The sequence below is a fragment of the Triturus cristatus genome, chromosome 7, assembly GCF_964204655.1.
Source record: "Triturus cristatus chromosome 7, aTriCri1.1, whole genome shotgun sequence".
In the NCBI taxonomy this organism is placed as follows: Eukaryota; Metazoa; Chordata; class Amphibia; order Caudata; family Salamandridae; genus Triturus; species Triturus cristatus.
The window spans coordinates 546,430,142-547,263,617 of record NC_140590.1 but is presented as its reverse complement, the minus strand read 5'-3'; the positions used below and the strand labels follow the sequence as shown (position 1 = coordinate 547,263,617).

Genomic DNA, 833,476 nt, shown 5'->3' with positions numbered 1-833,476 from the left:
AGGCCCCCAAGAGAGAATTATGGAGCGAAGCCTCGAAGGGAAGAAGCAGCTCCCGTCCACCAGAGCACTGATGGAGAACCTCCAGCAAATGATCCGTGGGGAAATGGGCAGCCGGATCACTCATGTGCAGGATTCCCGCAGCCGTGGAGACAGCCAAGGCGAAGGCAGCACTCGCCTCCGTAGGGCAACGCGGTGGGGAAAGCAATTCCTCCGTGGGCGACGGCTGTAAGCTAAGCCGGCCGTCTCCCAACCCACCCGGAGGAAGGAAAGGTCAAGCTCGGAGTGGGGGAAGGCTGCCCGACGAGTGGGGAACCTGAGGCGCCTCCGGTGAAGACTGCGGGCGCAGGGACGGCGAAGAGCCATCCTTGGAAGACGCCAGGTAAAAAGCCATGACGCGGCGTTCCGTCTCCGGAGAAGATAAAACAAACAGTTGTCGAACCTCTGGAGAAGAGGGGGCGTCCGAAGACGAATCACCGACCCGACGCCGGCACAGCACCGTGGAGTCCGCCAACGGCATCAGCTCAATGTCGACCGGTGCCGAAGGGGATGCCGAAACTACCTCCGACGAGGCAGCTGCCTGCGTGGAGAGATGAGGGGGGCCTGGGGACACGCCCGGCCCCTAGCCTGCCCCTGTGGCGCCGCCAGGGCAGCCTGAGCGGTGTCAGCTCGGCCTCGGACAAGGCCGCCGCCTGCCCAGAGGACCAAGGGGGACTCGAGGACAAGTCTCGAGCCCCGACAACCTCCCGCGACACCACAGGGACCCCCGCGGGGGTTTGCGGCGAGGCAGAGGTGCAGTAGTCCGAAGAAGGGAACCCCGGAGGGCCGCACCCCGACGGCACTACATCTCCAGAACCTGGAGCAAAACCTGCCGATGCCGGCGACGCCGCAGAAGTCCCCGCACACAGCAAGGGATCTGCAGATGTCCCAGGAAAAAGAGGAGAAGAAGGAGGAGCCAAAGAGGCCTGCAAGGCTGCCGCATAGGCCTCCATCTGGGCTCTGGTCGCACCTGCGCCGGGGAACGGCGGGTAGGATGGCGAGGTGCGGGACCGCACAACCCGCAGAGAACCCATGCCCCACACAGGTCAGGCACCGGGCCTCAGGGACAAACTGCGACCTTGGAGAGGGACGATGTCGGAGACGGAAGCGGCGGTTCTTGAAGCCTTCCGCGGGGGACTGACGCGGCAACTATGCCGACCTGGACATGCGGGTCGAGAGGAGTTTCATCCAGCGCTCCCGCCGGGACTTCGGCTTCATCTGCTGACAAGCCTTGCAGTCCGTGGAGTTGTGGTGCTCCCCCAAACACCACATACAGATGGGGTGAGGGTCCGTCGCCGACATCTGGCGTGCACAAGACGAGCACGTCTTGAAGCCCGAAGGCAGTCGCACACTGTTCACCAGAAAACGCAAAGCGTAAAAAAAGGGGGGCCTGAAAACAGGCCAGGAACACTATCCGGATCCACGTTGCACGCGGAAAAGAAGAAAACTGACGTCAGCGTGCTGGGGTGGGGCTTGTGTGACCTCGCTGACGTCACGCCCGCGAAGGACGTCGGAGCGGAGTCGCGTGGTACAGCCCCCCGGCGCGCAGAGATGCTGGGCAAGAAAGTTTTCTGGATCCAGTCTCATGCCTAGGGATATTTCTATGTTAAGGAATCTGCGGCTAGTAGTCTCTATCAGATAGACCTATTTATACATAGATCTGTAAAGTATTTTAATTGGTTGCACACTGTAATCAGTTTTTTTTTTTTTATCTGATCCATGGCTACTTACCTGTAACTCAAGTTATCCAGCACTGGCATCTTTTTTTTTTTTAATCAAAGTGTAATTAACAATTTGCGGAACATCCCCTTCCCCCCATCCAGCCTTGCGTCCCAATATGCAAGGAGCCAACCCAATTAGACAATAACCAAATGCATCCTGTATACATCCCAGTTGGAAATGCAAATGTACAAGACGATACAGTACAATCAGTGGTTTTACCAATGTGCTGTGCACGTGGGGGGAAGCAACACAAAACAGTGCCCAGCTTCATAGAAAAATTAAGAAATAAGATACTAATTCGGTCTCAACCTTTGTAACGCTGCTTTTAACATATCAAAACTGCAATATAAAACTGTAGAGTGGATTAGTCGTGGGAGAAAAGTTTCACACTGGCAACAGAACCGCTGTGGGGGGAGGGGAGGAGAGGGAGGGGGGAGGAGAGATCCAACACAATCGTCTTTTTGCTGGCTGCCAGAGTTTTTGTAGGATCTGCAGAATTCCTGGACTTCGGTAGAGTCAAAGATACGGGAATGCCCATTAATGTCTACTCGTAACCTTGCAGGATATAGCATGCCATATCATAGGCCCAGATTATTGCAATGGTTCAGGAGGCGAGATGTAAATATTCAGGCGTTAAATCTATTCTATGCAAAGTCAGGATATAGTGCAACGGTGGAGCCCTGCCAGGTAAGTACTCCTTACTCCCTGGCTAGGCGTAGTGCAGTGTCTCCGTCCGGAAAGTTTATTATGTGCGCAATGATGGGTCTTGGCGGACAACTTGGGTTTGGGCGAGGGCCCAGTGAACGATGAGCGCGTTCGACAACAAATCCGGGGGTGAAGGCCTCTTTCCCATAAACAGACATACAGATAGTAACAGACTTACAGATGGTAACACCGAACATTGATGGAACAGAGCTAAGACCACCTTTAAGTGCGCACATAATAATCCTAGCGGAAAGAGATGAGACTAGTGTAACCGAAGTTGAATCAACAGCCGACGTGAACAACACAGAAGGAGACCTTACAACCCTTTCTGTTGCAGATCCGGCTAATCCATTAGCCACAGAGGAGAGAATTGCCACAGAAGATGAAGCAACTACAGATTCGGACGAACCTGGACAGAATACAGTGGTGGTCCTGGACACACGGATTGATTTAACCCCAACAGACCCCATCATCAATATTTCAGACTACACACTCACAAAAAGCGAACATGATATATTGTCCAGAGGACTTTCATTTATTCCGACGACTCCACCCAACAACTTTAACATCAAGTTGGAACTGCAACAATTTTTCCGAAAAATACGACTGAAATACCACTTCCTGAAAAATTAACATTGGAAAAAACGCTTAACAACCACTGAATTCAAACCTGCTACAACCTTTCTACCTGCAGCCTACTTGATGAGTGAAAAGATCCTCACATATGAGAAAATTGTGATGGAGGAAGTTATGGATCTCCTTAACAACAAAAAATTCATCAAGCACAATATCAGCAAGGATGAGAAATAGGCCCTGCACTCTCTTAGTCATGACCTTTGAATCGTTGTGAAATCAGCAGACAAAGGTGGAGCCGTGGTAATTCAAAACACACAGGATTACATCACAGAAATTAACAACCAACTGAGCTGCATGGACAGCTACCAACGGATCAGGAAGAATCCAACCGAAGATATCTCTGTACTCATCCGGTCTCTCACACATCAAGGTTTGACAGAAGGCTTTCTGTCCCAACATGAATACAATTTTCTGAACAAGAGTGAACCAAGGATACCCACCATATACACACTCCCCAAAATAAATAAAAACCTACCAAAACCACCAGGCCGACCGATTGTGTCAGGATGTGGCTCAATCCTGGAACCTCTGAATCAATTTCTAGACAGCTTTCTGCAGCCGTTTGTGACAGAGACACGATCCTACCTGAGAGACACAATGCACACTATACATCTGATAGAAAACCAACCATTTGATATACAAGCACAGTTTCTAGCGACACTAGACGTGTCCTCCTTGTATACAAGCATTCCCCAGAATCACGCAATAGATGTAATAAGGAGAACACTAGACAAAAAGCCTGCCCCAGTGTGGATTCCCACAGAATTCCTGGTGGAGTTACTTAAAATAGCTATGAAGAAGAACTATTTTGTCTTTCAAAACACTTACTACCTACAATGCAAAGGCGTGGCTATGGGGGCTGGATTTGCCCCAAGTCTAGCGAATCTCTACACGGATGACTATGAAGACACATACCTATACGACCCTTCAAACCCCTTTCTGGACAATATATCAGTATGGAAGCGTTACATTGACGACGTGCTGATGGTGTGGACAGGGACAGAACAGAGACTATGTGAATTCAAAACATGGCTGAATACACGGACCGTCGACATCCAGTTCACCATGTCCTACAACAATGAAACTATCGATTTTTTAGATATCACACTGCTAAATGAAGACGGAAGGCTCATCACTACACTATACAGGAAGCCTACAGAACGTAACACCATTCTCAAATATGACTCACACCATCCAAGAAGCCTTAGGGATAATCTACCCTACGGACAATGTTTAAGACTAAGGCGAAATTGTTCAAGAAGAAGTGACTTCTACAGAGAGACGGATGTCCTGATCAAAAAACTGAGGGATCGTGGTTACCCTAAAAGCCTCATAAACAGATCAAGAAAACGGGCCTGGTACCGCTCAAGAGAAACCCTTCTAGAGGTACAACCACCAATAGACGACACTGAGAAGTTGGTTTGTGTTACAGCGTTCAACACATGTAGCCACGAAATAAAGAAGGTACTAACAAAATATTGGAACTTATTAGGTACTGAAATTGGGATCCAAGAAAAACCTCTCTTTGCCTTTAAAAGAGCTAAGAATATCAAAGACTTTGTTGTCAGCTCATACTTGGAGACTGTAAAACCTCTGGACATTAGGCAGCAACTCAACCTACCACCCCTGATTGGTCATTTTAAATGCTGTAATTGCAAAGCGTGACTCTGCATTGATTTGGTCATCATTTAACCACATGGGAAAAACTTACCATTTGCGAAATTATAGCAATCGCAATAGTAAAAATGTGATCTACGCCATACAATGCCCGTGTAACTGGATTTACGTTGGTCAAACCACCCAAAAGGTCAAGACCATGATTCTGAAGCATCAAAGCAGGGTACGCTGCAAGGTCCAGGGGGCTCCACTAGTTGAGCACTTCTCCCAGAACAATCACACTGCGGATGACTTACAGTGGTGGGTTTTGGAAAAAATCACTCTGCACCCCAGGGGAGGCAGCCTAGTCTCAATACTAAACCTTAATGAATGCAGATGGATCCACACTCTAGACTGTGTAAACACAGGGTTAAATGAGCTTGAGGAAACTTATAGGCAAATGGTTAGACTTTAGATCTAGCTACTTAGCGTCACCAACCAACATGTACTTAGTGGCAATGTACATCCATACTTGAGCCCATTTCCATTTTTTACATTGATGAAGTATTAGCAAATGTGTCAAGAGTGTAAAAAAAGCGCAATCTAATGTATAAATGGTATGTCATCTACATGTAAAATGTATTAAGAAGTGCACTATGGCACGCCTCATTTTCAACAGTATTTATGTATTTGAATCATTGCACCTCCATTTGTGTTAACTCAACGCACTATAACATGCCATGTGAATTGTGTCAAGAAGTGCAACAGTGCAACGCCTAATGTACAAATAGAATTCATTTCTGAAAGTGATTATAAGTTTCTAACCCTTTGCTTTCCATACCACCATGCAATGGATACCGTTCTAATTTGTAAATACATTTCTTCATATTGTACCACTATTTTAAACATTAATTAGAATTGCACAGCGTTCAATATTTTCGCGCCCTTCCATGTTTTATCTACACGCATGCCATTCTTTATGCTAAGCGCGCAACAGGGCTTCTCCACAGGCCTAGTAGTGGATACATTCCGCATGATCAACAGCCCGATTCGGTGGAAAGATAACCGATCGGCTTCATCCATACGTACACGCTTTAACCCACATGACGCCTCCCGAAACACGAGCCAGCGTGCACGTCCGTCTCACGTTAAAGAGACTATTTATAGCCTCAGTGCCTTGGGCCCCCCCTTACTTCCGAACTGATTCACGGACGGACGCAGGCTCTTCCAGATCACGGTCAGAGTTAATTAGGGCTCTTTTAAACAAAGCGCGCCTCGCGCTGTCAAGTTTATTTTAAACTATGACTTAGGCACTCCTCCTTATTTATTTTAGAAATATATCGGACTGGCCCTAGTACGACTCCAACCGACGGGTGGAAGTCGAAAACAATACATCTTTGAGGTATGTCGCAGAACTCCCGGTTGCCTGTTATAATTAGCAACAGAACTTTTTTCATTTAGTGATCTAGTTTATTATCTCCCTATAGGCTCCAAACCGGCTGGTGGAGATCCTCATGAGCTATTCTCCTTACCTGACAAAGAAATCATCATTTGCAGGGATACCTATTAATACACTTTTGGGTAAGCTTCATCCCTTGAAAGCCATATATTGGAATAATCACTTTTGTTCTATAACACACACCTGACTCTGTCATTTAAATTAACCCTTAGGCTGCCATCTCCACCATCCTGCCCTGAGGAAGACCCACCTGGACGCAATTCCACTTTTGCGCTATACATAGGGTCGAAATGTCGGCGTATTACAAATGTCTACACAACGCTTATGATCACAGCCCAATTCGTCATTGGATCATTAAGCATATGTGCTAATAATAAGGACATCTATGAATTCTCTCTTCGCCCCCCCCCCTTTTTTCTTGCACAAATTGTTTCTGTATATAGTGGACTATCTTTATCACTAATCACATGTCACTGGTCACTACAGTCACGTTCTGCACATTGCAATTGAATTTATAAATTGCGACAGCCTTTATTATTTGAATTTCTCTTGAATACAAAAAATTATTTCCAAAATAATTGTTTGTGTGTGTGTTATATCATTTATATTTGTTATACGTAAGCTACTGCTACTCGTTCAAAGTAATTGAAAGCCCGACAGAACCAATTTTTTCCTTCAAATCTTTCCCATAAATGTCAATGAGCAGTGATTCCGCAAAAAAGATCTACCCTTCCAGTGTTCGTAGATTCCGGGACCCCTAGAATGCGAAGATTATTGCGCCGGCTAAGCGCTTCAAAATCTTCGTTCTTAATTGTGACATCTTTCAGAATGTTCTCCATACGTTCCAGGCATTTAGTGGACTGAGCTGCCCCATCTTCGAGATCAGAAGTTCGAGCTTCCACTGTGTCCAGACGTCGATCGTGTATGTCAATTTTGGCCCCCATAGTATCTAGACAGGCCTAGTAGTGGATACATTCCGCATGATCAACAGCCCGATTCGGTGGAAAGATAACCGATCGGCTTCATCCATACGTACACGCTTTAACCCACATGACGCCTCCCGAAACACGAGCCAGCGTGCACGTCCGTCTCACGTTGAATTCTCTCTTCGCCCCCCCCCCCTTTTTTCTTGCACAAATTGTTTCTGTATATAGTGGACTATCTTTATCACTAATCACATGTCACTGGTCACTACAGTCACGTTCTGCACATTGCAATTGAATTTATAAATTGCGACAGTCTTTATTATTTGAATTTCTCTTGAATACAAAAAATTATTTCCAAAATAATTGTTTGTGTGTGTGTTATATCATTTATATTTGTTATACGTAAGCTACTGCTACTCGTTCAAAGTAATTGAAAGCCCGACAGAACCAATTTTTTCCTTCAAATCTTTCCCATAAATGTCAATGAGCAGTGATTCCGCAAAAAAGATCTACCCTTCCAGTGTTCGTAGATTCCGGGACCCCTAGAATGCGTAGATTATTGCGCCGGCTAAGCGCTTCAAAATCTTCGTTCTTAATTGTGACATCTTTCAGAATGTTCTCCATACGTTCCAGGCATTTAGTGGACTGAGCTGCCCCATCTTCGAGATCAGAAGTTCGAGCTTCCACTGTGTCCAGACGTCGATCGTGTATGTCAATTTTGGCCCCCATAGTATCTAGACGTTTGTCTAATGTGTCAAACCTACTATCAAGTGACTTAAAGCCAGCTCTCAACTCCGCCAACAAGGCGGCTTAAGTGGCGGCAGAGTCCACCGTGGTGGTCGCCTCTTGGCCCCCATCTGCCATTTAGCCGCTGCTGGATTCCTGAGCCCTATCAGCCGCTTTGCTAAATGGTAATACTCTCTGCTTAGGGTCTTTTTTGCCCATGCCGTCTTGCATGTGTGCAGCGGAGATTTGCAGCTTGCAACTGTAAAATTACCCGGACCAGTCGGTCAGAGCAGCGGTAATGTGAGAAGTGTGTGGCAGCGGGGGCGTTGGGTAAGGCTCTCAGCGTGGGGGCAAGTAATAGAGAAGCACTATATGCGATCAACAGGCCGAGTGAAATAGCCAGGTGCCAATCTGTTCAACCGCCCTGAGAGGCAGATGATAGCATGGGCATCCATGCATCTGGGTCGGAGCTTTTGATGAGGTTCCCCGGTTTGGGTGACCCGCGTCACCAATGAGCCAGGCGATGCGAAGTGAGCTTTTTTTTGAATAGCAGGCAGATTCCTGCCCCAGGATCAGTGGTCCTGGCCAGCCGAGTCACCCCCTCGGGGGCAGTGCAGCGTGATCTGTACGGTCTTGGCCCAATTACAGGTTGGAGGATTCGGGCACAGCGTCGTGATAGGCGCTCAGTTGGCAGCGGAGCGCACCTCTGGTGGCGGTCAGTGGATGCAATCGGTAGCAGAGGGAGTATCTGCGGCGAAGGCCACATCCCACACCCAGCAGACCCGAAAGCACAGCCGGGTGGCTGCCTCCCAGGCTTGCCCAAAGACCCTGTCTCCTCGGGCCCTCTGGGAGCATTGATGTAAACATTGCACCCCCCCAAATGAAACCAGGAAGAGGAAGACACGCAGCAACTGCAGTATCGGGTCGGAGAGGGAGGGGGAAGGCCCTTCAAGCGATGAACTCACCACAGAATGGTGGTTAATAGGGGCTCTGCAGCGGTCTTCGGGATGATGACTCTGGCCGGAGAGGCACAGGTGCCATTTCAAGCTGCGTTAGGATGACGGCTCTAACTCCTCCCCCAAATGCAACGGAGCCGATTTCTTCAGTTTGCCAGCTGCTACAAAGGATCAGAGAGGCACCGCGGCTTCTCCGTCGCAAGAGGATTCGGCGGAGTGAACTAAGGTGCCATAGCAGTCAGATTTGCAGGAGACAGACGATGTTCACTGGGGCGATCTGACGGAGCTTCAGAGCCTCGCGGCCATCTTGGTCTGCGACTTGGCCACACCCCCCCAGCACTGGCATCTTTCATATATTCACATGCTTGAATCACTCCTAGTCGTCAGGCTAGGAATACTCTGCAACTTTAAATAGCAGTAAAGAGTGTTAAAATGGCCACATGCTTCACCTGTGTTTCTTTGGTACCACACCCACCTCATTTGAAAAACCCAAACTTCAGCCAATGCTCCTACTCCCCCTGGAGTTCACCATATCTCAGATTTCGTACCACAAGTGTAAGAGACGTATAATATATACATATATTTCATACATTCACATGCAACCTTCTAATATATTTATATTTCTTACAGATACTGCTAACTGCAGATTTCTCACCTTAAAATACTCTCTAGGTGCCAGATTGGATCCGGAACATGTTTCTTAGCAGTGCTCCCAAGCACAACTAGGTGGTGCGTTGTGGCTCGGCATTGGCTCAGTACTGGACCGAGCAGGCCCCGCATACAAGCGCCAGTTCTACACACTGATGTTGGTCCCTTTCTTTCAGTGCCTTCCAAAGCAGATCCAGAGTTCTGCTTGCTATTTTGTCTGTCTTCTGAGTTCCAGTGTACTAGGGACTGATGTCCTGGCCCGAAACTACAGGTTACAAGCAATGCAGCAACAGAGGAAAACAGATGTGGGTCATGGACCTGCATGAAGTGTGTCTCTGGTGTCTGGGCTTGGGCCACAACTCAAAGTTGTGCACTCATGAATCCCAAAGGTGATCTTTGGGGTGAAGTTTTATACTGTCAAACAAAAGAAGTCCCAGCCTTTGTGCAAGTCCCAGTTCCAGGCTCAGACTCTGTCCTGAGGCTGTTCGTGTGAGAGGTCTACGTCACGCTCGAAGTCCTACAGTAAGTCAAAATTGAAGTCCAAGCACATACACATTAAAGCAAAGCAGGACGTGACCCCCATCAGGCCACACTGAACCCAAAGAGAAGGTGCAAGGGTTGTCATGATATGAGTTGTTCACCTTCAAGATCGCCAGTTGCAGAGCCCGTTCCTTGGCTGATGCACGTTTCACAGGCCATTTGCAATGCCCCAGCAGATTGAAGCCGTCAAGGAGCCTATAGTGCAGATTTTTGGCATGCTTACGGTTTCCTCTGGCATGCCTTAGGGCCACAAGTAACCGCAGGGGTGCTCAGTCATGTTACCATTAGCGTATCAGTCCTTAGTGCAATCTGACCCCTTGGTGCTTGCTTCAGGTTCCATACAGACACTGGTACAGGCTACCACTCTAGCTCAAAGATATGTGATGGACTTTTCCATGTGGACACCGGTGCAAATGCTGGAAGAGGGTGCATGACTGACAGAAATGTTGGATACTAAACCGGCTTCCGCTCTATCCCAACCGATGTCTCGCTATGAAATTACAAAGGCTCCGCTGGTTGGTAGACATCCAAACTCTGACCTGGGGCTTTTAGCTGATTCAGGTCTAGCATAGATAGAGATGCTGGTGGTGGATTTCTCTCTCCTCACTACACAGAGGTCTTTTAAATAGATTTGCAGGAGGCCAGTGGGCAAATAAGTTATCCCAGCTTATCTAGGTCCTAATAGGAAGGGCATTTGACACCAGTGTAGCACTTTATTGACGTGTATGCGCTCGATTGGTATTTACAGGCCTTCCTCATGGATTGTGCCTTTGTTTTTACCATAATATATTTATTTCAAGACAATAAGCAAACCAAAAAAACTGTCATCACAACACTGTTAAAAGTAATACAAAGCGAGTAACACATTACATTTACCAGAAAGAAACATAATGTAGGCAGAATTATAGCCTTAGATGGTTCAGGTCTTTTTGGTGAGGAAGCAGACTCTGCGCTGGAGCATTTTAAAGAAAGGAAAACCACGGTGCCCTCCTTGGATCTGCTGATCCCTGCCAACCAGTTTCCATACTAATTAAAAAGGTTCAGAGGGTATTCCAGAAGGCCGGTGTATAGGCAAAGGCAGCCTCCCCAACCAGTACGGCAGTCACACAAGTAATTTTGTGGACATGGAACTGGCAAGCAGTATGCAGGCCAACAGTGGCTCGCAATCCTCTTCCCTGGTTGCAACAGCCACCAAAGCACATTAGTTTGCCCTTAGTGTCACATGCCCATCCAGTTGGAGGGGGGGAGTGGGTGTTCTGGTTCCTTCATTTCCTCTCTGGTGTTGATCCATCTCGTCCAACAGCTGGATTTCTAAATCATTCAACATAGCGCTCCCCACCTTTTCTTTTTGCCCCGCTAACTATCTCCCCACACTGCAGTGAATATCAGCACACCTGTACATTTTGCTGTAAGAGGTGCGAGTGTTTCTCTCCAAGGGTTCCAGATTCCAAAAGAGGAGAGGGTTATTCCTCTCACTATTGCCTTATGCCAAAGACTTACAGGGGTATCAGACCTATATTGGACCTTCAGTCTCTAAATGAACAAATTAAAAATGCTCATGCTAGCCCAGATCATATCTGCCATGGACCTAGGTGACTTGATGGCATCCTTGGACCTGCAGGATGCATATTTTCAGGGAAACAGCCATTGCAATGAGGCAAATACATCGCATGGATTTGCCTTGCATTTTTTAGCACAAATTTTGTTACTGCGATTATGCATTTTCATCGTTTACCAATACCACAAATGTAAGGTAAGTTGGGGGGCGTGGTGGGTCTACCCCCACAAATGCATTGTTTTTAAATATAAAAACAATGCGTGGTATTGGCATGCAATGTAAATGCATAATCGCGGTAAATACACGTGTGCTAAAAAATGCGAGGCAAATGCATGCAATGTATTTACCAGCGTTGTACCATCGTACAACCACATTTTCATATACCTGTTCTGCAGTCCCATAGATTTTACCTGCGGGTCAAGGTACGGCTAGGAGTATTTTCAGTTTGCAGTGCTCCCCTTCAGCCTCAGCAGTGCCCCTTTGGTGTTCACAAAAGTGGTGGTGGTGGCCACTCTCCACATCTGGAGGTCGGGGATACCAGTTTTCTAATTTCTCATACCTCGTAACATTGTTGGGGGTTCACTGTCAATGAGCCAAACTCACACCCTGCTCCTTCTCAGACACTCCTTCATCAGAGCCATTTTGGACACGGTTCAGTTTTGTGACTTTCCACTTGAGAGCCAGGACATTCAGGCTATGATCCCCCATCTTTCATCCTCTGTCCTGGATCTCAGTGATGTCAACTCTGAGGCTGCTGGGCATGATGGGCTCCTGCATACTGCTGGTCAAGCATGCCAGGCGGCATATGCAGACTGCAGTGGGATCTGAAGTCTCACTGAGCCCAACAAATAAGAGACCTCATCAACCACATCCAGATTTGGAGGAGACTGCGAAAAATCTGCATTGGTGGTTATTGGACTGTGACAGCAGCAGACCCCGCTCCCTACCCCTTCTAGAGCTGAGGGGGTGACCGATGAATTCCTTCTGGGTTGGGGTAGCCACCTGGGAGATGTCAAGGTCAGAGGTCTCCAGCAGATGCCTGGCTTCTTATCAAATTCTTGGAGCTCTGGGCCATCCATTTTAAAAGCCTTCCTTCTGCTCTTTAAGGCAAGGGTGATACAGGTGCTTACAGACAACACCACGGCGATGTGGTACTGCAACAAACAGGGCAATGTGGGGTTAGGGGCCTAATGCCAGGAGACACAACACCCCTGGAAATGGCTGGACCATCGAGGGGTAAACCACCTGGCAGGTTCTTTTAATGCCAGGGTAGACAAACTCAGAAGGCGATGTCTAGTGTATTACGAGTTGCAGTTACACATGGAGGTGGTGCATGGTCTCTTCAGTGATGGCGGAGAACCTTGGCTCCATCTATTCGCCACCACAGAGAATGCTCAATATCAGCAGTCCTGTGCATTGGAGTTTCCAATGTGTCTCTCGCTATTAGACATGTTCCGCCTACAGTGGAACTTGGGACTTCTGTATGCCTTCCAGCCAATACTTCCTCTGCTCTGAGTTCTGAGAAAGATCAGGACCAACTGACCCTAAGTCATCCCAGTGGCCCTGTATCTGAAAGAGACACGGTAGTGATAGATCCCTTACCTTACAATATTCCCCAGGCGTCAGTCTGGATCCGGAAAGTTTTCTGCTAAGCAGTACCTCTGCGCGCCAGTAGGTGGCGCCGTGTGGCTCCGCGCCCGTCACTTGCGTCGAGCGCGCCGGGATGAAGTCACGGAGGTTACTTAGGCGCCACCCATGCGCGCTGATGTCAGTTCTTTCTTTTTCCAGCCGAAAGCGCAGATCCGGATTGAGCACATACCTCGGTCATTTTTTGACCACTTTTTTGAGACCTTTTGTCTCCTTCTCTTGTCTCCTGGTGCACATAGGGATGCCCGGCTTTAAGTCTTGCGGGTCGTGCCACCGTAATATGTCAGTGGCGGACCCCCATGATGTCTGCCTCTACTGCCTGGAGACTGACCACGACTCTCGGGACTGCCGTGCCATGGCCCGAAGGCATTACGGGTCTAGGGGCCGTTAGCGGGACCGCGGCCAACGATCCTCGGACTCTAAGTCCTCACCTTCAGATTCTGGTAAGCGACACCATAAGAAGAAGTTGAAGAAGCGTGTTCGCTCTCTGACGTCCCCCCGTCGCTCCCCGGAGGCGGACGTGGGGGACAGGGGCTCCGCCCCTGGAGCTCCTCTGGAGCCTGGGAGTCCCGCGGCCTACCCGCTATACCCGGGTCCGTCGGCGACTCCCGAAGAGCGGCAAGAGTTTCTTGCTGCCTTGGACCATCTGTTTAGGCCTCTGGCTCCCGACGGTGAGTCTGCGGGCCCCGCGGCCCCATGTCCAGATCCTGTTGACCGGCGACACCGCCTCTGGCGGCAGCCCCGGAGCCACTGGGTCCAGCACCCGCAGCTTCAGCGCCACAGGGTGCAACGCCGCTGGCTCTGGCCCCGGCGCTGCCCTTGGCTCCGGCCCCAGCGCCACCCCTGGCTCCGCCACAGGCGCTGCACTGGGTGCCGTTTATTCCGCCCCTGCCTCGGTTTTCGGACCATTTCGTTCCGACCTGGGATCCTCATTGGGATGGGGCTCCGGGCTGGCGCCGCTCTCGGCACCGCTGGCACCCTCTGCGGCTCCGGTCCTGCTGCTGCGACCGGTTCCTTCTAACCCAGAGCCGGATGAGGACTGGGACGGCTCTGAGGACCCCCTTGCGCGGCCCAGCGCCTGGCGATCCTGCCTTCTTGACCACTCACCCCATGCCCGAGAGCTTGGTCATTCAGGCCTCGACATCGCAGAGTGCCTTTCCCTCGGCTCCGCCGGACAAGGACTCTAAGAGGCTGGACCAATATGGCAAGAGGTTGTTCTCTTCAGCCAGTTTGGGGTTGAGATCGGTTAATACCGCCTGCTTATTGGGCCGTTACTCTTACGTAGTGTGGGATTCGGTGGCGGAGGTTCTGCCTCAGTGCTCTGAGGAGGTCCAGGCTGTCCTTTCCCAAGCAATTGCGGAGGGCAAGGATGCGGCGAAGTTTGCCATCAGGTGTGGTTCGGACACTGCTGATTCGTTGGGCAGGGCGATTTCTACGACGGTGGCGTTGCGGCGCCACGCCTGGTTGCGTTCCACTGGCTTCTCACCCGATGTCCAGAGCCCGCTCATGGACATGCCCTTCGATGGCTCCCGCCTCTTTGGTGGGAAGGCTGACAATGCCCTGGAGTGCTTTAAAGACTCTTGTGCCACGGCCAAGGCTTTGGGTCTTTCCTCGAAAACCCCTGCCACGACGGGGTTTCGTTCCTTTCGTGGCCAGGGCAGGGGTACCCAGGCGTGCTCTTCCAGCAAGCCTGTGCCGAACCAGCCTCAGCGAGGCAGCGGACGTGGGTTCCGCAGGGGCGAGTCCACTTCCACCCCCGCTGCTTTCGCCTCGAAACCTTCCTAATCCAAGCTTCAGGGGGCACCCCACGCCAGTGGGTGGCAGGGTTCACCTACACCTCCACCACTGGCGCGAGAATACGTCGGACAAGTGGGTGCTGCAGATAATCTGCCAAGGTTACTTGCTCCCCTTTCTGTCCTCCCCTCCAGCCATGCCACCTCGGTACCACCGCATGTCGGGGGATCATTTGGCTCTTCTCCATCAGGAAGTCACGACCCTCCTGGCCAAGGGGGTCATCGAGTACGTTCCCAATCAGGAAGTAGGGAGTGGTTGCTATTCCCACTACTTTCTGGTCCCCAAAAAGGACAAGGGGGGCCTGCGCCCCATCTTGGACCTCCGGGACGTCAATCGCTTCCTCCGGAAGGAGAAGTTCAAGATACTGACTCTGGCTCATGTCCTGTCTGCCCTGGACCCTGGAGACTGGATGGTAGCGTTGGACTTGCAAGACGCTTATTTTCATTCCCGTCCTGCCGGCCCACTGGCGTTACCTGCGGTTCACGGTAGGCCAGGAGCATTTTCAGTTTGCCGTGCTCCCCTTCGGCCTTACCAGCGCCCCTCGGGTGTTCACGAAGGTGATGGCGGTGGTCGCAGCTCATCTGCGCAGGTCAAGGGTGTCAGTCTTCCGCTACCTCGACGACTGGCTGTTGAAGGCGGGTTCACCCCAGGCAGTTGTCTCCCACCTCCAGACACCACAGCCGACCTCCTGCATCTGCTGGGGTTCTCCATCAATGCGCTGAAGTCGCACCTGAGTCCCTCTCAAAATCTCCCTTTCATCGGAGCAGTTCTGGATTCGATGCGGTTTCGGGTTTATCCTCCCGAACAGCGAGTCGGGATATTCAGGCTATGGTTCCGCTCTTTCAGCCTCTATCCCAGGTTTCAGTCAGGATGACCCTCCGGCTTCTGGGCCTGATGGCCTCCTGCATCCTGCTGGTACCGCATGCCAGATGGCATATGCGGGCTCTGCAGTGGGACCTGAAGTTCCAGTTTGGCGCAGCATCAGGGCAACCTGTCCGATCACGTCCAGATCTCGGAGGGCACTGCACAGCAATTGCAGTGGTGGCTCACGAATTGCGATTGGGTAGATGGCAGATCCCTATCCCTTCCCCAACCGGAGCACACAGTAGTGACGGATGCATCACTCCTGGGTTGGGGAGGCCACATGGGAGAGGCGGACATCAGAGGTCTCTGGTCTCTGGCGGAGTCCAGGCTCCATATCAACCTTCTGGAGCTGCGGGCGATCCGGCTTGCACTGAAGGCATTCCTTCCCTCTGTCCGGGGAAGTGTAGTGCAGGTGTTCACGGACAACACCACCGCCATGTGGTATTGCAACAAACAGGGTGGGCTGGGGTTGTGGACCCTATGTCAGGAGGCTCTGCGCCTCTGGACGTGGCTGGGACATCACGGTATTACCTTGGTGGTTCAACACCTGGCAGGTTCTCTGAACGCCAGGGCGGACGAACTCAGCCGCAGGTGCATGGTGGATCACGAGTGGTGTCTGAACTTGGACGTGGCGCAAGGTCTCTTTCTGCGATGGGGAGAGCCTTGGTTAGATCTATTCGCTACCGAAGAGAACGAGCAATGTCATCAGTTCTGCGAGTTGGAATTTCCAAGGCGGCACTGGCTCGGAGCCGCTTTTCGTCTCAAGTGGAGCTGCGGTCTGTTGTACGCCTTTCCGCCTATTCCACTTCTGCCCAGAGTGCTGAAGAAGATCAGGCGTGACCGAGCCCAAGTTATTCTTGTGGCTCCGGACTGGGCTCGAAGAGTATGGTATCGCGAGCTACTCAGTATGAGCATCGATCCCCCGCTCCGTCTGCCTCTTTGGGAGGATCTTCTGTCACAGCAGCAGTGGACGGTCCTCCACCCGAACCTGTCCAGCCTCCATCTCCATGCTTGGAGATTGAGCGGCGACAGTTGACACCTTTCGATCTTCTTCCCGAAGTCTGTGATGTCATCCTGGCAGCCAGGCGTCCCTCCACTAAAACGGTGTACACCTGTAGGTGGAACAGATTTGTGGCATGGTGCACAGCTAAGACTGTGGATCCCCTTTCTGCCCCTCTTTCTGAGGTGCTTCTGTTCCTTCTCTCTTTGGCCCAGCAGGGCTCTGCTCTGGGCACTCTTAAAGGTTATCTTTCGGCCATCTCTGCCTTTCTACAGCTCCCAGATCAGCCTTCTCTTTTTAAGTCCCCGGTTGTTAACTGTTTTCTTAAGGGCATTACGCATACGTTCCCGCCTGTGCCCTTCATAATGCCTCAGTGGGACTTGAATCTTGGGTTGACTTTTCTGATGTGCGCTCCCTTAGAGCCCCTTTATAACTGTCCCTTACGTCTTCTTACTCTTAAGATGGCTTTCCTGGTAGCTATCACCTCTGCCAGGAGAGTGAGTGAGCTCCAGGCTCTTTCTTCCAAACCTCCTTTCCTTTCTGTTCATCCAGACAAGGTGGTTCTGAGGACACGTCCATCTTTCTTGCCAAAGGTTGTCACGCCCTTCCACATCGGGCAGACCATCACTTTGCCCACCTTTTTTCCGCCTCTGCATCCTTCAAGGGAAGAGGAGCGGCTCCACCGTCTGGACCCAAAATGTGCGCTCGCATTCTATCTGCAGCGTACACAGCAGTTCCGGGTGGATAATCAGCTCTTTGTTGGCTACGTGGGCGCCTAAAGAGGTAGGACGGTGCCCAAATGGACAGTCTCCCGGTGGGTCGTTCTGTGCATCAAAGCCTGTTACTCCTTGGCCAAGAAGGAGCCTCCTGTGGGGCTGCGTGCCCATTCGACCAGGGCAACTGCAGCCACTACCGCCTTGGGACGCGGTGTCCCCTTGCAGGATATTTGTCAGGCAGCTAAGTGGGCCTCGCTGCACACGTTTACCAAGCACTACTGCCTTGACAGTCAGGTCCGGGGAGACGGCTTCTTTGGCCGTTCTGTGCTCCATGACTTTCTGGTGTAATCTTGTTCGCAGACCCACCACTGGGGTTGGTATTGCTGGGGAATCTATTCTAAGGTAAGGAATCTATCACTAACGTGTCTCTTTCAGATGCACAAGATACTACTTGTGTTTTTTTTAAATATTTTTATTAGTTTATATGTCTGTTTACTCCCCCCCCCCCCCCCCCCCCCCCGAGGACAGGTAAACATATTGTACATTAATATCATGAACATTGCATTATGATTAACATTTTTAAATAAACATTAAGGGAAAATTTTATAAAATATATACCATGCTTCACTAAAGAAAAACCAATTGAAACAATAAAGAGAAAGAAAAAAAAGATCCATGACAGCATTGATAATAAATCAGATTTGTAGGTCTCGCCAGAGTGTGAGTGGAGTCCATATTTTCAAGCCCCTTTCGCGTCTTCTTCTACCTTTCCGTTTATATATGGCTGTCTCAATATTATGTACTGCTAGAAGCCTGGCTAGCCACTGTTGAAATGTGGGTGGTAGCGGATCCAACCAGGCCGAGGCTAGACATAACCGACAAACAGCCATGGCAACATATATAAAATCATGGCCATTCTCAGGATTATCTGAGTCTTCCAGTCCAAGTACCAGTGCCTCTGGAGACAACCTTTCTGTGAAGAACAGAGGTTAAGAACTTCTCTATATCTTGGATCAGAGGCATTAGCATTGGGCAAGAGGCAAAGATATGGATGGGGTCTGCTTTAAATAGATTGCATCTCGGGCAGCAGGTCCCATTGCCAGTTCCCCATTTTGCAATCTTATCAGGTGTATAATAGAGAAAGAAACAGGTTTTATAAAATTGTGCCTGAAGTTTGGTAGAGATAAGAATGGTTTGTGCTAGCTGATAAGAATATAAGAATTCTTCTTTGGAGATCTCAAGTTTGCTTTGCCACCTTATAGACGTTTTGTCTAAATCATCAGGGAACTTGTCCAACAATAGCTCATAAACTCCACCAATCGAGTGCTTTTTAGAATGTATAATGGTCTCTACTACAATAGATTTTTCCCAGAGTGTTCTTACTCCAGATTTGTGCGTTAAGAAATCTCTAATCATGGCGACCGGAGCAGACGCTTGAGCGCCCGGCTCCGTCGGTCCGTGGCCTCGGACTACTATCCTGATGCCCATCCTCGCCGATTTTCGAGGTGCACCGTGTGCGAAGATGCGCTGACCGCGCTGCCGCTTTCCTGGAGTCTCAGCCCGCCCGGATGCCCGAGTTCTGGGTGCTTTTGTCCTCTGCACCGAAACCCTGCGCCATTACGGCCTTTGCTGGCCCCCTGGAAGCTCCGCAGTTGCCGGACCAGCTAGCGCTAATCTGAGCCCCGCGGTCCCGATTTCACCTCGCACCACGGATCGTTGCCGGACGAGCCCGGAGAGGGACGGCCGGACATCTTCTGCACCCTGTGCCGGACGGGCTGGAGCTGTGGGGTGGGCCCCGGTGCGGCGGGTCCCCTGCCCCGCTCTGAGGACCGCGCTGTGGGAGGCAGCTGCCCCCTTCACCTATTGCCTAGCCAGCGGCGGAGGGACCCTGCGAGAAGAGAAGCGATTGTCGGCCTTTCCCGTTGCGGCGTAGACCTGAGGGGAATTGACTACTTGCTACGACCCCCCCCCCGGCCATTGCACCGTATAGCGGCAAAACATGGCGTTCAGTGCCTGCTTGCGGTTGGGGGGCGATACTCCGGTCTCGCCCGCCGCCCACTTCGCCCCCTCTCTTCCGGACACCAGCTCCACTGTGCCGTCCCGGATTGCTGCCGCTGTGGGGGCCCAGCCTCCGCTTACATGCGGCTCCGTTCTGGCTGCCCTGCGGGACTTCCAACTACAGATGTGCGCTGGCCTGCAGGCGCTGAGTGAGCGGTTTGACCCCATACTGTCGGCCGCGGGTCGTGAGCGCACTGTGTGCCATCTACAGGGCGTGGGTCTCCCGGTGCTTTTGTCCGCTTGCGGGGACGCAACGGCGGTGTGTGACTGTGTTACTCTGGTGCCTTCACCTGGCGCTCCCGGCGCCCAGGGTACACCGCTCTACACCTCAACTGCGGATGCTCTGTCCCCCTGGTCATGGCTGCCTGCTTCATTGTTGCCTGCCTCACCGCGTCCACTGGACTATCCTGTTGAGAGATGCCTAACAGCTTCGGGGAACCGTCCGCGGTGGCCCACTGCTGACTTTTTGTGGAACTCCTGTACCTTACTTGCCAGGTTTGGATTTTATGTGGTGCAAAGAGGGACCTTAATCGATGGGCGGCGGCCATTTCGTGATCCTACTTCACCATCCTTTCACAAGCGACCATCTTGTTTTTGTTTGTTCGGGACACGGGGCCTTCATGCAGGGGCTGGTTTAATCCCAAGCCCGCGATCGGGCCAGGGCTAGACTGACTTCTAATGCTATGGTTTATGGACGGGCTGGCCTGGGTCTGGAACTGTATGCATGTTATGCGCGCACTCGTTGCGACTTGTATCCCTTCGCTTACGCTGTGGTGCCATGGTATCTTCGCATGCCGTTTTTTGGCGTAGTGGGCTCTCAGTGTGTGGGGGCCATGACTGGCTGATGGTTTGGGGCGCTCTGGTGTCCCGTGGGCTCCTCCCCGCCTTCTTTTCTGTTTTCTTATTTTCTTTCCTCTATTCCTACTTTCTTTCTCCTCTATATTTCGGGTTCATTGGGCGACAGGCACTATGCTGGGGGGGGGGGGGTAGGCCGTAGCCTCCGCATTGGTGTAGGGTGGGGGGGTAATACTCTGTTCTTAATTAGTTCTATGGGCCTTTTTTCCTTTATGTCTCTGCGTTCTACTTTCCTCGATTCTGGGTCCGGGTGCGGGGTGGATCGAGTGGGGGCGGCTCCGGAGGGGTGCGTACTTGCTCATGTGACTATCCTGTTATATTTCTGCACCGCCTCACTGTTTGAGTTTTTGCTTCAATTGTTGTTCTTCCTGCTGTTGCTGCTCTCCCGTGTGGTGAGGCTATCTTGCGGACTCGAATCTCCTTTGTTCCTATCCTTCATTGACTTTTTTCTTGATAAACTTATCTAAAAACTTAAAATTAACCTTCACTTCTCCTTCCCCGAGCGTCAAAGATATCTCCAGTATGTGATCCATAACTTGTTGTTAATCCTGATTGTTGACGCACGGGGGATTTAATGTGGGTATCAGTGCTTCATTGTATCGTGGCCGGCCTGAAGGTTGTAGGCCCGTATTTGTTCTTTCAAGATGCACGAATAAAGGTTTTTAAAAAAAAAAAAAAAAAAAAAAAAAAGAAATCTCTAATCTGGAGATATTTAAAAAAATCCCGCCAGTCTAAACCAAATTCTCCCTTCAAAACTTCAAAGGATTTAACCCCCAAATTAGTATAAAAATCACCTAATTGGGTAATTCCTAGATTATACCATTTATTAACGCAGTTATCTTTAAAAATAGTTGTTGGGAGATTTGGGTTATTTAAAACTGGAGTGTAATATGAGAATCGTCTTATTCTACTACTTGTGTAATGATATATCTGTAAGAGACATTAGTTGATGATCGATTCCTTACCGCCCCACCCATCCTCCCCGTTCTGCGAACTGATTACTAGGGTTAAGGTCATCCCCATTTAGGGCCCTAGTTTTATGCACCAAAGGTCAGTTTCTCGCATGACTTTGCGTTTCGGCGCGGAAAGTTGTGTACAGAACTGACGTCAGCGCGCATGGGTGGCGCCTCAGTAGCCTCCGTGACGTCGTCCAGGGGTGCACGACGCCACTGACGGGTGCGGATCCGCACGGCGCCACCTACTGGCGCGCAGAGGTACTGCTAAGCAAAAAACTTTCCGGATCCAGACTGACGCCTGGGGAATATTCTAAAGTAAGGAGTCTATCACTAACTAATGTCTCTTACAGATATATCGTTACACAGGTAGTAACTTGTGCATTGGGCATGGAAAGTATGGCACCCAGAGTTTTTGAGCTTGAGCATCTGTTCTCCAATAAGGCTGCTCCTCCAGGGTGACCTGCTGTTGCAGCAACAGAGCAGGGTTCTGCACCTAGGCCTTCGTAATCTCTATCTTTATGCATGGAGATTAAACGGCAACAGATGAACACCTTTGACTTTCCCCCAGAGGTGGTTGCTGTCACCTTGGCAGCTAGGAATCCCTCAACAAAATCTATACACACCTTTTGGTGTAATACATTTGTGGTTTGGTGCAGCAAACACAAGACTAACTCCCTCCAGGCTAAATTATGTTCTGTTTGTTTTGTATCTCACCCAACAAAGATTAAAGAGTACTACCTTTTGGCTCTTTTGCACTTTTTCCGGCTGCTGGGTTAGCCCGCATTGTTTAAATCAACGGCTGAGATGCGTTTTAAAAAAAATACCTGTAACACTCGTTTCCTCCTTCTCCTTTTCTCATGCCACAGTGGGGCCTTAAGTGACGCTGTTCCAAGACTGTCTTTCAATCACCCTGCCGGCATTCTATCCCCCATCTCACCCCTCTAAAAAGGAAGAGAGACCCTATATTGCTAGGACCCCAAAAGAGCCCTGACCTTTTACATCGATCACACCAGAGAACACTAGGTAGATGATAAGCTCTCTGTGGGGTACGTGGAGAGAAAAAAAAGGCAAGGTCATACAGAAACGACCATCTCCTGCTGGTTTGTGCTCTGCATCAAGAACTGCTACATATTGGCCAACAAGCAGCCTCCATAAGAACTGCAAGCTCATTCCACCAAAGCCAAGGTTGCTACCACTGCATTGGCATGTGGAGTTCCTATCCTATGCATCTGTCAGGGCGCTATGTGGGCATCACTCCATACTTTCAAGAGGCATTACTGTCTGGACTGTCAGGTTCACTGAGAGGGGCATTTTTACCACTTGGTTTGAGCCAATTCACAGACCCTCCTCCTAATAGGTACTGCTTTGGTATGTATTCTAAAGGTGAGGAATTAGCAGTTAGAAGTCTTTATCAGATGAATATGTTGCCTACCTTTGTTAGCGCTTTTTCTGGTAGAGACACTGTCTAACCACAGATTCCTTACCGACCCTCCTATCATCCCTTTTCTGTGAACTGGACCCAAGTCCAGGAGTCTACACACTGGTGACAACCAATTTGCTATTGGGGCTCAGAGTCTGGCGACACAGACAGCCTTGAAAGCAACTGACGTCAGCATGCGGGAGTGGCACCTATTTAGGTTCCGCATGTCATTTCCGGAGTGGAACGGCCCCAGTGTGGAGCCGCAAGGTGCTACTCTCCGATGTGCAGAGGTACTGCTGAAAATCTTCTGAATCCAGTCTGACGCCTGGGGAACATTCAAAAGGTGACAATGAATCTGTTAGATCAAATCTCTACCGGAAAGAGCTTTACCGAAGGTAAGTAGCTTGATCTTCCTGTCCGCATGTAGAGCAGGATTTGAAAATAGATTTTTTTATGTCAGTCATTATTACTGTTGGTGATACAGGAGAGGTTTACCCCCAAAAAATTTACTTTTGTACAAAATTACCCTAAGAACAAGTTACAGTACTCTGAAAACTGGAGATAGGGCTGGTTCAATTGGGTAGAGTAGGAAAGCAACAGGATAAGATCACAGAAAGGTTAAAGCGGAGCTACTCACTCACACACATCGTGTGATATAAATTTGAGCTCTGGCAGGGAGTAGGAACGCTTAGCACTTCCACCTCAATGGCTGAAGTTTGGGCTGTTTCAAAGAGGTGGCTGTGCTACTAAAAAACACTTGTTGAGGCGTTTAGCCATTTTAGTTAACTGCTATTCAAGGTTACCAGGGATTTCCACCCTGACGATGTGAAATGATTCAAGCATGTGTATGCACACTCCAATGCTAGCAAAGTATCGGAGATGTAACTTTACCACAACCGAGGTGCTAGAACTAACTAACGGCAATGGAAGAACTCTCCCTGACTTAGGAAGTGGCAGGGGAGCTATTCTCATACTCCTAAGGCCAAATCACTGGGTATCACTCGCTTTAAAAAGAGCTCTACACAAACTCACGGGTAAAGGCGGTCTGAAGTGACTCTTTTTAAACGCTGTATCTATTTAGATGTGTCCTACCTCACCAGTGCTTCAGTGAGAGCTACTTGCTAACCTTCAAGACCTGATTATCACACATTAGTCTCCATGTTAGCTTATCAACCTACCCCTAAGCAAAGGTGCAATGCATTCAGAAAGAAGCTGTTCATCTTATTTACCATTTACAAACATAGGATCACGTCTATCAGTAACAGACGTTCGCCGGCTTGCAGTGCAGCGGCAAACGCATTTGGATGCTCAGCGAGCTGCACAACGTTTTCTACACCCTGAACTCTCCAGACCCCCCTTCTGTTTCCCTCACCGAGTTCCGACCCATGGTGGAGGTAGCCATAATCATGCCAGCGGGTAGTGGCTCAGACTATGGGGCACTAAACTATGCAGTATGCGGCCACTGCAGCTAAGAGACATTGAGCCACAGAACGCTTTTTTAAGGGCGCTGAAAACTCTTAGAATCCAAGTCTAATGTGCTGCCCTAGTCCTTCCTTTGATGGTTTTGTCCCTTCAGGCCATAAAACCTTCCTAGTAACCATTGCAATGTATAAGAAATAAAACAAAATTCCTCGGATTACACAAGGAGCTGGGAATGCCTGGACGTCTCAGTCGAATATGAAGAAACTCAGCAGAACAACGAAATCAAGTCAAATTACAAGAGGGGAAAAAGGGGGACATATTTTATTGAGTATTTTTCATGACAGACATCCTTATTGTGTTATTGATTCCATATCTTCTTGTTTCACACACATTGATGTCTGGTGGCAGCTAATGATGATCTCCAAGCCATACGGAGATACAAACCTAGCACGGAATGGAGATTTTTGTGAAAACAGCACATGTGAAGTTTGAACATGACCAATGGATGGTTGGCTCCTATGTCAACACCAACACGTTCTCTTTCCTGAGAATAAATACTAACAGGCACTAAACGAGCGACACATTCAAAATGAACATTCAAAACAGAAATATCGGTTCCTCCCCTGCTAAAGAGGGACATTGATGACTCCCTGAGCTGCGGGGATTGCACTAGGCTCCCCAGTAGAGTTTTTAACTTAAGGCTTGTAAAGGAAAGCTAGCATGAAAGAATCGAGTCCACAAAGACTATCTGGGGGAACTAAAGAGGTGACAAGGCTGTAAAAGAACTCCCAATTGCGTTCCTTCCCAGTCTAAAGTGCACTGCCCAGGAAAGGCTGTGACTGCAGTAGGGTTCGTAACAAAGTACAGTATCTATGCACTGTCTGGCACTAGAGCAAGTCTTCGGAAGAAGCAGTATCCGTCCACTGCCTAGGGTGGACTGTGACTGTAGGGGGGCTTTTCACAATATCCAGGGTCTGCGCACTGCCAGCACAGCTTTGCGGAGTCTGTACATGGCCACCCCAGGCGTGTCTTCACAACATCCATTACCAGAACCAAGGGTAGCTGCTGCGGTGAGATGCAATGACTACAGAGACATAATGAGATGTCTTACCAGAACTAGCTGTGCAGTATCCATACATGGCAGGGCAGGGCTTCACAAGGTGCACTCCCAGAATTAGTAGGGCAGGGCTTCACAAACTACAGTAGAAGTGGTGCAACGGGGTGGGTCTTAAGCAGTAGCCAAGGGGGCAGTGCTTCGTGAGGTGCAACAGGCAGATCTTCACATGACGTGTCACCAGCAACAGCAGTGGCCACAAGCGGCAGGTCTCCATAAAATGCACTACCACTACTAGCACTATGACATCTGTATAGTGTCACTTCTTGCTGCTGTCATCGAAGAGGCTGGTCTTCACAAGGTGCATTACTAGCTTTAGCCGTAGCTCCAGAGCAGATCTTTAACACCGAGGAGCATCCGGTGTGACTGTCATTCACCATCGCCAGTTGAACCAACAATTGAAACAACAATGGCATTATCCGCTAGATCGCATGACTTGCTGGCACTGGCAGCGGCTAGCGTAAGGCCGCAAAGCTGCGGAGTCCAGAAAGAAGTCAGGGGCTAACACTTTCCACAGCAAATTGACTTGTGGTCCACTGGACATGATGCGGCTAGAGTATGAACTCAAGCGAAGCGTGTCTATTGGGCATCAGATACTAGCACCTCTTGCCAGTCTTCCTCACTCTCACACTTCGCTCGGGTCTTGAAAAACTTCTTAATCAGTCGATGGGCGTCTTCTTTCACTGGAGGACAACAAGCAGATAAAAGTGGTAAACGGATGGAGGGATAAAGGAGACAATGGTGTAGGAGGTGGAGGAAGAGAAGAAAGAAAATGGACAGGGAACAAAGTGGAGTGGAAGAAACGGAAAAGTGTTGAAGCAGAAAGGGAGAGGAAACGAAAGAAAGGGACAATAACAAGGATGAAATTAGGAAAATACGTAGAAAAAAACGAAATGAGAAGGAAGGAGAATGGAGAGAAAGGGGATGGAAGAGGAAAGGAGAAAGAGAGAAGGGACCCAGGTGACATGAGAGGGAAGGAACAAAGGCAGACAGACAGAAAAGTGGGTAGGAGGGAAGAGGGGGAGCAAGAACGGAAGATGTAAAGTGAAGTTAGAAGTGGAAAGAAAGAAAGCTGGGAGAGAAGAAAGAATGGAGAAACACAAGGGGAGAAAAGAAGGGAATGAATAAGTGGGAAGAGCATCAGGAAGAAGAGAAGGAAGTACGGAGATTGGGAAAAGGGGACAGGATGCAGAAAACAGCCAAATTAGTAACACATTGATCAGGGGAGAAATAGAAAATCGGCAGTGAATGGGGAATAGAGCGAATGGGTAGGAGAAGGGAACGTATGGAAGAGGAGATGAGGTGGATATTTAAGGATAAAATAGAATAATGAAAAAGGAGGAAGAAAGGAGATAAGTGGCAAGAGTAAAAGTGAAAGCAATGAATAGAGAGGAGGTGTTAGAAAGGTACAACAGTGGAAGGGCAAAAAGTAAAGAACGGAGACAGAGTGCATGAAAAGCGGGGACAGATTGTGGGAGAAGATGAAATCAAAGAGGAAGAAAAAAAGGTTGTAGAAGGTAAAGTGGAGAGGAGAGTGGATTGTGGTGCAAGAGAAGTTCAGAGAGGAAGAGGTGGACATATGTCGGAAAAGACGGCTTCAAACACGAGTTTAAATGACAGCATCAACGGTAGACTTAGATTTCCCAATATGCAGTTTCCTCAGAAAGGCTGTAGGACTGGGTGGGATCAGGCTCTCGCTGACACAAAAGGAACCTCGAGTCTTTCAGAGCCTCTTGGGAAATGCCCCACTAAACAGATAAGTCTTTTCTAAACTAGACATCAAATGCATGTTTCGTTAAACGTGAATGACTACAACACATACGAGGAGATCCCCCATCACTTCTTTGCACCTTCTGTCGCACTGCACACCACAGTCCACATACAGCTTACAAGTACACAGAGGCAAATCTAACAAGATAGGTAAATGCTGAGGCCTATTCCGGCCCATTTGACTGGCTCTGGGGGGTGACAAACTGCATAGATTTCCAAACCCACATTTCTCGAGGCATCTCACTACCTCAGTAACACTTTCTGCCCTAGACAGATGTCGCTACATCAAAACGCAGCACATTCCTGAAAGGGCCTTCTTTCTCGAAAACATCTCACAGGGGCATCACTGACTCAGGAACATTGCACAGCTGTGGTATGCCTCACTGCTCCCAATCTAGAACCCTGTTCACTGCTCGCGCAGCATGCATCACTGACTCAGGAACACTGCACAGCTGTGGTATGCCTTACTGCTCCCAATCTAGAACTCTGTGCACTGCTCGCTCAGCATGCATCACTGACTCAGGAACACTGCACAGCTGTGGTATGCCTCACTGCTCCCAATCTAGAACGCTGTGCACTGCTCGCGCAGCATGCATCACTGACTCAGGAACACTGCACAGCTGTGGTATGCCTCACTGCTCCCAATCTAGAACTCTGTGCACTGCTCCCGCAGCATGCATCACTGACTCAGGAACACTGCACAGCTGTGGTATGCCTCACTGCTCCCAATCTAGAACGCTGTGCACTGCTCGCGCAGCATGCATCACTGACTCAGGAACACTGCACAGCTGTGGTATGCCTCACTGCTCCCAATCTAGAACTCTGTGCACTGCTCCCGCAGCATGCATCACTGACTCAGGAACACTGCACAGCTGTGGTATGCCTCACTGCTCCCAATCTAGAACGCTGTGCACTGCTCGCGCAGCATGCATCACTGACTCAGGAACACTGCACAGCTGTGGTATGCCTCACTGCTCCCAATCTAGAACGCTGTGCACTGCTCGCGCAGCATGCATCACTGACTCAGGAACACTGCACAGCTGTGGTATGCCTCACTGCTCCCAATCTAGAACGCTGTGCACTGCTCGCGCAGCATGCATCACTGACTCAGGAACACTGCACAGCTGTGGTATGCCTTACTGCTCCCAATCTAGAACTCTGTGCACTGCTCGCTCAGCATGCATCACTGACTCAGGAACACTGCACAGCTGTGGTATGCCTCACTGCTCCCAATCTAGAACGCTGTGCACTGCTCGCGCAGCATGCATCACTGACTCAGGAACACTGCACAGCTGTGGTATGCCTCACTGCTCCCAATCTAGAACTCTGTGCACTGCTCGCTCAGCATGCATCACTGACTCAGGAACACTGCACAGCTGTGGTATGCCTCACTGCTCCCAATCTAGAACGCTGTGCACTGCTCGCGCAGCATGCATCACTGACTCAGGAACACTGCACAGCTGTGGTATGCCTCACTGCTCCCAATCTAGAACACTGTGCACTGCTCGCGCAGCATGCATCACTGACTCAGGAACACTGCACAGCTGTGGTATGCCTCACTGCTCCCAATCTAGAACACTGTGCACTGCTCGCGCAGCATGCATCACTGACTCAGGAACACTGCACAGCTGTGGTATGCCTCACGGCTCCCAATCTAGAACGCTGTGCACTGCTCGCGCAGCATGCACCACCACAGGTAGATAGAACGCTGGAGCGTGCCCTACGTATGCAGGAGTCGTGTGCAATGTTGAATATTGCCGCCCTACCCCAGACACTGTGTGCAGTTAGGAAAGTGTCACTATTCTAAGAGTACGAAACGCAAGAACATGTCTTCACTGCCACAACAACGCTGTGCAGACCCGGAGGACATCTCACCATTCTTCCGCAGGGGTTTCTTCTCACTGGACAGGAAGTGGGTGAGCTGCCTGGCGAAGGCCTTGAACAATTCCTATGCATGAGAAATAAGAGAAGGGTGTTATGCAGCATGGAGAAAATAGATGAAAGAGGAGTCTCTGAACAATCCTAGATTTTGATTACAGTACGGATGGGCTCCCGCCTGAACTATGCCATTGCCCTTCTCTCTTTGACTGGCCAACCTGGACGCCTACTTTCGATGGAGTTCAGCACAGTCCGTGCTGGGATGACCCGTGGTTGCTCTTGTCCACCTGCTGCGGACTCTGTCTTCCTGGTGCCCGGGGAGTGCAGATTAGCATGCTCTGCCCTAGTCCCTGCTCGATCTATGGGATTTCTACCTCACTACGTCGTTTGCTACCATCCTACACGCATATTACTACATCTTAGAAATTTACGGAATAATTCATATTTGTCTTAGCATTTAAAGGGCTATCTCCTTTAATAATTTAAAAATACGTCAGGTTAGGCAAAAACAGATGCCACTTTTGATCTATTATTGGACATATCTATCAAAAATAAAATATTGTAATGGTGTTGACTGGAGCTGAAATGCTGAAATCCACTTATCGGCATTTCTAACTTGTGGGGAACCTATTTGATATGCACGCCATCATATTAGAAGTGTGGCGATAAACCACCACCTCTAATGTGTTTTAGGAATGCTAAAACACAGCTGTAGGACACACAGGTCTCATTCCTTTCAGCAGCCCACTAGAGTGCATAAGCAATTAATAAATAATCATGGATTTATAAATGTTAAATAGCTCATAAAAATGTGTGCACTAAATGTGTGCACTACTAACCTCAAGCGGCTTACTGTTCTGCATAACGCCTGACAAAAGATTCATTCCAAATGCACTCCTGCAGTGCGATGCTCCCTGCCGAAAGACACTGCCCTCTTCCCACACAGTCCATGTCAGCAGCTCACCTCCCCCCTTGGCGATCTGTTTTTAGGTCAGACCTTTTGGTTTTAATAAACAGGTATATATTGTTGTTGCATCATTCACACTTTTCGTCCGTTTACTAAAGCCGACATTATGCAGCAATGCGTCAGCCCATTTCAGTCACTGGGTAACTTCACTGTGACTGGCCGCATTCAGCTTTTTTACAAGGAGCACATCCGCACACAAAGTAGTTCTTTTCAGTGTCATAGACAACTATGGCAACAAGTGTTTTTCGAAACCAAAAAAAGTATACTTTTAGCGAATATTTTTCATATTGTCCCCACATATAGCGTTTTCAAAAAATCATGACAAATCAAGCATTGACAAAGGCAAACAGCTGTCAGCCAATGCCAGACCTATTGGGCATGCCAATGCTTATTTTCAGATTTGGCACCAAGAAGCTAGTTATCTAGCCTCTTGGTTTCAGAAATGCACGCTGGTGTCTAAGGCTTCAAAATTAGACAAAGCCATTTTAGACCCTGGTTTCCAAAGGATCCAGTGTGAATAGTGTAGAACACGGGTCTGCAACTTTTTCTATTCTAGTTATTGAAAACCATCCTGAGCTACCGCCTAATAGGTGGGTGTTCAATAAGGGTAGATAGAGTCTCAGTAACTTGCTCCAAGAGTATTCCAGTCCTGCTCCTGCGAATGTATAGCATTATTGCACTATTACCTCTACAGCAAATGTTAACTTGTGTGACCACAAGGATCAAAAGTTGTGTCTGCTGTTTATGAATCACACTGAGAAGTGATAATCTAAATGTATCGGATCGGCACTGTTCCTGGTCAGGGGCAGTGTCTCCCCCCTGCACAACTATCGTTCCCAGAAGGGACTCCACTGTTGCAACAGTGAAGTGTGGAATTACAGCTCGGACTCGTAGCTTGTGAGTAGATGCGAGTTTTATTCCAAATCAATGCACCCACAACCAGACGCCTCCGCAGCATACCAAGATCGCTGACAACTGACCATGTCAGAATCCTGGCACACAACGTTCAGCGCTAGATTGTAGAACAGCGCTCAAACAATAACATGCACGAGCCCAACACTCCCAACACGAGAATGTCGAGAATGCCAGTCAGCATCACATTACAACTTCTCCCTTCCCACCAGGAACTAACAAAAAGAAAACTCAACCAAAAGTACAAAATTCATCATAGCATACAAGAATGAACCAAATAAAACAAAAGTTCATGACAACAAATAATTATGACATCATGACAAAACATAGTCACTTAATTTCGTGGGCAATCTCCTACAACGAACCCCCAATTCTGATGGGGAAGTGGAAGCATTTGAGTTTGAAACGACTGTACGGGTACCCGCACAATGTTCCAAGCTAGAATGTGTAATGGGAGTCAGAGTAGAAGATTCCCCAACACTAGAAGGTAAGTCATTCAATAAATGAACCCAATCAGAATCTTCTAATTCTTGACTGGCAAGCTTAAGTAAATGGTCAGTCTGAGAATTAGAGAGATGAACCAGCGATCTCTTACTCCACCACCCTTTATGGCCAAGTAAAGCTAATGACTTACTGACTCCCGTGACCTGCACCGGAGGAGAAAACCTTGAAGTACCCTTAGGCACTCTTTTGGGGTTCTTGATAAGGACCCAGCTACCAACTTCCAAGTGTGAAGAGTTGAACACTTTACCTTTATCATGAGTACTCTTCATGAGGTCCTGTTTCTCAGCAACCCTGGAAGCTACTTCATGATTACAAGTCAAATCTTTGTCCTGTTTTTTAACCAATCACTTTGGAAATAAACAAGTATGAGCAGTTCTACCTCTTAACAGTGAAAATGGAGACACACCAGTGGTACAATGAGGAGATATGTTATAAGCCCATAATTTTGCCTCAAGAAAGTCTTGAACATTCTGTCGTGAGGATAAAGCTGTTTGAATAGCATCTTTAACTAATCTATTCGCTCTCTCAACCAAACCATTTGACGTTGGCGAATAAAGAGCAACCTTAAAATGTGTAACGTCACAATCAGTAAGAAAAGAACTGAATTTCTCTGAAATAAAATGAGTGCCATTATCCGAAACTAAAACAGAAGGCGAACCTTCAAGAGAAAACACTCTTCTCAAAAACTTTACAGCATTAAAAGAACTTGGTGAATCGCAAAACATGTGGTAAATCCACTTAGAATGGTAGTCAATTAACAAAATGATATACTTAAAATCATGTTGCAAACATTCATACGGGCCAGAAAAGTCCAAGCCAACTTTATCCCAAGGCTTCGTAGGATAGGGAACAGGATGCATTGGCGTGCTCATAACTTTCCATTTCTTGTCTGATAATAAACACTCTGGGCATGAATCAATAACATGTTTAACCTGTGATTCTAAGGATGGCCACCAATAGTATAACTTGATGAGTTGAGAAGTTTTCGAAATACCTAAATGGCCTCTATGAGCAAATTTGATAATGTCATTTCTGAGTTTGGCAGGGGGAACAAACCAATCATGTCTCATGACTATGTTGTTGACTAAAGATAACTCAGATGCCACCATGGCGAAAGCCTTCAACTCATTAGAAAGTTTTCTATTTTCTGGCCAACCTTTAACAATGTACTCAGAAACAAGTTTAAGAGTGTCGTCTTTATGCTGTGCGTCTAGCCAAGACTCCTCGGTAATATTTGGACAAGAATGCACAGCATCAAGGGTCGCAATGACACACTCTGTATCCTCTGAAATTTCAACCTCTGAGGAATCATGAAAAGCCATGCGAGACAGGCAATCCGCCCTAAAATTGTTCCCCCCAGAAATATGTTTAATGGCGAAATGAAACTCTTGCAATTTGGATAACAGTCTAACCAACCTTGCTGATGCTTTGCCAAGGCCATTACCGGATAGTAATTGCGTCAGAGGCTTGTGATCAGTAAACAGATCAAACTGACGTCCCCAAATGTAATTTTTAAACTTTTCAATGGCCCAAACACAAGCAAGGGCCTCGCATTCTATGGTACTGTAATGAGTTTCAGACTGCTTTAACATCCTAGAGGAGAAAGCTATGGTGTGCTCCTTACCCGAAACCCACTGCCCAAGAACGGCACCTAAGCCGGTAAGGCTAGCATCAACCATAATAAAACATTTCGAGGAATCATGAAAAGGGTGTAAAGCAGGTGCATCCATGATGAGTTTCTTGACTTGCAGAAAAGAAGAAGAGACTTCCTCAGACCACTCAAACTTTGATCCTTTACGGAGAAGGGCACGTAGGGGCTCTACCGTTTGTGCATACCCCTTAACAAAACGGGCATAGTATTCCGCCAAGCCTAAAAAAGACTTAAGTGCATCCTTGTCTTTAGGAGGCGTAGCATGGCTAATGGCTTTAATAAGAGACATTTTTGGCTTGATACCCTCTTGCGAAAGTGTATGACCCAAATATTCCAATTGTTGTGTTGCAAATTTACATTTTTCTGCCCTAACAGTCATGCCTACCTGATCCAATTTGTTCAAGACCAAAGATAAATCGTTCAAATGAGTCTCCCAGTCATTAGAATAAACTAGAATGTCATCCTGATAGGCTTGAACACGTGTGATGTCTTTAAACAAACTGTCCATGATTATTTGAAATACGCTGGCTGCAGAGGCTAAGCCGAAAGGTAATTTAAGATATTTAAACACCCCAAAAGGTGTGACAAAAGTTGTTAACTCCTGAGAATCAGTAGTCAAAGGAACCTGATGATAAGCAGAGCGCAAATCAATGAGTGAAAAGAACTTAGCCCCTCCCAAATTAGCCAGGAGATCATGAACTTTAGGAAGAGGATGGCAGTCAATAAGAATGTTATTATTCAAAGTGCGCAAGTCCGCACATAATCTGACCTCGCCAGATTTTTTGCGGACAATAACAATGGGAGAAACCCATTCAGAGGAGTCACACGGGGCTATGACGCCCTCATCACAGAGTTTTTTTAAGAACAGCTTTAAGTTCATCCTTTGCACTAAGTGGCAAGGGTCGTACCTTATGAACAAAAGGTTGAGCATCAGATTTTAATCTAATCTGATGTTGAAATCCTTTAACGGTTCCCAACCTTTCAGAAAACAATTTTGGAAATTTACTCACTAGCTTTTTGATATCCGAATTGCGGTCTGAAAGACACAAACAGTCAGAAATAGCAAGTGCATCGTTCATGGAACACGCAGGGCTGTAGCCCTGAGGAGGATCGCCAAGCTCAATTGGACTATTGGAACCTGACACAAGACGTAAACCCATTTTCGCCAAATCTTGCCATCCAATAATATTGCGTCCTTTGACTGCAACGTAAATCTTAGTAAAAATGGATCTACCCAAGCATTCTAGTCTGTAATCAAAATATCCCAACATGTCTATATCAAACTCCCCAAAAGCCTTTGGATTGACGTCAGTTGGGCATAGAGTGATTGAATCTCTCCATTTATCAAGAAATGTAACATCTGACAGGATGGTTTTGGGAGAACCAGAGTCTGCCATAACCGGAATTTCCACCTCACCAAAATATGCAGTTCCTAAAGGACCTTTGACACCGTGATGAGTAGCAATGGAATTGCATTCAATAGAAACTACCATGTCTTGAAACTGATTTGAACAATCATCAACAGCTTCAGCGTAAGCTACACTATTTACGGTGGTGGGTCTTTTCGAGGATCTACAAGAACCTTGAAAATGCCCAATCTTTTTACAAAGAACACACCTTTTCCCGATGGCCGGGCACATAGGATAATTGCTTAAATGCGATTTAGAACCACATCTATAACAGAATGTATTTCCTTTCTTTACAAACTGCTTGGTAGGTCTATGCATAGAGATGGCATTCACAGAGTTAACAACATCTTGTGTAGAAGTCTTAAAAGAGGTGACGGGCTGATCTTCTTGAAGAACTCTAGAAGTGACAATGGATCTTTCAATACTCTTGGCGATGTCAATAGTCTCTTGAAGAGAAGGTTTTCTGCAACTAAGGAGACGTTGCTGGATTTTCTTTGAAAAGCAAGCAAAAACAAATTGGTCGCGGATGTAAATTTCAGGGTCAGCTTCAAATTCGCATGTAGATGCCAAAACTCGCAATTGCGCAATATATTCTTCCACCGATTCATCTTCGCCCTGTTTTCTTCTAAAGAAATTATGTCTCTCAAGCATAACGTTCGACTCTTGATCATAATGACTAGCAAGTCACGATAATGCCTCCTTATAAACGTTCCAATGGTCAGCATCACCAGCTTCACCAGCAGGAGTTGGAAATTTAGGTAAGTTCTCAAAAACATGTTGTGCAGCAAGACCAAGACACCCATAAAGAATTGCTACTTTGCGCGGCGGAGGAAACTTGACCGCATCAATAGCTACAATGTGATTTTTAAAAGCTTTTACCCATTGGCGCCATGGAATGCTGGGTTTGCCAGGCTGTTGCAAGAAGGGAGGCGGTTGTGCAAATTGTTGAGCCGATGCCATAGTTGCTGGTTAAAACAACAGTCAATACGTAGAGAAGATGTTGGGAGTAGCAACTAAAATTATTTAAATTTTGAAAGAAAAAAAAACGCTTGTTGACAACAGTGAAAGTTGAAAAATAATGCGAACTATCCTTTTGAAATGAGCTTATTACAATATCCAACAGCTCAGGAAACAAAAATCAGTACTTTAAAATAAACCAGGTGTGCCTGTCACCGTCAAAACGTGCAGGCTGGATCCTACCTTAAAGCGAGGCAAAGAAGACATCAATTTCAGAAGTCAGCTGCTCTCCGTGTCGTAGCGTTGTTGGTTGCTAAGGTAACCTGTAACCTGTACACAACCACGATATGGCCGCTAGCGCCGTTGCGCGTATGCGTCACGCGTTGTTGCGCATGCGCGAAGACGCGCGTAAGGATACGATGCGTTGTGGTTTCCGATTTGAAGTGAGGAACACCGGCAAAATCGTCGCCTGCACAGATTGAGACTCCGGTATGAGAGTCTGCGACGAAGTCCAGTTGTGCGGAAGGCGTGAAGAGAAGTGAACTCTTTGACGATCCACTCTTTGAGAAATTTTTGGCTGGTGGGTGCAGGACGCGTAGCTCCGTCCGGTCGTCGCCAAATGAAGTGTGGAATTACAGCTCGGACTCGTAGCTTGTGAGTAGATGCGAGTTTTATTCCAAATCAATGCACCCACAACCAGACGCCTCCGCAGCATACCAGAATCGCTGACAACTGACCATGTCAGAATCCTGGCACACAACGTTCAGCGCTAGATTGTAGAACAGCGCTCAAACAATAACATGCACGAGCCCAACACTCCCAACACGAGAATGTCGAGAATGCCAGTCAGCATCACATTACAAACAGTCTTGTCAGAAACATGATGAATCCTCTTCTAAAGCAATGACTCGCATAGACACAGCTGTATACTTCAGATACGTTTTTCAATGGGATAGTTTTATTGCTCCTCAATTGTCCGACTCAGATGTGGCGACATCAAATCACAACTTTTCCCTTTAAGTCCCAATACATTTCGGACCAATGTGGGCCCTTCATCAGGGGAATTATTGCTGGAAAGAAATCAACAAATATGTTCAACCATTCATGGTACAAACAATGAAACTGATAGAAAACAAACATTGTGCGACTTGCTACTGAGGCGAGTTCCTCTTTTGAAGATATGTTGAAGACAGTGGCCACAGTATTGGCATTACCTCTGCCTACGGTGGAGAAGCCCAGTGATCACCTGATTGGTGTCCTTTATTAATCAATCAATCAATCTTGGGTTTGTTAAGCGTGACTACTCACCCATAAGGGTCTCAAGCCGCTGGGGGGAGGGAGGGCGGGGAGAGTTGCAAGGTCCTGTCCATCAAGGAGGAGGTCTATCAATGAGCCATGTTTTGAGGTCCCTCGTGAAGTTAGGGAGTGATGTCGTCTGTCTGAGGTGGAGTGGGAGGGAGATCCAGGCTCTGACCGCGCGGAAGGAGAAGGAGTGGCCTCCCAATCTGGACTTCCTGGTGTAAGGGACCACGGCGTAGGAGAGCTGGGCTGATCGTAGGGTCCTTCGGGGTGCGTGGAATGTGAGTCGGCTATTCAGGTATGCTGCTCCGGTGTTGTGTAGGGCTTTGCGTGCTTGGGTGAGAATCTTGAAGGTGATTCTTGCCTCGATGGGGAGCCAGTGGAGTGTGCGCAGGTGCTGGGTGATGTGGCAGTGTCGTGGCAGGTTGAGGATAAGTCTGGCAGCGGCGTTCTGGATGTTTTGAAGTTTGCGGGTGAGGTTTTTGTTGATTCCGGCGTAGAGTGCGTTGCCGTAGTCAAGTCTGCTGGTGATGAGGGCGTGTGTGACGGTCTTTCTGTGTTCGAGGGGGATCCATTTGAAGGTCTTGCGTAGGAGGAGGAGGGTGTGGAAGCAGGAGGATGCGACAGAGTTGATCTGGCGGTCCATTTTGAGTTCGGAGTCCAGGATGATTCCTAGGTTGTGTGCGTAATCCAAGGGGGTGGGCGGGCTTCCGAGGGCGGGGGGCCACCAGGTGTTGTTCCAGGCATCGGGGTGTGGGTCCATGATGAGTACTTCTCTTTTGTCCGTGTTGAGTTGTAGACAGCTGCTCTTCATTCATTTGGCGACTGCTTCTATGCCTTCTTGAAAGTTGTGTTTGGCTGCGTTGGGTTTGTTGGATTCGAAGAGGATGAGTTGGGTGTCGTCTGCATATGAAACAATGTTGAGTCTTTGAGTTCTGACGATGGGGACGAGCAGAGCCATGTAGATGTTGAACAACGTGGGGCTGAGGGAGGATCCTTGGGGGACTCCGCAGGTGGTCGGTGTGGGGTCCGAGAGGAAGGGAGGGAGTCTGACCCGCTGCGTTCTGCCGGAGAGGAATAAGCAGATCCAGTCGAGGGCTTTGTCCTGGATCCCTGCGTCGTGAAGTCTGCGTGTTAGGGTGCGGTGAGAGACTCTGTTGAGTCGCAGAAAGGTCGAGGAGGATGAGGGCTACTGTCTCTCCTCTGTCCAGTAGGGAGCTGATGTCGTCTGCTGCAGCGGGGAGGGCGGTTTTCGTGCTGTGGTTCTTTCTGAAGCCCAATTGGGAGGAGTCAAGGATGTTGTGCTCTTCGATGAAGGTGGCGAGTTGGCTGTTGATGGCTTGCTATATGACTTCTGCTGGGAATGGGAGAAGAGAGATGGGTCTGCAGTTTTTTGAGGTGGGTGGGGGCCCGCTGAGGGTTTCTTCAGGAGGGGGTTGAGCTAAGCGTGCTTCCAGTCTAGGGGAAGGAGGCGTTTGCGAGGGAGCGGTTGATAGTGTGGCAAAGCATGGGGGTGATGGTGTCGGCAGCTCTGTTGAAGATGTGGTGGGGGCAGTGGTCCCTGTGGGCCCCGGAGTGGATTGACTTCATCGTCTTCAGTGTGTCATCGGTGGTGAGGGCTGTCCAGTTGTCGATCGTTGGCTTCAAGGTGTCGGGGTGGTTGGTGAGGGTTCTGTGTTTTGGCTGTCTTTGTCGAAATTGTCGTAAATATTTTTGATTTTGTGGTGGAAGAAGGTGCTGAGTTTGTTGCAGAGGTCTTGTGAGGGAGGGATATCTGTAGACTCGCTGATGGGTTGGGAGAACTCCTTGATGATTCTGAAGAGTTCTTTGCTGTTGTGCGTGTGCTAAGGGTTCTGTCTACAATCGCTTTCTTTCTTGTATTTCTGATGAGTTGGTGGTGGGCGTTGGTTGCGGCTCTGAAGTTGTTGTGGGCTTCTGTAGATTTGGAGTTTCTCCAGGCATTTTCGAGGCGGCGGCATGTGCGTCTGGACTCTCGGAGTTCGGTGGTGAACCAACTGGCCTACCTGGCGTGTGTGTGTTGTTCTTCTTGAGAGGGGCTATGGTGTTGGAGCAGTCAGAGATCCATCTGTGCAAGGTTCAGGCTGCGGACATTGTCCGCGATGGTTGGTTGGAGTTGCCGAGTGAGGTGGTGAGCTGGTCGTCGGTAATTTTAGTCCAATTTCTATGTGGGAGCAGGTGCTAGGTTCTGTGGATGGTGGGTGTTCTGAAGGTGAAATGGATGCAGCGATGGTCTGTCCACGGGAGTTTGGTGGTGTGGCTGAAAGTAATGGAGTTTCCTGTGGTGAAGATGGGGACGAGGGAGTGTCCTGCTGAGTGCGTGGGCTCGGTCACAATTTGGCGGAGTCCTATGTTGTGGAGGTTGTCCAGGCGGGATGTGGTGTCGGGGTCTTTTTTTTTTTTTTTTTTTTTATAAAAACCTTTATTGACATTTCAAACAAAGTCAAGTATGGGCCTACAACCCCCGGGGCCGGCCGCTAAGCAGTTAGAGTAACAGAAAGCAAATTTTAATCACATGCAGCACCTCGGGGAGCAAATTCTCCATGCTAGTATACTCTTGGCCACTGAACAGCCCAAGTGGGAAACCAGGATATAAAAGGTTTTCATTTTATAATAAAGGATAGAAGGATCAGGTGCCAAACAAGTTCCCAGCAGCGAAAAATGGCAGGCAGAATAGTGAACGTCAACAATAAACAGTAATCTATCAAGTCAATGGCGCTGAAACAGGAGGTTCAGGATGCGTAGGAATATCACGAGCCATTTGCGCCTGCAGTCCCCTGCCCTAAGACCCAGAAAACACCACGGAAATTGAGGCACAGATGAAAAAGCAGTGATTGACAACGAAGGAAACCTACTGCACTGACCCCAGAAAAGAAAGACAAAGGAGGATAAGAGAAGAAAAAGGAGGCCATAGAAACAAAGTAAAAAACTAAAAAATCCCCTCCCCCAGCCCCCCACCCTGCACCTCTGCAGATGACTACGGCCCCCCCCCCCCCCCAGCAGTGTGCCTGTCGCCCCAGAACCAGACCCGAAATATAGAAGAAACAGAGAAAAAGGAGAAAGAAAGGAAACCCCACCTGACGGGGAAAGGGAGAGAGTATTAATAAACTGGAGGAGGGCCTTCAAACATGCCCCCTGGCTTCTCCCTCCCGCACAATATATTCCTCCCCAAAGCAAACAGTAAACAACAAAAAATCGACCATGTCAAAGAGAAATGGGGAGCATTATTCACCTACTACACTATTAGTTATGCCGTGAGAGCACGCAACCCCCGAGCCCGCCCGCCTATTAAATGACAACCTCTGAAGGATCAGCCTTATCCTTGGCCTCTCTTTGCGAATCCACCAATGCATACCCATCGACCCATTGCCATGTCCAATGTTACGAGAAAGAGGAGCGTCCAAAAAAGACCAGGAAGCGACACACACATGTAGGGTGGACGTCTCTGAATACCAACACAGTCATCATCATGGAGGATCATCTTTCCCAGTACTGCCCCAGGACATGCGCCGCACACAAGGTCCAGGAAGGAGGAATCAGCCAGAGCAGGCGACCGTTGCGTGAATATTGCCTGGGTCGCCGGAGGCCGCGCTTGGGACAAAGTCACCACCTTCTGCTCAAATCTAAAACCTCCGGAACAGACCAAACCCACAGCCAGCCGACCACACGCTGCCACATTGTCCGAAGTTTCCAGCTGTCCCTTATTCACAGAGGCGGCCACGACACTTTCCTCCTGTGTGAAGTGAAACAAATCCTTGTGTACCTGGGGACAGGCAGATCGCAACTGTTCCGACGCTGACGCAATACCATCAAGCTTTCTCCCAAATACCCGGGCGCCGTGAACCAGGGTGGAATGAAGGGCACCGAGAGCTTCGAGAAGGTCACCGTACCCCAGCACAGCCCCCTGCGCCCGCTCCGCTACGCTCCTCTTAGCCACACACTCCCAATCTTGCGGAGACCCAGCGTACAGGATGATAGACTCCATCCTATCAAGATGGCCGCAGGGTAGTTCCACCCCAGATTGGGACCGGGACTCAGGCACAAGCGCATCAAGTTCCATGTCACTGCAAACAGGGTTCCGGGGGCAGGCAAAATATTTATCCAGTGTGTGGTCACAGGTAACAGTCATCCTCCCCCTGGACCAGTGCCCGCGAAAACCCGGGAGCAGCCCGCGCAAGTCGGGACGAGTTACAGGTAGCGTCCGAGCAGTTCACTGGCGAGGGCTCAGGCAATCACCGAAGAATCCTGGAATTGCCACCTCGGGCATGCACTCGTTCCGCTACGCTCAGTGGTAGGAACGACCACAGCGAAATTCAGGCCAATATTCGCGCCGCTCCGGTATTCCGACTCCACCCAGTCACCAATGGCCGCTGTTGTTGAACTGTCGCCCGGCCATGTTGTCCACCCGAGGTCCCGGTTCCAGGGTTGCACAGGCCGCAAACTTCAAATGAACATTTCTCCTGCGGTACCGCCGCCAGAAACTTCAGAATCACACGATCGGTTGCCGCTCTCAACCACCAACACGGGCATGTAGCGCAGGCTAAGGATCTCATGCAGGATATCTGTGCGGGATGTGGAGGTTCACGGAGCCGGGAGCCTACGCTGCCGTCCCGGTCGCCATCTTGGCTCCTCCCCGTGGTCTCGGGGTCTTGTTGGTTGTCGAAGGAGAAAGTTGAGGTCTCCCAGCAAGGTGTAGTTGGTGGACGCGATGGCCTGCGGGGCGATGCTTTCCGTGATGGAGTTGGTGACTGGTCCTCAGGTTTTGGGGGTCGTTAGAGGAGGGTTCCCCGGAGGGTAGTGGTAGGGCTGGCCTGTATCTTGAAATGTAGGTGTTCCATCAGGTCTGTGGGCTCGTCAGAGAGTGTGCTCAGCCAGAGGGTGGATTTGTGGATGATGGTGATTTCCCCCACCCGGCGGGTGGGGCGGTCCTTCCGGGATATCTTGTATCCTTTGGGTATGGCAATGGCGATGTCAGATTCCGAGGGGGTGTTGGTCCAAGTATCTGAAAGAAACATGTTAATTATAGATTCCTTACCTTAGAATTACCCCCAGGCATCAGACAGGATCCGGAAGTTATTTTAGTCAGCAGTACCTCTGCGTGTCGGAAGGCATTGGTCGGCTCCGCGTTCGTCGTCAGCATCACCGGGATGACGACGCGGCAGCTACTTAGATGCTGCCCTCGCGCGCGGACGTCAGTTCTTTCTTTTTCCACGCCAGCCAGCACAGATCCGGGAAGAGCGGTACCTCAGTCAAGTTTTTCTCGACTTATATGGACGTCTTGTTTCGAGACTCCGAACAGGTGCTCCAGGGATGCCCGGTTTTAACGCCTGTGGTTCCTGTACCGATTGATGTCGGTGATGGATCCGCCCAGTGTGTGCCTCTTTTGCCTGGAGCACGACCTTGACCCCAAGTCGTGCTCCGACTGTCAGTTGTTGACACCGAAGGCTTTGTGGGAGCGGTCCCGAAAGCTGCTTGAACGACAGCAGTCGGCTCCGCGCCGTTCGAGGTCTCGGTCGAGAGGGAGGTCGAGGGACCGGTCGCGGAGCCACCATCAGCCCAGCTTGAAGTCATCGAAGTCTTCGCACTCGGGTCGGGTAAGTCGAAGCATAAGAAGAAGTCGAAGAAGCATCGTCGCTCTTCGCTTTCTCCTCGTCAGTCGGCTGACTCGACAAGGCACGCAGGTGGTGCCACTCGTGCGGCTCCGCACGCGGAAACTGGAGGGTCGACTCCAAGCTTCCCTCCCTTTCCGGTACCCAGAGCGACCCTCGCCCAGCTTCGTACATTCTATAAGGCGATGCATGCCATCTTCGGGTGGAACGACTCCGTCAGCTCGGTTGGGGGGCCTAGGTCTTGGGTGCCGGCGGCTTCGGCCCCAGTGCCGCAGGCCCCCTTGGATCCAGGCATGGATCCGGACCGGCGCCAGTTGACCTTATTACGTCTCCACCGGCGCCGCTTCCGAGGGCACCCCTACCGTGCCCGACGCCGGCCATCGACCCCAGCCTCCTTCCTAACATGAATACGGCACCGGACCGGCGTCGATCAACTTCGGATCCAGCGGCGGGTGGGGGTTTCATGCCCCTGTTCACTTCTGGGGCCCCTTTCCAACCACAGTGGCAACCAGAAGATGAGGAGTGCTGGGAGGGGTCAGGTGACCCTTTAACTGACCAGCTTGGTTCTGAACAGGACTGGAGAGAGGAACTGGGGGATGCCAGTGGTCTTGACACTTCACCCGACCTTGGCATGTCTCCTCCTACCGTGGCCTACGGAGGAGGGAGCGTCATACGCTGTGGTGTTGTGTAGGGCGGCCGAGACTCTCAACCGCGAGCTTCCTACGGTGGCAGTCAGGGCTAACCTCCTGACTGAGGTGCTTCAACCGGCAGCAAGCTCTTCGGAGCCCCTGCTTCCGTTTAATGAGGCCCTCACCAACATCCTTTTGGGCACCTGGTCCAGGCCCAACACGGGGGCTCCCATGGACAGGATGATCGCACACCGCCACGGCCATTGCTCCGGGCGACCCCACTTTCCTCTCCCAACACCCCGACCCGGTGAGCTTGGTGGTCCAAGCCTCCACCTCCAAAAGCGCCTTCCCTACCACTCCACCGGAAAGGGATTCCAAGAAGCTAGACCATCTTGGGAAGAAAATGTTCTCTTCCGCCAGCTTAGGGCTGCGGTCCGTAAACACCGCATGCCTCTTGAGCCGTTATTCACACTCAGTTTGGGATACTGTGGCGCAAGTGCTGCCTCAGTGTCCGGAGGAGGCCCAAGCATTGCTCTCCCAGGCTGTCACTGCCGGGAGAGATGCAGCAAAGTTTACAATCCGTTGTGGTCTGGACACCGTGGACTCTCTGGGCAGGACTATTTCAACATTGGTAGCGCTTCGGCGCTACACTGGCTTTTCAGGGGATGTCCAGAACACCTTGATGGACATGCCCTTTGATGGCTGTCGTCTCTTTGGCGACAAAGTAGACAACCCATAGAGCGCTTTAAGGACTCACAGGCTATGGCCAAGTCCTTGGGCCTCTCCGCCCATCTGGCGCAGTCTGCTTTTTGCCCCTTTCGTGGCTACGGAAGGGGTGCCCCGCTACATCCCACCCAGGGCCACAGGACGCAGCAAGCTACCCAACCTTTGTGCGGCCAGGGACGTGGAACCAGCGTCGTGGTTCAGGGGGTGGACCAGTCCACCAACCCAATCTCTGCAGCAGCCTCCAAACCTTCCTAGTCCGACCTTTCAGGCCCATCAAATGCCAGTGGGCGTCAGGATTCGCCATCACCTTCCCCACTGGTGCACCATCACTTCGGACAGGTGGGTTTTGCAGATAGTCAGAAGGGGCTACTCCCTCCCCTTCGATACTACTCCTCCAGCCATGCCACCTCGTTACCACTGCATGTCGGGGGATCATCTGGCACTTCTCCAGCAGGAAGTTACGCCTAGAAGTAGGTCGTAGGGTGGCTACTCTCACTACTTTCTGGTTCCTAAGAAGGACAAGGGCCTGCGTCCTATCTTTGATCTCAGGGACGTTAATCGCTTCCTCCGGAAGAAGTTCAAAATGTTGACGCTTGCTCAGGTCTTGTCTGCCCTCGACCCGCAAGACTGGATGGTAGAGTTGGACTTACAGGACGCTTATTTTCACATCCCTGTCCTGCCAGCCCACTGGTGTTACCTGCGGTTCACGGTAGGCCACAAGCGTTTCCAGTTTACCGTGCTCCCTTTGGCCTTACCAGCGCCCCTTGGGTGTTCATGAAAGGGATGGCGGTGGTCGCAGCTCATCTGCGCAGATCAGGGGTTTCAGTCTTCCCCTATCTCGACGACTGGCTGTTGAAGGCGGGCTCGCCCCAGGCAGTCGTCTCCCACCTCCACACTACGGCTGACCTCCTGCATCTGCTGGGGTTCTCCATCATTGTGCCGAAGTTGCACCCGATTCCCTCTCAGAAGCTCTGTAGGAGAGTAGGGTCTGCTTTCTATGTTCACCCCTACTTTTTGCTTTTGCTTTACTGGTTTTCGACTTAGATGTGGCTGTGGGCCTGCTAATCAGACCCACAGCCCTGCTGTTCTCTCTCTAAATTAATACCATGTACTTTAGGTGCATAACCCAATTGGATAGGATCACCTTATTGGCCCCTGTACAGTGTACCTTAGGTACCCAGGGCATAGGTGTACCCTAGGCCTACCAGGGGCTGCAGCATGTATTATGCCACCCCTGGCCTGGCCTTCCATTATGACACAACTGGCTGATCACTCAGGTGGGGCAAGTTCCTGTAATCACCCCTTGCTTAGGTGTAGTATTCCTATACCTACCTTATATATAGACACATGTGTACCTATCAGCCACTCCTATGGCAGGCCTTAACAATCCTGGAGGCAGAGTGCTTGGTAACATGTGAGATAGTGCTCTAGCATGAGCTGAGCCTGTCTGCAGCTTTCGGAACCATGTCCTTATAGCTGTTCTATGATATAGCCTACCATATACTCGTAAAGTGCCTTATAATCTTAAACGGTTATGGTAACTATGGTTTGGCTTTATCAAAACATGTCGTGTAAGGTGTCTAACACTTTGGAATAATACCCCCATCCCATTTCTGGTGATGAGGATATTATCCCTCCCTTCTAGAGAGAGAAGACATGTTGAAACCTACTTACCCGGTTAAAGTTAACCAGAGCCCCAGCATCACAAAATGGATGCTGCTGCCACGACACAAGTCTGACCTCCTGCTGCTGGGAGTGATCCCGGCATGGGAGGCTTGGACAATAGGTTTCCTGCCTTGGGAGGTGCGAGCACCACCCCAGACAGGCCTTAGAGTATTGGGACAGGGAGGGATGAAAGAAACGAGACACTGCCTGGGGCACACAAGGTGTCCCATGCATAGTCCAGTTCAAACTGGTGCTGGGGCACTTCAGCCCCAGTCCTGGCGCGAAAGTGGACAAAGGGAAGGGGGTGTAACCACCCCCCTCCCAGGTCCCACCCATAAGGCGTGACCTAGAAGGCAACCCAGCCCCCCAGATTGGTATAAGTGTGGTAGCTGGGCCCCAGGAGATTAGATTATCCTGAACCTGCAACTTGAACAGAAACTCAGGACATTCGACGAAAGAAGAAGACTGAAGAATCTCCCTTGTGGCCAAGGAGTGGCCACCCTGTGCGAACAGGCACCATCAAGAGACTTACCCTTTGCTTTGCTGAAGTTGTACGAGGGACCGACTGCAGAGCCCGACCACAGCCTTGACTTCCAGACTTCTCCGACCCTGATCCACATCCACAGCCGAGCTGAGATCCGTGGAGGCGACGAGAGACGTGGGACCGGCTACCTGGGAAAAGTGGCGAGTATCTTCCAGCGCAGCTTCTGAGGCACCCTCGAGGTTGTGCACCGGGGATTGAGAAGCCCCAACCCCAAGCACCATCTGCACCGAAGATCAGCCCCCCACACTCCACGAGTCCTGCTGGGGCCCTTCTGCATTTTCCTGCTTGCCGCGTCTGTCCGGTTGCTTGCCCGTCGGATAGCAACCTTTGCGACGACACACCTTCAATTTTCCACTGCTGGTTTGGCTCCTCCAGACTGGCTCCTGCGCCTCTGTAAACGAGAAACACCCCAGACCTTCCTGGTCTGCACCAGAAGCAAGTCCTCCATTTTTCGTGGGTTCCGCTTGCCAAGGCTTGGTGAGTCCTAGTTCGACTTCGACGCCGCCAACACGAGCCTTCGTGGGACAGCTCGCCTCCTGGTCATGGTCGTCCTCGACGTCTCCTGGTACCCGTGGCTGCTGCGACAAGCTTCACCTCTTCACCTGCAATCTCCCGACATCGCCTGGTTCCTTCCTGGTTCCACGTGGTCACTGGCTAGTGACCTTGACTCTGTCCCTTCTGCTTGCAGGTATCCTTCCTTCTTGATCCCGGCCTTGGGATCCACCGGACACTCTTCACTGACTGCCTGTCAGCATCTTTCCTTCAGGCATCCATAGGAGTCGACGACGAAACCCGACACGAGTTCACACCTATGCACCCGCAGCCCGCGGGCTAGGTAACTTGGGTACTCCGGTGCTCATCAGGGTATTGACTATCCTAGTGTCTAGTTCTCAAGTCTCGACTTCCTAGTTACTCCAGAAGTGTCCTAAATCTTATTATTTCTAAACTGTACTATTTCTATAGATTATACGCATTACGCGTGAGAGTTTCCACTCTGCACCTGAATCCCGTGGGCCTCCCACTTCCTAACCTTGGGTAGTATAGTGTAGCCCCAGCGGTTCCCTAGGCCTAGGCCTATCCTATCCTATTTCCGTGACAGTGGTCCTTAAACCACTTACTTAGTATATGGTTTGCGTGGCCCCTAGGGCCTAACTGTATTACTTACCTGTGTGACTTAATGTATGCTTGAAAAAGACTGTGTTGTACTTACCTCGAATCTCATAAAGAGTGCTGAGGGTTTGACTAGAATAAATACACTTTATTTTATATATATATCTGTTGTGGTGTCCTTTCATTTGTTATTCAAGGGGTTACATATGGTATAACAGCTGGCTTCACATGCCATTCAGAGTTTAGCCTAAGACTGCTCTTGTCCATGCTACCACTAGGATAGCTGGTCTATAAGGTTGACTTTACAACCAATCACCATAAGGGTTGTTTGGACTGATATAAGGTGTACACTAGAACTAGTGACATCATACATCAGGCCAACTTCTCACATTGGTGAGCAGCGGTTGGGATCTGAGCTTGCTGTTGTAATACCATTGTAATCTTGAGATACTAAATTGAAAGATCACACAGATATTGTTTAGGTACATATAACATAGATTATAAATACTTAAGTCCTACTGGACTTAGTTGTTGTAGGTTGAAGGGCCTAGCACACCCTGACTACAACTACTAGAGAGGTTTAGTAGATACAACTAGTGTAGGTAGGTGCACACACCACACCCTCACTAGATCATGTCTCTGGGAGGAGATCAAGGAGATTCTCTCTCAGGAGGGGTAGGTCTTAGAAAGATCCCCTCTAGATATGATACCCTAACTTTTCAGGAGATGAGACAATTGTGTACCTCCAGAAAGTTAAATCAGGGTGCAAACCCTACCCTCCTTCAGCTAGTAGAGATCCTAGAGGAGTATGATGCTCTTAGGGCCTCCCAGGCTGGTACCCTATGTACAGGTGAGGGTCTACCCGCTACAACTGAGTCAGATGGGACTTCAGAAGATGAGGTAGACAGCCAGGTCAAAGTAGGAAGACTTAGCCAGGCTAACTTAAGCTTACATGGGAGTCTGCATGGGCTTCCCCCATTCAGACCCTGGGAGTCTGCATGGGCTTCCCCCATTCAGACCCCCAAGTGGACTTAACCAGAGAAACAGGAGAGACAGATCCCCTTCAAGGGAATCCATCCACTCCCATGTCTCTAGCATCTCTAATGCCTCTTCTCACAGGGGAATGACTTCCTCCCAGAGAAAAGAGCATGAAGCCAGAATGAGGGAAGCTAATCTAAGGATTGAGAGGGAAGAACTTGCCCTTGCCAAGGAAAAGCTTGCCCTGGCTAGAGAGCAGAAGTTAAGTGGGTTAGAACCCACTGGTGGCAGCAATATCCCTAAGGATAGAGACAGGACCTATGATAATAGAAACCTGAGCAAGATTGTCCCTCCCTACAAGTGTGGGGGTGACATCCACAAATGGATAACTGCTTTGGAGAGAGCTTGCAAAGTACAGCAGGTACCCCAAAGTCAGTGGGCAGCTATCTTGTGGCTCTCCTTCTCTGAGAAAGGTAGAGACAAGCTCCTCACAGTTAGTGATGAGGATGCTGACAATTACACTGTCCTGAAGAGTGCTCTAATTGATGGGGTTGGCCTAACCACTGAACAATACAGGTTGTTGTTCAGGGATACCCAGAAGACACAGACTCAGGACTGGACTGACTTTGTAGATTGTGCCACTAAGGCTTTGGAAGGCTGGCTATTGGGAAGTAAGGTTAAGGACTATACAGGATTGTATAATTTGATCATGAGAGAACAAATACTTAACAACTGTCAAAACCAGCTACTGCATCAACACCTGATTGATTCTGATCTGACTTCTCCCCAAGAATTGGGAAAGAAGGCAGATAGATGGGTCAGGACTAGAGTTAAGCGGAAAAACCAGAACCAGGGCGGTGATCAGAAAAAGGCAGACCAGAAGGGTAATGATCAGAAACAAAAAGACCAGAAGTCTTCACCAGGCCCCCAAAAGGCTCAGGGGGAGGGTGATCCCAAAAAGGATAAGAAGAAAGATGGCCAAAAGAAACCAAGTCCAACTCACATTGGTTTAGTGAGTGCACCAAAAAGGATAAGCCCCCAGCCACCATTGCCCCTAAGGCAACTGTACCCCCTAGTTCAGCTGTAAGTGGCGGTTCCCAGCAAAAGGGTGTAGTAGGGTTAACCCTGGGAACTGAGGAGGATTCTGGCCTAGTCAGGATACCTACTCAGGCTGTTCTGATCTGTGATGGGGACATAGCTTTGTCCTCTCCTATAGGCCCCAGTAACCTGGGCAAGTACAGACAGACTCCTTTTATCAACCAAAGAATGGCTCAGGCCAACAGGGACACTGGGGCTAGTGTCACAATGGTGACCCCTGCCTTTGTGGACCCTGGACAGATCATGCTAGGTGAGAATTACCTAGTGACCAAAGCTAGCAATGCCACTACTTCCCATAGTGTGGCAATTGTTAACTTCTCCTGGGGAGGGGTAACTGGCCTCAAGAAAGTTGTTGTTAGTTCAGACCTTCCTGTGGAGTGTTTACTGGGCAATGATCTTTGTAGGAAGGTGGATATCTGACTATGGTTACCCCCAACTTTTTGCCTAGTGTCTAGCTGGTTTTTCGACTTAGTTGGCCTGAGATCCTGCCATTCAGGGTCTCAGGCTGTCTGCTCTCTCTTTAAAATGGACTCCATGTACCCTAGGTACATAACCAATTGGTAAGGATCACCTTATTGGACCCTGTACAGTGTACCCTAGGTACCCAGGGCATAGGTGTACCCTAGGCCTCCCAGGGGCTGCAGCATGTATTATGCCACCCCTGGTCTGGCCTTCCAATCAGACACAACTGGCTGATCACTCAGCTGGGGCAAGGTCGTGTAATCACCCCTTGCTTAGGTGTAGTATTCCTAAACCTACCTTATATATAGACACATGTGTACCTATCAGCCACTCCTATGGCAGGCCTTAACAATCCTGGAGGCAGAGTGCTTGGTAACATGTGAGATGGTGCTCTAGCATGAGCTGAGCCTGTCTGCAGCTTTTGGAACCATGTCCTTATAGCTGTTCTATGATATAGCCTACCATATACTCTTAAAGTGCCTTATAATCTTAAACGGTTATGGTAACTATGGTTTGGCTTTATCAAAACATGTCGTGTAAGGTGTCTAACACTTTGGAATAATACCCCCATACCATTTCTGGTGATGAGGATATTATTTCCCCCCTTCTAGAGGGAGAGACATGTTAAAACCCTACTTTGCTGTTTAACTCTAACCAAAGCCTCAGCATCACAAAATGGATGCTGCTGCCACAGACACAAGTCTGACCTCCTGCTGCTGGGAGTGATCCCGGCAAGGGAGGCTTGGACAATAAGTTTCCTGCTTGGGGAGGTGCTAGCACCTCCCCAGACAGACTTTAGTGTATTGGGGCAGGGAGGGCTGAAAGGAATGAGACATGCCTGGGGCACACAAGGTGTCCCATGCATAGTCCAGTTCAAACCGGTGCTGGGGCACTCCAGCCCCAGTCCTGGCGCGAAACTGGACAAAGGGAAGGGGGTGTAACCACCCCCCTCCCAGGTCCCACCCATAAGGCGTGACCTAGCAGGTAACCCAGCCCCCAGATTAGTATAAGAGTGGTAGCTGGGCCCCAGGAGATTAGATTATCCTGAACCTGCAACTTGAACAGAAACTCTGGACCTTCGACATTCGACGAAAGAAGAAGACTGAAGAATCTCCCTTGTGGCCAAGGAGTGGCTACCCTGTGCAAACAGGCACCATCAAGAGACTACCCTTTGCTTTGCTGAGGTTCTACGAGGGACCGACTGCAGAGCCCGACCAGAGCCTTGACTTCCAGACTTCTCCGACCCTGATCCACATCCACAGCCGTGCTGAGATCCGTGGAGGCGACGAGAGACGTGGGACCGGCTACCTGGGAAAAGTGGCTAGTATCTTCAAGCGCAGCTTCTGAGGCACCCTCGAAGTTGTGCACCGGGGATTGAGAAGCCCCAACCCCAAGCACCATCTGCACCGAAGATCAGCCCCCCACACTCACCTTCACCTGCAATCTTCACGACATCGCCTGGTTCCTTCCTGGTTCCACGTGGTCACTGGCTAGTGATCTTGACTCTGTCCCTTCTGCTTGCAGGTCTCCTCTCTTCTTGATCCCAGCCTTGGGATCCACCGGACACTCTTCACTGACTGCCTGTCAGCAACTTTCCTTCAGGCATCCATAGAAGTCCACGACGAAACCCGACGCAAGTTCACACCTATGCACCCGCAGCCTGTGGGCTAGGTAACTTGGGTACTTCGGTGCTCACAAGGGTAGTGACTATCCTAGGGTCTAGTTTCCGAGTCTTGACTCTCTAGCTGCTTCAGAAGTGTCCTTAAACTGTTAATTTCTAACATCTACTATTTCTATCGACTTTTACGCATTACGCGTGAGTGTTTCCACTCTGCACCTGAATCCCGTGGGCCTCCCACGTCCTAACTGTTGCTAGTGTAGTGTAGCCCCAGCGATTCCCTAGGCCTAGGCCTATCCTATTTCCGTGACAGTGGTCCTTATACCACTTACTTAGTATATGGTTTGCGTGGCCCCTAGGGCCTAACTGTATTACTTACCTGTGTGACTTAATGTATGCTTAAATAAGACTGTGTTGTACTTACCTCTAATCTCATAAAGAGTACTGAGGGTTTGACTAGAATAAATACACTTTATTTTATATATATATCTGTTGTGGTGTCCTTTCATTTGGTATTCAAGGGATTATATATGGTATCACAGCTGGCTTCACATGCCATTCAGAGTTTAGCCTAACACTGGTCTTGTCCATGCTACCACTAGGATAGCTGGTCTATAAGGTTGACTTTACAACCAATCACCATAAGGGTATTTGGACTGATATAAGGTGTACACTAGAACTAGTGACATCATACATCAGGCCAACTTCTCACAATCTTGAAACTTCAGTTTGGTCTGAAGTGGAGTATAGGACCCATGCAGAAATGCTGGGGATAGATGCACATGTCCTTGCTGTGACCAGGTCACAGGCCAAAAAGTCCAACACTGAACAAGTGTTGGATCCTGGAACCATGGACCAGTCACAACCCAAGAGAAAGAGCAGTAGGGTAAAGGCTGTGCCTTCCCCCCTGCCTCAGGTAATGGATCAGCCCTCACAGGAGCATGATTCTGAGAGCCCTGAAGGAACTGTCCTAGAAGAACTTGAACCTGATCAGGTTGAGTTTCTTGGGACAGGGGGGCCTTCAAGGGCAGATCTGAGGCAGGCACAATTAGACTGCCCCTCTCTTTAACCCCTCAGACAGCAGGCTGCTGCTGAGGCTGCAGGGAATGCTCAAGGTACCCATAGAGTGTATTGGGATGAAGGGCTGCTGTATTCAGAGGCTAGAGACCCCAAGCCTGGTGCATCCAGGAGGTGGGTCATACCACTGAAGTTCAGAGGCTTCCTTCTTACCTTGGCCCATGATATTCCCCTTGCAGGACACTTAGGCCAGAACAAGACTTGGGACAGGCTTGTCCCTCACTTTCACTGGCCTGCTCCTCTTCATCGGAGCGGTTCTGGACACAGCGCAGTTTCGGGTCTATCCTCCCGAACAGCGAGTCCGGGACATTCGGGCTATGATTCCAATCTTTCAGCCCTTGTCCCGGGTGGTGACGGATGCCTCTCTTCGGGGATAGGGCGGAGATCAGAGGCCTCTGGTCTCCAGCGGAGGCCAGGCTTCATATCAACGTCCTGGAGCTCCGGGCAATTCGTCTTGCACTGAAGGCATTCCTTCCCTCTATCTGGGAAAGAGTAGTGCAGGTGTTCACGGACAACACCACCGCCATGTGGTATTGCAACAAACAGGGCGGGGTGGGGTCGTGGACACTATGTCAGGAGGCCCTTCGCCTCTGGACGTGGCTAGAACATAAAGGCATTTCCTTGGTGGTTCAACACCTGGCAGGTTCTCTGAACGCCAGGGCAGACAAACTCAGCCGCAGGTGCATGATGGATCACGAATGGCGCCTTCACTCGGAAGTGGTGCAAGGTATCTTTCAACAGTGGGGAGAGCCTTGGTTAGATCTATTCACCACCGAAGAGAACGCGCAATGTCAGCAATTCTGCACATTGGAATTTCCAAGCCGGCACTCCTCGCTCGGCGACGCTTTTCATCGCGAGTGGAGTTGCGGTCTGTTTTACGCCTTTCTGTCTACACCACTTCTGCCCAGAGTGCTGAAGATCAGGTGCGACGGGCCCAAGTATGCTCCAAATTGGGCACGAAGAGTCTGGTATCCCGAGCTGCTCAACATGGCCATCGATCCTCTGATAAAACTGCCTCTTCGGGAGGATCTTCTGTCACAGCAGCAGGGGACGGTCCGCCACCCGAACCTGTCCAGTCTCCACCTCCTTGCGGGGAGTTTGAACGGCGGCAGTAGACGTCTTCCGACCAGCCTCCCGAAGTCTGTGACGTAATCTTGGCAGCCAGGCGCCCCACCACAAAGACAGTATACGCCTGCAGGTGGAACAAATTTGTGGCATGGTGCACAGCAAAGGCTGTGGATCCCCTTTCTGCCCCTCTCTATTAAGTTCTCTTGATCCTTCTCTCTTTAGCCCAGCAGGGCTCTGCTCTGGGCACTATCAAGGGCTACTTTTCAGCCATCTCTGCTTTCCTTCGACTGCCAGATCAGCCTTCTCTTTTCAAGTCCCCGGTAGTTAACCGTTTCTTAAAAGGCTTAACGCATCTCTTTGATCCAATCCCTTTTGTTATGCCTCAGTGGGACTTGAATCTTGTACTAACTTACTGTTTGAACCGGTGGTCTCTAGTTGGCAGAGGTATACACTTCTGACAAATAGGGACCCACCTCCTCTAGTCAGGGCAAGGGGATTACACACTCAGATAACCCCTGCTCACCCCCTTGGTAGCTTGGCAGAGCAGACGGGCTTATCTCCGAGGCCGTGTGTTAAGCATTTATGACCACATACAGTAATAAAGTGAATACACTACAAACGGACACAACACAGGAGTTATTATAAAAAATAAGTATTTTTATATAAGGCTTAGCACAAGACTGAATACCGATGAGAATATACCACAATCTAAATAAATACTCTTTGGAAGGAAAAATAATAGTTCAGGTAAAGTTTCTTTTTAGGAAATAGTTCTTTAGCAACAAAACTAAGTATTCTTTGTAAAGCACAGTTCTTGGCAACAATGTGACCCCGCAGGAGTCACACGACGTCGAGTTTACGATTTTCCCAAGGTTCGGCGTTGACCGCGAGGAGCGCTACGCCGAGCCTGGAGTTGCAACAGACCCCACAACACAGTACCTGTAGAATGAAGAAACACGAGTTTCCACGGCGTCGAGAGGTCGGCGTTGATCGAGCCTCGGAGTAGGGGAGATCTGCAGCGGCATCGAGAGGTGTCGGGCCGGAGCAGCGCTCACGGCGTTAAGACGGGCGCAGCGTCGATGAGATCAGCAGCGGCGTCAAGACGGGGTCACTGGGAGCTGGAGCCGAACTCACTACTCCCTGGCGTCGCTACTGGCGTTGATCGGGCCCGGCGGCCGGCGTCTGAGGCTCGGGACACTGGAGCCGTACTCACGATGTCGAGCTGGATTCGTCGACGTCGAGATTGCAGATTCCTCCTGTGCACAAGCAATTCAGCAGAGGGTGAAGTCCTTTAGCCCTGTGACTTCAACAGGAGGCTGGCACTCTTCCAGCCCTTGGAGATTTTCTTGCAAGTTTGAGAGTACACACGAAGTTCCTCTCTCCTGGTACCTTAGCAAAAATAAAGAAGCAGCTTCAGGTTCCCCCCAGCAAACAGCACACTGGCAGAAGGGGGAGGCAAGTCCTTGGATCAGCAGGCTTCTTGTCCTTGGTAGAGGTTTCCTTGTCAGAAGTGATCTAAGTTCTTTGGTTCAAGGGTCCTTCTTTTATACCCCTTTTCTGCTTTGTTCCCTTTGTCCAAGCAAGGAAATTCCCCCCATCCCAGGTTTGTTGTGGGTGTTGCCAGGCCGAGGTACCTGGCCTATTCACTGAGCAGAGCAGGGGCATCAGCTGCCCAGCAGGAGGCGGAGCCAGTATTGTCACTGGCAGGGGCAGGGCCATCAGTCGCCCGGCAGGAGGTGGAGCCAGCATTGTGTCAGGCAGGGCAGGCTACCAGGGACTACTCTTCCCCCACTCTAAAGGTAAATGCCTCATTCACCCCACACTGACTCATTCAGACCTCTGGAGCCACCCAGCCCCTGACACACACACCAAACCAGCAGAGACCGGTGGATAGTTGGACAAGAAAATAGCCACATTCTAAAAGGGCTATTTTCAAACACAGAATTTAAAAAACATCCATCCTAAAGGATGTGTTATTAAATTCAGAGTTCAGGGATACTAAACTCGAACCGCTACCATGCTCCCTGAGTCAGATAAGATTATAATGGAGTTAATAATCAGTCTGCCCATTCTGGCCTATGGAAGGCAGGTAGCCCTTCAATAGTGAAAAACAGAGATGGCTGTAATTCACTATTAGGTCATGCCACACACATCAGGGCATGACCTACCTTTTACCAACAATGCACCCAGCCCTAGGGCCTACCATAGAGGTGTCTGAAATGTGGCCAAGGGAAGGTTTTAGAGACTGGCAAATAGGTTTCCTTGCCAAGTCGACATGGCAGTCAGGGACTGCACACAGGCACTGCGATGGCAGGCCTGGGACACATTTTACAAGCTGCTTCTGTGGGTGGCACAACCAGTGCTGCAAGCCCACCAGCAGCAGTTAACTTACATGCCCTTGGCACACGCAGTGCACTAGACTAGGGTCTGAACAGTAAGTCAACCAAGCCAATCATGGTAACACCAATCATTGTATCAATTTAACATAGGGAGCACTTGCACTATGGCACTGATCAGCAGCGGCACAGTGCCCAAAGCAATATTCCAGCAAAACATCGTAAACAGAGGAGGCCAACAGAAAAAAATGGAGGAGAGACTCATGCCAATGATGCCAGGTCTAACACTTACTTAATGTGCCCTCCCTTTGAGCCGCTTCATAACTGTCCTTTACGTCTCTTGACTCTTAAGACTGCTTTCCTGGTAGCCATCACTTCTGCTAGAAGGGTGAGTGAGCTCCAGGCTCTTTCCTCAAAACCTCCTTGCCTGTCTGTTCACCTGGACAAGGTGGTTCTCCGGACCCATCCATCCATTCTTCCTAAGGTGGTCACTGCCTTCCACATCAGGCAGACCATTACTTTGCCCACCTTCTTTGCGCCTCCGCATCCTTCCAAGGAGGAAGAGAGGCTCCACCGTCCTACTCCAAAATGTGAGCTCTCCTTCTACCTGGATCGCACCAAACAGTTCTGGGTGGATGATCAACTTTTTGTTGGCTACGTGGGTGCAAAGAAGGGTCGGGCTGTACACAGACGCACCATTTCTCGATGAGTTGTGTTGTGTATTAAGGCTTGTTACTCTCTAGCTAAAAAGGAGCCTCCAGTGGGGCTACGCACTCACTCCACCAGGGTGACGGCAGCCACTACTGCCTTGGGAAGAGGAGTGCCTCTGAATGACATCTGTCAGGCAGCCACGTGGGCATCGCTGCACACGTTCACCAAACACTACTGCCTTGACAGCCAAGTCTGGAGAGACGGCTTCTTTGGCCGTTCTGTTCTCCAGGACTTTCTGGTGTGTTCTTGGTTAGCAGACCCACCACGGGGTTGGTATTGCTGGGGTATCTATTCTAAGGTAAGGAATCTATAACTAACGTGTTTCATTCAGATGCACAAGTTACTTACCTTCGGTAACGATATATCTGTAAGAAACATTAGTTAGTTATAGATTCCTTACCGCCCCACCCACCCTCCCCGTTCTACGACCTGATTTCTAGGGTTAAGGACATCCTTTCAGGGCCCTAGTTTTGTGCACCAATGGTCAGTGTCTTGCATGGTTCTGCGGTTCGGGCGCGGAGAGTCGTGTACAGAACTGATGTCAGCGCGCGAGGGCGGCGTCTAAGTAGCTGCGGCAACGTCATCCCAGCGACCACGATGCCGAACGCAGAGCCAACCGATGCCACCTTTCCACGCGCAGGGGTTCTGCTGATGAAAAAACTTTCCGGATCCAGTCTGACGCCTGGGGCTAATTCTAAGGTAAGGAATCTATAACTAACTAATGTTTCTTACGGATATATCGTTACCGAAGGTAAGTAACTTGTGCTTCAGTGAAGAATGCAACGTCAGGGGTGGTGCTGTCGAGGAGGTCCCAGATTTCGGTGGCGTGTTTGTGGAGGGATCGGACGTTGAGGAGCATGCATTGCAGGATCTTTGGTGCCGTTGCGTTGTTGCGGACGGGTTGTGCTGGATCCGTGGACTTGACGGTGCTGCCGGAGTAGCGGCAGCGGTGACAGCTGAAGGGTCCATGGGTGTTGGCTGGTGAAGCTAGCTTGCAGTTGTTGCAACCTGGATTGAATGCATAGAGTGCAGCTGGGTTTTAGCGTTGGCGGTTCGGAGGTCCAGGGTTCCTGGCGCTGGTCGTGGACGGGCTTACCTTTAGTGCGCCGAAGCGGCGCGCCCGCTGCGCAGATGCGCAGCAGCCGCCATTAAGTAGGGGTCGGTGAGGGCTGGACAGCTGGGAGGCAGGGAGGGGAAACTGGCTTGGGCTGGTCGCGCTGGGGGGAGGGGCCGCAGGGGAAGCAGCAGCGGGGAAGAAAAACAGGAGAGAGGTTCACAGAATAAAGAAGTGAAAAGTGAAAGGAGGATGGAAAGTGATAGAAAGAGAATGACAGTAAAAAGGTGAAAATATGAAGGTGAAAGTAAAAGGAAATAGCAATAAAAATAATGAAGCGAGAGAGTGAGATGTCCACTGGACCACCAGGGATGAGGCGCAGGTATAGCCTGCGGGTGGAGGAGGGCCTCGAACACCAACACTTAAGAGTGCAGGGGCTCAGGAGGGCCTCACTTGATGGTGGAGCTGCGACGGTGGGAGAGCAATTTCACTGACAATAAGTCAGTGGTCTTGCTCGCCTGTCCCCCCAGAGGCCGCCATTAAGTAGGGGTCGGGAGGGCTGGACAGCTGGGAGGCGGGAGCGGGGAGGCAAAAATGGCTTGGGTTGGTCATGCTGGGGAGAGGGGCCGCGGGGGCAGCAGTGGCGGGGAAAAAAAGGTCAGACAGGGTGGAGCCTGTTCTCCCGTATAGAGGCCCTGTACGACATACTGTTAGGTATTTGGGCCAAGCCTGATATGTGGGTCTTGGTGGATCTGGCAATATCTCACAGGCACTTGCCTGCTCCTGGCGATCCAGCTGGTCTCCTCAAGCATCCTACCTCTCATAGTTTGGTAGTTCAGGTGGCTTCAGCCTCACAGGATATGCATTCTCTACCTAATATTCCATAGAGACTCTAGGAAGCACGATTCACGTGGCAGGCACATTTTGTTTCTCAACTAGTTCTGCTTTAAGGTCCACTAACAGGTCTTGTGTCCTTAGGCATTTCTCTCACGCTTTGTGGGATTCTTGCAGACTATGTTGACATTGCTTTCACATGGTCACCCTTCTAATATGGAACAGTTGATTCGAGATGGCCAACACCTAATAAGCCGATTATTACGTGTGGCATGGATACCATTGATTTAGTGGGCAGGGCCATGGGATCCTCTGTGACGCTACATTGTCCTGCCTGGTTAAGTCCCTCAGGCTTTTCAGAGGCTGTACAATCTGCTTTGGTCGATATGCCCTTTGATGGCACCCATCTTTTTGTGGCCCAGGCCAGCTCGGCTTTACAGCATTTCCATGATAGAAGAAGTGAGACCTGACTTCTCTTTTTCTAATTATATACCGGTCTGATTTTTTCCCTATAGTAAGGCTGTATGGGGGATATTAATATTTTGGTTCTTACACAGCTGATCATGTTATGAAAGTACCATGGTGGTAGGAGTTTGGCCTGTAGATGACGCCTGATGTGGTGTTACTGCAGTTAGCAGATATGACTGTTTCATTACTGTCATTGACAGGTTTTGTGGTAAAAAGCTACCTATTGCATAAGTTTTTTCCCTTCTCTTTTTTCCACCGATGATGAGCTTCATGCTCAAGAGGTCATTTGGTTGTGGTGTTTCTTCCGGTTATGAAATTTACCTATGCCACATGCTTCTTTGGTATGCTTGCATGCATTACGTTTGATTTTCAGTATCTCTTATAGGGACATACTGCTTATGCCTAAGAGAGACCTATTATGTAGAACGTATTTTTATACTTTACACCTACTCTGAATTACCTTTATTTTTTTTTTTTAAATAAGTCTTTCTTCAAATTTTCCTTAATACATCACAAGCAAAAAAGCCAGATATATATGCAATCCAAATTTATAAGGACCTACTCTGAATTTCCACTTCAATGCAATTTTGGATTTGTTTTGACTTACATTGTTGTTTGAGTGATCCTTCATTTGATTGCAGTCTTTTTCATAAGCGTTTTGGCAGGATGCACTTTGCTTTGAATACAGGGGGTGCATGGATTGCTTTGGTATTAGGTGGTTTTTGCAAAGGTTAGGCTACCCTATGAGGGGGTTATGCCAACTTTACCCCGTTCTGTGTTTTTTGCTGCGCATGGGGTTTTGTCCCTTGAGATATATTTCTCTTTCTGGGAGACGTTACATATGGTTATATTACTAACGCTTACATCTGAAAGAAACACGTTAGTTAGATTCCTCATCTTAGAATATCCCCAGGCGTCGGGCTGGATCCGGAAAGATTTTTCATTAGCAATACCCCTTGCGCGTCGCTAGGCGTCGTCTGCGTCTCCGCGTCCGTCGTCGTGCGCCGGAATGACGGAGTACTTAGATGCCGCCCTCGCGCGCTGACGTCAGTTCTTCTTTTTTCGCGCCAGACAGCGCCGATCCGGGAACAGCTTACCCCTTAGTCATTTTTTGACTAAACTTTTTGACTCTTTTTGGTCTACTATCGACTAGACTCTGGTGCCGGTAGGATGCCTGGGTTTAAAGCCTGTGACTCCTGTCACCGACTGATGTCGGTGACGGATCACCATCGCCGGTGCCTTTAGTGTCTGGGGCCCGACCACGATGCAGAATCGTGCCTCGACTGTCAGGCCTTGACCTCGAAGGCTAGGCGAGAGCGGTCCCGTAAGCTTCTCGAGCTTCGACACTCGGCTCCTCGCCGTTCAAGGTCCCGGTCCAGGAGGAGGTCGAAGGACCGGTCGCGGAGCCACAGCCACCATCACCGCTCGTCGGGCTTGAAGTCTTCGGGTAAGTCGAAGCTCTCAAAGAAGTCCAAGAGGCGACACCGCTCTTCGGACTCCCTTTGCTGGTCGTGCGACTCGGTCGAGGGTCAGGGTGGTCCCACCCCCGCGGCTCCGTCAGAGCCGCGCCCGTCCCCATACCCGCTGGTCCCTGGGACTGATGCGACTCCGGCAGAGATCAGTGCCTTCCTCTCGGCCAAGAGGGGCCTGGCTCCGCCGTAGATGCCCGCCGGCGTGCCTTCGGGCCCCGCGGGCTTGACTGGGCAACCTCACGAGCCGGCAGCTCCGGCGACGACTTCGGTCCAGACGCCGCAGGTCCCCGAGGGATCCAGGCCTGGATCTCTGCCGGTGCCGGTCGGCCTCACAACGCCTCCTCCGCCGGCGTCGACACTGGTTCCACCTGCGGTGCCGTCTCCGGACGACGCCGTTCCCTGGTCTGGGCCCGGCGCCGTCCGACACCGCATCCGACGCCGATGGATGAACATTTCATCTGCCGCCCGGCTCCGGTTATTCCCCCTGTTTATCAGGAATCGGATGACGGGGGCGACTGGGAGGGGTCTGAGGACCCTATGGTTAGGCAGGCCCATTTATCACAGGACTGGGCAGACGAACTGGGGGATGCCAGTGGTCTGGACACCTCTCCGGACACTGGTTTCATCTCACCTCCGACTGTGGCCTCGGAGGAAGGTGCAGCTTTTTCAGTGGTGCTGCGCAAGGCGGCTGACGCCCTTGGGCTGGAGTTGCCTGCTGTGGCCGTGAGGACTAACCTCCTCACTGAAGTGCTTCAACCGTCAGCAAGCTCCTCGGAGCCTCTGCTGCAGTTCAATGAGGCACTAGTGGACGTTCTGCAGGGCACCCGGTCCAAGCCCTCCACAGTACCTCCTGTGGATCGGAACGTGGCCCGGCGCCACCGCCTCGATCCGGGCGACCCCAGTTTTCTGTCCCAACACCCCACGCCCGAGAGTCTGGTTATCCAGGCCTCTACTTCCCAATTCTCCATCCCGTCCGCTCCTCCGGATCGGGAATCCAAGAGGCTGGAACAGTTCGGAAAGAAGCTGTTCTCTTCCCTTAGTTTGGGCCTGCGGTCCTTGAATACCGCTTGCCTCTTGGACCGTTATTCCCACTCTCTGTGGGATATGGTGGAGGACGTGCTGCCCCTGTGTCCGGAGGAGGCCCGGATACGGCTCGCTCAGGCTCTCGCCGACGGGCGAGATGCAGCACGACATGCTATACGATGTGGACTAGACACTACGGACTCGCTGGGTAGGGCGATGTCAACCACGGTGGCGTTCCGTCGCCATGCCTGGCTGCGGTCCACGTCTTTCTCGGGGGATGTCCAGAGTACCCTCATGGATATGCCCTTTGTTGGCACTCACCTTTTTGGCGAGAAGGCGGATAGTGCGCTGGCGCGCTTCAAGGACTTCCGGGCTACAGCCAAGTCCTTGGGCCTCTCGGCCCCGCGACTGCAAACTTCCGCCTTTCGCCCCTTTCCTGGCCAAGAAAGGGGCGCCCCCTCACGTCCGCCTAGCCACCGGCCGCAGACTCAACCTGCACGCGGTCGTGGACGTGGATTCCGCCGAGGCGGTACTGGGGGACAACGTGCCGGTCAGTCCACATCCACCCCGGTAGCATCCGCCTCAAAGCCCTCCTAGTCCGAGCTTTCAGGCCCATTCCACGCCAGTGGGCGGCAGAGTTCGCCATCACCTGCTCCACTGGCATCACGTCGGACAGGTGGGTGCTGCAAATCGTCCGAAGGGGCTACTCCCTCCCCTTCAAGACGACCCCTCCAGTCATGCCACCGCAGTACCACCGTATGTCGGGGGATCACTTGAATCTTCTGCGGGAGGAAGTTGCGGCCCTCTTGGCCAAAGGTGCCGTCAAGCGCGTTCCTGGTCCATAAGTAGGTCGTGGTTGCTATTCCCACTACTTTCTGGTTCCCAAGAAGGGCAAAGGGGGCCTACGCCCTATCTTGGACATCAGGAGCGTCAACGCCTTCCTCCGGAAGCAGAGGTTCAAGATGCTCACCTTAGCTCAGGTTCTGGCTGCCCTAGACCCTGGAGACTGGATGGTAGCGTTGGACTTGCCGGACGCTTATTTCCACATCCCCGTCCTGCCGGCCCACCGGCGTTACCTGCGATTCACGGTGGGTCAGGAGCATTTTCAGTTCACCGTGCTCCCCTTCGGCCTCACCAGTGCCCCTCGGGTGTTCACGAAAGTGATGGCGGTGGTCGCAGCTCATGTGCGCAGATTAGGGGTTCCAGTCTTTCCCTATCTCGACGACTGGCTGTTGAAGGCGGGCTCGCCCCAGCAAGTCGTCTCCCACCTCCAGACTACGGCCGACCTCCTGCATTTGCTGGGGTTCTCCGTCAATGTGCCGAAGTCGCATCTGAGTCCCTCCCAGATGCTCCTCTTCATCCGAGCGGTTCTGGACTCGGCGCAGTTCCGGGCCTATCCGCCGGAACAGCGGGTCCGGGATATTCAGGCTCTGATTCCCATTTTTCAGCCTCTATCTCTCGGTGGGTCGTTTTGTGCATCAAAGCTTGTTATTCCTTGGCTAAAAAGGAACCTCCTGTTGGGTTGAGGGCCCATTCCACTCGGGCCACGGTGGCGACGACTGCCTTGGGTCGGGGATTCCCCTTGCAGGACATCTGTCAGGCAGCAACGTGGGCCTCGCTGCACACGTTTGCCAAGCATTATTGCCTGGACAGCCAAGTCCGGAGAGACGGCTTCTTTGGCCGTTCTGTTCTCCAGGACTTTCTGGTGTGATCTTGGTTCGCAGACCCACCACCGGGGTTGGTATTGCTGGGGTATCTATTCTAAGGTAAGGAATCTAACTAATGTGTTTCTTTCAGATGAACAAGTTACTTACCTTCGGTAACGATGTATCTGTAAGAAAAATTAGTTAGTTAGATTCCTCACCGACTCACCCATCCTCCCCGTTCTGCGAACCGACATCTAGGGTTAAGGTTATCCTTTTCAAAGCCCTAGACTTTTTTGGCACCAGTGTCAGTCTCTTGCATGGCTCTGCGTTCCTGGCATGGAAAGCTATGTACAAGAACTGACGTCAGCGTGCGAGGGCGGCGTCTAATTACTCCGACGACATCATTCCGGCGCACGACGCCGACGACGGACGCGGAGCCGCAGACGACGCCTAGCGACGCGCAAGGGGTATTGCTGACGAAATCTTTCAGGATCCAGCCTGACGCCTGGGGATATTCTAAGGTGAGGAATCTAACTAACTAATGTTTCTTACAGATACATCGTTACCGAAGGTAAGTAACTTGTTCTTCCATTGATGGAGGTTCTATGGTCTACTTTCATTCTTAGAAAATGGTTGATCTGCGAATGCAGTGTCAGAATATTTTGATAAGATTTTGATATTTTGTTGTGTGGGTATTATGGGACAGTTTTTTTGTTCCATTTTATCTATTCAGGTATATAGCGTACACAAAGGTGTAATGTATCTGTGTTGTGCATATCTAGATATAGCTTTGCTATATGCAATTAGACCGGATATGTACTATATTTTTTGCAAATCTTACTATGAGTTGCAGTTTGCTTCACTGCACTGTAGTTCTATCTGTGACTGTATGTCATATCTTGTTGATATAAATGTGTGTATTAGGAGTACAGATCTATATATGTACGTAGAGTATGAGCTGCATAGATTTGGGCACTGTTTGTTCATTATTTATGGCAGGTTCATGTCTGGATAATTTCCATCTTTCCGTTTCTATGGTTTCTATGCGTTGTGGGACCCTTGTACTGGTCATTTTATCTAATGACTTATTCTTCGAGTATAGACTTTTATTTGAATCAGTTTTGGTTCTTGAGTTGGTCTTTCCAACTTTCTGATGAATGTGTTTATTTATCTAAGCTCTAATGTGGATGAGTTCTGGTAAATCTTTTTTCAGGATTTCTGAGCACAGGTTCTTTCAAATATTTCCTTACTGGTATAGGGAACTTTAACTTATAGAGTATTCGTTATTTCCTTTGACCCTTCTAGTCCATAAGCTTTAGGGGTCATGTGCTACTGTTAAATTATGTCTTCTGACACAGTGTTATTTAATCTAATTCCTACGTTTGTCTGGTCTATTGTTAACTTCGACTGACTGGTTCTCTTTGAGAACTTTTGCAGGATTAGTTCGCAGACCCTCCTCCAGGTAGGTATAGCTCTGATAGTTAATTACAAAAATAAGGACTCTGCGGCTAGATGTCTCTATCAGATGAACAAGTTACTTACCTTTGGTAACGCATTATCTTGTAGAGACATAGTCTAGCCACAAATCCCTTACCACCCTACCCATCCTCCCTGCTCTGTGAACGACCTGTAGTGTAAGGGTTATACCCTTTTTCAGCACTGGTTTTATACACCAGTGATCATTGTTTCATGTAGTTGTGTGATTCAATGAGCCAATTGGTCCTGCCTTATGGATCTTGACTTGGTATTACCATGACATTAATTTCTGTGTTTTAGTTATTGTTTCAAAGATACATTGATCTTTTTTGGCACACTGTTTCCACAGCCAGTTTCTATACTGGCTCTGCGTTGTGAAGCGGAAGGTTTCACAGAAGAAACTGACATCTGCTCACCGGAGGGGACTTATATGATTCTACTGACATCACAATCGGAGTCGACGTCATCACCGAGTCGTACAGCACTGTTCCCAGCACGCAGAGGTACTGCTGAAAAATGCCTAGATTCCATCTGACTCCTGGGGAGAATTCAAAATGTACGGAATCTGCGATTAGACCATGTCTCTACCAGATGATGCGTTACCGAAGGTAAGTAACTTGTTCATCTGTGCAAGTAATTGCTTTAGAAGAAGCTTCAATAAATATTACAATTTTGCTGAGAAGATTGTTACAACCGAGGAGTCCCTTCTGGGAACGATAGTGGTGCAGGGGGAGACACTGCCCCTGACAAGGAACAGTGCAAATACAATTTCCAGTTACACCTATGGTCAGTAGATGATACCTCAATGCACTCTCAATTTCTGATTAAATTTGACGATTCACAATAAGAAAATAGTACATTGGCATCTACAAATCTTGAGAGTCTAATGTAGACTTATGTCCTCATTGTTAGACAAGCTGACACTGCTGTTTAATCTTGAGTTAGAACACAAAGGACCATTAGAAATAATACATTTTGCTGGGCCTAAGCAGACTTCATAGGTATCTACAGCTAAACATATCTCGGCAGTGACCACCACACTGTACAGCAGTAAGACAATGACGACACATAAATGAATCCATGAAGAGGTTGCTTTAAGAAGCCACGATGGACAGAAAGAAAGGAAGAGAAAAGGAGAGGGAGAAATAAAAAGAAAGAGGGAAAGAAAGTGAAATGTGAGAAATAAGAAAGGAGGAGAGAAATGAAGCAAAAGCCAATGAGAAAGAACGTAAGGAGAGTAAGGAAGGAAGAGACAGAGAAAGCCAGTGAGAGAAAGAGAAAAGATATCAAAGAGATAAGTAGGAATAAAGAATGAGGAGTGAAAGAGAAAGGAAGAGAGAAAGGTAGGGTGAGAGCTTGAGAAAGGGAAGAAGAAAATGGAGATCAGAAGAGATACAAGGAGAAGAAGAAAGACTAGGACAATAGAAATAGAAACAAAAAGGAGAGAATAAGAGAAGAGACGAGAAAAGGTAGAATAACTAGGAAAAAGAATAAGAAAGGAAATTAAGAAAACAGAAGCTAAACAAAGGAGACAGGCGAAATAAAGGAGAAAAGGAGCAAAGAAAGAAACAAGTGAAAGAGGAGGAAAGAAAAAGAAAGATAGAAAAAGATAAGAACAAGGAAAGAGCAAGTCAGATAAAAAAAATGAGAGAAGGCAAGAGAAAAGTAAAGCTAGTAGAATACAAGTTGAGAAAGAAAAAGAGGAAGAAAAAAATTTAGAAAGAAACAGTCAAAGGAGAGGAAGAAAAAAATAAGATAAGAAAAAAAAAGGAAAGAATAACAGAGTAAAAAAAGAAAAGCAACAAAGGGGAGAAATGATTGAGTAACGAAAGACAAAGAAAAAATAAAGTAACAAAAAGGAGAGAAAAGGGGGAGAATTGGAGCAGGAAAAGAGAAAAAGAAACAAAAATGTGAAAGGAAGACAGCAAGAAACCGAAGAAGAAAGATAGGAAGAATAAAGAAAGAATACAAAGAAGAGAAGTTGAGAATGAAGGAAGGAAGGAGAATGGACAGAAAGTAGAAAGACCAAAAGAAAATGAGTTGAGAGTGAAAGGAAGCACAAGAAAAAAGAAAGAACTAACAAAATAGAGAACGAAGTAGAAAGGAGAAAAAGAAACCCAAAAATAGCAAAATAAGGAAACAAGTAGCAAAAGAATAAAAATGGAATATAAAGAAAGAAAAAATAATTTTCCAATTCTTAGGCCCCACAGTTTCACTGCGTTTTAAAGTGCTGCATAGCATTTGGGCAGCTGCATATTGTCAAATAAGATGACAGTTAATTATCATGTGCCAGCTACTAAGAGGCAGCCTGAGAGCTATTGGTAGCTCGTGATTGTTCTGTTGGAGACCCATGGTGTGGAATGTCACTAGATAGGTGATAGAGCTACAAGGTCATAACAATGGCTGACTGCATGCAATAAAACTGCCTATAATGGGATTTGGATGGGGTGGCCACACATGCAACCAAGATGGCGGCCTAGCATGGAGCACCGAGTGGCACATCTCATCCGTGGCTGTCGCATGGCACCCCCAACACAAAGGATATCAGGGTATCCTACCACCCTTACTGTTACCTAGCTCTCCTGCCCCCGAAAGCTGCAGGATGCTGACAGAGGTGGACTGGTGACCAGGGGCAACCGGGGGAGAGCTCTGCCTGGCTGTGGTGTTGGGTGCTGCTGCCAATGGGCGATTGTGACCTACAGGGGGTGCCGTGCCCTGGAGGCCCGGTCATGAGGGTGGGCACTGTCGAGCCTGAGGCTGTCCTCTCCTCTGGCCTGCCATGTCCGGCAAGACCCCTGCGTTTGCTGCCAGGTGATATGCTGCTGTTTGAGGCTGTACCGGCTCGTGGCCCGGGCTATCTACCTCTGGGATTGGAGCGGCTGTGTGTTCTAGCTCTGTGTTCTGGGCTGGCACCATGCCAACAAAGACGGCCCACATCTCCAGAGTGAATGGTGACCAGCATGAGCCTTCATGGCTGTGGGGCGCTGTAGCCAGCCTTGGAAGGAGAGCCGCGGACAGATGCTTTTGCAGCAGTGGTCGGATTGGCTACAGGGCGCGGCAGGTTGGAGTCCCCCTGCGGTGTGACCAGCTTCTGCTTAGAGGGCAGGGCTCTGCTTAATCTCCATTTGAGGACTTAACATTGTGGCATGTTGAGCCCTGGTGTCTATATCTCCGGTTCCTCACTGATATCATGGAGTCTTCTCTAAATCCTGCCTGAAGCGATCAGGTCGCACTAGCTATAATTCTTTGTTTAGTGAGCGAGTGAGTGAGTGAGTGATACATTTATAAAGCGCAACTATTGCCAAGGCGTCTTGGCGCTGAACTGTAATGAGAGTGGAACTGGTATGTGGTGGGTAGAAATTAAGTTGATGTAGTTGGAAACAGCCAGGTTTTGATCATTCTCCTGAGCAGAACTCTGTTATGTTGTACCCTGATTGAGATCGGCATTGTGTTCCAAAGTTTCGCTGCCCCGTAGGAGAGGGTTCTCCCCCCCCACACCCCCAAGCTCTATGGATTTTTGGGACCTGAACTAGTCCTTTATTGGCCAACCTAAGTTCATGACACGGGATATGCCAGCGAAATAGTTGCTGAAGGTCCAGAGACCCTCCTCCAAACAGTGCTTTGTGCACAAAGCAAAGTGATTTGAATCTGATGCGCTTCTGGACCGGGAGCCAATGGAGCTCCCCAAGTTGGAAATGGGGTGGTATTTAGGGATGTCTAGAAGCAGCCGATCCGGAGCATTTTGAAAGGCTTGAAGTTTCAACATTTGACCTTTGTCAATGCCTAGAAATAGCACATTTCAATAATCGATTCTGGAAAGGATCAGTGCTACTTCCACCGGTTTGCAAAGGCCTTGAGGAATAAAGGGTAAGACCTTACGCAAACTCTTTACGATGAAGAAGCATGAGGAGGTCAGGGAATTACCCTGGCAAGCAAAGTTTAGTTGATCATCGAACAGAATACCTAGGTTTCTTGTCTTCCTAGTGGCTAGAGGGGACCGCCCGGTATTCGCTGGTCACCATGAGTGACTCCAAATGGAAGGGCCTTTTCCGAATTCCACCACCCCCGTTTTTTCGGTGTTCAGTATAAGAAAGTTGGAATGCATTCATTCAATGATGTTTCATACAATTGTGGAACCTTTTTGCCACTGTTTCCACATTAGAGGATATAGATATCACTATCTGTGTATCATCGGCGTACAAGATCAGAGCAAAGCCATGTGCTTTGATCAGTCTAGCCTGTGTATTAATACTTGGTGGTTGACAGTATCAAACGCAGCCGAGAGATCCAGTAAGATGAGGATGGCTCTCCCCCCACTATCAACTTCTTGTTTGCGGATCCCCTCAGTGGCCAGGGCTGACTCCGTAGAGTGACGATCTAAAACAGTGTTGAGCAGACTCAAGGAGATCGTTGGATTCCAATTAGCTGGTTAGCTGCTGATTGATAGATTTTTCCAAGATTTTTGCAGCCAGCGGTAAACACAATATTGGTCGATAGTTCTTTGCTTCAGTGGGATCTAAGGAGGATTTCTTCAATATGGGTCGTATGGATGCTTTCTTCCATGATGAGGGGAAGGAGCCTGGGAGACATGCATTATTTATGAGAGGAGTCAAGTATGTGCTTGCGCTGTCTGCAACCATATGGAGAATTTGAGGAGACGGGGATCCACTGGGGAGACCGATTTAGTTATTTTTATCAGTTTGCTTACAGTCTCCTGCATTGGTGGCAATAAAACTGATAATCGTCCGGGGAGGGGATTCATCCAAGGTGGCACCCTCTATTCTCGTCCTGCTATCTGTATTAGAGGTATTTACTGAAAGCTTATTGTAAATAGTTTTGACCTTATCCTGAAAGAAGTTAGCCACCCTCTTACAGAAAGCTTGATGTGGAGTGAATAGATTAGTTTGCTGCAGTTTGGAGAGAGTGGTAATGGTTTTGAATAATTCTCTAGATGAGCTTTTGGCAGCCTCTCTTTTTGTGGTAAAATAATTCTTTTTGGCGTGAATAATTGCTTCTTTGTATTCCGCGATGGCTAGCTCATAGCACAATTTACCTCGATCACTGTAATCTACTCTCCAAGCGCGCTCTAGGTGCCTACATTTACATTTAATATTTTTAAGTTCAATACTATACCATGGTGCCGAAGGTTGAGCTCTTCGTTGGTTACCAGTCGTTTCTGGTGCCAGACAATTTACTGCAGAACTAATTCAATCGACAAAATTGTCTGCAGCCTTATTATTATCTAAGGCTGGGCTAGGAGGACCAATACCGAGAGCTTCCTCCAAGTTAGTTTTGTTTATTTTATGCCAGGGTCGAGACTTAACCACTGTTGTTCTGCCACGGGACATCATTTTTCTTTCTGGACAGAGGAGTGTGAAGAACACCGCCTTATGGTCTGTCCATGTAAGTGGCAGGGGTTTGTTCATGAACATGCCATCCAGATTCCCCTTCTTTTACAGACTTCTTGGAGAACACCGGAGATGGTGGGCTTGGGCACTTAGCAGTTACTCTACGTTGGCTGGAAACTGCTGCGAACTGTCGGTGTATCTAGGCCCTTCAGAGTACGGTTGGGTGCAACAGGGAAATGTGGCACCAGACAGGGCAAACTGTTTTTTGATGTGAGAAAAACCTCACGTCGCATGGACCTCACACTGGATGGACACAATACATCTAATTTGGATGCGCTGGGCACCAGCGATACCTCAGCCGCCCTCTTATTAGACCTGAAGACCAGCCTTCAGTCTATTGATGCTAAAATATATGCTATGGCAACCCAACTGGACCGCTTGACTGAGTGGATGAGCAGGCATTCGGTCTGGTTAGATAGCGCAGAGCAGAGGATCTCAGACATGGAAGACGACCTAACAGAAACCAAGGACAAACGAGCTAAGTTGGAGAAGAGGACTCTTATGTTGACAGTGAAAACTGAGGATTTGGAGGCATGGTCGAGACGGAACAACTTGCGAATTTTGGAGGTTGCCAAGTCCACTGTCATAGATGGGATGGCTTTATAGGTTCAAAAACTTCTCATTGATATTTTAGTCTGCAACATAAATTGAGAGAGTGCATCATTCACTGAGCCCATGGCCACACCATGGCGCGTCCCGAGGCAAATCATTGTACACCTATTGAATTTTTTTGCGACTGCAACACTATCCTGAGACTCGTGTGAGAGCAAAGCTCGTTGTCACATTAGAGTACAACAATATCCACTTACCCCAATTTTTTAGCGGCAGCTTAAGGGGCGCAGTGGAAATGTTCGGAGGTAAAACGTATATTGCGTAGAAGAAATCTTAAATATGCAATGTTATACCCAGCCCAGTTGAAAGTTGAACAAGAGGGGAAGTTGTATCTGCTCTCAATGACAGATGAAGCTGCCAAGTTCTGACATTTTTGGAGGTAGAACGTATAACACGGAGAAGAAATAAATATTTTTTTATATTTTTATTTTTTCACAGTCAGTCAAATAGCTCACATTGCACATATTCATATACACAAAATTACAGTGTCTTTGCATACATTAAGTATTATACACGTATATACAGCACATTGCCGGCTTGGGGACATTGAATTATAAGCCGAACCGTTTACACACCTAACAAAAACCCACTCCACCCGTAGCATCATGAAACAAATAATTAGTAAGCCCCGGATCATCATCTTGTACATACATGCATATATGGTCCACGCAATCACCCAACCGCAGAGTTCGAAGGGTCATTCGTCTCTCACCTCTCACACCGCAGCCCCGGGCTAGCCCCCAACTATAAACAGTCTTCTGTGTGCATGGAGAGAAGATATTGCACCAGTGGATCCCAGAAATCACGTGGCCTAGAGGATTGAGGTATATCTTCTGCATACGTGTCTAATTGTGTTTTGCAATAGGACATGTCCCTGATCCAGTCCACGTGCTTCGGTGTCTGTTTACTGCCCCATCTCCTCGCTATTCTTCTCTTGGCTAGCAGGAGCGCCACCACCAATAACTTTTGTCTACGCGCCAGTTTGATCTTATAGATACCCAAAAGACATACCAGGGGAGTATTCGGAACACGCTCCCCCAGCATGTGTGTAAGAGTGTCAGTGACCTCTTGCCAATATGAACTGAGTTTTATGCACGCCCAGGCATGTGTAAGAAATCAGCGTTGGGGGTTTGGCATCTGTGGCATCGGTTGTCCATCCGTCCTCAGCCGGTATGTATGCAATTGCTTGGGCGTGTAGTATACCTGGTGTAGGAACTTAAAGTGTATGATTTTCAAATTGCAGTTCGATGTAAGCAGCTGTAGTTGCATACACCCGTAATCCCAGTCTTCTTTAAGAAGATCTGTGCCCAATGTTGCCTCCCATCTAGCGAGGGGTCTGTCCAATGCTCGGAACTGTTCATTTTGTGACATGGTGTATAGTTTAGTCACAAGGCATTGCCTCGTGGTGGATGTCAGGAGTGTCTGCAGTGCATTATGTGTTGGTGGTTCAGCCGGGAAGGAGGGATATAAGGCTGTAACCGCCATACGCAGTCGCAGATAAGCGAAAACTTTTAAAGGAGTACGATGTGCACTCAGGGCTGCGTCATCCTGTGCTATGTATTCCTTGTTTGAGAAAACATACCCCATCGTGCAAAGTCCCATCTCGTGTAGTTCCCGTGCCATTTTCTGTTCCTGCGTCACTGTAAGACGCAGATGTCTGAGGGGTAATGTCGGTGCGTATGACGGAAGTTTGTGCGCCTGCTTCGCCAGTGTGCGCCAGGCCCTTGAGGTGCAGATCGCTGGGTGTATCTCAGAGTTAGAGGCATATTGTCTGGGGGAGGATATGAGTGAAAGATGAGGGGTGGGGTGCATACTTTCATGTTCCACCGCAATGTGCGGCACGTGCCCATGTGGCTGTAATCAATAGTGTGCGTGTTGTGCCTGTGCGCAATAGTAGTATAGTTGGAGGTCAGGGGCACCAAAGCCACCCTGAATATAGGGTCTAGTCAGTTCCTTCCAACCTACCCTTGCGTGCTTTCCCGCCCATGTTACGCAGATCAGTATATTCATAAATAGATATAAAAACCGTGGTAGCACCATCATTTTCTGCAGCGCAATTCTGTCAGCTAGCGATGGGGGCAGTCGGATCAATTTAGTGACTTGGTCTTCTAATTTGGCTATTGCTGTGCCATAATTTGCGTGTATAACTGTTTCTGAGTCCCGGTGTATCCAGATGCCCAGATATTTAACTCGATCAGGGATGGTTTGGATGTCACGGGAGTGAGTGGAATTACCACAGATTTATCCCAATTAATACAGAGGCCCGACAGTTATGCAAACCTAATATATTCTCGAATAAGCGCATTTAAATTAACATCCGGGTACCTCGCGTATAGGACCATGTCATCTGCATGAAGTGATATGCTGACTGGGCGGAGCTGGAACAGTAACGCCGTGGCGGCATGCCTCTGGCGTATCTTGCAGGCCAGCGGTTCTAGTGCCAGTGTGAAAAGCAGAGGTGACAGAGGGCATCCCTGTCTTGTCCCAATGTAAATGCTAAAGGGGTCAGATGTAATGCCATTAATTCTCAGCCTAGCGCAGGGTGCTGTGTACAATAATGTGATCCATTTCAGAAAAGGTTCGGGGAAACCCATGCGCCGTAGGATGCAAAACATATAAGGCCACTCCACAGTCCAGTAGGGCTGCTGCAGCCGGCAGTTCCTGATTAAGGGGATGGAACATGGCAAATATAGTTCTCAAGTTTTGTGTAGTGGAGCGGATCATGATAAATCCCGCCTGATCTGGCAGGACCAGTTTCTGCATTAGAGGTTTTAATCTAAGGGCTATGACTTTGGCTAGTATCTTAGCATCCATTGTGATAAGCGATAAGGGGCGATAGGATTCACAGTGGGTTGGATCCTTATCAGGTTTAAGGAGAGTGTTCAATAGCGCCTCGCGCACAGATGGGGGTAACATACCATCCTTATACGCCTCCTCATACATGGCTGCTAAATGCGGTATCAGCAAGTCTTTGTATGTTTTATAAAACTCACCAGGTAGTCCATCTATGCCTGGAGCTTTATTGTTTGGGAGGGAGTTAATGGCCTCACAAAACTCGTCTTCAGTTATGTGATGGCTAAAGTATTCACGATGTGTGTCAGACAGCCACGCCAGCGCTATGTCATCAAAATATTGATTCCATTCAGTGGGTTCAGGTGTTGGCCCTGCCGTATACAGCTGAGCATAATAATCCAGGAAGCACCGCAAAATTGAGGGGGTGTCGTATCGAAGTGTAGGCTGAGGGTCCACGATCTGAGTAATATGGGACTCGGCGGGCGTAGGCCGTACCCTGCTAGAAAACATCCGCCCGGGCCTGCCTCTCTCACCATAAACCCACGCCGTGTATTTCTATGAGATGTATTTAAGTTCGCTATCCGCAAATTCATGATATGCGTTTATTTTCTCCCTAATGCCAGCCAGGATCTTAAGGTCAGTGGTGGCACCATATCTGGACTCAAATTGTGTAATGTCTGCCTCTACCATGGATAGCTGTCTGCGGATATCTTTAAGGATACCTGCATGTTTACCAATACAGAATCCGCGGATTGTCACCTTGAACGCCTCCCATAGTACCTTGGTGCTATCTACTAAACCCACATTATGCTCAAAGTATTCGGTGATTGCGTGTCGTAGGTCGGAAATAAATACCTGGTCTTGTAATGCACTTGGCTGTAAGCGCCAGGTGTATTGTCGTGGTGTATGTGAGGGTATGGTAAGTTCCAATCGGACTGGCGTGTGGTCCGAAAGGGTTCTAGGTAAGTGTGTTATATCTGTAGTCCAGGCGCTTGCATCAGCGGTGGCTATCCAAAAGTCAATCCGAGACCATGTATTATGAGTGGAAGAAATGCACACGCCTTCCCTACGGTGTGGGTGTCGTGTTCTCCATATATCCAACATGGTAAAATCCTCCATCCCTTCCCTGAGGGTCCTAGCAGAGTTCCTCCCATATCTATCGTTCCCAGTGGACCTATCTGCCAGCGGGTCTAAGCAGGTGTTAAAATCACCCCCCCAGATTATTGCAGAAAGGGGAAGCGTGCGTAACTTGTTCCATATGTCCGTAAAAAAGGAGTGGTCATCAATATTCGGTCCGTCGGCTGTAACAATGGTTATGATGGTACCCCCAAATCGCCTTGTACAATAAGAAACCGTCCCAGAGTGTCCGGGTGAGAGTGGAGCAGTGTAAACAGTATGCCGCGCTTGACTAGAAGCATCACTCCTCTGACATAAGATGAATAGGAAGATGCCAATCTGTATGCGGCCCGCCTGCCTCCTGTTCGGCCTTCAGTGTCACGGGTGAGGTGAGTTTCCTGAAGACAGACCACATCTACAGTGTGTCTGTGTAAGTATGAAAAACTTTCCTGATCTTCTGACGGTTATTCAACCCTCTCACATTCCAGGTCAAGAGTCTTAGCTTTCTCACATCTTTAGCGCCATGAGCCATTTTCAATACGTATGATAAAATTAGCATAGTATGCATATGTGGGTCATACAGTGTGCAACATTTGGCTTATCTGAGCTGACCATTTTTCTGAACTTTCCCTTTGTACCCCCCCCCCCCCCATCACCATCCCAAACATGGCGAAGACAGACCCCGTTAACATATAACAATGTCCCTCCCTTTACCCAATCCCAAAACTAAGAACAAGAAAGTGTGGTACACACTCGGAGGCGAGAGCTGCCAGCCGGCATCTCGGGTGGTCTAGCCACTCAAGTGGCCGTCTAGCCCATCCTGTCCAATTTACAAACAAAATAGCATGTCCATCATGACATGCAATACAAGTCGCAACCTGGAGTCAGAATTCTTTGCGCCATGACTCTGCATCAATGTCTCTGGTGTTCACATTAATGTCGAACCCCAGCTTACCACTCTCAATACTAATCTGAGTCCAGGAAGGAAGTCACTGAGGTCGTCACCCAGCGCTGTCATCTGTGAAGCAAGCGGTGCAGACGGGAAACCCAGTTATTCAACATCTGAGGCGCCACCCTGTTCTTCTTGTGCACCTCTAGGAGACTTCCGGCATGGAGGGTGAGTTGTTGTCATTTGGAGAAACTTCGATACCTCTTTAGGCTCGCTGAGGATCCTACTCTTGCCTCCATCTGTTACCCGCAGCCGAGCCAGATATAGCATTGCGTAGCACAAGTTACATACATGTGTAACGATATATCTGTAAGAGACATTAGTTAGTGATAGATTCCTTACCTTAGAATATCCCCAGGCGTCAGACTAGATCCGGAAAGTTTTTGTCAGCAGTACCCGGAACTGTTGTGTGTGGTTGAGATAAAACAAGAGCGCATGTTTTGGGTCCAGAAGGTGGAGCCTCTCCTCTTCTCTTGAAGGGTGCGGAGGCGGAAAGAAAGTGGGCAGAGTTACAGTTTGCCCGAGATGAAAGTTAGAGACTACTTTTGGTAGAAAGGAGGGACGCGGTCGAAGCACAACCTTGTCCGAATGAATCTCCAGGAAAGGAGGTTTGCAGGAAAGAGCCTGGAGCTCACTCACCCGCCGAGCGGAGGTGATGGCCACTAGGAAGACAGTTTTCAGAGTCACTAACTGCAAAGGACAGTTATGAAGAGGCTCAAATGAAGCGCACATCAGATATGTGAGAACCAGGTTCAAGTCCCATTAAGGCATCACAAAAGGAATAGGAGGGAAAAGGTGAGTAATGCCTTTGAGAAACCTATTGACAACCGAGGACTTGAAAAGAGAGAGCTGATCAGGCAACCTAAGAAAGGCTGAAAGAGCAGAGAGGTAGCCCTTGATAGTGCCCAAAGCAGAGCCCTGCTGGGCCAAAGAAGGGAGGAACAATAGGACCTCAGAAAGAGGGGCAGCAAGAGGATCAACAGACTTAGCTGAGCACCATGCCACAACTTTTTTCCACCGACAGACGTACACTGTTTTAGTGGAGGGACGCCTGTCTGCCACAACCACATTACAGACTTCCGGAGGCAAGTCAAATGGAATCAGCTGTCGCCGGTCAAACTCCACGCAAGGAGGTGGAGGCTGGACAGGTTCGGGTGGAGGGCCGTCCCCTGTTGCTGAGACAGGAGATCTTCCCGAAGAGGCAGTCGGATCAGGCGATGCACGCTCATACTGAGTAGCTCAGGATACCAAACTCTTCAAGCTCAGTCCGGTGCCACAAGAATGACTTGGGCCGGGTCGCGCCTGATCATCTTCAGCACTCTGGGCAGAAGTGGTATAGGCGGAAAGGCGTACAACAGACCGCAACTCCACTCGCGACGAAAAACGTCGCCTAGCGAGTGCCGCCTTGGAAACTCCAATGCGCAGAACTGCTGACATTGTGCGTTCTCTTCGGTGGCGAATAGATCTAATCAAGGTTTTCCCCACTGCTGAAAGAGACCTTGCACCACCTCCGAGTGAAGACGCCATTCGTGATCCAACATGCACCGTCGGCTGAGTTCGTCCGCCCTGGCGTTCAGTGAACCTGCCGGGTGTTGAACCACCAAGGAAATGCCTTGACGTTCCAGCCACGTCCCGAGACGTACAGCCTCCTGACATAGGGTCCACGACCCCACCCCGCAATGCTTGTTGCAGCACTACATGGCTGTGGTGTTGTCTGTGAACACCTGCACTACTCTCCCCTTGACAGAGTGAAAGAATGCTTTCAGTGCAAGTAGGATCGTCTTGAGCTCCAAAAGGTTGATATGGAGCTTGGACTCCACCAGAGACCAGAGTCCTCTGATCTCTGCCTCTCCCATGTGGCGCCCCATCTCAGGAGGGACGCGTCCGTCACTACTGTGTGCTCCGGTTGGGGAAGGGAGAGGGATCTGTCGCTGATCCAACGCTGGTTCGTGAGCCACCACTGCAAGTCCTGTGCAGTGCCCTCTGAGATCTGGACGTAGTCGAGCAGGTTCCCCGATGCTGTGTCCACTGGAACTTCAGGTCCCACTGCAGAGCCCGCATATGCCATCTGGCATGGTCGATTAGCAGAATGCAGGAGGCCATGAGGCCCTGCAGCCTCAGTGTCTTCCTGACCGAAACCCAGGACCAGGGCGGCTGAAAGTTCAGAATCATAGCCCGAAAGTCCCGGACTCGCTGTTCGGGAGGATAAACCCGAAACTGCGCTGTATCCAGAACTGCTCCGATGAAGAGGAGCTTCTGAGAGGGAATCAGGTGCGACTTAGGCACGTTGATGGAAAACTCCAGCAAATGCAGGAGTTCGGCTGTAGTCTGGAGGTGGGAGACGACTGCCTGAGGCGAGCCCGCTTTCAACAGCCAGTCGTCGAGATAGGGGAAGACTGAAACTCCTGATCTGCGCAGATGAGCTGCGACTACCGCCATCACTTTCGTGAACACCCGAGTTGCACTGGTAAGGCCAGAAGGGAGCATGGTGAACTGAAAGTGCTCGTGGCCCACCGTGAACCGTAGGTAACGCGGTGGGCTGGCAGGATGGGAATATGGAAATAAGCAACCTGCAAGTCCAACGCTACCAGCCAGTCTTGCGGGTCTAGAGCAGACAATACCTTAGCTAGCGTGAGCATCTTGAACTTCTCCTTCCGGAGGAAGCGATTGACGTTACGGAGGTCTAAGATAGGGCGCAGACCTTTGTCCTTCTTCGGATCCAAGAAGTAGTGGGAGCAACAACCACGACCTACTTCTGGCGTCGGAAGGCGCTTGATGGCCCCCTTGGCCAAGAGGGCCGTAACTTCCTGCTGGAGAAGTGCCAAGTGTTCCCCCGACATGCGGTGGTACTGAGGAGGCATGGCTGGAGGGGTAGATTCGAAGCAGAGGGAGTAGCCCCTGCAGACTATTTGCAGAACCCACCTGTCCGAGGTTATGGCGCGCCAGTGGGGAAGGTGATGGCGAATCCTACCACCCACTGGAGTCAGGTGTGCCTGAAACACCGGACTAGGAAGGTTTAGAGACGGCGGCGACAGGGCAGGTGGTGGACTGACCCGTCCGCTGTCCCCGGGATCCACCACGGCGGGTCCCACTTCCGCGGCTGCGCTGAGACTGTGGCTGCGGAGACTTGCGGGTCTGAAAAGAACGCGCTTGGGCGCCCCGACCTTGTCTTCAAAAGGACCGAAAAGTGGACCCCGAGGGAGTACGCATGGTGGCGAGGCCCAAAGACTGGGCCGTAGCCGGAGAGTCCTTAAAACGTTCCAGGGAGCTATCCGCCTTATCACCAAAGAGGCGTGTACCGTCAAAGGGCATGTCCAACAGGGTGTTCTGGACATCCCCAGAGAAGCCAGTAGTGCAGAGCCAAGCATAACGACGGAGCGCCACAGTTGTGGAAAGTGCCCTACCGAGAGAATCGGCTGTCAAGCCCACAACGAACATTTCGCAGCATCTCTTCCCTCGGTAATGGCTTGGGAGAGAACCACCTGTGCCTCCACAGGGCACTGAGGTAGCACCTGTGCCACAGTGTCCCACACAGAATGGGAATAGCGGCCTAGCAGGCACGCAGTATTCAACGCCCACAACCCAGAGCTGGCAGACGTGAATTTTTTTCCCCCAGATTGCTCCAGTTGCCTAGATTCCTTGTCTGGAAGAGCAGAAGGGAACGCACTTGGCGAGGCAGAAGCCTGGCAACCAGACTCATAGGCGTCGGGTGTTGTGTGATAAAGCTGGGGTCGCCCGCCGCCGGGCAATGGTGGCGCACCACACCCTTGTCCACAGGGACTCCTGTGTTAGGTTTAATCGAGGTGCCCAATAGGATATCCATAAGCGCTTCATTGAAGGGCAGTAACGGCTCCGCAGAGGTATGCGGCTGCAGGACCTCAGTCAGGAGATTGGTCCTGATAGGTACAGAAGGGAGCTCGAGGTTAAGAGCCTCAGCTGCCTGACTTAAAACCACCGAAAAAGTCCCAACCTCCTCCGTGGCCACGGAAGAAGGGGACAGAGTGCCAGGGTGTGGAGAGAAATCCAGATCCACTGGACCCTCCACATCGCCTTCCCACTCAGGCTCATCCTCACATTGAGCTGCAAGAGGGTCCTCAGACCCCTCCCAGTATTCCCCTTCGTCCACCGGTTGCTGAAGGGGCCACTAAGGACAAGGTGCCCTGGGAAACGGGCTAAAATCCCCTCCAGGAAATGGAATGGGAGGGTAAGATACCAGTCCCGGGTCGGCGCCGCCCAGCTTCAGCGGCGGCGCTGCGCCCGGCGCCGGATCCAGGGCCAGCGCCGAGGCCGGAGTCGGCACCGAAGCCGGAGCCGGCGCCCAGTCCGAGGCCGGGGCTGGCGCCGCCGCAAGGTATGGTGCCGGCGTAGCCGAGGCCAGAGGCAGCTGCACGGGGGCAAACCCTTCCGACAGATCCGCGGGGCCCGAAGACGCTCCGGAGGGACCTGGCGGGGCAAACAAATGGCGCAAGGGCGACATAAAGGCCTGCACCTCGTCCGAAGTTGCGTGCGGCCGCGGAAAGGGAGGGTAGGCCGCAGGCAACGACGGAGGCTCCAACGGAGCTGCGGCGAAGTTACCGCTCGCCCCCTCCACCGCATCCCGTGACCGGTGAGGGGTAGAAGAAGAGCGACAACACTTCAACTTTTTATAGCGCCGAGACTTACCTGTCCCCGATTCCGACGAGCGATGCTGATGGCTCCGCGACCGGTCCCTTGCCCTCCCACAGGATCGGGACCTTGATCGGTGCGGAACAGATTGCCTGACCTCCAACAACTTTCGGGAATGCTCCCGCAAAGCTTTCGGCGCCATGGACCGGCAATCGGGGCACACCTCGGGGTCATGGGCGTGCCCCAAGCAGAAGAGACACACGTCGTGAGGGTCCGACACCGACATGTTGCGGTGGCAGGCCCTACAGGACTTAAACTCGGGCATCTCTATTGCACCAGGAGTCAAGCACACAACAAAAGAAGTTGTTAGAAACCAACTTAAAGTTTACCTAGGGGTACCGCTCTCACTCGGATCTGCGCTGCTGCCCAGAAAAAGATAGAACTGGCGTCAGCGCGCGTGGGCGCGTCTAAGTAGCTCTGACGACATCATCTCGGCGGCTACGATGCCAGCGACGTACGCGGAGCCGTACGACGACGCCTACCGACGCGCAAGGGTACTGCTGACGAAAACATTTTGGATCCAGTCGGACGCCTGGGGATATTCTAAGGTAAGGAATCTATCACTAACGTGTCTCTTTCAGATGGGGATATTATGCTCACGTAGTTTCTTTTTTACGTCTAGAATTTTCTTCCGTGCCTCCTGTACTTGTCAGGTGAAGTCTGGATAAATGGATATGTCCATCCCTTCGTAATTAAGGCGTCCCACCTCTCGGGCCTTACGAAGTGCCGCATCTCGATCCCTGTAGTTAAGGATCTTCACTATTATGGGGCGTGGCCGTGCTCCTGGCGCAGGCCGTGGTGCAAGCGATCTATGTGCTCTCTCCACTATGAACACTTCCAAGAAATTGTCTCTGCCGAGGAGTGTAGTCAGCAGGTTCTCAATGTAGCACTCCATGTTGCCTGTGTTTGTGGACTCCGTCACCCTCATAAGGCATAGGTTATTACGGCGTGAGCGCGCTTCCAAGTCCTCTGTCTTTGCCAGCAGCGCCGCCATGGTCCTGTCCATTGTTCCCTGTTTCGTTTCCATTTGGCGCTGTGCGTCCTCGGAGTCGGATATGCGGCGCTCCGCCATGTCTATTCTCTCTGTGTGCCTGTCCAGGCGCTCAGACATACGATCGACCCGGTAGGTGAGGGAGTTAATTTTCCCATTGATGTTGGACAGTGTCGATTGTATTGTTGCAAACATGGTGCGAAAGTCTACAGGTGTGTCAGCGGACATCGCCGAAGTGGTCGCCTAATTGCCAGGCTGGTTCTCCGGGGTCTGCTATGCGGCCTTTTTCGACTGTTCGAAGTGTAATTTAGGTTGGTTACTGTCTGGTTTCCCCATAATTAGGGCCGCGGGGAGGGTCCAGGAATGGTGCCCAGAGCTCACCGCCCAGATCCCAATGAGCGCCCTTCCTGGGTCACCAGTGGCAGCGAAGGAATCGTCAGAGCACATACACACCGCTGCGTTGCAGAGCCAGGTACATGACAGCGTCTTCTATCCGGGTTACGCCAATGAGAAACCTCCCCGCTGATCTGTGGTAATCACTGAGTGTGTGCCTAGGTTAGCCTCAAGCTCGGAGTCCCAATGAGATCACCTACTTGGGGCGATCCACACTGCCAAGGGATCTGCCAGCCGTTCCCCTATATGGCCCATTCAAAGTGACTGTTTATGGGGAACTTTATAATGTCCAGGAACAGGAGGTCACAATATATAGGCCACACGCATCTCTCATGGACACCACATCTGCAAACCTGTGGCCCGGGGGGAGCGCGGTGCACTGTTCGGGCTGCTATTGGGCAGATTCTTCACCAGATCACCAATATGGAGGGCCACAGCAGCGTGTGATTCTGCAGCAAGGGGGATAGAGTCTCCCCGGTCACAGAGTGGGAGGAAGGGTCGTCGGCCGCACGTCCTCCCTTCTGGCCAGATGGAGCGCCGCACATGCAGGAGACCTGGGGTGATAGTGAAGGGGGCACCAGCGGTGCACCGCTGCCAGCCTCTCTCCTTTTAGCGGGTCAGTGCGGCCCGCCAATACCTTAGCAGTCAGGCACACAATGTTGGTTCCGCCCCCAGGACCCCGCTCAACTCAGCCGCCGCGGCCCAGGCGCTCCTCCGATAAATGCTTAGTTTGAAGACTTGTGGCAGGCAGTGGGTTAATTTCGGAATATATCCTCCAGGCGCCGGGTGTATCCGGTGGCAGCCCTAGTTCAGTGCGAACAGGCCCAACGTGCCGTTGTCGCGACCCCGCTGCTTGCGTAGGCGCTACGCCGGACAACGCTCACCCAGCAGCACAGGCCACAGCTCGGCTTGGGACGCGTCCTTCTCTTTCCCCACCCGTCTCAGATGTTGTCGGCCGTCGAAGGGCCCACAGGTCGCTACAGCTGTTCAGACAGATTTGGAAAACAGACTAGGGTGAACCCCTAACACATGACCAATAGAAATACTATTGCACTCAGACAGGGCGAACATGGTGTATATCTCTGAATTACTGGAATAAACTACTTCTTTGCATAGGGCGTATAGTACCCCAGCTTGACAACATCAAATTGACCCGATGCGCCACCACCATTGCACACGCTGCAGGGAGGAACATGCTGGGTTCTAACAATCTGCTTGGAAACAACCCACCATTCATGACTACTGGCAGGCTGACCTGTTTTGTAATAGATGACGGGTCAACACCTAGAGGCTAAACCACTTGTGGGATATGGGAGGCCAAGCGGAGGGTGGCCATGAACTGAGGTAGACGAAAAGCATGGACTTTCAATGAATGGCTAAGGGCCTGAAGGTATACAATGATCACACTGAGACTGGCACCTTAATGCTGCCAATGAATGACCTTATAGCCAGAAGATATATGGGACCCTCTTGGGGTGCATCTTGCGAGGTGAGAGATGGATATCCAAGTGGGTAGCCTGATTAGGGACGACCCACCAGGGTCTGGCAAGAATAACACAACACTTACAGGTTGTGGATGATGGGGGGCTGTCGTATGGCAGCAATTGATATATGTGCGTGAGTGATGCCTACTGGGGACATGCAAAAAACCAGTTATGTTTCTGATATATAACTGCTCAACTGGGAGGACATGCTGTTAGAACATTCGCCGGGACTCCGGATAATTGGTGTGAAGATTCTAAACTGCTCAATGTTGTGCTCTCTCTGGTTTATAGATTGCATTTATGACAATACAATGTGTCTGTGTTTTCCTGTACAACTTGAGAAATAGCTTCCGTTTTTTTAAATGTCTATAAAACAACATCCCAACTTGGCTGAGGATCCTCTCCAGTAGCCACAATGGAGAAGCAAATTAAGTGCTACCCAAGTCCTCCCCCATATTGGCTGCAGTTGGCTAGCGCTGCACCTGGTGTCCATTAAACGAGACAGGGGAGAAGACAGCACATACCTTGGAAGCGAAGCGGTCGTTCTTGAAGAATGGAGTCAGATATTTAACCACAATATCTGCTATATCCTTGAGGGACACTCCCTTGGCAACCGGCTTGATGGTTTTTGTCGTTCCTTCCTTGTCTTCCGAGGACAGATTCGGGTCAAAGGTCACTTTCTTCTTGGGTAGGCTTCCTCCAGCCTTGGTGTCCACTGGTGCTAAACAAGAGGAGCTTGTTTCTGTTCGTGGCCTCTTCGTTTCAGGGGCCGGCGAATCCTAAAGGCAGCAATATATGGACTAAATTACTGCACAGCAAGCAGGATCACAGACTTAATTACTGTGCAGCTAACAGGCATATATTACACTGAATTACTGCAGAGCTAGCAAGTACACAAACAAATAACAAGTAAAATTACTGAAGAGTGAACAGGTCCACCAACAATAACGGCACAAATGCGGTGCCCAGAGACTGGAGCATTTAGTATATCGGACCATCAGAAAAGCACACTGCCACCATGGGCTCGGCCCATACAGGAAAAGACACCAACACAGAGTCCTGTCATGAATAAACGCTGTCACAGGGGCAGCATGGGACAAAAGCACAGTGGACCAAGCACCAGGAAGAACACCGGAGAAAACAGGAGGAAGGGTACGGCCACCAGGAGCCACAAGGTGATGGACACTGCAAATAGGAAGCATCAGAAAAGCATACTGCTGGCAGGGTCATACAGACACGGACACTGTCATGAGAGGCAATTAAGGATTGGTCACTGCCACCAATGGATGAGAAGATAACACCATGACCACCAGTAGCCATGGAGAGTTGGAAATTGTCAACAAGGGACAAATGGTGGGACACTGCTGTCAGTGGTAAGAAAGGCCCGGGTGGGCTCACAGCATTTAGAGGCGACACAGATCAGGTACTTCTAGACAGCAACACCCTGATGGCCACAAATAAACTCTGGGTTGCAGAGGTGACCACTAACATCCTGTGGAACACGGTCAAATGCTTGCAACCATATAATCAAATAAAGACAGCTAACATTCAGCCACTAACATCCAGAGTGCCATCTGAATTATACACCTAGTGGAAAAAGTCACATAACATGTGTTATGTCCAGTTCTGTGAAGCGAATCTTAAAGCTGTAAACATGTTTTCATTGGTGGAAATGATGTTCCTGTAAAAAAGGTGCAATGTCTTTACTTGGAGTCCTGGGGTTGTCAGTGGTAGCTATGGAGAATTATGGTGGGTAGCCAACATTTTATATTCATGTTGTAGGTTTTTTATGGCCTGGACCTTATTTGTTCCACAGCATTTTACAATCAAATATATTATGTTTACAAAACATTTATTAAATATAGTATTCAAAAACAAAACTTTGCATTACTCCTCAATAATCATGATCATGTTTTATTGAACCAATACAACAACATCGCAAAGAAAGTATAACACTACGCAGCTCTTGATATTCCCATCTAGAGGATTACTTAAGAGATGAGTGACTAACAAGGGAGGACAGCATGGCTTCATACTGAATTTATATAAAAAGGCTACAGGCTAGTAAAGTAAAACTTCCACTGAGTCAATATGATGAGCAGACTTCAAAGCATTACCAATAAATGGAAAGTTAATAAAGTATCAAACCTTCGAGCAAATACATTTCTTCAGGCCACACACCCTTCCTGCATATCAGGCCTGGGTCATGCATCCATAAAGTAATCTCTGCACAGCTCCTGTAATTACTTCCAGGTAATAGCTTTTCAAATCTGTCACAGATAAGGTTCAAGAGCACTGCTGCCTTTGTCTTTAATGGCAACCAATCTGGAGTTTTCTATTAGTACTAGAGGTCGGCAACCTTTTCTGTAACAAGAGCTACTAATATTCAATGAAAATCATCCTGAGCTACTAATATTGGTGATGGAACAGTGACCACCCCATCCAAGATTGTCAGCAGTGATCACAACAGTGCATTAGGCAGGGCCGCCAGCAAATAAGTAAAAAGAATTATCAATTTGGAATGCCTCTAACTGGATAATACATAACAGCAGTAGCTACAGCGCCTCTTGCACCAAGGTAATAATGTGAGTAATAAATCTCTCCAACTCAAATAATAGCTTTAAATAGATTTTCAAAATTCAACCATTTTTTTCTCCAAACACCACCTTATAAGTACTGAAAATACATGCATTTTCCTTCACAATAAAGTCTACATACAATGATTCAACCAAGCAAAGGAGAGCTACTGACAGGGAGCTGGAGAGCCACCGACAGGGCGGTGGAGTGCTACTGACAGGGAGCTGGAGAGCCACTGACAGGGAGCTGGAGAGCCACTGACAGGGAGCTGGAGAGCCACTGGCAGGGAGCTGGAGAGCCACTGGCAGGGAGCTGGAGAGCCACTGGCAGGGAGCTGGAGAGCCACTGGCAGGGAGCTGGAGAGCCACTGGCAGGGAGCTGGAGAGCCACTGGTAGCTCGCGAGCCACTCGTTGGAGACACCGACCTAGAAGCAGGGCACGCAACAATAGAGATGTTGTGTTTGGAAACTGATTCCCCTTTGAACTGAAAGGAAGTTGAATTCCTTTCTTCTATCTCAATCTCTATGTCTGCTAATCATCACGGGTAAGAAGGGATCCTTTCACAGAACATAATTCTGAAAATAAACAGAATGCAAAATTACAGTGTTCACATTAAATTCTCAACTCATCTGAAGAAGAAAATTAAAATGACCCCAAGAATGGCTACTGCTATAAAAATCTGGATAAACTGTGCCATCTTCTAAAACCTGCTTCTCTTCTAGTTGACTCTGTGGCCTCAAAGGAGAGGAATAAAATGTAACATTTCTTCCTGGAGCTTTAAGCCATCAACTATGGAGTAAATTTCGGTCCAAAGGAGGACTTGGCCTAACTGGAGGATATTTCCTCTCTAAATCAAGCATGTAAATTTAGTTAAAAAAAATAAAAATAAAAAAAAACATTTTAAACTGTTTGCATAGGTTAATAGTTTAACAATAACCACGTTACATAGTTAGCAGTAAAAACGGTTGAAATATATGAAAGCCACTTTATCAACAAGTTACTTCATCAAGTTAAAAACAAAGGCACAATGCAGCTTAGAATTACTTCAAATCACACTTGTACCGGTTTCCCCTCCTTCACAGTAGAGCTCCGTTTTTTGGCTAAGCTTTACACCGTGCATGGCTCAGACATACTTTCAGTTTGTAGAACTGCCCTTTGAAGGTCCCAGTTGTCTATAGAGCAGCAGGTCACTTAAGTAGTTTTTAGGTCTCGCGCCTAGTGTTACAGTACGCAACACTGCTCGCACCGCGAGAGACTTCTTGTAGAGGGTTTCAAAACTGACCTAGGAATCGCACACGCTCGTGTGTGTGCTTTTCATTTTGCCCCACGCTATTGGCCTTTGCGTGCGTCTTTTTAACAAAGACTGCACGCAATTGGCCAAAGGCAGGCGCATTGCTCCGCCCATGGCCTATTGGTGTCGGTTACCCACACCGCCGCCATGTGGTTTCAATTATCGTGCCCAGACACAGGCGCGATAATTAAAACCACAGGTCATGCTGTGGTGCGCGTGTACACCATTCGCGTGCTTGTTATCGCTGCGCCAGAGCACCACATTCCTGGGTCGGTAACTGCTCGAAGAGACAAGTTTTTTTTCTTCACATCTACATTTATTCATGTCAGTGGCACACTCAGTTCAGCCAACCTTTGATACGTGTATGTCTATGAAATACGGACTCCACGTATTCCAGCTAGCCTCACTGTAGTTGTCGGCAGTTTACCGAGTTTGTTAAATTGTCAAACACTGATTGTTGTGTTTTTCAGGTTGCCTCGCTTGGTGATGGGGTGGTGAGCGTGTAATAGCGGCGATGCCAATGCCAGTGTGGGATTGTTGGACTGGAGGTGTTGATGGGAGGACGGTGCTGGTGACAGCGGGTTTTGAGATGCTGTTGGTGGGCGTGGAGTGGCGGTGTCATAGGTGGCCGGCAGTGGGTGCTGGTGGCAGCGAGGTGGAGAAGGCAGTGGGGCGTGGCGATGATGAAGGAAGTAAGGCACTGCTGGTGTGGTGTCGTGATTTGAGAAGGGCGGCTGTGTGGCATCTGTAGGAGTGAATGGCGGTGGCCATAGAGTGGGAAAAATGTTGGTGGTTGTAGGATAATGCTGAAGGGACTGCACAGTTTGGCAGTGACATTTACTGTTATTTCATGCCCATTTTTGCTGTCTGTTCCGTACCCGTGGGCGCGCGATCTACTTTACGATACAACATTTGAATAAGTCACCGAGAGATTACAGTTCCAGGGGTGGGTCTAGGGTGTTACAGATTCGTTGCATGTCAAGCGGAACCAAAGGCCAGCACACCGTGGACCTGCCTTTTGTGCACACATGCATTAAACACATGTCGGTTGCTTTTGCTGCAAAGCGCATACGCTCAACTTTAGAAAACAACATATATTTGAGATCAAGGGTTGTCATTTTAAAAGCTGTAATGCAGTTTTCCGTCCATCAATTAGCGTTTTTCGTGTTGCCTTCCCCCAGCGCAGACACTTTATTAAAGAGGAGGCATGTTCATGGGATGGGAGTTAACACACAAATTGTGTGAGAGGTGAAGAGAGTTGAGGGAGGTTGTTTTTTTACGTGACTGGTAGGTAGACAGGTGGTATTGTGGTGAAGGCACATCGAGTACGAGAAGCTGTCTGGATAATGCAAGGCAGGTGGTTGGGTGAAACTGGGGAATGAAGGCGGGAGGGAGTGTAGGAGGTGTTGTAACTGGTTGAAGATGCGTTGGGGGATGGGATAGTCGAGGCTGCGATGTGTTAGGGGGTTTGTGGTGGAGGGAGTAGAGTATTAGGGGGAGGGTCCAGATGGGGTAGTATGTGAGTCAGAAGGGAAGGGTCCGAGAGTGGGAAAGATATTGTTAACCCTGGCCAAGATCTTATCGTTCACTTGGAATATGATTTTCCAGATGTTGAAGATGGCTATTTCAATGTTACTGGGAATGCCGAATGTAGGTGTACTTTTCATAGTTCGACCAAAGGGAATGCTTAATAGTGAGGTAACATTGAGCTTTTTGTAGGGAAATGGACCATAGCAGTTCACTCCTCTTCACCCTCTTATCTAACTGAGACACTGAAAATTTCAGGCACCAATCATGAATCAAGAATCCCTTGTCCTGGAACCCCCACCACCTTCACCTGGGAGCGTTACAGGAACCAATGTTTCTCCGGTAGTGTCACAAGAACGTGGATCACCCTCCCTCCGAGCATCCTGGCGCTTACTCCTCCGAGGAAGTATCTTTGGATGATCAGTTTGTATGTTTCGGCTCTATTGTAAAGCACTCTGATGCCTCCAAGCTATATAAAATAACAAAAATAATGCCAGCACTCCTGAAGTATCGAGGTCACGGCCCCTCTCTCATGCACATAGATTTCAGGTTCAATGAAACCCATTAATGCTCTTAAACCTGCGTCCTCCAGCACACTTAGAGGCAGTAGAGATGTGGTTCACATGGAGCAGGGCAAACCCTCCACCTATGTGCACGCTCTACATCACTACCTCTTCTTCATATATCTCTCTCTCTCTCTCTCTTTCTTTCAGTTCTAATGGCAGATGCGTAGGTAACTACCATTTGTGCAGCAGGTGCAGTGGCACCGGGCCCACGGAACTCTGATAATTGCTGTATTTTACTACCCAGTCAGCAGTCAAGTGGGCATTTTCATTGCTTGCGGCAGGGTCCATTATATTCATTCTAGGCTACTGTATAATGGTCTGATTTTAGCATGGCACAGGGAACTCCCTAAACAAAACTTTAAAGTTCACTTCAGTCTCACCACAGATGAAGTACAAGACCTGTTGCCTGTACCATATAGCGCCAGTATAGGTATGCTCTGCTCCCCGGAGTCTTAAATGTTATAGCATAAATTTGTCAACTTGTGTGCAGCTATAAAGTAGTTAGAAAAAAAAAGCATATGCAGGTCCACCATCTTGGAGAGTTGGGTATAATCAAACTTCCAGCTATACCACCAGACTGCATTGGACAACCACCTCATGCTTCTGACTCGGAGTACTTCCTAAGAATAATTGTTAGGATGGAGAAAGGTCCCTTGGATGGCTCTAGAAAGCGTGCACCCCTGCCTCAAAGTCCCCATACCAAGAGGGCAAATCGGTAGTAAGTAGCATGTGTACTGAGACCTTCTCTTGATATGGAGTGTGACCCAAAGGAGGCCTGTGGTTGAGAGAGCACCCCATGTGCACCTTCCTTTTTAGGTCGTAGTCTGACAAACAGCACAGCTGTCTAGTTAAAAAAGACTTACTGGGAACAGGTTGATTACGGACCTGGAAAGCAACTCCACCCACTGCTTTCCATTGTTTTTTTGTTTTGTCAATCTTATTTTTTTTTTTTTTCTATTCAATGGTTTTATTTGTTTTAGCCCGTCCACCTAGTCTTTGTCCCTCCCACGGAGTACACCGTTAACCATCTTTCTGACTGGCTGCTTTTATCCTTCCACAAGTGTCTACTTTTTGGGAAGTTTTTTTCCATTTCTAAAAGCACTTCATGAGAGTGTAGGCATTTTCTCCCCGTGCTATGTATTTTCCCACTCCTCTCAAAACATATCTTTTCACAACATTATAAAAGTTCAACTTTCAACAAATTTTTCTTTAAGTCGCTCCAAGTGTGTTCATAATTTTATACAGGTTCACCCTTCTACTGGCTCTCCTGAGCACGATCAGTGTTGAACCGTTGCATCTAGGGCCTTTCCTATGCTTCTATGTGCACATTTAATTTCTTCCCGTTGACACTATCATAATTTTACAACCTTAAAACCACTTTAGCATTACACGAGTGCATGCGTTTTTACCCTTCAGCGTCTTTGCCCGCTTCTTTCACCACATTCTTTCATAACACTGTAGAAATGTAATTTTCCACAGCTTATCCTTCGAGCCGCTTTCTTATGCTTTCCCTTGTGTACAGCCTCGCCCTTTGAGTCGCTCTCTAGTATGCTTTAACACCACATTGAGCTCGCTTTTCTTCGTTCGCATCCAACCCTCTTCCATGTTGCTCTGTCTTCGTTTGCTTCCCTACTTGTGCCCTCCGTGATGCTGCTCCCCACCTGCGCCTTCCGTGTTTCTACCCCATACACCCCCATGCTGCTTCCCCCACTCTTGTACTGCTGCCCCGCCCTCTGCGATTCCACCGTCTGTGTTGCTTCCACCACCAGCATGGTTTCCCCACCCAGGTTCTTTCTCCCCACCTGCTCTCGTTAATCTGTTTTTACCGGTCCATTAGCAGTGGTTTACTCGTCTGCATGTTGGTGTGACGTTACAACACAGAACTTCACAAAGGTGATTAAGTACGGGATGACTCGGGTCTGACAGGACAATCACTTAGGCGAAGTCTAGGTGATGGCTCTGGACAAGGATGTCTTGAAGGAAAACACTGAAATGGCGGTGCAGTGATCGCTTTCTCTAGGTATTTAGTCCCAGAGCAAGAATCATTTTTTCATTAAACATTTGCACCTACAGCCTCGAGCTTCCTTAAGAAAATCTGAACAGCGTACAGAGATTTAAGGGGGAGTTCAATCGGGACTCTTGGAAAACGCTGGCATGCAATCCTAGTATGGTTTTTCTATACTGAAAAGATCTTACATTCGAGTCAGTTGCCAGTATTCAGCTTTGGTTGTTGCAAAGCCTTGAACCTATACACTATTGGGCTCTGTGCCGTGCCACAAAATGGACATTGTATTTATTTTATAGGTAGAAAGTCATTATTTTACTAAAACCATTAAGGCGATATCACCCCTCTCTAGAAGGGAGCAAAAGCTACTAGCTGTATTCCTAGTTTTTTCCACAGGCATTCCTTCTGAAATCATTAACAGTAGAATGAGCGGTTGAGTGAGAACGCAACTGTAAATAATGTTGCTATCTAGATATTACAGAAAAAACATGCCTACATGACAAGATTTGAAGCAGCTTATTTACATCAAATATGTTATATTAAAATACATTTGACTGAAAGCTCCACTTCAAAATAGCATTTTCAATTGAAAAACCAAAGCGACAAATGGAGTGCCTGCACTTTGGCTATAACAGACTGAAAACTGCGCCCTTACGAATTCCAAAAGCAGCCCAGTCCTGTCCCGCCAACGGGAACCAGGCAGGCCATTCGTTTTTGGACGTCAGCGAGAGAGAAAATGGATATACTGAAATCTTCACTTAAACTATATTTTAGGTTCAAGGGAAGACAGGGGCGAGATGTTTATGATTAACAGAGAATAACTATGATGGAAAACTAGGATTACAAGACCTTCACATACAACATGCATGTTATGTTACAACATGTTCTGCCATGTTGTTATATACAAGCCAAAACATAACTAACAAACTAAAAGCTTGCAGTTTTAGAGACAACCAAGGAAAAAAACTACCAAAACTCGAAATTCAAAAACCGGTTAAAGAAAATACATAGGGATAAACCACATTTTAAATGAATGGATCTACCCGCATCTTTGCATCTGCAGTGAAATGAAGGGAGCACAGGGTAATCCACTTGCCAAAACCAACTAAAACCAGTTACATTGAGTGCAAACTCATGTGAATATAACAACAGAAGGTGTTGAACACATTCTACCTCTACTCGGTCTCTGTGACTCTGTGAATGCGGTCTCGCGGCTGGCGCGAGGCATCTGAAAGGCCGCCTCATCGACTCACCTCTACTGGCCCTGGTCTCTTCCCTCGCAGAACTTCATTCTGGATGCCCGGATCTCTTTCTGCTTCCGCCTCGGTCCTAAGAAAGAAGTTTCGATGTCACTGAGGATGACTGATCACAGAATGTTATGTTAATGTGAAACAAGCTACAAAGCAAAGCTACCGTAGCCCGAGAGCTCCGACTACAGAATGTGGCAGTAAAGTGTTGACGCACCAAGAATACAGAGCAAAGACATCACACGACAAGGACTGTAACATGGGGAAGCACTGAGGACCCAGGGCAAGGAGGCCAGTGTACAGGGACTGTAACCACAGGGCCTGGTATGTGACAGAAGCACCACGTTCACTCAGCAATGAATGGCGCAGGGTCTGTGACTCCACAGCCGAACACTAAAATGCAGGGTGGCACCACAGGACAGGGGGTGTGACGGAGGGAATGAAAGAAACGAACCGGGGGCGCAAGGATCTAGAATCGTGTGATGTCTGGAGACCCGTTAAATGAATTGTTAAAAGGAGTGGCTCGGAATGTGCACTTTTCAGCATCTGAGGGAGAGTTTTGTAAACTGACTGCTTCACGTCTGTAACGGTCTCTGGTGGACACTAGCTACTTGCAGATTCCTCGCCTGGTGAATCTCCCCCGGTGCTGGTTATGGAAAAGTTGGCATGGCTCTCCTGCACTGTTAAGAGGCGTCCTCACTCCCACTCGACACTGGTGCCGCCCCGGATGTGATGTCACAGAGCCACATCTGGCCCCACCACAGCACTAAGTTTCAAACTCTTTAACCATACACTCAGAGGTGAAGAGGAGACTGACAAACGTGACAGAAATGCAGTCCAGAAAAACGAACATAGACCCTTCTTAAACGCACTCTGCTCCCACAAGGGGGATGCAGGTGTTGGTGAGAAATCTGCAGGTAGATCCAGTATCAACCAGACACATCGTTACCAAAGGTAAGTAACTTGTTCTTGTCCTGAGTACCTCTACCTGCCTATTCTAAACCATAAATCCTAGGAGGCCCTCCAAGCCCAAGCTGGAAACAATGGCGCGGGACAAAGAACAGAATCCACACAGCACAACAAACCAACTGGTGGCTCTTTAAATAGTGATGAAGAGCCTGCCTGGTCCTGCACGTGACCCTGTGTCTCCAAATGGTGAACAAAAAGAAATCACAAAGTGTTCACACCACCCTTTTGCCATTAAAGTACAGCATACAGATAACCTGCTAACCAAAGCATCTCTAAGGTGAACAACGCCCCACACAGCACCGGGCAGAGCTGGGCAGTACATTTCCCCATCCAGCCCCGCCCCACCAGAGACAGAGATGATAGACAGAGTCCATAAAGAACGGCATGAAACTCAACATCCATAAGGCCACTAAATGTGGTTTGAATTGCATAGCCAATCCAAAACTAGGGCAAAGCAGGCCCCATAAAGGCCCATGACTGTAACAGAAAGCAACAATGTGATAGGCGAAATGCCACCTCAGCAAATGTGAAGGGAAGGACAGCATGATGGATCTCTTAACTGTGGTCCTGTTCAAAAAACGCATCCAGCGTGGCATCCAAAAGATGCAAACCATAGCTATCATACAATTCCTTGACATATGTTCAGGAAAAAGGAACGAGCCCATAGTTAAAGGGCATCATAAAACATCCTATGCGGTCTCTACCCTTATCAGGTTCACAGGAAAATCAGGCAATACCATCCGTGGAAAGGAACTAACCCTCCAAACAAGATGTAATTCTAGATAACTGAAGAGATCTAAGAAGTTTTGTAGTGTCCCCAAAATCACCCTGAACCACTTCAGAAAAATGACCACTCACTTGGTCTGGCAAAAGAAGAAGCACCAACTGCGCCATCTCACAAAACGTTAGGGTATAGCGCACCGTCATGCACGTATCATTACAGGTGCAAAGAGCCAGACTCCCCGAAGAGAACAATGTTTTTCGCATCAGGTCAATCCGCAGATATTCAATTTCTGATGGGGAGGAAGAAGAGAGCCCAGCACCAGCACGGATACATCCAGGAGTCTGGGCTGATGGACGAGAGGAGAAACATTTGGGTTGTTTGGGGGGAGCAAGATAAGTACAATCAACCTAACAGTGGAAGCCAGTGCAGATGCTGGTCTGCCGAAAATGGGCATAACAGAGTCCAACAATGTCCCATTAAAAGGCATTCATTTATATATTAATCGTTTCCTCAATGTACCTTATTGATATTGACTGCATACTTGTATGTTTAAAGAAACTTGATGTATAGCCTTGCTGCACTCTGTAGGCTTTTTCAGCATATGATCCATATTGAGTCTTGATCTTTGTCTTGGAGCATTGTTGCCCAAAATTTTTAAACTTATTTCCCACTAGGGACTTTTGTTGTTTCTACAGTGTTACCCCGTCCCTTTTTCTTAGAATCAGGGTATCTCCCTCTTTTTTGACATATCTGACACTCTGGTCAGTGGTTCAAGGCCCTCCTCCACCCCCAGGCTCCTGCCTGCACCTCATCCCTGGTGGTCTATTGGTAGAGCGTCTCTGCTCTGCTGCTGGGCTGCCCTCTGTCTCTCTCTCTTCTGCCTTTCTCTGAATCTTGTCTGTCCTTTCACCTCTTGACCTTTTTGCACTTATTGCCTCTTTACCCCTGCAATCCCTGTGGCCCCGCCCCCTCCTGTGGCACTTTCCCACTACCCACCTTTCCCGCCTCCCAGCCCCCGCACACTACTTACTGACGGCTGCTGTGCGGGCATGCCGCTGGTGTGCCAAAGGCAAGCCCATCCACACTCCTCTGTACCTGGACCGCATTCAGTGCCACGGACCCTGGGCCTCAGACATCCCACCCACCAATCCCTCAACCCCAGACGCAGCACCACCAGCCGCCTTGCGATGCCGAACGACACCCATGGCCACTTCTTTTGCCGCCACCACTGACGCTGCACCCTCACAAACCTCTACACTCCAGCTCCTCCCACTGCCCGATCAACCCACAGCGTACCCGTCCGTCTCAGTGGTATACTCCTCAACATTCGCTCCCTCCACAAACACGCTGCAGAAATCTGGGACCTCCTTGACTCCGTCTCTCCCGACATCGCCTTCCTCCCCGAAACCTAGATGAACCCCAGCTCAACTCCAGACATTGCCACCGGCATCCCTAATGGATACAAGATCACCCGCAAGGACTGCACCAACCAACCAGGAGGAGGCATTGCCCACAAAAACACCGTCCGCCTGACCACCCACTCAGACGATCCAACAAGCATGGAACACCTCCACTTCCAGGTCCTGACCAACCCCAACACAACCCTCTATGGCACCCTCGTCTACAGACCTCTCGCCCCCTCCCGCCCTTCACCAATGCCATCATCTACATTATCGCACCCCAGACTCTCACATCCACCAACTACATTCTACTGGGAAACCTCAATTTTCACCTGGACAACCCCAGCACCCAGAACACCGCATCCATTCTGGAAAACCTCATCAGCGCAGGACTCAAGCAGCTAGTCACCCCTCAAACCCACTCAGCAGGACACACGCTCGACCCTGTCTTCTCTGCCTGTGAAAACATCATCTTCAGCCATATCGCCGTACTCCTCTGGACCAACCACCACTGATACCACTTCGCTTTCACCAAACCCGCCGTACACCACCGCTCCCTATGCCTCCCCCGCAGAAGCTGGAACAAGGTCACCGAAGAACTTCTCACCGCCTCCCTCAGCACAACCCCACAGCTGACATCTACAGATGCCAACATCTCAGCACGTAACCTCCACTGATGGACCTCCAACTGTTCCGACACTCTGGTACCCCCCAACAGTGCCCCCAGTAAACAACACTCCAAGAAAGCCAGCTGGTTCACTCGTGTCCTTCAGGAGTCGAGACGCACCTGTAGACAGCTTGAGAAGAGATGGAGGAACAACATAACCCGTAAGCCCACGTAGCATTCAAAAGCCGTCATCACCGCACACCTCCTCCTCCTCAAAACTACAAAAGAAAACGGCCCGCCAAGACAGAATCAATGCCATCGCACACAACAGCAAAGGACTCTTCGTCATCGTCAAGGAGTTTGCCAGACCCAACAGCGTGATCACAGACTTCCACCCTCCCAAGACCTCTGCAACAAACTCAGCACCTTTTCCAAACAAAAGATCAGGCAGATCTACGACAGCTTCGACACCCAAGACCCTCCCACCACGCCCACCTCCACCAACACCACCACACCCCAACAGATGCTGCTCAACTGGATCCCGCTTACCAATCAATCAATCAGGGAATTATGAAGCACGTTACTCACCCGTGAGGGTCTAAAGGGGCTGGGGGGGTGCGCAGCTCCCTTCCGCTGAAGAGCCAGGTCTTGAGGGTCTTCCTGAAGGTGTTCAGGGAGGGGACGCGTCTGATTTCTACTGGTAGCTTGTTCCAGGTCTTGGCTGCAATGTGGGAGAACGATCTTCCGCCTGCTCTGGCTCTGTGAATACGAGGGGTTTCAGCTAGGACGAGGTTGGCATATCGCAGGTATCTTTTGGGTACGTGGAAGTTTATTCTTTCGTTGAGGTATTTGGGTCCGTTGTTGTGCAGGCATTTGTAGGAGAGAGTGAGGACTCTTCTCCACGGGGAGCCGGTGGAGTCTCCGCAGGTGTTGACTGACGTGTTCGTGCCGGGGGATGCAGAGGACGAGTCGGGCTGAGGTATTCTGTATTGTTTGGAGTTTGCGGAGTAGGGACTTGTTGATGCCGGCGTAGAGTTTGTTGCCATAGTCCAATCTGCTGGTGATGAGTACGTGGGAGACTGTCTTCCTTGATTCGGGTGGGATCCATTTGAAGGTCTTGCAGAGGATGCGTAGGGTTGGAAGCAGCTGGAGGTGACAGCGTTGACTTGCCGGTTCATAGTGAGTGACGAATCGAGTACGATGCCAAGGTTTTTTGCGTGGTCTGAGGGGGTGGGTGGGGTTCCGAGGGTGGTGGGCCACCAGGTGTTGTTCCATGCTGAGGGGGTGTTTCCCAGGACGAGGACTTCTGTCTTCTCGGCGTTGTTTTAGGCAGCTGTTGGTCATCCAGACTGCGACTTCTTGCGTTCCTCTTTGGAAGTTGATTTTTGCTGTGGCGGGGTCTCTGGTGAAGGAGAGTATGAGCTGGGTGTAGTCGGCGTAGGATACGATGTTGAGGCCGTGTTGTTGGACAATGGCTGTGAGGGGGGCCATGTAGATGTTGAAGAGGGTCGAGCTCAGAGATAACCCTTGTGGGACCCTGCAGGTGATTTCCGTGGGGGCAGATAGGTAGGGCGGTAGCCTGATCCTCTGGCTTCTTCCAGTGAGGAATGAGCGGATCCAGTTCAGTGCATTTCCTTGCATGCCGGTGTTGTGAAGTCTGTTGACCAGTGTTCGGTGAGAGACGGTGTAAAAGGCTGCAGACAGGTCGAGGAGGATGAGGGCTGCAGAGTGGCCTTGGTCCTGGATGGTGTGGATGTCGTCTGTGGCGGCGAGTAGGGCGGTCCATGTGCTGTGGTTGCTTCGGAATCCAGATTGGGACGGGTCGAGGATGGTGTGCTCTTCGATGAATCGTGTCAGTTCCTTGTTCACTGTTTTCTCTGCCACTTTGGCTGCGAAGGGGAGGAGCGAGATGGGCCGGTAGACAACATGCTCATTACCATGAAAAGCATCTACTTCGGAGCCCTCATGGACACCTGCCCGCACCACATCTTCCACAGAGCTGCCACCTCCATCGCCCGAGCTATGCCACACATCAACTGCTCCCAAAAGACTGCCACTTTTCCCGATGACTGAAAACACGTCGAGATCAACCCCTGCTGAAGAACCATCCGCCGACCCGACAGACCTCAAGAACTTCAGACCCATCTCCCTGCTCCCCTTTCCAGTCAAGGTCATCAAGTAGGCCATCAACACCCAACTCTGAGTTTATCGAAGTCAACCACGTCCTGGACATCTCCAATCCGGCTTCCAAAGCAACCACAGCAGAGAGACCACCCTCCTTGCCGCCACCGACATCTGCTCCCTCCTCAACCGGGGCGAAACAGCAGCCCTTATCCTTCTGGACCTCTCTGCCGCCTTCAACACCGTCTCCCATTGCAGCCTAAGCACGAGACTCCACGATGCCGGCCTACGTGACAAAGCCCTGGACTGGATCCAATCCTTTCTCACTGGCTGAACACAGCAAGTTAGACAACCACCGCTCCTCTCAGAACCCAGAGAGATCAGCTGCGAAGTGCCCCAGGGTTCCTCGATGAGCTCCACATCCTTCAACGTCTACATGGCCCCACTCACAGCCATCGTCAGGAACCACGGACTCAACTTAGTCTCCTACGCCGATAGCACCCAGCTGATCCTATCCCTCACCAATGAACCAACAGCCGTCAGAAACAACTTCGACAACGGGATGCAGGCTGTTGCCTCCTGGATGAGAGACAGCTGCTTCAGACTAAATTCGAACAAGACCTATGTCCTCATACTGGGACCCACCCCCGCAACTTGGAACGACTGCTGGTGGCCTGCCACGCTAGGAACACCCCCCACACCCTCAACCACACACAAAACCTCGGCATCATGCTGGATTCCTCGCTCACAATGAACTGTCAGATCAACGCCGTCTCCTCGTCATGCTTCCACAAGCTTCTACCTGCTTCGAAAAACCTTCTAAAGGATTCCCACTGAATCCAGAAAGACGCTCACCCACACACTCATCAGCAGAATCCTCAACTACGTCAATGCACTCTATGCCGGCATCACTAAGAAACTCCTCAAGAAACTACAGAACGTTCAAAACGCAGCAGCCAGACTGGTCCCCAACATCTACCACTGCAGCCACATCACCAAACACCTGCGAGAAGTCCACTGGCTCCCAGTCAGCAAAAGAGTCACTTTCAAGTTCCTCACACACGCCTACAAAGCCCTCCACGATGCAGGACCAGCATATCTGAACCACCGCCTCTCATTCCATGTACCTACCATATACCACTGGTCTGCCCATCCTGGTCTGCCCATCTGGCCCTGGCCACCGTCCCATGGATCAGCAAGAGCAGGACCGGAGGAAGAGCCTTCTCCCTCGCCGCCAAGACCTGGAACACTCTGCCTCTCCATCTCATTCAAGCCCCATTGCAGATTCAATTCAGGAAGGATCTCAAGACCTGGCTCTTCGACTGAACCCCAAGGGCCCAGACGGATAAGTAGCCCCCATCCCACCCTCAGTGCCTCAAGACCCTCTTGGGTAAGTAGTCATGCTATACAAACCCTGATTAATTGATTGACGGTAAGGGGCCAGTCTGCAGAATTTCAGCCAAAATGTTAGCCTTAATCTCTACAAATGGCTAGGCCTATGCTAGAATCTTGACCTGATTGCCAAAAACCACAAGACCCGAAGTCCTCTCAATGGAATGCAGAGGGGCAAACAAGGATACACCTATCCAAAGTAATAAACATATTTAGGTTCTGAAAATGAAAAGAGGAACCTGTTCCGAGTCTGAATAGAAACACAGTGATTTTGCTTCACTATGAACCTTTTGAACACAAAACACCTTGACTGAGGCCCGAGCAAGGCTTGTGCGATGCTTATGACAAGACACCCACATGTCCTGAAAACCGAGCCAGAGCCACCAGCATATACTGTGATGGTATCGGTGCTGACACAAACAGATGGTGAGATCTTCAGCAGCATAATAATGGTTGCGATGCTGATGTAACGTTAACATTATTGGTAGGGGTTGACCAGTCCAGAGGAAAAGAACTCCAGCACAGTCAAAGGTCCTGTAGGCACAATGCAACGAGTCAGGGGAGAGCACAGCATAATTCGCAAGGCCAGGGTGGAGGTTGCCATCTCAATGGGGTCAGCACCAGGGGACAGAAAAGCTAGTAGTTGAATCAGCAGTGACGAACACTGAGCCAGAACAGAGCCAGGTACCAATGCTGGAGTTATTTCCACTAAAGTAGGATTTGATTCCGAAAATGAAGTTGAGGCCGAAGTCAGAATGAATGTAACGACCAGAGATCCGTCTCACACTCTGGACTGACGTCAAGATGAAGACGAGCTCTCCATTCAATAAGTGCTGAAGTGGAACAAAAAGTCATTTAGATGAAAAGCTGCACTTCCACACCTATCCGTGGAGTGGGATCTAAAGAGGTGGAGTTGCTTGTTATGGTCTCCAGATGCGTAACATCATCAAATCAGGTACATGATAGACGCCGGAGGCAAAAATCTCTACCGGCAGCAGAGCTGGAGGCATATGTAAACTTATTTAAAAAAAAATCTTGGGAGCGGCAGAAGCAGCACATATAACAGCCTGACCTCTTGTTCTGTGACATCGCCCTAAACGCACAGCAAAATGCAATATTCTAACAATTTTCGAATGGTCCGCAACTCCAGCTCCGCGTTCAAGGGTACAGAAAAAAACAGAACTGACATCAGGGTCACACCATATTCTGCTTCGTGACGTAAAAACCGGAGAGGCACCAATGTTAGGCAGGAGCCATCACGTCATCTACCAAACGCAGGAGAACTTTAACATTTTCCAGGTCAAGTATGGCAACTAGAGGGATTCATGAGGTGATGAAGCTGCAGGAAGAAGTATCCATCAGAAAAGCAATGTAACTCAATACTTGCCTTTTGGGACTTGGCCCAAAGATCATCCATTTGCCATCATCAAGCAAAGCCAATTACTCACTGCAAAGCAGCACCATCTTAAAGATGCATCTGTTAGGGGTGTTTTTTTCAGGGAGATATGCAACATTTCTCCTTGAATCCATGATTTGTCGGTTCCAGGTGCGGACTACATAAAATGAAATACAGGAGGACCTCATTGCTACTAAGCGCTGCTTGGTGGAAAACAAGTTCTTGTGCACAACATTGTTTTATTGGGCGCAAAAGTGTATTTTACGGATACTCTGATTCTCAGTGAGAATTTGCATGTGTGCAAAATGTGATGCAAGTGTACAAATAGGCTTGAGCTCATGCATGCACATGTTATTCTCAGGGTATGCCAGGTCTGTGGTAGATACAGTTTCCAGGGGATCTTTCATTCACAGACGTATGCGCAAAAGAGGCGTAAGGCACATGTGGGGTCAGAAACAACCCGCCCGCTTTATAGACTCCGTAATCCACACATGAATGCATGAGTGGATCACATATGGATTCAGGAGTGGAAAAGTAAATGTTAACCTGCCAAATTAGACCATTAAAGCCAGTGCAGACGGGGCCCGCTGCTTTGTTGTGCATGGAGATAAAGTTTAGAAATATGAGTGCCGCACATACACTTGCTGGCCCTACCTAGACCAGCACAAAGCATGGTGAATTTGGGCATGTGGGTTCAGAAACCACACACGCACAATTACCAGGGGTATTCTGGCAGCTGAAAAAGTGCACACAGGGTTTTGTGAATTGGGTTTCTTGATATCAATTACAATGGCTGGTGACGGCCTAGTACCCTACCTGGGATCAGAGTACCCGAGGAAGGAAAGAGTAGTAGTACTTTTGCGTAGGTGTTGGGGAATCCAGGAAAACATGACGTTAGCTTATCTTTCATGCCTGGAAAGATCAAAATAAGATACAACAATCCACTGCGGTTTCAGCCTCTATTGCTGGCTGAGAGCACCCAGACTGAGTCGGTCTATTTGAGGAGATGAACTTGCAAAGCTACCAGAAGCACACAAAACATTAATAAACTGGTTCCGAATAGATCCCAATTCTCCTTAGCTGTACTATTGCTGGCTTATTGTCCACTGTGCCAGCCTGCATGAGAATCCTGACTGGCTGAGGTACTCAGGTGTGCCCTTAAAACATTTGATGAATTTACTTTTACTTTTGCTAAAAGTCAACAGATTTCTAAGCCAAACAGACTATTTTGGAATGATTAGAAAGATTCATCCCTCCGCTTCAAAACAACTATTTCCCTCTCAACCTTTTAATGGTTTTATTAATACATATTTACTCTTTTTTTTTTTTAGAAGTTCTTTTGTTTTTTTCTATATCTGCGACGCCAATGGCACATTTAGGTCACACTACAGCGAGCCAAGGGTACATCAGAAACATTTAAACCCACCGCTATGTGCTAACAGCTCTGTCCGCCTGGAGTCCTGTGGAAGCTCAGCTAAGGCTCAGAAAGCCTTTAGAATTCTCTTGTGTGATTTCTCTGTTTTTATAGCCCCCTTCTGATTTCTCTGTTACTATAGACCCCTCAATAACAGATCAGAATCGAAGTGTTGAGGATACAGAGCAATGGATGGAAGCAAGGACTATGTTCTGCAAGGACACCATAGTCCAGGGACTGCCTGCAGGACATGACACTGAGGGGAAGTGCACAGTGAAAGCACAGAGGAAGGACATGACCGCCCTAGGACGGTGATTCCAGGACATGACATTGTCGTCGGGCGATGGAAGCACTCATGATATAGACCCGGACCACAAATATTACAGAGTCGCTGCCTGCAGAATGAAGCACTGGAGTACACAAGCAGAGGATGCCAAAAAGGACGCTATTGACTAATGAATGTGATTGTGAGAAGATGAAGTTGTGAGGGTACAGGGCAAGGACAACATAGTGCAGGGTTGTAACTGCCACCAATGGCACCAAGGGTGAGCAATTACAACAGGGGTCATAATGAACTGTGTACATGGCCTGTGCAGTGTGTAACTCTGCAGCAGAAGAGAGCACACTCAAGGTGCATTCATACGAGGGCAAAACGAAAGTGGAGAATGCACAATAACAGAACTGCAGAAGACGCATGCACAGGTGTGGTGGTTTTGAGAGCAGACTGGTCATGCTTGAATGTTGATCTGCTGCCCTTTACAGCCTTTTTAATTTGTTTAACATACAGAATAGTGGTCAGCAGTATATTACCTACCTTTTTGAGCTTGATTCTCCCGTGGACACCCAAGTTCCTCACCTCTTTTCCACGTCAGCCTCCTCTGTGTTACAGCACTTCACGTTGTCTAAGTAGACCCCAGTCCCTGGTTCCTGGTGTTGCTTGCTTAGCAGATTCTCATCTGTCCTTCCAAAACATGTAAGTCCTATGCCAGTCTGCCCATCCTCAACCACGGTCCGTGATTCGTTATCCCTACAGTGGACTGTAGCTGTGGCATCCTCTGTATCTATGAAGACATTGTTCTCAGGAGCATTGTTTTGGTGAGCAGTCGGAGGCTGTGCCTCTCTGATATTACAGTCCACCTCTTCATTCACCTTGGGGATATTTCCAGAAGTCCTGGGCTCGGATTTTACTCCAAGCTGGAAAAACTTGGAGATATTCTGGGAATCTTTTTTGGCTGCCTCTGCCAGCTGAAGTTGCTTTTTTCTAGGTTTGGGCTTTTTGGGACTATCAGACAAGAGAGCATTTTTTGAGTTTGCAGTGGATTCTTCCTTGGTGGGAAGGGGGCTCACTTCCATGGTCTCCTGAGATTCTCCTGCTGTTTCCTCTTTATTTTTGGGAGGACATAAATTGTCATGAAGTGCTGAACTCAAGGTCTCTTTCCTGGATTGACTTTGCTCGGTGGTTGACGTGGAACTTGAAATTGCTCCTTCAGTTTCTCCCGCCTTTGACTGCTTGAGCAGGTCAGAAGCAGTCTGAAACTGTCCATGAGCCGTACGCACACCAGCACCAATCCGTCTGGGTTTAAACTACATGAAGAGAAAAAGAATGAGATTTAATATCCGTTATGAAACAAAGTGAAATTATACAGCGCTTGCAAAAGAGGATGGAAGGAGAGAGAAGGAAATGGGAGGAAGGGAAAAAGATTGCATATGGTTTCTTTCATTTAGATACATCTCTTTATATCTCTCTTCTCTGTGACTCCTACAAGTAACATGTCTCTGTCCGCAGCTTTGGAAGAACGTCTTTAGTTTACCATAAATGTTATTATATAGTTAAGATCACAAAACTTTAGAGAATGCTGTTCTCACTGTACCTACCCAATAGCACCCATCACGTCTTTCAAACAGAAACAGATTTGACCTTGGGGTCACCTAGCCTCAGAGGGACAATGCAATTTGCAAAATGTTTTAAGTAAATATTCCCCATACCTCCAAAAAGATCTAATATTCAGTCATGTTTTCTGATAATAGCAAAAGGTCAGTAAGAAATATTTGCTCTATGACAGCCTGAGGTTCGCCAGTTACCACTTTACATATTAGAAAAAGTTGATACCCGATTGCTTGAAGGCCACAAAATGTCCATTCAGACTTTAAAGCTAACATCTCTTGAACTAGATTGTTACTTTCATGTGTTTGAAATACCAAATGAAACGACCATACCGATTTGAGAAATGAAAATCAGATGAGAAGGAGCCTATGCTTGAGGACAATGATGATGGCCATGGCAGAACGTTCCATTTAAGATGAGTCCCCCAAGCAGGGTCAAGTAGCTCAACTCTCTTCAGATCTGGACTCAACATTCAAACTAGGAGCATGAATCCCTAAGCTTACATACAAATGTTTTAAACCTAGCTGATTTTCACGTTTAGCCTAAACGTTGGTTAAAAAAAAAACAAGCCAAAGAAATCATTGCTTACGTTTACTAACAAATCATCTCAATCATTTAATAAGACATTTTTCCCTAGGCAGCAAATAGATTAACAATGGGGAGATGCACTAGGAAGAACTAAGAAACCGATTTAGGATCAGTCTCCATGATTCAAACCCCTTCCCCAATAAAATTAATACTAAGCAGAGTAGCTCATCTCCCAGATTTACGACATCGAGACAATTGTATCGGCATAAAGTACATTTTCTGGCAAACATGTCCTGTAGCAGGACGATGGTCAACAATATTTCAACCTAGTATCGTAATAATTGTAGCGGTGAATTAGAATAGGTATTGAAATACAATGTGCAGTTTTCAGGACAGCAGTGTCGACTGAATCCTAACACTGGTGGATTAAGGGATGTTAGCAAGCCTGACTGGAGGAGTACAGTACATTGTATTTCAATACCTATTCGAATTCACCGCTACAATTATGCAGACCACCACCTGAGGGGCTGTAACCCTGACTTCGCCTTGAGACAGGTTGTTCCCCCCCATCCCCGTCCTGAGGAAGACCCACCTGCAGAGGATACAAACCACCCTCTATGCACCAGGGTCGAAACATCGATATTTTCCCCTAGTGAGCCTGTACCCTACTTCACCCAATCCCTACCTCTTTACAGAAGATTATACTCTGTACAACATCAAGAACCAGAAAAGTACTTTTGGATCCATGAGAGAGAGGCCCCATTGTAAAACTGGTGCTACTGTAAACCACGACCAGTTTACTAAGGACATTAGTATGTGTAATTGAATTTTTTTAACTACTCTCTGATTACCCTCCCTATACATCTGTTCTATCCTCACGAGCACAATCCTTTTTCCACACTCCCCCTGGAGTAACCCTCTTTTCTGTTTTCAAACATTCCCTACAGTGATCTGTTATAATAACTGTGAGATTAAACAGTCACTATTGAAGCTATTTCTGGTGCTTGTGTGTCTTTTTGAGTATATACCTAATTGAATTGAGAAACTACTGGGGTACACTTATGATGTAACTTAAGTTCTATTTGTATCATGTTCAAAGATTTTGACATAAAAAATACCTTCCTAAGGCAATTAGTCTGGGACCATTGTTTTCTATACCGAGCAGTAACCAGGTCCATGGAATAGTATGCGTCACCCCATTATTTTGTAATAGTTTGAGTAATTGGGCAACGTCAAGAAGTGAATCTTCGAAATGTGGAAGTAGGGTTCTTTACCAGTGTGTACTCTCCTAAAATTATGGAATTACATGCTGAAGGATCTATGCTGATTTGGAATTTTGTCATGAGAGGGTGATGAACTTAAGAAATACCACCAAAATTCCGAACTGTCAATTTTTAAACACCCACTGGACTCAGCAGAAATGTACTGTTCGGAATGTCCCAAAGGCAGAAAGAGACGTGTGTTCAGGGTGACATATGCTGTATTTGTATTGCTGTATCCAGCTGCATGAACTCAGTTTTGGTATACGAATGAGTTTTGAAAAATACTCAATTTGGTATTTTGTATATAAAATAAAATCGAGTTAATTGTTACTACGTAAAATATAAAAATTCTCTACATTTCTGATGCTAAATGGAATAGTAGGAGTTGCTTATTCTATATATTTCATTTATATAGCGCACTGCTCCTCCCCGAAGTGATATCTTGGAGCTAGGGTTGACATACAAAATGCAGGGAAGCTTCATATCGAGGTTAATGATGGACTACTTTTCGTACAGAAAAGTTGTTAGCCTCTTGCGTAATGGGATTGGCTTGGAAATCTCCCTCTAATAGGGTGGTAGAGCATTCCAATGAGTAGCTGCTAAGTGGGAACTGTACCTAGAAAGCAAAGCATAATGGGTAGGTTGACATTTAACGAGGTAAGCAGTAAAACCCCCTTTTTAGCCAACAGCCTTGAATACACTTTAGTTGGGATTTTTTTGTTGCTTTCTTTGACCCATATACCCCTCTCCAGCGGAATAATTTTGGGGTTCCTTTGAATTTTTCTAACGCCCAGGTTAGTCCTCAACCTCTATGAAAAGAGGTCTCCCATTCGCTATGACTTTTTCAAGCCATGTAAGTGGGAAGGTAGTGTGATATCAGGTTGTGCTACTAACAATAAAGTAAATGCTAAAAACGAATTTGGATCCCACCCTACCCATCCAGCTCTTACCCAACCCGACAGTGCCCACTACCTGTCCCTTTTAGGATGTCAGTAAAGAAAAGTGCCATCTCCAGCTTTTCCCTACAAGTAAATGTGCTGGGTAGCACTGGGAGTCCCTGGACAGTACTAAACGTGTGTGATTGGTAATTGCATAAAATGTGTTCTTTCTAAATCTATGTTCCATGGTCTCTTCCTTGTGTTTCTCTGCCAGGCTGATTTCAAACCTAGTCCTAATTGGACTAACCGAAGAATAGACTTGTGAAGCAGGAACAAAGCCATCTTCAAGTTCCGAGGCTGAAGACTCCTTTGTGGTCTCTGTGCTTTTTCCGTGCTCTGGCATGAACGCAGAATACATTTCACCCACCTTTGACGCTTTGTTAATCTCCGCCACCTGAAAAGAGAGGGGAAATGTAGGTCTTACTGCTGTATTAATACCCAGAGTCATCTCAACAGGCCTAGTCTCCCCACAGTAGATGGCACAAGTAGAAGCGGCTCTTCTGTGCTCTCGATGTAATGTGTCTACACAATCCTTCCACCATCACAATCCACTCCTGCGTTCTTAGAGACTTGCCATCTCTTCTTCAATCTACTCCCACTCTTAAGAGTAATTGAACCCCATCCCATCCCATCCCCCACAAGGCAGTCTATGTCTTTTGCACTCCCACCCCCTCGATCAGTGGTAGCATACTTTCTTCAGCATGGTCGCCTTGTAGAGATTAACCATCTTGCTGCTCCGGAAAGCCTCATGTTCCATCTCTACAGCACGGGTTGCAGTGTCTGCATTACTGAAATTAAAGTAGACTTGGTAAGTGCAAATATCTTGTTGGCTGACAAAAGAAGCAACATAACATGCAGATCACTGGAGGAGAACACACCAGATTCGTCCGTTTGAAAACGTGAATGGCTGATCCATAAAGCTGGTATACGACCGGTCCCAACTCTGGACAGCAGCCCATTGTAGACCCCGTTTAGATTCAGCAGAATATTTCAGGTCTTGTTGACCTACATCAGAACACTGCAGAATTTAAGAACAACAGAAAACAGCAAATATCCCACTGCAGCGCTGATCCCCTTCGGTGGAAGCATTGGGGGGCTGGGGGCTCCATCTGCCTCGGGTCTAGTGAGAGACAAAATTGCCTACCACCCCCAGGCTTTTACTTAAGTCACAACATTAAAAAGTCAGAATAATAAAGAAAAGGTTACAAAATAATCTAATAATTTATAAGTAGAAACAAGTCCTTATGCAACAGTAGTAAAAATTAGGCCAGCTCAGTAATAATTAGGTAAGTGTGGGAAACAGAGTTGAACTTTACTATAGAGAAGACATGGATTCCAATATATACATAGAAGGTGTCAGGCAATGTCGTTTTCAAATACACACAATTTATTTTTCTTCATAGAACCTAATAAACACCTAAAAGACTTACTCAAAACTCAGAAGTAATCCCATCAACATGTCCTAGTTGAGCAAGAGTGAAGCAGGGTTTTACCACACGGTCTGGCACTGCCGGGCATTAGTAAAGTACTGGAAGGGCCTTGCAGCGCACCCCGAGACTGCATTAGGAAAGGAAGAGTTATACACACCCACGGGATGCCTTTTGGGATAGTTCCCTCGCATAAAATGAAAAAAGGCAGGTAATACGTTCATGGATTTGAAATTAATAATGAGCAAAAAAACTACTGCCATAAACTGGAAATCAGCTCCAGCCCTTATAAAAGCAATATGGGAAAGATGTCCACAAGCTGGCAGAGATAGGCAGTTTGACACTGCACAGAGAAGCAGCTAGGGCCAACAGGTTCAATCATATATTCAAAATATGACGCAACCTTAAGACACAGAGATGCTGCGCCCACGCCCCTACTCTTGCACATAATAGCGAAAACGTTAAGCATGATGCCCACAGCCTGCTCGGTGCTGTACCTCAGCACCAACCTGAGACGAGGCTAGAGTTCACACTTGACACAGTCACTTAATACACATGCTTATTACAGTCTCTTTGGTTGATGGTTTACTATTACAAAGTCAACTATGGATAGCATTCCAGTGTACAACAAAGAAAGGATAGAACGCCATCTAAAGCAGATAGAAAAATAACAAGAACAGAACAAGCATGGGAAAATCCAAAAGGTCTGATGTTGGCTGCCATCCTTCTGGCTTCATTAAGCCTTGTTTTGATTTCTCATATGTTTACAAAACGTTATTGTTGGGGACGCTACTGAGACCTAAATCTTTTAACAAAAATATATCAAAATAAATAAAAGCGGTTTAAAGCAATTTTTTAGGGGGCTCAAAGAGCACGTTTACACAGTAGTCCTGCCATTCAAGGGCGCTCCTTTGTGTGTTGGGGTGCTCCTTGCTTAACGGCAGAATGAAGTCACTCAGTGAAGCTAGTCAATGGCTGAAGAGGGCCGCCCCACTGCTCCATTCTGTAATGGGTCGAAGAAAAATGTGACTGACACAGTAACGGAACAAAGCGTAAAGAGGGCTGGCTAAAAGCAATCATGAGTAAGTATAAAAGAAATGTCTTGGCTGCCGCCAGACCTAAAGAGAATAAGTTATACTTCAAGCGAAGGGAGAACCGATTTACCCAAAAAGTGCACTTTCCACAGAACGAAAGCTGGAACAAAAGAATTGAAATTGTACTAATGTGTCCTTTAATATTATGCACTATGTAAAAATAATCTATGTAATGCAATGTAATCATAATGTGCCAATTACTGTAAAACTCAATAAAACAAGGCTAGGGAAAAGCACCAGTTCCCATGAACAGCTGCTAGATATATGGTCATTATGAATAATAATAAATAATGCAGTGAACCCCCCAGTAATCGTGAGGTTCTTTCCTTGACGTTTTGGGCCCTAGGTTGTGTGTGGCCTATCGGAAGGATTACAGCCTCTGTGTTTGCACTGCAAGATCAAACGTGTTATTGCAGCACAAGAGAATGGGCCATTCTCATATGGTATGTTCAAGAGAGCCAAGGGTGAGACGTCTGTGATGAAACCCCTCCATCGCGGTCTCTTCTTACCCACTGAGGTATTTGGAACTGTCTCCTCAAGTCTAGATCTCATATTCATGTGGATTTCCTCTTTGGCATCGTAAAGCGCACGCTACTAAAACTCAACATCTACATGAGCTTCAGAGGACTATGGAGTTATGTGCGGCTCTGGTAGAGCGCCTTCAGCATGAGTATCAGATCCGTAACCCGGCTACGCACTGCTGCGGGGAAACGAAGACGTGTTCCCCAGAAGGCCCTAGCAATGGCAGTGGATGGGGAAGGCAGGACATCAGGTTATTAATATTCGGAAAGTACTTTTAGGGGGAGGGGCTGAAGGAGATGATTCCATGTTGTGCTTGACTTCCTCTTGATATGGGGACATATGTAAAAGATATACAATTCTAACATTCCAAAATTGTAGATGGGTAGCTGTAAAAAAATAATTTGAAAAAATTAAAAAAAGATTTCCACCTCGTTGTTCCAAATGACAACTGACATCTTCAGCTTCCTATCTATAATTCTGCATGTTGTTATAACTTCCAAGACTCACTCTCCACCGCTGTGACGTGTATGGTAGGCAGGTATTAATGCAACTTTTGATCCTAACATCATAGACAACTTGACCACTGCTCTCATCTATGTCGTCACATGGGCCACCTCAGTATGGAGCAGCCCTATTATTGATATGTACATAGCGAGCTATCATCAGTTTTTAATACTTTCCTTGCCTCTTTGAAAGGCCTCTGACAGCAAGTTGAATCTTTCCCATTTTCACAATGGTGAGCCCAACTGCACAAGTGCACATATAAGTAGCAATCACACCAGAAACGTGCTACAGTGCAAATAATAATGTTTTATATTTCATTCTGCCTGCATGTCGATGTGTGAGAATGTCATTTTATCGAGGTACATTCCTTGCAATTATAAACCGGTTTGAGCCTAACACATTCTATTAAAGGTTTCCTCCTAACCACGCTCCATGGAAGGGTCATTCCACGTTTAGACATCAAGCACAAGTTTAAACCTTTACACACGCACTAGCTTTGCACATACGGCCAAGTCAACTATGAAAGATCATTCTACACAAAGACCCGGTAAAGACACTACGCCACCCATACATGCCCTCCCTATAGCTAATAATGGCCAGGACCAGATCAGATGGATATCGGGAAGCCAATCTCCTGTCATTTCGAGCACTGAAAGGTATATTATAAAAGCAACGTAAACATTTGAAACGGATCATTAGGCACTTCTCAAGACCTTCCTTGTAAAGTTATGACATATGTCCCATGTATCTGAAAGTTCAGTATCCAGATCCAAACTCCAATTTCCAATATTCTCCACCCCCCGAAGATCCATGACAATACTAGAACGCTTATTGCTATTTTTGGAGAAGCAAAGTACTGTCTCCATCGGGGCATTATCAAGTTTGATTTTTCAGCAACAGATGGGCTGCTTCACGTGAGGCGCCAGAGTATCAAAGGCAATCTCTTTCTCAGACCCTAGATTTGCAATCAACTTCTCCAGGTCCATAAAGTTGGTCAGGGGAAATAGCAGCCAGCTTCTCAATTGCACAGTTCAAAACACTCTCAAGGCTTAGTCATCACCCACATGTGCGCTATCCAAAACCAGGCGCATGTCAACAGTTGCATGCTTAAACTTAGCCCAGAACTTACAAACTATTTGAGAGCAACTTCTAACATTTCACATTACTGAAGGGGGGACAGTACTAGAGCCTTCCTTCCCACACACACTCTCCTCCTCAGTCTTATCTACTGGCATGACAAGGGTGGATCTACACCTGGTCAACATCTGTTGTAATCTGGGTGCCCCATAATCAATACTGCGACATCTCCGGGACTCAAAGCCACCCATCGTAGTGGATCTTCGTAGTCTATCATATCACATGCTAGGCAGTTACCGGGGCAAAGAAGATTCTGGACTATATGTGAAAGCCAGTGACAAATATGTTCAGAAAGTAACGTGGTGTTTGTGAATACAAATAAAACTTTCGGTAAAACTGCTAGTGATAGTGGGAGAGTAATCCATTTCCTCAGCTCATTTAATAACTACCACACAATCCATTCCTGCGATTTTTCAAACAGGTGGTTAATTTCCATACCTAAACAAATGAAAATGAGGCGCTTGAAGTGATTTGTTTGAAATGATCCATCATCGGGGTTGATTTCAAACGAATATCAAGCTCCTGAGCAGCAAAGGTCCCCCATTAAAGATAGCACCTCAAAATTCCAGTTAACTTGAAAGCCTGCAGTGGCAGGAGTATTGCCTTCTGGTCTGCAATCTCTGACCCAAAGCAACTAGCCATTCCTGGACCACAGCTGGCAGCGCACACTGCCTCAGTAACTTTTCACATTTGCCTCAGTTCTCAACCGGTTCCCATGTTGCAGTACCTCATAATACTTTCTGCGTGGGTTGTTTGTACCCTTCTGATCTATTATCCTGCCTGCAGACAGTAATTGGTTCCATACCACTTGTGAAGCCCCTCTTCCCTGCAAGCGTGGGGTTTGTCTCGTCACCCTCTTCACAGCCTAGAACAATATGGTTGCAACCATACTGACAGAACATGTTCGGCAAACATATAATCGCCCTTGAGCCCTGCAAGAGCAACCCTAGAGGGAGCTTCATCCGCTGGCTGACTCCTATCCTCCTTTGCTTGTATTTGAGCCTGAGGTGCATTTCAACTTCCTGGTCAATGACTTCATGAAGCCTCACAAGCTGATGTACACGCACTTAGTACATCCTTTCCAAATCGAGGTTAGGTTTCCAGTAGTGCTCAAGTTGGTAGCAAAGAACAAGTTGACATGATCAAGTGTAGTAATTTTAAAACGAGGGTTAGTTAGATCATACTTACAAAGCCTCCAGGAGACTGCTCAATGGCTTTTGATAGTTCATATGACCAATACAAATGGAAGTAAAAGCAGAGAATTGGGAGTCTGCAATAGACAAGGAACACTGGAGCCAGAACCTTCTTACATACCAACAGGCTATTTATTCTAGAGTAGGCATTGCGGACTACGGACCAGAACGAGTACTTCCGATCTCCCACAGCCAGGTGCTTCCAAGCATCAAGACCATATCGAGCACATAGCGATTGCAATACTGCATATTTTCAGCATCTTTACTTGATGACATTGAAAACCTTTATATGCTTACATGGAGTAAATAGTTAAAATGCACATGCAGATATGGTCACATGACTGGGGAGCCCAACTTTTAGCGTTAGTGTTGTAAAGAAATTCAGGCTCAAAGTTAAAACCATATACATTTAAGAAATTCAGTGATTATTTGTAAAGTGAATAGGTTACCAAAATAGACCAGAACTAGTTAACAGCCTTAGACAAGAAACCTGAAAAAGTCTATAGATAAGGGTGCAGGTACCCCAAGTGGAGGTCGTAAATAAAGAGAGTTAGGCTTGTCTGCCTCATATTTTCCCACCTTAAGGAGCCTCATATTGCTTTTGCACTGTCACAGTCGCAGCATTCTAGCTCAAATCCCTAGACTCTGAATTACAATTTGTCACCGTGTTCACAAACTTTAGCCCTCATAGCAAACAATATTCGAGCTTCTGCTGAAATTATCCATCATGAAATATAAGGTTTCATTGTTATTCTCTATTGATTTTCATGTCTGCGATGGCTTCTACACCAACTACTTGGTTCTGCTCTAAAGTTTAAAATAGTAAAGTTGTTGCACTCCTTGAATATTTAAACCGTCTTCTTGGTTTTTTTCATATAGTGTTGGGTGCAGGTGGGTACCTCCCATTGATCTGGTGGCGTGAGAGTTTTAGAAAAAATATTGCGTTTTCCTGAAGGGAACAACATCACCACTTTGCACTCAATTAGTAGTTTTCAAATCTTATGTATGTTTCTTTAATATCCACTTCAGGTAATAATCGCACTGTAGTCAATTGTATCAATTGAGAAACCTCTTTTATTCTTATATCCTCCAGAAAAACGCAATATCTGCTCTACAGTTGGCATCCCACCTCACTCACATTTCAGTGCTATGCTTTCACAAATCATTAACTGCTCCAAAGCTTACACAGTGGCAAGCAAAACGGAGGCTTTCTTTGTGGGCTTATATGCAGATGTGTGTGGAATGGCTTAGTGTGTCTTAGCTCCCATATCTCAGTTGTTTAGACATCACCAGGCATTCCGTGGTTAGAGAGGACTGACCCTAAATATACATACCAATCCAGACTGGCTCAACCGCTAACAGTACCTTTCATGGTATGACGCTGCAATGGCCTCACAGGCGATATTATGGATACGACCTATGGGAGTGACCCTTGCTAACCACGCTGGGGTCCAATGGGGCCACAACAGGCCCTCCCTCTTCCCTCCGCTTCACTAATCGTTGCCTTTATCAGAGGCAGGAGCAGGGTAATCACTCACAAGGTGCAGCGGCCATCTTAAAAGTACTGGCAACATCCACTTGAGCTAGTTCCAGTGGGATGCCAACAAAGACTGCAATGTAAGCCTGTGCTATCATTCATTTCATTTCATAAAGCTTTATTCGGAGCAAAAAATAATGTCCATAAAAGCACATACATGATAAAAATTAATAGCAATACAGAACATCACAATAAACGGCATATAGCTAAAATAGAAACATATAATACAGACGGGGGAAAATAAATACTTAAAAACTCATACTTTCCCTGACATTAATTGCTTTTAGTAGAAATGTTGCAGTAAAGAAACAAATATTGGGATGATGTAGATTAAAAAGCAGTTTAAAAGAATCATGTACTGTCCTAACACCGAATTTTACAAAGATAGGTTTTAAAAAAGCTATACGAAAATTTCCATACAGTGGGCACAACAGAAGAAAGTGCATCGTGCTTTGTGCTGACAGATTGTCACACGGACAGGGACCAACGGGCTGATTGTTTATAGAAGGGAATGCAACCAGTTTATGCACAATCCCCATTCTGATTCTGGTTAAAACAAACTTGTGAGAGACTCTAGTCACCTGGGTTAAATACGGTTGGTAACCCTTCAATTCATTCATAGTGCTATATTGCACACAGGTAGATAGAGTTCCATTGTTGCAAATTCGACTCTCAGTTTTACACAGCAGAAAGATATGCTTCATTTCTGACTTGGAAATTACTGTAGCCCCATACCTATCAGCTTTGATATCAATACCATAAATCTCCTGAAAACTGTTGACAATATATTTGATCCATGGGATCTTTAAATAATTATCAGCAGTGAGACAGTCGTTAATGATGGCTCTATTTAATGACGTCTCTTCTTTCAACCAGATTGACCGCCACAACAATAATGGCCTTAGGAGAATCAGATCATTTAGAAATGGGATACCAAGTTCACTGTGAACTAAATCATTAGAAGCAGATTTGGGTAGATTCAACAATTTTTTCAGAAAGGCATTCTCCTCCACCTGTAAACACCCAGCCGGGGCAAAGCTCCAGATCCCCGCCCCATAAAGGGCGGTGGAGAGGCAACGTGACTGAAAGATCTTAAGCATATCACTAATCCATTTGTCCCCAAGTTTAGTGGCAAAAGTAAACACCCCGTTGGAGCTTCTAGCCATCTTAGCTCTAACACTAGTATGCTCACTGGCCCAACTGCAGTTCTTGGAGAAAGTGATTCCAAGATAACTAAAATTATCCACTAGTTGGACCCTGTGTTGATCAATATAATAAGAATGGGGCTTACTCTTCCCCGGGCCACACTCCATGGTATAAGTTTTGGTTTTATTAATCACTAGTTTTCTAGATGTAATAAACTGTGAAAACCTATCCATTAAGCGTTGAAGACCTATCGGGGTCCTGGACAATAAAACGGCATCATCCGCATAGAGTAATACCGGGACATTGATCTTGTTAACTCTAGGGGCATCTGCCACTACTAACTGTAAGACAGAGTCCACTTCATTGATAAAAAGGGTAAAAAGCAAGGGGGCAAGAACACATCCCTGTCTTATGCCCCGCCCGATCCGGAATTTGGTGGTACACTCCCCATTAGAACCATACCGTACACTAGTACGGAGTTTTTCGTAAAGACGGGCCAAGAAAAAGATAATGCCCTCAGGTACCCCCATTTCAATCAGCTTGGCCCAGAGAATAGCATGATCCACCAAATCGAAGGCGCTACTTAAATCTGCAAAGCAGAGATAAATAGAGACCTTCCTGGCCTGGGTGTATTTCCCAATCAGAAGTTCGAGATTCAGGCATTGCTCGATCGTCCCACGGCCCTTTCTGAACCCATACTGGCAGTTAGCCAGAATGCCATTATTTTCTGCCCATTCTTCCAGCCTAACCAGGAGTACCCTGCTCATTATTTTTACAGAGGAATCCAACAGGGAAATGGGGCGATAGTTCTTTACATCCCCCCGATCACCTTTCTTGAAGATAGGAATGATAATTGATTCCTCCCAAGTTGGGGGCACCCCAAAGCAGACTGCGGCATTAAAAACTTTAACCAGCATAGGACCCCATACCTCTGGCACTAACTTATAAACGTCAATGGGCACCCCATCGGGGCCCTGGGCCTTTCCACCTTTGCTAGCACCAATGCTACCTAGAACCTCCGTGATACTGATATCCAAGGGTACTATGGGCCAGCAATCATTTTGAATGGCCAAAGCATTATCTGAATCAAAAATAATAGAAAAATGGGAAATCCATGTATCCATACTAACCATTGAGGTTAGTTCTGGAACCTTCTCATCTTTTAAAAAAGGGCAATTGACCGTGGCCCAGAAAAATGTACAATCTTTCCGTTCGGCGGCCTGTGTCAATTTATCCCAGGCCTCATGTTGTAATTCTATCTTCCTGCGCTTAACTGTATTCTTATAGTTTAATCTAAGCTGAGACACCTGGTCCCTAGCTCTAGGTTTTGTTACCAGTGCGTCTTTAAGCTCTTTAAGAGCCCGAGTGCAAGCACAATCGAACCAACCCCTATGTTGTTTAGACTTACACTCGGTAGATTTAGTAAAGTTTCGGTCTATAATGGAATTAATTCGGACAAAATGTTGAAGAAGATCGGCAGTGACGTCAGCCTGCTCGAGAATCACAGTGATTTCCGGTAAGCAGCTATTGATAATAGAATTGGACGTCATAACCGCTTTGTCACCATTCCATCTTAAGCTTGTACCGTTGGGTCTATGTGGTTCAATATTATCTATAATCCCCGGTGTAAGTACAGGTTTTTTATTCCACCAAACAAACTCTACAACAATACAGTTATGGTCGCTAAGCACAATATCCACGACCTTAGGTGCCAAACTCCATGGGACAAGACTTGACAATATACTAATAAAATCAATAACAGTATTTGCCCCCCTCCCCGTAAATGTCGGGATACTTTCTCCTTGATCATTCTTTTCGGTAACCAATATTTCCATATCAAGGGCCACTAAGAGATGGTTCAGAGAATCCCCATACTTATTATGAGGAAAATGAACATCCACATCCCCAAAGTGGTTGGTAATCCCACACAAACAATGATTAGAGAGGGGACAAACTACGGTATTAAAATCCCCCACCAAAATAAATTCAAAAACAACATTAGAGCACTCGATAATATCATCTAGTGCACTTCTCAGTGCATCTACCACCAAGTGCCTAGTGCTGTCAAATATATTATTATAAAAATTGATTAGGAGAATGTTTCTCCCATCCTTCTCACATAGCCATAAAATCTGGGAATGGGCCCCCACTAGAACATGCTTTTTAACCAAAATGGGGATTTTGATGGAAATCAAAACCAAAAGCCCTCCCTTAGCTCTTCCAGAGATGGATTCAATAGCAGGTAACTGATAGGAAACAAAGCCATTGTATCCCGAAACTTTTTTACACCATGTTTCTTGGAAACAACAAATGTCAAAAAGATTAATAAAATCTGACCACCCCAGGCTATCTTCTTTAGATGCTAGGCCAGCAACATTCCAGCTGACAAGAAAGCTACTCATAGGCCCAGAGGATGTTTCAGTGCCTTCAACCTGGGAAAATATGCTTAGACTCAAACTGTGATTGTCAGTTGCAGGAACCGCTCCTTTAGCTCCCTCAACATCGCCTGCAACGCCAATTAACGGGCAAAAGTCAGGAGGGATACTAACATTACCTAGCGGCCCGGAGGTAATTCCTTCGGACACTGCACCACAGATTACTGCTCCATCTTCACAGTGCGCCTCATCAGAAACCAGTCAATCGTTACAACCCAAACCGCTCAGGCATTGAAACCGATTGGATGTAACCACCTCAAACCCGCTGGGCACATTATGGGCACTGCCACTACCCCTTTTCAAAACATTAGATGGTTTATTAATTACATGTTGATAGAAAAACCCCAACGGTCTGAGTGAAATTCCCTGATCGTTCAAGGGTCGAGATGTGGCTCGGAGCAGAGTAGTAGTAGCTAGTTGGGGATTGTTAAAATTGACAATCACACAATCGCCATTAGTACTTTTGGAAGAATTCCCTATCCAGTTAGCTCTGGTAGTGGTTAAAATTTGATCTGACAGTGCTACTGGGTAACCACACTCTCGATTAAGCCAAGCCACCGTTTTATTCTTAAGGGACTCGTGAGTTTCTTGATTACTTCTAGACCCGGTGTCCAGAAGTGGTGGAACATTTGTTAAAACCACCACATATGGTGCACATTCTGGGGGTAAATTAGGCGTAGAGTAACCATAGCTTTTAGGCTTGACGGCGATGTTCCCTGGCTTATCCACTACCGTAGATTTTGATGATGTGCTTTGGCCCATCGTTGAGTTAGATACATCTACAATATTAGGACATAGTCCCCCATTGGGAATCTTGGGAGTTTTTGATTCAAAAGCCTTAACCGTTGATGAGTCCTCTAAATTTACCTTTGTCCCTGTATGCGTGTTCAAAAGACCACCCAGCCTCTTAATTTCCTCTGAGAGAGTGTCAAGTCTATCCATTAGAGGCATAATAATTTTATCAAGCTTCGTATCTATTATGCTAATCAAAAGCTCTAACTGCTTGGGATCTAGTTTAACTTGGGTGTTATTAGTTTCTAAACCTAGATCACTAATGACACACTTAGTAGGGGGGTCCAATCTTTTTTTGTTATGGTGATTCCCCCCCCCGTTTTGGGATAGTTGACCTAGCAACACCCTTCCCTGATCTTAATACTCTCTGCACTTTCGGGGCCGGAGAGCATAAAGCTGATAGTACTTGAGGCGAGTCTGGCGCGGTCAGGGTAGAGTCTGGTTCTTCATTGGTAACCGTTGTTGAAAGAACAGGGCATTCAAGATTGCCACAACCATCCCCTGATAAGGTAGGGAATAAAGTGGGTGAATTGGGAGTGCTAAGTGGGGGGGCCGAATTACACCCCCGACCCAAAGAAAGTCGGCGCTCTTAGTTAATTTTGTCGACTACTTTCACAAGGTAATTATCAAGGGTGGCTATATTAGATCGTCCATTTTCTTTGTTGGCTGTAGACATGATTAGCTCACTAAATATACAAACAAATCTATAAAAATATACACCAATAAAAAAGCCTTAAGCTGGATCTACCAGAGTTCCTTATTCAAAGTTAAAATACAAATACACAACAATGAACGATCCTTATTTGCGACTACAACCTGGTAGGTAACTACACTATAACCCAGGTACGTGTAGTCGATAACTTTCAGAGATCACTGAAACAGAGTATAACCCAGCCCAGCCTCTGCCAGCCCCGGACGGCCACAGACGGCCCGCCCTTTGCCCGGGCTTAGCCCGGCGCCGCCCGTGCGCCTCCCGCGAGGCGGGAGGCGTTCCCTTCTCTTAAGGCGCCTCTGGGCGCGACGCTGATGTCAGAGGTGCGCCGGCCCCTGTGGATGCTGGGTACTGTAGTCCCCAGGTGCTGCTGTCCGTGTCCGAAATGCAAGCCGTTTCCCTCACGGCGCTATGGAAGATAAGGCGTTGCCCTCACGCCGCGACTGGAAAACAACTCTGTAGGGCCCCAGGAGCGTTCGGTGCTCCCTTCTCTTAAGGCGCCTCTGGGCACGACGCTGATGTCAGTGGTGCGCCGGCCCCTGTGGATGCTGGGTAATGTAGTCCCCAGGTGCTGCTGTCCGTGTCCGAAATGCAAGCCGTTTCCCTCACGGCGCTATGGAAGATAAGGCGTTGCCCTCACGCCGCGACTGGAAAACAACTCTGTAGGCCCCCAGGAGCGTTCGGCGCTCCCTTCTCTTAAGGCGCCTCTGGGCGCGACGCTGATGTCAGTGGTGCGCCGGCCCCTGTGGATGCTGGGTAATGTAGTCCCCAGGTGCTGCTGTCCGTGTCCGAAATGCAAGCCGTTCCCCTCACGGCGCTATGGAAGATAAGGCGTTGCCCTCACAACGCGACTGGAAAACAACTCTGTAGGCCTGTGCTATCAATGAGCAGTTCCACTGGCCTGTGGTTATCTCAGCGCTAGTTTCAGATTTGTATGCCACATTCTCCTCAAAAGCCCATCTCTTAAAATGTGAAAATGCGATTCAGATGCAGTGCAGTACGTGTGCAAACGTTGGGACAATTGACTACCAGAATACAATGCAGCTGCTATTGCCCCAAAATGGCAGTCAAGGAGGAAAGACTACAATGCATCACATTAAAGAGTCTGTTTTCACACAGTGTCCGGATGTAATCAGCATGCACTGCCCTGTGAACGCTGTTGCTGTAGACGTGTGCGCAGTTTGGTTACTGCTGCCTTCGGTACTGTGTCCATCTCATTTTTCCTCAGGGGTGGAACCTTACCTGCACGAAGCGGCTTCCTGGGCATTGTTCCTCAGGGCATCCTCCAGCATCCGGAGGCAGTGTTCGCGTGCCTGCAACAGAGGAGCCAACAACACACCCTTCAGTTAATGCCATTTTGTTGCAGGACTAGACATGTCTGAGACATACACGAGACTGGCAGTTCTAGAAACCCTCTCAGTGAAGTCTTACTCCTATCACTCTCCCACAACGCTCTTTACAATTACAAATCTCACAACAGTTATTGTCCCCAATTGGTCCCTTGGCCTCTCCTAAGGCTTTGTGATCTTTTGCATGCCCCACTTTTACCTGAGGGACCAACTGGTTAACATCACCAGGTGTTGTTGCCACTATCCTGCTACGAACAAACCTTTTTATGTACCCACACCTCAAAGAGGTCGGAGGCCACTGGAGGGTAGTTAGTAGCGCGCTATAAAAACAATAAATATACCAGCCCTTGGTGATCCGAGCACATGACCCTTTAGTGCCAGCCAGTCATCATTATGGCCAGCAAGTTTAGGGATTTTACACCAACGCTCCTGAAGGTTCTAGGGGCATGGAGGAAGATAAACGGGTTTCTGGGAATCGCTAATATGGGTACAGGTGCCAATCACCGTATCTAGAGTGTGATGCCACACCTGAGAGGCCAAGACAGGGACGGAAAACTACAAAGCATCCGAAGAGCTAACATTCTCCAAGTGACTTCCTTCGGACAGAGATCCAATTGAACCTGGTGTGGGCGACAAGCACTGGAATTCATCCGGGATCCCTTGAGGGAAGATCACAGAGCGTGTATCCCCTCCCACGAGGAATGAATCCCACCTTAATAACTAGAGCATGCCTGTGCCCCGCCCTGTCAGACACAATGGAAGAGATCTGTTTTCCTGAGACAAATCTTCAAGAACAGAACGCATTTCCAGAGGATCCAACGCCAAGCGAGTCACCCCATTCTTGAAAGCGCCCCCCAGCGGTAACGTCTTCTATGGCTGATGGCATGACAGGCAAAGGACAGAGAGGGCCAGTCTGTCTGTGGTCATTGCTACAGTCTTGTGCATTCCAGCCAATACTCGGGTGAATGGAGGGGCTTGTCCCTACAAGTCCCATCCAGGTGAGTGACTTCTTGCACACGTCAGCCTATGCTCAAAGCCCAGGAGAGGCTGTGCTCCCCGTCGTCAGTACTTGCATGGTTCTACGTTACTGAATATCTTGGGTCCAAATTACGAGTTGCACAGAACAGTTGGGCCGCAATCTCCACACACAACCGATTTTAGCAGCTGAGATGATCTGCTGGTAAAGTCAGTTCCAGAGTTCTCGCACCCGGGAACCGGTCCAATCGTGATTAGGCGGCGGGGTGGCCTACCTTGGGATACCACATCTCCCGACGTATATTCAGGGCCTAAGAGCAAGCGTCAGTTTTTAACTTTAAAGGGACAGTGTAGGTCTAATCTGTTAAATCCACGCAGTTTAAAGCTGGGTTCAACACATGCTGGAGAGTTCACTGGATGGAACAATTGTGCGTCTACGAGAAAGTCTGTGATTGAGTGCCGGTCTTGAAAAGTGCGGGTACTATGTCCGTAACTAACAAAACCCCAGAAACGCAGTTCTCAGATATGTACATTGCAGCTGACATGTGCAATTCTTTTTCAGCTTAAAAAATAAAAGACAACATTTGAGAAAAGCACACGTCTGAAAAATAGTATAAGTAGGATCAACATTCTTTAAATGAAATAACATACTGCAAAAAGAGCAAGTCCATGCAGTGGACTGAGAAGAGAACCCACAAGCCACAAGTAAAGCACTACGATAAAGAGAACAAGCATTTGCAATGCAATAGGTCTCGCATTTGCGAGAGTTAAAGATATTGGGGTAAATGCCAATGCCTTTTATTTATATGTTTTGATAATTAACACATAAATAAAAGGCATTGTCATTTACAATGCCAAAAGCTCAAACTTGTAAATGTGAGACCTATTCAAAGAAGCGGTCGCAATTTTCCCGGTCTGCCTGGAAAGTGGAAGCGCGCATGACACTCTGAATGTTGCAGGAAAGCATGTCGTGCCTGCAGTAGGAGAAACTCATTAAAGAGAATAGTCCTTGGAGACTAAATAAGACCTACCGTACAACAACTGAAGTAAAAGGGCCAGTCATCATGGGAGGTTACAAATGAAGACAAGGCTGTAATTAGGAGGGACTAACAAGCCTATTCACGAATCAGAAGCCAGCATTTACGAAGAACAACTAACAAGCCAATAACAAATATGGGCGGAGAGTGGGCAGGGCTTCAAGTTCATACTCGAATACAGCATGCCTCGCAGAGCAGCGCATGTGCTGCCCAAGCTCGACCTAAAAAGCAGGGTCTGTGGCTGATGAGCAAACTGTGATCAATCTGTAGTGAGAGGAAAAGGAATGGTGTCTGAAAAAGATGGATTTCGGGGTTAGGATGGTGGTATGGGTGAACTTACAAAATATAAAAAATCTTTTTATACAGTGTTTTTGAAATTGCCCTTTCTATAGGGTCTCCCAAGTTTTTTTGTCTATTTGCTGAACCCTATTTTTGCTGGCTATAGAAATATATGCCATCTAAAACCGCTAACCAGTGGTAAAGTGCTTGAGCTCCTCCTTTCAACGTGGTAAAACTGGTAGACTCCTGATTGGCACATTTAACTTGTCTATAAATTCCAAGTACATGGTACCAAGTGTACCTAGGTCCTGTAAGTTAAATGTCACAAGTGGACTACAACACCCATTGTGCCATCCACTACAGTGACAATATAAACATAACTGCAGGCCCACCACCAGTAGCCTGACTGCAGGATTTAACTGCAAATTTGACCTATCGAAATAACCCCTGTTGACCCTAAACCTTCCCTTTAAATATTTAGAAGTCATCCCTAAGCATAACTTATTGCCAATAAAGGCAGGGTGCATGGTATTTAAAAATAGGGCATGTTCAAGTTAATGATAAACGTGTCCTTACAGGTGAAAGTGACCATACATCTATTTTCACTGTAGCAGGTTTGGCTGTTCCATAGAAGAGCTTTTGGATACAATATTAGGTTTAATATTTGCTATCTCTGCTTAGAAAACAGCTACAGAGTTCATAATTGGACTTTAAAAAATATTTATTATAAGGCCAATTCATTGGTTAAGTCCAATTTGCAATAAATATTTTAGAACAGCTACTTTAGAGAAGTTACCTTTTACCTGTCTAGAGCTTCTAAGGTCTTTCAGTGCCACCAACTATCAACTGGCAGCAGATGCCCCCCCGGTGGTGAGGTGTGTGCCAAACATTCCCATAAGCAAACAATAGGCAGACCTGAATTTGCAGAGATGACTCATCTGAACCTAACAGAATATACAGGGGAGGTTGGTAGGATCCTCTCTGATATTAAAGTGTTAAGTCCTGCTTGAATTACACATCCTGACAGGTCTGCTGTTTTTTTTTATACATGTGTTTTACAAAAACAAGGGGACCCAACATAGGTAAACAAGGACCTTGGGTATCAATTTTTAACATGGACAACAGTCCTTGTAAGTAGTAATTCAGGTTAAATAAATATAGAATGGAATCAATTCTATATGTTGACTATCCAGCCGGATAGAGAATTTAATCCAGTTTATTCTAAATTAGCAAAGCACAAAAAAATACAAAGTGGGTTACAGTCCTGTACCCAAAGACATAAAGGTGAGGTACTTTGTGACATTAGGACACAAGGAACAAAACATTTAGGCAAAACAAAACAAAGAGGCTTGTTAAGAAATATAAAGAATGGAACAAGCGCAATAATTAGCACGACCGTGCCACTAATATAAGAAAAATAGTAAGTGTGCACGTTGTTTACGAAGGTCGACGACGTTTCGATCCCGTTTACAGGAATACAGGGATCATCATCAGGAGAAACAATAATTGTCTAGAACAATATGGGTTGTTATACCAATTGTAATTGCAATTAGCAATGCGAGGAAGGGGGAATGTTGGAAACAATGGCCAACATCAGAGCGCCTTGGATTGAGAACTCAAAGCATGGATGCGGCGGCAGGATTTACAGTGTGTCCCGTAGTATTCGGAACATCTATATTTCAGGAATGTAAATTAATACGGCGCTCGCCAGGTGGGGAGCGAAAAACCTCAATGAGGGTGGATAGGATGTCGCCAATTACGTAGGGGTCCAAGGAACGGTAGAATACCGTTAAGAGGGAGCTCAATGGTCCTCTCTAAGTGCTTCCCATGAGGTCCTAGAGGGTTTTAGAAGTGTACTCCTGTGGTGGATTGGGGTTGAAAGGACTATTGTCAAAAAGTAAATATCTTTTGCCCAGCAAAAACCTGATTGGTGTATCTGACCACGTTCCATCATGGTCAACATCCAATTGTGCCTAGGTCCTGTTCTACTGTGACGATGGACCATTATTGTCATTTGGTGCTTCATGGTGCTATTTCTACTTAAACCTTTTTAATTCATATCTCCGGTTCCCCTGATTGGATGTTTGTCATTTTGGTGTAATTTTGTTTATTCAATTCTACTCTATTTTTTAATTAGTTTGGAGATTTTACCAGTGTTCTGTTAATGTTTTAATACTGCATAAATACTTTACACATTCCCTCAAAGTTAAACATGCCTGCTCTATGCCATAGCTGACAGGGGAAGAGCTTGGGTTAATTTAGTGACTAAGGATCCACCCTGTCAAAGATTGCAATCATTATGGCTACTCACTCCACTCAACTAGTACCCCAATTTCTTACACAGTGCAAAAGTGCACTTGTAATCTTCAGTGTTGGTATTGGCCTCCCATGAGTTTGGAGGAAGGGTGGATGGCAAGTCAGAGCAATTCTTTCCTTCAGTAAACCTTGTCATGGACTAGCGGCACAGATGTGTGAAAGGACAGTTCTCTTCTTGCCATATCTGTCTGTGGTTTGAAAAGGATGGACCATTTGCCTCTGCTTACTTGCATACTGCCTTTCAAGGCAGGCAACTTCCTACTCATAGTGAGCTTCTCCTCTTCATGTTAAATTTGTTATAACCTTGATTCCTGCTGCAGTGGCATTTCAGATACCATCAGGAGAGAAAAAAGTGAGAAAGAAAATAACTGACAGGACTTATTTGGCAACAGTGATTTCAAGAGGATGTTTCTGGAATGACAACACAGCTGTCAAATTAAAAACCCACTGTCCCTTTAGCATGACAATGGGTCATACGAAAGGCATCGGAATAACCCCAAGGGTCACCCTGCAAAATCGCAATCTAATTTTCCCCCTTTCAGTGTAGGAGCCAAAAGTGAACTTTATCATAACTTCTCTACTGAGTGATGAGTCTTGAGATGCTACACAACTAGCTTAGCCCTGCTCTTGTCTGTCATGCTCCAGATTATGAACAGGAAGTAGATGGCCTGCAGTATGGAGTTACTGTCCTATTATATTCAGAGCGCGTCAAATTATGGAAACAGCTTGCTCGGTGTGTTGCACTGGGATCACACATTGAATCATCTCAAGAAACTACTGGTAGTAAATATGAGCATTTTAGTTGAAGAAATGTGTAGGTCATGGGAAGTGCGGGAAGGAACTGATGGTGGTGCGGAATGATTTATTGGTTTACGTGAAGAAAAGGATTTTCTTAAAACTCTCATAAACCAAATTCACACTGCTGCATAGCTACCTTTTATCTCCAGGTGGGGTAGAAGATCTTTTAGAGAGTAGGAGACCGGTCTCAAGAACACTTTTCCACTCACCCTGAAGACAGAGTAAAATAATTTCTTCATTTAGGATAATGAACAACTCCTGGATCTTGCGACTTATATCCAAGAGAACCTTCAATGGTTTATGATAACGTTGCATTCATTTTACTATAGATAAATAGATGTAGATAATGAATTGGTGGTGGGTAAAGGGTGTTATGGTGTTAGTGGTGTGTGCAAAGGCACATGAATGTCCGGGAGTTTATTTTTACTGTAGCAAACCCCAATTAAAAAATCCTATTGCCAATTATTCAGTAAGAAGATGTGTTTATAATTCAGGATTTGTTTCATCTGAGTTGTTGAAGGCACCTGGAACAGAGCCTGTGACAGTCAGTAAATCACTAACCTTTATGGTCAATTTGGGGATTTTCTTGCTCGCTGCATCCTTCAAAGGGCAGTTAGCATCTGTTAAAAGAAAAAAAGCAAATTGAGAAGAAAATGGTCCTTAGAATCACATCCTGACAAAAGCCACCTTTTCTTCCCCCAGCTCAGACTAATGCTTCTTTCTACAGTCTAACCATTCCCAACTATCTGCCACTCTTTACAACTCTCTTGCAACCCAGAACTGGCAGTTATCCTTCCACTACTAACTCCACATACTTCAATACATCACAAAGCAATTTGTTCCTCACACTGACTTCACCCACTTCACTGAAGCATTGGCCTCTCAGCTTCACCGTCTCTAGCCACTGTTATGCACCACTCGCTCAGACCTCCGGCCCTTCCCAGTAAGCAGCCCAGTCCTGCGCTGGCACCCTCCCACACAAACCGATGACCATGCTTTCATCTCCCCAACAAGTCATACACTGCTAGGGATAGCTCCCAGCTATAATAAATAATCTTGGGAAAGTACCTCCACCTTTATTATTCGATGTTCATCGAGCCCTTGACTGTCACTGTCCAGTATGGATACCATATCACATCTCTCGGGTATATGCAGGGGTTGCACACACTCGGGACAGCAATTTTCAGAGAGTACACCCTCCCTGGACAGTAACACACATGGACTGCACTGATGAAGATGTTGATGTACAAGGACTGCACCTGTCGAGGACAGATGCATAGGGACTGCATATGTTCAAGACAGAGATGCACAGGGACTACAGCTTTTCAGGACAAGGATGCACAGGGACTACACCTGTTCAAAACAGAGGTCCAATCAAGTCTCCTTGACTGGGGCTAAAAAGCTGTACCAGGATGCGATTAAACGCTATCACAAGGCCATATATCAGTCGCGAACGGCCTACCTCTCGAACAAGATTAAATCTAGCAAAAATCCTGTAAAAAGCATCTTTAAAATACTTAATGATTTCAAAACCAGGAAAGCTCCTTCCACTCCGTGAATCACGTCTGAACAGCAATGTGAGGATCTAGCCACTTTCTTTGTTCAGAAAGTTGAAGCCATCTATAAATCCTTTGCCATTGGCCCTATGGACCCTGCAGTTACATCAGATCCTCGGCCCCCCATTACCCTGGCAGCCATCCCTCCTATCTCCCAAGACGAATTCCTTACTCTAAGTAAGAAGGTAAAATCGGGTTCCCCTATTGATCCCATGAGGCCTGCCCAATTCAGAGATGCTTTACCTATTTTATTGACACCTTTACGTCAGATCATGAATGCCTCCTTCTCCACGGCGGTGGTGCCCCTGTCATGGAAACAAGCAAGGGTGGATCCCTTGCTGAAAAAAACAACACTGGACTCAACTAAACCGGAAAACTTTCGACCCATGTCCCTCCTGCCTTGGGTAGCAAAAATTGCTGAGGCCCACACTAATAACATTCTCTCAGGCTATCTGAACAACAATGGTGCCTTTGACAGCTCCCAGAATGGATTCGCCCAGGTCATAGTACCGAGACCGCGCTTTTAGCAGTGAGTCAACATCTACGGACCATCCTGGATAAGGGACAAACTGCGGCTCTCATCCTGCTTGACCTCAGCGCCGTGTTCGACATGCTCTCCCATAAGATCCTCCTGAGCCGCCTAGAGGAGGTGGGGTGTTGTAGGTCCAGCACTGGAGTGGTTCCGCTCTTTTTTTATCTGACAGATCATTCCAGGCCTTGGCCCCCCCCTTCCTCTCACACACTCATGTCACCAAGCAGGGGGTTTCTCAAGGCTCGGCATTAAGCCCTGTCCTGTTCAATATCTATATTCAACCCCTGGCGGCAGTGGCGAGGGATTCTGGCTTGACCATGGTTTCGTACGCCGATGATACGCAGCTGGTGGTGGCCCTCTCCGATGACCATACTCGGGGCACCGTGCATTTTCGGGGCGGCCTAGCAGCGGTCGCGCATTGGATGACCACCAACTGCCTTCAACTTAATGCCAACAAGTCAAAAATGCTGCTGGTGGGGAGAGACAAGGGGGTCTGGAGCAAGCATTGATGACCGGCGTCTCTGGGCAGTGCCCCCACCCCTAAGCTGGTTGTAAAAAACTTAGGGGTCTGGTTTGACTCTAATCTTGGGTTTCAGGAGCATACCAAGAAGATCGCTGGCACTTGCTTTGGTCTCCTCCGGGGTTTCAGACCTATGCTGGGCTTCTTTGATCCACCGACCCGCCGGCTGATAGTCCAAGCGACTATTCTGTTTCGGTTAGACTATGCTAACTCACTCATGTTGGGTGCCAATAAGGAGGAAGTTACACGCCTTTTGTGGGTCCAGAACACAGCTTCCCGAGTTTTATTGCGGCTCCCTAGAACTTGCTCTGCGACGGGTGCCTTTCGGCGCCTACACTGGCTGCCCATGCCTCAAAGGATTCAATTCAAGGCACTATGCCGGACCTTCAAAACCTTAAATCTGTCCTCCCCCAAGATTTTGTGTAACTTGTTGATCCCCTTGGTACCCACAAGCTAGCTGCGCTCAGCTGAGCAATTCTTGGCAACGGTCCCCCGGGTGAAGTGCCTCAGAGCAGGGGGTCGGTCGTTTCGGTACCTTGCCGCCAAACTATGGAATTCCCTCCCTGTTAAGATTCGTCAGCTAGATTGCCTGTTGTTCTTCCATAAAGCTATCAAAACCTTCCTATTTCCTACGGTCTAGCTTTTGCTCTACTGACACTGCTTCAAGCGCTGGGATGCCTCTCCACTGAGGCAGCTGTGCACTATACAAGTATACCTAACAATAACAATCAAGGCTTGCCCATGCCCAGGACATTGAGGATGACCATTTTCTTCCGGTGTCCCAGCCCCTATCCCTATATGCTCCTTGTTGGGTACTGTATATTGTCTAGGTACAGCTCAGGTCAGAAATAAACTGCCAAGGGAAAAGGCACCTACCTGGGACGTCAGACCCTTCTTCTTTAATAGTCCGTTCACTGCCCTGATGGAGAAAGTGTGAGATAGGAAGAGGTTAGGTGCAACACCCAAGCAAAAATATCTACAATAACCATGCGTGCGGGGGAAAAAGGGGACAAATGCTGCCCAACTAAAACAAAGTTGAGCTGAATAATTCCTAGTACACTAAGTATGTCTGGCTTCTGCAGATATAACCACTACAAACAAACCTGATGGAAGCAAGTGCAAACACATCTGAATGAATCAAATCTGATGTACTTGTGATTCAATAGTTAATAAACAAGTGCCATGTACATTATTTCAATAAATTACACTTCAATAACCTTTGAAACGTCTGATTGACTGAAGCAATGATTACATTTCGTGAAGATGGTTAAGTGGGCTCTGTAAAGTAGTTCGTTTACAGCTGTTGTTCTTGTTAAGGCTACTGGACTTTAAACCCATGAGTTGACGGACCTCTGTGTTAAAATACTCGAGATTACCTAAAGAACAAAGCAAATAAAGTGAGCAAGAATAAGAAGAATGCTCAATCTAGATCTAGTCCCATGAGAAAAACAACTGGGAGCATAATAAAGGAAACAGAAGAGACCTCATGAAACTGAGTTCACGGAATATGTATAGAGAGTACCCATCCAGCTGGTGCAACTACTTTACCAAACAAATTGGTACTGAGGCTCTGGAGGTCCTCGTCTGATCGAGGTGATACTGGTCCTCAGTCCTTTCTAAGGAGTTTCTGAATTAAGTACCAAAACTTCAGGTGAGTAAAAACATAAAAAAACCTTCGGCAGACACTTTTAGGAGTCGTGCCCGCATCTTTACCATCATTTAATGTAGTCTGTTCACTACTTCAGCCCAAAAACTCGCAATGCAAACGTATGACCACGTTCACGTAGGAGACCCACATTTGCCTCTTGACACCTGGGCTCTCCTGAACATTCTGGATATATCTCTGCAGTTTTACCGGGGTCAAATAAGTTCTATGCAAGTATTTGAACTGTTTACGTTTTGTGTTACACGAGACCTTAGCCTGTGTGAAAGATGGTCTCGAAGTGTCAAGTACAGGCTGCTAAACGTTAAGATTTCACCTGCCCAAGTTAAAGGCACAATCTAATTCATCCACTTTTCCTTGTTGCTACAATATGGACATAGTAGAAGCTCCATGGAAGGGTCACTTTCAGGGTAAAAAAGCCAAAAATCCCTACAAGGAATAGCAAGACATTGACAGAGTAGAATTTGAAGCGGTCAATGCACTGAAAAGCCAAACATGGCTGAACAGGACTCAGAAGAAACTCCAAGCTTGAGGTCTTCAGGAGCCGCAATAGGAGATAGACCTTGAAGGCCAGGAGAGCAGATTCAAGGATCGCTCAGGTAAGTTAAACTTTGGCCCCGGATTAAATGTCAACTTTAATGACCAGTGCCAGCAGGCAGAGGCCCAACGGTATACACTTCTCCAGCTAGGAGCACCAGGCTTGCCAGAAAAAGGGTGGAAAAAACACAACAGATCAAGACAGCGGCATGAACAGAAGTAGCTTCAACCATGAGTGGTGCTAGGAGTAACCCTTCCAGAAGATTAAAAACCTGTACATTTGTGAGTCCCACATTTCCTACTCTTTGTACTCTGATTAATTTGCTTGTTTAGCATCTCATCAGCAGGACTGGCTTCGTGAAATGGTGTCAGATCTTGTTCGGGGGTTACAGGGCAGGCAGGAGCTACTGGGCCTCAATCGTGGGAGGTACGGTCGTTTCCCACAGATGTCCTGGGACCCATCATCCTATGGCTCTGCAAACTAGGCCTAGTACAATATCTTGTCCATTTGACTCTCAGGGTAACAAGGGCCAGCAGCTCACAGGCTTCTCATTGAGGAAGTGTGGGGGTGCTTTAGCTCAGAGCTCCGCAATCAACTAACAGACCCAATATAGTGAATGTCCAGTGCAGTGATTAACTTTGCAAGAGAGAAATGTATTTCACTCATACAGATGTATTAAATACTACACACTTTAATACTGCCATACAAGATAGTGTCTGAGTCCTAAGGCTTGTAGAAGTTACACCCATCCCATTCCCTCTCTGTCCTACTTCCAGGCTCACCAGGTGCCCCCTCACCTGACAGGAGCAGGGTGAATAAGGCTCAGGCGCAATTCAATCACCCATAGTTTACAGTGCACTAAGTCTTAAGACTTACCCAGTCCACGGAATAGAATATTTATGTTAAGGTCTTTTCAGAATTGCCTTACACTCGGGCTGTCCACCTGCGCACCAGTGAGAGCTACGGCGCTTCAGCAGTCATAGGTACAGTTCCTCAGAGCAGTGTTGCATATGGCAGCACACAGCCAGTCTTTCATTCCCTGATGCTGCAGTCTGTGTGGAATGGCTCCGATGTGTCTGATGTAGTCTCTCGCCTGATGTTTGACTGCACTGAAGATAAAGTCCCAACCAAAGCATAGGTAAGTGCAAGCCCATGGGGCTCCCTCTGCAATACTAAGTTGTAGCCCATGTAAATTCAACTATACAGAAGGTGTAGCCACCAACTGGGCCTTTAGTCCCGCTTGGCTAGCAGCAATTTGGAAGTTGCTGTTGGTGATCGCACAACTACAGCCTGACTGATCAGCATGGAGCGGGAGGGGGTGGGGGGGGGGGTCTAGGTTCCCACCAGGAGCTGAAGGTAGAGTCTGGGGGTCTTCAAGCACCAGGGTCCTCCCACATTGCTATTGTTTAGTCTGCTTCTTCTTGAACCCCCACAACCACCTCATACCTTCCTGGCTGTCTCCCCTCCAGACAGACTCCTTCCCCCTCTCAGCAGCTAGGTAGGGTTTTAGGTGCTTCGGGTCAGGTCTTCCACCATGAGATAAAGACTTCAGATGATGCACCCTCAGCTCTGGCAGACACCAGCTCTGGTTGCAAAACATTCTGATGAGTACTATGTGGATCACTCCCTTCCTTTTTCATATAGGAACTGAAACTGGAACAAAGTGGGGTGGTTTGGGTCCCACTTCCATTCACAGCGCTCAGACAGGAGATATTGATCCACTGTCTCAAACTGTAGAAACTGATGGGGATTGTTCTTCTTTCAAGTGTCCTTTCCAGGCTTTTTTCAAGCACAGCCTTTGTAAAAAGTGAAGCTTCACACAGCAATGTTGTCCTCACCCTGGAGTACCCACAACAGCGACACAAAGAGGTGTGAGGTTTCTGCACCTGGCTGTCATCAGCCCAACTGAAGGAGCAATCAGGGATAGACTAAAGAGCAGTACTTACCTAAGGATTTCCTTCCCTTTGACAACAGAGTCTACAGATCCACCCCACACATATACCATACACCAACTAGAAGCATACAGGAAGACTAATCAACAGGTCCTTGCTAACCAAAAAGCCTTATAGAATATCTGATGGAGCCATATCTCCACTCCCCTTATGTCTCCTCGCTTCAGCTGCAGGAATGTAAGCAATACACTCCACTGTCCGGTAATACAGCCCTCTCCCTCCACCTTGGGCAAGACCAGGCCTGGGTATTCAAAAAAGATCCCACTGGCCTCCATAACTCTGGAAAACTCTTGCATACCATGGATACATCAACGCCTTAAGACCCCCACAATCCTTGATTGACTACCTATACCAGCTCACACACACTCTTAACATGCACCCTGGTGTTAGCACAAAGAACTGGGCAAGTGCATTGAAGCGGAATTTTACAAGAGTGTGCTGGCAGGCCTCCACTCTAGTGACCCAGGCAAAAAGATCTGGTCACAATACTAATCCTTAAACCACAGTAAACTGAAACCATTGCTCTATGTAGTAAACTCAAAACAGGGACAGTATCTCTGTCACAAATGAGGGGATGCGTGGTTCCCCCCCTCCAGGTCACAGACCGAGGCCTCTCATTGTCAGGGACAGTCCTAACCTTCTGCACACACCTAGATAAGTGTGACGTCAGGTCCATAATTCAAAAGTCAGGATACCACATAGATGCAGTTGGGACACTGACCAGTTTTCAGCCCCACACATCCCCCCAATGATATACTCCAGGAGTGAACTCCTAGCATTAAATACCCCAGGCAAGAACCTCTGCTGCCCTACCTTCGAAATACACTGCATACAAGACACCGCAAAGTGTCACGAGTGTAGCCGCACAGTCACGTACCACACAACTGGTTCCAACAGCTCTAGGAGTCCAGTCAAAATTAACAAATCGGTTAGACACAGTGTTATTTCCTGTACCTTACTAAATCTCAGATCATTAGTGAAAAACAAGGACGAATTTGCTGACTTTTTAGACCATAACAAGTTAGATATTGCATTTATAACTGAAACCTGGGCTTATTCCACCTCAGTTCCCGATTTGGTTTTTGGCCATTGGAGAGCTAAATGAGGTTACAATATTAAAAACCTTTTGGCCACCAGACAGAGGATCCGAAAACAGATCGGTTGCCTTCATGTGTGGCTCCCTTCTATGCCATCTTCAGCTTTTCCAGAATGGGGTTGTCAGAATGTTGAGTATGGTCATCCATACAGCTTATGCCATTTTACTTTAGTTATGTGCTTAGTGCAAATGGTTTCCTGTGGCCTGTACTGCAACTTTCTGGTCGCCAAGCACTGTTTTTATCTTTTTGTCTCGGTTTTTTCCCCAGAACTTGCACATGAAGCACAGCTTTAACTGGCATGGTTCTTTGTATGTTAAACTCTCTGCCACGTAAAACTAGGAGGTTCTACAAGCTTATGCTCGAAAATAGGTTTTCTTCTCTTAGCCATGCTCTTGTTTTTCTACTATCATCTTCACGGCTCTCTACATTTTTGTGCAAGTATTGCGACCCATTAGTTCTTTCATCTACAGCTGCAGAAGATCCCCCAACTTATAGGTAGATTTATTACATTTCTCAACAAGACTGCAATAAAAGTATCATGTTTGTCGTGATAGACCTCTGGTGAGCCTACCTTCACCACATCTTGGTACTGCGGCCTGTGAGAATTACCTGCATTAGTGTTACGAAAAGGAATAGAGTAGTTCTCATAAACGTTTCCTTATTAGGACATGCGGGATTTTGATTCTTCTGTAAGAAACAGGCCACACAGGAATATTGGTTTTACCCTACCCAACAGCCTGAAAGTAACCAGAGGATTCAGTACGAGACTGGCCACAAACATACACTGTCATCAACAAGAGGCATTTCTTTAGTGCCCAGCTTGCTATGTAACAAGTGTGACAAATATTGCTTCTACCCAATTTCAGTGGTGACCTACATGACGTCAGGTTGAACTAAAGTGATCAACAATTAATAAGAACCAAAGGGCAGGGAACAAATACAAACCTCTTGGAAAGACAGATAGCTCATGATTTTAACCCAATGTGCACAGGCACTCTTCCAGAAGAGAGCAAGGAACGTTGGTACAGGAAAGGGCGCCTCCAGAGGGCATGGACCAGTGTTCCATTTGTGTGTTCTGGAGTTGGCAGATCGAGGACAGATACAGAGGATGGTCTAAAAGCTCCAGGGGGTGAAACTGTTTTATGAGCTCTCACATAGAAGCTCTACTTCATTTCGAAGAAAACAGAAAAATCGAGTAGAGTAGCCTGGCCTCCCTAAGCTGGTGAAACTCAATTCTGGACCATTTCAGTATGAACAAAAACGTTTTTCTTTCTCAAACAAAATGAACAAGTCACCAAACACCCGCTAGAAAAGGGGGACAAAAAACAGCACAAGAAAATAGGAAGGGAGAAATAGAAAAGGAGAAATTGGAGCAGCTTTAAAGGACAAGACATAAGTGATACTGAGGAACGTTTTCCTGTATTTGCTTGCGAAATTTCAAATATTTTTACATTTTCTTAAAATCATTGTTTATACATTTCAGCACCAGAGAAGGTTTGCAGAGATTGTTTTAAGTGTTTAAAACCTACCTTTAAAGGAGTTTGTATTTTGATAATGTACTTAGAAGCTCATAGACAACATATCTTTGTTAAGAATCGGTGGAGAGCATGAGAAATATCAATGATCCCATGTTCGATAAGCTCTTCTGTTTTTGAAAGAGGACAGATTGGGACAGCAGAACAAAAGCAGATGGATGTGCATAGAGCTTGTTGTACCTGCTCAGACCGCGGACCACAGTCCTTGGGTAGAGGCATGGGAAGAGGTACTGGGTTAAAGGCAAGGTTAGAGGTACTGAGTTAAAGGCAAGGTTAGAGGCACTGGTAAAAAGTAGGAGAGGTACCAGGTTATAGATACAGGTACTACGGCATAGCGATGAGTATAATCATGGCACAAGTCGGGGATAGATGGCGTCCACCCACTATTTTTATAGGGTCTACGCCAGGGGTACTCCCAAACTTTCTCTCGGGGGCCAAATTTACAGTGTGGTTTGTGGCTGAGGGCCGCACCTGTGGGGGCGGGGTCAGTGGTGGAGGGGGCGGGGCTAGAGCAACTAAAAAAAACTGACCATGAGGTTGAACACAGACCCCTGCAGCGGACGCATTCGTCCACTGAGCCACCAGACCCAGCATACACACACACATATGTATACAGTTCATTGGGGATTTGTCCATCAGAAGAACCGCACTTGAACACAAGCTGCTTTTCCCCACAAGCTTTTATTAGGTATGGTTCGTCGCGCTTGCCTGTAATTATTCACACCTGACGGAGCCCGACGCGTTTCGATGACTCTCTTCCTCAAAGGCTCACACAGTCAGTAGTATGCGAATGAAAGTTCCCCGAGTCCTTGTTTGGCAGTATATCGTACGCAACGTGCTGTCTCATATAGAGCAGCCCATTTGGTCATACGACATACTGCCAAACAGGGATTCTCTCTCTCCCGGTCTCACTCTCTCTCTCCCGGTCTCCCTCTCTCTCTCTCTGTCTCCCTCTGTCTGTGTCCCTTTGTCTCCCTCCCTCTCTGTCTCCCTCCCTCCCTGTCTCACTCCCTCACTCTCTGTCTCCCTCCCTGCCTCCCCCTCCCTCTTCCTCCCTCTGTCTCCCTCCCTTTGTCTCCCTTTGTCTCCCTCTGTCTCCCTCCCTTTGTCTCCCTCTCTCCCTGTTTCCCTCTCTCTCTCCCCGTTTCCCTCTCTCTCTCCCCGTTTCCCTCTCTCTCCGTTTCCCTCTCTCTCCCTGTTTCCCTCTCTCTCTCCCTCTCTCTCTCCCTGTCTCCCTCTCCCTCTCTCTCTCCCTGTCTCCCTCTCTGTCTCCCTGTCTCCCTCTTTCTGTCTCCCTGTCTCCCTCTGTCTCCCTCCCCCTCTGTCTCCCTCCCTCTCTCCCTCCCTCTGTCTCCCTCCCTCTCGGTCTCTCTCTCTCTCTCTCTCTGTGTCTCCCTCCCTCTCTTCCCTCTCTCTGTCTCCCCCCCTCTGTCTCGCTCCCTGTCTCCCTCCCTCCCTCTCCCTCCGTCTTCTACATCTCTCTGCCGCTCTCTGTCTGAGAACTCATTGTCCTTGTGACGAAAATTAAACATGCACCCTTTCTAAAACCCGCCAAGTTCTACAGGCCATGCTGACCTGTAAGTGGTAACTGGTTGAAGATTAGATTCTGTGTGCTGATTTTTGGCATCATCGGTGATCTTTGGCAGTTGCCAGCCCACAAATACAAGCCCCCTGAATATGGCCAAACGTACTTTAAAAATATTTTACTGTCATTTATTTTGTAAAATGGAAAACAAGCACAGTCCAGCAACATCAGTGGACAATTAAACTATGCTTCATTTCTCATGTTTATTCACATCTTTGCTTGGAGCAGTATGTGGCAAGAAGGAATATCTATTTACAATCATTTAACCACCTGTGTGGCAGCTCGGGATGAGACAGCTTCCCGGGCCACAGCCGCACCCGAGCACTTCACAGGTCTTTAAAAGACCATTTGCATGTTAATGAGGCCTCGCTGTTTCACCCCTTCTAAGAGGCCCTGCAGTGCCACTCTGCCTATTGCTTAAAGATTCAGGCCCCCCCCTCCCCCCGCCGCCGAAATTTGGCTCTAGTTGCGCCTCTGCTTGCGAGGCACTGGTTTTGCGGATGCCTCTTTACCCAGTGAATGCGGCTCCCGAGGAATAACAACAGGCGGAATTGCAGTTGATTGCCAACTGTCTGTTGTTTTACACGAGGGCCGCATGGAAAGGGCTGGCGGGCCGCAACTGGCCCGCGGGCCGTACTTTGAGTACCGCTGGTCTACGCCATCCACCTTGCCAAGAAGTTGGGGCCCACTAAAACATGCTGAATTTGTCCCAGTGTAGTTTCACACCGGGACACTTTCAGCACAGCCTGCACGCCATCGGCTTTCGTTCCAAGCAGCCACGTGCAGGAGGGGAGGAGCTTTCTTATTTTAAATTGCAGCATAACCAAAACAAAGGACGGAGTTAAGGGGCCATCAGGCCTCCTTTTGTTCGAGCAATCTGACTGGGAGCTGTCTGGAGTCTCACACCCAAGTATAATGGAGGGGAAACAAAGCCACACAGCTTATCACTTCACAGGTACTAAAAGAAATGCATGCTTTTGACTTTGTTGAGTTCCTGTATAGAAGAGATATGCGTGCGCTGTAAGAATGTCAGATAACCCAGTATTTAAACAAATAATTTAAATACCACTATTTTGTATTATTTCTTTTATGTCGCTGCTCATCCCAATGGAGGGTGTCAGAGCACTTTCTATCACACGTAAACATTACACATTGACAATAAATCATGTGTGTAAATCAATGTAGAAGAGGTCTTATATAAGACAGTGAGGGTTACAAGGTGTAGGAGTCACGTGCCCTTCATAGCTCACAGTACTATATTAGAAGGATTACAATTTATTAACTACAAGTAACAAAAGGATCTTTGTGTTAAAAGCAGCAACCCACTTACCTAGCTAATTTGAGAACTGGGTGTTTGTGAGGTGTCAGGCGCTCATACAGTAATTACATACGTGTGTTGTGAAACAAGGTTTAAAGCCCGCAGTGCATTCTATGATGGGAAGATACACCCTACCTCCCTAGTACCATGCTAAGATTGGTAGACAACGATTATAGGTTTGAAGCACATGCCTAGGTGTATCAGATCAAATTGGGAGTAGCCACTGGATAAAGTGATTCGTAATTGAGGAACAGTATTCTCTCCAATGATATTGACAATATGTTTGTCTCAGTCATATAATGAGATTGTTGGCAGAGTCTTATGCTGCCAAATATGTCTGGGCTCGGACTACAGAGATCCCTGGTGCCGCAAGTGTAAGGATCCGAGTATTGCCGGATCTAACACACCTAGGAGAACCGGAACACTTGACCTCGTATGCCGTAACCCAGACAGGTGGTCTAACTACTGGACCCCTACAAAAGACCAGCCCTGATGAAGTTGTAGGGATATCTCCTGGTAACAACAAAACATGTGTTGGCTAAGGCTTAAAGAAGAAGATGAAATAAAATACAACACCTGAAGACAAGACAACAGACCATCTGCTTATTATCAATTCTGATTGTTTTTGTACAAAACTGTAACTGAGTTGAATGGTGTGTGCTTCAAACCTATAATCACTTACCTAGCTACATAAAATAAAAATCTGTCATCTGCATGTTGCATAATGGGCTTTGCAGACGACTTATTAAACCTCCATGCTGCTTTGATTAATAACTGGGACTAGACAAAACACAGATCTCCCCAGCAAATGTGTTAACCTCCAGAGTTATCTTACCATTATTATTATTCTCCGAGATTTGCTGGGCCCACAAATATCTCTGCAGCAGGTGCCTTAATCCCATAAGATATTTTAAAATGCAGACTTTGCATCGGGCATGTTTCCTGGGATCAAAAGGAAGGACAACCCTGGGGCAGCGTGGCAGAGTTGCAATGAACTGAGCAATAGGAACAGGTCACTAGGGCGTAGCGTGGTTAGTAAGATTGGGGGGTGGGGAGCTAGGGAAGAGCGATCTTCCGAAATTCCAACTATCATGCTGGCATATGTTAAAAAACATTATACGTCAAGCAGGGCACATGATAGGGTCCTATGGGTCAGTGGAAAGCGACACAAATGGAGATTGGTATGGGTAATAAGTGAGAAAAAAAACAGTATTTTGACCAACATTTTTCAAAGCAGAGATGGAGGGAGAGTGTGAGTGTGCTTTTGAATGTGTTTATGTAAAAATTCCTTGTGAAATCCAAAAGACGCCTCACCATAATCGAATGAAAGCACCTGTACCCAACTATTACCTGAAAATACATTTATTAGGGGGTGTCACACCTTAAACACCCCCCCTTGGAGCCACACCCCTCACAGGGCACTCCAGAGGTGGGAAGAAGGGGATGCCTGGTGACCAAGAGGACTTTGAAATGGCAATCGGCAGGGCTCCCCAGGAATGAAGCGGGGGGCGGCAACCTGGGCTCGGCACAACTGCTGGCCAGCCAGGGGGGCACATGGCCCATGAACAGATAATTAGTAGCAGAATTAAGCCTCAAACCCACACAGTGGCCTGGGAAACAGCCTTTACCACACAGCCAGAACCACATAGGGCCTTTACAACGGGGGAAACAGAACAAACATGTCACTGTTACGCGTTCCTTTACCGCACAAGCCTTTACAACGACTTGCTTTATGAAACGTGTTGTTGGACTGGTGTTGAATTTTAAGTCCCAACACTTTCCCTACTGTTGCGCAGACTGGAGTTGAAATAGTAAATCATACTATTCCGAAGTCCAGTGCTTCCCTAAGTAAGTCGTTGTAACGACCTGCGTGGTAAAGGATCGCCTGGTAACAACTTGTTAGTTGTACTGCCCGCATTGTAAAGACATGAGTGGTAAATGCATGCATGGCTTCGTCAAACACGCAGTGGCCTCCCTCATCTGGTTCCCAAACTGGTTATTTACATAATGCATCTGATGCTTGAAGTATGGCTGCCCATGGGTGACTACTTGTGGTCTATGGGAACAAGGGACCCTGTTGGGGATTTATCAGAAGAGGCAGAATGGTAAGAGTGGCCAGTTTAAAGTTCCTCAGTTGTGTCAACCGTCCCAACTGATCTCTGATAAACTAGCGCCAAGACGCCCTTGGGCATTTGAGTGCTTTACAAAACCCAATTTCACTTAATTTCAAAGAGGTTGTCGGTGCTAGGCAATTTAAGCACCTCAGGTCGGGTTCCAATGCTAGGAGATTTAGGATCATGGGAGCAGGAAACACATTGCACATATTACACCCGGGGTGCTGAGACTCCACCACGACTGCGTGACCTCCGCTAGGAGTGCAGAGGCAGTTTGTGAATCATGCCCTGTCAGTCTGTACCAACTGCCAACACCTTATTACCCTTCAGACTTAAATAATCTATCCCAAAATATATGTGCTATTCCATTGAAAAACTGTACTGAGCTCAAGCACAATTTGTCAATGAGATTAATGCACGTTATAATTTCTGAGTTTCACGTGAAATTAAGCTCATTTATCACTTTGATTTTCGTATGTAGTCATGTCTTTATGTTGATTGGTCTTGCATATCAATATATTATAAAAAAGTAGTAAAAAAAAATACATATTAAGTTCTTATGTAATGGAGGAGCTATCCGGGTAGCGCTACAAACGTGTGCACAATCTGCATATTGCGTTGGCGTAGCAGCGGGGGATGTTTTCGCCTACTATGCGACATCTCACCTTTTAATTATCAATGAATGGTAGTATCGTGCGGCGGTGGAAGGGGTTCACCTCCTTTGATTACTATACAGTAAACAGAATCTGGACTTCCTCCCACATGCCAGTAGAACAACGATATGGAGGTATGCTGTTGGACAGATGGTGTGGCAGGGACGGCTGACTCAGGCGACCCCCTTGTGGTATGGAACCCACTTGCGCCAGGTGGCCACCCTAACGGGATTTTGCAAATGGGACCTGGACCTGATCGGTATCACCACTCTTGGAGACGTGATGAAGGGTACCACACTGAAGTCCTTCCAGCAGCTTCAGGCGGAGTATCAATTACATAAAACCCAATTCTACAAATACCTACAGCCATGCCACACCCTCACCCCCACAATACTCACATTGTACTCCCTTCCAGAGTTCAACCCCTTGGAGGGACTGGACAGCTCACAAAATTAGACAGATATACCAGACCCTTACGACTCATGCCAAGACGACCCTTCATAAGACCAGAGGGGTGTGGGAAGCAGATAACCCGTATATGTTGGACATTGATTGGGCAGAGGCCATCGCAAGTCCTCGGGACGCCGCTATCTCCTCTCGACACGCCTCATACAATTTAAATATGTACACCGAGTGTATTATAACCGTCTCTGCCTCTGGAAGATGGGAGTCATTCAATCCCCTCCAATGTCTTCTTTGCGGCAGACACGAGGGATCGTTTTTTCATACGGTGTGGGACTGTACTGCATTACAGCCTTTCTGGCGTAGGGTTGAGGCCTGCTTGGGTGAGGTGTTGTCCTGGGATCTCCCAATCAACTCCAAGCTATTTTTATTGCACAGCACGGATCGGATTGGGGGAAACCGGTATAAACAAGATTTATTATTCTTGGCCCTGACCATAGTTAAGCGGGACGTGGCATTACTGTGGAAGGGAACATCCCCCGACGATAGGAAAATGGCAAACAGAACTGGATAGATGTATGGGTGCAGAGATTGCGGTCTCCCATGCGAGAGGCTGTCCATTAAAAGATAAGAAAATATAGTCTTGATGGGCAGATTACAGGGGCATAGATCTTCCCCCCCTTCCCTCCCAGACCCCCTGATGTTTTCCCGTCCCCCCTCCAAGTCACAACACGACACATTCAATACCATACTTTAGGTGACAGAAAACCTTCAACATTTTCATTGAATGTTACGGGTGAAGGAATGATCCGCGCAAAGTTTTTATTGTTATATCTGTTATTGGCACTGATCTTGTATGCGAACTTTCGTACTCCTAATTTATCCGATGTTTTAATGTGTGTATGCAGGGCTATTGCCCTGATGGTACCATATAAACTCAATAAAATTTGTTTTGAGAAAAAAAAGAAGCCGCTGTCAGAGGGCATGTGAAACTAAGGTCATTAATAAGGCCAGCTTTTTAACGCCAAGTTCCAAGCCAGCACCAGCAGTACACCACCAGCGGCACAAGAGCGGCTGGGTGCAGGGCGCAAATCAGCACTGGGAGCCCAATGTGTTTCAATAGGGATTGGTCACTGTAAAAAGAGGCTGCAGGCTCTGGCTAGTAAGCCAGCCGGGCTGAACCAGCAAGTGGGCTCAGGCCTTGCAATGCTTGGGGACGAGGGGGCACCGTTGGTCCTCTTCTCCAAGGCCCTGGGGCGATGGGTGCAGAGGTGTACTTAGGTGTGGGGTTTTTCTTTACCAGAGCAGTTGAGGGGGTCAGCGTGCAGAGGCTGCAGGTGATGTCGGGGAGTCCAGGAGAGGTGAAAACACGATGGACTAGAGCTCTGGAGGGCTGGGAGACCTTGTTGGCACCCTTGGCCCACTTCAACTCGGGCCGGAGGCGACGGGTGCAGTTGTTGCTTAATATGTCAGGTGTTGGCGGTTCCTGAGGCCTCAGAGTCTTCACCTGTGGAGTTTCTTCCAAACAGGTTCGCTGTTCACTGGAGGTCTTGAGTCTTTTTCGCAAACAGTACTCTCAAGTATTTGGAGTCAACAGCTGTAGGACGAGTCGACTTTGGAACAGTTTGACGAGGGACACAGACATGCCGGCAGGGTTGCTACCACATCAACTGCTTCTTCTCTCCTCTATGCTTTTGCGGCTCTTCACTGTCCTCTCTCTTCTTAGGTCACCAGGATCTGCTTCTCTGGTGCCAGGGGTTCCCCTAAATAATGAATTTAGGGCCCTTTGTGGAGTGTATGGTAGTAGCCAATGGGCTACTGACCCTTGGAGTCACAATGCCTCCCACGGGAAGCTCGCAAGGACGCTACCATCGCCACTGGTACTTTGCTGGGAGCGGGAATGGACTACACGTCCCAGGCTCCTTTGCCAGCCAGTGCAGCTGATTCTATGCGCCCGGAGGCGCCTACATAAACCCTGAAGGCCTCCCACGGCACAGGAATCTCGCAAGGACGTTGCACTTGCCGCCGGTACTTTGCTGGGAGCGGGACTGGACTACATGTCCCAGGCTCCTTTGCCAGCCAGTGCAGCTGATTCTGCGCGCCCGGGAGGCTCCAACAGCGCGGGACGCGCGCGGGCGTGCCCGGGCCACGCCAAGGGTGGGCCCGTCCACACCCGTCGGAGGCTTGGCTGGGCCCACTCTCTTTCACCTCCGTCTGGCTAAGGTACTGTCTAACTTTTACTTTTCCTGCCTGTTGCCATGTCGAAAGGAAAGGGACTAACAGAGAAGACTGGAAGGAGGGTCGGAGCCACGCTGGACTCCTTCTTAGTCAGAGCGGCAAGCGTTGTTTCGCACGAGATAGAGCTGACCGAAAGACGTAATTCCTTGGACCCGACCTGCCTAATATTGGGTTTGTTCTCAGCCCCCGAGACTGTTACTCCCCCAGCCATTCCGTTGGCAGTACCTGTAACCCTAACAGCTCTTCCAACAGATAAAAGCGGCTTTTGTCCCCCAAACTTGATTACAGAGAGCGTTCCAGGAGGGGGTTTAGGTTGCTCTTCTCAGAATGTCTCCCTATTGGACTCTTCTTCACTACTCCCACCTGCCAAGCGAACCAGAGCAGGGGGGCTACTAACGGCACACGAGCTAAAAAATCTAAAAACACTTGTGCCCCTAAATCTAAAACTGCCCAAACAAGGGTGCACTCTATGAACTCTAAAGTGATAGCACCATTAATGCCATCAAACATTCTGCCGTCTCAGGTAGTGCAACCAGATTCCATCGGGTCAGAGATTACATTAAGGCTAAATGAAATAATGGCTCCTATTCTTGCTAAATTGTCCCAAATAGAACTGCCCCTGGCGGAGTGAGAATCGCAGAATCGGACTTTACTTGCCCGAATGCCTCCGATGCATGATTCTCTACCGATAACATCTACAATCACTGACTCAGTACCATCGAGAGAAACATGGGGGCCACTTCTAGCAGCAACAACGACGCAGGCATCACCTTTACCATCTGGTGGCCCCTCTAGTGTTGCAACACAGCCCTTCAATGTTACCTCCAACCTCAATTTTACAAGGGCCGCCCAATGCCTCCCAGGGCCGAATGAAGGGGACTTAACCTCCCAGCCACTATTACCCCAGACGGGATCAACAGGGGTAATACATAAGGCAGGGCACCATGATAATCGCAACGGAGTACAAGAGCACCTCCCGCAACAAACTCTCCATCTTCCACCCGCTGCCGCCCCATTGGTTTTGGTTCTGGTACTGTGTAATGTTGATGTGACTGAGCGGGGAAGGAGGCAGTTGGCTCATGAATTAATTATGGCCAGGAGAGTAGGTTGGGTGGGGGGGAACAAAGAAAAACTTTGGGCGGTGACTGAGTGGTAATTAATTTTAACAATGCACATGGAAGTGCTTCCCTCTTAGTTACCCTTCATAGCCCTGCTTTAAGGAACACTCAGATAATACCCTTATCCTTGGAGTTCTTTTACACTGGCATGTGTGTTTCCAAGGGGAGGGTTCTTACGGACAGAAACCCGAATCCATTTATTGCCCTGAATGTGGGTCCCATCATAAATCCTGGTATTAGATTACACAGTAGATTTGCTGCTTTGTCGAACTTGGAGGCTTGTGACTGACTAAAGCTGACACCTCCCCAAGTTGGTCCCTTACAAACCCATTTCCACATCTTTTGGAGCTGGCCACCAGGAAACAGGCCATTTGCACTCTTGTTAACTTTTGTAATAATGAGTTTGGGAGGAACTCGAGGGTTGTGGTAAATGCTCTAGTGTTGGAGATCGAGAAACTATACAAAGGGAAAAAAGGGGGCAATGTGAATCTTATATGGGCGGGGGATTTCAATATTCACCTTTGTAAGCTTAATGGGACCAGGGTATGTGGAGCAGAAGACGCTCATGGTAATCTCCTCTCACATTTTTCACATAATGAGTATGGAGAGACTATGAATAGTTTGTTATTTCAGTGGAATCTGTCTATAATAAATGTAATGAACGAGAGAGGGCAATGGACCACCTTCAGAAGGTGCACCCAAAAGTCCACTATTGATTTTGTCTTAGTGTCTGGATATCTACTTCGGAAAGTGGCCCTTATGAGTATCCGATTTTCACCCCATAGTGATCACGCCATGCTACTGACTTACTTAAATATTTTATCCAAACCTAAAGAACACAAACAGGTTGTAGAGGATGTGAACCTGTCTAGGAAAAATGGCTATCAACTGAAATGGCCACTGGCAATTTTTTTTAATTTGGTCCCCGAAATTTGAGTGCTGGTAAAGGAAGCCATAATAGCATGCGTGGGAGAAAAGATATTGCCCGCAGACCTGGTCATTTGATTCACCACCCTTTTGGCGAAAATAAAAATAGCACTTACTCGGGTGAAGTCATCAAATGCTACCTCTAATAAGGGGTGGTTTGACTCAGCCTGTTCCAAAGCAAAAACAGTCCTCGTAAATGCCCTAAAATCTCTTTCCAGAGATTATTTTAAGATCCGCTTGTTACGCAATGAGTACAAATTAGCCATGAGGGCGAGAGAGAATGATCTCAGGGCACAGGCATGGGAAGACCTTGAGCAAGCAGCTATCTCTGGCAGCAGCAGAAACTTTTGGGAAATTGTGAATGCCCCTCATTTTAAAGATATCAGTGATCCCGTATTAGATGTGCATGTAGATGAAGAGGCATGGGTGAGACATTTTTAAGGAATATTTGGGTTACCAACTCCCCAATCTACATCAGTATGTTGCCCAGAATCTTCACCTCAGGGAGGACTAATCTTCTCTGTATCCGAGGTCCGAAAGGTGTTAGAATCCTGTACCCCTGGTAAGGCCCCGGGGCCAGACGGAGTCCCAACTGACCTTTTTCAATATAACTACGATATGTGGGCCCCTTTACTTGCAAATATTTTTAACATTCAGATAGCAGGGGAAAACATGGCGGCCGCAGGTTAGGCGGCTCGCGCGTCAGTAGATTTGGACCTCCTGAGCCTCCGTAGAGCCTCCGTCGAGCCGCGCAAGGACACCGGAGCTCTCCCTACGATGGAGGTCTTCGCGGACTCGCGTTGAGTCCCGCCGTATCATCGGGTGCGTTCATAACTCGAGGTGCACAGTTTCTCCGGTGCTTTTCCGGCACATTTTCTCCTATTGATCTTTCTTCGTGTCGGTGCAAGGTACAGCAACGACCATCTTCTGAGCAACGCTGATGTGTGGGAGTCCAAGCCTAGAGCTCTCCGTTTCCTCTGCCCTGCGCTGGAAGCAGGCAGCCGTGGAGCTCAGGCGCGGGCGTAGGGCGGTCGATTGCGGGCTCCTGAGGGGGGGCTGCCGGTTCCCACAAAGAGAAGAACATCCCAGGGAGCCGGAGGTGGACTCCGCGGGGGCAGCAGCAGTACCCAGAGAGCAGGCAGTCTTTATAGGCGTCTCTCGCTCCTCCACGGACTACAACTTGGTGAGTAGCAACGAGGGAGGACGGGGGGAGGGTGCAGTGGCACCAGGGTCCCACAAACCCACTCAAAAACCTATTGGCAAGATATCGCTAGAGAAAGGGGCCAAGACCAGAAAGAGGGGGAAAGACCCCGCATCTGTTGCCCCAGGGGGCAAACAAGGCATTAGCAGCAAGGCCCCCCAACAATCTTTGACTGTGACCTCAAAGGTACTGGAGGCGCTAGTGGAAAAAAGAGACTGTACGGCTATACCGCCCCAACTAAGTGCCACTATCTGTTCAGTCGAGAGGGGATCTAAAAGAGATAGACGCAAAACCTCGATTCGTATAACCCCCTCACTACTTTCATACTTCAGGGTGCGGCCCCAAATTCTGGACATACAACTTGGCTCAGAGGTTGTCAGCAATACAGCCGGAATTTCGGAAGGACCTATGAGCGGCAAAAGTAAGGCTGATACCCCCCAAGGTGAGGTTGCACTTGGGGTGGTTGAGTCACCTGGAGTTAGACCTACAACGGTTGCTCCAGAGGGGGGTGCGAAGCCCCTGCCAGGCCCCGGGGGGGGCCGGACCACTCGCAGCCCACAATGAGGAAGTTGGAGGGTCCTCTAACATAACTAACTGCGATCCCTCCGGAGAGGGGGGTGAGACCGGCAGTGCTTTGGAGGCACTCCTGAATATGATGAGGGAGGAGATTAGGTGCGGTTTTGCACAGTCCAAAAGCAACCAGAATGAGATCAGGGCGGTCTGTGAGACTCTCGAAAAGAAGTTGGATGGTCTTTGTGAGAGAACAGACCATTTGGAAATCTCTGTAGGGCGCTTGGAGTCAACTCTGGAGTTAGCAGAGACCAAGATCCAATCCCTGTTAAGGGAAGGTGACGTGATGAAGGAGAGAGTGGAATCTTTGGAAAATTACTCCAGAAGAAACAACCTCCGCCTACTAAAAATACCAGAAGGAAAGGAGGGTAGTGACATCAAGGCTTTTGTGGTGGCCCTATTAAAAAGCTCGCTCAATCTTGAGGAATCGGCAGAAAGTCTCGATAGGGATATTCAGAGGATCCACAGAGATCCTTTCCGCCTTAACCCCGGGAGAGTGAAACCAAGAAAGATCTTGGTTAATTTTCTCACCTATTCCCTTAAGGAGAAAATCCTTAATCTAGCACTAAAAGCGAAGTCAGTGACGGCCACTGGCTTCTCTTTCGAGATCCGATCAGACCTGTCTAAATTCACCTTAGATAGATAGTGGGAGCTAGGCCAAAAAATGGACAAGTTTCCATCAGTTCGCAGCACCCCTGATCTAGGGCTTTAGGTTTTCAAACGTGGGGGAAGATGATGAGGCAGGAGAAAAAAAAAAGGAGAAAAAAAAAAAAGAAGAAGAATCCTAAAATTGCCCCAGTCTGATAGGGCTTTCATCCCTAGGGGGGGGTGTAAGATTAGATTAGAGTTAATAAAGTTAATAAGGCGGGTAGGCGGGTTAGAAGGAGGGAGGAGGAAATGAGATAAGAGAACACTTATAAAAAAAAGAGAGAGAGGGGATAGAAAAAAAGTTTTTTTTTATTGCACAACGGGTGATAAGCACGTTTGTTAGGTAAGTTGGGTGGTAAGGGGTGAGGTCCCCTCCCATTATGTATAGATCCCATTTCGTCACTACTTCACTATCACATTGCCTACGTTCTTCTTACTATAGAGCTTGACATGGAGGAACGTTGGTCCCTTGTTCCAACTAGTTTTTCGGGGGCTTAGGTATGGTATGGTCTTTCTCTGACGCAATCTGGCAAAACACCACGCCAGTATCAATAAGGGAGGGTTTTCCAGGGGGTGGGAGGGTGGGTGGGGTAGGGGGGGCAGAGGGCAGGGGGGGAGAAATTCAAAAAGTCCTCTTAAGTTTGTCTCAGCATTCTTCATGATATATAATTCAGCCTTTATAGGTTTTCAGGTTGGGAGATGTCAGGTGGACTGTGCTAGAGAGTCGGGTTTAAAAGGTGGAAGGATAGGATGGACAGGAATGGCTAATCCACCATGATTGGACTGCAGTTTATATCCTGGAATGTCAACGGCTTGCGGGTGAGAGCTAGAAGACACAGGATTTTACAATATTTAAAAGACTCTCCCGCGCAGATAATAGTCATCCAAGAGACCCACCTATTAAAACATGAGGTCAAGGACATGCTGAAAAACTTAAAATGGGTGGATAAATTCATATGTACGGATCACAACGCCAACATACGGGGGATAATTATAATATTTGAAAAGCAGATGCGTGCCCAAATTATAGATCAGAAAGAAGATCTTAGTGGTAGATGGTTACTGGTAAAAGTGCTGCTGATAGGGCTAGTTTATACCCTGGTGGGGTATTACGGCCCGAATCATGATGACCCATCATTTTTGGATAAAATTCAGATCCACTTGATCTCATGTCAAGACCCCATTGTCTGGGTTGGTGACTTTAATATTGTCTTAAATCCCAAGCTGGACAAATCTGCTAACTCAAGAGCAATAACCACCTCTAAATCCAGGCGAACTCTTATATCTATTTTGTCGAATCTTGGGTTGGTGGATGAATGGAGGCAGAGAGAGGGTAATTCTCCAGGGGTCTCTTACCATAACCACAAATACAAACACAAGTCAAGAATCGATTATGCTTTCTTCAATTATAAGCTGAAGGATGACTTGAAGGATATAACATACATCCCCTCTCACCTCTCTGACCATTCCGCCATTGTTTTCACTCTGTCACACCATCAGCAGAGTAAGCAAATCTCCTGGTCCTTTGATCGGACGATTCTACTTGAAGAAGAGGAAATCTGCTTCTTTGTTGCTGAGGCATGCATGTTTTTGGACATCAACATAAACTCAGCTTCAATAGTCACTGTATGGGAAGCATTGAAAGCTTTTCTAAGAGGCTGCATAACAAATAGAGCGTCTTATAGGTGTAAGTCTTATAGAAGTGCAGTCTCCAACATAGAGCAGGAACTCAGGCAGACAGAGTTAAAATTTGGGTTACTCTCGGTAGAGGAACAGGAAAAGCGGGCAGCGCTGAAGGCAAAGCTCGAAAACCTACTTCAGGACAGGGTGGCCAAGAGATGGGAGGCATCGAAGCTCTCACATTTTGAATATGGAGAGGCGGCCGGAAAAATCTTGGCCTGGAAAATAAAAACGGATCAGGCCAAGAAATATATCAAGGAAATAAAAATGGTTGGGGAAGCCAGGGTCAGATCGACCACCACAGAAATAGGGATCGCCTTTCAGGAGTTCTTTCAAAATATTTACAAGGAGGATATCGTCAATGATCATTTGGTTAGGGAGGCCAGGGAGGTATGGTTAGACCAGGCCCACCTCCCTACCTTTTCGTCAGTCCAGCGCGATCATTTGGAGACCAAAATAACTGAGGCCGAAGTTAGTAAAACCATCAAACAATTGAAGCGAGCGAAAGCCGCAGGCCTGGATGGCATTCCAGGGGAGGTGTATAGTGCCTTGGGTTCAGTTATAGTTCCCTCTTTGACTGCCCTCTTCAATGCTATATTTTTAGATGGTATGGTCCCGCCAGAATCATGGAATGAGGCCACTATCGTGTTGATCCCTAAACCTGGCAAGGACCTGGCCGACTGCGGGTCATACAGACCAATCTCACTCCTAAACAACGATTATAAGATCTTTGCGGCTATTCTTGCTGGAAGGTTGGGGAGTGAGATTGGTTCAGTAATCCATCAGGACCAGAAGGGATTTATAAGAGGGCGACAGTTAGCAGATCTTACCCACGACCTGGTCGGAGCAATAGACATTGCAACCTCATTCGGTCTCCCATTGGCCACCTTCACCCTGGACGCCACCAAAGCTTTCGATAGGGTCAACTGGCCCTAGCTGGCCGCGGTGCTGAAAAGATTTAATTTAGGCGATAACTTTCGTTGTGCCATCTCGCTTCTTTACAACGACCCAAGGGCCAGACTTCTGGTTAACGGAGTTCTTACTGAACAATTTAAAATTTCGAGGGGTACCAGACAGGGTTGTCCGCTTTCCCCCCTCCTATTTATTATGTATATAGAACCTTTAGCTCAAATATTGAGAGAGGATAACAACATTCCCGCTTTTGAGTTTGGAGGTTGGGTTAAGCGGATAGGACTCTATGCGGATGACATAATAATCTATACATCGGACCCTGTGAAGGCTCTCCCTGCTATTATCAAGAGAGCTAAGGAATTCGGGCAGTTTTCGGGATACGAAATCAACGAAGCAAAGACTGAGGTAATGACCTGGAACATCCAAAATTCAGACCTGGCCGTTACTCCATCTATGCGCTACCTGGGAATTAGGATCACCCAGGAATTAGGTAAAATTGCTTACACCAATTTGGAACGGGTTTCAAGAGAATGTCGGGCATTACTAAAAGCTTGGGTCTTTCTTCCATTGACAATTTTGGGGAGAGTCAGTCTAGTAAAAATGTCCATCCTTCCCAAGTACACCTTTATCTTTAATACCATCCCTCTAGCTTTTGACCAGAAACAAATTTATAAATGTCAACAAGACAAACTCCTTCATTTGGAACTATAAAGCCACCAGACTAGCCTGGAAAAAACTGAGGAGGAGGGAGAAGGGGGGGCTCACACTCCCAGATCTACAATACTATGCCTGGGCATTTCAGTTATCGTACTCTAGAATGCTGTTGAAGGCTCCATCAACTGCATCGATTGGTAAAATGTTTAAGGCCATGCTGAATGGGGCTGATCTGCCACCTGACGGTTTTCTTTTTAAATTCGGAGACCGGAAATTCTTCAAGAAGGTGAGGTTAAAGATCTTACTATCCTTGGCCAAGGTGTGGAAAACGATCAGAGAAAGGCTGGGGTTGCCCTATTATTCTCGGTTCGCCCCAATCTGGGACTCGCCGGGGCTTCCTCTGTGTTTGAGGGACAGTCTTGCAACACCTATTAGAGAGGCAGGGATTGAAAGGTGGGGCCAGCTGTTGGTGGAGGGGGGACTGGTGGGTTGGGTGGAGCTATACAAGAAGGTTGGCCCAACACTTTCCAGATTTAAATACATACAGTTAGCCAGCTGGTCCCGGGAATTGATCAGGAAAAAGACACACTTGGGGAAGAGCTGCCACCTGGAAGAACAGTTGGTAGAGAGGCAAGTGGGGGGGAAAGAGGTAGCCTTTTGGTACTGGGCCATTTTGGAGGAGGTGGACGGGGATTTCACTTTACCCGATGTACAGTGGGGAGGGCCCACGGGGATGCAGTGTGAGGACATTTGGATAAGATCTTTCACTCTCCTGTATAGACTGGTTAAGCCGGCCTGGTTGAGGCGGAATCACCTATTTACCCTCCATCGAGCTTACCTATCCCCGCAAAGGCTATCTAAATACCAGCCCGGGAAATCATGTAACAAGTGTAATCTTCCTGCTGCCTCTGATGTACACATGTTTATGGATTGTCCATCTATCAGTACCTTTTGGGAGGAAGTCAAGATCACGTTGGACTCTATCCTTAAGAAGAACACCCCTATTACTTTGCCGCTAATTATATTTGGGGTGGACGACAATACCACAGGCCAGGCAAAGAGCTTTCTGTTTTACGCAATTCTGCTGGCTAGACGGCAGATCTGTAAATTCTGGGTAGACCAGAAGGCACCATCTCATGCAGGTTGGCTAGAGTCTTTATATGACACATCAAAAATGGATATGGCCAGATCATGTCAACAACGCAACCTCTCCTTTTGGAATTTGTTGGTCCAGTGGAAATAAGTGGCTCCGTTGAGCCCCCGGGGGGGGGGGGGGTTTCCCCCGGGTCCGATGATTATGCCATCATACTCCAGGTGCTATGGTTGTCTCTTCGGAAGGCCTTCCAAGTTTAAGATGGAGTTCTGAGGGGTTGTGAGCCTTCACATATTTCTCCCTTTCCTCCTACAACATCATCCTCGAGAACGTCTCTCGCCGGTCTATACTCGTTTGATGTCAGGGTTTGGGATGGAATGGTATCTAGTTCCAGACGACATCTAAGGGGAGTGGCGTTTCTCATGGAGATTGTGGGGCAGGCAAATGAGGACATAAAAAAAAAAAAAAAAAAACATTCAGATAGCAGGTCCACCTCCATCATGGAATCGGAGCGTAATTGTTCCGATTTATAAAAAAAAAAGGGGAGAGGGGCTCTCCAAAGAATTACCGCCCTATATCTCTCCTCGATACCACAGCTAAACTAATGGGTCGAGTTCTCCTGGCCAGCCTGGAGGATTGGGCAGAATCGCATAATATAATTATGAAGGCACAATATGGGTTCTATAAAGGAATGGGGATGGTCGACCAGTGCCTAAACCTCTCCCTAACTATAGGGAAGTACTTGAAGGCTAAAAGTGGGAAGCTATACATGGCCTTAATGGACTTAACATCAGCCTTTGACTGTGTCTATGTGGCTGTGGTCCATGATGGAGGGTATGGGCATTGACCCGCTGATTATTGGATTCATCCGCCAGCTGTACGCCAACGCCACTGCTTGTGTAAGGCATAGCAGGAAGGGGGAGTGCACTCGTCATTTTAAAATTGAAAAGGGAGTAGGACAGTGGTGTGTGCACGCCCAGTTTCTTTTCTCAATCTATACGAACGGAGTCGAGTCCTCCCTGTCTGCTTTCTCATTGGACGTGCCCAAATTCGATCAAACCCCCCCCCTCCCGATCCTGGCGTACGCCGATGACAGTACTAATGGCTAGATCGGGGTTGGCCTTACAAAAATTAATCAAAGCTTATTCCATCCTTAAGGCCTCCCTTGATCTAAAAGTTAATGAATCCAAATCATTTAAAATTGTGGCCGGAGCGACTAGAGGTGAGAAACATCCCCACTTTCAGTTGGCAGGTAAGGAAATTGAGGTGGTCGACTCCTTTTCATATCTTGGAGTGCTCTTTGATAAGGATCACTTGTGGTCTAAATTAGTGAAAACAAGAGGCCAGGGTATGTAAAGGAGCCTCAATGCTGTTAATAGATTTGTAAAAACCTGAGAGGAAGCCCACTGGATGCAATTAAAAATATTTATTTAGCTAAAACAAACTTGGCCGGAACATTTGGAGCAGGTGTATAGGGGATGCTTAATGCTGCTTCATTACAGCAAAGACTCCTTTTTAAAAAATCGTGCCTCTTTACCCCAATCAGCCCCAAATTACATTTTACATCTTGAATTGGGGCGTCCCTATTTGAGTGACACCATAAGGTTGGCCCCAGTTCTCATGTAGCTTTCAATATGGCAGAGAACTACAGTGGGCTTGACCTAAACTATTATTAGGGAATGCTGTAACCTAGATCACTACAAAAGGATCGGGTGGCTAAATTACGTAGAAACTGAACTGAAATCTCTAGGGCTGGGAAAACTTTTTCAGGACCCTGACTCCTGTAAAGAGGTCACGAAAAATGGATAACGGATTTATATAACCAACGATTAAAATATGTCCTAAGGAGAAAAAAAAAGTATTCATCATTCCTCTATTGCGTACGATCTGGTCCCACCAATATCAGGAGAAGGTTTTCATTATTTATCTCGTATAAATAAAGCGCAGCACAGATTTATTTTATTGCGCTTCCGACTGAATAGGATTCCGTTACTCCTGGGATACCCACAAAATAAATACAGATTAGCAGATCCTGCTCCCTGCCCTTGCAATAACCATGCAGTGCAGTCAGACTTACATATCATATTATTCTGTAAAAATTATTCAGAGGAAAGGAAAACATTTATACTTTCAATCCTGAGGCCCCATCATTTTAGGCAATGCCGGGTCGCCATGTATTTTCTAAAGGGCTTATTGGACCCATTTGTATTTTTCTGTGTCGCTTCATTTTTATGGGCCTGTTTTAGGAAGAGGAAATAGGCGGGCTCACATCTTAGAAGTATTGTGCAATTTTAATTATTAACTGTTTTTTCTAACTGATTTTAAAGGTCTTACTTGGATCACAGCAAATTTGTTTAATACTAATTTTTACTATGTATATATGTAAATTTATTGGCCCGGAAATTTTATATGTACTTATGTGTTTTTATGGTCTGTTTATAAAAGATCGAATAAAGCTGTGTGACTGACTCCTAGATTACCACTTCCTGTGGGAAGTAGACATAACCCTGTCCCAGAAATCCCAAGTATGGCATCAGAAAGATGACTACTTCTGAAAAAGTGTGTCCACCTCACAGTAGCCCACCTTAGGGGTGGTACTAGCCTGGAGGTGGCACGCCTACCTGGCTAGTTAATTTCCCGCCTGTCCGGGTGCCAAGGGGACATTGGACGGGGGTGGCTTTCTCTCCTGTGAGGGGAGCCAGATTCATATTCCGAAAGGTGGCGGCTTCTTTGAAGCTCGCAAGCCCAAGGAGGATAATCAGCAGGTCACCTTGTGGGAGGGGGTGTTACACCCTCTTTCTGGAAAGGCTTTTGTTCTGGACCTCCTGAGAGCAAATTATTTCATCCTAGGAGGTCAGAACAGGGTCTCAGGTGGCAGGCTGGCAGAAACCAGTCAGCAAAGACACCAGAGATTGGTAGCTTTTCCAACACTGGCATCAATGTGGATTTACCAATACCAGATGTTTGATACCAAATATCCATATTCTCAGTGAAGCCATCATGTAGCTTCGGAACTTGTTTTCACCAGTGTATAGTACATGTTTTAAAATGGATTCTCTGGTCACTTGTACTGGCAGTAATAGGACTGACCAGCAGAGGGGCATATCTGCTCATGCAGGTATGCCCTCACATGTAATATTCAGCACCCTGGGCTGTTAGGCCTGCTGTTAGGGTGACTTGCAAATATTACATGCAGTGGTAGGGGACATGGCACACAGGGATGTGTGACATGTCGTGTTTTCACTTTTGTCTGCACCAAGACACACAGCCGGTAATGGCAGTTTTGCATGTGCTTGGTGAGGGGTCCCTTAGGGTGACACAATTTGTGCTGCTGCCCTTAGCGACCCTCTTTAGTACCTCGGGCCCCAGGTACCAGGGTTACATTTACTAGGGACTTACAGAGGGTGCTAAAGGGTTGCCAATTGGAGGAACAATTGTACTGTTTTGGGAAAGGGCTCTGGGGACCTGAATTGCAGGAACCCAGTGCACTTTCAGGCGAAATCAAATCATGTACCAGGCAAAAAGTGGGGGTGACTATGTCAAAAATGGGCCCTTTTCTACAAGAACACTCGTAATACATCCCCAAGTGTCTGTAAATAAGGAGATTTGATACAGATGTGCGTTACTTATCTTTAAGAACAGTTTCGGAATGTAATGTCTGAAATTCAGAAACATTGCATGATCCTGCCACCTAGCGGTTGGATTCCGAATCATCCTTGAAACCCTAGCTAAGTGGGCCTCGTTATTTACGGTTTAGGAGGAAAGGTTTTCTGGCTAAAAACTGAACATTCCTGTTATCGGGAGATACCACTCCACTCCTCACTCGCATTGTCCAGGAATGGAATCCAGTAAATGTTGTTTGTTTTCTATTAGTTTCTGCCACGCACAATGTGGGACAGTCCCGGGCTGCTTTGGTCGCCGATTGGCAGAAAGCAGCCAACCAATCAGAGTGCTTGAAACAATGCCACACCTGTTAGAGTCCCATGACCTGAAAGCTCTGTGAAATCTCTGGGTGGGGTGACCATACAGGGAGCTCAGGACTCTGGGGGTAAGAGCAGTGGCGGCTCCCCCATTGGGGTGTGGGGGCGTCGCCCCACTGCTTTCTCGCAGTGCGAGAAGGCAGAAACATAAATGGTAATACCTACCACCATTTATGTTTTTGCTTCTCACACTGCGAGAAAGCAGAAGTGCCTGGTTGGGGGTGGGCGTGTCGACTCTCCCTTTTTAGGTCTCGCCTAGCGTTGCAGCGCGAATGCGCTGCCATCGCTTTGCGAGGCATCCAGTATATACTGTAGTGTGGAAACTTCGTGTAAGCTCCGCCCACTCTCTGCCCATTGGCTTTTGTCTTAAATGCTGCCTTCCGATTGGTTTGAGGCTTGTTAGTCCCTCCTCATTCATCATTTGTATCCTTCCACGGCTATTGGCCCCTTTACTCCTGACACTATTTTTTTCTAGGTCTCGCCTAGCGTTGCAGCACGAATGCACTGCCATCGTTTTGCGAGACATGCAGTATATGCTGTAGTGTGGAAGCTTCGTGGAAGCTCCGCACACTCTGCCCATTGGCTTTTGTCTTAAAAAGAGCAACAGGTAGGCAAATGTATGTGTAATGTCTTTGTCTATGGTGTAGAAGTAGAACTTTTTTCTCGCTTTGCAAGACATGCAGTATATACTGTAGGGTGAAAGCTCCGCCCACTCTCTGCCCATTGGCTTTTGTCTTAAAAAGAGCAACAGGTAGGCAAATGTATGTGTGAGGTCTTTGTCTATGGTGTAGAAAAAGAACTTTTTTCTCCAATGTGAGGCTTGTTAGTCCCTCCTCATTCATCATTTGTATCCTTCCACGGCTATTGGCCCCTTTACTCCTAACACCATTTTCTTCCCTGTCTCCCCACCCCACCGCCCCCTCCCTCAGTCTGTGACTTCTGACCCTTCCACGCCCTCCCCCACCAAACTGTTGGTGTTTTCTTGCCTGCCGGCACTTCCGTTTTCATCTTTATTATTGCCACCTTGAAATATGCGAGGTCAAGATGCGTGCTGTACAAAACTTCTCGTGTTTAATGAATTAGATTTTAATGTTACTCTAAATAGTATAAGACTCTAGGTAACATTCGGGATATGCATGGCAACTGACGCCTCTCAGTTCACAAATGGCATTGCTGTCGGGCAGGAGGAGCGGCAGTGTTTTAACTCATGCTTAAAACTAGCACTTTTAATAACTTCCTCTCAATTCAGTGCTATAATCTTGTGTACTGAGGTGACGCACTCAAGAAATGCACTTTTTTGAATTCTGAAGGGACATTATCCCACATTTACATCATGTTTACTGTATGATTAACATGCCAATCATTTTCACGGCTCGCCCACTGGCTCGTATACGCTTGGCTCGTCTCCGGCTGGCTCTACCTGTTAATTAATATATTGGCTTCCGCACCTCTAACAAAGATAGATGAATGGATACAGGACAGTGAGGCCGGTAGATGGTAGAGAAATAGACTGGTGCAGACAAACAGACAAAGTCAGTCTCCATTGCCTGTCAGAATCATCGCTTTCAATAACCTGGAAATCTGCCGGCAACTCCTGCATGCCCCAACCTCATCCCCCTCACCTATTCTTAGCAGAAGTGGCAGATTGTGAGCTGTGCCCTGCTGGTGCAGAGGAGTGCGGCAGAGTCTATAGAAGCGTTGGGATCCCTAGCTTCTCCGGGCAGGCACCTAAGCCTTCCGGATGCCTTCACACTCAGGATAAATGAATACATTTTGTTCTGTGATTTAGTCGCCCCTCTGTGAGCACTGTATGGTAGATGAAGCTCTGTGTTAATAAACACACTCAGAGAGGTGGCTGTGTACAAACAAACAACAGCCACAATACTGTACATTTTGAACGTGTAGTTAAATACCTGCTCATCGAGTACCTCATTGGCTGATGATTCCATGGCACTAACAAAATTACATTTGGACACATATGCTCAACTGTAAAACACTCCCTTCTATGTGCCATTTAACAACTCAGGGCTTTAGTAACCTACTTTGGATGCTGTGTAAAAGAGTAAATACAAAAATGAATGCAATGAAACTAAGCAACCAGTACTGTCTAAAACACTGTGAAAACTGACACGCATTCTGGCATTTTGTTTAGTTAATGTTGATTTTCTCATAGATACGAGTAAAGTACTCTTAATATCATAATGAAATCTGCACACTTTTAACTAATAGCACCGGGCGACCTTTGACGTGACTTTGTTTCCCTTCCTCGGGCCTCGACCCCTCCTCTCCGCCCCCCACCCCGCATCTCCCAGAGTTCGCTCTCCCACCTCAGTGAAGTGTGCCGTTATTGTAGGTGTCCAAGGCCAAGCGCAGTTATATCCCCAGAGGCCCATTTATCCCAGGTGAGGCCTCCTTTGCTTACAGTGGAGGCAGCACACTGACTGTTTTAGAATAAACTCCCGCTCTTTCTTTAATCGTGCAGATGCCGTTTCGTTATTTATAAAGGTAATTTATAGCAAGGAGGAGAGAATGTGGCATACCACCAAGAGCTGCCAACTTTGGAATAGGGAACTCAGGTTTTAGTCTCCACGTCGGCTCAACACCTTGTGATTCTGGGCAAATCACTTATTCCCCCCTGCCTAAAAATACAAAACAAAAAAATAAATGTTTCCGTGTGTAATATAACTGGTGCTCATGCAAAGCACTCCAGTACATTTGGGTCCAGTTCGCACTGCTACTACTAATATTAACAAGATTATATCAGTAATTTACCAACAATAACACAAATAAAAATTGTGTATATGGGACGCTGTACAAGCAGAACCATAACTAGGCGACTTGATAATACATACTGTTATCAACACAATGGGGTTCCATTCCTCAAGCTGGATGAAATGCTGGCCTGCAAAGCCGGATGAGAAAGTGTCTTGACCATAAATGAGGTCCCAGGTGAAGATGGATAGTCCAAGGGAATTCCTCTCCCTCTCTCGGACCACAGGGCCCTTCAGAACCAGTCGGACAGGCATGAACGGCTTAGAGACAATCACTGGATGCTGTGGTCCTCAGAGCCAGGACAGGCAGCTGGACATCTAATATGTGTGGTGATGGAGGGCGAATGCTACCAGGTTACTGTCTAACACCATTTCTAATGCATCTCGGAGCTCCCCTGCCGGTCCCCACTCCTCACCGAGGACCCCGGCGGATGTATAGTGCCTGACGGGGCTAATGGTAAGCCTGGCTCTCCTCATGTCAACCCCCACCAGGCCCATCCACCCTTCGAGGGGCCCAGAGGATGTACAGTGCCTAACTCGCCTGTCTCCTTGTCTCCCTCTAACCCCATTGCAGCCAAGAGCCCCTCACTGAGGACCCCGGAGGATGCACTATTCCAACAGGGCATCTCATAGGCAATCTAATCAACCAGTCAAAATTGGTTGTCTGCCCGTACGCCCTACCACTTTAAAATGTCATCTCTAATCATACTCAGAGTAGGACCTCAATCTACATCACAGGATACCATTAACTTCATGTTATTCCACTTTTGAGCAGTCATCTGGGAAACAAACGGTCTAGCTTTGTCCACTCCAAGATTATTTGGCTCAAACTTGCTGTGCAAGCATGAGGAAGTTACACTTCGCAAGCTCTCCAAATGCGGACGCAGTGACAAACTAGCATTTACAATGCAATAGGTCTCTTATTTGCACAAGTTTAAGTGATTGGCATTGTAAATAACAATGCCATTTTATTTATCGATTTTGAAAAACAACACATAAATAAAAAGCATTGTCATTTACAATGCCAATAGCTCAAACTCTGGCAAATGCGAGACCTATTGCATTGCAAAAGCTTGTTTTTTGTTGTTGCCCACAATAATAATACATATACATTATTTAATTAGAGCACAATATAAGTCTACTGATTTAATTGCCGAAATTTCGTTTAGGCGCAAATGGTACACCCACCATCTTTGGATGGCAAATATGAACAGATTGTTTTATATCCACTTGTATAGCGCTTGATACCATTTATATGGGCCGGTAGCGCTTTCCTACTCAGTAAACGTTGATGGGAGTCACATTCATAGACATTGCTTCCCTGCAGTACCTCTTTGAAGTATCCCGAAGGCGAAAGGAAGCGCTTTATAACATTTGGAAAAAAAATGTACTTAAAGCTCCTCGGGTCTACTTGGAAGCGCTTTTTGTCCACCATGACAACATTACGGCTTTCTGTGCAGGTGGTGCCGATCCACCACAACAGAGGGCCAAGGTCTGTGCGAGAGGGACTGTGGAGTGTGAGGGAGGGGGTCCCAGGGCACATGTCCAGTGTTGTGCTTACACGATTCTGACAACATTTACAAGGCAGGACAAATGCCCGGACAATCCGGTCAGGTCCCCGGTTTCTGCAAGTCATCAGTGAAAGTAGCAGGCTTAGGGGATGAAAGAGGACACCTTCCATTGCTTATTCCTGTAAAGCCGTGATGGGAGGGGTGGGCGAGGCGCCACCCCTGGACACAGAATGACACCTCTCTGGGGCCACAATATTACACACGAAGATCGACATACGGGGGAAGGGGGGTGGCTAGGCATGTACCCCACCTCCGATACCTCCACGCTCCTAAACTTCAATCTGGGCACAATACAACCTCCAAATTCAGAAGGGACAACATAACACACTCCAAGCCAAAAGGGCGCAATGCAACACCCTCACCCCCGGGGGCACGAGCTAACCCACTCCCGACATCTGAAGTGGGGCAGGGGGAGGGGTAAAATGTGACACTTTTCCCACATCCGGGAGGGGGCACTACTACCGGGCTCATGGGGCACAATAGAGCACACTCCACAACTCAGAAGGCAGATTGTAACACAAGTCCGCCCTCATGGTCAGACCATTATGCAATTCCTCTGGTCCTTACAACCTCTCTGTCCAGTAATAGGGGTAATATGCCTTCCAAGTTTGAACGAAGACGTAACTTAAAAAAGTTATCCAATAATCTACTCGCTCCCAAGCTTGCAGGGCTTTTGATCGCCCCGGGGGAGGAGGTAACATCGGCGGTGGAAAGGCTGGAGAATGGGGTTACTTTAGCCCTGGACGAACTTGCACCGGCCATCTTGTGCTATTCGGCCAGAAGAACTCCATCCGCCCCTTGGTTCTCGGAACCACTCAGATTACTTAGGCAGGGATTACGGCGACAGGAGCGTCGTTGGCGGTCCAGTGGGTATGTGTGTGAGAGGGACAGACATAAAACTATGTTGAGGCTATATAAGAAGGAGGTAATAAAAACCAAACAAGAATATTTTACCTCTCTTACTGCCTCACTTTCCTCACCTAAAGATCTTTTTAAAATCGTGGACACGCTTACCTCACTAAAGATGCCAGACCCGGTGGTGAGCTCGCAACAGCTGTGCAATGATATTGCACAATTCTTCAACACCAAGATTGTGGATATTTATTCAGCTCTGGAGCTACAAAGGGTGACTCTATCTATCCCCTTAGACTGTGTTCCGCCATCTTTATCTGAGGAGGTGCCCTCTGGAAGTTTGTCTAGTTTTCCCTCTCTCTCCCTACTGGATCTTGAAGGCCTCTTGACCAAGGTTAGGTCGGGTTCCCCATTAGACCCCTGCCCCCTTAAACTCCTCAAACAGTGTAAAGACTGTCTTCTTCCACCATTACTGGGTGTGATGAATGGGGCAATTAAGGAAGGGACCTTCCCCCTTCAGTGGAAGAAAGCGGTGGTCAAGCCTCTTTTAAAAAAACCCTCTCTTGACCCGGGTGTGCTTAAGAACTTCCGCCCTATCTCGTTGCTTCCAGCTCCTGCCAAGATGCTGGAAATCCATCTAAATAAGCATCTTGTTGATTTTCTGGAAGCCCATGATAAGCTGGACCACTCGCAGCACGGCTTCAGGAGAGAACACAGTACCGAGTCTGCCCTTACTATCGTGCTCGACACCATTCGCACTAGGGTTGATAAGGGACTGACTACTCTCCTCATCCTCTTGGATCTCTCGGCTGCTTTTGATACCCTGTCTCCCTCAGTATTAACATCAAGGCTGAGGGAGATCGGGGTCAAGGGCACAGCACTTAGTTTGCTGACATCCTTTCTTAATCAGAGGGAACAGAGGGTAAAGCTGGGGGATTTTCTGTCTCCATCCCTTCCTGTGCTTTGTGGGGTCCCTCAGGGGTCGGCTTTAAGTCCGACCCTCTTTAACATCTATGTTACCCCACTGGCCAGGCTTATTAGATCTTTTGGGATGGAGGTTATCTCCTATGCTGACGACACACAGATTCTGCTGTCCTTTACCCAACCCACTATCCAGGCTGCCTCCAATTTTAAAAACTGTTTGAAGGCAGTCGCTCAATGGATGGTGGGTAATTCATTGAAATTCAATGGGGATAAGACAGAGTTTCTGGTGTTCGGGGGAAAGGAGGATTTCTGGTCAGCTGACTGGTGGCCGCCCTCTATGGGGGTGTGCCCTACACCGTCGACCCTGGCCAAAAATCTGGGCGTTTTGATCGATCCCCTTTTGAGGATGGATCAACAGGTAAGCAGGACCATCTCCACCTGCTGGGGACTGATAAACATCTTACGGAGGATCAGGCACTATCTGTCTTTCCAGGCCAGGAAACAAATTGTCCTGGCATTGATTGGGTCCAGACTTGATTATTGCAATGCTCTTTATTTGGGCATCAATAAGGGCTTGGTGACCCGTCTACAGATGGTGCAGAACGCTGCCGCTAGACTGGTCCTGGACCTGCCTAAACGGGCCAAGACTCATCAGGCAAGAAGGACCTTGCATTGGCTCCCTATTGAGTCCAGGATATCCTTTAAGTCCCTGACTTTGATTTATAGAGCCTTGGCAACCAATCGGTCTGGGGGTATGAAGGATTTGCTGGTCCCCTACATTCCCCCCAGAACTCTCCGGTCGTCAAATAAACTTCTGCTTTCAGTGCCCAGGATACGTAAGGCTAGGTGGGGAGGTAGAGCTTTTTCAACTCTTGCTCCCAGGCAGTGGAATTCCCTGCCTTTGGAGATAAGATCTCTTCCATCGGCTCTGGCTTTTAGGAAGGCCCTTAAGACCTGGCTTTTTGCCAAGGCCTACGCTTAGATACGATCTGCCTCTTTTTCGAACTGTTTTGTTTAGGCGCCTTGATGCCTTCGGGCTAAGTAGCGCGATTACAAGTTTCCATTCATTCATTCATACGCGCGCACAACACTCCACGGTATGGGGCTCTTCAAACTGACCACACACCCATCAGAGTGGCAGAAGGCGCACCCAGTGGGACACAGTGTAACACACACTGACACACACATATACAAACACACTGGGACACACATACAAATGCACACAAAACACTATACACCCTCACGCGCTTCTGAGCGGCACAGAACAGCATCCACGAAAAGTGCACAAAGTACAACAGACACACATCTCACAGAGGGTGTGGCACGGCACTCTGTCTCAACGGGGCTCAGGGCGCCCCCTCAGAGTTCGAACGTAAAACTCCCCTTCGGACGGGCACTGTTCAAGGCCCCTGAGTGTGGGCACATATAAGACCCTCAATTTTGCGTGCCACCGAACAACACCCTCTCAGAGGACCCAACATACTCCTGTGCACACATATAAGATTGGGCACGGTATAAAAACCCCACAGAGGGGCATGGTATACTCCCTTCCCTATAGCAAGAACCCCACACTCGCACGCACACAAATCAAGACGCCCAACCCTACAAAGAGGAAAAGTGTAGAGGCCCCCATTGAAACACACTCGATGAGATGTAGCATGGCCCCTCCCCCTCACGTGCACACAACGCGAGCCCGGAGTGGTGTTTGACGGGACAGTGATACAGGCTCCAGCTGCAGGTACGGTGTCCGTCAGGTGCAGGCAGGCAACTAGAGCCAAATTTCGGGGGGGGCTGAAAAATATTTCGGGGGGGGGCTAAGACTTCCAGCCATAGGCAGAATGGCTGTAAGAAGGGGTGAAGACACAACAAAAGCCTCATTAACGAGTAAATGGTCTTTTAAAGACCCGTGAAGTACTCTGGTGCGGCTGCAATTAGAAGGACGCCAGCCCGCGAGGCTGTCTCGGCCGGGCTGTCACACACGACGGGGGGGGCTGAAGCCCGGTGAGCCCAATGGGTGTTGCGCGCCTGGTCAGGTGTGTACATGCATGTCACGTGATAACTGGGTGGCTGTCACCTTCGTCAGGAGTGTGCACGCGTGACGCTCAGGTGGCAGCTACCTCCTTTAAGCACCTCGATAAGTGTGTTTTTAACCCCTGCGTTGTGTAGCACTTTAAGGTCCCTAATTATTCGTTATTGCACCTCATTATTTCCCGCGCCCTGCTCTGATGTGTGATCCTGGCCGCTGCTTATTAATGAAAAAGGGTTTTCCAGGGTAAACCGGGAATAGTGATTGAAGTCTTGTCGGTTTAACAGCGAGTTGCAATTAGGATTAACTCCGGATTTACTTGATCACAACCAACGAGAATGCTATCCGTCCCCAGCCCCCCGTTCCGTCCCTACACAACACGCCAGCATCACACACGCTGCCCCTTGAACCCCAATAGATCAGGGAAGTTAACGGCAGACAAACTCCCCCACCCTATTCTCACAAACAAATTAAAATACAATATCTGAGTATTACTGAAGGACAGCTGTATAGAAATACCAGAGCAGCGCGTTTCCGAGTAGCGCCTAGGTGGCCCGTGATGGACACGGGGTGTTAGAATAAATGTATAGTATAAAGCACTCGCTAATCGACTACTGAAATAAGGAAAATCGACACAAGGAGGTGGCTCAAGGTAGAACGCTGCCGACTTTGGAGCTGAGCCGACACAAGGAGGTGGCTCAAGGTAGAACGCTGCCGACTTTGGAGCTGGAGAACAGGGTTCGAGCCTGGGGTGGGCTGTATCACGTAATCACATACAAACAAGTAGTCCCTAAAGAATACATAACAGCCAGCAGCGGAACTAAACTGTAGTTGGCCGGTGGAGGCAAAATGGAAGTGAGGTATCGGACCACCAGCTAATCAATCAGTGAGATAAGAAGAGCAAGGACCACCAGCCAATCAATCAGTGAGATAAGAAGAGCAATGCCAGATGTAACCAATGCCAAGCAAAAAAACAAATAGAAACGAAATGGGTGGAGTTTCACCACTAATACTGATTACTTGATGCCTTGTAGAGGCAGCGCGTGCCCTGCCCTATGAGAGACCTACAAAATATATTTTCTGTCTCTGAGGATTGCGTTATGAAACGTGTGCGTGGTTTTCCGGATCCGCTGCGTGCCAGCGGTGTGGGGTCCTCTCGGCTGGGTAGAAAGTCCTCAGCATGCCTTGGAAACGTGCCATCCTGGACGTGCACACTTTCAGCAGTACCTTGAGTCAGTTTCAGATCAGAGGGCCCAGGGAAAACAGGACCCCGTTGTGACAATAGAGTCGTCTTTCAGCCCGAGTCCTGGGCCCACGGTGCTACTGAATCCAAAATCAAATGATACTCGTGAGTACCAAAAGAGATGCCCAAGGGCTCCCCAAGGCCCTGGTTAGGGTCAGTCACCCAGACTCCAACCAGTCACACAAGCTACCTGCATAATGAAGACCATGCTCCCGAAACACAGGCACAAGTTCTAGGGTCTGAGCAATGGACTCTGGGATGCACGTAACCCGTCTGAAGTAGTTCTTCAGTCTGTCCTCAGCGTTTGAACCCTGGACCACACCACCTTACACATAAACGGAGGCGACGGGGAGGGTCGCGTCAGCATAACATGCTGAGTGCCTGAGGGGTTCCGCTTTTCACCTTTGTGTTTTAAAATAATAACAACGTGTTTTTAAATCGACCTTGAAACTGCGCTTCTGCCGCTGCAACGCGCCCAAAATGCCATTTGCTGCTATTTTCCAATGCAAAGGTACTCATGTCCAGCATCTATGCGCACTGCTCACGAAATTCAATGAAATCTCACAATCCCACTCTTGCCTTATACCCTTCTGGTAGCGCTGGATTCCACGAGATCTGCTTTTATAGAAGTTCTGAAATGAATGAACACAAAGTGATCCGACTTAAATATGCAAAAGCAGAGTTTTACTAGTTCCACTCAGCCAATGTACTATTTAGATATTTAAAGGTTATTATGAGCAGAATGTTACTTCAAGACACTAAAGGCCTCCTTTGCTTCCCTGTTGTCTACGAGGTTACAGCCCTTCTGCATTCACCGACTTTAGAACAAACCATCACTTACTTCCAGAGACGCTCTGCTGACGTAGTGACAAGCTATACGCAGGGCACAAGTCCTAAAAAAAAAGAAGTGGGGGGACTAACCTAGTTAGGCATTATGCAGATGACATCACGGCGCATGACATCACGGCGCACGACTTTACAGGAATTGACATCACCGGAAGTGGCATCACAAGCCACAACTTTACAGGAGGTGGCATCACAATAAGTGGCATCAGATCTTAAACCCTCACATATATGTTTAGCAGGTCTATCATGTGTATGTTTGAACGCATTGCGAGGATAATAGCGGAGTGAGCTATGGAAGATAATACTTGACTTGTACACCTTGCAATCCCCCAGTTTTATGTAACACATCCTATACAATCATTTAAAAACTTATATAATTTATTGTACATGTAATATGCACGTGTGGATGTAAAGCGCTTTGATACCCTGCATTGGGATGATTAGGGCTATACAAGAAAAAATCATGGTAGTTAGATTATTTCAACGCATCCTCGGGTGTAGTAAGCTCTATATAAATGCAATTTGCTTTGTGTAAATACTGGGAAAGAGCAACACATCTCACATTCTTACAGTGTATGCATATCTCTTAAACAAGGACTGAACAAAGTGAAACTCTGCCTCTCTTAAGTATGTGTGAAGTGCTAACGAGGTCTGAGGCTTTGTTTCCCCTCTGCATCATTTGCAGCCGGTGTGAGGCTCCTGACTGCTCCCAGCCAAGAGACTCCTTCAAAAGGAGGCCTGGTGTCCCCTCAAAATGCGGCCTTTGTTATGGGCCCAGCAGGAGTGTTAAATAAGAAAGCCCCGTCCCCGCCTGCACGTTCTTGCTTTTTGCAGATGGAAAGCAGACAACGGGCAGGCGCTGCTGAAAGTGACCCGATGTTTGGAAATTACACCGGGATGAGTTCAGCATATTATTCAGTGGGGCCCAAATTCTTGTCAGGGTGAACGGCATTCGCCCTGTGAAAATAGTGGGTGGACGCCATCCACCGGCGTGTACCCCCGACTCGTGCCCTGGCTACACGTCTTGCAAAAACCGGCTGCCATGCCAGACACGAACACTCCACGCCAGGAGTTCTCGTTCACCACAAATCAGAAGGCTACAGGGGCTTCCAGACACGTCTACACTTCAAGCTCTTGGGGTCTACTCACGTGGTCCGAAGCAGAAAACAAATGTAAAGCTTAGCACAAAACCTTGTTCCAGAGGCAACCATATACAGAAGACCACAAGAACTGCCATGCAGTAGGAGGGAGGTATTTTGAAATCAAGCATACTGACTGGAAATAACTCTCAGATATTTCCAAGGGAGACATGTCATCCGATCTGGTGGAGGCAGCAGAGGAAAGGCTCCTGTTCATGAAACCGTCAATGGACCCTGCGTGAAGCTCTTCGCGCTACTGAACATTGTAGGAGAGTAGGGTCTGCAATCCTATGATCACCCAGATTTTTTGCTTTTGCTTCATTGGTTTACGACTTTCCCCGGCTGCGGGCCTGCCAATCAGACCCACAGCCTAGCTGTTCTCTCTCGAAATTAACACATGTACATTAGGTGCATCCACTAATTGGAACTGGGCCGCCTTATCAGTCCCTGTATCAGCATACCACAGGTATCCAGGGCATCGGTGTACCCAGGGCCTACCAGGGGCTGCAGCATGTATTGTGCCACCCCTGGATGGCCACCCAAATCTGACACAACTGGCTGCGCGACAGCTGGGGCAAGGTGGTGTAACCACCCGTTGCTGTAGGTGTAGTATTCCTATACCTAACCCTAAAATGGACGCATGGATTCCTGTCAGTCACTCCTATGGCAGGCCTTATCAATCCTGAAGGCAGAGTGCTGGGAATCATGTGAGATGGTGCTCTGGCGCGAGCTGAGCCCGTCGACGGCTTGCGGAACCAAATCCTAATAGCCGTTCCATGGTGACGCGGGCCAACTACCTTAAAGTGCATTATAATCCTCGCGGTTATTTGCTAACTTTGGCATCGCGTCACCCAAACATGTCGAGTAAGGTGTCATTCGAATTGGAATACGAACCCCTCGCCAGTTCTGGCGACGGGGTTAGCATTCCACCCTTCTAGAGGGGCACGACATGGAAGTAACCTTGAACCCCGGTTAAAAGTCGACTCAAGCCTCAGCATCACAAAATGGATGCTGCCACCAGACACAAGTCTGACCTCCTGCTGCTGGGAGACCTTCCAGCGAGGGGAGCTTGGACAAAGGGTTTCCTGTCCAGGGCGGTGTTAGCACCATCCCAGACAGGGTTTGTGTATCCCAGGTAGGCAGGGCTGAAAGGAAGGTGATTGCAAGTGGCACCCCGGTGCTCACTGTGCATAGCCCAGCTCAAACCAGTTTCGGGGGCACACCAGCCCCTGAGCTGGGGCGAAGCCGGACAAAGGATAGGGGTGTAACCACCCCCCTCCTGGTCCCACCCATAGGTAGGACCTCGTCACGGGCCAGCCCCTTTTTCCTAGAATAAAGGTGGGAGCGGGTCCCCTTCCCAAATTGGATAATTCTGAATCTTGAACTACTTTCCACGAAAGGAACTCTTGACTATTTCTGAAGACTCTCCCTTGTGGCTAAGGAGTAGCCACACTGCACCAGCAGGCACCACCTAAGCGCTTGCGGTTTGCTGCACGTCTCTCCCACGGATCAAGACTGCCCAGCTCGACGAGACCCGGGTTCCCTGCCATCTCTGACCTCTACCTACATCATCAGCTCAGCTGAGATTCGTAGGTGTGACGAGACCTGCGGGGCCGGCCATCTTCAGAACCTGCACGACGCTTATCTAGCACACCCACCGAGGGACCCTCGAGTGAGTGCACCTAGGGTTTGAGAAGCCCTAAACCGGAGCGGCTCCAGCACCGAAGTCTGCCTCCCCAGCATCCACGAGATCTGCGTGGGGGCCCTTCTGCCCCTTGTTGCTCACCGCGTTGTCCGACCACTCGCCGACCGGCTTGTGGCCCTCTTCACGACGCACCACGACAGACTTTCATCACTGGTCTGGTTGCTCCAGACTGGCTCTTGCTCCCCTTCAACAGAGGAGTACCTCGGACCCTCCTGGTCCACTCCCGACGCCATCTTGACTCCAATGCGTGGGTTTGCCACTGCCAAGACCTGCTGCCCCATTCCTGGGCCCAGCATCATCGACAGCAGACACCTTCGTGGGACAGCTCGCCCTCCATCCTGGTCGCCGCCGCACCTCCTGGTCCGAGGAACAGCCGAGTCCGACGTCATCCACTCACCTGGTCGAGGTGACTTCAGCCGGTACCTTCCTGGTACCCACACGATCGCTGGCTAGCGGTTGAGAACTGAGTCCCCTCTGCTTTCAGGTTTTTCTCATCACCGATCCAGGCTTGGATCTCTCTGAACATCAACACTGGTCGCCTGCCAGCAACTTCTTCTTTCAGGCTCCTGAGACTACAACGAGGACTCCCGACATCTTGCTGAACCCCACGCAGCCGCAGCCTCTGGGCTAGGTAACTCGAGCATCTCGATGCTCCATCGTAGGTTCACTCTACAAGTGTCCAGTTCCTTTTTCGTTTAGTCCCACTGATCGGATTCCTCCGGAATCAGTAACTTTAGACTCTCTAACATCTCCCATTCCACTTGCAGTGTAAATGGTTTCGTGCCCTTCGGGCATTTGTGTAAATTGTGCAACCAGAAGTATTTTCATAAGAGTTTTGTAGTGTGCTTAGCTCTCTGACTCATAAAGAGCCAGGGTAGTCTTGTTATAAATAAATATCCTTTATTTTCATAACAGCTTGTGTGGTGTCCTTTCACTTGGTGTTCAAGGGGTATATGTGATGGTAAACAGCTGGCTTAACACGCCCTCTAGAGTTTAGCCTAAAGACTGCTCGTATCCACGCTACTAGGATAGCTGGTCTATAAGGTTGACTTACAACCAATCATCAATAAGGGTCGTTTGGAATGATACACAGTGATCACTAGAATAGTGAGCACTACATATCAGGCCAACTTCTCACAAACATCACATGTGGGGTTTACCTTGCCCACTACCTGGACAGGACCTGTCCTAATTTTGTGTCATTGTAACCACATTTTCAGCCAGCAGAAGGAATGAGAGGACACAAAAGCTGATTTACTCACGGAAAGTTCTCACCGCATCTGCACATGTTGCAAAAGTGACAGGTGCCTGCATGTGTCGTCCCCCCATAGAGCAGCAGAAATGAAATGTTTTGAAAAGGGTAAAAGGAACTGATTAGCAAGGCTCAGGGCATTTCAGAACAATTACACCACTGACTTGTAGTCATAACAGTGGAAAAAGTGGGGTGAAATCTGAAACCAGTTTGTTCCCTCATAGGAGCCATGTGGTGAAGGGGGTGCTAGAGCACAGTAGCCAAGATGGCCACATAACACAAGCAGTCCACTAGCCCTGGAACAAGCCCTCATGTATATCCTTATTTTTCGGCATATTCCCAATTGGCGCCCCGATCCTAGTCCTCCTGGTAGCGTTGCGGTGCTGCAGATTACTTTGTGGATCCCGGACTCATTCCTATTGCAGCAAATGGAGTGCTGGCAACCATGGTATACCTGATCGAACAGCGCCGGGTGTTTGATTCTGGCTTCCAACTGTATGATGGCGGAGCTAGCTGCTGAGGGATAATCACATCATCGCCTCTTTGCCCCCATGTGCCAACTATTAGTGAGTGCTGCAGCACTGCGATGCCCGAAGCAGACATTTGAGTGAGTTCTGGATTGCTGCTCTGCCCTGCAGCATGCAGCCATTTGATGGGCACTGCCTCGATCTACAGAGAGGCCCTCAGATGGTGACACTTTCCTATGATGCCCACGCTTCAGGCATTCTGGTGAGTTAACCGGTTAGCTGAGGGTCAGAGAGGCTCTGTTGATGCTGGCCCGGTGTAACCGGGGGCTCGATGCATGCCCGCAGAGCCCCTTTACCCATCTTTGGCCATTAGGCGGTGAGGACTGCTGTAGGATAATGCTTCCCTCTCCTGGATAGGTTTGCTGAGATGGTGGACAAGGCAGAGAGCTGAATCTCAGAGGGGGAGGATGACTATTGCCCATTCCAAAGCGCTAAAACAACTCTAGCAACTTCTAGATGCCACACATGCCAAAAATGAAGAACTCAAGGTGCACTCGCGTTGCAACAACTTATGAATTTTGGGACTGCCAGAGCCCACCGTTGTGGATAAACTGGATTTTTTGCATGGAACGGATGCTCACCATGATGTTTGGTGCTGACAAATTCTCTCCCATGTTCTTGACCAAAAGGGCCCACCAGTCTCTAGGCACACATCCCCGACCTAGTGCACCTCCCAGACCGATATTTACACATGTCTAATTTACAGGGACCATGATGTGGCCCTCAAAACATCCCGTGAACTGAAAGATCTAAATTACGATGGTTCTTCCAATTCCATTGTTCGTGACTTCACAGTAGCAATCCAGGAAGCTCACTGTGCATTTATACCATCCAAGAGTTGCCTTAAAAAGTTGGGTATTGAAAATGTGCTGCTTTTTTCGGGAAGGTTCCGGATACCACATAAGAGGATTATACCATCCAAGAAGTGCCTTAAAAAGTTGGGTATTGATTATGTGCTGCTTTATCCGGGACGGTTCCGGATACCACATAAAAGGAAGCCTTGGTTCTTTATTGACCACAACGCTGTGGCCACATTCATACAGAAGTATGTCTCGGGTCGCCGTCAAGGATTCTGGTGACATTTGAATACATCTCTCAGACGACTATTGACAATAACGGCAGCGGCCATGCACTTTTATCCACTCTACTGCCCAAAATCACTTTAATCTAGAGCTAGACATTTAGCGCCTACCTATGTTCCTTCTGGTTGCCCTCTGGAGCCCCCCCATGCAAATTTTGCACCAAGGGGTTGCTCACGTTTTGCTAGTTTTTACGGGTTGTTGATTTATTTTAAGAGGGTACTTTGCACTGTTACTTGGCGTTGGGGTGGGTTCAATGGAACTTTGTTGTTTGTTTGTTTCTTTCTCCATCAACCTTATCTCACAATGCCGTGGCCTGTAGGGAGGGGGTGTTGTACTTCAATATGGTATTGATCAGCCTTTGTGGTCGCTACCTGAGGCTCTCCTGTGATGACAGCATGTGGTGACATGACCCCGACAAATGAATGAGACTGATCTCCTGGAATGTCAGGGGTCTTAATCAGTCCCATAAAAACTAGACAAGTGCTTGCCTACATCAGAAGGCACTAAGCGGACATAGCGTTTTTACACATCTTACCAGGGCACTAAAGCACAATTTTCTAAATCCCGGGGCTCTCAAATATTACTCCTCCTATAACTCCCATTCTGGGGGTGTCCCTATCAGCTCTGCATCACATTTCTGGTGGAAGAAAACCAGACCCAAAGGCCCATTACCTCATATTTCAGAGGTTAATTTATAATAGGTGCTACACTCTTATAAAAACCTTTGGCACCAAGACTGACTCGCCAGGGTCTTATGAGGGAACGTGTGTGCCAGTACCTCACATTACCCCACTCAACATTGTTCTGTATGCATTTAACCAGTACTACACCACTCTATTTTGGGCAGAGAACACACAGGGTTCCCACTTGCCCAGTGATTACCTATCGGATGCCACTGTTGCGTGGTTTGAGCCACATGAGCAGGAACTGCTTAATCTACTGATTACCATGTAGGAAATATTAAAAGAAATAAAGTCTCTGCCAGGTGGGAGGGCCTGGGTATGGACAATCTCACTTAATTTTACAAGAATATGAACCTCGTTTATTAGAGGTCTTCAGTGAAGCATGCTCCACTGGTACGCTCCCTCTGACTCTAGGGGAGGACATCCTCACTGTCTTCCCTAAACTGGGCAAACCACCAAATGAATGTGCGTTGTATCGCTCACTGCCCTTATGTTATAGGAGCTTATAAAGCGCACTTCTACCCAAGGGTGTCCTGGCACTACACTCTGACTCACAGGAAACGAACGGGTGCCTATAACCTGAATAACCATGTCTTTAGCCCTTTTCTAAATGAAAGGAGCTCCGAGGCATTCCTGAGATGCATCGGCAAGCTTTCCAGGCTTTCGCCGCACAATAGGAAAATCTGTTGCCTCCCCAACTAGCCTTTTTTATTCGGGGCACAGCTACTAATCTGGCTTCGGCGGAGCGCACCGCTCTACCCCGAACATACCATTCAAAACATCTGCTCAGGAACTCTGGGCCACTGCCCCTAAGTACCTTAAAGACAGTGCACAGTGCTTTGAATTGTGCTCGTCTTGTTACTGGCAGCCAGTGCAGTTGCCGAAGTCCATCTCTAGCAGAGGCAAACCTTGGAATGCCTATTAGCAGTCTCGCCACTGCATTTTGTACTAGCTGTAGTCTGTACAGATGTTTTTTTTAAAAATTCAAGTACAGACTGTTGCAGTAATCCAGGTGCGACAAAATGAGGGCTGAGACTGCTGCCCTGAAACCATTGTCTGGAAGGAAAAATTTGATTTTTCTCAATATCCTAAGGATGTAGAAGCAAGTAGATACAACTCCGCTAACCTGGTCCCCAAATCAAGTTTCTGATCCATGATCACACCCAGATTTTTAGCTTTACCTGAGGGAGCTGGTAACTTTCCCATAACTTCAGGCCACATGTCAGGTGTCCAGATATTGGGATTGTTCCCGGGTATAATGACCTTGGTCTTGCCTGCATTCAATTGGAGGCCACCCAGCCAGAGATGTCTTTCAGACAGTCATGACATCTCGAGGCCATAACATCTTGGGTCCCTCGCTGTATGGACAACACAATTTGTGTGTCATCTGTATAGGATGTGAGTTGCAGACCGAATGATCTAATCAATGCCGCCAGTGGGCTGACATAAATATTAAAAAGCGCGGGGCTCAGGGAGTACCCCTGCTGCACCCAGCATGGGAGGGCAAAAGGCTTAGATTTGTCCTGCCCCAAGTCTACAGTTTGGATTCTGTCAGCCAGGAAAGATTTCAGGAGGCTCCAGGCCCTGCCTTCCACCCCACCTTCGACAATCGGTCTATCAGCACACCCTGATGTACCGCATCGAAGGCTGCCGACAGATCCAGCAAAATCAGGACAGCCACCCCTCCCTGATAAACCGCAGCTCTAACCTCCTCTGTGGCCTTGATAAGGGACAGCTCCATGCTATGTTCTGCACAAAACCCAAACTGCGTGTGGTTGAGTGCTTTGGTCTTCTGAAAAAAAGAGCCGAGTTGCCTATTGATGGCCTTCTCCAGCATCTTAGCCAGCAACGAGAAGTCGAGATATGGGTCTGTAATTGTTGGGATAATTTTTATCCAGATTAGGTTTTTTTTTATTAGAGGGAGTATTGAGGCGGATTTCCACCTCCTGTGATATACGCCTAAGTCTATAATGGTGCTAAACAAGGGCGTAAGGGCGGTTGCAACGACCTCAGGCATATTTTTAAGTACCGCGACCGGGCAGGGGTCCTTGGGAGAGCCAGACCGAGATGCCCGAGATTATTTAATATTGACACCAAGATCTTGGGAAAAATGATTCTAAAACGGCTGCATCCTTACATGCGTGGCATAGTTTAACCAGAACAATATTGGTTCATATGCTGTTAATCCACCTCTGACAGATCTCCTTGTGGTTGCAATATTGCTTGACAACCAAAAAGCATTTGACATGCTTGCACGAACCTACATTTTTTAAATGTTTTATTGGATGGATATTGATAATTATGGGGAGGATCCTTCTGGTTTACAGTCAAATGCAGCCAAGACTGAGTGAAAGGATTATTGTCTCAACCATTTCATAAAGCTTGCAGCAGTAGGCAGGGGAGTCCCTTGTCATCTCTGCTATTTGCTATTGCTACTGAACCCTTAATCAGTATTCTGAAAGAAAAACTTCATCATAGATGACCTCATATTTCAGGCAACAGTTATCTAGCCTCTTTATATGCTGATGACATCACTCTCTATGACAAACGCAAAATACAGACACTTCTCAGGCCTTCAAATAAACTGGGGCAAATAGTTATTGGTTCTTCACACTCCTACTACTTCTAAGCCAGCAAGGTAATACTCGTTGATCTGGTGCAAAACGTCCATGAGATACCTGGGCATACACTGAATTCCCACAAGGGCATTGTCACTAGCAGATTCAAGGTTATATAATGCAACCATAGATTCTGTCCAAAGGGACATCTCCTCATCCAAGTGTAAATGGGGACCCCACTTGAATATAACACTGACCGAAGAGATGTGGACCTACTGCTGTCTACAAATCAAAAACGTATCACTAAACAGTAGCAATAGATTTGCCCATTTCGAATTCATACATCATATATACTAAACCCCTGCAGGTCTACAGGCCATGGGACGAATGGTAGAAGTTACATGTCTAAGATGTCGCTGCCTCGCAGCGGATTGTTTTGCATTCTGCTTTGACCTGTCCGGATGTGTTCTCCTATTGGGAGCTGCTATTAATATCCCTTTCTGAGATGCTGTGCTTTCCTTTACCGCCATCGCCTTTGCAGGCGGTGTTGGAATATATGAAGACCATTCTCAAACATTCCAGCAGATTTGCTTCTTTAGCCTTATTAATGGCGAACAGAGAGTTGCTATGCACGGGGGAAGGTCCCACCTCTAACATAAAGGACTGGATTGATGACCTGATACACTGCAATGAATCCATGGCCATTTATGCAGCCACATTTCCTCTTACATTCTGACCTAAAGGCATTTGGTCCCCTCTTTGTTCATACCAACTCTCTAGAGATGGTCCCATTACCCTCTCCTAATGAATGAGTGCGTCAGTACTGTTCTTTTTTTGTGTGCTGTGCGTTCATAAGTTTCTCTGTTATTTCAATGAATACTGTTGTGTAAAGAGAGAGATAGATCAGTGTCACAGTTACACTGCCTAATATTATAACCATATTGCCCCTCCTTCTACCAGACACAATTTATCTTACTGATGGAGAGGTTTTCTTCTGTTAATAAAACGTATAAATAAAGAATAAAGAAGGAGCCACGTGGTGTTCTGCACAGAGCAATGCTAATCCCTATTATTCGGCCTATGTAATTCAAAAATATAACCCTGGTGAGCAAGCAGCATTAGATAAGTTGTTCAGGGAGACCAGCTTCTCCTCTGTCCTCCCTCGTTTGATGGATACTACTTCTACTCACTGCAAAGCATTTGAATCTAGAGCAAATCAATGCTGTAAAAAGTACTTACCTGTAGCACTGCTTTCAAGCTTGAAGTCAGTTAAAGACTAACCAGCATCCCACCTGTCCCCGCCAGTGGGAGATGGGGCTAGAAACAGCCGCAGCTCAACAGAATCATTTAGTGCGGCATTGAGCGAAAGAGGGTTGAATTCCTGCTGATACTACACAAGGTCTGCTTACACTTATCATTGAGTGATGCCCACTGTTTATAACAATTCAACTATTTCGCCGAAATGGCAAAGCACGTCAGTCTAACAGCAGATATAAAGCTGTAGACCACCACTAAAGGTGAACATTTATTTCTCTTCTCTGGCATGTAGAATGAGTCAAAGCTGCAAAGTTAAGTTTGCTGCCAAGAAAAGGAAGTTCACTGATGGCACACAAGAAGACACTCATGTGACCTATGACCTACTCTGTTAGGCAGGTCAGCACACTGACCTCTGGGTAAGAGGACCCACACAGGAATGAAGTGCCTCGTCTGAATGTCAGTGTGGTCTCAGTTCCCCCAGGTATGCTCAAATCTGCACTTGATTAATTGCAGGAGGGATCTGCCTTGGTCAAGTTAAATCCCATCACAAGTCAATTCAGTTGAACCAGTAAGCCTGCTGCAATGCATCCCGACACAGGCGGCAAGCCTTCGACAGATATGCCAAGATGAGACAGCCGATCATGGTGGAGTGGAAAAAGCGTAGACATCCAATCCCAATCCCACACCCAGTCAGTCACAGCTATCTGTAGGTCATTCCTCACCTTACGCAGTTTCATCTGCTTCTGGAAAAAGCTATTCCATTCCTTCTTACGATCACCTGCCTCGTCTCCTTCATGGCCATCATCGGAATCGTCATCAATTCTGAAGGGACAACAAGAAGGATTAGCAAACCAAGAGCAGCCAAACCCCAGAGGAGCAATTAGGGGCAGTAGTATCTATAGGGACAGCTAAGGCAAAGCCCAGAAAACAGTAAAGGGGAAAGTCAAGAGAAGCGGAAACCAAGGGGACAGTGAAGAAGGGGAAGTGGGGAAGCTGGGAGCACAGGGACAAAAGTGGATGGTGGCAGGAGAAGTTGAGAGAAAAGGGAGCAACTGGTACAGTGAAGGGAGAAGTCAGAATACAGAGAACGGAAGCAGCCAGGAATTTTGCAAGAGGAAATCAACATAATATCTTGTGTTGCATTATATTGGGGCAGAGATGAAAGGAAGAGGGATGCATTGTCTCAGGGAGCCAAGTATGTATCTTGTTTTCAGGAAACATGAGAAATGCAGCATATCGCTATATAACTATATGTTATCTTTTGTATCAGAACTGTACATGAATGATGGACAGACATCGCTTCCTCTTGCTTGTATGCAATATGTTACGTTTGGCATCACTCATAGTTTGCCATGCTAAAAACTTTAAGACGGAGAGAAAAAAAGGCGCTTAGAAAGGCAGAGAGAGGCAAGTAGTGAAGACGACAGGAAGTTGGGAAGACAGCAAGAGAATGATGGAGGGAGAAAGAAGTGCAGAGAGTTTGAGAGGAAAATAATGAAAGATGGGGTTGAGAGCGGTATAGAAACGAGCATTTGCAATGCAATAGGTCTCGCCTTTCGGAACTTATATGGATTTAGTAATGCAGCATATTGTGTGGTCCAGGAGCTTTCAGGGTGCCAAGTCTCCGATGAGCAAGCTGATTTTGGGCAAATTGCTTAAAATACAAGCAGCGGTTTCGGAGGGGTGGTGGGGGCGAGGTGAATTGGTAGGGAGAGATGGCAAAGAGCGAGCAGGCTGCCACAAGCAAGAAACAAGACACAATGGTGAAAAGCAAAGCAACGTCATGTGATTTTGGACAAATCACTTAAAATACAAGCAGTGATCTCGGAGGGGTGGTAGGTGAGGATGAAGGGGTAGGGAGAGACGGCACAGGGCGATCAGGAAACAAGAGGCGGTGGTGAAAATGAAAGCGGTGAGGGAGAGGGGAGAGACAGCACGCAATGTGACAAACAGCATTTGGGCTTATACAGGACTCCATCAGGCAAAATTTTAAAAGCAGCAAATGAAATGGCATCAAACATGCTGTGAAGGAAGTGCAATCAGAGCTCCTGATTCGGGAGTTCGAGTCTCGGATCAACATCCTGTGATTTTAGACATCGCTTTTGGCAAGGAGCACCTTTGACTGGGGTCTGATTCAGGTGAGTCCTGCAACCGCTGGTCTCCCCTCAAAGGCGGACGCTCTCCCTCCCGTTGCGGGCGGCGCTTGCTGGGCTTGACTAACGGAGCGCAGGAACCACAGCTCCCAGGGTTCCAAGTAGCAGCCGCGCCCCCAATCACCGGCACTTCCGCGCCCGGAGGCGCTAAAACCGAGAGGCTCCCTCCACGTCGCGGAACGCGCCGGCCTTAGCCCTGGCAGAGGGCGGGCCGTCTGTGGCCGTCAGGGGCCAAAGGAGGCCGGGCCACGTCCCGTTCCTCATTTATGTGCTTTCCTCCTGGCCTTAAGTCATCTACTGATACTTGCATTTTGCAGGCGTGGACACGAGAGGCCCCACATGGTATGCTGCTATTCAGGTGACTATTTTATGTTGTACGCCTTACTGACCCGGCCTTGTGCATATTGTTCGCAGGAAGATTGCCTGAAAGCGGCAGGTACTGAGTATAGCCGGTTTCATTGTAATATTGTTAGTGTATTAGATCTGTGTATCTAAAACAAGAGGGTCTGTAAAAGGGATAATAGGCATTGTGTCGCCTAACAATGATTAAAAACAAGATCTCCAAGCCAGGGTGGAGGGAGGGGTTAAAGAGACCCTTGATGCTTTTATTACAAGAGCCGAATCGCTTTTAGTACACGAGATTCAGTTGGCCGAGCATAGACTCTCACTGGATTCCCAACTAGCAAAGAAACGATCCTCTCAGGGTAACATAGCCTCCTGCCTAACGCCCGGTGGAGGGGTACATTTAATTGAACCCTCCACGGTCCATGAGATTCAGTCTGACATTTCTGACACACCACTAACTATTGATCTAAGTTCACAGGGGGATACCACGACTGTGGGCTCAATAGGGCTGACTAACGGCAGGCAAAATGCAGTACTGAGTTCACAAGACACAGGGGACATTCAATCGATTACACAACAAAGAGTAGCGCAGGGGGACGCCCCGAGGCAGGGGACTAGTATTCATCTAGTATCAGGAGAAGCTAACCCCATACGGAGCCCTAGAGGAGAGGTAGTTACACGCTCTAAAAAACTACAAGTCTCAGCAGGGCTCTCAGTGCCGGATGGCTCACAATGCTCTACCCGTGCCAGTAAACCCAGTCGAAAAGGGCCGGCTAAGCCCACCAAAGGCACTAGAAACAACCCTGATAACATAGCTTGTCCAAATTGTCGTTACGAAAAAGGGAGGGATGGGACCCAAGAAATTATTTCAGCACTAGAAAATAAAATGGAACAACTTCTCCACCGCCTATTAGGGCCAGTAATGGCGAAAATCTCTAATATGGAAGGGATTATAAATACCTTTGTGGCCACAAATAGGGGGCAACCCACTAAGGATCTCCCGCAGGAGAGAGAGGAGGGCACCACAGTGACCGACTGTAGAAACAAGGTAACAAACATTGGGGAGAAAACCCAGAGCGAGAATAGAAATATACCCCCGGAAACAGACAAACCTAGTGGCAAGGACCCGAGCAGGGAGGCCCCGGATAACTTAGGTACACGACATGAGATCAGGGATACTGGTCTAGTACATAAGGAGCGCAAGAGGTCCTTTAAAAATAACAGCATGGACTGCATCCAGGGCACTCCAGACATTAGAGTTACCCCCGGCCTCCTGTCCTTACTCAGTAGTGCTAGTAGGAGTACCAGGAGTAAATAATGGCAGCGAGGAATCGGCCAGTACTCTGATTAATAAGGCCGCGCACTGGATTAACAACAATATACCAGTAAGGAGATTTCAGCACAATCAAATTCTCATGGCCAGGAGGGTAGCTTGGATCGGGGGTGGAGAGAAAAGATTCGCAGGTGATTGTATTATTGTAAATTTTAGACATCCGGAGTTAGTTAAAGAACTCCTATATAATCGGTTTGGGGAGAGTGAGAGAGGGTCATGTATAAGGATGCTCCCACTGTATTTTTTCTATAGGGACGGTGCCCTTGACCCCGGGCAGAATTTGCATTGGCCAAGAACATTTAAGAAAAGCAGAGATGATAATATGCGCTTGGCTTCAAACAGATTTGCAGTCCTCTCCAATTTCTCTGCTTTGGACGAACAAGATTGACTGGGGAGTCCGGTGAACATTGAGGTTGAGAGAGCACGAGACACCCAAGGGAACCTGGGAATTGTAACTAAAATAGGAAATAATGCCCAGGATTTAAAAGCTGGTATAGCCGAAGGGCAGGTGAGGGACGCAGAAGATACACCCCTGAAAGTACCCTTCTCAGAGATGAACCCTTTACAAAGGAAGATCAGGGGAGGAAACAGCTGCCGGGTTCACAATACCTCGGAGCTGAGGCTGACGACCTGGAACATTGCGGGACTTGCAACTAAAGTCACCAATAGTGAATGGCAAGTCTTTATTAAAGGGTACAAAGTCATCTGCCTGCAGGAAACCTGGGAAACGGATTGCAGTGGGATATTCCTGGAGGGATACAAACTGTTTTTTGTCCCGGCCCGCAAATCGCCTATGGGTCGAGCCAAGGGTGGCCTAATTACGTATGTGGCACTGACGCTGCAAGGAACCTGGCAAGACCTGGGGTGGGACTCTGATTGTCTCCAGGGTATAAGATGCATTACAAGGGGCCTCAAGGTCATTTTTATAAATTTTTATAATGTGGGACAATCGATGTCAAATTTGGTGGAGTTAGATGAAAGATTAATGGGGTTAAATTACACGGGGGATTCAAGTACCCAGTTAATTTTGATGGGGGATTTTAACACCCACCCGTGCCCCTACTTGAAATGGGAAGGAGGTATATGGGACGCTTGCCCCTCCATACAGGGATGGCACACAGAGCACTCCAGAAAGGGCATGGCATTAGGCACAATTTTGGGTAAACTGGCCCTAACACACATGATGGATCTAATCGATGATGGATCACCAAACACAATGACCCCCTCGTTTAAGGGACGGGGCTGCGATTCTATCATCGACTACATCTTTATCTCTAATGCCTTAATTGGTAGGGTCAGTCATTTTTCAATAGTCCCTAGCGCATTTAGCGACCACAACCCGTTAGAACTTACAATAGGGATTTTAGACCTGCGCTCTAAAGTGGACAAAAGGACCACCGAGGGACAATATAAGGCAAAGGACCAGGGCAGGAGAATTAAATGGAGCAAGATCAATGGGCTAGCATTACACAGAGCGCTCCTTGCAGACAGCGATAGCCACACGTGGAAATGCCTGGACAGCACTGTAGAGGGGAGCGACCTGATTGCAGCATTTGAGGGAACTGCCCAGCACATTGACAGTCTTTTAAGGCGTAAATCGAAAAAGCAGACCGACCTCGGCCCCAGATGGTTTGATAAGGAATGTTCTAAGGCTCTCAGAAATCTGAAGCAGGCACTTAAGACAGCCCCAAGGGACAGAGGTGCGATTACTGATTGCAGGAATCAGTATAAAAAGGCTATCAATAGGCGGAAAAATTGTCTCCAATCTCAGGCCTGGGAGTCTCTAAGAGAAGCAGTGGAGCGCCGCGATATGACAAGCTTCTGGAGAATAATAAAAGACCCATGTTTCCAAGCCCCGAACAAGCCACAAGTGGCGTCCCACATTTTGCCAGAGGCTTGGGTAGCGCATTTCACAAGTTTATATAATCGGGGCAATCATGAGATGCAGCAATGTCAAGTCATAGAACTACCTGAGGGGGAGTGCACTCCATTTACGGTTGCAGAAGTTAAAATAGGAATAGATGGCCTGGCATTGAGAAAGGCGCCAGGGCCTGATGGGATTCCACCAGACTTATTCAAAAGTCAAGTGGACCTCTGGGCCCCAATATTATCCAGGGTACTAAATGCAGCTAGAGAGGTGGGCATGCCAAGATCATGGTCTACTGCAGTCATCGTCCCAATATTCAAAAAGGGAAACAGAAATGACCCACAATGCTATCGCCCAATATCCCTTATAGATGTCACGGCGAAAGTTATGGGGAGAGTCATCTTAAATCGTCTCTTGGATTGGGCTGAAGAACATAATATTATCACCGATCTCCAGTATGGGTTTCGAAATGGGCGCTCTACCACAGACCAGTGCCTTAATCTCTATCATCTAGTGGTCAAATACACTCTGGCTAGGGGAGGTACTGTGTATCTAGCTTTTATGGATCTCTCAGCAGCTTTCGACTGTGTTAACAGAAGAAAGCTGTGGGAGATATTGGCAGAGATGGGCATTGAACCAGGACTGATACGAGTCTTGCAGACACTTCACCTCGATACAACGGCACAGGTGAGATTCACCGATGACGGTGACCTCACAGACGACTTTCAATGCCGGGGAGGGGTGCGGCAAGGCTGTATCTTAGCGCCATTTCTGTTTACGCTTTACATAAATGGGCTAGATAAGGCGTTGGGAGTACTGGAGGCAGATTGCCCCTGCATAGGGAGGAGAAGTATACCAGTCCTCCTATATGCAGACGACGCAGTCCTTTTGGCCCGTACAGGAAGGAGTTTACAGGTACTTATTAATGGTTTTGTTAGGTTCATGGCGGATTTAGATCTAGTGCCCAATCTTTCAAAGTCATATATCATGGAAGTGGGTAAAAAGCCAGCTAAGAATGGTAGTTTCTCAATAGGAACCCATATACTGGAAAAAGTTAAAATTTTCAATTATCTGGGGATTATTTTTGACCAAGACCTTAACTTTAAGCCCCTAGTAAGTTATAAATGTAGCCAACATCCCAGCGCTGCAGGGTCTATTATGAACTATGCGACAAGATTGTGTCGCTGGTCCCCGCATGAAATCGCTCAACTATATAGTTCGGTATGTTGTGCAAAGATCTTATATGGGAGCGAGGTCTGGGGTTTTTCAGATGTGGGGAACATCCAACGTGAAGAAGACAAATTCCTAAAAAGGCTTTTGCAAGTGCCAACATGCATTTCTTCATTTATTGCACATGAGGAGCTAGGTATAGATGATCTCACTGACAAGGCTGCCCTTAAACCAATCACTTGCTGGATAAAAATCTGGACAAACCCAGAGGCAAGCTTAAGCAGATTGATTTTAGAGGACTGTATGAAAGGGGACAAGTGGCCCCGAATACCATGGCTTAAATATGTAAGGGATGTACTGACCAGCCTGGGGCATGAAAACCTTTTTTATGAACCATGTACGTTGGCTAGCAGAGACAAGGGTGTCATAAAGATAGATTGTAGGCAGCATCTGGTTAGGGCCAGAGAGGTAAGAGAAGGGCTGAAAAGCACAGTCAGGTCATACCAGCTCATTAAAGTTAATCCGGGCATGGAATTCTATCGTGCCAATATGTATAATAAACAGGATAGATTTCTAATGTCTAGATTTAGACTGGATTTGCTGCATCATATCCTGTCCGTCCCAGCGGGCTTTGTACATGACGTTAGCTTAAAAGGGTGTTGCGGCTGCGATCTTAGATCTCCGCAAGACACCCTTCACTTCGTCCTAATTTGTCCCTTTTATGCTTACCCAAGATCACTGTTTTTAAAAACAATCCTAAAACGCTCCAATATAAAACAGGCCAAAGTGGCTCTCTTATTTCTCAAACTCGCCTCTGAACCTTTCACTCTATTTAGTATGGTACATTTTTTGCGTTTGGCAGTCAGATTAAGAAAGACCAGGGGAGAGGATTAATCAGGCTGCCCTCATTACAGGGAGCAGAAATGAAAGAACCAAATTTAGATTGGCGCCTCATGATCCTTCTTTCCAGGGAGGACGGAAACTTTTACTTGACCAAATGAACAGAACATCATTGTCTCGGTTTTTAATATTTATACTGATCGATTGCTTTTAACATGTCTGTTTTGATATGAATGATGTATATGTATAGATGTATGAATTATTCTGTATTAGATGAAGGCCCGATTGTATTATATGTATCTTTTATGGCTATTTTTTAATAACCGAATAAAGATTATTTGAATTTGACAAAGGACTTAAAATGCAAGCATCAATTTCGGAGGGGTAGTGGGGGCGGGGTGATGGGTGATGGGAGAGACGGCACAGGGCGAGCATGCTGGCACGAGCAGGAAAAAAGACCCAATGGTGAAAATGCAAGTGGACACGTTATTAAAAGGCGTATTGTCTCCAAAGTAAAACAATAATTAAACCCGCAATGCAAATGCTGCCAAAACATGAAGCACAGCAACCGTGATGCAGGCGCTGTACTAATACACCAGTCCCAGAATGCTTGTTTCCGGTCAAGGGAAGACATGGCTTGGCATTTCAGTCTGGACTGTTCCAGGAGGATCAGGGTCAAGACTGCTTTGCATATGGTTGATTCTGAACTGGGGTAGCGAAATGAGCTAAAGAATGATGAAGGATTCAACCCAGATCTGTGACTGGGAGTGAGTGTCTAAATAATGTTCAGTACTCCATCCATGAACTCCTTGTGTTTGCTTTCTTCGCCCTAAGTTGGCAGGGTATGCCCAGACGTGGGTCCCTTGATCACTTTGCCACTGGATTCAAGATAGCCTGGCTGATGAGGGGTGTTACCCCGAAACCGGTCCTAGGATGCTTGTTTACGGTCCAGGGAAGATATGGCTTGGCAGTTTGGGCTGGACTGTTCCCATGAGGTTCAGGGTCAAGACTGATTTGCATATGGCTGGGCTGGGTCTGAACTGGGGTGGTGAGGTGAGAACCTGCTGTTAAAATCTGTAACCAACCTGGAGGTCACAATTTCGAATACTGGCATGGTGAACTCCACCATTTACCCCCTTCCCAGGTCGGCAAACTGAACTTTATTAAATTGGGCTCTAAAAATGTGTGCTCAGCACTACAAATTTATTTTATTTATTTATTTATTTATTTATTTTTTGCATTTGTAATGCGCACAGATACCCACAAAGGGTTTCCCGGCGCCAGGGCTAAGAGGGCAAAACATAGAGGCAGTAACTTTCAAGGGCCACAATTATTTATTAAAAAGCCAAGTTTTAACGTTTTTCTTAAAACTGGCAAAATTCTCCTCCTTCCGTAAGGCTAAAGGGAGGGAATTCCAAAGAACTGGTCCCAGATGGGAGAAAGATTTCCCCCCCATTCGGGCCAGTTTGAATCTGGGAACCACGAAAGTTGCTCCATTTAAAGAACGGAGATTGCGTGCAGGAACATGAGGCCTAACCAATTTTTGCAGGTATTTTGGTGCAGTTCCTGCCCTGATCTTAAACATGTATGTCAGGGCTTTGAACCGAACTCGGTTCTCTACCCTCAACCAATGCAGGTTCCTCAGATGCTTCGAGATCCTTGCTGTCCTAGGAATCTTGCACAGCAACCTGGCTGCGGAGTTCTGGACCAGCTGCAATCTCCTGATCACGGCTAGATTGGAACCCAGGTATAAGATGTTACCGTAGTCAAGCCTAGATGTAATTAGTGCATTGACTACGGTCTTCTGGGTATCCTCAGGCAGCATCCAGATAATCTTCCTCAGCCATTTAAGGATCGTGAAGCAGACACCAGCGACTTTGTTGGCCTGCTGTTTCATTGATAATGAATCATCAATGCACACCCCCAAATTCCTAGCTTGGGTAGCCGGGGTGGGGAAGGCGCCCAAAGATGTTGTCCAGTGGGTGTCCTGCCACAGATCTTTATTTTTCCCCAGGAGAAGAATCTCTGTCTTCTCCCCATTTAACTTTAGCTGGTTCGTGGACATCCAGCTGAAGATTTCCTGGAGGCCTAGTTTCAGCACAGAGGGGGATGAAGATTCTGAGTTGGTAAGGGAAAAAATAATCTGCGAATCGTCCGCATAGGTCATAAGTTCTAGACCTACCCGTTCTGCCAAATCGGCGAGGGGGCGGAGATACAGATTGAAAAATAACGGGCTCAAAATTGAGCCCTGAGGCACACCATGGGGTGACAGAAAAATGTCCGACTGGGCCTGTGAGGACGAGATCTGAAACGTCCTGTTGCTCAAGTAAGATCTAATCCAGTCCAGCGCTGCCCCTCCGACACCATCCTCACTCAGCCTGACAAGCAGTCTGTTGTGTGAGATGGTGTCGAAGGCTGCGCTTAAATCAAGCAAAACAAGAGCAACCGTTTGCCCGTCGTCCAAGAGTCCCCTGATCTTCTCCGTGACTCCCAGGAGGGCAGATTCGGTGGAGTGGCCTGCCCTGAAACCCGATTGGGAAAAATGGAGTAGGTTGTTATTCTCTGTGTAAGTTGAAAGTACACCATGGATGTGCTTCTCCAGTATTTTTGAGAATGCTGGCAGCAGGGAAATCGGGCGATAGTTGGCCAGTACCTCTGGATCAGCCGACGGCTTTTTCAGCAGAGGGCTGACCATGGCGTGCTTCCACAAGTACAAATCCACAAGTACCTTATGATAGCATGGTACTATTAATGTCATAACACATAGTTTTACAGAAACAATACACTGGCCACGAAGTTGTAAACTAGCATTATCAAGGCATTCATCAGCAGTCTACAGATCAAATGGTAAACCAGCAACAGCAGAACATTCAAGATAAAAAATATCAAAGCACTAGTACAGACGACTAAAGGATATAAACTGCCAAACAGCAATTGCCAAAATGAGCAAACCCTCTACAATGTGGAAAAAGAATGACATCTAAAAGTCCCCAAACCAATGGAATACAGGCAGCACCGTGAGGGGATGCAACAAGCCTTTGGGTATCTCTCAAACATTTAGAAAAGGGTGTCAGCTCTTCACCAGCTGTGAAGAATCAACCTAAGAGAACACACAAGAAAACCGGACGGCCATGTTCTTAATATCTAATGTAAATGTAAACTCCAATAACCTGGCTTTGAGACATGGCTAAACAAAAGAAGTGACCCTGGAATCGCCATTTAAAGTCAATAAAAAGACGTCCTAAAAGATTAGAGTTGTGTATCCTTCTCATCTCGAAATCCAGGTGGCACATACAGGCCCTGCAGTGGATCCCCTGATCCCTGTGGAGTTCTTTAAGATCTTATAGGACATGGTGCAGGATCTGGAGTGGTGGTTGGTGAACGCCAACTTGACCTGCAGCAGGCCACTCTCTTCCCCACCTAGAGTTTACAGTGGTGACAGTCGGGTCACTGCTCGGTTGGGGGCCATCTGGGAGAGGAGGAGATCAGAGGACTCTGCTTTCCAGCAGGCAGATCCACCTGGCCCTAAAAGCCCTCCTGCCATCCATCAAGGGAAGGCTAGTGTAGGGCCTCACTGACAACATTGTCGTGGAGTTCCAAAAAATATATAGGATCTGCACGCTTAGACAACATAAACTAAGGTATTGGTGTCCAGAGTGATTTGAGACACCTCCAAAGGATATGTTAGCCTTTAGACCAGTTGGCTTACAGTGCCACCATAAGGCCCCTAACCTTACTAAGGAGCGAATAGTTTCTGGCAACTATCTAACATGACAACCCTTGATCCTTCAGGGATCGTGGAAACAGTACAGCACTTTTCACTGAGTCAATCGTGCACACTTAGTCTCAGAGAGATACACAGAATAAACGATAGGGACGTTTCCAATAAGCATTTATTGAACCAACGTCTTTCTAGTATAAGACGTGTTTGCTGCGACAATCATTAGACAGAAACAGATGTATAAGATTACAAGCACCAACAAAGTGAATAAAATGTAGAATTCAACCACAGTGCTAAAACAGTGAATCTATGCAGGCATATAGACATGCCAGTAATCAAGCGTACTCCTACTATATGGACCCTATCTAAGTGTACCAAAGTGTACCTAGCATGTATGTGGGTGTAAAGCCAAGAATGCCCTAGGAAAGAGCCAACCCCATTACCTGATGGGAGAGAATGAAGGACGCCGTCTTGGTCTCTAGTTGGACACACCGAAAGGGATGTCAAACCACTGTGTGCTGGAGCTTCTGATTCAGGGACCTCAGCGTCTTGTATCAGCGTGGAAGCTTCTCCCCTGTCTATCTAGGGTAGGTATGGTTCTTTTATACCATAAAGATAGCCTTGAGGTACCTTATACAATCGATGTGTTGAGTACGATTATGTAAATGAGCCTAAATTAATACCTGCAATTATGCAAAGTAGTTATCTCACCCTAGGATGAAGACGACCATGACTTTAACACAGAGTATGTTAATCCTGTTTTATACGTCATTTGCAGGGGACTTTTCTAAGAATTCTCATGCATAACAAACGAGACTAGTTTCAAGGAACCCAATCGACATTTATTCAGCACATAACTGGGTAAAAGGTCAGTGCTAGACCCGTTATGCAGCGCTAGGTAGGACAGATGTAGATGCTAGGTCATTTAGCTATTTAGGCCTATATTGGGGTACATAACAACACAATCACAATTTGGTACTGCAACAAGCAGGGTGGAGTGAGATCCTCAATGAAAAAACCACTTGAGATTTGTCACATGATGCCTACTCAGTTTAATCGCCTTGGAAGTCTGGGAACCCGCCAAGTGATTAGTATACAGGAAGATGATCTGCAGATCCAGCCATCTCCAAAGGCGTAGGTCCTTCTGGAACAACATCCAGTACCCCACTCCACCTTGCTTGTTGTAGTACCAAACTGTAGTTGTGTTGTAACTGAAGCCCTGCACCAGCCTTCCCTTGATAGGTGGCAGGAAGGCTTTTAAGGCCAGTTGGATCTGTACGCTGGAGACCAGATTACTCTGATCTCTGCCTCTCCCATATGGCCTCCAACCAAAAGCAAACAGTCTGTCATCACAGTGAACTCTGGATGAGGAAGGGAGAGTAGCCTGGCGCAGGTCAAGTTAGCATTCACCAGCCCCCACTCCAGATCCTGCACCATGTATTTTTAAGATCTTAAAGAACTCTGAGTGACAGCCCTGCTACTGGGCCCGTGGGGCTCTGGGGGTCCAATGCAGGGTACCCAGTTTTTTTGTGTCTTACCCTGACAGGATCAGAGACAGAGTGAGCATTCGGAATGTGTTCTTCCTCAGAAAGGAGTTCCGTAGGTGGAGGTCAAAATATGCCTGAAACGTCTATCTTCAGAATGAGGAAATAACACAAGTAGTACCCTTTCTCCTTCTGAGTATGGTACCCACCTAAAGGCACCCTTGGACAACTCAAGGTTGACCACCTGCATCAAGATTTCAGAGTGCTTCTCTGAAAAGTAATTCCGGCATGGTAGGAGGGAGATGAAGTTCAAGGGATAGCTGCTTTGAACAATATGCAAGATTCATCTGCCTGACATGATTAATCGCCAGCCGGGTTATAAATGCTGTAGTCTGAATTGCACCACCCGGGCATGAGTGTCAAAAGCAAACTAACATGGCTTGGTAGCAGCTGCTGCAGAAGCAGGAAAGAAATCTGGAGGATTGCACACTGATAATTTGAACTTTTTCTACTGATGTAATGTTCACAGCCTCAAAAGGACTGAATCAGTTGATGCAGTACAGGTTGGGAGGACTGATGTCTTTAAGCTAGCCCCCTGGAAGAGCCTTTGAAATTCCTGTATTGGTGGGGAAATTCTTTAACTGGTGTCAATAGTCCCATAGATCGGGCTGTGATGAGAATGCTCTTGACAAGTTTTTGGGGTGAATCGAAATTTGCCTAGCATCGTAAAGGTAAGTTTCAATTCTATTAAGGACACGGAGGCGAGGATTATGCTTATATCTCTCTTTGCTTTATTTCTAACAAATTTAACAGCAGCCCAAAGTCAAAATTTAAACAAAAAACAACAACTTCCATGAATAACAGAAAGCTCCACAACATTGTAGTCCTTTTCTATAGTGTCCATTAATGATCCACATAGTCCCTTCACACTATCTTGCCTCCTCTTTCTTCGCACGAGTTACACCAAGAGCCTATTCACTGGTCCTGTTTTGAACCGTCGTTTCCTAGGAAAATAGAGACAGTGTCAGGGTCGAACCAAAACCCAGTTGAATTTACAAGTGTCAACATTCTGGCAATGAAGCACTGAAGGTCACCACAAATGGCAGCTGAAAACGTTAATAATAATATTACCAAACCCATGAACGAGTTACTTACCACCATACGGGGAGGGTTTGCCCTTAATGCGCTCCGGGTGGGATAATCCTCGCCTCCGTGTCCTTAATAGAATTGAAACTTACCGTTACGATGCTAGGCAAATTTCGATTCTATGTCAAGACTGGAGGCTCAGATTATGCTGGTTTAAAGCTTACTTACCACTAACTGAGCCATTCCTATTACCGGCTTGAAGTAAAATCTCTTGAAGGTCGAATCTGAGGACCAATCCACCGCTCGCATCAAGTCCTCCAGACGGTCCCCCATGTGCCCCCAACTGTTTTGTGTTGATGCCCGCTTCCTGCATGACCCAACGCACCCACCTGGCAATGGTGGGGGGAGAGAGACAGCCTTGTGGGGTTTCTTTAGGGCAATAAGCAACTGACGTTCGCCCAGGGGACGAAATACTTGAGTCAGTTCCTCATACGCCTTGAGGCAGCCCACGATACAAAGTTTCAGAACGTCTGGAAAAGCTGGATATGAAATCGTGCGAGTGAGGGATTTGGTGCGACGCCCCACCGTGAAAACCACCCCTTCAGGGGAAAACACTCTTGCTGAGCTATCTAAGGCTCTCACATCAGAAACCCTCCTGCAGGAGATCAAACATAGCAACATAGCCAGCTTAGCTGAGAGTTCCTTCACTGGAAGGTACCTAATTGGCTGCCAGAACAGAAAAAGATTCAGGACCAAATTGACATCCAACAGAGCAGAATAACGTGGTTCCGGTGGCAAGGATAGGCGAATGCCATGCAACAACCTGCAAATGAAAAGGTGTTCACTCACCGGTGCCCCTTCTACCGGGGCATGGCCCGTGGAAATTGCCGATCTAAATTTGCATTAATTGAACGGTACGCCAATCCATTCGTTGCCAGGTCAGCCAAAAAATTAAAATCTGGACAACGTGTGTGACCGCGAGATCCAGGTTCCCCTGAAGACACCAACAAACCCATCTTGCCCAGGCGGACCGATAACTCTTGGCAGTACTGTCTGCCCATGCCTTTGACAAGAGGAGCTCAGCCGGTTGCGATAGGCCAGGGAGCGACCAGCGTTGCCTGAAAGTCGCCAGACCATCAGCAGCAGGGAACCCTGAGCCATGAGGTGGTGAGGGACCCGGTACGGATTCAGGAGTAGATGAGGAAAATCGGGGGAGTTGGATTGGAGAATCCCATGAAAGTTACATTAGAACCGGACACCAAACTTGTGATCTCCAAAACGGAGTCACCATTACCACCTCCTCCTCCTGTGGACGGATCTGGGCTGCCGCTCTCGTAATCATTGAGAACGGGGGAAAGGCAGAATCTTTCTCCTGACTACAGTCCTGGAGGAAGGCATCCGTGGCTGTGGCAAACTGATCCGGCCTCCAACTGAAAACTGCAGCACTTGATGATCGAGACGCAATACAAAAAGGTTGGCCGAAAACGCTCCCCCAGGTCCACTAACCACCGGAAGACCCGTGTGTCCAGCTTCCACAGGCTGGAGTCGTGGAGATATCTCGAGAGCCAATCCGAAACTGTGTTGGCTTGCCCTGGGAGGTACTCTGCCATCACTGAGACGTGGTGTGTTAGACAAAAGTCCCAGAAATTGTTCGCCAGGGTCCGGGAGCGTGGATCCCCTTAGGTGGGTGACATTCCGAAGCGCCAAAATGTTTTCAATCTTTAGAAGGACACACGACTGAACCTTGTCCTTGGTCCAACAACGGATGACGGAGGACCCGGTCAGGAGCTCAAGGCAGTTGATGTGAAGGGCTTGTTCATCTAATGGCCAGACCCTGCCAGTAGAGAATTCCCCGCAACGTGCGCCCCAACTTGTCCTGTTGGCGTCGGATTCTATGTGGCGTCGGATTCTATGATCAGGTCTGGTGCGGAGCCGAAAATCGCCCGGCCATTCCATGCCTCCATGTGAGCCAGCCACCACTCCATTTCCTCCCTTACTTTCGAATTGAGCGGCACAGACTGGGCGTAAGACAGACCCTTCCGTAGATGGTAAGCCTTTAGTCGTTGAACGGCCTGATAGTGCAGGGGACCCGGAAAAATTGTCTGGATGGAAGAGAAGATAAGTCCCACCAGCCGGGTAATTTGTCTGCGCGACGTGCGAGATTTGGCCATCGTCTGTCGCAACTCCTCGCTTATCTTGGCCATCTTCTGCGACGGGAGGCTCAAGGAAGATTGGACTGAGTCCAAGACAACACTGGGAAAAGTCACCCTTTGCGATTTGGGCTCGTTGATGACGTAACCCAATCCTTGTAGAAGGTTCACCGTTTGTTGTAGCCGAGTGATCAGAATTTTGGGACACTGCGCCATTAGGAGAATATTGCCTAAATAAACGGTCATGCGAATACCTTGTGCTCTGAGAAACTCCACTGCCAGGTGGAGCACCTTGGTAAAGCACCATGGTGCTGAGGAAAGACCGAACGGAAGGGAGGTAAACTCGTAGATCTGGTCCGTCCAACAGAACTGCAAAAAACGCCGATGAGGGGGGTGTATTGGGACCACCAGATAGGCGTCCTTTGAATCCTAACGCACCATCCAGTCTGAAGGAAGTAGGACATCCCGGAGAAGATGGATCCCCTCCCTCTAGAAGTGGCGGTATACCAGCCACCCGTTGAACTCCCGGAGGTTGATAATCGGCCGACGGCCACCATCGGTTTTGTCCACTGGAAAAATATTGCTCAAAAACCGTTGCGATGCAGGTCCGACTGACAAATGGCTCCCTTGTGCAGGAGCGCGGAGACCTCTTAGTCTACAAGTTCCGAATCGCGAGCTGTAAAGCAAATAGGCTGAGGATGGTATAACTGTTGCGGGTGGACGTGGAAGTCTATCTGGAAACCTTGTACGGTTTGTAAGACCCAGGCATCCGAAGTGATAGAAAGCCATGCGCCCAGAAAGCCTGCCAACCGACCCCCAATGCGAAACTGAGTGGAAGGTACAACACTTACCAGCCTCCACGACCTCTGAACCGCTGGCCCCTGGTGGGGTAGAAGTTGGTGTAGTTGGCGCTGGTGTTATATTGACCGCGACCGGAGCCTTGTCCTTTTGGGGAATTTTGGAAACCCCGGCCGAACGAGCGGCCCCTGACTCGGCCGGCCCCGTGGAAAACCCCGTTGGTAAAAAACTCGCTTGCTATTGGATTGCGCCTTATCCAAGGAGTTAAAGGTCACAACTAATTTTCCAAGTTCCTTTACAAAGGGATCCCCAAAAAGGCCCCTCTGTGCCACTGCCCAGTAACCATCGATGCCGCTCTGTTGACAGGGAACAGTTGGCGTTACCCATGAAAAGGATGGCCCGCTGAGACCAATTGGACAGCACTTCATGTCATGGGACCAATGGTGTCAGGAAGCTTATCTTGACATGAACGCCATGATCTGTCAATACCCTTACGTGGATCCTTCATATACTTGGCCAAGAAAGTGGCCATTTTCGAATCTAGCTCCGGGGTACAAGCCACCTTGTCCTCAAGGGTGGGTCTCGGGCATTCTGCTTTTAGGCAGCCCCGGGCCTCCTTCTCAAGGGGTTTTTCTGAGACGACCAGCGACGAAGTTCGCCACCTTGTCTCCAGGTGTCCAAGCAGCGGACCGCGGGTGGACAATCGGGCCGGGTCCAGCATGCCAGAATCTTCTACTTGGTTGAGGGGGGTGTGACCACGGGACCCCAGGGCCGTGAATACTCCTACTCGTCATCCGAATCCCCTCTGGGGGTCCACGTCGGGCTCAGGGGAAGCCAGACCAGGAGTCCCCAGGGGTTCCAGAGGAGCCGTAGGCACTGACGGCGTGGGATTCCCTTTCGCCAGAAAAGCACTCTTAAGACTTAAGACGCAAAAGCGTCTTTGTCCACCCCCTCTATACATGCCTTTTTTAGTGGGGGGGGGGGGGGGGTTGGTCACCTGCAGGGGGGGCAGGAGTGATGGCAGGGAGTTCTGCGCGGGTCTTTGGCATTTTAGCTAACTCCTGGACAATCCTGTCCGAGAGGCACTGCTCCATAGGTGCCATAACCTCATTAACCACCCTGTAAATAGACGAATCAACAGCGTCAAAAAACTCATCGTCCCACTGCATGCATGTCTGGGACTCCTCTTCTTCATAGGTACAATCCTGCAACTCTATAATATATTAAGAGAATGCAGGCAAATAAGGGCTTCCCAGAAGAGGTTAATACAAGCGCAAGTACGCTTAAAACTAATGTGGCAGCTGGTGAAAACGAGATAGTAATAGGGGTACACCGGAGGTCCACAATGGGGTTTGCACAACCCAGCGCACAGAGAAAAAGACCTCCACTGCCCAGCCGTGCGCATCTAATGAGGTTCACCCTTGTTTTTATAATGTGCAATTTACCGCCTTCAAGCGTCGCCGCGGTTTTCCCCCGCTATACATACCCCAGCCGGGGCGTTGAAATAGGGAAAAAGAAGCAGGACTACTGACTCGGATCACCGGGCGTAGCTGTGGCAGCAGGGACAAGGCTCCGTCAGCGTGACTCCCGCAGCGCGGTCTCTCTGGTCTGAGGAGACGCTCGCAGCAGGAGCAGGCGGGACAAGGCAGTCCACCTAGCGGTCATACAAAGCACCGCAGTAATAATGGCCTTGGCCGCGTAAGGAACGCCACAGCATTCCTGCAGCCCGGGGGATCTGAAAGAAAAAGAATGCGCAAGCGCTCCAATACTGGCCCAATAAGTCACGTACTATAAATTAGTGTTAACGCAATTATCATCAAACAATTACTATCATCAAACAATGGAGAGAAAGAGAAAAACACACTTAACTGGCTGTGTAGCAGCGGAGAAAGAGGAGGCAAAGACAGTGTGAAGGGACTATGTGGATCATTAATGGACACTATATAAGGACTACAATGTTGTGGAGCTCCATGTGATTCATGGGAGTTATTGTTTTTTGTTTAAATTTTGACTTTGGGCTGCTATTAAATTGTTAGAAATAAAGCTAAGAGAGATATAAGCATAATCTGAGCCTCCGGTCCTGACATAGAATTATCCTTTATTCGTTCTTTACTCTGAAAATGCCTGACAACCTCGAAGGAAATGTCAGTTAGTGACACCTGCACATCTCCAGAAAACCTGGTTGATTTCATTCAAGCGTGCCTTCTGATGGCAACGCCAACTCCCAATGCAGCTTGTAGTGTCAAGGATAGACCGGAGCACATATTGCCTGCATCCCAACCATCATATATCATTTGGGGAAACGAGGCCCTGAGGTCCTCTGGGAGGCTGGCAAGATATAGCTGGCCATATCAGACAATGTATGGGTGTATCTACCCAAAAGCCCAACTACATTATTGTTTCTATGGGCAAGCCTAGTAGAAAAAAACAATCTCGTTCCAGAAGCATCAAGTCTCTTTTATTCCCTATCCAAAATCAGAAAGGAATTGGAATTTACCTTACTTGCTGAAGCCTGAACAATCATCTTCTTCCAAGTAGGAGGCTTTGTCAGGAAGAACAAGTTACTTACCTTCAGTAACGCCTTATCTGGTAGAGACTATCTAGCAGCAGATTCCTTCCCACGGGCGTCAGACTGGATATGGGAATTTTTCAACCACTACTACGAGACAGTATGTGGCATAATTCAGCTCTGCTCTGTGTCGGAAACGACGTGTGCGGTACCTATATAGGTGCCACCTCAGCGCACTGATGTCAGTTACTTTCGAGACTTTCTGTGCAAGGAGTGTCGAGCCACAATGAGCACGGACCACTGGTGTGACCGACAAAGGCCCTTGAAAGTGTGTTACCTACACCGTAATTGTTTCACACAGTGGGGAGGATAGGAGAGTTGGTAAGGAATCTGCAGCAAGATATAGTCTACCAGATAAGGCGTTACTGAAGGTAAGTAACTTGTTCATCTGATAGAGACTTCTAGCCGCAGATTATATACCTTAGAAAAGATTCCTAAGCAACACCTCGACGGAGGTAGGACTGCGAAGCCAATAGGATTAGAAAGTTCTGCAGAAGCGAACATGCAAGGTGCCCATCACAATGGACCTGACTGTCCAAGCAACAATGCTTGGTGAATGTGTGCAGGGACGCCCATGTTGCTGCCTGGCAAATGTCCAAGATGGGGACGCTGCACGCTAACACAGTAGTCACAGCCTTGATTCTGGCAGAGTGAGCCTGCAGGCCCTCAGAGGGCTATTTCTTCACAAAGATGGAGCAGATCTTAATGTATAGGACTATCCATCGCAAGATCGTGCTTTTCAGTACTGCCTTCCCTTTTTTTGCTTTCACATAGCTGACGAACAAGTTGATGATCCACCCGGAATTCGCATGTGGGGTCAGGGTAGAATGACAAAGGTCTTTTTCTAGCCAGACAGGGAAGTTTCTCCTTACCTTTGGAAGGATTAGGTGGAGCAAAAAAAGTAGGCAGGGTGATGAGTAGGCCTACATGGAATTGAGACACAGCCTTCAGACGGAAGGAGGCACGTGTCCGGAGGACCTGCTTGTCTGGATACAAAGTGATTTAGGGAGGGTGCACCGAGAGTGCCTGTAACTTGCTGGCCTTCCTGGCCGATGTTATGGCCACCAGGAAGGCAGTTTTTAAGGTCAAGAGTCTGAGAGAGCAACTGTAGGGAGGGTCAAAGGGTGTACACATAAGAAAAGTGAGAACCAAACTGAGGTCCCAATGAGTCATTATGAATGTGTAAGGGGAAACATATGCTGCAGGTCTTTGAGGAACCATTCCACTATGGGTGACTTAAAGAAAGAAGGTTGGTCTAGAAAACGCTAAAATGCCAAGATAGTAGAAGGGTAACCCTTAACTGTGCCCAGAACAGAGCCCTCCTGGCCCAAAGACAATGCAGAAAGGGGGTCAATGTTGTAGAAGGCAAACCATGAAACAAACGTGTCCCAACAGCAGGCGTATATTGACTTGGTGGCGGGATGCCTGGCTGTCAGAATAACGTTACAGACTTCGGGAGGAAAGTCAAAAGCGGTCAACTGTTGCCACTCAATCTCTACGCATGAAGGTGGATAGTGCACAGGTTAAGGAGAACTCTTCCTTGTTGCTGAAACAGGAGATACTGTCAAAGAGCCACAAGAATGACTTGGGCCATGTTGTTCCTGATCTTGTTGAGAACTCTGGACAGGAGCGGTATTGGCGGAAAGGCATTCAAGAGCCTGGAGCTCCACTCGAGACGAAAAGCCTCTCCAAGCAAGTTGCCTTGGAAACTCCAGAGCGCAAAACTGGAGATGTGTGTTCTTGGTGGTGGCGAGCAGATCTAATAAAGTCTTTCCCCACTGCTGAAAGAGACTTTGCACCACCTCCGGATGGAGACGCCATTCGTGATCTGCTAGGAATCTGTGGCTGAGATCGTCTGCTATGGCGTTCAGAGAGCTTGCCAGGTATTGAATCACCGTGGAAAGGCCCTGACGTTCTGGCCATGTCTAGAGACGCAGGGCCTCTTGACAAAGGACCTATGACAGCACCCCACCCGGTTTGTTGAATACCACATGGCAGTGGCGTTTTGTCCGTGAACACCTGAACCAGTCTTCTGATCGAAGGAAGAAAGGTTTTCAGTGCCAAGCAAACCCAGAGCTCCAACAGGTTGATGTGGTGCTCTTCACTGGAGACCAGAGGCCTTTGATCTCCACCTCTTAAAGGTGGCCACCCAGAACAGGAGTGATGCATCTGTTACAACAGTCAACTCCGGCTGGGGAAGGGAGGGGGTCTGCCACAGACTCAACTCTGGGTCGTTAGCTACAGTTGCAGATTTTTTTTAGTTCCCTCAGAGATCTGAACCGTGTCGGAGAGATTTCCCTGATGCTGAGATCGCTGGGACGTCTAGTGCCACTGCAGAGCCCGCATGTGCCATCGGACATGAGTAACAACCTGGATGCAGGATACCATGAAGCGCAAGAGCCTCTGTGCCAGTCTCACTGAAATCCAGGTTAGAGGTTGAAACATCAAAATCATAATCTAAATATCCTGGACTCACTGCTCTGGAGGATAGGCTCGAAACTTCACTGTTTCCAAAATGGCTCAGATGAAAAGGAGCCTCTAAGAGGGAGTCAGGTGTGACTTTGGCACGTTGATAGTGAACTCCAGCGAATGCAGGAGGTTCGCCATAGTCTGAAGGTGGGAGACTACTTCCTGAGGTGAACTCGTCTTAAACAGACAATGATCAAGGTTGGGGAAGATTGGAATGCCTGTCCTCCGCAGATGAGCCATCACTTTCGTCGACACCCATGGGGCACTGGTAATGCCAAAGGGGAGCATGGCAAACTGACAGTGCTCATGCCACACTGTGAACCACTAAAAGTTTGTGGGCAGGCAGAACGGGGGATGTGGAAATATGCATCCTACAAGTTCAACACTACCAACTGGACTCAGGTGAGCATGAGTATTCTGAATTTCTCTTTCCTCAAGAAGAGGTTGGGAAACTGCACATCAAGGATAGGATGAAGTCCTCTGTCCTTTTTTGGCACCAGAAAGTAGCAGGAATAACAAACATGACCTACTTCTAAAGCAGGCACCCTCTCTACGGCTCCCTTGACCAAGAGAGCCTGCACCTCTTGACAAAGCAAGGAGAGATGGTCCTCTGTCAGCCGTTCATAAGTTGGTGGCAGGGGTGGTAGGGTATTCAGAAAAGGGAGGAAGTAGCCCCTTTGGACAATCTGGAGGACCCAGCAGTCCGAGGTCACTGACCGCCAGTGGGACAGATGAAGGCAAATCCTGCCTCCCACTGGAAGCCCATGGTGGTAGGAGAGCAAACTAAAGAGGCTTGGAAGCAGGTGCTGCCGGGGGAGGGGTGGACTGACTCAACCGCTGGCCACCTGTCCTACGCTGTCTCGCCACAAAAGGGCTGGGAAGCCTTGAGCTGTGGTGGAAGGAATAGTAAGATCATGGTTGGAGACCCCTTACATGGCCATGAAAGGGGGAGAAGGCGGATTGGGGTCGGCAAAGGGCCATAGACAAGCCCATGGACCTGGTTGCATATATGTTGTCCTTAAAGCACTCCAGCGCAGAATCCGCCTTCATTCCAAAGAGGAGAGAGCCTTCAAAGGGCATTTCCACAAGGGAATACTGGACATCCCCTGAAAAATCAGTTGTTCTCCACCAGGTGTGGCAATACAAGGCCACTGATGAGCATATCGCTCTGCCCAGCGAGTCGGTAATGTCGAGCCCACACCTTATGGTGAACTTTGGTGCATCTCGGCCGCCCACAATAGCCTGGGTGAGTATGGTTGGGGCCTCCTCAGAGACCACAGGTAGCAATAGCGCAACAGAGTCCCATAGGTATATGGTGTTCACCGACCGCAATGCTAGGTAGGCAGAAGAGAACATTCACTTGCCAACTGCGTCCAGCCTTTCTGATTCCCTATCCAGAGGAGTGGTAGGAAATGCGCCAGGGTTAATCATGGACATAGAGGCATGGACATCCAAGCTATCCGGGGTGGGGTGCTGAGTGAGGAAACTGGGATCCATAGGAGTGAGATGATGGTGGTGGGCAAATGTCCTAGGCACAGGAGCCGCTGTGCAGAACTTGAACCAAGCCCCAAGTAGGACATCTGTAAGGGCTTCATTGAATGGGAGAAGGGGTTCAGAAGGAGAGACTCCCAACTGAAGCACCTCTGTCAAGACATTCATCCCAACTGCGGGCAACGGAAGGTCCAAAACCTCAGCTGCCCTATGCACCACCATCGTAAAAGAGGTTCCCTCCTCCGTAGCCACTATAGGAGGTGAGATCAGGAAAATATTGGGTGAGGTGGGTAACGCACTGGCCTCCGCCAGTTCCTCATATCAATTGTCCTGTTCTTGCTCTTTTCAGGAATCTGGTTAACAGAAGGGTGCATAGCCCCCTTCCATTTGCCTACCTCTCCAGGCCTATCAAGTAAGGCACGGGCTCCGCTCTGGAAAGCACGGCCTCATTCAGCGTTGAAGTCGGTCGACATCACTCTGGCTTTCTGTCGGACTCCAGAATAACAATGGGGGCAGTGCTGCCTAGGGACATCCTTGACACTGGAGCAGTCATTGAGTGTCAATTCAGTCACGCCGACAGCTCCACTCCAGATTCAGCAAGTGATCCACGGGGCCCGACTAGTACCAAGGGCGAACCCACCAACGAAGATCCAGTAGGAACCCCTCCAAAGCCCATAGGACCCGAAAGCAATCCAGAGGGGCCGGGCCACCCAAATAGGAGGCGCATGGCCACAAAACTTTCAGCTGGATGGGGGTCGCTACGGCAAAATCGGGGAAGCGTGTTGTGGACCCTGGATTTAGGTTCTGCCGACTCATGGGGCCTTGAGTACAGACACTCCTGCATCTAGTTAGAGGACTTTGACAAATGCAGTGAAGTCTAAGATCTCTTCGACTTCTTGGCCTTCTTATGTTTATGGGACTTACCCAACTTCCCTGACGATTTTGAGTACAAAGGCAATAGTCGGGAAAAGTCTCAGCGAACGGTCCAAGGACCTTCTGCCAAAGTGGGACCTCGAACGTTGCAGAGTTGACTGACGTAGGGCAGTGAGGAGCTTCAGGGAGCACTCCCTCATTATGTTGGGTGCATGGAGTGGCAGTCCTCGCAGACCTTGGATTCGTGGTCCCACTCCAAGCACCACAAACACACCAAGTGGGGGTCTGCCACCGACATCTGCCAGTCACAGGCCCTACAAGTCTTGAAAGTATCTGGTTTCTTAGGTGACATACCTACACACCAGGAGAGATCTCAAAAAAGTTCAACAAAAAGTTGCAAAAGCCAGTCAAAAAGTGACTGAGGGGTAGCTCAGGCCAGATCAGCGCTATCTGGCGTGGAAAGGAAACAACTGACATCAGCGCACTGAGGTAGTGCCTATGTATGTACAGCTCATGTCACTTCTGGCATGGATGACGGCAGGGGTAGTGCGTGAACATTTTCTGGCTCCAGTCCGATGCCTAGGTATAATTCTATGGTAAGGAATCTGCGGCTATAGGTCTCAATCAGATAAGTCATCAGTAATAGCTTTATTAAATGGCAATGACTCGGACAAAGCTAGACCTGGTTGGAAAATTCTAAGTTGATACATTTTTGTTTCAGTAGTGGGCACCTGCAATTCTAGTGTCTCAGCTGCCCTCTGAACCAGCACTGCACACAAATCGCTTTGCTCTGATGTAGGCTCAAGAGGACAGTTCAGCTCTGTTTCAGGAGGTGTGTCTAGCGCACAAGAGTTTTCCAAGTCCCAATACAATTTAATATTAGCATAATGAGGAGACAGCAATCAGTCCCCTTCATCATCATCATCATCATCATCATCATCATCATCATCATCAGAGTGTCCCGAAGGGCATTGGCCTCTTGCACTGGGTCTGACTAAGAACCAAAAAGAGTGAGAATCATCCGCGGATACTGAAGGTGAGACAGAGGTTCTGGGATTGGAATCCGGTTGTATAATCACTGGTTCGGCTTTTGTAATTACATAATTGGTTCCCAGGCCTGGAGCTGGCCGGTATCAGGTCAGAGTCGGAGACTGGCATCTGCATCAGATCAATGGCACTCTGGAGTCTTTACCATCCTCCGTGTGGAAGAAACCGCTACGGATTGAGGAGCAAGAGCACAAGTCTATCCTGGAGTCTTAATTCAGGCCAAAAATCTGCAGCATAGCCTCTTTGAAGGCCACTATTTGGTGCATGATTGATGAGGGGAGAGAAAATCGGGGTGCGCCCAGTAAATTGCTGTAGAACCCAGGGATATCGTGGTACTTCAACCTTTATCATGATCCCCTTTCACTTTCTCGTGGCAGGATGTGGTCGAGGCGCACTTGGCCTCGTAACCCTTGTACTTATGCCTACACTTAGACTTCAACTTACTGGATGACTTTGAATGGGAAGTGAACTTTTTGCAGGAGCGACCTTGTGACCAGGACTGCGAACAGGCCTGCAGCCTAGAAAGGGACCTCCACTCTCCGATTGTGACCTCTTATCTTCAGCATCAGAGTTTGGCTTTACAATCACAAGTCTCATTAGGGTACATAAGGGCACACTTGTTGCATGCTTTACAGTGGGTCCATGAACAACATCTGCTTCCTGCAGTCTGGTAATGGCTTGAACCCTGTAGTTTTCAGTGGACATTGTTTCCTGGCACACAGCAATTTATTTTGTCAAGCGAGCACAGGGGGAAGCAACACAGAAGGACTAGGAAACGCAGAAGCAACACGGAAGGGGGGATGCTGAAGCAAAATGGGAGACATAAGAAACACAGGGAAGATGTAAGGGATGTGAAAGCAACATGGGGACAGGTGCATGGGGTTTAGGGAAAGCAATATAGAGGGCACAGGTTGGGGAAGGAACAACAGGGATAGAAAAGGAGGGTATGGATGGGGGAAACAACAAAAGGGAAAATGAGAAGCACACGGGCAAGTGCAACAGGGAAAGGTGAAGCACTCTGGCGACAGAGAGCAACAAAAAGTGAATGGGAAGAGAAGTACACAAGGAAAACAGCTCAAAAACACATGTACTCTCATGGAGTGCTGAACGCAAAAGAAAAGGAAGCAGCGATGTCAGCCAATTAAAGAGATGGTAAAGAGGAGAAGACTGACAAGCTGGAACACAAATAAGAAGCAGGCAAATGGGAGTGACAGGAAGGCTAACCAAAGGTAAGCAATGGGAGGGTTCTTAGCCCTTCTATGTTTTTGGTAGGCAACAGCATGCCTCGCAACAGACAGCACATACATTGTATACGAGGCTCAACCTAAAAAGGAGTGCACTTCTGCCAAATTTTAGGAGCTCTTAAAACTGAAACATCATCTGGCCAAAGACAGACCTAAGGCAAGAGGTCAAAGACACTTGATTTGATAGGAAAACCATAGTTTTTTGTTTTTAAAATGTCAGAAACTTGTGTGGGAACAAAAAAATATAAGCCACAAACTGTAATCAGGCAAATGTCGACAAGTGCGGATGAACAAGAGAAGGGAAATTGAACGATACAGTGAACTGTTCAAGGATACTCTGAAACAGGAGGGGAAGCTTAAAAAATGCTATAAAAAGTGAGGTGGTTTTTCCAGTGAGACAATACGCTGCTGTTTGGACCTCTGACAGCATTGTTTACATTGGAATACTGTCTGGAGAGAAGAAACAAACTCAAATTTACCCGCTGAACATAACACTACTTTTCCAAGTATTTGTAACATCTCAAGTCTGAAGGACATATGATCCACTGAAATAAAACAGGTCGTTTATGTGGTTTGAAGTCCAGAGGAAACACAAGATTCAAACTATATTAAAGTTATAGCACAAATAAAATATAAATGGCCCAGGATTAACTTCTCCAGAGTGGCTTGGAACTGTAAATAATGGAGAGTGCACTGCCTGCACCAATCCACCCAGTTCATTCTGCTAGATGCAGGTTTGGAACACATTTCTTTCAATATGATTGAACGGGACTTGGTAAAGACACGACTGCTCTTATCTTGCTACTCAGAACGAATGCCCACAACGATGGGACATGTACCAAACACATCGATCTACAAATGGAAGAGTCTGCGACATTAAAGGATCATGTCAAAATAATCATAGAGGCGAGGTCATCTGGTTCTTACAAATATTCATGGATAAGTAAGTGGGCTTCCCAACAACATTGGTCACGATGTCTGGAGCATCCATGTATATAATTCTTGAACATCAGTGTGTTAGAAAATCTTTTTCAGAATAACGTTGTATTACTATTTCAAGAGATCTGGTTGTGTGACAATACTAAAACTGATAACTTTATTAAGTTTGAAAAACGAGCAAAAGAACCAAAGATTGGTTGACTCTCTGGTGGTTTTGCTTATGTTAATTTCACATTCTAATGCTAACCTGTTGAATTAGTGTCCACCAAATCCGATTGCCAACCTAAATTTACCTATTTTAACTTGTGTTTTAACTAACATGTAAAGACAATTAGGCTTGGAGGCCAGAGAGAACCATCTGTCTGCCTTACAGGAAGATTTGGAAACGCTAAAAATGTTTCTCAAATTTTACCTGGTGACTTTAATTTAAAGTTAAACCCATAGGAAACCGAAGATATATAATGGAGAAGCATATTGCCCATAATGTCCCTGGGCCATATGGGTTTGTTTCACTTTGTGCTAAGCAACTGGGCGTATTGTTAGCAGAATATATTTTGATGTGCCAAAAAAGTTGGGGTTTTTGAGTTTTATATAGTGCAAACTCGACCCAAAGGTATCAGAGCGCTTTACATGAGCACCAGTTGGGTTACAGACAGACACATTAATTTTGTTAGGCAAAGAGAGGTTAAGTGATTTGCCCAGAATCGCAGGATGTTGAGCGCTCCTGCCGAGACTCAAACCCGAATCCCCAGCTTCGAGGTTGCCCGCTCTAGCCATTAAGCCACATCCTCGTGTTGCTGCCATAGTGACTGTTCTGCAGGTCCTACATTTTCCAACAGGTTAGGAAATAACACTGGTTTTTTTTTTTTTTATTATTTTTTTATTAGAAACCGTAGGTACACGATAAAATACAGACAAGGGCCTACAACCACCAGGGCCGGCCGCTATAGAGCCCGAGGGCCCGCAGTGCAACGCCACACATTCAAATGAACCAGAGGCAAAGCTCCCGGCAGTTCGTGACCACATGCAACAGGCTGTGGCCATAGGCCAGGAGCAATCGGAAAAAACAGTTTCATTTTCTATTAGGAAATAACACTGTTGATTATAGCTTTGTCCCTGTAAGTACCTTTGGAGCTTTGGTGACTTTGAGACTGAGAAGAATTGTCTCAGTGACCACAGGGCACTGCAAACAGTGCTTTTAATTTCGTGTCCCATTCTATTGTCCTAGATGTCAATTTTCTACAAGGATTACAAACTCGTTTGACTAGGGCAGGTAGGAGTATACTCTCAAAGTTACAGTTCAGATATGTGCGAAGGCCCGAATAAATTATGTTGGGACGGTTTAATGATGTGAAACATACGGTAGTACATTACATCAAAGAAACTTTTACCTTTAAGTAAAGTATGGGATAAAAATGGTCACCAGTGGTATACAAGGAATGACTAATTAAGAGAAAAATATTATCAAGGACCTGCTGGGACTTTAAGCAGCATCGTACAGATGCAAAGTTGCAAGTAGTCTGAAGGGCAAGAAGAGTATGTGGTTATATCAGAATCGAATGTAAACAAATGCATGTAATATTAATAGCTGGCCGAAAATGATGAAAGCCACCCCAAGGCTATTAGTAAATGAGAATACAAGATGAATTCCAAAACCACTTGAATGTGTTGTGCTGAACACTCCTGGTGTGATTTTAATTCTACTCTCTATAAAAATAAGAGCGATTTTACTAATGCTGAAGAAGAGTTGGTTTATAGATCAGACTCTCCTCAGTATGGTACAAGCAGAGATGTATGTGATGCAGCTGAATAGTCAATCAAGGGCAAGTGGCCCAAATAATATACTGACAAAAGCAAATTTATTAACTCCTTTTGGTGGACAAACATCTCATTTTGTGTGTCCAATGGGTCACTGAGATCGACATTATCCCTGGAAAGGTGCAATCATGAAGACCACACGTGCACCACTGTGCAGAAGATCCTGCCAACTACAGATCAATTGCTTTATTAGATGCCAAAGCAAAAATCTATTCCCAAATCAATTGAACGGCTGGGCTAAAGCGTCTTATCTAGATCCCTATGAACAAGGAGGACACACACCATTGCTTTGCCCTATGGACACTCGTACGGAGATCCACAGAAGTAGCAGGATTGTTGACCTGCTGCTTTGTGGACTTTCATTCTGCTTTTGATCTGGTTGATCATAGCCAATTGTGTGCAAAATTAAAAACTTAGAAGGCAGTTTTTGAAGAATTGCAAGTAGCCCCATAGGAATGCTCGGACACGTGATCCCAAAAGGAAAAGGACATACAGGGTTGCTTGATGCACGAATATTACTGGAAAATGGATTAAAACAGGGTTATGACCTGCCATCAACACTCTTATGTGATAATATTTAGCAGAGCTTTCTGTGCAACTATCTGGCAGGGCAGCCTTTTTGCCCAAAACAGGACCAGTGTGCTTTATGTAAATTGGGTACTGTGGGGAGCACGTTCCAGCGCTCCACTCCCAGTCGCACAGCATTTTTTCTATACTTCTCATAATCACGTGTGCCCATCCGGGCCTCTTCGGGAAAACGATCACAAAATGCAAAGAATAGTTTGGAGCAGCAATTCTTTATTAAGACCCAATGCATTATGAGAAGTATAGAAAAAATGCATTACGAACATATGTGGATCAGTAAAACGGTTCAAATCACATGAAGAAACTTTGGAAAAAGTTGTGGATTAAACTGACTAAATTTCGAGTGAGGTTAAATGGTTAAAGGACCTTAGTATCCAATCCTGCTGTGCGACTGGGAGTGGAGCGTTGGAACGCGCTCCCCACAGTACCATATTGGAAAGATACGGATTACATTGCGAATAACAGCGGTGTGCATGCCACCTCTTATGATGATTATGTAAATTGGGGCCATATGTATCAATCAATATTAGGGTTGCAAACGCTGCAAATCGCTAAAAACCAGTGTTTGCGATCGCAAAATAGTCTTCTCCTATGTATGTCATTGATTTGCATTTCAAAATTGAGATTCGGAAAAATAGCGATTTTCAATTTTGCGAAGCCACCGATTTGCGAAAAATCAATTGCAAATTCGCAATTAGCGTGCCACAATCTGCGAATTTGCAAAATTATGCATCGCAAATTGCGAATTCGTAAACGAATGTATCAAAAAATTACAATTTGCGATTAGCTAGAATTCACAATTTTGCACCTGGAAATTATCGCCAACTCAAGCCAGGTGGTAACCAGCTGCAACATATTTAAACAGACCCAGAATGCCCCAGGGACTTCCACAATGGCAGCGCTGTATGGCATAGCCAGGAGGATGCGGATTCAAGCAGCAGCACAGAGAAGGAGGCGACAGGAACAGGTCTTCAGAGTGAGCATCACTCTGTTCCAGCAGACAGAGGAAGAGATACATGAGAAGTATAGGCTGGACTCAGCTACCATACTGGACTTGATTGCTGAGCTAAACCCTATGCTTGAACACCCAACCTGTAGTACCCAAACAATTCCACCACATGTGCAGGTCCCTCTGTTCACTGCACTTACTGGCATCAGGGAGCTTTCAGGGGGTGAGAGCTACAGCAGGAGCGGTGTCCCAGAGTTGCCGGTCACCCATGCATTCTTGGATGCAATGGTCCAGAGGATACACTATCACATCATATTCCCCAACACACAACAGGCATTGTAGCAGACCAAACTGGACGTCTACCAGATTGCCCAGTTTCCCCCTTGTCATTGGTTGCATAGATGGGACACATGTAGCCCTCTCACCCCCTCAGACAATGAGTACGTATTCAGGAACCGGAAAACATTCCATTCACTAAACATACAGGTCATCTGCAACGCTGAACACATCATAACTGATAGTTGCAAAGTATCCTGGCAGTACACACGATTCCTTCATTTTTAGACACAGGAATATACACACGTCTCACTGGGGGCGAATTTGGCGAAGGATACCTGCTAGGTAAATGCATGTCAACCACTCTGATATACACTTAAGAGCTGCAGTGATAGGACAGTGAGCAACCTTATGTCTTTCAACTTGTAGGTGAAAGTGCATATGCTGTGCGTGCATTCATCATCACACCGTATCTCAATCCAGCTAATCGGAGTGAGCGAAGATACAATCGCACACACAAGTCAACGCACTGTGTAATCGAGCGGACATTAGGTATACTGAAGAGCAGGTTCTGCTGCCTGCACAAGAGCAGAGACGCACTGCAATATGGGCCAGAGACCTGCTGCAAGATTGTGGCTACTTGTGCCATGCTGCACAACATTGCGACCAGAAAAGGCATACCAGTGGAACTCTCAGATACAGAATCCGATAAGGTACCAGGGCCACGTGGCAGACCAGCAGGTGGTGTAGGGGCAGCTGATGGCCGACACACACATGCAGAAATAACATAGAACTATTTCTAGGTGAGTAATGATGACAAAGCCATTAATGATTTGACATTGACTGTGTTTAATGCACCTTAGCGTCAGGTAAATTGCATTCACACATCCCACAAACACACGTTATGCGTGGCACTTACTGTTGCATCTCACATCTCAAGTACACAGGACATGAGTAATGTCATGACAAATGGAAATGTGCCATGGGTTACTTCACCGATTAGCACCCAGCTGTGGCAACACTGCCTATTTCCTCCATCCACGTCCTGCAGTTGCACGCTCAGTGTGCTGACTGACCTCCCTTGATGAGGCATCTGATTGAGTTCCCTGCCTCACACTACGCCGTCTGGGTTCCGTCATTGGTGGGGTGATGCTGCTGCGGCTGGAGACCTCCTCACTGTCTCCTGCCCCCAGAAGACCTGTGCCATCTATATTTGCCGTCTGCAGCTGGTCAACTGCATTTGTGACCACCTATCTGCATAGCCACTGTGCGCCTGGACAGTACAGAGGTGGCATTGCACAATCGGTTGACCACCTTACTGTAGACATCCAGACAGGTGTACAGAAGTTGTTTTCCCCGAGTCTGGATGCATGGTTCCTTTGCATAGTAGCACAGAGCTATTTGATTGCTCCAGTCATTTCAATGATACTGTCGGCCCAGGCCTTATTGCCCTCTGCAACTGTTTCATTGAGCTCTCTAATGCCCTCCTTCATCTCTGTGAGATTGTGGTTGATGGACACCAGCTGCCTGTTTATTGATCTCATGCTTTTGGCTTGCAGATGCTGGACCTTGACTATTGTGCCTTCCAGGCCTGAGAATACGAAAGGATCATCTACTGCCACTGTGCTGGTTTGTGCCCTGGGCCTGCGTCTCCTGCAACGGTCGTCCCTACGGTGCATAGGGGGCTGCTCAGGTTCCTGGCGTGCCTGCTCTCCTTGCTCTGGATGTGCCTCATCCTGTGTGCCTTTGAGTTCTACCTCCAACTCCGGGAGTGGAAGCACATTGTGACGGCGTTTTTTGGGCAGAGGTGTTGGCTGTGTGGTCTGATCTGTGTCCTCTCCCCCGGCCTGGTCCTGTGGCTGTTTTGCCTCCTCAGGTTTAGTGTTGTCACCCTGTGTTGCAGGTTCACCTGTAAATACAAAAGCACTACTTATTGTGTGTCCTGCTTTACATTGTTGACTGAATAAACTTGGTAATACTTTGGGTACCTACGTGCTGTGTTACATTTTTGATTGTACTATTTAATGTCAAATGCAGAATCATTGCTGTGTGTCATTGCTCAACTGTATTATGTGTATGACTACATCTCCCAAGATGCATTCCTGGGTGGGCAGGAAAATGTGGAATGGAGATGCATCCTAACTTTGAAATTGGGGCTTTCCTGAGTGTGTTCTTAAGTGGGTAATGTGTCAGGGGTGATTGAGCATGTATCTTACCTTGTCTGGTGTTGGGCGTGGCGGAACTGTCGATATCTGCGACCCTGCTGACGCTTTCAGGCTGTAGGGTGGACTCCGCCAACTCCTAAAGGGGTGTGGATGCAGGCTCTGTGGATAGACCCCCACCCGTTTTCTTTGCCTCCGCAAGCCTGGTGGCAACCTTGTCCTTAGACCTTGAGTGCATGTCATACCATCTCTTGCCTAGGTCACCGATGGAGCACTGTGTCACACCTATGGTATTCACCTTACCCTGTATGTCCAGCCAGACTTTGCGCTTTTCAGACTTAGGAATGTGCAGGGATTTCTTTCCAAAAAGCACTTCATGGCTCTTAACCATCGCCTCAATGAGGACTTCTTGTTCCTTCTCAAAAAATTTCTGCTGCCTCTTCCTCCTAGCTGCCTACTTTTCCTTCTCCTGTGGGTCCATTGTTTTTTTGGATGGTGTTGCAGTTCAGAGAGGTGTGCTCCTGCTCCCAGCCTCTGACACAGCCTCAGGCAATCAGGAACGTCATGGGCAGTCCCACTTCCTGGTTGTGATGTCATCAATCTGCTCCAGAATAGCAGATTTGCAAATTTGCGATTTTTTAATTGCGAATTCGCAATTTAAAAATCGCAAATTTGGTATTCGGTAATAGCGATTACGGTTATTACCGAATAGCTACATTTTTGCGAACATTTATTTACATCGTGTTTTGCGATTCTCAAATAGCGATTCCTTAAAAATCCCTATTTGAGACTCGCAAAAGACTTTTTTGATACATATGCCCCCAAATGATTTAGCAAATATGGAGTATTGTTCATGGGTATGTAAAGGACGTTTTTAAGACTGGAGGAAGATTGTAGTGAAAATAAATTTATAATCAATACTGATAAAACAAAGACCATGAGTTTTTGCTAGGAAAGTCCGAACCCATTCTTGATGGTTGCCAAAGGTACAGATTTAGCAAGAGAACGTACAAATATTTAGGCCCAACTTTCTTTGCAAACTTCACAAGGCGGGGTTCCGGGGGGGGGGGGGGGTCACAGCTTTGAAACAGGATTGTTATAGAATAGAAAATCGGTGTTTGAAATTTTTGTTTCAACTTTCTTCCAATCCTATGGTCCTCCAATCCCTGAGATTGGAACTAAAAGTGACGGCTTGGAATATCCTAGCACAACAGGTGCTTGAGCCTCATATGCTTTCTTATTGAGTCTCACTTGCAAGAAAAGTTGCTGTGCATATGTTGGCAGGCAGTGCAGAAGGAGACTGACACACTGGGGGATATGTGCATACTGCGATAGGCTTGTACCCCTGATGAGGCACAACTTCACAAACATTTCCCCAAATCTACCTGCTTTTCTCATCAGCCTGTTGCAGTCTCAACCCTCTTGCATCGTGTGTCTCCCCACCCTCCACCGCTCACTTTTTCTTACCGCTCCCTATACAAAATGTCCTCTCCTTTCTTGTTCGTGTGTCTTTCACAGGCCTGGGCATAGCTTGCAGAGTTTTGCAGTGCAAACTTCTACTAGAGCGGCAGCTCGCAAACATACCGTTTGGGAGCGCGAGTGGGGAAAAAACCCACTCGCTACGCGGAGTGGAGTTCTCTGCCCTCCCCGAGCTCTGTGGAGCGTGGAGTGCAAAAAACTCAGCAAACTCCGTGAACAGAGCGGAGTTCACCGCCCAGGGCCTATCATCAGACTGTCACCTGTATCCCTCTCTTCCCTATATCTTCTCAGCCCCTGTCCATCATCCTCGCCCCTCACTCTCTTCCTCTATCAAGCACCCCTTCTCCAGTCTCTCCCACCTGCCAATCTGACTCCTGCCATGTGCCTGCGTCATTCACGCACACACAGCTTGGTTCATTGCTGGACGGTCCGAGATGACGTCCGGCCGGTCAGCCAGTCATCAGGCCCATGTATTCACAGGTCCGCTCACCTTTAATCCGCAACTGGACATGAAGTGAAAAGACAGAGAGAAGTACAGAAAGAGGTGATGAAGACAAGCCAAGGTGTGAAAGACGTGTGCACAGGTGAAGTGAATAAATACTAATCTGCCATTTGAAAAGGGAAGACACGGGTCACTTTCATAGGTGCAAATGGCTTCCAGGGAGTCAATGTTCCTACCTGGCAAACCCGTAGCCCTTGCGGCCGCCTTCATACAGCTCAGGGTTATATCCAAAGGGCCCCGGTGACTCCTCGGGGGCACGGATGGTGGTCCTTCCACGGCCGCTCACTACCGCCCCCTGCAGCTGGTCCAACGCACGCTTCACGGCCCACGGGCTGTGGCAGTAGTCACAGCACTTGTTACAGGTGGGCACAGAGTCCCCGAAGTACTTGGCAATGGCTGCATGACGACACCTAGAAGAAGAGAACAGGGGGAGGTTACAAACATACGGCAAGAGGGACTGGACTTTAAAGGTCTCCTCAAGTAAACAACTGCCACCCTTCTGGACAGATACTAATTTCATCTTTTGTGTCAGAAAACCTTGCATTTATTGGATACTGGGCAGAATGCCTGTGGTGGACATTAGGCATAACAGCACCATCTCGAGTATGTAAGACAGGTCGGAAACTTTCAGTGTACAATTTGCCCTATTTTGGGCTCGGTATTTTCGATAGAATAGGCGTGCTTGTCTCAAGTAGCTCCTAGCACTCCTACTTTAGTAGTGACAGGAAATGACTGAGCTTGAACGGATACACTGCTCTAACAATGATACCACAGCACCAGACGGAAGACACGGACAGACAGGCCCCACTGAAAGGAGTTTTGTTTAAATGTAGAAACGTGGGACAAGTTCGAGAAAATGTGGACACCATTCCTGGAAGGTATATTTAAGAGACTCCTTATATGTACAGCGGAAACTATGCTCAGAAGGGTGAAGATATGCGGTGTATTATATGGTGTGGACATCCAACCTCACCATGATGCAATACACCCCTTTAGGTCCAGTAGGTTTCGTCTGTAAAACCCTCAGCTCAACCCTAGGTAGCTGTTGCACTGAGCAGCAAGGCTTATACAGAGGAACAAGTGTTAAGCATTTAAACAGCACTAAAATAACTGAAGAACTCGACACGACACAAGTAAACTGACACCAATTTATAACAAGCATTTGCAATCCAATAGGTCTCGAATTGCGAGAGTTTGATCTATTGGCATTGTAAATGACAATGACTTTTTATTTATGTGTTAAGAAAAACCCTCTAAGTACAAAGTGCATGCGTACACACTGGTGCTTGCAGGTTTTTTAACACAAACAAAATGCATTGTCATTTAGAATGTAAATAGCTCTTATGTATTATTGTTGGAGCTGCTTTATGAATGTTAACGTATTTACAGTTCATACAGTGAAAAGTTATAGCATATTTAAACACTAACTTCAGTCACACAAATATTGAGATTACAAATCTTGCTCAATGCAAAGGTAGATTAACATCAGCAACAGCCATCAAATATTCCAACAATGTTAAAGTTTTCGTTTCACTAGGCAGTCACACAAACACCATTTTACTTTGTCACTTTGCTCCTTCCCCTTTTCTCCTTGAAAGATTCCTAGGATTTTAAAGTGGTCCTGGCAGTACAAGCGTTCTATTAGGGTAAATGATAGGAATCACCAAACCAACTCATGCCTTTCTAAATTTCATTTACAGTGCTACTTGAGTTAGAAAACATTCACAGTTGACTGGTATTAAATGCACGTTTTTCCCAACAGCTAATTGTGTTATTGGTCCACTTACTACTATTACAGGTTGAGTTATATATATATATATATATATATATATATATATATATATATACACATACATATATACACACACACACACACACACACACACACACACACACACACACACACACACACACACACACACACACACACACACACACACACACACACACACACACACACACACACACACACACACACACACACACACACACACACACACACACACACACACACACACACACACACACACACACACACACACAAAAAATCATTTCAAGTCGGAATCCTTTGTGTCAGGAAAAAGAACTGCGTTTTACCTGTTGAATGAAATTGTAACTAAAAGTTAAAAAGCATTGACTTTTTAGGGACCAAAAACCATTATTGTAAAGTGCAACCTTTACTGGTTGGAAGGTATGTATATCATTATGCGTTCGGCCTATTCAATCTCATGAACATGCATTAACCTATACTCACCATGAACTTCATATTGGTTCACAATAGAACAAAATTTGTTGTTCGTCAAAGAGGGTTTTCGCAAAGTTGAAGTATTTGGAAGCGGCACGTCTTGTAGAAGACAACGAACGAAAAGCTCCAGTAATAGAACACACGCAAAGTTCCGCCCTGTCTCCGCCATGCTTCTTGTGCTGTATGTATTTCTGACATACCTTCCCTGCCGCCTTAGCCTTCAAGATGGCCAGGTGTTGCGCCTGCAGCGCGGCTCGGTTCCTAAACTCTACGATGTGTTGAAAAATTAGATCCTTTCGCTAGGTGCTTTAGTCAAACAAGCATCGGCAAAGCAAGAATGACCAATAGCACTACTTTATAAAGCAGAATGCTAAATGCTTTTATGAGGCAAACTATGTACGAACACCTCCAGGAGAAAACATTTACGCATAAGCGCACACAAGAGCAAGCACTGACGAGCGGCAGAACAATTATACATAAGTGCACCCAAGAGCAAGCACTGAAGATCGGTGGTCACAGTAGAAAGAAAAGAATTAAAAAAAAAAAAAAGTCCTCCAACACAACAGCCGAAGAAGCAAAGCGTAGAGAAACTGTACTTTAACGGTGCGCCTCACCCTTGAAGGAAAGTGACGTTTCGGCAAAGCCAACAAATTAGAAGGCGGCAAAGAAGAACGACAGGGGATTCAACCAATGGTAAGTAGCAGGCTGGCAAAAACTCTTAGTACTGATTACAGGAAGTCTTGCAGACAGCGCATGCGCTGTAGTTAGACCTAAAAAGCGCATGCGCTGTAGTTAGACCTAAAAATAGACTGTATCTTAAAAGAATTCAGACGCTAGAACGAAAAAGATCCACCGGAGGGTTCAGGAGATATAGATTTTACAAGCAATAATAAATTAGTGCAATTTTATTCAACTGTGAACAAGCCTTGGCAAAGTAAACTAATTGAACACAAACTTTTTCAAAGAAAACTTGGGTGTCAATGGGGTCGGTTACAAGTACTTGGGACGACCAACTCCAGGAGGTAGCTAGTCAGGGGGACCAGCAAGGTCCTTAAGAACAGTTACTTTCACAGAAGCAGTCCTTCAGCAGTTCCAGACCCTTTATCTGTGTTGCAATTATTTTCTATTGAGTGGTTCCGATGCAAGGGATGAAAGATGCTGAACATGTTGTAAGGATGCTGTGGATGCAGTCGACGGGGATCTTCCTGCAGGGATTACTCGATCCACAAAGATGGTTAGGGGGTCCTGGTTGCAGGGTCGGCATCCCACAAAGTCCTCTCTGGTTTGGCTGAAGTCCAGCTGCCACTGGACTACCAAGTCGCCTGTTGTCGCGGTCGCAGGCCCATCTTTCCTGGGTGAATAATTTGTCCTCTGAGGGTCACAACAACTCTGTGACAGCACTCCCGGGCTCTGTGAACTTGGGAGCCACTCTGAGTCGGGTCTTGGTCCTTGATGCTGCATGGCTGTGGTGGCAGCTGCTTGAAGACTTTGGGCTACAAACTTGCCCCAGCATGCTTCTTCAGCTGTTGTGTTTCCTGTGCATTGAACACAAAGACAGCCAGATGGCCCTTGGAGATCCCTTGGCTTGACTGGACTATGAAGACAGCTTCTCCTTGAGCAGGACACAGCAGGCACAGTCCCTCTTCTTCGCAAGCAACTAGGTGCAGCAAGTGCAGTCCTTGTTACTGCATCCTCTTTTTGCTGGCCCCTTGACGCAGCAGGGCAGTTGCTCGGTCCTTTGCCAAGTTGGTCAATGTTGGACATTGCCCTTCTTAAGGGGATTTCCCTAAAACGTTTTTTTTGTCCTCCTGGTTTTTGCCAACTCTCTTTTGCTGACCTTAGGATTCTGGGCACTTTCCCACTCTATTGCAGCAGGAAAGTGCATGTTCCCTTTCTGCACATTACAGGATTGGGTGCTTACTTGGCTGGTTTAGTTGTCATACCTGTGTATACCCTGTAAAAATGGCCAACACATACCCAGGGTGGGTGCGACACTGACTAATAGTGGGACGCTGCACTGACTGTGCCACCCACCTGAATAGCCTGTCAAAAATATCTCATACTCAGGTTGGCCTGCCACACTCCGTAGTCAACGCTGAGGGGGCTACTCACTACCACCAAACTGTGGTAGGTGAGTGGCGAGGTAGGTACATCTGCGTGTGCACTGCCCTGGTAGGGATGAAACCCCATGTGGGCTTTACCGATGGGACACTTTCCGGATGTGGTTGATTCTCTTGTTAGGGCCTTAGGACCTTGGGCACTTTCCCACTATAAGTGCAGTTTGAAAGTACACATACCCTTCCTACACATGTTAGGAAGTGGTGCTCACTTGAGGATTCTAAAGCGTTGGCCAGGTCACGAATGGCTGGCCGGTGGGTACACACTCGCACCTATGATGTTTTAAGACCTGGGTCCAGCCTACCAGTGCAGGCCGGTCTGCGCACTTGCACCAAGATTGATGTTGAATACGTGTCCAGCCTGCCATTGCAGGCTGGTGCGCTCTTGGCACAGAGGTTGTGCTAAGTATTTGTCCAGCCTGCCACTGCAGGCTGGTTAGCGCACTCGCACCGATGGTGCTCCTAAATAAGTGTCCAACCTTCCATTGCAGGCTGGGGTGCGCTTTGTATCGATGGTGCTCTTAAATACGTGTCCGGCCTGTCAATGAAACAGGTCCTTTGGATGAATATCAATACAAGTGTTGTGACTGTATTGGGTGAATTGGCTTTCACTAACTAACTTTGCTGCTATTTTTAGAATTTGTATTTGTTTTTATTCTTGGGGCCACTGTGGGGAAGCTTCATTTTTCAAAAAAAAAAAAAAAAAAAACGAACTTTGCTGCTATCTTTGAAACTTCTCTTCGTTTGTTATCTTTGGGGCGATCGTGGGGAAGCATTACTTTTTAACACAATCTAAGCTGCTACATTTGAATTATTATTTTCAAATCGGAATCTGGGGGAAAACGGGGAAGTTTTAATTAAACCTACCTACTGCTTAGGCTGTTTTTAGCGACAGGCGGCCATTTTACGAGGGCCACGCATTGACTAGAGTTAGCGCTCTAGTGTTTGCACGCCGGCCGCCCGCGTCATTATTTAATGGGCTGGGATCTGACGCGCAGCGCTGAAACAGGTCCTTTTGTATGAATATCAATACAAGTGTTGTGACTGTATTGGGTGAATTGGCTTTCACTAACTAACTTTGCTGCTATTTTTAGAATTTGTATATGTTTTTATTCTTGGGGCCACTGTGGGGAAGCTTCATTTAAAAAAAAAAAAATTAAAAAAACGAACTTTTCTGCGATCTTTGAAACTTCTCTTCGTTTGTTATCTTTAGGGCCATTGTGGGGAAGCATTACTTTTTAACGCAATCTAAGCGACTACATTTGAATTATTATTTTCAAATCGGAATCTGGGGGAAAACGGGGAAGTTTTAATTAAACCTACCTACTGCTTAGGCTGTTTTTAGCGACAGGTGGCCATTTTACGAGGGCCACGCGTTGACTAGAGTTAGCGCTCTAGTGTTTGCACGCCGCCCGCGTCATTATTTAATGGGCTGGGATCGGACGCGCGCAGCGGGCGCGTGCCGCGGGCATGCCGGGGGCGCGCCTAAGGCAAGCCCGTCTGCGCCTGTCCAGGACAAGGGGCGAGGAGTCCTGCCCAAATTAGAAAGATTGCTATAAAATACTCCCGTGAACAGCTTTTAGCGCTACGACCCAGTCCTCGACGCACATGCGTGACATTTTACCCAACACATTGCAGACACAGCTGTAATAATTGTCAATATGTCTTAAACACTCCAACTACACTTATTAAGTCTCTTTCCTCCAATATATTTGAATCCAAGACTCACAATATGCAACCTAAGACTGCTAATAAAGTAGGGGCTTCCGCCTTTCATTTTTTAATATTAACTGCCGCTCATTACCTAAGCATAAAGAGGAGATTTTTGATTTACTGCTTAATGAGCAGCCAGACGCCATGTTTCTTACGGAAACCTGGCTAACGGATAGCTCAGGACCCGACATAGTTACTGCTCTTCCAGCTAATTATACAATAATGAAAAAGGATAGGAAATTGAATCTAGGCGGTGGCATTGCCATTATTTATAAAAATATTTATACCTGTAACTTCGAAGACCTAACCTTTTCATCAGGCTGTGAAGCCACGCTATTCAGATTGAATCTTAATCCCCAATTTAGTTTTTCGGGATTTTTTATTTATCGTCCTCCAGGGCCAGCTGGTTCGTGGGCTGCTGCTCTTCCTGACTTAACGACCTCTTATCTTTTAAATTCTGCTAATTTTTCGATCTTGAGGGACTTAAATCTGCATTTGGATGACCCAACTTGTGGGGTTAGTTCCACCTTGATTTCAGATTTAATGGCAATGAATGTATTACTTCATAATTCAGGTGCTACACACCGAGCAGGACATTTACTTGACCCTATTTTTTCAAATCTCCTAAATATTGAGTGTTCCCCAGCTCTTCCGCTAACATGGTCAGATCATTATTTAATGGGCTTTAGATTTAAGCAAACTTTGTTTCATCCACCGACCTCTGGCTCAAATGGTAAAACTAAAGGTAGAAATTGGGGGAAGCTGAATCAGGTGGATCTTAATAAGGTTTTGACGGAAAATATGCCTGATATTAGTCAGATATCTTTGGCTGATTCACAAAATATCCGTCACTGGTTTGAGAAATCTATAGAGGCATGTCTTCCTCTGTCCGTAAAAAAGTTAAACAAGCATCGTCCTCCTGCCCCCTGGTTCACGGATAAATTAAAACTAGAAAAAAATAAATGTAAAGTCCTTGAAAGGCATTGGAGGAGGGACTATACGGACAACTCCAAGATTGCCTATAAAACAGCAATTCGAGCCTATCATTCTCTGTGTAACACTGCCAGAGCGGAATTTATGAACAACACTATAATAAATGTACAGAACAATTCCAAAACTTTATTTAGAGTTGTCAGAAATCTGTCTGGTACCGATAATCTTCCCAGCCCCCTCTATTCTCACTGCTATTCAATGTGATAACTTGGCGGTTTTTTTCCTCACTAAAATTGAAAAAATCTATGAGACTTTTAAAACGAAACAAGTCACCTCTTTAGTGCCTGATAACTATGTCGCTCTGACATCTGATTCTGCTTTTATGGAACAGTTGAAGGAGAACCAAGGATATGCTAGATCTTTATTTGAAAACTGGGCGCTTCTAGATGTTATTACATTTAAGCAGATCCTAAATAGTCTTAGATCGGGCTCACCAAGTGACTCACTTTTGCAGTGATGCAAAAACTGGATGCCCCTGTCTTAAACGTGATCATGGAGCTACTGAATGCTTCCATTCGCGAGTCCATTATACCTGCTGAGTGGAAGCATGCCATGGTTCTTCCTCTTTTAAAAAAAAGCCAATGCTGATCCAGAGCAGCTCTCTAACTTCCGCCCTATCTCCCTGCTTCCAGTGCATTCCAAAATTTTGGAAAAACACATTAATATTCAGTTAACGGAATTTGTTGCCACTCAAAGTTTCTTACACCCCTCACAGTCAGTTTTTCGGGAAGGTTTTTCGACCGAAACAGCACTTTTGGGGGTCACAGAGAAATTGCGGGAACATCTGGACGCTGGGGAGCTGCGGCGCTGATTCTACTTGATTTAAGCGCCGCTTTTGACACGGTGTCTCACCCAGTGTTACTGACGGCGTTACGTTCGTTAGGGATAGCTGGCCTAGCACTCAGATGGCTTAGTAATTTTTTGAATAATCAAACTTTTCAAGTTTTTTCATCTGAGGCAGCATCAAAAACTCATTTATCCCCCTATGGTGTTCCTCAGGGCTCTATCCGGAGTCCGCTATTATTTAATATTTATGTTAAGCCACTAGCTGTGATTGAAGAAGCAGGGTTGTCTATTTTTTCCTATGCCGACGATACTCAAATAATTTTCTCTCTGTCGACAAACAGGTCTTTGGATTCATCCTTTCTTCAGACAGGGCTTAGGAAAATTGCAGAGTGGATGGCGTCTAATTCATTGAAGCTTAATGGGGAGAAGACCGAGGTTCTCATTCTGGGTAAGAATGTAGATTCCTGGGGCCCCCAGCATTGGCCTCTTGAAATGGGGACTCTCCCTACACCTGCTACCCAAGTTTGCAACCTAGGTGTGACTATTGATAACCAGCTTTCAATGAAGCAGCAAGTTGTAAAAGTAGCTTCGGTTTGCTTCACTATCCTGAAATGGCTCAGGAAGATCCTTTGGATACTGCCTAGTCCCACGCAAAAAACAGTAATCCAAGCACTTATAACATCGAGATTGGACTATGGCAACATCCTATACTTGGGAGCCAATAAGGAGGTGAAGCGTAAGCTTCAACTTGTACAGAATGCAGCAGCTATGTTGCTATGTCAGATTCCACTTATGACTCCTGTCTCCAGCTTCCTTCATGAACTTCACTGGCTCAGGTTCGAGAGCCGTATAAAGTTCAAGACCCTGAACTATATGTTTAATGTGAAATCTGGTAGTGCCCCTAAATATTTACAGGCCATCATTCACCCGTATCTTCCTTCGCGGTCCCTCCGTTCTGCTACTCAAGCAAAGTTTGTAGTACCTAGGATCTCACGTTCTCGGCTAGGTGGTCGGTCTTTTGCTTACCTAGGTCCTCTCCTGTGGAATTCCCTTCCTTTATTCCTTAGGAAAGAAACTGTCCTCAGTAACTTTCGAAAACACCTAAAGGCTTGGCTGTTCAATCAGTAGGTCCACGACAACTAAAGTATTCACACTTGTCCTGTATGGCGGCGCTGGGAAACATTTTTGGTAGCTATGCGCCTTATAAGCTTAATAATAATAATAATGCAGGTTGGGGTGCAATTTGCACCAATGATGCTCCTAAATACCAGTCCAGTCTGCCAATGCAGGCTGGTGTGAACTTTGCACAGATGGTGCTCCTAAATATGCGTCCAACCTGCCATTGCTGGATGATACGCGCTGTTGCGCGTTTGCTCAGACTGGCCTCTTTATGTCACTAGCCATACTGAGAGGACCTTTCACTCCCACCGAGTACCCCGAGGGTACGTCTTAAGGGGTGAAGCGAGTGGTAGGTAAAAGGCAGGGCAGGTACACATGTATGTTCCCTGCCCAGGTAGTGAGGAATACTACGTTTGTTTTCACTACCAATGAGGTTTGCTCTTCCCATAAGCTAACATGTGTAAATGGTTGAAATCACTTCAGGATGCAATAGTGGTTGCAGTGGAGCAGCCTCATGATGTTTTCCATCATTGGATTCGCAGCAACAAACCCTTGTCAGTGATGAAGGTGGCTTTGTCGTAATTCGCATAGAATTGCCACTATTAGAAAGTGGGTATTTCTGTGCTCTAAACTCTTTAAGGTGCCTTGGTGCGTGACTCCAGTCCACACTGGATGTTGGGTGGAGGACATCTGGCCATTCCCCAGCAACAGCTATAAAACACTGGGCATGCAACTGGAACAATAGACTTCTGCCATTTGCGGGCCAGCTGGAAGATTGGAGGAATAGGTTTAGAAACTTGGGCCCCTGGAGTTAGATCATGGCCCCACTAAAGATAATGATCTGCATTCCACTGCTCATGGCAGACAGGACTGAAATTTAGGTGAGACATCTGTGGTTCAAAAGGAGACCCTTTGAACCACCCCAAACTTCAAAGTAGAACTACTGGTGCCATGCTTCAGCACGGGGTGAGATATGCAGTGGGGACCAGGGATAGAAGAACCTGGAACTACGTGGTGCACATTGTCAGAGGACTCTGTTGTGCACACGGAGGATTACTGCCATTGAAAGGGACTGCGTGCCCTTCCTGAATAGTGGCTTACCTCGGCCGACTACCATCTGCTGTGTGGCACCCTGAGGTGTGGTCTCCAAGGGCTTGTTGAGCTTACCCCTTGTTCTTTCGGATGTCTCCAGGATCTTGGTACGCTAAGCATCTCGGTGGTGGTGAGCGGATTCACCAGTTGCGGGACCCAGCGTTGCCCGCTTCGTTGATCGTGCCGCATCTCTCTCGTGAGACACACCGACTGCATACTCATTGTGTCTGATTCACAGGTTGTGACCCTTGGAGGTGGAGGTGTAACTATAGTAGTGTCTCATTTTACCTCCTGAGGCATTGCTGAACTTGCGCCTGTGTGTATGACCAGAACTGTTTAGTGTGACTAATATCGACATGGACCGGATGTTGTGCCTCATTTCCAGGGAGGTACGGAATTTGCAACTGCTCGATGTGTGTGTCACCGGAGCGGTCTGGTGCGGCCAATATTGACTTGCAACGGACATGTGCCTCATTTCCAAAAAGGTACGTACGGATTTTGCAACTCTTTGTTGTGTGTGACCGGAACGGTCTGGTGTGATCGTATCATTACGCACCAGATGTGTCCAGATTGCCTGGGTGAGGCTCTGATCAACATGTATTTGATGGGGTGCCTACTCCTTCCAAGAGCCCCTTCCCCCTGCTTCATTCTCCATTCATTTACACTTCCCTTACTTGGCACTCATAGCGGCGCACCATCTGTCCTCTCCTCACCTGGCCTTCCTCAACGACACGTTGTTGCCAGGTAGCATTGCCTGGTTCAGGCCTTTGTGGTGAGAGTGACCTACTGGGTTGGAGGAACGCTTCAGAGAACGATTGGAAGCGAGTCAAGATTCTGCGTGATCCCTCCCCCCCTTGTGCTTCTCAGAACTGGGCTGGTGCCGGAAGACCCTTAGGACCACTTTGTGTGAACGTCTATTTCCCTCGGAAAGTATCTGCTTCGCATCCTGTGGGTGAACTTCTCAAGTGGCTGCCAAACCCCTCTTGCTGACTGCCTCCTAATTGACCTTGCTTCCTATCCCCACCTGATTTCCTGGGACCCTGACTAAGAGGGTCTTCAGCACCACGCGACCTAGTGCTTGGGGGAGGATGGGGTGTCTACAATCTGGGGGTGTAAGACAGTCGGGAGAGTTTAAAGACGGAGGGAGGCTTGAGACCATGGGGTCTGCAGTCTGTAATCAATTGATGTGCTGAGTATCAGTTGCACCGCATTAGGGTTCTGAGTGCATATGTGTGCAGGCACTTCCGTACAGATTTGTCTGCTATCCGTTGAACCACGTAGCGGGGGGGTGTGGGTGTCGATGGGTGGGTGGGTGTGTGTTTGTGTGTGTGTCAGTCAGTCAGTAAGTGGGGAACCGCCAGCAATTAACGGCACTGGATGGTGGCTTGCCTGATAAATTGACTTCTTGCAAAAGGAGCATTACGTTTGACATTGGTTTTCCCCGCGCGGCCTCGGCCTGTGGTGCTACTAAAAAGTGATATAATTCGCAGGGGGTGTAGAATTTGATCTTTCCCAAGTGTGCATATTACTGATGTCATTTGAACATGGCTGGGCCTAGTACTGCTATTAATAATTTCCAATGTGATTTATGCAAGGAAATACAGGCTGTTTGTGTTGTGTTGATTCTTAGGTGTGTTGAATACAAAAGTTATTTACATACATTACATGTGAAGTCTCGTTTGTGACGATCAATGTATTTATCAAGACTGAGTGCTGTGCCAATGCTTTACACATTGGCTCTGCGGTAAGCCTGACTACTCAGTGCCAAGCTCCCAAGGGTGTACGCAGGTTACAGTGCGTGTAATCCCCCACCCCTAGCCCAACTCGGGGTATGACTACAAGGCTGCACGCTCATGGAAAAAACAGTTTGACAACTGACTACCCCTCTCGGCATCTTGTACTAGCCTGTATACCTAAAGAATTGGACAGCCCTACCCACTGGGGTTACACAGCTACACTTCAAAGGCAGCTGCCTTATGTGGATAATACCCAAGTGTCTTCCTGCAGAAGGGAGGTGATACCTCCCTGGTCTGCAATCCTTCATTGTTCTCCATCCTGAGACTCATTGGTACATCACTCCGGGAGGGAAGAAAGCTGTCTCATGGAGCAGGCTCCACGTGTGCCTGAGAAGGCAGAGGAGTTTTAAGGGCAACAAAGTGGCAGCTTTGCTAAAGCTGCACACTGCAACAAGTTACATTAATACCGACTTGAGATACAAGTCGGGCTTAATGTAACAAGTTGTTTGATACCTTGGAGTCTCTAGCACTGTTCAAGAGTTAGAAGAGCTGAAGGGTCAGCATGTAACCTAGTACTCGCCAATTGGGCAACCAAGTCTTTCCACAGTAGTTTTGCGTGTTTTACTGTTAGGACATGCAAAGTACATATCCTGCCTGTGTTATATGTTGAACCTTGCCTTTAGGTCTTGGCCGGCCTGCCAGAGGGGTGACTGATGCACATGTCCTGGGGAAATGGTGGCTTTGTCATTGCTTTTAATAGCAAAGTCAGGTTAGCAGTGCATAACTGTTCTACAAGTCTTCAGTATTGGACTGGGGGACTCGTTTTACTCCGGGGGGACCTCCAGGGTGGCACAATCAGACTTGGGGTACCCCTCTAACTTCCATACTCTGGGTACCAGGGTACCATTTACTAGGAACTTACGGGTAAGTTAGCCATTTCTAATTGGGTATAGCCAATGTGGTATACACTTTTTGAGTCATGGCATTGACACGGATGTCTGGTTAGTAGGCTTAAGTGCACTCTCAGAGTTGAAAAGCCAGCAGCATCAGTCAAAAAACGTGCATATGGGAAGCAAGGGATTAGCAGAAGGAAAGCAAAATCGAAGGAACGGTGCTGGATTAAAAGAAGGGGAATAGGATGGACGATGAGCGCATAATGAGGAGAGTGCATGGAATTAGAAGAGGAGCAAAGACAAAGCTGAGGTGGTTTAGCATAGCCTGGTGGGCCATATTTTTGTCCGGTCTCCGTAAATCCGGGGCCTCTTCAAGAGAACTTTTTGTAATGGAGGGTGTGTGTTTCAAACTGGCTAATTTGAGAGACCATGGCCGGAGTACTGGGGCAGCGCTAAAGTGGTATTAGCTCAGAGGTAGAGGTAGGCAAGCCAACAAATTAATAGGGAAAGCGGAGTCAACGGTCTGACTCGAATCTTGGAGGCAGTGCATATTTGCTATGCAAATCAAACAAATAAACATCACGTATTAGATGAAAGTCTCTTAAAAATTCTAAATAGTGTATTCCTTTAACATGAGGAAGCTTTGACATTAATAGGGCATATTATAGCGTTGCACTAAGAAGTACTTATTAAAAGTGATACTTTTGTACAACTGGGAGTCTTAACTCATATTTCAAAGTGCTTTCATAATCGATAAGGAAGAAAAAAAAGATTTGGTGAAATAACATATTTGCCTATGGTCACCTAATTTGAGCGGGGAGCCACGATTCATCCACGTTTTCCGGTTTTACTTTGTACAAATCAGCCAGTAAATGGCTATCTGTTTTTTCTTATGATAAGGCTTTGTTCTCCCACTGAATTTTTAAAAATATAGCACAAACTTAACCGAGCGCTTTACATGAGCACCAGTTACATTACACAAGGTAACATGCATTTTTATAGGCATGGGGAGATTAAGTGATTTGCTCAGAATCACAGAATGTTGAACCGTAGTTGAAACTTCAACCTTGTTCCTCAGTTCTACAGTCGGGAATTCTCACCCTAAAGCCATACCCTGGGTAGAGGGAGGGAGGGAGGAAGGCAGAAGATAAATGAAAGCTTGGCTTGTTATGGGCATGAGGTTCCAACAGGACCTCGAGCTGAGCCAGAGCCAGGCTCCATGCTCGAGCTTTTAGTGGCTTGCCCACCTCTACCTAATCAGAGGTGAAAGTCAGGGTTAAGAGTTTCTGTGGCCCCTGACTGAACACTGCTGTTTGCAAGTGGTTATGGTGCAGAAGCAGTGCTTTAAATGGGCCGGTACTCACCGGTACTGAGTACGGCACTTCCAAATTTTCTAGCCGTCAGTACCCACACTTTTCTTGAGTCAGGGAGCGTAGCGGTACCCTGATTGATGGCACGGCAGACTCGGGTTCGGTATCTCATCCAACGCAGGACAGTTGCCGCTTTACTTCCGGATCCCGCAATCGCACTGAGCCTGTGAAGCAGGGACGCTGCTTAAGTCCAGAGGTGCCCCTCTAAGCTTGTTGAAGTTCATCAAGATAAATAATGCAGAGTGCACGTTTGACAAAAAAGAATTTGATCTAAGGAATATACTGTGGCTCATTGAGCAAAATACATGTGATTCAGTTGAAATTTGGAACTATTCCAAAAATGTCCCGAACTGGAAGTATTGCGATAGGGAACTATTCCAACAATGATACTGAGCGTAAAACGTTTGTTTAGACATATAGTGAAAAACTGTCCACAGTTTTACCATTAGAAACAGTTCGTTATGCACAGGTATCCAATTTATATGTTGAATGAGATCACTGAAACAAGAAATGTCACTTGTGTAACACATAATGGTTTTAAATGCACTAAATTCTACACAAAATGTGGTGGAATCAACAAAACGAGGTGTTTTCCACATTTCATCACCCACAATGCAAAGCGTGTAACCAAAAGGAAGTGATGTAATCATGTTGAAATGGTATTTTTTCAATGAGAGAAGGCAGCGCTTTGCGTACCCGTGAGCAAGGTCTTTGTAAGACTGAAACACGTTGGGCTGTGCTGTGTTGCCCCAGCTATGTTGTTGCCAGGAAAATAAACAGAATTGGACACCGATTATATCCGTGAGTGCTTTTGTAACTTCTCCTGTTGGGGAAAATCGTATATTTACAAACGGCTTGGCCGTATCTGCCATATCCAAAACAGCACCGCCACAGAGCGCCAATTTCCAGGAAAGCGAGCGGACACCAACACACTCACTGACCACCCCCCCTCCCCTCCCCCCCTCCCCCCAACCATCCTGTTTGGCTTTCATCTTGTGTAATGAGTAAACCTGTTTTGTTTACATAAACACATTTCTCCTGTTTTAATATGTGCTGTAACTGGTATAGAAGTCATTATGTATCATCATGTTTTGCCCTTTTTTCCCATTTAAAGCACTGTGCAGAAGTACTTGTCCCATGGCTTCTGCTGCTGGAGCTGCTAGTTTGCCTGTTACATTGCCTTTATAACTGTGCAGCTGCAGGTTAGCTTGGATTAGCTAGCAGAGAAGACTCGCTCTCTTCCCATCCAGCAATGGTTCAATGTCTGTTGAACTAATCGCGCTCTTACTGCCTGCCATCTTCATGCGAAGTGAAAACAGAACCCAGTGACCCTGCAGCCCTGCTTGCTGCCAGGCACACCGCACTTCGTGCCGAGCCAGAGACAGGCGGTAACCTCACCTGCTGCACGGGCCAGCGAGAACAAGCACTGCCAATGCCATCAAGTCTGGCTTATGGTTGAAATTGCTAGCCAGACATACTGACTTTGCCAATGCTAGTGTCTGCTGTGAGATGCAACTACTATCTGAGGGTAGAGAGAGCTGTCAATCGTGCATGCAGTCATTCATATCAAGCTATTTTAACGTTTGACTAGAGAACTAGTCCGTGAGGGGTGTGTGAGCGCTTCTGGTACAGTGGGGCTGCTGCTCTGATGGGCATAGATAGCAGTATAATCAGTAAAGCAACACTTCTGCTGTTTGAGGGGTGTAAGAATGATTCGGGGCCTTCTACACTCACTTCCAAAGACAAGGGCGTTATAAAGTCTGAATTTTTACGGCGCTTAGCTTGTGAAAGGGAGGACAGAGAACTGTTGAAAGTTTCAGTAAGAGCTCACCTGCTAACAAAATCATTGCCGGGAATGGAATTTTATCTTTCTAATACATATAACAGACATGATAGATTTTTAATGACTAGATTTAGACTGAATCTTCTGCATCATATTTTATCAGTTCCAGCTGGGTTCGCAGCAGACATTGACACAAAGGGACCCTGCGGCTGCGATCAGAGATCTCCGCAAGACACTCTCCATTTTGTTTTACTTTGTCCCTTTTATGCGCACCCTAGGTCATTGTTTTTAAAAACTATTTTAAGACGTTCCAAAATTAACCAGGCAAAGGTGGCACTCTTATTTTTGAAACTCTCCTCTGACCCATTTACGCTGTTCAGCACTGTAAATTTCCTAAGATCGGCTGTAAAACTAAGGAATACTAGAAGGGAGGACTAGTCACCCCTGTCTTATGGGGCACATAAGTGTATGATGCAACTATATAGTCTAGGTTTATAGTTCTTATCAGCTAAGTGTATGATGAATGTTTTTTTTAATTTTTAGTTAGTCCCGGTAGCAGTTTTTTGGCACCCGCTTAATACTGCTGAATGGCGGGTCCACTGATATTAGGGAGTCTCACGCTGTTTAGACTGGCCTGGGTCAGCATATATTACCCCGTTTTTATTCTTCTTAAGTGGTCCTACCTAACTTTCAAGCCTAAGATGGTTCAGTGATGCCATTTGCTTATTTATAGCAGCCGCGAAAATGTTATTGTTTTTAATAATGTGTATATTGATTATAACATGTAATGTGTTATTGGTTTTTTATGTCATGCTCTTTTATGGATATTTCTATACCCGAATAAAGATTAATTGATGATGATTCAGGGGTGGACCTAGCACTCTAAGAGAAGTGTGAGAGTGCTGTCAGAATTTACGATGTTTTGCTTTTTCCATCAGAAGATCTTTAATAGTGGCCTCTTGTTTTAATCGAGGCCATGGCTGGAAACACACTGCAATGAGCAAGTTTTCATATTGAAGCAAGCTACAACAATCATTCCTATCCCTAAACAGAGTCCTCCTCCTCCTCTGGCTGAGTGCCTTCATGGTCGGGCTATCCTAATGAAGGTGTCTAAAAGATGGGCGGAGGGATTACTGACCTCGGGGGGCTATTTATTTACTTTCCAAAATCCTCGCCAGTGACAGCTGACAGATCATGTCCACACCAGCTCCATTTACTGGTGCCACCAAGCACCAGCCACACAAGGTAACAGGCTCAGCCCCCTCCACCCGCAAACGCTTAATGCTCATAGACGCTCACCCTCTGCCTGCCATGACCAGCTGTTATTAAACCCAGCTCAGTTGACTGGGGGTGAGTGCTTGCAATGTTCAACACTCCGTTCATCATCCCCTTTGGTCTTGCTATGACCAGCTCTGTAACAGGTTCCAGCAACTCATTTCCTTGGTTTATGTCAGTCCTAACCCTCTCCAACACCCCAGCGTGTGCATGCACAAAGTGAGCATGTGGAGCAAAGTGCTTCATGCACAGGACATATGTGTGATTTAGTGAGCATGACAGGAGCACTTAGTTTGCCACCAGGTAGGATCCCTATGCTGCACATGCGCTGAATATCATGCAGGAACAGGTAGGAAGAGCACCATATTCAAGTAGTAGATAAACCAGTATAGAGCAGCACAGACTCCCACCCTCTGCTGTCATCTCCCACTAGGGCGAAAGCTCCCAGGGAAGCCCCATGTCAAAACAGTACTTAACACAATAACGCTGGACTGGAAGCAAGGATATCATCCGTTGCTCCAGTACTCACATGAACAGCTCCACAGGATTTTCTAGGAACTGCTCTTGACCTTCAGGGTAGTGAGGGAGACCAACCCAAGGCTTACTCGGAGATGAGGTATAATAACGCTTCATAAACCCGTAAATTACCTTTAGTAAAGCTTTTTCTATAGTGACTCAATCTAGCCACATGTTCCTCACCTTTTGAAGATTTCTCAGGCATCAGACTAGATGCAGAAACGTTGCCATAGTACCTCTGTGCGCTGAAAGGTGGCACCTTGCGGGTCCACACCGACACTGCTCTGCTCCCAAAATGACATGTGGGGCCTATAAAGGCGCAACTCCCACGTGCTGACGTAAGTTGCTTTCAATACTGTTCCCACCTCCAGAAGTGGAGCCCCAAAACCAGATTGGTAGACAGTGTGCAGATTCCTAGACTTGTGATCTTATTAAAAGTAAGGTCCAATCACAGAACGGGGAGGATGTCAAGGGCAGTGGGGAATTCGCAGCCAGGCGGACCTTTTACCAGAGAGAGCATGAACAGAAGTAAGTACTTTGTTCTTCTGATAGAGACTTCTAGCTGCAGATTCCTACCCTTTAGAGTAGATACCATAGCAGTACCAAACAGGAGGCGAGCTGTGGATGAACTCAAACTAGGAAGTCCTGCAAGATCGAGCGGGTAAAGTGCCCTTCTCAACAGACTTGGCTGTCCAGACAATAGTGCTAAGTGAACGTATGGAGGGAAGACCAAGCAGCTGCCTGGCAGATATCTAGAACAGGGACTCAGCATGCTAATGCTGTGGGAGCCGCTTTGGCACTGGTGAAATGGGCATGCACCCCTTCTGGATGTCGTTTCTTAGCAGGTTTTAATGCAGAGCACAATCCAACACAAAATGATACAGTTCTGCACATCCTTGCCTGTTTTCGCACAAACTCCACAAAGTGCTGAACATCCACCCGGTAGTCCTTGGTGCAATCGATATCAAAGCTTAGCGTCCTTTTGGGGTCCAAGCGATGGAGCCTCATCTTCCTTAGAGGGGTGAGGTGGAGCATAAAATGCTGGTAGGGTGATGGTTTGGCAAATGCCAAACCCTCACAATTCTTTGGAGAAAGGATGCCCTAGTACGCAGCATCAGCTACTCAAGGAAGAAGGTGGTGTAAGATGGATAAACACACAGAGCCTGAAGCTCACTCACAGGCCGTGATGATTAATGGCAACAAAAACACATTTTTGATGCTGAGAAGCAATAAGGGACAACTGTGGAGCAGCTCGTATTGAGCACACATCAGATGAGCAAGGGCAAAGGTTGAGGTCCTACTGGGGCATGACAAATGGACATATGTCGCAGCCCTTTCAAAAAACACATTTCAACAGGTGATTTAAATGAAGAGGACAAATCAGAAAACCGTAAGAAGTCCAGAGAGGGCCAAAAGATAACCTTTAACTGTTCCCATTGCAATAATTAAACACCCCTAATGTTGGGCCTACTGGGACTTCAGATCTCACTACAGAGCCTGAATATACCACCTTATGTGCTTGACCCGCGGAATGCAGGAGGCCGTCAGTCTCAACAGCCTCAGAGTCAACCTCACTGAAATCCGCGACCAAGGTTTCAAGATCAGGATCATATCCTGAATTTCCTGAACTCTTTCTGACACAGAAAGGCACAAAACCAAGCTGTGTGCTGAATGGGGAAGTGTCTAAGGAGCCAGGTGTGACTTTGGTACGTTAATAGTGAACCCCAAACATACCAGAAGGTTTGCCAGTCTGGAGGTGGTTGATGACTGCCTGGGACAATTGCTCACTTTCAGGAACCATTTGTCAAGGTAGGGAAAGCCTGACACCCCCAACCTCCGAAGGTGTACTGTCATCACTTTCATGCACATCTATGGGGCACTGGTGAGTCCAAAGTGGAGCACAGCAAACTGGAATGCTACCCTCCTCCACAGATAGCGCCAATTAGCCAGAATGACGCAAACATGGAAATAGATATCCTGCAGGTCCAATGCCACCATCTAGTCTCCAGGGTCGACAGCGAACAAGACCTGGGCCAGGGTGGGCATCTTGAATTTGTCCTTTTGGAGGAAGCGATTGAGAAGGTGTAGATCTAAAATGGGTCAAAGACATCCATGTTTTTTGGGGACCAGAAAGTAGTGGTAATCTCAGCTACATTCTACTTCTGGCACTGGCACCCTCTCTTTAGCTGCATTTGGGCAAAAGGGCTAGCACTTCCAGGCGTAAACTGAAGATGTGGTCCTCTGTCATTCATTGGGTTAATGGCGGAATGTGCGGCAGGGATAAAAGAAAGGGCAAGGCATAACCCTAGCAGACAATTTTAAGGACCCACCTCTCAGATGTGATCACATGCCAACCCAATAGAATTGTTGGATTCTGCCTCCCATCGGTTGGCTGTGACCTGAATGGGTACACTAAAGAGGTTTGTCAGGTGAGGATGCTGGAGGGGTAGTGTACTGGGCATCACGCTAACCTTGGCTGTGGGGGGGCAGCGGGCACCATGGTCTCTACAGCAAAATTGCTGAGTTCCCTGCCGATGCGGGAAAGACAAATGGTAGGGAATGCCTCTCCTGAAGCCAAGAAAGTACCAGTGGAATTGCTTCTGCTGTCGCTCGCAGGGCTTGGTAGGGAAGCAGAGAGAGCGAGCGGTTGCCTTACTCTCCTTAAAGCCTTCAAGGGCAGAGTCAACCTGTTCCTTAAACAAGCAGGTCCAATCGAACGAGATGTCCATCAGTGACGACTGGACACCGCCCAAGAGACAAGTGGATCGACGTGGTGAATGGTGACACTCGTGCCTATGGCCTGCTCAACAGGGTCGGTGGCATCCAAGACACAAAGAACTTTCTACTCGGCCGCATCACGACCGTCCTGAATTGCCTGTGAGAGGACAGGTCGAAGGTCTTCCGGAATGCATGGGGCACTTGTGCCTCTGTGTCCCAAAGAGTGTGGGTGTAGCAGCCTGGTGACAGGAGGCATTAATTAATCAGAGGTACAAGCTGGCTGAGAAGAATAACCTCATCCTGAACGTCTCTGCTCTTTTGGACTTTCTATCAGGGAGAGTGGTCTGGAAATTGTTGGGGTTATTCCGGCTAGTGTATGTTTGCACCATAAGACTCTTTGGAGAGTGGTGCTTAGACAAAAAGGCAGTGTTGTCCAGGGCAGGACGGGGGCACCTGGCAATCCGATGGTTCACCAGAAGACCTGAACAAGGCTTAGCCCAAGTCCCCTAGGAAGATATTTGTCAAGGCCTCACTAAATGGTAGTAGAGGTTCAGAAGCAGTCTGGCCAAGCTCCAAGACTTTGATTAGCACATTTGTTTTCACCTCCTTGGTGGGGAGAAGGAGGTCAAGCACTTCACTGCCCTATGGATAACCATGGCATAGGAGGCCAATTTTTCTGTAGCTGGTCCTAAAGGAGAGAAAAGGATGGTTTCTGGAGAGGTATCCAGCCCTATGGCGCCTTGCACAATTATCACCCGTAGAGGGCTGACTAAACTCATCACCCTGTTCACCATCATTGTCTGAATCTGTTCCAAACAGGGGTTGGAGAGAATGTTTTCTTCCATGAGGCAAACCCAACACGGAGACCTCAGTCTGATTTGGTTGCAACAATGGTCGAAATCAGAAGAGCATAGAGTGAAGCATGATGGGAGCCACTAATTTGGGTGCCAATGTAGGCATTGGCATAGATGTACCCAAGCCTGGCGTGGTGGTGGGCACCGGTACTGTAGCCAAGGACAGAAACAGCTTGGTGAATCCTGCTGGCGCAGAGGGTGAACCTGCCAGCTTAACCAGTAGAAGGGCCTATCAGCTTGGTGGTGCCTGAAGGCATGATGGAGTCTGCAGAGATCCGAAGAACAGGAGCATAGCTGCGTGGAACTCTTCGATCTGGTGCAGCGTGGCTGAAGGCCCTGGAAATTCAGGTTGTATTTTAATGAGCTGCGGAATCGGATCCAAAGTCGTCCAACTTCAGAGGTGGGAATGGGATCATTCGCGCCGCCAACACACTATCAGGGGAGTGGAAATGGTGAGGAGGAGTGTATTTTTATTTTAATAGTTTCATTTAGACAATTAAGTCAGTTAAAATTACTGGTACAAAGCAAAAATAGTGCGAACATAGGTACATCAAACTTAAAAATCTGTACAGATACAAATCTCATTATATAATTCAGTCAATTGCTGTGTGAGATAGTACTAGAGCGACATGTGCAAACTTAACTGGATTGTGATTAAAGCTTGTGCAAATGAGCAATTGAACAAACTGTGTGAGTGAAACTCTGCACTAATAGCCTGAATTTCATTGTAAGTTCAGTCCATGTTGTGCTACATGAGAGCGAGTGGCCTTGTATCGTACGGAGTTTGAGGTGCAGTAAACTAGTATAGTGTTTTGTCCACTTCTATGATCTTAGCTGGACCGGACTGCACCTATGCAAGTTGATTAAGTTAAAATGAATAGGACTGTACTTCGGTAAATGCAAATAAAGAAAACCTTAAAATATTTAACAAATAGTAGCAGTCCGCTGATGGGCAGCTCTTGTTATTTGTCCAACCTCTCGTAGAAGCCTGCCGGTTTCCAAGAAGAATTTGCCAAACTGTGCTAGTTCTTTTGGAATCACTGAGGTATAGATGAGTGATTGAGTCTCCTTGCATGTTCTTGTCCCATGCTGCTCAAAGATTGGCCTTAAGTACCTTTGTCTCTGTTGTATTAGGCTTACACAACAGCATGCAATGTGGAGTGTAAACATGCTTCGACTTCTTATATTTCTTGTACTTACCTGAAGATTTGGAGCGCAACGAAGTACGGCTTCTAGAGTGGCTCGGTCGGCTCCAGGAACAGAAGTGGCTACAGAATCGAGCCTTAGACATGGAGAGGTCCAAACGCTAAGTCTTCTTGTGCTTGTCGACCTAAAGTTTCACCAGCATTCTGGTTCATCAATGCGCACTCCTAGCAGGTCTGGGAGTCGTGGCTCGACCCCAGACAAATTAACCTCAGACAAATGTTCTCTGTGTGCAAGGGATGTCACCCCTAAAACTACAAGTTTTAAGCCCTGAAGGGACTGCGCTCAAACAGATGTCCGTAATGGATCCCCACCACGTGTGCCTGTGGTCAAGCCACATCTAGCGGGGATCTGTCATAGACATCTGTTTGTGGCAGTCCCTACAGGCTTAAAACATATAGTTATAGGGGGTGACATCCCTTACACACAGAGAAAAATGGATTAGAAAATCATAGGTAAAAGTATTTCTGAGAGAAGAGAGATCTGTATCTGGTGGCACAGAAAGAAAGGAACGGAAGTCAGCAGACACTCAAGCTACACCTTCAATGATTTTCATTGTGTACCGACTATACAGTATTTCATATGGTGAAATATAACAAATATAAAACTGCCTGGAAAGAAACCTATCATTTCAGAAATATACATAAGATACTGAGTTAGGAACAATGGTTCTTTCTACACCTCTGAAATTGGGGTTACCCATACTATCATGTGATTCAGAGGGCATTTTGCATAATGTCTTCTATTACTGTTCTGTGCTCCCACGTGAGCAGAAAGACTGTATTGCATGACCCTGTGTGAGGGTGGGCCTCTCCCACCTCTTCCAAAAAATTGGCCTAAAAATATCAGTTGCCTAATGGGCTTTCAACTCCCCTCCCTTGAACAGATAAGGGGCAATCCCCACAATCTGCTTCAACATGGTAGTGAAAAATTGAAAGGATAATACTCTCAAGGAGATGGTCTAGAATGTGATAGCAGTAAAGAAAGACTCTCTGAGCAAACCCGATCTACCTGAAGCCTCCACTCATGACAAAAAGGCCCCAACATAAGGAGCACCAGTCATAAGATCTTTCATAGAGAATCTCTTCTAGACCCCACAAGAAGACATTACTACCCTTAGAAGCAATCTCATAAAAGAAGAACATGAAATAAAATAAGAGGTGGAACTCAGGCAAATAAAACATTTACACTAGAAAACGTGTAAAAGACCAGAATGCAAACATAAAGGCATCCATAGAAGACTTGGAAAGCCTGTTGAGATGACAGAACAGACGAATCAGAGAGTTTCCACTGAAGGCTTACTGATCAGATATTTTAGGAGACATGAAGAAAATTCTACATCAAGTTCTGGACAATGAGCCTTACATAGATGTCAGACTAGGACAACCTCAACGCAGTGGAGAAGCATGCACAGGGCAAACACGGACGCCAATTTTCTCACTTGCATTCACAACTTTAGGCAGAAAATGGACATCATGAGCAGAGCCAAAACCAAAGAAGTGATCTCTCTTATGGGGAAAACGTTTGGCTCTATCAAGATCTATTTGTGGTCACCTTACAGAAATTTAGATTACTCCCCTCAGTGACAGACTTACTAAAAGGTCCGCAAATTAAATACCAATGGTGGAATCCCTTCCATCTTATTCTCCAACAGATTGACAAAACTCACCAAACAATGTGCTTGGCTGAAGTCAAGCAACTGCTGAGCATCATGGATAACAGCAAAAACTACAATTGATGGACAGAATGCAGAACAATGTCATACATTCACCCCAGTACAGAGATCTGGGCCTAAAATCATTATTTTTTTGCTCGCCATTCCAGTTTGAACCCAGCCATATGCAAATCAGTCTTGACCCTGTGCCTCATGGGAACAGTCCAGCCCGAACTGCCAAGCCAGGTCCTCCCTGGACTGGAAACAAGCATCCTAGGACCGGTTTCACCCCTCTTCAGCCAGGATAGCTTGATTCCATTGGCATGGAGAGCACGGGACTCACGTCTCAGCATACCCGTCCAGTCGTTCGGGCTGGACTGTTCCCATGAGGCACAGGGTCAGACTGATTTGCATATGGCCATGTCTGAACTGGGGTGGCAGAGTGGGCTAAAGAACGGTGACGATCAAACCCAGATCTGTTGACTGGGTGTGAGTGTTTGATTGGTTCTGATGCTTCGACCATCACCACCCCTTGTGTACCGCTTTGTTCGCCATAACAGGGTATGCTCAGACGTGAGTCCCTTGCTCACTTTGCCACTGGATTCAAGCAAGCCTGGCTGAAAACGGCTGAAATGCCAGAAACCGGTCCTAGGAAGCCTGTTTCCGGTCCAGGGAAGGCATGGCTTGGCTTGGCAGTTCGGGCTGGACTGTTCCCATGAGACACAGGGTCAGACTGATTTGCATATGGCCATGTCTGAACTGGGGTGGCAGAGTGGGCTAAAGAACGGTGATGGATCAAACCCAGATCTGTTGACTGGGTGTGAGTGTTTGATTGGTTCTGATGCTCCGACCATCACCACCCCCTTTTGTACCATCATGAATAACAACCATGGGGAAGGGTGGAGCCCCCACCAATCTCCACAACAGAACATCAAGGAAGCCCTGAGAAGAAACAGATGGATGACTGTCTCCAGCGGGAAAGGAGACTCAAAGCCTGATGTAGCAGTCATAGCACAGGAGCGAATGTCAATAACAGAAAGCAAAGGAAAGGCTCCGAGGCTGATCCCCCATGCACAAAAGTAGCAGAGCTCCACATCTACAAGAACTACGAACAAGACACAGGTGGAGATTCCGCCAGGTACAGGGCACGAGAGAGTGGCAGCGATACAGGAGAAAACTGATGCGATTGGGACAGGGTCACGGAAGGGAGCTAACACTGAACATAAGAGGTTCACTTTTACCTCCAGGTACACGTTGGGAGGATTACCTTTGGAAATTCCCTTTTTAGGCGTGGGGCGGTGAGTGGGGAGTTCAAATGTTTACTGTTATTTTAGGAGTGGTTTCACACGTGGACCAGGGGCCACTCAAACATGACACTGATATGCTCCACAGCGCCATTACCTGTGATGCACTCATGTTCCCCCCTCCCATATGGACCCAACTCGCATATGGGACTGAGTGACAACTAATGCAACATTTGAACCATATTGAGCTGGACTAGATTGAAAATAAAAAGCCTAAAAGACAGGTGAAACGACTTGCTCTCGTCTCAGCTTCGGTATCAAGGCTGTGGTATCTGTCTCTGTTCTTTTTGCATTTGTCACCCCGAGTGGGACAGGTAAGCCCAGATGTGAGTTCTGTGCTCTCCATGCAACTGGAGTCAAGCTATCCTGGCTGATGAGGGTAAAACCGGTCCTAGAATGCTTGTTTACAGGCCAGGGAGGACCAGGCCTGGCAGTTCAGGTTGGACTGTTCCTATTTGGCGCAGAGTCAGGACTGATTCGCATATGGCTGGGTTCAAACTGGAATGGCATGGTGAGCAAAAGAAACGATGGATTTAGGCCCAGATCTCTCTACTGGGGTGAATGTATGACATTGTTCTGCATTCTGTCCATCAATTGTTCTTTTTGCTTATACCAGAGACCCATCATCCTCCTTAAACATATGTGGACACTAAATTAATTACATGCATTTCATCCCAGTGGCGGCATCCACATATGCGGAGCTGGTGGATCCATATATAACATATCATGTATTTGTAAAACACGTGTTCACCCGTAGGCATCTTGGCGCTGGATTACAGATGTTTGTTACCCAACTCAATGGTACTCATTTTATCGACCTCTGATGGATGAAAAGCTGAGTGGACCCGCTGGGATTTGAACCTGTGACCACGAGGTTGAACACATGCCCCGCAGTGGATTCATTAGTCCACAAAGCCACCAGACCCAGCTTTGATCCAGATTAGTCATGGTTCATCCAAACTAGAAGTTGTGGTAATACTAAGAAAAGAATCCTGCATATCTTCGACAATATCAAAAGGACTGGGAAGAGGGGCCTGCTGTTAGCTATGGACACTGAGAAGACATTAAACAGGGTGCACTGGCTATACCTGGTAGAAACTGAAGGTTCAGGTCTGAGTATTCAGCAAAAATAAAGCTCCAAGCGCAAGAGTGAGACTAAACAGCATATACTCCAACGAATACTAGTCCAAAGGTTACGAAACTGGACATCATTCAAAAGGATGCCCAATCTCAGCTTAATTTAAGAATCTCCTGGATTGGCCGAATAGCAGCAGTAAAAACAACCAGACTGCCTAAAAATCTATTCATAATTCAGACTCTACCCCACTCCCTCACCACCCCCCCCCCCACCTTTCCTCAACTCGTCAAACATTTAAAAAGCCACAGGAGGCTATCAACCATTCCACATACAAATGCAAAAAAACCAGATTGGCCAAATGTCTAACTCTGAAACATCCAGACAAGGAGAAACTTGGAATCACGCACATTACCAATTATCATCAAGAAGCGCAGTTTCGCGATATGGTTGAGTGGAACACATCTGCGAGAGAGAAAAGCTGGTGTTTTACTGACTAAATAATTGCAGGCATCCCCATCTGGAAAGTGCCATGGCTCCCTAGAAAATCAAAAAAAAAGTGATGGATGGAATGCTTGAATTAATCTTGGTCACTGACAATCGCTCAGGCGACATCACAATCCATAATTTTTTGCTTACGATGCCACCTCAGCACCTCAGTTTGGACCCAGCGATATACAAATCAGCTTTGACCCTGCCCCAATGGGAGCAGTCCAGCCCAAATGGTCAACTCGGGTCCTCTCTGAAACGGAACACTAGCAACCAAGAACCGGTTTTGCCCTTATTATGGGCTCCTCAGCCAGATATAGCTTTGTTCCAGTGGCAGGGTGAGCACGGGACGTCTGGGCATACTCGTCACACTTAGGGACCCAGGCCAGGTCTCTCCGATATATATCATATACACGCACATGCACAGCCCATAGGAAAATTACCCCATTAGACAAATTGGGAGGCTGAAATTGGCAGAGTGTACACTGATAAAGAGATGGGGTAATAAATGAGAACCAGACAGTCATCAAGAAGTACACATGGCTGACAAACTCTAATGAAAATATCCACATATTGGTACCACACCCCAGAAAATGGGATACTAACAAATCGGACAAATGCTGGAAGAAGTGTGGGGCAGCTGGCTCACTGCTGCATCTCTAATGGCACTGTCAAAAGTTTACTAGGTACTGACGTGGTGCTAGATGACATAGAAAAGATGTTCAAATCCTTAGATTCTTGGCATATATAATACTGGCGTAACCCAAAATACGAACCTGTCCTCCACATTCAGTTGTAGAGTAGCCGATTACGCATACACTTTGCACAGTGAACCGGTAATCACAGCCTGCTGGGGAAAAGACAGTTCCAAAACATGGCTCCTTCGTTTATGAAAGCTCATGGGCTGGAGAAAGGTCTTATGAAGATACAGCAGAGAGGGGGGAGCTTTGGGAATATTAGGAATTTACTAGCCCTAGTCCTTGCCACCCGTGTCTAAAGGTGATAAGGGGAGTGTCACAATGGGAAGTCTAACAGGGCTCTAATGAGCCTTCTGTACTTTCTGTGCCCATCAGCTACCTCATCCGCAGACGCCAGTAAAAAGGCCTCTTAGTGTCTCCTGCTGTCCCTGACCATGTGAATGGAGGAAGAAATACTGGCAAGAGAGACAGCAAGGGGGGGGATAACGAAAGAAAGAAAGCAGGGAAAAGGCACTACAGACAGACATATTGGAGATTGAGAGTCAAAGAGAGAGAGAGAGAGAGCGAGAGACAGACAAAGAGGGATTATAGCGACATAGTAGAGCTGTGACAGGTGTGAGAGGAAAATAGCCAGGTGTGAAAGGGAGTGAGACAGGTAAGAGGCATAGGTGATGGCCACAAACAGGTGACCGAGATCCAGAGAGAGGGGAGTACGGGTGAAAGGGAATGACAGTATAAAAGACAGTTTAGAATGAGATAGCTAAGAGAGACAGACAGGGAGAAACAGGTGTGAGAAAAACAATACAGAGACAGCTGATGATAGACACCTGAGAGGCAGAGGTAAGGTTGGTGAGACTTGTTAGAAAGACACAGATAAGAGACAAGTAATAAAGAGCCAGTTGAGAGAGCGTAGACACAGGTGAAAGAGGTGAGAGACTAGTCAGAAAGTCTGTTCAGATGGAAGGAGAGGCAGGGGAGATAGCTGAGAGATGTAACAGACAATGATGAGAGCGAGAGCTCAGGGAGAAGAGAAGACAGGTGTGATAGAGGCTTGATAAAGAAGCAGGTTAGAAAGACAACTGAGAGATGGGGAGGTTGGACACCTGATAAAGTGACAGCTGAAAGAAGGGAGAATTAAGAAAGTGGTGATGAATTCACAGCGCTGAATGGAAGACAGCGTCTTTATATAGTTTAGAAAGGGAGAGAGAAAATAGTAAAAAGATGGCAGAGAGGTTAGAAACGAACTTGGGGGGACGCAGGGAGAAGGAAAGGTGAACTATATCGAGGTGATATTGATACAGACAGGTGAGAAAGACAGAGAAGGGACTAAGAGAGAGGTGAAAGAGGTGAAAAAGCGACAGAACATGTGAGAAAGTCAGGTGATAAAGCCCTGCGAGATATTGTAAGGCGATCAAGGAGAAAGACAGTTGAGGCAGAAGAGGAGATAAAAGTTGTGAGAAAAAGATAGGAACATGTGAGAGGGACAGATGAGAGAGAGAGTTAATAAAAAGGCGACAATTGAGAAACAGACAGTGGCGGGAGGGTGACAACGGGTCAAAGGAAGTTTGACGTTACTTCCTGTGATATCATTGGGTGGGGAGGGGGGTCAAATGACATGTGATGTCAAGTCAGCACACTTGGCATTTTGGTAAATTGACGTCCATGTGCTGATGTAACAAGGTATACCTGTTATAAGCTTTAATACAGATGATTTGGTAAACCAAGTGATAAGAATAGTGGGCCTGGTCAATGACAGGGAGTAGAAGGGGAGTTTGTTTGTTGCATGTGAGTGTATAAGTGTCAACAACATTCAATTAATAAAAAAACGAATCCATAAAGATCTGTTCAAGATGGTCTTTTACTCTTAACTAATTTATACGCTGTTTGTCACAGCTTTCACAATGCAAAACGTTTTCCTGTTGCATTTGCCATAAAGTTCAGAATGTGAAACCTATTCCTATTGTATTTCTCACAAAGTAAAAAATAAATAAAAACTCTACTACATTTGTCAGCTCACAAAGTAAAACCTTTTCATATTGCACTTGTCATGAGGTCACACCATGCCTCTTTCTACCAAATTTAACAAAGGGTCTGTGGTAACGATGTCTATCACTTATGAGCAGGGTTCTCCAAAGTCAGTCCTGGAAGGCCAGATTCATGCTAGATTTTAAGATAACTACATTTATCTAAATAGAGATATGCTAAAAATATGGCCTGGATTCGGCCCTCCAGGACTGACAATGGAGAACCCTGCTTATGAGCAATGCAGATATTACTTATGCGGACTAGCACAGCTGCTGCCCAAAGAAGATGCAGAGAGGAAGAAGATAAACAAAGAGGCTGGGGCGGTTTCTCCATTAAGGCTCTGGGGCTGTGCCCCCGGAAATTACAGCATATTCTGTACAAATCTTAAATAATGGATTTATTTCGAGATAGGATTGTATCTCTAAACAAGAAGTCTGGGCTGTCTGTTCCAGGCTGCCTACCCAGCCTTGCTCTGAAGCAGGAGATGGAAGCCGGGCAGTAAATCAACTTTCTGAACTTTGACGCACGACGCAAGGCTTACTGTTCTAAAGCACTTTATTGCCATTGTAGTCTTATGGCAGTATCCACTGTAGGCTAGTATCACTTTTAGCGTCATGGTTTCGGGCGCTGGTGTCTCCATCCCTGAGTGAGAGCAGCCATCCGTCATTCACAGGCATAGATCCCACCCTTTTCCCATTCATCACACCTAGGAGTGGATGCAAGCAAATGTGTTTTTGGTGCTGTGTTCTTTGTAATGGTAAGTGTTTGAAAGCTAATCTTCTGTTATGTGTATTGTGCTGAGACCCCTCACCACTCTAACCTCCCCCACTGTGACACCCCAGGCTCTGGCTGTAGGTTGCTGCCCATGTTAGAAGTGAAGCTGCTGTAGTTCTCCCGTAAAATGGATCCAAAAGACAAGCAGGCCACGGTTCCTATTCCCTCGTGAAGTTGATCCAAATATCAGAGTCAAGAGCAAAGCGAGAGATATGTGCTTACAGTAAACAGTTATCTGTTGTACAACATTAAATCTGGCCCTATCTTCAGGACCTTAACAACATTAATGCCAAATCATGGATTGGTTTACGAACCAGGAGTGTTAAAAACGTTGTTCCTCTCTTATTTTATGTTTTACCTAATCTTGCCTTCCTCGAAAGTTAGCAATCATGCGGTGTTGCTGTATTTTTTTCCGTGCATACTTTGAGCCGTGCCAGGTGTTTATGAGGGGCTTTGATTGAAAGCTCCAACGCTTAAGCCAAAGCTAAGTGCCAATCATTGGTTTGGCCTCTCTGCAGAGCACACAAAACAATGGCCATGTATTCCAGTTGCAATTGCTATTCTGTGGAAATGTGTGTGAATGGGGTGCACAGAAGGCAAAATATTTACAGGGCGAAAGGAAAAAAATTGCTTAAATTTGAGCGAGTGCAGTGTATGTTTGGAAGTGGTGAAGTGAGGGAGATGTGAGGAAGTGCATTCAGAGAAGAATGAAAAGAGTGCTGACGACTAAAGAGGTGGTTGAAGATGTGCAGGTGGTTGAAGATGAGCAGATGGACAAGATGTGCAGAGAAAAAGGGCATTCATATTGAACATAAAGCATGCATAACTGAAGGCCAAAACTCATTCCAGAGGCCTCAATACTATTGAAATTTCAGAACTGAAACATTTTGAAGGTTAATTAGTTATAACAAATCCTTGTTGTTAATCATTTATCTTAAACAGCTAACAATGTACAGACAGGTTTTAGGTGTAGGTCCGTTGTTGTGTTATATATCTGGATACAATTACATCTCAGAGAGATACCGGTAGGGTAGCATACTATGGGAATCACAGAAATGTATTTTACATGTTCCCTTTTGAGAGCCCCACATTTTTCATCCCACTTAAAGACCTTTCTTCACATATTTCTATATGACTGATTGCAGTCAGCAGCTGTGGGTCCTTTCCGAAGCCTGTTTGGAGCATTTTCTTCCAAAGTTGATGCCGCATGCAGTGAAAGACACGGGGCAAGCACCCACTTAAAAAGGCTGAAGTAGTTGCATTGTACAATTTGCACATTACAGTAACTGTTTAACATATTAATGCAGTAAGATACAGGGCAGTTTTTAATGTGCTTATTATTTCAAGACTATACGTTCCCACTGCTCTACAAGCCTTGATTTATCACTAAATTATTTGCTTTAAAATGCACCATTTGCCAATCTTTTTTCAATCTTTTTCTCTGAAGGAAGACCCAGCCTGGACACCCAAGTTTATCCATTAAGTTGCCCGTGTTGCTCACTACATAAAAGTCATACCAAACTTCTGCACCCCACAAATGTCACCAGCCGCCACTTCAAAGAGGTTGAGCCAAAGCCCCACTCTGTACTACTTTAAAAACCTTTTTGTCATTTTGTGAGCTCGAACAGGCAGCTGAATGGCTGTCAAGCTCGATCTGAAAAAGTAAATGAAGCTAAAATTCTAGGGGATGGGGAGGTGGAATTTATATGAGAGATAGAAGGAGTCCAGACCTGCCAACTAAAACAAAACATTCACCATGTGAGGAGGAGGTGGGGCCTTTGAGGGGGCGGGGCCTCTTGCCGAGAAGTACCTAAGAGGCTGAGCACTTTTGTCCTTGCCCACAAATCACCGCCTCCAAAAAAATTAAAAAGCTGATGCCCTGGGGTATTTCCACACCCTTAAAGGACGTCGGCAGTTCAGAGCTTCTGAAAAGGAGCTGGAAAACACTGGAAAGAGTGACGGTGATAAGAGAGCTGGCATTGGTGTCACATTGTGAGTTGACAGGCCTGAGAATCACTGGAATGTCAGCAGCTGTAGCAGAGCTGCAGAGAAAGAAAGATTAAGACTGGATCCTATGAGGGACACATAGTAGCTAGAGCATGAAGGAGGACAGCACAGTTTCAGCTAGCACTCGAGCATTAAAATGCTGAAGAGGCTTTCAACTAACTTCAGCAATGCCAAGGAGCTATGCCCAGGGACCTTACCCTCCATGCCCAGGAGGGAAATGGTGGTTCTAGGGAGTCTGGAAGCATGGGGGGAGGCTCATGCTGTGCAGTACACTTATAGGTAGTGCAGTTTGGAATGATGGTATGACGTGCTCCAGCCACGCACTAGTGCCAGGCACAAGTGCACTACATGATGAAATGAAGACAGATTGCTCCTGCAGTGCACAAGTGCTGCAGAACCTGTGCACTTCCCAGCCTCTGCCATGCTCATGCAGTGCAGGGCTGCTGCTGACTGAAGTGAAAGTCGGGCATGCCCTGCCAGTGCACGGTGTCCTGAGGCTGAGAGTAAGGCAGGGAGACCAGTGGGACTGCAGAGCACAGGAGCTGCCGCTGAAGTGTAGGCAGACCATATTCCTAGAGCTCTTAAGTCCCCCAGGTCCAGTCTTGGGTTTTGCTTTGCATTCTGGTACTTGTGTGTCCGTTTATCTAATTAAACCATGCAAAGAAAAATAATTTGACTGGATGAGCTTCTCATGCAACGAATTAGGAAACCTGATTCTAGGAGTTGAAGTGTTTACTACTGAGGAGGCAACTGCAGGGGCTCAACCAGGATTTTTCAAGATAAGAGGCTGTGGAGAGCAAGCTTGAACCCGGGTTTTGAACCATCTCCCACCCCCAATGAGTTGATTCAAGATGGAGACCTAAAACATTCAGGCTCAGGCCTCAGACAGCAGAGCTACACTAAACGAAAAGCAGGCCTACAGGATATGGATTCAGGCAAAGCTATCCCTCGGGTGACACTGGGCTTCAGGCTCCAGCATCACACTGCAGTTATTCCACAGATGTGCCAGAATGTACAACATCACGACTCAAACAGGAGGCCTATCCTCCAAGCGGCAAAGATCTTAAGGGCACTAGCTTCTAGACAGAAGTGTTCTGTCAGATTTTACAAAGCGTACAGTGTTAGTATTCAGAAGTGATACAAAAATATACAGCTTTTGACTTTAGACACCAAAGCCTTCTCTCTGGCAAAGCAAAATGATCTCTCTGATGGCACAGATCTTACAAGCTGTGGCAATGAACGAAACCCAGGCCTGGGAAGGCATAGCCGGACACAATGGGGGCCCGGGGCAAACGCCGCCCGGAGGTGGGAAGCCCTATCCCCCCCGTCGCAGAAGCCCGCAAAAGGGGGGGGGGGGGGGGCGACCGGGATTGGTTGCCCCAGGGTAGCCAGCGCGTACCCCCGCCCCCCATCAGGGGGCGAGGCGCAAAGAAGGTGGGGGGGGTAAAGAGGGGCACAAGGCCCAGAAATGGCACATAACCCCCCCCCTGCAAAAGGAAACAGAATCCCACCCACACCAAAAGGAAGAGGGAGTCGCAGCTGCAGGTCAGAGGTGAAGTCAATGGTTCAGTGATGGCCACAAAGGTCCGGGTAGACAAGTAGTGGTCCCCAAGGGGGACACTGTGAGAAACTTTTTGGTGACAATTAATCTCACTGGGAGTTTCAAGTAATGTACAAGGGAACATATAGGTCATGGGTACTCACAAACTTTCTCTTGGGGGCCAAATTTACAGTGTGGTTTGTGGCCGAGGGCCGCACCATGGGGGCGGGGTCATTGGGGGAGGGGCTAGAGCAACAAAAAAAACCTGTGACCATGAGGTGGAACACAGCCCCTGCCGCGGACGCCTTCGTCCACTGAGCCACCGGACCCGGCATATCTATCTATATATCTCACTATATCTCTCTATATCTCTCTATATCTTCCTATATCTCCCTATATCTCTCTCTGTCTCCCCGTCTCCCTCCCTCTGTCTGTCCCTCTGCCTGTCTCCCTCTGCCTGTCTCCCTTTATGTCTCTATCTGTCTGCCCCGTCCCTGTCTCTGTCTGTCTCGGTCTGTTTCTGTCTCTATCTGTCCATGTCTCTGCCTCTAGCTCTGTCTGCCCCTGTCTCTATCTGTCTCCCTCCCTCTGTCTCCCTTTCCGTCTCTGTCTGTCTCTATCTCGGTCTGTTTCTCCCTCCCTCTGTCTCCCTTTCCGTCTCTGTCTGTCTCTATCTCGGTCTGTTTCTGCCTCTATCTGTCTGCCCCGTCCCTGCCTCCATCCGTCTCTGCCTCCATCCGTCTCTGCCTCCATCCGTCTCTGCCTCCATCCGTCTCTGCCTCCATCCGTCTCTGCCTCCATCCGTCTCTGCCTCCATCCGTCTCTGCCTCCATCCGTCTCTGCCTCCATCCGTCTCTGCCTCTATCCGTCTCTGCCTCTATCCGTCTCTGCCTCTATCCGTCTCTGCCTCTATCCGTCTCTGCCTCTATCCGTCTCTGCGTCTATCCGTCTCTGCGTCTATCCGTCTCTGTGTCTATCCGTCTCTGTCTCGGTTTCTGTCTCGGTTTCTGTCTCTGTCTCTGTCTCTATCTAGCTCTGTCTGCCCCTGTCTCTATCCGTCTGTGCCTCTACCTGGCTCGGTCTCTATCTGTCCCTCTCTCTATCTGTCTCTGTCTGTTTCTGTCTCTCTCTACTGCCCTCTGTCACCCTCTGTCCCCTTACCCGACTCTCACACCCTGCTGTCCTCTGTCATTCTTTGTCACCTCTCCCTCCCTCCCCCCCCCACCTCCGCTTGTTTGGCAGCTGAGGCATCTTCCCTTCCCGGGCACACACACTTCACAGGTCTTTAAGAGACCATTTACATGATAACGAGGCTTTGTTTTATTTCACCCCTTCTTAGCGCTCCAGCAGCTCCACTCGGACTATCGCTTAAATCGCCCGGGCCCCCACAGAGCAGAGTCTGTTTGCTGACACTGTTAAAGTAAAAAAAAACCCCGGGACGATGTCCGCAAGGTCCGCGGGCCGCCAAGAAAGGCTTGCCGGGCCGCTGGCGGCCCGCGGGCCGTACTATGAGTACCCGCGATATAGGTTATGTAGAATTGTTATTTATTTTATCAAAATAACAAGTAGTTATTATAGTATTCAGGTGCTCACACATAAAAGTGACAAAGCGTGACGTGGCAAAGTGAGGGTGACTTAAAACAATGACATCGCCTTGACAACAGACATTGGAACTCCATAAGAATTTACAACATGTAAGGAGTTCCGACAACTATAATAACTACTTGTTATTTCGATAAAATAAATAAGAATTCTACATAACCTATATGTTCTCTTGTACATTACTTGAAACTCCCAGTGAGATTGTCACCAAAACGTTTCTCATAGTGTCCCCCTTGGGGACCACTACTTGTCTACCCGGACCTTTGTGGCCATCCCTGAACCATTGTTGTCCTTAAACATATATTCACCCCAGGTTCACGTATCGGGGTACCCTTGTTTTCCTTTACTAGCAGGTCAGAGGTGAGGCGGAAGAAACCCAAGTAAGATACACAAATGATAGAAAAATTAATAGAGGTAGATGGAAGGCTCACCCACGGTCCTTGGGATGCCACACACAAGAGGACTCCCAGGCTACATACACAGAGTTTACTAGTTTAGGATAGAGAGAGCAGAACTATTCCTCAAGTAACAGAGGCCTTACATGCTCTGGCCTGAGACAGCAGATGTAGCTCACAGGCCTAGTTCTCAGTCAGGAGAACAGTTTATTAGGTTACACAGCCGTGCGAGGTGAGGTCTTAAAGACAGCAGAGGTACACTGTATGGCTGGGTAAGCATACAGTAAATCAACCGAGAAAGTGACCTGAATTGCACTGATGATTGTGTAACGAGCAATTGGTGATCTAAATCCAGGGGTTTTCCCGGGAAATTTTGTTTACTTGTGTTATATTTAATTATGCAGCTGATCGCGTTAACGCCTATTGCAGTTACACCAGGCACAGGAATTATGTGGCAATGGAGGACCAAATTATGGGCCTGGTTGACCATGTTGTGGAAATACTAATTTTACGGCAAAGGAAGGCAAATTATGTGGCGTATTATGCGCTTAAAGGCTAATTTCATAGCGCATTCTGTGACATAATCTAGCTGATAAAAAAGGAGCAACAGTGTATAAGAATATATTGGTGCCTTTATGAACAAAAATATATCCATTCAGCTGATCTTGTTCATTATGTTATTGACCAACAAATTAGTAATTTGATCTGGCAGGAAAGCAAAGGAACACAATTGTATTAACACCAGCCTTTATACCCCAATAATAAAACACGTGGAAAGCATGTGCAGCATAGACAAAGAAAACATGGCTGCATCTGCACAGACCTCATAATAAAAGGTGTATCTCATGAATGTGGACCGTAACAGCTATGTGGAGAAATGTATATCAGTTTTAGGGGTTATCATGTGCCAAGTGAGTGTGATTCGATCACCAGCTCATCCAGTGGTGGCGCGAGGGGCAGCCCTGTGGAGTACCCCTCCCAACGGACCAGATGTCTGAGATCACAGGGCCCTCTATGACCCTCACTGTTGATCGAGCGCACTGTAACGAGAACCGCTGTGCAGAACCAAGTCCCCCCCCTTCCGCCCTGAAGTTCACCTGTTCCAGTGTTGCCGATATGAAGGCCCGGCTTGAATCAGAAGCCTTCTCTGCATGAAGCGATGCTGCCGACGGCACTCGCACATATTCCGGGAGGGGACTAATAATATGCAACAAAACACACTTGGACATGTGCTCCTTAATGGGGACCTTGTCTGGGAGAACACTACTGTACCCGAAATGTCAGAGATCTAAAGTGTCTTTTGTCTAAAATGTGAGGAATGTATTAAATGCACCGTGTGCTGCCCTGGGGCCCCCGCCCTCTATTACTCGGGGTCCCCGGTGCTTGCAGCTGCTGTCCCGTCTACTCGTAAGCCACAGGTTTGCATCCAGACCTCAGCAGCCTATTCTCCCCTGAATCGGTTTGGTTTTGGGGGCATAGCAGTTTTATTTATGAAATGCTTGTTTATCCAATTTAGAATGGTTCTGTTTCGATTTGTAAGTCTCTAGAGTCGGACCTGAAGCCAGAATCACAAACCTAGTTGCTCACTACATAAAAGTCATACCAAACTTCAGCACCCCACAAATGTCACCAGCCGCCACTTCAAAGAGGTTGAGCCAAAGCCCCACTCTGTACTACTATAAAAACCTTTTTGTCATTTTGTGAGCTCGAACAGGCAGCTGAATGGCTGTCAAGCTCGATCTGAAAAAGTAAATGAAGCTAAAATTCTAGGGGATGGGGAGGTGGAATTTATATGAGAGATAGAAGGAGTCCAGACCTGCCAACTAAAACAAAACATTCACCATGTGAGGAGGAGGTGGGGCCTTTGAGGGGGCGGGGCCTCTTGCCGAGAAGTACCTAAGAGGCTGAGCACTTTTGTCCTTGTCCACAAATCACCGCCTCCAAAAATATTATAAAGCTGATGCCCTGGGGTATTTCCACACCCTTAAAGGACGTCGGCAGTTCAGAGCTTCTGAAAAGGAGCTGGAAAACACTGGAAAGAGTGACGGTGATAAGAGAGCTGGCATTGGTGTCACATTGTGAGTTGACAGGCCTGAGAATCACTGGAATGTCAGCAGCTGTAGCAGAGCTGCAGAGAAAGAAAGATTAAGACTGGATCCTATGAGGGACACATAGTAGCTAGAGCATGAAGGAGGACAGCACAGTTTCAGCTAGCACTCGAGCATTAAAATGCTGAAGAGGCTTTCAACTAACTTCAGCAATGCCAAGGAGCTATGCCCAGGGACCTTACCCTCCATGCCCAGAAACGTGCCTGCTTTCAGGGACCCTTGCTTCCCAAGCTGCCCCGGCTCAGCTGCCCCGATTGTGGTCTGGGCTCCAGGACCTTCGCTCTTCAGAGCGGATAGGCCGGGACCCTGCGCCTTTCTTCCATGCTTGGCCACCACAACGGCACGGTCAAATGTCATCGCTATATGTAGGAACCTAGCTACACCACCTACTTCTGCCCCGCCTGCAGCTCTTCGTGACCTTTAGGGTCACGAACAGTGTGATCATCTCTCCTTGCAGCAGGCAATGCCACCCCCTCACCCGACGCTGGACTGTAGGGTGGCCAACTGGCAAGGGCGCAAATTTAGTACTGCGAGTGTAAAAAATCAGGACAAAGGGTCAAAATTCAGGACAGGAGGTCAAAATTCAGGACAAGAATTCGGAACAAAAGATATGGTTTACAGACATCAGTGGATGTAATGCAATAGTATACAAGTAAATAGGCAAAGAACATAAGTACAAGTCACTTCTCCTGCCCGGTCACCGCTCCTTCCCTGTCATTTCCCCTGCCCCGTTCACTTCTCCTGCCCGGTCACCGCTCCTTCCCTGTCATTTCCCCTGCCCCGTTCACTTCTCCTGCCCGGTCACCGCTCCTTCCCTGTCATTTCCCCTGCTCCGTTAACTGCTCCTTACCCGTTCACCGCTCCTGCCCCGTCGGCACTCCAGCACTCCTGTCCGGTCAGCACTCCTGTCCCGTTCACTGCTTGTCCCGTTCACTGCTTGTCCCGTTCACTGCTCCTGCCACAGCTCCTGCTCGCCTCTCCTGTCCCCTCGCCTCGCCTGTCCTGTCCTGTCACCACTCCTGCCCTGTAACTGCTCCTGCCCCGTCACTCTCAGTGAAAAATATTGGCAAATTACACAAGGCCGCAAGTTCCCCACAGTACTCTGTTTGGGGAAAGCTCCTCTGTTATCACTAACTACGATCCACTGGCTCCAAGTGAGTCACTGGCTTCCAAGGCACTCCCTCTCACATGATATGCTATTGTCATTGGAAAGGGGGTAATCAGCCTCGGCCAGAATGACAGGGGGCGGGCCCAGTGCGGGGCTGCTGCAGCCTCTGGAGTTCAACAGAGAAGCGCGAGCTGGCCCCTGAGAACATTTCATCTCTTGGGGCTTCTCGCAGGGGAACAGGACAGCTCGCTGCAATTAATCACCAAAATTATGGACAATAGGCATCTGTAAAATGAAGGATTACAGACAACTGACATGACACTAAAACGACGAATGGTCTGTGAAATTTACAGACGGTTGGTCTCCCCAGCTGGATGAGGCTAATCAAAACTTTAACAAAATGTAAATTAGACCACATGACTGGGTACAAGGTATCACATGTAATGTTCACAGGTGTACATGCATAGCCTCCTCTGTAACTCGGCGTGTCCATCACTGGCCCAGGAGGGCCAAGTCCTTGCCAGATTTTCAGGATAACCAAATATAGAACATTTACACAGAGTGACACTAATTAACCTAACATGCATTTGTAAAGTGCACATTCACCCCAGTGTATCTTGGCGCTGAATAACAGATGTTTGTTACCCAACTCAATGGTACTTATTTTCTCGACCTCAGAAGGATGAAAGGCTGAGTGGACCCGCCAGGATTTGAACCTGTGACCATGAGGTTGAACACAGGCCACAATTTCCATAGTCTGTGGTAATCCTGAGAATCCAGAAGGGCTCAAGTCCTCCTGGGCCGATGCTGTCGCCTTCTTACGTCAACAGTAACAATAGTTGGTCATATTGGGATAATGGACTGCGTCAGAGCCTTTTGTGCGAACTGTTCTCGCTCCTCCTCGGTGCTGCCACCCACGACCGGGCGTTGCCTCGTCGACCGTAGGACGCGTGGGTGCTGGGGAGTCCTTCTAACATTCAGCTCCAGTGTCTCCTGGGGGGGGGGGGGGGGGGGGGGGCAGCGAGCGGGGCTGCTTGTTTGTGTGGTTTTACCCCGGCAGAGCAGCCGATCCGGTTTCCTTGGGTTTGAATGAAACTCTTTCAGCAGAAAAGCCACCAAGCGGAGCTGCCTGCAGGGAGAGCTCAATGAAAGGGTCTTTGTCGGCTGATGAGAAGGGGTAACACTGTGATGGAGGGCAGGAGAAGGGGCACTGCACAGCACAGAGTCGGTGTGTGCTGGAGGGCTGGCACGGAGTGCAGGAGCGACAAAAGAGTGCGTGCAAGAGGATGGATGTGCAGGAGCGACACATGAACGTGTGCAAGAGGATGGATGTGCAGGAGCGACACATTAACGTGTGCAAGAGCAACACAGGATCGTTTGAAGAGGATGGAAGCGGTATGCAGCACGAGAGCGTGTGCAAAAGGATGGCTGTGCAGGAGCAGCACGAGACTGTGTGCAAGAGGATGGCTGTGCAGGAGCAACACAGGATCGTGTGCAAGAGGGTGGATGTGCAGGAGCAACACAGGATCGTGTGCAACACAGGATGGTGTGCAAGAGGATGGATGTGCAGGAGCAACACAAGGGTGCGTGCAAGAGTATGAATGTGCAGGAGCGGCACAAGAACGTGTGCAAGAGGATGGATGTGCAGGAGCAACGCTGGATCATGTGCATGAGCAACACAGGATTGTGTCCAAGAGGATGGATGTGCAGGAACAACACAGGATCGTGTGCAAGAGGATGGATATGCAGGAGCAACACAAGGGTGCATGCAAGAGGATGGATGTGCAGGAGCAACACAAGGGTGCGTGCAAGAGTATGGATGTGCAGGAGCGACACAAGAACGTGTGCAAGAGGATGGATGAGCATGAGCAACACTGGATCATGTGCATGAGCAACACAGGATCGTGTGCAAGAGGATGGATGAGCAGGAGCAACACAAGGGCACGTGCAAGAGGATGGATGAGCAGGAGCAACACAAGGGCACGTGCAAGAGGATGGATGAGCATGAGCAACACTGGATCATGTGCATGAGCAACACAGGATTGTATGCAAGAGGATGGATGTGCAGGAGCAACACAAGGGTGCGTGCAAGAGGATGGATGTGCAGAAGCAACACAAGGGTGCGTGCAAGAGTATGGATGTGCAGGAGCGACACAAGAACGTGTGCAAGAGGATGGATGAGCATGAGCAACACTGGATCATGTGCATGAGCAACACAGGATCGTGTGCAAGAGGATGGACGTGCAGGAGCAACACAAAGGTGTATGCAAGAGGCTGGATGTGCAGGAGCAACACACGAACGTGTGCAAGAGGATGGCTGTGCAGGAGCAACGCTGGATCACATGAAACAAAGGATCGTGTGCAAGAGGATGGATGTGCAGGAGCAACACAAGAACGTGTGCAAGAGGATGGATCTGCAGGAGCAACACAAGGGTGTGTGCAAGAGGGTGGATGTGCAGGAGCAACACAAGAACGTGTGCAAGAGGATGGATGTGCAGGAGCAACGCTGGATCATGTGCATGAGCAACACAGGATTGTGTGCAAGAGGTTGGATCTGCAGGAGCAACACAAGGGTGGGTGCAAAAGGATGGATGTGCAGGAGCAACGCTGGATCATGTGCATGAGCATCACAGGATCGTGTGCAAGAGGATGGGTGTGCAGGAGCAACGCAAGAGCTTGTGCAAGAGGATGTATGTTCAGGAGCTAAACAAGAACGTGTGCAAGAGGATGGATGTGCAGGAGCAACGCTGGATCATATGCATAAGCAACACAGGATCGTATGCAAGAGGATGGATGTGCAGGAGCAACACAAGGGTGCGTGTAAGAGGATGGATGTGCAGAAGCAACACAGGATCGTGTGCAAGAGGATGGGTGTGCAGGAGCAACACTAGGGTGCATGCAAGAGGATGGATATGCAGGAGCAACACAAGGGAGCGTGCAAGAGGATGGATGTGCAGGAGCAACGCTGGATCATGTGCATGAGCAACACAGGATCGTGTGCAAAAGGATGGATGGGCAGGAGCAACACAAGAGTGCATTCAAGAGTATGGATGTGCAGGACCAACACAAGGGAGCGTGCAAGAGGATGGATGTGCAGTAGCAACGCCGGATCATGTGCATGAGCAACACAGGATCATGTGCAAGAAGATGGATGTGCAGAAGCAACACAAGGGTGCGTGGAAGAGGATGGATATGCAGAAGCAACACAAGGGTGCATGCAAGAGTATGGATGTGCAGGAGCGACACAAGAACGTGTGCAAGAGGATGGATGAGCAGGAGCAACACAAGAGCGCGTGCAAGAGGTAGGATGTGCAGGAGCAACACAAGGGCGCGTGCAAGAGAATAGATGTGCAGGAGCAACGCTGGATCATGTGCATGAGCAACACAGGATCGTATGCAAGAGGATGGATGTGCAGGAGCAACACAAGGGTGCGTGCAAGAGGATGGATGTACAGAAGCAACACAAGGGTGCGTGCAAGAGTATGGATGTGCAGGAGCAACACAAGTACGCGTGCAAGAGGATGGCTGAGCAGGAGCAACGCTGGATCATATGAAACAGAGGATCGTGTGCAAGAGGATGGATGTGCAGGAGCAACACAAGAACGTGTGCAAGAGGATGGATGTGCAGGAGCAACACAAGAGCGCGTGCAAGAGGATGGATGTGCAGGAGCAACACAAGGGTGTGTGCAAGAGGATGGATGTGCAGGAGCAACGCTGGATCATGTGCATGAGCAACACAGGATCGTGTGCAAGAGGATGGGTGTGCAGGAGCAACACAAGAGCTTGTGCAAGAGGATGGATGTGCAGGAGCAATGCTGGATCATGTGCATGAGCAACAGGATCGTGTGTAAGAGGATGGATGTGCAGGAGCAACACAAGGGTGCGTGCAAGAGGATGGATGTGCAGGAGCAACACAAGGGTGCGTGCAAGAGGATGGATGTGCAGGAGCAACATAAGGGTGCGTGCAAGAGGATGGATGTGCAGGAGCAACACAAGGGTGCGTGCAAGAGGATGGATGTGCAGGAGCAACACAAGAACGTGTGCAAGAGGATGGATGTGCAGGAGCAACGCTGGATCATGTGCATGAGCAACACAGGATCGTTTAAAAGAGGAGGGATGTGCAGGAGCAACACAGGATTGTGCGCAAGGGGATGGATGAGCAGGAGCAACACAAGGGTGCGTGCAAGAGGATGGATATGCAGGAGCAACACAAGGGTGCGTGCAAGAGGATGGATGTGCAGGGGCGACACAAGAACATGTGCAAGAGGATGGATGTGCAGGAACAACACAAGGGTGCGTGCAAGAGGATGGATGTGCAAGAGCAACACAAGGGTGCGTGCAAGAGGATTGATGTGCAGGAGCAACACGAGGGTGCGTGCAAGAGGATGGATGTGCAGGAGCGACACAAGAACGTGTGCAAGAGGATGGATGAACAGGAGCAACACAAGAACGTGTGCAAGAGGATGGATGAGCAGGAGCAACACAAGAGCTTGTGCAAGAGGATGGATGTGCAGGAGCAATGCTGGATCATGTGCATGAGCAACAGGATCGTGTGTAAGAGGATGGATGTGCAGGAGCAACACAAGGGTGCGTGCAAGAGGATGGATGTGCAGGAGCAACACAAGGGTGCGTGCAAGAGGATGGATGTGCAGGAGCAACATAAGGGTGCGTGCAAGAGGATGGATGTGCAGGAGCAACACAAGGGTGCGTGCAAGAGGATGGATGTGCAGGAGCAACACAAGAACGTGTGCAAGAGGATGGATGTGCAGGAGCAACGCTGGATCATGTGCATGAGCAACACAGGATCGTTTAAAAGAGGAGGGATGTGCAGGAGCAACACAGGATTGTGCGCAAGGGGATGGATGAGCAGGAGCAACACAAGGGTGCGTGCAAGAGGATGGATATGCAGGAGCAACACAAGGGTGCGTGCAAGAGGATGGATGTGCAGGGGCGACACAAGAACATGTGCAAGAGGATGGATGTGCAGGAACAACACAAGGGTGCGTGCAAGAGGATGGATGTGCAAGAGCAACACAAGGGTGCGTGCAAGAGGATTGATGTGCAGGAGCAACACGAGGGTGCGTGCAAGAGGATGGATGTGCAGGAGCGACACAAGAACGTGTGCAAGAGGATGGATGAACAGGAGCAACACAAGAACGTGTGCAAGAGGATGGATGAGCAGGAGCAACACAAGGGTGCGTGCAAGAGGATGGATATGCAGGATCAACACAAGGGTGCGTGCAAGAGGATGGATGTGCAGGGGCGACACAAGAATGTGTGCAAGAGGATGGATGTGCAGGAACAACGCTGGATCATGAGCAACACAGGATCGTGTGCAAGAGGATGGATGTGCAGGAGCAACACAAGAACGTGTGCAAGAGGATGGATGTGCAGGAGCGACACAAGGGTGCGTGCAAGAGGATGGATGTGCAGGAGCAAAACTGGATCAAGTGCATGAGCAACACAGGCTCGTATGCAAGAGGATGGATGTGCAGGAGCAACACAAGGGTGCGTGCAAGAGGATGGATGTGCAGGAGCAACACAAGGGTGCATGCCAGAGGATGGATGTGCAGGAGCGACACAAGAACGTGTGCAAGAGGATGGATGTGCAGGAGCGACACAAGAACATGTGCAAGAGGATGGATGTGCAGGAGCAACGCTGGATCATGTGCATGAGCAACACAGGGTCGTGTACAAGAGGATGGATGTGCAGGAGCAACACAAGAGTGCGTGCCAGAGTATGGATGTGCAGGAGCGACACAAGAACGTGTGCAAGAGGATGGATGTGCAGGAGCAACACAAGCGCGTGCAAGAGGACGGATGGGCTGGAGCAACACAAGGGTGCGTGCAAGAGGATGGATGTGCAGGAGCGACACAAGAAGGTGTGCAAGAGGATGGATGTGCAGGAGTGACACAAGGGTGCGTGCAAGAGGATGGATGTGCAGGAGCAACGCTGGATCATATGCATAAGCAACACAGGATCGTATGCAAGAGGATGGATGTGCAGGAGCAACACAAGGGTGCGTGTAAGAGGATGGATGTGCAGAAGCAACACAGGATCGTGTGCAAGAGGATGGGTGTGCAGGAGCAACACTAGGGTGCATGCAAGAGGATGGATATGCAGGAGCAACACAAGGGAGCGTGCAAGAGGATGGATGTGCAGGAACAACACAAGGGTGCGTGCAAGAGGATGGATGTGCAGAAGCATCACAGGATTGTGTGCAAGAGGATGGATGTGCAGGAGCAACACAAGGGTGCGTGCAAGAGGATTGATGTGTAGGAGCAACACAAGGGTGCGTGCAAGAGGATGGATGTGCAGGAGCGACACAAGAACGTGTGCAAGAGGATGGATGTGCAAGAGGGACAAGAGCGCGTGGAAGAGGATGGATGTGCAGGAGCAACACAAGAGTGCGCGCCAGAGTATGGATGTGCAGGAGCGACACAAGAACGTGTGCAAGAGGATGGATGTGCAGGAGCAACTCAGGATCATGTGCATGAGCAACACAGGGTCGTTTGAAGAGGTTGGATATGGTGTGCAGCACGAGAGTGTGTGCAAGAGGATGGCTGTGCAGAAGCAGCACGAGAGTGTGTGCAAGAGGATGTCTGTGCAGGAGCAGCATGAGTGTGCGCAAGAGGATGGCTGTGCAGGAGCAACACAGGATCGTGTGCAAGAGGATGGATGTGCAGGAGAAATGTGGGATCATGTGCAGGAGCAACATAGGATTGTGTGCAAGAGGATGGATGTGCAGGAGCAGCATTAGAGCTTGTGCAAGAGGATGGCTGTGCAGGAGCAGCACAAGAGCGTGTGCAAGAGGATGGATGTGTAGGAGCAACACAAGGGTGCATGCAAGAGGATGGATGTGCAGAAGCAACACAAGGGTGCGTGCAAGAGGATGGATGTGCAGGAGCTACACAAGAACATGTGCAAGAGGTTGGATGTACAGGAGCAACGCTGTATCATGTGCATGAGCAACACAGGGTCGTGTGCAAGAGGATGGATGTGCAGGAGCGACAAGAACGTGTGTAAGAGGATGGATGTGCAGGAGCAAGGCTCGATCATGTGCATGAGCAACACAGGATCGTGTACAAGAGGATGGATGTGCAGGAGCAACGTAGGATCATGTGCAGGAGCAACACAGGATCGTGTGCAAGAGGGTGGAGGTGCAGGAGCAACACAAGGGTGCGTGCAAGAGGATGGATCTGCAGGAGCGACACAAGAATGTCTGCAAGAGGATGGATGTGCAAGAACAACGCTGGATCACGTGCATGAGCAACACAGGATCGTGTGCAAGAGGATGGATCTGCAGGAGCAACACAAGGGTGCGTCCAAGAGGATGGATGTGCAGGAGGAACCCAGGATCGTGTGCAGGAGCAACACAAGGGTGCGTGCAAGAGGATGGATATGCAGGAGCAACACAAGGGTGCTTGCAAGAAGATGGATGTGCAGGAGCAACGCTGGATCATGTGCATGAGCAACACAGGATCGTGTGCAAAAGGATGGATGGGCAGGAGCGACACGAGTGCATGCAAGAGTATGGATGTGCAGGAGCGACACAAGAACGTGTGCAACAGGATGGATGAGCTGGAGCAACGCAGGATCATGTGCATGAGCAACACAGGTTTGTGTGCAAGAGGATGGATGGGCAGGAGCAACACAAGGGTGCGTGCAAGAGGATGGATGTGCAGGAGCGACACAAGAACGTGTGCAAGAGGATGGATGTGCAGGAACAACGCTGGATCATGTGCATGAGCAACACAGGATCGTGTGCAAGAGGATGGATGTGCAGGAGCAACACAACAACGTGTGCAAGAGGATGGATGTGCAGGAGCAACACAGGAACGTGTGCAAGAGGATGGATGTGCAGGAGCGACAGAGCGTGCAAGAGGAGGGATGTGCAGGCGCGACAAGAACATGTGCAAGAGGATGGATGAGCAGGAGCAACGCTGGATCATGTGCATGAGCAATAGAGGATCGTGTGCAAGAGGATGCATGTGCAGGAGCAACACAATGGTGCATGCAAGAGGATGGATGTGCAGGAGCAACGCAGGATCATGTGCAACACAGGATCGTGTGCAAGAGGATGGATGTGCAGGAGCAACGCAGGATCATGTGCAGGAGCAACACAGGATCGTGTGCAGGAGGATGGGTGTGCCAGAGCAACACAAGAGCACGTGCAAGAGGATGGATGAGCAGGAGCAACAAGAACGTGTGCAAGAGGGTGGATGTGCAGGAGCAATGCTGGATCATGTGCATGAGCAATACAGGATCGTGTGCAAGAGGATGGGTGTGCAGGAGCAATGCAAGAGCGTGTGCAAGAGGATGGATGTGCAGGAACAACACAAGGGTGGGTGCAAGAGGATGGATCTGCAGGAGCAACACAAGGGTGCGTGCAAGAGGATGGATGTGCAGGAGCAACACTGGAACATGTGCGTGAGCAACACAGGATTGTGTCCAAGAGGATGGATGTGCAGGAACAACACAAGGGTGCGTGCAAGAGTATGGATGTGCAGGAGCGACACAAGAACGTGTGCAAGAGGATGGATGAGCATGAGCAACACTGGATCATGTGCATGAGCAACACAGGATCGTGTGCAAGAGGATGGATGAGCAGGAGCAACACAAGAGCGCGTGCAAGAGGATGGATGAGCAGGAGCAACAAGAACGTGTGCAAGAGGATGGATGTGCAGGAGCAACGCTGGATCATGTGCATGAGCAATACAGGATCGTGTGCAAGAGGATTGGTGTGCAGGAGCAATGCAAGAGCGTGTGGAAGAGCATGGATGTGCAGGAACAACACAAGGGTGCGTGCAAGAGGATGGATCTGCAGGAGCAACACAAGTGTGCGTGCAAGAGGATAGATGTGCAGGAGCAACGCTGGAACATGTGCGTGAGCAACACAGGATCGTGTGCAAGAGGATGGGTGTGCAGGAGCAATGCAAGAGTGTGTGTAAGAGGATGGATGTGCAGGAGCTACACAAGAACGTGTGCAAGAGGATGGATGTGCAGGAGCAAAGCTGGATCATGTGCATGAGCAACACAAGATCGTGTACAAGAGGATGGATGTGCAGGAGCAACGTAGGATCATGTGCAGGAGCAACACAGGATCGTGTGCAAGAGGATGGATGAGCAGAAGCAACACAAGGGTGCGTACAAGAGGATGGATATGCAGGAGTAACACGGGTGCGTGCAAGAGGATGGATGTGCATGAGCAACACAAGGGTGCATGCAAAAGGATGGATGTGCAGGAGCAATGCTGGATCATGTGCAGGAGCAACAAGGGTGCATGCAAGAGGATGGATGTGCAGGAGCTACAGAAGAACGTGTGCAAGAGGATAGCTGTGCATGAGCAACGCTGGATCATGTGCAACACAGGATTGTGTGTAAGAGGATGGATGTGCAGGAGCAACGCAGGATCATGTGCAGGAGCAACGCAGGATCGTGTGCAAGAGGATGAATGTGCAGGAGCAACACAAGAGCGCGTGCAAGAGGATGGATGTGCAGGAGCGACAAGAACGTGTGCAAGGGGATGGATGTGCAGGAGCAACGCTGGATCATGTGTATGAGCAACACAGGATCGTGTGCAAGAGGATGGATCTGCAGGAGCAACACAAGGATGCGTGCAAGAGGAGGGATGTGCAGGAGCAACACAAGGGTGCGTGCAAGAGTATGGATGTGCAGGAGCGACACAAGAACGTGTGCAAGAGGATGGATGTGCAGGAGCGACAAGAACGTGTGCAAGGGGATGGATGTGCAGGAGCAACGCTGGATCATGTGCAACACAGGATCGTGTGCAAGAGGATGAATGTGCAGGAGCAACACAAGAGCGCGTGCAAGAGGATGGATGTGCAGGAGCGACAAGAACGTGTGCAAGGGGATGGATGTGCAGGAGCAACGCTGGATCATGTGTATGAGCAACACAGGATCGTGTGCAAGAGGATGGATCTGCAGGAGCAACACAAGGATGCGTGCAAGAGGAGGGATGTGCAGGAGCAACGCTGGATCATGTGCATGAGCAACACAGGATCGTGTGCAAAAGGATGGGTGTGCAGGAGCAAGACAAGGGTGCGTGCAAGAGGATGGATGTGCAGGAGCAACACAAGGGTGCGTGCAAGAGTATGGATGTGCAGGAGCAACACAAGGGTGCGTGCAGTGAAGTCTCTCTTGATTCCCACACAATACTGGTAATGTATGATGAACCCAGTGGAGGCTGGGAAATGCCATAAGTATTTTTGAAACTTTGCAACTCTGAGCTCTTGATGTTTGGCTTTCTTTATGCTTTGCCCTACAGTTTCACATTTGACTTACGGAATGTGTTTTGTTGGTGGGCTGAACAAAGTCGAGGAGTGGGGTGATAAAACTGCATAAGGAACACACTATCTTTAGGTTGTGTGGAGTAGGCACCTCAGCAATCAAAGTACAATGCAAGGACATCGTTAAAGTGCGAAGGTGTCTGATAACAAAGGGAGCGGGGTACTGCTTCTGTTGGGATAGAAATGTCCCCTAAGCGTTTAACTGGTGTGTGCCCATGCCTACCCCTGCCATAAGTGATCGACAGCATGCGAGCCTTGCATCCTGACGCTTTCTAGGGTCCTGAAATCATGCTCATTTTGCATGTGCACAGAGGCTTAGGCCTGCCCCAGACAATGCGAAGTCCAGGACCTGCCCAGTACCTTGGCACAGCACACCAAGCACGCCCTCATAGTGGACAGAAGACTACAATTCCTGTCTTGGGTTAAGCACATAAAGCAGTGGGGGCAGCATAACGTGTCTTGTGAATCCTTAGTGTGGCCAAACCTTTTTATCTGTCAGTGAGAGTGAGGCCAATGGAACACTCTTGTTTAATATTCCACTATCATTTGAAATCCAGAGCCTTGCACTAACATCCTATATATGAGTATAGGACTCTAGACGTGTACGAGTCAGAGTACAGACACCAGTGGAAACCATTTTTGGATGCCCCTGGTTCGGCTCAGCACAAGATGGAGAATGAGGGCGGATGCCCGAGACGTTGGCAGGGTATTGCCTCCATTCATGGGGCTGAAGAGTAGAGAAACAGATGCGGAGTGAGGAGGATGGAGACTGGTCTAGATAGAAGCTGCTAATTAGTCCTTCCTGAGCACTGCTATTTGGTGTCTGGTAAGGAGGAGTCTGCAATTTACGATAGTCACATGTCACAGTGAGGTCGTTTCTAGGCCGGGGATGTCCTTTTTTTGGTCTCAGATTACTGCTTCAGAAAGGTTAATGTCAGCCGGCTCCAGGTAACTCAGACTTCATTATAGCCACTATTAGGGCACTCCTGCTTGAAGCTGGCCGTACTGGTACCTCCGGTGACAGTCACCACTTTGTCAAAGGCTGTGTTCGGAGAGCAGCATGGAAATTACACTAGAAAAAGAGCTACTTCAAACCTGTTCTGCCGCTTTAGATGGTGGACCCAATGTTAAAGTGGGATTTTACCACCTCACTCCGTTCTAGTCCCAGTTCTTCTTAACCAAGGAAGGGAGTGCTCTACAGAGTTGCTTGAAGAGTTGTTGTGTAAACAGGGATGGTGTCTGCTTGGCAGCCAGTCTCTCCGAGGTGAGGGGGCATTGCCTAAAGTCTACACTTTCTGCTTTAAGCGCTGAGAATCTGCCTAGAATGCTAGGTGAGAAGCCTCTCAGCGGGCAGGCTACCGTCGCGAGAACAGAGCCAGAGTGTTTCTTGCATGTGAACACTCCGACGAAGCAGAAGAACAAAGAGCGTGAGCCAGGACTCAGAGTGATCCATGCTACACAAGCTCTGCTTTACCTGTCTATTTGTACAGTTCCCAAGTGATCTGTATCAAGATTGTACAAGAGCGAAGATCCCCATCTTGCCTAGCAGCCCGCCACAGGCTTGAGACAGTGGTGCTGCCACTGCTGGTGGGGAAACGGAAAGCTGGCTAGCCACAGAAGCGGGGAGTCTGGTTCCTCCCAGAGGCTACAACTTCCACAGAGACATTGTTGCTAAAAAAGCTCAGCAGGGAGGCCACATAGGATACTCTGGGTTACCAATCTGCAGCTAGCCACAAGGGGAATGGTGTGACAGCGCACAACTACCCAGCTAGTTTACTTTGCAAACTCTGAGCCCACACAAGGCTATAGCTGTTGCTTCACAAAGAAAGGACGAGAGTTTACACGGGTGGGACCTACCATACCAGCTGAAATGCAACACAACCAAAGAGTATGTAAACCTGGGGCTTACCCTGTATATGGGGGGGACTGAGAAGGGCAGGCAACTCCACTGTGCCACTTAAGACTTTAAACCAAGGGTTGAAAAGACATTGAGCCGAGATGCTCCGGTAAGGAGTAAGGCTGCTTTGAATTATCTGTTCCTGCACCAAACATTTTACATACTCCATAGAGTGTTCAGAACTTCAGAGACAAAAACGTGACCAAAGAGGGAAGGGGTGCTAGGGAGAAATGCTGATTATGTAGTTGACTATAACCATGAATAACACTTTCATTGTCTTATTTTTTACATTTAATTTTCCTGCTTGATTAACGCACTTTCTTTTTCCATAAAGGATACTAGGCACTGGGCAGGACATTGTTATTGTGTCTTTTGGTTGGCTGTTCAGTTATGAGCTCTTGCCCCACAAGCTACCTCCCGGAGAAGCCTGTAACAGGTACGGCTCGCTGTCCTTATGGTCATGTGCAGGAGGGGTTGTACTTGGCCCAATTTGAAAAGCCATAGTTGGAAGTACCCCAGAACACCAGTGGAAACAACCTCCGCCCCATAATTGACACCCAGTAGACTTGGTCTGCTGTGTGGCCACCCAAATGGGGTCTGACAAGTACTGTTGAAAGTAACCCACAGGACTAATTGATACTTTCCAGATGCCTATATTCTAGCATACATATTGAAACAATAAAATCAAAATGTACAGAAATACCGACTTTGCATTGTTGATTGATAAGCAACAGATCACAATGTCCTGTAGATCTGCAGACACCCTAAAACACCAAAGATGAAATTGAAGACATTCGAACTCGCAGCAGTAGGACGGGCATGATTGATGCTGCTCTTCCAATGGGCACTCTTTTCTTGCAGCTTCCTAAGGGGGATAATTTGCCACCTTGTGCATCTCTTATGCTCTCAATCTCCCAAACAGGGTAAAGAGAGATGTTAGCTAAGCTTGACTAGTTGGGAACATGAGGGAGATACCTACTGATGTTAAGAATACTTACTAGTATCCCTATGCCCCATGTGTAGTTTAGAGTAAGTACAACTGACCAGTGCCAACAAGAATGCTAAATAACCCTTAACCTCTTCTGTGCCCATGACGAGATAGTCTCGTCATGGAGCACGGTCGCGCTGTGCCCATGACGAGACTATCTCGTCATGAACCCCACCCACTAATGCAACGCCCGGCACAGGAGGGGGAAAGGGCGTGGCACTGAAGGGGTTAAGAAGCAAGAGAGCAAAAAGGAACACGTCAAAACTGTCAATGAAGTAGGCTCGCAGAAATACGGCAGGAATGGTCGCAAATAAGTACACAATTCTGTATATCCAGTGCAACTTAAATGTTTATACTAGCTAAATATTTTGGTTGTTTAATGTTTTAATGCCCTCTTCTTGCTCACATGCTCATTACTGTTTCACTATGTAAATAAAAGCTTGGACTTGCTGGTTGCCTACGCAGTGTGATGCGTTGTAATAGAAGTTATTAAAAGTAATGTCTTAAAAAATTGCGTCCAAATTATCAGGCAACTGAAAATAGGTACATTGACCTGGATTTAATATACTTGGGAAGCTCTTCTAAAATGGCACCAGCATCCATAACCTTAATAAAAAATAAAATAATAAAATGGCACCAGCATGTCTGTGAAATCCTCCGTAGCAATAGGTACCCAGACAGCGGGATTGGGTGTAGTTTTCAAATCCATATTTTCCTCGTCGGCACATTGAACTATACAAACTGACCATGTAGAGCCGGGTATACCCACTTACTGGGTCTCGGTGGCGGGGGAACCGCCCAAGTCTACCATACCCTCCTTATATTGTAAAAGGAGACACAGGTGCCTTAGTCTGCAGGAGGAACAAAGTTGTATTCGAATAGCCCGGGCTATGGAACAGAGTCCCAAGCTCGTCGGTGACAAGACAGAGGAGGCTCCTGCTTTACTCCGCAGCTTACAGGCCTTATATACATATTTCCCCACCCTAAGGAACCAGTTCGGATGGGGCTGTAATTACGCCATTCTTCGTTCAGGCAGGACTGGTGCCGCAACAGATGGTGCAATCGATTAGGACAGATCTTGCCAAACGGGATATGTACGTGAAAGAATCAAACAGATCTTGACAAACAGGATATGTGAAAGAAACAAGTTCTGGGACAGCGTCGTGACCAAGTCTTGCGAAACAGGATGGGTGCGTGCAGGAGTCCAGTCCGAAGGCGGTGAGAGGCCAATTCGCTGTTCCCCTTTTTGGAATTGGCTTAACCGCAAGGAGCAGGGCGGTCGTGACAGTTAGAACTTTGGCAAGCATCAGTAGAAACTACCAGGAGGGTCATGCTGAGGTGTTTGACACGAAATGGCAATGCTAAAATAATGGAGTCTGACACAAAATGGATGCCGACAAGAAGGACACTTTTCCTCAGACCCTCCTTTTGCCATTGAGTGGCAAAACCATTACGAAATGTCTATATTCATGAGATCATCTGTTTCTTGTTGGAGCATCATCTTCATATTGGTGTCGTGAATGTTTGAGGGTGGAAGCTTAAGAGCCTGGACACACCTTGCACAGAGCATTGTCAGGCACTGAACACACAAACAGGAGACTAGGACAGCCACTCTCAAGGTAAGGAAGACGAGGACCCTCCATTCCCATTGGGAAAGGAAGCCCCAGATTCAGCCTGTGGGGGACCAGTTGCCTTTATCTTGATGAATTTCAGAGGAAAGGTGATGCAGACGTTGGATGGCATCATATACTGTAGGTGCGTTATCTGGAATATACACACAGCAGCTGGAGCCAATCAATTTACACACACCACCGCGATCAGCGAGGAGGATGTCAAGGACCATACGATTTTGAAGTGTTACAAGGCGGTTCGCCTGTAGCTCTGCAGTGACGTTGGAGAGGGCACCAGCTGTTTCTGTGATAATGGCCTCAAGGACCCTGGTCAGTCCTCGTATAGCCCGACTGTTTGCCATGGGGCCCAAAAATGGGAGGAAACCCTTAAAGAAGTCCCCGGCTTCCTGGCCTACTGTATCCTTAGCCGATATGACACCCCTACGTGAGCGGCGTAAAGTACCCTTCATCAACAGGTGGTAATCTTGATGGGTAGAATACGTTGCTGGAAGGAGGAAGGCCAGATAGCATGCCCCAGACCAGTTGCGGGGGAGCCAAGTGTAGGGACGCCACCAACTTTGGAGTAGACTTTAAATTTGTAATGATGTCACAGATACTAATACCAACTTTCTTAGTTCCCAAGCCATGGATGCAGACACGGCCCCGCACATTTATAACATTCAGAGTGTTTCGTACATCAGGTAGTGGCCTTCTGGCGCGAAATTTGGTAAAAGTTTGTCGAGAAGTTGAGTTAAATACCACCATCTCACCGAGTTCATTCGTTGATAATAGCAATGTTGATGAGTTGGTCGGGCAAAAAGGGGTATTGGTATTGCCAGACCTGGTTCGCCAGAAGTCATCTTGAAATGTTCCAAGTGCAAAATTGGCAGTACCATTGACAGTATAGGCCTCCTGTACCAACATCCACCATGCAAGACAGGACCCAGAGATGGAAAAAGGATAAGGAAAGAATGGGACAAAAAATTCTGCACGGCGGGGTAATTCGTGGGCGGGTAACGTGAACTACTGATGCTCCGCAGGAGTCGGGGTAGGAGTTGGTGGGGTAACAGGATAATAGATCAGTAACATCCAACCGATGATAGACAAGATGAGGGAGACAAACAGTGTCACCACGGTGGCCAGGAAGCACTTGCTATGTAGGAGACGGACATATTGTTTCTGGACTTCGGTGTATTGAACGGCTGCCATTGTACTAAGCCAGGGACCACTAGCGGCTGTCTGTGATTGGTGGTTGCTTCACTGGATGCAGGTGCCAAGAGGCCTAGGGACGTACCTTAGTCTGACACACCAGTCTCAGCCAGGAGATCACAGCTCTACAGCCTATAGGTACCCGGGCGAAGTCAAGGACAAGCCTTCTTTCTGGAACGCAAGTTATATCGGGTAGAAGTAGGGACAGTATGGTCGGGGAATAATTGTTCCTGATGCTGAGCAGAGTTAGGGGAGAGTTCCACCTTTCTCTTCAGAATACGGTCATTCTCTGCTTCTGAAGATGTAGAATGCAATCTTGCATCACTGAATGGAACAAAGGTTGGGACTATTTCCGTCTCTGAGTCTCCTTGTCCTTCTCTCACCCACTGATCATAGGGGAGAGGCAGAGGCACTCGTTTACAGTGCGTTGCATGTATCCAGTTCTTCCGACCTTCAACTTTCACGGCAGTGCGGGTGGCCAGTAACACCTGGCGGGGCTGTGTCCAGCAGGGTTCGAGGCTCTTAGTACGTTGAAAATTGTGAATCAGAACCCAGTCGCCAGGTTGGATAATGTGTTCTGGGCCCTCACTTTTATCAGGTATGGCCTCATGCACCTGGTGGTAAAAGGGTACGAAAGGTGTTAAGAACCTTAAAACAAGGAGAGGGGGCTCTCAAAACCAAAAGGCTGGAGCACCCAGTAATACAAGTATAAGAGTATGTGTACCTTCTGGCTATTGGTTAAAGATCGCAATTCTTTCAATCATCACACAAACTCATATCTGCACTATCATAACCCACTCCACACTGAATCTGTTTGAAGCACTTGTCGTGAAACAACTTATCAAAAATATTTATACTATAATAATCATTGTGAATTCATCAAGAAATTCTTTATAAAAACATGCACAGTTTAAAACAATAAAATAATAAAACCACAGAAATCGTATTTCAAATTATGCAGAGCAAATGTTTTTCTTTCGTCACAAAAAAAGGAGAATATTAATGGACAGGCAATGTGTCATTCATACGTTGATTTGGTTTGGGCAGACACAGTGTCAGACACAAGTCACTGATCCCTGACTCTCCCTAACTTTACCAAATTCAACATGCAAAACTGTTTTTCACCAGAGTCGAATATAGACAGATAAGGAGAAAATATCTTTTGTCCTGAAAGAAGGTGGCCCCATTTGGAGTCAGTTGCCACCGAAACGCAAAACTGTAGGCGTCGACGCATGTTGAATTTGGTAAAGTTAGGGAGAGTCAGGGATCAGTGACTTGTGTCTGACACTGTGTCTGCCCAAACCAAATCAACTTATGAATGACACATTGCCTGTCCATTAATATTCTCCTTTTTTTGTGACGAAAGAAAAACATTTGCTCTGCATAATTTGAAATACGATTTCTGTGGTTTTATTATTTTATTGTTTTAAACTGTGCATGTTTTTATAAAGAATTTCTTGATGAATTCACAATGATTATTAAAGTATAAATATTTTTGATAACAAGTTGTTTCACGACAAGTGCTTCAAACAGATTCAGTGTGGAGTGGGTTATGATAGTGCAGATATGAGTTTGTGTGATGATTGAAAGAATTGCGATCTTTAACCAATAGCCAGAAGGTACACATACTCTTATACGAAAGGTGTTAGTCAAACTGTACAGATAATCAGTCAACACAGGGAATTCAACATCAGACAGTTTCTTAGGGCGTGGGACACCCCACACATTGGCAGGCCTCCCGAACACAATCTCATGGGGAGATAATCCGATCCTGGTATGGGCCGTTGTCCTGACAGACAGTAGAGCCAGGGGCAGAGCATCAACCCAAGTGACACCCGTCTCGGCTACAATTTTGGCCATTTTAGTCTTTAGGATGCCATTGTACACCTCCACTAGACCTGCTGACTGGGGGTGGTTAGCTACATGAAATTTTTGTTTCATACCCAGTGCTGAACAGACATACTCCATTATTTGAGCCGTAAAGTGTGTGCCGTTGTCACTCCAGATCAAACAGGGCAAACCAAATCGTGGGAAGTATTCTTTCAATAGTATTTTGCCGATAGTGATAGCGGTGCAGGCTTTGACAGGGTAAGCCTCTACCCATCGGCTGAAGGTACAGACCACCACCAGGACATATTTTAAATTGTTACGTCTGTCCATCTGGATATAATCCATCTGGAGGGCTTCAAAAGGAAAGGTAGGAGGGGAGAATCCTCCTTCAGGAGTTACTGTACCTTTACCTGGGTTGTACATAAGGCAAATCATGCATGTTTTGACCAACTTCTCAGTATACGCTTGTATCTTGGAGTAATACCAGGTAGGTTCCAACAGCTTACATATCCCTTTCGTACTAATTTGAGCAGGGCCGTGGGCAATTGTAACTACCGGTAGCACATGACTGTCAGGCAAAAGCCATGGTCTCTCCATAGTGATACGGGCCTAACAACCATCTATTTCCTTTACCGCCAAATGCTCCGTCCACATCCTCAGCTCCTCAGGGGTAGCATGGGACTGAATATCAATCACACTCTGTACAGTGTCTTCAACCATGCCCCCTTCTGCCACCCACGTGGCGGGACCTCCCATGTACATTCCTTCCTTTTTCTTAAGAGCTGTCTGTCTGGTCAGCCAAGGCATTGCCTTTTCCAACATCATCTGTCACTTTCTTATGCACTTTACATTTTATAATGGCTACCTTTCTGGGAAATGTCAGGGAGTCTAATAATCGGTGAATTAGGGGGCCATGTTGAATTTTCGTCCCATGTGAAGTAAGGAAATTCCTTTCTTTCCACAGTCTTCCAAAGTTGTGAGCCACCCCAAAAGCATACTGACTGTCAGTGTAGATATTAATCGTTATTCCTTTGCTTAACTCACAGGCTCTAGTGAGGGCCACTAATTCTGCAGGCTGAGCAGAGCACTGCGGAATCTGAGCTGTTTCTACTACTTGCTCCAATGTCGTGAGGGCGTAGGCGGCTGATGTGTTACCATCTGGCCCTCTGAGACATGATCCGTCCACATACAGTGTACCTTCTGGATCTGTTATCGGGGTATCCTGTAAGTCAACCCGTCCCTTCGTCTCCTCCTCTGGCCTCAATATACAATCATGTGGATCTAAACAGGCATCCTGAGTATCTAGTGGGAGTAATGTGGCGGGATTCAGTACAGTGCATCTCTTGATGTTAATGTGGCTGGAAAAGAGTGTCAATTTATATCCTGTGAGTCGTGCGCTAGTGAGGTACTGTGTCTTGGTGTTATTAAGGAGGGTATCCACAGAATGGGGAACCATCAGAGTTAAGGGGGAGTTCATGGCGATCCCCGCACTCTGACGGACCATGAGTGCGGCCGCAGCTGTCGCCCGTAGGCATCCTGGGAGAGCCCTCGCAACAGGGTCTAAGGTAGCTGAAAAATAGGCACATGGCAGATGGTGATCTCTGTACAAAAAGAAAAAATTGTTTGTTATAATCAGGAGTACCGAGGACTGGAGCAGTGCACAGAGCACTTTTTAAATCCTGGAAGCCTGCGTATGCTCTCTAGTCCATGGAAAGGAACTGTCTGATATGTCTTTAGTGGTGAGGGCAAGAAGAGGTTTGACCATGGCCGAAAAATTGGAAATCCACTGTCTGCAGAATGAGGTTAGGCCCATCAAGGCTCGTACCTGCTTTTGTGTTCGTGGGGCCGCCATAGCATTGATAATGGCCACACGATCAGCGGTGAGCTGCCTTCCCTCCTTCGAGAGGAGATGACCTAAATAGGTCACCTTCTCTTGACAAAACTGAAGCTTTTTTAAAGAGACCTTGTTGTTATGGAGGGCAAGGTGGCGTAACGGAGAGTAACCTCTTTACATGTCGGGGCAGAATTTGCAGTAATGAGGAGGTCATCAACATACTGCAGCAGTGTGGAATTATCAGGGAGTTCTAAGGAATCTAGTTGACTTTTGAGAGCTTGACTATAGATACTGGGGCTCTCGGTGAAGCCTTGAGGGGCGCGGCAAAATCTAAAGCTCCGCCCACCAAGGGAGAAACCAAAAAAATGTCTGCTGTCAGGATGTATAGGAATACTGAAAAAAGCATTCTTCAGGTCTATGACAGAAAAGTGTGTGGCGTCAGAAGGGACCATCGTCAAGAGGGCTGTAATGTCAGGGACAACAGGGTATTGAGAGATCGTTACTTTGTTAAGGGCTCTCAGGTCAATCACAAATCTGTATATTTTAGGGGAGAGCACATCTCCATTGGTCTTCTTAAGAACCGGAATAATGGGACTGTTACAGATATTACCATGTGTCTCCTCCTCTACGCCCTTGTCCATCAATTCAGATATTATTGTTAAAAGGGCGACTTCTCCTTCCGCGGGTAGTCGATACTGCCGGAGGCGGGGGAGAAGGGCGCCTGGCTGAATGCGTACCACATGAGGGGGTATGTTGAGACACCCCACATCAGTGTCTGATGATGCCCAGAGGGAGGAAGGTAATGACTGCAACTCTGGTGGGAGAGGACCAGACAGATACATATAGGAGTCGGGGTGGGGGAAATTGTTAGAGACACACCTTGGGGACTACATGATATAGTGGCATACAGAGATTTCAGTAAATCCATACCTAATAAGTTTTCACTGCAACCTGTAGTAAGGACCAAGGGAGCGTCAACATGGGCGGGGCCGATATCAAGAGGGAGGGGTTCAGACACAGGGCTGGTCACGGGTGTTCCCACAAAACCCACGGAGACATTCAAATTGCCAGAAAGGGGTGCCTCCGGGACCGATACACGTGCAATAGAAGACCTAGTCACCCCTGTGTCCAGAAGGAAAGACCGAGCAACCCCTGGATCTGACACTTGAACATACGGACCCTTCTAGTCGACCGAAATTTGCAATTTCGAAATGCCACTTCCCTGGCTATCCTATGCTTGATAAAACCGTGTCTCGTCTACCTCTTCATAATCGTCATTGTAATAAGTACGTGTGGCTTCATACCCATCAAATTTGTTAGCAGGGTGTTGTCGTATGGTGTTGTCATCCCTATGTCTCCCCTCTCGGTCACTAGGGCGGTGTTGCCTTTGGTCTTTAGCAATCACCCCATCCTTGTGAACACGAGGCCGTGTTTTACCTGTCCGTATGTTTTCTGTCAAAACAGGACACTCATCCACCCCGTGGCCTTACGTAACCCTTACAATAGGCACATTGATCTGTCTGGAGAGGCCCGGAGGGAGTCGATTGGCGTGCTCTTGGCGGCCACTGAGGGGGCAGCCGGAAATTGCCACGGGCGTCAGGGCCTTTGGGAGGATAGGGCCTTTGGGAGGATAGGCCTGTTGCAGAAGTACTTTCGTTTTAAGGTCTTTATTTCTCTTGACCTCTTTCTACTTATCCTCGTTTTTCCTATTCTCATGGTATTGGGCCATGGCCAAGATACCTGTCATAGTCTGAGCGGACCATGTACTCTCAACCTTCTTGGAGTCTGGCAGAAATGTCAGCGAGCAAACTGCTGACAAATTTGTCAACGAATACCGGGCCGGCTCCTGGGACCCGAGGGTCCAGGCCGCTGTGTCCCTTGTATTCAGTTTCAAAACGGGTGAAGAAATCCGCCACACTCTCATCCCTACGCAGTCTACAGGCGTTAATTTTATCCCAATTGATGACCGTTTCTGGCAACAGCGTCTTCATGAATGTTATGATTTTGCCAGGCAAGGCTGTGATGGCGGCGTTCGGTTTCGTCCCTCCCACTTGATTACCTTCCATGGCCTCTAGATCAGCCCATTTACCTCCCAATTCTACTTCAGGGTCGGTATGTCGTATTTTATCCCAGACCTCAGTAGGGACAACCGTACCAAAAAGTAAATCTATGTCTTCGAGAATAAGGGTACCGGCAAATATCATCTGGCTTAATTCTTTATAGAAGGCAGGCAGATTCTTCCGAGGATCCGGCAATTGTCCCTTTAACTGTATCACTTCTGACCTTTTCCAAGGAACATGAACCGAAAGCCTGCGCCAGTGTGATTCGACCGCCGCTCGGCAATTATTTTGGGCATCGGTGAGTGTGTTAACAAAGACAGGGGCCGCCTCTCTCATTGGCATAGCTGTCTCTAGAGTGGGGCTGGGGAAAGCGGTCATATCACGGTAAGCTATCAAAGCAGACATAGCGCCAAACATCCCCTCTCCCTGTACATTGCCTCTTTTTATTTGTGATCTGAGGTCCACCAATCCGGCGGGTATCTGCATAAATGAATTCTCGAATCTCTGCACAACCAAGGTACACATGTATTAAGCCCAGGTGGTCTGTTCCATAATCGTCCACTGGGCAAAGGTGGACCATAATTCTTTTAATGGATAAATATTCCCGCTATTTATCCAGCATTCACACTGTTGCCTTTGCAGGCCATCTTCTCGAAGGGACGAAAAGCTGATTGCAGAGCGCAAGGGTGCCAGTCGGGGAGAATTCAATAATCTATATAAATCCTGCTTAACCGTAGACCACGGGGAAGAAGGGAGGGGGCGGGCAGGGGTAAAGCTGCAGGTATTGGGCAGATGGGGACTCGTTGTCATTCCCACGGCGAGGACAGGGGTAGTGTGCGCAGTCGGTGTTATAGGTGTCAAAATAGGGGGGGGTTGATGTGACGGGGGAACAGTAGGCGGGGCAGTGGAGGCAGGAGTGTGTAGCACGGCTGGCGCAGCTGCATGCGGGGCAGGGGGCTCAGCGCAGGGTACATGGGGGCATAAGCAGGAGGACTTTCCAACATGGTATCGAGCAGGGAATCGCCCTCTTCTCATCCTTCCATAAAGCCTTTTCCTTTCTCTTCACGGGCCGGGTAGCACTTCTGCACCCGCGCCCTATTTTCCCTATCAGCTATCTCTACAGATTTTTCCATTCGGTCCTGTAAGTGCTCCCTAGCATGGTCAGCCATTGACATCCGCTCTCGTTTCCCTTCTAGTGCCTTTTCCTTCTTTGCTCAATTTCCTTCCTCCACAGCCTGACAGACTCAAACATCGAGGGACGAACATTCCGTTTAAATAGCTGTTCCTCTAGATTTGCAAGAACCTGTGGATCAAAGGACCCATAAGGGGGCCATTGTAAATCGGGAACGGCTCTTTTGGTATACTTAGTCCAAAGGGAGGAAAACGTTATGGCAGATGGGCCATGTTTTGCGTACATAGTGTGACCAGGTGTCCCTTCTGGAGGAAGCGGGCAAGCCACCTCCAGCTGGGAGTCCTGCGTACACATACAACAACATAATTTCTTAAACTTACTATTCGCCGGCATACTAATAAGGACCAAAAACAGATAATGCAAACAACAGCGAGCCTTAAAAAACTCACCTCGCTGGCTTGGCTTTTGCAAAAGTCAATAAGAGCGCAATCATACAGACTCAGTGGGTGATCAGCCCACCCTTACCTGACAGGGGAAGTTCTCTTCTGCAGACGTAGGGCCGTGTCCTGTTCCAGAAATCACTGTTAGGAGACCCCAGGGAGGACGCGGTCATGTAGCCCAGACCGGGTGGGGAGGAACAGTGGGCGAGTCGTTCGACTACCAGACTGCAAGAATCCCTCGGGTAGGGTACCTCCGTCGGAGTCTCTCCGTGCACCTCCTCACATCCACCGGGCCTGACCTTCGTGCTCGTGAGGTCCCTGTTCAGGCGCCATTTGTAGAGCCAGGTATACCCACTTACTGGGTCTCGGTGACGGGGGAACCGCCCAAGTCTACCATACCCTCCTTATATTGTAAAAGGAGACACAGGAGCCTTCGTCTGCAGGAGGAACAAAGTTTAATTCGAATAGCCCGGGCTATGGAACAAAGTCCCAAGCTTGTCGGTGACAAGACAGAGGAGGCTGCTGCTTTACTCCGCAGCTTACAGGCCTTATATACATATTTCCCCACCCTAAGGAACCAGTTCGGATGGGGCTGTAGTTACGGCATTCTTCGTTCAGGCAGGACTGGTGCTGCTGCAACAGATGGTGCAATCGATTAGGACAGATATTGCCAAACGGGATAAGTACGTGAAAGAATCAAACAGATCTTGACAAACAGGATATGTGAAAGAAACAAGCTCTGGGACAACGTCGTGACCAAGTCTTGCGAAACAGGATGGGTGCGTGCAGGAGTCCAGTCCGAGGGCGGAGAGAGGCCAATTCTCTGTTCCCCTTTTTGGAATTGGCTTAACCGCAAGGAGCAGGAAGGGCAGGGCGGTTGTGACAGTTAGAACTTTGGCAAGCATCAGTAGAAATGACCAGGAGGGTCATGCAGAGGTGTTTGACACGAAATGGCAACGCTAAAATAATGGAGTCTGACACAAAATGGATGCCGACAAGGCGGACACTTTTCCTCAACCATGTTGAATGACAACCTGCTAGTATAGCCCCATAAGTATCAGTGGTTTGAGGAAAGGGAAGATGAGTTCCAACCACCTCGCAAATCCCCTCTATGGAAGCTTAGGTAGCTTTTAACAGTTTCCTCCACCATCCAAATTCTGTGGACCCAGCCTGTTTCACCTCCATGATGATGGACCGGCCATCCATCTCTACAAAACTTAAACTGCAACATTCAACATCTGTTTTTGGTTCAGTTTATGCCTCAGTCAAAGAGAAGGGTAATTTCTTTAATACTTCATTAGAACTCTACCTTCTTTTGGGAAGACAATGGTAGAGGTGGAGGCACACTGGAACTTGGTTAGGGATCCAGTCTTAACTAGATCGGACAGACCTGATCTAAGGCACAAATAGGCATAGGCAATTTTTGCTGGGTGTAATAACATACCCTGCAGACTGATTCTCCTCAGAATGAAGATTCAGAGCAAAGTGATCTAGACAGATGTATGGTAATAGGCTGAATGATACAACAATAAAAATGCAGATCAGGAGGGAGGGTGGTGGGAGGGTAAGGGAATGTTTAGACAATGCAATAGCTCCAATTGCATTTTAGAAAGTAATTGCTCCAGGTAATAACTTTGTACCTTATAAGCACACATTACTGGTCGTACATGTGCACAGAATTAATCTGGATGTATTGTTATCCACACTTAAGTGTATTACCCTATAAATTCGAAATTATTTGGCTAAGATGACACAACAAAAAACGAAAATGCAGTAATGTACCAAGTAATAACATTGTAAACACTCTCTGGTGCTCAATAAAGTTTGTTAAAGAAAAAGAAGAGAAATTAAGATTCAGACCCCTTATGCTCTTGGCACACATTCCCATATTGATTTCTCCCTGACTTTTACAAGACTGCTAGATATAGTCTATTTTACTTTGCTCATTCCTGGTAATGTATGCGAGGAGAAAGGCTTGATAGAACTAGTAATAACTGGGCCTATTGTGCCCACATGTGGGCATGCAGTGCATGAACCCTACATAATAAATATTTATGTCTGCTACTAACAAGGTTTCATCAGAAGAATGAAGGCGATGTCATGGGGAATTGAGTAGGGATTTGGCTACGTCCAAGAAAAACAATGGGAATTTAAAATCACATTAGAGGAGTCCATCAGTTGTCTATTCTCTTCATAGGATGAATTAGCCATGCCCGAAACCCTTTCAGGGGGACGCCTTTACATCTGAATTTTAGTCATTACATTAATAGAGGTCTGAGGAACACGATCCAATATGAGTAAACTCTATTATAGGACAAAACCAAATATGGTGTTCCAATCTTATCCAAATTGCAAATGTTAATGGTAATGTGGGACAGGAAAGAGATTTTCAAAATTAAAAAAGATGCAGTTTAATTGTATACTTACTATTGATTACCTTGAAGATTCTGCATGATCTTTTGTCAACACTTGAGGCCAAAATTAGTCCTTTGTTTGGGAAATAGCCAGACCCATATTGAAAGCTTTGAAACGTCATGCATCCACTGCAGCAGGCGCCTACAACTTCCCCGTGGGATTGTATTGGCCGCACATACTAGCCATATGCTCCCATCCTTTGTGAAATGAGTGGGTTCACACAGAAAGGGCCACTCTCCAGAGAAAAGGCTGGGACTCATCTAGCTGATGGGTTTGTGATTATGGGATTGGTAAAAAACCTTGAATGCCCACCTTAGCATATGCTTGGCATAGAGCCCACAAGAAACTTGGTGTGAATGATATGGTGCAGGTAAATGTACTGTTATGGCGGAACAACGTAATGTAGATTGATGGGGCACAAATCTGCTGGAATCTTTGGAGGAAAAAGATATTCAAACACTTAGTAATTTATTACCAATGGAGTACGATGGTCATTGAAACAAGAGTTCAAACTATCACAAGCTCACTCTTGGAGTGATCGGCTGCTGACCCACCACCTGCAGCACACAGTTGGTACGCTTCCTCTAAATATACAACAACCCGTCAGCCTTCGTTATTTTCAAAAGTGGCCTTCATTTAGGAGGACAGTTCCAGGCCTGCGTGGGATTATCATTAAACGCCTTTTTTGATGCCCTGCAAACCTCGACCAAAACTCTGATGGTAAAATCGACAGTGAAGACCTTCTCTTACACCATTACAGAGGAAATAGGGAGGCCTGCCTTAAATGTGGGTATTTAAAAATTCTACACCAGCCATACTGGCCACCAATCAGATTGCAGGTCGCAAACGTATGTCCTACCTCCGTGTGTTAGTGATGAGACTATCCTGCTTGTGATATCATATCATGCACATCTTATGGCTGTGTCTGACCTTGAAACGATACAGATTGGCTGTCAGGGAGAAAATGACAAATAATGTGGGAGTAACTGCTTTCTTTCTGCCCAGATAGTGTAGATACACTATTCTTGTGACATCCCAGATATATCATACTATGCCAAGAGATTGCTACCCACTTCTTCTGCAGTGGCTAAAATAGGTATTCTCCGGTTCATGGTTGAAAGACAGGTTTATCTGGTCTTTGTATGAAAAAAACATTTACAGGCTCCAAGATAGTGTATCTACGAACAAAGATTTGGGGCCAGTTAATGGAACCTTGTGGGACTTTTAGATTTTACAGTTCTTTTTAGTGGGAGACCTAGTGTTTCTTGCACCGGAATTTTTAAACTGCTTTGCTTAAGCAGACAAGTACATTAATATTGTCCGTCAATCTGACTGCTGCCACATATTTAGGAACTCTGCATTCCTACTGTAGCATTTCCTGTAGACATGCCACCATCCTAAATAAATGTGGAGAAAGTGAGGCGAGGAATTGTGTGCAGGTGTGTTTCCTGGAGTTCAAAGACAATGGGGTGTAAGACTTTCCACTTTCTGTACCATATGCGGTCTCTTGTAAAACCTTTGCTCATGTTTCTATTCTTCTCACTACTTCACCTTTTGATGGAGTGGTGAGATCCAAGGCAGGGGGTGTCAAGTGCAGTTGCAGCCGAGAATTGCAACACAAGGAAGTATTATGTTGCTTTGATATTGTCCTGTTGTATTCAAGTGCATGCATTGTATACAGATGCCGATTTTTGGATGACAACATCTACATTTGCATTTCTCACCTGATACTGAAATGTTATCACTCACTGAATAACTTGCTATGTCTTTCCATAAAGAATCGTTTTTAAAAATAGACTTTATCACCACAGATGTAATTATGTACATACTAGAGTGCAATTCATTTAATTAATTTATATCTTCATGTTACGTAACCATGTAAGCACTTAGAGTGTTTTATTTCTTCTTTTGCATTTTTACTACTTGGGTTTACCATGAGAATGGTTTGTTTTTCCTTTACTCCGTTATCTACTCTGACGTCTACAGAGCAAATTAGTGCTACATGAACGAGTAAATAAATAAACAAGACTTGCTTTTAAACATCCAACCGTGGTTTGAACTCATGAGTTTGAGATCTGTGTGCATCATTGACCTGGTCTTGCAGAGCTACTGGGCCTTAAAGAGCAAAGTCTCCCTAGTGTTGAGTCGGACAGACAGTCGGTATCCTTTTGCATTTTGTACAGACCTTAATTATACCTTGCAGCAGATGTCTTCTGAACAACCAACACTCATAATAAAAATATATTCTCACCCGGATCCCTACCCTTGATGGCTCTGCCTCCGGCCCTGGATCTCCGGATTCCCTCCTTGAGACTCTCCTCTTTCTCTCTCTCTATTGCTCTCGCCTTTCTTTCTGTTCTTTCTCTCTTTTTCCCCAAGGGGGGTGGGGGGTGGGAGGGGGAGGGTTTGTTGGGAGTTGGGTTTTCTATAAAACAAGTTTGATATTCCATGGCACAGAGGCTGCGGCTTGAATGGACTCTTATTTTCTACATAGACTGGGGACACCGGACTATTGGACTATAGGTTGTGCCCGTGGGGGATACCCAGGGCATAGTTTCAAGGCCTGCTTCGCCTCATATTTCGCACTACTGTACCCCTATTTTAGCATACATTATTGTTGGTGAAGCCTGCCCTTTCGACGTCCCGGTCTGGGTCTGTCCCTTTCGCTCTCCTATTCCTCGCTTGCCGGTCCGTTCTGTGATATTACATATGTCATGACCTGTATTGTCGTTTTGTTGCTAATAAATACAATTTTGACAAAAAGAAATATATATATTCTCTGCCGAGTGAAGCTTCGAAGGACTCTTTGGTTCTAAATCACTGCAACACTGGAAAAGGCGAAATCTCACAAGAAATCTCGCAAAACTTCTGCCATGTTGGAAAGGCCAGACAAGATCTAATGTCGAGGTATAATAATTTTGGGTAGACACTCCAGGAAGTTGAACCCAGGTTGTACGCTTCCCAATGAAAACACTACATGGATTCATTGTTTTTGTGTTAGCTGAACAGCATTCCTTAGCTCCTGGTGACTAACCATTACTTTTTGTTGTACTGTATTATGTGTATAACGCTTACTACCCCTATATGGGGCACCAAAGCGCATACCCACACAGACAGCATGCTACACCTTGTTGGTGTGTGCTTGGAAGTGTCTTTCTTGTCTTTGATTTGAATCTATCAGGGAAGTGTTTCCATGTTTTTTTTTTTTTTTTTTTTTTTTTTTTTTGAAAACCTTTATTGAACAGTTCAATAAGAACAAGTATGGGCCTACAACCCCCCAGGGCCGGCCGCTAAGCAATCAGGGCAATAACGACAAGTACAAACACAGGCAGCACTTCGGGGAGCAAAATCGTACTACTATTACTGTGAACAGCGTAAGTAGGGCACCAGGAGAAAAGGTTTTCATTTTATAATGAGACAAGGCAGTAGGATCAGGTGACAAGCAATTTTAAAACAACAATCACGGATCTGCAGAGTAATGGATGTTAGCGATTTACAGCAATCTGTTAGGTCGATGGCGCAAACACAAGAACATCAGGATGGGGAAGAACATAATATACAGTTGCGCCCGCAGGCCCCCGCCAAAACTCCCCAAGAACACCTCGGAAGTTGTGAACACATGGAACGGCAACGAGGCATAACAACAGGGAGTGTATCACGCTGATCCCGGAAAAAGAAAAAACAAAAAGAGTCAGAGAAGAAAAAGGAGGCCATGGAAAAGAAGATGAAAGAATACAGAATCCCCTCCCCCAACCCCCCACCCTGCACCTCTGCAAATGAGTACGGCCCCCCCCCCCAGCAGTGTGCCTGTCGCCCTGGAACCAGACCCGAAATATAGAAGAGTAGGGAAAAAGAGGTAGGAAAAGACCCCCACCGGGCGGGGGGGTAGAGAAAGTATTTATAAACTTGGAGGAGGGCCTTCATAACAGACCCCCGGCGTTCTCCCTCCCGCACGGTAAGGTTCCCCTAAAGTGAACAAGGAACAGCACCAAGACAATCTTCTCAAACCACGATGGGGAGCATTATGCACCTATTGTGCCAGTAGCCACGTCAGGAGAGCACGCCACCCCTAAGCCCGCCCGTCCATTAGGCGACCACCCCAGAGGGGCAGCCTCATCCCTGACCACTCTTCGGAATTCTGCCCACGCCAACCCCTCGACCCAGCATCACACCCAATGTCCCCAGGCAGAGAAATGTCCAACAACGACAGAGAAGCGACACACACAGGTGGGGTGGAAGTCTCTGAGGAACACAGTCCGCCGCGTGAAGAAACTGGCTTCCCAGGGCTGCCCTAGGATCTGTACTGCATGCAGGGTTCAGGGAGGCAGAAGCAGCCAAAGCAGACATTAGTTGCTGGAGTTGTCCCTGAGTCGTAGGAGGGCATGTACGGGACGAGGCCACCACAGCACACACAGGTCCATCGCCTCCGGGAGAGATCAGGCCCTCGGAAGGTCGAACACACTGTAGCATACTGGCCGGGGCGTCTAGTCGTGCACTAACCTCAGGGGCGGCCGCCACAGCATCCTCATGCGCGCAGTGTGGGTAGTCTCTGCGTTCGTGTGAACAGGCGGGCCGCCACTGCCCCAACTCCGACGCAACACCATCGAGCCTATTCCCTAGGATCACGAAACCATGAACAAAGGAGGAGTGAAGAGTACCAAGAGCCTCGAGGAGGTCGCCGTACCCCAGCTCAGCTCTCTGCGCTCTTGCCGCCATACTCCCAGAAGTCGTACGCTCACAGGCCCGCCGCGACCCAGCGGACAGGATGGTAGGCTTCATCGCCCAAAGATGGCCGCCAAGTATGCCCGACCCTCACCGGGGCCGAGACAAACGTCGCGGTGTCCACGTCGCGGGTGGCCGGGTTCCGGGGGCAAGCAAAAAACTATCCTTGGTCACGGGCAACAGTCGTCCCCACCACGGACCAGCCCCCGCAGAAATCCGGGGGCGGCCCGCCGCGATCGGGGCAGGATACGGACGGCGGCCGGGCAGCTCACCAGCAAGGCAGGGGCAGCCACCGGAGGATCCAAAATTTGCACCCCCGGTCATGCACTCGGTCCGCTACGCTGGACAGTAGAAGTGACCATGTCGAAATGTAGGCCGAGTCCGGCACCGCTCCGGTGACCGACTCCACCCAGTCACCACTGGCCGCTATTGTCGCACTGCCACCCGGCCACGGCGTCCACTCGATGTCCCGGCTCCAGGGCCGCGTCGGCCGCAAAGTTCAGATGCGATTTTCTCCGGCGATACCGCAGCTAGCAACTTCGGAGTCAGACAGTCGGGAGCCCCCCTCCTTCAGAAACACGACCACGTAGCACAGGTTGAGGATCTCAGGCAGGATATCCGTGCGGGATGCGGAGGTTCACGGAGCCGGGAGTCTACGCTGCCGTCCCGGTCGCCATCTTGGCTCCTCCCCGTGTTTCCATGTTTTGTATGATAACTACCGAGGTTTGGTTATCATGTTATGGGATACAGCACATGTCACCGTGATGGGTAAAGAAGTTTAAGAGACAGAAGTGCAGATTTATAGTTTAGAGTAGGCCAACAGCACGGACTAGTTCTGCAGGTCCATTTATTGTATTGGTTATTTTTCTGAATGGTCTCCATCGCTATGTTAGTAGCGGCAGGAGATCATCCGCTCTGTGGTATTATAGCTATGGAGGAGGTGAGAGGTGTGGAGAAGGAGCGAGTGGGAATAAGAGATCAGCCCAGATAGGCTGCATTACAGTTCTCCTGTATAGGACTGCAATTATGAGATGTCAATTAAGGAGATGTGCTTAGACGCACTGTGTTATAAACATACTTTGGTCATAACAGGACGCTGATGCTCAGGGTTTGTGATCATTTGGGGCCTGCAGGGTGGACTATGTGAGAGTTCTCCAGTGACCAGCAATCCTTGGCAGATCTCTCCAGGCCTCTCAGATTTGTCTGGTTAGAATGGAGTGGTTAGCTAGGTGCTCGGGTATAATATGTATCTAAGCCCTGCAGCTTCCAGCAAGGTACCACAAGACCTGTTCATACATCATATGCCTATTCTGTAAGGAGAGGAGGAATCGGATAATTCATTGGCATTGGACACACATCAGCTCTAGACTGGGAGGACCCAAGAGTTATTGTCCTCCATCTTGTGATTAAAGATAGAGTGGGTTGATCATTGGACTGCTGGTGTGTGAACAGCTCTGTGGAACTGGAGGTAGTTGTACCTGGGCAGCTATCTGCTTGATCTATTGGCTGCGTCCAGGGGGACGGGCTCCCATAGCCCAGTATGTTGGCAATAGTCAGGAGTTATACTCACAGAGCACAATAGGTGGGCTGTACCCATTGGATATTGTTCCCTAGAACCAAGTACCAAAAATCTCCACCATGTAATTTTATATGACGCAGATGTGCTAGTTCCCTAGAGGCCATCCGCAATTATCCCCAGTAGGGCTGAGCACCTGCTAAACAGTTGGCAGAGTGTCTGTCCTACATCCTTTTCAGGTTTTTACAGGCCCAAAGAGGCAGCACCTTTAAACTGTTGCCTTTCACCTGGACACCCTGGCTCAAAGCCCTAAAGGATTGTTGAAGTAGGCGTAAAAGCCCTAATTGGGCACTGCAAGGTATCTCTGGCGATTAGGTGAACCCAAATACACATATTTACCAAGTGGAGCCCTGACCATAGGAAACACTACTTGGCTTGGAAGGGGCAAGGAAAAGGGTGGTGAACTCGGTACACTTCTGTACCAAATGCTCAAAAACATATCAAAGATAAACATGGTCTACTAATCTTGGGTGCATTCTGAATGCCGAGCATTGTTCAGTTCACAGTGCCTTCATATGACGTTTTTAAGCATATACTATTATGAATACGAAGTTGTATTTGCATTCCGGTACAGAACAAATTCAGGATCATACTATATAGTACTCGTCTTTTACTCTATCAGTTCAGTCATGAGCATCCCATGGGTTGCCATAAAGAACATCAACAACAACCGAAAGCAGTAACTACACTAAGAACACAATTCACAAAACACACAGCAACAGAGATTTGTTTTAGGTACCAAACCAGCATAAATGAAGGGTAACAAGAGCATGCAATGCTCTCATTGTGTTGCATAAGTAACACACCATAATCGTTCTCATCTAGAGTGCCTGTCACGGGTCAGTGCAGTGCAGTTTTATGATTCATGTGTGCATGTAATTAGACTTTTTCATAAGTTCTTGAAGAACTGTGTCCGGTGTCAACCAGGGAAGTGAGCTTGGTTGTCCTGACAGCTATGGTGTGTAGGACCATGATCTCAGTTGAGACCTCTGATCACATTCAACCTCAATACTATCAGTGGAGCGCTGTGAGATTTCCAATCCAGGGCAATCTTACCCATCACCAACTTCTTTGTTAGGTCGGCAAATTCACTTTTTTATCTTTGAGTTACGATAATGGGAACAGCCCTAACAAGACACTTCAATGGTGACCTGCAGTTGCCCCTCCAAGGTTGTATTATTTAGGATGCAAAATCCACCCAGTACCTAGTCGTTTCTGGGCATTCCCGTACCACGTGGGAAAAGGTAACATCTGAGGTCTGGCATCTGGGGTCGTTCTAGTATGGAGGTTAAATATTCTGTGTAATCTGGCAGGAGTGAGGTAAGTGCAGTGGAGGTAGCACTTTGTTGAAATGGAATCGCCCAAATTATACTTAGTATTCGATTTATACATGCTATTGTCGGACTCATGCATTTTACAATAACATTGAATCTTTTACTTAATATATGGTTTGAACATTTTTAAGATTGTTATAAATGCTCTTTATAACTCAGACTCCAACCCTCTTTGCAAGACTAGCAAAGTTTGCACACAAGGGGAAGGATCCTTCAGTATTGAATTGATTTATTGGTTTAATACGTTCTTCACTGATTTTATTTGTTTTTAAGTGCCGTCTGTACAAATAGTTTTTCGTTTGTTTAGTATATACAATCTACCAAAAACTCGCTAGGTACGTATCAATTGTAACGAAGTAAGTCAGTCCTGGGGAAATTTTATCTGAAATTTTTTTAAACAATTTTTATTAATTGACACAATAAACTATTCATTCATTCAGTGGAGGTAGTTAAACTGAATCAATCTGAATTTACTATTTCTAGAAACCCATGGCACTTGTTCTCCTCCTCACTAAGTTTCCTGCCCATGTCCTGCTTTCATAGTGTAAGTCCTGGTCAGTGGTCTTCCCAGTGAGTCTAACAGCTGAACAATCACAGAATAACCTTACACCCGGTGATCCACCTCAGGAGTGTCTGTTGCACCCCATCTATTAGTGGTTCAACGCAAACAGAGCCTCCAAGCATTCTGATCACACACATCAGCCAGCCATATGCTAGGAACTGGTACGTGGGAACCACACATGCATCCTGTATGTTGTTGAATCGACAAGGAATCTAGCCTCCAGTGATTAAGTGGGTACAGTTTGTGGCATATTGTAATTGTGCGCATGTATTAAAGCTCACAGCGAGACTGTTCCAGTCACTTCTTTGAAAGAGGCTCAGTGCAACCCAGTGTCTCCCATCATTCCATATTAGTGCAGAGATTATTAATTCTCAGTATTCAAATAGAGAGTGTAGCAGCAATATTGGGCAGCAATATTGGTAGACTGGCAAAGTAATATAATAATCTTTTTCATAGGGAGCTACGGCAAATAGATTTCAATATTACAAATAAACGTACACTGTCCATATATCAAGTTTTGTTGTGATTTATTCTCAAAAAGTTTTTGAGAATGTCAAAAAAGTTATTTTCTTCCCGTTCTTCATTCAAATCACAGTTTTGAAAAGGTTTAACTAAATACAACTCCAATACTTACAAACAACTAACCCAATGATTACAATAACGAAAAAGAAATGTAGAAATACTTTCAACCGATTCAATTCAGTCAGCACATATGTTCAGTCTAATCTGTACTTGTCATCAATACACATTTTTCTACCTGCATTTTTTGTTTGTTATTGTAATAATTATATTAGATGTTACTTACAGCAACACACATGTACCTTTATTCAAAAAAATTCAATCATCCACAGCTAAATCACACAATTTACCTAAAAACAGCATACCAACTGAAAAACCTAAGCACAGGCTACTGACACACACACACGACAGGAGAAAATCAAGAATCAAGGGCAAGTGCAATCTCATGATCGTTAGGGTCCCCGATTGTGACTTACAATCATAGCCCTCCACACCCCATTTAACCCACCAGCTACAACTCTGTCTCCTTCCACAACAAGCACACACACATCTGCCAAACCTCAGAATTCTCTAACCCAACCACCTATCCTCTAATTCCCCCCAAGCTACAACTAGACTACCCACAACCCACCCTCACCCATTCCCATATGCCTTTGCTCCTCCTCCAATACTAGACCACACCTTCGCAAAGCACCATCACATCAAAAGGAAAGAGATGCAACAAATAAGATGCTTGCTCTTCAACGCAAGGTCCATGGACAAAAACGGTGTCAATAATCCACTCTCAGAAGCCACAGGAGACCTCACCTTCATTATAGAAACATGTATCAACGAAGACACCACCACACCCGATTATGGCATCACCAATAAGAATCATTTGGCAAAATTGGAAGAGTGCAGGATGATACATTGGGTCCCTAATAGAGGACAAACATCACCGAGGGTCCTATGAAGTACAGAATCCATGGGTGGATTTAGGGAGGGCAGGGTCCACATATGGACAAAGAGATCATGGCACACAAGGGGCCTAGAAAGAACTTGGTACTCAGAGGACCCTAGAGAGCAGAGGATACACAGAGGTATCTAGAGAGAGGAGAGGGTTCAGAGGAGCCTAGAGACGGCTCAAGGGAGGTAAGGCCCCAGGAAAGGGGTCCGAGCAGCCAGGTTGTCAAGGAGCCCATCGAAGCCCGGGTGAGGACAGAAGGCAGTCGCCTCGACAGCAGCCAAGAGCCCAGTGGCCCCAGAAACTCCGAGAGCTCTGGGGGCCCCAAAGGGACACAGCTCCCAGCGGCCTCGAGACTGCACTAGAGTGTGACTAAATAGCGGGTTGCACGGACTCCAGAGTCACCCACTGGCCTTCCCATTTGCCATAGTCGAGCCAGCCTCTGGGTGAAGTTAAAATATAACCACGGGAGCATTAAAGTATTGTGCAAGAACAAGGCTGGATTTTACAGCAAGTGCGGCCTCCCAAGTTTGGGAAGCGACAGCTGTTCCCCCACAGAGCCCCCGACGCCCACCCTGACCGGGTCTTCGTGTAATCCGAACCTTCGGTGTCCAGGGGCCACAGCAAACTGAACGAGAAGAGGAGGCGGTGGGCAGCAGGTGGGTGTCCGGGGGTGGGGGGCGCAGAGCTGGACCGAGAGAGGCTCCTAACAGGGCGCTGAGGGTGCGCATCAAGAGGGGGCACAGAGCGGGAGGACCCGAGAGAGGCAGAGATAACCTCCGCAGCAAGGGAGACCATAGGAAGGGGCGCAGAGCCGGTGGCGCGAGGGGCGGGTGGGGGAAGCAAGCGAAAGGACAACGGGCAGACCGGGGCAGAGGGAAGGGATGCAGAATGAGCACCCCAGCCCCGGAGAGAGGCGCCCAAAGCGGAGGGGTACAGCCGAGGCGCTGAGAGAGTGGACTGAAAGCGGCACCAGAGAGTCGGGGCGCAGAACCGACCACAGAGAGAGCACGTAGAGTTCATCAATGCGGGGGAGCACAGAGCAAGAACCCCGCAGAAGGGTGGAGTACAGGCACCGCGGGAAGGGGCGCAGACTCCCGAGAGCGGTACCTTCCGCATCGGGGCCAGCAGACGCGTGCGGGGCGCTCACCAGGGGCTGCAAACTCGGCCCACCATGGAAGGACCTGCAGGAGCACAGGCAGTAGGAGTGACTGGGCCTGCATAACGAATGGGCAAAGATCGCCATAACGCACAAGCATCTACGATGTACCCAAATACTCAACTCTCCCTGTGCTGTTATGTTCCCTACCGCCTACCCGTTACCTGGTAAAGGGATGATGAGCTTTACTCTGCTCTATGAGCGCGCAGACGCTTGATTCTGGTACAGCTGTTGTAGAAACGCATAAAGGAATAGACTGGTCACAGACAGCTTCCGTACTGTGGTGCAGGTGCTGGTGTGGAGCACAATGGGGGCTCTGGACTCTGGAGCGCGTCTAGAGATTCTGGAAAACACAGACTTTGAAGAACGGGCACCGGTGGCAGTGCACCCAGAGCCCCACCTTGCATTAAACAAGTGGTGTACTGGGGGGTGCACGGGAACTCTAGAGCATTGGGTTATAGTTGCTAGTGTGTAAATGCCTCCTCTCCAGATGGATAATACATCACAGAGTAAACTCCTCCTAGAGCTCTTTGAGGCTGGTTGGAACTATTTGCAGTGCACTGGCAGCACAGCTGTGGTGGTCTCCGACTCAGCGGCCGATTCACCGAGGGCCCCCGCAGCCGTGGTGGTGGGACCTCCGTATGCAGTTATTCATTGCGGGGTCCCCGCCAGCAGTGCAAGGCCTTAACCACGAGCAGTGGAACGGCCCCTCTGCAGACGCGTCGCAGACAGTTCAAAACGCACTTCTGTAAGCTGCAGTCCCTTCACTGGGTTAACAGATTCTGTTTATTTTCTGAACTGAATCATTTCAGAATAAAATTATGGCCTAAGCAAATTCTACAAAGTGATTATAGCATTTTCTTAAGACATACTTTTATTCTTAAAATACTGTCATTTTAAAGCTGACAGAACAGCAGTCTTCTGCTTGGCTCATGCTATATGTATGTGTGGCTTAATAAAACTGAGCTGCCCTGCCCTTGTACACTTCTTGGACAGTCCTGTGAGCTTCCTCAGTGAGCTGAACAATCCTGCGGGTCCACTGGAGGAGCTCCCTGTGTTTTTGCCTACGTCAGTGTTGGTCTCGATAGTTAGTGGAACACCAAAGAGCGAACCCTGCTGGAGGAGAGTGGCTACTGCCCTTCTACTTAGGGACCAGTAGGGGTGGCAGCAAGATGCTAGCGCAGGGGCACAGGCCTTCTTCACCTGAATCCCTGGAGTGGCACTGCTTACCAGCTGTCCCCAGTGAAAGGTGCCTTCAGTTCTCTGTCGTGTTTACATTGATGAGTGGCTTATGAAGAGACTGGTGAGTCTGATGGACTTCACATCTGCGTCCTGCACAAAATGGTGGAGCTGGTGATGCCCATCACAGACATCCCTGTCATTCCAGTCTCTCCTCTCCCGCTCCTCAAAGCCCGGTGCGTGGTACAGGTTTTGAGCCCATTCCCTTTGTGTCAGTGTGTGGGTGATTTTCTCCCCCACCCCCTATTGTGGGCACTATGGCCATGCCTCTCGGCACAAGGAGCAGCAGCAAGCCTTTAGGTTGAGGCAAATACACAACATGTGGAACAGTCAGAACTGGTCTGGCTGTGGGCGAGGGGCAGGGAATACGTCCAGCAACAACAATAAGTAATTCCACAAGAACTGGCTTTAGCATCCAACCTGGGACACTGAAGGGGTATTTATACTGGACCCCTAACCCAGTACAGGGATCACCATGGTTGTCTCGACACCACGGAGTCTTGCACCCAGTGTAGGAAAGAAGACTACAGGTCTAAAGGTAGAGTCTCTGCAGGATTCCTTCCCGCCCTCACGTCTGGCCCAAGTCCTCAAAAGCCTGCCGAGTCGACTCGCTGCTGTGATCTGGGAAGAGAAAAAAGAACTTACCTGTCGAGGAGTCGAACTGCTCCGGCCAGGAGTGACCCGATTCATGGGAAGGTCTGCACAAGACCCAGCTGACTGGAAGGACTTGAATGAGGACAAACTGATGGGGTACAACTGTCCAACAGCCATTTTTACCCCACGCTAGAAGTGGAGAAAGAAGAACATCTGCCTCAAGAAGGTTATCCACTTTTCAGTGGATCGAGAAGGGTGATCCTGCATTGTCTCCGACCAATCACATGCCTAAAGGGTGCCCCTACTCCCTGCAGGGGCCAGATGCACCATAAGACGCACAGCCATCACACCCCCTGGAGTTTGATTCTCTTCAGCTGCCTGGAGGAATATGTCCTAATTCCAGAAGCATTTCTACCATCATTCCAGAACTTAGATTTCCAGAGATCTCGCCGGTTGAAGACAAAGTCAAGGCTGACCGGTAGCCAATGGCCATTAGTGCACCACTGCATGCTGTTAGTGGCCCCACTCTAAATCACCGGAAAATCTCGTAGAGTTGGACCTATTCTGTATTGTGCCCAAATTAAATAAAAGGGATCCATTGGGCTATAAGCTGCTTCCTGGTCACTAGTATACTGGGATGTGCGCCTAACTGGACATCGGATGCCCAGGACCTCTTTGTATTTGTAAAGCGCCGGAATCGCCCCGAAGGGGTATTTCCACGCTGCAGAAGGAGTATGATGGGTCAGAGAAATCAGTGACGGAAAAGTTCAGTTTTTGGGAGTTTCCTAAAGAGCAGGAGATTGGACCACTTACACAGCTCGACGGGTAATAAGTTCCAATATTTCGGCACCAGATAGGCAAATGTTTTGCCCCCTGTTGGGAGTTTTCTAAAGCAGGGGACAGCAAGCAGCCCTTTACCTTCTGAACGAAGCGATCTGCCCGAAAGGTAGAACCTAAATTTTTCCGCCAGATAGCTTGGACTCCAAACATGAAGTGCCTTGTGGGCTAGGCATCAAATTTTAAACTTAATTCTCTGGCGGATGGGAAGCCAGAGCAGCTGCCTCCGCAGTGGCCGGGAAGAAGTTCTGAGAGGCATATTAAGAGCCAGGCGTGCTGCAACATTCTGAATCCCCTGCATTCTACTTAGAAGGGATTCACTGGCCGATGCAAGGAGAGCTTTACAATAATCAAGCCGGCTAATGACCAGGGCTGAGATCGGGGTTCTGGCGACTGATAAGGGAAGCATCTGGAACACTCTACAGAGAAGGCTAAGCATGTGATAGCAGGTGTCTGAGGTGGCATTGACTTGGTCTCTCAGATAAAGAGTGGTCCAGTCGGACCCCCAGGTTTTTAGCCATAGGCTTTGGGATGGGAGCTGGGCCCAGCGTAGCAGGCCACCAGTCGTGGGACCAATTCGTTTGAGCGGTGCCACATAGCAAGATCTCAGTTTTGGCAGCATTCAGCTGGAGGAAATTTTCCGTCATCCAACCAGATATTGCTTGCATGCCCTCAGCAAAGAGATTTTTGGTTGAGTCTTTGTCATTATCGAAAGAAAGAAGTAGTTGGGTATCGTCTGCATAGGAATATGAACCCATGTTCTCTGATGATTTTAGCAAGTGGGGCCACATACACATCAAACAGGGTGGGGCTAAGGCAGGAGCCCTGGGGTACCCCCTTAGTGAGCTTCAAGGTGCGAGAACGAAAGGGACCCAGGTTGATCGTTTAAGTGCGCTGGTCCAGAAAGCTTCCGAGCCACTTTAGCGCCTGCCCCTGTATACCAGTCTCTCTCAGTCTGTGAATTAGCTTCTGGTGATAGAGTATCAAAGGCAGCTGTCAAATCCAGCTAAACAAGCAGCACTGCCTTGTTGTGATCCAGGGCCAGTTTGATGTCGTCTGTGACACCTATAAGAGTGGTTTCAGTAGAATGGTTGGGTCTGAAACCAGGCTGTGAAGGATTAAGGATGCCTTGAGATTCAAGATATCCCATAAGCTTAGTATTGGTGTACCCTTCCGTCAGTTTACTCGCGAGTGGGAGGAGCGAGCTAGGGCGGTAATTAACCAACATTTCAGTGGGTACTTGTGTTTTTTTCTGAATCGGTAGCACCTGTGCCGTCTCCATTCAAGTGGGAGTGCCCCTTCACTCACTGAGGCGTTTAGTATGTTGCAGATAGGAAGGGGGGAGGGGGGGCGGCTAGTAGGGAGCACCTGAATACTTTTTGTGGCTCGGTCTATTGTTTTGGTGGAGAATATTTTGGTACAGCTTTAGTTCGTTCTATACTTTGCATATAGACTATATTTCTTTTAAGCGTCCTCTCGGTACCATGCCTTTACATCAGAGTGATCTGGGGAGCCCAGCACCCCACCCAACCAACCACCTAGTTTTTTTCTATCCACGTTCTCGCAGCCAAGCCCCTGAAAACTACCCCAAGTTCCTATCTGTGGTTTCAAAGACTGCCCTCCTGTAGTGAGCACTGCCCTGCACCTTACATGTCCTTGTATCGAGGACGCTCACTCCCCGCGCTGCTGCTGCAGTGCTCAGGTATCCCAGAGTTGCCCCTGTGCCTCAGACTGAACTCCTACAGCGAGAACTAAATACCCACGAAGAAGTGAATGCTGCAGCGCGCGGCCCTGCCCTGCGCGGCCCTCCCAGCCTCTCCTCTTCCAGCTCCAACGCTTAAATTGGTGGCTTCGTAGAGGAGGAGACGCCTGTGCTAGCGAAACCGCGCGAGGCTCCGAGCCGGGCGGACCGGACAGTCAACAACCCCGGGCAGAGGACACTCCGCTGGGAGCCGCGCGCCTGGGAAGAGAGGGGAGGTAGGTATGAGTGAGTGTGTGTGTGGGGGGGGGGGGGGGGGGAGTACACAGAGGTGGGGTGGGGCGTAAACTACGAATTAGAAGAATTAGTTCTGGAAGAAAGTGCGAGGATAAGAGGAGAGAGGAGTAGCCCAAAAGGGGACTAAACGATGGACAGAGCACGAGACGGGAAAACAAAAGACGGGAGGCCGGCAAGAGAGGAAAAGAGTGTACGGGTGGTGAGGGCGAAGAGGTGAGGCAGAGCAGAAGAGGGGCGAGGAAAAACCGCAAAGGAGGGAACACAGGGTAAAACGATAAGTGGAGTGAAAACGTAACGGGGGCCGAGGGAGAGCGAGAAAGGGAGATCGAGGGAGATCGAGAGAGAGTGAGGGAGAGTGAGGGAGAGAGAGGGAGAGAGAGTGAGGAGAGAGTGAGGGAGAGCGCGTGAGGGAGAGCGCGCGTGGAAGCCTTCGAACGAAAGCGCTCCTACATCTTAGCAAAAAGTTCCTTTTGGAAAGAGTGTTTGCCTCCGAAGCAGGGGTATTCTTGCACCGTGAGACTGTGGGGGAGGAGTAACACACGGGTGTATTCCTGCAAAGGTCCATACACCACAGGGAGTATCCTTGCACAGGGAGTATCCCTTTACAGAAGGGCTGGAAGTGGGACGCACAATGTTCACCCCTGTCTGACTAAGAAAGGCGCTCGTCGCTGCAGAGTATCCCTTCCCCCGGGGGCACACAGGGGTATTCCAGCGCAGTAAGAGGCTGGGGAGGGGTTACTGGAGCATCCTTTCATAGTGAGGGGTGGAGGAGTAACTAGAGGATCCTTTCACGGGGGGGGGGGGGGGGTGGCGGGGGGTGGCGGGGGGGCAGCTTATCCTTTCACATGGAGTTGAACAAACAGGAGTAACCCAGCACAATGAGGGGCAGTGGGGTTACTAGATTATTCTTTCACAGTTGGGGGCGGGGCATAGTTTCAAATTATGCGGTACAAAACAGTAGTTCGTGTTCCTGCAAGTAAGGCAGCATTACTACAAGGTATCCTTCTGCTGTGAGGGGGCACACAAGAGTATTAGTGCACGGCCAGACCGGAAGTGGTTACTGTAGAGAAGTGAAGAGCCTGGGCAACAGAGATGTAAGGTAAACTAAACAGTTCTGTTTTTTCATATTAAAAAAAATATTATACATTCCATTTTTATTTCAGCGATTTTAATATATCTTAATTGTTGACACACATAACGTTTCCGCGCCCTCTTTTGAACTTTACATTTCAGGCAATGCGCTGGTGTACCTTTTTCACACACAAAGCATCTGGCCACTCAAATATTTTACGACAATTCTGCAAATCCGGGAGATCAGAGGCATGAATGACATCCATGTACTGCGATGCGTACGGGCCCTTCTAATGTTTTCACAAGATGTCTGCTTTCTTCAGCCTCTAGAAAAGGAGTCGAGGGTTGGGAAGCCCCTTTATCCTCATCAATGGACTGCGGAAGACGGCGGAGCACTGCTAACCCCTCCCTCTCCTAGTTACATCACCACATACCACATGTTCCTTCACACACAGCAGCTGTTGCACTGCTTTTATTTGCAATATCATTTGCGGGTCTACAGCTCATTTGGCCTCTTAAGAGTTTTCCATGTCATACGTCGCAGTCATTTTATTTGCTAGGTCTGGCTTGACCGGGTCCACCAGATCTGTTGTTGACGAATACTTTACTATATACCGAGTGGACTTTAGTGTCGCCCCACGAGAGTAAATCACCCTCTCGCCACTTGCTATTGGCCTTTTTGGTGGCTCATTCCGCCGTCTACGAATGCTTGCACTCTAGAGCACATGGGGGTATTTATTTTACATCTCAAAATTACACGGAATCATCACAAATTGCAATTGTTTTTTTTTTGTATTTTTCCCCAGCAGCACACTTTTATTCAGGATTCATAATACAAACCAGATCTACTGGCTGTTCCACTGCATGTTCTATTATTTGCTTATGGAACTTTCAGTTTTTCTTCGCCAATCACCACTGTGGGATTGCAAGTACCACAATGGAAAGAAAACATGGATGTGTATGATATACTCTCAATGCAGTGCACGGCTTGAGCGCCCTACCGTTAGTCACATGTTGAGTCAACTTCATCTTGCCTGCTGGGATGTGTAGTTGCCTCTGTTCTACTGGAAGTAGAGGTCTCTAAGCCCAACCACTAAGGTGTCTAACTTGAATTATGCGGACCGGCTACAATGGCCGATCGGGTGCCTCAGCATTCGGTTCTCAATATAGCCGCAGCTCTGCTGGTCATCGCCTATCGGGGTATGGACTTCCCTTCCTAGTCAGGCCCGGTTCTAGCGGGTGGGCCAGGACCACCCAAAGATGAGCCTGGCCCACCCAAACAGGAGCCTTGGCCCTCGCAGTGAGGGCTTGAAGGCAGGTGCGCAGAGCACACGTCGTGTGTGTCAGCCCGGGCCGAGACAGCTTCCCGGGCGCACACACACACACACACACACACACACACACACAGACAGTTTTAGAGATTATCGCAGCCGCACCCGAGTACTTCACAGGTCTTTAACCCCTTGCGTGCTCATGACGGAACCACTCCGTCATGAGCCACGGACGCCGTGTGCTCATGACGGAGTGGTTCCGTCATGCTGCGGCCGTTGCGGCCGCTCCGCCCACGTGACGCTGATTCCCCGCCTGTGCGGGCGAATAATGCGAGTGGGCGGAGTCGTGACGGAACCACTCCGTCATGAGCACAGCGCGCCCGTGGCTCATGACGGAGTGGTTCCGTCACAAGCATGGCAGCGCCGCGCTGACCCCGAACCCCCCCCAGCGCCGCGGCGGAATTCGTGCCGCGGCGAAGGGGTTTAAAAGACCATTTACATGTTAACGAGGCTTTGTTTATTTTTTCACCCCTTCATCTCCACATGGCAAAGGTGACAATGTTCTGCTGCGTGGATATTTCTTTTTCTATGCAGCACAGGAGAAAAGAAGTTTGTTTATTCCTATTCACCTTTCCTGACCCCTGCAGCTGCTTATCACACCAGGCTGTGACAAGGTTTGACTAATGGAGTAGGTAAGAGAATGTGTTACTATTTGTTTTTCTTTTTAAAATATGCACAGGCCCAGCAGGACACATTCTTCGTGTGCGCTTCATTTAAACAGTTTTTTACATTATCATGACAGATGCAGGACAACAATAAGACAATATACAATGCCCAGATATCTCTGGTGATAAATCATCCTGCTGGACAGCAATCATTTGTCTTTTGGTAGTTTTTAAATGCAGATGAACTGTATTTTATGTGGATAGCTCAGTGGGTTACCGCCTTTGTCACAGAGATCCTTGTGCTACTTGCAGTTCAGAAGTTACAATCCTAACATAGGACAGTGACCAATGAACTGTCATCAAAGAGCTGCATACAAACATGAATGGTATAGTTAGAACTTTGCTTTCTTTTTTTGTGATATAGTTAGAACTTCCTCAGTCTTTCACTATTCTAATGTTGCTAAAATGAGTATGTTTGGGCAGATATACATTTTTATCAGTAAAGCTGACCCCCATGGAATACTCTTTAAATCCTGAGTTTGTGCTTCTCCAGACCAAACCCACTTAACATGCCCACCAGTATGGATGACATGTGATTCATACACCTTGTAATCCTCATTTGCTTATGTGACATTCCCTGTAGACTGATTTACATATTTGTATGATTCATTGTCTCTGTATAATGTGTGCCTGGTGTAAAGTACTGACACACACTACACTGATATGAGTAGCGCTGTACAACAAATGAAATGCATATGAGAGAGGGGCTACGTAAAGATGAGGGGACTGTTGGAGGGTGGCAGTGAGGGAATCCGATGAAGAGATCATGGGGTGGAGGGGCAGCTTGGGAGAGATGAGGGGCACTGCTGGAGGGTGGCAGTGAGGGAGCCTGAGGAGGAGGTCATGGGGGGATGGGCTACAGAGAGATGAGGGGCACTAGTGGAGGGTGGCAGTGAGGGAATCCGAGGAGGAGGTCAATAGGGGGGGCATGGAGGGATGAAGGCTCGCACAGAGGGAGCCTGAGTAGTGTCACTTGCCTGATACTCCCATCTCAAAAACCTCATCTTCCCATTAAAAGGAACATTACATGGAAAAAACACTTTTTTGAGAGTGATAATATTTAGAAAAATTTGGAAAAGAGTGCGTTTTACTGGGCCTTGTAAGACTAAGAAGACATCAAGGAGGGCCCTGAAGCAGGCCTGCCTAGACATATATGCGACAAATCGAGCCCGCAGTGGCCCACCCAAATGCACCCTTGGCCCACCCAAATAAAAATTCCTGGAGCCGGGCCTGTTCCTAGTGCATATTCGAATATGCGCACAGGCGTCAGGGCTGGCCTGCTATGGGTTTCCCACAGAGGACAGGCATCTGCCTACCCGCCACGGATTGTACCACCCAAGCCACTCGCAATGCTATCGGACTTGTTCCTGTGTACAATGGCTGCGCTCCCAACCTGACTTCAGCCCGCACGGGTGCCAGGCAGAAGGCTTGTCATGCCTTCTCGCCTTCCAACTGCTGCCTCCTGGTGGGCAACGCAGGCGCCTAGATATCAATAGGGCAGCAAGTGCAGTGGCACCTGGTCCCAATGGTGTGAACGCCCCACTTCGCCCCATTTAGTGACTTTTTTAAACGAATAAACTAGGGAATGGGTCCTGGTTTCCACGGTTGTAATCGGGACACTGGCATCCTTGCTTGAAGCTACTGCCCCGAAGCAAAACTACGCCCTCTTCTCCCCCCAGCATTTCATGTACAGGCCTCACGGTTATACTGTTAAGGCTCAGGTGGGTAGGAAGATTTTTGAAAGGTGAGATACCTGTGTGGGGTCGATGGCGCGCGTGCTTGCCTGCGTACATCTGCTCCCTTCTGAAGGTCGCCCTCCCCCCCGCTGGGCCGTACCTTAATCCAAAAGGGAGAGAAGCCATGGTAGCCACCGGGCATTTTATTCAGACCGGCGTCTCTTTCCGCCATTACAAAGATCAATGAATGTCCCGTCCCCCGTGCTGCTGGGAGGGCAGAGACGCCTTCAGACTCTGGCCTCAGAATGTCACCGCCACCCTGCAAGAGCAGCTCTTCCCCACAGGCAGTGCGCATGCTCGGTCATCAGCAGGGGCAACAATGGTGCATCTCGCAGCGCTAGCAGGAGCACCGGCGCAGCTGGAACCCCTGGCTCATCACAGGCGCGAGCGCAGGGTCAGCTGGAAGGCTGCCGGCCCATCAAGAGCCAGGGGATATTTTTCTGAGGACTGACAAACACGTGGGGGAAATGAAGACTGATAGCGCACCACAGGCGCAGGCTGAGGTAAACACTAAAGTAGGAGCAGCTGACGACTACTAACTCACCACAGACAGAAACACAGGCCCATGCGAGGCCTGCTAGCTCATAGCAAGCACGGGTACAGATAAAAGTAGCAGAATCTGAGAACTGCGAGCTCACAAACACAGGTCGCACCCGAGGACTGATCGCTCACCATATGAACAAAATACAGGCCCGAAAGGAGACTGCCCGCTCATCCCAAGCATAGGCGCACCGAGGGCGCCAGTCCAGGCCCACCGAGGGAGCCAGACCGGGCCCACCGAGCGAGCACACGCCGGCTGAGCCGGAGGACCCCTTGCTCATCTGCGGCGTACCCCAGCAGAGGAGACCCATGCAAGGACTGTTATATCATCACATAGGCAGAGAGGTTCCGGTAAGTTCTGCCAGCTCTGCACAGGCACAAGCACCGGCCTCTGCGAGGAGTGAGAACAATTTCTCTAGGAAAGTTTAGGGGCAATGTTCTCTTTTCGTTAAATTCAATCAGTACCAATAATCTTAAACGATATATTCCTCTTTGAAAGTTAATACCGGTGACTGGAGAATGATATATATTTACTTTGATGACATTTGCATTATATTGTAACTTGAATCAACTTACACAATTCTTCAGTCTTGACTGCTTGACCACAGCTTCCACTAGGGAGCCTAGGCAGCTAAGAAGCCTGGTACACTATTGCAGTTACAGTATATAGTCTGCTGAGCCAGAAGAGTGAACAAGCATCATCTTCAAAACTCTTGGCACACCTTGACACAGCCGCATCTCCTCCTGCAAGTCACACCCTTACGTCACTAGCATGTTGTGTTTTCTTTCCTCAGCATGATAGCCCGATTATGCCGGGGGGTGGGAGTTTACTTAGACATATTTTATAAACCAAAAGTCCTACTACCTCCGTGATATCTCGTAACGGCTGTCTGTACTACCAACAATGTACAGCTTTCAGTGGAGATGGTCAATGGCTCCACAGATGACGATACAGCATTCTGAAAAGATTACAAGGGAAGGGGCTTCAATAAGACAGTAGATGAGACCTGGGAAGCGCAGAGAAGCGAAGCATGCAAGTAGCAGTTTATCATAGGTCAAGATGATACATGTGGACACTTTAGATGAGTCGCACAGTGAGTCTGTGCCACACTACACAAGGTAAGTGCTGGGGTTTGTTACAGGCGTTGGAGCAGACCAGCAGAACTGTAAGTACCAGCAGGGCCGTGGGTCGACATTCAAAACAAGCATTTGCAATGCAATAGGTCTCGCATTTACAAGAGTTTGAGCTATTGGCATTGTAAATGACAATACCTTTAATTTATGTGTTGTTTTTAAAACAGATAAAAAAAGGCATTGTCATTTACAATGCCAATACCTTAAACTCTCGCAAATGCAAGACCTATTGCATTGCAAATGCGTGCTATACATTTTTTTTAAACGCGCTAGGAGAGAGCGTGTGCTGCTTGCAACAGCAGGCAGGACAAAGCTATTTGAGAACATAGTGCTCGAAGGCTGTAATGAAAGCATACTGAGTAACAACACACGTAACAGGCGGTGTTGCCATGGGAGGTTACAAAACGAGACAAGGCGTTACTAAGGAGGGACTGCTAAGCCTTCTGACTAATGAACAGCCACAATTTACAGTGGACAATGACACAAGATAATGAAAAATATGGGTGGAGCTTCAAGTTTCTACCTCAATACAACATGCCTTGCAGAGAAGCGCATGCGCTGCCCAGGCTAGACCTAAAAAGGAGAGAACTACAGGCTGACATGTGATCATGGGCAGGAGAAAATAAAATGCAAGGGAATGGTTTGCTACTTCTTATTTCAAAGAAATAGAAGGAAACAGACACAAGAAGACTGGGTTATTTGCAATGAACCAGGGAAACCATAAGACAGATAAGGACAGCACATTAGTGTTATGGCGATAGTGGAGAATATATAGAAATTAGAACAGATTAAACCATGTAGAACAGCCCCTGAAAGAACAGGAGATGGTTCCATGAGCCAAGACAGAAGCAGAAGGCTGTGCTAATAAGAATAAGGTCAAAGGAAAAAATGCAAAGGGGCCATGGAAATCTCGGAGAAATGGGGCTTCTGGATGCAAAACAACACCTCAAAGTCCGAGTGAGAGGCTTAACTTTCCAGGAAAGGTTCCCAAAGAGGAAAACTTTCAAATAAAGCGCATTGAATAAAGAGACTCAAGAGGAAGACCCATCATGCCCAGGACAAGAAACATGAAGAGAATTACGAGTTCCTGAAATTTCTCCGACGTACCACCTGACGCCTCTATCATCATAGAACAGAATGAATGGACAACCAGTTTTAGAAAACACTAGTCTCAATCAAGGAACAAGGCAATCTTCTGCCAGACTAATTTAGAAAAGCTAGTATAACTTCATGGAGGATAGGAGAGGCTGATCAGCAGTCATAAAACCAAAGTTCCCCACAGGAAACAAACGGTACCTTCAGGGCTTGAAAAGTAGTGGCAAACTAGGGGATTCCTGCTAGAAAAGGATGGTCAAGTACGTTCAGAGAATCCTCAAGTCTTTGCCACAGAACAGAGAACCCCAGCAAAGAAAGGAGTGAAAAACGGATATGTTAGGGCTAAACATGGTAACAGGAAAATTACTGCATGGACAGAAGACTAAGACAGGCAAGTTCAGAGATCTCTAGACATTCTACAGAAAGTTGATTTAGTAAACACCTGCAGCTGACAGAAAATAGCAACCTTTTCACATAAGATATAACAAGAATATACAACACCCTTTGCCTCCTGATACTGCTGGCCCTCTATTGTCTTTGACACTGTTGACCATCCCATCCTCATCCACACCCTGAACCCTTGAATGGAATTCACTGGCATTCTCCTTCAGTTGTTTTACTCGTATGTATCCAAACACCGGATCATTGACATTTGCACCTCCCAGTCTCAGAAGATCCCCATCACCTGCAGAGATCCCTAGGGTTCCATCTGGTCCCCGTCATCTACAAGGAGGCCCACAGGACCCTACTCACTGATAAAAGCATCACATTTCATCAATGCACTAACTACGCATAACTCTACAGTGCCCTCTATTCCAGTCTTATGCACTGACTGCATACCATCCATATCTGAATGTCCAGTACCTACCTGAAGCTCAGCACCACCAAATAGAATTTCTATTTGCCAGAAACAACGAGCCCCAACTAATCTAAACTTGGTACATCATTTTAGAAAGCCGGCTTACTACAGTGGAGAAAGTCCTCACAGGAATGCGATAAACTAGCCGCTAATCAGGCACTGTTTGTCTGAGATATTCATGTCCGCTCACTGGTAGCGATTTGGCACGAGGCGGTAGGCTTTCGCCAGAGCTGGAGTGCTAAGGATGCAAACAAACAAGTGGAACTGGGGGTCTAACAAAATCCTGCAGTGTAAGCAGATGTATAGGTCAAAAGATAATTAATCCTAATTTGCAAAAAAGGGAGTAAAGAGAGGAGAGAGAGACGTCCAAAGACAATCGAGAGAGGACCCTAGAACAGAGCTTGGATATCCATCAATTGTCTATGTGATCAATCCTATCATCTGGTCATCCAATCCAGAGTAAGATGTATCTCTTGATCATAGAGAATATCTTGTTTGGAGTGAGCTTACTCAAATAGGTCCAGGATCATCAAAGGATTGGAGCAGGAAGATCATATAAATACAAAGTGATAGAACAATTGAAGGAAGTGCAGTGCTTAGAAAGGAATAAAGTGGTGTATTAAAATAGAATTGTGAGAAAACACTACTGATTTAATATATGAATCTCACACTCTAAATAAAACAACAGTGCAAAAAGCAGTGTTAAACAAATAACTGCTGTCTAGAAAGGTCGACATGTTTCAGCCCAACGGGAACCATTTCTCCCAACGGCTTTCTTCAGGACCCTAGTTGTCAAGTTTTCGCTACTGCATTGGTGTATCAACAGAAAATAGTGAAGAAAATAAAATGTGCTTATCTCACTATCAACTCAAGGTTGGACTTAATACAACCTTAGTGTAATCCTCCGCTTCAAAAGGATGCAGTGGGCATCTGTCAAAAAAACATATAGACATGGTCTTAATCTCCAAAGGACAAATTAGTTTTACTCCCAAATGTGCATATTGACCAATCCTCTTATCAATGAGTGCTTACCCATAATGATCGAGGAACGAACCTCACCTCGCCTGGAACCTTGCTCAGGACTAAGAGGCCCCGCTCTGTATTAGAGAGACAGAGTAAACTTACAGTAATCAAATACTTACAGTAATATAAGAAAACTGTGCAACTTTAAAAAGGTACTAGTGAAGGCAGCTACTAGCATCTATATACCTTAAGAGTATATTCACAATGTTCACACAAAAGCAAGCCAAAGTGAGAAAGATCCCTAGTCCCAGAGCTGTAATCAGGGACTGTAAAAGGTAGAAAAAATGAAATAGCCGCCTATTGCTAATAAAAATGCTTATAAGAAATACATTTAGAGTTACATAATCAAAACCACATTAGGTAAAGCAATATCAGATCACCTAAAAGGCACTCAGGATGTCAAAGTACTCTTAGGTCTGTATGCTTCATTGGTGCAATATAAGGCTTCTATATGGTGATGATATTTGATCGACAATCTGTGCTGCACCAAGTACAAACCAAAAAGGTGTTCATTTGCTTGCAGAATAAACCAAAGAAACCCTAAACCCTACTGTCCCTCGCAATACAAATCACCGCACTTAGGGGGGGGTTCTATATGGTACAAAAGCACCCATGGTGTTAACTAGTTATGTCACTCGGAGAGGATGTAAAATAAACTCCCACAAAAGTTACCAGAGTTACAGAAAATGTGTCCTTACCTATCCGTCGTTGACTCGTTGTGGCTTCTGAGTCAGGGAAAAGGAGGTAACCAGGGCAAACTACGAGGGTGTATTTAAAGCCTGGGAAACTTAATGAACGTCAAGCGCGAGCGCATTCAATACGCGTCAGCGCATGACCCCAGATTGGCAGTAAATGCGTCAAAGGACTACAAAAAGACGTCATAAAAATGGCGTCTGTAGTTCGTTATGTGTAAGCGCTCTACCTGGCATCGTGTTATAGATCAGAAAATATATCTAGAGGTCAGGGCAGAGTCAAAGCCTGGGCAACTAATAAAAGTCAACTAATAAACGGCAAAAGCGAGCACATTCAATGCGTGTCAGCGCATGACCCCAGATTAGTAGTGAATGCGTCACAGGACTACAAAATGACGTCATAAAAATGGCGTCTGTAGTTCATTGTGTGTAAGCGCTCTACCTGGCATCGTGTTTTAGATGAAAAAATATCTAGAGGTCAGGGCAGAGTCAGTAGTAATACAGCGACACAAAAGTGTTGGCACACACTATAAATTCGGCCTTTTCTTACACCGGGATAGAAACGAAATGACAACAAACAAGTTCCATTGAATGTAGACAAGAAACAAAGTTTTATAGTGAATAATAAATCCACTGTGTCCTACGGTCAGCGTATGCCTTAAGATTATCTAGATCCAGTATTAAGCTCATTGTTCTGGATGGGAGGTTGTGAAGTTGATGAATACAACTTAGTGTCGAAACACATCAAAGGCAAAAATGCAGAGGTTGTGATCTAAACCGCCCCCAACTGAATGTCACTCTAGGGCAACGATAGATGAAATCCGGGGATATTTCACAAAGCAGTCCACGGGATATCGTCATTAAGGCCCCTGACATCACTTTGAAGTTTAAACACCCATTTCTGTTCCTTAATGAATAGATATTTTGAAATATCACTGATGTGGGTAGGTATAAAGCACTGTCCAGTTGAAATCATCTGCCTTATGGTTATTTTCAATGAAATGTCTGGTAAGTCTTGTGATCGATTTCCTACATCTGAAAGAACTTTTGTGTTCTAGCATGCGAATCCTGACTTCACGAGTTGTCATCCCTACATATTTGCATTGACAAGGGCATGTGAGTAGGTAAATAAGATTGTCGCTATTACAGTTGGTGAACTTCTTTAGAATCCATGGTCTGTTAGTACCTATGTCGATGGAGGTGGTATGTGTGGTGTGTGAACAAATCGAACAATTACCACATGGAAAGTGCCCTGTCACTGCGGGAAGGTCCCATAGAGTGCCTACAGCTCTCTGGGGAATGGATTTAGGGCGTGTATGCACTAGTCGGTCTCGTATGTTCCCAGATCTCTTGAATGAAAACAGAGGAGGAGCCAGTTTGTCATCACAAGATTTCAAGATCCGCCATCCCATTGGCCATAGTACTAAAAGTACTAACAAAGGTCATACGTTCAAGTGCTGGTTTGTCAAGGGCTGGTTCCAGAAGCGCTTGACGATGATTGTTAGAAGCCCGCTTCAGTGAACGTTTAACCAGTTTGCGGGGGTACTGTCTAGAGACCAATTTTTCAGTTAGAGCATCAGCGTGTTTTTTGAAGGTCTTGTCTGTGGAACAATTCCTACGGACTCGTAGGAACTGGCCAAAAGGCAAGTTATCCCTTAGTGATTTGGGGTGTTGGCTATCATACCGTAATAAGGAATTACGTGCCATTGGTTTACGGTAGAGTTCACTCTCTAACCCTGTGGCAGTAACAAAAATCGACAAGTCTAGGAAAGCTAACCTTTTGTCATCGATTTCAACTGTGAATTTCAAAAATTGATTTCTGGTATTAAGCCATTGATGAAAGAGAAGTATGGACTCGCCACACCACCAACACATCATCTATATAACGTTTCCAAAGTCAGATAGATGAAAGGAAGGGGTTGGTAGAAGTAAAAATATGATGCTGTTCAAAAGAGTGTACGTAGAGGTTGGCCAGACTCGGCGCAAAAATACTGCCCATGCTGGTACCGGAGACTTGCAAATAGATCTGATCTTCAAATCTAAAAAAAATTTCCTTCATGGCTAGTTTTGCCAGTGCCATAATGAAATGAACAGGAGTGATGGAATTCAGTTCAGTTTCATATAGAATAGAGGCCACTGTGTCCAAGGTTTCATCTTGGGGAATCGAGGTGTATAATGCTTCAACATCAAAAGAGACTAGCAGGTCTCTTTGCATGTTAAAGTCAATAGTGGGTAACAGTCGCAGTACATCTTTTGTATCTTGTAGATACGTGGGCATCTTGCTCACAATAGGTCTCAAGAAAAAATCTACAAAAGTAGATAAATGTTCCAGGATAGCTCCTTGTCCCGAGATTATCGGTCTGCCCGGAGGAGGTCTTTGGGCTTTATGTATTTTGGGTAGAATATAAAAATACGGCATGATGGGGTGTTTGGTCTGTAAGAATTGAGACTCTTTGGTAGTTATCCACCCTGCCTGGAGTGCTTCATCCGACATCTCACTGATGATTTTCTGAAGTCTGTTAGTGGGGTCATCTTCAAGTGGTAAATAGAAACGACGGTCTTCCAATTGTCGGAGGCACTCAGTCCTATAATCTACTGTATCTAAGATGACAATGGCCCCACCCTTGTCTGCTGGTTTAATAGTTACCAGAGAATCTGAGGATAGATCCTGAAGAGCTCTCTGTTCAGCCAATGGCAGGTTGTTATATGTAGATTTATGATTACTACATGGCCTTAGAACATCCTTTTGGACTGCTTTTTCAAAGGTTAAAACTGCCGTCGGTGCAGAATGAGTCGGAGGATTAAACACCGAGCGTTTCTTCAGGCCGGTGTTGATATCAGTTTGATCATCTCCGGTCAGCTCCTTATCTCTGAAAAAATAGTGCAGTCTAAGTTTACGAAAAAATTGTGCTAGTTCGCACTGTATCTGAAAGGGATCACCATCAAAAGTAGTGACAAAACCTAGACCTCTGTTAAGGACTGATTCCTCATCTTTAGTCAGTATCTTCGTACTCAGATTAACAATCAAGTCTGGTTGGAGTTGTCTGCCAGTGGGGTGTTCCTCTGTGTCTGGCTGCGAGTTCCGGTATGTGGTCCCGTTTGCGGGTCCCAATGTACATGGGACCGTTGATTTCTTCTTCTGCCTCTTGATCTGGGAGGGCCTAATCCTAAAAAAAGATTGAGAATAAGGATCAGATGAAAAACCTTGAAATGGTGCCATGGGTGGTTGAAAGGGATGTGTAGGATATCCCCACGGCGCTATAACACGATGCCAGGTAGAGCGCTTACACATAACGAACTACAGACACCATTTTTATGACTTCTTTTTGTAGTCCTTTTACGCATTTACTGCCAATCTGGGGTCATGCGCTGACGCGTATTGAATGCGCTCGCGCTTGACGTTCATTAAGTTTCCCAGGCTTTACATACGCCCTCGTAGTTTGCCCTGGTTACCTCCTTTTCCCTGACTCAGAAGCCACAACGAGGCAACGACGGATAGGTAAGGACACATTTTCTGTAACTCTGGTAACTTTTGTGGGAGTTCATTTTACATCCTCTCCGAGTGACATGACTAGTTAACACCATGGGTGCTTTTGTACCATATAGAACCCCCCCCCCCCCCCCCTAAGTGCGGTGATTTGTATTGCGAGGTACAGTAGGGTTTAGGGTTTCTTTGGTTTATTCTGCAAGCAAATGAGCACCTTTTTGGTTTGTACTTGGAGCAGCACAGATTGTCGATCAAATATCATCACCATATAGAAGCCTTATATTGCACCAATGAAGCATACAGACCTAAGAGTACTTTGACATCCTGAGTGCCTTTTAGGTGATCTGATATTGCTTTACCTTATATGGTTTTGATTATGTAACTCTAAATGTATTTCTTAGAAGCATTTTTATTAGCAATAGGCGGCTATTTCATTTTTTCTACCTTTTACAGTCACTGATTACAGCTCTGGGACTAGGGATCTTTCTCACTTTGGCTTGCTTTTGTGTGAACATTGTGAATATACTCTTAAGGTATATAGATGCTAGTAGCTGCCTTCACTAGTACCTTTTTAAAGTTGCACAGTTTTCTTATATTACTGTAAGTATTTGATTACTGTAAGTTTACTCTGTCTCTCTAATACAGAGCGGGGCCTCTTAGTCCTGAGCAAGGTTCCAGGCGAGGTGAGGTTCGTTCCTCGATCATTATGGGTAAGCACTCATTGATAAGAGGATTGGTCAATATGCACATTTGGGAGTAAAACTAATTTGTCCTTTGGAGATTAAGACCATGTCTATATGTTTTTTTGACAGATGCCCACTGCATCCTTTTGAAGCAGAGGATTACATTAAGGTTGTATTAAGTCCAACCTTGAGTTGATAGTGAGATAAGCACATTTTATTTTCTTCACTATTTTCTGTTGATACACCAATGCAGTAGCGAAAACTTGACAACTAGGGTCCTGAAGAAAGCCGTTGGGAGAAATGGTTCCCGTTGGGCTGAAACATGTCGATCTTTCTAGACAGCAGTTATTTGTTTAACACTGCTTTTTGCACTGTTGTTTTATTTAGAGTGTGAGATTCATATATTAAATCAGTAGTGTTTTCTCACAATTCTATTTTAATACACCACTTTATTCCTTTCTAAGCACTGCACTTCCTTCAATTGTTCTATCACTTTGTATTTATATGATCTTCCTGCTCCAATCCTTTGATGATCCTGGACCTATTTGAGTGAGCTCACTGCAAACAAGATATTCTCTATGATCAAGAGATACATCTTACTCTGGATTGGATGACCAGATGATAGGATTGATCACAGACAATTGATGGATATCCAAGCTCTGTTCTAGGGTCCTCTCTCGATTGTCTTTGGACGTCTCTCTCTCCTCTCCATACTCCCTTTTTTGCAAATTAGGATTAATTATCTTTTGATCTATACATCTGCTTACACTGCAGGATTTTGTTAGACCCCCAGTTCCACTTGTTTGTTTGCAACTATAGGATTAGGGGAATAGAACTGTGGCAGGTCATTAAACTTTCCCTTAGACCCTACGATACACCTTAGGTTTTTAGTGCTAAGGATGCAAACAGCATCAAAACACTTGAGTGGCTCCAAATTAACCACCAGCTGTTTTTAACAGAACTTCGTAGGGCAGCTACCAAGTATGTTCTAGTTCTAAAATGTGTGCCAACCTCATCATGCACTTCAGGGCAAAGAGAAAGCCCTCATTCAGATACATACATTTATCACTCCAAGCTTTTGCATCTGAAACACCCTCCCACTGGAGTCGTGGCCATCTTCCTCGCAGACTTCCAGAAGTCAAAAGCTTAAAACGTGTTCAGCTTATCAGTTCTACTAGCACCAGGTGGCTGTCGTATTACAAATGCTGTCTGTCTGTCCTTTTTGAATTCACTTTTTTTTCCCTTTTTAAAATTATTCTCGCTGGCGTTTTCTACCTTTGTCGTTATTGGCATTGTCTGCAACATGCTGTATATAGAAAAGTGTGTCACTGATGCGCTCCAGTGATTCAGACTATTTGTCAAGCATTATATCCGATACAGAAGTCACTGGCGTTGTTCTCCACTTATTTGTGCATGCTTTAGTGTGGTCTCAGGCGTGTGCACTAGAAGCCTGAAAGTACATGTCCCTGAGGTGCAGTTATAATCCACGGGGCCTCCCGCGTTTCACATCCACTCGGAACCTTGAGGTGTTTGTTCGCGTGGAAGCGGTGTGTGGCTCTCGCCAGCGTGGCCTTTTGCTGGTCTGTTTTGGGAACGAGGCTGTGCTGGTGATGGCTGCAAGGCGAGAGCGCATCAGCGGGGTTTTGGGTTGGGATTCTGACGGCATGCTAATATACTGTGATGGTGCATGTGTGACAAGCAGGCGTGTGGCCTGGGCCTGTGCTGACTAAAAGGGGAATGTGTCTTAGCCGGGGGAGGGTGTTGTACGCTGTTGTAATGTTGCTTGGAGTCACAGCCAGGGATGTGCAGTTCCTTTGAAGTAGTGGCTGCACAGCCAGCGAGATATATTCAGTCGCTACTTATTAGACAGTGGCATTTCCACACCTCTGTTGCATGGTATTGTAGGGAGAGTGCTCCATGTGACAGCAGTAACTGGGCAACAGCAGACCCTGCCTTATGTTTTTGTTTGTTTGTACAATATTGTTTATCCTTTTGTGTTTGGAGGTGGGTGGAGGTTCGGTACGGTGGGGTAAATGCTGAAATAGTTGTGCTCTTTTCTATGAAGGGTGTGATGGCAAGTTTGTGTGTGCATAGTGGTGTGTGTCTGGAGGTGCTGTGCAGGGTATGAGAGCTCCCTGCTCAGTGACATGGGTAATTGAGTAGTTTGAAGAGATGGGAGGACAGGGCACGAGTCGGGGGTACACGGCGTCCACCCACTTTAACAGGGTGGATGCCGTCCCCGCTGCCAAGAAGTTGGGCCCCACAGAAATATGCTGGAACTTGTCCCACAGTAATTTTCAGACACCGGGACACTTTCAGGAGCGCCTGCACGCTGTCTGCTTTCCATTCCCAGCAGCAAAGTGCAGACAGGAGGGGCTTTTGTTTCACCTCCAGCTGGGCAACGATAAAGACAGAAGTTAAGGGGCAATCAGGCCTCCTTTTGATCTAGTATCAGACTGGAGGGGCCTGGAACCTCACTAATTCAAATGCACAGGCGAGGAAACAAAAGCAGAGCGCTCATCTTGTAACAGGTACTTAAGAGAGACAGCTTTTGACTTTGTCCAGTCCCAGAATGTAAGAGATATATGCACTGTCAGAATGTCAGATGGGTTGGTCTCTCCCAGTATCTGCACAAATAATTTAAATAGCACTATTTTATGTCTTTTATAGCGCTTCTCATCCCAATAGAGTGTTGGAGCGCTTTACGTAACATACACATTATCCATTCCAAATAAATCATGTAAGTGTGTAATCAATGTACAAGATGTCTTACATGAGACAGTCAGGGTTACAAGGTTTAGGAGTCAAATAACCTTCATGGCTCACTGTGGGCTACTACAAGGATTACTATTTATTGACTGAAAGTTACTAAAGGATCTCCGTGTTCAAAGCAGTAATCCACTTACCTACCACAAAACACACAAGATGATGGACGGAATGTTGCACATTGGCAAAACATTCAGCCCCAGTCACAGATCTGGGTTTAAGCCATCGTTATTTTGCTCACCACGCCACCCCAGTTTGGCCCTGGCCATATGCAAATCAGTCTTGACCCTGTGCCCTTGACCGGTTTCAGGGTTTCACCCCTCTTCAGCCAGGATAGCTTGACTCCAGTGGCGTAGTGAGCATGGGACCCAAGTCTGGGCATACCCTTCCCACATAGGGCGAACAACAAAACACACAAGATGTTGGACGGAATGTTGCACATTGGCAAAACATTCACCCCCAGTCACAGATCTGGGTTTACTGGAATGGCATGGTGAGCAAAGAAACGATGGATTTAGGCCCAGATCTCTGTACTGGGGTGAATGTATGACATTGTTCTGCATTCTGTCCATCAACTGTTGTTTTTGCATTTGTCACCCCGAGTGGGAAGTGTATGCCCAGACGTGGGTCCCGTGCTCTCCATGCCACTGGAGTCAAGATATCCTGGCTGAAGAGGGGTGAAACACCGAAACCGGTCCTAGGATGCTTGTTTCCAGTCCAGGGAGGACCTGGCTTGGCAGTTCGGGCTGGACTGTTCCCATGAGGCACAGGGTCAATACTGATTTGCATATGGCTCGGTTCAAACTGGAACGGCATGGTGAATGTATGACATTGTTCTGCATTGTGTCCATCAACTGTTGTTTTTGCATTTATCCACTTACCTACCTACATACAATAATATTCTGTGATCAGCATGTTACATGCTATGCTTTGCAGGAGACAACTTTTTTTTAAAGACATATTTTATTGCATTTTTAGTTGGCACATTATACAACCTACACATATCAGAGTGGAACATACACATGCCATGTGGAATGTCACGCGTCGTGACGCCCTGTGCTTTGATGGCATGCGTCATGATGTCACTTGCATACTGCCCCACTTGGTCAGTCCCCCCGGTTCTTTTTTTAGGACTTGTGCCCTGTGGGTGGAGATGGCCGAAACATGACAGACCTTCTTTCTCCTAACCGAGAGGTGTAACGTGCACATCGTTAAATAGGGGGGCCTACTTGCAACAAAGAGAATTCCAGCACTTGTACCACCCCAGCGCAAAAAAGGGCAGATAAGATAGAGTCAACTGTCCCTGCTGTACGCTTTGCCTGCCTGGCGTTCCAGGACATGACCACAGAACCCCCACGCACTCTGGAACATGCACTTTGACAACGCCACATAACTTCCTCCTTAACACCAAAAAAATAAAACAAAAAAAGATAATGAAGCAACAAAGTTAACACTGGAACATCCAACCAAAAATATTATTAACTGTGACTAAACTGAGATTGAAAAATGCACATTGGAGTAAGGCAAACGTGAGCTAATAGAATATGACACAAAAATGAACAACATCCCAAGTTCTGGTACTTGTCAGGGCCTTGCACTTGCCTTCCAAGCCAGGTAACCCCAGTCCCTACCCTTTATCATCCTGTCTCCCTGTCCTGAAACGTCTGGAACAGGAGACTGACACACTGGGTCACCCACGCAACTGAAGATTAACACAATTCTCCTCTTAAACATCGATGGATACCCAAGATTCAGCATACCTCACAATCCATCAACCAACTTCCACTGCTACTTCCACCACATCCTAGTTTACCATTAATTACAGACCTGTGGTAATTGAGATACGGCAAACGCAGGAGGTCAACTGAAACCTTCACATTCCACCCTCAACCAGAGTTCCACATTCTAAGCTTCCCCACACCATTCTACTCACTAAGCCTTGGCACCCCCCAAAACACAAGATAGTAAATATATTACATTAGGTTATTACATACCTTCCTTTTGTAAAAAAGCAAAAACAAAAAACAAGCAATACATAACAAAACCTTAAATAAAAAAAACGTACAAATATACCACTTAAAACTCTATCCATTTGGCGGCGTGGCTTGGAGCGTCAACATGGCGGTCGCACTGAGTGCTCTGGACCCCTCTGTCATCCGCTGTGAGTTTCCACGCTCATCGGCTGCTGTCCCTCTCTCCCGAAGGAGGAATCCCTCCTGCCATTACCAGCGGCGGACATCAGAGAAGAGCGAAATCAAGGGAAACAGAGTGACGGCCCGATCCACCCCGGTCCTCCGGACTACGACTCAGGCAAGATGGCGATCTGAGCTCTCCGCACGATACTGTGGAAAGCCGCAAACTGCTCCACCCCCCCCCCCCCCACTGCTGCATAAACGGGGTCTGCGGCGTTCCCGGTGCCCAGTCAGGGGCATACATGGTTGCTGGTGATCCCAGTGGCTGCTGTGACGTAAGTCGATCGCGACCAGAGTCTCAGGCCTAAGGGGGGGGCCCAGAATCACACTCCGTCCCGCAGAGATGCTCAGCGCCCCGTGCTGGCCCATGCGGTGCCCGGACTCCGGAATGCGGATTCCGCACTGAGTGAGTGGAGGACACTGGACTGATCTAGATCGTTTTAAAACAAACATGGAGCGGTAAGCAAGAGGAGATGCATTGCTGGAGAGCCCAACACTGGATGGAGTGGGCCCACTCTACTCCAACCTCCAAGCAGCGCCCAGCAGCCTTGACCAGTGGGTCCACAGTCCTAGAGTGGGGCACGCACCACAGCTCCGACTACTCATCCAGGCCCAGACTCCTCTGGAAGCCCACCCTCCCCCTGCTAGACACTATCAGATCCAACACATTGTACACCAAGGAGTCTGGCAGGGCCCTGGGCCAAGGTGGCTGTATCCCGGGAGCAAGCCTATCCTCTGCACCACTTCGGGCTAAGGACGCCGATGGCTCTGAACCCACACCACGTGAACGACCGGGCCCATCCCATTAACGCCTAACTACCTGGTCTGGGCGACACCAACTACACCCCCCACCGCTCCGGCGAGCCCTGTGCAGCCTTGCTTGTGTCTACACGGTGTCCGGGCAGAAACATGCACTTGCGCCACTACATAGCGGCCCGACCCTGGACATAGCTCAGACTTGCATCTGCCCACCCCTCAGGACGACCATGGGGAAAGACCACGGCCCAAAACCTCCACTGACACAGACCAAGATCGATCAATATACCACCAATGAGCCTGGCCCCATGGCGGGAGCTACTGAGAAATCCACTCCGAAGTGATCTTAACACGATCCTAAAAGCCATTAGGTCTTCTCAAGCCTCAGTAGAAAACAAGATCGGAGATGTCTGGGTGGACATGGCTCCACTCCAGCAGGACCTCGGAAATGTGACGGCCCGCATTTCTAAAACCGAATCCCACATCTCCTCTGCTGAAGACGACATACTATGATTGAAGGAACAAGTAGCCCAACTACAGACCCACACCAAAGTCCTGCACTAAAGGGCCGAAGACGCTGAAAATAGGTCTAGACGCAATAATCTTCGTCTGGTGGGGTGTCCTGAAGGGTCAGAACAGGGTCAGGTGGAGGCTCTCATCGAGCAATTGATCACGTCATGGATGCTCAAAGACGCACTGTCCACATGGTTCGCAGTAGAACGAGCCCACCGATCTCTGGCACCCAAACCTCCTCCACGTGCTCCAAACTGACCCGTCATTGCCAGGATCCTTAACTCAAAGATACAGACTCGATTTTAAGAGAAGCCCGCTTTCAGAAAACCCTGACCTACCAAAATCATACTATAATGATGTTTCCTGATTAAATGAGAGAGGTCCAGACTCAGACGTTCATACACAGATATTAGGCAAAAGTTGCACACCCTCAATCTACAATACAGATCGCTTTTTCCGGCCCGCCTCCGAATCATCTTCCAAGACAGACCTACTTCTTTGACACTCTAGAGTCGGCCTGGTCCTGGCTGACCGATTAGCGTCCTCTCAGATCCGGAGCTGCAGGCCTGCCCTCGGGTGCCAGGACTGCCCCTGCAACAACCCCTAAACCAAGAAGACGATGTACACTCCCGTAGAGGCCGAGGAACGTGCAGGGCCATGTCAGGTTTGCCAACAGCCACTGCCCTGGGCCCCAGAAATCAGGAATTGCCTTCTGTATCCTGCCCCCTGCAACAGGCCGGTTCCCTGCATCACTCGCCTGTGGGGTTAGGGCCGTTGTCCCAGGTTCGCGCTTAATTACACAGTTTAGTATTCTCAGCACTTCAGCCTTGCACCAACACAACACCACACACTACCTACACACCAACAGGCAAGGTTTCCTACCACCATTGGTAGTCTCCTGACCTGTCCCTCCGCAACGTCGGGACGTGAAGACTCCTTGGCCCACCTAGACAGACCACGACACAAATGGCACATAGAAACAGCCCCCTCCGAGTTATGTCATGGAATGTCAAAGGCCTGCTAGATAGAATTAAATGGACAGCAGTCCTTCGACATGCCCAGAGACATACTCCTGCTCCAGGAAACCCACCTCATGAGCAATCTTTGTCCCTTCCTTGCAAGATACGGGTATGATAGATCCCGGCACTCAGGCTTCGAACGGGGCTCATGCTGGGTCCTCCCGAGACGTAATTTGCCCTTCGCACCCACTCAGATCATCAGGGACCCCCACGGCGCTTTGTGGCTCGCTCCGGAACACTGGGAGGGAACACCCTCAACTTATTATCCATTTACATCCCTACTGCTACATTCACACTACCTCTGAGTGATGTGATTAGGTCCCTAACCTTTGGGTGAGACGCTGATAGGGGGTATTTCAATGCGTCATGCAACCCAATCTCGACAGCACAGGAACCCCCTCCGCCCCACGGACACTACATGCTAAACAACTGGTAGGTTAGACAAACACCTTGGGTATTTGTGATGCGTGGAGTACTTGGAACCTCCATGACACCCAGTACACCCACACATCCGTAGCACACCACACACATGCTCACACAGACATGATATGTATGCCTGCTCCCGAATGCCGCAGGGTCAGAGAGATAGTCATCCTCCCCCGAGGCATCTCGGACCACTCACCTCTGCTTCTAACTTTAGGTGACCCCTCTGATACACTCCGCCCCATGTGGAGGATGAATGCTTGGTTTCTCCAAGATGAGGAATTCAAGAAGGCAATTGATGTGGAGCTTAAGCAACACTTTCTCACTAGTCAATAGTCTGTCCCCTCCCCGGGTACTCTTTGGGAGGCGAGTACGGCCACCATCCACGGTTTTGCTTAAGGCCACCTCAAAGCCCAACGGGTTGCCCAACACAGCCGGCTCGCCCTCCTTGAGGCTCAAAAGACTCGGCTCGAAAGAAACTTATCTGAGGCGGCGGATGGCCCCCAGGCACGTCAGGTTGCATTGTTAAGAGATGAAAGTAACCAAATCTCAGACTCAGCAAGTCTAATATGGAGGTCTTCCATCGCCCGAATATACAGATAGGGAAATCAAAATTGGAGAAAATTACACAGACTGGGGTAGTACCCTTTGGCCAACCGTAGAATTCCAGAAATCCGGGGCTCTGGGAGGGTCACCCACTGCACACCTAGCTCCAGCTTTCGCCGACTATTACTCTGAACTCTACTTAGCCCGGAGACCAGAGCTCGCACTGTCAGAACTGACCAACCTAGAAAGTCTCCAGTTCCACTGCCTCAATGCCGTTGAGTCGGCTGGAACAAATCTCCCCCATTGCAGCTGGGAAAACACCAGGTATGACAGCTTTCCACGGGAGTACTACACTGCCTATCGAGACACACGGTTTCCACATCTCTCTGCTCTATTCGCAGAAGATGTAGAATCTGGATCATTCCCTCCCGAGACTGAAGCAGCCACCATAGGTGTTATTCCTAAAACGCAATCACCCTCGCCAGCCCACACAAATTACCGCCCAATCTTCCTTATCAACACGGAGGTTAAAATGTACGCCACGGTCCTGGCCCAATGTCTAAGACCTTATCTCAGCAAGTTGGTCCAGCCATACCAATGCGGCTTCATGCCGGCGCAGAGTACTAGACATGGTCTCCAACACCTCCACCTAGCCCTGGCCAACCACCAGTCGCTAACCCCCTATTTGGTACTTCTCCTAGTCGACTTCGAGAAAACCTTTGACTCACTTGACTGGAGATATCTGGACGATGTTTTGGCCGCCATGGCTCAGGGTCAACACTTCCGCCGTCTTGTCCGAGTCCTATACTCCAAACCCAACGCAAGGGTGCTCATAAACGGAGCACTCTCCAATGTGTTCCCAATCAGAAGGGGCACGAGGCAGGAATGTCACCTCTCGCCTCTAGAGATGAAATCCTTAACTAGTCTCAATCGCACCGATGAATGGGTCCAGGGTTGGAAATGGCAAGGCTCTCATGAGGACAAGATCAACTTCTAGGCAGACGACGTCCTGCTCTTTGTCGCGGAACCAGCTCAGTCCGGTCCCAGATGCCTTCAGATACTCCGCACCTTTGAACAAGTCTCTGGTCTGCACTTGAATTCAGCGAAATCGACCTTGGTACCCCTACATTTATCAAGAGACTGCTTTGATTGGCAGTCTACAATATCCAACGAAATGCCAACGAAACAGGCTTAAAACTCAAATCCACTTTCATTCCACCACCAGCAAGCATTCCCGTGGAAATCACAACGTTTTAGCAAGCTGTGTACAACGAGGTCAAAACAATGGACCAACGTAAAACCTACAACTTCTACAAAGTAGATAGGGATACTGTCCACTAACTACAGGACAACCCAGATATAATCATCAAACCAGCAGACAAAGGGGGTAGCATGGTCATTCAGAACAAACAGGATTACATCACTGAATGCCGCTGACTTTTTAATGGCTAAGGACAAAGAAGAAAACCACCACATCTTCAAATAGGAGGCGGATTTTCTTTGCAACAACAACGACAAAGTCCCGTATTTCTACACAGTCCCGAAAATACATAAAGAGGCTAGGCTTCCGCCAGGACGACTTATCGTCCTGGGAATCAATTCCCTTTTGGAACCCCTTTCCCAGTTATGTGACTTTTTTCTTAATCCCATTGTACAGAAATTATCCACATACATTAGAGACACAAAGCACCTGCTGAACATCATCAAAGATCTGAGGTTTGACCCCACCGTCCAACTTCTAGTGGGGTTGGACATTGAAAGCCTATATACTTAGCTTACCTCAAGGTGCGACACTGCAAATTCTCCATGACATACTCATGGAAAACCCCTGGGAACACACCACCCCCAGAGACTTTAACCTTAAATGTGCCACCTTAGCACTCAAGGAGAACTACTTTGAGTTTGAAGGGGAATTTTACCTTCAGACAAATGACACATCAATGGGCAGCATTTTTTCCCCTAGTGTGGCGGGACTAAATGTGTACCACTTTGAAAAACTACACATACTTCCGCCCACTAATCCCTACACCAACAACATCAAACTTTGGCGTTGCTATATCGACGACGTCTTCATGATTTGGTCTGGCTCCCATGACTCCCTGGCAACTTTTCAAATATGGCTCAATGAGCGTGACCCATACTTGCGGTTTACCTGCACTGCCAATACTACCAACTTGGCCTTTCTGGACCTAAACATTGAAGCTGAGGCAGGCACTCTCAAAACCACCACATATTACAAACCCACATCCAGAAACTCACAGTTACAATTCGAAAGTTTCCACCCCGTCCTCTGAAAGAAAATCTTCCATTCGGACAATTCCTTCGCATACGAAGAAATTGCAGCCAGACCTCTGACTACCAAAGACAATCAGCGGATCTGGCCATAAAACTACAAGAGAGAGGATACCCCAGACAAATTGTCAAAACCACTCAAAAACGTGCCTGTAATCAAAATAGGGTTGCCCTTCTAGAGCACAACATACACAAGGAAATTGCTACTCCACTTACATGCGTTACGACTTATAATGAAGCCTCAAACAAAGTGACAAAAATAATAAGGAAAAACTGGTGCATCGTAAACACGGGCATAAGAAACTGGGATCAGCCGCTGTTTGTGTACAAATAAGCGAGCAGTCTAAAAGACCGACTAGTGTCCACCCGACCCAAGACGCCTAAGAATACCATCACTAACACAATCACTGAAGCCTGGGGGTCTACCAAAAGTAGTCGGCCATTACCTGTGCGGTGACTGCAGTTTATGTCACTTAACACGACCCACCCAAACATTAGACCTTGAACAGGGCAAAAAATGGCACCAACTTTAACACACTAACTGTAACTCTGCCAGTGTGGTCTACCTCATTGAATGCCCATGTAAACTCCGCTACGTAGGGATGACAACAGAAAAAGTACGGACCAGAATTGTGGAACACCGTAGCACCATTCGGTGCAAAAAGAATATTCGCAAACTAACAGCTTTACATACAGGACACACACCCAATGACCTGTCATGGACAGTGATAAAACACATTGAATGCAACCATAACAGCAATGACAAGTTCTTATTAACCAGAGAACAACGCTAGATATATCGTTTGTCAACCCACCAACATGGGCTCAACGATAATATCCCCTGGCACAGCCTAAACACCTGAGCACTAGACCTAGTCACGCACAGAAATAGGGGCAAAGTCGCTAGCAAGACACGACCCCTGTGCCCCTTTTTAGGTCTCGGCTGCGAAGGCTGCGCTTGCGCAGTCTCGCTCCGAGATTTAATGAGTTTGAGTGACTTTGAGAAGAGGGGCTTGCACCCGCCCCTCTTCTCTCCTGTTCTCCATTGGCTGGCCTCTTAAATGCTGGCCAGCCACTGGAGAAGAGGTCCAGTCACTCCGTTGAAGCCCCGTCCTTTTCGGATCGGGGGGCGTGTTTTTTCGTTGCTTTTCGCAGGGCGTGTTTTTCTCTCCTCCAGCCAATGGCAAGAGAAGAGAAAAAGAAACACGCCCCCGAATCCGAAACCGAGGCTGCGTTTCTCCGAGGCAGTTCTTCTCTGCCTCGGAGAAAGGCGGTGGTGTCCCGGCGTTGCTCCCTCACCTGATCTCCTTGTTTTGCTATCGGGATCCGCACCGTGCTTTGGACGGGATGTCCTCTCCAGGTTCTGCTGTCTTGCGCTTCCCCTCCACGCTCCATCCTCGCTCGCGCAGCCCCTCCCCTTCGGCGCAAACATGGCACCCACGCAGCGCGAGGCAGGATGCGTCCATTGTGTGATCCGACTTGTTTACCTAAGCCTCCTGCCTCATTATCAATGTCGTGCGTTGTTGTGCTCACTTTGTGAGGTTCTACAATGTTTTGAAATTGTTCGCGCTTCCCCTCCACGCTCCATCCTCGCTCGCGCAGCCCCTCCCCTTCGGCGCAAACATGGCACCCACGCAGCGCGAGGCAGGATGCGTCCATTGTGTGATCCGATGCCGGCATGCAGCTCTGATATTCCAGTGGAGCAGCCATTATACAGCTAGATACAATATCAAATGTACAATTACACACCAACGGGGGTGATCTGTGACCCACAGAGCCGGCCTGGCTCGGAGGGGTCTGTGAGAGAGAAAGACGGGCTGGATTACACACAGCATGGTCTTGTGCGCCACCGACCCGGCTGTACACACCCACGGAGGTGATCTGTGAGCCACAGAGCCGGGCTGGCTCGTATACTCAAGAGGGCTTGGAGGGGAGGGGTCTGTCAGAGACTGTCGGGCCGGATTTCACACAGAGAGTGGGGTGCTCCTGTGCGCCACAGACTGAGCTCGGCTGCACACAGAGGAGGCTAAGGACACGTGAGGCGGGGGGCAGGCTGGATTACACACAGGAAGGAAGGGACTGCTGCCTGCCGGTGGGGAGAGAGAGAGCCTGCCTGCCTCCCAGCCGGCAGAGGAGGAAGCGAGGCAGCCTGGGAGCCCGGAGGCAGGAATGTGCCGGAGGATTCGCCGTGCCACACCAACCGGGAACAACAATAGCCGTCCTGGAGCAGGCAGCGGAGGCATGGGGGAACAGTGATCCTGCGCACAGCTGGATGTTCACTGGATTACACAGGCTTCACCACTGCTCAGGAAAGACGGACGCCGCCTGGTGAGTGCTAACCTCTGCTACTCGTTCACCGCTCCTTCGAGGGGCTGGCCTTAAACACCCTCCCTCGTTTCCTGGTGCTGGGGAAAAGTTACTGGGAATACGTGCCACGGGAGAGTGCAAGCTATAGTGGCGGGAGACGGGAAGGTGGGACCTAGCGCCTACATCGTTAACTGTGAACCAGGGAGCCCTGGCTCTCAATCCCTGCATCCCAATTTGACACAAATGGTGTGATCCTGAACAGAATATTTAATCTCCATGTGCCTCTTAACCCTCTGTGTTGCCCAAACGGAAAGCATGGAGATTAAAAAAGAACTCGCTTTAGGCGCTATTCGGAAGGTAAATTAATAACACCGTTTGTCGTCTGGTCGCCACAATATCGTAAAATGAGGCTCTGTGTGTTTTTTAAACAGCTCGTAGAGGAGCCCCGTATAAAGCACAACAGCGTCGCTGTTTTTTAAAGCCCGACAAAAGGTATAGGATATTGAGTGATATTGGCCCTACTCGGACACCGTAGAACCAGCCACATGTGCTGCTGCTGGCCAGATGTGATCACGTCGCTTGCGGCGGCTGTTGGCTTGGATAACAAGCATTTACAATGCAACGGTGCAAGAATAATAAAAGAATTTGAACAAAGCAGTTATACAGCAGGCAAGTAAGTCTGTTTGAGTTGCCTCACATATACCAGTTTTGGTGATGCAATGATATGCCGGCATGCAGCTCTGATATTCCAGTGGAGCAGCCATTATACAGCTAGATACAATATCAAATGTCCAATTACAGCTAAAATATCCAGCCACAATTATTATGCGCCCTTCCAACCCAAATAGCCATGCACACAGGGCACATATCCTGAACAAGCATTTACAATGCAACGGTCTCGGCATTGTTAAAGTTAGAGCTATTGGCATTGCTCATGACAATGCCGTTTCTTTAAATGTTTTAAAAACAAACACATAAACAAAAATAATGTCATGAGCAATGCCAATAGCTCTAACTTTACCAATGCCGAGACCATTGCATTGTAAATGCTTGTTGACTCATACTAGAGCCCCAACGAAGGTATGAGTAAATTACAGTGAATTCCAACACTCACTAAGTATTAGCATCTCTCTATAAGTGCCCCTTCACAACCACGGGCTCAAACATAATGTCCCATCCGCTTTTAATCCCAATATCATACAATCTGTGGTTCTCAGTTTTACTTTTTACTTTATGCTATTCTGCATTTACCAATCTGTCCTAATAGAAGGACATACTGCTCATTACAAGTAGTCTGTTTTCCTTGGTAGAACTTACAGTAGCACTTCGAAGGTAGCGATCTCTGTCTTCAATTTCCATTCCCCACGGACGCAACACACATAGCATTTCCCCTTCCCCGTAGATGCTACTCACGTAATTACGGAAGATAGCATTCACCTGGGGAACTCACATGGTATTTAAACACTTCCCGGGTACACATTGATACCAACGGAGTTTCCAGGACAGCCAAGTAGGACTCAAAAGAGGCCACGAGTAGGTTGTGGGGTTTCTAATGGGATCCAAAGCCTCTAGAAGGTGGGGAAAATACCTCACCCTGGCATCTCTTTTCTACAAACCAGAGTGTGACTACAAGCCGGGCCCGTTGCCGGAAACTTATGAGATTTCTAACAACTAATTAGCCATTTATAGCGCATTTCTCGGTCAAATATAATACTGCATTTTACACCCTAGTACCGCCACCACCATATGTCACCGCCACAATTTTCCAGTTACAACATGAGCACCACGGTACAGAAACCACGAGATTTATGTGTGTTTGTTCATGAAAGGTGACTCTCTATTTTATGAGTTTGTCTGTATTGTATCTGTGTTATCCTTTTTTTTTTAACAGGTATTTATCACAAGAGGAAATCCTCATCTTACCCATAGCGCACCTTAGAGAGTGTGTCACGTAGTTGGTCATATAAACACTATCTGACCCGGTTTTATTCACTCTTCACATTTAAGGTCCTGATGAAAGCCAGATTAATATGCGGCCTGGCTGAAACATGTAGACCATAGTGGATGAGGGAGACCATAGCACTCTCCAAGCACATCCGCTGCTTTGTTGTTAAACACTGTCAAAGACCCACCAATAAAGTAGCCCTACTGGGTAGTGGGACCCAAGGACAGTTTTTTAATCTACATGCACACGCCATCACTGCACACTCATCCATCAATACCTGCTCCGCTGTAAACAGGCTTTGCAGCACACCTGGGGCACATTCAGTGCCACCGGGAGGGGCCCGATAATGAAGAATGCCACCAACTAGGTTGGTGGGTGAGGGCTTTCATAAGAAACAGACGTTTCCTCTACCTGAGAACACACACAAACTGCTTTCATTCTTAGGCTAGTTCTTATTGATTATTTATTTATCTTTAGGGGAAGTGAACTAGCTCTCACGTTCCTATCTCTCCCTTTGACACTTATGAGTCTACACTATCCATCAGGCGGCAGTCGTTTAAATACTTAGGGAACTGGGTCGCCTTACTCTCTGAACTAGCATGGTCACAACATCGCCCCGCTGGTCAAAAAATCTAAAGAAGACCTCCAGAAGTGGCAAACCTTACTGCTTAACCCGCTGGGTAGGGTATCCCTTTTCAAAATGATGATTCTCCCCCAATTCCTATATATTGTCCAAAACACCCCCATTCCACATACCCCAGACTTGGTTCAAAGAATTGGACAGCCTGGCTACAAGGTTCCTTTGGAGTGGTTCGAGACCGTGTATGGCTCTCTCCTGCTGCCAAATCCCACCCTTCGACGGAGGCATGGGTATGACAAACCTGTACTTATATTACTTAGTAACCAGTCTACTTACACTACACGACTGGTTCAATAGGGGCTGGTCCGATCCAGCTTACAGGACCAAGCTGAAAGACCTGAGACTTCCTCAAATCCAAACTATGATGTACGGAGGGCCCATTCCCCAGACCTTACCCACAGTGACTCGCATGGTTTTGCTGACCTGGCGTGCCTCCCTACGCCATACCAGATAGTAGAATAAATTGACCCGACAAACACCCCCTCTGGCAGGGTACTTGGCTTAGAGATGTGGGGGAATTGGAGGGGATTCGGGACGGGTACCTCATTGGTATCTTGCAACTGGGTAATGTTTGGGTTGGTGACCACATACGATCATTCTCAGACCTACAGAACTGACATTCGCTCCATCCATCGCAGTTTTATAAATACCTGCAGCTCCACCACGCCCTCAACGTACACATAGTAATTGGCACGTCACTCCCAGAACACAGTCCCATAGAAGCACAAATTACGATGGGGGACCTGGGGAAGAGAGGGGTGTCACGCATCTATTGTTCCTTAACGAACAATGGCCCCACCTCCCTAGACTCGCTTAGAAACCGATGGGAGACTTGGCTGGGCGCCCTAGAAGATGATAACTGGAGAGATGCCTTAATGGCTCCTAAAACCGCCACTGCCTCAGACAAGCTCCGCTTGGTCCAGCTATACCATCTTCCCACCTCCTATCTGACTCCTGACCGCCTCCACAGGGCAGGCCTAAAACCATACCCATCTGGTACATGTTGTGGGGAAAAACCGGCAGAATTATCATATGGTGTGGACATGCCCCGCATTGGGATTCGCTGGAAGTGGAACTCACTGAATTTTTGGGGTGAGAGGTCCCACAGAACCCCTTGAACATACTACTAGGGGTCACCAACAAGTTGGACGGGTCTAGGGCAGACAAACTATTCTTGGGCACCGCCATCATGGTGGCCAAACAAGACATCGCTGCTGCATAGAAGGATCCTGTCCCTCCAAGCATAACTAAATGGCGCAGGGGAGTGGTCCGGTGCGCAGCACAGGAAAACCATTATATGAGGCCAGGGGATACCTGGCCAAAAACCGTAAAATATGTGGTAAATGGTTGGGAATGGTTGGATAGATTAATCTCCCACCTCTTCTTGGACTAAACCTGTACATAACAAAGTGGGGTGGTGTGTGGTAATGCGTGTCAATCCAATACTGATTCAATGTTCTCTTACTGTCCATGACTGCGTTGCTGAAATGTGCTGCATTGTTTCGATTGCTTCTTCAAAAATCAGTAAAACTGAGTATTAAAAAAAAACTATCCATTTTAAAATGATAAAATACATCAAACACAAAATGACTATTACACACCAAACAGGTGTTTTCTTTTACATGCATGTTTAAACAATCATTCATAAATTTGGGAGGAACTCTATTAAGTCTACTACAGCTTGGCTCATTGTCTTTACTACGGTCAGCAGAAACACAGTTGTCTTTCAAATTCGTACATATCACCACAATGATATTTAGATTCCAAATACGATTGTCACTCAGCTTAATTGAATTTGGAAATTAGTCTACATCGCAGAAAGGTGAGGAGAACTTTGAGGTCCCACTTTTCTGTGAAAGTCTCACCTTTACTACATCTTCGACACCCACCGCGGTAGAACACACAACTTTGCACTCATCAGGTCTTTGTCTACTCTTTCACACTTTCACATGTTGAGATTTCAGCCAATCACCATCCTTATACTCACCTTCTTTACATCCTACACCCTCAAGTTTGTTATACAGAGTCACCATATTGTTGGGTCTCTTACCTCGAAACAACTCAAAAGGCACCCTACCAATAACAGAGTGTGGCGTAAGCCGATAAACTTCAACCCTTTCCATCAAATCTTCTTTCCAGTCCTTATTCTGTGCCTTTCACATCTGGATAGACTCTTAACACTCAGTTTAACCACGCTACCATCCCATTATTCTCAGGATGATAGAGAGAACATTTCTTATGCTTTATTCCCCTCAAATACAGTAACTTTTCCATGTCCCTGGACACCAACTGGACACCGTTGTCCGTCAGCATATAATGCGGAAACCCTTCTCTGCTGAAAACATCCCTAAGAAATGCAACTACCCAAATAGTTTCCATACTTTCCGTAATGCAAATCTCTGGCCACCGTGTGAACAAGTGCATTAGTACCAACAATTAATACTGACCAGCTTTGCTGGCAACTGATCCCAGAACATCAAGAGCTACTTCCTGCCACACACTCACTAGACCATCACTCACCACCATAGGCTGCACTCTTGTCTTGCAACTTTTGTCACTACAGCAACACTCCAAGCACTCTGACACACCGCTCAACTTGCATGTCCATTCCAGGCCACCAGAAATGCAATCAGAGTCTCTCAAACTTGACCTGCAGGCACCAACGTAATACCTCTTTACAGTAGACCATTATTCTCAGACAATTCATCCTTCACCATCCAAAATGTAAAACCCTCCTTGCTCATGCCCTTTTTTAAGTTCTACGCTATCCTGATCAACACTTTAAATTCCTTCAAAACTCTATCCTTGTTCAAGCAACACCCCTACTCATCTTCACTGACCACACCATCAGTGACTTCACAAACTGTGTACTTATCCAGGTCCAAAAATTCATCAACTATGTCAGGTTTTGGACTCATCCATGACAGGCAATCTGCAACCCTGTTTTCTGCTCCAGGTATATACACTACCTTGAAGCTGAAATCTTGTAAAGCCACCACCCTTTTACCAATGAGACCGGAGACTGCATCCAAATTCTTCTTATAAGATATCTCTTTGGGAGGTTTATGATCTGTCCTCACTTCAGACTCAATACCCCAGAGAACCTTCTTAAGATTCTTTATGGCCCAGTAAATGCAGAGGAACCTCAGGCTCGATTACAGAATACTTCTCGGACCCCACCAAACTTTTGGAAATGAACATGATGGTTCTTTCTACACCCTTCTTAGTTTGTTTCAGTACAGCACCTAACCCCTTTTAGCTGGCATCGGTGATCAAAAGAGTCTCATCAGGAACATCAAAACTTTACAGGGCCTTACTGAGCACAGACTTAACATCCCAGAACTCGTTCACATAAGGAAGACCAATTAAACCCGACACCCTTTTTTAACAACGACCTCAAACTTTGTGTGCAACTGGCAAAAGAAGGCACAAACTTATTGTAGTATTCGGCGACGCCTAAAAAACTTAACAGCTCCTCCTTATCTTCAGGAAAATTAAGGTTATCAATCATTTAAACCAATTGTTCTTAAAGTCTCACCTCCTCTCCGGTCAACCTATGCCCCAAGTAGTTGAATTTGTTGTGATTAAATTTGCACTTACTCTCTCGTAAAGTTAAGCCTCTTAACCTAAACCTTTCTAAGACTAATTTTAACCCATGATCATGCTCCTCTTGGTTGGTGCTATAAATCAGTACATTGTCCTGATGGATCTTCACCCCAAGAACCCCTTCAAACACCTGCTCTATAGCTCTCTGAAAAACTGCTGCGGCAGAATTGAGCTCAAACAGCAGTATTGTAGATTTTAACAGTCCTAAAGGTGTGATAGATGTGGTCATATCCAAAGTATCACCTTTTAACTTAATTTGGTGATACGCCACCTTGAGTTCTAGAGTTGAGAACATACTACCCCCCTCAATTGCGTAAGCATCTCCATCTATTAAGAGCCCTCAGATCAACACTTAAGCGTATTTCAACCGAGCCCTTGCGCGCTAGCGCTACAGGCGCAACCCAATCTGAAGCCTCAGTTTTAATTATCCCCTCTTCCGCCGATTTATCAAGTTCTTCACATATGCTCCGTTTCAAAGCTAAAGGTACGCTACGGGCATTACATGCCATAGGGGAAATACCATTCTTCACAACAATCTTATGCTCATAATTAGTTAAACATCCCAACTTTCCCAAAAACTACTTTAGGTTCATGTTGCAGTTCTGGTGGTACACCAATGTCATTACTTTTGCCTCCATCTATCACATCCGGCAGTTGTTTCAAAGTTATAATCTTTTCACGATTATGGTCTAACATGTCTCTTAAGTCCTTCTGGTGGAACCAACTGATAATGCGATCTCCTCTGCATGAAACAAATCTTCCCAGCAGAGAGATGCCTTTTTTATTCCAGATTCCCACTGAAATAACCTAGCAACTTAACAGGTTGTCCATCATAAACCAACAGACGTATATCTGGTTTGTAAAGTTTGACTTTCCCAGAAAGTTTGTGCGTATAAAAGTCTTTAGGTAATAAATACATCTTAGCACCTGAATCAAACAGCATAACAACACATTCCCCATTAACATTAACTTTGTCAACAGGAACTCTTGTGCCCAGTTGCCCAACCTGGAGAACAACCTCCCAGCAGTGTCAATCAACGAAATCACCTCATCTTCATTATATGTCATTACTCCTTTCACTTACTGGGTCTTAATCTTACTCCGAGATCTGCAACTTTTGGCAAAGTGTCCAACCTTGGAACATAAACGACAGTTGACAAACAGCTCAAGGCAATTTTTAGCCTTGGCCAAATGACTGGAAGCACCGCATCTGAAACACTTCCTTTGAAAGGGTTTCTTAGACAGAGAAGGCAATACGGCTGAGCAGTTCTTGCCAGTGGCCTAATGACCAGAAGCACCACACCTAAAACATTTTCCCCCACCAATTTTTCTAGAAGAAGTGGATTCTTCATTTTTAGATGTAGACTTATGTACTACATACATTTTTCTCTACAGTAGGGTTGTGCTCTTTTCTAATGACAGCTACACAAGCCAGTGAATGTTAAATTTTCTTGGCAATCATAAGCCATTCATCAAGTTTGGTATTGTCTTTCTGAAACAATTCATCTCTTACCTTCTCAATATTGCAACCAAGCATAAACTGGTCAAGAATACGTTCTCCCAACTTTTCCTCAAACATGCAAGTGGCTGCTACCTTTTGCAGACTTGTGATGTAACTTTCCACAGACTCCTTAGATTTTTGTATTCACTTCCCAAAATGGTATCTCTCAAGAATAGTACTCAGTTTCGGGAGGTAATCCTTATCAAGCTTCTTGATGCAAATATCTAATCTACTTAACTCTTCTGCCTTAATGGCTTCAATATTCGGGAGGTGTTAACTACTTCTTGCCCTAATGCACCTAAACAATGTAAAAGTAGAGAAGCTTTCATCACTTAGAATACCACAGACGCAAACAGAGGGAAAACACTTTTTTCCACTTGGACCACCTAAGAGGAGGTTCCCCTGGGAAGGATAAGAAGCAAGGGGGTGGTGTAATATTTTGCATTCTAACAACTCCTACTGAATTAATCAAGTGTATAAACAAAATATATGCAGTTCCCGCTTATACAGTTCTTTCTTAGTAAATACTACAGTGTACACAATGTAAAGTACTGTGTAGGCACATAGCTTCAAATCACGGAGTGTCATCACCACGACGACAAAGTGCGCCCATCACTGAGCAGTGTTCTGATGTCATAAAAGGTGTTGAAATGATGTAAGATAAGCAGACATAGCCACTGCAAATAGGATGTTCCTATCACTGTGATGAAACTGGATGAATGACTATGAAATTGAATGAATTACTTTCTAATGATGACACTTACTGCAAATTAAAATTATGAGAAAGGTGTGCCTGTCACAGAGCTCCTCTCCTTACTAGAGGTCTGCCCGTCACTGAGCTGCTCCTCTCATCAGTATTTAGGTGTGCCCATCACTGAGCTGCCCTCCTTAATAGAGGTGTGCTCGTCACCGAGCTGCTCCTCTTATCAGTAATTAGGTCGTCACGCTACTGTGAAACTGCACAAACAGTAACTGGCTCTGATAATATATTTCATGCCATTAGGATTAATGAAGCGCACCCCAACCAGTTAAAATGGCTGCTGGCCGTCACTGTGCTTCTGTTTCTGAAGGAATTGGGCATCAATCCTCCTCCGAGCCGCAACGTGATGACGTGCGAGGCAGGAGGCACAGCATGAAGGAGCACTGAGAGAAGGCTGGTTGCATGCAGGAATCGTGTGTAAGGTACAATTAAAGTCATTTATAGAGGCACGCGCTACGCGGCGCTAAGGAGGTAGGCACCACATGCAGGGTGCAAAAGCGGTTGACTTTAGAAGTACGTGGGTCAACTGGTAGTAGTCGAGTGCCCAGCGCGTATGGTAACAGGCAGCACTTCAAAGTAAACATGCATTGGCATAGACAATAGGTCTCGCCTTTGGGACCTTATAAGTGTTTAGTTATCCAGCACAATATCCTTGGTGCAACATCAACTGTTGCATGGCTAAACACTTACAAGGTCCCAAAGGCGAGACCTATTTGCTATGCCAATGCTTGTTGACAAATGGTGGCACCTATGGCATATGGGGGGCATCCACAGGAAATGCTGAACTGGCATATTGTATGTAATTTGTGTCATAAGCACAGCACCAGTGGCCTAAATGCTGGCCCTGGTATTCTGATGCTAATGCTTGACATATAGGGACACTAGCCGTGGACTACTGGAGGTAATTCCTGACATATGGGGTGAACTCATGGCAACTTTTTGTTTAATTGGCTCAGCTCCTGGGGTGGGTCCAGCTTTCTTGCCACATCATAAATGTCCTGGAATATTTCATAAGTCACCTTTCAGGGCCTATGGCTTCTTAGCATGTTTATGTGAACAATTTGCTTAAAAGTAGGACTATTTACCCGAATTTGTTGTCAGAATTCTTGGTGGTAGAAACACCTCCTCCCAGAGACCTCGGGAAGAAGAAGGGGGTGCCTACTGGGACGTCAGGCCCACTACTTTGAAAGCTCACTAGTGAGCAGACGTGACAAGGAGCAGAGCTCAGTGTGAGCGCTGAGGGGGCAGTAGCACAGCTTCGGCAATAAAATGTGTGCCATCTCAAAAGTGTTAACATTGGATACATTTTACAAGTGGGTAATTCAAAAGTGGGTCATGTGACCCAGGCCCCCATCATAATTTGGTGAACCTGGCTAACAGTGCTTGGTTGATAAAATCGCTCTTGCTGGCATATCTTTCTGCCTGCACAGTGCCTGGCTGGTGAACCTCTGCCTCAGTGTGCAACTGCTCCCAGCACAAGTGCCTGGTGCACACTTTGGCCTAGCTCCTATCTGGCATTGTGCCTGGCTGTTGAATCTCTGCCTCGGTGTGCCTCAGCTCAAGTGCCTGGTGCACACTTTGGCCTAGCTCCTCTCTCGCAGTGTACGTGGCAGGGCATCTGCCTCTTTCATTTGACATGGGTCTCTGTCGCCAGAGTGCCTGGCTGGTGATCTTCATCCACTAACACTAGTGCCTGGTGGATACGCCTGTCTTACTTTGATCTGGCTCCAAACTCGAACCAGTCTGGCTGTGACACCATTTTGTTGTATTTGTCAGAGCTCTGTAGAGCGTCACAGTGCCTCGCTGGTGAACCTCTGCCCCACTCTGACATAGCTCCTGACAAGTGCTTGGTGGATAAAGCGTCTGTCTCACAATTACATAGCTCTGTTGCTGCACAGTGCCTGGTTGGTGGTTATTTGCCACACAATGACGCAGCTCCTCACACAAGAGCCTGAAGGACACCTTGATATTGCTCCTCTCTCTCCACAGTGCCTGGCTGGTGAACCTCTGCCGTAGCTCCTAACACTAGAGCCTGACGGACACTTTGATATAGCTCCTCTCTCTCCAGAGTGCCCGGCTGGTGAACCTCTGCCACACACTGGCGCAGCTCCAACACAGTGCCAGGTGGACACAACGTCTGCTCACTTTAATATAGCTCCTCTTTCGCCACAGTACCTGGCTGGTGAACCTCTGCCACACTCTGCCGCAGCTCCTCACACAAGAGCGTGACAGCTACTTTGATATAGCTCCTCTCTCTCCACAGTGCCTGGCTGTGAACATCTGCCTCGCTCTGAAGAAGCTCATCGCACAGTGCCTGGAGGATACCCCTCCCTTACCTTGACATAGCTCCTCTCTTGACAGTGAAGCCTTGATTGCTGCCCGGCTCACCCCGTACCTTACCTGGTTCTTTTGTAAAACGCTCTGACACCTTAGAGGACAGTTTGCGCTATATAAAACTGCATTACATTAAATAAATCAGTCTGGGTTTATGGTCAGGCACTCCAGGCGCTGCACCCCGGACTCAGGTGTGTGCCGGATCCATTCTCTCCCTCAAACGCTTTCATGCCCACTCCCGGTGCCTGCTGCCTCCACCCTCTCCTGCACACGCCTCCTCTTACACCCCCTCCCGGAAGCAGATCCGTGCCGGAGCCGGCACGGTAAGCAGGCAGCACCACGACTGCCGGGGAGCCCAGCAAGGCGCACCGAGCCGGTGAGTGGGGGTGGGGAAAGGGTGCAAGGAGACTTTGTCATCTGTACCCGGGAGGGGCAGGTTCCACTTACAACTCTTCCTGCAGCCGGTCCCCAGAGCCTGGAACCTCTGCCTTCCAGCCTGGCCAGGAAGCGCCTCGTTCATCAGCGCTTAGGGGAGGTGCTGAGACTGCTGGTGACCGCTAGGCTTCTTTAGAAGCGGAGCGACACCCGCCCCCTCCGCCGCCCGCGCGCCTCCTCCCGAGCTACAACCATTTCAACCCCTTTGAAATTTATTTTAATTGCTGATTTTTGATGAATGGCTGCAGCGGCGCTACGTGTGCATATTTTATTTACCTGAATGGATGGTATACAATGTATATAAATGATATATCTGTGTGATGAATCGTTATTAATGAACACAGTGGGGAAAATGCGAACCTCTTTATATTAAATCTAGACGGGTTGGCTGAGTTTGTACTGTAACTAGCACTTGTAGTGAAAAGCGCTCTGTGAAATTAATTTCTTAAATTGTAACAACGCATCGAAATCCCAAATTATTTTCTGTGGAAATGTCGATGCTAATTCTTCGTGCATAAATCAAGTGTATGCGGTCACAGCGAGGTGCATGCGTTTTCGTTTACTCACATTTCTGGACCAAAATGAACATGTATTTTTATAAAACATCTGTAGATGTCAAAGCAAGCGCGTGTCCAAAGATGTAGTATAACTCTCTGATCCGGGGGGAAAGAGAAAATTACTCAAGTTCGGTCGGTCTTCGTTAGTCTGTTGCCCTTGCTGTTCGCGTGGTACTGGAGCGAGAGCAGGTCTTTTAACAAGCATGACGCGGTCCTGAAAGTGAAAGAGCATCTCTTGTCATTATGGGGCCATGGCCCCAAAAAGATTAGAAGCCTTTCACGACGCACAGAAGGCAGACGAGCCAGTCCAAATGGGACGGCTCAAAAAGCCGAACGAAAATGTCAGGAACAGCTCTTTTCCAATGGCTGGCCACCGTTTAGCATAAACGGTGACGCCGGCCAATGGAAAAGAGGGGCGGGGCTTAATGCCCTTTACAGAAAATAGCCCAAATCATTAAATCTCGCCAGCGAGACTGCGCATGTGCGCAGCCCACGCCAGGCGAGACCTAAAAACACAGCACCTTGTAAACGAACATGGAACGTTTCCCCTAGTCAGAAGATTCTCATCGTAGCTTGATCTCATCCCAAATAAATAAACGTGTAAAGCACTATTGGCAGGTGATTCGAGGTTTGTAAAGGATGCCATGCACACGTGAAGGCTGCTGAGAAGACTGCATGTGCTTCAGGGTTCAAATCGTTGCCAAATGTAGTAACTGAGATCCGGCCACTCAGGAGATTGATCCAATGGTAGTTTCATTAAATATGCACAAGATGGGAGAAAAGTCCTTGCCACCTCAAATGCAGGAGGTCAACAGGAACCTTCACATTCCACTCTCAACTAGAGTCCCACATTCTACTCTTCCCCACACCATTCTACTCACTGAGCCTTGCCCCCCCAAGAACATAATATAGTAACGATACTACATTATGTTATTACAAAACCTATAGGCAATATGCATATCGCTACATCTAGCTAGCTTGCTGAAGTATATCAAAAACGAAAGGGGGGGCGTAACGGGCTTTTTAAAGGAGGTCCAGCTGAGTGTGCCCTAAAGTGTACAGAAAATTAATTACAAAGCTGTTCCTTTACAAAGGGGATGAGACAATCCATGTACTGAGCACAGGATTTTAGTTGTCGGATATTGTGGCCCTCACACAACCATCAGGATGTCGTGAATCACGTACCCTTCAGGATGTATCGTGTCATCATTGGGCTGCTCCTGCGTCGAGTCGGCTGGTGCAATACCGGACGGGCTCTTTTTAGGGAGCTCTCTTGTGGAGATCTTTTTATCCGGTACAGCCGTTGGGTCAGGTGGGAGTGTGGGGCTAGTTTTTTATATATAATGTAGATGAAAGACAATAATTAAAATAGGGTTCGGAGTGCTTGTCTCAAACTATTTATTTAGGAAGCCTCCTTGCCTAATTAAAACTGTGAGGTGAAGTGTTGGTAACTTAGAATAATGAGCTAGGTTATGTACACTGCCTCATTGGGGTCGACATGTTTCTCGCTCAAGTAGAGAAGTTCTCTGGCGATTCTTCAGGACCAAGAGTTGTTCTATCTACATGTGAATTTACACTAATAATCCTAAATAACAGTGAGCATTCTCAATATGTAATTTTACCTGCAGCTCGGTCTACCTGCGAGATTGGAAGGAAAAGACCAAGATGATTATAGAACGCGTTTCATCAATCACTGTGTATAAACATGGTGTGCCTCGTGAGTTTATTGAGTGCTACTGTAGTGATAGTGCACCCTATACGTGATAGTGAAAACATTAAAATTGCAGTGAATAGGAGCCTCGTGAAGTGATCACACTGACCAGTGGTGGTGGTTAACACTTGAAACAACTAAAGGAATTGTATTGATGGACTTACCCTAAGATTTGCATAGAATAATCCTCTGCAGTTCCTGGTAGGTTTAAGCAAGGAGTTCCTTGCTTTCTGTAAGTCATATAGTGGAAAAAGCTAGTTGTTCAGAAATGGTTATTCTATAATACTCCAGGGTAAATTTAACCCCTTCTCTTATTTATACAATCACACTTGAGAAAACACTTTAGAAAACCGTTTGTCATATGAAGTGCTGTATTCAAAATTATATCTAACCCCTAGTCTCTGTCACATATAATCTTGTCAATATGACTGATACTTATAAGGGGTCACTGATGTTCGAGGTCGCTATGTAGTCTGGAGCCTCCATATTTTTAGAGATATTTTTAAGAACATTTCAACCGACTATTTAGCAAGATTTACTTGGAGCTGATGTACTGGTTTCATTCGTTTAGATACGTAACTGTCATGCAGGTCATACTCTCGTGTAAGTGTATATCTCCTCTCGTTACTAGCCTTAGAGATATGATCTTCTACAAAGCCAACCAATTAATTTGTAGCCTGTTAGAATATGCCACAGCGGAGTAACCACCCACACGCCCCACACACCAGCAACACGGAGCCCAAGGTCCCCGCAACGAGCATCCCCAAGACCTCTCGTGCGTCACCTTTGTAATGTGTTCTAAAGGCGCTCACCACAAAAATCCAGAGCCCCATGCCGCCGGCGCATGGAACGCGCAGGCGACCCCCCCACCGTAGCGCGCTCAGACAGGATTGACCTGTATACTCAGGCGTCGGCTCAATTGTAGAGAAGACAGGATTAGATATAAAATACTTACAGACACGCCAAGTCCGTGTCTCTAGTTCACCTACCCCTCTCTACCAGGTCTGGGCGGTGAGATTCCCGGCACCTTGCAGTGTATAAAAGGTGTTCCGCTTTCATTAGCGGAAGTGGGTGTCGGGACACCGCTAGTCCGTTGCCGGTTGAGTTATGGTTCAGTGTGGTCGCCATGTTGGATGGGGGCAAATCTAGTACGCGGTGAATGCAAAGTATATTGATCCTTAACATATGTTAATTCAAAAGGCCTTTATTTTCAACTGCTCGATAGTATTATTCAAACAAGTAAATTCACCATTCAAATGTTGATAATTATGGTGTTCTGAAGGACGTTATGCTCAATTTGGTACCGTCATGATCAGTTATATAGAGGTATAGACATGTGGTGGGCAATGATTTGAGGTTGCAGTATATCAAAATTAGGTCAATTGTAGCGGATTTGTTCATTGCTCCAGGATGTTTTAAAGGGGAGACTACGGTTAGGGACTCGTAAAGTAATTGCCCAAACCTTAAGTTTTATCAAAATGGCTTGGTACAAATAATTACTTAATATCTGGTGAGTGAAATTCAGGGTGGTTTAAGGGAGGACCAAGGGATGGCATCGTTGAGTCCCGTGACATGGGTTCCCAATCTGTACACCCACCTCTGTTCTTTAACTAGTAAGGCTTCTTTAGTGATATTGGAGAATGACTCCAAAATAAGCCATCTAAACGATTCGGGGAGGTGTCCCATTTCTTGAAAATGTGTACACATTCTGGTGTTAATTTTTTTGCAGCGAAAATTGCTGCGATGTTCCATCATGCGTGTCTTGACTGGGCGGGTTGTCATGCCTATATATTTTAGTTTGCAGGGGCATGTAATTAAATACACGCAATTGGTGGGAGCCAAGATGGCGATCGGGACGGCAGCGTAGGCTCCCGGCTCCGTGAACCTCCGCATCCCGCACAGATATCCTGCATGAGATCCTTAGCCTGCACTACATGCCCGTGTTGGTGATTGAGAGCGGCAACCGATCGCGTGATTCTGAAGTTTCTGGCGGCGGTACCGCCGGAGAAATGTTCACCTGAAGTTTGCGGCCTGTGCAACCCTGAAACCGGGACCTCGAGTGGACAACATGGCCGGGCGGCAGTTCAACAACAGCGGCCATTGGTGACTGGGTGGAGTCGGAATACCGGAGCGGTGCGGATATTGGCCTGAATTCCGCCGTGGACACTCCTACCACTGGACGTAGCGGAACGAGTGCATGCCCGAGGTGACAATCCCAAGATTCTTCGGTAATTGCCTGAGCCCTCGCCGGTGAGCTGCTCGGACGCTGCCTGTAACTCGTCCCGATTTTCGCGGGCTGCTCCCGGATTTTTGCGGGCGCTCGTCCAGGGGGAGGATAACTGTTATCTGTGACCATACACCGGATACATATTTTGCCTGCCCCCGGAACCCTGTTTGCAGTACCATGGAACTTGATGCGCTTGTGCCTGGTTCCCGGTCCCAATCTGGGGTGGAACTACCCTGCGGCCATCTTGATAGGATGGATTCTATCATCCTGTACACTGGGTCGCAGCAAGATTGGGAGTGTGTGGCTAAGAGGAGCATAGCACAGCGGGCGCGAGGAGCTGTTCTGGGGTACGGTGACCTTCTCGAAGCTCTCGGTGCCCTTCGTTCCACCCTGGTCCACGGCGCCTGGGTACTGGGGAGAAAGCTTGATGGTATTGCGTCAGCGTCGGAACAGTTGCTATCTGCCTGTCCCCAGGTAACCAGGGACTCGTTTTACTTCACACAGGAGGACAGTGTTGTGGCCGCCCCTGTGAATAGGGGACAGCTGGAAATTCCTGACAATGTGCCAACGTGTGGTCGGATGGCTGTTGGTCGGGTCTGTTCCGGAGGTCTTAGAGTTGAGCAGAAGGTGGTGGCTTTGTCTCACGCGCAGCCTCCGGCGACCCAGGCAATAATCAAGCAATGTTCGCCTGCTCTGGCTGATTCCTACATCCTGGACCTTGTGTGCAGGGCATGTCCTGGGGCAGTACTGGGAAAGATGATCCTCCACGATGATGACTGTGTTGGTATTCAGAGACGTCCACTCTACATGTGCGTGTCGCTTCTGGTTCCTTTTTGGACGCTCCCTTTCCTTGTAACATTGGACATGGCACTGGGTCGATGGGTATGCATCGGTGGATTCGCAAAGAGAGGCCAAGGATAAGACTGATCCCTCAGAGGGTGTCATCTACTAGGCGGGCGGGCACAGGGGTTGCGTGCTCTCACGGCATGACTAATAGTGTAATAGGTGCATGACGCTCCCCATTTTTCTTTGACATGGGAAAAATTTTTGTTCATTACTGTCTGCTTTGGGGAGGAACACATTGTGCGGGAGGGAGAAGCCGGGGGCATGTTTGAAGGCCCTCCTCCAGTTTATTAATACTCTCTCCACTCCCCCGTTAGGTGGGGTTTCTTTTCTTTCTCCTTTTTCTCTGTTTCTTCTATATTTCGGGTCTGGTTCTGGGGCGACAGGCACACTGCTGGGGGGGGGGGGCCGTAGTCATCGGCAGAGGTGCAGGGTGGGGGGCTGGGGGAGGGGATTTTTTAGTTTTTCTTTTTACTTTGTTTCTATGGCCTCTTTCCTCTTCTTTTATCTTTCTTTGTCTTTCTTTTCTGGGGTCAGTACGGTAGGTTTCCTTCGCTGTCAATCGCTGCTTTTTCATTTGTGCCTCAATTTCCGTGGTGCTTTCTGGGTCTTAGGGCAGGGGACTGCAGGCGCAAATGGCTCGTGATATTCTTCCACATCCTGAACCTCCTGTTTGTGCGCCATTGACTTGATAGATTGCTGTTTATTGTTGACGTTTACTATTCTGCCCGCCATTTTTCGCTACTGGGAAATTGTTTGGCACCTGATCCTTCCATTCTCTATTATAAAATGAAGACCTTTTATATCCTGGTTTCCTACTTGGGCTGCTAAGTGGCCAAGAGTATACTAGCATGGAGATTCTGCTCCCCGAGGTGCTGCCTGTGATTAAAATTTGTTTTTTGTTAATCCAACTGCTTAGCGGCCGGCCCCGGGGGTTGTAGGCCCATACTTGTCTTTGATTGAAATGCCAATAAAGGTTTTTACAAAAAAAAAAAAAAAAAATACACGCAATTGGTTGTATTGCAATTGGTGTGACGGCGCAACTCCCATTTAAAGTTGTTCGGGAAATGGACAGTCTTGTGGTGAGCGCCTTTAGAACACATTACAAAGGTGACGCACGAGAGGTCTTGGGGATGCTCGTTGCGGGGACCTTGGGCTCCGTGTTGCTGGTGTGTGGGGCGTGTGGGTGGTTACTCCGCTGTGGCATATTCTAACAGGCTACAAATTAATTGGTTGGCTTTGTAGAAGATCATATCTCTAAGGCTAGTAACGAGAGGAGATATACACTTACACGAGAGTATGACCTGCATGACAGTTACATATCTAAACGAATGAAACCAGTACATCAGCTCCAAGTAAATCTTGCTAAATAGTCGGTTGAAATGTTCTTAAAAATATCTCTAAAAATATGGAGGCTCCAGACTACATAGCGACCTCGAACATCAGTGACCCCTTATAAGTATAAGTATCAGTCATATTGACAAGACTATATGTGACAGAGACTAGGGGTTAGATATAATTTTGAATACAGCACTTCATATGACAAACGGTTTTCTAAAGTGTTTTCTCAAGTGTGATTGTATAAATAAGAGAAGGGGTTAAATTTACCCTGGAGTATTATGGAATAACCATTTCTGAACAACTAGCTTTTTCCACTATATGACTTACAGAAAGCAAGGAACTCCTTGCTTAAACCTACCAGGAACTGCAGAGGATTATTCTATGCAAATCTTAGGGTAAGTCCATCAATACAGTTCCTTTAGTTGTTTCAAGTGTTAACCACCACCACTGGTCAGTGTGATCACTTCACGAGGCTCCTATTCACTGCAATTTTAATGTTTTCACTATCACGTATAGGGTGCACTATCACTACAGTAGCACTCAAACTCACGAGGCACACCATGTTTATACACAGTGATTGATGAAACGCGTTCTATAATCATCTTGGTCTTTTCCTTCCAATCTCGCAGGTAGACCGAGCTGCAGGTAAAATTACATATTGAGAATGCTCACTGTTATTTAGGATTATTAGTGTAAATTCACATGTAGTTAGAACAACTCTTGGTCCTGAAGAATCGCCAGAGAACTTCTCTACTTGAGCGAGAAACATGTCGACCCCAATGAGGCAGTGTACATAACCTAGCTCATTATTCTAAGTTACCAACACTTCACCTCACAGTTTTAATTAGGCAAGGAGGCTTCCTAAATAAATAGTTTGAGACAAGCACTCCGAACCCTATTTTAATTATTGTCTTTCATCTACATTATATATAAAAAACTAGCCCCACACTCCCACCTCACCCAACGGCTGTACCGGATAAAAAGATCTCCACAAGAGAGCTCCCTAAAAAGAGCCTGTCGGGTATTGCACCAGCCGACTCGACGCAGGAGCAGCCCAATGATGACACGATACATCCTGAAGGGTACCTGATTCACGACATCCTGATGGTTGTGTGAGGGCCACAATATCCGACAACTAAAATCCTGTGCTCAGTACATGGATTGTCTCATCCCCTTTGTAAAGGAACAGCTTTGTAGCTTGCTGAAGTGCCACACTTCACCATTAGTCAGCAGATTTTAATTGGTGAACAAATCTACCACCTGGAAGGGGCCTTTTAACACACACGGCTACCTTTCACCTTCCCCCTCCGTTTCACCCTAACCCATTCACCCTTTTTAAGGGTGACTTTCACCCTATGCTTCAAATCGTAGTATGTCTTGTAATGTAGATGTGACTTCCGAATATTGTCCTTTGCTTCCTCTAAAGAGCAATCATTTAATAAACGATTCTTCAACCAGGCCTGATTGTCGCTAGAGCTAGGCTCTTTTCCTCTCAACCGTTTGAACAGAGGTCTCGAAAAATCATTAAAATGTTACTAGAACTGCAGGTTTAATGGCTTGAATTAGCTACTCGACCTAACTAAGGTAATTCACCCATAATCTAATCTCAAATTGTGTGATCTAGTAAATATTTTATTTTACAGAGCTGCCTTTTTCTTCACAATCACATATGAGAGCACCTTCAGATATGTAAGTTTAGCATTTCTGCTATAAAAATATATGCTGTCTGATTTAATAGACTGAAATTTTGCTCCATGTATAGCAAGTATCAACAGGGTACTATAACCCCTGACCTGCCTCTTTCTTCACTACCTGCATTGTCATCAGGGCTGGGGCAAGAATGCTTCCCAGTTCATGTTTAAAACCTCACTTTTAATAAATCAATATATTACTGAAAGTATGATCTGGTAGCACACTGTCATTTAGAGATAGCAAATTTTCCATTGAAATGGCCACAGACTTTCCCACTAACATGCAGTCTGACTGATAAAACTATATAGCGTATAAAACAATCTTCGGAAATTGAGTTTCAGCAAAAATGTTTATCATTTGCACATCACCTAGTAAAGTGTTCTGATATGTTTTCATCCTATTGAAAACGTTTTTCCATCACACAGAATTACAAAACAAGTGCTTTAGTAACTACTAAAATATATTTTGAAGTGTTTGAACAGTTAATTTATAAGCTATTTAAATGTTGTGTGTTAGGTAAAAAACCTGACATGCTATAACCTTTTATTTCACACTCTTTGTACAGGCTGATTGTCAGACAGTTTACTTTTACAAAATCCTCTAACTTTGTTGCTTATTTTATCCTGGAGGTTGGGTTTACTCTTCTTTCTCTTTACTACAAATTGTAAAACAAAGTGACATTTGACCTCAGTCACTGAACTCAGGGCAAATGTGACAAGATAAAACAAGATTTTAAGGCATCTTTATTGCTCATTCACTTTCTAAAAGAGAATAGAACACCTGTTCTTCATGAGCCCACCAGAACAGGCCAGTAGGCTCTAAAAATTGATCGCCCTGATAAAATCTGACTCGCCACAGCGAGTGGGTGAATAGATTTATTGAGGCCTGGAATGGACTTAGAACCGTCATAGTGGGCGAGGTGTAGTATCCCCGCAACAGTTTTTTTACTTTTTACCTTCCAATTCTTATAATTGTTAATAGCCATGCAGACACTGCCCATAAGTATCTGGTTCAAGCGTTCTGCAGCACATCCCCGGCTGGGTGATCGAGACGTGTGTCTCCAAGAAATGTTATTCCCAAGTAGAAAATCCTGGAAAACTTTGGACGTAAATTGGGGTACCATTATCACTAATTAATGATTTAGGTATGCCACCGCGTAAAAATATTTAATCAAGAAACTTAGTACGGTTATATAATCAACCTTCTTTAAAAAGTACATTTCAGGCCATTTCATACATAATTCCAACAAAACCACCATATAGCACGCAGTGCCATCTAAACTCAACACTAGACCTAAAATATCCATGGCCAAGTCTTCCTAGGATGCTTCCAGACACGCAAGAGGGGACAATGACGGTCTGATGGTGACCATAGTTTTGTCTGCGGATGCACACTCCAATCAATAACTCAACATCCTTTCTGTGTCTACATCATTACTAGGCCACCAAAACTGCACCTTAATCTTTCTAGAATATAATTCTTTATAATATCCAAGTGACTCTCATGATTAACTTTCAGGATTTGTTTTCCTTAAACAAACAGGTGGTATCACCCTCTCACCTCTCATGAGGAAATATGTTATCCTTCCAAGAAAGTTAATTTCTGATTTCCCACAAGTGTTTGTCCTCTCCAGTGGCACGAACTATTGCAGGACACCCCTTCATCATGTGTTCTTTTACTTCAGCTATAACTGGATCAAAACTGTGTCCTTGTTCCCTATCAACGTTTGAAATCCCTTCGCACTCAACCTTGTGAACAATTGTCACTGAGTAGCCATTCCGCCATTCCTTAGTAGCATGCACCTAGCTTTGCAACAGAGTTCTCCTTAAGTATTCAGCCACTTTGTTGTTTACCCCTGGTAAATACTCAACCTTGTAATTATAGTCCAACAGTTGTAGCAACAACTGTGCTAACCTGGGCGTAACATTGGCCATGCCCGGGGTAGTCAGTACTTTGGTAAGTGGTTTGTAATCAGTACAAATCACAAAATGAGACCCTCACACACTACCTGAGTCGACCAATACCCCAAACACATGTCAACATCTCACTCTCAATAGTGGAAACATTCGCTTTAGCTGGACTAAGGGGACTTTGAACAAAAGTAATTATGTGTTCAACATTATCACTGTTCCTCTGAGACAGCATAGATCCCAGACCCCTCCTACAGTCACCAGTATTGATAATAGTGACATTCTGAGAGTCAAACAGTTGTAAGGGGATGGTACTGCGAAAGGTTTTTTATACTGTCAAAATAATGATGATGATCATCCCAAACAAATGTTTTTAATAATTATTCAATAACTGTCTAATTTAAAATGTTTTGGTTGCAAAATCCTTAAACTATTGATTACAATTCAGCATTCCTAAAAAAGATCTAACATTCTCCTTTAAGCAAGGAGAAGGAACATCACAGTTGGCTTCCACTAATTCCTTCTTTGGAAAAATGCCCCTCTCACTGATCTGATGTCCCAGATAAGTTACTGAATTCATGGTAAATTTACATTTCTTAAATTTTACAGTGAGACCTTTAGCACTGAATATGTTTAGGACATTCTTTAGTCTGGATGCTCTCTAGGCTCTTGAACAATTGATCCATCAAATGCTGAAAACCGTGTCAGCAGATGCTGGGCCAAATGTTATGTTATTGTGAGTCCTCTTACTCCTGTGTCGCTGCAATCAACCTCATATTGTATCCTTGTACTCCTGTTCCCCTCCATTCTACCTCACTGTGTCCTCTTAATCCTGTGCCTCTCCATTCAAAGTTGCTGTGTCCGGTTACTCCTGTGCTCCTCCATCCACACTCTTATTGTGTTATCTTACTCCTGTACTCCTCCATCTAAACCCAGTGTCCCCTTACTGCTGCCACTCCATTCAAACTCATTGTGTCTTCTTACTCCGGTGTCTCTCCTTCCAAACTTACATGGTGTCCTCTTACACCAGCGTCTCTATTCAGTATATATCTGCTTAATATAAGGCCTCCCTTCACGGGGATATTTTTTTCACCTAGCTCAGGACTCCCTCAAACCGGTCTGAAGTAGTATCTTTAAGAACTGGGCAGAGTTCTCCAGAACTGCTCAGAACTATACAGGGCTTCCGATCACAACAGCCAGAATGTGGCCTCTGGAACAGTATACCACCCTTTAGATATAGGCTCATCTTGTAGCACAAGCCCACACCTTCGGTGGACACACATCTCACAATGAATAGTACCATCACTCTTGCTCCCCCGTGGCATACTCACAGGCCCCCTGTGGCTCAAAGTGAAGTTAAAGGAAATGGGCAGCAGTGAAATGGCGAGCAGCGTAACAAGTAAAGGCCTGAGACTAGTGCAGGAAATGTCATTCAAGGCTAGTGAATACAGACCACTGGGGTGCAATTGCTGACCTAGGACTGCAAGCCATTACTTGGGAGCTAGGGACGGCAGTGTAAACAATGAGTTGGACTGTTTGGCTGGGACAGTGGAAAAATTGGGATGGGAAGTGTTCTGCAACCAGTGGAATTGGGTACAGGATGTGAAATGTGAGCTGCATAGCATCAGCTGGAAATAATGATGGTCGACTAAGAGATTAGCAAGGTGGGCTGTCCCAGCAGTGAAGAACCTACCTATCTTGAGCAGAAGCACCCACTGAAGGAAATAGACACAGTGACAAGCATGGAATCCGGCCAGGAAGTTTGATTTTAATTGGGCTCTTTCTTCTGTTAACAAAAGGCATTTGGTGTCCATAATGAGCTTTCGACCGGCACTTCCATAATGAGGTCTTATGATGTAAGTGAGACCATGGGCCCCTGTTGGCTGGAAAAGGCCGAGACAGTGTCCTGCTCAACTGGGACCAGTTGTGACATGGTAGAAGGGTGCCTCTCAGCCACAGAGCAGCATTCATCAGACCTGCTCGTCTCACTCTCCTCTTCAGGGATGGTACAAAGTGTCCTCCGTGCGGACTGGTACTGCAGCAGAATTTGCCGGATCTGGGCTGCGTGGGAGGGGAGGCAGGCAATGTTCTGGGCTACCAGGTGTTGGGGGCAGGCTGGGCAGCTACCAATGCAGGAACCAGGACTGCGAATCAAACTGGGGTGGAGGTCACTCTGGTGCAATAGCTGTTTGGAAGAACCACGGAAGGCAGTTCCACATCCTTTTTCAGTGATGATCCGGAAGAAGACAAAAGGAGAAGAGTGGGATTTGGTACAGTGTGCCCCCAGCCCAGAGAAGAACATGTCACCATCCATGCCAATGGACCCCCCGCGCAGCAGGCATGGCTTTGATAAGCCTACAATTGGTTGACTATCAACATTGCCATGCACAGAGGAAAAAGACTCTAGGTGATATGCACTGGTTGTTTGACTCGTAGGACTCAAGTCAGTCACCCTCTGCTCCTGAGAATGGCCACGAGCACAAGCGTGGGAGCTAAAGAAGTCAGGACGGCTGCTATTCATAAGACTGGGTTTTGGAATGTGTTGTGCATGAGGTGGGCTGCAGCCTGTTGCCTGGGTGTTTTCTGGGGCATTCTCCATTGACTTGGCAGGTGGTTTGTCACGTACACATGTCTGGAAGCTAGGAGAACTAATGCAGGACTTTACTTCATGTTCTTGAAAGGTTCTGATCAGCACACAGGAGGTACAGGGCTCCAGGTTGTCATGTCGAGGTGCCATACTTGTTGGCCTTTGGCTTTCCACCATCGTTCCCAAAGGCACTCGAAGTGGACTGACTTCTAAGCTAGTCTGTGGGCATGTGGAATCAGGGCCAGAAATTCTGGAGTTCACTGGCACAGTTCTAATCCACACCCATGCCATCTTGTGCCATTCCCGCTGTGGTGACACAATATAATTCCTTATGCCAGCTGTCATGGCAATGGGAGGCTGCTGTCCATTTTCACTACCTTGGAATCTAGGTGGAAGACAGTAATCCCTCTTATCAACAGGCTTGGCTTCAGGCCACATGCATGGCGTTACATGCTCTTCAAATGACCGTGGGCCCCCAATGGGGAGAAGGTTGACTTTGGCTTCCTCAAGATCTCCCGGTTTGGCGCTCATAGCAATGGGACGAGGCTGGGCGTGTCCACCAGACTGCAGTCTTGGAGGTGCAAACCAGGGCGCACAGTTTTCAAGAATGCTTTGGACCAACACATGGGGTGTCTGCTCCTCTTCTAGGAGTGTGGGGCTCTCAGCGCATGGGCTGGAGTTGTTCTTGTTCACAGAGGCATCAGGAAGGGAGTATAGCTGCTGGCGCGTGTCAGTGTGAGGGCTGTCCAGACAAGGGGACTCCCTGCTTGCAGGAGAGGATCTGGGAGCACGCAGTTGGGGTGAGCCTTGCAGTCTGTCTGATCCAGGATCACCCTCCTGCTTCTCCTCGGCGCTTCCTGTGAGGAGAGTGGCCGCTGAATGATGCCCAGACATCGACTGCTTGGAGTGAAGTCTCGGATGTCCTGTGATGTCACTATACAAACCGAGGCTTCTCTGTTTTAAGGTGGATAGTGCTTCAGAAAGAGAAACAGGCCTGTCCAAAAACTGTGCCCCAGCATCTGATAAACGGAAAGACTGATGCCTCTTAGAAGTTTGGAGAGATCTATCTTTGCACTCAAAAGTATTGAAGGGCGCGGGTGATGAAAGGTGGCCAATTTGATGGCTCTGCAAAGCAGGAGACCGTATCACAGAGGCCTGAGTTGGAAGTCTTTTTTTAATTTCCTGTAAACTCTTCTGGTAATTGTCAAGGTCACGGGCAGAGACCGCCTGGAATGGATTGCCTTGGACTTGGGTCTGATTTGAAGTACCTTGTCTCTCATTTCTATCATCAGTGGTGAGCGGCTCCTGCACGATGTGGCAATCTCTCTCTAGTCTGCAGTAGGCTTCTCCCTCTTGGAAAGGCCTCACAAATGGTAGCTGTCCTTCAATGACAGTCTGACAACTCTGGGGACTGATGCTGTCCCCATTCTGACAATTACGGACAGTTCTAATGAATACATGTGCCTGAGGTGGTTGCTCGCGATCAGTCACTTCAGACATGTTTCTAAAGAAGAGATACAGTGGTGGCTGTGAATCTTTGAAATCTTGAGTTCTGGAGAGGGGCCTGCTCTGACCTGCAAGGATAGTTCTGGAGACCTGACCAGAGAGCAACTTGACAGCCCTCTCGCCATTTGCGAGAGTGCTGAGAGAAGTTTTTGGTGGGAGAGGAGGCATCTGCTGTTGTATTTCAGTCTGCAAGCTCTCTGTGCTAGGTGAGGCTTTGTTGTTCTGAGTGATGTTGCTGGATGCCAGAGGAGATGGACTACGCCCAGTCTCTGAGATGCTTCCTGTACCATGGTTGTGTTTGGACAGATGCTCAGGAGTGTTCTGTATCAGTATATAGGAAGGTGGGGGATCCGTGTTAAGTGGACAGACCTCAGGACTCTGGCAGTTCTTTGGGAAATCTGGGCTGTCTCGGATAGACACTGGTGGCTGGTCCTGGCCTGCTGCCTGTGGCCTTTCTAATTCCGTGTTCATTTCGCTGCACGCCCTGGGGGGGTTTCTGATCCAAACATAGGTGGGTTTCTGTGGCTCGGGTGCTCTAAATGCCTCTGGACTAGCAAAGCGTTCACGTGGTTCACCGGGACCAGACCGTATCCAAAAATATGAGTGTGCTTGCTGGGCTGTGCTCTGTGTTCCCTCGGGTCTATTGAAAATAAGCGGGGGCTGGGGGATTCTACTCTGGAAGGGCTGGTGTTGCATCAGGCTCTGGATAGGCTCAGAGTTCGAATAGAAGTCATTCAGATGCTCAGGGACAGGTTTAACCCAAAAGAAACGGGGCTGCTGCCGCCCCATGCTGCCTCGTGGTCGGAACCCAGGTTGTGCCTGCTCCTTTAACTCTGAAGGACAGCGGCGAAGAGGAACATGAGGTGGAGGACTTGGATAGAAGACCTGAGATCTTTCATCAATACGGGGGGGCTTCCTGTGATCCCCCGTTGGGGACCGGACGTAGACATAAGAGGGATGCTGCTGCTGCTGCTGCTGGTGCATTGTGCTGTGAGGGCCCTCAGAGCATGGATACTGAAAGTTAAGATAGTTGAGGCTGTTTCGGTCAGAGAGTGGAGGCGCTTGGTACGGACTTGAGGGTTGCAGCTCTGGTGGGCTTGGGTGGGAGGAGTTGCCTGTGTCATGGTTGGATCTGATGAATATGCAAGGCAGGTGCTGTTGTGCCTCTGTGCGGGGGGTCTCTTGAGCACTGTGCACTTCTCGCCGGTCTTCAGCATTATTCCGCACAAACACGAGAGGTAGTCGAGTCTGGTCGCTAGCTGCTTGGCTCTCTGGCCCTCTGAAGTCACTGGTGAGGGACTCATGGATGTTTTGAGTGAAATAAAGAGGTGTCTGATGGCACACCCGTGGCTGGAAGCAGTTGTGGTCACGGAAGACAGTGTGCAAACTTTCTGGGCTGCTTTTCGCCACAAAGAGTCGCGACTGTGCCGGTCCTGCTGATGGCCGTAGCAGGTGTTTGGGAGCTGGGACACACTGTTCCATGTCCACGTCGAAGGGCTTGAAGCAGACATGGGATGGGTGGCTCGGATTCATGGCACTGGCTGGGCTGGAACCGGGAGCGAGCAGGCATGCAGTGTCTTACGGCTTTCTCCACGGAGCTTGAGGAGGGTGGCAGTGGTGGAGTTGCATGCCAGCCTGACCTGGTGGTGCGGAGCTCCAGCAGCTGGCTCGCCAGCCTGACAGTGAGGACACCTTGGGAACATGGTGCTTGGCAACCGTGGAAGACGGGTCCTGCGCCCTGGAATGCTGCATTGTTGACACCGTAGGTGGGGGAGGGGTCTGTGCAGTAAGGGCGGCCGGCCGTCAGCAGAGCGCCTGGGGCAAACGGCACAAACCGCCGTCTACTGGCGCAGCCCAGGTGCCGGCCAATCAGCCACACACCAGCGATGACCGACGGTGAGTCTCAGAGCGCCGTTTGGATCCGAGAGATTGAAGTGGTGGTAACATTGGAAGCAATGGCATCTGACAGAGGTGGTCCTCGCATCAGTAACTGTTAACCAGCCAAGGGGTCTCTCTCATCTCCGTACAATCCTAAACTAAACCCTGCCCTCGCTCCTCTCTTTCAGGCCGGCGCCAAGGACAGGGCTCAGACTCGGAGTGCAGTCATGTCGTCGTCCGGTGAGGCGCAGGAACTTCAAACCACTCTCCAGCTCTTCTGGGCGAAGCTTCAGGGCCTGCACAAGGCGGAGACCGTCGAGATCGTGTGCTTCAGCCTCATGCTCCTCTTCGTGGGTAAGTAGGGAGTGAGCAGCACCCACCCTTAGTCCTGACTGCTGCACGGCGGGCCAGTTCCCGAACACACCTGGCCCAGGGCTGCGGTTATTTGGTAATAGTAGAAACATGTTTTGCATGGATTACAACATCTTTTACAGTATACAACAGCTACTAAGGCGGTTTAAATTATTAATAATACCGACACACAAATGCAGCATTTTACTCCAGCCCCTCCATAGTCATGGCGTCAGTCACATACAGATGGCATCGATATACATCATATACATTTACCGAATCAGCAGGCCCTGAATGCACAGAATATAGCATCGAATTCTTTGCGGCATTGGCACAGTGGGGAAACACTGCAGAATGTGGTGAGGGACCCGAGGCACTCATGTCACAGATATTCATAGGCCGCTGGATTAAAAGATGAAACTTGAAGGAGACCCCCGCACCGCTGGGTCCTGCAGTACTCCACAGCATTGATACATCAACAAACTGGTCACTTGATGCCCAAGCCTACAGCCACAGTATTGTAGCTTGACATTTTAGGTTATGAAGATGACGTTACTGTATAGTAAAAAAAAAAAAAGTCGCCTATGGATTTCAGTCAGCCGTCATTCACTTTTTAGGCAATTCGGGACACGAACGCACCCACCTGCAGCCTCAGATAATGATGTGCAACCCACCTCCCTAGCCAACCACCCTAAACCCTCGGATAATGATGTGCAACCTACCGCCTAGGCCAAGCACAAAGCAGCCGCAGATAATGATGTGCAACTCCCTGACAAACTACCCTGCAGACTCAGATGATGATGTGCAACCCACCTCCCTAGCCAACCACCCTGAACCCTCAGATAATGATGTGCAACCCACGTCCCTAGCCAACAACCTGCAGCCTCAGATAACGATGTGCAACCCACCTGCCTAGCCAACAACCTGAAGCCTGAGATAATGATGTGCAACCCACCTCTCTAGCCAACCACCCTGAACCCTCAGATAATGATGTGCAACCCACGTCCCTAGCCAACAACCTGCAGCCTCCGATAATGATGTGCAACCCACCTCCCTAACCAACCATATGCAGCCTCAGATAACGATGTGCAACCCACCTGCCTAGCCAACAACCTGAAGCCTGAGATAATGATGTGCAACCCACCTCTCTAACCAACCACCCTGAACCCTCAGATAATGATGTGCAACCCACGTCCCTAGCCAACAACCTGCAGCCTCCGATAATGATGTGCAACCCACCTCCCTAACCAACCACATGCAGCCTCAGATAATGATGTGCAACCTACCTCCCTAGCCAACAACCTGCAGCCTCAGATAATGATGTGCGACCCACCTGCCTAGCCAACAACCTGAAGCTTGAGATAATGATGTTCAACCCACCTCTCTAGCCAACCACCCTGGACCCTCAGATAATGATGTGCAACCCACCTCCCTAGCCAACAACCTGCAGCCTCAGATAATGATGTGCAACCCACTTACCTAGCAAATCACCCTGAATCCTCAGATAATGATGTGCAACCTCCCTCCCTAGCCAACAACCTGCAGCCTCAGATAATGATGTGCAACCCACCTCCCTAGCCAACAACCTGAAGTCTGTGATAATGATGTGCAACAGACCTCCCTAGCCAACAACCTGCAGCCTGAGATAATGATGTGCAACCCACCTCCCTAGCCAACAACCTAAAGCCTGGGATAATGATGTGCAACCCACCTCTCTAGCCAACCACCCTGACCCTCAGATAATGATGTGCAACCGATTTCCCTAGCCAACAACCTGCAGCTCAGATAATGATGTGCAACCGGCCTCCTTAGCCAACAACCTGCAGCCTCAGATAATGATGTGCAACCAACCTCCCTAGCCAACAACTTGCAGCCTCAGATAATGATGTGCAACCCACCTCCCTAACCAACCACATGCAGCCTCAGATAATGATGTGCAACCGACCTCCCTAGCCAACAACCTGCAGCCTCAGATAATGATGTGTAACCGCCCTCCCTAGCCAACAACCTGCAGCCTCAGATAATGATGTGCAACCCACCTTCCTAGCCAACCACGGATAATGATGTGTAACTCACCTCCCTAGCCAACCACCTGCAGCCACAGATAATGTGTAGCCCACCTCCCTAGCCAACAATCTGAACCCTCAGATAATGAATTGCAACCCACCTCCCTATCCAACCACCCTGAACCCTCAGATAATTATGTGCAACCGACCTCCGTAGCTAACCACCCTGAATCCTCAGATGATGTGCAACCTACTTCCATAGCCAACCACCTGCAGCCTCAGAAAATGATGTGTAACCCATCTCCCTAGCCAACCACCTGCAGCCTCAGTTAATAATGTGTAACCCATCCCCCTAGCCAACCACCTGCATCCTCAGATAATGATGTGCAACCTACCTCCTAGGCCAAGCACAAGGCAGCCGCAGATAATGTGCCTTTCCCTGACCAACTACCCAGCAGCGGCAGATAATGATGTTCAACCCACCTCCCTAGACAACCACCCTGCAGCTGCAGATAATGTGCCATCCACCTCCCTGGCCAACATTACCCTGCAGCTGCAGATGACGTGCAACCCACCTCCCTGGCCAACCACCCTACAGCTGAAGATAATGATGTGCAACTAACTTTGCCTCTTACTTTAACCTTATCCTTACCCTAATCCTTGAAATATGACCTTTCCTAAACCTAACCTTAACCTCAACCCTAAACCTTATCCTACACAAACCTAACACGTTTAACCCTAATCCCCAGCCTGCGTACCCTTAAAGCTAACCCTAACTAACCATGAGATTCAGGCTCCCCCTTCCTGCTCCACCCACCTGTACCTCAGCCCCCAAACCTAACAATCTCCAGTTTCCCAACCTTTATTTTTACACCGGCCATGCTTCCTAACTCTAACCTTAACAATGTCAATAGAATAGTCTTTATGTAGGCATATACACAATTCTAAGTAGTTGCATTTAAGAATTCAGTGTTATCAGGTACACAGAACAAGTACTGAATAATCTATTGTGATTTACTTTTGGTAAAAATCAGTGGGGCGTTCTTTGTCATGTGAAATGATGCTACAGTAAGCTCACTTTCTTGGCTATTTTGGTTGATTAGTCCTTCAAGGTGTCAGAGCTACTAAACTGTCAAAACAGGAATCACAGTGGCTGCATTAGACACAATATAGTGCATTTCCACCGATATTCCGTCTTTAGACCACCATAATTGCAACATTATTGGGGTAGAGGGTGCAACATTGCGATGAGTACCAATGCAAAGGAGAAGACAGGTGGTTGGAACACAGAACGTCAACTGAACCATGTGCACTGTAGTCGCCCAGAGCCTTAGGCAAGGTAGCCCCCTCTAGCTTCTCCAACAGGCCCTCAGCACTGCTGGGAGCAGAGGGAGGACAGTCTTCCATTTCACCACACAATCTGCAGCTGGAAGCTTTCCCACCTTATTGCACTCTCCACGTGGAAGAAGATGCCTAACGCACACCGCCACAAGCACGAGGAGATGAAGAGGAAGAGGAGGTAACCCAAGTTCCAAACCATAGTAAGTCTAACCCGACATGCTCTTCAGCATTGCCTCACTAAACACCATTTTTTTAAAATGTAAAAAAGGGTTTGCAGGTTTTGTTGCAGAATTTTGCTGGAGATGAAGGACTCTAAACAAATGCATTTTTAATGAAGAAACGTTACTGCTAAGATTTAGACACTACTGCACCCTTACAGAGTCCGGTGCCATGTGTAGAGAGAATCAATCTAAAGAAGCTACTCTGTCACTGCCTTTTCCCATAGCAAAGAGCATAGGTTGTTGAGCTACCATCCTTCCGTGCTGTCCTCTGCTGCGTCATATTCTATAGTCATGTATCAGGGATGGGTCCTCACAACTGCAGCCAACAATTGGGTCTAAAGGGTGTCGTCACTCCATTTCGTATCCCATTTAAATGAAGTGCAACTTCACGCCATTTCACAATCAAAATCACAAGCCTCTGTCACAAGTAAATGGTGAAGCACATTTCTAGTTAAGCAGTTACATAGATAGTTGGTACCCAAAGAGTGCCAACTATCCAAATATGGTGGGCACATCAAGTTTGTATTGGAAGCAAAAAACTAGGCAGATGTAGCCATACTATTAACCAAAAGAAGAAGTTACTTACCTTCGGTAACGATGTATCTGTAAGAAACATTAGTTAGTTAGATTGCTCACCTTAGAATATCCCCAGGCGTCAGACTGGATCCGGAAGATTTTTCGTCAGCAATACCCCTTGCGCGTCGCTGGGCGTCGTCTGCGGCTCCGCGTCCGTCGTCGGCGTCGTGCGCCGGAATGACGTCGTCGGAGTACTTAGACGCCGCCTTCGCGCGCTGACGTCAGTTCTTGTACATAGCCTTCCGCGCCAGGAACGCAGAGCCATGCAAGATACCGACACTGGTGCCAAAAAATTCTAGGGCCCTGAAAGGGATAGCCTTAACCCTAGATGTCAGTTCGCAGAACGGGGAGGATGGGTGGGTCGGTGAGGAATCTAACTAACTAATGTTTCTTACAGATACATCGTTACCGAAGGTAAGTAACTTGTTCATCTGAAAGAAACACGTTAGTTAGATTCCTCACCTTAGAATAGATACCCAAGCAATACCATCCCCGGAGGTGGGTCTGCAAACCAAGATCACACCAGAAAGTCCTGGAGGACAGAACGGCCAAAGAAGCCATCCCTCCGGACTTGGCTGTCAAGGCAATAATGCCTGGCAAACGTGTGTAGCGAAGCCCACGTTGCCGCCTGACAGATGTCCTGCAAAGGGACACCCCGTCCCAAAGCAGTAGTAGCCGCCGTGGCCCGAGTAGAATGGGCGCGCAGCCCAACAGGAGGGTCCTTTTTTGCCAAGGAATAACACATTTTGATGCACAAAACGACCCACCGAGAGATGGTCCGTTTATGCACAGCTTTCCCCTTCTTAGCACCCACGTATCCAACGAAAAGTTGGTCGTCCACCCGGAACTGTTTTGTGCGGTCCAGATAAAAGGAGAGCGCACGCTTTGGGTCCAGACGGTGGAGCCTCTCTTCCTCTTTGGAAGGATGCGGAGGCGGAAAGAAGGTGAGCAAGGTGACAGACTGCCCAAGATGAAAGGGGGTCACCACTTTCGGAAGAAAGGAGGGACGAGGCCGAAGGACAACCTTGTCCGGATGAACAGAGAGAAAAGGAGGCTTTGATGATAAAGCCTGGAGCTCACTCACCCGTCTAGCCGAGGTGATGGCTACCAGAAAAGCAGTCTTAAGCGTCAGCAGACGAAGAGGACAATTATGAAGAGGCTCAAAGGGAGCGCACATTAGAAATGTGAGAACAAGATTCAAGTCCCACTGAGGCATTACAAAAGGGACAGGAGGGAATGTGTGAGTAATGCCTTTTAGAAAGCGTGTAACTACAGGGGACTTGAAAAGAGAAGGCTGATCAGGAAGCCGCAAGAAGGCAGAGATGGCAGCAAGATAACCTTTCAAGGTGCCCAGGGCAGAGCCCTGCCGGGCCAAAGAAAGAAGAAAGAGGAGAACCTCAGAAAGAGGGGCGGAAAGGGGATCCACAGCCTTTGCTGTGCACCATGCCACAAATTTGTTCCACCGGCAGGCGTATACCGTCTTTGTGGAGGGACACCTGGCTGCCAGAATGATATCACAGACTTCAGGAGGCAAGTCAAATGGCATCAACTGCCGCCGCTCAATCTCCACGCATGGAGGTGGAGGCTGGACAGGTTTGGGTGGAGGACCGTCCCCTGCTGCGGCGACAGAAGATCCTCCCGAAGGGGCAGACGTATCGGAGGATCGGTCAACATACTGAGTAGCTCGGGATACCAGTACCTTCGTGCCCAATCCTGAGCCACCAAGATGACTTGGGCCCGGTCGTGCCTGATCTTCTTCAGCACTCTGGGCAGAAGTGATATAGGCGGAAAGGCGTACAACAGACCGCAACTCCACTCGCGACGAAAAACGTCGCCGAGCGAGTGCCGCCTTGGAAATTCCAACGTGCAGAACTGCTGACATTGCGCGTTCTCTTCGGTGGCGAATAGATCTAACCAAGGCTCTCCCCACTGCTGAAAGAGACCTTGCGCCACTTCGGAGTTCAGACGCCATTCGTGATCCATCATGCACCGGCGGCTGAGTTCGTCTGCTCTGGCGTTCAGAGAGCCCGCCAGATGTTGAACCACTAGGGCGACGCCCTGGTGTTCCAGCCACGTCCAGAGGCGCAGAGCCTCCTGACAAAGGGTCCACGACCCCACCCCGCCCTGTTTGTTGCAATACCACATGGCGGTGGTGTTGTCCGTGAACACCTGCACGACACTTCCCCTGACAGAGGGAAGGAAGGCTTTCAGTGCAAGTCGGATCGCTCTCAACTCCAACAGGTTGATGTGGAGGCGAGACTCCGCCGGAGACCAGAGGCCTCTGATCTCCGCCTCTCCCATATGGCCACCCCATCCTAGGAGGGACGCATCCGTCACTACGACATGCTCCGGTTGGGGAAGGGAGAGGCTCTTGCCCGTGACCCAATCGCGGTCCGTGAACCACCACTGCAACTGCTGTGCAGTGCCCTCCGAGATCAAGACATGGTCGGACAGGTTGCCGTGATGCTGGGCCCACTGAAACTTCAGGTCCCACTGCAGAGCCCGCATGCGCCGCCTTGCGTGATGCACTAGTAGGATGCAGGAGGCCATCAGCCCCAGAAGCCGCAACACTAGCCTGACCGAAACCCAGGATAGAGGCCGAAAGATGGGAATCAGGGCCTGAATATCCCGGACCCGCTGTTCCGGCGGATAGACCCGGAACTGCGCCGAATCGAGAACCGCTCCGATGAAGAGGAGCTTCTGAGAGGGACTCAGGTGTGACTTCGGCACGTTGATGGAAAACCCCAGCAAATGCAGGAGATCCGCCGTAGTCTGGAGGTGGGAGACGACTGCCTGGGGCGAGCCCGCCTTCAACAACCAGTCGTCGAGATAGGGGAAGACTGGAACCCCTGATCTGCGCAGATGAGCTGCGACCACCGCCATCACTTTCGTGAACACCCGAGGGGCACTGGTAAGGCCGAAGGGGAGCACGGTAAACTGAAAGTGCTCTTGACCCACCGTGAACCGCAGGTAACGCCGGTGGGCCGGCAGGACGGGGTTGTGGAAATATGCGTCCTGCAAGTCCAACGCTACCATCCAGTCTCCAGGGTCTAGGGCAGCTAGAACCGGAGCCAAAGTTAACATCTTGAACCTTTCCTTCCGGAGGAAGGCATTGACGTTCCGGAGGTCCAAGATAGGGCGTAGGCCCCCTTTGCCCTTCTTGGGAACCAGAAAGTAGTGGGAATAACAACCACGACCTACTTCTGGGCTCGGAACGCGCTAGACGGCCCCCTTGGCCAAGAGGGCCGAAACTTCCTTGTGGAGAAGATTCAAATGATCCCCCGAGATACGGTGGTGCTGCGGTGGCATGGCTGGAGGGGTCGTCTCGAAGGGGAGGGAGTAGCCCCTTCGGACGATTTGCAGCACCCACCTGTCCGATGTGATGGACCGCCAGTGGAGCAGGTGATGGCGAACTCTGCCGCCCACTGGCGTGGAATGGGCCTGAAAGCTCGGACTAGGAAGGCTTTGAGGCGGATGCTGCCGGGGTGGATGTGGGCTGACCGCGTCGTCCTCCAGAACCGCCTCGGCGGAAACCACGTCCGCGACCGCGCGCAGGTTGGTTCTGCGGCTGGTGGCTAGGCGGACGTGAGGAGGCACCCCTTCCTTGGCCACGAAAGGGGCGAAAGGCGGAAGTTTGCGACCGCGGGGCCGAGAGGCCCAAGGACTTGGCCGTAGCATGGGAGTCCTTAAAGCGATTCAGCGCACTGTCCGCTTTCTCACCAAAAAGGCGAGTGCCATCAAAGGGCATGTCCATGAGAGTGCTCTGGACATCTCCTGAAAAGGACGTGGACCGCAGCCAGGCGTGATGTCTAAGCGCCACCGTGGTAGAAATTGCCCTACCCAGCGAGTCCGTAGTGTCAAGCCCACATCTGATAGCATGTCGTGCTGCATCCCTCCCATCGGCCAGAGCCTGGGTAAGTCGTGTCTGGACCTCCTCCGGGCACAGGGGCAGCACGTCCTCCACCGTATCCCACAGAGTGGGAATAACGGTCCAAAAGACAGGCGGTGTTCAAGGACCGCAGACCCAAACTAAGGGAGGAGTACAGCTTTTTGCCAAACTGTTCCCGTCTCTTGGAATCCAGGTCCGGCGGAGCGGTCGGGAAGGAGGATTGGGAGGTAGAAGCCTGGATAACCAGGCTCTCGGGGGTGGGGTGTTGGGACAGAAAACTGGGGTCACCCGGAGCAGGGCGGTGGCGCCTGGCGACGTTCCTGTCCACAGGAGGAACTGTGGAGGGCTTGGACCAGGTGCCCTGCAGAACGTCAATGAGGGCCTCATTGAATTGCAGCAGAGGCTCAGTGGAGCTTGCTGCAGACTGAAGCACCTCAGTGAGGACGTTAGTTCTCACAGCCACGGCAGGCAGCTCGAGCCCAAGGGCTGCGGCCGCCTTGCGCAGCACCACAGAGAAAGCAGCACCCTCCTCCGAAGCCACAGTCGGAGGAGAGATGAATCCAGTGTCTGGTGAGGTATCCAGACCACTGGCCTCCCCCAGTTCATCTGCCCAGTCCTGTGACAGCTGAGCCTGAACGGCCATAGGATCCTCGGACCCCTCCCATTCGCCCCCGTCATCCGATTCCTGGTAAACAGGAGGAAGGATCGGAGCCGGACGATAGACATAATGTGTCTCCAACGGCGCCGTACGCGGCGTCCATCGACGCCGTAACGGCGCCGGGTCCGGAGCGGGGGCTGAAATGGGGCACGACGCCGAGCGGAGCCGGCGTCGGAGGTGGAACCGGTGTCGACGCCGGCGGAGGAGGCGTGACGAGGTCGACCGGCGTCGGCGGGGACGAGTCCCTCGGGCACTTGCGGCGTCGAGGCCGGAGCCGGTGACGGCGCCGGAGCCGCCGGCATGCAAGGTTGCCCAGTCGGGTCCGCGGGGCCCGAAGGCGCGCCAGCGGGCGTCGACGGCGGAGCCAGGTTCCTCATGGCCGAGAGGAAGGGACCGGCGGGTATGGGGACTTGCGCGGCGCCTGCGGCTCCGCTGGAGCCGCGGGGGTGGAACCACTCTGACCCTCGGCCGAGTCGCGCGACCGGCGAGGGGAGTCCGAAGAGCGGTGTCGCCTCTTGGACTTCTTGGAGTGCTTCGACTTACCCGAAGACTTGGAGCCAGACGATCGATGATGACGTCGGCTGCGGCTCCACGGCCGATCCTTGGACCTCCTCCTGGACCGGGATCGAGAGGGGCGCGGAGCCGAGTGGCGAAGCTCGAGGAGCTTACGGGACCGCTCCCGTCTAGCCTTCGAGGTCAGGGCCTTGCAGTCCGAACACGACTCCGCGTCGTGGTCGAGGCCCACACAGTAAAGGCACCGGCGGTGATGATCCGTAACCGACATCAAGCGGTTGCAGTCAGCACAGGGTTTGAAACCAGGCGTCCTACCGGCACCGGAGTCGAGACAAGATCAAAAAGGATCAAAAAACTTAGTCAAAAAAGACTAAAAGGGGTAGCTCTCCCGGATCTGCGCTTACTGGCGCGGAAAAAAGAAGAACTGACGTCAGCGCGCGAGGGCGGCGTCTACGCACTCCGACGACGTCATTCCGGCGCACGACGCCGACGACGGACGTGGAGCCGCAGACGACGCCTAGCGACGCGCAAGGGGTATTGCTGACGAAAAATCTTCCGGATCCAGTCTGACGCCTGGGGATATTCTAAGGTGAGGAATCTAACTAACGTGTTTCTTTCAGATCTAAACACCATAACAGCAGAACTAAACGATGCCATCACTGGCAACGAGGGCGAATGCCTTGGACAGGCCACCAGCTGTCCCAGCCTTCGAGGCTCAGCCCCAAGCTAAATTGTGCTTCCCAGTGCTCCCGCCTGCCTGCAGCACGTGAACTATAATCTGCCTGTGTCCGGAAGACCAGGAACCCTGGACATGCCTGCATTCTGAAGCTCTTCTGATTCTTGCACATTAACCAATACCCTGCCTGTGCTGCGACTGATTCCTGCCTGTAACTCAATAATGCCCATGCCCTCCAGCCTGCAAGCAATTAGCCTCTTCCTTGCCTGTTCTCAGAGGCTCCAGTACCAACAATTAATTAATCCTAAGCCTGTCAGAGCTCGGAGACTGTCTTACATGCCACTTCTAATGTGCTTGCTCTCTCCCCTTCTCTCTGCAGTGACTGTGCTGTTGATTATGTTCATCGCCTGTTGCCAGGGCTGTTGCTGCCTCAGTAGAAAGCGGCGGAGGGCGACCCAGATACAGCCAGAGGTGTGAATTTCACCAGGAAGCAGCAGCTCCCCAAGACTAAAACGGACCATAAAACAACAAAGTTTAATAAACCTGCAATTACCTCAGATTCTGTCTCCATTCACAATAATGCAGTGCATAGCTGGCTTCAGGATGCGTGCCCCTTAGCGCACACTACCAGCCCCAAATGGGAAGCCTTCACAGTGCTGCTCGCCTGCTCCAGGGATCAGTCTGGCCTTTGAGATGCCCACTCCTGGGCCATAAAGTTTCCCCTCTTACTTGCTATTGTGCAGCATAAGCTAGTCCTACGACAAATCAGAGCTCGCAGTAAAGCAGGCTGGTGTTACCGGGCCACTAGCAAGCACAACAATGTGCTAAAGGCCACCAAAGGGAGCAAGCCTCTACTTCTCGCTTTACTCTGGTTTCTATGCATTGTCCCACCTGTACAGGAATATTGCATGTTTGTGCGAACAATTTCATGAATTTATTGGATAGCACTGGTATATCATCTATGAAACGCTGTGTAAATAGTGTTTATGACCTATATTTAAATAAATGTAACTATGTTTAACTGTACACAATTCAGGGGAGACCAAGATTATCACAGGAGAGTGTTCCAGGCACCCATACACATATTGCACTATGACTGGCCACAGCTGAACTTGTCTTTGTTGTGTTAAGGTTCCTTTTTGGTCTCGCCTGTGTCAGCGTTTGTTCCCTGACTTGCAAGAGATGTTGTATATTACAAGGGGTTTGCAGCCCATCCACTGCTTAACAGTCACTTCATTGCCACTCTTATTTGCTGCCTTCTAATTGAACAGCACATACTGGCTTCAATTCCTCTTCTTTTGCCTGGAGCACGGACCAAGTACTAATTGTTTCAGCTTGATTGCTGTCCTAACACGCTGTGATTGAGGCACTACTTTTATTTTTTCTTCTTCCCTGTCGTTTTATTCAATCTTTTGCCATTCCTAACTATATTTTAGTATGTCACACACATTTCAAAGAAGCCTTTTTCTTTTGCGGAATGGATGTTTGTGACAACAAATGTAATCTGCTTTTATTGTGACAACAGATGTTATCTGCTTCCAAGTGTATTTTAACTAAGACATGGCCACAAATGCATTCTTTATCTGATAGGATTTTTTAGCAAATGTTTTTTTATTTAATCACACATGGGGAGATTAACTGATTTACGTAGATTTACAGGGGTATTGTGCAAAGACCTAACAAGCATTGGGAAAAACAATAGGTATCGTCTTTGAGACTATTTGCTCTGCCATTACCCTTTGTTCGTGCTTTACAGAATAGGCATTGCCGACTTTGGCAAAAGGTTTGTAAGCTCTATAGCTGTGCTGCTGCATAGCATGGCTAAAAATATTAAAAATAGGACTATAATGCATCCAGCACAAATGTACTCCTACAAAATAAAATAAAAAGCACATTAGCCCTGGCTGCGTCATAGAACTTTTTCAAATTTGTTTTATCCACATTGCAAAGCATCCGCGCTGCTGTACAGCTAGGCTACAAAACATTGCCAATATCTCCCATAGGCAATGCCTACTGGCTTTACCAATGCCCGTTTCCCCTTACTTTACAGCAGTCACACACCCTAAAGAGCTTTTACGTCTGGCTTGACCATGCAGCTGTCCACATACCTTTTAATAATTCTTTAAAATAGACAGAGTGGGCTTTGGCTACGCACGCAGGAGTATGGCTCTCCCACCTCACGCTGGTTAATATTTCATCCCACCTCCTGGATGCTTTTCAATACATGATTGACTATTTCATACCTCAGAAGTGCGCTCTACCATCACACATTTAATCATTCATCTCACAGATGCACTGTATGCGGAAATAAATAGTTTTCTGTTTTGATTCTTTCTCTGCAGCAGGCATTTTTAAATGCAGTAGTAAGAACTCAAATGTGAGCCAGACCTAATGGCATTGACAGCGCTTGTTTCAAATACACTGATGAAATAAAGACAAAAACAACAAGCATTGGTAAAGCCAATTGAATTAGCCTTTTTGAAATATTGGCTTTGCCAATGCTTTTGGGTGACGCTGTGTAGTATTAGCAGAAAAAAGGAGACAAGGCACAATTTGGGGGCCACTGCTGGTGGCTGTGACAATCTGTAAGCACATGTGAGGACATATGCTCACCCATGAATCGCCACGCATGCTCGCACCTAGGGAATGATGTCAGCACCATTATTTAGGTCTCGCCTGCGAATGCAGTGCATGCGCTGCTTCGCCTCGGCGAGATCTATAGTTGTTGCTTCTGTGTCCGGGTTCTGTGGAAGCGGGGTTGGTGTCCGCCCTGTCGGCATTAGGCCCCGCCCAGCCAGACTGGAGAGTTCACTCGCACAAGCTCGTTACCAGATTGAGCCTTTCGGAAACATTTATCATAGCAACGCATCATGTCCTTTACTCCGTGCCTGTACCTAATCCTGGGTAAGGCTGTGGATTTCTTCACCGTGTTCAAGGGCTGACTCATAGTGAAGAAAAAGCCATTTGTGGTGGCATGCCGTGGGGGAGCGGACTGGCCGCCCCCCCTCGAACTCAGCCAGCACAGGAAAGCCTGTGGGCAGCTGGCACTACATATGCCAAAGGTTAATCTGTAAACACAGACACTGGGGGCCAAGGAAGAACAAAGCCGTAGCAGCTCCCAAAATCTGTCATCGCCGGTGGGTGTCACAGTAGGGCAGCCTGACCTTGCCGCTGCCTCGGCCGCGTGCAAAAGGGGCTTTTTCGACAACCAACACAGAAGTAGAACCGTTCCCTTCGTCGAGCACATCCAGCAGACCCAGTGCAGACAGCGGCCTGCAGCGGGGATTATGCACGTGCCGTTGCTCGAATCGAACCCAAAATTAATGATCCTCTTCCTCAACACTACTGAGGTATAGTAATGCATTGCTAGTATGGATGGATGAGGATAGGTTTTAGTATGTGAAGAAGTTGTGTATTTCACAATGGTTCAGCTACCCGTGGTTGGCAGGTTCCAGCCTCTCCTAAGGTCAAGCCATCTCCTAAGCAAACTGGCAATATTTCCCTGCAAGTGACGGTTGGTGCTAAAAATGGATTCCGCATTATTTCATTTTGAAAACATTTTTCCTCGCTACCTTGAAACTGAACTTCTAGCAGCAACAATATTCACACAAAAACTCCACATATTGACAACTTCATGACCACTGGGTAACAATCTAAGTTCACAACACTAAAACGTTGCCGTTTTCACATACCTACTACGAAGACTTTAGCTTTCTTTCGTTTCAAACAAAAATAATTTTGGACATTACGATCACATGAAGTAGGCCTCTGAATATCTTATATCGCCATACTTACTCCAACAGAAGAATATTTTGCACATCACTGTCAAAATGTTTCCTTCTCATCCCATGAAGGAACACAATTCTTAGCGTGGTTGCTGCCATACCTTTCATGGGTGCGCAAGAAGGCGGCCTCTACCTTCCCCATGTGGTGAAGCACCTCTGCTTGAATTTGCTTTGCCTACATTGGTTAATAAAAACTGTATTGATTTGGTATGATACGATAACCTCACGTTGGTAATAATAATGAGGAAAGAATGGCGGGAGCAGGCATTTCTGGTAGTGATAAAAAAAGGTTTACACTAATACGAACATATTTTGATGGCTCGAACAAAAATATGACCCATCTTCTGCCAATGACAATAGCTACTGGTTCCTTTGGGTCCATACGTGGCTTCCAGGTACTGAATAAAATTAATAAATAAATAAAAATCACGAATGGTGCCTTAGAACTATGCCCCTGAACTGAGAAGGACACTGTACCTTTAGGTTGGTAACAGTATCTTTAGAGTGAGCACGGCGCAAGCCACACCCTGTGTCCAATTCCCACTACACATGACTGAAAGTGTTTTACAGCATTCTGGGGGGTTAGGTGCATGAGGATGGCCACAGGCCTGGCTCTGAAATGTACCCTTGCTGAGCACAGGTGAAGGCCCTACGCAGCTTCCGGAATTAAGTTGTGCCAAGGCCAGGCCGGAGCCCAATCCTTGCTGCGCAGAGCCGAAGGCCTTTTGCAGTGTGGGTTGAGAAACAAGTATAAACAAGCATTTGCAATGCAATAGTTCTCGCATTTACGCGAGTTTAAGCTATTGGCATTGTAAATGACAATGTGTTAATAATGAGGGGGCTCTGGTTGGCGCAGGTAAGTACCAGCGACAAGCAGGGACCCTTTTCTTCTAGTCAGGGCGAAGGATGGCTCCTTAGAATAACCCCTGCTCACCCTCTAGGTGTGTGGCGCGAGCAGTCAAGGCTAAACTTCAGGGCGTACACAGTTAAGCACTTGCAATTATAAACACAGCAAATACCTTGCATGCACCACAAACGGATACCAGGCAGGTTGTTTACAAAAGTAAGGCTTTTATATATTTAAGCAGACTTTGTACACGACCCAGTAACGCTGGGGCCACGATCTCTATTATTATGGAAAGTTATTTTATACGGAACGTTCTTCTTATGCGTGGCAACAAGGTGAACTGTGGGTCTTAGAGCGCTTCGCGCTGAGACGGTGACCTGGGGTCACGCGTCAGACGGCAGGGAAAACAAAACATTGCGGACCCTGGATCCGATGCGAGCTCGCGGTCGAGTTCGTATGTAACAGTACCTTCTTTCTTTTAGTAAAGGCGGGTGCGGGGCGTCCAGCGACTCTTCAGAAGGGCGAGGTGGCGTCCGGGGCTCCCATGCTTTACGGGGGGGATCTGGTCCTTCAGGCTCACAGCAGGAGTGGTGTATTCAGGTTGGCAAGTGGGCAGAGCGGGGCAGCCGGGTACGTTTTACACGTCCGATCCGTCCAAGGCTTTTGAGATGCTCACAGCGCCGATTCCGGCGGGAGGGGTGAAGGTGCGCAGCGGGCCTCCAGCGAGCGTGGTGACGGGGGCAGCCCAGCATGGTGTAGGGGGAGCGGCTCGGATCGAGCGAGGCTCTTCCCATGGCAGGGGCGGCTAAGCAGTCCGGTCACGGCTCAAGGAGGGGCTGATGGGCACAGGAGTCACGGCTCCGGCGAGGGAAGGAACACCACAGTCCAGCGGTAGGCGAGTGAAGGTCAGGATGAGCCCAATGGTCCTGGGGCTCAGTTCAGGGGGCCAGCTAGCTTCCAGGCCCTTGGAGATCGTTTTTGAAAGCACAAGGTTCTTGCAATACAAATGAAGCAAAGTCTTAGTAAAGGGTTCCTCTGCTCTTCTTTGGCAACAAGGTCACCACTGCAGGCCAGTCCCCCAGGATAGGGACAGTCTTCCTCCGTACAGCTTTCCTGGCGCCTCCTCCTCAGGCAGAGATTCTTCTTGGTTCAAAGCGGATCTGATTTCTTAGGAGCAGGGCTCCATCTTTTATACACCATTTATTTTGTTCTTCCAGGCCAGGGGGGCCCTTGCCTAGTTCAGTCCAGTTCTGGAGCACTTTGTTGGCACGATGAAGGCTTCTTCTTTCAGGGTGCAGGGTAGAGCCATCAGACGCTCCACAGGGGGCGGAGCCAGCATTGTGGTGGCATTGACAGCCCTATTCAGAGTCCAGGTGTACTCCTCCCACCCATCTACAGGTCAATCTTTCTATTCACCACCAGACTACCTAGCCCTGCCCATCTGGGTTTCCTCAGCCCTGTCACTCACACAAGCCAGACAGCAGATACACATCACGCAGAGGCGGGCTGAAATGGTTAGGCAAGCAAAGGCCAACTTTCTAAAAGTGGCATTTGCAAACGCAGAATATTAAAATATACCTTACGAAAAGATGTACCTTATTATTCTGAGTTCAGGCATACTAAACTCGATTTTCTACCATGTTCCCTGGGTCGGTTAGGATCATAGGATGTAACCATCGTAACCGCCCATTCTGGCCTATGAGAACATAGTAGCCTTACAATAGTGAAAAATGAAAATGGCTGTAATTCACTATTAGGACATGCCACACACATCAGGGCTTATCATACCTTATGCTACAATGCACCCTGCCCTTGGGCCTACCATGGGGGTGACTAACATGAAGTTAAGGGAAGGTTTAGGGACTGGCAAGTGGGTGCACTGGCCAGTCAGCATGTCAGTACCAGACTGCACGCAGGTTCTGCAATGGCAGACCTAGACACATTTTACCAGGCCGCTTCTGTGGGTGTCACAACCAGTGCTGCAAGCCCACCAGCGGCATTCGTATTTACACGCCCTGGCCCTCCTGGTGCCCTTTACTGGGGTCTGACAGTAAACCAAATAAGCCAATCATGGAATCCAACCAACATATACATTTTACATAGGGAGCACTTGCACTGTGGCACTGGTTGGCAGTGGCACAGTGCGCTGAGCAGTCAACACCATAAAAACACATGAGGCACAGCGACAAAAAGTGGAAGGGACACTCACGCCAAAGTGCCAGGTCTAACACGTGTCCCCTCCAGCTGAAAAGTGGGGAGAACTACCCTACCCCAGGGAGTTCCTCATCACGAAGGCGGAAAAATCTGGACAGACCGTCAGCATTGGCGTGATCTGTACCAGGGCGATGTTACTCCGTGAAATCCATACCCTGTAGGGAAATGGACCACCTCAACAGCTTTGGATTCTCACCCCTCATATGCATCAACCATCTGAGGGGCCTGTGGTCTGTCTGAACCTGGAAGTGAAACCCAAAAAGGTAGGGTCTTCGCTTCTTCAGCGCCCAGACCACAGCAAATGCCTCACGCTCAATAGCACTCCATCTCTGTTCCCGTGGAAGTAACCTGCTGCTAAGGAAGGCTACATGTTGATCTAGGCCCTCTTCATTAATCTGTGAAAGAACAGCCCCCACACCATGCTCTGAAGCGTCTGTCTGAATGATAAACTCTTTGGAGAAGTTGGGAGCCAAGAGCACGGGCGCCGTGCACACAGCAGCTTTCAGGGCCTCAAAAGCTTTCTGACAGGCGTCAGTCCAAATCACTTGCCTGGGCTGCTTCCCAGAAGTCACCGCTGTCAAGGGGGCAACAATGTTGCCATACCCCTTGACAAACCTCCTGTAGTACCCGGTGAGACCTAGGAAGGCTCTCACCTCTGTCTGGGTTTTGGGCGACTCCCAATTCAGGATGGTTTCTATCTTGGGTTGAAGGGGCGCCACCTGGCCGCTCCAAACCTGGTGGCCCAAGTACACCACGGAACCCTGCCCGATCTGGCACTTACTCGCCTTGATCGTGAGGCCTGCCCGCCGCAGCGCCATCAACACTTCCCAGAGGTGGCGCAGGTGTTCTTCCCAAGTGGAGCTGAACACTGCGATGTCATCCAGGTAGGCAGCACTGAACGAATCCAGTCCAGTCAACACCTGGTTGACCAACCTCTGGAAAGTGGCAGGGGCATTCTTCATCCCAAAGGGCATAACCCGGAACTGGTAGTGCCCATCTGGGGTGGAAAATGCTGACCTCTCTTTGTCCCCATCGGTCAAGGCGATGTGCCAATACCCAGACGTTAAATCAAACGTGCTGAGGAAGTTGGCAGCCCCTAGCCGATCTATGAGCTCATCAGCTCTGGGGATGGGGTGTGCGTCAGTCCTGGTGACCGAATTGAGTCCTCTGTAGTCCACACAGAACCGGAGTTCGGGTGTGGCTCCCGGCGCTGCAGCCTTTGGGACCAAGACCACTGGGCTGGCCCAAGGACTGCTGGAGGACTCACTTACCCCGAGTGCAAACATCTTGAAGACCTCCTCCTTGATGCATGCCCTCACCCTGTCAGTCACCCTGTAGGCCTTGTGCCTCACGGGTGGACTATCCCCAGTGTCCACATCATGGACGCACCAATCAGTGACACCGGGAACCAGGGAAAACAGATCAGAAAATTGCCCCAGCAATTGGCGACAATCATTCTGTTGCTCAGGGCGGACGAGAGGATGACACCATCCACTGACCCATCTTGCTCTTGGGCTGACAGGAGGTCAGGAAGAGGCTCGGTCTCCTCTTCCATCCCAGCATCTGTCGCCAAGAGCATGCCCACTTGGGACCTCTCCAAGTGGGGCTTGAGGCGGTTGACATGAAGGACCCTTAAGGGGTTCCTTGGAGACCGCAAGTCCACCAAATAGGTAACAGGACTCTTGCACTCCACCACCTCAAAGGGACCGGTCCACTTATCCTGGAGCGCACAGGGCTCCACTGGGGCCAAGACCCATACCTTTTGTCCAGGCTGAAGCTCTACCAGAGTGGCATTCTGGTCGTACCACCGCTTCATCTCCTCCTGGCTGGCTTCCAGATTTGCCTCAGCAAGTTGCCTGAATCGCCTAGTCTGATTCCGGAAGGCCAGCATGTAGCTATATACATTCTAGGGAGGTTTCCTGGGAGATTGCTCCCAGCCTTCCTTGACCAGACTTAGAGGTCCTCTCACTGGGTGGCCATAAAGGAGCTCAAAGGGGCTGAACCTTAGAGACTTCTGTGGCACCTCACGGTAGGCAAAGAGAAGGCATGGCAGGAGGACGTCCCACTTACGCCTCATGAGTTCTTCCAGACCCATTATCATGCCCTTGAGGGTATGGTTGAATCTCTCAACCAACCCGTTTCCTTGGGGGTGGTAAGGTGTGGTGAACTTGTAGGTTACACCACACTCTTGCCAAAGGGATTTCATATATTTGGTACCCCGGTCAGACACCACCTCTAGAGGGAATCCCACTCTGGAGAAAATTCCCATCAGTGCACGTCCCACCACGGGGGCCGTCACTGTCCTCAGAGGGATGGCTTTCGGGTACCGGGTGGCATGGTCCACCAGGACCAGGATGAACCTGTTGCCCATGGCTGTCCTGGGGTCCAGTGGCCCCACAATGTCAATCCCCACTCGCTGGAATGGGGTACCGACCACAGGGAATGGCTGGAATGGAGCCTTCTGCTTCCTTCCACTCTTTCCACTTGCCTGGCAAGTCTGGCATGTCCTGCAGTGAGTGTCTGAACTCTTGCGCATTTGAGGCCAATAAAAGTGGGTGACAAGCCTTTCAAAGGTCTTGTCCTGCCCCAATTGCCCTGCCAATGGCACATCGTGAGCCAGCCCCAGTAGGAAGGCTCTGAAGTCCTGGGATACCACCAGCGCACGGGCTGACCCAGGCTCAGCAACCTTAGGCTCTGTATATAGGAGGTTGTTCTCCCAGTAAATGAAATGTGACCCGGACTGATCACCTGTGGCCTGGTCTGCAGCATGCTGCTGCATATCCACGAGAGAAGGGCATTCTTTCTGCGCCTTACAAAAGTCCTCCCTGGAGGGGCCTCCTTCCTGCTGCCAATGGGTCAGCTCTGGCAGGTCCCCCAGTTCAGCTATCTGTTCCCCTGTAGGCTCCAGGGCATACCCCTCAAGGTCTGCTCCTTCCTGGACCGTGGGAACTTCAGGGGCCGGTTTCCCGCGCCCCCTTCTCCTTCTCTTTAAGGCCGGTTCCTGGGCCTCCCTCTCAGGCTCCAGGACCTCTTGAGCACCTCTACTTGCTGCCAATGACCGTGTGGTGACACACGCCCAATCCGGCATACCCAACATCTCCAGGTGAGCACTCCGCTCCACCTTAGCCCAAGGTGAGCTCTCCAAATCGTTCCCTAACAGACAGTCTACAGGCATGGCGGGCCTCACAGCTACCTGAAGAGTACCAGAGAACCCCCCCCCACTCAAAGGGAACCTGAGCCACCTTCCAGTGACTCTGTGTTGTCAGCGGCAACAACTGGATAGAATGCTCCTGGGACCACCTGCTCTTGAGACACCAGGTGACACTTGACAGCTGTCACACTGGCTCCTGTATCTCTCAGAGCTTCCACCCTACGGCCATTGATGGTCACCCACTGCCTGTATTTCTTAGTGTTATCAGGCAGCTGGGTTTGGGGGACCATCTCACAGTCTCCTAATGAGACAAGGGACATCTCTGCGGGACCCCACCCACCTTGGATTGCCACCTCCTCCCCCAAGGCTACACTAGCCATCTGCTGGGGTGGAGCACCAGTGGGTGCTGGTTTACCATACAAAGGACACTTTACATCAGAGGCAAAATGCCCCAGGTTACCACACTTGTAACATTTTAGGGGCCCCTTCTGAACAGGAGGACCTGTCGGGCCCCGTCGGTCTCGGGGGTGGGGGAGGCTGAGAACCTTTCCCTTGGGGATTACTTTGGGTCCTTTTTGGGAACTCTCTCTGGTTACCCCTGTCCCCCCACTCTTCTGCTGGGGACCCTGCCCACCTTTGGCGGAATCTCCCACGGGACTCTAGTGGACCCTGGTACTGACCCAGCAGTCCGCCTCCTCAGCAAGCTTTCTAGGGTTAGTCAGCCTACTATCAATCTGGTTCTGGCGTAGCTCAGGAAAACAATTACTGGACAAATGCTCCCATGCCATTAAATCAAGAAGCCCTTGAAAATTATCAACCTTGCTACCCTTTACCCAACCATCCAGTGCCCTGCAAAAAAAAGTCACATACTCCACATACGTACTAATGGGAATCTTAGTGCAACCCCTGAACCTCTGTCTATACATTTCAGGGGTTAACCCATACCTAGCCATTAAAGCATCCTTCATATGGGGGTAAGAGTTATACACATCTGAGGGCAAATCTAGCAGTGTGTCCCGCCCTTCACTCAAGAACCGCCCCACAACCCCGCTCCCCAATCCTTCTCAGGGACCCGGTGGGAGGACATGGCTACTTCGTAAGCTTTGAACAAACTGCCCTATGTCATCATTCTTAAAAAACTCCTTAACCACATCTTTAGGAATATATACCCTTGATTCCGCCGGCACTGGCGGTGTGCTGCCACCAGAGGGATTAAGCTCCAAACTTTTCGCTTTCAGCTCCAGCTCCCTCAGCTTCATCTCATGTTCCATTTGGATTTTCCTTTCTTCCATGGCCAATCTTTATTTGTCCATATCCATCTGCCCATTAAGTTTTGCCATCTCCACTTCATGTGTCCTGGTTGCTGCCCTGTCTGCCAACTCTTCTGGCGACAGGCCTCTGGTAAATTCATGGACGCTTTCTGGTGGAACCACTTCCACCAGATTCTCTGGTGCCCTTGACTCATACCAGGCCCTCAGCGCCTTTACAAGTTGGGCCTTGTTTTTCAATCCAGTTTGGGAAATTCTGAACTTTGAGCAAAAACCTTTCAAATCCTCATTTGTGTAGCTCTCAAGTGTGCCTTCTCCCCAATCTACATCATCCATTCCAGAGACTATAGAGGCTGCCCTTCCTGCAGGGAGTGAACCAGGCATGGTTTCTCACAAATGGAGAACCTTGGCAAAACAAAAAAAATCAATAGTATTGTGGCTGCGTTACTGTCTGCACTCACTGTGTGGCGATCAATGATTTACTGCATACAAACTACAAATGCAAATCCGAAAATCCTCACCGCTGCCTCCAATGTTAGAAATGAGGGGGCTCTGGTTGGCGCAGGCAAGTACCAGCGACAAGCAGGGACCCTTTACTTCTAGTCAGGGCGAAGGATGGCTCCTTAGAATAACCCCTGCTCACCCTCTAGGTGCGTGGCGCGAGCAGTCAAGGCTAAACTTCAGGGCGTACACAGTTAAGCACTTGCAATTATACACACAGCAAATACCTTGCATGCACCACAAACGGACACCAGGCAGGTTGTTTACAAAAATAAGGCTTTTAAACAGACTTAGTACAAGACCCAGTAACGTTGAAACGGTGGGGCCACGATCTCTATTATTACGGAAAGTTCTTTTATACGGAACGTTCTTCTTATGCGGGACAACAAGGTGAACTGTGGGTCTTAGCGCACTTCGCGCTGAGACGGTGACCTGGGGGCACGCGTCAGATGGCAGAGAAAACAAAACGTTGCGAACCCTGGACCCGATGCGAGCTCGCGGTCGAGTTCGTATGTTACAGTACCTTGTTTCTTTTAGTAAAGGCGGGTGCGGGGCGTCCAGCGGCTCTTCAGAAGGGCGAGGCGGCATCCGGGGCTCCCACGCTTTACGGGGGGATCTGGTCCTTCAGGCTTACAGCAGGAGTGGTGTGTTCAGGTTGGCAAGTGAGCAGAGCGGGGCAGCCGGGTACGTTTTCCACATCCGGGCCGTCCGAGGCTTTTGAGATGCTCACAGCGCCGATTCCGGCGGGAGGGGTACAGGTGCGCAGCGGGCCTCCAGCGAGCGAGGTGACAGGGGCAGCCCAGCACGGCGTAGGGGGAGCGGCTCGGATCGAGCGAGGCTCTTCCCAAGGCAGGGGCGGCTAAGCAGTCCGGTCACGGCTCAAGGAGGGGCTGATGGGCACAGGAGTCACGGCTCCGGCGAGGGAAGGAACACCACAGTCCAGCGGTAGGCGAGTGAAGGTCAGGATGAGGCCAATGGTCCTGGGGCTCAGTTCAGGGGGTCAGCTCGCTTCCAGACCCTTGGAGATCGTTTTTGGAAGCACAAGGTTCTTGCAATACAAATGAAGCAAAGTCTTAATAAAGGGTTTCTCTTCTCTCCTTTGGCAACAAGGTCACCACTGCAGGCCAGTCCCCCAGAATAGGGACAGTCTTCCTCCGTACAGCTTTCCTGGCGCCTCCTCCTCAGGCAGAGATTCTTCTTGGTTCAAAGCAGATCTGATTTCTTAGGAGCACGGCTCCTTCTTTTATACACCATTTCTTTTGTTCTTCCAGGCCAGGGGGGGCCTTGCCTAGTTCAGTCCAGTTCTGGAGCACTTTGTTGGCGCGATGCAGACTTCTTCTTTCAGGGTGCAGGGCAGAGCCATCAAACGCTCCATAGGGGGCGGAGCCAGAATTGTGGTGGCAGAGCACAGCCCTATTCAGAGTCCAGGTGTACTCCACCCACCCGTCTACAGGTCAATCTTTCTATTCACCACCAGGCTACCTAGCCCTGCCCATCTGGGTTTCCCCAGTCCTGTCACTCACACAAGCCAGACAGCAGATACACATCACACAGAGGCGGGCTGAAATGGTTAGGCAAGCAAAGGCCAACTTTCTAAAAGTGGCATTTGCAAACGCAGAATATTAAAATAAACCTTACGAAAAGATGTACCTTATTATTCTGAGTTCAGACATAATAAACTCGATTTTCTACCATGTTCCCTGGGCCGGTTAGGATCATAGGATGTAACCATCTTAACCGCCCATTCTGGCCTATGAGAACAGGGTAGCCTTACAATAGTGAAAAACAAAAATGGCTGTAATTCACTATTAGGACATGCCACACACATCAGGGCTTGTCCTACCTTATGCTACAATGCACCCTACCCTTGGGCCTACCATGGGGGTGACTAACATGAAGTGAAGGTTTAGGGACTGGCAAGTGGGTGCACTGGCCAGTCAGAATGTCAGTACCAGACTGCACGCAGGTTCTGCAATGGCAGACCTAGACACATTTTACCAGGCCGCTTCTGTGGGTGGCACAACCAGTGCTGCAAGCCCACCAGCGGCATTCGTATTTACACGCCCTGGCACTCCTGGTGCCCTTTACTGGGGTCTGACAGTAAACCAAATAAGCCAATCATGGAAGCCAACCAACATATACATTTTACATAGGGAGCACTTGCACTGTGGCACTGGTTGGCAGTGGCACAGTGCGCTGAGCGGCCAACACCATAAAAACACATGAGGCACAGCGACAAAAAGTGGAAGGGAGACTCACGCCAAGGTGCCAGGTCTAACACAATGCCTTTTATTTTTTGTTTTAAAAACGAAAACAAAAATAAAAGGCATTGTTATTTGCAATGTCAATAGCTCAGACTCGTGTAAATGCGAGACCTATTGCATTGCAAATGCTTGTTTCTTTACCGATCAAGGTGGAGGATGCCATATGGATTCATACATTAAAGAAAAATATTTATTTTAGTTGCTCAAAAGCAATTTTTACACTGTAGAGTAGCCCTGCAACAAATGGCAGTTGCCAGACCCTTCCCAATTTTTTTTTAAATCAGAAGAATGTAAAAGATCACAAAGGAGTTCAGGAAGCAATGAAGGTGCAGGAGGGGAGGATTGGAGCATGTTGGAGGGCAGAGGGAGCAACAAAAGTGCTCGAGGCTGGTTGAGGGGAAGGCCAAAAAAATAAATGAATAAAAAAAACAAAAGCCAGGGTAACGCAATGGATGAGCTTAGAAGAAGGATGAAGGATCAACACATAGCAAATTGGGTAACAGAGTGGGGAGTAGCAAACGAGGGAGAGAGTTAGAAAACACGTGCACTCTGAGTGCTGAAAGAGAAAGAAAAAAGTTTTTTGTAGGTAGGTAATTTCTTTATAGTGTCGGTATAAATCATCCACAATAAACACATGAATTTAAGAGAGTATCAGCTAAGACGCACATTAAAATGTAACAAAATATCTAAAATTAGCATAGCTATAAATTCTATCATCATCAACCAATTGATGTGCGGCTGTCGACAGACGGGCAGCCGCCCGGCTATGGAAAAAAAAAACACAAACTCCTTATTTGTTGCTTTTAGAGTTGAGGATTTTTGGGCATACCAGCTTTCTAAAGTAAGGCCAGCATATCCATATTCTATGTTATATTGATTCTAGATGTATTCTACAATAGGGAATGCCAAACCTTAGCATAAGTAGCATGTGAATTGATTGCATAAACCTAATGTGAAGGGAGTGTATTTTCTTAGGAGGGAGCGCTATGAAGTCCTATGGAAGAGGTTTGTTAGCAGTTACACCAATTGAGAGGCACATAACGGTGTACATATTTATTTGAACCTCTCGACAGCAGTGATTTTCCCTGACTTTTCGAAGCAAGGAAGGCACGATGTAAATTCCAGTTTAATTTGTTATCTACAATTAGACCCAAACACAGGTAGCTAGTTCGGTTTAAAATTGTAGAAATCAGTTTCCTACTGAAAATAAGGTTTTTTGGGTTGTATGTCGGAACAATGAGTTACTCTACCCCGCATACCTCAACAACGCGGTCTCTATAACGACCATGTCTTAACCACAAATTGCTTTACCACGCCTGCCTTTACCACGAGTTTTCATGCTAAAGGCATGCATGGCAAACAGCTATTGGTGGCTAAGGTTACCACCCCCTCCCTTGAGCCCTAAATACAACTCTGCCCTCCCCTAATCCCTAAATATGACCCCCTTCTTTCTCCCTGAGCCCTCAAAACAACCCCCTTTTAAAAATACCCAGAACCTCTCTCTAAATATTTTCACGCACCACACCCCACCCCCCAAAAACTATGCTGAACCCCCCACCCCTGAAAACGACCCCAAACCCCCGTGCCCCTGAAATTGACCCCAATCCCCCACCCGTAAAAAACTACCCCAACCCCTAAGTACTACTTCTGAATTACCCTGAACCCCCCCTCCACCCTTGAAAACTACCCCGAACCCCCCACTCCTTAAAACTTCCCCAATCCCCCACCCGTAAAAACTACCCTGAACCCCGCCACCCCTAAAAACTACCACAAACCCCCCACCCCCATATTTATTTATTTACAAGATTTATAGAGCGTGCAGCTACCCAACAGAGTCTCCCGGTGCTAGAGGCAGACAGTAGCTAAAGGCATAGCAATATTGCCAGGTGGCAGAATCAGACAGGGCAGTTAAAGAGCATGGTTTTAAGTTCTTACAAAAAGTAAGCAATGAGTCAGTTTCTAAAAGCTACCGGAAGAGAGTTCCAGAGTTTAGGACCTAAAACAGAAAAAGAGCGCCCTTTAACACGAGCTCTGCGGAACCTAGGTATGGTAAACAGTGCGAGGTTGGCGGATCTCAGCGATCGGGAAGGGACATACAGAGACACCAGATCTTGGATATAAGAAGGGGCAAGGCCGTGTCTCGCTCGAAACATGTAGTATGAGGCCTTGAATTTAATCCTTTTGTCAACCTTCAGCCTGTGCAATTTGTGGAGCAAGGGAGAGACTCGGCAACTGGAAAAGGAGGCGGGCGGCAGTGTTCTGGATAATTTGCAAGCGATGAATCAAGACCTTATCAGCACACAGAAACAGTATATTCCCATAGTCCAGTCTGTAGCACTGGTCTCTGGGAGCTTAAAGGAATCAGCCAGAGAATTTTCTTAAACCATTTCATAATGAAAAAGTAGGAGGCTGTGAGCTTGGAGACCTGTGGTTTCAGGTTATCAATGATGAAGCCGAGATTCTTAGCCTTATCAACCAGCGCAGGTAGAGGCCCCAATAAGGCGGGCTAGTGGTTAACTCCCCAAAGTTCGGGATTATCACCCAGGATTAGGACTTCGGTTTTGTTACCATTTAGTTTAAGGGCGTTTCTGTTCATCCAGAGGGCCATGTTGAGCAGGCTTTGCCTGAGAGGGGAAGGATCTTTGTTTTGCGCATCAGATAGTGAGAAAATAATCTGAAAGTAATCCGCGTATGAAAATACAGTGAGACCGGACTCTTCAATCACTTCCTTCAAAGGGCGAAGGTAAATGTTAAAAAGCAGGGGGCTCAATATAGATCCCTGTGGAACCCACCGAGATCAATGTCAAGGTCGAAGAGGTGTTGTCAGCTGATGAGACATGAAAAGTTCAGTTTTCCAGAAAAGAAGATCGCCATTTCCAAGCAGTGGCAACAATACCTAAAGCCTCCTATCTATCCAAAAGAATGGAATGTGAGACTGTATCAAAAGCCATACTTAAATCCAGAAGGATAAGGGCGGCTGTCTCACCAGAGTCTAGTTCTTGCCTCAGGAGTTCGGGGACCCCAAGTAGGGGAGATTCAGTGCTATGACCCGCCCTAAACCCAGACTGGGATGGATGCAGCAGGTTGTAAGCAGTAACAAAAGAAGAAAGGTGGATGTTAACATGTTTTTCCAGAATTTTGGAGAAAACCGGAGAGAAGTGAAATTGGTCTAAAATTAGACCAACACTTGGGGTCGAGGTCATTCTTTCTAAGCAGAGGGAGTACCAAAGCGTGCTTTCAATTCTGAGGTACCACACCTGTGATCAAGGAGGAATTAAGGAAATTCAGAACTACTGTAAGGGAAGCCCCTCTAACAATTGAAGTTTAGATGGTGGGAGGGGATCAAGCAGAGCCAGACTTGATGGTGGCCAGTAAAGTTTGCAATAGTGCAAGATCCAGAAGAGGCCAGACATTGATTTTCAAGGGCCTGACTGAATTGGCTGTGGGCGGACTATCCACTGGATGTGGTGCCAATACGTGGACGGTGTCTCTAGCATAGCAGCATCTGCTTCTAGTTGCCGATAAATTAGCACAACTTTGTTTAGAAAAAAAGAGGCAAGTTCGTCACACTGTTGTTGAAAAAGGGAGGGGGACAGTGTGAACGTGCTAGCTGCGGACAGATTAACTACTTTAAACAGCGTTTTATGACCCTTGACCCTGTCTCCAAGCAGGCAGGTCGCTCCCCACGCAGTGCAGCTCCACCTGACTGTGCCCGTGTCCTAAGCCCAGCTGCCACTGCTGACTGTGTTCGAGGCCCGCCTTCACCCGCAGGCTACCACCTGTGCCTCATCCCTGGTGGCCAGTGTTAGGCATTAGGTTTTGCTTGCTTGCATTGTTTTTTGGCTGTTTTTGTTATTGTTTTTATTGTATCAGTTGTTCGCCTCCTTCATTCCTCTGTTCTGCTGTGCCCTTTTTCACTTCTGTACCCTTCGCCATTCCCGCTTTCATGCCGCTGCGTCCCCTGCGGCCCTGCCCCCCCCCCCGCTCCATTTCATCCGCTCCCTTCTCCCAGCTGCTCCTCCCTCCCACCTCCCCTTCTAATGGTGGCCGCGGCGCGGTCGCGCCTAAGGCAAGCCAGTCTGCGCCTGGACCGCGCTCAGTGCCAGAACACCCTGGCCCCTGCGAACGCCACGATGCCCGCCTCCACTACGACTCCAGTTCCCTCCACGCACTCAACGCCGGACGATTACGCACCTGCTGCCTGGCCGCCCCAAAGCGCATCCAAGGACCCTTCTCCTGCCGGAACTGTAGCTTCACCAGCACCCGACCCGCCAACCCACCGACCAGGAAAGAAGCCAACCACCTCAGATGCATCCTCCTCAACACCCGCTTCGCACGCAAACACGCCTTCGAAACCTGGGACCTTCTCGACTCAACCGCCCCAGACATCGCCTTCCTGACAGAGACTTGGCTGAACCCCTCCTCGGCACCCGACATCGCCATTGCCATCCCGGACGGCTACAAGATCTCCCGCAGGGACAGCACCAACGGAATAGGAGGAGGAATCGCCATTATCCACAGGAACACTCTCAGAGTCTCGACCAATACCGACGACACCCTCAGCACCGCCGAACACCTGCACTTCCAGATCCACACCGACCCCAACACCACCCTCAGAGGACAAGAAGAAAAGAAGAAGATCTGCAAGTTTCACGCATCGCTCGCTTGCGGAGCGCATAGTCGACAGTGCGAGAAAATTCCCGTTGCCGCGAAGATAGTCGCAGCACCTGTTGCCGCTGCAAGAGCCGACGCATCGTTCGCTTGCGGAGCGCATCGCCCCGGTGCGGGAAGATTCCTGTTGCTGCGAGTATCGTCGCAGAGCCTGTCGTCGCTGGGTAGGATCGATGCACCGCTTGCTTGCGGACCGCATCACGTCGCTGCAAACATCGTCACAGAGCCATTGCATCAAGGGGCCGCGAGAGGAGATCGACGCCGCGCCTCGCCACCGCACCCGAGACCGTCGCCGCCCCGAAGATCGCCGCATTGTGCCTGTGCGAGACGCTTCCTACCGACCCTGCGCATCGGAATCCATACAAGGTATCGCCTCCCTCCCCATATAGATCGGATTCGTCGCAACACGTCCGCTGTGAGCAGTGGGGCTGTCGCATCGCTTCCCCATGGTCTCAGGAGTGATGCATCGCTTGTTTTTGCAGCTTCCATTTGGAACTTTTGTCGCCTCTACAGGTACTTTGGGCTAAACGTGATGCAACTGTGGATTATTTTGACGCAAACCCTAGAACTCTTTAAAAATCATATTCTTGAACTGTGTATGTTGGATTTTTGTCATTTTGGTCTCGTTTAGTTTAGATTAAATACTTTAATTTTTCTAAACTGATGTGGAGTCCATTTGTGGTGTTTTCACTGTGTTACTGTGAGTGTTGGTACAAATACTTTACACATTGCCTTTGATAAGCCTGTCTGCTCGTGCCAAGCTACCAAGGGGGTGAGCAGGGGTTATCTAAAGAATGTATCCCCCTTACCCTGACTAGAAGCAAGGGTCCCTATTTGGACAGTGGTACCTACCTCTGCCAACTAGAGACCCCCAGTTCTAACAAGGGTCCTGCTCGACAACGGAGAAACCACGGCCCTCATCCTCCTGGGCCTGTCTGCCGCCTTCGACACGGTCTGTCACCGCGCACTACGCACACGCCTCCACGACCCCGGGATCCAAGAGAAGGCCCTGGACTGGACCACCTCCTTCGTCTCCGGCAGAACACGGAGCGTCCGCCTCCCCCCTTTCCGCTCCGAAGCCACCGAGATCATCTGCGGCATACCCCAGGGCTCATCCCTCAGCCCAACGCTGTTTAACATCTACGTGGCACCGCTCGCCCACGTCGCCCGACTGCACGACCTCAACATCATCTCCTGCGCCGATGACACCCAGCTGATCCTCTCCCTCACCAAGGACCCCCACACCACCAAAACCAACCTCCACGAAGGAATGAAAGCCGTCGCCGAGTGGATGAAGAACAGCCGACTGAAGCTAAACTCTGACAAGACGGAAGTCCTCATCCTCGGCTCCACCCTCTCGGCCTCAGATGACTCCTGGTGGCCGACCGCACTGGGAACAGCACCAACACCCACCGACCACGCACGCAACCTAGGGTTCATCCTCGACTCCACTCTCTCCATGACTAAGCAGGTCAACGCCGTCTCGTCCTCCTGCTTCAACACCCTCCCCATGCTCCGCAAGACCTACAAGTGGATCCTCACCGAAAAGAGAAGAACCGTCACCCAGGCCCTCGTCAGCAGCAGGTTGGACTACGGAAACGCCCTCTACGCAGGAGCCTCGGCCAAACTCCTGAAACAACTTCAACACATCCAGAACGCCTCTGCACGCCTGATCCTCGACATCCCTCGCCGCAGCCACATCACACCCCACCTGAGAGACCTGCACTGGCTCCCCGTCAAGAAGAAGATAACCTTCAAGGTCCTCACCCACAGACACAAGGCACTCCACAACACCGGACCAGCATACCTCAGACGACTCAGCTTCTACACCCCCACCCGCCAGCTACGCTCCGCCGACCTCGCCCTAGTCCCCCGCATACGAAGAGCGACCACCGGCGGCAGATCGTTCTCCCACCTCGCCGCCAAGACCTGGAACACCCTTCCCACCCACCTATGGCAGACCCAAGACCTACTCACCTTCAGAAGACTCCTCAAGACCTGGCTTTTCGAGCAGTAGCAGCACCCCCCGCCCCCCCACTGCGCCTTGAGACCCTCATGGGTAAGTAGCGCGCTTTATAAATACTATGATTGATTTTAATCAATTCTGTATAGTAGTCTGCTCGTGCAGCTTTACAAGAGGCATGATATTTTTTCAAAGCCGCTACATATTCAGACTTGGCCATGGGAGCATAAAACGTCCTCCAAACTCTTTCAAGGGATTTACAGCCCTTTTTTTCTGAACGAAGGCTATCATTTAACAGGGTGCCAGAGGACGCAGTCTGCCTTGTGGTTGAGATGACCCCTAAAGACTACCACAAACCCCCCACCCCTAAAAACTACCCCAAATCCCCCCACCCCTAAAAGCTACCTCAAACCCCCACCCTTGAAAACTACACCAAAACCCCACCCCCTGAAAACTACCCTGAAACCCCACTTACCTGTCCGTGTCCCCTTTCCAATGCCCCTCTCTCCTCGCCCAGCCCGAACACTAGACCGACTTTTCCTTAGCCATGCACATGCGTGGTTAAGGCAAAGTCGTTGTTCGGATTGCGGGCTTCCGGAGCTCGTGGCTCTGGCCTCGTTGTTCCGGATGGATCCTGGTTTTTCGACAACTAAACTACATGATCTTAGTTTTCAAAACGTTTATTGTTAAGTTATTTAATGTATTACATTCTTCAGTTATTAATAATGTTGTCAAGCGTTGGCATTTACTAAATTACTTGCTCCTACTTCATCCAATTTCAGTTCTAAGCCATCTTCATAATCTAAGAATTCGGGGGGAGACAAGCTATCTCCGGTCTACAACCTTTTCTTTAGTGAGAAAAACTTCTTCTCACTGAAAATAATCGTGAGGTATTAAAGGCCAAGCAACTCGTGCATTATTCCCAGAGAAGCAATGCTGTCTGTCCACCGGGTGGAGGAGTGGCAACTCTGCAATACAATGTCATTCATCGCTCAGAGCTCTTGATTACTCCATTGCCGGTCGACCCACTTAGCTCATGTGAATACCTAGCACTCTAAACAGTTAATATCGAGAAACAGCGATGCAAGATCCATGCATTCTATCACCCACCAGGCAAGAATGAACCTTTAATAAACCACTTAATGGAGATCATCACAGCAAACACCTCCACACACTCCAATGATATATTCCTAGGAGACTTTAACTTACACTGGAACAATCCTAATGACAGCCAGGTAAACATCATCAAAGACTTCCTAGCAGATCAAAACCTAGTACAAGCTTCCAACGCACGTAAAAGCTCCACGCTAGACTGGATTATATCCAAAGATAAACCTCAATCATGCCTTGTGACTGGTAAAATCATCACATAGTAACCTTCCAAATTCCTAGAGTATTAAAGAAGAAACCTACTCACCAATCAAACCCAAACATTGGGTGAGGACCACAGAGAACATGGAGAATGAGAAACAAGCCTCTATGTGAAGGAGGGATCTTCCCCTTCCCAGAAATTTGACAAACGCAAGCAAACTCACAGAGCACTACAATGCGAAGATGTCAGAGATAATAGACAATATAGCACCGTTAAAACTAAAATGAATGTCGGACAAAGATAAAAATCCTGGTTCAGCAGAACACTAAATGAAGAAAGATGTAAATTGTTACTAGCATAACGGAAATGGAGACAACTACCATCATCCCCACAACTGAAACTGCTAAGAAAAACCAGAAACACATACAATAAAAATATTCTGAATTCCAAAAAAGAATTCTTCAGAAGGGAATTGGAGAACGCAATAAACAGACCTCGGAAACTCTTTGAGTTGGTTAAACAGCAGTCAAACAAAACTTTCAAATCAGCACTGGAATCAACAAAATCTCAAATTAGCTGTGAAGAATTTGCAAACTACTTTACATCCAAGGCCACGTCTTTGGAATGTGAGCTTAAGACAGCAGCATCTTCAGGGGAGGCTTCACAACCAAGTGTTTCATAAAAGCCCAACCATTCTATGCCCAAAAACGAAGCTCAATGGTCCACTTTTATTCTATATGACCAAAACGACATCCTTAAAACCTTATCGGCCATTAAGCATAACAATCACTACAACAATCCACTCACGGCTAAACTTGTGCTGTTCATTGACCAGGAAATCATACCCAGCTGGACATCGATAATCAATACTTCCCTGTCTCAAGGAACTTTGCCTGACTGTCTAAAAATGAGAGATCATTCCCATCATTAAAAAAACCGACAGAGAATCCCGCTGAACATAGCAATTTTCGGCCAGTATCCAAAATTCCCCTATTAGCCAAAGTGATAGAAAAATGTGTTCAGCAACAACTAAGCCAGCACATATCTAATTTCCAACTACTAGACAATTGCCAATCAGGACTTCGGTCAAATCATAGTACGGAAACAGCAATTCTGCACGTAGCTGACGACGCACTACTCTCTCTGGACCAGAACAAAGCATATCTTTTAATACGTCTTGATTTATCATCTGCGTTCGACACAGTTAACCACGAAATGTTGCTAGAACGTCTGGAGAACAGGATGGGTCTTTCAGGGAGCGTTTTTGAATGGTTCAAGTCCTACATGAGGAACAGATCACAAACATTTCTGCTGAATAATAACGTGTCAACATCCTCCCCTATTCAGATAGGGGTCCCACAAGGATCAACCCTCTCCCCTTCACTTTTCAACTTATATGTGGAACCACTAACGTATATACTTCACCATGCAAACATCCTTTTCCACATGTACGCTGACGACACTCAGATGTACATTAAGAATTCCTCCTTGGAGGAGATCAGAACGATGAACAAGGCTTTAAGGGTGACGATGCAATGGTTAACAAGCAATCAGCTTAAACTAAATGCAAAAAAAACAGAATTCCTCCTAATTTCCCCCGCAAAAAGCCTACCCATTATAAAAGAATGGACCAATTTGATCACCGCACTTAACTGCACCCCGATCATCGTAGATTCAACCAAATCTCTAGATATCACTCTAGACCAAAGCGTAAACATGCAATCACACATCAACACGTTGGCTAAAAATGCAAGATTTCACCCGAGCTATATTAAGAAATTGAAACCGCTCATCGAAGCGGCAGACCTCAAAATGACAGTTCAGGCATTTGTAATCTTGAGGATCGAATACGGATGCACAACACTTTCTGGGCTCCCCAAAATTGCAACAGCCCCTCAAAAAGCATGCCTCAACGCAGCAACAAGGCTCATAACAGGTTAAAAAAAAATTCGACCATATCTCTCCTCACTGGAAAGTGCTAAATTGGCTACCTTATGAAGCCAGAATTCAGCTCAAACTGGCGTGTATAACACACAAAGCTCTACACTTCCAGTCACCAAGATATGAGATTTCGGGGGAAGCAAAGAAGCCAGGAGCGCCAGAGACCTAGTGCTGAAGCCACCGATTTCACCCCCCAAAAAAACTTATGACAGAGCGTTCTCAGGTGCTTCACCGAGAATATGGAATTCGCTACCTCCAGGCAACAGAAGGTTACCAAACCACGCAAGATTTAAGAAAGAAACCAAGATCTGCTTCTTAAAGTTACCCCCACTTTTTGCTGATGTTTCACTGTTTTCGACTTAGACTGGCTGGGCTCCTGCTATCCAGGACCCCAGCCTAGCTGCTTTCTCCTATAAATTGATTGCATGTACTTTATGTACACTCCAGATTGGATTCTGGGGTACCCTTTTAAGTCCCTAGTATATGGTATACTATGTACCTAGGGCGTAGGTACCACAGAAGCCTCTCAGGGGCTGCAGCATGTATTATGCCACCCCTGGGAGACCATTCAAAATGGCACAACAGGTCTGCTACAGCAGCCTGTGTAAGGTGGTGCATGCACCCCTTACTGAGATATAGGTTCACTATATCTATCCTAATCACTGCACATATAAACCTATCAGTCACCCTATGGCAGGCCTTATCAATACTAAAGGCAGGGCGCTGGGTTTTATATGAGAGGGTGCCCATGCATGCCCTCTGCAGCTTTCGGAACCTATATTCCGGAGTAGTTTGTGATGCAGCCAACCATATATACTTAAGTGCATTATAACCTCGCAGTAAACGCTATCTTTAAAACGGCTGCATGGAAACATGTCGTGTTTGGTGTCAAACACCTTGGAATCATACCTCTACACCAGTAACTGGTGTGGGAGGTATGACTCCACCCTACTAGAGGAAGAAATATGACAACACCGGTACACACGGTACCAGCTTTACAAACCCTGGCATCACAAAATGGAAGCTGCCAGCCAAGTCTGCCCTCCTGCTGCTGGAGGAAACTCCTGCAGGGGACGGCTAGACAATAGGTTTCCTGTCACAGGTAGGTGTGACCACCTCCTAGACAGGCTTTAGTGTATTGGGGCTGGGTGGGTGCACTCATGTCTGCACTGGGGGCACATTTGGTGTCCCTGTGCATAGTCCAGCTCAAACCGGTTGCAGGGGCTATCAGCTCCTGCTCTGGCGCGAAACTGGACAAAGGACATGGGTGTAGCAACCCCTCTGTCCTGACCCTCCCATAGGTGGGTCCCCAGAGTTTGTCCCACCCCTTCCTTGGGTATAAAGTAGGAACCCCTGGCTACAGGACTTTAGATTTACCTGTACGAAACTCTGCTACAGAAACCAAGTACTTCAGCTATCCACACTACGTTGGATGATGAAGAATCTCCCTTGGAGTTAAGGAGTTACTCCCCTGCACGGCAGGCGCCTGAAATGCATCTGACCGGTTTGCATCTAGGCAGCTCCTGAAGGACTCCTAAGATTTTGCAACACAGGAGGTGGGTTCCCAAGCTTCCCTGAGGCCGACCAGTGCTCTCAGCAAACCTGAGACCCGCAACCCTCATGGGGACCGTGAAACCCGTACCCCTGGACACCGTGCAGATTTGTAGTAGCATATGCTTTTTGGCGATCCCCGACGCTGTGCTGTGGGCTACTTGTAGTCCAGACCCGAGCAATGATTCTGCCGAACATTACCGGCCTACACTCCACGAGTGTTCTGTGGGCTGGTAGTTTGTGATTCCTCTTGAGGTACCTTCACGATCCCTGGTCCGTCGACCTGTAGGTCCCCGAGAAGGGAACTTTAACTTTCAGTGGGCTTTCCTGATTGCTCCAGACGTGCCCTGACTCTCCATCGCTCGGGGAGTCCCCAGGACCTTGCTGGTCCACACTGGTCCGCACTGAAGCATTTTTTTCTAATCGCGTGGGTTGCAGTTGCCAAGGCTTGTTGGTCTCCAATCCGGACACTGACCACCCCCCTCCCCCCGCCAGCACTCGACATCCTTCGAGGGACAGCTCGCCTGTGGACTTTGGTCATCGTCGACATCTCCTGGTCCCCGTGGCTGCAGAGTCAAGCTTCCCCTCATCTCACCTGAAACACCCGACATTGGTGGGCATTGGTCTACTGGTGCCCCTGGTCACCCTGAAGTGGCCCAGACTCTTTCGCCTCTGCTCAGGTTCTTCTCAGCTCCGATCCAGACTTGGATCACACCAGACACTTCCCCTCTTCCCGGCAGCAGCACTTTACAGCATCACTCCATTGAAAACAACGAAGATTCCCGACACCATTTGACACCTATGCACCCGGCTTCCCTGGGTTAGGGAACACGAGTACTCCGGTGCTCACAGGGATGCTGGCCTTAGAACCTTCTAAGTTTGAAAAGGTTTGCTCAAAGTCCTCTCCTAAGTGTCCTTAATGTTTAAAATTCGAAACGCGACTTTCCCATAGGATTGTATGGAGCTCGCAGCTGTGTTCTCACACTGCACGCGTCCCCCGTGGGTCCCTTGTGTCACTACCTTGGGTGGTTCCTTGGGGTCCCAGCGATTCTATGTGCTCTAGGCACTGTGTCTAGTCAAGTTGTGGTTGTTATACCACTTTCTTAATATATGGTTTGGTCTCACCCTGGGGCCCACTGTGTATTGTGCTATTTACGATCGTTCTAGTACTGTAATATGGTGTGCCTTGTTCTCTAATCTCATAAAGAGGTTAGTAGAGAGTGTTTAGAAATAAATACATATCTATATATATATATATATATATATATATATATATATATATATATATATATATATATATAGAGATATATATATATATATAGAGATATATATATACACACACATATACATACCTTGTGTAGTTCTCCTTTCATTTGGTCATTCAGGAGGTTATAATCTGGTAAACCAAGCTGCTTTACATTCCTTCGAGACTTAACCTGAAGGCTGCTCTCCATAGCTACCACTAGGATAGCTTTCAATAAAGGTTGTCTTTAACCTAATCCTCAATAAGGGTCGTTTGGACTGGTGCAAGGTGCCCACTATAACTAGTGGACAGCATATACCAGGTCAACTTCTCACATTTCCAATGAGCAAATACCTACCGTAACCATGACAGAACTACCCCATAAGACTCGTCTAAATCCGCTAGCTTAAAGTCACAAGCGCTTTTTGCGAAGAACTAATTTCATTTGTTCATAACAGGTTCTTGTTTCCACTGATGAAAGGGTTCCTCTAGTCTCACACACTGTAAATGTGCTAAAATATTTATCAAGAAAATCGGCTGTGACAACTTTGAATTGTACCATAATATGTAATTCAGTATACAGAATATTGTTTCCCCTGACGACATGGTTCCTCTAGTCTTACTTACTGTGAATGTGTTATAGTATTTATCAAGAGAAGTGGCTGAGACAGTTTTGAATTGTACTTTAACATGTCAATTGCTACACAGATTATTGCACTGAAAAAGTTATCATGTCCTGTACAGTGAAGCGTTCGGATACCCTACGGGGTCTAGTTCACGCTATACAAAACACTGAATAAATAAATAAATAATGTGCACTGGTCAGAGAGATACAAAACTGTGGCACAAAATGCATCACAATCTGGCACTGTGGTATATTGTGCATTGCTATTCGGTGGAATAGCCACAACAGCCTAGTACAATGTGCATCACGGTCCAGGAAGAGCTGTCGTCGGCTGTTTGTATACAGTACCTTCAAGGCAGGGCTGCACTAAGCTTTCTTCCTGACCTCCAAGGGAGCTGCAGATGCCCTCTGCCTGACATGCTACATATATCCTGTCATTGAGAGCCTCCATATACGCCCTGCTCTTGCCAAGATAACGCCTTGGATGTTTTTCAAAAACAAACAATGCCAGTGGTACCACACTGTGATCCATCAAATGAAACAGCATTCTAAAACGGAGAAAGGTTCCCAAATGCCACGCCGTCCTAGTAGATGTTAAGACACCTAGTAGAAGTTGAGACAAAAATCTCTCAGAATACACGTAGTTGAAACATAACTGCATGGCTATTCATATGGCCGACTCAAAAAACAGACTGCACCCAGGCGCTTGAATAACGGGTGCTATGATTAGGTGAGGAGCTCCGGCTGGGAGCTCCACGGCTAGGGATTGCCTTTTTGGCCTAAATCCCCCGGAATCTTCCCCCTCCGTGGACCTTTTTCACTCACCTGGGCTTCTGAGGTCCTCATATTTTGCCTATTTCCCAGGTCTTAACTTGAGACCTGCCTCTGTAACCTCTGTGGAACCGTTTGTTTGCCACTGACCGTGGAGACTTAGCGTTGTGACCAGTGACCGGTGGAGCTACCTTGGGTAGCTATAGGGAAAACTGGCTGCGGATCTCCTCCTCGGCTGTCACCTACCCAGCCGGACTTTGGGCGCACTTTCCTTTGTCTCACCGTCTCCTTTTTGCCCCGCCTACCGACGACGCACCGGGGATCTGCCTATGACTGTTGCAAGTCCGAGATGCAGATGCCTAATAGAGATGCCTGGGTGGCTATGGAGGAGATGGCTGGGGTTCTACCCTCCGGCCGCCTCCTGCCTTTCCCGGGGTTAACCTCAGTGGCCTGACCCCCTGCTTCGCCTTCCAGATTAGCGATTGGGACAAGCGAGTATTGGTTTCCCCCAGCATGGATGCAGCTGATGGAGTCCTGCGGCACTACGATCTAATCACCCCTGAGCTTGTTTTTTCATGTCTCGCCTGAGCCAGCACATGCTCTGCTCTGGCAAGACATTTAGTAAACAGGTTCCAAAGTGCTACCCACCACAGGCTTTTGCAGGCCACCAGCAGTCTGTTACGCGCGCAAGCGCGCACGACGTGCACAGCTGGCATCTGCCTTTCTCGCCGTGCGATGTCTTTGATCACTTTCAGTTTTCGTTAATCCCCTCCGCTACCCCCTACCTTCTCCCACTCCCTCGTCAGCCTCATGCACGCAACGCGATTGCTGCAAAACTAAAGACTTTGGGAAAAAAAACTATTTGTTTACTTTTGCTATAATTGCGGCACCCACGCTTTACTTTTAATGTTAAAAGTAAAGCGCGGGTGCCGCGATTATAGCAAAAGTAAATAAATAGATGTTTGTTTGCGCTCTTGTTTCTTTGGTAGTAAGCACTCCATTAGTGCCACCTCCCCTGTGTATATCTCTCTACTGCGCCCCTTTTTCTCCGTTACCAGATTGCTTCGCCCCGCCCTCCTACCTCTTGCGCTCACTCGTGTGATTCTCACCATAGCTTCTCGTCATGCCATGTTTCCCAGGTCCATGCACAATGTGCTGCCAAAGTCCAGGTTATATGCAGAAAATTCTGGGACTTGTATTCTTCTTTATTCTATTATAAAGTAGGACTACAAGTCCCAAGATGCATAGGGGAAAAAATCTGGACTGAAGCAGAACATCAAGCATGGATATGGGAAACTTGGCAGCTATGTCCCACCCCCACCCCCAACCCCCCTCTTAAACGCACTTGATGTTCCTTTCCACCCCAATCTCTGTGTTGCTTTTAGTCTTCCACTTTATCCCTCCCCGCCCGTTGCTTTTGCATTGTATTGGATTCACCTGCAACCCTCCCCGGGTTGCTTCGCAGTCAACCCTACCCCCGTGTTACTTCCACTACCCGGGTCGTTTTAAAAAAAGAAATGCTTTTGCTTTCACATCATTTTGTAGGCAAGCACATGCATGGTATGCGCACCTACAAAATGATGTTGGCAGCCGCATCATAGATTTTTTTTTATTTTTTACATGCTGCACACCAGTGCATAGTTAAAAACATTGGCAAATACATCAGGTCACAAAGGTGAGCCATATTGGCTTTGTCAAGGATTGTTTGCTTTAGGGACTGCAGGCAAATCATCTTATACTGTCACTATCAATGGAAAGCAGAACATTGGAAGCAAAAAACAAAAAGGTTGTGATACTTTTTATTGAAATAGATAAAAGGCTCAGTTTAACATAATACAACCATAAGCCTATGCTTACAAAGTCTAAAAGAGTCATGGACAGAACCAAGTCATGTTTAAAAGCGACTTGGCTAAAAACAAATAATAAATAAAAACATTAGCAAAGCCAATAGGTCTTGCCTCTGGGACCTTTTGACTTTATCAATGGTTTTTAGCAATGCTATGCAGAATGGCTAAAGAGTAAACAAAACAAAAAACAAGCATTGGCATAGCCAATAGGCCTCGCCTTTGGGACCTTATAAGTGTTTAGCCATGCAACAGTTGATGTTGTTGCACCAAGGATACCATGCTGCATAACTAAATACTTATAAGGTCCCAAAAGCGATACCTATTGGCTATGCCAATGCTTGTTCTTCTTGAGTTGGGGAAATTAACACCTTCCTGGGCCCTGCTACTGCCTTCCGGACAGGAAAAAAACTGGAACACTGTATTCATCGTTGCTTGGCGTCCATTCAGCCCCGTTTCTAGGGCAGGTTTTCAATATTGGCTTTTGGTTCGGACTGTCTTCCAACAATCTAACATCTTGTTTCCGAAAATTTTGGGAGTCCTTGTGTCTGATCCTCCATCTTGTGGCTCTCGACAGTCCCCCAGGACTGATTCATACCGTGGGTTCAGTGACCTGTGCTGCAGAAGTGACCTTTGCCCTATGTCAACCCCCTCCGAGTCTGCTTCACCCCTCTCTTCTTGTTTGGCACTGTGTAGCACCCTTCCGCTCCCTCCTTTTCTCCCCTTCCTTTTCTAGTTTGCTACCCGCCTCAGTGAAGAAGTCCGGCACTGGCTGTTTATCCCTGGACCTTCTCCGGTTTGTTCGACTCCCTTATCCAACTTTTTTGGTACCCCTCGAAGTTCTCTTCTCCATGTCCTATCTCCCTGACTTGATCCGTTATTGTATCCCTTGTACTTCTTCCCTCTCTACCATCTTTGCCCCAGATGACTTGTTTTCTATGTTTTCTAATTTGCTCTATAAACGGCTGTACTTATGTAAACGCTGTTTTTTCTCCATTCTATGTTTTTCTCTAATAACTCATGAAACTTTGTAACCTTGTTCTTTTGTAACAATATTCCTCATGTAAAGCGCTCGGATACCTCCGGGTCTAGCGAGCGCTATATAAAACTCTTTAAATAATGATTACAGGACACAACACATGTTATGGACCTTGTAAAGATGACCGGCAAATTAGGTCCTGCTGGAATTGAAACCGGTGCCTGTGGATCCTGGGGTGGGACTACAGGCAAGTGAGGCCTATCAGCCTATAAACCAAGTGCACTCTACATCACACAGTGTTACCCGCAATAGAAACATTTTAAACCGGGGGTGCGTAGTGTCAACTTATTGCTTGGAGGGGAGGGAGGGAGGAGTTCAATGGAGAATAGAGACATTTAGTTGAAACAGTACGGCAGAATAGCCTGCAAATTCATTTTTCATGTTCATTTCTTTACATGACAGCCTGCTTTACATTAAAATATATTTCATCATTAAATTAAAGCAGCTAGTCACAGGCATCTTTTTTCTTTTTTTTTTATAGAAAATACATAAAAAAAAGTTAAGTACCATGTGCATCTTACATTTTTCTCATTTCACCAATAAAAGGAAAGTTTCACAGGGATTATTTTTTAATAAATAGATGACCTCTCACAAGTTGGCCACAAATAGGAGTCAGGAACCTTATGCCAAGCACCACACCACGCTGTGCTATGCTGCTAAAACAAAACAAACGCCAACCTGATTCCTGGGCCTTGTAATAATGCTCAGGGGTAAAGGCAGCTGCTCCTTCCACGCGGGTTTGAAGCGCCACAGTTACTGATGAGCAATCTGATATTGCTTGTGCCTGCCTTCTTGCACTGGCATACCCCTTTCCACCCGCCCCCCTCAGCAGCTAAGCTCAATTCAGGCACTGTGAGCAGCTGCTGCAGGGCAAAAAGGGCCACTAAAATGGATGTTGGGGCCGTGAGCTACTCACCAGCGGCGGCTCCTTCGCTATGGCAGAAGAGCGTCACCCCCAAAAAATGTTTAGGAAAGGGAAATAAGACAACAATCTTGTTGTTTAATTACTCCTTTCCTGCCAGGTCTTGGGTGTGGGGCCTGGAGGGTGACGGCACTGAGGGGAGGAGAGTGGGAGTGGTAGTGCACTCCCTTCACTGTGCATGATAGTTTGGCCGGCCAGCCAAGCCATCATGCGCAGTCAACCTCTCTCCAACCCCAGCTGCATTGCTGAGGTTGGAGAGAGCATGCACAGACTGCCAGTGTGTCCTGGAGTACCAATCAAGGGCACTCAGGCCAATCCTGAAGCTGCTCTCATTTGAAAGCAGCTTCAGGAGTGGCCGCAGGGCATTCTGGGAGCCTGTGCCTTTCTGAAGTAGCAGAGCAGAGGAGCGGATGCGGTTGGCTGAAGGTAAGTTTTTAATTATTTTTTATTTTGCCCCCCTCCCTTCGCGACCCCTATGACCCCTCCTCCCCCTTCCACCATCCCCCTTGCCTGCCCGGCCACTCGTCCCAAACACGGACCACTACTGCTACTCACAAGGTGTCAGCAAGATACCAGTAGCTCGCGACTGACCGGTTGGAGACCTCTGGGCAAAAAAGACAATCGATCAGGCATTGGGTGCCAGTCTACTGTTTTTTATCACTACTTGTTCTGACAAGGTTTTTGTGAAACGTTATTGTTGGAGGAGCTGCTGGCCTTCGTTTAAGTATACATAAAATTGGCTAAAAGAAAAAATTATTTTTGGTCTCAATAAGCATACACTGCCACAGAGAGGTACCTGGCATTGAAAGACGTTCTTTGAGTAAGGATGTGCTGCTTGTGAAAGAGCAGAATGCTGTCACTCAAGGTGAAGTTATCTAATGACTAAAGTGGGCTGTCCTACTGTCCCATGCTGTATTGGATGAAATAAAAATGCTACTAGGCCAATGGATGAAGAAGGCTGGCTAAAGTGCAAAAAAGTAAGTACTTTATATGTATCAATTGAGTAACATTAAAAAGTCTTGGCTAATGCCAGACCTAAACCTGAACTGTCATTTGGGTTGATGATTTAGAATGCATGCTGTTACCCCTGCAAGAAGAACTAGACATCCTCGAAGGATACTATAGTGTATGGTCCCAAAAGAAAAGCATGGTTTGCCAAAAATATTAAACAGTAAAAAGAATTTTCACTGCAGCAAAGAGATCCTTGAAGAAAAGAAACCACACACCATGCCTACCTTTGCAACATTTCCAGTACCTCAGTAAGCTTCAAGTAGGTCGAGAGCCTTGCAAGAAAAGAACTACAAACAAATTATGCCATAAAAAACATACTGAACACGAACCCACGTTTAGATTGCATCATACATTGAGCCATTTCCCCGTGTGAACGGGAAATCTGAGGAATGGCAGAAAAACAAGATCTGGAGAAGTAAAAGACAACCCCCAACAAAACAGAGATTAAGAAAAGATACAAACCGTGTGGGTGAAAATGGTTAAATGGCAGAAAAGGGGGAAGAATAGTTTGCTGACGTGACAACATAAGACATCGAAACCGGAATCAAGATGATAAAATCAGAACAGGTCAAAAATGAGCAGATACTAATGTTAATGCACATGCCACCGCGTGTAGAAAAACACTATTCATAGTTCCGATTTGAAAACTGTATTATTTTGGTGAGGGCAATAAAACATTATCAAATGAATTGCATTCCTTGCAGCAGCGTAGCTCCGTAGCAGCGCGGACAGAGGAAGTGACGAAGACCTTGAAAAGGAGTGAAGGAAGTAAAATCAGGTTTCTTTGAAACTACAACCACGCTTCGCCAGATCACGGACATGAGAATAAAGCTCTAATTTCTTTGGGGCAACCCGCATTATGTTCACAGACTTCAATGTTATGTTATTGTATAGAAATCTTGTACAGCGCACATTCACACAACAACTAGCAACATGGTTAGACATTAGCTTGTCGAAACAACCAGGTTTTTAATAGTTTCCTGAAACTCACATAATTGGAGGATGATCTGATGTAAGGGGGGGTGTGTTCCCGGTGAGGGGGGACTAATGCGGAATATCTCACCCCTCCTAACCTTTTCCTTTTGCTTCTTGGCAGAGTGAGTAAATTGTGGTGAGCTGACCTAAGATGGCGAGTGGGGGTGTAGCGCTGCATTCTAGAAGATACAAAGAAAGGACTTTTGCCATGAAGAGCCTTTAAAATAGTGCATGTTGTTTTAAAGACTGTCTTCTGAACCACTGGAAGCCAGTGAAGCTTTTTCATCAGAGACTTAGTGTGACAGTGTCGTGGCGGATAATAGACCAGGCTTCTCCAACGAGTAGCTTCGGAGCTACTAGTAGCTCTCCCCTACCAGCTAGTAGCTCTTCTCTGACCAGCCCAGTTGACTAATTTAGAAACTTTTGCTTGGCTGAATAAATCTATGTATAGCAAAATTGGAAATTGTGTTTAAGACAAACAAGTGAGTATTTTCTGAACTCATAAGCTGATTTTTGGAGAAAAGTATTTGCATTCCCAAAACATAGTTTAAGCTTACGAATAGTATTACCTAGGTGCCAAGGGCATTCAAGCTATAGCTATTATGTATTATCTATATATGAGCATTCTCAAAAGAGAAAGCCTTTTTTACATTACAGCTGGCTACCGTGCCTGATGCACTGAGATGATCATGGCTAGTAATCTTGAATGGGGTGGCTACTAATGTTATCTTGTCTGATGTGGTCTCTATAACAGCACTAATATTATTAGTAGCTCAGGAGGATTTTCATTCATCATAAGTGGCTCCTATTACAGAAAAGGTTGCAGTCCCCTGTAATAGACCAACGAGGCTGCCTGATTTTGCACTAATTTCAGCCTGAAGTTTCAAAAACTACAAAGTACTACGCGGACCTTAATTAGTAGGTACGAATGTTCACATTGCACGAGGCAATGCTGCTGGAAATAGCAGTGCCCATTAAAACAGTGAAACATAGAAGCATCTGAATCAAGCACATGTGCCAGAGCAACCTAAAGTAAAAGCACGGCAAAAAGGGCCTATAAACAGCACATGAACGTAACGTTGTAAATGTTGCTGTGAGATCTCATAAAATAACAAATATATATATAAACCTCCCTCCCTACAACCACGCCTCCCTGCGGTTGGCTGCGTGCAGTCTTTTCTCCGTAACAGTACCACTACTGGCTGGGCGCACTATTCAAACCTAGCAACATACCCAGTGTCACAATACGGAGACAGACAATCCCATGTCACCGCGGACTGGCTATGGAGCCAGTGTAGGAATTGAGAGACTGACGGCTTCAAACCACCACTGGACAGGACAGGATAGCCCCAACATGAGTAATACAACCAGTGTTTGAATGGAGAGAGGGACCGCTCTCAAGCATAGGTAACACATCCAGTGTTAAAATGGGGAGTGGGTTGGCTCCATACAATCACTAGACCGAATATGCTTACCTGACTGGCTACAATGTCGGAATAGGCCACGGCGGACTACCTCCAGGCAACCACTGAAATGCGTGACCCAATTGCTCAATCTCTACTTTGTTTTTTAAATACCCTTTGATTTTACCTCACACCATCATGCCACATTACTTTCTTTAAGCAGATACAATACAATATAGCCTTACAGCCTGCTGACGAGGGCTATACCGGTTCTTAAATGCCCTGAGCCCAAGTTATAGGCCTGAGCCACAGGAGGGTACCTATAACGAGGGAGAGGGCCTTTAACAACCAGTATAGCCGAGGCAGAAGGACTATAAGGCTATTAGAACATTCCACCCACCTAAGGGTAGAATGTTCTAAATTAAAAAGACAGAAACAGGAAGACAAACATTGGAATGTTGAAGCTCCGGGCTTATACCAGGCGCTACAAGCCCAGAGCCACTCTACTGTCTTCAAGGGCGCTCTCAACATGCCAATGTTCTAATATCCCTTTTAGCTGTGTAATCAAGGTCATGAAAGAGATATGCGTTCCCAAATGGGGAAAAAGAGAAACTAAAACAAAAACAAAAAAAGGTAGCACTTCATTTGTGGCGAATCCTAACCCGAAATAAATTCTTAGTCATCCCTGATACTGTCTCACGCTTACACTTTTGCAATCATTTATGATCTCGGAGTAAACATTTCAATGCAATACTGGCATGAGTAGAATGTTTAAGTGCCTGCGAGAAACCTTTGCTGTTACTAATTGAACAGTCTTCTAGAGGAGTACTCATATGCATGCTGTGTGACTACTGCCCTGAAACCTGCCAGGCCCCGTTCAGACGCACCTTGACTCGTGGACTATAGGGAGCAGGGCATCCATAACGGAGCCTTCCTGAGGTAGGCAGGTCAGCGGGTGAAGTGCTCTCAGATGGATAATCAATATTAAATGTCAAAGCACAGTTGAAAATAAAGGTGGACAGGTCACCACAGCTTTCAGGCTTCGGCGCGCCAGCGGCATTGCTCCTAGAATCAGGCTGGTGGTGTGAGATGGCGCAATGCTCTGGGACTAGGAATCAAGGTAAGTGCTGCACCCGAGTGTGGCAGCTGCCTGGCGAGGGGGGGGGGGGGGGGGACTCGTGCGCTGGGATGGATTTCGGTCTTCGAGCCTGATGCAGCGATGCACAGTGTTGGTGACCCTTTCTGAATGACTGACAGGGATAGGGATTCCAGATACAAGAGCTTCCTGGATCAGTTCATGCTCGGCACAGCATTTGCAGTATGTGATCCTGGAGTTCCTGCGCTCTGGTAATCCACTGAGTCATTGAGTCTCACCGTCATGCACTACCCCGTGTTGTTAAAAGCATATAAATCAGATGTGGAGCGTCACTAGATGGCTTGCGCTCACTAAACTATTAGAAAAACTCAACTAACCTAGAACAAACGCCCACCACATGTCCCTCATCTCTAGATGCCTTGCTAAATGCTTAAAATATGGTCAGGTTTCATTGCAAGATCACAGGCTCTTTTTATGCCCTCAGGACTGGCTTCCATTTAAATTTCAGCCAGGATTACACAAACAACGTGTTTAAGTACAACAAAAAGTTCACCTCAGCATATATGGAAAACTCCACCGAACCTCAATCATGACACCACATTTTTCCCCACAGAGACCATTCTATTAACTCACAACAACCAGGCACCGAAGAGCTGCCTCAAACGCTCATGATGCGCAGCGCAAATGGTGCAATACAATAATTTAATACCTCATTATACTGTGTTAATAACTGCAACATATTTTACTCTAATAAACATTTTGTAATGAGGTCAATTAAATGTGTCGTGTCCCCCCTGTTCCACACTTTGATCTAATGCTTTTTTACTGTCATCCCATAGCTTTTCTGGGGTCACGTTATTTATGCTTATAAGCAAAAAATAGATTAAAAATAGGTACAGTCATGCCAATTTGTCATGTAAAGTTTCAATTTTTAAGAACAGTGACCCTATTAGGCTATTGATATGCGAGATTGTATCGCTTCATGATGGTGGTTTACAATCAAGTTCTTGAACCTCATGTTCCGTCATCATTACAGCTACTACTAGGAACATGGATGGTGACAGATGAGTGATGTTTTCACTGTTATGAGCTTCCGAAGAAAAAGAACAAGCATTTGCAATGCAATAGGTCTCCCATTTACGCGAGTTTGAGCTATTGACATTGCAAACGACAATGCCTTTTATTTTTGTTTTCGTTTTTAAAACATAACTAAATGGTATTGTTGTTTACAATGCCAAGAGCTTAAACTCGTGTAAATGCGAGACCTATTGTATTGCAAATCAAAAATGTGATAAGAAGCGCTACATCAAAAAAAACAGTAAGCAAATATTCTAAAATTATAACTTAAAGACAATCGGTATCTGATAAAACTATTTTGGCGATGGTTCGGAAATAAGTGGAATTTTATTCACGCTTGGGTCTTAACTCCTTTACAAAATTCACTTACCACAAAAGTGTGGCAGGTGCAAGAGAGAAACCAATGACATGCACTATGCTGGGGTGTGTCCCACAGACCACACACCTGTCCAATACACACACGATGAAGACTACAGTCACAACAAACATTGCTAAAATGGCTGACAACTTTAAAAGCCAGTTACAAACTTGAATCCTATGTGTTCCGAATTATCCTCCCGTGTATGCGAGTCAAGTTTTTAAGTGCATTTATCAGCACAACGAGGTGACCTCGGGTCGTGTACGCGGAGTTACGGTGTTATTGGGCTTTCGACATCCATGCAAGCCAAAACGCATAGATAATAAATATGAAGCTTAACAGCGCTTAGAATCGGCGACATACTAAAGCTGTTAGGCGCCTCTGTGTTCTCAACTTGAAAGTCATATTGAAAGGTCAGTGCGTCGAGCGCCATTTTACTTCCTATTTAAACCAGCTGTCATTAGTGGGCCGGTACACATGCGGTTCAGACTGCTTCCCGTGCATGCTAATATTTTACAGTCCAGCTCTGACCAAGTGGACCAAGTGGCACAAGTGGGAGGAACACGCTCTCTGAAAATATGAATGCTTTTCCGAGTTTCTTTCCGCTTTGTCTCTAAAAACTAATATGCGTTTGAGCAGCGTTCTCCTTTAAAATGCTAGCGCCCGCCTCGCAGCGCTGCCACTGTCGCTGCACAGAGCTGTGCTCATTCACCCCTGCGGTACTGGCTGGCAGCAGCCCCAGCCCAGGCAAGTTGCACTCGGACCACCCCTGCCTCGCGCGCGACAGGTGCTGGAATGAGTCCGCCAAAGAAAAATCCCAACCGGGCTGTCAGGACTTGCCTGAGCAAAGTGAATGGTCAAGCTGCATAACTTCTTACTCTTGGGGAATGCCACAAGTGCAGAAGAGAGTGGGAAAACCCCACTCCTAGCCGGGTAGTGTGCAGATACTGCAGACGGTGCTCACTCCATTACTCCGTGTCTGCGAGTGAACTCATTTTCCACACTACTTGCATTGCAAGAAAACACCGACTTTAATATTCAACGAGATGTGAGAAACGGGCACATTTGTTCCAGGGCACAAACCATGGCCACAAATCAAAGTTAGTTGAGTATAGAGATGCAGTTGCGTAGATGAGACGATACAAAAGCACGATGTACCAATGTATGGTTCTAGTGCTGTAGGCGGCAAGAGGAGGACTGTGATCGATGTAGGAAATATCTGCATTCTTTAAGTCAAGGAATTCTCTTTTGAACGAAAACAACCACATTCACCAGCTAACACCAGTCATCAGCGAGGCTCCAAGTAGCGAGCCGCATCGCATCCCGAGGTGTAATTAGAAACAGATGGCCCCCCAAAGCTCGCTCTGCAGATTGAAACAAGCGATTAACTAATTTGAAACAGATGGCCCCTCTAAAAATAAGAAATTGCTTCACGAGACGATCCAGTCTGGATGGGCCGGACGAAAAGGGGAAAGAGAGGCAACCAAAAAGGCTCAGTTCCAATCGGAGGCCAGCGTTTTACATAAACGAGGATGACAGCCAATGAAATTGAGGGGCGGGACTTAAATTCCCCTTCTCTGAAATCTCCTTGCTCACAAGAGGTCTTGCAGAGCGACCAGCGCGTTGCGCTGCAACGCTACGCGACACGTAAAAATGTTGGAATATGACCCTCTGCAGGATCACCCCAAACATTTTGCTTTCCTCCTCCACTTTTTCTGACCTAGTTTGTGTTGGCTTTAGGACTCCAGGTTCTTTACCACTGCTAACCAGTGCCAACTTTAATTTGATCTCTCCTCTAAACATAGTAATACTCACTCATACCCATTTGGCATATTTAATTTACTTATAAGTCCCTAGTACAGTGCACTGCATGTGCCCAGGGCCTGTAAATTAAATGCTCCTAATGAGCCTGCAGCACTGCTTGTGCCACCCTCCTAAGTAACCCCTTAACCATTTCCCAGGCCTGCCATTGCAGAGCCTGTATGTGCAGTTTACACTGCCATTTAGACCTGGCAAAATAAACCTTTTACCAGGCCCAAACCTTCCCCCTTCATACATATATGTGACCCTTTAGGTAGGCCCTGCAGAACCCAGAGAGCAGGGTACAATGTATTTAAAAGGCAGGACATGTACTTTTAAGTTTTTTTTATTTTTTTATTTTTTAAAATTTCTTTTTATTTGCAAAATAAACAAATCAACAACATGGTCAATGGTTTCGCATTAACGTCATTCGAACACCGGTGACACACAGTGACAGTATGAGTTAGAGTTTCCTGTGAATTAGCTAGAAGCGGTCAGTATGTTCAGTCTATGGCCTCCAAGCCGGAGCGGCGGGCCTGCGGGGGCTCACCGATGTAACCTCTGTATTCATTCCATTTGGACCACACCTCCCCCCACTTCCGGGGGCACCCTCGTGCCGTGTACACCGTCTTTTCCTGCAGCATACACCAGTCCATGTCTCTTTGCCATTCGGCCAATTTCGGCGGAGCGGATGCACCCCAGAGGCGGGCAATGTTCCTTTTAGCCACCATTTGCCCCAATGTGACCCAGAGTTTCCCTTTCGCAGGCAGGTCCGTGGGTTCCCAGATGTTGAGGAGGCATCTCTTCGCCTCTGGGCGTATTTCTACCTCCCATACCTCCTGCATGCAAGACACCACCCTCCTCCAGTACCTCCGCACACTCTGGCAGTCCCACAGGATATGGAAGAAGGAGCCGGTCTCTCCGCAGCCCCGCCTGCATAATACTTTTAAGTTTTGTGTATCCTGGTAGTGAAAAACACTTAAATTCGTTTTTTGTTTAGTAGAATTTTTTTTTTTTTAATTATTATTTGCATCAAACATAGCTGATTACAATCACATATATTTTTCGGTTCATATAATATACAAGGTAGTGCCACAGAGTGAACAGCGTGTACATACTTTAGCTTCTCCACCTCACCCATGAGATCTGCCCTTTACAGTACATAAAAATTCTCTCATGTAGAACGTCGTCTGTGTTCGTCAGTCACTTAGTTCTGGATCGGATTCTTCAGGCAGAGGGGCGCATATGTTCCCTCAAAATGTGTTCCATTTACCCCACACTCACATCCATTTTCGGGGACAACCTCTATGAATAAATACTGCCTTTTCCGCTACCATAACACTGTCTAAGTCACACCACTACTGCTGGTGAGAAGGGACCGTATGTGCTCCCCAATGTTGAGCAATATTCAGTTTAGCCAGTGTAATACCCAGGGTCGCCCAGACCTGCTCCGCGTGGTTAAGGTCTGTTGGCTCCCACACATTGAGTAGGCATCTCCTTGGTTCAGGGTAGATACTGAAGCTACACTCGAGTGATCGTGGCCATGACTGCCCTCCAATACTGTGAAATGTGGGGACAGTCCCATAATGTGTGGTAAAAGGTACTTGCCAACCCACAACCCCGCAGACACAGTGGTGTATCAGTCTTAAATTAGTTTTTCAATACTGTAAGGTTCATATATATCCCATAGGATACATAGGAGTTACTTTATTTCAAGTTATAAGTGTAATTTTCAAATTGGAAGATGCAACTGATTCAAGTCTGATGTCTCTGGAATTCCAATTTAAAATCCTAACTTATGGTGAAGTTGGATTTTAAATGACAATTCTGAAAATGCCACTTCTAGAAAGTTGGCGTATTTCCTTATTTTAGCCATTTGGTGCCTGCAGCCTGTCCGTGATCACATGTCAGATGTAGGTGATAGCTGGGCTTTGTGTACACCCCAGACAACCACACACAATGGAGGCTTAGGTGTGACTTGATGGGCCATCCTTGCAGGATGCAAGGGAGGAGCTGGTCACAGCCTCACTTACACCTGAATAGGCTGTGTCCTGTCCCCCACACAAAGGGCTGCATACTCCCCTGTGGTAAATCTGGAGCCAGGGCAGAAAGGGCAGGATGTCTGTGCACTTCAAAGGCCTGTCTTTAAAGCCTCCCCCACTTCAAAGGCAAAACTGGGTACAAGTACTGGACCTTTGACACCAACACTTCAGTACCCTTCCGGACCTGTGAAGACTACCAGGAATGAGGGCTGTGGTGCTGCTGAAATGACTGCCACTCTGCTGTTTCACTGTACTCCTGCCTTGCTGTGCTGACCTGCTGACCTTTTGCCTAGGTGAGGGGACTGGACTTGCCTCATTTGAACCCAGTGACTCCAAGAACTAGCTGGCTGGGTTCCTGATCCGAAGACTTCCAAACAACCTGCTTCTGCACCTGCCCCTTGGAAGTGGGGCTAAGGTGGTTCTCCAGCAGAATTGACGCATCCTCTGCTGAGCGACGCATCCCCCGAGCAGAACCAACATCTCCTTGGCTGAGCGGTGCACCTTTGAGCAGAACGGACACATCGCCGCTGTTGGATGGATTGGACCCGTCGCAAAAGACTTGCATCATCTCTGCATCCTGCATCTTGGGACTGACACATCGCCTTCGGAACTGCTACTGCACAATGCTGTTACTGGTGCCAGCTCCTTACATCCCTTTTTTTTTTTTTTTAAACAAATCTTTATTGAGTGTTTGGCTTATTTTGAATTACCCGACCCCCCCCCCCGACACCCCCACCACCCACCAGCTTACAGGCATTACAGTTTATTTGTATATATATACATTTAACAGAAAAAAATATGACATAACCACTTTTAATTTAGACATATTAGCAATCAGTACTTTTTTTTGGTTACTCAATATCTTCTATCCATAATCTGAGTGGATCCCAGATAGCGAGACCTTTCTTTTTCTTGTTCAAGCCCTTACATCTGTATATGGCTATTTCAAAGCTATAAGTTGCAAGTAAGCGTGCTCGCCATTGTTGAAATGAGGGTGGATGTAGATCTAACCAGGCCGACGCTAAACAAATTCTAAATATTGCCATTGCAACAAATATTAATCCCCTTATTTGAGTTGGTCGAGAATCCCCTTCTACCCCCAAAACTATTTCTGCTGTTATTACAATATCGGTTTTGAGGATTTTAGAAAGAAAAATAGAAATATCCCGTCTAATGGTATAGAGTTCCTTGCAAGTAGCAAAAATATGCATTAAATCCACTTCGGGAAGTGCGCATCTTGGACATCTCGTTCCCTTGCCAATGCTCCATTTTGCTATCTTTTTAGGAGTATAGTATAACTGAAGAAAGGTCTTGTAAAATTGTGCTTGTAGTTTGGTTGATATTAAGATTGATTGCGAGAGGTTGAATGCAATTTGAATGGACTTTTCGGAAATTTCCAATTTATCCTGCCATATCTGAAAGTGTTTGTCAAGGTCGTCAGGTAGATTTGTAATTAAGTTATTGTAGATTTCACCAATTGTAATTACTTTATCCTTTATAATTGTATCTATTATCTGTATTTTCTGAAAAGCTGTTTTACCACCCCCTTTTTTCAAAATAAAGTCTCTTACTTGCAAATACTTGTAAAAGTCACGATGTTCCAGTGCAAATTTATTCTTTAGTGATTCAAATGTATTAAACCCAGTTTGATTGAAAAATACACCAAGTTTTGTGATTCCTGACATAACCCAGCGTTTCATACATGAATCTGAAAAAATTGCGGGGAGATTTTGATTGCAGTGGATAGTCGTGTAGTATGAAAATCTACCAATCCCCAGTATTTTGCGTACATTACCCCAGACGTTATAGATTCCTTTAAGGGTTTTAAACCGGACCTTTTTGAAGTGACAGTCATAGGTCAAGCGCCAGAGATGATCTCCCGTTGCTGCCCCGAGAATAAGTTCTTGTGGGGTTGGAACCCTTCCTGCTGGATTTAAAGCGGGATTTGAAGTTAGAAGCATTCTACTATAATTAAGTGTAGTAGCCCACCAGTAAGCTTTAGAATTGGGTAGGGCAAGTCCACCTCTATCTTTGGGTAAGTTAATAAACTTCATGGCTCTGCGCGATCTACTGTACCCCCAGATAAAACGAGAGAAGATACGATCCAGTTCTGTAAAGATATGTTGATCAAAAATTAAACAGATTCTTATATTTTTTTAGAAGCATTTAGGAAAAAATACAATTTTTATTAGATTGCTCCTGCCAAAAATTGTTAAATGTAAATTATGTAATCTCTTCAGTGATAGGTCCGTTTGTTTCTAAAGTGGATTCATGTTTAACATAACTAGATTGTTAAGATTGGAAGTGATATTTACCCCTAGGTAAGTCGCGTTTTCAACAATCCTTTTTATCAGCACAGCTAATTTGATTATTAATGACAATTTGAGTTTTATTTTGGTTTAGTTTATAGCCTGAAACTTCACCAAAGTGATTAGCTTCTGGTTCAATTAGTTTTATAGCATCACTAGGGTTGGTTAGGGTTAAGGCAATGTCATCGGCGTAGGCTAATGTTTTGGTGTCTCCATTAGGGGTCCTCACTGGTAAAATTGCTAAATTTGATTCTAACCTCCGAATGAAAGGATCTATGAAGATAGCAAAAAGTAATGGGGAGCAGGGACAACCCTGTCTCGTTCCTCTCGTGACTTTAAAGTTTTCAGATATATCCCCATTTATCACAACTGCTGCTTCTGGGTTAAGATACATCATACTGGTTGCTTTGATGAAATTTTCCCCAATTCCACTCTTTGACATGGCTGTCCATAGGTATTGCCAGGAGACCCTATCAAACGCTTTTTCGGCGTCTAGTAATATCAGTGCCATAGGGTCTCCTGCTACTTCGGCCACGTCAAAGAGTGTGATGACTCTCTGTATGTGATCAATGGTAGATCTGCCAGGAACAAATCCGTGTTGCCTGACCGATATAATTTTGTGTATGAGTGGGGCGATCCGACTGGCAAGTATTTTGGAATAGATTTTAGAGTCGTTATTGATTAGGGTGATTGGACGATAAGCCCCTAACTCGGTTGGATCTTTGTTTTTCTTAGGAAATACAATTATTTTTGCTTGTGCCCAAGATCCTGGTGGTTGTCCACCATGAAAGACCTGGGTCATCAACATTATAAGTATCTCTTTTAGTTGTTTACTGAATCTGGCATACAATTCAGAGGGAATTCCATCAAGCCCACTTGCTTTACCCGAGGGAAGACTGTTAATTGATAGTAATATTTCGATCCATTGCGGCGTCTGAGCCAAGCTATCTCTCTTTTTTTTTTTTTTTTAAATATCTTTATTGAGCACCAGACAAAAGCAATCACATTTACATCCGGTATTCATGTGCCATCTGTGCATTTTACGGTAAACAAAAACCAAAAGGTCTACAATCTGTTAACCAAGTGACAAAGATCCACCACCTCAGCAATGCGCCACTGCATTTCCAACATTGTCAATTAGTGTAAGCAAACGAGACTAGTAGCCTGCACCCTGAGTGGTTTGTCCTGCACCTACAGAGAGCAGAACAATACAATACTCAATATAGCCCTACCCCACAACCACCCCCCTCCCCCCAACCCCAAACTAACTAAAAACATTGGTGCCGTTTCACGGGTGAACCACCCCCTCCGATGTAGTAGCGGCAGGTGTCGGGGGGGGGGGGGGGGGGGGAGGGGGAGGTCTGTACCGGGGGGGGGGGGGAGGAGGAAGGGGGAGGGGGAGGGAAGGGGGGGAGGCAGGGGCGGGGGGAGGGGGAGGGAAGGGGGGAGGCAGGGGTTGGGGGGGGGGAAGACACTGAGGGGGGGACCAAAGGTCACCTAAAGGGAAGGCAGAAGAGGGGACAGGGAGGCTAATCCCCCCGGAGGGGGGAAGGGGGAAGGAAAGGCCAGTTCACGGAGGGAGCCAGGAGGGAACCCCGCACCCAGGAGGTTGACGAGCTCTCTGATAATAGGCGGGGCACACCGCTGCAACACCCACCCTGCTCCGCCAGCGCCATGCGACCCTCTGCGTTCACGCATCCACCCCACTTACTCGCATAGCATTTTGTGACATTGTGGGATCTAGGGCTTCTATTCCCTTAAATTGTTCCATCAGTTGAGCCCAGTCCAGTGCTATCGGTCGTTTCCTCAGGCCCCGGTATTCCTCCTGGTATAATGCCTCCCGTTCCGCCCCTGCCCACCTCCTCGCGCCAGGCTTCAATTCTCGGTGCCCGAGCTGACTTCCAGTGTTTCGTTATCATGCGCTTCGCCAAGATCAGAACCAGCCCTGCGAATCTGCGCATTAGCTTTGCCTTTTTGGGGAGGGGAAATAACCCCAGAAGACAGGCTTCAATGGTGTCCCAGGGGGTGCGTCCCGTTACCGCCGCAAGCTCCCGCGTCACCTCAGTCCAGAACTCCCGCAGCCTGGAACAATTCCACAACATGTGCAGAAAGTCAGCGTCTGGCGCGTGGCACCGCGGACATGCCGCCGATGCCGAGGGGTACATCTTACGTATTGTTGCAGGGGCAAGGTATGCTGCATGAAGTATGAACAACTGGATTGTCTTTAAACGACAGTTCCGCAAGACTCTGCGGGGATGGCCCAGTATTCGAGCCCACTCCCCATCATCCAGATTCCGTCCCAGGACCAGGTCCCATCTCTGCCTAACCTGCCTCAATGAGACCAATAAATGCTCTCTCAGGCCGCGGTAGAGCCAGCGTACTAAATATCGCCCGTGCCCCATAATGTGTAAGGACATCAGTAATTGAAAGGTTGGGGGCTCCGTGCGATTAGCAAACCAATATGTACGAATGTAACGGACTATGGTCGCATGGGTAAGGAACAAGGTGTCGGTTACCGAATGAGCATGCACGAACTCCTCATGCTGCATCAACTGGCCATCAAGAAAGAAATCCCCAACCGATTCCACTCCCTCATTAGACCATCTCCGCAGCTGGCCCGGGTCAGCACCCCCCTCCCAGTCGGCAACCCGCAGAGGGGGACATTCGGGGCATAGGGGACTGTATCCCCGCCATCCTCCCCGCCTGCCTCCAATACTGGAAAGCTACTCTCCACAAGTAAGGTGGATCTCGCAATTTAGGGGCCCCAGGGCATAATTGTGCCTGGAGCGTCCCACTTCGCACCTGTTCTGGGGTATAGCCGATTTCAAATAGGTTTTTACCCGCCAACCAGTACGCCAGCCATTGCAGCTGGCCCGCAATACAATACGACCTAAATCTGGTGCCCCCAAGCCGCAGAGCGTGGTAGTTAGCTGCATCTTAGCCAGCGCCAATCGGCGCCTACCTGCCCCCCATACCAATGATAATAATAAGGTATCAAGCAATTTAAAAATCCAAGCTGGTAGGACAACAGGTATATTTACAAAATAGTGGAGAAGGCGGGGCAGCACTACCATTTTTGATACAGCCACCCGACCCGCTATCGTCAATGGCAGTGAAGTCCAGAAGGCTATCTGGGAGCGCAATGAGGAAATGGTACGAACTACGTTACCTTCTATTGTATCCGCATCCGATCTATAAACATGAATCCCTAGATATTTGAAAGTGACCGGCTCAACCTTAAACTGCAGGTCTCCGAATTGCAGGGTAGGGGCCATTGGAGCATTGTAAAAGGCAAAGGCCACAGACTTGGTAGGGTTAAGAAACAGACCCGACAATTCCCCGAACCTGGCAAAAGCAGCAGCTATTGGGTGTTTATCGGCCCCCAGGTCACGGAAATATAACAGCATATCATCGGCGTATAGCGATATAGAATGGGTCTCGCCACGGAGAGGAATACCGAGCGGGGCCATTATTCGCCGCAGATGTTGTGCTGGCGGCTCCAGGGCTAGGACAAATAACATAGGGGATAAGGGGCACCCCTGTCGGGTGCCCCGAGATATCAAATACATAGGAGAGATGGCCCTACCCGTCTTGGCACGCGCCGTTGGCTCGGTATACAGTAGTTTAATCCATGCGCAATAAGACTGGGGCAGACCTAACACGGCTAACGCAGCCAGCATATACTCCCAACTGAGGGTGTCGAACGCCTGGCGCACATCTAAGGACAAACAGCCAGCCCGCGGGAAAGATGTCGACACCGCGCGCATCAGGGCATGCAACCGGCGGATGTTTAACGAGGTGCTGCGATGGGGAATGAATCCACATTGATCTGTGTGGATCAGGAGAGGCAGACAGGGCAGTAGTCGCGCCGCCAGCACCTTACTGAGTATCTTGTAATCAGTATTTAGAATTGAGAGGGGTCTATACAACAGAAGGTCCGTCGCTACCTTGTCCGGTTTCAATAAGGATGTGACGATCGCCTCTTTAGTAGTGTGCGGGAGAAGGCCCTTCTTCAGAGAAGTAGTATACAGTTGTAGCAATCTCGGAACCAGCTTATCCGCAAAGGTGGAGTAAAACTCCACTGGGAGGCCATCCGAACCCGGCGTCTTGCCTCGGGCCAAAGCTTTTATTGCCACCCTAATTTCCCCGGCCGTGATCGGGGCAGCCAGCTCCTTGGCCATTGCATCCGAGATCTTAGGCAGTTGAACCTCTGCCAAGAACGCATGTACGGGCACTTGATCACCCACGCGAGGGGCCGCATATAAACGAGCATAGTGTTCCTGAAAAGCCAGATTGATGTCCCTCTGGAACGTAACTAAATTATTAGTAATGGTGTACACTGCCAGAACCGGGGTAGGGCTCAGTGTCGGTTGGATCATCCGCGCCAAGAGGGTACCTGCCCTATCTGCCAACGTGTGCTTTCGTTGGGTATAAGCAGCAAAATCCAACAGTCGTAAGCGCTCCAGTAGCTCAGCGTATTTAATCCTAGCAGACTGTAATTGCTCCGCACCGGCTACCCCACTCAGGGCCTCAACCTCTAGGGCCTGCAGCCTCCCCTCCATATCCGTAAGTTCTCTAATCACCTCCCTCCACGATCCCAGCACCGTTCCCATGGCAACCCCACGGATCGTCACCTTGAAGGCCTCCCATTCAATTGCTCTGGACGAGCCCGAGCCCTCATTGTCAGCAAAAAAGGTGTCCACAGCTGTAGATCGTGCATCCCGATATACCTGGTCCTCGAGCTGTAGCGGCTGCATCCGCCATACAGGGATGGGAGTCAAGGAAGGGCCCCAAGTTAGTCGCATTTCAATAGGATTATGATCGGATATTGTCTTACCCCTGAACTCGCAATGTAGCACCGCCGTGGAAAGCTCAGGGGAACAAAGAAAGTGATCCAATCGGGTATGTAGCTTATGGGGGTAGGAATAAAAGGAGTATTCCCGCATAATAACATGTAGTGCCAAACATCTATTAGACCCCAACCCTGTGCCCAACGGGTAAGGGCTGCTGCCTGCGTCCTCGCTGCCGTATTGAGCAAAGGAGGGTGGGAGCGATCCAGGCTAATGTCAAATACTGCATTAAAATCACCGCCCAGCATCCACGGGACATGGGACCACCCCGCAAGAGCCCGAGACACCCGTGCAAGGAATACCTCTTGATCAGTATTTGGAGCGTAAAGGGAGCCCAACACGACCTGCCTTCCATCAAGTGTGCCCAGCAAGAGGACAAACCGGCCTTGGTCATCCACCCTACTATCGGAGAGAGAAAAAGGGATACCCGCCCTGATCCAAATAGCTGTCCCTTGGGAGAAGGCGGAATATGCCGTTGCATACAACTGACCGCGCCACCTCTTTTGCAATTTCGTGGTTTCAGTGGGAAGCAAGTGCGTCTCTTGGAAACATATTATTTGGGCTTTGCATCGATGTAGCTGCGCAGCTATCCTATGCCGCTTAGAGATAGTGCCCATACCCCGCACATTCCATGAAACCATGGTGTAAGTATTAGTAGCAGCCATCATCATAGATAAACAATTGGTGTAGTCCCCCCGGATTCCACCCCAACCCACCCATCCCCACCCCCGGTAACATCAGATTATGCGGCATCCATAGAACAACTTTAAACAACTCCCAATACTGGGTCCAACGCACAAACCTCGTTCGACCAAACCATTTGAGCCAAGCAAACATTCCACTCATCTTAACCAGAACAACTGCCTAAGGAGGGGGGGGGGGGGGGGGGAGTCGCTAACTGCTGCAACAGCTGTGTCACACTAGTGTGAGCCCAGTGCGGGCCCGGGCCAGGGACGTAGTCGGCTATACCCTCCTGTCTTATCGATACATATACACCTCCACAATATATTAACCCGGCTAGGTGCGTGTGCAGGACTAGGGCCAGCCAGGGCAGGCAGTACTACAACCTTAGGCAATCCATTCAACACAAGCTCCTGAACCTGCCACTACTTGCCCTCTGAGGCCAGCGGATCATTACTGAGCCGCGAGTCAGCCGAGGGAAACAGTGCCATGCTGCCCTCAGAGTCAGTATCCGTGGGCACACCTTCAGACTGGCTAGGGCTAATGTCCGGGCGGGGGGCACACAAAGTGGAGGCAGCCCGTAGTGCTCCCCGCCTGCCCTCCATCACCTGCTGGCGGTCGAGAGTGGCCGAGACCGAACTCTGTGTAAGGAGACCTCTCCTCCGTCTTCGAGGAAGACCCTGCACCACCGGCAAGGAAGAGTCCATGCGCCTCATAGGGCCCACTTTAGGGAATTTTTTGTCCAGCCATTCCCAAGCACTGTCAGGAGTATCAAAAAAACAGGGCCCGCTGCTCATATAGGATTTTTAGTTTCGCAGGGAACAACAAGGCAAATGAGAGGCCCGCCGCTCTGGCTTTCACCTCGTGGAGAAGTGTGGCTCAATGATTAGCGCGGCAGACCCTGATGCAGAGGTCTAGCCCGGGACCAGGGTTCAATTCCCTGCCTTGGCGGGTCTTGGGCTCAAAAATTCCACGGACCTGATAATTCTCGCCTCGGTGCCATTCCAATCATGGAGTCCCACTCTGCAACTCTGGGCAATAGCTTGCTTAATCTCCACAACGGCCCCCACAACGCTAAGGATGCCTGGCCTCCACCTTGGGGGTGCCCAGGAGTGGACGCCTCACAGGGAAAGCCAGGATGGGTTCCACAGCGGTATTCGTACAAGCGCCTTGAGACCCTTGCAGGTGAGTAGTGCGCTATACAAGATCAATTTACATTTACCTCCATAAAGGAGAACCTCTTTCGTTGTACTGCCAAAGTGTAGTCCGGGAATATGGACACCCTGGCATTGGCGATTAGAAGAGGACCCTGAGTCCGTGCTGCCTGCAACAGATGGTCACGGTCCCTATAATTTAGGATCCTGGCCAGGATAGGGTGGGGGTTCGCTCCCGGCACTGGACGCCTCGCTGAAACCCGGTGCGCCCTTTCCACTGTGAAGTGAGGAGACAGTCCCTCAGGGGCCACAGTCGACCTCAACCACTCCTCCATGTATTCCGTGGGCCTCGCTCCCTCCGTCCCCTCCGGCATCCCCACAATGCGGAGGTTATTCGGCCGCGCCCGTCCTTCCGCATCGTCTGCCCGTGCCTGGAGAGAGTCCATCTGCTGGCGCAGCTGCTGAATCTGCTCATCATGAGCCTGCACCCGGGGAGTCATATCTTCCACTTTTTGCTCTGTCGCACGGGCTCTCTCCGCGAGCTTCTTGTGGTCGTCCTTAAGCAGATTGAGCTCCACGGAGACGATGCCCAACTGTGCTTCTAATACTGCTTGAGAGTCGCGAATCTCCCGCAGTATCATATCCAGCTTATCCCCGGGCGTGTCCGTCTCAGCCACTCCGTCCGCCCGGAGGGACTGGGCCGATGAGTGCCCTGATGGCGGAGAAGGGGTTCCCACCCCCGCAGGCAGCGGTGGCACCCTGGGTCTCCCCTTTCCCATGGCCTGTAGCAGAGCGTGACCCAGTGCCAGCGAACCAGTGGCTGTAGTACTGCAGGGAACTCCGTATGCTCGTCACCACAGCGCTCCAGGCGCTCACGTGGTCCCCTCTGAGCCCCCTCTCCAGTCCACCTCCTGGGTATCCCCCTTGTCCAATCCGGGAGCCGCTCCTGCGCCCCCACTGCCCCAGCCGCGCTGCAGTCGTCCCGAGGGTCTCTGTTATCTGCGCAGCTCCACTGCCACAACCATGGTCCCCACGGTAAGTTCAGGGTGCCCCCACAGCTCCCGGGCCACCTCAAGCAACACCTCCTGCTCCTTGCCCCCGGCACCGGTCCTATGCCTCAGACTTCAGTGCCCCCGGGCTGCGGTATTTCGCTCCGTGTCTCCCACGGGACCGGCCTGGTTCCCCCGCTGGCAAGGGGGGACCCACAGCCCCCCCCAGACTCCGACGACCAGTACCACTCCTCATCCAGGGGGGGGGGAAGGGAGGGGGGCCTCCAACATCGTCCCCTGTCACACCCCCCAGAGAGGCACCGCAAGAAAGGAGACAGATCCGTATGGCGTTTGAGGAGGCAGGCACCAGATCGGGGGGGAGGGGGGGCACAACGCCAATGGACCACGCAGCCCCACCGCCCCACAGCGCCAGCGCCTACCTCCAGTCGGAGCTCCGGAGCACTTATCGGGCTCGCCGTCCCGGTCCCAGGATAAACATCGCCAGCGTCGTCCCCGCTCCGTGCCACAGGAGCAAGACTCCACCCGGCAGCAGTCCGCTCCGATCTCCGTACCCAGGCCCCGCACCGGGGGGGGGGATGGGAGGGGGGCCCGCGTGATCACTCGCCGCCGAGCCCCGCAACCAGCTCCGCGTCAATAGTAGGCCAGTCCGACGTCCAGCCCTCCGTTTAGGCCCCAGGCAGGCCCCGAATCTGCTCCGGTCTAAATGGCGCTTTTCAGGGAGCCCGAGCACCGGAACACCGCGCCGGAGCCTCCCAGCCAGCACAGCGCACCCGCCGTCCCCCACGAGTGGTCAAATGAGGGGGGATGATGCCGGATTATGGTACGGATGATGAGCCCCGGCCCGGAGCTCGCCGCCTATGCGACCGTCATCTTGCACGTCAGACCACGCCCCTGAGCCAAGCTATCTCTGTCGGTTTGGGAGAGCTGAGTCCATATAACCGTCTCCAGATAGTCATCAATTTGAGATTGGTTTTTGTAAGTCTCTGTGTAAAGTTCCGAATAATATCTTTTAAAACAATCTCTAATTTCTTTGGGATCTTGGGTGAGGCCTTTAATGGGGTCTTTAATTTCTTTAATTGTACTATCCGTATGTTCCTGTCTAGCTCGAATTGCAAGATGATGACCGATACTTTCCCCGAGCTCGTAGATTTTTTCTTTATTTTGGGTGGCTTTACTGATTGCTTTATTTGAAAACGTTTCTACAATTAGATTTTTTGTAATGGCAACGTCTCTAATTGCCTCTTCAATATTGATATTTCCCCGGATTGCCATTATGAGCTCTTCCTCTTTTTTAGCTAATTCATTTTGTAGGTTTTTTTATATAAAAATTTTCCTCTTGATTGTTTTTAATTGAGAATCTCAGGGTTTCTCCTCTGATTCCCGCCTTAAGGGTATCCCAGACAATTTCCAGCGGGGCACTGCCAAGGTTATTTTCTAAAAATTCGGGGATCCAGTTCTCTATAACCTTACAATATTCTTCATTCAGCAGAAGAGCCCTTTCGAACGTCCACCTATTGTGTTTAGATTCTATTTTACCAGTATCAAAACATATAGTTAGAGGGTTATGGTCGGACAATACCTTGGGTAGTCGATCTATGGAGCTATGTGTGGCTATATTGTGTGATGCAAATATATAATCCAGCCTTGCGAACTTTAGATGTGGGTTTGAAAATAAAAAGTGTATCCTGGGTTGTTTGGGCACTTCAATTGCCAACAGTCGAATAACCCATGTGTGTTGCATAATTCTTCAAGAGCTCTGAAAACTTTTGGTTTTCGACCTAGATACTTAAATTTATTGTGCCCCAGCGCCCAGTTTGAAGGAAGATTTAAGTTAAAATCACCACATACTATCAATGGTAGTGGCCAATGAGCCAGTTCGTTGGATAAAAATTCTAAAGGACCTGGGTCATCGTCAACACACCCGTATACCGAGCAGATAGTTAATTTCTTCCCCACACCATAGTGGCATTCGGTGATTGCCCATCGACCAGATTTATCTGCAGCTGATTTACCGAATTGAAGACCCCCCCCTACGAGCTAAAATTGCAACTCCCCGTGTTTTATTGCTCTGAGTTGTTGCCGTGATCACCTTATATCCGAGAGTTTTTAAGACTACAATTTGGGACCTTTCAACATGGGTTTCCTGGAGGCAGACAATGTCTGCCCCAATTGCGTTAAGACCAACAACTGTTCTCTGTCTTTTATTTGGGTTGTTTAGGCCACATATGTTAATAGTTAAAATTTTAATTTTACTCATTTTGAAACTTTAGGAATACCAATTTTCCTAGCCTGATCATTACGCCTGTAAGCCCTCCCCATCTCTCTTCCCCCCCATGCCCCTTAAAACAAGTAGAGACAGTATGTGTAAAAATAGAAAGAAAACCCCCTGCCCTCTTCCCCGCCGCCCATCCCCACCCCCCGATTCCCCTTGGAGAGGCTACCTGATTCGGGATGAACCAGGTTGTGGGCATCATTGCAGTCAGAGTACAGCAAGCGGCAGCTGACCTGATATATATCTTTATTTCCCATTTTCTTAACAAGCCTGTGTGTATTTTCTTTTTGGATTTTTATTTATTATATATATATATATTTTTTTTTTTGATCCCCTCCCTCCTTGCCATTTATAACTTGCTTGTTTTAACATTCCTGTTATGTCTAACTAAATTAAGATTAGGTAGTTTTAAAGAATTACGGTTGTTTTTTGGGTTTGTTTTTGTCTGAGATAGTGATTTCTTTTAAATACGCTTCAGCTTGAATCTCACTGGTAAAGCTTCTTGTAGTGCTGTTAAAGATGATCTTTAACCGTGCAGGGTTCTGTAGGTAAACAGTGGCGCCAATGCGTTCAAACGGGGTGAATAGTTGTCTCATCCTCCACCTTCTTTCGACTGTAGCATGGGCAAAATCTGGTCTGCAAAAGAACGCAAAGTCCTTAAATTCTCTTTTTTTTGTCGGTCGTGCGAGATCAAAAATAGTTTCACGTAGCACAAAATTGCCAAAGTTAACAAGGAACGCACGGGGATGTTGTGCTGATGTCTGAGTTCGCTTAGAAAGTATCAAGGGAAAGCGATGGGCCCGATGTATTTCCTTGTTAAAGTCCCACTTGTGTAGTTCTGGAAATGATTCTTTCAGTAGTGTGATTATAAAACCCCTTGGATCATTTCCCTCAGCGTTCTCAGGAACCCCAAGAAAACGTTAGTTGTTTCATCTGGCTCTATTTTCTTGGTCTTCAACCTTCACCATTAAGTCTTTGATTGTGATCTACAAACACTTGGGAAAGAACAGGATGGCATAGACATCTTTCTCAAGATTTTCCTTGCGTATTTCCACGGAGGCCATTCTGTCCGAAATCTCTAGACAGGGTTGTCCCACCTTTTGTATTGCTCCTTGAAGTTTCTGGATAGCTACGTGGTTTTTCTTGTTATCATGTTTGACATCTTCATGAAAGTTCCTGATTGATTTGAAGATATCGCACAGGGAGAGTTCTGGTTGATCTCGATTATCGTCACCTATCTCAGTTTGCAGGTTTTTAGATATCTTGGGTATCCTCAAGGCCTTCCCCATGGGACTTAGGTCTACATCAGATTCTTGTGGTGAGATATTCCTGGATTTATAGTTTGTTTGTTCGATGTTACTCCCTTGATCCGTGGTGTCTTCAAACATTAGTCTATTTTGTCTCTTTTGTCTTTCCCTTTTTCTTTCCTGTTTCTTCTTTGTAGAGCTACCTCTTAAGGAGGTTTTCTGTTTCTTTGCATCAAGCTCCGATAGTTCGGGGTCTGACATAATAGATTCAGAGCTTGTCTGTTCCAATTTCTGTTGCTCACTTGAGGTTGAGGCGCCGGTTTCATAGATTTCAGAACCTGAACTTGAGTCAGGATCGGATTCTTGTAGCACAGAGCGGGCTTGGTCCTGAGCTTGGTCCCGAGCAGGGCATTGAGGATAGCTGGTGTCTTCCGAACCTTGGGTGACTTTAATGTTGGAACGGTCAGAGCGGAGACTTATGCCGATACTTGTTTTTTTTAACGTTGTGATGACCGCTGTTGTTGGTACTTCTATTCTTGCACCCCTGTTTGTACAGGTGTGGTCTTGTACAGTTCATTTGGTTCATTTGGTTTGTTTGCTTAGTTTGATTCCGTTTGTGCAGTGTTCAACGCTTTTTTCCACACCAGGCAGACTCTCTGTACACACGCTAATAGTTGCACTCCTAATAGTGAAATATAGAATTCACCACCATCACCAAAAACAAATTATAATAAAACTGGTTTGAAACGGTACAACCTGTAACAACCATGGACATTAACCCTCCGATTCACAATGATTACTGTGAATTCTGTGAAGGAAAACGTTATATCATTAGTACTGTATTCGATGCATCAGTCTCATGTGCATAGTGTGTCACCAAACCAACCAATAATGTGTGTCAGAAAATTAATTTTTATGCTTACCCTTTGTGGTAGGGCAATAGACCTCACCTCACCTGGACACTGCTCGGGTACTAAGAGGCCCCGCACTACAAAGATATAGGGAAAACAAAAGAATGTGGCAAAGTACTATAAAAAAGTTTTTTTTGCTTTATACCCTGCCTATGATCATTCCTATAACCAAATGCCCTGTATCTAGAGGCAAAACATGTGAGGTAGATAAACACCCCAAACTCAGTGTACTAAGCCTCAAAATGACCCAGAAACTCGACTAAGACACCAAACTTTAAGGAGGATTAAAACTCCCTTGTATGCTCATTCAGGAATTTTACAACATACTGATCTACAAAACCTGTGATTTGCTAAAGTTTACAACATAGTATGGCTAAAAATATTCTAAAAATATTCTGTGGTAGCTGCTCACCTTTCCGTCGGTACCTCAAGCTCCCATCTGAGACTTGGGGGAGGCACCGATCTGTAGGAGATGCATTTGGTTATAGGAATGATCATAGGCAGGGTATAAAGCAAAAAAAATGTTTTATAGTACTTTGCCACATTCTTTTGTTTTCCCTATATCTTTGTATTGCGGGGCCTCTTAGTACCTGAGCAGTGTCCAGGTGAGGTGAGGTCTATTGCCCTACCACAAAGGGTAAGCATAAAAATTAATTTTCTGACACACATTATTGGTTGGTTTGGTGACACACTATGCACATGAGACTGATGCATCGAATACAGTACTAATGATATAACGTTTTCCTTCACAGAATTCACAGTAATCATTGTGAATCGGAGGGTTAATGTTCATGGTTGTTACAGGTTGTACCGTTTCAAACCAGTTTTATTATAATTTGTTTTTGGTGATGGTGGTGAATTCTATATTTCACTATTAGGAGTGCAACTATTATACGAGCAGAGGCCCTGACGAATGCCAAGGGATTAAATACCCGTTAGGCAGAAACATGTTGGCCCTTATGTAGACAGATAATTGTCACTGTCTTCTTTTGCACTGTTCTATTTTTTAATTAGGAGGCGTGTCCAGTCCGTAGAATAAAGTATTTAGAAGGAGGACATTCCATCCTATTTTAAATCACTTTTTTGTTTGTTGCACTATTTCTTCTTACTTTACCATCAAAAGATCAGTCATCATGGACGGTTTGTGTATTTGGTGGACCAAATCCTGATACAACAATAAGGTGCAGAGCTGAGTGTTCCACTGATCAGGGGACCAGCCTCATTTGCACATGGGTTTGGCCAAATGATAGGACTGATCATGGAGTCTAATTTGATGGAAACCCTTTACAATCTGTTGTGGATTAATCAGCCATTTTACGAATAATCGATGATGTACCGGTCTCCTCTATGCATGTAGTGTTAGCCTTTTTTCCTTCTTTATCTTTATTAATAAGTTATGTGTGTGCGATAAAGATATTTTGAGATCTTGTTGACTCAGTATCGACAGTGTAGCCTCTCAAATTTGGCTGTTAGACCCCCTGTGTTTCGTGTGTTATACATTCAGTTGGTGCTGGGGATAAAATCAGGTGTGGGTCTTTAAAATATATATCCCTTGGACCCTATTTTAAATGGTTTTGTTTAATCTCTCCCAACAGATGCATCGTGTCCACTGCATCTCGTAATCTTAACACCTGCCTTCGCATCATAAGCTCAGTCGGCAGGATTCTCGCCGTTGACGCATCAGGACCTTGCACCTTAGCCTTGTTGCATCTCGGAACCGACACACTGCCTGTGCTGCGCAATGCATCTTTGATGCGGATCGATGCAAATGCTTCACAACCAGGGTTTAAGGTACTTTGGTTCAGGTGACCTAACTGGATCCCTGTAGCCAGCCCACTTTCCTTCGCAGTTGGCCTGAACTATTGACTTTGTCCTGATCCGGCGTGACCAGATATCCCAAAAATAACTTTTTGCTTCTTGGCGCTATTTGACTTAAACACTCTGAAATTCAATATCTCAAGTTCTGCTTATTGAATATTCGTCGCTTTGGTCTTCTTTTATTTATTAAATTAAGCTCTCTGTTTCTAACCTGGTGTGAAATCTTTGTGTGTGGTGTTTTCATTGTTTTACATGTGTGAATTGTTGCAGAAATACTTTACACACAGCCCCTAAATTAAGTCCGATTACTCTGTGTTAAGCTAACAAAGAGGGAGCATAGGTTAATTTAGCATTTGCTTGGCTCTTACCACGATTATGGTTGCTGCTCGACCAAGGCTTACACCCCAGTCAACCAACAACCTAAATTCTAACAAAAATCAATCTTGCATCCCATCTAAGACATGAAAAACTAAATAAAGGTATTTGTTACTCATGATCTAGTAGTTGAAGAATCAGAAACTAATATTTTATTCTTCACTAGGCAAAACTCCTTAACTAGCAAATGGTAGGTCACAGACCATGTAGCTGAGAAGGCCAAGAGCATGGAAAAGAAAGTATGCCTTAAACTAAGAACAGAATTAACCAGTTTGTTGTGAATGGAACGATTTGTAGAAATGTTCATTCTGGACCCCAAAATGGTCACTCTTCTCTCAAGGTATGCGATGTGACACTAACAGAAGTATTGCACATGTGTAGTTTGCTTACCAGGGCAAACTCTCAGAAGCTGTCGGCCTGTCAACAAAATATTAGAAATACCTGAGAAGGCTACAGGTTAACCCTGAAGCTTTTTCCAACTGTGCAGAGCGCAAGTCCTGTTTTTAGGCATTGCCAATCCAGCCATTTCTCTTCAAAGAAGAAAAGATTTTTTGATGAAGATTGATAGCAAACTAAGTGAGTAGGCCTCCTCAGTGGTGGCACTCAAGCCCAGGGATGGTCTTTAAAGACAAGAATATAAGAGGAATGGCTAAATGTGAACTTTTTTGCCTCTATATATAATATCCAGATGTCCCTGAAGAGGGAGTTTTCACCTTATGTTCTTTCAAGGATGAGTAGGTGAAGGAACTGTCCTACATGACAATATTCATAAACAAACAGATTTCATGCTTCATCTAGGATGCAACTGCAGGGTTCCAAGATTCAGGTATCCAAGCACCGTGTTCTTTATACAAAGAAGAAAGGGGCTTCAAAGTTGAAGAGCTCCAATTACAGGTAGGTCTGTCACCTTCCTTTGATTTAAAAAACAGAGCCGAGGGTCACCTGTCTTTATTCTCTCTAAAAATGGAAAAAGCTCCTTTTGGATCCATGGGTTCTCTAGACAATCAGAGAATCTTACATCCATTTTTCCACCATCATCTTTCAACCAATACTTCTTCTTCTGTTCTATTTTTTAGAGAAAGCATCACTTCTGATCACTCAAGAAGTTTATACAACAAGACTGAGGGATAGATTCCACTCACTATTATATTTTCAGACTAATACACGCTTGAAGCTTTGAAAAACAGTGCTAAATTAAAACTCATTTTTTTTTTAGACACGTTGTACCAATTGGAATACACGAAACAATCTCACCATTTTATCTCAAGTTAAAGGAAGATGCTGATGATTGGGAATAGGAATTAAGGGATCGGTGAACTAAGGAAGGGAGGGAATAAATCCCCAAGGCCAAAAGATCCATGGTTACATTAGTAAAATATTGAGCCCAGTTTCTAATGCCAAAGTAAAATGTGTTTTATACACTTTAACAGCTATCACAGATATTCATGAATACATTATACACCGGTCTCAAATGTGATCAACCTAACACAAATTATATGTTCACTCCTTGTCCAGTGCTAGATACTTTCTGGAGAGAAACTGACGACTTGTCTAGAGAAAAAACTGAGAGCGAGGTAATCTTTGAACTAAGTTTGCTTTTGTCGGGTAGTGAACAAAGCAGACATTCATCAGCAGATTCAGTATTCGCTGAAAATTGCCATAGAACTGGCATGTTTGTAGAAAGCAAGGAAATAGGAAGAACATACTCATCTCGTGTGTTGTACATGGGTGGAGGAAATCAATCAGAGTGTACAGTGGAAAATCTTTATTTCCCCCAGGGGAATAATAAGTATATTTGGCACAGTTGGGTGCGATTAACAGGTATGGAGGAGTAAGCACACTTTATTAACAAATAGCCAGAGACTGCTTGATATAAAAGGTACCTCAGTTTCCAACTGGAATGAGGATGGGGTAGCTAGGATGTTGGTAATGTGAATACTTCAAAATAAATGACTGACAAAATGGATTTACTACTATTCACAAATCTGGGGATGTGGGAGAGGTAGCACGATATTGTTATTCAAAACACTGCATGATAGCACGATTTGTGAACGAGGCACAGGAAATGGGACCATGGGACGGAACTCGGCTTCCTTGGGAGGTGGAAGTATTTTCCTATTTTTGCTGGGTTTTTTAAAAAGAGAATTACTTTCCCATAAACAATTTGGTAAACCTTTCAAACGCATGACTGTGCATCAGAATCGAGTGCTGAGTTAGTCAAACAAATGGTTAGGCCAAAAACCTCACTAGTTGATGCTGAAAGATTTATTTCAGTAATGCATCTCTAAATATACAGTCTTCTGCTAGATCATAGTGAAAGAACGTTTGAGCGTTTATTTAGCTTAGTACTATTCATGACACATTGACACTGGTTTTGTAAGCAACAATGCCCTGGTGAGAAAATGTAACAAAAAACATCATCCTGTAATCAACTTGAAGGCGCTCCCTTCATTGGTTCTAAAGAAAGATTCCAATGAGAAAAAATATCCATCCTTGAGCACCCTGCTTCTGGGAGGCAGGAATGCACGAATGGACCTGACGAACGCATTGTATCCAGAATCCCAGCCGAGTTAGACCTCACATTTCTCACATATAGCAAATCAGTCTTGACCCTGCTCCAATAGGAACAGTCCAGGCCTAACTGCCAGGTCAGGGACTCCCTGAACCGGAACTCAGGCAAAAAGTGCCTGTTCACTAATGTTATTAGTGGACATAATTTCACTGTGGAAGACCGTCTTTAATATCAGGCGATGCAGCAAGAACCTACGCATAGCCTCAAAAGGCGTGCACAGGAGGAATGTCAAGACCAAGCGAAGGTTAGAACAGGTGATTTAAACAAGGATAGGAGGTCTGTCAAATTTAGTAAGGTCAAAATGGCAGACAAATAACTTTTTACAGTGCCCAGAGCAAGGCCTTTCAGCTAAAGACAAGACAAAAAAAAAAAGAAATCCAACCGCTTTGCCAGTAAAGAGTCAGTGTCCTGGGCACCACACCTGGTTACAAATGTATTCCAGAACCCAGCATACATGGATTTCGTGGAGGGACTTCGGCAGCAAAAATGACATCCACCACTTCAAGTGGACAAACAGAATGCAATCAATTGCCACTGCTCACTATGCTCTCATTGAGGTGTGAGTTGGTAAGTTCATGTGGAGGACCCTACCCTGCTGCTGAGATACGAGGTCCTCACTAAGTGGTAACCTGATCCAAGCATAGATGATCATGCATAGAAGTTCCATGTACCACACTCTCATGAACCAATTCAGGCCTATTAAGTTGACTTTCTCTTCATGCTCATGTTCTTCATCAGAACTCGGGCAGGAGAGATGGTGGTGGGAAAGGTCCCTTAGTCCACATTTGCTGCAGTGCCCCCATAGAAGTGGTGTTTTCTGTTATAACCTGCACACCTGCCACAACCCCCCACCCCCGATGGGACAGCGGAAAAACAGTCCGGGACTGGCAAATGGCCCAGAGCAACAAAGGCTGATGTGGAGCGGGGAACTCCCCTGGAGACCTTAGGTCTTTAATGTCCACCTACCCCAGACGTCTGCGCCACCAACTCAGCAGCAATGCGCTGTCACCATTTCAGCTCTGGGCGAGGAAACGAGAGTGACCTGCCGCAGGACAGAATGGGACAGTCATCTCCATTGCAGATTGCAGCCATCTCATCAAAAGCCAGGCTAGCATCGGAAAGGCAGCCTTGATGCTGGGCCCATTGGGACTACCCCTGCAGAGCTTACATGTGCCACCTCACATATTTGACAAGGAGGTTGCCCAAGCCAAGGCTAAAAGGCCAAGAAGACTCATGAGCCCATCTCTGTGTAATGGAATCAGGTAGGACTTCAACTCGTTTATGGTAGGACCCAACTAAATTAGTAGTTTCATCATAGTCTGTCCAGAGGTGAGCTGCTGCAAGCCCACTTCCAGTAGCCAGCCATCAGGGTACGGGAATACAGGAACTACTGTCTTCCGCAGATGAGCAGCAATAGGCCATCACTTTTGTGAACACCTGAAGAGCACTTGTGAGGCCAAGGGAAGCACAGCAAACTAGAAATACTAATGGCCCACAGCGAATTGCAGATAATGCCAGAGGGAATACCGGATGGGTATATGGAAATATACATTCTTCAAGTCCAAGGACACAATCCAGTTTCACAGGTCCAAAACAGAAAGCATCTGAGCCTATGTGAGGATTTTTAATTTGTACTTCTACACAATGGCATTCAGGGACTGGAAGTAAGCCACCTTCCCTTTTCGAGATGAAGAAGTAGCAGACACAACAATCCCTGACTTTTTCCGTGTTCAACTCCCTTATGGTAGCCTTGGACAGCAACAGATGTACAACATGTAGCAGGACGGACAGGTGCTCTTAAAGAATTCGGTGTGGCATGTGAGGAATATCCGATGTCAATAAGAGAAAGCGTAACGCATAGCCTTTTTCAACAATTTTCAAGATTCACATGTGCTGCTGAAGGGAAACTAAAGCAGTCTGTCGGCCATTGTACCAGGTGAAGAGGAGTTCGAGGACTGATGCCCCCGCTGGCCTGTGCGCAGTCTGCTAGTTCCGATGCCTTGAAAAGACTGGGCAATGTGCAGCATCACTGGCCGGGTCTATATGCCAGCCCTCAGTAATAGCCCCTAAATTTCCAAAACTTGTGCGGAAATTGCTTTGCAGGGTTCAACAGCTCCAAGAACGCCCTGCTGATCTGCTGTCTTTAAAACATTCCAAAGCAGAGACCACCTTCTCTGGGAAGAGGCAAGATCTATCAAAGGGCATATCCATTATTGACGCCTGTACATAGGTGGAGATTCCAGTGGACATCATACAGGCAGGTCTGTAAAAGACAACATTGGTACCGACTACCCTGCCAAGACAGTCCATGGTATACAAAGAGGAAGAGGGTAATACACATGGCCAAGTACTGCCCATCATGGCCAGTCTGAGCCAGAGAAGTCTTAAAATGCTGCAGGACTGCCGGCAAGATCTTGATTGCCATTTCTCAAAGGGCATGTGTCCATCAGCTCAAGAAACTGACTCCATCAACACCAATATCCTGAGGTGCACCCTACTCTAGTACAGAATCACAGAGAGAACCAAAAAGATAATGGAGCCTCTGCTGAAAGGTGCAATGCAGCAGAAGCACCATGTTAGAGTCAGGCGGAATGAAAATTAGTTGCACTTTTATAATTCAATAGCGCAATCCCTGTGTAAAGGGCGTTTCCATATTCTAGTCTGCTGGTGATGAGGTCTTGAGTGATCATGTCTTGCTGTTGTCTGATAGCCACTTGAAGATTTTCTTCAGCATCATTAGTGTGTTGAAGCAGACCGAGATCACTGCGTTGACTTGGGCGGTCATGTCCAGTTTGTGGTCTATGATGAGTCTGAGGTTTCTCGTTGTGAGCAGGGCGTGGGGCCAAGGCCTTTTGCCCATCAGGTGGAGTCCCATAGCGAGATATTCTTCCCGAAGACTACTACCTTGGTCTTGTCAGATTTGGGGCTACTGGATTTCATCCAGTTGGCCACTTCTGTCATGTATGTAGGGACCTTGTTCCAAGTGTTGGGTGTTTTGTCCGAGAGGAACAGTATCAGTTGCATGCTGTCAGTGTAAGTGAGGATGTTTATGTTGTGAGCTCGTATGATGTTGGCCAGCAGGGTAGAATGTAGTTGTTGAAGAGTGTTGTGCTGAGCGAGGATCCCTGTGGGGCTCAACAAATAAGATCTTGCGCTTCAGAGGAGCAAAGGGGCATGTTGACAGTCTGGGTTTTTCCGGTGAGGAAGGAGCAGATCCATTCCAGCGCGAATTCCCGGATGCCTGCTTCGTGAAGTAGTTGGATTAGGATGGAATGGGAGATTGTATTGAAGGCCGCTAATAGTTCTAGAAGGGCAGTTTCCATGCTGCGGTTGTCCTGATTGTGTGGTGTTGAGAAGCTGTTTGGTGAGGTGGTAGGAGAGTTGCTTTTTGATGGCTTTTCCCAGGACTTTGGCAGGGAAGGGAAAGAGAGATATTGTTCTGTAATTGGCAAGCTTGTTCGGGTCAACCAAGGGTTTCTTTTGAAGGGCACTGATGGCTGTGTGTTACCATGGCTCTACGCAGGTGGCTGTACTGATGGAGGTATTGAGAATAGGGGAGAGGGCCTCGTGATAGGGATTGCTCCTTTGTCAAAGGCGTGGTGGGGTAGGCGTCCGTTTGGGCCCCAGAGTGTGATCTTAAAGATTGTTGGGGTTTACTCTGAGCTAATGGTGTCCCATGTGGTGATTGTGTTGACTTCTTTTGTCCCTGGGAGACTTCTGGAGAGTGCCAGAGGGTCCAGTTTTGGAAAGGGGGGGGGGCAATTGCTGTATATGGCTACAATTTTGCTGCAAAAGAAGTTTGAGAGATCGCTACTCAGCTGTTGATAGGTTGATGTTTCCTGTGACGGTGGGTGTGCTGAAGTCCTTGATGATTGAGAAGATTTCTTTGCTGCTGCGGGATCTAGAGTTAAGTGGCTCGACTAGGGCTTTCCTCTTGGTTTCTCGGATGAGCTGGGGGTACCTCCTCTGGGAGGCTTTGAAGGCAGCTTTTTTTTTTATGTTGGTTTCTCTAGGACTCAGGTCCACTAGTAGTGGGCAACTCCCTAAGACTGAACATCACAAGGATACAGTATGCAATGAACTGCAGAAGCCTCTGGTGGAGATTGTGAAGCTGCACTGCTACACATACCAGAAATAGGGGTTGAGAAAAGTTAACTTTACCTGGTGATTCCATGAGAAAGTGTAGTATGAACGCTCACAAAATCTGTGGCATTCCTTTCCAGCAGCAGCAACAAGACCAGGTAAGGTGCATCTGAACATCCAATGCATGATGAAAACCTCCTGGGTTTGGGGATGATAGCCCCCGGTTCAGAAGAAAAGATTTACAGTTGTCATAGGTTGCCTTCTCAAACGAGCATTGGCAACGCCCATTGGGATCGCCTATGTGAGATCTATGGACTGGTCAATGATTTGTACAGAAGTTGTCAACATGTTTAATAAAAGGATTATCATATACATTATAACACAATATAATCTAGATACATATTATATAGAATATATGAAAGAGTTTTATTATATGATATATAGTGAATAGTATGGTTTGACATTGCCTGTCATTGTATAGTATGTATGGTATGTCCCGTAGTTGTATACTATGGTATGGAATGGGACGGTAAAGTATAGTATTGCCGGTCATAGTATAGTATGGTATGATATGGCCTGTCACTGTATTGTATAGTATGGTATGACATCGCCTGTCATTGTATTGTATGGCCTGTTGCTGTATAGTATGATATGATATGGACTGACATTATACAGTACTGTATGCTCTGTCATTATATAGTATGGTATGCTAGGACTATAGTATGGCCTGTCATTATATAGTAAAGTATGTCATGCCCTGTTATTGTATGGTATGTGTGGCATGGCCTTTCACTGTACAGTATGGTATGGTCTTTCATTGTACAGTACGGCATGTTATGGCCTGCGATTATATATTACAGTATGGTTATGGCCTGTCATAGTATAGTATGGTAGGGCCTGTCATAGTATAGTATAGTATAGTATAGTATAGTACGGCCTGTCATTTTATAGTATATTATGGTATGGTTTGTCACTGTATAGTATGGGATAGTGGTCATGATATGATATGGCCAGTCACTGTATAGTATGGTATGACCTGTCATTTACAGTACGGTATAGTATGGTCTGTTATTAAGAGGTTTAGCCTGGCATTGTATGCTACGGTAAGGTATGGTCTGTCATTTCATAGTATGGACTGTGCCATCTTGCAGCTCTGCAATTAAGTGGCATTAGCACACAAGTCAATAGTACCGCTGTTCATTTCATGCCTTCGGATTAAGAACAAAGGCTTGAGTTGCCACACTGGGATTACACTTGATAGCTGTGTTTTCTAGTCAGATGTTTGCAGCAGGCGCTCTGGTCAGGGAACCGTCTTGTGCCCTTACTAAGGGCCAGGCTCTTGTTTGGAAATGTGTCAAACTAAAATACCGCTGGTTTATCGTTCAGGAGCAAAGGTAAAAGAAATGCATGTAACCACACCCTGCACAAAAAATAAAGTGCTATTTATATAACATGGGTTGACACATTTGTGTGGCTTCATGGCACTTTACGTCAATGGTGTTACTGACACCCAGATTACTGTTCCTCCTCTTATGCTCCGAGAGGATGAAAAGCTGTGTCACCACTATTGTGATCTAACCACCAGGTAACACAAGTATCCCAGCAATCAATAGTTATCTCAAGAAACTATTTTTAATTGCTTATTGTTTCTAGAAGAATCTAGAGAGGGGATTTTAGCTTTGCCATTAGTGGGCTTCCTTGTCACTTTTGATTTCTCCATTTTCATTAGTGAGCGTGTGTCTGCGCATGTCAGCTTCCTTTCGTCTTAGTGTTTTTGTTTTCTTCCCTGGAGCATGCATTGACTAAGTACTGACTGATGTCTTGAATATTGTCGCTTGCACCCGGTTGTGTTTTTTTTTTTCTAAGTGTGTATTGTTTGTCTGTATGTTTTTTACTCACTCTTATGTCACTCTATTTTATTTTTTAACTGCTTTATGCCCCTTGGTTTTTGTCTCTTCATCTTGGCCCACTGCTCTCGTCGTTTGCTTTCCAGATTTTTCAACACTTCACTTTCATGTAAGCCGCTTTGCTCCAGCCAGTCATGTCCAAGCCACAAAACACAACATCATTTATTACATTTTATTAAATGTACATGCTGCAGCATTCACTAAGGGTGCATTTCCTTATGACTATTCCTCATTGTGTTTGCATTCTGTGTAACGCCGCCTTCCTTCCCAATTTTGGAAAGCGAACATACATTACATGTTTTTAAATTGTACCAACTGGTGATATCGGCACATGCCTAAATGCATGTGTAACACACCATACCATAAATACTACACAATAACAGGCCATGGGATACTACCCTATATGATACTATACAACCACAGACCATAACATACCATTATTATACATTAACAAACCATACCATACCAGGTCATACTATACAGTGCAATGACAGTCTATAACTATACAAGTTTATACCATACTATACAATAACAGTCCATCCATACTATTCTGAGCAATGACAAACCGTACCATACAATACTATCCATTCAAGTCACCCTCACCTCCCTTTCCCTCTACTCACCCTGAACCATAGTCACCCTCACCTCCCTTTACTTCTCCCCGCCCATGACCCCTAAAGTCACCCTTACCTTCCTTTACCTTTAAACATCCCAAAACCCTAAAATCACATTTTAAAAAACCTACAAAGTATGTTATTTAAAAAATACTTACCAGAGTGGTAAAGTTACAAATACTTATATGTAGGGTACTTGGCTGCTTGGTAAAGGCCTGGCGTGGCAAAGGCTGTTTCCCCCTCAGGCAGGACACAAATGTTTTGGAGGCACAGTCGTTTTATACCATCAGCATGTTTGGCGGTCACCTTCACCACTTTGACAGTTACCCCCACATCCTATAATTTAAGTCTCATCTGAGACAGCGACAGTTTGCTCCTAACCCTTGCTTCCTACAGTTTGGGTCTCACCTAAGATATTGCATGCGTGGTCACTTGCGACACATTCCGTTTATTTATCGGGGCTTAGACCCACCCATTGCTTACCATACGTTGGCTTCATGGTCACTCATTTTCTAGCTTCTCTTTGGTCAGCAACTGTTGTGTGCAGATTTAGATTCTGTATATAGGTTTCCCGATTTATGCCCTTATATAGGTACAATTCACATTGCCCTTATTTGGACATAGACAGCCGGCCCTTATTTAGACATTGTCCGTAGAAACCAAATACAGGCATGGCCACCTACATCCGTCCATCCACGTCACAACGAATTCTTGGAAAACCAGACCCTTAAGCCTTTAGGAATTTCCCTCAGCTTGAATATTGATTTCTCCAAGAACTCATTAAGTATGCATGAACATCTATTCCTTAGGGGTTCATTCATGATGTTCCTCTGCCCGACTTTTACATCAATACTGGCATTCCTAGACACCTTCAAGGTATAAATATACCAGCACTTGCCCTGGCAAATTACGGTTCCCGGAGGATTCGATCCAACCCAGACTACGCGGTTTGCCACTGCAAGTTCGGAAGAAGATCGAGTTCAAGCCTGATGCACTGACCTGACGCTGCCATCCTCCTTGCAGAGAATCCAGCTCCAGTGCTCTCTGACTTCCCTTGCGGGGAGTTAGACTATCGAGTCCAGAAAAGAGATTCCAACCTCTCTCATTCTAAGGTATGGAGCTGCTTAGAACTTAGAGAAACTTTTGGCAACTCTTGGTTAGACTAAAAAAAAACTAGCTATACTTTAGAAATGGCACCTGCTTCAAACCTCGTACTGCACTTAGGTTAGGTACACTGGTGTAGAACAATTTAGAAGCATCAGATGAGTATCACATTTTAGCTTATGTTATTTGTGTATGTATTTTGATTAATAGATGACATAGCTAACAAACCATGCTATTCCAGTATTATTTTATCTTACTGCTAACCTCGTACATATTGTACTTCGCAGTCTGTCTTACGATTGTAGCAATTCATATCTCTGGCATGAGAAATAAGACTGCTCAATAAACCCTTTTTATTGAAACGCCCGTCTCTCTATTTCTGTGCAACTCTAGAAACGAAGCATGCACGATTGAGTGAAACTTATCTATTGTTTCCACGATTCTGAGACTGTTCCGATTCTAAAGGGACTTACAAGAAAAGAAAGAGGGACCCCAAAGACACAGGAGAGGGGCACCAAATACGACCTTAGTGAAACTGACAGAGCCTCCTTGTCATCAATACATTACAATCAGCACACCTTTCACACTGACGGGATAAAGATGGACAGCACAGATATAGTCACAACAATTGAGAGAAAAAATAAGTCATAAAAATGTATTCACAATTTCATTAAAAATTCTGTAAGTTCAATACTATATATTGTTATATGGCTAATTATGAAGCAATTACAATATAAACATATCAATACCTAAGTATCAGAATATTGTTAACAAAACATCTGCAATAACAATTCAATAAACACCATAAAACATAAGATTGGGAACAAATTAAAAAAGGACAATGTAGTCCTATTCACAAAGGGAAATCACCAATTCAACGATTCATCAATTGCGACCCCAATTAATATCACTTTCATTTATACATGTCACAAAAAACTGTAATCAAAGCTTTTGTGTGGTTTCCTCTTTAAAAGCATGCTCTTAAAGAGGAAACCACACAAAATCTTTGTGACATGTATAAATGAAAGTGATATTAATTGGGGTCGCAATTGATGAATCGTTGATTTGGTGATTTCCCTTTGTGAATAGGACTACATTGTCCTTTTTAGGTCTCGCCTGACCCAGCGCATGCGCTGGTCTGGCGAGACTTATTGAGAGGGCTCCAAAAAGTGCTACCAGGCCAGCCTAGGGCTACAGTGCATGTGCGCGGGCGCGCGCGCCACTTTTACCGCAATTACTTTCACTTTAGCGACCGCACGGCCGCTTTGATGTTTCATCGCGATTACTTTTGCGTTTGATCGCGATCACTTTAGGCCGCACGGCCGCTTGGCATAGCCAATAGGTCTCGCTTTTGGGACCTTATAAGTGTTTAGTTATGCAACTGTTGCATGGCTAAACACTTATAAGGTCCCAAAGGCGAGACCTATTGGCTATGCCAATGCTCGTTTAATTTGTTCCCAATCTTATGTTTTATGGTGTTTATTGAATTGTTATTGCAGATGTTTTGTTAACAATATTCTGATACTTAGGTATTGATATGTTTATATTGTAATTGCTTCATAATTAGCCATATAACAATATATAGTATTGAACTTACAGAATTTTTAATGAAATTGTGAATACATTTTTATGACTTATTTTTTCTCTCAATTGTTGTGACTATATCTGTGCTGTCCATCTTTATCCCGTCAGTGTGAAAGGTGTGCTGATTGTAATGTATTGATGACAAGGAGGCTCTGTGTTTGACTAAGGTCCGATTCTAAAGGGAAACAAAGTTGTCATGTTATGCGGTTGTCAGAGAACTAATCCCTTCTTGTATATTCAAGAAGTTTCTAGTGACCTCTGAGTTAGCTGGCACACACAAGTAATTAAGTTTAAGATACTCGATAGAGACATACTGACCTTAGTCCTATTTCAAATCTATAGTGTATGTTATTCCAATGTGCAGAGCCTATCAGGGATATAGGAACTACACAACTGTTGGGTTTACTTCCTCTTTCTGTGTTTTTGCCTACCCTGGAGCATGACCAAAGTACTACTTCCCTTGCTCTATGTCCTTACACTGCTCGCCGCTTTCAGGATTTTTTTTTTTTTTTTTGTACTTTTACTTTTCCTAGTACCTCCTCCCTTCCACATTGTAACTTGCCCTGCAGCCCTCCTTCTGCTTCATTGCTTGTCTGGTTCGCCCCTCCACTGTTCTTGCTTTCCCCATCCACACCAACTCCTTCCCTCTTCCTTGCTTACTCCCAACTGTCAGACTAGAAAAAAAAGCACCCAAAAGTGCCATCAATGGGTGTAAAGATGGTACAAAGATGCAAACAGCACTTAACTGCCTGCTCAGAGCGGCCTACATGCAGAGCCAAAATGGAAAATTTTCGCTTGGTCGTAAGATAATTGACATTTTTTTGTTAAGGCAGACAATCCCACACTAAGAAACCGGATCACTGCCCATCTTGGTTAGAGCTGGCCGTGTCATTTTTGTCTACCTTTCAGCCATGCGGCACAGCAGTTATTCACTCTGATGTGCATCGTGGCAAAAGGGACTTGACAAGACATGGTGACTTTGCCAGTGCGCGTTACTGTACATCAGAGGCGCAACTAGAGCCAAATTTCGGGGGGGGGGGGGGGGGGGGGGGGGGGCTAAGGAAAAATTTCGGGGGGGGGGGGCTGAATCTTTTAAGCCACAGGCTGAGTGGAGCTGCAGGGGCTCTTAGAAGGGGTGAAACAACAGCGAGGCCTCATTAACATGCAAATGGTCATTTAAAGACCTGTGAAGTGCTCGGGAGCGGCTGTGTGTGCGCCAGGAAGCTGTCTCATCCCGGCCTGCCACACACGACGGAGGGGGGGGGGGGGGGCTGAAGCCCTGTGAGTCCAATGTTGCGCGCCTGCTGTATATTGTTCATTTTCACAATGAGGCGCGTCGCCGCAGCCTGGCCTCTCCATCCAAACGTTCCAAGTTCCCCGTTGTTCGTCTATACTTTAATTTGCCATTGGATAGATTAACGGGTTAGACACTGTGCATCGCATTTGTATGACTGCTTAAACGACTGTATCTTGAATAGATTTCTAAACGTTTACATTTGACATTGGTAAACTAAAATGAATTGTCTGAGCGGAGAATCGGGCCGCTGTCACTGCTGCAGCGCCCAGAAGCAATGTTGGGTGCACTAAGGTACACTAAAGCATTCCATACTGTTCCCGGACCAATCACGGCTCCCCGGTGCACACAGGCTCAGCTGTGAACGATGCACTCAGCCCACAAATCGGCGAGCAGCAGATATGCACGAAAGCTGCGCAGTGCGTAGAGAGAGAGAGAGGGCGCTCGGCGAACATCCCAGAATGCCTCGCAGGTAACAAAAACAACGGAGCTGCAGCATCAGCAGCACGGGCCGGGCACAGCACCTCGGAGGCAGCACCACCGCCTGCTTCAGGCCCTGATCAAGGAGACTTCAAGCGCGGGAGGCCCGCCCGTCAGCAGCTGCAGGTGAAAGACGCTCTGCCCCGAGGCCCGCGTCAAGCGCGGCTTGATAGGAGTAGGGAGGACGGAGAATCGCACACAGCTCAGGGGGCGAGGGAAGGTCATTCAGCCCTGGCTACGAATAGAGGGGTTAGGAACTAGTCGGGGGAAGGGGTGGGACTCGACAGGCGGGTATTCGGAACAGATTCCATAAACGAGCTCATTTTTCTAAGTGACATGGCGTTATATGCAAGCCGGGGCCACGGCCCTTACGCTCAACTGCAATCGGGTGGTATGGGGGTTGTATTTTCTGTCTGTGTCAGCATTTATTATTCTTTTTTAGAATATTCATTTGCAGTCTCGGTATGGCTATGCATTTCTCGTCGCACTGATTTGCGTGTACAAACTTTTTGTTAATGTAGCTGTCTGTGTAAATGAGCGCGTGTAAGTGTATACAGAGCAAAAATGGCAACATTTTCGATAAAAAATGTGTAAGATTTAGAAAAAAAATCGGAGGAATGCATTTCCCCCGTTGACTTGTGTTGAAGCAGAGGCCGTTTCAGGTGGGGGCCCGTTAAAATCGAATTGGGGGGGTTGTGTTTCAAAAAACGGGAGTAACCCGCCCGAATCAGGTCCGCTGGCATGTATGACAGAGCATGCTTGTGTATATATAGCTATCGTCAAGTCTGTGTTGCCAAACGTTTCGGTGCATCTGTATGGGCAAAGGTTTGTGTGAAATTAATCGAGGCTTTCCTGATTGTGCCAGTATTTTCTACGTACACAGGAAATGCCGTAGGTATTGTTCAGCACTGGGGCAATAGGTCAACAAGCCAAATAGATGCAGAGAATGCTGGTCTGCTGGGACCCCTCCTACCTCAGAGTGACAAGAAAATGACTGTACTATTTGGTAGCAATTCCCTGGGGGCCTACTGCTAGGCACAAAAACGTAATGTAGCACCTAGAAACTTCGATTGTTGTAGTATGTTGTAGAGGTGGGCGACTCTAACAGGGAGAGTGCCGTGCCTTGAAAACAGCATCTAAATCATACAACAAACATCATGGGGAAATAGGATAGTCTCTTTAAAATTAAAAAAGGGTATTTCATTAACACGCAGAAACGTTTCGTCTTAATACATCTTTTTTTTTGTACAGCGCGCACCAAAGGTGCTCCAATATGTGATCATAAAAAAGCAGGCTTTGTAAAATAAATGATTTGCATAGGATCCCGCGAGCTGATCATGCTCGGAAGCCAGGACTGGTCCTAGGTTTTCTAGTTTCCCATTATACAATTCACCTACTAGATGGCAAACTTTTTCTCTCCTTTTTAAAACCCAAGGTGTTTGCTAAGATTTTAATTCTTAGTCACGATAGTGCGTGGGGGGCAGGCAGCAGGCACAATAAAGGTGGGCTTGTTTTGGGCTGGACGGTCCAAGAGGACGTCGAGCTAGCAATAGCCAGGCCTCTGGCTCAAACCGTAACCGGCTCGCCCACCTCCAGTAGGTTAGCTGCATGAATGAGATTCAAAACGGTGATATCTCTGAAATTGTAAAGGCTCAAATGAAGGTTCGAATGTCTGCAGAATCTGGATAACCACCTGCAGCCATTGAAACCAGACACCCCCATGCCCAGAACGTAAATGTGTGATATCTCTGGGATTTTAAAGGGTACAATACGGGCATGATCAGGTGCGGAGAAGCACAGGCTTACCAGCAAAGAAGCAGGAAAGCATTTCTGCATCTGCACATCCTGGTGATGCACAATCTGTAGTTTTTGATCTCAGTCGTTTCTCCGGTCCAGCAGCAATGCAGTAAGCTCCTGGCTCCTGGGCGGTCCAACTTCTTTCTGGTTTCATCTGCATGGATGTAGGAATAAGTGGGGCCTCGTGCTGATTGGTCTAGTGTCAGCTTCTCTCCTTGCAGGAGAGACCAGTTCCCCTCCCCAACACTATGGTTATATTGGCTAAGTGTTCGAAGATTGCTGGATTGGTTTTAAGCCCGAGGAAGCACAGCCACTTGCAAACAAGGGGCTCCTCGAAGTTTAGGCTGTGTACACGTCATTGGCCTGAATAGCCTTTATTTAAGCATGGCGGTACAGGCACGAAGCGTAGGTCACCGACAATTCTGCTGTGTTAGAAATTTGACATTCTCTCCCAATCAGGGAAGATTTCCCACTTTTTTCAGACTACTTAGGGGCTCCTGGTGCAGGTAGTCACTGATCAGACCACTTGGTCAAGGTGTGCTTAAATTTAAGATTCAGGATAACCCAAGCAGAAGGCCACCATTGCTACGTAACTGACAGCAAGAGGGCAAAGAGGGCGTGGGGAGGCAGTGGATCCTGTCCTAAGCCAATAAAGGGACTGCAACCATCAGCAACTCAACAGGAAGGAGTTCTTGGTTCGGGTAGGAGTTCTTGAGCACAGGAACATGCAGGTGGTCGTATCCACCCTGGACAAACACTCTCTATGGAGATCACCATTTTTCACAGCCACAAATTCTCCCCAATGGTTGCCCTCTATTAATTCTACCCAGTAAAGCACTCACAGGCACAATACACACTACACACACCTATCGCACAAGTTAGGATAAGACTGGATGGGCCTTTACTGAAGATCGCCAAGGGGCAGTCTACCCACCAGGCCTGATCTATAATTATTACCAATCACCTCACAGCTCAGGAGAAGGGGGTAGTCACCACCCTCACTCCAGTCGGAGAGACACGTAGGATGTGGTGCTTTCCTTGTCAGTAGGGCCTGGCTCTGCTGACAAATGACCAGATTAACCTATGGAGACCTTAGTTGACTGAGGTCCCTGAAATAGAAGGATAGCTGAAAAGCATTAACAGGGCAGCGTGGCATAGCTGTTCCAAGCCTTGCAGACAGATTTTAGACACGTTCTCATGGATGTAACGGCATCACCTGCGCCGATTGAAATAAACTGTTGAAAATGTTCCAGATGCAGCCGGACGCCTTGGTAAAGGGTCATGATGAATAGTCTGTGAGAATCAGTATCAATTACAGTTAAACGTTCATGCATCTTACGCACATTTTAACACAAAATAAAACAAATGTAGCAAGGTTTTTGTTTTCTAGCATTTATTGATTTTACTGTGTTTTACAGAAGAGCGCTAATCTGCTCCTGGGTTGAGTAGCACTTTATAACAACTATGTCTATGAATCAATTGCAAAACAAGCCACTATGGTCACGAGGCTATCCAATCAAAAACACACACTAACATTTTTACACAACCACATTTTCTTGAGCCACATTAGCAACACATCTAACATGCTTGTAGTTTAATGCATAAGCAACTGAAGACAAATCTGTTTATTGTGACAGCAAATTCAGCCGCAAGCCCTCTTAATGCAAAGCATGCCACATCCTCTTTACTTCAAATATCAGCCCACCATACTGTGCCCCACCCTTTCAAAGTAAACAGGGTCTGGGGCTCAGCTCCTAAATGGATTTATTTCTATTCAGAGGTACACGTACTACAAGATGGCATCGCTCACGATATAAAAGACAAACAAAAATAATATTAGCACCTTCAGAATTTAGCCGGGCTCTGCAGTGGCGTTAGAGGAGGTGGGTTCGTTTTTATACTGCATGCCTTCACCCACTCTTCTTTATCTCTTTCAGCATGGGTGCCAACATCCTGCCAGTGCCACCCTCTGAACACAGCCCTTCCCAGGCGCTTGAAGACCTGAAAGCACGGCTGCTAGATGATTCTTGGGCTCTAGGAGGGCTGGTGGTGCTTGGGTCCTTCTGCATCCTCGTCATGGCCTTTCTCGCCTTTGCAGCCCTCTTCGGCTGCTGCTCTGGCTCAGCGCGCAAGACAGGGCATCGCTAGCCCAGAAGCCCGGATGGACAGACATCAGCAGATATCAGCACAATGCTCCTCAGTTTGATCGCTTTTCCATGAGAACCCTGGATACTGGTCTCTCTTCACGCCAGCACTTCATGCCAGCCTATGACCCAAGCTGGGTTTGGCCATGTTATGTCTAGGGCTTGCCTAATGTCAGGCTATAGTCAATGGCAAGAAAGAAGTAAGCACCAGCCTGGGTGGGCTTGTTCCGGACAGTATTTCTGGGGACTGCTATCGCTCCATTGGCTCACCTGCTTCCCAAGCTACCAGTGCAGACACTTCAACATTTCTTTTTCAATATGAGGAAACAATCACTTTCGAGAAGGGTGCAGGAGGTTAGCTGTCGGGAACCACAGTTTTGAGATCTCATGCCTGAGCTGAGAAAACAGTAATCTTGCCTGTTAAATAGCGCCATAAGCCTATCCAACGTGTTGTCTAAAGCCTGAGACAATAATATGTCTATACCCAAAGTAACCATGTCTGCCGTCTGAGACAAACTTGTGCAGTCTGCATTTACCCGAAGGCTAGCTCGCCTGTCCAAAGCATGAGTGTGTATGCTGTCCGAGGTCTGAGCCTGTGTCCAGTGTGTAACCGGAGTGACCGCTCGCAGGTTTGGGCCTCTAGCACAGCCTTGAGCCCTAATGGGAACTATGCTTCTGAAGCCTGTTCCTTCAAGACACAGTATTACTTCTGGCACTGAAAGCCCCCAAGTAGCCTCTTCCTTCTGCGAGATAGCCTAGCAGTGGCTCAACGCGTTGCAGTGAGCGGAGTGGGAATGCAGTAATGCTCAGCACTGTTCAATCTAAAAGCTAAACTGAGGGACATTTCCTCAAAGGGTGATGGCATAGTGCGGGGGGGAATTACTTTTCTGGAAAGCTCCAAGGTCTAAGCAATGGATCACCTACGTGGACTGTTCAGATAAGTGTCAAAGATAACTAGAGTCAGCAAATAGAACATGGTTGATGTAAAACACTTTCATAATTTTTCCACTATTATACAATGTTATAAATTACCTTTATTAAAATATTTATTTTAGAAGACTAAAGATCATCAAAGTAAAGGTAACAATGGTAGGTCCCATCAATTTCTCCCATTTCTACCTTCGTCAACCTTTCTAAAAGTCCAAGATGGATGAGGAAGAGCAGAAAAAAGTCAGCAGCAGGGTCCACAGGTGAAAGGTGCTTCATAACATGTCTTACCAACAACCAACTGTACAAGTCTAGTCTTAATGTGGCATTCTTTACAAATGAATAACCGTTTTTAGGTCTCGCCTGACCCAGCGCATGCGCTGGTCTGGCGAGACTTATTGAGAGGGCTCCAATAAGTGCTACCAGGCCAGCCTAGAGCTACAGTGCATGTGCGCGGGTGCCGCGCTTTACCGCAATTACTTTCACTTTCGCGGCCGCTTTGATGTTTGATCGTGATCGCGATCACTTTCCCTTTCCCGGCCGCACGGCCGCTTTGCATAGCCAATAGGTCTCGCTTTTGGGACCTTATAAGTATTTAGTTATGCAACTGTTGCATGGCTAAACACTTATAAGATCCCAAAGGCGAGACCTATTGGCTTTGCCAATGCTTGTTTAAAATTGTACCTAGTTCAAGTTTATACCACTGATGGTGAAAACATATCTACGTTCATATGCTACAGCCCCATCACCATCAAAATATGAAAATCACAGACTGACACGCCTTTGACAAGCCGGCAACTCCACACCAAGAAATCAACCAGAACATGCAAGACGGAAAGACAGGGCAGCCCTTTATCAATATGGAAACCTTGTTGAAGAGGAATAGCAACGTGAACAGTACTCCTTAGCACAATTTAAACTGTGTCTGGAATCCTAAAGGATATACTTTTGTATTAACTAACAAAATTAAATATGTTCAGTTCACAATTAGTTATTTGCGTTTGCCTCTGTGGAAAGTTCAGCGCATCTCACTGATTTTTACAAATAATATCTGATCTGAAAATCACAATGTGATGGTTCAGAGAATTTCTGTGTTAATTTCTGGTAAATTCAGATAACCTCTTTGCGACTCACAGCAGGACTTTGGAACATGCGTCTTATACAAACACACGTCTTAAACATGGACAGATAGAACAACCTTAATGATCACCTATTGTGCTAATTGGGTATAGTCTTAAGTTTTGATTTCAATGGCTTGCGCTTGCCTGAAGATGTGTGTCAAGGTGCTAGTACCTCTCTATGCTTCGTTTCTTCTGTACACATAAAAACCTGCTCAAATTAAGTTTTTTTTTTTTAAATGCACTACCTTGCTTTACACGGCCTTGTTTTGTTCGAGTTAAATTGGCAAATACTTTAACTCCACGAGGCAGGAAATATCTGTAATTAACGGCATCTCCTACGACTGTATCAAAAAGACAAGAAAAACATAAGAGCACATTTGCCTTCAAACGCTGATGTATTTTAATGGTGCACAGTTTGCAATGATGTTTTGCAAAAATGTAGACAAACTCACCTTACAGCCTACTTAGGGGCTATGAGAACCTGTTTAACCCCTTCGCTGCGGCGCGAATTCCGCCGAAGCGCTGGGGGGGGGGGCTTGGGGGGTTTGCGGCGCCGCTATGCTCATGACGGAACCACGCCGTCATGAGTCACGGGCGAGCTGTGCTCATGACGGCGTGGTTCCGTCATGACTCCACCCACTTGCGCTAATCGCCCGCACAGGCGGGGAATTAGCGCCGCGTGGGCGGAGCGGCCGCCAACGGCCGCAGCATGACAGAACCACTCCGTCATGAGCACACGGCGCCCGTGGCTCATGATGGAGTGGTTCCGTCAAGGGCATGCAAGGGGTTAAATGAAGTATGTTCGTATATGTGTTGTGTGTGTCATCTCTCTGGACAGATGCCGAACTCCACAGACGAGAGGGTCTACCACATGAGTGGAGTTAGAGTTCGGTATCTGATATGAGCATGAAGGATAGAATAGCCACATTCTAATTCTTAAAGAAAAAAAACAGTACAGGGGTCTACATCGTTCATAAGAAAAACCTATCTGAAAGACTGAAGGTTCAGAGGTAAGGAGCCTAAGAGGACCATTCTAACTGTTAGTCACAACCAGATGGCTCTCGGTCCCTCATGTTGAACTCATTAAGAGCCTATGCCCTAAAATTCCCCCCCCCCCTTTTTTTTTTAAAGCCTCGTCCACATTCTCATCCAAGCTTAATCTGCTTCTGCCTGACTCACTCATCTTTGCCTCGTCTACCAGACACCATGGTGTTCTCTTTAACCCATTCATGAACCTGGATTCGTCCATCACAATGCAGTCATGGCAGCACTATACCAAGTTTTAACTGCCAATACTAAAGAGTTGGTGTAGTAAGCTGGCTCTTTATATAGTGAATCAAAACGAGGTACACTGTGTAAAGAGTCCAGGCAACCCATATTGGTTTACAGAGGCAAAAATGATAACACTAAATGTTCTCTTTTGTGGTAGAGTGGGCTAGAAGTTTAGACTTATCAGAGGGTAGTGCTAAGCATTTGTTGTACTCACAGGGGCAATAAATGAGACGCACACAAATATATCCGAGACCAATTTAGAAAAAGAAATCGTATTTGTATAAAAATGTTGATACCATGAACTTCATTATCAGGTACTTTTAAAAAAATATTTAATATCACAGGTAAGAAAACAGTTCACTTAAAAGCGTCTTTACCCAGTAATGCTTTCCTAAGGGAGAAAAGGCATATATTGCATACTGGTATTTACGGTTGGTTTCCGGGGGTCTCCTTCTGGACTTAGGGTCGTAGGGGGCCAAGGTCCAAAGTACCACCAGCAGTTGCTTGTTACCTGTCCTGGGGCATCTGGGTGCAGAGGTACAGATCAGGTTGGTAACTTTGCACGCTACGCCGGTGGAAAGAAAGGGGGCCACCTAGAAACCGGCTTCAGTGGGAGACTTGGGGACAAGTCCGGGAGCTCCCAACGGGGGTCCGGGACACAAGGGTCCTGGCAGCAAGAGACTACAGCCGGTTCATCAGTTACCAGGCTAGGGCGCTTGAGTGCAAAGTGGATAGGTCGGCTGGTATCTATTTGTCCTTGGTCCTTGCGGTTGTCAGTCTTTCAGGTTGAGGGTGCAGAAATCAAGACAGCTGGGCCAATCTGCAAGTGGGTGTCTGTGGTGCTGACGTCCCTCGACAGCTGCTGAGTCTCGGTGCTGTTAGAGTCTTGACTGGACTTAAACAGGCCTTGACTGCTGCAAGGGGTCCAGCACCCCGCGTATCGGTGCTGTGTGGCTCTGGTTGGTCCTGGTATCCTCTTATTTGGTGGGGAGTCAGATCTAATCTTCAGGATCACAGTAACTCTTCCTGAGGAGGCTGCTGTGTCAGGTTGGCCAGGGAGCAGCAACTCCGTAAACTGGACTTTGCTGGCAGTTGGGAGGGGCTGGCAGTCTACTGGGGTTCTTGGTAATTGCTCAGCTGCAGGACGAGTCAATCTGTCGCAATTGTAGAAACTGATGCAGGCAGACAGGGATGGCACAAAAGTCCACAGAAGTCCAGTTTTCGATCTCTTGCGGCTCTTCATGGTCTTCTTTTAGATCCTTCGAACTCTAAATTCCTGGCATCAGAAATGCCCCATAATACTCAATTTAGGGTGTTAAGGGGAGTACACCTATATGACCATTTCCTGTGAGAAGTGGGCATAACCCTGATCTAGTAAGTCCAATTCCACTAAAAATCAAGATGGTGGGATTCTCTTTTTCATGTTCACACCAGGCAGCCCCCGTTAGGGGTGGAACTAGCCTGATATGGAACACGCATCCTGACTAGCTAATTTTGCCACTGGTCCTGGAGCCAAATAGCTGCAGGGCGGGTGGTAGCATCTCCCAAGTCTGGAGGAAGCCGGGGTCGCATGTCAGGCCTTTGAAGCCTCCAGTCTTAATATGCTGATCACTTAGCCATCCTACTTGGAGGAGGTGACAGCACCTCCAGCCGGAGCAGGCATTGTTTCTGCCCTCAGAGAGTGTGGGCTCTCACCTGCATGGGATAAGAAACCAGTCTGTGGTGGCAGGCTGGTCTACACCAGTCAGCCAGTACACTAGTAGTCAGTAGGTTTTTAGGGGGCACCGCTAAGGTGCTCTCTGGGTTTATGTATCAATAAATCCATCACAGGAATCAGTATTAATACGAGATGCATGTTACCTAACATCTTGGGTTTCAGTGAAGCCATCATCTAGCTGGGGAACTCGTAATTACCAATGTCCAGGACATGTACTTGAAAGGGCTTCCCTGTTTACTTGTGACATCTGAGAATCGACTTAGACATTACAGGGGCATGAAGATATGTCTGTCTACACATGTAGTAAACTGCACCCAACTAGGGCTGTAAGACCTGCTGTAGGGATAACTTGCTTATACTTCATGCAGCGTCTGTAGACATGGCACACAAGAGGTGTGCTAGGTCGTATCTTCACTTTTCTCTGCACCATGTCACGCACCCTACAATGGCTGTTTGCATGAGTGTGTTGAGGGGTCTCTTAGGGTGGCATAATACATGCTGCAGCCCTTAGGGACCCTCTTTAGTACCTCATGCCATAGGTACCAGAGGAACCATTTACAAGGGATTTACAGAGGGTAGTAAAGGTATTGCCAATTGTGGTAGCAATTGTATAGTATTGTCAAAATTGCATCAGATACCAGGCAAAAAGTGGGGCTGACCATGTCAAAAAGGGGCACTTTACTACAGTCAGGAATTAGCTGCCAGCCATTTGGCTTTGTGAAGGCTAGTTTTGTAAAACTTTTTTGTTTGAAAATCTGCTAGGCCTTCACCTTTACAAAAAATGAAAACATTGCTAAAAGCAAGAATATATTTTTTTTATGTCAAAAAGCACACATTACCATCGTAATCCTGGCACTGAAGGGAACTACTTGTGTACAAATGTGTTCCTTGTTAAAGAGTAGAATTACATCACTCACAGTGAAATTAGCCAGAGGCGTAAGTGGAATAACCGACTCTCCCAAGCTGTAGTGGGAGGAAGAAAAATGTGAATTACACAACAGATAAATGGATAAATAGGACTGACTAATATATATATAGATAGATAGATAATTTTAGTCAAATATAAAGGTCTTGGCTAACTCCAGACCTAAAAAAAGCAAAAGATCCCATTTTCATTCCATTTCACAAGGTAACAAGCATTTACAATGCAACGGTCTCGGCATTGTTAAAGTTAGAGCTATTGGCATTGCTCATGACATTATTTTTGTTTATGTTGTACTGAACTGTGATCAGCGGGTGTGCCCGGTAGAACTCTGGCTTAGGGTGGGGGCACTCTGCATGCAGGACTGCCTGGAGGGGGTTCCTTGAACTTGGGAGGGAGGAGCTCTATGAAGGAGCATTTCCTAAACTTCAGTGCGGGACCTAAGTGACGTTGAGCGTCTGTACAACTGGGTTAGGACAAGGAACCCATCCCAACAGGGAAAAAGTCAAACTAAAGTAAAGAAGGGGCTTTCTGAAAGGGGCCTTCGTTCTGAGCCTGGGGTGGGACCAGCGGGAGGGGGGGCAGGACAGGTGACGTGAAAAAAAACTGTGCCTTCTCGACACTCCTATTGTGCAGCTTCCGAGATTACAGCTCGTGCGTGTGGCATATTTCACATTCTGAACGGAACCGCTCTGTTTTACTGTTGTTTGATCTGTGCCCCCGAGCAGTGCTCAATCTGCATACATTAAAGGGCCGGCCCAGCGAGAGACTGGGAATTGGTAAAAAGGGTAATAGAGGTCCATCAGCCTCTGGAGAGGCCGCTCTGGCCCCCACTGGGCTGAAGGCAACAACAATATAGCACTGACACCGCCCAAATCGGCCACCACGCTGGACAAAAAAGCAGCCCTCAGCTACAACTGTGATACCGGCCCATTGCCCGCCTTATCTATTCTATCCTGCTAACAAGCAGGCGCTGATGCACCGCTCATGCTCACTGCAGCCTAAAGTGATCACAGTCCACCTGCGGCCTATCGGCAACTCCCTAAAGCCGTAGGTGGATGCCTAAAATCCAAAGTCGTTCAAACAGTAGTCCACTATCTAAGATGCATTTCAAAGCAAAGTTACTTTGAGCAAGACAAAGGTTTCGATATTTAGAGCTGTCTATTAAGATTAGCTTTGCTCAAATACGTCATCTTGTCACCACCTACACTGAAGGTATGCTTTCACCCTCCCTGGCTGGAATTCAAGTAGCTGCACGCAGGGCCCAAGCTCTTAATGCTTCCACCGCTTCTAAAGACACGAGAGTGGTTTGGCACGACTCACAGTAAGCGAGTATCACTCAAAAGCTGCCGCAACGCATAGGAAACACAAGACGAGCTCAATGCTGATGACATGCACTACACACACAGCATTTAAAGAGTTCAATTTTTACATACTAATGGGTTGGTTTGTTTACATTCCATTCTCCAGGCATGGCTTGCGTGCGACAGCAATGCAGGTGAAAAGCAAAATGCCCAAGGACAGCAAAAGTATGATGTGAAACGGGAAATAACAGCAGCTTTTACACACAAATTTGTAAATTGAACATTCGGAGCTCTCGCTTAAAAAATACGTAACCTGCAAGCGCCTCGACTCTAGCTGTGATCCTTGAAACGTGTCCACCGTGTGCATCTTTTTTTTTTTTTTTACACGTTGAATAAAAGCCTAGCCACTGTACTTTGTCAGCAGTCAGTACTTTGCAATATTCTTTGGACATCTGCAGTCGGAAAAGAGGTGCAGCCTGAGCATCTAACCCCCACCCCCCACCCCAATACCTGGAAAGCAGGGGATGGGTGAGATATGAACAGCGAGGGCAGCACACGTCTACTTTCAGGCAGATTCGTTTGTTGTCGTGTCACAAGATATCGGCATAGGATTAGGAAGTAGTAACACAGGCAAGTGGGGTCACAAGATACTGTACGCGAAGTCTTTTAGGTGTCGGTATCAGGCAGTAAACAATTCAGCAAAGAGCGTGTTAAGTTAACCAAATCAGCAAACCTCACTCGCTCAACGCACCATCCTTGAATACAACACCTAGCAACCCACCCAATGTCACCTGGTTGGAGCTTGCATGCAGAAAACTTCGGACCCTGCACAATAGAAATCGTGCACAAGTTCGCATGCGACGCCATTTAACAGCACCAAATGGCAATGCAACCGTCAAAGTTTTACTACACAAAAACAGCATTTCCCAAGACAAAATACCGGCAACCAAGCATGTCCGAACGTGTCAACTTAACGGACGAGAGTGCGCGAAGTGGTACCTCTGCTCATCACTCCCTGCTGACTGCCAAACACAACAAGTTGGAAAACAACCGATTTTGAGGGTAAAATACGAGAGAGACATCTGCCTTTCTCCGAGGCGAAGCAGAAATGCCTCGAAGAAAGGCAGCGGCGTTTCCGGATTCGGGGGCCTGTTTTGCTTTTCTCTCCTCTTGCCATTGGCTGGAGGAGATAATTAGAAAAGTTGCAAAAAACACGCCCCCGAATCCGAAAAGGACGGGGCCTGTTCGGAGTGACGAACCTCTTCTCCAATGGCTGGCCAGCATTCAAGAGGCCAGCCAATGGAGAAGAGGGGCGGGTTCAAGCCCCTCTTCTCCAAGTCATTATATCTCGCGAGCGAGACTGCGCAAGCGCAGCCTTCGCTAGCCGAGACCTAAAAAGCACTGAGGATTACGCTAGACTACTGTAAGAGTCGGCTAGTGGGTCTCCCCAGCACACAATTACGCAGCCCTCCCACTAGCTAAGGTTGTCAAGTTTACTGGCCAAACACCATACAACCTCCCAAAGCACACGCATGCCTCTACTTATCGTCTCCAAGAGGGACGGGTCACCACCAAAAATAGGGACCTCTGTTAACTGTTAACACGGGTACAATAATGCTATAAATTGCTTACTCTGGGAGTATCTTTGCAAGTTCATCACCTGTAACTCTCCTGCCCACAACCTAAGATTGAACAATCAACATTTTCTAACGATTATTCTTACGATTATTTAATTTTATAGGACCTCTCCAGTGGAACTCACTTTCATTAGTATCATGAGTGGAAATTAAAACAACCCAGATTAATCTTTTCCTGACACTGAAGGAAACCGTTATCAGCCCCAAATAAAACTTGCTTCATCCATTGTAAACATTCATATGGCGGACTGTATGTAACAGCAGATTTAGATTAGTCTGTCCATTGTATTCACTCCCACTTACAAATAAAGGCACCTTTGCCCTTCTTCGTTACAGACCAGGCTCATTGTATTTGCTTCAGATGATGTAAATCCATCCACATGTAGCATTTCTAATCCAAATATTTTTGGCCAATAAATAAAATGGCAATTGTGAGAAGCTTTAAGAGTAAGAGGTCACAATATCAAACTGGAGGATGCAGCTCAGGAGACAATCGTCTATATACAGGACTGGATGGAAGGCTCAGTGGTATCTGGATGGCCAATGCTGTGGAGTAGGTCATAACCCAACACTGAGGGGTGGGACCTTAGTAGAAAGATGGAAAGGTATGAGGATGGTGTAGACAAGATGGAGATTCCAGCACGTGACTGGAGTAGCAGCATGGGCACATGTCACTGGAGGAGATGTCAGGGCATCCCCACAACCCTCCCATGCACAACAGAGCTAGGCCGTTGACCTCAAAACCCCAAACTGGTCTGATTCCTGGGACATGAAATCGAGCTCGGAACACAATCCGGATATCCGAAATGAGGCCTTCACGTTTCAACACAATGTAATAAATGGGCAGTAGAAAAGGTGGTAAGGATTTCCAGTAAATGTAGACATCCGGACAGGTTTCTTGCTATTCGTTACCAGGCTCTGCAACTCTTAGTAGCTCTGGGTGGATTTGAAAATTACAACATACTCAACCAATACCAGTTCAGTTTCCAGGACAAAGAATGCAGTATATGGGATGGCACCTTGGATAGGATGCACTCCAGCTCCCCAGCAACGCAAATTAACCCTCAACTTCCATGCTGGCAAGTGACAGTATCTCCAAGCTCACCCTCATATAAAACCTACGTGTTACAATACATCCTTCAGTAAACAACTCCCCTTCCGAGATCCATACCAGTCAGTTGGGGTGACTTACGACATTCTTCTGCTCCCATCCTTTTCAGCATTTATATGCCCCCACCCCCAAAAGAATAATCTTCCCAGGAATCTGTCCCTAACCTACCACAAGTGTGAGGACATTCGGGTAGGGGAAAGTCACAAACCCTGAGGTCTACATACCTAAACTACACATTGAAGACAGATGGAGGGGGTGCACGGAGTGGGCTCTGGACAAACCTGGCCACAGTGGTCCAAGACCCCACACTGCTCTTAAATCATGCCCCTTCTAAAGTCTTCACTGTTGTCGTTAGCAGGTCTTTACGAATGAATGAAATAAGCTTTATTTCGATATAAGGATATCTTAAAAGCACATACAATTATAATAATATGAACAATCATAAAATCACAAAGTTTAAACATAAAATAATAACATCACCAATGTTCCTAAGCAGATAAAAGTTAAAAAAGACATTTAAACATAATAAATAGGACAATTTCTTTAAGAAAAGATAAAAAAGGATCAATATATCAAAGGAGAAAATCTGCTTTATATTTGGACAGCGAGGGCTTTAGATCTTAAAAGCCAAGCCCACCTTAGAAACTTAGATAGTGCGCAAGCATACAGGGTTCTAGTATCAGATTTAAAGATGCGCAAAGCTATGGTGTAGTCTCTTGTCCCAAGGTCTCTGCACAGAGGTTTGAGCCAATATGTCCTTGGAATTTTATACTCGGGACATGCAAATAGAACATGAGCAATTGACTCAACTCTAGTCTCGCAGAAAGGACAGAATGGTGATGTTTGGAGTGGAGGCTTCCAGCGTGCAGTTAACTCGCGCACTGGGAGTGTGCCAACCCTAAATTTAAAATAAAGTGCTCGGTCGAAAGGCTTTTGGATAAAGTCAAGATAAGGCTCATAACGCACTTCATCCTTAAGCCTTAAGAACTCAATGGTGCATCTAGCACCATGAGGACTAGAATTCCTCTTCGCAGTGACCCATCTCCAATATATTATCTTTAGTTCAGCTTTCGGGGGTGAAGTTCTATTCACCCAAGCGTCTTTTAGACCAAGGTCATAGAGCAGGGTCTTGACATCCTTTAGCCATTTGATTTTGTGCCAGGAAGGCATAGAAAGTATTTCAGACAAACCCTCAGCATACTTCACTAACTCCGGGGTACGCCAAAGCCGGGCCCATAGGAGAAGGGGGCGAACTCTTGCCATGTCATTCAATGCCTGGCACCCTAAGTCCAGTAACAGAGGTACCACAGGTGTGCTCTGGGGTAGTGCCATCAGTTCCTTATAGAAACTGGAATCAGACTTGGCAAGCACGTCAATATTGTTTAGGCCCCATAATTCGGCACCATAAAGTGCTGAACTTACACCTCTTGCTTTATATATCTCGAGGGCTGGTGCTATTGGCCTGGACGAGGAAGTACGATGCTCTCTAAGGAGGGCACCAGTAACCCGCTTATGATTTAGGAGCATCTTTTGTATATGGGTTGACCAGTGCATTGTGTCTGAAATGCGAATGCCCAGGTAATCAAATTCTTTTACCCTGTCGAGATTAACTGTATTCAGGACAGGGGGCCGTCCTAACTTTTTGGGTGGATTCAAAATTAGGTATTTAGTTTTGGTGGAATTTATTATGAGCCCTCTGTTATTGCAGAAGATTTGAAAGCTGTCAAGTAGAGTTTGGAGACCCATGGGTGTTTTAGACAGTAAAAGAGTATCGTCAGCGAACAGGAGGGTTGGAATGCGTTCGCCCGCCAGGGATGGTGCGTCCGAAGGGACTTGCAACAAGTGCTCCACTACACCATTCACATAAAGTGAAAAAAGAGTAGGGGCGAGAACACATCCCTGACGAACACCCCTGTTCACTGGGATTCTCTCTGTTTTTTGGCCCTGAGAGCCCCAAAGCACCTGTGCGAAGTTTCCCTCATGTAGTTTTATTAGGCGAGCCAATAAATAAGATGGAATCTTCATACTGGCGAGGACATTCCACAAGGTAGAACGAGGAACTAGATCAAAGGCTGTTTTAAGATCTATAAAGGCGAGATAAAGACTGCCCTTTCCAAGAAGAACAACCTTCCAGTAGATAAGGAGCAGTCTGAAAACTTGCTCTATAGTACCTGTCCCGACCCTGAAGCCCGCCTGGTAGTCTGACAGGATATTGTTATCATTTACCCAGGATAGCATCCTCTCCAAGATCACCTTCCCAATGACCTTCTGGGTTGAGTCAATCAGGCTGATAGGGCGGTAGTTGGCAGGATCGTCCCTACCACCCTTCTTGAAGATCGGGACTACCTCGGCCCCCTTCTAAGATTCAGGGATCGGAGCGCCATTAACAATGGCATTAATTAAAGTTGAGAGAAGCTTCCCCCATCTAACTGGATCTAGTCTAAGGACATCACCAGGGATACCGTCAGGGCCGGCTGCCTTCTGGGGGACAATGGACTTAATGGCGTTGACCACTTCCCCTTCATTAAAGAGATTAATATTCAATAAACCCAGAGAGGGGAAGACCTCCGTGCAGGGAAGCTCCCCCTCACTCTCAGGTCGAAGAGAATAAAGCTTGGAAAAGTGATCGAACCAAGCCGCACTAGTAATGTTACAGGTCATGAGATCTTGGTCGGGTCTGTTCTTGGTCCTAATTGTACTCCAGAAGTGGCCAGAGTCCCGCTTAAGGGAGGCCTCCCTTAGTGCCTGCCAGTACAGTTCTTCCCAGGCCTTTTTAGCATCTGACACTCAGATCCTATACTCTCTCCTAGCCATCTGGATCTCAGACGTAACTCTACTTTTAAGGGCCGTAATTAAGGCGGATTTCTTCCGCCTACAGTTTTGTGTATACCAACCTCCCGCAAAATTGTGCTTGCCCCCCCCCCTCGGTAGTCCTCCTTTGCCACTTACTAAAAATAAAGTCCCCAGTTCTTTAATGATGCCTTGGAAGAAAGTTGAGACCTTATCGTGAGCAGTCTCATGGGTATTAGACATGGCTAACTCGGCTTGTGCTATACGCAATATAGATCCAATCGACTGGACTTTCTTCTCATCAAGCATCACTTTGCGCCATTTAAGGCGTCTCTCACAATTTGAGGGACGTACTTCAAGAGTTGACATTAAAGTACCAACTGTCGGGATCATAGGTCCAGTTACTCCCTCCAAAAACGGTTGTAAACTTAGAGATAGCTGGTTGTGGTCGCTATCGACAGTGGGAATTACTTCCATGTCCAGCACGTATGGCCAAAGTTTAAAGTCAAGGAGGATATAATCTATCCTTGAGTTGTGATCTATCCTATTGTAGGTATGGGCGCCTTGCAGGTCTGAAAGAGTTCTGCCATTAGCCGCCCTTAGGCCAAACTCTAAGATCATCGTGTTCATAAATATAACTGACTTTGACCATCTCCTAATAGGAGGCAATGATAGTGAAGGAATGCCTCTTTTGGTGTCGTCCTCCAACAGATCGGGAAGATCTAACGATGAAAGGGGCTCAAAAGAGCAATTGAAGTCTCCTGCTACCAAAACATGAGATGCGTGATGGCACTTGCGCAATTCCCGCTCAAGAAATATGAGGGTAGGTGACAAGGCTCCCCCGCTTAGGCCTCTAGCATAAACGTTTAATAGATCAAGAGACTTCCTTCCCTGGGCTCCCTTAATAGTAATCCTTAGAATGTCAGGAGAGATATGGCAAACTTGTCTGATAGTGCACCCAAGAGAAATACTAACCCAAATGAGGAGACCGCCAGAAGGGCGACCTCTCCCAGACGAGGATAAAATGGCCGGCTCAAAAAAAGTAGTATAGCCAACCATATGGTGGGGCACTGTACTCCAGGTCTCCTGAAAAATACAGATACAATAAGGCTCTATCAGAGAGTTCCAAGATGGAAGATCTAATTTGCTAGCGATGCCAGCAACATTCCAACTTAAGATCATTAAAGGAGGGACGTCTGTAGGTGAATCACAAGTAATAGGAGAAGTGGCGGGATTAGGAATACCCTGGGATGAGTTAGGTATGGGAACCAATGACGGATAATTTTTATGCTGGGAGTATGGGCCAGACTGTGGTCTTTGATGTTGAGCATGAAGTGTGGGAGTGATAGGTAGAAAATCCCCATCAGATTCAAAAGAAGCCTCTACCACTTCACTATGAACATCACCAGCAGGGATACAGAGATCAACCGCGGCAAAATTTCCATGTCAGTAAGAATCGTACTGTAGATGTGGTTCTCGATGCCTAATAAAGGGAAAAGTGACAAAATCATTGTCACTGATGGACTGAGCCCCCTTCTGAAACCCATCGTGAGCTACATGGAAAAAAGACTGAGTAGTGAGAATATGAAAAATCTGAATAAAATTGGCTTAAATCGAAACATCCTATACCATTCGTAGCAGAACCTAAGTGATGATTGCAAATTAGCCTTGTAACACGAGGATCCCTGAAGTTTACAAGAATACAATCCCCATACATATTCTTGCGTCTGTTACCCACCCAGGAAACCCTTCTGACATGAAGGACGTGGCCATCCAGGTGCCTCGGAAGCGGCCTGTTGTTATTCAGCCAATGAGTTGTCTTGTTTTTTAGCTCGGTAAAGGATTCAGATTTACCAGCTTTAAGCCGAGGAACTCCTGTTAAGACAACCACTTAAGGTAAACACTCCGGTGGTAAGTTAATGTGAGGTAAGGCTTGCTGGTTGTGAACAGAGTTATCAGTCAAATGATCTGGTGCAGGGCTCACACTAGGTGGTTTGGATTGACTCTTGGTAGATTCTGCCTCATGGCCTAACACTTTTGGGTTATCGTGGCAAATAGTTGGGCCAGAGGCTAGTGTTTTGTTATTCGTGGGTTTACTACTCTGGATACATGAAGATATTGCGGATTTGTGACGTGATATAAGTGCTCCATTCTTAGGCCTTGTACTTGAGATAGTATTCAGATTTGGCAAAATGGATTGGGAGGTAGGCTCATTTGGAATATTAGAAATGGAGTCTACAATGACAGAATTATCTTGGCCGATCTTCGAGTGCAGCTTAATTAATGATTTAAGAGAGAAGAAATTGTCTAAAGAGGCCTGTTCGAATCTCTCAAGCCTCTCAGACAAAGTCTTCACTCTTTCAATCAAGGGAAGTGTAAAAGATTTAATGAGGAGTTCGATTTGGTCAACAAGAGAAGGTTAAGACTCAGGGCCATGAGAACCAGAATTCAGAAGTAACTGTTCTACAGATATTGTTTGGGGGGCCAAATTAGTAGGATGCACAGTGGATGGATGTATCCTCTGATAGCAGGGAGTCGATAGCACTGTGCGACCTAATTTAGTGTTAGTATTATTACATGACTTGGTTTTGTATTTCTTAGATGCTTTTTGGCGATCCCCCTTGTGGCCACTACCCACTCTTTTCCTTTTACTAGGAACGACTTTAGGCCCAACAATATTAAAAGCCTCAGGTGAAAGAACAATGACGGGGGGAGATACTGGATTAATGGTCGGCTCAGAGGCCGCTGTTTGAATTACCTGCAAGGGGGAACGGGAGAGGTCTAATTGTAAGAGAGGACCATGGCTAGGGGAGCTATCAGAATTTGTGTCCCCACTGGGCGCCGTGCTTTGATTAATCCCCGATCTAGTAACATTAATCTGGGTGGATTCTATGACAGGGGAAACTGCCGTTGCTATGTTGCCCAGTGACGAGCGCTTAGCATTAAGCAGGTCGAGAGATAGACGGCGTTCAGTGATGGCTATTTCCTTTTCGAGGACTGAGCAGGCACGTATTATAAAATGATCTAGAGTGCCACTAACTGTGCTCCCACCAGTCCCACCTCCCTTTCCCGAACGTGTGGACATAGCCATGAGCTCGATTGAATAGAACAATGTTAAGCGAATAGTACAAATGGCTATGAACTAATACAAGCACATCCACGCTTAACGCACGTATTACAGGTTAACAGTCCACTTTACCAGAATCAGCACAGTAGCACAAAAGAACCAAGAGGGATGGCCCAGCCCGGCCTCCCTAGGCTCCTGACGGCCACAGACGGTCCCGCCCTTGTCCCGGGCTCGTTCCTGCGCGCGTTCCGCGCTGCGGAAGCAGAAGATGGGTTATATAGAGCCAATGGGCGTGAGGTCAGGTGGGCGGCCCTAGGCACAGGTGGAGTGAGCAGAGGGCGCCTGGGAGAAGTAGTTTTCCTCCCTTTCTTCTTTCCTCGCAGCGACGGCAAAATTCTGTCACGGAGGCTTGATGTGACCAAAGAACCTCAAAAGCAACACCGCAAACTACAATGTTGCAACAGCAACCAAGGGATTGTCCAAGGCGAAGCGGGACCCGCGCCAGCGGGTTCCGCGAGGTCTCTTGTAGGTCCGGTGGGCGGGAGGTCACGTGGGCGGCCCTAGGCACAGGTGGAGTGAGCAGAGGGCGCCTGGGAGAAGTAGTTTTCCTCCCTTTCTTCTTTCCTCGCAGCAACGGCAAAATTCTGTCACGGAGGCTTGATGTGACCAAAGAATCTCAAAAGCAACACCGCAAGCTACAATGTTGCAACAGCAACCAAGGGATTGTCCAAGGCGAAGCAGGTCTTTACAACCAGGGGCTACATAAGTGCAGATCTGTGCATGTAACAGTTGCACTAAAGTGGTCATCAAGGGGGCATACCTCCAAATCTGCAGTCAGAAAGAGCTTCCTCTACAAACCTCTGGCACCGCAGCCAGTGTTTGCAGGTATCCTTGTTAACTCAAACATGGCGACACTAACGCTACCTTTGCAGGCATCTCAGACTACCAGTTTACTAGATATCAAAAGGTTCATAGTGCTAAAACCAGACTCATGATGCCTTAAAAGAAAGAGGCCTACATCCCGCACACAAAAGAAATTATTGGCTGTCTGTCAAAGTTTAGACCCTACACCAGTTTCTGCCTCACATACAAAAGCCTGCTAGTGACAGCAAACACCTACAGCAAAGAATATAGCGCTCTGAGCCTTCTAGACTTGTTCTGCTCATGCCGCAAACAACACACTAAGGGAAAAGTGACAGAAGATGTTCCAGCCACGTCCCCGGCATTGTCTGCATTACCACCGGTTGCTGCAAGCACCACAGCCTCCTCCTACCCCAGGACCACACGTAGACCCCTTTCAGACCTGAGTAGTAGCTTCTCGTGCTCTGTACACTAAAGTATATAATCCTTAAATGGCTTTTGACTGCCTTTAGAGCAGAAACCAGATCTTATTCAGAGGCCTTCAAGGGCATCTTAAATGGTGCCCAATATTCATATCCGCGTAGATCACCAGTGGCTGGCCCTCAGTGTCGGAGGTTCGAGTTCACAGTAGCAGACATTCATATTTTACTTTGTAGGGTTTCCTGCCGGAGTACAGACGTGTAAATTGCTTTTTGACCCTGCTTTCTTGGGTGCCCCCCACGACTCTTGTACAAGGCCCGCAAATGTTTGGAGAAGACATCTAAAAAATGGCTTCCAGAAAACGCTTTCCCAATGAGCAGGACTCGGCGCTCACGCTGGGCTTTAGGATTTGCATAACAGGACGAGAAATTAACCAGAACAACCTGCAGAGAAATAGAAATGTATCCAAGAAGTCTGTATTTCATCCACACTGCGCTGCCGCCACCTTCCTGTGGTTAATGCTGATCTCTTATGGACCCGCATGAAATAAACTCACTTGTTTTGCAACAGTAAGCTCAGGATCAAATGCGCTGCGAGACGCGCTTCACCTCTGGCATTAACGGCAGGGTCATCTCTGAGGCCCAGTGCCAAGCTCAACAGCAGAGCCAATCCCATGTCACCCTTCAGGAGCAGCGGCCAATGACCTCTCAGTACAGAACTCCAGTTCGAACTCACTCAATGCACAACAAATGGCCTCCGACGCAGAAAAAAACAAGCATTGGCATAGCCAATAGGTCTCGCTTTTGGGACCTTATAAGTGTTTAGTTATGCAGCACAATATCCTTGGTGTAACAACATCAACAGTTGCATGGCTAAACACTTATAAGGTCCCAAAGGCCAGACCTATTGGCTATGCCAATGCTTGTTCTGTAAGGCTCCCAAAACCGATGTATGCCTGGCGTAGCCAAGTCCTTTTGATTTTACTAAAATTATGCATCTGATACACTGGCTTATAGGGGCTTTCAGCCAGCACTCTTAAGCATCACCTGTTGTGTCATTCACATGCCCTTCTGTTTATTACACCATACAGCATGGGTGATAGGTCGGCCACTGCAGTCACTAGCTAACTTCACTGTGAGTGATTGTATACTGCTCTTTCACATGGAGCAGATCCGCAAACAAAGTAATTCCTTTCAGTGCAGGGACTAGTACGGCAATAAGAGTTTTTTAATATTCCAATATATTTGTGCCTTCAGCCAATGTATTTTTTTTTATTGGTGATGGCCTGGCAGGGCCCTAATACTAAAGTTTTTTTTCAAACCATGACATAAAAAGCCAAATGCCAAAGTCAAAAGGCTGATTTAAGTTTGAATTTAGCCAAGACCTTTTCGTCTAATTTTATATATGCAAATATTGTACTTACTTATAAGGACTTTAAGCCAACTGTTCAAATACACCAGTTAATTCCCCGCAGTACCCTTTTACATTCCCACTTTTCTTCCACCCACTACGCCATACAGCAGCGGGCAGCCCTCTTCAGCCATTGGCTAACTTCACCGTGAGCATGTTATGCAGGCCTCGCACAATGAGCACATCCACACAAAAGCAGCCCTCTTCAGTGCCAGGGGCTGCAGTGGCAAGGTGTGCATTTTGAAAAGAAAAGAAAAAGTGGTGAACACATGTGTAGCAGCCAATGTAACTTTTTTGCAAAACTTTATTATAAAAACAGTTTTAGATGGCCGCCTATGCTTGCGCATAAATGAGCACGCATGTACACCCATCTTTATGATGATTTTATAAGGTCTCGGCAGTGTGCGTGGGTGGATCAGACTCTCCTCAGGAGGGCTGTGTAGGGGAATCGCGCAGTGCGGCGAGACAGCGTCGACTTCCAGGGGCAGATGAGAAACGGAGGAGACCTGATGGAAGATCAACTGAACGTTGCCGATAGGGAGCAGTGAGAGACAAGAGAGAAAGGGAGGAGCCACGGGGGGGGGGTGCTTAAAAAAAGCTGAGCAGAACAGGTAAGGGTGGGGGCTGGAGTAAATGAACCTGGGGCAATACAGAGAGCAAGGAAGAGGGATGCGAAGGGGACGCAGCACACAAGGGAGAGAGGCTGAGTGACTGAGGCGCAAAAGTGAAAGCAGGCTGGCTGGCGAGTGGTGTGCGATGTGCGTGCACCATGACGAGAGAGGAAAGCCATATGGCGCCTCTGCTCGTCATTGTGCGCGTAACCGCACGCCCGTCGCCAGTGCACGTGCCAGTGGCCTGAAGCGCTTCCCCAAAAGTGGATTGCATGGCGGTACGATGCACATGATTGTGCGCGTGCTCGCCATGCAATCCGCTTTTGGGAGCGCTTTTGGGAGCCCCTTACTAGAGTCTCGCTGAGCAATCGCTTACGCGATAGCCAGGCGAGACCTAAAAATCAAGCCCAGGCTGCCCAGCGCCACTTTCTTCCGTAAAAGCCTCCAAGCACAGGGGGCACAGCAGCCCAGGAACCTCGGTGGCTGCAGGTTCCACTTCAGAGGCTGCGAGCCTTGAGCCCATGGAGGCGGGTTGATACAAGAGTTTGTTTCGGTATGGTCATGTGCTATCCAATTTTAATGTATTGTTAACATAACCCTAGAGGACGTATCTGTTATAGTTAGGGTTGTTTCCTTGCACAAAAACCCAGGTGTATCGCAGTAAACTTGCTCCCTTCCTGCACTTTAGCAGGTTTGAATGGGATTTTGAGGAACGGAGTTTAAAGATAAGAAGTAAACTCATCCGAGTTCCCGAGGTGTGAGCAACACAAAGGAAGCTCGGGCCTGCCCTGACTAGCGTTAGGGGCCACCCATGTGCCATGGCTTCTGGCATCCGCCCATGGCGAAGAGGTCAAGAAGCCACCGCCCTGCCTGGGATCCGCACACTCGATACAGCAGCGGGCGTGGCAAACTGAGTTATAATAAAGCAATAAACAACGGAGCATTACAGACGCTTCTTGGATCCAGGGCATGAGACAACTGGAACTCTGCGGACGGTGAATTAATGAAACATTTACAAGTTTCAATAACATCTGACATCTTTCATTGCAGGGGGAGCGCCGCAACGCTTTCTTGTGTTTTGTGGAACAGAAGTTTTTGGTTGTTGTTGGTTATGTGATTTTGAAGATAATCAAATTAAAAAATACCGCTACTAAGAAATCATTTAATCTAATCTGTTCAATCAAAATGTTCAAGATGAGTGGCGTCTACAATTTTGGTATAACTCAATTCACCGAAAGTCTTTTTTGAAATTGCACTTTATTATAGGTGTAACTATCGCTCTTCTTGAAACCCCCCACCACCCAAAAAAACAATTAATTCCAAAGACTAATTAGTTACTTACATTTGTTAACATTCTTTCTAAGAGCACATTCCTCACCTTTAGACTATACCCAGGCACCAATCAGGAATGTGAGAGTTTTCAAGCAATGTGCCACTAGATGGCGCTATTTGATTCTAAAATGGCCTTGCACTGACGCGGAAGTGAACGAGCGGAGTCACATATAGGCCCCATCCCTGTGTGGTGACCTACGTTTCTGCATTGTTGTTCTTTTGGGCACTCAAACGTGTATCAATTCAGACAAATTGCAAGTGACAGTGTGCCGAAAACTAACTTGGGACCTTTGTAACAGGTACAGGATTCCAATCCACAGAACAGGACGCAAGAGAACAGTGAAGTACCCACAAGTAACTTGTTCTCATGGATACTCCTAACTGCATATTCCTCACCTTTAGAATAGCTTCCCAAGCAGTACCTCCCAAAAGGTGAGGGGCCGTGCAGGAGGAACAGACAAAATGGCTCCCTCTGTGCACCTGGCTGTCAAGGCGGTAGTGGCTGGTAAATCTATTTACCAATCCCCATGCTGTTGCTTGACAGACTAAGACCGGACTCTCCTCGTTGATGGAATGGGACAGTAGGCCTTCATTCGGGGGGTTCCTTCTTGGCTAGAGCATGCGGTGTTTTTGTGCACAGTGTGATCCCACCTAGACGGAGTCCTCTTCTGCACCGATTTTCCTTTTCTAGCACCAGCAGCCCCAGAGAAGAGCTCATCACCACAATCCCCGATGGATCGGGCCGCATGGAAGGGCGATACTGCTCCAGGCAGAACGGCAGCCTGGGCTCTCGCCATTAGCTTGTCAGGGAAGGCAGCGGTGTATGGAGGCTGCTCACTGGCACAGAGCGAAGTGACGGGAATAAGAACGGTGCCGATTGTCACGAGTTACAAGAAGCAGCTGTGCATGGTCTCAAACAGCGTGCACTTGAGACACGGGAGGACCACATTAAGGCCCAACTAAGGGTTTTGGAGAAAACATAAGCATCGAGCTTTTCAGAAAACACATAAAGGCGATTTAATCTGGGACGGCTGGTCTGACAAACATAAAACAGCCAAAAAGGCAGACACGTCATCTTTAGCGGTGCCTACTGTAAAGCCTTATTGGGCTAACATCAAACAAACAATAACACATCTAATAACTTGGCCTGTACGAAATCACAGTGATGATCTCTACGCCAGGCCACAAACTTCTCCCGGTGCCATGAGTATATGGACTTCGTTGAAGGCTGAATAGCTGCTAGACGACATCTACCACGTCACAGGGCAAATCACAACGCTTAGTTGCTGCAGTTCAATCTCTATGCATGGAGGTGTAAATTGTGCAGGTAGGGGTGCAGAACCCTACCCTGTTGCTGACAAAGGAGGTCCTCCTGAAGGGGTAGCTGGAACAGAGGGCATATGTTTAGGGTTAATAGATCCAGGCACCATACTCTCATGGTCCAGTCCAGGTTTGTTCAGGATGTCTTGGGCCCGGTCTGCCCTGACTTTCAGAACTCTGGCCAGGAGAGGTAAGGGCAGGAATGTGCACAAGAGACCTTTGCTCCACCGAAGGCAGAAGGACTCCCGTCATGATCTTCCTAGTGTAAACTATAGCATGCAAACAATCCGATTAGTTGTTTGTTTTTACATTTAGCCTGCAGAGGGTCTACAAACCTTGAATCGTAGACCATCCATGAACTAACAGTCCAGACTTCTATCTCTTTAACCCATGCAAGCCCATCTTAAATTATTTTAAAATGCAGATTTTTCAAAAAACTACTGAATGCATTTACAGCAAACCAAGCAAAGGCACTTAATTGAGTAAAGTTATACTTTCACACTAAGTGTGGTAAAATGCTGTTCAGTCTCCTTTTCTGTATTAAAAAGCAAATTCTTATTGGAGTTAAAATGGCAAATGTGATTTTTTTTTTCCTTTTCTCCTTCCAACCTCAATGGATCTGAATTAAAGGTGCCATGTCAAACCCAAATCGGAATGTACTTTTTTAAAGGAAAGTTTTGTGCAGATTTATCGAACGGCAAGTTAATAAAATAAACATAAAAAGTATTTTCCATGCATATATACATCTTTTAATTTATTTATAAAGTTTTGTATAGCGCGAACGTGACCCTAACGGGTTTCAAAGCGCTTCTCAATTTTGGGTAAGAGGGATACATTTTTGGGAAGCAGAACATTTGCTACATAATTATGCAAGGCGCTTGCAAGACTCCTGTAGGTATCGGAACTCTTCACATAAGGGTAGGGCGGATACAGTAATGGGTGAGGACCATTCGAACATATGCATGTACAACGCATGGTAACAATGTTTTTCCCAGGTATATATCCATGTCAAAAGTCTACCAAGACGACTGAATAGAGGGCAGTAGTGGAGTCTAGGAGCCAAGGCCTATTAGGGCAGGAACTTGAGCATATTTTTTCACTTCCTTTTTGAAGGAAGCGGTGGAGGAGATTGTACAGATTTCCGGAGCAAGAGAGTTCCAAATCTTTGGGGCAATCCCAGAGAATGCTCTGTTACTCGTTCTCTTTTTGTGGAAAATCTGTGGTTTTAGGAGTATTGTACTTGGACTTCGTGATGCTATGCAGCCCCCTGATAGTTCTAGTTTTTGAGCCAGATAGATGGGGGTCTTGAAATGAAGGGCTTTGCACGTCATAAAGGCATTTTTTTTACTGTATTCTTGCTTCATATGGTAACCAGTTTAGGGATTTTAGGGCTCGGGATATGTGTTCTTTTCTTTTTGTCCCAGTAATCAATCTTGCTGCGGCATTAAGGGAAGCCCTTAGTGGTGCCAGGCCATAGCGTGGAACTACTGTAGTCTAGTTTTGGCAAAACTAGAGAATGTACCACTAATTTGAAGTCTGTGGAAGAATTGGTTTGAGATTCCTTAGTATACTCAACTGATGTTTAGCTCCCTTGGTTGCATTGCTGATATGGCTCTTCATATTCAAGTGCATGTCTAGCGTGATTCAGACGGATTTAGCCGATTTAATAATGTGGGGGGAGCAGTTGAAGGCTGTGAGGTGTTTCATCCAAAGGTCAATCTTGGGAATGTGATTAGGGTGAGCGATGAGAAGGAATTCAGTTTTGGATGTGTTGAGCATGAGGTAGTTGTCAGTGAGCTAGTTTTTGATCGTCAGGATTGAGTTGAGTGAGATGATGTCTTCTGGGGAGGTGATTTTCAGATAAAGTTGAGTGTCATCCGCAAACATATGAAAAAGAATGTTCGGGGAGTTCAAGGCATTTGCTAACGGTTCCAAGAGTAAATTGAAGAGTATGGGTGATAGGGCGGACCCCTGTGGAACCCCCTTAATTACTGTACGGGGCTGAGAAAGATTGATTCATCTTGATTCTTTGGGATCTGTTTTGAAGGAAGAAAGTGAACCAATTCAATACCGACCCTGATAAGCCCATCCTGTGTTCTAGAGTAGATAGTAGTACGATATGGTTCACAGTGTCGAAGGCAGAAGATAAGTCAAGGAGGATCAATAAGCAAGATTCATTATTATTAGATTATTAACAACTACAGTTATGTTCCTCTTATGAACTAGGGAAGACTTAAAAAATTATCAGGTCAGAAATCGATAAACTTCATTGGCTTCCAGTTATGGCTAGAATGAAATATAAGATTTTGAGCCGAACCCTTCAAATCCATGACCAGGTCAGCCATGCCTCCAGAACAGCAAAATCAGCAGACACTTCAGCATCTGTGTACCTTCTGCAGTTACTGTAATCTCTTACCCTCCCCTCACCCACCAAATCACACCAGCAAGGGGGCAGACCGGCTCTTTAATGAGACGGCACTAAACACTTGGAATAGCCTTGCCATGCAAATCCGGATGAGATTCACCATTCCCACTTTCAGGAAGAAAAGAACAACGTACTTATCTTTGTTAATACCTTATCTGGTAGAGACTATCTAGCTGCAGAGTCCTTAGAATATCCCCCAGGCGTCAGACCGGATCAGTAAAATCTTGAACTGTACCCCTGCATGCCAGTAGGTGGTGTTGAACAACTCTGCACCTGCGTCTTAGACATCGTCTGCAGCAGATGTGATATGTGTATTGCCTATATAGGCAGCACCCCAGTACGCTGAAATTAGCTTCTTTTTTTTATTATTTCTGAGCAAGAAGCACAGAGGCACAAAAGAAGGTTTATCGGCCCCTGTGCAGATACTAAGGGCAACGAGGACCTTTTTAGGTAGAAAAAACGGTTTCCGGAAGAGAGAGGACGGGAGGATCAGTAAGGAATCTGTGGCTAGATGGAGTCTCTACCATATAAGGCATTAGCGACTTTAAGTAACTTGTTCATCTGATATAGGGCCAGATGTACGACGGATATTTGCATGCGCAAACAGGTCTTAGACCCGTTTGCGGTTACAAAAATCCTTTTGGCCATGTACAGTGTTTTGCGACTTACTATTCGGAAGGGGCGTTTCCTTCCCAATAGCGACCCCAAATGCCATGTGTGACTGTTTTGCGCAATTGCTGTCGCAAAACAGTCGCAGTTTACCACCCTTCGCAGAAGGCTGGTAAACCACTCGCAAACAGGAAGGGATCCCCAGGGGACCCCTGCCCCTTTGTGACTGGCTCTAAAAATATTTTTTAAGGGCAGGCAGTAGTCCCAGGGACCACTACCTGCCCTTGAATAATGAAACGAAAAGGTTTCATTTTTCTTTTTTCAAATGCATCCCGTTTTCCTTTAAGGAAAACGGCTGCATTCAACAAAAAAAAAACTGCTTTATTGAACAGCAGTCCCAGACATGGAGGTCTGCTGAGTCCAGCAGGCCCCCATACCTAGGAGGGCCAGCCATTCCCAATGGGGTCGCAAATTGCAAGTGCCTCATGCATATGCATGAGGCATGCAATTTGCGACCCCATTGGGAATCGCAATCAGTGTCGCAGACACTGTTGTACATACCAATTTGCGACTCGCAAATTCCTTGGTTGTATATTTGGCCCATAGACTTTGAGCCATAGATTCCTTACCTTAGATTAGATATCAAAGCTGTAGCTCCCTAGTGGAGGGTCTGCGAACTGGCTCAGACCAAAATGTCCATGAGGACCAAACTTGTAAACCTCCCTTCATGACTGACCTGACTGTCCAGGCAGCAGTGTTTTGTAAACCAGTGCTAAGATGCCCACACACCCTAAGGCAGTAGACGCAGCTTTGGCTTAGATGGCATGAGTCTGCAAGCCCTCAGGGGGTTGCTGCCTGGCCATTGCATAGCAGATCTTAATGCAAAGTATTATCCACCAGGAAATAGTCCATTTTTGCACTGCCTTCCTCTTCTTTGGTCCAGTGACCCCCTAAATAGAGTTGATCATCCGCCCAATGTTCCTATTTGTTACGGTCCTCGTAGGGTCCATGCGGTGCAGTCTCTCTTCATCTTTGGAGGGATGAGGGGGAGCAAAGAAGCTCAGCACCGTGATATTTTGGCCAACGTGATTGGTGTCACAACCTTCCGCAGAAAGGAGGCATAGGTACGAAGAACAAGTTTGTCCAGAAAGAAGCTGGTGTATGGAGGTTGGACAAAAAAAGGCCTGCAGCGCATTGACTCTCCTGGCCAATGTGATGGCCACCAAGAAGACTATCTTTATTGTCAAGAGTCTGAGAAGACTTGTGTGCATGGGTTCAAAGGAAGAATACATTAAAAGTGTTCGAACCAAATTAAGATCCAATTGGGGCATAACGAAAGCTTTGGGAAGAAACCTATGCTGAAAATCTTTCAGAAAGTGTCACAACGAGTGACTTAAACAGGGAAAGTTGTTCCAGCAACTGTCAACCACAAAAATGGACGAAAGATATCCCTTAACTGTCAGAGCAAGACCTTGCTGGGCTAAGGTGGATAGGGGTGCAGAACAGGGTCAATGTGTTTCTCAGCTCACCAAGCCACAATCATGTCCCAACGGCAGGCATATTTTTGTTGATCAACGCCTGACTGCCAGGTTGACGTAACAGACCTCGGGAGGAAGTTCGAGTACCCTCAACTGTCGCCACTCAATCTCCATACATGAAGGTGAAGCGTGCGCTGGTTTGGTTGCAAGACCCTGCCGTGTTGCAGCGGCAGCAAATCCTCTCAAAGGTCTAGCATGATCATGCGGAGGACTTCTGGTTATCATACTCTCTTCGCCCAATCTGGAGCCACCAGGGTGACTTGGGCCTTGTCGGTTCTGTTCTGATTTTTTTCCTAACTCCGAGGAGGAGAGGTATCGGTAAGAAAGCATATAGGAATCCTTTTTTACAGTTTAGTTCAAATGCATCTCCAAACAAGAGTCCCTTTGGAAAATCCTGTGCGCATAAGTGCTGACATGACCGCCAAGCTAGAAGCGATTCATCGGTCACCACTGTCAGCTCTGTGTGGGGGAAGAGAGAGGGGTCTGCTGCTGACCAAATCGCAGTCTGTTAACCACCACTTCAGATCTTTTGCGGTCTTCTTCGAAATCAGAATCAGGTTTAAGCAATTCCCATGCTGCCGCGCCCACTGGAACTTTAGATCCCATTGAAGAGACCGCAGATGAGCCCGCAGATGCCATTGATGGTACTTCCCCAGCAGGACGCAGAAGGCCATCAGACCCAGCAGTTTAAGAGTCAGTTTCGCCGAAATTCAGAACTGAGGTTGAAACATCGGGATCATAGCCTGAATACCCTGGACTGTCCACTCCAGAGGGTATGCGTGGAATTGCCCCGTGTCCAAAATGGCTCTGTTAAAAGGGAGCATCTGAGAGGGACTCCGGTGTGACTTCGGCACATTGACACTGAACCTCAGCAAATGCAGGAGATCCACTATAGTCTGGAGATGGACAATGATTGGACTGCCTGTCGTGAGCCCTTCAACAGCCAGTTGTCGAGGTAGGGGAAGACTGATATCTCCAACCTTCACAGATGTGCTGCAACCACTGCCATCACCTTCGTGAACACCCTTGGGGCACTGGTAAGGCCAAAGGGGAGCACATCCAACTGGAAATGCTACTGGCCCATCACGAACATTAGGTAATGCCAATGGGCCTGCAAGATGGGAACATCAAAATAAGCATTCTGCAGGTCTACTGCTACCATCCAGTCTCCAGTGTTCAACGCAGATGGGACTCGAGCTACTGTTAATTTCTCAGGAAGGCATTGAGCGAAAACAGGTCTAGGATTAGGCAGAGGCCTCCATCCTTCTTTGGCACCAGAAAGTAGTGGGAATATCAAACACAACCTACTTCGGACGTTGGCACCCTCTCGATGACTCCTTGTCCCAAAACAGCCTGTACTTCCCTTGGGCAAAAAGGAGAGGTGGTTCTCAGTCAGCTGACCCAAGGACAGCGGCAGGGGCGGCGGGGTTTCCAAGAATGGAGGAGTATCACCCCACTGGTAAATCTGGAGCACCCACTTGTTCGAATTTAAGGCTCGTCCTTGGTGCAGGTGGTATCCGATCCTGCCTCCATCTGGGTACCCGTGTGGTTCCAAGGGCATACTAAAGGGGGTTTTGAGGCTGCAGCTGCCATGTGGGGGTGGGGGCGGGAGACAAGCCAGATCATTGACCTTGGTTCCCAAGGTACTTGTGGGAGTGGTGTCAGTGGGCACGGAAACTCTGGGAAGCCTGTTGGCTGTGATGGCTCTATTGGAAAGGACGTAGCCACGGAGGGAACGAAATGCAGAGTGAGGATGGCTTGGAGTCAAGGCACAGCCAAATGACCGTGCAGTGGCCCTACTCTCCTTCAAGCACTGAATCATCTTTGTCACTGAACAGGCAACAGCCATCGAAAGGCATGTCCATGAGGGATGCCTGGACATCTCCCAAAAAGCCAGATGACCGCAGCCATGTGTGGCAGCGGAGTGCCACCGATGAAGCAATAGACCTGCTTAGCAAGTCTGTCCTGTCAACGACCTCAGCTGCCCTCCTCACCCCTGTAGCACAGGAGGCCTCTTCCTCCGAAGCCACACTAGGAGGAGATGCCAAACCGGTCTCTGGCGAGGTGTCCTGGCCACTGGCATCCACTAGCTCGTCATACCAGTTATCATCCAATTGGGCCAAAGACTCCTTATGAGGGGACAGGGTAGCCATAATGCTCTTTGGATCCACCCCAGTCAAAATCCCCACAGGGCCTATCAAGAAAAGGAGGCACCATCTCCAACTCAGACAGTCGTTAGGGTTTGGTCAGCAGCAGTGTTGACATCGAACGACACTGGTCCGGCTCCGTATCGGAGTCAGGAATGACTATGGGCTTGGCACCAGGAATGGTGCAATAGGACCGAATCACAGCAAAGGCCAAAAATTTGCAACCAGTCAGTCCAGATCCAGGAAGGGTTCCAGAGGGTCCGAGTAGCACCAAGGGCAAACCCGCTGATGGAAGTCCAGTCAGTGCACCTTCCAGAACCGTGGGGCCCAAAAGGTGCTCCAGAGGGGTCCATACACAAAAAATTAGGTGCATACCCTCATAAAAATCCTTAAGTTGAGCGGGGGTCACTCCAGCTCTGGGGGATCCAGGGTGAGGCTCCGCAAGTGGAGTGCAGGAGTGGGACCTCGACTTGCGGAGGCATTTTTGTGCCTCGTCAGATGATTTGGACCAGCGCAGCAATGAGCCTCTTAACTTCTTGGATTTTTTATGTTTGTGGAGAATTACCCGATGATGACTTGGACCTCGACAATGACAAACAGGAATGACTCAGAGTGGACCCAGGAGCTTCCAACCAATAGTGTCGGACTGCCAGGAGCTTCCTTTCCTGCTCCGAAATTGCCTTCAGATTCATGGTGCACCAGTCAGGACAGTTCCTAGAATCATGGTCCAACTCCAGGCACCACAGGCAAACCAGGTGTGGGTCTGTCACAGACATTTGCCTGTGGCAGGTCCCACAGGGTTTAAAACCTACTGGCTTCTTAGGGGAGATCCCTAGCCCACTGGGAGCAAAAATGCTTAGCAGTCTGACAAAAAGGTAGAAAGGTGGTAAAAAAAGAAAAAAAAAAAAAAAAGACATTGGTACCTCTTCCAGGTGGGTAACATTTTTTTTATCTGATGTCGGCACACAGGGGTGGTGCCAATACACGCACCACGCACGTCGTATCCGGTATGGACGATGCCAAGTTGGATCTATTCAACGACACCTACTGACGCGCAGGGGTAATGCTCAAGATTGCTCAGATCTAGTCTGATGCCTGTGGAATATTCAAAGGTAGGGAATCTGAGGCTAGAAGTCTATCAGATTATAAAAAGTTCTCTTCTTTGAAGACTTGGTGACCCACAATCCACTGCTTACCCTCAACTCATCAGCCAGTGGCTCTACTGTTCCTTTTTCTGAGTATAGGCTAACAAATGCAAAACACTTCAATGGTTTTATGCTAAAGTCTGCTCCATATAAGAAGCATTAATACAAATAAGCTCAAGAGTTTGCTGCTCTGGGCTCCATCAGGATCCGCTTCAATAGAAGCACTCTTTTGAAGCAAGACTCTGTGTACCCAGAAATGTTAGCAATGTGGCCTGAAGGAAACCTCTACTGCAGGACTTTGGTAATGACATCACTAGCCTCTAGTGTGACCTGGTTCTTCTTCACAAGATGGACCCAAAACATGGTGCACAGGGGAATCTACAATACAAAGCAAGTATAGCATGTTTAGCAAGCAGCAATGGAAATGTGAGCTGGCATGGCATGACTCCTTTACCAGTCACCTCAACCTGTATTTCTCCGTGCTCTACATCACATCGATATCATCCTGGAATAATATGTTTACACCACATCACACTCCTATTTTGACCTCCTTCAATTTAGTTGCCTGCCCTGCTCTCTACGGATCTCCCTCCTCATGAAGCCTGACTCAACCCACTACTTTTGGGTGCGCAGTGCACACCGTTAAACCATTCTCAGGTAGTTTGACAGCCCAGTGAATTAATGCTTTCCTGCAAACATACATCTGGAAGTTAAATGGCAACTGTAGTACTGGTCACAAAAACATCTTTTTAATACACACTAAAGCCTCAAGACTGGGATAATAAAATGTTCATAAAAATAAAGTTATCAGTTCAAAAATCATACAGAATTGGTAATGCTGTGTAAAGCAAACCTTTTATACAGATCTTGCCTCACTTACCCCAGTGCCTCACCAAAGTCGACCATCGCTTCAAAGGCAGCCATCGAAGCCTTGTCGCTATCCTTTACTCCTCCTCTCTTTGCCTGAGTACAAAATGGAAGAACAGATTTAAGCAGAGCCCTCCTCTCCTCCCACCACAATGATAAAACTAGAGTTTGTACAACACCACAAGGAGGGCCCTCATCTGACAAGACCAACATGTCATACCGACCCAAACATGAACATTAGGAAAATCCCATGGCCCTCATATCCACAAGTGAGTCTCAGGGATCCCACTGTAAGGAATAAGGGCCTCTACCTGACCACCAGGAATAAACTTATGGCCCTCTTCAAAACACAAGAGAGGCTTTCAAATGCACGTCTTTGTCATTGTCTGTACTCCTACCTGTCACTCTGTTACTGTAAGTGTGCTGCTATTGACTGGAATGAAAATCAGAGGTTGCACAATCAAATGTCAAAGCTAGCGCTAGTAGAAATGGGGAAAATATCTACCATAGAAAAACAAACCACCCCATAATCCTTCTACAAACTTCAAACACCATCTTAAGTCATTTAAGCAGCAGAGTTAGAATTACTTAAATCCGATGGGGCTCCATCTAGTAATTCCTCTCCCTATTTACCTCTAAGGTAATTTGTATCCTCTTTCCCTACCGTTATATGTATATAAATTGCAGGGATTGCAAAATATGGCAATCAGGTTAGTTTACACCCAACAAAAATTTGATTGGGTCTTATAGGTTCTCTAGGGGCTGCATTGCCGCTCAGTAACCTGGGGATACAAGGTAAAGGCTCTCTGCTTCCCTCGCTGGGCATTTCATGGCCAGGTTAAGATAAACTCCAGCAATACAACCCTTATCTGCCTTTCTTGTTTCTTTCGCAGACATACTGTCAAGATGCCTTTTGTTGCACGTGCTCGGACAAACAATATATTCATACTCATGTTAGGATATGTAGGTTGTAAAATCTAGAATGGGGTTTCCTTGTGTTTTAAGTTTTAGCTTCATCTCCTGTGTTCAAAGCAAAATTGTACCACCTGCTGGCTACTGAGAGAGAGCTAGGACACCCTAGCTACCAATTCGTGCTTGCCAAACACACTATTTAAACACTCTCTGTTGAGATTTATGGTTTTAAAATTAGGCCTGGGTGTGAAATTCCGCTCCACTTGCGCAGTTTTTCCCACTTCGCGCAGTGTGTGGAGTTCTGAAAAACGCGGAGAGGTGTTTTTTTCTCGCTTGCCAACGTTAAGTTGTGACTGCGAGCGAGGAAAATCTTACTCCAGACCACCTCCTCACGAGATTTCTCAACGCAGGCGGTCGTGAATGGCCGCTACTGCTAGCGATAAGAATCCTTCCGTTTGATATTGAGGAAGCTGATGCTCAAGTAGAACATCTACTTTTGTGATAGAAAGAAGCAGCGTCCTCTTGCACTGCTCATGGTGCCATTTGCGCTGATTTTTCAGCATAGCAAAAACAGCCAGCGCAAAAAAATCAGCGCGAAAGGTGCAACCTAACACACTCCGTCCGCCACTTGCGGAACTCTGTGTAGAATGGTGGAGCTTTATGGTCACTTCTCTGCAAACTCCACCAGGGCTAGTTCAAATCTTGACAGGGCTTATACAGCCATTTATATGTTTGAGGTTGAGAGGACAGTGTGTTGGGTAACCGCTCACCTGTTATTTAGGGCATCACAAAAAGATTTTTGTTTACTGCAAGAACACTAGAAAGACATTTTTACTAAAACTCACCTGGCTCTTTGCAGTATCTTTCTTGATCAGGAAGCTGACTTGATCTCGGTCGCTCCGGGAGTAGTAAAGTCTGCACCAAGAAGGCTTCCCGTCTCTACCAGCTCTTCCAGACTCTTGGTAATAGCCAGCCATTGACTTAGCTAGATTCCAATGAGCTACAAATCTAATACAGTACAAAAAAGGGACAATTTGATAAGGGGTCAGAGTCAACAATGTAGCATCTGCCTCATTCTGGCAACCAGATGAAAACTGGCATGACTACAGCCACTTACCTGACATTGGCCTTGTCCACACCCATGCCGAAGCTGATGGTAGCTACTATAACTGGTACAACTTGCTCCATCCACTCATTCTGAATTAAAGCTCGGAGAGTTCCATTTAGTCCTGCCAGCGGGGATAAATATAAACAGACCTGAATTATTTATAATCTCTCCTTGCAATGCCTCCTGCCTCCTTTACCATACAACAGTCAGTACTAACATGAACTACCATCTGTTCAAGGCATGTGTGCTGTAGATACACAAGCTTTTCATACTCCTGCCATCTAGTGTTGGGTTCGGATGTTTGCAAGTTGTTTTTCTTCAAAGAAGTCTTTTCCAGTCATGAGGTAAGGTGACTAACTCCTCCTTTCGGTGATAGTGCACATGGGCATCGACTCCATTGTTAGAATGTTTTCTTTCCGTCATCAGGTTCAGACTTCTATTGCAGCGAACCGATTCAAAACCGTTAATCTGGGTCCCGTCGGTCCGTAATACACTCTACCCTCATCGGTATTGTTTCAATCGCATCTTCCACTTTCTGCGTGTCGAAAATTCAGAAAAAAACTTTCATTATCCAGTTGGGAAACTCTAACTGCGGCCTTCAGGCCTAGCTCATTTTCCTCTATCTAATTCCACTCCGAAAATCCATCGTTGAGTCTTCTGCCGATGGAACAGATGCCATTTCAATTTTGTCCTCGGTGCCATTCCAAATATACACGCACCGACCATTATAAGGTCTGTAACCTCTGTCTTTCCTCGGAGCATAAAGAAGAAGACTGCAACGCTTGTCAGTCATTCCGATCCAAAAAGACTATGCTGAACCGTCGGGCTTGACGAAGAGAGATGCAACGACAGAGTATCAAGGACACCCGTGATATCTTCAGAGAAGATATCAAGAACGAAGAAATAAAGCGTCGGCAGCAGAAAAGGAGGAAAAGTTCTCCATTCAGTAACCTGATACAGACTTGGAGATCGTACTAAAGTCCCATGACGTTCCAGCTGGACAGGGTGCAGTGAGTACCAAAGCCCCTTTGTAAACAAACCCGCTTCCACCAAACAAAAGGCTGTTGGACCACCACTGCCATCAAGCCATGGTAGGCATCGAGACTCTGATTCCAACGCACCGCCTTCTGGCTCAGCACCAAAACAGCAAGTCAAGCATTCTGGCTCGGGCTTGTGCCGAGAAGACACCCCTTCAATTCAGAAACATTCGGGCTCAAAAGATAAAAAAGATAGACCCAGCCTGCCACCGAAAATTTCAGCACCGAAACAAAGATGCTCCTCTAAAGCCACCAAAGCCTATTCTAGAAACCATGAAACAAATGCTGGATCCAAAACAAAAGAAAATCCATATATACCCTTACACTGGGCACATTACAACTAAGCCAGTAATACCATCTTCTAAATGGAAAATAGACACTGAATATAAAATCCCTATTAAAAAGAAAAGGGACATGGCTACTAGCATTATTAACATTCCTCAAACCCCTCTACCTCGACGATGACACTTATGATCGCCACCACCATATCCATCGGAGAACTATAATATAGATCCACCTGCAGACACAGATCCAGATCTATATCTGGCTAAACCCCTTCCCCTCCTGATGATAATACTGTATATCAGGAGTTAATTGCTAACGCAAACCGAATGCATCGGGAACGTGATAGGTCGGGCACACTCCTGGCATGGCTCGCTAAGCAAGATACCGAAATTCGGCCTATCACTGCAATCATAAACCCCCAGGGTACTCTGGTGCAATCTCAGGATGAGATCCTCCAGGCGTTTTATCATCATTACTCGGCAGTTTACACCGCTCCCACGTCTCTCGATCCACTTCCTTGACCCCCTTCCCCTTCCCCGAATTGCCTCTGCAGACCGGAAGGGGTTAGACACACGGATAAAAACAACTGAGATTACAAGTGCGGTACGAGCATTGGCCCGCGGCAAAGCCCCTGGCCTTGACGGGCTCCCACTTGAATATTACGCCACTTTTGCCCCACAGTTGACCTCTCGTCTATCGGCAGTATTAGACTCGGCGCTTAGACTTGGCGAGCTGCCCGGCTCTATGAGAGCGTCGGTGATCGTGACATTTCCGAAACCCGACCGTGACCCTCAACTCCTCGCCTCCTACCGCCCCATCACGCTGCTCACAGCTGATTGTAAAATCCTGGGAAAAATCTTGGCGGACAGATACTCTCAAATCATATGCCCGTTAGTACACCCGGACCAATGCGGTTTTGTCCCAGGAAGGAATACCTCTCATAACATTCGGCGCCTCTTTCACATTCAGGATCAGATCGGGGATCGTTTCCCGCACGCGGCGTGTCTGATCTTGGACCTTGAAAAGGCGTTCGACACCCTCACATGGCAATTCCTTTTTTCAGTTCTGGGACGAGCGGGTCTCGGCCCCACACTCATAGCCTATACTCGCCTACTCTACACCAATCTTACGTCCCGGATCCGCCTTGGTCGCTATATCTCCCCGGAATTCACAATACACCGGGGCACGCGACAGGGGTGCCCCCTCTCGCCCCTCTTATTCGCACTCGCGGTAGAACCCTTGGCCATCCGGCTCCGTGGGGATGGGCAGACCTGGGGTATCCCACTAGCGGATGTCACACACTATGTATCCATGTACGCGAACGATCTCATATATATACGGGATGTGACAGCGGATCTCACCGCCGTTGCGACCGCCCTGTCGGAGTTTGCGGAGGCCTCGGGGTTGAGGGTGAACTGGGACAAATCGATGGTTTATCCCCTCCACCCGGACGCCCCCTCTCGGGAGGTCTGGATCGGTGACCGGAAACTGCACTGGGCGACGGAGGGTCCCCGATACCTTGGGATCCGACTATATCACTCCCCAATCGACATTTTCGAGGGGAATCATCGGAGGGCACTAGCAGGGATACGATCCTCCATTGGGTTCTGGCGGAGTCTACCGCTGGCCCCGATTGGCCGGGTAGCCCTGGCAAAGATGATATTGGTCCCGCGGCTTTTGTACTACTTCACCAATCTCCCAGTGATTCCCCCCCGCTCCTTTTTCAAAGATTTAGATACGCTCCTCAGCTCTCTGATATGGGGGCAAGGACGGCACAGAATCGCGTTGGCCAAGCTAAGACTGACCACGACGCAGGGGGGGCTTGGGGCGCCCTCATTCGAAGCCTACTTCCTGGCGTCGCAGCTCCAATGGCTCTCATATTGGACGGCGGAGCGATGCCTACTTGAGACATGCACTACCACGGGACTTGTGCCTCTGCCCGAATTGCGACGCCTGCTTCTGCCGGGTTCCCGCCCCACGCGAACCTACCCCCTGCAGGTGGACATTGCCCGGAAATGCGTGCAACGTATCCATCGCATGGCACCGCGCTGCCCTCCATACACGCCATTGTTACCGCTGGTCGGCTGGCCCAGAAATAACGGATTCTTCACGCCCGCTATGCTTCGGGAATGGACGGCGAGAGACATTGTCGAAGCGGAAATGCTATTTGACGAGGGACAGCTCAGGCCATACCGACAGCTCATGGAGGAATACGATTTACCCCCAGGCCAGTTCCTGCTTCACCACCAACTCCTCAGCCACTTTCGGCCATATGCTGACCTCACGCAAGGGGAACCTCCCACACACCCAGTCCTACACACACTCTTACAACTGGGAAGGGGTCGACACCTTATTACATGGTTGTATAAATCAATCGGGAACCTAACACCCCCACTGCTGGTACATCTCCGAGCCTTATGGGAGGAGGAGACGGGACGACCATTTCACGACAGCGAATGGGACAGAGCGATCGAATTCCCTAAAAAAGTATCCAGGAATGCCCGCTTTAAGAATATACAGTTTCACATTCTCCATAGGGCCTATTTGACGCCAGCGCGCCTTCAACGTTTCTATCCCGACACTACATTTCTATGCCCTCGTTGTCAGGCGCAGGATGCTGCCTTCTTCCACATGTTCTGGACCTGTCCGGGCATCCAGAACTATTGGACCTCTATCCACTCAACACTCAGAGACCTCACTGGGCTGACCCATTTGACTACCTGGGAGGGATGCGCGCTGGGTATCCTAGGGCGGAGAAAATGACACAAGGTATCGATGTGCTTCGTCTTCCTGGCCCACCTATTGGCTAAATGCTGTATAGCAATGCACTGGCGGTCCCCTACTGGTCCCCCGCTTGCAGCTTGGGTAGGCGCGGTTCTTAAATGGGCTACTGCGGAGGAGGACGCAATACGAGAGGAGGAGGCTAAGGGTACCCGTAAAACCCCAATCTCTTCAGAGTGGGCACTCCTACTACACCAATTCCGACAATCCCAGACCCCAACAACACTGGTAGCCGACATGAATACCCCCAACGCCGCACCGCCTCCCGCGATCCGAGTCTTCGCGGCGAGGGATCCCCCCCAGCGTCCCCCCGCAGCACCCCCGGGCCGGCTGAGTTCCCCCTCTACTCACCTGATACACCCCACGGCTCCTCTTCCCGGACTGTGCACACACCCACCCCCCCCTAGATGGTTGGCAGCTATACAGCCGAACGGGCAATGGCAGACTTGGGACACAGCCTAGAACTAGTCACTCAGAACTCCATGGCAGCCCCCAGTTTGGTTCACCTCCCCAGTTTTCTATACAGGCAATGCTCGGTAATCATACAGACCACTTCCACACGGAACAAGACACGTACGTACTCTCTATATTGATGTAGGTCTATTTGCCCGCTAATGTAAAGTACCCATTTTCACGACAAGTGATGTATGTATGCTCATATTATTAAATGCCAATAAAAAGAATTTTCAAAAAAAATCAGGAGTTAATTGCTAGGGTAGTGACTTACCATGGAGTGACTTTACGTAAGGAAGCCCTAGAAGAGGATTTCCTAATTGAAACTTTAGGAAACGCAGAAAATCACAGTCGCTGCCTATGTAAAAGGGTATGATGAGGCATGCTGACAATATTTTTAAAGATCCAGTTACAGCATGTATCACAACACCTAGAGTGGGCAAAAAATATAAACCCCCACCATCTGACTCCGTTTTTATTAAGGGCCAATTGCCTTTGGATTCTATAGTGGTCTCTAATGCCCATAAAAGGGCAAACTCATAAGCCTCAGGGAAGGCACCACCTCCAGATAAATATTCAAAGCTAATAGATGCCTCAGGAAAAAGAGTAGCTGCTCAATCAGCCAACCATTGGCGTATAGCCAATACACAAGGTCTGTTGGCTAGATACGATAGGACCAACTGGGACGAAATAGAAGATATATTAAAATATCTCCCAGAAGAACACAAGAAAAGAGGGCAGGAACTGGTACAAGAAGGGAAACTTATTTCCAATTCTTCTATTAGGTGTGCGTTAGATGCTGCAGATACTGCAACCAGAGGAGTAAACACCAGTATTCTCCTAAGAAGAAACGCATGGCTAAGAATCTCTGGTTTCAAACCAGAAGTTCAACAAACTATCCTTAATGCCCCTTTTGATAAAGAACACCTCTTCAGGCCTTAAGTGGACCAATCATTTGAAAAAATGAAGAAGGCTACAGAGGCGACAAAGTCTATGGGAGCGTTACAGTCTCCTTCTAACAGAGGCTCCTTTTGCAACTCATTTTATAGAGGAGACTCCAAAAGTAATACCGCAGATGCGACCGCATCTTCATAGACAACCCAAACACAATCCTCCCCCGCTAGAGGATTTTACAAAAGTGGCTATAGAGGAAATAATTTTAAAGGAAGAGGTAGAGGCACACCAACACATTCCTCTCCATCCCCTAACAAACGGTGACTTCATATCCCTTCCCCCGATTATTTTTCTCACATCATGGAAAATCTGCAACAATTTCTTTCCATTTGGCAGTCAATAACATCAGACAAATGGGTTTTGGGCATTATCCAACATGGTTATTGCCTGGAGCTCATAAACCACTCTTCCAATATTCCACCTCTCACTCACAAACTCTCGTTACAGCACCAACATCTACTCAAACAAGTAGTACAGGCTCTTCTACATAAAGGAGCTATAGAACCAGTTCCACTACAACATAAATTATTAGGGGTGTACTCACTCTACTTCCTAATTCACAAAAAGGATGGTTCATTAAGGCCAAGCTTAGATCTCAGGCCATTACACCCGTCCATATTATCAGAACACTTCCATATGGCCACACTTCAACTGGTGCTGTCACTTTTACAACAAGGCTACTTTATGTCAACACAGGATCTAAAGGAAGCATACTTTCACATTCCAATTCACCCAGCACATCTCAAATACCTCAGATTTGTAACAGACCAAAAACACTATCAGTTCAAAGTACTACCATTCGCTGTAACAACTGCACCCATAGTGTATACCAAACGCCTAGCAGTGGTAGCAGCTCATCTACGAAGACAGCAAATTCATGTCTTCCCATACCAGGATGATTGGCTCATAAAAGCCAACACACATCTCTAGTGTTTACAAAACACTCAAAACAACAATAAACCTTGTACATCTGTTGGGATTTACAATCAATGAACAAAAATCCCATCTTCCAATACATCCAGGATAAACAATTTTCAAACACTGCTACTACACTACCAAGACAACCATTCTCTCTCAGTCAGGACCTTTATGCAATTACAAGGGATGATGGTGTCATGCATTGCGATAGTGCCTCATAAGCGTCCTCTACATGAATGTTTAGCACATCAGTGGACTCAATCACAGGGTCAGTTAAAAAAATCTAGACAGCTATACTCATCGCTCTCTGCACACAAAATCTACTAAAACGGTGGCCATTTATCAACCCTGTTCCACACATCGTGCTCACATCAGACCCACCTCTCACAGGGTAGGGTGTAAAATTAAAAAATACAACAGTTCACGGTCTTTGGACCACCAAACAACAAAACCTTCACAGCAACTATCTAGAGCTGCAAGCAGTTTAGCTGGTGTTGAAGAACAAGTTACTTACCTTCAGTAACGATATATCTATAAGAAACATAGGTTAGTTATAGATTCCTTACCTCAGACTAGATCCCCCAGCAATACCAACCCCGGAGGTGGGTCTGCGTATCAAGTTCACACCAGAAAGTCCTGGAGAACAGAACGGACAAAAAAGCTCTCTCTCCGGATTTGGCTGTCCAGGCAGTAGTGTTTAGTGAACGTGCGCAGAGATGCCCACGTAGCTGCCTGACAAATGTCATTGAGGGGGGCTCCTCATCCCAAAGCAGTGGTAGCTGCCGTCGCCCTGGTGGAAGGGGCACGCAGCCCTACTAGAGGCTCCTTCTTTGCCAAGGAATAGCAAGCTTTAATGCACATAACGACCCACCTAGAGACGGACCGTTTGTGCACGGCCCGACCTTTCTTGGCACCCACGTAGCTCACATAGAGCTGGTCATCCACCCGAAATTGTTTGGTGCGATCCAAATAAAATGAAAGCACACGTTTTGGATCCAGACGGTGGAGCCTCTCTTCTTCTTTTGAAGGGTGTGGAGGCGGAAAGAAGGTGGGCAAATAGATGGTTTGGCCAGTGTGGAAAGAAGTGACCACCTTGGGAACAAAGGAAAGTCTGGTTCTTAGAACAACCTTGTCCGGATGAACAGCCAGGAAAGGAAGTTTTGAAGAAAGAACCCTGGAGCTCACTCACCCTGCGAGCAGAGGTGATGCCAACCAGAAAAGCAGTCTTTAAGGTAAGAAGTCTGGGAGGGCAGTTATGAAGTGGCTCAAAGGGAGCGCACATAAGTTAAGTCAGAACCAAGTTCAAGTCCCACTGAAGTATTACGAAGGGAATATGAGGAAAAAGAAGAGTAATGCCCTTCAGGAAGCGATTTACAACAGGGGACTTGAAAAGAGAAGGCTGATCAGGAAGCCTAAGAAAGGCTGAAATGGCCGAGAGGTAGCCCTTAACAGTGCCCAGAGCAGAGCCCTGCTGGGCCAAAGAAAGGAGGAACAAGAGAACCTAAGAAAGAGGGGCAGAAAGGCGGTCCACAGTCTTTGCTGTGCACCATGCCACAAATTAGTTCCATCTGCAGGCGTATACCGTAGCCTGGCTGCCAAGGTTACATCACAGACTTCGGGAGGAAGGTCGAAGGCTGTCAACTGTCGCTGCTCAATCTCCACGCAAGGTGGTGGAGACTGGACAGGGTTGGATGGAAGATCCTTCCGAAGAGGCAGATGTATCGGAGGATCGAATGCCATATGTAATAGCTCGGGATACCAGACTCTTCATGCCCAATCCGGAGCCACAAGAATGACTTGGGCCCGGTCGCGCTTGATCTTTTTCAGCATTCTTGGCAGAAGTGGTATAGGCTGAAAGGCATATAGAAGATCGCAACTCCACTCGCAACGAAAAGCATCGCCACCTTGGAAATTCTAACATGCAGAATTAATGACATTGCGCGTTCTCTTCGGTGGCGAATAGATCTAACCAAGGCACTCCCCACTGCTGAAAGAGACCTTGTGCCACCTCCGAGTGACGACGCCATTTGTGATCCATCATGCACCTGCGGCTGAGTTTGTCCGTCCTGGCGTTCAGAGAACCTGCCAGCTGTTGAACCACCAGGGATATGCCCTGATGCTCCAGCCATGTCCAGAGACAGAGAGCCTCTTGACATAGGGTCCAAGACACCACCCCGCCCTGTTTGATGCAGTACCATGTGGCGGTGGTGTTGTCCGTGAACACCTGCACTACTCTTCCCCGAACTGAGGGAAGGAATGCCTTTAGTGCAAGACAGATCGCCCGGAGCTCCTGAAGGTGGATGTGGAGCCCAGACTCTGCCGGAGACCAGAGGCCTCTGATCTCCGCCTCTCCCATGTGGCCGCCCCATCCCAGAAGTGATGTGTCCATCACCACAGTGTTGGGGAAGGGAGAGAGATCTGCCGTTGACCCAATCCTGGTTCGTTAGCCACCACTGCAATTGTCGTGCAGTGCCCTCCGAGATCCGGACGCAATTGGACAGATTCCCCTGATGCTGCACCCACTGGAACTTAAGGTCCCACTGCAGAGCCCGCATAAGCCACCAGGCATGATCTACCAGCAGGATGAAGGAGGTGATGAGGCCCAGCAGCCTCAGGGCCATTCTGACCAAAACCCGGGATAGAGGCTGAGAGATCGGAATCATAGTCCGAGTATCCCAAACTCGCTCCTTGGGAGGATAAGCCTGAAACTGTGCCGTTCCTAGAACCACTCATATGAAAAGGAGCCTCTGAGAGGGAATCAGGTGTGACTTCGGCAAGTTTATAGTAAACCCAAGAAAGTGTAGGTAGTCCGCCGCAGTCTGGAGGTGGGAGACTATCGCCTGGGGCGAGCCCGCCTTCAACAGCCAGTCGTCGAGATAGGGGAGGACTGGAACCCCTGACCTGTGCAGATGAGCTGTGACCACCGCCATCACTTTCGTGAACACCCGAGGGGCGCTGGTAAGGCCAAAGGGGAACACAGTAAACTGAAAGTGTTCGTGGCCTACCGTGAACCGCAGTTTACGCCTGTGGGCCGGCAGGACAGGGATGTGAAAGTAAGCATTCTGCAAGTGCAACGCTACCAACCAGTCTCCAGGGTCGAGGGCAGACACGACCTGAGCTAGCGTCAACATTTTGAACTTCTCCTTCCGGAGGAAGCGGTTGACGTTCCTGAGATCTAAGATAGGATGAAGGCCTTTGTCCTTCTTGGGCACCAGAAAGTAGTGGGTATAGCAACCACAACCTACTTCTGGGGCAGGAACTCACTCGATAGTTCCCTTGGCCAAGAGAGCCGTAACTTCCTGTTGGAGAAGGGCCAGATAATCCTCCGACATGCGGTGATACTGAGGTGAAATGGCTGGAGGGGAAGTCTCGAAGGGGAGGGAGTAGCCCCTTCAGACTATCGGCAAAACACACCTGTCCGACGTGATGGTGCGCCAGTGGGGGAGGTGATGGCGAATCCTGCTGCCCACTGGCGATTGGTGGTCCTGAAAGGTCAGACTAGGAGGCTTTGAAGCCTGCTGCAGAGGGGCGATGGACTGGCCCGCTCGCTGGCCCCCAAACCCATGGCGGTGGGTCCCACGTCTTGAATTGCGCAGGGGCCAAGTAGCGTGCGCCAGCCTGCGGCTCTGGGCGGAACGTGGCAGGCGCCCCGTTCCGTAGCCACGAAAGGGGCGAAAGGCAGACTGTGCAGGACAGGTGGTGGAGAGGCCCAAGGACTTGGCCGTAGCCCGAGAGTCCTTGAAGCACTCTAGTGCACTGTCTGCTTTGTCGCCGAATAGGCGAAGGCCATCGAAGGGCATGTCCATCAGGGTACTTTGGACATCCCCGGAGAAACCAGTCGACCTCTGCCAGGCCTAGTGTTGAAGGGCTGAAATTGTTCTGCCTAGTGAGTCAGCGGTGTCTAGTCCACAACGAATTGTAAACATTGCTGCATCTCTCCCCTCGGCGACAGCAAGGGAGAGCACTGCCCGGGCCTCCTCCGGACATGGAGTCAGCACCTGCACCACCGTATCATACACAGAGTGGGTGCAACGGCCCAACAGACATACAGTGTTTACAGACCACAGTCCCAAGCTGGAGGGAAAAAAAACTTCTTCCCAAGATGGTCCAGCTTTTTGGATTTCCTCTCAGGTGGTGCAGTAGGGAAGGTGTTTCCTTTGGAGGTGGAGGCTTGGATCACCAAGCTCTCTGGGGTGGGGTGTTGGGAGAGGAAAATAGGGTCGTCCAGGCTGGGCAGTGGTGTCGGGCAAGTATCATATCCACTGGAGCCCCAGTGTTGGGCCTGTACCAGGTGCCCAAAAGGACGTCTGTGAGGGCTTCGTTGAACGGCAGCAGCGGATCCGAAGAGCTCGCTGCCAGCTGAAGCACCTCTGTGAGGAGGTTAGTCCTGACTGCCACCATAGGTAGCTCGAGGTTGAGAGCCTCAGCAACCCTATGCAACACCACTGTGTAAGATGCTCCCTCCTCCGTAGCCACGGTAGGAGGAGACAACATGCCAAGGTCTGGAGAGGTATCCAGACCACTGGCATCCCCCAACTCCTCTCCGCAGTCCTGATCATATCTCAACTGGTAAGTTAGAGGGTCTCCAGACCCCTCGCAGTCCTCTTCACCCTCTTCTGGTTGCCAATCTGGCTGAAAAGAACCAGGGTAGAACTGGGGAACAAAAGTACCCATCGGCGTCTGCAGACGCCGGTCCAGCTCCGTGTCTACGTCGGGGTGGAGGCCGGGGTCGACGCCAGTTGGGGGCACAACCGGCGTAGTTAGCAGCCGTGGTGCTGGTGGATTCGTAGCCGGGGAAGGTGTTAGAAGGTCGACCAGGCCTGGATCCAAGAGGACCCTGCGGTGTCTGGGCCAAAGCCGCTGGCATCGAAGGCCCAGGGCCACCAGCTGAGTCCGTGGGCCCCAAAGGCGTGCCAGCAGAGTCGGGCTGCCCAAAGATGGCATGCATCGCTTCGTAAAAAGCTCAGAGCTAGGCAGGGGTCACTGCTGGTCCCAGAAAGGGAGGGAAGCTCAGAGTCAATCCTTCGGGCTCTGCACGCGGAGCTGCGGGTGGGGCACCTCCCGCATCCCTCGTCGCGTCAGCCGACAGACGGGGAGAAGTCGAAGAGCGGCGGTGTTTCTTCGACTTCTTCTTGTGCTTCGACTTACCTGAGGAGTGCAAAGACTTCAAAGAAGAGTGGTGATGGTGGCTTCACGATTTGTCCCTCGACCTCCCGCGTGACCGGTCCCTCGAACGCCGTGGAGCGGACTGCCAGGCCTCGAGAAGCTTTCGGGACCGCTCCCGCAAAGACTTCCGACTGCGGGACCATGAATCTGAACACGACTTAGGGTCGTGGTCCTGATACAAACACCAAAGGCATACGCGGTGCAGACTAGCCACGGACATCAGCTTTCGGCAGGACCCACAAGCCTTGAAATCGGACATCCCTCATGCACCAGGAGTCGATCGGCTCAAAAACGGTGTCGACAAAAGTCGCAAAAGATTCAGTCAAAAGGTGACTGGAGGTAACGCTCTCTCTGGATCTGCGCTGCCTGGCATAGAAAAAGAAAGAACTGACGTCAGCGCGCAAGGGCGGCGTCTAAGTAGCTGCCGCTACGTCATTCCGTCATCCACGATGCCAACGACGAACGCGGAGCCGACCAACGCCACCTTTCGACGCGCAGGGGTACTGCTGACGAAAACATTTTCTGGATCCAGTATGACGCCTGGGGGTAATTCTAAGGTAAGGAATCTATAACTAACTGTTTCTTTTAGATAGCATTTCTATCTCACCTAATAGAAAAAGTTGTCCTAGTCCGGAGGGACAATAGGACAACAATGTACTATCTACAAAAACAGGGGGGGCCACACTCTACAACTATCACGCCTCTCTCAGAACATTTGGCTGTGGGCGGTTCATCACAAGATTCAACTATTAGCAGAACATCTTCCAGGAACAGACAACGACTTTGCCGACCTCCTCAGCAGGATGTGGTAACAAGTCCACGAGTGGGAACTCCACCCCCAAGTGCTCCTTCCCTGCTTCCAGAAATGGGGGTTTCCAAAAATAGATCTCTTTGCAACAGCAGAGAACTAAAAATGCCCAGACTTCGCCTCCAGGTCCCCACACCCTCCATCCAAAGTCAATGTCCTATGGATGAACTTAACAGGGAAATTTGCTTACGCTTTTCTGCCTTCCCCTCTCCTTGCATTTCTAGTTCAGAAGCTCAGGCAGACATCTCACGCTAATTTTAGGGGCTCCCACATGGACTTGTCAACCATGGTTCACCACGTTACTAGAACTGTCAGTAGTCCCACACCAGAAGCTTCACCTCAATCCAAACCTTCTCACACAGAACTATGGAGAAATCAGACATCCAAACCCCAAGGAGCTCAGCTTAGCGATATGGCTCCTGAAATCATAGAATTTGGATATCTGAACCTACCACCAGATTGTATGACAGTTCTGAAAGAAGCACTACCACTAGGGCATGTTATGCAGCAAAGTGGAAAAGGTGTGTTATATTTATAATAAAAACACAATTGATGTCCTGGATGCATTTATACAGAATATTATTTGTTATGTTTTGCATCTACAACGAGCAGGCTTAGCATATACATCTATTCAACTGCATCTTGCAGCAGTAGCTGCTTGTCCTCAAAATAAACATTTATCCTTATTCAAAGTTCCAGTAATTAAAGCTTTTATGGAAGGCCTTAAAAGAATACCACCACCCAGGGTACCACCTGCACCTATCTGGAACCTTAGCATTGTTCTCACAAGGCTTATGGGTCCACCTTTTGAACCATTGCACAATTGTTCATTACAATTTCTTTCATGGAAGGTTGCCTTTCTAATTGCCATCACTTCACTAAAACGTGTTGGAGAGCTACAGGCATTAACCTTAGAAGAACCCAACGTTCAACTTCATAAAGATAAACCCAAAATGCCTTCAAAAAGTTGTCTCTGCTTTTCATATGAACCAATCAGTTGAGTTACATGTGTTCTTCCCTCAACCCCATTCAATAGCAGAAAGAGCTCAGCATACACTTGATGTCAAAAGAGCACTATTATATTATTTTGATAGGACAAAAGATTTTCGCAAAACAAAACAACTTTTTGTTGCCTTTGCTCCATCTCATAAAGGAAATCCTATCTCTAAATCCGGCATTTGTAGATGGCTTGTCAAATAGCTTCAGACTTGCTATGTTAAAGCTAAAAGAACGTTAACTATACCTCCGAGAACACATTCTACTCTAAAATAGGAGCATCTATGGCCTTTTTAGGCAAGATTCCCATAGCTGACATATGTAAGACAGCTACATGGGCTAAACCACACAAATTTACCAAACATTATTGTGTGGATGTATTAGCATGTCAACAAGCTAATGTAGGACAAGGAGTGCTAAAAACACTTTTTCAAACAACAACTGCAACACCCACTTGTTAGCCATCGCTTTGGGAGAATACTGCTATACAGTCTATGTAAAGCATGTTTATCTAAAGCACACATGCCTCCAACAGATTATGTTACTTACCCTGTAAGCATCTGTTCTTGGCATGTAGAGCTGTAGATTCACATGTGCCCTCCTCGGTCACAGGGGGCTGTTGCAGTTCTTATTACTTATGTTACATACACATGGACAACTCTATACTAAATTTACTCCATTCTCACCCTCATGCGGGAAAACAATCTAACAATGGAGTCGATGCCCTTGAGCACTATCACCGAAAGGAGGAGTCACCTTACCTTGTGCCTGGAAAAGACTTATCGAAGAAAAACAACTTGAAAACATCCAGACCCAACACTAGATGGCTGGAGTATGCAAAGCATTTGAATCTACAGCTCTACATGCCAAAAACAGATGCTTCCAGAGTAAGTAAGATAATCCATACTGTGTCCTCTCAATGGCGTTATTTAGAACACACTCAACCACCATCCAGAAACCAGTTGTCTCCTACACTACTCAGTCAACCATCTTCAACACAATTCACCAAGATACAGTTCCTCAATCAACAAGAACCAAACTTACTAAGACTCTCACTCACAGCCACCATTTAGAACCAGACAATGACCTAAAAATAAAAACCCTACTTCAACCATCAAGTACTCATTTTATTTATGTTTGAAATTTGGTAAAGCACTGACATGTTTTCTTCTGGACGCTTTAAAGTGCCTTGTCTTAGTTGCTACTGTCTAAACATAATTAAACAGACACATAAAAAGGATTTTTAACATTTGGATCAGTGTTAGGTCCCGGAACTGGTCATTCTATAAATTGAGCTTGGTATTTAGTGTTGATACAGTAGGTAGGTGGAAGAGAAAAAATGGTGTGTAAAAAAGGGGATGAGCGCATGGATATGAGATGCGGGATCATGAAATTCCATAACTCAAACTGCGGAGACCACTTCCCCAGCCTTCATTGAAGCTCAACCACAAGGCACTGTGGAGTATATAATCCACTAAGATTACTATGTCAGCCATAATTCAGAATTCAACACATCCATAGTCTTCATCAATGACCCAACTGACAAACTGTTGAACATGCACAAATGACAATCCACTAGCATTCCTTAAACAACGTTTGTCCAGGTGCCAAACCACCAAGATTACACCTAAAACTTTTATCCTAGAGTCACACAGTATTAAAACCCATGCGATGTCCTCTCTCAACCATAAATCCAATTTCATTCCAAATCACCACTGTATCAACCATCACTTAAGCTTCAACCTGCCATTAACCCTCCCACAAGTAGCAACAAATACGCAGCCAGCACACATCCATACATACACAATCATCTTTTATGGAGGAAATCACTCTGCTTCCCAATCGTTGTCACCTCAGACTCTATTGACCCTCCACTCTACCCATTTTCATCTAGGAGTCAAGCAGTCCTGCTCCCTTCTGGTCATCATCTAATACCCAACCCACACTCCTCCTCCTTGAACCATCACAGTGAATACTATCCGTGTGAGAACGCATCAGTGAGTTAGATAATGAGCACATGGCTTACCTGCATGGTAGGCCTTGGCTTTCACACCTCTCTGTGACAGCTGCACTGCTACCTCCTCACAGGCATCTCGTGTCCTGCAGTACACAATACCACAACCGCCAAAACCCTGCAAAGAAAAAGAGAGAAGAAACTGTTCAGTGTACACACCAGAGTCTTACAGACAGCCTTCTGGCAGCACACTAGAGATACTTAACCAACTGTTTATGAATTAACGCAAAAGACGCAACACGGACAGACACATGGTGAAAAACATTACCAGGAGATAGGAGAAAGAATTGTGCCAATTCAGGTCACATGATTTCATGATTGTATTTTGACTGAAAAATCACAATTTCCCCTGCTATGGAGAGACATTACATTAAAATGAACAGAGGGTCGCCCCTCACTGGTGAGCACTTCAGAAAGGCATTATAGAATCACTATAATAGTTAAACAAAACATTTGGCAACAGCACTGTATGGCACTATTTTCTTTTAACATTAACTGTCTGCATACAAAATATTTGCAGACTCAAACAACTTAGTGCTTGGTATATCTAAAATGACTAATTTTGAAAGGTCCGGATTAAAAAGACTTAGTATGCAGCAAAAATGTAAAACTGAGCGGGGGCACTGGTGGAGAGGAGAGGTTGGAGAATTAAAAAAAAAAGAAAAGATTCTGCTCCCGCTGCCTGCCTCCTTGTTTCTCCTACTCCTCGTGTCTCGGAAGCTGGAAGGGGATGGTCACTCAGGGCTGAGGCTCCCCACCCAATCCAGGTGCTGCTTTCATATGAGAGCAGCACCAGCCTTGATTTGAGCTGCCTCGTTTGCTGCTCAGACGTTGCCTAGGAGCCTGGGGGGTTTCTCCAACTCGGATGTACAATACAGCCGGGTTGGAGAAACAGGAGTGTGCATGTGAGTTTGGCTTGCTGTCCAACATGTGCACCTATAAGTGCACAGTACTCCTCCCTGTACTGGCCCGGCCCCGCCCATCCTGTCGGAGATAATTAACTCCGACAGAGATAAATAAAACGAGCAGGCACAGGCTCCCAGTCTGCCTGGGAGCGCAAGTTGCAGGCGCTCAGGCCAATCCAGATGCTGCTTTCATGCAGCATCAGGATTGGCTGTAGTGCATTCTGGGAGCCTGTGCCAAGAATAAGGAAGAGGGTGATGTGGTGGGAGACGGCGGTGGCATTAAGGTACTTTTTAAAATGTATTTAATTATTTTGTCCCCCGACTTCCCCATCCCCCCCACCTCCCTCCTCTGGCCCGGACCACCCCGCCACTTTGGCAGGGGACGGGCCACTACTGGAATGGATAAGTGGTCTTCTGCAACCCATTGTGGCATAGGTGGTATGTTTGAAGGGGTGGATAAGATGGGTAGGGCATAACCACCCTGGACGATTGGAAGCACCCATGTGAACGATGTGATGCTCCACCCACAGAGGAAATAGCTTATCCTGCCTCCAACTGGGTGACGTGCTGCTGAGGCCAAACTAAAGGGGTTTTGCGGCGGAGTGGGGGTTGGATTGGGTACTAGGTTGTTCCTGAATGCCTGGACATTGACGGCCCGATCTCCAACCTCTACTACGAAAAGATTAGGAGTCTGTTGATATTAAGGCAGGTTTTGGACTCGAAAAGAACAATATTGTTGGGAAAACTGCTGCATAGGTGCTGAAAAGCCAAGTGAGAATGCTGTACCCTTACTCTCTTTAAAGCACTGCCGGGCTGAGCCCGCAGTGTCTGTGAAGAGACAGGTACCATTGAATGGTATGTCCATAATTGATGCTTGGACATCACTGGAAAAGCCTGTGGATTTGACCTTGTGTGGCGCCGGAGTACCAAAGTGCTACCAACTATTCTACCTAAACAGTCAGTAGTGTACCTGCCTGCTCATATGACATCACCACGTCTTAAAAATAGGGAAAAAAGCATGTAAATGAGAGAAGGTCAGTCTGATATGGTGTTTTCTATCCAAGCTGTTCAATTCCACTGTGTGCTGGACAGTGGCCTTAATTCTTGGCCACCTCAGCAACCCTGCCTCACACAACATCCCTAAAAACCTCCCCCCATCGTAAAATGCTACTGGCAGTAGGCAGGACTCACAGGTCAAGGAAAAGAGATACTTTTCAACACAAAACCTTACCTCATATAAACACTTCTTTGACCTCAGAATATGTTCTGTGTGCAAGTTGAAATTAAAGACCTGCACTTCATTTCAAACAAACTTCAAACCATTTCCTTAATTTTCAAATACATGAAATGGCTCCTGTGTAGTAATCTACCCAAATTAATAGGGGAGCATCATGCTGAACGATTCACTGTGGTGCGTACATTAGTGAAATGCATGTTTTACTTGCCAGCTCTCCGTTGTTTGAAGTAGGTTTTTTCTCTACTGGAAAAACATCTGCACAGATTTAACGCTGCACCACTACAAGCGCATTTAAAATTTAGCAAAGCAGTGAAAAGTCTGGGAAGCAGATTTACTTTCCAGCACAAAGGGTATTTTGCACCGGAAAGGTGCGCTTTTCATTGTACAAATTGTGCTTTCCACTGCTTTGTACCACTTTGCATCAAGGAGAAGACGCACTGTGGTAATGCGGGTACTTCAGCAAAAGCCTGATCTATGAAAATAGTCAGAGGACTTTAGGTAAAAAAAATAACACTTCTTGTGTTTTTCCCTCTCCTGGATGATGGATGCATTACTCATCTCCTTCCACTGCTTGCTTTTCAAATACTAGGTTTTTCTTTTGTGTTGCGCACTCTAGAGTGCATGTGCTTTCAGCGGTCTTCCTTGAAAACTTCTCTCCCCCAGCCACAATTCGTGTTCCTCTCTGTCGCCTGTGCTTCTCACCCTGCCACGCTATGTTGCTCTCTCTTGCCTGCTGCTTTGCCCTCTACCCAGGGACAGCTTCCCTGCAATGGCGGAGGACCGTCGCCCCACTGGCGCAGAGCCAGTAGCTGAAAATAAAACAATATTTTAATATGGTTTTACTTTTCAGCTAATGGGTCTGAGCCAGTGCTGAGGGGAGGGGCCGGGCCATGGGAGGGAGGAGGAGGACTGGTTTCTGCACTGTAAGTGCACATGTGTATTTGGCCAGCCGTCTCAGGTCGGCCAAACTTAGGTTTCTCCAACCCGCCTGTAGGAGGAACCGCACAGACTCCGTGTCCTCAGTGGAGCATCAAAGCAGCTCGCTCAGGCCAATTCCATGCTGCACTCATAGTATGAGAGCAGCGCGGGGATTGCACAGGCAGTCTGATGCTGCCCCAGTACCTGCTGGGACAAGGAGGTAGGAAGACAACCAAGGCGCGATGCAGGAGGCGGCAGGCAGCTTCAGGGAAGTCATTTTAAAAATAATTTTAATTATTATTAACCACGCCGTGCTCTCCCTCCTGCGCAACCCTTCATCCCCTCCACCCACCCCAGCACTTTTTGTCTGTGGCAGTCGCCACTGCCTCGACCTCACACTCTGTGGGGTTTGCCTCCACCCGTGTCCTTTGCGATGCTTCCCCCACCACATCCACTGTGCTTCAACCCATGCTTCACAAAAAACAAAGCAAAAAACAAAAAACGCTCACATCATTTTGTAAGGGCATGTCTAACCGCTGAAGATGGCGGCCACATAACAAAAAGGGCTCCCAGACCTAGGTCCGTACATCCACATCATCCGATCACACTAGGGACAATCCACCAAAAGAGGCACGCCCAATATTGCCTACCTCTGGACGGAAATTATGGGGGTGGGGGGTGACCTGTACCATCTCCCGATGACTCCCCAGGACAAAAATTACCACACTGGGTGTGCCCATCCTTCATCAAAGCCTTGGACAAAAGATTTAACCCTAGAAAGAATGTAGTGTTGGTACGCCACAAATTTTTGCAACATGCCCAGATTCCTGGCGAGACCATTGATGATTTTGTCACTGCACTCAGAACCCTTGCGGTCACTTGCAATTACAGAGAGTTTAGAGATGAAATTATCTGTGATCAGCTGATTGAACACACATGGAACAGGAAAATTGAGGAAAAACTATCATCATCTGAAGACCCTGACTTGGAAACGGCCCTCACTCTAGCTAGGGGCATTGAACATTCTCAGTTCCGCATGAAGGTAATGAGTGGATATGTGCTATCTGGTAAAGTCAAGCAGCTTAACGCGAACCACAATATCAAATCCGCTAAGGGAACCAATGTTACTTCTGCGTGAAACCCAGCACCTGCACCTGGATTATCCAAAACCAAAACATAGAAACAGAACCTTTATGGTTCCGTTGTGGGAGCAAGTCACATTTAGACAATGCCAAGTTTTGTTTTGCCTTAAATCAAACTTGTTGTAAGAAAGGGCACTTTGCATGGGTATGCAAAGCTACCGGGTTGCTCAGAGGCACTACGCAAACTGTTGGAACTATTGAGGACTTCTTTGATTCAGGCAAAGAAAATGAGAACAATGTTTTACTAATGTCGTCTTCTTCACCTTTGCAGTCAGAGGGGTTGTCCAGCATCCATGACTGGGTCATGCAAAAGAAAATCTCCAGCTAGTGTAATCTGTGTGAATGGCAAGAAAATGAGCTTTTTAGACGAATCTGGTTCCCCGTTCACCCTCATTAATGCCAAAGATTTTGATGGGTTAGGCGGCATTCAATTGAACCAGTCTAGCATAAGAATCTTTGCTTATGGAGGTAAAAGGGTGCGAGTCCTTGGTAAATTTGCAGCCAATTTAGGGGAGATTTTGCAACTGGAACTGTGTACATAGTGAAAGACGGTGCAAATTTGTTGGGGTGGGAAGAGCAAGGGGAAGTTGGGATCATTTTGGATCCCAGCAATCCGGATATGGTCTTGTCATAGACAAGAGGTGAGACAATTTTATAGCACTTCCTCATCGATGATCCCTCCTGACGTTTTCACGGTGGGACAGTTAACTGGTGATGAATGGATTCAGAAGTATCCTGAGGTTTTTAGTGACAATTTAGGGAAGTTGAAAGGTTTTCAGCACCGTATCATCCTCAAGCAAAGTGCAAAGAAAGTTACACATAAGGTGCGTAAGGTACCCTTGAGTCTGTGTAACGAACTACAGCAGGATCTAGAAGGTTTGTGTGCCATGTGTGCGATTGAACCCACTGAAGGGTCTGAGTGGTTGGCTCTCAGTCTTGGCACGCAAAGCGGACAAGCCCCTTAGGATGTGTGTGGACTTTCGCAATCTCAACTCTAGCATCTGGGTAGATCGCCAGCCCCTGCCCAACATCAATGAAAAGCTGGCAAACCTGGATGGAGCCAAGTATTTCTCAGCTCTTGACATTTCCTCAGCTTACCATCAGGTCAAATTGTCAAAGACACCAGACACCTGACTTCTTTTGTGACCCTTGAAGGGGCCTTTCGTTACAGAAGAATGCCGTTTGGTCTGGCATCGGCTACTGCAGTGTTCCAGCGCCTTAAGGGGAATTTATTTAAGAACACTGTGGGGGTCGTGTTTTTCCAAAACAACATTCTCCTTCATGGCAAAACTGGACTGGAACATGACAGCAGGGTCAAGCAAGTGTTGGAGATTGCCGGGTCGAGTGGGTTGACCTTAGGAAGGCCAAATGCAAGTTCTTTCAGGAGGTGGTGGATTATTTTGGTCACCACCTTTCTTGTAGTGGGGTGGAACCGAAAGTAAAAATTTTGGATGCCATTCAGAATGCACCCGAACCTATGAATAAAGACCAACTTCGAACCTTCTTAGGGCTAGTAGAGTACTATGCCATGTTTGTGTACAATTTGTCTGACAAAACAGCATGTCTGTGGGAACTTCTTAAGAAAAACACTAGGTATGTGTGGAGTGATGAGTGCGACAACTATTTTAAGCTCTAGAAGAAAGAAATTGTGCAGGAACGTCCTCTCAAATTGTTTAACATCAATGACCTGTGCATTGTCTCTACCGATGCTAGCAACGTTGGTTTGGGAGCTGTTCTCATGCAGAAGAGATGTGACAGGCGTGAGGAGACCACAGCATTTGCCTCCAGAACACTTCGGGGCTGAAAACACTTATTCTACAATTGAGAACTTCCGGAATTTCTTGTGGGGTAATGATTTTTTTCTTATAACAGATCATTAGCCCTTAGTAATCTTTTCACTGCCAGAGGTGGTGATAGGGCCACCCCATAAATAGCTAAGTGGCAGTACAGACTGCAAGAATGTAATTACCAGCCGGAGTATGGAGCGGGTGTGAAGAATCATGTCGCCGATTGTTTACGGAGAGTGTTAGCGACACATCTATTGACGGTCTGGATATAGCGTGTGCGGCTGGTGCTGTGGTGGATACTGTTAAGGGTGCACTTTCTGAGCTGGAATGGTTGCAGGCTGTGCCTGAAGACTATGAAATCAAAATGGTGGCCAGTTTTTTGGCTCTTGGTTGGCCCAACAACAAGAATTTGGCTCCTGAATTGATTCCATTCAAAAGTGTTGGCAAGGAGTTTTCGTAGTCAATAGGATCTTGCGCAGGGGAGGCCTATTGGTAGTTTCTGTGTGCACGCGCAAAAAGATTTTAGATCTGGTCCACAAAGGTCATCTTGGTATTTGCGCCATGAAACGCAGGGCTAGGGAAGACTTCTGATGGCTGGGTCTGGACAGGTCCATTGAACAATATGTTCGGGACTGCTGTGCACGTGTTCTGAGCTACAAACCCCAGGTGACATATCCCTCTCCTATTGATCCAATTGCTGTGAAGAACTTGCCTTGGTGCAAACTGGCTTTTGATGTGGCTGGACCTTTTGGGGTCACTGGGAGCTCTCCTAAGTATGCATTGGTTTTGGTAGACTACATGTCCAAATGGCCTGAGGTGAAGTTTGTGGACGATGTCAATTCCACAACCATCAGTTTTTTCAAGGAGTTGTTTCTTCGTGAGGGGTTTCCTGAGGAACTAGTGACTGACAATGGCACTCAGTTGGTGTCCATGGAAATGCAATACTTTCTCAGGGAACATGGCATCAAGCATATTTTCACTTCTCTGTACCACCCCTGCAGCAATGGTCTTGTTGAACTAATTAACCGGGTCATCAGAGACCAGTTGCAGTTAGCCTGGGTTAATGTGTTGCACTGAAGGGTGGCGATTGCTGACATGTTATGGGCGGTAAGGACCACTCCTTACATCAGTACTGGCATTTCTCTTTTCACCCTACTGAGGGGAAGAGTTGCTGGTTCCAAGTTAAACACAGACTGGAGGTTGATCAGTGTAAATTGGGCATAGTGGCTGATGTCAGAGCAGCGGTACACTTAAAGTATGGTACCAAAAGTGTCAGAGCTTCCCTTGCTTGCGTTGCAGACTGAATGAGGCCCAAAAAATCCAGCTTTATTACCAAGGGGATTTCTTGGTTCTCTGCAACTGTAAGAGTGAAGGAGGTGAGAGACCATGTCGTGGTGTTGGAGAATGGGAAGACGTGGAATAAGTGTGCTATCTCTATGGTACCAGGATCCAAAACTGTGTACGTTAGTGAGTAGATGAGTGTCCATTCAGATCACACTCCCGCAGGAAATATCCTTCCAGAATGGGTGTCCATTCAGATCACACTCCCAGCAGGTAAATTCTTTCCAGGATGAATCGCCCCTGCAAAGTTCCAGGATTACATCATGCATTGGATTCTGAATTGCTTTTCTTCCATTTTGTGGTAGGTCATTGTTTTTATTTCAGTTTTCTCCATCTGTTTTGTTCATCGTTATACTTTCTGTTGCCTGGTGAAGAAAGGTGGGTGTGTTAGGATCTGGAGTTTTCTGCTTGTGGGTGTTCCCTGCTCGGGAGAGTTCCCTGCATGGAACAATCAGCAGTTGCTGCCAGGAGCTGGAGGATATCGGACGGAATAAAGTGACTGGCAACTTACCCGTGTTGTGGCCTCACCTCACACGGGTCAAATGCCACAATAGCAAGGGTAGTTCATAACGCACGACACGTGTTGTGTAGTCTCACTACACCACAGCAGGACCACCGTGCCTAAGCGGAACTCCAACTGCAAACGTACTCCAGCCACCAAGCTGATCAGGGTCGATCCAGAAGAGACAACTCCAGGTGTGTAGCTGCAAGGAATCCCAGGGAAGAGGAATCTGGGGACAACGGACGACTAGTCCCCACTGAAAAGAAGTGCAACACGGGTAAGTTGCTAATTCTCTTTATTCCGTCCGATGTCTTAGAGCTCTCTGCAGCAACTGCCTATTACCCCACATTCCATGTTCCACGCAAGGAACTCCCACGAGCAGGGAAGACCCACGAGTAGAACAGTCCAGATCCATAACTGTTTAATTTCTGAGTCTGGTACTCTCAGGACCCTTACCAAATAACATTGTTATTCACTTCGAGTAGATTCTAAACAAAAATGCTGAAATAATTATTTGCCCATCTTGTTCCCCTTTGAACTGGGATTTGATCTGAAATGAAACCGTTGAAATAATTACCTACGCATCCTGTTTCCCACCTATTATTAGTCAAAGACTATTAATCACTCGTCTCACTGCTCTGGCAGCACCAAGATGTACATAATCACCTATTAATACCCACCTATTAATAGTCAAAGTTAATTAATCTCTCTTCACACCACTCTGGCAGCGCCAAGACGAACATACTCACCTATTAACAGTTCATAGTATCAATCAAAGTATCAATCACCTGCCATCGGTACTCACTAAGCCCCCCCCCCTTTCTTGGAGCCTTACTTCTTCAGACCGACTCCCATATTGCTTAATTTGATCCCCATACCACCCCCCCCCTATACACTTACTGGCTCACCCCTGCAATGACGTTCTCAACACGCAAGGCGAGATGACGCTCGCTCCCCAGCCCTCTACCAGGACCCCCTACTAATTGGGCTACCTCTCCACCCTTTATTCTTTTTGGACTCCTGTAATCGCTGCCTACTACGCTCCGCAGTCAACATGGCACAAAATACTTATCATGCCTCCTTTGTCCAATCTGGCGTAAACTCTGTAAAGATTATCTACCCCCCCAACCTATCGTTAAAGGCTAAAAAGACCTTTAAGCACAATATCCTCGAGCGATGGCCCGATACTCTGATAATCGGACACATATGTATCAAATAAGTGCACTATAGTGACTGATCTCAGCTTCTATACTAACAGAATATCGCAGTGGAGAAAGGCCCTCACCTCTATGCTGCGCTCTAAACAGACCAAAAACCCACATGTTTTTTTTTTAAACAATTTTTATTAGAAACAAAGGCATCAGCAGAGACAATAGCCTTGACAATGTAGGTAAGCCAGTACATACGGTTACAAATCGACCCCAGCGATCCATCAACCTCTCTGGAGTCCAGGGTATCAAAATCCAATCGTAGCCAATCGCTCCCCCTGAAGAGCACTTGCGTGTCCCTGGGTCAGGAGTCTGCATATCATTCTGTCCATTCATGATCGTTCACCACATGTGCCATCCAGTCCTTCGCTCACCCCTCACTTCCCATCAGCCTTTCCCTCCTGAGTTCTATCGTCGGAGAAACACATATCTCTCCTCTATACTTATTCCATTTCCCCCACTTGTGGTCCCATTTGCGCGGGCACCCCCTCCCTTTAAACACAGTTTTTTCGGCGAGCATGGCATGGTCCACATCCTTTGCCCAGTCTGACATCAACGGTATGGTGTCCACGCCCCACTTCTGGGCAATGTTCCGCTTAGCTACACACCACCCCACTGTGGCCCATGCCTGGTCAGCCTGCGATAGGTCCGTCGCCTCCCAGATATTGAGGAGACATAACGTGGGTGTCGGGTGAATTGTCTTACCACACGTCCTAGTCAATTGCCTGGTAACATCAGTCCAATATCTCTGTATGTGAGGGCAGCCCCATAAAATATGCAAGAATGTTCCCGTCTGGTCGCAATGCCGGAGGCAGTGTGTGTCAGGTCGCCTATTAAGCCTGCGCAGCAGGGTGGCATCAAAGTACACCCGATGCAGGATTTTAAGCTGCACTAGGCGAAGACGCATCGGGATAGCCACTTCTCTGGGTGAGGACAATGCCTCCCGCCAGTCCTCATCAGCCAAATCTCCTAGTTAGTTTTCCCAGGACGCCCTGAGTTTCAACATCGGATCAACCCGGTTGTTGATCAGCTTCTTGTATGTGAATGATATGGCCTTACGGTTCATAGGATCTAACAAGAGCCTATCCTCAAAGGGAGAGGAGTCTGGAAGGGGTGTATTTTTAGGGAGGGCCGATTAAATAGCATGGCTTATCTGTAGGTACCAAAACCATTCCGACAGAGCTAATTGATATTTGGTCTGGAGTTCCGGGAATGATGCCTTTTTGCCCTTGACCCACAGATCGCCCACCTTGGAAATTCCAATCATCTCCCACTTATCGAACCCCGCATATGCGCTAAGTCTCCCTAGAATATCCGGCTCCCATAGTGGGGTAGCCTTCGTTAGTCGTCTCTGCCATCCCATCCGTCTCTGCGCTCCATGCCATACCTCCACCGTGCGCGCCGTCGGGCCGGTCAGTCCCAATTTCTTATGATTGGTGTACAGAGCTCTATTATAGCCCCCTTTCCCCAACAACCAATGGTCCGTGCGGAAGCTCGGATCATCATGTCTCCCGAACACCCAATGGTTAATGGTCGTCCCCACATGGTTTTTGATTAACAACGCTTCCATCCCCGGCCCTTATGGCAGAGCGAACTATCTCCCTTTATAATAATGGTAATGTTCTTATCCAAGCACCGGACCTGAACCTCAAGCTATTCAATTATGCCTTTTTGAGGTTCAAGAACACTCTAACTCCAACACCTCCACCGACAGTAAAAATGTTCCACTCATTGGCTCTGATCCCGAAGAGATTGACGGCCCCTCCTCCCCACTGCCCACGCTCTGGTCTGTTAACACGCTCCCCACAGCTTGACCCAAGTTAACAGATACTATCCCAACCCCCCACACCACGAACCCGAAAATCCCACGTCTGTCTCGTGCTGAGGAAGGTTTAACTGAACAGAGTACCTCCCACCTTATTGCTATACACACCAAAGCTCCTCCTCTACCTTGCCTCACTTCCTATCCTCAATCCCATGTATCACACACTATTCATTCCAATAACGAGTGATGTCCACCCTACCACCCTCAACAGTCAGATAGGATTGGATACTTGCCCTGTATCTTCCAATCTCAGGGCCAGGAACCTTGCTGATATCGCCTATACGTTGACCAATAACAGACACTCACCCTCACTAGACGCTTCACCACCCTCCACTCCTTATTCCACTCCGCCTCTCCCTAGTCCCACTCCCTATCTCGAGTATGACGCTATCTCCCTATAGAACAGTGCCAATGGTCCTACCCAACCCTCCACTAACTCTACTAAAGCGGAACTTATCCTACCTACGCGGGCTACTCCTGTGAATAATTGCTTGAACAATCATGGCCTTGAGAAGAAGATTGATGAGCTCAAGCATGATACCTGGGTAGTCAAACAGTTGGTGCAAAATATTCTGCAGTTCTCCTTGAAGATGGAGAAGCGTTGGGTTTCACCCCCCCCACGCAGAGGAATGTTATCCACAATCCACATAAGCTGTACTCTACCAAAGACATTACCTCCCTTTGCTCCTATCTTAGCTCTAGGCCTCTACCTAACCACCACTCTCGGCCCCACAGACCCCTTCCTCAGTTTTCTGATGAAGACATTCTCGCTCTGCTTGAGTCCTATACTAACTCCAAGATGGTCTCCCAACCCAACTCTACCCTCAACATCCCCTCAATCATTGCAGACCTGGACAGGGAACCGAGCCTTAATCTCAGAAAGTTGAAATTCGAGAACCTATGTAACAAACACCTTGACTCAAGAAATGGTTACTTCTAACCTGCACATCAACGCGATGCTTCTCAATTGTAGATCAGCTGTGAAACATGCAGCTGATATCTATGATCTCGTCATTGCACATAACTTGGACCTTCTGATTATCACTGAAACCTGGCTCAATGATACTTCCTCCCCAATTCTTGACATCTTAATGCCTCCCGACTACTCTATTCTCAGAAGTGATCAACTGGATAAAACAGGAGGGGGCATTGCCTGCATTCATCGCTCTAACCACATAGCAAAACAATCCTCTTGTACTGTCTTATCCTCCTGTGAACAGCTAATCTCTGAAATCTGGAACAAAGGCAAGAAGATTTGTGTGCTGCACTCGATCTATCACCCTCCTGGTGACAATCTAGTCTTCACAGAGCAAATCATGGAGGTCATTAGCTCGAGCTCAGATCAACTCGGCCACATATTCCTCGGAGACTTCAACCTTCATTGGAATGACACAACTGATCCAATTGTCTATTCCTTTAAGACTTTCCTCTCTGACCTCAATTTCTCTCAGCTCTGTAAAGGCCCTACTCACAATAAAGGTGCCACTCTAGACCACATTATTGCCAAAGACAACTTAATACAAATAGGAGAAATCCTACCCTGTGACTGTTCTGATCATTTTCAAATTCCCTTCCTGGCCTTAGACAAGGGACCGGGTCGACAGGGTCAACCCTTTAAAGCGAAACAAATGACTCGCAATATGAGAGACTTCAACATTAACATGATCACCTCAATCACCAAAAATAGACTATAGCCCTCCCCTAATTTGACCAACCTTGACGATCTTTCTGAGCATTAAATTAACACTTTCTGACATTCTTGACTCGGTTGCTCCGAAGTAGCTCAAAAGGATCCCAATCAAACTCTCTAAACCAAGGTTTAATGGTACCCTAAATGATGAACGGCTTAATCTAAGACTCGCTGAGAGACTCTGGAGAAACTCGCCTTCCACCACAAATCTCTCTGAACTGAGGAAAGTGAGAAGCGTTTACAACACACACATACGCATGGCGAAAATCGAACACCTCAGAATTTAACTGGATGGAGCCAAAAATAGGCCAAAAAACACTCTTCGAAAACATTTAGGAACAATCTAACCAATCTTCTAACCATAGCTCTACTCCGTTACCCCTGCTCCCTAGTGGTGATGATTTCACAGCTTACTTCGCTGAAAAAACAATGAAAATAGAGCTGGAGCTATTACCCACCACCCCAACTTTGGTATCCAAGATACCGCCTGCAGGATCAGGGGTGGTGGCAGAATCCACGACAATACACTCGCCTTTGGGCCTCAAAAACAACGCCTCATGGAGCAGTTTTCTCCTACCAGACTGCACTGAGATACTTCGCAACATGGCATCTATCAATCCCTCAAACAACTTTGGTGATCTTCTACCCGCCAAGCTCTATAAAGATTTATTGTCAGCAGTTCTCCCTCTTTGGTCCAGGATCATTCATGAATCCCTCTTACAGGGAAAGATTCCGGACTGCCTAAAAGTTGGGCAAGTTACTCCCATTCCTAAGAAGCCCAATGCGGACCTATCGGATCCAAACAACTTCCAACTTATCACCAGCAGCATGACTCTAGCGAAATTGCTTGAAAAATGCGTTCATTCGCAGCTCTGCAAACATATTGAGAAACATCAACTCCTGGATCCTCATCAGTCAGGATTCAGAGCAGGGTACAACACTGAAACTGCACTAACTCACATTGTTGATGACACCGTGAGAGCCCTTGACCAAAATGTCCCGGATTATTCCTAGATTGCAATATGGGTTGGTGACCCTCGCAGAACTTACAAAAGCTAGATTGGCCCCACTCAGAGCCACCTTGAATGCATCGGCCAGGCTTTTAACGAGTTCTAGGAAAGTTGATCACATTTCACCAGACCTTTTGCAGCTAAACTGGTTATCTATTGAAGCTATAATCCGACTCAAGATAGCTTGCCTGTCTCAAAGTCATACACCACAACACCCCATACTACCTAGCATAATAAACTTGAGCTATCGGGCTCCAGCCGGAACCTCAGAAGTACATCCACCCTTCTCCCGAAACCTCCAAGATTCAAAAAGAAAAGATCGTACAACCGTGCGTTCACTGGTCTCGCTCCAAGAATCTGGAACTCCTTGCCATCCGAGATCAGATCAAATCCTTCCACTACTTCCTTTAAATAATTGGTCAAAAGACTACTAATGAATGAACGATAAAGCGTTGATCATGCCCTTGTGTTTTGTTAATAACCAAAATCTTGAAGTATTTTCACAGATGTTCTATGATATGTTTTTACCTTCTTTTGCTCTAGTCCTCAATAGCTCCTTTAACTGCATCAACTGTTGATTTTTGCTTGTTCCCTTTTTGTTAATATTCCTTGATGCACTTCACACATCTTGGTTCTTTCTATTGTATGATGTTTTACTCCGAGCGCAATAGGGCACCTCTGATACACCCTACACTTTATCAGTGAATGTGTTCCCACTGGTTGTAATTTCACTTACCTTCTTTATGTACTGTATAATTACTGACGACAACGCTGTACAGAGCTCTGATACCACTTTGGGTCTTGTTCGCGCTCTATAAAACTTTTGAAATAAATAAATGAGTCTGCCCTCGCTACTCTAACGCCCTGGTAAACTGAATAAACCTGTACCATTGCACGCCTCCAACGAAAAGTCGAGGCATTACAGGAATGCACAGAAGACATGGAAGGAAGGGCACGGACAAACATCCGAATCATCAGGCTGCCGGAGGGAATGGAGGGCCCCACCGCCACACAATTTGTTGAGGACTGGCTGAAAACCAGTGGCGCAGTTTGGTCTCTCCGCCTCTTTCACTGTTCAGAGGGCACACCGTGTTCCTGCTAAGAAACCACCACTTAGAGCATCATCGAGCTCGGTGGGGGGGGGGGGGGGGGAGGGGGGGGGCGCATCCTGAACAACAGAGACCGAGATACCCTCATCCACAGCACACGAGAAGCAGCACACATCCTAGTGGACAATGTTCACCTATCCATGTTTCCTGACTACATGCTCTCAGTCCAGCGTCAGAGAGCCTCATTTCAGGCAGTTAAACAACAACTTCGAACATAGGGCCTATCCTCTGCATTATTGTGCCCAGCTAAACTCAAGGTGATTCACAATCACAAGAGCAGCTTTTTGGATACACCAGAGGCAGTGTGGGACTGGATGGAGCAACATTTCCTGAACTTGCATGGTCTGGAGGACCCCGATCCCTGCTGGCCAAGAAGCAACAGCTACCTCGGATTAGTCAGTGGGGACTGGGATGGCGAACACAGAGGAGCGCAGCCTAGATGCCAAGAAAGGTCTAGAGGGTCAAAAAGTGCCTCTCTTGTCGGCAACCTCCATCCGGGATATTCGATCACCTTTCAGTGATGCCTACGTATCAAGCAGTGCTTCCAATTTATATTCGGAGGGCAGCATTACATTGTTTCCCTCCATTACCCCATAGACAGCTAATGACTTGCGGAGATAGCAACCTTGTCCGTACGATAATTGCGGTGAGGAGAGTAGGGAGTTCTGAACGACGACCAGAGGAGGAGATTTAGCCCTCTGGGAATATGTTTGCTGTAATGCCACCCTGCGGGGGCTCCTGTGAGATACCTCGCTATGGTACACTATGCGCAGGAGCCACCGCTACATAGGTAGCTCCCTGTTCCTGCAACTGTGATGGTTTCATTTTGTGCCCCACAAATATCTAGTATACACGGGGTGTCTTCTTCCCCTACAGAAGGCATGTCTTGCATAATTTGGATGGCAGGCTAGGGCCGGGGTGCCCCTCTGTCCCCAAAGCACCATTTTGTTCACTATACAAATGATTCTGTTGCACAGGTCACATACCCTACGGGCGACTGCACGTACTGTTATGTTTGCATGTTTTTCTTCACAGGATTGGTCGAACGAGTCCTTCTCGCTGGGCCTTGTATTCGGGGATGCGATTGTTAATGTTAAAATGACATCGACCCGACTAACGTATATGCACAGAGATACTCTTTGTTGGCACATGTATGATGTTTTATACCTACTTGAGATAAGCGGTAATGTTGGTTGTAAGCCATTATGACATCCTTATTAGGAATGTACGTGGTATGGGTGCTGTACATAAGCGACAGACTACTGGCCCAACGACACCTCCGGCAGGCACATGTGGTATGCTTGCAAAAAATACACCTGCGCAAAAAATGGAGGGAACAATTGTTTCATACCACATATTCTGCTTTTGCGCAGGGAGTTGTGATTTGGATACAGTATGGGTCCCATTCCTGGTCCAGGATACCAAAATTGATGCTTATGGTTGCTATGCCCTCCTCCGGGGTACTTTGAATGGAGTGCCTGTGGTGTTGGGTGGCATATATGCTCCAAATACAGAACATGATGTATTCTTGGAGCATTTGGATCTGGGGGGGGGGGGGGGGGGGGGAGGTGAATTTAATGCAGTCTTCGATATAGCTCAGGATTGTTCACACCAATGCAAGCCGATGTGTGGCGGAGACGCAATGAGGCAAAACCAAAGGAAATGATGGACGGAGTGTTGAACATTGCAAGCACTCACCCCCAGTCAACTGATCTGGGTTTAATCCACCACCGTTCTTTAACCCACTCTGCCACCCCAGTTCAGACATGGCCATATGCAAATCAGTCTGACCCTGTGCCTCATGGGAACAGTCCAGCCCGAACTGCCAATCCATGTCTTCTCTGGACCGGAAACCAGCTTCCTAGGACCGGTTTCTGGCATTTCAGCCGTCTTCAGCCAGGCTTGCTTGAATCCAGTGGCAAAGTGAGCAAGGGACTCACGTCTGAGCATACCCTGCCAACTTATGGCGAACAAAGCAAAACCAAAGGAAATGATGGACGGAGTGTTGAACATTGCAAGCACTCACCCCCAGTCAACTGATCTGGGTTTAATCCACCACCGTTCTTTAGCCCACTCTGCCACCCCAGTTCAGACATGGCCATATGCAAATCAGTCTGACCCTGTGCCTCATGGGAACAGTCCAGCCCGAACTCCCAAGCCATATCTTCTCTGGACCGGAAACAAGCTTCCTAGGACCGGTTTCTGGCATTTCAGCCGTCTTCAGCCAGGCTTGCTTGAATCCAGTGGCTAAGTGAGCAAGGGACTCACGTGTGAGCAAGGGACTCACGTCTGAGCATACACTGCCAACGTATGGCGAGCAAAGCAAAACTAAAGGAAATGATGGACGGAGTGTTGAACATTGCAAGCACTCACCCCCAGTCAACTGATCTGGGTTTAATCCATCACCGTTCTTTAGCCCACTCTGCCACCCCAGTTCAGACATGGCCATATGCAAATCAGTCTGACCCTGTGCCTCATGGGAACAGTCCAGCCCGAACTGCCAGCCATGTCTTCTCTGGACCGGAAACAAGCTTCCCCTTTTGTACCGCTTTGTTCGCCATAAGTTGGCAGGGTATGCTCAGACGTGAGTCCCTTGCTCACTTTGCCACTGGATTCAAGCAAGCCTGGCTGAAGACGGCTAAAATGCCAGAAACTGGTCCTAGGAAGCATATATCGGACCCCTATCCCATAGTTTGTGGCACAAGACAGGGCTGTCCAGTGTCTCCCTTGTTATCTGTGATAGCTTTAGAACCGCTGGCGTGGCTTATAAGGCAGGAGGTACGGGACTGGGGGATACAGATAGGGCCTGCGACCAATTCAATCTCTATACTTGGACGATATGATAATTTATGCAAGAGATCTCCGCCTGAACTTGACCAGGCGGCTCAGATTTTTTTCGGATTTTGCATCCCATTCGGGCTTTCGCGTTAACGTTAATAAATCGTATGCCTTTTCATTTGAGGGAACTTATACTGACACTGCCATACCTTTTGGCGAGGCGATGATACCAGTAGGTCCCATTATGTTTCGATATTTGGGGATCAAGATTTATGGAACATCAATAAATCTTATAGAAGAGAAACCGCAGAAAGCTATTACATCTTTCAGATCTCAAATTCGCTTTTGGATTGCATTGCCATTATTGGTGGCGGGCCGACAATCGCTCACCAAAATGGTGATGTTTCAGCACCTCCTTTATTACTTTGTCAAGTTGCCAATGTTAATTCCATCCCGTTTTTCATAGCACTGAATACCCTGACCATAGATCTAGTGTGCGGTGTTGGATGACGGAGGTTCAGTCTCGCTAAACTGCAGCTGCCCTCCGACAGGGGTGTAATGGGGGCCCGGACTTCAAAGCCTACTGCTTGGCAGGCCAGCTGCAGTGGCCCTCTTAATGGCTGACAGGGCAGAACCAAAAATATGTTAAGCCAGGGCAAGCTCCACAGCCTGATCTGCCCCGGATCCCTTTCACAATGTACAGCCCCTCTGCTGCTGGGTGTCGCTCTCGCACACTGGAAACCGGCCATGTGGTACACAGCACCGACAACACCATATGCTCCCAATATACCCTTAGTGGGCCTTCCCACGACCACTGGAGCACTCCTGGGAGCAGGGTGGAGTCACGACGGTTGGAAACTTATTCGGACACACCATTGTTTGGAGTCACGCAGATTTTACTAATGCACAGAGCATTACAGACCTTTGTTTTTGACACATGGGAGTATCACAATACATTAAACGATAGTGGGCCCCAGATGGTGCAGAACCCCCCTACGAATGAGTTTGTGCTGGAGATACATACCATGGGCCACAGTAGGCATCTGATCCGGAGGCTGTATAGAGGGCTCGTTGAACATTTAGAGATCTCACTAACACCTATGCGAATTAAATGGGAAGAAGACCTAGGACGGGGGCTCAGGGACAAGGAATGGGTCTTTCTGCTTGACTATCATTAAAAAATCTCACAACTCCCGCTTGAATATCATTAAAAAACCTCGCAACTCAAGGTTTAAAATGTATTCAGTATTCAAGATTACATAGAGCGTACCTAACACCAATAGGGCTTAATGTAATATAACGTAGAGTGGCCCAGGCGTGTCCAAGGTGCACAGTGATAACACAGCCTGAACACATGTTATGGGCTTGCTCTGCTTTATCTTCCTATTGGACACAGATTCGTGGATCTGGCATTACTAACTTGTGACCCTGCGGTGGGAGTCAGTGACTGCGCCCACTCTAACACCGTGGAGGAGGAGGTAGAGAGGTGGGGCTTGGCGGAGAGCACAGCTTTCCACAAAGAAGAGTATAGCGTTCTGTGGAAAAATCCAATAGCAATGGAGTGGGATGCATTACTTAAACACTTTAAAGTTGAAGACACTAATGATATCTAATCCATTATCTACTGGGGAGACCAGGACTATGCACCACTTATGCACTCATACGGCTCCAATACTGTCATACCACCTTGAGAGCACCTAGGGGCGCACTGACATCTATGATACACGATAATACCATGATTTGTAACACCAAGACATTAAGGGGCCTCAGAGATATAGCTGGACAACGTCCAGATCCATGTTCACACGTTACAATAAGAGGGAATTTATAGGGGAGATGTCCAGTTCAAGGGAGAGGTGGGGGGGGGGGGATTTTGAACAAGTTTTAACAGTGTGGAGTATAAACTATGACAGACGAATGGTACCGCTGATGCTGCAGTGCAGTGTTTTTCTTATTCAATTACCATTCCTAATTCAGAGACTGTAAATTACAACGTTCTGTTACTATGTAAATGATATGTGGAATGGGTTAATATCTCCAGTTCGCTCACAGTGTGAAATATCTGTATTACACTGCTAACAAACGGCTCAAAATTAATAAAGTTTGTTATAAAAAAATACTTTTGTAGCCGCAAATATGTGGAACGTATGCCACAAAATGACGTGGCTGCAGTGTTACAGCATATTGTTTTGGTTTGTTGTCTTTAGCCTTGCTGCACAGCATCGAGCATGCTATAAGAGCTTGGCTAAACACCAATGGCAAAGCCAACAGGTCCCAAAGGTGAGACATATAGACGTTGCCAAAGCTTTGTAGCAAATGTTGCTCTACACTGCTTTCTCCCGCCTGCGCATTGCAGTGCATGCTGTACTACGCGGCAGTAAAATAGTAAATCTACCACATTATATTCCAACTTTTTTCAAGCTATCCTTCTTCAAATACTCATCACCCCATTTCTTTTAAATCACCATAACTCTCCATCTTTATCCTCAGTCCCCACTGCTCATCCATCCCGAGTGCTTGGAAGTGGACTTAGAATAATAGAATAGCTCATAAGCAAACAAGGTCATCATGCGGGACTCTGGAACAGAGACACGCGAGGGGGTACACACTGAAACCAGAAAAATGACAGAGCCCTTGACAAGGGTGCACTAAAGCTGTTGCTGGCTCATTGCCACAGGAGCACCAGAGGCCTTGACCTGGGTGCAGCAACAGAAGAAGATTCACACTAGGACACTAACAATGACAAAGGGCCAATGGTAACCAGGACCTTTCACTGAAATGACACAGGCAAATCTATACCAACTCCAAGTCACAGGACACTGTAACAGGAACACAAATATTGACATTGAAACAGTGAAAACTGAACAAGGACATGAGGCTCAAACACTAATGTTGGGACCCTGGTATGGGGGAGGGTCACTGGGACACAACATTCACATGACATAGGGAAACTGACTAGAGGTAAGAGACATTAGTGTCCTGACACGTTGATACTGACAGGGCACTGTCACAAAAACCCCGTCAGACATTTAAGCTGAGATACTCCCGCCGAGACACAGACACTAGACAACTGAGATGAGTAAAAATATGGACACTAAAACACTGACAAAGATGCACATTGACACAGACCGAAGGGCACCTGCAACTGAACAGCAACACTGACATAGGGACACAGACACTGGGACGCAGACAGGAGAGCACAAACACAGAGATGAGAATATTGATTTGGAAACCGACACCGGAACACTGATAGGGGCAAAAACATCAATGCTGGAAAACCACAACAGGCAATGGCACTGGGAGACCGAGAGGAGGCCTCTAGGAACTTACTCAAGAGTACTTATGCCTGGACATAACACTAGGGCATGAAATGGCACAGGGACCTTACCACAAGTGCAATGGTTAGAGGGACACCGCACTGGGGTACTGACTTGCAGTTGCTGACATGGGTCATTAAGAATGGAGCATGACAACACTAGGACACTGACATAAGCACTTGCATTGATCCAGATACTTGGACACCAACAAGGACACTGGGCACTGCCACACTGCCAAGGATTCTGCCACAATACACTGCCTGAAAACACAGTCAATGGGACAAGAAGGCACTGACAGATGCTATCATTGGCACATGGATATGAGCGGGGATCGCAATTCTCAACCTCAAACTAGATTACTGGGTGGCCCAGTTGATGGTGATCAATGACTAGGCCTTTGCTGAACAGAGAAACCCTGCTCAAATGGCAGACAGAAGGACACTGCCACAACATGGATACCCTAGGGCACTCTATAGCCGAGGCAAAATTCAACAGCCATAGTGGCCATCCCCGCTCGATTACGATTAGTTCAGCTAAAAATCCTGCATAGGATATATATGACCGGCCCCCGGCTGGTCCAGATGGGGAGATCGGAGACAGGGGATTGTCGCACAGGATGCGGCCAAACCGGCACCTTTATGCATATCATATGGGAATGCGCACTCATTCAATTGTATTGGAGGAAAATACATGCAGTGATGAGGGCAGTCCTTACTATTGCCATTCTCCCTGAAGCACGCAGATGCTTGCTAAACATATGGGAACCAACCAACCTAAATACCCAAACACAATGGGCCACCTTGGGTTTCATGCTCGCAAAAAGAAACATTGCTCAGGCCTGGGGCGCAGACCTTCCCCCTACTCTGAAGGCATGGGAGTCTAGTATGGACTGGAGTATGTTTAGAGAAAAGACGGTATATGCTGCCCGAGGCTGTCCAAAAAAGTGGTCCCCCATATGGTCACAGTGGAACTCCTATCGTGGAGACATTTGAGTTCCCCCAGAGTGTTGAACATGATGATATACTTCCTCCCTAAAAGGTCCTTACTGCGTATAATGTATGGTTGTATTGCCTCACATTGTCATACATATGCTGATACTAAGCTGATTATTGAATGCTTGTATGCAGATGTTTCTTAATAAAAAGTTATATAAAAAAAAAAAGAATAATTCCACAGCCATAGTTGCCCACATACGGAAAGACGCAACAAAGACGATCGGATGGAAGAGGAAGATTACCCTGGAAACGCCCTTACGGGACACGGACATGCTTGCTGACCTGAAAAACCTGACAGGCCCCAACAATGGGACGAGATAGAAATTTCTAAGGTGGGAAACTTATGGAGTCCAAAGGGCATGCTATACAGCACATTTGTGAGAGCTGCCTGAATAAACTTCATTGCATTAGAGGATTCTGACATCCCCCCTGCATAGACAAGCAATTTCACAGATATACACAACACTCACCTGGAACAGCCTCTAGCCCCTGGATAAGCTAAAAGATAGGTGGGAGCAAGTCTAGGAATAACTGAGGGCTCCGAGTGGGAGGATGCATGCAGATACTCAAGGAAGGTTGCAATTAGAGTGGGATTCCGGCTCATACAGCTTAAGAACCAGCACAGAGCATATTATGTTCGCACCAGACTATACAAAATGAGCAGGACCACTACTGATAAAATGCATCTGTGGCTCCAATCAGAGAGGAACACTGGTACATATCCTGTGTGAGTGTCCAAAACGGCGGGCCATCTGGCTGAGCATAAAGGGTCGTGTGGAAGAGGTGGCGGAAAAACAATCGACCTAACAGCACAGGTGGTGTGCTTAGGATTGTAAGGGGAGCAGACAATACCCAGATGTTCCCTTATATTCTGCAATGTAGCACTGATGGGGGCCAGGAGGGATATTATAAAATTGTGGATTAGTTGGACAATACACCCCAAGACTCAGTGGGCTCGTAACATGGACTGGTGCATGCAAGCAGACCGAATGGTATACCAAGCATGGGGGAGCCCCAAGAAATTAAAAAAATTATGGGGTCCGTGGGAGGAAATACGACACCTGGAGGACTTAAAGGGGTCATGGGGAACGTGATCACAATAAATGAATAACGAGTAAGGTTATCAGGGCCAACAAGATGTGGTCATGTCTAGCCCGATCAAATATTGGGGGGGGAAGTGGATGGGTTCCGGATATGGACATACCTCGGAGATGCCACAGTTCATATACAATGTTCATGTACAGTATGCTTTGTATACTACCGAATAACGAATAAAATGGTTTTGTTTTTTTAAGTTATTGGCACATGGACAATGACACAAAAGTAATGAAACAGAGACACTGATGTTGGGACACCGACTCGGGGGCACTGAAACTGGGAAGGCCAAGAAATGAAAGCAATGGTCTTGATACAGAACAGTGACCGGGGGAAACAAGGGAGACCGACACATTTGCACTAACCAAAATCTTTTAGTAGCGGAGCCACGCCTGTGCCTTCTCCATTAAAAGCTTTTGGTTATTTATATTTCTGATGACAGTGGGCAGCTATCATCTTAGGGTGCACCTTTATGCTGGACAGATTATCCCTATTACTTGCCCAGTTTAATTGTTTATACATTTGCACTCACACTGATATTAGGACACTGACCCAGGAACCCTTACAAGTCCACAGACGTAAATTGGGGAACCAACACATGCACATGAATACTGATGGAGAACACTGACATGAATTCATTAACGCAGGCACACAGGGTTATTAACGTAGTCACTGGAGCACCCGCATGTACGTGGAGAAGTTCACTGTAGCCACTAGCACACAGTCCCAGATACTGTGAGGGACTGACTATGGGACACTTAAAAGTTACATGGGACAATGCTGTTGGAATAGCGATACTGGGAAAAGGACACAGACATGGACGTTAGCATACTGGCACTAGGACACATGGAGACACTGGCACAGTTGCACAGACCTTGATTGGCTCCCAATGTGCGGATACTGATTTATGGGCATCTTGTCCTAATACTGGGAGGTACCCTATGACACAACAGGACATGTGGATACACACACAAAGTGTCACTGGGTTGTGAGATCATCTAATAGACCACGGGCACAGGAACAAACAAGTCTATGGGGGAAATTAAACAACGTTGTTCTTTATAGGCTCCTAGCACTAAGCCCGCATGACATTGTCATATGCTGTTCATCAGCAAGACTTCCTAATCTTTATTTTTGTGACAAGAAGACAGTCTATCTTCCTCCAAACACAATGACGCCACAGCGCTATGCAAAGAAACAAGAACCCAGCCCTCAGCAAAAGTAAGTTCCCAGAATGAACTTTTTCAGGTTTCCAGCACTGGGAGAAGGCCAAATGTTTTCTGCTGCCACAGTAAAGGAAAGGAGACTTCTATCAGGCAAGGCCTACTCGGGTCTGCTGCCTGTGTAGTAGAAGAGGAGCTCGTCGTTCCCTCATTGTGACTGAGCCTCCTTCCTCAGTTAAACTGCATTGCCTTTCACATGCCACTTAATTGGAAGCACGGTGCAGGTAACCACGGAGAGAAAGTGAACAGTACAGACTGAGGATAAGGACCCAAAATCACTCCATTAATGGTTTGAGATGTAAAATGTTTAATTGGTTGTAATAAAAAGGGGAGGGGAATTAGAGTAGGGGCATTTCTTAAGAGGATGTAATAACAGTACTGTCGAACATAGAGGCTGTCTAGTTTGGATTCCACCTTGTGACTCTTTCGTCCACCACTCTACACTTCCTGTCTCTTTCTTACTCTTGCAAGTACTTTTTCATCCCTGCTGTTCCCGTTTGTATGCAAGTATAGAGTATTTCTATAGCGCAAACCTAGCCAAAAGGCAGCAAAAGAGAAGCATAAAGCCAATGACCAATAGCAGAAGAAGCTGAGCTGAGGGTGGGTAATGTACTAAGATGGAGTATACTTTGAAGCAGTTAGTCTTCAACTCTTTCCTAAATTGAAACACTTTCAGGGCGGTCCTAATAGATATGGGGATATTGTTTCAGATGGGTGCCTAGGTTGAAAAGGCCTGTTTAGGTTTTTATTTTTTTTTACACTCAAGTCTGCAGTCTGATGGTGTCCTGGCTCTTCCGGAAACCACCAGAGATGGCGAGCTTGACTGCAACATAAGCGGGGGGTATTAGTTGTGATGTCATAGTTTCCCTTTCTCTTTAACCTTTGGTAGCCATTGCTCTAGTTTTGTCTGGGTCAAAGTTAGATGATGAAAAATAACTCTGGGTCCCCAAAAATGTCTGCTGGTGCCCACCACCTCCAACCACTTGCACAAATTGAAGCACTGGCCCCAGGTTCTGGAATGATACATGCACAGCTGTCTGGCTGGTTCTAGTTCTTTTGACCAGTGGATGTGGGAACTTTACAACACACGCTCCCTGAGCTGTGATCATGCTCCCCTAAAACCCATGCCTATCTTGTCTTCCTGTCCTGCTGACTGGTATATTGAGGTCTGTCCTGCAGAAACCAGGTACAGCGCAGTCCTGACTGGGGGTAGGAACATGTATTTTTATGTATCATGTCTCTGGACTGTGCCTATGTTTTTAGAACTGCATTTAGAAACCCATTCAATTATCATCAATTGTTGCTATTAAAATATGCGTAAAATTCAGCATTGACCACAAATTTCCCCAAAAGTGCTTGATAGAGAACACACAATGCCATGTACAACTGCATTTATAGTCTATTCAGTTTAGGCGGGAAGTGATTTCAGAACACCATTTGACACACATTTCCTGAACAATTCCCCATGTTACTTTCTCACTGTGCATTTAATAGCACCATTCCTACTACTTATCACAAATAGCTTGCAGTGTAGAATCTCACTATATTGTGCCTTTTTTACACGACATTGTGGTGAACCACAACCCTGTCTGTCCACCTGGAGGCTCTTTAGGCTACATTTATTTTTTAGGGGTGTTGGGGGTGTAGAGTATGTATATTTACGCTATCCATATCTATGAATGAAAAAATATGGCTCCAGGTATAATGCGCTCACTAGCATAAACCCGGCCTTCATTTCAACTCAGATGGTTATAGGCCCCACTCATGAGACGTGGTACACGATTAACCTAATGTGTGCTCCTAATGACACAATCAACATCACAAAGGTTGTGTCCAAAGTCTAGACAGATCATACTCCTATAGCATGTTAATTGTCCACACCCAATAAATCACATAGCCTTCATCCTAGGAAGCGTGATAAATTGTTTAGTTCATGGAACAAGGTGGACGCTGGCTTTGCAAGTGATCAGTTTAGCGAGTCGTGTATGGACACAGCCAGCTATTCGATTTAATGGTATAAAATTAACAGCGACATATGCCAGAGTTTTGATTTGGTGTAGTACCAGAAATCTGTGGATCACCTCTGCCCAAAAGCCTGATGGTAATGCAACTAAACCATTGGTGGGATAATTGTTATTAGAACCTATAAGCATTAAAAACATTATAAACTGTCTCTTTGTGGCAAAATTTGCATTTACAGGGAATTAATAATTAGTGCTGCTAATTCCAGCAAGGTCTTTCTCAGGGTGGTGTCTGTGCTAACCTGCTGTGAGTTCCCAGGTTACTACCTTTCCCACCGAGGTACTATGTGACACGTTAGCAGCTTTTTCTACGGCAAAATCCAAACGATGTTACTTCTATATCTAGAAGTCAAGCTTCTTGCCTGTGTGCCAACAAGGACGTTTTTATATCATAAAAAAGAGCTACTAATTCTTCTTATGAAACTAAAGTCAGGGTGCTTTCTGCTCTAGTGTCGGCCACTGTTTCTGCACTGGCAACTATGGAGCTGAATGCCTCCTTCTCCTATGGTGCTGTCACTAAACAATGGAAAGACAGTGTAATTAAACCCCTAATGAAGAAGCGCAATTCAGATGCTCTGGTGGAAGCCAATTCTAAAGCTCATTCCTTTGCTGCTTGTAGTTGCTAAAATAGCTGAGAAATTCATTGCGCACCCCTTTCCACAATTTGGAAGAGCATCATCTTTTGGACCCTAGGCAGGTTTCCATTCTTGAATGACCATAAAGCAGCATTAATTATTTTTCTGGATGAGCTCAGCCAGAGATTAGACACGGGTGTTGCTACCTGTGCGCTGGCTTCAATACAGTGAACCATTCCACCCATATCCAGCGTGTGGAAGAGGCTACTGGCAAGAGTTAATAAGCATGGGCTGCCTCATTTATCTCTATCAGAACTCAATCTCTGGCCCAGTCCCCTTCTACTACAAGTCTTCAACAGTGACAGGTGGGGGTTCCAATGGAATCATCGCTGCCCCTTATTTTGTCCAACATTTATATGTGTCCCCTTGGTTACAATCAATGCCTATGAGGCATAGATGATCTCGTACGTTGACCACACTCTGCTGATCCAGAGAAAAGAAACTGGTTGAAGAAATTCAGGGGAATCTGCATGGCTCTTTCTAACATCGAAAATTAGATGAACACAAAATTCCTGGCGCTTAATGTTTCTAACAAAGAAAGTGTCTTGCTTAGCCAAGAGTCTGCTTTGACTTCTACTCTCTGGCCCAGTCACGGGGGATGCATCCACTCCCTTCGGAGTTGGTGAAGGACCTTGGCATCAATGCCTTGAATCTTAAGATAGATCAATTCAGTTGTTTTTGTCTTTTATTTCCAGGTGAGTCCTCTCAGGAAAATTCTTCTATTTGTTTCTGCCAATCTTTTTTTTAAACCTTGATTTATCGTTTTTTTCAACAAAGAACAAACACTGTACATGGTCCATAAGAGAGCAATGGAATATTAGGCACAATACAGGTGTTAGACAGATTTCAAGCTAGGAATAGGAAAATGCAGTACATAATGGTGGTGCCATAATCAACAGCTAATAGAGTCACCCAGACCAGTGTGGACACGTCAATCTTCCTGCTTCCCAATCCACTCTTCAGACAAAGATGCAATGCTCTCACTTTCAGTACCACCACTGTCAGACACTGTCCCCGTGTCCCCTGTAAAGCATTCACTCCACGCCCCTCAAGCCTCTAGATCCATCTGCAATTTCTCATCAGTTCTCACCTGTCTGAGATGCTCCTCCTCAGCCAGAGACCACACTGAAACATCCCGGACCCACTGAGTCTCCTCACGTACCCCCACTCTCATCCAGGTAATGGCGACACACTGCCAAGCCAGAACCAAGGCCAGCTGTAAAAAGCAGCAACACACCTTGTGTTTGAGGTCTAGCAATATTTTTCAACAGACAATGGTAGGGCATCAGATCACAACGCAAAGCTGCGGTCCTATGCAATCTGTCCACCATGGCCAACCAGAAGGACCACGCTGCTACGTAGGTGCAAACAATAGGAGCAGACGGGAGATCGCCCAGGATCGTACCTATGCACCTTCACGAGGTCACAAAGGTGCTATGTAGGAAATTAAAGTGTATAAAGAGGAAGCGGGCATTACTAGACACGGACTTGCGCAAATCCTAGCACCCTCCACGTCCGTCAGGGAAGCTCCCAGATCTATCTCCCAAGTTTGCCGCACCCGCAGCTGCCCACATATACCGTCCGCCTGGAGCGCTCTATACATCAGGGAGACCAGGTGGCGCCCCAAGCCCATCATCAGCAGTGCTCTCAAAACAGCAGAATCTGGGGAGGCTGCCGGAAAGGAGATCGAAATCTGTTTAACTATCTCTGCCATACCTGCATACTGTAAAAACTGCCCCACTCCCAGGCGAAACTGCTGCCGAGCGTACTCAAAGGAAATAAATGTTTCCGTGGGACACAAGTCCACCTCCAACTCACAGTCTTTCGTCCCATACCTGGAATGTCATGGCCTCCTCTGCCTGACGAAATGGGGCGAGCACCCATAACTAGAACTCCCTGAGGAACTGAGTCATCTTACTCACTGCCCTAACCACCCTCTGCTACATCACCACAGTCTGCCACACAATGTAGGGCGCCCCCCTCGGTACCTCCAAGCCCGTCATCCGAATCTTCGGGCTCTCACCAACCTTAACCACTCCTGCCAATAGGTCCTTTTCCTAGCTGTTCCCCTCAACCAACCAGTGGGCTGTATGCTGCAGGAGGGATGCAAAATAATATAGTTACAGATTAAGGGCTCCCACCCCCCCTTCCAGATGTGCCCTCATTAAAGCTGTTCTAGCCACTTTAATCCGCTTCGACCCCCCTACAAGTACAGGTGTTCAACCTCTGGAAAATCCCCTCCAGCAGCGGATACAGAGTTCAGAACCGTGTACAGGGAACGGGTCAGCAACACTATTTTAACCATTTCTATTTTACCCATGAGCGACAGCAGCAGAGTATTCCATAATCGCACTGATCCCTGCAGAAGTCAAAATCCTCTCAACGTTATGCCTCAATTGCTCTGCCTCCATGTGCGCTACCATCACTCCAAGATAACCGAAATAACCCAACTCTCACCGCAACCCCAAGTCCGAAAGCCGCTCCACAGATATCCCCACTAGGGCTGCCAACAGAAACAACAATGACTTTGCCCTATTGAGCCGGAGACCAGACACTTCACCAAAGTCCTCCAGAAGCCACAGAAGAAGTTTCAGCAAGGGCTCCCCCGGGGCCTGCAGATAAAACAACAAATCGTCGCCGTAAAGGGACACCACATGTCTGCTTCACCCCAGCGCAATCCCCCAGCTGTGCCTGACACGTCAGACCTGAATTGCCATAGGCTCCACTGCCAGGGCAAAAAATAAAGGTGACGAAGGCAGCCCTAACTAGTCTGCCACTCAATGCCCCACCGGTCTGAGCAGTACTTCCCCCACCCTAACCCTTGCTCCCGAAGCAGTGTACAGCAAGTGTATCCAGGCCCGGAATGGTGGACCAAACCCCATTATCTCCATGATCCCCAAGAGGTACACCCAGTCTACCATATCGAATGCCTTTTCGATATCAGTTGGCATGCCATCTCCTCTCGGGCACCCTCAACTTCACACAAAATGTGCATCAGCCTTGTCAAGTTCAATATCTTACAACGACTTGGCAGGAAACCACACTGATCAGGGCGGACCAAACTACACATTGTAGGGCGTAAACGATAGGCCGAAAATTTACATAGGATCTTAACATCAGAGTTAATCATCATCGGAGGACAATACACCTGAGCCCTCATCCCCCCAGCTTGGACATCATACCGATGAGCTCTTCTCCCATACTAGGCAGAAGCGGCCCTAGCTCCTCAGCCTCCAAAAACACGTCAAGCAGTTTTTGTGCGAGTGCCCCTGGAAATGTTAGCTAAAGCTTAATGGGAAACTCATATCCCCCGGGTGCCTCAGCCCTTGGGAGCATCCGTAGGCCTGGCTGCAGTTCATCCAGCCTGATGTCTGCCTCTAACTCCTCAGCCATAATCTCTCACACCCTGGGGACCTCCAGGGCTCTTGGTAGATCCGTAGCTGATCCGGCTCACTGCAGGCACCACCACAGTTCACCCTCTCCAGGTGTCGCTGAAACACTTGCCACTACCGGCTCCTGTGTTCTATCCAGTGCGCCCGTCTCATCTCTCAATTGGAGAACCAGCGGGACACTAATCTTCCCATGCAGCAGCCTGGCTAGGAGCCTACCATACTTGTACCCCTCCTGAAGGCAGCACTGCCTAAATGATGTACGCGTATATGCAACCGCAACTCCTCCTTTTGGGCTTCCTGGGCCGGTGCACCTCGCCCCTGCATCAACCCCAGCTCCCTTTCCGCTTGGCTCATCTCCAGCTGGAGCTGCCTACGTACCCTAATGGTCAGACCCAGACAATGACCCCTCACAACCACCTTCATAGCCTCCAATTCAGTTTGGCAGGACCCAGCAGTGCCCCAGTTAACCTCCAAATATTCTATGAGAGCTTGCAATAGTCATGTCTCACGAGAGTCTCTACAGTCTAGCCATCTCTCCCAACACCCCCAGAGCCAGCTCACAGAACACAGGTGAGTGATCAGACAAAAATCGTGCCCAATGGGTCACCCTGCACAAATCGCCCGTCTGAAGCAGCCCCTCCAGGCTCCTATTCTGACTGTTTTTGGGCAGCTTCCGGTACCCAAGCTTCAGTTGACCAGGATCTTGAGCTTGGAGGGATAGAGCAACATGTATTTAAAGGTCATGTTTCGAAGCTTCTTTACCTCCAAGAACGATTTGAGCTGCTCTTGTACCTTCCAGGTGTTGTCTGGGAAGATTACGATCGAGTGATTTTCGAACTTAGGGACTGTCTGATTCCTGGCAGCCCAGAGGATGAAGTCCCTGTAGTTCAGGATCTTCGCTATGAAAGCTCAAAGAGGGTGCAGGGGGGGGGGGGGGGGGGGGGGGGGGCGCCTGAGGCAGCAAAGGTACCAGCGTGTGGTGCACCAGTTTAAGGACAAAAATGACAGACCATGCAGTTTCAACCACTGCCGGACCTACTGCTCCAGGAAGCCTTCCACCGAAGTTCCTTTCACCTGCTCCGGAAAACCAAGGATACGAATGTTGCTTCAGTGGGATCGGCCCGCCACATCCTCCACTTTAGCCTCAAGATCCCTAGTTACTGTTGCTATTCTGGCCATTTGCTGCTTAAGAGCCGCCACCTCCCCCACAGAGCGCCTCAATGTTATCCTTCGCCGTGGTCACTTTCTGCACTACTTTGAGCAGATCGGCTTTGAGCAAGTTGACCTCAATGGACACGGTCTCAATCTTATGTTCCGCAGCAGTGTGCGAACCATGTATGGCTGCCACAAGATACGTCTCAAAAGGGTTTTCTCTCGCGATTCGGATAAGCGGTTGCAGACTCTGCCCCCTCCTGTTGAGCCACCCACTGATCATTCTGCCACGGAGTTGTGTATTGGGTAATTGCATTGGTGGCTGCTGCTCTGGGGCCTTTCTTTCCCCCATCGTGTACCAGCCAGGGGTACTCTGCTTCAACCCAATTCTGCAAGCAACCACAGGGATAGGCCTGTGGTAGGTCAGACCCCTTCCTCGGAGGAGCCAGCAAAATGTCCCATCTCCCCCAACAGCAACCCCCGGGAAGTACTCAACCGTGTCCATCCCAGAGGCACACCATGGGAGCTCTGCCCTGCAATTGCTTGGTGTTCTGAGGGCACGCCCCATAACAGCCGCTATCTGCAGGATACTGAGCAGCTCCAGGCCCCAATCTCCCAATCGTCAGCGCCGGTAACTGCACCTAGGGGAGAGCCTCCCCCGGTCAACCTCCACAACCGCTCTGTCCTGGCAAGTTACTGCGTACTCAGTGTGCCATGGAGACCAGCTCCGTCCCGCAGGTGGCAAGGCCCGGTCCCAGCCTCCACTCGGTCCCCCACCTCACCGCCTCAGTCACTCCGCTGTTGCCCCCACTGAACAATGTATGACCCCGATCACAACCAGGCGGTACATGCAAATCCTACAGCTCCATCAGGGTTACATCTGGCTGCAGATTTCCAGGCCGCGCCCTTCAGACCTGCTGTAGGAGGCTCTCATGTGCCCCAGTCCTCCGATTGGGTCTGGGCGCCAGCAGTAATTTCCCAGCGCCCAGCAAATGCATGCCCTGATCCAGAGCACCCTGCCCCCGACTTCCCCCACTCTAGTCAGTGAGGTTGAGGGAGCCCGCCAGCCCTGCTTTACTCACAGAGGGGGACAACCACAGCCACCGGTCGACGACCTCAACTACTCTTCCCTGGTAAATAACCGGGTACTCTGTGTCCCATGGAGACCAGCTCAATCCCTCAGGTGGCAAGGCCCAGTCTCAGCCTCCACTCAGCCAGCCACCTCAGCCCCTCAGAGTCACCCCACTATTGCCCCCACTAAGGCTGTGTATGCGCCGGGGGCCCCTGGTCACCACAGGGAGGTGCAAAAGCTCAGGCATCTCCTACTTGCAAATTTTACAGCTCCATCAGGGTTACAGATGATTGCGGATTTCCTGGCCATTCCCCCAGCCCCTCCTGACCTGCTGTAGGAGGCTCCTACGTGCACCATTCCTCCCTCCCGGGACCAGCGTACGATGCCCTGATTCTGCCCACCCCCGGCTGACCCAACAACAGCCAGCCAAGTTGAGGTAACCTGCCGGCACTGCTTCACTCATTAAGGGGCAGCCCCTGCTACGGCCGGACCGCCTCGCCTCGTACAGAACTCCTCCACTCTCCACGGCGCACTCCAGCTGACAGCAGGCCCTAAAAGCTCAGGCCCAGGGAGTCCGCCGATTCTCCAGCTTGCCCGCAGGATTCAGGCACAGCCTCAAACCCCCAGGCCCCAACTATCACAGTCGCAACACAGCTCACCTGTCGCTTGGCCGCCCTTGCTCCAGTCGACCGGGTCGACGGAGATCCACAGGCCCTGCACCATTCTCTAGGGGCGACTGCTGCTCCAGACCGGATCTCCTCACAACAGGCTGAGTCCTGCCAGGGCACCGCAGCCAACCAGGGCAATAGGCCGCCCCGCCTGTCATGTATCTCACGACCAGTGGCTCGAAGAAGGCCTGGACCACGCCACACAGGCCCAGCACACCAGGACCACCACTGTGGCTCAGCACTATCCAACACATGGCACAAAAGGCTCCTTCAGGGTCCGGCTCAATAAAAGGTTGCTACACACCAGGCTTTTCTCCCCGCATGGGCTATGATAAGGGCAGGATGAATCAAGATCGCAGATTGGCCGGCAGGAGCTGTGGGGATTTACATTCTGTTGGTTATCTTGCCTGGCCACGCACTTTTCCTTCCAATCTTAGAGCCTTGGTAGTCAATGCCGCTATTATCAAGGCTTGATTTCGCCAATGCGTGTGGTTAGTAGCTTCCCTCCAGCTATCTCTAAAAGCTACAGGTACGCAGAATATGGGAGTATGTATGGGTATAACGCTGCAGAAAATTCAACAGGTTTTGGAATCTACAGGAAGCTTTTTCCGAGACTGGTCCAAACCTGCAATATAGCAAATGTTGTAGATTGTGCTGAATTGTCCTCTTGGTTCAGCTTCCTCTATTTTGTTTTGATTCTCATGGTTTTAACGAGCACCTTGTGGTGCACGTGTTGTTTTTCTATTATTGCCCCTTCTCTTGGAAACATACCTGCACTCCACCAGCAGCACACATTCAAGCACATTTAGGAAAACATCTTAAATCATACTTGGTTTATTGAATTGAGATAGTAATTCCCAAAAATTATAGATCATAGTGTCAAGATGGCACTATCTGTGCCTTGCTTTACAAGTATTGTCCTTTCGATTGTGGCCTGGCACAATACAGTAAAAAATGTCAGGATAAAGCGGTCTGTGATGTAGAAAACTTTGCTTTCATAAATTAGTTAAATAAACTAAATGTGCCCTGCAGCCCACATGGTTAGGAGCCAAATGTATAAAAGTAGGACTTCCATTTTAAAAAAGCGTATGTGTCTTCGGTGAATAGAGCCACCATATGCCATCTGACGCAGAGAATATTTCTACAATCTGAGAGGAAAATATTAAAACCTTGGTTCAAAGTTAGTTGTCAATGTTATCAAAACTCTGGTGGTTCAGTGGTGAGGGCAGATTTTGTTACCTAGATTGGAAATGTAACTTTTAAAAATCATACTTTGTGGAGGTAGTGACATAACAGTTTAGTTGGTGATCCCCTTTGCCCAGTGTCAGTATCATCAGAATAACAACGTGCTGTGAAAAGGTGCTCTGCTTGGAAACAGTAGACTCACTTTTAAAGGCAGGAAGGCTAGAGCGGGTCAATCGCAAAACACCTTCCAGGGCTGTGTGCTGCCATAGAGTTCAGGTTACAAATCGATGAAAAATATGTCCTTCAATTATAACAAAGAAACTCCAGTATTTCATTTCCATTACCTCACAAGCATAGTTTAGGGAAGGAAGAAGTTTTACTATAAAGACTGATAATTAATGCATGTGTAAAATGTCTTTTCCCACAAACTTTATATAATCTATTAATAGCGTTAGCTTGCGACATAGCCTTGCTCGAGCAATGTTTACATGATCATATTCTCTACAAATGCTAGCATTATTTTTTTCAATAGGGATAGAGTTGGACCTTCTCCAGCTTTTCGGGACCTAGAAGCCAGTCAACTAAAATCTCAAGCCCTTCTTCCGAATTCCAAACTCTTACTCTTCGATATATTTATTTTTAGGAAATGTTCCTCTGCATAAAGTTCTAGTGTGCAAGTCGTCTTTGAAGCTTGACAGGTGGTAAATCCATCAAAACCATGTTGTCCGCATACAGGAGACAACCAGTATTCACCAACTTTCGGAGCATCCCCATGTATCATCACTACCCTGCGTGGGAGATCATCAATGTATAAAGAAAAGAGCAAAGGCGCCAACAGGCAGCCTTGTTTCAACCCATTGTGCATCAGAACTGTTTTGAGATAGACCTTGATTCCCACCCATCAGTGTTTGACTCCAAGTTGACATAGGAAGTGCTATTACTATTCTCAACAAGTAAGAGGGCATACCGACTGAAGCAACTTTCTCCACATCGCCCAATGATCAACTCTATCGAACGCTGTGGACAAGTCGATAAAGGCCGTATACACAGGCCTTCCCTGTGTCTGGGGATACGTTTCTTTAACCTCTTCTGTGCCCATGACGAGATAGTCTCGTCATGGAGCACGGTCGCGCTGTGCCCATGACGAGACTATCTCGTCATGAACCCCACCCACTAATGCAACGCCCGGCACAGGAGGGGGAAAGGGCGTGGCACTGAAGGGGATAATTCCCTGTAGTACTGTGATGTTGTCTAAAGTACTACAGTTCTTTGAATCCAGCCTGTTTTGGGGGAATATTATTATTTTGGGTTACCCAATGCTGAAGATTTCCTAATATACTTTTGGCAAGAAGTTTGCCTACAGCGTCTAATAACACTATTTGCCTGTAACTTGCAGGAGAAGATTTTGGACCCTTTTTATAAAGAGGCACAATAATGCTCCCCTTCCAAGATGACGGAGGGGGAATATTTCCTGAAAGATAGCAATAATCAAATGAAGGACACAAAAAAGCTGCCCAGAGTGCATCAGTCTGTTTAATAACCTGAATAACCTACATACCCCGAAAGAGACAAACAAAAAGCCCTGGCTAGCTCCTTCTCGGGCAATGCCCCCAAAATCTGGAACTCCCTACCAGCAGATCTCAGAGCCAACCCCTCCTACATGATCTTCAAGAGAAAACTAAAGCATCTCCTTCTCACTCGACACCTTTACCCACTGGACAATATACCATAGCTCTTTTTAGCAGCCTACAATCAAGTAACTCTTGACTCTACTACCTACCTTACTAACGGCTGTCTGTTTTCGTTTTGTCGGTCTGTTTTCCTTATTGCCTGTGTTACATGTTGTAAAGTGCTCGGATACCCATGGGTCCTGCCAGCGCTACATAAAACTCTCTAAATAAATAAGGCAGTAGAGGTCAACTGGCATCCATAAGTTAGGAGGTGCACAGGGAGAAGACAGACATGATGAATTTCTGTAGTTCTAAAGAAACAGACACATTGAATTTCTTTAGAACTAAAGAAACTATCACGCAATCAGGTGTCAGAATCGTTCTCTTTAAGAGCGGATCTCAGTCAGGGGCTCTCAACAACCTCACCAGATCTCTCTGTAGCTTTAATAGAGGATGGAGTTAACAATGCCTCCACAGTGAGTTGAAGCAAACCTCGGACTTATGGCACTTCGGGTCTTGCTAAGACTAAGTCATAGCGTCTTGAAGATCATCAAAGTTTCTTCCTATGGGACTGCAGTATGGGAAACAGTCGGAACACTGCGGTCTAAACCACAAGTGTTCCGACTCCGCAAGCCCTACCACGCATGCCTTAACCACACATATGCCTTAACCACACATATGCCTTAACCACGCATGTGTGTGGTTAAGGCAGATGCGCGGTCTAGCTGCCGAACGGATGGGCGCAAGCAGGAAGCAGTGAGGTAAGTGGGGCTGGGTCGGTGTACTTTTGTGGGCTGGGTCGGGGTTGTTTTGTGGGCTGGGTGGTGGTTAGGGAATCTTTTGTGGGCTGCAAGCTGCAGTGGACGGTAGCAGGGAGAGATCCACGGTGAGGTAAGCGGGGTGGGTCGGAGTACTTTTGTGGGCTGGGGGTTCGGGAGTAGTTTTGTGGGCTGGGAGTGAGTTGGGAATGCTTTGTGGGAGGGTGGGTGGGGCAGGGTTGTTTGTGGGCTGGGGGGTCGGGGTAGTTTTGTGGGTCAGGGCAGTTTTTTGAGTTGGGGTAGTTTTGTGGGCGTAGTGTAGTTTTCTGGACTGGGGGTAGTTTTCTGTGCTGGGGGATGGGCTGTGGGTAGTTTTCTGGGCTGGGGGGTTCGGGGCTAGTCTTCAGGGCTGGGGGTTGGAGGTAGTTTTCAGGCTGGGGGGGGTTTAGGACTAGTTTTCAGGGCTGGGGGTTCAGGGGTAGTTTTTAGGGCTGGGGGGGTCAGAGTAATTTTTAGGGATAGGAGTACGTTGAGGTCGTTTTTTAGGTCGAACAGAGCAGCAGCGTGCATGCGCTGCTCGCTCTGCAAGGCATGCAGTAGTTGAGTATGCTGTGGAAGCCTCGCCTTCTTTCCGCCCATATTTTTGATCAGCTTGCGTCATTGTCCTTGGTATATGCTGGCTTCCGATTGATAATGAGGCTTGTTAGGCCCTGTCGCCATTTGTTAGCTCCCATGAGGACTGGGTCTTTTACTTGTGGCATTACACGGTCTCCTTCATAAGTCGGTAAGCACTATTTTTTTTCTTTATTTGCAGCGCGGTCTGTCTCCACTTTAGCGGCAGCGCTTGTTTAATTATTTTGCCGCACGGGCCGAAAGGAAGCATTTCTACTCACTAATCTAACAAGCATTTGCAATACAATAGGTCTTGCATTGACGCAAGTTTGAGGTATTGACATTGCAAATAACAATGCCTTTTATTTTGTTTTCGTTTTTAAAACATAAAAAAGGGATTGTCATCTACAATGCCAATAGCTTAAACTCGCGTAAACACGAGACCTATTGCATTGCAAATGCTTGATTAATTAGGGGTGAGGGTATTAGGCCTCAGGGCAGGGCAATGGGTAGTCAGGGTAGTTTTTAGGGCTTAGGGAAGGGCGGGGCAGTTTATAGAGCTGGGTAAGGGCTGGTCAGGTTAAGGGACAGGGTTTTAGGCATCAGGGGGAGGGCACAGTGTGGGGGCTCGGAGGGGGTAGGGGTATTTGCACCTCAGGGCGGGAGGGGGACGGGGGCGGGGGGGGAGTTTGTACCTTAGGGCAGTGGGGAGGGTGGTGGCGACCTTAGACATGCATGCCCCTTTACCACGAAAAATCGTGGTAAAGGCATACGTGGTAGAGGACTGCGTGGTTAAGAGGCAGTTGTTATTCAGACCGCGTGGTTTAGTCATGAGGGGTTGGGGAATTCGAGGTTGCATCATACAACCCCTGCAGTATGAATACAGAGCTTTCAGGCCAGCTTGCGATCCCCTTCATACCATGCCACAATATCATCCAATAGAGAGATACTAATCTGCATAACTTCAAATGCCTGTGGCAAGTAGAATCACTAATTCCAATTCATATCTGGAGGTCAAATGTCAGAGTGACTGTAAAGTCCTATTGGCTTGATATGGATCTATTTATGGACACTGATGACAAGATACGTTGTGGGGTTACAGAAAAATGACTCCATTTAAAAACGAAAGAGGCGAAAACATTTTTGTACCCGCAACTAAAATGAGTTATGACTGTTTACACTAAATGTATTTTAAAATATAAAACGACAATGTAGCTGTGCAGGAAAAATAATCTGCACACATAACTAGCTTTAAATCAACACAATTAGTGTTCTGGGTGAGTTTGCAGCTTGGTTGATGTTTAGAAGATACAAGAGCAAGTTCCATGTATAAAGAAAATAATCTTTAAGACTATAAAGAGTTTTGTATTCACACAGTAACCTCTGAAAAACAATGTGATTGGTATGGGAGAATAAGGTTTAGATTTGGGGACTGTGGGGACGCAGTGAAAGTAAATTAATTCAGGCCCTCAAACAGTCTTAATGTTAGAATAAGTGTTTCTGCAGTTACATGCATTTTAAAAGGAGAGAACGTGTAAAATAAATATCTTCTGGACTCCACGATTTATTACAATGCTCATTTCTCAAACAGTCTTTCACATTTCGCACGTTCTGCATAAGAACGAGATGGTAGCTACCAGCGTCTTTTTGTCAGCTGTCGTTTCTACTGCGAACTTTCACATGCACTCGGTGACAGGGGCAACCTCCACGATGAAGGAGCAGGCAATGGTGACCTTCGGGCCACTTCTGCTGGAGGTAGAACTGCTTCCTCTTTCACACGGAGGTGTCAGTGTTTGAGTCGCCTTTCTTATGTGTCTCAACTTTTTGACACTAACACTCTGGGACTTGAATCTAGGTCTGGCGGCATACAGTGCCTCGGACTCGGTCTTGTTGGTGAGCATCTCAATGCCTATGGCTAGTAGAGTCTGCTGAGGTGACTCAAACATTAAAAATGCTTCTGCATCAAGTGCTTAGAGTACCCGGACATCATCCAACTGTGTCTCAGGTGTTGGCAGCAATGGTACCACTTCGATCATGGACTTGTGCAGGTGTTGAAGGGTGCTCCCGCAGTACAGGGCATTGTGAGCTCCATCTGAGTCATACAGCCCCCTTATACAGCAACTCATGGAAAAAAAAAAAATCACACCTCTCAACAGAAATGCGATGCGGAAGGCAAACCACTCAAAGCAGCGTTTCTCACCCCATCACAGTAAAGGAGTTTGACAAAAGAAGCTGCCATAATGGTGAACAAACACTTGAGAAGATCAACTCGACAGCAAGAAAAACAAGCAACAAAAAACTATCAGATAAATGAAAGAGAACCATTGTCAACCTTTAAAACGCGTAGAGAAGCCAAAAGTTCCCTTCTAAAATGAATTTCAGTCAAGTTAAGATCATTTCTATATGAAGCCCAAAAAATGAATTGGTTATTTGATCCCTCAGAACAAGATGGAACAGTGGACATTACAGAATTCACTAATAGAGCAGGATCAGTTTTCTTCTGTTTGAAAAACTCAGTGCCTATGGTACTTCTTCTGCTATACGTTTTTGCTGTGAGGTGGTGGAGGTTGGGGGAAAAGAGTTCAGAAAAAGCCCAATGTGATATATACTTTTCATTTTAAAAATGCAGAGGGACAAGTTAACAATAAAGATAAAAAAAGGCTGCTTCTTTGAGGCATGCTTTCTAGTCCAACATGCTTTTGGAAATTTATATTTTAACATTTAAAATGTGTTCTGGGATTCAACACATAGGCAGAGATGTTTTGTTTTGTGTACTAAATAAAATCCTATGATGGAGTACTACATGCGGATTGCATAACATTCTAACAGAGACTCTCCTGAAACCAGTGAGTATCAAACCGAGAGTTTTAATGTGGCAAAGTATTTAACTTCCATTGGGGAAATCAAAATGGATGGCTGGTATACCTTGTGATGTATTTAAGAGAAGTCAAAAGTTTCCATTATTAGTCTTGCAACCTGAGAAAAGGAAATAACGTATGTGTTGAACTGATGAAAGGGTGTATATCTGTGGCAATAAAGGAGATTATTTTTAGATTACTTCACGCTAGGAGTGCAGAATGTTTGATTATTGATCTTTAAGGAAAACCATAAATAATATTTTAAAAAACGAAATAAAATGAATAAGTCTAAAGTCCTGAATACATGGAATCAATATCAGCAAACACACAGTCTAATCAAATTTTGAACATTAAAACTTGTTCACCAATCACAGTTCTGTTTAGCTGTTCTATCCCAGTGATCTGGAGCTTTGGAAGATGCCACGAGGACACAACAGCTTTCCACAGTAGCTATGCAACAATGTTTTGTTTTAAAAAAATAAAAAGATAATAATCTCACAGTCTGGCTGGTACCGGAACACAGACCTACGGCTCTAGAAGAAACCTACCCCTTCCTTGTTCTTCTCGCCCAGGGCCTTTAGGCAGAAATCCTTGAGGTGCTCATAGGGGTTGGCCAGTAGCTCCTTGAACAACACATCATAGAAAAGGTTGGATCTGAAGCATGGAGTCTTGAAGTTCGCCACAGGAGGCTTGAGCTTCAGGGAGCCAATAATGTCCTGCTGCACCTTGGCCGTGGCTGTGGCTGTCAGAGCAATGCAAGGCACATGTGGAATGCGGGAGCGCAAGGTCCCTAACTTTAGGTAATCTGGTCGGAAGTCATGGCCCCACTGGGAGACACAGTGTGCCTCGTCAACGATCAGGTAGGACAGGAGGTGGCGGGCCAAGAGGGAGGTCAGTGTAGACTGAAATGCTGCAGAGGCGGCCATCTCAGGCGTTATGTAAAGCAGCTTAAGACGTGGCTTCTCGCTCGCCAGGTCGTCCAGGATCTTCCGGCGCTCAGCTAAGGCCAGTTTGGAGTTCAGCGTGCAGGCTCGGATCTGCAGTGCCAATAGGTGCTCCACCTGGTCCTGTATGAGGAAGAAGAGAAGAGAGGTCACAATCAGTGTGCTCGCACAGGACCACAAAAGGCTGCAATCAACACAAATGGACTAGCCTATAAATAAGTTAGAAGATTTCTGCACAGACCAGTGTCTCTGGAGGGCATGAAGGGCTGGATATAGGTCCGCCCAATACTTATTGCCAGACAAGTGACTGGATTAGCTACAGACCAAATGGATTTCAAGAGGCACTGGAATATTATTTTCAAATAGCCCAGTCTGCATCTCATACGGAATCAACAATTAAAGCATAGTTAAGATTATGAAGGCTGTACGGCCCACAGGTAGGGAATCCCCTCCACCCCAGCTCACTAGTGCTTCATGCCTCTATCCACAACATAAGAGTCACATAAGCACTCTTGTTAACAGGTGGCGAGTTGCCTGGTGCACTGTTGTGGTGTCCAAGCAACCTCCAGATCGCTTATGATTCACGTAGCACATCAGATTAGATTATCCTTCTAGTTGATACTTTATTCCATGAGTTATGTAGTGCATTCAAAGTTTTTATTTATCAAACGTGGATCATAAATGTTCATCACAGCATTTTTATTTGTGTTCAAGTACTGAGCCAGGATACTCTCGTGGGTGATAGGGCGCTTTATACATAAACATAACGTAATGTATTACAACGCATTTAGGGATGAGATCAAAGGCCTTTTGTTTAAGCAAGTAGCGAATCTCTTTCTCCATGCCAGGGCAGTGCCCGGGACTTGGACACACATCAGTGATATTGCAGAGGATGTAGTAGGTAATGCACGCCTCTTCTTAAATTAAATGATGATCTGACACAAGTCAGAGTTTATCCGCCAGATTTCGTCAACTTTTTTTGCTGTAATCATATGTGGAGCAGAAAAATGAAAATCAATTAAGAGAATTATTGATTGACATTAGCACACAACTGCGGTTAAAGGATGAATAAGGCAATTTTCCAATTCACTTATCTAGTGGTAAAATGATCAGTCTCATCCTTAAGTAAAATGTTTTCCCACGAGGACAGGTATTCACTTGGAATTTTCTCAATGACCAAACTTTGCAGAAATAACCTTTGAGGAAAACGGCAAAAATGGTCTATTAAGTTGGGACGACCATTACCTACATTAATGTGGCCAGCTTTATCCTCATCAGTTTTGTAATTCTTCTATAATTCAGGAATATTAGTGATCATGCAGATCACTGCAGAGAGAGAGAGAGACAGACATTTTTAATCAGGCTGTAAGCTGAGCAGTAACTTGACTGGACCCCTGGACAGACTGGACTGCTATCAGGTAGCTGTCATCTTTCTTTTTTCTTGATGTTGTCGGATTTGTCGCAGCTTTTACAATTCAAATGTTATTTCTCATGGGAAAATAACATTCATAATTTAAAAAAAGTTTCCAACAATGTGTTCGAGAAAAGAAAGTGTCAAGAGCCAGCTCCAAAAGATGTAGGCATTTAACAACAAAGTATGGGAACATCTCATCCGTCTTCATGGAGTGCCACAGAAAAGGAACTGCAATGGGTATCACCATTAGTTTTGTTAAATGGGCCCAAATAGGTGTGGAAGCTTGTGGTGCACATCTGCTCTGTAGTTCAGTCAGCTGCCCTTTATTTGTGGGTTGTCAGAAATAAAGTTACTGTGAAGTGTGTGACTGGTTTCTGATGAGATCTTATGAAGTAGGAGCATTGAGCAACGCCATGTGGTACATTTTTTGGCACCACATTTGTTGAGTGAGTGACCAAGCACAGTTGCAGGCTGAGTCTTCATGTGCTGGACGTTGCAGAGAAGCAGAAGCAGGAATCAGTTGCTTTTTGGTGTAGTATGGGTCATATGCGTCGAGTGATGTGTGAGCATGTCACGTCATTCTTTGTGGTGTGCTTGCAAACAGTTGCACAGTTTCGCACTGCAGAGAGGGGTCAATCAAGACCCAGGGCTTGGTCCATAGTGGCAGTGCTGCTCACAGCACGTTTTTCCTGTGTGAGGTAGAAGGACACGAGAAATCCGAATTTGTGAAGATACAGGTTTTTTGTGACGTCGTGCTTCTTCTCAGTGGGTGGCTCACAGTCTCGGTCTGAAGCAAGCCGAAAGCATTATCACTGTAAAGCACCTCAAAGACACATACACAACTCACCATCAAGGCAACAAACAGAGCAGTCGGCAGCCCTTGCACATCATTGGTTGTTGGATGACACCTAGCACATGAGGCCGTCACAGAGTCTATTTGGGGGGGGGATTGAGGAGAGAGAGGGTGGAGCGTTTTTTGGGACAGCTATACAAGGGAAGAATTCATTTCAGGGTTCAGAGATGGAAAACACCGGAGTTGGCACCATTCACAAGAGTGCTAACCTTCAGCAACAGAGAGAGCCCATGGTCCTTGGATAGGCTTAGTTTCTTCACCATCCTGAAAGAAGGGTTGCAGAGGGCCACTGATGGAAGCCAAGTGAAGTGCAGGAGTTTGGTGGGAGTACTACACGGTATAAGTAAGGTTGTTTTGGGTCTTTCACATGTCGAATTCAAACAGGCCTTGATGACGCAAGTTATGCTATGCTATGCTATGGTGTGTGGCAAGGCTTTCCTGCTAATATATACATGTTGCATACAAGCCAGGGCTGATTGTATGCCAATATGAAAGCTCTAATCCTTAGAGTGTGCATGGGACAGGCATAGGGCCTAGAAAGCTAACGGCTTGAATGGTAATGCTAACAATGTGTACTGGATCGCCGTATTTTATTCTGAGCTGCATTTTGACATAAGTCTTGCTACAAAAACGGAGAACTGAAAATATATTGTTCGCTGAAAGTTGCAGAGCTATGTGTAGTAATTACAGGCAGTAGCGTTCGGTGTTGTGTCTAAGTGGCAGGGCGTGCGGGCAGGGTCACGCGACAAAATAAAAAAACTAATACAATAAAAAAATAAAACTTTGCCGGACGTGTCACGCTGTTCTGCTTCTCTCTTCACAGGCACAGGCTCCAAGCCTCCCCTGCGGCCAATCCTGGCTCTGCTCTCATGCATTAGAGCAGCATCAGGATTGGCCTGAGTGCTCTGAATGTGTGCTCCCAGGAAGACTGGGAGCCTGTGTCAAGCTCTCTTCAACCCAACAATCCAGATGGGTTGGAGAGAGCGTCAGTGCGCGAAATGGTTTGGTGGGCCGTGTCAGGCCGCACTGACAATTATGCACTAACCCTCCCCCTGTGCATGCCACCTCCCCGGCCCGCCCCCAAGACTCAGCAATAAAGGAAAAATAAAATAATAATAAAATGTGCTTGTTTTATTTTTTCGGGCTGTTTTGAGGCAGGGGTGAAGCCGCGGATTACAGGCACAAGGCCATCCTGCCTTGCACGTACCTGACCTCAAAGGAGGCAGAAATATTGGCATTTGTTTGCTTTTTGTGCACCTCTGCAGAACGGACATAGTCAGATTTCTGAAGCAGTAACATAAGACCTGCGCTTGAGTAACCCTTTCCTTTTCCATATGAAAGCAGCTCACTTTTTCACTTTGGACAAGAGGGTATAAAGTATAAAAGAATACTAGAATTAGGGAGTGGTGACACACAAGAACTGGTTACTGAGAGGGGCATTACGAGAGTCTAAATGCAGATTATGGAACCAACAAGTTTGTAAAGTATGCCGAGAAACTAGCATGGTTTGGCATTTTAGAATGGAGGCTCATGTTGAAACTAAACCTAGCAGAGTAATTGTAGGGCTGGCAGCATTTATGCGAATTAGGAAGATTAGACTTATAAAGTAGGGATAAGATTTTTGTGATTGTCTTCATTCTGAAACACGATATATAGAATAATAAGGTATAATAAATATTCTACAATACCAATCATTGTGTGTGTCTGCTGCTTTCAGGAACCAGGGCATGGCTGTTTTTAGGTTGAGCCTAGCGCAGCGCTGCTCTAGGAGGGACCTTTAGGAATCAGTCTGCACTTTTGTTACACTTGTGCTTGTGCTGGCATCCACCTTGCAGGAGCGAGCAGCGGTGCGCAGGGGCCATCTGTTTTCAATTAGCGTGACCGCGCGCGCTTGTTGACACTCCTCTACTATCGCTCTCACCCTCGCCCTCCCTTGTTGCTTCTGTGTTGTAGCCAGTGATGCACATTTTATATGCCCGCTCAGCACCAATATCATTCCTCATTAAACATTTGAATATCTCCGGCAGCCAATTAGCTCTTATCTTCTAATGATCTATTTCACAGCGCATGGCTAAGTGCCCTAAATAAGAAGTTTAATAAGAGGATTTATTATAGATTGATAGTGTTTGCATCCATCGATAATTCAATTAAAAGGCACTAAGAGGCTTCAGACACGCAATAAATAACATTCTAAGCACCTTGCAATGCGCCTCTGCGCTGCGCCTGTAGATTGAGCTCCGCACACCGGGAAACGAGTGAACATGTTCTCCAGAGCCCTGCGTTCAGCTGTAAAGAAGGCCTCCTCTGATGATGCGCACTTTGATGGTGTTATTCGTGGTAAGACATGAAAGCCTGGTGTAAGGAACCGGTGCTTCTCCATGCTAGCCCAGGCTGTGACTCACCGCTCCATCGTGAGTCACGCTTTGATGCTGGGCTCTGAAATCAGCAGCAGCGTGTCTGACACAGCGTGGAACGAGCAGAGGCGATTCCCGCAGCACCCAGACCCCTTATCAGCGGAGATAGGGCAGCCCAAGGACATGGTTGAACTGGTCCAGCTTTCGATAGCCACCGCCCAAGGCAGCTGTCAATAGTCACTTAATTCTTTGTTCGTTTCCACTCCGCAAAGTTGTGTCTTGTGTAGCACCACTGGTGTGGCCAGGTCTGTGTTTTCAGGGTAGAACTTGTTCTGCCCAGTTCTTACGAGCGAGGGGTGAGAACGCAGAACAGGTCCAACAGGACCACGTGAAAATAGTCTAATAGCAACAAGGATCCGGGAAGTGTCTAACTGATGTTGTGGGCAATTATCTCACAATATACTGCATTTCCTTCTTCACCAACGCTATATTAGGCCATGAAGTCCAGGGATAGGTCACAATGCTTACGTTAAGGGGTCTAATCAGTCATAAAAGCCTTCTTTCCACAATTCTGATGCTTCAGATTAAGATATTCACTATCCGTTTGGGAGGATTCTTCTAAACTCTCTAATGACTATGTCACATTATGCATATTAACTAACATTGCTTATCAAGGACATTGGTTGCAAGCTATACGTGCAGAATTCCTGGAACCTTGGTTAAACTAAATGTTACATCCGCAGTCGATGGACAATGTTGTGAGCCACTACAAGAACTTTCATCCTGGAACACTGCCGGGGTATGGAGGGTGATGAGGAAATATGAATTTTGTGATCAGTTATGTCCCCTATCGTAGACCCCAACGGCTCCATGTGCATGCTATAAGTACATGTATGTTCCCGCCAGTTCCAGTTTCGAAGACGCAAATACATGTGCGTCCACCGTCAACATGTCCTCTTTCAGATCCACCATGAATGGGTCAGATATTCCATTCCTAAGTATGAAAGGCCACCGACTTTATGTGGTTCACTTTCCACATTTTACAGATTCAGGCGAGTAGGCCCTGAATTCTGCCATCAAGCCTTTCCTGCTTTCTGCCTCTGAAAGCTCCAGCCCGAGCCTGCATCTGTATCCATGAACTTTGTCCTACTCCCTGCGCGGCTAACGATGCCTGATCCAGCCTGTTGCCTGCCAAAAACTGTATTTCACCTCCAAGATTATCTGCTTCGCTCCTCATCCGATGCATTCCTGTCTAGTAGTTTAGGTAAACATTCCTCCAAGCTACCGTGCAAAGAGGCCAGGCCTCACTGTCCTCGTGCAAGTAATTCATAGCCCTGTTACCATGGAAGATTCCTGCCCCCTCGCATCACATGTAGACACTTAGGCGCTTGTACACGCACTAACAGTCAGTATAGAATAGATTCCGTCCGAGAGACCTCTTCCTTTTGGATAATATAGTTCTTTAAACATAAGATATTAGATATGATTTGGGATTAGGTTGACATGAACCCTCAGACTTCTGTCTCCACATGTAGAGCTAAATGTCAAGTCCCCTTCACCCTCTAGTTGCACGTCAATCACACGTCATGCGGCTGCGCGCGCATCTCTGCCAAATATTTCTGCTGACATTGCAGGATTCTCTTATGAATCCACCCACTTGTGACATCATGTATAATGACGTTTTCTAAGTTACGCCTATATGTCCGCCTTTTTTAGTTACGTATGCCTATTTTATCTGTATTATCAGCTGTTACGCCTCTTGCATCTGTCTCAATATAATGCTTTCCATATAAATACCATTACCTGTCAATAATGTATTGCCTTCCTTCCTGAACTTTCGTGGTGATGGAATTTGAAGCCTGCAATTCGAATTGTATTTCCTTTGTAGAGGAATAAAGCCTTTTAGAACCTCTAATACCACGGATTCTGCCTCTTATATTTACTGAGTTATTCTTACTAGATTTTACCGCATAAAAAATAGTACCGGTAATGAAATATTTACCACAGAAATTGGCGCCCGAATAGGGACACTTTCTCATCTCACGCGCCGGAGGTGCGTTGCAGGCCCGGTCTCCTGCCACGGCTGAACGGACAAAAACGCGTACCCGCAGGATTTCCTGTATCTCCCTCCGGCCAAGCGGGGGTGACTGAGGCTGCGATCAACACCCAGACGAGGCGGTGAGAAGTGCGAAGTATCCCGACCAGAGCCTAGCTGAGAGAGCAAGATCCGAGGTATACAGAGGCCCACCAGGTTCCGAAGTTCCGAGTCCAGTCGAGTCCAGTCCGGTCCAGTTTCAGTTCAGTTCCGAGGCCTTCCGTTCCGAGCTACCCGGTGAGTACCATTGCCGGGGAGGCATTTAACGTGCACATAGTCTGTGCCGGTCAAGACGGGTTTGGGTACACAAATCCGGTCTGCACTGTTTCAGCAGTGTATCTGTACTGTTTAGCAGTATATCTAGTATGTCTTGCATATAAATAAGTATTACCTAGTGTCAGTATTATGTCAGTAACTAGTTTCCTATTAGTCATCATTATACGTTAAATGTTAAAATGTTAAATGTTTTAACACGTTCTATACATTGTGGTGTGAATGACTGTTCATTATTGTGTTTATTTGTATTAAGTGTGTTTAAGATTAAGTAAACAGATCTAAAAATGCCGTTCTTTTCGAAATTAAGACAGATCAAAACTAGAAAAGGGGTACTCGAAGAAGCTGTTCCCATCCCACCTAGGGACACTCCAGGATACTTTATGTATCATAAGCATGGCCTAGATGCCGTGTTATTTCTTGATTTATGGGTGGACTACACCAAAGAGTTGCAAGAAAGTCAGAGGTGGCCCGCAGCGGGGACCTGGGATGCAGATTGCATCATGAGAGTAGAAGAAGAATTATGGAAAAAGAAAGCCAGACAGTCACAGAAAGATGCCATTGAATTATGGCGTAAAGAATCATATAGACGTACAGAAAAAGCGCTCAGACAGGAAGAGAAAGGTAGGGAAAATTCAAATAAAACCCGAGAAAATCTATTAATTGAGGAAGGTACCCGAGTAAAATCAGAACAAGTAGATAGACAAAGAATCACTCTTATGAATGGTATGTATCCTCTTCTGGCCGAAGGATTACCTAAGGCTACCCCGGAAATACCAAAAGACTTGACTCCTCCATTGCTCCCGATAAAAGCACATCCTAAAACAGCAAAGGATGTTTTCCTTTCCTCCTATTTAGATGACATAGCTCCCGAGTATGCTAATACCATACCACACACGCCGCTTGCCGATGGGGTTCAACACCAAGATCATCCGTCTGTATCCCCGCAACAACAAACTCCTACACTAGTTCCAACAGGTCCGTCCGTTTCTACTGTTTTTCCCGCATCCACAATTTCTATCTTACGTCCAACGAATCCTTTCGTGCCTAGCACCTCAGACGGTGCTACAGGAGGTACGACAGACATGTTTGCCACACCGCCGCGAAATAAACAGACCCTTAGAGATTTAGCACTCCAACGTACACCCCAACTAGTGACATCCGACATGTTTAAAGAACATCTTGTGGATTGTAGATACGATCCAGTGCCAGGTAAACAGGACAGATTGCTAATATCATCACTACGTATACGACGAGCTACATTATATTTAATGACAATACCAGGAATGGTTGAACACCTAGACAATATATATCACTTTGTCCAAACAGGGCGAGGTCCAGAAAGTATTAACGAAGCTATGGAATACCAGAAAGTGGATGTACAAAGACAACTACTACGTTTTTTCATAAATTGTGTGATTAGGAACCAAGACAGACCTGGGGCAGATCATGATACCATGCAAAAACTTGCCAAATGGGGTCAGAACATATCAGAAGAGAAACATGATAAACAGGCGTGTATAATCGCCATGTATCGAAAAATCCGCAAGGAAGTAGAACGAATACATAAAGAAAGACGAGAAGCAGACAGAATTGAATCAGAGGGAGAGGAGGAGCAAGAATCAGAACAAATAGAAACGATAGCTTACGTAGGTAGAGGAAGACCCCATAATAATACTAGAGGCTTTAATGATCCGATATGTCCGATACGTCCAGAATATAATAGACATTTTCAAACCCCTATGTTAAATACAAGGTCCCCTGAACACCTATTCCAAGCCGCTGATAAATTACTCCGAGATCAAAGGGGGTACCATATGCTCGATTCCATGGATGAACAAGAATTAGCCCGGTCAGCAGTACAATGGGCCGACTGTCCCGACAAATACAGTGAAGATACACTAGCACACACGTTTCTGAATCTTACCCCATACGAACAGCGTTTAGCTAGTATATACATGATTCAACACCTCCTTATATTATATAAAAGCCAACACTCCGATCCAGGACCCTTACCTGACATATTGATAGAACTACTCACGAATAAATGGAGAGGGTCAGGTACTGATTTGATTAAAGAAATTCTAGAATTTCGAAACCAGAACACGTTCCAGTTCCCATTATGGGAAGAAAAATGTATCACATAGATAGACAGAATCCGTTACGCGAAGTACACCCAATCAGAGGTGAAGGTAATAACTTTACACGCGTGTTTGTGTACACGCCTATAACTAAAATCGAATTATTAGAAATGAAGAAAGTAGTACCCAGCCATGACAAGGATCCAGCAGGTTTCCACCGTGAGATAAAAGACATGCTACTCATGGGAGAGAATACCTACCCCGACATTATGAAAATATTAAAAGTATTAATGCCTGCCGGTGTTTACGAGAAACTCAAAGAAAAGGAATGGGAGGTGGGAGACCAAAAGATAGATTGGACAGCATTAGAAAACGAAGAAAAGGCCCGAGCTGCAGGAGCAGGGCTTGGGGAAAAGACTACAGCACTACCAGGATTACTAGTGCAGGTACTGCCACGTTTATTAACTACGAAAAAGGAGGACTGGGGTGCAATCTCAGCCTGTAAACAAAAGCAAGATGAAGACACTAGTGATTTCTATTCCCGATTTGAAAAATGTTTTGGTATAAATAGTGGCATAAAAGCAAGTAGCGAGTCATATCCACATTTGTTTGTGACAAAATTAGTTGAAAATTCCCTACCACAAGTTAAGAATAGAGTATTGAAATTTGAGAGTACCTGGCAAGGTAATACCCCGTCACAGATGTTACAGATGTTACAATATCACCACAATAGAATTAGAGAAGAACAAGAACACGAACAAAGACGTATGAAAGATACAAAAATGAAAATGCTTGTTGCTCAGTCAGTTCCAGCTGATGGTCATCAAAAGGGTGATTCCGCAGGTCCAACGAAAGGGACATGCAACTATTGTAAACAACAAGGTCATTACATACACGATTGTCCAGTCCTGAAACATAATATTGCCACAGGTAGAACACAAGAAAGACCACGTCCACCTAGACAGGATCAGAATCAACAACAAATTCCTCAGCATGCACAACCTAGGTTAGCTCCGCAACAGGTACCTCCACAACAGACCATAGCACCACCACCAGCGCAGCCTATTGCTGCCACACAAGCGACAACGCAACAGATGTACCAGTATGCACAAGCAGATTATCCCGATTATCAGCGATACACATGAAATAGCCTAGAGAGGGAAGTTGGCTTACCCCTTATTGAGGTTCCTGTAGATCAAGAGGGACCTTATGTACATAGTGAACTATTAGGGGAAGACAGAAAGTTTTTACTTGATACAGGGGCAAGCAGAACAACTATACGACGCAGTGAAGTTCCAGGGGTACCCCTCTCAGGCTCACAGAATATTTCCCTTGGATTCTCAGGAAAGCCTATCATTAATGAAGTTACACAGCCTCTTCCACTCACGGTTGGTCCATTGACACGTACTACAGATTTATTGCTTACTAAATCATGCCCAGAAAACCTGTTAGGTATAAAAACATTGAAAGCTCTAGGAGCTATAATATGTTGTTCTCCGGAAGGAGTACGATTATTTTTACGTGATTTTAAAGGTCACTACGTGTCCAGAGACATGGATCACCGGCTGCAGAGTTTACCTACGCATTTATGGGCACAAGGCCCCACTGATGTTGGTTGCATGAACATTACACCATATCGAGTCACACTAAAAACAGGAGTAGTACTACCACGAATGCGACAATATAGGTTACCACCAGATGCTGTTGCGGCTTTGCTGCAAATCATTGACGAACTCATTGCACAAGGAGTGGTTGTAGAAACCGACTCCAATATATGCAATTCCCCGATAATTCAGATTCTTAAAAGAACGGATCCAAAAGCACCGCCAGTATATCGATTAGTTATTGATCTGCGCGAATTAAATAAATGTATTGTACCACAATATCCTGTAGTCCCAGATATCTCTTCATTACTAACAGCTATTGATTCAGAAGCAACGTTCTTCACTGTAATTGATCTCAAGAATGCTTTCTTTAGCGTCCCAATAGATCCGGAAAGTCAATATCTGTTCGGATTCAGTTTAAATGGACGAAGTTTTAAATTCACACGCGCACCTCAAGGTTTTACAGAAAGCCCCAGCATCTATAGCCAAGCACTAAAGCGAGAACTTGACAGTATCCACATGCCAGTCAACACTGCCTTGCTTCAATATGTCGATGATCTGTTGATCACCGCCCGAAGCGAATCTGAATGTGAAACAGCATCACTGACGGTTTTAAAATTTCTGGCCGACAAGGGGCACAAGGTGTCCCCTTCTAAGCTGCAATTCTGTGTCCCGCGAGTTGTCTACCTTGGGCACTCGCTGTCCAAGGAGGGAAGACAGCTTACACCCGACCGCATCCAGTTAATTGCTAACATGTCACCACCCAAGACACAAAAGGAGGTGCGGGCTTTTATAGGCCTCACTTCATACTGTAGGCAGTGGATCCCTCAATATGCATTTCTAGCAAAACCACTCATTCAGTTGACAACACAGGAGGCAGCCACATCGACTGTCCTCCCTTGGACTCAAGAACACACATATGCCTTTGAAAGCTTAAAGAAAGCTTTATGCCAAGCACCTGTTTTAGCAACACCATGTTACAGTAAACAGTTCACACTCTTTGTTACAGAACGCGAAGGTACTGCCTTGTCAGTACTCACTCAGGAACAAGCAGGATCACACAAACCATGTGCTTATTTCTCTAGTACATTAGATCCAGTAGCTCAGGCTCTTCCTGCGTGCCTGAAATCAGTGGCAGCAACAGCTTTAGCAATCAGACAAAGCGATGCCATAGTGTTAGGACATCAATTGACAGTACAAGTACCACACGCAGTAGAGGTTCTCTTGAACCGCCCACAAACACAACACTTGACTATAGCGAGACTCACCGGTTATGAATTAACATTGTTTCAACCACACATAGAAATCAGACGTTGTAATACGTTAAATCCTGCCACACTGTTGCCAGTAAACGGAACAGATCCATTAGCACATGATTGTATTGAAGTCATTACTATCACGACGAAACCTAGACAAGACTTGACAGATATCCCTTTATCAGATCCAGACTTGACATTGTATGTAGATGGTTCATGTATGAGAACAAGTACAGGAGAGTTAGTGGCCACTTACGCAGTCACAACAGACACTGAAGTCATTGAAACAAATTGTATTAACACTTTGTCAGCTCAAGCAGCAGAGCTCATTGCTCTGACACAAGCCTGTACTCAAGCCAAAGATAAGAAAGTCAACATATACACCGATTCACGTTATGCATTCGGAGTCGTCCATGACTTCGGCGTACTGTGGCGAGAGAGAGGTTATCTAACTTCTCACGGTGCCCACATCCAACACGGACCCCTCATTCAAGCCCTATTAGACGCGATTCATCTACCTACTGCGATATCAATTATGAAATGCAAAGCCCATACAAAAGTTACCGATATCATTTCTCAGGGTAATGACCTAGCTGACAGAACAGCTAAACAGACTGCTCAGAACCAGACTTATACAACTGACGCGACAAAGACAATAGTTCTGACACCAACACATTGCATGACAGTTAAGGATCCCGCCCTTGATATAATTGACATACAGACACATGCTACACCAGAAGAAATAAAGAAATGGACTGAATTAGGAGGGATCCAAACGGATCAAGGATGGATAACGAAGGAAAAATCTATATGGTTTCTTCCCGATTCCATGGTTCAAGTCATCATTAACACAATACATAGTCCAGCGCACCTAGGAGAAAAAGCTATGCTAGACAGCATTCAACACATTTGGTTCAACAAACATTTACGAGCCGCAGCTAAACAAAAAGTTCGTACCTGTATGATATGTTGTCAGTTTAATCCAGGTAAAAGCATCCCCGTAGAACAGGGTGGATTTCAACCTCCCGATCATGCTTTTGAAGTCCTCCAGATGGATTATATCCAGATGGAACGATGTCGAGGATTCAAATATGTTCTCGTAGTTGTCTGTGCTCTTTCCCGTTGGACAGAAGCCTACCCGGTTTCAGATTACACTGCCCCGACTACTGCCAAACAGTTAGTTCGAGAATTCTTCCCATGGTATGGTTTGCCACGTGTTGTCTACTCAGATAACGGCCAGCCATTCTCATCCGAACTAATGAAACATGTTTCACTCTTATTAGGCTACCAATGGAAATTCCACTGTGTCCGACATCCTGAGGCAGCAGGTCTCGTGGAACGCCATAATCAAACTCTGAAAATTAGATTGTCCAAAATATGTAGAGAAAAAGGTGTCGATTGGATAGTAGCCTTACCAGTTGCACTCTTTTACATGAGAATGGTAGCACATTCTCGTACAGGGCTATCCCCGTACGAGGTGATCTTCGGTAGACCACCAAATATGTGGGGGACGCCTATACCTCGCAAAATCACTGATGTTGACTGTAATATGCTGACAGATTACCTGGCTTCCTTGATGTCTGCACTACAATCTTGTCGTTCACAGGTAGCTGCAGCTTTTCCCGATAACACTGAGGTAAAGCCCCATGACGTGGTTCCAGGTGATATGGTCCTAGTGCGGAATTTCGACCGGAAGACCCAACTGGAGCCTAGGTGGAGATCGCCAAAGCTTGCTACTGGCAACAAGGACAGCCGTGAAGATCGAGGGACGTAAAGGGTGGTTGCACTCGAGTCATATCAAGAAATTTTATGGACTACCATCCAGTGTGGACACTAAGCCCTGCATTTCCTCATAGACTGATTCAAAGCTCCCCTTGGTTGAACCCATGAAAACTGAACTTTATAAACTAAAATTAAGGTCTAGTAAGTCAGACAATTTGATTGTTTAAGTCCTCTCCAAGGTGAATCGGTTGAATTTGTCTCTGACATGTATCCTCTAGACCGGAATAGAGAAAGAAATCAACAGATGCAGCTTAAAAAGCATGCGCATTGTAAATCACTTCGTAGTCACTGCACAGTAACATTATTAATTTTGTTTTTTCTAAGTCTTCTGATCATCATTTTTAGTATATTGCTGCATATGTATCACCCTATTTCTAAACGTGCTTACAATGTTACTGCTGAACATTCTTTTAGTGAATTACCTCCGCATGAGTTGTCCTATAGATTTGCGCTGCGCAACAACACATTTATTAGTATGTTACATCATTCCCATCAGACCAGCAATGCTACAAATTGTTGGATATGTGGCCGACTCCCTCCCTATCAGAACTATAAGGGAGTTTTGCCCCTCTTACCGTATCCGTTCACACACAATGGCTCCTGTGGAGCATGGTTTAGTTTGATTAATTCCCTAGATTCAAATTCCGCAGTTTATCAAGACAACTGGGTATGGGGAAACCTGAACCTAGTTTTGCTTAAAGTCTGCTACCCTAACAAGGAGGGACTTCCCAAAAGAACAGGAACTGATCTAGAAAATGAAGTATATGGATTAGGTAATTTTACACTTAACCTCATGATCCTGAATGTTGAATCCGAAACCACACCAATCTTGCCCGCTATGTCAGTATTCCCAGTTAAAGGGGAATTATGTGTAAGAAAGAATGGTTCCATACACATGGGCCATAGTAAATGCACCACTGTAATAAAATTCAGTGATCAAGGCAAATCTACATTTAGAGCTTCCCGTCATTCCTACTTCATATGTGGCCAGACCGCATATATACGTCTACCTCTAGATTGGGATGGTACCTGTTACATAGCATTCCTTCTGCCACCTGTTTTCCTAGCTCCTCCTGATTATCACAGAAATACCCATTTAGTACACAATAGACAGCAGAGAGATCTCCCGATTGTCGATTACACTGAAACGGCATGGGAACAATACACAGATTTCAATAAAGGTTTCTTTCCTTATATAGGAACAGTCACTAATAGTAAGCTGATACGTAGATTAACTAGAACCCTTGAGGCAGTAGTAAACGAGACTACTTCCGCCTTAGGCAATTTAACAGAAGAGCAGTCTGCTATGCGGATTGTTGTGCTTCAAAATCGTCTTGTCCTTGACGTCATCTTGGCCGATAGGGGCGGAGCTTGTAGGGTCATCGGATCAAGTTGCTGCATTTCCATACCAGAAAATTCACCGTCCGTATATAAAGCCATAACCCGCCTTCATAAGATTATAAGCCAGATACACCAGAGTCCAGGCACCTGGACTTGGTCCGGTTGGTTCTGGAGCGTGTTGTCCACCTGGGGATGGAGGATCCTATCCTTCCTAGGTATTGGCTTTCTCATACTATTCAGTTGCTGCTTATGTCTACAATGTGGGCCAGCGATTTGTGGCCTGTGTGCCACATCGTGTATCCCACCTCCAAGTTTTCGTTCAAAACCTCGGAAGAAGAAAGAAGAACAAATGATGCTATATGAACAGATCGATGGATTGATGAAGATCGATATCTCCTGAGGGTCCGTAGGGGACAAGGAGGGAATGAGGAAATATGAATTTTGTGATCAGTTATGTCCCCTATCGTAGACCCCAACGGCTCCATGTGCATGCTATAAGTACATGTATGTTCCCTCCAGTTCCAGTTTCGAAGACGCAAATACATGTGCGTCCACCGTCAACATGTCCTCTTTCAGATCCACCATGAATGGGTCAGATATTCCATTCCTAAGTATGAAAGGCCACCGACTTTATGTGGTTCACTTTCCACATTTTACAGATTCAGGCGAGTAGGCCCTGAATTCTGCCATCAAGCCTTTCCTGCTTTCTGCCTCTGAAAGCTCCAGCCCGAGCCTGCATCTGTATCCATGAACTTTGTCCTACTCCCTGCGCGGCTAACGATGCCTGATCCAGCCTGTTGCCTGCCAAAAACTGTATTTCACCTTCAAGATTATCTGCTTCGCTCCTCATCCGATGCATTCCTGTCTAGTAGTTTAGGTAAACATTCCTCCAAGCTACCGTGCAAAGAGGCCAGGCCTCACTGTCCTCGTGCAAGTAATTCATAGCCCTGTTACCATGGAAGATTCCTGCCCCCTCGCATCGCATGTAGACACTTAGGCGCTTGTACACGCACTAACAGTCAGTATAGAATAGATTCCGTCCGAGAGACCTCTTCCTTTTGGATAATATAGTTCTTTAAACATAAGATATTAGATATGATTTGGGATTAGGTTGACATGAACCCTCAGACTTCTGTCGCCACATGTAGAGCTAAATGTCAAGTCCCCTTCACCCTCTAGTTGCACGTCAATCACACGTCATGCGGCTGCGCGCGCATCTCTGCCAAATATTTCTGCTGACATTGCAGGATTCTCTTATGAATCCACCCACTTGTGACATCATGTATAATGACGTTTTCTAAGTTACGCCTATATGTCCGCCTTTTTTAGTTACGTATGCCTATTTTATCTGTATTATCAGCTGTTACGCCTCTTGCATCTGTCTCAATATAATGCTTTCCATATAAATACCATTACCTGTCAATAATGTATTGCCTTCCTTCCTGAACTTTCGTGGTGATGGAATTTGAAGCCTGCAATTCGAATTGTATTTCCTTTGTAGAGGAATAAAGCCTTTTAGAACCTCTAATACCACGGATTCTGCCTCTTATATTTACTGAGTTATTCTTACTAGATTTTACCGCATAAAAAATAGTACCGGTAATGAAATATTTACCACAGTGAAACTGTTTTCTTCTGAAGATATTGTCAGGGTATTAGATGAACATGAAGGAGCAGTTACAAGGACTGAAAAGCAATTTTCAACACACAACAATCTTGGGTATAGGAGGTTTAAATAATTCTCAATGGAAAAGTTAGCAGGTGAGAGTGTGGCTCATAACATAGCAACACTCAGAGGTCTAGCATCACCAGGTGAATTTGGTCTGCTGGCAGAAGCTCTAATTTGAGATGAACTAGTAGTTCTCGGAAGTCCTAGGAACCGACGTATCCCTGAAGTCAACTTTGTACCGCAAGCACTCATCGACGGGACTCTTGACAACGATGCAGGACCTCGCATTACAGCCTCCCTTCATCTTGGAACCAACGCATTGCTTCGGCTGCACCACACATGTTCAAAGTGGACTTTTTCAACGATCTGCAAATCAGGATTTAAGGCACTTTGTTTAGAAGGCCTAACTGGGTCCCTGCGCTCCATTGCAGTCAGCCTGAATGAGTGATTTTGTCCCAGCCCAGCGCAACCAGATATCCACAGTTGGCTCTTTGTGCTTTTTGGCGCTATTTTCACCAAAATCTTTAAAACTGCATATTTCCTGTTCTACTGATTAGATGTTTGTCATTTTGGCCTTCTTTTATTTATAAAAAAGAACTCTATTTCTCTAACTTGGTGTGGGATCCTTTTTGTGGTGTGTTTTTCACTTTATTACTGCTTCAAATGTTGCACAAATACTTTACAAATAGCCTCTAGGTTGAGGTTAAGCCTAAGTGCTCTGTCCAAGTGACCACAGGGTTGAACACAGGTGAATTTAGGGTTGGCATGTGCCTCACCCGAACAAGGCTTGTGGTTGCTGCTTGACCAGGGCTCACACCCCAGTCAACCAACAACCCCATTTCTTACAATAGGGATAAGGGTTAGCAATAAACATAAGCCGAGTCTACACCAGCGGAATGTACTTTGAAATCCTTACAAGAAGCACCATTGCTCAAAGTAAACCACTGATTCACATATACGTTTTGGGCACCCATTTAGTAACTCTATAATTCTGGGAATGTTGAACCAGTTTTCATGGTGGTTCCTAAGGTAATTGGCGAAGGGACATAGAGGAGTGGTAAAAATGATGGCTAATGTGAGGGACAATGCATAGAAAGCATGTTACATGCAAAAAGACATTACACATGTTTTTACTCTTTAGATGTTTACAAATGAAAGCACATGGATAGACATGATTTGCCCAGAATCACACAAATTTGTTAGGTGCAGTGACATTTTAGCAACTACACTACATTACTTTCCCAATAGGATAATTTGGGCATCTGCATAATTTTAATCTTGCCCTTCAATATGAGTGAATAACTCATTCTGGCTGCATAAATTCTAAAACTAGCATGATGGGTTCATAATTGACATTGTAAATGTTAACTAAGCTATTGCGTATCATGCTGCTTAGGGACTCAAGCAAGATCTATTGTCTGGCTTGACAGTACAGCTGTTGCCAGGCAATTAAGTCAGCATCAATAAAGAGGGGCTTTGGATCCGCCCACATGTTGGGAGCCAGGGCTATATGTTCTGATTGGGCTGAAGTTGTTTGCTTTCACAAAACAAGCATTGGCATAGCCAATAGGTCTCGCTTTTGGGACCTTGTAAGTATTTAGTTATGCAGCACAATATCCTTGGGGCAACAACATCAACCGTTGCATGGCTAAACACTTATAAGGATCCAAAGGCGAAACCTATTGGCTTTGCCAATGCTTGTTTATAAAGTCTTTCCTTCTGACAGAGTTGTTGGACTCCAAACACTCAACCTAAAAGAGCATAATTCTTTAGAAAGGGGAGTGAGACACCTGCCAGTTCAATTTTTCTCCAAAGATGGTACAATAAGTATATTTCCTCTTGTGGGGATCTACCAGGTGTGTCTGCCAAGGAACTGGGGATCACAACAATGTCACAGAAGTCTGGGTAATTGGTTAAAAAATTAAGAAGGTTTTGACAAATTGGGGAGTGCCCGTGGTAAAGGGGTTGTAACAATATTTTGTAGCTTGCAGTGTGGTGTAGAATGTAGTGTCAGCTTAGGACTGTTTCTGGCTGCTATGAGATGTAGGCAGTGAATTTGCGTTCTTCTGCTTCTGAACCCCTCTCTGCATTTCATGTATTCATTTGAAAGGACATTTCTCATTTATTAAACATCCTGCATGTAATATTGTTTGCACCTGTACAACATGTAACATTTGCTTGACAATTGTTTGACTGTACATCATTTAGTGCAAGCAGAGCTGTAAATATCCTCTGATCTTAGCCACCCTGATTTTTTTTTTTTAACAATTCTTATTAAGAAAAGAAAAGGTACAAGGCAATGACAAAGCAATAATTGTGTCTACAGTACAGATTTACAGATTGCAACACAGAGAACGCACAATAAGCACAATTCACTTCCCCACATTTACACAAATTAGTATTGACCAACATGAATATTAAGCATCCGGTACATAGTCGGAGTAGTGTGCAGATTAGGCACGCGCACCACTTGGCATCTTGCGATCGAGCGGGCACCTTGTTCTGTCTAGGTTGCGAGCGCAGCATCAAGTCCAGGATCATCCAATAGCTGATGTCTCTCACGCTGTATTTCAATGGAAGGGGATACACGTCACCTCTGTATTTATTCCACCTCGCCCACTTATGGTCCCATTTCTTAGGGCACCCTCTGTGCTTGAACACATCCTTCTCGGCAATCATTGCCCTATCCATATCAATAGCCCAATCACGCAAGCACGGGGCCGCCTCCAATCCCCATCTCCGCGCAATGTTGCGTTGTGCAATGGCCCACCCATTGAGGCCCATGTCTGTTCGGTTTGCGTGAGGTCTGTGACTTGCCACACATATTAAGGAGGCACAACTGGGGGGGGGGAGGCCTTCAGAGTCTTACCACCCGCTACCCGCTCTTTCCAACTTCTTTTGTAACCCAATCCCAGTACTGTCGCACTGTGGGGAAATCCCATAGAGTATGGATGAAAGTGCCCGGCTGATTACAATACCGAAGGCACAGGGGGTCAGGTCTTCTATCCATTTTAAACAAGGTCCTTGCGTCGAAGTATACACGGTGGAGGATTTTCAATTCGACTAGGCACAGTCTCATTGGGATAGCCACTTCTCTAGGAGAAGCCAGCGCTTCGTGCCAGTCTTCCTCATCTATGCCCCCCAGGTCCGCCTCCCAACTCTGCTGCAGACGTTGCATGGGGTCAGGACGATTGTTCAACAGCTTTTTATAGGTACGGGAAATGGCTTTTGTGGGCATAGGGTCAAGTACCAACCTTTCCTCCAATGAAGTGGACTTGGGCAGAGGAAGATCCTTGGGCAAGGCAGCTGTAAATGCATGACTGATCTGGTAAATATCTAAAAGTCTCATTTTGCGCTAGCTGATACTTGGTCTGCAGGTCTGCAAATGTAGCCAGTTTACCCCTCACCCACATGTCCCCCACTGTTGAAATACCTATCATGTCCCATCTGTCAAATCCAGGGCACTTGCTGAGCTGACCCAGTATGTCTGGCTCCCAGAGTGGCGTGGCTTTTGTAAGTATGTTATGCCAGCCACATTTCTTATTGACTCGATGCCAGATCTCCACTGTGCGTGATGTGGGTCCCGTGAGGTGAAGCTTGCTCCCCCCTCCCCCAGCACCTTGAGACCCTCACAGGTGAGTAGTGCTCTTTATAAACCCCCCGAATGATTGATTGTTTGAGTGGAGGGGCAATACAGTCATGGCTCTCAGGTTATATCTGAATAATTGTTCAATTTAATATTATTATTATTTTTTTAATCAGCTGGTGGTGCCATGAGGGGCTAGGGAAGTGAGAGTGAAGTCTGACTAGACTGAACGTAAGGATTGATGTCCGTTCATTTGCTTTTGTTGGATTCTGTGGGCAGATGAGAGCACCCGAGTGGAGTGAACATGACCTGTGTGCTGTAATGCGATTAACAACATAGCATTCCCATAGTTTTAGAGTTTTAGTGGAGAATGGAGAAGGGGGGGTGGGGGGGTCTGGAGAAAACCACTGTTTCAGGTGAATGTCCTGCAGAAGTGTTCCATGAGAATGCATACCGTATGCTTATTTAGTTAGTAACCTGGAACTATGAGGCAGCTGGGTAGCTTATGGTGGTTAGCAAGCAGGTGAAGACTAAAGAGAGAGTGATGTTTTATGCTATTTGTTACATCTCAGAACAAGTATCCTTGGTAGCGTTGTGTTTCGTTGGTCTCGGGTCATAAGAGGAGAAGGCAGAAAGCCTTTGATTCTCGTGTCTGGCATGTGGAAGGGCAGCTAGGAGGTTTGAAGTACTCAGCAAGAAGGCGCTCATGAGCAAAGGATGGAAGAGATCAAGGTACAAAGGATGGCAAACAAGGGGATCTTCTTCTTCAGCATGGCCTTTCAGGGGGAAAAAAATCCTTCTGGAATAGTAGGTTTGACTAACCTTATATCTATGCCTATACTAGGTGGTTGACTCTCCATTATCACGTGTTTCAAATTTCCAATCAAATGTGGTGTCAGCATTATTCTTGTGACCCTATTTGTTGCTGGATCATATATTTATTGATTGGTTTGGGCTAGAGAAGTATATATTGCACCACATTTGTTTTCCTTTATTTTTATTTTTTATTTTATTTTGTGCAAAAATAACACATTTTCCTTTTTATACATGTCATGACATTTCCTTCATAAATTATACATAATAATTCAACAATATGATGGAGTAAGAATACAGAAACTACATCAAAAGTATGGCGAGAAAAACTCTAAGATACAAAATACACAATTCTATCAGATACAGGGAGATAGCACCTCAAGTTGCCTCATAAGTTAAAATCTATTGAGAATGAAAAGTGCGAATGCAATAAATAGGGTAAGAGAGGAATGAAATTCATTAAATCGATATATCACCGCCCAGTCATCGCAAATAGAGGGGCAGAGTTACAGGACCCCTACCTACCATTGACCTTGGTTATCTACACTATACACTATTAGACGTTTGGATTTTAGTTCGGGTACAAGCCGTCAAATACAAAATACCCAATTCTATCAAATACAGATAGATAGCACCTTAAATCAGCTCATCAGTTAAGATCTATTAAGAGTGAAAAGTGCCAGTGCAATAAATAGGGTAAAAAACAAAAATGAGCTTTACTAACAGATGCATCACCTCACGGTCGCCACAGAGAAAGAGGCGGAGTTACAAGATCTCTAGCTACCATTGAACTTGATTATCTACACTATTAGACCCGTGGATTTTAATTCAGGTACACATTTTATTTACCAACCTTGCTATTAGGCCCCAGATTCTTTGCCCTAATTCCTCATTTTTTTGTCCCCTTAATTTATACAGTGAAGATTCAATATTATAAATAGCCAGTATGAGAGAGAGACCGAGAGAGAGACAGAGACAGAGAGACCGAGAGAGAGACAGAGACAGAGAGACCGAGAGAGAGACAGAGACAGAGAGACCGAGAGAGAGACAGAGACAGAGAGACCGAGAGACAGACAGAGAGACAGAGAAACAGAGAGACAGAGAAACAGAGAGACAGAGAGACAGAGAGACAGACAGAGAGACAGACAGAGAGACAGACAGAGAGAGAGACAGAGAGAGAGACAGAGAGAGAGACAGAGAGAGAGACAGAGAGAGAGACAGAGAGACAGAGAGACAGAGAGACAGAGACAGAGTGTGTGTTATTTTTTTTTTTGCAGGGATTTGAGTGAATGGCTCTGCTTATCCATCATCGGGAGGCTACCATGTATGCCTAGCCGGTCTCAAAACTGGAAGAGGTGGAGTGCTGGGGTTGGGGAGGTCATTGAGTCAGGGCTGGGGCTTCTTTTTTCTTCCAAGCTGCCGCTATTGCTAGTTTAGCTGCTCCTAGGCACATCCACATCACCGCCTGATCACCGTTTGTCTGGTTTTCTAAGGTCTCATCTCTTACTCCTAACAATGCAAACCCCAATGTAGTAGTGATTGGGTAGCACAGAATTTCTTTGATTTGGGCCAGTTCTAACCAGAAGGGATGGATCGTGGGGGGAATCCCACAACATATGCCTAAAATCTCCTAATAGACCGCATCCTCTTCAACACACCTGGTGGAGATACCAATCGTAACATTTCTTATAATGTGCTTCCCTCATTCATATAGAATGAATGTTTTTTGCTTTCTCTCTCCATAGTGTCTTCCGTTGATGCTCGGATAACTCGCTCCCAATCATGGTTTCCCACAAGGTAATATGTATAGGTCATGGAGAGTGTAGTGTGGAGAGTAGAGTGCATATATAAAAGAGATAACTCCCTTCGAGGAGCCCGCTCTTTTAAAGTTCTCTATCGAGGTAAGCTCCCTGGTGGCTGCCTCCCTCACCTCTGGTTGTAGAACCCAATGTTTAAGTTGGAGATAATGAAATTGTTCGGATGCAGGGAGATAAAAATTGCATCGGCAGTTCTCAAATGTTAAAATGTCATAGTTGTGAAATAGGTCAGACAGCCGCCTTTCCGCCATTCTTAAAAAGGGCTTGGGGTGAGCGCCGGCGGGAATTCCAGGTTAAAGTGGACCGGTGTATGCAGCCAGGGAAAAGACGTCCACTTCGCCGCACCCACCACTGCGTCGCACACTGAGGGTTGTCTGAGTGGGTGTGCTAAGATATGCATTGCAAGGGCGGTCCTTCTTAGGCTTCCAGAGCAAATCCCAAATGGTACATCCCACTATGGCTCTATCCATATGCAGCCAGTGTTTGATTCTCTTACCGACCACTCCGTTATCACCCATAGCTGCGCTGCTTTGTAGTATAACTCAAAGTCTGGTAGGGCTACCCCTCCTGCGCTTCTGGGTCGCCTGAGCACAGCGAATGGTAATCTAGCCCTCCCATTCTGCCATAGGTATTGTGTGATTAGTGTGCGTATTTTAGGGAGGAAATCGCTTTCCAGACTTATTGGGAGAGCTTGGAAGAGGTATAGAAATTTTGGGAGTAATGTCATCTTGATCGAATGAATGCGACCCAACCAGGACAAGTATTGGGGTTTCCAGCCTCAAAGGTCTTGTTGAACTTGGTGGAGCATAGCTGGGTAAATAGCCTAGGATGCTTGTTTCCGGGCTAGGGAGGACCTGGCTTGGCAGTTCGGGCTGGACTGTTCCCATGAGGCACAGGGTCAAGCCTGATAGACATAAGGCCAGGTCTAAACTGGGGTGGCATGGAGAGCAAAAGAATGATGGATTTAACCCAGATCTCTTGACTTGGGGTGAATGTTTTGATTTGTTCTGCATTCTGTCCATCAATTGTGTGCCTTTTGTTTTTTCGCCCCAGGAGAATTTACTGGCGGAGCTTCGAGCAGGCTTCAAGGCCTTGGATACCAGGTTTGATGTCCTAGAAAAAAGATTGGACTCCACGGGGGCCCAGATTGACCTGCATGAAGGGTGCCTCACGGTGGCAGAGGGTAGGATCTCTGACTTAGAGGATGGCGCGGCCCAGACAGCTAAGAAATACAAGCGGCTGGAGAAGATCCTTAAATCTGTCGCCCTCAAGAATGAAGATTTGGTGGCCCGGGGTCGAAGGAACAACATTCGAATCACGGGTGTGCCGAAAGCCACGAATGCAGGGCAACTGGATACATTTGTAGAGTCTCTCCTTACGGACATGCTGGGTAGCGAATCCTTCACCACCACTTTTGTGGTGGAACATGCACATCGTATTCTGGGCCCTAGACCTACCCCAGGCAGCCCACCGAGGCCGATCATCGCCTGCCTCCTGAACTTCAGAGATAGAGACACAGACCTAAGGCTCATGCGAGAAAAGGGCCAGCTTGACTGGCAGGGCTCCAGCTTCTCCCTATATCCAGACTTCACCATTATGGTCCAGGATGCACGGAGAAAGTACGCAGGGGTGAACGCAGGGGTGAAGGCTGCCTTACGAAATTTGTGTCTGCGGTATGGGATGCTTTATCCAGTGCGACTAAAGGTGGATGTTGACAGTCGGTCACGCATTTTTGACTCACCTCACGATGCTCAAGCGTTTTGCCAAAGATATTCCGCCACAATTAAAAAGAAAGACAAACTCTCCGCAGCATTCTCAGGACATACAGAGTTCCGGAGAGAGTGCAGATCTTTTTTCCGCTTCATAGGGTTTCCTGACTTTTTTTTTTGCCACCATGTCCGCACCATAGTCCCTTTCTCGTCTTGTTTGAACTGCAGTACTACACTTTGATGCCAACTACGCACTTCTGACTGCCATGGATGTATAATTACTACACCAGGCAGGCCCTTGGTGCCCTTGGCAGGGACAGAGGCAGTGTGTTGCCACCCCCCTAGTGCACTTGCACATCTCTCAATATTCTTTAGTTCTTGGGAATGTAACATTTGTTTGGTCAATTCTTGCAACAATAAGGATAGGGATGGGTTCTTCCCTCCCATTGTGTTGAGGGGGATGGGAGGTGGGTGGTAGAGATCTGGGTATGTTATGTTATTGTTAATCACGTTCCTGTACCATTTACTCATTGTGGCAGATCAGCGGCAATCCCAGAGAACAGAGCAGGCACTTACTTGAATCAATGACAACAGAGGGTAACTTAGCTTTCCACTCCAGATTAGTGCTGAGCACATGGAACGTTAGAGGGTTAAATAACGCAAAGAAATGCAGACAGGTTCCTACAACTACCTACAACGTCATCACATAGATGTGGCATTCTTCCTGGAAACTCACTTGCCAAAGGTGACATCCACACAATTTGCTAGGTCCTGGGGCCCACACAGGTATTTCGCCAGTTACAGTACATACGCTAGAGGCACAGCCATTTTGATCCACAAACGCTTGCCCTTTCACCTCATTCGCTCCCACGCAGACAGCAAGGGTAGATATACGATAGTAGAAGGCAACCTCATGGGGAGACAGACAGCCTTTGTCTGCGTTTACGCACCCAATGTGGACGATCCAAGTTTTTTCCAGGACTTGCATACACAACTTCTGAGGATAGAGGCAGACTCCTTATATATAGGCGGGGATTTTAACTTGTTACTAGAGTCCGCGCAAGACAGCACATCGCCCTCTCCTGCTTTGAAACCTCGAGCCTGGAGTGCTCTATGGTCCATCTCTGAGGAGTTAGGCTTATTAGATGTGTAGAGGCATTGCAACCTGAATAGCCGGGCGTACACACACACCACCTACCAGAATACACGGACCAGAATAGATTACTGGTTGGTATCCCCTAACTTAGTCGCTTGATATGTTGACACCCAGCACCTGACTAGAACTCTATCTGATCATTCACCAGTAATCATGACACTTGGAGTCCCCCGGCCAGACGGGTGCAAGAGGCAATGGCGCTTCCCCAGCCGGGCCTTACAGGACTAGGTTTTTCGTGCTGAGCTACAAGAGGCAATAGATGACTATTTTGTATTGAACATTGGCTCAGTTCAAATTTGGTCCACATTATGGGAGGCCTTCAAGGCCTATACTAGGGGGGTCTGCATCTCAAAACACTCTGAAATATTGAAAGATCTACGGAACACTCGCACTAATATTGAAACACAGTTAACGGCCCTTGACCGCGACCAGGCTAGTAGCCCAGACCACCCCGTAGAAGCCCGCAGCTTGACACTGCTGGCAGAATTTCAGGAATCTGCTGATCGAGAAGCCCACTATTTAAACAAGTATGCAGTGGCGCGGCGGTATGGTGAAGGAGACAGGCCGGGACGCACACTGGCACGCCTCCTTAGACCCCCTACAAATCGGGAGTACATTACCAGACTCTGCACAGAACAGGGTAATATGGTCCACGGGAATTCTGACATCAGTAAAATATTACACGTCTAGGATGGGACACACCACTGATGCTCAAACGGCATACTTAGAAGAAATAGCTTTGGCGTGGTTGGAAAAACCTTACCAAGAATTTCTGGCGGAGACCTTCTCCACAGAAGAAATTGTTAGTGCCATTGATGCTGTAAATGGGTCGACTGCTCCCGGATTAGACGGTTTCACTGGGGCTTTTTACAAGGCCTATAAAGATACACTTGCACCCCACTTACTGGAAGTTGACAACGAGGCCCTAGAACGGCAACTGCTGCCACCTACGATACGTGAAGCCTTCATAATTCTGCTCCCTAAACTCGGCAAAGATCCACTTCAATATGGCTTTTACAGGCCTCTTTCTTTGTTAAATTTAGACTACACGATATTAGCGAAAATGATAGCCCTGCGTCTGGCACTTTTATTGGACAAAATAATTTCCCCTGTATAATCGGGTTTTGTCCCCTGCCGTTCCACGGCATTAAATTTACATACGATATTTGCAGTATTGCACAGGATAAGCCCTGAAGTCCTGGCAGCGGCAGTATTACTTGATGCCGAAAAGGCGTTTGACTCCCTGGAGTGGCCCTTTTTCCTTGAAGTAATGCAACGGATGGGTATGCCGAAAGGGTTTTTAAGTCTCACTGCACTTTGATATACCTCACCAACAGCTAGACTCCGTCTGAATGGTACCCTTTCTGCGCAGTTTCGGCTCTCCCGTGGCACCCGGCAGGGTTGTCCTCTGTCCCAACTCCTCTTTATCATTGCATTGGACCCTCTGGTCTGACACTTGCAGGAAAAACACTTACACAGAGGACTCCAATTTAATATGGCCCAATTACTTGGCTCCTTGTATGCGGACAATGCGGTCTTGTATGTCTGCCACCCTCAGGAGAATCTGGAACTTCTAATAAGAGAGATTATCCGATGTGGGGGATTTTCGGGTCTGGGATTAAACTGGGGCAAATCGGAGATTTTCTCATTGACGCCTGCTACTGTCCGATGGGAGTGTCCCTTCCCATTGACGTGGTGTGAGGACTCCACTAGGTATTTGGGCATACAGTTGCACAGAGCACAGGATCAGATCATACTGATAAATTATGGCCCTGCACTCAACACTTTAGAACAACAGGTTGAGCGCTCGATAAAACTGCCCCCTTCATTGGCTGGGAGAGTGGCTCTCATTAAAATGGTAGTACTCCCCAAATTTGTATTCGTGTTCCATAATATACCCATCCCACTCCCCAACAGTTTTTTTCGTACAATACGGTCCCATCTGATCAGACTGGTTGGGGGGGGGGGGGAGGGGTGGGGGTGGGGGCGGGGGGGGGGGCGTAGGGCCAGGATGAATTGGGATACTTTAACCCTCCCATATGAGCGGGGTGGCCTGGGAGTCCCTAATTTCCAGGTTTAGTATCTGGTTGCACAGGGCAGCTTTGCACACTCCTGGTATCATCCAGATGCCAGGATACCATATTCTAGGCCGGAAGCCGACCTGGTGCTTCCCACTCCACTCAAAATGATTCTCCCAAAGGGGTATCCTAGAGACCCCAGCGATTTACAAACTGTCTCCACCACTAGCCAGGCATGGCCAAAATTGGCTAAGATAACTGGCCACCGCTCTTTGTGCGCTTCGAATCTCCCAGCAAGTAACAGTATATGGTTACCCATCACGGCCGAAAAACTGGTGCAACGGACACGGACTACATTTTCTTTAGAAACAACTGGGGACTTGTTTCCAGGCGGCCACATCTTCTCAAGCACTGAAGAGGATCGTTTCACCACAGCGTCCTTTATGGACCTCTTCGTCCTCAATAGACTTCGCTGTGCTCTAAGGACACAGATTCCGGATTTCCCATTGGAACCTACACCCTTTCCACCTTTGGCCCTTTTGATTGCCAATGAGGACGGAGCTCACATTATATTAAAGTTGTATAAAGCCACTATGGCGTTGCTCCCATGCAGAGATCGAAAGACGTGCGAGGCCTGGGAACACGACCTGGGGCATGACATGGATGATCAATGGGCATACAGTTGCATACAGACCAAAGAAGTTTCCATGAATAGTAAGCATAAACTCTTACACTTTAAATTCTTATGGCGGGCATACATGACCCCTGCAAAGATCTATGCTATTGACCCTACACACCCACAGACCTGTCCAAAATGCAGATCGCAATATGCAGACTTTGTCCACATGACATGGACGTGTACTAAACTGTATGACTATTAGAAATCAATTCATGTGATATTGTCGAAGAAGGTCGCTCTCGACCTGGTCCCCCTCCCAGAGGTGGCGTTAATGGGATATGTCCGGAATATTCCCAAGACAGTCCGCAGATTTGTGGCCATAGCCTTGCTGTTGGCCAAACGTGAACTGGTGCGGATATGGGGCAGTAGACAGGTTTCAAAAATAAAAGCCTGGATGACTATCCTTATATATTGCAATACCATCGCTGATTTGTTCGCCACTATATTGCCCTTGAGGGCCAGGCCAAAGGATATTTGGGGTCCACCACATGATGGGATTTTCCCGGCGGGTGTGGGGTGAGACCGAGGTGGTACTACAGGATATGTTTAGCCTTAGGAGTATGTTCAGTGCAGGTTGCAGCACCATATGTCAGAGCGGCCCATCGCTCGTGTTACGCTGGTTGCTCTGTCTTTACACATATGCTCTCAAATGTTATTCGACTGGATTGCGATCACTCTTGATTGTAATCAATGCCTAACTAAAATTAGTGTCTATTGCAGATATTGTTCATGACTATTTAAAATGGTAAATAAAGTAAAAGTTAAAAAAAAACGGATCTTGGTTTGCCCCGGCACTAATACGTCTGCCAAGAGTCCAGTAACAAAAGCCTCTAGATCTGGCCCCTCCACTCCATTTTCCAGGACCCGGATTCGTATGTTTTCCCGACGGGATCTATTTTCCAGGTCTTCACCTTTCAGGAGTGCTACCTGCAGCTGGGATCGGAGTTCTTGAAGCATTTCCCTGGTTTCTGAGGCTTCTTTGTCAAGTTCTTGCATCTTGGATTCCATCTCGACTACTGTTGTGCCTACCGAGTCTACGTCTCGTTGTACGGATGCCATACGATCGGAGAGGTCCGCTTTTAGTTGATCCATGGATGCCGCCAAGTTCAACTTCAATTCCGTTCCCAATTCTTTTTTAAGTCTCTGATGGAGGCCAGCAAATCTTCCTTTGTGAGCGCTATTTCTCCTTCTGTGTCCTGTCGTGCACTTGTGTCTTTTTTCTCAGTTGGCGCAAAGTAACTGGACACTCTATTGGTAATCTTTTGGGGGGCATAGAGGCGGTCTACCTCTCCTTGGCGATTTAGTTCTCTCGTGGGATTACCGATCTCACTGTGTCTCTCTCCCGTGTATTAGCAGGAAGGTCCCTCCGTCAGAGCATACGTTCGCCCTGTTTTGGTGTGGTGGCGGGTGCCTGCTTTCTTCTTGCTATTATGCACCAACCTGTATTGCCTCTCTCGCTTGGGTCTTTATTTTGCTGCTTCTCGCAGCAATTCAAGCTTCTTGTTTCCGAGTAGGATGCTTCTACCTCCAAGGTTCTTGTCCTCACCACATGGATCCAGAGCTCTGTCTCCTTCCAGAAGCTACTTTGAGTGTGTCCCTGCGGCTGCCATTTTAAAGTCAGGCATGCCTATTGGTGGGCCTGTATGCCTTTCTATCTTGTCTCGCTGCTCTGGTTGCCTTCTTTCTAGTCTCTTGCTCCCTCTTTGTATCCTGCTGATTCTGCCTACTTTAACCCCCTTAATACATGCCACTGCACTCTTCCTTTTTCAAGTGCTTGCTATACTTGCGGTGTTGTGGCTGCCATTTTGGAGTCAGGCGTCCTTTCTTGCCCATCTTAAAGCCTCCCAGCATGTCTTCATTTATCAAATGGCTTCCTTATTTCTGCGATGCTGCATCAGTCGTCTGACTGTAACTTTGTCCCAAGCACTGGCCTCCACAGCGCAATATTAGGATCCTGCGCCCAGTCGTCGTGCCTCGGCTTCTCTAGGCTCCCCACCACCTTCCGCTGCCCTGCTCACCCTGCTTCCACTTGTCCGGGGCTCCTACAGACTTCACTGGGCGAATCGATTGTTGTAGTGGGAGGCACGCTTATTTGGGGCGGATTCTACAGGGTGGCTCGGCCGAAGGGCTTTCTCGATCCTTGCCGTGCCGTTCAGTTTGCCGCAGGAATATTCCTCCCACTCGCCATCTTGCATTGGCTGCGGCCTTTCTCACGGGTCCCGATCCGGCCGTATCCCAGCTGCCTGTAGTTCTGTTCCTGGCACCACTGTTATCCTGATAGGGGTACTCCGAATCGTCCCTTATTCATCAATTTTGGTCACGCTCTCTGGCATTCACGACACTGTGGCGGTGGAGCCGATGTGGATTACGTCCACTCGGTCATCTTGCCTGGACACACTCCCCCATGTTTTCCCTATTTTTCCTTGTGTTCATGGGTAAGCTACCTTTATTTCACTGATTTTTGTCTCCCTTTGTGTAGCTGGACTACTTTGGAATTCTTTATTCTGAAAGGCTTTATGCTGGGCGCACTCTTGACCCTCATTTCAGGGTGCTTTTGGTGGCTTATTTTTCAAATTCCACATCGTCAATTGCAATAACTAATTACCAATATTACCAAGAAGTTTATTCTGCCTTTTGTGTCTTTTTCTCCCATCTAGTATCTTCTTTTAGGTGTATATTACTGTACAGAGTGGTACTGTGGCTACCAGGAGTCGCCCATCACTCCTGCTAATCAAGACGGAAGCTACAGAGCACTTCATTGAACCCAATGAAAAAATTCCTAGCTACCATAATGGAAAGTTTCAATTCTATTAAGGACACAGAGGTGAGGATTATGCTGAACTTTCTTCACTTTATTCCTTCCAGCAGCCAAATAAAAACATAACAGAACTTCAATTATCATGAATACTTGGGAAAAAGTCAGTTAAACAAATTGCCAAATCCGTACACGGGAATCCCGTCATAGTCCTTCGTCCCTTTTGCCGATTCCTCTTTCTTCTTGCAAGAAAAGCTAACTAGAGACGTCTTCCTTCTGGTTTAGACGAATCAGATCCTACGAAAAACACACACGGTAGCTGATAAGACTGTTGTGCATGTGTACTCATAATGTACAGAGTATGCAAATCAGCGTAGAAAAACAGTTAAAATGAATCATACTGCAAACATATTAATCATGATAATAAGAATGAATCCATTATACTGGGTGGGCGCATACTTGTAAATATCTGGGTGGGCTAGTCCTTGTCTCCGTGTCCTTAATTGAATTGAAACGTTCCTTTACGATACCTAGGACATTTTTCATTCTGTCAGGACTGGAGGCAAGGATTATACTAGTTTAAAGCTTGTCCACCACCAGTAATACAATGTTAGGGACTGGTTGAAAGTAAAACCTCTTAAATTTCGAGCCAGAAAACCAGTCTGCCGCATTTAGGATACCCTTCAAACGAGCCCCAAGGAAAACACTTTAGAGGCCATGGCTCCTTGAAAAGAAGGAGCTCCAAACAGCTTTCTGTCAATGCCAGCTTCTTGCATGGCTCATTTGACCCCACCTAGCAATAGTGGGAGATGAGGCCTCTTTATGAGGCTTGTTAAGGGCAATTAAGAGCTGCCTCTCCCCGCAGGGTCGAATATCTGCCGTCGTGGTCGCATACATCTTAATATGTAGGAGGACACACAGTTTGAGGAATCTGAAAAGAAAGGGTAAGAAACCACACGTGAAATATATTTTGTCCTCCTGGAAATATGGAAAGTAACCCCATCTGGGGTTACTACTCTACACGATGGATTCAGAGCTCTGACATCCGAAACTCTTCTACATGATAACAAGCACAACAGGGGGCCAGTTTGGCCAATAACGTCTCACTGGAGATATGTTTATTGGAATGCTAGGACAGAAAAAGATTCAGGAGTTTGTTGACATCCCACAAAGTGCAATACCTGGGTTCTAGAGGAAGCGATCGTGATGCCCAAAGAGGTTTACGAACCAGCCCATGTTCTCCCACGGGGTGGTCACCTATGTGGGAATCAACCCCCCCCCTTTTGTCTTTGGTGACACCAGCCCAACCATCTAGACCAGGCAGATCTATACAGCTCAGCCTTCGAGATGAAATATGCAGCAATACGCTGGAGTCCTGGGACTTTCCAGCTCTGCCTGTAATTTTCCACACCATAAGATTAATAGAACTGTCTATGACCAGATGATTGTGAGTCCCCTCTCGATCCTGCAGGGGATCCGGAAAGAGGGTAAGACAGACTGGAAAACATCAAGAAAATTCCAGACGAACTGGATACCAAACTTGCGATCTCCGAATTGGGGAGATTACTAACGTCCACTTGTTGCCTCCGCATAATCATTGCAAAAGGGGAAATGCATACCACCTGCCCAGATGCCAGTTCTGGAGAAATGCATCCGTCACTACCGCATTTGGATCTGGACACCAGCTAAAGTATCTGGGAAGCTGGTAGCCCAGGCGAGGTGAGAAGAGGTCCACTGAAAACAGAGCCCACCTGGCCTGAAGAGCCCGAAAAACTGAGGGATGTAAATTCCAAAGACTCCAATCTTGAAGGTGACGGGAGTGCAAGTCTGCTACCTGGTTGGATTTTCCCAAAAGATGCTATGTCGTCACTGAAACCTGATGCTTGAGACAATAGCTCCAGATATTCCTGGCCAGATTCAAGAAGGTCTTGGACCTTGTACTCCCTAGTGATTGATGTAACATAGCACAACTACATTATCCATCTTGAGCAGGACACAGCATTGTGCCTTGTCCTTAGTCCAACATATGACTGCATATGAGCCGGCCAGCAGTTCCACGCAGCTGATGTGAAGAGACTTTGAGAGAAGACCATTTTCCTCCTGTGGTGGATTCCCCAGACATTGCGCCCCAACCCGTGCCAATGGTATAGGATTCTATCACCATGCCTGTAAGGGAGCCATTTATCGCCCAACCATTCCAAGCCTTCATGTGGGCGAGCCACGACTGAATCTCTTGCTTGGCTTCTTCTGACAAGGGAACCAACTGAAAGTAGGTGAGTCCTCGTCAAAGGTGGAAAGTTTTGAGCCGCTGTAGTGCCAGGCAGTGAAGAGGCCCCGGAAATATTGTTTGAATGGAAAACGACAACAGTCCCAAAACTTGAGCAAGTTGCCACAGGGAGGTGGAGTTCTTGGTGGACGCATGGAGAAGTTCATGTCTGATCTTCCAGGAGAAAAGGCTTCGAGTGGCCTAAACCCAAGCCACTATGAATGCAAGAAACACTAGATATTGAGCTGGAGTGAGTACTGACTAAGTCATATTGATAATGAAGCCCAGACACTCCAAAAGATTGACCGGCATCTGGAGATGGATAGAGAGATTAAGAGGGCACTGATACAGGAGGAGGATGTAATCTAGGTATACTATAAGCAGAATGCCCCGGGTGCCGAGGTATTCCACCACTGGTCGCATCACCTTGGTGAAACACCACGGGCAGATGACAATCTGAAGGGAAGGGTTGTTAACTCAAAAGTCTGACCCCGCCACTGAAATTGGAGAAATAGGCGATGAGGCAGAAACATAGGAATGGTCAAATACGTATCCTTTAGGTGTAGATGCACCAGTCAATCATTGACATGAAGGAGATCCCTTAATAAATGAATGCTCTCCACTTTGAAGTATCTGAACACAAACTACTTGTTGAATTATCTTATATTGATGACTGGGCATTGGCCACTGTCTCTCTTCTCCACTAAAAAGAGATTGCTGATGAACCCTGAGGGGTGCTGTGACGTCTGCACAATGGCACCTGTGGTAAATACCTCTGTCACCTCTGCACCTACAAAGGCGGCGCCATGATCCGAGAAAACCAGCAGGGTAGGGGTACACTGTTGGAAAGGTGAGAGGTAAAACTCTATACAAAACCCCTGAACAGTCTGAAGAACCCAGGAATCTGAAGTGAGCACCTCCCAATTGTGCACAAACTATTTTAGTGTGCCCTGCCAGGCGCTGTCAGGAAAAGGGATGGACACTCACCTTGATTACTACTTCCTCTGTGGCCTCTGGAACCCCTGGCAGGGGTAACCTCTGGTGGGGTAGAAGTTTCTGAAGAAGAGGTTATCCTGCCCTGTCCCAGTCATGAGCAATAGCCTCTGCCAGGGGCTTGAGGCCAAGCACCCGTTGTCTCGACTAGCCCTGGTGAAAACACTGGAGAGGAAAGAGGGCAAAAATAATTTTAATGGAAGTCTGGGCTTTGTAAAGCGAGTTAAAGGTCGCCAAGAACATTCCTTGTTCCCGGGTCATCAAATAACCATCCTTGGGCTATTGGGCTGAAATGAGTGTTACAAGGATGTGCTTGGGATAAACAGAAGAGCACGTGTAGCGCAGCACTTTCAAGTGCCCAACAGACCCTCCCCGACTGTCAATGGGAAGGATAAACTGATCACCCTCAGGGCTCCTTGCCAGCCACGCTGCTCCGAGGACGTCCATATCAGAATGAGCGCACAGGGTGGGAGCACAGACATGCTACGCATATGGGTGTATGCATGCAGCACCCTCTTGTGGTCGGAGGATCACACCACATGTGCCACGCATGCCGCAGCTCACAGATCAAACGAAAAGCGGATGGGGAGGAGCAAGAAGGAATTCCCGTGGCCACGCTAGAAAGGAAATTACAAGTTAGCATACACAGAACAAAATATAATGCAATTAGCTCAATAAAGAGCAATAAAGAAGTGGCCCAAAGGCCAGAGGCAACGAAAGAGGCAGCAGCAAAAGGGATAAAGGACTATGAAGGTGTCCCGGTTTGTGGATTGGCCAAATTGTTTACCTTCTCCTCCCCCCTCCCCCCCCCCCCAAGTGTTTGTGGGAAATAGAGTCCTGTTACAAGTTTTTATATGGCTGCTAGAAGGAATAGAGTGAATTAAGTACAGCGTAGTCCTCGCCTCCGGTCCGGACATAGAATTCATAACATTATTCTGCATTCATGCATTAATGAGGATCCTTCTTGTACCTGGAACGTAGTGAGAGATCATACATCAGTGCATTTTTGCATATGTAAATAACAGCTCCTTTGGGGAACGCCGGAAGTGAATTGGTTGTCTCAGTGCATTAAACTTCATTTGGTATTTCACTGCAATAACATGTAAGCAGCATATAAGTAACTCAAATGGAATGAATATTCATTTCCGATGAATTTTAAAAAAAAATAAACAAACAACAAACACATCCAAACAAATTTCAGAAGATTTGCAGTGCTTACTGAACAAATATCCGACTGCTAAAATAATTGAAATGTGACCAAACTGAACTGCAAATTAACGGAATTGTATGTAAACCGAACAGCATATACCATATTGAATTGGCAGGAGATAGGTGGAGCCTACAAGACTGAGAATACTTGAGAAATAAGGGCTTCTGTCGATGCTCTTTCTTCTGTGCAATGAACACACAGCCATTTGAAAAAGAGGTACTGGTCAGAAAGTCTCTGTTTTGAGAGATATGCAAGTGAGTAGTGTTTAAAATGAATAGGCATTCAATTACCTTATCTGAAAAAGGCTTTCAATTGGGTGTTGGGTCTGGAGTGTTATAAATTGTGTTGGGATAAGACTATAAGGTGGGAAAGTAAAGTGAGTGAATCTGGATGTTGGCGGAGAGACTGAGGTATGTGTTGCTGTGTAAAGCGGTGTCGTGTGGAGTGTTGTTGGGTATGGAGGTGTTGATACAAAGTGGTACCTGCCTGGGAGTTGCTTTGCATATGGGTTGTAATGTGAACCTTTGTGTGCTTGCATTGTAAAGAAACGGGAAAGAAATTTGGGCACACGGCTGTGGTTATATTATACGGAGTGCTAATCAATCGGTTGATGGAAAAGAAAAATATTTCTCTGAAAGTAGGGACAGCAGGATAAATAGGGATATTTAAAGATGTATTTTGGGTAAAGTGTGTTGGGTTGCAGTGAACAAGTGCATTTGAAGAGTTTGAAAGGATGACATGGAGGACGTGTTTCGTAGGAATTTTTGGTACTGTGGTAAAGGCAGCCGTGGGGAGTTCCAAGTCACTGAGGGTTTCCAGTAGAGGTTAGGTTTGAGCCAGAGTAGTCTAAGGGTGTGTGATGGAATGTGGAGGACTTATTCACTACTATACCCACCGTGCCAATTCAGTCAGGAACCAGGCATTTGCAAATCAGTCGAGGACCTGCTCCAATGTGAACAGTCTGGCCCAAAGTGCCACACAAAGTCACCTCTGAACTAAACACAAGCAACGCCAGACTGGTTTCGGACTACTGGGGCCTCATCAGTAGGAGTCCCAAGGCATCAAACCTATACCTGGGCATAGCTGTCGCAATCAGGGCTTCGCACTGAGGATAACAAACAGTAACAGATGAACTGCTTGAATTAATCTCAACCACTGACAATTACTGTGGCCCACAATCCATTCCCATCACCTTTTGTGATTCTGATGCAGTGCCCTAATAGGGCAAGAAAATGACCAAATGTGGGTCCGATGCTCACTGTGCCACAAGATCCAAGCTGTATCTCACTGAGGAGGCCCAACAAGACCTAAACCGTTCTGGGGCTACTTGTGTTCCCTTCTAGATAGAGCCTCATCTGGCAGCTCAGGATGAACTAACCCCATGATTAGGAGGGCATGATTTGCAAAAGACTGGACTATGTCTAGAGTGGCACCGTGGGCAAAGCATTCCTCCCATCACCTCTTTTGTTTCTGATGTAGCTGTTGTCTGCCTATACCCCCCTACTACCAGCCCAAACGTTTGGGGACTGGGTGTAGGTGATAGACAGGAGCACATTCAGAGATGACTGTGTGAGGATTCTCACTTTCACAAACATAAGAAGGGAAAACACATTATCTGGAAGTGCTAATCCAGAAGAAAGGAGTTTTCAGTTGGGTTCTAAAAAGCGCATATGAAAGTGGAATGAAATTTACAAACAGATAGGAAATGCCACAAATAAACAAAATGTCTCCATCTTGATGTAGTAGCCTATAGTTTCTAGGTGTTGCTTTGCTCTTTCTCCTTTCCAATTGGAGCTGGAGCTCATCAGAAATGGCAAGCTTGGTGAGTGCACTTAGGCAGGGGTTTCCATGGCTTGTTCCAGGTCACAGGGCTCTGGATCAATCCTTCCAACTTTGTTAGAGACCCAGTGAGAAGCACATTCCAGACTGGGAAGGGATCAACCTACCATACAGAATTCACACAAATACACTCAGTGTATAAAGAAAGAAGAAAGCTTGCACTTCAAACAAGACAATAGTAAATAAACAGAGGTAACAAAGTCAAAAAACTAAAACCTCAGCTTTTATGGTATAAAAGGGTGGACAACGGGGAGGTGGGTGGGTCTGTGAGGAATCCACAGGCAGATACTGTATCCACCAGAAAAAGCGATACCGAAGGTAAGTAACTTGTTCTTCTGATGGATACATCTGCCTGTGGATTCCTCACCTTATGAATAGAATCCCACAGCAGTACCTCTCCCGGAGGTGGGTGTCCACCCTTTTAAACCAAAAAGTCTTGCAAAACAGAGCGGAGAAAATGGCCGTCCCTCCTCACTTCGGATCTAAGCAGTAATGCTTTGTGAAAGTGTGGAGGGAGGCCCAAGTTGCAGACTTACAGATGTCTAGAGGTGTTCCTGTTTTGGACAATGCAGAAGTAGAAGATTTAGACCTGGTGGAATGAGCTCGAACGCCTACAAGAGTCTCCTTACCAGCCAGGAAGTAGCATATCTTGATGCACAAGACGATCCATCGTGATAAAGTGTGCTTGTGCACCGCCTTGCCCTTCATACGACCAGCATATCCAACAAAGAGCTGGTCATCCTGACGGAAGTCCTTTGTTCAGTCCAAAAAGAAGCTAATCGCCCTCTTTGGATCTAAACAATGAAGTCCCTCCTCCTCCTTGTGAGGGGGAGGATAGAAAGTTGGAAGGGTAATGGACTGACCTCGGTGGAAGGGAGTCACCACCTTAGGCAGAAAAGAAGCCCTGGTCCTAAGTACCATACTTTCAGCATATATGGTCAGAAAAGGAGGCTTTGAACTCAAAGCCTGGAGTTCACTCACCCTCCTGGCCGAGGTTGTAGCTACCAGGAAGACAGTTTTAAAAGTTAAAAGTCTTAAAGAACAACTATGCATCGGTTCGAATGACGAACCCATTAAAAAAGTGAACACATAATTCAAGTCCCACTGGGGCTTAATGAAAGGAGTGGGAGGAAACATGTTTGTCAGCCCCTCAATAAATCTTAAGACTATTGTATTGTATTGTATTGTATATGGGCTTATAAGGCGCACTATCACCCTACGGGTATCCTGGCGCTCTGACAAAACAGTTGGTAAATTATGCCGATGAGGAGTATGCAGCGACGGAGGCGATCAGGCTACTGGGAAGAGCCAGGTCTTAAGACTCTTTCTAAATTCCATTAAGGAGTCAAGCTGTCTGATCCTTGGAGGGAGCTCGTTCCACAACCGCGCACCTGCCACACTAAATGCCCTCCCACCCATCTTGACACGTTTGAATCTGGGTTGTGCCAGCAGATTGGCGTTAGAGGAACGCAGCTGTCTCGGGGGGAGATAATGTGAAAATCTCTCCTGCAGGGGAATCGGGCCCATCCCGTGTGCTGCTTTGTGGATCAGGCAGAGAAATTTAAAAAGGATCCTTTCTCTGACTGGCAGCCAGTGGAGCTCACGCAGCGCCTGAGTGGAAGAGGAATCGCGTTTGCGGTTTAGCGCCAACTTTGCTGCAGCCGACTGAACTCTCTGTAATCCCAGCAAAATATACTGGGGGGCGCCCAGATACAGAGAGTTACAGTAGTCCAATCGGCTGAGTACTGTGCTCCTTACAATCAAGGCACGCATCTCCCCTGGCAGGAACGGAAGAATCCTGCGGAGAACTCGTATTAGTCCGAAGCACACACTGGCTGTCTTGTTCGCCTGCGAGTTCAATTGCAGGTTATTGTCGAACAAGACGCCGAGATTACGGATGGTATTTGCTGGAACCAGCGGAGCCTCATCTGGAGCAAGCCTAAACTCCAACTGCAGACGGTGAGTCTGGTATAATGGTGAATAAAACAGCACCTCGGTCTTGTCTCCATTAAACTGCAGGGAGTTACGCCGCAGCCAATCTGTTGTCAGACTCATGCAGTTTTGAAATTGCTCCAGAGACACCGCCTGTTTTCCTTCCATCGAAAATACCAGTTGTGTGTCATCAGCATAGTTTACCAGCTCAACCCCAAACGCCTCAATAATTGCAAATAATGGTTGCAAGTAAATGTTGAAGAGAATGGGGCTGATGCTGGAACCCTGTGGTACTCCGTAGGCTACGTGGGATTTCTCAGACGTAAACGACCCCAGCGTCACCACCTGCTGTCTCCCTGCCAGATAAGAGCAGAGCCACTGCAATGCTCGACCCTCTACACCTAGTTCCTCCAGTCGTGCCAACAAGATGGGGTGACTCCCCGTGTCGAATGCGGCTGACATGTCCAGGAGCACTAAAACCGCGGTGCTCCCGTTGTCAGCCCGCATTCGCAGATTATCCAGCATCGTAACCAGGGCCGACTCCGTCCCATGACTAGGGCGTCAAGCCGAACTGGTCCATGTCTAGTAGGTGATGCTCTTCTAGAAATTCCGAAAGAGCTCTACTCACGACCCTTTCCAGGATCTTGATTGGGAAAGGAAGGAGGGAGATGGGCCGAAAGTTAGCCGGATTGGTTGGGTCTAGAGAGGGCTTCTTGATAAGAGGGGACACCACAGCCTGCTTCCAGCTATCTGGAACCGACCCTACTTCCAATGATTGGTTGCAGATCTGACGCAACCAGGGAAAGGTGAGATGACCATAGGTCTTCCACATTTTCTGGGGCATAGGGTCAAAGGGTGAGCAGGAGGAGATCCTGTTGACCAGAAAATCGAAAGCAGAGGTCGACATAATGGGGAAAGAGACCAAAGAGTGTTGGCGGTACGAAGTCCCCTTGGATGTCTTTTTATCAGGATTCTGAGTTGACGCATCATTATCCTTAAAGCGATCGACAATCTTGGCCACTTTGTCTTTAAAATGAGTGGCGATCTCGTCGCACAACTTTTGTGAAGCTTCTATTCTGGTCTCCAGGCAGGATGGAGCTGAGATGGTTCTTGCGATTCTGAAAAGCTCCGTAATTCTGTTTGGGGCTTGCAAGATGGATTGAGCATAGAAATTAGCCTTACTTCCCAGGATGCACGTCTTGTACCTCCTCAGTGTTATTTTAAAGGTGGCCCTATCCCTATCCAGATAGCTCTTCCTCCATGTTCTTTCTGCCTTCTTACATTGTAGTCTTAGTTGCCTCAGATCTTCCGTGTACCAAGGCGCTGATATTTTATTTCTAACTTGCAGTTTTTTTATAGGGATCACTTCGTCTAATGCAGCTGTGACGTACTTCTGGTAGGTATTATAATTATCCTCCACTGTACATGAGCTCTGGAAAGGGCTCACCGAGGGCGTTGGCAGGAGAGCACCTGTCCTTGCTAATTTGGACCAGTTTCTCCCTTTCCGATACTGCACGGCGGTGTTAACTTGGGCGGGGGGGAAAACTGACCGTACTATAAAATGTAGTAGGTAGTGGTCCGTCCATATTTGAGGGGAGATATTTAGGAGTTCCACCCTTGACTCATTTGCAAATAAAAGGTCAAGGATATGTCCTCCTATAGGAGACTTAAATAAAGAAGGCTGATCAGGTAAACACAAAAATGCCAACAAAGCCGACAAATACCCTTTAACAGTGGCCACAGCCAAACCCTGCTGGGCCAAATGAAGAGAAAAACAAAGAACATCAGATAGATGAGCTTTTAAGGGATCAATAGATTTCTCTCCGCACCACTTAAACTTAGATCACCTGTATGAATAGACAGACTTAGTGGAGTGTCGCCTGGCCGATAATATTACGTCCACCACGTCAGGCGGGAGAGAAAAATAATTCAAGTTACTCCGTTCAATCTCCAGGCATGAAGGTGCAGGCCCTGGAGGTGGGGTTGTAGAACTTGCCCCTCCATCTGAGAGAGGAGGTCTGCCCTGAGAGGGAGACGGAGCGGAGGGTGTGACGAGAGGTGAAGAAGGGTATGGTCTGGGAGGCCATGGAGCAGCAAGTTGCACATCAAGATCCAAGAGTATGAGGTCTTGAAATGCAGTTCTAAAATTGCTTTCCGAGTGTAACATACCTTCTTTGGTTAACAAACTGAAATCAGGATGTCTTGGTGTTTTTGGTGATGTGTTCATTAAGGGTAATGTGTTATTTAGAGAGGATGTCCTTATATGTGGTGACGAGGGCATGGTCTACAGTTTTAAGTAAGCTATCTGTGTGCTGCAGCAGGACCAGAGGCCAGACTGGAAGTCATGCAGGAGATAATTGACAGTGATGTAATCATGAAGTTGTGCATAGACTGCTTTTTCAATTACTTTGCAGGCAAAGAATAGTTGAGTGATTGGCCAATAGTTAGCCAGGTCACCAGGTTCTAGTGTGGATTTCTTCAGAAGTGGAAAGGTCTGGCCTTTGAAGAACTTCTGGGAAGATGCCATGTTTGAGGGTAGCATCAACTACAGTGAAGGGTGAGAGCCTTGGAAGAGGGTTTTTTTTTTTTAAAGTAGTACGATGGTAAAACATCTTCACAGGAAGAGTCTTCGAGATAGTTGGTGATGTCGGCAATGTCTGCAAGAAGCATACATTTGAAAGATGATCAGTGTCCGATGCAGCACAAGTTTGGTGTCAGTGAAGCAAGCTTGGTGTTTTTGATGTGCTGCCAGATACTCTGGATTTCCTTCACTTAAAAAGACTTTGATTATATTGCAGTTGTCATTAGGCCTGGAAAGTCAGGAAGGGGTTGATGAAGTGCTCAACTGTTTTGAAAATCATTCTGCTTCTCGTGACAGCTTCTTTGATGGTGTTAGTATAAGATTTGGAGAGGCTTCTGTAGTGCGAGATCATCAGTGGTTTTGAGTCCCCCCCCCCTTTCCAGTCTATGAACGGAGCATTTGTTATCGAAGAGGTGTTGTGTAGTTCCTATAAACCTATATAGGATCTGTGCGTTTAAACAACATATACTGTAGGATTGGCGTCAGATTGATTCTAGACACCCGTATGGGGTATGTTAGCTAGCTCACAGTGCCACTAGAAACCCCTCTTACCAAGGAGAGAATAGTTCTTCGCAACTATTGAACATGACAACCCTGATCCCTCAGGATCGTGGAAACAGTGTACTACTTTTTGCTCAGTCACTCGTGCTCACTTTTATCTCAGTGGGTGTAAAAGCCAAGAATCCCTCCAAGATAAAGTCAACTCCATTACCTGAAGTGAGATTCTGTGGGACCCCATCTTGGTCTCGAGATGGACACCCTGTTAAATGGTAGCGGCAGTTTCAGTCGATAACCTTTCAAGTATTTGCCCGGCGGTAATCGCCTCTCATACCACTCGATAATTTACCAATAAAAGAGGCAGGCGCCGGAGACTGGAAGGCAGGAAACAAAGTTTTATTCCGTCGGAGCAGAACACATCAGATCAGACAGCAAGGTATCGTCACGAGGTGCTCTAACTGCATCTCTGAGACCTGGTCTCTTATACACTGGTTTATTGCTTTATTACACATAGTACATTCTTGAGATTCCCTTGAAGTATGGGGGAATATCCCCTGAAGCCCTGGTTCAGATCCGATCCCACACATAGATACAGTAGAAGTTCCCACCCTACCCACAGTAGGAGATGGCTATTGCGCAGCAGGGTATTCCGCCAATTCCTGGGGGTGTGTGTGACCGGTCGGGTCTCAGGGAGTAGGGGCTTTGATCTACTGTAATCCCTTTGATGTGGGGTGTTTCCCTTACAGTAGGGGCAATAAACTGCATCCGCAGGGCTAGGTGATGGCCTGGGACCAGTTCAGACAATGGGGCGCAGAGGAAGGGGGTTATCAAAGGAGAGGCATGACCATGTATGGGATGTCGGTCGGATGTGGTTCCGTAGCAGGGTCGCGCAGAAGGAGAGGGTTTATGGCCTGTATGAGAGAGCGGGGGTGGCCGGCGCGCGGGGGGATGTTCGCAGCGCCAGGGGGAAGCGTTGGTGATCGAGAATGAGCGGGGAGAGAGTGGGGTGCCTAAAATGGCGGCCGTGCATTCGCTGTGCGTGGCGCTGGGGAGAGGCAAGATGGCGCAGATAATGTTCAGTTTGCAAGCTAAATTTCCACAGTCCTCCCTTTTAACATATCTCGCCAGCTTGCCTAGTTTGGATCTATCCCCATAATACCCTGTACCTCCACCTCATTCAGAGCTTTCATTCGCTCTGTTTCCAAGTCCAAAGTCTTAGGGCAGATGCAGTTCATAAAAAGCGAACATAAAGGTGGCAGACACTGAATCCCCAAGCAACATCCACATAGTATCACGATTGGTATGAGGATAAATGAAAACAGCCTCCATCCCCAACCTTTAATAGTGTCCCAAAACCAACTCCCCAGTGACCATTCTTCTTGCTCTTGATGGACCTCTGTGGACAGTCTGTGGAGGTGTTCAATTGCTTTGTAGACTGAGGGTGAGTTATCCGGTACGTAGGTACAACAGCTGGACCCAATGATGCGGCATGCTCCTCCACGATCAGCCAGAACCACATCTAGAACAAGGCGGTTCTGGAGAGCCACCAGGCGGACGGCCTGAAGCTCAGCGGTGTTGTTGGCGAGGGCGCCAGCTGTAATGTTCATTGCTGTTTCGACTGCCTGGGTTAAGTGGCGGATGGCACGGCTGTTTGCCATCGGACCCCAGAGCGGAACAAGACCTTTTACTGCGTCCATGAACTGTGCTCCGGCGGAGTCGGCTTGTACAATGTCTTTGGCAAGTTTCTGTCGGTGATAGTTTGCTGGAGCCACATATGTCGGGGGAAGGACGAAGGCGATGTAGCAGGTGCCTCCCCAACCTTTCGGGAGCCAGGTGTAGGCCTTAGTACCACAGACGAAGTACATATTCGGGGAGGCAACAAAGGAGGGTGGGTCAACTGAGTCCAATGTTCGGGTGATGAGGCAGGAGCTGTGGCCCACCAGCTGTGCCCCCAGGCCTTCGAGGCATACAGATCCAGTGATGTTGATGACGGACAGGGCCACTGTTAGGGTGGCGGCCGTCCGCTTTCGGAGGTAAGAGAAGGTGGGTCTGGCTGGATTGTTGAACACTTGCATTTCAACTCGTTCTTTGGCGGGGATGTCCATGTGAAAGGAAGTGTTCGATCTCAGAGGGCAGAAGAGGGCGGAAGTTCTACCAGTTTTGTTCAGCCAGAACCCATGGTAGAAGTGTGACATGCTTCTGCCGGAAGTGGCATTGTCCTTGTAGCTCTCCTGCAGGAGGATCAGCCAGGCGAGGCAGGAACCATGGACAGAAAAAGGTGAAGGGATGAAAGGGATTGAGTGCCCAGTGGCATGTGGTAGCAATCCACAGATCCAGCAGATAGTGGCGTTGGTGGCAAGATTGTGTTGGTGGAGCAACTGCACAAAAGAGTTATTCCAGAACTCCTTACGCCTTTCTCGGAGTTGGGGTGAAAGTGAGATCAGATGGTGTTCTTTCGTGGTGGTAGGTTGAACGGTGGTCAGCAATGTCTTATGAGCGGGTGTGCTCTCCTCCATGATCCAGAAGGTGACCACGAGGAGAAGGCAAAAGAGAAGGGTAATAAAAAGTGCTATTGTCTTAAAGCTGTGCATTCGGTCAGTCTTTGGGTTTTTGTAGTGGATCTTCGGACGTCCGGTTGCTTCCATCATCTTCATGTCGGGCGCTTCCATCACCTTCAAGAGACTCGGTAGCGGGCAGAACCACAGACTTTGTTTTAGTTTCTCTCCTGGTGGCCTTTGAGGTGACTAGGCTACCGCTCTGAGATTTCCACTCAGCCTGTGGTCTGCTTAGCCGAAGTTCTCTCCTTTCGTCGCAAGTTATACCCTTCTTTGGATGGGACAGTGGGATCGGGATATTCAATCAATTCAAGTGTCTCTGTATCCGGGCAGCGGCTCAGGGATGGTCGGTCTTTGTCCAGAAGTTCCTCTTGGGCGGTGATGTTGTCCGTGGTTGTCAGGGTCGGTGATACCTTCTTGCAGTGGTGTGCATGCAGCCAATTGCGTTTCCCCTCCACTCGAAGAGCTGTTCGGGTGGTGATCAGGACTTGCAGGGGGCCCGTCCACCGGGGCTCCAGACTCTTGGTGCGCTGGAAGTTAATCACTAAGACGAAGTCACCGGGTTGGATGTCGTGTCCCGGGCCCCTGGAAACATCGGGAATGGCGTGCAGCACCTGCTGATGGATAACAGACAACGTCTTAGTTAGGTTATACAAATAGTCAGACATGAGGACGTCCGGGACGTCGTGGATGGATGTTGGTTTTGGTGCAGTCCAAAGGTTCATGGGCCGCCCAAAGACGACCTCGTAGGGGGTTAAGTGGTGTTTGGTGGGGGTGGAACGCATTGATAGCAATGCTAATGGGAGAGCGTCTGGCCATCTTAGTCCTGTGGTGGCGACTATTTTTGCTATCTTAAGCTTCAATGTGGCATTGTGTCGCTCAACCAGGCCTGCAGATTGGGGATGGAAGACCGCATGGAATTTCTGTTTTACACCCAACCCCTTTAAGATGAGTTGGATAACTTCGGCTACGAAGTGGGGGCCGTTGTCGCTCCACAAAATTCGACAAAGGCCGTATCGGGGGAAGAATTCCTTCAGTAGTACTTTTGCGGTAGTCATAGCGGTGTTGTCATGGGTTGGGTAGGCTTCCACCCACTTGCTGAAGGCACACACAATGACAAGTACATACTTTAAACCTTGGCACCTTTCTAGCTGGACATAGTCCATTTGTAGGACTTCAAAGGGGTGATTGGGGACCCCAAACCCTCCCCGGGGTACAGCAGTTCCTTTCCCAGGGTTGTGTTGGAGGCATACTAGGCATTGTTGGACCAGACGTTTGGCTGAGTCTGGTATTCTGTCGTTGTGCCAGACTTTGGAGATGAGTTCGATCATGGGGGCAGACCCTATGTGTGCGGGGGAGTGTGCCATGGTCAGCATGGGGATCAAGTATGAGTCGGGTAGCAACCATTTGTTCGAGTCTTTAGTTCGCCAACAACCGTCATCGTCCTTCAATCCCACCCGGGCCCATTCAGTTAATTCGTGTGGTGTGCTGGCTAGTTGGATATCCCTAATCGTTTCCCTAGCATCCTTCCATTTCTCAGTTTGTGACCTGGTCACGTACATGCGGGTCGTGGACCTATTCTCGGCTGTGGTTCGGGCAGTAATGTCAGCTAGTGCATTTCCCTGTCCTATAATGTCTGTCACCTTCTTGTGTGCCTGGCATTTGATCACAGCTAACCGTGTGGGGAGGAGGACTGCTTCGGTCAGGGCAGAGACTAGATCTCCATGCAGGATGGGTGTGCCATGAGAAGTCAAAAATCCCCTCTCTTTCCATAAGAGCCCAAAGTGGTGAACTACCCCAAAGGCGTACTGACAGTCTGTGTAAATGTTTGCGGTTGTCCCTGCTGCCAGGATGCAGGCTCGTGTGAGGGCAATTAGTTCCGCCGCCTGTGCGGATCGCTTTGTGATGCGGGCTGTCTCAACAACTGTTCGAGCTGTGGTGACTGCATAGGCAGCTGAGGTGGTGCCATCGGGGAGCTTGATGCATGAGCCATCCACCCACAGTTCCCCGTCAGGGTCCGGGAAGGCAGTATCCCGGAGGTCAACCCTACTCTTGGTTTGTTCGTCGGTGAGGGTCACGCAATCATGTATAGGGGATGCATTGGGGTCAGCGTCAGGGAGAGGTAGTAGAGTAGCTGGATTCAGAGTGGTGCATCGTTTCAATGGGATGTGGGGTGCAAGCAGAGTCAGTTCATAACCAGTCAGTCGTGCGCTAGTCAGGTGTTGAGTCTTGGTTTGGTTCAGGAGGGTATCAACAGCATGGGGTACCAATACTGTGAGGGGGTTCGAGAGCACGATCCCCTCACTTTGCCGGATAGAGACAGCAGCAGCGGCGGCTACTGCTCGAAGGCAGGCAGGCAAAGCTCTGGCTACGGGGTCAAGAGTGGCAGAGAAGTAGGCACAAGGGCGTTGCTTAGGGCCTATGGACTGGGTTAGGACAGACAACGCACATCCCTCCCTTTCGTGGGTGTAGAGGGAGAAAGGTTTAGTGTAGTCTGGGGTTCCTAGGACTGGGGCCGAGCAGAGGGCGTCTCGTAATTCTTTGAAGGAGGATTGACATTCGGGTGTCCAGGGGAGGGGGAAGGGGGTATCTTTAGCCAGCAGGGAAAGCAGAGGTTTTACGATAAGACTGAAATTTGGCAACCACTGTCGACAAAAGGAGGTGAGGCCCACTAGTTACCGCACTTGCTTCTGAGTTTTGGGAACAGGGGTTTCTAGAATGGTCTGAATTCGGTCAGGGGTAAGTTTCCTCCCGTCCCTGGATAGTAGGTGGCCTAGATACGTTACTTGGGGCTGGCAGAATTGCAATTTCTTTCTGGAGACCTTGTGACCGTTCTCCGCAAGGAAGCGGAGGAGGTGAATGGTGGCTGTGATGGCAAGTGGAGTGGTGTCGGCCGCCAAAAGAATGTCATCGACGTACTGTATCAACACCACTCCATCGGGTAGTTGGACTGCATCTAGCTGTCTCTTGAGGGCTTGGCTATAAATGCTGGGACTCTCAGTGTAGCCTTGGGGTGCCCTACAGAATCTGTATGAACGAGCTTTTAGGGTGAAGCCGAAGAGGTAACGGCTGTCTGGGTGGATGGGGATGGAGAAGAAGGCGTTTTTGAGATCAATAACAGTAAAGGTGGTGGCAGTGGATGGAATCAGGGTGAGGATGGTGGTGATGTCTGAGACCACGGGGTACTGGGGTACGACTACTTTGTTAACCTCTCGTAAATCAACAATGAAACGGTAGGCTTTCTCATCTCCCTCGCCTTGCTTCTTTACAATGGGTAGGATAGGGCTGTTGCAAACATTACTGACTACTTCTTCTACCACTCCTGCCTCGACTAGGGACTCGATGATTTCCACCAATGCCTTCTCGCCTTCGGGTGATATCAGATACTGTGGAAGCTTTGGGAGTATTGCGTCTGGTCGGACGGTTATATGTACTGGGTCAATCACCATGCGCCCTACATCTGAGTCGGTTTTAGCCCATAGATGTGAAGGTAATGTGTCGAGTAGGGACATGTCAGCATCGGTTATAGAGAGCATACGCCGTGTGTGACAGGGTCTGGACAGATCTGGGTTATCGTGTAGGATGACTCGAACTCCGTCTGGGGAGCATCTGATGGTAGCTCGAAAATGTTTTAGCAAATCAAGTCCCATAATAGCATCGGGGGTGTTGGAGGAGAGCAGAAAGGTCGTGTCAGTGGTGTTATCTTCTAAGTCAAAGGAGATTGGTGCTGATAAGGGGTTAGTGGAGGGCGTTCCATCGAAGCCTATTGAGGTTACATGTGAGCCAGACAAGGGTGCCCTAGGGATCAGTCGTTTGGATAACGCACTACGTGTCGCCCCAGTGTCTACCAGGAATGGAGATTTTGTGCCCAAGACCTTAGCAGTGACGTAAGGGCCTTGCTGGTCAACACGGAGTTCGACTGGATCCCTCCCTTGCCCCTGGCGGTCCTATGCGAAGTCATGGGTGCTTTCATAGTCGGACTGCTGACACTGGTTTTGTCGGGGGCGGTCAAAGGTGTTTGGTTTGCCTGGCCTGACGTTGGTTGCGTCGTTCGTGTGCCCTCGTCCCTGTCCTCTGTTTCTGGGGTCATATGCTGTGTCTCTGGGATCCCTATTTTTGTTTAGTTCCAGAAGGACCGGGCACTGGGATTTCCAGTGTCCGAACCCTCTACAGAACGCACATTGGTTCCCATCTAAGTCTCTCCGTCCGTTGTAGGGTGCAGGTGTATGGTCTCTAGGGGGTAGCTTTCTAGGGGCGGTTGGGTGGTAATTCTCTTTCGGGGGTTCCCTTCCTAGGGTCACCCCTTGCAACTGTGCTATCATTACCCTCTCCTTCAGTTCCTTTTTCTTCTTCTCTGATGCCCTATCGTTCTCGTTTTTCTGATTTTCGTAGTATTGGGCCATCTGGAGAATTGCTGCGGGTTTGGAGGCTGCCCAGCTACTCTCGCTGGTCTGTAGTTTCTGGGAAATTTCTTGTGACAGACCCTTCACATAATTCTGGACAAAGAGGTGATGTCCGGTTGCGGTGGTCATGTCTTGGCCACTGTAATCGGAAAACACAGTCTCGAATCGGGAGAAGTATTCAGACACATCCTCCTGGGGTTTCTGGCGGCAAGCCGTTACTATCGACCAGTCTACCTTTCTTTCTGGGATTAGAGTCTTCAGTTTTAGTACAATCTTGTCTGGGAGCTCTAATATGGCTTTTGGGGGTTTCTGTCCTGGTTCTCGCTGCTTATCTATGGTATCGAGTTGTACCCAGGTATATCCGAACGGCTCAGCGTGGTCAACTTTCCGGATTTGTTTCCACACATCAGCCGGCAGACATAGCCCAAAGAACAAGTCGATATCTGCTAAAGTCATAATCGTAGAACCTAAGGCTGTACCCAGTTCAGTGTAGAAGGCAGTCGGGTTCTTTCTCAAGTCGGGTAGAGTTTTTCTAAAGGTCAAAATATCTTGCCGGTCCCACGGCTGGTAGACCCAGTTATATACAACCCTCCCCTTCGCATCTTGGTGGTTGATGTCGTCATGCGTTCCCTGACCTCGTGGGGGGACCCAGTAGGGGGCAGCTTCTTTGATGGGCATCATGGCCTCAGCCCTTCCTTCCTGGCGCTTAGTCGCTATGGGGGTTTCTGCTTTGGTGGTCTGCCTATGTTCTCTAAGGTGTCGGTAGACCTCGAGTGTACGAGTAAAGAGGTTCGTCACGTCGCCCTCTCTTTCTTCTCCGATGTCTACCTTCCTATATAGGGCCGCTAAGCCTTCGGGACCTTTATCGTGGTATCTATCCTCATATGCATTCAGGGCGTGATAACAGAGCCGTACGACAAAGTGTCGTCTGCGGCTGTCGGCATACGAGTTGTACACGTCTGTTATATACTCCTCACTTTCCTTTCGCTCCACCAGTGTCCCTACTATCTTATCAATTCCTGCTCGTTCATCCTTCGTTAATCGATTCATTCTGGTGGACTCTTTCTTTCTCATCGCTAGGTCGTCTAACGTTATAGCCGACGTTGTGTTCAGCGCAGGAGGCTCGGCCGGCGCGGAGGCCGTGAGGACCGAGGCCCCTGTACTGCTTTCGCTCGTGTTCGGGGGTTGTGGGTGTTGCACTACTAATTGGGAGGGTGCATACGGAGGGGGCATGTAAATGATCGGGGGACCTAACAGTAATTCGTCATTCGTTCGCTGCTTGGAGGACAACTCAGGGTAGAGCAAAGAAGGGGTCCTAACAGCGTACTGGCCTGAGGTTTCGGGCTCCTGTCTTAGTTTAGTTTCCCTTCTCTCCTTTATGTTTTCTTCTAACTTTCTAGCGGCAAGGTGAGCTGCCTTTCGTAATTCCTTTTCTGCTTTTACTTCTTCCCTCTTTTTCCGTTGCGTTGCTTCTTTGTGCCACATGCCGATACTGTCAAGCATAGTAGGCGTCGTCTTATTGCTACGCAGAGCTATTTCTAGCGTTTCTATCTTATGGTCGTCGAAGGATCCCATCAGTGGCCACTGACTCTCGGGGTCCTTCTTTGTATATTTATGCCATAGCTTGGTATAAGCTACGGCGACTAGTCCATATTTAGTGAACATGTCCTTATTAGGGGTGCCCTCCAGTGGAGCCGGATAGTTCACCTCTAATAAGCGGTCCGGGCAGAACCAACTACCAATCAGTGGGGAGAAGATAGGCATGACGGGTTTCAACGGGGACAAAAGTCAGCACTACCTATCTTTTCACTGCTTGCAAAGACTAGACAGAATATCTCTATTCTTCGTTATTTGTAAGCAGAGAATACCTCCAAAGAACCAATATCGAACAACTAGTGTTCGGACAATCAATCAATCAATCAATGGGAGATAAAGATTGGCATGACGGGTTTCAACGGGGACAAAAGTCAGCATTACCTACCCTTCACTATTTGCAAAGACTAGACAGAATATTTCTATTCTACGTTATTTGCAAACAGAGAATATCTCAAAGAGCACTATTCTTCAAAACAATCAATGTTCGGACAATCAATCAGTGGGGAGATAAAGATAGGCACGACGGGTTTCAACGGGGACAAAAGTCTGCGTTACCTACCCTTCACTATCTGCAAAGGGAGAGAGAGAGAGTATTTCTACTCCTCCCCGTTTGTAGACAGCGAATATCTCAAAGAGAACAATCAATGAGCACAATCAATGAGCAATACTAGTATTCAAAAAGTTTCGGACAATCAATCAATTATTTCGCCATTTGTCGTGTATCACGACCTTACCCGGACCGCGTGGACAGTTTCTCGTCTTCCGCCTCCAGCGCCCGATCGTCCTCTACTCTCCGTATTTGCCGCGGCACTCCTGATGGTTCCCAGTCAGGACCGTAGATCACTCGAGAGAGGTCTGCTCGGAACCAGTGAAGTTCGGATGATCGGCTGCCAGACGAGGGTCTATTGGGCAGGAGCTCTCCCGATCGTTGCAGTCGTTCACTCGGTCGTCGGGACCTCTCCCACTGGATCCACGTGTCGCTGATGGGCCCCACGTTTGGGACGCCAATTGTTAAATGGTAGCGGCAGTTTCAGTCGATAACCTTTCAAGTATTTGCCCGGCGGTAATCGCCTCTCATACCACTCGATAATTTACCAATAAAAGAGGCAGGCGCCGGAGACTGGAAGGCAGGAAACAAAGTTTTATTCCGTCGGAGCAGAACACATCAGATCAGACAGCAAGGTATCGTCACGAGGTGCTCTAACTGCATCTCTGAGACCTGGTCTCTTATACACTGGTTTATTGCTTTATTACACATAGTACATTCTTGAGATTCCCTTGAAGTATGGGGGAATATCCCCTGAAGCCCTGGTTCAGATCCGATCCCACACATAGATACAGTAGAAGTTCCCACCCTACCCACAGTAGGAGATGGCTATTGCGCAGCAGGGTATTCCGCCAATTCCTGGGGGTGTGTGTGACCGGTCGGGTCTCAGGGAGTAGGGGCTTTGATCTACTGTAATCCCTTTGATGTGGGGTGTTTCCCTTACAGTAGGGGCAATAAACTGCATCCGCAGGGCTAGGTGATGGCCTGGGACCAGTTCAGACAATGGGGCGCAGAGGAAGGGGGTTATCAAAGGAGAGGCATGACCATGTATGGGATGTCGGTCGGATGTGGTTCCGTAGCAGGGTCGCGCAGAAGGAGAGGGTTTATGGCCTGTATGAGAGAGCGGGGGTGGCCGGCGCGCGGGGGGGGGGATGTTCGCAGCGCCAGGGGGAAGCGTTGGTGATCGAGAATGAGCGGGGAGAGAGTGGGGTGCCTAAAATGGCGGCCGTGCATTCGCTGTGCGTGGCGCTGGGGAGAGGCAAGATGGCGCAGATAATGTTCAGTTTGCAAGCTAAATTTCCACAACCCCACAAGGGATGTCAGACTACTGCGAGCTGGAGTGCCTGCGTGCAGGAACCTCAGCGTCTCGCGTCAGTGTCGGCATGGAAGTTCTTTTCTCCTCTGACTCGGTCAGGAAGATGTGATGTATATATATACCCAAAGTGGTGCCCCGTGGGGATATACCTTGCTGTGTCATGTCAGACTATAATGACGGAAGCAATGACCCTTATACATAGTTATTATGCAGGAGATAGTAGGCCTGCTGTCCTGCTGCGATTCCAAGAATCCTCATGCATAATGAATAAGGCTTAAGTTTTTCAGAGAAAACCCTATGTCATCTTTGGACATTACCGTAACTAGGTAAAAGGTCAGTACTAAGAACCGTTATGTAGTGTAATGGTAGGAGAGAATATAGATGAAAGGTTAGGTGACTATCTGAGCCTATATTGGGGTACCTATATGGAACATAACAGAGGTCTTTGGTGCATCAGGTGAGCAAGTTACTTACTTTCAGTAACACCTTATCTGATGGAGACAGGATCTAGCTGCATATTTCTGATCTTCGAATCCTCCCCAGGCACCAGACTGGATCCAGAAATCTTTTCAGCAGTACCTCTGCACGTCAGTAGAGGGCATGGTGCGACTTGCAAGCGCCGTCGTCTCCCAAATGTGATATCAACGGAGTCGATATAAGCAATCCCTGGTTCGATGATGTCAGTTTCTTCTGTGACTATTTTCGCACCAACAATGCAGAGCACTTAGAGAAACAGCCTCTGGAAACAGTGTGCCAAAAAGAAATATCTGGTTATAACAAGTACAGTTTGAAAGAACTGTATTAGTATGCTAAGAGGAGATCTGAGACACAACAGGGCCATCAGTTCACAGAGTGGGTAGGATGGGTCGGTCGAAAAGGAATCTGCGGCTAGATCCTGTCTCTTCCAGATAAGGCGTTACCAAAGGTAAGTAACTTGCTCTTCTGATAGAGACATATAGCTGCAGATTCTTAGCAACAGATACCCAAGCAATACCATCCTCTGAGGAGGGGCTGCAAGCTGACCCCACAAAAGATCCCCAAACAGAGAAGCAGTTCTAAAAGACAGAAGGGGACCAGGCTATACAAAAAATGATAGGTCAAGGAAGGATGCTCACCAAAAGGACTGATCTCCAAGAAGGAATATGGGAAGCCCGTAGGGAGTAGAACGTTTTACGACCATGAGAAACACGGTATAAAACAGTAAAATAGGCAGCCCTATAAAAGGGATGCAACCCAAAATCAGGAAATGCAAAGGGACCAAGGACAATAGTCCAAAGAGACTAGACCCAAAACCAAATAGAAGAAGCATACATGGAGTGCTCATCTGCAGCAAAAACATCCCACGATTAAAAAGCACCCACATATCGTCGAGAAAACTACCCTGAGAAACAGATTTTGAAAAAAGGGACCTCCAATTATAGAATGAGGGAGAAAAGAGAAAGAGAACAATGAATGCTGAAGAGCATCGCTAGAAAAACAACAAGAATGGTAAAAAGAAACTACCCTTATACAGAGAACCTTGATAGATATAAGGCATCCTCCGGAATCAGGTAATGGAGAAGGATATTGAAGAGAAGGAAGGTAAACAGAAAAGTACAACCAAAAGAAGGGTGAACCAAGTCACCAAGAAGGGTTTAGGTAAAATGCAGTGACGTACACCGTACAGAAGGCCAGATGTCCATATGTGCAAAACACACACACATATGTATACCTCAATTAGAACACATCTACAATATATCCATTCAAGAGATATGTATATAAATGCAGAGACATATATATCCAAGGATAAATGTAGATAAGAAAATATATACATATAAAATACATAGGCATAGAAATACATAATGAAAAATAGATATTCCAGTACGCACACAAGTCATAAAGGGTACATCAAAAGTATATCCACTCTTTCGAAGGTAACCACATCCTCAAACTATGAGCAGGAGGAAGAAGTGGAGGAATGAAGGACACTTCGAGAACAGGGGTAACCAAGAAGGACGGAGACAGTAAGACAAACCTGGAAAACAGTAACACAATGCCACATATGAGTAGGAAGTGGAAGGTATCACCCACTACAGGAAAAGAAGGGCAATCGTTCAAGAACCAAAGCCACCGACTGAGGTAGGGTGCCAGCAGGTAGTAACAAATTAAACCCAGAATGTTGAAAGTCCACCATGAAAAAGAAGACTACCAGGGTTAAGAAAAAGGCTGGCGGAATCTAAGGGAAACACATAACCGATTTTGACAATCACAAATTGTCCAACCCATAGAAACTTATGAAATGGGTAATAAACCTGACCAAAGCTCGATGGAAGCTTGAGAAACAGGTAATTAACCGAAGCTCTAGACGAAAACTGGCAGTACAGTGTATGAGAGCAGACCCCAAGAAGGGGAAAAAAAAACTCAAAATTGGCTGACTGTGCAGAAGCAGCAGAGGTACATAGTTGGACAGAATATTGGATATACCTAAATAAAAAGTAATGAAATACCCCCACCAGAATAGGGGGTGGGTAAAAGAAACCCCATCCCAAGGAAGGGTAGGGGAAAAAAGAGAACATACAAGAAAATAATAGGCAACCTAGCTCCAGTGAAATAAGGATACCAAGACATAGATCCAAACAAGCAAAGGGACTTGTGTTCCAAGAGCAACAGAACTGAAGATAACAGACACAACAGCTACCCCACGGGTGTGATGGCAGATATGTATAAAACCACCCCCCAGGAAGCAACAGAAGTGGCTGTAACCCAATTAGGCAGGTAAGAACACCTAAAGGGTAAAAATACATACAAAGAATACCAAACTGCTGAAGATTAACAGCATCAGGAGCACAATAAAGTAGAAAAAGGCTTACACAAAAATGCGATACCCAGGTGCAGTTTGAACAAATATGCCAAAAATATGCCGATACAAAAAGGACATTAGAGAAAGGGAATACACCGTAAGGTGTACTTTTGGAACCTTAGCCCTGATCCAATAGAAACACAGATCTATGTGTACCACGGAGCAAAACAGAACAAGAGAGAAGGTCCAATGCCGAAGAAGGTCGTAGACTGGAACAAAAGCTACCCAGGCCAAAGAGTCTGCCTGACTGTGGTACCACTATCAACCATATTGAAGTAAGGAGCGGGGAAACATTTAAGTCGAAGTCCCAATAAGGAATACTAAGTGTATAGGTAGCTCACAGAATGCCCATAAGGCATACAAAATAAGGTTCCTGGGAACAAGGCTACAGTGCATCCACACAACATAAATAGAATACCCGCCATAAAGTAAGTACTCTGGCAGAAAAATATCAAGCAGCAAAAAGAGCCTGTAAGACCAGGCTCCCACGAGGCCGCAAAGTAAGAAATGCTCCAGATGGCTGGGAACTAAACTGGTCACTGACAGCATAAAATAGAAGAAAAGCACCTGCAACAAGTAGAAACACCACACTGGGTGTAACCCTGGAAGGCAGAAAAGTACTTCGCCCTTTGAAGGCTGATAGGAGACTAACAAGGGGAACCGAATTGTCCTCGAGAAACCTAGTACAAACAACAGAGGTAAGACTCAGTACCACCATGACTTTCTCTGAACCGGCGTAAAGCCGAATCAGCATGCACGCAAAAAAGGGAGGCTCCATCCAAAGGAATGTCAATCAAAGTAGTTTGCACAGCCTCCAGAAACCTGGAGATAAGCAACCATGCACACCGATGTAGAGCTACGGAAGAGGCCATAGCCCGACGAACAGATTCAGTGGTATCCATAACACAGCGATGCCACGTTTGGCAGCTTGTTGTGCCTATCTCGGAACCATGGAACAAAGAGCATTCCGGGCTTCCTCTGACCCTCCACTGAGGCCCACAGGGCATGGGAGTAGTGGGCGAGCACACAAGAAATGTTCAGAGATCGCAGGGCAAAACTAGAAGATGAGAAAATAGCTTATCACAACTGTCAAGTGACCTGACCTCTCTTTCCAGAAGGACAAGAGGGATAAAAAAAATCAATATTTTGGACGGCTAAAGCAGCCTGTACCACAAAGCTCTGATTAGATGGATGTCTAAGAAGACACAATGGATCCTCAGGGGCAGAGGATGTCTCTGAGAAATGGAGCGATCAACAGGGAGCCCCGTTTCAGGCTTAGCCCAAACACCCAACAGGATATCCAAAGACATTCACTATAAGGAAGGACAGGCTCTACGTTGGACTAGTCAGGATGTAGAATGCCAAGTAAAGGGTCTGTTGACAACACCACAGAAGAAAGTTCAAAATCCAATACAACCAAAACTCTATTGAGCATGTCTGCTAGAGTGGATCTTGCCTCCGCAGCCAAACTTGGAGGAGACAGGAGGCTGGAGAATATTCCAAGCCACTAGCATCACCTAAGTCAAGTACCCAGCTAGACTACATAGGGGATGGAAACGAGTCTGAAATGGGATAGGGACACAACTTCCTTATTTCCACCACAACCATGCTCCCCAGAAGGAGAAACCGGAGGAAGGGCTCCAGAGAGCAGAGGAAAAGAGCCTGGGACAGTTGACTCCATAGGTGCCGCATTTGATGTAACCGAAGCCGGTCGAGGCGGAGAAGGAGACGATCTCGACATCTGGAGTAGAGTCTACTGGCATCACCAGCACCACTATCGGAATCGGCAGACAAGAGCCCGATGCAGACCTGGGAGTCCACAAACCACAATCAGGTGCCGAAGGTGGCAGCCTCGATGAGCTGCGCACCGGCATTGCTACGGTTTCAGAAATTGGAAGCTGACCTGAAGCAGAGGGAGAACACACGAGCGGGGACACGGGCACGACCTCAAGCATCTCCGTGGGGCTTTAGGGTACTACAGAGGAAGTTGAGGCCCAAAAAACAGAATGAAGAGATTGATAATATTTTCTCATCTGGGTCAAAGTTGCCTCGGCCTCTGTATAGGTGGAGAGGCACGGGTGGATTCATGCCCCAACACTTCAACAGAAGATCGGGGATCAGAAGTAGGCGACTTAGGAGGGAGGCGCCGCGACTTTGACCGCCTATCCTGAGACTTACCTCCGGACGTTAATGGAGACTCACGCCCACTGGAATGGCTCCCAGAGCAGACACGCGGGCGGTCTGTGGAGCACGCAGGGGCCAAGGTTGACAAGAAGATTTTGATGACCGGTATTCGCATCGACGTTCTCTTCGCGCCTTCAGTCAGAGTGGGCAAGAGTCGCACTCTGAGTCATGATGCTCACCCAGACACCAAATGCAAACCGAGTGAGGGTCCATGGCGGACATTTGTCGGATACAGGACTCAAGGCTTGTACCCGGAGGACATTGAAAAAGGGAAGAAAGAAGGCACACTGCCTTGTTGACGAAAAAACGTCAAGTAGGCTGGAACACGGCCAGAGGAACTGCAGCGCGGATCCGCATTGCTAGCGCGGAAAAGAAGGAACTGACTCAGTGCGTCAGGAAAGGGCTTATATGGACTCTGTAGATGTTACATTAGAGAGACGAAATTGCTACAGAAATGCTCAACACCCTCTACCGATGTGCAGAGGTACTGCTGAAAACATTTTAGGATCCAGTTTGGCACCTGGGGAGGATACTAAGATAAGGAATCTGCGGCTAGATGTCTATCAGATGCTACATTTTCAGCATGCACTTACATGTTTTAGATTAAATTGTTTAGAAACGTGTTGACATCATATGTGGAGTGACAAAGCAAGAGATGAGGTTTAGCTTTAGGTCATCAATATAGAAGTCTTTAAAAGATTTGAGGATTTATTGTTCTCTTTTGGACACATCACAGTTTTGTGGCTGAACTATGATAGCGAGTACAGAGTATGGATGGGCAAGATTAAGAATTAGGCCTTCGGTGGAAGTCGTTGGGTGACATGCTGTACCACTTGAGTGTGTGTCTTGTTTTTTTTATGATTGAGTTGTCTGGGAGATTGAAATCACAGAGGAGGGTGTTCTTGGAGTGTCAGATGAATGAGGTGGTAAGAAGGCCTGAGAATTATTTTACGATTGTACTGTGCCTCCATTTCTACAATTTGCCACCACAAAAAAACAAGGTAAAAAATATCAAAGGATTATTCACTCCTACACAAACAAACTTAAAATATTAATTACGTACTTCTGCAGTATACTTTGCGGTGCATGTTAAATCAAGCAATCCCCTGGTTAGGGTTCGGAGGCTAACTTCAGCTGGGAGAATTAAACGGGATCACAGACTATTTGAAATCAAGTTTGCAAATGGTTGCATGGCATTGAGAGCCAGTGAAGAAGCCTTTGATGGTGCCACCTGGTCTCCACAGCCACACATCAGATAAGCTGCAGCAGGGCATGGTGAGCGTCTGCAAATGCATCAGAAAGGTTTTAATGCTTTGTAAATCTTTCTGAGAACCGCTTTGGTGCAAAGAGAATAGCGAGAGACCGCAAAAAGAAGCATGCTTCTTTCTGTATTTTTGTGTATTATTTTGAGGTTCACATCGGAAAAACTGCTTTAATGGAGGACACCAGTTTCCAGTTGTGATTCAATGGGGTTCACAGAAGTCAAAAGGCTAATGGCCACTGACCTAGTGAGATCCGAAACTTGAAAGTCATGGTTCCTTTCACTGAACAAACTGGATGTAAACAATATACACTACAACATAAAAGCTGAAAAAGGCTTGAAATAAGGTGTCCGGATGACCGACATTGGTGGCGTAGTAGTGGGGAGAGAGACAAACACGCAAATGGAGACTCAAGATTAATGGGGTGGGGGGAAAAGGAACCAGGTGAAAAGGTGTTCTGTAGATTTCCAGCAGATGTTACAAGTGTGGTCATTAAAAGATCATCTTGGTGCCAAAGTATACCCCAAGTACTTCTTTTGTTAAATAGACATGCTTTTAGTTTGCGCTGTACTGCTATAATGAGAAGCATGTGAGAGGAAAAGGCTGGCTATTTGTTCGCCGATGTAAAAGTAACCCTAATTTCAAGTAACCAGCCCGGAGTATTCACACAGCCTAAGTATATGAAAACAAGTTCTGGAGACATGTAGCCTCAACCCCTGAGTTTCAGCTGATTCAGATGAATTCCATAGACTAGCTGGATGCCGCTTTGATCAAATAGTGTCACTGAGGAGGAAGGAAAAGAATGGGCTGGCAGAGTGGTATTTTGTGTTATGAGCAGTGTTGCAGTGAGTATGTGAGAGAGCAGGGACACGCAGTTCGATGTGATTTGGCTGCTATGTGGCTCGGGCGGTCTGGGCCGGTCTGAGTTGGTCCGGCATTGCGCTCTGTTATTTATTGTACTCAGACTACTGGGGGACAACACGCTTAACCCTCACGTGTAGCCTCCGACAATCTCCGTCCCCTGACCGAGGTGAGGCGAGACTGGCATCCACACCCTTGACCCCCATCGGTGGTGTGGTGGGCGTCACCAGCGTGTTGGGGGGAGCTCAGGAGTACCATGCACAGCAAGGGGTGTTCCCAGAGCTAACCGGCGTATTGGCATTCAAGTGGGCAGGCCGCCCTAGCAAAACTTTTTCTAAGTCTTCTAAAAACGGAAAGCTGTCACCTTCCTGCCACTTCCCTGCTGTTGAGGAGAGACTGAGGTGCGAGGGCTTTGAGGGCAGTATGCAGCAATAGCAGCAAGCAGTAGCAGGCGTCAATTACCAGTAATCAGCAGTAGCCTTCAATTTATGGCCCTCTAAGCACAGGGCGACAGACGGTCTTTGGCGTTAGTTGCCTGGTTTGGGGTGAGTAAAGGACACACTGAGGCGGTCAGGCTAGCTCCTGGTGCGGCTTGTGTCTCAAGGTCCCCCCTCACATCATGCGGAGTAGAGTGTGTAGATCGAGTAATTGGACAAACGACTCAGCTAATAGGACCAGTAAGGCAGCAGCAGTGACAGTGGTGGTACTGTGGTATGATGGTGACTAAGGCAGCATGACATATGGGCAAACTCAGGGCAAGACCATGGTTGAAGCTGGAGAAAAGTGGTGCCCCTAGGCGCTGCTGAAAGGGGGCATTGACATTTGCCTCTCCGATCACAAATTGCAGTGAGCTGGTAGCGCAGTAACACTGCCTTGTTCAGCCTTAAGAAATGTTTGCAGCACTTAGTTGCCTTCAGTCAGTTGGCTTTGCTTGGTGTGGAGTATCTTCACTTCAGTTAGGGGTGCACGTGCCACGTACATTGGAGTCTTTCCACCTGGTGTGGCAGGCCCCAACTGTTTGTTCTAGTGTGCTGTGGATAAGATGACCATGAAGAAATTACTTTCTGGGAGTATTATCATGTCAAATCAGTGTCTGAAGGCAAAAAAAATTAAGAACCCGAAACAAAAGATCTCAGCCTACATTTCAAATCGTACCCAGCAATTTCGGATTAATTGGCCAAGCCCAACAAAGAAGTCGCTTAAGTGGTAGAAGCATCTGGTTCCTCCTTAGTTCAGGTTAGCCCTCCAGGCCAGTCAAAGTCACTTTTGAGCCAGGGCTTGGCCTTGACTTCATCACCGGTGGCTACTGTTCAAGAATGGGGCGAGGATGCCCCTCTCTCAGCTACTCAACAAATGTCTTCCGGAAAGGAGGGAAAAGCGAAGGGATGGAGGGAATCTGCCCGTTCATAAATCGTCAATACTGACACAGAATAGTGCCCAAAGAAGATATCTAAGGGGGTGCCCCCGCGAGAATGCTTCTATAAGTCTTTCATTAAGAATGATCCCATCTGACCGTAATATGGTGGAGGATTTTGCCCTGCCAGATATAGATCTGGTTAGGAGAAGCCCTAAGACCCCAACATAGTATTAAGTGACGGTCTGGGACCTCTTCCTTAAGGTTCTAATTTGTGGCCCTCTTTACCAGCTCTTTATAGCAGCACTCCCACCATGGGGGATTCTATGGATGGTAAACCTTCATCTCGTCCAGTGCACACTGAAAGTCGGAACCTTTTTACTCTGGCAGACAAGGGATGCCATTAGAGGCAATATTTTGAATTTAGAGAGTCTTATCCTCTATTTTATCACTCCTGGAAAAATCAGTGTCAAATTCAGACAATGTGTTAGAAATATTGTCTTCAATATTAATGGGAGTTCAAAATCTAACTTCGTCTGGAATCACCAGTATGCTCCCACAAAATTCTAAGGAGTCAAAGTCAATTGTAACTGAAGTTAAACCTGAGGTTTGTAACACTGTTGTTTAAGTGAGGAAACCAAGTAAGGTAGAGGGCAGTTTAAGTAGAGTAGTCTCTAATAACTAAATTAATACAGCATGACGTTTACTGTTTAAAATCACTATTTGAAGATCCAAAGCAAGCGGCATCATTAAAGTCTACAGAGGTAGAGTGGTTTCCAATCTTTAGGAAAGGGGTAAAACCAACAATTTCTGTAAAGTCTCTAGCTATATTGATGGATGCTCCTGACCTTCTAAAAGGTGAACTTAGTGTGGAACATACCCTAGGATGCTCCTCTGGTAATAAGCAAAAGAAAGGGACAAGTAAGAAGAAAAAGGCACATCATGCAATCTAAATCGAAGAAAATTAAATTTGAGAAGGTTTCAGACATGGAAAATTCTGAGCCGGCTTTATAATGGTCTGCCTCGACTGCTTTGGCCAACACTCCGACTATGGCATCTCACACTGTTGATACTCAAAATGTATCTGCTAAGCCGGAGGTGGCTTTGGCTAAAGTTTTTATTGACATCCAGAAAAATGTATTACTGCAACCCATTACTGGGTTGGTACTATATAATGTTGCGAGTTCTTCTTCTAATGCTCTGCCTGGTGATCAGGGCAATTGAAAATGTTGAGACCCTTTAAATACAATGCGGATTCTCTAGCTGGCAAATAAATGACTCACAAAGTATGACTGGATCATAAGAATATTTAAGATGAAGATTTTTCTATTTAAAAGATCTCTGCAGATAACGATGGTAATACGGTTCCTTACATTTCAGGCTTTGTCTGACAAGGAGTTCCAGTCTGTAAAGAACCAAGGCCTTCAGCTCTACCAAAGCATGGGGTAAATGTTTTTGTCCCACGAGAGTAGATTTCAGTTTCTGGAAATGTTTCATGTAGTTCAAATAGTGGTCATTTGGAATTAGATCTTAAGACAAATAAGTCGGATTTTATTTTATTGTTTGATCGTGAAATGTATCCTCTTAATATAATTTATATTCTGCAGGTTTTGTCGAATATGGAGGCCTTAAAATTAGTGAAAAATAGTGAGATTGAAAATGTATATATCAATTTATCAGGTTCTATACCCAGTACAAGAATTACCTTTTTATCAATGATTATTGTAACTCTAATATTGCAGCACAGGGAATAGTTCCTTAAGCGGGGTAATGGTGTAATACTGGTTGTGCAGGGAATAGACTTACACTTCAACAAGAATAAGGAATTAGGCCAGAATGAGAACAGGGATTCGGTGCTGTCGGGCCTGCTAAGGTTATACTGCAAGGAAACCAAGGATGTTGTTGTATCAATAGACCAAGAGGGCAGAGCTATAAAAAATCCTGGAGCCTGTTCAACATCACCTTCAGGCACTAGAGTAGGGGGACAAGTTAGCTAAATGGAGCTGGGTGTCGGCAACTCTGAGCAGCAATCGCCCTGTACTGTTGGAATCACAGAGTTAGCTCCCCGGAAACAATAATATCCTAGAACATGGCAGGTTTGGGTAAATATAATGCAAAATGTAATTGTTTAATGCCCTTTAATCCAAGAATTATTTGCCTGCAGGAAACCTGGGCCCACTCCAGGTGCATGCATGAAAATTATTATGTTTTTTTTCTTGTACTGAAAAACATGTTTCTAAGGGGCATGCTTGTGGGGGGAATAGCAATTTTGCAAAAAAACAATGTTTATTGGAATCATGAACTGTGTATTCATTCCTCTAATTTATACCTGTGTCTAAAACTCGTTACAAATGATGGTTCAGGGTTTTTTTGATATTCTGTTGTAGGAAAGTGCCCCTTTTTGCATGGTTGCCACACACTTTTTGCCTGATGTTGATGCTCTTTGACTAAGTCTGCCCTGGGTTCCTGCTAACCAGGTACCTAGGGCCTGTGTTTTTTCCCTAAAACTGTACCTTTGCAACCCCAATTGGCACTTCTCTGGCCACATGAAAATTCCTTGTAAAAGGTACCATAGGTACCAAGGGCACTGTGACCAGGAAGGCGTCCAAGGACTGCAGCACCTATTGTGCCACCCATAGAGGCCCTGTACCTTAACACACACACACTGTCCTAGCAGGCTGCGTGTTTTGGTGCAAAGTGAAGAGTCACCATGGAACACATACCTCTGTGTTATGCCTACAGCCCACTGCCTCCGGTATAGTTAAGACACCCCTCTAGCTAGGTGCACCATACCACAAGTGAGGGTACAGGTGCATGAGCCCTGTATCCCTACAGTGTCTAAGTCCTTTCTTAGATATTGTAAGTGCAGTAAAGCCATAAAGAACATATAGTCTGGGAATTTGCCATTACAAACTCCCCAGCATCATAATGGCTTTACTTAATTCCGGGAAGTTTGGTATCAAACTTCTCAGCACATGAATCTTACACTATCTTAACTACCTAAACCCCCCCCTAAATTTAGTACTTAGGGGTTACCCAAACCTTGCCTCCTAAAAAAAGTAAAAAGGACGACCAAAGAGCCGTGCTGAAGGAAGAAGAGGAGGACACCAACTGCCTTGGCCACAGCCCTACCGGCCTGTCGCGACCTCGACCTGCTCCAGCAGAATGCCGACGTGTCCTGCAGCCAGGAGCCCCCCAGAATCCAGAGGACTTGCCCAGCCTTCCATACAGACTGTCTCCCTGGAGTACCGGACTTACTCATGAACCAGACTTTGGCTCCGGCCGAATCCGCAAGTCTGCACCACTCTGTACCCGATGCGCACAGCTCAAGTTCAAGTGGCCCAACATCATGAGGAGGTCTTCCCAGTGATCCTGACCTGGGCCCTGGTGATCCCTGACCTATCTCAAGCCTCCTGACGATGCCTGCAGCCTCTATCTGGAGGCTCCCCCCAGTTGCGACCAGAGCTGGTAAGGAAACCAGACACCTCAGGACACCTCTGCACTCGATTCCCCACGGCCTTGGGTAGCCCAGCTGACGGAGTCCAGGCAACTCCATGCATCCCACCTTACCTCTCCAACCGGTGGTCACCTCCAGGAAGCCTCCCAGCCTGAAACTGAAGTGTGTGTTCCAACCGGATCTCCCCCCTTGAAAACAATAGGGCACTCAAGGCCAAATGAGCACCCTGCATTCGTCCGCGCCTGTGGGTGCACCCACCTTGTGTACTAACTTGGATCCCCCTTTGCCCTGAACTTAACCCTAGGAGCTTTGCTCCCTCGACCCTGTGGCTTGCCTTTGAGAGCAGCCACCACCCGATGACCCCCTACCCCCAAAGGTTAACATTTAGCCTCCACACTTTGCACCTGGCCGCCCAAGTGCCGGGGACGTTGCTTTTTTAGTGAATCCTTGACCGAGGAACCCTTGTTCTAACCACAGAAAACTCAATGCTAAAGACCGATTGGTTACCTGCAAACAGATAACCTCATTTTTCTCCATAGGATTACATTGACTGTTTTCCTCTGAAAAAGTTCTGTGTTGAGTTGAGTTTGTATGGAAACCTAAGCACCTGTCTTAATAAAAAACTGTTTTACTCATCTTTGTCTAGGAAATGTCCCAGTGTGATATCTAGGCATATCATGCGGAGTAGAAAAAGTAATATAAAAAGTAATCTGAAAAGTAATCACAAAGTAATTACAAATACCTATGGTCTTCAGATATTTTACAAACCTGTAACAAAGTCCTTTTCATCCAGCTTGCTTTTTTTGATCAATCTGTCTTGAAAAGTACAATTCTACTTACCTGTAGCAAGCCCCGTTTGGTTCTAAAAATAAAATACAACTAAAGAAATATTTGTTATACCAACAATTGGTCTGAGTTCAGTCTTTCAGTGTGTGATATCATTTCTTGCCTGAGCGAGTACAATAAATGCTTAACACTTCCCTATGATAAAGCGTTACTGCTCGCCCACACTACCACAAAGAGAGAGTAAGGTATTATCTACTTTTACCTCTGCAAGCCTTTGGGGATCCCCTGGAATCTGTGCATACTATACATTACTTTGGTATAGAATAGACAGAGCCAGCTTCCTACATCTGTTAGCTAACATAAATTTCTCACCAGGAAAAACTTGTGATTACCTAGTAAGTTCCACCCTTCTGTTTAGCCATGATATTAGCATTTTGGTGGAATGCCCTAAGCAACTTTGGGAAACGAGGAAACCTGGACAATCCTGAGGTAATGTTTCCTTCTAAGAATAGAGCAAATAGGTGGGGATATTTAGTATTAAATTCACTCACAATGTTTACATTTGTGTTTCTGAATGGGCGAATCCTAAATAACACGCCTGCATCTTTTACTTCTCTCCTCATGGTCAATCTTTGACTGATTATAGGATTGTTTCGTATCAGAAATTTGGGGCTCGTTCCAACTTAAATGTGTAGCCATCTGCTCCGAGTGATAGTTGTATCTGGAGTATGAATGTTGAGTTAGCAATGCAGGCCTCTGAGTCATGTAAATTGTTTGAGGGGTGAGGGACACTTCATTAAATCAAATGAGTGCACTTTTTGGGCCATTAGCAGTATAATAGCTTTAAGCTCTAAACTTCTATAGTAACGATATAAATGGGACAGTATGCAGGGATCTAATAATTTGGTATGAGAGGTATATGAAAGTTGTTTAAGCCTGGAATGAAAAGATAGATAACCTAAGTCATAACCTAAGTCATGTAAAAAAGTATTTCAGAACATGAAGATCGTAAATAAGGAAATAAATCAACTGGTAAGGAAACAATTTGACTTTCTCTACATCTAGACAAAATGAGATTTATCAGCTTAAACGTAAAAGGTCTAGATTGAAGGACCCAGATCAAAGAAAAGAATCAGATAAGAAAGGGATTAATTTAAGAAAAGCTACAGCCTTGAATGTTCTCAGAAAGTATTGGCATTTAGTAGGACTATATTGTGATTCTAGAGTCAGTGCTAAAGCAAATCCCATTTTGGAAACGGAGTGGACAAATGCTATTTAGAATCTTTACACCGGTAACCATAGTGGCAGCGACTCGTTAGATATAAGAGTAGATGTAAGAGTAGATGTAGATCTGTATGAATTATATGGACCATTTTCTGGAAAACGAACGGGCCCCTGTAAAAAGGATACAGCCCTAACAGGGAAAAGAACTAAATTGGAAAGAACAACAAACACTGGGCAAAGTGCTATTTTATATTAATGGGCATGTAAAATTCTAGATATATTTGCACATTATACAATCACAGATATAATAACAAGTATGTGATTTGAATGAATATTTTATTTTTTGTTTTCAGGTAAAAACATTTTTATATATATATATTTTACATCACAATTAGAAAAATAGATATACAATTCCAATAATATAATTAGAATGAGTACCACATATACATGAGATCAGTCAAAATTGATTTAAACCAGGAGTATACATGTTCTATAGAAAATCAATACGATGAATATAGTCATTCACTGTTCCAGCTTGCACATTCAAAACAATTGATAGTCTAACAGTGTTTTATTTGATTTGCATGATATTCTTTATATTGTGCAAAAAGACATGTATTGAACACCAAGTATGCAGAGACTGGTAGCATATGTTGGAAACCAACGCGTTTCGGCTAGGCCTTCTTCAGGATTCCGTACCAGTGGTTACTAAACAAAGAATATATAAACAATTATAATCTAGAGTTTAAAAGCCCTATCAACCATATATAAAAAAAAAGAGAAAGAGAGAAATGTTTATATACATCATATAATACACTAGATAAATAGTTGAAGATTCTAAACCTTGAGCATTGACGTGAAGTTATATAGACCTGTGAATTAACGTGCGATTTAATCAACTTATGAGTGATTGCCCATTAAGTACACATTCTAATTCAAGTATGGATTATAACCGTACATACCAGTAGCAAATCATACCATGCATTTGAGCTCTAATAGATACGTGCACATGTCATTAGTTTTATGATCTCAAAAGTATATAGTTATATTTCCGATTCTGTCGACAAGAGTTATTATGAGTATATCCAGATTGAAAAATAAACAATTATACTAATAGAAACGCCTACTTTTACTACATCAAGGTTGCTAGTAGTTTATGTATAAAATCACATGAATATATCCAATGCATCACTCTTGGGTCAAATTCACTGGAGTAAGAGACAAAAACTATGGAATTGTATATGGGCACTGGTTGGTACATTTTCAGACAAATGTGTCAATAGTCACAGGTCAAATATATTTTCTTAATTTATTTTGAATTATTTTAACACTCATCAAGTATCGAGGATTTGTAGTTTGTTATTATTTATAATCTCGTGTTTTATTTTTTCAACTAGCCATACTAAGAAGACGCTCACGTTTGTATTGTATAGAAAGACCATCATTTTGGCGCTAATTAGGGACGCTGCGTAGCACGCAACGCCGGTCACGTGTAGCAGTTAAAACTAGACGGAAACGCAGGCCTCGCGTTATGGGCGTTGGATGCAGTAGGGAAAGGACCGGCGTTTTTCATCGGTAAGTGCGCTACATTCCGTCGGAACATACAAGCTAAGTCGCGGTACAGATACATTTTCTCTGTACCTCATAGTCGAGTAACTGGGGGAATTTTGAGACATTTTGGAAGTCGGAGTTTTAATGTAGAAAGACAGCAGTGGTTAGACATCACCTATGTAGGAACTTAACAGTATCTGTGAGTTCCTTTAGCTAATATTGCGACTAGCAAGCAGCAGTTGGCTGACTATGTATATAATGACATTTTTAATAAAGACGCAGCATTACTATATAAGCATGCCGGATTATTAATTCACAACTAGGAAGTCAGAGTGGTGGTTAGTTGGTGCCCAGTAAAGAATATAATATAACAATCACGGCTTCTATATTTCAACTAGTGACATCTGGGCAATTATTAGTTATCTCACTGATCCAATTCCTCATATCTTTATACTTTATAATAATAGGTTTCATTATTTTTCTCTCCGTTACTTTCAAAAATACATATAGGAGGTGACTAACATGTTCACTTTAGGTTAGATTAGATCAGTTTATAGATCAATCTCTGACATAGGGATTTCTCTTCTCTTTATTAATAGAGAGATATGGAAGAATCATTCTCATTAACTACCCAGTCTCTTCAAGACTAAGAAAACATCACTGGCTCTCTGTATTATATTGTTTTCATTAAAAGGTTAGTACAGTTTTCACTATACACAGATCTTTGTCATATCACTTCATTCATAATATTGTTGCAGTAGACTTACAATAAGTATATTATTTTTAGAAATCGACAAGTTCCGTATCCTTTATACACTGGACATCGAGTTACCCTGTAACTAAAAGATTTATTACATAAGGATATGCAAGTTCTACTATTAATACTATTAGATATGAATAGGTACAAATAGTCATCTGTATTGATCTGAGTGCTAATGTTACTCTGCCCTTATAAACACCATGTTGTTTTTCAGAATAAAAAAAGCATTTTACGTCCCTCTGCCCAGGAAAATCATATATAGGTCACCAGTCAGTCAGTCAGTTTAACTTTATTCGGATTCAGTAAAGATCCATAAAAGTACAACATCATTATAAACATATGACATACATTCTTCACTCGAGAAAAATAAAACATAAAGAATAAAAATAGATGTCATGAAGCAAATACATAACAAAAAAGAAAAAAGGCAATTTTTTAAAAGGGAGAAATGGGTTTAACCAGTAATATGTACAATGTCCATCAATCAGGCTGTGCAAAGACGCAAAATGTAAACTTTTAGACTCTGTGCAAATAAGCAAATTGTAAACATTCAACGATAGAATCAGAATTTTGTCATTGTAGACCCTGTATACTATAGTCTTATTGAATAAAAAATAGGCGATAATGTATCTAAAATGAGTTGTAAAGAAAACCTCATCATTACTGTGCAAAATAGCAAGCATGTAGACATAGTTATAGTACAGATGAATAATTACAATAACCTGTTTAAACAGAATAAACGTATCTTGGTTGGCCATAGTCAGCACCTTTTAATAGTTAATAACATTTATCATCAGGAAAGCATAGAGGCTCTAGATTTTATGGCTGCTGATAAAAAGGAGCTAACACGAAAAATCATATCATCACTGCCCAATTGTAGTATTTCTTCATATGCAGAGATATAATTAGTCGTCCCATGAGTTTTAAAGTGGGGGATATAGGTCACCATTCAGGTCCATTTAAATGTAGGTATCTATTTTCCAACATAACATTGATATGGCTACATTTTTTTAAATAGTTATATAATAATTGAGTGACCGTATTAGAATATAATCACGTCTTTTTTGCCCCTCTTCCCTCATTCCATCGTTTTTGTCTCTTACTCCAGTGAATTTGACCGAAGAGTGATGCATTGGATATATTCATGCGATTTTATACATAAACTACTAGCAACCTCGATGTAGGAAAAGTAGGTGTTTCTCTTAGTATAATTGTTTATTTTTCAATCTGGACATACTCATAATAACTCGTCGACAGAATCGGAAATATAACTATATACTTTTGAGATCATAAAACTAATGACATGTGCACATATCTATTAGAGCTCAAATGCATGGTATTATATTCTACTGGTATGGATGGTTATAGTCCATACTTGAATTAGAATGTGTACTTAATGGGCAATCACTCATAAGTTGATTAAATCGCATGTTAATTCACAGGTCTATATAACTTCCTGTCAATGCTCAAGGTTTAGAATCTCCAACTATTTATCTAGTGTATTATATGGTGTATATAAACATGTCTCTCTTTTTGTATATATGGAATATATGGTTGATAGGGCTTTTAAACTCTAGATTATAATTGTTTATATATTCTTTGTATAGTAACCATTGGTACGGAATCCTGAAGAAGGCCTAGCCGAAACACCTTGGTTTCCAACATATGCTACCAGTCTCTGCATACTTGGTTTTTAATACGTGTCTTTTTGCACAATATAAAGAATATCACGCAATGCAAATAAAACACTGTTAGACTATAAATTATCAATCGTTTTGAATTTGCAAGCTGGAACAGTGAATGACTATATTCATCGTATTGATTTTCTATAGAAAATGTATACTCCTGGTTTAAATCAATTTTATTGACTTCTCATGTATATGTGGTACTCATTGTAATTATATTATTGGAATTGTATATCTATTTTTCGAATTGTGATGTAAAATATATATATATATATATATTACCTACTGGCGGTCGCCAGTAGGTAGTTATAGTTAGGACCACGTTTCCATAGGAAAACCTCAACATTCTATTTTGAATAACTTTGGCGCCGGTCGACGAATCCTCGCGAATTTCTCAAAATAGGTGGGGCGCTACGCTCCGCTCCTACCCTGAAAGTCTCGGGGGGATTCGTCAAGCGGGGGCTGAGATAAAAGGGGGGTCCCAAAACGCGTTTTTCCCATGCATTTTTCCATAGGACCTTTAGAACGAGCTACAGCCCGAACGGCTGAACAGAATTACTAGAAATTTGGCAGAGAGGTAGTCCCTAGGTCAAGGAAGTGCCTTTTGTAGGTTTGGTGTAAATCTGTTCAGTAGATTCTGAGAAAATAGCCTTTAAATCAATATATATATCTGAGCCCGCTTACGGTACGCTTACCGTACGCTTACCGTACGCTTACCGTAAGCTTACGGTGGCGTGCGCGAGCGCGATTCTGATTGGCTCTTAGATCTTAGTAAACATTCGAATCGGCCGAAACCAGGAAGCGGCGTCCGCCATTTTGTCTCTCGCACTGAGTGTTGTTTATCAAACATGATGGCCAAAAACATGTTACGGGGCTGTTTTGACAACTCCCTCCCACATAGTCATGTTGAGGGAGTCCCCAAACATCCCCCAAGAGCAAAAACGGTTTTATTTTTTTTTCGGCAATTTCGCGGGGTACGCTTACCGTACGCTTACCGTACGCTTACCGTAAGCTTACCGTACGCTTACGGTAAAAAAATAAAAATAAAAAAAACACTATCCACACTTACCCCACCCCCTGTGCTTTTGGTGGCCGCAGGCCACCAAATGTGCAGGGCTTATTAATAGAGAAAAAAAACGTAATTTTGGCAACATGAAATTATAAAATCGAAATAAAAAAAACACTATCCACATTGACCTCACCCCCTGTGCTTTTGGTGGCCGAAGGCCACCAAATGTACAGGGCTTATTAAAGTTGATAAAAACCGTGCACGGAACGAACTGCGTTAAGTGGGCGCGCATGCCACAAATGGCGTAAAGTAACTTAGCATTTAAAAAACCGTACAAATTCACTGAAAAAACCATAGGTTTCACACACGTTATAGTTAGGAAATAGCATTTAAAAAACCTTGCTAATTCACTGAAAAAACCATAGGTTTCACACATGTTATAGTTAGCTGGACATTTTACTGATAAAAAACCAATGAAATTCCCCCGTTATAGTTACTGTAGGCAACTATAACTCACGCGACCGTAATCCTCTGCTGATGACATATGTGTCTTTATGAAAAAAAAATATTTGTAATATATGTATAGCTAAAATTTAATGGAAGAAGATATGGGCAAATAAGTGTCTAAATACAGTATTAGCATCAGCAGAGGATTGCGGTCGCGTGAGTTATAGTTGCCTACAGTAACTATAACGGGGGAATTTCATTGGTTTTTTATCAGTAAAATGTCCAGCTAACTATAACATGTGTGAAACCTATGGTTTTTTCAGTGAATTAGCAAGGTTTTTTAAATGCTATTTCCTAACTATAACGTGTGTGAAACCTATGGTTTTTTCAGTGAATATATATATATATATATATATATATATACATATATATATATATATACATATATACACACAATATTTTTTTACCTAAAAATAACAAAATAAAATATTCATTCAAATCACATACTTGTTATTATATCTGTGATTGTATAATGTGCAAATATATCTAGAGTTTACATGCCCATGGATATAAAATAGCACTTTGCCCAGTGTTTTTTGTTCTTTCCAAATGAATTATATGGACCTCCTTCAGCCCAGGAGATTGTAGGGCTTATCAAGAGCGCCAAAGGCTCAGGGCAATGGGTCCGGATGAAATTCCGATTTAGGTTATTAAATAGACTGATGCACTCTCGGTGGCTCTTTTGTGTCCTTAAATTGATTATCGCTATCTTTCATGAAATATACCCCTGCCATCTTGGAAGGGGAGCATTATTGTGCCTCTTTATAAAAAGGGTTCAAAATCTTCTCATGCAAGTTACAGGCAAATATTGTTATTAGACGCTGTAGACACTGTAGGCAAACTCCTTGCCTAAAGTATATTAAGACACCTTCAGCATTGGCTAACCCAAAATAATAATATTCCCCCAAAACAGGCTGGATTCAAAGAACTGTAGTACTTTAGACAACATCACAGAACTACAGGCAATTATAGAAAAGTATTCCCGGACACAAGGAATGCCTGTGTATACGGCCTTTATCGACTTGTCCACAGCGTTCGATAGCGTTGATTGTTGGGCGCTGTGGAGTTGCTACAGTCAGGCATGCCCTCTTACTTGTTGAGAATAGTAATAGCACTTTATATGTCAACTTGGAGTCAAACGCTGATGGGTGGGAATCAAGGTCTATCTCAAAAAACTTCTGATGAGCAATGGGTAGAAACAAGGCTGCCCGTTTGCACCTTTGCGCTTTTCTTTTTTTAAAACAGACTTTATTGCTCTTCCATTAATAGTCAGCGTTGCTGGAAAATACAAGCAAATCATGCATCACCGATTCATGTAACAATGTTCAGTGTTAGTATATATGTTATACCTTCAAGTGCAGCATATTGTCGGATAACATTTGACGTGCATATACCCATTGCAGCTCCATTATTAGGCACTCTACAATTATCTGAAAAGATTTGTTAACCAACAAACTTAACCCATCCCGCCTCCCCCCTCCCACTCTCGTTCTGGCAACCACATCTATATTCGGGAGTACTTTACGTTCTATTCCAACAAACAAAGTTTTAACGTTAATGATTGTGGCTCTTAGTTTACCCTGTCTTAATCTGCTGGTCCATGTGTAGCAAACATGCAATGGACTATTATGCGTTCGGGGTGTTAGCTATTGGGTCCAGGACTATACCTTTAAGGGTTTCTAGCATAGTATCCCACTCCATTGATATCTGGTTTTTCCGCAGTCCCCTGGCCTCCTCACAACGTATTGCGGAACTCTCAGCACCACCCCAACGCAGCATTTCACTATGCCAAGTGTAGGCAGTAGAGGTTTTTGCTGACTTCCATCTCATGGTTATGGACCACTTGGCTATGATTTGAGCGAGGTCCAGGAATCAGAGCAGAACCTTCTGCTGGGCCGAGCGTTTATGTAGGCCTAAAAGGCACACCTCAGACGAATACCCAACGTTTAGGTGTGTAGCTGGCTCTATGTGAAGCCAGACCGTCTCCCAGAAGTCTCTTAGGCGAGGGAATGCCCATATCATGCGAGTTAAATCTGCCTCGTCCATCTGGCAACGAGGGCAATGATGTTGTGCATTTGGGAACATCCGCTGTAGTCGGCGTGGTGTGAGATAGGCCCTATGTTGAACCATGCTTTTTATAAAATTTAATTCTGCGTTTCGGGTCACTTTTTTGGGGTACTCCAATATTCCAGTCCACTCCTGGTGTGAAATCTCTCGCCCAATATCCGCCACCCATTTAGCTCGTAGGTCTATAAGTGGAACCGCAGCGTGCGCAAGTACTCCAACATACAACAATTTGATAAGGTGACGTCCTGTCCCCGAGTAGTATAAGGCTTTAACCAATTTGTGCATCGGGGTTCATGTCTCTGGGGGATCCAGTGCTTCCTAACATATTGCGATATTGCAGCATGTATCAGGTATAAGTGATTTGGTACTCCTGTTTCCTGCATGAAATTCTCATGGTCCATTAAAATTTCGTTATTAAATAAATCCCCCACCGTATCGACTCCTTCATCCAACCAGGCCCCTATCCTACGCCTTGTAAGCCTACCACTATAAATTGGAATTCCTACTAGCTAGATGTTTCCTGCATAAGTGGGACAATGGGACGTGTATCGTAGCGCTGCCTTCCAGCACTGTAGTGCTATGTGTAGCAGGGGTGGCGCATTCAAAGGGGGTTTACATTGCGGTAATAGTAATGTGTGTAAGGTTCCTTGGTCAATATCACGTCTAGTGTAGCCAATCTCCTGTAAGTTGCGACCTGCTGTCCAGTAAGACAACCATTGCAGTTGGCTCGCATAATAATATGCTCTAAGGGCCGATACTCCCAACACCCCCTCTGTTGGTCTCTAGTTGTAGTTTTTTTAAGACTTACCCTGCGCCTTCCGGCCCCCCATATAAGATCCAGAAGTATAGTGTCATGGGTATGGAAGGTATCAGGAGGTACTATTATCGGTAGGTTAGTGAAATAATATAAAATTCGGGGGAGGACCACCATTTTTGACACTGCTACCCGACCCATTGCAGAAAGAGGGAGCGTGATCCAGAAAGTTACTTGCAAGCGTATTGACCTAACCGCCCTAGTGAGGTTGCCCTCCAGCATGTCTGCATGGGACCGGTATATGTGTAGGCCAAGATACTTCAAAGTGTGTTGTGCCAACGCAAGATCGAATGGCTCAAAGCTCATCTCCTCTAAGTGGGCATGTTCTCGGAAAAAGACGACATTTGATTTTGCTACATTTATGGCGAGACCCGATATGCTTTTAAACCAGGAGAAAATACTAGGGATGGGGTCTAACACCCCCACAAGGTCTCATGTCATCCGCTTAGGCAGATAACAGATGTGTGGAGTTCACATCGGAAATCCTCAGCACAAGTCTGTAGTGTACCTAAACATTTATCTACACATTGTATGCATAAATATTAACACAGTATTTTGAGTTTATTGTTTTTCTTTCTTTATTCTTATAGTTTCTCCTCAGCCGACACATGTTTTGTCGCATACACTGGGAAATCGTGCAGCGACTATCTCAAGGCTCTACAATCTTTGGTATATTCCTTTCTTATGTGGTGATAATTCCAACCCACAATGGGTAAAATATCGGTCTTCTGCATTAAAATTGGTTCTTTATTCAGAAAAGGTCTCCGTCTGACCAATCCACGAGCTCGTAAGGACAGCTCCGTCATCAACATAGCCCACAACCGTGACTCTCGAGAGACTACTAATGCATGTGTTGTGGTAGTGGGGAAGGTGACCTAATTCTAGCGACATATTGTATAGGTTCTCAAAATGGGGAACTAAGGCTTCAGTGTAAGTATCGAAGAACTCAGCCGGTAGGCCATCCAGCCCTGGCGCCTTGTACCGTGGGAGCCCCTTGATGGCGGCTTTTATTTCAGCTTTGGTGATAGAGCCTGCTAAAGCTTTCCTAAACTCTGCAGTGAGCGGAGGGTAGGGTAGGCCAGTTAGGAATGCATCTACATGCATATTGTCTATTGGGTTTGGTTTGCTATGGAGTGTAGCGTAGTACGTACTGAAGGCTTTGTTTATATCCTGCTGTGTGTTAACTGCAACTCCCCTTGGTGTTGTAAATTTGCTAATTACAGTAGTTAGTGGGTCTTCTCTTAATATCTTGGCTAGTAGTGTCCCTGATTTGTCTGCGTCTGCATGTTTTAATTGAGTATATGCCCTGTAGTCAATGACCCTAAGGGACTATAGCAGTTCCGCATGCTAGATACGCGCCTCTTGCAAGAGAGCCCGTTTTGCCAGGTCCCTCGGTGCTTCCTGTTCCAACACATTCATCTTGTTCTCTCCCACCTGTAGACTTTTGTGTATCTCTTGGCTTGCACCTACTGTAGCACTGATCGCAGTGCCCCGAATAACTGCTTTAAACGTGTTACATTCAACTGAGATTGAAGACGCACTGTTACCATTCTCTGTAAAGTAGTTTGTGATAGTGGTGGCCAGGGTAGTGCGGAATACAGCATCTGCTAACAACTGGGACCATAGGTTCCACGTAGGTACCGGGCTGGGGATTCTGCCCCAGATGATGGTAATTTCTAGGGCAGTTATGATCCGAAAAGGTTTTTGCTAAATATGTGGTGTGGGTTACTTGCGCAGCTATTGATAGGGAGCATAAGAATCTGTCAATTCTCATGTGTAGGTGATGAACTGGGGAGTAGATTGAATACTCCTTGTTTGATAAATTCCTCAGTCTCCATACGTCACTCAGCGCCCACCCATCTGCAAAGGGCCTCTGCTTGTTTGACAGTTCCCGCTCCTGGGAGGGTGTGAGCGGTCAAGACCAGTGTCCATGACCGCATTACAGTCACCTCCTATGATCCACGGGTATACTTCCCACCCCATTAATGTCAGGTTCAGCCCTGAGAAGAACCAACCATGGTGTAATAACTACTTATATATGGGCTCAACTGAGCCCGGGACTAATACACATTCAGATACATTGCCATTCAGATCACATAAAAGGATATATATTGGGCCATTGGATTGCATGTCCCTTCCGTCGAGCTTAATGTCCGTCTGGCCGATCAGGATCATCTTCATAGTGCTGCTTTAATCTAGTAAACCATCCGCTGTCTGGGGCGTCACCATGGGGAACAAAGTCAGGCTGCTCTCAGAGTCTGATCGCACAGTGCTGCCCTCCGAGGACTCAGAGGCAGCAAGTAGGGTACAGTCTCTGAACATGGTGACTGTCACCGGAGCTATGTCCTTGCTCCGTTGCACTTGTTCATGTGTAGGGCTGAGTGCCTGCGATGCCTGCGGTTTGCGGGCGAACTTCACACTGCAGCGCATCTGCCGACCCTGAGATCGCCTGGGACTGTTAGGTAGACTCTGGGAGGCGAACCCCAGTAGCGAGGCCGGGTCAATGACCTCTAGCCATTCCTCTTCCGGGCTCTCAAAAAAAAAAAAAAAGTCCTTTGGTCATAGATTATTTTCAGGCAAGCAGGGAATAAAAGCGCATTTTTGAGGTTCATAGCCCTTAGTTTCCTTTTAACTGCCTGGAAGGAGGATCCTTGTCTCTGGACCATAAGGGTGTAATCAGGATACAGCGATATCCGGCAATTTTCAAAGTGTATTTGAGGGTGCTCCCGCGCTTTCTGAAGCAATACATCACTGTCCCTATATTTTAGGATTCTGGCTATCAGCAGCCGCGGTGGAGCACCCGCCTTGAGTCTCCAGGTGGGTATCCTGTGAGCTCTTTCCACACAGTAGTAGTCCGATAATCCATCAGGGACCACTGTTCCATTAAGTTAGCGGCGTTGGGGCCCTCCCTACGTTCCGGATGCCCAATGACATGCATATGATTTCACCCGGCCCTACCTTCTGCGTCTTCAATTCTGTCCTGCAGCCCTGTGACTTGCTTTTGCAGCTGCTGAATTTGCGACGTGTGCTCCTTATGCTGAGGTAAGATCTCCTCCAGGACCAAACTGTTGGTCTTCACTGTGCCTGCAAGTTTAGTGTGATCTGCCTTTAGCAGCAAAAAGCCAGTTGTGAGAGAGCCAAGCTGTTCCTCTATAGACTTTCTGGACTCCCTGACCTCTTGGAGTACAAGATCAAGCATGTCTGGGGATACCTCTTTATTTGTGGGTGGTATACAGGTGAGCGAGGGTGGGAACGCAGAGTGTACCAGCTCCTCCGCTTGCTGCGTGTTGTTGATGGTCGCCTCCGGCAACTTCCCTATGGGTCGCCCCATGGTTCCCAGTAGGTGCCACTCTCCCACCCGCCGCTATCAAGGGGATAGTAAAGCAATCACTTGCCACTGCTGTACACCACCTGTTATCGTCCAGGTTCGCTGTAGCAGGGGGTATCCAGGTTATTTGTGCACGATAATGCACGATAATGTGAGGGACTCTGTGCAGCCCCACAGCTCTTTCAGGCGGCGCGCGCAATGTGTGGTAATTGTCCAGAGTACAGACATCCTCTGCCACACCACCCCTTGTTTCGCTCTCTCACCTGTTGCGTCGTGCAAGGCGGTTGGAGGCCGGAGACTCGCAAAGCCCAGGACCCGACGGGCCGCACACAGGGCCCCCAGTCCCAGCGGAGCAACGCGATCAAGCTCCGGAGTCCCACTGAGCCCGCTGCTCGTTGCCCTGCAGGTACCTCAACCCACGATGAGGGGCGCCGGTCACACGCCGCAAGGAGCTGATAGAGGGGGCCAGCCTCAAAGGGAATCCCGAGGTACACAGCGGCCGTGCGCATCCGCCAGGGCCCCAAGCTGTAGCGTTCTCCTCGGGCAGCTATCGTGGGCCGTGTTACGGCAGCGTGGGTACTAGGGAGGAGCCCGCCCCTGCCTACGACTGCAACAGGGTATTGGCGTCGCCGCAGTAGGGTCCGCTCGACCTTCCAATGCCTCCGACCTCACCCAACTAGTAGGCGGGCAGCCGCCGACTAGGCCCCGCTTCAGTTAACTCTCTCCACGTCGATGGTGGCGGACGCTCGCTCAATCTGCAGACTTGGCCTTGTCTCGCCGCTGCTCTGTCCCCTAAGGCGGACCTCGATGGGCCCCTTTGCTCCGCAATGTGGCAGGATAATGCTGCCCGGTCTCCGGAGCTCCTCTAGGCTACGTCCGCCATGATGGGCGGTTGGCTACGCCTCCCGGCGCCTTTGCACTTTTCTTTATATATTTCTGATCTCCCATGCAGGGTAGGGATGATAAAGGGAGATGCCCCGAAAGTTGGTGAATACTGGTTGTCTCCTGTATATGGACAACATGGTTTTGATGGATTTAACACCTGTCAGGCCTCAAAGACGACTTGCACACTATAACTTTATGCAGAGGAACATTTCCTAATAACTAATATATCGAAGACTGAGATTTTTGCTTTTCGGACGAAGGGCTCGAGATTGGGTGGGTGGGGGGTATTAGTTGATTGGCTTCTAGGTCACGAAAAGCTGGAGAAGGTCCAACTCTATCTCTATTGAGAAAAAGAATTCAAGCATTTGTGGAGAATATGATCATATACACATTGCTCGAGCAAGGCTATGTCGCAAGCTAACGCTAATAATAGATTATATAAAAATTGAGGGAAAAACATTTTACACATGCATTAATTATCAGTCTTTATAGTAAAACTTCTTACTTCCCTAAGCTATGCTCGTGAGGTAATGGAAATGAAATACTGGAGTTTCTTTGATACAATTGAAGGATAAATTTTGCATCGATTTGTAACCTGAACTCCATGGCAGCATTGTATGGTTAACGTCTGGAGTATGGCTTTCTGGCAATTAAAGCTATAGCCCTATAGTCAGTGAGATAGGGGGAAATTGTCTGTAAGAGGGGTCAGTACACGTTACTTTGCAGCATGAGATTTTACTCGTTCAGAAAAGGAAAAGGTGCGGTCTTATGTTCCTTTTCAAAAACAGAGGACATTTTCGGGATAGATCATGTCTACAGTTTTCGGATGTATAATTATTTTAAAACAATCTACTTTTAGGGTAAGTCTGAATCGGGATATGTTTTTTGTCAGTCCAAAAACTTTATTTCGCCAATACAATGAAGGCATAAAAAGTATACTACGTATAAAAAAACAATTCACAACATTACAACACACATGGAAAAGATCATTACTTTAAAAAATACAGATACAAATTCATGATCATTTACACCATAATAAAATCATTTCATTTTGTACGAATATAATTTCAGGTGGTTACTGATCTCTTTTTTAGTGCCAATAATAAAAAAGACGCTAAAGAGAAACAGATAAAAGGGTCAGGTAGTAGCTGAAGATAATAAAGTGCTACGCGACACTGTTTAAAATTCATTTTTCGCATAATAGGGATAATGAAACTTTTCCTTTCATTATAATAAAATTTACAGAAAAACAAAAGATGTATATTATCCTGCATAGATTGATCATTACAGGTACAAAATGGGAGTTCAGAAACAACAAACATTGCGAGGAGTACCCAGCATTAACGAAATATACTTTAATCGAAAACTCACCAAGACATACCTATGTTGCAGATTAGTAACGAAGGTTAGATATGTTCTATTTGAGTTCGTTAATTCTATGGTAGGGCACGCCAGGTAAGATTTAACTGTTGGGAGATTAATATTTTTAATCTCCCTTCTTATCTGGCGATTCGAAAGCAGTCGAGCTTTTAGGTCAATTTTGGATATAGAACTGCAGTTAGAAGGTTCCAAAAAGAGGTAATGAAGCCCAGTCGCCTTCAATGTTATTTCGACATAAGTTAGCCAAGCAATATTACCTACTCCATCTAGTTTCAGGACATCTTTGATAATCTCTCTTGTCAAGGCAAGGGACTCCTTTCGCCATATTGAGTGCCACATTAGGATAGGGGCCATTGCAATTATATCAGTTATATAAGGGGCACCTAACTCCATGTGACACTTGTAGTTGGCACATGACTGTGGTAACGAAAGGATCCGTTTTACGAAATGATCTTCAATAATCTGCAGTTTTGTACAGTCTTTCATGCCCCAGACAGCTGCCCCATAGGTGGCGGTAGACACAGTCTTGGCTTGGCACACTGTTTTTATTAGATCTATTGGTTTTAAACCAGTTTTTTTTATAAACTTAGAGCCCCAATGTTTTTTTCCATCTGAGCTCCTCTATTAGTGATCATCTTTTGTCATTTTGTTTGAGAATCAAACATAATCCCTAAATAATTAAAAGAATCAACAACCCCCATTGTTCCCTCTTCAGTAGTGATCTGCGGATAATTTCGATATTTTGAGCCTGCTACTAAAATAAATGACTGAGTAATTCACTTTCATGCTTAAATTACATATAAATTGTGTATAATCCTGGACTAGACGACGCAGTGCATTACTAGTACGAGCTAAGAGTACGGCGGCGGCTGCATATAATAAAATTGGCACTTGTGCTGAGTTAATATAAGGGACATCTGGTGTAGAGCCCAACAATGCAGATTCCACACCATTAGTATAGAGTGCGAATAGGAAGGGGGCGAGAACGCACCCCTGCCTCATGCCTCTTGCAATTTTAAATGGCCTTGTGCACTCACCATTCCTGCCCATACCGAACACAGGCTGAAGCATCTGTGTACAGGTCACGAATAATCTTAATAATCTTCAGGTCAATACCCATCTCCTCCATGATCTGCCACAGCCTAGGCTGTGCCACGCAGTCAAAAGCTGCGGACAGATCCATGAAGGCTAAATGGAGATGACCTTTTTTTGCAGCCGTGTATTTCGCCATAATTAGACGCTGGTTCAGACACTGATCTACCGTGCCTTTGCCTTTTCTAAAACCAAATTGGCATGGGATAATAATATTCTTTTCCAGTGCCCAGTCCTCTAATCTGTTTAAGATCAATCTGCCCATTAGCTTTGCAGTAGAGTCTATTAAGGAGATAGGTCTATAGTTTTTCAGGATCAACCTATCCCCTTTTTTAGGTCTCGCCTGACCCAGCGCATGCGCTGGTCTGGCGAGACTTATTGAGAGGGCTCCAAAAAGTGCTACCAGGCCAGCCTAGAGCTACAGTGCATGTGCATGTGCGCGGGCGCGCGCGCCGCACTTTACCGCGATTACTTTCGCGGCCGCTTTGATGTTTGATCGTGATTGCGATCACTTACACTTTCGCGGCCGCACACTTTCGCGGCCGCACGGCCGCTTTGCATAGCCAATAGGCCTCGCTTTTGGGACCTTAGAAGTATTTAGTTATGCAACTGTTGCATGGCTAAACACTTATAAGGTCCCAAAGGCGAGACCTATTGGCTATGCCAATGCTTGTTTATATATGGGAACGATCACAATTCTTTTCCAAGATGGCGGTGCTTTTGATTGAGCAATTTTATTAAAAACATTTGTCAAAAGTGGAGCCCATAGATCTTGATTACCTAAGAATAAATCTATAGGAACTCCATCCGGTCCTGGAGCCTTTGCTTGTTTACATTGATTTAAAGCATGTTTTGTTTCAATGAGTGTAAAGCTGACAGGAGACTCATCAGTCTCCAAAACATGGGGAAAAGATTGAGGGGTTGTCATATCATCCGTTCCAAAGCGGGCTTCAAAGTGTGTCACCCATGCCACTTGGTCAACATTAGTATCTGTAGTCATAGCCTGCTCATGCTTTAACAACAGGGCATTAATCAAAGACCAGAAAGCTTGTGAACTTTTTAGTATAGCAGCCTTTTGCAAGTTTTCCCACCACTCTTCTTTTAAAAACCTCAGCCTAGCGATCCTTGCATTTTTGTAGGCTTGATGCAAGCCTTTTACCAGTAATGTATCTCGCGGTCTGGCTTTCAGAGCTACATGCAGACTCTTAGGGGTTTTATCACAATTGTAATCGAACCAACTACATTTTTTAAATTGGCCATTACGGATCACACAGGTTAAATTATTTTTAACATCAGTTAAATTCAAGTCAAAACCCAGGAGCATTTTGTCATGCAAATCCAAGTCTAGACAGCGGATTATTTCCCCATAACGTTTAGTGACTAAATTTGCCAAAAAGCTCCCTGTGTCCTCCTTTTCCCACTTTAAAACGATACTGTTCTCTCTTGCGATCACAGGATTTATAGGGAGTTTATAAGGACACTCAATTTCCTTAGTGTTTTGCATGCAGAAAATTACTGCAGCATGGTCACTAAATGAATAAAACGAGATCTTAAAATGAGAGAAAAGGCCTATAATTGCATCAGAACCCAAAACATAATCAAGGGTAGAATACGTAAAATGATTTTAAAAAAAGTTCAAACTGACCAGTTAACCCCTTCAGTGCCCATGACGAGATGGTCTCGTCATGGAGCGCGGTTGCGCTGTGCCCATGACGAGACTATCTCGTCATGAACCCCGCCCGCTAATGCAACGCCCGGCACAGGGCGGGGAAAGGGCGTGGCACTGAAGAGGTTAAGTTATCAACAACATTTAAAAAAGCAAGATTATTTATCATTACTAATCTGTTTAGGGTATTACCATATTCAGTATGACAGAAATGGGGGACACAGTCTCCTTCCTCATCCTGTATTCCACAAATGAGTGCATTAAGCTTATCACAAGGGTGAGCATTAAAATCCCCAAGCCAGAGTATATTACAGGGTTTATTAGATTTATCCTGTAACTCAGTAACATCTCTTTCCAGCATAGCCAACATCGCTGCTTGGTTACTTCCAAAATTATTGTAGTGATTTATAAAAAGCCAGCAATAATCCAGAGAATGTTCAATTAATATAATAAGGTAATAAGGAGAATCATTCAAAAATGCCTTCACCTTAAACGGTAAAGTATTAGAGAACAACGTCAGAAGACCGCCCTTAGCCCGACCAGCAGATGACGGAGCAGCTGCAGTATAAAAGGAGCGATACCCATTCAGATATATTGGGACCCGTTCCCAGGTCTCTTGAAGGCACACTATATCACTGGAAGTCAACAAGGAAAGCCAATCATTATTAGACCTTTTTTGGTTATAACCAGCAATGTCACAAGACATGACCGATATGAAACCGGTAGAGTTCCCTCAAAATGTCGGGCACTGAGACAGGTTAAAACTGTTTTTGCGCCTGACTAAGGTCACTGGAGAAGTGACCGAAGTGGTAGTAGGCAAGGGAGACCTTTTATGCAAATCTAGAGGAACATTCCCACTGGTTGACAGTCTGAAGCATTGTATGGTTTACATCTGGAGTATGGATTTCTGGCAACTTATGTTATAGCTCTACAGTCAGTGAGATGGGGGAAATTTTCTGTAAGAGGGGTCAGTACACACTGCTTTGCAGCATGAGATTTTACTCATTCAAAAAAGGAAAGATGCTGTTTTATGTTCCTTTTCAAAAGCTAAGGACATTTTCGGGATAGATCAGGTCTACAGTTTTCTGATGTATAAATTCTTCTAAAACAATCTACTTTTAGGGTAAGTTTATTATGTCAGTACCATGAGCGAAAAGTGCCTGTACAAGAAAGTTTGTTATGGGAAAAAACACGGCCTTATTTTACCTGAAGTATGCCCCATGGGGTACGGGGAAGTATTTCATTGGTGAGACTAATTCTCTTACCTTGGCAAACAGTAATAGGTGCCTGGGACGCAGTCCTTAGGAGTGAGAGAGTTTGCAATTTATGTAATCTCCACCTACAAGATTTAAACCATGTAATTGTTGCATGCCCTTCCTTGCACTCGGCACAAAGTCACTTCCTAAAACTGGAATTTTAAAAATATAATGTACAAGAAGCACGCCAATATTTGTTTTCTTCTCCTAATCAAATTGCATGTGTTAAAAAAATGTAATTATTTCAGTATTTCTTTAATTTGTACTAGAGTGTCAGTGGAATAGATTGTTTTTGCACAATGCCAGTTTTCCCTTATGGGAGAGAGACCTGGTGATTTATGGATGTTTGTTTTTTAATTGAGAAACTATTGTATAATTCTATCTGTATCAGCATGTCCCACCTCTGGAAGCATTTAATATATACAAATACTATATGCGGCTTCCTTATGCTGGTCGTAAAGGTTTTACTGCTTTCTAAATGTTTTTAATCCGGATTGATAAATTTAGGATTGGCACATTGCATGATGACACTTTCTCTTTTCCCAATGAAAGGAAATGTTCAAAAATTGTAGGTTTCTTTTATCAACCATGTAGTACTGATGATCTGCTTGGCACTATTTTATTGATTATGTATGTTTAATTTATGAAAGCACTTTGCATGATGTCACTTTTTCTTCCTTAATGAAAGGGAAAGTGTTTAAGTTTCACAAAATATTGTACGTTGGTAATTTTGATTGCCTTTTGTAGTTCTTATGCTGTTTTTATGTGGACTTCGATCGGAGCTCCAAATCATAAAATAAAATTGAATTATATAGTAACACGGTCTCGTTTTCCGGGTTTGAGGCACTTTAGGCCCTTAAATAAAACTGCCGTAACACACGTGAACAGGAAGAGGGTTATTACGAGTTGGTACGCCAGTGGGCGATCATCTTATTCAAACTCATAAAATGTGCACAATAATCGTGGTGCGAGAGCGCCCCACTGTGGTAACAATGAGATGTGTGTATGGAGGAAGCTATATTTATCTCGGAGTAAACCGAGAGAAAGAAACACGCCTGAACCGGTCAAACAACCTACGCGCTAAAGTCTCAGGGGCACAACCTACATCTGCGCAGGGCCGTGTCGTCTAAAGAATGTGTTACGTGTACTCCAGTAAACACACCCAAGCGGCGGCCACCTCAAAATAGAGTGTGCCAACTAACTTGCACGTTCTAGATTATATAAACCTTTCATGTGAGAATCTTGGGCTCCGGTTCATCTCTGCAGGAGCACAGTATCCTCCGAGCGTCGAGGCGCTTCGGGATGCAATAGGTGCCCGTGTGTCCTTTTCTACCCTCAGCTTGTGGTCTGGAAAAACCCTGCCTGTCCCGTAATAGGAAAAGGGGAGGACGCTTGTCAGACGCACATATTTATTTACACGCACTACAACTCCGTGTTTCGAAAAGGCAGCACTATGTGCAACTAATGCCTGTGGTAATCAGCCGGTCTTGTTATCGGTGAACCCGTGGTCCACGCCCGAGGCTTGAGTCCCTCCCCAGAGTGGACGGCTGGGCCGCACCGGGAACGCGGGCACGGCGCCCGGGATAGGGTCAGGTCGACGACTATTGGAGCAGCCTAGCAGTGTTAGTGCCAGCAGGGCAACCCGGTCTGGTCTGTGTAAAGGTGCATCCAACAGCTGGCAGCAAAGGTGATCACAGAAAAGGAACAACGAACGACGCACACAAAAAGGGAAATTTAGAAATGGGTGCGAATGGGCCGTCAACAGGGCTCGAGTCGGGGTACCACGCGGGTGGACGGCGTCCCCCCACTTATTTCACCGGGTGCTCGATAACTGGAGCACATGGAGCCACACATTTACTCTTTGGCCTCTCTGGGGCGAGATCAGAGCTCATTCAGAACGCTGCTCACGCGCTGGCTTCTCTGATGCAATTGCATCTAAGGGGTGAGAGAGGGGAGGCAATGCGTCTGATGGTGCAAGCCACCTTTCGTGACGTGACTTCCTGTTGTGACGTCAGCGTCCCCCACTTTTTAGGTCTCGCCTGACCCAGCACATGCGCTAGTCTGGCGAGACTTATTGAGAGGGCTCCAAAAAGTGCTACCAGGCCAGCCTAGAGCTACAGTGCATGTGCGCGGGTGTGCGCGCCGCGCTTTACTTTCACTTTCACGGCCGCTTTGATGTTTGATCGTGATCACGATCACTTTCACGGCCGCTTTGCATAGCCAATAGGTCTCACTTTTGGAACCTTATGAGTATTTAGTTATGCAACTGTTGCATGGCTAAACACTTATAAGGTCCCAAAGGAGAGACCTATTGGCTATGCCAATGCTTGTTTTAGGACTTGTGCCCTGGCCAGCAAGCAATGTGCCAGGCATCACTGCCCTTATTCTGTCCACGCCTCGCCATTCTCAATGCCCAGCAAGCCCACCTGACAGTAATGCTAGCCACCACGAGAGACGCGAGTACGGCAATGAAGAGACTGCTCCTTCACAACGCAAGACATTCTCCCGTCACTCCCAGCATGGGCTCGGATGATCACTGCAATCCCACCAATACTGGGACTGAATGCGCACAAAGTCCAGTCAATCCTGACTACAAACAGTCTTGTCTGTGGTGAACATGGCTAGAGGCAAGGGCGTCGCTGGATACTGTATACCCACTCAAACTAACCAGAGAGGAGATACAAATACGAATATCTGTGCGGCGCCAGTTCTCTGAGCTAAGACAACAGTTCCCGAGTCAACCAAAGAACTGACTAAGTGATGCTGCCCGTGGATCTCACAACAGAGCCAACAACAATAAAGGTGGCCCACACGGAAGCACCTTTTGCACTAGTCGCCATTAAAGACAAGCGTTTGCAATGCAATAGGTCTCGCATTTGCAAGACTTGGAGCTATTGGCATTGCTAAATGACAATGCCTTTTATTTATGTGTTGGTTTTTAAAACATAAATAAAAGGCATTGTAATTTACAATGTAAATAGCTTAAACATGGAGAGGGAGAGAAGCAGGCATGGGAAGAGAGCTCGGTTCGGACTTACTCTTTCTGGAGGCTGAGTTGGGAGGAGGGGGCGGGTGACTGCTGCTGGCCTCCTTCCTATGAACGCGGGAAAGGGAGAACAGGAGCTCAAACGCACTTCTCATACCTCCCGATCTGAAAAAGAAAACCTCCCAGACACGTTCTTTCTCTGGAAATGCTCCCACGTTATGGAACTCAATCCCTATTGACCTGCGCTGCAACCCCTCATTTTCCTGTTTCAAACGAGACCTTAAATACCTACTGCTCAACAAATACTTTACACGCACCCTAACTGAGCTATGTTCCCAAAGCTCACACTGACTCTGCCTTGACCAGTTGTAGCGGTTAAATTAGGGTTTCAGCGGTCCACTATGTCTTGTACATCTTTTAGCTCAAGCAGTTCCTATGTCTGCTTAACTACCTCTGCCGCCGAACGGTTTTGTTTTTTTTGCATGTATTTCAATCTAATGATATCGCATTATATGTAAAGCGCTCTGATACCTTGGGGTCTAGCTAGCGCTATAAAATACGTATAAAATAAATAAATAAACAGGAACAAAATGCTGCATTTCCAGGCTGAGGAGCAGCGCAGACTCTGTAAAGGGACAGCATGAGAAGTCTGTGGACCCACTGTGCCGACAGTGGAAGTGGAGGCAAGAATAAATAAATAAGAGGGCAAGAATAAATAAACAATAAGCGGGGCGTAACCATGTAGGTGAAGCAGGCACCATAGCAATAAAATAAAACAAAACATCAAAGCGTGTCCTGGGCTGCTTGGAAAGTGAAAGCACGCATGGCACGCTGAATGTTGCAGGAAAGCATGTCCTGCCTGCAGTAGGAGAATCTCATGAAAGAAAGTAGTGCTTACAGACTAAATGAGAAATACTGTGTACCAACAGAAGTAAAAGGGCCAGTCCTGATGGGAGGTTACAAATGAAGACAAGGGGGTACTGAGGAGGGACTAACAAGCCTATTAACAAATCAAAAGTCAGAATTTACAAAGAACAATGACAAGCCAATGAAAAATAAGAATGGAGAGTGGGCCGAGCGTCATGACCATACTCACATACAGCATATCTCGCAGAGCAGCACATGCTCTGCCCAGGCTCGACCTAAAAAACTAGAGCAGGCAGAAAGGAGTGGATCACACGTAGGGACAGACAGCAGCCAGATTCTCGAACACCAAGAATAGACGGCAGTCATGTAACTACTGCAAAGGAGCCCTCCAGCACTGAGAAATCTGCCCAACCAAAGGTAGAATATGCTCAAACTGCGGAGAGTGTACCACTCAAGGAGAGGACAGGCAGATGCAGCAAAGCAGAACTGTCAGAGGGAGCTGTACTGCGGAGGTATTTCAAAGAAGAAGCAGAAGAGGAACTTTAGATGTTAACACCGAAGCCCCAGGCTACTCAACATACCAGGAAGGCGCCAGAAACTCCAAAAGCCAAGTAGGGTACTGGGCCCTAGTCCCAGACTGCCTTCCCCAGCGACATTTTTCAAATGTTTTTGAGCCACTGACGTTAAAAAAAGAATCCAGAGATAAAGTGCACGATGCACTATGGTTTTGACTCATTGGTAAGGGTGCAATGTGACCAGAAGTGGTTGTGGATTCCCTGACAAAACAAGATTACAAGGGGGGCTATGGATTGCTTACCTTCAATCTACAAGAATACTCAAGCCACTCCCCATTTCTGCTGAACAGAACTTCCTATGGGGAAGGGAAACCGTACCACCTGCGCCGGAACACGTCGCTTGCAACACTGGTAGGAGCAATTCCATCAGCACAAAGGAGCATGAGGCATCAGTGACAGCGGAGGTGCACCAGCCCTTCACCGCTCCACTTGTATCTGGGACTTTAGGGGTTGGAGGGGCTCCCAATGTTCAGTTGACACTCTTCTCTAAGAACCTGTTGGATCATAGATTTGGCCTGTCCATGACTGCTGGGGGCATGCATATCAAGCCAAGGAAGGATAAACAGCTGTGCAGTGTTACTAATATGGTACCCAGCAGAGAGATGAGAGACCAAACACGATTGACACTCTTTTGGTGATGTCACCCAGAAGCCCTTGGACAGATATCCGCAGTTGGTTTCTTTTGTGTTCTACTGTATTCTAGGATACTACACTGAAGTACCTTTTTCTAGCTCTTCGCACCCTCACAGGGTGCCAAAGTGCTTTGACCCATAGGCAGCACACTAATCTGTAGATTGCGCTTGATTGAAAGAATGTTGGTTTGTAATTTGGCCCATGTGGGAAGTGTTTTGGAGTTGCCCTTGATTACCCAAGAGGTGTTCTCACCTTGTCATGCGTCACTGCACTGGAGTGTGGGGTGGCGCAAGGATGAGAGAGGATACAATGTGTATACAATATATTATTGTTAGGGTGTTTGAGGAGGTGTGGGATGTAGGAGTGTAAGACATGGGACGTGTTTTGGTGTCACGTGTAACGAGTAGCAGCTTGCTCTTCTCCAGTTACTGTGATCTTGCAGCGGCTATATGCATGGAGAATAGTGAAGTAAAGTGAGAAGCCACCTGATGTTCAAACAGCAGTTTGTGTCCTTCCATTAAGTACTGGATCAAAGTGTCAGTGTCCCTAGGACAGGCCATTTCAGATCAAACAGAAGGTGACCAGATCTGCTGATTAAATGTTCTTTTTCAGTTAGCAGTCTAATACTGCAAGGTTTGAGGATGGATGCCAAGATGCCAGAGGACAGAGAATGGTTAATGAGAGATCTTGCTGGGGGTGGCAGCAGTCCTAGGTCTTTAAGTTTGTAATGGATATAAATCTAATGGAAGTAACTAATCAAACGGGACACTAAGACTTTCTGGACCTAGACCATGGACTGGAATCTGCCTGTGAAATCTGTTCTGTTAGGGTCATGGTAGAATGGTTATTTGGTGTGTCGCCCCAGAGGCAGTGTTCTCCAATGTTTACTTTTGAGAGGAGTTTGGCAGCAACATTTCTACAGAAAGTTTGAGAGAGCAAGTTCTTAGAGGAGAAACAGTCTAGGCTGCACAGCTAGGTAAAGGAACGTTATGTAGTTACTTGGAGAGCATTTCGCTTTGGTGATTAGTTGGGAGTAGTGTTTTTACCTTCTTTAAGGATCATCTATACATCCTGTTGTGCCACTGGTGGCATGATTTGCCAATCTGGCTATTTCACTTATTTCACATGGATTGTTTTGTGCCACATTCTGCTTTTGGTTTCTTTATCTGTTCATCAAACCATTGGTTCTTCAGCTATGGAAAGGGTGTGTGGACATTTTGTGGGGTTTCAGGGAGTCAAAGCCGTTCGGAATGCCATCGGTGGAGCTGTTCTACTTTTGTTATTTGGTTGGTGGGGGACATGTGAGCTGAAGTCAGAGAGACAGCAGGTCTGTATCTAGACCTGCTGGTCAGGGTTGCAGTAGTAGTGGTTGTTCTTGTGGGAGGCTTTAAAGAAAAGAGGAGATGGTAGTCAGTCAAGATTACGGATATATATGTTGTCACTGTAATAAGTCCATGTCGAGCAAAGATTACCTTGAGGAATCTTAGGCGAGGTAGGTTAGTGACCAAACCAGATGTTAAGGGTTCCCCAGATGCAGAGATTGCTGTGCTTTACTGTGATGATGTCCAAGATGGATTTGCATTTAGGAAGGTATTCGCAAAGGCCTGATTATTTAGCAGTGCATGTTGAAATCTTTAAATCTTATTGTCTGTAAGGTTCTCTTAAAAATAATCGCAAGGGGGGGCGTGGCCAACTGCCGACGGGAATGGCCGCACGATAGCCGAGCTCCGCAGCGCCACTCCCGAAACATCCGATTAAACTGATCCGCCCCGGCCGAGTCACCTTCCAAAGGGGGCTTACTGAAGATTGCTGTAACTGCACAGAGTACGGGCGAAATCTGGGGCCAATTGGGAGGACCGTTGCAGGACTGCTCCAGAAGCTGGCGCTACACAACGCGGCTGCACCGGAGGAGGGGGTCGCTCCTCTGCACGTTCAAGCTACGCAACACCGCAGCTGAGGCCTGGGCCGCGATAGGTTTGGTCAAAGAAGATCGACCTGCGCCCTCGCCCTGGAAGCAGTCGGACTCACAGGCGACATCCAGCGATACACTCCGGCAGGTTGGTGAACGCCAGGGAGAGGGAAATAAGCTGGCTCGGGGTAAAGCGGACCCCCCACACTGCAGCCATTATCCACAGCGGCAAGATAGTTAAAGGTCCGGGAGGGGCCTTCCTTGCAGCCGCAGTATCCAGCGCGGTCCATGTACAGCCCACCCCTCTTCCTATACAAACTGTCCTGAGGGCCGGCGTGGCTACAGGCTGTTCATGTGCTAACCCCCGAAGGACCGTGTAGATATGCAGGAGTCCGCGGCGCCCCTCGTGAATAGTTGAGTGTCCATTGGGGCCACGACAACCTGCTTGCTGCCGGACGGGTTCCATCGCCACCATAAACGTTCAGCGAGCTCAGGCGGCATGTGTGGCCTTCTCTGGAGGCTAAAGTTGCGGCAGAGGCGGCCATTCCACACCTCGGAAGGGGAAGGTACGGATTGTAATCTCAGCCGGTGAACGGTCCTGGGGCTGGAACATGCAAGAGATCCCCTGGGTCTGACGGAGGAGAGGGGGGGGGGGGGGGAAGGGGAGTTATCTGACCTGTGACCCGCTGATCACGATATAGTCTTTCATACACTGCGAAGTGGTGAGCGACCAGAACCCCCTGCGCCCCTGTGGGCTACCTACTAGTGCTGCATCGACTCAGGGGTTTGGGTGCCATGCGCTAAAGCAGACAGGCTGGGTGACGGGTTCCACTGCAGGCGGCGGTGAGTAGCTGTTGCATCTCGACCCTCCATCGCTACCCCTTTGACGGAGCAGATATGGCGACGGGCTGCAGCGGACGAACAACAACGCAGGCCAAACTAGACAAATTTGCGTGGCAGAAAAACCAGGAGGAGGGCCAGGGCACGCTCACAACCCAAAGGGAGACCTCAGAGCCTACGAACAAAGATATCCTTGAGGCGATCACCACAGTACGGACCTCTCTCGAAACCCGGATCGACACAGTCGCCGGGGAAGTGGCCTTAATCCGGGAAGACATGAGGAAGATGGCAGATCGTGCGAGTACAGTTGAGAACACTACTACAGAACTTGTGACTGATACTACCCTCCTTAAAAAATAGGTGTCCGAACTGCGAACCTCTCTCGAAGCAAAGGCAATACAGCTGGGCGAGTACGAAGGCAGAATGAGGCGAAATAAAGTTCGTATTCTTGGCATTCCGGAGCGAGCCGAGGGGCAGGCAGCCGATGTGTTCTTTGAAGAGCTGATCCTACAACGCCTTTAACCACGAGGCCTGTCTAAGTGTTTTTCCATTGAACAAGCTCATTGTGTACCTGGGGGAAGGCCAAAGCCGGGTGCTCCCGTAACCCCCCTCACCCCAATCGCTTCTGGCCCGAGTATTTAATTTTCGCAACTGCAAGGTGATCCTTCGGACTGCGCGAGCGGCCCCTCCGTTGACATTCGAAAACAGTAAGGTCACCTTCTTCCCGGATTTCACCTTATGGGTCCAGAAACAACGTCGTAGCTTCCTGGAAGTAAAACAGGCTCTCAGAGACCAGGCTGGCCCCACGGCCCGAACGGTTGAGGTTTGGCATGGAGTCACAAGAAAGCTGGGCTGGCATAACCGTCTGACTAAGGCAACTCCTCTCTGGGAACCCGATATTCTGGGTCAACTCAGGATTTGATAAATGGGAAACTATTGGGATCTCCACAGTTGGAGACATGTGGGTGAAAGGGAAACTGGCCACATTTGCTGACCTTCAGACAAAGTACCAACTGACACAATCGGAGACCTTTAGATATTTCCAGATCAGTCACGCTATTTCGTCTGCCCTACCAAAAGGGATCCCTCTCTCTGACTCTTCACCCCCCCCCCCCCCTCCCCCCCAGAAGACTGTCTGTTATTAGATCCCATGGACCACAAGGCCATCTCCCTCACCTATAAGAAATTGGTGAATAACCGTGCTGATTCGATGCAGTAATAACACATAGGCTGGGAGGCGGACCTGGGAAGTACAGATGACGAAGACTGGAGAGGCGCACTGGCATCTCCCAGAGAAGTAGCCATTCCCATGTGACTAAGGCTCATCCAGCTGAAAATCCTCCACCGGGTCCACTTTGATGCTTAACTACTGTTTAGACTGGGTAGGTGACCTGGCCTGGCAGTTCGGGCAGGACTGTTCCCATGAGGCACAGGGTCAAGACTGATTTGCATATGGCTGGGATCAAACTTGAATGGCATGGTGAGCAAAAAAACAATGGCTTTAGTCCCAGATCTCTGTACTTGGGTGAATGTATGACATTGTTCTGTATGCTGGCCATCAATTGTTCTTTTAGCAGGACCCATAGCAGGTCAGGCCCCAGGACATCAGGAGAAAAAGGCACAACCCTCATGGTTGGGCCCAGTAACCCCTGCTTGCCCATCGAGCTCTGAAAGGAGTTTTGGTAATTACTAACTTCCTTTTTTGTCAACGTCATCTATGATAAGGTTAAAAGGAAAGTCAAGGCACATGCTCTCAAATTCTTCAATAAGCACTCTGACCAGGCTAGTGTTGTTAAACCCCCATTTTCAGGCGGCACACCCCAGAGATTTCACAACCCTAGATGCGGGTCAACGGCCTTGGCCTCTGTGGTGAAAGAAAACTAAATCAAACCAGTATTTTCCACCCAGTGCTTTGGCTATACTCATAGGAATATTAGGGTGTTAGGCATTTGATAAACCGGTCGGAGAAGTTCCTGCAGGGTACAGAGGAGGAGCTGTACCTTGAAACTTCCAGAAACTGTACACACTCAAACCATGGTATTTTAGAAGATTTAATACTGTGGAAAAATAAATTCTGTGCCCAATCTGAACTGAGAGCTTAGCTTAAGAGTCCAGAAGTCATGGACATATAAAGACTAGTGCCACAATACAGAATGACTGACTTGTAACCATGACCCTATGAATATTTGAGTGAGTTTCTTTATGAAGTACACACTACCATTAAGCAACCAAACGGATCATGTGAAAGACACCAAGTGCCATGTTTTATGACACCAAGAATGTGAAAAAAGTAATGGAGCGCAGCCTCCATCGTCACTCAGATCCTACAGGTGGGATGCCATGGGCTTCGGTTGATTATAGCAGAGATCCCAGCCTTCTCTTAACTACATTGACTTTGACCCTCCAGCGCCCTCCAAGCAACAGCAACATACCAGCCTCTTCTCAGATGCATAGGACCTAACTTAGCTTACTCAAAGCTACACAGCATCAGCCTCCTCTGATCTAAACCGCATCCCAGCCGCCTCAGAGCTAGGATTACATACTAGCCTCCACCTTTTAGAAATTGAGTTACTGGTTAACTAGGGTGTAAGCCCTGACCAAGCAGAAACCACAATCATAGGGCAAGGTACAAGCAAACCCCAAATTAACCTGTGCTCAATCCCGTGGTAGCTTGGCACAGAATTAAATTTGAGGCAACATGTAAAGTATCTGTGCAACACTTTTGTTATGTACCCCAATCTAGACCTAAGTAGCTACACAACCTTTCACCTACATTTGCTGCATAGCGGTTCTAGCACGGACCTTTTATCCAGTTATGTGCTGAATAAATGTCGATCGGTTTCCTTGAAATGAGCCTAATTTATTATCCATTAGGATTCGTAGAAACGTCCCCTGCACAGGATGTACATAACAGGATTAAAATACTCTATATAAAAGTCATGGGCATCTTCATCCTAGGGCGAAAGAACTACTTTGCATAGTTGCAGGTATTGATTTAGCCTCATTTACATAATTGTACCCAACATATTTATTGTGTTAGAAACCCAGAGGCTAGGTTTATGGTATAAAAGAACCACACCTTCACTAGATAGACAGAGGAGAAGCTTTCACGCCGACACAAGACACTGAGGTCCCTGAACGCAGAAGCTCCAGCGGGGTGTCCAACTCGAGACTAAGATGGAGTCCTTCGTTCTCTCCCATCAGGTAATGGGGTTGGCTCTTTCCTAGGGGATTCTTGGCTTTACACCCACATACATGCTAGGTACACTTGGGTAGGGTTACATCGTAGGAGTACACTTGATTAAGGTCATGTTTATATGCCTGCATTTAACCTCTGTTTTGGCACCATGGTAGAATTCTACCTTTTATTTACTCTTGGTGCTTGTGATCTTTTACATTTGCTTCCCTCTAATGATTGTCGCAGCACACATTTTTTAGACTAGAATGACGCTGGTTCAATAAATGCTTATTGAAAAAATCCCCATTGTTTATTTGGTGCATCTCTCCGAGACTAAGTGGGTACGATTGACTGAGCGAAAAGTACTGTACTGTTTCCAAGATCCCAGAATGATCAAGAGTTGTCATGTTAGATAGTTGCCAGAAACCATTCGTTCCTTGGTAAGGTTAGGGGGCTTATGGTGGCACTGTGAGCTAGATGGTCTAAAGGCTAACATATCCTTTGGGGGGAATCCGGAACCAGTCTAGATACCAGTCCCTTCGTTTATGATGTCTAAACGCACAGATCCTATGTATTTTTAGGAACTGCACAACACTTCAAACAGTAAAACTGTGAAAACACCACACAAAAGATCTCACACTAAGTTAGAAAAATCAAGATTAATTTAATAAATAAAACAAGACCAAAACAACAAAACTCTAATCACTAGAACCAGAGTTATGAATTTTTAAAGAATAAACTGTAAAATAGCACCTAAAAGCATAAAGCGCCAACAGTGGCTATCTGGTCCCGCTGGACTGGGTCAAAGTCAAAAGTTCAGGCCGACTGCGATTGAGAGCGGGTTCGATACAGTCCCAAATTAGTCCAGCTGAACGTTTACCTTTTCAAGTTGTGCAAAGAGTCCCATTTGCGTTGGAGAGGGTCGCAACGACAGCGTCGTGGGCGATGGTCGGCATGGCATGAAGAGCAGGTTGGGGGCCGCAAACGGGTGGGTTGGAGCTTCACGGTGGCGAGCCATGAAGGGCGATTGATGCTTGTTGTGAGAAGAGATGGGCTGGCAGTGGCTTGCGCAGGATTTCGGTGCTAGTGGCGTGGTGCCGGTGCGAATGGCATGGTCCTGGTGCCAAAGGGCCCGTTCACGGTCGCAAAGAGCCCAAATGTTTTATTTCAGGAGCTTGTGAGCCATACCGAGAGTCCAGGACCTGAAAGGCTGGTTGGGGGGCCTTTTAGGTCCCTGAGGCAGCCAGCAGACTAGACCATGGAGTCATTCTGGTGTTCAGAGTTCAAGATGAGGTTGCAGGTCTAGTTCTTCTTCCCAGGGAATAGGGTAGCAGGCCAGTACAGCTGGGCAGCAGTTCCTTTACAGCAGCAGTCCAGCAGAGTGTCAGTCCTTATAGCAGCACAGCAGTCGTCCTTTCTGGCAGACTAAACTAAGGTACAGAAGTGAAATGAAGAGTTGGTGTCTGAGGTCCTTCTTTTATACAGTGGTGCCCTGGCTCTGGAAGGTGGGAGAAGCTTCTAGACAGTAGCTTTGAAGTGCATGGAATTTCCTGTCTCCCCCGCCCTGGCTCCAAGCTGGCTAAAGTGGCAATGCAGGGTCGTTAAGCTTTTGTGTGAAGGCAGTGCACAGGCTTTTACAGTGCAAGTGAGGCTGTGCTCAGCTCTGCCCTCCATCCTGCCAGCAGATGGCCCACTCAGGTACACCTAATCATTTTATCCCTACCAAGGGGACATCAAAATAAATTCATTTTTTGGTACTCCTTGGGTATTTTTAACTCACCATTTCACCTATCCCACACACCCACACTTACCATCACGGCTATGTGATTTAAAGATTTCCGGCAAAGAACCCTCTCAAGAGGCCTGTGGGGTATTGCAGCGCTGACCCCACGAGGAGCAAAAGCACGGTGATGAAGCATGACACCCTTACGGGTGTGTGAGAGCACTACTTCCTAAATACCCTGAGATACACTCTTACAGGAACAGTTACCCTATCAATATTCCCATATTTGTCCTTGGGAGCAAGGGTGCTGGACCTTGTATTAGCTCCCTGCCCCCCCCATTGGTGTTATCAACTTTTTAAAATACACTGCACCCTGCCCATGGGGCTGTCCAGGGCCTACCTTAGGGGTGACTTCTATATAATAAAAAAGGTTTGGGCCGGGCAAAAAGTTTATTTTACCAGGTCGAAATGGCGTTTTAAACTGCACATACAGGCTCTGCAGTGGCAGGTCAGGGACATGTTTAAAGGGGAACTTAAGTGGGTGGCACAACCAGCGCTGCAGGCCAACTAGTAGCATTTAATTTACAGGCCCTAGGCACATGCAGTGCCACTTCACTAGAGACTTATAAGTAAATGAAAGCGGACAATTGGATATAAGACAATCTAACATGTTTTAGGGAGAGAGAATAAGCACTTTAACACAGGTTAGCAGTGGTAAAGTGCCCAGAGTCCCATGGCCAACAAAAATAGGTTCACCAGCAAAACGGAGAAGAGGCAAAAAGGTTGGGGAGGACCATTCTAAGGCTGACAGGTCCAACACCACCAATCTATACCAGCTAACAAGATTTCTCAAAGTTGTAGAATCAACTGATCTTGATAGCGCTATATAAAACTTTATAAATAAATAAATAAACTACCGTCCTCTTACATACTCTAATCCACCGGATTACAGCTAGCTGTGGCGCCAAAATGGCCCCACAAAGCTACACAGGCCCACCTACTTCATATAGGCTACAGCAACCCAAAAGCTATTAGGAATGCTCACTAAGTTGACATTTGCTGCTGTGATCTACAGGTCACGATTTCAAATCCCAGCAGATCCAATGGACCCATCCATCCTTCCTAAATTGGTATACAGAGCACCATTTTATTTGGCAACAGTATTACCCATTATTTACAGTGCTTAGAAACAGAAGCGCAGCACTATGCAAAAACAAGTTATACTTAACACTATATTTACCATTATAAAAGTCTCTTCCAAGCAACACCAACTTAGCAATCAACTGCAAGCTACCCTGATCCATCAGCCGCCATTATCCTAAAGCAATCTATGGCATCCTCTGCGCTACACCGACCCACTAGCTTCTGCAACCAATGACGACGTACAAGCCTCCTATTAGAGGCACACAACTACGGGCTGCTCCGATTTGCTTCCATGCACTCCCATCTTCGAGCTTCTTGGCCGGATAGCTTCCTCAGAGCTACACTACTTACCGTTTCTAATAAACTACACTAACCCACCAACTTCCGATGAGACTCTTCAGTGCTATACCAGGCCACAAGAGTTTACCCAAGATATTCTGATCCACCAACCTGCCTCTCTCTCTCATTTAAGAACATTTGAGGGTTATCAATTTGGGTAAGCTGCATTCATTCATAACAGAAAAGGGCACATCTTTCTTGCTTTTAGTCTCTGGGCTCCGAAGGGGTTCAAGAACTGGATGCATTAGGTTAAAACCTCTACTGAAACTGTTGCTGTTTGGCACCAAATATTCTTTCCCATAAAATTAGGCCCATGTCAGTTTTTGATCTTAAAAAATAATTATTTCTGCTGCTTAAACAAACAGGACCTCTCTCTGCGAGGCCGTGATCACACTATAGCCCAAGCCCAGTAAAGACCCTGCATACCGCGCTTCATACAGGCTGCTATCACTACTTGATGACAAAATCTTAGCAAAACTAATTTCTAGCGACTTTCCTCGCTAATAAACACTTGATCTCATCCATCCAGTCTGACTTTCTTCCCCATAGGTCCATGTCCATTAACCTGCGCACTGTTTTTGCAGTGCTTGATCAGATTACCTCACAGGTACCTACAGCGGAGGTCTTTTTAGACACAGGAACGACGTTTGACTCTCTGGATTGGCCTTTCCTGTTTCAGATTCTGACAAAGGTGGGCATCCTAATGGGCTTCATTGAACTTAAGTTACTTTTCAGAAATCAGACTGTCCGTCTCCTGGTTAATGGCACTCAGACCGAACCTATACCAAACAGGGTGGGCCCCTATCACCTCTGCTGTTTGTGTTGGCTATGAACCCCTTGGCCAGCCAGTTGCAGGAACACCACTCACACTGATAGATGCCTGTTCTTCACGCACGGACACTCCTCCAATCTATGTATGCAGACGATGTCTTGTTCATGTGCGAACCTATGTCCCATCTCTCTGCCATAATCTGTGAGATCATACAGTTCGACCTTCATTCTGGCCGAACTATAAACTGGGTGAAATTGACATTTTCCCCTCTCACAGACTGCACATTATAGGATTCTCTTGAATATCCCATTTGTTGGGTTTACTACACAGTTAAATATTTGGGTGTAATACTGCACAGAGGCACACAGACGATTGTCTTACAAAAGTCCAACAAAGAAATGGCCCTGCGCTTGAGCGGCTGGTAGCATAGGTGGAGTTCTGGATCAAGTGGCCCTTCTCTTTCCCAACATCCCCATCTCACTCTCATGTACCTTTTTCAATACGCTCCGTAGCACCCCGACAAAATTGATATGGGCAGGTAAGCAATGCCGCATTAGCTGGTGCACTCTCATATTGCCATATCAGAAGGAGGGCCAAGATCTACCAGACCTGGGGCTTTGTTACCTAGTGGCACAGTGTCTTTATGTAAGGCACTGGTATCATCCGGACACCAGACTCCCTTACTTGTGACCAGAGCGGGAAGAAGCTAGCAGCACACCCCTTCAAGTACTTCTCCCGATGGGCCTCCGTAGAGATACACTCACGCTGTAGACCACGGGGATGACCTGATGGGCCTGGAAAGAGACTAGACAGACGACTGGGCCAGCCTAGCTTATAATTGCTGGCCATACCCATCCTAAATAACCTACTGCTACCACCCACTGACAAACAGACTGGTACAGCATGTGTTGAGGAAATAAGAGGTGAGAGAACTAGGCGACCTTCATCCCAAACATAACTCTGCGACCGGTGAAGATACTCCCCTTCCATTAGATAATTTCCTCTACCTGAGGGTGTGACATGCTGTCCAAGCACGTGTGCCTGGGTTGCTGTCAAACCTCCAGACATTTCCCCCTTGGTCTTGGATTATATGCTCTACGAAAACCACAAATTGGATATCCCGACTCTATAAAATCAGATTAACAATGCGTACCGACAGCCCTGACAGATCCAGAGCTGCGTGAGCAGAGACTCCAGAATTGACATTACCATTCCCCAATGGACATACTGCTGCATGAAAATTAAACTAATTACAATGTACCACAAGCTCATACATTTCAAATATCTGCATCGCTTATATTTCACGCCTGCCCAGAGGGCCAAAATTGAGCCTTCCCGTTCACATCGATGTGTTTCCATGACCAAGCAGCCTGTTTCCATGTGGCACGGGGTTGTCCTGACATACAAGCTTCTGGGTAGAGGTGGCAGACATGATTATTTTTTTTATATATCTTTATTTGCATTTTTACATACAAAAAGTATAAGTGACAAAGAGTACATTTGAGGCAGGGTATGGGTGCCCATGTCAGCAGCATTAAACGTTGTCATGCAAGCTGTACAAGTTTAATAAATTATAATCAAACTCAATTCTGTAAATCAAACAAGTGTGCATTTGAGTGTTATTCTCATACTTAATGCCGGATATAAACGTCATCGGATTCACACTTTTATGTACAATAGTGTGACTATTTATTTACCTGACCCTAACCCCCCCTATTGTCGTTTATCCATTTTCCCCTACGGCATTTCTCATGGGTTTCTACATCTCCTTATCCGTTTCAAAAATGGGATTTATGCAAACGTGTAACAGTTAATAACCAAACAATCAAACCAAAGGGAGGGGGAAAACCATCGTCCATCTGCCGCACCTGGGCCGTGTTATCTAAGAAATATAGCCAGACATCTCATTGAAACTATGATATGATATATTTGCCTTTCCGTCCTTGCAATTCAATGCTAATTTAACATATATCTGAGACATAACTTGTCTAAAGAACAATGTCCGTGTCCTGCCCTTCTTCTGTTTGTGAGGGGTTATTTTCAGACTCTCTATCTGTGTGTTTCAAGTCCGCCAGCATTGCATGCCAGTATTGCGCAATAGGACAGTTGCTCAGGCCAGCTATTTCCTCCCTGTAAAGTGTAGTGCTTTCTGCCTGTGCCCACACCATGAGTGAGTTGTTCCAACTGTTAGAAATGGGAGGGTGAGTGTGCTTCCATATTTTAGTAATCAGTCTTTTAGCCACTATAAGACCTAGATCAGAAAACCTGGAGGTAACCTTGTGTTTCTTCGATCTAGGGTAAAGGCCCAGAATGCATACTTCCCATGTCTGTAGTGGCGGCTTACCAGTGTATATCGACAGCGTCGCAGTGATTTCCTGCCAATATGCGTGTAGGGATGTACAGGACAACAGCATATGAAGGAGATCTGCATCTGTTTGCAAGCAGCGAGGGCATGCTGAAGTGGTCGTGTGGAAATACTTGTTCAGTTTATCCGGCGATGGGTATGCTGTGTGTGTAATATATGTTTGTATAAGCCGAAATTTGGAGTTTCTCGGTATGTACGTGAAGTTTGCTAAAATCGTGTTCCATTCATGATCAGCCCATGGTCTTCCCCCGTTAGCGGTGGCAGACATGATGATAGATATGACTGAGTTCTGCTTGTACCGCTGGTTTACCTACTGGGCTTAGTGAAACAGATCCCATAGGGAGTGTGTAGATTCACAGTGATAGCTCTACTGTTGGCAAAGAGACATACAGTAAAATGCTGGGGGAGTCAAACGGCGCCACACAAACAGGACTGGATTGGACACTTGGCGCACTGCAATATACATTGGAAATGCACAGTTACAGCCCCAGCTTCCCGGCCAAGAGACATTTTGGGACCCTTGACAACTTTTGTGGCTTGTACTGAGGAATCAATACCCATTCTAACATATAAGATGATAAGGAGGGGATGGTCCCTTGTACTCAAACCAAACCAGCAGCATGCAGGCGATGCTGCTGGTTTGGGCGCCATTGCAGAATGCCTGCACTTGTGTTCTTTGCATATTCCCCTGTTCCCATCCATCTTGACTCCTTCCAGATTTTCAGTATTGTATAACTTGGATAAATGTACTCCAGGCTCTAAACTGTACTGCAGCATACTGATCGTAAACTCACTAAAAACATATTAAAAACAAAAAAAAAAACAACAGTCGACAACTCTTCTACAATGAGCTGAAAGCGAAGTTAGGCAAGATTTCCTACTGTGTTCTTTTCTATTTGATTGATCAGCAGTTCATCCTGAAGAAAGGGACAAATGAAAACATCCACTGAAAGAGACCTAAATTACCTTACCTGAATCAGGGCAATCAGGGGGGAAATGACAATGGTGATGCCGACTGATAAGACGGCAGGAAGCTGGTAGCACAGGGACTTCCCAGCGCCTGTGGGCATGCACACAAAGATGTCTTTTTGACCTGCAAAGATAGAAAAGGAATGGTCAGAACAACACAACTCAGGACACATTCAACATAACGCAACTATGGGTGAGACGGAGGATATTTCTTTATGGTCCAATCTAGCTATCTTGTGTGGCCATATGAAGAGAAGCTGGAGCCTCTAATCTTTTCACCCACTCCCCCTAATGTTCCATGCCTCAATCACTTAATCAAGGGTCTGTCATTAGCCACGAGGATGGCTTGGAGGGCCAAATGTTCGTTGCTGACAAAAGCAACATTCTGGAGGTCATCAGTCCATGGGAAGAATCAACTATAGGTTAGGAGTAACTGTTCAACTGGTCTTCTTGGATGGTAAGCGAGACTAATTTTACTGTCTTTGAGAAATAGAATGGGTTGGAATGTGTGACAGGTCTTTCCTCTTGATACAGTTGGTGCAAGACTATTATTGACTTCAAGTACTATCATATTAGCGAGATTATAATAATTGCATAATTTGCTCAGTTCACCGGTTATTGCTTTAAGTAGACAATATCTATTATTGTCTGTTTTCCCTGTGTGCATATAGTTTTGGATAACACTAGACGTATAGAAATTGAAGAATGCTATGCTTTAATGAATTGTTAAGACAAACAGTTGATTTGTATGCTTTTCAATTTTATAATGTATGTGTATCAACATCCTCAGTAGAGGATCAAAATATTTCTATTGTTTGAATTTTTGGTGCCTACTCTTTATGGTTTATATTTTTTTAGAGATGGATTGTATTTAAATGCAAGTATTTTAAAATGTGGTTATGACTTGCAAGAATAAATGGACTAATGTAAGCCATATTGGTATATATTGCACCTCTGAAGAAGGCCAGATATGGGCGAAACGCGATGGCTGTATTCAAGTTTCCCTATTTCTAATGAACATGAAATAAATGATCAAATAATCAAAGATATCAGATCTCTTGATTCATCCATTTGTACCTGGCAATTTTGCCGTTAACCCAGTGTATTTTGTTCTGGTTGCCTCTCAGATCTTTGTGATTATTGTTGTGGAATCTCTTGGTTTGCCTATAGGACTACTTATAAAGTCTGAGTCTGTTCCCACAATGCTGATAATTCAGAGGCCCTATTGTGTTCTCAACCTTAAACACACCAGTCAGGGATATACGTTTATCCCATTCTTAAACCATCACCTACCAGTATTACCTTCTCAGATTTAAGCATCGCTCTCCCTGTGATCTTATTAGGGGTGGGCGGAATTTGCGAAATCCACTTTCGCAAATTATCGCGAAAACTGTTAAAAATTATCGCAAACACGTGGAAATATCGCGAAGATGCGGAAGTTTTTTCCCCGCATGTTCGCGAGATTTTCTGCATGGTTGCAGCTCGCCAACTTACCCATGTGGTTGCTCGCGGGCGCGGCCATCTTGTTTTCAGTTGTCTCGCGGTGCATGATCGCGAGAAGAAAGACGTGATCGCACGACGCATGACGTCACTGCGGGCGCGAAGACAGCGCAAATGGCTAAAAACAATACATCTCATGGAGAACGCGACCGGATCAAGAAAACTTGTCGGCGAACGCATGGATTCAGGTAAGGCGATCGCACGCGCGTGAGAATGTATTATTTTACAGCGCGAGCAAGAAACAAATTATCGCCAAGCTGCGGAATGCGGAAATTTTGACATTTTCGCGCCGTCCGCGGAATGCGAAAATGTCAAATTATCGCAATTTTCGCGAATGGAACGAAATTTTAGCCCATGCCTACCCGTTATACCTGTTAACCATGATTGAAAGGAAAAAAAAAAGAAAAAAAAACAACTTACTCAGCCCAAATTTATTTTCCTTTCACCAAAAGCATTGGAAAACAGTTTTCTGGTCCTCTTCTATCACAATGTTTTTTCTTCTGCCTCCAGCTACCCACAGATTAAGACAACACTGAAATCAGGTTGAGGTGGAAGCACAGCTAAGTGGCATGCAAGTATAAGTGAGAAGAAGCGCTAGAATAGGTAAGCCAGGCACTCTGGGGAGAATGAGGTGGGCTTAGGGTGCTAATGCACAAAGTTGTAGGACATTTCGTGGTGAGAGGTTGGGAGGGACCATCCTGGGCACATCTGCATAACCAAAGTAGGCTAGTATACCATAGAAAAAGGAGCATGTGACATGAAATCCTTCCATAAACTTAACTTAAACTTTACTTAGAAATTAGGTAACCAGTTAGGTTTTACATGTGCACACATTGGTAAGAGTTCTCAGAAAGGTCATGACAAAGTATTTCACATTATTATGTCGATTTGAAAGATGTGTGCGCCCGCTATTGCACCAGCAGCCTGCTAGCTATAAAATTTGACTTTTTGCAATTCCTTGTCAGTCAGGGTTCCGTTCCCTTCACATGCTAAAAAGTATGGGCAAAAGAAAATGTGCCTCATCAGAATAGGCAATGAAGCAACTTATGAGGGAGTGATGTAGCACTCAAAGCCCAGACCACCACACTAGACTGAGGACTACTATAGCTAAACCTCATCACATTTCACTTCTCACCCAATCCAACCCACACTGTATCAATCCTTCTCCAGGTCCCTCCTGCGTTTTCTTCACAACCCCCTCTAATGCTACCATCCCTTATTCCCTACCATTCAGCTATCTTACTCACAAAACACTATCAGTTACATACTATTACTCTGAAGACTATTTCAACGTTCGAAACAATGACCATGAACAGATGTATTCTTCGTATAAAGGGACGAGAAAAGGAAAGGGGAGTGGGGCTGTTCTAGGGGCGGTGCTAGGAATCATATATTTGATAGCACATCTGGGCTGGTTTCAGCCACAGTGTAATGGCTAAAGTTTGGGCCCAATGCAAAAAGATTACAATAATTAAATAGATGGTGTTTCTTCAGAATTATATCCCCATCAGCCCTTTAAATTGGTGAAAGTGATATTTTTGAGGATTTTATCTTTGACAGTTGTTTGTAGGAGTTTAATGAACAAGTGACTAAACTTCAGTAACGCCTTTTCTGGTAAAGGCTCTATTTAACTGTAAATTCCTCACCTTGTAAATTTCCCTAGGTGCTAAACTGGATCCGTAAACTTTTGTAGCAATTTCCTGATGCACTGGTAGGTGGCGTCATGCAACGCCTTGTCAGGTTGGTCCTGCCCCAGATGTGACGTCAAGGGCACCACTATATCTGTCCCATATCCACAGACCATCAGTTTCTTTCTGATCTGCTGTATGCACCAATGGAACTGGAGCCATTAAAATCAGAATATGGTATTGTGCAGACTTCCAGAACAGGATCTTATTAATGGACTGTGTGAGTCCATTCCACAGAATGGGGGTGAGGGTGGATTGGTGAGGAATCTGCAGTTAAATAGAGTCTACAGCAGAAAAAGTCATTTCAGAAGGTAAGTAACTTGTTCTTCTGATAGAGACTTCTAACCGCAGATACCTCACCTTGTGAACAAATACCAAAGCAGTACCTCCCCAGGAGCTAGTTCTGTGAAATGCCACAAACTAGGAAATCCTTCAAGACAGATCAGGCACACCATCTGACCTGGCTATCCAGGCAGTAGTACTTCATGAACCCGTAAACAAATGTCCAGAAGTGGCACACCACGCACGAATGCAGCTGTAGCTACCATTGCTCTTTTGGAATGAGCACAGAAGCATTTTGGTCAGCCCATAGCATGTCTTGATGCATAACACAATCCACCAGGTGATGGTTCCCTTTTGTACTGCTTTGCTCAAGAGTAATAGATGAAAATGTGTTCATCCTTTCGGTAATCTCTAATCTCTGGTCTGATCAACATAAAAGCGGAGTGCCCTTTTAGGAACTAGACCATGGAGCCGCTCTTCCTCGTTAGAGGGATGAGGCAGTACACAGAAAGTCAGCAAGGTGATTGACTTCCTAGGTGAAAGTATGTGACTACTTTGTGCAGGAATATCGATTTTGTCTGGGGGACTAATTTATACAAGAACAAAGAGGTTTATGGTGGTACCACAGACAATGCCTGGAGTTCGGTTCCAAAGGAGTGCACATAAGGGGAGTACCAAATTAAGGTCCCACTTCGTATTCAAAAATAGTGTTGGCAGGAACATGTGAATCAGCCCCTTCAAATAAAGCATCACAATAGGTGATTTGAAGAAGGATGACTGATAAGGTAAACGTAAGAAGACTGAAAGGTAATCTTTAACGGTCGCCACAGCAAGGCCTTTCTGGGCTATGGAGAAGCAAACCAGGAGAACATTCAACAACTGCATTTAGGGAATTGAATATGTTGGCAGGAACACAAGACAAACTTCTCTCAGCATCCTGCAGAAACAGATTTAGTAGAGGTTAGCTCCTAGGAGAACACCAACCATTTTAGAGGAATCAAAAGCTATCAACTGTAGATGTTCAATCTCTACGCATGAATGTGCAGGTTGTTCAGGATCTGGTGTAAGACTCTGCTCTGCTGCTAGGACAGAAAGTCCTCCACAAGGGGCAGCCATATTGGAGTACACATCCTCAAGGCCAGAAGTTCTGGCCACACTCTCCTTGCCCAGTTCAGATCGATAGGATGACTTGGGCCCAGTAACTCTTCATCTTTTTTAGCATTCTAAGTAGGAGAGGGAGGTGCGGAAAGGCGTACAGAGTCCTGAAGCAAAATACTAACAGAAGGCGTCTCCAAAGCGCTAAAGTTTCGATACTGTTCAAGACTGCCTGTTCTCTTTGGTAGCAAACAGATCAAGCTAGGGTTTTCCTCATTGCTGGGAGATACCATGTGCCACCTCAGAGTGCAATTGTCAGTCATGATCCGCTAGGCAACAACGGCTGACTTACCCTGCCCTGTCAATTAACTATCCTGACAAGGGCTGAACAATGATGGCGATGCCCTGAGAGTTAAGCCACTGCCAGAGTCGCAGGGCATCCTGGCACTAGTCCACAACCCCACACCGCCTGTTTGTTGCAAGACTACATGGTGGTCTTGTTGTCCATGATAACCTGTACCCATTCCCCTATGATGGCCGGAAGGTATAACTTCAGTGCCAAGCAAATCGCTCGCAACTCCAGCAAGGGGATTTGGAAGTGAGCCTTCATCAGAGACCAGAGTCCTGTAACTCTGCCAGATAACCTACCCAACCAAAACAATGATGCATCAGTCACGATTGTCAGCTCTTGATGGTCCAGCTGTGGTGGAACAGCCACCACTGCAGATCTTTCGCAGTCTCTTTCGATACTTGGATGAAATCAGACAGGCTGCCTTAGTACGGAGCCCACTGAAACTTCAAATCACACAGCAGAGCCAGCATGTGCCACCTGACGTGGTCTACACGAAGATACAGGAGGCCAAGAAGCCTAAGAGCCACTCTCACTGAGACACAGGTCAAGGGTTCAAACATCAGGATCATAGCCCAAGTGTCCTGGGCTCACTGACGCTGGGGTAGGGTCCAGAAGAGTGTTGAGGATGGCTCCAATGAAGGGCAGCAGTTGTGAAGGAGTCGATGTGATTTTGGCATGGGGATCGAAAACCCAAACGATGTCACCAAGTCAGCAATCGTCTGGAGGTAGCTTACAACTGTCTGAAGTGAGCCCGTCTTCAGTAGCCTGTCACCAAGGTATGAGATGAAAGGTATTCCTATCCTCCGCAGATAGGCTGCGATCATCACCATCACCTTTGTGAACATCCAAGCTGCACTGATAAGGCCAAAGGGGAACAAAGAGAACTGAAACCGCAAGTACCGTCTTGGGGACTGCAAAGCAGAAATGTGAAAATATGTGTCCTGCAAGTCCAATTCTACCATCCAGTCTCCTAGATCCATGGCAAACAGAACTTAAGTCAGAGTGAGCATTTTGGACTTGCTCAGAGGAAGAAGTTCTGAGGGCCTGGCGGAGGATGGCGCGAAGGCCTCCATTCTTTTTTGGAACCACGAAATAACAGGGAGTAGCAACGAGTCCTCATCTCTGATGCCGGCAGCCTCTACATTGCTCCTTTGAACAAGACAGCCTAAACTTCCCCACTGAGTATGGACAAGTACTCCTCAGGGAGTTTTTGTGTTGTGAGTGGTATGTCCTGGGGAAGAGAAGGCAGTATCCGTGTTGCACAATCTGGAGCACTAGCTGATCGGATGTGATGTTCCTCCATCCAGGGAGGCGAAAGGTGACACGACCTCCTACCGGGTGATCATGAGCAGTTGACGATTTAAAGAGATTTTGTTGTGGCTCTGGGGGGAGGAGTTGTTGTTTGGCACCTTGTTGCTCCTTGGGTCCTGAACACTGCCTGTGTGCTACCCATTCTCTGTCCCAATAGATGTGAGAGGCATGTTGATGCTGAGGAATGCATTGTCTTTGCCTCTGATGGTAGCCCCTTTAGAAGCCTTAAAAGGGTTGTTGCTGTTGTGGGGAGAACTGCTGAACCAGCAGAGCTATGCCCAGAGAATAGGCAGTGGCCTTACTCTCTTCAAACCGTCCAAGGGCCAAGTCTGCATTCACTCCTAACAGCCTAGGGCCATCAAAAAGCATGTCCATGAGGAGGAACTGCTGAACATCTGACGAGAAGCTTGTGGAGCGAAACCAGGCATGGCGCGCAAGCACCATGCTCGCACCGACTGCCCTACTCAGACAGTCAGGAGGGTCTGGATTTTATTGGATATTTTACAGCATCCTGTCTGTCTAAGACCAGCTGCTTTAAGGTTGGAAGAATGCCATCTGCAACAGCTGGCAAAATGTCCACTATATTATCCAATAGTACATGCAAATATCTGCCCTAGAAGCACATTGCATTTACAGACCAATGGGCAAGACAGATGAGGAGAACATTTGTTTAGCGAATGACTCCATCCTTTTGGATTATCTGCTAGGGTAGTGATAGAGTAGGGTATGCATTGAAATTTATATCTACTAGTGAAAGCTTGGACCACTAGGCTCTCCGGGGTGTGGTGTTGCTAGACGTCCAGGTCTCCGGAAGAAAGGCTGTGTGGTGTTGCCACCTACCAATGAACTGGAGGGTAAGATTCTGGATTTGCTCAGATGCCTACCAGAATATCTGTCAGGGCCCGATTAAACAGTAGGAGAGGTTCCTGACTGAACTGTGCCAGTTTGAGGACCGGAGTAAAAACAGTAGTCTTTACATTTTAGACGGGTACAGTCAGGTGAAGAACCTCCATTGCTCTCTGAGCCCGACTTTGTTTAATATCTATGCAGCCCCCATGCCAAGGTTATCAGGGAGCACGGTATTACTCCTTTCTCTTATGCTGACGATACCAAACTGCTTCTGGCCTTTGATAAGGACTCTGAGGATATTGAGCAGCGTTTTGCTAAGGGTTGTTAGCTATATCAGAGTGGATGACGGACCATTGTCTTCAGCTAAATGCGTCTAAGACGGATATCTTGCTGTTTGGCACAGCTCGGGCCATCTGGTCCCGTAGGTGGTGGCCTGCTACATTAGGTTCCGGCCCCCTCTCCAACCTCAGTGGCAAAAAACTTGGGGGTTCGTGTAGATGTTCTGCTTTCCATGAAGGACCAAGTTATGACTACAACGGGGACCTGTTACCATACCTTAAGCCTCCTGCGAAGAGTGTTTCGCTGGTTGCCTCTCTGTGCGAAGAACCCTGATTCAGGCATTGATTATGGCCGCTTAGATTACTGCAATGCTCTGCTGGCATCTGCTAATGAGTCCCTTCTTAGCAGACTGCAGATTGTTCAAAATGTGGCTGATCGCCAGGCCCTAAAAAAACCTCCTCGCACCTCGGTAGGACCATTATGAAAACAGCATCACTGGCTCCCTATGTGCCAGAGAATTAATATCAAGCTCGGTTGTCTCACCCATAAAGCTCTTTATGGCACAAGCCCCAGCTTCCGGGCAGATAAATTCAAAGTCTATTGTCCGAATCGTCATCTTAGATTGGAAGGGAAAAGGCTGTTAGTGGTCCCCCCGGTTTAAGAAGCTTAGAACAGGCGGCAAAACTGTTGTCCATCTGGCCTCAAAATTTTGCAACACCCTACCTGTGGACCTGCGTAAATGCTCCTCTTCTGCGCTTCAGGAAACTCCTGAAACAGCATTATTCAGAGCTTAATTTCTGTCTGCACATGTTCATCTGACTTTCCCGCTATGATGGCGCGGAGATACCCCTCATGGGGTGATTCCTGCGCTTTATAAATCCTATACATACATACAATAACTGCTGAAACAGAGCGGCCTCAGTGGCCATAGCAGGATTTGGTGAGGAGAGTCCAATGTCTGGGGAAGGGTCCTGCCCACTGGCATCCTGGAGGTCATCAACAAGATTGCTGTGTCATATTGGTCATTCTCAGTCGCCTTAGTCATTGTCCCCTGCACCGTATTGTGGGGCGTAAGTGTCTGGGCTGTGGGTTTCGGAGTCTGAGAACAGTATCAACACAGATTCTGGCACCCTTGATATTGGTAAAGGTATCAGCACTCAAGCCAGTGGTGTCAGTTGTGGTGCCAGCATGGTCGAGGTCTTCGAAGGGTGGGCATCTGTATGAGGTCGAGAGGCACAGTTTACATCGAGGATAGATCCACCGACGGTAAACCAACTGGAGGCCCCCTTGAATCCATGGGGCCCGAAGATGAGTTAGAGGGATCCGGTAAGGCACTGAAAATTAGGTCCATGGCCACCTTCAGCTGCTGGAGCTGTTGAAGTATCACTGTACCTTCAGGGTGGAGCCGAAGAGAGACTAGCATCAGAATCTGTTGTGTGGGGGTGTGAAATGTTTGTGAGAGGGGGATGACTTCATGGTCAAGAGGTGAGTGGAGGGTAGTGCAACTAAGTGCTGGGACGAGGGATACACATTGTTCGACCGGTCAGTGTTAAGGTGTTCTTCCCCCAAACATTTTGCCTTCACTCCTCCTGTTTTTCTGCAATTCGTTTTTGATGGCTTTAGGATACGGAGCATTTTACCACTGGCAGCCAGTGCTAAAGTGCTTGTGCTCACTCCTTAAAACATGGTACTATTGGCCTACATTGGATTGGCACATTTAATTTACTTATACGTCACTAGTCATGTGGCACAGTATGTACCCAGGACCTGTAAATTAAATGCTACTAGTGAGTCTGCAGAATGTATAGTTCCACCCACTTAAGTAGCCTTTTAAAACATGTTTCAGGCCTGCCATTGCAGGCAGCCTGTAGCAGTTTTAAACTGCCAATTCAACCTGGCAAAATAACCCTTTTACCAGGCTTAAACCTCCCTTTTTAGTACATATAAGTCACACATAAGGAAGGCCCTAAATAGCCTACATGGCTAGGGTGCATTGTATTTAAAAAGTTGGACATATACACTTTTAAGTTTTACATGGCATGGTAGTGAAAATTTCCTAAATTTGCTTTTCACTACTGTGAGGCCTACAGTTGCCATAGGATAACATCTAGTTACCTTACTACGGTTAATACATGCTAACTTTTGATTGGGAGCACGTAGAAATATCCAGTTTGAAATCAAATGAATTTTAATTTAAAATAATCTTTAATGACCTTTAGATTACAATTTTGAAAATGCCAAATTTTAGAAAGTTGGCATTTTCCTGCCCTAAACTTTGAGGCCTTCTAAGAGTTTCCTGCTGCTGGGGTCTGTTAATTGCTTCTCCATCAGGAATGCGTATTGGGCCGAGACAGTGGACAACAGGACCTAGGTATAAGTGGAAGAGGGACATCCTGTCAGAAAGGGAGGGGTGGAGCAGCTCCATGCCCTACTTACATTTCAACAGAGCTACCTTGGCACACTCACAATGAACTTGACATCAGGTGTTTGTCACCCCAGACCTCTTGGGAATTGGGCAGGGAGAAAGGAAATTCCAGAACCATTGGTGAGGGAGGAATTGGGGGTGGGGGGAAGGCCCCCAGAAGTTTATTCCACTTCAGAGCAGGCACCAGGTATAGTGGACCCTCAGACCAGCTTTTCAGTACTCTTCTGGACCTGTGGAAGACTTCAGAAGGAATGAATTGCTGCTTGAGGCCTGCCTTTTTTCTCTCAGAGGACTGCCCTGTAGGTTAAGGCCTGCCTTGTTTTGCACAGGACATCCCTACGGCTACCAGAGGATTGCCTTGCTGCTTAAGGCCTGCCTTGCTGCTTGAAGGAGAGAGAATTATCTGCTTGACGGAGAGAGGACCATCTCCTTGAACCCAGGACTACCAGAGTGACTTAAAGAGTCAGTTTGCGGACCTCCTGTTCTGAGATACAGGAAAACAACAAGCACCAGAGGCCTCCCCGCAACTGCCAAGCTGACCAGCTGCAACTGGCCCTGTATGAACCTGGAACTGGACCTGCAACCGAACCTGCCTGAGCCCTGCTGTAGTAAGTTCCTGATCCCAAAGAGGTGCTTCCATAGGTCCTAGAACATTGGCTGAATCAGTTAAAGTGATACATGAAGTTGTGAACTCTGCGCGACTGACATTGAGATGGTAACTTTTCAGCGGGACTAACCTTTTTCCTTTATCCGGCCAAGCACCATCGTGGGCAGCCTCAACTTGTGACTTGGTCTTGGTCTAGCATGACCGGATACACACAGCTAGCGCTTCCTGCTTCTTGATGCTATTTTTACTTAAACCCTTAGAAGTACATATCTCCAGTTCTACAGATTGGATTTTCATAATTTTGGTGTCTTATTATTATGAGAATTAAATCAATATTTCTATTTTTAAACTGGTTTGGAATTTTTCTTGTGTTTTCAGTGTTACTGCTTGTGTGCTGCATAAATACTTTCCCTCCAAGTTAAGTCCGACTGCTTTTGAGCAAAGCTATTGAAGGTTTAAGCACAGGTTCATTTAATGACTTGTGTAGTTCACCCTGACCAGGATTGTGTTTATTGCTTTTGAAGGGTTCTCTCATCCCCCGCCCCCCAGAATTTCTCACAACCATGTTTAAATATTTAGCTTTTTGCGGGACTTACCAGAGCTCTGACCTTGATGACGATTGATAGCGGGAGTGGTCTCAAAAGCAGGAGAGCACCTGAGTCCTGCTTCTTAGACTTACGGAGTTCGGTGACAGCGACTTTTGCCTCCTATCACAGATGGCCTTCTTGTTCATACTGGCGCAGCACAGCACAATGCAGTCATGTTTGGAGACAAGACACTACAGACTGACGTCATTGTCTCCGTCACCGATATTTGTTGGTTACAGCCACAACAAAAATGAAGGCCTGTAGTCCTAGGGTGTGACACTTTGAGGACTACTGAAGTTTTGAGGGAACAATCTGTCAGAAGTGACCAGATTAGAGAAGCTCAAGACCCACATCCGTAGGCGCGAAAGAAGGGAATGGACGTCAAAGTACAGAGGTGGAGCAGATGTAGTGGCCAGACGTCACATGCAGGGTGGGACAGACCAGACATGGAGCTGCACAACACCATCAACTGATGCATAAGGGAATTGCTACAAAAGTTTCCAGTATCAGTCTGGCACATGGGGAAATTCACAAGGTAAGGAATCTGAGGTTAGAAGTCTCTACTAGAAATTATATTTATTGCCATTGTTATGTGAAGGGTGGGGCCATGACTCAAACAGTGAACCCTCAAGTAAGTCATGCTACCCCCCTCCCCACCCTCAACAATCAGCACAATCTGTGCATAGGGTTAATGCCATGATGTTTTCTCATATACAGTACTTGAGTATGACCCTGTGGCTGCACGCAGCCCTCCCGAATTTTACATGTGGTTCCCTGCTCAACAGCAGCACTGGGCAGCTGCTTATTCAACTCAGCCCTAACAATTAAAGATTCTTTTTAATGGTTAATTGTTATTAAAGAAAAAAAGTAACTAGAGAGGGTCTGCGCCACTTAAGTTTAGAAATACCTTTATTTTTAAAGCCATCTTGCAGCAAAAGTGTGACAATAGGATAAATGTCTCAAATTCAAAAAATGTATTTAATGAACTTGTAGGACCTTTTCACCTGAGTACATCAGATTATATTAGTGCATTGAGAACAATTAATTTTAAAGTGATTTTTGTCAAATATTAATTTAGAAACATTAATTGTTTCACCACCCTGACAACAATGCCAATAATGAACTAAATACATACACCATATTTGTCGAGGAGCAAAGGGATAAAAAAGAAGGGAGACATCAATGGGTTAGCAAAAATGGTAAGAGCGGTTTTATGTACAGATTTGGAAAAAAGCACTATGTTCCATTTAATGACATGTAACCTGTACCACTTGTGCAAATTGTGAATGGCGCAAAGTGACAAGTGTGAAGCAGCGAGGGACGGCGCAAAGGAACAGTGAAGGGTTATATACAAGAAATTAGTAATGGTTCAGTCACAGTTAACAATCACTAAGCAATAGTTTTCAGGATTGAGAGACCAAAACACAAATGCGCCTGGTGGATTCCGCTAGGGAGTCAACGTTGTTTCAACCTGGTACAAGTCCAGGTCATCCATCAGGACCAGGTTACATTTAATTGGAAGTGCTGCATAGGGCCCTCTGGAGGGGCATGAAGAGAAGACGCTGGGGCCAGGACTGGCTGGATCCTCCAAGAAAATAAATCCTTGGTTGGGGGCCGTCTGTGGAATGGGATGGAGTGTACGAAGTATCGTAAATCCGGAGGAGAGTCCGGTCTTAATGGTCGTCCAGTAGCTGCGAAACCGAATTCAGAACATTGTTCAGCTGGATGATGCAGCTACTGGACAACCATTAATTTGGATGCCGTTCTTGAAACTTCCACCGCCTCTACCCTTTAGACAGTACTCTACTCCGTATTTATGATACTTTGTACACTCTGTCCCATTCCACGGTCGGCCCCCCACCCAATAATTTATTTTCTTGGAGGATCCAGCCATTCCTGGCGACCTCACCCCCGTACTGGTATCAATGCTGACCCCAGTGTCTTCTCTTTATGCCCCTATGGAGGACCCTATGTAGCACTTCCAATTAAATGTAATCGGGTCCTGATGATGACCTGGACTTGTACCAGGTCGAAACATCGTCGACTCCCTAGCGCAATCCACCAGGCGCATTTGTGTTTTGGTCTCTCAATCCTGAAAAATGTTGCCTAGAGATTGTTAACTGTGACTGGACCATTACTAATGTCTTGTATATAATAGAACCCTTCACTGTTCCTTTGCACCGTCCCTCGCTGGTTAACATTTGTCACCTTGCGCCATTCACTGTTTTCACAAACACAATTTGCACATGTGGTACAGGTTACATGTCATTTAATGTAACATAGTGCTTTTTTCCAATTCTTTACATAGAACCACTTTTAGCATTTTTTCTAACCTATTGATGTCTTCCTTCTTTTTTATCCCTTTGCCCCTCTACAAATATTGTGTATATACTTATACTTGCCTTGAATTGACACCTGTTGAGACATTGTTATTAGTTATATTTGCTTGTCACCCAGGTCTCAACTGGTTTTATGGGCTACATCCGGTTGGTTGTTGTTCAATTAGTAAACTAAAGATTCAAGTCAGTTGCATTCTTTGGGTGGTCTGGGTTCCTGTTATACATGAACAACATTATAGTTTATTAAATCAAACACAGAAGAAGGTTGTGTACATAGGAACTTGTACCCACAGTTGATTACAATTACGTGTTATTTGTGGTCGCGTGGTAGGGTTGGTGCACTGTTCAATAGCGTGCCTGCATGTTGCTACCTAATGAGTAGTGTGACTGCAATTTTATACTTTCGCAGTGGTGTCTTGCCCTCATCCTAGCCGGGGCAGCTACGATTGTCTAGTAGTCATATTGTGATAACCATAAACAAACTTGGGGATTTAAATTGAACTAGGAGTGCACTGTGTAAGGGGAGAAATGAGAAGGCGAGCCGGAATGAGCAGCATAGTGAGTTCGCACTTGCATTTGTGCGGAAAGGACACTGGAAATTAGGACTTATTAATGCTGTGGCGGGGAGTCATTTGCGTATACTCTGAATGCGCTGCTTGTGTGTCCAATTCTGGCGGGAGGTCTCCCTCGGAAGTGGACGTATCTGTTGTGGCTTGCGGGGTGTGTGGCGACAACGAGAGGGCCTGGTGTGTTCTAGGGCATGCTCAAAGGTGTGTAGGAGCATTGCCCATTGCATGGAGATTCGGCGTTTACGTATGCCACAAACCTCTTCATATTGCAGGACCTCTTCTTCTGATGCCCCCTATTTAGATACTGCTTCTACCCATACTGCCGAAGGGAGCCCCTGTTGGGGTTCTCCAGTGCATGGCAACACCCTGCTTGGCTAGTAGAAGGGTTAGAGACGCAAATCTCACCTCAACTTTGTGAAGTTTGCAGTGTTTGAATATACCTAGCGCGCAGGCTTCCCATGTCGCTAGGTCCGTGAGGCCCGTTACAATTCGCAATGCAGTGTGTATCGTGTTCCAATAGGAGTGCAGCATTGGACAATTCCAGACATGTGAAAGAAAGTCGCGCAGGGGTGGTGACCTCTTGGACATGAGAATGGTGTGTTCGGGTAGTATCTATGAAGGAGTTCTGGCGTTAGGTATGCACGATGCAAAATTAAAAATTGGATGTTTTTAAATAGGGTATTACGGGATACTTTCTTTGGGTAATCCAGTGCTTGCCCCCATTCCTTATCATTTAACAGCCTTTGGAGTTCCATCTCCATAGGGGTGTAAATGACACCACTATGTGGTCCCAGATGGCCCTGTATATCCAAATCACTATGTTGCGTTCTGGGCCCAGTTGTAGAATGGCGTGGAGGACCAGGTGCGTTACTCGTTCACTATCGCGCCTATGCCATGCTCGGCGACAATCCGCCACTAGCTGACCATATAGGAGGAACTGGACCCTTGGTAGGCCAGTATCGTCTTCTATTTCGTCAAAGGGAAGTAGGTGGCCATCTGCAAATAAGGAACCTATTTCTGTAAGTGAGTGGCTTGTCAAGAATCGGAGAGCCCGCTCAGTGTAGTGCTCGTGTTCTCGAGGGAGGCCTACTAGTGGCAGCAGTGGGGAATAGAGTGGGGTTGTACAAGACTTACGATGGATTCGCTGCATACAAGCACTCGCCACTGCTCCCTGTAATGGGTAGGTAGGCATTGGTTTGGATCTGGGCATTAGCATACATAGGATCGTGGGAGTGATATCGGTCAGGTGTCCGTGTTGGTCCCTACTAGTCAGCGCCCTTATGTCCATAACAATAGCCATTGAAGCTGGGCTACTAGGAAGTATGCTTCAAATGAGGGGGCCCCCAGTCCACCTCTGTCCACCAGTGGCTGCATTTTGTCAAGGGCCACTCACCCACGCCCACTGCCCCAGATTAAGGAGTGTGTGCAACTCCTGGAAAAAGGAGCGAGGAGGGATTATCGGAAGATTAGCAAAGTGATAAAGTGGTCATTGAACAAGGACCATTTTAGCCACTGCTATTTTCCCAAAGGGATCAAGGGGAGGGTCTACCAGACCCTGACCGAGGATCGGACATCTGACTGAGCTTTACGATGGTTGCCTTCGTATATGTATGGTGTAGGCAGACGCCCAGATTACACGGTGCGTTCATGCTACAAGTGAAATTGACTCTACCAACACATACCTCCCGTGGCGGGATAACAGGGGAGAGCGGATATATTGTGGAATTGGCCCAAATGACTTTAAGGCGGCCACTGTCTCGAAGTCTGCCAAGGTCGCAAAGATGGGTGTAAGGTCCGACAATGTCCTTTATGTAAAGTAGTAAATCATCTGCATACATTGATATGCTATGTGTGGTTCCTGCCAACGGTATTCCCCATTGTTTGCCCTGGTCTCGTAAACGCACAGCTAAAGGCTCGATCACCATAGCGAAGAGCAGCAGCCCTGCCACGTCCCTCTCGATACTACGAAAGGGGCTGATGCATGGCAACCCAGTCCGACCCTAGAGGCCGGCTTCGTATATAACAACTGTGTGTATGCAAACAACCTGTGGCCCACTCCCATGCGCCGCAGGACTGCAAATAGATATGGCCATGCCAGGGTATCAAAAGCCTTTTCCAGGTCCAGGACCAGGTGAATCGACCCTGAACCTGATCCTGAACACGCAACAACCGTCTGATATTATGGGGAAGTACATCTTCCCGGTACAAACCCACATTGGTCTGTATACACTAGGGTTGGGAGTATCGAGGCTTAGCGCTCTGCCAGCCTCTTGCCGAATATTTTGTAGTCTGCAGACCATAGAGCGATAGGATCCTAGGTGGCACGGGTCTCGGTCCTGCTTTAAGAAGGATACGGTCAAGGATTCTCGGAGGGAATGAGGGAGCTCCCCCTCCTCTAGCGCCACCTCATACATTTCTGCCAGACGCGGCGCCAGCAGAGCAGAGAATATATCATAAAATTCTAAAAGCAGACCATCAAGACCCGGGGCTTTGTTTTTAGCCAGATTTTGTATTGCTTGTGCCACATCCGCTGTCGTGATTTTTGCATCAAGAGTATCTCTGTCAGCTGCCGTAATGCATGACAGCGAGTGAGTAGGTAGGAATTTGTCCACCATCACGGGGTCTGTTGGGCCAGGGGCTGTATATAGTTTTGCATAGTACATGCTGAATGCTTGTATGATTTCTATTTGGGAGCGGATTGTCATACCATTGACAAGGTTTACTTCGGTTATAGGGAGAGAGACAGTGTCCTGCCGGACCAGCCATGCCAATAGTGTGCCTGCTCTGTCCCCTTCTCAGAGTGCCCTGGCTGAATGCGCCCTCTAGTTGTATCGTCTGATGTCCGCTAGCACTTCCACATATCCGTTTTTTGCATCTGCTACCTGTGCCACTGAATCTTCATTGTTGTCTGCTGCTTGAATCAGTGTGGCCAGTTTTCGCTCCTCTTCTAATACACACCGCTCCAGGGTTTTGCGGATACCAGAGATGTGCCCAATACATGCACCTCTAATCACTACCTTAAACGCATCCCATTCTATAGCTCTTGTGGATGCCGATTTAGCGTGGTCATGGAAACAATTATGGAAGTGTGTTTTATGTTCCTGTTTGAACACCTGATCCTACAGACATTCGGGTGGTAGCCCCCAGGTGGGGACTGGGGGTCGCGGTGGTTGCCAAGCCAAAGAGTGTATGCGTGTCATGATCAGATAAGACTCGCCCAAGGTAGTCCGTGGCTTGGATCAGGGGGGTTATGTGCAAGGAGCATAGGAATCGATCAAGGCAAACTCTGAGGTTGTGCGGGATAGAATGAAAGGAGGATAGGCTGGTGTTGGGAGGTTTGCCGTGTTATGGCCAGAGATTCCTAGTGTGGTGGGAGCGACCCGTCTAGAGAGGTTCTGTACACAGTTATAGTCTCCTACCAATACCCAGGGTGTAGCGGTATACTGAGAGAGCGAGTGTGAGACAGAGAGTCCCAATATTTCCCCTGTTCCGTGTTTGGCGCGTAGATGCTGCCTAATAGGATCGGTCTACCATCCAGACGCCCCTCCAGGAGAGCGTAGCGACCGTCCGTGTCTACTGCCCTGCACCTCTCTTGGAACGGGACCCCTGGCCAAGCCAGACAAAAGTATGTGGTTGCACAGAATGTGCCTCGCCATAGTTTTCATAGCTTGTTAAGTTCCCCCTCTGTTTGATGCGTTTCTTGAAGAAACGCTACCTGCGCTTTCTGCCACTTTATGTACGCATATACCGCACATATCTTGCGGGCCGGGTGCATGCCTCGTACAATGAGTGTAAGGATGTTAACATTATTGTTGTGTATCATTGGGAAATTTGCGGATTGCAACCTGGAAACTGCGGGGCTGGATAGCGGATAATGCATGTGGTGCTCCAAGACCGGCCTCAGTGTTGCATATATATTGATCGTGCTCATCCCTCTGTTGATGTATATTCAGTGCTTGGGTATTCGACGAAAGTATGGGTAATAACTGGGACTGGAGGAACTCCCCAATACTCAGGACCTACCGAAACAGGCGGCACATCAAGTGTTGTGGGGTCTGAATGGCTGCACATTTAAGCTAACTTCATGAGTGGCATTACAGGATGTGTGTGTAGAGGGGTCAAGCATGAATTCATCGTGTACCGCTTGTGATATACGTGAAGATATGTCTAAGGTTCGCATACTTCACAAAGTAATACTGGCTTACGCTAAATAAGGGATGCAGTTCATATAAGTGTGCCCGCCGTTTATGGTGTCACCAGTTGTGAGGTCACCGAGCCCATACGTGACATGGTTGTGTCACTGCCTTCTTCCTCCGAGGAGAAAATGTGTGGGCCGCCGTCTTCATACGTTGCTGTTGAGGCTGGCCCTATTTCTGCCACTACTTGCATGGCTTTCCAGCGCGCCATTATAATTTTCTCCAGGTCTGGGGATCCTACAGCTGGAGTGCGAGTCCCGGGTTTAGATCGCACACAGTGCCTCTTAGGAGGACGGCGTCTACTTTTTGAGGTCACTCATTGCCTATAGCGGTGGGGTGAGGATGCTTTTAGCAATTTTGTTCGATCCAGTCGTAAGCAGTTTCGGGGACTGTAAAAAAAAGTGGTGGTACCCTCATGCATAATTTTGAAGCGTGACGGGAATAAGAGAGAATATTGAACGTTCTCTAAGCGAAGGCACCTCTTGACTTCCTGGAAAGAGGTCCGTTGGCGCTGTACTGCTCGAGTGTAGTCCAGAAAAAGAATGATGTGCTTCTCTTTGACTCGGATAGGCCCATGCTGTCTAGCGGCACGAAGAACTGAGTCTCCGTCTCTGTAATGGAGAAACTTCACTGGCATTGGGCAAGGGGGGGATCCCGGGGCTGGTACCCTGTGAGCTCTCTCTATGGAAAAGAAGGCAGTCAGATCTGCAGTCGGTGTGAAGGAGCGTATCCAGGATTCCATGTAATAAATGGATTTAGTGCCTTCTATTCTTTCTGGCAGGCCCAAGATGCGAATGTTGCACCTTCAAGCGTCCTTCTAGGTCATCTGCTCCCTCTTCCAGAGTCGCCACGCAATGTTGTAAAGTTCGTAGTGTTTCTTGTTGTGTTTTGGCTAGTGGCTGCAGCGTGGCGATTGTTTTCTCCCCATACGCAACTTTGTCTGCCAATTTACGATGAACGTCACGCAGTAAACTAAGATCGGTGGCTCGGGTGCCAAATCGATGTTACACAGTGACTCTGGAATGTTCAATGGCCGCCAGCACCTTATCTAACTTATCAGACATGGACTGTACCGAGGGTGGCTCGGAGTATTCTATCTGCGATTTGGCGGTGTGAACGTTACCTTGTGCTATGGCAGGCTGTAAGGGGACAGTGTGGGAGCAGAGCTTCCCCATATTTGTATTAGGAGCTTGCGGATTCGTCTGCTGGATTCTGGTTTGTTCGTGAGAGTACTTGTTACTGGGTTCAGGCTTTATCCAGGAACATATGATGCCAATGGACTTCTGCTGGTCTCCCCATCCTCTGTGTTCAAGTCGGGGAAGGGCAGACGGGGAGTTGGTCGCACTGTGGTTCACACTTGCGCTTCTGGGATAAGCTGCACCTCGATTTGTGGTGCTGTGTAGCTTACATTTGATGTGGGGCGATGTGTACCCGGGCCCGCCTGATGTTATGTCTCCCTCTGTCACCAATTGCGCTCTGTGGAGTTTAGCAGGGGCCCGGTGAGTGGAGACCGCAGGTCTGCTCACTGACCCACCATCTTTATCGCAGCCCATAGAATACTGGGGATGTCTGTTTCCGTTATGGCCGGTGAAGCACCTGGCCGTCCAGGGTTACTGCTCTCAGTGCCAAGGGTCCCACGACAGAATCCACAGTTGCCCCCAACCCCCTCCCGGGCACTCAGTCATTGGGGCCACTGGGTTGGCGTTTGCCTCTTCGTGCAGGGCACTGTGTGGTCTACTAGTGGGATAGGACCTCCTGTTTACTTACGAACTCAGCTCCTCAATATCTATGGGGGAGGCTCGCATACACGGTCTTTGGCCGTTTTAAGAATCAGGCATTTCACTCACCTGAGGCATCCTCTCTATTTTCCCTGCGATGGAGGCGAGCGTCCGAATCTGGATTCTTGGACTCTGCCTCCACCGGGGACCAGTCGGTCACTCCGCAGTGCTCTCCACCACGGGCCAAGCTTGATGCTGCTCCTCCAGACGACTGATGCGGCAGACAGGTCACAGCCACTCTTGGTGCAGCTGTATGCCCCCGAAGTGTCTGCTGCTCTGGTTACCCCAAATCGGCTTCTGGCACTGGTGGCGCCCCCGCTGCTCACAGCAGGACGCCGTAGCAGGTGCTTTGCGATGTGGCTGCCAAGGCTAAAACGCTGATAGTGGGCTTGTCTTACGGCGCAGGCGCCGCCATGTTGGGTGCTTAGCACTCACAGTTGGATCGTGCTTCACATGTCTTCAGGGCTAGATATTCGAGGGATTGGCCAGGCACCGTCACCTCGATTAAGCGGGAGCCTGCGATGTCCATTGGTGGCCCCCTCTGCACAAATTCTGGACGAGGCGCTAGCCGACTCGCGGAGCTTCACTCAGGCAGGTCCACCATCTTGGCTGGCTTAGTCCGCCCTCAGTTAGTAGAAGTGTTTGTACTGTTATTGGCATGTTCTGGTAGGAGCAATGGGTGGTGCAAGCAGCGGTGATCTCCTGAGAGGGCCATGGCACTTATTATTTTACAAATTGAGCATTGGTGAGTTATAAACAAAGGTATTTACCATAATCAGAAATTGCAGATTTGTTGGCTAAGTGGCAATATTTTAATAAATCTGTCTAAACTTTAAAAAATGTGCTTCCCTCTATGTAGTTAATATGAAATTGCATCTGAATTTCCTTCGAAGGAGCAAATAACTGAAAAAGATAGTAATCTAACCTCTCTGGTGTAACTTTACACTGACTGTTCTTCAGAAATATTTCATTTGGACTATCCAGGATTGGTTTAAAACTGTTTCAGTTTTTAATCAAGGAATTATCTAACTTTGGGTTCACTTACAGGGCAACGTGACGTTCTGAAGTTGCTCTAATAAATAAAGAGAAGTCTTCCTTTGTCTCTTAACTATGTTATGTACAGATTTCCTTCCTATTTCTTCTCTTGGGTCATCAAACTGGTATACAACGGACATAAATCAGGCAAAGGTTGCATTGCCTTCTCACATTAATTCATTTTATTTTATTTCACAATCAGTTGTAATGAAAGCTGCACTTTACGAGAACAGACAATGCTGTCCATCCAGGAATACTGATCCTCTGTTGATAGTTACTGGAGGATTAGGATTTAATAGGGTGATTTGTTACAATGGGCTAAGCACAATGAGGTTGACTGAGTTTTCAACTTACTAATGCTAGAGTGTAGGTATAAAATGGCTATTTGGCTACATGGGTTTAGCATTATTCCAACGGATGGTTACAGTTCCTACAGAATGGAGGGGGAGTTTACAGCCAGCAGTTAAGCTGTAAATAGTGGGGAATGTCTCCAGGGATCGAGTGAGTGTGCAGAGTAAGGAAAAAGTACTCCTTAATGTGGTATGTAGTGCCCTCACACACCCTTGCGGATGTATAGCATCATCATTGGGCAAGGTTGCTCCTCGTGGGGGTGGCGCTGCAGTCCCTCACAGGCCCTTGGTTAGGGGCTCTCTGGCGGAGTTCTTTTAAGGAGTTGCCGCAGTTGTGAGTGAGGGTGTGTGGGTAGGGGAGTGCTGGTGAGTGCAGGTTTAAAATGAGACAGGGACCTAAAAATATTTAATCAAAAAGGTCCCTGGTACAGACTAAAAAGTTCACGGGGGTGGAGATGCACGGTAGTGCTGTTATGAGAGGGGAAACAAGACCAAATAGAGTCTGAACACGGGTTGAGAGAAGTGGGACTCTATTTGGTCTTGTTTCCCCTCTCATAGCAGCACTACCGTGCATCTCCATCCCCGTGAACTTTTTAGTCTGTACCAGGGACCTTTTTGATTAAATATTTTTAGGTCCCTGTCTCATTTTAAACCTGCACTCACCAGCACTCCCCTACCCACACACCCTCACTCACAACTGCGGCAACTCCTTAAAAGAACTCCGCCAGAGAGCCCCTAACCAAGGGCCCGTGAGGGACTGCAGCGCCACCCCCACGAGGAGCAACCTTGCCCAATGATGATGCTATACATCCGCAAGGGTGTGTGAGGGCACTACATACCACATTAAGGAGTACTTATTCCTTACTCTGCACACTCACTCGATCCCTGGAGACATTCCCCACTATTTACAGCTTATCTGCTGGCTGTAAACTCCCACTCCATTCTGTAGGAACTGTAACCATCCATTGGAATAATGTATGACTTTTAGGAGCATTGGTTCAGGGCCTCTTTCTAACTTCTCCTAGTCCCCCCTCTCATTGATTTGTTGAATACATGGGTTTAGCTACATGGGTTCGACTGCTAAAACATTCTGGTAACACTTGATGAGCTCCCTTTCAAAGCAAAAGACATAGACGTTCAGATAAAGCTGGACAAGCCTTGGACCAAACACTATTCTGTTACTTCCAGACAGCTCCATTAGTCTGATCATTTATGGTTTATGTTGCTTAGATTCCCATAAAATTCTTCTAAAGAATTTATTTATTTAGAGTTTTATATAGCGAGAACATGACCCACAAGGGTATCAGAGCGCTTTACACATGAGTAGGATGCAGGAGGTAAGCAAAGCAGACATTTGATACTGGAGGTTCATAGTTTGGAACTCAAGTTCAGGCTTTGTCAGCAGCTCCACCAAAATCAACAGTCAGGCAGAGTGCATTAGAATACGTCTGTAAAGCAACATCATACTGGGCTTTAGTCTGCTTAAGTTGCCTGATCCCTTTTAAAGCCAACTTGAAGACTACATAAAACCTTCCACATCTTGCAAAGTAAAAGACAAGTATCTTAGAAAAGGAGACAGCACTTTCCCCTCCAAATATATATGTACTTTGATGTAGGAAAAAAAGAAACATGATTTTTTTTATACATCTGTTTATTGATTTTAATGTACATATAAAACACCACCACAGGACCATATAAAAGCATCCACTGGCATTATCAATATCAATAGTAGAGAACATTAAGCCTACCAATCCCCCCCCAGAAAAAAGGGGAAAATGTATCTTAATGAGATATTAGTCACTGTCCTGGAAGGAACCCATGGTCCACGAGCCCATATTTTTATGTGCTTATTAGTGCAGCTCCAACATTTATAGATCTCTTTTTCTGCTTTGCAGCTTCAAGTCCAATCCACCAGTCCAGATAGATAAGGAGGGAAGGTCAAGGGTTCTCCAGCATCGGGCAATGTCTCATTTGGCTACTGAGTAACTAATACTTACAAGCGTTCTCCGGTTGTCTGGTGTTTGGACCAGCCCTTCTTGATCCCCAGAATGGCATTGGGGTCTAAGTCTGCAGGGGTTTGCATTAACAGTATAAATCAACTAGTGTATCAAAGTCTAATGGGTTGTGATAATTGCAAAGGACCATATGGCATGGAAGAAGGGCCAGTCTGGGTTCCAAAAACTTAGGCAGCATGCAGACTTCGACTGCCATATTCTCCAGTGCCTGTTCGGTCTGTAATTCCCCCCGTGAAAATAGTTGAATTGTATAAGCCTAAAGTTGGATAGGATAGCTAGGATCCGCAGGGCCGTTTTACTTCACGTTAGTCGGTAACATCAAGTTACCCTACAAGATTTTCCAAGTTTGCCTGGAGTTTTAGAAGGGGTCTGGAGCGTTGAGTAAGAGGGACTTCTAGAGGTGGGAAATACCTGGTCAAAACCAATGTCTCAAAGAGAATAAATCGCATTCATTGCCTAAAGTGTATTCAACCCCTCAGGCTGCTAGGCTGTTGGAGAAATTCAGAAATCCCAGAGCCAAAATTACAAACTTCTCACTTGCAAAATCCATATATAACTCAATTGACCAATATTTTTCAATGAAAATACTAGTAGCACAACATGATAAATCGGGCTATATACAAAGATCCAAGACACATGTTCATCATCCCAAACTTATTCACTCTGCCCAAGACAAAAGTGCATCAAGTAAGACATTCTACAGCATGCAATTTTCTCATCTTTTGAGCCAGTAACAGAACACAAAGCTCCTTAAAACTAAATAACTTATTCAATGTATGATCATTAACACCAAGTAAGAACTTACTCGCAAAAATACAATTCTAAAAGAAACATTTTACAGCATCATTAATATAAAAACTACTATAAAAAAATAAAAATACATTTTACTACATCATTAATATAAAAACAGCTGTATAAAAAAACACAATTGGAGTATTTTCCAAACTACTTCATAGCCATAGGAAGAGTAGTTCTAGTGGGTAGCTGAAGTTGTAGTCCCAATATGCCAGGCAAAAAGCAAGTACCTTGATCTAGAAAACATTAGCTATTCTGTATTATCAGATCTTAAAATTTGCAAAGCATCTTCAAGTCGTGAAATAGTCATCAGCCGGCATACTGGGACTATCCACCTTCATCTAGTCTTTACATATGCAGGGCAGAAAGACATCAAATGTTCTATGGATTCAGGGAAAAGGTCACACCGGACAAATTGAGATTACAATGGACTGCTTCCATTTGCTTTTACGGAGATTCAGAGGCAAGTTCACATACCTAAATTGTAAATAAAGTGCAAGTGCAAATGGCGGTTCTATCTGATCCATAAATGTCTTCAACAGAAAAGTACATTTGATATCCAAGAAACGTTCAGTTAAAGTGCCACGTGCTAGAGGATTAAGGAGGGAACCCTGGATATACAATTCCAAAACCCCGCTTTTAGAAGAGGTACCAAATCTTGTGTCATGGACTCCAAGTATATATAAGGGTCGAGCTCACCCATGAAAAGGTAATCTCAGCCATTCAGGTGGATGCAGTGATTCCTCCGTGAAAAACATTCACGACTACTGAAAGACAGGTTTATCTTTTAACTATTTGCCATTGCCATCAAAGCTGATAAACAGGTAGTTAGGAGACAATCTCAGCCATACATCTGTTAATGGAAATTATGTCATGGCTCCTACTGGGGGGCAGGCGATGGGGCGTTGCACTTCTTCGTAGGCATGGAGCCAGTCATGTCCACTTAGAAGGATCTGTGGAAAATGTTGATGAGGTAAAGGCTATTGCACTGGCCTGCTGTCAGCAATAATGCCCACTGCATACACCTCTTCTGTAAAGAGATACGAATGGTTGAACCATTCACAAGTTATCAGACTCCTACACTTACAGTTAAAATCCTATCCAAGGTGCAGGTGTCTGACACCCATTTCAGACACAAACAAAAAACTAGCTTCCTCAAGTAAAGCTGCAATCGTTGGGTATGTTATATCAGATGAAGAGCGAAGCCTCGAAGGTGGGAACAGAAGTCTGGATGACAAGACAAAACAATTGTTGCAGTATATGCCGAGTAGATGCATGTTGCTCTTCTATATGGGTGCTCTCAATCTAGGATTGATTATAGGTTTCTTGGGCTCTTCTCCTCTAAGTACATTTTAGAACTATGTCTGTATATGCAAAGCCTAATGCCTCAGTGGGCTCCACTACAGGAATCTGTGTCTGACCTCACAATCACAGGTTAGAAACCCAGCAAGTCAACTCACCCTTTTATCTTTCCAAGGTCAATAAAATTAATACCACTCAGTTGAGTTTAAAAATATAAAACACAAATAAGCAGGCTATTCAGCACCAAACTATACCAGGAGTGAACATGCACTTTACAAATTTAAATAGTACATCATGTTATCCCCACTGGAAACGGTGAGTGAATTTCAAGGGTGAAGAAAAATACTTCTGTGTTAATTAGTTGCCTAGGGTCTACTATGTTTATGGAAAGTGACCGTCCAAATGTTTTTGTTTGTTTATTAAGTATTGGCAGCATCATCTTTATTGTCAAGTGTTTACTATTAAGGATTTAGCCCTGGACTGTGCTTGCTGTTGGATAGGTTACACCTTGTGACGCTTAATTTGAAACAGATTTTATTCATGCAACACATTGCTCTTCTGTGAGAAAGCGTTAACAAATTTGTGCTTTCAGCAGTGCCACAGAGTGAACACAAAATAAACCACACACTGACTTTCAGGTGATACATTTAAAATATTGCGGGAATGATAAAATGGGGCAATTTCTTTGTAAGAACTTTGCCCGTTGGTGAATTGCTGATGTGTATTTTTATTTTGAAAAGCATTCTAAAGAATTCTGATATGTGCTGTAAGAACTAAATGTAATAAAATGACATGTCTGCCAGATAATAGTCAAGAACACACTGAATAAAATCAATTTCCTTTCCATGTAATGCTGTACAGTTAGACTTTTCCATGTCCCAGGATTCAGTCAAACCTGCTGCATAATTTCACCAAACTTTTCAGCGCAACTCGTGGCGCACATATCTCTATGGTTCACTGAAACATCTTGAACAAAACAAATTAATGCCTTAAACTTTTGAAGCTGAACCATAACTCTGTATATATCTCTCTTCACATTTAAACAAAAAGCACAGGTGCACCACGAATGTACTCAGACACAAGAGAGAAACAGATCTTCAGATTTGTGTCCACATGTATTCTTCAAAAATTCTTCAAATATCTTATTTATTTTGATAATGTTTAAAAGCACGATCAGGGTGATCACAACACAGCCGACGCGTTTCATTCTTTACAAAAGAACTTCTTGAGAGCGTAATAAAAACGGTCTAGTTGTTAGAGTAACTTCAAAACCGGCCTAGTATAATATACTTCAAAATGATTCAGATATTTGGCTCGCGTATAAGCATCGCCTTGTCTACCAAGTAAGGTGCATTTAGGATGAATATAAAATCTCTCCCAGGTGAAACAGTCTTTAGTCCCGGGTTAAGTAGGCATGAGGGAGGAATGGATTCACGCAGAATACCAACACCGGCCCGGATCCGTCGGTGTACGCGTGTCTCGTCAATGGATTCAGAACGACACATTCAAATGGTCACATTGCGCCTTACGCTGTTCTTTTCCACGTGTCACATGCGCCGTCACGAGCACGACGTGCACCTATTTTCTTTGGGTTGCCTTCGCAATTTATGCCCACAGTGCTGATACAACTGTATTGTATAAATTGCCATACCAAAGACATGATACAATGAGCACCTCTAAACCAAATAGGAGTCCCTTCGTGTAGTCTTGTACATACATGTATATTTGCCTTTTTTTCATTAATACCAGTTGAGACACTGTTGCTAATTTACGCATAATTTCACCCTGCAGTGACCGTGGGTATTGGCAAGCTCCAAGTGGTCGAACATCCGGAAGATGATGGGTCAAAAGACAAGTCAGTTAAACAACTAAAGAGTGACAAGGGAAAAAGAAGGAGCAAAAAAACACGGGCAAAAACCAAAAAGAATTGTTAAAAGAACCCTCACTCACCAACCTAGTTGGTGACATGCTTCATCATCGGGTTCCCACCAGAGAGGCCGAGTGCCTCTCTGGTGTGCTACAACGCCTGAGTTACAGCGGAGCTGGTTTTTGAATGTGGAGGGGAGTGGAATTAAAAGGTAAATGGTTTTAACCATCAACTAATTTAATGTCGGCAAACCAAAGACCAATAAAAACGTGAATTGGGCAAGTTCTGGCTTGTTAGGTTAACCAGAGCTTAACCAATTAGTGATAAGGTCGACATGACATGTTTCTGCTTAAATTTGCCCAATTGGCTAAGCTTTCATCAGGACCACAAGGGTCTCCACGGCGGTATGCGCACGCTAAGGCGCACCCTAACCTGTGGAGATCGAAATGGTAAAACTCACGGTTTTACCGAATAGCCATCCTAGTATTTCCGGGGCTATGAATGTCTGAAAAGGAAGAAGACAGACGCAACATATATAAAAACATAAAGAGACATAATTTCGTCGGTTTACATTTATTTCAATTTTGCTCGTTTTGGTGAATAAGCAATTTGATAATCCCGTGTTGTGGAGCGGGAGTGGGTGTCTCAATAGCAATTGTAGCTTGAAACGCTCAAAAACGAGTGATTACTCGTCACAGAAAAAAGGGGGCTCATAGAGGTATTCTCCATAAGACCCTGTGCACTATTTGTGTCTGCATTCGATTACATTTATGTGGTGTCAGGGTTACTGACAAAGTGCAATCGTAGTAGCTAATATGCCACTGTGTATGCCGTAGGAATAGCGGACTCGTGCAGTGATAGGCATGCTGTAAACAAGCGTCTGTGGTGTTTGCCAGGCGCCGTTTGCTCCAGAGCATGTCTAGCGATTACAAATTAGTTGTGAAAAAACAGCTGCATGGATAAAAAAGGGGGTTAAGATCATCTTACTTAAGTACTCGATGTTACTAGCATCATGGGTCCGGGAGGGGGGTAGTGAGCTATAGTTTCTGTCAGAATGGAAGACAAAAATTAGAATGTTGCGTTCTCTACAAGAAATAAGACGAACGCAACTAGTTTCTAGCCAAGGAAAGGTTCCCCAACTTACTTCCATGCTCGCACACTCCCGCAGTCAGCCTCGATCGGTCCTCCTCGGCCCGGATATTAGTGAGTGAATGAGGAACGCGGAAGTAAATACTCCGTGGTTCCAGTCACGTGGTTCGTTTAGGCGTATGGGTGTGCGTGATGCATTCCGTGTATGTAAAGAGTAAGGAGACCTGCTCGTATTGGTTCATCCTTCGTAATGGACAAAATGAACCGGCGTACATAGTTAGCCAGGCGAAAGATGCTAAAAATGACCATGTTGTTGGTTAGGGGGGATACCTAGAGGAATACACCGATTAGAAGGGAACCCATTAAAGTGTTGTGAATACGCTTTGTATGTTTGAAAAACTACGTGAAAGCGTTCAATTTAGTTCTCCTCTGTCATGTGAATTTAGAAATGGCATTTATATTCTACAGATTTATAATACTCCCAGTAAACATGATATTAACAACTGAGTTTAATAAATCTAAAAAACGCCATTTTACAGGGGGAAAAAAACAGAAAACGTAAATAGCCTATTTTAAACTGTCAATGACTAAGGGCAGGCCTTGTCACCATGAAGTTGGAATGATGGGGAAGTCCAGTGACAGCGAAAAATGGCAAATCAAAGGCATTTAATGTGGAGAGAGCTGCACGGAGGCTATTTTAGGTTATAACGTTACAGTGGCTTGTTAGGATCTGTAATTCAGTGTTTTAATATCGAACTCCAAGGAATATTATCATTCAAACCCTGAAGATGTGTCGATAAACGATAGATCCAACGTTGCTCTTTTTCGAATAGTAATTGTTGGGTGTATGGTCCAGGCTTCAGTTTCTCAATGATTGTCCACTTCATATCATTTGGTGTGTGGTTTAGCAGCAAGAAATGTTCAGTCAGTTTTGTGCTCTGCTTGCGACAGCGAATGGTGCTGCGATGTTCGCAGATGCGTTGCTTAATCTTCCTGCTAGTCATGCCGACATATTTCAGTCCGCATGAACAAGTTTTCCAGCAAATGTGGGGCCCGGAGAAAAGTACTGTACGGATTCTCACCTTTTACTTCAAAGACCACTCTCAATGTACTACTATTAGAGATCACTGCTCCAAATTCGAAGCCACCAAATTGGGAGTTCTCAAAGGCTCCAACCTTGGTCTAACCTTTTAGGTCTCGTCTAGGCATCACTTGCGTTATCTCCGAGACATGCTGTCTTCAGAATATGGGCATAAAGCTCAACCCACTTTCCACCTATCTTTTAATTGGTTCTTGCCCTTTGTAAATAGTGGCTTTTCATTAGTCAATAGGCTTAGTAGTTCCTCATTAGTACCACCTTGTCTCTTCTTGTAACCTCCGATGATGACACCCCCTGTTACATGTGTTGTTACTCCATAGGTTTTAATTACATCCTCGGAGCACTATTTTCTTAAAGTGCTTCAGGCAAGACACAAGCTTGGTCCTAAGCAAGGCTGGCAGTGGTTAACTTACTCACTAGCATATCTCATATTTATACGAGACCTTCTATATATTTTCCTTCATTAGCTCCACACAGAATACAACCTAATCCAAAATGTATGTAATAATGATTTGTCACATTTCAAAGCTAATTATATGGACATAGATATTTGAATGTACTTGTGGTACTGTCTTGCATGCAATGCATTATGGGTAGGGTGGATTTACCATATCTTCTGCATGGTACAGTACCATATGTGATCAAAAGAGGTCCGATGCGACCTCTTTTAGCCACATATGGTACTGCACCCCGCTATATGGCTAGGTAAAAAACATTGCTATTTATAATGCTAATAACTACAACAAATGCGAGACCGAATGCAATTGGTCGCGCATTTGTTAAAGTTAGAGCTGTTGGTATTCAAAATGACAATGTTTTTTACTTCTGATTTTTTATGCCATTGGCACTAGTGCTATGCAAATATAAGTCCACTGCAAATAAAAAAAACTAAAGACAAAAACATTATTTTCAATGCCAACAGTTCTCCAACTTTAACAAATGTGAGACCTATTGCATTGCAAATGCTGGTTTAACTTCTATATGGAGCACCTAGGCGAAGGTAATGATCTTGGTCTGCTAGTGCCAGTCTGCAGATGTCAGGACATCAGTTGCTTGTGAAAAAGACATCACGTGTCTTGCACATGATTTTAAAGAAATCCAACTGAAGATGAGGCACCACAACTTCAAACTAAATGCTCATAAAACTTAATTTCCCCTGCAGGCTTTGAAAAATCTCCTCGACTGCTGACGGCAAAGAGAAGATTTACTAAAGGTCAAAGGGATTTCACCTACTCACTCCACTCTAGTAGTGAGTAAACTAAATTGTCATCATAATGTCCCTATGAATGGCTAGAATTTCTACAGGCTTGAAACCTTTGAGAGCCCCCATTGTCGTGGTCCGGACCTCTTCTGAGTGTGTTTATTGATCCAATCACTACGTGGAGGAAATATCCTGAAATGCAATGTTCAAAGACATTTGTGTATAATTTTAGTAATCAAATTTACTTCGCCAATTTATATATTTAAGGTTTTATAGAGTGCGAACTTGACCCGTTAGGGTATCAGAGCGCTTTACAGGGAAAACACGTTGTATACTGGTTTGACACAGGCAAAAAAATCAGGGATAGGGATAGAGGGAACTAACTACAATTCGGACATACCCAGGGTATATACATTAATCAGAGGGGCGACAAGTCAACAAAATGCAGTTGAAAACCAGCAATTACAAATGCAGGGTGACAAGTCAGCGATATGCAGAGAGAGTCCATATTTACATATGAAGGAATAATGTATCAGTACAGAGAATAGGAGCAACCAAGCAGACCAGAGATTTTTTAGGTTTTATCCTTACGGAAACGGGGTGGCTGGAGCACAAGGTCTCTGGGGGACCGGGAGTTTCTGATTTCCCCAGATACCAAGAGTTTCTTGGCGAGATATGCAGGAGAATTTGTGTATCGTGCTTTGTGCGCGATACAAGCCAGTTTGAGCTGGACTCTGGCTTCAAAGGGGAGCCAATTCAGCGCCTTCAGATGCAGAGAGATGTGGTAAAACTTTTTTGAGACCATTCAGAGTCTTGCTGCGACATTGAGGCAGGCTTTTAAGGGGGCAGTGGAGATCTTGGGTACGTCTGATAAGGTTGAGCAGGCGTATTGAATCCTGGAGTTAACGAACTACTGGACTGCGGTTTTTAAGTCTGCAGCCTCAAGGAAGGTTTTTAGTTTTCTCAAATAGCCAATACTTTCTTTACGAACAACGTATTCTGCACACCCCCACAATCCCAAAAGCAAAGACTAAATTACCTTTATCTCACATTTGCCTAAATTAACATGCCTAGTTTTGCACTTATAAAGTTAAATCAAATTGTTTAAAGTACTTTCTACAGTCCACATACTTTTGGACCATTAGTACTCTAATAAAATATATTTGTACACAGCCTCTTCTGCCTACAGTCTGGACTACAATAATAAGGGTGCTAAATTTCATCCCACGACCTGTTTTTTCCAGACAGTAGGAGGTTCTGATACACTGCTTCCCACAAATAAATCCATCATTGAGAATACAACAGGACATTAGAACCTTCTTAACCTCACTCAACGGAGGAAGGTATAGCTCAGTGAGCTGAGATCGCCGCTGGAACAAAGTGATCAGGAGGTCACAAGTTCGAAACCTAGCTTGTTCAACTCAGTCCTCCTGAAGGTAAGCAAAATTGTGTATACAGGAGATGATGTACGGAGCGCTGAAACTTTTCAGAAACTCACCCCCATTCACAGATCTGGGTTGAATCCATCATCGTTCTTTAGGTCACTTCGCCACTTCAGTTCAGTCAGCAATATGCAAATTAGTCTTGACCCTGTGCCTCATGGGAACAGTCCAGCCCAAACTACCAAGCCAGGTCTTCCCAGAACCGGAAACAAGCATCCTGGGACCGGTTTCTGGATAACATCCCTCATCAGCCAGGCTAGCTTGAATCCAGTGGCAAAGTGAGCAAGGGACCCATGTCTGGGCATACCCTGCCAACTTAGAGTGAACAAAGCAAACACAAGGAGATGATGGACGGAGCGCTGAAACTTTTCAGACACTCACCCCCAGTCACAGATCTGGGTTGAATCCATCATCGTTCTTTAGCTCACTTCACCACCTCAGTTCAGACCCAGCTATATGCAAATCAGTCTTGACCCTGTGCCTCATGGGAACAGTCCAGCCCAAACTGCCAAGCCAGGTCTTCTCTGAACCGGAAACAAGCATCCTGGGACCGGTTTGGGAAAATTGTGTACCATAAGTGGGTATTAGTGACATGTGTTATTTACAGTGCTTAGACACAGGAGAGTGCACAGGGATGTGGGATTCCTATAGCCTGACGCCCAGGACATATTGTTTGGGATCAAGGGCAACAAGTTTTCATGTGTATTTTGTCCTCTGGACAAGTAGGCCCAACCCCCAGCAGCACAAACCCTTTGGCTGCCAGTTTGCAGTACCACATTATGTTTCAGGGAAGGGCACTGTCTGCAGTTAAGATAATATTTTTGTCCACATGTTAATGCTGTTCAAACTTGAATTTATGGTTAATTAATTGAAAGCCTTTATTATTAGGGTGAGCTCTCTAAGTAATTGTAAGCTCTGACTGCACTACTGACAGTGGTTCCAGTATAAAAATGTGTACCCACGTTTTCAAAGTTTAGCAATATGAGGCTATGTATAACGCTGCCAGAATGCTCTCCGATTTGATGCAAATATTTCCAAAGCTTGAAATCAAGATTGATGATTCTTTGCTTTCAAAATAAAATGTTCATTAAAAAAATGAAAGCAGGGGGCGTGGCCAAGCCGAGCATGGAGTAGGACGCGAGCTGCCGGGGCTCCGGGCTGCCGCCGGCTAAAACAAGCTTCTTAAGGCACTTTGACGGCCGGTATACGGCTTCCCCTGGGTGCGAGAGGCTATCGGAACTGGAGGGGACTGCCGCTGCCTAGTGTGCCGGGCTCGGGGAGTGCGGCTGGCGACACCGGAGGCTGGACGCTGGGAGCTCCCGGGCGCGGAGGAGACGGCCGCCATCTTGCGCGATCTGCGCTGGAGAACACTGCTGGGTCCCGTGGACTGCCTGGGAGCTGGAGCCTGCTGAGAGGACCGTTTGGCCGGCCTGGAGGCGATCGGAGGTGTCGGAGAGCGGGGGCTGAGACTCCCTGGTACCGGTCGAGGGCAACGGAGCTGGGACGTCTGCTCCGGTGGGCGAGGCCGCCATTTTGGGACCCTGCACCGCTGAAGCTGCGGCCGCTGCATGCGAGCGCCGGACCCTGCTGCGCTGGACTACGCCCGAGGTGAGGAGGTCGGCGGGAGGCATCGGCCCGCGGGGCGGCTCACCCTGACTGTGTAAAGCCTGAAGTAGCGGGGGGAGCCCTGGCAGCGGTGGTCCCGGACGCTGGGGTGCCCCTGAGAGCGCTGTCCGTGTGGTGGCGGCAGCTGCGGTGGGGGCGCTTGGAGGCCTAGAGCGGGGGAGGTCACTACAGCCCTGAATCTGAGCCCTGGACCGGAGGCGGCTGGGCTGGCTGGTCCTCGCGGGCTGTGGCCGTGGGCCTGGAGGCCAGACTGGGCCCAAGATACTAGCTCGCCCCTCCTGCTGGACACTAAGGAAGAGCGGGGCTGAGAGGTGCGGTGTCAGCGGGACTTGGGACGGTGGGGCTGCTTGGCTACCGGCCCCCCCTAAGTGGTTGCTGAGCTGCGGGGACGGCGCGCTTCTTGGAGCGCCGGACGCTGTGCTGTTTGCTGCCTGTGTGAGTGGGGAGGGCCCTGAGTTGGAATCTGGTGGGCCCGGCGACCTGGCGGCTTCCGTGCCCTGAGGGCGACACATATCGGCGTGGGCCGCGAGGCCTTGGTTAACTACTGCACCTGAGGCACATCCGCTGCGGTGCTGCGACAGGGCCCGCGACTTGGAGTGTGGAGCAGCCCTACGCTGGACGCGACTCGACCTGGCCTGTACACCCTTCGGCGCTGGCTGGCCCCCCAGGGGCGCTGAGTGGACGGGCCGCCTTGCGGCTGGGGTCTCCCTGTGGAGGCGGCGTATAACTGCATAATGACGCGCACCAAGCCGGGAAAGGACCCATCGGCGCCCACGAAAGATGCCACAGTAAAGGACCTTTGGAGCAAGCCTGGAGGGGCGCCGACGGGCTCGCAGACGGTTGGGGCCGGTGGATCGGCGGAGCCAGTGACACAGTCCTTCATGGCGCTCTTCATGCAGGACCTCAAGTCCGAAATCGGCTCGCTGCGCACGGAGGTCCAGGCCTGCGTCAAGGAGCTCCGAAAAGATGTGGGGGAGCTGGGAGACAGGGTCGACGACATGGAGAAAACCCTGGACGCTCGTTCGGAGGACCAGGAACGCCTGTGGCAGAGGATAGCGGCCCTGGAGGAGCAGAATGTGGAGCTGCAGATCAGGCAGGAGGACTTGGAAAATAGGGGGCGCCGCAATAACATTCGCATTAGAGGCGTCCCGATTGGCGCGGAGGGGGCAGACATCATGACCTTTGTGGCGGACCTCCTACATGAACTCCGGGGGGATGACGACGCCTCTCCGCCGACTTTGGACAGGGCCCACAGAGTGTCGGGCCCACCCGGGAGGCCAGGCTTGATTCCCGATATCCTGACGCGGGTCCACTTCTTTGTCGAAAAGGAGGCTATTATCAAGGCGACCAGAGATAGGACGGACATCAAATTCAACGGGGCTACGATACAGCTGTTCCAGGACCTGGCCCCCACGACCCTCCGGCGCAGGCGGGCCTTCCGGCCGGTTACGGACAAGTTGCGAGACCTTAACATTCGCTGTCAATGGGGACACCCCTTCGCCCTCATCTTCAACTGGGAGTCCAGACGACGGGTGCTGCGGTCCTACAGGGAAGCCGCGCAGCTACTCCAGATCCCGGACTCCCCTCCGGCCAGCCCGGTGCGCGGTGCCGCGGGGCCTCGTGCCTCGCTTAAGCCTAGCTGGTCCAGGGTGCGCCGGGCGGGGCGCTCTTCCTCCCCTGCTGCTAGTCGCTCCTCGAAGGACAAGCAAGACATCATACGCCACATTCGGTCACTGGAGGCCGGATCCTCGCCGGCGGGGTCACAGGAGCCCGCTCCCTAGTAGACTTCCGGGCATGCAATTCGGGCTCCTTCTTCCTTGGGTAAATGAGATGGCCCGCTCTAGGGCTACCGGCTGTTGGTGCGGGAAGAGACTGTGGCCCTCTCGCTGTGATCGCTGCTGCAGCTCCTGATGCCGGGCGGCGGCCCGGGGCTCCTTCGAACTTGGAGAATGGCGGTAGTGCCGACGGACCCCCACCACTATTCCTGGGAGAGTGACATCTCTGGGATAGCCTGTGCCGAAGTGCCTGGCCACTCCCTAGACTGGAATAGTCCTTGTTGGCCATGTTGGCCGTTTTGTGACTCTAATTCTTTCGCTTGCTCTTGTTTCTTTGACTTTCTCCCTCATTATTTCCTAACCCTCTGGCGGGGGGGCTCTGTGGGGGGGCTGGGGTTGGCGGGGGGGATATCTGCACATGCTGACCCATGTCTATGATTACTGTACCCTCCTGGAAGGTCGTCTCTTTGAACGTGCAGGGGCTTAACTCGCCTAGCAAACGCCATCAGATCTGGAGGTATCTGCTCCAACAGGGGGCGGACGTAGTATTCCTGCAGGAGACGCACCTTCTGCGGGCTGATGTGGGTCGTATGGCCCATCCGCGCTTTCCTCACAGATTTTGGGCTTCCGCGGCCACCAAGACAGCGGGGGTTGCTATTTTCTGCCGGGCGGGATTCTGTCATGGGGACACACAGGTGCGTAGAGACGCTGCGGGCCGAGTCCTGAGGGTGGAGCTCACGAGGGGGCACCGTAGGCTTACGCTCTGCAATCTTTATGCACCTAATCAGGGGCAGGACGCCTTCCTGCGCGGGGTCATCCGGGAGTATCTTGACCCGGTGGATTCGGACCTCATAGTGGGGGGGGGGACTTTAATCTGGTTTGGGACGCGGAGTTAGACCGCTGTGGGGGAGGCTTCCGAGGCGTGGGGGCCCTGTCGGCTACTGTGAAAACATCCCTTACTGCTCTGACCTTGGTAGATGTGTGGCGTTACCACTCCCCGGGGCTGAAAGACTTCACCTTTTACTCGCACGCACACCGCTCCTACTCCCGCATCGACATGCTCTTTGTCTCCCACTCTTTGCTCCCAGACACTATATCGGTTTCGCACTCGAGCATATCGGTCTCCGATCATGCCCATGTGGAGATGCTACTCCACGAGCGCTCCACTCGCGCCTCCGGTCCGCGCCGCTGGCGGTTCCCAGACCATGCTCTACGGGACCCGAGAGACAGGGAGGAAATAAAGACGGCCATCTTGGAATACTTCGAGCACAACGAGGTGCCGGAGACTCCCCTCCCCCTCCTATGGGATGCTTTCAAGGCCACGATACGGGGTACCCTCACGGCTATATCTGCCGCGCGGACACGGGAGGCCCAACTGTATGAAACCAGACTCACCCGCGAACTCCAGACGCTGGAGAAGATGGACCAGACCCGCCCATTGGCGGCCCATAAGCGGCGCCTGGCGGTCCTTAGGGGTCAGTTACGGGCACACCGGACGAATAAGGCGGAACGGGCACTTCTTGCGCTCCGGCAACGCTTTTACATCGGCGGGGATAAGGTGGGAAAGGTGCTAGCGCGGCGGTTGCGCGCGAGGGCGGCAAAGGCCCACATTGCGAAGTTACAGGGAGGGGAAGGTACATGGGTGACCACCGAAGCAGCTAAACTTCGGGCGTTCCATGAATACTATTCCTCCCTATACGAGAGAGACCCGCCAGACCCTGCGTTGATCACAGAGACTCTGGGTAAATGCGAATGGGAGCCGCTGAGTAAACATCACTCTGAGCTCTTAGAGGAGCCCATTACGCTGGAAGAAATAGCGGGAGCCCTGGGAGATCTTCCGCTAGGCAAGACACCTGGACCAGACGGGCTACCGGTGGCGTTCTTCCGTGCCTTTCTGCCACAGCTGCAACCCTACCTACTCCGTCTCTTTAACTCCTTCGCAGATTTGGGAGGGCCATCCCCGGACATGGCGATGGCTGAGATTGCCCTCATCCCAAAGCCAGGGAAGGACCACACCCTCTGCTCCTCATACCGGCCCATAGCCCTGTTGAACACGGATCTTAAACTATATACTAAAATCCTTGCCAAACGGCTTAGTGCTCATCTCCCACACCTCGTGGACCCGGATCAGGTGGGGTTTATCCACCAACGCCAGGGGGCAGACAATGTTCGTCGCATTGCCCACATAGTGGGAAAGGCCAGGCATTGGGATATCCCGGCTTGCTTGTTGTCCCTAGACGCTGAAAAAGCGTTCGACCGGGTAGATTGGGAGTTCCTTCGAGCAGTTTTACGGAAAGTAGGGATTGGGCCCAAAATGGAAGCACGCATCATGGCCCCATACGCTGCCCCGGCAGCCCGGGTGCGCGTGAATGGCCAACTTACACAGCCTTTCCCCATCTGCAGGGGCACGCGGCAGGGTTGCCCCCTATCGCCTCTGCTCTTCGCCCTGGTAGCAGAGCCCTTAGCTATTCTCATTCGCCAGTCGCCGGATGTCAAGGGTATCTCCCTTCGGGGACGTGACCATAAGGTTGCGCTCTTCGCTGACGACCTCCTCCTCACGCTGTCTGCGCCCTCAACCTCGCTCCCAGCCGCGCAATCGCTGCTACATACCTACGAGCGGGCCTCCGGGCTTAAAATTAACCACGCCAAGTCTTGGGTGCTCAATCTCACGATCCCGGAGGCGGAGGCAGCGGCGTTGCGGACGAGCACCCCATATCAATGGGCGAGCGACTCCGTGAGATACCTTGGTCTCAATCTGACGCCGGACCTAGCCACCTGGACGCAGGCCAATTGGCCGGAGTGCAGGCGCTCTGTCCTAGACGACTTGCGCACCTGGAAGGCACTGCCGCTTTCCTGGCTTGGTCGCCTCAATGCAATTAAGATGTCCGTGCTGCCAAAGATTCTCTACTTGTTTCAGACCCTGCCGACTCCCATCCCGGAACATTACATCCAGGGGCTACAAAGGGACTTGATTTCCTTTATTTGGGGAGGTAAGAAGCCGCGATTCTCTAACAAAATACTAAAGCTCCCTCGGGATAGAGGCGGCCTTGCTTGTCCTAATTTACTTGAGTACTACTGGGCGTCACACCTCCGTTATGTCCTGGAGTGGGGGGCGTGGGAAAGCGAGAAAATTTGGTTCCACATGGACAGGGCAGTTACCTGTCGCCCGATTTGGGATCACGCTTGGCTGCCCCGGGCGGCGCGTCACCGTAGTGCGTATATGGCGATCCCCACTAGGACGGTCTTGGAGATTTGGGATAAATTGGCGGTCCGCAGGGGCCTCACCACCTTCCCCTCACCGCACACCCCTCTAGCTCGCAATCCCCAGTTCCCGCCGGCCTGCTGCGCGCCATACTTTGAGAACTGGACGGAAAGTGGCTGCCGGACGATCCGAGATCTTTTCGAGGGAGGGACCTTCAAATCCTTCCAGCAATGCCAAAGGGACTTTGGGCTGACAGACGAGGACAAGTTCCAATACGCTCAGCTTCGGCATTGGGTGCAGGGCTCTTCGCTGATGCAGGCGGCCACGAGACCTCTCACCCAGTTTGAACACTTGGCGCGCACGTTTGGCTCATACAAGGGCCTAGTCTCTCGAGTCTATAAAGTGCTCCAGCATTCTCAGCGGCCAGGCCTACACCCGTACCAAGAGCGATGGCAGAATCTTTCGGGCTCCGAGATTAATCCCGCCCAATGGACGAGGCTTTGGAGCGATATCCCTAAAACCTTCCGCAGCATTACCCAACAGGAATCGGCCTACAAGGTGATGACCCAGTGGTACTACACCCCTGTCCGACTGCAGAAGATGTTCCCCAAGGTGTCCCCGCTGTGCTGGCGCTGTGCTCAAGCGCCAGGAGACTTTATCCATATTTGGTGGACATGCCCGAGTCTGACTACCTATTGGAAGGAAGTCCTCAGCCACATCAAGAGGGTGCTGGGCTACCCCCTGCCAGAGGACCCCCTCACGATTATTTTGGGCCTTCGGCCGACGTCGCGAAGGGCAATGACAGGCCGTGATTGGCACCTGAGCCTTCATATGTTAGGTGCTGCAAAACAAACGGTGGCGGTGTACTGGAAGAAGGCGGAGCCACCGTCCATCAACGTGTGGTTCGCTCGTCTTTGGCAGGTTTTGGCGATGGAACTGCTTACAGCCCGCCTTCAGTTTAGAGACACCAGGTTTAAGACCCTCTGGTCTCCCTTGGTGGCCCATTTGGGCAGGATAGAACACGCGCGAATGAAACCGCCGAGACTGCGGGCCTTGCAACTGTTTGATGACGAGATCTCTCAGACGCGCTCTGAGGTTCTCACACGGCCGGGGGCATTGACGCCCTCGACGTTGGGGGGTCCCTAGCTGCGGGTGGGCTTGCCGGGGTCGGACCCTACCACGGTACAGACATGCTTCCCCACAGGCTGCGTCCCTTAGACTTGGACTTCCCTTTCCACACCGCTGCGATGACTGCCGTTCTGCTTCCCCTTCTCCGCCGCCCTCCCCCTTCCCCCGCCACATTACCCCCCCGCTCTCTGTTTACTTAGTTTGTCCTGTCTTCAGGACGTGTAGAGGTTAAGTGCGATAATAGGGCCTTGATAACCCAACGCGGTGGCGCGACGCTCCTCCATCCAACCCCTTCCGACCCTACGCGCTTACATCGGGGCGCTACACCACCACGCATGAGCTACCCAACACATTGTGTACACGCGCGGCACGCTGCAGCCCCGGCCTAGCGGCTGGGTTGCCCCCAGCTGTGGGATCCGTGTCGGAGATTGCCGGGCAACACCAGCTACACTTGCCCTACCCGCCCCCCCAGCGGGCACATACGCGGCTTTGGGTGGGATGTGGGGTGGTGGGCGCCCTGGGTACGATACGCTGAAGGCAGAGAACCGGAAGGGGAAACTATGTGATATGTTAGGCTGTAAGGCCTTTGTCAAATGGAATTTGATTTTGTTCGCTGCCGGCCAGGATGGTTGTAGGCACACAGCTGTGTACTTTGAGCTCACCTCTTTTTCTAAATAAAAACAAAGTTGGATAAAAAAAACAAAAAAAAAAAAAAAAAAATGAAAGCAGGATCATTTAGTAACATGTGTAACATGTGTGATGCACGCCAGTATTTCCCAAAAATATTCATAATGGAAAATCAGTGTAACCAGTTCCAATAAGATTTTGGGAAACAAAAATTAAAAAGCAGTGGCAAAGCCAGTAAGTCTGTAATTGGTGGTCAGCTTCTTAGTTTTGTCAATGTGTGAATTGTTTTGGCATGGTTTTTGTAAAACTTTATTGGTCTGGGAGCTGCTGGAACCTCACCATTATGCCAAACATTGGCAAAAGCAAAACCAAATGTGGTCTCAAAAAGCACACACTGCCAAAGTAGATACAGGCACTGAAGAAAACTACTTTGTGTGCCGATATGCTCCTTGTGAAATAGCAGAAAGTTGTCACTTACAGTCAAGTCAGCCAGTCCAGAGAGAGAGACAGAATTTTAATAAAACTCAAAAGGTCATGGTCAATGCCAGACCAAATTAGGGGCTCAATTATTAAAGAAAGTCTCAAAAGTGCACCCATGGCATGTGTCCATGTATTAAGTGCAGCTATACCGCGTTCGTGAATTCCCAAGAATGTACAGAAGTAGGACAAGGAATAGTACTCCTAGAAAATATTTGGGAACTGCATTTTAGCATGAGCAAATATGCATGTGTAGATTTGCTCATGCGGAAATCTGAGTGTTTGAGAGTTAATTTTCCCTCAAACTACTTTTTTTCCCAACTGTGGAAGAAGGTTTACATCTGCCATTGTCAGGGGTAAATTTCCAACATTTCTCAGTATGGGAAAAGATTAGAGAAGAGTTGTTGAAAACCCTGAAAACATGCAAGTTAGAAGGTTTGCACAGACTCAAAAGGGCATTCTAACCCTGGAACTATTGCTTACCACTACCTTCAGCCCCAGTATGTAGATCTGCGGAAACATGGCTGCATGAGGGGAATTGCAAGTATTCAAACACTACTATGGTATGAGCTCTGGCATAATCAGAGAGGCTTTATCAGAGCTCTTATATAATGAGATTGCGGCCATAATCTGTCGCCACACCACATGGCACCAAAGGGACAAGTGGATTTTGCTACAGGACAAGTAGATTTATGAAGCAACCTGCCCCATGGACAAGTAGATATTTTATTAGATGCTACACCCCTGGTGCAGCAGTATAAAGCGCTAGAAATGAAACAAGTTATTGTTTACAGGGTACTACTAAAAGCATTGTCCTGAAACATAGTCTGGTTATGCAGAGTTCATTACAAAAGCAGGAGTAACAATGTGCCCCCAAATGAACCCGAATTATTCCAGTATCCCAAAATGTAGGAAACATCACCTAAACAGTTCATTTCTATATTCCTTTGAACAATTTCGCGAGTTTGTACACAGAACCATCAACACTTCCAATAGTATTACTTTAATTGGGGCAATAAAAGAGGGACACAAGAAAGATAACTGAATGTGATTTAAAGAAGGGAAGGTGGGTGGTAGGAAAATATAGGGATACAGTGTGGACTAGAGACAGGGTGAAAGACTAATAAGCGTCTTACACTTTGAGATCGACTAATTGTACAGTTTGTGCAATAAAACACACTGGAATCATTCAATTCACACGTTAAAGGCGCTCCTAGCAACAAGTCCACGCTAATATCAAAACTATTCTTAAAGGTATTGCATTCTCTGCAATATACTAAACACCAAGTAGGGTGATATGCCAGATGCAATATTTTTTATCCAACTTTAATTAAATAGGTGCCCAACAAATCTTATTTAACAAACTAAAGTGCAATGCAGAAACTGATTATCTGGAAAGAAACCTTGGTTTTTCTGTTAAACAATTGTTACAACAGATATCTGGAAGGGTCTCCTTTAACAAGTGCGGATGGGCAGGATACATGCAGATTTAAATGAACATGATGTCCAGAATCCTCTGCCAAGCCTGACCTATCCTGGTATTTAAGGAATTATCTATGACAGCATGGGACACACTCAAGCTCCTATCCATTATAATTCGGCCTTCACACTGAAACGAACAACTGGCCCGATTGTTAAATGGAGTGGGGGGCTGGGTCTAACCAAATAGGATATGTTCCACTGTACAGAGCTCTTATCTTTTGAGACATTATAAAGAAAGTTTAATTTAGACGAGACTGAATGCTACTATTAAGCCCAAAGGAGGCACTGGGTACTGAACCCAAGAGTTAGTGAGGCTGCTAGCAGAGGCCTGAATCAGATTGGAAATTTGTAAATACAGCTTGCATTATAAAGGGGATAATCTCAAATCTTTACTATATGCTCTTAGAGACACTTTTACCATTCCACCCATGTAGAGCAAAGTGAGAAGACATCCTATGAGGGGACACAAGAGAAGCCAAATGTAAACAACTCTGGCAAGACAACTCCAGTGATTCTAGCAGCATTCAATGGAGGGAGGCACATAAGAAAATTGCCTTTCACTGGTATTTCTGCCCATCCAAACTGGTGAAATGATTTCTGCCGCAGGATGCTTCATGTTGGATGGGTTGTGGTTTACAGGGTGACTACGTTTACATAAGGATGGGGGACAAATGGCAGTGGCCATTATCAGTCAATATTGTACCATTTCACAGCAATGTGAATTCTAATTACACACTTGCAAAAGGGATGTCTTTTGCAATGTATTGTTAGATGAATAGCCAATAAAAACAATTGGTTTAAAAATCACCTGGTTTGGTATTTTTTGAATATGAAGGGATGGGGGAAACAAAGAACAGAAAAACTAGGCTCTTAGAGGGAAGAGAGTTAGAGGGCAAGAAAGAAAAGAGCAAAAATTGAGTTAACTTTTTGGCAAAGGTTAAAAAAAATCAGTAATAACACTTAGCACAATATAAGAATACATTATCTCTTGTTCTTAAATCACTCACTGGATCAGTCAATGTGAAGACCAATTCAGGGTAGGTAAACATTAGGTAGGCTCTCCCACTCACTAAATAGATATACTGAAATTCAAATATACACTGTAGGCAAATGCTATCATTCCCCAGCCAGGCCAGAGGACACTATTTCGGTACTGAAAATGCAATGGTTTTCTTTTATGGCAAGAAGGTTTTTAGAATTTCCGAAGGAGGTCCTACTACTTCTACAATTTGCCAATGTAGATAATTCTCAGAATATTGTGAGGAGAAGTAGTGCCTGGCTGTCACTTTTTTCTGCATATTCTAAATCTGTACCATCAAGTTCTATTTCAAACCTCCTGCAAAATTATTCTGATGTATAGCCATGCAAAAAGGCATCAAATCCTGTATACAATATTGCAAGGTGCACATTGTGTCTGTCTTAATATTCAGTTTGAGGTTGTGGAGTATGAAAGCGAATTACAGAGGGTAAAGTTTCTTCATTTAATCTCTCCCATAGGTGGGAAACAATATTGTATTGCATTGCATAATTTCTATAGCAATCTCCTCTTCCCGAGGTACCAAAGCATTTGCCAGGTCAGTTGTCAGTGCACACATTCAGAGGTGAATGGATGAGAGAAGGGTGTCAGTGACCGCTCAGCCCTCCACAGGGCTTGGTCGCCCCACTCACTGCTGCCGCTTCTGCCTGCAGATTCCTTCGCTCGCTGCCCGTTTCTCCTGGGAATTTCCCGCTGCTCCTGGGAATTTCCCGCTGCCCGCTGCTTCTTGGAATTTCCCGCCGCTGCCTCCCTGCGGCCCCGCCCCCCTGTGATTCCATTCGCCGCCCCGCTCCCGCCACCCAGCCGCTCCTCCCTCTCGGCTCCTTACTTAAGGGGACCACAGAGTGTGACCGCTCAGCCCTCCACAGGGCTTGGTCGCCCCACTCACTGCTGCCTCTCCTGCCTGCCTTGCCGCCTCCTGCCTGCAGATTCCTTCGCTCGCTGCCCGCTGTTCCTGGGAATTTCCCGCTGCTCCTGGGAATTTCCCGCTGCCCGCTGCTTCTTGGAATTTCCCGCCGCTGCCTCCCTGCGGCCCCGCCCCCCTGTGATTCCATTCGCCGCTTCGCTCCCGCCACCCAGCTGCTCCTCCCTCCCGGCTCCTTACTTAGGACGCCCCCAGAGCGACCGCGCAGCGGGAGCGCCGATGGTGCGCCAAAGGTAAGCCCGTCTGCGCCCGTCCGTGCCTGGACCGCGCCCAGCGCCAGACCCCCTGGTCCTCGCCAGCACACCCTGCACATCTACGACGCCAAAACCCTCCACGCACTCAACGCCGGCCGAAACACCGCCTGCTACCGAGCCACCCCGAGACGCACCCACAGACCCTTCACCTGCTGCTTCACCGGCCTCCGACCCAACACCGCACCCGCTAAACCGAGCCCCAGCAACAAACACCTGATGTGCATCCTGCTCAACACCCGCTCCGTCAACAGGCATGCCGTCGAACTCTGGAACCTCCTCGACTCGACAGCACCAGACATCGCCTTCCTGACGGAAACCTGGATGAACGCCTCCTCAGCGCCCGACGTCGCCATCGCCGTCCCAGAAGGCTACAAAATCACCAGGAAGGACCGCGTCAACCAGACATGAGGAGGCATCGCCATCATCCACAAGAACACCATCCGCATCACGACCAACTCCGATGACACCTTCACCTCCGCCGAACACCTCCACTTCCAGATACACACCGACCCCAAGACCACGCTCAGAGGCACCCTCGTCTACAGACCACCGGGACCACGCACACAGTTCAGCGAAGACATCACAGACTTCGTCAGCCCGCACACCATCAATTCCACCGACTACATCCTCCTGGGGGACCTAAACTTCCACCTGGAGGACAACAAGGACCGCAACACCACTGCTCTGCTGGACAACCTGGCCAACCTCGGACTCAAGCAACTGGTAACCACCCCCACCCACTACGCCGGCCACACGCTTGACCCAGTCTTCTCATCCAGCAAATACGTCACCTTCAGCCACTCCACCAATCTCCAGTGGACTGACCACAGCTGCGTCCACTTCAGCTTCAGTAAAACGACGACCCACCACCACCCTCAACAAGCCCCCCGCAGGAGCTGGAACAAGATCACCGGCGACCAGCTCACCACCTTCCTCAGCCAGAACCCCCCCACCAGCTCAACGGACCGCAACGAAGCCGCCAACAACCTCACACAGTGGATCACCAACTGTGCAGATGCCCTCGCACCACTGAAGAAGAACCCCCCCAGCAGACGCGGCAGCAAGAAAGCCTCCTGGTTCACCGACGAGCTCATCACCTCCAAGAAGAACTGCCGCTCCCTGGAGAACACCTGGCGCACCAACCAGACCACAGACAACATGACGGCCCTCAAACACGCCACCCGCAAACACCACGAACTGATCCGCGCCACAAAGAAGACAGCCTTCAAGGAACGACTGGACAACAACACCCACAACAGCAAGGAACTCTTCAGCATCGTCAAAGAGCTCTCCAACCCGACGCCGGAAACAATGACATCACTCCCTCGCAAGACCTCTGCGACTCCCTCGCAGCCTTCTTCCACGACAAGATCGCCAACATTCACAACAGCTTCGGCCCACCAACCACGAACCCCACCACCGAACCGATGCCCCCCACCGCCACCCTCTGCACCTGGACCCCAGTCAGCACCGAAGACACAACACGCACAATGAACACCATCCACTCCGGATCCCCTACGGACCCCTGCCCACACCACATCTTCAACACGGCCGACCACATCATCGCACCCCACCTCCGCGACATCATCAACGCCTCCTTCAACACCGCCACCTTCCCGGAGTGCTGGAAACACGCTGAGATCAGTGCCCTGCTGAAGAAACCAACTGCAGACCCCTCCGACCTCAAGAACTACCGCCCCATCTCGCTCCTCCCGTTTCCTGCCAAAGTCATCGAGAAGACCGTCAACAGACAGCTAGCCGCCTTCCTCGAGACCAACGGATCCCTCGACCACTCGCAATCCGGCTTCCGAGCCAACCACAGCACGGAGACCGCCCTCATCGCAGCCACAGACGACATCAGATCCCTAATGGACAACGGGGAAACTGCTGCCCTCATCCTCCTGGACCTCTCCGCAGCGTTCGACACTGTCTGCCACCGCACCCTGGTACAGCGCCTGAACAACACCGGCATCCAGGAGAAGGCCCTGGAGTGGATCACCTCATTCCTCGCCGGAAGTACCCAGAGAGTCCGCCTCCCCCCGTTCCGGTCAGCGGCCACCGAAGTCATCTGCGGCGTTCCACAAGGGTCATCGCTCAGCCCCACCCTCTTCAACGTCTACATGAGCCCCCTCGCAACCATCGCACGTCAACACAACCTCAAGATCATCACCTACGCCGACGACACCCAGCTGATCCTCTCCCTCACCAGCGACCCGGACGCCGTCAGAGCCAGCCTACACGAAGGGATGAAAGACGTCGCCGAATGGATGAACAGCTGCCTGAAACTGAACTCAGACAAGACGGAGGTCCTCATCCTGGGATCATCACCCTCCGCCTGGGACGACTCCTGGTGGCCCCCCGCCCTGGTAGCCACCCCCAAGCCAACGGACCACGCACGCAACCTAGGCTTCATCCTGGACTCCTCCCTCTCGATGACCAGACAAGTCAACGCCGTCTCGTCTTCATGCTTCAACACCCTGCGCATGCTTCGAAAGATCTTCCGGTGGATCCCCACCGAGACCAGGAAGACGGTCACCCAGGCCCTCGTCACCAGTCGGCTGGACTACGGGAACACCCTCTACGCCGGCACCGCCGCCAAACTCCAGAAGAAACTCCAACGGATCCAGAACGCCTCAGCACGACTCATCCTGGACATCCCCTGACACATCCACATCTCCGGACACCTGAGAGACCTGCACTGGCTCCCCGTCAACAAAAGAATCACGTTCCGACTCCTCACCCACGCACACAAGGCCCTCCACGACCTGGGCCCCAAGTTCCTCAACTGCCGCCTGACCTTCCACAAGCCCACCCGCCAGCTCCGCTCCTACCTGGCAGCCAAGTCATGGAACTCCCTCCCCATCCACCTCCGGACAACGCAAGACCATCTCGCCTTCAGGAAGCAAATCAAGACCTGGCTGTTCGAGCAGTAGCGTTTCCCCCCCCCCCCCCCCCCCCCCAGCGCCTTGAGACCCTCCGGGTGAGCAGTGCGCTATACAAATGCCTATGATCGATTGATTGATTGATTGTCAGTGGCAGTGTTATCAATTAATGTTTAGGATTGGTGTCATGCGTGATGCTAGTAAGTGTGCTCCAAACTGAACGCCTTTGCAGTGCAAGTGTATTTTGGCCATGCAAAAGATTGGTAGGATAGATTTGCAAACAGAAAATACAAACCAGCCAGGGTTGTGGTCTTCAAGGTACTGGAGTCTTGGTTATTGGGGAAAAAACAGAACTTTGTGGCTCTTTTTTATTCAAACAGTTGCTGATTAACCCAATTTCTTTTGGCAGTTTAGTCCACACTTTTTATGCATATACTGACAACCAGCTACCTCCTATGTAGTTTTACAGAAAACATTTACTATCAGCAGTGAGTCCATATTGACGGAGGTTGCTCTTTGGAATATAAAGCCAGAGTTTCAGTTGTAATAAGCCTATCCTCAGTCTGTGGATTGTCCAGTGTACAATGCAGAGGCACAGAAGAATATTTTTCTGAGCACTAGTAACGAGAGTAGTGCTTGGAGGTCAGGACTAATATGTATGGTTAGGCAATATGGTTAGGTTGAGGACTTTGGTTGCTGCAGTTTTCTGTGCTCCCTGAAGTCTGAACATTGTTTTTCCAGTCAGAGAGATGTTAAGGTTGTCTCAAATGAAGAGTAATGCAGATTCCATGCATCTTAACTGTCTGAATCCATTTAGTCTGACAGATTAACGTCTCTAGAACTCAGGAGCACCTCCAACTATGCAAAATTCAGACAATTACTGAAGACCTGGCTCTTTAAGCAAGCCTACTAATAAATAGCCTAGCCGTGCGGACTCGGTCAATGAGCGCCAAAAGACCGTTTGGTGATAGTGTGCTCTACAAGTGGCTTTCACATAACATAACATTAATTTGGTCAATGAAAGTTGCGATCTGGAAGATGGGTGGCTTATCAATGAGTTTACCCAAGAATGGTCAATTGGCTACTGGTCAGCAATTAGCCATGTTGTGGCCTGCCAATCGTGTGAGCTCTCACTCCCGCAAGGGCAACATGGCAGACAGGAAAAAAGCCCCCATGACCAATCAGATCGCTCTATTTCTTTTTTCATTTGGGAGAGTCATGTGAACCCAAACATCCAAATATGCAAAGTTTTTAAACCTTAATTCTTCAAAACCTACCAAATGGATTTCCACCAAATCACATGATTTATGCCCCAACATCTAGCTTTCTGCCAAATTTAGATTAATTCCATTAAGCTGTTTTTGTTGTATCGCCGTTCCGTTTCCTATGAAAACTTGCATGGGGAAACTGCGTTTTGGGGCTCCACTGGTTTTTCTCGGACCCCACTTGACGATCACGTAGAAACTTTCCTGGAAAAAGCTGAGGTGGATGAACTTTTTTTGGAATGTTTTGTGAAGATTCGTCAAACTGCGCCAAAGTTGTTAGCTAACCAAAAAAAATGCTCTTCTTATGGAAACGCAGACCTACCTATAACTTTCCTGAAGAAAAATCTAACATAAATTTAAGGCTCTGCACTTTAACCCTTGTCCTTCAATAATCCATAGTCTACCTGCTACCACCTACTAATTGTCTCTGCCACCAGACTTGCCCTCATTTTTATCCACTTCATGTGTCCAGTAACGAAACACAACCGCTGTTAACTTTTAGATCCTGGAACCAAATATAATTAGTGAAGACTTTAACCATAATATGGATGAAGCATTAGTTCACCCCTGTACTATAAAAATAGTACGTATCAAGAATTATTAAATATTACGATGCTGGGTCTTGGTCTCCGATATCTAGAGATCAGAAAAATGATGTACAGAGGGGGTTTACCTTGCACAATAATAAAAACAACATTAGACATTTTTAACCCCTTCGCCGCGGCGGGAATTCCGCCGCGGTGCTGGGGGGTGCGGGGGGGCAGCACGGTGGCGCTGTGCTCATGACGGAGCCGCTCCGTCATGAGCCATGGTTGAGCTGTGCTCATGACGGAACGGTTCCGTCATGACTCCGCCCAGTTGCGTTGTCCCCCCGCACAGGCGGGGAAACAGCGCCGCGTGGGCGGAGCGGCCGCCAACGGTCGTGGCATGACGGAACCGTTCCGTCATGAGCGGGGAAGGGGTTAAGATTGGATTTCTTTCCTAGTAACATATTATTTGCAAAGCAATGTCAAGGAAATAGTATTCTTGCTTAGCCACCTTCCAGACCACTCAAGGCTACAAATTGCAATGCTACAAATTACGCAAACCTCCAGAAGCTTTTGGCCATCAGGGAAAACAGACAATTGAAAGGAAGTAATTATTGCATGCAACAGTAGTGGAAAAGGTTCAGTCAGGTACAAGTGATTGTTTCAGCACAACTTGAACTCTGGCCCTCTTCAGATTACAGGGACTATTAAAAACATGTGTTAAGGGGCAATAACTAAGCAGTCACTAATAGCTACTAAGAAATGTAGGAAAGAGCAGTTCCAAATAGACAAATAATTGATTCAGAAACCACAATTAAGGGTCACTATGGATAAACTAGTGTCAGTGAAATACTTACAAGAAGAAAGATGATAAGCAATCTGCAGATTGATCCTAGATGTAGGTTGAATTATGTGAATCCAAAAAGGTTAGAAACTAGTCAACTTCAGCTTTTTGAGTAGGAGAGTGAAGTATACTTTTAGCATGGAACACAAAGGTTAATGCTGGGAGTTGTTATTTTCCACACAGGCATAGATCCAGAAGCAAAGGAGATACCCTAGTGACCAGATCAAGGTAGGGATCCATAAACAACAACATAAAGAACCCTACGGTTAACTGGTGTCAAGATCTTGGTAATGTTATGCGATGATAAAATAGTTTAGACTTTCCAGAGCGGTCATATACAACAGATGGATGTGCAGTATCCTGTATTTGAAAAAGAAGTTGGGGACAGTATAAGAAAAAGAAATAAAGGCAAAGATGCTGGGTCAGATGGTTTTCAATCTAAGGATTTCAATATTGCTATTGATCAAGCTCTAATGGCTATGAAAAGAGAGGTTAGACTGATCTTATTTGGAGGTGTGGCACAGATCACTTGGTCTAAAGAAACTTTTGTTTCAATCCTAAAACCAAACAAAGATCCAGCTAGCTGTGAGGGGAAATAAACCTATATCTCTCATATCTGTGATTTCAAGTGTTTCTTGTATACAATAGCAAGAATAAACAAGTAAATAGGGCTCCTAATATATAAGGACCAACAAAGGTTTCATCCAATAATAAGACTTCGGGATCTCATTCACAGATTAATTGGTACTGTGGAGTTAGCAGTGTCCTATTCAGTCCTGTTAGCCACAAATACTAGCTGCAGCCAGAGAATTTGGCGGATTTAATTGGTAGTTTTTGCTGCCTAGCCTTAAATGTTTTAGGTTATGACAAAAACAATGGAGACTATCAGGCAATGTTTAATACTTCTTATGCTAACACGTGTGAGGACCATACACACATCCGTCATACCAAAGAGCCAAAAGAAACCAGGTAAGGGAGACTGCACAGACTTTCCCAGGAGGGAGCGGGTAGGCAGACCCTCCTAAAGGATATAGGGGTACAGGCTACTACAGCCTGAGTAGAGACGGCAGTAGCCACTCTGTAAAAGAGCGCTGCATTATACATGTCCCCTCCACCTCAGAGCCAGGCTCTGATCTTCAACAAAATTTGAGGATTGCATGGGATTCTGGGTAGGAAAATGTTGGGGGATCCAAGCAAGCCATACCGTCCTGGACTCCCCCGGTGTCTAGTTTTCAGAAATGTCAGGGTTTGGGAGGCTGTCGAGCCCGGGACTAAAAACCCAGGTGACCCCCTTGCAAAAGCAGGTCGTTTTGTTATTGGTAATTTTGATGTCTCTACAATACGTTTTGGGCCCTTCCCTGTCGCAGGTACTTGGCCCAACCACACAAGTGAGGCACCATTTTTATCGGGAGACCTGGGGGAACGCTGGGTGGAGGGAGGTTTGTGGATCCACGCAGATTCCAGAACTTTCCATCAGATAAATGTGAGGAAAATGTAGTTTTTTGACAAAGTTTGAGGTTTGCAAAGGATTCTGGGTAACAGGACCTGGTGAGATCCATATGTCACCCCATCCAGGATTCCCCTGGATGTCTGGTTTTCAAAAATGTATAGGTTTGCTAGGTTTCCCAAGGTGCCAGCTGAGCTGGGGTCCAAAATCTACAGCTAGGCACATTAAAAAAAAAATTGTGATGCGTCCACGTTGCGTGTTGGGCTGTTTCCTGTCGTAGGCACGAGGCCTACCCACAAAAGTGAGGTAGCATTTGTATCGGGAGACTTAAGGGAACACGGATTAGTATAACAAGTGTTATTACCAATTGTGTTTCTTTACATTTCTGCCTTCCAAATGTAAGACAATTTGTAAAAAAATAAATCATTTTGACAAATGACCTCTAATTCACATACTTGTATGGTTACCCACCATTTTCGAGATGTGCAAATAACCACTGCTTCTAAACTCTATATTTTTGTTCCCATTTCAGAAATATATAGGTTTTGTTGGCACCTATTTTTCATGCTTTATATTTTACCAAATTAATTGTTATATACCCGGTACACAATGAAAAATTATTGCAAGACGCAGCTCAGTTTTTGGCTCTGGGTTCCTCAGCCTCTTGGTGAACCTACAAGTCCTATATAGCCCCAAAACCAGAAGGGTCCAGTGGATGTAACGGTGTATTGCTTTCAAAACTCTGTCATACTTAGAAGTTACAGATGAAAACGTTGATACAAATGGCTGTTATTTCACCTGAATTTCAATATTTTTCATTTTCAACTGTTAGTTTAATAGGTCTCGCCTTAAAGTTAAAGCCATTTGCTTTGCTATACAATACCATTAGCAAAGCAAATGGCTTTAACTTAATTAAAGGTGAGACCTACTGCATTTTCAATGCTTGTTTAGTTTGTACTTCATAAGGGGGAAAAGGTAATACTGTCCCCACTATTGCAAAAGTGAACTTTTTCAATGGGTGGAAAATGTGTGTCCAGAGAAAGAAACTAATTAAAAAAGTTATGTTGGTTTTCCTAGGGATGTGCAAATTCCTTGTTCCGGACTTGCGGTGTGGCTTTTTGATTGTGAATCATATACATTACTATCAGCATTTAAAACCAATTTAGGCACACAGCTCAAGAAAATGTATTGCGAATTAGCAAAGATTAGTAAATTCAGCAGAACCTTTGTGAGCCTGGCCCAGTGCCTTGAAATAACTAACATCCCTCGAGAAGCGAGGCCCCCTTCCTCCCGAGGCTTGGGTGGCCAAGCCGGTGGGGTAGGACGTTGTGTTGAGAACACCTGCTGATCTCATAGTCCGTTCCCAGAAACCCCCTGGAGCAGGAGGGCCAGGACCTTATCTCAGACACTGTTCCTCAGCAGAGACCTGCCCTGCCCTTGACCTCTGGCACAGGTGAGATCAGCACACTCCGTGCTGACCCCTAGAACCCTTGGCCGCAAGGCCCCCAAGCTCTCGGAGGGCATAGCCCCCTTATAAGCGGGGGTCAGAGCACGAGGAGGGCTGAACGTGCTGCTCCCGATCGCATTGGCTTCCCTTCAAGGAAAGGGCCCGGCTGCGCCCTTGCTCAAGAGTCAACTGTCACTGGCCTCCGCTTCCTCATTTCACGATTTCCTGTGTGTACAAAAAAAAAAGAAAAGGCCCAGAAACAGACATCGCTTTTTTTGTAAGAAAAGGCGCAATCTAACTCCACCTCACTGAACCCCCTTGCCCCCCCTTTAACTAAAGACTTAATGGAAACGCCAAATGACGACAGCAGCACATAGCCTGAATCAGGTAGACACCCAGCTATACATGCAATTTCTAACTGCCTGCATTTTCTGCCACTGCATTCACGCCCTTGTATGGTTTCCGCTCCCTGATCGCACTGCTCTAGCATTAGGGCTGGCAGAGAAGATCTGATCAGGGCTTGGAGGAGCAGGGTGGAGAGGATATTTCTGCTACACTGCACGAAAACCGACACAAAAGGCGGGGATGGAAACAAGCTGGCCCTTTCCACAAATTAGGCCGCTTTAGAACACCCTCTATCCTCCTCCCTTCGAGGGTTTTATTGCCATAGAGATGCCTTATTCTAGCTGTGTAACATCCACCACTACCTCAGATATAACAGGAACACAGACCATATAAATTATGCTCATTTGTAAATATACTTCGTTTTCGGCAGTGTCTCTGGAGATGGTCAGTTTACTCTGCAGAGTCTGTGCATAGTACTTGTCTCCATTGTAGACAATACTCGCCAACCACTTCAGGCCCTTCCCTGGAAGCTGCCGGACCCACACGACGGAGTAACAAGCACTGTCTGTGATAGAGACCCCAACACCTTTCAGGTCAAATCGGTGCTCTCCGAAGGCCTCACGACTGCAGGGGCAGATTCTCGCAGAGACACCTGGGAGAGAACACATGGGGAAAGAGAGAGAGCACGAGCGACACCCACAGAAAGCTTCTGGTGAATGGGAGGAAGAGAATGAGGGACATCCGGCAAGTGAGAGGAACACCGACCTGGTGAGACAAGGAGGAAGAAAAATATCATCGCAGGCCCCATGAAGTGCTACTAATTCATTTGTTGTTAAACCAACGAATGCGTAAGAGTCTGAACTAGAGAATGAAGAAAGCATCCATTTAAGGGTCCTTGCTGTTTAGCCTGGAAGCGAGCCCCTCATTAACAAGCAGTAGTAAAAGGAGATGCAAAGTGTCGCCCTCTTCCTTCCAAGAATCCACCTTGCCTTCATTACAAACTGTCCCCTAAACCCCGATTCCTGCAGCAATGGTAGTTTCCACGCAAATGGAGATTACAGCGGGCTGAATTTATGGGATGCAAGTCCTCGGAATGATGAGAGAACTGCAGAAATCTACAGTTTCTGAATGCTGCTGTTATTCCTCATTCCGAATGGGCCACGTTGGAATAGCGCCATATCATCACATCGGGTTGTTACCGTACCCTTATTGTACTGGGAATTACTGCATTTATTTCCCTCGGGCAACGTAGGTTAGAATAGTGTTCCCCCAATAAATCTTAATGTGTCCTGACTACCAGATAAAGGCAGTGACGAAAAGATTTTGTATTAAGCCTGAAACTCTAAACTTTCACTAAGATTTTTTCAGAACTCACAGCTCCGAAAAAAGAATGCTTTTTTGTGTGCCTTCTGCACTCCATAAATTGTCATCTATATAAGGGTAAGTTCAATAACGAACAATTACCAGTAACCACTACCCTTGGGTTCCGCGGTAGCTGATACTCATCACAAAGAGCGCCATTGCCGTCAGGGATAGTAAACACTATATAATTGGCATCACAATACAATTTACCCCTCTGGCTCCTTTCATTGTTTGGAAACTGAATTACTTCGTTAATTCCACTCCGTTGAAAGGAGACTCTCGGCTCCCAAACACAGGCAAGGATGCCACACTGTGAACACATCATGTACTATTTCTATTATTCCGATATGTTCCTGTTTGCGCGGCTAATAAATGCACGTGAAGGGCGAGAAGTCATTTCAGAGTGTCCGGCGAAGGTAGTCCGGTACACCTAAGCATCAGGCACGTGAAGGGCGAGAAGTCATTTCAGAGTGTCCGGCAGAGGTAGTCCGGTACACCTAAGCATCAGGTAGCCGTATGAAGAGGGTGGCATAAATGGCTCTGTAAACAGCTGCTGGAGTACAAAGGGAATGAGTGCGGTGGGCGTGAAGTTATGTACACAGAAGGTGGTCAAAAAAGTTTAACAACAGAAATGGGGACTCAGGAAACAAGCGTGCCGAAAACAAGCGTGGCGTGGTCCCAAAAGTTAAAGAGGATATCTTGTCTTTATGGGGCCATGTGTTTAAACACATGGCCCCATAAAGATAGGAAATCTTTTACGACAATAGGAAAGCCGGCAAGCCAGTCGAGGTGGGACGGCACAAAAAGCCAAAGGGAGGCAACACACACAGCTCTTTTCTAATGGCTGGCCACCGTTTAGCATAAACGGTGACGCCAGCCAATGGAAATGAATGGCGGGGCTTAAAGCTATTTTGTAAAAGTACTCTTCTGCAATAAATCTCGCCGAGTGAGCTATGCATGTGCGCAGCAACGGTAGGCGAGACCTAAAAAACATTGAAGGATCTACACAAATGACCCTTTGTTGAAAGCTGAATTTTGTCTACTTTTCTGAAATGTATAGCTTTCGGGATCCATTATTGCTTTCACACCCATTCCTACCACTAACTGGAAGGAGGTTGAAAGCACACAAAAAATAGCAAAAATAAGCTATGTCCCAGTAAAATGCCAAAACTGTGTAGAAAATGTTGGTTTTCTGACAAAAGTCTGCCAATCCCTGAAAACTGAGAAGATGGTGATTTCAGCACCACAAACCCTTTGTTGATGCCATTTGCAGGGGAATCGACAAACCCTAGGTACCTTTAGAATCCTCAGGGTGTTGGAAAAAAAGGACGTAAATTTGACGAAGATACCTGATGTGGACAAAACATTACAGGGGCCTAAGCGCAAACTCCCCAAATAGCCAAAAAAGGCTTAGCACGCGGGGGGAGGCCTAGCAGCAAAGGGGTTAACAGCATTTTCATCAGGGCGGGCAGGAATTTTTCTCGTCATGTTTAAAAACTATCACTTTTAATAAATACATAACTAAAGCATGAAGAGTTAGCACACTGTCATTTGTAATCAGCAGATTTTACAATGAAATGGCCACAAACTTTGCCACTGACATGCAGCTTTACTGATAAAACTATATAGTGTACAAACAATATGTTTTGAGATAGAGTGTCTGCAAATATGTGTCATTTGCACATCACCAAGTAAAGTATTCTCTTTTGTTTTGATCCTATTTAACTTTTTGTTTGCATCCCACTTTTTAATTACAAAAAATGTGCTTTTGTAATTACGGATATATTTTGAAATATTTGTAATATTAATTTACAGGTTATTTATTTAAATGTTATGTGTTAGAGAAAAATAACTGACATTTTCAGACAGCTCACTTGACAAAAACCTCTAACTCTAGTTAGAAAGAAAAAAATAAACCTAATTTAAAAGCAGCAATTAGTTAAAAGACAGACTGACATTTTACCTCTTTCACTGAACAGACAGCAAAGGTGTCAAGATAAAAACAAGATTTAATGGCATATTTATGGCTCATTTACTTTCTGAATGAACAGAACACCCGTTCCTTTCCAGCCTAAATTTACTCCCGGATGGGACTAGTAAATGCTAAAAATAGCTTGACCTGATTAAAGTTTACTGGCAATTGCGAGTGGGCAAGTAGATTTGTTGAGGCCTGATTTAGACCATGATAGTCCACACAGAAGCGCAGGTCAGCTGACCCTTGCTTAAGCACTAATAACACTGAGCTGGCTCAGGGACTACAGAAAGACTCAATAACACTTAGGTCTAGTATCTTGACCACTTCAGTCTTGATGCATTCTGAACTCGGTTGGACATCCTATATGTCTGGTTCTTAATAGGCGGAGTGTCCCCAGTGTCTATCTCCATGACAGCCCTGGGCTAAGCAAGAAGAGATGGGGGAAGTCCCCCCAGCAACTCTTTACACTCTGCTTGCTGTTCAAGTGTTAATTCTGAGGAGAGCTTAACTCCCTCAACTTTCTGATCACCTTGCAATAAGTCAGGGTGTGGCTCATTCTCCTCCTCTACTACTTCAGCCATTGCAAGTACAGAAACCGTGTAACACCTGCAGAGAAACGTTTTGAGACGATTCACATGGAACATCTTCTGAGGCTAATGTACAGCACGTGTCAACTAAATAGTTGACATCAGAAATCTTCCTCATAACTTCGTAAGGGCCACACCAGTATTTGTCCAGAGCCCTGTGACAGATGGTCTTCAGTACCCAAATTCCATGGCCCTCCTGGTACCAGTCAGCATAGCCTTCGGGTCACACCATTCCTTCATCAGCTCCTGACTGGCATTAAGATTGTCCTTCGCTTTACTCAAGAGCTGCGCCATCAGCCTCCAGAGGCCAGGGACATAGTCCCACACATCACGTTTAAGGGACTTAGGGTTGCCCTCTCAGCCCTTTTCGAGGAAGGTCAGGGAACCTCGGACAGGATGTCCAAAAAGAAGTTCAAAGGAACTGAACCCTACTACTCTCTGTGGTATCTCCTTGTAAGGGGACAAAAGGCATTGCAAGTAGAAATCCCACCTCCTCTTGAGGAGATTATGCTCTCCAAGGTCTTATCAAATCGATACAACAGTCCATTGGTTTGGGGCTGGTACACGGTGAAGAAGTGGTAAGGCATGCCTACTTCTTCCCCACATTGCCTTCATATGGGAGAAAATGAATTTTATTTCTCTTTCTGAAACCACACTCTAGGGCAGTGCTTTCCAAAGTCTGGGTCGCGGCACATTACTGTGTCGCCTGCCATGTGTGGGTGTGTCACTCGATGACAAGAGGTCTACTCATCATGCAGGACGCATGTTAGTGACGCAGTACCCGTTTCTGTGGAAGGCGGAAAGGAAGAGCATCGGGCTGCCATTCTTCCGTAGGCCCGGCGGTGAGTAAGATACTGCGGCGTGAATGTCGGGAGACGGAGCTGCTGGCTTCCCCCCTCCATTGGGCCATTACAGACACAGACAGGGGTCCTGGCCCGTTCAGTGGTTCGGATACGCCACGGGCACAGCCAGGGTCTAGGCCCGTTTCCCGAAATGGCACAGCGCCTCGTGGTGTATGGAGGGTGGGCGCGATCAACCTTTGATTAGCTGTAATGGTAAAGTAGACATACACGCCCATGCCTTGGATCCCACCGCCCAGTCTAAATATGTTTAGGGCACATTGAGGACATACCTGACAAGTGAAGACACTGGATATTGAATGGTAGGTGCTTCACTTAAGACAGAGAGTAATCTGGCTGGACCATGTGGGATGCTAGCAGCTATCTTCGGATTGTATCAAAGTTTACTCTGAAATACACTAACTAACTCAAAGGGATTGCATAAACAGTATCTACGTGTGATGCATAAGAATATGGCTCAATAACCCCGAATAGAGAATAGATTATAGAGCCGCTGGACAAGGAGACAGTTGGTCTACTACCCACAAATATGTACACTTGTATATATATTAACGTTCTGCTAAGGAACATTTTAAGACAAGGGAGTTCATCAACTGAGCAAAGAAATGAAGTGGGCCGAATAAACATCACTATGCTTTTGTACCACACCCTGCAATAACCTTTTAATAATGTACCCCACAATTGACTGACCGAGTTAATGTTCACAGTGCTTGCAAGTGTGCATTGTTGGATAATACTGACAAAATTTGAGTTACAAAAAGTACCTAATTCAAAGGCCCACTGTTGTTCATTTACGAGTGCCTTGTGACAACACAGAAAGAAATGGACCAGTTTAATTTCTGTTTGATTGTCTTCTACTTTATGCCATTCGAATTATTTTGTGCTATGAAGACAGCCTTTGGCGTGGCTGTTGCACTCTTACAGCAAATATTACTGCAGTCATCCATTATCGGAATTTTTATCCTTTGGGTCATCAAGGCACCGTGTCGCGAGACGATGCAGGTCTAAAAAGTGTGTCACCAACATGAAAAGTTTGGAAACCACTGCTCTAGGGGAATCCAGCCCTGGAAAAGATCCCTTGGAGAGCCCTAGCTACCATCTTGACTATAGTGCTTCTCAAGGACATTGCTTCCGTGTACCTGGTGCATGAGCCACCACAACTAGTATGTACTTGTTATATTATTGGAGTCTGGATCCCCCCGAAAATACAGTCATTTGCAATTTTGTTAGGAACTAAGAAACTCGATCATTTCCAAATCTGGTCAACTACATTGTTTTCTCACACTTTAATGTTGGTTCTAGTGTTTGACTTCAGAAAAAAAGCATCCCTTTCGCAACACTTACTCACCATTTATTCATGTACTGATCCGGAGGATTAGTGGTGCACCACTCCAAAATTCTCCAAAATTACTGAGGGCATTGTGAAGTGAAGAAGTCTAGCTTTACATATACCCGGGACCTTTATGAGATAATAGATATTTTTCGAGATAGGAAGGAGAACACTATCCCTACATCCCAACAAGAAGAATTGGAACCCTCTTGAAAAATCCACAGGGTGACACACATCAAGGAATCAGGATACGCTTGAAGACCAAAACATTGACCTTTAGATATTTATGTGACAAAATATGTCCTGAAGAAGGTTGGGTGATCCAGCATAAATATCACTGAAACGCCATGTCAACAGAACTTGGATTTATTACGTTTTTTTTTTAATAACAATCATTATCTTGTGATAATCCAAAAATTGTTTTAATTGTATAAGTGGATTAACTGGCTGAAAATTGCATATTGTGCCCACAAGTCTTTATAAGATTTTATAATAAATATTGTAATGACATACAAGTGCAATAAAGATGGAATTGTACACAATATGTTTTTAAAATATATTGTGTTATGATTTTATGGAATGTTAACTTTGAGTATGTTAAATAAATTATAAATTTTTATATAAAACAGTGTTCAGAGATAAGACAGTAATGCTGAAAATGTTTATAGTGGTGCATCTCTAATACTCCGGATCAGTACGTGAATAAACGGTGTGAGTGAGTGTTGCAAAGGGGACCCTTCTTTTTCTGAAATTTGTAATTAACCCGGTCACTTTTGGTGATATAGAAGGGGACTTCTCTCATATTTGTGGGGTGCTTAGTGTTTGAACATGCAACAAAAGACATTCATCACATTTATTCAATTTCAATGTTGATACGCTTGATGTAACAAACTAAAGGAGAGTTTTTAAAGATGAAAACAGCACAGCCAACAGGTGTTTAGTCTGAAACAACTTCCTCAGGGCCGCTATAAATTGGCACTGGTGATGGTGACCACATAGATGGTGTAGCAACTGGTAAGTAAAAATGTGGATAGTATAGGAGAAATTAAATAAAGTTATTAACTTGTTGATTTGATGTATTGTTCCATCAATCCAAAATAAGGCAGTATCACAATTGGGGACTGAATTACCAAGCATTCATGTATGCCCCCTTGATATGGGGAGTATTTGTAATGCACATCCAACAGGACAATCTCAAGTATAGTGATTAGGATGCCCGAAAACGTATGTACTTGTTACCCGAGGATGATGGAGGATCAAAGGGACCAACTATATGAATCCCCACCCACTTAAAGGGTAGCCCACCTCAGGTGGGAGCACCAAAGGTGCCCTGGTCTGGCCACCAGACTTGTCCCTGGCCCTACTGGCCAGGAAGGTTTGGCAAAACCTCTCCACATCCTGACCAACTCCTGGCCAGCAGAACAGAGGTGATAACCTGTCTTTTTCATGCCACAATGACCCGCTAAGTGTACTTCATGGGCTAACTACAACAGGAGATTCCTATGCACCCAATAAACCACCAGCCTTTTGTTGGATGCTGGTTCAGGGTCAGTAAGTTCACTGTTTAGTAGTCCATCTTCCAAAGTCCCCTTGTGCTTTTCACCTACTACAGTAGAGACCTGGTCCTGGACAATCTTCCGCAGGCCCACAAGTGTAGTACACTCAGTCTGTGACTTAAGTCTCTGCTCTCCTAACAGTCCTCCTTCCGCAAGCAGCTCCTGCAACTCCAGCAGAAACTTATACTCCAACAACTTATCCTCCTCTGGATGCTCGCCATCCTTTCCAACTAGAGCAGTAGGTACTGACAGCAGGATTGGTGCCTTCTCAGAGTCTGCCCTTGATTCTGGTTTTGGTGTGCTCCCTTCTGGTCTCTATTCCACTACAGTAGTCTCCTCCTAAAAAGGAAGCAGTTTACAGTCTTTGCCCTGGTGAGCACAACAGATGAAGTCCAGGCTGAATGGGCTCCTGGTTCTAACCCCGGTTCAACAAGATTATTCCCAAGAAAGCATCCAGCACCCTGCTTCTCTCGCACCACCACATCAACCATGGCCTTATTACCATTCACCTCTACCTCCACTCTGGCAGAAAAGTACTCCATGCGAACAATGCTAGCTACCAGACCTTAACCCATGGAACCAGGGATGATCTCCTGAGGTTTGAGATATTTCCGCCCAACCATAGTCCTGTGGGCACCAGTATTCCTTATGGCTGGAACCGGCCTTCCACTGATACCTGCCACACTCATATAGCCCCTCGAGCTTGGGTAAATATGCTTAAGGGACTCTGTATCTAGTTTCCAAGTGACTAAGTTAAATTCTGATGAGCCTACCTTTGTCTCGATCCACTGAAAGCACACTTGCTATCATGGGCACCGCTGGCACTGCATCCTTAATTTGGCAGTCCTTTATGTGTCCCTCTCAATTACAACAAAAGCATTTCACTAGATTGGGAGTAAAAGAAACCTTCCCTCCATCCTAATTCTGGTGCCGACTAGGGACCCCGCTCCTCTTGGACTCTGTACTGGCCGAGACCCTTGGAACTATTCTGGCTCTTCCCCTCTGGTTTAGAAACAGACTGCTGGGATGTTATCTCCCCACTGGGCTTGGAATTGTGGTGCTCCTGCCCCTTGTTAACTCTCTTGGCAAGTTTTTCTGGATCCTTGTCAGTAAGGTCAGATAAGTACTTTTTGAGAGGGATAGAGCAACCTTCTCTGAGACGCTCTGCAATCCTTACCTGATTCACAGACTGGTAATCATTTGTTTAAAATGCCTCTCCCCCACTCATTCCAGTCAAGCACTGTATCTTGGATCAAATTCTCAAAACAGAACGCCAGCTGCTTTCTAGTTCTCATTGAACCTATGCAAGTACTGGGCTGACTTCCACCAAAACCATCTAATCAGAACATCCTTCATACACTCCTATGTCAGTTTGTCCTTCTCAGGCATCCTTTCAATGACCTCAGTGCCAACCTCAGTCCCTTCCTTAGTCTCTGCTGAGGGAGGCGACTCGGAGTTGCTGCCCTGGCTGTTCGTTTAGACATTGAGCCTTGCTAGTGAGTTTAAAAGTATGGATCCAGACGAGAATATCTGTTGCAGGGCCATGCATATGTATCAATTCCTTTGGCCCCTTGGTGGTGTTCTACTTAAACTTGGATGGGGGGGGACTATCACCAGAGCTGACCCCTTTCTCTGCTGCCAGACAGAGTTTTTCCATCTCCAGGGCTTTCTGCTCCTTTTCCAATTCCCTATCTCTCTCCTTATCCTGTATCTCAATCTCCTTCTCTTTTTAAGCCACTCTTTTTGTCGATCCCCGTCTGGCAGACCTTTTTTAGCTGCTCCCACTCCAATTTCCTTGCCTTCCCCTCTGCTAAACCCTTAGCTTCCTGGGGTTGCAGCTAGTTTCAGGGACTCTGCTAGGTCAGTCTATCCAAAGGAGGTGAATCATGGAGCAGGGGAAATGTTAACTCCAGAAATAGGGGGAGGGTGGGGGGGGGGATAAAGTAGAGGGGAAGGTCTAAGGGAAAGCACAGGAGAAAGCCTAGGGAAAGGCTTGTGGAGCAGGTCTAGGGCAAGCCTGCACTAAAAGGACTTTGGAGGTTTGTGACATCAGTGCTCTCCTATAAGTTTTCCACCTCCTTCTCACTCTGCGCTGCAATGGCCTCTCCCTCCAAACATTTTCCAATGTGGCTAACCAAGTGTTCCCTGTTCTTAGACCATGGGACCCTCAGTAAGCACTTATTTGCTATTTTATTTAATTCATCTACGGACAAGTCCTTTAGTTCAGATTCCTTTCCAGTGTTACCTGCCATCTACAGGACTTATCAGCTGGTGTCAGCGTCCACTGAGTGACGCCTAGGGATTCAACACCGCTTGCCCACCAATATGACGATCGCATTCTTGGGACACCATGCATGTCAGGGGTTACTGGGCTCCAGTTGCATCAATAGGAGCCGTTTCCCTCTGGGGTCCTGTGGCCACAGTACTACTCGACCTCACACTGTAAAACCAAGTACTCCTCTACAAAATTTGCCTCTCTCGGGGTAGCGAGATACAGCTTTCCAGGCTTACTAAAGGAGGCAAAATGGGTTAGACATTCAGAATACAGTTTACCCCCTAATACCAGTTAATAAGATCAATGTTGACTCAGTGCTTTACTTTATAAAAGTAAAGTACTTTAATTCACACATGAAAAATATACTACACAACACTGAGATACACAATGGAAACCAGAAGCCTCTACAACCCTCTCGGCCGGACTCCTGACCTCAAACAGAAATTGAGCACCTAGACACTAAGCCATAAAAAAAACAGTTAACATTGCATTCTATATAGACATTGCACACGGTTACTCTTCAAAGCTATGGTACCAATACTTGTATTGCATTGTTAGGGTTTCAGGAGTTAAAATGAAGTCAAATGTTCCTGGTCCACCCTCTGACCCACCACCCAAAAGAACAGAAGTGCCCACCTCCCTTGTCAAGGACACCACTCTGGTGGTGTTGGGGATCGAGAAAGTGGGGGGCCTGATGTCCAGTAACCACTGGACTACCTGTAGGAGGGTAGTGGCTGGCCAGAGTGCCAGTCCACCCAGATACCTTCAGATGACCCAAAAGAGGTGGTGGTCTGTGCCACAGAGCCCACTTGTCACAGTCTAGATGTTATAATAGCAGGGCACCCACTGGAACAGACCTGGAACTGGTACCTACTAGCTACCAGTGTAGGTCACGCAAGGACAAAGCTGGAGACTATGAAAGTAGTCGGGCAGAGATCAAGCGTTCAAATGGTAAATTCTTTAACAGGACACTCTTCCTTCAGCTACACACATGAACTGAAAGCACCCACAGGATCCCACAGCACTGGGGAGGGGTCAGGGGCAAAGGAGTCTCCTCTTCAACAACCACATGGATAACCTGCAGTCTTCCTCGATGTTGATGAGCAGCAAGTTTCCTTTTTTTCAGAGCACTGTCTTAAGTCTTCTTGAGTTCCGAAGGACAGAATAGCCTCCACAACCCTCAGACAGCTCTGTCTCAGTTTCTGTTTCAATACCCATTTGACAAGCTGCAGCCCAACTCCTTCCATCAGACTGGCAAATTCCATTCACCTGTAATCCATCACAGAGACACCTTCTCAATTTCAAACCCTACTCTTAGGTCTGGATGAAGAATGACAATCCAATCGTCAGACTCCACTCCTACGGACCCCTTGTGAATGCCTTGTTAGAAAAGAGAACAGCCTTGAACAACCAACTGGCTGATAAGGGCAGACTTATCATTCCCTCAGTTACAGGCTAATCCAATCAGAGGGTATGCTACTTTTGCATTCTGGGGGCCCTTCCAATCCTGGAGCATATGCGCTGCATGTTCACTGCATTATCAGTCCCTGTGAAGAGGGCTCTTGGTAATTGTCTGTCTTATCCCCCAAAGAGGCATTTTAATTAACTCCATACCATGAGGCTCTGACCGTCATCCAGCATAAAGGGAGGTAGTTGCCCCACCAAAGGGAGTATTAGCTAAATACAGATATAAACTAGTGTCTACCCCAACTCACCAAACTTCTACCAAGAAGGGAGGGGCCCAGGGGAGTTGGACCGCCCATCAGAACAGATACCAGCTCAGCTCACATTAAACGCAATGGCACACCATCCTCACCTAGTGAACTCACTGGCTCTCAATACACACATACTGCAGAGACAGAAAAAATCCAAGCATGGGCAACTGCAAAGACTTTACCAGGAAGGAGCTGGTAGGCAGCCCCTCCTAAAGGGGACAGGGGTATGGTAACAGAGTATAGTTTAATGCTGCCACCCCCGTCAGTCTACCACAGCCTGGGTAGAAAAGGAAATAACCACTCTCTATAGAAGAGGAGTGCCTTATACATGTCCCCTCGACCTCAGAGTCGAGCTCTATGATCTCAATCGAAGTAAACAGGAAGAACATCAGTGAACATCTGCAAATATCATGTTCACAGAGGTACAGATCAAGAAACCTTACAGTGCTTTCAAGTGATTCGCCAGGAGATCAGCACAGGGCAGTGAAGCACGTTCTCCAGAGACATGCAGAAGAGTTCCCGTCCAAACAACAGGTAATAATGGATACCTGGCAAAAGAATTACCTATCACTCGGGGAACAAAACAGGGATGCCCCAATACCAGAAGCTATTTGATTAATGCATTGAACCATTAGCACAGCTACATGATCAGATTCAGGACTTATCCTGTTTAAATACTTTGACTATAAAAATGACAAAGTGCTCTTTACAGATGGTTAGTTAATTTGCGTCTCTATTGCGGCTCGAACCATCTCACTGGTAGACAAAATCACAGAAGAGTTTGGCCAGATGTGCAGGAATTGCATGCACAAAAGCAAGTCTAATGTCAAGACCTGAAAATCTGCCTTTCAAACACAAAGAGGTGGAGGATATTAGATTACAAAAGATCGGAACTCTTTAGTTACTGCTAATATAGAAACTGTCAGTAGGAAAACTGAGAACATCCTAAAGCTAAGGTGCATTTCCCCTCAGTATCTATGGCAGTCTCTCTCTCTATTGGAATGTCAACTATTCTGTAACATGTATTTATTCTATGCAATGCATTTATATGTTAGATTTAAAAAGAGGTACTGCCAAACTTACAAATATGATGTTGGCCAATACAATAAAAAATGATCAGGTCAATAATTAAAGTTACAGACGAAAGTGTATTAGATCTCTTATCATTATCCAATCGTGCATTATAGTGGTAAGGGGTCTGTATCTAAATATTCAGCACCTGCGTTTTTTTTTTTTTAATGTGAGAATAAAGGTTCTTCAATATGCCGCTGGGTTTTGATGTGATATTGGGACAGCAGCAAGAATTCCCTACTATGGATATCACCAGCAAATCTGAGATAAGCTTGATGCTCTGTAATTTGTGTGATGCCATAAGCATACCAATTCATACAGTGGGGTGTTTGAATTGGGATGGCCTGCTGGGAGAAAGCAAACTACTGGGATATGCGAGACTGGAAAGTATACAGTAGGCCTTCAAAACAAATATGTTCAGATGGAAACTTAAACTACTAAATTTACGATGCAGCACTACAATAATGCCACATCAACACAATGCAGAAAAGCGATAATCTACTGGAAAATACTGGTGATGCATATATTTATAAATGGACAATGTTGTTGAATCAACTTTTTTTTTTTTGCCAACAGTTCAGTGTTCAGAATTGCTGTGGTGGCTTACCTTCTACCACAGTCCTGACAGCACTCTCTTGTAGTGCTGTTCTAAAGGTGTCAAATCCAAAGACCTTCTTGAGAGTTTCCATGACCTTATCATCCACTCTGGAAGAGGAAGCGTTGGCGTTCATCTTGTACAGGAGATAGGGTCTGAAGAGAGGAGACCGAATGCTGCTTAAGGCAAGTTTGATGAATTGGGTTGGCGACTGAAGAAACTTCCTCTGCCTGTCAGTTATGTGCTCCAGGACACACCGTGTATCAGCAATCAAAAGGCTGGACTTTCATCTTGATGGCCACACAGGAACAACCCAAGTGCCTCTATGATGAGCAGCAATCAGCGTAACTTAAAGCCATAGACTGAAATCCTTGCATCACCAAGTGTATTTGTGCCACATGGTCGGTCAGTTTGAAGACAATCCTCCACGACACAACAGAATGCGGCTCACACAGAACAAGTCCTGGGGTCCACGAGATAATGTGGGTGCTGAGAAACAGACAAAGCTCTATTGGAGAATTTTTATCTTTCTTATACCTAAAATGTTGTCTTGTACAGCCTGGTACAACAGCAGCAGCGTCGTTATAAAATTATGTAAGAAGTGACGGGAGTCTTTTAATGTCTCTCACTCTGCTACTTTTCTCTCTCCTGAAAAATATCTCACTGTCACTGCTCTGTGTGTCCAGGTCATGTCTCTCAGTTTACATCCGAGTTCCTTTGCGATTGTCTGTCCTACTATGTTGTCTATACCTCCTGTATACGCATCACGGTCTCTAGCTTCAGCTCTTTGATGTCATTCTCTTCTAGAGAAAAAACACTGCGTGTGCCTGCATTCACCTACCTATTTTTCAAAGATGTACCTATTCTGTATCTTCACTACTAACCCAATTTTTATCCACTTGTTTGTGCTCTCTGCTTAAGTAGTTGAAAGCCCTGCATCGATGTCTCCCTACCTACCCCTTCTCTTGAAATGTCCTATCACCAACCCCACCGCCTTCCAAAAACAAACCTTCTCTTGTGGTCTCACTTAGGTTACCTTCCTGCTGTCTCACCTATCTCTATTTTTGGTAGGTGCTTCATATGTCCTCCCCTGTTTTACTGCCTCCTTTCCAATCATTCGTTAGTGCTTTCCTACTCTGTTGTGGTTTAACCCTGGAGATTATATGCTGTGGGTAAGTTTCCTGGACTCACCTTTCCATTGACATATCCTCAGTTCTTAGGGTCTCTCCTCTTTCCGTTAATCTCTCCGTAAGACACCCTGCTCTTTTGATAGCACTTTTTCTACTAATTTTCCCTGGTGTTCTGCTTCTTTTCTCGGTCTCTTCCGAAGACTCCTCTTTTTCTCTCCCAAAAGCTTAGTCTCTCTCTTGGTTCCTGCCAGCTATTCCAGTTTTGTTGCTCCAGCTTTCAAGATCTCGCAATTTTGGTCTGTTCCATAAATTCACTGTCTGCTTTGATTTCTTTTCTACGCCTCGTCTATCTCTTACGTCTTCCCTGTTCCTAATATCTCCGAGGTGACCCACTTTCTGTACCTCTGTTGCACTACCTCCTCGGTCTTTAAACTCCCCCTCTTTTTCTGGTCTCGTACTTTTCCTTAACTTCGCCTCAACTTCAGTTCATCCCAGCGCGTTTTGATGATGTCACATAGTAACGCTAAAAGGAATCTCTGAGCGGTTTTTCTCCCTCTCTGTTTCCTAGTCTTCTTTCTCAGTGACAGCCGTCTGGTAGTCAGTAATATCAGCTCTACCGGCAGCGACAGCGTGGAACAGCGCCCGTGCACATAAAGAGAAGACTGGAGCAGTAGAAATAGAAGAGGGACACTTTCTGCTTTAATATGCAAGTCGGCCATCTTGTAGTATGGTTATAGTTTAAGAAGAGGGCAGCCGATGAGATTTGGGTTAGCTAAGTAGCGGCATAGCAAAGATCATCTCTACGTGGCCATGATCTCGCAATCCTGAGACAATGGGGATGGAGTCAGTTAACGTGGTGGCAGGATCAACGGCTGTTAGAAAAACAAGCATTTGCAATGCAATAGGTCTCGCCTTTGCATAAGTTTGAGCTATTGGCATTGTAAATGACAATGCCTTTTATATATGTGTTTTGAAAACCTGTAAGCGGTGCGTAAATACACAGTTTGGACTTATAGTCTTTGCTTACGAGAAGCAAGGCTGGCAGTAACTGCACTCTCCCGACCCCATTGTGGCCCAGCCTGTCCTGTCACTTTGCGCATCCGTCCTGTTAATGTGCAGATAGGCTCCAACCCCTATAATCACCTCTATTAACAGACTTGAGTCAACACCTGTATTCTGGGATACCCCCAAGTCTTATTTATGTGAGTGGAGAGGAATAGAGGAGTGGAGAGGAGGAGAGGAGCGGCGCAGAGCGGAGTGTAGGGGCGCAGAGTGGGGTGGCGCTGAGTGGAGGGGCACGGAGTGGAGAGCAGTGGCTCAGGGCAGAATAGCTCAGGTCAGAGAGGCATGGAGGGAGTAGAGTGGAAGGAAGTAGAGTGGAAGGGCGTAGAGTGGAGTAAAGCAGTATACAGTGAGTGACAGAACAAAGTGAAGGAGAATTTTGTGTAATTGCATTTAGTGGCGCAGAGTTGAGTAGAGTTTTGCGGAGTGAAGAGGCATAAAGTGGAGTAAATTGCATGGAGTGGCATAGAGGACATTGCGTTTTGGCGGTTGTTGCCGCAGGAAAAGGGGACTAGTGCGACTGATGCCCTTATTGGCCTGCATGTTGCCTGGCAGACCACGGCCCTGGTCTTGAAAGGACTTGGGTGACTTCAACAGTGGCTGGGGAGACTTTGAATTCCTACACCAACCCCATAAAGTAGCCTCGGAATTTCCTAAACTGGTGATAAACTGTTTGGCAGGGGTCAAAAGACTTAGGGAGTGTGCTGTGTGTCTACTTTTAAACAATCTAAGGCAGAATCTGTTCTTTCACCAAACAGGCAAGAGTTATCAAAGGCCATATCCATGAGAGAGGCCTGTACGTCTCCCAAAAATCCTGTGAAGCATATCCATGCATGTCAGAGGAGCACCACACCGGTGCCAACTGCCCTTCCCAGATAATCATTAGCATAAAGGCAGGCACAAATCACTTATTTGGCCGCATCTTGTCCATTCTGAATGGGTTGAGCCACTGAGGCCTAAAAAAACATGTTTTGCTCCCTTTGATATGTCAGCAGGAGTTCCTACGTTATATACTATGCTTATTCACTCGAACACCAGCATTGTCTTGGTTTGTTTTTGCAGCCCAGGCAAAACATGCGCCCGCTGCCCCCTGCCCTCGCCCTCCTAGCGCCCCGTGTGCGGAGATCCCACTGCTGCCAGCCTGTGTGGTGGCTGCCCGGCCCCTTTAACGAGACTGCAAACAGAGGCACAAAGGCACGTGCGCGCGCCGCAAGAGGGGGGTGGGCGAGGGCTCATTTGCAGGCTTTGCACGTCAGAATCTCTTTTGCAGCGAACAATTCAGCCTGTTCCCGGTCGAAACTAGCTAAGCAACTGGCATCTTGTGCTTTAAGTCGCACATCGGCGTAGAGCTTCAAAAAATGACCGATTTCGGCACGCATAGGCAGACACCAACACAGTAATGGAAGTATCCTCGCGTTACCTGTAAGCATGCAGTGGGATATGAAAAATGTAAAGCAGACAAACAAAGGTTCCATTATTCTCAAGAGGAAACACATTCAGTACCCAGCATGCACAATTTGCTGGCCCCTGCTTTTTCTGCCTTCGACCATTATTTTATCATCGCCCCCCCCATTCACATTTGTGAGTCTTCAACATAAAAAATGAAGCAAAAAGCGTCTTAGGTACAATGCACAGTACTCACTTCGACTTTCAAACATGCGCCTGGAATGAGCCCAGATTTGGAACGGGTCGGGCTTTTTCAGACCTGAGCTGTCCCCTTGGTCCAGTGCAGGCGCCTCGCTGGCAGGGTAGTCGGGGAGCACCCCAGTGCTGCGGAGAAGAGAGGCCGTGTGCGCGCTGCGGTGGCTCACGGAATATAGAATTTTAATAGCTGCAAAAGCATATTTACATCTCAAAATCGGGCTCCTACTGTCAGGCGCGAGTCACACGGCCACACTCCACCGCTTACTTCTTGCTGAGCTTGGTATCTGCGTCCCCGGGAAGCGCTTCCACTGCGTCCGCCATGTCTGCCACTGAGACAAGGGGGGACAAGCGTGCAAAAGCTTGCTGAACTCTCTTGTCTTTATGGGGCCATGCGTTTTGAACACATGGCCCCATAAAGATAAGAAACATTTTGTGACAAAAGGAAAGGCGCACGGAAGGCAGACAAGCCCGTCCAAGTGGGACGGCTCAAAAAGCCAAACGTAAACGTCACAAAGAGCTCATTTCAAATGGCTGGCCACCGGTTAGCATATACGGTGACTCCAGCCAGTGGGAAAGAGGGGCGGGGCTTAAAGCCCTTTACAGAAAAATACCCAAAACGTTAAATCTCGCCAGCGAGACTGCGAATGTGCGCAGCCCACGCCAGCCGAGACCTAAAAATAAGTGCTGGCAAAGCTAATAGATCTGGCATTGACCCCCAACCTTTTGAAAATTCTTGTTTTTATTTTGTTATGGTTTTTCCTAAACTTTATTGTTCTGGAAGATGTTCAGCCCATATCGATAAAAAAAATAAAAAAATTAGCTAATGTTGTTTACGTCTCAAAAAAGCACACATTGCGATCCTACTACCTGGCACTGAAAGGAACTATTTTGTGTGTAGATGTGCTTCTTGAGAAAGGAGGGCAGCAAGCCATAACTCATAGTGCAATTAGCCAATGGCTGAAGTGAGCTGCCATATTGCCTCATGGAGAATGTTGGAGTAGAAGGGAAACTGATGCTCCTTGGTGTTTCTTGCACTGAACTGCGCCCTCAGGGCATATGGCCTGGTACTGCCTAAGTCCCCTCCAAGGTTAAGACGCCAGACCACCCTCAGATGTTTGGGTACCCACCCAGCCCTGAGGCAAGCATTTCAAACCACACTCCTTTGGATTAGGGGGAGTGAACCCCGGCCGTATTTATTACATAATTAAAAAAACATTGATTATTATTTACATTATGTACATTAAACGCAGAAAGTACAAATACATTTATAGAGACATGATGTTACTTGTCTAACCTTAAAATGTTCTAATACAAAGTCCACTCCTACCATAATCTAGAAATGTATATACTTTACTTTCTGCGTATCCCCTCTAGAGCCTACGGCAAGGTCAATGACTGGCAGCCCCTAGATGCGGTAAACTACAAATACCCCACCGGAGTAAGCTTGCGAAGGGGGTACAGCTTGTCAGAGGGATACTTTCCCCGGGTCCCCCCCACACCTTCAGCCTTAAACTCCATAACGGGGGTTGCAATTCTGCATACCTGCACCCTGATGCGCATGCGTGTGCAAGGGTGGCCACAGGGCTACTGGGAAGAGTGACTCCCCGGCCCCCGCACCCTGACAGCTTACCGACCGGCTGTCAATGCCCCTGGAGTTACCTGGTGGTGGCCGCTAAGGGCCGAAGACTATGCTTACCAATCATGACCTTACCGCCACTGGCCAGCATAGTTGCCTGACTATCTGGCCTCCCCCTCCTAGAATATTTGGGGAAAGAGCAAATTTCTCCAAATATTCCATGAGGTTTATTTACTATCGAACCTCCAGTCCTGGAATATTTTAGGGAAAGTTAGAAAATCCCCAAGAATTTTTAGGAAGGGTTGAAAAGTAAAAAAATATTATTAGAAAAAGTGCTGCCCTCAAGGCGCAATTCAGGACAAAAAACTAGGAATACCGAACACCACAGACTTACCAATGAAGTCTGTCTGATAAACCCGATAAGTAACTTATGTCATAACCTATGTTCCCTCCAGGGTGCGCACCTGCGTGCGCTCGCAGACTGCTACCCTGAAGCACCCAGAGTCTTTCATGGAGCGCACACGTCGCATCACAAACCAGCTTGGTGAGCGGCACAGCACAAAGGACAAAGGAACCAACAGAGAAGGAGGGCAGACGTGTAATTAGCCGAAGGAGAGAGATTGAAAAGGCGGCTCTCGCTAACGCCGCTTCATTCAGAGATAGCCTGAGGGCCGCCGATGGCCCGGGTGCCGTTCCAGGGGGAGCGATGAGGAACAAGAGACGGTTCCCGCTCCCCCAGCCCCCTTATAAAGGGGTGGCACAAGGGGCAGACAGAAATATCCGGCTTCCCATACGTCTGCTACTCGTGTGAACCGGAAGCACTAAAGTGCTTCCGGTTCACTTCACAACACCCCCCCTTGGCCATTCCCCTTAGAGAAGGGGGGGGAGAGGCAGGGGCGCCGCGTCATTACGTGGCGCGGCGTACCCCCCCTGCATTCTTGGGACCCGGGGACTGGTGCGACCGCCGTAATGGCGGCACGCGCCAGGTTGCCCCTCGCCTTGCCCAGCAGCGAGTGTGGCAGACACTGGAAGTTTAACCTTACTATTCTAACTCTAGTTCTAGAATATTTGGGGAAAGAGCAAATTTCTCCAAATATTCCATGAGGTTTATTTACTATCGAACCTCCAGTCCTGGAATATTTTAGCGGGAAAGTTAGAAAATCCCCAAGAAGTTTTAGGAAGGGTTGAAAAGTACCATTTTTTTATTGGAAAAAGTGCTGCCCTGAAGGCGCAACTCAGGACAAAAAACTAGGAATACCGAAAACCACAGACTTACAATGAAGTCTGTCTGATAAACCCGATAAGTAACTTATGTAATTACCTATGTTCCCTCCAGGGTGCGCGCCTGCTTGTGTGCGCAGACTGCTACCCTGAAGCACCCAGAGTCTTTCATGGAGCGCGCACGTCGCATCACAAACCAGCTTGGTGAGCGGCACAGCACAAAGGACAAATGAACCAACAGAGAAGGAGGTCGGACGTGTAATTAGCCGAAGGAGAGAGATTGAAAAGGCGGCTCTCGCTAACGCCGCTTCATTCAGAGATAGCCTGAGGGTACTTTATTGATGTTTGTCTCCCAATTGCCCATCGAGCCCCCAGCAACCCCGAGGTGTTGTTACAGCCTGGGCATAAAGTAGCACAAGCTTAAGTGGACAAAGCACAGAGAGTGAAAACAGGCAGGCATTTGGTATAGCGAGATGCTGGGAAAGGCCAGTCTTGAAGTGCCGTTGTAAGTAAAACAGTAAACCTGACTCCTGGTTTTGAAATGTTATATTATATAATTGCATTGAGAGTGAGACACATTTATAAAAATGAATAGTTTTAAAACATGAAGTTTGACACATTCAGTCCTCAGGATCTGGCAATAATGCAAAAGGCATGTCAGTGTCACTTGTACCGAGTGTGTGGCCTACAAGCTTACACTTCGAGCAATATAGTATTGGTAGAGTCAACAAATTAACAGGGAGGGCAGAGTCCATTCAAGGGTAGGTTCATGCAGTAGACATTGTTAACATAGGATTAGGTGTCTTTAAACTTCAATAAAGTTATTTAACACATGGAAGCTTTCCAACTTAGTGCATGAATTATTAAAAGTGAGAGTTTTTAAACATGTTCTGGGAAACATTCATGCCTCCGGCCTGATGACAGTGCTGTTAGTACACTAGGCTGACCCCCCCCCCCCCCCTCCCCACCATCATTTAGCAGCCTGGGATGACAAATTTTGCGGAAAAGAAAGCAAAATTTGCTAACCCAAACCACAACATTTGCAGTATTTTTGCGGCAGGTAGAACATGTGTTTGTCACAAAACTACCACTTGATCACTACTGGAGACTCTGACCAGTCACTTTCTGTCACCTGGTAGAAATGTTCAGCAGCACTGCACCACAGAACAGGGTGGTGTTTGATGCTAGAGAGTGCATTTCTACATTTGAAAACTGCTCTCTCTGGCATCAGACAGCCTCTAATCTGAAGGGAAACCCTTCAGCAGGTGGCAAATGGAGTGGCGAGTACACAGTGGAAACTTGGGAGTGGGAGGGCAATGGGGGTGAAGAGACAGGCTAAAGGTAATGTTTTGTTCGTAATTCTTGGAGGATGAGATTAGAGAGTAGGTGACAAACAGAATTCACAAAATATTTTTGGCAGGTTCACACTGCTCACAGCGCAAACCTTACCCAAGGACATAAGAGCTCTTCACGACCGAAACCGCCGGCTAAAAATGTTTTTTTTTTTAGCACAGTGAGATTTGAACCCTGTTTCCCATGTGACATGGTCGTCAGTTATAGCTACGAGTCCACATTGTCTCCTGCGAAAGTTTGGCACAGTTTGGGCTTGAGGGTCCAAGAGGACCTTGAACTGAGCCAGAGCTACACACTTGGATCGAGCTTCCAGTGACTCGTCCACCTCTAAAGCAAAGCTTTAGTCTATTAAAACAAACACAGCAGGAGTTTGTCCAGCGCACATCCTAGACTCACATATTTGAACGTTCTGTCTTATGTAATAATGAAGAAAAAGGAGGCTCAATAAAATAAAATATTTGCATAGAATCACACAATTTGGTGAAATAGGGGAGCTGGGATTGCGCCCAGGCTTTCTAGAGTCACATTGGCAGTTCAGCCAGAAGAAGGGTGGCTCTACCTCTTGCCTGCATTACATCAGAGTACTGCTTTGGTAGGCAGAAACGTGATGAAAGCTTGGCTCTTTTTGGGCACCAGGGTCCAAGAGAACCTTGAGCTGACCCAAAGCCAGTCATCTGGCTTGAGCTTTCAGTTGCTCAACCACCTCTGCATCAGACCACGAAGGGGTAGCCTACTGCAGTCCACTGACGGGAGTCAGGCTGTGTTCACATGCCCTTCAGCTCAGGGCCAGAGAATTATGAAGGCCGCAGAGAAGGGTTTTTTTAAGTGAAGGAGAGGAAGCACAGAGAGATGCCGGTGACAATGCTTTCTTTTGCAGGGTGCGCTGTTGTATTGGAGACCTATTAGTAGGTGAGTACCTTTCCTAATCCAATTTTTTAGGTTGGGATACAGTCACAGGTCAGATACAGTGTGAGGCACAGTCCCATATATGGCTGATTTATCCCCGGCACCATTGTCCTTTAAAACATGTCTTTGGTGCAAGCAACCTTGGCTGTGGTGCAGGGAGATATTTCATTGCCGCACACAGAGGAATAAAATTAGAGGGAACATTGGTCAAAACCGTAATTTTGTGAAAATCAAAATGTATTGGCTAACACAAGCTTAAAAAAAGCCAATCGGCATGGCCTTAGCTGCAAGCATCTTGCCTTTTAAAAAGAAAGAAATAAACAAACAAAAAAAACCAAAGAAACAAAGAACGAAAAAGGAAGTAAAGAAAGAAAGACAAAGGTATGGAAGAATGAAAGAAAAAAGAAAGAGGAAGGCACAATAGATAGATAGATATATAGCTAGATAGATAGATAGATCAATAGATAGACAAAAGAATGATAGAAGAAAGAAAATAAGAATGAAGGAAGGAAGGAAAGAAAGAATGAGAGGCAAACAAGTTTCCAAAGTTAGAGCACTCTCATAAGCTTATATTCAGAGTTCATGTGAGCTGCTGGTATGGTGTGAAAAAGTAGGACTCAAAACGAAAGAAAGACAGAGGCAAGAAAGAAAGAAAAAACAAGCATAGAAAGAAAGGGAAAAAAAGAAAGGAATGCAAGAAAGATAGAGTAAAGAAAAAATAGAAAGAGGAAAGAAAGAACGAGAGGAATGCAGGAAAGAAAGGGTAACTAAGAAATGAAAAACAAAGATAGAAGGAAAGAATGATGGAAGAAATATGAATGAAAGAAAGAAGGATAGAAGAAAGAGAAGGAACGAAAGACAGAAAGGACAAAAGAAAGAGCGAAAGAGGGAAAAGGAAGGAAGAAAGAAAGAAGAAATGACAGACCGATAGGATTGAAAAGATAGAGCACCCTCATGAGCTTATATTCAGAGTTCATGTGAGCTGCTAGTATGGTGCGAAAATGCAGCAGTCAGATAAGCAAACACCACTTCAAAAGTAATTTAAAGCAGCATTGGCAGGAGAAAAGGCCACTTCAAAAGGAATTTAAACATCATTGGCAGGATTCAGTAACTGATAAACCTGGAATGTGCCCTGTGCTGACATCTGGATCCACATCACATTAGGATCTATAAACGAAGGCAACACTAAAGTAATAATAAAGTAAAAACACTGGCACTGAAGGGAACTACCTTGTGTGCAGATATGCTCCTTGTGGAAGGGCTAACAGACCAATGGGTGAAAGCCCTTTTATGTACGAATATTATACATATATATTAGCAAAATCAAAAGGTCTAGCTAACACCAGACCAAAAAATATATCATACATGCCAACATTTTATAACTGGAAAGTGGTGGGACAATTGGAAAAATGTATTTTCCCCACTGATTTCTAATGAAAGAAAGATCATTTTAGGCAGGAGGCAGTAAAAATAAAGCCAATTGTGTCTTAAAAGACCTGGAGTTCACCCACTTGTATCAGGTCTTTAGGCATGTATGTAATATTCTGCTGGTCTATCATCTTCAAGTAACTGCATATAAAATAACGCATACCTTGAATTAAAAGTAAATGCAAGTTAAACTAATCAACGGGAAATGTACCATTTTATGTAATGACACCTCATGGTTCATGCGATCACTGGAGATGCCAGTGTGTTTAATTAGAGAGTGTCACCCAGTAGAGTGGACAAGAAGGGAAGGAGCCAATAAAGCGGGTGAAAGTTTACGTAGGTGGTTTATTTAAAGCAGTAGTAACCAAGTATGACAGTCCAGTTAACTTGTGTCCGGGACGTTCCTTCTCTTTTGGGTCCTCTCCTTGTTCCTGACTTCTGCGTCCCTCTCTGGTATTCCTCACGGGCGGCAGTGGATGTGGAATAAAACAAAAGAGAACAGGGCTTTAGGTGGACGTTCTGCGTATCTACTGTATGGTTGGGAAAGCGAGTGCGGGAAGTGCTAATTCACCAGGGACCGCCACCAAGCGTGAGAGGGCATAACCGTATTCCCCAAGGCGAAATACCCCTAATCAGTCATGCTCCTCAACCCCCTCCTTCTTGACAGCCCTTCTGCACTTCACCCGCTTCCCCCTTTAAAGGAGAACAGTCCCCGGATCCGCCTGCGTACCTGGGGTAGCCACACTTCTCCTGAAGTGTGGCTGGGCGTTGTGCGGTGTACTCAGCCTCCTGGCCCTTCCTCTGTCGGTTCTGCGCTGCTCCTGGGATCCGTTCCGTCGTCCCTGTCGGGTTCCCGTCGTCTCCTCTCCTCCGGCGTCTGCTTCGATTCTCCTTTGCTGTCCACGGCTTCCGCGCTTGCGTCTTCCGGGTCGTCCTTATTCAACGACGTGGAGGTCAAGGATAGGTCGACAAAGGCCGACGTCACAGGGACGAACTCCGCCTCCTCCGAGTCCGCGTCTTCGTTAAAGGGCCAGTCCCGATTCTGCAACAAAGATAGAGGGTCAATATCCCTATCTTTGTCATGAGCCCCGTCGACCCTGTTACAAATCTCCCCCCTTAGCTTTCTCCGATCGGGAGAAAGAGGATACCGGGACAAAAAGTCAGCATTGGTTTGATCGGAACCCTTCCGATGGTGAACCGAAAAATTGTAAGGCTGGAGAGAGAGAAACCAGCGTAGGATTCGATCGTTCCGGCCCTTGTTGTAGTGCAACCAAGTGAGGGGAGCATGGTCCGTGAAAAGGGTAAAATGTCGACCCTCCAAATAATACCGAAGCTTCTCAATACTCCACTTTACTGCCAAACATTCTTTCTCGATCGTGGGATAGGCTGTTTCGCGGGGATACAACTTACGGCTCAAGAAAAGAATGGGTCATTCCTTATGCTCCGCATCCAATTGAGAAAGCACAGCCCCGAGGCTAACCCCAGAGGCGTCAGTTTGTAAAAAGAAAGGTTTAGTGAAATCTGGGGTCATCAGCACGGGGGCAGAGGTTAGAGCAGTTTTAAGGGCTTGGAAAGCGGTGGAGGCCCCGGGAGAGGGATTCTTCAGATGGACGGACGTGGCAGTGTTTTTCTTTAGTAGATCCGTCAGAGGGGCAGACAGAGAGGCGAAGTGAGGGATGAACCGCCGATAGTATCCCACCAACCCCAAAAAGGCTCTCAGGTCCCTTTTAGTGGCGGGGAAGGGCTGGGACTGTATGGCTCTCACTTTCCCCTGTTGAGGGGTTATATGACCGTCGCCTAACACGTATCCTAGGTATTTCACCTGTGTGAAGGTTAGTCTTGATTTCTTCGCGTTTATGTGTAGGTTGGCATCTTGTAAGGCTGTGAGGACCTGTTCTAGATGATGTAGGTGTGCAGACCAACTGGGACTAAAAATCACTATATCGTCTAAATATGCTGAGGCATATTTGTGGTGGGGGGCCAGGACAGTGTTCATGAGACGTTGAAAGGTTGCTGGGGCTCCGTGCAACCCGAAACGCAGGACGGTAAATTGGAAAAGACCGTCCGGGGTTATGAACGCTGTCTTTTCCTGATCATTCGGATGAAGGGGAACTTGCCAATAGCCCTTGGTGAGGTCGATTGGTGTTATGTATCTGGCCTCACCAAGGCGTTCGATTAGTTCGTCTACCCTCGGTAGGAGGTACCCGTCTTGTTTCGACACCCTGTTGACAGCCCTGAAGTCTATGCAAAATCTAGTAGTGCCGTCCGGTTTTGGGACTAGAACAACAGGAGAGGACCAGTTACTCTTCGAGGGTACTATAATACCTGCCTTTAACATCTGTTCGACTTCCTTTCTCATAGTCAATCTGCGGGCTTCTGGTATTCTGTACGGTTTTTGTTTTATTACTACTCCTTCCTCTGTGGGAATAGAATGGACAGCCAAGGAGGTACGACCTGGCTGATCTGAAAATATCATGCTGTGGTTCATTATGACGGTTAACAACTCGTCTTTCATTGTTTCTGTGAGATCAGGGTTAATAACGGTTTTCCCTACCATATGAGAAACAGGGGTATGGAGAGGAATGGCTGTGGCTACAGACTGGGCAGAGCAGGGGGGGGGGACCTAACCATTTTTTAAGGATATTGATGTGATAGATCTGAGATCTGGAAGGAGATAATTGTACCTCATAAGTGGTTTTCCCTATGGTCCGTTTTATTTGATATGGGCCTTGCCATTCTTTTCTCAGCTTGTGACTTGAGGAGGGTAGGAGAACAAGGGCCCAATCGCCCACATCTAGGTGTCTCAATTTTTTCCCCTTGTCGTAGCAACGTTTTTGTTTTTGTTGGGCTTTTTCTAGAGTTTCCTGTGAAAGGATTCTAAGTTTGTGTAGCCGGGTTTTTAATCGATTGGAATAATCAAGTAAGTCCTGGGCGTCCTGAGCTCCTTCCTTTTCCCAACTATCCCTCGTGATTTCCAGGAGGGTACGGGGTTTCTGACCGAACAGGAGCTCGAAGGGGGAGGCCCCCAGACTGCTCTGTACCTGGCTTCGTAGTACAAACAATGCTAAGGGAAGGAGTTGATCCCATTGTTTTCCATCCCCGGTTAATAGTTTCCTTAGGATGGTTTTTATGGAACCATTGTAACGTTCTACCAGCCCGTCGGTTTGAGGGTGGTAAACCGACATGCGAAGGTGTTTTATGTGTAACAACCCACATATTTGCTTCATTAATCTGGAGACAAAAGGTGTACCCTGGTCTGTGACCAATTCCCTGGGGAACCCCATTCGGGAGAAAAGCTCCACTAGATGTTGGGCTATTGTGGCTGAAGTGGCGGCTTTTAATGGAAACGCTTCCGGATAACGGGTAGCGTAGTCCACCACTACCATAACATATTGGTAACCTCGTGTTGATTTAGGGAGGGGCCCCACTATGTCTACTCCTACCCTGTCAAACGGTTTCCCAATAATGGGCATGGGTACCAAAGGAACCTTAGGTGGTAAATAGGGGTTCCTTTTCTGGCAGATACTACATTCCCGACAATATTTCTTGACTTGTGCGTATATACCTGGCCAAAAAAAGTTTTGTATGATAGACTCAGTAGTCTTTTCGGTACCCGAATGGCCAGCCAACAAGTGGGCATGGGCGAAAAACATGATTTGGTCCCTGAATTCAGTGGGTACTATCAGTTGAGGGTGTGCCTTTTCTCCACCTAGTCTATACAGGAGTCCTTTTGTCTCAATAAAACAGGGGTAGCTCAGGTTTCTTTTGTTCTTATTATTCTGAGCGTCCTGCCAGGCAGGAACAAGATTGGCATCATTTAACTGGGCAGTTCTAAAGTGTGTGTCGGTGGCCCAGGGTTCTGTTATTAGGAATCCTGCATTGGGAAGCCCTGCCTCCGTAAGAGCCTTGGCCATAAGATGGGAAAAACAGGGGTTATCGGTTCCTATAATGAGGGACTCTGGGAGCTCGGACATAACACCCAACTCACACTGGGCCTTGTCCCCTTGGGTGGTAGTGATGGTTACTCTAGCTATAGGGTAACTTTTGACGTCCCCGTGTACACATCGTATCCCAACCTTGCGGCCTGGCAATAGAGAGGATGGTTGAACCAGATTCTCTTTTACTACGGAACGTCGACACCCTGAATCCAATAGTGCCCTAATGGGAGTGTTATTTAGAAGGAGACTTCCGTAAAACGCAGGTCCGGTTTCATGAGCATAGAGGATGGTTCGGGGCACGTATCCTACATCCATTGGTTCTTCCTCCACCTTTTCTTTTCTTTTTCTGCAGTACCGGGAGATATGTCCCCACTCAACACACTCGTAACATTGCGGCCCTGTTGCTACCGGACTCTCGGGTTTAAGGGTTCTGAGTCGTGGGGGAATGTCATGGAGGGCCTTCAAACTCCTTTTTTCGGTTTTCTGCAGATTGGTGGGTTTGATCGGTTTATCTAGTTCTTTATGTGTATATCTTGACTGGGCCCGAGAATAGGAATTAGCCATCTCGATGGCCTGTTCTAGGGTCAGTCCCGCATGTTGCCTGAGCCACCTTTGGGTTCCATAAGGCAAAGCTTCTAGAAACTGTTCGAGATACACTTTGTTCATAACGTCTTCCATTGTAGACTCTAAACGCTTTAGCCATCTGTCAGCAGCGTCTTTGAGTTTAAAGAAGAGAGTCCGGGGTGTATCTCCTGGGGTACCCTTTTCCTGTCGGAACCTCAGTCTATGGCTTTCATCGTCCACCCCCAACCTGTCTAACACAAACTGTTTAATGTGTCCATAGGTACCGGTCCCATCCCTATTAGCGAGTTGGTATGCCGCTTGGGCTTCGCCCGTCAGCAGGGGAGCTAAATAGAAGGGCCATCTCTCTCCAGGCCATGCACTAGCCCTAGCGGCTCTCTCGAAATTCAAAAAGAACGTTAAGGGGTCATCTCCTGGTACATATTTTTGTAGCGGAACCACCGCCCCCGGGGGAGCGGCAGACCTCGTTTGGCCTATGGTAGCCATCAACTGGGTTTGAGCTTCCGCCAATTTTGATAGGCTGTCGGCTTGTGTCTGGATGGCGGTGGAGAACGTTATCCGGTCTTGATCTGCTTGATTCGTGGACTGTTCTACAGCCCACTCAAGTTTGGCTTGTCCTTCCCTCATTTGATTTAGCAGGTTCTCCATTTTGATCTTAACGGAGCACTCCTATCTGGCTCGCCACTTGTCACCCAGTAGAGTGGACAAGAAGGGAAGGAGCCAATAAAGCGGGTGAAAGTTTACGTAGGTGGTTTATTTAAAGCAGTAGTAACCAAGTATAACAGTCCAGTTAACTCGTGTCGGGGACGTTCCTTCTCTTTTGGGTCCTCTCCTTGTTCCCCGACTTCTGCGTCCCTCTCTGGTATTCCTCACGGGCGGCAGTGGATGTGGAATGAAACAAAAGAGAACAGGGCTTTAGGTGGACGTTCTGCGTATCTACTGTATGGTTGGGAAAGGGAGTGCGGGAAGTGCTAATTCACCAGGGACCGCCACCAAGCGTGAGAGGGCATAACCGTATTCCCCAAGGCGAAATACCCCTAATCAGTCATGCTCCTCGACCCCCTCCTTCTTGACAGCCCTTCTGCACTTCACCCGCTTCCCCCTTTAAAGGAGAACAGTCCCCGGATCCTCCTTCGTACCTGGGGTAGCCACACTTCTCCTGAAGTGTCGCTGGGGGCGATGCGCGGTGTACTCGGCCTCCTGGCCCTTCCTCTGTCGGTTCTGCGCTGCTCCCGGGATCGGTTCCGTCGTCCCTGTCGGGTTCCCGTCGTCTCCTCTCCTCCGGCGTCTGCTTCGATTCTCCTTTGCTGTCCACGGCTTCCGCGCTGGCGTCTTCCGGGTCGTCCTTCTTCAACGACGTGGAGGTCAAGGATAGGTCGACAAAGGCCGACGTCACAGGGGCGAAATCCGGCTCCTCCGAGTCCGCGTCTTCGTTAAAGGGCCAGTCCCGATTCTGCAACAAAGATAGAGGGTCACTATCCCTATCTTTGTCATGAGCCCCGTCGACCCTGTTACAGAGAGCCACCAAATTGAATCCTGGTTGCGGCAATGAAGAATAGTAACTTGTGTATTTTAAGTGCTATGGCTTCCAGTGCAAAAACATTTAGGTTTAAGATTAAAAGAAAAGTTGTTTAAAAATACAGATTTTCATAATACATAGACTGTACTTACTGCAAACTTTATTTATAAATGTCAGTTAAAAGCACGCACTCCATAGCTCAGCTGGTATCACCCTTACAGCACCTCTCACGAAGCTCCAGTGACTCCATCAACTAAAGCCAATGTCGGATTCCAAGCAGAATTTAAAATTGCAGAATAACCAGTTGCATGCCTTTACATTTCTTTCAGGCAGACGAGCACCGTGGTAAGAAGCAGCTAGGGTGGTCCGCCCCTGGTGGCACACGTTTTGGGGGCAGCACACCCCCAACACCCACTCTTACCTGCTGGGCAACAGGCACTGGGATCAGCCGCAACCCCCCTTACATGCGGCCATCGCGGGCGGCGAACGCAGGAACCGTCAGAGGCGGAAAAATGTCTTGCTACGCCACAGGACAGAAGACTTGTTTCTTATTTAGCTGTCTGTCCATTGCAATGCATGATCCAGAACAACGTAAATTACTATTCTAACTCCACCGGGGCGTTACTTTGGGGAATGCGTTGTAATGGCATGCGGTGTAATGGCATGCGTTGTACTAGATTTTGCATTGTAAAAATTGCTTTGTAATGGCACGCGTTGTAACACATGCGTTGACAACTATGTCTCCCTGGTACTTGGTGCCCCACAGATCCTGCCCACTTCGGCTCCTGTGCGGGACCCCATAAAATGGGGGTTGAGGTGTGCTAGCAGATAGGCGATGGAGTCGCTACCGGAGGAGTCATGAAAAGCATAATCTGAAAGCAAATGTATACATTCCGTTTTAAAAAAAAATTCTGCTGCAAATAATTTCGAAATGGCAAATTTGACAGTAGATCTGTTCTGGCTTAATTGGATACAAACAGGCTGCATTTTAAAATTGCTTATGAGGTTAAGGAGCCTGTTGTACTCCAGCGATCTCCCAGCAAACACGCATTTTATGCTTTACAAACTCTGCTCCAGGAAGAAATGCGGTAGGAAACCTGCTCTGGTTGACTTACTGGTTGCAAACACCCCGCATTTGGAGACAGGGCACCACGTGTTTTTTTTTGCATCGGGCTTTCACTTTAAAGTGAATGCGCGAGGCAAAAATAAATAGCTTGTGCATTCTGGGAGTTTGAGTAGTATGACGCTGGGGGGGGGGGGGTGTCTGCTGCTGTTACAATGCTCTGTAGTGCCTCCCTCCACCCTAGGCCCAGCAGACACCAGTCTCGCCTGCCGGGGGCACCGGCTGCTGCGAACAGGATTCCTGCTCCTTGTCGGACACCTGGCAGTGGCAGCTTCTGAGCAGTATCTGAAGGAGTCTCTGCTTGGCGCACTGGTATAAGGCGCTGCATCTTATTACTTAGAAAACTCAGGCGTTAGCAGAGAGGCGGGGACTCTGTCCAGCCTCAGGTCCTTGGGCTTTTTATCTTATGACCTCCGCATTTATTTACGAAACATTACATATAATTGTATTTCTGTCTATTTTGTTGAATTTATTTCTCAGTAGTTGCACCTAATAATTATATCACAACCAACGGCTCCTTGTAACGCACAGACAGCATAGGCAATGCTTTTCCAGGGGCGGCTGTCGCGAGATGTTCCTGAGAGAAGAGTAACGATGAAAGGGTGCCACAGAGATAGGGGGGGTGAGAGATAGAGAGGGAAAGAGCGAGCGAGAGAGAGCGGAGAGACAGGGAGAGAGCGAGAGAGAGAGAAGGTGAGAGAGATACTGAAGGATGGAGAGAGGGAGCAAGAGAGATACCGAGGGAGAGAAGCACAGAGAGGGGGGGGAGAGTTAGAGAGAGAGAGGGAGAGAGACTGAAGGATGGAGAGAAAGAGATAAAGAGAGAGAGAGAGAGAGAGGAGGGATAGAGAGGAGGGATAGAGAGGGAGGAGAGAGGGAGAGAGACTGAAGGATGGAGGCAGAGAGAGATAGGAAGAGAGAGAGAGAGAAAGAGAGAGAGTAGGTGAGAGAGATATACTGAAGGATTGAGAGAGATACTGAGGGAGAGAGCCAGAGAGAGAGAGTGAGAGAGAAAGAGAGAGAGGGAGAGAGAGAGAGACTGAAGGATGGAGAGAGAGAGAAAGAGAGAGAGAGAGGAGGTATAGAGAGCGGAGAGAGGGAGAGAGACAGAAAGATGGAGAGAGAGGAGAAAGGGAGAGAGAGAGAGAGGGAGAGAAAGAGAGAGAGAGGGAGAGAGAGGAGGGGAAAGAGGGAGAGAGACTGAAGGATGGAGAAAGAGGGAGGGAAAGAGAGACAGAGAGAGAAAGAGTGAGGAGGGAGAGAAAGGGAGAGAGAGAGAGAGGGAGAGAGAGAGAGATGGATAGTAAGGCACAGTGAAGTAAGGATGATGTGCCTTTTGGCGCGCTGCACTGAGGAAAGCGGTCCCACCTGAGTTCAATGCGCAGAGACCGGCTGATAAGTTGCATGATTGTTTTACCACTCACAATTCCCCCTTCCTGAACGGATTTTTGTATAACTCATATTCAGCAAGGCAGCAAGCGGACTTTGTGCATATTTGGAAGGGTTGGCAGTGCATGCACCCGCCCTTTTTGTGCCGTAAATCACAGGGGCATGTGTCAATGTGTGCATGATTATATTCTTATTTCAGGCACAAACCTAACCTTGCTTACACCCAGTTTTGCCAGTGACTGTCTTTGTTAGAACAGATTCACAATTGCTTTATTAACCTCCTGCTTTCTCAAATTTGCTTGAAAATGCACAATTTGCCCACTATTTTTTCAAAATTGTCTCGGGAGGAAAACCCCCCCCCCCAACCCACCTTAGGTGGTTTGGGCTCGCTCGCTGCGCTCGCTCGCATTACCATGTCGCAAGATGAAGATTGTCCAAAAGGTGTGTCACCAAATGGAAAGTTTGGAAAGCTGTGCCGTAGACAGTCACACACTGGTCAAATATCGAGCTGGTTCCTACTGAAACCTGCTGCCTGCAAGTTTTACCTCAATCTTTGTCCTTCTAAGATTTATTTAATTGATAACATGAATTGTGTATTAAAGAACACCGATTGTTAAGTTTAAAACATGATTCGATTAGAATTGAGTGCTACATAAATGGTCGTGATTAGTCTAATAACAGCCTCAAAGATGTATACCATGCATACATGCAGAGCTTGATAGAGTAAGACGCTTTCATATCTCTTGACTGACTAACCACATATTTATTTCTTTTTTGCAACGTGCTTTATGCCAAAGTAGTGAATTCGAAGTGCTAACACAAACAAGCATGTGCAATGCAACAGGACTCGCATGTCCGCGAGTTTGAGCTATTGGCATTGTCAATGACAATGCCTTTTATTTATGTTTTGGTTTTTGAAACATTAAAAAAAAACATTATCACTTACAGTGTGAATAGCTTGAACTTTCGTAAATGCGAGAGCTATTGCATTGCAAATGCTTGTTTGCATCTGTTGCCTAGGCATCTCGTTGTTAGGCTCCAGATACCTCCCGGCCAGGATGAGGCTCCAACAGAAGCAGGATGTCAAGAATTCCTGTCATACAAGGGAAACACGCCCTTATGTAAACAGGAGAGCTGTTACATAACTCAAGGGAAACACGCCCTTATGTAAACAGGAGAGCTGTTACATAACTCAAGGGAAACACGCCCTTATGTAAACAGGAGAGCTGTTACATAACTCAAGGGAAACACGCCCTTATGTAAACAGGAGAGCTGTTACATAACTCAAGGGAAACACGCCCTTATGTAAACAGGAGAGCTGTTACATAACTCAAGGAAAACACGCCCTATAAAGGGAGGAACCGGGAGGTACAAGGCTGTCGGATATTGTGTTTACACCGACGTACCTGCTTCGTGAAGAGCAGTGTTCAGGAGTGGTGCTCCAGTAAGGCAAGAACGGAGGTAGGTCGAGTCGTTACTCCCTGGGCCGTGTCTTGCCCCATCGTCACCTGTGAAGGACCCGGAAGCTCTACCGGTCAACCATTGAGCTTCGCTTTTTGACTCGGCTGAGTCCAAGCGCAGTGGCGCTTTTGCTGGTTGGAGTCGTAACTCCCAGCCCGACCAGAGACACAGGGACTGCCAGCTGTAACGCACACCAGGAGGTGTTTGCCGCGTTACAGACTCGGAAGTCCACAGGATCGATCGAGCGGCTGCTCTCGGTTCAGTCTTCTTGCTTGTGATTGGGGTATCGGTGACGCATCACCAGGAGGTGACTCCGCGTCCCGGTGCAGTCTGAGGAAGAGGTTGAGCGGCTGCTCCCTTCAGGTAGAGACCCCGGCTGGGTGTTTCCCTGACTCCTCGATTCTCCCCAACACTCTTCGTGCCCCTCACAGCCTACCGATTGGCATTGTCGGCCATTTCATTTCTGCCCTCTGTTGGCATACGCCGGGATCGGCGTATATGCAGAGGACGGTTAGGACCATCCGTGCTGTGGGCTGGTAACGTACTTAGCCTGGAGGATTCCAGTGACTATAACTTTTGTTTGTTCTTTGTATTTTATTTGCCTTCATTAAAAGAACTAACCCTTCACAAGTGGTTGCGTCCTCATTGTCGTGTCTGTTAAACGATCCTGAGACGTTCAGGGCGTTACAAAATATCCGACCTTAATAACACTAACTGTCTCCCGGTCGATAACAGACATGGCAACACTTGATGATGTGCTGGCTGCTTTAGCAGCCATGCAAGTTGAAGTGGCTGCCTCTAGGCAAGAAACAGCCGATGTAAAAGCCAGACTGGATGCTATCCAATTGGACCCGCTCACGCCCAGCACCTCCCTCACGAACCAGACCCCTGCGGTAGTAGTGGAAATGCCGGTAGCCATCCCCTTGGCAACACCAGAGAGGTACAGTGGGGATCCTAACACAGTGCAGGTATTCCTCACACAAGTGGCGCTACATTTATCGTGCAAACCAAAGGCGTTCCCCACGAGTCAGGCTCGTGTGGCTTTCCTTATATCCTATTTGGCTGGAAACGCGGCACAATGGGCCGTACCTCTGGTGAGCAGGGACGACCCCCTCTTATGTGATTGGGGTGCTTTTCGCGAGGAATTCCTGAAGGTATTCGACAGAAGGGCTGACTCGTACACGGCGGACCGTGAAATGCTTGAGTTGAGACAGGGATCCAACGACCTGGTGCAGTATCTCAACGCGTTCCGAAGGCTGGTTGCGGAAACCAAGTGGCCTGTTGCTAAACAGACGGCGCTCTTCCATCAAGGGCTGTGCGATGAGCTCAAGGACGCCGTGGCTCATATTGACCCTCAACCCAAGACATGTGAGGGCCTTATCAACCTGGTATTACGGCTGGAACATAGGCTAAGTGAAAGAAAGGGGGATCATGGGAGAAAAGGAAAATCCCTTCCATCCTATGTGACGGTGGGAAGTCCTGAAACTTCCACCGCATCCAAGGGAGAAACCATGGACATCAGCGCAATACGAGCGAGCCTCACAGCCACGGAGAAAGAGTCACGCCGTAAACAAGGATTGTGCCTATATTGTGGCAAAAAAGGCCACTACGTACGTGAATGCCCTGCCAAACCGAAGACGTCACGTTATCGGGCCAACCGGTCGGTAACAGCCGTGGTGGACATACCGGCGGAAAACTAGAGGACTCCAAGACCAGAGAAGGGGCATCTCGGAGTCACTCATCCATCCCTTCACTTTCCAACTCGGTCACTAAGGGACAACGACACCTGTTTATCACGGTGCACGTGGGAGTGCATGACCAGTGGATACCCGTTGTGGCCATGGTGGATTCAGGGGCCACTGGCATGTTTATGGACCACAACGAGGCATGCAGGCTAGGGCTAGTGCTTCTTCCCAAAGCAGTACCCGAAGACGTCTATGCGGTAGACGGAAGGCGATTGGTGACGGGGCCCATCGGACAGCACACGGGGGTCCTTCCGATGAGATATGGGAGGAACCATTTGGAACAAATCGATTTTAACATCATCCGAGCGCCCCAATATGGCGTCATATTGGGATTGCCGTGGCTACAGAAACACAACCCCTTTGTGGATTGGCCAACACATCGCATCGAAATGACGTCACCGTATTGCATCCTGCATTGTGGAATAAAAACGGAATCCCTTGACGCAGATGAAAGCGGGAGTCAGACGGTGGCTACAGCGGCAGAAAAAGATGTGGCTCTCCCCCAGGCTTATCACAGTTTTGAGGATGTATTTGATGAGGTGAAGGCGGAAGTGCTACCACCACATAGACAGTTTGACTGCCAGATCGACCTGGTGCCAGGGGCCAGCGTTCCCAGCGGCAGGCTGTATGCCCTGACGGAGCCTGAAAACGTGCATCTCCGGGGGTACCTGGATAAACTCCTCAGGCTAGGATTCATCCGCCCGTCCAAGTCTCCGGCCGCCTCGCCACTCTTCTTCATCCCGAAGGCTAATGGGGAGCTGAGAGCCTGTGTGGACTTTAGGGCATTGAATGCGATAACCATAAAAAATAGGTACCCCTTGCCTCTCATCAGTGTACTTCTGGAACAGGTCAAGAAAGCTCGTATCTACACCAAGTTGGATTTGAAAGGGGCATACCATCTGGTGCGCATGAGGGATGGAGACGAGTGGAAGACCGCCTTTAAGACCAGGTTCGGCCTTTTTGAGTACCTCGTCATGCCGTTCGGTCTGTGCAACGCCCCGGCAGCCTTTCAGTACTTTTTGAATGAGGTATTCAGAGAGGAGTTGGATATCTACGTGGTCGTATATATCGACGACATCCTCATCTATTCGTCCAGTGTGGAGGAGCACGTACACCACGTCAAAGCTATGCTCCAAAAGCTGAGGGAAAACATGCTGTTTTGTAAACTCAGCAAGTGTGACTTCCACGTCACATCCGTGGAATTCCTCGGAGTGATGCTGAGTCCAGAGGGACAGGAGATGGCAGAACGAAAGATCAAGGCGGTGAAAGAATGGCCGGTGCCCGAAAGCGTGAAGGACGTCCAAAGTTTCATTGGCTTCGCCAACTTTTACAGGCGGTTTATAGATGGATTTTCAGGAGTGGTGGCCCCAATCACACAGCTACTGAGGAAGTCCAAGGAGTTTGTCTGGTCCCCTGAAGCGAACAAAGCCTTTGAGGCCCTGAAAAGCGCCTTTGGTAAGGCGCCGGTGTTGGCTCACCCCGATCCGGATCTCCCCTACGTGGTGGAAGCGGACGCGTCGGATGTGGCGCTGGGGGCTATCTTGTCCCAACGCAACCACGACACAGGGGTGCTTCATCCCGTTGCGTACATGTCCCGCAAACTCAACGACGCCGAACGCAACTACCATATTGCGGAGAAGGAGCTTCTCGCAATCAAGGACGCCTTCACCGAATGGAGGCATTGGTTGATGGGGGCAAGACATGTGGTATCGGTGTACACGGACCATCGGAACCTACAGTTCATGACGGCCACTAGACACCTTTCTCCCAGGCAGCTGCGGTGGATGATCTTCTTTGCGGGGTTCAACTTCCGCATCACATATCGGCCGGGGACGGAAAACCGGAAGGCGGACGCCCTGTCCCGTCAATCTGCAGTTAAGGAACCATTGCCTGCAACCGAGCGTTCCATCATTTCCCCGAGGATGGTATTGGGGGTTATCCAACCGGATACTTTCCTGAGGGGAATAAAGAGAGGGATCAGGTCATTCGCATGGCGGAGGTGGCTCCTCAGTCACAGAGAATGGCAGCTGAGGGACGGGATACCCCTGAAGGGCAGGTGCCTATTGATACCCACGCCTAGGCTAAGGAAACAAGCATTCATCTGGTGCCATGACTCTCCATGCGCAGGTCATTTGGGCTTTGAAAAAACGGTGGCTAGCATGGGACGGCATTTCTGGTGGCCAACCATGAGAGTGGATGTCAGGAGGTGGGGACAGGAGTGTCCTACGTGTGCTACCATGAAGGCCGACCATGGCCGAACCCAAGGGCTCTTACATCCACTTCCGACCCCGGATAGACCATGGGATAGCATATCACTGGACTTCGTGGTGGGCCTACCGGTAGACCAGGGGATGACGGCAATACTGGTGGTGGTGGATTACTTGACGAAAATGGGGCACTTCATCCCCTGCAAGAGAGTCCCTACGGCCGGGGAATTGGCGTCACTACTCCTAAAGAATGTGGTACGACTGCATGGATTACCTGGGGTGATCGTGTCGGACCGGGGGTCGCAGTTTACTGCGCAATTCTGGAAGACTTGGTGCACTGCGCTGCATGTTAAGACCGCCCTGTCCACCAGCTACCACCCTCAAACGGACGGCCAAACCGAGCGCCTGAACCAAACGCTCAAACAGTATCTGCGATGTTTTGTGGACCAGGGCAGGGAAGAATGGGTCGACTTGCTATGGGTTGCAGAGATAGCCTATAACAACGCCACTCACAGCTCCACACAGTCATCTCCGTTCTATAGCAACTATGGCCAACATCCCAGGTTCTTGCCATTTCTACATCCGTTCAGAGAGGACAGGATTCCCGCCACAGCGGACAGGGTGGCACACATAAAAGACACGTTGATGCGCTCAAGGGCTGTCCTAATAGAGGCCAAGAGAAGATACAAGGCTGCGGCAGATAGGAAGAGAAGGCCCGGGCCACTGTACCGCACTGGAGACTACGTCTGGATATCCACAAGAAACATGAGGTTTCGAAAGAACAGTGTGTTCCATCCCAAGTACATGGGCCCCTATCGAATTACCAAGTGTATGGGTCCCGTGAACGTGAAGGTGTGCTTGCCCCAGTCATTGCGGATACACCCTGTCTTTCATGTATCATTGCTCAAACCAGCACCCTCCAAGCCGTCTGGGACACCTAGGCCGGTATGCGTGGAGTCGGAGGTGGAGTATGAAGTGTCGGGCATACGGGCGTCCAAATGGCGCAGGGGGAAGCTGTGGTACCTGGTTGCGTGGAAAGGCTATGGCCCGGAGGAGCATTCATGGGAACCGGCTGAAGGGGTTCATGCTCCGCGCTTGGTCTCCTTGTTCCATCGGCGTTTTCCTGCCAGCGCTGGACCCGTGGGGAGCCGCTGAGAGGGAGGATGTACTGTCAAGAATTCCTGTCATACAAGGGAAACACGCCCTTATGTAAACAGGAGAGCTGTTACATAACTCAAGGGAAACACGCCCTTATGTAAACAGGAGAGCTGTTACATAACTCAAGGGAAACACGCCCTTATGTAAACAGGAGAGCTGTTACATAACTCAAGGGAAACACGCCCTTATGTAAACAGGAGAGCTGTTACATAACTCAAGGAAAACACGCCCTATAAAGGGAGGAACCGGGAGGTACAAGGCTGTCGGATATTGTGTTTACACCGACGTACCTGCTTCGTGAAGAGCAGTGTTCAGGAGTGGTGCTCCAGTAAGGCAAGAACGGAGGTAGGTCGAGTCGTTACTCCCTGGGCCGTGTCTTGCCCCATCGTCACCTGTGAAGGACCCGGAAGCTCTACCGGTCAACCATTGAGCTTCGCTTTTTGACTCGGCTGAGTCCAAGCGCAGTGGCGCTTTTGCTGGTTGGAGTCGTAACTCCCAGCCCGACCAGAGACACAGGGACTGCCAGCTGTAACGCACACCAGGAGGTGTTTGCCGCGTTACAGACTCGGAAGTCCACAGGATCGATCGAGCGGCTGCTCTCGGTTCAGTCTTCTTGCTTGTGATTGGGGTATCGGTGACGCATCACCAGGAGGTGACTCCGCGTCCCGGTGCAGTCTGAGGAAGAGGTTGAGCGGCTGCTCCCTTCAGGTAGAGACCCCGGCTGGGTGTTTCCCTGACTCCTCGATTCTCCCCAACACTCTTCGTGCCCCTCACAGCCTACCGATTGGCATTGTCGGCCATTTCATTTCTGCCCTCTGTTGGCATACGCCGGGATCGGCGTATATGCAGAGGACGGTTAGGACCATCCGTGCTGTGGGCTGGTAACGTACTTAGCCTGGAGGATTCCAGTGACTATAACTTTTGTTTGTTCTTTATATTTTATTTGCCTTCATTAAAAGAACTAACCCTTCACAAGTGGTTGCGTCCTCATTGTCGTGTCTGTTAAACGATCCTGAGACATTCAGGGCGTTACACAGGATTGATGGCCCTTTCAGTGACGCCTTTATGTCAGGCCTAGCTAGGAGTGACATAAAGGTTGCAGCTCTGAACGAAAAGTACACAATGTTATCATATTTCACTATGGCCGGCCCAGATTCAGCTCAATAATAGCTCATGGATCTTGGATCAGCTGGGATCCCTCTCATTTCCTGCATTGGTTGCAGGCTTAAAAATTACTGATTGAAGATGATCCCTAACATGGGGAAGCTGGTATCTTAGACCGTTTGCCAAGAAGAAGACCCATGGCTCCGGGTCAGTGCTGAAGCTGAGGGAGTAAGGACCCTTGCAGAGCTCCCACGTTTCCTAGGCATATACCTGAGTATATCCAGTCCAGTGTTTTCCATTCTGGGAACTCTACTCCACACATGCCAACATTTGGAAACAGGAAAGAGGGAGAGTTTGAAAAAGTAATCCGAGGATTTATTTTCCCCTTTGACTTGCATTGAAGTGAAGGCAATATTAGGTTGTAGTTTGCTTGTGATAGAGCGCCATGTTGTTCTAAAATTGTAGGGGTGCCTCATAATCACAGGTAGTCCGCACCCATATATTTAGAGATAAAGTATTAACGTGTGGTTTTTAGAAATGTAGTACTAAAGCAGCATATGATAGTGTGAATAGAAATGTAATCATGTCAATTATGAAGATCAATGTAGTGTTTAATTGAAAAAGTATTTTAGATGATACATTATGAATTAGTTCACGTATAAGGTGATGCATTAGGTTTAAACGTGCACCATATTAAAGTCTGCACGTGTAGTTTTGCTTGTTCATGTATGAAGTATAATGTAATCAATGCTTATAATGTGGTTTTGGAATTGTGTGTTTAAATGTGTAAAGGCCTGATCGCATATACGTTTAAGAGAAAGGCCTATTCGATTCTTATGTTAGCTGAATTTTGTAGACCGAAAGGTGTTCACACCGGCAGTTTTCACATCGCACGGCGTTTCAATGCCGATGCCGTGAAACCTATTGTGAAGTGTATTACCTCGCAAACTGTGAAAGCGCACGCCATTACAATGCTTAATGTAAGCACATCGGTGTTCGCCGTTTCAGCGTGCAAAATCTTTAAGTTATAATCAAAGACTGCTTAAAAAACTGCTCAAAATGATTGCTTACTCATTGAAACCTATGGCCTTTACAGATTTCACTTGTTTTGTCAATTACAATGCATTATAAATGTGGCTTCTCCATTAGGAAGACAATTTGCAGGCGAGGTGGGGCCTAGAGGCGAGTGATTGGCTATAGGGAGCCGCCTTGAAGAGAATGGACTTCAAGGCCCACTTGAAGGATTGTAGACTGAAGCCCTCTGGAAACAGGCAATAATTTTACTCCGCTTTATGTTACTCCATTTTCTGGAGGATGGAAAGTGATCTGTCCTTGCTGGGATTCGAGTTCTTGGCCACATGATAACTGCACGTGTCAGCGGTGAGCATTTAACTCATAGGAGCCATCTTGTCGTCTCAACCCCAGAACACTTGTCACAGGCTCTGAAATAAGATTTACGATGTACACTAAAATACTACGTTTTTATCTAGCGCCACGTTCTAGAATGATGGCCTCTGTGCGCTACATAACCAGGAGAAATATAGGAACAGGCGAATAAACAAGGCAGTAAATAAGGCCTTCTCCATTCGCCGGCCCATGACATCACCGAAGCGGATGAACACAAGTGAACGGGGCACTTTGGTTCACCAGTGAGATGTGCATAACATGCTATAGGCAGCTCGGTCCATATTTACACAATAAATGTCCGCACGAGTTCAACATGTGTTGTTTTTAACTCATTCGGGGTGGAGTGAGGGCGGGGTCTTCTGGTCATCGTTTCCTCAGTGGTGGGGAGTCGTCGGCTCCACATTTTTGTGGGCTCACTAATTCGTAGAGTAGTACAACATTTGTAGTGCATCTTCACCGTTGACGGGTCTCGTGGCGCTCTTGACAAGTGACGGATATTTATTGTTACCCACCTCAATACTAATTGTCGTATCGACTTTAAAGAGTGAAAAGCTGGGCGGACCTGAGTTGGACCCTTTGACCAAGGAGTCAGACACTGCTCCCTGCAGCCGGTGCGCTAGCCCACTGAGCTACAACAAGGCCTACAGGTGGTAGAGAAACACATTTCGCATTTGAAGGCTCTGGCTGAGCTCAGGATTTCTTTCGCTTTATTATATCTCAAGTACATTAAACACACACGTTTGGGGGCCCTCAGATCAGGCGCGCAACACCCATTGGACTCGCCCCCCCCGTCGTGTGTGTCAGCCCGGGATGAGACAGCTGTAGTGTCCTCCGACGCGAGGTACCGGTGCAGTCTACCCGCGTCGGAGGTGTTGCGCTAGCGCTGGTGTGTGACGTCACGCGCTGACAATAAATAAAGGGGCGTGGCCCGCGAAAGGCAGTCGGGACCACGCAGAGACGATAACGAGTGTCCCGGGGCATTTATTACGGCCGCAGCGCTTATTCCATGTGCGCGAGCGGTCTAGTGATTATTACAACAGCTTCCCGGGCAGACACACAGCCGCACCCGAGCCCTTCACAGGTCTTTAAAAGACCATTCGCATGTTAATGAGGCCTCGCTGTTGTTTCACCCCTTCTGAGAGCCCCTGCAGCTCCACTCTGCCTTTGCTTAAAGATTCAGCCCCAGTCCCCCGAAATCAGCTCCACTCTGCCTATTGCTTAAAGATTCAGCCCCCCCCCGAAATTTTTTCTTGGCCCCCCCGAAATTTGGCTCTAGTTGCGCCTCTGCCTCAGATCACCTCTCATGAACAAAAATAATACACAGTTATTCCAGTACGGCGGTGTTTTCACAATGAAAGCAGACACACAATGGGGAAAAATACAATAAATCAGTCCAAGCAATCTATCAATTCTCAGCCAAAAACAAGACTTCCGTGAAAGCAGACACACAATGCGGAAAAATACAATAAATCAGTCCAAGCAATCTCTCTATTCTCAGCCAAAAAAAGACTTTTATAAGCCTGCTTTAGCACGAGTATGTTTGAAAATGTGTCCTTTTAGCCACTTCCTGCTAGAAAGCAGAGCAGACAGGCTGCATTCCATTTAAACAACCTTTTCAATTATTTTGGCTCCAGAACAACCAGCTCTCCCTGAATTGCCATCTTTATTATACACAAAGTCTAGCTTCTATGCCCCGCCCATATGAAAAGTGACACGCCCCTTTGCAGCTCACGTATACACACGCACACCTGCGTAAATGCTACTCACTAGATTGCACTGGTGCAAAGTGACAAAAAGCCGTACGTACCAATGCAAAGTCGTGAAAAACTATTTACCTTCCACAGAATTTTTGTTTGGTGGTGGAAAGTTGTTCACTAGTAATCGAACTGGCGTTTTGCACTTTGCGTAACTGTGTGTCAAGGTTTATTCCACGGATGGTGAAAGTGCTTTTCTATGCAACCACCTGTGGTTTTTTCTGTAAAGCCTTGCCCCCCAAGATTCTAAACAGGACTTTGCACCAAGAAATACACCTCCTATTTACAATTCTAACATGACAACGCGTGTGGCTTACTTCGCAAACGTCACTGTATTTACACAATTATAGTCATCTGTGCGCGCAACGATGTGCTTACTACAGTATTTACAATTCTAACATGACTACGCGTGTGGCTTACTTCGCGGGCACATCACAACCACGTTTACATCATAAAGTTGCGTTGCTCTGCCTTACGTTGCTCTGCCTTACGATGTTAACGTTTAAGCGTTGCTGTGCCTTACGATGTAAACGTGAAAGCGATGTTCTAATTGCGTTGTGATGTGCCCGCGAAGTAAGCACATCGTTGCGATGGGTGTTCGCCGTTTCTGTTGCAGGTGCAAGGACACATAGCTCGTTAGGAAGACTAACCCTTTGTTTTATGAGTTTAGGATGGTAGGAGAAGCAACCATGGGAGTACACTGGAATGCAGATATGATACTTTCAGAGGAAAAGTTGCCTGGGACCCAAGGTCATTCTAACAGCCTTTGGATGAAGGAAGAGTTTCAACGGAAAAATACAGAAGGAAGACCAGGCCGAAGAGGTGTGACGAGGGCGTGTTCTACTGTTTTTGTGATTTTGAATTAGGGACAGTGCCCGGAGGGTGAAGCAGTTGAGGACTAGAGGGGAAGCTAGAAGGAGCATCTCAGAACGAGCTCTATAGCTTTGGCTACTGATTTGAGCAAAGTGAGTGTACTTCTAAGGAAGTCTTCACTACTGACACCTTTTCTCTCTTGCCTGGGAATGATGCTAAGTAGGGATGTCACCTTAGAAATAGCGTAGGGACAGATTAATTACCTTTTCCTTTTAGGTTAATGACTACTAACATAGAGATTGAAGCAGTTATTGGTTTCCTGATGCCTCTGGAGTTAACTATTCTGCTTATTCTGTGTCGGATGAGACTCCTGCGTAGGATATTCTTTGTATTAGTGCCCATTTATTTTCTTAACCTCGTGATGAGGTGCTTGTATGTGCAACTATTTTTGTCTTTGTAATAAACCCCTAAATTTGAATTTGGAGTCAGTGATTTTTGTAATATAAGTTGACATTTTTTGGCTATTTTGAGAAATTGGATTTTCTTCCCTTCACACTATTCAGCAGGTAAAAAGGTTCAGTCGACCTGAGGATTCTTAGGGATGGTAAGATACGATAAGATAAGAATCCAGATTTATCACTTGTACATACATTAACTCTACTCAGATGGCACATCACAGTCGCATAACAAGTGCTGGATAATTCCTTCCTCATCAGAGAGACTGTTGAGCAAATTATGTTTTATTGGACAAGTGAGAGATTAAGGTTTAAGCACTGGGGATTCACCCATCAGTGAGGCATAAGGCCAGGTCGGGCCTTCCATAGAACTTCATTTTTTATTCCCAAAAATATGAAAAAATATATAACGTGACACAAATTATTAAAAATTAAAATGTACTTGACCATTAGTTGACCCTTTCATGAACATAATAAAATGCTGAGCAAGTTTATTTACAGAACAACTGAACAAGCCCCAAATGTGATGCTTTACTGTCCTTGCACTTAATGTTGTGTGAAGAATTTGCTCATGAAAAAAGTCAGAAGGAACAAAAATAATCTACATACAGGTTTGCTGAGCTATAAATTCTGATATAATTTGGATGTAATTAATAATACTTGGTTCACCAGTGCAAAAACGTGACCTACAGGCAGGAATGTGCCTGCTGCACAGATGTATACTCATGATCACAGCAGGTTCGAATCCCACTGGTTCACTTAGCTTTTTATCATACTGATCGTGATAAAATGAGTACCAGCAAGTTGAGTAAGAATAACGATCAGTTATCACGTTATGTGTCATTACTTTTTACTATGTGACAGGTCAGAACTAAAAAAGGCAGAAAACAATGTAAGCTCCAAACTAAAATTGACTACTGCAGTAGGGCACAATTTCATTAAAGCTCCGCAGTGAATCGATAGCGTAGCACGGATGCCATGGGCCTTTGCACAAGCAGGGAAAATGGCCACTTTGTCTACCATTGGGATAGTAAAATACAACATTGTTATGATTTAAGGGTCCCTTCAGGGTTCTAGGCCTCGGTGTCACTGCACATGCTGCAGCAATGGTAGCTAAGCTCCTGCAGTGAATGACAAAGTGTTTTTGCTTTTCTGAGAGCAGAACTAATATGTAAGAAGCTTACTGTGTCACTGGGAGTAGGGGGCAGACATAGTAGGCGCACAACGTGACATTCACTCTTCCCATTTGCCCAAGAACTCTCAGAAACAGAGCGTGTTGTTCATGGCATAGCCTTTTTATTCACGAAACAGGTAATTCACCAGTGACCAACACGAGAGTAACAGTATCCCTTTTGGATATAAAATTATCAAAGCATCACTCTTTAGCGGTATTAACATGACGAAGGATGCAAGGCAATTAGGCACGACATTACACTTGAACTTGAGCTTGGCCGTACACTTTAGTGGCCTTGGCCTGTCAAAGGCAGTAAAGAAGATATGCACCACATTACATTTGAACACTTGAACTTGGCCATACACCTCAGTCCATACGTTGTGGGTTAGGGCAGAAGAGTCCAGGACCACCAGCAGGCCAGTCCCCCCTTCCGCCTACCCTCTGCACACGTGGCTCCTACCCCCTTCTGGGGGCCATCCAGTTGCTGAACCGCCATTGTTGTGCTTGCCCTTTTGTTGTTAACTGTCACCGTTCCGCCCTCGCTCTCTTGCCGGGTGGGTGGGTGGTCGACGATGTGCCCCTGCAGCCTGCCGGAGGTTCAAGGGGACAAAGAGGCTGAAGATCGCAGGGCGCAGACTTAAATACCCCGATGACGTCACCTCATTCAGCCCCCTTTTCGGCCCTGGGGAAGGTCCAGTCCCGTGGCGCTACTAAGGGCGCCCCTCCTCTAGGTGCGGGGGCGCCTGTCAGGAGACCTGCTCAGCCAGCCAGACATGCACTCTGATCACTAAAGAGGTCAACCCCCAGGAAGATGACCCCTTATAAGACCACTTGGTCTTACTCCTCCCCTCCAGACGCCGAGGGCCATTAAATAGAGGGGTGACCGACCCGCACCCCTTACGGTGTCCATGTGTGTTCAGCTCACATCCTAGCAGGGAGCAATATTAGGATGCTGTCCCCTCTATGTCGCCCTGCGTGTGACGTAGCCAGCTGCAGATACAGAGGGTCATTCGGAGGAGGGTGGATAGTAATCGGCAGGAGCAACCGGCCACCGTGTGTGTGTGTGTGTGAGGGAGGCAAAGTAGGTGCTAGCTAATATGATGTTCTGCATAAGACACGTACTAGACGAAACACGTTAAAAAGGAGCTGCAGTTTCTTTCTTTCTGCCCCGTGGTGCAGGGATCCAGCGACAGTTTGACTCCCATGTGCATGGAAGTACAGGCTCCTTGAGAAAGCCTATGACACTCGGTGTATATAAGGACAGGCTACTTGTGATAGCCTGAGATGCAGTAAAGACAGGTTCCTTCATATAGCATAGCACCCGGTTTGCAAGTGATACCCTTCTTGAGACAGCCTGAGACCCATTGTGCATGTATGGACAGGCTCCTTGAGACAGCATGAGACCCAGGGTGCATGTAAGGACAGGCTCCTTGAGACAGCATGAGACCCAGGGTGTATGTAAGGACAGGCTGCTTGATATTGCCTGATTGAAGAGTATGTATGTTAGGACAGGCTCCTCGAGGTAGCCTGAGGCCCAGTGGGTATATAAGGAAAGCTTCAGCTTGTAAACGTTGCTGTGTTTCAGTTTTAAGTATCCAAAAGACTCCAGCAAAAACCAGGGATGTAATATAGAGAGTTCATAACATCAGATGTTCAGAGGCTGGCTTTGTCACACACTGTTCAAACAGCCTTCATCCAGCTTCTGCTTAGAAAGAGCCTTTGAGCTGAAATTAAATCACAGGGCTGTCCATGACTGGACACAGTCAGACCGGCCAGACATGGTCACTGAGAAGAGAGGGCACTTCCAGCAGGGGTATGGGCCTCTGATGCTGGATTTAATGCTGAACACCTTGCACAGCTGCTATGTTATGGGACATCCCAGCTAATATATGTGAAGAAGTAGGACTCTCAAATGTGGCGTAGTCTAAAAGGATTTATTGAAGTCCTCCAGTGCATAGAAATGTCCCGTTCACCACAGCTGCCGGCAGATAACTGACCTGCATCATTCACCACATTTCAGAAGTGGCGAGTGGTCAGGATGGAGACATGGAGCGCATATGGGTGGCAGCGTGAAACCCCCGGCCTTTCTGGGAACAATGACCGGGCTCTTTCCATAGTTTTAAGCTCGGTTCTCTCGGTACATGGGGCACTGTATGCCTCAATTGGACGGGGGTTGACACGGGCACACTGACAAGGGGGGGGTGGGGGTAGAGAGAGGGCGGGGTGGGGGTGTTAGGGAGAAAATGTTGAAGAACCGTTTCTCCTGACATGTCCTATGATGATTAGGTCTCTTGCAAGAGACTATTGTATGTAACGTTGATTTTTGGTTGCACTGGCTGGGAAAAATTCAATAAAATTCTTTAAAAAAAAAATCATTCACCAAATTTCAACATCCTTCATTACAGGTTCTACACTCTGTCCCCACATTAGAAAGGCAATAGCCCAAAGATTCTTGGGACCTGATGGCACAACTGCCACTCTGCTCAAATTCCGAATTCGATTATCACTTAATTTAACAGCATTGCGAAACCATGTGAGAGGTGTGGAGAATGTGGAAGGACCCACCTTTGGGGGCTCCCTCACTTTCACAGGATCCCCCACCTTCACTTTCATTTACAAAGCTATGTGTCTGACATCAAAATTGAGTTTTCTTTTTAGAACTTTCTCATCTTGAGTTACCATCCATTTGTCTGAGGCCAGAAGCTTGTCTACATCTTTGAACTTCATCTACCCGGGACACAGCGGGGTGATGGGTTTACGACCCCTAAACAATTAGAAAATAATCTTATTCATGATTGAATGGGGAGTAAGCCTGTACAGGTTCTCCCTTTCTACAAGCTATGACTTCCAGTCCCTGTTCTGTGCTTTTGTTATTTTTATTGACTCCTTCAAAACCCTATCAAACCTCTCCACCATCCTATTAATCACAGGATTGTAGAGAGAACACCTTTTATGTCTGATACTGTGCTCAGACAAAAACACCTCCATTTCCTTGGAAACCAATTGCACTCCATTGTAAGCCTGAAATGCATTCAGGCTTACATTCACCACTATGCAAGTCACTAAGAAACTCTATAACATTTCGTGCGTCGATTCTTTGTGTAATGCAAATCTTTGGCCACCTTGATTCAAGACTGAGACATAAAACTGTCCAGTTTTGCTGGTCACAGATCCTAAAATATCTAGAGCCACATCTTGCCAGACTCTCACAGGTTTCTCCCTCATGACCATTGGTTGAACCCTGTCCTTACACACCTTGTCACTAGAGACACACTCCAAACAATCCCGCGCTGCTCTCACTACCTAAACATCAATATCAGGCCACCAGAAGTAAAACCTGATTCTCTCTTTCATTTTCGAAAACCCTGTTGCCCTTTGGGATCGAATTCAATGATTTTATTCAATCTAGTGCCCCTCCAGAGAAGATCGTCCTTGACAGAAAGTTCATCACAAACGTTCTTGTATTTCTAGGCTTCCTTACACACATCATTCTTGCATCACCAACCACTCAAAATCTGCCTAATGACACCTTGTAACACCACATCTTTCACCTACAAATCTTTCCAAACGTCCTCACCAATTACCCTCTCATTGATTTCACACACACACTAAAATCCTCCCAAGTGCCAGGGATCCTCCATCGACGCAACAAGCAGTCGGCCACTTTGTTCTCAGTTCCAGGCATATACTTGACTGTGAAGTCATAATCCTGGATGTATGACGTTACAACGCATGCTATTACAACGCATACCTTTACAACGCATTTTTTACAACGCTCGTACTATTACAACGCATTACTTTACAACGAATTCTGTTACAACGCCAAACCTATTACAATACTGAAAAGTGCTGTTACAACGAAGTATATTACAACGCATACCATTACAACGCGATTTTTTTTATTAAATTAAAAGTACAATAAAATCTGGCACGGGATGCAGGGAAATTAGGGGTTTTAGGGTGGGGAAGTGTATTAAAACGTGGAGAAGAACTGTACGTAAATCGTCTGAAACGCATTACCAAATTAATACTCGGGTATTAAAATTAATACTCGAGTATTAAAATTAATACTCAAAATTCCCCAAAAAAATCCGTTTTCACACATTACTAAGCTTTTAAAATATAACGAAACAATAAATAACATAACAAACACATTTTTAACATGATTAGATCGCAAAGTAAGTAAACCAACTGAAACATAACACACATACACATAGGCGCCATTTTACCCATCTCACTTGTAAAACTTGTCCAATCACAGTTTCTATGTAAACAATACCAAAAGACATGTTCCAAAATGGATGCCAAAACGGAGCAAATGAATGAAAACAATATTTGTTAAAAAGCATTTTTAAATTATCATTTTCCACAGTAAAACAAAGCATTAAAAAAAACACATCGAACGCAGTTTTTTAAAAAATTAATAGTGACACACAGTAAAACTTATAAATACAAGTGAGACACCATTTTGCACTCAGTTGATTATCAACTAGCAGAGAGAGCAGACGTAATAAGCTGACCCTCTGTCACCTGCACTGCGACCTCCTCAGAGAGAGCACGGAATTCACAACAGAGCAAGTACTAGTAAGTTATTAATATATATGTAAACGATAGTTTTTAGAAAAATATATTTTCTTAAACCACAAAAAATATTTTTTCAATTAATAATAAAAACTTAAGAAATGAACTGTTTCCAATATATTATCAATAAAATAAAACTCAAAATTAAAACAAGTAATTTATTTTCCACAACCAGAAAATCGGAAGATTTTTACATTCCACAGCAGCTGAACCTATTTGGACATCCCCACCACGTAAACGACTGACAAACTCAATTGTTTAGGTAAATGTTATTTTTGTGGCATGGTTTTACTTGTAAAATTTATTTATAAAAATTTCATAAAGTCATGTATGCCAATGGTGTTTTTTTTTAATACTCAATCACACCGCATAAAAATCAAAATTTTCTTTTTATAACCAACGTTGACAAAGGAACAATTTTTTTTTTTTTTTTTCTCCAACAGTGAACATTTTTTCACAAAAACCTTTTAACCTCCAGCAAACATCAGGATAAAGGCACGATAACAAAATACCTACTAGAAAAGGTATGTTTTCTTTCCCATTTTATTATAACGATACATTAGAAATCCTTTCTTTTGCAATTATTCCTCCTGTATCGTACCTAATTTGAAAACTAATGGATAGTTTTGAGAAACAATATTCAATTTCTTCTGTAGGAAAGAGCACCATCAGTGATATTTTTGTGTAGGGTAGGGGTACATATCTATATTTCTACTACAGTAATGTGTTTTAATTAGGACAGTATCATGTAGTACTAGTTATATTGTATGTCTGTTTAATTTTAAAAAAACTCAAGTACTACATTTCTACCCACCGTTAATTATCTTTTTTTCGCCTTTTTTCCAGAACAGAAAAGATTTTTTTTCTCAAAACTAAAAATTTGAGCCAACAAAGAAAAACATCCTCTACCACCTCATCCACAAAAGCAAATTCTCAAAAACAAGGTATTTTTTTACAGCACGGATTCTTTACCTTCAAAATATTTGACTAACTATCACATAGCTAAATTTCAAAGAAATAATCAATGTAATTATGATTACATTTTCAAATTTTAGATTTATATTTCATGTCTAAAGAATGTATTTTTCATTACGGAAATAGTTATGTGCAGCAACTTATATCACATGTTCTATTTTTTGTGGAATAATTTTACTAAACACATTTCTCAACATCGTTCTGTTTTCAAAGTTTTTTCTTTTTTCACTTTTCCAGACATTTATTTATCCATTCCCCAACAAATCACCTCAAAAGTGTCTACACAAACCGACTCAGCAATACCACTGAACAGGAGTCTGCCAGAAAACCAATTCGGAAAAAAAGGTAATTTAGACAAACATTGTAAGTTGCAACAATTTTTAAAATGTACCATGCTGTAGAGGTAACAATTTACTTTTCCAAAATCTGGAAGGTGCAGCAGTAGGGTAAGTGTTGGATAGTGTAGGGGTATTAATTTACTATTCTAACTCCAGGGGGTGCAACAGTAGGGTAAGTGTTGGATAGTGTAGGGGTATTAATTTACTATTCTAACTCCAGGAAGGTGCAGCAGTAGGGTAAGTGTTGGATAGTGTAGGGGTATTAATTTACTATTCTAACTCCAGGAAGATGCATCAGTAGGGAAAGTGTTGGATAGTGTAGGGGTAACAATTTACTATTCTAACTCCAGGAAGGTGCTGCAGTAGGGAAAGTTTTGGATAGTGTAGGGGTAAGAATTTACTATTCTAACTCCAGGAAGGTGCTGCAGTAGGGAAAGTTTTGGATAGTGTAGGGGTATTAATTTTCTATTCTAACTCCAGGAAGGTGCATCAGTAGGGTAAGTGTTGGATAGTGTAGGGGTATCAATTTTCTATTCTAACTCCAGGAAGGTGCATCAGTAGGGTAAGTGTTGGATAGTGTAGGGGTAACAATTTACTATTCTAACTCCAGGAAGGTGCATCAGTAGGGAAAGTGTGGGATAGTGTAGGGGTATCAATTTACTATTCTAACTCCAGGAAGGTGCATCAGTAGGGAAAGTGTTGGATAGTGTAGGGGTAACAATTTACTATTCTAACTCCAGGAAGGTGCATCAGTAGGGAAAGTGTTGGATAGTGTAGGGGTAACAATTTACTATTCTAACTCCAGGAAGGTGCATCAGTAGGGAAAGTGTGGGATAGTGTAGGGGTATCAATTTACTATTCTAACTCCAGGAAGGTGCTGCAGTAGGGAAAGTGTTGGATAGTGTAGGGGTATCAATTTTCTATTCTAACTCCAGGAAGGTGCATCAGTAGGGAAAGTGTTGGATAGTGTAGGGGTATCAATTTTCTATTCTAACTCCAGGAAGGTGCATCAGTAGGGTAAGTGTTGGATAGTGTAGGTGTAACAATTTACTATTCTAACTCCAGGAAGGTGCATCAGTAGGGAAAGTGTGGGATAGTGTAGGGGTATTAATTTACTATTCTAACTCCAGGGGGTGCAACAGTAGGGTAAGTGTTGGATAGTGTAGGGGTATTAATTTACTATTCTAACTCCAGGAAGGTGCAGCAGTAGGGTAAGTGTTGGATAGTGTAGGGGTATTAATTTACTATTCTAACTCCAGGAAGATGCATCAGTAGGGTAAGTGTTGGATAGTGTAGGTGTATTAATTTACTATTCTAACTCCATGAAGGTGCTGCAGTAGGGAAAGTGTGGGATAGTGTAGGGGTATTAATTTAATATTCTAACTCCATGAAGGAGCTGCAGTGGTGAAAGTGTTGGATAGTGTAGGGGTATTAATTTACTATTCTAACTCCAGGAAGGTGCATCAGTAGGGAAAGTGTTGGATAGTGTAGGGGTATCAATTTACTATTCTAACTCCAGGAAGGTGCAGCAGTAGGGTAAGTGTTGGATAGTGTAGGGGTAACAATGTGCTATTCTTACTCCATGAAGATGCATCAGTAGGCAAAATAAAGGATTGAGTACATGTTATGTTTTGTATACAAATATTAATAAATATCAAGCTAAATGTTTTATCTTTTCTCCTTTTTTCAGATAATGTCTAGCCTTGGAGCAGCCAACTTCGTTAAATCCAGGAAGGGCAAAAATCTGTTAAACCATGGTGGATACATATATAGTAAGGAAAGAATAAGTTTAACTAGAAATCATTGGAGGTGCGTGCAATACTACACTACCCATTGCAGTGGCAGAGCGGTTACTGTTGATAATTTGGTTGTGAAAACCACAGAACATAACCACTCTGCCTCTGCAATGGATGTAGAAATCAGAGAGACAATTAATGAGATGAAAGCTATTGCAAGCACCTCCAATGATTCTACAGGATCCATTTTAAGGGAGGTTGCACAGCATGTCCCCAGTCATGTTGCTAGCAACATGCCTATAATACCCAATTTGAGAAGAATTATTCAGAGACAAAAGCAGGCAAGTAATATTCAATTGTCTACACCACATACATTCTCTGACATTAGAATTCCTCATGATCTTTCTATTTCTTTTTCTGATGAACCTTTCCTTCTGCATGACAACGAAAACCCTCAGAAACGTATTTTAATTTTTAGTACCCCCCGTAACCTTGCTAAGTTAGAAAGTAGTGAAATTCGGATGATGGATGGGACGTTTAAAAGTACACCCCATCCTTTCACTCAAATTTACACTATACATGCTAAGATTAACAATAGTGTAATTCCCTTAGTGTATAGTTTGCTACCTGATAAGACTTCTGCAACATACACTGAACTTTTATCAGTGATTAAAAGCAAAACATCTGCAAGTCCTCGAAAAATAATAATCGATTTCGAATTGAGCATGATCAATGTGATCACCAAAACGTACACGGATACCCAAATTCAGGGATGTTTTTTCCATTTTTCGCAGGCATTTTGGCGTAAACTACAAAAAACATCCCTAGTTGCAGAATATTCTCGGGATAGCAAATTACAGTTTGAACTAAAAAAATTAACTGCACTTTGTTTTGTTCCTCCCGAAAGTGTGGACGAGTACTACACTGCAATTATAGAATCTGTTTATTATACGAGTAACGAGGAAAAATTGGCACCCATTCTAAATTATTTTGAGGACACATGGATTGGACACCTAAGCAGATCGGGTCGCAGGAGGAAGCCACGATTCCATGTGGAGTGGTGGAACTGCTACACGAGTTGTTTAGAGGGAGAGGCCAAAACAAACAATGCCATTGAGGGGTGGCATAACTCCTTCAATCATACAATTGGAAAACCACATCCGAACTTCTACTCATTTTTGGAAACTTTGAAGAAGGAGCAAAGTTTCCAAGAAATGAGATTAGCACAAACACTCGCAGGTAGTCTAAACCCACGAGTAACAGTCAAAACAAGGGAAATGTCTGAGAGACTATTGGCAATTCTACAACAGTTTTCGTTGTGTGTGGCTATAGACTACCTCGAAAATCTTTCTAACATTCTTTCTTTTTAAAACAATGAATTTGCTTACTTTCCTGCTTTGCTAAAAATTATAGTAATTACAATGATTCAATTGGCATACAAAGATTTTTTTTTAAAAATTTTTTTCAAATTAATAAGTCGGGTTTTTTCCATTTTTTCAAACAAATCTTCATTTCATCAAAACTAAACCAATGTTGAAAAATTTTTCTGTTCCATAGTATTCGAACCATTTATCATTATCGGTACGCCATTTTTCAAATTATCGAAAAAATCCAATTTAAATTCCGTCAAAACCAATCACCAAAACTCAATCCGAACTATAAAATAGAAATTAAACCATATTCCTTAATACACATTGCAGCTGAATTTCCATTTGTATTTCAAAATAAGATTTACAAAATATTAAAGTACGCACAATTTTTTTACCAAGAAATGAAGATCGACAGTACATCTTTATCTTCGGAAACAAAGAAATCAACTGTCTAAACCGTAACTTTTTATTTAGAAAGAGTTACATACTTTTTAAAAATAACTAACTTACTTTCAGCGACCCGACATAGGCATGTATTAATGACATTAATGTGGACATGTTTAACAAATTTTAAAACATCTATTAGTTTTCCAGCAACCTCCCCTTATTCTTTCCTTACTATATATGTATCCCTTAAAAAGGTTTAATCTATAATATCAACAGAAAATATTTCCTACCTGGACGCAGATCAGCTTCCTGCTGCTTCCTCCTCCGATGCTCTGCAAAATGGCGTATTACGTCGACGCACACGTCCTTACGTCATCGCGTGCTTCTCTATTTATGGCGGACTACTTTTTTACATTCAACTGTAATTAAATGTTAATATATGTAAATAAAATATTTATATTTTGTTTAAAAAATAAAACTTACTTTGAAAAATTAATGAAAAATATGTTTAATTTTTTCATGTTTTTTAAATCAAATAAAATTGTGAAATAAATATTTGTTTCCTATCATTATTTTTAATTAAGTTTTTAAATCTCCAATATTGTAATTTAATAACTGTAAAATTACTTAATATGTTCCTTACCTTGGCTCTATTGCCTTTTCCTTTCAAAACTTCCTCTTACTTCACTTTCTGTACCTTCTTTTCTTGTTCCGCGGGCTGTATATGCTGAGGCTGCCAAAATAAATAAAGGACAAACACGCTCATAGACTTCAATGGAAAACCGTGGGAAATAAATTCAAAAAGTAAGTTATAATTGTTATTTCTGATTTCTAAATTTTAAAAATGTTACATTGGTATAATTATTACTGTAAATATTTTTAATGTTGATATTAATATTTTAAATATATTATTAATTTATTTATATAATAAATTATTCAAAAATACACTTCCATTTATTTATAAAAGGACACTTTCTTTTAAACATATAAATACTCTTGTCTTTTCATATGTGATAAAAATACTCTAGTATTTAAAAATAGGTACTCAATCATTTTTCTATATATTTAAATATTATATACTCTTTAATGTTTAAGAAAACTTATTTTTAAGTAGATAAATACTCAACATTTAAAATAAGTTTTTATTAAGTATCTATTTTTTATATTTTAAAACACTAAACTAAATGTTCAAGTATTAAATTTTAAAAACTCAAGTATTAATCATTTCTACATAATAAAATACACATGCATTAATATTTTGATTATCTACTCACTTTTTTGAAACTACTATAGAAACTAAAAATACTAAACTATTATTTTATCACCAAACAAACCAAACTTTTCTACCAGGCACAATACTCAAGTATTATTATTTTTATAAACTACTCACTTTTTTCAAATAAATATTGCATTTTTTTTAAAAATTTTAATACTCAAGTATTTATTTTACTGCTAACCAACCAAACTTTTCTACCATAAAAAATACACAAGTAATAATTTTTTTATTAACTACTGCCCTTTTTTTAATTAGAATTGCTATATTAAAAAAAAAAAAATACTCAAGTATTAATTTTAATGCTACCCAACTAATAATATTTAGATAAATATTTTGCAAAAAAAAAATGCGTTGTAATAGTATATGCGTTGTAAAAGTACTTACATTATAACATCTTGCGTTGTAAACACATGCATTGTAAATACATGCGTTGTAAAAGCATTTCCACCAAATGCGTTGTAAAGGTATATGCGTTGTAAAGGTACTTACCATATAATGGAACGCGTTGTAAAAGCATGCGTTGTAAAAGTTTTAGCGTTGTAAAAAATGCGTTGTAATAGCACAGCGTTGTAAAAGTTGCGTTGTAAAGGTAGTTCCCCCATAATCCTGTAACGTAACCACCCACTTACAGATGCACAAGGAAAGTGCATGCAAGCTCTTTTTAGAGAACACATCCTTGAAGGATTTATGATCAGACCGGACCACAAAGGAGCCACCCCAGAAAAACTTTTTACGTTTTCTGACACAGAGCTTTTTTCTCAATCACAGAGTAGTGGTTTTCAGGCCCTACTATCGCCCTGGACACAAATATGATAGTTTATTCTCTTTATTCATTAACTTGTTTCAAGAACGCACCCAACACCTTGGCACTTGCATCCGTGACAAGGATAGATTTACTCCCATTGTCGAAACTTTGTAAAGAGGGAGCATTGCGCAGTGCCCTTTTTATGTCTTGAAACTCAGAATTGCAACGAGCGCACCAAGAAAACATGACTCCTTACTTTAAAAGTGCCCTCATGGTGTAGATATGCCTAGCAAACCTGGGCATAAACTTTTTATAATACTCGCCCATAACCAAGAAAGTGACCAAGTCATCCCTGCAATTCGGAGTAGGAAGATAATCAATAGTCCTCACAAATTGGTCCTTGGGTTTGACGCTGTCCTTGGTAAGTTTGTGACCCAAATACTCGATCTCGAAGAGATTAAACTTGCACTTATTCTCCCTCAGGGTAAGGCCCTTCTCCGTAAACCTTACCAAAACCTGCCTGACTCTGTTGTCATGCTATTTTTGAGAGGAACCAAAAACTAACACGTCATGTTGGTAAACCTTAACACCAGACACCCCACCCAAGATGTCTTCCATGGCTCTCTGGAATACGGAGGCATACAAATTTAATCCAAAGGGTAACCTTGCGAATTTGAATAGACTGAAGAGAATAATGAAAGAGGTCAGATTCATAAAGGCATCATCTAGCTTAGTTTGATGATACGCAGCCCTGAGGTCTGGGGTTGAAAAAAACAACTGCCCCATCGAGCAGAGCTAGCATCTCCACAATGTTGGGGAGCGGGTATCTATCTGCCACCACATTTTTATTAAGGCCTATTAGGTCCAAACAAAGCCTCATTTCTCCTGAGGCCTTGCAGGGTAGGACAACTGGTGCAAGCCACTCAGACACCTCTGTCTCAACAATGATGCCCTCACTGTTTAACTTGTTAATCTGCGAGAGCATGGAGTAACGCAAAGTCAGAGGCACCCCCCCTCAGTATCTTGCAGAACACAGGTTTAGCCCCATCCTTGAGCACAATCCTGTGAATGTAGTCACTAAGGCAACCCAACTTGTCACTAAAGACAACTTCCAAATCTCTACGCATACACACATTCATGTCATCACTACCTTTTCCCACTGAGCTAACTTCCACCTCAGACTTCCACCTCAGACTTCACATTCTGCTTAATTTTCCCACTGGAAGACAGCTCTTTCAATATAATGGTTTTACCACTCGAATCCAACGTAATCTCAAGATCACCTTGGTGGAACCAATTTATAATACTATCTCCTTTACATGAGACGTAAACCTTACCTGCAGTGAAACGACCTTTGTACTCCAGATCACCCCAAAAATACCCAAACAATTTTATTGACTGACCACCATACGCCAAAAGTCTGATGTCAGACTTCAATAACGTAACTTTCTCCATTCGTTTTTCAAAATATTATTTTTTCGGTACCAGTGAGATTTTGGCACCAGAGTCATTCAACATCTGAACTGGTTGACCATTGACTAGTACCATATCAACCAGGCCTTTGCTTTTATGAAGGTCAATTAGAATCACCACCTCACCACAGTGCAAATTATCATACCCACAGATACAATCCTCGTCAAACCCCACTTACTTTACACATTTGGTCTTCTGGAGGGTTCTACAGTATTTAATCAAGTAACCTCTTTTACCACAATTGCAACACTTAACTGAGACAATACTTATTGTTAGCAAGGTGGCCACTGTTTCCACAATTAAAACACTTCACCTTGGCCACTTTCTTGTTATCATGGGTCAAGGAATTGCCTGATTTCTTAGCAGGATTCCCCGCTATACTTTGCACCTTCTTGGAACGATCTGAGTCATTGTCCGCTTTCTGTCATTTCAAAACAGGTAAAAGAGTGTTCAGTACGCTTGGCAACCAGCAGTCCTCATCTAATTTGGGTTTATCTTTCTGCCACAGTTTATCTTTAATTCTCTCAGTGCTGTAACCCAGCATGAACTGATCGCACATACGTTGTTCCAAGAAGCCCTCAAACTTGAAAGTAGCACCCAATTTGCACAAGTGTGTGACATAAGACTCAAGGGATTCCTGCGCCTTTTGCATATGCCTACCGAAATGGTAATATTCCAATAAAGTACTTACTTTCGGAAGGTAGTGCTTATCTTCTTTCTTCAGGCATATCTCAAACTCATTAAGATTATTAAAATCACTATCACATAGGCCAGGTAAATGCTCGAAGACTTCCTGGTCGTCCAGTCTTAATCAAAGCAGCAACAAGGATGTCTTCCTTAGCACTTAAGGAAACACTGCACACCCGTGCATAATGCATGAAGGCATTTTCCACCTAGACCACCTAAAGGGTGGTTAGCCTGAAGAGGACAAAAGGAAGGGTGGTGGTGTAACATTTTGCATGTTACAAGATCTACAGCAAGGAGATACAATAACTTAAACTCAAGAACGCCAGTGTGCGAGTTCCACACCCGGGTTTACAAAAACGCAGTCACCCCGGTGTGTGAGTTCCACACCTGAATTCCACCTGAAACTAAAGTAACTCTTCCCACACCTTAAGAGAGACAATACTTTGCTCCCACAGATAAGCAATAGGAAAGAGAAAGAGTTCCCACTTAAAGTCAAACTACCAGAAGCACAATAAACGCACAATAGTTTCAAGGTGTGCACATCACTGTCACTTTAAGCAGGCAGACATACAGCAAAGGATAGCGCGACACAACTTTTCATTAAACGGCAATATTTAAAGCAAATCAGGAAGTCTTAATGGTGTGCACATCACCATCAAATTAAGCAGACAAACAATGTAATTCCCATTAAACTGTGCAAAGTCCTACACAAAATAAATTCGGAAGGGTACGGGCATCACCATCACTTCAAGAAGACAGACCCGCAGAGAAGGAGCATGCTCTTGAAAGGTGTTTATGCCGAGGATATGCGGCAACAGGTGTGCATATCATCGGTGCGCCAACCTTAAATTCCAGCGGAATCATGTCTAGCGGCTGTAAACACAGCGAGCACAAGACGTGTTGTCCAGGCAAGAAAAAACGTGCGCGTGTTGACTGACTAGTACGCACCGTGGAGCAGGAAGGCTCTTCTCTATTGCTGCAACGTTGTCTTGGCAATCCTCACACACAGCATGGTGAATAGTATGTGACCACTGACGTGAACACTCTGGAGAGCCGGAAGACTCCCGTTAATTTCGCCGTATTATTATTTTGCGGCATTGTCTTGGCTGTAGTATTCGGCGCGCGCGAGGCGTTCTAGCCTTCCGCGCTGCCGAGGTGCGCTAGCGCTGACGCGTGATGTCAGACGCTAGCTGGTTTAAATAAAGAGGCATGGCCTCGGCGCGGCAGTCGGAGCCGTGTGTGTGCTTAACTAAGATCGGCTCCCGTGTCTTATTTAGCGCCTACGCGCAGCCATGCATGATAGGCCCTTTAAGACTCCACACTGGCGACGAGGGTCTATTGAGCCCTGATGTGCTGTTTTATGCCCCACAGTGAACATTTTGGCCACCCATGTGTCCTGAGCCTGTGTGTGCAGCCCCCCCTCCTGGTGACCCGGCTGAGCCTGCTGTGAGGCCTGGTGAGGAACACTGCAAGTGCCCTGGAGGCCCACCCAGCCATCGGAGGTGACGCTGTGTGCGCCCTGGTGCCCCAATCCACAGCCGGTAAGGGGTATGTCTCGCCCAGGTGGTGCCACACCTGCCCCACGAGGTGCCTGACGACGACCGCGCCCTCCTACGGTTCAGGCCTGCGCCGGGTGTGATCGCCTCAACCCAGAAGCGCCTGAGGGGTCCCGCGGATGACGTCTGGAGGTAGGCGCGCCCGCCGTTTGGTGCAGAAGCGCGAGGGGAGTCTACGCGCAACGCCCGTAGGGGGTGCACGCCTGGTGGCGTCGATGCAGAGGAGAGGAAGCCAGCTTCCACCGCGTGCTGCGCCCGTGCCAAGATGGCGTCGATTCCCGCTATTGATCCGTTTGCCGTTGACGGTGCCCCGTCATCCCTTGCCCCGCGCTGGAGGGATTGGACAGACCGCCTACAAATTTACTTCGAAGGGGCTGGCATCGTGAGGGAAAGGCGCAGAGCACTGCTGCTCCACCTAGGAGGCAAAGACGTCCACCGCATCTACAAAACTCTCGTGGAAGCCACGCCGAAAACGTACCACACACTGCTGAACGCGCTCAACGCCCACATCGAGCCCATGGCGAACAGAGACTATGAAAGGTTCATCTTCCGTCAGGCCAAACAAGAGGCGGACGAGTCCCTGGATGCGTTCCATGGCAGGCTGAAGGAGTTAGCCAGCACGTGTGGGTTCCGCGACGAACAGGAGGAGATCCGAGGGCAGATTATACAGGGTTGTTACTCGTCTAAGCTTCGTGTCACGGTCCTCCAGGAAGAAGGAAAGCCCCTGGCGGACATCCTCACGGTCGAAGGAGCTATCGCAAGCAAGAGCCTCGCATATGGAGGCAGCCCTACATCGCCCTGTGAAGACGGAGCAAGTGCAAGTGGCGGAAGCGGTGAACGTAGTGCGGCCTAAAGGAAGGCAAGCCGGAGGGAAACGGCAGCCGGAGGCAAAGAAGAAAGACTGTGGGTACTGTGGCGGCCAACCCCACCGCATGCAAGACTGCCCGGCCAGAGGGAAAAAGTGCGGCGCCTGCGGGTGGATGAACCACTTTGCGGCGGTGTGCCGGTCCACCAGAGTCAAGAAGGAGGCGGCCCATGCGGTACGCGAAGAAGCAGACAGTGAAGACATGGACGACGACACTGAAGAGTACCCAGTCCATTATGTGTTTGCAATCCATCAACCACAGAAGAAGAAGCGCAGACTTCCGAAATGTCGCATCCTAGTCCTACAACAAGAGGTAAAGGTGACAATTGACACTGGGGCCTCCATCGAGCTGATGGCCGCCAATGTCTACCACCAACTGCGGGTCAAACCCCCGCTGAGAGAGGCGAAGATTCGGGTGTTCGCATACGGCCTGAAGACGCCCATTCCCATCATCGGGTGCTTCAAAACAGAGCTACAACATGGTGAGAGGAGCATCAACACCACCGTCTATGTCACGGAAGAGGGCAGCGGGATGCTGCTGAGCAGGCAATCGGCCGAAGAATTGAGACTGATCTCGTTTGCCATGGCAGTCCTGGAGGAAGAACTGGATACCATCATGGAAGAGTTTGGAGAAGTCTTTAACGGCATCGGGTGCCTGAAAGGAAAGGAAGTATCCTTACACATCGACCCGTCGGTCCAACCAGTGTCGCTGAGGCACCGGCGAATTGCTTTCCACCTGCGGCAGAAGGTCGAGGAGGAGCTGGAGGCCCTGGAGAGACAAGGCATCATCGAAAAGGTCAGTGGGGGGGGAGGAGCCAAGATGGCGACCGGGACGGCAGCGTAGACTCCCGGCTCCGTGAACCTCCGCATCCCGCACGGATATCCTGCACGAGATCCTCAACCTGTGCTACGCGGTCGTGTTTCTGAAGGAGAGTGGCACCCGACTGTGTGACTCCGAGGTTTCTGGCTGCGGTATCGCCGGAGAAACGAGCATTTGAACTTTGCGGCCTGTGCGGCCCTGGAGCCGGGACCTCAAGTGGACGCCGTGGCCGGGTGGCAGTTCAACAACAGCGGCCTGTTGTGACTGGGCGGAGGCGGTCCACCGGAGCGGTGCCAAACTCGGCCTACATTTCGTCGTGGTCGCTTCTACTGTCAAGTGTAGCGGTCCGAGTGCATGCCCGTGGGTGCAATTCTCAGATCCTCCGGTGGCTGCCCCTGCCTTTGATGGTGAGCTGCCCGGCTGCCGCCCGTATCCTGCCCTGATCATTGCGGGCCGCCCCCGGCTTTTTACGGGAGCGGGTCCGTAGTGGGGACGACTGTTGCCCGTGACCACGCAACGGATAACTTTTCGCCGGCCCCGGAACCCGGTCACCAGCGACGTGGCCATCGAGACGCTTGTCCCAGGGTCCCGGCCCCGGTGAGGGTCGGGCATACTTGGCGGCCATCTTGTTGCGATGAAGCCTACCATCCTGTCCGCTGGGTCGCAGCGGGCTTGTGAGAGTGCGACTTTTGGGAGTGTGGCGGCGCGATCGCAGAGAGCTGTGCTGGGGTACGGCGACCTCCTCGAGGCCCTTGGTGCTCTTCACTCCTCCTTGATTCATGGTGTCGGGGTCTTGGGGAGTAAGCTCGACGGTGTGGTGTCGGCGTTGGGGCAATGGCGGCCCGCCTGTCCGCACGTACATAGGGACTACCCACACTGCGCACAGGAGGACACTTTGGCGGCCACCCCTGAGGTTAGTGCACGGCTGGACACTCAGGCCAGTATGCTACAGTGTGTTCGTCCAGCGGAGGGCCTGATCTGTCCCGGAGGCATTGGACCTGAGTGGGATGTGGTAGCCTCGTCCCTTACGTGCCCTCCTGCGACCCAGGGACAACTCCAGCAACTATTGTCTGCTTTGGCTGCTTCTGCCTTCCTGGACCTTGAGTGCAGTGTACATCCTGGGGCAGCACTGGGAAGCCTGTTTCTCCACGCTGCGGACTGTGTTGATGCTCAGAGACTTCCACCCCACCTGTGTGCGTCGCTTCTCGGACGTTTTTGGACAATCCTCTACCTTGGCACGTTGGATATGGTGCTGGGTCGAGGGGTAGGCATGGGCAGAATTCTAAAGAGTGGTCAGGGATAAGGCTGATCCTTCAGGGGTGGTCATCTAGTGGACGGGCGGGCTCAGGGGTTGCGTGCTCTCCTGGCATAGCTAACAGCATAATAGGTGCATAGTGCTCCCCATCTTTCTTTGAGAAGATCGCTTTTGTGCTGTTTATTGTTCACTTTGGGGGAAACTTACCGTGCGGGAGGGAGAAGCCGGGGGTATGTTTTGAAGGCCCTCCTCCAGTTTATTAATACTTTCTCCACCCCCCGTCTGGTGGGGTTCTTTTCCTACTTCTTTTTCCCTATTCTCCTATATTTCGGGTCTGGTTCCAGGGCGACAGGCACACTGCTGGGGGGGGGGGCCGTACTCATCTGCAGAGGTGCAGGGTGGGGGGTTGGGGGAGGGGACTCTTTCGTCTTTTATCTCTTTTTCCATGGCCTCCTTTTTCTTCTCTGATTCTTTTTGTTTTTCTTTTTCTGGGATCAGCGTGATACACCTCCTTTGCTATGACTCGTTGCCGCTCCATGTGTACCACAATTTCCGGGGTGCTCTCCGGGAGTTCTGGCGGGGGACTGCAGGCGCAACTGCTTATGATACTCTTCCTCATCCTGATGTTCTTGTGTTTGCGCCATTGACCTAATAGATTGCTGTAAATCGTTTACGTCTATTACTCTGCATACCTGTAATTGCTGTTTGAAAATTGTCTGGCACCTGATCCTTCTGCCTCGTTTCATTATAAAACGAAAACCTTTTTTTCCTGGTGCCCTACCTACGCTGTTCACAGTATTAGCATCACGATTCTGCTCCCCGATGTGCTGCCTGTGTTTACACTTGCCTGTTTTCGCTCTGATTGCTTAGCGGCCGGCCCCGGGGGGTTGTAGGCCCATACTTGTTCTCTATTGAACTGTAAATAAAGGTTTTCAAAAAAAAAAAAAAAAAAAAAGAAAAGGTCAGTGGGCCAACCCCGTGGGTATCCCCGATCGTCATCGCCAGGAAGCCGAAGCAGCCAGGACAAGTCCGCATCTGTGTGGACATGCGCCTCCCTAACGCCGCGGTCAAAAGAGAGCGACACCTGACGCCCACCATTGATGACATCCTGGGGGAGCTGAACGGGGCCAGGTGGTTTTCGAAGATAGACCTATGGTCAGGCTACCACCAGCTACCACTTCATCCGGACTCGAGGTACATCACCACATTTTCCACCCATGTGGGCCTCAGACGGTATCGGCGCCTGAACTTCGGCATCTCGAGTGCCGCCGAGGTATTCCAAAATACCATCAGAGAAGTGCTCAGTGGGCTCCCCGACGTGCTCAATGTAAGCGACAACCTGCTCATATACGCGTCAACCATAGAGGAACACCACCAGCGGTTGAGAGGGGTCCTCAAGAGGATTCAGGAGTCAGGCTTGACCCTGCACCGGGAGAAGTGTCAGTTCCTGCAGAACAAGATCAGTTTCTTTGGGTACACCTTCTCGGACCAAGGGGTGGCCCCAGACCCGGACAAGGTGAAGGATGTCCAAGATGCCCCAGCTCCGACGAACATCTCGGAGGCCCGGAGTTTCCTGGGCATGGTCAACTTCTGTGGCCGCTTCATTCCGGACCTCTCCAACCTCACCCAACCCCTGAGGGAGCTGACCGAGTCGTCCACCACGTGGCAGTAGGGCCCGGAACAGGAACAGGCGTTCCAAGCAACGGAGGCGGCCCTGTCCGCGGACACTACCCTCTCATACTTCGACCTGGCAAAGCCCACCAACGTGACGGTCGACGCGAGCCCGTTTGGGCTGGGAGCGGTCCTGACACAACTCCAGGACAACGAGGAGTGGGCCCCCATTGCCTACGCCAGCCGTTCCCTGACCGAAACAGAGCAGCGGTACTCGCAAATCAAGCGAGAAGCCATCGCCATCCACTGGGCATGCCGGCATTTTCACGTGTACGTGTATGGACATCATTTCACGGTGACAACCGATCACAAGCCACTCATTCCCCTATTCCAAGGGTCGTCCTCGAAGCCGCCACCCCGGATTGAAAAATGGATACTCCAACTACAAGGGTACGACTACCGGGTGGAGTACAAACCAGGGGCCACGAACCCGGCGGACTATCTGTCATGGCACCCGCGGAAAGCCACAACAGAAGAGAAGGAGGAGGCCGAGGACACAGAGGAGTACGTCCGGTATGTGACAGAGCGGTCACGACCCCTCCCAATGAGCCTGGCCGCAATAATAGAAGCCTCAGAAGGTGATGAATGCGTGAGAGCAGCAGCGGAGGCTGTCAGGTCGGGAGACTGGAGGACAATCCAAGCCTCGCTCAACAGAAGGACGCCCGAAGCCAAGCTGACACTGGAATCATTCTTGAAAGTGAAAAGTGAGCTGTCCGTTGACGCCCAAGGATGTCTTCTGCGGGGTCCGAGACTAGTCATGCCGGCCAGCCTCGCTCAACAGGCGGTGGACCTCGCCCACAGGGGACATCAAGGAATGGTAAAGACAAAGGGCAGGCTCCGAGCCAAAGTATGGTTCCCAGGCATGGATGCGATGGTGGAACAGACGGTGAGAACCTGCACGTGGTGCCAAGCCGCAGGACAGCCGGAACGCTCTCACCCGGTGGCGACCGAAGACAATCCTCTGCGACCATGGGAGTGCGTGAGTGCCGACTTCGGACATCTCCCCGATGGACGGTACGCGCTGGTCATTATCGATGACTCCACCAAATACCCAGAGGTCGAAATTGTGGGGAGCCAGACAGCCACTGAAGTGATCGCGAAGTTCGAAAAAACCATCGCCACTCATGGCATATTCGGGGTGGTCAAGACCGACAATGGACCGCCTTTCCAAGGGCAGGAGTTCGCAGAGTATCTCAAGAGCTGGGGGATCCATCACCGCAAAATAACACCACGGTGGCCCCAAGCCAATGGAGAGGTGGAGAGGTTTATGAGGACACTCAACAAAACCATTCGCATCGCCATGGCTGATGGATCTCCACTGGAGAGAGCGATCTACAGTTTTCTGCGGGAATACCGGCTGACCCCCCATGTCACAACCGAGGCAGCGCCAGGAACAGCCACCATGGGGAGAATCGTAAGTGACACGATCCCACACCACCCTACATGGGTTCCGGCACAAGCCACCAACGAAAAGACCTTAGCCAATCGGATGCGCTCGAACGACCACGCCAGCCGGCGAAGGGGAGCTAAGGAGTCCACGATACAACAGCAGGATCGAGTGTACGTGAAGGACCGCTACCCAGGCAGCAAGTTCAGACTTCCTTTTGAACCACAAACATGGGTTGTCACCCGCCGAACAGGCACGATGGTGACCGCTCAAAGAGGTGCTGAAACGGTCACGCGGGACGTGTCCTTCTTCAAAAAAGTCCACCCAGGAACACCCTCACGTCCTGGGGCCGAGCCCGAGGGGCCGGATCCCAACCAGCCAAGCGGAGATCAGGAGGTGGAGGACGGTCGGAGCGAGAATGGTGGTTCCCAGTCTGTCCCAGCCACCCCGGGGGGTAACCCGCCTGGCAGCTCCCCAGCCCGGATAGAGCCGAACACCCCAAGGCGCAGAACCCCCGAGGTGGCCCTTGCCAGAGGCGGCCCATCCCGCTACAACCTGAGGAAGAACCCGGCACCGTCATCCCAGCTGGCGGACTATATGGTGTAACCTGTAAGGACTGGCAGACTGGTAATAGATTCATCGTTGGTTTTATGTTTTGCTTAATGTTTTATAAAGGTTGGAAGGAGTGTAGTATTCGGCGCGCGCGAGGCGTTCTAGCCTTCCGCGCTGCCGAGGTGCGCTAGCACTGACGCGTGACGTCAGACGCTAGCTGGTTTAAATAAAGAGGCGTGGCCTCGGCGCGGCAGTCGGAGCCGTGTGTGTGCTTAACTAAGATCGGCTCCCGTGTCTTATTTAGCGCCTACGCGCAGCCATGCATGATAGGCCCTTTAAGACTCCACATTGGCAACTCTCGCCAACAGCATGACGTGAAAAACACTCCATCACAGAGGTTGCACGTAGTAAAACGCTTCTCCCAGCTTTTCCCTTAACAACGTGACATGTCCCAGAACTGCTCGTGGAGAAGGACGAAGTGACAGCGCGAGACCCAAACTTGAAACAACACAGCAGCAGGAGACGCTCGAGCAGGGGTGCGAGTGTGGATGAGAAACAGCTGCAATAAATAAAAAAAAGAAATTAACTCCCTCCTCCAAATAAGGATGTAAATACCCCGAGTAAGTAAAAGTCACAGTACATTTGAGATAATGGGGCTACCAACCAAGTGAAATGAAAGCGTTGAGACATTTCCTGACTGGCACTAAGGTACACAAGAAAACGGCAAATAGCACAGTCATCCACGTTGGCTTTCCCCAGTGGGCTGAAAAGGGTCCTTTCCAAGATAGTAGGCAATGTGAAGAAGGAGTCCCAAACATGGCATAGCGTAAAAGGATTTATTGAAGTACTCCAGTGTATGGAAACGTCCCATCCACCACAGCCACCTGCAGGTAAAGGACCTGCATCATTCCACCACTTCTCAACATTCTCCAATCCACGTTCTACATTCTATCCCCACATTACAAAGACAATACAATGGCAAGAAGTTACAAAGACAAGATACCACAATATACTTTTTTTAAATCACTTTTTAAACATATGCAGGCTGTCACAAAGATCCACATCATAATTTCCCCCATGCAATGCCACAAGTTCAATTTCCCCCACTATAATCAAGGATAGAGATAAAATATACCTTTACCTCCTCGCCTGTCTTCCTGTTACAGTCCTAACACGATAAGCAGTCTTCCTGCAGTGGAAATTGATACTCTCACCTAATTGAATGTGTAGTAGTGCTTCTCAAGTTGTCACTACATCCTTCTCTGGTCTTCTTTAGATTCTTGGGTTTAATCATTCTGGTGTAGATTTGTATGTCAATATATAGAATGTATCTTGGAGTTTGGAACCCGCTTGCAGTGGGGCAGTTGGAGGCTGAGCTATGCTTGGTGGAGCCTGCGTTGTGTGGGCTCTACTACCATGTTGCCTATGAATAAACTTCTTTCACAAGAACCTTCTGCCTATGGCCCGATTACTACAGAAAATTTGATGACGATCCTGGCTACATGGTGGAACCTCCGCGTGCTACATTGGCAAGACTCTGCACCCTGCCATCTGTTGATCTGCTCATCACTTAAACTCTAAGGTACTGGTCTTCTTCTCATTTACCCGCATCCAGCCTACACTAGGATCAACTTGCGCTCTGACAATTTTATTCCATTGGGGTGGAAATTGGGACAGATTTCTCCTGACTCCACAGTCTCCTGTTCGCGCTTTAGTCAGCGGCCCCACACCCTCGCGTTAACAGTGTTTACCTTCAACTCTTCTCAGTGCCCTGTCAGCAGCTTTGTGATGTCCTGTTAACAACTGGTATCTTCCTCACTCCCTGTACTCCAGCCTGCTGTTATGTCACCGCATCCACCCTACGGCAAGCTGGTGCGCGTCCTTGCCTACTACAAGTGCAACATCTCTTCTCCGCGGCCATTTCTTCTCCTGCCTCTTCTGGCATCAGCCGCCATTTTTAATGGAAGCCTGTACATGTCTCCAGTTCTTAGGCCCATACGCAACATCTCCACGCACGGCGGCCATTTCTACTACTACTGGCACGGAGCGCTTCTCCTTTCACTATTTCAATAGACGGTAGGCACATCAATGCGTATCATTCATCAAGAACCTTCAGCCTACTTTCATATCAAGCATTGTCTTCATCGATACGCCCATCTATGACCATTGTGTGTGTCACCAATCCTCAAGACGACACGCACATCTTCAGTCAAAACAAACCTTGACTGAATAAACTCATCGATGGTGTGTCACACGGTGAAACACTCACCATAACTATTAAGATAGCTAAAAGCGTAGAGATTTTCATGTATTCTTTGAAGGAATTGGATGACAAGAGTGTGGAATGTGCGAGTGCTGTCAGTGGTGCGAAATCACATGCTAAGTCAGTGCGCCATGGTGTTTATATTCATCCTAGGTTTGTGAAACCTGATGTTCAAAACTCCAACCCTTCCAACATGTGTTTGAGGTGTGGGAATTCTCCTCACTTAAAAAATGCCCGGTGCCCTGCGATCAACGTGACTTGCAACTATTGTTAGAAAACCGGCCATTTTGCCAAAGTATGCCTGAAAAGGAGGGGTTACAAAAGGCCTGTAGTCTGTGCTGTAGAATCTGATAGGGGATCTGATACTGAAGTGCTGTCTGCTTTATGGGATGAGAGTGATTCTGATGTAGAAGGAGAAGTTGAAGTGTGTGCTCCCATTCAAACAATTGTCGAAGGGGATCTGTCGTCCTGTAGAGATCCCATCGTAGACATTGATGTAGGAGTGAAACTTCTCAAACTACTTGTTGACTCAGGTGCTCGCATTACAATGATCACACAAAACCTTTTTAATGAAATTTGGAAGGGTGCCTTCCATTTTCCTGATCGCTCTCCTGTCTCCTATGAGGGGCATAAGATAGAGCTCCTTGGCTTTTACGAAGTACAGGTGACTTTTAAGGAAGGAAAATCAAAGGTAAAATTTATGTTGCTGTTAACGGGTCGAATATCCTTGGTTGGTTCCATCAGGGATTGTTTGGAACGATTTTGAGGCCCGGGAAAATTGAACAAGTATTGGTTTTGGCTGGCAATAATGATGCTGGGGGGTTGTGGTAAAACAAATTACCATAGGTATTTGGTGATGCCTTGGAGAAAATTAAAAGTTTCAAACACAAAATCATTATCAAAGAAGGTGCTACCCCTGTGGAGCTCAAGCTCAGAGGTGTACCTTACAGGGTTAAGAGTGATCTAGACAAGGAGTTGAAGGACTTGTGCTCCAAAGGTATTATTGAACCAACAGAGTCTTCACTTTGGCTGTCCCCTTTAGTAGTCGCTCAGAAGAGGGGCGCTCAACTCAGGATCTGTGTTGACTTAAGGTCAGTTAACAGAGAAATCTGGGTAGATTCCCATTCCCTACTCAAGATAAGTGACTTGTTGGTTTTTACCAGAGGAGCAAGATACTTTTCCAAACTAGACTTAGTTAGTGCCTACTATCAGGTTGAGCTCCATCCTGACTCTCGCCATCTTACAGCTTTTATTTCTCCGATAGGCACTTTTCAGTATCGCTGAATGCCTTTTGGGTTAGCATTGGCATCCTCGGTATTCCAGAGGGTTATGAGCAGATGATGTTCTGGGCTTTCAGGACGACGTTCTCATCTTTGGGAAAGATGCCACATCTCACGATTATATTCTTGACAAGGTTCTCATGGTATTCCGTGAACATGGAGTGGTCCTTAAAGCAGAGAAGTGTGAGTTTTTCCATGAGAATGTGGCATATTTGGGACATGTAGTCTCCTGGGAAGGTGTTAGTCTAACACCTGGTTTGCTTGAAGCTATTTCTAAGGGTCCAGCTCCCACTGACAAGAATGGGGTTAAATCTCTACTAGGTCTTTGCGAGTATTATTTCAGGTTTATTCCTGATTTTGCCACCATAGTTCTCCCCTTCTCAACATTCTCCAATCCAGGCTCTAGATTCTGTCCCCACATCCCAAAGGCAATACAATGGCAAGAAGTTACAAAGACAAGATACCACAATATACTTTTTAAAATCACTTTTTATGGTTTTAAAATTGAACATATGCAGGCTGTCACAAAGTTCCACATTATAATTTTCCCAGTGCAATGACACAAGTTCAATTTCCCCCACTATAACCAAGGATAGGGATGAAATATACCATTACCTCCTCGTCCGTCTTCCTATTCCAGTCCTAAGACTATGAGCAGTCTTCCTGCAGTCGAAATTGATAATCTCACCCAATTGAATGCTTTTGCACACTCTACTAAAGGAATATGATCATGCTTTACATGATTTAAAATCGTCAGTCAGTCATAAGCTATATTGGGCAATTCAGCCATAAAAGATCAGCATATAAATAACGATTCCAAATGATCATCGCAAACAGTTCTGAATAACAACAACATTTATATAAGAAGGATAAAAAAACTCACATTACCTAGATGAAGTACTCAATAAAATCGGGTTATAATATCCATCATAAGACTATAGAATACAAAGGGATTGTCTTTACAAGTACTAGACTAAAGCTTATTAGGATTATCTCTGTATAATAATTAGTGACATTCTAATAAAACTAATCACAGCACAGCAGACTTCAGCTGAACCTAACTACTTTAAATACAAAATGCCCTTTTAATGTGAGCCAAAATGCAGTGAGCGTCAAAGGGGAATTAAAAAAATTATTCTTACAGATTGATAAAGAGAGAAGAAGAGCATAAAGTGCAGAGTGCTTTGATTTGAATGACTGTCGCAAAGGCAGGCCAGAAGATTGTCGAACCATGCAACTTGTAGCCGAAATGGTAGAAGGAAACGTAAGGACCCCAGACGTAACCGGGTCAGGAAATGTATATATTGGGTGTTATTTACATAGGTAAGTTAGAATTTCAGCTTGTGGCTAGGTGGTAAAGAGTGTTAATTTCCCATGGAGGACCGCTGAAGGGCATTAGCTCGACAGGTAAAATATGCATGATCATAGAAAAGGGACTTTGTCTGGGCTCTAGCTGAAAAGGCTATTAGATCAGGATTGTTGAAATAATCTGGGACCCCAGACTACTGAAAGTACTCTTGACATAGGCTGGCCAAGGAATGTTATCCGTCTTGTCCAAGGCTAATCAATCTTAAAAAATTGATTTAGAAAGTCTTAAATAAGAGGATTGCCAACTTTTCAGCCATAACAAAAGTGGGGCGAGCCCATAAGAGTCTTCCAGGTTATTCAGACCCACTTTAGAGTGGCAAAAAAATGTGGGCGAACCCGAGGAAACCGTTTTTAATTTGCGCGCAATTTATTTACTAGGTTTTCAAGACTTATACAGTTACAATACGCCAAGCTACTGCCCCATGGGTGGAAATCGAATAATATTTAGCTTTGATCAAAGTTGCCATCTCCTTCACCGGCTTATGGCCCAATTTTGATGCAAAATGAAAAACAGCTTCAACCGATCTAGACATGTGCTGTGCTCCCAGCGTCAGCAATGAAACCCAATTTAAGTGTGAATCTAAAGGCACACCTAAGCAATTGAAGCTCGCTACTTTAGAAACAGGGGCGCCATCAATGTAGTGGGTCTTCATTTTTGTGCCTTTTGGCCTGCAGACCATTATAAAAGTAATTGAACAATTGATCTTCAAGTCTAAAGTGGTCATAGACTCATAACAAGCATTTGCAATGCAATAGGTCTCACATTTATGCGAGTTTGAGCTATTGACATTGCAAATGACAATGCCTTTTATTTTTGTTTTCGTTTTTAAAACATAAATAAAAGGCATTGTCATTTGCAATGTCAATAGCTGAAACTCGCATAAATGCGAGACCTATTGCATTGTAAATGCTTGTTAGAACTAGGACCCGGCCCACTTCAAGCCCTGGATTGTGCCTAATTTATAACTGCAAGTGTGCCGGTGCCTGTGAGGCTCTGTTGAGAACCCACGCCTGGGGCTATTAAACGTTGGAGGGCCAAATACCAAGGCTGGTAATATTTAATTCCCAGGATCAAAATTTCAGAATTAAATTTGCATCGTTGTTTTTCATTTATCTTAGACAGCTAACAGCCATTGACAAAGCCAGTAGTCCAGGCTGGGTTTAGGAGTCCATCAGCTGTTGTGTTGTATATTTGGATAAAACAGAAAGCTCAGAGAAGAACCAAATACCGGTCACGAGGCACTCTATTACAATCGCAGAAATACAGTTTACAGGTTTAAGCCACACCCATAATTAAACAGACACCGCCTCACTTTTTTCATCCCACTTAAAGCCAGGGCATTAAGTGGCCTAGGTATCTCGCTTTCTTAGACGCCACAGTAATTTAAAAACAGATATTGAAATTGGTCACCTTCGGGGCTTATGTTTATTTCCTTAACTTTACACGGAAAACACTGACAATTTCTTAAAAAATCATGAATGAAAAAAACGCGAAGGTACAGTGGCGTAACAAAACTTGAGGGGGCCCCCCTGCAAAGCACATGGAGGGGGCCCCCTCCCCCGGCGGCGCAGCCCTCCATCTACCACTTTGCCCTACCACCGAGAAATCTAGCATATTTTGATTTGAAACCTCCAACATTTAAATGAAATGCCTCTATATTGTCTTTCTCCAAGTTCTAATGAGAAAGTGGGAAACACTCTTAACATACAAGCTATGACATTTGTAACAATACTGTCAAAAGCAGATTATTTAACTGAGGCAGCAATCAGAACAATGCCAAGGAGCGGTCCTATTGTCTCAGGAACTGCCTATGGCTGAAGAACAAAGAACAACTATGAAGGGTCTGAAATAGAATTGCCAATACCTTGAAACTTTGAAAGACCAACCCAAACCTGCAATTCCATAAAAACTCGACTGACAATATACATGAGAAGTACACAAGCTATAACTCAGTATCCTGTGAAAGTCAAGAGAAATAGACTGGTGAATTATCTGCATGCCACACACTAGCGACTGTCAAGGGTTGTCCATGATAATAACGTGAACTGAGGAAGCAATTTCAATCATAATGTCTTTATTAGTAAGCACTGCAAAACAGGCAGGCAAACAAGGCTGAGGAAGAAAACTGTTTTGATGCTTCAGAACATTGATGCAGATGTTTGTCTGTTTAAATTTATCATTTCTATAGTGTAAATATTGCTAAATACAAGATTTAAGATACACGTATTACAGACAAGTGCATGCAATACACCATAAATAATACTGCATGTAGAATAAAAACAAACCATATCAGCAAGTACCTAATGACAATCTATACAAACTGTAGTTAGTAAAGCAAAATAAAAAGTGCAAATACTTTCAAAGTGCAAAATAAAGAAATCACCAGTTCAGCAATATACAGAAATCAAGCATGTTTTGTAAAACAATCCAACTTTCTTCTTGCATCAAGGTGAAAATACTTTCAAAGTGCATGGTAAAAACAAGTCCAGCAGCTTCCCTCACAAGGACTGACCTGAACCACCAGACTGGGCCTTAGTTCATAACAAACAGAGGCCTCAGACCTCAGTGTGTTAACACTGGCGGTATTTGCAATTTACTAAGAGTATAGGCACGCCTGCTAAATTACAGATTCACCATTGCCTCCAAATGGCTCTATTGTCACGTGTGACACCGCCAGCCAGGCCTGGATTTTAAGCCAACAGCGCCTTGCATTCTGGGAGTTGTGCTGTGACCATCTAAGTAAGGGGTTAAACATTCCAGCATGCAAAGTGTTGTTGGATAAAAGCTAGCAATGGACACGACATGGTGCCAATGCCACTTGGCAGCTTTGTTTTATACAAGCACAAGGGGATGTTTAATTTCCTCAACACATGCTGCAGAACTCTGGCGTCAAATAGCAAACACGTTGTGCGATGAACCCAGAAACATGCTGTGTTTAGCCCCCGTGTATGGACCTGAGGTGTCTCTAAGAGACCCAGTGGTAAAAGCCCACAGTTGTCTCTAATGCATGTTAGTGCCAGGCAGTGGTCGAAGTGGGGGGAAAAAAGTAGATGAACTGTGGGAGGAGAATCAGAGCGCGGGAATAACTAATGGATTGGGTCAGTGGGTGGAGTGAGAGGTGTGGCAGAAAGAGCAAAATATCCCAATTTTTAGTATTCGTTTCCCATTTCACTAGCCGGATACAGCTTATTACATTATTTAATTTACCAATAGATACACATGTTTATTTAACGTTACATATGTGTTATTGACATTAAAATACATTCACAAAGTGGGATACATTTCCAATCACAGAATGTCCCAAATATCCTTAAAAGTGGAATCGCAAGCCATTTGTCTCCCAGCCATGGAGTTTCTGTCATCAGCACTTCTCCCTTTTTCCACAAGAGCAGTTGAAATGAAATGAAATGAAATAGCATTTATAAAGCGCATGGTTACCCAAAGGCATCCCTGCGCTAGGGCAGAAACCGCACTAAGCTGTGGCAATCAATTAGGGAAAAGCCAGGTTTTGAGCCTCCTGCGGAAGACGGTGTGGTCTGGCTCTTTACGTAGCTGAAGCGGCAAGGAGTTCCAGAGTTTAGCGGCGTTGTAAGAGAAGAGCCGGCCGCCACTTCTGGACCTCTTGATTCTGGGAACAGACGCCAGGTGGAGGTCATTTGAACGTAACCGCCTGTTGGCTTGGTAGGGCTGGACAAAGGAAGAAATGATAGCCGGTCCCACACCCCCTAGCATCTTATGGGTGGTGTAGAGGGCTTTAAAGTGGACTCTTTCCTGAATAGAAAGCCAATGTAAAGACCTAAGTGCAGCTTTGGCTGACTGGCGGCTTGGAGTACCCTCAAGAATCCTTGCGGCACAATTTTGCATGATTTGAAGTTTCTTAAAGACCGCACAGGGAGCACCAAGATAAAGAGCGTTGCCATAGTCCAGGCGGGATAAGACAAGTATTATAATAAAGATATCTCAGAGATGAGTGGGGGTCCAAGGGATAAAGTTTAAAGACTCAAATAGTTGTAATCCCCAGATCCACGAACTATAACAACATAAGCAACTATGAGTCTCGCCTGTATGAAAACCTTGACACAATCGTAAGGGAAATGCTAATGCTGTGAATTCATGTGTACATGTGTGCGTGTACGCATGGGTGTAAAATTCCCATCATCCACCCAAAGTGGTTTGCTTCATCATCTGGGAATTAGGGACTCATTTAGAGAACCATCTTCTACTTGACAAGTTGTAGATATTGGTCTCTTATATGTCCCAACTTGGTGAATGGTAGTTTTGTTAGATGATGATTGGGTGTGATGGTCGCAGTGCTGGTGTGAGGTGATGGTGTATAAGTGCTGGTTAAAATATGTCTGGCAAGGCACTAAAAAGACTTTATTTGGTAGCTACCTTGTTGACAAACTCTAAAAACAGTGCTCTAACAGTTTCAAAATATAATAACTGTATTGAAAAACGGTCTACATGTTTCTGCTAACGGATGTAAATCATCCTAGCTTTCGTCAGGACCTAGAAGCTACTGCGAAAAAACTGTGCAAATTAATGAGGTGGTTTATACAACCTGGACCCTGATGGGGGGCCAAGAAACTCCGTGGACGGTAGTTTACATTCACTGACCTGCATAAATGGAGAAAAAAAGAAAAAGAACACAACATAGCAAAACAACCCTTCACATAGTGTAATTATCAAGGTTGACAAATAGCATCCAGCACAATGTCCGATATACCAAATACTCTTGGATGTATTCAGACTGTGATAAGTCTGTGAACTTAAATCGAAATTAGACGACTTAAAGGCACTTACCCTATATGTGATGGGTGTGCGCCTCACCTCACCTGGCTACTGCTCAGGTTTAAGGAGGCCCCGCTCTGTAGAGAAAATCAGAGGGTTCGACAGTGTTAAAACCTAGTGATAGGTTGAAATTTAAACGCTATTGCCCAGCCGCGTAATGTCAAGAAGCGCCTAGTCTCACTGAAAATCACCCGACTGCCACAACGATGGTCTCTAAAAAATGCTAGATCTCGGTGATGTTTGTGAAGACTTCGATTTAGCCCTCAGTAGGGGGCCAACTAGTTTCACGAGTCACATAGCATCAAGTCGTAGGAAAATGCCAGCTCACCTGTCCGTCGGTACCTCTTGTCAGTACTGAGCTCGTAGGGGAGGCAACCTGCGAGGTGTACGAGCTCGGCAGAAATAGAGAATGCCGATCTTCGTTGTCACGGCAACCAAGGGGAAACGAGGCTGTCGTTCGGACGCTGATGAAACGTCATCGCGTTCCGTTAGTGAGCCTGGGAAATGTAGTATTAGAACCGATGGTTCTAACGGACTGCAGTAGTTCGAATCTTACCTCCACTCAACCTCTCGTATAGGATCGGAGTGAATGGATGTTTGTTTAATTTAAGTGGATAGTGTTTGCGTGAAGGCAAAGCACCGGGCCAACAGGTACATATTAAGCCCGTTTCTCATTCTTAACCAGAGTAACTATTCAAAACTACGAAACACCTGGTAACATGGTGTTGATAGCTTGTAATAGACAAGAAGAAACTAAAAGAAACACATCGCCATCAATCTTAGCGAGACCACTCCTGGGCGGAGCGAGAAATGCCTATAGTATTTTGAGCATCCCTGTATCTCAGTACAGTTCATCTGAAGGGTACTAAGGGGTGTCTGGTCTTAGAGTGAGGCCCAAGGAATATCATCATTCAGCCCGTTGCGATCACTCCGGAGTCTGAAGACCCATTTCTGTTCCTTGTGGAATAGAAAGTTAGTGATGTCTGTTATGTGTGGTGGGATGAATGGTTGTTCAAGCACTAACCACCTTATGTCTTCTGGTTTGTGATTTAGTGTAAGGAAATGGTTAGTCATTCTAGTCGCTTGTTTTTTACGTCTAATAGTACTCTTGTGTTCACTTATTCTCACTTGAATTTTTCGGGTGGTCATCCCTACATATTTCAGTGAGCAAGGACATGTAATCAGATAGATGACTTTCTCTGAATTACAGTTAGTATGTTTGTTGAGAATCCAAGGTTTTGAGGTACCAATGTCAACCGATTTAGTGGGTTCAGTTTGTGGACAAACTGAACAGGAACCACAAGGGTAGTGGCCTTGAACAGGTGGAAGGTTCCAGAGTGTTGATGTGGCAGGATTCATCTTTGCTTTTGGTCGTGTGTGTACCAAATTGTCCCTGAGGTTCGTTCCTCTCTTGAACGAGAAGAGTGGAGGAGGGATTTGTTCATTGTTCAGATTAAGAATCCGCCAATGCTTGCGTACCACTTTTTGCACGTCATTTGACAGTGTGCTAAAGGTGTTTACAAATGTCAGTCTCTTAAGTGGTGGTTTCGGTATAGCTGGCGCGATGAGAGCGTCCCTATTATTGTTTGCTGCTCTTTTTTTGGCTTGTCTAACCAGGTGTCTGGGGTATTTCTTGACTTGCAATTGCTGTGACAGATCGGCTGCATGTTTATCAAAAGTCTCTTTCGTGGAACAGTTTCTGCGTATACGCAGGAACTGACCGATAGGCAGGTTATTCCTTAGGGACTTAGGATGGTGGCTTTGGAAATTCAACAAAGAATTCTTCGCTTGGGGTTTCTTGTATAGTTCACTCCCCAAAGTCCCTTGTGAGGGGTAAATGACAATATCTAAGAAAGGCAATCTGCATTTGTCGTGTGTCACAGTAAATCTCAAAAAGTTGTTTTGGGTGTTTAACCAAGCATGGAAATCGAGTAAGGTAGTCACACTGCCACGCCAAACCACCAAAATATCATCGATATACCTCTTCCATATGACAATTTTATCACGGAAGGGATTGGTATTGGTCAACACATTGTTCTGTTCAAATAGATGAACGTAGAGATTCGCCAGGCTGGGAGCAAAAATGCTCCCCATCGATGTGCCTGAGGTTTGGAGGTAGATGGTCTCCTCGTACCTGAAGAACTTTTCTTTCATTGCCAACCTGGCACATTCCATGATGAAATTGATTGGGGTAATTGTGACCAGATCTTTGGTGTCAAGTAGACCCCTGATAGCCTCTAATGTTTCATCCTGGGGAATGCAGGTATACAGTGACTCGACATCGAAACTAACCAATAGGTCTGTTTCGATGTCAAAGGTAGTCTCAGGTAACAGTCTAAGGACATCTTTGGTGTCCTGAAGGAATGTTGGCATTTCCTTGACCAAAGGCCGGAGGAAAAAGTCTACAAAAGTGGACAAGGGTTCTAAGAGAGACCCGATCCCTGAGATAATGGGACGTCCTGGTGGTGGTCTAGTGGCTTTATGTATCTTGGGGAGAACATAAAAGTAGGGCATGACAGGATGTGTCGTGATTAAGAAATCAGACTCTTGTTGAGTGATCCAGCCTGATTCTCTGGCTTCATAAACCATGTCATTAATCTCCTTTGATAATCTTGTGGTTGGATCCTCGGGCAAAACCCGGTAGGATTTTGTGTCGTTTAGTTGTCTAAGACATTCCATCCGATAGATGGCTGAGTCCAGAATGACAATGGCTCCCCCTTTGTCAGCAGGCTTGATGGTAATAGTGTCGTCATTAGATAGTGTTGTCATAGCTTGTTTCTCCACAAGAGGAAGGTTACAGTAGCCACTTCTACTTCTAGAGCAGAGAGAGGAAACATCATTGGTCACAGCTTGTTCAAAGACTTTGACATTATCCGGCACCAGATGTGCTGGTGGTGAAAAATTTGAAGGTGGTCTAAGACCTGTGTTGGTTTCTGCTGATAGGTCATCTTGATCTATCCTGTCGCCTCCCTTTTCTTTATTCTTGAAAAAGAAATGTAGACGTACTTTGCGAAAGAATTTGCCCATTTCACACCTCAATTGGAAGGGGTCACCTATGGAAGTTGGAACAAAACCTAAACCTTTATTTAGGACCTCTAGTTCAGTTGAAGAGAGTTGACGTTGGCTTAGATTCACCACTAGTTTATCACGTTCACATGTGTATCCCATATGTTCTAAGTGTTCTGTGGTGGCTGGTCTGTTTGCCAGTGTACCTGTTGTGTTGATCCTCCTCTTCTCCTGCCTCTGCTGCGTCCACGGCCTTGCCCTAAAAAAGGTTGCTGTCCAAAATGGGTAGGTGGTGGTGGCTGGCAAGGAAAGGGTGGCATGGGAGGAGCATATGGTGAGGGTTGAAAACCCCACGGTGCGGGGGGCCACCAGGGTCTAGGTTGGTCATAGTAGTTTTGTGTACCTCGTCTCCTGTTGGCCCGTGAGCGCTGATAGTTTTGTCTTTGCGACGGTATCCCTGTGGTGGAACCCTCTGAATCTGATGAGGGGGTATCTGTCCCTGATGAAGAATAGTTTGAGCCATATCTCTTGCCCTTTTTGTTATATTCTGGAGGGATGTAGGTGTCGCTAGTATATGGGTAGACTTTTTCGAAGGAGAACCGAGCCAGATCTTTTTTAAATTTCTCTATCTTCGTCAATAAGATAGTGTCTTTGTGCTCTTTGTTGGCTTTGTTGGTATCTTCAAGATTTCTTTTGAATAAAGCACTAGTGATGGTGGCTTTGATTTGGCCCTCTAAAGTTTGTATTTCTATCAGGATAAGGTCAGCTGCCTTTTTGGCTGTAGCGATGATTAAGATCAGCCAGTCGCGGGTACATCGCCACGCGATGAGCGACCAGTCCTTGAGGAAAGTTTTGTCTGTCAAAAAAAGTCGTGGGGTGTTAGTTACTATCAGGCCCATGGGAGCACTGTTGTTTCTTAAATATTCTGTCATTATAGCGCCATGTATGAATGTGCGCGAGTGAGACTTTTTCAGAGTGAGTAAGGTTTGCCATTCATCTATAGTGTTGTTAGAGACCGATGGCAGACTGTCTATGATGCTGGGGTTGGTACTCAAGATCGACTGTAGCATATTGTCATCAAATGACAATCCAGTGAGTTCGGCCATCTTTAAACAGAGGGCGGCGTGGGCAGCGAAGTGAAAGTACTCGTAATGCGCTTAGCTGCGTGAGTACAAAGAGAGGACCCGCAGCCGAGGCTGCTCCAAAAACTATAATAAAGATATCTCAGAGATGAGTGGGGGTCCAAGGGATAAAGTTTAAAGACTCAAATACCAATCCCTTCCGTGATAAAATTGTCATATGGAAGAGGTATATCGATGATATTTTGGTGGTTTGGCGTGGCAGTGTGACTACCTTACTCGATTTCCATGCTTGGTTAAACACCCAAAACAACTTTTTGAGATTTACTGTGACACACGACAAATGCAGATTGCCTTTCTTAGATATTGTCATTTACCCCTCACAAGGGACTTTGGGGAGTGAACTATACAAGAAACCCCAAGCGAAGAATTCTTTGTTGAATTTCCAAAGCCACCATCCTAAGTCCCTAAGGAATAACCTGCCTATCGGTCAGTTCCTGCGTATACGCAGAAACTGTTCCACGAAAGAGACTTTTGATAAACATGCAGCCGATCTGTCACAGCAATTGCAAGTCAAGAAATACCCCAGACACCTGGTTAGACAAGCCAAAAAAAGAGCAGCAAACAATAATAGGGACGCTCTCATCGCGCCAGCTATACCGAAACCACCACTTAAGAGACTGACATTTGTAAACACCTTTAGCACACTGTCAAATGACGTGCAAAAAGTGGTACGCAAGCATTGGCGGATTCTTAATCTGAACAATGAACAAATCCCTCCTCCACTCTTCTCGTTCAAGAGAGGAACGAACCTCAGGGACAATTTGGTACACACACGACCAAAAGCAAAGATGAATCCTGCCACATCAACACTCTGGAACCTTCCACCTGTTCAAGGCCACTACCCTTGTGGTTCCTGTTCAGTTTGTCCACAAACTGAACCCACTAAATCGGTTGACATTGGTACCTCAAAACCTTGGATTCTCAACAAACATACTAACTGTAATTCAGAGAAAGTCATCTATCTGATTACATGTCCTTGCTCACTGAAATATGTAGGGATGACCACCCGAAAAATTAAAGTGAGAATAAGTGAACACAAGAGTACTATTAGACGTAAAAAACAAGCGACTAGAATGACTAACCATTTCCTTACACTAAATCACAAACCAGAAGACATAAGGTGGTTAGTGCTTGAACAACCATTCATCCCACCACACATAACAGACATCACTAACTTTCTATTCCACAAGGAACAGAAATGGGTCTTCAGACTCCGGAGTGATCGCAACGGGCTGAATGATGATATTCCTTGGGCCTCACTCTAAGACCAGACACCCCTTAGTACCCTTCAGATGAACTGTACTGAGATACAGGGATGCTCAAAATACTATAGGCATTTCTCGCTCCGCCCAGGAGTGGTCTCGCTAAGATTGATGGCGATGTGTTTCTTTTAGTTTCTTCTTGTCTATTACAAGCTATCAACACCATGTTACCAGGTGTTTCGTAGTTTTGAATAGTTACTCTGGTTAAGAATGAGAAACGGGCTTAATATGTACCTGTTGGCCCGGTGCTTTGCCTTCACGCAAACACTATCCACTTAAATTAAACAAACATCCATTCACTCCGATCCTATACGAGAGGTTGAGTGGAGGTAAGATTCGAACTACTGCAGTCCGTTAGAACCATCGGTTCTAATACTACATTTCCCAGGCTCACTAACGGAACGCGATGACGTTTCATCAGCGTCCGAACGACAGCCTCGTTTCCCCTTGGTTGCCGTGACAACGAAGATCGGCATTCTCTATTTCTGCCGAGCTCGTACACCTCGCAGGTTGCCTCCCCTACGAGCTCAGTACTGACAAGAGGTACCGACGGACAGGTGAGCTGGCATTTTCCTACGACTTGATGCTATGTGACTCGTGAAACTAGTTGGCCCCCTACTGAGGGCTAAATCGAAGTCTTCACAAACATCACCGAGATCTAGCATTTTTTAGAGACCATCGTTGTGGCAGTCGGGTGATTTTCAGTGAGACTAGGCGCTTCTTGACATTACGCGGCTGGGCAATAGCGTTTAAATTTCAACCTATCACTAGGTTTTAACACTGTCGAACCCTCTGATTTTCTCTACAGAGCGGGGCCTCCTTAAACCTGAGCAGTAGCCAGGTGAGGTGAGGCGCACACCCATCACATATAGGGTAAGTGCCTTTAAGTCGTCTAATTTCGATTTAAGTTCACAGACTTATCACAGTCTGAATACATCCAAGAGTATTTGGTATATCGGACATTGTGCTGGATGCTATTTGTCAACCTTGATAATTACACTATGTGAAGGGTTGTTTTGCTATGTTGTGTTCTTTTTCTTTTTTTCTCCATTTATGCAGGTCAGTGAATGTAAACTACCGTCCACGGAGTTTCTTGGCCCCCCATCAGGGTCCAGGTTGTATAAACCACCTCATTAATTTGCACAGTTTTTTCGCAGTAGCTTCTAGGTCCTGACGAAAGCTAGGATGATTTACATCCGTTAGCAGAAACATGTAGACCGTTTTTCAATACAGTTATTATATTTTGAAACTGTTAGAGCACTGTTTTTAGAGTTTGTCAACAAGGTAGCTACCAAATAAAGTCTTTTTAGTGCCTTGCTAGACATATTTTAACCAGCACTTATACACCATCACCTCACACCAGCACTGCGACCATCACACCCAATCATCATCTAACAAAACTACCATTCACCAAGTTGGGACATATAAGAGACCAATATCTACAACTTGTCAAGTAGAAGATGGTTCTCTAAATGAGTCCCTAATTCCCAGATGATGAAGCAAACCACTTTGGGTGGATGATGGGAATTTTACACCCATGCGTACACGCACACATGTACACATGAATTCACAGCATTAGCATTTCCCTTACGATTGTGTCAAGGTTTTCATACAGGCGAGACTCATAGTTGCTTATGTTGTTATAGGGATAAGACAAGTGCCTGGACCACGAACTTTCTTGCTTGAGGGGGTAGCAAGGGCAACACTTTACGCAGAAGTCTTAGAATACCGAAGTAGGAGGCAACAACTTTCCTTCTTTGGGTTTAAAAGCTAAGCTCAGAATCAAGCCAGAAACCCAAACGCTTTATTTCGGATTTGGGGATAGGCACAGGGCCCATACATGCTGGCCAGATAGAGGAAACCTCGAGGGGGGAGGGATTACCGAGCAACATAAGCTCGGTCTTATCACCGTTCAGTTTTAGATGAGAATGGCACATCCACCTCATCACCTCCTCGAGGCATGGGCCAAGACAAGTAGGGGAACTGCTTTTTTAGTTAAATGCCACCACTAATTGAGTGTCGTCGGCATATGTAATTATGTGCACCCCAAAGGGTGGAACAATGTCTGCAAGAGAAGCCATGTAAACCATAAAGGGAGTGGGACTCAGGGACGACCTCTGAGGCACTCCACAATAAAGGGGCCTAGGGCTTGAAATGGCCTCGCCCTCGAAGACATGGAAGGATCTACCCTCGAGGAAAGAGCACAGCCAATTCAGGGCTGTTCCTGTCACACCCAGATCTTTGAGTCGATGCATTAGGATACAGTGATTAACCATATCAAATGCCGCGCTGAGATCTAATAGTATCACGGCTAGAGAACCACCTGCATCAAGAATCCTTCTAGAGGGGAGGAGCCTAGCGCCGGACCAAGATGGCCGCGTGAGCTTTGAGCTCCCGAGACCCACGCGCCCTCCGTCGACTATCCTGTCTTCAATCCTGTATTATATGCACGGCATCTTGCAGATGACTCGTTATGGAGGCGATTGATGCCGCCCGAGTTCGGATCGCCCACCGGGAACCGGAGTTGTGCACGGCGGAAGATTGAGGCCTGTCTCCGAGGGATGCCAGGGGCTGGCGTTGGCAGGATGCCTGACCTCTAATTGAACAACAGCGGCCAGGCGAGGTGTGAACTGTCGGACGGAAGATCCCGTCCTTTCACTTTCACTTTCTCGCCCTTTGTCTGCCTTGGCCTGGGAGTGCTTTCGGCTGCTTTATTATCCTCTGGACGCTCTGCGCCCTACCCAGGCGGGCTATTGCAGTACTGACTTCTCCTGCTCCCTCTACCTGAGAGAGGGCCGTCTTTTGGCACCGGACTGCTTGGAGCCAGACATGTCGGGTAAAGCAGAGGTGGATCGTCTGAAACCCAAGGCTACCAGGCGGGGAGCTTATACTCAAGCTAATAACATGGACCGGTATGCCCAGCAGAAGGGGTCGCCCGGTGGATCGAGCCAGTCGCTGGATGGACAGAAGACTGCCTCACCCCCGTCCTCGGAGCTCTCGTTGCAGGACGTCATGGGCGCGCTCGAAGGGATGCAGGCCTCGATTGGGAGACAGTTTGATGCCCTGGCGCATAAAGTGGATACCATCTTGGTTGACGTTAACCTGATCCGCGCGGACTTGGGCAAAACTAATGAACGGGTAAAAACCCTTGATCTTAAGACCACGGGCCTCGCTGACGATGTCTCGGAACTTTAGACTGAGGTTCGTAAGCTGCGGGCCGAGAGTGACCTCTCCGCCCGTCGGCTCGAGGACTTCGAGAGCCGGGCCAGGCGCAACAACGTGCGCATTATCGGGGTCCCGGAGTCCTCGGACGAGGTTTCTGTGGACCTTCTCGTGGAGGACTTGGTGCTTAATCATCTGAAGCCTAAGGGCCTTGGGAAGTTCTTCGCAGTTGAGCGAGCCCACAGAGTGCCAGGCGGGAGGCCCAGGGTGGGAGCTCCACCGAGACCGATTGTCGCCAGGCTCTTTCACTTCCGAGATCGGGACGCTATTCTGCAAGCATCTCGGGTGACGGGCTCGGTCCCTTTTCAGAACGCGTCGGTGAGTTTCTATCCTGACTTCACCCAGCTGGTGCAAAAGCAAAGGCTGAGCTTCCTGGGGGTGAAGAGACGGCTTCGGGAGAGGGACCTGAAGTATGCCATGCTTTTCCCTGCCAGATTACGGGTGGTGTATGAAGACCGAACTTTCTTCTTTGAGTCACCTGCTATGGCCGGTGAATGGCTGGACGCTTTGCCCTGACGACGGACTGGTGAGGATGCTGCCACAGACGGGGACAGTGGCCGGGATGGGCAGGGTTGATGCCTTTGGAGCCGGACTGACTTGATTTGGTTCCGGATGATGACTTGAACCGATTGCAGTACAATACGGAGGGTTGCGGGAGGACGATGGGAGCTCTTTCCTCCCTCAGGGTACTTTTTGTAGATTTGGGTATTGGTAGGGCGACAGGCACACTGCAAGTTGGGGGGGCTTTGTAAGCTGCAGCAGGGGTGCAGGGTGTGGGGGATAGTTGGGATTTTGGGTTTGTTGTTGGGGGGTTTGTTTTTGCAAGGCGCAGTACTCATTGTCAGGATTATTCCATGGTGGCTCTTCGGGTGGGGGGTGGGTCTCTTGTGGTGTGGGGATGGGGGGTAGGGGTTTAAACATTCTTAGCTGGAATGTTAATGGTTTGGGGGATCGCATTAAGCGGGGGATAGTCCTGCAGTTCTTGAAACGGTCTTTGCCGGATGTCGTCCTACTGCAGGAGACACACCTTATAGGTAATACTTGCCATGCTCTTAATAGGAAAGGTTACAAATTCATAGCTCACTCGGGATTCTCCTCTGGATCCAGGGGTGTGGGCATCCTAGTTAGAGCTTCACTACCGTTTGAGGTGAACTCCACCATTGTTGATGATAGGGGGAGGTTTGTGGCGGTGGCGGGGAGGTGGGAAGGAAGAACTTTGGTTTTGGTTTCGGTCTATGTCCCTCCTGCCCTGCAGGCCTCCACGTTCACAGATCTGGGTAGGGCCTTGTTGGACCTCCCGGAGGGTATGTTAGTGGTGGGGGGCGATTTCAATGCTGTCGGCTCTGGGCTGCTGGATAGGTACCCGCCCAGGGATACCGGGGGGGCTCAGAAGTGGCTTCCAGACTTCCTAGACACACTCGGCCTGGTAGACTGCTGGAGGCTCCAGCACCCCACACAGAGCCAATACACCTTCCACTCCGGGGCGCATGGTAGCCTCTCTAGGATAGATTACCTGCTTACCCTGGCTGCGCATGCCTCGTTGGTATCTGAGGCCAGGCATATGGCGCGGGGCATATCGGATCATTCGCCAGTGTGGGTCCGGCTGGATGTCGGGCGCGAGGGAGGGGGCAGGGTTGCTCCTATTAACCCCTGGTACTTTCGGGACCCCAAGATGCGCAGTGCGCTGTTGTAGACAGTTGATCACTTTTTTAAGGACAACCAGGGGTCTGTTGACTCGGCCGTGTCGTTGTGGGAAGCATTTAAGACTGTGCTGAGGGGAGAGGCCCTCTCCCTGGTAGTGGCGGCCAAGCGGCGGAGAGATGGCGAGGTTATGCAGGTTGAGGAGGAGATCGCGGCTTTAGAGGTGGCCTTGGAGGAGGAGGTTACAGAGGCCTCACTGCATGAGCTGAGCCTGAAGCAAGCCGAATATAAGGACCTGGTGACTAATGACGCCAAGACCCTCAGTAGGGAACAGCAGGGCCGCTTGTATGATGTTGGGGATAAGGCCGGGAAGCTCCTAGCTTGGCTGGACAAAAAAGAACGGGTTAATAGAGTAGTGCCGGAAATGACGAGAGAGGGGGGAGAGGTAGTAGTTGACCCTGAGGGGATAGTACAGTGTTTTTCGGATTATTTCAGTATGGTTTATGCCGCAGTTTCGGATAGGCCGACCGAGGACTCGCTTGACCTCCTGCGGGACATTGATCTGCCCTGCCTGTCTGACGTAGATAGGGACGACCTCGATGGAGACATAACGGTCGATGAGGTGGCGGGTGCCATCCGTGCGCTGAACTCGGGTAAGGCCTCAGGCCCTAATGGTTTGCCGATTGACTTGTATAAGCTGTTCCCGGATAGGGTTGCCCCTCACCTGCGCGCCATGTTTGTGGAGGCGCGGGGGGGAGGGTCCCTTCCGTTGGACCAGAGACTGGCGACGATTGTTGTAATACACAAGGAGGGTAAACCCCGAGATAAGTGTTCCTCCTATCGGCCAATATCACTCCTTAATGCTGAGCCGAAAATTCTGGCTAAAATTCTGGCAGGCCGCTTGGTCAGGGTGCTCGGAGACTTGATCCATCCGGATCAATCCGGCTTTATCCCGCACCGTAACACTGCGTTGAACCTTCGGCGCCTCCATGGAGTGATTGCCAGGGCGGGCACGATCCGAGAACCAGCTATTGTGGCATCTCTTGATGCCACGATGGCTTTTGATATGGTGGAATGGGCATATCTGTGGGCAGTGCTTGCCAAGTTCGGTTTTGGCCCTGGTTTTTTGAGCTGGGTGAGGTTGCTGTATGAGGGTCCCCTTGCGAGTGTTGTAGTAAACGGGCGGGCGTCGACTCCGTTCCAGCTTGGGAGGGGAACTCGGCAGGGATGCCCCTTGTCGCCTTTGTTGTTCGCCCTTGCCCTCGAGCCGCTGGCGGCGTGGATACGCTGGCATCCGGATATACGTGGACTTAGGTGGTCGCCCGAGCACGAGGACCGTATATCGCTCTATGCCGATGACATCCTGTTATATCTCGCCTCGCCCAAGAACTCGCTTATAGTGGTTTGTGACGTTCTGACGTCCTTTGGCAGGAACTCGGGTCTCGTCATCAATTGGAGTAAATCGTATTTGTATGTTCTGAGCGGCGAGGTTCCGCCTGTCCCGCGAACGTGTTCGATCCAGATTGCCCAGCAGGGCTTTGTGTACCTGGGGATCTTTATCTCCACTGACTCCACCCTGCGGTATGAGAGAAACCTGCTCCCCCCATTGGCGCGCTTGCGGCGGGATGTTGCGGGCTGGCGGAAGCTGCCGCTCTCCCTCGTTGGGCGCGCCGCTTAGTTTAAAATGATGTCTCTCCCCCGGTTCCTCTATGCTTTGCAGAATACCCTTGATTGGGTACCAGCCAGTTACTTTCGGGAGGTTGAAAGCCTCCAACGATCATTGCTGTGGGATGGTAGGCCGCGCATAGCGATTGCTAAGTTGACGCTTCCGTGGTACGACGGGGGTATTGCGCTTCCGGACATTCGACGCTATTATTGGGCCACCCAGTTGAGCGCGATTAATCATGGTTTCTATGGTCCGGCTCTAAGCCCGGTTATGCCATGGACCGATGGTTGCTGCGCGGCGGTAATTATCATAGAGCGCTGTACTCTCGGGCGCTGGACTCGTCCCTCACGGGGCCCACGGGGGTGGCGGTGCGCGTGTGGAGGTTGGCGACTGACTCGTTGGGCTGGAAGGATAGGCTCACCCTAGCTACCCCGTTGTTTGAATCTGACAGATTGGGGAAGCTCTGGCATACGAAAGGTTTTGATAAATGGGACTTGATTGGAATCTCCAGGGTTGGAGATTTGCTGAGTAAGGGGAGGGTGAAGTCCTTTGAAGAGCTGCAGCAGGAGTATGAGTTGGGGAAATCCGAGTTCTTCCGCTACGTTCAAGTGCGTCATGCCCTGCGATCAGTTCTCGTAGACGGAGAGAAGGTGCCTGAGTCCTCTCCATTGGAGGATCGGATCCTCGACGGCCATATGCCGGAGAGTACGATTTCTCTCATATATAAGAAATTGATAAACGTTCGGGCGGACCTGCTGTTGGGGCTGAGGGACCAGTGGACTAGGGACTGGCTCGAACTGGATGACGAGGATTGGCAGTCTGCGGTCTCCTCTCCTAAGGAGGTCGCGATCCCATCACGACTGAGGCTGGTGCAGCTCAAAATACTCCACAGAACCTATGTCACGGGGCCTAGGCTGGTTCGTATGGGATTCTCGGAGGAGGGTTTATGTAGGAGGGGATGCGGTATGGTGGGTACCTTTATGCATATCATTTGGGAATGTGGCATTATCAGGGAATTCTGGAGGAAAGTCCATACGGTGATGGGGGAGGTGACGGGCATTGTTATGCAGCCGGAGGCACGGTGCTGTCTCCTGAATGTTTGGGGGCCTACCGATCACGATGTGGGACAGACCCAGTGGGTGACCCTGGGTAATATGGTGGCTAAGCGAGACATCGCGCGCCTGTGGGGCTCAGCGGCTCCCCCCACATTGACTGCGTGGAAAGAAAACATGGACTGGAGAATGCTGAGGGAAAAGACAGTATATTGTGCTAGAGGGCGCCCCCGGAAGTGGCATGCCATTTGGGGGAGGTGGAACCAGTATAGGGGTGGCATATGTCTTGCCCCTGATTTGGATCTCCCCGATGAACAGCTCTCTCCTTAACATTCTTTCCAGCATCTGTATATGTATCTGATTAATAATTGACTTTTTGGGCCTCTGCTTTTCCCCCCTTTTTTCCTCTTAACACAGAGTTGTGACTGTTAGACGACGGGGGTCTGCTCTCCCCTGAGGGGCAATCACCAGTGGTATTCAGTGTCATTCGCCTTGCTGGGGTTTTGTGTGAGTTTGTATTTATTTAAAATAGAACCTTTTTTGATTCTCCTCTATGCACTGTGGACGTTTCCTTGTTTGCTTTCTCAAAGCTGCCGAACCTCCGGGATGTCGGCTAAATAGCTGTGTCCATGTTTTCAAGAATAAAGGTTTTTCAAAAAAAAAAAAAAAAAAAAATAAAGAATCCTTCTAGAGTCTTCCGCGACTGCCAGTAAGGCTGTTTCAGTCCCTTGAGAGGGGCGAAACCCAGTTTGGGATGGATGCAGGAGTTTTCCAGCTTCAAGATGCTTTGAGAGAGAGTTCAAACATGAATGGCAAAATATCCTAGTTTGCAAATGTTTTCCACATAACTATGGCTTTGCCATATTTGCCACATAATACATCATCTGCTGCATAATCTGACGATTTTAACTAATAAATTGTTTATAGCTCAAACACATCAAAAGTTACTAAAAAATTTAACTTGTGCTGCTGTGAAGTGGAAGGCCCTTTGCAAAGGTTGACTGGTCAACTTTCTCATTGCTGCAGTTGTATGTTCCACTAGTACTAATAAGGAAAAGTCTTAGCAGAGACTGTTAGCATGTGTAAAACTGTCAAAATAATAAAGTATCAGAAAATTTACAGCACCACTAATACCAGTGTAGGGTATCAGAGCACTTTACATCACACATATTACACAGAGACAATCATTCATATGTGTGTAAATCACTGTGTAGGAAATGTTACATAAGACAAAGGATTACAAGGTGTAGGAGTCACATGACAACCATACTAGTAGGCAGCATAGTTTAGTAGTGATTGGTCTGCAGAAACACAAACTCAGAATTAAAAACATAATACCATGGTTAGGGGTTCTCTTTAATAATCAGAATTGATTTCTACCCAAATTAACCCTTTTTTGCAACATTAGGATAATCGAAGACTGGGGAAAAAACATAACGCTCTAACTTATACCTTGGAGTTTGCATGAAGCTCTTACATGACAGTTAATAGCTCACTGTTCTATGGTAGGATTTTAACTTATTAACTGCAAGTAACAATAGGGTCTCTCTGACAAAAGCAGTAACCCACTGACCTATTCATATTATGTGCACTTTGTAATATGCATGGCACATGTTCTTAGCAGCATGCACATTACACCTCTGCCATTCCTTTTCATGGGTCAAACCTTCCACTAGACAAACCACCATCTCTCTCTACTAAGAACTTTAATCACTGGAGTTATCAAGACATTTTTATTGTTGCCCAAAAATGTTGGAGGCCAGGAAGGACCCAGCAAGTGCTTTTAAAACCATAATATACTTACAAACACAACGGCCCCACCTGAAGTTAACACCTGGTGCTGTCGTACTGCTCTGGAGCCACCCTGCTCAAGGGTCCTGTGACCTCAGTGACAGAGTCACTGCCACTCTATGGTGTGCTGCTTCATAGGTCTGTCCCCAAGACTGGAGTTGAACTTCATGGATAGTGGTGGATAGGCCTTCAAGGTTAATCCACACTTGCCTCCGCTAGGGTCCACCTGCTGGCGCTAAGACACCAGGGCTTTTAATACCTTGCGGCGCCTTCTAAGGTGTAGCACAGGAATGTGCTCCCTCAGGAGAGTGGTCTAGGAGCCTGGTCATTAAGGAGGAACCTGGTTCACCAGTTCCACTTCAGCAGCTCTGACCATAGCGCCACATCCTCTCCCCCACTGAACACCATACTGCCCCACTTAGAGAAACTTGCACTGCACTGACCCGCTATAAATACCTGGATGTGACTCAATTATAATTACGCACTAGACAAGAGCAATATGCTGCCTAAAAACAATTAACAACATCCTAGAAAAAGCAAACACTCATAGGGAATGCAAGATTAAGTAAAGCATGTGAAATGTAAGCAGGAACAACATGGTTACCTTTTTCCTTTTACACTCGTTATTCTGAAATTAGTGAGTGCTTTTGCGTGAAAAGGTAAGGCCATGACTACAGGGCCCGGAAGGGACCCGTTTCAGTGCCCATTGCTTATATTCTTTCAAAACATAGGCAGTATGGTTTAAAGAGACCACATTCGTAAACACACAGTCGCTGTACACATTTTGTTTTCCAATTCACCCATCAATCAGGTATTTCAGTACCTCCAGGCAAGGTGCACTTTCCCACACAGGGAAAACAATGTTGTTCAAAGAGAGAGGAGTAAACAAAAGTATCACTTCACTGGCAAACACTGTAAAGTGGCGCTAATGTGTTTAGGTGTAAATAAATCAATCTGGACACCTTGCAACCACTCTGTCTTGCTTTAATTAGTTATTTATTTTTCACATTTGGAATGTTTTATTTCTCTCCACCCGGAGGCTGCACTTGTGTCAGAAAAAGACAACGTTTCCAGCAAAAATGTTATTCTTTTTTGGATCCATTTCACAGGGGAGCAAATAAACGAAAGGAGGAAAGAGAGGGTAATACCCGTTTCTTGAAGTCTCGGTTTTCACTAACTGAGGAGCGAGACAGAATGAGAGGGAAGACTCAGAGGCTTAGATGCCGTCACCGTGGTGTGCGCGCACAGTTTAATTTATGGGGACTTGGGGCGGCTGAAGAGGCTTGCTTGCAGGCGCAGTTGCAGGCGCAGTTGCAGGCGCAGCCGTCTCCCTCTGCTTAGAGTGAGGGGGCCCCTGGAGCGTGGGCCCCCCCCACCGCGGAGGGGGGCTGCGGGGGCCTGTGTTACGCCCCTGCGAAGGTAATCCATGACGGGGATTTAGGTCTTCTTAAATTTCTTTCTCGCTGTATTTAAATCTTGTATTCCTTAAGAGTGTTAGCTATTTCTGTGGTGAGATTCTGTATTTTTTGTGTGTAGAATGTTACTCTTGTATAGTGCACACTTTGAACTCTAGTTATTTGCCATATATTTTGCAGAAGCCAGCGCGAGGTTCTCATAGTGCCTATTTGTGGATCAGAAAGATGTTCAGAATACATGATCATACAATCCTTGGACTCTCTGCAGAGAGCACAGAGACAACCATTGACAAAGCCTATAGTCATGGCTGGTTTTAGCTGTACATCAGTTGTTATATATCTGCATGCAATAAAAGAAAGGTCATGGAGGCGTTTTTAGCACGCATATAATTACAGAGGCCACGCCCCTAACTTTTTTGGTCTCCCTTAAAGCACTGCACTTAAGTCCTGCTCCCCCACTCCCTTCTCAATTGTCTCAAAGCACTAAAAGGAGAGAAGCACCGCTCTGAAAATTGAATGTTACTTTTTTCCAGCAGCGTGAGCACAAGTAACATTTCCTGCATCATCCGTACACCGACGTCACAGACAAGAAATTGACCTTGGAGTGCCAAGTAGCTAGGAATGCGGTTACCTGCGATGTCTGCCAGGTATAATTAGATGCTTGGAAAGTCACCTACGTTGAGGGTTGCCAGATGACTGGTCACAGGTACCAAACGAAATGAGCACATATCCCCAATCCTTAAGTCTCTCAAATGGTTGCCCTACGAAGCTCAAATTCAGTTAAAGATTACCGTTCTGGTGCACTAAGCCCTGCATTTCAATACCCCCAGGTACCTAGTGCAAAAGGTCGAACTATCCTGTGGTGGGAGAGCCTCAAGAAGCGCTATCACTCTCCTCCTGAAACCACCCATCCTTAGGAAAAAGAGAACTTGTCTCCGAGCCTTCTCCGGCACTGTCCCAAGGATATGGAACTCTCTTCCACCGGAAGTACGCAGAATCTCATCAACGACTGCCTTCAAACTGGAAGCCAAAAGATTCCTAATGAACACATTTTTACCTTAACTGGGTTAGGAACATTTGTTCGAAATCATTGATCCTGCAACCATTGAACCTTCAGGTACCATCATGTGATGTTGTACCTCTGTACCGTATTATGTGCCCCCCTTCGTAGCTTGCTATATTCCTGTTTATTGGATAACTCTCCTGGATTCATTTGTCTGGGAATCATGCCATTATTCCTGTTATGTATTCCTACTTGATTTTGATATTGGAGCTATGCTCTTCTTTTCCTCATTATGTGCCCCCCCCCCCCCCCATAGCCTGCTTTATACCTGTTTATTGCACTAATCTCCTTGATTCAACTGTCTGGGAATGAAACTATTAATCTTGTGGTGTATTCTTACTTGATGTCGTTATTTTGATTTATGTCATGCCTTCCATCCTTTGTAAAGCGCTCTGATATCCTTCGGGATCTTGTTCACACTATATAAAACTTTATAAATAAATAAATAAATAAATGACTCCACGCCACCAGGACACAAGTTGTCTATCTACCCGGAATTTAACATGTGCTAGCGCGTGTGCGGCTCCAGAGCCTAGGAGGCCGGTGTTACCTGTACTGCCCGACAGTCAGGGATTGCGATGGATCTGTTGGGAAGCCTGGAAGTCGGTCCTCCAAGTAGCTCTACAGGGTGCGCTGGTTGTAACGGTGCTCCTCCCGCACAGCTCCGCACTGATCCTCGGCCATCGAGGTCTGCCGCAGATCACACCTGCACGGGTAGTCCCGGCTCTTCTCCTCAAACAAGGCAGGTTACACTCGGTCAGCAGGTATGCATGATCCCCGCCCTCTGCCTCCTGAGCATCCTTTTCACGTTAGTGACGCAGCCTCGGGAGCCAGGTAGGAGCATTGCGTTAAATATTGGGAATCCGGTAGACCATCCCCCTTATGTAAACAACGCTGGTGGCTTACCCTACCTCTGGGTAAATACCACAAACTCTGATCACCTTAGCAGTCCTGGCGTTTAGCCAGTAGCACTATGCATGTTAAGAATTTTTGATGCAGCACTTACAAAGTTAAATAAGCATTGGCAAAACCAAGAGATCTTGGCTGTTCGAAATCTATTGGCTTTGTTAATGTAGTGCTTACAGAGTAATTGAAGGAGGCCGTGTCCCTCCGCAAGTAAAAGATCCAATCCCGGAGGGCGGGGTCAAAAGCGGACAGGGTGGCAACCCTCAGTGTAATGATTGCCTCCGGTGCAATAATTACACTGTGTTTTGCATCATCCATGACGCAAACTGACGCGCACAAATCAAAAGTGCAGCCGGAGCAGCGACACGACTTCTGGAATCATATTGATTCCAAGGAGCGCTCGCATGGCGAGGGCAGCGCCTAAGCGCTGCTAACGCCAGGCGAGACCTAAAAAGTGTCCATGGATCTCTGCAGACTGCTTGCAGTGCTAGCTATAAGGATGGCATAATCAGCAAAATGGTTGGGGAAAATTGATTAAACGCTCTTGAGGATTCCAGCTTCTTCTGCAGTAAATAACTTTCACGTCCATTTATAAACCCTGTGAGCTGATCTAATATTTTCCCTGTCTTTTGGGATGCGGGTTAAGGCTACCTTCAATTGTTTATGAGCTTTGGAACAGTCTGCATTGAGCTATTGCTGCAGGCAAGGACTAGATGGATTACATTTCTAAGTTAGCAGTTGCGACATTTCGTGACAAGCAGTGCCAAAACCCTCTATTATGGCAGAAGGTGAGGTATCAATAGATAGGCACTTGTTTACTCTGTCTAAATTGTCAGAAACCACACACTGCGAGCTTCTCCGGCTGAACAGAATCCCATCTGATTCAAAGACCTTCATTAGCAGAAAATGCAAATGTAGCCACTTCCAGGTTGTCCCCTATTTTTAATTGGTCGGCTTTACAAAATGCTGCAAGAGGATTGTGAACACTTATACAATTAGGAGAAATTATAAAATCGGAAACTAAGAAGCTGAATTCTTTCGGGATCAGTGTAAAATCAATAAGACTGTGTTTACTTGTGGACAGATAGGTACCTTTATGCACATCATAAGGGACTGCATGCATATTCAATTATACTGGAGGGAAGTACATGAAGTCTTAAGTACAGTTCTTGGTATCACTATTCACCCTGAAGCACGCAGATGCCTGTTGAACATATGGGAACCAACTGACTTAAATACCCATCAAACACAGTGGGCCACCCTTGGGTTCGCAATAGCAAGAAGAAACATCGCTCAGGCCTGGTGAGCGACGATTCCCCCTACGTTGGAGGCATGGGAAAAGAGTATGGACTGGTGTATGTTCAGGGAAAAGACTGTATCTGCTGCCTGTGGTTGTCTTAGAAAGTGGTTCCACATTTGGACACAATAGAACTCATACCGTGGAGATATTTGCACCCCCCCTACAGAGTATTGAATTAGATGATCTGATCTCTCCCTGAATGATCCCTACTGTGTGTAACGTAATTGATTATTGTCTCATATTGTCATGCCTTGATTGATATTGTGAAACTTTGAAATTGCTTATGTGTCGACGCTTGTTTAATAAAAAGATTTATAAAAAAAAAAAGACTCTGTTTACTTTCCCAGTAAAAGTTGGGTGGGCCTTAAAAGGAGCAATACCACACTCACTGGCAAAAATGAGATCCCGGTTAAATAGCAAATTATTCAGAGCAGCCCCTTACTTGGTGTGCCTAAAATGGTCCATCAACTGGCCATCTATGTTCTCTAGACCGCAAACCCGAAACCCAATATGCTCACAAATAGTTCTGTTAAAATCGCTTGCCCAGAGCAGGAGATACACTCTGTTTTTTAAATTCAAATGAGCAATCCTGTCTTCTAGCATAACCACAATGTCAGAGCAATGGTAATCAAACAGATTGAGATAAAAGTTAATAATTAAAAAATCAACAAAGTCCAAACCGGACAGCATCACTACTTGGAAGCGGGTTGAAGATCCTTAGCACTTTTAAGACAGGGAATCTTAAAAGAAATCAAAATAGTCAAAGCATCCCTTGCCCGTCCAGAGGTGGAAGGAATTGCAGGGTTACAACATGAAGGAAAACCATCGATATAAAAATCATTCAGTGACCAAGTCTCTTGTAAGCAGATTAAATCAAAGTCTTATTTGATCCTAACCAGTCTTCCTTGGTTAACTTGTGATGCACTTCAGCAACATCCACAATAACAAGTTGGAGGTTACAAAGTATCTGTTGGCACCTGGTATGGTGTCAACTTTAAGAGGGGACCCCAAAAAAGTCCTTTGGGGCATGTCACATTCCAGAGAGAGGGAGGTAAAAACTAAGGGTTCAGGCGGCAATCAATTTTCTGAAGACTGCTCAAGGGAGAAAAACGATGATGTAAAGGAATAGGGGGAGCCTGAGTTGGCACCCCAGTTTCTACCTTATCCTGAGCAAAACCATTAACCCCCTGACTCAGTTTGTGACTGGGCTAATAAAGATTTAGCCAATTAATCCTCCCACAAATCCTTCAAAAATAACTCCAATTTCGCAAACAGTCCTTCACAATGTTCTTCAACATGGACTTTAGAAGAGCCATTTGGGAGGAATTCAAACTTTCCTCCTGCTGGACCGAGGTAAATGAAGAACAGCTAGCCTTATCAGCCGAAAAAGATTTTGGCTGCATTTTTCTCTTTGGGGCTACCTAAACTTTGAATCAGATGTAGGATATCGGATAATTCCACGTCACCAGGTTAATTCTTATTTAGTGTTAAGGTTCCAGTTTACAAATGAGTGCATTGTTAGATTTACAGTTTTAGTTCAGTAAATTAGATAACTAAACCACAACAAGAGCAAAACGCCGGGTGTATAGAGTGCCTCTCACTACTTTTAAAAAGAGGATGAATGTTCCTCTTAACCTAAGGCCTCAGGAGGCTGAGAGGTGTTCCTGGTGGCATTTTGTGCTCACCACCACTACTGATCACACCTGCACAGTGTGTGGCATCAAATACACTTGCAAAGTGTCCTATACCACAGGCAGCATACTGTTCACCCGTGAGAATGACCCAGGAGGGAATTGTCACTGGATATCTTAACTGCACACCAATAACCCTTCTGATCAGCAGGAAATAATTAACTCTTAAAACATACATATCACATTGTATTTACTCTGTAAAAGGACGGTTACAATTTAGTTATTTTAATATTTCTGGGTGATTACCTTAATTTGCTGTTTTTGTAAAGTGCACATGCAGTCAGGAGACCACTTCAGGGCGCTTGTAAAACATATATATGATCACAAAACCCATGCACCTTTTCACATTTTATTGCATCAGAAGTAATTGCTTTTAACTTCATTTGTCATTATTAATACAAACTTCAAAGGTTCCAAATATAAATGTCAATGATAACTGCACATAGATTTCCATTCAATAGCTGCAATAATTTGATATGTGCACATCAGGTATGCACGTGTCCATAATGTACATTTTTAAATCAGAGATGCCAAAACATCCAATTCAAGTGGAAAACTCTCACTTTCTTTAAATCAAGCTTTTTCCAGCTCATATTTGACAGCAGTTCAATGCAAGCTAATGGAGAAATCATAGTCTCTTGATTAATATTCCAAAATATCTGTCTTTTCTGTTCCCATACACTGTCATGTGTTGATTAGAATTTTATAAATGCATGGACTATCGTCAAATGTAGAGTCACTCATTGTCTAAAAAATGCACAGCTTAGTGTTCAATTGCAAGTAGATGCACTGCGATGTTGTGTTACGGTGTGCATACATACACTGTATTTCTATATATTTACACTCTATACGTAATGAAGACTATATTTCAGGTTTTACTGTAAAATAGTGATCTTATATTAAGACAGTTATAGAGACAGCATGTCACATCCCGTACTGTAACTTTGTGTGCCATCACTTACTTTCACACCATTGTGAATTATCTATATTAATTTCCCTGCGACTATTTTTAGGACTCTTCCGTGACCTGAAATGAATGTTTGGTCACAGGAAAACCCTGGACTGGAAATGTGTATTAGATTATATTACGGTTGCACTTTTATAGGGGCTGAAGCACACTGAGAAGCAGATAGCAAGCTACACAGTTGAGGGTGCTCAGCTGAAAAAGTTCATTGCAATGTGGTCTGTGTGGGAAGAATGTTGGTATCATGCAAGAGTGCTCAAAGTGATGCTCCTATCTCAGCCTACGGTGTGATGGTCAGAAGAGAAGCTACTGGTATTTCAGTGTAACCTTTCTATAGTGCTTACTACCTCTATGTGGGGTGCTGAAGTGCTTGCGTACATGGGCAGCATGTTGCACCATGTAGGGGGGAGTTGTTGGAAGGGAGTTGCCTTGTTTTGATCATATGTGGCAAAGTTTTCCATGTCAAGCGTAATGACCACTGAGGTACAGTTACCAGTGCTTAGCAGTGTGAGGGGCAAAGCGTTCAGTTTATGTTTTTTTTTCCATCTGGCAGCTTCTCTCAACTCTGTAGATTCTTTCTCTGTATTTTTTTTGTACAGAATACTAAGCTGCTTACTGCAGAGGGTAGGTCCACTTTGAGATTTCTTTGTATGTTTATGATCTTGAGCAGGCACAGGTTGGTGGGTGACATGGTTAGGAGATGGGCTGGTACAGACTCGGTTACAAACATTGTGGGATGTGATGAAGTGGGCATAAAATATAGTTAATTGAGAGCTGCAGTGGTGGATTAAATGACAATTCTCTGGTGCTAAGCAGATTGTGGCAGATGTCTTCAGTTAGTCCATGCCTGTTCAAATGATGATGGGTGGTTTATTAGTGTAGACTGGTAGAGTACCGAGTGACAGATATGATCTATAACGATTCTGTCCTATGTCATTGTAGGAGCGCCAAGCAGTATAAGGGAATTGGTATTACACAGCCTGTTTGTACTACAATCAGACCACCCAGAATATCAATCAATCAATCAATCAACAAAGCTTTATTTCGATATTTGATATCATAAAAGCACATTTACACATTGAAGCACAATTCATAAGAAGTACATTAAAAGAGAATCCATTTAAAAACCTTATTGTTACAATAAATATTTTAAAAAATGTATTAAACTATAACAGCTTTGTGAAGAATAAGAAACATATAATAAAAATTCATCATATAGCCTTCTGCCTAATCAACCATGCCCAACTAAGAAATTTAGCCACCCCACATACTAGGGTTGTACTGACGTCAGCCTTAAGTATTCTAAGTGCAACAGAGTGGTCCCTAGTTCCAAGCTGCAGGCACACAGGTTTTAGCCATTTCAGTCTAGGTTTTGAGTAGGCTGGCCATACAAAAAGAAAGTGAGGAATATTTTCAATAACACCTAAACAATTAGGACAATCCACAGGTGTCTGATGTGGGGGATTCCACTTACTAGTACGATCACGGAGAGGAAGGGTGCCCATCCTAAACTGGATAAAAAGGGATCTATCCCTCGGCTTCGTGACAAAGTCTAGATAGGGCTCAAGGCGGGGCGTAGGCTTATGCTGCCGAAATGCCTCAGTCAATCTGCCTTGGTTTGGATCCCTCTGCTCCTGGTGATCGATCCATACCCAATAGGCTCTCTTAATTTCTGCCTTAGATAACAATGCCCCAGACTCCCAAGCTGTTAAAAGGCCTATTGCCAAGAGAAGCTTCTTTACATTAACTAGCCATCCAATTTTATAGGCTCCTTGGAGATTCATGACCTCTTTTAGGCCATCAGCATATCTAGAAAGCTCTGGAGTGCGCCATAACCGCGCCCAATATAAAAGAGGGCGCAGAGTGACTAGGTCTTTAATAAATCTCCGACCCAAGTCACTCAGAAGTGGCTTGGTTGGGGTGCCCCTTGGGAGCGATACAAGCTCCCTAAAGAACTTATTTTCTGAAGTAACTAGCACGTCTACACAACCAAAGCCCCAGAGTTCTGCACCATAAAGGGCGCAGCCTACAGCTTTCGCAGCGTAGATTTCGAGAGCATGAGTAATGGGCTTGGTAATAGAAGCATGAAGTTCCCTCCCTAGTGCTCCCACTACCCGCTTATGGTTAAGCGCCATTTTATCAATGTGAGGCTGCCATTTAAATTTGTCAGAAATTCTAATCCCCAAGTAGTCAAACTCTTTGACACGCTCTAATGGCATCCCGTCGAGAATCAAAGTAGATCTGGACGATCTACTCGGGTTAAAATAAAGAAGTTTAGTTTTAGAAGTATTAATGGCAAGGCCCCTCAGCTTACAAAACAGAGAGAGAAGCGATCCAACAGCTTCTGCAATCCTGCCGATGTTTTCGATACTAACAACGTTTCGTCCGCAAAAAGTAATGCGGGAACTTTATCACCCGCCAGAACTGGGGCGTCGGCATTGACTTCAAGCAAGAAAGAAACTACACCGTTCACAAAAGGCGTGAAGAGTGTGGGAGCCAATACACAACCTTGGCGAACCCCTCTATTCACAGGAATTTTGTCCGGTTTTTGCTCCTGCGACCCCCATCTGATTCAGGCATAATTACCATCATGCATACGAACCAAAAGATTCAGAATAGGCGGAGCGATCCCCATCTCCTGCAGGACCAGCCATAGGCGGTCATGCGGGACCAAGTCAAAGGCCGTCTTCAGATCAATAAATGCCAAATAAAGACCGCCCTTGCCAATGGTGACCACCTTCCAGTGTAAAAGCGCCAGCCTAAATGCCTGATCAATCGTACTTGTACAGGTCCTAAAACCCGCCTGGAACTGTGAAATAATATTATTTTCTTCCGCCCATGAGAGGACCCTCTCCAGGAGAACCCTGCCGACCAGCTTCTGACCAGCGTCTATAAGACTGATTGGGCGGTAGTTGGCAGGGTCCCCCCTTAGATCCCTCTTATAAATAGGAATTACTTCGGCCCCCTTCCAAGAATTCGGGACCGGCGAGCCTTCCAACAGAGCATTGATAAGAATCACAAAGTAAGAGGCCCATCCCTCAATGTTAGCTTTAAATAGGTCACCCGGAATGCCATCTTGTCCCGGCGCCTTAGCGGGTACAATCCTATTTATAGCAGCCTCCACCTCTCTCTTCTCTATCCTATTAAATGAGACCTGTTCAGGGTCGGTGGCTGGGGTGCCACTTCGAGGCCCTAAGCCACCTAGTTGCTCATCCCCTACATACAGTTTCCTAAAATGCTCAAACCACTCCCTATCCGTTATATTATTAGGAATTTGGTCGAGATCACGGTCATTGGATCTTCTCACTATAGACCAAAAAGGCTCGCCGTTCTTAGACTGGCTCGCAATTTTTAGACTCTCCCAATGCGATTCTTCCCATTCCCTCTTTGCATCTACAATTGCCTGCCTATACTGCAGTCTTGCCAGCCGGACCTCACCCGGATTATTGGATTTAATAGCAAGGACCAAACTGTCTTTTTTCAATCTACAGTTTCTATTAAACCACTTCTGCGCTGGCTTAGCACTCATCTGGCGCTTTTTACTGTGGTCTAAAAACAGAGTGCTGATCGAATCTATGGTGTCCATGTACATATTTTCTGCAGCAACGGGCCCAACCCTATCCTTAAATGCTGCAGAAAGCCTAAGAGTCTGATCAATAAGAATTTCTTCAAGGGTAGTTAATCTTAAATCACTCAAAATAAACTTAGGCCATTTAAGGAACCTGTTACAATTAGATGGTATGACTGTCTTGGTTAACATTTTCAATCCAATGGTGGAGGTATGCTCCTTCCTATGCCACATTTCCAACATTGTAAGGGACAGAGGGTTATGATCACTATTTACTGATGGTATAATGGCCATATCAACCACAAACTTCCAGGCCCTCCTGTCAACCAGTATATAGTCGATTCTACTTTGGCAGGGGACCCTATTATATGTAGTTGTTCCCATTACATCAGAAGTCGTACGCCCATTTACAGCTCTTATCCCAAATTCTAGCATTAGAGCGTTTATTTGAATGACAACTGGTAGCCATCTCTTCACTGGCTTGAGTGACAAAGAGGGGATGCCCCATCTAGCATCCTCATCATAGATTCCCAAGATGTCATCTAGTTGTTAAAGGCTCAAATGAGCAGTTAAGGTCGCCGGCGACCAGAAGGAAGGAATCAGAAGGACAAGAAATAAGCATATCAGAGAGAGCAGAAATGGTAGGGGATTTTGCACCCCCTTGGGTGCCTCTAGCATATACATTAAAGAGTTCCCAGGTAAAATTACTATCAGTGCCCTTAAGAGAGAGTCTCATTACATCTAGTGTAGAACAAGAATGGTGAGTGATCTTAAGGTTGAGTTCTACCCTGACCCATACCATGAGCCCACCAGATGGACGACCTCGACCTACCGAGATAGCTGGTACAAAAAAACAGGAAAAGCCAGGCTTATACAGCGGTTCAAGACTCCAGGTTTCCTGGAATAAACACAGGTCATACCCATCAATAAAATCATTCCAATCCGGAAGGGAAAGCTTATTACGCAAGCCCGCCACATTCCATGAAACAAGCTTAAGATGACTGGTAAGACCATCACAGGAAATTAAGGCACTTGAGGAATAATCCAGGTGTTGACCAGTAATGTTGTTAACCCTCTGTGATATTATGACAGGAGTCGGTAATTCAGGACCCGGGGGCTGGTATGATACAAGAGGACCAGAAGTACAGCAACCTAGGGGGAGCGAGGGACTGGTCGATACTCCAACTCTATCCTGGAGTCAGTCGGCAGCCTCCAAACTGCTAAATCGATTTTGAATGGGGGTAGAGTCTAAGGATGGTAAAGGTCTACGCCAACCCCCTTGCGGCAGCCCCCTCCCATTCCGCTCTACTAATGTCCACCCATCCGCTGAAGATATAAAGTGACCTGGGGGATAGAAGTAGGTCAGAGGGAGAGGGCGAATAATTACTCCTGGGCTGGGGTATCTCCAATTACAGATATGCTCAACTATTTTAGGGTCATTGAAGTTGATCAAAATACAGTCCCCCCTTATGTTCTTGGCCAGATGTCCTACCCATGGCACCCTCCTAACCATGAGAATTTTGCACACTTATGTAGTGACAAAGGTCTATTTTTGTTTAGCCAATGAACAACCCTGTTCCTCAGGGTTGTGGGGGATTCAACTTCATGTTTGCCCAGTTCGGGGACCCCTGCTAGAATTACCACAAATGGACAGGCTTCCGGGGGTAAGTTTGGGATATTTTCCCCCCTAGAAACCTGGGTAATAGAGACCCTACAACCCTCATTAAACTGGGAGATATTATGCTGGGAAGATTTAGTAGCAACAGCCGCAGTTATAACCTTATTAGCTTCAACCAAGACCTGATGGCCTACAGTCGATACTGGTGGATCTTTTGAGACAGCCAGGACATTTTCTTCTATAACATTATCTAGTGGTTGGGAAATCCTGGAATGAGTGTCCTTCTTTGAGGAATCAATGATTCCCACAAAGCCTTGCTCGATCTTTAATAAATGCTGCTCAATCTTACTTAGTCTATCCTCCACTGGACGAAGGCGCATCCTAATTATGTCAGATATATTGGTCAACTCAGAGGTCATTCCCTCAGCCCTGTCTGCTTGGCTTAACCCCCCGCTTGCAGCCTGATTTGCCAATCTGGTGGGTAATGGATAAGCTAATGGTGCGGCTATGTTTGCTATGGCATCCATATCAGGCTGCTTCAATATAGCAGGGATTGGTCTAGGGTTTTTAATATGTCTCGCTGCTTTCAGTTTCTTCCCGCCATTCTTGTTCTTCCCACCATTGCTATTAGACAGCCCCTGCTTATACTTAGGAATAGCCCCAGGGTGCCTCTCCCGCAGTTGCCTGGTGCTATTCTCTAGTGCTATGCTAGGAGCAGGCAACAGCATATGGGGGGAGACAGTAACGAGTCAGAGGCCATAGACAGTTCCCCCGAGGAAACATGAGTTGCTCCACTAGATAATAGGTGTGTAGTCGGGGATTCTGTTGTTGGTAATACAGCAATACTACAGTTTTGGACTTGATGGACAGGAGACCGCACATTAGCAATGTGCCCCATTGAAGACCTCCTGGCTATCGCAAGGTCCTGGGAAACTCGACGTTCCAATATCGTAATCTCTTGATCTATGACACAATTTACCTTGGTAATGAACTGGTCCATAGTTCCTGTGAGATTAGCGTTGACCACTCTACCTCTTGCATCTTTTGGTGGCATAGCAAGACCAGCAAGTCAATTGATGAAATAGAATGCGATGTACTCACGAGTCAAGCCCCCAATCAAGACGAAAGAGAGGTGGCCCGTCCCATCCTTGAACGGGCTTAAACGGGCCCGCGCGTGTCCCGCTAGGGGGAGATTGAAATGGTATAAACCCTGTGGGAAGTGGGCGGGCCAAAACCTTCCATCAGCAGGCAGGGGCGGAGGCAAGAGGGAAGAGGACACAGCTGGTGTAGAAAACGGGCTGCTGGTCCTCGCAGTCCCGTGCGCCAAAGATCAGCAACCAAGTTCTACTGCTACGAGCGGCTTAGTGTCTATGCTTTCCCCTGCTCACCGAAAACAATGACAGTAGATACGTAGATACGTGTGAGGAAGGTCTCTCTTAGTAATTGTAGAGGGGTGCTCCGTCCAAAGGAGAAAACGTCTTACGAACGTTGCAAGTCTGGGAAGGAGAGCAATTGAATCCTTGGTAGGAAAAGGAAAGTGAATGACAACAGCCACGCAGTAGCAAGATGATTCTCCCTACAAAGGAAGAGGTGTCCTGGAGTGGGTGTATTCTACTGGTCCACAACTGCGGACTGCCCTCGAGGTAGAGGACTCACTAGTTGTAGCACCAAGTCAGATACCACTCGTATAAGACTGTATAGGAGACTAAGCGCGCTTCTGTGTTAGGAATAGTTCTCAAGTGCTTGATCGCGTATAGCGAGTTAAACTTTTTTTAAAAAAGGGCAAACTAAAACAAACAGTCCATAAAGGAGGAGCTACGGGGGCCTCGCACCACGGTAAGCGCTAAGTTGCGCGTTCTGAAATACCTGAGCGCTGAGGTGCTTTATGTCCTACGGCTCCACTCCCAAAAGCAAATAGACGATGCCTTTCGACTCTGCGAAGTTCTGTTCCGGCTCTCGACTGAGCTCCGGTGTCAGCAGCAGCGCCCTGAAATCCAGCAAGCCGGCAAGGAGTTGTTTTTTCAGCTCGGCTCTGTGACGATCTTTTCCGGCTTCCGCCTGAGCCCAGGTGTCAGCTGCAGCGGGGCGTCCCAAAACCCAGCAGGTCGGCGAGGATTTGTTTCCCGGTCTTTCGATTTCCTATCCGAATTGAATCACGGGAGTATGTTCATTAGCATAATCCATAACTGTTTCTAGCTCTCGTATCGCTGGCAATCTAGCCGGGTCGCCAGAAACTGGTTTTCAATTTGCAAAAAAAGTGAAATCAGCACTTTTGTAAAAGTTCAGTGATTTTTACAAACATCACCGCAAAAATTCAAAATTGTCTTTAAAAAAATAGCCTGTTCCTCCTTTTATTGGCTCAGCGACAATGCAGGGCCAATAAAAGGAGGGCGAGCAACAGGCCAGTTGGTGGCAAAGGTATTACGTTCCTCTGTCTCCTGGCTGTTATCAGCTTGCAAATGCACAGGACCCTCCTCCTGTGCTAGCAAGCTGTGGCCTGCCTCACTGTCTATCTTTCCAGGTCCACGCCCTCTCCTCTACCGTTTGTCTTGTGCCCAACATACCCCTGCTGCCCCTTGACTATTCGACACCTCTGTTAGGGATTGGGGCAAACCGCAGCATTGTCAGAAGAGGCTGTCCTTAATGAAGGACTGCCAACTTCCCTCGCATATTAGGAGGACTGAAGCCTCCTTTTTAAGTTTTAGGTAAAGACTGCACCTATGACAACGTAAACCGTGAGCCATTGCCCTCACTCATGAAGAACGTAAGTGAATGTGCTCACTCCCTCTGTAATAAAGGTGTTCCAAAGTTTGAAGACCACCTTACACTCTACGGTTCTGAAGAAGGCCACCTCACTCATAAGAACAATCCTAAGGCCAAAACATGTCGACCTCTCACTAGGTGCAGTGGACTAATTACCAATCCACTTAGGCACCGTTTTAAAAAAAATCCGATCTCTGTCCTGACCTAATAAAGTTTCCTTATACAGGATAGGAGATATTCTTAATCACTAGTCACGCTTCATGACTGCGAACCACAGAGACAGTCTCCCTCCTGGGGGAGGTTGGTAAATGACTTGGAGAACCGAACACTCAAGTGATTACAACCCGATGATGACACTATCCACCTGACCATACGAGCAGAGAAAACATATACCACGCACTGTGTTAGTGTGGTTCAGGGTCTCTGTTACAACACATGTGAGATCCTGGTTCTTCGCCACTAGTGATTCATTCCCCTATGATTATTAGCTCTATTCTACACCACCACCTCTCCTGTGCTCCACTTCCTCCTGGAGGAGGTTGGTAAATGACTTGGAGAACCGAACACTCAAGTGATTACAACCCGATGATGACACTATCCACCTGACCATACGAGCAGAGAAAACATATACCACGCACTGTGTTAGTGTGGTTCAGGGTCTCCGTTACAACACATGTGAGATCCTGGTTCTTCGCCACTAGTGATTCATTCCCCTATGATTATTAGCTCTATTCTACACCACCACCTCTCCTGTGCTCCACTTATCCGGGACTTATTTGGCTGAAGCCCCCTCGCCTTGTCTCTTCTGTCCCCAGGACACTCATCCATCTCGCCCCACGAGTCATCTGTGCCCTCCCCATTCACAACCCTACTGCCTTGTGCACCTTTAAATATGGGGTTGCAAGATGCCAGAGAGAGCAGAGTTTCAAACTCTCTGGCACCAGACAATCTCCTAGACCGATGGCAGTGCTGCTGGACATTCTCCCAAGTCACAGACTGAGACTTGGCAGAGTGTCCAAGAGTGACATACCAAAGACGAGTGGTATTTTTATACTAGACGCATTTTCTGCCTGCTGCATAAAAACTGAACATTTTGAGGGTGGGAGCCGCAAATGTGCTCTAGTCACTGCAAGATTGGCCAACCCAGACTGCAAAACCCTGGATGATCTTTACAAAGGACTGTGCAACTACTGAGTGTTATATATTATTATAATTGTTGTAAGAAACACTTTATTTGGGTTTACATTTTTTAATAAGTGGACAATATGTCTGTTTTTGTAAAGTGCTATAACTATACCATGTAGTATTTGTTTAAATTAAATTGTGTTTTTAAAAGAATGCATTTCAGAGGAAGGGGAAAGAATGATAGGGTAAAGAATGATAGGGCATGAGGTGTAGCTGACATTTTTGGTTGACTGTACCCCAAAATGAAAAACAATTCATTTCACTCGCTAACCTTTTACAGTCAATTTATATTTCTATTCGTTTTGAGATTCTGTGTGATATCTGGTTGTGTTTTGTGGATTGCTTCAGCAGTAAAACTAAAAATCATTATGGAGGTTGCACCGTTATGCAGAACAAGGGGTTTAGCAGAATGCAATGACTTGTTGAAAGCCTCAAAGTAGTGACTCTCCTCGGGTTCAGAGGCCACTAGTTCTGTGCTAAGCTTTACGTTTCTGCCCACTTAGTAAAAGCAGAGTACAGTGGCTATGTGGTGTGACGTGTGAGGGTCTGGTCTGGAGCATCTGTCTCAAAGTTTGCAACTGCTCTCTCAGTGAAGACCACACAGGGCTCAGGGACTAACTTCCCTGCATGAAAGGCTCGTGCTGAGCCTCAGAGCGAACCAGTCTTGCACAGCCAGCACATCGTGCCCCCCCCCCCCCGCTCCTATGCTGTATCTAAGTATTTTTTTTATTGAACTATACAGGATTTTGCAACTGCCCTAGGAAAGTACTTTCTTGAAGCTTTGTTTACTGCGTAATATCATGGTGCCTCAATTGTTTACAGTGCAATCATGTTTGAAAGGGAAAGATGGCTACTGACCCTCCATTTTGGACGCATTGTAGCATTTCTAAGCCCTTTTTATTAGATCTTCAAATTGCATATAAGGGAATCATTTTCTGATATCTATCTCTGTACATGGCTTTTGTTGCTTGGTTTTGCTCACAATAAAGTGTCACGCATTTGGCATTGGAATGTCACTCCTATGCACACTGAAACCATGGAAATGTCACACACAAGCATACATGAAAACAGACCTGATTCAGGTGGGAGTCTCAATATTTTTAAGGCCACAATGTCCTCTGTTTCAATGGGAAAAATAAATACCCCCGAATTCTTTTTCTTGCTATCTAGCACTTTGCTGTTTCGAAATGTTGACATGTATGTATAAGCAGTACTTTAAATCGGCCAGTAATGTCAGGTACTGACTACTGGCACTTTATTTTGTTATTTTGAGAGGGAGAGTACCTGTACTCCTCAAGAGAAATGTAATACTTTCAATTGGAGCAGGGTACAACTCAAGGGTACACGTGGTTAGGCGGCGTCTAGTCAATCTTTCCACAGAGCGGACACCGTCTACCTTGCTAAGAGGTTGGGCGCCACTGAAATTTGGTAAACTTGTCTGGGTGTAATTTTCAAAAACCTGGACAAATTTCGCAGCATTTGCACATTGTCTGCTTTCATTCCCAGAAGCAATGTGCAGGTGGGGAAGGGGCTTCTCAGATTCCACCTGGGACCATAACAAAGGCAGACGATAAGACCTCCTTTTGTTGGAGTATCCTAGCTGGAAGCTATGGGGAGCCTCACACCTAAATGAAATGGAGGGGAAGGCACACAGCTTATCACTTCACAGGTACTTAAGAGAGGTATGTTTTGACTTTGTTCAGTCCCTGTATATAAGAGATATGCATGCACTGTAAAAATGTCAGATGTGTTGGTCTGTCACAGTATTTACACAAATAATTTAAATACCACTATTTGGTGTTATTTCTTTTATAGCGCTATAGTGCTACTCATCCCTTTGCAGGTTGTTAGAGCACTTTACATACTATATATTGACAATAAATCATACGTGTGTAAATGAATGTGCAGGATGTGTTACATAAGACAGTGAGGGCTACATGATGTAGGATCCACATGTCCTTCATAGCTCACTGTGTAATATTAGAAGGATTACAGTTTATGAACTGCAAGTGACAAAAGGATCTCTGTGTTAAAAGCAGTAACCCATTTACATAATATACAAATATGTCATCTGTGTGATACATAGTGTTCTTTGCAGAACTTTGATTCAAAACTGGTACTAGATAAAACACAGATCTCTCCAGCAAATACATTGACCTCCAGAGTTATCTTACCATTATTATTATTCCCTGAGATTCAGTTGGCACACGAAGATCTCTGCAGCAGGTGCCTTAACCCCATAAGGTATTTTAAAATCTAGACTTTGCAACCAATTAAGCAAAACAGATTTACAGCCACATTTCTACTTGTTGCCAATTAATTAATGTATACGTTGAGACCCAGATTATGTGTCGGCGTGTGTCACTATTTTGGCACCACCCCTTCGCAAAATCTAATTTGTTAAATATTGTAATGCGCTCAAATGTACTCATGATAGACCTGCAAAACATATGTGTGAGGTCTTAAGATCTAATGTCACTTCTTGTGCGCTCATGAATTGTGATGCCACGTGTGATGTCACGCACCGTGATGTCAAGCGCCATGTTGTCACTTGCATACTGCCTAACTGGTTAGAACCTCCACTTCTGTTTGTACGATTTGTGCCCTGAATTGGAGAGTACCGGCACTTGCCAGAAACAAGCAGGTACTCTGATACAGGTTACCTGCATAGCTGCCAAGGTTTGAGATTGCTCATGTGTAACATTCTAATAGTTTCAGTGTACTTATAAGTGACCTTCAACAACCAAATGTGTAACACTTCGATTGACACTTTCTTGTGAGTAAAATCAAGCAATGAAGTCTATGGAAACAGGCATATACCAGAAGTTACACACATATGAGCAACGAGAAACTGTAAGAATATCTTAAAACTGCTCAAAGCACCTGTAATGGAAAGGCACTAATCTCTCTCTTTCATGTGTTTCATTTGTTTTAGAGCGCTCTTCATACTAGTGTAGGGTGTCAGAGCGCTTTACATCATACACACATTATACAAAAATAACTAATCACACGTCTGTAAATCAGTCTGTAGGAAATGGTACATACGACAATGAGGATTACAAGTTGTAGGTATCACATGTCATCCATGCTAGAAGGCAGTATATTTTGAGAGGGTTTGGTCCGGAGAAGCACAAACTCAGGATTTAAAATTTACCTCAGTGGTTGGCTTTACTAGAAAGAATGTATTTCTACCCGAACTAATCCTTTTAGGAACATTACAATAATGAAAGACTTGGGGGGGGGGGGGAATAAGGCTCTAACATATATCATGCAGTTTGAATGCATCTCTTTAATGGCAGTTCATGTATTTGTGTTATATCAGGATTGTAACTTATGAACTGCAAGTAACAAAAGAATGTCTGAGACAAAAGCAGGAACCACTGATCCAGCCACATAAAATGCAGTTTAGTGATCTGTCTGATACACGTCCTTTGCAGGAGGCACATTAACCCTCTGCACTACTTTATGGTGAGTGAAAACTGCCACTTGACACATTATTCATGAGAGATATCTTTTTTTTTTTTTTAGTCCTCATCTCACCAATAAGCTGTCTGCGGGTCTTATGAAGCCGATACTTCGATCTGTGGGCCCCCCGGCTTACCGCACTTGCTTAGGTCACCTGACCAGTCCCATTAGTAAGGGAACTTGGTGTAATCATAGGACCAGCTATATTAGTCTCAAATTACGACCCCACCTCATAAGAGGCAGCCAAATGCTTGTCAGACTGTCCTCTTCTCCTTGGTGGTCCAGGCGAGCCATGGCAAATGAGGTTTTAAGCCAGTCCTCGCTCTTCGGAGAAAGGGGGTCTTTCCACTTTTTACAGACCTCTCTCCGCGCAATTAGCACCAAATATAGTAATAACCCACAAAGAATTTGTGGAGCAGTCTGACAGAATAAGCCATCATCCCCGAAGAAGACAAGTGACAGATTGACCTCTATGTTGGCTTTAAAAATATCTCAAACGATGTCACAGACCCCCTTCCAAAAGATTGCTAGTTCGGGACATTAAAAAAAGACACGAAGGTCATTGGCAATGGGCGTCAAACATCTTGGGCATTTGGGTGTTGGGGCTGGGGCAAACTTGGCTATCTTAGCTGGGGTATAATAAAGTCTATTAATGACAAAGAAGTGGTTCTTTTTTAGGCTTGCAGGTTTAATATATTTATATAGCACTTTCAATGAGGGCTCAAACAGGGCGTCTATAGAGGGTTCAAGAGAAGTATGATTCCAAAACCGAAGACAAGGGTGGGATTTCCAGATCTTCAGCTTCTAATAAATGGTTGTACAACACTGATATCTCTTTCTTAATTGGATGCACCGATTGACACAGGTGTTCAATGTACCAGTTCCCCCTTATTTCCCCTTTTTCTGCATTGAACCAGGATACCAATTGCAGATACATAAATCTGGAAAACCCTGTACCAATCCTAGCCCTCAATAGTTCCCAGGGGTGGATCCCCTCTGAGTCTAACAAATCAGACCAGATGTTTATGCCCACCCTCTTGATGGATACCGCCAAACTATCCTTAAGGCAGCAAGGTGTTCCATGGGAATCCCATATAGGTGCTAGGTCTGAGTAATATCCTATCCCCCATCTGATTCTGACTTTGTACCATATTTCCAGTGCTGCCCTGAGAACCTTCAGACGTACTCGCTTAAAACATTTTGGGGTCCCAAACTTATATAGAAAAGCCTCACCACCTTCTCCTCCTTCAGTTCTTTTCATTTCTCCCAGCAACCTGCCCAAGCCGACTCTTCTGGTTTCGCAAGTAACATCGGAACTCCTTTAAATTGAAATGCTACCGCATATCAGCTGATGTCAGGAAGAGCCAGCCCCCCCTTGTTAAGTCTGCGTCTCAGTTTCTTCCAAGACAACCTTACACCCTTGTCTCCCCAGATGAAACTCCCAATCTTACTCTGCACCTTACTAATGCTCGTGGGTGGAAAAACCAGGGGTATTGTAGTGAATAAGTAAGAAAGCTTGGGGAGGATGACCCTCTTTACTAATTTCACTTTCCCATAGATTGTTAAGGGGAAGTTCTGCTGAAAAGGTAGTCTATTTCTTTGATTGTTCTGTTTAGGTTGATCTGGGGGATTTTTTCCAGGTCTTTAACGATATAAATACCTAAATATCTTAACTCATTACTAGTTATACCCTTCCATTCGTCTAGGTTCCAGCACATCACCCCAGTCTTTGATGTGTTTGCTAGATAACCTGACAGGGAACCAAACCCCTCCAGAAGCGCTTCTACACGAGGGATAACCACTTCGGGATCATTGGTGTACAATATTAAATTGTCAGCATACAAAGCTAACTTACAACTATAATGTTCAGTCTTACAAGGGTAGATTGAGTCGTCTAATCTGATGGCCTGCGCAAGTGGCTCGATATAGATGTTAAATAACAGAGGCGAGATCGGGCAACCCTGTCAGGTCCCCCTCTGGATGTTGAAACTAGAAGTCAACAAACCGTTCAAAAGAATCAAGCAGGGGCTCCCTGATAACAATTCTTCAGGGTTTGGATAAAATAGAGCCAACCCCCCATTACCTCCAGTACTTCCCAAAGGTACACCCAGCAGACCCTATCAAAGGCCTTGGCCGCGTCAAGGGCAACTATGTCCAAAGGATCAGATCTATCAATCGCCAGATCAATATTGTCTATTAACAGTTGTGTCTGTTCCTTCTGGCTACAAAGCCCTTCTGATCGACATGAACCAGATTGTGGACCAGTTTTGTCAATCTCCCTGCTAAAATACCCATGAAGATCTTATAATCGGCGTTCATCAGGGAGATTGGACGATATGAATCAGGTTTTAATGGGTGCTTGTCTAGTTTTAAAATCAGGACAATTGTGGCCTCTCTCCAGGACTCGGGGACTTTACCAGTGAGGGAATATACTGAGTTAAAGATGGTGTCCAGTACATGGGTCAATTCCTCTGCAAGCAGTTTGTATACTTAATTCGGGAGAGAGTCCATACCTGCAGCCTTTTTGTTCTTACATTTTTTAATCTGCTCGGTTATCTCCTCTAGGGCGATGGGAGCATCCAAGTTGTTGTGACTCACCTCCGACAGCGAAGGCAGGGATTTAGACCTAAGCCATGATTGTATAGTGATTGTGGGGCCAGATCCTCTTTGTGAAGGTCCGAGAAGAGGGAAAGTAAACACGTTTGCATTTCTTCAATGCTACTCGACTTCTCCCCATTGCTATTAATTATCAGCTCGTTGATGCTGTTCTTCGAGCGATCAGCTCTTGCTTTCGAAGCCAATAGGGCACCTGCTTTCTCCCCATATTCAAAGTTTTGCATGTTCTTGGTAAGCCATTGTGCCCTACACTTTGAGTCCAATTTCCCCCTACACTGTAATGCTCAGATCTCCCCTGGACCAAGGTATGTACCGTCACTTTCCCAGGGAGAGAATATCAGTTGCAAACTTATGGAATATAACATATACACAGCACTTCCTAAGGTGGGCAAACTTTCAACACTCCCCCAAAGGCAAGGCAAGAAAACAATATATACACAGCACTTCTCTAGAGCGAAACATACTTTGCACATCACTTGCCAGGAGTAGAACAACTTCCTATAACACAATTACCTGCTAGAAGGGAATTCACCAATCCTTCTACAACAGAATACTTGGCCAAGAAGAGTCCACACCGCCTGCTACAAGGAAAAGACGAATTGGTATATCTGGGACGTATTTATTAGTAAATAGCACCACACGGTAAGCCAAATGCATGTATCATAGCAGACTCTAACATATCAATAGTATGATTGAAACACAATCAATGCAAACATATATGTAGAAATATATATATGTATGGATATAAGAATCAGAAAATAAGAAGGAAAGGAAAGAATCAGTAAAGAATCAAGAGACAGTTAATAGCAGAGACACCTCACCTACTGCTTCATCATTTCATCCCACTTTGCTCAAGGGGAGTCCATTGCTTGAACCGGGTGAAAGCTCAGAGGTGACACCAGCCGCCCCCACTCTTCCGTGACAACACGTCTGCTCCACGGCGTGAACTTCCACCAGGCCAGTGTAGGCTCCCCTTTTTAATACAAATTCAAACACAACGAAGCTTCTAGCAAGCCTCGTCCCCTCGTTCTCATGAGAGCCCGTACCAGCCTGCTCCAAGGCCACTGCATCGGTTGATCAGGCCTTTGCTATGGCTCCGAGACAGACCATGTACATTCCTCTGATAAGAACCAGTTCTCTCTAGTCGAAAAACAGGAGAAGAGCAAAACATGCCCTACCCACCTTTGCAGCTTCGTGCAGGCACAGAAAATAGCTTCAGTCATGAAAATGGAGTTAGTTAAGCCATGCACACAAAGGCCCAAAGCAAGATGGAATCAGAAAAGCAAGCATGACATGAAACCATGTCAAAGGCAATAGTCAGCACTGCCATAAAGCAAGGTAAAGTCAGAAATCAGAATGACATTAGACCACGTCAAAGCCAATAGGTCAAAGTCATAATTCACCTAACCCAAATAACATTATACACTTAATCCCTCAGTATCCAACATTGAGCACATGTGTGCACCACCACCCACAACACTGCACCTCGACATCCCATACCTTCTATTCTTGGCAAGACTATTCTACTAAAAGACAGCAAGATTACAGGACAGAAGAGAAGCAGGTATATGCAAACCCATCCTACATTAAGGCTAGGGTAACATAACACACTTAAGTCAGTACAATATGGTGGTGGTTGAGGGTCATTATAGGGTGTCAGACCACAAAAGTGGCTCATTCACTACATATACTCCTGTCTTGCATCATCTAAGTCGCTCAAAACTTGCAACAATCGCCCTGGGTGCCCAAGGTTTAGTCTGTTCCTCTCGTTCTCTAGCTGTAGTATTTTTTCCTCAATTATTTTAAGAACCCTAACCTCAGCCTTATTCTTAGAACATATAAGGCCAGGAAACCTCCCCCTCAAGTTTGTAGAGCCCATGTTCAGTGCAAAAAATTCTAAAGAGGCTTGCTCAACAGCCTGAATAATTTCAGACTCCAAAAGCATGGCCCTGTTGAGCGTCCATCTTGCCTGCAGCGAGAGTCTTTTGCTTTGATACACAAATTGGACTGGGTCGTGGTCAGAGAGATGACTTGGTAGGACAGAGATCCCTTCCAGACCGACCAACGTGAATCTGTCCATCAAAATATAATCGATCCTGGAAGAGTGACGGTGCGTTTTGCTGTACAACGTAAAGCCCTGCAGAACTCCCTTCTTTGCCCTCCACACGTCTACCAAATCCAAGTTGTGTAACATATTTATCAGAGCACGACGAACCCTAGGGGCCCCGACATAATGACTCAAATTGGACCAGTCTTTTAATGGGTCCAAAAGAACATTAAAATAACCACCAATAATAAGGGGAGGGGATTCTGTTGTCAATACTGATTGCAATTTACAGATATATGACGGATCGTCAACATTTGGGCCATAAAACGAGGCGCAGACTACGTCAAAGTTCTCCAGGTCCAATTGTGCAACCAACCACCTCCCAGTCTGGTCCGTCTGTGAATTTTTTATAGAACAAAGGGCACCTTATTTAATCAAGATTGCAATGCCTCTACTGTGAATCGTTTGTTGCGAAGTACAGTAGCACTTTATCCAGGGGACTCTTGAGAAGATGGAACGGCTTTCCGTAACACTCAGATGCGTCTCCTGCAAGATACAGACTTGAGCCGAGGAGAGTTCTAGGTATTTTAAGACCAACCTTTGCTTGCGGGGACACCTTAACCCGTTAACATTCCAGGAGATAATGATGGTGTTACTATCCCTTTTATTTTGGTTTCCTGCCATTGACCTGTCTACCTATTATACCCGCATGATGGAATTTCCTAAAGACTAAGGTGAGATGAGGTTCATTTTTTTCTTTTTTACCCACTGCTCCCCACCCAAAGTGCCCCCGCTCCCAAATCCCCCTGTACCCCCCCTTCCCATAAGGAACTCTCCCTTCCAATAGGCAAGTCTATTCGGCCTCCCCTCCCCCCCCTTGGGAAAAAGAACTACATTTTGAGCTAGGGTCTTGCTATCAATGAGGAACTAATACCTCTCCCTTTCCTCAATGACCCCCTGCCCCCCCCCGTTCAGCTTTCATTTTCGCTATGAGGGAGTCAGCCTCCTCACCAGAACGTATCAGATGCATATGATTGTTCCACATTACACGGAGTTGTGCAGGGAACTTCAACTGTGCCTTGGCCCCGAGGCTGTTCAACTCCTCTAACCTTTTCCCCAGCTCCCACTGTCGTGTTGCCGTCACGTGGGAGATGTCTGATCTTATTTGAAAAGGAAAGGGGGTGGAACTATTAAAGGTTATCGTGCCTTCCTTGAGGGCAGAAGACAAAATCAGCTCCTTGACTGAATAAGCCAAAAATTTGACCAGAATCTTCCTGTGTTTTTGTCTGGCAGGATTTCTTTTGAAGGGATCGCGGTGTACCCTTTGTATTTCACAAGCTAGGTCCCCTACTGGCGCATTCTTTAACACTGTCCCTTTTAACAGGGATATCACGAACCCCTTTATGTCCGACCCCTTCAAGGCTTCTGGTACGTTCAAGAGCCTTAAATTATTCCTCCTGGAGTGATTCTTCAGGCGCTCGAGGTCTTCTTTCAGTTCTTGTTTCTGAGCTGATAATTTAGCCAGCTCCACTGTAGTGCTATGTATGGTGTCCTTAATTTTGGGAATTTCCAATTCGATTGCATCTGTTCTAGTACTTTGCAGGAGGCCTGAATAGCTGCCTGATTTGCTGCGGAGACTAAAAATCTGTTGGTCATTTCAGCTTGATTTGTCTCAGACACAGTGAATCTGTTGGTCATTTTATCCTTCATAGCAAGTAAAAAATCAGCCAGAGAATGTGATTTTGAGCCTGTTGATGTATCCGTAGTTACATTAACTTCTGTGTTATTGAAGGATGTTATATTGGAGGACTTAAGAGATTTAGAAGAGAGTTCCAGGGGTTCATTTGTGGCCAACGCGGAGTATCTATTTGTGACGGTCACTGCTGGGTGAGTGATTAGGGTCTGATTAAGGTTTACCTCGGCGTCCCTGTCTCTGTCCCTGTCCCTGTCTTTTTTCCTATCTGGAACTGTGTCTGAAGTGCTGAAAATGCTACCCTTTCCCTTCTTTGAAGGGCTTGAGGGGCTGGGAGCTTCCATCTGGAGGCTGACTTGGCTCACAGTCTTTAAAGTATCACATACTGAGGCGCTAGAGGTAGACATAACTTTATAATACGATTTGCGAGAAGGGGTGATTTTAACCTTTAAGGACGACCCTTTCTTGCCCCTTCCTTTTCTCTTAACAGCGTCTGCCTCTTTACCTTTTGAATCAGCGCCGTCATCCGTGGTGTCCCCCTTACGCTTATGCTGTCTTATGGATGTTTTTACCTCTGAAATTGTGGGTAAAATGCGAGGAGGAAAGATGGATTTAGTAATGTCAGTTTTTGTGGACTGAGTCGCTCTTGCACGTAAAATATATCTATTTATGTTTGGCAAAAGGGTATCCACACCAGCTTGCCCGCCTAACTTGCCAACTTCCCCTGTCTCCATACACTTGTCTTGGACCTTAACTTGTGCTCCTATTGCCTTGATACTTCTCGGGTTACGAAGACTGTGGACCTCACCCTCGAGCACAGAGGGTGCTGGGGCTTCGTTTTTAATACCCCCCGAAGTGAAAAAAAAATTCTTCCTACCTTTATCGGTATTCTCTGGGGAAGCGTCCTCTAGGGGAATGTAACCCCAAAGACGTCGACTCCCTACCTGGAGTCCCGAATCAGCCACCTGAATGGCACAGACAAGGGGGGGTTGAGCGCGCAAATACACTGGTGCTGACTCTTCCTCCCGTGACTCGGAGCAGGAAGAAGGCCGTATCACATCTCCGGCGGGTCCGAGCCGCCTCCTCCCAGCACCAGCCACAGATCTCACCGCCTGCACCTCGCTCTCCGCCGCCGACGTCGTCCACAGGTCCGGAGCTAAAAAACACCAGCTCCGCCTGCATATCCTCAGGTACGAGGGGGTAGAGGCTACACAAAACACTAGATTTAAGAGACAAGTAATCTCGCTTAGCGAAAACTCATGTACATTTTGGAAATCCTAAGAGGGAGCCGAGCCGCGACCGCTTAGCTGACGGCCGCCATGTTCCTCCCCGAGACCGCCTTAAAAAAAGCCTTCATGAGAGATATCTTGACATTTTAATTGTTGCCTGAACACTTCTGCACACATTTAGCAGCAGGTGATTTTATTTTTTAACACAGAGAACCAGACCCTCTACCCCTCCACTACCAGTGCTAGGTGCTGTGGTGCGGTAGAAGTTCCACGAGTAACAAAAGGATCTCTCTGACTAAAGCAGCAACTCACTGCTATAGTTCTCATAAAAGGTCTGTGATAAAAGCATGGTATGCATTCTTTGCAGCAGGATACTAGCCATGCTGGTGTGTCAGAACTGCCAGTGGACAACAAAATTCCAACCTTTCAGCAGGGGCATTATTATTACTAGCCACATTATTTGCCTGCCTTACCTGTGTGTCTCAGAGGCGAGTGCTTCTTCCTCAGGACTTTATTTCTATTCCAAGGCCATTGCTGTGCGTTACTGCAGCTTCTCAGTCATATGCAGAGCCGAGGCTTTGTTAATACACCAGCACTTATTTTTCCCACAGTCAGATTAAACCGGACAGTGGCACTGCAGCTAAATTAAGAATCAGCCTGATTGAGGTGGCAGTGTGGAGGGCAGTGGAATGCTGATAACATTGTTTAGCTGGCCTGGGCTGTGGGTAATAGCCTTCCTGCTCATTCCTTCGAGGGGAAACTCTGAAAGCCTCGCTACACTGAACGCTTCAGTTGGGGGCTGTTGGGTTTCAATGAACGGTGGCATAGCAAGGTCGGGTGGTACCCGGTGCGGAAAATTTCTTGCCATCCCATGCTTGACAAAATGGCAAAAATATGTGTTTAAAACACATATTTTTGTTGGGGCAGTTGGTTCTGACGTTATGTTGTGACAGGATCTACGCAATGCAGTTGCTCGCATCACAGAGACTGAAATGAGAATCTCTGGAGTGGAGGATTTGGTCGCCACCCTGCAGAAGCGGGTGACCTCTCTAGAGACCACCCAACTTGGACTGGCATCGTGAGTGGAGGACGCCAAAGGGAAGGCTTGGCGCAACAATCTTTGCTTTGCTGGATTACCGGATGGGTGCGAAGATAGGGGCATGGAGCGGTTCCTTACTCAGTGCCTGGAGAGTTGGCTCCCCCGGAGTCACCGTCCAAATGCTTCGTGGTGGAGTGCGCCCATAGAGCCTTAATGCAGAAGCCCCCACCTGGAGCCCACCCGAGGTCTATCATTGCAAAACTACTCAATTATCATGACCGGGACGCTATCCTGAAACAGGCTAGGGCCAAAGAACTGCTGTTATTCGACAACGCCCGCATCCTGATATTTCCCGACTATACAAAATTGGTCCAGCAGCGGAAGCAGTCCTTCATGGTGGCCAAAGCCCGCCTCTGAGAGCTCAAGCTTCACTATGCTTTGTTGTATCTGGCCAGGCTGTGGGTGGTGTATCGGTCCCGTACTCATTTCTTTGATTTACCGGAGGAGGTCTTCCAGTGGACGGATGAGACGGTGCGGCTTCATCCTCACACACGGCCCAGGAGGGAGTCGGACTCTTCCTCGAACGAGGCGGCTCGGAAGCAGCCCAAATTGAAGGTGAAGGGGAGCAGACGCTCCAGGTCCAGACGGCGATCCCAGTCATGCGGTGCCTCCTCCCGGACTGAGTCGGCCTCGTTGGCGGACTAGCTGATGGGTGGGACTAGTTTCAGGGGTCTTTGATATGTTTGCTTTGACCGGAGAAGCACAGAAGAGGGCCGGTATCTCTGTTGGACCTTAGCGGACAGAGAGAGTGCCAGCAGACAATGGGCTGTAGGTTGGGCATCCATTGGCGGGTGAGGGGTGGGACCTCCTGTTGGGGTCAGCCTGCCACGCCCGCCGCAACAGGTATTTCACTGTAATTAAGGTATAGGGTGGGGGGGAATTGTTGGGTTGTGTTGGGGGTTTTTTGTTCTTGGGTCGCACTGTCCTTCATTACTTCGGAGTCATCTTGCGCTTATTTTATGATGTTTTTTTATTTTTATTGAAATTAACACAAAGTTACATACTGTAACCAACAAAACAAGCCAGCAATGTTATAGCCTCGTTACACTTGAGGTACATGCCAAAGCAGTCGCGCGTATACATCCTTATCTGTGGGATTTCCTGTCATCATGATAGACACTCACATAATGGACCCCTCAGTGCATGGCCAGACCAGACCGACTAATGTGTCCACCTAGTAACGCTTATTTTATGATGTTATTTGTGTCACTGGTTTATGCCGAGCCCTCCAATGGTAGTTCTGTTAGGTAGCCAACAGGATCCCCCTGGGACCCTTCGGATAATCAGTTGGAACATCAGGGGGGCGCTAGACAAGATTAAATGCAGGGCTATACTCAAGCAGGCAAAACGAGCCCACGCGGACATTCTTATGCTGCAAGAAACGCATCTCATGGGGACTAAGGCATTATGCTTTCAACGTTTAGGCTACATCCATGTATTCCATTCAGGGTTCGTGAGGGGGCCTCGGGGGGTTGCGAAATTGATCCCTCGCCGGGTTCCTTATACACATGTTAAGACATGCAGAGACACTCAGGGCAGGTATCTTTTCTTGCAGGGTACAGTGGGTGAAGAAACTATGGTACTAGGGAGTGTATGCGCCTCCCTGCCATTGTCCTGGGGTTTGGTGGAGAGACTTATGACTCTGTGGGCTGATATAACAGATGGCCTGGCAGTTGTGGGAGGGGATTGGAACAATGTGATGGATGTAGCCAGGGACCGATGGAGGCCCGGGGGTTTGATCGATGTCCGGCAATCTACCAAACTGCACTCCCTGGTGATGGGCCTTGATTGGGTGGACCCTTGGCACAGACTGCGCGGCACGGCACAGGAATACACATACCTCTTGGCAGTACACGACTCATACTCCCGCCTCAACTATTTATTTGTTCCCCGGGTGGCGGACGGCAGGGTGGTGGCAGCCGATATCCTTCCACGGGGGCTCTCGGACCACTCACCAGCGTTTTCGGGGGCCCCTCTCGGCCTGGAACCTCCAGAAGGAGGACTACAGGGAACATATGGAAGGTGCTATTGATCAATACTTGACACTTAACGTAGGCTCGGTGGATGGGGCTGAATCTATATGGGAGGCTATGAAGCCCACAATACGTGGTGTGGACATTTCCTTCTGTGCGGCGGCCCGCAGAACGCTTAGGGAGTCCCTCGTACAAGCGGAGGCTGAAGTTCTTGGGCTGGAGGCGCTCAGCAAGGATGGCGGGAGTAAGCAGGACCGTTGCCAACTACTGTTGGCACAACAGGTTTATTTAAATCCCCTGCTAAATGAGGCCCACCAGGCGTGGTTGGTGACCCGTAGCAGGATCTACCAGTGGGGAGATAAATCTAGCAAGCTGCTGCATGGAATGATCAGGGGACTCTATGTCCCCAGGCCCTCCCTGGCGTTGTGGGCCCGGACGGGACACCCCTTTCGGACTCCTCTGCTATCGCCGAAAGCTTTTCTACATATTATGCTGAACTCTATGCCCCCAAAGAATGTTTACCTGCGGATGTGATAGGCCGCTTCTTAGATGGCCTCCTGCCTAAGGCCCTCTAGGACGAAGTGAGTGCGGAGCTGGATCTGCCACTCACAGAGGACGAATTGTGTGCTGCACTTGGGGACATGCACCCCGGAATGGCCCTGGGACCGAATGGCTTTCCATGCAAATTCTTTAAACGATATCTCTTGCAGCTAGGACCCCACTATCGTAGGGCGGTGGAGGAGGCCAGAGAGCATGGTCTTCTACCTAGAGATTGGAGACATGCAGAGGTGGTGATGTTTCACAAGAGAGGTAGACCTCTCGATCAACACATGTCATACCGTTCTATCTCTCATCTGAACGTAGAGGTCAAGATTCTGGCATAGGCATTGGCCAACCGTCTTCGGCCACATATTACTTCTTTAGTCCTTCCCGATCAGGACGGGTTTATGCCTCAATGGGCAAACCGTCATAATATTCGTCGGGCACATGTTGCCGTTGCGACTGTCCAGGGGTTGGGGGAACGAGCAGCGCTTTTGCTGGCAGATATGGACAGGGCATTTGATTCCCTTAGCTGGGTGTACTTATTCGTGCTCCTCCGCAGGTTGAATATTGGGCCTTGCTTCCTGTCCTACCTGACCTTACTCTATACAGACCTCACCGCGTCTGTGCGCGTGGCGGGCTCCGTCTCCTCCACCTTTTCTATTGGACGAGCACCAGACAGGGTTCTCCACTGTTTCCCTACCTGTTCGCTTTAGCTATGGAGCCCCTTGCTGCCTGGGTGCGGATTGACGCTCAAGTGACCGGTCTTGAATGGGCACACGGACTGTCAGATCGTTTTGCTCTATACGCTGATGATGTGCTGTTTTTTCTCACCGATTTAGATAGGACGGGACCGAGGCTGCTTCGCATCATGCAGATTTATGGGGAGACCTCCGGCCTGTACATGAACACTCAAAAGTCTACCCTCTGGGTCCTTGGCGTTGAGGGGGGCCTCGGTTCTTGGGCATCCTCCGTTCAGGTAGTATCTGGGGGGATTAAATATTTGGGAGTATTCTTATCGGACTCACCTACCACATCTTGGGATAGAAATTTGGCTCCTGTATAGGATCACGTGCAGGAGGATATTAAAACTTGGTCCCATATGCCCCAGTCTATATATGGCCGGTCGGCCATCTTTATGATGGTCTCGCTCCCGCGCTTACTTTATCAATTGCAAAACCATCCATATCCGATCCCTCCCAGATGGTTCCGACAGATTAATGCGGCCCTGGGACAGTTTCTATGGGGTGGCGGAGTGGCGAGGGACCTACGGACCTGTTTTCAGTCCACATATTGTGGGGGGCTGGCGACTTCTGATATTCTATCGTACTACATGGCCTCACACCTGCTAGTCCTCAACGAGTGGTGGTATGGGGATAGGGACGACCTGGCGTACGCTGTTGAGCAGAAGTGCATGGGGGATCATACCTTACACACAATTCTCTATTCTTCACGGTTGCGCAACTCCATGCCGTCTGCCACGAGAATTATCTTTCAAGTCTGGCAGCAGGCGCTACGGAGGATGGGATGGTGGAATAGGTTGACCCGGGAGACCCCTCTTTGGCGCAATGGGCGCCTGTCGCAGCTGGCTGCTCTGCCTGGATTTTGTGATTGGGACAGTATCGGCATCCCTACCCTGGGTGATGTCATGCGGGGGCCTGTCCTGAAATCCTTCCAAGATTTAGAAAAAGACTTCGATATGCCAAAAACCCAATTTTTCAAATACCTGCAGTTCAGACACGCCATTTCCCCTAGTTTAGAGGGCTTAGAGACGCTGACTGAGTTCAGCCCGGTAGAGGCGAAGGTGTTCATGGGAGATCTCCATGACCACAAGATGTCCAAAATCTACCAGTGCCTAGTTACCCAGAGCTCCCCCACCCTGCAGCATCTTAGGGAGGCCTGGGAGGGTGATGTGGGTCCGCTGGAGAAGGAGGACTGGACGGAGGCTCTGGCCTCCCTGAGGGGGGCGGCCATTGCCATAAGCCTACGCCTTATCCAGTTCAAGTACCTTCATCGGGCATACTTTACCAGGGTTAGGGTGTGGAGGGCAGGTCTGGTGGCTTACCCTGTGTGTCTCAGATGTGAGCATGAGGCGGGTACTCTGCTAGATACAGTTTAGCACTGCTCTGCGTTAGCGCGATTCTGGAGGGGCGCTATGGCCTGCCTCTCCGAAGTGTTGGGTTAGGACCTTCCCTGCTCACCGAAGCTGATACTCCTGCAAGCTATGGACGGAATTGGGGGCAATATATACAAACGCCATCTTATGCTGCTGGGATTTACCCTAGCTAAAAGAGATATTGCCAGGGATTGGAAAGCATCGGTAGCGCCCTCAGTGTCTGCATGGAAGAACGGCCTGGACTTCTGTATGGGCTTGGAGATTCCCATCTTTGTGGCCAGGGTGTGTACACTAAAACACCTTAAATTTTGGAAGCGCTGGGCGGACTATCGTGGCTTGAAGTTAGAGCCCTTTCCGATGGCCAGACACCTTGGCCCGGCTTAACTTTTTACTTGGTTGCCGCAGAACGTTGCTTCTTGGGTGATGACACATCATGTCTTTATGGATGATGCTTTTGCTATGCGGCTCTGGAGTGGATAATAGTGCGATGGGGGGGGGGTGGGTTCATGGGGTTATAGTTATATTGTTATTACCTCATTTGTATTGTTCTTCATTTTTCCTGTTTTGCTTATGAAAATAGTCAAAGTCAGAATGATGTATGTTTCTTCTGCAGAAGTTTCTGGGGCGCAGAGCTCTGCTTTATATGTGTTATTTGACAAATAAAATTTGTTTAAAAAACCACATATTTTTGCCATTTTGTCACCCCCCTCAGTGATGACACTTGTCGCCCCCTGCTTGACAAAATGGCAAAAATATGTGTTTAAAACACATATTTTTGCCATTTTATGACACCCGGGGCAGCCCACACCCTATGCACCCTCCTTCCTACACACTGTCAATGAAGCCACGGATTGCAGGCCCTGCTCCTGTTCCTTTGCAGCACTAGACTGTACGTCCTGTTTTGAAGCGGTGGAGAAGCAGCTGAGTAGGGCCGAGGGTAGGAAGTCCTCCCGTTTGATATAACCAAATGGCACCTTCAGAGAGATAGATAGTGATGTAATCTTACTCCCGCTTGTTTTATGTCCACTCTTTTCTAATTTGACTTCCAGTTCCAGTGCAATCAGTTTGTGATCCTGAGCCCCTACGGGAAAATGTCATCCGGCCTCCTGCTCTCACAGAGGTGCTTTGGCATGTTCATCAGGATGGCACGCGCTTGTGGGATAGGCACGATTAACCAATGTCAGAAAAGATATTCAAAGCCTGGTGCACAGACAAATACAGGAATGAGCATTTACAATAGTTAAACAAACAAAAAAAGAGCGCGATGTCCCTGAAGCGAGCGCAGTGCTCAACATCAAACTTTTAAGAAAAATACAATTTAAACTGAGCGCGGTGTCCCTGCCCATCTTTTTTCCCATTTCAAGCGCTGTGCATAGCAATCTGAAAAATTAGCATCTATGTCCACTTGACCTGTATTTTACCAGCCAGGGCAGGCATTTTCGTGACTAGACAGGTTAAAAAACACAGGCAATCTTAAAATTCGATATTTATTTAACTTTGAAATATAAAATTAAAACAACAGGCACAAAGTGAAAACAAGTCAAGAAAACTATAAAGCTGTCTACACTATCCCTAAATAATTTTTAATAACAAAAGAAGCCAGAATTGCTATGCTGAAAAATGAACAGTACATTAACTATTATTTATTTACTACCGCCTGGCTTCCCAATAATATCAAAAGGTGCACAGATGGTCGGCCGGTATTATTTTCCGACAAAAGTAACAAAGCAGTATCTCACATGACGCGAGGTCACTGTACAGCCATGATAACAGTTAACAAAAACATCAAAAAATCCAGACAACTGTAAAAAAAAGAGACAATAAAACATTACGGGGCATATGTATGAAACTATTTCGCGTTCGCAATCGCTGCGAATCGCAAAAAAACTGCGTTTGAGAACGCGAAATAGAGCAACGCGATGTATCACACATTTTCGCATTGCAAATTAAGAAAACACAATTTTTTGCGATTTCTTAATTTGCGAGGCCCGTAATCTGCGAATATCCTTGCGAATTCGCAGTCTGCGATACGCAGGCTGCGAAAATCGCAAATTGAGAAATCACAATTTAAGAAGTCGCTAAGCAATGTATGAAAAAATCACAAATTGCAAATTTCGAAAATTCGCTAATTTACACCTCAAGATTACCACCAAGTGAAGGCAGGTGGTAACCAGGTGCAAGCTATATAAAAAGGCCCACAATGCAACAGGGACTTCCACAATGGCAGCACTATATGTGATAGCCAGGAGGCTGCGAATTCGGGCGGCAGCAGCACAGAGGAGGATGCAACAGGAACAGATCTTCAGAGTGCGCATCACTCTGTTCCAGCAGACTGAGGAGGAGATCCATGAGAAGTACAGGCTGGACACAAAGACCATTTTAGACCTGATAGAGGAGCTGAAACTCTATCTGGAACACCGAAAAAACACCCAGGACCCAAACCATTCCCACCCATGTGCAGGTCCTGTGCTCACTGCACCTACTGGCCTCAGGGAGTTTTCAAGGGGTGATAGCAGTGGCAGGTGGGGTCTCACAGAGTTTCCTGTCGCGCTTCTTCCATGCATTCTTAGATGCAATGCTACAGCGGTTACGACATCACATACAATTCCCCAGCACACAACAGGCATTACAGCAAACAAAACTGGACTTTTACCAGAATGCACGATTCCCCTACGTAATTGGCTGCATAGATGGGACCCATGTGGCCCTCACACCCCCATAAACCAATGAATATGTATTCAGAAACCGTAAATCATACCATTCCCTGAACATTCAGGTCATCTGCAATGCCAAACAAATCATCAATGACATTGTAGCCAAATATAAAGATGCACCCCCAATAACTTGGGGTGTGTCCCCCAGGCGCGAAAGTAGTCCTCCAAAATGGGTTTCACAGTCTGACCAACTCATAAGCACTGTAGCACACCAGAGTAAAGTCACTGTAGAAGTTACTTGAACAGTTCTATCATTATCAATGCAACATATTCATAGTTGCACTGTCCATTCAGAATGTGTACTATATGACACAGAAAACTCCACAAAGTGATCCAAATCCACGTCACGATTTCAGTAATCAATCTTTATTCCAATGTCTATGTCAGCCACACCATTGACGCTCTTGTGCAGGAAGGTTGACTCCCCCAACTCCTCATGAGGTGTTGAGTCGGTGGCAGTAGATGTTCCACCCCCGGTCTTGTTGGCCTCCGCCAGCCCGGCTGCCACCTTCTCCTTCGACCTTTGGCGCATGTCATACCAGCGATTCCTTAACTCCTCCACCGTGTGCTGGGTCACACCAACTGCATTGACCTCTTCCTGAATGTCCAGACAGATCCTCCTCTTCCTGGACTCTGGTACCCGGAGGGCCTTCTTGCCAAAGAGGAGTTCATGGCTGCACACCATCTCCTCAATAAGCACTTCCTGCTCCCTTTCACTGAATTTCTGTTTTCTTTTTCTTCCTGCACCCTCCTTGCCCTTCTGTTTGTACTGGGACTCCATTGTAGCAGTTTCACTGGTGTCCTCACTCCTCTGCCTCTCCTCACAGCTGTCCTCACAGCCTCTGACTCTGCCTCAGGCAATCAGGTGCAGCAAATCACTCCCACTTCCTGGGTGTGATGTCATCAAGCTGCACCTGAATTGCAGTTTACCTAAATTTGCGATTTCTTATTTGCGAAATTCGCAATTAAGGAATCGCAAAAACGGGATTCTCAGAATTTTCTGCGATTTTTAAGGAATCGCAAAAAGTTAGCGACTTTTTATTCACATTGCGATTAGCGATTCTCAAAATGCGATTCTCAAAAAAAACGCATTTTGAGAATCGCTAATTGGATTTTTGATACTTATGCCCCTGCATTCCGTTTTGCAAACTTTCTCTCTCTATTATGTACAAGCTGGGATAGTGCCTTGTAGTAATGAGGTTGTATTACTAGATGTGTGGGGGGAATCTAGAATGTGTAGAATGTAATGATGCTTTATGGAATGGGTATTAATAAAGGGGTTTGGAATGTGTTGCCTCAATCTGGTGGAGTTTGTGTTGCTGCTGTGGGCATCCTTGTATTTGTGGAAATATGGATTTTTCTGGTCAGTTATGTCCCCTATCTTGGACCCCAACAGTTCTATGTGCATATCACAAGTACATGTATGTTCCCTCCAGTTCCAGTTATGAAGACGCAAATACATGTGCGTCCAACGTCAACATGTCCTCTGTCAGATCCGCCATGAATAGGCCGGATATTCCATTCCTAAATATGAAAGGCCACCAGCTTTATATGGTTCACTTATGCCATTTTACAGTCCAGGCAAGCAGGCCCTGATTCTGTCATCAAAACTCTTCTTGCTTTCTGCCTCTGAAAGCTCCAGTCTGAGCCTGCATCTGTGACCATGAACTTTGTCTCATTCTCTGCGCGGCTCACGAAGCCTGACATCAGCCTATTCTCTGCCAAGAACTGTATTTCACCTTCGAATTATCTGCTTCCCCCTCAGCCGATGCATTCCTGCCTAGTAGTTTAAGTAAACATTCTTCCAGTTACCGAGCAAAAGGCCCGGCTTCTCTGCCCTTATACAAGTAATTCATAGCCCTGTCACCATGGAATATTCCTACCCCCTCGCATTCAGTGTAGACACTTAGACGCTTGTACACGCACGCACAGTCAGTATAGAATAGATTCTGTCCGAGAGTCCTTCTTTCTTGGATAACATAGTTCTTTAAACATAGGATGTTAGATATGATTTGGGATTAGGTTGACTTGACCCCCCAGACTTTTTGTCTCCACATGTAGAGCTAAATGTCAAGTCCCCTTCACCCCCTAGTTATACGTCAATTACACGTCATGCTGCTGCGCGCGCATCTAGGCCAAGTATTATCTTATAGATCCACCTATATATGACATCATAACCAATTATGTTCCTTTTTACTCTTTATTACACCCATTTCTGGTTACGCAGAACAAATCGTCATTTTCCTTATCAATTGTTACGCCTACTGCATTCGCTTCATTGTAATGTATGTACTATAAAAGTCATTTCTTGTCAATAAAGTATGTACTTCACTTCCTGAACCCCCGTGGTGATGGAACTTGGAGCAACCGATTATAATCGACCACTGGAATAAAGCCCATTCCGAAACTCTAAAATCACGGATTCTGCCTCTCATTTTACTGAGCTATTTTATAATGTTTCTGTATCAAATTCAGTCCCGGTAAAGGAATTTTATTTACCACATGATGGCGCCCGAACAGGGACACTTTCTCATCTCACGCGCCGGCGGTGAGTTGCAGGCCCGGTCTCCTGCCACAGCTGGACGGACAATAACGCGTACCAGCAGGATTTCCTGTATCTCCCTCCGGTCAAGCGGGGGCGACTGAGACTGCGATCAACACCCAGACGAGGCGGTGAGAAGTGCGAAGTATCCCGACCAGAGCCTAGCTGAGAGAGCAAGATCCGAGGTATACAGAGACCCACCAGTTCGAAGTCAAGCCCAGTGTCCGACGAGTCAAGTCGAGTCCAGTCCGGTTCAAGTTCAAGTTACAGAGGCCTTCCGTTTCCGAAGCTACCCGGTGAGTACCATTACTGGGGAGGCATTTCTGACGTGCACATAGGTTGTGCCGGTCAAGACGGGTTTGGGTACACAAATCCGGTCTGCACTGTTTTAGCAGTGTATCTGTACTGTTTAGCAGTATATCAAGTATTCCGAAGTATCTAGTTAGTGTCAAGAGTTATGCTTGGTGATTAGTTATGCAGACGATCATCATTGTTGTTTATTTTAAAGGTAAAAAAAAATGTTTAATGTTTAATGTTTAATGTGTTAAACGTCCTGCATATTGTGGTATGAATGATTGTTCATTATTGTGCTTTTGTATTAAGTGTGTTCAAGATTAAGTATCGGATCAGTTGTCAATATGCCGCTCTTTTCGAAATTAAGACAGATCACGACTAGAAAAGGGGTTCTCGAAGAAGCCGTCCCTATTCCTCCTAGGGACACTTCAGGGCACTTCATGTATCACAAACATGGCTTAGACGCTATATTATTTCTTGATTTATGGGTAGACTATACCAAGGGATTACCAGAAAATCAGAGGTGGCCCGCAGCGGGGACCTGGGATGCAGAGTGCATCATGAAAGTCGAGGAAGAGTTATGGAAAAGGAAAGTCAGACAGTCACAGAAGGACGCCGTTGAGTTATGGCGTAAAGAATCTCATAGACGTACAGAAAAAGCACGTAGACAGGAAGAAAGGAATAAAGAAAGTTCAAATAAAGTTCAAGGAAATCTATTAATTGAGGAAGGTATCCGAGTGAAATCAGAACAAGTAGACAGACAAAGAAATGCCCTTATGAATGGTATGTATCCCCTTCTGGCCGAAGGATTACCTAAGGCTATTCCAGAGATACCGAAAGACTTGCCACCCCCATTATTCCCAATCAAGGTACATCCTAAGGGGCATCCTAGAACCGCAGAAGATGTTTTTCTTTCCTCATATTTAGATGACGCAGCTCCCGAGTATGCTAATTCCGCCCCACATAGACCGCATATCAGGGAGGTCCTACGCCAAGATCCAGTACCCGTATCCCTACAGCAACAAATCGAGTCACAAGTTCCGGCAAGCACATCTGTTTCTGTATCTGTTCCTACAGCTACTTCTATAGCTGTGTCCACACCTATAGTTGCTGTGTCACGTTCAACGAATCCTTTCACACCCGACGCCCCAGATGGGGCCACGGGAGGTGCTACCAATATCTTTTCTACGCCACCTAGAATAAATAAACTTACTTTTCAAGAGTCAGCGCATTCACGGACACCCAAATTCGTAAGTGCTCGTGCACTCAAAGAACTTCTCGTAGATTGTAGATATGACCCGGTGCCCGGTATAGAGGACGAAATGACCCTGGCCTCATTGCGTATCAGACGAGCCGCAGTGTATTTAGCGAAGTTACCAGGAATGACTGCGCATCTAGACGAAATATATCATTTTGTCCAAACAAGACGAGATCCAGAATGTATTAACAGAGCTATGGAGTACCAGAAAGTAGAGATACAGGGGGAACTGTTACGTTTCCTCATAAACTGTGTGATCAGAAATGTAGACCGACCGGGGGTAGACCCGGAAGCAATGCAAATTCTTACCAGATGGAGTCAGAATATATCAGAAGGGAGACATGACAAGCAAAATTGTATAATAGCCATGTGCCGAAAGATCCGTAAAGAAATAGAACGCCTACACAAAGAGAGATTAGAGGCAGACGAGTTCGAACAAAGCGAGGAAGAAGGGTCAGGACTGCCCGCAGGACAGTCGGACACCATAGCCTATGTAGGTAGAGGAAGATCTTGTAATAGGAATCAGACTAGATGTCATACTGACTCAATACATCCGATATGTCCAGATAATAACAGGAATTTTCAAATACCTATAATTAATATAAGGTCTAACGAGCATTCGTTCCAAACCGCCGACAAACTACTACGAGAACGAAGGGGTTATCATTTTCTCGACTCCATGGATGAACAAGATTTAGCCAGGGCAGCTGTCCATTGGGTGGACAGTCCCGGAAAATATAGTGATGATACAGTAGTACGCACATTTTTGAATCTCACCCCAGATGAACAGAGGTTAGCTGGGATTTATATGATTCAACAACTCATTATACTATATCGGAGTCAGCATTCGGACCCTGGTCCCTTACCTGACATACTGACTGAATTGCTTATGAATAAATGGAGAGGTCCAGGTACTAAATTAATTAAAGAAATTCTAGAATCAAGAAAGCAGTATATTCTTTTTGTATGCTCAGAGCAGGTCTCAGTGCCCGTCAAGGAAAGAACCACGTATCACATGGATAGACAGAATCCGTTACGAGAAGTGCACCCAATAAAAGGCGAGGACAACGAGTTTAAGCGCGTATTTGTATATACGCCCATATCAAAAATAGAATTGTTACAAATGAAGAAAGTGGTACCCAGTCATGACAAAGATCCAGCGGGTTTTCACCGAGAAATTAAAGACATGTTACTCATGGGAGAGTATACCTATCCCGACATTATGACAATATTAAAGGTATTGATGCCTGCTGGCATTTATGAAAAACTCAAGGAAAAAGAGTGGGAGGTAGGAGACCAAAAGATAGAGTGGTCAGTGTTAGAAGCGGAAGAAAAGGCCCGAACTGCAGGAGCAGGACTTGGGGATAAAACTAAAGCATTACCAGGTTTACTAGTACAGGTACTGCCACGTTTATTAACTACGAAAAAGGAAGATTGGGGAACGATTTCAGCCTGTAAGCAGAAGCAAGATGAAGACACTAGTGATTACTATGCCCGATTTGAAAAATGTTTCGGTATAAATAGTGGCATAAAAGCCAGTAGCGAATCATACCCGCATCTGTTTGTAACAAAATTAGTAGAAAATGCCCTGCCCCCAGTAAGGAATAGAGTATTAAAATTCGAGAGTACCTGGCAAGGTAACACTCCACCACAAATGTTACAAATGCTACAGTACCATCACAATAGAATTAGAGAGGAACAAGAACATGAACACAGACGCATGAAAGACACGAAAATGAAAATGCTAGTTTCCCAGACAGTTCCAGCGGAAGGACATAAAAAGGGTATGACACATTCCGATTCAGCAGGACCTGTAAAAGGGACATGCAATTATTGTAAAAAGCCAGGTCATTACGTACACGATTGTCCAGTTTTAAAACATAATATCGCCATAGGTAAAACACAAGAAAGATCACGGCCACTCAGACAAGATCAGAATGAACAAGGAGCTATGCAGCATGCCCAGGCCATGCCAGCCGCACAACAGCCAATACAGTTTGTGCCAGCTGCATCACCGTTGCCTGCTGCTGCCACACAGACAACAACACGACAAATGTATCAGACCGCACAGTATGAATATCCTGAGTATCAGCGTTACGCATGAACTAGCCTAGAGAGGGAAATTGATTTACCCCTTATCGAGATTCCTGTAGATCAAGAAGGACCTTATGTACATAGTGAATTATTAGGCCAAGATAGGAAATTTTTACTCGATACAGGGGCAAGTCGAACAACTATAAAACGTAGTGAAGTTCCAGGGGCACCCCTCTCAGGCTCTCAGAATATTTCCCTTGTTTTTCAGGAAAACCTATTGTTAATGAAGTGTCACAACCACTGCCACTTACGATAGGACCTCTGACCCGAACTACAGATTTATTGCTTACTAAATCATGTCCAGAAAATCTGTTAGGAATCAAAACCCTGAAAGCTCTAGGAGCCATAATATGTTGTTCTCCGGAAGGTGTAAGGTTGTTTTTACGTGATTTTAAAGGTCACTATGTGTCTAGAGACATGGATCCCCGACTGCAGACTTTACCTACACGTCTATGGGCACAAGGCCCTACTGATGTTGGATGCATGAATATTACACCATATAGAGTCACATTAAAGGCAGGAGTGGTGCTACCACGAATGCGACAATACAAGTTACCACCAGATGCTGTAGTGGCTTTACTACAAATCATTGACGAGCTCATTGCCCAAGGAGTAGTTGTGGAAACAGACTCCAATGTATGTAATTCACCGATAATTCCGATTCTTAAACGAACAGATCCAAAGGCCTCGCCAGTATATCGATTGGTTATTGATCTGCGCGAATTAAACAAGTGCATTGTGCCACAATTTCCTGTGGTCCCAGATATCTCGTCATTACTGACAGCCATTGATTCCGAAGCAACATTCTTTACTGTAATTGATCTCAAGAATGCCTTTTTCAGCGTCCCAATAGATCCGGAAAGCCAATATTTGTTCGGATTTAGTTTAAATGGACGTAGCTTTAAATTCTCACGCGCACCTCAAGGATTTACAGAAAGCCCCAGCATCTATAGCCAAGCACTGAAACGAGAACTTGACAGTATCCACATGCCAGTTAACACTGCACTGCTTCAATACGTCGATGATCTGCTGATCACCGCGATAAGCGAACCTGAATGTGAGAAAGCATCACTGACAGTTTTACAATTTCTAGCCGAAAAGGGGCACAAGGTGTCCCCTTCTAAGCTGCAATTCTGTGTCCAGCGAGTTGTTTATCTTGGACACTCGCTGTCCAAGGAGGGAAGGCAGCTTACACCCGACCGCATTCAGTTAATAGCTAACATGCCTATACCTAAGACACAAAAGGAGGTACGAGCTTTCATAGGCCTCACTTCATATTGTAGGCAGTGGATCCCTCAGTATGCATTTCTAGCAAAACCACTCATTCAGTTAACCACACAGGAGGCAGCCACATCGACTGTTCTCCCTTGGACTCAAGAACATACACAAGCTTTTGAAAGCCTAAAGAAAGCTTTATGTCAAGCACCTGTTTTAGCAACACCATGTTACAGAAAACAGTTTACACTCTTTGTTACAGAACGCGAAGGTACTGCCTTGTCAGTACTCACACAGGATCAAGCAGGAGCACACAAACCATGTGCTTATTTTTCTAGTACATTAGATCCCGTAGCTCAGGCTTTGCCTGCATGCCTGAAATCAGTGGCAGCGACAGCTTTAGCAATCAGACAAAGCGATGCCATAGTGTTAGGACACCCATTGACAGTTCAAGTACCACACGCAGTAGAGGTTCTTGTAAATAGAACACAAACACAACACTTGACTATAGCGCGACTTACAGGGTACGAACTTACACTGTTTCAGCCACATATAGAAATCAGACGCTGTAACACATTGAATCCTGCCACACTTTTGCCAGTAACCGGAACAGACCCACTAGCTCATGACTGTATTGAAGTTATTACTATAACGACAAAACCCAGACAAGACCTGACAGATGTTCCATTGTCCGATCCAGACCTGACGTTGTATGTAGATGGTTCATGTATGAGAACAAGTGCAGGAGAATTAGTGGCCGCTTACGCAGTCACAACAGATACTGAAGTCATTGAAACTAATCGTATAAATACTTTGTCAGCTCAAGCCGCAGAGCTCATCGCTCTGACACAAGCCTGTATTCAAGCCACAGATAAAAAAGTCAACATATACACTGATTCACGTTATGCATTCGGAGTTGTACACGACTTCGGCGTACTGTGGCGAGAGAGAGGTTATTTAACTTCCCACGGTGCCCACATTCAGAACGGACCCCTCATTCATGCCTTATTAGATGCGATACATCTACCCACTGCAATATCTATTATGAAATGTAAGGCTCATACAAAGATTACTGATATCATTTCCCAAGGCAATGATCTAGCCGACAGAACAGCTAAACAGACTGCTCAAACTCAAACCCCCGACATGACAAAGACAATAGTCCCGATACCGACACATTGTATGACAGTTAAAGATCCTACCCTTGACGTAATTGACATACAGACACATGCTACACCAGACGAAATAAAGACATGGACTGAATTAGGAGGGATCCAAACGGACCAAGGATGGATGATGAAGGAAAAGTCTGTGTGGTTCCTTCCTGATTCAATGGTCCAAGTTATAATTAACACTACACATAGTCCAGCACATCTAGGAGAAAAAGCTATGCTAGACAGCATTCAACACATTTGGTTCAATAAACATTTACGAGCAGCAGCCAAACAAAAGGTCCGTACCTGTATGATCTGTTGCCAGTTTAACCCAGGAAAAAGCGTTCCCGTAGAACAGGGTGGATTTCATCCTCCTAATAATCCTTTTGAAGTACTCCAGATGGACTATATCCAGATGGAACGATGTCGAGGATTCAAATATGTTCTCGTAGTTGTCTGCGCTCTGTCCCGTTGGACAGAGGCGTACCCGGTTTCAGATTACACTGCCCCGACTACTGCCAAACAGTTGGTTCGAGAATTCTTCCCACGATACGGTTTACCACGTGTTGTTCACTCAGATAACGGCCAGCCGTTCTCATCCGAACTGATGAAACATGTTTCACTTCTGTTAGGGTATCAGTGGAAATTCCACTGTGTTCGACACCCCGAGGCAGCAGGTCTCGTAGAAAGACATAACCAGATACTGAAAATCAGATTGTCCAAAATATGCAGAGAGAAAGGTGTCGACTGGATAGTAGCGTTACCAGTTGCACTCTTTTACATGAGAATGATAGCACACTCTCGAACAGGGCTATCCCCGTATGAGGTGATCTTCGGTAGACCCCCAAATATGTGGGGGACGCCCGTACCACGCAAAATAACTGATATTGACTGCAATATGCTGACAGATTACTTGGCTTCCTTGATGTCTGCACTACAATCTTGTCGTTCACAGGTAGCTGCAGCCTTTCCCGACAACACCGAGGTGAAACCCCATGACGTGGTTCCGGGGGACCTGGTCTTTGTGAGGAATTTCGACCGAAAGACTCAGCTGGAGCCCAGGTGGAAAGCACCCAAGTTGGTCCTGCTGACCACAAGGACAGCCGTGAAGATCGAGGGCCGCAAGGGCTGGATTCATTCAAGTCATATCAAGAAATTTCATGGACTATCCTCGGATATAGACATTGTGCCCTGCACTCCCTCACAGACTGATTCGAAACTTCCTTTGGTTGAAAAGACTGAAACCGAACTTTACAAACTAAAGCTTAGGCCCAACAAGTCGAGCAATTTGATTGTTTAAGTCCTCTCCAAGGTGAAGCGGTTGAATTGTCTCTGACATGTATCCCTTGGACCTGAGTAGAGAAAATACCCGGAAAATGTTGAAACGACAGGCGTATTGTAAATCACTGCGTAGCCACTGCATAGTGACATTATTAATTCTGTTTTTATTAAGTCTTTTAATAATTATTACAAGTATGTTGTTGCACATATATTACCCTATTTCTAGACATGTTTATAATGTTGCTGCTGAACATTCTTTTAGTGACTTACCTCCACATGAATTGTCTTATAGACTTGCGCTGCGCAATAACACTTTCATTAGTATGTTACATCATTCCCATCAGACTAGTAATGCTACTAATTGTTGGGTGTGTGGTCGGCTCCCTCCCTATCAGAATTATGAAGGAGTCCTGCCATTCTTTCCACACCCATTTACACACAATGGCTCCTGTGGAGCATGGTTTAGTTTAATCAATTCCATAGACTCAGACACAGCAGTTTACCAAGATCATTGGGTATGGGGAAACCTGAACCTAGTTTTACTCAAGGTCTGTTACCGCGACAAGGAGGGTCGCCCCAAAAGAACAGGAACTGATCTAGAAAATGAAGTATATGGATTAGGTAATTTTACACCTAATCTCATGATTCTAAATGTCGTATCCGAAATTGAACTAGTCTTGCCCACCATGTCAGTATTCCCAGCGAAGGGTGAATTATGTGTAAGAAAAGTTGGTTCCATACATATGGGCCATAGTAAATGCACCACTACAGTAGAATTCAGTGATCAAGGCAAATCTTTATTTAGAGCTTCTCGCCATTCCTACTTTGTATGTGGTCAGACTGCATATATGCGTTTACCTCTAGATTGGGATGGTACCTGCTACATTGCATTCCTTTTGCCACCTGTTTTCCTAGCTCCTCCTGATTATTACAGAAATATTCATTTAGTACACAACAGAGAGCGGAGAGATCTCCCCATTGTCGATTACACTGAGACGGCATGGGACAAGTATGTAGATTTTAATAAAGCCATCTTTCCCTACATAGGTACCGTTACTAATAGTAAGCTGATACGTAGATTAACTAGAACCCTTGAAGCAGTAGTGAATGAGACTATTTCCGCCTTAGGCAATTTAACAGAAGAGCAGTCTGCTATGCGGATTGTTGTGCTTCAAAATCGTCTTGTCCTTGACGTCATCCTGGCTGATAGGGGCGGAGCTTGTAGGGTCATCGGATCAAGCTGCTGCGTATTCATACCAGAAAATTCGCCATCTGTATATAAAGCCATCACTCGCCTTCATAAGATTGTAAGCCAGATACACCAGAACCCAGGCACTTGGACTTGGTCCAGTTGGTTTTGGAATGTGATATCAGCCTGGGGATGGAGAGTTTTATCCTTCCTAGGTATTGGCCTTCTCATACTATTCAGTTGCTGTCTATGTCTACAATGTGGACCAGCGATCTGTGGTCTGTGTGCCACATCGTGTATTCCACCACCAAGATTTTGTTCGTCACGGAAGAAGAAAGAAGAACAAATGATGCTATATGAACAGATCAATGGATTAATGAAGATTGATATCTCTTGAAGGGCAAGTAGGGGACAAGGAGGGAATGTGGAAATATGGATTTTTCTGGTCAGTTATGTCCCCTATCTTGGACCCCAACAGTTCTATGTGCATATCACAAGTACATGTATGTTCCCTCCAGTTCCAGTTATGAAGACGCAAATACATGTGCGTCCAACGTCAACATGTCCTCTGTCAGATCCGCCATGAATAGGCCGGATATTCCATTCCTAAATATGAAAGGCCACCAGCTTTATATGGTTCACTTATGCCATTTTACAGTCCAGGCAAGCAGGCCCTGATTCTGTCATCAAAACTCTTCTTGCTTTCTGCCTCTGAAAGCTCCAGTCTGAGCCTGCATCTGTGACCATGAACTTTGTCTCATTCTCTGCGCGGCTCACGAAGCCTGACATCAGCCTATTCTCTGCCAAGAACTGTATTTCACCTTCGAATTATCTGCTTCCCCCTCAGCCGATGCATTCCTGCCTAGTAGTTTAAGTAAACATTCTTCCAGTTACCGAGCAAAAGGCCCGGCTTCTCTGCCCTTATACAAGTAATTCATAGCCCTGTCACCATGGAATATTCCTACCCCCTCGCATTCAGTGTAGACACTTAGACGCTTGTACACGCACGCACAGTCAGTATAGAATAGATTCTGTCCGAGAGTCCTTCTTTCTTGGATAACATAGTTCTTTAAACATAGGATGTTAGATATGATTTGGGATTAGGTTGACTTGACCCCCCAGACTTTTTGTCTCCACATGTAGAGCTAAATGTCAAGTCCCCTTCACCCCCTAGTTACACGTCAATTACACGTCATGCTGCTGCGCGCGCATCTAGGCCAAGTATTATCTTATAGATCCACCTATATATGACATCATAACCAATTATGTTCCTTTTTACTCTTTATTACACCCATTTCTGGTTACGCAGAACAAATCGTCATTTTCCTTATCAATTGTTACGCCTACTGCATTCGCTTCATTGTAATGTATGTACTATAAAAGTCATTTCTTGTCAATAAAGTATGTACTTCACTTCCTGAACCCCCGTGGTGATGGAACTTGGAGCAACCGATTATAATCGACCACTGGAATAAAGCCCATTCCGAAACTCTAAAATCACGGATTCTGCCTCTCATTTTACTGAGCTATTTTATAATGTTTCTGTATCAAATTCAGTCCCGGTAAAGGAATTTTATTTACCACATATTGCTGATTTAAATTAGCAATAAAGAAGGAAATCATACATCTGTGTCTGAGTGCGCTGTCGCACAGATTTTGGCGACAAGCTGGAGAACCTTTTTTTTAAAAAAAGGAGAAAAAAAAGTGCCACGCTTTGACGTGACAGTGCAGACGAAGCGAAAGAAAATACTGCGAGACTTGGACTTTTTGTAGGGTGACCAGACGTCCCCGTTTTCCCAGGACGGTCCCCGTTTTTGGAGAAGTGTCCCCGTGTCCCGACACTTTTCTCCAAGTGACTCAAATGTCCCTGTTTTCAAACAGTGTCCAGGTTAAACACAGAAATGTCTCTGTTTTTCATTGTTCCGGTTGAGCATGCGTGTGCATGCTCTCTTTGCACTGTTTACCGCATGTGTCGTCACTGAGGTGAGCGCTGCAGCAAGAAGGGAAATCCTTTGAAGAGAGACATTTTACACGCAGCGCCACCTACGTCATCGTGCCAACCAAAGTTTCTACTTTGGATAAAACAATATTTCTTCGTCCTGTAGCTTGTATTCATAGCCATACAAACTTTTCAGTAGCCCTTATGCATACCGTGCAAGGATTAATGCATTGCTCATGCATGTTTTATTCATAACCAATTGATGCATGCTCTGTGTTCTCCATATCAAAGCTATGACTTGACCTTTTGACTGACTTTTCAGATCACGGCAAACTGTTTAGCTGGAAAGGACTTAAAGGAGCAGTATTAACACCTGTGGAAGAGGCGAGCAGCGCTGCTCGAGCTTTTTGCGCAGGTCTTCACACTATTGCACTATGAGATGATACCAATGGCTAAAGTGCACTATACATACCCCAGTAAGGTAACATGACATCCCAGCAGTGACCACGAAAAATGTGGGATGACTGTGTGGTCGGCCAGCCTTTGCCACCCTTAAGACCCTAAGGCAGTAATACCTGGAGAGAAGTGCTTTTTTTTTACATTGTGCATGGCTGCCATTTGGCAATTTAGCATTCCGCAGTTTACCTCCCATGCTTTTCTGTCATGAGCAACTAAGCAAAATTAGTGAGTTGTACTTGACGTGGTGCTGACGCGCAGCTATAGAAACGAGCATTGATAAAGCTAGTAAATCTGGCGTTTGCTAGCCTGTGATGTTTTATTGATTTTTGGCAAATATGTGCTATAATCCTTAAAAGTGTAAATGTAATAAAAAGTACAAATGCTACTGTGTAAAGGAGAGGGGTGCCAATAAAAGACCGCGGATTAGTTGTCTGTAATGCTTCATCTCGGTCTGTGGAGGGAGCCGTCATTGTAGTCCCTTTTCTATGTCTATGACAGCTGTCACATAGTCATACTTTTATGTCGATGGTCACTGCAAACCGTAGTCCTACTTCTATGTCTATGACCTATCCCCGTTTTTTTTTTTTTGAGAATCTGGTCACCCTTACTTTTTGGCGTATTTGATGTAACCTTGTTCCACGCTAGTATATGCTCATATGTTTTGGCTGTGTGTGAAAGGCGAGAAAAGGACGAACATCGGAGCGCTAAAATTAACATAGTACGGCATTCTGATTACACACTTACTAACTAATTACATCCAACGGCCACCATGGAAGAATTTTGAATATCGCAATCTTCAGCTCGAGAATCTTTGTTCATTGCAGAACCATCCACGTAAGCTGGCTGTGATCACTCTGTCATATATGACGCTCAGGCGGAGAGTGGTGTTACTATAAGTTTAATGGTTCAAAAAGGCAATATGACGGGACACAGTCCTGGGAGAGGTGTCTCTACACCTCAACTGGGGAAACAATTGTCTTATCAGTGCCAGTTCTCTCACTGTACACCTGTGTGGCTCTTTTTCTCCAGGGTTCCTGGTTCTGGATAGTCGTTTCCTGAATCTTCTTGTCCCGTCAGAAGAAGGGGAGTGTCATACGTCCCTAAAAGAAAGCAGGAAGGGAAGAGCTGCATTTCGGAGTGGTATCCCAGAAGACACCGGAGGGGGGAGCGGCGAGCTGCGTGCGCCGGTCCGAGGGACGGAGGCGGAAGTGCGGCGAATGAATGTGTCAGTCTTAGGAGGACGGGGCTCGCGAGCTGCTCAGAGCGTCCCACCCTTGACGCCCGACCCGGGACGAAGGCCACTCCATCATCCATCATGCATTACATCTTGTCACCCTAGCCACGCTCTGTGCTCTGCTTCAGTGGGTCCTACAGACTCAGAATGGCTAAGGAACTCCCAGACTGTGAAACAATACCAGAAGAAAAACTGTCCGGCTGGCAGCTGATTGGCGGGGGCAGCTTTGGCAACATCTACAGAGTCCGGCACATGGACTGGTGCTTGGATGTGGCAGTCAAGAAGCTGAACAGTAACTTCTCTCATGGACTGCAGGAGCTCTTATCGGAGGCCAGAATGATGGACATGGCTTCGTCGATCACGTATGTAATCAAGCTTTATGGCATATATGAGGGCCGGACGGAGGATGGGCATGTCTGTCATGGAATCATCATGGAGTACCTGGAGAATGGTAGCCTGGCCTCTCTGCTACACCGTGTCCACCCACTGCCTTGGGAGCTCAAGATACGCATTCTGCATGAAGTAGCCCTAGGCATGAACCGCCTTCACAGCTTGAAGCCACCTCTGCTGCACCTTGACCTCAAGCCCAGCAATGTACTCCTGGATGATGACCTTCATGTTCGAATTGCTGATTTCGGCCTATCCAGATTTAAGCGGGGTGTATCGGCCGCTGCAGGGGCTGTCGACGATTATGGGGGCACCCTGGAGTACATGCCCCCAGAGAGCCTAAAAGATGATGTGAATTACCGGCCAACACAGGTGTTTGATGTTTATAGCTATGGAATCCTGATGTGGGCAGTGCTGACTGAAGAGGTTCCATATTCTGGAGCCAAGCATGATCTCATCAAATTGCGCATTCCGTTGGGTGATCGACCAGACCTGAGGCTCCTGGAGGAGGTGGGCTCTGTGGAGAATATTGACGAGCTGAAGGATCTAATGCATCGTTGTTGGCACCACGAGACATCCAAGAGACCTACTTTTAAAGAGTGTTCAATGGAGTTGGAAAGAATGTGGACGGTTCACAAGTTTGGGATCATCTTAGCAGTGAGAAAGGTGCAAGACATTCTGGTGAAGATGGTAATTCCTTCCCAAGAGGATCCAGGTACCCAAAAAGTATATGGCGCCTCGAACAGAATCCGGCATAGCTCAGTGCCATCCAGCACCGCCACCTCTGATAGTCACATGTCTCAACTGGTAGAGGAGTTCCTGACCCTGCAATTCATAAGTACGCCCAGCCAGGACCTTGGTGCAGTACCCGCAGGTGCCAGCACTGATCATAAAGCACTCCACACCAGAGAAGAAGCCTGCGCTCCAACACCGTACCTAGGCCCCAGCTATTCGGAGGACAATAAAACGCCACAGCAGGCCATGCCTACCAGCCACTTCCCTCTTCCATCCTTCGATTACTACAGAGGGTACCCATATCATCCACATAGACCCATGCCCCCACAACACTACCACCCACCGATGCACCCATATCAACCACAGTATTCATTCCCGTCTCACCCTAGCCAGAGATACGCTCCTCCAGGTCCTATCCATATCAGCGGCAGAAAAATAAGTGGAATACAGATTGGGAACAATAACTCGATGAACATAATCTACAACAGCCAACAGAAAGCGGAAAAGAAAAAGTGATTTGCTTCTGCAGATCCAGCAAACTGGGCAAACCCAGTCTTTATTCTATATCACGTTTTCAATCCCACCTCTTCTGACTGCTCTTCCTTTCTCTCCTGTGCTCTCTAACTTCTGTTCCACTGTATAGTGATCAGTCCCTTGCACAGCCTCTCCCTCTTGCTAGTTGAGCTTAATTCATCCCTATTCCGCACTTTAAGTATCACATCCAGATCAGAGTTGTGCTAAATTTTGCTGTGTTCTTGAAGTCATTCCACAATCCAGTCTTTCAGCTTTTCTCCAACTCCTCCACGGTTCTTTCTCTCTCATTCTTGTTTTCTCTCAATGGTCATATCGCCCTTCACCAGGTTCCGGAATAACGAAGCCTGTTGTGGGATATACCTCACAAGGAAAGCAATAAAAGGAATCACAGAACACACTGCTCTAGAGGCCGGTGCTCGCCATGAACTAAAGTCGGTACAAGGAAACTCTTTTTTAATAGTGAACTCAGGGTACATGTTTATATCTATTTCAAGTACATCCATTGGAGCTCAGGATGCGTCTATGGTCAAAAAACGATTTTTAAAGGTTTTGTTTGTTTATAATGTTCTCATTGCTCTTATGCTTCCAATTCACTGTGGGCTTTACATGCTGTAAAGGGAGATTCTAGCTTCTTGAATGCTGTTCTGTTGCAATATGTATCTACAAGCACAATAATTACAGTGAGTGATAGCAGGAGAGGATGGACCACCACATAATTCCTCATTACACGCTTAGGGTCTCATTGGAGTTTGGAGGGAAGTGACAAAACTTCAATTTGTGGAGTACAGTCCACCGACTGGACTTTCCTCCACATTAGGGATATTATTGTGGAATAAATTAGGAGGGTGCATTCTGTATTTGAATTTAATAAAAAAATTGAAGGATTTTTACTTCTCTTCAAGCTCCAGATCATACCCTTAGTGTTTTTTAACTGAGCCAGACTCCTTGCATCCAAACGACTTCAACTTTCTTTGGTTCACAAATCTTGAACACAGAAAAAACTGTGGCTTTCTCATCAAGGAAGGACCATCCAAGGCAGATTGCCAACATGAACGCCATCAGTGCAGGCATAAAAAAGTACATCGGAACCTCTAGTGGTGGAGGTCAGTTTTCAACTTTGAACCAACAAGAAGTAGAACAGAATGATAGAACAGCCTATACCAGAGGCAACGGTATCAGTAATGACACCCTGCCAGACCTCCAGCAAAGTTTCAGATTTTAATTCTTTCCAATTAAGATAAAGCAGCAAAAGATTTTACAGCATTAAACATAGCATTTTATGCACTTTTTAAAAACTTTAGAAAAAGTAAGATGACTAGTGATACCTTTCTGAAATTCAACTCTTGAGAAGTTCAGTAAACAGATTATGACGAAGTGAATCTAGTGTAGACCTATCCTCTGCTTAGCTGCAAGACCAAAGCATAAACTATTACAACGATTCCGATAAATTCGGATTACATGTAAAAAGAGAATCACTTATGACAGCAGAGAAAATGAATGAAGCATTGGTCAAAGCAGGGAAGTATTTTATGAGGTTGAAAGATTGTTCATGCTCATTGTGGAATTGTTGATAACATTCAGAAGAGTGGCAAAGAGAATTATCTACATTTATGCATGATGTGAGATGAACGAGAAGTTAGTACCAGTATGGTGTGCACTTGGTCTTAAGAGTGAAATGTGAACAGCTGAATAGAAATAAAGTAATTAAATAAAAAAAAGGTCAGGCGTCTGTGTCCTATTCCTGTGCACACATTAGTCCTTCACCCAGAGGTGTCGTTGTGCTTTTCCATGCAGCATGCTCTATACACCAGTGGATGTGACAAAACCTACTTGTGCCCCAACCTCCACCTACCAAGCGTAAGGAAATTCAGGAAGGGTACTTGCCTTGAGCCACAGCCCTCCAGGGTCGTGGCAGAGGAAGTTGTGCCACCCTTCTCTCCTCCGGGACGGATTGACCGGATGGCAGTGCCTTTTGGCATCAGATCTGTTGGTCCTTTGGTTCCCTGGTCCTTCCTGCCAGCTCCCCGGGGCCTCTTTCTCCTCCCTGCAGCATCAGTGTATCTCCTCTTGACTCAACAGTCGCTGTCGGCTCCCTGTGGTTTGTTTCTCCTTCTTGCTGTCCTCCATGTTCGCTCCTCCCCGCATCTGCCGTTCTCTCTATCTCATCACTGCTTCTGCCTTTTTTACATGTCTGCGTCACATCTCCTGAGTTCGCCGACTCTGGGCATGGGATAGTTATCAAACTTGCAATACGCATTCAATTGGCGAAAGTCAATACAGAACCTGAGGCTCTCGTCTGGTTTGGGAACCAACACTACCGGTGAACACCAGTTGCTATGGTAAGGCTCAATGATATCTGCTTAAAACACGGCCTCTACTTCCTGTTCTACGGCCTGCCTTCGTGCGGCCGGAATACGATTGGGTCTCAGCTTGATCACTTTCCCTGTCTCTGTCATGTGTGACAAGCGAGGTTCGTCCTGGTTTGCTAGAACTCAGGCCTAGGAAACAGTCTAGTAGGTCATACAACTGATATTTCTGGCCAGGAGTGAGTTTCTCCCCAGTATTGGGTTGTTCCACAGATGCTTCCCTAAAAGATTGGCTTGGTATCTCCATATGTTTGTTAAGAGTGACGTAGCTGGCAGACACAGATGTGTTCCCTTTCTGAGGGGCGGGGTCTTCCCATTTCTTCAAGAGATTGATATGATACACCTGGCCCCTAGGTCCAGTCCGCAGAACTGCCACTCTGTAGGTAACGGGTATTAACTTTTCCAATACTTGGTATGGTCCTTGCCAGGTCACTAGGAGCTTCTTATCAGAGGAGGGTAGAAGAATCAGTACCTTGTCCCCTTTTGTCAATTCCCTCAAGTTCGCACCCGATCATAATAGGCTTTCTGCTTTTGTTGTGCTCTCTCCGTGTTCTGCTGGACCTCCTCCCACAAGCTAGACAGAGTGGTCTTTAGTGCAACAGTATATCCTAACAATGGCCTCCCTCCGTCCTCTTCCTTGGTCCACTGTTCTGCGGCCATGTTCAAAGGGTGCACAGTCGTAGCCCAAATAGTAATTCAAAAGGGCTAAACCCCGTAGACTTTTGTTCATGCGTCCTGATCCCAAACAACACCAGAGGGAGTTTGCGGTCCCAGTCCTTTCCAGAGTCATTGATATACTTCCTTAAGATTGTTTTTATGGTCCGGTTGTACCTCTCCACCAGTCTGTCCGTCTGTGGGTGATAAACCGCCGTCCGGATCTGCCGAACTCCAAGGAAGGTACAGATTTCCTCCATTAGTCTGGACATAAAGGGAGTCCCCTGGTCTGTTAGTATCTCGGTAGGGATCCCAACTCTTGAAAAAAAGGATATCATTGCTTGGGCCACTGAAAACGTGGTCATCCTCAGCTTCTGGGTAACGAGTGGCATAGTCCACTAATACTAGGATATACTGATGCCCTCGGGTTGAGGGAAGAAGGGGTCCCACCAAATCCATCCCTACTCGTTTGATGGGGACATCAGTTAAGGTAAAGGCCGTAAAGGCGCTCTATTCTCTGCGGAGGTGTTTACTAACTGGCACCTGGGACAAGATACGCAGAACCTTGCAACTTCCTTATATATCCCGGGCCAATAAAACTTCTCTAACAGGTACCTGAGGGTATGTTCCTGCCCATAATGGCCGTCCCCAGCCTGATGTGTAAGGACCCGTTTCCGAAAAGTTACGGGCACAAGAAGCTGCTTGACCCGGTGTTCTGGTGTTCCACTAATTCTGTATAGGAGCCCTCTTTTTACACCAAAATATGGTCCTGCCTTGTTGGGGTCTTCTTCTTGCGCTTGAGTCCACGCATTGAACAAAGTGCTGTCATCCTTCTGTGCTGCTCTGAAAGATCCAGTCGGCATCTGTCTGTCGTCTGAGAAGGAAAGAAAGCAGGTAACCGAGATAGTAAATCCGACCTATAGACTACTCGTTCTTTCCTTTTCTCTGACCTGGTCTTGGGTATCTTCATCTCAGTACGTAACATGTCAGAGGCAAAGAATGGTGCCTCATGTAGCCATTCAGATTCTGGACTTCTTTTGGTTATTTTTAACAAGTAGTCGTCAATACGGGGCAGGTCTGTGCCCAGTAGGACCTTCTATGCTAGAACTGGCACTACCCCTACTTGGTGTACCTGTGGGTCTCCGTCTCCGTCTATTAAGACCTCAGCTAGGGGATACAACCACACATCTCCATGCACACAGGAGACCTGTATCTGTGTCTCATCGGAAATCTGAGCGGGAGGGACCAATTCTCTGCAAACCACGGTGTGGTGGCATCCTGTATCCAACAACGCATCTATGGTTCGACCATTAAGACGGATGATGATCTTGTAGTGTCCTTGGGGTCCCCCTGTAGATCCTACCTCTGGACAATCCTACTACCATGGGCTGTACGCTGTCCCCCTTGACTGGGCAATTTCTAGCAATGTGTCCCCACTCTGAACACCTGAAGCATTGAGGTCCTGTCTGTGTGGGAAAGGGGTTTAAAGGAGACTTAATCATGCTTCTATTTCCTCCGGAGTTCCTCGGCTCAACTACTCTGAAATATGTCTTCTGAGTATTTGTAGGGGCTTTTAATTCATAATAAAGAAAGTACGAAGTTCCTATGTGATGTGTTAACCACTCGAAAAGTAAGGGTTTAAAAGTACTACAGGTAGTGAGGAGGGAGGGGGAATACCTCCTGTCAGAACTAGGGCCCTCACACACCCAGCAAGCTAGGTGTCATGCTTCATCATTTGAGCCTGCTCCTCGTCGGTCCGGCACTGCTGCAATACCCGACGGGCACCCTTAAAGGAGGCTCTTTGTCGGAGATCTTCTGTTCCACGCCGTATGGGTGCCGTGGGTGTGAGGGGCCAAAATTAGTGTAGATGTGTAGAGTGATGATAAAACAGGTAAGGGAGTCCTCTGTGATGGATTTATTCAGCGAGGGACCCAACCTGATTAAAAGTATATGGGGAGGGGTGACTCTTTTTGTTATAATGTGACAAAAAATGCACTCAACTCCCAAATTGGTTTCTCGCTATTTTTCGTCAAGGAGTGATCATTAGCGATTCTTCAGGACCGTGTGAATAAAACAAAAAACTATCTACACGTGGGTGGCAAGGTGCAAAAATACCTACCACTAGTAGTCCCTCAGGGACATTTCCCTTGGGAAATTAGGTAACCTGTAGTACAAACGAGAACACAATAGTTTATGTAAGAATCACATAAGCCGCTGGTATTGTGGTGAGTTTGAGTTAATTAAACATACAATGCTAAGCATGCTTTTACATTTTCAAGCAGTGTGTGACTTTTTAGAAAACCCCTTAAAAACATCTATGCACACGTGATGAAAACCATGGTGGTGAGTGTATTGTAGACTCACCTATTTAGGTATCGGATATTACCTCATCAGTTGAAACTAAGTTAAAAAGACACAATAAGTGGTGTCTCTATAATAGTGAAGAAATGCCACATATAAAGGAAAAAATGGAAAAATGTCAGGGGTTAGTATCCTGATTTTTTGCATCATGTCTAAGCCAGGTAAAGAGTCAAGGTCACTAGGGCACAGGATCCCGGTCAGTCCAGGTGTTTCCTGAGCGGGTGCCATTACACCCTCTCCCTGATTTATTGGAAGAAACTACCGTAGTCACAATCCGGGGACATCAGAGGGAGAACTAAGCGTACCGAAACATTGGCGGATGGGGTCAGCCAAAGTGGTTCCCGCCGCGTATATACCCCCTGAGCCCCGTTTGCTTATAGGGCCACTTCTGAGAAGTTTAAGAGAAAACATGGTGGGCTCCACCGGCAGGCACAGTATGGATACTGACACTGGTATCCCTTACCTCAATACGTCGCGGTTGACAAGGAGGCCTCCAATCAGTCATGCTAACTTACCTACTCCCATTTGGAGCAAGTCGGCCGACCTACCCCGCTTCGCTGCATCCAGGAAGGTGTTCGTTCCTGTGATCGGCAGCGTTAAATACCTTCCCTGGAGAACGAAGCTGAGCGCGCGGGAAAGCCGATCGGCTACAGCTGGTGTCTGCGAGTGTCATGTGATCGTGTCACATGCTTCTGTGACTACGTAAACATGGTGGCCATCTTGGAGCGGTTTTGTTGGGTAGTGGTGCTAATTGCCATTAAAAAGGTAATTCATGAGTTAAAAAACCCCATAAAAATAAAACCTATATCGATTTTACTAGCCAATGGGATCAAATGTTCTGGGAAATCAAATGATGTTCATCGTTGGTGTGATATCAGATACACTGAAAATAGCATTAGCCCATGTATTTTTCGTAAGCCACACTGACGAAGTTAAAAAAAAATGTAGGCATTGGCTAGTAAATAAGTTGGAAGGATAGATGGACTGGGGCCCTTAGGTATGCAGTTAGTAGATGTGTTTGCGTGAAGTGGTGACCTATGGGCATATTTAAAAGGCAATGTCCGAGTAAGGTTCACATGTGGAGACCCATAGATCTAAGGACTCAAGTGGGTGGTCTCATGATTTGTTGAAATGTGGGGATGTGAGGATGTGACCTAGGTTGTTGTTATGTGTCTAGGGTGAGGACTACAACGGGAGTGTACATGTGATAGTCGTTCTAATCATACATGGTGCATACCCGGAACCGGAGGTTCATTAGTCCAGCGATTGGTCAAGGAGCTGTTGCCCTGATATAAGGTATATAAAAATAAAATATAAACGGGGGAAGGTAGTAGGGTTTATCAAATTGGCAATCAATGGTTTAGGGTACCCCAGGGGATTTCCTCATTCAGGCCACAGTGGGCTGAGTCCAGTAGGTAGACCCATCTCTGTTCCATCCTAAAGAGAGCTGTTTGTGTATTCTGTTGGTGTGCTTCCAGCACCACCCAGCTCATGCTCTCAGGAGGATGTGGGTGTTCTGTGAAGTGGGCATAGAGCTTCGTATTGGTCTTTAAGCAACGAATATTACTTTTGTGTTATGTTATTCTAGTTTTAATGGTTCTCATGGTCATGCCTACATATTTTTTCTCAAAAGGGCATGTCAATAGATATATGCATCGTGGCGTATTGCAATTGGTGTGTTTTGTGATTCTCCATGTGAACCTGTCTGAGAGTTTCAATTCTTTGGTTGGTTTGGTATGGGGGCACATAGTACAAGATCAACGAGGGAAATGTCCTGTGATTGGTGGAAGGTCCCATAAATGTCTTTGGCTAGTGGTGGATTTATTTCTGGGCCTTGTATGTATCAGAATATCTTTTAGATTATTCGTTCTCTTGAAAGCAAATCTGGGTTTGGGAATTTCGAGGTCTCCGGTGTTCAGAATACCCCAATGTTTATTCACAGCTTTTTTGATCATGTTGATCTGGGTGTATAGGTAGTAACACAGGTGAGGACATTGTCAGGTTCTTTTCTTTTTACCTCAAGAAGGCTCTCAAAGTGATTGTTTCTAGTGCGTTTCATACATGTCCTGACTTGTTTTTTAGGGTACTCTCTTTTCAGTAAGTTTGTGGACAGTAGTTCAGCTTCAGTTTTATAGTCCTGTATCGAACTGCAATTTCTCCTAATGAGTAGAAATTGGCTGAAAGGTAGATTGTCTTTTAGGGTCTTAGGATGGTAACTGCTGTATAATAGCAGGCTATTCATATCTGTAGGCTATTATTACAGGTCGTGTCCAATTTTCCCTCTTGTAATCTGATGGTCATATCCAGGAATGGAATTTCAGTACTTGAAATTGTGTGGGTAAATTTCAGGTATTGGTTCCTGGTATTGATCCATTCACAAAATTCAATGCAAGTTTGTGCTCCGCCTTTCCAGAAGATAAGTATATCGTCTACATATCGCTCCCACAGTCTCAGGTTAGCTACGAAGGGGTTGCTGGTATGTTGTACCACTTCTTTCTCAAATGCCACCATGTACAGGCATGCTACACTGGGTGCAAAGGTATACTCCCCATCGAAGTACCCTGAGGCTGGTGGAAGAGTTGTGTGTTGAATTCGAAAAAGTTTTCTGTCAGTGCTAGGGTAGCACATTGCATGATGAAGGAAATGGGGGTAGGTGACGACCATTCAGTATTTATCAGAGCTGTTTCTATCACAGTCAATGTCTCTCTCTGTGGGATATTGGTGTATAGTTGTTCCACATCCAAGGTGACTAATAAGTCAATGTCGGTGGGGTCCTCCAAACCCTCGATGATACGTAAGACATCAGTGGTGTCACGTACAAAGGGGTCTGTTTAACTAGAGGTTGTAGGTAGTAGTCACAGAATTTCGACAGTGGTTCTAAAAGAGAGCCTATTCCTGATACAATGGGTCTAACTGGGACTGGGGTAGTCCCCTTGTGTATCTTTGGGAGGGTATAGAAGTAAGGGGTCTTTGGATGTTGTGTGACTAAAACCTCCGCCTCTTTTTTGTTAACCCATCCGTTACTTTCTGCCTCAAAAACCACTGAGGCAATTTCTGTTGCCAAACGGGTTGTAGGATTCGTTGTTATGGGGGTGTAGAATTTACTATTCTGAAGTTGACGTAGGCATTCAGTGTCATAATCCTTAGTGGATTGTATGACAGTAGCTCCCCCTTTGTCAGCTTGTTTTATAGTAATACTCGTGTCTTCTGCTAATGATTTTATAGCTGCACGTTCTTGATTGGATAGGTTGTGGAAGGGGACCGGTGTATTCCCGTTCTCAAGTTCCTTAAGCACCGCTTTTTCAAAAGTCACTACTTCTGCTGGTACCATGTTCATAGTTGGAGTAAAAGTGGAAGGACTATGTAAGCCTGAGTCAGTTTGACTGGTTTGACTAGTTCCTGCAGTGTCCTGAAAATATGCTCTCAGTCGAAGCTTCCTGAATAGGTTTTGAATCTCACATTGTTCTTGGAACCTGTCTACTCTTGGAGTGGGGACAAAACCAAGCCCTTTTTCCAAAACTCTTTCTTCAGTGGTAGTCAGTTGTCTCTGTGATAAGTTAACTACTATACTGCTCTGAATTCTGGGGACCTATGGCAGGCACATGCCAGTTCCACAGAGGTCTGTACTGTTAAGTGTGGGTGTTGCTTTATCCAGATCCAAGTGTTGGTGGGCAGAGCTTCTAGATATTGTTCCAAATAGACCTTGGCCGTGACCTCTTCTATAGGGGATGCGATGGGTTGTAACCACCTCTCCCCCAAATCCCTGATGCGATAATAGAGAGCCCTGGGTTTGTCGCCCGTTGTCCACTTCTCTTTACGAAATTTCAGTCTGTAATGCTCGGTGTCGTGTCCTAGTCTTTCAAGGATGTTTTTTTTATTTCAGGGTATGGTGTGAGCCCAGCGGGGTTAGCAGCCTGATAGGCGGCCTGCAGTTCTCCAGACAGAAAGGGAGCTATGTATTGACCCTATCTTTCCTAGTGCCAAGTAGCAGTTGTCGCTACTCTTTCAAAGTTCACAAAAATATAGTTAGGGTCATCCCCTTCCTGGAACTTTTGTAGCACTGAGCTGAGGATATTTGGGTGAACAAGTGCTGTGGAATTGGCATCTGTCAGGCGCAAAATGGCAGTGTCCTGTATTTGTTGGTTGGTCGTCAGGATGGTCGCTTGTTCTTTAAGGGTGGTCTGAAATGCCTCCCTCTCTTTCTGTGCACTTTGGTTCTGTTGTTCTACTACAAGCTGTAAATGTCTTTGGCCTTCTTCTAACTGAGTGATCATGTCCTCCATGGTGTTGAGTTGGGTCATGGCAGGCTTAAATGACCGAAATCCCACTTCTGACACCACTGTGATCACTCAGTCATATATGACGCTCAGGCAGAGAGTGGTGCTACTATATGTTTAATGGTTCAAAAAGGTAATATGATGGGGCACAGTCCTGGGAGGGGTGTCCCTACACCTCAAATGGGGAAAAATGGTCTTAGCGGTGCCAGTTCCCTCACGGTACACCTGTGTGTCTCCTTTTCTCCAGGGTTCCTAGTTCTGAACAGTCGTTTCCTGCTTTTTCTTGTCCCATCAGAAGAAGGGGGCTGACATACGTCCCTCAAAGTAAGCAAATAAAAAAAGATCACGCGTCTGTGTCTTATTACTGTACACACATTAGCCCTTCACCGTCACACAGAGGTGTCATTGTGCTTTTCCATGCGGCATGCTCTATACACTAGTTTGTGTGACAAAACCTACTTGTGCCCCAATTTCCACCTACCAAGCGGAAGGAAATTCAGGAAGGGTACTTACCTTGAGCCACGGCCCTCCAGGGTTGTGGCAGAGGAAGTCGCGCCACCCTTCTCTCCTCCGGGACGGCTTGACCGGATGGCAGTGCCTTTCGACATCAGTTCTCTTGGTCCCTTGGTTCTCTGGTTCTTGGCACTTGCTGCCAGCTCCCTAGAGCTTCTTTCTCCTCCCTGCAACGTCGGTGTATCTACTCTTGACTCGACGGTCTATGTCGGTTCTCCGTGGTTCGTTTCTCCTCCTTGCCGTCCTCCGTGTTCGCTCCTCCCCGCATCTTGCGTTCTCTTCTCCTGTTGCTGCTTCTGCATCCTTGACATGTCTGCGTCACATCTCCTGAGGCCGCTAGAGCGCCGCTCTCACTTTCCTGATGCCACACCTCCGGCACCATGTTAGAAATCCTGCCCGGGAGCAGCGCGGGATTACACTGGCATTTCAGTGAGCCAAAGAGATTTGACTCAAGATCGTGATGTAAGACGAACAACGCTAGCTTACGGGGTGACAAGTTCCTAGAATTCGAGTAGCACATCAAGGTTAAGCACTTCATC

General features: G+C 47.0%; 2 protein-coding genes and 3 long non-coding RNA genes across 6 annotated transcripts; 4 read left to right on the top strand and 1 right to left on the bottom strand.

Annotated features, from left to right (window-relative positions):
- Window positions 1–6,008: 6,008 nt before the first annotated feature.
- On the top strand, window positions 6,009–6,500 carry LOC146810079 (uncharacterized). The gene is made up of 3 exons (XR_014966543.1): window positions 6,009–6,097; window positions 6,183–6,276; window positions 6,367–6,500. It is a non-coding gene; the product is annotated as an uncharacterized LOC146810079 (long non-coding RNA).
- An 18,032-nt stretch (window positions 6,501–24,532) lies between these two features.
- Window positions 24,533–693,945, bottom strand: RECQL5 (RecQ like helicase 5). Of its 2 annotated transcripts, none has more exons than XM_085616996.1 (19): window positions 692,191–693,945; window positions 625,514–625,635; window positions 521,860–522,378; window positions 481,219–481,324; window positions 465,804–465,915; window positions 465,532–465,694; window positions 463,788–463,870; window positions 212,285–212,518; window positions 177,481–177,580; window positions 129,321–129,363; window positions 126,398–126,456; window positions 120,325–120,395; window positions 107,275–107,371; window positions 106,831–106,977; window positions 102,827–103,554; window positions 91,954–92,029; window positions 83,259–83,513; window positions 29,000–29,072; window positions 24,533–26,037 (listed from the first exon to the last, which is right to left on the bottom strand). In XM_085616996.1, exons 1-19 carry the CDS (start codon window positions 692,312–692,314, stop codon window positions 25,934–25,936), a joined length of 3,216 nt encoding a protein of 1,071 aa, XP_085473122.1. In that variant the 5' UTR covers window positions 692,315–693,945; the 3' UTR covers window positions 24,533–25,933. The 2 variants fall into 2 exon arrangements, with proteins under 2 accessions (XP_085473122.1, XP_085473123.1); XM_085616997.1 differs by having other exon boundaries at window positions 693,370–693,489.
- Window positions 429,238–435,138, top strand: LOC146810078 (uncharacterized). Its single transcript, XR_014966542.1, has 2 exons — window positions 429,238–429,406; window positions 433,015–435,138. It is a non-coding gene; the product is annotated as an uncharacterized LOC146810078 (long non-coding RNA).
- A 35,841-nt stretch (window positions 693,946–729,786) lies between the features above and the next one.
- LOC146810076 (uncharacterized) lies at window positions 729,787–732,462 on the top strand. The gene is made up of 3 exons (XR_014965629.1): window positions 729,787–729,852; window positions 730,121–730,228; window positions 731,912–732,462. It is a non-coding gene; the product is annotated as an uncharacterized LOC146810076 (long non-coding RNA).
- An 88,022-nt stretch (window positions 732,463–820,484) lies between these two features.
- Window positions 820,485–824,484, top strand: LOC146810075 (receptor-interacting serine/threonine-protein kinase 4-like). The gene has a single exon (XM_085616987.1). It carries the CDS (start codon window positions 821,258–821,260, stop codon window positions 822,746–822,748), a length of 1,491 nt encoding a protein of 496 aa, XP_085473113.1. The 5' UTR covers window positions 820,485–821,257; the 3' UTR covers window positions 822,749–824,484.
- Window positions 824,485–833,476: the final 8,992 nt, after the last annotated feature.

Coding starts and splice junctions, on each gene's coding strand:
- LOC146810075 (XM_085616987.1), top strand. CDS start 821,258: ATGGCTAAGGAACTCCCAGACTGTGAAACAATACCAGAAGAAAAACTG.
- RECQL5 (XM_085616996.1), bottom strand. CDS start 692,314: ATGAACGCCAACGCTTCCTCTTCCAGAGTGGATGATAAGGTCATGGAA. Junction 463,871..465,531: donor AAGATACTGCAAAGAGCCAG/GTGAGTTTTAGT, acceptor TTTTGTACTCAG/GCAAAGAGAGGAGGAGTAAA. Junction 92,030..102,826: donor GAGGCTGACGTGGAAAAGAG/GTGAGGAACTTG, acceptor CTTCTTTCTTAG/GACCGAGGCGGAAGCAGAAA.